Source organism: Bombina bombina, chromosome 5 (assembly GCF_027579735.1).
Source record: "Bombina bombina isolate aBomBom1 chromosome 5, aBomBom1.pri, whole genome shotgun sequence".
In the NCBI taxonomy this organism is placed as follows: domain Eukaryota; kingdom Metazoa; phylum Chordata; class Amphibia; order Anura; family Bombinatoridae; genus Bombina; species Bombina bombina.
The window spans coordinates 1,027,974,011-1,029,066,510 of record NC_069503.1 but is presented as its reverse complement, the minus strand read 5'-3'; the positions used below and the strand labels follow the sequence as shown (position 1 = coordinate 1,029,066,510).

At 39.8% G+C, this 1,092,500-nt stretch overlaps 2 protein-coding genes and 2 pseudogenes across 2 annotated transcripts; 2 read left to right on the top strand and 2 right to left on the bottom strand.

Moving 5' to 3' along the window:
* Positions 1–39,126: 39,126 nt before the first annotated feature.
* Positions 39,127–49,694, bottom strand: LOC128661703 (uncharacterized; annotated as a pseudogene).
* Positions 49,695–276,020: 226,326 nt separating this feature from the next.
* Positions 276,021–294,816, bottom strand: ENY2 (ENY2 transcription and export complex 2 subunit). Its single transcript, XM_053713197.1, has 5 exons — positions 294,704–294,816; positions 294,524–294,618; positions 287,204–287,274; positions 284,660–284,734; positions 276,021–276,219 (listed from the first exon to the last, which is right to left on the bottom strand). Exons 2-5 carry the CDS (start codon positions 294,589–294,591, stop codon positions 276,143–276,145), a joined length of 291 nt encoding a protein of 96 aa, XP_053569172.1. The 5' UTR covers positions 294,592–294,618; positions 294,704–294,816; the 3' UTR covers positions 276,021–276,142.
* Positions 294,817–294,957: 141 nt separating this feature from the next.
* NUDCD1 (NudC domain containing 1) lies at positions 294,958–932,094 on the top strand. Its single transcript, XM_053715288.1, has 10 exons — positions 294,958–295,158; positions 403,596–403,750; positions 468,516–468,701; positions 511,883–512,066; positions 604,867–605,055; positions 707,743–707,950; positions 754,897–755,041; positions 793,114–793,239; positions 871,595–871,754; positions 931,636–932,094. The coding sequence occupies exons 1-10, from the start codon at positions 295,044–295,046 to the stop codon at positions 931,926–931,928; spliced, it is 1,761 nt and encodes a 586-aa protein (XP_053571263.1). The 5' UTR covers positions 294,958–295,043; the 3' UTR covers positions 931,929–932,094.
* On the top strand, positions 409,289–409,407 carry LOC128661810 (uncharacterized; annotated as a pseudogene).
* Positions 932,095–1,092,500: the final 160,406 nt, after the last annotated feature.

Genomic DNA, 1,092,500 nt, shown 5'->3' with positions numbered 1-1,092,500 from the left:
ACCATACATTTCACAGGGGCTCCAAAGCTATAGAGTCTCGCAGCTACGGATCGCCTATACCTCACAGGTCACCAGCAGCTAAGATACAACAAACGGCCAGAAAATAAGGAGTGGGGTAAAATGCTAAACCCCTCGCAGAGACTCTGTAGATTAATGTTACAAGGCTCTTAGAAATAGACTGTAAATAGGTTGGTTTGAGACACTCCATTTGGTTCTGTTGCCAAGTGCCTATCCCACAGAGCTTGGTGTACAGTAGGATCAGCTACGCACATGAAGTAGTTATTTTACAGCTATATTTTAAGTTATAGCAAAGCTGCCCTGTTAGAGCTTCAGTTAGGAGCTAATTTTATATTTAAACTTACATAATGTTCTTATAGCTTAGTTAATATTACCTGTTCAGTGTTGCTTATACAATTTTACTCTGTTTATGTAAACTGTTTGTAGCCGATATTCCAGCTCTGGGTTACACTACTCTAGGCATTACCAATATATTGGAAATCTTCTGTTTATTGCTCCCTATGTACTGTAAACGACGCGCTGCTTGGGTATAGGGCCCATACCCAAGCAATAAGATCTGTTACTAGATTTATGTTAATGATTAGTGGGTTTTAAGGAATTTAAAGTGACAGCATTATCTAGTAGAGATGTCTAATGACAGTGTATAGGTAAGCTATATTGTATCATTGTATCAGTATATGGATGTAAAAAGTAAGACAGAGATTACATGGTGTACCCTGTGCTGGATATTTAGCAATAAGAATTTCTCGCAACAGATGTGTTCTTATAATATTTTTATAAACATGTGCTTCTGTCTTTATAGACAATAATTGAGTGGTGTAGCTGTTGTGCTGTAGGCGGCCGAGACAGCAGGATGTACGTGAGCTAAAACCTAATAGTTGGATCCCCAAAAGATAAAGAGCACTGTTATTACTGTTATATTTGCCCAGGACTCTGATCCCACTATGTGATTTAGTTATATAAGGTCCGCATTAAGCATTACCCGAGTTTGGAAGACTAAGGCATAGAAGGTTAAAGATATCTTCCCTCACCCTTTCCCACTCTTGAGAGAGAGTGGGTCATAGCCCATACCCCTTTTCCGGCTTCGTCCAGTGGTGACAATAACCCCTGAGGGGAGATATCACAGTCAGCCCTGTATCATTTCTTTATCAGTTCAGCATTAAAGTATTAAAATATTATCCGTTTCTTTGTACCCCTAATCTTAACCTCCTGGGTTAGTGCTGGTTTCGTCACCTCGCTTCACCTTTTCCCTTCCTTCTGCTCCCCCCCATACTCCCATCGACTTATTAGTTAAGCATAAGAAAATGCATCTTAAAGAAACTCTATTTTATTGTCTACATATCCCCCTTAAATCCCTCCCATGACAAAGATACTATTTTGAGGGCCCACAGGTGACCCTAGCTTATTATTATAAGAGGATTAAGGTTTATGAGCGGCTTTATTATGTGTTAAAGGGGACATTGGAACATATTTGAAAAATAGATATATAAAAGGATTGCCTTTAATATTGTATGTTACCTACTTACAAGTGCTATTAATTGTTTGGACCTACTGTGATTTTATACTAATTATCCAATTAAGGTCTTCCTTTTAATATATGATGCAACTTTACTTGTCAGTGACCTGCATAATATTGTCAACATTGGATTTGTAAGTACTATAACCTTGTTGTGCATGTACGTTTTATAACCTCAAGAAAAATAAATAAAAAATAAAATCATTTGCATGTATATATGTATATTTTACAGTAATTATAATTATTAATTATATTTTTAAAATATTTAATATTAGCATTACATGCCTTAAAGGGATAGTAAAGTCCAAATTAAACTTTCATGATTTAGATAGGGCATGTCATTTTAAACAACTTTCTAATTTACTTTTATCATCAAATTTGCTTTGTTCACTTTATATTCTTAGTTGAAAGCTAAACCTATGTAGGCTCATATGCTAATTTATAAGCCCTTGAAGGCCGCCTCTTATCTGAATGAATGACAGTTTTTCCCCAGCTAAAGTTCGTTAGTTCATGTGTTTCATATAAATAACATTGTGTTCATGCACATGGAGTTATTTACAGGGATATTAAACCCAATTTTTTTCTTTCATGATTCAGATAGAGCATGCAATTTTAAGCGACTTTCTAATTTACTTTTATTATCAATTATTTTCGTTCTCTTGGTATCTATATTTGAAAAAGCAATCATTTAAGCTTAGGAGCCTGCGCATTTTTGGTTCAGCACCCTGGTTAGCGCTTGCTGAATGGTGGCTACATTGGCTACACCAATCAGCTACCCATGTTCTGAACCAAAAATGGGCCTGCTCCTAAGCTTAAAATTCCTGCTTTTCAAATAATGATACCAAGAGAAAAAAGAAAAATTGATAATAGGAGTACATTAGAAAGTTACTTAAAATTGCATGCTCAATCTGACTCATTAAAGAAAAAAAATTTAGTTAATTATCCCTTTAACCCCTTAATGACCACAGCACTTTTCCATTTTGTGTCCGTTTGGGACCAAGGCTATTTTTACAATTTTGCAGTGTTTGTGTTTAGCTGTAATTTTCCTCTTACTTATTTACTGTACCCATACATATTATATACCGTTTTTCTCGCCATTAAATGGACTTTCAAAAGATTCCATTATTTTCATCATATCTTATAATTTACTATAAAATGTTTTATAAAATATGAGGAAAAAATGGAAAAAAACACACTTTTTTTAAACTTTGACCCCCAAAATATGTTACACATCTACAACCACCAAAAACAAAACCATGCTAAATAGTTTCTAAATGTTGTCCTGAGTTTAGAAATACCCAATGTTTACATGTTCTTTCCTTTTTTTACAAGTTATAGGGCAATAAATACAAGAAGCACTTTGCTATTTCCAAACCACTTTTTTTCAAAATTAGCGCTAGTTATATTGGAACACTGATATCTTTCAGGAATCCCTGAATATCCATTGACATGTATATATTTTTTTTAGAAGACATCCCAAAGTATTGATCTAGGCCCATTTTGGTATATTTCATGCCACCATTTCACCGCCAAATGCAATCAAATTAAAAAAAACGTTACATTTTTTCACAAACTTTAGGTTTCTCACTGAAATTATTTACAAACAACTTATGCAATTATAGCATTAATGGTTGTAAATGCTTCTCTGGGATCCCCTTTGTTCATAAATAGCAGACATATATGGCTTTGGCTTTGCTTTTTGGTAATTAGAAGGCTGCTAAATGTAGGCTGACCATAGTGCCGCTTTATAAAGGGACACATATGAAAAATACATATGTCAGGGCTGTTTTTAGGGCTGTTTAAAGAAATGGTTTTGTATAAGAACCCTCACATATGTATTTTTCATATGTGTTCCTTCTTAAAACGGCAATATGGTCAGCCTAGCTAAATGCCACTGCGCACCACACGTGTATTAGGAGTGAAGGGGTTGATTAGGGAGCATGTAGGGAGCTTCTAGGGTTAATTTTAGCTTTAGTGTAGTGTAGTAGACAACCCCAAGTATTGATCTAGGCCCATTTTGGTATATTTCATGCCACCATTTCCAGGGCCGGATTTACATCTCAGGTGCTTTTCTGGAGATTACTTTGACTATGTGCTTAACATTTTGTTGGAGTTAAACACAGTTTTGTGTAAACAATAGCAATATTAAAACTAGCAGCATGCAAGTTCATCAGCAACCTTTGCAGCCAGTGGAAGAAAATATAAAATGTAGGTATTTTTTCCACTACATGAATGTTGTAGATTATATGTAATCCAGGGGTCAACAAATGTGTTTAAAATTAGAAATTCAATTTACTACAAAACACAAACATACCACACAGATTAACAATTTTTAATGTGATGTGTGTGTATGTATATATATATATATATATATGTATCAAAGGATAAACAGCGCTTATAGAATTTCTTAAAAACTGTATATATTATAGAGTCTCGACAGTGTTGGTTGGTAAAAAAAGATAAGAGAAAAATATATGGTCATACGCTTGTATATTAAAGTCTTAGATAAGATATTGAAATCCAGGTGTAGTGTAGGAGTATTAGATACCCTTACCAAAAGTTACCTCAATCCTATGAGGTAAGTTTGCCGCATTGGAGGATGTATCTGATGATTTGATGAGTCCTAGGTATTCTGATCTGTATAGTTTCGCTGCCTCTTGGAGTAGAATGGGATGTGGGTCCCCTTTGTGCTGGTTTCCTTAGAAAACTTCCTGGGCTTGTTGCCTCTTGGAGCTTGGTTCTCTTGTCTTGGTATGAACTTTCTTGTCCAGGTATATACCTTTATAACACAGCACTATTGTGATGATCCTTTTAGCATCTGGCCCTATACGTTGCACTCTGTGTCTTGAGTTCCCATCAGGATCCGTTATAGAGTCGACCTGGCTTGTATTTTGTGGTCAATTCCAGTATTTCCAAAAGTCTTGTACAACAAGGCAGAGTAGTGCTTCTTGATGTTTTTTTGTGTAGCAACTCAATTTAGCATTTCCATTTCATACCATTTAGCTGAGCACTAAGTTTGAATTAGTGCTGAAAAAGCAGTCTGAATATTATAGCCTCCAGCTGGCTGTCACCAAGGGCAGATAACAGTTATCTGATTTTTTTTTTTTTATTACTGACAGGCAGGCGCCCCTCACTGCAAGGCGCCTGTAGGCACATGCCTACTGTGCCTAATGGGAAATCCGGCCCTGACCATTTCACCTCCAAATGCGATCAAATAAAAAAAAAGTTAAATTTTTCACAATTTTAGGTTGCTCACTGAAATTATTTACAAACAGCTTGTGCAATTATGGCAAAAATGCTTGTAAATGCTTCTCTGGGATCCCCTTTGTTCAGAAATAGCAGACATATATGACTTTGGTGTTGCTTTTTGGTAATTAGAAGGTCGCTAAATGCTGCTGCGCATCACACGTGTATTATGGCTAGCAGTGAAGGGGTTAATTAGGTAGCTTGTAGGGAGCTTGCAGGGTTAATTTTAGCTTTAGTGTAGAGATCAGCCTCCCACCTGACACATCCCACCCCCTGATCCCTCCCAAATAGCTCCCTTCCCTCCCCCACCCCACAATTGTCCCCGCCATCTTAAGTACTGGCAGAAAGTCTGCCAGTACTAAAATAAAAGGTTTTTTTTAAAAAAAAAAAAAAAAAAATGTACATATGCTGCTGTGTAGGATCCCCCCTTAGCCCCCAACCTCTCTGATCCCCCCAAAACAGCTCTCTAACCCTCCCCCTCTGCCTTATTGGGGGCCATCTTGGGTACTGGCAGCTGTCTACCAGTACCCAGTTTGTAAAAAAAAAAATGTTTTTTTTTTTATTTTTTTTTCTTCTGTAGTGTAGCTTCCCCCCCCCAACAGACCAACCCCCACCACCTAACTGATGTTTTTTTTTTATAATTTTTATCCCCATTTTTATTTAATTTTAGTACACATTTTTTCTGTAGTGCAGCGGTTCCCACCCGCTCCCTCCCCGTGCACGCGTCTGCCCCCCATGCACATGCGCGCGTCCGTGCGTGCCCCCGGCCATCCCCGTCCACGATCCAGCCCCCCTCCACATCACCAGGGCCATCGATGGCCACCACCCGCCTCACACACAGGCTCCCACCCACCAACGAGGAAAGCCACCGATCTCCGGTGCAGAGAGGGCCACAGAGTGGCTCTCTCTGCATCGGATGGCTACAAAAGGTTATTGCAGGATGCCGCCATATCGAGGCATCACTGAAATAACTGGAAAGCAGCTGGAAGCGAGCAGGATCGCTTCCATCTGCTTTCCACACCGAGGACGTGCAGGGTACGTCCTCAGGCGTTAACTGCCTTTTTTTTTGAGGACGTACCCTGCACGTCCTCGGGCCTTTAAGGGGTTAAGAGTCAGCACTAATTGCCTGAAATGCAAGTCTGTCAAAAGAGCTGAGATAAGGAGGCAGTCATCAGAAGCTTAGATACAAGGTAATCACAGAGATAAAAAGTAAATTTCTATAACTGTGTTGGTTATTCAAAACTGGGGAATGGTAAATAAAGGGATTATCTATCTTTTTAAACAATAAATTTTTTAGTGTTTACTATCCCTTTAAGATAACTAATTCTTCATGTGTGCTAACCCGACACCATATTAGACCTACAGCGCAAAACCCGAAGTGCGTTAACGCATATTTTACATTTCAATGTTCTTCACTTAGAATTTTTTTTCTTTTTAAAATATAAAAATATTTTTAAATCTTGACAGTCAAATATTATTATCCTATTTGATGGGACATTGTATCTGGTAATACTGAGTTGCTTGTTAGGTATTATTTTACTTAGAAACTTTTGTCATTTGAACAATTTATGTGGTCATTAAGTTATTTGTATATACAGAGTGTGATAAACAGTTTTTTCATTGATTGCTGAAACAAGTTACTCAGCTTTTTAATATTTAGGTAATAGTACATTAATATATCTTGCTAACATTTATGTTTAGGAATTATCACCTGTATTTTGTTTAAGTGTTTTTTTTTACACAACAGATACTGCTAATTCAACATTAAAGGGACATTAAGTACTAAATATATTTTTTGATCATAGTATTGAGGATTATTCCCTACCCCCTCTAGTCATGGGTGCCACCATATTGAAATCTTCCAGTGCTGACGTGTTTGCAGATGTAGCAAATATAAGAGAGGTGCCTCATGTGTGTATCAGTCACCAAATAGACAAATCAGATAGAAAATGTCAAACACAGGGTACTCACATTTCCATAGAGCACCTTTATGTGCTAGTATTATTATTATTATCGGTTATTTGTAGAGCGCCAACAGATTCCGCAGCGCTAATAGATGCAGGCTGGCAGTATAAAGGTGTGTCAGCTCACCTCCTCCCGACAGCTGCACGTAGTCCAGGGACAGCTCAAACACACTCATCGTGATGAACCAAACATTAGGCCCAACTCATATGTGCACCTGGCAATTAGGGCTTGTAAACACTGTTTGTAGTTTAAAAACTGATTTATTAAAACCATGTAAAATTCAAACAATGCAGTGTTTAAAAACTGGTGGGTATACACAGTCTGTACCCCCAGATATGCAACGCGTTTCTCAGCAGTTACGCTGTTTCCTCAGGCATAACAAACCCTATACTGATACACTTATTTAAATGCAATCCTATCCAATCATATTCTGAGAGCACAGGTGAAATGAACATACGTACATTATTCATTTGAAGTCCACACATTATTCATTTTAATTATTATTTATAATTTTTTAGGTTGTGGGTTATTTCTGGCAGCTTCTGACAGCTTCAACTGGATTTTTACATTGTATTATTTAACAAAGCTGTTACATTGTATTATTTTGTCAATACACTGTATAAATTAACTTTTTTAATGTCAGCATGAATGTGTCATCTACTTTTGATCTATCTGTTGTGATGTGTCAGTTATTTATCTTATTTATTCTGTTTCATCATACGCAGTTTTCATCGCTATTCCAATAGGATATATGTACATATGATTTTATCTGTGAAATAGCTTTGTATACAAGGATTAATCAGTTACGATTGATTGTATTATATAATGTAGACATATATTAGATCTAACACTGTTTTGAAACTGACTGTTTGACACAACAGCTAAAGATTGTTGGTGATTAGATGACATGTTCATTTCACATGTGCTCTCAGAATCTGATTGGATAGAATTGCATTTAAATAACTGCATCAGTATAGCGTTTGTTGCCTGAGGAAACAGCGTAACTGCTGAGAAACGCGTTGCATATCTGGGGGTACAGACTGTGTATACCCACCAGTTTTTAAACACTGTATTGTTTGAATTTTACATGGTTTTAATAAATCAGTTTTAAAACTACAAACAGTGGCCTAGATTTGGAGTTCGGCGGTAGCCGTCAAAACCAGCGTTAGAGGCTCCTAACGCTGGTTTTGGCCGTCCGCTGGTATTTGGAGTCAGTGATTAAAGGGTCTAACGCTCACTTTTCAGCCGCGACTTTTACATACCGCAGATCCCCCTACGCCATTTGCGTATCCTATCTTTTCAATGGGATCTTCCTATCGCCGGTATTTAGAGTCGTTTCTGAAGTGAGCGTTAGAGCTCTAACGACAAAACTCCAGCCGCCTGAAAATAGCAGGAGTTAAGAGCTTTCTGGGCTAACGCCGGTTCATAAAGCTCTTAACTACTGTACCCTAAAGTACACTAACACCAATAAACTACCTATGTACCCCTAAACCGAGCTCCCCCCACATCGCCGCCACTCGATTAAAATATTTTAACCCCTAATCTGCCGACCGCCACCTACGTTATACTTATGTACCCCTAATCTGCTGCCCCTAACCCGCCGACCCCTGTATTACATTTATTAACCCCTAACCTGCCCCCCACAACGTCGCCGCCAGCTACTTAAAATAATTAACCCCTAATCTGCCGACCGCAAAGCGCCGCCACCTACGTTATCCCTATGTACCCCTAATCTGCTGCCCCTAACACCGCCGACCCCTAGATTATATTTATTAACCCCTAATCTGCTCCCCTCAACGTCGCCGACACCTGCCTACACTTATTAACCCCTAATCTGCCGAGCGGACCGCACCGCTACTATAATAAAGTTATTAACCCCTAACCCGCCTCACTAACCCTATCATAAATAGTATTAACCCCTAATCTGCCCTCTCTAACATCGCCGACACCTACCTTCAATTATTAACCCCTAATCTGACGACCGGAGCTCATCGCTACTATAATAAATGGATTAACCCCTAAAGCTAAGTCTAACCCTAACACTAACACCCCCCTAAGTTAAATATAATTTACATCTAACGAAATAAATTAACTCTTATTAAATAAATGATTCCTATTTAAAGCTAAATACTTACCTGTAAAATAAATCCTAATATAGCTACAATATAAATTATAATTATATTATAGCTATTTTAGGATTAATATTTATTTTACAGGCAACTTTGTAATTATTTTAACCAGGTACAATAGCTATTAAATAGTTAAGAACTATTTAATAGTTACCTAGTTAAAATAATAACAAATTTACCTGTAAAATAAATCCTAACCTAAGATATAATTAAACCTAACACTACCCTATCAATAAATTAATTAAATAAACTACCTACAATTACCTACAATTAACCTAACACTACACTATCAATAAATTAATTAAACACAATTCCTACAAATAAATACAATTACATAAACTAGCTAAAGTACAAAAAATAAAAAAGAACTAAGTTACAAAAAATAAAAAAATATTTACAAACATAAGAAAAATATTACAACAATTTTAAACTAATTACACCTACTCTAAGCCCCCTAATAAAATAACAAAGCCCCCCAAAATAAAAAATTCCCTACCCTATTCTAAATTAAAAAAGTTACAAGCTCTTTTACCTTACCAGCCCTGAACAGGGCCCTTTGCGGGGCATGCCCCAAGAATTTCAGCTCTTTTGCCGGTAAAAAAAAAACATACAATACCCCCCCCCCCCCAACATTACAACCCACCACCCACATACCCCTAATCTAACCCAAACCCCCCTTAAAGAAACCTAACACTAAGCCCCTGAAGATCTTCCTACCTTGTCTTCACCATCCAGGTATCACCGACCGTCCTGGCTCCAACATCTTCATCCAACCCAAGCGGGGGTTGGCGATCCATCATCCGGTGGCTGAAGAGGTCCAGAAGAGGCTCCAAAGTCTTCCTCCTATCCGGCAAGAAGAGGACATCCGGACCGGCAAACATCTTCTCCAAGCGGCATCTTCGATCTTCTTCCATCCGGTGCGGAGCGGGTCCATCTTGAAGCAGGCGACGCGGATCCATCCTCTTCTTCCGTTGTCTCCCGACTAATGACGGTTCCTTTAAGGGACGTCATCCAAGATGGCGTCCCTCGAATTCCGATTGGCTGATAGGATTCTATCAGCCAATCGGAATTAAGGTAGGAATTTTCTGATTGGCTGATGGAATCAGCCAATCAGAATCAAGTTCAATCCGATTGGCTGATCCAATCAGCCAATCAGATTGAGCTCGTATTCTATTGGCTGTTCCGATCAGCCAATAGAATGCGAGCTCAATCTGATTGGCTGATTGGATCAGCCAATCGGATTGAACTTGATTCTGATTGGCTGATTCCATCAGCCAATCAGAAAATTCCTACCTTAATTCCGATTGGCTGATAGAATCCTATCAGCCAATCGGAATTCGAGGGACGCCATCTTGGATGACGTCCCTTAAAGGAACCGTCATTAGTCGGGAGACAACGGAAGAAGAGGATGGATCCGCGTCGCCTGCTTCAAGATGGACCCGCTCCGCACCGGATGGAAGAAGATCGAAGATGCCGCTTGGAGAAGATGTTTGCCGGTCCGGATGTCCTCTTCTTGCCGGATAGGAGGAAGACTTTGGAGCCTCTTCTGGACCTCTTCAGCCACCGGATGATGGATCGCCAACCCCCGCTTGGGTTGGATGAAGATGTTGGAGCCAGGACGGATCGGTGATACCTGGATGGTGAAGACAAGGTAGGAAGATCTTCAGGGGCTTAGTGTTAGGTTTCTTTAAGGGGGGTTTGGGTTAGATTAGGGGTATGTGGGTGGTGGGTTGTAATGTTGGGGGGGGGGGTATTGTATGTTTTTTTTTACAGGCAAAAGAGCTGAAATTCTTGGGGCATGCCCCGCAAAGGGCCCTGTTCAGGGCTGGTAAGGTAAAAGAGCTTGTAACTTTTTTAATTTAGAATAGGGTAGGGAATTTTTTATTTTGGGGGGCTTTGTTATTTTATTAGGGGGCTTAGAGTAGGTGTAATTAGTTTAAAATTGTTGTAATATTTTTCTTATGTTTGTAAATATTTTTTTATTTTTTGTAACTTAGTTCTTTTTTATTTTTTGTACTTTAGCTAGTTTATTTAATTGTATTTATTTGTAGGAATTGTGTTTAATTAATTTATTGATAGTGTAGTGTTAGGTTAATTGTAGGTAATTGTAGGTAGTTTATTTAATTAATTTATTGATAGGGTAGTGTTAGGTTTAATTATATCTTAGGTTAGGATTTATTTTACAGGTAAATTTGTTATTATTTTAACTAGGTAACTATTAAATAGTTCTTAACTATTTAATAGCTATTGTACCTGGTTAAAATAATTACAAAGTTGCCTGTAAAATAAATATTAATCCTAAAATAGCTATAATATAATTATAATTTATATTGTAGCTATATTAGGATTTATTTTACAGGTAAGTATTTAGCTTTAAATAGGAATCATTTATTTAATAAGAGTTAATTTATTTCGTTAGATGTAAATTATATTTAATTTAGGGGGGTGTTAGTGTTAGGGTTAGACTTAGCTTTAGGGGTTAATCCATTTATTATAGTAGCGATGAGCTCCGGTCGTCAGATTAGGGGTTAATAATTGAAGGTAGGTGTCGGCGATGTTAGGGAGGGCAGATTAGGGGTTAATACTATTTATGATAGGGTTAGTGAGGCGGATTAGGGGTTAATAACTTTATTATAGTAGCGGTGCGGTCCGCTCGGCAGATTAGGGGTTAATAAGTGTAGGCAGGTGGAGGCGACGTTGTGGGGGGCAGATTAGGGGTTAATAAATATAATATAGGGGTCGGCGATGTTAGGGCAGCAGATTAGGGGTACATAGGGATAACGTAGGTTGCGGCGGTTTACGGAGCGGCAGATTAGGGGTTAAAAAAAATATGCAGGGGTCAGCGATAGCAGGGGCGACAGATTAGGGGTTAATAAGTGTAAGGCTAGGGGTGTTTAGACTCGGGTACATGTTAGGGTGTTAGGTGCAGACGTAGGAAGTGTTTCCCCATAGACAACAATGGGGCTGCGTTAGGAGCTGAACGCTGCTTTTTTGCAGGTGTTAGGTTTTTTTTCAGCTCAAACAGCCCCATTGTTTCCTATGGGAGAATCGTGCACGAGCACGTTTTTGAGGCTGGCCGCGTCCGTAAGCAACTCTGGTATCGAGAGTTGCATTTGCGGTAAAAATGCTCTACGCTCCTTTTTTGGAGCCTAACGCAGCATTTGTTTGAACTCTCGATACCAGAGTTAATTTTATGGTGCGGCCAGAAAAAAGCCCGCGGAGCGTTAACAGCCCTTCTACCGCCAAACTCCAAATCTAGGCCAGTGTTTACAAGCCCTAATTGCCAGGTGCACATATGAGTTGGGCCTACTGTTTGGTTCATCACTGTGAGTGTGTTTGAGCTGTCCCTGGACTACGTGCAGCTGTCGGGAGGAGGTGAGCGGACACACCTTTATACTGCCAGCCTGCGTCTACTAGCACATAAAAGTGCTCTATGGAAATGTGAGTACCCTGTGTTTGAAATTTTCTATTTGGTGACTGATACAGACATGAGCCGCCTCTCTTATATTTGCTAGATGCTGTTTCATTCAACTACATTCGTGTGAAAAGGAGTGCAGCCACTATGATCCTGAAATTGCTACAGGAAATTTAACCCCTGATGAACTGACAATATATAGGAGTTCAGTATATCCTGTGACTAGGGTTATTGTTGGGTATCATTATCTGTATATACTTTGTTTCACCTTTTATGTTTTATATATTCTATTGTTAAGCGCCTCTATAGAGCCATTTTTATAGTTCTTGTTGAATTTGTGTTTGCACATGTGCAGCAACTCTTTTTCAAATACCTGCAGTGAAACTTAGGTTCCAAAATGGCAGCACCCATAAAAAAAGAGGTACATGGATTGTATTTAGGGTTAGATTACAAGTGGTGCACTATTGTTAGCGTGGGCGCAAAAATGCAATATCGCAACCGCTTTAAAGGACCAGTAAATACAGTAGATTTGCATAATAAACAAATGCATGATAACAAAACAATATAATAGCACTTAAGGACAGTCTACATAAGAATTTTTATTATTTAAAAAGATAGATAATCCCTTTATTACCCATTCCCCAGTTTTGCATATCCTACACAGTTATATTAATATATATTTTACCTCTGTGATTACCTTGTATCTAAGCCTCTGCAGACTGTCCCCCTATCTCAGTGCTTTTGACAGACATGCAGTTTAGCCAATCAGTGTATATGCTTAAATAACTCCACAGGAGTGAGCACAATGTTATCTATATGCCACACATGATTAAATATTGTCTAACTGTAAAAAACTTTCAAAATGCTCTGAGCTAGGAGGGGGTTTTCAACGGTTTAGAAATCAGTTTGAGCCTTCCTAGGTTTAGCTTTTAAAAAATACCACCAAGGTAACAAAGCAAATTTGATGAGTAAATTGGAAAGTTGTTTAAAATTGCATGCCCTATCTGAATTATGAAAGTTTAATTTTGACTAGACTGTCCCTTTAAGTCTGAATTTCAAGTGAGTAGTATATATTTTTCTGACAAATTTCAAAGTTATGTCTATTTCCACTTCAGTATCATGTGACAGCCAACAGCCAATCACAAATGCATATAGGTATATTCTGTGCATTCTTGCAAATGCTCAACTGTAAATATAAAAAGACTGTGCATATTTTGCTAATGGAAGTATATTGGAAAGTTGTTTAAAATTGCATGCTCTATCTGAATCATGAAAGTTTAATTTTGACCTGTGTCCCTTTAAATTGCGTGCATATTACATGTTGAAAGTAAACGCAGAGAGTACAATCAAATTTAACACTCGTCGGGTTAGCCCAACTGAAGGCCTTGTGTAAAGGCTATGGGGCATATTTATCAGGCTCCTTATGGGAGCTTGATGCCCCTTGTTCGCCGGAAACATGTTATGAAGTAGCTGTCTTTAGAGGCGGCGGACAGAAATGTGTACAGCACATTAAAAAGAAACTGCATTAGCATCAACACAAAACTGTAAATGTTATTCATAAAGCAACATATTGTAAATAGCATATAGGGGGCCAACAGTAGACAAAAACATCAAATAAACAAAAAACTAAATGAACCGGGTTACCATGGCAACCATGCATACGGCAATAAGTGGAACTAATGCAGTTTCTTTTTAGTGTGCTGTACACACGTTGCCCGGGCGGTGACGTCATGTTAGGGGCGGTCCAACCCGGGAGAGCGTGGTTTCAGCGTTCATCGTTATTTCTTTCATGTAATTGGCAAGAGTCCATGAGCTAGTGACGTATGGGATATACAATCCTACCAGGAGGGGCAAAGTTTCCCAAACCTCAAAATGCCTATAAATACACCCCTCACCACACCCACAATTCAGTTTTACAAACTTTGCCTCCTATGTAGGTGGTGAAGTAAGTTTGTGATAAAATTTCTACGTTGATTTGCGCTTCTCAGCATTTTGAAGCCCGATTCCTCTCAGAGTACAGTGAATGTCAGAGGGATGTGAAGGGAGTATCACCTATTGAATGCAATGGTTTTCCTCACGGAGATCTATTTCATAGGTTCTCTGTTATCGGTCGTAGAGATTCATCTTATACCTCCCTTTTCAGATTGACGATATATTCTCATATTTCATTACCTCTACTGATATTCGTTTCAGTACTGGTTTGGCTATCTGCAATATGTGGATGGGTGTCTTTTGGTAAGTATGTTCTCATTACTTAAGACACTCTCAGCTATGGTTTGGCACTTTATGTATTTATATTAAGTTCTAAATATATGTATTGTACTTATATTTGCCATGATTCAGGTTTCAGTATATTTCCTTTTTGCAGACTGTCAGTTTCATATCTGGGAAATGCATTTTTTAGGAAAATTTATTTCTTACCTGGGGTATAGTCTTTTTTTCAATTGACTGTCATTTAAAATTTGCGGGCCGAATTCGAAATGCCAAAGTATATTGCATAATTTTTGGCGCAAGATATTTTTGGTGCGAAGTTACGTTCGATGACGCAAATTCGTCATTTCCGGCGTCTTTGTCGATGCCGAGTCCTTTCACAAGGTTGCATCTTCAATGACGCAAGTGTGTCATTTCCGTATGCCAAAAAAATTTCTCTGTTTGTGCGTCATACTTGGCGCCAAATATTTTCATTATTTTAAACCCCATTCCTATATGCCTCTTGCCTTTTTTCTCTATCAGAGGGCTATGCTGTTTGCATTTTTTTCCCATTCCTGAAACTGCCATATAAGGAAATTGATAATTTTGCTTTATATGTTGTTTTTTCTCTTACATTTGCAAGATGTCTCAATCTGATCCTGTCTCAGAAATCACTGTTGGAACCCTGCTGACTGATAACAGTTCTACCAAAGTACATTTGTTGTAATCTTGTGGAGATTATGAGGGGTACTTATCAACGTGTTTACTTTACCTGCCCTCGCCGGTCCAATACGCCCGCCTAAGCTCGCCTACCATCGCCGCCGCGGACCTAAATACGTTCGCCTAAGTTATCAAAAAAGCTGTCAAAAAGCCGCGCACCAAGTACGGGGCGATGAGCAGCGGACTATGATAGTTATCACTCATCCGATCTCGCTGCTCTTCGGCTTTTTGACAGCTTTATTGACAAGCTGTCACTAAGCACCCACACTAACTACACTGTTCTACCCCCTATACCGGCGCCCCCAAATCCCCCCGCAACTCAATAAAGTTATTAACCCCTAAACCGCCGCTCCTAGACCCCGCCGCAACTCTTATAAATGTATTAACCCCTAAACCGCCGCTCCCGGACCCCGCCGCAACCTATATTAAACTTATTAACCCCTAATCTGCCCCCTACATCGTCGCCACCTATAATAAAGTTATTAAACCCTATCCTGCGGATCCCGGACCTCGCCGCAACTAAATAAATAGTTTAACCCCTAAACCGCCGCTCCCGGACCCCGCCGCAACCTATATTAAACTTATTAACCCCTAATCTGCCCCCCCTACACCATCGCCGCCTATAATAAATTTATTAACCCCTATCCTGCCCCCCCTACACCGCCGCAAGTATAATAAAATTATTAACCCCCTAAACCTAAGTCTAACACTAACCCTAACACCCCCTAACTTAAATATTAATTTAAATACATCTAAATAATATTTATTTTATTAACTAAGTTAATCCTATTTAAAACGAAATACTTACCTTTAAAATAAACCCTAATATAGCTACAATATAAATAATAATTATATTGTAGCTATCTTAGGATTTATTTTTATTTTACAGGCAATTTTCAATTTATTTTAACTAGGTACAATAGCTATTAAATAGTTATTAACTATTTAATAGCTACCTAGTTAAAATAAAGAGAAATTAACCTGTAAAATAAAAACTAACCTAAGTTACAATTACACCTAACACTACACTATCATTAAAATAATTAAATAAATTAGCTTCAAATAACTACAATTAAATACAATTAAATAAACTAACTAAAGTACAAAAAATAAAAAAAGCTAAGTTACAAAAAATAAAAAAAATAAGTTACAAACATTTAAAAAAATATTACAACAATTTTAAGCTACTTACAACTAATCTAAACCCCCTAATAAAATAACAAAGCCCCCCGGAGATCCAGAGCGGCAGAAGTCATCATCCAAGGGGCGCTGAAGAAGTCTTCCATCCGATGAAGTCATCATCCAGGCGGCGCTGAAGAGATCTTCCAACCGGGTGATGTCATCTTCCAAGTGGCATCTTCAATTCTTTCTTCCGGATCCATCTTCATCCCGCCGAAGCGGAACATCCTTCTTCCCCAACGGCCGACGACTGAATGAAGGTTCCTTTAAGGGACGTCATCCAAGATGGCATCCCTTCAATTCCGATTGGCTGATAGGATTCTATCAGCCAATCGGAATTAAGGTAGGAAAAATCTGATTGGCTGATACTATCAGCCAATCAGATTGAAGTTCAATCCGATTGGCTGATCCCATCAGCCAATCAGATTGAGCTCGCATTCTATTGGCTGTTCCGATCAGCCAATAGAATGCGAGCTCAATCTGATTGGCTGATTGGATCAGCCAATCGGATTGAACTTCAATCTGATTGGCTGATTCAATCAGCCAATCAGATTTTTTCTACCTTAATTCCGATTGGCTGATAGAATCCTATCAGCCAATCGGAATTGAAGGGACGCCATCTTGGATGACGTCCCTTAAAGGAACCTTCATTCAGTCGTCGGCCATCGGGGAAGAAGGATGTTCCGCGTCGGCGGGATGAAGATGGATCCGGAAGAAAGAAGATTGAAGATGCCGCTTGGAAGATGACATCGCCCGGTTGGAAGATCTCTTCAGCGCCGCCTGGATGATGACTTCATTGGATGGAAGACTTCTTCAGCGCCCCTTGGATGATGACTTCTGCAGCTCCGGATCTCCTCTTCAGTTCCATTGGTGGTCGGCTGGCTGAAGAGGTAGGATGAACTTCAGGGGGGTAGTGTTAGGTTTATTTAAGGGGGGTTTGGGTTAGATTAGGGGTATGTGGGTGGTGGGTTTTAATGTTGGGGGGGGTTGTATTTTATTTTTACAGGCAAAAGAGCTGTTTTCTTTGGGGCATGCCCCGCAAACGGCTCTTTTAAGGGCTGGTAAGGTAAAAGAGCTGGTAACTTTTTAATTTAGAATAGGGTAGGGCAATTTTTTATTTTGGGGGGCTTTGTTATTTTATTAGGGGGCTTAGATTAGGTGTAAGTAGCTTAAAATTGTTGTAATATTTTTTAAATGTTTGTAACTTATTTTTTTTTATTTTTTTGTAACAGCTTTTTTTATGTTTTTGTACTTTAGTTAGTTTATTTAATTGTATTTAATTGTAGATATTTGTAGCTAATTTATTTAATTAATTTAATGATAGTGTAGTGTTAGGTTTAATTGTAACTTAGGTTAGGATTTATTTTACAGGTAATTTTGTATTTCTTTTAGCTAGGTAGTTATTAAATAGTTAATAACTATTTAATAACTATTCTAACTAGCTAAAATAAATACAAAGTTACCTGTAAAATATATATAAATTCTAAAATAGCTACAATGTAATTATTAATTATATTGTAGTTATCTTAGGGTTTATTTTACAGGTAAGTATTTAGTTTTAAATAGGAATAATTTATTAAAGTATAGTGTAGTGTTAGGTGTAATTGTAACTTAGGTTAGTTTTTATTTTACAGGTAAATTTCTCTTTATTTTAGCTAGGTAGCTATTAAATAGTTAATAACTATTTAATAGCTATTGTACCTAGTTAAAATAAATTGAAAGTTGCCTGTAAAATAAAAATAAATCCTAAGATAGCTACAATATAATTATTATTTATATTGTAGCTATATTAGGGTTTATTTTAAAGGTAAATATTTAGTTTTAAATAGGATTAATTTAGTTAATAAGAGTTAAATTTATTTAGATGTATTTAATTAATATTTAAGTTAGGGGGGTGTTAGGGTTATGGTTAGACTTAGGTTTAGGGGTTAATAATTTTATTACAGTGGCGGCGGTGTAGGGGGGGCAGGATAGGGGTTAATAAATTTATTATAGGTGGCGACGGTGTAGGGGGGCAGATTAGGGGTTAATAGGTTTAATATAGGTTGCGGCGGGGTCTGGGAGTGGCGGTTTAGGGGTTAAACTATTTATTTAGTTGCGGCGGGGTCCGGGATCGGCAGGATAGGGGTTAATAACTTAATTATAGGTGGCAGCGGTATATGGTGGGCAGGATAGGGGTTACTAGGTATAATGTAGGTGGCAGCGGGGTCCGGGAGCGGCGGTTTAGGGGTTAATACATATATTATAGTTGCGGCAGGGACCGGGAGCGGCGGTTTAGGGGTTAATACATATATTATAGTTGCGGCGGGGACAGGGAGCGGCGGTTTAGGGGTTTATCAGTTTATTATAGTGGCAGTGGGCTCCGGGAGCGGCGGTTTAGGGGGTAATAAGTTTATTATAGTTGCGGCAGGGTCCGGGAGCGGCGGTTTAGGGGGTAATACATTTATTTAGTTGTGGCGGTGTAGGGGGGACAGATTAGGGGTGTTTAGACTCGGGGTACATGTTAGGGTGTTAGGTGTAGACAGCTCCCATAGGAATCAATGGGATGTCTGGCAGCAGCGAACATGAACTTTCGCTATGGTCAGACTCCCATTGATTCCTATGGGATCCGCCGCTTCCAGGGCGGCGGTTTGAAAACCAGGTACGCTGGGCCGGAAAAGTGCCGAGTGTACCTGCTAGTTTTTTGATAACTACCAAAAGTAGTCAGATTGTGCCGCACTTGTGTGCGGAACATCTGGAGTGACGTAAGAATCGATCTGTGTCAGACTGAGTCCGGCGGATCGAAGCTTACATCACTAAATTCTACTTTTGCCGGTATCTAGGGCTTGATAACCAAGGCGAATCAGCCTCGCCTCAAATACGCTGCAGAATTCCAGCGTATTTGAGGTAGACACGTTGATAACTAGAGGCCTATATCTCCAGCTGTGGTTTGTAATAAGTTGTCATGATAAACTTTTACATGCAGAGTATGTGTCCATCAGTAATAGTACATTGCCTGTTGCTGTTCATTTAACATCTAATGATTTAACATCTAATGTACAAGATATACCTGTGAATTTATTAGAATTTATTGCTTTGTCTGCCATTCTGCCTTCTAATAAATGTAAAGGTCTTTTAAACCTTCTCATAAAGTTGATGAAATTTCAAATGACCAACAACATACTGAATTATCCTCCTCTGATGAGGATCTATCTGATTCAGAAGATCCGTCCTCCGATATTGACACTGACAAATCTACTTATTTATTTAAAATGGAGTATATTCGTTCTTTGTTAAAGAAGTGTTGATTATATTGGATATTGAGGAGACTAGTCCTCTTGATATTAAAACTAGTAAATGTTTAAATTCTGTTTATAAATCTCCTGTGGTTATTCCATAGGTTTTTCCAGTTCCTGTTGCTATTTATGTTATGATTTCTAAGGAATGGAATAGGCCTGGTACTTCATTTATTCCTTCTTTAAAGTTTTTTTAAAAAAGAATTGTATCCTTTGCCAGCAGTTACATTGGAGTTTTGGGAAAAGATCCCCAAAGTTGATGGGGCTATCTCTACTCTTGCTTAGCGTACTACTATTCCTATGGAAGATAGTACTTCTTTTTTAAGATCCTTTAGATAGGAAACTTGAATCTTATCTAAAGAAAGCCTATTTATATTCGGGTCATCTTCTCAGGCCTGCATTTTCTTTGGCTGATATTGCAGCTGCATCAACTTTTTGGTTGGAAAATTAGCGCAACAACAATTGGATTATGATTTGTCTAGCATTGTTCGCTTGCTTCAACATGCTAATCAGTTTATTTGTGATGCCATTTTTTTCATCAAAAGTGATATTAAATCTATGTCATTAGCTATTTTAGCAAGAAGAGCTTTGTGGATTAAATCTTGGAATACTGACATGACTTCTAAGTCCAGATTGCTATCTCTTTGTTTCCAAGGTAATAAGTTATTTGGTTCTCAGTTGAATTTGATTAACTCAACTGTCACTGGGGGAAGGGAGTTTTTTGCCTTCGGATAAGACTTAAGGGTAAATCTAAAGCTTCTAACCGTTTTCGTTCCTTTCGACTAAATAAGGAACAGAAACCTATTCCTTCCCCCAAGGAATCTGTTTCTAATTGGAAATTTTCTTCAAATCAGATTAAATCCAAGCCTTTTAAGGAACCAAAGCCAGCCCCTAAGTCCGCATGTAGGTGCAGCCCTCATTCCAGCTCAGATGGCAGGGGGCAGATTAAGATTTCTCAGGGGTACCAAATAGGATTCAGAGTAAGACCTCCTGTGAGAAGATATTTTCTCTCACGCATTCCAGCAAATCCAGTAAAGGCTCAGGCTTTCCTGAAGTGTGTTTCAGACCTGGAGTTTCAGGGGTAATCACGCCAGTTCCGTTTCAGGAACAGGGTTTGGGGTTTTATTCAAATCTATTCATTGTCCCAAAGAAAGAAAATTCACTCAGGCCAGTTCTGGATCTGAATTTTTTTTTTAATCATTATGTAAGAGTACCAACTTTCAAAATGGTGATTATAAGGACTATTCTGCCTTTTGTTCAGTAAGGGCATTATATGTCCACCATAGATTTACAGGGTACATATCTTCATATTCTGATTCATCCAGTCCATTTTCAGTTTCTGAGATTCTCCTTTCTAGACAAGCTTTACCAATTTGTTGCTCTTCCTTTTGGCCTAGCGACAGCTCTAAGAATCTTTTCTAAGGTTCTTGGTGCCCTACTCTCTGTAATCAGAGAGCGGGATATTGTGGTGTTTCCTTATTTGGACAATTTCTTGGTATTAGCTCAGTCTTTATATTCTGCAGAATCTTACACAAATCAACTAGTGTTGTTTCTTCGAAAACATGGTTGGAGGATCAATTTACTAAAAAGTTCTTTGATTCCTCAGACAGGGGTCACCTTTTTAGGTTTCCAGATAGATTCAGTGTCCATGACTCTGTCTCTAACAGACAAGAGACGTTTTGAATTGGTTGCAGTCTGTCGGAACCTTCAGTCTCAGTCATTCTCTTCAGTAGCTATGTGCATGGAAGTTTTAGCTCTCATGACTGCAGCATTGGACGCGATCCCCTTTTGCTCATTTTCATATGAGACCTGTCCAGCTTTGTGTGATGAACCAATGGTGCAGGTTTTTTTCTAGGATATCACAATTAATATCCTTAAATCCCAATGTTCGACTATCTCTGACTTGGTGGTTAAATCACCATCGTATAGTTCTAGGGGCCTCTTTTGTTCGTCCAACCTGGACTGTGATCTCAACAGATGCGAGTCTTCAGGTTGGGGAGTTGTTTGGGGATCTCTGACAGTGCAAGGGGTTTGGAAATCTCAAGAGGCGAGATAACCAATCAATATTTTGGAACTCCGTGCGATTTTCAGGGCTCTTCAGATTTGGCCTCTGTTGAAGAGAGAACCGTTCATTTGTTTTCAGACAGACAATATCACAACTGTGGCATTTGTCAATCATCAGGATGGGACTCATAGTCCTTAAGCTATGAAAGAAGTATCCCGGATACTTGCTTGGGCGGATTCCAGCTCCTGTCTAATTTATGTGGTTCATATCCCAGGTATAGACAATTGGGAAGCATATTATTTCAGCTGTCAGATTTTACATCTGGGGGAGTAGTCCCTCCATCCAGATGTGTTTTCTCAGGTTGTTCAGATGTGGGGTCTTTCAGAAATAGTTCTCATGGCTTCTCATCTAAACAAGGAACTTCCCAGGTACCTGTTCAGGTTCAGGGATCCTCAGGCAGAAGCAGTGGATGCGTTGACACTTCCTTGGTGTTATCAACCTGCTTATATTTTTCCCGCTTTTAGTTTTTCTTCCAAGAGGGATCTTCAAAATCATCATGGAGCAATCGTTTGTGCTGCTGGTGGCTCCAGCATGGCCTCACAGGTTTTGGTATGCGGATCTTGTTCAGATATCCAGTTGCTTACCTTGTCCACTTCCATTAAGGCCGGACCTTCTGTTTCAAGGTCCGTTTTTTTCCATCAGGATTTCAAATCTTTAAATCAGAAGGTATGGAAGTGCTTAGTCATAGAGGTTTCTCTGACTTTGTAATTAATACTATGTTGCAGGCTCGTAAATCTGTTTCTAGAAAAAATTATTATCGAGTTTGGAAGACTTACATTTCATGGTGTTTCTCTCATAAATTCTCTTGGCATTCTTTTAGAATTCCTAGAATTTTACAGTTTCTTCAGGATAGTTCGGATAAGGGTTTGTCTGCAAGTTCCTTGAAGGGACAAATCTCTGCTCTTTCTTTTTTATTTCACAGGAAGATTGCTAAGCTTCCTGATATTCACTGTTTTGTTCAGGCTTTGGTTCATATCAAGCCTGTCATTAAATCGATCTCTCCTTCTTGGAGTTTTAATTTGGTTTTAAAGGCTTTACAGGCTCCTCCATTTGAGCCTATACATTCTTTGGTCATTTAAATACTTTCTTGGAAAGTGTTGTTTCTTTTGGCAATCTCTTCTGCTAGAAGAGTTTCTGATTTATTTGCTCTCTCTTGTGAATCTCCTTTCTGATTTTTCATCAGGATAAGGCAGTTTTGTGGACTTCATTTAAATTCTTATCTAAGGTTGTGAATTCTAACAACATTAATAGAGAAATTGTTGTCCTTTCCTTGTGTCCTAATCCTAAGAATTCTTTGGAGAGATCCTTACATTCTTTGGATGTGGTGAGAGCTCTGAAATATTATGTTGAAACTACTAAAGATTTCTGGAAGACTTCTAGTCTATGTGTTATCCTTTCTGGTTCCAGGAAAGGTCAGAAGGCTTCTGCCATTTCTTTGGCATCATGGTTAAAGCTTTTGACTCATCACGCTTATTTTGGAGTCGGGTCAGGCCCCGCCTCAGAGAATTACAGCTCATTCTACTAGGTCAGTCTCCACTTTGTGGGCTTTTAAGAATGAAGCTTCAGTTGATCAGATTTGCAGAGCAGCAACTTGGTCTTCTTTGCATACATTTACTAAATTCTACCATTTTGATGTATTTGCTTCTTCAAAAGCAGTTTTTGGTAGAAAAATTCTTCAGGCAGCTGTTTCAGTTTGATTCTTCTGCTTATGATTTAATTTTTTTCCTTTCATTTATGAGAATAAACTTATATTTGGGTTGTGGATTAATTTTTTTTCAGCGAAATGGCTGTTTTTATTATATCCCTCCCTCTCTAGTAACTCTTGCGTGGAGTTCCACTTCTTGGGTATTGCTATTCCATACGTCACTAGTTCATGGACTCTTGGCAATTACATGAAAGAAAACATAATTTATGTAATTTACCTGATAAATTCATTTCTTTCATATTGGCAAGAGTCCATGAGGCCCACCCTTTTTTATGGTGGTTATGATTTTTTTGTATAAAGCACAATTATTTCCAAATTCCTTTGCTGATGCTTTTTACTCCTTTCTTTTTCACCCCACTACTTGGCTATTCATTAAACTGAATTGTGGGTGTGGTGAGGGGTGTATTTATAGGCATTTTAAAGTTTGGGAAACTTTTCCCCTCCTGGTGGGATTGTATATCCCATACGTCACTAGCTCATGGACTCTTGGACTCATGGACTCTTGCCAATATGAAAGAAATTAATTTATCAGGTAAGTTCTTACATCCTATACTATAAAGGCCAAGTGTGTTTGTCCTAAGCTGTCATGCGCAGTAGAGACAGCACGAGGACAAACACACCTGGCCTTAGATTCCCTACCTGACCTGCCGACTGCCGCAAGAAGAAGTGGGCGTGGCCGAGCGTGCGCAGGGGTGTGACCGAGTGTGCACAGAGGCGTGGCCTAGCGTGGAGGTCCGTGAAGGGGGCAGGGCCTAGCGCGAAGGTCCGTGAAGGGGGAGTGGCCAGGGGCAGCACCGTGAAAGGCCGTGGAGAGAGCTCAAACAGCTCAAAAGAGGGGAGACAGAGATCAAGAGGAGAGAAAGAGACAGGGGGAGAGATAGAGGGGGGAGAGGGAGAGAGAGGGGGGGGAGAGGGAGAGAGAGGGGGGGAGAGAGAGAAAGAGGGGGGGAGAGAGAAAGGGGGGGAGAGAGAAAGAGGGAGGGAGGGAGGGAGAGAGAGGGGGGGGAGAGAAAGAGGGGGGGAGAGAGAGGGGGGGAGAGAGAGAGGGGGGGAGAGAGAGAGGGGGGAGAGAGAAAGGGGGGGAGAGAGGGGGGAGAGAGGGAGGGGAGAGAGAGAGAGGGGGGAGAGAGAGAGAGGGGGGGAGAGGAGAGAGATGGGAGAGAGAAAGAGGGGAGATGTGGAGAGAGAGAGGGGGAGAGAAAGAGGGGAGAGAGAGAGGGGAGAGGGGAGATAGAGAAAAAGAGAGAGAGAGGGGAGAGCGAGAGAGAGAGAGGAGAGAGGGGAGAGAGAGAGGGGAGAGAGAGAGGGGAGAGAGAGAGGGGGGAGAGAGAGAGCGGAGAGAGAGAGGGGAGCGAGAGAGAGGGGAGAGAGAGAGGGGGGAGAGAGGGGGGAGAGAGAGGGGAGAGAGAGGGGGGAGAGAGAGGGGAGAGAGAGGGGAGAGAGAGGGGGGAGAGAGAGGGGAGAGAGAGGGGGGAGAGAGAGAGGGGAGAGAGAGGGGGGAGAGAGAGAGGGAAGAGAGAGGGGAGAGAGAGAGGGGAGAGAGAGAGAGGGACAGGGGAGAGAGGGACAGGGGAGAGAGAGAGAGGGACAGGGGAGAGAGGGACAGGGGAGAGAGAGGGGAGAGAGAGAGAGGGAGAGAGAGAGGGGAGAGAGAGAGGGGAGATAGAGAGAGGGGAGAGAGAGAGGGGAGATAGAGAGGGGAAATAGAGAGAGCGGAGATGGAGAGAGAGAGAGAGGGGGGGGGGAGAGAGAGAGATAGAGGGGAGAGAGAGAGAGGGGAGATGGAGAGAGGGAGAGAGAGAAAGAGAGAGGCGAGATATAGAGAGGGAGAGAGAGAGAGAGAGAGAGAGCAAAAGAGGGGGAGAGAGAGAGAGTGCAAAAGAGAGGGGAGAGAGAGAGGGGAGCGAGAGAGGGGAGCGAGAGAGAGGGGAGAGAGAGAGGGGGGAGAGAGAGAGGGGGGAGAGAGAGGGGAGAGAGAGGGGGGAGAGAGGGGGGAGAGATAGAGGGGAGAGAGAGGGGGGAGAGAGAGAGGGAAGAGAGAGGGGAGAGAGAGAGGGGGGAGAGAGAGAGAGGGACAGGGGAGAGATGGACAGGGGAGAGAGAGAGAGGGACAGGGGAGAGAGGGACAGGGGAGAGAGAGGGGAGAGAGAGAGAGAGAGGAGAGAGAGAGGGGAGGGAGAGAGAGGGGAGAGAGAGAGAGGGAAGAGAGAGAGAGAGGGAGAGAGAGAGGGGAGAGAGAGAGGGGAGATAGAGAGGGGAGATAGAGAGAGGGGAGATGGAGAGAGAGAGAGAGGGGAGAGAGAGAGGGGGGGGAGAGAGAGAGGGGGGAGAGAGAGAGATAGAGGGGAGAGAGAGAGAGGGGAGATGGAGAGAGGGAGAGAGAGAAAGAGAGAGGGGAGATATAGAGAGGGAGAGAGAGAGAGAGAGAGAGAGAGAGAGAGAGAGAGAGCAAAAGAGGGGGAGAGAGAGAGTGCAAAAGAGAGGGGGAAAGAGAGAGCACAAAAGAGAGGGGGGAGAGAGTTCAAAAGAGAGGGGGAGAGAGAGCGCAAAAGAGAGGGGGAAGAGAGAGAAAGCAAAAGAGAGTGGGAGGGAGGGAGAGAACGCAAGGGGTGGGACCACTGTACTGCAAAAAATGGCCAGTGTGAACGGGCTTTAGGACTAGTAAATTATGTTTTACTTATGGTGGAGGGTAAGTTTGCTTGTTTACACCTATGTCTGAGGACGAACATTGAGTCCGAAAATGTTCACATTAAAGTGTGCTTAATACAATTCTCGTGGAGTGCTCTCTTGTGCTGCTTGTTGTGTATACTTCTGATGCACCCGGGGGCCTTGAAACTATTTTCTGGAGTGTGGTCTGTATTTGCTGTGTGTTTACTTGTAACCTCTGCACCCGAATATGAGAATTTGATACCAAAGACTACTCTTCAGCTTTCGTGTTGTTCAGCTTGCTGATATAACTGGAGGCTTGTTTGCTTTTAATTTTGACACTGCATTAACACAATATGACAAATATTGGGGATACTAACATAATTACAGACACAGGAGAATTAATCCCTGGGGCTTCCACTTTTCAATTTACTGAAGCAGATGCGGACTCTATTAGGTTTGGAGTGCTGATGACAGGCCCTACTACCGACAAGCCCTCCTATATATATACCCACTTGCTGAGATTAATGCAAAAGGAGAAGGATCTTATTCTACACGGGACATATTTATCTGAATACCATCGCAAGGGGTATATCCCTAGAGGATTTAGGATACGAAACACACCAACAATTGGCAGGAATAATCCTGCCTTTTGTGAGAGGTGGTGTAACATAGAAAACAAGGGTTCCTTAGATCTGGTTCTCCTTGTGATACAAGATATGAGAACATTAATATTGCAAAACTGCAAAGGGATACTAATGAGGATTGGCTAAATAAATTACAGGAACAAGTTAATAAATACGAGTCAGAATTAATTGACTTCAAAAAATAAGAAACTTGAGGCGGTAATCAGTAATTATTCACGGTAATACGGTAATCAGTGATTATTCGTTGAAGTCGGAGTATATTAAGATTTTTCTCGGGATAAGAGGGTGTACCTGTGGCAGTTACCAAAGCAAGACAAAGGCAATTCCAAGCAAGACAGGGAGACAGAGGTATAACAAACCAAGAGACCTAAGGACAGTGGAAAGTTCAGCATCTGGTTTGGGATCAGACAGTGAAATACAACCGAGCCAACATATACAGACTGGACAGACTTCTGGAATTGTAACAAGTTCAAAAACTCCCAAGGAAAAGAGCTAATACAAGGCAAGGGGGGCACAAAGAAAAAAACACCAACAGGGACACAGAAATGATATCTGAAAATATAGTGGTTAATTTAAGTGCACGACAGCTAAGTACTTTAGAAATCCAGGTGCTAAATAAGGGATTAACCTTTATCCCTACTTGCAAGATGGATGCCTTTGACCTATTTATTGATATGACAAAGTTTAAAAGACAACTGCAATTAAAAAAAAAATTTGGTAATGAACCACGAGACCACCAACAATTTTGAGCAAAATCTAAATATACTCCAACTTCAGCGAATCCAAGCATTACCACCTTTTCTAGACTATCCCTAAAAGAAATGGAGGATTCAATAAAAACACACAGCAAGGATACATTTAACAATCTTTCCTCCAAAGAATGGGAGGTGCTGAAGAATCTAGCTGAGGACAAAACTCTTATCATAAGGGAAGCGGACAAAGGTGGAGCTATAATGCTGATAAATTATGTGGACTACAGGTCTGAAATAATTGGACAACTGTCAGATCCTATAACGTATAAAAAAACTACATTGTGACCCCACCACAAACTTCAAAAAACAGGTAGATGACTATCTGGAGATGTTGTTTCTACAGGGTTTCCTTGACAAGAATACCCTGATGTATCTAACCACAGCCCACCCTAGGATACCAGTGTTTTACACATTGCCTAAAATACACAAGAGTTTGGACTCACCCCCTGGGAGACCGATTGTCTCTGCCATCGGCTCTATTTTACAACCCATAGCAACTTTTGTGGATTCCTTACTGCAACCTTTGGTTAGAAATATGCAAACTTATCTTAGAGATTCTGCTGCTTTGCTACAAGCGGTACAACTCTTGAATGATATTGAAACAGAAGATATTCTGGTCACACTAGATGTGACTAGTTTATATACTGTCATTCCGCACAATGAGGGGCTATATGCAGTAAAGAGGCAACTTTAAAGATATCCTTACGTGAAACCGCCATCTGAAATTATCCTGCATCTCTTGGAACTATGCTTAATATCTAACTATTTTCGTTTTAAAAAACAATTCTTCCTGCAATTAAAGGGTACGGCGATGGGGTCCAATTTGGCCCCATCTTATGCAAATCTGTTTATGACCACCTTTGAGGAGGAAGACACGGGTCTATTCAAGAGAGAAGAAATAATATATTTCAAGAGATACATTGATGATTTGTTTGTCATCTGGAGGGGCTCAACACAAGATCTGAATAATTGGTACAGAGAATTAAACTCTTGCAATCAATCATTGAAATTTCAGATGCAATATAATAAACAACAAATTGATTTCTTAGATGTATGTCTGTATAATAAGAATGGAAAAATACACTCTACTCTTTATAGAAAAGAAACAGACCGTAATGCTCTTATACACTTCTCCAGTTGCCATCCTCTGGCGTTAAAACAGGCATTTCCAAAATCACAGCTCCAAAGAGTCATAAGAAACAACACTGAAATTCCCAATCGGGGCACACAGCTACTGGAAATAGAACAACAATTTCAACAACATAGCTATCCAGCTAGTATCCTGAAGAAACAAAAAGAGGAACTGTTGTATTCCACAAATACTATACACGAAGGAAAACAGGACAACAGAATGACATTTGTAACAACATATACAGGTGACAAAAGAGAACTGGGACAATCACTCTGAAAACACTGGGACATTGTACATTCAGATCCTGGATTACCATTGCAAAAAATGGCACCACCATGGATAAGTTTTAAGAGATCAAGGTCCCAAAGGGACATTTTGATAAAAACGGATCCTATCCATTGCTATGCTAAATCGACTTGGTTAGACATACAGAAACCTGGGGTCTATCGGTGTCTAGGCTGTAGGACATGGGGTGGTTTAATTACAGGGACTGCTTTCACTCATCCTCACAGAAGAAAAAGCTATAAACACAAGTTCCCTCTCACATGTACTACCACCTACATTGTGTACCTGCTACATTGTACTTGTGGACTATATTATGTAGGGAAAACCTGTGATGACCTCCGGACACCGATGGCCAACCACAGGTCCACCATTAGGACAGCCATTCTAAAAGGAACATCAGAACAACCTGTGGCACGCCACTTTCAACAATTGAAGCACAATGTGACCTAAAATACACTATTATCGATCATGTTCCCCCTCTAAGTAGAGGGGGTGATCGTAATAGGATATTGCTTCAAAAAGAAGCACGCTGGACATATAACCTGGAAACATTAATTCCAAAGGGTTTAAATACACATCTGGAATGGCAAGCTTTTTTATAGCCATTTTTTTGCAATTAGCAATATTGAGCATATAATTTTTTTTCCTTTTTTCATTTTTTCATATTTATTTTTTTCATATATTTTTTTTTCTCATATATATTTTTTTCATATTTTTTCATATTTTTTTATTTTCTCATTTTTTCATCTATTGCATTTCTTTTCCATTACTTTTTCTTCTTTTTCTTTTCTGTTCTTGTTCTTTTTCTTTCTTTTTGGTTTCAATAAGCTTTGAAAAATGTTTTCAGTCTTGATATCCCACTCCAGCATCATTTGGTTTTTGACTATTTTATATTGTTTATACCTAGTTGTCATGGCAATGGTGTTATGCAGCTGGGGTGGGATCTCCTATGAGCAACCTGTGATTGGGATTGTAATTCTTTATTTTGTACTCTAGCAATATGTATTATACATTCCACTTAACTTAGATTGGGGAGTGGCGTTGGGAGCTTTTAGTTCCGCTTATTACCGTATGTATGGTTGCCATGGTAACCCGGTTTTTATTTTTTTGTTTATTTGATGTTTCTGTCTACTTTTGGCCCCCTATATGCTATTTACAATATGTTCCAATGTTCCATTATGAATAACATTTACAGTTTTGTGTTAATGCTAATGCAATTTCTTTTTAATGTGCTGTACACACGTTGCCCGGGGCAGTGACGTCATGTTAGGGGCGGTCCAACCCGGGAGAGCATGGTTTCAGCGTTCATTGTTATTTACTTATTGTGGAGGGTAAGTTTGCTTGTTTACACCTATGTCTGAGGACGGACATTGAGTCCGAAAACGTTCACATTAAAGTGTGCTTAATACAATTCCTGTGGAGCGCTCTCTTGTGCTGCTTGTTGTGTATACTTCTGATGCACCCGGGGCCTTGAAACTATTTTCTGGAGTGCGGTCTGTATTTGATATATATAGTAGACACACTCTGCAATCCCGCATCTCCAGACCAACAAAAGAAAAAGTTTAAAAATATCCAAAAATTCTTTATTTAGAAAATAGTTTAAAAATCCATAACATGTAGAAACATGAAGTATAGGTTACAGTCCTGTAACCAGGTAGAAACAACAGCCAAACATGTTTCGGGCCAAGTCTCAGCCCTTGTTCACTGACATATCCTGTCTTTCACCTGAATGCTATATTTAAAGAGATAATTGATTTGTAATTACAGGCACCTGCTACATAATTAACCCCTAACCTTTAAGGTCAGGGCCGTTTTTTTTTTATTGTGTTAAAGTGGCAGTGCTTGCTTGATAAACTACTGGTAAAGCAAAGGTTAAAATACACAGATCACAAGCATATACATTAAATAAATAAATAAATAAATAAATAAATATATATATATTTGAAAGGAAGCTGTTATGTTAATTGGCTGCATTGGATGTCAATAATACTAATGGAGCAACAAGATCAGAAACTTACTTACTTAGAGCTAACACTGAAAGTAAAAAGGAGAGGAATCACCCTGAGGAAATCATTCTCCTATCTCACTGATCTGTGTCACTAAAGAGGTAATGTTTTATGCATATGATAAATTATTCATGGTCTTTACCTAATGATATGTACTTATTTTTTTATATGAGCTAGAAAGGTGCTTTATAAAAATTGGGTTTCCACATACTAAGGAACAGGTTTTCTGTTAAGGACTGTCAAATAAAAAAAAAATATTTTTGACATTATGCCTTTTTTTTAATTTTATTTACTTATTGTTTACAAATACTTTATAGTGATGGGTGTGTGTATGTGTCATTTACTCCATAATGACAATGGCAAGTTTTCACAAACTCACATGTGAGTGTTTGTGTCTGCCATAACTGCCTGAGTGTGTGTGCCTATCTACCCCTTCCTGTGTGTGTGTCTCCTATTACTGCCTGAGTGTGTGTGTATGCCTATCTATCCCTGCCTGTGTGTGTGTGTATCTGCTTATTACTCCCTGAGTGTGTGTGTGTGTATGCCTATCTATCCCTGCATGTGTATGCATGTCTCTATCTATTACTGCCTGTGTGTGCATGTCTCTGTCTATAACTGCCTGTGTGTGCGCATGTTTCTGTCTATTACTGCCTGTGTGTGCATGTCTCTGTCTATTACTGCCTGTGAGTGCATGTCTCTGTCTATTACTGTCTCTGTGTGCATGTCTTTGTCTATTACTGTCTGTGTGTGCATGTCTCTGTCTATTACTGCCTGTGAGTGCATGTCTCTGTCTATTACTGCATGTGAGTGCATGTCTGTCTATTACTTCCTGTGTGTGCATGTCTGCCTATTTCTGTCTGTGTGTGCATGCCTCTGTCTATTACTGCCTGTGTGTGCATGTCTGCCTATTTCTGTCTGTGTGTGCATGCCTCTGTCTATTACTGTCTGTGTGTGCATGCCTCTGTCTATTACTGCCTGTGAGTGCATGTCTCTATCGATTACTGTCTGTGAGTGCATGTCTGTCTATTACTGTCTGTGTGTGCATATCTCTGTCTATTACTGCCTGTGTGTGCATGTTTCTGTCTATTACTGTCTGTGTGTGCATGCCTATGTCTATTACTGCCTGTGTGTGCATGTCTCTGTCTGTTACTGCCTGTGTGTGCATGTCTCTGTCTATTACCGCCTGTGTGTGCATGTCTTTGTCTATTACTGTCTGTGAGTGCATGTCTCTGTCTATTACTGTCTGTGAGTGCATGCCTCTGTCTATTATTGCCTGTGTGTGCATGTCTTTGTCTATTACTGTCTGTGAGTGCATGTCTCTGTCTATTACTGTCTGTGAGTGCATGTCTTTGTCTATTACTCTCTGTGAGTTCATATATCTGTCTATTACAGTCTGTGAGTGCATGTCTCTGTCTATTACTGCCTGTGAGTGCATGTCACTGTCTATTACTGTCTGTGTGTGCATGTATCTGTCTATTACTGTCTGTGTGTGCATGTCTCTATCTATTACTGTCTGTGAGTGCATATCTCTGTCTATTACTGCCTGTGAGTGCATGTCTGTCTATTACTGTCTGTGAGTGCATATCTCTGTCTATTACTGTCTGTGTGTGCATATCTCTTCTCTATTACTGTCTGTGTGTATAGTATATTTGAAAAATAAACAGCTTTTACAGTTCTTTATCAAATTATTTATGTGCAAAAATCTCATAGATTTTAATAGTGAACTTTGTAAAAAAATTGTCATAACTTTTCTAAATAATTGTAATAGACCCCTAAATATGTTACAAATACACCCAGTGACATATTGCAATCCTTTAGAAAATCTTACCTGATTACTTTTTTTTGCAAAGTTCAACTTTAAAGTCTATTGTAAGTTTTGTAGATACATTTTGGATAAGAATTTAAAGGGATTGATATGCATTAAACAAATAAATATGCATAGCTATAAGAAAAGTATAAATATAATGGCAATTAGTAAATGATATAAAGATATTTTTAAATAATATCAAAATATTTGGGGAAAACATTGTAGTAGAAAAAGGACATATTTAAAGGGATATTAAAGTCAAAATTAAACTTTCATAATTCAGGATACACCAAAAAAATGTAATGCAATTCTATTATTCTTGTTCTCTTGGTATCCATTGTTGAAAAGCATATGTACATATCCTTAGCAGCAATCCACTACTAGGAGCTAACATTTGTCTCTTGTCATTTGCTCACCAGATGTGTTCAGCTAGGTCCCAGTAGTGCACTGCTGCTTTAGAGCTGACCTCTTAATGACAGAGTGACATGCAAGGTCTAGGAGGGGAACTTTAGAATCTGTGAGGGGGCGCATTTTGGAATTTTGCCCTGGGAGCCAGATTCTCTAGAAACGGCCCTGCATTTGACCATATAGTATGGATTCAATAGTGTGCCTGGGCTGACATGACCATGAGTGTAAAATAGTGTTTCCTGCTGTGCTTTTCCTATAAAGTTCAATTTCCAAAGAGTGTGTGTCTAAATGTGATGTAAGAGTGACATCCAAAAAATTCAGAGTGTCCACACTATCCATCATAGTGAATTCCAAATTAAAGTTGTTGCTGTTGGCATAGTGAAGAAACCGGCAAACAGATGGGCCGTCTCCATCCCACAGCATTAATATATCTACCAAAATAAACAATATTGTCACAATAGGGATTAGTATCTCCAAAAACATGGCACAGCTCACAGAATCCCAAATAAAGATTCGCATAGGACGGTGCAAATTTAGCACCCATAGCTGTGCCACGTTTTTGGAGATAGTACTTGCCCTCAAACATAAAAAAGTTATGAGTAAGCAGATATTCAACTGCAGTGTACAAAAATTGAATGGTGAACAAAATCAGAAGTAGTGAAATTATTAAAAAAAAACAATAAAGCCTTCCAATACAAAATCATGGGTATTGAAGTGTGAAGTGACGTCACATCCATTGTGACTAATCTGTAAGTGTCACACCAGGTTATGTGTTTGATATGTTCAATGAGAGCTGTAGTATCTCTTAGATAACCATATAAATTAGAGGCAATAGGTTGTAAAACAATGTCAACTAGGTCAAATAATCTCTCATTGCGTAAGCCAATACCAGCCACGATTGAGCGACCCGGAGGGTTATTTGGGTCCTTGTGCAGTTTGGGAAGGTGATGGAATATCGGCATAGAAGGATTCTTAGGTAGTAGATATTCCACCACCTTCTCAGAAATTACTCCATCCAATTTAGCTTTTTGAGCAACTTCTGCAAGCAATGACCGATAGGCATCAGTGGGATCTGATGACAAATATTATACACAGTATCTCACAAAAGTGAGTACACCCCTCACATTTTTATAAATATTTTATTATATCTTTTCATGTGACAACACTGAAGAAATGACACTTTGCTACAATGACATATAACAGTGTAAACTTGCTGTCCCCTCAAAATAACTCAACACACAGCCATTAATGTCTAAACCGTTGGCAACAAAAGTGAGTACACCCCTAAGTGGAAATGTCCAAATTGGGCCCAAAGTGTCAATATTTTGTGTGGCCACCATTATTTTCCAGCACTGCCTTAACCCTCTTGAGCATGGAGTTTACCAGAGCTTCACAGGTTGCCACTGGAGTCCTCTTCCACTCCTCCATGACGACATCACGGAGCTGGTGGATGTTAGAGAACTTGCGCTCCCCCACCTTCCATTTGAGGATGCCCCACAGGTGCTCAATAGGGTTTAAGTCTGGAGACATGCTTGGCCAGTCCATCACCTTTATCCTCAGCTTCTTTAGCAAGGCAATGGTCATCTTGGAGGTGTGTTTGGGGTCGTTATCATGTTGGAATACTGCCCTGCGGCCCAGTCTCCGAAGGGAGGGGATCACGCTCTGCTTCAGTATGTCACAGTACATGTTGGCATTCATGGTCCCCTCAATGAAATGTAGCTCCCCAGTGCCGGCAGCACTCATTCAGGCCCAGACCATGACACTCCCACTACCATGCTTGACTGTAGGCAAGACACACTTGTCTTTGTACTCTTCACCTGGTTGCCGCTACAGACGCTTGACACCATCTGAACCAAATAAGTTTATCTTGGTCTTATCGGACCACAGGACATGGTTTCAGTAACCCATGTACTTAGTCTGCTTGTCTTCAGCAAACTGTTTGCGGGATTTCTTGTGCATCATCTTTAGAAGAGGCTTCCTTCTTGGACGACAGCCATGCAGACCAATTTGATGCAGTGTGCGGCGTATAGTCTGAGCACTGACAGGCTGACCCCCCCACCCCTTCAACCTCTGCAGCAATGCTGGCAGCACTCATACGTCTATTTCCCAAAGACAACCTCTGGATATGACGCTGAGCACGTTTCTTTGGTCGACCATGGTGAGGCCTGTTCTGAGTGGAACCTGTCCTGTGAAACCGCTTGGTCTTGCCCACCATGCTGCAGCTCAGTTTCAGAGTCTAGGCAATATTCTTATAGCCTAGGCCATCTTTATATAGAGCAACAATTCTTTTTTTCAGATCCTCAGAAAATTCTTTGCCATGAGGTGCCATGTTGAACTTCCAGTGACCAGTATGAGAGAGTGTGAGAGCGATAACACCAAATTGAACACACCTGCTCCCCATTCACACCTGAGACCTTGTAACACTAAAGAGTCACATGACACCGGGGAGGGAGAATGGCTAATTGGGCCCAATTTGGACATTTCCACTTAGGGGTGTACTCACTTTTGTTGCCAACGGTTTAGACATTAATGGCTGTGTGTTGAGTTATTATGGACAGCACATTTACACTAAAATGTGAGGGGTTTACTCACTTTTGTATATATACATATATAGTGTGTGTTTGTGTGTATATATATATATATATATATATATATATATACATATATACTGTATATATGTATGTATGTATATACAAAACACGGAAGGGAACTGCACTCTCATACCGGACCGGGTACACATCCCATGACCCTGCAACATGCTCAGCCCTGGGTGCCACTGGCACTCACAGGAAGCTGTACTGTCCCCAGAGTCACAGGCAGTTAACCCCAGACAGGTCTGGGTGCAAGAACCATAGGGAAAATTACAAAACAAATTATTACAACACACAGAGAAAACCCAGCACTCACTTACAAGCTCTCAGCTAAGATTTAAAAGCAAAAATGGAAAGGTTAGTTACCGCATCTGGCCAAATGGGACAAGCCCAGGTACCTCGTCAAGGTCCTTTCCAATACCTGGGACCCTAAAACAGCCACACAATGCAAGCTTTCAAATTCAAACAAATTGGGAACAAGGGAAGGGTGCACAGGCATATGTAATCACCCTAGACATATACAAAACACGGAAGGGAACTGCACTCTCATACCGGACCGGGTACACATCCCATGACCCTGCAACATGCTCAGCCCTGGGTGCCACTGGCACTCACAGGAAGCTGTGCTGTCCCCAGAGTCACAGGCAGTTAACCCCAGACAGGTCTGGCTGCAAGAACCATAGGGAAAATTACAAAACAAATTATTACAACACACAGAGAAAACCCCCCTATGGTTCTTGCACCCAGACCTGTCTGGGGTTAACTGCCTGTGACTCTGGGGACAGCACAGCTTCCTGTGAGTGCCAGTGGCACCCAGGGCTGAGCATGTTGCAGGGTCATGGGATGTGTACCCGGTCCGGTATGAGAGTGCAGTTCCCTTCCGTGTTTTGTATATGTCTAGGGTGATTACATATGCCTGTGCACCCTTCCCTTGTTCCCAGTTTGTTTGAATTTGAAAGCTTGCATTGTGTGGCTGTTTTAGGGTCCCAGGTATTGGAAAGGACCTTGACGAGGTACCTGGGCTTGTCCCATTTGGCCAGATGCGGTAACTAACCTTTCCATTTTTGCTTTTAAATCTTAGCTGAGAGCTTGTAAGTGAGTGCTGGGTTTTCTCTGTGGGTATGTATGTATATATATATATATGTGTGTGTATATATATATATATATATATATATATATATGTGCATGTGTATTTATATATTTTTATATGTATATACGTACATATAAACAGTAGGGATAGACCCATATTATTTTTTTCAGGGCCGATACAATACCGATTATCGGCCGCTATTTAGGCTGATAACCGATATCAGGGGCCGATATTTTGTACATTTAAAATTTTGAAAAATCAACACAATTTCTACACAAATATGGTATAAACGGAACATGTTTATTACAATTTTAAACATTAAAACTTTAAAAGCAAGCAACTGTGAAAAATAAAGTGCTTGAAAAATAAATTATTAAATGGCTTCCCAAAACATAGAAAAATGGCATAAATAACCTTTTAAAGTGCACAGTCTGATAAATAAATTTAAAGGGACACTAAACCCAAATTTTTTCTTTAGTGATTCAGATAGAGCATGCAATTTTAAGCAACTTTCTCATTTACTCCTATTATCAATTTTTCTTCATTCTCTTCCTATCTTTATTTGAAAAAGAAGGCATCTAAGCTTTATTCTTGGTTCAGATCTCTGGACAGCACTTTTTATTAGTGAATGAATTTATCCACCAATCAGCAAGGACACACCAGGTTGTTCACCAAAAATGGGCCGGCATCTAAACTTACATTCTTGCATTTCAAATAAAGATACCAAGAGAATAAAGAAAATTTGATAATAAATTTGGGTTATTTGTCCCTTTAAGTTTCTACTGCAACAAAGCTAGACAGTCACTAGTGCACAATTTCTTCAATACTCCCAATTAAGTAGAACAGCAGAAAGCATAACATTTCAGCATGTTCTCCTGTTAAACGGCTTCTGTTTTTTTCATATATTGCTGACACTTCACTAAAAACACACTCACTTGGTACAGAGGATGGAGGAGAACAGAGGTATCTTCTAGCATGAGAGGCAAGTCTTTTGTAGCGTGCCTCATTTCTTTTCCACCACTGTAGAGCAGTGGCGTCACTAGGGTTGGTGTCACCCGGTGCGGTAAGTCATGGTGTCACCCCCCCCCCCCCAGAAAACAGACACACACAAAAACACAGGCAAACACATACAAACACTCAGACACACTTAAAAACATACTCAGATGCACACACAAACACTCGGAAACACACTCAGACACACACACAAAAACACACACACAAAAACACTGAGACACACAAAAACTCAGACACACACATACAAAATATGTAAACTGCACTGCATTAATTAGGAAGCTCATGCCTAGAGCTGCTCCCTGGCTCAGCAGAACATCAAATGAAAGATAAACAGAGCACTCTAAAATAAATCACTGAAGAAAAGGTTTAGGCACGCAAACTATGAAAATCCTGTTCTCTGACTCTGTTCCAAGTCTGTCAGTGCACAGCCCTGGGCCGCATGTCACTGAGCAGTGAGCACAGATAGGCAGGCAGGTTTAGGCTAGTAGCGCAACTTTGCAAGCCCCATGGCACACCCACAACATTCATAGTGAAATTGGGCAGGGGAGGAGCAAAGTACAAACAAGCAAAAGCATCCGGGAAAACTATTTGTTGAAATTGCAGCACTGGCTCAAGGGGCAAAAAAATTGTGTGTCTACAACTTCCCCAGTCCCACTAATGTTCACAAATGCCAGCCTCTAATAAAATAATCTATGCATCTCAACATTGTATTTCTTTGAATTTCAATAAAATTAAAAAAAAAAAAAAAAAAATTTTTTTTTTTGGTGTCACCCCCTGGAGGGTGTCACCCGGGTGCGGCCCGCCCCCCCCGCCCCCCCCCCTAGTGACGCCACTGCTGTAGAGGATTACGTTTTCTGTCAATTACTGGTTCCTTCAAATAGAGATGAACTTCATCATCCAGGCTGATTACTGAAGATTCAGAATCATCCCCATGAGGCCCCAATAAAGCGCTGAACATGGCATCAATTCGACCACAATGAAGATTTTCTGTCCGTGGTCTTTTTGGACGTTCGTCTGTTTTTGCAGCATCCTGTTCTTCCAGATTAGAAACATCTTGCTCTTCCTGACTTTACTTTTCTGCAGGAACCTCCTGCACCTCCTGTTGAATATCTTCTGTCAGCCATTGTTTTGCCTTGGCCAATATGGCATCAGAAGAGAAAGCATGATTCTTGTATCGAGGATCCAAAAAACATGGCAGCACATGGCAGCACATGGCAGCACATGGCAGCACAACATTTTTATTCTCTTCATGCTTCTCAAAGCGTTTGTAGAGGCTCTCTCTTATGACCTGCCTGAATGTTTTAATGCCACGTGTGTTGGGTCCTTCATCTTGAAGAAGCATCTTCAGCACTCTCATGTTCACCTGAATAGATGCTAAGAGCTCGCTTCTGTTTCAGCATTCTTAACAGCATGTGAAGTGTTCAGTTCCATCGTTTTGAAACAGCCTGAATCAAGTTGTTTTTGGGTAGGCCAAGGTCTTCCTGAATACAACTAAGTCACTGCTTGGCAAGGATTGAATGGTGGAAATGCACATCTCTTCAGCATGGCAGTTATATCAATCAAAGCTCTCTGGCTTGACAGGCCGCAATTTACCACAAGTTGCAGGGTGTGTGCCATGCAGCTGAGATCTGACACTTCAGCAAGCCTCATTCCTTTCACCATGTTTGCTCTGCTGTCTCAAAGCACAAGCATCACTCGGTCTTTGTTTATTCCCTAGTCTTCAAACATGCCTAGAAACATTTCTTTAATGTACTCCCCAGTGTGGGATCCTTGCATATTTTTTGTATTCAACACCAATTGCCTTTTTGTCCATCTGCTGTCAATGAAAGGGCATGTAAGACTCATTAGTGACTCTCAGTCGTGAATGAGAGTGAGTTGCCAGCATTCTCTGGTTGCAGCATAGTCTTTACTTTCTCAACTACTTTTCGTGACTCTTTACCAGCATTTCGGTTCAGTAATACTTTTCACTCTTCACTGTGTACCTTGGCTCAGCTATGGACATCAACCGCTTAAATCCAGAGTCAGAAGCCATTGTAATTGGCTGGTTTTCAGTAACCATCATCTCTGTGATTGCTCTGTCCAGCAGTTGAGATCTTTCATCCAAATTTTACCACTTAGCTTTTTTTCTGAAATGTATATTTTACTGTTGTCTGGGATAGAGAATCTGATGGTGTTTCACTTTGTGATTCAGTTTGTTTTCTCTGTCCTGCATTATATAATTCAACATGATGAACTCTTAGGCCTCGCTTCCATTGAGTCGTTAAAAATGGAGCCGTAAGCTACCGAAGCGGACGACAGCTAAAAGTAATTTACGGCTCCATTTTAGTACCAGGTTTCCATTGAAAAGATTAGCGTGTTGCGCGCAGTCGCTCTTTTCGGCCGTACGTAAGTTTGCGTTGCCAACCGATGTCAGATTTGTCGAAAAGCGCGCCATAACAAGTGCATTGCCATGGTAACCCGACCTCTGTCTATAAGAATAACGGTTTGCGCCTGCGCTCTTTACCTGTGATCGCCTCTAGAGAGAAAGACACGGGAGCTAGTTGCGTTGGTAGGAGTTTTGGGTTTTTGAGAGTTGTTTGACAGTTAGTGGAGAGTTTGATATTTGATTTTCATATATTCTTATTGTAGGCCTCATATAATATTAGGAACACACACACACATCCATACATTAGTTAATTAACACACATTAGTTTATACACACAAATACACACACACACACATACACACTTTTATTTGATACAAACACATTCACATTTTTTTTTTCATTAACCCCCATATCCCCATCTTCCTTTATTACTCCTTTCATTAATCCCCTTATTCCACTTCCCATCCCCCCTTTGACTACCCTTCCCTTCCTCACTATATAACTTTTTTTTTTATATATACATTTTGCCCATCCATATTTTTTGTTTCATTTGACTATATAGCTCACCCCTTTCTTAATTTGCATCCCTTATTATTTTTCTATAATTTTGTTCTAATCCTCCTTAGTTTTTCCTTTTTCATTTACATCCCTTTGTTTATTTTCACCCCCACATTTTATTTTTATTTTGAGGGATATAGAATAGAGATAGTTAGGGTCTAGATAGGTTAGGTAGTTAGTTTTGGGGCTATTTAATTTAGGGTTTAGTTAGGTGAATTAGTGTAGTTAGGTAAGCTAGGGACTTTAGTGTTAGGTTAGATTTAGGGAGGAAGGAGAAAGGGATGGATAGGCCTAGTGGAGTTGGGAAGGGGGTGGCTAGGGGGAGGGCAGTGGTGAGGGTGGATAGAGGGAGGGGGAGGGGGGAAGTAGGGAGTAGTATGGGCAGGAATAGGGGCCGAGGTTTGGGTGGAGGATTTGTCCTTCCTCAAACCCTGGCAGAGGAGGGAAGGAGAGAGGGTGGAAGAGGAATGGAGGTGGGAGGAGTGAGGAGGAGTCAGCCTCAGCTAGGCACAAAAAGAAAAGGGAAAGTGTAGCAGACTGTGGCAACTGGGGGTGGGGCTGGTGGTAGCCTGTCACAGCCTGCAGGGACAGAGGAGGTAGAGAGGGCTGGTCCCCAGTCACAGGAGGGAGAGTCTGTGTCTGCTGGCCCTTCAGGTGTGAAGGGCAGGCTAAGAGAGGAGAGGTACTCTGAGGAGGAGAAGGAGGCTCTAGTTGAGGCATACTTGGAGAGGGCAGCTCAGCTGGAGAACCCTAACCTGAGGCCGGCTGTCCGGAATAAGCTGTGGGAGGAGATTTGAGTGGCACTCAGCTGCTTAGGACGTAATCGTTCTACTGCCAGCATTAAACACCGCTATCATGACTGCAGGAGGGAAACCAAAGCTAAGCTGGCACAGCAGGCCAAATATGCACGTGGGACAGGTGGTGGTCCTAGCAAGAGAATACACCTAAGGTCATGGGAGGAGATGCTGTCCAATGTCATCTCGGATGAATCTGTTTACGGATGTAAGGGGACAATGGACACCTATGTGCCAGCTGAAGAGGTCCATGAAGGTGAATATTAAATATCATATGTAATAAATGTTTTATTTCTAACAAATATATGTTAACATCAGAAATATATATCGGCTTTGTTTTTTAAAATATAAATGTAATCATACACATGTGTTATACAGAATATAGAATGTTCATATATTATATATGTTTAGTAATCAATTGTGTTCAAGCATCAGTGGAAAACATACCTAGGTAGGATTAGTACAAGTAATGTTTTACATGGTTCAAAGTCTAATTTGCACAGTAACTTAAAGTGATAGTAAACCCAATGTTTTTATTTCATGATTCAGATAGAGCAGCAATTTTAAGCAACTCTCTAATGTACTACTATTATCAATATTTCTTTGTTCTCTTGGTATCTTTATTTGAAAAAGTAGGAATGTAAGCTATGGAGACTTTGCATTTTTGGTTCAGAACCCTGGCTAGCGCTCGTGATTGGTGGCTACATTTAGCCACCCAATAAGCAACAGCAACCCAGGTTCTGAAACAAAAATTGTCTGGCTCTTAAGCTTTACATTCTTGCTTCTCAAATAAAGATACCAAGAGAAGGAAGAAAATATGATAATAGGAGTAAAATATAAAAAGTTGACTAAATTTGCATGCTCTGTCTGAATCATGAAAGTTTAATTTGTACTTCATTGCCCCTTTAATGGCATCTTAACATAGTTGTAGTGGATATATTCATCCTGATTTCTGGAGTGGCTATCTGCTCAAACAAGCAAGGGTATAGATTTAAATTCTTTCTATCTATATCATATATATGGACTATGTGTAATACAAAGAGTCGCTTGGAGGCACAATCTTTAAATATACACCTCTGGTTAAATATGTTTAAGTTCATACAGAAATAATATATATATATAAAACTATATCTATATCTATAAATTTGATTTTCAAATGTTAGATGTTTCATCAGATTAATTTATAATTACAATTTATTTTTCAGAATTGGAACATGAGTATGAGTCCTCAACAAGACCGGAGGCCAGTGATGTTCCGGAATTCAGTGAGGAGGAGGAGGGGGATGTTATTGAAGCTGGATACTCCTACCTCAGCATACTTGAAGGAGATGAGCAACAGCCACTGGCCTATGAGGTTGAAAATGTTCCTGGCCCATCCCCATATTCATCTGGGAGGACATATCATCAGATGCAGCCTCCACCACCACAGCATTATCAGATGCATCCTCCACCACCACCACAGCATTATCAGATGCATCCTCCACCACCACAGCATTATCAGATGCATCCTCCACCACCACAGCATTATCAGATGCATCCTCCACCACCACAGCATTATCAGATGCATCCTCCACCACAACAGCATTATCAGATGCATCCTCCACCACCACAGCATCAGCAGATGCATCCTTCATCACCACAGCATCAGCAGATGCCTCCTTCATCACCACAGCATCAGCAGATGCCTCCTTCATCACCACAGCATCAGCAGATGCCTCCTTCATCACCACAGCATCAGCAGATGCATCCTCCACCGCAGCATATGTACTATATGCCACCTCAACAACAGATTCAGCACCCTCCCATGGCACAACAAATGCCGCCACCACTACCACCACAACAACAATCACCACCACCCCCCCACCAATGTCTGTCCTCAATTGGATATTGAGCCACCCACACAGTCCCCAAGACTGAGTGACGACAACCTCACACAGAGCCAGGAATATGTGCCGGAGACACCTATACAGCCACAAGTGCCCCCCATGGAATCCAATATCCCCGCACAGTCCCAGCAGGATGCTCTACTGAGGCTCATTCACAGGGAGCTTAGACTTACTAGGCTCCAGCAGCAGCATGATTTCAGGAGGCTACAGAGCCAGATGGACATACATAATGCCGCACTCGTCCGCCTGGCAGAGGCAGTGGAGAGGCTTGCAGATAGGCCGCAAACTCCCTCCTCACTCGCATCCTCCGTTATCTCCCTGCAGGACCCTGAATCGCATGTTTTAGCCTCCCAGTCAGCTGGTGTGCGTCGCCCAAGACGCCACACTTCCATCCCAAGTACCTCTCCTCCAAAGGCCAAATCCCGCCGCAAGCATTAATAAGTATTTTTCTTTTTAAATTATTTCCAGATATATAATATCTAATTTTTTTGTATGAAGCACTTTCTTAAGTGTGATTTCCATCTCATAAATATGCATATATTTTTCTAATCAAAATTAGAAAATATATTTCAAAATTGTTTTAATAGCTGTTTATTTTCAAAACATTAACAGCTTTATTCATTTTTATTTCACATGATGTCAATTAATATGCAGGTGTACATTGTTGATAAATGTATGTGTCCTTTTATTGAGGACATTATGCCGTTTAAGAATACTTGGGGATACGTGTCTGAAATTTATACAGTATATGCTATCTAACATTGGTCAACGTGACATGTGTAAATGTTATGATTTATATTCCACAAGCATATGTTGTTTGCTCCTTCAGATGAAGCTAATAAGGCTTATACAGTTATAGAAGAGTTGAAAAGTAAATATTCCTTCCAGTTGATATGGCCAAACACCTTGCATTCATTCTAGTCCTATGTGGAATGTAATATCTGAAATATATACCTATCATGACTAATACCTATCATGACTAATGCACTCCTTTTTGTCAAGATTATTATTCAATATTTAGAATAATTAGATAAATGTATCTTTATGATATTTAAGCAATGATGTATACACAACATATATGTGATTGCCATGATATAGAGGTGATTAATACATTTTAATTGACATCATATGAACAGACACAGACTCTCCCTGGGACCAATGCACAATGCACTTTTAAATTGTTTCAATAATTCCATGTTAAAGACAATACTTCATATCTCTTGAAGTATGTAATATTAAGCACGTATGTATTTTGGTTAATAGTCTAAATATTGCAAATGTATTATCTGCTTTAGCAGACATGACATTACATATATTTTATAAATATTAGTACTATGACACATTATAACTTTAATGTGTTATCGTTTTGTATTGAATAAATATGATTTTCACATTGAAAATTACATTTGAATGAGGGTAAATCTGTAATAATAAAACTCATCTTCATTATAAACAACTTATTTCCTTTGAATTATTTTTCTATATGTATTGAGATTATATATAGCATCCCTGGGCAAAGGTTTCATTTTGAATAGGTAGATATTTTATTTATTTTTATAATATTTTACCAGGAAAGATACATTGAGATTTCTATAGTTTTCAAGTATGTCCTGGGTACACAAAACATTGCATTGATACAATAGGTACAATAAAATAAAAAAAAATAATAATACATATGCCCAAAAATTTAACATAGAACAGGTAGGAAATATATAATCAACAATGACAGGTGCATTCTGTTTTGAGATATGTAGAGAGGGATCTCTTAAAGAATATTAGGCATGGGGAAGGTTTGAAAGTGTGCGGGAGGTCGCTCCATAATTGTGGTGCTTGCATATATTTTTATATGTACATACATATTGATATTTCTATGACAACATGGGTGCAAATATTCCTATACATAGGACCAATAAATGTAGCATATATAATGTTATTTGTACATTGAAACACTCATAATTTCTTTGGGATTTGCAATTTCAATGAGAAACAGGCCTCAAAAAAGCTCTTTTTCCTCCTTTACACCTAGTTGAGCTGGGGGTAATATGTCTCAATGTATCGACAGCCTCCGACAGTGTATTAACGGTTAGCGCTTTCAATGGAAACCTGGTATAATTTATCGATTAACGGCTTCTATTACTTTCTATGGGACGCGAAAATCTTTTCGGCAGCCGAAGTCCGGCGGCCGATATTGAGGTATAACGCGCCATTGGAAACAGTCGTTAAACGCTATTGCTTTCGACAGCATATTTAACGGTTTGCGAGTGCACGCAAACTGAATTACGACTCAATGGAAGCGAGGCCTTAGTTGGGCCAAAAGATTTGACTTATTTTTGGTTTTTGCAGTTGCTGATTCCATGCTCACATTGGTTGTGCATGTGTTGCACACTACTTTTCCTTGGGAAGGTTGAGTGAAAAAGTCCCAGATCACATTTCTTTCTGAAGCCATCTACAACATTGAAAGAGAGGGTACAGACTTAGAGGATAAGGGTTAACGTAAAAGTAAAGTAAAAATATTACATGGCTATTTACTTACGGCTAGATTTGGAGTTTTGTCGGTAACGTCCCGAAAAGCTAACGCGGGCTTTTTTCTGGCCGCACCATAAAAATAACTCCACATAAAGGCTGCGTTAGGCTCCAAAAAAGGAGCGTAGAGCATATTTAACGCAGCTTCAACTCTCGATACCAGAGTTGCTTACGGACGCGGCCAGCCTCAAAAACGTGCTCGTGCACGATTCCCCCATAGGAAACAATGGGGCTGTTTGAGCTTAAAAAAAACCTAACACCTGCAAAAAAGCCGCGTTCAGCTCCTAACGCAGCCCCATTGTTTGCTATGCGGAAACACTTCCTATGTCTGCACCTAACACTCTAACATGTACCCCGAGTCTAAACACCCCTAACCTTACACTTATTAACCCCTAATCTGCCGCCCCCGCTATCGCTGACCCCTGCATATTATTATTAACCCCTAATCTGCCGCTCCGTAAACCGCCACTACTTACATTATCCCTATGTACCCCTAATCTGCTGCCCTAACATCACCGACCCCTATATTATATTTATTAACCCCTAATCTGCCCCCCACAACGTCGCCTCCACCTGCCTACACTTATTAACCCCTAATCTGCCGACCGGACCTGAGTGCTACTATAATAAAGTTATTAACCCCTAATCCGCCTCACTAACCCTATAATAAATAGTATTAACCCCTAATCTGCCCTCCCTAACATCGCCGACACCTAACTTCAATTATTAACCCCTAATCTGCCGACTGGAGCTCACCGCTATTCTAATAAATGTATTAACCCCTAAAGCTAAGTCTAACCCAAACACTAACACCCCCCTAAATTAAATATAATTTACATCTAACAAAATTAATTATCTCTTATTAAATAAATTATTCCTATTTAAAGCTAAATACTTACTTGTAAAATAAATCCTAATATAGCTACAATATAAATTATAATTATATTATAGCTATTTTAGGATTAATATTTATTTTACAGGCAACTTTGTAATTATTTTATTCATGTACAATAGCTATTAAATAGTTAAGAACTATTTAATAGTTATCTAGTTAAAATAATTACAAAATTACCTGTAAAATAAATCCTAACCTAAGTTACAATTAAACCTAACACTATACTATCATTAAATTAATTAAATAAAATACCTACAATTACCTACAATTAAACCTAACACTACACTATCAAATAACTACAATGAAATAAACTAACTAAAGTACAAAAAATAAAAAAGAACTAAGTTACAAAAAATAAAAAAATATTTACAAACATAAGAAAAATATTTCAACAATTTTAAACTAATTACACCTACTCTAAGCCCCCTAATAAAATAACAAAGCCCCCCAAAATAACAAAATGCCCTACCCTATTCTAAATTACTAAAGTTCAAAGCTCTTTTAGCTTACCAGCCCTGAACAGGGCCCTTTGCGGGGCATGCCCCAAGAAGTTCAGCTCTTTTGCCTGTAAAAAAAAACATACAATACCCCCCCCCCAACATTACAACCCACCACCCACATACCCCTAATCTAACCCAAACCCCCCTTAAATAAACCTAACACTAAGCCCCTGAAGATCTTCCTACCTTATCTTCACCATACCAGGTTCACCAATCCGTCCTGAAGAGCTCCTCCGATGTCCTGATCCAAGCCCAAGCGGGGGGCTGAAGAGGTCCATGATCCGGCTGAAGTCTTCATCCAAGCGGGAGCTGAAGAGGTCCATGATCCGGATGAAGTCTTCATCCAAGCGGGAGCTGAAGAGGTCCATGATCCGGATGAAGTCTTCTATCAACGGCATCTTCAATCTTCTTTCTTCGGGAGCCATCATCTTCCATCCGACGCGGAACATCCTCTTCTCCCGACGCCTACTAGCCGAATGACGGTTCCTTTAAGGGACGTCATCCAAGATGGCGTCCCTCGAATTCCGATTGGCTGATAGGATTCTATCAGCCAATCGGAATTAAGGTAGGAATATTCTGATTGGCTGATGGAATCAGCCAATCAGAATCAAGTTCAATCCGATTGGCTGATCCAATGTTGAATGTTGAACAGTGTTTTGCTGGGGAGGTGTATCTGTATTTTCATTGTTGTGATTATGCTTATTATTATTTGTATTTACATTTTCTCGTACTTGATGCACATCTTTTATGCCATTTCTGTATGTGTCCCTTATTGTATCCTGATTTGACACTAGTGACGCTCCCCTCGTTTAAGCATGGTTTGCTTGCACTTTTGATTAAGTTTCCCCGGGATAGCTTGGGCATTCACTATTGCCTGATCATAACCGTGTTTATGATGCCTGATGTATATTAGCCTTTACATATGATGGTGCTTTGTTTGGATTCATATTATGGACTTGTGCTACACCACGCACCGTGGAGTCTAGCACCCTGATTGGCTCTCAAAGACGCACCTCCATAACGAGCATAGTGTGCTTGCGTTAGTACCTGCACCTTGGATTGGGTCTGTGCAATACTGGAGGTTACGATCCAGCCAAACGACTATTCTCCTCGTTACATGCCTTTTCTGTTATTACACTATGTTATGCTGTCACGTTATGTAGTGTTTTTACGTAGAGATGTGCATCTAATCTATCTTGTGTATTCTGCTGGGCAGTTTGTTTGATTGGCTGGGGGTTTGGCGCTCCTCCTTTTTTCTGTACTGTCGATTGGCTGTAATATGCCTTACCCATGATTGGGGGCTGTTGTTGTTATGTACAGTTGCTATGGCAACCATCCGATGGCCGTAACTAAAATAAGACATACACGGCTTATCAAGTACTGATATCACACTATCCTTGGGGCTTTCATTACTTTTGCAATGTGTTCTGATTTCTACTATGCAAATATTGTGACCTGTGTTACTTTCAGTAGTATAGACCATTTGGTGTTCACTTTTAGTTCATTTGTTTAGGTAGTCACACACATTGGGAGTACAGTGGGGGTCTCCACCTGTTGATTGCTGACAGTGGGAGTAGCATCACAGGTGGTGACCTGGAACTGTATCACTTAGGTTAGTTTAAAAGGCACGGTGGTAAGCATGTTGTGGATTGTTATTTTGTATTGTCTGATGAAGAGGATAACACCCCGAAACGTTACATTAAATGGTAACTATGGAAATCCTGGCGAGTGCATCCCAATTCTTTACTATTATTAATACCGTGGAAGCACCCTGGGTGGATGAAATTATAAGTTAACCGTGAGTGCTGGCCTGCCTGCTGTCTGTTATAAATATATATATATATATATATATATATATATATATATATAAAATTATATATGTATACAGTGTGTGCTTTCCTTCCAAGGGGTGAAAACATCTATTTTGCAAATGTAGAATTTTGAGAACATTCCACACTTTACTAGAAAAAGCCATTTGGTAGTTTGGCAAGTAGGTACACAGGTGAAGTGGTAAGTAGCAGTGGTAGAATCTGTAGCTTGGCAGCTTGGCAAGTAGGGACACAGGTCTACTGGTAATTAGCTATGGCAGAATCTGTAGCTTGGTAGTTTGGCAAGTAGGGACACAGGTGAACTGGTAAGTAGCAGCGGTACAATCTGTAGCTTGGTAGTTTGGCAAGTAGAGACACAGGTGAAGTGGTAAGTAGCAGTGGTACAATCTGTAGCTTGGTAGTTTGGCAAGTAGAGACACAGGTGAACTGGTAAGTAGCAGTGGTAGAATCTGTAGTTAGGTAGCTTGGCAAGTAAGGACACAGGTGAACTGGTAAGTAGCAGTGGAAGAATCTGTAGTTAGGTAGTTTGTCAAGTAGGGACATAGGTGAAGTGGTAATTAGCAGTGGTACAATCTGTAGCTTGGTAGTTTGGCAAGTAGGGACACAGGTGAAGTGGTAATTAGCAGCGGTAGAATCTGTAGCTTGGTAGTTTGGCAAGTAGGGACACAGGTGAACTGGTAAGTAGCAGTGGTAGAATCTCTAGTAAGGTAGCTTGGCAAGTAAGGACACAGGTGAACTGGTAATTAACAGTGGCATAATCTGTAGACAAAACATTATTTAAAGTATTACACTGTAACAAGGCACCCATGAAATACTTAGTGACACCGAGATGCCAGGCTGATGTGCTTTCCTTCCAAGGGGTGAAAAACATAATTTATGTAAGAATTTACCTGATAAATTAATTTCTTTCATATTGGCAAGAGTCCATGAGCTAGTGACGTATGGGATATACAATCCTACCAGGAGGGGCAAAGTTTCCCAAACCTCAAAATGCCTATAAATACACCCCTCACCACACCCACAATTCAGTTTAACAAATAGCCAAGTAGTGGGGTGATAAAGAAAGGAGTAAAAAGCATCAACAAAGGAATTTGGAAGTAATTGGGCTTTATACAAAAAAATCATAACCACCATAAAAAGGGTGGGCCTCATGGACTCTTGCCAATATGAAAGAAATGAATTTATCAGGTAAATTCTTACATAAATTATGTTTTCTTTCATGTAATTGGCAAGAGTCCATGAGCTAGTGACGTATGGGATATCAATACCTAAGATGTGGAACTCCACGCAAGAGTCACTAGAGAGGAAGGGATAAAAATAAAGAACAGCCATTTCCGCTGAAAAAATAATCCACAACCCAAATTGTAAGTTTATTCCTAAATGACCAGAAAAACTTAAAACATAAGCAGAAGAATCAAACTGAAACAGCTGCCTGAAGAACTTTTCTACCAAAAACTGCTTCTGAAGAAGCAAATACATCAAAATGGTAGAATTTAGTAAATGTATGCAAAGAGGACCAAGTCGCCGCTTTGCAAATCTGATCAACTGAAGCTTCATTCTTAAAAGCCCACGAAGTGGAGACTGATCTAGTAGAATGAGCTGTAATTCTCTGAGGCGGGGCCTGACCCGACTCCAAATAAGCTTGATGAATCAAAAGCTTTAACCAAGAAGCCAAGGAAATAGCAGAAGCCTTCTGACCTTTCCTAGAACCAGAAAATATAACAAATAGACAAGAAGTCTTCCTGAAATCTTTAGTAGCTTCAGCATAATATTTCAAAGCTCTCACCACATCCAAAGAATGTAAGGATCTTTCCAAAGGATTCTTAGGATTAGGACACAAGGAAGGGACAACAATTTCTCTACTAATGTTGTTAGAATTCACAAGCTTAGGTAAAAATTCAAATTAAGTCAGCAAAACCGCCTTATCCTGATGAAAAATCAGAAAAGGAGTATCACAAGAAAGAGCAGATAGCTCAGAAACTCTTCTAGCAGAAGAGATGGCCAAAAGGAACAACACTTTCCAAGAAAGTAGTTTAATGTCCAAAGAATGCATAGGCTCAAATGGAGGAGCCTGTAAAGCCATCAAAACCAAATTAAGACTCCAAGGAGGAGAGATTGATTTAATGATAGGCTTGATACGAACCAAAGCCTGTACAAAACAGTGAATATCAGGAAGTTTGGCAATATTTCTGTGAAATAAAACAGAAAGAGCAGACATTTGTCCCTTCAAGGAACTTGCAGACAAACCCTTATCTAAACCATCCTGAAGGAACTGTAAAATTCTAGGAATTCTGAAAGAATGCCAAGAGAATTTATGAGAAGAACACCATGAAATATAAATTTTCCAAAATCGATAATAAATCTTTCTAGAAACAGATTTACGAGCTTGTAACATAGTATTAATCACTGAGTCAGAGAAACCTCTATGACTAAGCACTAAGCATTCAATTTCCATACCTTCAAATTTAATGATTTGAGATCCTGATGGAAAAACGGACCTTGAGATAGAAGGTCTGGCCTTAAAGGAAGTGGCCAAGGTTGGCAACTGGACATTCGAACAAGATCTGCGTACCAAAACCTGTGAGGCCATGCTGGAGCCACCAGCAACACAAACAAATGTTCCATGATGATTTTGGAGATCACTCTTGGAAGAAGAACTAGAGGCGGGAAAATATAAGCAGGTTGATAACACCAAGGAAGTGTCAATGCATCCACTGCTTCCGCCTGAAAATCCCTGGACCTGGACAGGTATCTGGGAAGTTTCTTGTTTAGATGAGAGGCCATCGGATATATCTCTGGAAGACCCCACATCTGAACAATCTGAGAAAAGACATCTGGATGGAGAGACCACTCCCCCGGATGTAAAGTCTGATGGCTGAGATAATCCGCCTCCCAATTGTCTACACCTGGGCTATGCACCGCAGAAATTAGACAGGAGCTGGATTACGCCCAAACAAGTATCCGAGATACTTCTTTCATAGCTTGGGGACTGTGAGTCCCACCCTGATAATTGACATATGCCACTCTTGTGATATTGTCTGTCTGAAAACAAATGAACGGTTCTCTCTTTAACAGAGGCCAAAACTGAAGAGCTCTGAAAATTGCACAGAGTTCTAAAATATTGATTGGTAATCTTGCCTCTTGAGAATTCCAAACCCCTTGTGCTGTCAGAGATCCCCAAACAGCTCCCCAACCTGAAAGACTCTCATCTGTTGTGATCACAGTCCAGGTTGGCCAAACAAAAGAAGCCCCTTGAACTAAACACTGGTGATTTAACCACCACGTCAGAGAGTGTCGAACATTGGGATTTAAGGATATTAATTGTGATATCTTTGCATAATCCCTGCACCATTGATTCATCATACAAAGCTGGAGAGGTCTCATGTGAAAATGAGCAAAGGGGATCGTGTCTGATGCTGCAGTCATGAGACCTAAAACTTCCATGCACATAGCCACTGAAGGGAATGACTGAGACTGAAGGTGCCGACAGGCTGCAACCAATTTTAAACGTCTCTTGTCTGTTAGAGACAGAGTCATGGACACTGAATCGATCTGGAAGCCTAAAAAGGTGACCTTTGTCTGAGGAATCAAGAAACTTTTTGGTAAATTGATCTTCCAACCATGTTTCCGAAGAAACAACACTAGTTGATTTGTGTGAGATTCTGCAGAACATAAAGACTGAGCTAGTACCAAGATATCATCCAAATAAGGAAACACTGCAATACCCTGCTCTCTGGTTACAGAGAGCAGGGCACCGAGAACCTTTGAAAAGATTCTTGGAGCTGTTCCTAGGCCAAACGGAAGAGCAACAAATTGGTAATGCTTGTCTAGAAAAGAGAATCTCAGGAACTGATAATGATCTAAATGAATCAGAATATGAAGGTATGCATCCTGCAAGTCTATTGTGGACATATAATGTCCTCACTGAACAAAAGGCAGAATAGTCCTTATAGTTACCATCTTGAAAGTTGGTACTCTTACATAACGATTCAAAATTTTCAGATCCAGAACTGGTCTGAATGAATTTTCCTTCTTTGGGACAATGAATAGATTTGAATAAAACCCCAGACCTTGTTCCTGAAAAGGAACTGGCATGATTACGCCTGATAACTCCAGGTCTGAAACACACTTCAGGAAAGCCTGAGCTTTTACTGGATTTGCTGGGATGCGTGAGAGAAAAAATCTTCTCACAGGAGGTCTTACTCTGAATCCTTTTCGATACCCCTGAGAGACAATGATCTGAATCCAATGATTTTGGACAGAATTTATCCAAACATCCTTGAAAAACCTTAATCTGCCCCCTACCAGCTGAGCTGGAATGAGGGCCGCACCTTCATGCGGACTTAGGGGCTGACTTTGGTTTCTTAAATGGCTTGGATTTATTCCAATTTGAGGAAGGCTTCCAATTGGAAACAGATTCATTGGGGGAAGGGTTAGGTTTTTGTTCCTTATTTTGACGAAAGGAACAAAAACGGTTAGAAGCCTTAGATTTACCCTTAGGTTTTTTATCCTAAGCAAAAAAACTCCCTTCCCCCCAGTAACAGTTGAAATAATAGAATCCAACTGAGAACCAAATAAATTATTACCTTGGAAAGAGATAGCAATCTAGACTTAGATGTCATATCAGCATTCCAAGATTTAAGACACAAAGCTCTTCTAGCTAAAATAGCTAAAGACATGGATCTAACATCAATTTTGATAATATCAAAAATGGCATCACAAATAAAATGATTAGCATGTTGCAGTAAGCAAACAATGCTAGATATGTCAGAATCCAATTCTTGTTGCGCTAAATTCTCCAACCAAAAAGTTGATGCAGCTGCAACATCAGCCAAAGAAATTGCAGGCCTGAGAAGATGACCTGAATATAAACAGGCTTTCCTTAGATAAGATTCAAGTTTCCTATCTAAAGGATCTTTAAAAGATGTACTATCTTCCATAGGAATAGTGGTACGTTTAGCAAGAGTAGAAATAGCCCCATCAACTTTGGGGATCTTTTCCCAAAACTCTATTGACATTGCTGGTAAAGGATACAATTTTTAAACCTTGAAGAAGGAATAAAAGAAGTACCCGGCTTATTTCATTCCTTAGAAATCATATCAGAAATAGCATCAGGAATAGGAAAAACCTCTGGAGGTTTAAAAACAGAATTTAAACGTTTACTAGTTTTAATGTCAAGAGGACTAGTTTCCTCAATATCCAAAGTAATTAACACTTCTTTTATCAAAGAACGAATATACTCCATTTTAAATAAATAAGTAGATTTGTCGGTGTCAATATCTGAGGAAGATTCTTCTGAATCAGATAGATCCTCATCAGAGGAGGATAATTCATTATGTTGTCGATCATTTTTGAAATTTCATCAACCTTATGAGAAGTTTTAAAAGACCTTTTACGTTTATTAGAAGGCAAAAAAGCAGACAGAGCCTTCTGAATAGAATCAGTAACAAATTCTTTAAAATTCATAGGTATATCATGTACATTAGAAGTTGAAGGAACTGCAACCGGCAATGTACTATTACTGATGGACACATTATCTGCATGTAAAAGTTTATCATGACAACTAATACAAATGACATTCGGAGATAAAATCTCCACAAATTTACAACAAATGCACTTAGCTTTAGTAGAACCGATATCAGGTAGCAAAGTTCCAACAGATACTTCTGAGACAGGATCAGATTGAGACATCTTGCAAAATGTAAAAGAAAAAACAACATATAAAGCAAAATGATCAATTTCCTTATATGACAGTTTCAGGAATGGGGAAAAAATGAAAATAGCATAGCCCTCTGACATAGAAAAAGGCAAGAGGCAAATAGCAATGGGGTGAAAAAATAATGAAAAAATTTGGCGCCAAGTATGACGCACAACGTAACTGAAAATGTTTTTGGAGCCAACAACGTCCGGACACTCGCGTCACTAACGACGCAACCTTGTGTAAATGATGAACTTGCATCAACGTATGTACTTTTGCGCCAAAAAATTCTCGCGCCAAGAATGACGCAATAAAGTCTAGCATTTGGCACACCTGCGGGCCTAATCCTGCCCGCAATTGTAGTAAATTTTAAACCCCAGGTAAGAAAAATATTTCTTAATATGTTTATTTTCCCCAAATATGAAACTGACAGTCTGCAAAAAAGGAAATACATGAACCTGACTCATGGCAAATATAAGTACAAGACATATATTTAGAACTTTATATTAATGCATAAAGTGCCAAACCATAGCTGAGGTGTCTTAAGTAATAAAAACATACTTACCGAAAGACACCCATCCACATATAGCAGATAGCCAAACCAGTACTGAAACAGTTTTCAGTAGAGGTAATGGTATATGAGAGTATATTGTCGATCTGAAAAGGGAGGTAGGAGATGAATCTCTACGACCGATAACAGAGAACCTATGAAATAGATCTCCCGTGAGGAAAATCATTGCATTCAATAGGTGATACTCCCTTCACATCCCTCTGACATTCGCTGTACTCTGAGAGGAATAGAGGTTCAAAATGCTGAGAAGCGCATGTCAACGTAGAAATCTTAGCACAAACTTACTTCACCACCTCCATAGGAAGCAACGTTTGTAAAACTGAATTATGGGTGTGGTGAGGGGTGTATTTATAGGCATTTTGAGGTTTGGGAAACTTTGCCCCTCCTGGTAGGATTGTATATCCCATACGTCACTAGCTCAGGAACTCTTGCCAATTACATGAAAGAAACATCTATTTTGCAAATGTAGAATTTTGAGAACATTCCACACTTTACTGGAAAAAGCCATTTGGTAGTTTGGCAAGTAGGTACACAGGTGAAGGGGTAAGTAGCAGTGGTAGAATCTGTAGCTTGGCAGCTTGTCAAGTAGGGACACAGGTGTACTGGTAATTAGCAGTGATAGTATCTGTAGTTAGGTAGTTTGGCAAGTAGGTACACAGGTGAAGTGGTAAGTAGCAGTGGTAGAATCTGTAGCTTGGCAAGTAGGGACACAGGTGAACTGGTAATTAGCAGTGGCAGAATCTGTAGCTTGGTAGTTTGGCAAGTAGGGACACAGGTGAACTGGTAAGTAGCAGCAGTAGAATCTGTAGCTTGGTAGTTTGTCAAGTAGGGACACAGGTGCAGTGGCAATTAGCAGTGGTAGAATCTGTGGCTTGGTAGTTTGGCAAGTAGGGACACAGGTGAACTGGTAAGTATCAGTGGTAGAATCTGTAGCTTGGCAAGTAGGTACACAGGTGAAGTGGTAAGTAGCAGTGGCAGAATCTGTAGCTTGGTAGCTTGGCAAGTAGGGACACAGGTGAACTGGTAAGTAGTAGTGGTAGAATCGGTAGGATGGTAATTTGGCAAGTAGGGACACAGGTGAACTGGTAAGTAGCAGTGGTAGTATCTGTAGTTTGGTAGTTTATCAAGTAGGGACACAGGTGAACTTGTAAGTAGCAGTGGAAGAATCTGTAGTTAGGTAGTTTGTCAAGTAGGGACATAGGTGAAGTGGTAATTAGCAGTGGTACAGTCTGTAGCTTGGTAGTTTGGCAAGTAGGGACACAGGTGAAGTGGTAATTAGCAGCGGTAGAATCTGTAGCTTGGTAGTTTGTCAAGTTGGGACATAGGTGAAGTGGTAATTAGCAGTGGTACAATCTGTAGCTTGGTAGTTTGGCAAGTAGGGACACAGGTGAAGTGGTAATTAGCAGCGGTAGAATCTGTAGCTTGGTAGTTTGTCAAGTAGGGACACAAGTGAACTGGTAAGTAGCAGTGGTAGAATCTGTAGTTAGGTAGCTTGGCAAGTAAGGACACAGGTGAACTGGTAATTAGTAGTGGCAAAATCTGTAGACAAAACATTATTTAAAGTATTACACTGTAACAAGGCACCCATGAAATACTTAGTGACAACGAGATGCTTTTCTTCCAAGGGGTGAAAACATCTATTTTGCAAATGTAGAATTTTGAGAACATTCCACACTTTACTGGAAAAAGCCATTTGGTAGTTTGGCAAGCAGGTACACAGGTGAAGTGGTAAGTAGCAGTGGTAGAATCTGTAGCTTGGTAGCTTGGCAAGTAGGGACACAGGTGAACTGGTAATTAGCAGTGGCAGAATCTGTAGCTTGGTAGTTTGGCAAGTAGGGACACAGGTGAACTGGTAATTAGCAGTGGTAGAATCTGTAGCTTGGTAGTTTGGCAAGTAGGTACACAGGTGAAGTGGTAAGTAGCAGTGGCAGAATCTGTAGCTTGGTAGCTTGGCAAGTAGGGACACAGGTGAACTGGTAGAATCTGTAGCTTGGCAGTTTGGCAAGTAGGTACACAGGTGAACTAGTAAGTAGCAGTGGTAGAATCTGTAGAATGGTAGTTTGGCAAGTATGGACACAGGTGAACTTGTAAGTTGCAGCGGTTGGATATGTATCTTTTTTAGTTTGGCAAGTAAGGACACAGGTGAAGTGGTAAGTAGCCATGGTAGTATCTGTAGTTAGGTAGTTTATCAAGTAGGGACACAGGTCAACTGGTAAGTAGCAATGGAAGTATCTGTAGTTAGGTAGTTTGGCAAGTAGGGACATAGGTGAAGTGGTAATTAGCAGTGGTACAATCTGTAGCTTGGTAGTTTGGCAAGAAGGGACACAGACGAACTGGTAAGTAGCAGTGGTAGAATCTGTAGCTTGGTAGTTTGGCAAGTAGGGACACAGGTGAACTGGTAAGTAGCAGTGGTAGAATCTCTAGTTAGGTAACTTGGCAAGTAGGGACACAGGTGAACTGGTAAGTAGCAGTGGTAGCATCTGTATTTAGGTAGCTTGGTAAGTAAGGACACAGGTGAACTGGTAATTAGCAGTGGCAGAATCTGTAGCTTGGTAGTTTGGCAAGTAGGTAAACAGGAGAACTAGTAAGATGCATTTGCATAATATTTAGCTTAGTAGTTTAAATAAAGGACTGAGGACTAGCAACTGACTTCACCTGGAAGCCTTTAGCTAGGTATGAACTGTGTACCCAGGCCAGGAACTGAGGATCCGTGCTGGGAATGCAAAAACACCAATAGATCAGGCAGGTAAACAAAAAGACACAGTGAGACAAAACCAACAGCAAGGCATCAGGATTCCTAAGGACAGTTCAAAGGTCACATGGCTTACAGCAAATAAACAAGGTCAAACTGAAGCAAATGTCAGGTAACAGGTATCTATCAACACAGGATACAGCATCAGTTTGTAACTGGTAATTATAGCAGGCTAATTACAGAACCAGGTGTGCCATGCACAGCCAAACACCAGACTGCACAGGAGCTTACTCACCGAAGATACAATCAAGCTAACGTTTTCTATTAGCTCAGCAATGACAGAGATTATATAAGAACCTGGAGAGCAGGCTTTAAATCTGGTCTCAGTGCCTCCTACAGCTTCCCATGCCTAGTAGAAGGCTTCTTAAACTAAAGGCTCTGGCGCATTCCTGACAGTATATTTCATATGTTAAGGCTAGATTACAAGTGGAGTGAAATCCATAGCGCAGGGTGCATTATATTTTGCTTGGTTCTGTGCTAAGAAGCAATGTGGTATTAGAAGTGGGTGGTAAAAAAAAAGATCAACCAGACAATCTTAACCCAGCTAACATTTTTTTAGTGTGTCCTATACTTTTAATGGAGACCTCAAGGAGTGCTATTAGTGCTAATATTGCTAGTGGTAAGTTAAAGGGACACTAAACCCAAAAAATCTCTTTCATGATTCAAGTAGAGGATACAATTTTAAACAACATTCCAATTTACTTATATTATGTAATTTGCTTCATTACATAATAGATATGCTTTGTTGAAGAAATAGCAATGTACATGGGTGAGCCAATCACACAAGGCCTCTATGTACAGCAACCATAAGCAGCTACTGTGCCTATCTATATATGCTTTTTAGCAAAGTATATCAAGATAATTAAGCACATTAGATAATAGAAGTAAATTAGAAATTTGTTTAAAATTGCATATTCTTTCTAAATTAAGAAAGAAAAAAAAATGGGTTTCATGGGGACATCCTAAAACATGGTTTCACACAAGGCAAATGAGAGACATTAAGCTTGTTTTTTGGGGAGCTTAATGTGGCTTAACGTACAAAATTGAACTTAGATGTTAACCAATTTCCCCCAAACTTACCACAATACATTAATCTATCGATTCAAACATATTCTGAAAATTTCAGGACATTTGATAAAATATACCAAAAGTTATTCACATTTAACTATTTTTTTACAATCCTAAAACATTTAATGTGAGCAGCTTAATGTAAAAAGAGCTTAATGTACCAAAATTCACCTAAACATCGATCAATTGCCTTGAAACTTGGCACAAACTCAGTTTGTCACTTTCCAAACCTATCCTAGATGTTTCATGGTATTTGGTTTCCCACAAGGCAAATGAGTGACATTAAGCTTGTTTTTTGGGGAGCTTAATGTGGCTTAACGTACAAAATTAAACTTAGATCTTAACCAATTTTCCCCCAAACTTCTCACAATATATTAATCTATCTATTCAAACATAGTCTGAAAATTTCAGGAAATTTGATAAAACATAACAAAAGTTATTCGAAATTAACAATTCTTTTACAATCCTAAAACATTTAATGTGAGCAGCTTAATTTAAAAAGAGCTTAATGTACCAAAATTCACCAAAACTTCCATCAATTGCCTTGAAACTTGGCACAAACTCAGTTTTTCACTTTCCAAACCTATCCTAGAAGTTTCATGGTATTTGGTTTCCCACAAGGCAAATGAGTGACATTAAGCTTGTTTTTGGGGAGCTTAATGTGGCTTATTGAGTAAAAAAGTGGCCAAATGTTAATCAATTGCTGCATAATTTTGCACAACCCAAGATTTCCACTATCCAAGCCTATCCTAGAAGTTTCATGGATTTTGGTTTTCCACAAGGCGAATGAGTGACATTAAGCTTGTTTTTTGGGGAGCTTAATATGGCTTAACGTATAAAATTAAACTTAGATCTTAACCAATTTCCCCCAAACTTCTCACAATACATTAATCTATCTATTCAAACATATTCTGAAAATTTCAGGAAATTTGATAAAATATACCAAAAGTTATTCGAATTTAACAATTGTTTTTACAATCCTAAAACATTTAATGTGAGCAGCTTAATGTAAAAAGAGCTTAATGTACCAAAATTCACCTAAACATCAATCAATTGCCTTGAAACTTGGCACAAACTCAGTTTGTCACTTTCCAAACCTATCCTAGAAGTTTCATGGTATTTGGTTTCCCACAAGGCAAATGAGTGACATTAAGCTTGTTTTTTGGGGAGCTTAATGTGGCTTAACGTACAAAATTGAACTTAGATCTTAACCAATTTCCCCCAAACTTCTCACAATACATTAATCTATCTATTCAAACATATTCTGAAAATTTCAGGAAATTTGATAAAACATACAAAACGTTATTCACATTTAACAATTTTTTTACAATCCTAAAACATTTAATGTGAGCAGCTTAATGTAAAAAGAGCTTAATGTACCAAAATTCACCAAAACTTCAATCAATTGCCTTGAAACTTGGCACAAACTCAGTTTTTCACTTTCCAAACATATCCTAGAAGTTTCATGGATTTTGGTGTCCCACAAGGCAAATGAGTGACATTAAGCTTTTTTTTGGGGAGCTTAATGTGGCTTAATGAGTAAAAAAGTGGCCAAATGTTAATCAATTGCTGCATAATTTTGCACAACCCAATATTTCCACTATCCAAGTCTATCCTAGAAGTTTCATGGTATTTGGTGTCCCACAAGGCAAATGAGTGACATTAAGCTTGTTTTTTGGGGAGCTTAATGTGGCTTAACGTACAAAATTGAACTCAGATCTTAACCAATTTCCCCCAAACTTCCCACAATACATTAATCTATCAATTCAAACATATTCTGAAAATTTCAGGAAATTTGATAAACCATACCAAAAGTTATTCGCATTTAACAATTTTTTTACAATCATAAAACATTTAATGTGAGCAGCTTAATGTAAAAAGAGAATAATGTACCAAAATTCACCTAAACATCGATCAATTGCCTTGAAACTTGGCACAAACTCAGTTTGTCATTTTCCAAACCTATCCTAGAAGTTTCATGGATTTTGGTTTCCCACAAGGCAAATGAGTGACATTAAGCTTGTTTTTTGGGGAGCTTAATGTGGCTTAACGTACAAAATTGAACTTAGATGTTAACTAATTTCCCCCAAACTTCCCATAATACATTAATCTATCTGTTTAAACATATTCTGAAAATGTAAGGACATTTGATAAAACGTAACAAAAGTTATTCACATTTAACTATTTTTTTACAATCCTAAAACATTTCGGGGCCCATTTATTAAGCTCCGAATGAAGCTTGAGGGCCCGTGTTTCTGTCGAGCCTTTAGGCTCACCAGAAACACCAGTTATGAAGCAGCGGTCCAAAGACCCCTGCTCCATAACCTGTCCGCCTGCTCTGAGGAGGTGGACAGACATCGCCGTATTTCAACCCAATCGAATACGATCAGGTTGATTGACAGCCACCTGCTAGCGGCCGATTTGCCGCAAATAAGGGGGCAGCCTTGCACCAGCAGTTCATAAGAGCTGCTGGTGCAATGCTGAATATGGAGAGCGTATTGCTCTCCGCATTCAGCGGTGTCTGTCGGACATGATCCGCTGATCGGATCATGTCAGACAGACACATAGGCCTAGATTTAGAGTTTGGCGTTAGCCGTGAAAACCAGCGTTAGAGGCTCCTAACGCTGGTTTTAGGCTACCGCCGGTATTTGGAGTCGTGTAGGTAAGGGTCTAACGCTCACTTTTCAGCCGCAACTTTTCCATACCGCAAATCCCCCTACGCCATTTGCGTATCCTATCTTTTCAATGGGATCTTCCTAACTCCGGTATTTAGAGTCGTTTCTGAAGTGAGCGTTAGAGCTCTAACGACAAAACTCCAGCCGCAGGAAAAAAGCAGGAGTTAAGAGCTTTATGGGCTAACGCCGGTTCATAAAGCTCTTAACTACTGTACCCTAAAGTACACTAACACCCATAAACTACCTATGTACCCCTAATCTGCCCCCCACAACGTCGCCTCCACCTGCCTACACTTATTAACCCCTAATCTGCCGAGCGGACCGCACCGCTACTATTATAAAGTTATTAACCCCTAATCCGCCTCACTAACCCTATAATAAATAGTATTAACCCCTAATCTGCCCTCCCTAACATCGCCAACACCTAACTTCAATTATTAACCCCTAATCTGCCGAGCGGAGCTCACCGCTATTCTAATAAATGTATTAACCCCTAAAGCTAAGTCTAACCCTAACACTAACACCCCCCTAACTTAAATATAATTTTAATCTAACGAAATTAATTAACTCTTATTAAATAAATTATTCCTATTTAAAGCTAAATACTTACCTGTAAAATAAATCCTAATATAGCTACAATATAAATTATAATTACATTGTAGCTATTTTAGGATTAATATTTATTTTACAGGCAACTTTGTAATTATTTTAACCAGGTACAATAGCTATTAAATAGTTAACAACTATTTAATAGTTACCTAGTTAAAATAATAACAAAATTACCTGTAAAATAAATCCTAACCTAAGTTACAATTAAACCTAACACTATACTATCATTAAATTAATTAAATAAAATACCTACAATTACCTACAATTAAACCTAACACTACACTATCAATAAATTAATTAAATACAATTCCTACAAATAACTACAATGAAATAAACTATCTAAAGTACAAAAAATAAAAAAGAACTAAGTTACAAAAAATAAAAAAATATTTACAAACATAAGAAAAATATTACAACAATTTTAAACTAATTACACCTACTCTAAGCCCCCTAATAAAATAACAAAGACCCCCAAAATAACAAAATGCCCTACCCTATTCTAAATTACTACATTTCAAAGCTCTTTTACCTTACCAGCCCTGAATAGGGCCCTTTGCGGGGCATGCCCCAAGAAGTTCAGCTCTTTTGCCTGTAAAAAAAAACATACAATACCCCCCCCCAACATTACAACCCACCACCCACATACCCCTAATCTAACCCAAACCCCCCTTAAATAAACCTAACACTAAGCCCCTGAAGATCTTCCTACCTTGTCTTCACCCTACCAGGTTCACCGATCCGTCCTGAAGAGCTCTTCCGATGTCCTGATCCAAGCCCAAGCGGGGGGCTGAAGAGGTCCATGATCCGGCTGAAGTCTTCATCCAAGCGGGAGCTGAAGAGGTCCATGATCCGGATGAAGTCTTCATCCAAGCGGGAGCTGAAGAGGTCCATGATCCTGATGAAGTCTTCTATCAACGGCATCTTCAATCTTCTTTCTTCCGGATCCATCTTGCAGACCTCCGACGCGGAACATCCTCTTCTCCCGACGCCTACTAGCCGAATGACGGTTCCTTTAAGGGACGTCATCCAAGATGGTGTCCCTCGAATTCCGATTGGCTGATAGGATTCTATCAGCCAATCGGAATTAAGGTAGGAATATTCTGATTGGCTGATGGAATCAGCCAATCAGAATCAAGATCAATCCGATTGGCTGATCCAATCAGCCAATCAGATTGAGCTTGCATTCTATTGGCTGATCGGAACAGCCAATAGAATGCAAGCTCAATCTGATTGGCTGATCGAATCAGCCAATCGGATTGAACTTGATTCTGATTGGCTGATTCCATCAGCCAATCAGAATATTCCTACCTTCCGATTGGCTGATAGAATCCTATCAGCCAATCGGAATTCGAGGGACGCCATCTTGGATGACGTCCCTTAAAGGAACCGTCATTCGGCTAGTAGGCGTCGGGATAAGAGGATGTTCCGCGTCGGAGGTCTGCAAGATGGATCCGGAAGAAAGAAGATTGAAGATGCCGTTGATAGAAGACTTCATCCGGATCATGGACCTCTTCAGCTCCCGCTTGGATGAAGACTTCATCCGGATCATGGACCTCTTCAGCTCCCGCTTGGATGAAGACTTCAGCCGGATCATGGACCTCTTCAGCCCCCCGCTTGGGCTTGGATCAGGACATCGGAGGAGCTCTTCAGGACGGATCGGTGAACCTGGTAGGGTGAAGACAAGGTAGGAAGATCTTCAGGGGCTTAGTGTTAGGTTTATTTAAGGGGGGTTTGGGTTAGATTAGGGGTATGTGGGTGGTGGGTTGTAATGTTGGGGGGGGGTATTGTATGTTTTTTTTTACAGGCAAAAGAGCTGAATTATTTGGGGCATGCCCCGCAAAGGGCCCTTTTCAGGGCTGGTAAGGTAAAAGAGCTTGGAACTTTTTTAATTTAGAATAGGGTAGGGCATTTTTTTATTTTGGGGGTCTTTGTTATTTTATTAGGGGGCTTAGAGTAGGTGTAATTAGTTTAAAATTGTTGTAATATTTTTCTTATGTTTGTAAATATTTTTTTATTTTTTGTAACTTAGTTCTTTTTTATTTTTTGTACTTTAGATAGTTTATTTCATTGTAGTTATTTGTAGGTATTTTATTTAATTAATTTATTGATAGTGTAGTGTTAGGTTTAATTGTAGGTAATTGTAGGTATTTTATTTAATTAATTTAATGATAGTATAGTGTTAGGTTTAATTGTAACTTAGGTTAGGATTTATTTTACAGGTAATTTTGTTATTATTTTAACTAGGTAACTATTAAATAGTTCTTAACTATTTAATAGCTATTGTACCTGGTTAAAATAATTACAAAGTTGCCTGTAAAATAAATATTAATCCTAAAATAGCTACAATGTAATTATAATTTATATTGTAGCTATATTAGGATTTATTTTACAGGTAAGTATTTAGCTTTAAATAGGAATAATTTTTTTAATAAGAGTTAATTAATTTCGTTAGATGTAAATTATATTTAACTTAGGGGGGTGTTAGTGTTAGGGTTAGACTTAGCTTTAGGGGTTAATACATTTATTATAGTAGCGGTGAGTTCCGGTCTGCAGATTAGGGGTTAATGTTTGAAGTTAGGTGTCGGCGATGTTAGGGAGGGCAGATTAGGGGTTAATACTATTTATTATAGGGTTAGTGATGCGGATTAGGGGTTAATAACTTTATTATAGTAGCGCTCAGGTCCGCTCGGCAGATTAGGGGTTAATAAGTGTAGGCAGGTGGAGGCGACGTTGAGGGGGGCAGATTAGGGGTTAATAAATATAATATAGGGGTCGGCGGTGTTAGGGGCAGCAGATTAGGGGTACATAAGGATAATGTAAGTAGCGGCGGTTTACGGAGCGGCAGATTAGGGGTTAAAAATAATATGCAGGGGTCAGTGATAGCGGGGGCGGCAGATTAGGGGTTAATAAGTGTAAGGCTAGGGGTGTTTAGACTCGGGGTACATGTTAGGGTGTTAGGTGCAGACGTAGGAAGTGTTTCCGCATAGCAAACAATGGGGCTGCGTTAGGAGCTGAACGCGGCTTTTTTGCAGGTGTTAGGTTTTTTTTCAGCTCAAACAGCCCTATTGTTTCCTATGGGGGAATCGTGCACGAGCACGTTTTTGAGGCTGGCCGCTTGCGTAAGCAACTCTGGTATCGAGAGTTGAAGCTGCGTTAAAAATGCTCTACGCTCCTTTTTTGGAGCCTAACGCAGCCTTTTTGTGGACTCTCAATACCAGAGTTATTTTTATGGTGCGGCCAGAAAAAAGCCGGCGTTAGCTACACGGGTCATTACCGACAAAACTCCAAATCTAGGCCTTTGTAAATCAAACAATATTATTGCTCCAAATTTGGTGCAAAGTAATGCTTCAATTTTGATGCACTAGTAGATATAGGGATAAAAATGAAATACATTACTAACTATGGATTATGTTACATCTTTGTCTATTATTACAAAGCAAGAGGACAATATTATTGCTCCAAACTTGGTGCACTAGTAGATATAGAGATAAAAATTAAATAAATACATAACATAATATAGCTAACTTCCTTTTTTATTTTTTTTTGTTTTTTTGGATAAATCTATATACACCATGTTTAAGGCATGTAATACAAGTCCCATTCACAACTTCACACCAAATTTGATGCAACACTTTTCGCACCAAATATGACGCAATACTCCTAGACAACCCACATATTTTTTTTCCACCACTTTTGATAGGGATATGCATAATCACATGATTTATGACATCAGCTAATCAAATTTAAATATACATTGTATAGTATCACTAACGAATAAAATTGCTCGATACTTGTGTCATTGATCACCCATCAGAACTTGTAAGTGCTATCTGTTACATTTTGTATTATACTTTGAAAGTATGTATATGTGTAATTAGTATTAAAGATAAACATTGATGCTGACATTAGGACACACAATGTAATATTTTAGACAATGATTTTAAAATTTGAATGATGTTTGATTCAATATTATCTTAAACTGATAGCTCAAAGGGATAGCCCACCTAACATTAAACTGTCATGATTCAGATACAGCAGAAATTAAAATCACCTCTTTACTGTCATGCAATTTTTAGTGTATTTCTTCCTTCTCTTGAATTTCATTTTCATTAAGAAATGTCATCTTATATGCCAGCCCTGTGTAGGGGTGGTTTTTAAAACTAGATTGCAATCCAGAGGGTTTAGACAGGTACAGAGAGAAAACTGGCCCAGCTCTTAAAATATCCAAATAAATACACATGATACCCTGATGACATGTTATATTCACAATTATTCCTGCTCAGAATAATAATACATTTACACTATATACATATATTGGTATAAATAAACACAGAGACATGAAAGACAACATTGTTTAGAACAAAAAAAGGAATTTAGGGACATGTAAATATGTTTGCAAAAGATTTCTGACATAACACACACACTCACACACACACGTATATATATATATATATATATATATATATATATACAAATTATGACACTTAGGGAAGTCTCCCTATGTGTGATGTGGGAATCCAGACATGGACCCGTTGCTCAGTGTGCCTAGAGGGATATGTCTGCACCTCACTGACGAGGCCCACAATAGACTGAAACTTACGTCTGGGGTTTTGCTGTATCTCTCGTTCAGAGAGGGATTGCCTGGTATTTCGGGGCTGGGCTGTACTGTGAAGTCAGGATCAGACTGATATGCTTCAGGAAAATTCTTCTCTGTGAAAGGCACATGTTGGGCAAAAAGAGGCTGCTTCTTGGGTGGTAACTAGCCATAGAACAAGCTATTATGCTATTGTTCATTCTCAGGTTGAGCGCTTCTCTCAGGAAAAACCTGAATAACTGCAACATCGATGACTGTTAGTTAACAACAGTCCGATGCTCATTGCACCATACTTGACGCACGTGTTTTTGACGTGTTTTTTTATAAATAAGAGCATTGTATGTGGATCCGCGGCAGCGATGTCTGGCGAGCATATTGACGCCTGCGAACGCACCGAGATTGACGCTTTGATAAATAAGCCCCCATATGTTTTACGATTGTAAAAATAATGTTAAATGTAAATAACTTTTGGTATGTTTTATCAAATGTCCTGAAAATTTTAGAATATGTTTAAATAGATAGATTAATATATTGTGGGACGTTTGGGGGAAATTGGTTAACATCTAAGTTAAATTTTGTACGTTAAGCCACATTAAGCTCCCCAAAAAGCAAGCTAAATGTCACTCATTTGCCTTGTGGGACACCAAAATCCATGAAACTTCTAGGATAGGTTTGGAAAGTGAAAAACTGAGTTTGTGCCAAGTTTCAAGGCAATTGATTGAAGTTTTGGTGAATTTTGGTACATTAAGCTCTTTTTACATTAAGCTGCTCACATTAAATGTTTTAGGATTGTAAAAAAAATTGTTAAATTCGAATAACTTTTGGTATGTTTTATCAAATTTCCTGATATTTTCAGAATATGTTTGAATAGATAGATTCATGTATTGTGAGAAGTTTGGGGGAAATTGGTTAAGATTTAAGTTTAATTTTGTACGTTAAGCCACATTAAGCTTCCCAAAACAAGCTTAATGTCACTCATTCGCCTTGTGGAAAACCAAAATCCATGAAACTTCTAGGATAGGCTTGGATAGTGGAAATCTTGGGTTGTGCAAAATTATGCAGCAATTGATTAACATTTGGCCACTTTTTTACTCATTAAGCCACATTAAGCTCCCCAAAAACAAGCTTAATGTCACTCATTTGCCTTGTGGGATACCAAAATCCATGAAACTTCTAGGATAGGTTTGGAAAGTGAAAAACTGAGTTTGTGCCAAGTTTGAAGGCAATTGATTGAAGTTTTGGTGAATTTTGGTACATTAAGCTCTTTTTACATTAAGCTGCTCACATTAAATGTTTTAGGATTGTAAAAAAATTGTTAAATGCGAATAACTTTTGGTATGTTTTATCAAATTTCCTGAAATTTTCAGACTTACGCCTAGATTTAGAGTTTTGCGGCCAAAGGGGTGCGTTAGCTACACATGCTTTTTCCCCCCCGCACCTTTTAAATACCGCTGGTATTTAGAGTTCACAGAAGGGCTGCGTTAGGCTCCAAAAAAGGAGCGTAGAGTATATTTACCGCAACTGCAAATCTCGATACCAGCGATGCTTACGGACGCGGCCAGCTTCAAAAACGTGCTTGTGCACGATTCCCCCATAGGAAACAATGGGGCAGTTTGATCTGAAAAAAAACCTAACACCTGCAAAAAAGCAGCGTTCAGCTCCTAACGCAGCCCCATTGTTTCCTATGGGGAAACACTTCCTAAGTCTGCACCTAACACCCTAACATGTACCCCGAGTCTAAACACCCCTAACCTTACACTTATTAACCCCTAATCTGCCGCCCCCGCTATCGCTGACCCCTGCATATTTTTTTTAACCCCTAATCTGCCGCTCCGTACACCGCCACCACCTACATTATCCCTATGTACCCCTAATCTGCTGCGCCTAATACCGCCGACCCCTATATTATATTTATTAACCCCTAATCTGCCGCCCCCAACGTCGCCGCTACCTACCTACACTTATTAACCCCTAATCTGCCGACCGCATCTCACCGCTACTATAATAAAGTTATTAACCCCTAATCCACCTCACTCCCGCCTCAATAACCCTATAAGAAATAGTATTAACCCCTAATCTGCCCTCCCTAACATCGCCGACACCTAACTTCAATTATTAACCCCTAATCTGCCGATCGCACCTCACCGCTACTATAATAAATGGATTAACCCCTAAAGCTAAGTCTAACCCTAACACTAACACCCCCCTAAGTTAAATATAATTTAAATCTAACGAAATAAATTAACTCTTATTAAATAAATTATTCCTATTTAAAGCTAAATACTTACCTGTAAAATAAACCCTAATATAGCTACAATATAAAGAATAATTATATTGTAGTTATTTTAGGATTAATATTTATTTTATAGGCAACTTTGTAATTATTTTAACCAGGTACAATAGCTATTAAATAGTTAATAACTATTTAATAGCTAAAATAGTTAAAATAATAACAAAATTACCTGTAAAATAAATCCTAACCTAAGTTACAATTAAACCTAACACTACACTATCATTAAATAAATTAAATACAATACCTACAATTATCTACAATTAAACCTAACACTACACTATCAATAAATTAATTAAATACAATACCTACAAATAACTACAATTAAATAAACTAACTAAAGTACAAAAAATAAAAAAGAACTAATTTACAAAAAATAAAAAAATATTTACAAACATTAGAAAAATATTACAACAATTTTAAACTAATTACACCTACTCTAAGCCCCCTAATAAAATAACAAAGACCCCCAAAATAAAAAAATGCCCTACCCTATTCTAAATTAAAAAAGTTCAAAGCTCTTTTACCTTACCAGCCCTGAAAAGGGCCCTTTGCGGGGCATGCCCCAAATAATTCAGCTCTTTTGCCTGTAAAAAAAAACATACAATACCCCCCCAACATTACAACCCACCACCCACATACCCCTAATCTAACCCAAACCCCCCTTAAATAAACCTAACACTAAGCCCCTGAAGATCTTCCTACCTTATCTTCACCATGCCAGGTTCACCAATCGGTCCTCCGAAGTCTTGATCCAAGCCTCCGAAATCTTCATCCAAGCCCAAGCGGGGCTGGCGATCCATCATCCGGCTGAAGTCTTCTATCAAGTGGCGGCTGAAGAGGTCCAGAAGAGGCTCCAAAGTCTTCATCCTATCCGGGAAGAAGAGGAGATCCGGATCGGCAACCATCTTGATCCAAGCGGCATCTTCTATCTTCATCCGATGACGAACGGCTCAATCTTGAAGACCTCCGACGCGGTTCCATCCTCTTCTTCCGACGTCCAAATGAAGAATGAAGGTTCCTTTGAGGGACGTCATCCAAGATGGCGTCCCTCGAATTCCGATTGGCTGATTCTGATCAACCAATAGAATGCGAGCTCAATCTGATTGGCTGATCCAATCAGCCAATAGGATTGAACTTGAATCTGATTGGCTGATTCCATCAGCCAATCAGAATTTTCCTACCTTAATTCCGATTGGCTGATAGAATCCTATCAGCCAATCAGAATTCGAGGGACGCCATCTTGGATGACGTCCCTTAAAGGAACCTTCATTCTTCATTTGGACGTCGGAAGAAGAGGATGGATCCGCATTGGAGGTCTTCAAGATGGAGCCGTTCGTCATCGGATGAAGATAGAAGATGCCGCTTGGATCAAGATGGTCCGGATCTCCTATTCTTCCCGGATAGGATGAAGACTTTGGAGCCTCTTCTGGACCTCTTCAGCCGCCACTTGATAGAAGACTTCAGCCGGATGATGGATCGCCAGCCCCCGCTTGGGCTTGGATGAAGATTTCGGAGGCTTGGATCAAGACTTCGGAGGACCGATAGGTGAACCTGGCATGGTGAAGATAAGGTAGGAAGATCTTCAGGGGCTTAGTGTTAGGTTTATTTAAGGGGAGTTTGGGTTAGATTAGGGGTATGTGGGTGGTGGGTTGTAATGTTGGGGGGGGTATTGTATGTTTTTTTTACAGGCAAAAGAGCTGAATTATTTGGGGCATGCCCCGCAAAGGGCCCTTTTCAGGGCTGGTAAGGTAAAAGAGTTTTGAACTTTTTTAATTTAGAATAGGGTAGGGCATTTTTTTATTTTGGGGGTCTTTGTTATTTTATTAGGGGGCTTATAGTAGGTGTAATTAGTTTAAAATTGTTGTAATATTTTTCTAATGTTTGTAAATATTTTTTTATTTTTTGTAATTTAGTTCTTTTTTATTTTTTGTACTTTAGTTAGTTTATTTAATTGTAGTTATTTGTAGGTATTGTATTTAATTAATTTATTGATAGTGTAGTGTTAGGTTTAATTGTAGATAATTGTAGGTATTGTATTTAATTTATTTAATGATAGTGTAGTGTTAGGTTTAATTGTAACTTAGGTTAGGATTTATTTTACAGGTAATTTTGTTATTATTTTAACTATTTTAGCTATTAAATAGCTATTGTACCTGGTTAAAATAATTACAAAGTTGCCTGTAAAATAAATTTTAATCCTAAAATAGCTACAATATAATTATTCTTTATATTGTAGCTATATTAGGGTTTATTTTACAGGTAAGTATTTAGCTTTAAATAGGAATAATTTATTTAATAAGAGTTAATTTATTTTGTTAGATTTAAATTATATTTAACTTAGGGGGGTGTTAGTGTTAGGTTTAGACTTAGCTTTAGGGGTTAATACATTTATTATAGTAGCGGCGAGCTCCGGTCGGCAGATTAGGGGTTAATAATTGAAGTTAGGTGTCGGCGATGTTAGGGAGGGCAGATTAGGGGTTAATACTATTTCTTATAGGGTTATTGAGGCGGGAGTGAGGCGGATTAGGGGTTAATAACTTTATTATAGTAGCGGTGAGATGCGGTCGGCAGATTAGGGGTTAATTATTGTAGGTAGGTGGAAGCGACGTTGTGGGGGGCAGATTAGGGGTTAATAAATATAATATAGGGGTCGACGGTGTTAGGGGCAGCAGATTAGGGGTACATAGGTATAATATAGGTTGCGGCGGTGTACGGAGCGGAAGATTAGGGGTTAATAATAATATGCAGGTGTCAGCGATAGTGGGGGCAGCAGATTAGGGGTTAATAAATATAACATAGTGGTCGGCGATGTTAGGGGCAGCAGATTAGGGGTACATAGGGATAACGTAGCTGGCGGAGGGGTACGGAGCGGCAGATTAGGGGTTAAACATTTTTAATAGAGTGGCGGCGATGTGGGGGGACCTCGGTTTAGGGGTACATAGGTAGTTTATGGGTGTTAGTGTACTTTAGAGCACAGTAGTTAAGAGCTTTATAAACCAGCGTTAGCCCAGAAAGCTCTTAACTACTGACTTTTTTCTGCGGCTGGAGTTTTGTCGTTAGATTTCTAACGCTCACTTCAGCCAAGACTCTAAATACCGGCATTAGAAAGATTCCATTGAAAAGATAGGATACGCAAATGGCGTAGGGGGATCTGCGGTATGGAAAAGTCGCGGCTGGAAAGTGAGCGTTAGACCCTTTCCTGACTGACTCCAAATACCAGAGGGCGGTAAAAACCAGTGTTAGGAGCCTCTAACGCTGGTTTTGACGGCTACCGCCCAACTCTAAATCTAGGCCTATGTTTGAATAGATAGATTAATGTATTGCGAGAAGTTTGGGGTAAATTGGTTCACCTTTAAGTTCAATTTTGTACGTTAAGCCACATTAAGCTCCCCAAAAAACAAGCTTAATGTCACTCATTTGCCTTGTGGGAAACCAAATACCATGAAACTTCTAGGATAGGTTTGGAAAGTGACAAACTGAGTTTGTGCCAAGTTTCAAGGCAATTGATCGATGTTTAGGTGCATTTTGGTACATTAAGCTCTTTTTACATTAAGCTGCTCACATTAAATGTTTTAGGATTGTAAAAAAATTGTTAAATGTGAATAACTTTTGGTATATTTTATCAAATGTCCTGAAATTTTCAGAATATGTTTGAATCGATAGATTAATGTATTGTGGTAAGTTTGGGGGAAATTGGTTAAAATCTACGTTCAATTTTGTACGTTAAGCCACATTAAGGTCCCCAAAAAACAAGCTTAATGTCACTCATTTGCCTTGTGGAATTCCAAAATCCATGAAACTTCTAGGATAGGCTTGGATAGTGGAAATCTTGGGTTGTGCAAAATTATGCAGCAATTGATTAACATTTGGCCACTTTTTTACTCATTAAGCCACATTAAGCCATTTTCACATTAAATGTTTTAGGATGTCCAGGTTTCATGTCCCTTTCAGTGTGCGCTCAAGCACAGTACAAAATACTGATTAAAAATGTGCTTTTTGAGACCTGAAGTAAACCATTATCACTTGATAAATTGTTAAACAAAACACATGAAAATTATATAGAAATAAAGAATTTAAGTTATAACTATCCTTAATACATTTAAAACAAACATTTATCAATGAAAAAAAACCAAACTTTTAACCCCTTAACGACCAGTGTCGTACCCTTTACAACGCTGGCCGTTATGCCCCTGTGGCCCTCTCTTCATCGCACACCGGTGGTGCTGATCGTTGGTGGGTGGGAGTGTGAGGGAGGTGGGTGGGCGGCTCATCGCTGGAGGCGGCGGGAGGAGGGCCGAGTGGGTGGGACCGCTACGCCACGCAACACGTTAGGTGAAAAAAAAAGTGCCAGAAAGTGAGGGGGAAGGAGGGAGGAAGGGCAATAAGGGGGATCCTATGTGGGATCCATTGAGGGAAAGGGATCTGGGAGGGGGTAGGGTAATGAGGAAAAAAAAGAGTATTTTATTTATTTATTTATTTATTTTAAATTGCCTAATTTGCTGCAAACTGGGTACTGGCAAACAGCTGCCAGTATCTAAGATGGTGGCAAATAGGTAGAGGGGGGAGGGTTAGAGAGCTTTTTGGGGGGATCAGGGAGGATGGGGGGTAAGGGAGATAATACACTGCAGAAACCCTAATATATATATATATATATATATATATATATATATATATATATATATATATATATATTTTATTTATTTATTTTTTTTAAAAAGCAGCATTTTATTTTAGTACTGGCAGACTTTCTGACAGTATTTAAGATAGGGGTGACCTTTGGGGGGTGGGGAAGGGAAGAGAGCTGTTTGATAGGGGTCAGGGAGGGATCAGGGGGTGGGATGTGTCAGGTGGGAGTCTGATCTCTTCACTAAAGCTAAAATTAACTCTACAGGCTACCTAATTAACCCCTTTACTGCTGGGCATAATATAAGTGTGGTGCGCAGCAGCATTTAGCGGCCTTCTAATTACCAAAAAGCAATGCCAAAGTCATATATGCCTGCTATTTCTGAACAAAGGGGATCGCAAAAAAGCATTTACAACCATTTGTGCCATAATTGTACAAGCTGTTTGTAAAAAAAAATCAGTGAGAAACCTAAAATTGTGAAAAAGTTAAAATTTTCTTTTATTTGGAGTTGAAATGGTGGCATAAAATATACCAAAATGGGCCTAGATCAATACTTTTGGGTTGTCCTATAAAACAAAATATATAGTTTTGATAGGTAAATATTTAAAAAAGGCTCTATTTTTGTTGAAATGTAGTGATGGCAAAAATGCTAAAAATGCTCTGGTCTTTTGAGGAAGTTTTTTTCTGAAATGCCCGGTCCTTAAGGGGTTAAAAAAGATTTAAAGGGACATTATTTATTTGTACATTTTTATTTGAAGATTTAAAGGGACATATATATAGAAATAAAAAGTATATAAATAAAAAGTCTGCAAAATACTTTTCCTGTCATCCCATTTTGAAATTGTAAGCTTTTCAGCTGAATGGAAGTGCTGAACAGTGTTTTATTCCACACAGTCTTTGGTTGCACACTGGTTGGCAACCGCTGGTTTAAACGATATGGCCTACATAAGTATTGTCGCTGACCATGTCCAGCCCTTTATGACTACAGTGTACCTATCTTCTGATGGCTACTTCCAGCAGGATAATGCACCATGTCACAAAGCCTAAATCATCACAAACTGGTTTCTTGAACATGACAATGAGTTCACTGTACTCCAATGGCCTCTACAGTTACCAGATCTCAATCCAATAGAGCACCTTTGGGATGTGGTGGAAAGGGAGAGTCACGTCATGGATGTGCAGCCGACAAATCTGCAGCAACTGCGTGATGCTATCATGTCAATATGCACCAAAATGTCTGAGGAATGTTTCCAACACCATGAAGAATTAAGGCAGTTCTGAAGGCAAAAGGGGGTCCAAGGTGTACCTAAAAAAAAAGTGTCCGGTGAGTGTAATATTTTTGCACTACACTTGTAATCTAGCCTTGTATGTATGCATTGAAGCTCTCAATGACAATGTTCTTCAGCACATTAAACTACCATTATTAAAGGGACAGTATACTTCAAAATTGTTTTCCCTTAATGTGTTTCCAATTACTTTTTTTTTTACCAGCTGAGTATAAAATGTATGAAATTTGCTTTTTAAGGCTTATTTGTATATATAAATTAGCTGATTTTGTGTTTTGAAGCCACAATCTTATAAAATGGGTTGAGCTTGTAGGTTTAATCAGATCTCATTACTTTATCACATTGTGTACATATACCTGCTTCTTTATCTTATATCTGTCCATAAACCAATCAACAATACTTGGAGAGAAAAATGGAAAATTTACATTTTATTACCTTATCTCTTCTATACCCCACTGTGAGTGTAATTTCTTCTACTGGTTTGGCCAAAAACTTTCAGAATAGGTGGGGATACCAAATGCTAAATCAACTATTTCAAATGCCAATATAAGGGTAATGGAAATACTTGTAAACAATTTAATACACTCCTGCAGGTAAAGTGGATCATTGGGAACAAATTAAAGGGGAGAACATTTTTTAGTAAACTGCCCCTTTAAGTGCTTTATACTGTTTACCATTTTAGATACTGTACAATTTCAGAAACTGTCTAATGTATTTTTGCCCTATTTACACTATTTAGCCCCTGGCACTGTACACAATTTTGTAGGTCAGATTGCTGCTCATTTGCAAAAAAACATTTTGCGTTTTTCTAACCCCTACTGCTCTGCTGTCTAGTTCATACAGGGTTCTCTACTAACTCACAAGTTGCTAGGGAGATATGCTATAGGAGCTGATAGAGAGGCTGCATGGTCTGGGGACTGATCTGAGAACTGATGTAGGTAGGTTACAGGGGCGGACAGAGAGGCTGCATGGTCTGGGGGCTGATCTGAAAACTGATGTAGGTAGGTTACAGGGGCTGACAGAGGTTGCATGATATGAGGACTGATCTGAGAACTGATGTAGGTAGGTTACAGGGGCGGACAGAGAGGCTGCATGGCCTGGGGACTGATCTGAGAACTGATGTAGGTAGGTTGCAGGAGCAAACAGAGAGGCTGCATAGTCTGGGGACTGATCTGAGTACTTATTTAGGTAGGTTACAGGGGCGGAAAGAGATTCTGCATGGTTTGGGGACTGATCTGAGAACTTATGTAGGTAGGTTACAGGGGCTGACAGGGGTTGCATGATCTGAGGACTGATCTGAGAACTGATGTAGGTAGGTTAAAGGGGCTGACAGAGAGGCTGCATGGTCTGGGGACTGATCTGAGAACTAATGTAGTTAGGTTACAGTGGCGGATAAAGAGTCTGCATGGTCTGGGGACTGATCTGAGAACTGATGTAGGTAGGTTACGGTCACTGACAGAGAGGCTGCATGGTCTGAGGACTGATCTGAGAACTGATTTAGGTAGGTTACAGGGGCTGACAGAGAGTCTGCATGGTCTGGGGACTGATCTGAGAACTTATGTAGGTAGGTTACAGGGGCTGACAGAGGTTGCATGATCTGAGGACTGATTTGAGAATTGATGTAGGTAGGTTACAGGGGCTGACAGAGAGGCTGTATGGTCTGAGGACTGATCTGAGAACTGATGTAGGTAGGTTACAGGGGCTGACAGAGAGTCTGCATGGTCTGGGGACTGATCTGAGAACTGATGTAAACAGGTTATAGGGGCGGAAAGAGAGTCTGCATGGTCTGGGGACTGAATGGAGAACTGATGTATGTAGGTTACTGGGGCTAACAGAAAGGCTGCATGATCTGAGGACTGATCTGAGAACTGATGTAGTTAGGTTACAGAGGCTCACAGAGAGGCTACATGATCTGAGGACTGAGGCTACATGATCTGAGGACTGATGGGTATATAAGTGTGTATGTATATATATGTGTTTCTTTTTGTATAAGTTGTAACATATGGTTCTAATATATGATCCTCTCTACAAATGGTTATATGGGCATATTCTGTTATGTGCTATAACAACATTATTATTTCCTGTGGGCCCCTTATGCAGATGTGAAGTTAACTGCGTTTTTTATATATTTCCTGTGACCTCATGTATGACGTATACATCACTATAAATTCTTTGTGTGTTCTTCAATAAAGGGGGACTCTTGTGAAAACACTCAGTTGCATGTGTGTGTGATTTCAGTGGTCATCCCAGGGCCCTGAAGAAAACGTGTGCCGCACCCTTATCAGCCAGAGCAGAGCTAAGAAACAAAAGAAGTAACCCTACAAACTGGTGTCAGACACGTGGGATGAAACAGGGAACTCTCGGAAGGTGAGTTGAACAAAGAGTCTTTTTTATTCTGACCTTTTTTCTCTTACCACGAGACCCCTTAAGTTTCATTTTACATAGGAATAGTTGGGAAATATATATCTGAATCTTTGGTAGATTCTAACTATTGTCTAAAAAGAGGAATAGTAGATTTCTTTGGTAGAAATCAGGTTAAATATATATATGAATCTTTGGTAGATTCTAATTAAATCTTTGGTAGATTTTAATTAATAATAATTACGTCTTTGGTAGATTAAAAATAAAAAGGGGAATAATAGATTTCTTTGGTAGAAATCAGATTATATAAAGTCTGGCTGAAGGGTTAAACCACACATTTTCTTGCTGCTTGCTTTTGAAATACGCTGTATGGCTAACATTGCTTTAAAGTTATAAGATATATACTGCATTGTTTATATGAATTCTTATGCTGCTTGCTTTTAAATATGCTGTATGGCAAGAAAGTAAACTGTTGCTAATTTGTATTGCTGTTTCTGAATGTTAGTAAAAGGCTACATTTTTTTCTGGTGAAGGGTGACCTTTGACCTAGAGATAATTAATGCCAGAAACTACTGAAAGGATCAGCATAGTGATATTTTTTTTTCTCTCTCTTGTTGTAAACTTAAGCATTAAGCACAATAACTGGTAACGGAGTACAACCATTCTAGTTAATGTGGTTTTTGCAAAAAGATTCAATAATTAATTGCTCTTAAAGGTAAAGGTATTGTATTTTTTTATTTTTATTATTTTTTATTATTTTTTTTGTATTGTATTATATTTTGTTGTAAAAGTTTTAAAGGATAAGTTAGGAGTTGAGAATGGGCAAATCCCAGTCTAAACAATTTCCATCACCTAAGCAAGGAGAAACATGTAAAGATTATGTGGGAAGGGTGTCGCCCAATGGGTTTATGTATATTATTCCTTGGGTTCAGAATATGGCAGAATGGACAGAAGCTATGAGAAGCTCTGATCCATTCCCCAGAGAGGGGGATAATGATAAATTTCATATGAATATGGTAAAAGGGTTGTGTCTAGGTGATGAAGAGGCATTTCCATGGTATAAAGGTGATCCAAGATGGAATATGGATTATATGAAAAAGGGTGGGGAAAATTGGCTGACTGTTGCTCCATACTGGCAATATATTGATATAGATGGGAATAAAAAGAAGGGTAAAAGTGAGAAGCAAAGACAGACAGCATATTCACCCCCCCCCTGCCCCATATAATGCCCCTCAACTACCTTTGCCATCATATAACAGACTATATCCTAGCCTCCCATCCCCAAGTGACATAGATCTAGAGACTATTGCTATTGCCTCTGCTCAGGTACCCCAGGAATGGACCTTGCCAGGACCTTCAGTAACTCCCCGATACCAGGTCACTAAACCCCCAATTATGCCCAAACCCCCGATTAAGGTTGAACCAGTAACACCTTCCTACCCCCCTACAATAACCCCACAATATAAAAGAGGGAGTGAAGAAGTAGAGGAGGAGGAGGCAGCTGTACCAGAAGCTAGTATGCCATTTCTTACTGTTGGAGACCAATTAATTATTAAACCTTTGTCCCCGGGTGAATTAAGGGAAATTACCAAGGGAGCCCCAAACCCCCGTCAACATCCATCAGCTTGTATTATGTATTTAAAAAGAATGTTACAAGGACAAAACATGACACAGACAGATATAAGAATTATCATTGATGCACTTCTAGACTATGACCCTGAATCAGGTTGGGAGTGGGGTAATGTAAAGAGTATTAGTAAATTAAGTCGTGATCCAACAATTAACTATGCCCTAAACACACGTGAGGGACTTGATGAAATGTGGACAGAATTAAATATAGAAATGCATAGAATATGGAAGGAGAAACAAAGTATGTCAATTGCACTAGCGTGCAAACAGAATACAAAGGAAACAGTAGTAGAATTTGTTAAGCGTTTTTATAAATGCTGGAAGGAAGAGGCTGGAATGGAATCAGGAGATGCAATGGGTTCTCTGAAGGTCCAGACTTGCATTAGTAATATGCAACCTCAGCTTTCCTTGTTTGTGAAGCAACTTGTCTCTGATTGGCCGGAGTTGACTCCTGCAGAATTCTTGAAAATAATTCATGAAAAAGAAGGGGCAGGTTGTTTTGACATCAGGAAATTAGAGTGAAAAAATCACTGCTTTTTATCAAAAGCAGAGTTTACAACATTGTGATCCATTCCAGGCCAGGGAAAGGGATAATACAGGGAGTAATAGAATGTATGTGAGAGGTAGAGGGAGAGCTAGAGGAAGAGCTAGAGGGAATTTTACTTCAAACAGAACACATTGTTTTAACTGTGGGTAACAGGGACATTGGAAAAATGAATGCCCAAAACCCTCTAATAATTCTGGCCGCCCTTACAATCCCCGACAGTATAACAGACAGCCTTACATAGCCCCTGCACCCATGGAGGCACCCAAACACAACATACAATGGCCATAGGGGTGCCTAGAAGGTAGCACTCCAATTTTTCCAGTGGTGTCAAAAAGTTATCATGAGCAACCGTACATAGTCCTAGAAGTGGAGGGAGAACCCCTACCATTTCTAGTAGACACAGGAGCTACATGCTCTGCCTTATGCTCAGATATGTATGATGGCATTACTGGAAAATCTGAACCTTCTTTAGGGATTAATGGAGTGCTGACTCAGACTCACATCACACCGCCACTTGAAGTTAGGGTACCCTGTACTGGCCAACAACTTTTGCACCCATTTCGTATTATAACTGGGTGTCCCCTTAACCTTTTGGGTCGTGATCTTATGGGTCCCCTTGGAGTGAAAGTAGCTGTCACTAGACAGGGTGGGTTAGACGTGAGTCTAGGGTCCACTAACCTGTGTTTTTATAATGACATATTGACAGATGTCCCATCCTCTGTATGGGCATCTTCAAAACTTGACGTTGGTTTAGTTCAGTGTACCCCATATAAAGCCAGATTAAAACCTAATACTACTCCAGTGTTTATTAAACAATATCCATTGTCTAGAGAGAAGAAAGAAGGGATAAGACCCATGATACAGGAATTCCTTAAACAAGGAATCCTCCGTCCAGTAGTTTCTCCCTATAATACCCCCATAAATCCGATCCCAAAGAAAGACAATGAATATAGGTTAGTACAAGACCTAAGGGCAATTAATGAAATAGTAATCCCAATTGCCCCAATAGTCCCAGATGTTACAACCTTACTCACAGCCATTCCACATGACGCCTGTATATTTACAGTCATTGATTTAGCTAACGCATTTTTTTCAGTCCGATTGGACCCTGAGACACAGCTACTTATGGCTTTTTATTATGATGGGCGTCAGCTTACCTGGACACGCCTCCCTCAAGGCTATGTGGCCTCACCTGCGGTCTACTCGCTGGTGCTCCAACGTACCTTGCGGTCATGGACTCCAAGCCAAGGTTCCGTCCTCCTTCAGTACGTCGATAACCTACTGTTGTGTAGTCCTAACCAGGAGGCAAATACAGTAGATACAATAAGTCTTTTAAAACACCTTGCTGCTGAAGGTCATAAAATAGCAAAGCATAAGCTACAAGTAGGAGTGACAAAAGTGGATTACCTTGGTTTTGTGCTTTCCCAAGGCCACCGGTCCATTAGTCCCAAACGAATCCAAGCGATTCAACAGATCCCAAAGCCAGTTACTAGAAAGGACATGCTCACCTTTCTAGGTATGATTAATTATTGCAGACAATGGATTCCTGAGTGCTCCCATCATGATTCCATTCTAAGGCAAGCCACAAAAGGGGATAGCCCTGAACATATACAATGGACCACAGACATGACTAAATCCTACATAGCTCTGAAGACTAGCATTATTAGTGCCCCTGCTTTAGGACTACCTGATTATTGTAAACCATTTCACTTGTATGCGAGGGACAATTGTAAAACCATGGCTGCTGTTTGTGCCCAAGAGCATGGTGGAGGCAATATGCGTCCATAGCTTTCTTTTCCAAAGTAGTTCCAATACCGGTACAAGGGATGCCGGCGTGTCTCCGAGCATTGGTGGCTTGCGCCATGGCTGTAGAGATGGTTTAAACAATCACATTAGGCCATCCAATAGTACTACACACTAGTCACCAAGTTTTACATCTTGTAAAAAATGTCACTACCCAACACATGACTTCTCAAAGACTTTCTGGTTATGAATGTATATTACTGAATAATACAGATCTGACTATTAAATATAGTAGTGTATCCTCAGGGCCAACTCAAATACTTAGTGCCTTACTTACAGGATCACCAGACTTTCCAACAGACCATGATTGTATAGAGGTAATACACCACATTACCACAACAAGACTTGACTTGATGGATAAACCTTTTGACCATACTGATAATGTGTTTGTTGATGGTTCTTGTTCCTGACCTAGTGACGGTATTTATAAGACAGGCTATGCCGTTGTGCAACTACCAGACATTGTTCTAGATGCAGGCCCCATTCCTTATCCTTCTGCACAAGCTGCAGAATTAATAGCACTTACAAAAGCATGTAAATTGTTTGAAAATAAATCTGTTAACATTTACACTGACTCTCACTATGCTTTTGGGGTTGTGCACGATTTTGGTATGATATGGAAACAACGTGGTTTTGTTTCAGCAGATGGCAAGACCATCTCTCATACAGACCTGATTAATGACCTTTTAGAGGCCATACAACTCCCAAAGGACATAGCGATCATACATTGCAGTGCACATACATACAAGTCTGACCCTATTTCCTTGGGTAATGCGCTTGCAGATAAAATTGCTAAAGAGGCTGCTTATGTTTCTCATACACCCGGATCCACCATCCGTATGTATGCTGTTTTAGCCCCACCTTCATGTCCTACAGACCATATGCTTCTTGAACTCCAGGGACATGCCACTCCTAGTGACATGTCTTTCTGGACTACTAATGGGTTAACTTTAGATGAGAATGGTTTGTTTTCTAAAGAGGGGAAGGTGGGCATACCGGAAAGCAGTGCACCACTCTTTATAGCACAAGCCCATGGTGTTGGACACCTAGGTATAAAATTAACAACTAACTTGTTGAAGCAATCTTTCTACATTAGAGGTATAGGTGATCATTGCAAGGCATATATTAATAGATGTGTATATTGCTTACAGACCAATGCAACCATCCCCAATAAAGCCCAGCATGACCACTTACCCCCACCTACAGCCCCATTCACACATCTACAAATTGATTTTACACACATTCCAAAAACTGGCACTAAACAATTATATCTGCTTGTAATAGTTGACCAATTTTCTAAGTGGCCAGAAACTTTTGTTACCCAGAGGGAAGATGCAAAAACAGTCGCTAAAATTTTAGCCACTGAAATAATTCCCAGATTTGGTTGTCCGCTTCAGATTAATTCTGATAACGGTCCAGCGTTCATTAGTAAAATCACACATGAGTTAGTAGAATGGTTACAGATTAATTGGAACTTTCACATTCCCTACCATCCTCAAAGCTCAGGAATTGTAGAAAGAATGAATCGCAATATCAAGGAAAAACTTTTAAAGGCAACAGCAGGTACATGGGTTAAATGGCAAAACTATTTACCTGAGATTTTAGCAGAAATCAGAATGACCCCAAATAGGACAACCAAGTTGTCTCCATTTGAGGTCCTAATGGGTAGACCATTCCCGACTCCATGGGTAAAAGGCCCACTTATCATTAAAAATGGTGATTTAGATTGTATTAAGGAACAATATGTAAAACAATTGATTGATAAATTGAATGGCATCTATGGTGATGTGTCTTCCCGTTTACCTCTTCCCTCACAGGAACCAACCCATCCTTTCAAGCCTGGAGATCTGGTCTGCATTCGCCAGCTGAATAAAGCAAAGAAAGGAGGTTTCCCGTTCAGCAAGCCAGTCACTGTGATCGCTGTAACCAGGACTGCCGTACTGACTGACGACAAGGACCTCTGGATACACGCTTCACGAGTGAAACTCTGTCCAAAGAGAGGAGAAGCGGGTGACAAGCTATCGGTCACCCCTCACAAAGGAGAAGTGGGTGATAAGGTATCGATCACTCCTCACAAAGACCAGGATGACGATCTCAATCATGGATCCAAGACATTTCTGCAAGATCTTCCTTTTCCTAATGGGGATATTGATCTTTGTGTATATCCCAATAGTATTAATAACGGCATGTTATTACTCACCTGAAGATGCTGAACACTTTACACCTATTTGTGAACTATTTAAAACAAATAATAACTCTAATCTTTTAGAAAGACCAAAAAGGTTTGCACCATTACATAGGACACCCCGTGTAACTGTCAAATGTTATAATTTGTTTGCTTGGTATGGTGATGCTATACATAATTATAGCATAAACCTAGAAGGTAGGGATCCAAAATGGTGTAATATCGAAGAAAAATGTGAAGTATTTATTTTGGAATATGCATCAAAAAATCTATGTTACAATAACATTTCAAATATATTAACATTAACCCCACACAATGATATACAACAGTGTAGCATGCAAGTTACATCTTATATCAACTATACAAGCTACCTCTTGTCAGATCTTCCCCCCCGTTTTATGGGAATGCCAAATAAATTTAGTTTCAGAATGAATTCACGTTCAAGTACACATGAACAAGATACAAAAATATTCGGTAACATACAATATTTTCTATCTTTTCTTTATCGTAACAATCTAACAATGCCTAACATAACAACAATACAGGATGGTGGAAATCAAACTACAGTGATTACATGGCCTCAGAATACATACCTTGTATTTATGAGTACACGGTTTAGAAAGGGTAGTTCCTCAGAAAGTGTGCATGGCGGTTTTATCCAATTTTGTAATCCACACACAACACCCAGTATTACACAGTTACACACAATACCCCTTCCCCACACTTGTGTAAATACTACAACATTCTCCCATATGGTACACATTTCCCTGAATATTTCTACCCCAGATGTCTCCTTATGTCGCCCGTCACGCAGACGACGTGAGTGGTATGATACTTTGTTAGGAGGAACTGGTGTAACTTTAGGTGTTCTTAATGGTATTGATAGTGAAATTATACGTAACAAAATATCAACTGCTGGTGCAGATATTGGGTCAGCATTACATTTGACAGGTCAATGGGCTCCTACTATATATGAACCTCAACGAAAGGGTTTACAACTTGAATCTAGTATGTATAAATATTTGAATAACATCACAATGGCCGTAGAGAATTTAGTCTCTGATAGTAGTAGTTGGAGCCTTTGTGGTTTACGTTATGTATATATGAGTCAACAACGTTTAGATTTAGAAAACATTCTTATGTTCCCTAAGAGTGATAAACTACGCACCTTGTTAGAATTAGATAACCCCAAGCATAATGTATTGTTGAATATTGACACTTCTAGTGTAAAGTGCGTTGAATGGGAACATAATGGTTATGTTTCAAAACACTATTGTCTAGTATCAATTACTGCCTACACACCTGATGTTGTTAAATTAGCTTGTAAATTTTTTGCTTTACCTCATCCAGTTTTTAATCTCTTACATTCTAATTGGACGTGGTGGAAACCTACATTTATTGGTAAATATATAATCCCTGCTGAAAACACCACCACATCCCTTGAGCATTGTGATAGAACTGATCATGGTTTAGCTTGTAGACATGCCTCCCCAATCTTTGAACCCTGTTTATTAGCATCTAAGATTAATTCTTGTACGTGGCAGATATTTCCAGAGAGTTTTTCTGTCATGCTAGAGACAGCCCCTCAAACTGTGTGTATGTCTACAAGTGTGCCAGTTGACATTCCTATTATTGACAGTCAGCTACCATTTTCTGGCTGTGTGTTTAATGTTAGCTTTTTGACTTGGGATGATAATAGTTACTTTCTGCACCCTGTACTTACTTTTCACGAACACACTTTCTTTGCACCCCATGCCCTACCTATTTCTTCTTATCAGTTACCTGTTTCTACCATCCTTCAATTAATGGAAGGTCAAAAAGAAATGTTCACTCACCTACAAGGACATGCTAAAGCTATCTCTCATGGGGAAATACAAACCCATTTTGTTAAAAACAAATTATTAACTGTTTCATCAAAAATACAACAAGATTTAAGCCATCATTGGTATGATTTTTTGACAGGATGGTCCCCCACTGGGACAAAAATTGTTAAATTTGCTTTTTATCCTCTGCTCATTATTGTATTTTGTTTACTATTATTAACATTGTTTAACTGTTACATGTCTTGTACTTTACGAAAGAAAATATCAGGTATGATACAAGATGCAGAAAAAGTTCAACTGCAAAATTTAATTAGAGGTAGACCCAGATAGTTTATATTGTAGGAACATTACAGGTTATGTGATCACGATGTGATCAAAGAGGGGAATGATGGGTATATATGTGTGTATGTATATATATGTGTATATGTATATATATATATATATGTATATATATGTGTATATATATATATATATTATATATATTATGTTATATGGGTAATTTGAATCTCACATATTAAGCATATTGAGGGTAGCCTTAAATCTAGTATCAAATGTTTATAATGCAGCATTCCACAAGTTTCTTTTTGTATAAGTTGTAACATATGGTTCTAATATATGATCCTCTCTACAAATGGTTATATGGGCATATTCTGTTATGTGCTATAACAACATTCTTATTTCCTGTGGGCCCCTTATGCAGATGTGAAGTTAACTACGTTTTTTTATATATTTCCTGTGACCTCATGTATGACGTATACATCACTATAAATTCTTTGTGTGTTCTTCAATAAAGGGGGACTCTTGTGAAAACACTCAGTTGCATGTGTGTGTGATTTCAGTGGTCACCCCAGGGCCCTGAAGAAAACGTGTGCCGCACCCTTATCAGCCAGAGCAGAGCTAAGAAACAAAAGAAGTAACCCTACAAGGACTGATCTGAGAACTGATGTAGGTAGGTTACTGGGGCTAACAGAAAGGCTGCATGGTCTGAGGACTGATCTGAGAACTGATGTAGGTAGGTTACAGGGGCTGACAGAGAGGCTGCATGGTCTTGGCACTGATCTGAGAACTGATGTAGGTAGGTTACTGGGGCTAACAGAAAGGCTGCATGGTCTGAGGACTGATCTGAGAACTGATGTAGTTAGGTTATAGGGGCTGACAGAGAGGCTACATGATCTGAGGACTGATCTGAGAACTGATGTAGGTAGGTTACTGGGGCTAACAGAAAGGCTGCATGGTGTGGGGACTGATCTGAGAACTGATGTAGTTAGTTTACAGGGGCTGATAGAGGGGCTGCATGGTCTCCTACCATTTATTTGTATCAACTAGGGACAGACATATTCGTATACAATGCAGTTTGCCTACCATTTAGTAAAAGTTAGACATGTGCATGAGTGAAAAAAATGGATTCGGCCGAATCTTTCAAACCGAATATTCAGAAAATTTAGTTTGCCAAATATTTGGCTGCCATGCTATTCTGTATTTGTTTCATTTTAAACTTAACAAATACTGAAAATTTGTTGAACATTTATATTAGTTTTCATTTTCCCTTTATTACCCACTAGGCAGTTTATCCCTATCCATCTATCCCTGTCCCTATCCCTCTATCCCTGTCCCTATTCCTCTGCCAGTGTCCCTCTAACCCTATCCCTCTGTCCCTATCCCTTTGTCCCTGTCCCCCTGTCCCTATCCCTCTGTCCCTGTCCCAATACCTCTCCCTGTCCCTATCGCTCTATCCCTATTCCTCTGTCCCTACTCTCTATCCCTGTCCCTATTCCTCAGTCCCTATCCCTTTGTCCCTATCCCTATCATTCTGTCCCTATCCTTTTGTCCCTATCCCTCTATCCCTGTCCCTATCTCTCTGTCCCGTCCCTCTGTCCCTGTCCCTCTGTCCCTGATCACCGCTCAAACAGCTCTCTAACCCTCCCCTCTCTATTTCCGCCATCTTAGATCCCCCCCCTTTTTTCTATTCTTTTTTATTTTACTTTTTTCTGTAGTGTAGTGGTCCCACACCCCCCGCAATTGCCATTTACCCCCCACCCCCTTTTCTGAAGTGTAGCTGCCCCATCCCTCCCTGTTCTTTTTTTTTCTTTGATACACATTGCTGCTATTATTATTAGAAACATAGAAACATAGAAACATAGATATAGACGGCAGATAAGAGCCATAGGCCCAGCAAGTCTGCCCGACCTTACCTAACAGTATAAACTTATCTAGTTCGTAGGATAGCCCTATGCTTGTCCCATGCATTTTTAAAGTCCCCCACAGTGTTTGTTGCTACTACCTCTTGAGGAAGTTTATTCCATAAATCAATCACTCTTTCTGTAAAGAAGTGCTTCCTCAAATTACTCCTGAATCTACTACCCTTTAGCTTGAGCTCATGACCCCTTGTTCTTGAATTTTCCATTTTATGTAAAATACCCACAGCCTCAGTTTTACTAAACCCTTTAATGTACTTGAAAGTTGCTATCATATCACCTCTTTCCCTTCTCTCCTCTAAGCTATACATATTTAGGTCATTGAGCCTATCCTGGTAAGTTTTATTTTTTAGACCATGTACCATTTTGGTATTATACACTTTGTTACTGCACAGAAGATTGTGTCACACAGTGTCCTGTCAGGGTTTTTTCCCTGATCTGTTTGCCATGTGCTGCTGGCAGCCATTTTACTCACCTCTCTTGCTGACTCTGGTGCATACTGTTTGATGCTACTCATTTCCTGCACGCCCTCTTGTGGCCAGACTGGTGAACATCATCCGTGTGAGACAGGATGCAGTCTCAGAATTGTGATGTCATCACTTATTATTTAAAGGGCCTCTGTTCAGTATTGCCCTTGCGTTGTCTCAGACTTGTTTGTAGAGCTCCTGTGTATTACCTGGCTGTCTGACGTCCCTCCTGGTTCCTGATCCCTGGCTTGTTCCTGACTCTGCTGTTCTCCGTGTTCCTGATTCCGGCTCATCTGACTACTCGCTTTGGCTCCTGACTCGGCTCGTCTGACTATTCGCTTTGGCTCCTGACTCGGCTCATCTGACTACCAGCTCTGGCTTTAATTCCTGCCTTGTTATTTGTTTTGTGGACTTTTTATTATTTTTTGCTATAAATAAAGGTGTGATTATTTTTGCACTTCTTGTCTCAGTCTGATTCCTGGCACCCTGACATGTCCGTTACCCGCACCTCTATGTGTCTCACTCGCTCTGTGATAAAATTTAGCACAACGGTCGTGAGGTGACATAGTGAGGTGGGCGTGACATATTTTGCAGCCGGACCTACATTCCATATCCCTCCATCTCTGTCATGGAACTGCAGCTGCAATTCTCACCCGGTGGAAACAGCCATTGCCCGGCAGCTGTTTACGTTATTCCCAGATGAACAGCATCCTCCCGCTTAGTGACTGGTATTCACACTCCTCCGCCTTCCCTTATCCCGACTCCGCATTCTTTTTCTCCGTGGGATATAAGGAACAAGAGAGGCGCATGTGTGTACCAATAAAACAATGTAAATGACCCAGATAAGACCCTCATCAGGGTACTCACATTTGTAAGGAGCACTCAGACAGTGCTATTGGATGCAGGCTGGATATTTTGCAGCAACCTAGCTCACTGTTCAGACTTGGATAACCGGAACATAGGATCCCAAAATCTGGATAGGTAAATAAAATAAAACACTCCTGTGTGTGCCAGTAGTATAATATAGTATTTGTAATAAAAACCCTACTCAGGGTACTCACATTTGGGAGGAACACTCAGACAGTGCTATTAGGAACAGGCTGGGTAGTTGGCAGCAACCCAGCTTACTGGTCACCTTGATAAGCCAAAGCTCTGGAACACAGGACCCTGATAATGAACTGCAGCAACAGAAGGATAGCAGTCTCTGTAGCAAAGGACTCCCAATGGGAGTGATTGGTATGTACAAGGCTAATTGAATAAGGTTCCAGAGATGATACTAATAATAAAAACAGATTTATTTAAAAAATAATAAAATATATATAAAACACAATGGAATCCGAAGGTGGGATATGCTAGCTGTCCACCTTAGCTTAATGCAACGCGTTTCTCAGTGTATCAAAACACTGTTTCATCAGGCATAAAATACAGGCTATTGATTGCCTTTAAATATACAAGCCTTACCAATCACAAAAAAACAACAATCAAGACAAGTGAATTCCCAGCAGATTAACCCTTTGTTGATACTGCATACCTCATTGCATCATAAAATTTATATGAAATTATATAATTGTATAATTGATGTACATCATCCAAGGTAAATTGTGATAGGTAAATATTTATAAACTAGACAGCACCATAGAAAAATTAACTGATTTCCTGACATCTATTTGTGAGGAGAGAGCAGCCTTCTATCAAATATCACTATTATCAGGTGGACCTCCGATATATGTGATTATTATACCAAGAGACTCATGATCATTTTTTGCATATGTTTATGTACTCTTTTAATATGACTGCTTTTTAATTTTGTTATTATAGGTAGTATCAAACTACAATTTTTTATATATATACTGTACTGGTCTATCGTTACCATTTATTTATACATAGGTATATTGATATATGCACACATTGTATCAGACTGTTATAGCGCCCCCTATCTTGAGTCAGATATTATTGACTTTGTGTATTTCTTTTTCTCCGTACCTCAGTATCTCCGGCGGAAGGACACCTAACCATGCAGGCACTACATCTTGTTAATGTTGTAGAATATAAAGAAGAACAGAGGGGCACCCCTGTTCTTCTTTATATTCTACAGCTTTAACCCGGATCAATCGGTGAGGAGGAGGCAGCCAACATACAAAAATTTATTTTAAGGAGGATTCTCCTATATCCAAGAAGTATATTTTGTTCACTTGGGACATTTCTTTGTAAAATCTGTATGTATACTTAATATGGTTATTTGTATATTATACATTTGTATCAAACATACTGTATACTGCCAACTATTAAGCAGTTTTACTCTTTTACAAGCGCCCCCTTAGATTGTATTATATTATTATTTTTTAATGTTAAATATATTTATATAAATATGTCTCCCGGTTCCGCACATAAACCCTTTCCTGTGAGCCTGTCGTCATTAACCCTTTATACCCATGCTCACTTGTTCCTGCTCTGTATTATATATATCAGTATATTTACCAGTAAACTAATTACCGTGTAATTACAGGGAGCTGCCCTCACTGAGGCAACAATAACCTGAAGCTGTCTCGCGCTGCAGGGATTTGGCTGCGCACGCAATCTACGATGGCAACGGACGCGTTACAAACACGATTATAGTATAGATTCCCCATTTTTGCATAACCAACACAGTTATATTAATACACTTTTTACCTCTGTGATTACCTTGTATCTAACCCTCTGCAAACTGCCCCCTTTTTTCAGTTCTTTTGACAGACTTGCATTTAGCCAATCAGTGCTGACTCCTAGGTAACTCCACGGACATGAGCTTAGTGTTATATTTATGGCACACATGAACTAACACTCTCTGATTGTAAAAAAATGTCAAAATGCATTCAGATAAGAGGAGGTCTTCAAGGCCTAAGAAATTAGAATATGAACCTACCTAGGTTTAGCTTTCAACTAAGAATACCAAGAAAACAAAGCAAAATTGATGATAAAAGTAAGTTGGAAAGTTGTTTAAAATTACATGCCCTATCTGAATCATGAAAGTTTATTTTTGACTAGACTGTCCATTTAAACAAACGTAAATGTTCCTTTGCTACAGGTGACAAAGTTCACCTATACACCTTATACCTTACATACTTACCTCTAGAATGCTGGAGAACTGCACTAATTCCCGACCCTTCTTCACAGAGCCTTGAGGCACACTAACAGGAAGCTTAGTGCGGCGGATCCCAGGGCCTGTACTACAGCCACTTTGTCTGTTGTGCAGGCCCTGGAATCCTCCTTGCTAAGCCTCCTATTAGTGCTCTCTGGGACACTGTGAGAAAGGGTCTGGATTAGCTCCCCAGCACAATAGAACTAAGTATTGTTAACCTCTAAGGTAATTTAAATACTGACAAATTTAAATACTGACATCAGTATTTCTTTGTTTTATTTACATTTCGTGATGCATTCATTCGGAAATTAATTTCATGGTAGCTATAAAGTGTCAGTTGAGATAATTGGGCATATTAGTGCCTTAGTTTTCTGATGTAAGATAAAAACAGTGTACAGGGGTCAAGTCCTACAAAAAAGTGTGGGAACTAACTAAGACTTCCACCCCCTCCCAATTAATATTGTTTTATACACACACATTTACATACACACATGCACACTGTATTTATATGTATATAATCTAAACAGTCTAGTTAATTAAAGCAAATTAAAACCAATGATGGACTGAATGCCTGCATTTGGCCTGAGGATGGACACTCATGGTTACATTTTTACATAGCAGGGGTAACATTTTTATTTCTAATTTAGGATTTAACTGATACATAATTTTTAGGACACATGAAGGGGCATTTGTATATAGATGATGTTCAATAATCCAAAAAGCTAAGAGTCTTAGTAAAAATGTAGGAGATGTTACTTCCTGGCTCTCATGATGTGTAAAGCTCTGTAATGTAAACATTTGATATCATGATCTTAATAAGGTTTGTGTGTGCACTCACTCTGCAGTAAAAAACAATTATAATGTGATTTAAAGTAACATTATGGTCAGGCATCTGAGTGTCATTTTCTTTTACCATTAACATGTATACCAAGTAAATGTGAATCAAGTAACACAGGCAGAGGGAGCAGGAGGCATGAAGGCACAGTAACAATGAAAGCAAAACAGGTTACCTTGCACTTTGGGATGAAACTGGTAAGGTCGAATCTGCAGCCAATACATTATCTAGCACAGGTTAGCATTTTGTAGAGAATCTGGCCTGCTGACCATAAATTGATAGACAAACAGACACCAACATAGATAAACAGATTAAAAAAAAAAGTAATTGGGTTTATCCTACTACACAATGTTTCACAAACACCTTTAATTGCATGTACTATTTTCCTTTGTGTGTTCAATTGTATTTCCCTTGCAAACCTTATCCCAGCTATCGCTGGAAGAACTAAAAGGAATTCCAATTTTGAGAGAAAGCAGGAAGCTTGAAGGACAAGACTCTTCCCTGCTTGATGAGCACATTTTTTCTTTAAAATAACTAAACTAGACACACATGAACACCTGTTGCTTATTGTCAAGATCCAGGTGTCCATACTTTGTTTTTAACACACATGGTGCATAGCTGGCTTAGCTTCAGTTCCTCACACCCTTCTTCCTCCCCTTTCCTTCTTTTCCAGAGCAGGGTGAGACCGTGTCTGACAGTAACTCTGGACTCGTCCTCTGTCACAGAGTCTCACCCAGTTAAGGTGCAATAGTCCTAGTTCTGCTGTGGGGAGCTACAAAACCACAGAGCAAGCCACACAGAAATATAATTATCATGTGGGTAATCACACAGCCTGCCCTGCTGACAGGCTTTCCTTTAGTGTATTGTAGGGAGTGTTACTGCCCATTACTAGAGGATCTCACTATCCCCTCTAACCAGACTGTGCTCCAGCTCCTCCCACCAGCAGCATCAGCAATGTTTACTGAATCATTTCTGTTCTCTGTCTAGGGGGAACTTAGTTCCATCTGCAAAAATAGTGCAGGAACTCCGTTCCCATGTGTTCCCACTGGACTTAACCCCTGACAACGTACCAATGTTCATGTTCCTATTATCTACAAAATGACTGCTATAGTAATCTATTTGTCAAAGCAGAGATATATATGATCTGGAAAACCAAATGTTGTCAGATGTTTGATCCATATCTACACATAAACAAGTTTTAATTCTTATAATTTTGTTTATGTTTATATTTTATATTGTATTTGAATGTATACTATTAGTTTAACATTATATTAAATATATTGCTCTAAGGATAAGAAAATTAGGATATTGTAAAATTAAGACCCCAAAAATTCATGATTCAGATAGAACATTCAAATTTTAAACAAATTTCCAATTTACTATTATTATCAAACATTCTTTGTTTTCTTGTTATCCTTTGTTGAAAAACAGGAAGGAAAGTTCAAGTGTGTGCACGTGTCTGCAGCACTATATGGCAGCAGTTTTGCAACAATGTTATAAATAACTAAAGAGCACTAGAGGGCAGCACTATTTCCTGTCATGTAGTGCTCCAGACGCTACCTATCTAGATATATCTTCAAAAAACAATAACATGAGAATGAAGCAAAATTGTGATTATAAATAAATTGAAACTTTTTTAAAAATTGTATGTTTTGTCTGAACCATGAAAGAAATAATTTGGGTTTATGTCCCTTTAATGTTATTAAAGTGTTGGGATGCAATAACAGCACATCACATCCTGAGGTTTGACTTACGGTAGTAATGATAAAAAACAGAACAAATATGCAGTGAAATTCCTAATGACGGTGTATATACACTATTTATTTTCATATGGGTTAAATGCATAAAAAACAATTGTAGAATAATGTCCTGAAACTGATCCAGGTTTGTCAGACACGATGGTGGTTGCATGTGAATCTACTGACATTTTATTCATTCTTCTGCTAATCACGGCTCAATGAATTGCAAAGCTTATAACAAGAAAATCTAAAGTAACATTTTCTCACAGAGCAATAGATTATTACAAGAGATAATAAAGCAACTGCATTTTTGCCCATTTTCTAGCTTGCAAAAAAATATTCTTACCTCACACCCTTTACATCCCAGTCAATATGTATTATTTTTTATGTATTTATCTATACCTCAGTTGTATAAACCATCCCTTCTAGTTTTATAGAGAATTCAAATGATTTAATCACATGGGCATATCAGATTAAGCTTTCCAACATTAGTATTCACTAAATATTACTGATGTTAATGCTGTCATTTTCTTTTGTAGAATGGTATGTTTGTTTCTGAACCGCCAAAATAAACAGCTGGATGGACACAAGACCATTTATTTAAAAGAGAGGGACTGTTGCTTTCAAACAAAGGGTCTCAAGTTTGTCTTGATGTCGTTCCATATGCCTATGGTTCTGTCAGGTGATCACTGTTGTCATGGTGAAGAGGAGCTTTTGTATTTTATTGGGGTCTTAAATATGTTGCAAAGGAAAAAGGAATATTGATATTTTGAGACAAAGTAAGAGAAGACAGAAGAGTGGAGGGACAAGGAACTTGAATGTCACCTTTGGAAGGAATTTAATTGGCCAAAGAACTACTTTATCCTGATGGAAAAAAGATTGACAACCTCTATACATCAACTGTTTAACAACCAAAAGAAAAACTTCTTCAGTATTCACATAGGTTCCAATAGGATGCTTCCTGTAAGGGTTCAAAGGAAAACTTATGCTGAACAAGTGTCACTTTTTGAAAGAACTAACTTATGAGATTTTTCTGAGCAAATTAACACTAGTAATGGCTGAAAAGGCAGAGACCTGAATGTTTAGGGAATGGAACCAAGACTTTTCATGAATCTGTCATGTAAAAACTCATGTATATGTTGAAAAGGAATGATAATTATTGTGTGACTACATGCATGTAGAGAAGACAACAAAACCTTTTACATACACTTAGAGGATTGGATCATTTAATAATAATAAATGCTAATAATTGTATTTATATGACGATTTTGCTCCCCAAGGGAGTCACAACATGTTATTGATTGGGAAAATAAAAAAAAATAATTTAATATTGAATATTTGGGGGACAGCATATCTTATTTTTCATGACAAATTGCCAAGGTAGAACTAAAGCAACTATACATATTTTCATATAAACCACTATACATAAAGCGTAACAATATTAATGCTTAATGAATTAAGGTATACATAAATGAAATAAGTATCCATACAGGTGATCCTACAATTCCTTATGCAAGCATTAAAAAGAACGAGATATCTGTTTTGTTTAACAAAGTAAAATGAAAATTCCCCAAACTGCTGCCAGATATGTGTGGCTTGAATTTAATACTATAATATAATAATATATCCCTTACTGGGAAAGTTTTATCTTCATTTCCATGCTTTTTTTAAGTTTGATTGTATACCTAAACTCTGGCATTAACTAAGTTTTACACATATACACATACGTGTAAAAGAAAATCAAATTAGGTGTAATGTTTATATGATTTTGATTGTGTTCAACTGGTAGTATTTGTGTATGGAAAGCTTGCAATTGTACCCACTATTAGTTAGCCATTAACCTCCTAGATGCGCACGATGAGGCAAAAATGTATGATATTTTGTGAAATTCCATATAGAATGATTTTGGACAGGGATATGAACATGCATACAGCTTCAAAATGGGTTAAACCACCCCTCAGGTAATTCAGAATTTTGTGTAATTTTAGATGTGTGCAATATTTGTATGGTTAGATATTTTATACTTACCCCTTTTGTCTGCAAAAATTGCAAGATGGTGAATAGAGACAAAAATAATAATTGTTCTATTTTCTGAATTTCAATTGTTAAGTTTAATAGAACCATAAAGTAAAATTGATAAAAAAATAAATAAATGTATAATTCTTTTTATTGAGAAAACAACAAAACAAGTAAGACATGTATTAAATCCAATAAACAAGCAGTTTACATAGATATACCATCGAGAAATTTCAGCATATGTATGCTGACTACAGAAAATCTAATTTATACAGTACTAAGGGGGATATTTATCAAGCCGTCAACCGCAAATACGCTGGAATTCCGCAGCGTAATTGTGGCGAGCTTGATTCGACCTACTTATCAAAGCCTACAGACCGGCAAAAGTTAAAATCTATGACGTAACATACGATCCGCCAGTCTCAATCCGACACAGATCGATGCTTACGTCATTACAGATGTTACGAATACACATTCGGCACTATTTGACAATTTTTAAAAGTTATCAAAAAGTTAACTGGTACACTCGCAGCAATTCCGGCCCAGCGTACCTGGTTTTTAATCTGCCACCCTGGAGGCCGCGGATGCCATAGGAATCAATGGGACTCTGAAAGCAGCGAAAGCTTATGTTCGATGCTGCCAGATATACCATTGATTTCTATGGTAGAAAACCAGTAACGTTTACACCTAACACCCTAACATAAGCCCCGAGTCTAAACACCCCTAATCTGCCACCCCGACATCGCCGCAACCTAAATAAAATTTATTAACCCCTATCCCGCCGCTCTTGGACCTCACCACCACTAAATAAATGTATTAACCCCTAATCAGCCGCTCCCGGACCCCGTCGCCACCTAAATAAAGTTATTAACCCCTCCGCCGCCACTAAATAAACATATTAACCCCTAAACCTCTGGCCTCCCACATTACTACCATTAACTAAACATATTAACCCCTAAACCGCCAGCCCCCCACATAGCCATACACTAAATAAAGCTATTAACCCCTAAACCTAACAACCCGCTAACTTTACATTAAAATTACAACATCCCTATCTTATAATAAATTAAAACTTACATTTAGAATTAAAATAAACTATATTAAACTATTAATTAAGCTACCCTAACTATTATACTACAATTACATTAAACTAGCAATTAAATAAAACCCTAACCCTACTCAAATTATTTAAATCTACTATTAAAATTACTAAATAACAAAAACAAACAAACACTAAGTTACAAAAACAAACAAACCACAGTATCAAAAATAAAAATGAATTACACCTAATCTAATAGCCCTATCAAAATAAAAAAGTCCCCCAAAATAAAAAAACCCTAGCCTACAATAAACTACCAGTAGCCCTTAAAAGGGCCTTTTGCGGGGCATTGCCCCAAAGAAATCAGCTCTTTCACCTGAAAAAAAAAAAATACAAAACCCCCCAAATAAAAAGCCTATCTAAAAAACTCCACATTACCCTGAAAAGGGCATTTGTATGGGCATTGCCCTTAAAAGGGCATTTAGCTCTTTTACCTGCCCAGACCCTAATCTAAAAATAAAACCCACCCAAAAACCCTTAAATAAATCTAACACTAACCCCCGATGATCCACTTACAGTTTTTGAAGTTCCGCTTGAAGGATCCTTCCAGCCGGCAAGAAATCTTCATCCAGGCGGCAAGAAGTCTTCATCCGGACGGCCTCTTCTATCTTCATCCATCCGGCAAAGTCTTCATCCATGCTGCCTCTTCTATCTTCATCCATCTGGCGCGGAGCGGGTCCATCCTGAAGATATGCGGCGCGGAGCTCCTCTTCAATACGGAACAGTCAATAGGATTTTAGCAGCTCTAATTCTATTGGCTGCTTGCCTTGGAACCTTTCAGCCAATAGGAATGCAAGAGACGCCATCTTGGATGACGTCACTTGCATTCAAGTTCCAGTTTACGGTGGCAACCGTATTGAAGAGGAGCTCCGCGCAGGATGTCTTCAGGTTGGACCCGCTCCACGCCGGATGGATGAAGATAGAAGAGCCCGCATGGATGAAGTCTTTGCCGGATGGATGAAGATAGAAGAGGCCGCCCGGGTGAAGACTTCTTGCTGCCCGGATGAAGACTTCTTGCCGGCTGGATGGATCCTTCAAGCGGAACTTCAAAAACTGTAAGTGGATCGTCGGGGGTTAGTGTTAGATTTATTTAAGGTTTTTTTGGGTGGGTTTTATTTTTAGAGTAGGGTCTGGGCAGGTAAAAGAGCTTAATGCCCTTTTAAGGGCAATGCACATACAAATGCCCCTTTCAGGGCAATGAGGAGCTTAGGTTTTTTAGATAGGCTTTTTATGTGGGGGGGGTTGGTTGGGTTGGTGGTGGGTTTTACTGTTGGGGGGTGTTTGTATTATTTTTTCAGGTGAAAGAGCTGATTTCTTTGGGGCAATGCCCCGCAAAAGGCCCTTTTAAGGGCCATTGGTAGTTTATTGTAGGCTAGGGTGTTTTTAAATTTTGGGGGGGATTTTTTATTTTGATAGGGCTATTAGATTAGGTGTAATTCATTTTTATTTTTGATACTGTGTTTTTTTTGTAATTTAGTAATTTTTAATAGTAGATTTAAATAATTTGAGTAGGGTTAAGGTTTTTTAATATGTAATATAGTTAATTTAATTGCTAAATTTACTTAACAACAGTCCGATGCTCATCGCCCCGTACTTAGTGTGTGGCTTTTTGCCGGCTTTTTTTTATAAATATGGAGATCATATTCAGGTCCGCGGCGCAATGTTAGGTGATGTTAGGCGAGCGTATTGGTGCCGGCGAATGCAGCATAGTTGAGGCTTTGATAAATATCCCCCTTTGAGTCATGTCTGTGACAAAGAAAGAAAAAAAATTCCAATCAATATTGTAGTCTATTGAGACTATGAACAAAAAAGAGTCTATGAGCTAGTGACGTATGGGATATACATTCCTACCAGGAGGGGGCAAACCTCAAATGCCTATTAGATACACCTCCCACCACACCCACAACTCAGTTTAACGAATAGCCAAGTAGTGAGGTGATAACAAAAATGAGTAAAACAGCATACAAAAAGAGGAACTGGAAATATAATTGTGCTTTTATACAAAAAAAACATAACCAGCATAAAAAGGGTGGGCCTCATGGACTCTTGACAATATGAAAGAAATTAATTCATCAGGTAAGTTCTTACATAAATTATGTTTTCTTTCATGTAATTGGCAAGAGTCTATGGGGCCCATTTATCGGATGGAGCTTGAGGGCCTGTGTTTCTAAAGAACGCTGCTCCATAACCCTGTCTGCAGGCGGACACACATCACTGAAAATCAAGCCGATCGAGTACGATTGAGTACGATTGGGTTGATTGACACCTCCCTGGCCGCAAATCTGCAGGGGGCAGCGTTGCACCAGCAGCTCACAAGAGCTGCTGGTGCAATGCTGAATACGGAGAGCTCCAGACCTTTGATAAATATCCCCCCATGAGCTAGTGATGTATGGAATAGAAATACCCAAGATGTGGAAGTCCACAGAAGAGTCACTAGAGAGGGTGGGCTAAAATAGCAACAGCTATTTCCACTGAGAAATTAAATCCACACAATAATTAAGTTTTTCTTAAAAAAAACTTAAATCAAAAGCAGTAGAATCAAACTGAAACAGCTGCCGGAAGAACTTTTCTACCAAAGACTGCTTCAGAAGAAGCAAAATACATCAAAATGGTAAAAACTATAAAAGTAAGCAAAGAAGACCAAATTACTGATTTGAATTTGATCAACCGAAGCTTTATTCTGAAAAAGCCCAAGAAATGGTGACTGAACTTAGTAGAATGAGCTGTAAATCTCTGAGGTGGAGCCTGCCCTGCCTCAAAATAAGCCTTGAGAAACAAAAGCTTAAATGAGGATGCCAAAGAAATGGCAGAGGCTTTGTAACCTTGTCTGGAACCATAAAAACAACAAATAGACTTGAAGTCTTCTGAAATCATAGTAACCTTGATTTAAAATTATAAAGCTCTTACCACATCCAAAGGATGTAAAGAACACTGAAATAATTATTTAAGATTAGGACACAAGGAAGGAACAACAATTTCTCTACTAATGTTGTTCAAATTCAAGAACTTAGGGGGAAAAAAAGTCAACAAAACAACTTATCTAGATGAAAAAAAAACAGATAAGGAGACACACGAGAGAGCTAATAATTCAGAAACTCTTGTAGCAGAAGAGATAGTCAAAAGAAACAACACTTTCCAAGAAAGTAGGTAATCTTCAAAGAAAATATAGGCTCAAAAGAAAGAGTCTACAAAATCTTTAAACCAAATAAGACTCCAAAAAGGAGAAATTAATAAATTAGCAGGTTGATACCAACCAAAGCCTGGACAGAACAGTGAATATCAGGAAGTTTAAACAATCTTTCTAGGAAATAAAACAGAAAGAACAGAGATTTGTCCCTTCAAAAAAATTTGCAGACAAACTTATCCAAACCATCCTGAAAAAAACTGTAAAATCCTAGGAATTTTAAAAGAATGCCAAGAGAATTTATGAGAACACCAAAAAATATAGGTTTTCTAAACCTGATAATACATGTTCCTTGAAACAGACTTATAAGCCTGCAACATAGTGATAAAAACTCAGTCAGAGAAACCTCTATGACTAAACACTAATCAATTTCCATACCATCAAATTAGTAATTTGAGATCCTGATGGAAAAATAGCCCCTAACACAAGAGGGCTGGCCAAAGAGAAAGAAGCCAAGGATGGCAACTGGACATCCGAACAAAATCCACATACCAAACCTGTGAGGCCATGCTGATGCTATCAGAAACACATGACACTGTTCCAATATGATCTTGGAAATTACCCTTGGAAGAAAAAACAGAGGCGGAAAGATGTAGTCAGGTTGCAAAACCAAGACACTGCTAATGCATCCACCATCTCCACCTGAGGATCCCTGGACCTGAAAAGGTACCTGGGAAATTATGAAAACACATCTGTATAGAGATACCACTCTCCCGGATGTAAAGACTGACGGCTGAGATAATCCACCCACAAATGTCTAAACCTGAGATAAAAAATCGTAGCAATTAGACAGGAGATGAATTCCATCTAAGAACATATTCAAGATACTTCTTAATTGCTTAGGAACTACGAGTCCCTATTTGTTGATTGACATATGCAACAGTTGTGATATTGCCTGTCTGAAAGCAAAACATGAAAAGGTCTCTCCTAAAAGAGGCCAAGCCTGAAAGAGCTCTGAAAATAGCACAGAGTTCTAAAATATCGATTGGAAACCTTGCCTCTTGATGTTTCCAAACCCCTTGTGCTGTAAGAGACCCTCAGACAGCTTCCCAACCTGTAAGACTTGCATCCATTAAGAATACAGTCCAGGAAGGACTAACAAAAGGAGGCCTCCTGAATAAAACGATGATAGACTAATCACCAAAACAGAGAGAGTAGAGTGTTAGGCTTTAAAAATATCAACTGTGATATCTGAAAACAATCCCTGTATCATTGATTCAGTATGCAAAGCAAAAAGAGATCTCAGATGAAAAACGAGCAAAGGGAACCACGCTCGATGCTGCAGTTATGAGACCTAAAACTTCCATGCACATAGCCACTGAAAGAAATGTTCTAGACTGTAAGTTAGACAGGCTAACGTCAATTACAATTGACTTTTGTCCGATAAAGACAAAGACATGAGCACAAAATCCATCTAGAAACCCAAAAAGAAGTGACCCTTGTCTGAGGAATCATGAAACTCTTAGGTAAATTAAATCCTCTAACCATTTCTTGAAAAAAAACAAAACTTAGTTGATTCATGAGAGATTCCAATAAAAGAAAAGTCAATATATTTGAATACTGTACTGCTCTGGGTACTTGTAAAGTGCGGCTAATAACCTGTAAGGGACTTAAGACGCTGCTCATTAAATCGACCTTGAAAGGCTGAATGGACCTTGCCGGGAATCAAACCTGCAACCCTTAGGTTGTTACAGAGCTCAGCCACAGTGCATTAGCATGCTGAGCTATCTGTCCGGCTTTAATAAAAGAAAAGTTTAAGCTAATACCAAGATACCATCCAAATAAGGAAGCACCACAATACCCTACTGTCTGAATACAGAAAGAAGGGCACCAAGAACCTTTGAAAAGATCCATAAAGCTGTCGCTAGACCAAATGGAAAAGCGTCAAATTGGTAAAGCTTATCTAAAAAAGAGACTCTCAGAATCCACAAGTGGTCTGAATGAAATAAAATATAAGGATAAACATCCTGTAAAATGGAGTGGACATTAAATCGCCAACTTAAAAGTTGAGACTCTAACAAAACAATATAAAAGTCTTCAGATCCAAGATTGGACTGAATAAACCTTTCTTCTTTGGGACAAAGAATAGAATTGAATAGAAACCCAAACCCTGTTCCTGCTAAAAGAACTGGTATAATCACTCCTGAAAAAAATTCACAGAGTGTACTGAGAAAGAAAGATTCTTCCCATAAGAGGTCTTATTCTAAAAATCTATTAAAACCCTAAGAACAATATAGATTTTGGACTGAGTTCATCCAAAAACAATTTAATCTGCCCCCCACCAGAAGGACTGGTTTGAGAACCGCACCTTCATGCAGTTTAATAACTAGTAATTATATAGCGTTTTTCTCCCAGAAGGATACAAAAAATGCTTTTCAGTGCTTACACTCGGAGTTAACCAAATTAGTAGCTGATAAAAACAGTTATTATTACCCAAATAAATGGTACACAATAAATTGACCTCAGAAGACCGAAGGGCTGAATTAACCCTGCTGGGATATTAATCCATGATCCTTGGATCTAGAACAAGCGTTTGTAGTCAGGACATTCACCAACTGATCTACATCACCGGACTAAAAGTAGGGGAGAAAGAATTCTAAACTTCCAAAAATAGTGGAGATAATAGAAATCAAACCAATGATTATCCTAACAAGCTAAAGATAATAAAAATATATTTGAAATCATAAAAATAGATATAGTAAACATAATAAAATGAATACATCAGAGGTAAATAAACAGAGTTATATACTTGAGAATCTAAAACTGCTTATGCTAACTGTTCAACAACAAAAAGGTTGAAGAAAACAGTAATGTCAGCCACAGATAAGACTGAGCTGAAAATATAAACAGTACGTGAAAATGTTCTACTAAGGTTATATTCAAACTCTAAAGAATCCTAAAGATAAGTACCAATTTCCATAGAAATAGTAGTACAGTCCCAAAAGGGAATCAGGATAAACCATTCTTTAGAACATAATACAGATAGTATTTGAATAGGAAAAAACCTCAGGAGCAAAATAAAATCTAAAAATCCAGATTTTAAAATAACAGACACCTAGATTACGAGTTTGGTGTTAACAGGGGTGTGGTGCTAACAAGCAGTTTATGCTCACCGCTCACTTACAGACAGGCATGGTATTACGGATTTTTAGAAACCCGGCGTTAACCTAAAAAAAGTGAGCGAAGAGCAAAATTTTGCTCCACATCTCACCTCAATACCAGCGCTGCTTACGTTAGTGGCGAGCTGGCTAAACGTGCTCGTGCACGATTTCCCCATAGGAATCAATGGGGGAGAGCCGGCTGAAAAAAAACCTAACACCTGCAAAAAAGCAGCGTTCAGATTCTAACGCAGCCCCATTGATTCCTATGGGGAAATAAAAGTTATGTCTACACCTAACACCCTAACATGAACTCCGGGTCTAAACACCCCTAATCTTACACTTATTAACTCATAATCTGCCGCCCCCGATATCGCCGACACCTACATTATATTATTAACCCCTAATCTGCCGCTCCGGACACCGCCGCCACCTACATTATAGTTATGAACCCCTAATCTTCTGCCCCCAACATCGCCGAACCCTACATTATATTTATTAACCCCTAATCTGCCGCCCACAACGTCGCCACCACTATAATAAAGTTATTAACCGCTAAACCTAAGTCTAACTCTAACCCTAACCCCCCCCAACTTAAATATAATTTAAATAAATCTAAATAAAATTACTACAATTAACTAAATTATTCCTATTTAAAACTAAGACCTAGATTTGGAGTTTGGCGGTAGCCGTGAAAACCAGCGTTAGAGGCTCCTAACGCTGGTTTTAGGCTACCGCCGGTATTTAGAGTCACTCGAAATAGGGTCTAACGCTCACTTTTCAGCCGCGACTTTTCCATACCGCAGATCCCCTTACGTCAATTGCGTATCCTATCTTTTCAATGGGATCTTCCTAACTCCAGTATTTAGAGTCGTTTCTGAAGTGAGCGTTAGACATCTAACGACAAAACTCCAGCCGCAGGAAAAAAGTCAGTAGTTAAGAGCTTTCTGGGCTAACGCCGGTTCATAAAGCTCTTAACTACTGTACTCTAAAGTACATTAACACCCATAAACTACCTATGTACCCCTAAACCGAGGTCCCCCCACATCGCCGCCACTCGATTAATTTTTTCTAACCCCTAATATGCCGACCGCCACCTACGTTATCCTTATGTACCCCTAATCTGCTGCCCCTAACACCGCCGACCCCTGTATTATATTTATTAACCCCTAATCTTCCCCCCACAACGTCGCCGCCAGCTACCTACACTTATTAACCCCTAATCTGCCGTCCGCACGCCGCCGCCAGCTACATTATCCCTATGTACCCCTAATCTGCTGCCCCTAACACCGCCGACCCCTATATTATATTTATTAACCCCTAATCTGCCCCCCACAACGCCGCCTCCACCTGCCTACACTTATTAACCCCTAATCTGCCGAGCGGACCTGAGCGCTACTATAATAAAGTTATTAACCCCTAATCCGCCTCATTAACCCTATAATAAATAGTATTAACCCCTAATCTGCCCTCCCTAACATCGCCGACACCTAACTTCAATTATTAACCCCTAATCTGCCAACCGGAGCTCACCGCTATTCTAATAAATGGATTAACCCCTAAAGCTAAGTCTAACCCTAACACTAACACCCCCCTAAGTTAAATATAATTTAAATCTAACGAAATAACTCTTATTAAATAAATTATTCCTATTTAAAGATAAATACTTACCTGTAAAATAAATCCTAATATAGCTACAATATAAATTATATTTATATTATAGCTATTTTAGGATTTATATTTATTTTACAGGTAACTTTGTATTTATTTTAACCAGGTACAATAGCTATTAAATAGTTAAGAACTATTTAATAGCTAAAATAGTTAAAATAATTACAAATTTACCTGTAAAAGAAATCCTAAACTAAGTTACAATTAAAACTAACACTATATTATCAATAAATTAATTAAATAAACTACCTACAATTACCTACAATTAACCTAACACTACACTATCAATAAATTAATTAAATACAATTCCTACAAATAAATACAATTAAATAAACTTGCTAAAGTACAAAAAATAAAAAAGAACTAAGTTACAAAAAATAACAAAATATCTACAAACATAAGAAAAATATTACAACAATTTTAAACTAATTACACCTACTCTAAGCCCCCTAATAAAACAACAAAGCCCCCCAAAATAAAAAATGCCCTACCCTATTCTAAATTACTAAAGTTAAAAGCTCTTTTACCTTACCAGCCCTGAACAGGGCCCTTTGCGGGGCATGCCCCAAGAAGTTCAGCTCTTTTGCCTGTAAAAAAAAACATACAATACCCCCCCCAACATTACAACCCACCACCCACATACCCCTAATCTAACCCAAACCCCCCTTAAATAAACCTAACACTAAGCCCCTGAAGATCATCCTACCTTGTCTTCACCTCACCAGGTATCACCGATCCGTCCTGGCTCCAAAATCTTCATCCAACCCAAGCGGGGGTTGGCGATCCATCATCCGGTGCCTGAAGAGGTCCAGAAGAGGCTCCAAAGTCTTCATCCTATCCGGGAAGAAGAGGCGATCCGGACCGGCAACCATCTTGATCCAAGCGGCATCTTCTATCTTCATCCGATGACGACCGGCTCCATCCTGAAGACCTCCACCGCGGACCCATCTTCTTCCGGCGACGTCCAACTGCAGAATGACGGTTCCTTTAAGGGACGTCATCCAAGATGGCGTCCCTCGAATTCCGATTGGCTGATAGGATTCTATCAGCCAATCGGAATTAAGGTAGGAATATTCTGATTGGCTGATTCCATCAGCCAATCAGAATCAAGTTCAATCCGATTGGCTGATCCAATCAGCCAATCAGATTGAGCTCGCATTCTATTCGCTGATCGGAACAGCCAATCAGATTGAGCTCGCATTCTATTAGCCAATCGGAATTCGAGGGACGCCATCTTGGATGACGTCATTTAAAGGAACCGTCATTCGTCGTTCAGTCGTCGGCCAGGATGGATGTTCCGCGGTGGAGGTCTTCAGGATGCTGCCGCTTCGCTCCGGATGGATGCCGCTTGGATGAAGACTTCAATTGGATGGAAGAACTCTTCTGCCCCGCTTGGATGAAGACTTCAGCCGGATCATGGACCTCTTCAGCCCCCCGCTTGGGCTTGGATCAGGACATCGGAGGAGCTCTTCTGGACCGATCGGTGAACCTGGTATGGTGAAGACAAGGTAGGATGATCTTCAGGGGCTTAGTGTTAGGTTTATTTAAGGGGGGTTTGGGTTAGATTAGGGGTATGTGGGTGGTGGGTTGTAATGTTGGGGGGCTTGGGTATTGTTTTTTTTACAGGCAAAAGAGCTGTATTTCTTGGGGCATGCCCCGCAAAGGGCCCTGTTCAGGGCTGGTAAGGTAAAAGAGCTTTGAACTGTAGTAATTTAGAATAGGGTAGGGCATTTTTTTATTTTGGGGGTCTTTGTTATTTTATTAGGGGGCTTAGAGTAGGTGTAATTAGTTTAAAATTGTTGTAATATTTTTCTTATGTTTGTAAATATTTTTTTATTTTTTGTAACTTAGTTCTTTTTTATTTTTTGTACTTTAGCTAGTTTATTTAATTGTATTTATTTGTAGCAATTGTATTTAATTAATTTATTGATAGTGTAGTGTTAGGTTAATTGTAGGTAATTGTAGGTAGTTTATTTAATTAATTTATTGATAGTCTAGTGTTAGGTTTATTTGTAACTTAGGTTAGGATTTCTTTTACAGGTAAATTTGTAATTATTTTAACTATTTTAGCTATTAAATAGTTCTTAACTATTTAATAGCTATTGTACCTGGTTAAAATAAATACAAAGTTACCTGTAAAATAAATATAAATCCTAAAATAGCTATAATATAATTATAATTTATATTGTAGCTATATTAGGATTTATTTTACAGGTAAGTATTTATCTTTAAATAGGAATAATTTATTTAATAAGAGTTAACTAATTTCATTAGATTTAAATTATATTTAACTTAGGGGGGGTGTTAGTATTAGGGTTAGACTTAGCTTTAGGGGTTAATACATTTATTAGAATAGCGGCGAGATTCGGTCGGCAGATTAGGGGTTAATAATTGAAGTTAGGTGTCGGCGATGTTAGGGAGGGCAGATTAGGGGTTAATACTATTTATGATAGGGTTAGTGAGGCGGATTAGGGGTTAATAACTTTATTATAATAGCGGTGCGGTCCGGTCGGCAGATTAGGGGTTAATAAGTGTAGGCAGGTGGAGGCGACGTTGTGGGGGGCAGATTAGGGGTTAATAAATATAATATAGGGGTCGGCGATGTTAGGGCAGCAGATTAGGGGTACATAGGGATAATGTAAGTAGCGGCGGTTTACGGAGCGGCAGATTAGGGGTTAATAATAATATGCAGGGGTCAGCGATAGCGGGGGCGGCAGATTAGGGGTTAATAAGTGTAAGGTTAGGGGTGTTTAGACTCGGGGTACATGTTAGAGTGTTAAGTGCAGACGTCGGAAGGGTTACCGCATAGCAAACAATGGGGCTGCGTTAGGAGCTGAACGCGGCTTTTTTGCAGGTGTTAGGTTTTTTTTCAGCTCAAACAGCCCCATTGTTTCCTATGGGAGAATCGTGCACGAGCACGTTTTTGAGGCTGGCCGCGTCCGTAAGCAACTCTGGTATCGAGAGTTGAAGCTGTGTTAAAAATGCTCTACGCTCCTTTTTTGGAGCCTAACGCAGCCTTTATGTGGACTCTCAATACCAGAGTTATTTTTATGGTGCGGCCAGTAAAACGCGGGCGTTAGTTTTTCGGGTCGTTACCGACAAAACTCTAAATCTAGCCGTAAATACTTACCTATAAAATAAACCCTAAGCTAGCTACAATATAACTAATAGTTACATTGTAGCTATCTTAGGTTTTATTTTTATTTTACAGGCAACTTTGTATTTATTTTAACTAGGTACAATAGTTATTAAATAGTTATTAACTATTTAATAACTAACTAGCTAAAATAAATACAAAAGTACATGTAAAATAAAACCTAACCTAAGTTACAATTACACCTAACACTACACTATAATTAAATAAATTAACTAAATTAAATACAATTAATTACAATTAAAAATTTTTTATCTAAAGTACAAAAAAACAAAACACTAAATTACAGAAAATAATAAACTAATTACAAACAAATTACAAGATTTTTAAACTAATTAACCTAATCTAATCCCCCTAACAAAATAAACCCCCCCCCCCCAAATAAAAAAAGCCCTACCCTACACTAAATTGGAAATAGCCCTTAAAAGGGCCTTTTGCGGGGCATTGCCCCAAAGTAATCAGCTCTTTTACCTGAATAAAAAGTACAAATACCCCCCCAACATTAAAACCCACCACCCACACAACCAACCCTACTCTAAAACCCACCCAATCCCTCCTTAAAAAAAACTAACACTAACCCCTTGAAGATCACCTTACCAGGAGACGTCTTCACCAACCGGGCAGAAGTGGTCCTCCAGACGGGCAGAAGTCTTCATCCAACTGGGCAGAAGTGGTCCTCCAGACGGGCAGAATTCTTCATCCAGACGGCATCTTCTATCTTCATCCATCCGGCGCGGTGCGGGTCCATCTTCAAGACATCCGACCCGGAGCATCCTCTTCTTTCCTCGGCCAACGACTGAATGAAGGTTCCTTTAAATTACGTCATCCAAGATGGCGTCCCTTCAATTCCGATTGGCTGAAGGAATTCTATCAGCCAATTGGAATTAAGGTAGAAAAAATCCTATTGGCTGATTCAGTCGTCGGCCGAGGAAAGAAGAGGATGCTCCATTTAATATAGTGGTGGCGACGTTGGGGACAGCAGATTAGGGGTTAATAAATGTAGGTAGGTGGCGGCAATGTTAGGGCCGGCAGATTAGGGGTTAATAATATTTAACTAGTGTTTGCGATGCGGGAGTGAGGCGGTTTAGGGGTTAATATATTTATTATAGTGGCAGCGATGTCCGGTTCGGCAGATTAGGGGTTAAAAACCTAATTTATGTAAGAATTTACCTGATAAATTCATTTCTTTCATATTGTCAAGAGTCCATGAGCTAGTGACGTATGGAATATACAATCCTACCAGGAGGGGCAAAGTTTCCCAAACCTCAAAATGCCTATAAATACACCCCCCCCCCCACCACACCCACAATTCAGTTTAATGAATAGCCAAGAAGTGGAGTGATAAGAAAGGAGCGAAAGCATCAACAAGGAATTGGAATAATTTTGCTTTATACAAAAAAGAAGCCATCAGATCTATTTCTGGAAGCCCCCGCATCTGAACAATATGAAAATACACATCTGGGTGAAGAGACCACTCTCCCGGATGTAAAGTCTGACGACTGAGATAATCCGCTTCCCAATTGTCTATACCTGGGATATGGACTGCAGAAATTAGACAGGAGCTGGATCCCGACCAAGCAAGTATCCGAGATACTTCTTTCATAGCTTGAGGACTGTGAGTCCTGATGATTGACATATGCCACAGTTGTGACATTTTCTGTCTGAAAACAAATAAACGGTTCTCTCTTCAGTAGAGGCCAAAACTGAAGAGCTCTGAGAATCGCACGGAGTTCCAAAATATTGATTGGTAATCTCGCCTCTTGAGATTTCCAAACCCCCTGCACTGTCAGAGATCCCCAGACAGCTCCCCAACCTGAAAGACTTGCATCTGTTGGGATCACAGTCCAGGTTGGACAAACAAAAGAGGCCCCTTGAACTAAACGATGGTGATCTAACCACCAATTCAGAGATAGTCGAATATTGGGATTTAAGGATATTAATTGTGATATCTTTGTATAATCCCTGCACCATTGGTTCAGCATACAAAGCTGAAGAGGTCTCATGTGAAAACGAGCAAAGGGGATCGCGTCCGATGCTGCAGTCATGAGACCTAAAACCTCCATGCACATAGCTACTGAAGGGAATGATTGAAACTGAAGGTTCCGACAAGCTGCAACCAATTTCAGATGTCTCTTGTCTGTTAGAGACAAAGTCACGGATACTGAATCTATTTGGAATCCTAAAAAGGTTACCCTTGTCTGAGGAATCAAAGAACTTTTTGGTAAATTGATCCTCCAACCATGTTTTCAACAACACTAGTTGATTCGTGTGAGATTCTGCAGAACGTAAAGACTGAGCAAGTACCAAGATATCGTACAAATAAGGAAAAACCTCAATACCCCGCTCTCTGATTACAGAGAGTAGGGCACCGAGAACCTTTGAAAAGATCCTTGGAGCTGTTGCTAGGCCAAAAGGAAGAGCAACAAATTGGTAATGCTTGTCTAGAAAAGAGAATCTCAGGAACTGATAGTGATCTGGATGAATCAGAATATGAAGATATGCATCCTGTAAGTCTATTGTGGACATATAATGCCCTTGCTGAACAAAAGGCAGAATAGTCCATATAGTCACCATCTTGAATGTCGGTATTCTTACATAATGATTAAAAATTTTTAGATCCAGAACTGGTCTGAAAGAATTCTCCTTCTTTGGGACAATGAACAGATTTGAATAAAACCACAGACCCAGTTCCTGAACTGGCACAATCACCCCAGACAACTCCAGGTCTGAAACACACTTCAGGAAAGCCTGAGCTTTCTCTGGGTTCACTGGAATGCGTGAGAGAAAGAAGCTTCTCACAGGCGGTCTTACTTTGAAACCTATTCTGTACCCTTGAGAGACAATGTTCTGAATCCAATGATTTTGGACTGAATTGAACCAAACATCCTTGAAAAATCTTAGTCTGCCCCCTACCAGCTGGGCTGCAATGAGGGCCGCACCTTCATGCGGACTTGGGGGTTGATTTTGATCTTTTAAATGGCTTGGATTTATTCCAGACTGAAGAAGGCTTCCAATTGGAAACCGTTCCCTTAGGGGAAGGATCAGGTTTCTGTTCCTTATTTTGTCAAAAGGAACGAAAACGGTTAGCAGCCTTAAATTTACCCTTAGATTTTTTATCCTGAGGCAAAAAAGCTCCTTTCCCCCCAGTGACAGTTGAAATAATTGAATCCAACTGAGAACCAAAAAATGTATTACCTTGGAAAGAGAGAGATAGCAACGTTGATATAGAAGTCATATCAGCATTCCAAGATTTAAGCCATAAAGCTCTTCTAGCTAAAATAGCTAAAGACATATATCTAACATCACTTCTAATGATATCAAAAATGGCATCACAAATGAAATTATTAGCATGTTGAATTAACTTAACAATGCTATACACATTATGATCTGGTACTTGTTGCGCTGTTTCCAACCAAAAAGTTGAAGCAGCTGCAACATCAGCTAAAGAAATAGCAGGCCTAAGAAGATGACCTGAACATAAATAAGCCTTCCTTAGAAAAGATTCAAGTTTCCTATCTAAAGGATCTTTAAAAGAAGTACTATCTGCCGTAGGAATAGTAGTACGCTTAGCAAGAGTAGAGATAGCCCCATCAACTTTGGGGATCTTTTCCCAAAACTCCAATCTATCAGTCGGCAAAGGATACAGCTTCTTAAACCTTGAAGAAGGAGTAAAAGAAGTACCCAGTCTATTCCATTACCTAGAAATCACATCTGAAATAGCACCAGGAACTGGAAAAACCTCAGGAATAACTACATGAGGTTTAAAAACTGAATTTAAACGTTTATTAGTTTTAATATCAAGAGGACTAGTCTCCTCCATATCTAATGCAATCAACACCTCCTTTAATAAGGAACGAATATACTCCATTTTAAACAAATATAAAGATTTGTCAGTGTCAATATCTGAGGCAGAATCTTCTGAACCAGATAGATCCTCATCAGAGATAGATAAATCAGAATGTCGTCGGTCAGTTAAAAATTTATCAATTTTATAAGAAGTTTTAAAAGACCTTTTACGTTTATTAGAAGGTGGTATGACAGACAAAGCCTTCTGAATGGAATTAGAAACAAATTCTCTCACATTAACAGGAATATCCTGAACATTAGATGTTGAAGGACCAGCAACAGGTAATGGACTACTACTAATGGAAATATTGTCTGCATGTAAAAGTTTGCCATGACAACTATCACAAACTACAGCCGGAGGAACAGTTACCACAAGTTTACAACAAATGCACTTAGCTTTGGTAGAACCGACATCAGGCAGCAGGATTCCAGTAGTAGATTCTGAGACAGGGTCAGTTTGAGACATCTTGCAATATGTAAGAGAAAAAATTACATATAAAGCAAAATTATCAATTTCCTTATATGACAGTTTCAGGAATGGGAAAGAAATGCAAAACAAAATAAGCCTCTGGAAACCAGAAGCAAAAAGAAATGAAGTCTTAAATAATGTCAAAAAGTTTGGCGCCAAGTATGACGCCCAACTGACAAAATATTTTTGGCGCCAAGAACGTCTGCAACAAACACAAGCGTCATAGATGATGCAACTACGTGAAAAAATTTGCCGTCAACTAAGACGCTGGAAATGACAAAATGACGTCAACAAACGTCATTCTCGCGCCAAAGAAATCTCGCGCCAAGAATGACGCAATAAATTATAGCATTTTGCGCTCCCGCGAGCCTAACAGCCCGCAATTTAGAAAAGAGAGTCAATTTGGAAAACTTCAGGTAAGAACATTTTTTTTTTTTTTATATGCATTTCCCAAATATGAAACTGACAGTCTGCAAAAAGGAAATATACTGATAAACCTGAATCATGGCAAATATAAGTACAAACATATATTTAGAACTTTAAAGATAAAGTGCCAAACCATAGATGAGAGTGTCTTAAAAAAAGGAAACATACTTACCAAAAGACACTCATCTACATAAAGTAGATAGCCAAACCAGTACTGAAACGAGGATCAGCAGAGGTAATGGTATATAAGAGTATATCGTCGATCTGAAAAGGGAGGTAGGAGATGAATCTCTACGACCGATAACAGAGAACCTATGAAATAGATCCCCGTTAGGATGACCATTGTATTCAATAGGTAATACTCCCTTCACATCCCTCTGTCATTCACTGCACTCTGAGAGGAACCAGGCTTCAAAACAGCTGAGAAGTGCATATCAACGTAGAAATCTAGAACAAACTTACTTCACCACCTCCATAGAAGGCAAAGTTTGTAAAACTGAATTGTGGTTGTGGTGGGGGGTGTATTTATAGGTATTTTGAGGTTTGGGAAACTTTGCCCCTCCTGGTAGGATTGTATATCCCATACGTCACTAGCTCATGGACTCTTGCCAATTACATGAAATAAATAATTATTTTAGTGTTTGCGATGTGGGGGGGCCTCGGTTTAGGGGTTAATAGGTGTTATTGTACTTTTTAGCACTTTAGCTAAGAGTTTTATGCTACGGCATTGTAGTGTACAACTCTTAACTACTGACTTTTAAATGCTGTACCAGGCTTGACAGGAGAGGGTCTACTGCTCACTTTTGGTCAGAATCGTAATACCGGCGCTATGCAAGTCCCATTGAAAATATAGGATACACAATTGATGTAAGTGGATTTGCTGTATTTCTGAGTCTGGCCAAAAAAGTGAGCGGTACACCTGTAAATTCAAGAATCGTAATACCAGCGGGTGTTAAAAAGCAGCGTTGGGACCGGCCAACACTGTTTTTTAAGCCTAACGCAAGACTCGTAATCTAGCTGATAGTTAATAGGAGGACTAGTCTCCTAAAAGCTAAAAATAACACATTTTCCTTAACAAAGAACAAATAATGTTCAAATGAAAAATAAGGAGAATTTTTAACAAAACTGTCTCTGATACAGGATCCTTTGAACCAAAGAAAACCTTCATCAGTAGAATAAACTTAAGTATGCTGTCGGTCAGAACAAAATTAATTAAATCTTAAAATTGAAAAGACCTCGTAAGTTTACTTAAAGGCATAATAGCAGTCATAACCTTTTATGATATAAGCAATAACATGTGATGTTTGCAGATGAAATCAAAGTACATGAACTGAATAAGTAAAAACAGTAAATGTCATTGTATATGTAGAAACATTACTAGCATAAACTATAATAAATAAATGCCACATAATTGAGCTGAAGAAAATAACAACAGCTTAATAATGAAAAAAACACACTTAGCTTTGTAGAATTGTGTTTCAGGGCATCATAGTTTCTACAGTAACATCAGAGTCAGGATCAGTATGAGACATCTCGCAAAATGTAACAGAAAAAGGAAAATAAAATTAGGCAAAACATTAAATTTCCACAATGTAACAGTTTCTGTAAAGAGAAAAACAAAGATAGTATTTTTTAAAACAAAAAATAAAATAAAAAAGCAGGCATAATAGCTTTTCAAAATTCATGAAAACAGCGAGCAATAGAGGGTGAAGGGTAAAATAACTAAATTTTGGCGTCAATAATGATGCATTACGCAAAAGGAAGTTTAAATTTAAAACACCAGAAAATGACACAACTCGCATCATAACAAACGCGTTTTTGCGCCAAAACAACTAGCGTCAACAAAGATGCAGTAAATGATGAAATTTGCGCCATCAGAGGGGCAAATTCGCGCCAAAAAACATTTCGCGTGACGAATGACGCAATAAAAAACAGCATTGCGCCTTGAAAGCCTAGATGGAATCAGCCAATCAGAATCTAGTTCAATCCGATTGGCCGATCCAATCAGCCAATCAGATTGAGCTCGCATTCTATTGGCTGATCGGAACAGCCAATAGAATGCGAGCTCAATCTGATTGGCTGATTGGATCAGCCAATCGGATTGAACTTGATTCTGATTGGCTGATTCCATCAGCCAATCAGAAAATTCCTACCTTAATTCCGATTGGCTGATAGAATCCTATCAGCCAATCGGAATTCGAGGGACGCCATCTTGGATGACGTCCCTTAAAGGAACAGTCATTCGTCGTTCAGTCGTCGGTCCGGATGGATGTTCCGCGCTGGAGGTCTTCAGGATCCTGCCGCTTCGCTCCGGATGGAAGACCATAGAAGATGCCGCCTGGATGATGACTTCAATCGGATGGAAGATCCTCTTCTGCCCCGCTTGGATGAAGACTTTGACCGGATCATGGACCTCTTCAGCCCCCGCTTGGGCTTGGATCAGGACATCGGAGGAGCTCTTCAGGACGGATCGGTGAACCTGGATGGTGAAGACAAGGTAGGAAGATCTTCAGGGGCTTAGTGTTAGGTTTATTTAAGGGGGGTTTGGGTTAGATTAGGGGTATGTGGGTGGTGGGTTGTAATGTTGGGGGGGGGGTATTGTATTTATTCTTTTACAGGCAAAAGAGCTGAAATTCTTGGGGCATGCCCCGCAAAGGGCCCTGTTCAGGGCTGGTAAGGTAAAAGAGCTTGTAACTTTTTTAATTTAGAATAGGGTAGGGAATTTTTTATTTTGGGGGGCTTTGTTATTTTATTAGGGGGCTTAGAGTAGGTGTAATTAGTTTAAAATTGTTGTAATATTTTTCTTATGTTTGTAAATATTTTTTTATTTTCTGTAACTTAGTTCTTTTTTATTTTTTGTACTTTAGCTAGTTTATTTAATTGTATTTATTTGTAGGAATTGTGTTTAATTAATTTATTGATAGTGTAGTGTTAGGTTAATTGTAGGTAATTGTAGGTAGTTTATTTAATTATTTTATTGATAGGGTAGTGTTAGGTTTAATTATATCTTAGGTTAGGATTTATTTTACAGGTAAATTTGTTATTATTTTAACTAGGTAACTATTAAATAGTTCTTAACTATTTAATAGCTATTGTACCTGGTTAAAATAATTACAAAGTTGCCTGTAAAATAAATATTAATCCTAAAATAGCTATAATATAATTATAATTTATATTGTAGCTATATTAGGGTTTATTTTACAGGTAAGTATTTAGCTTTAAATAGGAATCATTTATTTAATAAGAGTTAATTTATTTCGTTAGATAAAAATTATATTTAACTTAGGGGGGTGTTAGTGTTAGGGTTAGACTTAGCTTTAGGGGTTAATCCATTTATTAGAATAGCGGTGAGCTCCGCTCGGAAGATTAGGGGTTAATAATTGAAGGTAGGTGTCGGCGATGTTAGGGAGGGCAGATTAGGGGTTAATACTATTTATGATAGGGTTAGTGAGGCGGATTAGGGGTTAATAACTTTATTATAGTAGCGCTCAGGTCCGCTCGGCAGATTAGGGGTTAATAAGTGTAGGCAGGTGTTGGCGACGTTGAGGGGGGCAGATTAGGGGTTAATAAATATAATATAGGGGTCGGCGATGTTAGGGCAGCAGATTAGGGGTACATAGGGATAACGTAGGTTGCGGCGGTTTACGGAGCGGCAGATTAGGGGTTAAAAAAATATGCAGGGGTCAGCGATAGCGGGGGCGGCAGATTAGGGGTTAATAAGTGTAAGGTTAGGGGTGTTTAGACTCGGGGTACATGTTAGAGTGTTAGGTGCAGACGTAGGAAGTGTTTCCCCATAGGAAACAATGGGGCTGCGTTAGGAGCTGAACGCTGCTTTTTTGCAGGTGTTAGGTTTTTTTCCAGCTCAAACAGCCCCATTGTTTCCTATGGGAGAATCGTGCACGAGCACGTTTTTGAGGCCGGCCGCGTCCGTAAGCAACTCTGGTATCGAGAGTTGCATTTGCGGTAAAAATGCTCTACGCTCCTTTTTTGGAGCCTAACGCAGCATTTGTTTGAACTCTCGATACCAGAGTTAATTTTATGGTGCGGCCAGAAAAAAGCCCGCGGAGCGTTAACAGCCCTTTTACCGCCAAACTCCAAATCTAGGCCTAAGTCTGTTAACCCTGCAAAGAACGCATTTACAATCGGTAGATGTTTAGAGCTCTATCAATGACACTACAGCTTGAGGCCTAAATGATCTGACGCAGCAGTAAGAGTATCATTCTGATAAAATTAATGGAGGGACCTCTCATTAACATCAGCAAAATGAAGATAGATGCTGCGCTGCACAGGTTTGAGGAACATGTTGGTGAGATCCTGAAAGATCACTTCACAGAAATGAGCTTACTATTCAAGCAACTCTTAGATCTGTTTCCCACCACATGTGACAGACAAGACCGCGGCAAAGAATATGGGACTACTTTAGTTGCCGGTGTGCAACCCCCATGCAGCCCAGATCCCACTGTCTCCCGGAAAGCAGTTACAGCTCCAGCAGAAATAGTCAGGAGTCCTAGCGATCAGAGCTGGGAGAAATTTCAACACAGCCTGTCAGCGCCGCACTCGAAACCTCCTATGCGCACTCACCTTGCAGATCCCAGGAGAGCTATATCAAGTAAGCCGCTCTGTGAAACTGCCTTGGGCTCTCCACTTCCCGGAGGGGCAAATTCTTGCGATCCTCTAGCCTTTAGTCCCGGAGACACTGGGAGATGTTGTTTTGCTTGGTCACATACTTACTTTACTCCAGGGCAGCTGTCGGAGTCAGAAGCTATAACGGCCACAGGAGTTGGCTAGAGGTTGGTCATTGTGGGGATTTACAGCAGCTGAGAACGTTTCCTGAGGTTCGTGTGAAGAGACCTTTGTGTCTATACCGCAGCCTATTTTAATATGCCTTATACACTGTGTGCGATCTGTGTGCGTGTATACCAGCTGCCTTATAATACAGAGGGTATTGTTATTGCCACAGCAGCTAAGGATTTAATAGACACTTGCCAGCTTCAGGAGATGTTTATGAAAACTATTCATTTGGATGCAGCTGTTTCCCAGATCAGTTCGGAACTTTAATTTTGATCTTGGCTGTCTCTTAAGTTTAAATGCATGTTCCGGACTGACCCTTACAAGAGTTGTCTCCTATAGATTCTACACAGCTCAATCAGTTGTTGTGCCGTTAGCTATGATCTTTACTTATGATGTTTACTAGTATGCAGTTGTCGCTGTCTACTTGTGGGGCAGTGACATCGGCATGCATAGAGTTCCAGACACAGTTATCATATACGCCTGTCTTGGGTGTGACTTTAGAAAATAGGTTATTGTTTACTTGCTTAACTTTAATTCCATGAAGTTGTTATATACCATATCATTCACTGCTCCTGCTTCCCTTTATACAGCACAGTGTACAGAGTTAACTATACTGTCTTGGTCAGTATGTGATGAGGTATTAATATGTTTAGAGAACTGCAGGTCTATTGAATATGTTGTATTCAGCTCATAATTATAGGGATGCCTGAGCTCTACTTCAATTTATAAGAGTATATAGCTCAACGTGCAGTCTCTTTTCCATACTGTGTTATGCTCTGAGGATTGATTTATTCTGCTCTAACATACTACACAATGTATTTGAGGTTATGACCAATGCCAGCAATTTAATGTTATATGAATATCTAAAGGCCAGTTAACTCTGGTTCATCCTGTAGGTTTAAACTTCTTTTTATAGCCCCTACCTGCTGTTATTATATACTAGAAACCTCCCAACCGGGCATCTCACATGATTAATGTTTGTCAGAGCATTATTCTCTACTCCCCTGCTGTACATACTCGCAGTATTTCAATGTTGGTAACTTAACGCATATAGTTAATAACGGTTCCACTCATGCAGAGCACATGTCATTTTAGTATAGTTTTCTGTTCTCACCCCCTAAGAAAAGGTAATCACTAATAGACTGGGCCCAATTATGGAAAGTTTAATGTCTTACAAGCATGAGTACCGTTATGCACGGCACACCATACTAGTTGCTCCCTCTTTATATGACATTTTAGTGTCGCCATTAACTATTTATAGGGTGTTTTTGCTCTGGCTCCCATGGTGTTCCTATGCCTGCTTTGAGACACTGCTGAGAGCTAAGATAGTTGGAGCCAATCGAGATTTCCTAACCCATATGCCTATATCTCATAGATCTTTGACATAGAATTAGATAGGAGAGCCACTGACAGGAAACATACTGCATGCCCTAACCTCATAGTTCCCAATTGTAGCCACTGCATTGTTCACATATAGCATACATAGATTTATCAACTAACTCATACTGCAGTCTTCCCAGAGTATGCCCCGCCCCCCCTTGCTTTCTCCTCCCCCCTCCCTCCCCCTCCCAATATTCGAGTGGCTCTTGTCCACTGTAACCCCTCTTCCTTCTGGTGCTCTACGACCTACTTGAGGTCGCGCTAAAAGCTAACTCCCCACATCATCGCAGCAATACTTATCTTATACATCCTAAAGATGTGGTGATCTGAACGCAACTATTAAAATATAAAATGAAGTTTTCTCTCAGTTTGCCCAACCAAATATTTGACACCTCCCTAGACACAGCATAGGTTTATACATATCAGAACTAGTCTTGTTTTATAATTCTGGTCATGTATATTTCTCTAAGTCTTGAAATTTTATGATCTATCTTGATATATAGGTTAGCTACTTCTCTACTAGTATAACAGATATAATAGGTGTCACAATCTTTGTGTTATAATCTTTGTGTTATATTATTATGTTATTGATAGGATTGGGCAAATGTTGTATATGTATTTTCTGCATCTCTCGAAACTTCAATAAAAAACTTTAAAAAAAAAAAAAAAAGGTAAAACTAATATATGAGATAGACTCATTACATGCAAAGCAAGATAGTTCAAGCCGTGATTTGTCATAATTGTGATGATTATGGCTTAAGGCTCATGAAAACCCCAAATCCACAATCTCAGAAAATTAGAATATTGTGAAAAGGTGCAATATTCTAGGCTCAAAGTGTCCCACTCTAATCAGCTAATTAAGCCATACACCTGCAAAGGGTTCCTGAGCCTTTAAATGGTCTCTCAGTCTGGTTCAGTAGGAATCACAATCATGGGAAAGACTGCTGACCTGACAGTTGTGCAGAAAACCATCATTGACACCCTCCATACGGAGGGAAAGCCTCAAAAGGTAATTGCAAAAGAAGTTGGATGTTCCCAAAGTGCTATATCAAAGCACATTAATAGAAAGTTATGTGGAAGGGAAAAGTGTGGAAGAAAAAGGTGCACAAGCAACAGGGATGACCGCAGCCTGGAAAGGATTGTCAGGAAAAGGCCATTCAAAGGTGTTAGGGACTTTCACAAGAGCCACCACACATGGATCCTGGTCATGGGCTTCAAATGTCGTATTCCTCTTGTCAAGCCACTCCTGAACAACAAACAACGTCAGAAGCGTCTTACCTGGGCTAAAGAAAAACAGCAACAACAAAGAAGACAGCTACCAGATGGAAGGCAGGTAAAAAATCCAGTTTATTGGTGCGAAGGCAAAGTACAAAAACAAAAATGGAACCCGTGCTGTGCAACAAAGTGTCCCTCTTATGCGTTTCGTGTGTATAAACACACTTCGTCAGAGAGGTATGTGTGTGTTGACAGGTGGAGCTTATATAGTGAAGGTGATTGGTGCAAGTTAACCCTTTAGTAGCAAATTAAAGGTGGGTGTTAATTTTGTAAAGGGAATCCTGTCAAACTCGCTGTCATTAATACATATTGGCTGTATGTCCTAAACATATCAATGGATTGATGAATAGAGTGTAGAAAAATAAGAAGAGGTGTGTGCATATGTACATAATATATAAATGTGTATATGAAATATAAAACAATGTGAAAATAATGTTTAACCTTGTTGTCACTAAAAATACTTAATATATATAAATGCACAATGTTACCCTAAATATACTAATGTGACTGAAAAAAAAACACATTGTTTTATTACAGAATACATCTTTAAATAACGTAAATTCTAAACTCGTATGCTAAATTAATATAAATTAATACATAAATGTTGTCATCTTTAGAAAAAAATGAAAAAACATTAAATGAACTTGATGAAATAAAGAAACAAAACTGAAATTATTGTAATCTCAGGATTCCCAACCTGTAAATTTGATGGACATTTTCATAAAGAAAAATATCTAACAACTTGAATCTAAATCATAAAAATATGTAAAAAATATATTGCTGGTCAAGTTCAAAGAACATAAATTTTTTTTTTTTTTTTATAAAAATCAATTTCACAAACTAAAATGTTTTTCATAGTAATAATTCACACTCCATTTGAGAGTTTAATTCTTGATTGTTCTTTGCATACATGCAACACACACTTTTAATTGTGAATCTATATCTATGTATACACGCTTATGCAAAGAACAACAAAAAATACGGAGGTAATAAATATTGTGACCCAATGCAAAGCTATTTTCCATAAAAATACAAATAAATAAATTATTCTATTATTGTCATTATTTCTCATTTATTTATATATATAAGTGTTTACCTAAACCACAATAAACTACTACACTTCATATAAACTCCCCATTTTCATTTCATCATTACTGTTCACGCATTAAACTAACCTGCAAAGGCTATATAGTTGTTTTGAAATTAATTAATTATTCATTTAAACTTATTATATATATATATATATATATATATATATATATATATATATATATATATATATATATATATAAATAAAACATGTGAACTACTTCTTCTTAAAATAAGAGTTTCATTTAAATCATGTGTGCATGTGTTAAGTAGATTAATGAAGATGTAGTGTAGCAGATACTACTTTATCTATATTGGTACGTCTTTGGGTATTTTCTGTTACATTTAAAAATCTGTCTTGACTGACTTCATTCTTTATCTGGTTTAAGTGTGTCTTATTATATCCTCTGTCTATTAGACGTTTCTCTAAATCATTAGCATGTTTGTAGTACAAATCATGATTGCTACGATTTCTTTTGGTCCTGATAAATTGACCCTTAGGTATAGCCTTTTTAATGTGGCTGGGATGACAGGAATCAGCCCTTAAAATGTTGTTACCAGATGTGGGCTTCCAATATAATTATGTAGTAATAATACCTGTCTCCAAGTCTCTATTCAACATAAGATCTAAAAATGGGATCTTATTGTAAGAATATTCAAACGTAAAGTTTAGATTTACCTCATTATTGTTTAGATATTTGATGAAAGAATTGAGTTGGATGTCACCAGGGATAGGCAAGGTGTCCGTACATGGACACTGGTGTCCGTCACTAGCCTTTGCAGTGTCTGCCACAACCTTAGTATATCTTTTCTTTCTGATTAATTAATAGGAATAAAAAAAAAATATATAGTGTGAATAAAGTTAGTGGCTTGTCAAGAGACTGCTAGCGATATTGGGTGATAAGTTATGGAATAAATAAAGCCTGAGTGAAATACTGGATGTGTATCTGCATCTGTATAATAACACCCAGCTCTATACAAACACACAGTAGTGACAATGGAGCCCATTTATCAAATATCTGTTCAACCTGATCCGACAGTGCGGATCAGGTCCGATAGACCTCGCTGAATGCGGAGAGCAATACGCTCTCCGTATTCAGCATTGCAACAGCAGCTCACAAGAGCTGCTGGTGCAACGCTGCCCCCTGCAGACTCACGGCCAATTGGCCGCCAGCAGGATGGTGTCAATCAACCCAATCGTACTCGATCGGGTTGAATTGTGGTGATTCCTGTCTGTCTGCTCAGAGCAGGCGGACAGGGTTATGGAGCAGCAGTCTTTAGACCACTGCTTCATAACTACTGTTTCTGGTCAGCCTGCAGGCTCGCAAGAAGCACGGGCCCTCATGCTCCATACGGAGCTTAATAAATGGGCCCCAATGGTACATGCGTATAGCTAGACAAGGGCTGGTTATAGGGTCAGTGGTATCTGCATCAGTATAATAACACCCAGCCCTATATAATGACACAGTAGTGACACTGGCACATGGGTATAGCCAGACAAGGGCTGGTTAAAAGTTCAGTGGTATCTGCATCAGTAAAATAACATCCAGCACTATACAAAGACACAATAGTGACACTGACACATGCATATAGCCAGACAAGGGCTGGTTATAGAGTAAGTGGTATCTGTATTAGTATAATAACACCCAGCCCTATATAATGACACAGTAGTGACACTGGCACATGGGTATAGCCAGACAAGAGCTGGTTATAGGATTAGTGGTATCTGCATCAGTAAAATAACATCCAGCACTATACAAAGACACAGTAGTGACACTGGCTCATGGGTATAGCTAGACAAGGGCTGGTTATAGAATCTGTGGTATCTGCATCAGTATAATAACACCCAGCACTATATAATGACACAGTAGTGACACTGGCTCATGGGTATAGCGAGAGGAGGGCTGGTTATAGGATCAGTGGCATTTGCATCAGTATAATAACACCCAGCACTATACAGAGACACAGTAGTGACACTGGCTCATGGGTATAGACAGAGGAGGGCTGGTTATAGAATCTGTGGTATCTGCATCAGTATAATAACACCCAGCACTATATAATGACACAGTAGTGACACTGGCACATGGGTATAGCCAGACAAGGGCTGGTTAAAAGTTCAGTGGTATCTGCATCAGTAAAATAACATCCAGCACTATACAAAGACACAATAGTGACACTGACACATGCATATAGCCAGACAAGGGCTGGTTATAGAGTAAGTGGTATCTGTATTAGTATAATAACACCCAGCCCAATATAATGACACAGTAGTGACACTGGCACATGGGTATAGCCAGACAAGAGCTGGTTATAGGATTAGTGGTATCTGCATCAGTATAATAACATCCAGCACTATACAAAGACACAGTAGTGACACTGGCTCATGGGTATAGCGAGAGGAGGGCTGGTTATAGGATCAGTGGCATTTGCATCAGTATAATAACACCCAGCACTATACAAAGACACAGAAGTGGCACTGGCTCATGGGTATAGACAGAGGAGGGCTGGTTATATAATCAGTGGTATCTGCATCAGTATAATAACACCCAACACTATATAATGACACAGTAGTGACACTGGCACATGGGTATAGCCAGAGGAGGGCTAGTTATAGGATCAGTGGTATCTGCATCAGTATAATAACATCCAGCACTATACAATGACACAGTAGTGACACTGGCACATGGGTATAGCCAGACAAGAGCTGGTTATAGGATTAGTGGTATCTGCATCAGTATAATAACATCCAGCACTATACAAAGACACAGTAGTGACACTGGCTCATGGGTATAGCCAGACAAGAGCTGGTTATAGGATTAGTGGTATCTGCATCAGTATAATAACATCCAGCACTATACAAAGACACAGTAGTGACACTGGCTCATGGGTATAGTGAAAGGAGGGCTGGTTATAGGATCAGTGGCATTTGCATCAGTATAATAACACCCAGCACTATATAATGACACAGTAGTGACACTGGCTCATGGGTATAGACAGAGGAGGGCTGGTTATAGGATCAGTGGTATCTGCATCAGTATAATAACACCCAGCACTATATAATGACACAGTAGTGACACTGGCTCATGGGTATAGCCAGAGGAGGGCTGGTTATAGGATCAGTGGTATCTGCATCAGTATAATAACACCAAGCACTATATAATGACACAGTAGTGACACTGGTTCATGGGTATAGCAAGAGGAGGGCTGGTTATAGAATCAGTGGTATCTGCATCCGTATAATAACACCCAGCACTATACAAAGACACAGTAGTGACACTGGCTCATGGGTATAGCGAGAGGAGGGCTGGTTATAGAATCAGTGGTATCTGCATCAGTATAATAACACCCAGCACTATATAATGACACAGTAGTGACACTGGCTCATGGGTATAGCGAGAGGAGGGCTGGTTATAGGATCAGTGGTATCTGCATCAGTATAATAACACCAAGCACTATATAATGACACAGTAGTGACACTGGCTCATGGGTATAGCAAGAGGAGGGCTGGTTATAGAATCAGTGGTATCTGCATCAGTATAATAACACCCAGCACTATATAATGACACAGTAGTGACACTGGCACATGGGTATAGCCAGACAAGGGCTGGTTATAGGGTCAGTGGTATCTGCATTAGTATAATAACACCCAGCACTATATAATGACACAGTAGTGACACTGGCACAGGGGTATAGCCAGAGTAGGACTGGTTATAGGATCAGTGTTATCTGCATCAATATAATAACACCCAGCATTATATAATGACACAGTAGTGACACTGGCACATGGGTATACACTAAATAATGACACAGTAGTGACACTGGCACATGGGTATAGCCAGAGGAGGGCTGGTTATAGGATCAGTGGTATCTGCATTAGTATAATAACACCCAGCACTATATAATGACACAGTAGTGACACTGGCACATGGGTATAGCCAGAGTAGGACTGGTTATAGGATCAGTGTTATCTGCATCAATATAATAACACCCAGCACTATATAATGACACAGTAGTGACACTGGCACATGGGTATACACTAAATAATGACACAGTAGTGACACTGGCACATGGGTATAGCCAGAGGAGGGCTGGTTATAGGATCAGTGGTATCTGCATTAGTATAATAACACCCAGCACTATATAATGACACAATACTGACACTGGGGCCCATTTATCAAGCTCCGAACGGAGCTTGTAGGCCTGTGTTTCTGGCAAGTCTTCAGACTCGCCAGAAACAGCAGTTATGAAGCAGAGGTCACAAAGACCGCTGCTCCATAACCCTATCCGTCTTCTCTGAGCAGGCGTACAGGAATCGCTGGAATTCAACCCGATCGATTACGATCGGGTTGATTGACACCCCCTACTGGTGGCCCATTGGCCACGAGTCTGAAGGGGGCGGCGTTGCACCAGCAGCTCTTGTGAGCGGCTGGTGCAATGCTGAATATGGAGGGCATATTGCTCTCAACATTCAGCGAGGTCTTGCGGACCTGATCCGCACTGTTGGATCAGGTCCACAAGACCTTTGATAAATAGGCCCCACTGGCTCATGGGTATAGCCAGAGGTGGGCTGGTTATAGGGTCAGTGGTATCTGCATCAGTATAATAACACCCAGCACTATACAAAGACACAGAAGTGACACTGGCACATGGGTATAGCCAGAGGAGGGCTGGTTATAGGGTCAATGGTATCTGCATCAGTATAATAACACCCAGCGCTATACAAAGACACAGAAGTGACACTGGCACATGGGTATAGCTAGAGGTGGGCTGGTTATAGGACCAGTATAATAACACCAAGCACTATAAAATAATGTTTTTAATTTCAAATGTACCTTGGTGTCCTTCACTAAGGTCTGTACTTTGAAAAATGTCTGCCACAGCCTTTGTCTGTGCCTATCCCTGGATGTTACTTCCTTGCCATATTATGACAATATCATCAATAAACCTCCCATAAAATATAATTTCCTGACTGAAGGGATTACTGTCACAAAATGTTTTTATTATATTTTTTTATTTTAACGGAACCTGAAATAAAGCCTCGAATCCATTTTTGTGAGGTATACTGGAATATAAAGAAGATACATCAATAGTTGCCCATATATTATTGGGTTTCCATTTAATTTTAGTGATGTTTTGTTTGCAATCATATGAGTCTCTAATATAACCTGGACTTTGAGTCACTATTGGTTGTAAATAAAAATCTAACCATTGTCCTAATTTTTCACCCAAAGTTCCAATAGTGGACACTATGGGTCGACCTGGTGGATTGGATAAGTCCTTGTGTATTTTGGGAATGATTCTGAAAACTGATATTTTAGGTTGGTCTACTTTTACAAAATCATATGTAACCTGATCAATCAGTCCCATATACAGTGCTTCACTTAAGATATTGTCTAATTCACTTTTGAATTTGTTAGTAGGATTAAAGGTAAGTTTTGTATGTTGAGAAGTATCATTTAAATGTCTATTTGCTTCTGATACATATTTTGATCTATCTAATATAACAATTTTAAATCCCTTATCCGCTTCAGTAATGATTAAATCATTTCTTTTTTCAAGATTGTTTAAAGCTTTAATTTCATGTGCTGTAAGATTATTTTTGTAATGTTTAATTTCTTTGTCTTCTACCTGTTTAGCTAATTCTATTAAGTCTGATGTTACTTTTCTCTGAAATATCTCTAAGTGATCCCCTCTGTTCTGAATAGGGTAAAAATCAGATGCTTTTCTCAAATGAGTATGTGGAGGTGTATCAGTATGAGTGAAAGATTCCGCAGTAAGTGAAATCAAATCATTTTGTGCACAAAGGTCTGAAAAATCTGTACACTCTTGTGAAAATTTGATCTGTGTATCTGATTTAGCGGTGGAAACTAATAGATTGAAGTACCAAGACTTATCCAGGAGCCTAGTCGAAACGGATTAAGCTCACCCACTAGTTTCACCTCCCTCCAAAAGGTGTAGATATCACCAAAAAAAGAAAAAAGAATGTGGGGAGCGCCCCAGAGAGGCTATCCGCTTTAAGCTTATTAATTCAATTTCTTAGTCTGCCAAACATTTATCATTCAATCTATATGGAGATGTCCAACAAGGAATAAAAAAAATTCTTTACAATAAATAAATTAATTATCACAATTTTATGTTCTGTTAAAATGAATTACATAAAATAAAGTAAGCTAAATTGTAATTAAATTAGCTAAAAGACACCGGTGTCCTATCACAAACAACTATTCTCATAAACAACTAATCTCATCAAATATAAAATAATACACTAGTTCAAATACTGAGTAGAAAACTTGATACAAAGTTGCAGCAACAATTTCTGCTATGTAAAACCAAGTTAGTAATCAGTTGATACAACAACATACACTGGTTAATTAACTGAATTCATTTGCTGAATCAGTATCTTCTTTAATGTTCCAATATAACACTTTTTTTGCTAGCGTATCATGTGTATAATCACATTCAGGCAAAGTTATTTCAATGCGGCAACAATTAAAATTCAATGCGGCAACAATTAAAATTCAGTTCAAAGTTTCCACCACTTTAAAGTTTGGGGAGATAGTACCTTGTTTTTCATGCAGGCAGCTGCAATGGTTTCACTAGTGCCTGTACTGCCCCTGGTCGGCTGAAGGTTCACAAAGTAATGCTGAAGATGCCGCTCGTCAGCGGTTGTTGAATCTCCGGTTTGTTTACCTTGGAGGTCCGGTGTTTAGTTTCACCAATCAGCTTCTCGTATGGTGGTGCGCGCACTTATTCAAATCTTCAACTCCTATCGCCCCAGCAGCAAGTCAGACGGACCGGAATTTCAGTGTCCCACTCTGACGCTGGTGTTGCGGTTATGGGAGTTAGGCTGTACACACTTTCAAAAATTCTTCACCTGCTATTTCACACAAAAAGGGCTTAGGATCATACAACCAATATTGTGGCTTTACTTCTCATAGGATGCTGTGGATCAGATCAACGCATGTCGGCTCTTCCCGAGCCTTTGTTAAGATACTTTTTCCTCAGCTCCTCCTCTATTTAAAGGCAATCTCTGTTAAAGGCATTATTTCATTAAAGGCATTATAGGATTAACCCTTTGTTGCACAATTCAGGACTCAATTCTGGGCTATGCTGAGTGAAAAATGCATTCTATTCATTTATCCTATTAATGATTTAAAATTAAATTAAAATTTCGATTAGACCATCCCAAATATATCATAAATGACAAATGCTGGCAGTACTAAATATAGTTTTAATAAATTTTATAAAATTCTATAATTAAGGAGTATAAAATAATGACGGTATCTATTACAGAAACTTCATTTGTTTAAAATTGAGAAATAAATAATAATAAATATGGTCTTTAAAAGCTACAATAATAATATCTCACAATCCTCATAAGAGGTCTGATTAATAAAATCTATAATAATCTATAAAACTCACTTAAAAAAAAAAAAAAAAAAAAGTGTTATATTGGAACATTAAAGGAGATACTGATTCAGCAAACCAATTCAGCTAATTAACCCGTGTATGTTGTTGTATCAACTGATTACCAACTTGGTTTTACATAGCAGAAATTGTTGCTGCAACTTTGTATCAAGTTTTCTACTCAGTATTTGAACTAGTGTATTATTTTATATTTGATGAGATTAGTTGTTTATGAGAATAGTTGTTCGTGAAAGGACACCGGTGTCTTTTAGCTAATTTAATTACAATTTAGCTTACTTTATTTTATGTAATTCATTTTAACAGAAAATAAAATTGTGATAATTCATTTATTTATTGTAAAGAAAAATTTTTATTCCTTGTTGGACATCTCCATATAGATTGAATTATAAATGTTTGGCAGACTAAGAAATTCAATTAATAAGCTTAAAGCGGATAGCCTCTCTGGGGCGCTCCCCACATTCTTTTTTCTTTTTTTAGCGGTGGAAACTGTCTGTTCCCCATTGTCAGTTTCTTCACTGAAATAAAACTTCTGCAGTGTCATTTTTCTAACTAATTTATTGATATCCACCACTGTGTTAAACAAATTAAAGTGTCTAATAGGTGCAAACTTTAAACCTTTAATTAACAAACTGCATTCATAGGAAGTAATAGAATAGCTGGACAAGTTTACAACATTTGTTAATTCTTTTTGTTTTTGGTCAACCTGCTGGGGTAACGAGTAGATTTTGGGGTACTTGTTTTTGGTCCTTTATGGATGAATTCTTTAATAGTACCATGCATTTGTGTAATATTAGTATCAGTAGTCTTAATTGTGTTTGCATTGTAGATGTACCACTAGCTTCTGGATCTGATCCAGAAGTATTTGATGTAGTGAAAGTTACTTTCTTTTGACTATCACTGGTGGATTTGGTCTTATTATAAGATTTCTTAGTGGATGTATTTCCCTTCCATAATTTGCTACTAAAGGGTTAACTTGCACCAATCACCTTCACTATATAAGCTCCACCTGTCAACACACACATACCTCTCTGACGAAGTGTGTTTATAAACACGAAATGCGTAAGAGGGACACTTTGTTGCACAGCACGGGTTCCATTTTTGTTTTTGTACTTTGCCTTCGCACCAATAAACTGGATTTTTTACCTGCCTTCCATCTGGTAGCTGTCTTCTTTGTTGTTGCAATTAACAGAGGTGAGGATCCGCGGCACAGCACCAGGGATTTCAAGTCTTTGACCAGAGCAACATCTTTGACCAATAAGGAGACAGCAAGTGGGAGTTCCTGACGCAGCTACTACGGAAGCCAAAGGTACTGAGTGTGGAGAAATGATACGTTTCCAGGGCTTGGGAAACTGCATCACTGACAAGCTGTATTTGTTCTCGGAACGTCTGGCAGAAATCCGTGTCATATACTGACGACGGTGTCTACATATACGGGACTTACAGCAGGTCAGATTTTACTGTTATTTGGTTGCTCCGCAAAAAGCAAATAAGCACATTGAATTAACTTTGGGACGCTTTTACCCAGTATACTGTATACTTCATACATCAGTTAATATTTTTCCTGCATATCTAAAGAAAAACAGACCTGGTCTGTTGCTCAGTGGTCCAAAGTCCTCTTTTCTGATGAGAGCAGATTTTGCATCTCATTTGGAAACCAAGGACCCAGAGTATAGAGGAAGAATGGAGAGGCACACACTGCAAGATGCTTGAAGTCCAGTGTGAAGTTTCCACAGTCTGTGTTGATTTGGGGAGCCATGTCATCTGCTGGTGTTGGTCCACTGTGCTTCATTAAATCCAGTGTCAACGCAGCCGTCTACCAGGAGATTTTGGAGCACTTCATGCTTCCTTATGCAGACGAGCTCTATGGGGATCTAACAAAACAGGAAAAGGGATCCAATGGCACTACATTTAAATAAATAGGAACTACTGCCCAGTAGAAGGATACTTAGGTATTATTGACTTAAGTTCCAGGGTTGGTGCTGTGTATATTAGAGAATGAAATTTAAAAAATTGGGGAGAATAGGAGATCCTCCGCAATAAGTATACACAGATAGCACTCCTGAGTCCTAAAAAGTAGGTTAATACCAATATGAAATAGTGGACTTGAGTCAATACTAATAATTGACAAACAATGGGTCAAATAGATGTGAGAAAATGAATTAAAATGTAACTTTTATTGGTACGCTTAGTTAAAATAATCACACACACACAACACACAGTTTAAAACTACGAATAGGGGGGATATTCAGCGTGCCGTACAGATAAAGGATGCTAATGGTGTAGCATAGTGAATATCGTAGTCATATCCAATAATAATTATTAATAGGTAAGGCTAGCCAATATGTATTAGCTAGGATTTACTATTTGTATGTCCTGAAATATATATTGAATAGACTACTTGAAATCAGCTACTCCTGGATTAGTAAGGCATCGTAAATTAACGGTGGATATTAGAAATGAATATGTTCCCAAGTAAGCGTAGCTAATAAAGCACTGTGCAATAGTTGCTGGATATGTATAGATATGAGTATTGCTAAATAATAAAGTTTTGACCACTGTATATGTGGTCTTATATAAATAGCAACATAAACAGTAACCAAAATTTGAGCCAAACTGACTAATATACTCGTGTGTTTAAAATATTAAAGAGTCAGAGAAACGTACATTAGTCTGAGTCAAACACACACTAGAGTACGTTGTGAGTCAATTCTAGCATTAGACTAGTGCTTGAATATGTCGGTATACCACTATTGACATAAAGAAATTGTTTTGAGTTGTCTGTTGTGATTATGTTTATAGTTGGTAATATAAAGCACATAGACAAAAATTGTAGTTCATTTTAATTATATCTTTACAGCGGTTTGGTTTATATAAATTATTAATGTTAAAAAGGTTGGGATACATTCAATATGTAACCGGTTAACATAAATGTTATAATCTTGATGTTCCCAATATATAACTTATAACCAAGCCGCTGGCTTAAGAAAAAGTAAAATAGCTGTTATATTAACATGCTTTTTGTAGATTATTCATATTGTAGCAATGTGCTTATGATACAGCAATTCTGAAAACAATACTAGTCACAAATCATAGTGGGAGGTAGCTCCTCTAAATTGGAATAACATATAGACAGTGCTTACATTTAAGTTAATATGTTTGGTTTAACAACAAACCCCCTCTTATGCATTCCCATATATTAAAAGGGTATTTTGTGAACAAGCAGTTCACCACTATAAAGGCACATAGGGGGTTAGATAACGTAGGTGTATATTGAATCTCTTTACTTAAAGGTAGGTTGATTTAAATCATATGATTTAGACATTGAGATAACAATCGGCTCTGGGTATCAGCTACAAGTGCTAAACCGGTCCGTTTATGTAACACATCAATTACGGACCAAGGGTTTAAAGGTGTGGTTAGGATTAGCAATTCAAGGGCTGCTGTTAAAGTCAGCGTTAATAACTTGGTTGAAATCTGCAGTATAGGACGCCGATACTGACAGGTTTGAACATCTAACACATGCACCCAGGTTTGTCTGTTGTCCCTCTTAGGTAATGAGGTAGCCGATATCAGAAAACATAAAGATAAATAGTGTGAACTCTGGGTCATATAGTGATATTCAGACCGGATCTGTCAGCAGCATACTGTATCAAGCTAATGTCTAATTATCGCCGATAAGTGAATGTGTCAAAGCTACTCAGCCAAAGATAATATCAAAATGTTAGGAGTATAGATTACAGGGACACGCTGATCGTTCCACACTAAACGATTCCTAAAACACAGGAGCTCACTGGGCTCCTCACCATTGTCCTAACATGTTTCGCCGCTTATCGGCTTTGTCAGTATCGGCGTCCTATACTGCAGATTTCAACCAAGTTATTAACGCTGACTTTAACAGCAGCCCTTGAATTGCTAATCCTAACCACACCTTTAAAGCCTTGGTCCGTAATTGATGTGTTACATAAACGGACCGGTTTAGCAATTGTAGCTGATACCCAGAGCCCATTGTTATCTCAATGTCTAAATCATATGATTTAAATCAACCTACCTTTAAGTAAAGAGATTCAATCTACACCTACGTTATCTAACCCCCTATGTGCCTTTATAGTGGTGAACTGCTTGTTCACAAAATACCCTTTCTTTCATGTAATTAGCAAGAGTCCATGAGCTAGTGACGTATGGGATATACATTCCTACCAGGAGGGGCAAAGTTTCCCAAACCTCAAAATGCCTATAAATACACCCCTCACCACACCCACAAATCAGTTTTACAAATTTTGCCTCCTATGGAGGTGGTGAAGTAAGTTTGTGCTAGATTCTACGTTGATATGCGCTCCGCAGCAGGTTGGAGCCCGGTTTTCCTCTCAGCGTGCAGTGAATGTCAGAGGGATGTGAGGAGAGTATTGCCTATTTGAATACAATGATCTCCTTCTACGGGGTCTATTTCATAGGTTCTCTGTTATCGGTCGTAGAGATTCATCTCTTACCTCTCTTTTCAGATCGACGATATACTCTTATATATACCATTACCTCTACTGATTTTCGTTTCAGTACTGGTTTGGCTTTCTACTACATGTAGATGAGTGTCCTGGGATAAGTAAGTCTTATTTTCTGTGACACTCTAAGCTATGGTTGGGCACTTTTTTATAAAGTTCTAAATATATGTATTCAAACATTTATTTGCCTTGACTCAGGATGTCTAACGTTCCTTATTTCAGACAGTCAGTCATATTTGGGATAATGCATATGAATAAATCAATTTTTTCTTACCTTAAAATTTGACTTTTTCCCTGTGGGCTGTTAGGCTTGCGGGGGCTGAAAATGCTTCATTTTATTGCGTCATTCTTGGCGTGGACTTTTTTGGCGCAAAATGTTTTTTCTGTTTCCGGCGTCATACGTCGTAAGTTTTTTTGCGCCAAAAGTGTCGGCGTTCCGGATGTGGCGTCATTTTTGGCGCCAAAGCATTTAGGCGCCAAATAATGTGGGCGTCTTTTTTGGCGCTAAAAAAATATGGGCGTCACTATTGTCTCCACATTATTTAAGTCTTATTATTTTATTGCTTCTGGTTGCTAGAAGCTTGTTCACTGGCATTTTTTTCCCATTCCTGAAACTGTCATTTAAGGAATTTGATCAATTTTGCTTTATATGTTGTTTTTTCTATTACATATTGCAAGATGTCCCACGTTAACTCTGAGTCAGAAGATACTTCTGGAAAATCGCTGCCTGGTGCTGGATCTACCAAAGCTAAGTGTATCTGCTGTAAACTTATGGTATCTGTTCCTCCAGCTGTTGTTTGTACTGATTGTCATGACAAACTTGTTAATGCAGATAATATTTCCTTTAGTACTGTTACATTACCTGTTGCTGTTCCGTCAACATCTAATGCTCAGAGTGTTCCTGATAACATAAGAGATTTTGTTTCTAAATCCATTAAGAAGGCTATGTCTGTTATTCCTCCTTCTAGTAAACGTAAAAAGTCTTTTAAAACTTCTCATTTTTCAGATGAATTTTTAAATGAACATCATCATTCTGATTCTGATAATGGTTCTTCTGGTTCAGAGGATTCTGTCTCAGAGGTTGATGTTGATAAATCTTCATATTTATTTAAAATGGAATTTATTCGTTCTTTACTTAAAGAAGTCCTAATTGCATTAGAAATAGAGGATTCTAGTCCTCTTGATACTAAATCTAAAAGTTTAGATAAGGTTTTTAAATCTCCTGTAGTTATTCCAGAAGTTTTTCCTGTCCCTGATGCTATTTCTGAAGTAATTTCCAGGGAATGGAATAATTTGGGTAATTCATTTACTCCTTCTAAACGTTTTAAGCAATTATATCCTGTGCCATCTGACAGATTAGAGTTTTGGGACAAAATCCCTAAGGTTGATGGGGCTGTCTCTACTCTTGCTAAGCGTACTACTATTCCTACGGCAGATGGTACTTCCTTTAAGGATCCTTTAGATAGGAAAATTGAATCCTTTCTAAGAAAAGCTTACTTGTGTTCAGGTAATCTTCTTAGACCTGCTATATCTTCAGCGGATGTTGCTGCAGCTTCAACTTTTTGGTTAGAAGCTTTAGCGCAACAAGTAACAGATCATAATTCTCATAGCATTGTTAATCTTCTTCAACATGCTAATAATTTTATTTGTGATGCCATCTTTGATATCATTAGAGTTGATGTCAGGTATATGTCTCTAGCTATTTTAGCTAGAAGAGCTTTATGGCTTAAAACTTGGAATGCTGATATGTCTTCTAAGTCAACTTTGCTTTCCCTTTCTTTCCAGGGTAATAAATTATTTGGTTCTGCTGGTAGCTCCAGCATGGCCTCACAGGTTTTGGTATGCGGATCTTGTCCGGATGGCTTCTCGCGCAGCCGTGGACTCTTCCGTTAAGACCAGACCTTCTGTCACAAGGTCCTTTTTTCCATCAGGATCTCAAATCCTTAAATTTAAAGGTGTGGAGATTGAACGCTTGATTCTTAGTCAAAGAGGTTTCTCTGACTCTGTGATTAATACTATGTTACAGGCTCGTAAATCCGTATCTAGGGAGATATATTATAGAGTCTGGAAGACTTATATTTCTTGGTGTCTTTCTCATCATTTTTCCTGGCATTCTTTTAGAATTCCGAGAATTTTACTGTTTCTTCAGGATGGTTTGGATAAAGGTTTGTCTGCAAGTTCCTTGAAAGGAAAAATCTCTGCTCTTTCTGTTCTTTTTCACAGAAAGATTGCTAATCTTCCTGACATTCATTGTTTTGTACAAGCTTTGGTTCGTATAAAACCTGTCATTAAGTCAATTTCTCCTCCTTGGAGTTTGAATTTGGTTCTGGGGGCTCTTCAAGCTCCTCCGTTTGAACCTATGCATTCATTGGACGTTAAATTACTTTCTTGGAAAGTTTTGTTCCTTTTGGCCATCTCTTCTGCCAGAAGAGTTTCTGAATTATCTGCTCTTTCTTGTGAGTCTCCTTTTCTGATTTTTCACCAGGATAAGGCGGTGTTGCGAACTTCTTTTAAATTTTTACCTAAGGTTGTGAATTCTAACAACATTAGTAGAGAAATTGTGGTTCCTTCATTATGTCCTAATCCTAAGAATTCTAAGGAGAAATCATTGCATTCTTTGGATGTAGTTAGAGCTTTGAAATATTATGTTGAAGCTACTAAGAATTTCAGAAAGACTTCTAGTCTATTTGTTATCTTTTCCGGTTCTAGGAAAGGTCAGAAGGCCTCTGCCATTTCTTTGGCATCTTGGTTGAAATCTTTAATTCATCATGCTTATGTTGAGTCGGGTAAAACTCCGCCTCAAAGGATTACAGCTCATTCTACTAGGTCAGTTTCTACTTCCTGGGCGTTTAGGAATGAAGCTTTGGTTGATCAGATTTGCAAAGCAGCAACTTGGTCTTCTTTGCATACTTTTACTAAATTCTACCATTTTGATGTGTTTTCTTCTTCTGAAGCTGTTTTTGGTAGAAAAGTACTTCAGGCAGCTGTTTCAGTTTGAATCTTCTGCTTATATTTTCAGTTTTTTTCTTTATAAGATTTAAACTTTATGTTTGGGTGTGGATTTTTTTCAGCGGAATTGGCTGTCTTTATTTTATCCCTCCCTCTCTAGTGACTCTTGCGTGGAAGATCCACATCTTGGGTAGTCATTATCCCATACGTCACTAGCTCATGGACTCTTGCTAATTACATGAAAGAAAACATAATTTATGTAAGAACTTACCTGATAAATTCATTTCTTTCATATTAGCAAGAGTCCATGAGGCCCACCCATTTTTTGTGGTGGTTATGATTTTTTTGTATAAAGCACAATTATTCCAATTCCTTATATTTATGCTTCGCACTTTTTTCTTATCACCCCACTTCTTGGCTATTCGTTAAACTGATTTGTGGGTGTGGTGAGGGGTGTATTTATAGGCATTTTGAGGTTTGGGAAACTTTGCCCCTCCTGGTAGGAATGTATATCCCATACGTCACTAGCTCATGGACTCTTGCTAATATGAAAGAAATGAATTTATCAGGTAAGTTCTTACATAAATTATGTTTTTAATATATGGGAATGCATAAGAGGGGGTTTGTTGTTAAACCAAACATATTAACTTAAATGCAAGCACTGTCTATATGTTATTCCAATTTAGCGGAGCTACCTCCCACTATGATTTGTGACTAGTATTGTTTTCAGAATTGCTGTATCATAAGCACATCGCTACAATATGAATAATCTACAAAAAGCATGTTAATATAACAGCTATTTTTCTTTTTCTTAAGCCAGCGGCTTGGTTATAAGTTATATATTGGGAACATCAAGATTATAACATTTATGTTAACCGGCTACATATTGAATGTATCCCAACCTTTTTAACATTAATAATTTATATAAACCAAACAGCTGTAAAGATATATTTAAAATGAACTACAATTTTTGTCTATGTGCTTTATATTACCAACTATAAACATAATCACAACAGACAACTCAAAACAATTTCTTTATGACAATAGTGGTATACCGACATATTCAAGCACTAGTCTAATGCTAGAATTGACTCATACGTACGCTAGTGTGTGTTTGACTCAGACTAATGTACGTTTCTCTGACTCTTTAATATTTTAAACACACAAGTATATTAGTCAGTTTGGCTCAAATTTTGGTTACTGGTTATGTTGCTATTTATATAAGACCACATATACACTGGTCAAAACTTCATTATTTAGCAATACTCATATCTATACATATCCAGCAACTATTGCACAGTGCTTTATTAGCTACGCTTACTTGGGAACATATTCATTTCTAATATCCACCGTTAATTTACGATGCCTTACTAATCCAGGAGTAGCTGATTTCAAGTAGTCTATTCAATATATATTTCAGGACATACAAATAGTAAATCCTAGCTAATACATATTGGCTAGCCTTACCTATTAATAATTATTATTGGATATGACTACGATATTCATTATGCTACACCATTAGCATCCTTTATCTGTACGGCATGCTGAATATCCCCCCTATTCGTAGTTTTAAACTGTGTGTTGTGTGTGTGTGATTATTTTAACTAAGCGTACCAATAAAAGTTACATTTTAATTCATTTTCTCACATCTATTTGACCCATTGTTTGTCAATTATTAGTATTGACTCAAGTCCACTATTTCATATTGGTATTAACCTACTTTTTAGGACTCAGGAGTGCTATCTGTGTATACTTATTGCGGAGGATCTCCTATTCTCCTCAATTTCTTTAGAGCTCTATGCGGATGCTGACTTCATTTTCCAGCAGGACTTGGCACCTGCCCACACTACCAAAAGCACCAAAATCTGGTTCAATGACCGTGGGATTACTGTGCTTGATTGGCCAGCAAACTCGCCTGACCTGAACCCCATACAGTGGCGGATCCAGGGGGGGGCAACGGGGCAGTTGCCCCCCCCGAGAATATAGTGAGAGAGGGCTTCCCTATTCCCTATTCCGCCACCGCGCCGCCACCAGGGTAACGTGCGGGCTGTCAGCTATCGCGGCACTGCTGAGCGCCTGTGACGTCACACGCCGGCGCTCAGACTCAGCGCGGTATATATTAGTGGGGGGAGGGGAGCTGCATGCGGAGTCGGAGGAGCCGCGGAGACCGGAGACAGTACTGTGACTGTGTGTCCTGAGCACAGCCACAGCCAAGCCACAGCAGCCACAGCGCTACTAGCCACGACTAGGCTAGCCCCTGAACCTTAGCCTGGATTCCTGGACCAGCGACCAGGTAGTGTAATTTTGGGACATAAAAATTATTATTAAAATGCCTGCATGGTCAGGGTCTGTGACTATAAACCAAATAAAAAAAAGACCCCACCACTATTCACTTTATACCCCCAAACATTAGCCACAATATCTCTCTTTCTCTTTATATATATTGATTGAGCTGGCCATGGGGCAGTGGTCACAGCAGGGGAAAGCTTAATGACACCCTTATAGTGATCTATCTCCTGGTCACCCAACCATGCTGCATAGACTTTCACCTCTCCTGCAGACTGCCAGCCACCTATGCACAGGCTGCCACCTTTGCTGTTCACCTAGCCCTGCATAGACTGCCACCTTCCCCTGCAGACTACCAGCTACCCAATGCATAGACTGCCACCTCCCCCTGTACACCCAGCCCTGCATAGACTGCTACATCACCTTGCAATTTGAAGATTATTTTAATAATTTACAGGTTGGAAACAAATTAAGATATTATTTGTTTTGTGTATATGCTATAAAAAGATGGATAACAGGTATATTAAATTAACACTGTACTCACTATTGCAACTGCAGTTGTTATAGTGCCTACAGTAATTCCACCTCGGTCCCAAGCTCAAAAAATATATATTTTAATATTTCAAAGGCTTGGAAGTCGCCTCTCATACCACAGCATTCTGTGATGTCAGATGCACATGCCCCTGCTCACCCAGCCCTGCATAAACTGACAGCTACCCCTGCTCACCCAGCCCTGCACAGACTGCCACCTGCACACCCAGCCCTGCATAGACTTTAAACAAGGTGCTGTTGCATTTAAGTATCATGATATAACATAATGGATGTGGGCATGATGTCCTAGCAAACCAATTATTTTACAAGATGTGTTCTTTTGTGCTTTATTTGTAGAAAGTGCAAAATGAGCCAGAAAAGGGTGAATAGCAGGACTATTGATTCCTTCTTCAGTACTAGTGCAAAAAAGTCAACAGGAGCACAGCCTGTACTAGAAAGCACTTCAACTATAGAAACTGACACTAGCTTCCCTTCGTGTTCTGGTACACACGTAGAGCCAATACCTTGTCAAACTGATTCTGTGTTGCCACTGTCTGTTGATACCCCACCTCAAACTGGCAGTATCCTAATGAATGACATTGGCACACATCTTAGGAAAACAATTGATGATTTCACCAAATGCATGTTACTGGAAAATCCATGGCAACCTCCTCCTGGATATGAGCTACCTTTCTCTGTTCAGAACATAACTTCCAAAAATGGAGAAACTCGGACAATCAAACGATACTTGTCAAAACAACATATTGACAGTTTTCCATGGCTCGTATATTCAGCTGTTAAGAAGGGTTTGTTTTGCAAGTACTGTGCGTTATTTGCACAACATTGTAAAGGTGGTCATAACAAAGGCATGGCACTTGGAAAATTGGTAACTGAGCCCCTTACAAATTTTAAAAAGCTTAAGGGTAAGGAAGGAGATTTGGAAGTCCATGCATGCATGACTTGTTTATCACCAGGAGAGTGTAATCGAAGGAAAATCATTTTTAAAAACCTACCATTCCCCTGTCAGGATCTTACCTTGCTATACTCCTCCCACTTCCCCTATAAATCCTGTCAGTCAAGATCAGACAGGTGCTTAGTATTTTGGATTCAAACGTGTCTGAATCACCTTTCAGGAGTTACTGAGTTACCATCTCTTCCTAATCCAATCCTATCCTGTGAAGCTATCCTCTAGGACTTTCATGCCTGCTAACCCTTAGCTTGACCAGTTTGGATCTTCCTAACTCTCTAATACCAGTAATGGAGGATTGCCGCAAAACAGTATTTATTTCAAAAAACAACTTGTTGTGCAGACTACTGATTCTGAACCGCTCCGGACACGCTTCTGCAGCATTCTAACATTACCGCTGCCATTTCTATGTGGTCCGTATAGCACTTGCATAAACTTAAGATACCAACCCTTGTGAGCCCATACGTGGTCAAGTAATTTGAACTTTGTTTCTTACCGCATTCGGCTAACTCTCGCCGCTACACGGCAAACCAGCACGCCCACCTGTGACGTAACAGGAACGGCTCTGAGGTCTCACTGCCTGTCAGCTGCTGCAACTCTGCGCACAAACAGCGCTACTACGCACAAGATTGAATTTATTATTATAATATAGGAGAGTCTCTTGGCGAGATTATTATAAGCTAATCTGATGTGATCATAGCTCACTCCTGTGAATTAACAGGTTGTTGAGTTTATAACTGAATTCTAGATAGTTTTAGTTAGTATTATCATAGGGATTTATTTGTAGAGTAGTTTTCCTTTCTGCTTAATTTTCTGCTGCCTTAGGGCTGTCCCTCTGTTTTATTTACAACAAAGGGATAAAGCAGGTAAATTCTAAATTAACTCACTGTTTATTCCTTGCAGTTACTTTTCACTTTGTTACAGCTGGAATTCACTGTGATACATTCACAATATTTAGTTCCGCAACTGAGTATCCCCTCTGTATCACTACTGTAGCTGAGATAGTTATTCAGACCTTACATCCCCTGACAATGAATTTGTCAATCAAATAAATTATCATCGTCTTCAGAAGGTGAAGGAGAACCAAGAGCGAATTCGTCCTATCATTGAGTCCATTATATTCTTGGGTAGACAAAATATACCTCTGCGTGGCCACCGAGATGATGGTGCATTAATGGATGACTCCACACCGGACGTGAATGAAGGGAACTTTCGGGAATTGCTGAGATACCGCGTTTCATCTGGAGACAAAATGTTAGAGAAGCACCTCCTTACTGCATCTTCACGTGCTACGTACATTTCAAAATCCACACAAAATGATTTAATAAAGTGTTGTGGTGATGAAATCTGCAATATCATTGTTGGTAGAATTAAAGAGGCTTGCTATTTTAGTGTAATATTTGATGAAACAACAGATATTTCACATATAGAACAACTTTCACTTAACTTTAGATATGTCTACAATGGATCTATTCATGAAGATTTCATAAAATTTGTAGATGCCTATGAATTTGCAACTCAGAGTGAGTCAGGATTGGATAATTCAGATTCAGAACTAAGGCTTACAGGACAGGTTTTAGGCCAGATGGTAATTCAACTAATCAAAGACCTCTCCCTGGACATCACTCATTGTATTGGCATTGGAACAGACAGTTGCAGTGTTAGGTCTTCAGAGGTGGCTGGTGCTGTTTCAGAAATTATTAGAGCAGCACCCAACAGTTGCAGATGTCCTTGCTACAACCATTCTCTGAACAATTCAATTTCAAAGTCATCACAAGTTTCAGCAGTTCGCAACGCAGTAGCAGTGGTCAAATCAACCATTTCATTTTTTAATCAATCAGCAAAGCGTCATTTTGTTTTAAAGCAGGAGTTAGGCTCTCAACTGACCAGTCTTTGTGAAACTAGATGGGTGGAGCGCCATGATTCTCTAATAAGATTTCGGGATGGACTAGTTAAAGTGGTGAGTGCACTATCAGCAATATCTAAATGGAAATGCTCAAGCTCTAGTTCATCAGCCTCTTCTCTCATCCATTCTCTGTGCAGTGCAGAATTTATCTTGTCCTTGATTTCACTTATCAATGTTCTGAAAGTAACCCTACCTCTGAGTCGTTTTCTTCAATCTCCAACACTTGATTTGAAAAGCGCATCTGAATGTCTGAATGTCACCATGAGAACCCTGGAGAATATGCGATGTAACGCTGATCATACTTTTTCCACTTTGCATATGGAGGCTACAGAATTAGCCTCAGAACTTGGAGTGGAACTAAAATTGCCACGTCTTGTAGGAAGACAAGTGCACAGATCAAATTACAATGCAGGATCAACTGAAGAATTCTACAGGAAATCTTTGTATATTTCTTTGCTGGATAACATAAGGGTCAAATCGCCATGACTTCATTCCCATCTTACCCAATAAAGACACAGACACATATTTGGAGGTATAAGACCGTGAAGCAAGGTCGCGTTTATTAAACAGAACCAGGCAAACTCTAAACTTATTAACTTGAGAAGCTTAAGGCTTATATATATATGGGTGGCGGCATCTGAGGCTAAACTATATTCTAAGCCTAACCATAATTTAGTATATATATATATACAACCAGCGTAGTGAGGTCACCGGCCCGGATTGGTTGTTGCAATGCTCCTGCCGAGCATTGCCCTTCAGAGGCTGGCATCATCCACAAGGGGTTTCTAGGTCAGCAGGCCCGCGGGGAGAGGCGTTACAAGCTGTGACTTGCAACATCATGCCCCTCCCATTAGCTCGACCACACCCTCGCGGAAACCATAAAAATTATTCGGCCGGGACCCCACCAAGCCAGCCGATGATTTCTACTCTTATGCTATCAAAATGCTCCGTACCCATAAAGGTCATCATTTAGGCGTAAGACGCACAACATACACCCATGATACCCATGATGTGGAGCTAAAAATTACCACTTTGGATTTAAGATCAGCTAGCCTGAATAGGCATGCCCCTGCCAAAGTCCTAACAAAACCACCCTAATGGCAGCTGTTCCCTCAGTGCCGCCCCCCTTCCTGCAACAAAATATCAAACATGTTAACAACAAGGGAGGGATGGGCGGGGAAAAAACCTTTCTCCAGCAGTTGCAGACAAGAAAGAGGAAGTGTTCCAGCATCCATGCACTTTTATAACAGGTAAGAGTCCCCACCCCACATATTGCAACAATTGTTGCAAACTCACACACTGCACAGCTTCACACTTCAGTCAGGCAGCATAACCCTTAAGACGCTACATGCACAAATATGCCTTCCACTACCATAAGGGTCAAATCGCCATGACTTCATTCCCTTCTTACCCAATAAAGACACAGACACATATTTGGAGGTATAAGACCGTGAAGCAAGGTCGCGTTTATTAAACAGAACCAGGCAAACTCTAAACTTATTAACTTGAGAAGCTTAAGGCTTATATATATATGGGTGGCGGCATCTGAGGCTAAACTATATTCTAAGCCTAACCATAATTTAGTATATATATATACAACCAGCGTAGTGAGGTCACCGGCCCGGATTGGTTGTTGCAATGCTCCTGCCGAGCATTGCCCTTCAGAGGCTGGCATCATCCACAAGGGGTTTCTAGGTCAGCAGGCCCGCGGGGAGAGGCGTTACAAGCTGCGACTTGCAACATCATGCCCCTCCCATTAGCTCGACCACACCCTCACGGAAACCATAAAAATTATTCGGCCGGGACCCCGCCACAACAGATACCACCCGACTCCCATAATGGAGCTCTTGCCGCCACACCTAGGGATAGCTAACTGACATGCCGCCTCAACGCGCCAGCTAGATTAGCCAAAAATAGCTCCAAGCCACAACCTACCGCCGACCTGGTTGGACTAACTATCTCGCCTACTCTCAAAGCCCCAAAGAAAGCAACCGCAAACGCCGCCCTAAACAAAGCAACCTCATACTCATCCGCACACACTTCTGGCAGGGCTGCCAATAACGCCCCCAGCTGCTGAATTGTAATGGGCTCTCGCCGATCCGCTGACTTAGCCTCTATCCTACCCCAACCTTTCATTACCTGCCTAACCAGGAAAGCATTCGTCCCATCCTGGATACCCCTCCATTTGGCAAAAAAGGATAAAGCAGCTAGCCTTCCCTGCATGGATCCTTTCCTACAGCCACCTTCCTTCAAACACACCATCCACTCAAGCAACAAAGCTGGCGATCCGGATTCCACCGGGACGCCCTTACCCTTGAGGAAGGCTTCCCATTCCGCCCAGTACTTGCCGTAGGCCTTCCAGGTAGCAGGTGCCAGTGACGCCTGAACCATCGAAGTCAGCACGTCCCCCCTTCCGCCACCTGCCAAAGAAAGGAAGGACAAGGAGTACCAACCTTTGCTGCCCTTGGTGCCAATTTCCTGAATGCCTCCCATTGGCCTCGCGACAACGCGTCTGCCAATACGTTATCAACCCCAGGCACATGCCGCGCCGTAAAGTCAATGTTGTGCTGCAAGCACCGCAGCACCACCCAACGAAGGTAACGCACCACAATAGGGGAAGAGGCTGAAAGATTGTTGATAGCAAACACGACGCTCAGATTGTCGCACCAGAATATTACATTCTGGTTTGCTAATTGCCGCCCCCATAACTCAATGGCTACGACAATAGGGAACAACTCCCGGAGTGTAAGGTTCCTGGTCCATCCCCTCTCAATCCAGGCCCCAGGCCACTCCCCGGCACTCCAGGCGCCGTTGAAGTAAGCCCCATAACCCTTTGCTCCCGCCGCATCCGTGAACAGATGCAGAGCCTGACTAGATGTCCTCACTTGCCTCCATAACAAGACCCCATTGAAATCCTCCAGGAACAACTCCCAGATTCTCAAATCCTCCTTCATATCTGGAGACTCATATCTGGAGACACCGGACACGACTTGCGGCTTCCGTTATCCCCTTTTAAAGGGCCCTCCAACCTCCTGTTGAATACTCTGCCCATCGGGATAACTTTGCACGCGAAATTGAGCAAACCCAGTTAAAACTGCAACTCTTTTATCGAGAGCCGGTCAGCCGCCGCAGCCGAAGAAACCGCGGCCAGCATTCGAACCACCTTATCCTTTGGCAACCTGCACTGCCTTCCTACAGTATCGATCTCGATACCCAGAAACGTCAGGCAAGTGCATGGCCCCTGGGTCTTGTCCTCCGCCAATGGGACCCCAAAACGCGCAAATAGGGCTTTCATCACCGACATGAGCCGCGCGCACTCAGACGACCCAGCTCTGCCGATTAGCAGAAAATCGTCCAGGTAATGGGCTATAAGCCCACCCCGCGCTTCCGAAAACACAGCCCAGTGCAGGAATGTGCTGAACATCTCGAAAAATGCGCATGAGACCGAGCAACCCATCGGGAGACAACGATCTACATAGTAAGCACCCTCGAACCAGCATCCCATCAACCGAAAGGATGCTGGATGAATAGGCAACAAGCGGAAGGCCGACTCAATATCGAGCTTTGCCAAGAGTGCCCCAACACCAGCCTGTTGCACCAAAACCATTGCTTGGTCAAACGACTGATAAAAAACTGAGCTAACCTCCGGGTTGATTGCATCATTGACCGAATTACCTTTCGGGTATGATAGATGCTGAATCAACCGGAATTTCCCTGCTTCCTTCTTCGGAACAACCCCCAGTGGGGAGACCACCAAACCCTCAATGGATGGCTCCCGAAAGGGGCCCACCAGCCGACCTAAACTCAGTTCTTTGCCCAGTTTATCCCTCACTACGTCAGGGTAGTCATACGCTGACTTGAGGTTCCGCTTCTGACGTGCCCCAATCACCGGACCTACCACCGGAATGAGGAAACCCTCGCACAGCCCGGCCAGGAGGAGCTCCCCCGCCTTCCTGTCCGGGTATGCCCTGAGCCATGGCTCAAGGGCGGCCACCCTCAACGGCGTTGGTGCCCTTTGCCCCAGCAGCCCCCCTGCCGGCTCCGCGGCCCCCCGTCTCTTTTCGTCTAGCACATTCGGTCCCTGGGTGACCAGCCCCGCAGTATATGCAGGAGTGTCGAAAGGAGCAGTTCGCTCCTCGGTCACACTTCCCGTCATTAAACTTCCAACACTCTCGCCCTTTTCTCTTGACTCCTCCCATCTGCTTACTCCCCCCGGCCCTTGCACCTGAAGGGGGGGAGGGGGAGCGCTCCGAACCCAAACGCTGCCATAAATGCACATCCGTGGTGCCAAAGGTCAGCAAAGGGTTACCCACCATCTTACGTCTATAATCCGCGTCATAAGACCGCCACACCCCTTCCTTGTACGTCTTATGGACAAGCTCAATAGTTTCCATATATTTTAACACGTCGACACGCAGCTCCGGCTTCGCCTCTACCAGGCAAGAAGCCAAAACCCTAAAGCACGTGCGCCACTCGTCCATTGTCTCCGGTCTCTTGACCTTTTTGGGACCGGAGCCGTCCTCGCTCCGCTCCTTGGCCTTATGGGCCTCCAGCGACAAATCGAAAATGTGCACATATTTGCCATCTCTAATTTTTTTGATCGTCTTAGCTTTAAGGTGAGAATGCAATGAATGCACATTGCAGGGGTAAGCATCCCCCTACAGCGCCACTTTCCTGTCTGCCACCGCCAAGCTGACAGCCCCTGACCCTACCTGCTGACCAACACTCACTGAGTCCCCCATCTGCACTCCCCCACCCGGAGCTAGCCTCAATTCCTGCCTCTGTTGCCCGGCTACCAACCTACGCAGATACTTCAATACCCGTTTTTGAGGTTTAGACACTGGCCCTAAGGAGTCGTCACTCTCAGAGCCAGTGTCACTAGATGACCCACCCGCACCCTCCCCCAGCACCCCACACAATGCAATCTCACCTGCTCCTGTCGCCGCCGGGGGAAGAGCCTCCTGGCTTGGTCCGGTCCTCTGAGTCACCTCTCGCCTAGCATCCTGTCCAACTGCCACCACAGCGGCCCCGCTCACCTGGGGAAACAAAACAGAATCGGGAGCACCAGGGATCAAGGAATGGGCACCACCCCCTCCCGCTACAGAACTACCTTGCTGACCACCCACCGGGACCCCAACTCCCAACTGCACCCCTCCACCCGCCCCTGAGTTTCCAACTGCTGCCCCATGACCACCCGCCCGCCCCCTGCGCCCAACTCCAACCTGACCAGGGTCCAACCCCCCAGCGCTGATCGGCACTGTATGCTGATGCCCCCCCACCCCAGAGGGACCCCCGTGCGCCCCTTGGGCCAGAATTGATGCTAACCTAAAAATTTCCCCCATCACATCCTGCTGTCCTCTCCCTAGAGGCTCATGCCCAACTTGCAGCCTGCCAACCATCTGATTACTGCCCCCAGCAGGGCCAAACTCCAGTCCCCCACTTCCACTCAAACCCGGCACTGCCATAGCTGCCCGACCCTCCCCGCCTCAGTGCCCCGCACCAACAGGTCCCATATTACCACAAACACCAAGGCCCACGGAAGCCCCAGCCTGATGCTCAGACCTAACATTGCCAGCACCCATATGCCCACCATGCGCCCCCACCATTGTCCCCATCTGCCAAGTGACTGTCCCCTCGAGACCGCTCACCCCCGCAGCCTGTCCGGTGCTGCCCCTCCCGGATCCCCGGGCTCCCGACTCACCTCTCGCGCCGCCATCCGTCGCCTGCACTCCGCCGCGCCCAAAACTGGAATTGACATCACCCGCACGACGCCCGGAAGTGACGTCACCGGCGCGACTACCGAAAGTGACGTCACCCGCGCCTACCACCGACCGGAGGACTCCACCGAGGGACGAAGCCCCGCCCGCCGCTCCGGCCTGAACCACTCCGCCGACCGCCGGAACACCCGCTGGACCACCGGAGACGATGCCGGACTGCTCCACACCCGCCGCAACGCCCGGGCCCGCTCCCGCCGAAAGGGCCTGGATTAAGGCCATGACCGCCGCCCGTGCCGCCTCAGGGACAGGTAAGTTAGGTAAGTACCCGTCCCAAGGAGGGGCCGCAGACCCACCGATACCACCACCGACAGAGGGGGCACCATGCGGGCCGCGATCACCGCCGCCTAAAGCCACCGGGGTTGGGGAGGGACCCACTAGGCCACCAGGTGCAACCACGCGGTGTAGGCCCGAAGGCCCCGCGCCCAAATTTAGGCCCACCCGCTCCCCCTGCGAATCAAAGCCCTCACGTTCCCGGGCAACTAGCGACCCTGCAGGCCCAACACACGGCCCGCCTAAGTGCCCGCGGCCCTGCGCCACGCGCCCCCGCTCGGGGCCTACCTGCCCCGATACCGCCAAAGGACCCAAGCTAGGCCCCCCGTCCGACGCAAGCTGCTCGGCCCTAAACACCTCCGGGAGGCCGATTGAGCCAACCGGAGACACTTCCACCCCCCCATCGCTTCCGCCACCCCCTGAAACCAACCCCGAATCCTCCAAATCCTCCCCCTGGGACCCAGGGAAAAGGGAAGGGGAGGAAGACACTCCAGAGGGCTCCCCAGAATCCCGGGAAGGGGTGAGGCCTACCCCTTGAGAAGGGCTAGGGCCTACTACCTCACTACCTAAACTGCCACCTCTCCCCCTCACAGATACTCGCCGTGCCACTGGCGAAGACTCCCTCATCCGCTTTGGAGGAACCGACTGACGCCTAGGCCGCACCATCTTGCAAGCAAAACAGAAAAAACCTTTCTTCAGCAATTGCAGACAAGAAAGAGGAAGTGTTCCAGCATCCATGCACTTTTATAACAGGTAAGAGTCCCCACCCCACATATTGCAACAATTGTTGCAAACTCACACACTGCACAGCTTCACACTTCAGTCAGGCAGCATAACCCTTAAGACGCTACATGCACAAATATGCCTTCCACTACCATTATTAACGATTTAAAAGCTCGTTTGCCAGAAAACTTGATGCAGTGTTTCCAGATTCAAATATTGATGCCACCAGTACTTGTAAAAAACAAAATGGAAACCATGGATCCTGTTGCTATCCACTCATTATCAAACCGTTTCCACCCTCTTCTAGCTGATGGTAGCCAGAGGATAGTGGACACATTACTTCAGGGAGAAATTTGTCTCTGGCTCACAAAGTGGAAAAGCGAGTTATCCCAAAACAAAGAAATTCCACAAACAGTCCTTGAAGTTTTAGATGTTTGTGACCAGGACCTCTTTTCAACCATCAGAAGTTTACTTCTGGTCTTGGCAACTCTACCTGTAAGTGTGGCCTCTGCAGAGAGATCATTCTCAACCCTCCGTCGTGTTAAAACATGGCTTAGGTCACGAATGTCAGAAGACAGATTAAATGGTTTGAGTTTGCTTTACATTCACAGAGATGTTCCTGTGAATACTGACCGAATCATTGAGCTGTTTGCAAAGCAAGGAAAACGAAGACTTGAGCTAATTCTGTAATTTGTTATTTAATGTAAAAATGTTATGTGTCTGTTGCTTTTAGTGTTTGGAAAGTGACACTGTTATCAGTATATTTCTACCTTTTTGCACATAATTGTGTATGGTTTGTTACGATTTTGTCTGTGAATATTCTGTTCTATAATCAGTATACAAACTCCTGATAAAAAAGTCTACAAAACTGTTAAATAATAAAGTTATATGTGGTTAAATGTCACCTGTTTCTAATTTTTTAAATCCATAATTTGGAAAGACAAATGTGACTGTTTTTAAATAAGGTTAGAGCTGTACGATAGGTTAAATAAAATAGTCTGTTCTATAAGCACTCATTATTTTCTGTCCGCCGCCACAAAAAAATCTGGAAGTACCCCTCCCGAGACCAGGCTCTGGATCCGCCACTGACCCCATAGAGAATCTATGGGGCATTGCCAAGAGAAAGATGACATGAGACCGAACAATGCAGAAGAGCTGAAGGCCACTATTGAAGCATTCTGGTCTTCCATAACACCTCAGCAGTGCCACAGGCTGATAGCTTCCATGCCACGCCGCATTGAGGCAGTAATTGCTGCAAAGGGGGTCCAAACCAAGTAGTGAGTACATACAGTATGCATGCTTATACTTTTCAGAGGTCCGATATTGTTCTACAGGTATGTACAATCCTTGTTTTATTGATTGCATGTAATATTCTAATTTTCTGAGATTGTGGATTTGGGGTTTTCATGAGCTGTAAGCCATAATCATCACAATTATGACAAATCACGGCTTAAACTATCTTGCTTTGCATGTAATGAGTCTATCTCATATATTAGTTTTACCTTTTAAGTTGCATTAGTGAAATAAATGAACTTTTGCACGATATTCTAATTTTTCGAGTTTCACCTGTATATAAAAGTATATTGTCGATCTGAAAAGGGAGGTAGGAGATGAATCCCTATGACCGGAAAAGATTTCCCGTGCGATAAAACAAAAATCAATAGGCGATACTCTCTTCACATCCGAAAATTATCAATCCTGGGATTGATGGATTGTACACCTATATAGCACTCATTCCCTAATTGATAGTGGCAAAAATTGGACAAGATCTATGTCTCCTAGGAGGAGAGTGTGCATGGGGATGTAATTAAAATATAACCTTTATTGGTAATTTTTAAAATACAAAGCAACAAACACAATTAACATATATACTTTATTAAAAACACAGGTTTGGGTCTTTGAAAGTTTTATCCGTTATTCACGGAATACCTTATGTGGTTATGGTATATATTAGAAATCACTTGAGTTTCAAGTCTCAGTAATTGTATAATATATTAATATATTTAGAGCTTACATCCAGTGGAGCTGTTTGGTTATGATATTTACTCTAATATTATATATGTGGTCTCTGAATCACCATTGAATTCAAATTTTAATATTAGAGGTATTAACATAAATATCCCATAGTATCACCAAAGTTTGTTATTAATGCTTATAGTATTGCATAGAATATGTGTCTTAGTGAGACAATAACAGATTTCCTTGTAGTTGTATTCTTTGTGTTATATATAGGTACATATATCTTAGTATACTGTCAGTGGGGATATATGCAGAATACTGTTTTAAATAGCCTCCTAGCTATTTAGAGACAAAGAGTACTGTCTGTATGGAATATAGTAACACTGGTCAGTGAGATATTTTATTCGTATATTTATCAATACTTATGTATACAGGAGCATTATGCTTGTACCGCTGTGCAGAGATTGGTTATGTTGCTAAAATTCCATTGAATTTTTAAAGTTGATAGTATGTACTATACTTGTTGTAATAGCAACAAATTAAGTAACATTGTAACTCTGTTGGATTGTTAATGTGTTAATTTTCATGGGGAATGTTGCTTCCATTCTATATATAAAGGCATTACTTGGCGGGCTTGGATCTTTAATAATATTGATAACACGCTTTCAATATAGGTTTACAAGAGAGAATTTTATAATGATATTCTCACCATTTGTTATTCTGATAATTAATGTTGAAATCTTACAATGTAGGAGTTATGGCAATCTTATGAGTATGTTGTAATGCTACAATAAAGTGGCTGCTATTAGTGACTTCGTTACGCTCTTAGTTTGTATCAGATATTGCTTAGTAATAGAAACTAGTTGAATCGTATTATCCACTTAGGCATAGAAGGTCATTAGCGGCATTGTGACGAGAACTCACTGAGTACTTGCGGTGTTATGTGTATATTTAAATCTCTATATTAATAACCGCTTGCTGAATCCACGCTATAGATACTGGTTAGATTTAGAATAATTCACTGAGTATTTGCGATATTATATCAATGTTTGATGCATCACAACAATAACCGCCGACAATATCTGCACTCCTTGCGATAATATATCTGTATTAGATGTACCACCTTACTAATCGCTTACTAAATCCAAGGCTATAAATGCCGGTTAGGCTTAAGGTGCTTCACTAAGTATTTGCGGTGTTATATGTGTATTCAAAGCTCCATATTAGTAACCGCTCGCTGATTCTAAGCTTCTAATGTCGGTTAGACTTAATACATTACTACTGAGTTAAATCTCATTTTCGAGTAAGTTTACTTAATATTGTGCACAACCACAATAGTTATATATAATAACGACCTATGTTCCTGCTTATTAAAAAATGCTGACTGGCATTCTACAAACAATTCCCTAACATGTTTCGCCACTAACGTGGCTTTTTCAAAGGGTACGGCGCGGCCAAACAGGTGTCTATTTATTGGCTAGCACTGCTCCTCCTATTGGACGTTTTTGACAAATCAGATGGTTCCTTACAAGGGACCAATCATTGAATGAGAGACAGCCTGTGTGTATTGGAAAAGAAATATCATTGGATACGGCTGCCCCTTCATTCTTGTATTATGTGTTGATTCCAGATCTCAATGTAATCTTTCAATGAAAGAAATATGTACATCTTTTTTCAATGAAGGGGGGAAGGAGGAGAATATTTAAGAAGGATAAAACCTTCTGATATTTATTGAATTATTCTTTGAAATAAAGGTTCGCAAAGAATATTATTTGTGATTATCGTTTTTGTGTTTTATTAGTTTCAATATACCAAAGACAGGATGTATTACTGGCAGATTATCCACCGGTATGAATTGATCAGTTTGTAGTATAGAGATGGATACAGAGGAACGGGCAAAAAGGATATTTTATCTAGATATATGTTATCATGGGTTATAATTTGGAGCTGAAATCTCTTTATCTTGGAAGAGAAATATATATACACTTGACTGAATTAAAGTGAAAAATATCCTGAATGGACAAAGAAAGCAATACAATTAAAAAATGAAAAATAAAAGAATGTGAAAATATAAGAAAATTAATAATAATAATAATAAAAATTATATAGAGTGAAAAGTGATAAATAATAATGATAATATTTTTAAATAAATCTAAATATTATAATAGTCCATAATCAACTCCTTTTTACAATTGCTTTTATGTTTCCACTGTTTGATGGTTCATTACAAGGGAAACATAGTGAGTTTTATTATCTAGAGTAGTTCAGCTGCATACTTAAATTTTTGATGCCAGCAATACTATCTGATGTTTTTCATATTAGTTGGTATTATATTAACTAAGGAAGTATACTTTGGGATAAAAATCTTATTATATTGACTAAATGTGGATCCGAAAAATGGTGATATGAAAACAAAATAAGAGATGACCCTAGAGAATAAGAAATTATAAAATTTAAAGTTCTATTAATATAAATAATTATTTGAAGTGAAGCTGTGCCATATGTGGTACGGGTGAGGGTGGATAAGGTGTAAACACCAAATAGTGCTATTACTAACGTGATAATGAAAGAATAAGTTGAATTAAATTAAATGTGTGTGGGTGATCAATAATTGAATATCTTCATGGTGATGTGTGATTTGGGTCCTAGATGCAGATAGCAAATATTAAAGTGTCAGTGATAAGTGATGGATATATAATCCATATTTTAGTAACTGATGAATTTATAGTCAATATGATAATTGCGTTATGCATGTTCAAAGTTTGTTTATAGGATCTTCCTAGTATAGAGGATTTCTTGTTAGGATTAAATGTTTTTTATTTTTCTGAGTTACTGATATTTTTCATCTTATTTATATCTACAGGTATGAAAAATAATTATTATGTTCGTTTAACCCATTAGGTTGTATGGAATTCAGCAGATAAATCCATCTGCTTTCATGTTGTAGTAAACTTGTTTCTTTGTCGCCACCTCTAATTCCAAGGTTAATTTTGTGTATTCCAAAGCACATTAGCCCTTCAGCCTTTCCTTGATGGAATTTGTAAAAATGTTGTGCTACTGATGAAATGGCCTCAGTAGCACAACATTTTTACAAATTCCATCAAGGAAAGGCTGAAGGGCTAATGTGCTTTGGAATACACAAAATTAACCTTGGAATTAGAGGTGGCGACAAAGAAACAAGTTTACTACAACATGAAAGCAGATGGATTTATCTGCTGAATTCCATACAACCTAATGGGTTAAACGAACATAATAATTATTTTTCATACCTGTAGATATAAATAAGATGAAAAATATCAGTAACTCAGAAAAATAAAAAACATTTAATCCTAACAAGAAATCCTCTATACTAGGAAGATCCTATAAACAAACTTTGAACATGCATAACGCAATTATCATATTGACTATAAATTCATCAGTTACTAAAATATGGATTATATATCCATCACTTATCACTGACACTTTAATATTTGCTATCTGCATCTAGGACCCAAATCACACATCACCATGAAGATATTCAATTATTGATCACCCACACACATTTAATTTAATTCAACTTATTCTTTCATTATCACGTTAGTAATAGCACTATTTGGTGTTTACACCTTATCCACCCTCACCCGTACCACATATGGCACAGCTTCACTTCAAATAATTATTTATATTAATAGAACTTTAAATTTTATAATTTCTTATTCTCTAGGGTCATCTCTTATTTTGTTTTCATATCACCATTTTTCGGATCCACATTTAGTCAATATAATAAGATTTTTATCCCAAAGTATACTTCCTTAGTTAATATAATACCAACTAATATGAAAAACATCAGATAGTATTGCTGGCATCAAAAATTTAAGTATGCAGCTGAACTACTCTAGATAATAAAACTCACTATGTTTCCCTTGTAATGAACCATCAAACAGTGGAAACATAAAAGCAATTGTAAAAAGGAGTTGATTATGGACTATTATAATATTTAGATTTATTTAAAAATATTATCATTATTATTTATCACTTTTCACTCTATATAATTTTTATTATTATTATTATTAATTTTCTTATATTTTCACATTCTTTTATTTTTCATTTTTTAATTGTATTGCTTTCTTTGTCCATTCAGGATATTTTTCACTTTAATTCAGTCAAGTGTATATATATTTCTCTTCCAAGATAAAGAGATTTCAGCTCCAAATTATAACCCATGATAACATATATCTAGATAAAATATCCTTTTTGCCCGTTCCTCTGTATCCATCTCTATACTACAAACTGATCAATTCATACCGGTGGATAATCTGCCAGTAATACATCCTGTCTTTGGTATATTGAAACTAATAAAACACAAAAACGATAATCACAAATAATATTCTTTGCGAACCTTTATTTCAAAGAATAATTCAATAAATATCAGAAGGTTTTATCCTTCTTAAATATTCTCCTCCTTCCCCCCTTCATTGAAAAAAGATGTACATATTTCTTTCATTGAAAGATTACATTGAGATCTGGAATCAACACATAATACAAGAATGAAGGGGCAGCCGTATCCAATGATATTTCTTTTCCAATACACACAGGCTGTCTCTCATTCAATGATTGGTCCCTTGTAAGGAACCATCTGATTTGTCAAAAACGTCCAATAGGAGGAGCAGTGCTAGCCAATAAATAGACACCTGTTTGGCCGCGCCGTACCCTTTGAAAAAGCCACGTTAGTGGCGAAACATGTTAGGGAATTGTTTGTAGAATGCCAGTCAGCATTTTTTAATAAGCAGGAACATAGGTCGTTATTATATATAACTATTGTGGTTGTGCACAATATTAAGTAAACTTACTCGAAAATGAGATTTAACTCAGTAGTAATGTATTAAGTCTAACCGACATTAGAAGCTTAGAATCAGCGAGCGGTTACTAATATGGAGCTTTGAATACACATATAACACCGCAAATACTTAGTGAAGCACCTTAAGCCTAACCGGCATTTATAGCCTTGGATTTAGTAAGCGATTAGTAAGGTGGTACATCTAATACAGATATATTATCGCAAGGAGTGCAGATATTGTCGGCGGTTATTGTTGTGATGCATCAAACATTGATATAATATCGCAAATACTCAGTGAATTATTCTAAATCTAACCAGTATCTATAGCGTGGATTCAGCAAGCGGTTATTAATATAGAGATTTAAATATACACATAACACCGCAAGTACTCAGTGAGTTCTCGTCACAATGCCGCTAATGACCTTCTATGCCTAAGTGGATAATACGATTCAACTAGTTTCTATTACTAAGCAATATCTGATACAAACTAAGAGCGTAACGAAGTCACTAATAGCAGCCACTTTATTGTAGCATTACAACATACTCATAAGATTGCCATAACTCCTACATTGTAAGATTTCAACATTAATTATCAGAATAACAAATGGTGAGAATATCATTATAAAATTCTCTCTTGTAAACCTATATTGAAAGCGTGTTATCAATATTATTAAAGATCCAAGCCCGCCAAGTAATGCCTTTATATATAGAATGGAAGCAACATTCCCCATGAAAATTAACACATTAACAATCCAACAGAGTTACAATGTTACTTAATTTGTTGCTATTACAACAAGTATAGTACATACTATCAACTTTAAAAATTCAATGGAATTTTAGCAACATAACCAATCTCTGCACAGCGGTACAAGCATAATGCTCCTGTATACATAAGTATTGATAAATATACGAATAAAATATCTCACTGACCAGTGTTACTATATTCCATACAGACAGTACTCTTTGTCTCTAAATAGCTAGGAGGCTATTTAAAACAGTATTCTGCATATATCCCCACTGACAGTATACTAAGATATATGTACCTATATATAACACAAAGAATACAACTACATGGAAATCTGTTATTGTCTCACTAAGACACATATTCTATGCAATACTATAAGCATTAATAACAAACTTTGGTGATACTATGGGATATTTATGTTAATACCTCTAATATTAAAATTTGAATTCAATGGTGATTCAGAGACCACATATATAATATTAGAGTAAATATCATAACCAAACAGCTCCACTGGATGTAAGCTCTAAATATATTAATATATTATACAATTACTGAGACTTGAAACTCAAGTGATTTCTAATATATACCATAACCACATAAGGTATTCCGTGAATAACGGATAAAACTTTCAAAGACCCAAACCTGTGTTTTTAATAAAGTATATATGTTAATTGTGTTTGTTGCTTTGTATTTTAAAAATTACCAATAAAGGTTATATTTTAATTACATCCCCATGCACACTCTCCTCCTAGGAGACATAGATCTTGTCCAATTTTTGCCACTATCAATTAGGGAATGAGTGCTATATAGGTGTACAATCCATCAATCCCAGGATTGATAATTTTCGTTTCACAAAACAAGTACACAGCACCTCAGCCATCTTTTTGTAACCAAATATATCTGGACTGATACCTACATCTTATTACCAGATCCAGAGACAAATAGGCTACCCTAAGTTGTAAATTTAAGCAGTGCCATTAGTACCCCCCTTTTTCTTTGTTGTACTCTCTTCACATCCCTCTGACAAACACTGTACTCTGAGAGGAATTGGGCTTCAGAATGCGTGTGTGGTGAGGGGTGTATTTATAGGCATTTGAGGTTTTGGAAACTTTCCCCCTCCTGGTAGGAATGTATATCCCATACGTCACTAGCTCATGGACTCTTGCCAATTACATGAAAGAAATAGCTTCTTCTATCAGTATCCATGAAAAAATAAAAACAGAAAAAGTGAAAAAAAAAAAAAAAAAGTGTATTTAAGAGCAACTCTATTTCTCGACCTCTTTCCTCCTTCCATCCAATGCCTTGACTGGACCTTTGCTTACTCTCCCTATCTGCTCCAAACCCAGAGCTAACATACGCCTAGATTTAGAGTTTGGCGTTAGCCGTCAAAAGCAGCGTTAAGGGGTCCTAACGCTGCTTTTTACCGCCCGCTGGTATTTAGAGTCAGGCAGAAAAGGGTCTACCACTCACTTTCTTTCTGAGACTCCAGGCTACCGCAGATCCCCTTACGTCAATTGCGTATCCTATCTTTTCTATGGGATTTGCCTAATGCTGGTATTTGGAGTCTTGGAAGAAGTGAGCGGTAGACCCTCTACCGACAAGACTCCAACCGCAAAAAAAAGTCAGTAGTTAAGAGCTTTATGGGCTAACGCCGGAACATCAAGCACCTAACTACTGTGCTATAAAGTACACTAACACCCATAAACTACCTATGAACCCCTAAACCGAGCCCCCCCCCACATCGCCAACCCTATAATACATTTTTTTAACCCCTAATCTGCCGCTCCGGACACCGCCGCAACCTACATTATCCCTATGAACCCCTAATCTGCTGCCCCTAACATCGCTGACACCTACATTATATTTATTACCCCCTAATCTGCCCCCCCCAACGTCGCCGCCACCTACCTACACTTATTAACCCCTAATCTGCCGACCGGACCTCGCCGCCACTATAATAAATGTATTAACCCCTAAACCGCCGCACTCCCGCCTCGCAAACACTATAATAAATAGTATTAACCCCTAATCTGCCCTCCCTAACATTGCCGCCACCTACCTACAAATATTAACCCCTAATCTCCCGCCCGCAACGTCGCTGCTACTATAATAAATTTATTAACCCCTAAACCTAAGTCTAACCCTAACCCTAACACCCCCCTAAGTTAAATATCATTTAAATTAATCTAAATAAATGTACTATCATTAAATAAATTATTCCTATTTAAAACTAAATACTTACCTATAAGTTACCTATAAGTTACTATTAGTTACATTGTAGCTATTTTAGGATTTATATTTATTTTACAGGCAACTTTGTATTTATTTTAACTAGGTACAATACCTAGTTAAAATAAGTACAAAATTACCTGTAAAATAAATCCTAACCTAAGTTACAAATACACCTAACACTACACTATCAATAAATTAATTAAATAAATTAACTACAATTAGCTAAACTAAAATACAGTTAAATAAACTAATCTATAATACAAAAAAAAACAAACACTAAATTACAGAAATTAAAAAAATGTTACAAGAAGTTTAAACTAATTACACCTAATCAAAGCCCCCTAATAAAATAAAAAAGCCCCCCCAAAAAATAAAATGCCCTACCCTATTCTAAATTAAAAAGTAATCAGCTCTTTGACCAGCCCTTAAAAGGGCCTTTTGCGGGGCATTTCCCCAAAGTAATCAGCTATTTTACCTGTAAATAAAAATACAATACCCCCTTAGATTAGGTTTAGATTAGGTGTAATTAGTTTAAACTTCTTGTAAAAAAAAATTATTTTCTGTAATTTAGTGTTTGTTTTTTTTGTATTATATATTAGTTTATTTAATTGTATTTTAGTTTAGCTAATTGTAGTTAATTTATTTAATTAATTTATTGATAGTGTAGTGTTAGGTGTATTTGTAACTTAGGTTAGGATTTATTTTACAGGTAATTTTGTACTTATTTTAACTAGGTAGCTATTAAATAGTTAATAACTATTTAATAGCTATTGTACCTAGTTAAAATAAATACAAAGTTGCCTGTAAAATAAATATAAATCCTAAAATAGCTACAATGTAACTATTAGTTATATTATAGCTATATTAGGGTTTATTTTATAGGTAAGTATTTAGTTTTAAATAGGAATAATTTATTTAATGATAGTACATTTATTTAGATTAATTTAAATGATATTTAAGTTAGGGGGGTGTTAGGGTTATGGTTAGACTTAGGTTTAGGGGTTAATAACTTTATTATAGTAGCGGCAACGTTGGGGGCGGCAGATTAGGGGTTAATAATTGTAGGAAGGTGGCGGCGATGTTAGGGAGGGCAGATTAGGGGTTAATACAATTTATTATAGTGTTTGCGAGGCGGAGTGCGGCAGTTTAGGGGTTAATACATTTATTATAATGGCGGCGAGGTCCGGTCGGCAGATTAGGGGTTAATAAGTGTAGGTAGGTGGCGGCGACATTGGGGGGCAGATTAGGGGGTAATAAATATAATATAGGTGTCGGCGATGTTAGGGGCAGTAGATTAGGGGTTCATAGCTATAATGTAGGTGCGGCGGTGTCCGGAGCGGAAGATTAGGGGTTAATAATATAATGCAGGTGTCAGCGATAGCGGGGGCGGCAGATTAGGGGTTAATAAGTGTAAGATTAGGGGTGTTTAGACTCAGGGTTCATGTTAGGGTGTTAGGTGTAGACTTAGAGAATGTTTCCCCATAGGAAACAATGGGGCTGCGTTAGGAGCTGAACGCTGCTTTTTTTGCAGGTGTTAGGTTTTTTTTCAGCCAGCTCAGCCCCATTGTTTCCTATGGGGATATCGTGCACGAGCACGTTTTTCCAGCTTACTGCTACCGTAGGCAACGCTGGTATTGAGAGTAGAAGTGGAGCTAAATTATGCTCAACGCTCCCTTTACTGAGGCTAACGCAGCCATTCAGACAACTCTAAATACCAGCGTTGTCTTAAGGGTGCGCTGGAAAAAAAAGCAGCATTAGCACCGCGGGTCTTTACCGACAAAACTCTAAATCTAGGCCATAATATCTTCTCTCCCACTTCTTTAAAGGGATAGTTTACAAAAAAAAATGTATCCCCTTTAATTTGTTCCCAATGATCCACTTTACCTGCTGGAGTGTATTACATTTTTTACAAGTATTTCCATTAAACTTATATTGGCATTTGAATTAGTTTATTAAGCCTGTGGTATCCCAACCTGTATTAACACAGCCAGTAGAAGAAATTACACTCCCAGTGGGTTATAGAAGAGAAGGTAATAAAATGTTAATTTCCATTGTTCTCTCCAGGGGGCCTATTTATCAAGCCGTCAACCGCAAATACGCTGGAATTCCGCAGCGTAATTGTGGAGAGCTTGATTCCCCTTAGTTATCAAAGCCTACAGACCCGCAAAAGTAGAATTTTGTGACGTAACATATGATCCGCCGGTCTCAGTCCGACACAGATCGATGCTTACGTCACTACAGATGTTCCGAATGCAAATTCGGCACTATCTGACTACTTTTGCTAGTTATCAAATTTCTACCAGGTACGCTTGCCACTATTCCGGCCCAGCGTACCTGGTTTTCAATCCACCGCCCTGGAGGCGGCGGATGCCATAGAAATCAATGGGAGTCTGAAAGCAGCAAAGCTCATGTTCGCTGCTGCCCGATATCCCATTGATTCCTATGGGAGAATAAAAGTTATGTTTACACCTAACACCCTAACATGTACCCCGAGTCTAAACACCCCTAATCCGCCGCACCCGACATCGCGGCCACCTACATAATGTTATTAACCCCTAATCTGCCCCCCCGACACCGCCGCCACCTACATAATGTTATTAACCCCTAATCTGCCCCACCGCCACCGCCTACATTATACTTATTAACCCCTATTCTGCCGTCCCCAACGTCGCCACCACTATCTTAAATTTAAGTCTAACCCTAACCCTAACACCCCCTAACTTAAATATAATTTAAATAAATCTAAATACAATTACTATCATTAACTAAATTATTCCTATTTAAAACTAAATACCTGTAAAATAAACCCTAAGCTAGCTACAATATAACTAATAGTTACATTGTATCTAGCTTAGGTTTTATTTTTATTTTACAGGCAAGTTTGTATTTATTTTAACTAGGTAGAATAGTTACTAAATAGTTATTAAGTATTTAATAACTACCTAGCTAAAATAAATACAAATTTACCTGTAAAATAAAACCTAACCTAAGTTACACTAACACCTAAGACTACACTATAATTAAATACATTACCTAAATTAAATACAATTAACTAAAATATATACAATTATCTAAAGCACAAACCCCCCCACTAAATTACAGAAAATAAAAAACAAATTACAAGATATTTAAACTAACTACACCTAATCTAATAGCCCTATCAAAATAAAAAAAGCCCCCCAAAAATAAAAAAAAACTTTAGCCTAAACTAAACTACCAATAGCCCTTAAAATAAATCAGCTCTTTTACCTGTAAAAAAAAAAAATACAAACACCCCCCCAACAATAAAACCCACCACCCACACAACCAACCCCCCAAATAAAATACTAACTAAAAAAACCTAAGCTTCCCATTGCCCTGAAAAGGGCATTTGGATGGGCATTGCCCTTAAAAGGGCAGTTAGCTCTATTGCAGGCCCAAACCCTAACCTAAAAATAAAACCCACCCAATACACCCTTAAAAAACCTAACACTAACCCCCTGAAGATCGATTTACTGTTCTGAAGACCGGACATCCATCCTTAAGGAAGCGGCAGAAGTCTTCATCCAACCAGGCCGAAGTCCTCAACGAAGCCGGGAGAATTTGCCTGTAAAATAAAAATAAAACCTAAGCTAGATACAATGTAACTATTAGTTATATTGTAGCTAGCTTAGGATTTATTTTACAGGTATTTAGTTTTAAATAGGAATTATTTAGTTAATGATAGGAATTTTATTTAGATTTATTTAAATTATATTTAAATTAGGGGGTGTTAGGGTTAGACTTAGGTTTAGGGGTTAATAAATTTAATATAGTGGCGGAGGTGTACATGGCGGCAGATTAGGGGTTAATAACATAATGTAGGTGGCGTTGGGCTACGGGAGTGGTAGGATATGGATTAATACGTTTATTAGAGTGGCGGTGGGCTCCGGGAGCGGCGGTTTAGGGTTTAATAACTTTATTTAGCTGTCCGTGAGCAGCGGGATAGGGGTAAAACAGTGTAGTATAGTGTGGGTGTTTAGTGACAGTATACCAATAAAGCTGGGAAAAAGCCGAAGAGCAGCGAGATCGATGACTGTCAGTTAACAAAAGTCCGCTGCTCATCACCCCGTACTTGGTGCGCTGCTTTTTGACAGCTTTTTTGGTAACTATGGAGAGCGTATTCAGGTCCGCGGCCGCGATGTTAGGCAATGTTAGGCGAGCATATTGGTGCCGGCGAATGCAGCACAGTTGGCGCTTTGATAAACAGGCCCCCAAGTATTAATGATTGGTTTATGGACAGATATAAAATAAAGAAGCAGGTATATGTACACAATGTGATAAAGCAATGAGATCTGATTATACCTACAAGCTCAACCCAGTTTATTAGGTTGTGACTTCAAAACACAAAATCAGCTAATTTGTATACACAAATAAGCCTTAAAAAACAAATCTCATACATTTTATACTCTGCAGCTGGTAAAAAAAGTAATCGGAAACACATTAAGGGAAAAACAATTTTATAGTATACTGTCCCTTTAAGTTAGATGATCTAATCATTGACTCTCAACAGACCTCTCTGAAGCAAGATACCTATAGTGGTGGGAATAGATCTGCTAAGATGAGTTCAGCAAAAGTATTGAAACCCAAAAAAGGAGATAATATACGTTTTTGCACAGGGAGTGAATACGATTTAATTATAGGAAGCCATCCGCATATAAACTTTTGAATTCTATTTTCTGCAGCTTACTGTGTATGGAAAGATTCTAACAGAATTTGGAGTTGAACCTCCTTAAGGTAGAGCCTTCCATTTTTTTATTAGGAGATGTCTAGCAGTCAGGATAATAGTATTCAAAATATTCATATGTGGGGAAAAATCTATGATTTTGAGTATATAAGAAAAAAATCTCCTCCGGGAAAGACAGAAAGTAACCTCATAAAGTTTATTATACCAAAACAGAATTTTCTGCCAATATTGATGAATTTTGGACAAAATCAAAACATATGTAATAAATCCACTTTAGGAATGTAAAGGGACATTCTGGTCAAAATTTAAATGCACATAGATGAAACATATTTGCAATATACTTGTATTGTCAAAAATGCTTCTAGCAAAAGTTATCACGGTTTTAGTGTAACATTTTCTCTGCACGTGCATGTAAAGCATAGCTAGGTATTCTCAGTGCACCAGCATTTTGAATACTACAGTTGCTAAGAGCACCAGTGGGGCTTGTATCATGTCACCAATTAACAAATTGAGTCATTCCCAGATGGTACAAGCCCCTTAGGCTGTCTGATCAAGTGCTGTGTTTAAAATGCTGGTGCACGGTGCATACTTAAATACGCATTTGAAACAGCTATAGCTTTTATTAGAAGCATTTTTGCTAATATATGTATTATAAAAAAATGCTTCTATTCAAAACTAAAATGCATCCATGTGGATTTCCTTCCAACTCATCGAGATCTTACATTTGCAGAGAGCTATAAAGCTCTGCTAATATTTCCCAGAACTATAGATGGGGAAAAAACTACCCAGGTGTTACATAGTTTGTTAACTAAGCTTTGTTTAGCCAACATACAATATATAAGGGAGATTGAAGCATTACCGGCTAAAAAAATTTGGAGGCAACTGAGTCAAGATCCTACCTCTGACTATTAAAAAAATGACGTAGTTGAAAATAGGCGAACAGATTATCTCTAGGCAAATTGAATTGTTGGAAAAGTGACTCAGAAGGCAAGACATGTCAATTTTCTGAAATTATTTGATGTACAAATTGAAGACTTTTCTCTGCCCATAATCTGAAGACTTTCTGATAGATTCCTGGCATAAAATCTGGATTGCCAATTATAGGCAAGAATTCTGAAAACCCGGAGCAAAACTTGTGCCACACTATAATTACATTTTTGATAGAGATCAAGGAATCAATATTAGAAGGTATATTTTTGTGAGAGCAATGTACAATGGCCTTTAACGCAAATGGAGAGATAAGGTGGCTTTCTAGATCAATAGAGGAAAAAATACTGGAGTCCACAATCCAATCTATTGCAAATTTGACCAGGGTAGCAATATTATATAATCTAAGATTAGGGAGGGTAACTCCAGCTATAACACGTTTTTGCATTAATCTACTTAATGAGATTTGAGGCTTCTTACCTTGCCAAAGAGTAAAATGTATATCTGAATTTGAAATAAACAAAGGTAGATTTTGCAAAGGATATAATAAATAGTGGAAAATAATTGATTTTCTTAAGTTAACACAGGGAGAGATAGACAAGGGAAAAGATGCCCACATCTCTAAGTCCATTTTAACCTTCTGGAAAAGAGATTGATAATTTAGTTTGTACCAATTTTTGGAAAATTTATACCTAAATATCTGAAAGAATCAACTACTTTAAAAGGGTGATCTTGGTAACTAGACCTAGACTTGATAATCCATAAGAGTTTACTTTTCTCAAAGTTTATTTTATATCCTAAAAAGGAGCTAAATACGGAGAAGAGCTGAAGGATTAAAGGGATTGTCTGACACGTGTTATCCAAAATAAGTAATAGGTCATCTGCATACAGAAGAATTCTTAACCTGTGTGTACCCATAGGAATCCATGTTAAATTATCTCTTAACCATATAGCTAGTGGTTCCAGGTGGCTATATTGAACAAAAAGGGGGAAAGTGGGCACCCCTGTCTAGTACCTCTCCTAAGAGAGATTTTAGATGAAAGAGTTCCATTAATAATAAGATATGATATTGGGTTATTGTATATCTTATGTACAACATGAGCAAATTGATTTTTGAATCCAAGTGATTGAATCAAAGGCTTTTTCTGGGTCCAAGGTAAATATTGCTGCCTCTTGAAAATCACACTTCCTTTTAAGATTCTCCAGATTCCAGGCATAGTATAAGAAAGTCACAACTTTACATAAAATTATTTGAGGAATTTCTGGATGCCATAAAATCCCCCTGGTCAGGATGAATAATTTTATCTAAGCAGGATATGAGTCTAGAAGCAATTATAGAGGTTACAATTTTGTAATCAGAATTAAGCACAGATTTAGGTCTATATGAAGCTAGTTACTCGGAGTCCATACCTTTTTTGAGAATCAAATAAATGTTAGTAGCGGAAAAGTAACTTGAGATTGGATTGTTAAAGATAAAATAATTATTGAAAGTACCTTTAATTTCCTGCTGTAAGTATCTTAAGCGCTCCGGATTTCGACTGTTACCTTCTATGTACCTGTTGGCGTTCTTCACGCTGCAGGCTCCTTCCACAAACCAATCACATTTCACAAAGAATGCAACAATCCCAGCACATCGGTATCTTTAATTTTCTCTGACAAGATTTTATAATATTCTGCAGGTAGAAAATCTAGACCAGCTGCTTTATTTAATTTGGCTTTTTCTATAGCTTTGGAGATCTCATCAACAGAAATTTTAGAATTCAAAGCTAACAAATCTGCCTCAGAGATCTTAGGAACACTCACTTTAGACCAGAAGCTTCCTTGATTAACCAAATTAATATCTACCCCTGCATATAGCTTTTGGTAAAACGTAAAAAATGCTCTGCTATTATCTTTAGAATCTGAGTATCTGTTGTTATCAGATCTAATGGCTGAGATATAATTTTTACTATATTTTTTTTTATTAGTTTAGCAAGATTTTTAGCAGAGCACCTGTGAAAACCTCTAAAGTGCATATTGAGTTTTAATTCCTCGTCAAAAGATTTCTGTTTTAAAAATACCTTACGCTCCCTCCTTACTACAGAATATTTATTCCAATTAAGCCCAGAAGGATCATTACAATATCTTTCTAACCTGATTGGCTAATTGTATTTCAGAAGCCATAACTTTATTATTCCAAGTATAAAGGTAAGATTTGATTTAACCCAGCAGAACCGCCTTAGAGGCTTCTCAAACTGTCTCTATTTTATTGAAATGAGCAATATTGAATGTAGAGAAATCCTTCCATCTCTATCTCAGCCAAAGAGCGAATCTTGGAGTATTTGCAAAGAAACAAGGTCTTTAGGTCTGGCTAATGAAGAAAATGATAATGAGACAATCGCGTGGTCTGATATCAATATATCACTTATCTCCGCTTCTATTTTCAAAATTGACATAGATTCTGAAACCAGCAATAAATCAATTCTGGAGAAGGTTTTATGGGACTTGGACTCACAGGAATAAACACGACAATCAGGATTCTTTATCATCCATACATCTACCAACTTAAGCTTGTAACAGAAATTTAATATTTTGCTATTTTATTATATTCTTTCAGTTTTTTTGGAGAATCTGTCTAGCTCTGGATAGAGGGACATATTATAATGAGGTTATCACTGATGAAGGGAAATAATTTAACTTTAATATTTTTCCAGAACACTGGGCAAAAAGCATTAGGACCATATATATTACAAAATGTAAGTTTAGCATTATAAATTTGTATTTGCAGTATGATGTACCTTGCTTCTGGGTTTAGCTCAACATTTATAATATTATAGTCTAATTTTGTATGTAATAAAATGGCTTCTCCAGATTTCCTATTAGTACAGGGAGCTGCCACAACCTCTCCAACCCATTTAACTTTTAATTTAGATCATTAAAAACAGGTCCGCTCCTGTGTTGCGGTCACGTGTTGGTAGAAGGGCCAATCCTGGATAGTGTTCGGCAATCTTTTGTTTTCATTCCGATACAGATGGATTTTGCGGTTTTACGTCAGACGTGGCAAACAATTCTGATTGGCATTCCATAGTCCTTGTTTATATGTCCAGTGGCAATAGTTATTATAGAAATTGATCTGAAAATAATAGTGCAGATCACTAAAAGTTCACTTTGCAATGGATTATAAATTCACAACTTTATTTGATAAATGTTCTATTTCAGAACCATTGTATTATTCAACCAAGATTATTCGCTAGAAAACACTAAGCTATTTGTTATAACATGTAGAAAAACTGCTTGTATGAATAAAATTACAAAAGTGATATATCACAAATGTGATACATATGTAAAATGACATTGCAAATTTCATAATAAGAAAAATTAGTTAAAATAAGAAAAAATAAGAATAATAAAAAATAAAAAATAAAAAGTAAGAATAAGAAAAATATGAAAAAATAAAAATAAGAAAAAGTAAAAATAAAATAAAAATAAAAATAAGATCAAATAAAATCATAAAATTAAATAAAATAAAATAAAATAAAATGAAAATAAAATCAATGATACCTTTCTATATTATACAACTTACAGATAGAATTATATGAAGGCCGCTACTCTGATGTCTTTATTTAATCCATGGTGGCCATAGGTTTTTAATGTGTGTATCCACCATAATTCTCTCTTATTTAATGCTTTTTCTATCTCACCTCCTCTCCAATGTAGAGAGACCTTTTCAATGCCTATCCAAATTAAATGGTTTTTATTTTTGTAGCATTGGCAATTGTTGAAGTGAATGGGGACACCATGATCATCCTAATATATATATATGTATGTAAAAAAGTTCCTTTGGTTGTAGTCTATAGCTTAGTTTTTAGGTACACCCTATTTTATATATATATGGTGTACTTCATCCATACTCAATGTATATATAAGCCATTGGTCCCTCAAGCATGATATAACTAAGTATTACTATTTGTGTCTCATTATATCACTACTAAATAGAGTTAAGTGCCTTTTAGTGAAGGGGTGATACTCTACTTTATTCCCAAAGCGTTTATTTGTGTATAAGATTAGGCCACATCAGGGTTAAGCAATATGTGTTTGATTCATTATATGCACTAATGGTACAAGGTGATATGTAAATTGTCTAGGTTTAAACAATGTTCTACACATTCATTATTGTTATTAGATGATATATTAATCTTTGAGATTCTATCAGTGTTTAATACATTGATTTATCTTTATCTTTACACAATATGTAACATGTATATACATTATTTAAATAGAGTGATAAGACCATTACTTTTTAGTTCTCTGCAGCGAGGCGTTAGATTCTCAGCCTGTAAGGGATAAGTATTCAGCTGATTCAGACCAACATGTGATTAGATACGTATTTAAGTCCTTGTAAATACACACTAGACATGGTCTATGATTACGGCAAAAGCTAGCCGAAATGCGTTAGACTGTTCTATGTTTTTACTCCATATTTTTTTATGTTTTAGCTATGTTTCAATAAAACTTCGTATTTTTTATATATTTATTCCTGGGACTTTGCCTTTATTTTTTCTTTATTTATTTGCCAAGAGTGTGAGGAACTCTTTTCTATAAGTCCCAGTGAATATCGGCATTTAAAGGAGCATATTTCCGACCAAGAGCCCGGATTGGATACTGAATATCCACTAAGTGGAAACGAGGATTGGTGGAGGAACCGCTACGTCACGTCCGACCAGTAAGTCCCGCACTCGCATGTAGCTGAACCGGAGCTGGAGAGAGTCTGGCGGTTGTGTTTTTTAGCGTAGCCGCCCTCCCGTCTCCATCAAGGGGAGCCTGCCCCATGTGAAGCAGAGGTCTTCCGCCTTTACGATAAGGTAATTTTAAAAAGAAAAGAAGGGTGGTTGTGCTGAGGTGCGGGTGAAGTTAATTACGTGACCGCCGTGTCAAGTTATTATACCATTTGGTTGTTTTTACTGACGATCCCCCTGTGTATCCAGAAGTAAAATCATAGTGGTCTCTATTTGAGTATTACGCTCTCAGATTAGCGTTATATCCTTCTGTGTGTATCTACAATTTTTTCCTCACTTAACGCTAACTGTGAATGATACTTATGGTTAAATACCAGCAAGCACCAGTGTTTTGTATTCTTGCTGATATAATTATATGCTCAGCCAATTTTTGATATAGAGAAAGTTATTATATCAATATACTTTCTATAAGATTAACTAGATTGATTTTTATACGATACCCTTATCTGCTTTGAGATGGAGCTAGCTGCAGATAAGCAATACTATTCTTTATGTACTAACGATGACTGGGACTTGGATGACATAGAATTGGATGATTTATCAAAAGTTTGCATTAAAAATGCTAAATTAGGAGATTTATTTTCTATGCTTGAGGACTGTAAACTAAAGGAACTCAGACTCCGTATGGATAATTGGACATTTACCAAGTATATTGCCAAAGGGATGATACCTCGTGGGTTGAGATTACAAAAATTCCCCACGTTTGAGACAGACGACCAAGATTTCATATCGGAATGGAATGACATCTTGACCGAATGTTCCATTAGACTGATGGGACTTTTGATTAAACATAAGACTGTACTAATGCATAAATATAAAGAAGAGATCTGTGCCTTACAGAAAGAACTGAGTAAATATAAACATGATGATAAATATGTAAAGTTTGATACCATATTGCAGGAGACAATTGAAGCTACTAAACGCAATATAATCAATACAAAATACATTAAGTATCAGAGAGACAGTAAAGATTATGCCAATAAAACTGTCTATGTATGGCGTAGGAGGTTTAGGAGAGCTATACAGACAAATTACAAAAACCCCATACAGGCACAAGAGAAAACTATAAGTCATTCAAAAAATGATACAACTAACATGGGTACACCATCACAAAAAAAAAAAAATAAAAAAAAAAAAATAGACGCCTGAGAAAAAAAGTAAGATTTTATACAGATAAACAGGGTTTCACAGATGAGGAAGGTTCTGCTTCAGGGACAGACTTTTCAAACTCAGAAGGTAGTTCAGCATCAGACTGGGATAGCACACCTGTTGAATTAACTACCAATTTAGAGGTAACAACAGACATTAACACTCATCTTAATGAAAATATTCATGCAGAGGGTACACAATTATGTAATATCGAACAAGGAGCCAGACCCAAAGAAAGAATACACACTGAGGTTTTTCGGGAGGGTTCAGGTGCACCCAAAGGAGGGGGACAACAGATAACTCAAACAGAACAAACTGTAATGGAGAAAAAACAGGAAAGATATCCCTTAAGAGAACACAAAAACAAAAGCAATCGAAAGTATGTCTAAATACAGTAATCAATATATCCACTTATAGTCTGAGCGAGACCGAACGTAAAGTCCTAAGCTATGGACTTAATTTTTGTCCATCTAAAGATTTCGTCCTCTTTCAGACTATTTTGGATACAAATAAATTTGTTAGATCTCTTACATTGAAGAAACATTTCTTTAAAGACAATAGAATTTTAGAACCCAACACCACTCAGGGAAATGCTATAGAAAGTAACAGGATAAATTATATTACTTTTCAGGATCTTTGCGCACGTAATGATCTTGAACAGCTTTTATCTGAAGGTTAACAAGCTTCAGTAAGTGAAGAAAATAAAGATAAACATGTGGGCTTTAGATGTAAATCCAATTTTTATCCTTTGCAGTCCAGAGGTAAACAACTTGAACTGTTTCAGAAAAGGGTAGTTGAAGAGTTAACTGAGCTACATAAACAAAAAACAGGAAAAATGAATAAAATTAATAACCTCACTAAAAAAGAAAGAGAAGCACTAGTGGCCCTGGAAAAAAATGACAACATTGTGATAAAACGTGCCGACAAGGGCAGCAGCATAGTGGTCTGTGACAAGACTTGGTATATAGCTGAAGCATATAGACAATTAGATGATATAAAATGTCTATGAGAAAGATAGTTCTAACCCTCGTATAGATTTTCAAAGACAATTGTTTAAAGTGTTGAGTGAAGGTAGAAGAAATGGATTTATTGATCAGTCTACTTTTGAATATTTATATGTCGAATACCCAAGGACGGCTGCATTCTATCACCTACCAAAAACACATAAAGGGCTTGAAAATATCAAAGGGAGACCTATAGTGTCGGGCAATGGCTCCCTTTTGGAACACCTGTCTGAATGGGTCGATGATATACTGCAGCCGTTCGTCCTTAAACTAACCAGTTATGTAAAAGATACTACCCACATACTCAATGTTTTCAAGAATTACACATGGAAGGAAAGCTATAGTTGGCTCACTATAGACGCCATATCATTGTACTCTTCAATACCGCATTCTATTGGCTTACAAGCCATAGAATATTATCTGGATAAAAATGGTGAATTTAGTGCTGATTTTAAAAACTATGTACTAAAGATAATTAAATTTCTTCTGGAACATAAAAGTTTTATTTTTGGAAATGATCACTTTATACAAAGACAAGGGACTGCGATGGGGGCGAAATTTGCGCCCTCATACGCAAATTTAGTAATGGGATGGTTTGAAGAAGTCTTCATTTATGGAGACGCCAACCCCTTTCGAAAACATATAATCCAGTATAATAGATATATTGACGATCTTATAGTAGTTTGGGAGGCAGACCAAATTATAGCTAACGAATTTGTCAAATATCTAAATACTAATAAAATGGGATTTAGTTTCACTAAAGACTGGAATAAAATAGAAATTAACTTTCTTGATATAACATTGCTTGGAGAACTCTGTATATAATTGTGTAAACACAACATTATATCGTAAACCTATAGCTGGAAATGCATTACTTTATGCTACCAGTAGTCATCCTAAACATGTCTTTAAAGGCATCATTAAAGGACAGATGATGAGAGTGAAACGTAACTGTTCAAAGAATGATGACTACATTAAGGAGAGTAAGGAATTGATGGATAGACTAATTGCGAGAGGCTATTGTAAAAATGAAGTGGCCAAAAATTAAAATGAAGTTGATAAATATAAAAGAGAAGATCTATTGCAACCCAAAAAAGAGATTAAAGCTGATAACTGACCTACATTCATCACCAGGTATTCAAATCAGTACAAGGATATTTGTAATATTGTGAAAAAATACCTCCCTATATTGTATGGGGATGAAGTACTGAAAGAAATCATTGGTGATGGATGTAGATTTGTCTATAATAAAAATGATACACTTGCTAATTCCCTTTCACCCAGTGTATTAAAAAACACACAAATACATACCAATGACAGTTCCTGGCTTAAACATAATGGTAGCTATAAATGCGGTAGTAGCCGCTGTAAGGCATGTGAATACCACAATGTTTCAAGTACCTTCAGATCTTATACAACTGGTGAAACTTTTTGCATACAAGGTTGCCATAACTGTAGTTCTAGCTATGTGGTCTATCTGGCTGAGTGTAAATTGTGCAGGGGTCAATACGTGGGACTCACTACACGTGATGTGAGAACATGTATTAGAGAGCATTTGGGTGACATCAGAAATAAGGTCCCCTGCTCAGAGCTGAGTAGACACTTTATTGAAGTTCATCATCAATCAGTACATTCATTTAGTTGGAACATAATAGAAGCTATTAAAACTCCGCCTAGAGGAGGAGATAGATCTCTAATACTAGGTAGACAGGAAGTCTATTGGATTTTTAGGCTTAAAACTCAAATCCCTAGTGGGTACAACTCAGAGTTCGATCTTGTTAATTTCTGGGAGTAGTAAATGTATTTAGAAATGTATTCTGGGTATTTGATGTATACATTTATATATATATATATATATATATATATATATATATATATATATATATATATATATATTGATATGTGTATATAGTTCTTGACTTTATACAGAATGATAAATACTGTGACACCTAATATATATATATATATATATATATATATATATGTATGTAAAAAAGTTCCTTTGGTTGTAGTCTATAGCTTAGTTTTTAGGTACACCCTATTTTATATATATATGGTGTACTTCATCCATACTCTATGTATATATAAGCCATTGGTCCCTCAAGCATGATATAACTAAGTATTACTATTTGTGTCTCATTATATCACTACTAAATAGAGTTAAGTGCCTTTTAGTGAAGGGGTGATACTCTACTTTATTCCCAAAGCGTTTATTTGTGTATAAGATTAGGCCACATCAGGGATAAGCAATATGTGTTTGATTCCTTATATGCACTAATGGTACAAGGTGATATGCAAATTGTCTAGGTTTAAACAATGTTCTACACATTCATTATTGTTATTAGATGATATATTAATCCTTGAGATTCTATCAGTGTTTAATACATTGATTTATCTTTATCTTTACACAATATGTAAAATGTATATACATTATTTAAATAGAGTGATAAGACCATTACTTTTTAGTTCTCTGCAGCGAGGCATTAGATTCTCAGCCTGTAAGGGTTAAGCATTCAGCTGATTCAGACCAACATGTGATTAGATACGTATTTAAGTCCTTGTAAATACACACTAGACATGGTCTATGATTACAGCAAAAGCTAGCCGAAACGCGTTAGACTGTTCTATGTTTTTACTCCATATTTTTTGATGTTTTAGCTATGTTTCAATAAAACTTCGTATTTTTTATATATTTATTCCTGGGACTTTGCCTTTATTTTTTCTTTATTTATTTGCCAAGAGTGTGAGGAACTCTTTTCTATAAGTCCCAGTGAATATCGGCATTTAAAGGAGCATATTTCCGACCAAGAGCCTGGATTGGATACTGAATATCCACTAAGTGGAAACGAGGATTGGTGGAGGAACCGCTACGTCACGTCCGACCAGTAAGTCCCACACTCGCATGTAGCTGAACCGGAGCTGGAGAGAGTCTGGCGGTTGCGGTTTTTAGCGTAGCCGGCCTCCAGTCTGCATCAAGGTGAGCCTGCCCCATATGAAGCAGAGGTCTTCCGCCTTTACGATAAGGAAATTCTAAAAAGAAAAGAGGGGTGGTTGTGCTGAGGTGCGGGTGAAGTTAATTACGTGACCGCCGTGTCAAGTTATTATACCATTTGGTTGTTTTTACTGACGATCCCCCTGTGTATCCAGAAGTAAAATCATAGTGGTCTCTATTTGAGTATTACGCTCTCAGATTAGCGTTATATCCTTCTGTGTGTATCTACCTGTTAATCTTACCTTCCTTCAGAATTCTGTCCACGCTCAAGCCTTCATTGATTCAGGGGCAGCTGGAAATGTTCTTGATCACTGTTTTATGATTCAGGCAGGGTTGCCTCTTCTGCAGAAAAAAACAATGTTTTAAAATAACTACTCTGGATGGCACTCCCCTTGGATCAGGGTTAATCCATTTTGAATCTGCACCCCTAACCCTGACTGTGGGAGTCCTTCATACCGAACAGTTGAAGTTCGATGTCATTCATTCCCCAGCACAGCCCGTCATCCTTGGCTTCGTATACACAACCCGCAATTCGACTGGACTGAGGGACAGTTGGCCTCCTGTGTTACTTCCTGCTTCCACTCCTGCCTGGCTAAGGTTACTCCTTTGACTTATTCACTCTCCAAAGCTGAAACCAAGGCCATGGAAGACTATATTCAAGAGAACCTAGCTAAAGGTTTAATTTGCCCTTCCTCTTCTCCTGCCAGGGCTGGTGGTGGGCTCAGACCCTGTATCGACTACAGAGCCCTAAACAACATCACTATCAAGATTTGCTATCCTATTCCTTTAATCACTGAACGCTATGATTCGCTCCAAAATGCTCGCTACTTCACTAAGTTGGATCTACACGGGGCATATAATCTTATTTGTATATTCCCAGGGCATGAATGAAAGACTGCCTTCCACACGAGATCAGGGCATTATGAGTACATTGTAATGCCTTTTGGGCTGTGCAATGCCCCTGCAGTCTTTCAAGCATTTGTCAACGATGTCTTCCGTGACCTCCTCAATCATACTGTCATCGTCTACCTAGATGATATCCTTATTTTCTTCTCCACGCTTGAGGAGCATCATGAACACATGAGACAGGTACTTCTTCGCATGAATGCCTTCTCTTATCTGAAAAAGGCCTTCTGTTCTGCTCCTGTGCTACGCCATCCTAATCCTGACCTGCAGTTCACTTTACAGGTTGACACCTCCGAGATTAGAGCTGGAGCAGTCTTGACCTAAAGGGATCCTTCAACCTCAAAGTTGCACCCTGTAGCCTTTTTCTCCAAACGCTTTACTCCAGCAGAGAGGAATTACAATGTGGGTAATCATGAACTCTTAGCCATTAAGATGTCCTTTACTGAATGGCGTCATTGGCTAGAGCGTACTGCCAACCCCATTCAAATTCTCACTGACCACAAGAATCTGATGTACGTAGAGACAGCTCATCGACCCAATCCTCGACAGGCCAGGTGGGCCTTGTTCTTTTCCTGTTTTAACTTTGTGGTCTCTTATCTTCCTGGGACCAAAAATAAAAAGGCTTACGTCCTTTCCTGTCAGCTTCCTCAGACTAGTGATTCATCTGAAGCTCCTATTGAACACATCATACCCCCTTCCTGTTGGTTGCTCAATTTAACACCTCTCTTTTTCAAAGACTGCAATGTTCCCAGACTAGAAAGCCTCCGTGGCTCCCGATATCTTCTTTGTACTTCTGAACCTATGCACCCCTGTGCTATCCTGGGCTCATGATAGTAAACATTCAGGACTTCCTGGTTTGACAAGAACTTTTAAGATTCTTTCCCAACATGTATGGTGGCCTACCATGAAGTCTGACGCTCAGGACTATGTGAACGCCTGCACAACTCATGCTGCCAATAAGACTCCCCGATCCTTGCCTCCTGGCTTACTCCAACTGTTGTCCATTCTCAAACAACCTTGGACACACATAACAATGGATTTCATTGTGGACCTCCCTCCTTCTGACCATCATATGGTTATTTGGGTTGTGGTGGATAGATTTTCCAGATTGGCTCATTTTGTACCCCTAAAGAAACTGCCATCTGCCCAAGAATTATCATCTCTTTTTCTGTTACATGTGGTATGACTACATGGCATTCCCGTGAATATTGTTTCTGACAGAGGTCCACAATTCATCTCTACTTTTTGGAAAGCCTTTTGCAAATTGATTGGAACCACTGTTTCCTTGTCTTCTGGCTACCATCCTCTGACTTATGGGCTGACTGAGAGAGTGAATCAAGATATCGAAGCGTATCTCAGAACTTTTGTTAATACTCTCCATACCAACTGGTCTTAATTGTTACCCCTAGCTGAACTGGCAAAGAACACTCATTGGCACTCTTCTCTACGATGTTCTCCATTTCAAGCCACAGGAGGTTACCAGCCTCTTGTCTTTCCTCTTTCTGCTCAGTCCACAGGGGTTCCTGCTGCAGACCGACACTTTACTAACCTCACTACTCATTGGCAATGTATTCGCTCTCAGTTACGTTCAGCTGCCTCTAGATACAAGAGGTTTGCTGATCATCATAGAGCTTCTGTTCGTGCCTTTTCCATAGGTGAACATGTTTGGGTCTCTACTCGACATATTCGTCTACGTCAACCCAGTCACAAATTAGGGTCTAGGTTTATCAGCCCTTACAAGGTCCTTAAAAGACTGTCTCCTGTTGCCTACAGAGTGGCCTTGCCCAAAACCCTGCGCATACACCCAGTCTTCCACATCTCACTACTCAAGCCCTATATCTAGGAACAGATATGCTCAGCTTTGACCTCCTCCTCCTCTGCTCCTGATCCATGGTGACCTTGAGTATGAGGTTGCTTAGATTCTGAACTCCAGATACAGGCACAGGCAACTACAGTACCTTGTGCATTGGAAGGGTTACTCTGTGGCAGATCGTTCCTGGGTTCCTGCCCGTTATGTACATGCTCCATCATTGGTCTACAGATTCCATGCTACTCATCCTTTGAAACCAACTCGGGGGCTATGTCACGCCCCGCTGCTCTGGCTGTTGCCAGAGACATGGCGGTTGCTGCTCTGGCTGTTGCCAGGGATGCGGCGGTTCCTGTGAGCGTGCGGCGATGAAGTCATCGCCACACGTCTCTACCCTTCTGAAGCCGATCCGGATCTCCTGTGGCGCGAATCCTGAGCCTATGTAAGTTTGTCACTTACTATCTTCACTGCCCAAGTATAGGTGTTGCTTAGTGTGCTCCTGGGTGTTATATTGCTTTATGCTGGATTGCTATACTGTTGCTGAACTCTGCCTGCTTAACCCCTGAACTACTGGATTGCTATACTGTTGCTGAACTCTGCTTGTTTGACCACTCTGCCTGCTTGACCCCTGAACTACTGGATTGCTATACTGTTGCTGAACTCTGCTTGTCTGACCACTCTGCCTGCTTAACCCCTGAACTGTTGGATTACTATACTGTTACTGAACTCGGCCTGTCTGGTCCTTCTATTGGTTTACCCCTGAACTGTTTTACTGCTGGATTTCCTTTTGTTGCTGTCTCCTGCCTGTTCCTGGTTCTTCTATTGGTTTACCCCTGAACTGCAATAATGCTGGATTGTCTTCCTGTTGCCACCAAGGACTACCCTGCTTACGTCATTTTTCAAACTCTCTCTTCTCTGGGATATTTCCTATCATTCCACTTGACGCTGGGATAAGAAGACTACTGGCCAAGTTTGGTCTGATACAGGAATATCCCACAAGCATTACATTATGGTGGTGCTTTACAATTAAAGGGATAGTATAGTCAAAATTAAACTTTTATGATTCAGATAGAGGATGCAATTTTAAGCAATTTTCTAATTTACTCCTATTATCAATTTTTCTTCGTTCTCTTGATATCTTTATTTTAAAAAAGCTGGAATGTAAGCTTAGAAGCCAGCCCATTTTTGGTTCAGCATCTGGATAGCGCTTGCTGATTATTGTCTAAATGTAGCCATCCAATCAGCAAGCGCTATCCAGGTGCTGAACCAAAAATGGGCGGGCTCCTAGACTTACTTTCCAGCTTTTTTAAATAAAGATACCAAGAGAACAAAGAAAAATTGATAATAGGATTTAAAGGGACACTGTACCCAAAATTTTTCTTTCGTGATTCAGATTGAGCATGAAATTTTAAGCAACTTTCTAATTTACTCCTATTATCAAATTGTCTTCATTCTCTTGGTATCTTTATTTGAAATGCAAGAATGTAAGTTTAAATGCCGGCCCATTTTTGGTGAACAACCTGGGTTGTCCTTGCTGATTGGTGGATAAATTCATCCACCAATAAAAAAGTGCTGTCCAGAGTACTGAAACCAAAAAAAAAACTTAGATGCCTTCTTTTTCAAATAATGATAGCAAGAGAACGAAGAAAAATTGATAATAGGAGTAAATTAGAAAGTTGCTTAAAATTTCATGCTCAATCTGAATCACGAAAGAAATATTTTGGGTACAGTGTCCCTTTAATTAGAAAGTTGCTTAAAATGGCATGCTCTGTCTGAATCATGGACGTTTATTTTGTACTAGACTATCCCTTTAAATAATTGTGATAATGATAACCATCTCTCTAAACAATGACAAATGAAAATAATGCAAGAATTTAAAGTAGCCTTACTTTATTTGCGTCATATGTAGGAGCTAAATATAAACTTAGCATGAATGTGGCGTGTAGAAGCTACCAAACAATATTGTTTCCAAAACTGACTTACAGTACGGTTTACAATGAACCCTCATGTCTGCATTTTCCTTTCTGCATACTTACAAATCACTCAACCACATCATATTCTTTTAGCTATTGCAAAACATATGAAAATCACTAACAATGGCTGTGTAACCCATCAGCATTATCAGCAAATAGCTTACTCTAGAAAAAAACAACTTATAAAACGTATATATGTTTTTATTAGAGTTTATACATAAACATGGACAATCTTTTCCCAAAGCCAGTAAAGTAATACAAAGAAGAGCATAAAGTGATACGCAGATCACTGACAAATAAAATTACAATCAAAAATATAACAAGGTAAAATTAATTTGCAGGTCTGGCTATTATTCTTATTTCTTATATATATATCTTTACATTTAATTACTTTAGTTCATCCACTCAATAATAATTATACATCATCCAGTCCCTTCATAACAGTCCTAAAGTAACCAGCTCTGAGTTTGTGAATGGAAATATCAATTGTTTTTTAATATTTACAGGAAAAGATTTAATAAAAAGCAACCGACTTGTTTCTTGTTCTTATTGTAGCTTATATTATTATTATTTATAGCTTTATTTTTGTTGTAATGTGTATCCTTTGGGCTAAAAAACTTGCGCTGGTTTGCTTTACCTACATATTGAGTGGGAAGCTCCTTCTTTCCTACCCTAAAGACCCCGCTTTGTTTCTGATGCGGATCTCATAGCCCGTGCTCTACAGATTGGTTCCAGCCGTAGAAGCGAAAAGTGGCGACAGAGAGAGGAGAGAGCGGTTACAAAGTTGCACATAATTACAGACGGTACTGACGGGATCGGAAGTTGCGGATCATTGACGTCATTTGGTGGCGTCAGGTACACGAGCTGCAGCAGTAGCGGGAGCAGAGGAGGCTCCAGAAGTGTAAGGCAACCTGGTTTTGAGCTAGAGTCGGCGGATTGAAGAAAGAAGGGTCAAGGAAGCTATTAATTAAGGCCCTCTACAAGTCCCGACAGGATCTTAGCTTGTCCTCTGAGTGGTGAGTCAATCTATGAACCAGCATAATAACTGACTCGTATATCTTTGCAGTGTGCCGCATACTCTCTGTATCCACTTCTCCCGTGGTAAAAGTTTTATATATCTACGGAAGGCTGGAATCTTATTGGGCTATTTTGAAATATTTATACATATAAGAGTGACTCTATACATTTGCTCTACTGGTTTGCTTTATGTTTGGAGCAAAATCCTAGAGCTAATAGCACCTATATAAGAAAAGCCAAGTTGTAATGATCCCTCTTTGCTTATGGCTGAAATTGGAAAGGTCCCTGATGCACAAAGCAGAAAAAAACATATCACCCGGTAAAAATAGAAAAAAAGCTTAATTTAATTAAAATTACTAAAAATAACACATATAGAAGGTTCAAGACAACAGAGACATATAGCAAAATTAGCATATCAAACCCATTTAGCTATAGGCTTAATCAGTGATGTAATAACAAAACCACTCAGACAATACACAGGCTTAACAATCAATCAAAAATCAGTGTCAGATACCAATAATATAGTCCCAATAACCCAGAAATATGTAATAACACAGATTTTAAATATAAACATGTTATAACAAATAAACAACATAACCAATGTGCATTACCAATCCCTGCTGAATTAATTAAATATGATTATTCAAGTTGAAACATCATTATATAACCTTTAACCTATCACACTAATTTTATCAACAACAAATTGAGATAGAAACATAGTAAAAAAAGAAATCACTATATATACTGACATATAGACACAAACTGCTCACAATGACCCAGATTACAAGTTGTGCGCTAAACCGGGTGTGTAAATAATGCAAACAAATGAGCGGTATCGCACTCTCCATAGCACTGCCATTACAAGTTATTGAAAAACCTTCTTTTGTTGTGCGGTATGGTGCGTTTAGCTCCATACAGCACAAAACCCAAGGCCTGACTTTACGTACTCATGCACGTTTTCCTCCATAGACATCAATGGAGAGAAAGTGTTAGAAAAAACTAACACCTGCGATTGCGGAATGGCGATCGCTATAACGCAATCCCCATTGATGTCTATGGGGAAAAGAAAGTTACGTTAAAACCTAACACCCTAACATAAACCCCTAGTCTAAATACCCCTAATCCACCACCCCAACACTAAATAAAGTGATTAACCCCTAAACGGCCACCCCCTGCATCGCTAACACCTAAATAAACCTATTAGCTCCTAAATTGCCGGCCCCCCACATTGCAACTACTATAATAAAAGTATTAACCCCTAAACCACCGGCCCCACACATAGCTAATACTAAACAAAACATATTAACCCCTAAACCGCTGGCCCTTAACATCACATATCACGAAATTAAACTATTAACCCCTAACCTAACACCCCCCCAACTTTAAATTAAATTTACAATATAATTATCTTAAATAAAAACTTACCTGTGAAATAAAAAAAACTAAGATTAAACTATAAATAAAATAAAAAAAGAGAAAGGAATCCCAATGGGCAATATATGTAGATATCTGCCTTATGTGTACTCCAGATTTACCAAGGTTCAATAGTATTCATAGCATATAAGCCCGGTATCCTTAGCCCAGTCCGCAATACGCTAGTGGGGGTTAGTTACCATATATACTCATAAAAAATTATTGTGTGCCAAACTTCTCTGGAGCAGCCTCATTACATGCGTTTCAAAAGCTCAGTGCCCATCCATGGAACACGCCAATCAATCCTCCGTGTTCTGTACCCAGCTAAGTGAATACAACAGATGAATACAAGGTATCTCTCTCATAGTGTCCTAACAGGAGGGGTCAAGTACCCATAGACTAATGTCCATACAATCAAACACAGCCTTACCCGCTCCGACCTTCTTTCCAGCGCCTCTCTCCAAATCAGGTACAAAGCACTCTCCCGGGCTCCTGCCCATCCACTGACTGCAGATCGAGCGTTCAACTCGCGTACCTGATGACGTCAATAGTCAGGGCCGCTCTTTCTTCCTGGTCTGCGGTAGGTCTGTGTGACATGACGTGGTGCCCTCCTCTATCTTCTGACGATCCCGGTAAATTCTGTTGTAGTGAGCAATGGGTAAATCACTTCGGCATGTTCCACTGGGAGAACTGGCTCAAGGATAATAATTCACCATCTGGCTCCAAACAAAAGTATGCAATCAGTACTAACAGTCCACAGATAGCAGCAATGCATCCCTCTGCTGTATACGGATCCAGATGGCAGCGCAACACAAGTACCGGCAATTGGCAATAAAAATACAGCCAGAAAAAAAAGTTTAGCCAGTTACTTGATTAAATAAAAAAATTACTTTTATTCCAAAATAATATATAAAATAGGAGTGGGATGGTACCCCATAACAGAACCGGACTGACGCAATTCGGCTAGAGAGCCGTACTCATAGTCCATAAAAATTCAATTCCTATCCGAACCTTAAGAACCTTTCACTGTGTCCTGGTTGGTGGATATGTTAATTGAAATTTAAAGACACAGGGGTATGTCGGTAATGTGACAAAGTGTTAAGCAATATAATAAGTCATTCAAATATGTACATAATATTCTCACATTGGCAATAACATATATCATATAACTAATATTGCATAAATAAATAAACAGCTATTGTCACAACAAAGAAATAGGAAAAGATATGGGAAGAATAAAGGGAAGATATCCCTGTACTGTTCACAAGTGGGGAAATGAAAAAATGGATACATTTTAACGCAAATGCAATATTATCAAACAAAATCCCCTTTGCTGTAAGCTCTTATAGTTAATTATTTTGAACTAACGGTGGTACATTGTACGTCAATCTACTTTAACCTTGAGCAAAAATCCATCTAAATTAAGATCTAGAGGAATGTGGCATTAACCCTTTACCTTACATAAAATGAAAAGGAAAATGCCACAAAACGGAAAAAGGGAGGGGATCAACCTGGTGGGCCCTGAAGTGGGGATACAGCCATTTGATGAAAAATATATTATATTAATAATAAATGAAGACCCTTACAGGGTCCAAACTACTACAGGTAAGGACAGAGGAGAGAATGCTCGTATAAGATGATATAGTGGATTTTCCAGAGGAGGAGGGTCGACAGACACCTTGGACCAATAATTGATAAAATCGTATTCAGAGTTCAGACCCAGAGGTCTCTTGGTCCGGAGTCTGAATATCCAGTACACCTCCTGCCTGGACAGGATCTTTTATCTGTCTCCTCCCCTCCTCTGGGGTAGTACCCTTTCAATGACCATCCACCTAAGTGAGCTGCAATCTTTTTCATGCTTCCTGACAAAATGGTCCACCAGGGGTGTGCTGATCCTGCCCACATTAATCGTGGACAAATGTTCCCGGATCCTTGAATGCACATCCCTGATGGTTAATCCTACGTATTGTAGGTTGCAAATTGAGCACCAAAGCAGATACACACAATAAGTGGATCTACAATTGAGGCAGGTTGATACTTCAAAACTCTCCCCGGTGGTTGGCCGATTAGGGGTTAATAGGTGTAATATAGTATTTGGGATGCGGGACGGTGGCAGTTTAGGGGTTAATAGGTAGTTTATTGGTGTTAGTTATGAGTTTTGTGAAACATTTTTGTTTCGCAATATCCATAACTACTGGTCTGAGATCGTGGAATGGATCGCGGCAGTATAGAACATAAAGCAAGCATTTTAGCCGGAACGCACAACCTGTAATACAGGCGCTATGAAAATCCCGCACTCAAGTCTTTTTTTGTGTGCGGAATGGAGAGTTGCATTATAGACTAAAACACTTACTGTATAGCTGTAACACCACGATTTGTAATACAGGATACTTGCCATTCCACGCACAATGGCCAATTTTTCAGCAGTATAGACGTAGTGCACCATACCGCAAAACTTGTAATCTAGGTCAATGTAAGTGCAAAATTGGAATTAGTACAATCGTGTATTTACATTCCCACCCACATCTTTGTAAAACCTAATTCCTGCTGATGAGGGATCTTCTTCCTATTTCCTCCTCTCCAAAGGTCAAACACGCATTATTCCTTTAAACTGAAAATTAGTGCACAATTTTAGTGTCAACAATAGATGTATTAAAAGACTGGTCTTCCAGGTTATGCAAATATTTTAAAATTATTTCCATTGCAGCCCCTTAAGTGTATCCCATATACTGTAAAAAAAAAAAACACTTTTGACATATTAAGATAAATCAAATATTTTGTATCAGTTTATTTGGCTCTATATGATATTTCTTGTTAGTTTGGATATTTTTCACATAGTAAAGTCGTTGCATATTTTTTTATTTATATTTTTAGCAATGATATAATAAAGTTGTTTACATTAAATATTTAATCTCACATATACTAATATGACTTTCTATGCCAAAAGATCAATACATATAGAGATATTCTTGTATTCTGTTGTGCAAGCAATGTACTGATTGTGCTCTCTGTTAATATGTAGCGACTTCTTGCAAGACTAACCACCATATTGCTTTTACTTTTCATATTGAGGATTGTGATGTAAAGCAGTCACTGTGAATTATGCATAATTTATTTAACCTACACACTAACAATTAAATTATTTTCAATTATATTTTGATAGCCTTTTGCAAATGTTTTTTGTTTTTTTTAAGTTTTTGGATTGATGTTATTGGTCTAGTTGTCAGATTTTGCATTTGTTTAAGTTCTTGTTTCAGTCTGCTTAAATGGCTGAGCTGAGAAATGCATTGCTGGCAATTTTATCTTTTATATACTTGCTTTTATCACTAATATTTTACATAAAAACATACTTTTAAGCACTTTTATGTTAAAAGTTTAAAGTGAAAATACAGCTGTTAACTGGACTAAGATAGCTAAGGAACTCAGATCCCAAAGCTTTTGTAAATAAACCATAATTATTATTGTTTATTTATAAAGCGCCAACAGATTCCGCAGCGCTGCCCATGGGTACAAGGAGAACAGTACAATGGAGAAACAATACGATAAGACAAAATTTTACAGACAAAAACAGGGGTAATTGAGGGCCCTATTCCCGTGGGAACTTCTAGATGGGTAGGAGGATGGGAAACAGGAGGTGGGGACTGCAAAGGTGAGAATGATATTAGTGAGGAGATAGAAGACAGCTGTTAGTTAAGTGAAGTTAGTATGTTAATAAGTCGGGTGATAAGCTTCCCTGAACAGAAAGGTCTTTAGGGAACGTTTAAAGGAGAGGTTAGGGGCAAGTTTGACAGCACGAGGAAGTGTGTTCCAGAGGGTTGGTGCTGCACGAGAGAAGTCCTGTAGTCTAGCATGAGAGGAGGTGATGGTAGAGGACGCAAGAAGCAGGTCATTGTTGTATCTTAGGGGGCGGGCAGGAGTATATTTGTTAATAAGTGAGGACAGGTAGGGTGGGGCAGCATTGGTGAGGGCTTTGTAGGTCAGGGTGAGAATTTTGAATTTAACTCTGTTGTGAATGGGGAGCCAGTGAAGGGACTCACAGAGAGGTGCAGCAAAAACAGAGCGTCGAGAGAGGTGGATAAGTCTAGCAGATACATTTAGGATGGATTGGAGGGGAGAGAGGCGGGAGAGAGGGAGGCCAGTTAGTAAGTTGTTACAGTAGTCAAGTCAGGAAATTACCAGGGAGTGGATTAGCTGTTTAGTAGTTTCAGCACTTAGAAACGGACGAATTTTGGAGATATTGCGTAGGTATTTGCAGCTGGATGAAGAGAGCAATTGGATGTGGGAAATGGACAGATTTGAGTCAAGCGTGACTCCAAGGCAGCGGACTTGGGGTGATGGGGAGATAGTGGTGCTGCAAACAGTGATAGAAAAATTAGAAACTGGAGTAGGGTTAGAGGGGGGAATTAGAAGTAATTCGGTCTTGGACATGTTTATACTTAGGTGGTGAGAGGCCATCCAAGAGGAAATGCCAGATAAGCAGTCGCTGATGTGAGAATTGACAGAAGGAGACCATTGGTATCATTTGCACCTACATGTCCCTACAAAGTCCTGTATCATGTCTTCTATGCCTAGGCGTATATATCTAAACAACATTAATTGAGACTTATGAACTAAGAAATGACCATAGCACACCTTCAAGCTTTTTTTTATATAAATTTTATTAAAGTTTTCAAGTTTACAAAAAAAATAAAAAAAAATAAACAGTATCGATACATAAAAGCTCAAAATAATACAATATTGTCAATCTCAAAATACACAATTCACACATCATGTATATACTGTTTATCTTCACAAATAATTTGTGTCAAATATAAACGTGTAGGCCATAAAACATTTAAAGTTGGATAATTCTTTATTAATATCTATAAGATAATTTTACCCAAGTAATATTCAACCAAGTCTCGAAGATGTTTGTTTCCTTCACTCAATAATAGAATAGGTCCTGTTTGCACGAAGCAGAAAAAAAAACAGTACAGATTGTAGCAATTCATTTGTTTGATGACCTAGAAAGTCTTCCTAAAGGTTGATGTAATAGGACTTGCATGAGGGTAAGGTGTATATTGCTTAGTAACCTGGAAGTTTCCAGCCATAAATGGAGTGCAATCCCGCCACATACCTATATTTGAGCCTTGCTCCCCACATCCCCTAAGTACACCTTCCAGCTTTTTAATAAGAACCTGTGTATTTTTTACATAACTAAATAAATGAATCTCAGTAGGCTGTAATTGTAAATCCACAAACTAAGACTAAGGTTAGCTACAATAAGAGAGGCCACTCATTTTATGTGCTATGTGTTTTATGTGTACAATAGGTTTTTTTCCACAACATATATTCAAATTAATTCAAATACATTTTACCTTCTAAGTCTAAATCTCAGATATACTTAATTGCCCTTTTAAAAGCAAACATTGAGTTAACTGACAACTGAATAAAGTTCTCAAAGCCTCAGTTTTATAATCTCTTCTGGTAAGAACTAGCACTTGTCCTGCTTTGTCTGACTTGCATATAACAATGTCTTTATTCTCTTGAAGTGAGCTAAGAGACAAATAACAATAACAATGAGTCAAAGTCTCATGTTCATGTCTATCACATATGATGGAATTTGCTTAGTCACATCATTTTTCTCCAAAACCTTTTGAAAAGTCTATCACAACAATTATTAGGATAAAAACTAGATCTTTTCAGCTCCTAGTAATCCAGTGTTCTATTTACCTGACATGATGTACTACTTATCTCTAATTCCCCAGATAAAACTGCAAAAAAACATTTATCCTTAAAATTAGGTAAAGACGTGTCACTCAGTGATTAAACTGTGTCATCATTATCCAATGTTTCTCTGTTGAATCCATTTCCTGGGTTAGAAGCAGAATGCATACTAATACCACGCAAAGTATATATGTATATGTGTGTGTGTGTATGTATGTAAGAGTCCTTACGGAGTAGGAGGAACCTCGTCTCGGCTGACGCTGAGTGTTGCTCTCCTTCTCGGAGTTCTATGCGGAGGGATGCCGAGACTCCAGTCTGTCTTCAACTGCACCTATAGCTCTCTATGAGTGCTCGACTACACGCTACATAGATTTAAACGGGCCATATCCCAATTATAGGAGCTCCCACCTGGAGGACTCAGGTGTGGGAGTTCCTATAAAAATTGTATTGCCTTACCTACCTTGCTCACCTTCCTCCTGAGGCAAAAAGCATACTTACCTGATACCTGTGTATGCTCGCCTTGCTCTTGAGACCAAAGCATACTTACCTGATAACTGTGAATGCTCAGGTTGCCCTTGAGACCAAAACATACTTACCTGACGCCTGTGTATGCTCACCTTGCTCCTGAGACCAAAGCATACTTACCTGATGCCTGTGTATGCTCACCTTGCTCCTGAGACCAAAGCATACTTACCTGACGCCTGTGTATGCTCACCTTGCTCCTGAGACCAAAGCATACTTACCTGATGCCTGTGTATGCTCACCTTGCTCCTGAGACCAAAGCATACTTACCTGATACCTGTGTATGCTCACCTTGCTCCAGACACCACGCATACCTGTGTATGCTCACCTTGCACCAGCAAGCATACTTACCTTGCACCTACGTATACTCACCTGTTTCCAGAAAGCTAAGCCGAATAACCTGATACAGGTGTATACTCACCTTGTTCCTGAAGCTGCACCTATCTGGTATCCTGTGACAGTCTTACCAACAGTACCCACTAGTTATCCTGTGCCTGCTGAGGAACCTGTGTCTACCATACCAGTGACAGCTCTCTTTAAACCAGCTGTGCCTGCTGCACCTATCTGGTATCCTGTGACAGTCTCACCAACAGTACCCGCTGGGTATTCTGTGCCTGTTAACTATTGGGGGGGTAGTTATCAACGTGTCAACTTTCCTGCCTTCGCCGGCCCAATACGCCCGCCTAAGCTCGCCTCACATCGCTGCCGCGGACCTGAAAAAATTTGCCTAAGTTATCAAGTAAAGCTGTCAAAAAGCCGCGGGGCGATGAGCAGTGGACTGTGAGAGTTATCACTCATCCGATCTCGCTGCTCTTCGGCTGTTTGACAGCTTTCTTGCTAGCCTGTCACTAAGCACTCACACTAAACTACACTGTTCTACCCCCTATACCGGCGCCCCCGGAGCCCCCCGCAACTAAATAAAGTTACTAACCCCTAAACCGCCGCTCCTAGACCCCGCCGCAAGTCTTATAAATGTATTAACCACTAAACCGCCGCTCCTAGACCCCGCCGCAAGTCTTATAAATGTATTAACCCCTAAACCGCCGCTCCCGGACCCCGCCGCAAGTCTTATAAATGTATTAACCCCTAAACCGCCACTCCTAGACCCCGCCGCAAGTCTTATAAATGTATTAACCCCTAAACCGCCGCTCCCGGACACCGCTGCCACCTACATTATACCTAGTAACCCCTATCCTGCCCCCCCTATACTGTCGCCCTCTATAATAAAGTTATTAACCCCTATCCTGCTGATCCCGCACCTCGCCGCAAATAAAGAAATAGTTTAACCCCTAAACCGCCGCTCCCTGAACCCGCCGCAACCTATATTAAATGTATTAACCCCTATCCTGCCCCCCCTACACCGTCGCCACCTATAATAAATTTATTAACCCCTATCCTGCCCCCCACTACACCACCGCCACCGTAATAAAATTATTAACCCCTAAACCTAAGTCTAACACTAACCCTAACACCCCCTAACTTAAATATTAATTAAATAAATCTAAATAATATTTCTCTTATTAACTAAGTTAATCCTATTTAAAACTAAATACTTACCTTTAAAATAAACCCTAATATAGCTACAATATAAATAATAATTATATTGTAGCTATCTTAGGATTTATTTTTATTTTACAGGTACCTTTCAATTTATTTTAACTAGGTACAATAGCTATTAAATAGTTATTAACTATTTAATAGCTTACCTAGCTAAAATAAAGAGAAATGTACCTGTAAACTAAAAACTAACCTAAGTTACAATTACACCTAACACTACACTATACTTTAATAAATTATTCCTATTTAAAACTAAATACTTACCTGTAAAATAAACCCTATCGGCTAGATTTAGAGTTTTGTCGGTAACGACCCGAAAAGCTAACGCTGGCTTTTTTCTGGCCGAACCATAAAAATAACTCTGGTATTGAGAGTCCACATAAAGGCTGCGTTAGGCTCCAAAAAAGGAGCGTAGAGCATATTTAACGCAGCTTCAACTCTCGATACCAGAGTTGCTTACGCAAGCGGCCAGCCTCAAAAACGTGCTCGTGCACGATTCCCCCATAGGAAACAATGGGGCTGTTTGAGCTGAAAAAAAACCTGACACCTGCAAAAAAGCCGCGTTCAGCTCCTAACGCAGCCCCATTGTTTGCTATGCGGAAACACTTCCTACGTCTGCACCTAACACTCTAACATGTACCCTGAGTCTAAACACCCCTAGCCTTACACTTATTAACCCCTAATCTGCCGCCCCCGCTATCGCTGACCCCTGCATCTTATTTTTAACCCCTAATCTGCCGCTCCGTAAACCGCTGCTACTTACATTATCCCTATGTACCCCTAATCTGCTGCCCTAACATCGCCGACCCCTATATTATATTTATTAACCCCTAATCTGCCCCCCACAACGTCGCCTCCACCTGCCTACACTTATTAACCCCTAATCTGCCGACCGGACCTGAGCGCTACTATAATAAAGTTATTAACCCCTAATCCGCCTCACTAACCCTATAATAAATAGTATTAACCCCTAATCTGCCCTCCCTAACATCGCTGACACCTAACTTCAATTATTAACCCCTAATCTGCCGACTGGAGCTCACCGCTATTCTAATAAATGTATTAACCCCTAAAGCTAAGTCTAACCCTAACACTAACACCCCCCTAAGTTAAATATAATTTACATCTAACGAAATTAATTAACTCTTATTAAATAAATTATTCCTATTTAAAGCTAAATACTTACCTGTAAAATAAATCCTAATATAGCTACAATATAAATTATAATTATATTATAGCTATTTTAGGATTAATATTTATTTTACAGGTAACTTTGTAATTATTTTAACCAGGTACAATAGCTATTAAATAGTTAATAACTATTTAATAGTTACCTAGTTAAAATAATAACAAAATTACCTGTAAAATAAATCCTAACCTAAGTTAAACCTAACACTACACTATCATTAAATTAATTAAATAAAATATCTACAATTACCTACAATTAAACCTAACACTACACTATCAATACATTAATTAAATACAATACCTACAAATAACTACAATGAAATAAACTAACTAAAGTACAAAAAATAAAAAAGAACTAAGTTACAAAAAATAAAAAAATATTTACAAACATAAGGAAAATCTTACAACAATTTTAAACTAATTACACCTACTCTAAGCCCCTAATAAAATAACAAAGCCCCCCAAAATAAAAAAATGCCCTACCCTATTCTAAATTACTAAAGTTCAAAGCTCTTTTACCTTACCAGCCCTGAACAGGGCCCTTTGCGGGGCATGCCCCAAGAAGTTCAGCTCTTTTGCCTGTAAAAAAAAACATACAATACCCCCCCCCAACATTACAACCCACCACCCACATACCCCTAATCTAACCCAAACCCCCCTTAAATAAACCTAACACTAAGCCCCTGAAGATCATCCTACCTTGTCTTCACCATACCAGGTTCACCAATCCGTCCTGGCTCCAAAATCTTCATCCAACCCAAGCGGGGGCTGGCGATCCATCTTCCGGCAGCTGAAGAGGTCCAGAAGAGGCTCCAAAGTCTTCATCCTATCCGGGAAGAAGAGTAGATCCGGACCGGCAACCATCATCTTCCAAGCGGCATCTTCTATCTTCATCCGATGAGGACCGGCTACATCCTGAAGACCTCCACTGCGGACCCATCTTCATCCGGCGACGTCCAACTGAAGAATGACGGTTCCTTTAAGGGACGTCATCCAAGATGGTGTCCCTCGAATTCCGATTGGCTGATAGGATTCTATCAGCCAATCGGAATTAAGGTAGGAATATTCTGATTGGCTGATGGAATCAGCCAATCAGAATCAAGTTCAATCCGATTGGCTGATCCAATCAGCCAATCAGATTGAGCTCGCATTCTATTGGCTGATCGGAAGAGCCAATAGAATGCGAGCTCAATCTGATTGGTTGATTCCATCAGCCAATCAGAATTTTCCTACCTTAATTCCGATTGGCTGATAGAATCCTATCAGCCAATCGGAATTCGAGGGACGCCATCTTGGATGACGTCCCTTAAAGGAACCGTCATTCTTCAGTTGGACGTCACCGGATGAAGATGGGTCCGCGGTGGAGGTCTTCAGGATGGAGCCGGTCCTCATCGGATGAAGATAGAAGATGCCGCTTGGAAGATGATGGTTGCCGGTCCGGATCTACTCTTCTTCCCGGATAGGATGAAGACTTTGGAGCCTCTTCTGGACCTCTTCAGCCGCCGGAAGATGGATCGCCAGCCCCCGCTTGGGTTGGATGAAGATTTTGGTGGGTTGTAATGTTGGGGGGGGGGTATTGTATGTTTTTTTTTAGAGGCAAAAGAGCTGAACTTCTTGGGGCATGCCCCGCAAAGGGCCCTGTTCAGGGCTGGTAAGGTAAAAGAGCTTTGAACTTTAGTAATTTAGAATAGGGTAGGGCATTTTTTTTATTTTGGGGGGCTTTGTTATTTTATTAGGGGGCTTAGAGTAGGTGTAATTAGTTTAAAATTGTTGTAAGATTTTTCTTATGTTTGTAAATATTTTTTTATTTTTTGTAACTTAGTTCTTTTTTATTTTTTGTACTTTAGTTAGTTTATTTCATTGTAGTTATTTGTAGGTATTGTATTTAATTTATTTATTGATAGTGTAGTGTTAGGTTTAATTGTAACTTAGGTTAGGATTTATTTTACAGGTAAATTTGTAATTATTTTAACTATTTTAGCTATTAAATAGTTCTTAACTATTTAATAGCTATTGTACCTGGTTAAAATAAATACAAAGTTACCTGTAAAATAAATATTAATCCTAAAATAGCTATAATATAATTATAATTTATGTTGTAGCTATATTAGGATTTATTTTACAGGTAAGTATTTAGCTTTAAATAGGAATAATTTATTTAATAAGAGTTAATTAATTTCATTAGATTAAAATTATATTTAACTTAGGGGGGTGTTAGTGTTAGGGTTAGACTTAGCTTTAGGGGTTAATACAGTTATTAGAATAGCGGCGAGATTCGGTCGGCAGATTAGGGGTTAATAATTGAAGTTAGGTGTCGGCGATGTTAGGGAGGGCAGGTTAGGGGTTAATAAATATAATATAGGGGTCGGCGGTGTTAGGGGCAGCAGATTAGGGGTACATAGCTATAATGTAGCTGGCGGCTCTTTGCGGTCGGCAGATTAGGGGTTAATTATTGTAGGTAGGTGGCGGCGACGTTGTGGGGGGCAGGTTAGGGGTTAATAAATATAATATAGGGGTCGGCGATGTTAGGGCAGCAGATTAGGGGTACATAGGGATAATGTAGCTGGCGGCGGCGTGCGGACGGCAGATTAGGGGTTAATAAGTGTAGGTAGCTGGCGGCGACGTTGTGGGGGGCAGGTTAGGGGTTAATAAATATAATATAGGGGTCGGCGGTGTTAGGGGCAGCAGATTAGGGGTACATAAGTATAACGTAGGTGGCGGTCGGCAGATTAGGGGTTAAAAAAATTTAATCGAGTGGCGGCGATGTGGGGGGACCTCGGTTTAGGGGTACATAGGTAGTTTATGGGTGTTAGTGTACTTTAGAGTACAGTAGTTAAGAGCTTTATGAACCGGCGTTAGCCCAGAAAGCTCTTAACTACTGACTTTTTTCTGCGGCTGGAGTTTTGTCGTTAGATTTCTAACGCTCACTTCAGACACGACTCTAAATACCGGAGTTAGAAAAATCCCATTGAAAAGATACGATACGCAATTGACGTAAGGGGATCTGCGGTATGGAAAAGTCGCGGCTGAAAAGTGAGCATTAGACCCTATTTTGAGTGACTCCAAATACCGGAGGTAGCCTAAAACCAGCGTTAGGAGCCTCTAACGCTGGTTTTCACGGCTACCGCCAAACTCCAAATCTAGGCCTAAGATAGCTACAATATAATTAATAATTACATTGTAGCTATCTTAGGATTTATATTTATTTTACAGGTAACTTTGTATTTATTTTAGCTAGTTAGAATAGTTATTAAATAGTTATTAACTATTTAATAACTACCTAGCTAAAAGAAATACAAAATTCCCTGTAAAATAATTCCTAACCTAAGTTACAATTAAACCTAACACTACACTATCATTAAATTAATTAAATAAATTAACTACAAATAACTACAATTAAATACAATTACATAAACTAACTAAAGTACAAAAAATAAAAAAAGCTAAACAAACAAAAAATAAAAAAAATAAGTTACAAACATTTAAAAAAATATTACAACAATTTTAAGCTACTTACACCTAATCTAAGCCCCATAATAAAATAACAAACCCCCCCAAAATAAAAAAATGCCCTACCCTATTCTACATTAAAAAAGTTCAAAGCTCTTTTACCTTACCAGCCCTTAAAAGGGCCTTTTGTGGGGGCATGCCCCAAAGAATTCAGCTCTTTTGCCTGTAAAATAAAAATACAACCCCCCCCCCCAACATTAAAACCCACCACCCAAACCCCCCTTAAAATAACCTAACACTAATCCCCTGAAGATCATCCTACCTTTAGTCGTCTTCACTCAGCCGAGCCACCGATGGAACTGGAGAGGAGACCCGGACCGGCAGAAGTGATCCTCCAAGCGGCGCTGAAGAAATCTTCCATCTGATGAAGTGATCCTCCAAGCGGCGCTGAAAAAGTCTTCCATCCGGGCGATGTCATCTTCCAAGAAGCGCTGAAGAAGTCTTCTATCCGGGCGATGTCATCTTCCAAGCCGGGTCTTGAATCTTCATCCCGCCGACGCGGAACATCCTTCTTTCCCGACGGACTACCGACGAATGAAGGCTCCTTTAAGGGACGGCATCCAAGATGGCGTACCTTCAATTCCGATTGGCTGATAGGATTCTATCAGCCAATCGGAATTAAGGTAGGAAAAATCTGATTGGATGATTGAATCAGCCAATCAGATTCAAGTTCAATCCGATTGGCTGATCCAATCAGCCAATCAGATTGAGCTCGCATTCTATTGGCTGTTCCATCGCTGCTCGGTTGAGTGAAGACGACTCAAGGTAGGATGATCTTCAAGGGATTAGTGTTAGGTTATTTTAAGGGGGGTTTGGGTTAGATTAGGGGTATGTGGGTGGTGGGTTTTAATGTTGGGGGGGTTGTATTTTTCTTTTACAGGCAAAAGAGCTGAATTCTTTGGGGCATGCCCCCACAAAAGGCCCTTTTAAGGGCTGGTAAGGTAAAAGAGCTTTGAACTTTTTTTATGTAGAATAGGGTAGGGCATTTTTTTATTTTGGGGGGTTTGTTATTTTATTAGGGGGCTTAGATTAGGTGTAAGTAGCTTAAAATTGTTGTAATATTTTTTTAAATGTTTGTAACTTATTTTTTTTATTTTTTGTAACTTAGCTTTTTTTATTTTTTGTACTTTAGTTAGTTTATGTAATTGTATTTAATTGTAGTTATTTGTAGTTAATTTATTTAATTAATTTAATGATAGTGTAGTGTAATTTTGTATTTCTTTTAGCTAGGTAGTTATTAAATAGTTAATAACTATTTAATAACTATTCTAACTAGCTAAAATAAATACCAAGTTACCTGTAAAATAAATATAAATCCTAAGATAGCTACAATGTAATTATTAATTATATTGTAGCTATATTAGGGTTTATTTTAAAGGTAAGTATTTAGTTTTAAATAGGATTCATTTAGTTCATAATAGAAATATTATTTAGATTTATTTAATTAATATTTAAGTTAGGGGGGTGTTAGGGTTAGTGTTAGACTTAGGTTTAGGGGTTAATCATTTTATTACAGTGGCGGCGGTGTAGTGGGGGGCAGGATAGGGGTTAATAAATTTATTATAGGTGGCAACGGTGTAGGGGGGGCAGGATAGGGGTTAATAAATTTATTATAGGTGATGACGGTGTAGGGGGGGCAGGATAGGGGTTAATAAATTTATTATAGGTGGCGACGGTGTAGGGGGGCAGGATAGGGGTTAATAAATTTAATATAGGTTGCGGGGGTCCGGGAGCGGCGGTTTAGGGGTTAAACTATTTATTTAGTTGCGGCGAGGTGCGGGATCGGCAGGATAGGGGTTAATAAATTTATTATAGAGGGCGGCGGTATAGGGGGGGCAGGATAGGGGTTACTAGGTATAATGTAGGTGGCGGTGGGCTCCGGGAGCGGCGGTTTAGGGGTTAATATGTATAGAGTAGCTTGCGGTGGGCTCCGGGAGTGGCGGTTTAGGGGTTAACATATTTATTATAGTGTCGGTGGGCTCTGGGAGCGGCGGTTTAGGGGTTAATATGTATAGAGTAGCTTGCGGTGGGCTCCGGGAGCGGCGGTTTAGGGGTTAACATATTTATTATAGTGTCGGTGGGCTCCGGGAGCGGCGGTTTAGGGGGTAATAACTTTATTTAGTTGCAGCGGTGTAGGGGGGACAGATTAGTGGTGTTTAGACTCGGGGTACATGTTAGGGTGTTAGGTGCAGACATCTCCCATAGGAATCAATGGGATGTCTGGCAGCAGCGAACTTGTACTTTCGCTATGGTCAGACTCCCATTGATTCCTATGGGATCCGCCGCCTCCAGGGTGGCGGTTTGAAAACCAGGTACGCTGGGCCGGAAAAGTGCCGAGCGTACCTGCTAGTTTTTTGATAACTAGCAAAAGTAGTCAGATTGTGCCGCACTTGTGTGCGGAACATCTGTAGTGACATAAGAATCGATCTGTGTCGGACTGAGTCCGGCGGATCGAAGTTTACGTCACAAAAATACTTTTGCCGGTCTGTAGCCTTTGATAACTAAGGCGAATCAGCCTCGCCACAAATACGGTGCAGAATTTCAGCGTATTTGAGGTTGACGGCTTGATAACTACCCCCCTTGGACTTATTTACTACATTCTACTTAAAGTATTCTGAACCTTGTATTGGACTTTGTATTCTATGTTTTGCATAAGGCCTATGATTAAATTTGCTTTATCTGTGAATTTCTGTGGTACCTGGGCATGTCCCATTTGGCCAGATGCGGTAACTAACTCTTCCAGTTTTGCTTTTAATCTTAGCTGAGAGTTTGCAAGTGAGTGCTGGATTTTCTCTGTGTGTTGTATTAATTTATTTTGTAATTTTCCCCTATAGGCCCTGCACCCAGACTTCTCTGGGGTTAACTGCCTGGTTCTCTGGGGACAGTACAGCTTCCTGACAGTGCTATTGAGCACCCAGGGCTGAGCATGTTGCAGGGTTATTGGATGTGTACCCAGTCCAGTCTGAGAGTGCACTCCTCTTCTGTGTTTTGTATATGTCTAGGGTGATTACATAAATCTGTAAACCCTTGACTTGTTCCTAGTTTTTTTGATCGAGAGCTTGCATTTGTATGGCTGTATCAGAGACCCAAGTTTTGGGAGAGACCTTGACGTGATACCTGGGCTTGTCCAATTTGGCCAGATATGGTAACTAACTCTTTCAGTTTTGCTTTTAATCTTAGCTGAGAGCTTGCAAGCGAGTGCTGGACTTTCTCTGTGTGTTGTATTAATTTATTTTGTAATTTTCCCTATGGGCCTTGCACCCAGACTTGTCCGGGGTTAACTGCCTGGGACTCTGGAGACAGTGCAGCTTCCTGAGAGTGCTATTGAGCATCAAGGGCTGAGCATGTTGCAGGGTTATTGGATGTGTACCCAGTCCAGTCTGAGAGTGCAGTCCCCTTCTGTGTTTTGTATATGTCTAGGGTGATTTCCTGAGTCTGTGAACCCTTGATGTTTTTTGATTGAGAGCTTGCATTTGCATGGCTGTATTAGGGACCCAGGTTTTGGGAGAGACCTTGACGTGGTACCTGGGCTTGTCCCATTTGGTCATATGCGGTAACTCTTCCAGTTTTGCTTTTAATCTTAGCTGAGAGCTTGCAAGCGAGTGCTGGACTTTGTGTGTTTTATATATATATATATATATATATATATAAAACACTAAAATGGACTGCACTCTCAAACCATACTGGATACACATCCCATGATCCTCCAAAACTCACAGCCCTGGGTGCTCACAAGTACTCATAGACAGCTGCACAGCTTTCAGGGATGCAGATAGTTAAAGGGACAGTTTACTCAAACATTTTCTCCCCTAGAATTTGTTCCCAATTATCCACTTTACCTGCTGGAGTGTATTAAATTGTTTACAAGCATTTCCATTACCCTTATATTGGCATTTTAAATAGTTGATTTAGCCTGTGGTATCCCCACCTATTCTGAAAGGTTTGGGCCTTAAGGCCAAGCTGTGTAAACACAGCCAGTAGAAGAAATTACACTCCAACGGGGGTATAGAAGAGATAAGGTAATCAAATTTTAATTTTCAATTGTTCTCCCCAAGTATTGGTGATTGGTTTACGGACAGATATAAGATAAAGAAGCATGTATGTACACAATGTGATAAAATTGATTATACCTACAAGCTCAACCCATTGTATTAGCTAATTACATATACACATATTATATACATATGTATAGCATATACACAAAAAAAACATAAAAAGCAAAGCTCATACATTTTATACTCTGCAGCTGGTTAAAAAAAGTAATTGGAAACACATTAAGGGAAAAAACTATTTTTATAGAATACTGTCCCTTTAACTCCAGACAAGCCTGGGTCCAGTTTTAAAGTGCAGGGCATTTCCATATTCTTTATTTGTCTAGAGAAATTACAAAGGGCCTGTGTCACCATTGTTTGTATCTCAGTATGTTTGGTTTAAGGCTGCATTGTGTCGCTGCAGGTTAGGGACCCAGGGAGGAAGAGACCTTGACGTAGTCATGGGCCTATCACCATTTGGCAAAATGCTGTAACTAGCTCTTCCATTTTGTTTTTAATCTAGTTGTGTGCTTGCAAGAAAGTGCCACACTATCTATCTATCTATCTATATATATATATATATATATATATATATATATATATATATATATATATATATATATATATATAAAATCAATTTGCTAACAAATGTGTTGAAATCACTCTCTTTCTGAAACAAAGTAGAATGCTGAGTAATACAAAAAACTAATCCCAATGACAGAAAATTAAGCTGAGTAGGGGATACAGAATTGTCAGATAACTTATATAATTTATACGTATTACTTTATCTCTTTGTGGGTACTACTACCTTGGTTGTAAGCTTGTGTCTTTTGACTTAATGGGGCCTATCTATCAAGCTCCGAACAGAGCTTGATGGCCCGTGTTTCTGGTGAGTCTTTAGACTCGCCAGAAACAGCAGTTATGAAGCAGCGGTCACAAAGACCACCTGCTCTGAGCAGGCGGACAGGAATCGCCACAATTCAACCCGATCGAGTACGATCGGGTTGATTGACATCCCCTGCTGGCGGCCCATTGGCTGCGAGTCTGCAGGGGGCGGCATTGCACCAGCAGCTCTTGTGAGCTGCTGGTGCAATGTTAAATGCAGAGTTTTCTTGCAACCCAGACAAACATCTAAGAGGGGCTTTATTTACTTTAGATTTGCCGACATTCACTTACCCTATTCTGTGAGGGATTTTTGTTTTATCTTTTTCATCTATCCGTAAGATTTTGTTAAAAAAAGGTACCTCACATGTGTGTACATATAATGGCCTCTATTTAACAAAGTCTGGCGGACCTGATCCGACAGTGCGGATTAGGTCCGCTAGACCTCGCTGAATACGGAGAGCAATACGCTCTCCGTATTCAGCATTGCACCAGCAGCTCACAAGAGCTGCTGGTGCAACGCCGCCCCCTGCAGACTCGGGGCCAATGGGCCGCCAGCAGGGAGGTGTCAATCAACCCGATTGTACTCGATCGGGTTGAATTCCGGCGATGTCTGTCCGCCTGCTCAGAGCAGGCGGACAGGGTTATGGAGCAGCGGTCTTTGTGACCGCTGCTGGATAACTGATGTTTTTGGCGAGCCTGCAGGCTCGCCAGAAACACGGGGCATCAAGCTCCATTCGGAGCTTTACAGATAGGCCCCTTTGTGTTAACACGTCAATAGGGATCAAGCTATTTGCATATTTAAATTAATCTATTACTTCTATTAAAAAAATAATCAAAAAGACTCCTAATTCACATGCAGTGTACATTTAAAAATTCAGTGATATGCCTGAAAACCATGTAAAAGCTTGTATATTTATATGAAAATTGTGTAAAAGCTTGTATATTTATATGAAAACTGTGTAAAAGCTTGTATATTTATATGAAAACTGTGTAAAAGCTTGTATATTTATATGAAAACTGTGTAAAAGCTTGTATATTTATATGAAAACTGTGTAAAAGCTTGTATATTTATATGAAAATTGTGTAAAAGCTTGTATATTTATATGAAAACTGTGTAAAAGCTTGTATATTTATATGAAAACTGTGTAAAAGCTTGTATATTTATATGAAAATTGTGTAAAAGCTTGCATATTTATATGAAAATTGTGTAAAAGCTTGTGTCTTTGCATGAAACCCAGGGCATTTTTAAGATGTATTTCAGTCACTGAAATCATTTTGAATGTATTTACAAAAATAATAATAAAATAAAAAGTTAAACTGTTCACTATGTTACAATTATATGTGATGGTTTTTGGTTGATCTGGTTAAGGATCAGTGCCATTAAACAAATGTAAATACTATTTATATGTGTGCTGCTGTCTTTACTCTCTTTCATTGCTTACTGGTGTTGTACAGCAAGCAGTTGAAGAACGTTTATAGCATGATTTGTATGGCTGAAGCTTCAGTGCAGTTTTCTTTTTAAAAGCAATTCCAGACAATATCACCACATGAGATGTGAAAACTTCAAGCTTGTGTTGTTTCGTGCAGCAATTAATACGTTTCAGTAATATACACAACAACATTTGCGAGCTATTTTCATGTAAACATGCCGCTAAATTTGATTTTAAATAGGGCTGGTTGCCTGTACTCATGCCAATTATACCATACATTTAATTCATGATCATGTTTATATATTCTTTTTGCACTTAAAGCGATCATATCATCATTAGTTTTAAATATTCAGCTTTTCTATGTATTTATATATATATATATATATATATATATATATATATATATATATATATATATATATATATATATATATATATATATATATATCTAAAACCAGTTTGTGTTAATGTGCTTATATTTTTAGGTTATTATACCAATGATTAAAAGCCAGAAGCAAAACAAGTTTAATACGGCTGAAACTGTAATATGTAAGGGTGTTACTTGAGAATTGGAACAATGTGGGGAATGGGGTATCCACAGATATGCAGGATGCTGGTATTATGGGTTTGTGCTTTGCACTCTTGCAAGCAAAAATATACTGAGAACGGAATGTCTGACAGGGAAATAGAATTGTAAAAAAAAAAACCCACAGAGAAACATACAAAGTACAATAATTATTTGTACAAATTACAATCCTAAATACATTGCTATTGACAAAAGTACAAAATATGTTTACATAGATTCAAACACAAAATAAAGAAAGAAAAGTCTAGTCTGAGAATAACAATGTTTACACATTTGCAAAATAAGTGTAAAGTTTTAGGGGGCGATCGATTTATGTAGCGATCATGTCCGCCGCACATCGCTAAATGCAGACAGCATACGCTGTAGACATTATCATTGCACAAGCAGTTCTGGTGAACTGCTTGTGCAATACCGCCCCCTGCAGATTTGCGGCCAATCTGCCGCTAACAGGGGGTGTCAATCAACCCGATCGTATGCGATCAGGCGGATTGCTGTCCGCCGCCTCAGAGCAGGCGGACGAGTTAAGGAGCAGCGGTCTTAAGACCATTTGGAGATTGATGAATCGGCCCCTTAGGGGTCAATTTATCAAGCTCCGTATGGAGCTTGATGCCCTGTGTTTCCGGCGAGTCTTCAGGCTCGCTGGAAACAGAAGTTATGAAGCAGCGGTCTAAAGACCGCAGCTCCATAACCTGTCCGCCTGCTCTGAGGCGGCAGACAGAAATCAACCCGATTGAATGCTATCGGGTTGATTGACACTCCCTGCTAGCGGATGGCCGCGAATCTGCACGGGGCGGCATTGCACCAACAGTTCACAAGAACTGCTGGTGCAATGATAAATGCTGACAGTGTATGCTGTCAGCATTTATCGATGTGCAGCGGACATGATACGCTACATTGTATCATGTCCGCTCGCACATTAATAAATTGACCCCTTAGTGTCTATAAAACAATGGGAGCTGCCATTTTGAAACTTAGGTTACCTTCTCTGCTGTGACCAATTAGGGACAGTTATAAATAGGTCACTAGAATGTGTAACCAAAGCTGTATGGAATATAACAGTGTTCTGAACTTCGATTTCTAACAGGAACTGAAAGGCTCACAATTTCAAAATGGAATTACAGGAAAAGGGGACAAAATTAATAATGAACGTATATTGCAGAGTTTATTTTTATATATGATGTATCATTTTATATTACCATCTCAAAGTGTTTAATTTCCCTTTAAAACAATATAAAACCCATTTTGTTTTATTTCATTATAAACAAACAGTTTATTTCACAATAAGACATCCATCCAAATACAAAAATAGGATACTGACCAATGACTTAATAAATACACAGTTATATGAAAAGACTTATCTGTACTAATCGTGAATAAAGTGCTTTAAAGGGATAGTAAACACCAAAAATGTCATTGTTTAAAAAGATAGATAATCCCTTTATTTACCATTCCCCAGTTTTGCATAACTAACACTGTTATAGAAATATACTTTTTACCTCTGTAATTACCTTGTATATAAGCTTCTGCTGACTGCCTCCTTATCTCAGATCTTTTGACAGACTTGCATTTCAGGCAACTAGTGCTGACTTTACGTGCATAAGCACAATGTTATCTATATGAAACATATGAACTAACGCCCTCTAGCTGTGAAAAACTGTCAAATGCAGAGGCGGCCTTCAAGAACTTATAAATTAGCATATGAGCCTACCTAGATTTAGCTTTCAACTAAGAATAACAAGAGAACAAAGCAAATTTGATGATGAAAGTAAATTAGACAGTTGTTTAAAACTACATGCCCTATCTGAATCATAAAAGTTTAATTTGGACTTTACTATCCCTTTAAATGCAAGAAACCTAATTTTTCCATTTTAATTTAAATTTTCTGAAGAAACCGACTAAAACTTGAGCAGGCCACTCTTGGACCCTTTAATGAATGTAAAAAAAAAAGAAAAAAGAAAATGTTATTAGCAGAAGGCATAATGAAACAAATGGGATCTGGTGACCCAATCACAGAACTTTAGATATCTAAATAAAAAAGCTAATAGAACCCATCTTTGAAGAAACGGTACAAATACAAACAACAACTGAGGACACCCATAACATGAAACCTATAATATGATAATATATAAGGAGAAGTGTAAAATAACTAAAGTATACTACAAACTAAGAGGCCTAGTTATCAAAGCGTCTAATATGGTGCATTCGCGACGTCAAGTACGCTCGCCACACTTCGGCATACATCGCCGTTGCGGACCGTAATATGTTCGGCATAGTTATCAAAAAACCCGTCAAAAATATGCGCGTCAAGTGCGGTGCGAAGAGGAGCGGACTGTTGTTAACTAACAGTCATCGACGTCTCAGCGATTCAAGCTTTTCCCAACTTTATTTATATCTTCAGTAAATTCAATGAACAGAGCACATACCTTGTCAGCAGATGATTGTATATAGATACTGTAAAAAAAACATTTCCAATAGAATTTTAAAGATAGCAAGTAGCGACATATTCTTATCAAAATGGAGAGTGATATATTTGTATTTAATCAAAATTTCATATATTGGACATATTTTACTATTATATCGTTATATTTTCAACTTCAATATGTGTGTGTATATACAGAGTATATGTATTTAATATCTATCACTATCTGAAGGGGATAGGACACAAATATTTACAACAGTGGGAGCTAGCTGGTCATTGAACCTATTATGTATTTCTTTTGTCTTTGTATATTAATTCATTGCGACAAGTAAGGTCCAACACTGTGCACAAAATATCTAATTTTTAAAGAGAGACACACTTGGAGCATAATTCATTCAAAGCATTTTTCTTTTTGTATTCTATATCTAATGCATTAAATGTTCACCCCCCCCCCTCTATCTATAGATAGATAGATATATAGATGTATATGTATATATCATATATCTATCTATCTATCTATCTGTCTATATTTATATCTATCTGAAGGGGATAGGAAACAACAAATATTTACACCAGTGGGAGCTAGCTTATCATTGAGCCTATTATGTATTTTTTTGTCTTTGTATATCAATTAATTGCCACAATTTAGGTCCCACACTGTGCACAAAATATGTAATCCCTAATTTTTAGAGAGAGACACACTTGGAGCCTAATTCATTTCAAAGAATTTTTCTTTTTCTATTCTATATCTAATGCATTAAATGTTCACCCCCCCCCCCCCAGTGTCTACATATTATTTTCTAATTGACATATGTTTCTTTTGCAACATTATATATAGATAGATAGAGATAGATAGAGATAGATAGAGATAGATCGATATAGATAGATATATATCTATATATCTATCAATCTATATTTATATCTATCTGAAGGGAATAGGAAACAAAAAAACATAATTTATGTAAGAACTTACCTGATAAATTCATTTCTTTCATATTAGCAAGAGTCCATGAGCTAGTGACGTATGGGATATACATTCCTACCAGGAGGGGCAAAGTTTCCCAAACCTCAAAATGCCTATAAATACACCCCTCACCACACCCACAATTCAGTTTAACGAATAGCCAAGAAGTGGGGTGATAAAAAAGTGCGAAAGCATATAAAATAAGGAATTGGAATAAATTGTGCTTTATACAAAATCATAACCACCACAAAAAAGGGTGGGCCTCATGGACTCTTGCTAATATGAAAGAAATGAATTTATCAGGTAAGTTCTTACATAAATTATGTTTTCTTTCATGTAATTAGCAAGAGTCCATGAGCTAGTGACGTATGGGATAATGACTACCCAAGATGTGGATCTTTCCACGCAAGAGTCACTAGAGAGGGAGGGATAAAATAAAGACAGCCAATTCCTGCTGAAAATAATCCACACCCAAAATAAAAGTTTAACGAAAAACATAAGCAGAAGATTCAAACTGAAACCGCTGCCTGAAGTACTTTCCTACCAAAAACTGCTTCAGAAGAAGAAAATACATCAAAATGGTAGAATTTAGTAAAAGTATGCAAAGAGGACCAAGTTGCTGCTTTGCAAATCTGGTCAACCGAAGCTTCATTCCAAAACGCCCAGGAAGTAGAAACTGACCTAGTAGAATGAGCTGTAATTCTCTGAGGCGGAGTTTTACCCGACTCAACATAAGCAAGATGAATTAAAGATTTCAACCAAGATGCCAAAGAAATGGCAGAAGCTTTCTGGCCTTTTCTAGAACCGGAAAAGATAACAAATAGACTAGAAGTCTTACGGAAAGATTTCGTAGCTTCAACATAATATTTCAAAGCTCTAACAACATCCAAAGAATGCAACGATTTCTCCTTAGAATTCTTAGGATTAGGACATAATGAAGGAACCACAATTTCTCTACTAATGTTGTTGGAATTCACAACTTTAGGAAAAAATTCAAAAGAAGTTCGCAACACCGCCTTATCCTGGTGAAAAATCAGAAAAGGAGACTCACAAGAAAGAGCAGATAATTCAGAAACTCTTCTAGCAGAAGAGATGGCCAAAAGGAACAAAACTTTCCAAGAAAGCAATTTAATGTCCAATGAATGCATAGGTTCAAACGGAGGAGCTTGAAGAGCTCCCAGAACCAGATTCAAACTCCAAGGAGGAGAGATTGACTTAATGACAGGTTTTATACGAACCAAAGCTTGTACAAAACAATGAATATCAGGAAGAATAGCAATCTTTCTGTGAAAAAGAACAGAAAGAGCAGAGATTTGTCCTTTCAAAGAACTTGTGGACAAACCCTTATCTAAACCATCCTGAAGAAACTGTAAAATTCTCGGTATTCTAAAAGAATGCCAAGAAAAATGATGAGAAAGACACCAAGAAATATAAGTCTTCCAGACTCTATAATATATCTCTCGAGATACAGACTTACGAGCCTGTAACATAGTATTAATCACTGAGTCAGAGAAACCTCTTTGACCAAGAATCAAGCGTTCAATCTCCATACCTTTAAATTTAAGGATTTCAGATCCTGATGGAAAAAAGGACCTTGTGACAGAAGGTCTGGTCTTAACGGAAGAGTCCACGGTTGGCAAGAGGCCATCCGGACAAGATCCGCATACCAAAATCTGTGAGGCCATGCCGGAGCTACCAGCAGAACAAACGAGCATTCCTTCAGAATCTTGGAGATTACTCTTGGAAGAAGAACTAGAGGCGGAAAGATATAGGCAGGATGATACTTCCAAGGAAGTGATAATGCATCCACTGCCTCCGCCTGAGGATCCCGGGATCTGGACAGATACCTGGGAAGTTTCTTGTTTAGATGGGACGCCATCAGATCTATTTCTGGAAGTTCCCACATTTGAACAATCTGAAGAAATACCTCTGGGTGAAGAGACCATTCGCCCGGATGTAACGTTTGGCGACTGAGATAATCCGCTTCCCAATTGTCTATACCTGGGATATGAACCGCAGAGATTAGACAGGAGCTGGATTCCGCCCAAACCAAAATTCGAGATACTTCTTTCATAGCCAGAGGACTGTGAGTCCCTCCTTGATGATTGATGTATGCCACAGTTGTGACATTGTCCGTCTGAAAACAAATGAACGATTCTCTCTTCAGAAGAGGCCAAAACTGAAGAGCTCTGAAAATTGCACGGAGTTCCAAAATATTGATCGGTAATCTCACCTCCTGAGATTCCCAAACTCCTTGTGCTGTCAGAGATCCCCACACAGCTCCCCAACCTGAGAGACTTGCATCTGTTGAAATTACAGTCCAGGTCGGAAGCACAAAAGAAGCCCCCTGAATTAAACGATGGTGATCTGTCCACCATGTTAGAGAGTGTCGAACAATCGGTTTTAAAGATATTATTTGAGAAATCTTCGTGTAATCCTTGCACCATTGCTTCAGCATACAGAGCTGAAGAGGTCGCATGTGAAAACGAGCAAAGGGGATCGCGTCCGATGCAGCAGTCATAAGACCTAGAATTTCCATGCATAAGGCTACCGAAGGGAATGATTGTGACTGAAGGTTTCGACAAGCTGCAATCAATTTTAGACGTCTCTTGTCTGTTAAAGACAGAGTCATGGACACTGAATCCATCTGGAAACCCAGAAAGGTTACTCTTGTCTGAGGAATCAAAGAACTTTTTGGTAAATTGATCCTCCAACCATGATCTTGAAGAAACAACACAAGTCGATTCGTATGAGATTCTGCTAAATGTAAAGACTGAGCAAGTACCAAGATATCGTCCAAATAAGGAAATACCACAATACCCTGTTCTCTGATTACAGACAGAAGGGCACCGAGAACCTTTGTAAAAATTCTTGGAGCTGTAGCTAGGCCAAACGGCAGAGCCACAAACTGGTAATGCTTGTCCAGAAAAGAGAATCTCAGGAACTGATAATGATCTGGATGAATCGGAATATACAGATATGCATCCTGTAAATCTATTGTGGACATATAATTCCCTTGCTGAACAAAAGGCAATATAGTCCTTACAGTTACCATCTTGAACGTTGGTATCCTTACATAACGATTCAATATTTTTAGATCCAGAACTGGTCTGAAGGAATTCTCCTTCTTTGGTACAATGAAGAGATTTGAATAAAACCCCATCCCCTGTTCCGGAACTGGAACTGGCATAATTACTCCAGACAACTCTAGATCTGAAACACATTTCAGAAATGCTTGAGCTTTTACTGGATTTACTGGGACACGGGAAAGAAAAAATCTCTTTGCAGGAGGTCTCATCTTGAAACCAATTCTGTACCCTTCTGAAACAATGCTCTGAATCCAAAGATTGTGAACAGAATTGATCCAAATTTCCTTGAAAAAACGTAACCTGCCCCCTACCAGCTGAGCTGGAACGAGGGCCGCACCTTCATGTGGACTTAGAAGCAGGCTTTGCCTTTCTAGCTGGCTTGGATTTATTCCAAACTGGAGATGGTTTCCAAACCGAAACTGCTCCTGAGGATGAAGGATCAGGTTTTTGTTCTTTGTTGAAACGAAAGGAACGAAAACGATTATTAGCCCTGTTTTTACCTTTAGATTTTTTATCCTGTGGTAAAAAAGTTCCTTTCCCACCAGTAACAGTTGAAATAATGGAATCCAACTGAGAACCAAATAATTTGTTACCCTGGAAAGAAATGGAAAGCAAAGTTGATTTAGAAGCCATATCAGCATTCCAAGTTTTAAGCCATAAAGCTCTTCTAGCTAAGATAGCTAGAGACATAAACCTGACATCAACTCTGATAATATCAAAAATAGCATCACATATAAAATTATTAGCATGCTGAAGAAGAATAATAATATCATGAGAATCACGATGTGTTACTTGTTGCGCTAAAGTTTCCAACCAAAAAGTTGAGGCTGCAGCAACATCAGCCAAAGATATAGCAGGTCTAAGAAGATTACATGAACACAGATAAGCTTTTCTTAGAAAGGATTCAATTTTCCTATCTAGAGGATCTTTAAACGAAGTACCATCTGACGTAGGAATAGTAGTACGTTTAGCAAGGGTAGAAATAGCCCCATCAACTTTAGGGATCTTGTCCCAAAATTCTAATCTGTCAGACGGCACAGGATATAAATGCTTAAAACGTTTAGAAGGAGTAAATGAATTACCCAATTTATCCCATTCCTTGGAAATTACTGCAGAAATAGCATTAGGAACAGGAAAAACTTCTGGAAAAACCACAGGAGCTTTAAATACCTTATCCAAACGTTTAGAATTAACATCAAGAGGACTAGAATCCTCTATTTCTAAAGCAATTAGTACTTCTTTAAGTAAAGAACGAATAAATTCCATTTTAAATAAATATGAAGATTTATCAGCATCAACCTCTGAGACAGAATCCTCTGAACCAGAGGAATCATCAGAATCAGAATGATGATCTTCATTTAAAAATTCATCTGTAGGGAGAGAAGTTTTAAAAGATTTTTTACGTTTACTAGAAGGAGAAATAACAGACATAGCCTTCTTAATGGATTCTGAAACAAAATCTCTTATATTATCAGGAACATTCTGCACCTTAGATGTTGAAGGAACTGCAACAGGCAATGGTACTTTACTAAAGGAAATATTATCTGCTTTAACAAGTTTGTCATGACAATCAATACAAACAACAGCTGGAGGAATAGCTACCAAAAGTTTACAGCAGATGCACTTAGCTTTGGTAGATTCAGCACTTGACAGCGATTTTCCTGTAGTATCTTCTGACTCAGATGCAACGTGGGACATCTTGCAATATGTAAGAGAAAAAACAACATATATAAAGCAAAATTGATCAAATTCCTTAAAAGACAGTTTCAGGAATGGGAAAAAATGCCAAAGAACAAGCTTCTAGCAACCAGAAGCAATAAAAAATGAGACTAAAATAATGTGGAGACAAAAGTGACGCCCATATTTTTTCGCGCCAAATAAGACGCCCACATTATTTGGCGCCTAAATGCTTTTGGCGCCAAAAATTACGCCACATCCGGAACGCCGACATTTTTGGCGCAAAATAACGTCAAAAAAATGACGCAACTTCCGGCGACACGTATGACGCCGGAAACGGAAATAGAATTTTTGCGCCAAAAAAGTCCGCGCCAAGAATGACGCAATAAAATGAAGCATTTTCAGCCCCCGCGAGCCTAACAGCCCACAGGGAAGAGACAAATTTTTTGAAGGTAAGAAAAAAATTTATTAAATCAAATGCATTATCCCAAATATGAAACTGACTGTCTGAAAATAAGGAAAGTTGAACATTCTGAGTCAAGGCAAATAAATGTTTGAATACATATATTTAGAACTTTATAAACAAAGTGCCCAACCATAGCTTGGAGTGTCACAGAAAATAAGACTTACTTACCCCAGGACACTCATCTACATATAGCAGATAGCCAAACCAGTACTGAAACGAGAATCAGTAGAGGTAATGGTATATATAAGAGTATATCGTCGATCTGAAAAGAGAGGTAAGAGATGAATCTCTACGACCGATAACAGAGAACCTATGAAATAGACCCCGTAGAAGGAGATCACTGCATTCAAATAGGCAATACTCTCCTCACATCCCTCTGACATTCACTGCACGCTGAGAGGAAAACCGGGCTCCAACTTGCTGCGGAGCGCATATCAACGTAGAATCTAGCACAAACTTACTTCACCACCTCCATCGGAGGCAAAGTTTGTAAAACTGAATTGTGGGTGTGGTGAGGGGTGTATTTATAGGCATTTTGAGGTTTGGGAAACTTTGCCCCTCCTGGTAGGAATGTATATCCCATACGTCACTAGCTCATGGACTCTTGCTAATTACATGAAAGAAATATTTACACCACTGGGAGCTAGCTTATCATTGAGCCTATTATGTATTTCTTTTGTCTTTGTATATCAATTAATTGCGACAAGTTAGGTCCCACACTGTGCACAAAATATGTAATCAATAATTTTTAGAGAGACACACTTGGAGCCTAATTCATTCCATGCATTTTTTCTTTTTGTATTCTATATCTATTGCATTAAATGTTCACCCCCCCCCCTTAGGTTACCTTCTCTGCTGTGACCAATTAGGGACAGTTATAAATAGGTCACTAGAATGTGTAACCAAAGCTGTATGGAATATAACAGTGTTCTGAACTTCGATTTCTAACAGGAACTGAAAGGCTCACAATTTCAAAATGGAATTACAGGAAAAGGGGACAAAATTAATAATGAACGTATATTGCAGAGTTTATTTTTATATATGATGTATCATTTTATATTACCATCTCAAAGTGTTTAATTTCCCTTTAAAACAATATAAAACCCATTTTGTTTTATTTCATTATAAACAAACAGTTTATTTCACAATAAGACATCCATCCAAATACAAAAATAGGATACTGACCAATGACTTAATAAATACACAGTTATATGAAAAGACTTATCTGTACTAATCGTGAATAAAGTGCTTTAAAGGGATAGTAAACACCAAAAATGTCATTGTTTAAAAAGATAGATAATCCCTTTATTTACCATTCCCCAGTTTTGCATAACTAACACTGTTATAGAAATATACTTTTTACCTCTGTAATTACCTTGTATATAAGCTTCTGCTGACTGCCTCCTTATCTCAGATCTTTTGACAGACTTGCATTTCAGGCAATTAGTGCTGACTCTTAAATAACTTTACGTGCATAAGCACAATGTTATCTATATGAAACATATGAACTAACGCCCTCTAGCTGTGAAAAACTGTCAAATGCAGAGGCGGCCTTCAAGAACTTATAAATTAGCATATGAGCCTACCTAGATTTAGCTTTCAACTAAGAATAACAAGAGAACAAAGCAAATTTGATGATGAAAGTAAATTAGACAGTTGTTTAAAACTACATGCCCTATCTGAATCATAAAAGTTTAATTTGGACTTTACTATCCCTTTAAATGCAAGAAACCTAATTTTTCCATTTTAATTTAAATTTTCTGAAGAAACCGACTAAAACTTGAGCAGGCCACTCTTGGACCCTTTAATGAATGTAAAAAAAAAAGAAAAAAGAAAATGTTATTAGCAGAAGGCATAATGAAACAAATGGGATCTGGTGACCCAATCACAGAACTTTAGATATCTAAATAAAAAAGCTAATAGAACCCATCTTTGAAGAAACGGTACAAATACAAACAACAACTGAGGACACCCATAACATGAAACCTATAATATGATAATATATAAGGAGAAGTGTAAAATAACTAAAGTATACTACAAACTAAGAGGCCTAGTTATCAAAGCGTCTAATATGGTGCATTCGCGACGTCAAGTACGCTCGCCACACTTCGGCATACATCGCCGTTGCGGACCGTAATATGTTCGGCATAGTTATCAAAAAACCCGTCAAAAATATGCGCGTCAAGTGCGGTGCGAAGAGGAGCGGACTGTTGTTAACTAACAGTCATCGACGTCTCAGCGATTCAAGCTTTTCCCAACTTTATTTATATCTTCAGTAAATTCAATGAACAGAGCACATACCTTGTCAGCAGATGATTGTATATAGATACTGTAAAAAAAACATTTCCAATAGAATTTTAAAGATAGCAAGTAGCGACATATTCTTATCAAAATGGAGAGTGATATATTTGTATTTAATCAAAATTTCATATATTGGACATATTTTACTATTATATCGTTATATTTTCAACTTCAATATGTGTGTGTATATACAGAGTATATGTATTTAATATCTATCACTATCTGAAGGGGATAGGACACAAATATTTACAACAGTGGGAGCTAGCTGGTCATTGAACCTATTATGTATTTCTTTTGTCTTTGTATATTAATTCATTGCGACAAGTAAGGTCCAACACTGTGCACAAAATATCTAATTTTTAAAGAGAGACACACTTGGAGCATAATTCATTCAAAGCATTTTTCTTTTTGTATTCTATATCTAATGCATTAAATGTTCACCCCCCCCCCTCTATCTATAGATAGATAGATATAGATAGATATATAGATGTATATGTATATATCATATATCTATCTATCTATCTGTCTATATTTATATCTATCTGAAGGGGATAGGAAACAACAAATATTTACACCAGTGGGAGCTAGCTTATCATTGAGCCTATTATGTATTTTTTTGTCTTTGTATATCAATTAATTGCCACAATTTAGGTCCCACACTGTGCACAAAATATGTAATCCCTAATTTTTAGAGAGAGACACACTTGGAGCCTAATTCATTCAAAGAATTTTTCTTTTTCTATTCTATATCTAATGCATTAAATGTTCACCCCCCCCCCCCAGTGTCTACATATTATTTTCTAATTGACATATGTTTCTTTTGCAACATTATATATAGATAGATAGAGATAGATAGAGATACATAGAGATAGATCGATATAGATAGATATATATCTATATATCTATCAATCTATATTTATATCTATCTGAAGGGGATAGGAAACAAAAAATATTTACACCACTGGGAGCTAGCTTATCATTGAGCCTATTATGTATTTCTTTTGTCTTTGTATATCAATTAATTGCGACAAGTTAGGTCCCACACTGTGCACAAAATATGTAATCAATAATTTTTAGAGAGAGACACACTTGGAGCCTAATTCATTCCATGCATTTTTTCTTTTTGTATTCTATATCTATTGCATTAAATGTTCACCCCCCCCCCCCCACAGTGTCTACATATTATTTTCTAATTGACTTGTTTCTTTTGCAGCATCATATATATATATATATATATATATATATATATATATATATTTCTATCTATCTATTTATATCTATTACTTAATATCTCTCTCTCTCTGTATGTATGTACATATTTATCAATGTCATTTTCAAATAGAATAATAGATGTATTTATGTATATATATATATAACATTTTAAATTAATATATATTTTTAATTAATAAATGGAACACCACAAACCTTGAACTCTTACTAAAGGAACACAAAGCACATTTATGTACTTTCAGAATTATCATTTAACATTCAAGTTCAAATTATTTTCAAAATTACTACTATTAACCTTTTTAATTAGTTCTTTGGTTATCTTTATTTTAAAAAGAATGAATCTAGGCTGAGGAACAAGAGAAATTCAATTGAACCCCCCTTGGAAAAGCACTATTTCATTGGTGATGTTCAATCAGCAAGGTCAACTCATGTTCGGATTAAAAATGGTCACAATTCAGAAATTGAAATGTTTGATGTAAAATACAGATAGAAATAGACTGATGAGAATTTGAGAATGTGACTATCTTACAAAGTTGATTGAAATTGTACGCTCTATCTGAAGCATGAAAAATAAAATTTGATGCTTAGTTTCACTTTACTCCTCAGATAACCTTTTCGACTTGAAATAGCAATGCATATGTGAATGTCAATCATATAACGATTCCAATTTAACAAATATCTGCCGGACCTGATCCGACAGTGCGGATCAGGTCCGCCACACCTCGCTGAATATGCTTTCTGTATTCAGCATTGCACCAGCAGCTCTTGTGAGCTCCTGGTGCAACGCCGCACCCTGCAGACTTGAGGATAATTGTCCACCAGCAGGGAGTGTCAATCAACCAGATCGTACTGTATCGTTTGGAATTGTTGAGATTCCTGTCCGCCTCATAAGATCAGGTGGACAGGGTTATTGAGCATCAGTCTTTAAACCGCTGCTCCCTAACTTGTGTTTCTGTTGATTCCTAATACTTGCCAGAAACACATCCCCTTAATAAATGTGCGTCAATGCATCTATGTGCTTTCATCAATCAGCAGCTATATAGTTTTAAAAAACATAATTTATGTAAGAACTTACCTGATAAATTAATTTCTTTCATATTGGCAAGAGTCCATGAGCTAGTGACGTATGGGATATACATTCCTACCAGGAGGGGTAAAGTATCCCAAACCTCAAAATGCCTATAAATACACCCCTCACCACACCCACAATTCAGTTTAACGAATAGCCAAGAAGTGGGGTGATAAGAAAGGAGCAAAAGCATCAAACAAGGAACTGGAATAATTGTGCTTTATACAAAAAAATCATAACCACCACAAAAAGGGTGGGCCTCATGAACTCTTGCCAATATGAAAGAAATGAATTTATCAGGTAAGTTCTTACATAAATTATGTTTTCTTTCATGTAATTGGCAAGAGTCCATGAGCTAGTGACGTATGGGATAGCAGATACCCAAGATGTGGAACTTCCAAGCAAGAGTCACTAGAGAGGGAGGGATTAAATAAAGACAGCCAATTCCGCTGAAAAAATAATCCATAACCCAAATCAAAAAGTTTTAATCTTATAATGAAAAAAACTGAAATTATAAGCAGAAGAATCAAACTGAAACAGCTGCCTGAAGTACTTTTCTACCAAAAACTGCTTCAGAAGAAGAAAAAACATCAAAATGGTAGAATTTAGTAAAAGTATGCAAAGAAGACCAAGTTGCTGCTTTGCAAATCTGATCAACAGAAGCTTCATTCTTAAAAGCCCAGGAAGTAGAAACTGACCTAGTAGAATGAGCCGTAATCCTTTGAGGCAGGGATTTACCCGACTCCACATAAGCATGATGAATCAAAGACTTTAACCAAGATGCCAAAGAAATTGCAGAAGCCTTCTGACCTTTCCTAGAACCAGAAAAGACAACAAATAGACTAGAAGTCTTTCTGAAATCTTTAGTAGCTTTAACATAATATTTCAAAGCTCTAACTACATCCAAGGAATGTAAAGATCTCTCCAGAGAATTCTTAGGATTAGGACACAAAGAAGGAACAAAAATTTCTCTACTAATGTTGCTAGAATTCACAACTTTAGGTAAAAAATTAAATGAAGTCCGCAATACCGCCTTATCCTGATGAAAAATCAGAAAAGGAGACTCACAAGAAAGAGCAGATAACTCAGAAACTCTTCTAGCAGAAGAGATGGCCAAAAGGAATAAAACTTTCCAAGAAAGTAATTTAATATCCAGAGAATGCATAGGCTCAAACGGAGGAGCCTGTAAAGCCCTCAGAACCAAATTAAGACTCCAAAGAGGAGAAATTGACTTAATGACAGGCTTAATACGAACCAAAGATGACAGGCTTAATACGAACCAAAGCCTGTACAAAACAATGAATATCAGGATGATTAGCAATCTTTCTGTGAAAAAGTACAGAAAGAGCAGATATTTGTCAATTCAAGGAACTTGCAGACAAACCTTTTTCCAAACCATCCTGAAGAAACTGTAAAATTCTAGGAATTCTAAAAGAATTTATAGAAGAGAATTTATGAGAAGAACACCAAGAAATGTAAGTCTTCCAAACTCGGTAATAGATCTTTCTAGACACAGATTTACGAGCCTGTAACATAGTATTAATCACTGAATCAGAGAAACCTCTATGACTAAGTATTAAGCGTTCAATCTCCATACCTTCAAATTTAATGATTTGAGATCCTGATGGAAAAATGGGCCTTGAGATAGAAGGTCTGGCCTTAACGGAAGTGTCCAAGGTTGGCAACTGGCCATCCGAACGAGATCCGCATACCAAAACCTGTGTGGCCATGCTGGAGCCACCAGCAGTACAAACGAACGCTCCATTAGGATTTTGGAAATCACCTTTTGAAGAAGAACTAGAGGCGGAAAGATAGAAGCAGGTTGATAATTCCAAGGAAGTGACAACGCATCCACCGCTTCCGCCTGAGGATCCCTGGATCTGGACAGATACCTGGGAAGTTTCTTGTTTAGATGAGAGGCCATCAGATCTATTTCTGGAAGTCCCCAGATTTGAACAATCTGAAGAAATACCTCTGGGTGAAGAGACCATTCACCCGGATGTAACGTCTGGCGACTGAGCTAATCCGCTTCCCAATTGTCTATACCTGGGATGTGAACCGCAGAAAATAGACAGGAGCTGGATTCCGCCCATACAAGTATCCGAGATACTTCTTTCATAGCCTGAGGACTGTGAGTCCCCCCTTGATGATTGACATATGCCACGGTTGTGACATTGTCTGTCTGAAAACAAATAAACGATTCTCTCTTCAGAAGAGGCCAGAACTGAAGAGCTCTGAAAATCGCATGGAGTTCCAAAATGTTGATTAGTAATCTCGCCTCTTGAGATTCCCAAACCCCCTGCGCTGTCAGAGATCCCCATACAGCTCCCCAACCTGAAAGACTCGCATCTGTTGAGATCACAGTCCAGGTTGGATGAACAAAAGAAGCCCCTTGAATTAAACGATGGTGATCCAACCACCACGTCAGAGAAGATCGAACATTGGGATTTAAGGATATTAATTGTGATATCTTTGTATAATCCCTGCACCATTGTTTCAGCATACAAAGCTGGAGAGGTTTCATGCACAAAGCTACCGAAGGGAATGATTGAGACTGAAGGTTTCGACAAGCTGAAACCAATTTCAGACGTCTCTTTTCTGTTAGAGACAAAGTCATGGACACTGAATCTATTTGGAAACCCAAAAAGGTTACCTTTGTCTGAGGAATCAAGGAACTCTTTGGTAAATTGATCCTCCAACCATGTCTTTGAAGAAACAACACAAGTTGATTCGTATGAGATTCTGCAGAATGTAAAGACTGAGCAAGTACCAAGATATCGTCCAAATAAGGAAATACTGCAATACCCTGTTCTCTGATTACAGAGAGAAGGGCACCTATAACCTTTGAAAAGATCCTTGGAGCTGTTGCTAGGCCAAACGGAAGAGCAACAAACTGGTAATGCTTGTCTAGAAAAGAGAACCTCAGAAACTAATAGTGATCTGGATGGATAGGAATATGAAGATATGCATCCTGTAAGTCTATTGTAGACATATAATTCCCTTGCTGAACAAAAGGCAGTTTAGTCCTTTATAGTCACCATTTTGAATGTTGGTATCCTTACATAACGGTTCAATATTTTTAGATCCAGAACTGGTCTGAAGGAATTCTCCTTCTTTGGTACAATGAACAGATTTGAGTAAAACCCCAGACCCCGTTCCAGAACTGGAACTGGCACAATTACCCCAGCCAACTCTAGGTCTGAAACACATTTCAGAAACGCCTGAGCCTTTACTGGGTTTACTGGAATGCATGAGAGAAAAAATCTTCTCACAGGCGGTCTTACCTTGAAACCTATTCTGTACCCTTTTGAAACAATGTTCTGAATCCAAAGACTTTGAATCGAATTTATCCAAACATCTTTGAAAAATCGTAACCTGCCCCCTACCAGCTGTGCTAGAATGAGGGCCGCACCTTCATGCGGATTTGGGAGCTGGTTTTGACTTTCTAAAAGGCTTGGATTTATTCCAGACTGGAGAAGGTTTCCAAACGGAAACTGTTCCTTTAGGGGAAGGGTCAGGCTTTTGTTCCTTATTCTGACGAAAGGAACGAAAACGATTAGCAGCCCTATATTTACCTTTAGATTTTTTGTCCTGAGGCAAAAAGGCTCCCTTCCCCCCAGTAACAGTTGAAATTATTGAATCCAACTGAGAACCAAATAATTTATTACCTTGGAAAGAAAGAGAAAGCAACGTTGACTTAGAAGTCATATCTGCATTCCAAGACTTAAGCCATAAAGCTCTTCTAGCTAAAATAGCTAAAGACATATACCTGACATCAATTGTAATGATATCAAAAATGGCATCACAAATAAAGTTATTAGCATGTTGAAGAAGATTAACAATGCTATAAGCATTATGGTCTGACACTTGTTGCGCTAAAGCCTCCAACCAGAAGGTGGAAGCTGCAGCAACATCAGCCAAAGAAATAGCAGGTCTTATAAGATTACCTGAACATAAATAAGCCTTCCTTAGAAAGGATTCAAGCTTCCTATCTAAAGGATCCTTAAAATAAGTACTATCTGCTGTAGGAATAGTAGTACGTTTAGCAAGAGTAGAGATAGCCCCATCAACTTTTTTCCCAAAACTCTAATCTATCAGATGGCAAAGGGTACAATTTCTTAAACCTTGGAGAAGGAGTAAATGAAGTACCCAGACTATTCCATTACCAAGAAATTACTTCTGAAATAGCATCAGGAACTGGAAAAACTTCTGGAATAACTACATGAGGTTTAAAAACTGAATTTAAACGCTTATTAGTTTTAATATCAAGAGGACTAGACTCCTCCATATCTAATGCAATCAACACTTCTTTAAGTAAAGAACGAATAAACTCCAAATATGAAGATTTGTCAGTGTCAATATCTGAGGCAGAATCTTCTGAACCAGATAGATCCTCATCAGAAATAGATAAGTCAGAATGATGGCGGTCATTTAAAAATTCATCTGAAATATGAGAAGTTTTAAAAGACCTCTTACATTTACTAGAAGGAGGAATAACAGACAGAGCCTTCCGAATAGAATTAGAAACAAATTCTCTTACATTAACAGGAACATCCTGAATATTAGATGTTGAAGGAACAACAACAGGTAATGGATTATTACTAATGGAAATATTATCTGCGTTTGATAGTTTATCATGACAACTAATACAAACTACAGCCGGAGGAACAGTTACCAAAAGTTTACAACAAATGCACTTAGCTTTGGTAGAACCGACATCAGGCAGCGTCTTTCCAGAAGTAGATTCTGATCCAGGGTCAGGTAGTGACATCTTGCAATATGTAATAGAAAAAACAACATATAAAGCAAAATTATCAAATTCCGTAAATGACAGTTTCAGGAATGGGAAAAAATGCAAAATAAAACAAGCCTCTAGGAACCAGAAGCAACTAAAAAGTGAGACTGATACAATGTGAAAAAAACTGGCGCCAAGTATGACGCCCACATTTTTGGCGCCAAGTATAATGCCCACATTTTTTGGCGCCAAGAATGACGCCCATATTTTTTGGCGCCAAAAACGTCCGCAACACACATACGTAAAAAATGACGCAACTATGTGAAAACTTCCGGCGTCAACTATGACGCCGGAAATTACAAATTTTTTGCGCCAATAAATAGAAGCATTTTAAGGTAAGAAAAATATAAATTCATATGCATTTTCCCAAAAAAATTAAACTGACAGTCTGAAGAAGGAATACTGATTATCCTGAATCATGGCAAATATAAGTTTAATACATATATTTAGAACTTTACATATAAAGTGCCCAACCATAGCTTAGAGTGTCATAAATAGAAATAAGACTTACTTACCCTAAGACACTCATCTACATATAGTAGATAGCCAAACCAGTACTGAAACGAGAATCAGTAGAAGTAATGGTATATAAGAGTATATTGTCGCTCTGAAAAGTTAGGTAGGAGAAGAAATCTCTACGACCGATAACAGAGAACCTATGAAATAGATCCCCTAGAGGAAGACCATGGTATTCAAATAGGCAATACTCCCTTCACATCCCTCTGACATTCACTGCACTCTGAGAGGAAAACCGGGCTCCAGCCTGCTGCGAAGCACATATCAACGTAGAAATCTAGCACAAACTTACTTCACCACCTCCATGGGAGGCAAAGTTTGTAAAACTGAATTGTGGGTGTGGTGAGGGGTGTATTTATAGGCATTTTGAGGTTTGGGAAACTTTGCCCCTCCTGGTAGGAATGTATATTCCATACGTCACTAGCTCATGGACTCTTGCCAATTACATGAAAGAAATTGTAGGATATTTATACTTATTTATCTTGTTTTTTTTCATGTCATTAGAAATTAATCTTTAAATGAATACAGTGAGACATTAATTACTATTAAATAAAATATTTTAATTACAAAAAAATGAATTTTTTTTTTTTTTATTAAAGAAAATCAAATTTTCTATTAAAGATCACTGAGGGCCTCCTGCATATTACGCACAGCCCTAGCAACAGCTCTTAGGGCCTGTGCAAGCTCGTCAAAAATAGGTTGTAGGAATGGCCCAGTTTGGGTCCCCTGATCTCGATCTAGAAAAAGAACAAAAGAACGTATGTAAGATAAATTATTTATCAATATCGAATTTGGCAAACATTATATTCTTTTCACTTACATTCCACTCTAGGCACCTCCTACTCATCCTCCCTAATGACCTCCTCCTCTTCCTCCCTAGGCACCTCCACCTCTTCCTCCCTAGGCACCTCCTCCTCTTCCTCCCTAGGCACCTCCTCCTCTTCCTCCCTAACGACCTCCTCCTCTTCCTCCCTAGCCACCTCCACCGCTGGTGACAAGGGGTTTTCTAATTGATTCCCCGGTACTTGGTGACAACATTTTTAACTACAAAAAATATATATTTTATTAGTGTGACAGCGATATACAAAAATTAGACAAATTTGATTGGTTCTTGAGTGTAAATAAACATAATATTCGGTTGGCTGGTTCTTGAAAGTGTAACTAAAAATATTAGGTTAGCTGCTTAGATGTTTCACGGTTTCATAACGATTACTGTGTAATTCCGTAACATAAAAAACATGCGACATTACTGAATCAACGTAAAACAAATTAATTTACTTACGGTTTATTCAAATATAAAATTGTGATCATAGGATTGCCGGTATTCATGCGGCTTCAAAGTATCAGCAAATATTTAAAGAGATCCCTCTGCTGTCGGACAATAGACCTCAAATATAATACGTTAATGTAAACTAGGATGAACCCTTTTATAGACAACTATGACACACTGTAGACAAGTATGACACAGTGTAGACAAGTATGACGGATTCACCGTCATCAAATAATTTATACTGCGCCATAGATATATTTTAAAACATTCACTAATATTGCTTTACTGAGACATCAAGAGATCGTTATTATTCGATCATTATATTAAACGGGCGTCATAAATGACGAAATTATGTGAACAATTTCTTAATATTGTAAAAATTTAAAAAAAAAATATAATTGTTAACTGCTGATTGTCTAACTATTACCAGTCTATAAAAGGGAATGTAAAATGGAGTATAATCACCTATGCTTTACAAGAGCTGTAGGTCCAAGAGATAGTTGATATATTTATTGATATTTATTAATATTTATTTATTCACTTGCTGCTCAAACTTATTTTTATCTTGTTATGTCTGCGCATGGGAAAACAAAGTCAGGGCGCAGCATACAATTTAATTTTGAGCAAAATAAAGTTTTAGTGACCCTTGTTTTAGAGCACTATGATTTTATTATTGGTTCTAAAGCCCATAAGACCTCGCTCTCCAGGAAATCAGAGATCTGGAGAGCAATAGCTGACAGTGTGTCCGCCGAAGGGACTCATCCCAAAATGGTGACACACTGTAAGAAAAGATTTTCGGACATCAAAAGAAACTTAAAGGCCAAGCTGGCCAGGGAGATACAGTCTGCACGTATGACCGGTGGTGGTGAGCCATATGTGGCTGAGCTATCCGAATATGAGGTTCAGCTGCAGGAGAAGCTGGGAGCAAACATGACGCTCGGTCTGGATTTAGTGGGGCATGATACTGATGAGTTGGCAGGTAAGATGATATTACTTGAGATATTGATGTCGCACATTTTTTGGTTGTTCCACCAAATGTTTAGTAAAGGGACATAACACCCACATTTTTTATTTTATGATTTAGAAAGAGAATGCAATGTTAAACATGTTTAATTTACTTATATTATCTAATTTGTTCTATTCTCTTGATATTATTTGATGAAAAGCATATCTAGATATGCTCAATAGCTGCTGATTGGTTGCTGCACATAGAAGCATCATGTGATTGGCTCACCCATGTGCATTGCTTTTTCTTCAAATACGGATATTTTACAAATAAAGCAAAATAAATTATGGAAGTCAATTGGAATGTGTTTTACATTTATATTCTCAATCTGAATCATAAAAGAAAGATTTTTGGTATCGTGCCCCTTTAAGATCATGATGTGCAATATTAGTGATATTTTATTTCATGTATTTTGTTTAAGCATCTACCAGTGCAGCAGCTGCTGCTGTTGCTGCTGCAGCAGATAGTGATGCTGCCACGGATGGCGATGAGACACTCCTATTGCCCGTCAGTATCCACACTGAATCCAGCCACAGCTTCTCCTCGGCCGCCACGCACCCGGACATTATGTGCAGCACCCCTGATGGAGCAAGCATTGGCCGATCTACAAGTATGTTTGCTATTATTACTTTACTTTTAATTTAATTTTTATCACTTGTATGATTGTTCTAATTTCTAAATATGTATATTCAATTTTCATTATACAGCTGATGTCCGAAGGGCTTTAGGACCACCTCCAAGATCTACGATCTCCTCCTCAGGTAACAAAAAAAAAAAACATCAAACATGAATGTTATCTGTGCTCAGAGTATCAGATTTGTCAATAGCTCAATGTGAATTTTTTTTTTTATTATTTTTAAGAATATCAATTTCATAAACATTAATGGGAAATAACATACATTGTTTAGAGATAATCTCTCATTTCATAGTATTTCAAAGAATAGGACAGTCAAATGATGTTAGTTAAGCCATATATTTTCAGGGACATTAAACAAAAACACATATTCATTGGATTAGGATAGTGAATACTAGATTAAACATATGTAAAACTTTGAGATATTTTTAATTTGCATCATTAGATTTTTAGACTTTAGATTAACACGTTTAATTTGAAAGCACTGTAGTATCATAGAACCAAGCTTATAGATGATGATTGCTACATGCATACATGTATAGATAGGTATACTTATATACTGATTGTGATTGTGATTGGCTCACCAATGTGTTAAGTGAACAAACAATAGTGCATTTAATTTTGTATTATATATCTTAAAGGGATAGTATATTTAACATTAACATTTAATGGTTCAGATAGAACATACAATGAAAGGGACATGAAACCCACATTTTGTATTTTCATTAGTTAAAAGAAAAGGCATTTTCAAACATCTTTCTAATTTATTTCTATGATCTAATTTGTTTTATTCTCTTTATATTCATTTTTTAAAAGCATATCTAGATATGCTCACTATCTGCTGATTGGTTGCTGTGCATAGAAGCATTGTGTGATTGGCTCACCCATGTGCATTGCTTTTTCTTTAAACGAGGATATCTTAAAACAAAATAAAATAAATAATTAAAGTAAATTGGAATGGTGTTTAAATTTGTATGTTCTATCTGAATCATGAAAGAACGATTTTGTGTTTAGTGTCCCTTTAAGTTTCAAATTTGCTCCTATCATCAATTTTTAATTATTATCTTGTTATCTTTATTTTCAAATCATGAATGTAAGCTTAAAAGACAGGCCATTTGGGATTCAGCACCTGGGTACCACTTGTTGATTGTTGTCTATATGTAAACATCCAATCAACAAACGTTATACATTTTTCTTTGAAAAAAATGTGCCTGCTTGTAATATTACTTTATATTGATTTTCAAAGAAACATCACAAGATAACTAATAAGAATTGATAATAGGATTAACTAATAATCTTGATTAAAATGTAATGATCTATCTGAATCATGTAAGTTTAGTTCTTACTAGACTATCACTTTAATGATGATTAAATATATTGGAATTGACAGTCCTTTGAAAATTCAAATGAATGAAAGGTTTGGATAATCAGCTGTGTATTGCATGACCATTCTTTAAGGCCTATTTAACAAATGTCTGTCAGACATGACCCAACAGTGCGGATCAGGTCTGACAGACATAGCTGAATGTGTAGAGCAATACGTTCTCAGAGCTCAGAGCAGGTGGACAGGGTTATGGAGCAGCGGTCTTTAGAACGTTGATTCATAACTGTTGTTTTCCGAGAGTCTGATTACTCCCAATAAACACGGCCCTTAAAGCTACATACGGAGCTTGAGAAATGGACCTCTATATCTCTCTCTCTCATGTATTAACCGACAAATGGAGTTGGAGATAACAAGTTTATTGTGAGCATGCAGGCTTTAAAGAAAATGCAGTTATAAGCAGACGTATAAAGAATGCTGCTCCATACCCTTGCCGCTATTCACCACAATTGAGTATGATCTTGTTTATTGAACACCACAGTGCTGACGGGCCATTGTCCGTGACTCTGAAGGGGGCATTCTCTACATTCAGTGAGTTATTGCGGACATGATCCACACTGTTGGATCATGTTCAACAGACCGAAGATAAATAGGCCTAGAATATATTCTCAGCGCAACATCATTGTCACTACTCAAGCTTATCAAACTATTAGTGGTGCTTGTAATCATGCCATTGATTAATTAACAGTCTAAACAGATTTTGATATTGTAGAATTTATAAAATAGATGTGTTAAAAATGATGTTGTACGGTGAATAATTTAATACAATGTTGAATATGATATATGTTTTATACTAAGCCCTTTAAAATTAAAAATGTATATTCACATTTGTATTTATTTTATACATTTAAGATAACCTAAAATATACAAATCATTAATGTTAAAATACAGTGTCTTACAATTTTGATCTTGTTATTATTTATTTAAGATATATGTTTAATATCATATGCATTTAATTCTTCAAATTACATTAAGTTACCTAACAATATATATTTAATTTTTCATTTCTTTAGATCTTGAACGTGCATTACAGACTTTGGAGGAGATCGAATGTTGTCTTCGTGGGCTGAGAGATTTGACACAGTTTCCCGAATCACAGGATCAGGGAATCTCCCAGGGAACATCAGATATAGATTCTCTCAGCCGTTCTGCCCCTCCTGACCCCAAAAACACAGCTGCTTTGGACCCTGGTGCCCCTCCTGTCCCTGTTGTTCATGCCCCATCAGCTCATGGCCGTGCTGATCCTGGCCACCGACTGCCTCACATCAATGATGAGGAGGCAGTCGTGGAAATGTTAGATCTGGCCAGGCATTACCGGGAACAACACTGTGAGTTGCATGGGGCATTAAGGTTATCTGTTGAGCAACAGGGGCAGATATTAGAGAGGGGCATTACAGTAGATAGGGACAGATTAGATATAGAGAGGGAAAGGTTGAGAGTAGATTCAGCGAGAATAGATTTAGAGAGGGAAAGATTTGTATTTGAACGATGTAGGGAAAGTGAAAGATTAGAGTTAGAGAGGGATAGATTAAATTATGAAATGCAGAGGGATAGTGATAGATTAAACTTTGATAGGGAAAGATTAGCGTTTGATAGGGCCAGGGCAGCTGAAGAGCAGCTAGAACAGCAGCGTCGGGAGAGGGCGGACGAAGACAACAGGGTTTTAAATCGTCACTTGATTTTAAACTTAGGGAGAAGGGGAACAAGGGAGAGATCACCCCCCCTCTCTCCCTCACCCAAAAGAAAAAAAGATTAGGGTGTTTTAATTTGCTCATTTTATTAGGGTTTTTAATATTAGTTTTATTATGTATATGTTTTTATGATTTTTAATTTAAAAATATGAAAAGTAAATATTTTTAAATTATTAAAATTCTTGATGTTTTTATGATTTTTAATTTAAAAATATGAAAACAATATTTTTAAATTATTATTTTTTTAATAAAAAAGATTTAATTATTATTAATAATTGTCTTGATGTTTTATATGATTTTTAATTTAAAAATATGTTGTGAATATTTTTAAATTATTAAAAAATGTGTATGTTTTTATGATTTTTAATTTTAAAATATGAATGAAATATTTTAAAATTAATAATCTTTTTTTTTTTAATAAAAATATATTTACAAATTATTAATAAATGTCTTACTCTTATTATTAAATGTTAAATTTTATAAACATAATAACATTTAATTTTAAATTTTAAATTTAATATTGAGCTTTTGGATAAACAACTCAATTAGAATAAAGTTTACTTGAATCAATAATTACAATTTAAATATTCATTGTTAACATGTGATATTAACATTTTTATTAATTTTTCGTAATTTTCTTGCATGCCACTCCTCCTGTGTGTTTGGGAAGTGGACATGAAGGACTAGGCATCGGTGCAAAGCATCCAGGACAACCTTCAGGTGACGTGAGAAGGTTGTCTGGCTCATACCAATGCCTAGACCTGTCACAGCCTGGAATGACCCAGTTGCCAAGAAATAGAGGACCGCAAGCAGCTTTACCATCCCAGGGATTGCCCTCGTTCTTCTAGTGAGTGGCTCAAGAGAGTCCGCGATCTTGACATAGAGCCTCTCAATAGAGGCCCTATCCAGTCAAAATCGATGGATCAAAATCGATGGATCACCTCTTGGTCACTGAGGGCATGAAGCCCAATCCTTGGGTAGAAAACCCTTGGTACTCACCGGCGTCTTCCGTGTTGGATTGCAGCCATCAACACCCGTCTTGCCCTGCGTCTCCTTAATACCAAAACAAAATTGAGAACATTGAGGATGTCCATCCTCAAATCACACCAAACAATAATAATGAAATGTAGTGATTGAAGAGCCCCTTTTATAACGCCTAGTTTCACAGATGTGAACGTTTTCAGTAATCAGTAAATGGTGCATCAATCATGACCTAACTACATGACTTGCACATTTTGATTACTATCGCGTAATTTTACGCACAATTAAATTGACTAATTATTCTATAATACCTATTTGTCTTTTTTATAGCGTCATTTGACGAGCACAATAGGATGTCCATAAAAATATTTGATTAAGTCATCCAGGTGTGATTATCACCTGTAAGAAATGCAGGTGTCTGTGGAATTATCAAAATTATTTATTAAAAACACATGAGTATTTGGCTCTAGTTTCAATGTGATTTCATTTTTTTTTTGGATGGCAGCATTATGAAGGTGAAAAAGGTCAGTGATTACTGTGTTTTTAAGATTAAATATTAGTGTATTAACATTTGCAATCCTAAGTAACAAAAATAATGCATTGTCAAACATTATGATGTGAAATTTTTTGATATCCTTGATGTGATTCCTAATACCATTTACAAATCAGTTCAATGTATTTTGAAAGTGCAAAGTTAAACAGTGACATAGACAACTCAAATGTATAATTGCATTTTAGCTACAAAAAGGGATCCTAGCAACTGACTGAAATCAGTTCAATGGATTTTGAAAGTGCAAAGTTACACAGTGACATAAAGCCATCAAATGTATAAGGGCATTTTAGCTACAAAAAGGGATACTAGCAACTGACTGAAAACCGTGACTATTATAGTTTATCCTAGTGAAATACCTTTAAGCCTCCACGATGCTGCCATCCAAACAAAATCAGAGTTCATGTCATGCCTATGTAAATATGCATGTGTTTTTAATAATTAATTGATAGCCTAATTTGTATTGTGCATAATTAATTAATTGCCTAATTTCTATTGTGTATAATTAATTGCTGTGCAGTGTTTTCATTCTTTTCCTATCCTTTGTGTGAATGTGTTTTTCTTTTACAAAATTGTAACAATTGCTGTGCAGTTTTCATTCTTTTCCTATCCTTTGTGTGAATGTGTTTTTTATTTTTAAAATAGTCACAATTGCTGTGCAGTGTTTTCATTCTTTTCCTATCATTTGTGTGAATGTGTTTTTTATTTTCAAAATAGTCACAATTGTTGTGCAGTGTTTTCATTCTTTTCCTATCCTTTGTGTGAATGTGTTTTTTATTTTCAAAATAGTCACAATTGCTGTGCAGTGTTTTCATTCTTTTCCTATCCTTTGTGTGAATGTGTTTTTTATTTTCAAAATAGTCACAATTGCTGTGCAGTGTTTTCATTCTTTTCCTATCCTTTGTGTGAATGTGTTTTTTATTTTCAAAATAGTCACAATTGCTGTGCAGTGTTTTCATTCTTTTCCTATCCTTTGTGTGAATGTGTTTTTTATTTTCAAAATAGTCACAATTGCTGTGCAGTGTTTTCATTCTTTTCCTATCCTTTGTGTGAATGTGTTTTTCTTTTACAAAATAGTCACAATTGCTGTGCAGTGTTTTCATTCTTTTCATATCCTTTGTGTGAATGTGTTTTTTATTTTCAAAATTGTAACAATTGCTGTGCAGTGTTTTCATTCTTTTCCTATCCTTTGTGTGAATGTGTTTTTTATTTTCAAAATAGTCACAATTGCTGTGCAGTGTTTTCATTCTTTTCCTATCCTTTGTGTGAATGTGTTTTTTATTTTCAAAATAGTCACAATTGCTGTGCAGTGTTTTCATTCTTTTCCTATCCTTTGTGTGAATGTGTTTTTTATTTTCAAAATAGTCACAATTGCTGTGCAGTGTTTTCATTCTTTTCATATCCTTTGTGTGAATGTGTTTTTTATTTTCAAAATTGTAACAATTGCTGTGCAGTGTTTTCATTCTTTTCCTATCCTTTGTGTGAATGTGTTTTTCTTTTACAAAATTGTAACAATTGTAACAAAGGGAATTGTATTTGAAATAAGGTATACATATTTAATAATGATTTCCATTGAGTTTTATTAGGTGACATGATTGACTCGAGCAGCATTGATTATAGTAGTTTCCAGATTTCCATTGACTACTATAGGATCCGCGACCTCTGAGGTGGCGGATTGAAAACTAGGTACGCTGCGTCGGATAAGACGCGAGCGTAATTGGTCATTTTTTGATAACTTTCAGACAGCTTCTAATTGTGTCGAAGAACAAGGCGAAAGCACAGTTTTCCAGAGGTTTTCGAGTCGCAGCGATCAGTGTCGAATTGAGAGCGCCAGATCTTATGTTACGTCACAAAATTCGACTTCGTCCGATGTTGACACTTTGATAACTGCAGCGATGCAATCTCGCGATGTGTACGACGCGGATTTCCGGCGGATTCTCAGTAGACGCTTTGATAACTAGGCCTCAAAGGCTTAGTTTCCATTGAAGTGGTAAAGTTTGGAAACCGGTGGTAATCTAAACATTCTCCATATAATTTAATGGAGATAAATGTTGTTATCACCAGTTTCAAAACTTTACCAACTCAATGGAAATGAGTCCTAAGTTAGGACTTTAATAGTGTCTTTTTTACTTTCAGGTCTAAGTAAAAAAGAAACTAAACAAAGGATGACTGGTATCAGCACTCATAAGTCACAGGGACAGTAATCTGCAAAACAGTACCCAGCATTATGAAGTAGCCCGAATGACCACATGTAATCATGCACTAGCCATCAAATGGAAAACATCTGAACATATATTAGTAGACGGAGTCAATATCACAAAAACATTGGTTGGAAAAAAAGTAATCATGTTTGTCTATTTGTTAAAGGGTCCCTAAAGTCAAAATTAAAGTTTTATGATTCAGATAAAGCATGCAATTAAAAAAACAACACCTTTCCAATATACTTGCATTATCAAAAAAACATGCACATTCTTTTGATATGCACACTGTCTGATGCTCCAGCTCCTATTGAGTATGTGCTAATTGCACAGTATATATGTATATGCATTTTTTCATTGGCTGATGACTGTCACATGATACAGGGGGAGGGGATTCAAAGTTAGTGCTATTGCATTGCCTTTTAATTGTGTGCCAATTATTCAATTCTACTAAATTTAGTGGTCCTTTAAGATGAGAGCATAGAGCATAGTCCCACTGAAGAATCCTTACACAGTCTGGCAATAAAGTGAATGGTAAAGCAAGCTGAATCCCCAATACTCAAATGTCTTCATCAGGGATCATAATTTCCCCAGTGACCATTCAGATAAACAAACCATTAGTAATCCAAATTATTTCAAACCCAGGATGAAAATGGAAAATGTTAACAATCCATAACTCGGGTACCTGAGGTAGTTATCAGGCAGATTAAAGTTGTTTCAGCCAACACAATCCAACCAAACTGGCATGGTGGGGTAAAGTCCTCAGGATTAATTGCAGCTATGAGCAAGCTATAAAAAAAAGGGGAAAGGACTATCTAGCATAGGGACTTCAGTAATCTCAACTGAGGCAGCATAATAGGGTGGGTACAATCTCTGCAGTAGCCTACCAAACCACTGATAAGAGCACTTCCAACTTAGGGGTGAGATCCACCTGCTGCTGGTTTTCCTTACAAACCTTCTCTAAACAAGGGTATCCCCCAAATGGAAACAAAGAGGTAAGAGTATTTATAAAATAATCATCATAATCATCAACTGCAGATTCAAAAGGATAGCCCCTCTTCCAGCTCTGCTCTCAGGGTCACACTGCATTGCAGACACTCCACCTGCAACCGATGCGGACTCCAATGAAGATTGCCCCGGTTGCCTCCGGTACATTTTAGGCAGCTAGAGAGTAGTATGCTATTCTTAGATTCTGTATCAGGCAAACTTTAACCTTGCAATGCAGCAGCAACAACAGCGGAGCCCTTAGAAGAGTGACTTTTAGATAGCTCAATGTGAAGAAAAATACAGTTAAGTCCCTTTTTAAGACCTGCAGATGAGTCTTAAGGAGATGTTGAAGACCATTAACATCCATAGTTATCCTCATAATCTGATCATCGGCTTAAGGGGACACCTACAAATAAGTAAAGTAAAATAAACTATTGATATTTGAAAGGTATATCTTATGATGAACTTTCAAATACCAATTTGAATTGGATCCTATGCCAGCAACACAATCCGGAGCATTATAGCCTGCAGAGGCCCTTATAGGGAGAGGCCTTCAATAATGTGTCTAAATTATACTAGGTATATAATGCTAGACCACTGATAAACGTGCTTTCCTACCACCCTTACCTGCGAGAACATTTTTTTGGGACATCTGAGAACAAAACACTGTTGAGATGGCGTGTGATCTCCTTAGGGAGCTAATAAGCCTGCTGTTAGAGCATGACTGTTGTTTTATAGAGGATACTTTTAAGTTGAGTACAATATTTCGTAGAATGCTGTGACTATTACAATGCTATGTCTATTAAAACAAATTTACTCTGTATCTATAAAATGAGTATTACTTCACAGTGTTAAAATATATAACATGGATCCATGTGTACAATGAGCTCTAAATTTATATAAAAACATATAAAAACAGTACAATAAATAAAAGACATATAATAGAAATGATGAACGGACCATGTTAGTGGTATGATTGGTTAGTCCCAAAAAGAGAAAAGTCTGTGATGAAAGTCTATAATAAATCCGTGTAGAATCCTAAAGTGATGTTGTGTCGCAGGTAGATGAATTCACTATACAAAAATATCATAAATCCAATGCCTTAAAAAGGTGATGAAAGTGCAAAAATAAAAAATAAAAAATGAAAAAATAAAAATAAACAAAAAAGTGCAAAGATGCAGAAATCTAAAAAAAAAAAAAAAATCAAAATTTGTATCAAAATATCAAATTGATAAAAAAGTGTTTTTTATGTAAAAAATGTCTTAGATAGTGATTCCAAAAGAGGGTGATAGGAAATCCTACAGGAGGATGTTGATTTTCTTAAAAGGAGAACCTCCTGTGCGATAGTGTGAAACAAGGGTTGCAGCACCCAGTGTGCTAAATGATGCAGGCTGGGGAATCACAGTTGCCCAGTGACACTGATCCAAACACCAGATAGCAGGATAATAAGTAGCACCAGGTCGTCCAGGGATGCGTGGAGGTGATACAGGTTCTATGGGACAAAACACAAAGAGAGAGCCCCTCCTAGTGCAATATTGCAATAGTGCTGATGAAGAACAATTCTTGTGTTTAGAGTAATACTCACAAGGTTTGCAGCACCCAATGTGCTAAATAATACAGGCTGGGGACTCACAGTGGCCCAGCGACACTATTCATCGGATAGTGAAGACAAATAGGCTCCAGGTGGTACGAAAAAACAGGCTCGGAGCTTCCAATATAAAAACATCTTTCTCAACATGTTTTCTAGCTTTTTATCCGTCTGCTCTTTAAACGATGAACTATCCTCGTTAAATATTATTAACCCCTAATCTGCCGTCCACCCACATCACCCCCACTATACTAAAGTTATTAACCCCTAATTCCGCTGCCACTATAATAAGCCTATTAACCCCTAAACCACAAGCCCCCCACAACGAAATATACTAAATAAACCTATTAACCCCTAAACTGAAAGCCCCCACATCACAATAAACTAATTTAAACTAGTAACCCCTAAACCTAATCCTAACGTAACCCTAATACCCCCTAACTTTAACATAATTAAAATAGAGCTAAATTAAAGTTACAGTTATTAACTAAATAATACCTATTTAAAACTAAATACATACTTTCCTGTAAAATAAAACATAAGCTAACTACAATATAACTAATAGTTATATTGTAGCTAGCTTAGGTTTTATTTTTATTTCACAGGTAAGTTTGTATTTATTTTAACTAGGTAGACTAGTTATTTAAATAGTTTCTAACTACCTAGTTAAAATAAACAAACATAACTATCAAATAAAACCTAAGCTGCCTTACACTAAAACCCAACAAAAAACACTAAAATTACAAAAAAAACTAAATTGATGCTTACCTGATAAATGTATTTATTTCTTGACACGATGAGCCCACGGATCATCATTAATTACTGTTGGGAATATCACTCCTGCCCAGCAGGAGGCGGCAAAGAGCACCACAGCAAAGCTGTTAAATATCACCTCCCTTCTATCCCACCCAAGTCATTCGACCGAAGTAAAGAAGAGAAAGGAAGCAACAAGGTGCAGAGGTGTCTGAAGTTTATAAAATACTAACAACCTGTCTAAATAACAGGGCGGGCCGTGGACTCATCGTGTAAAAAAATAAATAAATTTATCAGGTAAGCATAAATTTTGTTTTCTTTCTAATGACATGATGAGTCCACGGATCATCATTATTTACTGTTGGGAATCAATACCCAAGCTAGAGTACACAGGTGATAAGGGAGGGACAAGACAGGAAACCTAAACGGAAGGCACCACTGCTTGAAGAACCTTTCTCCCAAAAACAACCTCAGCCGAGGCTAAAAAGTCAAATTTATAGAAGTCTAGTGAAGAGAGGACCCAGTTGCAGCCTTGCAAAACTGTTCCATAAGGTTTCATTTTGAATGCCCAGGAAGAGGAAACAACCCTAGTAGAAAGAGCTGTTACTCCCTCGGGAGGCTGATGTCCAGCAGTTTCATAGGCAAATCAAATGATACTCTTCAGCCACAAAGAAAGAAAAGTAACTGTTGCTTTCTGTCCCGTACGTTAAGCAGAAGACTGATGAAACTCCTTAGTCACCTGTAAATAGAATTTTAGTGCCCGAACCACATCCAGATTGTGTAGAAGTTGTTCCTCCTGAGAAGAAGGAAGGAACAACAATCTCCTGATTAATGTTCCGGACAGAAACTACTTTAGGGAGAAACCCTAATTTAGTACGTAAAAAGGAGACTCATACTGCAATACCGAGAGCTCTGAAAATCTACGAACAGATGAAAGAGCGTCAAGAAACAAAACTTTCCAAGATAATAACTTAATATCTAAGAAATGCATCGGCTCAAACGGAGCCCCTTGAAGAACTTTAAGAACTAAATTAAGACTCCAAGGAGTAACTGGTTTGAATACAGGCCTGATCCTGACTAAGGCCTGACAAAACGATTGTACGTCTGGGAGTCCGCCAGACGTTTATCTAACAAAATAGCCAAGGCAGATATTTGACCCTTTAGGGAACTTGCCGATAATCCCTTCTCCAAACTTCTTGGAGAAAGGACAGAATTCTAGGAATCCGAACTCTACTCTAAGAGTAGCCCTTGGATTCACAGCAGTATAGATATTTACGCCATATTATATGGCAAATCTTCCTAGTCACAGGTTTACGAGCCTGAATCATGGTCTCAATGGGATTCCGAAATTCCACGCTTGGATAAAATAAAGCGTTCAATCTTGAAGCAGTCAGCTTCAGAGAAAGTATATTTGGATGAAAGAAGGGTCCTTGAATTAGAAGGTCCTTCCTCAAAGGAAGTTTCCAAGGTGGAAGAGACGACATGTCCACCAGGTCTGCATACCAAATCCTGAGAGGCCCCTGCCTGTGTAAGGAGGATCACCAATGCCCTCTCCTGCTTGATTCGAGGAATGACCCAAGGTAGAAGAGCAAACGGAGGAAAAAAGGTATGCGAGACTGAAATTCCAAGGTACTGTCAGAGCGTCTATCAGTATATCCTGAGGGTTCCTAGACCTTGACCCGTACCACAGAAGTTTGGCATTCTGCCAAGAAGCCATGAGATCCAATTCTGACTGACCCCATTTGAAAATCAGGCTGGAAAACACTTCCGGATGGAGTTCCCACTCCCACGGGTGAAAGATATGCCTGTTTAGGAAGTCCGCCTCCCAGATGTCCACTCCTGGAATGTGGATCGCCAACAGACAGCAATTGTGGGTCTCCGCCCACTGAATGATCTTAGCTACCTCTGTCATGGCCAAGGAACTCCGAGATCCTCCCTGACGGGTGGAGTAAGCCACTGAAGTTATATTATCCGACTGGAACCTGATGAACCAGGCCGAAGCTAACAGAGGCCAGGCCAGGGGAGCATTGAAGATTGCTCTCAATTCCAGAATGTTTCTGGGTAGAACAGACTCCGACCAAGTCCATGTTCCCTGAGCCTTTAGAGAGCCCCAAACTGCTCCCCATCCCAGAAGGCTGGTATCTGTTGTTGCAATCACCCAGGAAGATCTGCAAAAGCAGGTTCCCTGGGAGAGATGATCCTGAGACAAGCACTAAAATAGAGATTCCTTGTCGCCTGCTCTAGCTGTAATCGCAGAGACAGATCCGCATAATCTCCGTTCCACTGCCTGAGCATGATTAACTGCAGAAGTCTGAGGTGGAAACGGGCGAATGGGATGATGTCCATTGCCGCTACCATCAGCCCAATTACCTCATACACTGAGCCACTGATGACCGAGGAGAGGACTGAAGTGCTAGGCAAGAATTAAAAAAAGATCTTCTGTCAGAAAAATGTATTGATAAGGAGTCTATTATGGACCCTAAGAATACTACTCTTGTAGTTAGAACTAAGGAACTCTTTTCCAAATTTCCCTTCCATCCGAGAGATGAAAAAATTCTGGGAGCTGTGGCAAGGCCGAATGGAAGAGCCCCGAGCTGGAAGTGTTTGTCTAGAAAGGCAAACCTTAGAAAATTGTGATGGTCCTTTGTGTGTGGGAACCTGCAATTAAGCGTCCTTTAATCCACCGTGGTCACATTAACTAACCCTCTTGGACCTAAGGAAGAATGGAACGAATAGTCTCCATCTTGAAGGACAGCACTCTGAGAAACTTGATTAGACTCATGAGTAAAATTGGTCTGATGGTTCCCTCCTTCTTGGGAACCGCGAACAGATTGGAATAGAATCCCAGACCTCGTTCCTGCTTTGGAACAGAAACTATCACTCCCAGGTCAGAGAGGTTCCATACAAGTATAAGAATGCCTCTCTTATTGTCTGGTCTGCAGAAAATCTTAAAGGCAGAACCTACCCCTGGGTGGAAAAATCTTAAACTCCAGTTTGTATCTCAAAACCAAGCTTGAATGAAGAAGGAAAACCTGCCCCCCACAAGATCCGATCCCAGATCGGAGGCAGGCTCTACATGCTGTCTTTGATTCAACAGCAGGCTTTTTGGATTGCTTTCCCCTATTCCAAGACTGATTGGGTCTCCAGGAAGGCTTGGACTGCTCACGCTTGGAAGAGGGAGTGGAAGGATTTTCCTTGAAAATTCGAAAGGAACGAAAATTACTCTGACGTCCTTTTTATTTTTATTTTCCTGAGGAAGGGAATATACCTCACCTCCCATAATATCAGAGTTATCTTCGTCAAACCAGGTAAGGAATCGCCAAAAGTTTAGACTTAGATGAGACATCCGCAGACCAGGATTTTAACCATAATGCTCTGCGGGCCAATATAGGAAGCCTGAAATCTTAGCTCCCCTTAAAGGAACAGGCTACACCAGAATTTTTATTGTTTTAAAAGATAGATAATCCCTTTATTACCCATTTCCCAGTTTTGCATAACCAACACAGTTATAATAATATACTTTTAACCTCTGATTATCTTGTATCTAAGCCTCTGCAAACTGCCCCTTTTTTCAGTTCTTTTGACAGACTTGCAGTCTAGCCAATCAGTGCCTGCTCCCAGATTACTTCACGTGCACGAGCACAGTGTTATCTATATGAAATATGTGAACTTACACCCTCTAGTGGTGAAAAACTGTTAAAATGCAATCTGAAAGAGGTGGGCTTCAAGGTCTAAGAAATTAGCATATGAACCTCCTAGGTTAAGCTTTCAACTAAGAATACCAAGAGAACAAAGCAAAATTGGTGATAAAAGTAAATTGGAAAATTGTTTAAAATTACATGCTCTATCTGAATCATGAAAGTTTATTTTGGCCTAGACTGTCCCTTTAATAACCTGAAGGGAAGCATCTGTAACAAAGAAGTTGGTTAACCTCAAGGCCCTTATCCAATCCTGGATTTCTTCGAGGGGAGTATCTGTCCGATAGAAACAGACAATACATCAAACCAGTATGCTGCCGCACTAGAGACGTTAACACTGCAGGTAGCCATTGTAAACCCTGGTGTACATACATTCTTTTGAGTGACTCCTCTAACTTCTTATCCATAGGATCTGTAAAGAAACAACTATCCTCTATGGGAATAGTAATCGTCTGACTGGCGTGGAAATTGCCCCTTCCACCTAGGGAACCGTCAGCCAAAACTCCTTAATAGAGTCTGCTATAGGGAACATACTTTTAAAATTAGGAGATGGAGAAAAAGGGATACCTGGATTCTCCCATTCCTTAGCCATAATCTCTGTAGCACTGTCTGGTGCAGGAAATACTTCCTGGCACGTCAAAATACTTGTTTAGTTTTACTGTAATTTGTAGGATTGACTACACCGGTAGTGATGGAGTCGTCTAGGGTAGCTAAAACCTCCTTAAGTTACAAACGGAGGTGTTCAAGCTTAGACCTGGAGGAAACAACCTCAGTGTCAGATAAAGGCATTACACTGAGTCTGAAATTTCCCCCTCAGATACTACCGAAGTATCTTCCTCAGGCTTCTGGGAAGAAAAATTCGGAATAGCCACTACTGTATTAGCAACCTTTATTTGCAAGGTAACTCCACTCCAGGAGGAGTTTGTATGCAAATTAATATGACCCTGGGGAAGTCTCCCTATGGGTGATGGGGGAAACCAGACGTGGACTCCTTGCCCAGTGTGCTTAGAGGAATGTGGCAGCACTTCACTGACGAGATTATTGAGCTTGAGAAAGGCTGTAGTAAGCTCTGTATTGTGACCTCTTCGGGCTTCCGTAGTCCTGCAAGTCCCACGGCATGAGAGTTCTCGGAACTTGATCAGATCCATAGCAATCCCTCCCTGATAGAATAGGAGGTGCCTGAGAGACTAGCGGCATCCAGAAAGACACCTGGGGATCAACTATTGGAAACCGGTGTAAGTATAAGTGTACACCATTTGAACTTTACCGCTGTTTAAAAGGATTTTTCTATCCTTCTTTTCGTCCACACTCTACAGCATTGTGCAGCTCTGCAATTAGCCTAACAACTAATCAAGACATCTTGCTTGCAAAAAACACGCTTATTTTCATTTGCCTAAAAGCCTGTTTTTGCTTACATCAAGACGTTCTTGCTTGTTTTTTTTTTTTAAAAAAGACTTTCAGAGTATCTGTCTATGAATGAAGCTTGAAGCTGTATTTCTTATGCTTCCTGCTATTCACTTTAATGTCATGAATTGTTAGATTTTAGGTTATGAATTGTATATGAATATCTGTTACATATATTTTTATCTATTTTTGCATTTATTTTTATTATCAAGTTTAAATTTTTAATATTATGTTGAATTGATTGTATTTATTTCATATTTAATGTTAAATTTTATGTTTATATATTAGACCACCTTCAATTGAAGTTTATACACTATCCAGGTTACAACTTACTACACACATTTAGCTGCCTTTGTGACAGCGCAGCTGTATACAATTACTTGCCTGCAGTTTTTACTGCAGTTAGTGTAATTATTTCCCCTAAGACCTCACTGACGAGACCCATAGAAGGCCGAGGCGATCGTCATGTTCCTTGTTCAGAGGAGAATTGCCGGGTATTTCGGGGCTGGATTGACCTTAATTGGCGTGATCAGACTGATATACTTCAGGAATGTTTTCCTTTGTGAAAAGCACACTGGTCTAAAAGAGGCTGCTTCAGGGTGGTAAATTGCCATAGAAATAGCTAATGAGCTGTTGTTCGTTCCTGGTAGAGCGCTTCTCTCTTTGTATGCAAATTACACTGTCTGAGTCTGAAATTTCCCCTTCAGATACTACCGAAGTATCTTCCTCAGGCTTCTGGGAAGAAAAATTCGTAATAGCCACTACTGTATTAGCCACCTTTATTTGCAAGGTAACTCCAGGTGGAGTTTGAGAGGGAGTGCAGGGCACTGCATGTGTGGGCGATAACATTTGGGACACTTGAGGAGACAGTTGTGGCATATATTGAACATTGTCATTAGACTCCTGAACAGCATCCGCCTTAGAAGGAGTTGGCTCAGAAAAAAAAATCTATCCCTATAATTTAAAATTCTCTCAGCACATGGGGAACAGAAATGGATTGGGAACCACATTGGCATCAAAAATATAAGGAACAAGTGACACTTTGCAGGGCCTCTTAGTCCATTCTGACTCACAATGGATGAATTATTCAATAAAATTCTTTAATTCTTTAATAAGAAATAAAACAGAAAAACGTTACTGTCTCTTTAAATTTTAAAAGTTAACTTTTTTATTTTTGTGTGCAGAAAAGGTTAATTAGGTACACAAATACTGCAGAACCCCTCTACACCTCAGCCAAACCTTGCTGAGGTGCCTATTAACCCTTCTGATACCAGTTACAATTCTCACAGAAGAGATCCGGAACTCAGCTGTAGCGCTGTCCGGTTTTATAAAGTGGCACTAAGATTTCACAGGGTGTAGTAATCAGTATGTATTGTATTCCTAACACATGAGTAAACACTCTGAGGACTCGGCTCCGTTCCTTCCGATAACAGGAAGTGCAGAGAAAGCGGTGCGCAACGCAAATTGGCGCCACACATAGCTCAGCCCATCGTGGGCGTTTCAAAAGGCAATCTCCCGGTCGCCATGTTTCTTGTTAAAGCTAAGCCACCGGGAGTTAAACATTCTGTCAAGCCTCTTTACAACCCTTCCGAACTTGCTAGGCAGCTACTTAGCAAGTGCCATATGTGAACAGTGAAACCACCACATACTGAGCCAATCTCCCCAGCCCCAGTGATTTAAGCCACTGTGAGCAGTGAAAAACACCTCATCTTGAGTCTATCTCCTCAGCCCCAGTGCCTGTCTAAAAAGTTCTGTCATATAATCCCCTACTCTTATCTATAGGAGGCTCTATGTCCCAGGTAAATAAAGTGCTCCACTTCCTCTGAGATCTTTTATTTCCCAGACCCAAAATAAAAAGTCAGCACTTACCTTGTAAATTTGCCAGACAGCAAGGCAGCTCACCAGGTTTGAGAGGTCCTCTCCCTCACATAGCCCTGTGGAGAAAAGATAAAGCCTGAATAATCTTACTTAGGCGAAGGATTAGGGCAGCGTAAATTACATGGGAGGCGCAGCGAGAATTATGTCCCACAAGTTCCCATTGCTCTAAAGCCACCACTGCTCTACTGAAGAGACTGATATGGACTACGGCTACACCCCAGAACAAAGCAGCACAATCTTGCACTACTTAAAAAAATAATAAACTCTTGATTGAAGAATCTTTAACCAACACCTAACTTTACCACTTCCTTGCTCTAACGTAGGCAAAGAGAATGACTGAGGTGGGATAGAGGGGAGGTGATATTTAACAGCTTTGCTGTGGTGCTCTTTGCCGCCTCCTGCTGGGCAGGAGTGATATTCCCAACAGTAATTAATGATGATAATTGTGTCATTAGAAGAAAAAAAAAAAAAAACTACCATTACAAAAAATAACAAATAAATTATCTAAAACAATAAAAATTATTCCTATTCTAATACCCTTTAAACAAAACACAAAAAAAACCACCCCAAAATACAAAAGCCTAATCTATAATAAACTACCAAGGGCCCTTACAAGGGCCTTTTGTAGGGCATTGCCCTAAAGTTAACAGCACTTTTGCTATAAAACAAAACAAACACACCCTAACAGTATACAACCCCCCACCCCTCAAACGCACAAAATAAAAATAAGTAAAACCTAATCTACCCATTGCCCTGAAAAGGGCATTTGTATGGGCATTGCCCTTAAAAGGGCATTTAGCTCTTTTTCCTGCTCTTAAAAGGGCATTCAGTTCTTTTATGAAATGTTCCAAAAGAAGTTAGTGGAGGTGTATGCAGGCAGCACAACTTAGTTTAAAAATTAATGAAGTTTATTAAATCATTTAAAAACTGATACAAGCACAGAAACAAATGTTACCCAAACACACAGGGGAAAGACTGCCTTCCGACGCGTTTCCTGCTCAGACTGAGCACTTCATCAGGGATGGCAGGTGTCTCCCTTCTCGACTATTTATTGGAGTCTAGAAGTTTAACCCTTAATGTGCTATACTTTGAAAAAAATGTTCAGTTTAGCTTTTCAACAAATGTTGTTACTGAACAAGGGTCATAAATCCTCAACTCCAATAAATCTCACTTTTTCTTAACATGAATGATACATAAGATTATACAATATTTACATTAAACAATTGTAACTTTTCAATTTGGATGCAGTTAGAAGGATAAATGATGTTACATTAATAATGGGAAGTGCTTGTTTTTTCATTAAACGATTGTGAGATAGCAAGCATGTTTAATTCTCCGGTAAATGTGTAGTGATTGTATTACTGGGAGCTAGCTCTAAGTTTCAAATACAGAAAACACTTTATGGATAAACTTATATTATAAGTTAGCAAGCATGGTTGGACTCCAGTGTATGTATAGTGATTGTGTTACTGGGAGCTAGCTCTAAGTTTCAAATACAGAAAACACTTTATGGGTAAATTTATGTTGCGATTGTACCCAAAGATATATTTGGCACCAAATGTCAGTTGTATTCGAGGGATTGCAAGCAAGATTTTAATTATAATAAAATTAAATTAATTTTAGCTATCAATGTAAGAAACTTTCAATTTAAGTATATTTCTTATTGTCGTCTATTAGTTACCAGTATATAGCTGTAAATCCCATATTTTGTTCATCCCATTGGGAAAACCTGTTCTTAACTTATGAATCCAGAAGGCCTCTTTCTTATTTAGTTTAGCTAGCCTGTCTCCTCCAGAGATTCTATTTGGCACCCTATCTATGATTTGAAATTGAAACATTCTAAGGATCTCTTCTTGCATATTTTTATTATAATTGGTTTCCTGCCTATGTGTTGCAAAGTGTCTAGCTACAGGAGTTTTTGGTTCCTTTGCCTCAATAGACAAAAGATGTTCACGTATTCGTTCCTTTACAGCCCTTATTGTGCGACCTGTATATTGCTTGCCACATTTTATGCAAGAAACCAAATATACTGCATAGTCTGACTGGCAGTTAAAATGGGAATCAATTGAGAATTCTTGTGCAGTAGTGTGTGATGTAAATTTATCCCCCATTTTAACGTAGTGACAACTTTTACAGGGTCTTACACCACATTTAAATGTGCCTATTTTTGGGTTTAACCAGGTTATTCTGTCTTTATTATTAGCGTTAGAATCAGAAAAATTCCTATTTACATATTGGCCTATTGTCTTGGCTCTCCTTGAGACAAATTTTACTCCATCTGTGGAAATATTGTCAAGTGCTGGTTCTTTTTCTAATATTGGTAAGTATTTCTTTACTATATTACAGATTTTGGGATATTGAATGCTGTATTGTGTAGAAAATACTATTTTATTTTCTGAGTTAGAACCTTTGTTTTTATCTTTCAATAAATCTTCTCTGTCCATTAGGCGCACCTCTCTTAGTGTGTGTTCAAGTTGGTTCTTGTTGTATCCTCTGTTTATAAGTCGCTTTTTAAGTTGTTCTGCATGTATATTGTAGTCACCTATGCTACTACAGTTTCTGCGTAAACGCATGAACTGACCTCTGGGTATTGCTCCTTTTAGGTGTCTAGGGTGATTGGATTCTGCCCTCAGGATTGTGTTGCCTGCTATTTCTTTTCTGTAAGTTTCCATGATAACTATCTTATTGATTTTATCAAATTTAATTTTTAGATCTAGGAAATTAATACTTTCATTAGCATAGCTCCAGGTGAACTTAAGGTTCATGCTATTTTGATTTAAGGTTTTAACAAAATTTTCTATCTGTTGAACATTACCACTCCATATGATGAGCACATCGTCAATAAATCTTGTATAAAATTTAATGTACTGTTTATGCTCATTTAGCTCTCCAAAGATTTTAAAAAATTCGAAGTAGCTTAAGTAGATATTTGCATATGAGGGGGCAAATTTTGCCCCCATGGCTGTCCCTCGCTTTTGTAAGTACATTTTGCCTTCAAATACAAAATAATTATGTGTCAGCAAATAGGTCACAACTTCTGTGAGGTAGCTTATGAAGATGATATCATAATTGGTGTATAATTTCAGAATTTCTTCTAAGGCTAAAATTCCTTGTTGGTGTGGTATACATGAGTATAAAGATACTACATCTATTGTTAGGAGGATGTCAGTGTCATTTAATGCAAAACCTTCTAATTTTCTAAGGAGTTGCTTAGTATCTCTAAGGTAGCCAGGCATATTGACCACTACTGGTTGTAAGTGGCCATCTACCCACTCTCCTAATCTCTCTCCCAGGGTGCCTATGGTGGAAATTATGGGTCTACCCGGGGGCTTAGTGGGATGTTTATGTATTTTTGGTAGATGTTTAAATGTCGAGATGACTGGGGATTTTACTAACAGTGAATCAACTGTTTTCTCATCAAATATGCCTAGTTTCCTGCCTTCTTCCAGCAACAGATCTAATTCTTCAATAAACTTAGTTGTTGGGTTAAACGTAAGTGCCCTATATGTCTCTGTGTCACTTAACTGTGACATTGCCTCATTTACATAAGCTGTCCTATCAAGGATAACAATTGAACCACCTTTGTCAGAATTGGTAATCACTATTTGTTCATTTTTTTGGATGTTTTTTAGAGCTAGTCTCTCTTTAGCCGACAGATTATCTTTCTTTTTACTTTTGGTAAGTTCTGAGTGGTGCAATTTTGTGAGTTCCTGTTCCACTATGGTGTGAAAGATATCTATATTTTCTCCTCGTGACTGTGAAGGATAAAAGTGTTTATTGGCAAATTTTACATCACTTTTTGGTATTACTAGATTTGTTTCACTGTTACGTATGCTATCTCTCTGGAGTGTTACTAGATCTGTTACATCACATAGGTCATTAAAGCTTAAGGATTCAATATCATTAGGGAGAGAATTAATTTGTGTGTTAATGGATGGTGTACTCTCATTTTTGGTATTAGGTAGATGACAAAAATGCTTTTTTAGTGTCACCTTTCTCATAAACTTATTTAAGTCTATTAATGTATCAAAAAGATTAAAGTCACTGGTAGGTGCATAACCAAGTCCCTTAGATAGAACCTTGTATTGATCTGCATTTAACTCGATTCTTGATAAGTTAATTATGCTTTGTTCTTCTGGGACTTCCCGTTTTTTGGCCCCTTGGTCGATCTACTTGGGTATCTAGGTGTTGACATTTTCTGATCCTGGGCTTGTTCCTTTCTGGGACCAGTAGACCTGTCTTCTTTGACCATATCTGAGAAAGATCTTCGAGCCACTATCTCTTTGGGTTTCGCACCTAGTTGTGTGCCTTCTGGAACATCACTGTTCATTACTTCATCAGCTCCCATTATATTTGGATTTTCTTGTTGTTCCTGTTTGGCTATGGATGACCATTCTCCAGTATCATTTGTTGAAGTGTCAGTAGCTATACTGCTTTCACTGAATGTTACTTTTCTACCTTCAGAATTTTTTCTTTTGTTACTTTTCTTATGCCATCTGTTTTTTCCTTTCTTTCCTTGGTTATCCTTACTGTTGGTATTCCAGGTGTATACTATGTTAAGCTCATAGTCCTTGCAATCTCGCTTGTATTTTTTGATTTTTCTCTCCATTATTTCTTTATCCAATTTTCCTAAAGTGTCATTGAATTGTGCTTCAAATGCTATGAATCTTGAGTCTTCTTTCATGCCATCTATTTTTGCCTGTAAATCAGTGAGTTCCACTATGATTGCCTCTCTTTCTGTTTTCTTTTTATTTAGCAACTTTCCCATTAGTATCAAAGAACAATTGGTTAGGGTTTCGTTCCATTCTTCCATGAAAAGGACATCTTCTTTATCGTTAGCTGGATATTTCTTCATCCTGAGTCCTCTTGGAACTTTCTTTTCCTTTGTATAAAGTTGAAGGAACTCTACCTCCCACCAAAGTCTCAATTCTTTTATGCTTAATTTTTCCTTCTTTGCAAACAAATTGATTAAATCCTCCTGTGTGCTTTCAAGGGTGTCTGTGCTTTTCATTAGAGATTCTAAGTTTGTGCGCCTTTGTGCTATATTTCCATAGGCCATTTTGTCACTTTTGGACTTTAGTTTTCAAAAAACTTTTTCAAAAAAACTTTTAAAGTCTCTTGTTTATTTATTTAGTGCGCTTCGGGTCAGAGTCTTACAGGAAAATATCATATAAAGCAGCCAACATTCATACAATAGACTCAAAACCCCCCGATTGCAATAGGTCCCATGACATGTTAAACGACAATGTATACGTTATGTTCCAAAGCAGTATAAGTCAACAAGCTTGATTATATTTAATGCACATTGGTGGAGCACTTAATGGTATGTTCGTGTATTCAATTTTAATAACGTGTGTATTATTAAAGAACCGGCATCCACTTGTTTAATGGTCACAGGTGTGTGTATATTCTTTTCAATGGCGTGTGAGGTTTGAGATGTGTATCCTTATGTTCACTTCAAAGATTATGATTATGTTTAGTACCACTATTTACAGTACCCACACCGGTATCAAACAACTGGCTTGGTAATCACAGTATATAATTTCTTAGATTCCGGTCCTACTCACCGCAGGAAGGGCTGATATCAGTGTAAGTGGTTGTAGTTCTGATCCGTGTTGATTCCTCTTAGTTATCCTCACACGCTGTACACACAGACTCTGACCCGAAGCGCACTAAATAAATAAACAAGAGACTTTAAAAGTTTTTTTGAAAAAGTTTTTTGAAAACTAAAGTCCAAAAGTGACAAAATGGCCTATGGAAATATAGCACAAAGGCGCACAAACTTAGAATCTCTAATGAAAAGCACAGACACCCTTGAAAGCACACAGGAGGATTTAATCAATTTGTTTGCAAAGAAGGAAAAATTAAGCATAAAAGAATTGAGACTTTGGTGGGAGGTAGAGTTCCTTCAACTTTATACAAAGGAAAAGAAAGTTCCAAGAGGACTCAGGATGAAGAAATATCCAGCTAACGATAAAGAAGATGTCCTTTTCATGGAAGAATGGAACGAAACCCTAACCAATTGTTCTTTGATACTAATGGGAAAGTTGCTAAATAAAAAGAAAACAGAAAGAGAGGCAATCATAGTGGAACTCACTGATTTACAGGCAAAAATAGATGGCATGAAAGAAGACTCAAGATTCGTAGCATTTGAAGCACAATTCAATGACACTTTAGGAAAATTGGATAAAGAAATAATGGAGAGAAAAATCAAAAAATACAAGCGAGATTGCAAGGACTATGAGCTTAACATAGTATACACCTGGAATACCAACAGTAAGGATAACCAAGGAAAGAAAGGAAAAAACAGATGGCATAAGAAAAGTAACAAAAGAAAAAATTCTGAAGGTAGAAAAGTAACATTCAGTGAAAGCAGTATAGCTACTGACACTTCAACAAATGATACTGGAGAATGGTCATCCATAGCCGAACAGGAACAACAAGAAAATCCAAATATAATGGGAGCTGATGAAGTAATGAACAGTGATGTTCCAGAAGGCACACAACTAGGTGCGAAACCCAAAGAGATAGTGGCTCGAAGATCTTTCTCAGATATGGTCAAAGAAGACAGGTCTACTGGTCCCAGAAAGGAACAAGCCCAGGATCAGAAAATGTCAACACCTAGATACCCAAGTAGATCGACCAAGGGGCCAAAAAACGGGAAGTCCCAGAAGAACAAAGCATAATTAACTTATCAAGAATCGAGTTAAATGCAGATCAATACAAGGTTCTATCTAAGGGACTTGGTTATGCACCTACCAGTGACTTTAATCTTTTTGATACATTAATAGACTTAAATAAGTTTATGAGAAAGGTGACACTAAAAAAGCATTTTTGTCATCTACCTAATACCAAAAATGAGAGTACACCATCCATTAACACACAAATTAATTCTCTCCCTAATGATATTGAATCCTTAAGCTTTAATGACCTATGTGATGTAACAGATCTAGTAACACTCCAGAGAGATAGCATACGTAACAGTGAAACAAATCTAGTAATACCAAAAAGTGATGTAAAATTTGCCAATAAACACTTTTATCCTTCACAGTCACGAGGAGAAAATATAGATATCTTTCACACCATAGTGGAACAGGAACTCACAAAATTGCACCACTCAGAACTTACCAAAAGTAAAAAGAAAGATAATCTGTCGGCTAAAGAGAGACTAGCTCTAAAAAACATCCAAAAAAATGAACAAATAGTGATTACCAATTCTGACAAAGGTGGTTCAATTGTTATCCTTGATAGGACAGCTTATGTAAATGAGGCAATGTCACAGTTAAGTGACACAGAGACATATAGGGCACTTACGTTTAACCCAACAACTAAGTTTATTGAAGAATTAGATCTGTTGCTGGAAGAAGGCAGGAAACTAGGCATATTTGATGAGAAAACAGTTGATTCACTGTTAGTAAAATCCCCAGTCATCTCGACATTTAAACATCTACCAAAAATACATAAACATCCCACTAAGCCCCCGGGTAGACCCATAATTTCCACCATAGGCACCCTGGGAGAGAGATTAGGAGAGTGGGTAGATGGCCACTTACAACCAGTAGTGGTCAATATGCCTGGCTACCTTAGAGATACTAAGCAACTCCTTAGAAAATTAGAAGGTTTTGCATTAAATGACACTGACATCCTCCTAACAATAGATGTAGTATCTTTATACTCATGTATACCACACCAACAAGGAATTTTAGCCTTAGAAGAAATTCTGAAATTATACACCAATTATGATATCATCTTCATAAGCTACCTCACAGAAGTTGTGACCTATTTGCTGACACATAATTATTTTGTATTTGAAGGCAAAATGTACTTACAAAAGCGAGGGACAGCCATGGGGGCAAAATTTGCCCCCTCATATGCAAATATCTACTTAAGCTACTTCGAATTTTTTAAAATCTTTGGAGAGCTAAATGAGCATAAACAGTACATTAAATTTTATACAAGATTTATTGACGATGTGCTCATCATATGGAGTGGTAATGTTCAACAGATAGAAAATTTTGTTAAAACCTTAAATCAAAATAGCATGAACCTTAAGTTCACCTGGAGCTATGCTAATGAAAGTATTAATTTCCTAGATCTAAAAATTAAATTTGATAAAATCAATAAGATAGTTATCATGGAAACTTACAGAAAAGAAATAGCAGGCAACACAATCCTGAGGGCAGAATCCAATCACCCTAGACACCTAAAAGGAGCAATACCCAGAGGTCAGTTCATGCGTTTACGCAGAAACTGTAGTAGCATAGGTGACTACAATATACATGCAGAACAACTTAAAAAGCGACTTATAAACAGAGGGTACAACAAGAACCAACTTGAACACACACTAAGAGAGGTGCGCCTAATGGACAGAGAAGATTTATTGAAAGATAAAAACAAAGGTTCTAACTCAGAAAATAAAATAGTATTTTCTACACAATACAGCATTCAATATCCCAAAATCTGTAATATAGTAAAGAAATACTTACCAATATTAGAAAAAGAACCAGCACTTGACAATATTTCCACAGATGGAGTAAAATTTGTCTCAAGGAGAGCCAAGACAATAGGCCAATATGTAAATAGGAATTTTTCTGATTCTAACGCTAATAATAAAGACAGAATAACCTGGTTAAACCCAAAAATAGGCACATTTAAATGTGGTGTAAGACCCTGTAAAAGTTGTCACTACGTTAAAATGGGGGATAAATTTACATCACACACTACTGCACAAGAATTCTCAATTGATTCCCATTTTAACTGCCAGTCAGACTATGCAGTATATTTGGTTTCTTGCATAAAATGTGGCAAGCAATATACAGGTCGCACAATAAGGGCTGTAAAGGAACGAATACGTGAACATCTTTTGTCTATTGAGGCAAAGGAACCAAAAACTCCTGTAGCTAGACACTTTGCAACACATAGGCAGGGAACCAATTATAATAAAAATATGCAAGAAGAGATCCTTAGAATGTTTCAATTTCAAATCATAGATAGGGTGCCAAACAGGTTTTCCCAATGGGATGAACAAAATATGGGATTTACAGCTATATACTGGTAACTAATAGACGACAATAAGAAATATACTTAAATTGAAAGTTTCTTACATTGATAGCTAAAATTAATTTAATTTTATTATAATTAAAATCTTGCTTGCAATCCCTCGAATACAACTGACATTTGGTGCCAAATATATCTTTGGGTACAATCGCAACATAAATTTACCCATAAAGTGTTTTCTGTATTTGAAACTTAGAGCTAGCTCCCAGTAACACAATCACTATACATACACTGGAGTCCAAACATGCTTGCTAACTTATAATATAAGTTTATCCATAAAGTGTTTTCTGTATTTGAAACTTAGAGCTAGCTCCCAGTAATACAATCACTACACATTTACCGGAGAATTAAACATGCTTGCTATCTCACAATCGTTTAATGAAAAAACAAGCACTTCCCATTATTAATGTAACATCATTTATCCTTCTAACTGCATCCAAATTGAAAAGTTACAATTGTTTAATGTAAATATTGTATAATCTTATGTATCATTCATGTTAAGAAAAAGTGAGATTTATTGGAGTTGAGGATTTATGACCCTTGTTCAGTAACAACATTTGTTGAAAAGCTAAACTGAACATTTTTTTCAAAGTATAGCACATTAAGGGTTAAACTTCTAGACTCCAATAAATAGTCGAGAAGGGAGACACCTGCCATCCCTGATGAAGTGCTCAGTCTGAGCAGGAAACGCGTCGGAAGGCAGTCTTTCCCCTGTGTGTTTGGGTAACATTTGTTTCTGTGCTTGTATCAGTTTTTAAATGATTTAATAAACTTCATTAATTTTTAAACTAAGTTGTGCTGCCTGCATACACCTCCACTAACTTCTTTTGGAACTTTTTATGTACAATGTCAGCGCAAGGAAAACGCTGAGGAGGGGTGTATGCTATTTTTGAACAGTGTGTCTTTCAAAGCAACCACAGCCTGCACAGCAGACAATCAGTGAGCTACCTTGCAGGTGTGTACAGCGTGTGAGGATAACTAAGAGGAATCAACACGGATCAGAACTACAACCACTTACACTGATATCAGCCCTTCCTGCGGTGAGTAGGACCGGAATCTAAGAAATTATATACTGTGATTACCAAGCCAGTTGTTTGATACCGGTGTGGGTACTGTGAATAGTGGTACTAAACATAATCATAATCTTTGAAGTGAACATAAGGATACACATCTCAAACCTCACACGCCATTGAAAAGAATATACACACACCTGTGACCATTAAACAAGTGGATGCCGGTTCTTTAATAATACACACGTTATTAAAATTGAATACACGAACATACCATTAAGTGCTCCACCAATGTGCATTAAATATAATCAAGCTTGTTGACTTATACTGCTTTGGAACATAACGTATACATTGTCGTTTAACATTTCATGGGACCTATTGCAATCGGGGGTTTTTGAGTCTATTGTATGAATGTTGGCTGCCTTTTATGAAATGCCCAAGCTCTAATCTAAAAATAAAAACCCACCCCAAAATGAAAAAAAATACATTACACAAAATAACAAATTATCAAAAATAATAAAAATTATTCCTATTCTAATACCCATTTTAAAAAAAAAACACCCCCAAAATAAAAACCCTAATCTAGAATAAACTACCAATAGTCCTTAAAATGGCCTTTTGTAGGGCATTGCCCTAAGTTAAACAGCTCTTTTACCTAAAAAAAAAAATACAAAGACCCACTAACATTACAAACCCCCACCCCCAAACCCAGAAAATAAAAAAAACTATCTAAAAAAAAAAACTAAGCTAACAATTGCCCTGAAAAGGGCATTTGTATGGGCATTGCCCTTAAAAGGGCATTTAGCTCTTTTGTATTGCCCTGAAAAGGACATTTAGCTCTTTTAAGAATTGCCCATACCTAAACTTAAAAAAAAAAAAACACCCAAAAAACCCTTAAAAAAAACCCTATCACTATCCCTCAAAGATCCATTTACAGTTTTTGAAGTCCCGCTTGAACGATCTTAATCCAGGCAGCGAAATCCACATCCAGCCGGCGAGAAGTCTTCATCCAGACGGCCTCTTCTATCTTCATCCAGGCGGTGAGAAGTCTTCATCCAGGGGGCCTCTTCTATCTTCATCCAGACGGCGCGGAGCCAGGCCAACCTGAAGACATTCGGCACGGAGCATCCACTTCATACGGTCGCCGCCATATACTGAATCTTCAATGCAAGGTACGCGATTCAAAATGGTGTCCCTTGCATTCCTATTGGCTGATTTGATTTTGGAAATTCAAATCAGCCAATAGGATGAGCGCTACTGAAATTCTATTGGCTGATTTGAACAGCCAATAGAATTTCAGAAGCTCTCATCCTATTGGCTGATTTGAATTTCCAAAATCAAATCAGCCAATAGAAATGCAAGGGACGCCATTTTGAATCGTGTACATTGCATTGAAGATTCAGTTTACGACGGCGACCATATGAAGAGGATGCTCCGCACTGGATGTCTTCAGAATGGACTCGCTCCGTGCCGCCGGGATGAAGATAGAAGATGCCGCCTGGATGTAGATAGAAGAGGCGCCCAAATTATTATTATTATTGGTTATTTGTAGAGCGCCAACAGATTCTGCAGCGCTATAAACACAGGCAGAGTACAACAAAACAATTATAGGGATCAAACGGGTAGAGGGCCCTGCCAAGAGCCGCACTGTTGTAGTCAGCTCTTAAGAAGATGATCTACAAACAGCTGGACTCTTAGGCATACATGCTAAGGGGGTTCAGGGGATACCAGTGGAGGAGAGGAACTGGTATAAAGAAAGGTTAGTGTAGGTTGTATGCGTCCCTGAACAGTAGAGTCTTTAGGGAAGCTTTCAAAACTAGGGGAGAGTCTTGTGGATCGAGGCAAAGAGTTCCACAAGATGGGAGCCAGTCTGGAGAAGTCCTGTAAGCGGGAGTATGAGGAGGTAACAAGAGAGGAGATGAGTAGGAGGGCATGAGTAGAGCGAAGGGGACTGGAGGGAGAGTATCTGGAGACAAGTTCCGAGATATAGGGGGGAGCAGTGCAGTTGAGTGAGAATTTTGTGGGGGGGGTTTATTATTATTTTTTGTTGAGGATATACATGAAAATATAGGTATACAATGTATATGCAGTATATATAACATAGTAGTATATATAATAAGTTGTACAGGCATGAAAAAAAATTAAAACTTACAATGAGAATTTGAAAAGAGCCTGTGATACAAAATAAATCATAATTTGCTATTATCCTCTTTTTTTTTGTATCCCTTCATATAACAATAAAAGACCACTCATGGGTCCATTGAACAGTATAGAAAGAAACATAAAGGGATTATGTCAATAAACAGTTACATAAAATTATATTATTTATTGCTTCTTAAATGATTATGGACATTCTTATTAAAATTATATAGAAAAAGACCAGAACTGGATATCTAACTAATATAGCAAAACAGTACCAGGTAAGCATACCTTTCTAGAAAGAGTAGAAGTCTTATAGGAAAACAGAAAAGGCAGGTCTAATGGAGCCACGACAAGGTAGTAAGTAGGTTTTAGCAATTGAGAGAAAAAATAAATAAATAAGTATGATCCAATTCGCTAATGTAACTCTGTATAATAGTTATCATTGAGTCTGGTCATGGTGTTGGCGCCATCTAGTGGCCAAAAAGAGAATCAAATCTAATAGCAGATTTATGAAGATAGGCTCTCCGATGTTTAATAGGAGGGAATTAGGGTGCTTAAATGCTCAAATAAAATAAAAATAAGATCTTGTTAGACTTGTAACCAATTGAAAAGGTATGCTAATTTATCTAAAGCGTGGCAAATATTGATTAGATAGAAAATCTCATTCTATAAAACAGATAAAGACCTTATATATGTACCATAATATTCTGCCCCTACTCGCGGTCCCGACAGCAGTATAAGGGCTAACACTACATATTCTTACATTATGGGATCATGACCTGGAGATACATCTAATAGTTTAATGGTAGTCTTAAATAAATTATCTTTCATTGCAAATAAAAAGCCTGCAGTAGAGGAAAATTCAAGTAATAATACTACCTTAAACAGTCTAACAAATAGAACATAAACAGTAAAACACTCTCTACAAGCATAATATACGACTAACAAACAGTATAAACTGTATATAAGTTACCGTCCAGGTACAAAAAGATTATGAGGGCACAGTGTTGATTTATGCTGCCGTGTTATTAACCCATGCCAGGGGCGTAATATGGCCTAGGCCAACAAGGCCGGTGCCTAGGGCAGCAGATTTGGGAGGGGCAGCACATCTGCCCTATCCTCTCTCTAAAAGCAAGCATACAGTACAGTGAGCGATAAAGTGCAGGCTTTTACAGAGAAGACAAGGCACGTGCACTGATTAAGGTCACTCTTTACAGGCAGTGCTCCTTTAAACCATTGCTTTATTTAGAGTCGCCGGAATTTTTGCAGTGGAAGCGTTCTTGGTGAGAAACTTGCCCGGGGATATGCTTACAAGGTGAGGCTGGAGAAGACCTTGTGCCGATATGCTGCTGCCTCTTGTCAGCTGTGGTGGATCTGGGAGCGCAGTGCTTATTGCAGGTCTTAGTAACTAACAGACTGGATGCGTCTGTGCACTGCTTAGATCAGCTTGTGATGTCTAATCGTAAACTCTCAGTGCTTATGTATGTTAACTACTAATAGCTGGCTTTCTCTGCATTCATGAACCCACAAAGTAAATAGTTAACGGACACTTAAAACCTTTCATTACTTGAATGATGGTAATTACTGTATGTTGTTGCTCGTAAAGGGCAGTGATAGTTTTCAAAGTGCATTCTGCTTTACTTCCCTTCCTCTCTCCCTTCTTTCCCTTTCTCCCTCCCTCCCTCCCTTCCTCAACTCACTCCCTCCCTGAACTCCCTCCCTTATTTCTTTCCCTCCCTTCCTTCCTCCCTCCCTTCATTCTCTCAACTCCCTCCCTTGCTCCCTTCTATCCCTTTCTTTCCCTCGCTTCTTTCCCTCCCCCATTTTCTCCTCTCCCTACCCACTTTTCTCTCTCTCTCCCTCCCTTCCTTCTTTCCTTTCCCTCCCTTTTCTCCCCTCCCCTTCTTTTCTCTCCCTTCTCTCAGGGAGAAAATGGTTTTAGATGCATGCAATTCAACCCACCTGTATGCAAGTGTTTTGCTAGCCATTTTCTTTTGAATTGTTATGGGAAAAAAAAACCAAAAAAACATTTTACACACTGACCCCAAAAAAGTACTAAGGGGAAAAAGGCCTAAAACCTTTTCCTTTTTTTGGGGGGGGGGGGGGCAGCAGAATTTTGAGTGCCTAGGGAAGCACAAAACCTAAATACGCCCTTGACCCATGCCTTCTCTATTGGCTGTCTGCAAAAAACAATGGGAGAAACTATGTGAAGAGTGTTGCGTGCTGTGGTAGTTTTACTGTTAAAGGGACACTGTACCCAAATTTTTCTTTTGTGATTCAGATAGAGCATGACATTTTAATCAACTTTCTAATTTACTCCTATTATCAAATTTTCTTCATTCTCTCGGTATCTTTATTTGAACTGCAAGGATGTAAGTTTAGATGCCGGCCCATTTTTGGTGAACAACCTGGGTTGTCCTTGCTGATTGGTGGATAAATTAATCCGCCAATAAAAAAGTGCTGTCCAGAGTACTGAAACAAAAAAAAATCTTAGATGCCTTCTTTTTCAAATAAAGATAGCAAGAGAACAAAGAAAATTTGATAATAGGAGTTCATTAGAAAGTTGCTTAAAATTGCATGCTCTATCTGAATCACGAAAGAAAAAAATTTGGGTTCAGTGTCCCTTTAAGTCCCAAGAAAGAAGCGTCTAATCCCTTCTCCCAGTATTCTTGGGGTACGTAGGTTGAGCTCGCCATTAGGTCAGGTGGTATTCCTGAGTGTTGAAGGTGCCGTATCTGTACGAATGCTGCCAAGTTTAGCGGTTCAAGCAGTTCTGAACATGTGTGGCTCTCAGCAGGGTGTATGTTCTGAGAGAGGCGATGATCATCTGATCCTTGCTGTCTAAGTATGCCATGGTGCTTATGAGAGGAAGGGTTAGTTTCTCCCTGTCGGAAGAGACAGGAGCGTTCCTATACGGCAACCATGGAGTGTATGATTTTCTTTTAGCCACGCTGGGGCCCTTCAGCGCAGCCTGCAATTTAAAGTCAGCCAGGACCATCTCTCTGCCTTACAAGGCTTACTTGTCATCAAGTGGTGCTTTGGTTAATTCTCGATCTTCCAGCTAAAACGAGAGATCTTGAACCAAAGAAAGCTTGTGCTCCTTTGTTATTCCCTTCTGGTCACTATCGTTGTTTGTAAGATCCTGTCCTGAGTCTTTTACATTCATTTGTTTTATTGATGGTATAATGTTCTCCAAGTGGTCTAGAAGCATTGATTTTTGGTAAATTTTGAGAAGCATGTTCTCCAGTTTAGCAAAACGCTGATGCAGATCCTGTGCCAGATCTTTCTCCCATGCAGTCGCCATTTTGGGATGGTCTTATGGTCGGTACTGTTCATGCTGTTGTAATGTTAGTAGCTATGTGCTACTCCTTGTGATGTTGCTAAGAAGGTCAGTAAGGCAGATACCTGCTACCGGCACTGATAACCCGGTGAGTCGGTGGGGGGGAGGGGTTACCTATGAGTAGACCACCGCCCTAGGTCTTACTCCTCTGAACTGTGGCCCTGATTTCATATAAACAGCAACCCCAAGTGGAAATATAGCCACCGTTTGCTAGTTAACTATTGTTTGTTAAATGATGTAAATAGGTTAGCTGTTAATTGCTCTAAAATCGGCGGATTAAAGATGATTCTTTCAGAGCTTACAGTGAATGCGTCCTGTCAGGTACGCGATACAGACACGCCCCCCGAGAATTTTGTGTTTAATCCTAGAGGCAAGAGGAAGCCAGTGAAGGGATTGGCAGAGAGGGGCAGCAGATGAAGAGCGACGTGTAAGGAAGATGAGCCTGGCAGAGGCATTCATTATAGATTGTAAAGGAGCTAGGCGGCAGCTGGGGAGACCAGAGAGAACAGAGTTGCAGTAATCGAGGCAGGAAAGAATGAGAGAGTGGATTAAAATCTTAGTTGTGTCTTGTGTAAGGGAATGTCTGATTTTAGAGATGTTTTTAAGGTGGAAGCGTCAGGCTTTAGCCAAGGACTGAATGTGAGGAGTGAAAGAAACATCTGAGTCAAATGTGACCCCAAGACATCGGGCATGTGGGGTAAGGGTAATGATGGAGTTGTCGACAGTTATAGAGAGATTGGGGGTGGAGATTTTGGAAGAAGTGGGGAAAATAATGAGCTCAGTTTTGGAGAGATTTAGCTTGAGTTAATGAAAGGACATCCAGGAAGAGATGTGAGCAAGACAGTTAGTGACACGGGTTAGTAAGGAAGTAGATAGGTCTGGTGCAGAGAAGTAGATTTGGGTGTCATCAAGGTAGAGGAGGTGAGAACAAGAGAGTTAAGACAGATCCTGCCAAAAAGTACTCAAATGTTAGTAATAGATCGGATAACCACAAGCTACCTGTAGCAACAGGGGGTTCATATGAAGAACAGGAAAATCAGTCTAGTATGGAACATGTTTTTTACATCCCCCAAGAAAAACCAGAAGGGGGGGGGGGGGTTCAAGAAAAAACTTGCAAGGCAGGGAGCATTATCAGCTCAGAGCCAGCAAAAGCTGATTAAAGAATCCTTTCTGATCAAACAAGGCAAGGTTATAGAAATTGTAGGTAATGTTATTAATGTATCTGGTTTCACACTTACTGATGTACAATATTCTGTACTAAACCTAGGCCTAGGTTTTTCCCATTCCTGTAAATTTAATACTATAATTGACTTGAATGGTTTTGTAAGGAATCTTACTCTGAGAAGGCATTTCTGCTCTGATTCAGAAAATGCAGAACCTATAGATGAAATTAATTAAAATATACATATTAAACACACTGAGGGGTCGAATGAATTCAAATTCGATGAGGTTTGTAGTATACAAGATCTAGAGGATTTACTTACCTCTAATGAAAGTACTACATCTGTAGGTCCAGATTCAAATACCCAACCACTAACACAGGCTATGGCAATTAAATCCCATTTTTATTCGATTCAGAGTAGAGGCGGAGTTCTTGAGATGATTCACAGAAGTGTGGAAAAGGAACTTATTGATCTACATCATCAAGAGGTAGCTTATAGACAAAATCTTACAAAAACACAAAGAGAAGCTATTGATGAGCTTAGGAATAACAAACATCTGGTCATAAGAAAGTCTGACAAGGGAGGTACAACTGTTGTCCTCACGAGAGATGATTATGTATCCGAAGCTCATCGACAGCTCAATGATTCTAATACATATAGTCAGATACCTAGAAATCCAACTCGTAATATACAACAACAAATCTGTTCTCTTGTAGATTAAGGAGTAGAAAAGGGGTACATAGACAGAAAGACATCTGAATTTCTATGTGTACAACACCCCAAAACTCCTGCATTTCATTTATTACCTAAGGTCCATAAGTCCCTTGAAGATATTAGAGGGAGACCTATTGTCTCGGGGATTGACTCTGTACTTGAACCACTCTCTGAGTGGGTGGATAGTGTGTTGCAGCCTATGGTTGTCCAGCTGTGGAGTTACCTCAGAGATACCAAACATCTGTTAAATCTACTTGATGGTTTTAAATGGGAGGATGTCATAGCTGGATAACCATAGATGTGGTTTCACTATATTCTTCTATTTCCCACACCTGGGGTCTTATGGCGATTGAATATTTTTTGACATCGGCAACTAATTTTGATTGTGATCAAATTTCTTTTTTTGTTAGGGTTGTTCATTACTTGCTTGAGCATAATTTTCTTGAGTTCGAGGGGCTTTTTTACCTCCAAAGATGTGGGACTGCCATGGGCGCTAAATTTGCGCCATCTTACGCCAACCTATTTTGGGTTGGTGGGAGGCGTCCCACATCTTTGGAGATAAAAATTGCTTCAGGTCATCGGTGGTCTTTTATAAAAGATTTATCGATGACCTGATACTGGTATGGAATGGCACCCGTGATGAGGCATTCCAGTTTTTGGAAAGTCTTAATTCCAACAATATTGGAATTCAATTTACTATGGAATGGAATAAAACAACTATCAACTATTTAGACATTACGTTAATGTCTGATATTTGTACTAATAGGATTGAAACTAAGACATATCGAAAGCCAATAGCTAAGAATAACCTGTTGCATTCCTCGAGTAGTCACCCCAAGAATACTGCCAGAGCGTTTGCCAAAGGGCAGTTCACTAGAATGAAACGCAACTGTTCTAGAGAGGTTGACTATAGTGAGGAATGCAAAAAGTTGACTGAAGACTTACTTCAGAGAGGTTATCATAAGAAGACTATAATGCGTGCCCTTAAAGAAGTGAATTGTATTCCTAGAAGTGATCTTTTAAGAAATAGACAAATTTATCCTAACAATTCTTACATTATGTCCAATAATAACTCAAGAAATAGTTCTAAAATAGACTTGAACAAGAAAGCTATATCTCAGGTCAGTTTTGTAACAAGTCATAGTGATCAGTACCCACAAATCTGTAATATTGTTAGAAAACATATGTCTATCCATTTGGCGGATCCCAAATTAAAAGATATTGCTAATCTAGGGTGTAGATTCTCCTACAGACGAAGCATGACACTGGGTAATATTTTATCTCCTATAGATCTTCCTAAAAGAGAAAGTGGTAGCAGTTGGCTAACACATAAAGGTACTTACAAGTGTGGTAGCCCAAGATGTAAAGCTTGTGACCATATATTAGTTGGTTCCCATTTTGAGTCCTATAGAACAGCAAAAAGGTTTGAGACTTCCCAGTGCATTAATTGCAGTCTGGGCTTTATTGTGTATCTTATCTCCTGTGTTCAATGTAGGCTGCAATATGTAGGCCTCACCACTACGGAGGTGAGGTCAAGAATTCGGGAACATATAAGCAATATTAATTCCAAGAAGGAATTTTCAGCATTGGCTACACATTTTATACATCACCATCATCAATCAGTAGAAACACTAAAATGGCAAGCTATTGAACTTGTGCGAACCCCTAGAATTGGGGGGGGGGGGGTGATAGGATTAAAGAGCTATATCGCAGGGAAACCTTTAGGATATTTAAATTGGAGACTAGATATTCTAAGGGTTTTAACTCAGCCTATGACATAATGAATCATTGGGAATTGTAGTATTGCTATTTGGTGTCTGTACCTTGAGCTCTGTTCTGAAACTATTTGTGGATATCTCAATGGGATGCTGCTTATAGGGAGTATATATACTTTATTCCAAGGTTTCTTTGGATTTGTATAGGAATATTCTTGTAACAATGTTGTTATAAGTATGTATTTATATCCCTTTAAGGATCTCACTTATGTTAAGCTACTGATATCTATTATTACCATTGCTGCTATATTATATGGTTTTATCACAGACATTTTTGTTGGTATTAAGGTAATTGTATTCCTCTTAAAATTCTACTAATAATTAGACATAGCTCTTATAATATTAATTCTAAATATTTACTGATAGATATACCTATAATGCTGTTAATATATAACGTTATATGTATTGTGCATCTATGACATCTGTTGTATATATCTCTTTTTGGTAATTTGCATAGTAAATTTGAGTACCAGGTGTATAATTAAATTTTGTCCTATAAAAGATATGTGAAGCACCTTTCCCCAATTATTCGTGAGTAAGGGGAAACCCGAAACGCGTCCTGTGTTGGGATGTGTGCTGCTTTCTTTTTATTTTAATCATTTTTGTATGTTGTGCCGTCAACGCTGGTTTTAACATTGATCATTAAAGACTTGATTTTTTTACTGAGCCGTTCTAGCACTTTTTCTCTTGTTGGAACATAGATTTGGGTGACGTCGGCATACAAATGATATTGGAAACCGTGGGACTTTATTAGAGAACCTAATGATGACGTGTAGATTGAGAAGAGTAGGGGACCGAGGACAGAGCCTTGCGGTACCCCGACAGAAAGTGGTGAGGGGGCAGAGGAAGCCCTAAAGAAGGCTACACTAAGGGTACGGTTTGACAGGTAGAAAGAGAACCACGAGAGGGCTGTGTCACAGATGCCGAAGAATTGGAGGGTTTGGAGCAAAAGAGGGTGGTCAAAAGTATCAAAGGCTGCAGACAGATCAAGGAGGATAAGCAGAGAGAAGTGGCATTTTGATTTTGCTGTAAGTAGGTCGTTGGTAACCTTAACGATTGCTGTCTCTGTGGAGTGATGGGGTTGAAATCCAGATTGCAGTGGGTCAAGGAGGGTGTTTAATGTAAGGAAATGGGATAGGAGTGCATATACTAGTTTTTCGTGAAGCTTTGAGGCAAGAGGGAGGAGGGAAATAGGGCGGTAGTTGGATGGGGAGGTTAGATCAAAGGAAGGTTTTTTGAGGATAGGTGTGGCCAGTGCATGTTTCAGAGATGAGGGAAATATACTGGTACTGAGGGAGAGGTTGAAAATGTGTGTGAGTATAGGGGTAAGAGTAGAAGAGAGGGAGTAGCTGTGAAGGGATAGGGTCAAGGGGACGGGTAGTGAGAGCGCGGTATAAGTGCCAAAACGTATTCCTCAGTAACAGGGGAGAAAGAGCTAAGTTTATGGCTATGTGGGTTGTGGTTGGTTGCGAGCGTTTAAGGGGGTTAGAATGGAATTATGTTGAGAGCCAATTTCGTTTCTGATGGAGTCAATTTTGTTATTGACGTGGCTGGCAAAGTCTTGAGCTGACAAAGAAGTTGTATTAGGAGGTGGGGGTGGGGCGGAGAAGAGTATTGAAAGTGGAGAACAGACGTTTTGGGTTTGACGAAATATTACAGATAAGAGTAGAGAAGTAATGTTGCTTATAGAGATTAAAGGGACATTTTTTCTTTTGTGATTTAGAAAAACATGCCATTTTAAACAACTTTCTAATTTACATCCATTATCTAACTTGCTTCATTCTCTTGATATACATTGCTGAAAAGCATATCTAGATAGGCTCAGTAGCTGCTGATTGGTTGCTGCACATAGATGCCACGTATGATTGGCTCACCCATGTGCATTGCTATTTATTCAACAAAGGATATCTGAAGAATGAAGCAAATTAAATAATAGAAGTAAATTGGAATGTTGTTTAAAATTGTATTCTCTATCTGAATCATGAAAGAAATGTTTTGAGTTTACTGTCCCTTTAAGGGCAGAATAGTAGGAGTTCAAGATTAATTTGTAATGAAGAAAATCAGCTGAACTCTGAGATTTTCTCGAGTTCCGCTCAGCAGTACGGGAACATCTGCGTAGGTACCGTGTCAGAGGAGTATGCCAGGGCTGAGGTTGAGTCTGTGATTTCCGAGCTATGGTAAGAGGGGCCAGATTGTCAAGGACTGATGTAAGGGTGGAATTATAGTGGCAGATAGATTGGTCAGGGAAGGAAAAGGAGGAGAAGGATGAGAGGAGAGGTTCAAGAGAATTAGCAAGCTGTTGCTGATCTAATGACATAATGCTTCTGTGAAGTTTGGTGTGAGGAGTAGGATGACGGAGAGTTGTAGGGAGGGATGGTATGTTGCAAGTGAGGAGATGGTGGCCAGAAAGAGGAAAAGGGGAGTTTGTGAAGTTTGAGATTGTGAGTGGAAGAATCAGTCCATTGTGACAAACCGAAAGAGTGAGTTGCAGAAGCTGTTTTGCAGAGGAAGCAGTGGGATTGTCAAGAGGGATGTTGAAGTCGCCAAGAATGAGGGCAGGGGTGTCTGAGGAAAGGAAATATGGTAGTCAGGCAGCCAAGTGATATACAAATTGAGTTGAGGAGCCAGGGGGTCGGTATATGAATGAAGATCGTTCAAGTGGGACTTCAAAAACTGTAAGTGGATCTTCGTGGGTTAGTGATAGTTTTTTTTTAAGATTTTTTTTTGTTTAGGCTTTTTACAAAAGAGCTAAATGCCCTTTTCAGGGCAATGCAAAAGAGCTAAATGCCCTTTTAAGGGCAATGCCCATACAAATGCCCTTAAAAAAAATTCAGGTAAAAGAGCTGTTTAACTTAGGGCAATGCCCTACAAAAGGCCCTTTTAAGGGCTATTGGTAGTTTATTCTAGATAAGTTTTTTTATTTTGGGGAGTTTTTTTTTATTTGGATATTAGAATAGGAATAATTTTTATTATCTTTGTTAATTTGTTTGTTATTTTGTGTAATGTATTTTTTTTCGTTTTGGGGCGAGTTTTTATTTTTAGATTAGGGCTTGGGCATTTCATAAAAGAGCTGAATGCCCTTTTAAGGGCAGGAAAAAGAGCTAAATGTCCTTTTTTACTTTATTTTTATTTTGGGGGGTGGGGGTTTGCATACTGTTAGGGGATGCTTGTTTTGTAGCAAAAGAGCTGTTAACTTTAGGGCAATGCCCTACAAAAGGCCCTTTTCTAAGGGCCCACAAAAAAGGCCCTTTTAAGGGCCCACAAAAAAGGCCCTTTTAATGGCCCTTGGTAGTTTATTTTGGATTAGGCTTTTTTATTTTGGGATGGGTTTTTAATTTTTTTAAAAGGGTATTAGAATAGGAATCATTTTTATTATTTTGTTTGTTGTTTTTTGTAATGGTAAGTTTTTTTATTTTTTGTAATGTTAGGTTTTAGTGTAAGGCAGCTTAGGTTTTATTTCACAGGTAAGTTTGTATTTATTTTAACTAGGTAGTTAGTAAATAGTTAATAACTATTTACTAACTAGTCTACCTAGTTAAAATAAATACAAACTTACCTGTGAAATAAAAATAAAACCTAAGCTAGCTACAATATAAGTATTAGTTAAATTAGTTTATTTCACAGGTAAGTATGTATATAGTTTTAAATAGGTAGTTAGTTAATAATTGTAACTTTAATTTAGCTCTATTTTAATTATGTTAAAGTTATGGGGTGTTAGGGTTACGTTAGGGTTAGGTTTAGGGGTTAATAGTTTAATTTAGGTTGCTGCAATGTGGGAGGCTGGCGGTTTAGGAGTTAATAGATTTATTTAGTGGTAGTGATGTGGGAGGCCAGAGGTTTAGGGGTTAATAGCTTTATTTAGTTGCAGCAATGTCGGGGAGCAGCGGAATAGGGGATAATAGATTTATTATCATGTGGGCGATGTTGGGGTGCAGGGTTAATAACTTTAGTATAGTGGTGGCGATATCGGGAGCGGCAGATTAGGTGTTAATAGATTTATTTTGGTGGCGGCGATATCGAGAGAGGCAGATTAGGGGTTAATAACATTACGTAGGTGTCGGCGATGTCGGTGGGGGGCAGATTAGGGGTGTTTAGATGTGAGGTTTATGTTAGTTATGTTTAAACCTTTTTTCCCTATAGACATCAATGGGGCTGCGTTACGGAGCTTTTCATTCCGCACTTCAGGTGCACGAGCATGTCAAAACAGCGCTTGAATTGTGTGCGGTATGGAGCTTAAAACCACCATATCGCACACACAAGCCGGCTGTTTGAAAACTTGTAATGGCTGCGCAATAGAGGGTTAAATAACGCAACTTATGTTGCGTTCGTTAATTTCCCTATAGCGCGCATAACTCGTAATCTAGCTGTATATTAGCAGTGTTATTTCTCTTTGTACAGTGAGCAACTGCTAGACAGTTGCAGACAGAGAATACACTTTAGCACTCAATCCCACACATTGCATGTGTTGTGATTACGAGGTAGTGTGTGTTGACAAAAACAATTTTAAAAATTAAACTTTATTAAATATATTAAAATGAGGGAAAAACCACATTAAAAACAACTAGATGAATATAGGGCTGGTAGTCGTTTGCGAATCTGGATCTGTTCTACCAGATAGCTAATAATGGAAAATATATTGAGGCAGTGTTAGAGGCTGGACAGTACTCGTCCTAGGTAATATAAGCGCTTGGCGCAGGCTGATACTTTGAAGATATACGGACAATGGGATATATCATCTATCAGTATTGCTGTGAGACACAGAAGATATCACAAATAATATGAGGTTAGTATATAAGTACAACCAATTATTGCGTTTAAGTACTATATCGTTAGAGATTCTAGGTTGCGGAACCAACTGCTAGTACCTGTTACATTGATATATATTTACACAAAATAGTAATGCCACTTAAAGTTATACTAGAAACTGTATGGTTACTTGATTGCGCATAATCAGTTTCTAGTATATCTTGAATAGGGGTATTTAGGCATATACAGTATATGCTGCCGCTACCTACTTATGCTAACAGACAACACACTGCACATTGATTGATACTTAAGATATAAATAGTGACACTGTAACCAAGCATGCTGTTCACTGCAGGGTGAGACACAAAGTTCTTTTCAAGAGGATATAGTATAAGCCATAACTGCAACAGAGCAGTTAATAAATCTACATCCTTGTAAGTCGCCAATATTGCATCTCAGATCACTATTTAGTGTCAATATATATCAATGTAACATGTACTAGCAGCTGGTTCCAATATATCTAATAAAGTTTAATTTTTAAAATTGTTTTTGTCGGGGGGGGGGCGGAGTTAGCTGCTGAAGCGACAGGTCGCATAGTGAAGGAGCTCCGGACTTATATCTTGTTTTTAGGGTTTAAAACTTGTGTTTTTGAGATATTAACAAGCTACTCTGTAAATCCCTAATTGAAGACTTGTACAGTCATTGTTGGATACCCGGGAGCTTCCTTTCCACTCCTTATCAGGATGACAGTGTGATGCGACCACGAGTTAGCAGTAATCGGCACTAAGGGGGCTATCTTAGTAGAAGGCAGTGTCTGAACCCTACATCTAAGGGCTATGCTTGTGAAGACTGCCGAGGAGGAGGTCGGTGACTTGCTGAGAATTCACTTATCTGGGATACGCATGTTAATCACAAAATGGTTTGGGAACCTGGCTATGCAATCTCACCCCCAAGATGGAGCTGGATTAGATCTTGCTGGTCCTATAGAACCTGGGGTAGAGAGTCAATACCCTTATCCTGGAAGGTTATGGTGAGACCGGAGTCACTATAAAGGCAATGGGGAACTACTCACTCAGGAAGCATCGGATGCCCGGCTTGCTTCGCCGCCCAGAGCCTATGCAGCTAGACAGCGTAGAGCCTGTTCAATTTCCCCTTAAAAGAGGTATTGATAAGTTGGCCCAGTCTGTGTCAGTGGACAACTCCTTGGCTGTCGTTGAAGGCGTCTATGTCACTAACCTAATATCCACTGCAGTTGGCAAGAGAGCACAGGACGACCCTGGCCTCATAGCATTGCTTGGAACACATCGTTCAGGAGCGCCGCAGAAGAAGATTGAGATTGCATGTTTCGTTGCTGGGAGTCAGTATGGTCAGTTGTGGCCGAAATGCAGCTGTGTCGATTCTGGAGTACTGGAGTGGGGTAGAACACCCTAGATATTTTGGAAGCAACCATCATAACCTTCTCATAAAGTAACCTTCATAGTTTATTTTATAACGGCTCATTCTCAACAGGAACTATTAATGAAAACAGCAATGTCAGAGGTCCTGGCTCCTTAAATTTATGAGACAGTTTTGCTTCTAGTTAACTATATAGTACATTTAGTTTCTAGATTTCAAATGTTCATACTGTAAATATGAAGGGTCTCTCACTGGTCCTACATGGAGTTCAACTTATTTTGGAGGGGGCTAACTGTAACAGGAATAATGGTTATTGCCTGAATGTTTTGGTCTGTAAACGTTTTTTTTCAGATTGCCTAATTTTGTCATAATTGTTTTGTTAATATAGTTCTATGTCATTTATAGTAATATCAAGCAGGGTATTTGCATTTATTGACCTACTTCCTCTTCACAACGGATGCGTTGAGGTATTATTTTTTGTTTTCCAAGTCTCCTTGCAGTAAGATCCACTAAAGATAAAAGCCCTCATATTTGAAAGTGTTTTCTTTTATAAACTCATAGTGTAATATCTACTTAAGAGTTTTAACTATAATCTACATTGCTAACCTAGTCTATATCCCACTGGTTTACATAATACATTCAGATAACATAGCAGTATACGCTGAAAAAAAATAACCCTTATAGTTCTAGGGGCTTGTGGTTGTGTCACCTGCGGCCAGGGTGGCGTGATCATAGGCCCAGATAGTCCTGACAGTTAGAACTCGATATATAACACTATAACTGCAAAGGAAACCCTATAGTTGAATAATATGTCCTTGCTGCTTGTTTGATATGATACTGTATAATGCTCTGATTATATTGTCTGTCTGATGTTCTGACTAATTATCTTGCTTTGACCTTTACATTTTAATTACAGAAACTCGTCACACATAACACTGTTATTAAGAGAGGCCTTATTATTAGGGCAACCCCTATAGCATCATATTCTTCCTTCATGTTTGCTGCAGGCCCATGTGTATTCATACTCTTCACAGAGAAGTTACAGATAGGTACACCCTGTTTTTTGTATGAGAGAAGACCTTATAGTACAACGGATGCCCCTTTCTTAGGTTCCTTGTATTATTGGATCCGCCCCCTCTCACATTTAGATCTGTTTACTGGATAAACAGAGGAACTCAGATTCCATTAAACCTTTTCCCCAAACTCCAAGTATGTGATTTAATACTAAGAAGCATAGGTTTCCAGTAAGTAATCTAGGTACTACAAGACCTTGGACAGGTACATAGAGAATCCACTTATAGGTTGATAACGCACACATCATAGAGACAACACTGGTTCTTCTACTCTAGCCTGCTAGATTAATGTACTTTCTACCCTTCAAAGAATATTTAAAGGCAAAACTCCTAGGTATTATGGGATATTACTTATTTGAACTTATCGTATTTTATATTTCTATAGCTACCTGCTATTTTTATACAGAAATTATTGTATGCTTCTTATCTAAATTTTTTCTTTAAAAAAAAATATTACCCATTCCCCTATATTAGTGATCTTAAGAGTGAACTTACGCTCATTTATTCCAGATAGTTATTATATGCTGCTGTAATGGAATATGTTTGTATCAATTCTAGTTTGTTTGAAAATTACTGTCTTGGAATATATATATACGAAAGAAAATCTTTTGAGGTCTTATTAATATGTTATTGTGTACCTTTATAATTTGTGGTCCACTAGGTTTGGTTCATTCTGATTTGTGTGTACTCTAATGGGGTATAATGTGGACATGGATTAAGTTGTAATAGTCTGGTCACTTGCAAAAGATTACGTGTGTAATTTGCTAAATGTGATTTGTATCATGTTATGTTTTGATATACCTCAATAAAAATATTTAAAAAAAAAAAAATTGTTTTTGTCGATGCACACTACCTCATAATCACAACACATTCAATGTGTGGGATTGAGTGCTAAAGTGTATTCTCTGTCTGTAACTGTCTAGTAGTTGCTCACTGTACAAATAGTTTCCCCAATACACTTAGGGCCTTATTACCTATTGATTAAGGCCACTTGTGAATAATCATAGGCCTATCCCTTCCGCCACTTTGTATTAGTAGTGCCATCACTTTTTCCTCTCTTTGAACAGTTATTTCTCCCCATTGCGGGTGATTGAATTTCAAATCATGCGCTCACTTATGTTACTGTGTTCAGAATACTGTATATGTAGGTGTATTTGAGATATGGGTCCAAAAGTGGGCCTACTATTTTGCCCCAATATAACCTTAATTTTGTATTTCTAGTGCAGTGGCCCAAGAGTGGCTACAATTTTTCATTAGGGGTTCCCTTTATACTTTTGAGGGTTATTGAATATTACATAAAAAAAATAAAAATAAAAAAAATGAGGTTCACATTGTAGACTGTTACTGTAGGCGTCTGTAGTAATCATCACTGTAGAAGGACTAAGTTTTTATTTTTGCACCTGTGGTCTTCATGTTTTCTTAAAGATTTGTCTCTGTAATGTCTGGCTTGTATACCTTTATTATTTTTAACTGCAACAGAAATTAAAAAAAATAAAATATACCACTTTCTAGAATCATTTAAAAGAAGAAGGATCTTTTTAGGGAACTTGCCCAAGCTGTGAGCGATTTTGAGAATTTACTACTTGGACAAATTTGACTACAATGACCGTATGCATCAATGAAACAGCAAGAAAATGTGGGTATTTTAAAAAAAAAAAAAAAGTATATATAACATAATTTATGCTTACCTGATAAATTCCTTTCTTCTGTAGTGTGATCAGTCCACGGGTCATCATTACTTCTGGGATATTACTCCTCCCCAACAGGAAGTGCAAGAGGATTCACCCAGCAGAGCTGCATATAGCTCCTCCCCTCTACGTCACTCCCAGTCATTCGACCAAGGACCAACGAGAAAGGAGAAGCCAAGGGTGTAGTGGTGACTGGAGTATAAATTAAAAAATATTTACCTGCCTTAAAAACAGGGCGGGCTGTGGACTGATCACACTACAGAAGAAAGGAATTTATCAGGTAAGCATAAATTATGTTTTCTTCTGTTAAGTGTGATCAGTCCACGGGTCATCATTACTTCTGGGATACCAATACCAAAGCAAAAGTACACGGATGACGGGAGGGATAGGCAGGCTCTTTATACAGAAGGAACCACTGCCTGAAGAACCTTTCTCCCAAAAATAGCCTCCGAGGAAGCAAAAGTGTCAAATTTGTAAAATTTGGAAAAAGTATGAAGCGAAGACCAAGTTGCAGCCTTGCAAATCTGCTCAACAGAGGCCTCATTCTTGAAGGCCCAAGTGGAAGCCACAGCTCTAGTAGAATGAGCTGTAATTCTTTCAGGAGGCTGCTGTCCAGCAGTCTCATAAGCTAAACGAATTATGCTACGAAGCCAAAAAGAAAGAGAGGTAGCAGAAGCCTTTTGACCTCTCCTCTGACCAGAGTAAACGACAAACAGGGAAGACGTTTGTCGAAATTCCTTAGTTGCCTGTAAGTAAAATTTTAGAGCACGGACTACATCCAGGTTGTGCAGTAGACGTTCCTTCTTCGAAGAAGGATTTGGGCACAAAGAAGGAACAACAATCTCTTGATTGATATTCCTGTTAGTGACTACCTTAGGTAAGAACCCAGGTTTAGTACGCAGAACTACCTTATCCGAATGAAAAATCAAATAAGGAGAATCACAATGTAAGGCTGATAATTCAGAGACTCTTCGAGCCGAGGAAATAGCCATTAAAAATAGAACTTTCCAAGATAACAACTTTATATCAATGGAATGAAGGGGTTCAAACGGAACGCCCTGTAAAACATTAAGAACAAGGTTTAAACTCCATGGTGGAGCAACAGTTTTAAACACAGGCTTAATCCTGGCCAAAGCCTGACAAAAAGCCTGGACGTCAGGAACTTCTGACAGACGTTTGTGTAACAGAATGGACAGAGCTGAGATCTGTCCCTTTAATGAACTAGCAGATAAACCCTTTTCTAAACCTTCTTGTAGAAAAGACAATATCCTAGGAATCCTAACCTTACTCCAAGAGTAACCTTTGGATTCACACCAATATAGGTATTTACGCCATATCTTATGGTAAATCCTTCTGGTAACAGGCTTCCTAGCCTGTATTAAGGTATCAATAACTGACTCAGAAAACCCACGTCTTGATAAAATCAAGCGTTCAATTTCCAAGCAGTCAGCTTCAGAGAAGTTAGATTTTGATGTTTGAAAGGACCCTGCATCAGAAGGTCCTGTTTCAGAGGTAGAGACCAAGGTGGACAGGATGACATGTCCACCAGGTCTGCATACCAAGTCCTGCGTGGCCATGCAGGTGCTATTAGAATCACTGATGCTCTCTCCTGTTTGATTCTGGCAATCAATCGAGGAAGCATCGGGAAGGGTGGAAACACGTAAGCCATCCTGAAGTCCCAAGGTGCTGTCAGGGCATCTATCAGGACTGCTCCTGGATCTGGACCCGTAACGAGGAAGCTTGGCGTTCTGTCGAGACGCCATGAGATCTATTTCTGGTTTGCCCCAACGTCGAAGTATTTGGGCAAAGACCTCCGGATGAAGTTCCCACTCCCCCGGATGAAAAGTCTGACGACTTAAGAAATCCGCCTCCCAGTTCTCCACTCCCGGGATGTGGATTGCTGACAGGTGGCAAGAGTGAGACTCTGCCCAGCGAATTATCTTTGATACTTCCATCATAGCTAGGGAGCTTCTTGTCCCTCCCTGATGGTTGATGTAAGCTACGGTCGTGATGTTGTCCGACTGAAACCTGATGAACCCCCGAGTTGTCAACTGGGGCCAAGCCAGGAGTGCATTGAGAACTGCTCTCAATTCCAGAATGTTTATTGGCAGGAGACTCTCCTCCTGACTCCATTGTCCCTGAGCCTTCAGAGAATTCCAGACGGCACCCCAACCTAGAAGGCTGGCGTCTGTTGTTACAATTGTCCAGTCTGGTCTGCTGAATGGCATCCCCCTGGACAGATGTGGCCGAGAAAGCCACCATAGAAGAGAATTTCTGGTCTCTTGATCCAGATTCAGAGAAGGGGACAAGTCTGAGTAATCCCCATTCCACTGACTTAGCATGCACAGTTGCAGTGGTCTGAGGTGTAAGCGTGCAAAGGGTACTATGTCCATTGCCGCTACCATTAAGCCGATTACCTCCATGCATTGAGCCACTGACGGGTGTTGAATGGAATGAAGGGTGCGGCAAGCACTTTGAAGTCTTGTTAGCCTGTCCTCTGTCAGGTAAATCTTAATTTCTACAGAATCTATAAGAGTCCCCAGGAAGGGAACTCTTGTGAGTGGAACGAGTGAACTTTTCTTTTCGTTCACCTTCCATCCATGTGACCTTAGAAATGCCAGTACTAACTCTGTATGAAACTTGGCAGTTTGAAAGCTTGAAGCTTGTATCAGAATGTCGTCTAGGTATGGAGCTACCGAGATTCCCCGCGGTCTTAGAACCGCCAGAAGAGCACCCAGAACCTTTGTGAAGATTCTTGGAGCTGTAGCCAATCCGAATGGAAGAGCCACAAACTGGTAATGCCTGTCTAGGAAGGCAAACCTTAGGTACCGGTAATGATCTTTGTGAATCGGTATGTGAAGGTAAGCATCTTTTAAATCTACAGTGGTCATGTACTGACCCTCTTGGATCATAGGTAAAATTGTCCGAATAGTCTCCATCTTGAACGATGGAACTCTTAGGAATTTGTTTAGTATCTTTAAGTCCAGGATTGGTCTGAAAGTTCCCTCTTTTTTGGGAACCACAAACAGATTTGAGTAAAACCCTTGTCCCTGTTCCGACCGTGGAACTGGATGGATTACTCCCATTAACAAGAGCTCTTGTACGCAGCGTAGAAACGCCTCTTTCTTTGTCTGGATTGTTGACAACCTTGACAGATGAAATCTCTCTCTTGGAGGAGAGTATTTGAAGTCCAGAAGGTATCCCTGAGATATTATCTCTAGCGCCCAGGGATCCTGGACATCTCTTGCCGAAGCCTGGGCGAAGAGAGAAAGTCTGCCCCCCACTAGATCCGATCCCGGATCGGGGGCCCTCAATTCATGCTGTTTTAGGGGCAGCAACAGGTTTCCTGGCCTGCTTGCCCTTGTTCCAGGACTGGTTAGGTTTCCAGCCTTGTCTGTAGCGAGCAACAGCTCCTTCCTGTTTTGGTGCAGAGGAAGTTGATGCTGCTCCTGCTTTGAAATTACGAAAGGAACGAAAATTAGACTGTCTAGCCTTAACTTTGGCTTTGTCCTGAGGCAGGGCATGGCCTTTACCTCCTGTAATGTCAGCGATAATCTCTTTCAACCCGGGCCCGAATAAGGTCTGCCCTTTGAAAGGTATATTAAGCAATTTAGACTTAGAAGTAACATCAGCTGACCAGGATTTTAGCCACAGAGCCCTGCGTGCCTGAATGGCGAATCCTGAATTCTTCGCCGTAAGTTTAGTTAAATGTACTACGGCCTCCGAAATGAATGAATTAGCTAGTTTAAGGACTCTAAGCCTGTCCGTAATGTCGTCCAGAGTAGCTGAACTAATGTTCTCTTCCAAAGACTCAATCCAGAATGCCGCTGCAGCCTTGACCGGCGCAATGCATGCAAGGGGTTGCAATATAAAACCTTGTTGAACAAACATTTTCTTAAGGTAACCCTCTAATTTTTTATCCATTGGATCTGAAAAAGCACAGCTATCCTCCACCGGGATAGTGGTACGCTTAGCTAAAGTAGAAACTGCTCCCTCCACCTTAGGGACCGTTTGCCATAAGTCCCGTGTGGTGGCGTCTATTGGAAACATTTTTCTAAATATCGGAGGGGGTGAGAACGGCACACCAGGTCTATCCCACTCCTTAGTAACAATTTCAGTAAGTCTCTTAGGTATAGGAAAAACATCAGTACTCGCCGGTACCGCAAAATATTTATCCAACCTACACATTTTCTCTGGTATTGCAACTGTGTTACAATCATTCAGAGCCGCTAACACCTCCCCTAGTAATACACGGAGGTTTTCCAGCTTAAATTTAAAATTTGAAATATCTGAATCCAGTCTGTTTGGATCAGAACCGTCACCCACAGAATGAAGTTCTCCGTCCTCATGTTCTGCCACCTGTGACGCAGTGTCTGACATGGCCCTAATATTATCAGCGCACTCTGTTCTCACCCCAGAGTGATCACGCTTACCTCTTAGTTCTGGTAATTTAGCCAAAACTTCAGTCATAACAGTAGCCATATCCTGTAATGTGATTTGTAATGGCCGCCCAGATGTACTCGGCGCTACAATCTCACGCACCTCCCGAGCGGGAGATGCAGGTACTGACACGTGAGGCGAGTTAGACGGCATAACTCTCCCCTCGTTGTTTGGTGAAATTTGTTCAATTTGTACAGATTGACTTTTATTTAAAGTAGCATCAATACAGTTAGTACATAAATTTCTATTGGGCTCCACTTTGGCATTGCAACAAATGACACAGGTATCTTCCTCTGAATCAGACATGTTTAACACTAGCAAATAAACTTGCAACTTGGAATACAATTCTATTAGAATATTATTAAAAAAGTACTGTGCCTTTAAGAAGCACAGAAGATCTATGACAGTTGAAAATTAATAAATTGAAACAGTTATAGCCTCAATCCTTGTAAATAACACAACTTTAGCAAAGGTTTAATCCCATTAGCAAAAGACAACTAATTCTGAAAGCAGGAAAAAAATTACAGAATAAACGTTTTTTATCTCAGTCAACTATAATCTCACAGCTCTGCTGAGAGAAATTACCTCCCTCAAAATAAGTTTTGAAGACCCCTGAGTTCTGTATGAACCGGATCATGCAGGAAATACAATGAGCTGCTGACTGAAATTTCTGATGCGTAGCAAAAGCGCCAAAAAACGGCCCCTCCCCCTCACACACAGCAGTGAGAGAGAACAGAAACTGTCAGAAAAAAGATTAAGCAACTGCCAAGTGGAAAAATAGTGCCCAAACATTTATTCACTCAGTACCTCAGCAAATGAAAACGATTTTACATTCCAGCAAAAACGTTAAACATAATTTCTTATTTATTAAAAAGCTTTATGTACTTCTTACAGTGTAATTCTAGTGAAGTACCATTCCCCAGAATACTGAAGTGTAAAGTATACATACATGACATTATATCGGTATGGCAGGATTTTCTCATCAATTCCATTGTTAGAAAATAAAATCTGCTACATACCTCTATGCAGATTCATCTGCCCGCTGTCCCCTGATCTGAAGTTTACCTCTCCTCAGATGGCCGAGAAACAGCAATATGATCTTAACTACTCCGGCTAAAATCATAGTAAAACTCTGGTAGATTCTTCTTCAAACTCTGCCAGAGAGGTAATAACACACTCCGGTGCTATTTTAAATTAACAAACTTTTGATTGAAGATATAAAACTAAGTATAATCACCATAGTCCTCTCACACATCCTATCTAGTCGTTGGGTGCAAGAGAATGACTGGGAGTGACGTAGAGGGGAGGAGCTATATGCAGCTCTGCTGGGTGAATCCTCTTGCACTTCCTGTTGGGGAGGAGTAATATCCCAGAAGTAATGATGACCCGTGGACTGATCACACTTAACAGAAGAAATATATATATATATATATATACATATATATACATACATATACACACACACACACATATACATACACACATATACATACACACACACACTCCTAGGGCTACCTTGAACATATTATTTGCGTGCAGTTACTCTGCTATTTGCATCTATTTAGTGTTCATATTTATAGCCAAAAAAAAAAAAAAATTGGCAGATAAAAGAAATAAAAAAATAAAATAAAATGCATTTTCGTACAAAGACTGTAAAAATAAGAAATAGCAAAGAAAATTGTACCTTGCTGCCAAAAATTAAAACACTACACTATGTTGAAATTTCAAGGAAAGAAAACCAACCTGATTATTTTTATATATGTGATGAGTTATAATATTAGATCAGAGTTGGTAGGGTTGCAGCAAAGGAACATGAAAAATTTTTTCTTTCATGATTCAGCATGCAATTTTAAACAAAATGTGCACCAAACACAACAATTACATTAAAATGTTTTTCACATAGGGGAAAATGTTCTTAATATTTTTAAATTGTATAAATATGGAGAGTAGAGCTGCAACAACTAATCAATATAATAGATTATGAAAATAGATTATGAATCTCATAATCGATTAGTTGGTTTGCAATTAGTTGGTTTATGCACAGCACCAAACTGCTTTACCCCAATGAGTTCCTGCACATGGTCTACAGAAATTTACTTTTCACTTTTTCAGAACAGTATAAGTTTACAACTACTCCTGGCTTATGTGCAACCCAGAAATAAAATAGGAGTCATCATTTGCATTGTTTATATTAAATCAGGTGATTTGGAACTATGCTTTGCATGATATAGTGCCAAGCTTGTTATTTACACCTAGCCCTAGACTGATGGGGAGTTGTTATTTAAATTTATGTGCACTATTTTTTTTTTACACTTTTCGTAGCCGATTGCTTGCTATTGCTGATTATATGTACGGCTTTGTCCTGATATTGATATATATTCATTAGCGCTATTGACTTTTTTAAAATATTTTTTAATTAATTGTAACATGTAACAAATTCAACGTCTAAGTATATATCTGTTATTTTAAGAGCGGACTAGATATTTTTTCCCTAACCTTTATAGCTGGTTATTTACCATTGCATATAGATATTAAAAGGACATGAAACCCAAATTTTTTCTTTCGTGATTTAGAAAGAACATGCAATTTTAAACAACTTTCTAATTTACTTCTATTATATATTTTGCTTCATTCTCTTGATAGCCTTTGCTGAAAAGCATATCTAGATAGGCTTAGTAGTTGCTGATTGGTAGCTGCACATAGATGCCTTGTGTGATTGGCTCACTCATGTGCATTGCTATTTCTTCAGCAAATAATATCTAAAGAATGAAGCAAATTAGATAATAGAACTAAATAGGAAAGTTGTTTAAAATGGTATTCTCTATCTGAATCATGAAAGAAAAATGTAGGGTTTAGTGTCCCTTTAAAGATATTTTTATGTTAGAATGAAGTCCAGGCTTACTTTGTTTTGAAGCCCTTTGCATTGGTGGAGCTAACAAAGATTAATATCCCACCTTGGTGATATTAGCAAAACCCTACTTATGCATCTCAGGCACCCATCTGAGCGCCTCTTCTCTGCTGCAAGAAAAAATAGTTTGCAAAAAGAGAGCCAGCCTCAGCTAGGAGCATGTGGTCATGTAGTCATTTTTGCATCTGAATGCAAAGTTTCTGAGAGAGTAAATAACAGAATGTTATTAACAGTGATAGTTTACCTCTTTTGAAAAAGTTTGTGTTTTTTTGTTATTGCTCGATTATAAAAATATGTTCTGCTGCCGGTTAAGAAATTGGACAAACAGTTGTGTTAATTTAAAGTTTTAGTCTGAAGTTTATATTTATGACATTCAGTATGTGGTTTTTATTTTAAATATAGAAATTATTTTTATTCCGATTAATCGAAAATATAATCCTCCGATTAATTATTAAAATAATTGCTAGTTGCAGCCCTAATGAAGAGAGAAGATAAAAGAAAGAAAAGAGAGAGGAGAGATAGAAGAAAATTTTATATGTGAAGAACATTGGAATGTAAAATATGCACCATTACCTTTGGGTTAAGCACACTTTGTCTAATGCAGTGTTGGGTTAGTGAACAAGTGATAAGTGTTTTTGATCACTGCACTCCATTAAAGTCTATGGAGAGAAGTTAATGGTGTCACAATATCCAAAGTCCTGTTTGCGTTGTTTTTTACTCACCTGCAAACCATTATTCTTCCAACTTGTAATACGCTCTGTATCCTACCCAAGTTAAAAGTTAACTTTGAGAGGTCTTTACATGAGTGAAAGCGCTAAATACCACTCCACTTGTAATCTTGCCCTCTGTGACAAATATAGTTAAAGCAAGGCTGATTATGAACATTATCTCACTTTCAAAGTGTGGCCCTGTGTCAACCTGACAAGCATCTACCAAATCTAAACCATTATAAAAAGGGACATAAAACTCACTTTTTCAGATTCAGTGCATACATTTTTAAATAATTTCCAATTTACTTCAATTATCAAATTTGCTTCATTCTCTGGGTATCCTTAGTTGAAGGAATTGCAACACACTACTTGGAGATAGCATAACAAGAAGCATTTATGTGCAGCCATCAATCAGCAAGTTCACAGTAGTACATTGCTGATCTTGAGCCTACCTGTATGCTTTAAACAAATAAACAAAGATGATAGCATTAAATTGTAAAGTATTTTAAAATTGCATGCGCTATCTAAATCATGAAAAATGTTTTTCATGTCTCTCTAAGAAAAACATTTTCTAAGACAATATAAATATAAATATTTATTTTTTAATTATGAATGGAAACAAAAATATTTTCCTTCTTTTTTTTTATTAAGTACACTTGCAGAAAAATCAAAATTACAAAAATGAATTCATATACACATTAAAATGTAAATCATGCACGATATTGGCATTGTAACTTATAAAAGGTTCTAAAGACTTGCATGTTGGGCAAGAAAAGCTCTTATTCTTTGCAACAGTTCTTTCTTTACGCTATCAGGTACCAGGGCTGAAAAAGAAAAACAGAGATACAAATGAGTGTACACTGAGGTGCGGTGTATGTATACAACTACATATGTATAGATTAAAAGAATAGGGGAACATCTATTTCCAGAACAACATCATCACATCATCTTTTACTAGGATTTATGAAAATCTGTATTCTTTTTAAATCTCAGGTTATTATTCATTCTGGAATATGAATATATCCCCTGCTCATATTCTGGTATAGAATAATAATAAAAATAATGTTACGGGTTAAAAGTACAAAATAAAAGCAATTTTGATAGATTTAATAGCAAGTACATAAAGTTCTATTTTTCTGTGTATAAGCTTGATCATCACGTGACAGTTATTTTAGAAATCTAATTGTGACATTATACGTTTCTATAGGTAGTTGGGGGTGCACTTAGTTATGGGCCTTAATGGTGACTTACAGATCAAACATTAGGGTGGGTTTATATATTCAGCTATTCATTGTGTTCTTCTTTTACTTCTGTGTGCCATACTAATCACTTAAAACAAAAACTAAATATGAAATTGGAACCAATTCATGAGCCAACAGTAATTAAAAGCTACTAGTTAGGAAATAAACACATTCATTGGCATTATCACAACATATTAAGACCACCACTTTCAGATATAAATATATTATTATTAAAATTGATATGAAACCCAAAAATGTTCTTTTGTGATTCAGACAGAACACAGCAATTTAAAAAAAAGTTTCCAATTTACTTCTATATTCAAAATTTGCTTCATTCCCATGATATTCTGTGTTGAAGAGGTACCTAGGTAGGTGTCTGGAAACCTTTATTGCAGGGAATCGTGCTGAAATCGAGTGCTCTTGCAAAACTGCACATAGTGCTCGAAAAATGGTCCGGCTCCTAAGCTTTATGTCCCTGCTTTTCCACAAAAGATTCCAATAGAACAAAGAAACAACAATAATAGATGTAATTAAGAAAGTTGTTTAAAATTGCTTGTTCTTTCTGAATCACAAGAGAAACATTTTGGGTTTCATATCCCTTTAAGTTTATAAATATCATCAAACCATACAAAGCAAATTCAAAATATAAACTATTATTGAATGCAGTAAATACTGATTCTGGGACGTAAACGGCTTTCAAGAGGCACTCACAATGTAACTAGTATTACATAGATTACACCTATATTAAGCCCTTCAATGCTAAGTCTTTTTACACCGGTGTCCCAGTCTAGGTGCTTCTCTCCCTATTATAGAGATGCCTAGATCATTTATATTGTAATAACTATTAAACAGAGTCTTCATTCTCAGAATATCAATTCTGCAACATAATGATAAATAATGTAACCTATTCACACCACCACTGTACAACTGCTGGTGCTCTGTAAATAAGTGCATTTATTTAAATGTCAGATGACATTAAAAAGGACATGAAACAAATTTTCTTCTATGATTCAGACAGAACATGCAATTTAAAACAACTTTCCAATTTACATCCATTAACAAATTTGCTTCACTGTCTTGTTGTCCCTTGATGAAAGAGCAGCAATAAAACTACTGGGAGCTAGCTGAACACATCTTGGGCGCGATCCAATATAGATTGTAGTTTGCGGCGCAAGCGAGGGAACCCCCGCCGCCCGTAGTTTCAGCTCGCAACTCGAGCTATCCCATATACGGCGCCGTCAGATGCTAAATTGCCGTAAGTCTGATAAACCAGCAATGTCCAGAAATCTGCGTAAGTACAAAGTCGCCAGTGACTTACGCCACTTTAGAAACTGCCGGCGCCTACAAAACCTGACTAAAGTATTAAATCTCCCGTACTGTCTAACACGCCTCCCAAACATAGCCCGACACGTATACCCCTCTATTCGCTATCCTCCCTCACTCTCCTAATAATAAAAAATGTATTAACCCCTAAGCCACTGCTCCCGGACCCCGCCGCCACCTACATTAACTACCCCCTAATGTGAGCTCCTACGCCGCCAGCTATATTAAAATTATTAACCCCTAATCTAATCCCCCTACCCTGCCGCCACCTATATTAAATTAACCCCTAATCTAATCCCCCTATACCGCCGCCACCTATATTAAATTAATTAACCCCTAATCTAATCCCCCTATACCGCCGCCACCTATATTAAATTAATTAACCCCTAAAATACTAAACTATCCCTACCACTAAACCCAAGTCTAACCCTACAAATAGCCCTGAAAAGGGCTTTTTGTGTGGCATTACCCCAAAGTAAACAGCTCTATTGCCAGCCCTTAAAAGGGCTTTTTGCGGGGCTTTGCCCCAAAGTAATCATCTCTTTTACCAGCCCTTAAAAGGGCTTTTGGCAGGGCATTGTCACAAAGTAATCAGCTCTTTTGCCTCTAATCTAAATCCCCCTACACCGCCGCCACCTATAATAAATGTATTACCCGCTAATCTAATCCCCCTACACCGCCGCCACCTATATTAAATACATTAACCCCTAATCTAATCCCTCTACACCGCCGCCACCTATATTAACCCTAATTATATAAGGGTTAATATAGTTATTATATTATATATATTAACCCTAATTATATTAGGGTTAATATAGTTATTATAATATATATATATATATTTTAAGTATAATAACCCTAACTCTAACACCCCTAACTAAATTCTTATTAAAATAAATCTAATTAATATTATTAATTAAAATATTCCTATTTAAATCTAAATACTTACCTATAAAATAAACCCTAAAATAGCTGCAATGTAATTAATAATTACATTGCAGCTATTTTAGGGATTATATTTATTTTACAGGTAACAGGTAACAAATAACTTGGTATTTATTTTAACTAGGTACAATAGCTATTAAATAGTTAATAACTATTTAATACCTACCTAGTTAAAATAATTACCAATTTACCTGTAAAATAAATCCTAACCTAAGTTACAAATACACCTACACTATCAATAAATTAAATAAACTACAAATATCTAAACTAAAATACAAAAAATAAACTAAACTAAATTACAAAAAATAAAAAAAGATTACAAAGAATTTTAAGCTAATTACACCTATTCTAAGCCCCCTAATAAAATAACAAAGCCCCCCAAAATAAAAAAATGTCCCTACCCTAATCTAAATTACAAAAGTTAACAGCTCTATTACCAGCTCTTAAAAGGGCTTTTTGCAGGGCATGCCCCAAAGTAATCAGCTCTTTTGCCTGTAAAAAAAAACCACACAATACCACCAACCCAACATTACAACCCACATACCCCTACTCTAAACCCACCCAAACCCCCCTTAAAAAAACCTAACACTAAGCCCCAGAAGATCTCCCTACCTTGAGTCGTCTTCACCCAGCCGGGACAAACTCTTTATCCAATCCGGGCGATGTCTTCATCCAAGCGGCAAAGAAGAAGTCTACCATCCGGGCGATGTCTTCATCCAAGCGGCAAAGAAGAAGTCTACCATCCGGGCGATGTCTTCATCCAAGTGGCAAAGAATAAGTCTTCCATCCCGGCGATGTCTTCATCCAAGCGGCAAAGAAGAGGTCCTCCATCGGGGCAAAGTTTTCCTCCAAGCGCCATCTTCAATCTTCGGACCTCCGACGCGGAACATCCAGCTGGCCCGACGACTGAAAGACGAATGAAGTTTCCTTTAAATGACGTCATCCAAGATGGCGTCTGTCGAATTCCGATTGGCTGATAGGATTCTATCAGCCAATCGGAATTAAGGTAAGAAAATCTGATTGGCTGATTCAATCAGCCAATCAGATTCAAGTTCAATTTGATTGGCTGATCCATTCAGCCAATCAGATTGAGCTAGCATTCTATTGGCTGTTCCGATCAGCCAATAGAATGCTAGCTCAATCTGATTGGCTGAATGGATCAGCCAATAGGATTGAACTAGAATCTGATTGGCTGATTTTCTTACCTTAATTCCGATTGGCTGATAGAATCCTATCAGCCAATCGGAATTCGACAGACATCATCTAGGATGACGTCATTTAAAGGAAACTTCATTCGTCTTTCAGTCGTTGGGCCAGCTTGATGTTCCGCGTCGGAGGTCCGAAGAAAGAAGATTGAAGATGCCGCTTGGAGGAAAACTTTGCCCCGATGGAGGACCTCTTCTTTGCCGCTTGGATGAAGACATCGCCCGGATGGAAGACTTCTTCTTTGCCGCTTGGATGAAGACATCGCCTGGATTGGATGAAGAGTTCGGCCCGGCTGGGTGAAGACGACTCAAGGTAGGGAGATCTTCTGGGGCTTAGTGTTAGGTTTTTTTAAGGGGGGTTTGGGTGGGTTTAGAGTAGGGGTATTTGGGTGGTATTGTGTTTTTTTTTTTACAGGCAAAAGAGCTGATTACTTTGGGGCATGCCCCGCAAAAGTCCCTTTTAAGGGCTGGTAATAGAGCTGTTAACTTTTGTAATTTAGAATAGGGTAGGGAAATTTTTTTATTTTGGGGGGCTTTATTATTTTATTAGGGGGCTTAGAATAGGTGTAATTAGCTTAAAAATCTTGTAATCTTTTTTTATTTTTTGTAATTTAGTTTAGTGTATTTAATTGTATTTTAGTTTAGATATTTGTAGTTAATTTAATTAATTTATTGATAGTGTAGGTGTATTTGTAACTTAGGTTAATAAATACCAAGTTACCTGTAAAATAAATATAAACCCTAAAAGTAGCTACAATGTAATTATTAATTATATTGTAGCTATCTTAGGGTTTATTTTATAGGTAAGTATTTAGATTTAAATAGGAATATTTTAATTAATAATATTAATTAGATTTATTTTAATAAGAATTTAGTTAGGGGTGTTAGAGTTAGGGTTATTATACTTATATATAATAACGATATTAACTATATTAACCCTAATATCATTAGGGTTAATATAGCTAATATAGATGGCGGCGGTGTAGGGGGGTCAGATTAGGGGTTAATCTATTTAATATAGATGGCGGCGGTGTAGGGGGATTAGATTGGGGGTAATACATTTATTATAGGTTGCGGCGGTGTAGGGGGATTTAGATTAGAGGCAAAAGAGCTGATTACTTTGTGACAATGCCCAGCCAAAAGCCCTTTTAACCCCTTAATGACAGAGGACGTACCAGGTACGTCATAGAAAAAACTTCCCTTAATGACAGTTGACGTACCTGGTACGTCCTCTGTTGTCTGAAGTGCTGGAAGCGATCATGATCGCTTCCAGCTGCTTCCAAGGGATTGTAGTGATGCCTCAATATTGAGGCATCACCACAATCCCCCATTTTACATACCGATGCAGAAAGGGCCACTATGTGGCCCCATCTGCATCGGCTATGTATGTGTACAAATTAGTGGCTGGTTGGGTGCTGCTTTTTCCTAGTATTACCGCATTGTTTGAATTACTAACCGATCGTGCTTTCTATGTATTTGCTACCGGTGCGGCGGTTGTGGCCGGTGGGGGGGGGGGGGGGGGGTGCGCACTCAAAATGTACAGCCCACTTAAAAAAAAAAAAAAAGATCGATCTAGATGCAGTGGCATCTCTGTTCTTTAATAAGGGATCTGGGAGGGGGAGGGTTGAAGATTATTTAGGGGGGCCAGCTACACTACAGCAAACATATATTTTATATTAAAAAAGTTAAAAAAAAAACTATTTTGGGGGGCAAATTGGGTACTGGCAGACAGCTGCCAGTACCCAAGATGGCGGCAAATAGACAGAGGGGGAGGGTTAGAAAGATGTATGGGGGGATCAGGGAGGTTGTGGGGTAAGGGGGGGGGGGATCTATCACTGCAGACTTTATGCCAAAAAATAAAAAAATAATTTTTATTTCAGTACTGGCAGACTTTCTGCCAGTACTTAAGATGGCGGTGACAATTGTGAGGTGGGGAGGGAAGAGAGCTGTTTGAGAGGGGTCAGGGGGTGGGATGTGTCAGGTGGGAGGCTGATCTCTACACTAAAGCTAAAAACCCCACAAGCTACCTAATTAACCCCTTAACTGCCGGGCATATTACAAGTGTGGTGCGCAGCAGTATTTAACGGCCTTATTATTACCAAAAAGCAACACCAAAGCCATATATGTCTGCTATTTCTGAACAAAGGGGATCCCAGAGAAGCATTTACAACCATTTGTGCCATAATTGCACAAGCTGTTTGTAAATAATTTCAGTGAGAAACCTAAAATTGTGAAAAATGTAAGTTTTTTTTTTTATTTGATCGTATTTGGCGGTGAAATGGTGGCATGAAATATACCAAAATGGGCCTATATCAATAATTTGGGTTGTCTACTACACTAAAGCTAAAATTAAACCTAAAAGCTCCCTACAAGCTCCCTAATTAACCCCTTCACGGCTGGGCATAATACACGTGTGGTGTGCAGCGGCATTTAGCGGCCTTCTAATTACCAAAAAGCAACGCCAAATCCATATAGGTCTGCTATTTCTGAACAAAGGGGATCCCAGAGAAGTATTTACAACCATTTATGCCATAATTGCACAAGTTGTTTGTAAATAAATTCAGCAAGAAACCTAAAGTTAGTGAAAAAAATTGTGAAAAAGTCAACAATTTTTTTTATTTGATCGCATTTGGCGGTGAAATGGTGGCATGAAATGTACCAAAATGGGTCTAGATCAATGCTTTGGGATGTCTTCTAAATATAAATATATACATGTCAAGGGATATTCAGGGATTCCTGAAAGATATCAGTGTTCCAATGTAACTAGCGCTAATTTTGAAAAAAAGTGGTTTGGAAATAACAAAGTGCTACTTGTATTTATGGCCCTATAACTTGCAAAAAAAGCAAAGAACATGTAAACATTGGGTATTTCTAAACTTGGGACAAAATTTAGAAACTATTTAGAATGGGTGTATTTTGGTGGTTGTAGATGTGTAACAGATTTTGGGGGTAAAAGTTAGAAAAAGTGTTTTTTTTCAATTTTTTCCTCATATTTTATATTTTTTTATAGTAAATTATAAGATATGATGAAAATAATGGTATCTTTAGAAAGTCCATTTAATGGCGAGAAAAACGGTATATAATATGTGTGGGTAAAGTAAATGAGTAAGAAGAAAATTACAGCTAAACACAAACACTGCAGAAATGTAAAAATAGCCATTGTCATTAAGGGTAAGAAAATTGAAAAATGGTCCGGTCATTAAGGGGTTAAGGGCTGGTAAAAGAGCCGTTTACTTTGGGGTAATGCCACGCAAAAAGCCCTTTTCAGGGCTATTTGTAGGGTTAGACTTAGGTTTAGTGGTAGGGATATTTTATTATTTTTTTTATTGATCACCCAGCCAAAATATTAGCCAATATTAAGCTAACATCAGCTAATAAAATATTTCAATGTTTATTTTATAAATTATTATTAAATAAATTGATGTTAAATTATGCAATTATTTTGTGCTCTGGATAGCAGAAAATGCTATAATATTAGAAAGTATTACACTGCCCCCACCTTGCTACTTTATAATGCTACCCGGCTGGCAACATTTTCTGTAGAGAACGCTGAAATGTGTTTAGCAAATTTCTGCTGCTGAGGATATGTGAATATGCTTTTCAACAAAGGATAGTAGAAAAAAGATAAGATAATAGAAGTAAAAAGGAAATTTGTTTACAATTGCTTGCTCTATCAGAATAATGAAAGTTTAATTTTGACTTTACGGTCTCTTTAACTGGAATCAAAAGCCTCAGGTACTCTTTCCCCCTTACGTGCACAAACCAGGCACTCTAGGGAGGCTGCATCACAACCATTGTTACTTCCCCTCATTTGGGTGGCCACACACTGTTGTTGCTGCCTGAATCACTCATTAATGTTACTTTCATTAGGGCAGTTGCGTGGCATTGGACCATCATCAGAACATTTAGAAACTTCTGCAGGCAGTCACAATGAACAGTGGCAGGCACTGAGAGAATGGAATCATCTGAAGCATAAAATATTGCAGTAAAACCCACAAGGAGGGCAGGAGGTTTTTAAAAATGACCAATGGCTGCAATAGTCTCTCCTCAGAAGTTTGGAATATTGAGACTGGAATTGTTACAGGAGAGCTTTGTGAAATCCTCAATGTGACTAGTGTGGTTTGAAAGCTAGTGAGAGGAATGAACTGTTACCAACATTTTATTTGTCAGGACAAGTAGACTTGGCCATCACCTGAATAGGGTTTATTTTTAAGCTGAATACAACAACAATAATGGATAGGCCAGAAGAAACAAGTGTACTGAACTGACCCTTTAAATATGCAGAATGTAGTCCAGTTAGGCATGGGGAGAGAACTATTTGCAGATAAATGCACATTTCATTTTTACGAAATCATTTTTTATGGGCTATTATATCCCATTACTTCCTCATTTTGCAAATGAAAGCTTATTGTAGCACTTCTTCTTTATTTACTATTGTGATGCTTTTTCAATCCATACAGTTAATGTCTGTTTGACTTTAAAGAACCTACTAAATATTGATCTGTATAACCAATAACGTCTCTCTGTAAAGTAAGAACTGCATTGCTCACCTCTGCCTTTGGGAGTGATTTCTGCAACCAAGTCATCAACAGTGACATGCTCAAGTCCTTTCTCTGTAATCACATCTAGAAGTAGAATACGCTATTAAAATGTATTGTCATGCTTAAAGTGGCAAGTAAATAAAGAACAATTACCAATTCAGCATGCACACAAATATTAACTCCAATCTTTTTTTTTACTTAGAATGTTTTGTGATGCTAATGAACATACATATTACCTGCATACATTTGAAATAAACACAAAAATTGTGTGTATACATATGTGTTACAGTTGTAATCAATTAATATATGCACAACATTTAGAAAGGGAAAATACAATAATTCCTGATAAGCCTGTTGTGAAATATATATGTAGTTAGATATAATTCAGGAATCCGTGAAGTACTGTCAAGCTTGCTTTTTAGACAAAAAAAAATGGCTGAGAAATTACATGAAAATTTGGAAATGTGTCTAAGCAGGCTCCAGTGATGTCTTGTGTGTGTCATACAACCATTATTAAAATGGTTCAAACCTGATGAAAGGCTCATTACACATTTATTCTGAAACCTGTTGCTTTTAAACTTTTTTACTAAAATCACGTGCTTTTTTAACTTTTTATTTGATTATTAATTTTACATTAGCATACATTTTCTGCTGTGTATTTGTACCATGCTGTATGACAGGCATAATGTGTTACTTGTGTGTAGAAGTAGCTAAAACAAACAAAATAAAACAGAACTTTCAAAGTGGAATATATTGGGGGTTTGCACATTGAGAAGGTGAGATTATATATATATATATATATATATATATATATATATATATATATATATATATATATATATATATATATATATACACATACATACATACATACACCGGGGTGCTTCCCATCAAATTATCATATACCAAGCCACAGAGAGCAACTCACCATATTTTAGTGTCAAACAAAGTAGTTTATTTTTCGTGAACATTTTCAGGGAGTGACCCCGTCCTCAGACAATTAAAAAAAAAAAAAAGCGGTGCGTGCTCTCTGTGGCTTGAGATATAGATAGATATATATATATATATATATATATATATATATATATATTTTTTTTTTTTTTTTGCTTAATTAGATATCATTAGGATTAACGGTGGTAATGCACTACTGTGGCATCCTCTTGAAATCTAAAAGATAAATACAAAAACAGATCCATCAAATATTATGGAGCACAAATAGAGCAGCCTCTTGCAGTTTGTTGTTGTCCAATACCTATTGCATCTGTTATTTGGGGCTTTGCTTTATATTTGTAAAATGACTAGTAACCATATAAACTTGTTTTTTTATTTCAATTATATTTGGTGCCTCCTGGTGGGCAAAGTGTTTCTGTGAATAGTTTTAAAATTTCTCAAATAAAAATACATTGCTTCCACTAATGTAAGTAACAAAAAACAAAACAAAACTAAAAAAAAAGTTTGTTAGTACATACAGAAAATCAAAACAATTCTCAATGTTTGGTATGACCACCATATGCCTTCATTGCTCTGAATACATTTTTTAAAGTGCCACGAAACCCAGGATTTTTCTTTTGTGATTCAGATAGAGAATATAGTTTTAAACAATATTACAATTTACTTCTATTATCTAATTTGCTTTGCTCTTTGGGTATCGGTTGTTGAAAGAGCAGCAACGCACTATCGGTATCTAGCTGAGCCAATGACAAAAAGAGTATATTTACAGTCACCAATAATTTGCTGCTCCGATAATATCCGAGTAGGTTTTTTAACAAAGTAAATCTGATAATAGAAGTAAATTGGAAAGTTGTTTAAAATTGCTTACTCTGAATCATGATTTTTTTTTTTTTTGTTTCATATCTTTTTGACTCATGCCATATTTAGACTTCAAGTCAGGTCATCCCTTAAAACTATTTGTACAGATTTTAAGCATGCTGAGCCATGGAATGCTCACTGAAATGCCTACAGATGTGTTCAGCGAATAAGGGACAAGGGCAGCTAAACTTACAGAACTCTTGCATTTAAAAGGGACATTATACTGTAAATATTTCTCCCCTTTACGCTGTTCCCAATGATTCATTTTTCTGTCTGTAATCCATTAAATAGATCATATATCTTTATTATCTATTTTGAAATAAATGCTTTTACCTGTTGACACCACCACCTAAACCAAAAATATAAATACTGCAGTATTTTCTATGGATAAGCTATGCCTGGTTTTAAAGACACTAGAATAACATTAAAGGGTAGTTTTACTGTACAAGTGTCCCTTTTAGTTTGCCGACATTAAAAACTAGAGCAACAATGTGTTCATTATTATAGTAAATATTATAGTCATACAATGCAAAAAAATGTTTCCCGGAAATTTTTCCAAGTAAGAAGGTAATAGAAAAAACAACACCACATAGAATAAAGTTAAAAAAAAAAAAAAAAAATTAAACAAAAATACTGAATGTCACCAACATAGTATACATGATTCTTACTTTGTCTAAGTGCTGAAAGCACACAGTACCCTAAATAATAATCTTTACTATAAATTAAGGATCACATCAGACTAACCTTTGCAGTGTGCTTTTAGTTGGTCTCTCCATCCACATTCAATTAATTTTGCTCTTAACAGCTCTTTGAGGCTACAAAATTCAGAATGATCAGAAAAAAATATGAAAAGCTGAGAAAATCATCAACTATATTTCTTTGAATATGCTAAACACCTAAAGCTGGCTTTCCTAAGTAAATATCTGTCAGAAAAAAAACAAATGTTGACACCTGATCCAGGAATGTTACACTACTTTAAAAAGAACATGGAAGGCAACATTAAAAAGGGACATGAAACCCAAAAAAATGCTTTCATGATTTGGATAGAGAATACAATTTTAAACAACTTTCTAATTTACTTCTATTATCTAATCTGTTTGGTTCTCTTGGTATCATTGGTTATATATAAAAAAATAATGAGTCCAAAGAGAGCACTCGCCATAGGTAAAAATATTTAATCTAAAGTGCTGTAAACGTTTTCGGGGAGTAACCCCATCATCAGACAGAAAATATTTCTGTCTGATGACGGGGTTACTCCCCGAAAACGTTTACAGCACTTTAGATTAAAAAATTTTACCTATGACGAGTGCTCTCTTTGGACTCATTATTTATATACTATGTGGGATGCACCCCAGCTTTGATGGATTATAGTGACATATTTTTTTATCAAAAAATATGTTGTGCTTTTGAAAATGGATGTGCGCCAATACCTTTTTGTTTGTGTAATTACTGGGTCATATTAGCAGCACTCCCAAAGATGTGTATATAAACTTTTTGTAAGGTGTGCTAAACCAAATTTTGCATTTGAGTATGCAGCAACCAATCAACAGGTAGAACCTAGGTTCTCTGCTGCTCCTGAGCTTGCCTAGATAAACCTTTCAGCAAAGGATAACAAGAGAAGGAATAAAATAATAGAAGTAAATTGGAAAGTTCTTTAAAATTGTATTCTCTGAATCATGAAATAAAAAATGTGGGTTTCATGTCCCTTTAAAAAACTTTCATTATCCAGATAGTGCATACAAAAAACAAAATCAAATTTACCTCTATCAAATGGACAGTAAAGTTAAATTAAACTTTTGTGGTTTAGATAGAGCATGACATTTAAAACAACTTTCCAATTTACTTCTATTATCAAATGGACCTCATTCTCTTGATATCATTTGTTGAATGGCAAAACTAGGTAGGATCATATATCTTTAGTCTATTGCTGCAATGTTTGCAACAGTGTATAACATCTACAAGCATTGTTGCAAACACCGCTGCCATGTCAGAGTGTTAAAAACACATGCACGCTCCTGAGCTCATATGAGCCAACCTAGGTTTGCCCTTCAGTAAAGATACCAAGAGAAGTAAATTTGATTATAGAGGTAATAAGAAAGTTGTTTAAAATCTTTAAAAGCAAGTCCCAAACTCTGGTCTTTTGGTAATGATATTCCTTAAAAAAGAAAGAAAGAAGCAAACAGTGATTCTGTAGAAGCAGGGCAATTCTACACACACATCCCTTTGCACTTGGTACTTATACTTGTTGGAGCTACTTTAGTTTGTACTTTTAAATAATCAACGGGATGGTCACTTCTTCTTTGTAAAAAATGATTGTATGCAAACAAGAGCAACAAAAATACAATTAGGCAATACATGTCACTCAGGATGTATTCTCCGTTAGCAACAAATACATTCTCAAACATCCAGTCTTTTACACATCAAGTTGTCCTGAACAGATTAGCTACAATCTTTTAACGGACACTGCTTGAGATGTTAAGGCACAACTCCCCCCCTCCTGGTGACACGCCTCATTCTTTTCAAGAAATATCTTTACTAAAAGATAACAGAGTTTGGGACTAACATTTAAAGATTGTATGGAAGTATTTTTCCAGCATTTATCCTTTGTTAAAGCTTAGGTCATTTCTTTGAGACAGGCTCAGGAGTCAAACAGTACAATCCTTATGGTAAAGGTTGTGTTTCAAAAAAGGATAACAGAAAAGGGTAAATTTGATCTTAGAAGTAAATTGAAAAGGTATTTGAACATTGTACACTCAGAATTGTAAGTGTAATTTTGACTAGTGTGCTTAAAAAATAAATAAAAAATATAATATTATTATTATTATTAATATTAATAATACCACAAGGATTTGCGTTTTACCAGGCAAGATATTTTAGGTATATTCATTTAAAAAGTTTGTAAAAATGAGATGGGATAAAGAAATGCTGTATTTCTTGTGTTGTTAGTGCATTAGATACATATCTACAAATATTTGCTAATCATTTAGGCTTTTGTTTGCGAGAATGTAAAGGTTATAGAAAATGTAAGATAATGTTAGAGACATGAAACATTTTTATTCTTTTATAATTCAGATAGAACATGTGATTGTAAACAAATTTCCAATTTACTTCTGTTATCCAGTTTGAATAATTCTCTTTGTATCTTTTATTGAAGGAGCAGTAATGCACTAACAGGAGCTAGCTGAACACAATGACAAGAGGCATATACAGGGGTTTCAGTGGTAATCAATTGCTTCTGGGAATCTAGGGGACCCATGTGGCCCTGCATCAGTAGAGCCATGGAGAAGAAAGATCCACCTACATAATGTCTAGCCAAGCTGTGTGCAAAACAAATACAAAATATACAGAAAACTGTTGTGTATATATAGGCAGTCCCCAGATTACGAACAAGATAGGTTCTGTATGTTTGTTTTGTATGTTTGTTTAATTTGTAAGTTGGAACAGGCACTTTTTTTAGGTGACACTCTAGCCAAACATTTTTTTTAGTTTTGGATAGCACAGGGAAAAGATTGTTTTGCCATCTGTGCCCCTGTTCAGAAAATTTCACATCACTTTGTCCTTGTGACAATTGGATTTTGAGTATTTTGGGTTATCCTGGAAAGAAGGATTGGAGATAAAGCTCTATTTTCTATTTTACGAGTTGTACTTAAAGTGGATGTCTGTAACCCGGGGGTGCTCTCACAGTATTTAAAAAAAAAAAACCCTCTTAATATTTACTAATCTTATTGAACAAAACAGTATCAGTCCATACAATGTTACAAAGTCTTCAATTGTTTTCTTCTAGGAAGATATAAAACCCAGGCAGCTCCTTGTGGAAGGTGTTGGTTTACCTCATTCATGCATAAACTGTCATAAGACAAAAACAAGGGCGTCACATGGCCTAGTATAGTCTTGATATAGTAATAGATGCGAATGCAAGAGTAAAACTCACTTTAGAAGTGCACCTCCAGCTGCTTTATGCACAAGCTGGAACTTTACAGCCGCTCAGCAGACTGGCCCACGTCAATGCAGGATCAGCAAAACTCCCATCAAAAACTAGGAACATCAGCCACAACCATAAAGCTTAAAAAAATGGTGATTTCTCAAGCAAGCATAAAATTCAAAACTTATTTTATTAAAAATTCATAGCAACATGTTTCTCAGTCATCTATATAGGGCTGTCAGGCTTAATGCAATATCTAAAATGCTTGCTATATGAACATATATTAGCTGCATTACTATTGGCTAACTTAATACTCTAAAAAGAAATCACCTACAACTCATTTGCATATGCCATTACGTTACCCATAGAAAACATATCATCATGTGATCACTTCAAACCTACAATGTGGTTATATCATCCCTAAAAACATCTCTCACACTATATATCAGTGGTACTCTGCTTGACACAACCAATAGTGTTACCATCAAAAAAGACTTGTACACTACTGTCTCGGATACAATATAATGTATTTGTATCGATCACAGAGTAACACTGAAGAAAGAAAAAAATAATTATATATATAAAAAAATGTATTCCTTCAGTGTTACTCTGTGATCGATACAAATACATTATAAAAAATATGGATTACCTCTCAAGTCAAATATTCAATGTAGTAGTGTGAACGCCAAAATCGTCTAGCGTGTAATCAAAGCATCCACTGGTGCCCCCATTCTACACGTGACAACACTAGGGCGGTGTTATTATCGGTGTTGCTAGGGGCGGGTATGTTAACGTCGCCATAGCGACAACAAATGGGCGCACCAGTGGAGACTTTAAAGTCTGAATTCAAGACAGCACTCCCTGAATTTTTCCAAATAAAATCTAGCTTTTATTCCATAAAGTTGCAAATGAAAGGTGTTAAACCAGACTACCAAGTGTTACTGTACCACTTGGATGTCAGATTGGACACCTTTCATTTCACGAACTGAAACCATTTGATAAAGGTGCCAGTTAGACACTGAAACATCATGGAATAAAAGCTATGTTTTATTTGGAAAAATCCAGTGAGCACTGTCTTGAATTCAGACTTTAAAGTCTCCACTGGAGCGCCCATTCTCCATGTGTTGTCACTATGGCGGTGTTATCATACCCGCCCCTAGCAACACCAATAATACCACTAGTGTCGTCCTTTTTTGACTTAGCACCCTGGTCATTCATTTGAATATAGTGTGTGTGTGCACGTGTATATATATATATATATATATATTCATTTGTATATAGTGTGTGTGTGCGTATATATATATATATATATATATATATATATATATATACACTGTATATATATATATATATATATATACACATACACACACATATATTACTCTGATCTTTTTGGATGGTAACACTATTTGGTAGCGTCGAGCAGAAATCACAAAATGTTTAAGCCTTATGGTTGTGGCTGATGTTGCTGCTATTTGAAGGAGTTTTGCTGATCCTGCATTGATGTGAGCCAGTCTGCTGGGCGCCTATGAAGTTCCAGCTTGTAAATAAAGCACATAGAGGTGCGCTTCTAAAGTGAGTGTTACTCTTACATTTGCCTCTTACTATATCAAGGCTGTGCTAGAACATGTGGCACCCTTGTTTTATTACAGTTTATGTGAGCAAAACAAAGCTCAGTTTAATGGACATAAAACACAAAATCTTTCTTTCTTAATTCAGATAGAGCATACAATTTTAAGTTTCCAGTTTACTTCTATTATCTAATTTGCTTCATTCTCTTGGTATCCTTTGTTGAAAAGGAGCAATTAACTACAGGGAGCTAGTTAAAGGGAAATTAACCCCAATTTTTTATTTCATGATTCAGATAGAAAGTTGCTTAAAATTGCATGCTCAAATTTACTCCTATTATTTTTTTTCTTTGTTCTCTTGGTATCTATTTCAAAAAGCAGGAAAGTAAGCTTAGGAGCCAGACCATTTTTTTAGTTAGCACCTGGGTATATAAATGTAGCCACCAATCAGCAAGCGCTACCTAGGGTGTTGAACCAAAAATTGTTTGACTCCTAAGCTTACATTCCTGCTTTTTTCAAATAAAGATATCAAGAGAACGAAGATTTATTTTTTATTTTTATAGGAGTAAACTAGAAAGTTGCTTAAAATTGCATGCTCTATCTGAATCATGAAAGAAAGAAAAAAATGGGTTTCATTTCTCTTTAACGCATAGGGTTAGCCAATAATATTAGGTATATACAGGTAGCTCTCAGTTTACGCCGGGGTTAGGTTCCAGAAGGAATGGTTGTAAATCGAAACCATTGTAAATTGAAACCCAGTTTATAATGTAAGTCAATGGGAAGTGAGGGAGATAGGTTCCAGGCCCCTCTCAAAATTGTCATAAGTAACACCTAATACATTATTTTTAAAGCTTTGAAATGAAGACTTTAAATGCTAAACAGCATTATAAACCTAATAAAATAATCACACAACACAGACTTTACTTGCATTTTTCTGCAGACAGGAAGATCTTGTTCCTTTGAAATCTGCTTGATAGCTCAGGTCTGGTTAAACTGATTAATTTCAGCTTGATTGGCTTTGCTGCAACACAAGCGGACAGCTCCATCTACTGGCTATTTTAATAAATGCACTGCTTCTCAATGCTTTTCAATAGCAGTCACATGACTGGAAAAAAAGGTTGTTATTCTGAAACGGTGTAAATTGAACCGTTGTAAAACGAGGGCCACCTGTGTGTATATATATATATATATATATATATATATTCAGCAGCTCTAGATCCTACCTAGGTATCCTTTTCAACAAGGGATACTAAGACAGCAACAAAAAAATAGAAGTGAAATAGGAAGTTATTTACAATCACATGCTCTGTCTGAATCTTGAAAGAAAAAAAATTGTGTTTCATGCCCCAAGTGTAACGATTTGCCTTTTCAATATGCTGGCAGGGTTTCCAAAATGGGCACCACAGTGTTGCTGTGCAGAAAGGAAGGAGAAGGCAGACAAAGGCTTTGATAAATCGACCCCATAGAAGCAGTTTTTCTCTCCTATTTGGCCGCTGGATCATAGAAACATAGATATTGAGGGCAGATAAGAGTCATAGGCCCAGCAAGTCTGCCCAATAAAGTCCCCCATAGTGCTTGTCATTACTACCTCTTGAGGAAGTTTATTCCATAAATCAATCACTCTGTTAAGAAGTGCTTCCTCAAATTACTCCTGAATCTACTACCCTTCAGCTTGAGATCATAACCCCTTGTTCTTGAATTTTCCATTTGATGTAAAATACCCACAGCCTCAGTTTTACTAAACCCTTTAACGTACTTGAAAGTTGCTATCATATCACCTCTTTCCCTTCTCTCCTCTAAGCTATAGCTATCAAGATGAGGCCTCTCTTCTGTCATCTTCTGTTTATTTATAGTGCCAAAAGGGGCGGTTTTGAAATGGGGAGGCCCCTGCATAGTCTTGCCCTGGGACCAGTGAGGTTTAGTAGTTACACCCCTGGGCATAGATCATGTGCAGCCACTAATCAGCAGCTAGCTCCCAGTAGTGAATTGCTGCTGCTTCTCAACAAACGATACCAAGAGACTTAAAGGGACATGAAACCCCAAAAATGTCATGATTTAGAAAGAGCATGGAATTTTAAACAACTTTCTAATTTACTTATATTATCTAATTTGCTTCATTCTCTTGATATACTTTGCTGAAAAGCATATCTAGATAGGCTCAGTAGCTACTGATTGGTTGCTGTGCATAGATGTCTCATGTGATTGGCTCTCCCATGTGCATTGCAATTTCTTCAACAAAGGGTATCTGAAGAATGAAGCAAATTAGATAATAGAAGTAAATTAGAATGTTTTTTAAAATTGTATTCTCTACTTGAATCATGAAAGATTTTTTGGGGTTTTAGTGTCGCTTTAAGCAAATTACACAAGAGAAGGAAAATGGCAAAGTTATTTCAACGGCATGCTCTGTCTTAATCAGAAAAGAAAATTTGGGGTTGTATGTCCCTTTAACGCAAGTTGTGCTGCGCCATTGTTTCCTGTTGTAGTTATGACACAGACACAGAATTTAAAAATAGAACACCAAAAATAAAATCAAGATAAATAAACGCACCCCGCCCTATTACACAATCTACGTACCGTTCCCTTTCTCCGGTTTCAATTAGTTTCTGATTAATTGTAGCTCTCATCTGTGCATCTTTATTCATGGTGGGATATAAGGTGTTACCGGAAACCTTCAACGGAAGAAGTAAAGAATACAGAAAATGTTATTTACTAAAACAATACTTTATATATGCGCCATATAACAATAATACTAACCAGAAACAAAATAAAGTAGACAAAGTTTCGAAATGCCTGAACCAAATCTGTTACCCGGCAACAAGCTCTATGGCCGCCGCAGTTCTGCGCCTGCGCGCTTTGAGAAAGGTTATCGTGAGATCCCCAATCTCACGAGAACTGTAAACAAATCAAGTACTTCTCTTAGAAGCCTCATTGGTTAAAAACTCAATTTCCCAAAATGCTTTAGTTGCTGAGTCCGTACACCAAATAAGTCCCTTCCGAATAAGGTGACAGCATTTAGTGGTTCCGTCTTGTTTCAGTGGCTCAGTGAGTTTTAAAATAAATAAGGTTTCTAGCTACGTATACATATTTTTTTACAATGGAAGGTGCCAACTGCTCTCTCAAAGTTAATAGGTCTCTGCTGGATCCCAAATTCGAGAGCTACAAGTTGACCCTGGATCCCTTGCCCTGTTACAATGTGGCATTAGATGCAGGTGAGTTGGTGGTTCCCACGTTGCAATCTGTATACTGTGTGGTATTTTAGGTTCTCATTTCCTTTGTATAAGACTGCACATGTAAAGGCACTAAGGCAGCGTTATGTTTGAGCTTGATTTCCTACTCAATACATTTATCAAATCAGATTTCTATCATGTGTATATCTTACCAAGAATTTGCCTGGCATGGAAGTTTCCATAATGTTCTTGTTTTTTAGTTATGCAGGTAGCAGCTTCCTGAAAGTTGTGCCTCTGTTATGTCTCACTGCTATATTATTTCCTGTCTAACTAAAATACTCTAAACTCTGCTGTAAACTAATGGCCTTCAGTGCTACCTTCTCTATGTATAAAGTGACTGGTGTAAAAAATGCTTAAAGGGACATGAAACCCACATTTTTTCTTTCATGATTCAGACAGAACATGTGATATTAAACAGCTTTTCAATTTGCTTCTATTATCTAAATTGCTTCACTCTTTTGGTATCCTTAGTTTAAACGCATATCTAGGTAGGCTCAGGAGCATCAATGCTTTACTGGGAGAGCTAGCTGCTGATTGGTGGCTGCACACAAATGCCTCTTTTCATTGGTTCACCAGATATCTTCATATAACTCAGAGTAGTGCATAGGTGCTCTTTCAAAAAAGGATACAAAAAGAATGAAGCAAATTGGATTAAAGATGTACATTGGAAAGCTGTTTAAAATCATGTGCTCTATTTGAATCATGAAAAAGAAAAATGTTGGGGTTCATGTTGGAACGGTGTAAAAGACGGAACAGGCCCGAACAAGCCTTTTATAAAGGAAATTGATTCAAAATATAATGGGATGTGTTACAGACTCTTGAGAACAATTTAAGGAACAATAATCTTTATGATGTAATATTTAATTAACCCTTTAACTACCAAAATAGTGTCTGGAACAAAACATAACAGCCCGGAACAACACCTTCCCAGAAAACCAGATACACCAAATTCACACATGATTAAATGTAATAAGTGTAATCAGCCACAAACCTTCCACAGAAACCACGTTCCAATGCCTGTAATATGCTTTTTCATGAAAAGTGACAGAACTGCACCTTCCCAGCAACATATGCAGACCAAATTCACCAGACACACATAATTAGAAGTGGTCAGTGTAATCCACCAGAAACTATTCACAGAAACCCCGTTCCAATACCCATTCTGGCCGGTAATACACTTTTTCATGAAAAGTGATGGAACAGCACTTTCCCAGCAAACCAGATATATCAAATTTACCAGTCACACATGACTAAATGTAATGAGTGTAATCAGCCACAAACCATCCACAGAAACCACATTATGATATCTGTTCCGGCCTGTAATACACTTTTTCATGAAAAGTGATGGAACGGCACCTTCCCAGCAACATATACAGACCAAATTCACCAGCCACACATAACTAGGTTAAATAAATGTAACCAACAACAAACCATCCACAGAAACCACGTTACAATATCTGTTCCGGCCTGTAATACGCTTTTTCATGAAAAATTACATTAGTCATGTGTGACTGGTGAATTTGGTGCATTTGGTTTGCTTGTAGGGTGCCGTTCCGTCACTTTTCATGAAAAAGCGTATTGCAGGCCGGAACGGGTATTGGAACATGGTTTGTGTGCATGGTTTGTGGTTGATTACACTGGTTAATTACACTTATCACATCTATTTATGTGTGGCTGGTACATTTGGTCTGTATATGTTGCTGGGAAGCTGCTGTTCCAACACTTTTCATGAAAACGTGTATTAAAGGCCAGAACAGATATCGTAATGTGGTTTCTGTGGATAGTTTGTGGCTGATTACACTCATTATATTTAGTCATGTGTGACTGGTGAATAGATGTATTAGATTTGGGGATTTCCATGTTTAAAAAAACAAAAAAAAAACAAAGAAAATTTTTTAAAAATAAGCTTTGTGTCACTTAGTGACTACCCAAGCATACCTCAGACTCAGCAGAATCCAGTGGCACAAAGATAGGATCTCTCAGGAGCCCCCTGAATGCACTGCCCCTTTCCACTCTCATAGGTGATAATGACATATATATATATATATATATATATATATATATATATATATATATGTGTGACATCACCTATTAGAGTGAATAGGGTCAGTGCATTCAGGGGGCTCCTAAAGAGTCTTATCCTCAAGCGAGGGTCCTATCTTTGGTGTCACTGAATTCTGCTTAGTCTGAGGTTTACTTGAGTATTAGTCACTAAGTGACATTAAGCTTAGTTTATATATGGCAGATGTTTATATGATGTGTGTATTTGCATTATGAAATACAGTTGTGCTCATAGGTTTACATACCCTGGCAGAATTTATGATTTCTTGGCCATTTTTCAGAGAATATGAATGATAACACAAAAACTTTTCTTTCACTCATGGTTAGTGTTTGCTGAAGCCATTTATTATCAATCAACTGTGTTTACTCTTTTTAAATCATAATGGCAACAGAAACTACCCAAATGATCCTAATCAAAAGTTTACATACCCTTGTGATTTTGGCCTGATAACATGCACACAAGTTGACACAAAGGGGTTTGAATGGCTATTAAAGGTAACCATCCTCACCTGTGATCTGTTTGCTTGTAATTAGTGTGTGTGTGTGTATTAAAGGTCAATGAGTTTCTGGACTCCTGACAGACCCTTGCATCTTTCGTCCAGTGCTGCACTGACGTTTCTGGATTCTGAGTCATGGGGAAAGAAAAAGAATTGTCAAAGGATCTGTGGGAAAAAGGTAGTTGAACTGTATAAACAGGAAAGGGATATACAAAGATATCAAATGAATTGAGATTGCAAATCAGCAGTGTTCAAACTCTAATCAAGAAGTGGAAAATGAGGTGTTATGTTTGATAACATACTGCATTCATCTTGCCATCAATTCTGACCAAATTTCCTGTGCCTTTGTAGCTCACACATCCCCAAAACATCAGTGATCCACCTCCGTGTTTCACAGTAGGAATGGTGTACCTTTCATCATAGGTCTTGTTGACTCCTCTCCAAATGTAGCATTTATGGTTGTGCCCAAAAAGCTCAATTTTGGTCTCATCACTCCAAATGACTTTGTGCCAGAAGGTTTGAGGCTTGTCTCTGTGCTGTTTGGCGTATTGTAAGTGGGATACTTTGTGGCATTTGCATATTAATGGATTTCTTCTGGTGACTCAACCATGCAGCCCATCTTTCTTCAAGTGCTTCCTTATTGTGCATCTTGAAACAGCCACACCACATGTCCTGTATTTCACCTGAAGTTATTTGTGGGTTTGTCTTTGTATCCCAAACAATTTTTCTGGCAGTTGTGGCTGAAGTTTTAGTTGGTCTACCTGACCATGGTTTGGTTTCAACAGAACCCCTCATTTTCCACTTCTTTATTAGAGCTTGAACACTGCTGATTTGCATTCTCAATTCCTTGGATATCTTTTTATATCCCTTTCCTGTTTTATACAGTTCAACTACCTTTCCCGCAGATCCTTTGACAATTCTTTTGCTTTCCCCGTGACTCAGAATCCAGAATAGTCAGGGCAGCACTGGATGAAAGATGCAAGGGTCTGTCAGGAGTCCAAAAACTCATTGACCTTTTATACACACACACTAATTGATTACAAGAAAAGAGATCACAGGTGAGGATGGTTACCTTTAATAGCCATTCAAACCCCTTTGTTTCAACTTGTGTGCATGTTATCAGGCCAACATCACCAGGGTATGTACACTTTTAATCAGGGTCATTTGGGTAGTTTCTGTTGTCATTATGATTTAAAAAGAGTAAACACAGTTTATTGATAATAAATGGCTTCAGCCAAACACTAACCATGAGTAAAAGAAAAGCTTTTGTGTTATCATTCATATTCTCTGAAAAATGGCCAAGAAAACATAAATTCTGCCAGGGTATGTAAACTTATGAGCACAACTGTAAGAGCGTGGATAAGGGGCAGCGCATTCAAGTGTATCCTGAGAGGTCTTATCCCCAAGTTAGGGTCCTTGGATTCTGCTCAATCTGCGGTTTACTTGGGTAGTAGTCATTAAAGGGCCACTGTAAGTAAATATTTTCTATGCCTGTTACTAACTAACTACCCCAATAGCTTTTTATCAATAGCATTTCATTAACATATCTCTATCGTATATCAGAAATCTTGTCTGCAAATTTAATTGTTTTCCAAACCCACTCCGTGGGTATCCTTTGCTCTGTACCAATCCGTTTACAATACCTAGGTTTCAAAATGGCGCTTTAAACACAATTTCATTAGTTTAAGTATTTTGAACACACAGTGCTGAAAATAGTGGGCAGGATAACGTGACATCATCAGGGAATAAAAGAAATAACTTTTATAACGTTATGAAACTTCGTTTCGGAGAAAATATAGGTCAGTAGGTTTTAATTAATGTTTATTAACTTTAATATGTTAGTTGTTTGGCTTAAAAATTATAACAGAAAGTAATCCTTTAAGTTACACAATGCCTAGTTTTTATAGGGCAGGTTTTTTTATAAAGTATTTATCAGGGTGGATTTGATTTAAATCAAATTAATAATTAAATCATGATTTAAATCACAATTTAAAGGGATACTAAACCCACATTTTTTATTTACTGATTCAGATAGGACATGACATTTTAAGCAACTTTCTAATTTACTCCTATTATCAATTGTTCTTCGTTCTCTTGATATCTTTATTTAAAAAGCAGGAATGTAAAGCTTAGTAACTGGTTCATATTTGGTTCAGAACCTGGGTTATTCTTGCTTATTGGTGGCTAAATGTAGCCACCAATAAGCAAGCGCTATCCAGGGTGCTGAACCTAAAATGGGCCGGCTACTAAGCTTTACAGTCCGGCTTTTTAAATAAAGATAGTAAAAGAACAAAGAAAAATTGATAATTGTTGTAACTTTGCTTAAAATTGCATGCTCTATCTAAGGGGTAGGCAACCTTGGTTCTCCCGATGTTTTGGAACGACATTTCCCCTGATGCTAAAACGGCTCTATCTGAATCATGAAAGGGAAAAAAAATGGTTTTGGTATCCCTTTAAATAATAGTTTTCATTTCTAGAATACATTTTTTTTTTCCAGTTATCTCAGACCATTACTGTTTTGGTTATATATATCATTAGATTATATGCATAGATAGATTATTAAAATGACTAAAATCATTTGGAGGTGAACTATCTCCAGTTTAATTGGTTAGTCGTTCTTATTCGATCAATTTTACATCTGTACTTTATTGCAAGGAGAAAAATAATGATTACAATTGAAATCATTTTATTTAACCCCTTAATGACCAAGGACGTGCAGGGTACGTCCTCAAAAAAAAAAAAGGCAGTTAACGCCTGAGAACGTACCCTGCACGTCCTCGGTCTGGAAAGCAGCTGGAAGCGACCCTGATCACTTCCAGCTGCTTTCCGGTTATTGCAGGATGCCTCGATATTGAGGCATCCTGCAATAACATTTTTCAGCCATCCGGTGCAGAGAGAGCCACTCTGTGACCCTCTCTGCACTGGAGATCGGTGGCTCTGTTCGTTGATGGGTGGGAGCCGGCATGGGAGGCGGGTGGCGGCCATCGATGGCCCTTGGGATCGTGGGCGGGGATGCCCGGGGGGCGCGCACGTGCACGGCGGGGGCGGGCGCGTGCACGGGGAGGGAGTGGGTGGGAACCGCTACACTACAGAAAAAAAGTGTTGAAAAATGAAAAAAAGGCTTTAAAAATAAACAAATACTTTTTAAAACAAACACATCAGTTAGGTGGTGGGGGTTGGTCTGTGGGGGGGGGGAAGCTACACTACAGAAAAAACGGCCAAAAAATAAAAAAAACCCATATTATTTTGCAAACTGGGTACTGGCAGATAGCTGCCAGTACCCAAGATGGCCCCCAATAAGGCAGAGGGGGAGGGTTAGAGAGCGGTTTTGGGGGGGATCAGGGAGTTTGGGGGCTAAGGGGGGGATCCTACACAGTAGCATATGTAAATATGCTAAAGTACTGCCAGGACTTAAGATGGCGGGGACAATTGTGGGGTGGGGGAGGGAAGGGAGCTGTTTGGGAGGGATCAGGGGGTGGGATGTGTCAGGTGGGAGGCTGATCTCTACACTAAAGCTAAAATTAACCCTGCACGCTCCTTACAAACTCCCTAATTAACCCCTTCACTGCTAGCCATAATACACGTGTGAGGCGGAGCAGCATTTAGCGGCCTTCTAATTACCAGAAAGCAACACCAAAGTCATATATGTCTGCTATTTCTGAACAAAGGGGATCCCAGAGAAGCATTTACAACCATTTGTGCCATAATTGCACAAGCTGTTTGTAAATAATTTCAGTGAGAAACCTAAAATTGTGAAAAATTTAACGTTTTTTTTTAATTTGATCGCATTTGGCGGTGAAATGGTAGCATGAAATATACCAAAATAGGCCTAGATCAATACTTTGGGTTGTCTACTACACTAAAGCTAAAATTAACCCTACAAGCTCCCTAACTGCTGGGCATAATACACGTGTGGTGCGCAGTGGCATTTAGCGGCCTTCTAATTACCAAAAAGCAAAGCCAAAGCCATATATGTCTGCTATTTCTGAACAAAGGGGATCCCAGAGAAGAATTTTCAACCATTTATGCCATAATTGCACAAGCTGTTTGTAAATAATTTCAGTGAGAAACCGAAAGTTTGTGAAAAAATTTGTGAAAAAGTGAACAATTTTTTTTTATTTGCGGTGAAATGGTGGTATGAAATATACCAAAATTGGCCTAGATCAATACTTTGGGATGTCTACTAAAAAAAATATATACATGTCAAGGGATATTCAGGGATTCCTGACAGATATCAGTGTCCCAATGTAACTAGAACTAATTTTGGAAAAAAAGTGGTTTGGAAATAGCAAAGTGCTACTTGTACTTATTGCCCTATAACTTGCAAAAAAAGCAAAGAACATGTAAACATTGGGTATTTCTAAACTCAGGAGAAAATTTAGAAACTATTTAGCATGGGTGTTTTTTGGTGGTTGTAGATATGTAACAGATTTTGGGGGTCAAAGTTAGAAAAAGTGTGTTTTTTTTTTTTTCAATTTTTCCTCAGATTTTATAATTTTTTATAAGATATGATGAAAATAATGGTATCTTTAGAAAGTCCATTTAATGGCGAGAAAAACGATATATAATATGTGTGGGTACGGTAAATGAGTAAGAGGAAAATTACAGCTAAACACAAACACAGCAAAAATTTAAAAATAGCCTTGGTCCCAAACGGACAGAAAATGGAAAAGTGTTGTGGTCATTAAGGGGTTAACTAAAACAATTACATTATTTTTATTTTTAATGCTTGCTCCTCACACTTAGGTCCTTGTGCAGATCTATTCCACTCCAAACAATCTTCTATTTAGTGAACTTCTTGAAACTTAGTATGGGTTGATTCTGTGTACATAGATTTGCAGGGGAGCAATGGGTTTAAAGGGACAGTAAAGTAAAAATTAAACTTTCGTGGTTTAGAAAGAACATGCAATTTTTAACAATTTCCCAACTGACTTCTCTTATCTAATTTGCTTTGTTCTCTTGGTCTCCATTGTTGAAAAGCCTGCATAGGTAGGCTCAGAAGCAATGGACTACTGTGAGATAGCTTCTCACTGTCTCACCCAATGTATTCAGTTAGTACCTATTAGAGCTTTGCTTTCCTTCAACAAAGGATTTCAAGAGAATTAAGTAAATCGGAAAATGTTATTCTCTATCTGAAACCTAAAAAAAAAAAAAAGATTACAGCCATGAATATACTGCATCTTGCTATATAATTCAATAATCTATATTTCAGCGTGCAATTTCTGTCTGAGGACTGGATTCTGATTTGCTTATCAGTTGAAGAAGAAGGCAGCTACGTAACGGTGGGGGGAGTTCGGCTGCCATATTTACCGGTTATTAGAGAAGTTAGTGACGCTGATTAGGACAGAAGCAAGGCAGGAGGGGTATAGTGCAGGCAGGTCTTCTGTTTTTTATTTTCAATATCAAATCATGTTAAAGGAAGTGTTGACTGTCCCTTTAAAGGGACAGTCACGTCCCAAAAAAACTTTCATGATTCAAATAGGGCATGTAATTTTAAACAACTTTCCAATTTACTTTTATCACTAATTTTGCTTTGTTCTCTTGGTATTCTTAGTTGAAAGCTAAACCTTGGAGGTTCATATGCTAATTTCTTGAAGGCCACCTCTAATCTGAAAGCATTTTGACAGTTTTTCACTACTAGAGGGCGTTAGTTCATGTGTTTCATACAGATAAAGTTTAGCTCACGCACGTGAATTTACAGAGGAGTGAGCACTGATTGGCTAAAATGCAAGTCTGTCAAAATAACTGAAATAAGGGGGCAGTCTGCAGAGGCTTAGATACAACTACATAGGTAAAACATGTATTATTATAACTGTGTTGGTTGTTTTAAACAACAAAAAGTCTGGTGTTGACTGTCCCTTTAAATTTTGTTTAGTCTGGGGTATACCTGGGTGGCAGTCACTAAGTGACACAAAGCCTATTTTTTATAGGTCAGATGTTTATATGATGTATGTATTTTCCATTATCACCTATGAAAGTTAATAGGGGCAGTTCTTTCAGAGGGTTCCTGAGGGGTTGTATCCCCTAGTTAGGGCCCTTGCTTCAGTGTCATTGGATTCTGCTTAATCTGGAGTTTACTTGAGTACTAGTCACTAAATGACACAAAGCCTAGTTTTAATAGAGTAGATGCTTATCTGGGGCACGATCAGAGAGTTCGCATAAGTTTCAGGACAACTGCTGAAATCCACGTCGCCCATAAGTTTGCTTTGCACATCGGGTAAATCACATAACACACGTCGCCATATGATATACTGGCGTAAGTAGGCAAAACTAGCCATGTTTAGAAATATGCTCAACTACACATTTCTGCCGTCGCCAGTAATTTACGCCAGTATATTGCACACATAAGTTAAAAATACATGAATCAGGAAAAACAGTTGATGCATTGTAATATTGTTTGTGTCCACAAGATGGCACTAAAGAACAAGATGTTTAACAAGTGTCTAATATATTTTCCTACTTAAAAAAAGATGCTAATTTAAGTTTAGCATATCAAAATTTTCACTGTTCAGTTTTACTTATGCTCTTTAAAGTTACATTTGTAACTGAAATGTGAGTGTTTGTAGACCCCATCCATATTTTATTAGATATCTGTTTATTCATCTCAAACCTATATGCTCTTTGGCAGGTACTTTCTTTAATACAGATTATGATTTGAGTCAGTAGTTTAAATTTAAACCCTTAACGACCAAGGACGTGTCAGGCATGTCCTACAAAAAGTGCCAGTTTAACGACCAAGGACGTGCCTGACACGTCCTCTGGGGTTTCAAGCGGTGGAAGCTTTCGTGATGCCGCTTTTGGGGAAAAGGGATTGGAGGGGAGGAGGGTTTTGAGGGGGGGCAGCTACACTACAGAAATATTAAAATAAAAAAATAAATACAAATAAAACCTAATTAATTTTTTTTTTTTTTAGCAAACTGCGTACCCAAGATGGCGGCCAATTAGTAGAGAGGGGGGAGGGTTAGAGAGCTATTTGGGGGGGGGGGGAATCGGGGAAGTTGGGGGCTAAGGGGGGATCCTATACTGAAGAATATATATTTAAAAAAAAAAGAAAAAAAAAGCCTTTTATTTTAGTACTGGCAGACTTTCTGCCAGTACTTTAAGATGGCAGTGACTATTGTGGGGGAGGGAAGAGAGCTGTTTGAGAGGGGTGGGGGAGGGCTCAGGGGGTGGAATGTGTCAGGTGGGAGACTGATCTTTACACTAAAGCTAAATTTAACCCTACAAGCTACCTATTTAACCCCTTCACTGCTGGGCATAATACAAGTGTGGTGCGCAGCGGCATTTAGCGGGCTTCTAATTACCCAAAAGCAACGCTTTTTGCTATTTCTGAACAAAGGGGATCCCAGAGAAGCATTTACAACCATTTGTAAATAATTTCCGTGAGAAACCTAAAGTTAGTAAAAAAGTGAACAATATTTTTATTTGATCGCATTTGGCGGTTAAATGGTGGCATGACATATACCAAAATGGGCCTAGATCAATACTTTGGGTTGTCTACTAAAAAAAATAAAAAAAAAATAATAATAAAAAATATATATATATATATATATATATATATATATATATATATATATATATATATATATATATATATATATATATATATATATATATATATATATATATATATATATACATACATACATATACACATGTGAAGCGTTATTCAGGGATTCCTGACAGATATCAGTGTTCCAATGTAACTATCGCTAATTTTGGGGAAGAAAATGGTTTGGAAATAGCAAAGTGCTACTTGTACTTATTGCCCTATAACTTGCAAAGAACATGTAAACATTGAGTATTTCTAAACTCAGGACAAAATTTAGAAACTATTTAGCATGGGTGTTTTTTGGTGGTTGTAGATGAGTAACAGATTTTGGGGGTCAAAGTTAGAAAAAGTGTGTTTTTTTTTTCCATCAAAAATATATATACTGTGTGTGTGTGTGTGTATATATGTATGTATGTGTGTGTATATATATATATATATATATATATATATATATATATATTACACATACACACACTAATATATATATATATATATATATATTTATAGTAAATTATATGATATGATGAAAATAATGATATCTTTAGAAAGTTCATTTAAAGGGACAGTCTACCATAGAATGGTTATTGTTTAAAAAGATAGATAATCACTTTATTACCCATTCCCCAGTTTTGCATAACCAACACAGTTATATTAATATACTTTTTACCTCTGTGATTACCTTGTATCTAAGCATCTTCTGACAGCCCCCTGATCACATGACTGTGACTGTTTATTATCTATTGTCTTAAATTTAGCATTGTGTTGTGCTAAATCTTAAATAACCCCCTGTGCCTGAACACAGTATTATCTATATGGCCCACGTGTACTTTCTGTCTCTTTGTGTTGAAAAGAGATTTAAAAAGCATGTGATAAGAGGCAGCCCTCAAGGGCTTAGAAATTAGCATATGAGCCTACCTAGGTTTTGTTTAAACTAAGAATACCAAGAGAAAAAAGCAAATTTGATGATAAAAGTAAATTGGAAAGTTGATTAAACTTACAAGTCCTATCTGAATAATGAAAGTTTAATTTATACTAGACTGTCCCTTTAATGGCAAGAAAAATGGTATATAATATGTGTGGGTACAGTAAATGAGTAAGAGGAAAATTACAGCTAAACACAAACACCGCAGAAATGTAAAAATAGCCCTGCTCCTTAAGGGTAAGAGAATTTAAAAATGGTCTGGTCACTAATGGGTTAAACAAATGTTTAAAAAAAAGAAGCAATTTGTTTTGCATATTTCGCAAGTCCTATAGAATAGTAGGTGTGTGATATATATATATATATATATATATATATATATATATTTATCACACTAAGAGTTATGTATAAAAGAAACTTCTCTGGTTTATCAAAAGAAAATAGTAATTTATTCAGTACACAAATTTTATACAGCTCAGTAATGAAGTTAACCCCCCCCAGCAACAAGTTTTTGTACTGTGATTTTTCACGTTTCATTAAATTATCTCTGGTTACTAGAAAGTGTGTTTGATTCTGGCTTATAAGCTTCACATCGTTCTCCTCTGAGCAACGCTGCTGATTGATAGCAAGCTGATTCGTTTGCTGCAGTGTCTGCTTGAAGCATTTTGTGTGGAATTTCTGAAGATATTAAAAAGAATTCTTGCAGGAAGACTAAGACGTTCAGTCTTTTAGCACTTTTGCTTCACAATAAACCAAATCAATATGAAGACAAAAGCAAACAATGAATCATTTCAAAACTTTCTGTATTTGCTTCCTGCACTCAGAGGTTCCCCTGTTGTCTTCATCTCCTTATATGAAGCTGGAAAGAATGTCACATTTTTACCCCCTTACTCAGAAAACAAATTGGGTTTTTTAGAGACATGTATATACTTTAAGAACATTAAAAAAATATATATTTTAAATAAAGGAACATTAAACACTAAATACGTTTTTATAAGTATAGTATTGAGGTTATTCTTCACCTCCTCAAGATAAAAGTTCTATGCCTCACAAAAAGAGTGTATGTTAAAAAAAAATAACTTTTATTCATTACATTAAAGCATATTCCCCGCCTCCTCTTAGTCATGGGTGCTGCCATTTTTAAATCTAGCTTACATTACATTCCAGTGCTGACCTGTGTGTACATTAGCAGCAACTCTCCTTCATATACCTGCAGTGTATCCTAGGTCCAATAATATCAGCACCCATTAGATTTAGATACATTTTTTTAATACTGCCCATTGATAGAAGAGCACAAAATAGAGGGCTGTTATTTTTATGTAAATTGTTAGAATTTTTTTTCTTTCATAGCCTTAACATTTTGTCACTGGCACATACAATATTATGTTGTCTCTTTAAATTGTATAGTGTCCTATCAGCCTTTCTCCGTTCCATATTCTGCTCCCGTTCATATTCGGACACCAGTTTGTTTTCCCCTGTAGTTCCCTGTATAGCTATTGTGTTTGCTCTGTGTGTTGGTTTACCCGCTATGCTTTCCCTCGTCAGGCGGTTTCTTTTGCACTGTGCATGATAATGTCGCTGCCAGTTTCTTCTGCTGCCATTTTGAGTCCTGTGTTGTCACCCTGTTTTCCTAATTCAAAAGCTCTTATTTGTGGTAAATTTTTGGTTACCTCCTTGTGAGACTTCACACCTCACGGCATGGCCCTTTATCAAGTGCACCCTACATGCTTGTTTTTTTGCACTAGGTTTTCCGCATAACTGGTTTAAACTGTGACATGGTGTTTTCTTATTGCTGGGTTTTATATTTCAGCTTCTCTCAGTATACGTTGGCAGCTGACCAAGCAGCAGCTGTCACACTTGTTCTAATCATTCCTTTGTTGAATATTATTTTAATTATAATCTTCCTGTTTAATAATTGGCAACATGCCAGCCCTATTAATTGTACAGATTTGCTCAATGTTCATTAGCTAGTCAATTTATTTTCTAGTATTTAGTTTTTTTTAATGTTAATACAATATTGCTCATATCACAATAGCACTTCTCTGATGGAAATATTTCATAGACAATGGAGTCAAGATGATAACTCAAATACAAAATGTTATTTCTAACTTCCTCTCCCTAGAGAACCTCTTCTGCGATTCCCAAAAAATGTACCCAAAAACAGCAGCATAAAGGGTTCCATTTCTCAAGCTGTATATACAGTGAAATCATGTAGGACTGATTCATCCTAGATGTTTGACAAGCCCTGGGTTGAGCTCAACAATCGTCTGGAATAATAAATATAGGTTAATAAAGTAGGTAGTAGCATAGAGCCGAAACGCGTCAGGGTGTCACATTGACCTTACCAACAGCATGTTTGGTTTGAAGAGGAATAAAGTTTACCTTTTATCTTTACCTCCTGTGACTTCCTTAATTTTTAGTAACTATCACATGCAAAGTCTGAGCACAGACTGTTCCCTAACTGGTAACCTTACCTGCTTGCTTGTTAGTGAAAGTGGAGCCTAGTAGCAATTTAATTGTATATAAAAATAGAGGTGCCCTCCTGTTATCATAGACTTTTTTCCAACCTTCTGCCTATGCAGGACACCTTCTAACCATGTAACAAGTAATGCACCTTTGTGAGGCTCAGTTTCAGTATCGGATGCTGAGTTTTCTATCTCATTGCTTGAGGCCACAGAGGAGGATTCATAACATAGTTATAGAGAATTCTCTTATGCGTATACTCCAAGACAACACATAAAATTGCCTAAAACTCACTTGAAAATACCAGTAATGTTTTTCTGGATCGTCCAAATGTACTCAGTGGTACCGCACTAAGCAAATTACTGATTATATTAGCTATTGGGTGCATAAGCCCAAGTACGCAGAAACTAGAAACAGTCTTAGAGCAGACTCATGCTCCCTTGTAACAACCCAAAAGAGTGTAAAATTGGGTTTCCCCCAATTAGTTTAAAGTGTATGCAAAATTGCTCTTTTAGGTTTTAATTTTTTTAATATGAAAACTGTTTTTACTAATTGAAACTATCCAATTATAAGGGCTGAGCTTACAGGGAGTGCAGACCTTATTTTATATATGCTGCAGCAGGTACGGTTGATCATTGGGAACACATTAAAATAGAGAACTCCCTTTAATTTTATAGACTTTATAGCAATAAATATAAAATGGTTTCTGATAAGTACCTTTTAGTCCAGTACACAATCTCATAAATTGCCATCTTAAATCAGCATTTGTTGGTACCTTTTTATATAATCCAAGATTCGGGGACACCCGTAGCACTTGAGCGGCCCTGGGCAAGACATATTTGTGGGGCCTCACAGCCCAGCGCTCTTATTCCCCTCCCCCTGTATGGCCCACCCCTGTTTCAACATTCAGTGTTACCTATATAAAAAAAATAAAAGTATAAATTACACCTCCTGATACAATGAACACTTCTTCTGGATATACATTGCATCTTCTCATAGATACCTGCCAAGAATATAGTCAATGTAATATACAGTATGTATCGTGGCAAATGTTAATACTGTGGTTTCTTTAGAGAGAATCGCAAGCATTACCATCAGTTTCAGATTACCTTTTTACCTACCCTCTTGCACTGCTGCTGATCTAATGGTCTTAAAGGGGCATAATACCCATATGCTTAATCACTTGAGAAGGATACACATAACTTATAAAAGCTGACAAGAAAATATCACTAACTTCTCTGTGAACAGTTATTTTTCAGCTACCGTCAGCTGCATATTGAAGAAAAAGGGAAAGAAAAAAAACCAAACAGCCAATCCACTTTATCAGTACTAATGTCACTCTTTGCTTTAATCTGATGTCATTAGATTTCACTGAAATCTGGTGAGATTTCAGATTAAAATTCCTTAAACCGAGGAGGGAAATAACATTACAGATGCACACTACCTTGCGAGTCCCAGGACTAGCATCCCGATTGGCTGCTTATATCCCTTTACAATGAGATGTGGCTACTGATTACATTTTGAGGTAAAAGATCTACATTTTTTTACATAGAGATATTCAGGTGATATGTTTTAGTAAGCTTTTTACAGCCATGCGACATAATTTTCAAGTGCTTCAACATTTGGTTGCAACTGCAGATATTCACCTGCTAATCTCTGGCCTTCCACTCGCTTAAATTGACCTGTCTCATCAGATTACGTGCCTTACTCTGCAGTATCTGAGTAGACCCTATTTGCCCCCATACTCCTTGTTTATATTAGAAAGTCTATTCCCAGTTGTGTTTTTTTTCCAGTTAAAAAAAATTAAATACAGTGGAATTGCATATTTTACAAGTGCATAAGAAAAGACAATGCAGTACATTTTTAAAATGTCAAAGTTGACTTCAATTTTATGACCCCCTGTATCTTGTGACAGCCATCAGCCAATAACATGCATATATGTATACCCTATGAAATTCTGTACATGCTCAGTAGTAGCTGGTACCTTAAAAAGTGTGCATATAAAAGACAATTTGATAATGGAAGTAAATTGGAAAGTCTAAACAGGTTTGGCCTTATTTTCCCTTTAAGGACACCTGTAAGTTTGATCATTCCCTACACGCTGATTGCAGCTAGGCAGTGTGCACAATGGCTTGGGCACATGCGCTGTAGTAGGCAAGTAAAGATGTCGGAGCCACACTGGAGAATTTACAGGAAGTGGAACATGTATTATTTGTCAGATTAAATCTGGCTGAAAATACAAGAATGTTTCCTGTCTAATAGTATCAGTTTTATCTAAAAAACATACAAAAAAAAAGCAGATATGTGGGAAATTATCATTGATTAATACTTCCTGTGGTCAGACAAGACCGAGGAGATTGAAATTCCTAAGAGGTGGAGAAGAGGATAGGAAGCAGCTTGATAAATCGTGACTGCAGGTTCTCTTGTGAGAAGCTGCAGTCCTAGGGGAGGAGAAGGGCTTGATAAATCGTGACTGCAGGTTCTCTTGTGAGAACCGGCAGTCCTAGGGAAGGAGAAGGGCTTGATAAATCGTGACTGCAGGTTCTCTTGTGAGAACCGGCAGTCCTAGGGGAGGAGAAGGGCTTGATAAATCGTGACTGCAGGTTCTCTTGTGAGAACTGGCAGTCCTAGGGGAGGAGAAGGGCTTGATAAATCGTGACTGCAGGTTCTCTTGTGAGAACCGGCAGTCCTAGGGAAGGAGAAGGGCTTGATAAATCGTGACTGCAGGTTCTCTTGTGAGAACCGGCAGTCCTAGGGGAGGAGAAGGGCTTGATAAATCGGGACTGCAGGTTCTCTTGTGAGAACCTGCAGTCCTAGGGGAGGAGAAGGGCTTGATAAAGCGTGACTGCAGGTTCTCTTGTGAGAATCTGCAGTCCTAGGGGAGGAGAAGGGCTTGATAAATCGTGACTGCAGGTTCTCTTGTGAGAAGCTGCAGTCCTAGGGGAGGAGAAGGGCTTGATAAATCGTGACTGCAGGTTCTCTTGTGAGAACTGGCAGTCCTAGGGGAGGAGAAGGGCTTGATAAATCGGGACTGCAGGTTCTCTTGTGAGAAGCTGCAGTCCTAGGGGAGGAGAAGGGCTTGATAAATGGTGACTGCAGGTTCTCTTGTGAGAAGCTGCAGTCCTAGGGGAGGAGAAGGGCTTGATAAATGGTGACTGCAGGTTCTCTTGTGAGAACCTGCAGTCCTAGGGGAGGAGAAGGGCTTGATAAATCATGACTGCAGGTTCTCTTGTGAGAACCTGCAGTCCTAGGGGAGGAGAAGGGCTTGATAAATCATGACTGCAGGTTCTCTTGTGAGAACCTGCAGTCCTAGGGGAAGAGAAGGGCTTGATAAATTGTGACTGCAGATTCTCTTGTGAGAACCTGCAGTCCTAGGGGAGGAAACAGGCTTGATAAGGGCTTGATAAATCGTGACTGCAGGTTCTAAAAAAGATACAAAATCCCTTTTAAACATGAGAGCATTTTCTGATGTATTATAATTTCATACCTTATTTTAAGAATGTACATTGCAGAATGTAGACATTACCTAAAAAAAAAAAAAAAGCAAATGCTCCATACCCAGATGGCAAGAACTGATTTTCTTTTAATGGAATTTAAATAAAGTATGTGAGGGTAAAACAGGCATATGAATCATTCTTTTTAAACTTTATGATCTCAGCCTTCATATTTCTACTTTTAGCACCAGCCCATCCTTCCTAAACACGAACATTTAGGATTATACAAATCATTTTTCACATAGATATCAACAAATGTAAATCTGTCAGCTTGAAACACCCTGTACTTTATATATGAAAGTGGTTTTAAACATACAGCTGTGTGCATTTATATGGGTGTAATATAAAAGCATAATATGACAGGGTTAAAAATGTCCACTGTGCTGTAGAATTTGTTTTGTAACTTTAAGCACCCAGAATTATTTTTTTCCAACTGTAGGTGTTTTAAAGGGGTATTACATTTAAAAATATGTCTTCATTCTTATATTGTGTATTTTATTGAAATCAGGATGTAGTTTAGTTTCAAAGTATACTTAATATTTTGTATTAAGATATTGTAACAATACAATTTTGTTCCTGCTTATTTTTATGTGACTGGTTCAATTATTCCTTTTCTATCATTTTTACAAATTTTCTTGTGCACTTTTGTAATGTTTGCATCTCCTTCCCATACGAAAATGCAGTATACGCCCCCTTAGTGAGACCAGAAAAATAAAAGGGCTGGTGAGCTAAGATAACCGGCCCCTTTATCTCTGCTATAACGCTAATTAAAACTGCTGCCATATAGTCCTGCAGACATGTGCATGCTCCTTAGCTTACCTTCCTGATTTTCAACAAAGGATACCATGAAAACAAAGAAAATTTAGTAATTGAAGTAGAGTGGAAAGTTGTTTTAAAATTGTTAAAATGTTTGAGTTTTGTGAAACATTTTTGAAATCTGTAAGACAGATGCATAGTTAATGAACTCATATGTATTTATCAAAATTACCTATAAACAAAGGCTATTTTAAATAATAAAAAAAAAAATCATAATAAATATAACACAAGCCTCAAATCTACATGTGCAATGCCACGCATTGGCTGGAGTGGTATAAAGCACGCCATCCCTGAACTCTAGAAATTTGTTCTATGGGGTGATGAATCACACTTCACTATCTGACAGTCTAATGGAAGAATTGGGGTGTGACGGATGCCAGGAGAATGCCACTTACTGGAATGCATAGTGCCTACTGTAAGTTTGTTGGAGGAGGGGTAGTGGTCTGGGGCTGATCTTTGTGGTTTGGTCTAGGCCCCATAGTTTCAGTGAGGGTTCATCTTAATGCTAAAGGATACAAATACATTTTTAGAGCTGCAACAGCTAATCGATATAATCGATATAATCGATAATAATCGATTATGAAAATAGTTAAAGAGTAAATGATGAAGTATCCAGAGGTCTCCACACAAAATTATTTGGTAAAAGTAAAACCAACTTTTATTTTAATGCATAATTAAAAAAAAAAAAAAAAGTTGCCAATGAATCTCATAATTGATTAGTTGGTCTATGCACAGTACCAACTGCTTCACTCCAATGAACTCCTGCACATGGTATTGTGTTTTATGGTTATGTCCTTAGCCTAAAGAACATGTCGCCTTAACAGACTACATCCTCCTTGGTGACCTCAACTTCCACCTAGACAGCTCCAATGACCACAACACCAACAACCTCTTGGAATCGTCGGACTGAAGCAACTCGTCAACTCCCCAACCCACTTAGCTGAACACACCTTCGACCATATCTTCTCTGCAGGCAACCACATCACCGGACTCCATTGGACCGACCACCATTGCATACACTTCAACAAACCCACCACACACCGGCAGCACCACCGCCCCGCAGAAACTGGAACAATATCACCGAAGACCAACTTTACTCCACCCCTCCAGCTACCTCCACAGACGCCAACTCCTCCGCCCGCAACCTCCACCACTGGCTCACAGACTGCGCAAACACCCTCGCCCCCTCAAGAAACCGTCCAACCGCCAACCCACCAACAAGGCCAGTTCGTTCACACCGGCCTTCCAGGACTACAAACGCTACTGCAGGCGATTGGAAAGGACCTGGAGATCCAGCAAGACCCCTGCAAATAAAACGGCCTACAAAGAAGCCATCACTACTCAAAACCACCAAGAAGACAACCATCCAAGACAGAATCAACGCCAACGCCCACAACTGCAAGGAGCTATTCACAGTTGTCAAGGAATTCTCCATTCTCAACAGCGACATCAACGACATTCCGCCCTCCCAGGACCTCTGAGATAACCTTGCAACGTACTTTCACCGCAAGATCGTTGACATCTATGACAGCTTCGCACCCCAGAACTCACCCACCACTGTCGACCAACCAACTCCCACTGATACCTCACCCAAATACACCACTGCCTAACCGCCACGGACCATCTGGAGCCCCCTCATCACAGAGGACACCATCAGAATCATGAGATCTATCCACTCCGGAGCACCCTCGGACCCATACCCGCATCACATTCAACAAAGCGGGTTACACTATCGCCCTCGAGCTCAGCAGCACCATCAACTGCTCCATCGAAACCGGCACCTTCCCGGATGATTGGAAGCACGCAGAATTAAAACCCCTACTGAAAAAACCCACGGCTGACCCCAATGATAAAAAAAACTACTGCCCCCATCTCTCTGCTCCCCTTTGTGGCCAAAGTCATCAAAGTCCATCAACGCACAACTCGTTGACCACATCGAGGCCACCCACACCCTGGCCCCTCCCAATCCGGTTTCAGGAGCAACCACAGCACCGAGACCGCCCTACTCGACCTTGGAGAGATCGCCGCCCTCATCCTCCTAGACCTCAGCAGCATTCAACACTGTCTCCCACCTCACCCGCCTACATGACGCCGGCATATACGCAAAAAAGCCCTGGAATGGATCACCTTCCTCACTGGCAGAACCCAGAAAGTTAGTGTCAGGGTGCCAGGAATCAGACTGAGACGAGAAGTGCAAAAATAATTCCACCTTTATTAATAGCAAAAAATAATAAAAAGTCCACAAAACAAATAACAAGCCAGGGATCAAAACCAGAGCTGGTAGTCAAAAGAGCCGAGTCAGGAGCCAAAGCGAGTAGTCAGGCGAGCCGGAATCAGGAACAAGGAGAGCAGCAGAGTCAGGAACAAGCCAGAGATCAGGAACCAGGAGGGACGTCAGACAGCCAGGTAATACACAGGAGCTCTTACAAATAGGTCTGAGACAACGCAAGGGCAAAACATACTGAACAGAGACCCTTTAAATAATAAGTGATGACATCACAATTCTGAGACTGCATCCTGTCTCACACGGATGATGTACACCAGTCTGGCCATAAAAGAAAGTGCAGGAAATGAGCAGCATCACACAGTATGCACCAAAGTCAGCAAGAGAGGTGAGTAAAATTGCTGCCAGCAGCACATGGCAAACACAGCAGGGGAAAAAACCCTGACGGACTCCCACCCTTCACTTCCAAGCCCACAGCAATCAGCTGCGGTGTACCCCAAGGCTCTTCGCTGAGCCCCACCCTATTCAACATCTACTTGGCCCCTCTCGCCACCATCGCCCGACAACACAACCTCAACATAGTCTCCTACGCCCACGACGCCTAGCTAATCATCTCACTCACCAGTGACCACACCATCGCCAGGAGAAACGTCCACAAAGGGTTGACCGCAGTCGCCACCTGGATGAGCTACAACTGTTTAAAGCTGAATACCGACAAGACCGAAGTCCTCCTTCTCGGTCCCACCACATCCGCCTGGTATAACTCCTGTTGGCCCACAGCCCTCGGACACCATCCAACCCCCACCGACCATGTACAAAATCTAGGCGTCATCCTAGACTCATCGTTCTCCATGGACCGAAAAAGAAGCAACGCCATCTCCACTGCATGCTTCCACACACTCCACCTGCTGTGAAAGATCTTCAAGTGTATCCCAACCAAGACCAGGAAGACTGTCACCCATGCCTTCGTCGGCAGCCGACTGGACTACGGCAACGCACTATACCCCGGCTCCACCATCAAGCTCCAAAAGAGATTCCAGCGCATCAAGAACGCCTCGGCCAGACTCATCCTCGAGATCTCTTGCCAATGCCACATCACCAAACACCTGCGGGACCTGCACTGGTTCCCCATCAACAAAAGAATAACCTTCAAGCTTCTCGCCCACGCATTCAAGGCTCCCGACTACATGAACCACCGCGTTACCTTCTACACCCCCGCCAGACAACTTCGATCGGCCGACCAAGCCCTTGCAGTCATCCCCCGCATCAGGCAAACCACACCGGGAGGCAGATCCTTCTCTCACCTGGCAGCTAAGACTTGGAACACCCTCCCGCTGCACCTCAGACAAGCTACCGTCCTAACTAAGTTCAGAAAGGACCTCAAGACCTGGCTCTTCGACTGAACTACAACCCTCAGCGCCTTGAGACCCTTACGGGTGAATAGCCACGCTCTATAAGGACCCAATAGATAGAGAGATAGATGTTTACTTTTAACTTTTTCCTGCCAGTATACATTTTTTTTTAAGTTTACAACTACTCCTGGCTTATGTGCAACCCAGAAATAATAGAAATCATTATTTGGATTGTTTATAATAAATCAGTTGATTTGGGACTATGCTTTGCATGATATAGTGCTGAGCTTGTTATTTACACCTAGCCCTAGATTGATGTGAGTTATTGAAATTGATGAGCACTATTATTTGTTTGCACAATTAGCACATCTATTGCTGATTATATGTACTGTATAGATAAATGTGTTAGGCTGTCCTGTTAATTGATATATATAGTCCTTAGCTCTTTTGACTTTTCTTGTGTTTTTTTATATTTTTAATCAATTGTAATGTGTACCAAATTCAACCTCTATAAGTATATATCTGTTATTTTAAGAGCGGACTAGATATTTTTTCCCTAACATTATAGCTGGTTATTTACCATTGCATATAGATATTCAAGATATTTTATGTTAGAATGAAGTCCAGGCTTACTTGCATTGGTGGAGAGTTAACAAAGATAAATATCCCACCTTGGTGAAATTGGCAAAACCCTACTTATGAATCTCAAGCACCTCAACTCCATCTGAGCATCTCCTTGCTGCAGGCAAAATAGCTGCAAAAAGAGAGTCAGCCTCAGCCAGGAACCAGCCTCTTTCTAGTTCTACCTCTTTTCAAACAGTTTGCGATTTTGCTTAATTATAATATTTTGTTCTGCTGCTTAAAAATTGGACAAACAGTAGTGTTAATGTAAAGTTTTAGTCTGAAGTTTATATTTGTAATACTCCGTATGTGGATTGTATTTTAATTTTTTTTTTTTTATACGATTAATTGAAAATATGAACATAATCGTTAGTTGCAGCCCTATACGTTTTTAAAGAACCACTAAATACAGTAGAACTGCATAATTAACAAGTGTATAATAAAAAGCCAATGCAATAACACTTGCTCTGAATTTCAAATAAGCAGCAGATTATTTTTTTTTGGACAAATGTATTTATTTTACCCGTTTGCCTGCCCCCTGTATCATGTGACAGCCATCAGCCAACCATAGACTAGTATACGTATACCTTGTGAGCTTGTGCACATGGTCAGTAGGAGCTGGTATCTCAGAAAATGTGAATATGAAAAGACCGTGCAGAATTTGATAATAGAAGTAAATTGGAAAGCTTCTTAAAAGTGCTTGATCTTTGTAAATCATTAAAGTTTATTTTGACTTTAGTGTCCCCTTTAAACAATTCTGTGCTTCCAACTTTGTAGCAACAGTATAGGGATAGCCATTTCCTGTTACAGCATGACTTTGCCTCGTGCACAAAGCAAGGTACATGAAGACATGGTTTAAACACTTTTGGAATGAATTGGAAAGCAAGTTGCAAGCCAGACCTTCTCATCCAACATTTATACCTGTCCTCACAAATGCTCTTTTGGCTAAATGGGCACAAATTCCTACAGACATACTCCAAAATCTTATGGAAAGCTTTCCCAGAAGAGTGGTAACAATTTTTATGCAGATATAATGATGGGGCGCTCAGCCCTACTATGGTAAGGATAAAATAAAAAAAAACAGCTTAATCGCTAAATATGTAAAATGGTAGCAACAATAGATCATAAAAAGAGTTCCATGTAGGTGTCCTGGAAAGTTGACTCCTATCTTCTGCAGACAGCAGCCTAAAACAAACTTGCAAAACAAGCAGAAAACAGGGGCGCCAAGTAACCTAATCCAATGTTATATAAATGTATAACTTCCCCAAGGAAAATGTATTATCATAAGAGGATCTCCACTTCTGGGTGCTAACAGTGTAAGCAGGGAATTCACAGCCTCAACTGCACCTCCAGCAAGCCAGAACAGGATCCTCAGCGGAGGACGCTCAATCCTTCCAGTCAGGAAACCAATTTGAGCAGTCGCAAACCAAAAAGCAAAAGGGAATAGTGCTGAATAGCTCAAACATTAAAAATTAGACCAGGACACGAATAGGATAATAATAGTCCAAAAATAGCAAATCCTATGCAGTAAGGGGTCCTATTATTGACTTTTTGCACTTAATTACTATTATTTTAAGGCATTTGTCCTATTTTTTGCATTGGTTAACAAATATTAAATGTTGAGTATTGACTGTGATTGTACTTTAAATTGTTAAGGGGCAGATTGAATTGCATTTATCTTTTTAACCTCCACTCCTGCCACTTGCAATCTTTTATCACCCCTGTTTATGTTACGTATTATTGTTTGTCTGTCTCTTTTTAATAATTCTTGTATGAAGATCATACACATGTTTTTCAAATATGATGGGATATGGATATATCGCTCTTTTTTTGAGTGGTTTTGTGTACTTTGTTTCTGTTTTAGTTATTTAGGTGTTTAAAGGAATAGTCTAGTAAAAATTAAACTTTCATTATTTAGGTAGAGCAGTCAATTTTAAGCAACTTTCTAATTTACTCCAATTATCAATTTTTCTTCGTTGGTATCTTTATTTGAAAAAGCAATAATATAAGCATAGGAGCCGGCCCATTTTTTTGGTTCAGCACCTGGGTGGCACTTTCTGATTGGTGTCATCAGTATAAGTAAGCGCTATCCAGGTTCTGAACCAAAAATGGTCCGGCTCCTAAGTTTACATTCAAATAAAGATACCAAGAGAACAAAGACAAATTGATAATAGGAGTAAATTAGAAAGTTGCTTAAAATTGCGTTATCTATTTGAATCATGAAAGTGTAATTATGGCTAGACTATTCCTTTAATCAGATCATTTGTATATCTTTCAGCAGGTTTCCTTGTATTTTATTATGCCTGAGGAAACGGCTGTATTTAGCCGAGTAACACATCACATTTTGTTTAAATAAATATTTTGATCTTCACGTTGGTCTGTTTTTTTAAAGCTTCCACTGTTCAGCACTATTCCTCAAGAGTCTGCTCGAGTTGGCTCCCGACTGGAGGCATTAGGTGTTTGTCTGCTGAGGTGCCTGTTGTCCTGGCTTGCTGAAGCTGCAGCCAGTGGGGAGGCTCTGAATTACCCGTACTTGGGAAAGTTTTATAGATTTATATTAGACTGGATTACGCTGTGTGGCGCCCCTTTTTTATGCTTGTTTTGCAGATATTGTTCCCATAAGAGATTAGAATAGAGCAGAAAAAAGCTCTTTAAAAGTGTAAAAAGCTCACAAGCTAAAATGTCAGCAATTGAGCACCTTCTTCAAGAGCTATTATGCAAATCAAAAGAACTATCACATATTAACAACTCCCTGTATATAAAGGGTAAAAAAAAAATCTCCTTCCAATTTCCTTTGCTTTAAGGAAAGATGTTTGCAATGAGGAGTTCATCTTCTATTTTGAGAAGGAGAAATATCAATGCTATCTCACTCAACATTTATCAAATTAAAATATTGTTTTATTAAAAACGTTAATATGTTATCATAATTGATTTTAACACCTTTTCTTTCCCAAACTTAGTTTATAATCTGTTTATAAAACATTGCAATATCCACTAATCAGTTCTTATTTCAGATTATAAACGACAATTTGTTTTACACCAACATCACCAATGCAAAGCTTCCTCTCTGGGTATGAGAAGAGTTTTGCATAAACATTTGATTACAACAACCTATTGGACTTTGTACCTTTTAAATTATAAAGCAGACTTTGATGTGATGTGAGCCTGTTTAACCTAACTACACAATTGAGAACTACGGATACAGGAGTAGATATGGTTTGGCCAATATATAATTTGGAATGTGACATAAACATTAGATTGCCATTGGTCAATCTAATCACATGTTTTTGCAAAACTTGCCATACCTGAGATGGTACTATGTATTGATGACGTTGGTGTAAAACAAAATTGACTATTTAAATTTGATACGAGCACTGATTGGTGGATAATTTTTATGTTTTGATATACAGAAAATGTTTTAAAATGATAAAACGTTGAGTACAATGTCCCCTTAAAGAGACTCTAAATACATTTCATGCACCTCCTCTAATCATGGGTGCTGCCATTATGGAACCTAGGTTATACTATAGGGTGCTGAACTAGAGTGGCTGCACATGCGCAAATAGGTCAGCACTGAAATGTTGTGAAATATAGATTTCAACATGGCAGCACCGATGACTAGTGGAAGTTGGGGTATAATCTCAATACTATGCTTATAAAATCTTTATTATTTAATGTCCCTTTTTTAAATACTATCTCAATTATTAAACATAAAACCATTTGAGTTTGTCCCTTTATTCTCTCTTTTCCTTTTCAGTACTGACCTTTTATGCAACACCAACTAGACCTTTTAACAACCATGTTTAATATAAGTATTATATTTCCCAGATCTTTTATGTCAAATTTTGCTCAATTTGCAATCTTTGCATAACAAACATTTATGTTAGGGATGCACCGAAATGAAAATTCTGGACCGAAACCGATACCGAAAATTCAGGATGCCCCTGGCCAAAAACTGAAACAAAACCGAAATTGTTTTTTTCTTTTTTAACTACAGTGTGTGTGTGTGTGTGTGTGTAGCTGAGAGAGCTTGTAGGCGGGAAAGCTCCAACAGATGGATGTGGTCACTTGTACCGTAGGGCGTGATCTGCAGTGAAACTGGAGCTCTATAAGGGAGAGCGGGGTTATAGCCAGACAACAATACGAGGTGGACATGCGTTTTGTTTTTGGGTGTAGTTATCTGTGCGATGAGCGTGGCTGCACCTGATTGTTTTTCATCGTATCTCCTCCTAGTTCCTGGTTCGGGTCTCACACTGACCCGTCAGATTATATGTCCGGAGCCCCAAATTGAGTCTGCCTGTCACCTATCACCAGGACCACCGGACTTGGCTACAACCTTACGTGCAAGGTGGTTATAGAAAGTTACTGTGCTTTTTTGTATACACTGTCTGGTGGGTGCTAATTTGTACTAACTGTGTGCAAAATTGGGGCTTATACATATATAGTGTGCACGGATATTTGACTCAGGCGAATAGAATGTCTACACACATGAGGCTGATGTATGAGCACTGTATATAAGGCTTATACATATTCACTGTTTGTGCTTAGGGCTGTGTCTGAAAATATCAAGTGTTTATAAACATGTTACTTATCCTGTTTTGATTACTGTATTCACTATTCAGAACTTTGGTTTCCTTCTAAAATAAAAAAAAAATGGGCCCTGCTGGTTTCAAATATCATCATGTCATGGTACTTATGTGTGTGCTCTGTGTACCATGCCAGTGCTGTGCTGCTCACCTTATGCTAAGCATAGACATGTATCTCAACAGAACAGGGGAGGGCTGTACATTTTTAGCCATTTTGGTCCTCTTTGGGCCAAAATTGGAATTGCACATTTTCGGCGGCCCAAATTTTGGTGCATCGCTAGTATTATTCTTTATTTAGTTCTGTGTAACATAATCAGATTTAACCGTTTTTGTTTTGTTACCAATTATCAAAATAAAGTGTAGTCCTAGAAAACTATTATGTGCAAAACAGTAAGTCAAGTAATGAACTCCTAAAGCAGCTCTAGGCTGGCATCAAATTTGAAATATGCTACACAATAATTTTACCAAAAATAAAAGGAAAAAAAAACACGAAAACAGAAATAACAAAAAATTTAATTTTTGGCCGAAACTTTCTGCGGCCAAAATTTCGGTGCATCCCTAATTTATGTACAAATCCAATTCAAAATATCAGAATTACACTCTGAGACAGTGATATCAATCACTTGTTTACAATACCTGCTGAAATGATCACACTCATCCAGAGCACTTTAGGTCCATTGGGACTATATTTTGATTCCAAGAAACCTTTCTTTGCACAAATATAACAGATAGGGAAACAGCTGGCATCTGAGGGCAAAGACGTGTTGTGGCTTATAAACAGAATAATTAAAATCCCCTTTCAGCAAACTTCCTGTTTCATTTATTGTATACTATATTGGATAGTACTTTCTGTTTTGTACGTCTATAAATAGTAATATATAAATATAAAAATTCTAGATGCTCACAGTAAAATATTTAATAGTAAATGTGGCATGGATATATTCCATCTTAAGCTTCTTATGTCCTTATAAAAAGACAGTCTTCTTTAAAATTATTATTGTTTATAAATATAGATAATTCCTTTATTACCCATTCCCCAGTTTTGCATAACCAACACGGTTATATTAATATACTTTTTACCTCTTATAACCTTGTATCTAAGCCTCTGCAGACTGTCCCCTTATCTCAGTTCTTTTGACAGACTTGCATTTTAACCAATCAGTGTTGACTTGTTAACTCCACGGGATACAATGGTATCTGTATGGCACACATGAACTAGCTTTGTCTAGCTGTGAAAAACAGTAAAAAATGCACTGAGATAAGAAGCGGCCTTCAAAGCCTTAGAAATTAGCAAATGAGCCTACCTAGGTTTAGCTTTCAACAAAGAATACCAAGAAAATAAAGCAAATTTTGATGATAAAAGTAAATTGGAAAGTTGTTTAACCCCTTAACGACACACATCGTACAGGGTACCTTACACACAAACTGGTCGTTAAAGACCAACAATGTACCCTGTACGTCATCAGGGGTTTAAATTGGCTTGAAGCGATCCTTGTCGCTTTCAGCCGCTTTCAAGGTATTGCCGTTATTCCACGATATTGAGGCTTCACTGCAATACCTTTTTTCAAACACAGATGCAGAGAGAGGCTCTGTGGCCCTCTCTGCATTGGCCAGGGATGGTGCGATCGTTGGTTGGTGGGAGCTGCTGCAGGGAGGCGGGTGGGCGGCCATCGCTGGGGGAGAATGACGACAGAGGGGGGCGGGATCATGCGCAGGGGGGGCACCAGGAGCGCGCACAGATGTGGGGGCGGAGGCGAGAGTGCACACGGGCGGAAGCCCTACACTATGGAACAGTGTAAAGGGAAGGAGGGAGAGAGGAAGGGGGGCATTTTTTATCTAAGGGATCTGGGAGGGTGTTGGTTATTGAGGGGGGGGGGGGGGCGCTACACTACAGAAAAATAATAAATACATTTAAAAAATATTTTTTGTAAATTTGTATGCAAACTGGGTACTGGCAGACAGCTGCCAGTACCCAAGATGACAGACAATAAGATTGAGGGGGAGGGTTAGAGAGCTGTAATTTTATGTTTTGATGTACAGAAAATGTTTTAAAAAGATAAAACGTTGAGTACAATGTCCCCTTAAAGAGACACTAAATACATTTCATGCACCTCCTCTAATCATGGGTGCTGCCATTATGGAACCTAGGTTAAACTATAGGGTGCTGAACTAGAGTTGCACAAATAGGTCAGCACTAAAATGTAATGAAATATAGATTTCGACATGGCAGCACCCATGGGTGCTCACAGAGGTTGGGTGCTAAGGGGGGATCCCTTTACAGCAGAATATGTATTTATTTATCTTTGTATTTTATTTTAGTACTGGCAGACTTTCTGCCAGCACTTAAGATGGCGGGACAATTGTGGGGTGGGGGAGGAAAAAGAGCTGTTTGAGAGTCAGGGAGGGATCAGGGGGTGGGATGCATCAGGTGGGAGGCTGATCTCTACACTAAAGCTAAAATTAACCCTACAAGCTCCCTAATTAACCCCTTCACTGCTAGATATAATACACGTGTGGTGCACAGCGGCATTTAGCGGCTTTCTAATTGCCAAAAAGTAACGCCAGAGCCATATATGTCTGCTATTTCTGAACAAAGGGGATCCCAGAGAAGCATTTACAACCATTTGTGCCATAATTGCACAAGCTGTAAATAATTTCAGTGAGAAACCTAGTTTTTAAAAAAGTGAACAATTTTTTTTTTATTTGATCGCATTTGGAGGTGAAATGGTGGCATGAAATATACCAAAATGGGCCTAGATCAATACTTTGGGTTTTCTACTAAAACAAAATAAATACATGTCAAGAGCTATTCAGGGATTCCTGACAGATATCAGTGTTCCAATGTAACTATCGCTAATTTTGAAAAAAAAAAGTTTGGAAATAGAAAAGTGCTACTTGTATTTATTGCCCTATAACTTGCTAAAATAGCAAAGAACATGTTAACATTTGGTATTTCTAAACACAGGACAAAATTTAGAAACTATTTATGGTTGTTTTTTGGTGGTTGTAGATTTGTAACAGATTTTGGGGGTCAAAGTTAGAAAAAGTGTGTTTTTTTTTTCATCATATTTTATCATTTATTTTAGAGTAAATTATAAGATATGATGAAAATAATGCTATCTTTAGAAAGTCCATTTAATGGTGAGAAAATCGTTATATAATATGTTTGGGTACAGTAAATGAGTAAGAGGAAAATTACAGCTAAACACAAACACAGCAGAAATGTAAAAATAGCCCTGGTCCTTAAAGGGACAGTAAACACCAGAATGTTTGTTGTTTAAAAAGGTAGCTAATCCCTTTATTGCCCATTCTCCAATTTTGCATAACCAACACAGTTATAATAATATACTTTTTACCTCTGTGATTACCTTGTATCTATGACTTTGCAAACTGCCCCCTTATTTCAGTTCTTTTGACAGACTTGCATTTTTAGCAAATCAGTGCTTTCTCCTAGGAGCTTCACGTGCCTGAGCTCAATGTTATCTATATAAAACACATGAACTAACGCCCTCTAGTGGTGAAAAACTGTCAAAATGCTTTCAGATTAGAGGTGGCCTTCAAGGTCTAAGAAATTAGCTTATGAACCTCCTAGATTTAGCTTTCAACTAAGAATACCAAGAGAACAATGCAAAATTGGTAATAAAAGTAAATTTGGAGGGGGCAGAGCTAGCCGTTGAGGGAGCTGGACATGTTTCTTGGTAGCTCTGCCTAAACACGCTCTTAAAGTGGGACTAAAATCCTTAAAATAGTGGAAAACTTGGTGTTATTTTTTTTTCTTATACACCCATACTGACACTAGTGTACAAGTGTAAGGTGGCCAAGGGTTCAGGCGAGAAATTTTGCCCGCAAACTTAAGTTGGTCTGCCTGGTCGGAGAGACATTGAAAGTTGTAATAAGGAGGCTTGCCATCCGTAGGGTCGGGGCTCCGCTCCGGAGGCCTACAATACCTGCAACTAGCATCACATTGGAGGTCTGCGGCTGATCAGAGGGCTTCCACATCCATAAGCCCTCACCAAAGTGTTCTGCACCGGCCGCATGGTCTCGAGGCATTTGGTTCCACTTTGCCGCCACTGTCCCCGCAACTGAGAAAGCTGTATTTTGTATCCTGCTCCGGAGGGTCGGCGATCCGCTCCGGAGCTCCTATCTGCCAGGGCTGGTGAAAGCAAGGAGACATTGGTGACTTACAATTCAGGAGACAATACCAACCAGTCACACTGGCTCTCAGAAAAGCTGGCATAAGATATAGATGGGGGTACCCATCCAAGTTGCTGATTTCAAGGGACAATCAAACACACATAATATCTTCACTGGCCAAGGGCACTTCATTACTCGCACAGTGGGGTCTCATTAAAGGTGATACGGTGGAGCCCATACCTAGCAAGGCGAAGCTGAGAGCCACGGCGCCCGAATGGTCCGCCAGGGACCAACGCTCCAAGAGACAAAAAATACAGCAGATGCAGGACTCTCAGGGTCTCCAAGACCCCTCTTCTTGAAAATGAGGCACCTCTGGTCGTCAGCGGTATTCCCCCGCCACCATGCCATACCACTGGGCCTGTCCTTAAGGGGCGGCTCTATAGTTAAAGAGGTATTTATCTTGTGCTGGACCCTATGCGGTCCCCGATAGGACTACAATTACTGTTATTGTTACTATCCTTTGTTATATTACTATATGTTTATATTTGAATTGTTAGAGTTCGAACCTACTTCTTAAAAAGTTATGTGGCCACTCCAGCACAGGTCATTGGTCTCTATTTTGGTAGGTGGGTTATTGCCTTTATTCTCTAGATAGTATTTGCACTGTTTTACCACTTTAAGTTACAATTGTTTGCACTTCTACCTAGAGCAGAGCTTTCCAAACTTTTCATCTTGGTGACACACTTTTTAGACCTACATCATTTTGTGACACAGTAAATCAGTTGTACTAGCAAAGAGGTTAAACTAACTTGTTTTAAGAGATACGGACACATACATAAATTATATAATAACTACATGTATTTACAAGTAACAGTTTGTAAGTATGTGCAATAATTAAGAAAAGTTTATAATAACTACACCAATAGCTACTTACTATTTTAATTGGATGTATGAGGTTGATGGGATGAACACAATTTCTGAATATTTGGTGGAATATTAGGTAAAGACACTTGCATTTCATCATCAAGCATTTTTAAGCTTCCTCTTCCTATCCATATATCAAGAGTAGGAGCAGCCATGCACTACTGAGAGTTAGCTGCAAAAAAACCCCACTGACTTCTTACTTCAGCTCAGCGTTTAAGCTGCCGTCCTCAGAGCTCGGTGAGTCCGATTGACTACTGCCCATTCTGCAAACACACTGCTGTCCCACTCACTGACTACACATGCAGTCATGAGCCAATTAAGGAGACTACACGTGCAGTCAGGAGCCAATGTGCCGCCAAAGCCACCAATTGGAATAGTTTCAGTTCCCACTGAGCTGCACCAATAGGTTAAGATGATCTGTGACCCCTAGGTATCAACGTGTCAACCATGTGATATGTGTAGCAGGCAGGCGGAAAGTCAGAAACCCAAACATTTTTTTTTATTTAAATTCAATTTAAAAAAAAGTGTGCTGAAGCAGGGACACACCTACACACTGCTGCCGACACACTAGTGTGTCCCGACACACAGTTTGGAAAGCACTGACCTAGAGGGTTATTTTGCATTTTAATTATGCCAGCTGTTGCTAACCATATGCATTCACCAATGCTCTCTCAGGTTCATAATCTGATTAGTATATGCACACATTTTATTCCCTCTGCTCATTGAGGGGGGCAGATGACTTCGGCCCTCTCTCTAGATACTCCCCTTCTAGCTCCCCCCCACATAGGTAGCCCACACCAGAGTTCCAATTAGGTGAACTATTTTCACCTCATTTTCTAATACAACATCAAAGAGTTGTTCCCCAGTCCTAGTCCCATCCCCTGACTTTACCTCCCTTTCTCCCACTTTGCTTCCCTACTCAAACCCTGCCCCTTGAGATGGTGCACTACCTAAAAGTGCTTACTCACAATGTACGGGGTCTCAATTCCCCCTTTAAACGGAGTCTATTGGCCCGTGAACTCAAATTTCATAACCCAGACATAGCTTTCCTGCAGGAGACACATTGGCAGACGAGAGCCCCTCAATACTTCTTTTCCCGCTCCTACAAAGTATTAGTTAATTTCCCCTTTTCCACGAAGGCTAGAGGCACGGCCATTTTACTTCATAACAGGGTCGCTTATGAACAAATTCAAACAATTATTGACCCCCAAGCCAGATATACAATTCTAGTTTGCAAATTAGACCATGTTCTCCATACATTGGTCTCTATATATCTACCTAATTCCCGACAGCCTGTATGTCTCCGTAATATTCTCCAGATACTTGATAAATTTAAGCAAGGGAGGGTTTTGGTTGCGGGCGACTTTAACATGACATGGGACCCAAAACTTGACTGCAAACTTCTCAAAACATGTAGTCCGCGCTCTCAGGAGACTCACACCTCAGCCCAATTACGGGCAATAATGACACAATATAGGTACTTTGACATCTGGAGAAGCCTACACTCTTCCGACAGTGACTATACCCATTACTCCCACCCACACAGAACCTATTCCCGGTTGGACTACATCTTCTGTCAGGTAAGGTCCCTAGAGTTAGTTTCCCGGGCCAACATTTCACTCAGCTCCTGGTCGGATCACGATCTAGTCGTGGCATCCTTATACCCCTCAGACAACTTGCCATCTAAATCCAATTGGCGTCTTCCTAGACACATATTAGCTGACATCCCATTCAGGGAAGAATTGCGACGAGACTTGATTGACTTGCTAGGTCGCAATGATAATGGCCAGACCTCAGATGACATCCTTTGGGGCGCGATTAAGGCAATGGTCAGGGGCCTCATTATCCGTAAGCAGGGCCACCTGAGAAAGTTAGCAGGCCTTACCCTTGCGCAGGCACACACGAAACTCAGATCCCTGGAACTCCTTAATCGCTCTTCCATTAGTGGAAAGTTGGCTTTGCAAATCTCTGCAGTCAAGGAACACATAAACCATCTAGAGCTACGCTGTACCCAGAACAACCTTAGCAAGTTAAAACAATTATACTATCACAAAGGTAACAGGCCTGACACTATGCTTGCAAATAGACTCAGGCATAAATATAGTACTTCCCGCATTTCCCAGATTACCCATAATGGCAAAATATACAAGAAGCCTTCTCTAATAGGAGAAAGCTTTGCCGATTTTTACTCTAAACTATACAATATTAAGGATTCGGAAAATCTATCCCCTACCTCTAACCAGGACATTACAAAAATTTTCTATCTTCAGTTACACTTCCCACACTCACATCTGAGCAACAAGACTCACTTACTGCCCCTCTGTCCCTTGTAGAAATCAAACAAACAATAAAAAACCTCAAACCTTTTAAGGCCCCAGGACCAGACGGCTTTTCTGCCCAGTTTTACAAGGTGTTTAATCACAAATTATCTCCATATTTGCAAAAGTTTTTTGCCCTAGCAAGTAAAGAGGGCTCCATGAGAGAGGATTTCTTAAAAGCAGCCATAATTACCCTTACTAAACCTGATAAAGATCCTTCATTCTGTGCCAGCTATAGGCCAATATCTTTGATCAATGTGGACGTTAAAATCTATTCCAAAATTCTTGCTAACTGAATTGGAAAACTACTTCCGGGCCTGATAGGCCCTGACCAGGTAGAGTTCATTCATAAGCGCGAGGGGCCAGATAATACCAGGCGTCTTATCAATATTGTTTGTGAGTCAACTAGAATGCACAGGCCTTACACGGTTATCTCTCTGGATGCCGAGAAGGCTTTTGACCGAGTCCGCTGGTCTTACTTGTGGGAAACCCTTAAAGCCTTCAACTTCCCCCAATCAACCTGTAAGGCTATTCAGGCGTTATATTCTGCTCCGTTGGCTATTGTTCAGGGCCTCGGCTTTCAGTCGAGCCCTTTTCACATCTCGAATGGCACTAGGCAGGGGTGCCCCTTATCTCCCCTGTTATTCGCCTTGGCAGTCGATCCCCTGGCTGCCGGTGTTCGTGAAGATGCGTCCATACCGGGATTCTGCTATCAGGCACATTGCAAAAAATCGCATTATTCGCAGACGACATTACAATTTTCACTGCAGATCCGGGTAGAGCCATCCCTAGACTTTTAGATTTCCTAAAGACCTTTGGTGATCTCTCATTTTATAAATTGAATGTTCAAAAGACAGAAATATATTGGTGGGGATACTCTCATAACTGCATTCAAAATCTAAAGGAACGCTTTAATTTTAAATGGTCGCACGAGCAGGTTAATCATTTTGGGTGTGAAGATATCCAATAGTGTTACACAAATGGTTAAAGATAACTATGTCCCCCTGTTGTCAGAATTGAGATCCTTAAAAAATGCCTGGGATCATAAGTCCATCTCATGGATGGGGCGCATTGCCTCCATTAAAATGTTGTCTTTTCTTCCTAAGCTTACCTACCTTTTCAGGTGCCTCCCAATTAGAGTCCCTATGCAACTTTTACTGCAATTCCAGAGCGAGATATCAAAGTTTATTTGGCAGGGGAAGCCCCCCCGAATTGTCCAGAAAAACCTGAAATTCCCTATTCATTTAGGGGGCCTAGCATCTCCCTCAGTGGTAAAATACTATGAGGGCGCTATGCTCACTCATATCTCCCAATGGGGAGTACTCCAGTCTTGTGACAAATGGCATGAGATTGAGCAAGCCTCTCTGCCCCACAATATCCTTTTGAAGGATGTAATCTGGACTCCACCACACAGTCGCAGGAATTTAGGAATCAGCAATGTGATTATTACAGAATGCCTGCAGGTTTGGGATAAGATCCGGCATCGCCAATTAGTTGCTCCTCACCCCTCCCCCATTACCTCAATAGCGGGCCTCTTCACAGGGCTGGCAGAGACTCATTCTAATACCTAGGCCAGATTGGGCTTTAAGCTTCGCAGCCAGATGGCTTCATGGACCTGGCACAATTGGATCCGTCCACAGAGATTCCTTCGTTCCTCCATTTCGAGTGTCATCAGGATTAAAAGTTTCTTGTGAAGCTGGGGTTTCCTCCCCGCCTCCTCTCGACAACCCACCCCGTGGGAGTCAATCTGGAGGGCAGGTCGCAGACTTGTTAGGCCTTTATCAACTCATTATAGACTACTGATGGTTCAGTTCCACCCGAAACCGCCCCGCACTTGATGAGATGGGACATTTTGTTGCACTCTTAAATCTCTGTAGATTCTTGGCAAAGGGCTATCCTAATGACAAAGAAAACCCTTCATTATATTACAATGTTTGAAACCTACTACAAGATAGTCTCCCATTGGTATCTAGTCCCTTCTCGGCTGGCCAAGATGTATCCAGGGGCTTCGCCCCTCTGTTGGAGGAATTGTGGTCATCAGGGCACCATGTTCCACATTTGGTGGGATTGCCCCAAAATCAAACTTTTATGGGCTAAAGGGCTTTGCACCCTCGCCGACTTTGGAATTAGAGTCCCGACCGGCCCGGCCACAGCACTACTACACCTAGGCCTACATGACTTACCCAAGCACCAAAGCACTTTCAGTATTTACCTGTTAGCCTTTATTAAAACTAATTTATCCAGGTCCTGGAAAAAAGACTCCCCCCCCCCCCACGTGGAACGAGATTGTGAAAATCATTGCTTTTCTTTATAACATGGAAAAGACCATATATTTCGACCTAAACAAATTAGACTTGTTTGAATTACTATGGGCGGACTGGAAAGACAAATATGACACTTTCTGGAGCCCACCAGTCACGTCTCAGGACTTCTTGCCCACCCCTCACTAGATAACTTACACCTTACCTTCTTTAACCCTCTTCCCATTCCTGTTTCCCCCCCTGCTCGGGATTTAAGACATTTGAGGTGTTGTATTGATTCTATGGTCTCCCACTTTTGCTCAACTTGACACAAGCATCTATTTCTATATTTGTGGTGACCATCCTGATTATATTACTGTATATTCATTATTGAAATTGCTGTGTATGTTGGGGTCCTGCGTGTCCCCCATTGTTACTTTTAAAACTTTGAAAATTAATAAAAACTTATTATAAAAAAAAAAAGTAAATTTGAAAAGTTGTTTAAAATTACATGCCCTATTTAAATCATGAAAGTTTTTTTTGACTTGACTGTCCCTTTAAAGTGAAAGTAAATTTTCACCAACATACTTAATGCCATGGATTCCTCTTATAACACTCCTTTATAGTTGCTACGTTTTTTTTTTTTTTAATTCCTTGTTATTTTTGATATATTATCGATTTTTCTAACATACCGTCTCTGATGTTCCTCCGCCCCCTGCTCATTTGCTGGTTTGACTATTTTACAAGTAAGAGCGGTCCCACCCGCTCTTACAAGTTCATCCGTGCACGCTCTCGAGAAGCAACATGTATTGCGCATGCATTATCGGTGAAAGATTCCAAATTATAAACTATTACATACTTAGATTCCTTTATAAATTCATAAGTGTTTGTATTTCAAATATTAATCTGATCGCTTGTGCAGATGCTGGTACGTCAATCACAAATTTTCCCTATTGAGGACAATGCGCATGCGTGTCTCATGAACGGGCTTCTATACAGGGAGTAAATTCAATAAGACATGCATGCGTAGTTGAAGTTGGGGGCGTATAGTCATGATTTTCAGACGCCACTGGGGGACCAATAAGATCTTAAGACGATAATCATCATATAAAAATAAAGATTTATTTTTTTTATCCAGGCGGAGGAACGGCGATATACATAAGCGGATTCAAAGGTACAATTATGACTTTATTAGATTATATATAAAAAAAAAAGTCATGAATTAAACTCAACATAATTTTATATGTATTTTATGTTCCGGCATAGAGGTGATTGATAGTTTACTTTCACTTTAAGGGTAAGACAATTGAAAAATGATGTTGTCCTTAAGGGGTTAAAATGGCATGCCCTATCTGAATCATGCAAGTTTAATTATGACTAGACTGTCCCTTTTAAAGAATTTAGTAGTATAAATTAAAATATGCACAAGTGAATTTTAATTTGGACTAGAAGCATTTTTAAATTAATCCTTTATTAACTAAAATGCTTTGTAGTGGTAGTTGCCTCTATTTCACGGGCATGTGTACCTGCCTTGTGTCAAATTCAAACATTAAGAAAGCTGGTGGTTGTGTGTATCGTCAATGATGAAATGCAGGTTACCTGCCAACTCTCAGAGCAGATGCATAGGGCATACTAGATATGAACTCTAAGCCAGGATCCAGCCCGTTGAGAATTTAGGCGGCAGCCTATCTGTGCTATTTCAACTCCCCAGTCATCTGTGTTATGTTTCCTCAGATCTGCTGGATTGAAGGTACGTGCTATGACAACTGTCATGGAAGAATTGCAGGCAGAAATTTTTAGTTTCTGAATTGTAAAGCTCTAACTCCCCCCCACACACTTCCTTTTATGGCTGTATCTATATCTATTGTTATTTTAGTAGAATGAAAAAATGCATAGGGATTATCTGCTGGAGCATATTCCTATAATCTGTGAACTCAGTTGACATACAATGCCTGTGTCTAATCAATGATAAGGGGGGTGGACTTGGCTGCCCCAGGCAGCTTTGCTATGTAATTCATTTTGCTTATTTCTGAAAATTATTCTAAAATGTTTAAACAATTTTTAATGCAAACTATTTTTAATTAGCCTTTTTAGGATATGCCCAGATCTCAACCTGTTTTACGTCCCTTTAAGAAAACAAGCTCAAGATGGTGTTCAACCCCACTGTTATAGGCAAACAATAGTGCAATCAGAAAATACTTGTTAAAATATTTTGTACATGGAAAGAGGTTCATTTAAAGCTGTTTGTTTTCATTGTGTGCGTTCCCTGGCTGATAAGTAGAAATTCAATTGCCTTATTGGTGGACAGTGCCAAGCCTCACTATAACATTATAAGAAACATATTTTTTTCACCTCCTTAAAGGAAAACCTATAATACATTTTAAGATTCAACAGAGAAAATAAATAACTTGTCTCCTCGTTTCATTTTAATATTGAAGCGCCATTTTAACTTTGTTTGACAGAAATAGATGATTGGGTCTATAGAGTAATGACAATATATAAGATAAGTTCAAAAAATATAATATATGGAGATGCAGATTTATAGTAGTTTTTTTTATTTTTTTATCTGCCACATAATTTCCATTCTGTCAGTGTGATTCCAATTGCTATAGGAACCAGCCAGGTAATTGGTCAAATATCTCTACATCCCTCTGCATGATTTTTTCGTGACCCAGAGCTGATTGAAACCCTTAGTTACAGATAAATACGTTTTCTCCCTATGTTTAATCATTATCTAGAAAAGTTACCATAGCAACAGCTCGTTTGCAGCCAACTGTGTAATACTTAAAGGGACATGAAACCCATTTTTTTTCTTTCATGATTCAGATAGAGGATACAATTTTAAACATTTTTCAAATTTTCCTCTGTTATCAATCTTGCTATATTCTATTGTTATCCTTTCTTAAAGGAGCAAATGTACCACTAGGAGCTAGCTGAACACATCGCTAAACCAATGACGAGGCATATATGTGCATCCAACAATCAGCAGCTCGCTTCAAGCTCAATACCAAGAGAACAAAGCAACTTGGATAATAAAAGTAAATTGCTAAGTTGTTTTTAAAACTTTTTTTTTTTTTATAGGTGATATTGTTTTTTTGTCTAAATATTTTTATCAGAACTTTTTCTTTACTGCTACAGTATTTCCTTTTCTTCAAATCACCACCAATCAGCAGGCGGTACCCAGGTGGTGAACAAAAAATTGACCTGCTCCTGTGCTTACATTCCTGTTTTTTCAATAAAGAGAATGAAGAAAAAATTATAATAGGAGTAAATTAGAAAGTTGCTTTAAATAGTATGATCTATCTGAATCAAGAAAGAAACCCTTTTTTTCTTTTTCTTTCATAAGACACGGTGTGTCCACGGAATCATCCATTACTGTTGGGAATATCACTCCTGGCCAGCAGGAGACAAAGAGCACCACAGCAAAGCTGTTAAGTATCACTTCCCTTCCCACAACCCCCAGTCATTCTCTTTGCCTTCAGTGCAAGGAGGAGGTGAAGTTTAGGTGTCTATTTGAGATTTATTCTATTTTTATTTTGGAAGCCTGAGCAGGCTTGCTCTGATCTTCACTGACAATCGGGGTCTAGCTGTATTCCACGTTAGTCTCTTCAGGAGGGCTGTGGTAGCTTTTAAGCTGTTGGGAACTTGTGGGGGTGGGCCTCACTGCATTTTCCTGACAGATTGCTGCCCTGCATCAGAATGCCAGAGTAGTCTTATTCTGTTCCTTCTTGTTACTCATAGGTCTCTGTGAGGAGTGGCTTCCTCTCATACCAAGTGAGATGTCTCCCTGTCGGACATGCAAGGGTGCAGGTAAGTGCCATTTTATTTCTTAGGGGAGAAAGAACCATGGCACTTCAGCAGTATATAACTGCACCTTATTGGAACTATGTTTTCTGAGAGTCGGGTTACCGTAGACAGGTTAGCAGGGCACTGTGTGAACGGTTCCAGGACGTCAGAGTCCTAGTGAGAGGCACTATACTGTATAAGGGTATATTCAGTCATTAGGTTTTTTTAAAAAAACTTTATTGGTGGCTCAGTTGGTTAAACTGCTTATATGCAGTTGCTAATTTGAATGGGGCAGTTTTCTTGATAAGGAACCTTGCGGTCCGTTTACAGAGGCTGTGACATCTCGGTGGGCGGGACTTCTCCTGTTGCAGCGCGCGCTTTTACTTGGCACTTTTTTTTCTCAGCAAATTAACGGCTTCTGTGAAACTCTTCCCTCATTAGGACCGCTTGTTGTCTGAGGTCGTTCCAGTGGCAGCGTGGAATAGGTAGGCACCGCAGCTTAGCGCTGTGGTGTGGAGGGTGCAGAGAGGTCTTGAATAAAAATATTATTTTGGTCTGTAGAATTTGCCTATACGTGATTTTCTGGGTCTTTCATTTACTGTTGCGCATTGGACTGTTTCTTAGCGAGAGCCTTAAAGAGACAGTACCGCTTTTTAAATAAAAATATTTTTTTATTTTTTTTTTTGCTTGAAAATATTTTGTGTTTTTTGTTGCATGGTGGACTTAGAGTCTATGCCTGTTATAGAGTGCAGACTTTGCTTGAATGCCCAAATTGAACTGCCTTTTTGCAGTTCTTGTATTGAAAGAACTTTAATATACAAAAACAGACTGTTTGATCCTGAGCCACCACTCTCTCATGTGGATGCTGTCCAGGCAATGCCACAACCTCTTCCACAAGTGTCCCAAATTGTTTTATCGTCGCATGCCCTGCGAGTCCTCTCAATCTCCGGGTGGAGTGTTTTTGAAGGCTGAAATTGTGGCCCAGGTATCCTCAGTGCTAGCGGCCATCCCCATGCTGCAGAGGAGATGTAAGAGGAATATTTTAGAATCAGATAGTAAGGTATCAGATCCTGTTCAGGCTAACCAGGTTGCTATTTCCCATAAGTCGGAAGAGGAGGATACTTCTGTAGCCTCTGAGGGTGAAATCTCAGATTTGGATAGTATAATTCCTTATTCTGATACTGAAGTGGTTTCCTTCAGATTCAAGCTTGAACACCTTCGTGTTTTGTTTAAAGGAGGTTTTGGCTACTTTGGACGACTGATACGCCTATCACTGTCAACCCTAAGAAGTCTAGTAAATTAAATAAATACCTTCATGTCCCCTCTCCTAGGGAGGTGTTTCCAGTACCAGACGTGCCACAGAGATTATTACCCGTGAATGGGAGAGATCAGGAATTCCCTTTTCCCCCTACCCTGTCTTTAGGAAAATGTTCCCAGTAGCCAAATCCATCAAGGAGTCGTGGAAGGGGCGATTTCCACTTTGGCTTAGAGAACTACTATTCCTATTGAGGATAGTTTCTCTTTCAAGGATCCTATGAATAAAAAGCTGGAGGCCTTTTTAAAAAAGATGTATACTCATCAGGGATTACAATGGCAACCAGTGGTGTGCATTGCTACAGTAACCAGTGCTGCAGCTTATTGTTTTGATGCTTTGCCTGAGTCCTTGCAAGCTGAAACTTTTTTGGAGGAAATTCAGGATAGGATTAAGACTCTCAAGTTAGCCAACTCCTTTATAACTGATGCTTCCTTGCATGTCATTAAGTTGGGCGCCAAAATATCTGGCTTTGCAATTTTAGCGCGTAGGGCACTATGGCTTAAATCTTGGTCTGCAGATGTTTCTTCTAAATCTAAGCTTTTGGCTATACCCTACAAGGGAAAAACCTTGTTTGGGCCGGCATTGGCAGAAAGTATTTCCGATATCATGGGTGGTAAAGTTTCTTTATTGCCTCAAGACAAAAAGATCAAATTAATGGGACGTCAGACTAATTTTCGTTCCTTTCGTAGCTTCAGAGGTAAGTCTTCCCCTGCCTCTATCAAACAGGAACAATCTAAGTTTTCCTGGAAGCCTGGTCAGTCTTGGAATAAGGGGAAGCAATCCAAGAAACCCGCAACTGAATCCAAGTCAGCATGAAGTGGTTGCCCCCGATCCAGGACCAGATCTGGTGGGGGGCAGACTCTTTAAGTTTGCACAAGCTTGGAAACGAGAAGTTCCAGACCCGTGGGCAGTGGACGTAATTTCCCGGGGGGTACAAATTAGAATTCAAGACCTTTCCTCCAAGGGGCAGATTCCACCTCTCAAGGTTATTTGTAGACCAGATAAAAAGAGAAGCGTTCTTGAAATGTATTCCCTCTTGGGAGTGATAATGTGATGCTCGTGGGATACTGCTCTATCAGAACTCGGCCAGTAGTCTTGTTATCCCGGCGTCAAGCCGGAATGATAGGGAATATCCCAGAGCAGAGAAGGTTTAAAAGATGAGATAAGTGGCACTTACCACAGGCAGGGCAGTCCTTGGCAGCAACAGGCAGGAAACCAGAGAAAAGCAGTTCAGGGGTAAACCACTAGGATGGTCAGGCAGGCAGGGTTTGGCAACAGTAAGGCAGTCCAGAAGTAGACAACTAGGATGGTCAGGCAGGCAGGGTTTGGCAACAGAATATTAATCAAGCAGTTAAGGGTTAAACAGGCAGAGTGGTCAGACAGGCAAGGTTCAGCAACAATATAACCGTCCAGCATACAAATAAGCAAAACCCAGGAGAACAGTAAGTATCACCTATATTTGGGCAGTGATGGGTAGGAGTGCAGGATTCACGCCACAGGAGATCCTAAAGGCTTCTGAAGGAGAAAGCGTGCAGCGATGACTTCACCGATGCACGCAGAGAGGAGCCGACTCCCCCCTAGGCAACGAGCAGACAGTTTGTTCCGCATCCCTAGCAACGGCTAGAGCGGTGCGGCGTGACAGATAGTTCCTGTTCCAAGTCAGGAACAGGGTCTCGGGTTTTTACTGCAACCTGTTTGTGGTTCCCAAAAAAGAGCGAACTTTTCGGCCCATTCTAGATCTAAAGCTACTAAACAGATTTACCACAGTCCAAGTGGTACAGCACTTAACATAACAAGGTGGTGCAAGCTGTAAGGGTACCACACAAAACCCTTAAAATAGTAACACAGTCCAAAGAATTCAGCAGCACTCACCACTATGTAGAAAATTCCATCTTTATTGGGATATTCAAAGCAAAAAAGACAACGTTTCGGACCTCTAGTCCTTAGTCATGTCAGTACATAAATGCAGGTAACACACCTTAATATAGGGATGGGGGTTAAAAAAACCACACCTACTTAACAATTCACCTGTGAATACACACACATTTTTCTACAGTGTTACTTGTCCTAGAGGAGGATGCACCATCTAGTGATAGATATATAATAATACATGTTAAAAAATATATAACTATTACATATTGTTGCAAAAATAACAACAATTACAGAGTATTAGATACAGAGACTAATCCTATTGAAATATTTACAAAAAAACAGATAAATCATATTCTTTATTCATACCAACAGGTGCCATGGTTTCCAATTTATTAATCCAGAATACTTCCTTCTGTTTTAAAAAAAGCTCCCTATTACCACCCCTTCTGGGTGAACTAATATGGTCAATTATTTGAAACCTAAGTTGACGTACCCTGTGTCCTGCCTGAACAAAGTGTTCTGCTACTGGATTTTTTATTTTGCCATTTCTGATATCAGATTTGTGTTCACATATCCTATCACGGACCATCCTAGTGGTCTCTCTGATGTAGCTCCGCCCACATGGGCATTTAATCATATAAATGGCAAATGTAGTTCTACATGTGAATAAACCCCTGATGTTATATTTCTTGCCTGTACGTGGATGATAGAAGAATTTACCCTTCACCATACTATTACAACTAGCGCAGCCTAAACATGGGTAACATCCCATATTTTTATCTGTAATATAGCTCTGCACTTTAGTTTTTGAAGTACCTATATCGGCCTTGATTAGCCTATCTCTAAGATTCTTACTTCTCTTATAAGCCGGCATGAATCCTGACTGAAACTCAGTTACATGAGGGTTACATTGGCTCAATATGTGCCAGTGTCTCCTAAGAATAGAATTAATGTTACTGCTTAATGAGTTAAACTTTGTAACAAAGACAACACGGTTTTGCTTCATCTTAACTTTAGGTTTTGTTGTCTCAAGCAAGCTGTTACGTGACACTGTTGCCACTTCTTCAATTTCTTTGTTAACTAAATCAGTAGGGTAACCCCTCACCTTAAATTTGTCACCCATCTGGTTCAATCTCTGTCTCACAAATTTGTCCTCTGACACAATTCTTCTCACTCTCAAGAGTTGACTACGAGGTAAAGACTTTTTAAGGGATTCTGGGTGAAAGCTATCAAAGTGAAGCAGGCTGTTTTTGTCAGTAGACTTAGTAAACAGATCTGTTCCAAAACTATTGCCTAATTTGTAGACTTTGTTGTCAAGAAATTCAATATTTTCCTCACTGTGCTTTAGTGTAAACTTAATATGTGTAGTTGCACTATTCAGCTGATTGACAAACTCCCATAGGGATCCAATGTCGCCCAACCACACTCCAAATATATCTATGTAGCGCCACCAGGTGGCGCCACATAGAATGAAGAGATTGTTCTCAAAGACAAATCTCTCCTCAAAGATGTTCATAAATATATTTGCGTATGTTGGGGCGACATTGGATCCCATGGCCGTACCCTGTCTCTGAATATAAAATTCATCTTGAAAAAGGAAATAATTACACCTAAGCACAATTTCAAGAACTATTAAACGTGCTGTATTGTTGTAAAACTTTTTTTTTACTGCTCCTATGCCAGATGCATGTGTTATAGAGGTGTATAGACTTGATACATCTAGAGTATATAAGATACTTTTCTCAGTTGCAATGTTTAAATCATTTAATTTTACCAAAAAATTACTGGTATCTTTAATATAAGAACTAGATAGTTCTACAAAAGGTCTTAAAATGTGATCGAGATAGATAGAGATATTAGAACACACTGAATTCATGCTGGAAATAATAGGTCGCCCTGGGGGGTCCTGTAAATTTTTATGGACCTTAGGTAAGGTATATAGTACTGGTGTTTGTGCATGTTCACGAGATAGGAACATAATTTCCTTTTTACCAATGATGCCATTTACTAAACAGATTTCTCAGAGTGCCGTCCTTCAAGATGGAGACTATCCATTCCATTCTTCCTCTACTTCAAGGTCAATTCATGACGACCATAGATTTGAAGGATGCATACCTGCATGTTCCCATTCACAGGGATCATCACAAATATCTGAGGTTTGCCTATCTAGACAAACCTTTCCATTTTGTAACGCTGCCTTTTGGCCTCACCAAAGGTCCTGGGAGCTCTATTGGCGGTAATTCGGTCTCGGGAATCGCAGTGGCGCCTTATCTGGACGCCATTCTGGTTCAGACGCCATCCCTGCAAGTAGCAGAATCTCATACAAAGATTTTGTTGGCATTTCTTCATTCCCACGGTTGGAAGATCAATTTGGATAAAAGTTCTCTTGTTCCGGCTACAAGAGTGACCTTCTTAGGAACCATTATAGACTATCTATGAAAATATTTCTGATGGAGATCGGAAGAGCCAAGATTCTGTCCATTTGCATGTCCCTTCAGTCGGCGGTACGACCCTCAGTGGCCCAATGCATCGAGGTAATAGGGTTGATGGTGGCTTCCATGGACATAGTTATGTTTGCTCGGTTCCATTTGAGACCTCTGCAGCTATGTATGCTTGCTCTGTGGAACGGGGTATATGCAGATCTATCTCAGAGAATAGTTCTGGATCAATCAACAAGAGACTCCCTACTGTGGTGGCTGTCCCAGGGGATGTGTTTTCATAGACCCTCTTGGGTAATTGTGACCACGGATGCCAGCCTGTTGTGTTGGGGAGAAGTCTGGGACTCGTTGAAGGCACAGGGACTTTGGTCTCAGGAGGAATCTGAAGTTGAGAGCGATCTTCAATGCCTTGATGGCTTGACCTCAGCTGGAACCTAGCCCAGGCGATCAGCTTCCAGACGGACAACATAACCTCAGTTGACTACATCAACCACCAAGGGGGAAATCAAAGTTCCTTAGCCATGAAGGAGGTGGCACTGATCATCCAGTGGATGGAGGCTCACAATTGCGGTCTATATGCCATCCACATTCCAGGAGTGAACAATTGGGAATTGGACTTCCTGAGCAGACAGACTTTTAATCCCCGGGAGTGGGAACTCCATCCAGAAGTGTTCTCCAGGATAACAACCTAATGGGGGTTACCAGAATTGGATCTGATGGCATCTCGTCAGAACACTAAGCTCCCAAAGTTCTGATAGATGCTCTGGCAGTTCCTTGGAACTTCAGTTTGGCATATCTCTTTCCTCCATTTGCTCTCCTTCCGCTAGTCGTCGCTCGGATCAAGCAGGAGAAAGCATCAGTGATTCTAATAGCTCCTGCGAGGCTACACAGGATCTGGTATGCAGATCTAGGAGAGATGTCGTCTCCAGCTCCATGGAGACTACCTCAGAGGAACAACCTTCTTCAGGGACACTTCCTTCATCCAAATCTCGCTTCTCTGAAGCTGACTGCTTGGAGATTGAACGCAAGATTTTAGCTAAGCGTGGATTTTCTGAATTGGTCATTGAGAACATGGTCCAGATTCGTAAGCCTGTCACTAGAAAGATTTACTATAAGATATATCTTTATTGGTATCATAGTAGATAAGTTAAATAACCCCATTAAAATGTGACCCATTTAATACTAGCAATCATATCCATGAATTTTGTTTATATACAGAAATGTATCCAGACTATTTTTAAATGTATCTATGGTATTGGCATTCACTACCTCCTTTGGTAATGAGTTCCACAATTTTATTGCTCTTACAGTGAAAAAACGTTTCCGTTGCAGGAGATTAAATCTCCTTTCCTCCAATCTTAAATTATGACCTCTTGTCAGAAACAATTTTCTTGGAATAAACAGAGCTTCTGCCATCTCTGTATATGGGCCTTGAATATATTTATATAAAGTAATCATGTCACCTCTCAAGCGCCTTTTTTCTAAAGAGAACAGACCCAGTTTGGCTAGCCTCTCATAGGTTAATTTCTCCAATCCCCTTATTAGCTTTGTGGCCCTTCTCTGAACTTTTTCTAGTTCTGCAATATCTTTTTTAGCAATCGGTCCCCAGAACTGCACTCCAAACTCAAGGTGAGGTCTTACCAGGGCTTTATATAATGACAGAATTATGCTTTCCTCCCTTGAATCAATGCCTCTTTTAATACATGCTAGTATCTTATTAGCCTTTGAAGCTGCTGCCCTGCATTGTGCACTCATCTTTAGCTTGTTATCTATTACTACTCCCAAATCCCTTTCCTCCTGTGTTTGGCTATGTCTTGTCCCATTTAAAAAATACGTAGCCTGCTTATTTTTACTTCCAAAATGTAGAACCTTGCATTTTTCAGTATTAAATCTCATTTTCCATTCACTTGCCCATAGTTCTAATTTTAGCAAATCCCTTTGTAAAGAGAGTTCGTCATACTCTGACCTAATGACCTTACTTAACTTAGTATCATCTGCAAAAATAGAGATGTCGCTATTTAATCCTTGCTCCAAGTCATTTATAAAAATATTAAAAAGAACAGGGCCCAGTACTGATCCCTGGGGGACGCCACTGATTACCTTTGTCCAATCTGAGTATGATCCATTTACTACTACTCGTTGCTCCCTATCTTTTATCCAGTTATTTATCCATGAGCTAACATTTTCAGCTATTCCCAGTCCCTTAATTTTGTGCATTAATCTCTCATGTGGCACTGTATCAAATGCCTTTGCAAAATCTAAGTATATCACATCAACTGATTCCCCTTTATCTATATTTTTACTTACTTCCTCGTAGAATCTAATTAGATTAGTTTGACATGATCTATTTCTCCTAAAGCCGTGCTGATTAGAACTCATAATCTTGTTTACACGAATATGCTCATCAATATAATCCCTTATAATCCCTTCAAATATCTTCCCCACTATTGATGTCAGACTAACTGGTCTATAGCTTCCTGGATCATCCCTGCTTCCCTTTTTGAAGAGTGGCATCACATCAGCTTTACGCCAATCCAGGGGTACCATGGTGTGAATCTAAAGGATTTTCTAGGAGTAAGGTCCGGATCCCAAGGATCTGATCTTTTTTTTTTATTCTAGGAAGGCCTCGAGAAGGGGTTATCTGTCAGTACCCTCAAGGATCAGATTTCTGCTCTGTCCATTCTGCTGCACAAGCATCTTACGGACATGCCGGATGTACAATCCTTTTGTCAGGTCCTGGTCAAAATCAGGCCTGTGTTTAAATCAGTTGCTCCATCTTGGAGCCTTAAACTTGTTCTTAAAGTTTTACAACAGGCTCCGTTTGAGCCTATGCATTCTATAGATATTAAAGGGACACTGAACCCAAATGTTTTCTTTTGTGATTCAGATAAAGCATGCAATTTCAAGTAACTTTCTAATTTACTCCTATTATCAATTTTCTTCCTTTTCTTGCTATCTTTATTTGAAAAAGAAGATATCTAAGCTTTTTTCTTGGTTCAGACCTCTGGACAGCACTTTTTTATTGGTGGATGAATTTATCCACCAATCAGCAAGGACAACCCAGGTTGTTCACCAAAAATGGGCCAGCATCTAAACTTACATTCTTGCATTTCAAATAAAGATACCAAGAGAATAACGAAAATTTGATAATAGGAGTAAATTAGAAAGTTGCTTAAAATTTCATGCACTATCTGAAAAAAATAAAAATTGGGTTCAGTATCCCTTTAACCCCTTAATGACCACAGCACTTTTCCATTTTCTGTCCGTTTGGGACCAGGGCTATTTTTACATTTCTGTGGTGTTTGTGTTTAGCTGTACTTTAACTCTTACTCGTTTACTGTACCCACACATATTATATACCGTTTTTCTCGCCTTTAAATGGACTTTCAAAAGATACCATTATTTCCATCATATCTTATCATTTACTATAAAAAAAAAAAAGATAAAAAATGGAAAAAAACACACTTTTTATAACTTTGACCCCCAAAATCTGTTACACATCTACAACCACCAAAAAACACCCATGCTAAATAGTTTCTAAATTTTGTCCAGAGTTTAGAAATACCAAATGTTCACATGTTCTTTGCTTTTTTGCAAGTTATAGGTTCATAAATATAAGTAGCACTTTGCTATTTCCAAACCACTTTTTTTTTCAAAATTAGCGCTAGTTACATTGGAACACTGATATCTTTCAGGAATTCCTGAATATCCATTGACATGTGTATGTATGTATGTATATATATATATATATATATATATATATATATATATTTTAGAAGACATCCCAAAGTATTGATCTAGGCCCATTTTGGTATATTTCATGCCACCATTTCACCACCAAATGCGATCAAATAAAAAAAAATTGTTCACTTTGTCACAAATTTTTTCACAAACTTTAGGTTTCTCACTAAAATTATTTACAAACAGCTTGTGCAATTATGGCATAAATGGTTGTAAATTTTTCTCTGGGATCCCCTTTGTTCAGAAATAGCAGACATATATGGCTTTGACATTGCTTTTTGGTAATTAGAAGGCCGCTAAATGCCACTGCGCACCACACGTGTATTATGCCCAGCAGTGAAGGGGTTAATTAGGGAGCATGTAGGGAGCTTTTTGGGTTAATTTTAGCTGTAGTGTAGTACACAACCCAAAATATTGATCTAGGCCCATTTTGGTATATTTCATGCCACCATTTCACCGCCAAATGCGATCAAATAAAAAAAAAGTTAAATTTTTCCAAATTTTAGGTTTCTCACTGAAATCTTTTACAAACATTTTGTGCAATTATGGCACAAATGGTTGTAAATGCTTCTCTGGGATCCCCTTTGTTCAGAAATAGCAGACTTATATGGCTTTGGCGTTGCTTTTTGGTAATTAGAAGTCCGCAAAATGCTGCTGCGCACCACACGTGTATTATGCTCAGTAGTGCAGGGGTTAATTAGGGAGCTTGTAGGGAGCTTTTTGGGTTAATTTTAGCTTTAGTGTAGTAGACAACCCCAAGTATTGATCTAGGCCCATTTTGGTATATTTCATGCCACCATTTCACCGCCAAATGCGATCAAAAAAAAAAAAAAAAAAAAGTCAACTTTTTCACAAGCTTTAGGTTTCTCACTGAAATTGTTTACAAACAGCTTGTGCAATTATGGCACAAATGGTTGTAAATGCTTCTCTGGGATCCCCTTTGTTCAGAAATAGCAGACATATATGGCTTTGGTGTTGCTTTTTGGTAATTAAAAGGCCACTAAATGCCACTGCGCACAACACGTGAATTATGCCCAGCAGTGAAGGGGTTAATTAGGTAGCTTGTAGGGAGCTTGCAGGGTTAATTCTAGCTTTAGTGTAGAGATCAGCTTCCCACCTGACACATCAGACCCCCTGATCCCTCCCAAAGAGCTCTCTTCCCTCCCCCACCCCACAATTGTCCCTGCCATCTTAAGTACTGGCAGAAAGTCTGCCAGTACTAAAATAAAAGGTAGCCTTTTTTTTTTTTTTAAATCTTTTTTTTTTATAGCATATTTACATATGCTTCTGTGTAGGATCCCCCCCCAAACAGCTTTCTAATCCTCCCCCTCTGTTTTATTGGGTGCCATCTTGGGTACTGGCAGACAGCTGCCAGTACCCAGTTTGCAAATAAAAAGTATTTTATTTTTTTTTCTCGTTTTTTCTGTGTAGCTTCCCCACCCCTTCCCAGATCCCTTAGATTACTTTAAGGGATTTTATTCTCCCTCTCTCCCTTTAAAAAAAAAAAAAATTCTGTAGTGTAGCGGTTCCCACCCGCTCCCTCCCCTTGCGCGCCCCCTGGCGATCCTGATCCCGTCCCCCTCTTTAACTTAGAAGCCATCGATGGCCGCCCACCCGCCTCCCACTTCAGCTCCCACCCACCAACGAATGCGGCCATCGATGTCCGGTGCAGAGAGGGCCACAGAGTGTCTCTCTGCACCGGAGGGGTAAAAATTGTTATTGCAGGATGCCTCGATATCGAGGCATCCTGCAATAACCGGAAAGCAGCGGGAAGTGATCAGGATCGCTTCCAGCTGCTTTCCAGACCGAGGATGTGCAGGATACGTCCTTGGTCGTTAAGTGACTTTTTTTAGAGGACGTACCCTGCACGTCCTCGGTCGTTAAGGGGTTACGTTATTATCTTGGAAGGTTTTGTTTCTTATGGCTATTTCTTCAGCTCGGATGGTTTCTGAACTCTCAGCTTTGCAGTGTGATTCTCATATTTCATGCAGATAAGGAAGTTCTCCGTACCAAGTTTGGTTTTCTTCCTAAGGTTGTTTCGGACAGAAATATTAATCAGGAAATTGATGTTTCTTCTCTCTGTCCTAATCCTTCTTATCATAATGAACGTTTGATGCACAATTAAGATGTTGTGCAGGCTCTTAAATTCTATTTGCAGGTGACTAAGGACTTTCATCAGTCTTCTGCATTGTTTGCTTTTCTGGGAAACGTAAAGGACAGAAAGCTACTGTCACTTCTCTTTCTCTCTGGTTGAGAAGTATTATTCATTTGGCATATGAAACTGCTGGACAGCAGCCTCCTGAGAGAATTACAGCTCATTCTACTAGGGCTGGTTTTTCTTCTTGGGCCTTCAAGAATGAGGCCTCTGTTTTGCAAGGCTGCGACTTGGTCTTCTTTGCACACTTTTTCTAAATTCTATAAAGTTAATACTTTTGCCTCGGCTGAGGCTTCTTTTGGGAGAAAGGTTCTTCAAGTAGTGGTGCCTTCTGTTTAGGTAACCTGTCTTGTCCCTCCCTAATCATCTGTGTCCTCTAGCTTGGGTATTAAATCCCAACAGCAATTGATTCCGTGGACTCACCCTGTTTTCAGAAAGAAATAAAAATGTATGCTTACCTGATAAATGTCTTTCTTTCGTGACCCAGTCAGTCCACGGCCAGCCCTTATTTTCACACAGTTTTTGTTGTTGTTTTTTTTTAATATAAACCTCAGGCACCTCTACACCTTGTTTTATTTCCTTTCTCTCCTTTTCCTTCGGCCGAATGACTGGGGTTTTTAGGAAGATAAATGATACTTAAAAGCTTTGCTGTGGTGCTCTTTGCCTCCTCCTCCTGGCCAGGAGTGATATTCCCAACAGTAATTGATGATTCCGTGGACTCACCGTGTCAAGAAAGAAAGAAATTTATCAGGTAAGTATAATTTTTTTCTTGTGTCCCTTTTAAGTATATCTCTTCTGAAATAAGACGCCTACCACCAAATTCATTGAGATTGTTTGTTTGTGTTTGTTTATTTTACTTTGTATTTACAACAGTATAGTATGTAGTGTATATGTGTATACTTTTTTGAAAAGGACAATACTTTATTTGATTTTTTTTTTTAATAAAGCTTTTGAAAATTAAAAAAAAAATGGCAATCAGATGTAGTTTTGAGTCCAACTGTCAATAATTACAAGGGCTGCTGGATAACTGCAAATTATTATGTATGCTTCTTTTTATTGTAATGTTCATTACACTTCTTCTGATTATGGGAACAGCAGGACTTCATGTGTCAAAGCTGCATTTAGATGCGCTTGATAAAAGTTTTTCGTTTATATTACGCATCCATAAAGACCACAAATTGTGCTCAATTTAATAAATGCCTGAGTATTATTCTCTTTTGCAGCTGAAGAACAGCTCAATAAGCGGAATAACTCTGTCTTAAAGCCCAGTGTATTTATTATAACAGATGAAAAATAATAGTTATTGCAAAAATGTTATTATTAAACTGTAGAAAACAATTGCACAAATGGTCAGTAAATTGTCTTTACATTGTCGTTGACATTTATCGGATTTATATTCAATGCTACCATGCAAGATGCGGCAAAGTACTACATATTCAAGGCATGAATGTCTTATTGATAAGTTATACAGCAATTTTGCTGTAATAGCCGTTTTTAAGAGTCCAGAAATTACTAATGAAAGTAACAAAGAAAAAAATCCTTAAAAGGAAATAATAAACTAACACAAGTGTCATATATCTATAACACACAAATGGTGCAAATGTCTTTTAAATTGTACTAAAATTGTATAATATACTTTTGTAAGAAATATAGTCTGTAATTATGGCAAATACAAATAGTGTATATTAAAGCTCAACCATGGTAGTTATTGTAATGTTTTATATTATACAAATATGAAATGTACTTTTTCGTAAGATCTCATTTTAAAAGGACATTAGACACTTTGGGCTCCATTTATCATTGTTTGGAGAAATCCAACTTTCAGTTCTCCAAGAAGTTCTCCGCAGCTCGCCCTCTGTGAGGCGCACTTGTGCGCCAATATTTATCAAAAAACTGGTCGTATTATACCGCTTTTTTCCAAAGTCGAGATGCGGCATGTTAATGATAAATCTCGACTATATTTACCATTCCATCATCGTAAAAAAGCGCATATTTTTGGTATTTTCCTTTTTTATTACTGGATATAGCCATTCTTTTTATTAATGTTATATAATTGTTGTAATTTAATGTTATATAAACATTTATATTTGTAATATGAATTGAACAAATTTCTATATTATTATTCTTTTTGTGTTTTTTTTTACAAACCACAACCTTTTACTACTATTCCATGTTATTTTTAACAGATGGCTTACATATTACAAAGTCATTTTTTTTGGTTTATCTACTTAACACACCGCATGCAGACCTTTTTCTACTATTCAACGTTATTTTTAACACATGTCTTACTTATTACAAAGTCATGTGTTTTGGTTTCTCTACATTACACACCCCATACAGACCTTTTAGGCCTCCATTTATCATGATAAATGGAGCCCATACTATTATTCAACGTTATTTTAACACGTCTCACATATTACAAAAAGTCCTTATTTTTAGGTTTATCTACTTTAGACACCCCATACAGACCTTTTACTATTATTCTACATTATTTTAGCACATGTCTTACAAAGTCTTGTTTTTTTGTCTTTTGTTTAGCTATTTTAGACACCCCATACAGACCTTTTACTATTATTCTACATTATTTTAGCACATGTCTTACAAAGTCTTGTTTTTTTTGTCTTTTGTTTAGCTATTTTAGACACCCCATACAGACCTTTTACTATTATTCTACATTATTTTAGCACATGTCTTACAAAGTCTTGTTTTTTTTGTCTTTTGTTTAGCTGTTTTAGACACCCCATGCAGACCTTTAACTATTATTCCTTTTGATTTTCAACACGTCTTTTATCTTTACGAACTAATTTGTTTTTCTCTACCTACTTTACACAACCCCTCTAGACATTTCACTTCTATTCTTTTCAAATTAACGTCTTACATTGACCTAATCTTACCCTTTCATTGATAAGATGTTTCAATATATTACACAATAACGACAATTGTTTATATTTGTTAAATAATATATGCATTTATTCTGTATATAAAATAAAATAAAAAAAATGTTGCTAGCACATTCATAAATTTTTTAATAACACATAAATGAAAATGTTACATTTTTTCATATTTCAGCCTCATTTTCCTGACTGCTGAGTAACTGCTTATCAGTCCAGTTTCAGCTTTAAGCAGGACTTCAAGGAGCTCTTTTTTGCTTATTACAATTTTTTCATCATCCGGAACTAAAAAATAAAAAATATATATATTTATATTAAACATATATTTTGATTCTTTTGAATAGCATTTATAGACATGAGAGTAAAAAAAATATCTGTCAATGGAATTACCAACAGCAATAACATATATTTATTCATAAATGCTATAACACTTACCCCAGTTATAATATTGAGGTGACTGAGAGTCTTCATCGTGCACCTCTAAGTTTCTTATATTTTGTTGAGTTTCTTCAAAAAACAAAATTTTGATTACAATGTATTGATAATGTAACTTTAAAATATATCTATCTTACACTATTTTTCTCTCTATCTATGTTATCTTTCAATAAATTGTATTTCAATATTTAAATCTGTCTTTTTTGATCTATATACATATATCTATCTGTCGATATATATATATATATATATGTATATATATATTGATATATATAAAAAAATGTGTCTTTGTGTTTTTATATATATATATATTTGTGTATTTAAAAAAAATATATACACATATTAATAAAATTGATATATATATATATATATGTGTGTGTATATATATATATATATATATATATATATGCATACATATCTATTGTTTTATATATATATATATATATATATATATATATAAATATAATGTTTGTAGAATAGATATATCACCATTAAAAAATTAAAAAAAAATCACCTGATGTTCCTTGATGAACCTCATCTTCTTCATGGCCCTCCTCGTCCTCTTGTTCCAAATGTTCTTCATCTTGACAAATAGTATCCTCAATTTCTGACTCTGTAGGCTCTACATGTCCTAAAATTTTTATTACAAATAAATTTATATTTATAAAATATATATGTTAAAGAAATGTCAAAGAATTTTTTTTTAAATTACCTTCAATGTTATCCATATATTCTTCTCCTTGCTCATCCATTGGATTATTATTTGGAGTGCTATTATCTATAGCATTATAAAAAAAGTTAAAAGATAAATTTACTTTAATACCTGGCTTTGATTTTTTTTTTTTTTATCGAAATTACAGTTACATTTTTTATACCCGTGTCTTGAGTCCTATCTTTATCCATAAAAACTGGGCAATGGGTCTGATTCCCCTTCAGAACTAGAATTGGTATCAATGGGAAGAAGGTACCTTGGAGCTCTTCTTCTTTTGACTATTAAATAATATAAAATACAACATTTTTGAAAATATATTCTTAAAAATCCAAACACACAAAAACTTTGTCTGAAAATCCTATAAAAACTTGATTCATTCACACTTTATCTGCAGGCAATGGTAATCTTTTAATCCTATTATTGTTTAACTTGTTTATCTTATTGAAAATATTCCAATTAAAAACTATACATTTTTAAAACTTAAGATTATATAATTAAACTATATTTATATCTATATTGCTTACATTTTTTAAGATAAGTCTTTATCAAAGTGCGCATTTTAGATTGCCTCCGGTACAAGTCGTTATATCTTTTCAGACATTGTTTCCTCGTTCGTTTTTGCCCAGAGACTCTCCTTACTCTTCGCACCATTTCACAGAGAATTCGGTTTCTTGTGTCCTGGTCCAAAGTGAAAATCCCTTTCCTTTTTTTTGGAAAATATTTATCCATAGTGTAAGAAATAATCAATAATTCTCCAATAGAGAACTTCTTGGATCGTGGCATTTTCTAAATATTATTCAATCTCTACTCACTGACGGGACTAATTTTGTTTTTTTAAATGCGCAATTTTGTAAGCTAATACCTATTTTTACAAATAGCACTCAATTTGGATACATATTTTGGAAAATATTATCAAAAATCGTATTTTAGTATACAACTTGATGTTTTTTTTATCCATTTTAATAACAATGAAACATTGTATAGAACTGCGCCACAACAGCACTATTTTTTTGGCAACATTAACAAATGTTACATGCATCCGTTGATAAGGTGAAATAAAAGTAAAACAATGTAATGATATTTAAATTTAATATTGTTACTCATTACCAAATTATCTTTATTTACATATAAAATTGTTATTAAAAACAAAAATGGAAATCCAGGTATTCCATATGAAAAATAAACTGCGACATAGTGATCTTTCCAGAACATCATACAGTATACGTCCATTTTCATCAACTACATTTAGATACTTTTTTGGAAACCGTTATAAAAGAAAACTTTATTTAGTTTGTATCAACACTTTAGTTATTTTTTGCGCTCTATTGTATCACATTTTTACAATGGCATCTTCCCAAGCTGGAAAGACCAAAAGCGGGAGAAGTATCATGTTCACTCATCGGCAAAATTGTATTTTGGTCGAAGCTGTTATCGAACACTACGATGAAATCATTGGGTACCAAGCCAGAACTGTAAACCCACAGAGAAAGAGAACAATTTGGACACAAATCAGTAGATCTGTTTCAGCTGAAGGAAGTTTTCCTAAGGATGTGCGGGCTTGTCGGAAGAGAGTAACTGATATTAGAAAAAACATAAAGAAAAAGGTTTGCAGGGAAAAGCAATCTGCCAAAGGAACCGGTGGAGGCCCTGGATATAGGGCCGAATTAACGGACTTTGAACAGATGCTTTATGCACGGATGGGTGATGCCGTTGTGGTTGGCCTGGATGTCCCAGCAGACACTATGGATTTTAGAGGTAAGTTAAATGTAAACGAAACCCAAATTTTGTTGTTCATAATTTAAAAAAAGAGAATGAAAAATTATATATCTTTATTATTGAAATCTATTATGTAATTATTTCGATTCAATAGATATTCCTTTATGGAAAGTATATGTAGATATGCTCACTATCTCTTTAATTTTGTAGATTTCTGCTATTGGATATTAAAATTGTCATTAGTTTACATTTTTATTTGGCAAATAAGGATTATGGAGAAAATGGAGGCATGAACTATAATAAAAGTAATCTAGTCATTGTTATAACTATCTATTGTCTATCTAAATCTATCTAAATATTTGAAATTGTGTTTTTATCTATAATTATTGAAATTTAATACAAGTATATTTATATTATTTAGAGCAAGAAGATGAGGGACGTCAGGAAGAGGAGATTGATGCACAAGAGGATCAACCTTTGGAAAATGAATTCACCTCACAAGACCAAGAACCCTCCACATCCACAGTACAAAGAGAAGAAGGGGAGAGTAAGTTATTTGTAAAAAAACCCCAATAGTTGTTATATATTTTAATAACAATTAACAACCAGATGAGCACTGTTGATAACTTGTGGTCTAATGTATATTTTGATTGTATAAATCGATGCTGTTGATATTCTAATATTATTTTTATGTTGTTGTAGGTGTTCGTGCTTTACTACAATCCATGCAGGACAATTCTATATTATTATTCGAGGGTAGGTTGTCTTCTAATTGTCATGTTAATTTTTTGTTTTTTTATGAATGTAACCTATTAATAATACATATTTTCCATGTCATACAGAAGATCAGGTTGAAATCAATTTGGAACCTCTGGTTGAGGATTCTGTATGTCCAGAAGATGAGGATGAGACTCAGGTTGAGGGACAAACATCAGAGGGACCAACACCACCAAATCTAGAAACTCCTCAGAATATCATGGTCAATGACTCTGAAGAAGATGAAAGACCAGAACAATTGATAAACCCAGAAGATGTCACAGGCAGGGGAAATGATATACAAAACCTCACAGACATGGCATTGGGGTTCAGGAATGAGCAAAGTGCATTTTTTAAAGAACTGATCAGATTACAAGAAGAAAGAAATGCAATTTTAAAAGCTGATTCAGAATTTAAGAGGGATTATTCCAAAAAGAAATTAGAAATTTTGAATCGAAGATTTCCTAATCAATAATTAATTATTAATATTTCTTGTTTTTGCACTTTAATGTTCAAATTGTTTTCATGTTGAAAAGTTAAACACTAGAATTTGGTTACAGTTTAAGTTATTTTTGAAAAAAATGTTACATGCTTCAGTATTCAAGTATTTGTTATTACAATAAAAATTTTATTTAAAATACAAAAAAGAATTAAGGCTGTTTGTTTGTTCAAAATTTTTTTATTAAAAGAATAAAAACTAAATTTTTTTATTAACAAATAAACACAACTTTTTTTTTTCATCTGTCTGATTATATAACAGTAGTGAGGATTATTATTGGCCAATTTTCAAACAACTCCTGTGTTATCCGTGGTTTCTGTAATACAATGTTAAAAGATAATTAGAAATCCAGAAATAATACTAATTCTTTGCCCCACCCAAAAAAAAAAAAATTACTTACATGAAAAATATCTCTCAATAATTTCCATGCGATTTTGAACACCGGCCCTAGTAGTGTGCCTGTTTAATATTTGTTGGGGGACATAGATGTCATTTGGTTGATCCTCAAGACACAAATCATCTTCGTTAACTTGAGATATTGCAATATTATGTAACCTGCAGCATACTAAAATAATGTAATTGCACTTCTCTGGTGAGTATTGCAAGTCTCCCCCTGACCTGTCCAACACACAAAATCTCATCTTCAACACACCAAAGGTGTACTACGGTGTGACTCGTTGTATTTGATCTCTGCACGTGTATGGGGCGATGGTACTGGTGTCAGAAGCCAAGGCCTACACGGATAACCACCGTCACCTACAAATAAAAAAATTAAAAGAATTATTACATTGGAATAACAATCTATATGCACTTTTAGCAATACAGAAATTAATGAAATAAATAATAACATAAATGAAAAGATCATAAAATTAATTTTCACCAAAAAAAAGGTCTAAAGTGTATATACATCTAACTACAAATCTATGTCCTTCAAAGTTGCAAACCAAAATTAAACATAAAAACAATAACAACAAAAAATCTGAAGTTAAACTCACCCAATAGCCAACCATGGGGCATGTCTCCACGTTCAAACGATGTAAATAATGCTGATTGTTTGAGGATATGGTAATCGTGGCAGGAACCTGGAAATCCTGAACGCACAGCCCAAATTTTGAGGTTGGCATCACAAACAGCCTGAACATTCAGTGAATGGAAGCTTTTTCTATTCCTGTATTGCTCCTCCCTTAAAGCTGGTGGTCTTAAAGCTATGTGGGTGCAATCAATTGCACCAAGAACATTAGGCATACCAGCTACTTGATAAAAAGATGCCTTAACTGTGTGCCATTCTTGCACATTCCTGGGTACAAAAATAAACTTCTTCAGATGTTTCAAAACTGCTTTTAAAACAATTCTTAGATGCCTTCAAAATGAAGGCTGGCTAATGCCCACCACAGCACTAGAGACTGCCTGAAATGAACCAGTTGACAAGAAATGCAAAACTGCTAATAATTTTAAAAGTCCAGGTATCGCCCTTGTTCTTCTTGTCCTAGGGTCTATGTCATTTTGGATCAGAGAGTAAAGATTTATAATACTCTCCCTATTTATACGAAATCTTTGCTTTATCTCCTTATCAGACAATGCCTGTAGTCCACACCGGGGTAAAAAAACTCTAGGCACTCTTTGGCGTCTCCGTATGGGCATATTACCATCAGCAAGACGATTTTCACGGGCCCTTGCCAAAGAAATAGCAGACAACAGCAGAAAATATTCCATCTTCTCTCTCACAAAAAATGAAGTAAATGAAATGTTCTCCTCAGTGGATATGGAGAACTTTGGAGGGCGTAATTGTAGGAGAATATTAGGTTCTCCCATGGCGCAAAATAGTGATAAATATGAAATTTGGCGATCTGTTAGTCGATTTGATGAAAATACGACCGAAAAAGCGCTGTTTTAAGCTTCAATCGGCGCACATGTGCGCCTTGGCGACATAGAATAGAGTGGTCGGATTTTTCGGTCGAAAATCAGTTTTTTTGGTCGGATTTTGTTTTAATACATAGGAGAGAATTTACGCCGGCGTATTTATAGGCGTAAATGTAGGAGAATTGCAATGATAAATGGAGCCCTTTGAGATTGTAATGTGAATTGTTTAATTATATGTAGTAAAAAACAAACAAAAAAAAAAAAACTTTGCAATATAGTTTATTTATTTTGCCCTCTTTTCCTGTAATTTCATTCTGAAAAGTGTGGGCTTTCTGATTTTTGCTAAAAGTAGATGTGCAGATTCACAACTTAAAGCAACGGTAAATCGGGTATTGCTACAGACTTGCATTTAAATATATGGGTTACCTTGATTTATGTTTTGTTTTGTTTTTTAATTCTTTTAAAAGCTCATTATAAGAACAATAATTTGTCTTGCAATTATTCACTTACTTTATGACTCCGCCTGCCCCTTTCAAAGAATCCTTCTTTCCATTATACGACACAGTGTATCAGAAGCTGTGCCGAAAGTTCAATTCATAGCAAGCGCACCTATCTCACTTACAAGACTATGCTTGTTTGAGTTGAGTAATGAAAAAATAAATAAAAAATAAATAAAATTAAAAATTATAGTTTTTATTACAACCTTTTTCTTCTACAAGATACGACAAGTCCATGGATTCATCCTTACTTGTGGGATATTATCCTTCTGCTAACAGGAAGTGGCAAAGAGCACCACAGCAGAGCTGTGTATATATAGCTCCTCCCTTCTCTCCACCTCCAGTCATTCTCTTTGCCTATGCTAGTAATAGGAAGAGGTAAAGTAAAAGAGATGTTAAAATTATAGTTTTTAGTTTCTTCAATCAAGAAGTTTGTTATTTTAAATGGTACCGGTGAGTACTATTTTCCTCAGGCAGCATATAGAAGAAGATTTCTGCCTTGAGGTTTATGTTATTAGCAGATGTAACTAAGATCCATGTCGGTTCCCACAGAGTTGCTGAGGAGTACAAGTGAAATCTTCAAGTGGGGAACGTTTTTCATGCTACAAGCAGCATTGAGGTATGTTCAGTCATTTATTTCTGAGGAGACTGGGATATATCAGAACTGGCTGACATAGTTCCCAGAGAGGGAAGGGGTAAGCAGTAATCCTATAGAGAAAACAAGGGGTATTACTGAAATCCTGTGTATTATTTTTTATTAGTGCTTGATGCAGCATTAGATATTATGGCAGCATGGTTAAGACACTGGGGCAGCCTAACGGTTTTTTATTAACAGAAAAAAGGGTTATATGGCTGGTTGTTATACTTTGTGCTGGTGGTCCACATGGCTAGTATCATACTTTTTATGGATGCCTATCCACATGGCTAGTTATAAACCGCTTTACATGCGGTTGTTGAGGCTGAGTTTTCATTGTATATGATGGGCGGGGCCTAATTTTTGCGCCGCAGTTACTTTGTCAAACAGACAGCAGTTTTCAGCTCTGGTTGGGCACAAACTGAATATTTGTGTACCGGAGTGATTTTGAAGAATTTCTCAGATCCCTGTGGGCAGGTAAGCGCCACAGCAGAGCTGTGGCGAGGTGCAGGGGTTGTCAAATTTTGTACATTAACGGTTTTGGGGTTAATTTGCTAGTTTAGAGGGTTATTTTGCCCCTTGTTTGTGGTGCAATATCCGACTGCAATAAAGGACAGGATTACCTTAAAATTGAACGTTTGTGAACATTTTTAAGCAGATTTTGAAAAATTGTGCGCTTTTTATTTCTTAAAGGCGCAGTACTCGTTTTTCAAAAAAAAAATTTACATCATAAATAAAGGCCTAGATTTAGAGTTTGGCGTTAGCCGTCAAAAGCAGTGTTAAGGGGTCCTAACGCTGCTTTTTACCGCCCGCTGGTATTTAGAGTCAGGCAGGAAAGGGTCTACCGCTCACTTTCTTTCCGTGACTCCAGGCTACCGCACATCCCCTTACGTCCATTGCGTATCCTATCTTTTCTATGGGATTTGCCTAACGCTGGTATTTGGAGTCTTGGAAGAAGTGAGCGGTAGAGCCTATACCGACAAGACTCCTACCGCCAAAAAAGTCAGTAGTTAGGGGGTTAGCATTAGGTTTTTTTTAAGGGGGTTTTGGGTGGGTTGGGGTATGTGGGTGGTGGGTTTTAATGTTGGGGGGTTGTATTTTTTTTTACAGGTAAAAGAGCTGATTACTTTGGGGCAATGCCCCGCAAAAAGCCCTTTTAAGGGCTGGTAATTTAGAATAGGGTAGGGCATTTTATTATTTTGGGGGGCTTTTTTATTTTATTAGGGGGCTTAGATTAGGTGTAATTAGTTTAAACTTCTTGTAATATTTTTTTATTTTCTGTAATTTAGTGTTTGTTTTTTTTGTATTATAGATTAGTTTATTGAATTATGTTTTAGTTTAGCTAATTGTAGGTAATTTATTTAATTAATTTAATGATAGTGTAGTGTTAGGTGTATTTGTAACTTAGGTTAGGATTTATTTTACAGGTAATTTTGTACTTATTTTAACTAGGTAGCTATTAAATAGTTATTAACTATTTAATAGCTATTGTAACTTGTTAAAATAAATACAAAGTTGCCTGTAAAATAAATATAAATCCTAAAATAGCTACAATGTAACTATTAGTTATATTGTAGCTATATTTGGGTTTATTTTCTAGGTAAGTATTTAGTTTTAAATAGGAATAATTTATTTAATAATAGTAAATTTATTTCGTTTAATTGAAATTATATTTAACTTAGGGGGGTGTTAGGGTTAGGGTTAGACTTAGGTTTAGGGGTTAATAACTTTATTATAGTAGCGGCGACGTTGGGGGCGTGAGATTAGGGGTTAATAATTGTAGGTAGGTGGCGGCGATGTTAGGGAGGGAAGAGTAGGGGGTCAATACAATTTATTATAGTGTTTGCGAGGCGGGAGTGCATCGGTTTAGGGGTTAATACATTTATTATAGTGGCGGTGAGGTCTGGTCGGCAGATTAGGGGTTAATAAGTGTAGGTAGGTGGCGGCGACGTTGGGGGGGGCAGATTAGGGGGTAATAAATATAATATAGGTGTCGGCGATGTTAGGGGCAGTAGATTAGGGGTTCATAGCTATAATGTAGGTGGTGGCGGTGTCCGGAGCCGCATATTAGGGGTTATTATTATAATTTAGGTGTCAGCGATGGCGGGGGCGGCAGATTAGGGGTTAATAAGTGTAAGGTTAGGGGTGTTTAGACTCAGGGTTCATGTTAGGGTGTTAGGTGTAGACTTAGAGAGTGTTTCCCCATAGGAAACAATGGGGCTGCGCTAGGAGCTGAACGCTGCTTTTTTGCAGGTGTTAGGTTTTTTTTCAGCCAGCTCAGCCCCATTGTTTCCTATGGGGATATCGTGCACGAGCACGTTTTTCCAGCTTACCGCTACCGTAGGCAACGCTGGTATTGAGGGCTGAAGTGGAGCTAAATTATGCTCAACGATCCATTTTCTGAGCCTAATGCAGCCACTCAGACAACTCTAAATACCAGCGTTGTCTTAACGGTGCGCTGGAAAAAAAAGCAGCGTTGGCACCGCTGGTCTTTACCGATAAAACTCTAAATCTAGGTGAAAGTGTTTAACGACTTTGTGGTTATTACTAGCCTGTTCAACATGTCTGACATTGAGGAAAGTCAATGCTCTATGTGTTTACAAGCCATTGTGGAACCCACTCTTACATTGTGTCATTCTTGTACTGAAAGGGCCTTACACTGTAAAGAACATATTTTAGGTAATGAAAGTGTGTCTAAGGATGATTCTCAGTATGAAGAGAATCAGGATATGCCATCTAATTCTCCCCTAGTGTCACAACCTTTAACGCCCATGCAAGCGACGCCAAGTACTTCTAGTTCGTCTAATTCTTTTAGTCTGAAAGATATGGCTGCAGTTATGTCAACTACCCTTACAGAGGTATTATCTAAACTGCCAGTTTTGCAGGGAAAACGCAGTAGGCCAGGTATTAATGTGAATACTGAACCCTCTGATGCCTTTTTGGCCATTTCCGATGTACGCTCACAGTGCTCTGATTTGGGGGTCAGGGATTTGCTTTCTGAGGGAGAACTTTCAGAATCTGGAAATGTATTGTCTCAGACAGATTCGGACGTCACGTCCTTTAAATTTAAACTTGAACACCTCCGTCTGTTGCTCAGGGAGGTTTTGGCGACTTTGGATGATTGTGACCCTATCACAATTCCCCCAGAAAAATTGTGTAAGATGGACAAATATCTAGAAGTACCTACTTACACTGCTGTTTTTCCGGTTCCTAAGAGATTTTCGGAAATTGTTAAAAAAGAGTGGGATAGACCAGGTATACCGTTTTCTCCCCCTCCTAACTTTAAGAAAATGTTTCCTATATCAGACACCATACGGGACTCCTGGCAATTGGTCCCTAAGGTGGAGGGAGCTATATCTACTCTAGCTAAGTGTACAACTATACCTATTGACAGTTGTGCTTTTAAAGACCCTATGGATAAAAAATTAGAGGGCCTTCTAAAGAAGTTATTTGTTCACCAGGGTTTTCTCTTACAGCCTACAGCCTGCATTGTTCCAGTAACTACTGCAGCGGCTTTCTGGTTTGACGCCCTAGAGGAGTCCCTGAAGGTAGAGACACCTTTAGAGGACATTTTAGACAGAATAAAGGCTCTGAAGCTAGCCAATTCATTTATCACAGATGCTGCTTTTCAAATTGCAAAATAAGCAATGAAAAACGCAGGCTTTGCCATTCTGGTTCGCAGAGCGTTATGGCTGAAATTGTGGTCTGCTGATGTGTCATCTAAATCTAAGATTTTAGCGATTCCTTTCAAGGGTAAGACCCTATTCGGGCCTGAACTGAAGGAAATCATCTCTGACATTACTGGAGGTAAGGGTCACGCCCTACCGCAGGATAAGTCTTTTAAGATGAGAGGTAAACAAAATAATTTTCGTTCCTTTCGAAATTTCAAAGGAGTACCCTCTGCTTCCTCTTCCTCCACTAAGCAGGAAGGAAACTCTGCTCAATCCAAGTCTGTCTGGAGACCTAACCAGGCCTGGAATAAAGGTAAACAAGCCAAAAAGCCCGCTGCTGCTACAAAGACCGCATGAAGGGGCAGCCCCCGTTCTGGGACCGGATCTAGTAGGGGGCAAACTTTCTCTCTTTGCTCAGGCTTGGGCAAGGGATGTTCAGGATCCCTGGGCATTGGAAATTGTGACCCAGGGGTATCAGCTGGAATTCAAAGATTTTTTCCCAAGAGGGAGATTTCACCTTTCACATTTGTCTGTAGACCAGACAGAGAGAGAGAGGCATTCTTGCGCTGTGTAAGAGACCTCTATACAATGGGAGTAATTTGCCCAGTTCCAAAACTGGAACAGGGACAGGGGTTTTACTCAAATCTATTCGTGGTTCCCAAAAAAGAAGGAACTTTCAGACCAATTTTAGATCTCAAAAGTCTAAACAAATTTCTCAGAGTCCCATCGTTCAAGATAGAGACTATACGAACAATTTTACCAATGATCCAGGAGGGTCAATATATGGCCACCGTGGATCTGAAGGATGCGTATCTTCACATTCCTATCCACAAGGATCATCATCAGTTTCTAAGGTTTGCCTTTCTGGACAAACATTATCAGTTCGTGGCCCTTCCCTTTGGGTTGGCCACAGCTCCCAGAATCTTCACAAAGGTGCTAGGGTCCCTTCTAGCGGTTCTCAGACCACGGGGTATAGCAGTGGCACCCTATCTGGACGATATTCTGATCAAGGCATCAACCTATCATCTGACCAAATCTCACACGGACATTGTGTTGTCTTTTCTAAGAACTCACGGTTGGAAAGTGAATATAGAAAAGAGTTCACTTGTTCCACAAACAAGAGTTCCATTCTTGGGAACTCTGATAGACTCGGTAGACATGAAAATATTTCTGACGGAGGTCAGAAGATCAAAGATTCTAAATACTTGTCGAATTCTTCGGTCCGTTCCTTGGCCATCGGTGGCTCAGTGTATGGAGGTCATTGGATTAATGGTAGTGGCAATGGACATCATTCTGTTTGCTTGCTTTCATCTCAGGCCACTGCAGCTGTAAATGCTCAGACAGTGGAATAGGGATTATGCGAGTTTATGTCCTCAGATAAATCTGGATCAAGAGACCAGAGACTCTCTTCTTTGATTATGTCCCAGGGAATGTGCTTCCGCAGGCCATCATGGGTAATAGTGCTGATGGACGCCAGCCTCTTGGGCTGGGGTGCAGTCTGGAATTCCCTGAAGGCTTAGGGTGTTTGGACTGGAGTCTCAATTACCAATCAATATTCTGGAACTGAGGGCAATATTCAATGTGCTTCAGGTGTGGCCTCAGTTGGCTTTGGCCAAATTCATAAGATTACAGTCTGACAATATCACGACTGTGGCATATATCAATCATCAGGGGGGAACAAGGAGTTCTCTAGTGATGATAGAGGTATCAAAGATAATCTGATGGGCGGAGACTCACTCTTGCCATCTATCAGCAATCTATATCTCAGGAGTAGAGAACTGGGAAGCGGATTTTCTAAGTTGTCAGACTTTTCATCCGGGGGAGTGGGAACTCGTCAATGGGGCATACCGGTATTGGATCTGATGGCATCTTGACAGAATGCCAAACTTCCACATTACGGGTCCAGGTCAAGGGATCCTCAAGCTGTACTGATAGATGCTCTAGCAGTACCTTGGTCGTTCAACCTGTCTTTTGTGTTTCCACCATTTCCTCTCCTACGTCGTCTGATTGCAAGAATCAAACAGGAGAGAGCTTCAGTAATTCTAAATCAGCTAGTTCCTTAAAGGGACACATTTCTGCTTTGTCATTTTTACTACACAAGCGTCTGGCGGATGTCCCAGACATTCAGTCTTTTTGTCAGGCTTTAGTTAGAATCAAGCCTGTGTTTAAACCTATTGCTCCGCCATGGAGTTTGAATTTAGTTCTCAATGTTCTTCAAGGGGTTCCGTTTGAACCCATGCATTCCATAGATATTAAACTGTTATCTTGGAAAGTTTTGTTTTTAGTTGCTATCTCTTCGCCTCAAAGAGTTTCTGAGCTTTCTACGTTGCAATGTGATTCGCCTTATCTTATATTCCATTCTGATAAGGTGGTTTTGCGTACTAAACCTGGATTTCTTTCTAAGGTTGTTTCTAATAAGAATATTAATCAGGAAATTGTTGTTCCTTCCTTGTGTCCTAATCCTTCTTCTAAGAAGGAACGACTGTTGCACGACTTGGACGTGGTTCATGCATTGAAGTTTTACTTACAAGCGACCAAGAATTTCCGTCAAACATCTTCTCTATTCATTGTTTATTCTGGAAAGCGTAGGGGTCAAAAAGCTACGGCTACCTCTTTCTTTTTGGCTGAAAAGCATCATCCGTCTGGCATACGAGACTGCTGGACAGCAACCTCCTGAAAAAATTACGGCTCATTCTATTAGAGCTGGGGCTTCCACATGGGCTTTCAAAAACGATTCTTCTGTTGAACAGATTTGTAAGGCTGTGACTTGGTCCTCCCTTCATACTTTTTCCAAATTTGATACTTTTGCTTCTTCTAAGGCTATTTTTGGGAGAAAGGTTCTACAAGCAGTGGTGCCTTCCGTTTAGGTGTTTATCTTGTCCCTCCCGTTCATCCGTGTCCTGTTGCTTTGGTATTGTATCCCACAAGTAAGGATGAATCCGTGGACTCGTATCTTGTAGAAGAAAAGGAAATTTAATTTAAGACGGAATTTATTTGGTTTTCAAAACTTCAGTCACCTCTGCACCTTTTAGCTTTTCCTTTCTCTTCCTATACCTTCGGTCGAATGACTGGGGGTGGAGAGAAGAGAGGAGCTATATATACAGCTCCACTGTGGTGCTCTTTGCCACTTCCTGTTAGCAGGAGGATAATATCCCACAAGTAAGGATGAATCCGTGGACTCGTCGTATCGTAGAAGAAATCAATTTATCAGGTAAGCATAAATTTCCTTTTTATTGTTCCAAAGAAATAGGGAATTTATAGGCCTATTCTGTATTTGAACATTTTAAACCAGTTTCTCAAGGTTAATACTGTTAAAATGGAAACAATTCAAACTATTCTACCCCTTGTTCGGAATTGGCAGTAAATGTCCACAATGGATTTGAAGGAGACTTACCTTCATAGCCCATTTCACAAAGACAATCACCAGTTCTTAAGGTGTGCCTTCCAGGATAAACACTTTCAGTTTGTTATTCTATCATTTGGTGTAGCCAGTGCTCCCAACATTTTTGCAACGGTTCTGGGAACTCTCTTGTCTGTAATATGAGCTCAATGTATTCTTATGGCTTCATACCTATACTATATCTTGGTACAGGCTCCATCTTTACCTTTAGCAGAATCTCATACCAATATTTTTGTTGTTGTTTCTTTGCAAACATAGTTGGAGTGTCAATGTTCCAAAGATATTGCATGTTAAGTCAATGGTGTAAGGACTACACTCAGCTTTCCTAAAGGATCATTTTAGATTCCACAACAAAGCAATCTTTATTCTGGTGGATAGATCACCAGTCCATTTTTCTGGGAACATATTTTGTCCATCCAACTTGGAAAATATATATCGGTCATCAATACCTTCAACCGTGGGAATGGTCTCTAAATCTGGAAGTTTTCAATCAGATTGTAGAATGATGGGGTCATCCAGAAATAGACCTAATAGCTTCATGTTAAACTACAAGCTTGCAAGATACTTTGTAAGATCCAGGCAGAGTTTGTAGATGCTCTAGCAGCTCCTTGGTCATTTCGTCTTGCTTCTTTCCACCAATTATTCTGCTTCCAAGAGTATATAAGCTTGGATCAAGTAGAAGCTCTTGTCAGTAATTCTGATTGCTCCAGCTTGGTCACACAGAACTAGGTTTACAGATCTAGTGCAGATGTTAGGCTTGCCTCCATAGTCTTTTTCACTACAACACAACAAACTTTCTCAAAGTCCCTTTTATCATCAAGATCTTGAGTCTCTCAACTTGAAGGCTTGAAGCACCTAATTTTAAAACAGAGAGGTTTTTGGATACTGTAGTGGACATTTTATTTGACTCCAGAAAATTTGTTCCAAGAAAAATCTACCACAAGATTTTAAAAATGTTTTTTCTTTCCTTGTGTGAAAAACATGCTTTTAGCTGGCATTCTTTTAAAATTTCATAAATTCTTAAATCTCTGCAAAACATTTTAGATAACGTTTTTTTCTGCTAGCTCCTTAAAGGGTCATATATTTCTGCTCTTTTGGTATCTATACTATAATCGCGTTTGTAACGCGTCCGTCGCTGCCAGTTGCGCACACATCCAAGAGAATGTTGGCTGTGCACGTAGCCAAAAGAATCCACCTGGACGTAGCCTAATGAAGCATTAAGAAAAAAACATCTAAGCACCCTCACAAAATATTAACAAAGAAACAGGTAACCATCCGCACGAAATAACAAAAAAAACCTAACCACCCGTATGAAGTATTAACAAAAAACACCTAAGCGCTCACAAGAAATATTAACAAACACCTAAACCGGCAACCCCCACATTGCAAAATAATAAAGTAATTAACCCCTAATCCGCAAATTAATCTGCTATAAACCTAATTAACCTATTAACCCCTAAACCGCCAACCTCCCACATTGCAATAAACCTAATTAACCTATTAACTCCTAAACCGCCAACCCACAATGCAAATAACTAATTTAATTACTAAGTCCCCTATATATAATATCTCTCCTACCAAAAAATGTGGATACTGAGTTAGCATACCAAAGGTTATAATATAAATGAAATCCAATTAAGAAGCTCTATTTTGAAAATGTATTTTGCTATATTAAGCACATTGGTAAAAACAAGACTAAATAAATAACTGACTAGATAAAATCGGAGGTAGCCACTCCCAAAATAAATGTTAATTTATTCAAACAATATATATTCGCTTAAACAATTTTGAATAGATTCCTAAAATATATTTAAATAGATTGCCAAGACAAATAAGAATCAATTTCTAAAACTAATATAAATTGATATGTGTACTATTATACATTTATTGTATCACAGTAAGAAACAAATTGACAATCAGAGATAAATGTTTGTTAAAATTTTAAACTCTCATTGTCCAATTTGTGAAAATATAGAAACGGTTCAGTTCCGGTTTATCGTTTTTTTCTTTGAGAGTAGTGATTAGAAAGATGGAGATTATCAGTGAAAATTATCTTTAAGGTTAAAGTCCTGATAAGTACTCACTATTTTTTGGCTCACTGGAATAGTAACTGAAATACAGGATAAAGTACTTGGTGCTATTACGTTCTTTTATTAATCCAAAGAGAGGTGCTGAGTTCTGTAGATCTGCTGTGGGTCCGGGTTGAAGTTGTTACTTGACGACTCCAAACACAACCGAGTGCTGGATGGTAGGTCTGATGTGACCTGCCGAATGTCCGGATGGACGTTGCTTGGTCTCTTACAGTATGTCTCCACAGGAAATTCCCTCCGCTATGGGGGTCTGTTGAAATATTTGCTGGGGTAACTTCTTTGTAGCGATCGTCACCAGGTGGTTAGATTATCCTTGGGGAATCGCCCGGCAAAAAAACTCCTGTTTGTGAAAATCGGACTGGATTTGAAAAAACAGCGGAGTGTGGACGTGCAATACGTCCCAGAATGCAGTGCGTTTCAGCCTCACGACCTTTCTCAAGCATTTGCCGGGCGATTCTACAAGGAGGATAAAAGGTACTCCATAGTTCCTGAAGTCCGGCGGCAAAGGTCTTCTTCCAGGCGGTGAAGGTCTTCATCCAACGCGGGGACATCTATCTTCATCCGGAGCGAAGGCGGCGCGGAGATGACCATGGAGCAGGACCGGCGTGGAGGTTTCTCTTCATGTGGTCGCCGCCGCACACTGAAGATTGAATGCAAGGTACCCCATTTATATTGGATGAAGTCCTTCGACTCTTAGAAGATGACCTTCGTCGCCTGACTTCAGGAACTATTTCGGGGTTAGACTTAGGTTTTTTTTTGGGGTGTTTTTTTTTTTTTTCGATTAGGGATTTTTCTATTTTTATGGGCGAAAAAAGCGGTTTACAAATGCCCTTTTAGGGGCAATGGGTAGCTTAGGCTTTTTTAGAGTTTTTTTTATTTTGGGTGTTTGGTTGGGTGGGGGTTTTACTGTTAGGGGGTAATCTGGTAATTTTTTAGGTAAAAGAGCTGTTTAACTTAGAGCAATGACCTACATAAGTCCCTTTTAAGGGCTATTGGTAGCTTAGTTTAGATTAGGGGGTGTTTTTATTTGGGGGGGTTATTTTTTTAATGGTATTAGATCAGGTTTAATTTTTTATAATTTTGTTTGTTTATTTTTCAGTAATTTTAAATTAGACTGCCCTCTGGGCAGGCTTATCGCATAGTTACACTATAAGAACATTTGCTAAAATTACTTTCATTCAGTGTTTTGTTCAAGCTTTTGTCAAATTAAAACCAGTGATTAATTCAATTTTTCTTTCATGGTGGTGAGAGTCCTCAAGACCCACTCAATTTTTTTTTACTGTACATTTTCAGTTATAATAATGCGAGCACACCATATAAAATGTGTTCTATATTAATAACATATTTGTTACAGTGCAGCCGCAATATTAGAATTAAACACGTACAGCACATTGAAAAATTGGAGCGGCTAAAAAATACCTTATTAAAAAACCTATTTAAAAAAAACAAAAAAAAAACACGTTTTACATAGTGCAGTGTTTTAAACAAATTAGTGTAAAACATAAAAGCTGTCTCTACGGTCTTCTCTGGGATATTAATATCCTGTACACAAAATATTTTTCCTAAAATGAAAACACTCAGAAAGTTAAAAACACATTTATCTAAATGAGTTACTTTAAATACATGATATAGTATTTTACAGTAAAGTACATACATATAACACACTACATACAATCACCCCTCCCCCCCCAGCTCCTATAGGTTTATTATTAAGGTTTTTTTCTTTCATATGGTGGTGAAAGTCCAAATGCCATTACATTTGGGATTCAACTCCTGGCCACTAGGAGGAGGCGAAGATGCCCAACACACCAATAACCTTTAATACTTTCCATTTCCCTGATCATCCCAGTTCTATCTTTGCCTCCACAGGAGAAGGTGAAGTATGAAGGTGTGTGCCCAGATTTTTCATTAATAGGGGTTCTCGGATTGAATTAAGACCTACCCCCCCCCCCCCACACACACACACACAGAGCCTGGAATAGGATATAGTATGGAGTATTTGGGCAGTAACAGAATTTTTCCCTTTCGGAGTTAGTAACAAGCCTGCCAAAGGTGTTGCGGGGACTTGCCCTGTAGCCTCATCCTCTTGGGTCATTGTTAAACTCCACTGATATATCTGTAGATGATAAATGGAGACAGGGGTGCCACATGGCCAAGTATTGCCAAATAAGGTAGACAATGTATTGGTATAAAATGCACTCACTTTTGATGTAGCACCAGAGAATAAAGGTGCAGTCTGAACTGCTGAGGTGACTTCCGGAAGAGGCGGAGCAAGCAGGACGCTTGCAGCTTGGCGCTTCTCCCCTGAGCTCGTACACCAGCTTCTCAGGTGCAGTAATCCTTGGCCGCTACATGCAGGCGACCCGGATAGCAGGCAGATTGCAGGAGCAGTCAGCACCTGGAAGTCAGCCATAAGTGAGGCTTCTGAGACTGAAGCAACTTCATTGTTCACTTCCATATGGGAAACAGAGTGCCTAACCTAACTAAGCAAGTGGACGGAAGAGCCTTAATAACAGCGTGCAGGCTGTAGAGACAGCAGCTGGCCGGGAGCGAGGAAACAGTACCCTGCAAGTATCGGCAGGGAGCGGATCCTGAAGCAGCGCTGTGGGCCCTGGTTAAAACTCCATCAAGCTCCCACCCCCCACCCCCCCTAGACGGTACTGTGGTGTTGCTGAGAGGTGTGCCTGACCTCACAAGGTGAGGGGATAGTTAACGGAGTTCCCTTTTGCAGCGGATACATACCGGATATTCAGCGGTCACTAAGGTACTGTGTAAAATTACTAAAGCTGAGTAAAAGCAAAGGGGCAGAGTGGAGGGGGGGGAGAGAAGAGTCGCTACACAGCACCCCTGAGTGAAGCCCTTACAAGGGAAGCGGGCGAGACAGGGATATAGAGGAATAAAGGTTGAGGAAATTGCAGCCTGAGAAAATTACCCTTTATTTGTGCAGCTGGGAAAGGTGCCTATCTGTTTTGCTTACCTATAGAGATAGAAAGCAACATCATTACAGACACCAAACTAGTGGCGCTAAATATGCTATGACATACTCCCATAACCCTTACGGGTAGGAGTACAAAGTAGAGCTCCCATAACCTTCGGGTAGGAGTTAAGAAGGCAGAGAGACATAAAATTCATACCCTCCATTCTGATATCAAGAGGAAGATAAGTTAACAGTTTCTATGGACTGCCTGTGTTCCCTTTGATTGTTATAATAGAAAGAAGCAGGATCAGGAGAAGTCACATGCCTCGGTAGAGCCAAGAGGGCTGGAAAATCATTTTTCAGAGGGGACTAACTTGAAAAGGAAAGAAGGAAAGGGGGACTTTTCTGTATTTTCGTGTTCTGGTTTTGGACTTTCTGTTGCTTTTTTTTGTTTTTTGCCTATTTTTTTTCCCCCCCTGGTTGCCACCAGGTTACTACTGCTGCTGTGATTGATATACATAACTCCCACTGTCTATAAGGTTGTGGAAACCGACTCAGAAGGAGAGATCCATTTTTGAATATAATAGCACTGAGTCTTGGAAGTAGTTTAAATGTATAAGGACATATATATAGCTGACAGTAGATAATAACATATATGAGAGTTAGATATTTATGTATCTGTCTGATCACTACTCTCTGTAACTGTTTCTGGGTCATGCTATATGTAAACCAAAGCCTGAACGGTGTTTGCTATTTTTTAATTGGTCAAAGATTACTTAGGTTAAAAATTCAAAGAGCCCTAGTGGGGAAACACTCAATTTGTTAAAGTTTAAAATACAGAGAGATCTTTCTGTATAGTATTTGCATTAAAGTATCAAGCTTAAGAGAGAAAAATGTAGAGAGGTGGAAGCTGTAGTAATAAAGGCTGCAATACCTCAGATTGTGCAGATATATATATATATATATATATATATATATATATATACACAGACTGCCTGGCAGGTTCGGTAGCTTAAGTGTCACAATCTAGAAACATTGCAAAGAATTTTTGGTAAACCCGGTAGCCTAAACTACAGCTAGAGTATACACAACAAAGGGGTTAAATTAAGAATACAGCACTCCTTATTTTGCTCTAAGTCTCGGAGATAGGCCGTAATCACTTGAATTTCACTTAATGTCACTTAGTTCACTAAAGGTACACACACAGGAGATAAATAAGTCTTAGATATTTTTATAAGTGTATGCTCTACTAAAACAGAGCCATATTTTCACTTTGCACTTCACCCTTTTTTTTTTTTTTTTTTTTTTTTTGCAATTTCCGATTGTCACAGCACTCGTTTGCACCTGCTCCCTCAAAAATTGATAAATTACTCTGATGGATAAATATATAGCGGCTTCTAAAGGGAGCTCTCCAGCTATGCCACCGAGACATAGAGATAAGAAGAATAACCCTAAAAATTCAGAGTCAGGCGCCGATACACTGCAAATTGACACTGAGACCCAGCTACCTACAAATAATACAGCCGAGATAGTAGCGCAAATTTCCAGAGTGTTTACGTTGCAGTTAGATGCCCTAAAAGTGGAGATTAAGCATGATATCAACTCCTTATCGACCGAAGTTAGGCAGTTCACTACAAGAATAGAAGAGGTAGAAAATAGGGTTTCTGACTTAGAAGATAGAATGATCCAAATGGAGCAGACTAATTCAAGATTGCAGGTTCACTCAGATACGATGCAGAAAAAGGTAGAAGACTTAGAGGACAGGGCACGACGCAATAATATTAGAATCATTGGGGTCCCTGAGAATGCTGATTTTAAAGACTTAGTTTATTTTATTACTAATACACTGCCTAAAGCTTTGAACATGTACTCAGAGTCCCAACCGCTACAAATTGAAAGAATACATAGAATGGGGATAAGCCATAGGAACCCAGAGGGTGCGTCGCAACCGAGGCCGATAATTGTTACGTTTTTAAAATTTACAGATAAAGTTAATATGATGAGGAATTATAGGAAAACATTTCCAGTTATGATAGAACAAAATAAAATAATGTTATTCCAAGATTTCTCCGCAGAGACCTCGGCCAAAAGAAGATTAATGTCACCTTTCTGTTCACAGCTGATCAAAGCAAATTACAACGTTAGACTAGTGTATCCGGCCAAGTTAATTATTTTAACAGAAGGAGAGCCCAAGACCCTTGAAACCCCTCAGGAAGCGAGAGTATTTTGCAGAGAGAAAGGGATTAATTAATAACATAGGCAGATGTCATAGCGCAGAATTTATGCTGCATTCCCTACTTTAAAAGAAGAGGATAGTTAAGTACATGACAGGAATTTTCTTTAATGGGGTGCGATTCAACCATAAGATAAAAATAGGTTTAAGGAGAAATAGATTAAGGAAACATAGACTAAATATAAGGGGACCTGGAAGGCTACAGTATACTTTCAAACTGAGTTATTATACAAAGAGGGTAATGAAATACACAAGTGGATATCTCCCTAGACAAATGTTATTTGAACAGCGGTTGCTGAGGTCTTGTTTTATTATATATAGGGGGTCCTATCCTAGTGGTTATATGAAATGTAACGCTTTTGAATTGTTTTGGGGTCGGGGAGGGGGGGAAGGGAGAGGGGGTTTTTCCTTTTTTTTTTTTCCCCTGTCTCTATCTCTCGCTGCTTTTTTTTCGATGGTTTGCCAGGTAAAGTTACTGCATAATAATGAGTATTAACTTAGAGTAAATGAATGAGAATTTAAAAATAGCCTCATGGAACGTGGGCGGAATATCATCCCCAATAAAACGAAAATCAATCATTAAATTATTAGGAACATACAAACCGCATATAGTGATGTTACAAGAGACACACCTGCCTGAGAGAGAAGCTATTAAATTAAAAATAAAATGGGTAGGTGAGGTAATATCGTCTGACTATGATAAAAGAAAAAATGGGGTGGTAATATTAATAAATAAACTACTACCATATAAAATAATTAAAAAAAATAATAGATCCGCTAGGCAGATTCTTGATTATTCATATTGAAATTGATAGAAAATTGTTTATTCTGTGCAATGTATATGGCCCGAATAAGGTAGATCAGCAATTTTGGGATACACTAGCAGGGAAACTAATGGTTTATAGAGACCAAGATTTGATTATAGGGGGAGATTTCAATTTGGTTTTCTCGCCTAATTTAGACAGGCTAAGTAGTAAATGTAGGGCTAGAAAAGACAGAGAAACACGAAACTTACATAGATTTTGCCATAAAACTGGAACAAAAGACATTTGGAGACTTCAAAATCCAGATAACAGAACCTTTACATGTATCTCCCAATCACACCAGACATTTTCAAGGATTGATATGTTCCTAATAACTGATATAATGACGGGTAAGAAAGTAAGGGCAGAAATAGGTGACATAAAGCTAACGGACCATGCGGTAATTCTATTAGATTTAGAATTAAAAACTTTCCAAAAACAAGCTAGCAATGACGTATTTTTTCCCAAATACTTAGCAAAAAATTCTATTTTTCAGAATTGGCTGAAGAGCAGATGGCAAGAGTATGCATTACATAATAGGGCATATGAAAACAAGTCCGAAATATTTTGGGAATGTGGCAAAGCAGTACTAAGAGGGGAGGTAAAGGCATATCTTTGCAAAAGTAAGAAAAAAAAGAAACAACAGGAGGAACAGCTTTCCAATGCAGTAAGGAACAGTTTTAATGCATATATAGCCCACCCAAAGAGAGTGCTCTGGGAGAAATACATAAATTTAAAGACCCAGAGAGACCTACTCATAAAGCAAAATATGATTCAGGAAGAAATGCGTATAAAAGCATTATACGGTGGCTTTAGGGGAAGGTCAGCTAAATATTTAGCCTCTATAACCAAAAGTAGAGCTAAAAATAACATAGGGGCAATTAAACAAGGGTCACGCAGAACCACCTCAAATAAAGAGATACAGAAGATTTTCTTTAAGAATATATATACAGCAAGGATAACCAATACAGAGGTCAAAAATAAATTTTGGGAGAAGGTAAAATTACCTAAATTATCACAGGACATAATGGAAAGTATTAATGCTCCAATCTCATTAATCGAAATAGAACAAGGGATAAGAAAGCTCAAAGGCAATAAAGCACCAGGGCCTGACAGACTACCGGCGGAATTTTATCAAATATTAGTAGAAGAAATAACCCCGGTCCTATATAATGTATATAATAGCTACTTTCTATATCAGATGCAATGCTCTTCCAGCTTTGCCGCGTCCAACATCTCACTTATCCTTAAAAAAGATAAAGATCCAGAAAATCCAGCATCTTGCCGTCCAATTTCATTATTGAACATAGATTATAAGTTATTGACTTCCATAATTGCTAACCGATTAAAACCCTATATATCAGATATCATTCATGACAATCAAACGGGTTTTATGCCTGGGAGAAACCCCGTTAAAAACATCCGGAAAACAATGTTGATAATAGAATATATACAAAATAAAATCAAGAATGACACAGGAGGTGGGATGTTGGACGCGGCAATCTTAGCTGTTGACGCTGAGAAAGCATTTGACTACATTAGCTGGGACCATTTATTTACAACTCTAGAAAAATTCGGATTCAAAGACAATATTATAAATGCAATAAAAATCCTATATAACAATCCGATGTCAGCGGTAGTAGTTAATGGATTAACATCTGAAAAATTTATGTTACAAAGAGGGACGCGTCAGGGTTGCCCCTTATCCCCCCCTGTTATTTAATCTATCGATCGAACCTTTTGCAATTCGTTTAAGAGAATACCTGTCAGGAATTATCATTGGTGATCAAAAAATGGTGCTCTCGCTCTATGCAGACGACCTATTAGTATACCTAAGTAATATTGAAAAAACTCTACCATTATTATTGGAAGAAACGCAGTTATTTAGCGAGATATCAGGCTATACGATTAATTATGGGAAATCAGAATTGTTATGGTTAAAGAAGCCCCCGAAGTTGAAAGGGCCACTACTTTTTAAAGAAAAAAAGCAGATTAAGTATTTAGGTATTATGCTCTCTAACTGTATGACGGAGTGCTATGAATTAAACTACCCTAGGGTATTCAGGGAATGTCAAAGAAAATTATTAATATGGTCCAATCTTCCTATTTCTATAACAGCTAGAATAATGTTAATCAAATCTGTTATATTCCCTAAAATTTTATATCTGTGCCAGAATATCCCTATATTACTATATAAAAAGGATATTAGAGATTTTAATAAATACTGTACACAATTTATATGGGCTGGGAAAAGGGCAAGGATCGGACTAGATAAATTACAACTTAATAAACTAGCGGCAGGGCTGGATTTTCCGAATTTAGAGATATACAATTTAGTTACTACATTTAAATATGCAATGGACTGGATAACGTCCCAAGAATATGGGATAATCGGCAGTATAGAAAACTATATGGCTGAACCATTTAGGCTGGGAACACTTTTACACTGTCCTATAAATAGAATACCCAAGAAAATTGCAAAAATGACAATTTTCACTAATACTATAAAGGCGTGGCAACAGGTTTGTTTCAGAGTACAGGTTAATCCATACTGTACAAACTTGCTCAGCATTGGTGGCAATCCAGAATTCCAGCCGGGTCTGTCACAAATAGTATTCCATCGATGGAAAAGGAAAGGCTTAATGTTTGTTAGACAATTACTGTCGGAAGACCTGTCAGTCAACTCATTCATAAACCTAGCTAGAATTTACGATCTGCCGAAGAAAGATTTCTTTGCTTTTTTACAAATACGCCACTTCATTAATAGCTTACAAATTAAATATAACCCCAACTGGTCTATGGGGGTTTTAGATAATGTCATTAAGTTATATGAAAATGGCAAGACATCAATCTCAATAACTTACAATGTAATTAACTCATTTAACAATGAAGAGCATTTACGGGTGATAAAAGATAAATGGCATAGAGAGTTCCCTAATCTAACGTCAAAAGATATTGAGCAATCTTTGAAGTTAAACTACAAATATTGGGTCCCAACTAATTGGCGAGAATCACACTTGAAGCTGATTAGGAAAGTCTATATAACTAATAGAAACTTATCCAGATGGTACGGGACTACTGTAATTTGCCCGAAGTGTAGTGCAGAGGAAGCAGATATCACTCATTATTTTTGGAGTTGCCCTAAAGTAAATCAACTATGGAGACAAATTAATTATTGGATTAAGAAGAAGCTCGATATAGAATTTGAGATTCAAATTTTCCATGTTTTTTTCCTAGTAAAATATTCAGATAGAGTTAAAGAGAATGACTTAATTAATACTATAATCTTTATAACTAGAAATTTAATTTTGAAGGACTGGAAAGGGGCGAAGGCTCCCAAACTGGTGGCATGTAAAAATGGAGTAGTTAAACAGTGTATGTTAGAACAATATGACTCACGAGAACCATCTAGTCCGCTAGAAGAATTCTTTTTTAAGAAATGGAAAAAGTTAATCCTATCGTTACCTCTGAATATACAAATTCAACTGACAGCCCCTTTTAGGAATACAGAATATGTGATGATTAACATTATAGCAGGATTATTCCCGCAAAGCTTGGGTGGATGGTAGAAGAGTCAGAGAGAGAGAGAGGAAGGAAGTGGAGAGGGGGGCTTTTTTTTTTTTTTTCCCTCCCCCCCCCCCTATTATCATGATAACCTATAATTAATATATTTGGATTCTTTTGCTTTATCTTCTTTCTGTATATATTAAATATAAGAAGAAGGTTATGTTTAAGATACTAGATGATAAGATTACTGGTGTTTGTTGTTAGGGAAATTATGTTAACCCTAGTTATAAGAGTTTAATTTTGTATTATTTAGTTTGTAACTATAGATGGTACTATAAGAAGATTATTTGTAAACATGAATAATGAAGAATGTACTTTTATTTTTGTAACTTTGAGAATTGGTATCAATAAAGCTTTTGAAAAGTAAAAAAAAAAAAAAAAAAAAAAGAGAATAAAGGTGCAAATATGCAGACTGGATACTTAAGGTCCTCCAGCAGACCAAACTTCACCACTCAGCTAGTACAGTCCCAGGGAATCATCAAGTGGAATCTCTCCAAAAGGTGGTAGCGAGATAAATGGAATATATATAGCAGGTAGTAAGATAAAACTTACATTTATTAAAATACAGGTAAAAATAAGCAATGTGTTTCTCAGCTATTACATTGCATTTAGTGAGGCTGCTCCACAAGAGCTCCAAAGCAGCATTTGCTGCTAAGTACATGGAATCCATAATTCTCAAGGCAGGTTCACACTCCTCATTTTACTTTAAAATTCCCTCATGGAAGGAACAAATTTCAACCTTGGAGACAAAGAGAAAGGGGTAAACTTTAGACATAGAAATAGATTGGAAATATTTTTTCTTTCATGTAATTGGCAAGAGTCCATGAACTAGTGACGTATGGAATATACAATCCTAACAGGAGGGGCAAAGTTTCCCAAACCTCAAAATGCCTATAAATACACCCCTCACCACACACACAATTCAGTTTTACAAACTTTGCCTCATATGGAGGTGGTGAAGTAAGTTTGTGCTAAGATTTCTACGTTGATATGCGCTTCTCAGCATTTTGAAGCCCGATTCCTCTTAGAGTACAGTGAATGTCAGAGGGATGTGAAGGGAGTATCACCTATTGAATGCAATGGTTTTCCTCACGGGAGATCTATTTCATAGGTTCTCTGTTATCGGTCATAGAGATTCATCTCCTACCTCCCTTTTCAGATCGACAATATACTCTCATATTCCATTACCTCTACTGATAACCGTTTCAGTATTGGTTTAGCTATCTGCTATATGTGGATGGGTGTCTCTTGGTAAGTATGTTTTCATAACTTAAGACACTCTCAGCTATGGTTTGGCACTTTATGTATTTATATAAAGTTCTAAATATATGTATTGTACTTATATTTGCCATGATTCAGGTTTTCAGTATATTTCCTTTTGCAGACTGTCAGTTTCATATCTGGGAAATGCATTTTTTAGAAAAATGTATTTCTTACCTGGGGTATAGTCTTTTTTTCAATTGACTGTCATTTTCAAATATGCAGGCAGAATTAGGCTTGCGAGGGTGCAAAATGCCAAAGTATATTGCGTCATTTTTGGTGCAAGATTTTTTGGTGCAAAGTTACGTTCGATGACGCGAGTGTGTCATTTCCGGATGTTATAGCGCCAAATTTTTTTTTTCTGTTAGTGTTGTGCGTCATACTTGGTGCCAAATATTTTCATTATTTAAAACCCCATTCCTATATGCCTCTTGCCTTTTTTCTCTATCAGAGGGCTATGCTTTTTGCATTTTTTCCCATTCCTGAAACTGCCATATAAGGAAATTGATAATTTTGCTTTATATGTTTTTTTCTATTACATTTGCAAGATGTCTCAATCTGATCCTGTCTCAGAAATCACTGTTGGAACCCTGCTGCCTGATAACAGTTCTACCAAAGCTAATTGCATTTGTTGTAAACTTGTGGAGATTATATCTCCAGCTGTGGTTTGTAATAGTTGTCATGATAAACTTTTACATGCAGATAATGTGTCCATCAGTAATAGTACATTGCCTGTTGCTGTTCCTTCAATATCTAATGTACAATTTATTGCTGATTCTATTCAGAAGGCTTTGTCTGCCATCCCGCCTTCTAATAAACGTAAAAGGTCTTTCAAAACTTCTCATAAAGTTGATGAAATTTCAAATGACCGACAACATACTGAATTATCCTCCTCTGATGAGGATCTATCTGATTCAGAAGATCCTTCCTCAGATATTGACACTGACAAATCTACTTATTTATTTTAAATGGAATATATTTGTTCTTTGTTAAAAGAAGTGTTGATTACATTGGATATTGAGGAAACTAGTCCTCTTGATATTAAAACTAGTAAACATTTAAATTCTGTTTATAAACCTCCTGTGGTTACTCCAGAGGGTTTTCCAGTTCCTGATGCTATTTCTGGAATGATTTCTTTCCTTCTTCAAGGTTTAAAAAATTGTATCCTTTGCCCACAGTTAGATTGGAGTTTTGGGAAAAGATCCCCGAAGTTGATGGGACTATCTTTACTCTTGCTAAACGTACTACTATTCCTATGGAAGATAGTACTTCTTTTAAAGATCCTTTAGATAGGAGACTTGAATCTTATCTAAGGAAAGCCTATTTGTATTCGGGTCATCTTCTCAGGCCTGCAATTTCTTTGGCTGATGTTGCAGCTGCATCAACTTTTTGGTTGGAAAATGTAGCGCAACAAGAATTGGATTCTGATTTGTCTAGCATTGTTAGCTTTCTTCAGCATGCTAATCATTTTATTTGTGATGCCATTTTTGAGATCTTTAAAATTGATGTTAAATCTATGTCTTTAGCTATTTTAGCTAGAAGAGCTTTGTGGCTTACATCTTGGAATGCTGACATGACTTCTAAGTCCAGATTGTTATCTCTTTCTTTCCAAGGTATTAAGTTATTTGGTTCTCAGTTGGATTCGATTATTTCAACTGTCACTGGAGGGAAGGGAGTTATTTTGCTTCAGGATAAAAGACCTAAGGGTAAATTAAAGCTTCTAACCGTTTTCATTCCTTTCCACAAAATAAAGAACAGAAACCTAATCCTTCCCCCAAGGAAACCTTCTTCAAACTGGAATAAATCCAAGTCATTTAAGAAACCAAAGCCAGCCCCCAAGGTGCGGCCCTCATTCCAGCTCAGCTGGTAGGGGGCAGATTAAGATTTTTCAATGATGTTTGGACAAATTCTGTCCAAAATCAATGGATGCATAGTATTGTCTCTCAGGGGTATCGAATAGGATTTAGAGTAAGACCTCCTGTGAGAAGATATTTTCTCTCACGCATCCCAGCAAATCCAGTAAAGGCTCAGGCTTTCCTGAAGTGTTTCAGACCTGGAGTTTTCAGGGATAATCATGCCATTTCCGTTTCAGGAACAGGGTCTGGGGTTTTATTCAAATCTATTCATTGTCTCAAAGAAAGAAAATTAATTTAGACCAGTTCTGGATCTGAAAATTTTGAATCGTTATGTAAGAGTACCAACTTTCAAAATTGTGACTATAAGGACTATTCTGCCTTTTGTTCAGCAAGGACATTTATATGTCCACAATAGTCTTACAGGATGCATATCTTCATATTCCGATTCATCCAGATAATTATCAGTTTCTGAGATTCTCTTTTCTAGACCAGCCTTACCAATTTGTCGCTTCCTTTTGGCCTAGCGACAGCTCCAAGAATCTATTTCAAAGTTTCTCTGTGCCCTACTCTCTTCAATCAGAGAGCGGGGTATTGCGGTGTTTCCTTATTTGGACGATATCTTGGTACTAGCTCAGTCTTTACGTTCTGCAGAATCTCACATGAATCAACTAGTGTTGTTTCTTTGAAAACATGGTTGGATGATCAATTTACCAAAACATTATTTGAGTCCTCAGACAAGGGTCCCCTTTTTAGGTTTCCAGATAGATTCATGTCCATGACTCTGTCTCTAACAGACAAGAGACGTTTAAAATTGGTTGCAGCCTGTCGGCACCTTCAGTCTCAGTCATTCCCTTCAATAGCTAGGTGCATGGAAGTTTTGGGTCTCATGACTGCAGCATCGGACGCGATCCTCTTTGCTCTTTTTTTACATGAGATCTCTCCAGCTTTGTATGCTGAACCAATGGTGCAGGATTATACAAGGATATCACAATTAATATCCTTAAATCCCAATGTTTGACTATCTCTGACTTGGTGGTTAGATCACCATCGTATAGTTCAAGGGGCCTATTTTGTTCGTCCAACCTGGACTGTGATAACAACAGATGCAAGTCTTTCAGGTTGGGGAGCTGTTTGGGGATCTCTGACACCAAAAGGGGATTGGAAATCTCAAGAGGCGAGATTACCAATCAATATTTTGGATCTCTGTGCGATTTTCAGGGCTCTTCAGATTTGGCCTCTGTTGAAGAGAGAACCGTTCATTTGCTTTCAGACAGACAGTATCACAACTGTGGCATATGTCAATCATCAGGGTGGGACTCAGTCCCCAAGCTATGAAAGAAGTATCTTGGATACTTGCTTGGGTGGAATCCAGCTCCTGTCTAATTTCTGTGGTTCATATCCCAGGTATACACAATTGGGAGGCGGATTATCTCAGCCGTCAGACTTTACATCTGGGGGAGTGGTCCCTCCATCCAGATGTTTTTTTCTCTGGTTGTTCAGATGTGGGATCTTTCAGAAATGTATCTGATGGCTTCTCATCCAAACAAGAAACTTCCCAGGTACCTGTCCAGGTCCAGGGATCCTCAGGTGGAAGCAGTGGATGCGTTGAATCTTCTGTGGTGTTATGAACCTGTTTATATTTTCCCGCCTCTAGTTCTTCTTCCAAGAGTGATCTCCAAAATCATCATGAAGCAATCGTTTGTGTTGCTGGTGGCTCCAACATGGCCTCACAGGTTTTGGTATCTTGTTCGGATGTCCAGTTGCCAACCTTGGCCACTTCCATTAAGGCTGGACCTTCTGTCTCAAGGTCCATTTTTCCATCAGGATCTCAAATCATTAATTTTGAAAGTATGGACATTGAACGCCTAGTGCTTAGTCATACAGGTTTCTCTGACTCAGTGATTAATACTATGTTACAGGCTCGTAAATCTGTTTCTAGAAAGATTTATCGAGTTTGGTAGACTTATATTTCATGGTGTTCTTCTCATAAATTCTCTTGGCATTCTTTCAGAATTCCTAGAATTTTACAGTTTCTTCAGGATGGTTTGGATAAGGGTTTGTCTGCAAGTTCCTTGAAGGGACAAATATCTGCTCTTTCTCTTTTATTTCACAGAAAGATTGCTAAGCTTCCTAATATTCACTGTTTTGTACAGGCTTTGGTTCGTATCAAGCCTGTCATTAAATCAATCTCTCCTCCTTGGAGTCTTAATTTGGTTTTGAAGGCCTTACAGGCTCCTCCTTTTGAGCCTATGCATTCTTCGACATTATGCTACTTTCTTGGAAAGTGTTGTTCCTTTTGACCATCTCTTCTGCTAGAAGAGTTTCTGAATTGTCTGCTCTTTCTTGTGGATCTCCTTTTCTAGTTTTTCATCAGGATAAGGCGGTTTTGCGGACTTCATTTAAATTCTTACCTAAGGTTGTGAATTCTAACAACATTAATAGAGAAACTGTTGTCCCTTCCTTGTGTCCTAATCTTAAGAATTCTTTGGAGAGATCCTTACATTCTTTGTATGTGGTAAGAGCTTTGAAATATTATGTTGAGGCTACTAAAGATTTCAGGAAGACTTCTAGTCTATTTATTATCTTTTCTGGTTCTAGGAAAGGTCAGAAGGCTTCTGCTGTTTCCTTGGCTTCCTGGTTAAAGCTTTTGATTCAACAAGCTTATTTGGATTCGGGTCAAGCACCCCCTCAGAGAATTACAGTTCATTCTACTAGATCAGTCTCCACTTCGTGGGCTTTTAAGAATGAAGTTTCAGTTGATCAGATTTGCAAAGCAGCAACTTGGTCTTCTGCTTATGTTTTAAGTTTTTCTTTTCATTTATGAGAATAAACTTATATTTTGGGTTGTGGATTTATTTTTTTAATTTTTAAATATTTCCTTTATTGAGATCAAAAATATCATACAGCCATTAAGTATTCCATCCAAAACAAAAAGTAAATACAAAGATCTGACATATTGCATCTAAACGAAGCATAAAGTGAGAAATATTAACACATACATTAAATGACATGTACATATGTGAATAATAGTCAGAAAATATCTTCTACTTCAATATCTATCTCAACTAATTAAAACATATAAATAAAGAACTTGAAATGAATAACGTACCCATATATCCAATACTTTATATTGGTCTCTAAAATCTGGTCCATCTTGTCTCGTCATGAGTAGTGTGGGAAAAGGGAGAGATAAGGGAAAAAGGTAGAGGAGTAATATGAAGGGGAGTAGGAAAGATTAAGGAAGGAAGAGAGGGTAGAAAAGAAGGGAACGAAAGAGGAAAAAAAAAAAGAGGGGGGGAATAATGCTATTATGTGATACATATTGTCTCCGTTCTCAATGTATAGATTGAGAAATAACAGTATCAAATTTTACTGAATTTGGAACCAATCCGTCCATATCATCCAATAGTCCTCCATACGTTCCAAGGCATTATACGTAAACTTTTCCATATTGGCCAGATATTGTATTACCTCGCAAACATCCAATATTGTGGGCGGGTCAGTTTGTTTCTAAGCCCTGGCGATACAGAGTCTAGTAGCGGCCATTATATAGATCACAAGTTGTTTACTACATTTAAATAACCCCTCATCAAAAACATGGAAGAGAGCAAGTTGTGGAGTCTGTTGTATGTCTACGTTCATGGATTGCAGAAGGACTTCGACATCCTTCCAAAGATTCCAAATTTTCGGGCAGGTCCACCATATATGGGAATCAGAGCCTTCACCACCACATAACCTCCAGCAACGTGGAGGGATATCAGCAAACATTCTGGACAGTCTAGTGGGAACTCTTTACCATCTTAGCATGAGTTTCATGTATCCTTCAGAAATTGTAACACAATGAATCGTTTTTTTTGTCAAAATGACTGCAGAACTAAGCTCTAAGTCAGTTATTCTAAAGTCTAGCTCCCTGCACCACATTTTGATTTGTCCCGGGAGGCCAACAGATGTGGATTTATTTTTTTCAGCGAAAAATGGCTGTTTTTATTTTATCCCTCCCTCTCTAGTGACTCTTGCGTGGAGTTCCACATCTTGGGTATTGCTATAACATACGTCACTAGCTCATGGACTCTTGCCAATTTCATGAAAGAAAACATAATTTCTCTTGTTAAGTGTATTCAGTCCACGGGTCATCCATTACTTATGGGATATATTCCCCTCCCAACAGGAAGTTGCAAGAGGATCACCCAAAGCAGAGCTGCTATATAGCTCCTCCCCTCACATGTCATATCCAGTCATTCTCTTGCAACCCTCAACATAGATGGAGGTCGTGAGAGGAGTGTGTTGTTTTATACTTAATTATTTCTTTAATCAAAAGTTTGTTATTTTTAAATGGCACCGGAGTGTGCTGTTTTTTTCTCAGGCAGTATTTGGAAGAAGAATCTGCCTGTGTTTTCTATGATCTTAGCAGAAGTAACTAAGATCCACTGGCTGTTCTCGCACATTCTGAGGAGTGGGGTAACTTCAGAAAGGGAATAGCGTGCGGGGTCTCCTGCAAATAAGGTATGTGCAGTAAAATATTTTTCTAAGCAATGGAATTGACTAAGAAAATACTGCTGATACCGATGTAATGTAAGTAAAAGCCTTAAATGCAGTGAAAGCGACTGGTATCAGGCTGATTAATGTATATGCAGTAAAGTAATTTTCTAAGGAATGGAATTTGACTAAGAAAATGCTGCTAATACTGAAGTAATGTAATAAGCCTTAAATGCAGTAGAAGGACTGGTATCAGGCTTATCAATAGAGATACATACTCTTTAAAAAAGGATGTTTAAAACGTTTGCTGGCATGTTTAATTGTTTTTGTGAGCTACATTGGTGATAAAACTTATTGGGGCATGAATTTTTCCACATGGCTGACTTATATTTCTGCATAGAAACAGTTAACTGAGGTTTCCCACTGTTGTAATAATGAGTGGGAGGGGCCTATTTTAGCACTTTTTTGCGCAGTAAAAATTCAGTCTCAGTCTTCCTGCTTCTTCCTGCATGACCCAGGACGTCTCTAGAGAGCTCAAGGGACTTCAAAAGTCATTTTGAGGGAGGTAATCAGTCACAGCAGACCTGTGACAGTGTGTTTGACTGTGTTAAAAAACTTTTTTTTCTCTATTGATTATCCGTTTTGGGTATTAAGGGGTTAATCATCCATTTGCAAGTGGGTGCAATGCTCTGCTAACTTAATTCATTTACTGTGAAAATTTGGTTGCTATAACTGATTTGGTTCATTGTTATTTCAACTGTGACAGTTTTTTGTGCTTCTTAAAGGCACAGTAGCGTTTTCTATATTGCTTGTAAATTTATTTTAAAGTGTTTTCCAAGCTTGCTAGTCTCATTGCTAGTCTGTTTAAACATGTCTGACACAGATGAATCTGTTTGTTCACTATGTTTGAAGGCCAGTGTGGAGCCCCATAGAAATATGTGTACTAAATGTATTGATTTCACTTTAAATAATAAAGGTCAGTCTTTATCTGTAAAGGAATTATCACCAGACAACGAGGGGGAAGTTATGCCGACTAACTCTCCTCACGTGTCAGTACCTTCGCCTCCCGCTCAGGAGGTGCGTGATATTGTGGCGCCAAGTACTTCAGAGACGCCCATACAAATCACTTTACAAGACATGGCTACTATTATGAATAATACCCTGACAGAAGTATTATCTAAATTGCCAGAATTAAGAGGCAAGCGCGATTGCTCTGGGATAAGGACAGAGCGCACTGGTGCTGTGAGAGCCATGTCCGATACTGCGTCACAGTTTGCAGAACATGAGGAGGGAGAGCTTCATTCTGTAGGTGACGGATCTGATCCAGGGAAACCGGATTCAGAGATCTCTAATTTTAAATTTAAGCTTGAGAACCTCCGTGTATTGCTAGGGGAGGTTTTAGCGGCTCTGAATGACTGTAACACAGTTGCAATTCCAGAGAAATTATGTAGGCTGGATAGATACTATGCGGTGCCGGTGTGTACTGACATTTTTCCTATACCTAAAAGGCTTACAGAAATTATTAGCAAGGAGTGGGATAGACCCGGTGTGCCCTTTTCCCCACCTCCTATATTTAGGAAAATGTTTCCAATAGACGCCACTACACGGGACTTATGGCAGACGGTCCCTAAGGTGGAGGGAGCAGTTTCTACTTTAGCTAAGCGTACCACTATCCCGGTGGAGGATAGTTGTGCTTTTTCGGATCCAATGGATAAAAAATTAGAAGGTTACCTTAAGAAAATGTTTGTTCAACAAGGTTTTATCTTACAGCCCCTTGCATGCATTGCGCCTGTCACTGCTGCTGCGGCATTCTGGTTTGAGTCTCAAGAAGAGGCCATTCACACAGCTCCATTGGATGAAATTATGGACAAGCTTAAAGCACTTAAGCTAGCTAATGCATTTGTTTCTGATGCCATTGTACATTTAACTAAACTAACGGCTAAGAACTCCGGATTCGCCATCCAGGCGCGCAGAGCGCTATGGCTTAAATCCTGGTCAGCTGACGTGACTTCTAAATCTAAATTGCTTAATATTCCTTTCAAGGGGCAAACCTTATTCGGGCCCGGGCTTGAAAGAAATTATCGCTGACATTACTGGAGGTAAGGGTCATACTCTTCCTCAGGACAGGGCCAAATCAAAGGCCAAACAGTCTAATTTTCGTGCCTTTCGAAACTTCAAGGCAGGAGCAGCATCAACTTCCTCCGCTCCAAAACAGGAAGGAACTGTTGCTCGTTACAGACAGGCCTGGAAAACTAACCAGTCCTGGAACAAGGGCAAGCAGGCCAGAAAACCTACTACTGCCCCTAAGACAGCATGAAGGGATGGCCCCCTATCCGGAAACGGATCTAGTGGGGGGCAGACTCTCTCTTCGCCCAGGCGTGAGCAAGAGATGTCCAGGATCCCTGGGCGTTGGAGATCATATCTCAGGGATATCTTCTGGACTTCAAAGCTTCTCCTCCACAAGGGAGATTTCATCTTTCAAGGTTATCAGCAAACCAAATAAAGAAAGAGGCATTTCTACGCTGTGTACAAGACCTCCTAGTAATCGGGGTGATCCACCCAGTTCCGCGGACGGAACAAGGGCAAGGATTTTACTCAAATCTGTTTGTAGTTCCCAAGAAAGAGGGAACCTTCAGACCAATCTTGGACTTAAAGATCTTAAACAAATTCCTAAGAGTTCCATCATTCAAAATGGAAACTATTCGAACCATCCTACTCATGATCCAAGAGGGTCAGTACATGACCACAGTGGACTTAAAGGATGCCTACCTTCACATACCGATTCACAAAGATCATTATCGGTACCTAAGATTTGCCTTTCTAAACAGGCATTACCAGTTTGTAGCTCTTCCCTTCGGGTTAGCTACGGCCCCGAGAATTTTTACAAAGGTTCTGGGCTCACTTCTGGCGGTTCTAAGACCGCGAGGCATAGCTGTGGCTCCGTATCTAGACGACATTCTGATACAAGCGTCAAGTTTTCAAATTGCCAAGTCTCATACAGAGATAGTTCTGGCATTTCTGAGGTCGCATGGGTGGAAGGTGAACGTGGAAAAGAGTTCTCTATCCCCACTCACAAGAGTCTCCTTCCTAGGGACTCTTATAGATTCTGTAGAGATGAAAATTTACCTGACGGAGTCCAGGTTATCAAAACTTCTAAATGCTTGCCGTGTCCTTCATTCCATTCCACGCCAGTCAGTGGCTCAGTGCATGGAAGTAATTGGCTTAATGGTAGCGGCAATGGACATAGTGCCATTTGCGCGCCTGCATCTCAGACCGCTGCAATTATGCATGCTAAGTCAGTGGAATGGGGATTACTCAGATTTGTCCCCTCTACTAAATCTTGATCAAGTGAGCAGAGATTCTCTTCTCTGGTGGCTTTCTCTGGTCCATCTGTCCAAGGGTATGACCTTTCGCAGGCCAGATTGGACGATTGTAACAACAGATGCCAGCCTTCTAGGTTGGGGCGCAGTCTGGAACTCCCTGAAGGCTCAGGGATCGTGGACTCAGGAGGAGAGACTCCTCCTAATAAATATTCTGGAGTTAAGAGCAATATTCAATGATCTTCTAGCATGGCCTCAGTTAGCAACACTGAGGTTCATCAGATTTCAGTCGGACAACATCACGACTGTGGCTTACATCAACCATCAAGGGGGAACCAGGAGTTCCCTAGCGATGTTAGAAGTCTCAAGGATAATTCGCTGGGCAGAGTCTCACTCTTGCCACCTGTCAGCGATTTACATCCCAGGCGTGGAGAACTGGGAGGCGGACTTTCTAAGTCGCCAGACTTTTCATCCGGGGGAGTGGGAACTTCATCCGGAGGTGTTCGTTCAGCTGGTTCATCGTTGGGGCAAACCAGAACTGGATCTCATGGCGTCTCGCCAGAACGCCAAGCTTCCTCGTTACGGATCCAGGTCCAGGGACCCGGGAGCGGCGCTGATAGATACTCTAGCAGCCCCTTGGGTTTTCAACATGGCTTATGTGTTTCCACCGTTTCCGCTGCTGCCTCGACTGATTGCCAAGATCAAACAGGAGAGAGCATCAGTGATTCTGATAGCGCCTGCGTGGCCACGCAGGACCTGGTATGCAGACCTAGTGGACATGTCGTCCTGTCCACCATGGTCTCTGCCTCTGAGGCAGGACCTTCTAATACAAGGTCCTTTCAACCATCCAAATCTAATTTCTCTGAGGCTGACTGCATGGAGATTGAACGCTTGATCCTATCAAAGTGTGGCTTCTTGGAGTCAGTTATTGATACCTTAATACAGGCACGGAAGCCTGTTACCAGAAAAATTTACCATAAGATATGGCGTAAATATTTATATTGGTGCGAATCCAAGAGTTACTCATGGAGTAAGGTTAGGATTCCTAGGATATTGTCCTTTATACAAGAGGGTTTAGAAAAGGGCTTATCTGCTAGTTCGTTAAAGGGACAGATTTCTGCTCTGTCTATTCTTTTACACAAACGTCTGGCAGAAGTTCCAGACGTCCAGGCTTTTTGTCAGGCTTTGGCTAGGATTAAGCCTGTGTTTAAGACTGTTGCTCCGCCGTGGAGCTTAAACTTGGTTCTTAAAGTTCTTCAAGGTGTTCCGTTTGAACCCCTTCATTCCATTGATATTAAGCTTTTATCTTGGAAAGTTCTGTTTTTGATGGCTATCTGCCTTACATTGTGATTCTCCTTATCTGATTTTCCATTCAGACAAGGTAGTTCTGCGTACTAAACCTGGGTTTTTACCTAAGGTAGTTTCTAACTGGAATATCAATCAGGAGATTGTTGTTCCATCATTATGTCCTAATCCTTCTTCAAAGAAGGAACGACTTTTGCATAATCTGGACGTAGTCCGTGCCCTGAAGTTCTATTTACAGGCAACTAAAGATTTTCGTCAAACTTCTTCCCTGTTTGTCGTTTACTCTGGACAGAGGAGAGGTCAAAAAGCTTCGGCAACCTCTCTCTCCTTTTGGCTTCGTAGCATAATACGTTTAGCCTATGAGACTGCTGGACAGCAGCCCCCTGAAAGAATTACAGCTCATTCCACTAGAGCTGTGGCTTCCACCTGGGCCTTTAAGAATGAGGCCTCTGTTGAACAGATTTGCAAGGCTGCTACTTGGTCTTGGCTTCACACCTTTTCAAAATTTTACAAATTTGACACTTTTGCTTCTTCGGAGGCTGTTTTTGGGAGAAAGGTTCTACAGGCAGTGGTTCCTTCCGTTTAAGTTCCTGCCTTGTCCCTCCCATCATCCGTGTACTTTAGCTTTGGTATTGGTATCCCATAAGTAATGGATGACCCGTGGACTGAATACACTTAACAAGAGAAAACATAATTTATGCTTACCTGATAAATTTATTTCTCTTGTAGTGTATTCAGTCCACGGCCCGCCCTGTCTTTTTTAAGGCAGATCTAAATTTTAATTAAAACTCCAGTCACCACTGCACCCTATGGTTTCTCCTTTCTTGTCTTGTTTCGGTCGAATGACTGGATATGACATGTGAGGGGAGGAGCTATATAGCAGCTCTGCTTTGGATGATCCTCTTGCAACTTCCTGTTGGGAGGGGAATATATCCCATAAGTAATGGATGACCCGTGGACTGAATACACTACAAGAGAAATAAATTTATCAGGTAAGAATAAATTATGTTTTATGTAAGAACTTACCTGATAAATTAATTTCTTTCACATTGGCAAGAGTCCATGAGGCCCACCCCTTTTTTATGGTGGTTATGATTTTTTTTTGTATAAAGCACAATTGTTTCCAAATTCCTTTGTTGATGCTTTTTACTCCTTTCTTCATCACCCCACTACTTGGCTATTCGTTAAACTGAATTGTGGGTGTGGTGAGGGGTGTATTTATAGGCATTTTGAGGTTTGTGAAACTTTGCCCCTCCTGGTAGGATTGTATATCCCATACGTCACTAGCTCATGGACTCTTGCCAATATGAATGAAATGAATTTATCAGGTAAGTTCTTACATAAATTATGTTTTTTTTGGTTTAGTTTTTTAATTGTATGTTCTATCCGAATAATAAAACGTCATTTTAACTTCTATGTCTGTGTCTCCATAGCCCCACAAAGAATGTGTTCTACATTCATTATTATAGCTTATATACCATATCCATCCACATACAAGAGGAGCAAAGCAGCAATATGCTGACAGAAAGGGACAGTCTAGTCAAAATAAAACTTTCAAGATTCAGATAGGGCACACAATTTTAAACACCTTTCAAATTCACTTTTATCATCAAATTTACTTTATTTTTTTGTTATTCTTAGTTGAAAACTAAACCTAGGTAGGATCATAAACTGATTTTTTAATCTCTTAAAGGCCGCCTCTTATCCAAATGCATTTTACAGTTGCTCACAGTTAGAGAGCGTTAGTTCATGTGTGCCATATAGATAAAATTGTGCTCACGCCTGTGGAGTTACTTATGAGAGGGCACTGTTTGGCTAAAATGCAAGTCTGTGGAAAAAAATGAAATAATTGGGCAGTCTGCAGAGGCTTAGATACAAGGTAATCACAGAGGTAAAACCTGTTTTAATATAACTATGTTGGTTATGCAAAATTGAGGAATGGGAAATAAAGGTATTAGCTATTTTTTTTAAACAGTAACATTTCTGGAGTAAGCTGTCCCTTTAATATCGCAAAACCAATTACAAAAGAGCTGGTATTGTCCACCCACCTCACAAGTGCGCAGACATATTAGGAAGCAGTGTTTGCAAACCAGTGCTACGAGGGTTCCACAGCCGTATGCACAGCTTCGTAACTAAAGCCCAGTAACTTGTCAAATGAGCGCCTTATATTTTTACAGAGAGCTATGATTTTTATTAGGAGCATCTCTTTTCCTATGTAAATCTTTTATGTGTATAGGCTATTACCTTAGGCCTAGATTTAGAGTTCGGCGGTAAAAGGGCTGTTAACGCTCCGCGGGTTTTTTTCTGGCCGCACCATAAATTTAACTCTGGTATCGAGAGTTCAAACAAATGCTGCGTTAGGCTCCAAAAAAGGAGCGTAGAGCATTTTTACCGCAAATGCAACTCTCGATACCAGAGTTGCTTACGGACGCGGCCGGCATCAAAAACGTGCTCGTGCACGATTCTCCCATAGGAAACAATGGGGCTGTTTGAGCTGAAAAAAAACCTAACACCTGCAAAAAAGCAGCGTTCAGCTCCTAACGCAGCCCCATTGTTTCCTATGGGGAAACACTTCCTATGTCTGCACCTAACACCCTAACATGTACCCCGAGTCTAAACACCCCTAACCTTACACTTATTAACCCCTAATCTGCCGCCCCCGCTATCGCTGACCCCTGCATTACACTTTTAACCCCTAATCTGCCGCTCCGTAAACCGCCGCCACCTACGTTATCCCTATGTACCCCTAATCTGCTGCCCTAACATCGCCGACCCCTATGTTATATTTATTAACCCCTAATCTGCCCCCCACAACGTCGCCGACACCTACCTACACTTATTAACCCCTAATCTGCCGAGCGGACCTGAGCGCTACTATAATAAAGTTATTAACCCCTAATCCGCCTCACTAACCCTATCATAAATAGTATTAACCCCTAATCTGCCCTCCCTAACATCGCCGACACCTACCTTCAATTATTAACCCCTAATCTGCCGACCGGAGCTCACCGCTATTCTAATAAATGTATTAACCCCTAAAGCTAAGTCTAACCCTAACACTAACACCCCCCTAAGTTAAATATAATTTTTATCTAACGAAATAAATTAACTCTTATTAAATAAATAATTCCTATTTAAAGCTAAATACTTACCTGTAAAATACATCCTAATATAGCTACAATATAAATTATAATTATATTATAGCTATTTTAGGATTAATATTTATTTTACAGGCAACTTTGTAATTATTTTAACCAGGTACAATAGCTATTAAATAGTTAAGAACTATTTAATAGTTACCTAGTTAAAATAATTACAAATTTACCTGTAAAATAAATCCTAACCTAAGATATAATTAAACCTAACACTACCCTATCAATAAAATAATTAAATAAACTACCTACAATTACCTACAATTAACCTAACACTACACTATCAATAAATTAATTAAACACAATTGCTACAAATAAATAACATTAAATAAACTATCTAAAGTACAAAAAATAAAAAAGAACTAAGTTACAGAAAATAATAAAATATTTACAAACATAAGAAAAATATTACAACAATTTTAAACTAATTACACCTACTCTAAGCCCCCTAATAAAATAACAAAGCCCCCCAAAATAAAAAATTCCCTACCCTATTCTAAAATACAAATATTACAAGCTCTTTTACCTTACCAGCCCTGAACAGGGCCCTTTGCGGGGCATGCCCCAAGAATTTCAGCTCTTTTGCCTGTAAAAAAAAACATACTATACCCCCCCCCCAACATTACAACCCACCACCCACATACCCCTAATCTAACCCAAACCCCCCTTAAATAAACCTAACACTACCCCCCTGATGATCTTCCTACCTTGTCTTCACCATGCCAGGTTCACCGATCCGTCCTGGCTCCAAGATCTTCATCTAACCCAAGCGGGGGCTAGACATCCACTGAAGAAGTCCAGAAGAGGGTCCAAAGTCTTCCTCCTATCCGGCAAGAAGAGGACATCCGGACCGGCAAACATCTTCTCCAAGCGGCATCTTCTATCTTCTTCCATCCGATGACGACCGGCTCCATCTTGAAGACCTCCAGCGCGGATCCATCCTCTTCTTCCGACGACTAGACGACGAATGACGGTTCCTTTAAGGGACGTCATCCAAGATGGCGTCCCTCGAATTCCGATTGGCTGATAGGATTCTATCAGCCAATCGGAATTAAGGTAGGAATTTTCTGATTGGCTGATGGAATCAGCCAATCAGAATATAGTTCAATCCGATTGGCTGATCCAATCAGCCAATCAGATTGAGCTCGCATTCTATTGGCTGTTCCGATCAGCCAATAGAATGCGAGCTCAATCTGATTGGCTGATTGGATCAGCCAATCGGATTGAACTATATTCTGATTGGCTGATTCCATCAGCCAATCAGAAAATTCCTACCTTAATTCCGATTGGCTGATAGAATCCTATCAGCCAATCGGAATTCGAGGGACGCCATCTTGGATGACGTCCCTTAAAGGAACCGTCATTCGTCGTCTAGTCGTCGGAAGAAGAGGATGGATCCGCGCTGGAGGTCTTCAAGATGGAGCCGGTCGTCATCGGATGGAAGAAGATAGAAGATGCCGCTTGGAGAAGATGTTTGCCGGTCCGGATGTCCTCTTCTTGCCGGATAGGAGGAAGACTTTGGACCCTCTTCTGGACTTCTTCAGTGGATGTCTAGCCCCCGCTTGGGTTAGATGAAGATCTTGGAGCCAGGACGGATCGGTGAACCTGGCATGGTGAAGACAAGGTAGGAAGATCATCAGGGGGGTAGTGTTAGGTTTATTTAAGGGGGGTTTGGGTTAGATTAGGGGTATGTGGGTGGTGGGTTGTAATGTTGGGGGGGGGTATAGTATGTTTTTTTTTACAGGCAAAAGAGCTGAAATTCTTGGGGCATGCCCCGCAAAGGGCCCTGTTCAGGGCTGGTAAGGTAAAAGAGCTTGTAATATTTGTATTTTAGAATAGGGTAGGGAATTTTTTATTTTGGGGGGCTTTGTTATTTTATTAGGGGGCTTAGAGTAGGTGTAATTAGTTTAAAATTGTTGTAATATTTTTCTTATGTTTGTAAATATTTTATTATTTTCTGTAACTTAGTTCTTTTTTATTTTTTGTACTTTAGATAGTTTATTTAATGTTATTTATTTGTAGCAATTGTGTTTAATTAATTTATTGATAGTGTAGTGTTAGGTTAATTGTAGGTAATTGTAGGTAGTTTATTTAATTATTTTATTGATAGGGTAGTGTTAGGTTTAATTATATCTTAGGTTAGGATTTATTTTACAGGTAAATTTGTAATTATTTTAACTAGGTAACTATTAAATAGTTCTTAACTATTTAATAGCTATTGTACCTGGTTAAAATAATTACAAAGTTGCCTGTAAAATAAATATTAATCCTAAAATAGCTATAATATAATTATAATTTATATTGTAGCTATATTAGGATGTATTTTACAGGTAAGTATTTAGCTTTAAATAGGAATTATTTATTTAATAAGAGTTAATTTATTTCGTTAGATAAAAATTATATTTAACTTAGGGGGGTGTTAGTGTTAGGGTTAGACTTAGCTTTAGGGGTTAATACATTTATTAGAATAGCGGTGAGCTCCGGTCGGCAGATTAGGGGTTAATAATTGAAGGTAGGTGTCGGCGATGTTAGGGAGGGCAGATTAGGGGTTAATACTATTTATGATAGGGTTAGTGAGGCGGATTAGGGGTTAATAACTTTATTATAGTAGCGCTCAGGTCCGCTCGGCAGATTAGGGGTTAATAAGTGTAGGTAGGTGTCGGCGACGTTGTGGGGGGCAGATTAGGGGTTAATAAATATAACATAGGGGTCGGCGATGTTAGGGGTAGCAGATTAGGGGTACATAGGGATAACGTAGGTGGCGGCGATTTGCGGTCGGAAGATTAGGGGTTAATTATTTTAAGTAGCTTGCGGCGACGTTGTGGGGGGCAAGTTAGGGGTTAATAGATATAATACAGGGGTCGGCGGTGTTAGGGGCAGCAGATTAGGGGTACATAAGTATAACGTAGGTGGCGGTCGGCAGATTAGGGGTTAAAAATTTTAATCGAGTGGCGGCGATGTGGGGGGACCTCGGTTTAGGGGTACATAGGTAGTTTATGGGTGTTAGTGTAGTTTAGGGTACAGTAGTTAAGAGCTTTATAAACCGGCGTTAGCCAGAAAGCTCTTAACTCCTGCTATTTTCAGGCGGCTGGAATCTTGTCGTTAGAGCTCTAACGCTCACTGCAGAAACGACTCTAAATACCAGCGTTAGAAAGATCCCATTGAAAAGATAGGCTACGCAAATGGCGTAGGGGGATCTGCGGTATGGAAAAGTCGCGGCTGAAAAGTGAGCGTTAGACCCTTTAATCACTGACTCCAAATACCAGCGGGCGCCCAAAACCAGCGTTAGGAGCCTCTAACGCTGGTTTTGACGGCTACCGCCGAACTCTAAATCTAGGCCTTAGTCTTTTGAAATTATAGCTGACAATCCTAAAAATCGTGTGCTGTGGAGACTCCTTTCTGTTTATGGAGATACAATGTCACTGTACAATATTAGACAATGATATAACAGTATATAACAGAAATAATGAAGCAAAGGTATTAGAGTTACTATGTAAATATGGGGATAATTTTGTCTAAAAACAGGACCCTCATTTGTATTCTACGTTGCTTTTCATCCATTGGAAGGTAGTTATTAGAGGACAAAAAAAACATATGTAAAATAATACAGAAAATCATTAAAGGGTCATAATACCCAAATTTTTTTTTTTCATGGTTTAGAAAGAGAATGCATTTTTAAACATCTTTCTAATTTACTTCTATTATCTAATTTGTTTTATTCTCTTGATATTCTTTGCTGAAAATCAAATATAGATATGCTCAGTAGCTGCTGATTGGTTGCTGCACATAGAAGTCTCATGTGATTGGCTCACCCATGTGCACTGCTTTTTCTTCAAATAAGGATATCTCAAAAATGAAGCAAAATAAATAATAGAAGTAAATTGTAATGTTGTTTAAATTTGTATGTTCTATCTGAATCGTGAAAGAAAGATTTTGGGTTTAGTGGCCCTTTAAGTATTTAAGCTAGTTAAATCTTAGGCAAAATGATATAGTTTCTCTAAAGTAACATAAAAGTAAAACTGATTGCACATGAAGACCTCTTTACCCAGCTAATTTACCTTTTGTACCCAATTTACAATCTCACCTAATATTTGATTGAAATTGGGAACTTGGTATGAGGTTCTCTTTCATTTGTATTGCTCGCTGTTTGTTATGTTTTAATGGAAACATACTGGGTCTGGTTTGTATGGACTGAAGTTCTTTACTTTTGCTGCACAATATTTTAAATCCCTCCTAAATGCTTTATTCCTATTGCTTTGTTCCTGAAACAGTTCAACAATCAGCTCCAAGTGAGTGATTTTTTTTTTTTTTTTTGTAAGGCTTTAAAATTTTTGAAAGGATATACTAATGATAAAATGCTGTAATTTATTACAGAATTTTATTTTGGCAGTTTTGTCACTTGCAAGCTGTGTTTTAACCTTCACACAGCTAAACTAAAGGAACAAAATGGTAAAAACTGAAATGTGCAGAAGTGAATTTCAATTTTAAAATGATTGTAAACTTTGGCTATTGAATCCACACTATCTATATAATTATTCATAAAAATAATTAATATTCTTAAAATAATTACCATTTAGTAACTAACTATCGCAACGTTTCACCGCATCTCATATTTTTTTTTTGTGTGTGTTTGTGTTTGATGGCTAATTCGGTTTCAGCCAATCGTTGAATGCCCCCTTTGGCTGAAACAATTGGCTGAAGCTGGGTTTGTCATCAAATACAAAAATAGAGTATGAGATGCAGGCAGAGGAATGGTGCAATGTTTAGGATTACTAAATGATAATTATTTTTAAGAATGTATCATCTTTTATTATTTTTTATGAATGTGGCTTCAATAGCCAAAGTATTGGTAGTAATTTTCTAGTAAAGTCTATTCCTGTTTTAGTCGTATGCATATATGCTTTGCATTCCCTGTGCACACTCATTGGCTTTGTTTGTGTCATAAGCGCCACCTCTTAGTCCCTGAATACTCTGAGCACATGTGATATTTATAACATTACTGTATGGGACATGCATAGGATATGTTCATATGCTACTGAGACTGTAATAGTTTTACTAGAAGAATTTTCTTTTTTCAGAAGGCGAGAGTCTACGAATATTCCTCTACTGAACCGCTAGGAGGGGGAATATTCCCACACCTGATCAATCATGGACTCTCACAATCATGAAATAAATGAATTTATCAGCTAAATGTGCTAATGGAAATATATTGCTTGTATTCAAAATTAAAGTGCACTCATGCCCATTTCAATATTGACCATAGTGTCTTTTAAACCCATAGCTATTCCCACGGTGGTCATCCAATCAGAAGCAGCATACAAATGTAACTTAACAATCACCATCTTTTGTCTTTTTCAAGAATTGTAATCTGTTTTGGTTTCAAGCGGGACTTTAACTATGTGTTTAATCACTCTGAGTGGTTAAACATATAGTTCATATAGTTATTGAGGAACACTAGTGCTCCAACGAATTAGATCATTTTATTTCTTTCATGTAATTAGCAAGAGTCCATGAGCTAGTGACGTATGGGATATACATTCCTACCAGGAGGGGCAAAGTTTCCCAAACCTTAAAATGCCTATAAATACACCCCTCACCACACCCACAATTCAGTTTTACAAACTTTGCCTCCGATGGAGGTGGTGAAGTAAGTTTGTGCTAGATTCTACGTTGATATGCGCTCCGCAGCAAGTTGGAGCCCGGTTTTCCTCTCAGCGTGCAGTGAATGTCAGAGGGATGTGAGGAGAGTATTGCCTATTTGAATGCAGTGATCTCCTTCTACGGGGTCTATTTCATAAGTTCTCTGTTATCGGTCGTAGAGATTCATCTCTTACCTCCCTTTTCAGATCGACGATATACTCTTATATATACCATTACCTCTGCTGATTCTCATTTCAGTACTGGTTTGGCTTTCTACAAACATGTAGATGAGTGTCCTGGGGTAAGTAAATCTTATTTTCTATGACACTCTAAGCTATGGTTGGGCACTTTGTTTATAAAGTTCTAAATATATGTATTCAAACATTTATTTGCCTTGACTCAGAATGTTCAACTTTCCTTATTTTTCAGACAGTCAGTTTCATATTTGGGATAATGCATTTGAATTAATCATTTTTTCTTACCTTCAAAAATTTGACTCTTTTTTTTCCTGTGGGCTGTTAGGCTCGCGGGGGCTGAAAATGCTTCATTTTATTGCGTCATTCTTGGCGCGGACTTTTTTGGCGCAAAAATTCTTTTCCGTTTCCGGCGTCATACGTGTCGCCGGAAGTTGCGTCATTTTTTGACGTTATTTTGCGCCAAAAATGTCGGCGTTCCGGATGTGGCGTCATTTTTGGCGCCAAAAGCATTTAGGCGCCAAATAATGTGGGCGTCTTATTTGGCGCTAAAAAATAAGGGCGTCGCTTTTGTCTCCACATTATTTAAGTCTTATTTTTTCATTGCTTCTGGTTGCTAGAAGCTTGTTCTTTGGCATTTTTTTCCCATTCCTGAAACTGTCATTTAAGGAATTTGATCAATTTTGCTTTATATGTTGTTTTTTCTCTTACATATTGCAAGATGTCTCACGTTGCATCTGAGTCAGAAGATACTACAGGAAAATCGCTGTCTAGTGCTGGAGCTACCAAGCTAAGTGTATCTGCTATAATTTTTGGTATCTGTTTCTCCAGCTGTTGTTTGTATTGCATGTCATGACAAACTTATTAATGCAGATAAAATTTCCTTTAGTACTGTTACATTACCTGTTGCTGTTCCTTCAACATCTAATTTTCAGAGTGTTCCTGATAAACATAAGAGATTTTATTTTTTAAATCCATTAAGAAGGCTATGTCTGTTATTTCTCCTTCTAGTTTACATAAAAGTCTTTTAAAAACTTCTCTTTTTTCAGATGAATTTTTAAATGAACATCATCATTCTGATACTGATAATGGTTCTTCTGGTTCAGAGGTTTCTGTCTCAGAGGTTGATGCTGATAAATCTTTGTATTTGTTCAAGATGGAATTTATTCGTTCTTTATTTAAAGAAGTATTAATTGCATTAGAAATAGAGGATTCTGGTCCTCTTGATACTCCTTCTAAACGTTTAAGCAATTATATCCTGTGCCATCTGACAGATTAGAGTTTTTTTGGGACAAAATCCCTAAGGTTATGGGGCTGTCTCTACTCCTGCTAAATGTGCTACTATTCCTACGGCAGATAGTAATTCATTTAAGGATCCTTTAGATAGGAAAATTGAATCCTTTCTAAGAAAAGCTTACTTATGTTCAGGTAATCTTCTTAGACCTGCTATATTTTTAGCGGATGTTGCTGCAGCTTCAACTTTTTGGTTAGAAGCTTTAGCGCAACAAGTAACAGATCATAATTTTATTATTATTATTCTATAACATGCTAATAATTTTATTGGTGATACCATCTTTTGATATCATTAGAGTTGATGTCAGGTATATGTCTCTAGCTATTTTAGCTAGAAAAGCTTTATGGATTAAACTTGGAATGCTGATATGTCTTCTAAGTCAACTTTGCTTTCCTTTTCTTTCCAGGGTAATAAATTATTATTTCAACTGTTTCTGGAAGGAAGGGAACTTTTTTACCAAAGGATAAAAAATCTAAGGTAAATTTAGGTCTAATAATCATTTTCGTTCCTTTCCTCACAATAAGGAACAAAAGCCTGATCCTTCATCCTCAGGAGCGGTATCAGTTTGGAAACTATTTCCAGTTTGGAATATATCCAAGCCTTATAGAAAACCTATAGCCAGCTCCTAAGTACCCATGAAGGTGCGGACCTTATTCCAGCTCAGCTGGTATGGGGCAGATTACGTTTTCTTCAAAGAAATTTTGATCAATTCCGTTCTCAATTTCTGGTTTCAGAACATTGTTTCAGAAAGGTACAGAATTGGCTTCAGTTAAGGCCTCCTGCTAAGAGATTTTTTTTTCTTTCCCGTGTCCCAGTTAACACAGCAAAGGCTCAGCATTTCTGAAATGTGTTTCAGATCTAGAGTTGGCTGGAGTAATTATGCCAGTTCCAGTTCTGGAACAGGGGCTGGGGTTTTATTTTATCTCTTCATTGTACCAAAGAAGGTCAATTCCTTCAGACCAGTTCCGGATCTATCAATATTGAATCGTTATGTAAGGATACCAACATTCAGTTTCTGTAGGACTGTCCTGCCTTTTGTTTAGCAAGGGCATTATATGTCTACAATAGATTTACAGGATGTGTATCTGCATATTCCGATTCATCCAGATCACTTTTAGTGTCTGAGATTCTCTTTTTAGACAAGCATTACCAGTTTTGTGGCTCTACCGTTTGGCCTAGCCTCAGTTCCAAGAATTTTTTTCAAAGGTTCTCGGTGACCTTCTTTCTGTAATCAGAGAACAGGGTTTTGGTATTTCCTTATTGGACGATATCTGGGTACTTGCTCAGTCTTCTCATTTTCGAAGAATCTCATACGAATCGACTTGTGTTGTTTCTTCAAGTTCATGGTTGGAGGATCAATTTACCAATCAGTTCATTGATTCCTCAGACAAGGGTAACCTTTTTAGGCTTCTAGAATAGATTCAGTGTCTATGACTCTGTCCTTGTCAGACAAGAGAAGTTTAACATTGATTTCAGCTTGTCAAAACCTTCAGTCACAATCATTCCCTTTGGTAGCCTTATGCATGGAAATTTTAGGTCTTAGGACTGCCGCATCAGATGCGATCTCCTTTGCTCGTTTTCACATGCGACCTCTTCAGCTCTGTATGCTGAACCAATGGTGCAGGGATTACTCAAAGATATCTCAATTAATATCTTTAAACCGATTATACGACACTCTCTGACATGGTGGACAGATCACCATCGTTTAGTTCAGGGGGCTTCTTTGTTCTTCCGACCTGGACTATAATCTCAACAGATGCAAGTCTTACAGGTTGGGGAGCTGTGTGGGGGTATCTGACGGCACAAGGGGTTTGGGAATCTCAGGAGGTGAGATTTCCGATCAATATTTTGGAACTCCGTGCAATTTCAGAGCTCTTCAGTCTTAGCCTCTTCTGAAGAGAGAGTTGTTAATTTGTTTTCAGATAGACAATGTCACAACTGTGGCATACATCAATCATCAAGGAGGGACTCACAGTCCTCTGGCTATGAAAGAAGTATCTCGAATTTTGGTTTGGGCGGAATCCAGCTCCTGTCTAATCTCTGCGGTTCATATCCCAGGTATGGACAATTGGAAAGCGGATTATCTCAGTCGCCAAACGTTGCACCTGGGCGAATGGTCTTCACCCAGAGGTATTTCCTCAGATTGTTCAAATGTGGGAACTCCCAGAAATAGATCTGATGGCTTCTCATCTAAACAAGAAACTTCCCTGGTATCTGTCCGGATCCAGGGATCCTCGGGCGGAGGCAGTGGATGCATTATCTCTTCCTTACAAGTGTCATCCTGCCTATATCTTTCCGCCTCTAGTTCTTCTTCCAAGGGTATTCTCCAATATTCTAAAGGAATGCTCGTTTGTCCTGCTGGTAGCTCCAGCATGGCCTCACAGGTTTTGGTATGCGGATCTTGTCCGGATGGCCTCTTGCCAGCTGTGGACTCTTCCGTTAAGACCAGTCTTTCCGTCTCAAGGTTCTTTTTTCCATCAGGATCTCAAAACCTTAATTTTAAGGTGTGGAGTTTGAACGCTTGATTCTTGGTCAAAGAGGTTTCTCTGACTCTGTGATTGATACTATGTGACAGGCTCGTAAATCTGTATCTAGAGAGATATATTATAGAGTCTGGAAGACTTATATTTCTTCAGGATGGTTTAGATAAAGGTTTGTCCGCAAGTTTCTTGAAAGACAAATCTCTGCTCTTTCTGTTCTTTTTCACAGAAGGATTGCTAATCTTCCTGATATTCATTGTTTTGTACAAGCTTTGGTTCGTATAAAACCTGTCATTAAGTCAATTTCTCCTCCTTGGAGTTTGAATTTGGTTCTTGGGGCTCTTCAAGCTCCTCCTTTTGAACCCATGCATTCTTTGGTCATTATATTACTTTTTTGTTTCTTTTGGCCATCTCTTCTGCCAGAAGAGTCTCTGAATTATCTACTCTTTTTTGTGAGTCTCCTTTTCTGATTTTGCATCAGGATAAGGCGGTGCTGCGAACTTCTTTTGAATTTTTTACCTAAGGTTGTGAATTCTAACAACATTAGTAGAGAAATTGTGGTTCCTTCATTATGTCCTAATCCTATGAATTCTAAGGAGAAATCATTGCATTCTTTGGATGCTGTTAGAGCTTTGTAATATTATGTTGAAGCTATTAAGTCTTTCCGAAAGACTTCTAGTCTATTTGTCATCTTTTCCGGTTCTAGAAAAGACCAGAAAGCTTCTGCCATTTCTTTGGCATCTTGGTTGAAATCTTTATTTCATCATACCTATGTTGAGTCGGGTAACACTCCGCCTCAAAGGATTACAGCTCATTCTACTAGGTTAGTTTCTACTTCCTGGGCGTTTAAGAATGAAGCTTCCGTTGATCAGATTTGCAAAACAGCAACTTGGTCCTCTCTGCATACTTTTACTAAATTCTACCATTTTGATGTGTTTTCTTCTTCTGAAGCAGTTTTTGGTAGAAACGTACTTCAGGCAGTGGTTTCAGTTTGAATCTTCTGCTTATGTTTTTTCATTAAAATTTTTATTCTGGGTGTGGATTATTTTCAGCAGGAATTGGCTGTCTTTATTTTATCCCTCCCTCTCTAGTGACTCTTGTGTGGAAAGATCCACATCTTGGGTAATCATTATCCCATACGTCACTAGCTCATGGACTCTTGCTAATTACATGAAAGAAAACATAATTTATGTAAGAACTTACCTGATAAATTCATTTCTTTCATATTAGCAAGAGTCCATGAGGCCCGCCCTTTTTTGTGGTGGTTTTGATTTTTTTGTATAAAGCACAATTATTCCAATTCCTTATTTTTTTTATGCTTTCGCACTTTTTTCTTATCACCCCACTTCTTGGCTATTCGTTAAACTGAATTGTGGGTGTGGTGAGGGGTGTATTTATAGGCATTTTAAGGTTTGGGAAACTTTGCCCCTCCTGGTAGGAATGTATATCCCATACGTCACTAGCTCATGGACTCTTGCTAATATGAAAGAAATGAATTTATCAGGTAAGTTCTTACATAAATTATGTTTTTATCATTAGCATATCCATACTGTTGTCATGGTTTGTATTTGTATAGCCTACTTCTAAAAAGCTTTTCAGAGCTGGACTTCTAGTTGTGTTTTTAAATGTTAAAGGGACATAAAACCCACATTTTTTTTTTCTTTCATGATTCAGATAGAGCATACAATTTTAAACAACTTTCCAATTTGCTTCTGTTATCAAATTTTCTTAGTTCTCTTGTTATCCTTTGTTGAAAAGCAAGGATGTAAGCTCAAAAGTGTGCATGAGTGTGCAGCACTATATGGCAGCAGTTTTGCAACAATGTTGTACATTTGCAGGAGCACTAGATGGCAGCACTATTTCCTGTCATGTAGTGCTTCAGACATGTGCACAGTACATACCTAGGTGTCTCTTCAACAAAGAATATCATGTAAAGGAAGCAAATTTGATAATAGAAGTAAATTGGAAACTTTTTTCTAAATTGTATTCTCTATCTGAATAATGAAATAAATATTTTGGGTTTAATGTCCCTTTAACGGGATGCTGTCACTTTACTTTTTTTCTATGGCAATTACAGAAGTGGCGCGAATAAGACCTAACCCTGCACAATTCTGTTATAATTCTTAGGAATGTGTTAAGTGAATTTAGGTCACACGTCTTCAGTCTGTCTAGAGATTCCACTTTGATGGATAATCTATATTCTGTCACCCAGAGTAAAAGAATGGCCATTTTAAAATTAACCTATGTATTGTAACGTGTACTTCAAATTTGTCTGACTGCATACTTATATATATATATATATATATATATATATATATATATATATATATATATATATATATATGTGTGTGTGTGTATATACTGTATATATATAATTTGTTTTTCTCTGCAACTAGCACATTCCTGACTCTGGGTTAATTTATTGAATATATCCCTGGTTCTTTGTGGAAATATATATAGGTTTGAGGCACTTGGGTCAGTGTAAAAATTACTTATAGACTGAAAGTGGTGAAAAGCTGATTGAGTTGTGGACTCTTTAGATTCCATTGTGCTAGCCCTGAATACAGGTGGATAGGTTCCCTGCTTGGTTTGTCTGCTATAATATAAACAGGGCCCTTTGTTTCAATAGGCTGGACACCCCTAGTTTTAGTTTTTTACATTACTAGTCAAAATTAAATTAAAATTTCATGATTCAGATAGGACATGCAATTCTAAACAACTTTCCAATTATTGTAATCATCAAACTTGCTTTGTTCTCTTGGTATTCTTTGTTGAAAGCTAAACCTAGATAGGCTCATATGCTAATTTCTAAGCCCTTGAAGTCCACCTCTTATCTCAGTGCATTGTGACAGCTTTTCACAGCTAGACAGCGCTAGTTCATGTGTGCCATATAGATACCATTGTGCTCACTCCCATAGCGTTAGCACTGACTTGCTAAAATGCAAGTCTATCAAAAAAACTGAAATAAGGGTGCAGTCTGCAGAGGCTTAGATACAAGATAATCAGAGGTAAAAAGTGTATTAATATAACAGTGTTGGCTATGCAAAACTGTGGAATTGATATTAAAGGGATTATCTATCTTTTTGGACAAACATTTTCAAGTAGACTGTCCCTTTAATTGCTGGTATACACAATATACATATGTAAGAAATAACTTTAATGAAGCTTTAATATTATCAGGAAAAAAAAAGGGAAAACTAACTGAAAGCAGCACAAATGTTCTACGTTCTGACCTACTTATTCCTCTCTATAGCTGTGGCAGAAGTGAAGCTTCGAGATGACCAGTACACGCTAGATCACATGCGCGCCTTTGGCATGTACAATTATCTGCACTGTAACCCCTGGGTTCCTGACAGCATGTTCTTTGTGGACCAGATGCGAAGAGTAATGAACTTTACTGTTACGCTGGTAAGACTGTTTTGTTTGTTTTTGCGTAGAATCCCCCGTACCCCCTGAAATGTTAATACTTGTATGATAAAGTATTTTAATGCAAATAATCAGAATTTGTTGTTACATCTCTAATTGCTAAGTACATTTTGATTATTAAACACCCACTCTCTTTTTATCACAAACCCACCTATGTATAAAAAAAAAACATTTTAATTGCCATTGCCTTACCTAATGTCTCCATTAATCCATTTCCTAACTATGCTGCACGTAATGCCTTTTAATCTTCTGTTTTTCATATTCTAGCAGTGATTGCTCCTCTCCTCCTCCTGCCTTTCACACAAAGCACTTATTGAATGTACATCTAGTTCTGTTACGCTGTCTATTTCCGACTTCGCTGTGCATGTTTAAACCTTTGCACACAAGGATCTCCTGTTCCATTTGAATTTATAGTTGTTTGACTACTAATTCAGTTTTAGAAGACTTTGCCAGACTAGTGGACTGGGACACTTTAAAAATACAAAACTTAAAAAAAGAAATACAATATTTGCATTACCATAACATTACAAAATATTTTTTTTTTCTTATTTTTTTTTGTTTCTGTTCAAGTAATGCTTTTTCTCACCTCCCAACATTTAAAATAGCCAAAAATGGACACTTTTACCCCAATTAATAGAGCTCCACTGCCCCCCCCACAGGTACTATACAGCATATCCCAAGAGGACACATACATATCTACACACATTTACACACATGCACATACATATTTAGACACACATACATACACACACATTCACACACACGCACATACATTTCTTTCATGTAATTGGCAAGATTCCATGAGCTAGTGACATATGGGATATACATTCCTACCAGGAGGGGGCAAAGTTTCCCAAACTTCAAACCACAGGATTTCTTCTATGATAAGCGCTTCTAAGCATTCTGAAGCCCAATTCCTCTGAGTACAGTGTTTGTCAGAGGGATGTGAAGAGAGTATCGCCTATTGATTTTTATGGTTTCTCTCACAGGAAATCTTTTCAAGGGTTCTCTGTTATCGGTCGTAGGGATTCATCTCCTACCTCCCTTTTCAGATAGACAATAAACTCTTATATACCATTACCTCTGCTGATAGTTTTAAGTATTTGGCTATCTGCTATATGTGGATGGGTGTCTTTCGGTAAGTATGTATCATTGTTTCAGACACTCTCAGCTGTGGTTTGGCACTTTATGTATTAATACAAAGTTTTAAATATATGTATTTTACTTATATTTGCCATGAGTCAGGTCTATGTATATTTCCCTTTGCAGTCTAAACATTTTCAGTATAGGAATCATGTTTGGGAAGTTTATTTAAACTTGTTTCTTACCTGGGGTTTAGTCTTTTTCTAATTTGACTTGTTTTTCATTTTTTTCGCGGCAAATCTAGGCTCACAAGGATGCAAAATGCTGTGTTTTATTGTGTCATTCTTGACGCAAATTATTTTTGGCGCAAACTTGCGTCTTTGGCGCAAATTTAGTAATTTCCTGCGTCTTTGTTGACGCTAGTTATTTTGGTGCAAAATCGCGTTTGTTATGATGCAAGATGTGTAATGCGTCATTCTTGGCGCCAAAATTTAGTTATTTTACCCCTCTCCCTCTATTGCTCGCTGTTTTCATGAATTTTGATAGCTAGTATGGCCTTTTTTTTTCTTTTTTTTTATATAAATAAATACTTTCTGTCAGGGTGCCAGGAATCAGACTGAGACGAGAAGTGCAAAAATAATCAAACCTTTATTCATAGCAAAAAATAATAAAAAGTCCACAAGTCAAATAACAAACCAGGAGTCAAAACCAGAGCTGGGAGTCAGACGAGCTGAGTCAGGAGCCAAAGCGAATAGTCAGACGAGCCGGAATCAGGAACAAGGAAAACAGCAGAGTCAGGAACAAGCCAGGGATCAGGAACCAGGAAGGACGTCAGGCAGCCAGGTAATACACAGGAACTCTCACAAACGGGTCTGAGACAACGCAAAGGCAAAGCATACTGAACAGAGGCCCTTTAAATAATAAGTGATGACATCACAATTCTGAGACTGCATCCTGTCTCAAATGGATGATGCACACCAGTCTGGCCATAAAAGGAAGTGTAGGAAATGAGCAGCATCCCCCACAATGCACCATAGTCAGGAAGAGAGGTGAGTAAAATGGCTGCCAGCAGCACATGGGAAACAGGGAAAAAACCCTGACAGTAGGACAAGACTTCAAAAGGTGGCCCTGTAACCCACAATAGAGGCAGAGCCCCTCCCTCCTCCTAAAGGCCTTCTCCGCCGCTGAGAGATGCGCAAATTTCAACTGCATTGGCTCAGCAGTACCTGGTGACTCGGGACCAGGAGGCATGGGAGGGGGAGGAGGCATGGGTGGGAACGAACACGTAGGAGACAACGGAACAGGAGGCTTCTGCAAGCGCTCCTTGAAAGAGGGCCTTTCTCTGAGTCTGATGTCAATAAGGATCAAAAAAGACACCAATGCCTCGAGATCCTCTGGTAAATCTCTGGCAGCAACTTCGTCTTTAATCGCATCAGAGAGCCCATGAAAGAAGGCGGCAACAAGGGCTTCATTGTTGCAACCTACCTCTGCGGCAAGCGTACGGAACTCAATAGCATACTGAGCAACAGATCTTGTACCTTGCTGAATGGACATGACTCATTTAAACATCAGAGTCAGGAACAAGCCAGGGATCAGTCAGCCAGGTAATACACAGGAACTCTCAAACAGGTCTGAGACAACGCAAAGGCAAAGCATACTGAACAGAGGCCCTTTAAATAATAAGTGATGACATCACAATTCTGAGACTGCATCCTGTCTCACATGGATGATGCACACCAGTCTGGCCATAAAAGGAAGTGCAGGAATTGAGCAGCATCCCCCACAATGCACCATAGTCAGGAAGAGAGGTGAGTAAAATGGCTGCCAGCAGCACATGGCAAACAGGGAAAAAACCCTGACAGTACCCTCCCCTCAACGACCCCTCCTCCGCGGGAGGACAAAAGGCTTATTGTGGAAACAGGCATGGAAGGCACGGAGGAGAGTGGGAGCATGAACATCAGAGGAGGGAACCCAAGAACGCTCCTCTGTACCGTAGCCCCTCCAGTGAACCAAATACTGTACACGGCCCCTGGACATACAAGAGTCAATAATGCTGCTGACCTCATACTCCTCATGGTTGTCAACAAAGATAGGACGAGGATAAACCACCCAAGGTCTGCCCCGACAGGAACTTAGGTGTGAGCATTTCCCGGCCGTGTAGGACAAGACTTCAAAAGGTGGCCCTGTAACCCACAATAGAGGCAGAGCCCCTCCCTCCTCCTAAAGGCCCTCTCCACCGCTGAGAGGCACGCAAATTTCAACTGCATTGGCTCAGCAGTATCTGGTGACTCGGGACCGGGAGGCATGGGTGGGAACGAACACGTAGGAGACAACGGAACAGGAGGCTTCCGAAAGCGCTCCTTGAAAGAGGACCTTTCTCTGAGTCTGATGTCAATTAGGATCAAAAAAGACACCAATGCCTTGAGATCCTCTGGTAAATCTCTGGCAGCAACTTCGTCTTTAATCGCATCAGAGAGCCCAAGAAAGAAGGCGGCAACAAGGGCTTCATTGTTCCAACCTACCTCTGCGGCAAGCGTACGGAACTCAATAGCATACTGAGCAACAGATCTTGTACCTTGCTGAATGGACATGACTCGTTTAAACAGCAGGAACAAGCCAGGGATCAGGAACCAGGAAGGATGTCAGGCAGCCAGGTAATACACAGGAACTCTCACAAACAGGTCTGAGACAACGCAAAGGCAAAGCATACTGAACAGAGGCCCTTTAAATAATAATAAGTGATGACATCACAATTCTGAGACTGCATCCTGTCTCACATGGATGATGCATACCAGTCTGGCCATAAAAGGAAGTGTAGGAAATGAGCAGCATCCCCCACAATGCACCATAGTCAGGGAGAGAGGTGAGTAAAAAGGCTGCCAGCAGCACATGGCAAACAGGGAAAAAACCCTGACACTTTATTTTGTTTTTCTATCTACTGAAACTGTTACATTGTGGAAATTGAATGTTTTACCTAATGTTATTTTTCTTTTTCTGTTTCATTTTGTGAGATGTCTTATTCTGATCCTGACTGATGTTACTGTAGAAACTATGATGCCCTGTAACACAATTCTACAAAGCTAAGTGTGTTCTTTTCATTATTGGACTGTTGTTATTTCTTCAGCTCAATTATGTGGCATTTATTTATCATATTTTATGCTAGTAATGTTTCTAAATGTACAATGACATTTACTGTTTTTCTTATTCAGTTCATGTATTTGATTTCATCTGCAAACATCACATGTTATTGCTTATATCATTAAAGGTTATGACTGCTATTATGCCTTTAAGTAAACTTACGAGGTCTTTTCAAAATTAAGATTTAATTTTGTTCTGACCGACAGCATACTTAAGTCTATTCTACTGATGAAGGTTTTCTTTGGTTCAAAGGTTCCTGTATCAGAGACCGTTTTGTTAAAATTTCTCCTTATTTTTCATTTGAACATTCTTTGTTTTTTGTTAAGGAAAACTTGTTATTTTAGTTTTTAGGAGCCTAGTCTTCCTATTAACTATGTTATTTTAAAATCTGGATTTTAAGATTTTACTTTGCTCCTGAGGTTTTTTCCTATTCAAGATACTATCTTCATTATGTTCTGAAGAATGGTTTATCCTGATTCCCTTTTGGAACTGTACTACTATTTCTATGGAAATTGGTACTTCTTTTTAGGATTCTTTAGAGTTTGAATATAACCTTAGTAGAGCATATTCACATACTGTTTATATTTTTAGCTCAGCTTTATCTGTGGCTAACATTACTGTTCTCTCAACCTTTTTTGTTGTTGAACAGTTAGCATAAGCAGTTTCAGATTCTCAAGTATATAACTGTTTATTTACTTCCGATGTAAATGTATCTATTATTATGATTTCAAATATATTTTATTATCTCTAGCTTGTTAGGATAATAATTTGTTTGATTGCCATTATCTCCACTATTTGGAGGTTTAGAGTTTTTTTCTGCCCTACTTTTAGTCCGGTTATGTAGATCAGTTGGTGAATGTCCTGACTACAAACGCTTCTTCTAGATCCAAGGGTCACAGATTCATATCCTGGCAGGGTTAATACAGCCCTTCTGCCTTTTGAGGTTAATTTATTGTGTATTTATTTGGGTAATCAGAACAACTGTTTTTATCAGCTGCTAATTTGGTTAACTCCGAGTGTAAGCACTGAAAAAGCGTTTTTTTGTATCCTGGGAGAAAAATGCGATATAATTACTAGTTATTAGACTGCATGAAGGTGCGGTTCACAAACTAATCCTTCTGGTGTGTGTGTGTGTGTGTGTGGGGGGGCAGATTAAATAGTTTTTGGATGAACTCAGTCCAAAATCTATATTATTCATAGGATTTGAATAGATTTTTAGAATGAGACCTTCTATGGGAAGATTCTTTCTTTCTCAGTACACTCTGTGAATTTTTTTCAGGAGTGATTATACCAGTTCTTTACTACCGCCACACTACTCTGAATGCACCCGATCCCGCCTGATAGTGGAAGTTAAGCAGGGTCAGGCCCGGTCAGTACCTGCATGGGTGACCGCCTGAAAATACCGGATGTGGTAGTGTCAGGATTTATTGGAATTTTAAATCTCCTGCAAGCAGAAATTTGGTAGGATTAAGTATAAGGACCACAACTGCAGCAATATTAGTGTTGGGAAGTGTATGCCTGATAAAAAAGAAAAAGGTATGGCAGCAGGGGTTTTTATCATGCAACACACATCCCTTTAATATGTGGCTGAAAGGAAAATAGCTGCGATTTGTGGCGTTTAAGCTCAACACAGTATTTAACCTATCTGCCTTAGTAAATACTTTAGACTGATTCTAAGCATAATTGTAAGTGTGGTTAGCTTAGAATAAGGTAGAAGTGATACTTGATCAAATTAGTAATAGTTATCTAAACAATGAATTAAATTAACACTTAGCAATGTAATAAGGTGAGAAGTGAATCTTAATAAAGTAAGGATTTGTAGTGAGACTGACTTGAATGATTTGTGCACAAGTTCATAGGAGCAGGGCTGTATAATCTTACCGCTTAGGAGCAAGGAGTTAGATGCGGTTTTTTAGATTAGTTGTATTCAAGGAGTTGAACACAGGAGATTGTTGCTGAGGCTTCAGAGTAGCTTTTGTGGTAGGCGCGCGCGCTCCGTTGGCGTGTGACGTCACCGCAAGATCCGGGTCTGTTGGAATTGGAGGTGTGCTCTAGGCAGATGTCTCCCAAGTATCGAGTCACTTGCAGGCAAGAATATTGAAGCAGTGAATGCTTCCTATAGAGGAAATTTATAGGAGTACTGAATGAAGTAGGAATGTGGGAAACGTGACAAGAGGTAACCATGACAGGACCCCCCCTTCAAGGATCATCTCCGAGGATCAGGCGAAGGTCGGTCAGGATGTCTACAATGAAAACGGTTAACCAAGCGAGGAGCGGAGAGGTTAGCAGCCGGTTCCCAAGAATCCTCCGAATCAGGATAACCCTTCCAGTGAACCAAATACTGCAGACGTCCCCTGAAGCGTCGAGAATCCAAGATGTCTTGAACCTCATATTCCAATGAACCATCAGGAACGAGAGGTGCAATAGGCACAGCTGGGGAATGATGTCTGAGGGATCTGTATGGTTTGAGTAATGAGACATGGAACGTGGGATGACACTTCATCGTGGCAGGTAGAGACAAAGTGACAGCGTTGGAGTTCACCACCTTTACAATGGGAAAAGGTCCAATAAAAACAGAGGTGAGTTTCTTGGAAGGGACTGGAAGATGCAAATTACGGGTGGACAACCAGACGTAGTCACCCACAGCGTAGGAAGGGGATGGCAACCTCTTCTTGTCATAGTGAAGTTTGTAACGATATTTCGCGGAGTCAATATTATCTTTAACCAAGGTAAAGGTGTCGGATATAGTGTTTAGCAATCCATTAATCACTGGGGATTGAGTTTGAGATGAGGAATCCCATTCGAAAGTAGGGTGGAATCCGTAGTTAATATAAAACGGAGTGAACTTGGTGGAGGAATGTTCGCTATTGTTAAAGGCAAATTCGGCGTAAGGAAGAAGTGTGGTCCAATTATCCTGTCTAGCTGATACAAAACATCGTAAGTACTGTTCCAACCATTGGTTTGTTCTTTCAGTCTGTCCATTGGTCTGGGGATGAAAAGAGGTACTGAGCCTTCTAGTGATATTAAGAGATCGGCAGAGAAGACTCCAGAATTTACTTGTGAATTGGCTACCCCTATCTGAAGTTATGGAATTTGGAAGTCCATGTAATTTGAAAATGTGTGTGAACATCAATGTGGCAGTTTCCGCAGCAGTAGGTAGTTTGTGGTATGGAACGAAATGTGCCATCTTGCTGAATAAATCCACAACAACCAGTATAGTGTTCTTTTTGTGTGAGAGAGGGAGATCCACTATAAAATCCAAGGCAATATGAGTCCAAGGTCGATGGGGTGTTGGTAGTGGGAGGAGATATCCAGTAGGAGCGAACTTCCCAGATTTAGTAGTAGTACAAGTCTTGCAAGTTTGGACATAGTCAGTGGTATCAGAATGTAATGAGGGCCACCAAAAAAATCTCTTGACTAGCTCTTGAGTTTTATGTATACCCAAGTGTCCTACAAGTTGAGAATCGTGTAATGTTTTTAGGACAAGAGTCCTTAGTGGAGGAGGTACATAAACTTGTTGTTGATAGTAATATAAACCATCCTGATGTTGGTTCAGGCTTTGAAGAGGTTTATGTGTGTCTGACTGTTGTTCTGTCCTGAAGAGGTCGATCTGTTCAGTTGTTAATGCCAGAAACCTATCTGCTGGAATCAAAGATGATTCAGTAGGAGGTATTTGGGGTTCTTCTAACTGTCTGGACAGGGCATCAGCCTTTTTATTCTTGTAAGATGGGCGATAGGTGATGAGATAGTTAAACCTGGATAGGAAAAGGTTCCAGCGTACTTGACGAGAACTGAGAGTACGGTTTGTCTTCAGGTATTCAAGGTTTTTGTGATCGGTATAGATAAGTATGGGTATGGGAGTTCCTTCCAGTAGATGTCTCCAATGTTCCAAAGAAGCTTTAATAGCTAATAATTCCTTATCACCTATTGGATAGTTGATCTCTGCTGGGTTTAAAAGACGTGAGAAATAGGCAACAGGATGTAATGGTTCCTTAGTAGTGATCCTCTGGGAGAGGATTGCCCCCAAGGCGAAGTTGGAAGCATCAACCTCTAGTATGTACTGAAGAGATGGATTTGGATAACGAAGAATTGGGGCAGAAGTGAAGGCAGTTTTGAGGTAGTCGAAGACAACCTGTAGCTGGTCATTCCAATGGAATTTGTTAGTATTTTTAGTTAGATTAGTTAGGGGTCTGGAGAGGTTAGCGAAATTCTTGATGAATTTCCTGTAGAAATTTGCGAACCCCATAAACCTCTGGATGTCCTTTTTACACTTAGGAACAGGCCAATCTTGTACTGCTGTTATTTTATCAGACTCCATCTCAATACCTTTGGGGGTTATGGTGTAACCCAGGAATTTAATCTCTTGAGTGTGGAAGGTACATTTTTCCAGTTTGACATATAATGAGTGATCTCGTAGACGAGTCAAGACCAGGGTAACATGTTTTATATGTTCCTGAAGGTCTGAGGAGTAAATGAGGATGTCGTCTAAGTAAATGACCATAAACAAATCTAGGTAATCTTTGAAGATGTCGTTTATAAAATACTGGAAGGTTGCAGGAGCGTTACATAAGCCAAAAGGCATAACTGTGTATTCAAACAAGCCATATCTTGTTCTGAAAGCTGTCAACCATTCGTGGCCTTGTTTAATGCGTACTAAATTATAGGCTCCTCTGAGGTCCAGTTTAGTGTAATACATGGCACCCCTTAATCTGTCAATTAATTGAGGTATGAGAGGTAGAGGATACCGTTTTTTTATAGTGCGTTTATTTAGTTCCCTATAGTCTATGATGGGTCTTAATGACTGATCTTTGTTTTTTACAAAGAAAATCCCAGCACCAGCAGGGGAAGTGGAGTGGCGAATAAAGCCCTTCTGAAGATTTTCCTTCAGGTAAGATCTTAGGTGTTCTAGTTCGGGTTCGGATAATGGGAAGACATGTCCATAAGGGATGTCAGCGCCAGGATATAGTTCAATTGTTCAATTGTAAGTCGTAGATCCTATGAGGAGGTAGATGATTTGACTCTTTCTTATCGAAAACATCAGAGAATGAGGCGTATTCGATGGGAATTTGATTAGAAATATCCAGGAGTAGATGTTCCTGATGGAGACAGGTGTTTATACAATATTGAGAGGAAAAGTTGACCTGTGAAGTGGACCAAGTTATGGTAGGGTCATGTTGTTTGAACCAAGTAATGCCAAAAATGATAGGAAACATTGGAGATGGTATTACATCGAAGGTGAGAAACTCAGTGTGTAAGGACTGTGTAGTAATGCGAAGAGGTATTGTGTGATATTTTATAGGCCCTGAGGTAATCTCATTGCCATCAACAAAACGGAGGAGACTGGGTGTGTTTTTTGTTATAAGTGGTATTTTATTATACACTGCAAACTGGTGATCAATATAATTGTGACTTGCTCCGGAATCTAGAATTGCTTCAGACTGGAGTCTGTGGTGTTCCCACTGTAAGAGAATAGGGAGGGTGCAGTGGTTAGAGCGGTGTTGTTTAGAAGATAAACAGAAATGTGTGGCTCTTTGCTTACCCTTCCTGCGTAGGAGTTGTGCACAGTCCTTCACTGTATGATCCAAACCGCCACAGTACATGCATAGGTCCAATGTTTTCCTTCTTAACTTTTCCTGTGGTGTAAGAGGTCCGCGGATGAACCCTATTTCCATAGGAGTCTCTGCAGCCCTAGATGGTGGCTTTTGTGAAGGAATGTTGGATGCAAGTGGTGATGGAAATTTTGTAATGGTTTCATGATGTATCTTTTCAGTACGTCTCTCCCTGATACGTCTATCTAGTGTGATGCAACTATCTATGAGTTTGTCCAAGGATTCAGGAAGTGGTTGTCTGGCTAGTTCATCCTTGAGGGATTCGGAAAGACCAAGCCGAAACTGATTTCTCAAGGAGAGATCATTCCATTGAGTATCAGCTGACCACTTCTTGAATTCTGCAATGTAGTCCTCCACTGGCCTTTTATTCTGGCGCAGGGACCTCATTGCAGTCTCAGCAGATAACTGCTTGTAGGGGTCATCATACAGTTGGCCCATTGCTTTGAAGAATTGATCCAATGAGTACAAAATGGGATCATTAATCTCAAAAAAGAGGTTTGCCCAGATGCGCGGCTCTCCGCGCAGGTATGAAATTGTTGTGAGTACCTTTAAGTGGTCATTAGTATAAGTTTTTGACTTTAACTGAAAATAAAGAAAACAGGAATTTCTAAACTCCCTGAACTCACTTCTTATACCACTAAAAGGTTGTGGTGGGTTTGGCTGGGGTTCAGAAGTAGTGTGAATTGCTTTCAAAGTGTCAAATTTCTCATCAATATATAACTTTAATGTTTTGTTTTCAGTTTGCAAGGCAGTAAGGCCTTTTGAAAGATTATCAACTGTTGTTGTGAGTGTGTCAATATGGGCTACTAGGGCTGCTGGGTCCATTTTAGGCTTCAATATTATTGTCAGGATTTATTGGAATTTTAAATCTCCTGCAAGCAGAAATTTGGTAGGATTAAGTATAAGGACCACAACTGCAGCAATATTAGTGTTGGGAAGTGTATGCCTGATATAAAAGAAAAAGGTATGGCAGCAGGGGTTTTTATCATGCAACACACATCCCTTTAATATGTGGCTGAAAGGAAAATAGCTGCGATTTGTGGCGTTTAAGCTCAACACAGTATTTAACCTATCTGCCTTAGTAAATACTTTAGACTGATTCTAAGCATAATTGTAAGTGTGGTTAGCTTAGAATAAGGTAGAAGTGATACTTGATCAAATTAGTAATAGTTATCTAAACAATGAATTAAATTAACACTTAGCAATGTAATAAGGTGAGAAGTGAATCTTAATAAAGTAAGGATTTGTAGTGAGACTGACTTGAATGATTTGTGCACAAGTTCATAGGAGCAGGGCTGTATAATCTTACCGCTTAGGAGCAAGGAGTTAGATGCGGTTTTTTAGATTAGTTGTATTCAAGGAGTTGAACACAGGAGATTGTTGCTGAGGCTTCAGAGTAGCTTTTGTGGTAGGCGCGCGCGCTCCGTTGGCGTGTGACGTCACCGCAAGATCCGGGTCTGTTGGAATTGGAGGTGTGCTCTAGGCAGATGTCTCCCAAGTATCGAGTCACTTGCAGGCAAGAATATTGAAGCAGTGAATGCTTCCTATAGAGGAAATTTATAGGAGTACTGAATGAAGTAGGAATGTGGGAAACGTGACAAGAGGTAACCATGACAGGTAGAATAACATGAACATGGATTGGGTTTCTTTTCAATTCTATTCTTTGTCCCAAAGAAGAAAGGTTTTTCAGTCAAATCTTATATCTGAAGACTTTATAATGTTTTGTTAAGAGTCTCAACTTTCAAATTGGCGATTATAAGGACTATTATGCTTTTTTTTTTTGTTCAGCATGGTCATTTCATGTCTACTTCATTTTACAGGATGTTTATCCTCCTATTTTATTTCATTCAGACCACTTTGTGGTTTCTGAGATTCTCTTTTTTAGATAAGCTTTACCAATTTTTTGATTTTTCATTTGGCCTAGCGACAGCTTTATGACTCTTTTCAAAGATTCTGGGTGCCCTTCTTTCTGTAATAAGACAGTAGAGTATTGTGTTGTTTCCTTATTTGGATGGTATCTTGGTATTAGCTTAATCTTTTCTTTTATTGGAATCTCTCATGAATGAACTAGTTTTGTTTCTTCAAGACATGGTTAGAGGTTTTAATTTACCTAAGAGTTTCGTGATTCCTCAGACAAGGGTCACCTCTTTTGGGTTTCTAGATGGATTCTGTGTTCATGACTTTTGTCTGTATTGGACAAAAGCCAATTGTAATTGGTGTTAGCCTGTCTAACTTACAGTGTAGAACATTCCTTTCAGTGGCTATGTGCATGGAAGTTTTAGGTCTCATAACTGTAGCATCGGGCGTGGTTCCCTTTGCTTGTTTTTCATCTGAGACCTCTTTTGCTTTGCCTACTGAATCAATGGTGCAGGGATTGTTTTCAGATGTCACAGTTGATATTCCAAAATCCTAACACTCAACTCTCTGTTTTGGTGATAAGACCATCATCGTTTTATTCAGGGGGCCTCTTTTGTTCGCTCTTCCTGGACTGTATTCTTAATGGATGCAAGTCTTACAGGTTGCTGTGTGAGGGTCTCTGACAGCACATGGGGTTTGAAAACTTCAAGAGGAGAGGTTTCCAATCAATATTTTAGAACTCTGTGCTATTTTCAGAGCTCTTTCAGGCTTGGCTTTTTTTAGGAGAGAACTTTTCATTTTATTTTCAGGCAGACAATATCAAAACTGTGGCATATGTCAATCATCAAATAGGGACTCACAGTTCCTTAGCAATTAAGAAGCATCTTGAATACATCTCCTGTCTAATGTCTACAATTTATATCACAGGTTTAGACATTTGGGAGCTGGATTATATCAGCCGCCACTCCTTACTTCTGGGAGAGTGGTATATCTATACAGATATGTTTTCTCAATTTCCCAGGTTCCTTTTCAGGTCCAGGGATTCTCAGGCGGAAATGGTGGATGCATTAGCAGTGTCTTGGTTTTGCATCCTGACTACATCTTTCCGCCTCTGTTTTTTTCTTCCAAGGGTGATTTCCAAGATCATATTGGAACAGTCTTGCATGTGTTTCTGAAAGCATTAGCATGGCCTCACAGGTTTGGTATGTGTATCTTGTTCGGATGTCCAGTTGCAATCCTTGGCCGCTTTCTCTTGGCCAGCCTTTTGTTTTAGGGTCTCAAATTACTAATTTGAAAGTATGGAAATTGATTAGTGTTTAGTCATAAAGGTTTGTGTGTGTGTATGTGGCTTATACTGCTTCATTTGTTAATCATACCACTGTCCACTGTTAGAATGACTGTCCAAGAAAACATGACAATGTTGTGTGTCATAAGACCTAATAACTGGCTAGTGGCTACTATTTAATCACATCACAGACAGCACATTTTTATTTTAACTATTTTGTGGTTTGTATTTTTATGCTCCAAGAGTATATTGGACATTGAGAAACATGTACATTAAGATTCTGTAGTGTTAAATAAACTTTAGAATGCAAAATGAAGCTGTTATAGTCATTTATAAGAAAATCGCGATTAAATCGCAATTGCGGTTTTTTTTTCTCCAAAAAAATTGCGTTTTTTTTTTTTTTTTGCCCATATCGCATAGCCCTAATTTACACACACATATATTTACACATACATACATACTTATTTACATACACACACATACATACATGCCTATTTACATATACATACACATATTTACTCACACATGCATATAATATATGTGCAAAAAAATATTTAATACTGGTCATAGCAGTGCTGACATATAAGATATTTGTAATCCAAAATAAATCTGAGAAAAGCCAGATGACTGGCAGTTGGTTTAGAAACAAACTAAAAGAACTGTCCAGAGCATGATCATTTGAAACTCACTTTTTATGCTGCCACATGTCAGGAGAACACACACTTGTCTTCCCTCTGTGCAGGAGGATCCTGTATCTTGTCTTCAGATGTAGTGGGCTGGAGCTCTGCACCCCGGGCGTTACTATGGTAACAAACAGCAACTAGCTGGGTTAGTTAGGGGAGGGCTATTCACACACAATACAGACCCTGTTAGTCTGTAATGGAGGATGCTGCATGAGTGAAGAAGGCCACTGACCGTCTTATGGGGCTAGGTTAAAATGCAAAAGGCAACAGGTCCCAGTACAGTAAAAAAAAAAAGAAAACCTGTGTGCAGCTATTTAAAAATGTCTTAGTTTGTGTCTGAGTCCTAACAAATGCAAACACATTGGAGCATTGTGTAACTTCAAGCTGTGTGGCCGGGACAGCACTCCGATTCCTGTCTGTCCCACTTAAACCGGGACAGTTGGGAGGTCAGCCTTTTTATTTACATAATATTCCTACTTAAAGGGATTGTCTAGTGAAAATTAAACTTTCATGATTCAAAAAGAGCATTCGATTTTAAGCAACTTTCTAAATTATTACTAATATCAAATTTCCTTCGTTCTCTCTGTATCTTTATTTGAAAAAGCAAGAAGTTAAGCTTAGGAGCAGACCCATTTTTGGTCTTTTAAAGGGACATAAAACAAGTTTGGATAGAGAAAAAATAATATAATATGTACTTTAATTACTTTTAACTGCAAATTTATACTGCATTTCCTTCTATGGCTGTAGCTATAGCCACCTTTTGTTTTGGTAAAATGTAGAAGTGAATAGGTATTATCTGCTGGAGCATGCCTCGAAGCCATGAACTCAGTTGAAATACAATACTTCTGTCTAAACACTGATAAGGGTGTGGGGTTAGCTGCTCCAGACAGCACAGCTTTGTTACTAATTTTCCTTATTTTTGAAAATACTTGCCAGCAATTTTTAAACAATTTTTTTTTTTTTAGCAAACTATTTTTACTTAATTAGCCATTTTAGGATATGCACATATATCAACCTGTTTTATGGCACTTTAAGATGGCTAATGATTTTGTTTGTGATGCGGTTTTTGATATCACTAAAATTGATGTCAAGAATATTTCCATTGCTTTTTTATAAAGGCAATCTAAGCTTCATGGCTTAAATCTTGGTTAACTGGTATGGTCTCTAAGAATAGGCTATTATCTGTCCCTTTTTGAAGAGAAGATGCTTTTTGGATCAGAATTCTATTATAACTTTCACTGGGGGAAAGCAGATTTTTTTACCTCAGGAAAAGAAATTTAAGGCAAACAAACCAATTGTTTTTTTTCCGTAATCTCCCTTAGAGACAAGAAGTCTGAATCCTCCAAGCCCATGGAAGCCAGGATCTTCTTGATCTAAGAACAAACAGACCAAAAGTCAAATTCCAATCAGAAATCTGCATTAAGGGGCTGCCCCCTGTCCAGAAGATCTTCTGGTAGGGGACAGATTGATTTGGTTTCAGAAAGCCTGATCAGTTCAGGATCACTGGGTTCTCAATATAATATCCCAGGTTATCGAATAGGCTTTCGCATCATACCTCACTGAGAGCGGTTTTCATCTGTCTCACGTTCAGAAATGCCCAGTAAAAGGTATCTCTCACATTCTGTCTTGGGCAGAGGAAAACTACTGCACCCCATCAGCCTTTCACATTCCAGGAGTGAACATTTGGAGAGCAGATTACCCATATCATCAGTCCGTCGATCCAGGAGAAAAGTCTCTTCATCAGGACTTGTTCGATCAAATAATCCTGAGGTGGAGTCTTCCATAAATAGATCTTAAGGCATCCAACTTGAACCGAAAACTTCCAGTTAGATGCTCTAGTCTGTCTTTGGAACTTTCACCTGGTCTATCTATTTCCTCTGTTTGTTCATTCTTCTTCCAAGAGTCATTTCCAGAATCAAACAGGAATTGACTTCAGTAATTCTCATAGCTCCTGCGTGGACCCGCAGAATTTGGTATGCGGGCTGTCAGGGTATATTGATATTTAATTTCTAGCGCTGCAGAATCTGTTGGCGCTCTACAAATAAATAATAATATATATATATATATATATGTATATATATATATATATATGTATATAACATGCTTGGACCATTGCTAAATTCTAATCCATTTATCAAGATTCTGAAGTTAGACTCAGAAATCAAACCCCCCTCTCTATACCCAAATACACAACTCAGAGGTCAAAGAGAAGACAATTGTTTCAAATGAAATGAGACCACTTCAAAGGAAATCCATATAAAGACCTTCCTGCCTAAGATGTGGAATAAAATTACAGGATGCCCCTATGGACCACAGCCTAGATGTCTGCAGTGTGGGAGAGATTTCAGGAATGGACAGAAAATTTCAATATCTATCATCTAAGTGTTAATTATCCTATGCTGAGTTCAAATACACAAAGCTCAGTCTGACGTCTCTATGGAAAATAGCAGGAGAAGAAACTTAAAGGGACAGTCAAGTAAAAAAAAAGCTTTCATGATTTAAATAGGGCATGTAATTCTAAACAACTTTCCAATTTACTTTTATTACCAATTTTGCTTTGTTCTTTTGGTATTCTTAATTAAAAGCTAAATCTAGGCGGTATATATGCTAATTTCTTAGACCTTGAAGGCCACCTCTAATCTGAAAGCATTTTGACATTTTTTCACCACTAGAGGGCATTAGTTCATGTGTTTCATATAAATAACATTGGGCTCAGGCATGTGAAGCTCCTAGGAGCAAGCACTGATTGGCTAAAAATGCAAGTCTGTCAAAAGAACTGAAATAAATGGGCAGTTTGCAGAGCCATAGATACAAGGTAATCACAGAGGTAAAAAGTATATTATTATTACTTTGTTGGTTATGCAAAATTGGGGAATGGGTAATAAAGGGATTATCTGCCTTTTAAAACAACAAAAATTGTGGTGTTTACTGTCCCTTTAAGTATATTTAACCCTGTGTAAGCTAGAATCTATATAAGAATTTAAATCTTAAAACTTAAATATATTGTATATATTGTTTAGATAAATTTTTAAATATTTCATTTGTTATATATATATATATATATATATATAACATTTTCTGACCGTTTGGGACCAAGACTATTTTCATATTTCTGCGGTGTTTGTGTTTAGCTGTAATTTTCCTCTTACTCATTTACTGTACCCAAACATATTATATAAAGATACCATTATTTTTATCATATCTTATAATTTACTAAAATATGATGAAAAAAAAATGAAAAAAACACATTTTTTTTCTAACTGTGACCCCCAAAATCTGTTACATATCTACAACCACCATAAAACACCCATGCTAAATAGTTTCTAAATTTTCTCCTGAATTTAGAAATTCCCAATGTTTGTTCTTTGCTTTTTTTGCAAGTTATGGGGCAATAAATACAAGTAGCACTTTGCTATTTCCAAACCATTTTTCTCTTGCAAGGTGTATCCAGTCCATGGCTTCATCCTTTACTTGTGGGATATTCTCATTTCCTACAGGAAGTGGCAAAGAGAGCACACAGCAGAGCTGTCCATATAGCTCCCGCTCTAGCTCCGCCCCCCAGTCATTCTCTTTGCCGGCTCTGACAGCAGGGCCACTCTGCGGGAGGGTAAAGTGAATGTGGTGTTAGATTTGTAATTTTATATCTTCAATCAAGAGTTTGTTATTTTTAAATGGTACCGGTTTGTACTATTTACTCTGTAGCAGAAATGTGATGAAGATTTCTGCTGAGAGGAAAATGATTTTAGCATGTTGTAACTAAAATCCATTGCTGTTCCCACACAGGACTGAGGAGTACCAGAAAACTTCATTTGGGGGGAACAGTTTGCAGGCTAAACTGCTATAAGGTATGTTCAGTCATCTTTTTCTAGTCAAGACCCAGTAATGCTAGAAGACTGACAAGAATCCCCATGTGGGGAAGGTAAGCCATGTTCTGAGACTCAGTATAGAAGGAAGGCTTACTTAACAGGGCTCAATAGGCTGGTGGACACTGTTACAGGGCAATCGGTTATTTAATAAGGAAAAAATAATCATTATAGACGTTTTTATGCACTTTGGTGTGTTACTTGGGGTTATCCTCCACATGGCATATGTTTAGACACCTATTTGGGGTTTTGAAGGCCCCATAACTCCGGAGTGGAGAGGGAGGGGGCCTAAATTTCGCGCCTCAGTTGCGCAGTTGATATTGCAGACAGCTTCATGCAGCTTCACGTGGAAGGTCCAAAGACTACTTGAGGACTTCATAGAGGCTTATTTTCCACCAAACTCATCCCCAGGGGCAGGTAGGGCCACAGCAGTTAGCTGTGGCAAGGTGCTGTAGTTTACTAACCGGTGGTCAGCTTTAGGTTGCTCCGGTTTGGGCATTAAGGGGTTAATCGAGTTGAAATTCGCTGTGCAATCATTTTAAAGCATTAAGCTCATGTGGTAAAATTTTCAGAGAGATTGGATTTTTCACGGTTTGGTAAAATTGTGTGCGCTTTTTATTTCTTAAAGGCACAGTACCGTTTTTTTTCAAATTGTAAATTTTATTGAATTAAATGTTTCTAAGCCTGCTTGTGAACAATACTAGTCTGTTAAACATGTCTGACACTAAAGAGAGACCTTGCTCTATGTGTTTGGAAGCCATGGTGGAACCCCCTCTAAAATTGTGTTACAAGTGCACTAATGTGTCTATACACTTTAAAGATCATATTGTGTCACTTAAAAATGTAGCCCTAGATGATTCTCTGGCGGAAGGTAACGAGGATAGCCCGCCTTCCTCTCCCCATGTGTCGCCACCAGTTACGCCCTCGCAAGCGATGCCTAAGTACCTCTAGTGCATTGGCCCCTATTACATTACAACAATTAGCGACAGTCATGGATAATTCCCTTGCAACATTTCTATCCAAACTGCCAGTTTTTCCTACAAAGCATTATAGCTCTGTTTTAAGAACAGATTATGAGCAGTCAGAAGCTTTGGGAGGTTTATCTGATGTACCCTCACAACACTCTGAAGGGGCAGTGAGGGATGTGATGTCTGAAGGAGAAATCACGAGTTCATTTTCGCGGTTTAGGGGCTTCGTCGCCATGGGAGTTACCTTGTTGCAGGGATCGGCTGGGTCAAGACCTTTTGCGCCATGGGATCTTATTCCTCTGAGGCGTTTTTTGCTAGAGGTCTCTTGGTCTTAGCCGAGAGACGGTTTCTTTCTGAAAGGATTCGGTCTTTTCTTTCAGCGCGTAGCTGGTCCCTTGTCATCTATCATAAGTGTGAAGGTCCGCCCTTTGTCAGGTGGAGCTAGATCGTCTTGGCTCTCTATTTATTTTCCGGGGATTTTCCTTATTTTCCTCCAGGATGATTTGGGGAAGGGCCTTCCTAGCTAGCTACTTGTTCGAGCAATCTTCTTTTTTTATTTTTTTTTATTTTTATTGAGATGACCAGAATGACAACAAAGGTACATAGGCAGAAATATAATGAAAAGAGTATATGGCTATGTATATGCTGTTAAAGTCCATAAGATTACATAACGCCATAGCTTAAAACAACCAGAATTGTCAATTCCATCAGAAATCACATATAAAGGAGAAAGTATAAACCTGAGGTCGAAATTGCAAATTTTAACAAGCTTTCTCGTAGTGCTAAACAGTTTTACATTTAATATAAGACATATAGTAATACAAGCGAATGCAAGGGTATGCACCTTAACTGAGACAAAGGATTGCAGGTCTCCGTAATTAGTAAGCAAGGAAAATGGGAAGGGAAGGAGGAGTGAGAGAGGAGAGAAAAAAAAACAAAAAAAACCAGTAGACAAAGTTACTTACGAATATAGTACTTAAACTATATTTCTCCAACATAGGTGTGTCCGGTCCACGGCGTCATCCTTACTTGTGGGATATTCTCTTCCCCAACAGGAAATGGCAAAGAGCCCAGCAAAGCTGGTCACATGATCCCTCCTAGGCTCCGCCTTCCCCAGTCATTCTCTTTGCCGTTGTACAGGCAACATCTCCACGGAGATGGCTTAGAGTTTTTTAGTGTTTAACTGTAGTTTTTATTATTCAATCAAGAGTTTGTTATTTTAAAATTGTGCTGGTATGTACTATTTACTCTGAAACAGAAAAGAGATGAAGATTTCTGTTTGTAAGAGGAAAATGATTTTAGCAACCGTTACTAAAATCGATGGCTGTTCCACACAGGACTGTTGAGAGGAATTAACTTCAGTTGGGGGAACAGTGAGCAGACTTTTGCTGCTTGAGGTATGACACATTCTAACAAGACGATGTAATGCTGGAAGCTGTCATTTTCCCTATGGGATCCGGTAAGCCATTTTTATTACAGAAAGAAAAAAAGGGCTTCACAAGGGCTTTTTAAGACTGTAGACATTTTCTGGGCTAAATCGATTTATATATAAACATATTTTATACTCCATAGCCTTGAGGAATTATTTTAATCTTGGGAATTTTGTAAAATAACCGGCAGGCACTGTATTGGACACCTTATTCTCTAGGGGCTTTCCCTAATCATAGGCAGAGTCTCATTTTCGCGCCTGTATTGCGCACTTGTTTTTGAGAAGCATGACATGCAGATGCATGTGTGAGGAGCTCTGATACATAGAAAAGACTTTCTGAAGGCGTCATTTGGTATCGTATTCCCCTTTGGGCTTGGTTGGGTCTCAGCAAAGCAGATACCAGGGACTGTAAAGGGGTTAAATATAAAAACGGCTCCGGTTCCGTTATTTTAAGGGTTAAAGCTTCCAAATTTGGTGTGCAATACTTTTAAGGCTTTAAGACACTGTGGTGAAATTTTGGTGAATTTTGAACAATTCCTTCATACTTTTTCGCAATTGCAGTAATAAAGTGTGTTCAGTTTAAAATTTAAAGTGACAGTAACGGTTTATTTTAAAACGTTTTTTGTACTTTGTTATCAAGTTTTTGCCTGTTTAACATGTCTGAACTACCAGATAGACTGTGTTCTGAATGTGGGGAAGCCAAGGTTCCTTCTCGTTTAAATAGATGTGATTTATGTGACACAAAATTTAGAGAAAATGATGCCCAAGATGATTCCTCAAGTGAGGGGAGTAAGCATGGTACTGCATCATCCCCTCCTTCGTCTACACCAGTCTTGCCCACACAGGAGGCCCCTAGTACATCTAGCGCGCCAATACTCCTTACTATGCAACAATTAACGGCTGTAATGGATAATTCTATCAAAAACATTTTAGCCAAAATGCCCACTTATCAGCGAAAGCGCGACTGCTCTGTTTTAGAAAATACTGAAGAGCATGAGGACGCTGATGATATTGGTTCTGAAGGGCCCCTACACCAGTCTGAGGGGTCCAGGGAGGTTTTGTCTGAGGGAGAAATTTCAGATTCAGGGAAAATTTCTCAACAAGCTGAACCTGATGTGATTACATTTAAATTTAAATTGGAACATCTCCGCGCTTTGCTTAAGGAGGTGTTATCCACTCTGGATGATTGTGAGAATTTGATCATTCCAGAGAAACTATGTAAAATGGACAAGTTCCTAGAGGTCCCGGGGCCCCCCGAAGCTTTTCCTATACCCAAGCGGGTGGCGGACATTGTAAATAAAGAATGGGAAAGACCCGGTATACCTTTCGTCCCTCCCCCCATATTTAAAAAATTGTTTCCTATGGTCGACCCCAGAAAGGACTTATGGCAGACAGTCCCCAAGGTCGAGGGGGCGGTTTCTACTCTAAACAAACGCACCACTATACCCATAGAAGATAGTTGTGCTTTCAAAGATCCTATGGATAAAAAATTAGAAGGTTTGCTTAAAAAGATGTTTGTTCAGCAAGGTTTCCTTCTACAACCAATTTCATGCATTGTTCCTGTCACTACAGCCGCGTGTTTCTGGTTCGATGAGCTAGAAAAGGCGCTCAATAATAATTCTTCTTCTTATGAGGAGATTATGGACAGAATTCGTGCTCTCAAATTGGCTAATTCTTTCACCCTAGACGCCACTTTGCAATTGGCTAGGTTAGCTGCGAAAAATTCTGGGTTTGCTATTGTGGCGCGCAGAGCGCTTTGGTTAAAATCTTGGTCAGCGGATGCGTCTTCCAAGAACAAATTGCTTAACATTCCTTTCAAGGGGAAAACGCTGTTTGGCCCTGACTTGAAAGAGATTATCTCTGATATCACTGGGGGCAAGGGCCACGCCCTTCCTCAGGATAGGTCTTTCAAGGCCAAAAATAAACCTAATTTTCGTCCCTTTCGCAGAAACGGACCAGCCCCAAGTGCTACGTCCTCTAAGCAAGAGGGTAATACTTCTCAAGCCAAGCCAGCCTGGAGACCAATGCAAGGCTGGAACAAAGGAAAGCAGGCCAAGAAACCTGCCACTGCTACCAAGACAGCATGAGATGTTGGCCCCCGATCCGGGACCGGATCTGGTGGGGGGCAGACTCTCTCTCTTCGCTCAGGCTTGGGCAAGAGATGTTCTGGGCACTAGAAATAGTCTCCCAAGGTTATCTTCTGGAATTCAAGGGGCTTCCCCCAAGGGGGAGGTTCCACAGGTCTCAATTGTCTTCAGACCACATAAAAAAACAGGCATTCTTACATTGTGTAGAAGACCTGTTAAAAATGGGAGTGATTCATCCTGTTCCATTAGGAGAACAAGGGATGGGGTTCTACTCCAATCTGTTCGTAGTTCCCAAAAAAGAGGGAACATTCAGACCAATCTTAGATCTCAAGATCCTAAACAAGTTTCTCAAGGTTCCATCGTTCAAAATGGAAACCATTCGAACAATTCTTCCTTCCATCCAGGAAGGTCAATTCATGACCACGGTGGATTTAAAGGATGCGTATCTACATATTCCTATCCACAAGGAACATCATCGGTTCCTGAGGTTCGCATTCCTGGACAAGCATTACCAGTTTGTGGCACTTCCGTTCGGATTAGCCACTGCTCCAAGGATTTTCACAAAGGTACTAGGGTCCCTTCTAGCGGTGCTAAGACCAAGGGGCTTTGCAATAGTACCTTACTTGGACGACATTCTGATTCAAGCGTCGTCCCTTCCTCAAGCAAAGGCTCACACGGACATTGTCCTGGCCTTTCTCAGATCTCACGGGTGGAAAGTGAACGTAGAAAAAAGTTCTCTATCTCCGTCAACAAGGGTTCCCTTCTTGGGCACAATAATAGACTCCTTAGAAATGAGGATTTTTCTGACAGAGGCCAGAAAATCAAAACTTCTAAACTCTTGTCAAATACTTCATTCTGTTCCTCTTCCTTCCATAGCGCAGTGCATGGAAGTAATAGGTTTGATGGTAGCGGCAATGGACATAGTTCCTTTTGCACGCATTCATCTAAGACCATTACAACTGTGCATGCTCAGTCAGTGGAATGGGGACTATACAGACTTGTCTCCGACGATACAAGTAAATCAGAGGACCAGAGATTCACTCCGTTGGTGGCTGTCCCTGGACAACCTGTCACAGGGGATGAGCTTCCGCAGACCAGAGTGGGTCATTGTCACGACCGACGCCAGTCTGGTGGGCTGGGGCGCGGTCTGGGGACCCCTGAAAGCTCAGGGTCTTTGGTCTCGGGAAGAATCTCTTCTACCGATAAATATTCTGGAACTGAGAGCGATACTCAATGCTCTCAAGGCTTGGCCTCAGCTAGCAAAGGCCAAGTTCATACGGTTTCAATCAGACAACATGACGACTGTTGCGTACATCAACCATCAGGGGGGAACAAGGAGTTCCCTGGCGATGGAAGAGGTGACCAAAATCATTCAATGGGCGGAGACTCACTCCTGCCACTTGTCTGCAATCCACATCCCAGGAGTGGAAAATTGGGAAGCGGATTTTCTGAGTCGTCAGACATTTCATCCGGGGGAGTGGGAACTCCATCCGGAAATCTTTGCCCAAATTACTCAATTGTGGGGCATTCCAGACATGTATCTGATGGCCTCTCGTCAGAACTTCAAGGTTCCTTGCTACGGGTCCAGATCCAGGGATCCCAAGGCGACTCTAGTAGATGCACTAGTAGCACCTTGGACCTTCAAACTAGCTTATGTATTCCCACCGTTTCCTCTCATTCCCAGGCTGGTAGCCAGGATCAATCAGGAGAGAGCATCGGTGATCTTGATAGCTCCTGCGTGGCCACGCAGGACTTGGTATGCAGACCTGGTGAATATGTCATCGGCTCCACCATGGAAGCTACCTTTGAGACGAGACCTTCTTGTTCAACATCCGAATCTGGTCTCACTCCAACTGACTGCTTGGAGATTGAACGCTTGATCTTATCAAAGCGAGGGTTCTCAGATTCTGTCATTGATACTCTTGTTCAGGCCAGAAAGCCTGTAACTAGAAAAATTTACCACAAAATATGGAAAAAATATATCTGTTGGTGTGAATCTAAAGGATTCCCTTGGGACAAGGTAAAAATTCCTAAGATTCTATCCTTTCTTCAAGAAGGTTTGGAGAAAGGATTATCTGCTAGTTCCTTGAAGGGACAGATTTCTGCCTTGTCTGTGTTACTTCACAAAAAGCTGGCAGCTGTGCCAGATGTTCAAGCCTTTGTTCAGGCTCTGGTTAGAATCAAGCCTGTTTACAAACCTTTGACTCCTCCTTGGAGTCTCAATTTAGTTCTTTCAGTTCTTCAGGGGGTTCCGTTTGAACCCTTACATTCCGTTGATATTAAGTTATTATCTTGGAAAGTTTTGTTTTTGGTTGCAATTTCTTCTGCTAGAAGAGTTTCAGAATTATCTGCTCTGCAGTGTTCTCCTCCTTATCTGGTGTTCCATGCAGATAAGGTGGTTTTACGTACTAAACCTGGTTTTCTTCCGAAAGTTGTTTCTAACAAAAACATTAACCAGGAGATAATCGTGCCTTCTTTGTGTCCGAATCCAGTTTCAAAGAAGGAACGTTTGTTGCACAATTTGGATGTTGTTCGTGCTCTAAAATTCTATTTAGATGCTACAAAGGATTTTAGACAAACATCTTCCTTGTTTGTTGTTTATTCTGGTAAAAGGAGAGGTCAAAAAGCAACTTCTACCTCTCTCTCTTTTTGGATTAAAAGCATCATCAGATTGGCTTATGAGACTGCCGGACGGCAGCCTCCTGAAAGAATCACAGCTCATTCCACTAGGGCTGTGGCTTCCACATGGGCCTTCAAGAACGAGGCTTCTGTTGATCAGATATGTAAGGCAGCGACTTGGTCTTCACTGCACACTTTTACTAAATTTTACAAGTTTGATACTTTTGGTTCTTCTGAGGCTATTTTTGGGAGAAAGGTTTTGCAAGCCGTGGTGCCTTCCATCTAGGTGACCTGATTTGCTCCCTCCCTTCATCCGTGTCCTAAAGCTTTGGTATTGGTTCCCACAAGTAAGGATGACGCCGTGGACCGGACACACCTATGTTGGAGAAAACAGAATTTATGTTTACCTGATAAATTACTTTCTCCAACGGTGTGTCCGGTCCACGGCCCGCCCTGGTTTTTTAATCAGGTCTGATGATTTATTTTCTTTAACTACAGTCACCACGGTATCATATGGTTTCTCCTATGCAAATATTCCTCCTTTACGTCGGTCGAATGACTGGGGAAGGCGGAGCCTAGGAGGGATCATGTGACCAGCTTTGCTGGGCTCTTTGCCATTTCCTGTTGGGGAAGAGAATATCCCACAAGTAAGGATGACGCCGTGGACCGGACACACCGTTGAAGAAAGTAATTTATCAGGTAAACATAAATTCTGTTTTGTTTGCTCCATAATGCCAGCATCGTTTCCTGAACCTCTAGATTATGTGTTTTTAGATAGTGATATCTCTCCAGAGAGAGAAGATCAGCGACAGCTGATCTCCAATCATCAGTGGAAGGGATTGTTTGAGTTTTCCAAAATTTCAGGATGAGTTTTTTAGCCGCTGTAACCATAATTAGTAGCAGTGGGTGTTTGCCCATTTCTGACATTTTGGGGAGTGAAAGAAATAGTAAGTTGTTTGGGTTGTGATGATCTGTGTTCCCAATATCGCCGACATTTCTGTCAGTGTGTCATGTCAAAAGTCCCTCATCTGGGGACATGCCCACCAAATGTGAAGAAGAGAACCCTCCTCTCCACATCCTCTCCAACAAGTGTTATTGAGTGTGGGGCCTGTGCAGGCGAGATGGGGTCAGATACCATCTACACAAGAGTTTTATGTGTATTTCTTGTATCACCGCCGAGACAGAAGATTTTTTAGTTAAGCTGAAAGCTTGGAGCCAGGTCTCATCTTCTATATTACAATTTAGCTCTTTCTTCCACGAGTACGTGTAAGATGGGAGGGTTAATGAGTCAGGGTTATTGAGTATTTTATAGAGCTTAGATATCAAGTGAGTCTGGATCATATGCGTGGTGCATATGTCCTCAAAGGGCGTTAGTTTCCTGCCAAGGTCCCCTTTATATTTGTGGTGAGAAATGAAATGGATCAATTGGTGGTAATGAAGCCAGGAGGAGAAAATCCCCCCATGTGCTTCCTCCATATCAGATTGTGCTTTTAATCCCCCGTCCTTTGTGACGCAGAACACGTCCCTGTTTTTAGACTATAGGGTTGCAACCTGGAGAAACCCAATCGACAATATGGGAGGTCTGCATGTTCGATGATTGGAGTAAGCGGGGCATTTTTAGAGGAGATGTGTGTGCTAGTGGCAATGATTTTGTCCCATTCTGTTAATATGCCTGCTGAAACATGGTAGTTATCAATTAACTTGGGTCTTTTTTGATGAGCTGTCCACCCCAATGTTGCAACATTGTTTAATTTAAAAAATTGCCTATCTATATGGATCCATGCTTTATTATTTGAGTTGTGTGCCCATTCCACAACATGCTCTAGTGATATTGCTTGTTTATATCTCTCTAAACAGGGTACCCCCAAGCCACCCTCGTCTCTGGTAAGATACATGGTTTTCCTAGGGATTCTGGGTCTGGCTCCATCCCATATATACTGTTCGAAGGCTTTTTGTAATTACGGGATATATCCCTCTGGGAGCGAAATGGGAAGAGTTTGGAACAAATATAATATACGTGGTAAGATATTCATTTTGAGCACCCCAATCCTTCCCAACCATGAGAGTTTTTTGCTTTTCCAGGAAGACAAATCTCGGATTATTTCATTTTTTAAAGTGTTATAATTAAGTTTAAACAGGTCTGGTGTGGAGGCAGTTAAAAAGATTCCCAAATATTTCAGCTTATTTTGGGCTATGGGGATATTATATGTGTCACTTAACTGTTTTATATGGTTCGGGTTAGTATTTATATTATGAAATTCGGATTTGGAGAAGTTTAACTGGAAGTTAGAAATCTTGCTATAACTACTCATCTCCTTGAGTAGTGCAGGGGTAGATGTTTCAGCCTCTGTCAGGGAGAATAACGCATCATCAGCGTAAAGAGCTTGTTTGTGTTCTACATCCCCTATTATCATACCCTTAATCTCTGTGTTGTTTCTGACCTTTTGAGCTAGTACCTCCATAAACATGGCGAAGAGCAAGTGGGATAAGGGGCAGTCCTGCCTAGTACCATTTTTTATATTAAACGAGTCTGATAGAGCACCATTAACCCTAATTCTAGCGTTTGGAAAAGAGTATAATGCCATAGCCATATTTAGAAAGGGCTTTGGGATGCCCATCTCAGTCATGGTTCTTTGCAGAAAGGACCATCGAACCCTATCGAAGGCCTTTTCCGTGTCAGTCGCTAGGAGGAACAATGGCGTATTTGTGACTTTAGCGTGACTTATCAGTTGTAGGATTTTAATAGTGTTATCCCGGGCTTCTCTTCCCAGGATAAAGCCTACTTGATCCTTGGCAATCAATTTAGGTAAATACTTATTTAATCTGTTGACAAGGACTTTAGCTAATAGTTTCATGTCTGTATTTATGAGTGAAATGGGTCTAAAATTCTCAGGGCGTGATGCTGATCTACCTGACTTAGGGATAACAGTAATGTGGGCTTCAAGAAGTGATTTAGATAAAGTAGGGCTTCTTCTTAAATTATTAAAAAGCTGAAGCAAGTGTGGGGACATTAAGTTGCTAAGTAATTTGTAATATCTAGAAGCAAAACCATCTGGGCCCGGACTTTTGCCAGATGGCGTGTCTTTAATAGCCTGTTGTAATTCTTCTATTGGGATATTGGATGCAAGATCTAGTTTCTAAGCTTCATTTAAGGTGGGGAGGTTAAGGTTATAAAAGAGCTGTCCATATGCTCCTTGAGATTTTCTTCAGCTAGTTGAGATTGTGGAGGAGAATTAAAATTATTAATATTATAGAGTGACTTGTAGTAGTCTCTGAAAGTAGAGGCTATAAGTTTACTGCTGTGAGTCAATGTACCCTCATTAGTGTGTAAGAATTGAATATATGTAGCTAGCTGTCTCCTTCGGAGAGTTCTCGCCAATATTTTGCCCGGCTTATTGCCTCCTTCGTAATAATATTGTTTGAGATGTAGGGCGTTACGCTGATGTAATTTTATAAGATATTGCTTTAATTCTGTCCTTGTGGACATTAACTCCTGCCTACAGGTGTCTTTGGAAAGGTTCTGCTTATGTGATTTTTCCAAGGTGCTAATCTTATCTAGAAGGTTTGTATGGTATATTCTAGCTTGTTTTGCTAATCTAGCGCTTTGCTTTATAAATATTCCCTGAATCAACCGATTTGTGCGCTTCCCACTCTATTATAGAGGAGGAAGACGTGTTCGCGTTGAGTGAGAAATATTCCGAAAGAGCTCTTTCTACCTACTCAAGGATAAGTGGATTATCTAAGAGTGAGTCATCTAGTCTCCAATTTCTGTTAATGATTGGTAAATCAGGCCACAGAATGGAGCAGGTGACAGGAGCGTGGTCCGACCAAGTGATATTTCCTATATCACATTGCGTAATGAGAGATAGACCATGAGAATCAGTCATTACATAGTCGATGCCTGTATAACAGTTGTGCGGTGCAGAGAAGAAGGTATAATCTCTATCATTGGGGTGCAATATCCTCCAGGTGTCATGCATGGCGTGATTGTTTAAGGCATTTCTATCTTTCTTGAGGACTGGGCCAGGCACGCTGGTGGTCCCTTTTGAGGCATCCACAAGTGGATCAAGCCCAAGGTTAAAGTCGCCAGCTAGGAATATTACTCCCTTAGCATGATCCAACAATATATTCAAAACATTTTTAAAAAATGTATCCTGTGCTTGATTGGGTGCATAGACGTTTAGTATAGTGAGAGGTTGGCCATGTAATGTGCCCACCAGAAGGATATAGCGTCCGTTCGGGTCTTTTGTGAGATGTGTGACTTGTAAGGGAATTCCAACCCCACCTTTTTTATCTGGGCCTGAAGCAAAAAGGGATATGGGGAAGTGTCTGGGGGTCCAATGGGACTCTTTTCCCTTTTGAAAGTGGGTTTCTTGTAGAAGGAGGATTTGGCTTTTTAATTTGTTTAATTCCCTGAGCGCAACAGAGCGTTTGCCCGGGTTGTTGAGTCCCTTCGCATTTATTGAAGTTAGTTTAAGAGAGTGTTCTTGAAATCTACTTTGAGGCATGTTGGAGAGAGAAAAAAAAAAGGGGGGGGAAAGAAGTGAGAAGGAAGAGAAAGATCTAAACAGAGATAGAGGAGGATTAATAAGGGTACAAGGAGATGATACTGAGCTGATTAATCAAATTTAATACCCTTTGCATGTTGTCAACAAGATTAGAGTAAAAAAAAGGAAAAGCAGAACTCCGAAAATGGAGTGGAAAACCTTTGTTTTTATAAGGTAACTACACTGGGGAAGTATCTCCACAACGAACTATGTGGAGTGCGTAAGTAAGAGGGCGTTACATTTGATGGCATGGGTATTGGAAGAGGGCATAAAGTATGGGAGGGAAGGGAAAAAAGGGAGGAGAGGGAGAGAAGGGTATGAGGGGGTACCCGGCTTACACTGTATAAATTATATCGTCATTTTAGCTAGATTGTTATGTTGTTTTAAGGCCGGGATGCCACATAGACTCTATCTAAGGATTCTTTAGGAGGTCTCTTCTAAGAGGGGGCGATTATTCCAAGGGGCCTGTGGAAAAAAGTTAAATACAAATTACAGTGAAATAAAGATACCTTGTAGGTGAGAAATAACCTCCTCAGGGATGAGCCAAAGCTTTTAGTATGATGTACATGTATCTTCTATTTGTGTGCTTGAGTAAAGAGAAGCATAGGCATTTGCAAACATATTAAACATTCAAGCAAACATTCCTGGATAATTCTTACAAGAAAGAACTTTATATAACTTTTTAACTTTAGAACTCTTTTTTTTTTTTTTAATCAAGAAAAGAAAACTCGACATGAGAGGATATGCAATGAGCAATCAAAGGGAGGCAGCTCTACCCCATGTAGGGAAGTACTTGCGTAGAAAAAAAAGAAGAAACTGGCAATGCAATCTACCAAATTTTCAAACCATTGTATGAAAGTCTGAAACTAAAGAGAATCAGTAGAGTGTTCTTGGGATATAACCAGGCCTGTAATCCGGTGAGACCAACCTGAGTGCTTAAACCTAAGTGATAAAAACCAAAAAGGATACTTCTTTGAGTGAGAAGGTTTCTAGCTTATTTCTTTTCTTCTCTTTTCCTCACCTTTCCCCTTCGATTTGAAAAGTCAGATATCTCTCAAGTCTCAGTGGCTCACATGACCAAATAAACTACACCTTGCAATTATGGTACATATCCTTTAAGACTGGATACTATGAGAAAACCTAGAGGTTATTTACGGAAAATCATCCTGGGGTGGAAGATGCTCTTGTGGGTGTTACGGTTTCTTGTGTATCTCCGTTATTTAATAAAGGATCTCCTCTGTCAGAAGCAGCTGGAAGAGATAGTTCCTTGTAGAAGAGTTTAAGGTCTGATCCTGGTCGGAAAATAGCAGTTTTGTTATTAGCTGTGGCTATCAACGAGACTGGAAGCCCCATCTATATTGTACTTTGTGCATTTTCAGGGTGCTAGTAACATGGGATAGTTCCCTTCTCTTCTGGAGAGTGGTGGGGGAGAGGTCGGTGAACTGCTGTATTTCTTCCCCTGCGTGCATAATTGGATGCTTTTCTCTTGCACAGCGGAGGAGGTCTTCTTTGTCCTTGTATTTGAGGAATTTAACAATTATATCCCGCGGCGGGGCCTTAGGTGGAGGTTTGGGCCTTAAGGCTCTATGAGCCCTCTCTATTTGAATGTCTTTGCCGGAAGGATTATCTTTAATTACTCTAAAAAGGGCTTGGAGATAACCTTCAATCAACGGGGGGAAGATGGTTTCAGACACTCCCTTTATGGCGGCGAGTCCTGTTTTTCAGGTCTTCCAGTTTTTCAGAGAGTGTATGTAACCTATTGTCAAGGTCCTGGATACCTGAGGTGTTAGACTGCACTTCAGTCACTAAGGCTCTGTGATTTGTTTCTAGTGAGACCACTCTTTTCTCCATGGCCCCTAGGTCTTTACGCAGATCACCAAACAAAGTTCTCATTTTGTGCAGGACTATTTTAATGTCATCCTTGGATGATATCTTTTTTTGTAACAAAAGATCCCAGATCAGATTCCTCCATGCTGCCTGTTGCTGTCATAGATGCCTGTAAATCTACAGACCCTTCTGTGTTTGAAGAGTGCGACTCCTTAGGTACTAAATACTGGTTGAGAGTTTTGGAAGAAGGAGTTTTGTCGCCTTTAGCTTGCCTCTTGCAAGGCATTTCCTGATCTTCCAGGTTTAATCCTGTAGATTAATGTGTAAAATCTTTGGAATTATTAAGGGAGATAGAAAAGACCCCTGATCTTGACGTAATGGTGTAGAGGAGAGAGTGCTCTTCTTTTACAGACTGCTTATATGCATACAGAGATTGGGCTTCTGTTTGTTAAGTGCCTCTTCAGTAAACCGCGTGAAAGGGGGTTAAATGTTATAATATGTACAACCAAGTGGTATTAGAAATATATAGTGCTTATACAGTGTTAAGACCTCTACTTGTCCACTTAAATAAGGATGAGATCGGTTCACAATATTCCGAGTTGCAGCCGAGGTAAGGCCCCACAATGGCGTCCCCCTGTCTGGAGTCTGTGACGCACTTAGAATTGTCTGCGGTTCTCTGGTCTTGCCCTTTACATATACATGCTTATTATATTATGACCGGCCACTTCAACCTCTATTACAGGCTATAAGTCTGGGTCAGCTTTTTTTCAGGCTTTCAGCAGAAATGCCCAGGAGTCAGTTAGTCTCAGTTGAGGTCACCCCCGCAACAACCTTTGTAGCTATATGCACTCACCTCAGTCCAGACCGTGTCCGTCTAATGTAAAGTGTCGCCCGTTTGCCTTTATTTCGCTGCTCCGGGATGTTCACCGGTCTTGCGTACTCTGCAGCGGGAATTGTAGCTTCCGGTGCGCCTCAGTCCCTGCGATGTTAGGCCCCAATCAGAGCTCCTTCAAAAAGAGCGATGTAGCCACCCGATCTTTGTTAGCTATAGAGGAAGGTTGCCGGGTACCTGAGTGGGATAAAATTAGGGTTGGTATGCCATCAATTAAAGCATTAAGTCGGTATAAGAGACAGGAGCCCTTCTAACTAGCTGCCATCTCCTAGCGTGGCTAGACTCCGCCCCCGAGCAATCTTTTTGATGCAGCTAGCTGTAATAGCCTGATGGTTGTCTTAGCTGCCTAGCTAGCGGAAGGTTGAAGATTGAATCCAGCTGCAGTTCCTTGCTCCTTGAATGTGAGCTCGCAAGCAGTTGTTAAGATACCCTGTTTATTCTCCTGTTCCAGAGGTTCATTGAACTTCCAGGAGTTCAGTTCTTTTTGCTAGGGCGCTGACTGGGGTCAGGCCGTTGAGTTCAAATCCACTGCTCCTTCTTGGAGTTTAGACTTTATTTTTTAGGGAGTTTGCATCGTTACTTTTGTACCTGTGCAGGAGGTGGTCTTTTTTCAATTATCTATTCCGCCTGTAGATTTTTTTTCTATGTGCTATAATCTCTGTATGGCAATCTTGCAATAGGTACTCCTTAAGGGATTCCTTTATAAAAGGATGGTGTTACAAGATTTGTTAGTTTTTTTCTCCCTAAGGTTGTTATTTTTATATGTCTTATTCCTTTTCTATAGGGAAAGGTTGTTTTCCCTTTCGGGGAATCTTGCCTTTATGTTCCTTTCAGCTACCTTAGAATAGACAGTTTGTTGTCTGTTGTATATTCGTATCTGGGAAGTGCAAGGGTTTGGAGGTTTAGTTGGCTTCCTTATTGTTAGTGGAGGTGTATTTTTCGCTTGACCTAGGTGTCCTCAGAGGGTTATGGCTCAGTTCGAGAGCAGTAACGCCTTCTTGGGTCTCTGGCATGAGATCTCTATGGTTCTGATTGTTGGGCGGCTGCTTGGTCCTCCTAGCATTCTTTTTCCTTTTCCTTTTTGCTTCTGTTGAAGCAGCCTTCGGGAGAATGGGTTTGTAGCAGGCAGTGGTGCCGTCAGATTTGGGCCGCCTCTTCTGTTTCCCCTCCAATTAGCATTTAGTGCCCTCTGTAGCTTGGGTATAATTTCCCAAAAGTAATGAATGCAGCTGTGGACTCTCCCTGTAGTAAGAAGGAAAACATAAATGATGCTTACCAGATAATTTCCTTTCCTTCTGTACAGGGAGAGTCAACAGCTCCCGCACGTGTTCTCCGATGGGTGGCCCTAAATTGAATTTGTTTCTTCTGGCACTTTTTTCACCCTGCTATTTCTCCTACTGTTCCTTGTTCCCTCTGCAGAATGATTGGGGGATGAGGGAAGTGGGGGAGGTTTTTGAGCCTTTGGCTGGGGTTTCTTTGCCTCCTCCTGGTGGCCAGGTTCTGTATTTCCCAAAAGTAATGAATGCAGCTATGGACTCTCCCTGTACAGAAGGAAAGGAGATTATCTGGTAAGCATAATTTATGTTATTTCATGTATTCCAATGAGCAGCTCTACTATTCTTAAAATTGCAGAAGCTTCTAACATAATTTTTATGGAGTTATTGTGCTGTATTTTTAATTTATATTTCATTCATTGTTCAGGTTTGTTACAAAAATGTTTACTTTCAACAGCTTCCACTTTGTTTGATTTTTTGTGCCTCATCTGTAAGTGTGGCTTGCAAGGAATGCTTTTGCAATAATAAACATACCATTTTAGTATATACATTTGCCATGGAATGCTATAATAAATCAACAAGACTTGCTTTACATCAGCATTGTACTGTCACTTTTCTATAAGAATTCATTTGAACTTTTTTTTCCATGCTTGTCTGACGAGTTGCTTTTTTTTGTTAAATGCAATAGCCATATAAGAAAACACTTCAGCACAACAGGAGATTGATATTACAAGTCAAGAAACTACTTTAGTTATATTAACAATCATTTTTGGAATGTATCAGACATTGGTAACTATAAGAGATGATTTTATTGCCTTCTAGATCCAAATCAAATGTTTATATTGTGGTCAAAGTTTATCTAGAGTTGACTGTGTGTATATAAATATTTATTTATATTTCTAGAAATGAATACTCAGAACACTTCTTGATATAATTACTATTATTTTATATTTTATTTAAGAATAAACAATTATTTTAAATGTGTTATTAATAAGGAACAAATAGTCTCATTATTTGATGAATATTCTAATGAAAGAATCCAAGGATGTTTTAAAGCTTTGTCAAATTGATATTATCTTTACAGTTGTTACCTCTCCAACAAAATGTATGCTTACCTGATAAATGTATTTCTTTCCTGGTTGTGAGAATCCACAAAAACCGCCCTTTTATATTTTCTTATATGTGGCAGTTTTAGTATGCACCTCATTTACTCTGCTTTGTCCTTTCCTGCTTCTCTCGTTTCTCCTGTACTCGGCTATATGTTAGACTGAAATATCAGAGAGGTGAAAGGGTTTAAAAGCTTGTGAAGTTTTGGGTATCTTTACCTCTTCCTAGTGGCCAGGAGTAGTGGCTTGTGGAATCTCGCCATCAAAAAATAAATTTATCGGGTAATCACATTTTTTTTGTTTTTGCGTCTCCTAGTTTTATTTGATCTTCAAGTTTTATGTCTAAGGGATAAATGTCTATGGATAATCTTAGAATAGCTATTGGCTACTTATAATGAAACAGGGATTTTCTCCACTCCAACAAGAAGGCCTAAGACTTTATACCCACCAGTACTCAATAAGACATCATTTTGACTATATAAAAAACAATCATCCAAAGTATAAATCTGGTTATATTTTCAAAGTAGTATTTTCTGTAATTTGAACATGTCAGTACCTGTAATGAACAATTGTGTGACATTCTTTCACTAATGATTTTCAAACCATTTTTATTCTTGATCTCAGAAGCTAACAAATGTATTACAAATGGTCAGTAGCTTATTTCATTTTTTTATAGCTTGTAGTAATATGGCTATTTTTCATACAAGTGGTGAGAGTCCACAATCCATCACTCCTGGGAATTACTCTTCTGTGCCACTAGGAGGAGGCAACAATTCCCAAACTCCAAGAGCTCTATAAAAGCCCACCCACTTTACAGGAAGCTAGTCTTGTCTTTGCCTATGCTGGAGGAAGGTGAAGAAATGAAATGTGCATGTTCTTCAGTGAGAAGGGTTTTCAGAGTTGAAGCCCATTTCACCTCAGAGTGCAGTATTTGTTGGAGGGATGTATTTGGAGTATGGATAGTGACACATTTTTCACCTTTTGGGTATTTCTTTTATATAGGCAATAAGAGTCCACCAAGCAAATTTTTTCAGTCATTACATCCAGAGGACTAGTCTCTCCATCTGGATATTTTCAGTCAGATAGTGGATCTTTTTGGCCTAGAAATGCATCTGATGACCTCTTGGTTGATCTGCAAACTTCCCAGGTACTGTGCGAGGTCCAGGGATCCTCAGACAGAGTTTGTGGATGCTCTGGTTGCTCTATGGTCGTTTAGACTAGCTTTTTTCCCTCCTTCTCTGGTTCTTCTACCCGGAGTGATTGCCAGGACCAGGCAAGAGGAGACATCTGTAATTCTGATGATTCTGGCTTGGTCTTGCAGAGTTTGGTATGCAGATCTGGTTCAGATGTCTAGTTGCCCACCTTGGCCACTTCCTCTGTGCCCAAACCTTCTGTCTCAAGGTCCGTATTTTTTTTAAGGGGGGATCGGGTGGGTTTTAGAGTAGGGGTGTGTGGGTTGTAATGGGGGGGGGTTGTTCTTCTTTTTTTTTTTACAGGTAAAAGAGCTGATTACTTTGGGGCAATGCCCGCTAAAGGCCCTTTTAAGGGCTGGTAATAGAGCTGATTACTTTTGAAGTTTAGTTTAGGGTAGGGAAATTTTTATTATTTTGGGGGGCTTTTTTATTTTATTAGGGGGCTTAGATTAGGTGTAATTAGCTTAAAATTCTTGTAATATTATTATTTTTTTTGTAATTTAGTGTTTGGTTTTTGTAATATAGTTTAGTTTATTTCATTGTATTTTAGTTTAGATAATTGCAGTTTATTTAATTAATTTATTGATAGTGTAGTGTAATGGTAACTTAGGTTAGGATTTATTTTACAGGTAATTTTGTAATTATTTTAACTAGGTAGCTATTAAATAGTTAACTATTTAATAGCTATTGTACCTAGTTAAAATAAATACAAAGTTACCTGTAAAATAAATATAAACCCTAAAATAGCTACAATGTAATTATTAATTATATTGTAGCTATCTTAGGGTTTATTTTATAGGTAAGTATTTAGTTTTAAATAGGAATACTTTAGTTAATAATATTAATATTATTTAGATTTATTTAAATAATAATTAAGTTAGGGGGTGTTAGGGTTAGACTTATGTTTAGAGGGTAATATAGTTAATATAGGTGGCGGCGGTGTAGGGGGATCAGATTAGGGGTTAATAAATTTAATATAGGTGGCGGCGGTGTAGGGGGGTCAGATTAGGGGGTAATACATTTAATATAGGTGGCGTCAGTGTAGGGGGGTCAGATTAGGGAGTAATACATATAATATAGGTGGCGGCGGGGTCTGGGAGCGGTGGTTTAGGGGTTAATACATTTATTGTTGGGAGTGAGAGGGGGGATTGCGGATAGAGGGGTATACGTGTCGAGCTATTTTTGAGAGGCGTGTTAGACAGTTACCGGGGACTTTAGTTAGTTTGTTTTAGGCGGCGGCAGTTTCTAAAGTCCCGTAAGTCACTGGAGACTCCAGAAATTTTTACTTACGCTTATTTCTGGACATCGCTAGTTTGTCCGACTTACGGCACTTTAGTAACTGTCGCCGCCGTATATGTGATAGCTCAATGTTGAAGGTGAAACTACGGGCGGCGCAGGTTTCCACGTTTGTGCCGAAACCTGCGCCGTATATCGGATCGCGCCCCTGGTCTTCTTTGCATACCTTTACTAAATTTTACCATTTTGACATTTTGTCTTCTTCAGAAGCAGCTTTTGGTAGAAAGGCTTTTCAGGCAGCTTTCTCAGTTGGATTCTAGTTTGCATACGGAGAACACCCAGGTGGTAAATCGCCATAGAACAGGCTAACAATGGTATTGAGCAAGTTATTTGTTCCTGTGAGTGCATTTATCACTGTATGTATTCAGTTTGATTCTAGTGCCTATGATTTTAAGTTTTTTGATTTTTTTTTTTTTTTTTTAAGAAAACTTAATTTTTTTTTGGATTTAATTTCTCAGTGGAATTAGCTGTTTTTATATTATCCCTCCCTCTTTAGTTACTCATGGACTTCCACATCTTGGGTATTATATCCCATCAGTAACTAGCTTGTTGACTCGCCACCTATATAAAAGAAAACATAATTTATGTAAGAACCTACCTAATAAATTAATTTAATTGCCACTAACTTGGCAATATGTTAAACTGAGGTATGAGTGAGGTGGTAGGTGTATTTATAGGCATTTAAGGTTTGGGAAACTCTCGTCACCATGAAAGAAAATAATTAATCAGTTAAGCATAAATTATGTTTTTATATAGTAAGGCTTTTATCCATTTAAAAAAAAAAAAAAGTGGGGGGACTTCCGGGCGGCGGCCATCTTTGGACGCAAAACTGTCGGCTGCTCACACATTCCTGCTGTGATAACTAAATATCGCCAGAGAAAGTCATCTTTGGGGCTTCAAACTGCTGGATTCAGGATTATCATGGGTTCAGCTCTCATTTGATACCCCCACCTCTAGGATTGTGTGGCACTTAAGGTTACCGGAGCTTTTCAAAGGCTGAGGCCTTCTCAAAACCCCCCCAGTGACTTTCCTAAGGGCAATCACTGTCGCGCAGCCCACATTGTCGGCTGCTCAATACCTCCTTGCAAAGGAGCCTTTGGACACTGCTAACCACTAATTCAGCAAACATGGATATGCAGATCCTTCGAGAGCTGGAGAACCTACTGCAATACCATCTTACTCAATTTGAAGAAAACCTTGGTAAATCTCCACAAGCGGTCACCCAAGAAACCTCACATGCCAGATTTGTTTCAGGGACACTGGCAAGTGCTTCTAAGGCAAAAACAGCTAGCCTACCTCCTAACCGCTTACTACAGGGGTCTCTGATGAAAGCGGACTATCCAGCCCTAGACCTGACTAGTACAAGCGATACGGAGGCCATCCTCTACTATGCTGCACCAGCTATTGAAAATGCAATAGAGGCGATCCCTAACCTAGCTGTACCCACAACCAAAGCAACCATAGCAGGCTGTATCAGCGCAGATCTCTCCTCTGGCATATCAGCGGCCGAAGGGGAACTAATCGTAGGCACCTACACCCCGCAGGACTCCACTTACCTCCCATTTGCAGAAACGGTCTGGATTCCAGTAAGACCCTGGGGGAAATATGTCAGACCTCAACCAGCGACGATGAGTATCACTAACCTTGCTAGTCTTTACGCTCACATCTCGGAGAGAGACGTCAGGCACAACATCACAGACTATATGATGGCAATAACTGGCTTTCTAGTCTCCTCCACCGGACCTGTGCTTCCAGAAGCCCTTAGGGATTGCGGCCCCACTCCTCAGCCCTGGCTACGCAGCAAAGCCGACTCCTGGAGACATGCCACAAACGTCTTACAGACAGGTGCTGTCTCCCTTCTCAGCCGTGGAAACCGGGCTGGCTCATGCGGCAACGTGAAAGACTATAAGACTGGCGTGGGCTAAACCGGGTGATGGTATTGCTACTTAAACGCGGGGTATATGATTACTCATTTCTTTATAACTGGGTTTGATTAACTATGTCTCAATGCTTTGTTTAAGCCCCAACGGTTGTATTCTCTTATTTTGCTAAGTTTACCTGTATTGGCTTATGCATAACCTTATAAGTTACCAGACAGCTGTATTAGCTCCATAAGGATCCTATATGTATATTTACTCCTCCCTACCTTACTATTACCCATTGTTTGTTGGGGGAAACAGTGGATTAATTGGTGTCCAAATATTGCTAAAAACTTCCCACATGGCCTTATGCATCATCGACCAATAGACATATAAGCCCCTCTATCCCTACAAGTAAATAATGCATAGGAAGCTCCCCTGCTGATGATCCCTTAGATGAGGTATTAGGACCCCCAAACTTATGTATCCCCCCAGCTGCTCCTATATATGATCTCCAGCAGGCTTCAAGTCAATATACTTCATGTGCGACCTCACAGTCCTTATACTGGCTCACAGAAGCAATATGTCCATGCTGAGCACTCTGAGCCAATATCCTGGATAAAATACCGGTATATATGCCTCCCCATAATCTGGGCACTATCCATAAATTTAAATGGCTGTGCCTTCCCATTTTACTGAATGGCTGTATGTGTCAGTATAATTGTGCTGCTATCAGGGGTCTATCTGATATCAGATAAGTATATATAACCCTCCTTGAGAAATTTATGCAAAACTTCTGGGTCAGGTGTAATTAGTATCCATTACTATTTATAGTTTGTGCATCATGCTATCAGGGACACCACAGTTTCACTCACTCTAACACTGGATTATTATAGTGGTGCATTACAAAGTAGGCAATGATTTTAGATACCTAATCTCACTGCGGTGTAGCCATTTGAAAACACTAGAGACTGGCCAGATATGTATGTAGTTCCCCCTGATAGGGTCACAATTTGCCCGCATATTAAATCCCTGAGCTAACCTGGCCTAACTTCTGTGGAATTCCGCATTGTTAATCCCCAACACAGAAACATATTTAAGATGGTAGGCAACTACCTGAGTTAAAGTCTGCTTCATCCCTTGTTTAACCATACCACCCCCTTAACAATATAGATTTTAGTGTTTTATGAAAGGTCCCAACCAATGCTTTACTAGTTCCTCGGTATAATCAATATATATACACTATTGCTTGTCTTGCAGCTTCTGAAGAGATCTTAAGCTGGCAAATATTAGTTTGTACACCCCTTGATGGCTCAGACCCGCATGGCTCCTATAAGCAATATATTCTATTTGTTTGTATTATTAATGTTAAACTTACAAACTGGGTCCAAAAGTGGCCCTGTAATTCTTGCCCTTCACATTCCCCACCCTAATCTTACCTGGTTGTCAGCGGCCCAAAAGTGGCCGTTATGTTTTACTAAGGGGAAACTGTTTATTGCAAAGTTTTGTTACACAATGGGTGAGACTCCATACTGTTCTCCCGAATAAGGAAAACAGAATAAAACTGAAAATGGAGGAATTTTAATGTACGTCTTGTTGCGGTATAAAATAGTAATGTTGGTGTTTGTACAATCAGTATGTCATGCATTTCTATAAATCGTATTATGTTTGACTGTAATCGCATGATACTTGTTCATGTAATTCCTATTCCTTAATAAAAAATTATTTAAAAAAAAAAAAAAAAGTGGATAAGAATCTTTAATTTTTTGTCAATTCTTGTTAATTTAACATTTATAATTTTATTTCTGGTTACATTTTTTACATATTGATGATCATAAAAAAAAAAATCTAGAAAAATAATTAATGTTGTTTATAATGTTCCAGAACTATCTTAGCACTTTGAAGGACAAAGATGACAAAATCTGTTTACATCTGCCTAGAGTTATAGTCAACATCTATGAAGGTTTAAGGAATATTTACTTTATTTTCTTAAAAGAGAAATCTTTTGGCAAGCATTGCACTAATATGACAGAAGGATGCTTTCCATTGTGGTATTGTCTAGGCAAATCACTGATGAATAAATGAATAGTCCAAAGTTTAAAGTAAATGTAAAGTCACCTCTAGTGCTTAACACAATATTGTGAAGCAATTCAATTAAGGGGGGACTTTCATTCATCGATGTTCCCAATTTTATTATTAAATCGTAAATTTTACCTTTTTAACTCCGTTTTCGTGCTGCGCTTCCTCCGCCCGCCATATTGTCCCTCATTATTGCAATAATTGGCAGCTAATCTTGCTAATCCGCTTTTTCACCCGAAGTCGTTCAACCCCTTTTCAGGTACGTCATGGGCCTCTTCAGCGCATGCGTTAGAAAATTTTATCCACCTTCAGATGCAATGCGCGTTCACAGGACGCGCAATTTAATGTTCTCCACAATCTCTGCAATCTAATTGGTCAGTGGGCACACACCTTCTAAATAAAATGACCAATTGGCTATCATATGCTCACAGAGGTCCCACCTCAAAAACAACTATCAGCTGCTGCATAGTGCTCTGGGATGCGGTTTATGACCGCACCGCTATTCGAATAATGTAGATACTTATCCTAGACCTGCGCGCTATATGCTAAAACTCAGGAATCCTGACAAGGCTAGAGGAAAGAAATGCACGTAAGGGGTTATAATGTTTGGTTGCTCCGGACTTGTAATGTCCTAATTAGACTAAACACTATAGTGGAGATGCTGCTGCTCTCGACGATATAATAGTACTCAATGAATGTAGTAATTCATTCATTGAATACTATTTGTTATTTACAATATTGCGGAGTTTGATGCCTGCGCAGTTAAAAACACGATCGTGAACGCGCTTTACCAGGAGAACAGGAAGTTGGTTTGGGGAGGAGTCGGCAATGAAAAGGTAGAGATTTTAAAATATATATATTTTAATAACGAAGGATATAATATTTAAAAAAAAATAGCGACTACATTAAGGTACTGTTAAGAAATGCATTGCAGTCGTCAGTAAGTGTAAAATTTACATTCACTTTAACAACTGTTTTGAAATAAATTGGTTTCTGAAATATTTGATTTTGTTTTGCTGTACAGTTCTTTTGGTTATATAATCTTTTACATTGTTAAACATACTTTTTAGAGCTAATTTGCCAATATTCTTTTATTAGCAGATAGCTAAGAGGAAAACTTCAACTCATATGTTTCGTCTTTTTTTATTTATTTTGTAGCTGTTGTAAATTATATGTCCCAGTAAATTAGAGATTATTCTATTAAAAACGCAGACACTTGATTCTTTCATAGCTATAATTAATTGCATTCTGAAGTCATGAATAAATTAATCTTAATTGTGGAGTTACTGTTTCAGTGTTTTAATTGCGTTAAAGGGACACTAAACCCAATTTGTTTTCTTTCATGATTCAGATAGAACATGCAATTTTAGACAGCTTTCTAATTTACTCCTATTATCAATTTTTTTTGTTCTCTGGCTATCTTTATTTTAAAAAAAAGCAGAAATGTAAGCTTAGGAGCTGGCACATTTTTGGTTAAGCACCCTGGGTAGCATGTGCATTTTAGCCACCAATCAGCAAGCGCTACCCAGGTTCTTAACCAAAAATGAGCTGTTCTTAAGCTTACCATTCCTGCTTTTTCAAATACAGATAGCAAGAGAACAAAGAAAAAATGATAATAGGAGTAAATTAGAAGGTTGCTTAAAATTGCCTGCTCTATCTGAATGATGAAAGAAAAAAATTGGGTTTAGTATCCCTTTTAAGTATCTTTTTTTTTTTGTTAACCTACATCATTGTGGACACAATTGCATGCTGAAACACAAATATTGATGTGTGGTTTTTTTTGTGTAGGAATATTTTATCAGTTTTCTTCTTACCATGTTTGTACTCATACCATAATATAAAGTAGACTATCTAAAGTAAATAATTTGAATTGTCACATCAAATTAGTTTTTAACTTATCTCATTGTAACCACATCCATTCTTACAAATTTGTCAAATTAAATAAAAATTATTTCTTTCAAAACATACAGTATTTCTTTTACAAGATATGACGAGTCCACGGATTTCATCCTAATGGGATATCGTCTCCTGGTCAGCATTAGGAGGCAAAGAGCACCACAGCAGAGCTGTATATATAGCCTCCTCCCTTCCCTCCCACTTGAGTCATTCTCTTTGCCTGTGTTAGTAATAGGAAGAGGTAAAGTGAGGTGTTAGTTTAGATTCTCCAATCAAGAGTTTATTATTTTTAAATGGTACCAGTGAGTGCTATTTTACTCAGGGGTAAAGCTACAGGCTTTTCAGCAATGGGAACTGAGGAGATTCTACGTTCTCTCTGAGCCTCCCATACTGTTTGCTCCCCTGCTGATGGCCTTAGCAGATATTATCTAAGGCCCTGTATGTCCCCACAGATCTACAGGAGGTGATGACAGAGGACCTCTTCTTCGTGTGGACAGGTTCATGCTGCTCTCAGCATTGAGGTATGTACTTTTGATTCTGGGGAGGCGATGCAAGCTCAGAACAGACTGGCCATTATTCCTAGACCAGGAAGGGGCAATCAACTTGCAAGTGTAATGATATGCATGGATGTTCCCCCCCCCCCCCCTTATGTTATATGTGCTGACAGGTTAGGGTAACCTAGCAATTCAGCTGTGAAGATAGCAGGCTTTTTAAGTTACTAGCCTGGTCACATTGAGGGGCACATTGATGTGGAATGTTTATGGAGTCTTACTCCAGTGATTATTCCTTAGATAGGCAGGGGGGCACATTGTTTATTCAAAGGGACACATTTGGCATAAGAGACGTTCAGACACACAATCAGAATATATTCACTTACACTACATATATGTACTTAACGTATGCACTATTTATCACTTCAAATGACTAATTTCACAATATTAAATATCAGAATCAGTCAAGTTAACCAACACAAAATTCACGTTGAAATTTAAGATTTAATTTATTTATCACTCACTTATGAATCCCAAACTTGATAGGGAGATCATAACTTAGGCATAAATAAAGTGATTTCAGTAATGCACTAAATCAGAGTAGCTGCACATATGATAATGGTAACATTTCTAAGTTACTCACAACACATAACATGGGTTAATTATATGTTTCAATGTTATTCCGCTGTTTTCTTTTTATATCAGACAGTTGCACTGTAATTATATTAAATTCACCAACACTGTTACGACAGCAGCAACTCAGTCTAATCTGACTTACCTTTTGTTTATTTACAATCCTATGTATTTTATAAAGACAATAGAACTTATAAGAGTACATAATAAGATCATATTTAATCTCACGAAGTCAGCAAATAACATATAGCATCATGTTGACAACAATAGCAAAATTAATCTAGGCAGAAAACTATTCAAATCTAATCAAAGTGCAAAAGTATTCAATTGCACAAAGTTCATAGAGACATCGTATGATAGTAAATTCAGACTCTCTACTTCCAACCTTAACAATATGATAGTTCAATCTGATAATCATGCCCAATCCTTTGATGGCCAAGAAACAGTTAAATTTTATCGACGTAAATTCACTAATACCCAAGCCTTAAGCTACCAATTCAATTACTGTAGTCTTTTTCACTGTATCTATCCAGACTTTACTGATGGCTATTAATGTTCAAATAACAATATATGTCTGGCTAGCAAAATGTTACTGGCAATAACGTTTTATTAAACTAACCTAGTGCTTGAGAATGCTTGAGAGCATATCATTCTTTCAGGCAGGTAATGGTCACAGCTGGTAGTATACCTAACTTAATGGAAAGCGGTTTGGTCTAAATTGAGGTATATATAAGTATACTACATTCATAAAGCAGCGGATATCGGCACACGCTAATGTACAAACAGTCTTGTGAATTACTGCCACATAACAGTGTATTTGAGACATTGTATCATTATTAAATATTCAGACTGTGATACGCATGTGTGTGTGAACAAAGACATAATTAACCTCTCATACAACTGAGCAAGTAAATAAGCACTATACTCAGAATCTGCCGTTTTATGATTTGTAGATGGTCACAGCTGGTAGTATATCTAACTTAACGGGAAGTGGTTTGTTTAAATTGAGGTATACAAAAGTATATTACATACAACAAGCAGCAGATGTCGGCACACGTTAATGCATAAACAGTCTTGTGAAGTACTGCCACATAACAGTGCATTCAAGACATTGTATTATTGCTAAATATTCAGACTGTGATACGCATGTGTGTGGGAACAGAGACACAGTTAACCTCTCATATAACTGAGCAAGCAAATAAATACTATACTCAGAATCTGCCCTTTTATGATCTGTAGATGGTGACAGCGGGTCATATATCTAACTTTACGAAAAGAGGTTTTGCTTAATTTGAGGTATATAAAAGTATATTACATACAGAAAGCAGCGGATGTCGGCACACGCTAATGCACAAATAGCTTGGTGAATTACTGCCACATAACAGTGCATTCAAGACATTGTATCATTGTTAAATATTTAAACTGTGATACGCATGTGTGTGTGACCAGAGACACAGTTAACCTCTCATACAACTGAGCAACCAATAAATACTATACTCAGAATCAGCTAGACATTTGAACATGTGAAAGATTTAGTTCTTCAATAAACTCATTAAGTTAGAACGCATTTCCAGTATAAGATTTACTTTCAACTGTATATGGTAGCACAGATACAGGTTATAACCGGCTAAAATCTGAACCGTAATAATAACTATATTTTTATATTGGTGAAGACAGCCCAGCGTACAACTTTAGTACACAAGGAACTTTTAACTGTTAAATGTGTCAAGAAATTGGTCTATTAATAACACCTCGAATATCCATATACTATATGGAGACCATTTAATGTACAACTCAAATATTAATTTACCGTTTTCTTGTGGCCACACAAATTCATAAATATATCATAAAGTTTAATATTCCTGCTTAAGTGATATAGGTTGTAAATTCAGCCATCACTCCATTAACATAACTTTAAGGTATTTAACAACATGAGTTTATGTCCTCATGTTGAGACAAATGTGGTAATACCAGTAGATGGTCCTACAATATAACTTTTCACGAACGTACTAACTATTTTCTCAACACTAGAGACTTTCAATCAAAGATACTCTATATATCATACCTGCATAGAATCAATACTAATTATTAGTGTGAATATACACGTCTATTCCACTGAATATAAGCAGGTAAATTAATTGCAATATTAATTGCACATAAGAGTTTCTGTTGAAGAATTCTAGGTATTACGTGACATTGTCACGCCAAGCCAAGTAGACTACAATCGGTGCCTAAGTGTGTTTTTTAAGTTTTTCCTATTTTATTTCTAGACCCCAATAAAAGTTAAATTTTAATCATAGTTAAGTTTGTTTCTCCTCTAATCTTGGATTTCATTTTTGATTTCTTTACATCAATATTACTCAATAGTGACCTGTGAGTGCTTCAAAGTGTATTCTTTCTCTTTTTGCTCCAGTAATCAATGTTATACACATAGCACCGAACTTAGCCATTTAAGTTGGCTGATAACACAAAAGGCCTTACAAGTTGGCCAGATATTAAACAAGTCAGGTCCTGTATATACCTGTAGTGCCATTGGTAACTTTTCTCAATAAACTCTAGTTCATGTTTATTACTGAGTCGTTTTTTCTTTACGACTTTTGTATGGCCATGCTGTTTTCCTTAGCGGAGTTAGACTACCGCCCATGAAGGGCGGGGCTTATTGTTGCGCGCAGTTGGTGTTCCAGGTTCCGACAGTGTACCTCGAGGCTCCAGTGTTTTCCTAAGTCCGCTTGTTTCAATCAGCATCACAAGCGGTCTTAGGCACGCAGTTTCACAGTGTATTATTGGTTGGTGCGTGGGGACAGGTAGGCGCCACAGCAGAGCGTACGCTTATAGGGGTGAATACTGAAAGTTACTATAGTGATCCCTGTTATTGCATTGTTTTCTTTCATGTAATTAACAAGAGTCCATGAGCTAGTGACGTATGGGATATACATTCCTACCAGGAGGGGCAAAGTTTCCCAAACCTTAAAATGCCTATAAATACACCCCTCACCACACCCACAAATCAGTTTTACAAACTTTGCCTCCAAGGGAGGTGGTGAAGTAAGTTTGTGCTAGATTCTACGTTGATATGCGCTCCGCAGCAAGTTGGAGCCCGGTTTTCCTCTCAGCGTGCAGTGAATGTCAGAGGGATGTGAAGAGAGTATTGCCTATTGAATGCAGTGATCTCCTTCTACGGGATCTATTTCATAAGGTTCTCTGTTATCGGTCGTAGAGATTCATCTCTTACCTCCCTTTTCAGATCGACGATATACTCTTATATTTACCATTTCCTCTACTGATTCTCGTTTCAGTACTGGTTTGGCTTTCTACAAACATGTAGATGAGTGTCCTGGGGTAAGTAAGTCTTATTTTCTGTGACACTCTAAGCTATGGTTGGGCACTTTATTTATAAAGTTCTAAATATATGTATTCAAACATTTATTTGCCTTGACTCAGAATGTTCAACTTTCCTTATTTCCAGACAGTCCGTTTCATATTTGGGATTATGCTTTAAATTATCATATTTTTTCTTACCTCAAAAATTTGACTTTTTTCCCTGTGGGCTGTTAGGCTCGCGGGGGCTGAAAATGCTTCATTTTATTGCGTCATTCTTGGCGCGGACTTTTTTGGCGCAAAAATTCTTTTCCGTTTCCGGCGTCATACGTGTCGCCGGAAGTTGCGTCATTTTTGACGTTATTTTGCGCCAAAAATGTCGGCATTCCGGATGTGGCGTCATTTTTGGCGCCAAAAGCATTTAGGCGCCAAATAATGTGGGCGTCTTATTTGGCGCCAAAAAATATGGGCGTCGCTTTTGTCTCCACATTATTTCAGTCTCATTTTTCATTTGCTTCTGGTTGCTAGAAGCTTGATGTTTGGCATTTTTTTCCCATTCCTGAAACTGTCTTATAAGGAATTTGATCTATTTTGCTTTATATGTTGTTTTTTCTTTTACATATTGCAAGATGTCTCACGTTGCATCTGAGCCAGAAGATACTACAGGAAAACCACTGCCTGCTGGATCTACCAAAGCTAAGTGTATCTGCTGTAAACTTTTGGTAGCTATTCCTCCAGCTGTTGTTTGTAATAATTGTCATGACAAACTTGTTAAAGCAGATAATATTTCCTTTAGTGATGTACCATTGCCTGTTGCAGTTCCCTCAACATCTAAGGTGCAGAATGTTCCTGATAACATAAGAGATTTTGTTTCTGAATCCATAAAGAAGGCTTTGTCTGTTATTTCTCCTTCTAGTAAACGTAAAAAGTCTTTTAAATCTTCTCTCTCTACAGATGAATTTTTAAATGAACACCATCATTCTGATTCTTTGGACTCTTCTGGTTCAGAGGATTCTATCTCAGAGATTGATGCTGATAAATCTTCATATTTATTTAAGATGGAATTTATTCGCTCTTTACTTAAAGAAGTACTAATTGCTTTAGAAATAGAGGATTCTAGTCCTCTTGATACTAATTCTATACGTTTGGATAAGGTTTTTAAAGCTCCTGCGGTTATTCCAGAAGTCTTTCCTGTTCCTAATGCTATTTCTGCAGTAATTTCTAAGGAATGGGATAAATTGGGTAATTCATTTACTCCTTCTAAACGTTTTAAGCAATTATATCCTGTTCCGCCTGACAGGTTAGAATTTTGGGACAAAATCCCTAAAGTTGATGGGGCTATTTCTACCCTTGCTAAACGTACTACCATTCCTACGTCAGATGGTACCTCGTTTAAGGATCCTTTAGATAGAAAAATTGAATCTTTTCTAAGAAAAGCTTATCTATGTTCAGGTAATCTTCTTAGACCTGCTATATCATTGGCTGATGTTGCTGCAGCTTCAACTTTTTGGTTGGAAACTCTAGCGCAACAAGTAACAAATCGTGATTCTCATGATATTATTATTCTTCTCCAGCATGCTAATAATTTCATCTGTGATGCCATTTTTGATATTATTAGAGTTGATGTTAGGTTTATGTCTCTGGCTATCTTAGCCAGAAGAGCTTTATGGCTTAAGACCTGGAATGCTGATATGGCTTCTAAATCAACTCTACTTTCCATTTCTTTCCAGGGAAACAAATTATTTGGTTCTCAGTTGGATTCTATTATTTCAACTGTTACTGGTGGGAAAGGAACTTTTTTACCACAGGATAAAAAGTCTAAAGGTAAAAACAGGGCTAACAATCGTTTTCGTTCCTTTCGTTTCAACAAAGAACAAAAGCCTGATCCTTCGTCCTCAGGAGCAGTTTCAGTTTGGAAACCATCTCCAGTCTGGAATAAATCCAAGCCTGCTAGAAAGGCAAAGCCTGCTTCTAAGTTCACATGAAGGTACGGCCCTCATTCCAGTTCAGCTGGTAGGGGGCAGGTTACGTTTTTTCAAAGAAATTTGGATCAATTCTGTTCACAATCTTTGGATTCAGAACATTGTTTCAGAAGGGTACAGAATTGGTTTCAAGATGAGACCTCCTGCAAAGAGATTTTTTCTTTCCCATGTCCCAGTAAATCCAGTGAAAGCTCAAGCATTTCTGAATTGTGTTTCAGATCTAGAGTTGGCTGGAGTAATTATGCCAGTTCCAGTTCTGGAACAGGGGATGGGGTTTTATTCAAATCTCTTCATTGTACCAAAGAAGGAGAATTCCTTCAGACCAGTTCTGGATCTAAAATTATTGAATCGTTATGTAAGGATACCAACGTTCAAGATGGTAACTGTAAGGACTATATTGCCTTTTGTTCAGCAAGGGAATTATATGTCCACAATAGATTTACAGGATGCATATCTGCATATTCCGATTCATCCAGATCATTATCAGTTCCTGAGATTCTCTTTTCTAGACAAGCATTACCAATTTGTGGCTCTACCGTTTGGCCTTGCTACAGCTCCAAGAATTTTCACAAAGATTCTCGGTGCCCTTCTGTCTGTAATCAGAGAACAGGGTATTGTGGTATTTCCTTATTTGGACGATATCTTGGTACTTGCTCAGTCTTTACATTTAGCAGAGTCTCATACGAATCGACTTGTGTTGTTTCTTCAAGATCATGGTTGGAGGATCAATTTACCAAAAAGTTCTTTGATTCCTCAAACAAGGGTAACCTTTCTGGGTTTCCAGATAGATTCAGTGTCCATGACTCTGTCTTTAACAGACAAGAGACGTCTAAAATTGATTACAGCCTGTCGAAACCTTCAGTCTCAATCATTCCCTTCGGTAGCCTTATGCATGGAAATTCTAGGTCTTATGACTGCTGCATCGGACGCGATCCCCTTTGCTCGTTTTCACATGCGACCTCTTCAGCTCTGTATGCTGAACCAATGGTGCAGGGATTACACGAAGATATATCAATTAATATCTTTAAAACCGATTGTTCGGCACTCTCTAACGTGGTGGACAGATCACCTTCGTTTAATTCAGGGGGCTTCTTTTGTTCTTCCGACCTGGACTGTAATTTCAACAGATGCAAGTCTCACAGGTTGGGGAGCTGTGTGGGGATCTCTGACGGCACAAGGAGTTTGGGAATCTCAGGAGGTGAGATTACCGATCAATATCTTGGAACTCCGTGCAGTTTTCAGAGCTCTTCAGTTTTGGCCTCTTCTGAAGAGAGAATCGTTCATTTGTTTTCAGACAGACAATGTCACAACTGTGGCATACATCAATCATCAAGGAGGGACTCACAGTCCTCTGGCTATGAAAGAAGTATCTCGAATTTTGGTTTGGGCAGAATCCAGCTCCTGTCTAATCTCTGCGGTTCATATCCCAGGTGTAGACAATTGGGAAGCGGATTATCTCAGTCGCCAAACGTTGCATCCGGGCGAATGGTCTCTTCACCCAGAGGTATTTCTTCAGATTGTTCAAATGTGGGGGCTCCCAGAGATAGATCTGATGGCCTCTCATCTAAACAAGAAACTTCCCAGGTATCTGTCCAGATCCCGGGATCCTCAGGCGGAGGCAGTGGATGCATTATCACTTCCTTGGAAGTATCATCCTGCCTATATCTTTCCGCCTCTAGTTCTTCTTCCCAGAGTAATCTCCAAGATTCTGAGGGATTGCTCGTTTGTTCTGCTAATAGCTCCGGCATGGCCTCACAGGTTTTGGTATGCGGATCTTGTCCGGATGGCATCTTGCCAACCATGGACTCTTCCGTTAAGACCAGACCTTCTGTCACAAGGTCCTTTTTTCCATCCGGATCTGAAATCCTTAAATTTAAAGGTATGGAGATTGAACGCTTGATTCTTGGTCATAGAGGTTTCTCTGACTCCGTGATTAATACTATGTTACAGGCTCGTAAATCTGTATCTCGAGAGATATATTATAGAGTCTGGAAGACTTATATTTCTTGGTGTCTTTCTCATCATTTTTCTTGGCATTCTTTTAGAATACCGAGAATTTTACAGTTTCTTCAGGATGGTTTAGATAAGGGTTTGTCCGCAAGTTCTTTGAAAGGACAAATCTCCGCTCTTTCTGTTCTTTTTCACAGAAAGATTGCTATTCTTCCTGATATTCATTGTTTTGTACAAGCTTTGGTTCGTATAAAACCTGTCATTAAGTCAATTTCTCCTCCTTGGAGTTTGAATTTGGTTCTGGGAGCTCTTCAAGCTCCTCCGTTTGAACCTATGCATTCATTGGACATTAAATTACTTTCTTGGAAAGTTTTGTTCCTTTTGGCCATTTCTTCTGCTAGAAGAGTTTCTGAATTATCTGCTCTTTCGTGTGAGTCTCCTTTTCTGATTTTTCATCAGGATAAGGCGGTGTTGCGAACTTCTTTTGAATTTTTACCTAAAGTTGTGAATTCCAACAACATTAGTAGAGAAATTGTGGTTCCTTCATTATGTCCTAATCCTAAGAATTCTAAGGAGAAATCATTGCATTCTTTGGATGTTGTTAGAGCTTTGAAATATTATGTTGAAGCTACGAAATCTTTCCGTAAGACTTCTAGTCTATTTGTTATCTTTTCCGGTTCTAGGAAAGGCCAGAAAGCTTCTGCCATTTCTTTGGCATCTTGGTTGAAATCTTTAATTCATCTTGCCTATGTTGAGTCGGGTAAAATTCCGCCTCAGAGAATTACAGCTCATTCTACTAGGTCAGTATCTACTTCCTGGGCGTTTAGGAATGAAGCTTCGGTTGACCAGATCTGCAAAGCAGCAACTTGGTCCTCTTTGCATACTTTTACTAAATTCTACCATTTTGATGTGTTTTCTTCTTCTGAAGCAGTTTTTGGTAGAAAAGTTCTTCAGGCAGCGGTTTCAGTTTGAATCTTCTGCTTATGTTTTTTGTTAAACTTTATTTTGGGTGTGGATTATTTTCAGCAGGAATTGGCTGTCTTTATTTTATCCCTCCCTCTCTAGTGACTCTTGTGTGGAAAGATCCACATCTTGGGTAGTCATTATCCCATACGTCACTAGCTCATGGACTCTTGTTAATTACATGAAAGAAAACATAATTTATGTAAGAACTTACCTGATAAATTCATTTCTTTCATATTAACAAGAGTCCATGAGGCCCACCCTTTTTTGTGGTGGTTATGATTTTTTTGTATAAAGCACAATTATTCCAATTCCTTATTTTATATGCTTCGCACTTTTTTTCTTATCACCCCACTTCTTGGCTATTCGTTAAACTGATTTGTGGGTGTGGTGAGGGGTGTATTTATAGGCATTTTAAGGTTTGGGAAACTTTGCCCCTCCTGGTAGGAATGTATATCCCATACGTCACTAGCTCATGGACTCTTGTTAATATGAAAGAAATGAATTTATCAGGTAAGTTCTTACATAAATTATGTTTTATTGCAGAGCATTACAATCTATACAGTTTTATCTTTAAAGACACAGTACACTAGTTTTTCAAATTTTTTTTCAAAGTTCTTGCTTTTTATTTTTTAATTACAGTACCACAACCAATATTGCTATTACTTGTTTTTTGTCATGGCTGGCCTTCAGGAAAGTACATGTTCTATGTGTTTAGATGCCAATGTGGAACCCCCTATTCCTTTTTGTCCCTCATGTACTGAGAGGGCTTTACAGTTTAAAGAACAAATTTTCTTTAATGCAAATATATCTAATGATGTTTCTCAGACTGATGAGACTCAGGGTATGCCGCAACTTTTTTCCCAAGTGTCACAGCCTTTAACGCCCGCACAGGCGACGCCGTGTTCTTAGACTGCGTCTGCCTCATTCACTCTGCAGGATATGGCTGCAGTTATGTCATCCACCCTTACAGAAGTTTTATCTAAGTAGCCCGTTTAACAAGGCAAATGCAGTAGGACAGAGGCCCACGTGGTCTCTGCGACTTCTGATGCTTTGATGGCTATCTCCGATGTACCCTCCCAGGGCTCTGAATTGGGGGGTAGAGAGGCCCTGTCTGAGGGGGAACTGTCTGATTCAGGAAGTGCATTTCCCCCGACAGATTCGGATGTCATGTCCTTCAGATTTAAGCTTGAACACCTCCGTCTTTTGCTGCGAGAGGTTTTGGTGACTCTGGACGACTGTGACTCTATTGTGGTCCCACCAGAAAATTGAGCAAGATGGACAAATACTTAGAGGTCCTTTCTTATTCAGATGTGTTTCCGGTTCCTAAGAGAATTTCGGAAATTATTACAAGGGAATGGGAAAGACCAGGTATCCCGTTCTCCCCTTCCCCTATTTTTAAGAATTTGTACCCTATAGCTGACACCGTTCGGGACTCTTGGCAGACGGTCCCTAAGGTGCAGGGAGCTATTTCTACCCTGGCAAAGTGTACAACTATTCCTATTGAGAACAGTTGTGCTTTCAAAGACCCCATGGATAAAAAGTTGGAGGGTCTTCTTAAAAAAAACTCTATGTTCATTAAGGGTTTTTATTGCAACCGGCGGCCTGCATTGTAACAGTCACGACTGCGGCTGCTTTTTGGTTTGATGCTCTAGAAGAGTCTTTTAGAACTGAGACCTCTTTAGAGGAAATACAAAACAGAATTAAAGCCCTTAAGCTGGCTAATTCTTTTATTACGGATGCTTCCTTTCAGATCGCCAAATTAGCGGCTAAGAGTTCGGGATTCTCCATCTTAGCCCGAAGAGCTCTATGGTTAAAGTCTTGATCTGCAGATGTATCCTCTAAGTCCAAGCTTCTGGCTATTCCTTTCAAGGGAAAGACCCTATTTGGGCCTGATTTGAAAGAAATCATTTCTGATATTACGGGAGGTAAGGGTCATCTCCTCCCTCAAGACAAAACATCTAAGCAAAGGGGATGACAGAGTAAATTTCGTTCCTTTTGTAATTTCAAAGGAGTCCCCCCTTCCTCTTCCGCTAAACAGGAATGGACTTATCCTCAAGCCAAGTCGACCTGGAGACCCAACCAGGCTTGGAACAAGGGTAAGCAACCCAAGAAGCCCTTTCGGGCTGGCCACGGCACCCAGGATCTTCACGAAGGTTCTAGGGTCTCTGCTGACGGTTCTCAGACCGCTGGGCATTGCAGTGGCGCCTTATCTGGACGAATTTCTGATCCAGGCGTCGTCTTATCAGCTGACAAATTCTCATACCGACATGGTTCTATCCTTTCTAAGGACTCACAGGTGGAAGGTGAATCTAGAAAGAGTTCACTAATTCCACGGACAAGAGTTCCTTTCCTGGGAACTCTAAATAGACGCTATATCCATGAAAATCTTTTTGACGGAAGTCAGAAAGTTAAAGATTCTGAATACATGCCGATCCCTTCAGTCCAATCCTCGGCCATCAGTGGCTCAGTGCATGGAGGTAAATGGATTGATGGTGGCAGCAATAGACATCATTCCGTTTGCTTGTTTTCATCTCAGACCTCTACAACTGAGCATGCTCAGACAGTGGAATGAAGATTATGCAAATTTGTCTCCTCAAATAAATCTGGATCAGGAGACAAGGGACTCTCTTCTTTGGTGGTTGTCTCCGGATCATCTGTCCCAAGGGACGTGCTTCCGCAGACCCTCATGGGTGATAGTGACAATGGACACCAATCTAATAGGATGGGGTGCAGTCTGGAATTCCCTGAAGGCTCAGGGTGTGTGGACTCGGTCGGAGTCTCTGCTTCCATTCAATATTCTGGAGTTGAGAGCAATATTCAATGCGCTTCAGGCTTGGCCTCAGTTGGCTTTGGCCAAATTAATCAGATTTCAGTCGGACAACATCATGACTGTGGCTTACATCAATCATCAGGGAGGAACAAGGTGTTCCTTAGCGATGAAAGAAGTATCCAAGATAATTTGGTGGGCGGAGGCTCACTCTTGTTATCTGTCAGAAATCTATATTCCAGGAGTGGACAACTGGGAAGCGGATTTTTTGTGCAGACAGACGTTTCATCCGGGGGAAATGGAACTCCATCCTGATGTCTTTGCCACCCTGATTCTCAGACGGGGCAGACCACAGCTGGATCTTATGGCATCTTGTCAGAATGCCAAGCTCCAGAGATACGGATCCAGGTCCAGGGATCCTCAGGACTAACTTATAGATGCCTTGGCAGTGCCTTGGTGGTTCAACCTAGCTTATGTGTTTCCACCGTTTGCTCTCCTTCCCCGGGTGATTGCTCGGATCAAACAGGAGAGGGCTTCAGTGATTCTCATTGCTCCTGCGTGGCCTCGCAGGACTTGGTATGCCGATCTGGTGGACATGTCCTCTCTGCCACCGTGGAAGCTTCCATTGAGGCAGGACCTTCTCATCCAGGGACCCTTCCATCATCCGAATCTAGTTTCTCTGCAGCTGACTGCTTGGAGATTGAACGCTTGATTTTATCTAAGTGAGGGTTCTCTGATTCGGTCATTGATACCTTGATCCAGGCACGTAAGCCTGTTACTAGAAAGATTTACCATAAGATATGGCGCAAATATCTTTATTGGTGCGAATCCAATCACTATTAATGGAGTAAGATTAGGATTCCTAGGATTTTATCCTTTCTCCAAGAAGGATTGGAAAAAGGGTTATCAGCAAGTTCCTTAAAGTGACACATTTCTGCTTCATCTATTTTGCTACACAAACGTCTGGTAGATATTCCGGATGTTCAATCTTTTTGTCAGGCTCTGACTAGAATCAAGCCTTTTTAGTGTTTAGACCTATTGCTCCTTTTTTTAGTTTGAATTTAGTTCTTAAGGTTCTTCAAGGGGTTCCGTTTGAACCTATGCATTCCATAGATATTAAATTGTTTTCTTGGAAAGTTTTATTTTTAGATGCTATTTATTCTGCTCGCAGAGTTTCTTAGCTTTCGGCTTTACAATGTGAATCTCCTTACCTTATTTTTCATTCCGATAAGGTAGTGTTACGTACCAAACCTGGTTTTCTTCCTAAGGTTGTTTCCAACAAAAATATTAATCAGGAAATTGTTCATTCATTGTGTCCTAATCCTTCTTCTAAGAAGGAGCGTCTGTTACATAACTTGGACGTGGTCCGTGCCCTGAAGTTTTACTTGCAGACGACTTTCGTCACTCATTTTCTCTATTTGTTGTTTTTTCTGGGAAACGTAGGGGTCAGAAAGCTACGGCTACCTCTCTTTTTTTTTGGCTGAAGAGTATCATCAGTTTTGCATATGAGACTGCTGGACAGCAGCCTCCTGAATGGATTACGGCTCATTACACTAGGGCTGTGGCTTCCTCATGGGCATTTAAAAATGATGCTTCTGTTGAACAGATTTTCAAGGCTGCAATTTGGTCGTCTCTTCACACTTTTTCTAAATTTTACAAATTTTATACTTTTGCTTTGTCTGAGGCTTTTTTTGGGGGAAAGGTTCTTCAAGCAGTGGTGCCTTCCGTTTAGGTTCCTGTCTTGTCCCTCCCTGTCATCCGTTTCCTATAGCTTTGGTATTGTATCCCATAAGTAAGGATGGAATCCGTGGACTCGTCATATCTTTTAAAAGAAAAGGAAATTTATGCTTACCTGATAAATTTGTTTATTTTACGATATGACGAGTCCACGGCCCACCCTGCCATTTTCTAAGACAGGTCTCTATTTTTGTTAAACTTCAGTCACCTCTGCACCTTTGGCTTTTCCTTTCTCTTCCTAACTTCGGTCGAATGACTAGAGTGGGAGGGAAGGGAGGAGCTATATATACAGCTCTGCTGTGGTGCTCTTTGCCTCCTCCTGCTGACCAGGAGGCGATATCCCATAAGTAAGGATGAAATCCGTGGACTCGTCATATCGTAAAAGAAACACATTTATCAGGTAAGAATAAATTTCCTTTTTTATTTAAATTGACAAAATGCTGTTTCGTTAGTTTAGTGGTAGCTGATCTGTTACTAAGGCTGTCCACTATAGGTACATATATGAGGCATTTTTATTTGTAAGGTATCATTTTGTTTTTTAAGTGAGATGCTATAAAATTTCTATTTTTTTATCATGCACCTTGGTATGCAAGCACATTGGCACATTTGTCCTTTGGGACATTATTATTTGGAGATGATAGGGGGTATTAGCGTTTTTCTAGGTGCTCTCTACAAATCAATACAAACATGTTATGTAATTGTTATTATCTATTTCTAAATAGCTGTCAAATTCCATTGTGCTGGTTTCATAAGTAGGGGTATACAATGCCAATGGATACATTTAACATATTAAACAAAACAAACTAATTAAAGAGGAGGAGGAAGGTTGTGTTTCATACTCCTCACAAAGTTTGAGGTAGTTTGTGATGTGGATCATAGTTGCACCATTGATGTATGGCAGTTCTGATTTTATTTTGTTGGTAAGGAATAAAATCATTTGATAAATGTATCTTAGTTTACCCCTAAGAACATTCACCAAAAAGGAAACTCTTTATATGGGCCAGACAGTCTTATGTTGCTGTAATGCTCCTGGGATATTCCACTATCAGACCGAACTTGGCCAGTAGTCTTGTTAACCTGGCATCAAGCCGGAGTGATAGGGAATATCCCAGAGCAGAGAAAGTTCGCAAGATGTGGAAAGCGGTACTCACTATAGGCAGGATAGTCTTTGGCGGCAACAGGCAGGGATTCAGCGGTTCGGTAGTTCAAGGGTAGACCAATTGAAGGACTGAAGACAACAGGATAGCCTTTGACGGTAACAGGTAGAGAAACCAGTGGTAAGGCAGTTCAAAGGTAAACCACTAGAATGGTCAGGCAGGCAGGGTTTGGTAACAGTAAGGCAGTCCAAGGTTCAAGGAATAAACAGGTAGAGTGGTCAAACAGGCAATGTTGAACAACACTATGGAAATCCTATGGAAATCCAGTATTTTAGGGGTTAAGCAAGCAGAGTAGTCAGACAGGAAGAGTTCGTTAAAGATATAGCAATACAGAATACAGTAATCCGATCCCGACCGGCTTCAGAGAGAGGAGCCTGCGACAATGACATCAGCATCGCACGCAACAGGAGCCGACACATCCCCTGACAACAAGCAAGGTAGCAGACGCTGTGCCACTAGCAACAGCTAGAGCGGTGCGGCGTGACATAGCCCACCTCTCAAGGGTTCCCTCCGGCAACCAGAGTCTGCTTCAAAGAATGAGCAGCATGAAATTTGGAGACCATAGATGGAGCATGCACATCACGGGCAGAAACCCAGGAGTGATCCGCCACAGAATGACCCTTCCAATGTACAAGATATTTCAGTTGTCTGCGCCTGTATCTGGAGTTCATATTCAGGGTTTCCATGGACCAGGATCGGAGAAGCACTGAGTCGGGCATATCTTTTTTTGATGTAAGGCTTGAGTAGTGAGATGTGGAAGACTGGGTGTATGCACAGGGTTTTGGACAAGGCCACTTTGTAGGCAACAGGAGACAGTGTTTTGAGGACTTTGTAAGGACCGATAAACCTAGGCCCTAATTTGTGACAGGGGTGACGTAGACAAATATGTCGAGTAACACGTTTACCCAAACATGTTCACCTACCGAGAAGGCACGTACAGAAGCTCTATGATGATCAGCAAACTTCTTGTATCTAGAGACAGCTGAATGTAGCTGAGAGCGAATACGTTGCCAATGAGTGGTGAGTTCAGCAACGTGTCGGTCTGCAGCAGGAACTCCAGTGGACTGAGCATAAAGAGGGAAGACTCGAGGTTGATATCCTGCTGTGGCTTGAAATGGAGAACATTGAATAGAAGAGTGCCAATGAGTGTTTCTTGACAGCTCAGCTATGGGTAACAACTCAGACCAATTTGTATGGAGAGAATTGACAAAGGCTCGAGATCCTGGTTAACTCTGTTAGTCCATTGGTCTGGGGGTGGTAGCCAGAAGACAAGGAAACAGTGGTTCCAGTCAACTTACAAAAGGCTCTCCAAAAAGTAGAGATGAATTGTGGACCTCTGTCGGAAACAATATTCGCAGAAATGCCATGAAGTTGTACCACATGCAAGAGAAAAAGAGAGGATAATTCTTGGGCAGAAGGCAGTTTTGTTAAGGTTACAAAGTGAGCCAGTCTGGAAAACTGATCCACCACAACCCAGAAAACTGTATGGTGGTCAGAAGGAGGGAAGTCCACAATGAAGTCTATTGTTGTGTGTCCATGGTTGTCTGGGAATGGGCAATGGTTGGAGCAAGCCAGGAGGCAAGGATCGGGGAGTTTTGTTGGCAGCACAAGTTGTGCAGACTTTCACATAATCCTGAGCGTCAGACTTTATAGTAGGCCACCATAAATGTTGGGAAAGACGTTTCAAATTCCTTGTCAACCAGGATGTCTTGAGAATTTATTACCATGAGGCCAGGATAGCACAGGAGTGTGTAGGTTCAAAGGTACAAAAAAGGATAACCAAAGCCACAGGGGCTTCAGGAGGTTTAATAGAGTGGGCGGGTTGCTGTCTTTGAAGAAGGGTGGTATTCAGTTGTGCAACCACACAGGAGGGAGGTATGATGTGTTCAATAGGAGCTTAAGAAGAATCACTTGAGTGAGGAAACTGACGGGAAAGAGCATCAGCCTTCTTGTTTTTGGTCCCAGGAAGATAAGAGACCACAAAGTTAAAACGAGAAAAGAACAAAGCCCACTTGGCCTGTCGAGGATTGATTCGATGAGCAGTCTCTAGGTAAGTCAGATTCTTGTGGTCGGTGAGAATCTGAATGAGATTGGCAGTGCCCTCTAACCAATGACGCCATTCAGTCAAGGCCATCTTAATGGCTAAGAGTTCACGATTACCCACATCGTAATTCCTCTCAGCAGGAGTAACGCGTTTAGAGAAAAAGGCTACAGGGTGCGACTTGGAGGTTAACAGAACCCTTTGAATTAGAATTGCTCCATCCCCTATCTCGGAGGCATCAACCTCTAAAGTGAACTGTAGGTCAGGATCAGGATGGCAGAGCACAGGAGCAGAAAAGAAAAAAACTTTTTTTAGACAAGAGAAGGCATTATTGGCTTCAGGAGGCCAATGTTTACAGTCTTTGTTATGTTTTGGCAATTCAGTATAGCGACTGTTTGAGAAAAGTTCTTTTTAAACTTGCGGTAATAATTGGAGAACCCCAAGAATCTCTGTAATTCCTTTAATGAAGAAGGTTGAGGCCATTCTAAAACTGCGGTGAGTTTAGCACAATCCATGGGAAAACCTTCCTTCGAGATGACATAACCAAGGAACTGGATCTGAACTTGGTCAAACTCACACTTTTCAAGTTTGGCTACCAAATAATTGTCTCTGAGATGTTGAAGTATCTGTCTCATGTGTTTATGATGCTCCTCCAGAGTGGAAGAGAAAATAAGGATGTCATCCATGTAGACGATGACAGTGCGATTGAGGAGGTCACGGAAGACATCGTTGACAAATTTAGCAAGGCAGGAGTTGAAACAGGAGGTACCTCAGGAGGCCAGTTGTCCTTTAGCCAAGTCGAACTGTGGGTTGTGTATTCAAAGCCAAGGATGACAGGATGTGCTGGGGAATGAATGACCTTGAACTGTAGCTGTCAAAATGGATCAACCCTGATCCAGAGTAGTTATTTTGAGACAATGTCTTTTCTGCAGAAGAGGCAACCTAGCTTGAATCATAAAACGGTGATCCAGAAAGTTTCCAGCTCCCCCGGAATCAATGAAGGCTTGAGTGTGGACAGAGTTCTGAAGGAAGGTAAGGGTAACAGGTACCAGAATCCAAGAGGAGTGAGGGGATTTAGTAGTGATCATGCTTAGAAGTACCCCAGAGTCATCCTCTAAGCATTGGCTTTTCCCGGGCGAATGTCACAATTTCGTAGTTAATGTGAGTTGGAGCCACAATAAAAGCATAGTCTCAATCTCCTTCTGTCTTTCAGACTTTGTGGGTTTGAAGAAGGAAAAATCCATGAGTTCCGAGTTCCTCTACTGGGGTAGCTGGAGATGTTGAAGGGGTAGAGGATACTGCAGAGACTGGACAAATAGAAGGACGAGGGAGGGAAGGATTCTCAGAGTTCTGTCTCGGCTTGTCTCTCCTGGAAGCGAGAGTCTAGACTGATACAAAGTGTTATAAAGTGATCCAAGAAAGAAGGAACATCACAATAAGGGAGTTCATCTTTGATGCGTTCATGCAGACCCCTCCTAAAGGCTGCCTTGAGAGCACTGCCATCCCAAGTGGTCTCAAGTGCCAAGGTGCGAAATTCAATGGCAAATTGTGCCACAGTCCTTTTGCCTTGGCGGAGATTCAGGAGGGAAAACTCTGCAGCAGAAGTACGGCCAGAAGTCTCAAACACAGTAGATAATGCAGAAATGAAAGTATCAGCATCGTTCAGGAGTGGAGCGTTCTGTTCCAAAAGGGGAGAGACCCAGACTGTGGCCTAATCTTTTAGTAAGGAAACGATAAAGGTGACCCTTAACTGTTGAGACTGAAAGGTGTGAGGATTATTGCTGAAGTGCAGCCTGCACTGGTTAAGAAAACCCCTACAATCAGTAGTACCTTCATATTTATCAGGCAATGGTATCCGGGGTATACTTCCAGAAGCAGGGGAAGAAGCCGCAGTAGTAGGAGCAGAGACTGGCAGTACAACAACAGGAGCGGTATTCCTCGCTGCAGCTAGTGAAGAGAGTTGAGCAGCTATAGCCTCTAGTTTGGATATGGGTTCCCAATATCTGTCCTTGAAGATAAACTGCTCTCGCTACCTCTTCTGGCTCCATGGCCCAAGTATAATGTAATGCTTGTGGGATATTCCACTATCAGACTGAACTTGGCTAGTAGTCTTGTTATCCCGGCGTCAAGCCGGAATGATAAGGAATATCCCAGAGCAGAGAAAGTTTGCAAGAGGAGGAAAGCGGTACTCACTATAGGCAGGATAGTCTTTGGCGGCAACAGGCAGGGAATCGACGGTTAGGTAGTTCAAGGGTAGACCATATGAAGGACTGAAGACAACAGGATAGCCTTTGACGGTAACAGGTAGAGAAACCAGTGGTAAGGCAGTTCAAATGTAAACCACTAGAATGGTCAGGCAGGCAGGGTTTGGCAACAGTAAGGCAGTCCAAGGTTCAAGGGATAAACAGGAAGAGTGGTCAGACAGGCAATGTTCAGCAACAGTATGGCAATCCAGTATTTTAGGGGTTAAGCAAGCAGAGTAGTCAGACAGGCAGAGTTCATTAATGATAGCAATACAGAATACAGTAATCTATCATACCCAGGAGCACACAAAGTAACACCTATACTTGGGCAGTGAAAGATTGTTAGAGAGCAACTTACATAGGCGCAGGATTCGCACCACAGGGGATCCCGACCAGCTTAAGAGAGAGGAGCATGGGGTGATGACATCAGCGCCGCACGCAACAGGAGACGACACAGCCCCTGACAATGAGCAGGGTAGCAGACGCAGCGCCCCTAGCAACAGCTAGAGTGGTGCGGCTTGACAGTTGCTGGTTTTTTTCTTAACTTGAAGCTGTTAAGCAAAAGTGTAATAGCAAATAATAAACACAACAATGCATACTTTCATATTAACATAGCCATTTCTAAATCACAAAACAATCTCAGAAGTATGTTTTTTTTATAATATATATTATTTTTATGTAAAACATGGGTTTTAAAAGTTTTGACACCACTACAAACAATATTTAGCCTTGAGACCCTTTCTGAAGTCTTTTTGAGGAATCTGGGACCACTCCTCTATGCAGCACATTTCAAGGTCCTTGGTAGTCATAGGTTTACACTTGTAAAGTATCCTCTTTATTTCAGACCACAAGTTGGTTTTAGTTGGATTCCCGAGATGGCTCATTATTTTGTGCACCCACAACCATTTTTATGTGTAGATTTTGATGAATGTTTGGGGTCATTCTGTTGTTTAAAAACTCAAAAAAAACCTGATCTCAAGCTACATTTTTGGTTGAAGCAATCCTCTTAATAAAGCCACTGATCTTAGCCAGTGTCCCCAGAACACTAGTAATAAAATAGCTCCAAAGCATCAATAATTCAGCTTCAGTTTTTGTAGCACTTCCAAAGGGCTTGCTTTCATGGAGGTGGCATGTAACCGTTTTATTTTGAGAATTAATTGTAAGATTACCCATCTGTTCCCTTTCACCTTTAAAGGGATATGAAACCTAAAACATTTATTTTATGACATAGAGCATACAAGTTTAACCCCTTGAGTGCTAACGACGGCTCTGAGCCGTCACAGTTGTTTCCCACTTTGTTGCTAACGACGGCTCAGAGCCGTCACTAGCACTCTTTCACTTTGAGGGAGATCTGGGGGCTCCCACCCGCTCCTACCCCAGCGATCGGGCCTGCATAGTGACAGGCATTGCACGTTTTGCATTGTGTCGTCACCGCGCAACTTTATTAAAAATTTACAATAAAAAGTATAGGGAAAGAGGGCATGCTGCTTAGAAGCCTGGATCTCAGGCATCTAAGCAGCTACAGACCCCCAAGACCCACCGTTGGAAAGGTAATCGCCTAACCTTCCCAACGGTGTAAGTCTTGGGGATCTAAAAAAAAACGTAAATCGGCTTAGCACCCAGGTGGGAAAATGCTTAGCACTCAAAGGGTTAAATAACTTTCCAATTTACTTATATTATCTAATTAACTTCATTGTCTTGGTATCATCTGATTTTAATGAAGCAGCAATGCACTACTGGGAGCTAGCTAAACACATTTGGTGAGCCAATAACATGAGGCATATATGTGCAGCCACTAATCAAAAGCTCCTGAGCCTTCCTATGTATCATTTTCAACAAAGGATTCCAAGAGAACAAAGCAAATTTGATGATTCAGGTAGAGCATGTGATTTTTTTTTTTTTTTTAATTTTTTTATTAAGGTGATCAGGCAAACATTACAGGTATACACAGGATACTTCACGTTCAGTACAGGGGTTTTACAGCACAGAAAAATAACAATAATACCTCACAATGTACTATCTGAGCTTGCTCAAACAAAAGTACTCTGAAACAAGCTAAACTAAAGCTCAAGTACAACAAAAAGCTATGGTTTGCATACCTAAAGAAAACCAAAAATATAACACCTAATTTTTTCCATTTTTATCTTTTTCCTTCCTTTTTTGTTAAGTACAAGATGTATATCCCTCGAATTATTATAAGCCCCTTTTGGACTTCCTGGCATGTAAAGACAATTCAACAAGAGGGATATAATATACTTGTATCAAAACAAAAAAGGAGAACAAATAAATAGTGAATTGACTTGTCACATAAGATTTTAATCATATACATCATTAAATATTTATGTACTCAACTAGAGTCATAGACTATATGAGGTGATTTCACATAAGAAGATAAGAACAAATGAAAATTAAAGCATAGAATCAATTTTTCACTACGAACATATTACATGTTGTTACTAATGTAGGCAAAGTATATAATAATTATACAGGGCAGAGAACCAACTACTGTTTTGCAGACAAAATAACCTATAAGGTTGAGATATATAATTGGCAAGTATTGCCAGGATAAGTAACAGCAAAAAAAAAAAAAAAAAAAAAAAGAGCATGTGATTTTAATCAACTTTCTAATTTGCTTCTTGGGTTTCGTATCCCTTTTAAGGTCAGTTTCAGGCTTTAGGTTTTCTGTCAGTCCTCTATTTAAAGAGAGAGACTTCACTGGTGAGGTTTACTTAGGAAAGTAAACCAACATATAGAAATTTCAATAATTATGTAATTTATTTTTGGGGCATCCTTAGTATAAATGCCTTCTTGTTTATCTTAATATGCTTTATATAACTGAAAATATTTATCAATGTATTTATTTTCCATTAAGGATACAGCCATGGGGAAACCAATCGAGGTTTTTAGATTTCCAAGCGATATGAGCGCCTGTGAGAAATGCCTGTGTGCTTCCATGCATTTTACATCTGCAACAATCGTGACTCTCTCAGATGGAACAGGGTCATTATATCTCATTAGAACTGGAAAGCATTGTGACAGTACACCTGGAAAGTGGGAGGTTAGTATTTTATACTGCTGTGCCACTTTATAATTATGTTCTTACTAATTTACGTTAATTGGTTACCAATAGAAATTCTCAAATTAGTCTCTGTTATAAGACTCTGCATGCGCTGACAATGTCTCTTTATTTAGTTTAAAAGGTGCACAATTCATTCAAGATGGTTCACAAGGGGAAACCATTCAGAGGTTGAGCATTTTGGTTAGTAAGCATTTAAAGACTAGAGTTTCCTGATTAAATTAACTGGGTTTTCATGTATAAGTGATACTATTCTCTAACATTATCTGTCTCTGCTTTTCCATTGTCCTGTTTGGATTCAAACGGTCAAAGTTAATATGAAAGCTTATACTAAATATAAAAGGAGTTGTTCAGCATGTATGTATTATGAGTTCTCTCTTCCCATAAAATGTACACCAGACACAGGGGATGCAAATAGTCATTCTTTTTGTTGGAAACATTCTGTCAGTGAGGCATGCACACCAAAAATAGACATCACTTATAGTCACACAGGATGACGACAAAAATTGAATGAGCTTAGCAAAAGTATGTATATATGTCTGTGTGTATATGTATGTGTGTATATATATATATATATATATATATATATATCATTTATTTATTTCATGTAATTGGCAAGAGTCCATGAGCTAGTGACGTATGGGATATACAATCCTACCAGGAGGGGCAAAATTTCCCAAACCTCAAAATGCTTATAAATACACCCCTCACCACACCCACAATTCAGTTTTACAAACTTTGCCTCCTATGAAGGTGGTGAAGTAAGTTTGTGCTAAGATTTCTACGTTGATATGCGCTTCTCAGCATGTTGAAGCCCGGTTCCTCTCACAGAGTACAGTGAACGTCAGAGGGATGTGAAGGGAGTATCACCTATTGAATACAATGGTCTTCCTAACGGGGATCTATTTCATAGGTTCTCTGTTATTGGTCGTATAGATTCATCTCCTACCTCCCTTTTCAGATCGACGATATACTCTTATATACCATTACCTCTACTGATTCTCGTTTCAGTACTGGTTTGGCTATCTGCTATATGTGGATGGGTGTCTTTTGGGAAGTATGTTTCATTTACTTAAGACACTCACTCTCAGCTATGGTTTGGCACTTTATATATAAAGTTCTAAATATATGTTTGTACTTATATTTGCCATGATTCAGATTTATCAGTATATTTCATTTTTGCAGACTGTCAGTTTCATATCTGGGAAATGTTTAAAAAAAAAAGAATGTTTTACTTACCTGAGGTTTTCAAATTGACTCTTTCTAAATTGCGGGCTGTATTAGGCTCGCAAGAGCGCAAAATGCTATAATTTATTGCTTCATTCTTGGCGCGAGACTTTTTTGGCGCGAAAAATTACGTTTGTTGACGCAAATTCAGCATTTCCGGCATCTTAGTTGGCGGTGAGTCTTTTCATGAGGTTACGTCATCTATGACGCTCGAGTTTCGTTCCGGATGTTTTTGCCGCAAAAAATGTTTTTCAGTTTGTGGTGCGTCATACTTGGCGGTAAACATTTTTTCATTATTTAAGACCTCATTCCTTTTGCCTCTGGTCTTTTTTTTATATGTCAGAGGCTTATTCTGTTTGCATTTTTCCCCATTCCTGAAACTGTCATATAAGGAAATTGATGATTTTGCTTTATATGTTGTTTTTTCTTTTACATACTGCAAGATGTCTCAATCTGATCCTGTCTCAGAATCTACTACTGGAATCCTGCTGCCTGATATCGGTTCTACCAAAGCTAAGTGCATTTGTTGTAAACTTATGGTAACTGTTCCTCCAGCTGGTTTGTAATAATTGTCATGATAAACTTTTACATGCAGAGAATGTTTCCATCAGTAGTAGTTCATTACATGTTGCTGGTCCATCAACATCTAATGCTCAGGATATTCCTGTAAATTTAAGAGAATTTATTTCTGATTCCATTCAGAAGGCTTTGTCTGCCATTCCGCCTTCTAATAAACGTAAAAGGTCTTAAGTTGATGAATTTTTTAATGATCGACAACATACTGATTTATCTATCTCTGATGAGGATCTGTCTGATTCAGAGGATCCTGCCGTAGATATTGACACTGACAAATCCTCTTATTTATTTAAAATGAAGTATATTCGTTCTTTATTAAAAGAATTGTTGATTGCATTAGATATGGAGGAGACTAGTCCTCTTGATACTAAAATTAGTAAACGTTTAAATTCGGTTTATAAACCTCATGTAGTTATTCCAGAGGTTTTTCCAGTTCCTGATGCTATTTCAGATATGACTTCTAAGGAATGGAATAGACTGGGTACTTCTTTTACTCCTTCTTCAAGGTTTAAAAAATGGTATCCTTTGCCTACTGATAGATTGGAGTTTTGGGAAAAGATCCCCAAAGTTGATGGGGCCATCTCTACTCTTGCTAAACGTACAACTATTCCTACGGAAGATAGTACTTCTTTTAAGGATCCTTTAGATAGGAAGCTTGAATCTTATCTAAGGAAAGCTTATTTATGTTCAGGCCATCTTCTTAGGCCTGCTATTTCTTTGGCTGATGTTGCAGCTGCTTCAACTTTTTGGTTGGAAACTTTAGCGCAACAAGTATCAGATCATAATTTGTAAAGCATTGTTAAATTAATTCAACATGCTAATAATTTCATTTGTGATGCATGCCATTTTTGATATCATCAGAATTGATGTTAGATATATGTCTTTAGCTATTTTAGCTAGAAGAGCTTTATGGCTTAAATCTTGGAATGCTGATATGACTTCTAAATCGACATTGCTATCTCTTTCCAAGGTAATAAATTATTTGGTTCTCAGTTGGATTTTATAATTTCAACTGTCGCTGGGGGGAAGGGAGCTTTTTTGCCTCAGGATAAAAAATCTAAGGGTAAATTTAAAGCTTCTAACCGTTTTTGTTCCTTTCGACAGAATAAGGAACAGAAACCTAGTCCTTCCCCTAAGGAATCTGTCTCCAATTGGAAGCCTTCCTCAATCTGGAATAAATCCAAGCCTTTTAAGAGATCTAAACCAGCCCCCAAGGTTGCATGAAGGTGCGGCCCTCATTCCAGCTCAGCTGGTAGGGGGCAGATTAAAATTTTTCAAGGATGTTTGGATAAATTCAGTCCAAAATCATTGGATTCCGGACATTGTCTCTCAGGGGTACAGAATAGGTTTCAGAGTAAAACTGCCTGTGAGAAGTTTCGTTCTCTCATGCATTCCAGTGAACCCAGAGAAAGCGCAGGTTTTCCTGAAGTGTGTTTCAGACCTAGAGTTATCTGGGGTAATCGTGCCAGTTCATTTTCAGGAACAGGGTCTGGGGTTTTATTCAAATCTGTTCATTGTCCCAAAGAAAGAAAATTCATTCAGACCAGTTCTGGAAAGTCTTGAATCGTTATATAAGAGTACCAACATTCAAAATGGTGACTATAAGGACTATTCTGCCTTTTGTTCAGCAAGGGCATTATATGTCCACAATAGACTTACAGAATGCATATCTTCATATTCAGATTCATCCAGATCACTATCAGTTCCTGATATTCTCTTTTCTAGACAAGCATTACCAATTTGTTGCTCTTCCTTTTGGCCTAGCGACAGCTTCAAGGATCTTTTCAAAGGTTCTCGTGCCCTACTCTCTGTAATCAGAGAGCAGGGTATTGCGGTATTTCCTTATTTGGCCGATATCTTGGTACTTGCTCAGTCTTTACATTCTGCAGAATCTCACATGAATCAACTAGTGTTGTTTCTTCAAAGACATGGTTGGAGGATCAATTTACCAAAAAGTTCTTTGATTCCTCAGACAAGGGTAACCTTTTTAGGTTTCCAAATAGATTCAGTATCCATGACTTTGTCTCTAACAGACAGGAGACGTCTGAAATTGGTTGCAGCCTGTCGGAACCTTCAGTCTCAATCATTCCCTTCAGTAGCTATGTGCATGGAGGTTTTAGGTCTCATGACTGCAGCATCGGACACGATCCCCTTTGCTCGTTTTCACATGAGATCTCTTCAGCTTTGTATGCTGAACCAATGGTGCAGGGATTATACAAGGATATCAAAATTAATATCCTTAGATCCCAATGTTTGACTATCTCTGACTTGGTGGTTAGATCACCATCGTATAGTTCAAGGGGCCTCTTTTGTTCGTCCAACCTGGACTGTGATCACAACAGATGCGAGTCTTTCAGGTTGGGGAGCTGTCTGGGGATCTCTGACAGCACAGAGGGTTTGGAAATCTCAAGAGGCGAGATTACCAATCAATATTTTGGAACTCCGTGCGATTCTCAAAGCTCTTCAGTTTTGGCCTCTATTGAAGAGAGAGCCGTTTGTTTTCAGACAGACAATGTCACAACTGTGGCGTATGTCAATCATCAGGGTGGGACTCACAGTCCTCAAGCTATGAAAGAAGTATCACGGATACTTGTGTGGGCAGAATCCAGCTCCTGTCTAATTTCTGCGGTCCATATCCCAGGTATAGACAATTGGGAAGCGGATTATCTCAGTCGTCAAGCTTTACATCCAGGAGAGTGGTCTCTTCACCCAGATGTGTTTTTTCAAATTGTTTAGATGTGGGGGCTTCCACAAATAGATGGCATCTCATCTAAACAAGAAACTTCCCAGGTACCTGTCCAGGTCCAGGGATCCTCAGGCGGAAGCAATGGATGCATTGACACTTCCTTGGAGTTATCAAACTGCCTATATTTTTCCGCCTCTAGTTCTTCTTCCAAGAGTGATTTCCAAGATCATCATGGAGCAATCATTTGTACTGCTGGTAGCTCCAGCATGGGCTCACAGGTTTTGGTATGCGGATCTTGTTCAGATGTCCAGTTGCCAACCCTGGCCACTTCCACTAAGGCCAGACCTTGTATCTCAAGGTCTGTTTTTCCATCAGGATCTCAAATCATTAAATTTGAAGGTATGGAAATTGAACGCTTAGTGCTTAGTCATAGAGGTTTCTCTGACTCAGTGATTAATACTATGTTGCAGGCTCGTAAATCTGTTTATAGAAAGATTTATTATCGAGTTTGGAAAACTTACAATTCATGGTGTTCTTCTCATAAATTCTCTTGGCATTCTTTTAGAATTCCTAGAATTTTATAGTTTCTTCAGGATGGTTTGGATAAGGGTTTGTCTGTGAGTTCCTTGAAAGGACAAATCTCTGCTCTTTCTGTTGTTTTCCACAGAAAAATTGCTAAACTCCCTGATATTCATTGTTTTGTACAGGCTTTGGTTTGTATCAAGCCTGTCATTAAATCAGTCTCTCCTCCTTGGAGTCTTAATTTGGTTCTGAAGGCTTTACAGGCTCCTCCGTTTGAGCCTATGCATTCTTTGGACATTAAATTGCTTTCTTGGAAAGTGTTGTTCCTTTTGGCCATCTCTTCTGCTAGAAGAGTTTCTGAATTATCTGCTCTTTCTTGTGAGTCTCCTTTTCTGATTTTTCATCAGGATAAGGCAGTTTTGCGGGCTTCCGCAAGCACTCCTTGAAATAGGGCCTCTCTCTGAGTCTGATGTCAATTAGGATCAAAAAGACACCAATGCCTCGAGATCCTCTGGTAAATCTCTTGCAGCAACTTTGTCTTTAATCGCATCAGAGAGCCCATGAAAGAAGGTGGCCACAAGGGCTTCATTGTTCCAACCTACCTCTGCGGCAAGCGTACGGAATTCAATAGCATACTGAGCAACAGATCTTGTAACTTGCTGAATGGACATGAGTCGTTTAGCAGCAGAGGAGGATCGAGCCGGAAGATCAAATACCCTTTGAAAGGAGGCCACAAATTCAGGGTAATTTGAAATCACAGGTTTATTAGTCTCCCACAAGGGATTAGCCCAGGCAAGAGCTGTATTAGAGAGCAACGAGATGAGAAATCCCACCTTAGCTCTGTCAGTGGGAAACACCTGAGGTAACATCTCAAAGTAAATGCCCACCTGGTTCAAAAACCCTCTGCACTGAATAGGATCGCCTCCATATTGCTGAGGTAGAGGTGCAGAACCGGACTTGCTCCTGGTAGGCATAGGTGCAGCAGCGGAAACAGGAGCAGCCATAACTTGCGGGATACTTTGGCCCAAATGTGCAGTGCGAGTCAGCAGGGTTTGCAGGGCTAGTGCAAATTGATCCAAGCGGTGATCCTGTTCATCCATCCTGGAAATGATGGCAGGTAAAGGTAGATTATTAGCACCATCAGGATTTATGGCCTTTGCGTAATGTCAGGGTGCCAGGAATCAGACTGAGACGAGAAGTGCAAACATAATCACACCCTTATTCATAGCAAAAAATAATAAAAAGTCCACAAGTCAAATAACAAGCCAGGAGTCAAAACCAGAGCTTGAAGTCAGACGAGCCGGAATCAGGAACAAGGAAAACAGCAGAGTCAGGAACAAGCCAGGGATCAGGAACCAGGAAGGACGTCAAGCAGCCAGGTAACACACAGGAACTCTCACAAACAGGTCTGAGACAACGCAAAGGCAAAGCATACTGAACAGAGGCCCTTTCAATAATAAGTGATGACATCACAATTCTGAGACTGCATCCTGTCTCACATGGATGATGCACACCAGTCTGGCCATAAAAGGAAGTGTAGGAAATGAGCAGCATCCCCCACAATGCACCATAGTCAGGAAGAGAGGTGAGTAAAATGGCTGCCAGCAGCACATGGCAAACAGGGAAAAAACCCTGACACTCCCCCCTCTTTTGCTCTCTCTCCCCCTGTCCTTTTTTTTATGAACCACCCACTCGCCACCCGCTCACACCTCCCTCTGGCACCAGCAGAAGATTGTTACAGACTGTAAAACACACAGTGTCACCGTCTGTAACGACCAGGCATCTGGCCTCATATGGAGGTGGAGCACCGATCGCGCTCTGGCTCCATATGCGGCAGGTGCCTGAAGCTTCAGGAGCTCCAGCTCTCAGCTGTTATGTTACAGCTAAGAGTTAGAGTTCCTGAAGCTGTCTCTCGCTGATGTAGCTGCGCGCGCATCCAACATTCCTTTGAGGATGCGTGTGCAACTGCCGACGGCGACGGACAAACGCAATTATAGTATTGATAGTGGTAGTTAAGAATTGGATACTTAATTTGCCATCACATGTACACATATAGAAAAAAGGATATAGGACCTTATTGAGAGATACTATGACTTGCAAAAGTTTAGAAAACACGAAATTATCGTTGCTAAAACAGCTCTAGAAATATAATGTCTCTAAACTTGTGCTAAGCTCCAGGGGGATCGTTGAACTGGAGCGGTGTCTCCAATTTTTAACTGCTTGCTAAGGCACTACTATTACTTACCTAGCATTTTTTATAATTATTGAATCTAGCGTGAGATAAATTTATTTCAGCTACCAGATTGTAGCAGCTTAGCCCAAATTTAGAGCTATTATATTTCTATAGCTGGATTAGCAACGATCATTTTGTGTTTTCTAAACTTTCGCAGATCATAACATTTCTCAATAAGGTCCCATACTAACAGTAGCAAAGATAGCATTTGCACTGTGCCTTAAAGGGACATGAAACTCAAATTTTTTCTTTCATGATTTAGAAAGAGCATGCAATTGTAAACAACTTTCTAATTTGCTTCTATTATCTAATTTGCTTCATTTTCTTGATATTCTTTGCTGAAAAGCATATCTAGATATGCTCAGTAGCTGCTGATTGGTAGATGCACATAGATGCCTTGTGTGATTGGCTCACCCATGTGCATTGCTATTTCTTCAAAAAAGCATATCTAAAGAATGAAGCAAATTAGATAATAGAAGTAAATTGGAATGTTATTTAAAATTGGATTCTCTTCCTGAATAATGAAAGAAAATGTTTGGGTTTAGTGTCCCTTTAATGTTTAATAATGCAGAATTTTTTATTTTTTTTTGAAATCGCATACACTCTTGCAATTTGAAAATTGCAAGACAAAAAATTGTGATTAATCACATTATGCAATTAATCGCACAGCCCTAATTAGCAATGTCTCCTTTTTTCTATATGTGTACAAGTTATGCTTTAATCGAATGTTTCATAATTATCAATGCTACAAATGATTAGTATAATCCTTGTGTTAAAACTCGCTTAGTGGGGGGGCGTGTCTAGGCCAAGGCCATGATGAGTTGCAAAATTGGGAAGCTCTCTTATAGCTTGATAATCTGCCGATTATCTCTTCTCTTACAAGCCATCTTTCTACATAATCTAGGATAGTAACTGAGAAGAAGACAAGGAGGTGACTGATATTTCTATTGTCCTGTTCCTATAAGCAGAAAACTGTCTGAGATTGAAGGCGACGGCCTCATACCATCATCTCATCACCGGGTAAAGCAGTTTCACTCTGCTAAACTTACCAATCTTCCCTGGAACTTCATATCTAAATATGGAGGAGGATCTTTATTTACTGATACAAGTTCTACTTAAGGACTTAGAGCAACGGCTGCTTAGCAACTTTGACAAACTCAATTACACATTAAGAACGCTTTGGAGAGAAGGAGATCATGACACATTTAAGGCAGCCGGAGCAACAGATATTGCTACGCAGCATGAGGAACCCCAAGCAGGTGACAGACACCTCTCTCCTAAATCTGCAAGCAATCCTCAGACCGGAAAGAAAATGGAGGAGCAGGGGGTTTGTCTTGTATACAGGAGAGCCTATGATCTGTCAAAGCTAGATCTCGCACCCCTCATCTAGCTAACAGATATCTCGAGACCGGTAAGAAAATGGAGGAACAGGTGGTCACTATACAGTTGTGCTCATAAGTTTACATACCCTGGCAGAATTTATGATTTATTGGCCATTTTTCAGAGAATATGAATGATAACACAAAAACTTTTCTTTCACTCATGTACTTTTTATTAGAGTTTGAACACTGCTGATTTGCATTCTCAATTCCTTGGATATCTTTTTATATGCCTTTCCTGTTTTATACAGTTCAACTACCTTTTTCCCACAGATCCTTTAACAATTCTTTTTCTTTCCCCAAGAATCCAGAAACGTCAGTTTTCATCCAATGCCACACTGGATGAAAGATGCATGGGTCTGTCAGGAGTCCAGAAACTCATTGACCTTTTATACACACACACACTAATTACAAGCAAACAGATCACAGGTGAGGATGGTTACCTTTAATAGCCATTTAAACCCCTTTGTGTCAACTTGTGTGCATGTTATCAGGCCAAAATCACCAGTGTATGTAAACTTTTGATCAGGGTCATTTGGGTAGTTTCTGTTGTCATTATGATTTAAAAAGAGTAAATACAGTTGATTGATAATAAATGGCTTCAGCCAAACACTAACCATGAGTGAAAGCAAAGTTTTTGTGTTATCATTCATATTCTCTGAAAAATGGACAAGAAATCATAAATTCTGCCAGGGTATGTAAACTTATGAGCACAACTGTATTTATTTATTTATTTACAAGAGATCCAGAGATATCCTGTGTGGGGGATGGTTCTAATGCCTTCAATCAGAAAAGGAATATCCCACAGTACCTCTTCCAGGCGTCTTCCGGGATGGTGCGGCTGATCCTCAGGAACGCGATAGCATTACAGAAAAGGAGCGGAATGGCATAGTGGAGACTTTCTCAGCAAAGAAGGGACAAAGAGACTATCGACAATGCGATAAAAAAAAGTTTAGGTAGAGATAGTCATAACACTTGGGCCATCATACACTCCTCTACTTGGAGACATTAATCAACCGAGCCTGCTTGCTTGTCTTGTGGCCCTCCTGTAAACTGAATAGATTTTTTCCGAGCAACTCACTTGATCTAGATTGGCCATGCAGGAGAGGTGTTGGTTGACCATACAGACGCACAACCCTCCATGGGGTAGTTGGTTATCTTTCTGTTTAAGCATAAGCTCCACATTTTGTCCTCTTGTTTGTATGTTGTTACATGCTGTATTTCTCTTCCTCCCAACATTATTCTCTGGGGTTTTTATTTAAAAAAAATAAACGGAAAAAAAGATGTGTATATATAAAACATGTGTATTTTCTCAGATAGTGGATTACTGCCTAGCAAGAATGGTTTGAATATGTTTTTTCATGTGCGATCTTCCAAATGATGATTTGTATTTTTCTTTCCATCTAAAGGGGAGGAGATTCCATGGCTTCATTCATTACTAGTGGGAATTTAGAACCTGGCCACCAGGAGGAGGCAAAGACACCCCAGCCAAAGGCTTAAATACCTCCCCCACTTCCCTCATCCCCCAGTCATTCTTTGTCTTTCGTCACAGGAGGTGGCAGAGAGGTGCCGGAATATCGGAGGTCTCTTATGAGGGGTTCTACCCTTCGCTATGGGACGGGAGTTTAAGTAACCCTTTAAGCTTCTCAACTTGAGGGCCTGGGTGAACGTTAGAGTCCGGAGATGCAGGGGGAGCTTCCCTTTGCGACACCATCCAGACTTATATTAACAGCTCCTTTAGCATTCGGCATTGATGAGTTTCGCAGATTGCTTTCTTCTCTCAAGTCCATGTCAAGAGCGCAGCTACTACTTTTCACACTTGAAGGGCCGTGTTCCTGTTCCACGGCTTAGATTCCGGTAAGATTGTTTCATTTTTACATAATGATAACACAGAATCAGGGCCACAGTGTGGCGCCTTTATCTTTATAGATTGAAGGGGTAATATTCCTATGAGGGGATTATTAAGCGGGGGGGGGGTATGTATATGATAGTTTTTTTTTTATGTGATTACTGCGTTATGTGCAAGGACGCGGCTCGGGCATTTTTGTGGTTCTCTTCCGGGAGTTTTGCGCAGCTTTTTTTTGGCGCACTTTCTCATCGGCAGGGGCAGTCCTGCGTAGTCATCCTTGTGACCGGGTGGAGCTTCTTCATTTCCGGTCTGATTTGCGACGGAGGAGGCGAAGCGGTTTCTGAGTCCGGTTCATAGGAGGTGGTGAGTGCCCCTGCCATTGGTGGTTATAAAGGTGCCGGTTCTAGTCTTTTTTCTAAAAGCTATGGAGGATTCTGACGCATTAGAGGGTACTCCATCTTTATCTAAGTCTTATACCTGTGTTTGTGAGGTTTTGGTAGACCAGCCTGCACAACTGTGTTCCACATGCCTTGAGAAGGCTACGACTTCCAAACATAAGAGAATGTCTAGCACTACTGAGCCGTCCACCTCTGAGGGGTCTTCGTCCCGTGAGGTGCATTCCCCATTGGCGTCCCCTATACCACATGCAACGCCCCAGGGTCCAACTGTTACCACTTCGGGGGAAATTGCTTGGCCGCCGGACTTTGCGGACCAGCTTGAAACGGCAGTCGCTAAGGTGATCCATGCTTTGCCGCGTTCTGCTAAGCGCAAGCGTAGAGCTTTTCATAGCAGCCCGACCCAGGAGTTGTGTCTGTCGGACGCCCCAGAGGGGTGGTACAATGACGAGGCCCAATCCAACGCATCGGGAGAGGCCCTTTCGGGATCGGAGTCCGTGTCATCTAATCCTCCGGCGGCGGAGGAACCCGGTTTAAAAATTAGAACTTGCTTTTTTTGTTAAAGCGAGTGCTGGCTACCTTAGAGGTTCCGGAACCCAAACTCCCAGAAGAGCCCTCCATTCCTAAGTTGGATAAGGTTTATGAGCAAAGGGTGGTTCCCCAGACCTTCCCGGTTCCTGTCAAGATGGCGAACATTATAAAGAACGAGTGGGAGCGATTAGGTTCTTCCTTTTACCCTGCTTCTCAATTTAAAAAGCTTTTCCCCATCCCGGTGGAGTTGTGGGGGACCATTCCCAAGGTGGATGGGGCCATCTCCACGCTCGCAAAGCGCACAACGATTCCTTTAGAGGATAGTTATTCATTCAAGGAGCCTATGGATAAGAAGTTGGAAAACATGTTACGAAAGATGTTTCAACACACGGGGTTTGTTTTTTCAACCGGCAGCTGTGGTAGCCGCGGTTGCTGGAGCTGCGTCATATTGGTATGATGCATTATTTGATTTGATTGAGGGTGAACCCTCTTTCGAGGAGGTGCAGGAAAAAATTAAGGCATTAAAGGTGGCCTATTCTTTCATTCGTGGCGATAATATGCAAATTATTCGCCTGAATGGCAAGGTATCAGGTTTTTCGGCTCTAGCACGCAGAGCTCTTTGGCTAAAATCTTGGTCGGAGGACATGACCTCTAAGATAAGGCTGCTGTCTTTTCCTTTCAAGGGGAAGATCCTGTCCGGTCCAGGTCTGGACTCTATCATATCCATGGTTACAGGTGGCAAGGGTGCCTTCCTTCCACAGGATAAGAAGGCGAAACCTTAGGGTTCTAATTTTCGTCCCTTTTGCGGGGATAAGGCGCAACGCTCTCAGCACACCGCGAAAGCGGACCAATCCAAGGGTGCCTGGAACAAGTCTAAGCAGCACAAGAAGCCCGCCGAGTCTAAATCCGCATGAAGGGGCAGCCCCCGACTGGTCTGCGGACAGAGTGCGTGGCAGATTGTCTCTTTTCTTAGACGCCTGGTTGCAGGATGTTCAGGACCCCTGGGTTATGGAGGTGGTCGCCCAGGACTACAGGATAGGGTTCAAGTCCTCTCCGCCCAGGGGCAGGTTTCTTCAGTCAAACTTGTCTTCAAGGCCAAAAAAAAAAGAGGCCTTTCTGGGCCACGGTTACAGGTGGCAAGGGTGCCTTCCTTCCACAGGATAAGAAGGCGAAACCTAAGGGTTCTAATTTTCGTCCCTTTTGCGGTGATAAGGCGCAACGCTCTCAGCACACCCCGAAAGCGGACCAATCCAAGGGTGCCTGGAACAAGTCTAAGCAGCACAAGAAGCCCGCCGAGACTAAGTCCGCATGAAGGGGCAGCCCCCGACTGGTCTGCGGACAGAGTGCGTGGCAGATTGTCTCTTTTCTTAGACGCCTGGTTGCAGGATGTTCAGGACCCCTGGGTTATGGAGGTGGTCTCCCAGGACTACAGGATAGGGTTCAAGTCCTCTCCACCCAGGGGCAGGTTCCTTCAGTCAAACTTGTCTTCAAGGCCGAAAAAAAAGAGGCCTTTCTGGGTTGTGTGCGGGATCTCTCCACTCTAGGGGTTATCGTACCAGTACCCCAGACAGAAAGGAGTCTAGAGTATTACTCCAATTTGTTTGTTGTCCCAAAGAAGGAGGGCACGTTCAGTCAGATTCTGGACCTCAAATGTTTAAACCAGTTCCTGTCCGTTCCATCGTTCAAAATGGAAACGATTAGATCCATTCTTCCCCTAGTTCAAGAGGGGCAGCTAATGACCTCTATAGACTTGAGGGATGCCTACCTTCATGTTCCGATTCACAGGGACCATGATTTGCCTTTCTGGATCAGCATTTCCCGTTTGTGGCCCTCCCCTTCGGTCTGGCGACGGCCCCGAGAGTCTTTACCAAGGTCCTGGGGGCCCTTCTAGCAGTAGTTCTCTGGTTCCCATTACCAGAGTGGAGTTCTTGGGCTCGATCATAGACTCGGGGTCCATGAAGATCTTTCTCACAGACAAGCGACGCACAAAGATGACGTCCACCTGTCTTACTCTTCAGTCTACAGCAAGACCATCCGTAACTCAGTGCATGGAAAAGATTGGGCTCATGGTTTCCAGCATGGACATCATTCCATTCGCCAGGTTTCATCTCAGACCTCTTCAATTGTGCATGTTGAGACAGTGGAACGGCGATCATTCCGATCTGTCCCAACCCAGGTGAATGGTCTCTTCACCCCGAAGTGTTTACGGAGATCTGTCTCACATGGGGAATGCCGGAGATCGATCTCATGGCGTCCAGGTCAAACTGCAAGCTTCCCCGATACGGATCGAGGTTGAGGGACCCCCAGGCGGAGCTTATAGACACATTGGCAATGCCTTGGGGGTTCGATCTAGTATACATATTTCCTCTGTTGCCGCTTCTTCCTCGTGTAGTGGCGCATATAAAGCAGGAGAGAGTATCCTCCATTCTAATTGCTCCTTCGTGGCCAAGGAGGACGTGGTTTGCGGATCTGGTGGGATGTCATCCTCTCCGCCGTGGAGGTTATCCTGTCGCAGGGATCTGCTGGAACAGGGTACCTTTCAACATCAAAATCTTGATTCTCTGAGGCTGATTGCATGGAGATTGTACGTTTAGTCTTGGCAAAAAGGGTTTTTGCCGAAAATGTGATTGACACTGGTTCAGGCAAGAAAGCCGGTCACTCGTCGAATCAATCATAAGGTGTGGAGGACTTACTTGTCCTGGTGTGAGACTCATGGCTACACTTGGCACAGGGTGAGGGTATCCAGGAATTTGTCCTTTCTTCAAGAGGGATTGGAGAAGGGTCTCGCTGCTAGTTCCCTAAAAGGGCAAATTTCTGCTTTATCTGTTCTGTTACATAGGAGACTCGCTGATCTCCCTGACTTTAAGCAGTCTGCTCCCCCTTGGAGCTTAAACTTGGTACTTAAGGTCTTGAAGAAGGTTCCGTTTGAACCTATGCATTCTCTTGACATAAAAATTCTGTCATGGAAGGTTCTCTTTCTGTTGGCCATTGCATCGGCACGCAGAGTTTCTGAGCTGGCGGCCTTGCAATATGAGCCCCCTTATCTGGTGTTTCATGCGGATAAGGCTGTTCTTCGCAGTGGCTTGGGGTTTCTCCCCTAGGTGTTGTCTAACTGTAACATTAATCAGGAGATAGTCATTCCTTCCTTATGTCCTAATCCTTCTTCTCCTAAGGAGAGGCTACTTCATAATCTGGACGTGGTTCATGCCTTGGAATTCTATCTTCAGGCCACAAAGGATTTCAGACAATCTATCTCTTTTTTGTCGTGTATTCAGGGAAGCGCAGGGGTCAGAGGGATTCTGCTACTTCTTTGTCTTTTTTGGCTGAGGAGCCTGATCCGCTTGGCCTATGAGACAGCGGTGCATAAGCCTCCTCAGAGGATTACGGCTCACTCCACTAGAGCGGTAGCTTCATCTTGAGCCTTCAAAAATGAGGCTTCTATGGAGCAGATTTTCAAGACAACTACCTGGTCCTCCTTGCATACCTTCACTAAGTTTTACAAATTTTGACGTTTTTGGGAGAAAGGTTCTACAGGCTGTGATGCCCTCAGATTAAGGGTCCGCATTTTACCCTCCCGGTTTCATTCAGTGTCCTCTAGAGCTTGGGTATATGTTCCCACTAGTAATGAATGAAGCCGTGGACTCTCCTCCCCTCGATGGAAATAAAATTATCAGGTAAGCATCAATATGTTTTTTATAATTTATGCTTTTTATCACTCAAGCGATTTTAGTGTCGCATGTTACACTACTCCTGTAAGAAAATCACTCAGAGGAGAATAGGAAGTGTATATATAGTTGTCAGTGTTTTTCCATCTTAATACGAGGAGAGTCCATGGCTTCATTCATTACTTGTGGGGAATACAGAACCTTGCCACCAGGAGGAGGCAAAGACACCCCAGCCAAAGGCTTAAATACCTCCCCTCATCCCCCAGTCATTCTTAGCCTTTCGTTACAGGAGGATGGCAGAGAAGTGTCGGAAGATTCAGAGTAGTCTCTTATGGAGGGTAGTACTCTTTGGAATGGGACTGGAGTTTTAAGTAGTCTTGTCAGCCTCTCAGTTAGAGCATTGACTAATTTTAGGTTCTGGAGATGCAAGGAGAGTCTTTCTGCGAACCCATTAAGACTCGTATTAACAGCTCCTTAAGCAATCAGTGTTGACGAGTTTCACTGACTGCTTTCTATCACTCAAGTCCATGTCAGGAGCAATGCTATAACAGTGTCAAACTTGAGAGGCCGTGTTCCTGTTCCACGGTGTAGATTCTGGTAAGATAGTTTAATTTTTTATACCTGTAATGATAACGCAAGAAGACAGGGTCACATTGTGATTCCTTTTATCTGTTTAGAATCAAGGGTTAATGTCTCCGGAAGGTGATTATTGAACATGGGGGGATTTATACATGATTACTTTGTGTTACATGCTGCTGCATGTGTGAGATGTGACTCTGGCAATGTGTGAACAGTCAGGGTTTTCCTTCATTTTGATTACTGTGCAGCCTGTTTAATTCGGCGCGCATTTACTTGGCTGCAGGGGCGGTCCTGCATGGCACTACATGTGACCGGGTGTGGCCTCATTCTCTTCATTTCCTGACCGGCGGTTGCAGGAGACGAAAGCAGTTTCTCTGTGGGCCGGTGTCATAGGAGGTGGTGTGTGCCCCGGCCATTGGGGTATAAAGGTGCCATTTATTTTTTCTATAGTCCATATTAAAGGCGCAAGCTATGGAGGACTCTGATGCGTTAGAGGGTACTCCCTCTTTGCCTAAATCTAATGCCTGTGTTTATTGTGAGGAGGCTACGGTATATCCGCCTGCTCAACTTTGTTCTACATGCCTTGATAAAATAGTGATAACTATCTAAAAAGAACACAGACCTCCTCAAGGTCATCTGTGGCCTAGTGTATGGAGGTGATTGGGCTCATGGTATCCAGTATAGATGTAATTCCATTCGCCAGGTTCCAGCTACGACCTCTTCAGTTGTACATGCTGAGGCAATGGAATGGCGATCACTCTGATCTATCCCAACAGATCTCTCTGAACATCCGGTTGAGGGAATCCCTCTCTTGGTGGCTCCGTCCAGATCAGCTGTCCAGGGGACATCCTTACTGAGACCATCCTGGGAGATTGTGACTATGAACGTGAGCCTCTCAGGAAGGGGAGCTGTTTGGGGTGCCAGGAAGGCACACGGCAGGTGGAATTTGGGAGAAGTCGCTTTTTCCGATCAACATCCTGGAACTTTGAGTGATCTTCAACCCTCTGAGGGCTTGGCCCCTCCTGGGTTTGTCCCAGTTCATCAGATTCCAGTCGGACAACATTACCTTGTGGCTTACAACAACCATCAGGGGGGAACGAGAAGTTTACCTAGCCATGAGGGAAGTATCTTGGATTCTGGAGTGGGCGGAGACCCACAACTGCTCCCTGTCGGCGATTCACATCCCCAGTGTGGACAACTGGGAAGCAGATTTTCTCAGCAGACAATAGTTTCATCCGGGGGAATGGTCTCTTCATCCCGAAGTGTTTGCAGAGATTTGCATTAGATGGGGGACTCCGGAGATAGATCTTATGGCGTCCAGACTCAACTTCAAGCTACCCAAATACTGGTCGCGGTCCAGGGATCCCCAGGCAGAACTGATAGATGCCTTAGCAGTGCCTTGGGGATTTCACCTAGTCTCCAAATTTCCGCAGTTACCACTTCTACCTCGAGTAGTGGCCCGCATTAAGCAGGAGCAAGCATAAACTATTCTGATTGCTCCGTCGTGGCCGCAGAGGATGTGGTTTGTGGATCTGGTGGGGATGTCATTGTCTCCTCCATGGAGGATGCCCTGTCGCAGGGATCTGCTGGTACAGGGCCCCTTTGTGCATCAAAATCTAGATTCTCTGAGGCTGACTGCGTGGAGATTGAACGCTTAGTCTTAGCCAGGAGAGGGTTTTCTGAGAGTGTGACTGATGCTCTCATTCAGGCCAAGATGCCGGTCACCCAAAGCATTTATCATAAGGTGTGGAGGACCTACTTACTCTGGTGTGAGTCTCATGGATATTCCTGGCAAAAGGTCAGGGTATCCAGGATACTCTCCTTCCTCCAGGACGGCTTGGAGAAGGGACTTGCCACCAGTTCCTTGAAGGGACAGTCAACACCAGATTTGTTGTTGTTTAAAAAGAAAGATAATCTCTTTTATTACCCATTCCCCAGTTTTGCATAACACAGTTATATAAATACACTTTTTACCTCTGTGATTATCTTGTATCTAAGCATCTGCACACTGCCCCTTTATTTCAGTTCTTTTGACAGACTTGCTTTTTAGCCAATCAATGCTCACTCCATGGTAACTTCACGTGCATGAGCTCAATGTTATCTATATGAAACACATGAACTAATGCCCTCTAGTGGTCAAAATGCATTCAGATTAGAGGCAGTCTTCAAGGTCCAAGAAATTAGCATATGAACCTCTTATAATTAGCTTTTAACTAAGAATATCAAAAGAACAAAGCAAAATTGGTGATAAAAGTAAATTGGAAAGTGTTTTAAAATTACATTCCCTATTTAAATCATGAGGTTTTTTTGGACTTGACTGTCCCTTTAATGGGACATATTTTGGCTCTATCTGTGTTGTTACACAAGAAGCTTGCTGAGCTTCCTGATATACAGTCTTTTGTCCAGGCTCTATCCAGGATCAGGCCTGTATTTAGACATTCTGCTCCTCCTTGGTGTTTGAATCTGGTTCTTAGGGTTTTGCAGAAGGCTCCGTTTGAGCCTATGCATTCTCTTGACATTACTGTATTGGATGGTTCTTTTTCAACTGGCTATTGCTTCGGCACGCAGAGTCTCTGAGTTGGCAGCCTTGCAATGTGAGCCTCCTTACCTGGTTTTTCATGCCGATAAGGCTGTCCTTCGCACTGGGTTGGGATTTCTCCCTAAGGTTGTGTCTGATCGCAACATTAATCAGGAGATTGTAATTCCTTCCTTGTGTCCTAACCCTTCTTCCAAGGAACGGTTACTTCATAACTTGGATGTGGTTCGAGCTTTGAAATTTTATCTTCAGGCTACGAAGGATTTCCGACAGACTTCAGCATTGTTTGTTGTCTATTCGGGGAAGCGCAAGGGGAAGAAGGCTTCTTCCACTTCCCTATCTTTTTGGCTGAGGAGCATGATTCGTTTGGCTTATGAGACAGCGGGACATAAGCCTCCTCAGAGGATTACGGCTCACTCAACTAGAGCTGTTGCTTCTTCTTCAACTTCTTCAAGAATGAGGCCTCTATGGAGCAAATTTGTAAGGCGGCTACATGGTCCTCCTTACATACTTTTTCAAAGTTTTGCAAATTTTACGTTTTTGCTTCGGCTGAAGCAGCTTTTGGGAGAAAGGTTTTGCAGGCTGTGCCCTCAGACTAGGGTCTGCCTCCTTTTTACCCTCCCATTTTCATTCAGTGTCCTCTAGTGTCCCACAAGTAATGAATGAAGCCGTGGACTCTCCTCGTATTAAGATGGAAAACATAAATTATGCTTAACTGATAATTTAATTTCCATCTGTACAAGGAGAGTCCACGGCTCCTGCCCAGTTCTCCTTTGGGCGGACCTAAATTTCTTTTGTTTTTCTTCTGGTACCAATTATACCCTGATATTTCTCCTTCTGTTCCTTGTTCTCTCTGCAGAATAACTGTGGGGTGAGGGGAGGTATTTAAGACTTTGGCTTGGGTGTCTTTGCCTCCTCCTGGTCCTCCCCACAAGTAATGAATGAAGCCGTGGACTCTCCTTGTACAGATGGAAATTAAATTATCAGGTAAGCATAATTTATGTTTTTATGACCTGTAAGGTGAATTGCCATCATCTAATATCCTCTTTAGAGGCTCTTATGAAACTACACTAAACATATATACAGATGACTGCCCCCTGATATTTATTGGCAATTTCTAAAACACTTGCCTGTTCCAGTCAGTAGATTATCTTCCTCCAAAGGTTATATATATCTTATAGTCAACTTTAAATTACATTACATACTTGGAAGTCACCCACCAGCCTGCCAATGCAGACTCTAATTCTCAACTTGCTATTAGGCTCTAATGCTCTGCCCTTTTGAGCCCCTTTCAATGTGGGCATGTGCTACGCAGTTATCTGCTGGTCTACACACTCTGCACAGGAATACCTCCTGCTGTGGTTAAATAGTATATAACTATATAAAATGTTATCATTATATTTCAGACTACAAATATTACCGGTTACCTCCTTGAGGTGTTGTTATATTCCCTTTGACTGCTAAGAGATAGTAGGGACCCTCCTCCAATACTGCATGATCACAAGTTCTAGGTTTATTATTTGCCTGCTTTATTATTAGCATTATCAGTTGCTAAGTTCTTTTTACTATATATGTTAGATTTAATTCCAGACTATAAATGTCAATTTGCTAGACCTCCTTACTTTTCACTATTAAGTTTCAGACGTTAGTGAACCTATTCAATCAGTGGACCAAGAGTGACCGTCTGCATCATTTGAGAATCTCCCCTATATTATATTACCTCTTCTGGGTACAAGAGTGGCCCTGTTCAGTTTGTGAGGCTTTGCAACCCTATTTAAAATTATATTTCATAATAAATTTAGATTGGTAGCTACGAGTTTTGTCAGTAAAGACTTGCATTGCTAACGAGCCTTTTTTTCCAGCGCTCACAACGCTGGTATTACAAGTTTTCTGAATGGCTGAGTTAGTCTCAGAAAACTGAGCGTTGAGCAAATTTAGCGCCACTTCTCCCTGTAATACCAGCGTTGCTTACGGTAGCGGTAAGCTGGCTAAAACGTGCTCGTGCACGATTTCCCCATAGGAAACAATGGGGCTGAGACGGCTGAAAAAAAAACCTAACACCTGCAAAAAAGCAGCGTTCACCTCCTAACGCAGCCCCATTGTTTCCTATGGGGAAGCACATTTTATGTCTACACCTAACACCCTAACATGAACCTTGAGTCTAAACACCCCTAATCTTACACTTATTAACCCCTAATCTGCCGCCCCCGACATTGTCGCCACCTGCATTATATTATTAACCCCTAATCTGCCGCTCCGGACACCGCCGCCACCTAAATTATACCTATGAACCCCTAATCTGCTGCCCCTAACATCGCCGACACCTACATTATATTTATTAACCCCTAATCTGCCGCCCCAACGTCGCCGCCACCTACCTACAATTATTAACCCCTAATCTGCTCCCACCAACGTCGCCGCAACTATATTAAATGTATTAACCCCTAAACCTAAGTCTAACCCTAACCCCCCTAATTTAAATCTATTTTTAATAAATATAAATAAAATTACTATAATTAAATAAATTATTCCTATTTAAAACTAAATACTTAACTATAAAATAAACCATAAGATAGCTACAATATAACTAATAGTTACATTGTAGCTATTTAATAGCTACCTAGTTAAAATAATTACAAAATTACCTGTAAAATAAATCCTAACCTAAGTTACAAATACACCTAACACTACACTATCAATAAATTAATTAAACAAATTAACTACAATTATCTAAAATAAAATACAATTAAATAAACTAAACTATATTACAAAAAAAACACACTAAATTACAAAAAATAAACAAATTACAAGAAGTTTAATCTAATTACACCTAATCTAATCCCCCTAATAAAAGAAAAAAGCCCCCCAAAATAATAAAATTCCTTATCCTAAACTAAATTACAAATAGCCCTTAAAAGGGCTTTTTACGGGGCATTGCCCCAAAGTAATCGGCTCTTTTACATGTAAAAAAAAGAAATACAATCCCCCCCCCCAAACATTACAACCCACCACCCACACACCCCTACTCTAAAACCCACCCGACCCCCCCTTAAAAAAACCTAACACTACCCCATTGAAGATCACCCTACCTTGAGCCGCCGAGAAGGATGTTCCGCACCGGAGGTCTTCAAGATGGAGCAGTTCCTCATCGGATGGATGAAGATAGAAGACGCCGGTTGGATGAAGATGTCTTCCGGTCCGGATGTCCTCTTCTGCCCGGATAGGATGAAGACTTCTGCCGGTCCGGATGTCCTCTTCTGCCCCATCGGTGCCCGGCTGGGTGAAGACGGCTCAAGGTAGGGTGATCTTCAATGGGGTAGTGTTAGGTTTTTTTAAGGGGGGATCGGGTTGGTTTTAGAGTAGGGGTGTGGGGTGGTGGGTTGTAATGTTGGGGGGGTATTATATTTCTTTTTTTTTACAGGTAAAAGAGCTGATTACTTTGAGGCAATGCCCCGCAAAAAGCCCTTTTAAGGGCTATTTGTAATTTAGTTTAGGAAAGGGAATTTTATTATTTTGGGGGGCTTTTTTATTTTATTAGGGGGATTAGATTAGGTGTAATTAGATTAATCTTCTTGTAATATTTTGTAATTTAGTGTTTGTTTTTTTGTAATATAATTTAGTTTATTTAATTGTATTTTATTTTAGATAATTGTAGTTAATTTATTTAATTAATTTATTGATAGTGTAGTGTTAGGTGTATTTGTTACTTAGGTTAGGATTTATTTTACAGGTAATTTTGTAATTATTTCTCTTGTAAGATGTATTGAGTCCACAGATTCTTCCATACTTGTGGGATATTCTCCTTCCCTACAGGAAGTGGAAGAGAGAGCACCCACAGCAGAGCTGTTTATAGAGCTCCTCCCTTTGCTCCACCACCCAGTCATTCTCTCTGGCTGCTTAACTGCTAGGAAGGGCAGAGAGGAGTGTGGCGACAAAAATGTTAGTTTTTTACTTCTCAAGCAAAAGTTTGTTATTTTAAATGGTACCGGTGTGTACTATTTACTCTCTGGCAGAAAAGGGATGAAGATTTCTGCAAGGAGGATGATGATCTTAGCACTTTGTAACTAAGATCCACTGCTGTTCTCACAAGAGCTGAAGAGTACAGGAAAACTTCAGTTGGGGGGGGGGGCAGTTTTCAGGCTAAACTACATTAAGGTATGTTCAGTCTATTTATTTCTAGACAGACTGTGTTATTTCTAGAAAAGGCTGGTAATATCCCCATGAGGGAAGGGTAAGCTGTATTCAGTAAAAGAGGAATCCAAGCTTGCATAAAGGGCTCATAGTTACTGGTGACACTAATAGAAAAAAACGTTTTGGTTTAATTACAAATAAAACGTTTTTTGAGGGACTTTAAGGGGTCTTTGTTATTAATCCACATGGCTAGTTTAAGAAACACTCTGTGGTGTTTTTTAGGCCCCATAACTTTGAGTGAGGTGGGTGGGGCCTTTTTTCAGTTGCACAGTTTATTTACCTCAGAAGCATCCAGCTACTTCTCCAGAAATTACTGCTGTATTTGAGGGCTATAAAGAGGGTTTTTTCCCCACAAATCGTTCCTAAAGGGCAGGTAGGCGCCACAGCAGAGCTGTGGCAAGGTGCTGAACGTTATTTTACCGATTTTGAAGTTTTTGCAATCCGGTTTTTACATTAAGGGGTTAATTGTTTATTTGCATAGTTGTGCAAAGTTACTAAGGCTTTATGATGCTACTGTAAAAATTTTGTTGTGTTTACTGCTTTTTTACATTGTTTTGCAGAATTTGTGCAGCTTTTTTTTCTCTTAAAGGCACAGTACCGTTTTTGTTTAAAGTGTTATTTACTTTGATTAAAGTGTTTTCCAAGCTTCCTTGTTACATTACTAGCCTGTTTAACATGTCTGACACCAAGGAGAATCCTTGTTCTATGTGTTTAGAAGCCATTGTGTAACCCCCTCTTAGAATGTGTCCCACTTGCACTGATATGTCTATAAATTATAAAGTCCAGTACAAATGGGATCAGCTAATATGGGACTTCACTGGAATCTATTTCAATTGATTTCCAATATTTAGACAATGTTCATTGGATATGACACAATTTAAGCGGTGTAGACTTATAATAGTCCATAAAAAGTATTTTCAGCTCTATATAACACAATTCCCTCTTAGCCGTGTTCACTCAAAGGCTGCACAGTACAGGAAACAATTAGTATGGCTTGTCTGATCGGAGTCTTCGGCTTATGTGGGATAAGACTTATAGCATTATGGTCACTTTCATATACTTCTTAACTTGTGACACACTGCTGTGAACAGTCAAATAACAATTCACTCACCCACTCTGCCGCTGTTCCTCGTCCTCCTCTTTGCTAGACCCTTGCCGTCCGTCGTTTCCTGTATACTGACGTCACCGCTGTGGGTGTGTGTTTCCACGTCTGCCGTGATTGGCTGTTGCGCCGGGTACTGTGTCTGGTCTGTATCCGCCTTCACTTCTGGTGCTGAATTCGGATGCCTTTTCCTCAGACGTACGCTTGCGGTCTCGGCTCCTACTTCTCCAGACTCCTGCTGGCTTGACACCAAGACACTCTCATCCGGTAAGTTTCCTTTGTTTCCTGATCACACACCATAACGACTTTGGGGGATTAACTGTGTTATTTGCTTGTCATGTCCAATTGTAATGCAGGAGCAGAAAAAATGATAAATGGAGTGTGGTACACCGGCTCTAAGTATTCAAGAAGAAGAAAATGCAGTACCACGCTCCGTATAGTAAAATATACCTCTTTATTCAAAACTTGCTTAAAATTTCCAGGTTACAAAGAATAGTGACAGCCTGCAACCTGTATGGAGAGAGAGCGCAGCACACGGGCTTGCACGTTTCGGCAGATTGCCGTAATCATAGCCTGGTGTGGGTCTTTCCTCCTGGCCTTTAAGAACACCTAAGAACATGCTAATAGGATAAAAAATATGCTAATCCCTCCCTCTAATAAAGAGCACTTAAGGAATACCTGCAACAAATAATTAACCCTTTGTACTATCACTATCACCTCTTGTGTAAGCTTAATAGTGTAATATAACCTATTGGCAAAAAAGGGCTTTCCTCCACAGGTTTTGTTATTAACACTTGGAGTGTTGACAAATAAATTAATTCTATAAAATTGACATTTATGTAAGTAATGTTACTAACTCCACTAGTGACAAGGTTTACAATTTGATACAAGGAGCGAATGTGGTCATATAAATAAAGGGCTTAGCTTCAAACCAAAGTCTGTGTTTTATCCCATACAGAGTAGAGGGACTATTATAGAGACTTTTTTTAATAGAGTGGAAAGAGATCTTATTGCCCTCAAAGACAGCACTGTTCCCACTAGGCAAAATTTGAAAGGTGAAGAGAGGATAGCATTGAAACAACTGCAAGATGACACTGAACTTGTCATCAAGAACGCGGATAAGGGGGGGGACAATAGTAGTCCTAGACAGGGAAGTCTATGTGAAAGAAGCATTGAGACAACTACGCAACGATAGAAACTATACCACATTGCCAAGGGACCCTACTGAAACCTTTAAGAGAGAATTACGTGACTTATTGGACGATGGGATGGAACAGGGGTGCATTGATTTGAAAACCATGGAATTCTTAATGATAGACAACCCAAGAATTACCCCTGTTCCATCACTTACCCAAAGTCCATAAGTCACTTAAGGACATACAGGTCGTCCTATAGTAAGTGGAATAGGGTCCCTTTTAGAACATCTCTCCCAGTTGGTTAGACACTATACTTCAACCTTTTGTTAAATCACTTCCATCATATATTAAGGACACGAAGCATGTTCTTAGTATGATGGAAACACAAATGGGGGATCAGGACTACCATTGGGTAACAGTGGACGCTGTGTCCCTATACTCCTCAATCCCTCACGAGGAAGGCCTACGGGCTATAAAATTCTTTCTTAGGAACTATTCAGAATTTTCAAGAGAATTTCAGGACTTTGTATTAAGAGTGACCAGGTATCTTCTGACCCACAATTTCTTCCAGTTTCAAGATGTTTTCTATCTCCAGAGATGTGGAACAGCGATGGGGGCCAAGTTTGCCCCCTCCTACGCTAACCTATTTTTAGGTTGGTGGGAGTTCTTCCACATCTTTGGAGATAGAAACATCTACAAGGATCGAATCGTCATGTATGGAAGATACATTGACGATCTCCTGTTTATCTGGAAGGGGGATCCTCTAGACATCATGGGCTTTGTGGAAAGCCTAAATGATAATGATGTGGGTATGAGTTTCACTCATGAGCATAGTCCCACTTCAATTAATTATTTGGATCTAGTATTGATGGGTACTAAAGACAATAAGGTTATCACCAAAGTATACAGAAAGCCCATTAGTGGCAACAAACTACTACATGGTAGAAGTTGCCATCCGAGGCATACGGCAGCAGCGGTAGCAAAGGGCAAATGTATTCGCCTTAAGAGGAATTGCTTGAGAGATGGAGATTACCATCAGGAGGCAGCTGCCCTAGAACAGAGACTTAAAGAGAGAGGTTACTCTCATAAAATAATTTAAAAAGCCAGAATGCAGGTGGAGCCCAAGACTAGAGAGAATTTCCTTAGAGGGAGACAGAAACAGAGGACTATAAAGGAGTGACATTTGTCGCCAGTTATAGTGCCCAGTTTCCAGAGATTGCCAATATAATACGGAAACATTTCTCCATTTTGTCCGCTGATGAAAAATTGATCGAGGTGGTCAAGAAAGGTATTAGATGTAGTTCGAGGAAGTGTCCCACTTTGGGGTCACTATTATCACCCACAGAATTAAAGTCAAAAACCAAAACACAAAGCACTTGGATGTACTACTGCGGTCACAAAAAATGCAAACCATGCGAGTACCTGGATAAAACCAAAACATTTAAGTCACAGGTGACAGGAGAGGTTTTTCAGATTCAGACTTGTATGAACTGCACGGCTGTGAGTGTGATATACATGCTGACATGCCAAGTGTGCAGAGTGCAATACATAGGTCTTACCTCCAGGGACATCAAAACACGGATACGTGAACATATATCCACCCTCATAAGAGGCAAATCACAAACACCCCGAGTACGGCACTTCACTGAGAACCATAATGGTGATATTGGTACACTTAAATGGTGCGCCATTGAGGAAGTGAAGGTCCCCAAAAGGGGAGGAGATTTGGATAAACTCCTGGCGAAAAGGGAGATGTTCTGGATATTAAGACTTAGAACTAGAGTTCCAGAAGGTCTAAATTCCAGATACGATATAATAAACTACTGGGAATAAGACAATTCTATTTTCATACATCTTATGTGCGCAAGTATGCATGTTTACGGTGCACACATATGTGTAGGCACTTATGTATGTCTGAGGTGCGAATAAATGTCTGTGTATAAACTGCAGTCTGAACATGCATCATTTGTTTGCACCAAATATTATATTCTCCCTCAGTGTTTTCTAATAAAGTGATCACTACAATTAGGCCTATAGGGGAGAACTGAGAGTTAGGTTTTTACATAACTTTAAGTTCTTTTAAAAAAACTTCTGTTAAAAAAAACTTCTGTAAAAACATCAGTAGTGGAGTTAGCCTAACATTCCAAAACTATACATTTTCACATTAGACTGTACATATCCCAAACATTACTTACATAAATGTCAATTTTATAGAATTAATTTATTTGTTAACACTCCAAGTGTTAATAACAAAACCTGTGGAGGAAAGCCCTTTTTTGCCAATAGGTTATATTACACTATTAAGCTTACACAAGAGGTGATAGTACAAAGGGTTAATTATGTGTTGCAGGTATTCCTTAAGTGCTCTTTATTAGAGGGAAGGATTAGCGTATTTTTTATCCTATTAGCATGTTCTTAGGTGTTCTTAAAGGCCAGGAGGACAGACACACACCAGGCTATGATTACGGCAATCTGCCAAAACGCGTAAGCCTGTGTGCTGCGCTCTCTCTCCAAAGGTGGCAGGCTGTCACTATTCTTTGTAACCTGGAAATTTTAAACAAGTTTTGAATAAAGAGGTATATTTAACTATACGGAGCGTGGTACTGCATTTTCTTCTTGTTGTATAAATTATAAAGAGCATATTTTAGCACTTAAAAATATTGCAATAGATGATTCTTAGTTAGAAGGAAATGAGGGTTTACCATCTAGCTCTCCCCAAGTGTCACAACCAGCAATGCCCACACAAGTGACGCCAAGTACCTCTAGTGCGTCTAATTAATTTACTTTACAAGACATGGCCACAGTTATGAATAAAACCCTCACAGAGGTTTTCTCTAAACTGCCTGGTTTACAAGGAAAGCGTGTCAGCTCTGGGTTAAGAATAAATGCTGAGCCGTCTGATGCTTTAGTAGCCGTATCCGATATACCCTCAGAATGTTCTGAAGTAGGGGTAAGGGATTTGTTATATGAGGGAGAGATTTCTGATTCAGGAAAGACGCTCCCTCAGACAGATTCTGATAGGACGGCTTTTAAATTTAAGCTTGAACACCTCCGCTTATTGCTCAAGGAGGTATTAGCTTCTCTAGACGATTGTGACCCTATAGTGGTCCCAGAGAGATTGTGTAAAATGGACAGATACTTAGAGGTTCCTGTTTACACTGATGTTTTTACATTCCCTAAGAGGATTATGACTATTGTTACTAAGGAGTGGGATAGACCAGGTATTCCGTTCGCTCCCCCTCCTGTTTTTAAGAAAATGTTTCCCATATCTGACACCATACAGGACTCGTGGCAGACTGTTCCTAAGGTGGAGGTAGCTATCTCTACTGTTGCTAAGCATACAACTATACCTATCGAAGACAGTTGTGCTTTCTAAGATCCTATGGATAAAAAATTAGAGAGTCTCCTAAAGAAAATTTTTGTTCATCAAGGTTTTCTTCTCCAATCTATTGCATGCATTGTTCCTGTAACTACTGCAGCTGCTTTCTGTTTTAAAATTACATTCCCTATTTAAATCATGAGGTTTTTTTGGACTTGACTGTCCCTTTAATGGGACATATTTTGGCTCTATCTGTGTTGTTACACAAGAAGCTTGCTGAGCTTCCTGATATACAGTCTTTTGTCCAGGCTCTATCCAGGATCAGGCCTGTATTTAGACATTCTGCTCCTCCTTGGTGTTTGAATCTGGTTCTTAGGGTTTTGCAGAAGGCTCCGTTTGAGCCTATGCATTCTCTTGACATTACTGTATTGGATGGTTCTTTTTCAACTGGCTATTGCTTCGGCACGCAGAGTCTCTGAGTTGGCAGCCTTGCAATGTGAGCCTCCTTACCTGGTTTTTCATGCCGATAAGGCTGTCCTTCGCACTGGGTTGGGATTTCTCCCTAAGGTTGTGTCTGATCGCAACATTAATCAGGAGATTGTAATTCCTTCCTTGTGTCCTAACCCTTCTTCCAAGGAACGGTTACTTCATAACTTGGATGTGGTTCGAGCTTTGAAATTTTATCTTCAGGCTACGAAGGATTTCCGACAGACTTCAGCATTGTTTGTTGTCTATTCGGGGAAGCGCAAGGGGAAGAAGGCTTCTTCCACTTCCCTATCTTTTTGGCTGAGGAGCATGATTCGTTTGGCTTATGAGACAGCGGGACATAAGCCTCCTCAGAGGATTACGGCTCACTCAACTAGAGCTGTTGCTTCTTCAACTTCTTCAAGAATGAGGCCTCTATGGAGCAAATTTGTAAGGCGGCTACATGGTCCTCCTTACATACTTTTTCAAAGTTTTGCAAATTTTACGTTTTTGCTTCGGCTGAAGCAGCTTTTGGGAGAAAGGTTTTGCAGGCTGTGCCCTCAGACTAGGGTCTGCCTCCTTTTTACCCTCCCATTTTCATTCAGTGTCCTCTAGTGTCCCACAAGTAATGAATGAAGCCGTGGACTCTCCTCGTATTAAGATGGAAAACATAAATTATGCTTAACTGATAATTTAATTTCCATCTGTACAAGGAGAGTCCACGGCTCCTGCCCAGTTCTCCTTTGGGCGGACCTAAATTTCTTTTGTTTTTCTTCTGGTACCAATTATACCCTGATATTTCTCCTTCTGTTCCTTGTTCTCTCTGCAGAATAACTGTGGGGTGAGGGGAGGTATTTAAGACTTTGGCTTGGGTGTCTTTGCCTCCTCCTGGTCCTCCCCACAAGTAATGAATGAAGCCGTGGACTCTCCTTGTACAGATGGAAATTAAATTATCAGGTAAGCATAATTTATGTTTTTATGACCTGTAAGGTGAATTGCCATCATCTAATATCCTCTTTAGAGGCTCTTATGAAACTACACTAAACATATATACAGATGACTGCCCCCTGATATTTATTGGCAATTTCTAAAACACTTGCCTGTTCCAGTCAGTAGATTATCTTCCTCCAAAGGTTATATATATCTTATAGTCAACTTTAAATTACATTACATACTTGGAAGTCACCCACCAGCCTGCCAATGCAGACTCTAATTCTCAACTTGCTATTAGGCTCTAATGCTCTGCCCTTTTGAGCCCCTTTCAATGTGGGCATGTGCTACGCAGTTATCTGCTGGTCTACACACTCTGCACAGGAATACCTCCTGCTGTGGTTAAATAGTATATAACTATATAAAATGTTATCATTATATTTCAGACTACAAATATTACCGGTTACCTCCTTGAGGTGTTGTTATATTCCCTTTGACTGCTAAGAGATAGTAGGGACCCTCCTCCAATACTGCATGATCACAAGTTCTAGGTTTATTATTTGCCTGCTTTATTATTAGCATTATCAGTTGCTAAGTTCTTTTTACTATATATGTTAGATTTAATTCCAGACTATAAATGTCAATTTGCTAGACCTCCTTACTTTTCACTATTAAGTTTCAGACGTTAGTGAACCTATTCAATCAGTGGACCAAGAGTGACCGTCTGCATCATTTGAGAATCTCCCCTATATTATATTACCTCTTCTGGGTACAAGAGTGGCCCTGTTCAGTTTGTGAGGCTTTGCAACCCTATTTAAAATTATATTTCATAATAAATTTAGATTGGTAGCTACGAGTTTTGTCAGTAAAGACTTGCATTGCTAACGAGCCTTTTTTTCCAGCGCTCACAACGCTGGTATTACAAGTTTTCTGAATGGCTGAGTTAGTCTCAGAAAACTGAGCGTTGAGCAAATTTAGCGCCACTTCTCCCTGTAATACCAGCGTTGCTTACGGTAGCGGTAAGCTGGCTAAAACGTGCTCGTGCACGATTTCCCCATAGGAAACAATGGGGCTGAGACGGCTGAAAAAAAACCTAACACCTGCAAAAAAGCAGCGTTCACCTCCTAACGCAGCCCCATTGTTTCCTATGGGGAAGCACATTTTATGTCTACACCTAACACCCTAACATGAACCTTGAGTCTAAACACCCCTAATCTTACACTTATTAACCCCTAATCTGCCGCCCCCGACATTGTCGCCACCTGCATTATATTATTAACCCCTAATCTGCCGCTCCGGACACCGCCGCCACCTAAATTATACCTATGAACCCCTAATCTGCTGCCCCTAACATCGCCGACACCTACATTATATTTATTAACCCCTAATCTGCCGCCCCAACGTCGCCGCCACCTACCTACAATTATTAACCCCTAATCTGCTCCCACCAACGTCGCCGCAACTATATTAAATGTATTAACCCCTAAACCTAAGTCTAACCCTAACCCCCCTAACTTAAATCTATTTTTAATAAATATAAATAAAATTACTATAATTAAATAAATTATTCCTATTTAAAACTAAATACTTAACTATAAAATAAACCATAAGATAGCTACAATATAACTAATAGTTACATTGTAGCTATTTAATAGCTACCTAGTTAAAATAATTACAAAATTACCTGTAAAATAAATCCTAACCTAAGTTACAAATACACCTAACACTACACTATCAATAAATTAATTAAACAAATTAACTACAATTATCTAAAATAAAATACAATTAAATAAACTAAACTATATTACAAAAAAAACACACTAAATTACAAAAAATAAACAAATTACAAGAAGTTTAATCTAATTACACCTAATCTAATCCCCCTAATAAAAGAAAAAAGCCCCCCAAAATAATAAAATTCCTTATCCTAAACTAAATTACAAATAGCCCTTAAAAGGGCTTTTTACGGGGCATTGCCCCAAAGTAATCGGCTCTTTTACATGTAAAAAAAAGAAATACAATCCCCCCCCCCCAAACATTACAACCCACCACCCACACACCCCTACTCTAAAACCCACCCGACCCCCCCTTAAAAAAACCTAACACTACCCCATTGAAGATCACCCTACCTTGAGCCGCCGAGAAGGATGTTCCGCACCGGAGGTCTTCAAGATGGAGCAGTTGCTCATCGGATGGATGAAGATAGAAGACGCCGGTTGGATGAAGATGTCTTCCGGTCCGGATGTCCTCTTCTGCCCGGATAGGATGAAGACTTCTGCCGGTCCGGATGTCCTCTTCTGCCCCATCGGTGCCCGGCTGGGTGAAGACGGCTCAAGGTAGGGTGATCTTCAATGGGGTAGTGTTAGGTTTTTTTAAGGGGGGATCGGGTTGGTTTTAGAGTAGGGGTGTGGGGTGGTGGGTTGTAATGTTGGGGGGGTATTATATTTCTTTTTTTTTACAGGTAAAAGAGCTGATTACTTTGAGGCAATGCCCCGCAAAAAGCCCTTTTAAGGGCTATTTGTAATTTAGTTTAGGAAAGGGAATTTTATTATTTTGGGGGGCTTTTTTATTTTATTAGGGGGATTAGATTAGGCGTAATTAGATTAATCTTCTTGTAATATTTTGTAATTTAGTGTTTGTTTTTTTGTAATATAATTTAGTTTATTTAATTGTATTTTATTTTAGATAATTGTAGTTAATTTATTTAATTAATTTATTGATAGTGTAGTGTTAGGTGTATTTGTTACTTAGGTTAGGATTTATTTTACAGGTAATTTTGTAATTATTTCTCTTGTAAGATGTATTGAGTCCACAGATTCTTCCATACTTGTGGGATATTCTCCTTCCCTACAGGAAGTGGAAGAGAGAGCACCCACAGCAGAGCTGTTTATAGAGCTCCTCCCTTTGCTCCACCACCCAGTCATTCTCTCTGGCTGCTTAACTGCTAGGAAGGGCAGAGAGGAGTGTGGCGACAAAAATGTTAGTTTTTTACTTCTCAAGCAAAAGTTTGTTATTTTAAATGGTACCGGTGTGTACTATTTACTCTCTGGCAGAAAAGGGATGAAGATTTCTGCAAGGAGGATGATGATCTTAGCACTTTGTAACTAAGATCCACTGCTGTTCTCACAAGAGCTGAAGAGTACAGGAAAACTTCAGTTGGGGGGGGGGGCAGTTTTCAGGCTAAACTACATTAAGGTATGTTCAGTCTATTTATTTCTAGACAGACTGTGTTATTTCTAGAAAAGGCTGGTAATATCCCCATGAGGGAAGGGTAAGCTGTATTCAGTAAAAGAGGAATCCAAGCTTGCATAAAGGGCTCATAGTTACTGGTGACACTAATAGAAAAAAACGTTTTGGTTTAATTACAAATAAAACGTTTTTTGAGGGACTTTAAGGGGTCTTTGTTATTAATCCACATGGCTAGTTTAAGAAACACTCTGTGGTGTTTTTTAGGCCCCATAACTTTGAGTGAGGTGGGTGGGGCCTTTTTTCAGTTGCACAGTTTATTTACCTCAGAAGCATCCAGCTACTTCTCCAGAAATTACTGCTGTATTTGAGGGCTATAAAGAGGGTTTTTTCCCCACAAATCGTTCCTAAAGGGCAGGTAGGCGCCACAGCAGAGCTGTGGCAAGGTGCTGAACGTTATTTTACCGATTTTGAAGTTTTTGCAATCCGGTTTTTACATTAAGGGGTTAATTGTTTATTTGCATAGTTGTGCAAAGTTACTAAGGCTTTATGATGCTACTGTAAAAATTTTGTTGTGTTTACTGCTTTTTTACATTGTTTTGCAGAATTTGTGCAGCTTTTTTTTCTCTTAAAGGCACAGTACCGTTTTTGTTTAAAGTGTTATTTACTTTGATTAAAGTGTTTTCCAAGCTTCCTTGTTACATTACTAGCCTGTTTAACATGTCTGACACCAAGGAGAATCCTTGTTCTATGTGTTTAGAAGCCATTGTGTAACCCCCTCTTAGAATGTGTCCCACTTGCACTGATATGTCTATAAATTATAAAGTCCAGTACAAATGGGATCAGCTAATATGGGACTTCACTGGAATCTATTTCAATTGATTTCCAATATTTAGACAATGTTCATTGGATATGACACAATTTAAGCGGTGTAGACTTATAATAGTCCATAAAAAGTATTTTCAGCTCTATATAACACAATTCCCTCTTAGCCGTGTTCACTCAAAGGCTGCACAGTACAGGAAACAATTAGTATGGCTTGTCTGATCGGAGTCTTCGGCTTATGTGGGATAAGACTTATAGCATTATGGTCACTTTCATATACTTCTTAACTTGTGACACACTGCTGTGAACAGTCAAATAACAATTCACTCACCCACTCTGCCGCTGTTCCTCGTCCTCCTCTTTGCTAGACCCTTGCCGTCCGTCGTTTCCTGTATACTGACGTCACCGCTGTGGGTGTGTGTTTCCACGTCTGCCGTGATTGGCTGTTGCGCCGGGTACTGTGTCTGGTCTGTATCCGCCTTCACTTCTGGTGCTGAATTCGGATGCCTTTTCCTCAGACGTACGCTTGCGGTCTCGGCTCCTACTTCTCCAGACTCCTGCTGGCTTGACACCAAGACACTCTCATCCGGTAAGTTTCCTTTGTTTCCTGATCACACACCATAACGACTTTGGGGGATTAACTGTGTTATTTGCTTGTCATGTCCAATTGTAATGCAGGAGCAGAAAAAATGATAAATGGAGTGTGGTACACCGGCTCTAAGTATTCAAGAAGAAGAAAATGCAGTACCACGCTCCGTATAGTAAAATATACCTCTTTATTCAAAACTTGCTTAAAATTTCCAGGTTACAAAGAATAGTGACAGCCTGCAACCTGTATGGAGAGAGAGCGCAGCACACGGGCTTGCACGTTTCGGCAGATTGCCGTAATCATAGCCTGGTGTGGGTCTTTCCTCCTGGCCTTTAAGAACACCTAAGAACATGCTAATAGGATAAAAAATATGCTAATCCCTCCCTCTAATAAAGAGCACTTAAGGAATACCTGCAACAAATAATTAACCCTTTGTACTATCACTATCACCTCTTGTGTAAGCTTAATAGTGTAATATAACCTATTGGCAAAAAAGGGCTTTCCTCCACAGGTTTTGTTATTAACACTTGGAGTGTTGACAAATAAATTAATTCTATAAAATTGACATTTATGTAAGTAATGTTACTAACTCCACTAGTGACAAGGTTTACAATTTGATACAAGGAGCGAATGTGGTCATATAAATAAAGGGCTTAGCTTCAAACCAAAGTCTGTGTTTTATCCCATACAGAGTAGAGGGACTATTATAGAGACTTTTTTTAATAGAGTGGAAAGAGATCTTATTGCCCTCAAAGACAGCACTGTTCCCACTAGGCAAAATTTGAAAGGTGAAGAGAGGATAGCATTGAAACAACTGCAAGATGACACTGAACTTGTCATCAAGAACGCGGATAAGGGGGGGGACAATAGTAGTCCTAGACAGGGAAGTCTATGTGAAAGAAGCATTGAGACAACTACGCAACGATAGAAACTATACCACATTGCCAAGGGACCCTACTGAAACCTTTAAGAGAGAATTACGTGACTTATTGGACGATGGGATGGAACAGGGGTGCATTGATTTGAAAACCATGGAATTCTTAATGATAGACAACCCAAGAATTACCCCTGTTCCATCACTTACCCAAAGTCCATAAGTCACTTAAGGACATACAGGTCGTCCTATAGTAAGTGGAATAGGGTCCCTTTTAGAACATCTCTCCCAGTTGGTTAGACACTATACTTCAACCTTTTGTTAAATCACTTCCATCATATATTAAGGACACGAAGCATGTTCTTAGTATGATGGAAACACAAATGGGGGATCAGGACTACCATTGGGTAACAGTGGACGCTGTGTCCCTATACTCCTCAATCCCTCACGAGGAAGGCCTACGGGCTATAAAATTCTTTCTTAGGAACTATTCAGAATTTTCAAGAGAATTTCAGGACTTTGTATTAAGAGTGACCAGGTATCTTCTGACCCACAATTTCTTCCAGTTTCAAGATGTTTTCTATCTCCAGAGATGTGGAACAGCGATGGGGGCCAAGTTTGCCCCCTCCTACGCTAACCTATTTTTAGGTTGGTGGGAGTTCTTCCACATCTTTGGAGATAGAAACATCTACAAGGATCGAATCGTCATGTATGGAAGATACATTGACGATCTCCTGTTTATCTGGAAGGGGGATCCTCTAGACATCATGGGCTTTGTGGAAAGCCTAAATGATAATGATGTGGGTATGAGTTTCACTCATGAGCATAGTCCCACTTCAATTAATTATTTGGATCTAGTATTGATGGGTACTAAAGACAATAAGGTTATCACCAAAGTATACAGAAAGCCCATTAGTGGCAACAAACTACTACATGGTAGAAGTTGCCATCCGAGGCATACGGCAGCAGCGGTAGCAAAGGGCAAATGTATTCGCCTTAAGAGGAATTGCTTGAGAGATGGAGATTACCATCAGGAGGCAGCTGCCCTAGAACAGAGACTTAAAGAGAGAGGTTACTCTCATAAAATAATTTAAAAAGCCAGAATGCAGGTGGAGCCCAAGACTAGAGAGAATTTCCTTAGAGGGAGACAGAAACAGAGGACTATAAAGGAGTGACATTTGTCGCCAGTTATAGTGCCCAGTTTCCAGAGATTGCCAATATAATACGGAAACATTTCTCCATTTTGTCCGCTGATGAAAAATTGATCGAGGTGGTCAAGAAAGGTATTAGATGTAGTTCGAGGAAGTGTCCCACTTTGGGGTCACTATTATCACCCACAGAATTAAAGTCAAAAACCAAAACACAAAGCACTTGGATGTACTACTGCGGTCACAAAAAATGCAAACCATGCGAGTACCTGGATAAAACCAAAACATTTAAGTCACAGGTGACAGGAGAGGTTTTTCAGATTCAGACTTGTATGAACTGCACGGCTGTGAGTGTGATATACATGCTGACATGCCAAGTGTGCAGAGTGCAATACATAGGTCTTACCTCCAGGGACATCAAAACACGGATACGTGAACATATATCCACCCTCATAAGAGGCAAATCACAAACACCCCGAGTACGGCACTTCACTGAGAACCATAATGGTGATATTGGTACACTTAAATGGTGCGCCATTGAGGAAGTGAAGGTCCCCAAAAGGGGAGGAGATTTGGATAAACTCCTGGCGAAAAGGGAGATGTTCTGGATATTAAGACTTAGAACTAGAGTTCCAGAAGGTCTAAATTCCAGATACGATATAATAAACTACTGGGAATAAGACAATTCTATTTTCATACATCTTATGTGCGCAAGTATGCATGTTTACGGTGCACACATATGTGTAGGCACTTATGTATGTCTGAGGTGCGAATAAATGTCTGTGTATAAACTGCAGTCTGAACATGCATCATTTGTTTGCACCAAATATTATATTCTCCCTCAGTGTTTTCTAATAAAGTGATCACTACAATTAGGCCTATAGGGGAGAACTGAGAGTTAGGTTTTTACATAACTTTAAGTTCTTTTAAAAAAACTTCTGTTAAAAAAAACTTCTGTAAAAACATCAGTAGTGGAGTTAGCCTAACATTCCAAAACTATACATTTTCACATTAGACTGTACATATCCCAAACATTACTTACATAAATGTCAATTTTATAGAATTAATTTATTTGTTAACACTCCAAGTGTTAATAACAAAACCTGTGGAGGAAAGCCCTTTTTTGCCAATAGGTTATATTACACTATTAAGCTTACACAAGAGGTGATAGTACAAAGGGTTAATTATGTGTTGCAGGTATTCCTTAAGTGCTCTTTATTAGAGGGAAGGATTAGCGTATTTTTTATCCTATTAGCATGTTCTTAGGTGTTCTTAAAGGCCAGGAGGACAGACACACACCAGGCTATGATTACGGCAATCTGCCAAAACGCGTAAGCCTGTGTGCTGCGCTCTCTCTCCAAAGGTGGCAGGCTGTCACTATTCTTTGTAACCTGGAAATTTTAAACAAGTTTTGAATAAAGAGGTATATTTAACTATACGGAGCGTGGTACTGCATTTTCTTCTTGTTGTATAAATTATAAAGAGCATATTTTAGCACTTAAAAATATTGCAATAGATGATTCTTAGTTAGAAGGAAATGAGGGTTTACCATCTAGCTCTCCCCAAGTGTCACAACCAGCAATGCCCACACAAGTGACGCCAAGTACCTCTAGTGCGTCTAATTAATTTACTTTACAAGACATGGCCACAGTTATGAATAAAACCCTCACAGAGGTTTTCTCTAAACTGCCTGGTTTACAAGGAAAGCGTGTCAGCTCTGGGTTAAGAATAAATGCTGAGCCGTCTGATGCTTTAGTAGCCGTATCCGATATACCCTCAGAATGTTCTGAAGTAGGGGTAAGGGATTTGTTATATGAGGGAGAGATTTCTGATTCAGGAAAGACGCTCCCTCAGACAGATTCTGATAGGACGGCTTTTAAATTTAAGCTTGAACACCTCCGCTTATTGCTCAAGGAGGTATTAGCTTCTCTAGACGATTGTGACCCTATAGTGGTCCCAGAGAGATTGTGTAAAATGGACAGATACTTAGAGGTTCCTGTTTACACTGATGTTTTTACATTCCCTAAGAGGATTATGACTATTGTTACTAAGGAGTGGGATAGACCAGGTATTCCGTTCGCTCCCCCTCCTGTTTTTAAGAAAATGTTTCCCATATCTGACACCATACAGGACTCGTGGCAGACTGTTCCTAAGGTGGAGGTAGCTATCTCTACTGTTGCTAAGCATACAACTATACCTATCGAAGACAGTTGTGCTTTCTAAGATCCTATGGATAAAAAATTAGAGAGTCTCCTAAAGAAAATTTTTGTTCATCAAGGTTTTCTTCTCCAATCTATTGCATGCATTGTTCCTGTAACTACTGCAGCTGCTTTCTGGTTTGAGGCTCTAGAAGAGGATCTCCAGGTGGAGACTCCATTAGAGGATATTATGGATAGAATTAATGCCCTTAAGTTGGCTAATTCTTTCATTACAGATGCCGCTTTCCAAATGGCTAAATTAGCGGCAAAGAATTCAGGTTTTACCATTTTAGCACGCAGGGCGTTATGGCTTAAGTCCTGGTCTGCTGATGTGTCATAAAAATCTAAATTGTTGAACATACCTTTCAAAGGAAAGACCCTATTCCGGCCTGCACTGAAAAAAATTATTTCAGACATCACTGGAGGGAAAGACCATGCCCTCCCTCAGGATAAAACAAATAAGATGTGGACCAAACAGAATAATTTTCGTTCCTTTCGGAACTTCAAGGGTGGTCCCCCTTCAGCTTCTCCTACAGCAAGAGGGGAATTCTGTCCAATCCAAGTCAGTCTGGAGACCTAACCAGGCTTGAAACAAAGGTATAAACAGGCCAAGAAGCCTGCTGCTGCCTCTAAGACAGCATGAAGGGGTAGCCCCCGATCCGGATCTAGTAGGGGGCAGACTCTCTTCGCTCAGGCGTGGGCAAGAGATGTTCATGATTCCTGGGCTTTAGAAATTGTGTCCCAAGAATATCTTTTGGACTTCAAAGACTCCCCCCCCCCCCCAAGGGGGAGATTTCACATTTCTCAATTGTCTGCAAACCAGACAAAGAGAGAGGCGTTCTTACGCTTTGTAGAAGACCTACATACCATGGGAGTGATTCGCCCAGTTCCAAGAGCGGAACAAGGGCTAGGTTTTTACTCCAACCTGTTTGTTGTTCCCAAAAAAGAGGGAACTTTCAGACCAATCTTGGATCTCAAAATTCTAAACAAATTCCTCAGAGCACCAACTTTCAAGATGGAGACTATTCGGACTATTCTTCCTCTGATCCAGGAGGGTCAATATATGACTACCGTGGACTGAAAGGATGCATATCTACACATCCCTATTCACAGAGATCATCATCAATTCCTCAGATTCGCCTTTCTGGACAGGCATTACCAGTTTGTGGCCCTTCCCTTCGGGTTGGCCAAGGCTCCCAGAATTTTTACAATGGTGCTAGGGTCCCTTTTGGCGGTTCTAAGACCGCGGGGTATAGCAGTGGCGCCTTATCTAGACGACATCTTAATTCAGGCGTCGACTTTCCAGCTAGCCAAGTCTCACACGGACATCGTGTTGGCTTTTCTGAGATCTCACGGATGGAAGGTGAACATAACAAAGAGTTCTCTCGTCCCTCTCACAAGAGTTTCCTTCCTAGGGACCTCTGACGGAGGTCAAAAAAATCAAAACTTTTAATCACTTGCCGAGCTCTTCATTCCATTCCTCGGCCATCAGTGGCTCAGTGTATGGAGGTAATCGGACTTATGGTAGCGGCAATGGACATAGTTCCTTATGCCCGCCTACACCTCAGACCACTGCAACTATGCATGCTCAAACAGTGGAATGGGGATTATGCAGATTTATCTCCTCAACTGCATCTGGACCAAGAGACCAGAGAATCTCTTCTCTGGTGGTTGTCTCAGGACCACCTGTCTCAGGGAATTATCCGATGGGTGGAGGATCACTCTTGCCATCTCTCAGGAATCCATATCCCAGGGGTAGAGAACTGGGAGGCGCAATTTCTAAGTCGTCAGACTTTTCATCCGGGGGAGTGGGAGCTCCATCCGGAGGTATTTGCCCAGCTGACTCAGCTATGTGGCACACCAGAATTGGATCTGATGGCGTCCCGACAGAATGCCAAACTTCCGTGTTACGGGTCCAGGTCCCGGGATCCCCAGGTGGTACTGATAGATGCTCTAGCAGTGCCCTGGTCTTTCAATCTGGCTTATGTATTTCCACCGTTTCCTCTCCTCCCACGTCTGGTTGCCAGAATCAAGCAGGAGAGAGCTTCGGGGATTCTGATAGCGCCTGCGTGGCTACGCAGGACTTGGTATGCAGACCTGGTGGACATGTCATCTGTTCCACCGTGGACTCTGCCAATGAGGCAGGACCTTCTAATCCAAGGTCCGTTAAAGCATCCAAATCTAATTTCTCTGCGTCTGACTGCTTGGAGATTGAACGCCTGATTCTATCAAAGCGTGGTTTCTCTGAGTCGGTCATTGATACCCTGATTCAGGCTATAAAGCATGTCACCAGGAAAATCTATCATAAGATTTGGCGCAAATATCTTTGTTGGTGTGAATCCAAGGGTTACTCATGGAGTAAGATTAGGATTCCTAGAATTTTGTCTTTTCTCCAAGAAGGATTGGAGAAGGGATTATCAGCTAGTTCCTTAAAGGGACAAATATCTGCTTTGTCTATTCTTTTACACAAACGTCTGGCAGATGTCCCAGACGTTCAAGCGTTTAGTCAGGCCTTGGTCAGGATCAAGCCTGTATTTAAACCTGTTGCTCCGCCATGGAGCCTAAACTTGGTTCTTAAAGTTCTTCAAGGGGTTCCGTTTGAACCTATGCATTCCATAGATATTAAGCTTCTATCTTGGAAAGTTTTTTTTTTAGTAGCTATCTCTTCGGCTCGAAGGGTTTCTAAGTTATCTGCTTTACAGTGTGACTCACCTTATCTTATTTTCCATGCAGATAAGGTGGTTTTACGTATCAAACCTTGATTCCTTCCTAAGGTTCTTTCTAATAGGAATATCAATCAGGAAATTGTTGTTCCTTCGCTGTGTCCTAATCCTTCTTCAAAGAAGGAACGTCTGTTGCACAATCTTGATGTGGTTCATGCTTTAAAGTTCTACTTACAAGCAACCAAAGATTTCCGTCAAACATCTTCATTGTTTGTTGTCTATTCTGGTAAGCATAGAGGTCCAAAGGCCACGGCTACCTCTTTCTTTTTGCCTGCAATACATCATCCGTATGCTTATGAGACTGCTGGCTAGCAGCCTCCTGAAAGAATTACTGCTCATTCTACTAGAGCAGTGGCTTCCACATGGGCTTTTAAAAATGAGGCTTCTGTTGAACAGATTTGTAAGGCGGCGACTAGGTCTTCGCTTCATACTTTTTCCAAATTTTCCAAATTTGATTATTTTGCTTCTTTGGAGGCTATTTTTGGGAGAAAGGTTCTACAAGCAGCAGTGCCTTCCGTTTAAGGAACCTGTCTTGTCCCTCCCTTCATCAGTGTCCTAAAGCTTTGGTATTGGTATCCCACAAGTATGGATGAATCCGTGGACTCGATACATCTTACAAGAGAAAACAGAATTTATGCTTACCTGATAAATTTCTTTCTCTTGTGATGTATCGAGTCCACGGCCTGCCCTGTCTATATAAGACAGGTAGTATATTTTTATTTAAAAAACTTCAGTCACCACTGCACCCTATAGTTTCTCCTTTTTCTTCCTAGCCTTCGGTCGAATGACTGGGGGGTGGAGCTAAGGGAGGAGCTATATAGACAGCTCTGTTGTGGGTGCTCTCTCTGCCACTTCCTGTAGGGACGGAGAATATCCCACAAGTATGGATGAATCCGTGGACTCGATACATCACAAGCGAAAGAAATTTATCAGGTAAGCATCAATTCTGTTTTTAACTAGGTAGCTATTAAATAGTTATTAACTATTTAATAACTATTCTACCTAGTTAAAATAAATACAAAGTTGCCTGTAAAATAAATATAAATCCTAAAATAGCTACAATGTAACTATTAGTTATATTGTAGCTATCTTATAGTTTATTTTATAGGTAAGTATTTAGTTTTAAATAGGAATAATTTATTTAATTATAGTAATTTTATTTAGATTTATTAAAAATAGATTTAAGTTAGGGGGGGTTAGACTTAGGTTTAGGGGTTAATACATTTAATATAGTAGCGGCGACGTTGGGGGCGGCAGATTAGGGGTTAATAATTGTAGGTAGGTGGCGGCGACGTTGGGGGCGGCAGATTAGGGGTTAATAAATATAATGTAGGTGTCGGCGATGTTAGGGGTAGCAGATTAGGGGTTCATAGGTATAATGTAGGTGGCAGCAATGTCCGGTCGGCAGATTAGGGGTTAAATAATTTTATTATAGTGTTTGCGATGTGGGGGGGCCTCGGTTTAGGGGTTTATAGGTAGTTTATTTGTGTTAGTGTACTTTGTAGCACTGTAGTTAAGAGCTTTATGTTCCGGCGTTAGCCCATAAAACTCTTAACTACTGACTTTTATATGCGGTAGGAGTCTTGGAGGTAGAGGCTGTACCGCTCACTTCTTCCAAGACTTGTAATACCAGCGTTAGGCAAGTCCCATTAAAAAGATAGGATACACAATTGACGTAAAGGGATTTGCGGTATGGAAAAGTCGTGGAAGAAAAGTGAGCGGTACACCTGTACCTGCCAAACTCGTAATACCAGCAAGGCGTTAAAAAGCAGCGTTAGGACCCCTTAACGCTGCTTTTTAAGGCTAACGCCGAACTCGTAATCTAGCCGAATGTGTTTACAAAACTATTATCTAGGCTGCTATTTTAATAGCTATCTTTGTAGCCAACTATTTGCTCTGCTAATGTAATAATCTATATACAAAAAAGTTCCTGGCATATTTGTTTACAGATGATATTTGCGCATATACTTATTGTTTGTATATGATTACAAAGATACCGTATAGGTGGCTTATTCTATACATCAGCATGTCTGTAATATATCTATACATTTGCTATTGCTATAAATGGACATATGTTGTCTATTGTTTATGCCAAAAATTTTAATAAAAAATTATTTAAAAAAAAAAAAAAAAAAAAAACCTCACTTAGTAAGTCACGCCTATAGACTTAGTTTATCTAAGTACCTGTTTTTGAGTTAACTGCACACCTCCATAGCCTTACTTAGCATATGCAGAATATTTTTTGGTAGCATTATATTACTCTCATGCTTTCTTTCTTTTTAAACAAAACTATTTTCAGATGCTGTTTAATCAAGAACTCGGAGCTCCTTTTATTGTAGTTCACAGCATTTCTTCGGTTCAGTCAGAGCTGCACGTTATTGATGTCCTTTTATTGTCTATTGAAAAAGATGAATTGGATATCGAAGGAAGTGGATTCCACACCTGTCTAGAATGGGTATCTCTTGCAAGGAAAAAAAGTGAAGGTAAACAAAAGGTGTATGTGTGAAAAAAGTACATATTTATTTAGTTCATGTAGCTGTCTATATTCCTAAAGAATGTTTCTTTCATTTATTATTGCGTTATGTTTTCTTTAAAATTTGAATAAAAATAAGCCTAAAGAACTAAAACTGACAAGCAATCGTCAAATGGAGCATGGATAGTGCTTGGCAAACAGTTGATTATTATATTTTCTTCACTACTGATTGCAGTGGTGCCTGTTACAGATTAAACCAGCACTGCACTTTCTGTTTTCATGGCTAGTGAGCACACAACCCCTTAACTCAGCAGCTTGATTTTGATAAATTTTGCACTGCAATAAGAAAGCCGGCAGTGTGGTTGTGTGCAGTTGTTGAGGTAGTTCTTTATACCTGCTCTTCTAAACTCGGCATGTTGTCCTGATATATTAGGTTTATTAGACCTGAAGGATTGTGATCTATTTCGCCTGTCACCGCATACGCATGTTTCACACGACTACAGACACACAAGTCTGTCTGGATTTATTTCACTCCACCTTGATCCAATCCTGAAACTGTCACAGATTTTCTTAGTATTTATTTACATTAATATTGTTGCAAGTGCTTTCCCCACTAAATGCATTAGCAGAAATGGTTAATTAGAAAAGTTGGCCTATCCATCTTTGGGCACTTTCAAAACTTTTGGCCTGTTGTCAAGTTTAACAGTTTCCTGTTTTGCAGCTATTAAAGGGACCTGGAACCTAAACTTTTTCTTTCATGATTCATCCTTTAAACATATTAAAACATTTTTTTTTTTTTAGTAAAAGCTGATTGAATTTATGGAGAAATGAACAGGAAGTGCATGATTATATCTCTATATATATATATAATTACAAGTGTCTGTAAATACCTAAAGTAGTATCCTGTATAGTAATTGAGTAATAGAACAAGAATACTTAATGAGAAAACAGAGTCACTGTGTAAGGATACCCTATGATGGAAATAAGTAATCCATATTTGTGCAAAATCACAAACTCAGTGTATGGTCCGTAGCCCCTATATACGCCAGACACACTCACTCTCTTTAGAGTACTGAGAAGGAGACAACAGATAACATAGTCCTGTAAAGATTTTACGTACAGTTCCCGAACGTTCAATCACGTTCAATCACATCACGTGGTTGCCATACATCCAATCTGTGATCGGTAATCTGTGAAGTTTGGATATCGAGAGATGGACTATCTCTTACACTAAACTCCGGAGCCTTGTCCAGTGCTGCTTCTGCTGCCCGGTGGTAAAGGTATAGTCAGCAAAGGAAGATGCAGGGAGCGGTCATCAGTAAAAGCAAAAAGTCTTTATTGAACAAACTAGCTAAAAAGTATCCATGTAGCACATTGCAGCATCAACAAATGTTTCAGCCGTCGGGCCGTAATCATAGCTGTTAGACTAAACACCTGTGCATCTTTAAAAGCAACAGGACCCTGATTGGATAAGAACAAAGGTAGTGTTGGTGATGCAGTAACCTTCATATTGAGTTTTAGACTCTAAACCCATTTACGTCTGCTACATTTGGACTGTGATCCAATTGATAAAAGTAGAAATTATATATATATATATATATATATATATATATATATATATATATATACATATATATAATGCTAGAGTGTATACTAGCAATAATTAAATAATCGCCTATATACAGAATGCCATAAGATGAATATATACATGCATTGAGGCAAAGACGTATAGAATATGTGCTCCCAACATATAAGATGATATTTGAAAGAATATTTGAAAAAATATAATAAAAAATATTACAGCGTTAATACATAGACAATCAGTTGAATAGAATAATTCATTAATGGTAACTTACATGTCAGGGTATCTGTAAATGTCAGTGGATAATACATATCTATATAATAAGATAAAATCAGTATGCAATCGATCAAACATTAAGGTTGAGCATGCTTAATACCATTTGCTGAATACATTCTGTATATTGCATATCTGAGGGTCAGACATGAGATGCCTTACTAATTACATATCAGGATTCAGCTTAAACCTTTCCTCCCCACTTAATATGCTAAATTTTACCTTTGTTCAATACATTTGGTCAGTTAGTGAAGACTGGCTTTAAAATCAGGAAGGTAATAATTAACACTTACTTGGTGATCAAATGTTAGACCACCAGCATCTTTTGTAGACAAAATCCTGCACTATTTTCAGATAAGCCAACAGAATTTCAAGATATTATGAGCTAACAGACACGTGATAATTTAGCACAACGGCTCACTGAACTCTTTGAAGCCTAGTTGTATGCAAGAGTTAATTATCTCCTGCTGATTGGGATACACAAAATCTCCCACTTTCCAGACTTGGAAAAAACTTAGATTTTTAATAGCAGAATGTATACTTAAAAAGGTCATATAACTGATTTGTCTATAATTTTCAAATCTATTTAAAATACTCAAACACACACACACACACACACACATATATATATATATATATATATAAATATATATATATATATATATATACACATACAGTCAGTATGTATTGATCTGGGAAATACTATATTGAATAAATGTCTGCTGTATTGAACAAGTAGCTATACAATCAATTTAAAATGTCCAATGTCCTATTTCTTTATATTTTTCAGGCATCTTATAAGTACATATGTGGTTTATGTTTTAAATAGTGTCATATGCTTTACGCACTCAGAACGAGGTGTACTGAATGTGAAATATGCTCTGTTTTTATATGAATATAAGATAATAATAATATGATGTTAGAAATAATACTGATGTTTCATATTAAAATAATCCGGAAAAATGACAAAATATGATTAATGTATATTAAACATATGACCAGACAGGTTTATTAATATAAAGAAATAGTGTATTTGATAAACATTTTATAGATTAGATAATTGAACTGCAGCAATATTTGAATGAAACTGTTTGTATCTGTCTGCTGCCCCCAATGGCCTAAATCCAGTATTACAGCCAAAAGACATTTGGCTGTTGAAAATGAAATTTCCCAAATAACCAATCAGGGACAAGGGCCTATCATCTTAATTTCACTAATGATTAGAATAAAAAGGGGTGGGATTATATCGCGTGATATAGTCCCAGGCAAGAGAGAAAAGGAAGACTCTGCTGCTGAATTTTTGGCTGACAAACTACTGTCTTGCGATCCAGTCTATTATAAAGCAACCTTGGCCTAATTTTTACCATCTTGCAAAAATGACCTCTTTTAATTTATTAAGTGAAATTGGATTTATCAGAGAAACTCTGGAAGCTAAAACTTTGATTTTTTTATTTGGGTGATGTATGACTGTTCTATATTTTTAATATTTTAAACAAAGGTATTCTAAGACTATAGTCAAATTGCAGTTAGTAGATTTAAAAGGGCACTTTGTATTTTAGCTTGTATTCATAATCCTGTGTAGTTTAAAACTAATCATTAATGCTAAGTAATTTATCTTTGCAAATATATAAATATATTTTAGAATTTGTCTTAATTGTAGATAATTAAAGTGAAAGTAAATCCTAGCGTTTTACAATCGCTAGGATTTACTATTGAAACAAATAAAGGGCACTTTCATTCATGAAGTATAAGATTCAATCGATCGCCTTTTTTAGCTGCTTCGGCAGCCCACGGCTTTAAAAATTTTTGGCTAAGAGGTGACATTTTCACCTCTTAGCCGATAGCCGTGCTCTGCTGTAGGAGCTAAGAGCGGCGATCGATTGAATCAAATAAAGGAGTTTTATACATGAAGTATCTTATACGTCATGAATGAAAGTGCCCTTTATTTGTTGCAATAGTAAATCCTAGCGTTTGTAAAACGCTAGGATTTACTTTCACTTTAAGAATTCATTTCAGCTCAGATAAATTAGCATAGAAATTGGTTGTTTGCATTAAGAATATATATAACTTCTGGTGTTTTAATTAGAGTTGTATTGAATAATTTGTGGGTTAAATAGCTTAAGTATATTTGTCTGGAAGTTAACAAACCATACCTTGGCATCTCATTGTGATATTTAAATGCAACTCTGATTTGGGAGATTATTGTGAATAAGGTTAATTCTAAAGGTATATTTGGTTTGCTTTGTAAAGAATATTGTAACAGTTTCCGCTTGTATAGTTTGATTCATAATCTGGTTCCTATAAATATAATTCAATGTGTCTATAAATTTTAACTAATATAAAGAATTTAGGAATTTACATTAATTTTAATTGTTTTGTATATGCATTTTATTGTGGGTTTGTTGTAAAGAATAATTATTAAATATATTGTATTATAACCCTAGTATATACTGACATAAATAACTCTACACAAATGAGCAGATATAAAATAACATAACACATGTGCGCATATGTACACATATGCACATGTCAGAATGTAAAGACATATATATATATATATATATATATATATATATATATATATATATATATATATATATATATATGGGCTGCTGGAAAAGAGGGAGACAAATTAGATAAGAAGCCAAGTGCAAAAAATGATTGCCAATAGTTGATAAGATCATACTCAGAGTTCAGACAGGCAGGTACCCGGATCTGAAGCTTGACTATCCAATACATCTCCCTCTTTCGCAGCAGCCCATCCCTATCTCCTCCTCTAGGTGGACACAAGACCCGTTCAATCACTTGCCGTTTTAGAGTATTTATGTTCTAGATTTGAGGCCTGCCCAGTCTGTATAGTTAACAGATGATTTTGAATTCTGACCTTGATCTCATTGGTAGTGAGACCAACATATTGTAGATGACATGAGGTAAATATCAACACGTAAATGACATATGTTTAAGTGCACTTGAGACAACTTTCAATTGGAAAGATGCCACCTGTGGTTTCTGATTTGAAAGCACCAGAAGGTAAAACATATTTACATACCCTACATTTTTTTAACTCATTTGAAAATGCCCCTATGTGTTAACCATGAACTTACTGTTGTGTTTTATTTCGGGAGAACAGAGGGTGACAGCAAATTTCCCAAAGTAGTGGTTTTTCTATATGAGCAGCGTAAACTTTGAGAACTGCATTCTTCAAGCTTATCATCTGCAGCTAGAAACCCAAAATGTTTTTTTCACAATGTTACAAATTTCAATATATTCATTATTATACTCAGTCACAAAAGTGACACCTTTATGTTCATTACCAATGTTTTTAGTTTTTTGTATCAAGTGAGATCTATCCATCCGATCTACTTGTTTTTTGGCTTTAGCGATAGTATTCTCATGATAACCCATCTCTCTGAGTCTTTTACCCAAATCATGGGATTGTTCTTTCTTTGTATTATAAAGAGAGCAGTTCATTTTTACCCTTATAAATTGTCCTTTTGCTACTGCAAAAGGAACATGCTTGGGTCGGCAGCTCGTGGCATGTAACAAGGCATTGCCACTTATAGGTTTTCTATAGATTTCAGTGAAAATCTTCCCATCAGATGTTCCATTAAGGGTAATATCTAAAAAGGGGATGATTTTGTCTTTTAACTCACTTGTAAATTGTAATCCGATCTTATTGAGATTCAAATATTCAACAAATAATGTAAACTCAGATGCTGTACCTTGCCAGATCAAAAGCAAGTCGTCTATATAGCGTCCATAAAAGTAAATGGAACTTCTAAAGGGATTCCCATCTCCATAGATGTGGGACAGCTCCCACCAACCCATAAAAAGGTTGGCATAGGAGGGGGCAAATTTAGCCCCCATCGCCGGACATAGAAATCACCTTCAGAACAAAATAAGTTATGAGTAAGTAAATATTTCAATACTCTGAGAATATATTTTTGAAACTCACAAGAGAAATTTGAATAGTACTCAAGAAAAAAGGCTATGGCTTCCAGGCCCTCTTTGTGAGGAGTGGAAGAATACAGGGCAACGACATCAATAGTGGCCCATTTAAACATTTATTCTTCCACCTAAGGCTTTCCAAAGAATGTATAACACTTTTTGTATCCTGTATGTAACTATGCAAATTTTGTACAAGAGGTTGTAGAAGACTATCAACCCACTGGGAAACATGTTCAGTTAAAGAGTTAATACCGCTCACGATAGGGCGTCCTTTGACCTCAGTAAGAGACTTGTGAAAATGGTGGAAGATGAGCACTGCAGGGTTGTCCACAACTAAGAACTCAAAGGTTCTATGGTCAAAGTGCCCATCCTCCCAACCATCGTCCAAGATGTCCAAATGCTCCTTTCAAAAAACATATATAGAATCAGTTTAAGGTGGGATGTTATCCTCAATATTTCCTAGCTGGCGTAATGCCTCATTAGTATAATCAATCCTATCCATCACAACCAATGAGCCGCTGAATGCCTGTCATTCATCACTTTAAGCTCTTTAAGTGCAGCTCTCTCTGACTTTGTCAAATTCGGAGTATCAAAACCGAAAACAGTTGATTTGAGGTTAATTAAATCTCTTTCCACTCTTTTAAAGAAGGTCTCAAGTGTGTTACCCCTACTATGGATAGGATAAAACTCTGACTGATTTTTAAAAACACCTGAGGCATTAACTGTACAATTCCCACTGAGAGAGTTACCCTCCCCAGCCAATAGTTCAAGATTAACCAGATCACAAGTCTCCCCAAAAGTAGTTCTTATTTTTGTTTTAATCAAAGGAGCTGATGAATGGTCGGTTCCAAAAGCTGAAAATTAATCATGAGATGATACATCTGAAATAGTGTCTTTGTAAAGTCATATTTCGTATTAACTTGTTGAAATCTAAAATGGTATTAAATACGTCAGATGGCTTGTAGGAGAAAGTTTAACATTATTTATTTATATTTCTGCCTCCCTCTGTTGCCCCTCAATTGATATTGACTCTGGCCTCCCTGTCCTATTCCTGTTCGTTGTGGGGGAAGGGAAAAAAACCTGTTCAGTGGAAACAGATTTAATTAACTTCAAACTGTTGGTTTTGATACTCCGAATTTGACAAAGTCAGAGAGAGCTGCACTTAAAGGGATGAATGACATAGTCATTCTCTCCGCTGACAAAGGTGGCATCATTGGTTGTGATGGATAGGATTGATTATACTAATGAGGCATTACGCAAACTAGGGAATATTGATGATTACATCCCACTTTACACTGATCCTACATATGTTTTTCGAAAGGAGCTTTTGGACATCTTGGACGATGGTTTAGAGGATGGTCACTTTTACCGTAGAAACTTTGAGTTCTTAGTTGTGGACAACCCTGTAGTGCCCATCTTCCACCATTTGCTTAAGATACACAAGTCTCTCACTGAAGTCAAAAGGGCGCCCTATCGTGAGCGGTATTAACTCTTTAACTGAACATGTTTCCCAGTGGGTTGATAGTCTTTTACAACCTCTTGTACAAGATTTGCATAGTTACATACAGGATAAAAAAAAGTGTTATACATTTTTTGGAAAGCCTTAGGTGGAAGAATAAATGTTTTAAATGGGCCAATATTGATGTAGTTGGCCCTGTATTCTTCCATTCCTCACAAAGAGGGCCTGGAAGCCATAGCCTTTTTTTCTTGAGTACTATTCAAATTTCTCTTGTGAGTTTCAAAAATATATTCTCAGAGTATTGAAATATTTACTTACTTATAACTTCTTTTGTTTTGAAGGTGATTTCTATCTCCAGAGACGTGGGGCGGCGATGGGGGCTAAATTTGCCCCTCCTATGCCAACCTTTTTATGGGTTGGTGGGAGCTGACCCATGTCTATGGAGATGGGAATCCCTTTAGAAGTTCCATTTACTTTTATGGAGGCTATATAGACAACTTGCTTTTGATCTGGCAAGGTACAGCATCTGAGTTTACATTATTTGTTGAATATTTGAATCTCAATAAGATCGGATTACAATTTACAAGTGAGTTAGCAGACAATATCATCCCCTTTTTAGATTTTACCCTTAATGGAACAGCTAATGGGAAGATTTTAACTGAAATATATAGAAAACCTATAAGTGGCAATGCCTTGATACATGCCACGAGCTGCCACCCCAAGCATGTTCCTTTTGCAGTAGCAAAATGACAATTTATAAGGGTAGAAAAGGAACTGCTCTCTTGATAATACATACAAAGAACAATCCCATGATTTGGGTAAAAGACTCAGAGAGAGGGGTTATCATGAGAATACTATCGCTAAAGCCAAAAAACAAGTAGATCGGATGGATAGATCTCACTTGATACAAAAAACTAAAATCATTGGTAATGAGCATAAAGGTGTCACTTTTGTGACTGAGTATAGTAATGAATATACTGAAATTTGTAACATTGTGAAAATACATTTTGGGTTTCTAGCTGCAGATGATAAGCTTGAAGAATGCATTTCTCAAGGTTTACGCTGCTCATATAGAAAAAACACTACTTTGGTGGTGGTTAACACATAGGGGCATTTTCAAATGCCTTAACAAATGTAGGGTATGTGAATATGTTTTACCGTCTGATACTTTCAAATCAGAAACCACAGGTGACAGCTTTCCAGTTGAAAGTTGTCTCAAGTGAACTTCAACATATGTCATTTATGTGTTGATTTGTACCTCATGTCATCTACAATATGTTGGTCTCACTACTAATGAGATCAAGGTCAGAATTCGAAATCATCTGTCAACTATACAGGCTGGGCAGGCCACAACTCCCCTAGTGCAGCACTTTGCAAGGTGCCACCAAAAGAGCATAAATACTCAAATATGGCAAGCGATTGAACGGGTCTTGTGTCCACCTAGAGGAGGAGATAGGGATGGGCTGCTGCGAAAGAGGGAGATGTATTGGATATTCAAGCTTCAGACTCGGGTACCTGCCTGTCTGAACTCTGAGTATGATCTTATCAACTATTGGCAATAATTTTTTGCATTTGGCTTCTTATTTAATTTGTCTCCCGTTTTCCCAGCAGCCCATTTTTTGGACATTTTATGCAGATGTGCAAATATATAAATGTCTTTACATTCTGACATGTGCATATGTGTACATATGCGCACATGTGTTATATTTTATATCTGCTCATTTGTGTAGAGTTATGTAAGTTACCATTAATGAATTATTCTATTCAACTGATTGTCTATGTATTAACACTGTAAAAATTTTTTCAAATATCATCTTATATGTTGTCTTTGCCTCAATGCATGTGTATATTCATCTTATGGCATTCTGTATATAAGTGATTATGTAATTATTGCTAGTATACACTCTAGCATTATATATATATATATATATATATGTGTGTGTGATCCGTGATTCATATACTATAACTAGAATATATACAAGTACATATTTATAAATATTTCTACTTTTATCAATTGGATCACAGTCCAAATGTAGCAGACGTAAGGGGGTTTAGAGTCTAAAACTCAATATGAAGGTTATTGCATCACCAACACTCCTTTTGTTCTTATCCAATGAGGGTTCATCCTGTTGCTTTTAAAGATCAGCAAGTGGTGAAGGATCCAAACAGATTGGTTCCGTATCCAGCAAAAAACAGCAGGCACAGCATTAATTTGTAATCCGTTTAATATATATTCCTGCTGTGCGAAGTTTTTTTGCTGGATACGGAACCCATCCGTTTGGATCCTTCACCACTTGCTGAGGTATGTCTATTTAGCAGTGCACCAGGTGATTGCTGCTGTGAGGAGTGCCGTTTCCACTACGCTCTGTGTGTATATATATATATATATATATATATATATATATATATATATATATATATATATATTCCTATAGAAAAAAAAAATTTATTCAGCAGAGGAACAGTTTAATTCTACGGTTAGAGGCACATTAGCTTTCTTTCATACAGATGGTGAGATTCCAGGATACATTTCTACTGGGAATTACTCTTCCTTACCACTAGGAGGAGACACAGATTCCCAAACCCCAAGAACTCTATAACCCCCCCTCACATTTACCTTAGTCTTTACTTTGCCTCCGCTTGAAGTGGTTGGAGAATGAAAATGTGCATTTGATTCTTCAATCAGAGGGGTTCTCAGTCTATATTGAGGACTGGCTTCTCCTCAGAGTACATTGCTTGTCAGATGGACGTATATAGGGTATGTTTTTTGACTCCTTTTTCACTTGTCACAGACCCTCCATAATTGGTCACAGGGATTTGTCTTTTGCCGCCTCCTATGGATCTACAATAGTCTCCTATTCCTTAACCTCTGCTGATATGTTTCAGTACAGGTTTGGCAGTTTCAGATCTGCAAGCTATGGGTGTGTGGCAGACTTAGCTGGAAGTCAAGCATAAACAATTAGACTACAGGTACCTGAGATACTTGCTGGCAAGGAATCTGTTGTCACGCAGCAAGGAACAAAGGTCACACACTGCCACGTTAGAAAGACTTCCAGATAAGAGAAAACAGCAAAAAGAGGTTAGCAAATAACATGTATAAAATTAATTAATTTAGCAGATAGATTAGACACAGCACAGACCAATAACCACGCAACTAAGCTTGACTTGGAAATCCTTTCATTAAAAATTCAATGACGTTTACTTGGTTGCAGGTGTGCTACCTTCATGAGTGAGGTATTATTAAAGAGTCAGTGTCAGAGTATGACAATATGCTTAGTAGTGCAAATATCATACTCGGCTATCTCAAAAGCTTTTTCTGGATCTCAGTACAAGCCAGTCACTGACTTGGTGGCTGAATCATCAGTTCATTATTCAGGGGCTTCTTTTGCTCGTCCTATCTGGACTGCGATCACTACAGAAATAAGTCTTTCAGGCTGGGGAGCTCTTTGGGGGTCTTAGCGAGCACAGAGTGTTTGGGATCCTCTGAAGGCTAGGTTGCCAATAAATATTCTTGAACTCTGTGCTATTTTCAAGGCTCTTCAGGCTTTGCCTCTGTTAAAACAGGAGTTTAATTTCCATTTCCTAACAGACAATATCACATCAGTGGCTTATGTCAAACATCAAGGGGGAACTCATAGTTCCCTAGCCATGAGGTAAGTGTCTTGAATACTCTCAAGGGGAGGAAATCGATTCCTGTCTAGTCTCTGTGATTCATATTCCTGGAGTGAACAACTGGGAAGCAGATATTCTCAGTTGCCAATCCTGGGGGAATGGTCTCTTCACCTGGATGTGTTCAATAAAATTGTGGGTCTTTGGGGTCTCCCAGAGATAGGCTTCTCGTTTGAACAACAAACTTCCCAGGTACTTTGCAAGTTCCAGGAACCCTCAAGCAGAGTTTTTGGATGTCTTAGTTGCTATTTGGTAATTTCAGCTTGCTTATCTGTCCTCCTCTAGTACTTCTTCCCAGAGTGATCTCCAAGATAAGCCTAGAGAAATCTTCAGTAATCCTGATTGCCCCAGCTCAGCCTCGCACAATCTGGTAAGCAGATCTAATTCAGATGTCCTGCTGTTTTTGTTGGCCACTTTCTCTGTTGTCAACCATTTGCCTCAAGGTCAGTTTTCTTTCATGTAATTGGCAAGAGTCCATGAGCTAGTGACATATGGGATATACAATCCTACCAGGAGGGGCAAAGTTTCCCAAACCTCAAAATGCCTATAAATACACCCCTCACCACACCCACAATTCAGTTTTACAAACTTTGCCTCCTATGGAGGTGGTGAAGTAAGTTTGTGCTAAGATTTCTACGTTGATATGCGCTTCTCAGCATTGTTGAAGCCCGATTCCTCTCAGAGTACAGCAAATGTCAGAGGGACGTGAAGGGAGTATCACTTATTGAATACGATGATTTCCCTAACGGGGTCTATTTCAATAGGTTCTCTGTTATCGGTCGTAGAGATTCATCTCCTACCTCCCTTTTCAGATCGACGATATACTCTCAAATTTACCATTACCTCTACTAAAGAACTGTTTTAGTACTGGTTTGGCTATCTGCTATATGTGGATGGGTGTCTTTTGGTAAGTATGTTTTCATTTACTTAAGAAACTCTCAGCTATGGTTTGGCACTTTATGCAAATTATGTAAAGTTCTAAATATATGTATTGTACTTATATTTGCCATGAGTCAGGTTCATGTATTTCCTTCTGCAGACTGTCAGTTTCATATTTGGGAATATAAACACTTTAAGAAATTTGTTTCTTACCTGGGGTTTAGTCTTTTTCAATTTGACTACTTTTTGCATTTGCGGGTATTAGGCCTGCGGGTGCGTCAAATGTTAGACTTTATTGCGTCATTTTTGGCGCGGGAAATTACGATTTTGACGCAACTTCGTCATTTCCGGCGTCATACGTGATGTCGAGATCTTTCACACGGCGGCGTCATTAGTGACGCAAGTGTGTCATTTCCGGTCATTTTTGGCGCCAAAAAAGTTTTCGTTACGTTGTGCGTCATACTTGGCGCCAATTTCTCCAACATAGGTGTGTCCGGTCCACGGCGTCATCCTTACTTGTGGGATATTCTCTTCCCCAACAGGAAATGGCAAAGAGCCCAGCAAAGCTGGTCACATGATCCCTCCTAGGCTCCGCCTTCCCCAGTCATTCTCTTTGCCGTTGTACAGGCAACATCTCCACGGAGATGGCTTAGAGTTTTTTGGTGTTTAAATGTAGTTTTTATTCTTCAATCAAGAGTTTGTTATTTTAAAATAGTGCTGGTATGTACTATTTACTCTGAAACAGGAAAGAGATGAAGATTTCTGTTTGTAAGAGGAAAATGATTTTAGCAACCGTTACTAAAATCGATGGCTGTTTCCACACAGGACTGTTGAGAGGAATTAACTTCAGTTGGGGGAAACAGTGAGCAGACTTTTGCTGCTTGAGGTATGACACATTTCTAACAAGACTCGGTAATGCTAGAAGCTGTCATTTTCCCTATGGGAACCGGTAAGCCATTTTCTTAAGTTTAAGTAAAAGAATAAAGGGCTTCATTAGGGCTTAAAAAACTGGTAGACATTTTTCTGGGCTAAAACGATTATTTTACTTCACAAAAGGCTGGCAGCTGTGCCAGACGTTTAAGCGTTTGTTCAGGCTCTGGTTAGAATCAAGCCTGTTTACAGACCTTTGACTCTTCCCTGGAGTCTTAATCTAGTTCTTTCAGTTCTTCAAGGGGTTCCGTTTGAACCCTTACATTCCGTAGATATTAAATTATTATCTTGGAAAGTTTTGTTTTAGGTTGCAATTTCTTCCGCTAGAAGAGTTTCTGAGTTATCTGCTCTGCAGTGTTCTCCGCCCTATCTGGTCCATGCAGATAAGGTGGTTTTACGTACTGAGCCTGGTTTTCTTCCGAAGGTTGTTTCCAACAAAAATATTAACCAGGAGATAGTTGTACCTTCTCTGTGTCCGAATCCAGTTTCATAGAAGGAACGTTTGTTACACAATTTGGACGTTGTCCGTGCTCTAAAATTCTATTTAGATGCTACAAAGGATTTCAGACAAACATCTTCCTTGTTTGTTGTTTATTCTGGTAAAAGGAGAGGTCAAAAAGCAACTTCTACCTCTTTATCTCTTTGGCTTAAAAGCATCATCAGATTGGCTTATGAGACTGCCGGACGGCAGCCTCCTGAAAGAATCACAGCTCATTCCACTAGGGCCGTGGCTTCCACATGGGCCTTTAAGAACGAGGCTTCTGTTGATCAGATATGTAGGGCAGCGACTTGGTCTTCACTGCACACTTTTACCAACTTTTACAAATTTGATACTTTTGCTTCTTCTGAGGCTATTTTTGGGAGAAAGGTTTTGCAAACCGTGGTGCCTTCCATCTAGGTGACCTGATTTGCTCCCTCCCATCATCCGTGTCCTAAAGCTTTGGTATTGGTTCCCACAAGTAAGGATGACGCCGTGGACCGGACACACCTATGTTGGAGAAAACAGAATTTATGTTTACCTGATAAATTACTTTCTCCAACGGTGTGTCCGGTCCACGGCCCGCCCTGGTTTTTTAATCAGGTCTGATGATTTATTTTCTTTAACTACAGTCACCACGGTATCATATGATTTCTCCTATGCAAATATTCCTCCTTTACGTCGGTCGAATGACTGGGGAAGGCGGAGCCTAGGAGGGATCATGTGACCAGCTTTGCTGGGCTCTTTGCCATTTCCTGTTGGGGAAGAGAATATCCCACAAGTAAGGATGACGCCGTGGACCGGACACACCGTTGGAGAAAGTAATTTATCAGGTAAACATAAATTCTGTTTTTTCTTAATTATTTCTATACCCCATTGTTGTTTGCCTCCTGCTTTCTTTTCTATCAAGAGGCCTATGCTTTTGCATTTTTTCCCATTCCTGAAACTGTCATTTAAGGAAATAGATAATTTTGCTTTATATGTTGTTTTTTCTCTTACATTGAGCAAGATGTCCCAATCTGATCCTGTCTCTGAAGTTTCTGCTGGAACATTGTTGCCTGACATCGGTTCTACCAAAGTTAAGTGCATTTGTTGTAAAATTGTAGAAATTATTCCACCGAATGTCATTTGTAATAGTTGTCATGATAAACTTTTACATGCAGATAGTGTCTCTATCAGTAATAGTGAATTGCCAGTTGCAGTTCCTTCAACTTCTAATGTGCATGATATACCTGTAAATTTTAAAGATTTTGTTTCTGAATCTATTATGAAGGCTTTGTCTGCATTTCCACCTTCTAATAAACGTAAAAGGTCTTTTAAAATTTCTCATTTAGCTGATGAAATTTCAAATGACCAACAACATAATAATTCATCCTCTTCTGATGAGGATCTATCTGAAACAGAAGATCCTTCCTCAGATATTGACACTGACAAATCTACTTATTTATTTAAAATAGAGTATATGCGTTCTTTATTAAAAGAAGTGTTAATTACTTTGGATATTGAGGTAACCAGTCCTATTGACGTTCAGTCTAATAAACGTTTAAATGCTGTTTTTTAACCTCCTGTGGTTTCTCCAGGTGTTTTTCCTATTCCTGAGGCTATTTCTGATATGATTTCTAGGGAATGGAATAAGCCAGGTACTTCCTTTATGGGGCTATTTCTACTCTTGCTAAACGTACCACTATTCCTATGGAAGATAGCACTTCCTTTAAGGATCCTTTAGATAGGAAGCTTGAATCTTATCTAAGGAAGGCCTATTTATACTCAGGTCATCTTCTCAGACCTGCTATTTCTTTGGGTGATGTTGCGGCTGCTTCAACTTTCTGGTTGGAAAATTTAGCGCAACATGAATTGGATTCTGACATATCTAGCATTGTTCGCCTACTACAACATGCTGATCATTTTATTTGTGATGCCATTTTTGATATTATCAAAATTGATGTTAGATCCATGTCTTTAGCTGTATTAGCTAGAAGAGCTTTGTGGCTTAAATCTTGGAATGCTGATATGACATCTAAATCTAGATTACTATCTCTTTCTTTCCAAGGTAATAATTTATTTGGTTCTCAGTTGGATTCTATTATTTCAACTATCACTGGAGGAAAAGGAGTTTTTTTGCCTCAGGATAAAAAACCTAAGGGTAAATCTAAGGCTTCTAACCGTTTTCTTTCTTTTCGTCAGAATAAGGAACAAAAACTCAATCCTCCTCCCAAGGAATCTGCTTCCAGTTGGAAGCCTTCCTCAAATTGGAATAAATCCAAGCCATTTAGGAAACCAAAGTCTGCCCCTAATTCCGCATGGAGGTGCGGCCCTCATTCCAGCTCAGCTGGTAGGGGGCAGATTAAGGTTTTTCAAGGATTTTTGGATAAAATCTGTCCAAAATCATTGGATTCAGAGCATTGTCTCTCAAGGGTATCAAATAGGATTCAAAATAAGACCTCCTGTGAGAAGATTTTTTTCTCTCACAGATTCCTGTAAATCCAGTAAAAGCTCAGGCTTTTCTGAAGTGTGTTTCAGACCTGGAGTCTTCAGGGGTAATCATGCCAGTTCCTCCTCAGGAACAAGGTTTGGGGTTTTATTCAAACCTATTCATTGTACCAAAGAAAGAAAATTTGTTCAGACCAGTTCTGGATCTGAAAATTTTGAATCGTTATGTAAGAGTACCAACTTTCAAGATGGTGACTATAAGGACTATTCTGCCTTTTGTTCAGCAAGGACTTTATATGTCCACAATAGACTTGCAGGATGCATACCTTCATATTCCGATTCATCCAGAACACTATCAGTTTCTGAGATTCTCTTTTCTAGACAAGCATTACCAATTTGTTGCTCTTCCATTTGGCCTAGCAACAGCTCCAAGAATCTTTTCAAAGGTTCTGGGTGCCCTTTTATCTGTAATCAGAGAACAGGGTATTGCGGTGTTTCCTTATTTGGACGATATCTTGGTACTAGCTCAGTCTTTACATACTGCAGAATCTCACATGAATCAACTAGTGTTGTTTCTTCGGAAACATGGTTGGAGGATCAATTTACCAAAAAGTTTCTTGATTCCTCAGACAAGGGTCACCTTTTTAGGCTTCCAGATAGATTCAGTGTCCATGACTCTGTCTCTAACAGACAAGAGACGTTTAAGATTGGTCGCAGCATGTCGGCTCCTTCAGTCTCAGTCATTCCCTTCAGTGGCTATGTGCACCTCTACAGCTTTGTATGCTGAATCAATGGTGCAGGGATTATACAAAGATATCACAATTAATATCCTTGAATCCCAATATACGACACTCTCTGACATGGTGGATAGATCACCATCGTTTGGTTCAAGGGGCTTCTTTTGTTCGCCCAACCTGGACTGTGATCACAACAGATGTGAGTCTTTCAGGTTGGGGAGCTGTTTGGGGGTCTCTGACAGCACAAGGGGTTTGGAAATCTCAAGAGGCGAGATTACCAATAAATATTTTAGAACTCCGTGCAATTTTCAGGGCTCTTCAGTTTTGGCCTCTACTAAAGAGAGAACCGTTCATTTGTTTTCAGACAGACAATATCACAACTGTGGCTTATGTCAATCATCAGGGTGGGACTCACAGTCCCCAAGCTATGAAAGAAGTATCTCGGATACTTGCTTGGGCGGAATCCAGCTCCTGTCTAATCTCTGCGGTGCATATCCCAGGTGTAGACAATTGGGAGGCGGATTATCTCAGCCGCCAGACTCCCAGGGGAGTGGTCTCTCCATCCAGATGTGTTTTCTCAGATTGTTCAGATGTGGGGGCTTCCAGAGATAGATCTCATGGCCTCTCATCTAAACAAGAAACTTCCCAGATACCTGTCCAGGTCCAGGGATGTTCAGGCGGAAGCAGTGGATGCGCTGACACTTCCTTGGTGTTATCAACCTGCTTACATCTTCCCGCCTCTAGTTCTCCTTCCAAGAGTGATTTCCAAAATCATCATGGAACAGTCTTTTGTGTTGCTGGTGGCTCCAGCATGGCCACACAGGTTTTGGTATGCGGATCTGGTTCGGATGTCCAGTTGCCCGCCTTGGCCAATTCTGTTACGGCCAGACCTACTATCTCAAGGTCCGTTTTTCCATCAGGATCTCAAATCATTAAATTTGAAGGTAGGGAAATTGAACGCTTAGTTCTAAGTCAGAGAGGTTTCTCTAATTCAGTGATTAATACTATGTTACAAGCTCGTAAATCTGTCTCTAGAAAGATTTATTATAGAGTTTGGAAGACTTACATTTCATGGTGTTCTTCTCATAATTTCTCCTGGCATTCTTTTAGAATTCCTAGAATTTTGCAGTTTCTTCAGGAAGGTTTGGATAAGGGTTTGTATAAGGGTTTGTCTGCAAGCTCCTTGAAAGGACAAATCTCCGCTCTTTCTGTTTTATTTCACAGAAAAATTGCTATACTTCCTGATATACACTGTTTTGTACAGGCTTTAGTTCGTATTAAGCCTGTCATTAAGTCAATTTCTCCTCCTTGGAGTCTTAATTTGGTTCTGAGGGCTTTACAGGCTCCTCCATTTGAACCTATGCATTCTTTGGACATTAAACTACTTTCTTGGAAAGTGTTGTTCCTTTTGGCTATCTCTTCTGCTAGAAGAGTTTCTGAGCTATCTGCTCTTTCTTGTGAGTCTCCTTTTCTGATTTTTCATCAGGATAAGGCAGTTTTGTGGACTTCTTTTCAATTTTTACCTAAGGTTGTGAATTCTAACAACATTAGTAGAGAAATTGTTGTCCCTTCTTTATGTCCTAATCCTAAGAATTCTTTGGAGAAATCCTTACATTCTTTGGATGTGGTAAGAGCTTTGAAATATTATGTGGAAGCTACTAAAAATTTCAGGAAGACTTCTAGTCTATTTGTTTTATTTTCTGGTCCTAGGAAAGGTCAGAAAGCTTCTGCTATTTCCTTGGCTTCTTGGTTGAAACTTTTGATTCATCAAGCTTATTTGGAGTCGGGTCAAACCCCGCCTCAGAGAATTACAGCTCATTCTACTAGATCAGTCTCTACTTCATGGGCTTTTAAGAATGAAGCTTCAGTTGATCAGATTTGCAAAGCAGCCACTTGGTCTTCTTTGCATACATTTACTAAATTCTACCATTTTGATGTATTTGTTTCTTCGGAAGCAGTTTTTGGTAGAAAAGTTCTTCAGGCAGCTGTTTCAGTTTGATTCTTCTGCTTTTTGATTTAAGTTTTTTTCTTTCAAAAGTGAAAATAACTTATTTTTGGGTTGTGGATTATTTTCTCAGCGGAATATGGCTGTTTTTTGTTTTATTCCCTCCCTCTCTAGTGACTCTTGAGTGGAAGACTCCACATCTTGGGTATTGATATCCCATATGTCACTAGCTCATGGACTCTTGCCAATTACATGAAAGAAAACATAATTTATGTAAGAACTTACCTGATAAATTCATTTCTTTCATATTGGCAAGAGTCCATGAGGCCCACCCTTTTTATGGTGGTTATGATTTTTTGTATAAAGCACAATTATTTCCAAATTTCCTTTGTTGATGCTTTCTACTCCTTTCTTTATCATCCCACTGCTTGGCTATTCGTTAAATTGAATTGTAGGTGTGGTGAGGGGTGTATTTATAGGCATTTTGAGGTTTGGGAAACTTTACCCCTCCTGGTAGGATTGTATATCTCATATGTCACTAGCTCATGGACTCTTGCCAATATGAAAGAAATGAATTTATCAGGTAAGTTCTTACATAAATTATGTTTTCTTTCATGTAATTAGCAAGAGTCCATGAGCTAGTGACGTATGGGATATACATTCCTACCAGGAGGGGCAAAGTTTCCCAAACCTTAAAATGCCTATAAATACACCCCTCACCACACCCACAATTCAGTTTTACAAACTTTGCCTCCTATGGAGGTGGTGAAGTAAGTTTGTGCTAGATTCTACGTTGATATGCGCTCCGCAGCAAGTTGGGGCCCGGTTTTCCTCTCAGCGTGCAGTGAATGTCAGAGGGATGTGAGGAGAGTATTGCCTATTTGAATTCAATGATCTCCTTCTACGGGGTCTATTTCATAGGTTCTCTGTTATCGGTCGTGGAGATTCATCTCTTACCTCCCTTTTCAGATCGACGATATACTCTTATATATATATATATATATATATACCATTACCTCTGCTGATTTTCGTTTCAGTACTGGTTTGGCTTTCTACAAACATGTAGATGAGTGTCCTGGGGTAAGTAAATCTTATTTTCTGTGACACTCTAAAGCTATGGTTGGGCACTTTTTTATAAAGTTCTAAATATATGTATTCAAACATTTATTTGCCTTGACTCAGGATGTTCAACATTCCTTTTTTTCAGACAGTCAGTTTCATATTTGGGATAATGCATTTGAATCAATAATTTTTTCTAACCTTAAAAAATTTGACTTTTTCCCTGTGGGCTGTTAGGCTCGCGGGGGCTGAAAATGCTTCATTTTATTGCGTCATTCTTGGCGCGGACTTTTTTGGCGCAAAAAATCTTTTCTGTTTCCGGCGTCATACGTGTCGCCGGAAGTTGCGTCATTTTTTTGACGTTCTTTTGCGCCAAAAATGTCGGCGTTCCGGATGTGGCGTCATTTTTGGCGCCAAAAGTATTTAGGCGCCAAATAATGTGGGCGTCTTATTTGGCGCTAAAAAAAATATGAGCGTCGCTTTTGTCTCCACATTATTTAAGTCTCATTATTTATTGCTTCTGGTTGCTAGAAGCTTGTTCACTGGCATTTTTTTCCCATTCCTGAAACTGTCATTTAAGGAATTTGATCAATTTTGCTTTATATGTTGTTTTTTCTATTACATATTGCAAGATGTTCCACGTTGCAACTGAGTCAGAAGATACTTCTGGAAAATCACTGCCCGGTGCTGGAGCTACCAAGCTAAGTGTATCTGCTATAAATTTTTGGTATCTGTTTCTCCAGCTATTGTTTGTATTGCATGTCATGACAAACTTATTAATGCAGATAAAATTTCCTTTAGTACTGTTACATTACCTGTTGCTGTTCCGTCAACATCTAATTTTCAGAGTGTTCCTGATAACATAAGAGATTTTATTTTTTAAATCCATTAAGAAGGCTATGTCTGTTATTTCTCCTTCTAGTTTACATAAAAGTCTTTTAAAACTTCTCTTTTTTCAGATGAATTTTTAAATGAACATCATCATTCTGATACTGATAAATGGTTCTTCTGGTTCAGAGGTTTCTGTCTCAGAGGTTGATGCTGATAAATCTTTGTATTTGTTCAAGATGGAATTTATTCGTTCTTTATTTAAAGAAGTATTAATTGCATTAGAAATAGAGGATTCTGGTCCTCTTGATACTAAATCTAAACGTTTAAATAAGGTTTTTAAATCTCCTGTAGCTATTCCAGAAGTGTTTAATCTCCCTGATGCTATTTCTGAAGTAATTTCCAGGGAATGGAATAATTTGGGTAATTCTTTTACTCCTTCTGAACGTTTAAGCAATTATATCCTGTGCCATCTGACAGATTAGAGTTTTTTGGGACAAAATCCCTAAGGTTATGGGGCTGTCTCTACTCCTGCTAAATGTACTACTATTCCTACGGCAGATAGTACTTCATTTAAGGATCCTTTAGATAGGAAAATTGGAATCCTTTCTAAGAAAAGCTTACTTATGTTCAGGTAATCTTCTTAGACCTGCTATATTTTTAGCGGATGTTGCTGCAGCTTCAACTTTTTGGTTAGAAGCTTTAGCGCAACAAGTAACAGATCATAATTTTATAGTATTATTATTATTCTATAACATGCTAATAATTTTATTGGTGATACCATCTTTTGATATCATTAGAGTTGATGTCAGGTATATGTCTCTAGCTATTTTAGCTAGAAAAGCTTTATGGATTAAACTTGGAATGCTGATATGTCTTCTAAGTCAACTTTGTTTTCCCTTTCTTTCCAGGGTAATAAATTATTATCTCAACTGTTTCTGGAAGGAAGGGAACTTTTTTACCAAAGGATAAAAAATCTAAGGTAAATTTAGGTCTAATAATCATTTTCGTTCCTTTCCTCACAACAAGGAACAAAAGCCTGATCCTTCATCCTCAGGAGCGGTATCAGTTTGGAAACTATTTCCAGTTTGGAATATATCCAAGCCTTATAGAAACCTATAGCCAGCTCCTAAGTACCCATGAAGGTGCGGCCCTTATTCCAGCTCAGCTGGTATGGGGCAGATTACGTTTTCTTCAAGGAAATTTGGATCAATTCCGTTCTCAATCTCTGGTTTCAGAACATTGTTTCAGAAAGGTACAGAATTGGCTTCAAGTTAAGGCCTCCTGCTAAGAGATTTTTTTCTTTCCCGTGTCCCAGTTAACACAGCAAAGGCTCAGCATTTCTGAAATGTGTTTCAGATCTAGAGTTGGCTGGAGTAATTATGCCAGTTCCAGTTCTGGAACAGGGGCTGGGGTTTTATTTTATCTCTTCATTGTACCAAAGAAGGTCAATTCCTTCAGACCAGTTCCGGATCTATCAATATTGAATCGTTATGTAAGGATACCAACATTCAAGATGGTAACTGTAGGACTATCCTGCCTTTTGTTTAGCAAGAGCATTATATGTCTACAATAGATTTACAGGATGCGTATCTGCATATTCCGATTCATCCAGATTACTTTTATTGTCTGAGATTCTCTTTTTAGACAAGCATTACCAGTTTTGTGGCTCTTCCGTTTGGCCTAGCCTCAGTTCCAAGAATTTTTTTCAAAGGTTCTCGGTGCCCTTCTTTCTGTAATCAGAGAACAGGGTTTTGGTATTTCCTTATTTGGGCGATATCTTGGTACTTGCTCAGTCTTCTCATTTTCGAAGAATCTCATACGAATCGACTTGTGTTGTTTCTTCAAGTTCATGGTTGGAGGATCAATTTACCAATCAGTTCATTGATTCCTCAGACAAGGGTAACCTTTTTAGGTTTCTAGATAGATTCAGTGTCTATGACTCTGTCCTTATCAGACAAGAGAAGTTTAACATTGATCAGCTTGTCAAAACCTTCAGTCACAATCATTCCCTTTGGTAGTCTTATGCATGGAAATTTTAGGTTTTAGGACTGCCGCATCAGATGCGATCTCCTTTGCTCGTTTTCACATGCGACCTCTTCAGCTCTGTATGCTGAACCAATGGTGCAGGGATTACTCAAAGATATCTCAATTAATATCTTTAAACCGATTATACGACACTCTCTGACATGGTGGACAGATCACCATTGTTTAGTTCAGGGGGCTTCTTTGTTCTTCCGACCTGGACTATAATCTCAACAGATGCAAGTCTTACAGGTTGGGGAGCTGTGTGGGGGTATCTGACGGCACAAGGGGTTTGGGAATCTCAGGAGGTGAGATTTCCGATCAATATTTTGGAACTCCGTGCAATTTTCAGAGCTCTTCAGTCTTGGCCTCTTCTGAAGAGAGAGTTGTTCATTTGTTTTCAGATAGACAATGTCACAACTGTGGCATACATCAATCAATTTTGGTTTGGGCGGAATCCAGCTCCTGTCTAATCTCTGCGGTTCATATCCCAGGTATGGACAATTGGAAAGCGGATTATCTCAGTCGCCAAACGTTGCACCTGGGCGAATGGTCTCTTCACCCAGAGGTATTTCCTCAGATTGTTCAAATGTGGGAACTCCCAGACATAGATCTGATGGCTTCTCATCTAAACAAGAAACTTCCCTGGTATCTGTCCGAATCCCGGGATCCTCGGGCGGAGGCAGTGGATGCATTATCTCTTCCTTACAAGTGTCATCCTGCCTATATCTTTCCGCCTCTAGTTCTTCTTCCAAGGGTATTCTCCAATATTCTAAAGGAATGCTCGTTTGTCCTGCTGGTAGCTCCAGCATGGCCTCACAGGTTTTTGGTATGCGGATCTTGTCCGGATGGCCTCTTGCCAGCTGTGGACTCTTCCGTTAAGACCAGTCTTTCTGTCTATAGGTTCTTTTTTCCATCAGGATCTCAAAACCTTAATTTTAAGGTATGGAGTTTGAACGCTTGATTCTTGGTCAAAGAGGTTTCTCTTACTCTGTGATTGATACTATGTGACAGGCTCGTAATCTGTATCTAGAGAGATATATTATAGAGTCTGGAAGACTTATATTTCTTAGTGTCTTTCTCATCTTTTTTCTTGGCATTCTTTTTGAATACCGAGAATTTTACAGTTTCTTCAGGATGGTTTAGATAAAGGTTTGTCCGCAAGTTCCTTGAAAGACAAATCTCTGCTCTTTCTGTTCTTTTTCACAGAAGGATTGCTAATCTTCCTGATATTCATTGTTTTGTACAACCTTTGGTTCGTATAAAACCTGTCATTAAGTCAATTTCTCCTCCTTGGAGTTTGAATTTGGTTCTGGGGGCTCTTCAAGCTCCTCCTTTTGAACCCATGCATTCTTTGGTCGTTATATTACTTTCTTGGAAAGTTTTGTGTCTTTTGGTCATCTCTTCTGTCAGATGAGTCTCTGAATTATCTACTCTTTTTTGTGAGTCTCCTTTTCTGATTTTGCATCAGGATAAGGCGGTGCTGCAAACTTCTTTTGAATTTTTTACCTAAGGTTGTGAATTCTAACAACATTAGTAGAGAAATTGTGGTTCCTTCATTATGTCCTAATCCTATGAATTCTAAGGAGAAATCATTGCATTCTTTGGATGCTGTTAGAGCTTTGTAATATTATGTTGAAGCTACTAAGTCTTTCCGAAAGACTTCTAGTCTATTTGTCATCTTTTCCGGTTCTAGAAAAGGCCAGAAAGCTTCTGCCATTTCTTTGGCATCTTGGTTGAAATCTTTATTTCATCATGCCTATGTTGAGTCGGGTAACACTCCGCCTCAATGGATTACAGCTCATTCTACTAGGTCAGTTTCTACTTCCTGGACGTTTAGGAATGAAGCTTCGGTTGATCAGATTTGCAAAGCAGCAACTTGGTCCTCTTTGCATACTTTTTCTAAATTCTACCATTTTTATGTGTTTTCTTCTTATGAAGCAGTTTTTGGTAGAAACTTACTTCAGGCAGTGGTTTCAGTTTGAATCTTCTGCTTATGTTTTTTCATTAAACTTTTATTCTGGGTGTGGATTATTTTCAGCAGGAATTGGCTGTCTTTATTTTATCCCTCCCTCTCTAGTGACTCTTGCGTGGAAAGATCCACATCTTGGGTAATCATTATCCCATACGTCACTAGCTCATGGACTCTTGCTAATTACATGAAAGAAAACATAATTTATGTAAGAACTTACCTGATAAATTCATTTCTTTCATATTAGCAAGAGTCCATGAGGCCCGCCCTTTTTTGTGGTGGTTTTGATTTTTTTGTATAAAGCACAATTATTCCAATTCCTTATTTTATATGCTTTCGCACTTTTTTCTTATCACCCCACTTCTTGGCTATTCGTTAAACTGAATTGTGGGTGTGGTGAGGGGTGTATTTATAGGCATTTTAAGGTTTGGGAAACTTTGCCCCTCCTGGTAGGAATGTATATCCCATACGTCACTAGCTCATGGACTCTTGCTAATATGAAAGAAATGAATTTATCAGGTAAGTTCTTACATAAATTATGTTTTTCATCTGGGTCTCAAGTTTCTGAACTAGATGGAATGGAAATTTAATGATTAGTCCTTAGACATAGAGGTTTCTCTGATTCAGTGATTGAAACCTTAATTCAGGCTCGTAAGCCTATAACTAGGAAAATCTATCAGAAGGTCTGGAAAACATTTATTTCTTGGTGTATAGATCATGTTTTTTCCTGGCATTCTTTTAGATTTCCTAGGATTTTGCAGTTCTTACAAGATGGTCTGGATAAAGGCCTATCTACCAGTTCTCTGAGGGGACAGATTTCTACTCTCTGTTTTGTTTCATTGGAAGATTGCTAATCTTGCTGATATTCATGGTTTTGTTCAGGCTTTGACTCATATTAAGACTGTAATCAAGCTAATTTCTCCTCCATGGAATCTTAACCCGATGTTAAGGGTTTTGCAGGCTCCTCCTTTTGGACCCATGCATAAGATGGATATTAAACTGATTTCTTGGAAGGTTTTATTTCTTTTGACTATATCTTCTGTGAGAAGAGTTTCATGATTATTCTGGTCTTTCTTGTGATCCTCCTTATCTTAATTTACCACAGGATAAGGCTGTTTTATGACTTCTTTTGATTTTCTTGCCTAAACTTGTTTCTTCAGATAACATTAGCAGATAACTTATTGTCTCTTCTTTGTGTCCAGATCTTAGGAATGCTTCAGAAAGATCTTTGCATAAGTTGGATGTTAGAGCATTTTCAAAGACTTTAGAAAATGACAGAGATTTTCTGATGTTTCTTTGGCCTTGATTCACAAGGCTTACTATTACTGCTCATCCTACTAGGTCAGTTGCCAATTCTTGGTTTTCTTTGCATACTTTTACTAAATTCTGCCATTTTTTATGTTTTTGCTTCTTCTGAGGTAGCCTTTGGTAGGAAGGTTCTTCAGTCAGTTGTCTCAACTTGATTTTTTCCTTACCTAATTAATTTATTTTTTAAGTGCATTCAAAAGAAAACAAAACTGAAATATTTATGCCCTTGTTGGTTTTTTTTTTTTTTTGTTTTTTTTTTTTTTTTGGGGTTGTGGATTTAATTTCTCAGTGAAAAATATGTTTTTGTAAATCCCTCTCTTTATCATATTACTTATGGACTCCTCGGCTTGGGTATTAGTTCCCAAGAGTAATGGATCGTGTACTCTCTGTACTGTATGAAAGAAAACATAATTTATGCTAACCTTATAAATTAATTTCTTCCATGGTGGTGAGAGTCCACAAGATCCCACCCTAATTTTTTTTAGGGTTAGTTTTTTTTCTTGAGCAATGGATCGTGGACTCTCACCACATGAAATAAATGAATTTACCAGGTAAGCATAAATTATGTTTTACTACCAGACTAATGTATTGCTCCTTAATAGTTACATATGTACAAGAATAGATGAGGCATTAGACACAAAATTAAACTTGCAATATTCAGATAGCGCATGTCATTTTAAAGCAGTTTTTTCTATTATCAAATTGACTTTGTCCTCTTGGTATCCTTTGTTAAAAAGCATATTTAGGTAGGCTAAGGAACAGCAAGGCACTACTGGGAGCTAGCTGGTTATTGGTGGCAACACATATTTATGTTTTGTTATTGACTCACCAGATGTATTCAGCTAGGTCCTACTAGTGCTTTGCTGTTTTGGAGCGGACTTTAACTATGTGCTTATCCTTTTGCAGAGGTTATAACCATAATGGTCAAACCTACAAAAAAAAGGCTTTAATGGCAAGTTGTGTAGAAAATATTAGATACACTTTTCTGAAGGATTGTGGTCAACCCCAATTAGTTAGTACAGTTGATCTCTTGCTTGCATAAAATTTACTAGAGCATTTTCTTTTTTGCACTTTTATGTTCCTTTAAAAGGACAGCAAAGTCAAAATTAAACTTTGATTACTAGAGCATGCAATTTTAAAACAACTTTCCAATTTACTTGTATTATCACATTATCAGTGTTCCTTTGGTATCATTTCTTGAAAAGCATATGCACATATGCTCAGCAACAGCAATGCTGCGGTTGATTGGTGGCTAAACATATTTGTCTCTTGTTATTCGCTCACCAGATTTTTTTCAGATAGCTCCCAACAAAGGATTGCAAGAGAATGAAGCAAATTTGATGAAAGTAATTTGGAAAATTGTTTACAAGTGTATGTTCTGAATCATGAAAGAAAAATTTAGTTTTGTGTCCCTTTAAGATTTTCAGTGGCCCCTATGATTCAAAGTACAGGCATTATCGGTCTAACAAAGATGCTTAACATAAAGAACACGCTATTGTTTATCTTTATCTACAATTTGGGTAAAATATAATGCAGTCATTTTTCAAAAAGGGCTACAGGTGCCAAACTCCACTTATTGCTATAGCAACCCATTTTGAAAGCAGATTGTCAAAGGTTTTCTTTCTCTTTCATTCACAGTAGAGTAGCTGCTGCTATGTTTTTTGTTGTTGTTGGGTTTTTTTTTACTGATTTTAAGGTGTGTGAGAAAGCCACAGGGTTACAAAATAAATAAAATGTGTTAAGTCCATAGCTTCCATTGAAAAGTAAAACCTAACTCTGAATCCTAACAATAAGGGCGACAGGTATCCCATTCTTCTGTAAACTTTAGTTTTTATATTCCATGTTTTTGGCAATTTTTTAATAAAAGGCATTAAAAATATTTTTTTACACTATGTGCACAATTAAAGAGGTTGTTCTGCGAGTCATCTTTTGTGCAGCCAATTTCTTTCATAAGTGGTGAGAGTCCACGATCCTTGACATTTGGGATTAAGCTCCTCTCCACCAGGGGGCAGGCAAAAATTACCTATCACACCAAGCTCTTTAATCCCTCAGTTTTAAAATTGTGAGGTGCTGTGAGACCCGTTATCCCTGCAGAGGCCCAGGAAAAGGACAGAAGGATGTAGAGGAGTGCTATAGGCAGTGAGAGTAATTCTCCTGAGGGAGTTTTCCACTAGCCTGCCACATGTCTCACTGGGATTGGTCCTGCAGCCTCCTCCTGTTTGCCTCATAGAGTGAGTGATATGCAGATAAAAATGTGACCTACACTCACACAGCCCACAAGCTGCTAGCAGGTACAATAGTTACTGTATATCAGGGCCATTGTACACTCATTGCCTTTTTTACACATAGACATCTTTGCTTTTACTTGTGAGGATCCCTTTACTCAGTGGAGAGGTCACAGTCCGTCTTCATTCTTTGCTTATATTTAGTGCAGTTGGTCTTAGCGCAGCAGCTTTTTTACTATTTAAGCACATAAGGGATTTTTTTTTAGCTCTGACAATAGCGCTTACTGCGCAGCGCTATTGGTTGTAGAGTTTTTTATTTGCCCGCTTCTTTCTTTTCTTAATGCTGCGCTAGCCATTGCTGATTTCACTGTGCTGTGTTGGTGCTCTGTTGAGGTTATGCATCAAGCGAGTAAAGTACCCACTCATCAAGAGCTTGGTTAGGAGCTGTTGAAAGGCACAAGGAGTTTGGTCTCCTCTGGAGGCGAGACTACCAATCAGTTCTTTAGATAGAACGCCAACCGATTTTCAGGGCTCCCCAGAGTTGGCCTCTTCTCAAGCGTGAGACCTATCTAAGGTTTCAATCCAAAAGTGGCATATAGAAATCATCAGGGGGGCGACCAAGAGTTTCTCACATTCTGTCTTGGTGGAATGGAATAAGGAAAAATCTTTTACAAAAATGTTTTACATAATTTGGATGTGGTTAGAGCTTTAGACAGTCTTTTTCTTTGTTTATTTTTCTGGTCCGTGTAGCGGTCAAAAGGCTACTTGGTTTACTTTAGCTGCTTGGCTGAAGCAATTGATTTGGAAGGCTTATTAGGAGGCAGGAAAATCTTCTACTATCTACTTTTCTTTTTATGTAATTGGCAGGAGTCCATGAGCTAGTGACGTATGGGATATACAATCCTACCAGGAGGGGCAAACTTTCCCAAACCTCAAAATGCCTACAAATACACCCCTCACCACACCCACAATTCAGTTTTACAAACTTTGCCTCCTATGGAGGTGGTGAAGTAAGTTTGTGCTAGATTTCTACGTTGATATGTGCTTCTCAGCATGTTGAAGCCCAGTTCCTCTCAGAGTACAGTGAATGTCAGAAGGATGTGAAGGGAGTATCACCTATTGAATACAATGGTCTTCCTAATGGGGATCTATTTAATAGGTTCTCTGTTATCGGTCGTAGATATTCATCTCCTACCTCCCTTTTCAGATCGACGATATACTCTTACATACCATTACCTCTACTGATTTTCGTTTCAGCACTCGTTTGGCTATCTGCTATATGTGGATGGGTGTCTTTTGGTAAGTATGTCTCATTTACTTAAGACATTCTCAGCCAGGGATAAGCACGAGCCAAGGCTCTGGCGGACATTTTCTAAAGTAAAGACCTTCAGTGAAGGACACCAAGGTACATTTACAATTAAAACTATTATTTTATAGTGCTGAATTTTATTATACTGATGCAGATACCACTGATCCTATAACCAGCCCTTGTCTGGCTATACACATGTGCCAGTGTCACTTCTGTGTCTTTGTATAGAGCTGGGTGTTATTATACAGATGCAGAAGATACACATCCAGTTTTTCACTCAGGCTTTATTTATTCCATAACTTATCACCCAATATTGCTAGCAGTCTCTTGACAAGCCACTAAATTTATTCACACTAAATATTTTCCTTTTCCTATTATTTAATCAGAAAGAAAAGATATACTAAGGTTATGAATCACAACCTTACTATATCTTTTCTTTCTATTTAAATACTACTTATAATAAACCTCAGGTGTTGGTTAAAGTGCTTTACCTTTGCATATAAAGCTCTAGGGACACAGTGGCAGCTTGCTTCTTGAATCTTCCCTCTCTCTCTCTGTCTCACTCAGAGTCATTTTCTGGTACTAAGCGGCATCATGTGGGCGTGGCCACAACCCTGCGAAATGTGGCGCTGCGTGTGTTAAGGAGGAGTCAGGACCAGTATTAATCTGTCTTACTCCTCTATCCCCACAGCAAAATGGGTGGCAGACACTGCAAGGGCCAGTCACGGACACTAGTGTCCGTGTACGGACACCTTGCCTATCCCTGCTCTCAGCTATGGTTTGGCACTTTATATATACAGTTCTAAATATATGTGTGTACTTATATTTGCCATGATTCAGGTTTATCAGTATATTTCCTTTTTGCAGACTGTCAGTTTCATTTCTGGGAAATGCTTTTTAAAAAAAATAAATTCTTACCTGAGGTTTTCAAATTGACTCTTTCTATATTGCGGGCTGTATTAGGCTCGCGAGAGCGCGAAATGCTATAGTTTATTGCGTCATTCTTGGCGCGAGACTTTTTTGGCGCGAAAATTACGTTTGCTGACGCAAATTCGGCATTTCTTCTGTTAAGTGTGATCAGTCCACGGGTCATCATTACTTCTGGGATATTACTCCTCCCCAACAGGAAGTGCAAGAGGATTCACCCAGCAGAGCTGCATATAGCTCCTCCCCTCTACGTCACTCCCAGTCATTCTCTTGCACCCAACGACTAGATAGGATGTGTGAGAGGACTATGGTGATTATACTTAGTTTTATATCTTCAATCAAAAGTTTGTTATTTTAAAATAGCACCGGAGTGTATTATCTCTCTGGCAGAGTTTGAAGAAGAATCTACCAGAGTTTTTGTTATGATTTTAGCCGGAGTAGTTAAGATCATATTGCTGTTTCTCGGCCATCTGAGGAGAGGTAAACTTCAGATCAGGGGACAGCGGGCAGATGAATCTGCATAGAGGTATGTAGCAGTTTTTATTTTCTGACAATGGAATTGATGAGAAAATCCTGCCATACCGATATAATGTCATGTATGTATACTTTACACTTCAGTATTCTGGGGAATGGTACTTCACTAGAATTACACTGTAAGAAATACATAAAGCTGTTTAATAACTAGAGATTATGTTTAACGTTTTTGCTGGAATGTAAAATCGTTTTCATTTACTGAGGTACTGAGTGAATAAATGTTTGGGCACTATTTTTCCACTTGGCAGTTGCTTAATCTGTTTTCTGACAGTTTCTGTTCTCCCTCACTGCTGTGTGTGAGGGGGAGGGGACGTTTTTTGGCGCTTTTACTACGCATCAAATATTTCAGTCAGCAACTCATTGTATTCCCTGCATGATCCGGTTCATCTCTACAGAGCTCAGGGGTCTTCAAAACTTATTTTGAGGGAGGTAATTTCTCTCAGCAGAGCTGTGAGAATTATAGTTTGACTGAGATAAAAAACGTTTATTCTGTAATTTGTTTCCTGCTTTCAGAATTTGTTATCTTTGCTAATGGGATTAAACCTTTGCTAAAGTTGTGTTATTTACAAGGATTGAGGCTATAACTGTTTCAATTTATTAATTTTCAACTGTCATAGATCTTCTGTGCTTCTTAAAGGCACAGTACGTTTTAATATTATTCTAATTGAATTGTATTTCCAAGTTACAAGTTTATTTGCTAGTGTGTTAAACATGTCTGATTCAGAGGATGATACCTGTGTCATTTGTTGCAATGCCAAAGTGGAGCCCAATAGAAATTTATGTACTAACTGTATTGATGCTACTTTAAATAAAAGTCAATCTGTACAAATTGAACAAATTTCACCAAACAACGAGGGGAGAGTTATGCCGACTAACTCGCCTCACGTGTCAGTACCTACATCTCCCGCTCAGAGGGAGGTGCGTGATATTGTAGCGCCGAGTACATCTGGGCGGCCATTACAAATCACATTACAGGATATGGCTACTGTTATGACTGAGGTTTTGGCTAAATTACCAGAACTAAGAGGTAAGCGTGATCACTCTGGGGTGAGAACAGAGTGCGCTGATAATATTAGGGCCATGTCAGACACTGCGTCACAGGTGGCAGAACATGAGGACGGAGAACTTCATTCTGTGGGTGACGGTTCTGATCCAAACAGACTGGATTCAGATATTTCAAATTTTAAATTTAAACTGGAAAACCTCCGTGTATTACTAGGGGAGGTGTTAGCGGCTCTGAATGATTGTAACACAGTTGCAATACCAGAGAAAATGTGTAGGTTGGATAAATATTTTGCGGTACCGACGAGTACTGAGGTTTTTCCTATACCTAAGAGACTTACTGAAATTGTTACTAAGGAGTGGGATAGACCAGGTGTGCCGTTCTCACCCCCTCCGATATTTAGAAAAATGTTTCCAATAGACGCCACCACAAGGGACTTATGGCAAACGGTCCCTAAGGTGGAGGGAGCAGTTTCTACCTTAGCTAAGCGTACCACTATCCCGGTGGAGGATAGCTGTACTTTTTCAGATCCAATGGATAAAAAATTAGAGGGTTACCTTAAGAAAATGTTTGTTCAACAAGGTTTTATATTGCAACCCCTTGCATGCATTGCGCCGATCACGGCTGCAGCGGCATTCTGGATTGAGTCTCTGGAAGAGAACATTGGTTCAGCTACTCTGGACGACATTACGGACAGGCTTAGAGTCCTTAAACTAGCTAATTCATTCATTTCGGAGGCCGTAGTACATCTTACTAAACTTACGGCGAAGAATTCAGGGTTCGCCATTCAGGCACGCAGGGCGCTGTGGCTAAAATCCTGGTCAGCTGATGTTACTTCTAAGTCTAAATTGCTTAATATACCTTTCAAAGGGCAGACCTTATTCGGGCCCGGGTTGAAAGAGATTATCGCTGACATTACAGGAGGTAAAGGCCATGCCCTGCCTCAGGACAAAGCCAAAGCCAAGACTAGACAGTCTAATTTTCGTTCCTTTCATAATTTCAAAGCAGGAGCAGCATCAACTTCCTCTGCACCAAAACAGGAAGGAGCTGTTGCTCGCTACAGACAAGGCTGGAAACCTAACCAGTCCTGGAACAAGGGCAAGCAGACTAGGAAACCTGCTGCTGCCCCTAAAACAGCATGAATTGAGGGCCCCCGATACGGGATCGGATCTAGTGGGGGGCAGACTTTCTCTCTTCGCCCAGGCTTGGGCAAGAGATGTTCAGGATCCCTGGGCGCTAGAGATAATATCTCAGGGATACCTTCTGGACTTCAAATACTCTCCTCCAAGAGAGAGATTTCATCTGTCAAGATTGTCAACAATCCAGACAAAGAAAGAGGCGTTTCTACGCTGCGTACAAGAGCTCTTGTTAATGGGAGTAATCCATCCAGTTCCACGATCGGAACAGGGACAGGGGTTTTACTCAAATCTGTTTGTGGTTCCCAAAAAAGAGGGAACTTTCAGACCAATCCTGGACTTAAAGATCCTAAACAAATTCCTAAGAGTTCCATCGTTCAAGATGGAGACTATTCGGACAATTTTACCTATGATCCAAGAGGGTCAATACATGACCACTGTAGATTTAAAAGATGCTTACCTTCACATACCGATTCACAAAGATCATTATCGGTACCTAAGGTTTGCCTTCCTAGACAGGCATTACCAGTTTGTGGCTCTTCCATTCGGATTGGCTACAGCTCCAAGAATCTTCACAAAGGTTCTGGGTGCTCTTCTGGCGGTACTAAGACCGCGGGGAATCTCGGTAGCTCCATACCTAGACGACATTCTGATACAAGCTTCAAGCTTTCAAACTGCCAAGTCTCATACAGAGTTAGTGCTGGCATTTCTAAGGTCACATGGATGGAAGGTGAACGAAAAGAAAAGTTCACTCGTTCCACTCACAAGAGTTCCCTTCCTGGGGACTCTTATAGATTCTGTAGAAATGAAGATTTACCTGACAGAGGACAGGCTAACAAGACTTCAAAGTGCTTGCCGCACCCTTCATTCCATTCAACACCCGTCAGTGGCTCAATGCATGGAGGTAATCGGCTTAATGGTAGCGGCAATGGACATAGTACCCTTTGCACGCTTACACCTCAGACCACTGCAACTGTGCATGCTAAGTCAGTGGAATGGGGATTACTCAGACTTATCCCCTTCTCTGAATCTGGATCAAGAGACCAGAAATTCTCTTCTATGGTGGCTTTCTCGGCCACATCTGTCCAGGGGGATGCTATTCAGCAGACCAGACTGGACAATTGTAACAACAGACGCCAGCCTTCTAGGTTGGGGTGCCGTCTGGAATTCTCTGAAGGCTCAGGGACAATGGAGTCAGGAGGAGAGTCTCCTGCCAATAAACATTCTGGAATTGAGAGCAGTTCTCAATGCCCTCCTGGCTTGGCCCCAGTTGACAACTCGGGGGTTCATCAGGTTTCAGTCGGACAACATCACGACTGTAGCTTACATCAACCATCAGGGAGGGACAAGAAGCTCCCTAGCTATGATGGAAGTATCAAAGATAATTCGCTGGGCAGAGTCTCACTCTTGCCACCTGTCAGCAATCCACATCCCGGGAGTGGAGAACTGGGAGGCGGATTTCTTAAGTCGTCAGACTTTTCATCCGGGGGAGTGGGAACTTCATCCGGAGGTCTTTGCCCAAATACTTCGACGTTGGGGCAAACCAGAGATAGATCTCATGGCGTCTCGACAGAACGCCAAGCTTCCTCGTTACGGGTCCAGATCCAGGGATCCAGGAGCAGTCCTGATAGATGCTCTGACAGCACCTTGGGACTTCAGGATGGCTTACGTGTTTCCACCCTTCCCGTTGCTTCCTCGATTGATTGCCAGAATCAAACAAGAGAGAGCATCAGTGATTCTAATAGCACCTGCGTGGCCACGCAGGACTTGGTATGCAGACCTGGTGGACATGTCATCCTGTCCACCTTGGTCTCTACCTCTGAAACAGGACCTTCTGATACAGGGTCCCTTCAAACATCAAAATCTAACTTCTCTGAAGCTGACTGCTTGGAAATTGAACGCTTGATTTTATCAAGACTTGGATTTTCTGAGTCAGTTATTGATACCTTAATACAGGCTAGGAAACCTGTTACCAGAAAGATTTACCATAAGATATGGCGTAAATACCTATATTGGTGTGAATCCAAAGGTTACTCTTGGAGTAAGGTTAGGATTCCTAGGATATTGTCTTTTCTACAAGAAGGTTTAGAAAAGGGTTTATCTGCTAGTTCATTAAAGGGACAGATCTCAGCTCTGTCCATTCTGTTACACAAACGTCTGTCAGAAGTTCCTGACGTCCAGGCTTTTTGTCAGGCTTTGGCCAGAATTAAGCCTGTGTTTAAAACTGTTGCTCCACCATGGAGTTTAAACCTTGTTCTTAATGTTTTACAGGGCGTTCCGTTTGAACCCCTTCATTCCATTGATATAAAGTTGTTATCTTGGAAAGTTCTATTTTTAATGGCTATTTCCTCGGCTCGAAGAGTCTCTGAATTATCAGCCTTACATTGTGATTCTCCTTATTTGATTTTTCATTCGGATAAGGTAGTCCTGCGTACTAAACCTGGGTTCTTACCTAAGGTAGTTACTAACAGGAATATCAATCAAGAGATTGTTGTTCCTTCTTTATGCCCAAATCCTTCTTCAAAGAAGAAACGTCTACTGCACAACCTGGATGTAGTCCGTGCTCTAAAATTTTACTTACAGGCAACTAAGGAATTTCGACAAACGTCTTCTCTGTTTGTCATTTACTCTGGGCAGAGGAGAGGTCAAAAAGCTTCCGCTACCTCTCTTTCTTTTTGGCTTCGTAGCATAATTCGTTTAGCTTATGAGACTGCTGGACAGCAGCCTCCTGAAAGAATTACAGCTCATTCTACTAGAGCTGTGGCTTCCACTTGGGCCTTCAAGAATGAGGCCTCTGTTGAACAGATTTGCAAGGCTGCAACTTGGTCTTCGCTTCATACTTTTTCCAAATTTTACAAATTTGACACTTTTGCTTCATCGGAGGCTATTTTTGGGAGAAAGGTTCTTCAGGCAGTGGTTCCTTCTGTATAAAGAGCCTGCCTATCCCTCCCGTCATCCGTGTACTTTTGCTTTGGTATTGGTATCCCAGAAGTAATGATGACCCGTGGACTGATCACACTTAACAGAAGAAAACATAATTTATGCTTACCTGATAAATTCCTTTCTTCTGTAGTGTGATCAGTCCACGGCCCGCCCTGTTTTTAAGGCAGGTAAATATTTTTTAATTTATACTCCAGTCACCACTTCACCCTTGGCTTTTCCTTTCTCGTTGGTCCTTGGTCGAATGACTGGGAGTGACGTAGAGGGGAGGAGCTATATGCAGCTCTGCTGGGTGAATCCTCTTGCACTTCCTGTTGGGGAGGAGTAATATCCCAGAAGTAATGATGACCCGTGGACTGATCACACTACAGAAGAAAGGAATTTATCAGGTAAGCATAAATTATGTTTTCCGGCGTCTTAGTTGGCGTTGAGTCTTTTATGACACTCTAGTTTCGTTCTGGACGTTTTTGGCGCCTAAAAATGTTTGTCAGTTTGTGGTGCGTCATACATGGCGCCAAACATTTTTTCATTATTTAAGACCTCATTCCTTTTGCCTCTGGTCTTTTTTTCTATGTCAGAGGCCTATTCTGTTTGCATTTTTTCCCATTCCTGAAACTGTCATATAAGGAAATTGATCATTTAGCTTTATATGTTGTTTTTTCTTTTACATACTGCAAGATGTCTCAATCTAATCCTGTCTCAGAATCTACTACTGGAATCCTGCTGCCTGATATCAGTTCTACCAAAGCTAAGTGCATTTGTTGTAAACTTGTGGTAACTGTTCCTCCAGCTGTCGTTTGTAATAGTTGCCATGATAAACTTTTACATGCAGAGAATGTTTCCATTAGTAGTAGTTCATTACATGTTGCTGGTCCATCAACATCTAATGCTCAGGATATTCCTGTAAATTTAAGATAATTTATTTCTGAATCCATTCAGAAGGCTTTGTCTGCCATTCCACCTTCTAATAAACGTAAAAGGTCTTTTAAAACTTTTCATAGAGTTGATGAATTTTCTAATGACCGACAACATACTGATTCATCTATCTCTGATGAGGATCTGTCTGACTCAGAGGATCCTGCCTCACATTCTTATTAAAAGAAGTGTTGATTGCATTAGATATGTAGGAGACTAGTCCTCTTGATACTAAAACTAGTAAACGTTTAAATTCGGGTTATAAACCTCATGTAGTTATTCCAGAGGTTTTTCCAGTTCCTGATGCTATTTCAGATATGATTTCTAAGGAATGGAATAGACTGGGTACTTCTTTTACTCCTTCTTCAAGGTTTAAAAAATTGTATCCTTTGCCTACTGATAGATTGGAGTTTTGGGAAAAGATCCCCAAAGTTGATGGGGCCATCTCTACTCTTGCTAAATGTACTACTATTCCTACGGAAGATAGTACTTCCTTTAAAGATCCTTTAGATAGGAAGCTTGAACCTTATCCACGGAAAGATGTTCAGGCCATCTTCTTAGGCCTGCTATTTCTTTGACTGATGTTGCAGATGCCTCAACTTTTTGGTTGGAAAACTTTAGCGCAACAAGTATCAGATAATAATGTCTATAGCATTGTTAAATTAATTCAACATGCTAATAATTTCATTTGTGATGCCATTTTTGATATAATCAGAATTGATGTTAGATATATGTCTTTAGCTATTTTAGCTAGAAGAGCTTTATGGCTTAAATCTTGGAATGCTGATATGACTTCTAATTCGACATTGCTATCTCTTACTTTCCAAGGTAATACATTATTTGGTTCTCAGTTGGATTCTATAATTTCAACTGTCACTGGGGGGAAGGGAGCTTTTTTGCCTCAGGATAAAAAATCTAAGGGTAAATTTAAAGCTTCTAACCGTTTTCGTTTCTTTCGACAAAATAAGGAACAGAAACCTAGTCCTTCCCCTAAGGAATCGGTCTCCAATTGGAAGCCTTCCTCAATCTGGAATAAATCCAAGCCATTTAAGAGATCTAAACCAGCCCCCAAGTCCCCATGAAGGTGGGGCCCTTATTCCAGCTCAGCTGGTAGGGGGCAGATTAAAATTTTTCAAGGTTGTTTGGATAAATTCAGTCCAAAATCATTGGATTCAGAACATTGTCTCTCAGGGGTACAGAATAGGTTTCAGAGTAAGACCGCCTGTGAGAAGTTTCTTTCTGTCACGTATTCCAGTGAACCCAGATAAAGTACAGGCTTTCCTGAAGTGTGTTTCTGACCTGGAGTTATCTGGGGTAATCGTGCCAGTTCCTTTTCAGGAACAGGGTCTGGGGTTTTATTCAAATCTGTTCATTGTCCCGAAGAAAGAAAATTCATTCAGACCAGTTCTGGATCTAAAAGTTTTGAATCGTTATGTAAGAGTACCAACATTCAAAATGGTGACTATAAGAACTATTCTGCATTTTGTTCAGCAAGGGCATTATATGTCCACAATAGACTTACAGGATCCTGAGATTCTCTTTTCTAGACAAGCATTACCAATTCGTTGCTCTTCCTTTTGGCCTAGCGACAGCTCCAAGGATCTTTTCAAAGGTTCTCGGTGCCCTTCTCTCTGTAATCAGAGAGCGGAGTATTGCAGTGTTTCCTTATTTGGACGATATCTTGGTACTTGCTCAGTCTTTACGTTCTGCAGAATCTCACACAAATCAACTAGTGTTGTTTCTTCAAAGACATGGTTGGAGGATCAATTTACCAAAAAGTTCTTTGATTCCTCAGACAAGGGTAACCTTTTTAGTTTTCCAAATAGATTCAGTATCCATGACTTTGTCTCTAACAGACAAGAGACGTCTGAAATTGGTTGCAGCCTGTCGGAATCTTCAGTCTCAGTCATTCCCTTCAGTAGCTATGTGCATGGAGGTTTTAGGCCTCATGACTGCAGCATCGGACGCGATCCCCTTTGCTTGTTTTCACATGAGACCTCTTCAGCTTTGTATGCTGCACCAATGGTGCAGGGATTATACAAGGATATTACAATTAATATCCTTAAATCCCAATGTTCGACTATATCTGACTTGGTGGTTAGATCACCATCGTATAGTTCAAGGGGCCTCTTTTGTTCGTCCAACCTGGACTGTGATCACAACAGATGCGAGTCTTTCAGGTTGGGGAGCTGTCTGGGGGTCTCTGACAGCACAAGTGGTTTGGAAATCTCAAGAGGCGAGATTACCTATCAATATCTTGGAACTCTGTGCGATTCTCAGAGCTCTTCAGTTTTGGCCTCTATTAAAGAGAGAGCCGTTTATTTGTTTTCAGACAGACAATGTCAAAACTGTGGCGTATGTCAATCATCAGGGTGGGACTCACAGTCCTCAGGCTATGAAAGAAGTATCCCGCATACTTGTTTGGGCAGAATCCAGCTCTTGTCTAATTTCTGCGGTCCATATCCCAGGTATAGACAATTGGGAAGCGGATTATCTCAGTCGTCAAACTTTACATCCGGGAGAGTGGTCTCTTTAGCCAGATGTGTTTTTTCAAATTGTTCAGATGTGGGGGCTTCCAGAAATGTATCTGATGGCATCTCATCTAAACAAGAAACTTCCCAGGTACCTGTCCAGGTCCAGGGATCCTCAGGCGGAAGCAGTGGATGCATTGACACTTCCCTGAGTTCTCAACCTGCCTATATTTTTCCGCCTCTAGTTCTTCTTCCAAGAGTGATTTCCAAGATCATCATGGAGCAATCGTTTGTGCTGCTGGTGGCTCCAGCATGGGCTCACAGGTTTTGGTATGCAGATCTTGTTCGGATGTCCAGTTGCCAACCATGGCCACTTCCACTAAGGCCAGACCTTCTATGTCAAGGATCTCAAATAATTAAATTTGAAGGTATGGAAATTGAACGCTTAGCGCTTAGTTTCTTTGACTCAGTGATTAATACTATGTTGCAGGCTCGTAAATCTGTTTCTAGAAAGATTTATTATCGAGTTTGGAAGACTTACATTTCATGGTGTAAATTCTCTTTGCATTCTTTTAGAATTCCTAGAATTTTACAGTTTCTTTAGGATGGTTTGGATAAGGGTTTGTCTGCAAGTTCCTTGAAAGGACAAATCTCTGCTCTTTCTGTTTTATTCCACAGAAAAATTGCTAAACTCCCTGATATTAATTGTTTTGTACAGGCTTTGGTTCGTATCAAGCCTGTCATTAAATCAATCTCTCCTCCTTGGAGTCTTAATTTGGTTTTGAAGGCTTTACAGGCTCCTCCGTTTGAGCCTATGCATTCTTTGGACATTAAATTGCTTTCTTGGAAAGTGTTGTTTCTTTTGGCCATCTCTTCTGCTAGAAGAATTTCTGAATTATCTGCTCTTTTTTGTGAGTCTCCTTTTCTGATTTTTCATCAGGATAAGGCAGTTTTGCGGACTTCATTTAAATTTTTACCTAAAGTTGTGCATTCCAACAACCTTAGTAGGGAAATTGTTGTCCCTTCTTTGTGTCCCCATCCTAAGAATTCTTTGGAAAGATCTTTACATTCTTTGGATGTGGTGAGAGCTTTGAAGTATTATGTTGAAGCTACTAAAGTTTTCATGAAAACTTCTACTCTATTTGTTATCTTTTCTGGTTCTAGGAAAGGTCAGAAGGCCATTTCTTTGGCATCTTGGTTAAAGCTTTTGATTCACCACGCTTATTTGGAGTTGGGTAAATCCCTGCCTCAGAGGATTACAGCTCATTCTACTAGGTCAGTTTCCACTTCCTGGGCTTTTAAGAATGAAGCTTCAGTTGATCAGATTTGCAAAGCAGCAACTTGGTCTTCTTTGCATACATTTACTAAATTCTACCATTTTGATGTTTTTTCTTCTTCAGAAGCAGTTTTTGGTAGAAAAGTTCTTCTGGCAGCTGTTTCAGTTTGATTCTTCTGCTTATAATTTCAGTTTTTTTATTTTCCATTATAAGATTAAAACTTATGATTTGGGTTGTGGATTAATTTTTTCAGCAGAATTGGCTGTCTTTATTCTTTATCCCTCCCTCTCTAGTGACTCTAGCGTGGAGTTCCACATCTTGGGTATTGCTATCCCATACGTCACTAGCTCATGGACTCTTGCCAATTACATGAAAGAAAGCATAATTTATGTAAGAATTTACCTGATAAATGTATTTCTTTCATATTGGCAAGAGTCCATGAGGCCCACCCTTTTTATGGTGGTTATGATTTTTTTGTATAAAGCACAATTATTCCAATTCCTTTGTTTCAGCTTTTTGCTCCTTTCTTTATCACCCCACTTCTCAACACCCCACTATTTGTTAAACTGAATTGTGGGTGTGTTGAGGGGTGTATTTGTAGGCATTTTTAGGTTTGGGAAACTTTGCCCCTCCTGGTAGGATTGTATATCCCATACGTCACTAGCTCATGGACTCTTGCCAATATGAAAGAAATAAATTTATCAGGTAAATTCTTACATACATTATGTTTTTGGGCTTTTTAAAATTGAATCAATTGAACAAATTTGCAGAGCTGCTGCTTGGACTTCCCTTCATACTTTTACAAAAAGTTATCATTTTGATGTTTTTGCTTTTGACGGCAAGGTTCTCCAGACCTCAGTGTCTGGTCAATGATTGGCCTGCCTATATATCTTCAGCTTTGTATGCTTAAGTTATGTTGCAGTGATCCTATTTAGTGTATTTTTGGTTCCCATGGCAAGACAATTCCTGTCTCAATGGCTGGATTATCAGCCTATCTTTCTGGGAGCTTCTTTTGTTCATCCCATCTGGTCTGTGATAATGACAGAAGTATGTCTGTCAAGCTGGGGTGTAGATTTTGGGATCTCTGAAAGCGTAGTGAGTTTGATCTCCTTGAGTAAAGTGTTTTCTAATATATGTTTTCGGAAGTTTTGTATATTTTAAAAGCCCTTCAGGGTTTGCGCCTACTGAGAACAAATCTTATCTGTGCTTTTTATTCACACTATGTCACAGAAGTGACATATCATTGAGGGGGGACTCTCAGTCCCTTAACCATGGGGAAGAATCTCGGTTACTTTCCGGGACAGAGGACAAGTTATCTACGGCTATGTATTTGGCGTCTTGGTTTAAAGGGACAGTCTACTCCAGAATTTTTATTGTTTAAAAAGATAGATAATCCCTTTATTGATTATTCACTAGTTTTGCATAATTAACAGTTATATTAATATACTTTTTTGCCTCTGTGATTACCTTGTATCTAAGCCTCTGCAGACTGCCCCCTTATTTCAGTTCTTTTGACAGACTTGCATTCTAGCCAATCATTGCCCTCTCATCAGTATCTCCACAGGTATGAGCACAATGTTATCCATATCGCACACATGAACTAACGCCCCCTAGCTGTGAAAACTGTCAGATGTATTCAGATAGGAGGAGGCCTTCAAGGGCTTAGAAATTAGCATATGAGCCTACCAAGATTTAGCTTTCAACTAAGAATACCAAGAGAACAAAGCAAATTTAATGATAAGTAAATTTGAAAGTTGTTCATAACTGCATGCCCTATCTGAATCATGAAAGTTTAATTTTGACTAGACTGTCCCTTTAAGCTTTTTGATTCTTCAGCTATTTTGGAGGTGGGTCAGTCTCCTTCTAATATGATTACTGCCCTTTGTTTCCAGGTAATTTGCTTCATTTTTTTTTTTTTTAGAGTAAACCTTAACTGATAAATTAATTTATTTCATGGTGGTGAGAGTCCACAAGACCCTACCCTGTTATTTTTTTTTTTTTTAAATCGGCTTTATTTAATTTCTATCAGACATTACAATAATCAAAGTGATCATATTTTGTTTAAACAATAACATATAATAATAAAGAAAACAAAAAGACAAAAAACACAAATATGGGGGGGGGTGGAGCTAGCCACTGAAGAGAAAAGACGTGTGTGTTTGTCTGCAGCTCTCTCCAGCAAACTAATTAATCTTTATTATTTAACAGTTTAAGCTGTAAAATTTTGTCTTTTCTCTTCTCATATTACTTGCCCCACTAACTTTTAACACCCTGAACTCGGCTGAAGATATCTGTGGGCTTTGTACATGCAGCCCTTGTATTCCATCGCTACTTGGCTTGAAGGTGCTACTAAAGGTGCCAGAGGAGAGACCTGCTCTCCGGAGGGTCGGGGCTCCGCTCCGGAGAGCTAACTACCATTCCCAGCAGGAGATCGAGCAAGGGCACATACCCCACATACACCCTGTTGGAAAATAGAGGCTTACCCCCAGACGCCTAACGTTACAAGATACAGCCCGCTCCTAGTGACTCTGTCCCACCTCCAGCTTTGCCTTCTAACTTGCTCCGGAGGGCCGGGGACCCGCTCCGGAGCACTTGTATGCAGTGCGGCATCTCCTGGATACGGGGTAACTTGTGCCTGCTCTATCAGAGGAACTGACTCTGGGGAGATATACTCTGACCCTAGTGGGTGTTTGGGGACTAAGTTTGGCGAGACCATTACTCACCTACCTTGCGCTGCTAAGAGACTCCTGTCCTGCAACCGGATCCATCGCTGCAGTTAACTCACACTCCGGAGGGTCGGGGCTCCGCTCTGGAGTGACTGGCAGAGGTCTCCAGGTGTCTAAGAAGAGAAGCGGCTGATTGAACCTTGCGCCGCGTGTTGCTGTGAGAGGTCATGGTGGTTGCGGACCTCCAGGGAGCGGCACCTGTGTAGCGCCTGTGCTGAGCGGCTTCCATTCCCCATACTGCCCGGCAGCAATCCGGAGGGGAGCTCCTTCGATCCTTCAATTGGAAGTCTGATGTGGAGCGGCTACTGGTGTGACTAGATTGAACAGTCTCTGCTGCGGGTAAGAACGCTCACAACGTGGGCTTATCTACATAGCTTGACAGGGACCGGAGGGTTTATACACAATAAAAGCCTGCACATATATGGTCCTAGCTTGAGGGCAGCTATCAAGTGTTGGGGTTACGTTAGTTGGCCCTGGGGAATGGAAAACCTGAGACTGCTAGAGACTATTCACAAACGGCACCAAAATCCGCCATTTTTGTTCCCTGCTCCAGCACTGCGCAGCAGACTGCCGGCATAAATTAGTAAGGAGGTAAACTTCACTATAATAACTTTGGAGACTGCTGGGAGGCGGAAGTCTCCCTAGTTTATGGCAAGCACTCTCCCAAACTTCTGAATACTTCTGCTTGTACTGATATAGTAGCGAGGGTCCTAAAAATATAACATTTCTTACAGTACTTTTTTATTGGGACAAGTACATCAGAGAGAGTCTAATACACAGACTTGTCCTAACAGTTTTGCCATACCGACAGAGCAATAATTCTGGGATCCAGCATTAATAATTTCCTCATCCCCCTGACCTGTGGCACATTTATCTTGTATGCAGACCAGCTTACATGCTCATTAAGTTCGTTCTACCAACTTCCATATTTGAAGGGAACCTCCCTGTCTACCTCTGGGTTTCTGAGTTTCAAGGGAGCAGAGATCGAAACGGCCTAAGTTGCTGCAATCCCGAGATATTTCAGGGCAACCTGGTACAGCCACTTGAGTACATTTTGTTTTCAATAGGGCTCCTCCTAGCTTGGATTCCTCTCCTTCTCTAAAGTTGCACTATCTAAGTTATTTAGTTTAGTCAAATGTTTTGATAGATTCCCTCAGGGGATCCAGAAGCTTACCAATATATTTTCTGTTACAGTTTATATTTGTTGTTATTACATGTTAAACTATGTTAAGTTTGCACCTAAGATTTATTGTTCTCAGAGGAAAAGTTTTGCATGGTAGAGCGGGGCTGATATTCCAGCCCTACCATCTCCATGTTGCTTTCAAGCACTAAGTTCTCCCCCCCCCCCCCACTAGAAAACCCACTCCAGGGTTCCTCTAAGGTGGACTATTTTCACCACACTTTAGATACTTTTCAGTGCCTCTTTTCTTCCTTCTTCTTCCCCCTCGCCCCTTCACCTCTCCTCCCTAATTCTCTTTCCCAAGTGACGTATACTACTCGTACTGTTGGTCTTCTCGTAGTCACCCATGCCCCGACCCACACTCAGACTTCTTACCCATAACACTAGGGGTCTTAACTCCCCTCACAAATGCAGCCTCCTACTGTGCTCTCTCAAACACCATAACCCTGACATTGTTTTCCTGCAGGAAATGCATTGGCTAATAGACAAACCTACCAGACTCTTCTCCAAGTCATACACCCATATAGAATATGCTCCCTTCTGTAAGAAAGCCAGAGGAACAGCTATCTTGCTTCATAAGCGTATCGCTTTTGAGCCCATACTGACTATTAGAGACCCACAGGCTAGATATGTGATACTGATATGCAGGCTGAATCACGTGCTCTACACATTGGCCTCTGTATACCTCCCTAATGCTCACCAGCCCAAGTGCCTGAAACGTATTCTCCACACAATAGACCAAGTTAAACAAAGCAGAGTCATTCTGGCAGGTGACTTCAACATGGTTTGGGACCCTAAAATTGACAAAAAAATCTAGTGATACAAATAAGACACACCCAGCCTCCGAACTTTTAGCTAAGAAGTTCCGTAACCTAATGTCCTGTTCAGGATATTACGATATATGGAGAGCTATCCATCCCACAGATAAGGACTTTACGCTCTACTCACACCCACACAGACAATATACTAGGATTGATTACATCTTCTCCACAGCAGACTCATTAGACCTCATTACACACTAACATCTCACTCTGTGCTTGGTCGGACCACGGTCACGTCTTAGCTGACATACATTCATTAAATTCCTCTCTCTTTAGACCCCTTTGGAGAATGCCCCACAACTTATTGAGTGATATCCCGTTTAGAGAACTATTACGCTCTGAGATTAAACACTTCATACACACAAATGACAACACCCAGGTAAAAGATGATAACTTATGGGGTGCCGCAAAAGCGACAATATGTGGCCTCATAATCAGTCAGCAGGCGAGCATTAGGAAAAAAGCCGGCCTGACCCTTTCACAGGCCCATATCCAGCTGAGGAATATTGAATCTCAAAACAGAGAAGCCCCTTCAACCACTCTGTCGAAGCAGATTGTTACCATTAAAAATCACATATCCCAAATCGAACTTAAAAGGACCCAAACCAACCTAACCAAGTTGAAACATTTATTCTATTACAAAAGTAATAAGGCAGATACCCTTCTGGCCAACAAACTCAGATGTAGAGTGGGCACCTCGCGCATTCATAGTATTAAGACTCCTTCTTCTCTTCTTAAAATTCCTTCTCTAATCGGCAACGAGTTTGCCAAATATTACTCAAATCTGTACAATATATACAACTCTGAAAATCCTAGCACGTCGTCCCCAGAGGTCCTACACGGATATCTAAATTCCCTGAATTTTAGACACCTAAAATCTCCCTTTACCCTAACAGAAATTCGGCAGGTTATCAAAGACACAAAACCCTTTAAATCCCCTGGCCCTGATGGATTCCCGGCCCATTTTTACAAAACGTTTTCCCAAGAGCTCTCACCCCTACTTCTCAAATTTTCTAACCTTATCTGAAATGAGGGCACTATGAAAAAGGAATTCCTTGAGGCCCATATTATAATGATTCTTAAACCCAATAAGGACCCCTCTCAATGTTCCAGCTATCGTCCAATTTCACTTATTAACACTGATGTGGTTTTATTCCAAATTGCTGGCCAACCGAATCGCTTCCCTCTTACCACATATCAATCCTGATCAGGTGGGCTTTGTTCCTGGGCGAGAGGGTCTGGATAACACTCGTCGTCTCTTAAATATTCTTAGCCTGTCTTCTAGTCTCCGCAAGCCTTTGTCGGTTATCTCTCTCGACCCCGAAAAGGCCTTTGATCAGGTACGCTGGCGGTTTTTATTGGAGGTCCTCGAGGCCTTCGGATTTCCTGGCGAGCTTATCAGAGCTATTAGGGCTCTTTACTCTTCCCCCTCTGCTTTGGTTAGAGGGCTGGGCTTTCAGTCGGCCCCATTTGATATAACAAATGGCACCAGACAGGGCTGTCCCCTGTCGCCCTTATTGTTCGCTATGGCCATCGAGCCGCTAGCAGCCCAGATTAGAGCCGATCCACTCATTAAAGGAGTCACTCTTCATGGGACGATCCATAAAATAGCCTTATTCGCGGACGACGTGACCCTATTCTCGTCAGATCTAAAGCAAACTATGCCAAGATTACTACAAATAGTGGACTTCTTTAATACCCATTCATATTATAAGCTAAATTTAACAAAAACTGAGATATATACACAGGACATCCACAGCTCGCGCTTAGCCCCCCTGAAGTCCAAGTATCCCTTCAATTGGACGGAATCCTCAGTCCTTCATTTAGGAGTTAAGTTATCGGGAAACTTGCCCCAAGTCATTAAAGATAACTATTTACCCTTACTGGCCGAACTCCGCTCCCTCAATAAAACCTGGGACTTGTCCCATGTATCATGGCTAGGCAGAAAAGCTGCGCTTAAAATGTAATTCTTGCCTAAACTTACATATCTATTTTGCTGTCTCCCTATTAAGGTCCCAAAACACATCTTACTGCAGTTCCAAGGTGAATTCACTAAACACATTTGGCGCAGTAAGCCACCCAGGGTGGTCCACAGGCTTCTCCAATTACCTAGGACTGGGGGTGGTATAGGCTCACCCTCTGTTCTTAGATACTATGAGGGCTCTATGCTTACTCATATCGCTCAGTGGGGTGTTAAGCAATCTTCAAGTAAATGGAGGTCCCTTGAGCAGGCTTCCTTGCCGTTTAATTAAAAAATTAGAGATCTGGTCTGGTCCCCCCTACATTGCCGTAGGGAATTAGGTATTACCAACCCCATCATTTGTGAATGCCTAAAGCTTTGGGACAGCCTTCGTCACGCTTCGCACATAGCCCCGCACCCTTCCCCATTGCCTCGTTGGCTGGACTCCTTATGGGCTTGCAAGACACTCACCCTAATAAATGGGCCCATTTAGGGATCGCTACGGTCTCAGACCTTTGGATCTCCAACCCAAAGGTGGGTTTTAAGCCCCTTTCTCAGATTGGGGAGGATTGTGTGCTACCTCGGTATTTCTCATTAGAATACTGTAGAATCAAAAGCTTCTTACTAAGCTGGGGCTTCAGCCCTACCTCAGCTCGCCCTTTGACCGCCTGGGAATCCGTGTGGACTCTTGGTAATAGACTCTGCTGCCCCCTATCATTCCACTATGCCCTTCTGGGTTCATCCTCATCTCCAGACCCCCCGGCCCATCTTCTGAAATGGGAGGCCCTATTGGGGCTGTCCATTTCAATGGAGACCTGGGGACGCGCCTTTGAACTTACCCGTAAATCTATACATTGCACTACCCTGTTTGAAACTTATTACAAATTATTAGTACATTGGTACTACGTCCCTTCCAGACTTTTTAAAATGTTCCCAAATACATCGCCCGATTGCTGGAGAAATTGTGGCCAGAAGGGGTAGCGTCATGCATATTTGGTGGGACTGCCCTAAGCTCCGTCCCCTATGGAACACGTGTTTTCGTGTTCTCTCCAAGCTGGTTATCGTCCTCCACAAATCACCTGCAGTAGCTCTTCAACACTTAGGTCTACACCTCCTCCCCAAACACCACTCTTATTTAAGCATATATCTTTTTATGGCTACTAAGCACTCCATTGCATGCACTTGGAAGAGCGAATGCCCTCCTAAGTGGTCTAAAATCTGCTCCTCCATGGCCTACTTATATACTATGGAGAAGGATATCTTCTACAAATTAGGCACCTCTGACCTCTTTGAATTAATTTGGGCAGACTGGCAGCTTCTATACGATACGACCTGGAAACCGAATCCTATGACTACTGACTAATTAACTTCCCTAACCCTACCCATTCGCTTCCTGACTGAATATTGCTTCTCCCTCCCCCCCTTCTTTTCACTCTCGTCTTCTTCCCCCCTCATTTTTATTACCCATCTATTCTGCTTACTTTAAGTATATTTGGGGACGTTATGTCCCTCCTCTGTGACATGTTCCCTAGTTCCTCATTTTGGGTACTCACACCACCTCTGTTGTTTATTCTGGAATTTGTATGCTTTAGGTGGTTTCAGTTATTGCTGGACATTCTTGACCTTTGACTCATTATTTGTTGATGTAATTGTCCTTTTATTGTTTTTTATCCTCATTATATATTATATACGTATTGTATTATGTAAATTATCTCAATAAAGCTTTTGAAAAAAATAAAAAATAAATTAAAAACACAAATAGACAATTCAAAGTATATTCTATTAACCCTTTAAGGACACAGCTTTCTGTTTGTTCAATTGTTTTATGACGGAAAAATTCCGTCATATGTCCTTAAGAGGTTAAAATGAAGCATATAATATTATATGACATTTATCTTGACCACAACATATATGTTACACTCTCCTCATGATATTACCACAATGACTACTGACCCATAGACTAAGTGGTCTGAGTCAGAGATGATGTCCCTCTGTCGTTAAATGTAATTGTAATGTATCTATCCCAGGCATCTTTCATTGTCGAGTATGTTAAGATATTTCTGATTTTTAGGTAACCATACTCCTCAAGATGAGGATCTTAAAAAACTCCTATCTCCATTGGGGTATTGTGGGGATAGTTGCTATTTTCCAATGGAGCGTTATGAGGGATTTTAAACTGTCTATACTAGCTATACATATGAGTTTTCTTTTATGGTTGGGGAGTTTTGTGGGGATCTTATTGAATAACCATAGAACTGGGTCTGTTGGTAGTGGCACCTCCCCTATTAATTTACATGTTTCCCCCGCTACCGCTTTCCATGCTATGTTAATTAGTAGACATTGCCACCAAATGTGTTACATATGTCCTATTTCTATTTTGCACCTCCAACACATATAGCTAGTAAAAAGTTTATGCACTCTATGCTGTGTGAGGTACAGTGGGGCAAAAAAGTATTTAGTCAGCCACCAATTGTGCAAGTACTCCCACTTAAGAAGATGAGAGAGGCCTGTCATTTTCATCATAGGTATGCCTCAACTTTGAGAGACAAAATGTAGAAACAAATCCAGACAATCACATTGTCTGATTTGGAAAGAATTTATTTGCAAATTATGGTGGAAAATAAGTATTTGGTCAATATCAAAAGTTCATCTCAATACTTTGTTATATAGCCTTTGTTGGCAATGACAGAGGTCAAACGTTTTCTGTTAGTCTTCATATGGTTGTCACACACTGTTGCTGGTATGTTGGCCCATTCCTGCATGCAGATCTCCTCTAGAGCAGTGATGTTTTGGGGCTGTCGCTGGGAAACACAGATTTTCAACTCCCTCCAAAGGTTTTCTATGGGGTTGAGATCTGGAGACTTGCTAGGCCACTTCAGGACCTTGAAATGCTTCTTACGAAGCCACTCCTTCGTTGCCCGGGCGGTGTGTTTGGGATCATTGTCATGCTGAAAGACCCAGCCACTTTTCATCTTCAATGCCCTTGCTGATGGAAGGAGGTTTGCACTCAAAATCTCACAATACATGGCCCCATTCATTCTTTCATGTACACGGATCAGTTGTCCTGTTCCCTTTGCAGAGAAACAGCCCTAAAGCATGATGTTGCCACCCCCATGCTTCACGGTAGGTATAGTGGTCTTTGGTTGCAACTCAGCATTCTCTCTCCTCCAAACACGATGAGTTGTGTTTCTACCAAACAGTTCTACTTTGGTTTCATCTGACCATATGACATTCTCCCAATCCACTTCTGGATCATCCAAATGCTCTCTAGCATACTTCAGACGGGCCTGGACATGTACTGGCTTAAGTAGGGGGACACGTCTGGCACTGCAGAATCTGAGTCCCTGGCAGCGTAGTGTGTTACTGATGGTAGCCTTTGTTACGTTGGTCCCAGCTCTCTGCAGGTCATTCACTAGGTCCCACCGTGTGGTTCTGGGATGTTTGCTTGCCGTTCTTGTGATCATTTTGACCCCACGGGGTGAGATCTTGCGTGAAGCCCCAGATCGAGGGAGATTATCAGTGGTCTTGTATGTCTTCCATTTTCTAATTATTGCTTCCACAGTTGATTTCTTCACACCAAGCTGCTTGCCTATTGCAGATTCAGTCTTCCCAGCCTGCTGCAGGTCTACAATTTTGTTTCTGGTGTCCTTCGACAGCTCTTTGGTCTTCACTATAGTAGAGTTTGGAGTGTGACTGTTTGAGGTTGTGGACAGGTGTCTTTTATACTGATGACAAGTTCAAACAGGTGCCATTAATACAGGTAATGAGTGGAGGAAAGAGGAGCCTCTTAAAGAACAAGATACAGGTCTGTGAGAGCCAGAAATTTTGCTTGTTTGTAGGTGACCAAATTCTTATTTTCCACCATAATATGCAAATAAATTCTTTCCAAATCAGACAATGTGATTGTCTGGATTTGTTTCCACATTTTGTCTCTCATAGTTGAGGTATACCTATGATGAAATTTACAGGCCTCTCTCATCTTCTTAAGTGGGAGAACTTGCACAATTGGTGGCTTTTTTGCCCCACTGTACTATCTGTGTAGTATTTTTATATTCGTCTCAATGTGTTTGCTTGAGACTGATACTTTTGTTAAGTTAGAAAAGATATGATTTAAATCCCTTTGCGTTAAAGGAACCCCTAACTCTTCTCTCCATCTCTCTACGTAGTATGGGTGTTGTCCTGGTAATGTTTGTTGTAGCATATTATATATTAATGACAAGGAGCATCGTCTAGGGGTAGTGGAAATGCATAGCTTTTCAAAATTTGTTAGACATCTAAGAAAATTTAATCTGTCATGGTGTTTTAGTATATAAGAATGGCATTGTGTGAGAAAAAAACAGTTGGTAAAAATGTCCCATCCCTTCTCTATGAGATCTTTTTGGGAAAATAACCTTGATTCGTCTCCCAATTGATGTACTATTAACATTCTAGCAGAGGTTGTGGCAGTTCTACCCATTTCTCCTAATCCCGGTCTAAAGCCACTATTATCTGTCAGAGGTGTCAATGTTGAGAATCTGGAGGATATGTGGACATAGTTTCTAAGAACTTTAGTCCAAACTATATATGTCTCATTGATGATATGTGGAAATTTGTCTGCTAAGAGTCCTTTCTGTAATTGCCAATAATAGGCCCCAAGTTGATTAGTGTCCGTCAAGTCATGTTCCAGTTTGATCCATGCCTTATTCTCAAAGTTGGTGAACCAATCTACAAGTCTGGGACTCCAATGCCTCCATTGCTACGTGACTTACACATTATGTTTCTACTAATTCTAGCAGTCTTTTTATGCCAAATGAATACAAATATATGTCTCTACAGGTTCACAAGAAAAGTTGAAGGCAAAGGTATTGGAAGGGTTTGTAGTAGATACAAAATGAATGTGTTGCCTAGAATTTTGTATATAGATATTCTACCTAACCACAATGTCTTTTTAGATCTCCATGAGGACATATCGGCTATTATGTTCTTTTGTAAAGGTAGGAAATTAGCCTCGAAGATGTCGGAAATTAGAGGATTAATGTATATCCCCAAATATTTGAGGGATTTATTCTGTATGCGAAAAGGACACAGTTGCTTAATATGTTGTAATTGTTCATTAGGGAGATTAACATTTCACAATTTGTGCTTTTGACTAGAAAGTTAGAAACGGATTTGAATGTCTCTAGTTCAGCCATTATTATTGGTATGGATGTTATTGGTTGTAAAGAGTAGAATATCATCTGCATATAAGAGTATCTTATGGGATGTATGTCCTATTTTAACTCCTTCAATAGATTTATGGGACTTAATTGTTGCTACGAATGCTTCTACCATACAAGCACAATAACAAAGGAGAGAGTGGGCATCCCTGCCTCTTTCCATTTGTTATAGGGAATGTCTCAGATAAAGTCCCATTGACTCGTACTCTAGCTGCAGGGGTTGTGTAAAGAGCAAATATCTTTGAAACAAATTCTTGGCCCAATTGAAATTTATGGAGGATTTGCCTAAGGAATTGCCAACATACCCAGTCAAATGCCTTTTCAGCGTCAGTTGAAATTATTACTAATGGAGGTTGCAAATGAGATACATGATTGATGAGATGTAGTGCCCTGACAGTGTTATCCTTTGCTTCTCTGGAATAGATAAAACCTACTTGATCTTTGTTAATAATATTTGGCATCAAGCCACTGAGTCTATTAGCCAGTAATTTGGCATATATTTTAATATCTGTGTTCAGAAGTGATATGGGCCTAAAATTTTCTACTCTATCTGCCCTTTTCCCTACCTTTGGGAAGATTGAGATGTGTGCTTCTAATGCCTTGGTTGTGAATGGCGTATTTTCCGAAATGTTATTAAACAAAGTTTGCATGTGGGGTACAAAGATATGGGCAATTTGTTTATAATATTAATTTGTAAAGCCGTCTGGGCCTGGTGCTTTATTCAAGGGAAGGTTCTTAATAATATCGGTTATTTCTTTCATGTAATTAGCAAGAGTCCATGAGCTAGTGACGTATGGGATATACATTCCTACCAGGAGGGGCAAAGTTTCCCAAACCTTAAAATGCCTATAAATACACCCCTCACCACACCCACAATTCAGTTTTACAAACTTTGCCTCCGATGGAGGTGGGTCTTTCTGTCTCAAGGTTCTTTTTTCCATCAGGATCTCAAAACCTTAATTTCTCCAACATAGGTGTGTCCGGTCCACGGCGTCATCCTTACTTGTGGGATATTCTCCTCCCCAACAGGAAATGGCAAAGAGCCCAGCAAAGCTGGTCACATGATCCCTCCTAGGCTCCGCCTACCCCAGTCATTCTCTTTGCCGTTGTACAGGCAACATCTCCACGGAGATGGCTTAGAGTTTTTTAGTGTTTAACTGTAGTTTTTCATTATTCAATCAAGAGTTTGTTATTTTCAAATAGTGCTGGTACGTACTATTTACTCAGAAACAGAAAAGAGATGAAGAATTCTGTTTGTATGAGGAAAATGATTTTAGCAACCGTAACTAAAATCCATGGCTGTTCCACACAGGACTGTTGAGAGCAATTAACTTCAGTTGGGGGAACAGTTTGCAGTCCCTTGCTGCTTGAGGTATGACACATTCTAACAAGACGATGTAATGCTGGAAGCTGTCATTTTCCCCATGGGATCCGGTAAGCCATGTTTATTACGATTGTAAATAAGGGCTTCACAAGGGCTTATTTAAACTGTAGACTTTTTCTGGGCTAAATCGATTGATTATTAACACATATTTAGCCTTGAGGAATCATTTTATCTGGGTATTTTGATATAATAATATCGGCAGGCACTGTTTTAGACACCTTATTCTTTAGGGGCTTTCCCAAAGCATAGGCAGAGTCTCATTTTCGCGCCGGTGTTGCGCACTTGTTTTTGAGAGGCATGGCATGCAGTCGCATGTGAGAGGAGCTCTGATACTTATAAAAGACTTCTGAAGGCGTCATTTGGTATCGTATTCCCCTTTGGGTTTGGTTGGGTCTCAGCAAAGCAGATACCAGGGACTGTAAAGGGGTTTAAAGCTTAAAACGGCTCCGGTTCCGTTATTTTAAGGGTTAAAGCTTCCAAAATTGGTGTGCAATATTTTCAAGGCTTTAAGACGCTGTGGTGAAAATTTGGTGAATTTTGAACAATTCCTTCATGTTTTTTCGCAATTGCAGTAATAAAGTGTGTTCAGTTTAAAATTTAAAGTGACAGTAACGGTTTTATTTTAAAACGTTTTTTGTACTTTCTGATCAAGTTTATGCCTGTTTAACATGTCTGAACTACCAGATAGACTGTGTTCTGAATGTGGGGAAGCCAGAATTCCTATTCATTTAAATAAATGTGATTTATGTGATAATGACAATGATGCCCAAGATGATTCCTCAAGTGAGGGGAGTAAGCATGGTACTGCATCATTCCCTCCTTCGTCTACACGAGTCTTGCCCACTCAGGAGGCCCCTAGTACATCTAGCGCGCCAATACTCCTTACTATGCAACAATTAACGGCTGTAATGGATAATTCTGTCAAAAACATTTTAGCCAAAATGAACCCTTGTCAGCGTAAGCGTGGCTGCTCTGTTTTAGTTACTGAAGAGCATGACGACGCTGATATTAATATCTCTGAAGGGCCCCTAACCCAATCTGAGGGGGCCAGGGAGGTTTTGTCTGAGGGAGAAATTACTGATTTAGGGAACATTTCTCAGCAGGCTGAATCTGATGTGATTACATTTAAATTTAAATTGGAACATCTCCGCATTTTGCTTAAGGAGGTATTATCCACTCTGGATGATTGTGAAAATTTAGTCATCCCAGAGAAACTATGTAAAATGGACAAGTTCCTAGAGGTGCCGGGGCTCCCAGAAGCTTTTCCTATACCCAAGCGGGTGGCGGACATTGTTAATAAAGAATGGGAAAGGCCCGGTATTCCTTTCGTCCCTCCCCCCATATTTAAAAAATTGTTTCCTATGGTCGACCCCAGAAAGGACTTATGGCAGTCAGTCCCCAAGGTCGAGGGAGCGGTTTCTACTTTAAACAAACGCACCACTATTCCCATAGAGGATAGTTGTGCTTTCAAAGATCCTATGGATAAAAAATTAGAAGGTTTGCTTAAAAAGATGTTTGTTCAGCAGGGTTACCTTCTACAACCCATTTCATGCATTGTCCCTGTCACTACTGCCGCATATTTCTGGTTTGATGAACTGCTTAAGGTGCTCGATAGTGACTCTCCTCCTTATGAGGAGATTATGGACAGAATCAATGCTCTCAAATTGGCTAATTCTTTCACTCTAGACGCCTCTTTGCAATTGGCTAAGTTAGCGGCTAAGAACTCTGGGTTTGCTATTGTGGCGCGCAGAGCGCTTTGGTTGAAATCTTGGTCGGCGGATGCGTCTTCCAAGAACAAGCTACTAAACATTCCTTTCAAGGGGAAAACGTTGTTTGGTCCTGACTTGAAAGAGATTATCTCTGATATCACTGGGGGTAAGGGCCACGCCCTTCCTCAGGATCGGCCTTTCAAGGCAAAAAATAGACCTAATTTTCGTCCCTTTCGTAAAAACGGACCAGCCCAAGGTGCTACGTCCTCTAAGCAAGAGGGTAATACTTCTCAGGCCAAGCCAGCTTGGAGACCAATGCAAGGCTGGAACAAGGGAAAGCAGGCCAAGAAACCTGCCACTGCTACCAAGACAGCATGAAATATTGGCCCCCGATCCGGGACCGGATCTGGTGGGGGGCAGACTCTCTCTCTTCGCTCAGGCTTGGGCAAGAGATGTTCTGGATCCTTGGGCGCTAGAAATAGTCTCCCAGGGTTATCTTCTGGAATTCAAGGGACTTCCCCCAAGGGGGAGGTTCCACAGGTCGCAGTTGTCTTCAGACCACATAAAAAGACAGGCGTTCTTACATTGTGTAGAAGACCTGTTAAAAATGGGAGTGATTCATCCTGTTCCATTAAGAGAACAAGGGATGGGGTTCTACTCCAATCTGTTCATAGTTCCCAAAAAAGAGGGAACGTTCAGACCAATCCTAGATCTCAAGATCTTAAACAAATTTCTCAAGGTCCCATCGTTCAAGATGGAAACCATTCGAACTATCCTTCCTTCCATCCAGGAAGGTCAATTCATGACCACGGTGGATTTAAAGGATGCGTATCTACATATTCCTATCCACAAGGAACATCATCGGTTCCTAAGGTTTGCATTCCTGGACAAACATTACCAGTTCGTGGCGCTTCCTTTCGGATTAGCCACTGCTCCAAGGATTTTCACAAAGGTACTAGGGTCCCTTCTAGCGGTGCTAAGACCAAGGGGCATTGCAGTAGTACCTTACCTGGACGACATTCTGATTCAAGCGTCGTCCCTTCCTCAAGCAAAGGCTCACACGGACATTGTCCTGGCCTTTCTCAGATCTCACGGCTGGAAAGTGAACGTGGAAAAGAGTTCTCTATCCCCGTCAACAAGGGTTCCCTTCTTGGGAACAATTATAGACTCCTTAGAAATGAGGATCTTTCTAACAGAGGCCAGAAAAACAAAGCTTCTGGACTCTTGTCGGATACTTCATTCCGTTCCTCTTCCTTCCATAGCTCAGTGCATGGAAGTGATCGGGTTGATGGTGGCGGCGATGGACATAGTTCCTTTTGCGCGCATTCATCTAAGACCATTACAACTGTGCATGCTCAGTCAGTGGAATGGGGACTATACAGACTTGTCTCCGAAGATACAAGTAAATCAGAGGACCAGAGACTCACTCCGTTGGTGGCTGTCCCTGGACAATCTGTCTCAAGGGATGATGTTCCACAGACCAGAGTGGGTCATTGTCACGACCGACGCCAGTCTGATAGGCTGGGGCGCGGTCTGGGGATCCCTGAAAGCTCAGGGTCTTTGGTCTCGGGAAGAATCTCTTCTACCGATAAATATTCTGGAACTGAGAGCGATATTCAATGCTCTCCAGGCCTGGCCCCAGCTTGCGAGGACCAGGTTCATACGGTTTCAATCAGACAACATGACGACTGTTGCGTACATCAACCATCAGGGGGGAACAAGGAGTTCCCTAGCGATGGAAGAAGTAACCAAAATTATTCTTTGGGCGGAGTCTCACTCCTGCCACCTGTCTGCTATCCACATCCCAGGAGTGGAAAATTGGGAAGCGGATTTTCTGAGTCGGCAGACATTGCATCCGGGGGAGTGGGAGCTCCATCCGGAAATCTTTGCCCAAGTCACTCACCTGTGGGGCATTCCAGACATGGATCTGATGGCCTCTCGTCAGAACTTCAAAGTTCCTTGCTACGGGGCCAGATCCAGGGATCCCAAGGCGGCTCTAGTGGATGCACTAGTAGCACCTTGGACTTTCAAACTAGCTTATGTGTTCCCGCCATTTCCTCTCATCCCCAGGCTGATAGCCAGGATCAAGCAGGAGAGGGCGTCGGTGATCTTGATAGCTCCTGCGTGGCCACGCAGGACTTGGTATGCAGATCTGGTGAATATGTCATCGGCTCCACCTTGGAAGCTACCTTTGAGACGAGACCTTCTTGTTCAGGGTCCGTTCGAACATCCGAATCTGGTTTCACTCCAGCTGACTGCTTGGAGATTGAACGCTTGATTTTATCGAAGCGAGGATTCTCAGATTCTGTTATCGATACTCTTGTTCAGGCCAGAAAGCCTGTGACTAGAAAGATTTACCACAAAATTTGGAAAAAATATATCTGTTGGTGTGAATCTAAAGGATTCCCTTGGGACAAGGTTAAGATTCCTAGGATTCTATCCTTCCTTCAAGAAGGATTGGAAAAAGGATTATCTGCAAGTTCCCTGAAGGGACAGATTTCTGCCTTGTCGGTATTACTTCACAAAAAGCTGGCAGCTGTGCCAGATGTTCAAGCCTTTGTTCAGGCTCTGGTTAGAATCAAGCCTGTTTACAAACCTTTGACTCCTCCTTGGAGTCTCAATTTAGTTCTTTCAGTTCTTCAGGGGGTTCCGTTTGAACCCTTACATTCCGTTGATATTAAGTTATTATCTTGGAAAGTTTTGTTTTTAGTTGCGATTTCTTCTGCTAGAAGAGTCTCAGAATTATCTGCTCTGCAGTGTTCTCCTCCTTATCTGGTGTTCCATGCAGACAAGGTGGTTTTACGTACTAAACCTGGTTTTCTTCCGAAAGTTGTTTCTAACAAAAACATTAACCAGGAGATTATCGTACCTTCTCTGTGTCCAAAACCAGTTTCAAAGAAGGAACGTTTGTTGCACAATTTGGATGTTGTTCGCGCTCTAAAATTCTATTTAGATGCTACAAAGGATTTTAGACAAACATCTTCCTTGTTTGTTGTTTATTCAGGTAAAAGGAGAGGTCAAAAAGCAACTTCTACCTCTCTCTCTTTTTGGATTAAAAGCATCATCAGATTGGCTTACGAGACTGCCGGACGGCAGCCTCCCGAAAGAATCACAGCTCATTCCACTAGGGCTGTGGCTTCCACATGGGCCTTCAAGAACGAGGCTTCTGTTGATCAGATATGTAGGGCAGCGACTTGGTCTTCACTGCACACTTTTACCAAATTTTACAAGTTTGATACTTTTGCTTCTTCTGAGGCTATTTTTGGGAGAAAGGTTTTGCAAGCCGTGGTGCCTTCCATTTAGGTGACCTGATTTGCTCCCTCCCTTCATCCGTGTCCTAAAGCTTTGGTATTGGTTCCCACAAGTAAGGATGACGCCGTGGACCGGACACACCTATGTTGGAGAAAACAGAATTTATGTTTACCTGATAAATTTCTTTCTCCAACGGTGTGTCCGGTCCACGGCCCGCCCTGGTTTTTTTTTAATCAGGTCTGATATTTTATTTTCTTTAACTACAGTCACCACGGTACCATATGGTTTCTCCTATGCAAATATTCCTCCTTAACGTCGGTCGAATGACTGGGGTAGGCGGAGCCTAGGAGGGATCATGTGACCAGCTTTGCTGGGCTCTTTGCCATTTCCTGTTGGGGAGGAGAATATCCCACAAGTAAGGATGACGCCGTGGACCGGACACACCGTTGGAGAAAGAAATTTATCAGGTAAACATAAATTCTGTTTTTAAGGTGTGGAGTTTGAACGCTTGATTCTTGGTCAAAGAGGTTTCTCTGACTCTGTGATTGATACTATGTGACAGGCTCGTAAATCTGTATCTAGAGAGATATATTATAGAGTCTGGAAGACTTATATTTCTTCAGGATGGTTTAGATAAAGGTTTGTCCGCAAGTTTCTTGAAAGACAAATCTCTGCTCTTTCTGTTCTTTTTCACAGTAGGATTGCTAATCTTCCTGATATTCATTGTTTTGTACAACCTTTGGTTCGTATAAAACTTGTCATTGAGTCAATTTCTCCTCCTTGGAGTTTGAATTTGGTTCTGGGGGCTCTTCAAGCTCCTCCTTTTGAACCCATGCATTCTTTGGTCGTTATATTACTTTCTTGGAAAGTTTTGTTTCTTTTGGCCATCTCTTCTGCCAGAAGAGTCTCTGAATTATCTACTCTTTTTTGTGAGTCTCCTTTTCTGATTTTGCATCAGGATAAGGCGGTGCTGCGAACTTCTTTTGAATTTTTTACCTAAGGTTGTGAATTCTTACAACATTAGTAGAGAAATTGTGGTTCCTTCATTATGTCCTAATCCTATGAATTCTAAGGAGAAATCATTGCATTCTTTGGATGCTGTTAGAGCTTTGTAATATTATGTTGAAGCTACTAAGTCTTTCCGAAAGACTTCTAGTCTATTTGTCATCTTTTCCGGTTCTAGAAAAGACCAGAAAGCTTCTGCCATTTCTTTGGCATCTTGGTTGAAATCTTTATTTCATCATGCCTATGTTGAGTCGGGTAACACTCCGCCTCAAAGGATTACAGCTCATTCTACTAGGTCAGTTTCTACTTCCTGGGCGTTTAAGAATGAAGCTTCGGTTGATCAGATTTGCAAAACAGCAACTTGGTCCTCTTTGCATACTTTTACTAAATTCTACCATTTTGATGTGTTTTCTTCTTCTGAAGCAGTTTTTGGTAGAAACGTACTTCAGGCAGTGGTTTCAGTTTGAATCTTCTGCTTATGTTTTTTCATTAAAATTTTATTCTGGGTGTGGATTATTTTCAGCAGGAATTGGCTGTCTTTATTTTATCCCTCCCTCTCTAGTGACTCTTGTGTGGAAAGATCCACATCTTGGGTAATCATTATCCCATACGTCACTAGCTCATGGACTCTTGCTAATTACATGAAAGAAAACATAATTTATGTAAGAACTTACCTGATAAATTCATTTCTTTCATATTAGCAAGAGTCCATGAGGCCCGCCCTTTTTTTGTGGTGGTTTTGATTTTTTTGTATAAAGCACAATTATTCCAATTCCTTATTTTATATGCTTTCGCACTTTTTTCTTATCACCCCACTTCTTGGCTATTCGTTAAACTGAATTGTGGGTGTGGTGAGGGGTGTATTTATAGGCATTTTAAGGTTTGGGAAACTTTGCCCCTCCTGGTAGGAATGTATATCCCATACGTCACTAGCTCATGGACTCTTGCTAATATGAAAGAAATGAATTTATCAGGTAAGTTCTTACATAAATTATGTTTTTTCCAACATTGGTGTGTCCGGTCCACGGCGTCATCCTTACTTGTGGGAATATCTCTTCCCCAACAGGAAATGGCAAAGAGTCCCAGCAAAAGCTGGCCATATAGTCCCTCCTAGGCTCCGCCCACCCCAGTCATTCTCTTTGCCGTTGCACAGGCAACATCTCCACGGAGATGGTTAAGAGTATGTGGTGTTTAGTTGTAGTTTTTTATTCTACTATCAAGAGTTTGTTATTTTAAAATAGTGCTGGTATGTACTATTTACTCTGAAACAGAAAAGGATGAAGATTTCTGTTTGCGAGAGTAAGATGATTTTAGCAGACAGTAACTAAAATCGATTGCTGTTTCCACATAGGACTGTTGAGAGAAGTAACTTCAGTTGGGGGAAACAGTTAGCAGACTTTTCTGCTTAAGGTATGACTAGCCATATTTCTAACAAGACTGTGTAATGCTGGAAGGCTGTCATTTCCCCTCATGGGGACCGGTAAGCCATTTTTCTTAGTTTCAAACAGAATAACAGGCTTAATATGGGCTATAAAACTGGTAGACACTTTTATGGGCTAAATCGATTGCTTTATTTGGACATTTTATTCATGTTTATGCTGATAATTCACACTTATAAACTTGGGGAAGGTTTTTTAACGGCAGGCACTGTGTTAGACACCTTTTCCAGTCAGGGAGGGCCTTCCCAGTTGTAGGCTGAGCCTCATTTTCGCGCCATTACTGCGCAGTTGTTTTTGAGAGCAAGACATGCAGATGCATGTGTGAGGACCAGAAAGTTGTTGGAAAAGTGTCTGGAAGGCGTCATTTGGTATCGTATTCCCCTCTGGTCTTGGTAAAGTCACAGCAAAGGCTGTAGCTGGGACTGTATAGGGGTTAAATTGATAAACGGCTCCGGTTCCGTTATTTTAAGGGTAGTATGCAATACTATTAAGGCTTTAAGACACTGTGGTGAAATTTTGGTAAATTTTTTAACAATTCCTTCATACTTTTTCACATATTCAGTAATAAAGTGTGCTCTGTTTAAAATTTAAAGAGACAGTAACGGTTTTGTTTTAAAACCTTTTTTGTGCTTTATTGACAAGTTTAAGTCTGTTTAACATGTCTGTGCCTTCGGATAAGCTATGTTCTATATGTGTGAAAGCCAATGTGTCTCCCCACTCAAAATTGTGTGATAATTGTGCCATAGCGTCCAAACAAAGTACTGCCACTAGGGCTGTGGCTTCCCCATGGGCCTTCAAGATTGAGGCTTCTGTTGATCAGATATGTAAGGCAGCGACTTGGTCTTCACTGCACACTTTTGCCAAATTTTACAAATTTGATACTTTTGCTTCTTCGGAGGCTATTTTTGTGAGAAAGGTTTTGCAAGCCGTGGTGCCTTCCGTTTAGGTAACCTGATTTGCTCCCTCCCTTCATCCGTGTCCTAAAGCTTTGGTATTGGTTCCCACAAGTAAGGATGACGCCGTGGACCGGACACACCAATGTTGGAGAAAACAGAATTTATGCTTACCTGATAAATTACTTTCTCCAACGGTGTGTCCGGTCCACGGCCCGCCCTGGTTTTTTTAATCAGGTCTGATGAATTATTTTTTCTAACTACAGTCACCACGGTACCATATGGTTTCTCCTATAATTTTCCTCCTGTCCGTCGGTCGAATGACTGGGGTGGGCGGAGCCTAGGAGGGACTATATGGCCAGCTTTTGCTGGGACTCTTTGCCATTTCCTGTTGGGGAAGAGATATTCCCACAAGTAAGGATGACGCCGTGGACCGGACACACCGTTGGAGAAAGTAATTTATCAGGTAAGCATAAATTCTGTTTTCCTCTTTATTGAATGGTTGGCTGAGTTTTTCTCTTTGCTGATTGTCTAGTGTGGGAAGTCGGATATATCTTAGATTCGCTGATAGAATCATAGGATTCTATCAGCCAATCGGAATTAAGGTAGGAAAAATCTGATTGGCTAATCCAATCAGCCAATCAGATTGAAGTTCAATCCGATTGGCTGATCCAATCAGCCAATCAGATTGAGCTTGCATTCTATTGGCTGTCCCGATCAGCCAATAGAATGCGAGCTCAATCTGATTGGCTGATTGGATCAGCCAATCAGATTTTTCCTACCTTAATTCCGATTAGCTGATAGAATCCTATCAGCCAATCGGAATTCGAGGGACGCCATCTTGAATGACGTCACTTAAAGGAACCGTCATTCAGTCGTCGGTGGAAGAAGATGGCTCCGCGTAGGCTCGTCTGAAGATGGCTCCGCTCCGCTCCGGATAGATGAAGATTGAAGACGCCGCCTGGATGATGACTTCAATCGGATGGAAGACTTCTTCTGCACCCCTTGGATGATGACTTCTGCCGCTCCGGATCTCCTCTTCGGTTCCATCGGTGGTCGGCTGGCTGAAGACGGCATAAGGTAGGATGATCTTCAGGGGGGTAGTGTTAGGTTTATTTAAGGGGGGTTTGGGTTAGAGTAGGGGTATGTGGGTGGTGGGTTTTAATGTTGGGGGCGGTTGTATTTTTATTTTACAGGCAAAAGAGCTGAATTCTTTGGGGCATGCCCCACAAAAGGCCCTTTTAAGGGCTGGTAAGGTAATTGAGCTGTTAACTTTTTAATGTAGAATAGGGTAGGGCAGTTTTTTATTTTGGGGGGATTTGTTATTTTATTAGGGGGCTTAGATTAGGTGTAAGTAGCTTAAAATTGTTGTAATATTTTTTAAATGTTTGTAACTTATTTTTTTTATTTTTTGTAACTTAGCTTTTTTATTTTTTGTACTTTAGTTAGTTTATTTAATTGTATTTAATTGTACTTATTTGTAGGTAATTTATTGAATTAATTTAATGATAGTGTAGTGTTAGGTGTAATTGTAACTTAGGTTAGTTTTTATTTTACAGGTAATTTTCTCTTTATTTTAACTATGTAGGTATTAAATAGTTAATAACTATTTAATAGCTATTGTACCTAGTTAAAATAAATTGAAAGTTGCCTGTAAAATAAAAATAAATCCTAAGATAGCTACAATATAATTATTATTTATATTGTAGCTATATTAGGGTTTATTTTAAAGGTATTTAGTTTTAAATAGGATTAATTTAGTTAATAAGAGTTATAATATTTAGATTTATTTAATTAATATTTAAGTTAGGGAGGTGTTAGGTTTAGGGGTTAATAATTTTATTATAGTTGCGGCGGTGTAGGGGGGGCAGGATAGGGGTTAATAAATTTATTATAGTTTGCAGCGGTGTAGGGGGGGGCAGGATAGGGGTTAATACATTTATTATAGGTGCGGCGGTGTAGGGGGGGCAGGATAGGGGTTAATAAATTTATTATAGTTTGCAGCGGTGTAGGGGGGGGCAGGATAGGGGTTAATACATTTATTATAGGTGCGGCAGTGTAGGGGGGGCAGGATAGGGGTTAATACATTTATTATAGGTGGCTACGGTGTAGGGGGGGACAGATTAGGGGTTAATATGTATAATGTAGCTTGCAGTGGGCTCCGGGAGCAGCGGTTTAGGGGGTAATACATTTATTTAGTTGCGGCGGTGTAGGGGGGCAGATTAGGGGTGTTTAGACTCGGGGTACATGTTAGGGTGTTAGGTGTAGACATCTCCCATAGGAATCAATGGGATGTTGGGCAGCAGCGAACATGAGCTTTCGCTATGGTCAGACTCCCATTGATTCCTATGGGATCCGCCGCCTCCAGGGCGGCGGATTGAAAACCAGGTACGCTGGGCCGGAAAAGTACCCATCGTACCTGCTAGTTTTTTGATAACTAGCAAAACTAGTCAGATTGTGCCGAATTTGTGTGCGGAACATCTGGAGTGACGTAAGAATCGATCTGTGTCGGACTGAGTCCGGCGGATCGATGCTTACATCACAAAATTCTACTTTTGCCGGTGTAAAGGGCTTGATAACTTAGGCGAATCAGCCTCGCCACAAATACGCTGCGGAATTCCAGCGTATTTGAGGTTGACGGCTTGATAACTAGGGGCCTATATATCAGCAAGAAACACACATTTTTTAGTAAAATATTAACTTAATGCATAAGCCTGCAAACACAAAAAACACTTAACAATCCTAATTCTGAAGTTCTAAACACAGATAAATTCAAGTAACGACATGTGAGAAACAAACATATCCGTAGATTGTTTTGGGGTTTTTTTGTGGGGTTTTTTTTTGGTAATTTGAGCAGTCTTGTAGCTTGTGTTGGTACCAGAACCAACATTAACAAACTGAACACACAAACTAAAGCCTTAAAGATCTGAGTAACCTTTAATCTGTATGAATATATTCTTTACTTTGCACTTTCAGTGCTCAAGTTGAATTATAACACTTGTGAAAATTAGTCTATGAACAAATGAACAATCTCACCCATCTTGTAGTCTGTCCTTCTTTTCAAGTGTCAGTTTGGACTGTGGCGGTAGTGGAGATATCAGGTTTGGTCTTCCTTTTGCGGATGGGTAACTCCAAAATCAGTGGGAGCCTTGTTATGTTTAATCCTTTTGCTAGAAGGTCTAGGTCCTGCGGATTCTTGTATCTATATGTGTAACCTTCATGCGTCACATGGAGGCAGAAAGGGAAGCCCCATCTGTTATCTAGATCTTCCAATCTATCTAGATCTTCCAATCTATCTTGAAGGGCCTCTGTCTTGGAATCTTGTATATTAGCTTGTGTGGTGATATTATCCATTAATGTATTAACTGTATCCTGCACTTCCTCTACATATTCCACTTTGTGGCCTATGTCGGTAATATCTTTTCTCATTTTTGTCATCTCATCTTAAGTGAATCAAAATCCTCCTTTTGTCGGTAGCTTTGCAATGTCTTCCTTCAGCTGGGAGGCATATTCCACTGAGATGGAAACAGTGGGTGTTTGTGGATCTTTATTGGCATCTGCAGGATTTTGGGCCTGATCTTGTACAGCAAAAAAAATGCTAATAGAGATGGGCAGAGCAGGTTGTGATTTAGGGGGTTTCTCCAGTTTAGTGGATTTTTTAGCTGCCATTGTGAAATATATATGTATGTATCTATTCCCCCTTATTGAAGCAAGAGGTGTCTGTAAACAATTCCTTAAAAGTCCAGGGATAGGGTCCAAAAGATTATCTTCTATTAATGAGCAAAGAAGGCTTCACCATGCACTAGGACTCCCTGATATAAAGATGATTTTCTCCTAGTTATATCTTACATCCTTGGAGGCATTGTCCCTGTTTGTTAAGTGGAGTATTTTGTGCAGGTCCAAGTATCTTTTTCTAGTTTTTCTTTTTCTGTGTAAGTTTTATATCAAATGCGTCACATATTAAGGGCTGTATACTGTGGGCTTGTTGTCTAGCACTCCTTCATTTACTGGCAGCCAGGGATAGAGAAGGGAACTATTATTGCAGCCTATGTCTGCAGTAGATGTTATTTACCTCTGTTCGGATGTTGGATTTCACCCATCTCTACTGCCATGCCGTGTGAGCCGTGCACTGCTCCTTCTCTGAGGCCCGCAAGCGCTGGTTTGCTGTAGCGGAGGTTCCCGCAACTAGTTGATGCGCTCAAATACACCTAAAGGATCCTTAGGAGACACTCTTCTTTCTTTCATGTAATTGGCAAGAGTCCATGAGCTAGTGACGTATGGGATATACAATCCTACCAGGAGGGGCAAAGTTTCCCAAACCTCAAAATGCCTATAAATACACCCCTCACCACACCCACAATTCAGTTTTACAAACTTTGCCTCCTATGGAGGTGGTGAAGTAAGTTTGTGCTTATTTCTACGTTGATATGCGCTTCTCAGCATTTTGAAGCCCGATTCCTCTCAGAGTACAGTGAATGTCAGAGGGATGTGAAGGGAGTATCACCTATTAAATGCAATGGTTTTCCTCACAGGAGATCTATTTCATAGGATCTCTGTTATCGGTCGTAGAGATTCATCTACTACCTCCCTTATTCAGATCGACGATATACTCTCATATTCCATTATCTCTACTGATAACTGTTTCAGTACTGGTTTGCCTATATGCTATATGTGGTATCTGCTATATGTGGATGGGTGTCTTTCGGTAAGTATGTTTTCATTACCTAAGACACTCTCAGCTATGGTTTGGCGCTTTATGTATTAATATAAAGTTCTAAATTGATGTATTGTACTTATATTTGCCATGAGTCATTTTTATGTATATTTCCTTTTGCAGACTGTCAGTTTCATATTTGGGAAAAAGCATTTAGGAAAATATTTTTCTTACCTGGGGTATAGTCTTTTTTTTCAATTGACTGTTTTCTCATTAAATTTTGCGGGCCAAATTAGGCTTGCGAAGGTGCAAAATGCCAAAGTTTATTGCGTCATTTTTGGCGCGAGAATTTTTTTTGGCGCAGAGATACGTTCGATGACGCAAATTTGTAATTTCTGGCGTCTTAGTTGACGCCGAGTTCCTTGCACAAGGTTGCGTCTACAATGACGCGAGTGTGTCATTTCCGGATGTTGTTAGCGCCAAAAAAATCTCAGTTTGTGCTGTGCGTCATACTTAACGCTTAATAATTTCATTATTTAAAACCCCATTCCTATATGCCTCTTGCCTTTTCTTCTATTCAGAGGGCTATGATGTTTGCATTTTTTTCCCATTCCTGAAACTGCCATATAAGGAAATTGATAATTTCTCTTGTAAGGTGTATCCAGTCCACGGGTTCATCCATTACTTGTGGGATATTCTCCTTCCCAACAGGAAGTTGCAAGAGGACACCCACAGCAGAGCTGTCTATATAGCTCCTCCCCTAACTGCCACCCCCAGTCATTCTCTTGCAACTCTCGACAAGAAAGGAAGTATCAAGAGATATGTGGTGACTTAGTGTAGTTTTACCTTCAATCAAGAGTTTGTTATTTTTAAACGGTACCGGCGTTGTACTGTTTTACTCTCAGGCAGAAATTAGTTAGCGGTTTGTAACTAAAGTCCACTGCTGTTCTCACACATAACTGAAGAATATGGGACAACTTCAGTTGGGGGAACGGCCTGCAGATTACCTGCCTTGAGGTATGTTCAGTAATTTTATTTCTAGAGAGATGATATGAGTTCTAGAAAATACTGACAGAGCCTTGTGTACTGAGGTAAGCCTGATGCAGTGATTTAACAGCGACTGGGATCATGCTTACAGAACAGCAGAGCTGTGGCAGGGTGCTCAACTGTCTTTTAAAGTTTTTTAACGTTTTTCAATCCGGTTTGGGGCCTATGGGGTTAATCATCCATTTGCAAGTGGGTGCAATGCTGCTTTAGTCCCTTACACACACTGTAAAAATTTCAAAGAATTTGCTTTATTTTTTCACTGTTTTGCAGTTCAAGTGTTAGTTTTTTTCTCTTAAAGGCACAGTAACGTTTTTGTTTAATTGCTGTTTTACCTTTATTAAAGTGTTTTCCAAGCTTGCTTGTCTCATTACTAGTCTGATAAACATGTCTGACATAGAGGAAACTCCTTGAGGATAGGTTTAGGGAAAGGGGCTATAAAGACAATAATATAAAAAATGCTATAACAAGGGCTAGGAATACTAATAGAGACTTGCTTTTAGAATACAAAAGGAAGGAAGACAAAGGAAGGAATACATTGGATATACCATTTGTTAATACATATAGTGAGGATCATGGAATAATGAAGAGGATTTTGAGAAAGCACTGGCACTTGTTAAGAAATGACCCAGTTATTGGGGATAAATTGCCAGCATATCCAAGGATAGTCTACAAAAAAACTAAGAATTTTAAATCGTTATTAGCCCCCAGTGAGTTTAGAAGGCAAAGAAAGAAAACAAAAGATTTGGATTTAAGGGGGGATGAAATAAGAGGTTTCTTCCCTTGTGCAACATGTAAAGCGTGCAGGTGTGGGGCAAAAAAGAAAAATATTTTGATCCCTAGCACTAATAGGGAATATATTATAAAAGATACCATAAGATGCAGCAATAAGGGGGTGGTATATATGTTACAGTGCTCGTGCAACCTGTTCTATATAGGAGAGACAACAAGAATGCTCAGGGACCGAATTAGAGAGCACATTTGGAATATAGAAAAGGGAAAATTAGAAACCCACCTATATGCACATTTCAGGGAGGTCCATAAGAACAGTATAAAAGATCTGAAATACTGGGGAATATGTATAGTACGTAAGGATTGGAGGGGAGGAGACTATGAAAATAAACTGATTAAAAGGGAAGCTGAACTAATTTATGACTTTAACACACTATATCCACTTGGTCTGAATTCGGAGTTGGAATTAGCCCCTTTTTTAACATAGAGATTGGATAGCTAATATTGGGTAATTGTTCTTGATATGGATAATTTTTTAAGGCTAGGTTTTTTTGAACTAGGTTTTGATTATATCCTGCGTGAATTCTAATTTTGGCTAATTTGATCTATTTTAGCCTTATGATGTATATATATTTCTAATATGTATTTTTTAGCCTGTATTTTTTAGCCTATTTTTTTAGCCTGCTTTCTGCATAAAGTAATGTTTATGTACTTATTATTAATCTTAAATTGGGTAATTTTTCTTGATATGGATTTTTTAGGGCTATGTTTGTTTGAACTAGGGGCGCAATCCGATATCGATCGCAGTTTGCGGCGCAAGCGAGGAGACCGGCGTCGCCCGCAGTTTCAGCTCGCAACTCGAGCCATCCCATATAAGTCGCCGTCAGATGCTAACGTGCCGTAAGTCTCACAAACCAACGATGTCCAGAAATCTGCGTAAGTACAAATTTCTGGCGTCGCCAGTGACTTGCGGCACGTTAGAATCTGCCGGCGCCTATAAAACCTGACTAAAGTCTAAAACACCCGCACTGTCTAACACGCCTCCCTAACATAGCCCGCACTGTCTAACACGCCTCCCTAACATAGCCCGCACTGTCTAACACGCCTCCCTAACATAGCCCGCACTGTCTAACACGCCTCCCTAACATAGCCCGCACTGTCTAACCCTCTATCCGCTATCCCCCCTCACTAGCCTAACAATAAAAATGCTATTAACCCCTAATCCGCCGCTCCTTTACCCTGCCGCAACCTAATAAAGTTATTAACCCCTAAACCGCCGCTCCCGTACCCCGCCGCCAGCTATATTATATCTATAACCCCCTAAAGTGAGCCCCTAACACCGCCGCCATCTATATTAAAATTATTAACCCCTAATGTAAGCCCCTTACACCGCCGCCATCTCTATTAAAATGATTAACCCCTAATTTAATCTACCTACCCCGCCGCCAGCTATGTTATCTATATTAACCCTAAGTATATTATAGTTAATATAGTTATTACATTATATATATTAACTATATTAACCCTAATTATATTAGGGTTAATATAGTTACTATAGTATTTATATTAACTATATTAACTCTATCTAACCCTAACACCCCTAACTATATTTATATTAAATTAATCTAATTCATTTATAAACTAAAATATTCCTATTTAAATCTAAATACTTACCTATAAAATAAACCCTAAGATAGCTACAATATAATTAATAATTAAATTGTAGCTATGTTAGGGTTAATATTTATTTTACAGGTAAATAGTTAATTATTTTAACTAGGAATAATAGATATTAAATAGTTATTAACTATTTAATATATACCTAGTTAAAATAATTACCCAATTACCTGTAAAATAAATCCTAACCTAAGTTACAAATACACCTACACTATCAATAAATTTAATAAACTACAAACATCTATCTAAAAATACAATTAAATTAACTAAACTAAATTACCAAAAAAAACAAACACTAAATTACAAAAAATAAAAAAAAGATTTTTAAGCTAATTACACCTATTCTAAGCCCCCTAATAAAATAATAAACCCCCAAAATAACAAAACTTCCCTGCCCTATTCTAAATTAAACAAATTTCAAAGCTCTTTACCTTACCAGCCCTTAAAAGGGCCTTTTGTGGGGCATGCCCCAAAGAATTCAGCTCTTTTGCATTCAATAAATACAATCCCCCCCCCCATTACAACCCACCACCCACATACCCCTATTCTAAACCCACCCAAACCCCCCTTAATAAATCCTAACACTACCCCCCTGAAGATCTCCCTACCTTGTCTTCACCACACCGGGCCGAACTCTTGATCCGATCCGGGCGATGTCGTCCTCCAAGCGGCAAAGAAGAAATCTTCCTCCGGCGATGTCATCCTCCAAGCGGCAAAGAAGAATTCTTCCTCCGGCGACGTCTTCCTCCAAGCGGCAGCAAAGTCTTCAGTCTTCCGGCGGCATCTTCAATCTTCTTTCTTCGCTCCGCCGCCGCGGAGCATCCATCCCGGCCGATCGCTAAACTTGGAATGAGGTACCTTTAAATGACGTCATCCAAGATGGCGTCCGCCGAATTCCGATTGGCTGATAGGATTCTATCAGCCAATCGGAATTAAGTTAAAAAAATCTGATTGGCTGATTGAATCAGCCAATCAGATTCAAGTTCAATCCGATTGGCTGATCCAATCAGCCAATCAGATTGAGCTCGCATTCTATTGGCTGTTCCGATCAGCCAATAGAATGCGAGCTCAATCTGATTGGCTGATTGGATCAGCCAATCGGATTGAACCTGAATCTGATTGGCTTATTCAATCAGCCAATCAGATTTTTTTAACTTAATTCCGATTGGCTGATAGAATCCTATCAGCCAATCGGAATTCGGCGGACGCCATCTTGGATGACGTCATTTAAAGGTACCTCATTCCAAGTTTAGCGATCGGCCGGGATGGATGCTCCGCGGCGGCGGAGCGAAGAAAGAAGATTGAAGATGCCGCCGGAAGACTGAAGACTTTGCTGCCGCTTGGAGGAAGACGTCGCCGGAGGAAGAATTCTTCTTTGCCGCTTGGAGGATGACATCGCCGGAGGAAGATTTCTTCTTTGCCGCTTGGAGGACGACATCGCCCGGATCGGATCAGGAGTTCGGCCCGGTGTGGTGAAGACAAGGTAGGGAGATCTTCAGGGGGGTAGTGTTAGGATTTATTAAGGGGGGTTTGGGTGGGTTTAGAATAGGGGTATGTGGGTGGTGGGTTGTAATGGGGGGGGGGATTGTATTTATTGAATGCAAAAGAGCTGAATTCTTTGGGGCATGCCCCACAAAAGGCCCTTTTAAGGGCTGGTAAGGTAAAGAGCTTTGAAATTTGTTTAATTTAGAATAGGGCAGGGAAGTTTTGTTATTTTGGGGGTTTATTATTTTATTAGGGGGCTTAGAATAGGTGTAATTAGCTTAAAAATCTTTTAATCTTTTTTTTATTTTTTGTAATTTAGTGTTTGTTTTTTTTGGTAATTTAGTTTAGTTAATTTAATTGTATTTTTAGATAGATGTTTGTAGTTTATTACATTTATTGATAGTGTAGGTGTATTTATTTTACAGGTAATTGGGTAATTATTTTAACTAGGTAGATATTAAATAGTTAATAACTATTTAATATCTATTATACCTAGTTAAAATAATTAACTATTTACCTGTAAAATAAATATTAACCCTAACATAGCTACAATGTAATTATTAATTATATTGTAGCTATCTTAGGGTTTATTTTATAGGTAAGTATTTAGATTTAAATAGGAATATTTTAGTTTATAAATTAATTAGATTAATTTAATATAAATATAGTTAGGGGTGTTAGGGTTAGATAGAGTTAATATAGTTAATATAAATACTATAGTAACTATATTAACTATATTAACCCTAATATAATTAGGGTTAATATAGTTAATATATATAATGTAATAACTATATTAACTATAATATACTTAGGGTTAATATAGATAACATAGCTGGCGGCGGGGTAGGTAGATTAAATTAGGGGTTAATCATTTTTATATAGGTGGCGGCGGTGTAAGGGGTCAGATTACGGGATAGATAAGGTAGATGGCGGCGGTTTTAGGGGCTCACAGTAGGGGGTTAGTTTATGTAGATGGCGGCGGGGTCGGGGAGCGGCGTTTTAGGGGGTAATAACTTTATTAGGGATTTCGGGGGGGGGGGGATCGCGGTTGACAGGGAGATGGACATTGCGCATGCGTTAGGTGTTAGGTTTATTTTAGAAGATCGCGGTTGACAGGGAGATAGACATTGCGCATGCGTTAGGTGTTAGGTTTATTTTAGCAGATTGCGGTTGACAGGGAGATAGACATTGCGCATGCGTTAGGTGTTAGGTTTATTTTAGCAGCTAGTTTAGGGAGTTACGGGGCTCCAATAGTCAGCGTAAGGCTTCTTACGGCTGCTTTTTGTGGCGAGGTGAAAATGGAGTAAGTTTTCTCCATTTTCGCCACGTAAGTCCTTACGCTGCATATTGGATACCAAATTGCGCGGGTTTGGTATACCTGCCTATGGCCCAAAAAACTGCGGGCGACGGCAGAAATATACGGGCGTAACTTCTAGCTTACGCCGTATATAGGATACCAAATCCGCGCAATTATTGGCGTCGCCGGCTTTTGCGGGCGACGCTTTATATCGGATCGACCCCTAGGTTTTAATTGTATCCTGCTTGAATTCTTTTCCTCATTTTTTCCTACTTTTATTATGTATGTACTTATTTTAAAGCGTGATTTTTGTACATAATGATGCATATGGACTTACTAATGTTTTAAGGTTGACCACACTCTTGCTAGCTAACTAGAGATTTTTATGTGTATTGTGTATATCCTTGGAGCTAGTCTTGAACTTTTCTCATAGATTCTCTCGAAATATGTGTAACATCTAACACGTAATGGTGATATGTATCTTTTATAGACATAATTCAGTTAGACACATTTCTTTTATATTGACATTGACTTGAATTGGTGTTATTCAACATGTTGTAGATTGGAGTGTCAATTTTAATTTTAATGTTTTTAGTTTGATTGCGTGGAAGTTAAGTTTGTTTGAATTTAATGTGGACAATCAAATATTAGCGATTCCAGTTATATGAGATTGTTACTAGAAGTATCGAAAAAAGGTTCTGTGAAGAAAGAATGACATGTGTGGCTATCGTCTTTTCCACCCAGGAAGTATGTACCTGCAGGAAAGGTATTGGAGCAACAGCAAATCACCTGTATAGAGAGGGGATTTAAGGACAGAGGTTGCAGGAAGTGGTATCTTGAAAAAGACCCAGAAAGGGGTTGAAACGCGTAGAGGACTTACCTGCCATCTATTGTGGGCTGTTTGACATTTGCAGGTGAACTGAACTCTGCGTACCCTGGTGTACTGAAGTGCAGAGGCTTGTTTGGATACAACCGTGAAAATTACTTGCGCAAGTAGTCACCTAGGATCCGGGAACCGGGTGACGTCACTCACGGGAATTTGCATACCAAGAATCGAAGGAGTAGCCGTAGTGTCGGGTCAGGTGAGGAGGCCGACAAGTAGACACTTGGAGGAGGTAAGAGAGCCTCCCGGCTCCATTCAGTATTACTGACTGTTCTTACCACTAATACAGCGGCAAGGGAAGGAAATATACCACCTTTTGTTCTGTAGCCGCATTGAAAAGAAGCGACTGAAGGTATAACGAGGTTGCTGACACTTGGGGGCACACATACAAGTGACTTGTGTTGGAGAATTTTTAGTTAATCTAGCCCACATTGACATTCTGGATCTTAGTTGGGGATCCCCATAAGAGACAGTAACATCTGGACACTTATGAGATTGGCATTCATAGAGCCTATTATGTGTCTTTGAATTTGAGAGATTGTAATGTTGAATGAGCAGTGTGAATGTTGAACCGGTTTTAACATATATATGTTTTAGCGGTATATGTGACTTTTGTATTTTTTATCTGTATTTTGGATTAACCATCGATGAGTTTGAATTTTATTGAACTTTATATTGATTAAAATAACGATTTTCATTTTTATACTAGTACTGGCTCATTTATCTATATTATATAAGGTGACACTGGTCTGAAGGAGATAATTTCTGATATTACTGGAGGAAAAGGTCACGCCCTTCCTCAGGATAGGTCCAATAAGTTAAGGACCAAACAGAATAATTTTCGTTCTTTTCGAAACTTCAAGAGTGGCGCAGCTTCAACTTCCTCTAATACAAAACAAGAGGGAAATTTCGCCCAGTCCAAACCCGTCTGGAGACCTAACCAGGCTTGGAGCAAGGGGAAGCAGGCCAAGAAGCCTGCGGCTGCCTCTAAGACAGCATGAAGGAGTAGCCCCCGATCCGGGACCGGATCTAGTGGGGGGCAGACTTTCTCTCTTCGCCCAGGCTTGGGCAAGAGACGTCCAGGCTCCTTGGGCGCTAGAGATTGTTTCCCAGGGATATATTCTGGAATTCAAAGGGTTATCTCCAAAGGGGAGATTTCATCTCTCACAACTATCTGTAAACCAGATAAAAAGAGAGGCATTCTTACATTGCGTTCAAAACCTACTGGTTATGGGAGTGATCCACCCAGTTCCAAGAGAGGAACAGGGGCTGGGTTTCTATTCAAATCTGTTTATAGTTCCCAAAAAAGAGGGAACTTTCAGACCTATCTTGGATCTCAAGATCCTAAACAAATTTCTCAGGGTCCCATCCTTTAAGATGGAGACAATCCGAACCATCCTCCCTATGATTCAGGATATATGACTACAGTGGACTTAAAGGATGCTTATCTCCACATTCCGATTCACAGAGATCATCATCAGTTCCTCAGGTTCGCCTTCCTAGACAGGCATTACCAGTTTGTGGCTCTTCCCTTCGGGTTAGCCACGGCACCAAGAATCTTTACGAAGGTTCTAGTGTCCCTTCTGGCGGTTCTAAGGCCGCGGGGCATAGCGGTAGCCCCTTACCTAGACGACATTCTGATTCAGGCGTCAACTCTTCAAATCGCCAAGTCCCATACGGACATTGTTCTTTCCTTTCTGAGGTCTCATGGGTGGAAAGTGAACATAGAAAAGAGTTCTCTCTCTCCTCTCAGAAGAGTTTCCTTCCTAGGAACTCTAATAGATTCAGTAGAAATGAAAATTTTTCTGACAGAAGTCAGGATATCAAAGCTTCTAACCTCTTGCCGTGCTCTTCATTCTACTCCTCTGCCATCAGTGGCTCAGTGTATGTAAATGATCGGCCTAATGGTAGCGGCAATGGGCATAGTTCCGTTTGCCCGCCTACATCTCAGACCACTGCAACTTTGCATGCTCAACCAGTGGAATGGGGACTACACATATTTGTCTCCTCTGTTAGATCTGGATCAAGAGACCAGGGATTCTCTTCTCTGGTGGTTATCTCAGGTCCTTCTGTCCAGGGGAATGAGTTTCCACAGGCCAGAGTTGACTATAGTGACGACAGATGCCAGCCTTCTGGGCTGGGGCGCAGTCTGGAACTCCCTGAAGGCTCAGGGTTCGTGGACTCAGGAGGAAGCCCTCCTTCCGATAAATATTCTGGAACTAAGAGCGATATTCAATGCTCTTCAGGCTTGGCCTCAACTAGCTGCGGCCAAGTTCATCAGATTTCAGTCGGACAATATCACGACTGTAGCCTATATCAACCATCAGGGGGGAACATGGAGTCCCCTGGCCATGATGGAGGTTTCCAAGATAATTCTATGGGCAGAGATTCACTCCTGCCATCTCTCAGCTATCCATATCCCAGGAGTAGAGAACTGGGAGGCGGATTTTCTAAGTCGGCAGACTTTTCATCCGGGGGAGTGGGAGCTCCATCCGGAGGTATTTGCCCAGCTGATTCATCTATGGGGCAAACCAGAACTGGAACGCCAAACTTCCTTGTTACGGGTCCAGGTCAAGGGATCCCCAGGCAACGCTGATAGATGCTCTAGCAGTGCCCTGGTCCTTCAACCTGGCTTATGTTTTTCCACCATTTCCTCTCCTCCCTCGTCTGATTGCCAAGATCAAGCAGGAGAGCTTCGGTGATTTTGATTGCACCTGCGTGGCCACGCAGGACTTGGTATGCAGATCTGGTGGACATGTCATCCTTCCCACAATGGACTCTGCCGCTGAGGCAGGACCTTCTACTCCAAGGTCCATTCAAACATCCAAATCTAGTTTCTCTGCGTCTGACTGCTTGGAGATTGAACGCTTGATTTTATCAAAGCGTGGTTTCTCCGAGTCGGTCATTGATACCTTGATTCAGGCTCGAAAGCCTGTCACCAGGAAAATCTATCATAAGATATGGTGTAAATATCTTCATTGGTGTGAATCCAAGGGTTACTCGTGGACTAAAGTCAGGATTCCTAGGATACTATCTTTTCTCCAAGATGGATTGGAAAAGGGATTATCGGCTAAATCCTTAAAGGGACATATTTCTGCTCTGTCTATTCTTTTTCACAAGCACCTGGCTGATGTTCCAGACGTTCAGGCGTTTTGTCAGGCTTTGGTTTGAATCAGGCCTGTGTTTAAACCTGTTGCTCCGCCATGGAGTTTAAATTTGGTTCTTAAGGTTCTTCAAGGGGTTCCGTTTGAACCCTTGCATTCCATAGATATTAAGCTGTTATCTTGGAAAGTTCTGTTTTTAGTAGCCATCTCTTCGGCTCGAAGAGTTTCAGAGTTATCTGCCTTGCAGTGTGATTCCCCTTATCTGATCTTCAATGCAGATAAGTTAGTTTTACGTACCAAACCTGGGTTTCTTCCTAAGGTAGTATCTAATAGGAATATCAATCAGGAAATTGTTGTTCCTTCACTGTGTCCTAATCCTTCTTCAAAGAAGGAATGTCTATTACACAATCTTGACGTGGTTCGTGCTTTAAAGTTTTATTTACAAGCTACTAAGGATTTTCGTCAAACATCTGCATTATTTGTCGTCTACTCTGGACAGAGGAGAGGCCAAAAGGCTTCGGCATCTTCTCTTTCTTTTTGGCTGAGAAGCATAATCCGTTTAGCTTATGAGACTGCTGGCCAGCAGCCTCCTGAAAGAATTACAGCTCATTCCACTAGAGCGGTAGCTTCCACATGGGCTTTTAAAAATGAGGCCTCTGTTGAACAGACTTGTAAGGCGGCGACTTGGTCTTCGCTTCATACTTTTTCCAAATTTGATATTTTTGCTTCTTCGGAGGCTATTTTTGGGAGAAAGGTCTTACAGGCAGTGGTGCCTTCCGTTTAAGTACCTGCCTTGTCCCTCCCTTCTTCCGTGTCCTAAAGCTTTGGTATTGGTATCCCACAAGTAATGGATGAACCCGTGGACTGGATACACCTTACAAGAGAAAACAAAATTTATGGTTACCTGATAAATTTCTTTCTCTTGTGGTGTATCCAGTCCACCGCCCACCCTGTCACTTTAAGGCAGGTGTTTTTTTATTTTTAAACTACAGTCACCACTGCACCCTATAGTTTCTCCTTTTTTCTAGCTTGTCTGGGGGTGGCAGTTAGGGGAGGAGCTATATAGACAGCTCTGCTGTGGGTGTCCTCTTGCAACTTCCTGTTGGGAAGGAGAATATCCCACAAGTAATGGATGCACCCGTGGACTGGATACACCACAAGAGAAATACATTTATCAGGTAAGCATACATTTTCTTTTTGCTTTATATGTTTTTTTTTCTCTTACATTTGCAAGATGTCTCAATCTGATCCTGTCTCAGAAACCACTGTTGGAACCCGGCTGCATGATAACAGTTCTACCAAACCTAAGTGCATTTGTTGTAAATTTGTGGAGATTATATCTCCAGCTGTGGTATGTAATAGTTGTCATGATAAGCTACTGATGTGTCCATTACAATGCCTGTTCCTTCAACATCTAATGTACAAGATATACCTGTGAATATAAAAGATTGTATTGCTGATGCGATTCAGAAGGCTTTGTCTGCCATCCCGCCTTCTAATAAACGTAAAAGGTCTTTTAAAACTTCTCATAAAGTTGATGAAATTTCTAATGATAACATACTGAATTATCCTCATCTGATGAGGATCTATCTGATTCAGAAGATCCTTCCTCAGATATAGACACTGACAAATCTACTTGTTTATTTAAAATGGAGTATATTCATTCCTTGTTAAAAGAGGTGTTGATTACATTGGATATTGAGAAAACTAGTCCTCTTGATATTAAAACTAGTAAACGTTTAAATTCTGTTTATAAACCTCCTGTGGTTACTCCAAAGGTTTTTCCAGTTCCTGATGCTATCTCTGATATGATTTCTAAGGAATGGAATAGGCCTGGTGCTTCTTTTATTCCTTCTTCAAGGTTTAAAAATTGTATCCTTTGTCAGCAGTTAGATTGGAATTTTGGGAAAAGATCCCCAAAGTTGATGGGGCTATTTCTACTCTTGCTAAACGTACTACTATTCCTATGGAAAATAGTACTTCTTTTAAAGACCCTTTAGATAGGAAACTTGAATCTTATCTAAGGAAACCTTATTTATATTCTGGTCATCTTCTCAGGCCTGCCATTTCTATGACTGATGTTGCAGCTGCATCAACTTTTTGGTTGGAAAGTTTAGCGCAACAGGAAATGGATCCTGATTTTTCTAGGATTTCTCGCTTGCTTCAACATGCTAATCATTTTATCTGTGATGCCATTTTTTATATGATCAAAATTGATGTTAAATCTACTGTGTGTCTTTAGCTAATTTAGCTAGAAGAGCTTTGTGGCTTAAATATTGGAATGCTGACATGGTATGTCAATCATCAAGGTGGCACTCACAGTCCCCAAGCTATGAAAGAAGTATCTCAAATACTTGCCTGGGCGGAATCCAGCTCCTGTCTAATTACTGTGATACATATCTCAGGTATAGACAATTGGGAAGCGGATTATCTCAGCCGTCAGACTTTACATCCGGGGGAGTGGTCGCTCCATCCAGATGTGTTTTCTCAGATTGTTTAGTTGTGGGGTCTTCCAGAAATAGATCTTATTGCATCCCATCTAAACAAGAAACTTCCCAGGTACCTGTCCAGGTCCAGGGATCCTCAGGCGGAAGCGGTGGATGCGTTAACAGTTCCTTGGTGTTACCAACCTGCTTATATTTTCCTGCTTCTAGTTCTTCTTCCAAGAGTGATCTCCAAAATCATCATGGAACAATCGTTTGTGTTGCTGGTAGCTCCAGCATGGCCTCACAGGTTTTGGTATGCGGATCTTGTTCGAATCTCCAGTTGCCAACCTTGGCCACTTCCATTAAGGCCAGAACTTCTGTCTCAAGGTCCATTTTTCCATCAGGATCTCAAATCATTAAATTTGAAGGTATGGAAATTGAACGCCTAGTGCTTAGTCATAGAGGTTTCTCTGACTCAGTAATTAATACTATGTTACAGGCTCGTAAATCTGTTTCCAGGAAGATTTAATATCGAGTTTGGAAGACTTATATTTCATGGTGGTCTTTTCATAAATTCTCCTGGCATTCTTTTAGAATTCCTAGAATTTTACAGTTTCTTCAGGATGGTTTGGATAAGGGTTTGTCTGCAAGTTCCTTAAAGGGACAAATCTCTGCTCTTTCTTTTTTATTTCACAGAAATATTGCTAAGCTTCCTGATATTCACTGTTTTGTTCAGACTTTGGTCTGTATCAAGCCTGTCATTAAATCAATCTCTCCTCCTTGGAGTCTTAATTTGGTTTTGAAAGCTTTACAGGCTCCTCCTTTTGAGCCTATGCATTCTTTGGACATTAAACTACTTTCTTGGAAAGTGTTGTTCCTTTTGGCCATCTCTTCTGCTAGAAGAGTTTCTGAATTATCTGCTCTTTCTTGTGAATCTCCTTTTCTGATTTTCCATCAGGATAAGGCAGTTTTGAGGACTTCATTTAAATTCTTACCTAAGGTTGTGAATTCTAACAACATTAATAGAGAAATTGTTGTCCCTTCTTTGTGTCCTAATCCTAAAAATTCTTTGGAGAGATCCTTACATTCTTTGCATGTGGTAAGAGCTTTGAAATATTATGTTGAAGCTACTAAAGATTTCAGTAAGACTTCTAGTCTATTTGTTATCTTTTCTGGTTCTAGGAAAGGTCAGAAGGCTTCTGCCATTTCCTTGGCATCTTGGTTAAAGCTTTTGATTCATCAGGCTTATTTGGAGTCGGGTCAGGCCCCGCCTCAGAGAATTACAGCTCATTCTACTAGATCAGTCTCCAATTTGTGGGCTTTCAAGAATGAAGCTTCAGTTGATCAGATTTGCAAAGCAGCAATTTGGTCTTCTTTGCATACATTTACTAAATTCTACCGTTTTGATGTATTTGCTTTTTCGGAAGCAGTTTTTGGTAGAAAAGTTCTTCAGGCAGCTGTTTCAGTGTGATTCCTCTGCTTATGTTTTAAGTTTTTTTCTTTCATTTATGAGAAAAACTTATTTTTTTGGTTGTAGATTTAATTTTCAGCGAAAAATGCTGTTTTTATTTTATCCCTCCCTCTCTAGTGACTCTTGTGTGGAGTTCCACATCTTGGGTATTTCTATACCATACGTCACTAGCTCATGGACACTTGCCAATTACATGAAAGAAAACATAATTTATGTAAGAACTTACCTGATTAATTCACTTCTTTCATATTGGCAAGAGTCCATGAGACCCACCCTTTTATGGTGGGTATGATTTTTGTATAAAGCACAATTATTTCCAAATTCCTTTGTTAATGCTTTTTACTCCTTTCTTTATCACCCCACTACTTGGCTATTCGTTAAACTGAATTGTGGGTGTGGTGAGGGGTGTATTTATAGGCATTTTAAGGTTGGGTAAACCTTGCCCCTCCTGGTAGGATTGTATATCCCATACGTCACTAGCTCATGGACTCTTGCCAATATGAAATAAATGAATTTATCAGATAAATTCTTACATAAATTATGTTTTCCCGGATCACATTTAGCTGGTGGTGTAGGTCCCCACTAGCTTATGTTAGGGTTTTAGCACTCAGCATGCACAGAGCTCTAAACAACTGTGGCCATCACGCTCCTGGCCAGGCTCCACCTCTACCCTGTTATTTTTTTTATGATAGTTTTTTATTTTTTCAACCTCATTTTTCCCTGCTCCTTTTTTTGCTTTTGTTTCCTTTTATACCTTTCTTGCTTGGCTATATATATGTCAGACTAGTTACCAGTAAGGTCGGAAGGGGCTTTATATATCTCTTGGGATTTGGGAATATTTGCCTCCTCCTAGTGGCCAGGTAGACCAATTTACAGGAGTAATTTTACCTCCTCCATTGACAGAGGCACCATGAATTAATTTATCAGGTAAGCATAAATTAGTTTTAGGAGATTAATCTTAATGTAACAAGGGAAATCTTCAAGGTTGAAGCAGGAATACTCATGGCTTTATCTTACACACAATGTTAGGTTCCATGGTGGTTCATACTAGTCTTTTAATATTTCCTCCAATTGGTTTGCTTCTTTGAATTATGGAATAGATCAAGTCTCAGGGTCTGTTCTGTAGTGAAAATTGTTACCACAAAAGTAAGAATAATGTTTTGTGATATTACTACCTCAACAATGTAGCATGCACACATACTATGTAGCCCTTTGCATAATCCTAAAATAACACTCTGAAAATGTTGGTAAAATCTTTTGCCTACCCTCTATTTACTCCAACAGTATTTTTTACAAGCTAACGCTAATGCAATAGTTTCTTCCTATGGTACTTAAGTAGATGTGTTTTGTTTCTCAGACAGGGCCTTCACATTTGCAGCTAACGTACACTATAGTATCAATCAAATGTCAGCTGTGTCTCTAAGCACAAGCAGTTAAGTCTATTGTTTAAAGGCAAAATGTAATTTGGCTCATTCTAAGAGCTTCTTCTAAAAGAAATCACAAATGGAAACTGCCCACTTCTTTATTTAAAAAATCAAACCCCTCAGATGTCACCTTCCTTTATCTTCCGTCAGAGATGATACATTTGCCTCACCAGTTTTTTCATCAATAGCAACTATTTACATTTCTTTCCTAAGATATGGAGGGTCCACAACATCATCAATTACTAGTGGGAATATCACTCCTGGCCAGCAGGAGGAGGCAAAGAGCACCACAGCAGAGCTGTTAATTGTCCTTTCTTCCCACAATCCCCAGTCATTCTCTTTGCCTCTGTCAATGGAGGAGGTGAAATTCTGGTGTCTGAATAAAATTGGATTTCTTTCGCTACAAGCAAGATTTTTTGGGTGTAGCCATAGTCCACGTTAATCTCTTCAGTAGGGTAGTGGTGGCTTTAAATCAGTTAGGAACTTGTGATGTGGGCCTTGCTGCATTTTCCTAACATCTGTTGCCCATTGTATAGAAAGCCAGAGTAGGTTTACTCTGTTTATTCTTTTATTTTACAGGTCTCAGTGAGGAGTATGTGTTTTGTCTTCTAGGTATGGAGATGGGCACTTATGTGATTTAAACTGCAACATTATCTTGGACACATATATCCTTTAGAAGGATATTTTAGAGCAGGATGCAGGCACTTTCTTGTGATCAGGAGACTAGGGTTTAATACTTTTTATGACTTATAAAGTATACTCTGATTATTTTGGTTCTTTATTTATGGCTCATGTATATTTTCGACGATCAGAGGCTCATTAGGAGTTAATTAATACCACTTATTAATTATTTTTGCCTTGTGTTATAATTCATTTGAGCAATGAATTTTCTGTATAGCTGATTGTTTTGTGTGGAATCGCTTCTGTTAGCATTTTATTGCCACTGTCGGTCCGGCACAGTACAATTAATAGATCGTTTTACAACGGCGTTCTCTTGCTATCTTTATTTAAAAAAGCAGGAATGTGATGCATAGGAGCCGGACCATTTTTGGTTGAGAAACCTGGGTTATGCTTGCTTGTTGTTGGATAAATGTAAGCCTCTAATAAGCAAGCGCTATCCATGGTGCTGAACCTAAAATGGTCTGGCTGCTAAGATTTACATTCCTGCTTTTAAAATAAAGATAGCAAGAGAACAAAGAAAAATAAATAATAGGAGTAAATTAGAAAGTTGGTTAAAATTTCATGCTCTATCTGAATCATGAAAGAAAAAATGTGGGTTCAGTGTCCCTTTAATTTAAGACAGTTATTTTTTTATTAAACCTCATGCACCTCTACGCCTTTGTATTATTCCTTTTTTACATTTTCCTTTCGGTCGAATGACTGGGGATTGTGGGTAGGAAGTGACACTTAACAGCTCTGCTGTGGTGCTCTTTGCCGCCTCCTGCTGGCCAGGAGTGATATTCCCACTAGTAATTGATGACGTCATGGACTCTCCATATCCGGAAAGAAGTACATTTATCAGGTAAGCATAAATTTAGTTTTTTTTAGCATGCTCACAGTATTTTTCACCAATGAAAAATATTTAAAGGGATAGTTTACCCAAAAAACTTTCTGTCTTTTAATTTGTTTCCAATGATCAATTTTACCTGCTGGTGTGTGTTAAAAGGACAGTCAAGTCCAAAAAAAACTTTCATGATTTCAATAAGGCATGTCATTTTAAACAACTTCCCAATTTACTTTTATCGCCAATTTTGTTTTGCTCTCTTGGTATTCTTATTTGAAAGCTAAACCTAGGAAGTTCATATGCTAATTTCTTAGACCTTAAAGACCGTATCTTATCTGAATGCATTTTGACCACTAGAGGGCATTAGTTCATGTGTTTCATATAGATAACATTGAGTTGCTGCACGTGAAGTGACCTAGGAGTGAGTAGTGATTGGCTAAAATAAGAGGTAAAACGTGTTGGTTATGCAAAACTGGGGAATGGGTAATAAAGGGATTTTCTTTATTTTTAAACAACAAATAATTCTGGTGTTGACTGTCCCTTTAAATTGTTTACAAATAGCTCTTTAGCCGCTATATTGGCATTTTAAATAGCTGATTTAGCCTGTAGTATCCTTACCTATACTCAAATATTATATACCTAGGTATAGGCTATTGACAAACTATGTAAACACAGCCAGCAGAAGAAATTACACTCACAGTGGGAGGTGGAAGATATAAAGCTCTTAAATGTTAATTTTCAAGTGTTCTTTCTAAGTATTGTACAGAGACAGAGATAAGAAAGGGAAGCTTTTGAGTGATACAACAATAATAATAAGATACTTGTATATCGCACAACCTCAAATTTAATCGACTCGCAGTACTGATAACAGGTATTATTACCGAACTTAATGGTACTCATTTTTCATTCAAAAATCAAGCTTCTGTGGACAGATTTGCAAGGCTGCAACTTGGTCCTCTCTGCACATTTTTTCCAAATAACCAGATCTGATTTGTCTGCAAGCTTAGCCTATTTTGATGGGCTGTGGTTTCAAATCCAGCTAATTCTTTTGTACAAAAGAAGCATAAATTAGCAATTTCTCATACATTTTATACGCTGCAGCTTGTATAACAAGTGATGGGTAACACATTCAGGGGAAAACAATTTTAAAGTTAACTGTCCCTTTAAGCTTTTTAGCCTTTCCCTTCGGGCTTGTCACAGCCCAAGGAGTGTTTACTAAGTGTTTTGCTTGTAAGGGGACTATTTGATCATGCTGATCACTTCCATTGCCTGTGCAAGAAGTTAAAGGGACATGAAACCCAAAATTTTTCTTTCATGATTTAGGTAGAACATACAATTTAAAACAACTTTCCAGTTTACTTCTATTATCAAATTAGCTTCATTCTCTTGGTATCATTTGTTGAAGGAGCAGCAATGCACTACTGGTTTCTAACTGAACATATGGGTTAGACAATGACAATCGGTATATATGCAGCCAACAATCAGCCTAAGTTATTTGCTGCTCCAGAGCTTACCTAGAAAAACCTTTCAGCAAAGGATAAAAATAGAAGGAAGCAAATTAAAAAATAGAAGTCATTTGGAAAGCTGTTTAAAATTGTGTGCTCTGTCTAAATTATGACTTTACTATCAGTTTAAGGCACCTTGCGTCTCAGTTTACTATGATTTAGCCTGTCTTCTTCCTACTGTGCTGTAAAGATTCAGCCTGTCATAACGAGAACTGTCACATTGTTGCTCTTTTTCCTCTGTGATGCAGATTCACTGAATTTCACTCTGCAGATCTTATTTTGGCTGTCAGAATTATGCTTGTTTTAATAAAAATTTTATTTCTCAGTTATGGTAACATCTGTCTCAAAGATTATTATCCTTTCTCCTGGAGTGCTTGATTTTCTTGGTTGGACTCTCCTTCTAATACCACAGATAGCCATGTATCTCAATGGACTCCAGTCTCTCAGTATGGCAAAAAAAATCTGTGGAGACTGCTGAGCAAAAGGGGTATTCGGTCTCCCAGACAACCATCCCTAGCAACCTTTCTATAACTTAAAGGGACATTAAACACTTTTAGATGTTAATATAAAATGATGAAATATATATATATATATATATATATATATATATATATATTGCAATAATTTTATTATTTATTTTGTCCCCTTGTCCTGTAATTCCTTTCTGAAATTCTCAGCTTTTGAGTTTTTGTTAGAAATGGAAGTGCAGAACACTGCTGTATTCCACACAACCATTGGCTGTATACTCTAGTGACCTATTTATAACTGTCCCTCTGGCCACAGCAGAAAAGGTAACCTAAGTTACAAAATGGCAGTTCCCATTGTTTTATAGACACTGACTAGTTAATAAGTGACGCAGTATTTTGCGTTTTTGCAATCTCAAAAACACTGCTAGAGTTAAGGTTTTTGCGTCGGGTTGCGCTTGTATTACAAGTTTAAAAAAAACCATATATATTCTTAAATGGAAAGAGTCCACAGCTGCATTCATTACTTTTGGGAATTAAGAACCTGGCCACCAGGAGGAGGCAAACACAACCCAGCCAAAGGCTTAAATACTCCTCCCACTCCCCTCATCCCCAAGTAATCCTTTGCCTTTCGTCCCAGGAGGATGGCAGAGAAGTGTCAGAATTTTTTAATTTTTGTTTTTGTCTCTTATGAAGGGTAGTACTCTTCGGCATGGGACAGGAGTTTTAAGTAGTCCTGTCAGTCTCTCAGTGAGGGCTTGGATGAAATTAAGAGTCCGGAGATGCAGGGAGTTTCTTTCTGCGAAACTATCCAGACTCAGGTTAACAGCTCCTCAAGCAATCAGCGTTGTCGAACTTCGCTTCGTTGCCTGCTTTCTTCTCTCGAGTCCATGGCAGAGGCGATGCTACTATCCGTCACACTTGAAGGGCCGTGTTCCTGTTCCACAGCGTAGATTCCGGTGAGATCGTTTAATTTTACTTTATTTGCAATGTACTGTAATGTGAATGTTTCCAGAGAGGCTACCACCTTCCGGGTCTAACTATACATAAGGGTCTCAGTTAGTCTCTTTTAGTATCTTGGAATCGAGGGTTAATATCTCCTGGGGGGTTATTGAACAGAGGGGGGGTTTATAATCATGTGTATGTGATTCAAGCTGCTTATGTGCGATGTTTACTGGGCTTGTGGTTGGAACATTGAGGCCTTTGGAAGTGACGCAGCCTTTTGGTTGGGCGTGCTTGTTTGGACTGTACGGTTCACTTTGTGTTCGGGCGTGGCTACGTTCCGTTGTTCCATTTCCACATTTCTGACCATGTGGCGGAGGAAATTTTCTAGCCCGCAGGGGTCTGGTCATAGGAGGTGGTGAGTGCCCCAGCCATTGGGGGTGTCAGGTGCCGTTTTAGTTTTCACTACTTTAGTCTATATTTAAATATCCTCTATCCATCTATGGAGGATTCTGATGCTGAGACTGTGTTAATTTTAGATTCAGTTGCAGATGATTCTGAGACTATTTTGATTTCAGATTCCGATTCTGTGTCAGGTGATGAATCCGGAGTGGCCTCGTTGACACCTGTTAACCAGTTTTGTTCCGTATGCCATTTCAGAGCGCCTGGTTCCTCGGGCTCGGGGAATCAAGGGACTGCTGATCCATCTGCCTCTCGGGGTCCTGTCCTGCGAGAGGAGAGTTCCCTACCAAATCATACTTCTGCACATGCGGGTAACCCTGTTTATGGTTCCTCCATGTGGGGTGTTTTGTTTCCCCCAGAGGTTGCAGCACGTTTTCGCTTCCACATAATGTTGGCGATTGTTCGTCTGCAGAGTCCAGATGTTTATTTGAGAATGTGCTAGTGCCCTATTATCACGGGCCTTCCACCTTGGGGAGGACCTCTACAGTTTCCCGCGGGGGTATTTGTCCGTTAGTGTTGTGTCTTTCCATTACAGGATTGCGCGACTTTGCATGTTGCTCAGACATGTTTTTCAGTTATTGAATGACCCTATCGTTACCAGATATGGGGAATTTCGTATGGTGCACCTCATTAGACATGTGGGGATGAAGTAATCTCCTGATTGTCATTTGTTAAGATCTTTCCCAGTTTTGTGAGATAGGGCTCCGTTTGGCTGGTCCTGCGGGTAGGCCTGTGTCTTTTGGGCATTAACCTCCGGGTTTCCTTATATTTTATTTATATCCTATGGGATGTATTTTATTTGTTTTTGTTTCCTTTGTGAACCTTCTGGGATTGATACTCTTTATTACTTCTTCGTAAGTCGTTAGAAATGTTAGTCCTCTGTTAAAAAATGTCTGTTTTTTCCCCTACAAGGGAGTATTTATGCAGCTTGCCGTTTGGGACCCTAGGTGCAGGCTGGTCCTGTCGGGTTCGTTCGGTTTTGGGACTGTTCAGACACGTGGCGCTGTTCTGCTCGGCTGGTTCGGTAGAAGCGCCAAGTGCTCAGGTTATCATTGTTTTTCATGTTCAACTAACTGTGGGTCAGTGAGGGGGGAAGGATTGCCCTTATAGCCTTCAGTCATAGATGACCGGGCAGGGGAGTTTTTCCGCTGCGTCACTCTATCTGATATCTGATTTCATCAGAACTTAGTTTCCTTCCCCATGTGGTGGAGGGTGGGAGGACTTAATGCCCCTTTGTTTCTAGGCCTCTGGATGTGTCCTTTCAGGCTTGATCCAACAGCTTGTGCAGCATAGCTGTCTAGCATGCGGAAGGTTGCAGTTTGAAATCTGTTGCAGCTCTTGACACCTTGCAGGTGTGCGTGTAGCTGTTTCTAGCTGTTTCTAGTATATCTAGTTGCAGCTCTTACTCTTGACTGAGTTATAAGAGGCCTTTGGGTCTCCTTCCATTGCCTTCTGGTGAGTGGATCTCCTTTTAGGGATCTGTGCTTCTGGGCGATGGTTGTTCCCTGCGGGGATTTATGTTTAGCTCAGGGTTTTCTGGAGCTGTGTAGGCTTAGTGCCTTCTCTTCCTTGTGTCCGCTGCTTGTGTGGAGGTGTTAGGGAGACTAGTCCTGCTAGTAGGATTTTTTGGGCCTCAAGGTATCCCTGGTTGTCCTGAGGCTCTTAGAAGTATCTTCATACAACTTCTAGCCTTGCTTCTTGGAGCGTTGTACTTTGGCTAGGGATGGTTCCTCCCTTTGGTCGGAGCTTTTGAGTTCTTCTCGCTGTCCGGATTCTCTGGATATGCATCCATACCCTTGTGTCTGGCTTTTTGGCCGGTTGGGGTGTTTAGTTCTAGGGTAAGGTTTGCCTGAACTGTTAGGTGCCCAGACCTGTTTTTTCTTCCTGAGTCTTCCGGTTGCCGATGCTCTGCTTTGCCTTTTTACTGACCCAGTCTTGGGTGGTTTTGGAAGCTTAGATCTCAGGGCTGGTCGGGGTATTCCACGGTAGGGAGAACTTGGGCTATGTCCTTGCTCCTTCTACCTCACCTGGTCATGGTTGACTAGGTCTTCTGAATATTTCCTTTTACTCTTTGCCACAGAGTGGTTAATGTCATCTGTTGGTTAGCCGTGTGGCTTGAGCCTCAAGGGTGTTTGGTTCATACCCAGCTGCTGGCGCTGGATGTCCGATTTCTGGTGCGCCTTAGGGTTACATTCCCCTGGTCAGCTTGCCAGTGTTCCCGTGGATTCCCTGCTCTGCAGATGAATGGGTTGGCTGTGCCTCTGCTTGGCAAGCTACTTGTAGGGGGGGTCCTTTTCTAGGACATCTGTATTGGGAATTTCACTTCCCATTAGCAGGTGCATTTGGGCCTTGAGGACAGTTGTTGCCCTTCCAGCATCATCCTTTTTCTTTAGGGGATATTATCCTCCCTATGGAGATGGAGTCCTTGCTTGGAGCTTCTCCTGGTTGGGAGGTGGGATTGGTTCCCCCTGGAGTCTTGCTGGCTCCAAGCAGGCTTGTTGGGCCTTTATTTTGATAGTTCCTTAGGTCTTTGGCCTTGTCTGTTTCAGAGTCGAGTTGTACTTGTGCTCTGTGGGGATGGCTGCGCTATCCTTACGCTCGTTCCTGTACCTGTTTCGGGATTCTTTTTTTTCCTTGTCTTGGATCCCGGAGGCTGGGTTGGTCCAGCTGAGTGTGGGTCTGCAGGTCAGGATGGCTGAGCGGTCTAAGGACCTGCATTTGCGCAGTCTCCTCTGGATGTGTGGGCTTGTTGAGTCTATCCTGTTAACTTAGTCTGCTAGGGTATAGATTTTCCTTTCAACTTTCTCCATTGATAGAAGAGGGTTAACTCTTCCTTCGGGTTCTGAGAGTCTACTCTCCTTCTTGGGGGGCCTCGATTGCGGTTTTTGTGTTCCCCTTTTCAGGGACCTGTGTGTAGGTCCGGCGACTTAGGTTGCCTGGAACGTGCCATCTGTTAGGGGGTTACTTTGCGGCCTGTTTCTTGCTTGACTGCTTCTTCCTCGCAAGTATCCTCTGTGTCGTCCTGTTGTGGACTCTGTGTTTTCAAACTTGGGGTTTTTCTCCTGTGTGTATTACAAACTTTTTTTCATGGTCGCATACCTTGGTATTCTATGGCCAGACACTGGGAGGACTTGGCCTCTTCTGTTGCATCTGTGCTTGCAGGATATTGGGGAGACGTCTGTTCTGTCTCTGTGCCCGGTCTTATCCTGGGTTTCGCTTGGTGTAAGCGAGGCCTCCTTTCCCTGTTTGGGCCCCTTTTGGGTCTCTATGAGCTGGGCTCACTCGTGGAGGTGTTCCTTTTTGTCTTAGGGGACCTTTCGGTTTCCTTGGTTCTCCTTTGCCTTGTTCCCTTGGGGATTTTCGGCTGGTGTTTCCTTCATTTGTGGAGATAAGCAGCGGGGGACCGTTTGTTGGGCGACTGTGTCTCCTGGAGGACTGTTGGCTCAGTCAAGTCAGTTTGCGGTCTCTGGTTTGGCTTCTGGACTAACTGCGAGTCAGTGTCACTGGGGCTTTTCCTCTTAAAATTTTCTCAGCTTCGGACGAAGCAGGGTTTTTATTGGGTAGAGGTTCAGGCCTGGTGCCCTCAGTATAGGCCGCCTATTGTACCCTCCCATCTTGTCATTCAGTGTTCTGTATAGCTTGGGTATTGTTTTCCCAAAGGTAATGAATGCAGCTGTGGACTCTTTCCATTTAAGAAGAAAAAACATAAATTATGCTTACCTGATAATTTCCTTTTCTTCTGATGGAAAGAGTCCACAGCTCCCCACCCTTATTTTATGTGGGGCGTCCTTATATTCTTCTGGCACCTTTCACCCTGATATTTCTTCTACTGTTCCTTGTTCCTCGGCAGAATGACTGGGGGATGAGGGGAGTGGGAGGAGTATTTAAGCCTTTGGCTGGGTTGTCTTTGCCTTCTCCTGGTTCTTAATTCCCAAAAGTAATTAATGCAGCTGTGGACTCTTTCCATCAGAAGAAAAGGAAATTATCAGGTAAGCATAATTTATGTTTTTACGCAAGCAGTAACATGACTAGTGCAAAAATCTGAACATCAAATATTGTGTGCGCGTTCATGTATTCCCTCATAGAAGTCAATGGAGAAAAAAAGCTAACATCCACTCTCTTGCGCAAACACGATCACATTTTCGCAATTGCACTAACCCAACATGAAAATATGAATATTTAATATTCCAATGTTCTTAACATAACGGAATATGTTCTATTTATTCATAAATAAATATTTTAACATATATCTGATATTTTTTTAAATATATACATGAATATATATAGGTATAGATATATACATAGAACTTATTCTGCTAAGTGCAGAACATTGGAATGTGAAATAGGAGTAAATATACAATTAAAAAAATAATAATATATATATATATATATATATATATATATATATACATGCAATGTATCTCTATGTTAAAGTCCTTTGGCGACTTTTTTTTTTTCTAACATCGAGATATATCTTTGAGCCCTTATAACTTTTTTGAGCATTATTTTATTTTAATAATTTTTATTAGATGGTGTTATTATGAGTATAACTGTATTTTCTAATGTGTTTTTGATGTGTTTTGTGACACTTTTTAGTTTTGGAAAACAGCCACAGCTCTGACATCACGATAAGAATTGAAGCGTAAATCACGATTTCGCTCAACTTGTCATATGAGCGCAATTAAAATGCTTGTGATATTGCTTGCGCAAAAACATTTGTGTCTCACTTGTAATCTAGCACCCAAAACCTTACACTTATTTTGTTAATATTTAAACAGCTAATGAAACTTTAAAAAATACATCTTCATGTTATTCTCATATTAAAATTTTCTTTGAATGCATCATTCTAGCTCACATTTATTTAGTGTTTAATGTCCCTTTAAGAAGATATCTCACTTTGCTTTGTTAGGATGCTTTCATAAGTCTTCTTGTGTTTGAAGCACTACATCAGAAGCTTAAATCAGTCAATCACTTGGGGGCATAACTAGACAGCCATTGAAAGTCACCATGGTCCTGACCTAGTTATGTTCCAACAATTTTGACAATTTACATTCTTGAAATAAACTAGAGACAACTGTGGAATGGTTTACTTCTCGGTCTCTTTCTCTCTCTCTCTCTCTGTCTCTCTCTCTGTCTCTCTCTCTCTCTCTGTCTCTCTCTCTTTATCTGTCTCTCTCTCTCTCTTTCTTTCTCTTTTTCTCTCTCTCTTTCTCTCTCTCTTTCTCTCTCTCTCTCTCTCTCTCTCTCTCTCTCTCTCTCTCTCTCTCTCTCTCTCTTTCTTTCTCTCTCTCTTTCTCTCTCTCTCTCTTTCTCTCTCTCTCTCTTTCTCTCTCTCTCTTTCTCTCTCTCGCTCTTTCTCTCTCTCTTTCTCCTTTCTTTCTCTCTCTTTCTCTCCTATTTTGTTTATTTATAGGTAAATGCTTAATTATGTGTAAAACACCATCAGTAAGGGGAGGAGCATATATTAGATATACTTAGATGGCACATTGTGATACCCAAAAAGCCTCTGTCTGTTTTTTCCTATTTTTTTTTTCTTTGATTTTTCTTGCAGGTCGTCTTATAGCCTGTGCTTGTGGTTGTTATTATACAGCAATTTGATTGTGTACAAATGTTCTTTTCTTAGGGGGTGCTATGACTTGTATAACTGCATGCAGCCAAAACAGAATCTGTTCATCTTTGTTTGAAGAACTTCTTTCCTCTTGAGTCCTATTTACTTATCTTACTCTATAGGCATCTCTTGTAATTATGGGGCAAACTGCAATTCTTCTTCAATTTAAGACTTTAATGAGTTTTGCTCACCTTAAAATGGGTTTTGTAATTGAGCAATTTACTTAAAAGGCTTGTGGATATAATTGGTTGTTGAATTTGATTTGAATGAATCTATATAAATTGCATTTCATTTTGTTTTCACAGAAGATGGTAAATATGAAATCCTAAAACGTAGAAGCCTTCATGGAAAATCTGTTCCGCATTATGCAGCTATTGAAACAGACGGAAATGGACTGATGATAATCTCTTATAAGCCCTTCAGGTTCGATGCAGGTGGGGAAAATCAGTCGGAATCAACTGAAGATGAGAAGATGGAGGAAGAGGGAAAAAAAGGTGAACACAAAAATTGTATTTCTTTCATGAAACTTCAGAAGTAGGGTAGCTAAAAATAAACTAAATAAAATACACACACGCTTTAATTTAGAGTAATGTTATTGCTACTATAAAGCTTGTTCAGTATTAATCTCCTTTATCTGCATTAGTCAAGGAATATTTTTAAAGGAACATTAAACTTATTTGTTTGTTCACAAAATAATTCTGCAAGTAGAAAGTCTGTTAAAAAACATCTACGTAAAAAAAATAATTTAAAAAACATATTAAGCTCTCATGTTAGCAAAAAGTTTTGCAGTCCAGGGACATACCGTTTTAAAAGCCTGACTGTTTTAATTGTATTTTTTCTGGTGTGGCCAGTTGGAGTAATATAAAGGATCTTCTAAACTGTTCAGGCAATCACAGTGTAGCATGTTGTAGTGTCACATTTCTAAAGTATGCTCTTTAATTATAATTAAAGGGACAGTCAACACCAGAATTTTTGTTGTTTAAAAAGATAGATAATTCCTTTATTACCCATTCCCCAGTTTTGCATAACCAACACAGTTATAATAATACACGTTTTACCTCTGTGATTACCTTGTATCTAAGCCTCTGCAAACTGCCCCCTGATTTATTTTCAATTCTTTTGACAGACTTGCATTTTAGCCAATCATTGCTTACTCCTAGGTAACTTCACGTGCGTGAGCTCAATGTTATCTATATGACACACCACCCTCTAGTGGTGAAAAACTGTCAAAATGCATTCAGATTAGAGGCGGCCTTCAAGGTCTAAGAAATTAGCATATGAGCCAACCTAGGTTTAGCTTTCAACTAAGAATACCAAAAGAACAAAGCAAAATTGGGGATAAAACTAAATTGGAATGTTGTTTAAAATTGCATGCCCTATTTAAATCATGAAAGTTTATTTTGGACTTGACTGTCCCTTTAAGTATATGGGTTTTGAGTTTTTTATTGTATTTTTGTATGTATTATGTGTGAGTATAATATATATATATGTATATATATGTGTGTGTGTATGTATGGATATATATATATATATATATATATATATACAGGGAGTGCAGAATTATTAGGCAAGTTGTATTTTTGAGGATTCATTTTATTATTGAACAACAACCATGTTCTCAATGAACCCAAAAAAACTCATTAATATCAAAGCTGAATAGTTTTGGAAGTAGTTTTTAGTTTGTTTTTAGTTATAGCTATTTTAGGGGGATATCTGTGTGTGCAGGTGACTATTACTGTGCATAATTATTAGGCAACTTAACAAAAAACCAGTATTTTTACCAGTGAAACCAATATAACATCTCAACATTTACAAATATACATTTCTGACATTCAAAAACAAAACAAAAACAAATCAGTGACCAATATAGCCACCTTTCTTTGCAAGGACACTCAAAAGCCTGCCATCCATTGATTCTGTCAGTGTTTTGATCTGTTCACCGTCAACATTGCGTGCAGCAGCAACCACAGCCTCCCAGACACTGTTCAGAGAGGTGTACTGTTTTCCCTCCTTGTAAATCTCACATTTGATGATGGACCACAGGTTCTCAATGGGGTTCAGATCAGGTGAACAAGGAGGCCATGTCATTAGATTTTCTTCTTTTATACCCTTTCTTGCTAGCCACGCTGTGGAGTACTTGGACGCGTGTGATGGAGCATTGTCCTGCATGAAAATCATGTTTTTCTTGAAGGATGCAGACTTCTTCCTGTACCACTGCTTGAAGAAGGTGTCTTCCAGAAACTGGCAGTAGGACTGGGAGTTGAGCTTGACTCCATCCTCAACCCGAAAAGGCCCCACAAGCTCATCTTTGATGATACCAGCCCAAACCAGTACTCCACCTCCACCTTGCTGGCGTCTGAGTCGGACTGGAGCTCTCTGCCCTTTACCAATCCAGCCACGGGCCCATCCATCTGGCCCATCAAGACTCACTCTCATTTTATCAGTCCATAAAACCTTAGAAAAATCAGTCTTGAGATATTTCTTGGTCCAGTCTTGACGTTTCAGCTTGTGTGTCTTGTTCAGTGGTGGTCGTCTTTCAGCCTTTCTTACCTTGGCCATGTCTCTGAGTATTTCACACCTTGTGCTTTTGGGCACTCCAGTGATGTTGCAGCTCTGAAATATGGCCAAACTGGTGGCAAGTGGCATCATGGCAGCTGCACGCTTGACTTTTCTCAGTTCATGGGCAGTTATTTTGTGCCTTGGTTTTTCCACACGCTTCTTGCGACCCTGTTGACTATTTTGAATGAAACGCTTGATTGTTTGATGATCACGCTTCAGAAGCTTTGCAATTTTAAGAGTGCTGCATCCCTCTGCAAGATATCTCACTATTTTTGACTTTTCTGAGCCTGTCAAGTCCTTCTTTTGACCCATTTTGCCAAAGGAAAGGAAGTTGCCTAATAATTATGCACACCTGATATAGGGTGTTGATGTCATTAGACCACACCCCTTCTCATTACAGAGATGCACATCACCTAATATGCTTAATTGGTAGTAGGCTTTCGAGCCTATACAGCTTGGAGTAAGACAACATGCATAAAGAGGATGATGTGGTCAAAATACTAATTTGCCTAATAATTCTGCACTCCCTGTATATATGTATGTATATATATATATATATATATATATATATATATATATATATATATATATATATATATATATATTTAAAAACGGGGAAAGGAGAGAGGTGTAAATACTGCTAAATAGTTCCAATATACATCATGGTGCCTTCCTCAAATTTAAATATATAATTAAAATGGAGAGAAGACTCAAAGGGTATCCAATACTATCCTTTGAAAGAGAGGAAAAACAACACTTGTAACTGAACAAAAAAGTATATTTATTCTGCCCTGTGACAATAAGAGCAAATACCAATGAGCATACAAACACTTAATATAGCAACCTGTTAAAAATGTAAAGGACTAAACGGTACCGCTGTCACTATAAAATATAACAACCATTATACATTGTAAATACAAAGTTGTGTGTACAACGATACAGTGTATACAGTTTCCAAAAAAACACACTCTCTATGTAACACATAGAGAACCAGTACTAGAGCATAGCCGTAACAATAGCAGTCCAGAACATAATTCCCATAGTGATTATGACCGCAGCGGGAAGCTTCACACTAGGTCAGTTACTCGCATACCACGGAGCGTCCTGCTTTGTTTACGAACAGCGGATCTCACAGTGTAGCCTGATCCTGTTACTTGTGACGTTACTCAAAGGGATGGGATAACTTCCAGGTAATATCCTCCAAGCACCCTGTGTTGTAGAAAACTTGCCATAGGTTTAAACTGCCCCTGCCACCTCCCTTCTGCTGATTGGGTCTCCACTACAGAAGAGACTTGTGTAAAAACTTCACAAAGAGACACTAAAAGACCGGAAGTGTTAGCGGCAGAGTCGTCATCAGACATCAGGGAAAATTAATTCACATCGGTTTACACTGAACCCACTTTTAGAAGAGCATGGAACACAAACACCATAGGGTTAGCTGGTTTCCACACAAAACGTATCCTTCCTAGAGCCGCATATATAAAGGACACTGTGTGCACCTAGGGGCCATACATCGGCACCTGGGATATTTTGTGACTAATATAGAGGGTGTATTCAAAGTAGCAGCAGTAGTTCACCTGTGGGTAGTTCAGCGGTAGAATGTAAAGTCCTTTACAATAGCAAGACACTGTCCAGTGTCTGACTTGTGTATACAACAGTGTACATCATGTCAACGCAACAAATGAGTCTCCTTCCTCATCATCTCTGGTGTTTGCTCCTGGATCTAATAACAATCTAAGACCCCTTGGGACTATTTTTTTGTCAATATAATTTAAAAGGCTTGCATTTTCTGCTTTAATTTTTAATTGTCTATTCAGATAATATCTATATTTTCTGAATGCACTAAATACATTTTCATCATCAACATTAGTTTGTTCCCCCTCATTACTATGTGCTAGGGAAGCTTTCAATTCTGCCTCCCATAAGTCATCTACTAGGGTGAATGCCATCTCCAAAGTGGATCTATGCTCATCAGCTGCAAGAATTACCAGAGGGCAACATTAATCCCAATTCAAAAATAGTTAATTTAAGAATTTATTGCAGTCACCTACCATCTCCAGAAAAAGGGAAAATAAGTGAAACCTCTAATACACCTTTAATTAGATGCAAATATAAAAACGGGGAAAGGAGAGAGGTGTAAATACTGCTAAATAGTTCCAATATACAGTGAAAGAGAGGAAAAACAGCACTCGTCACTGAACAAAAAGGTAAATTTGGGGCGTGTCTCTGGGCAGCACCTTGAATGGAAGCAATATCGGTTGCCGAGTGTGAAATGCAGATAACCTGCCACTTATCAGCAGTCCATGAAGCCATCTGTACTTTAAACTAAGGTCTTTGAAATACACAGAGTGTACTGAATCTACTGACACCAGATTGAGCTGAAATTTACGCCAGATTGCCGATCCGGCGTTGAGGCCTGTGGCAACTCTCATAAGGAGAAGTCCTCAACACCCCCCACCGTAAATCTTTGAACGGGTATGTGCAGCTTATAAGCTGTTTCTTTCCTACAACTTATAACATTTATGTTAATACAACACCATCCTTGATCTACGTGATATAGACAGAAGGAGGTTTGACAGACTTTCCCATCACATATGCACCCGCTAAAGATGGCGCCTACTATCAATGCACTACTCGAGGCTGTGACCTGCTTGCTGACTGAACACCATGAGAAACTGATGCAAGCTTGGTCTACTGAGTGGGGAAGCCTACGTGCATTAACGAAACAAATAGGATCTGGACATATGACATTAAAGTGATGGTAAACTCTTTTATTTGTAAATGACATATTATCATTGTTAATGTTATGTAATGTCAAACCGCATTATTATTTTTTAATTTTCAAATGTAAATTATCACTATTCTTACTCTTATTTGTTTCTCATGTTTGCAACGCAGCTCCCTGCCTCGCTCCGCCCCTCTTACATGTCCGTAACGAAACTTTCTATTTACTCCTCTCTCCTCCCTCTACTTACGTCATCCGTAGTGCTCGTTCATGAAAGTAATTTAACAAATGCATGCGCATTATATATAAATTAGTGTGATGTACTTACTGGCACTGCTCCAAGTAAGGAATGTATCCTAAACTAAAAGTATACAATACATTCCTTACTTTCGAGTGCAGAGAGTGCCGTGTGAAAAATGACATAAGACGCATGCGTGAAATAGAGCGTGCACGCGCAAAGTCGTCTCCGTATTTTAAAGCTTCTTATTGGTTGGTAGTATCGTCGGAAATGATGAGAATTGCGCATGCGCTAAGAATTATATTGCGAACAGCCTGTGGGCGGCCGAGTTTACGGAACGGAGACATTCTGCATATGAAAAAAAAAAGGTAAATTGCTATTTGATGTTTAGATGGAAATTGCACAGGACATTAATATAGAGTATGACTATGTAGATTAGTAATTGAAACCATAGTGAGTTTACCATCCCTTTTAAGAGCCTTAGTGGAGGAACCTGTTGAGGATATAAGTGTTCCTGTGCTCATCCCCAGCTTTTCAGATCCCTTGTCTCAGGCTCAGACAGATCAGACTCACCACGCGATTGACCTAATGAGCAGCCCCCTAACAGGGGACAACCCTCCAGATGGCTTTTCAGGTCCGAGAGCGCCAAGGGAATCTCTCACTGCGGGGCGGCTTATTGTGGGAGCATGTGTGAGGGAGGCTAAGATTACAGCACATGTCTCGTTCCCCAGCCTAGAGGCGACTTGCCAAATACAGTGCTTTGGTGAGTTATGTGAACCCCCTCTGAACTTACCGGAACTTTGCGGCTTGAGAGCATTAGCCTGGAGGAACCAACCCTGGGCGCAGCCTACTTGTCGTGTAATTACCAAGCTTGAAGAGATGTTAGAAGTGGCTGAGAGGCCCCCCTATGCCTGTCACAGGCCCGCACTTTGTCAGACATGGAGTTGAGGTACGGAGCGCCGGGACTTAACAGACTTGAGAGAAAATTTGGCCAGCTTTTTGATCCTGGAGGCTTGGAATTTGACGGAGCCGAGCGACAGGCCTTTGACGACAGACTGGAGGGAAACTTGGACCAGCTTTTTGACCCTGGAGGCTTATTCTTGTCATCCCACTGGAGTGAACACTATGCCCTCCGGGACTCTGGCACTGAGTGGCATCAGATGATTTGTTGGGCAGTTGGAGGTTTGCAGTGCCGGTTCATAGAACTTGCTGTATAAACTTTACTTGTGTTTTGTTTTATCACACTGCTAGATGTCATGTCTGTTTGTCCTGAACTAACAATTTCCTATACGCAGGCTCTATGTAGACATCTGGTCGCAATTGGTAGATATGTCGCAATATAGGACTGTTGGCATGTTTCAGAATAGGCTTGTTTTGCTGGGAACAACATTTGCACTCTGTGGTCTCTAGGTCTATTGCCAGTTTTTTTTTTTTTTCCTGGTCTTTGAGCCTGACACAGGTGGCACTTGTCCTCCAATGAGTTCCTATTATCTTGCCCTCATTATTAGTTAATATCCAGGGCTATACATGTCCTATAATTACAGTGGTCTCTTCACCGCAGAGACAGTGCACCAGAAGTTAGTTGATGTTTGCAGAGACCACTCTTGTGCTGATTATCCCTATTTTTGCCTACACTAAATTGCATACTTCTAAGGCAAGTGCTTCATGTAACGCTTAAATAACAGTCCTAACGTTCCTTTTTATTGATGGAGGAATTCCTCTAAACCAGGGCTGCCTGCCTCTCTTACTTGTCAGCAATAGCCAGCCTCCCCGTGTCTTTAAATGCAGAGCCCAGGGCACTATTTTGTTATACAAGATGTGTGCTTATTATTTACTCCTGTCATTTTCTTTTTCCTACTAAATTTTATTTCAGTATGCTAGGCTGGTGTAACATTCATTTTGGTCTCATGTCTTCATTAACAGATTATTATAATCCCACTATATCGTTTTATTCTTATTTCAAGGTCCAAGAGTGACCATGTTTTACATTAGCACCTCCTTTAAACCATTTAGTTTTCATGGGTCCATGAAGCGGCCTGTTGAAGCATTAGAGGTGCATTTATTTATTATCATTTATTATCATATATATATATATAAAAATCACGTATTATCATATATATATAAACAAAATGAGGTTCCACTTTTTAGTTTAGACTTGCATTGACCTTCTGTATTTTGATAGACTTGTATCTTTTAATTTTTACGGTTCTGATTGGAAGGTTTGTATCAATTTATTATGTATCTAATGTGTTTATCACTGAACTCTTGACTAATGTAATGTATATGCACAACTTCAATAAAAATAAAATCTTTAAAAAAAAAAAAAGGTAAATTTATTCTGCCCTCTGACAATAAGAGCAAATACCAATGAGGATACAAACACTTAATATATCAACCTGTTAAAAATGTAAAGGACTAAACGGTACCGCTGTCACTATAAAATATAACAACCATTATACATTGTAAATACAAAGTTGTGTGTACAACGATACAGTGTATACAGTTTCCAAAAAACACACTCTCTACGTAACACATAGAGAACCAGTACTAGAGCATAGCCGTAACAATAGCAGTCCAGAACATAATTCCCATAGTGATTATGACCGCAGCGGGAAGCTTCACACTAGGTCAGTTACTCACATACCACGGAGCATCCTGCTTTGTTTACGAACAGCGGATCTCACAGTGTAGCCTGATCCTGTGCCTCGTGACGTCACTCAAAGGGATGGGCTAAATTCCATGTAATATCCTCCAAGCACAGTGTGTTGTGGAAAACTTGCCATAGGTTTAAACCGCCGCCTCCCTTCTGCTGCTTGGGTCTCCACTACAGAAGAGACTTGTGTAGAAACCTCACAAAGAGACACCAAAAGACCGCAAGTGTTAGCGGCAGAGTCGTCATCAGTCATCAGGGAAAATTAATTTACATCGCTTTACACTGAACCCACTTTTAGAAGAGCATGAAACACAAACACCATAGGGTTAACCGGTTTCCACACAAAACGTATCCTTCCTAGAGCCGCATATATAAAGGACACTGTGTGCCCCATAGGGGCCATACATCGGCACCTTTGGATATTTTGAGGCTAATACCAAGGGTGTATTCAAAGTAGCAGCAGTAGTTCACCTGTGGGTAGTTCAGCAGTAGAAGGTAAAGTCCTTTACAATAGCAAGACACTGTCCAGTGTCTGTCTTGTGAATACAACAGTGCACATCATGCCAACGCACGTTTCACCCCACCAATAACTTATGCATACCGGGGCCTCATCAGGGCATAACCTTTAACCAGAAGGCTCCACCTACTATAACACATTGATGAGATTACAGGTTAGTTGGACACCTGCTGAATAAAGTGTACAATATCACCTTTAGTATAATCCATACATTCATCAGCATTAACTTCCAATATCTTTTACAATAAGTTTACAGGAGACTGGCAAAATCACCCTACATTTATATATGACCTATGCTTTATTCCTATAGATACTAAGTACCTCTAGTTTAATTCTCAAATTTGAACAATAATTATTTACATAGTGTGGCCATTTCAATTTATACATGGAGAAAGAAAACTATATATATATATATATATATATATATATATATAATGTAAGAAAAAAGACAAGTGCACAAGGGGTGCACCTAGTGCAATACGTTTTAAACTTGCTATCTGTGCAATAAAGAAAACAAACTCACTCACATGATTCCACCTCAATTTGTGAGGTATGTGTCAGGCCCTTTAAATGCGGTTACAGCTGGTCCTCCTTGGAAAAGCAATCCCTCTGTATCCAAATGTCACTTCCTCTCCTCTATCTCCTCTCTCTCCGTCTCTCTCCACTGTCCATCTCTCGCTCCTCTTCTCTCCTCTATCTCCTCTCTCTCTGTCTCTCTCCACTGTCCATCTCTCGCTCCTCTTCTCTCCTCTATCTCCTCTCTCTCTGTCTCTCTCCACTGTCCCTCTCCACTGTCCCTCTCCTTCTCCTCTCCTTTTCTCTCCTTTCCTCTTTCTCTCCGCTCCCTCTGTCTCTGTCTCTCTCCTCTCCTCTTCTATCCTCTCTCTCCCCTCCCTCCCTCTCTCTGTCTCTCTCCACTGTCCCTCTCTCCTCTACCTCCTCTCTCTGTCTCTCTCCTCTCTCTCTCTGTCTCTCTCCTCTCTCTCTCTCTGTCTCTCTTCTCTCATTTCCGCTCTCTGTCTCTCTCCACTGTCCATCTCTCTCTCTTTCCTCTTCTCTCCTTTCTTCTTCTCTCCTTTCCTCCCCCTCTCTCTGTTTCTCTCCACTGTCCCTCTCTCTCCTCTTCTCTCTTTTTCTCATCTCCTCTCTCTCCTCTCTCATCTCCTCTCTCTCTGTCTTTCTCTCTGTCTCTTAATCTCTCTGTGCACTGTAGCACTGCACAATAAAATAATAAGTACAAATACAAACACTGTTGCTATCCGTCACAAGCACAATCTGCACCAAATGCAGAAACTTAACCGCAACAGTTGATCGGCTATTTCGCCGCTTGCAAACAGTGAGGATAAGGTGGGGGCAGAGCCTGACGGGTTTCATAGCACTATTGGCTACTTCTTCAGAGGTAGAGGCGCCCCCCCCCCGCCCCCAACACTCTCATTACATACCGAAACACTCCTGGCAGATTGATGCTCCGGTTGGTATATAATGAGAATGTTAGGGGGGGCAGCCTCTATCTTTGATGAAGTAGCCAGTAGCGCTACAAAACGCGTCAGGCTCCGCCCCTGCCTTATCCTCACTGTACTTTTAATGGTTTTAAAATGTTTTGTGACATTTATGCAGCAATAAACCCTAACTTGTCCTTTATCCCAGTCTTGTCACCTCCTTTTGCACTGAGAAGGCTTATTGTAGCCTTTGCACCTAAGGGTGCTTTCATACTGCTTACATTTCATCAGAAGTGGCATTTGGATACAGAGGGATTGCTTTTCCAAGGAGGACCAGCTGTAACCGCATTTAAAGGGCACATACCTCACAAGTTTGAGGTGGAATCATGTGAGTGAGTTTCCTTTCTTCATTGCACGGATAGCAAGTTTAAAACTTATTGCACTATGCTTGTCTTTTTTCTCTCCTATAGACTGCTTGTGGAGGACCCTATCTTGGGGAGGTGCATCTGTGCTTGGACTGAGCTGCACTTTGTGGGGAATCTTTGGAACAATACCAAGGGATACTTATTAGACATTCTCTCCCACGAACTGCCATTATTTGATTGTATCGACAACGGACCATTACCTATTCTATCTATCAGTGGAGGTGTAGAGATCTGGTTACCCATAGATCTACATGCAGACTTAAATTGTAATTTCTGTTCTGCTGTTTATACTGTTTATTGCAATTTTTACATATTAGTATAATTTACAGTTTGTCTGGTCGCTAGCGCGGTTTTCACTCTCCTATTTCATATATATATATATATATATATATATATATATATATATATATATATATATATGTATGTGTGTATATACAAAAAGAAAACACACTTTGATGCACCAGCTCTTGTGCAAGAGTCCACAGTGTATACGCATGTGAGTGTTATTGTGTGATGGTTGTCGCATGATACTGGGGCAGGATTATGGAAGGAATTTTGAAAATTATCAGAAAAAAATTCTGCTGCTAATTTCAAATTCAGTGTTATTGCATCTTTTTTTATTACGCACTTTGTTGGTTGTGCAATGCTACTGTATTTAATGGTCCTTTAATATTTAGTACAGGTTTATGTTTTTCTTTAGGTAGTCCCAATTTTGTTATCAGTTCTTTAGTTTGGCCTTCAATTGTTCTCTAATGCTGCACAAGGCAAATTAAACAAATATGATAGAGCAGTGTATGGTTTCAATCTGCCAACTTATATTATAGAGCAGCATGTGATTTAAATCTCCCAAATGCATTAAATGATTATTAGTTTACAAAACAGGGTATTCTACGCGTTTTATACACACTATATAAAAAAATATTATTCCCAGGCTACCGTATGCGAGTGACGCAAAACATGCGGGCAAAGTAAGTTCAACTACATAAGGAAAATAGAATAAAATAACACCAGAATATTTAATTTGTCTTATATCATGCTGTATAGATTTACAGGTGCTTTCATTGCTCACTAATCCCACACACATTAAATCTTCAAAATGTAACTAATTGTTAATCTTTCTTTGCAGTAGTGATATATTCATCTTGTATAATTACTGAGCACTTTTCAACATGCAATTATGTGGACAATAGTGGTCATCACTCACACCAATTACGCCAATTTAGATAAATGTAACCTGCTGTTTAACTCCTAAGTTCATTTTAAGCAACAACAAAAAGACAATTTTTTCTGACTGTTGTATTTTTCCTTCTTGTCTTGACAAGATATAATTTTGTATAATATGCATACTGTGTAAGCATTATCCTTTGTTCTGCCCACCCAAACTAATGGTGCCTTGTCCCACTAATAATGTAGCAAGCATTAATAATATTCTAAAGAACACCTTTGGAGACAGGTTATTGGGACTTTTAACACTTATAGAGAAATTCTATTTTCATTTTAAAGGGATATGAAAGTCCAAATTAATTTTTCATGACTCGCAACACACAATAAAAAAAAAAACATAATATGTACTTTTTTGGTACTCTTGTTTCAAACTTGGCCATGTTGTATGATGATGGCATACTGAATTATACTCAGGAATATGGATGTGTATTAAATAATATATACATGCAATGGTGTAAAGTGTTTTATACAAACATCCTGTAGAGGCTTGTTTTTCATGCCATGGTACATGTAACCCGCAAGGCAAGGGGTACTCCAGCATTTGACCTTTCATTATTTTTTTTTCCTCTGGTGCTTCTAATGTAATCATTGAATGTATCTCAGAAATCTGTGTTTCTTAGTTCTACTCTGAAGGACCTTTAAGAGGTGTCAGGGTTTCACCTTGCTTTCGTTTGTTATTTGCTGCTTGGCTGCTATTTTTACACACCTGTCTCGCTCCTTGTCTGCTCCAGTGTGTAACAATGCTCACTAAACCCAGGCTCCCTCTTATGGCCAAACTGGAGAACATCATCAGTGAGAGACAGGTTGCAGTCCCAGAATTATGATGTCATCACTTACTATTTAAAGTGCCTCAGTTCAGTCTGCCCTTGCGTTGTCTCTGACTTCTCTGTGAGTTCCTGTGTTCCTGATTCTGTCTATAACCTAGCTTGTTTGACGTCCCTCTCTGGTTCCTGTTCCCAGGCTTGTTCCTGACTCTGCTGATCTTTGTGTTCCTGACCCCAATTCGTCTTGACTACTCACTTAGGCTTCTGACCTGGTCAGTCTGATTACCCGCACTGGCTTTGACTCCCGGCTTGTCATTTGGACTCTTTATTACTTTTTTTTTATGATTAATAAAGGTGTGATTAATTTAGCAATTTTCCTCTCTGTCTGATTCCTGGTTCCCTGATATTACGCAAGGGCCATGAATCCTGACGGTGTTAATAATCCACCTTTACCCACCATCATTTCTAGGATGGATTAACAGGATCACTGCATGGATCAATTTGCACTAGCCCTGAAAACCCTTCTGACTCGCACTGCTCACTTGGATCAGAGTGCCCCACAAGCTATGGCTGCTCCTTCTCCTGTTACTGATGGAGCACCTAGTCTTACCAGGAGTATGTCCGGTTCTGCACCTCTTCCTCAGCGATATGGAGGCGATCCTAACTAGTGCAGAGGTTTTTTGAACCAGGTGGGCATTTACTTTGAGATGTTGTCAAAAAGTAAATTTCGGAGATGCAGCATCCAAGTAAAAACAGTTCTTTATTTGCTTCTTTAAATCATGAACAAAAACATAACGGTACCCTTTTTACTTAGATGCTGCATCTCTGAAATTTACTTTTTTTAAATCATTCACTGGCCTTGATGGAGAGAGCGGCACTGATCCCAGGAAGCTGAATGCACTTTGGATTGAGTACCCAAAAGATTATCGCTCAGACAAGGCTTTGGTTCAGGAGTGTAACACCACCGGAGCTAAATGGGAACCGAGTAACCACCAGTAAGCTGGCCGCGACCAGTGACGTTAACATTTGGAGCAGAGGCATGTGGAATTAAAAAAAGAGGTCAAGCCGCAACGATACTGTGTGTGTATAATAGCTTGTAGAGCGAAGCGGCTCAAATCACACAACACCACAAGAGTACTTTGCTGACAACAGAGCCTAGGAGAGGGGTCTCCCAAAGGGGTGCATCTTACAAAGCATGGGCCGTGAAGCGGGAGTAAGTGGCGGTTTTCTACTACATACTAGCATGGGCTAGTATTGTCAAAGGGGACACTTTGAGCGCCTTAAAATTGGGGAAATACATACGAAGTACGGGATTGTGTGCTAATGCTGCAGGTGCACTCAAGGTCTCCTCTAAACGGGGAATTGTAACTTTACTTTGAGATGTTACCTCAGGCATTTTCCTCTGACAGAGCTAAGGTGGTATTTCTCATCTCATTACTCTGACACGGCTCTTGCTTGGGCTAATCCTTTGTGGGAAACTAATAAACGTATGATATCTAATTACCCTGAATCTGTGGCCTCCTTTTGAAGGGTTTTGTTCCTGATTACGCTGATCTTTGTTTTCCTGACCCTGGCTCATCTAACTACTCGCTTTGGCTCCTGAACGGTTTGTCTGATTACCAGCACTGGCTTTGACTCCTGGCTTGTCATTTGGCTTTTGGACTCTTATTTTTTTTTTTTGTTATCTGTCTGATTCCTGGTTTCCTAATATTGGTCAAACTGTATTTCCCTGTCTGATTGGTCAAGTGCTCACTCACTGTGACTGACTCACCTTTACTTAGGTTGTGAAATCCTTAGAATCTGGACTGTTATAGACATTTGAGGACTGAAGTTGAGAAACTGATATGACTGATGGTCACAGAAAGGTGTCACGTAAAGTTTATAGCACTGTGTCATGTCCCATGTTCCACATATAGGGCCACAGTGAAATATCACAAGAAAAATATGCCATGGTGAAATGTTCTAGGTAAAGTGTTCTATACCCAAGTGTGCCATAATCAGGGATAGACACAGACAAAGGCTGTGGTGGACATTTTCCAAAGTACAGACCTTAGTGAAGGACACCAAGGTACATTTGAAATTAAAAACATTATTTTATAGTGCTTGGTGTTATTATACTAATGCAGATACCACTGATCCTATAACCAGCCCTCCTCTGGCTATACCCATGTGCCAGTGTCACTACTGTGTCATTATATAGCGCTGGGTGTTATTATACTGATGCAGATACCACTGACCCTGTAACCAGCCCTTGTCTGGCTATACGCATGTGCCAGTGTCACTACTGTGTCATTATATAGCGCTGGGTGTTATTATACTGATGCAGATACCACTGATTCTATAACCAACCCTCCTCTGGCTATACCCATGTGCCAGTGTCACTACTGTGTCATTATATAGCGCTGGGTGTTATTATACTGATGCAGATACCACTGGCCCTATAACCAGCCCTTGTCTGGCTATACACATGTGCCAGTGTCACTACTGTTTCTTTGTATAGAGCTGGGTGTTATTATACAGATGCAGATACGCCACTAACTTTATTCACACTACATATTTTTTTTAATTCCTATTATTTAGTCAGAAAGAAAAGATATACTAAGGTTGTGGCGGACACTGCAAGGGCTAGTCATGGACACCTTGCCTATCCCTGGCCATAATATGAGGCCTGATCAGCTCTGTATATGATGGCGTTAGATGCAGGAATGTTGTAAATGGAATATTACTTCCCTCATTATTTTTTGTAATATAAGCAGCACAGTATTAAAAACCTTGTTTCTGGGTGTGTGTTTTCTCTATATGTTGATTTATTATTGTTTGTTGCTTTAACATTTCCAAAGATTTACTGCATTTGCATTGAGTAAAACTGGAATTTAAAATAAGTTCATGAAAACAGAAAAATATATTATATTTGTCACATTTTGGGATATGCATGATTGCCTCTATTTTTTTTTTTTTTAAACCTAATAATATATATCTGTTGCAACAATGTATGCCTGTAGGGGTATTTTCAATAAAAAGTTTGATAAACATTGCTGTAGAGGGAGGTTGCAGCAGGAAGTGTTATGTAACGGCAGGGAACACTTGCAGCTCTGTTTCCGCTTACTACTTCTGTATAGTTTGGATGTTTCTTATACAAAGATACATGCACTCTCAATTTATATTCAGACTGTCTCCTTTATGTTAAACGTGGCTAGTGAAAAGCTTTATACCTAGAAGCACTGTTTAATAGAATGGCTGAAGCTATTCTACTCTACTGTTCCCTCCACTGGTTGCTTGTATAAAATGGCTACACACATACTTCATGTTTCTAAGCCTACTTTAGTATGTTCCTATGGAAAGTTTAAAGGGACACTGTAGTCAAAAATGGAATTGTGATATTACACTAGTATACCTGTAAATAAAGCATTAGTTAATGTTGGTCATTTATTAAATATTAATCGTTTTTTAAATATATCTAATTGAAATATTACATTTTTCCAAACCCACTGAGTTGTTCGCCGTTACGGATTTCCAATCCGGACTGACAACTGCAGTTGGAAGATGGCGACTCCTATACGCAATGCGCATGCGTGAGTTAGCGCAACATCATCGGATACGTCAACACATGCATTTTTTTATTCTGTTGTCAATCATGTCGGCTTCTGTGCTGCAATATGCGCATGCGAGACTAAGCAAATTCTATTGCACATGCGTTGTATGACGCTAATGTATTATAATTTGATGCAAATACTCGCCATCCGATTGGCTAGTATGTTAGACCTTAGACAGCCCACATTTGAGGGCTGCATGACGTAATGTCATGGGGATAAAATAAAACTTTATCTTACTGCCAAAGGGAGCTTCGTTTCTGAAAATCCTATTAAAAACAAGGGCACTTTAATTCATCAAAATTGACATTTCACTCGTTTCTTCAAATACTGGCTTTCTCCAATCACGGCTTCCCCCCGGGGGCATCATGGCCTGAGGCAACGCCGTGATTGGAGGAAGCCGTATTCGTCATTTTGGACCCGCGAAGAGGGCTTGCGACATTTGAAGAAAACTAGTGAAATGTCAATTTTGATGAATTAAAGTGCCCTTGTTTTTAATAGGATTATAAAAAACCGGGCACCGATTTATCTAAATTGACCTTCACTTTAACCCAGCCCTTTTTTTGTAGGCAGGAAAGCTCCTTTATCTCTAGTGACTGTAGCAATGAATGTGTCTAGTCCAGATCCAAACAAGATTTTTCCCTAAAATGGAAGGGAAAGACATCTCTTTTTATATACTCCTATCAGCAGAACATAACTCCTGCCATAAGCCTCTTCTAGCCAGAACAGTCATAGCATCATTCTTTGCATTCATTTAAGTTATTTCAACCACTGTATCACAAATTAAACTGCTTGCAGTGTTGATCAACCTCAAGCGATCCTGGATTTCATGAAGGGAAGCTTCTTGGGAAATAAGGTCAGAGATGCAGTCACACCATAATGCAGTAGCTGCAGATACACAGGCTACACTAACAGCTGAAGGAAACATAGATCTTACCAGCTGAAAGAATCGCCTTAGGAAACCTTAAGGTTTTCTGTCAATCTGATCTGATACTGGGGACTATCTTGTCGGTGATAAGAGCTCAGGTGTTTCCTTACCTGGACAATATCTTGGTACAGGCTCCATTTTTATATTTAGCTAAATCTCATACCAACCGACGTTTGTTGTTTCTTCAGTAGCATGGTTGGAAAGTAAATTTTCCAAAAAGCACTCTGTCTTCTCAGTCCAGGATTACTTTTCTGGGTGTAATAACTGATTTTTCCTTGACAAAACAGATGCGTCTGAAGTTACTTTCAGCCTATATAAATCTTCAGTCAGTCATTTCTCCTTCTGTAGCTCTTTGTATGGAAGTTTTAAGCCTGATGATAGCAGCCTCAGATGCTATTCCTTTTGCTCGATTTCAAATGAGACCTCTTCAGCTTTGTATGCATCTTCAGTGGTGCAGGGAATGTTGGATCACAATATTCTTCTGGATGCCAAATCAAGTAAATCCCTTTCCTGGTGGATCAATCATCGGTCCATTGTTATGGGGCCATAATTTGTCAGTCCAAACTGGAACGTGATCTTAACAGATGCATGTCTCTCAGGTTGGGGTGCAGTCTGGGGGTCCTAGAGAGCACATGGAGTTTGGGTACTTGTGGAGGCGAAGTTGCCCATAAATATTCTTGAACTCTGTTCACTTTTCAGGGCCCTTTACTTCTGGCCTCTCCTGAAAGAAGAGACTTAACTGTGTTTCCAGGCAGACAATGTCACAGCAGTTCCCTGGCGATGAGGGATTTGGGAATGCTCTAGTAGCTCCTTGGTTGATTCATCTGGCATACATTTTTCCTCCTCTTGTTCTGTTACCAAGGGTGATAGCCAGGATCAAGAAGGAGGTTTCTTCAGTAATCCTGATTGCTCCAGCTTGGCCTTGCAGGACCCAATTTGTGGATCTGGTGCAGATGTCCAATTTTTCTCCATGGCCTCTTCCTCTGCGTCACAACCTTCTGTCTCAAGGTCAATTTTTTTCATCACAATCTAAAATCTCTAAACTTGATGGCTTGGAGGTTGAACGCTTAGTTATAAGGCAGAGAGGTTTTTTTTTTTCCTAGAATTTTTTAATTTCTTCATGATGATTTGGATATGGGTTCTTTAATTAGCCAAATCTCAGCTTTTCTGTCTTGTTTTGCTAAATTTCCACATATTCAGAATTTTGTCCAGACTTTAGTCAGGATTAAGCCTGTGATTAAACCGATTTCTCCTCCATAGAATCTTAGTTTGTTTTATTTCAGTTTTACAGGTTCCTCCTTTTGAACCTATGCATAATTTGGATATTCAACTTTTGTTTTGGAAGGTCTGGTTTCTTTTGGCTATTTCTTCAGATGCAAGAGTTTCTGAATTGTCTGCTCTTTGTTGTGAGCCTCCTTATCTTAGTTTTCATTAAGATAATATTGTTTTATATCAATAAAGGTAGTTTTAGATCAATCCTGAGATTGTTGTTCCCTGTTTGTTTCCTTATCCAAAGAATTCTAAGGAGAGGCTTCTCGATTTGCAAGCTGCTAAGAATTTAAAACAGTCATCTAGATTTTTTTGGTTCCAGAAAGGGTCAGAAGGCTACTGCCGTTTTGTTAGCCTCTTGGTTGAAGCTTTTGATTTATAAAGCTTACTTGGAGGCGGGTCAGTCTCCCTCTAAATGGATTAGCACCCATTCTACCAGCAAATCTTTATGCACCCAGGCAGCAAGTACCATTGGCTTGTTTTAAAACATCTGACTTGGTTGCAAACAAATATGACAAATAAAAATATTTTAAAGTGCCTGCTTAAATAGGGTTGCCCTAATAATGCTTTTAAAACAATCCCCTTATGAAAAATTCATGTAATTGCTGTTATAATGGATCATTTTTAAACCATTTATTTACAAGGCCACTGACATGTATTTTACATAACAGTCATAATTAAAGTGGCAATATGGCAGCCCTACCCTTAAAACAAAATATTGTGTGCCCGTTTATGGTCCAAACTTAAAACATTAAAGCATTGTCTTGTAGCTGCTTAAAGGGCCAATCAACGTTCAAATTAGTGATACATAATTCACACATTGTCTTGTAGCTGCTTAAAGGGCCAGTCAACGTTGAAATTAATGTTACATAATTCTGCACTATTAACCAAGCGACACCTGCAACAACAAAAAAAAAAGATTTCTTTCCTAATATATGGAGAGTCCACAACGTCATCAATTACTAGTGGGTATATCACTCCTGGCCAGCAGGAAGAGGCAAAGAGCAAGTTTCACTCCCCTACCTATAATCCCCAGTCATTCTCTTTGTTTCTGTCAATGGAGGAGGTGAAGTTCTGGTGTCTGCAGAAAATTGGATTTTTTCGCTTCAAGCAAGATTTTTTGGGTCTAGCCGTAGTCCATGTTAATCTCTTGAGTAGAGTAGTGGTGGTTTTAAAGCATTTAGGAACTTGTGAGGTGGGCCTTGCTGCATTTTCCTAACATATTGCTGCCCTTGGTATAGAAAGCCAGAGTAGGTTTACTCTGTTCCTTCTTTTTTCCACAGGTCTCTGTAAGGAGTATGCATCCTTTCACGCCTTGTGAGCTGTCTGCCTGCGGGACAGCTGGAATTGCAGGTAAGTGCTGTTTGCCTTCTAGGTTTGGGAGACTGGCTCTGAACGGGTTAATAAGGAAGCCCTTATTCTTGGCACTTGATCCTTAGTAGAAGGATTACGTTAAGGCAGAATGCAGGCACTTTGTTTTTATGTGAATGAGACTCAAGGGGTTAATCACCTTTATGGTATGAAGGGGTTAACGTGTGGCTCATATGTCTTTACTTTACATTTTAATTTAATTTATTATACAATAAATACTGATGTATGTTTTATTAGATAGAGCTAATAGTCACTGCAGACATGATTATTTCTGTGGGGCATGTCGATTTTTGTTTACATATTTTTGATCGACAGAGTTTAGATTCTTTTCTCTGACGGTGTCAGCTTAAATCAGCTGTCGGCTTGAGCATACGCTTTTCTTGTGGCGCAGTTTCGCTCAGCCGATCATGTGACCGCCTCTTCCGCTCTCTCTATAGTCGGAGCGGTGTCGGATGGAGCTGTAAGACGACGACTATTTCTAATTCTCCCCCGGAGGGGCAGGTAGGCACCTCAGTTAAACGCTGAATTGTAGAGGTGCTTTGTATTTTTTGTGAAAATTCGTTTTGATAGAATAGCATTACCTTGACTGATTTTGAGATTTAAAGTGACAATACATGGTCACTTTTAACTTTTTTTTTTTTTTTTTTGCTTATTGTTGATTAAATCATTTGGGATCGTGGAACAAGAGTCTGTCCCTATGGACAGTTGCTCATTTTAAATGAGCCTAATGTCTCTCAGTATGATGCTGTTCAGGCAATGTTACAGCTTTCTCCGCTAATGTCCCAAGCCACTATGGCGTCACATACAGTGCCCTGCAGTTCCTCTCGGCCTCCTGGAGGAGTTTATTTGCATGCAGAAATCGCTGCTCAAGTATCTTCTGCGGTATCTGTGGCATTATCTGCTTTTCCTATGCTAAAGGAAAAACGCAAGAGGAAAATTTAGAGATTCAGATAACAAGGTTTTCTCCTGTTAAGTGTAGTCAGTCCACGGGTCATCCATTACTTATGGGATATTAACTCCTCCCCAACAGGAAGTGCAAGAGGATCACCCAAGCAGAGCTGCTATATAGCTCCTCCCCTCTACGTCACACCCAGTCATTCTCTTGCACCCAACTAATAGATAGGATGTGTGAGAGGACTGTGGTGATTAAACTTAGTTTTTATTTCTTCAATCAAAAGTTTGTTATTTTAAACGGCACCGGAGTGTGTTGTTTTCTTCTCAGGCAGAATTTGAAGAAGAATCTACCTGAGTTTTGTGTATGATCTTAGCGGACGTAACTAAGATCCATTTGCTGTTCTCGGCCATTCTGAGGAGTAAGGTAACTTCAGATCAGGGGACAGCGGGCAGGTTCACCTGCAAAGAGGTATGTTGCAGTATATTATTTTCTAAGGAATGGAATTGACTGAGAAAATACTGCTAATACCGATATAATGTAAGTACAGCCTTAAATGCAGTAGTAGCAACTGGTATCAGGCTGATATGTATGTATGTTTACACTTAAGTATTTCTGGGGAATGGCACTTCACTGGGAAAATACTGTATGCATATAACTTTTAGCCTAACTTGCAGTGTGAGCGACTAGCAGCAGGCTTTTAATGACATTTCATAAATTAGATTTTAAACGTTTGCTGGCATGTTAAATCGTTTAATTATCTGAGGTACTTGGTGAAAAATTGTTTTGGGCGTTATTTTCCACATGGCTGTCGTTTGTTTTAAAATAAAACAGTTTACTGAGCTTCCCTCACTGTTGTATTGTGAATGGGAGGGGCCTATTTTGGCGCTTTTACTACGCATCAGAAATTCAGTCACAGTCTGCCTTTTTCTCCCTGCATGATCCAGGACGTCTCCACAGAGCTCAGGGGTCTTCAAAACTAGTTTTGAGGGAGGTAATCACTCACAGCAGACCTGTGAGACTGTGTTTTGACTGTGATCAAAACTCTTATATTTTCAATTGTTATCCGTTTTTTCTGATATTAAGGGTTAATCATCCATTGCTAATGAGTGCAATCCTTTGCTAAATTTATGCTTTTTACTGTGAAAATTTGGTTTCTATAACTAATCCGGTTCATTGTTATTCAACTGTGACAGTTTTTGTGTGCTTCTTAAAGGCACAGTAACGTTTTGCATATTGCTTGTAAATTTAGTTGAAAAGTATTTCCAAGCTTGCTAGTCTAATTGCTAGTTTGTTTAAACATGTCTGACACAGAGGAATCTCTTTGTGCAATATGTTCAAAAGCCAAGGTGGAGCCCAATAGAAATTTATGTACTAATTGCATTGATGCTACTTTAAATAAAAGTCAATCTGTACATGTTAAGCAACATTCACCAGACAACGAGGGGGAAGTTATGCCGACTAACTTGCCTCACGTGTCAGTACCTGCATCTCCCGCTCAGGAGGTGCGTGATATTGTAACGCCAAGTACATCAGGGCGGCCATTACAAATCACTCTACAAGACATGGCTAATGTTATGACTGAAGTTTTGTCTAAATTGCCAGAACTTAGGGGTAAACGAGATCACTCTGGGGTGAGAACAGAGTGCGCTGATAATGCTAGGGCCATGTCTGATACTGCGTCACAATTTGCAGAGCATGAGGACGGAGAGCTTCATTCTGCGGGTGACGGATCTGATCCAAATAAACTGGATTCAGACATTTCAAATTTTAAGTTTAAGCTGGAAAACCTCCGTGTATTTCTAGGGGAGGTGTTAGCGGCTCTGAATGATTGTAACACAGTTGCAATCACAGAGAAAATGTGTAGGTTGGATAAATATTTTGCGGTACCGACGAGTACTGACGTTTTTCCTATACCTAAGAGACTTACTGAAATTGTTACTAAGGAGTGGGATAGACCCGGTGTGCCTTTCTCACCCCCTCCTATATTCAGAAATTTTTTTCCAATAGACGCCACCACACGGGACTTATGGCAAACGGTCCCTAAGGTGGAGGGAGCAGTTTCTACTTTAGCTAAGCGTACCACTATCCCGGTGGAGGATAGTTGTGCCTTTTCAGATCCAATGGATAAAAAGTTAGAGGGTTACCTTAAGAAAATGTTTGTTCAACAAGGTTTTATATTGCAACCCCTTGCATGCATTGCGCCTGTCACGGCTGCGGCAGCATTTTGGTTTGAGTCTCTGGAAGAGACCCTTGACTCAGCGCCATTAGATGAGATTACACACAAGCTTAAAACCCTTAAGCTAGCTAATTCATTTATTTCTGATGCCGTAGTACATTTAACTAAACTTACGGCTAAGAATTCCGGATTCGCCATTCAGGCACGCAGAGCGCTGTGGCTAAAATCCTGGTCAGCTGATGTAACTTCTAAATCTAAATTACTTAACATACCTTTCAAGGGGCAGACTTTATTCGGGCCCGGTTTGAAAGAAATTATCGCTGATATTACGGGAGGTAAAGGCCATGCCCTGCCTCAAGACAGAGACAAACCTAGGGCTAGACAGTCTAATTTTCGTGCCTTTCGTAACTTCAAGGCAGGAGCAGCATCAACTTCCTCTGCTCCAAAACAGGAAGGAGCTGTTGCTCGCTACAGACAAGGCTGGAAACCTAACCAGACCTGGAACAAGGGCAAGCAGGCCAGAAAACCTGCTGCTGCCCCTAAGACAGCATGAAGTGAGGGCCCCCGATCCGGAAACGGATCTAGTGGGGGGCAGACTCTCTCTCTTCGCCCAGGCTTGGGCAAGAGATGTCCAGGATCCCTGGGCGTTGGAGATCATATCTCAGGGATATCTTCTGGACTTCAAAGCTTCTCCTCCACAAGGGAGATTTCACCTTTCAAGGTTGTCAACAAACCAGATAAAGAAAGAGGCGTTTCTACGCTGTGTACAAGACCTTTTACTAATGGGAGTGATCCACCCAGTTCCGCGGTCGGAACACGGACAAGGGTTTTACTCAAATCTGTTTATGGTTCCCAAAAAAGAGGGAACCTTCAGACCAATATTGGATTTAAAGATCCTAAACAAATTCCTAAGAGTTCCATCGTTCAAAATGGAAACTATTCGGACAATCTTACCCATGATCCAAAGAGGTCAGTACATGACCACAGTGGATTTAAAGGATGCTTACCTTCACATACCGATTCACAAAGAACATTACCGGTATCTAAGGTTTGCCTTCCTAGACAGGCATTACCAGTTTGTAGCTCTTCCCTTCGGGTTGGCTACAGCTCCAAGAATCTTTGCAAAGGTTCTGGGCTCTCTTCTGGCGGTACTAAGACCGCGAGGAATTTCGGTAGCTCCGTACCTAGACGACATTCTGATACAAGCGTCAAGCTTCCAAACTGCCAAGTCTCATACAGAGTTAGTACTGGCATTTCTAAGGTTGCATGGGTGGAAATTGAACGAGGAGAAGAATTCTCTCTTACCACTCACAAGAGTTCCCTTCTTGGGGACTCTTATAGATTCTGTAGAAATGAAAATTTACCTGACAGAGGACAGGTTAACAAAGTTTCTAAATGCTTGCCGTGTCCTTCATTCCATTCAACACCCGTCAGTGGCTCAATGCATGGAGGTAATCGGCTTAATGGTAGCGGCAATGGACATAGTTCCTTTTGCACGCCTGCACCTCAGACCGCTGCAATTGTGCATGCTAAGTCAGTGGAATGGGGATTACTCAGATTTGTCCCCTACGCTGAATCTGGATCAAGAGACCAGAGGTTCTCTTCTATGGTGGCTTTCTCGGCCACATCTGTCCAGGGGGATGCCCTTCAGCAGGCCAGACTGGACAATTGTAACAACAGACGCCAGCCTACTAGGTTGGGGCGCTGTCTGGAATTCCCTGAAGGCTCAGGGATCATGGACTCAAGAGGAGAGTCTCCTTCCAATAAACATTCTGGAATTGAGAGCAGTTCTCAATGCCCTTCTGGCTTGGCCTCAGTTAGCAACTCTGAGGTTCATCAGGTTTCAGTCGGACAACATCATGACTGTGGCTTACATCAACCATCAGGGAGGGACAAGGAGTTCCCTAGCGATGATGGAAGTATCAAAGATAATTCGCTGGGCAGAGTCTCACTCTTGCCACCTGTCAGCGATCCACATGCCAGGAGTGGAGAACTGGGAGGCGGATTTCCTAAGTCGCCAGACTTTTCATCCGGGGGAGTGGGAACTTCATCCGGAGGTCTTTGCCCAAATACTTCGACGTTGGGGCAAACCAGATATGGATCTCATGGCGTCTCGCCAGAACGCCAAGCTTCCTTGTTACGGGTCCAGGTCCAGGGACCCGGGAGCGGTCCTGATAGATGCCTTGACAGCACCTTGGACCTTCAGGATGGCTTATGTGTTTCCACCCTTCCCGATGCTTCCTCGTTTGATTGCCAGGATCAAACAGGAGAAAGCATCAGTGATTCTAATAGCGCCTGCGTGGCCACGCAGGACCTGGTATGCAGATCTAGTGGACATGTCATCCTGTCCACCTTGGTCTCTGCCTCTGAGACAGGACCTTCTAATTCAGGGTCCTTTCAAACATCAAAATCTAATTTCTCTGAAGCTGACTGCATGGAAATTGAACGCTTGATTTTATCAAAGCGTGGATTTTCGGAGTCAGTAATTGATACCTTAATACAGGCTAGGAAACCTGTTACCAGGAAAATTTACCATAAGATATGGCGTAAATACTTACACTGGTGCGAATCCAAGAGTTACTCATGGAGTAAGGTTAGGATTCCTAGGATATTGTCTTTTCTACAAGAAGGTTTAGAAAAGGGTTTATCTGCAAGTTCTTTAAAGGGACAGATCTCGGCTCTGTCCATCCTTTTACACAAACGTCTGTCAGAAGTTCCAGACGTTCAGGCTTTTTGTCAGGCTTTGGCTAGGATTAAGCCTGTGTTTAAGACTGTAGCTCCACCGTGGAGCTTAAATTTAGTTCTTAACCTTTTACAGGGTGTTCCGTTTGAACCCCTTCATTCCATTGATATCAAGCTGTTATCTTGGAAAGTTCTGTTTTTAATGGCTATTTCCTCGGGCTCGTAGAGTTTCTGAGTTATCAGCCTTACATTGTGATTCTCCTTATCTGATTTTTCATTCAGATAAGGTAGTTCTGCGTACTAAACCTGGGTTCTTACCTAAGGTAGTCACTAACAAGAATATCAATCAAGAGATTGTTGTTCCATCATTGTGCCCTAACCCTTCTTCAAAGAAGGAACGACTTCTGCACAATCTAGACGTAGTCCGTGCCCTGAAATTTTATTTACAGGCAACTAAGGATTTTCGCCAAACTTCTTCCCTGTTTGTCGTTTATTCTGGACAGAGGAGAGGTCAAAAAGCATCTGCTACCTCTCTATCCTTTTGGCTTCGTAGCATAATACGTTTAGCCTATGAGACTGCTGGACAGCAACCTCCTGAAAGGATTACAGCTCATTCTACTAGAGCTGTGGCTTCCACTTGGGCCTTTAAGAATGAGGCCTCTGTTGAACAGATTTGCAAGGCTGCAACTTGGTCTTCTCTTCATACTTTCTCCAACATAGGTGTGTCCGGTCCACGGCGTCATCCTTACTTGTGGGATATTCTCTTCCCCAACAGGAAATGGCAAAGAGTCCCAGCAAAGCTGGTCACATGATCCCTCCTAGGCTCCGCCCACCCCAGTCATTCTCTTTGCCGTTGCACAGGCAACATCTCCACGGAGATGGTTAAGAGTTTTTTGGTAAGGATTTTCACAAAGGTACTAGGGTCCCTTCTAGCGGTTCTAAGACCAAGGGGCATTGCAGTAGTACCTTACTTGGACGACATCCTGATTCAAGCGTCGTCTCTGTCAAAAGCAAAGGCTCATACGGACATCGTCCTAGCCTTTCTCAGATCTCACGGATGGAAGGTGAACAAAGAAAAGAGTTCTCTGTCCCCGTCAACAAGAGTTCCCTTTTTGGGAACAATAATAGATTCCTTAGAAATGAGGATTTTTCTGACAGAGGTCAGAAAATCAAAAATTCTAAGCTCTTGTCAAGTACTTCATTCTGTTCTTCGTCCTTCCATAGCGCAGTGCATGGAAGTAATAGGATTGATGGTTGCAGCAATGGACATAGTTCCTTTTGCACGAATTCATCTAAGACCATTACAACTGTGCATGCTCAGACAGTGGAATGGGGATTATACAGACTTGTCTCCGACGATTCAAGTAGATCAAAAGACCAGAGATTCACTCCGTTGGTGGCTGACCCTGGACAATCTGTCACAGGGAATGAGCTTCCGCAGACCAGAGTGGGTCATTGTCACGACCGACGCCAGCCTGGTGAGCTGGGGCGCGGTCTGGGAACCCCTGAAAGCTCAGGGTCTATGGTCTCGGGAAGAATCTCTTCTTCCGATAAACATTCTGGAACTGAGAGCGATATTCAATGCTCTCAAAGCTTGGCCTCAACTAGCAAAGGCCAAATTCATAAGGTTTCAATCAGACAACATGACGACTGTTGCATATATAAATCATCAGGGGGGAACAAGGAGTTCCCTGGCGATGGAAGAAGTGACCAAAATAATTTAATGGGCGGAGGATCACTCCTGCCACTTGTCTGCAATCCACATCCCAGGAGTGGAAAATTGGGAAGCGGATTTTCTGAGTCGTCAGACATTCCATCCGGGGGAGTGGGAACTCCATCCGGAAATCTTTGCCCAAATAACTCAATTATGGGGCATTCCAGACATGGATCTGATGGCGTCCCGTCAGAACTTCAAGGTTCCTTGCTACGGGTCCAGATCCAGTGATCCAAAGGCGACTCTAGTAGATGCACTAGTAGCACCTTGGACCTTCAACCTAGCTTATGTATTCCCACCGTTTCCTCTCATTCCCAGGCTGGTAGCCAGGATCAATCAAGAGAGGGCCTCGGTGATCTTGATAGCTCCTGCGTGGCCACGCAGGACTTGGTATGCAGACCTGGTGAATATGTCATCGGCTCCACCATGGAAGCTACCTTTGAGACAGGACCTTCTTGTTCAGGGTACATTCGAACATCCGAATCTGGTTTCCCTCCAACTGACGGCTTGGAGATTGAACGCTTGATTTTATCAAAGCGTGGGTTTTCAGATTCTGTAATAGATACTATGATTCAGGCTAGAAAGCCTGTAACTAGAAAAATTTACCATAAAATATGGAAAAAATATATCTGTTGGTGTGAATCTAAAGGATTCCCATGGAACAAGATAAAAATTCCTAAGATTCTATCCTTTCTACAAGAAGGTTTGGAGAAAGGATTATCTACAAGTTCTCTGAAGGGACAGATCTCTGCCTTATCTGTTTTACTTCACAAAAGACTGGCAGCTGTGCCAGATGTTCAAGCATTTGTTCAGGCTCTGGTTAGGATCAAGCCTGTTTACAGACCTTTGACTCCTCCCTGGAGTCTAAATCTAGTTCTTTCAGTTCTTCAAGGGGTTCCGTTTGAACCCTTACATTCCGTAGATATTAAGTTATTATCTTGGAAAGTTTTGTTTTTGGTTGCAATTTCTTCTGCTAGAAGAGTTTCAGAGTTATCTGCTCTGCAGTGTTCTCCGCCCTATCTGGTGTTCCATGCAGATAAGGTGGTTTTGCGTACTAAGCCTGGTTTTCTTCCGAAAGTTGTTTCCAACAAAAATATTAACCAGGAGATAGTTGTACCTTCTTTGTGTCCGAATCCAGTTTCAAAGAGGGAACGTTTGTTACACAATTTGGACGTAGTCCGTGCTCTAAAATTCTATTTAGAGGCTACTAAAGATTTCAGACAAACCTCTTCCTTGTTTGTTGTTTATTCTGGCAAAAGGAGAGGTCAAAAAGCGACTTCTACCTCTCTTTCCTTTTGGCTTAAAAGCATTATCCGATTGGCTTATGAGACTGCCGGACGGCAGCCTCCTGAAAGAATCACAGCTCACTCCACTAGGGCTGTGGCTTCCACATGGGCCTTCAAGAACGAGGCTTCTGTTGACCAGATATGTAAGGCAGCGACTTGGTCTTCACTGCACACTTTTGCCAAATTTTACAAATTTGATACTTTTGCTTCTTCTGAGGCTATTTTTGGGAGAAAGGTTTTGCAAGCCGTGGTGCCTTCCATTTAGGTGACCTGATTTGCTCCCTCCCTTCATCCGTGTCCTAAAGCTTTGGTATTGGTTCCCACAAGTAAGGATGACGCCGTGGACCAGACACACCTATGTTGGAGAAAACAGAATTTATGCTTACCTGATAAATTACTTTCTCCAACGGTGTGTCCGGTCCACGGCCCGCCCTGGTTTTTTAATCAGGTCTGATGAATTATTTTCTCTAACTACAGTCACCACGGTATCATATGGTTTCTCCTATATATATTTTCTCCTGTCCGTCGGTCGAATGACTGGGGTGGGCGGAGCCTAGGAGGGATCATGTGACCAGCTTTGCTGGGACTCTTTGCCATTTCCTGTTGGGGAAGAGAATATCCCACAAGTAAGGATGACGCCGTGGACCGGACACACCGTTGGAGAAAGTAATTTATCAGGTAAGCATAAATTCTGTTTTTTCCAAATTTTACAAATTTGACACTTTTGCTTCTTCGGAGGCTGTTTTTGGGAGAAAGGTTCTTCAGACAGTGGTTCCTTCCGTATAAAGATCCTGCCTGTCCCTCCCGTCATCCGTGTACTTTAGCTTTGGTATTGGTATCCCATAAGTAATGGATGACCCGTGGACTGACTACACTTAACAGGAAAAAAACATAATTTATGCTTACCTGATAAATTCCTTTCTCCTGTAGTGTAGTCAGTCCACGGCCTGCCCTGTTTTTTATGGCAGGTCTAAATTTTAAATTATACTCCAGTCACCACTGCACCCTATAGTTTCTCCTTTCTCGTTTGGTTTTCGGTCGAATGACTGGGTGTGACGTAGAGGGGAGGAGCTATATAGCAGCTCTGCTTGGGTGATCCTCTTGCACTTCCTGTTGGGGAGGAGTTAATATCCCATAAGTAATGGATGACCCGTGGACTGACTACACTACAGGAGAAAGGAATTTATCAGGTAAGCATAAATTATGTTTCTGTTCTTCCCACTGCTACCCAGGTAGCCTCTGAGCGTATAATCTCAAATTCGGACAGTATAATTCCTTCACCTGATGCTGAAGTTGTATCCTTCAGATTCGAGCTTGAACACCTCCATGTATTGTTAAAGGAGGTTTTGGCTACTTTAGACGACTCCAATACGCCTGTCGTTGTCAACCCTAAGAAATCTAGTAAACTTAATAAATACTTGGATGTTCCTTTCTCTGTGGAAGTTGTTCCTGTTCCTGATCGTGCAACGGAGATTATTGCACAGGAATGGGAGAAGCCAGGGATACCTTTTTCCCTGTCTCCTGTCTTTAAAAAGATGTTTCCTGTCGCTTATTCCATTAAAGATTCTTGGCGCACAGTGCCTAAAGTAGAAGGGGCCATTTCTACTCTGGCTAAGAGAACTAATATTACTATAGAGGATAGCTGCTCTTTTAAGGATCCAATGGACAAGAAGCTGGAGGCTTATTTGAAGATGATGTATGTTCATCAAGGCAACCAGTAGTTTGTATTGCCACTGTGTCAAGTGCGGCATCATATTGGTACAATGCCTTGTCTGATTCGGTTCAGGTAGAGACTCCCATGGAGGAGATCCAAGACAGGATTAAAGCTCTCAGGCTAGCCAATTCCTTTATTTCTGATGCTTCTATGCAAGTTATTAAACTGGGTGCCAAGATTTCTGATTTTGCTGTGCTAGCCCGCAGGGCGCTGTGGCTAGATCATGGTCAGCTGATGTTACCTCTAAGTCCAAGCTTCTGGCGCTTCCTTACAAGGGTAAGATTTTGTTTGGACCTGGTCTGGCAGAAATAATTTCTGATTTTACTGGTGGAAAATTGTCTTTTCTACCTCAAGACAAGAAGAATAGACCTAATGGACATTAGAGTAATTTTCGTTCCTTTCATAACTTCAAAGGAAAGTCTTCCTCTTCCAAACAGGAGCAGTCTAAGTCTGCTTGGAAACCCAATCAGTCTTGCAACAAGGGGAAACAATCATAGAAACCCGCAGCGGAGTCTAAATCGGCATGAAGGGGTTGCCCCCAATCTGGGATCGGATCAAGTGGGGGGCAGACTTTCCCTGTTTTGTCAAGCTTGGACACGGGATGTCCCAGATCCTTGGGCTGTGGACATAGTATCTCAGGGTTACAAAATAGAATTCAAAACTTTTCCTCCCTGGGGCAGGTTCCACCTTTCAAGATTATTTGCAGACCAGATAAAGAGAGGCATTCTTGAAATGTGTTTGGGATCTTTCCTCCCTGGGAGTGATATTGCCAGTCCCAGCAAAGGAACAGGGCCTAGTATTCTATTCAAATCTGTTTGTGGTTCCCAAAAAAGAGGGAACTTTTTGGCCTTTTCTAGATTTGAAGTGCCTCAACAAGTTTCTCAGAGTACCGTCCTTCAAAATTGAAACCATACGTTTCATTCTTCCTCTGGTCCAAGAGGGTCAGTTCATGACGACCATAGACCTGAAGGATGCGTATCTTCATTTTCCCATCCACAGGGATCATCACAAATTCCTGAGATTTGCTTTTCCAGACAAGCACTTTCAGTTTGTGGCTCTTCCATTTGGCCTTGCCACAGCTCCCATCATTTTCTCAAAGGTTCTGGGGGCTCTATTGGCAGTGATCAGGTCTCGAGGAATTGCAGTGGAGCACTACCTGGACGACATTTTGGTTCAGGCGCAATCTTTTCAACAAGCAAACTCTCATACAGAGATCTTATTGTCTTTTCTACGTTCCCACGGATGGAAAGTTAATTTGTAAAAGATTTCCCTTGTTCCAGCTACAAGGGTAGTTTTCTTAGGGATAATAGATTCCCTATCTATGAAAATATTTCTGACAGAGGTCAGAAAATCCAAAATTCTCTTTTCTCTCTCTGCAGTCTACTGTTCGGCCTCAATGTATGGAGGTAATTGGTCTGATGGTCGCTTCCATGGACATCATTCCCTTTGCTCTATTCCATTTGAGAGCTCTGCAGTTATGCATGCTCAGACAATGGAACGGTGACCATTCGGATCTGTCTCAGAGAATAGTTCTAGATCAGCCGATAAGAGACTCTCTTCTGTGGTGGCTTTCTCAGAAGCATCTGTCTTGGGGTACATGCTTCCAGGAACCTTCCTGTGTGATTGTAACCATGGATGCCAGCCTGCTGGTGTGCAGTCTGGGATTCGTTAAAGGCGCAAGGACTATGGACTCGGGAGGAGTCTGCTCTCCCCATAAACATATTGGAGTTGAGAGTGATTTACAATGCTCTGATGGCTTGGCCTCAGTTGTCCTTAGCCTGGTTTATCAGGTTCCATTCGGACAACATCACCTCAGTGAGTTACATCAACCACCAGGGAGGAACTCGGAGTTCCTTAGCTGTGAAGGAGGTGGCTCGGATTATTCAGTGGGCGGAAGCTCACAATTGTTCTCTATCTGCCATCCATTTTCCAGGAGTGGACAACTGGGAAGCATATTTCCTGAGCAGAGAGACATTTCATCCCGGGGAGTAGGCTCTCCATCCGGAGGTGTTCTCCAGGTTAACACTCAAATGGGGGGTGCCGGAGTTAGATCTGATGGCGTCTCGGCAGAACGCCAAGCTTCCAAGCTATGGTTTGAGGTCAAGAGATCTGCAAACCGCCCTGATAGATGCTCTGGCGGTTCCTTGGGATTTCAGTCTAGCATACCTGTTTCCTCCGTTTGCTCTTCCACGAGTCGTTGCTCTTATCAAACAGGAGAAAGCATTGGTATTTCTTATAGCTCCTCCATGGCCTCGCAGGATATGTTATGCAGACCCAGTGAAGATTTCATCTCTTCCACCTTGCAGGTTGCCTCTGAGGAAGGACCTTCTAACTCAGGGTCCATTCCTTCATCCAAATCTCGTTTCTCTGAAGCTGACTGCTTGGAAATTGAACGCTTAGTTCTGTCTAAGCGTGGGTTTTCTTAGTCGGTCATTGAGACCATGTATCAGACTCGCAAGCCTGTTACTAGAAAGATTTACCATAAGGTATGGCGAAAATACCTTTATTGGTGTGGATCCAAGGGCTACTCTAGGGTTAGGATTCCTAGAATTTTGTCTTTTCTCCAGGACGGTCTGGAGAAGGGTTTTTCAGTTAGTACTCTGAAGGTTCAGATTTCTACATTATCTATTTTGTTACATAAGTGTCTGGCGGATGTGCCAGATGTGCAATCTTTTTGTCAGGCCCTGGTCAGAACCAGGCCTGTGTTTAAGTCTGTTGCTCCTCCTTGGAGCCTTAACCTCTTAAGGACATATGACGGAATTTTTCCGTCATAAAACAATTGAGCAAACTGAAAGCTGTGTCCTTAAAGGGTTAACCTTGTTCTTACAGTTTTGCAGTAGGCTCCGTTTGAGCCATTGCATTCCATAGATATTAAGTTGTTATCTTGGAAGGTTTTGTTTCTTATGGCTATCTCTTCTGCTCTGAGAGTTTCGGAACTCTAGGTTTTGCAGTGTGATTCACCTTACCTTATCGTTCATACTGATAAGGCGGTTCTTCGTACTAAGTTGGGTTTTCTTCCTAAGGTGGTTTCAGTTAGAAATATTATTCAGGAAATTTTTGCTCCTTCTCTAATTCCTAATCCTTCTCATAAGGAACATTTGTTGCACAATTTGGATGTTGTGCGTTCTCTAAAATTCTACCTACAGGCGACTAAGGATTTTCACCAGTCCTCTGCCCTGTATGTTTCTCTCTGGAAAGTGTAAAGGTCAGAAAGCTACTGCTACTTCTCTTTCTCTCTGGTTGAGAAGTATAATTCGTTTTGCTTATGAGACTGCTGATCAGCAGCCTCCTGAGAGAATTACGGCTCATTCCACGAGGGCTTCAAAAATGGATGTGGAACAGATTTGCAAGGCTGCAACTTGGTCCTCTCTGCACACTTTTTCCAAATTTTACAAATGTGATACTTTTCCCTCGGCTGAGGTTTCTTGTGGGTGAAAGGTTCTTTAAGCACGGTGGTGCCTTCTGTTTAGGTCTGCCTGTCTTGTTATCCTCCCTAGTCATCTGTGTCCTCTAGCTTGGGTATTGGTTCCCACTAGTAATTGATGACGTTGTGGACTCTCCATATCTTAGGAAACAAAACAATATGTATGCTTACCGGATAAATTTCTTTTTTTCCAGATATGGAGAGTCCTCGACCCCACCCTTAAATTTAAGACAGCTATTTCTTTCATGTAATTAGCAAGAGTCCATGAGCTAGTGACGTATGAGATATACATTCCTACCAGGAGGGGCAAAGTTTCCCAAACATCAAATTGCCTATAAATACACCCCTCACCACACCCACAAACCAGTTTTACAAACTTTGCCTCCTATGGAGGTGGTGAAGTAAGTTTGTGCTAGATTCTACGTTGATGTGCGCTCCGCAACAGGTTGGAGCCCTGTTTTCCTCTCAGCGTGCAGTGAATGTCAGAGGGATGTGAGGAGAGTATTGCCTATTTGAATGCAATGATCTCCTTCTACGGGGTCTATTTCATAGGTTCTCTGTTATCGGTCGTAGAGATTCATCTCTTACCTCCCTTTTCAGATCGACGATATACTCTTATATATATACCATTACCTCTGCTGATTTTCGTTTCAGTACTGGTTTGGCTTTCTACAACATGTAGACGAGTGTCCTGGGGTAAGTAAGTCTTATTTTCTGTGACACTCTAAGCTATGGTTGGGCGCTTTTTTATAAAGTTCTAAATATATGTATTCAAACATTTATTTGCCTTGACTCAGGATGTTCAACATTCCTTATTTTCAGACAGTCAGTTTCATATTTGGGATAATGCATTTGAATCAATCATTTTTTCTTACCTTAAAAAATTTGACTTTTTCCCTGTGGGCTGTTAGGCTCGCGGGGGCTGAAAATGCTTCATTTTATTGAGTCATTCTTGGCGCAGACTTTTTTGGCGCAAAAAATCTTTTCTGTTTCCGGCGTCATACGTGTCGCCGGAAGTTGCGTCATTTTTTGACGTTCTTTTGCGCCAAAAATGTTGGCGTTCCGGATGTGGCGTCATTTTTGGCGCCAAAAGCATTTAGGCACCAAATAATGTGGGCGTCTTATTTGGCGCTAAAAAAATATGGGCGTCGCTTTTGTCTCCACATTATTTAAGTCTCATTTTTCATTGCTTCTGGTTGCTAGAAGCTTGTTCTTTGGAATTTTTTCCCATTCCTGAAACTGTCATTTAAGGAATTTGATCAATTTTGCTTTATATGTTGTTTTTTCTCTTACATATTGCAAGATGTCTCATGTTGCATCTGAGTCAGAAGATACTTCAGGAAAATCGCTGCCTGGTGCTGGAACTACCAAAGCTAAGTGTATCTGCTGTAAACTTTTGGTAGCTGTTCCTCCAGCTGTTGTTTGTATTAAATGTCATGACAAACTTGTTAATGCAGAAAATATTTCCTTTAGTAAAATACCATTACCTGTTGCAGTTCCATCAACATCTAATGTTCAGAGTGTTCCTGATAACATAAGAGATTTTGTTGCTGAATCTATTAAGAAGGCTAGGTCTGTTATTCCTCCTTCTAGTAAACATAAAAAGTCTTTTAAAACTTCTCTTTATCCAGATGAATTTTTAAATGAACATCATCATTCTGATTCTAATGATTCTTCTGGTTCAGAGGATTCTGTTTCAGAGGTTGATGCTGATAAATCTTCATATTTATTTAAAATGGAATTTATTCGTTCTTTACTTAAAGAAGTCCTAAATGCATTAGAAATTGAGGATTCTGGTCCTCTTGATACTAAATCTAAACGTTTAGACAAGGTCTTTAAATCTCCTGTAGTTATTCCAGAAGTTTTTCCTGTCCCTAGTGCTATTTCTGAAGTAATTTCCAGGGAATGGAATAAATTGGGTAATTCATTTACTCCTTCTAAACGTTTTAAGCAATTATATCCTGTGCCGTCTGACAGATTAGAGTTTTGGGACAAAATCCCTAAAGTTGATGGGGCTATCTCTACCCTTGCTAAACGTACTACTATTCCTACGGCAGATGGTACTTCCTTTAAGGATCCTTTAGATAGGAAAATTGAATCCTTTCTAAGAAAAGCTTATTTGTGTTCAGGTAATCTTAGACCTGCTATATCTTTGGCGGATGTTGTTGCAGCTTCAACTTTTTGGTTGGAAACTTTAGCGCAACAAGTAACAGATCATGATTCTCATAACATTATTATTCTTCTTCAGCATGCTAATAATTTTATCTGTGATGCCATTTTTTTATATTATCAGAGTTGATGTCAGGTTTATGTCTCTAGCTATTTTAGCTAGAAGAGCTTTATGGCTTAAAACTTGGAATGCTGATATGTCTTCTAAATCGACTCTACTTTCCCTTTCTTTCCAGGGTAATACATTATTTGGTTCTCAGTTGGATTCTATTATCTCAACTGTTACTGGTGGGAAAGGAACTTTTTTACCACAGGATAAAAAATCTAAGGGTAAAAACAGGGCTAATAATCGTTTTCGTTCCTTTCGTTTCAACAAAGAACAAAAGCCTGATCCTTCATCCTCAGGAGCAGTTTCAGTTTGGAAACCATCTCCAGTCTGGAATAAATCCAAGCCTTCTAGAAAAGCAAAGCCAGCTTCTAAGTCCACATGAAGGTGCGGCCCTCATTCCAGCTCAGCTGGTAGGGGGCAGATTACGTTTTTTCAAAGAAATTTGGATCAATTCTGTTCACAATCTTTGGATTCTGAACATTATTTCAGAAGGGTACAGAATTGGTTTCAAGATAAGACCTCCTGCAAAGAGATTCTTTCTTTCCCGTGTCCCAGTAAACCCAGCGAAAGCTCAAGCATTTCTGAAATGTGTTTCAGATCTAGAGTTGGCTGGAGTAATTATGCCAGTTCCAGTTCTGGAACAGGGGCTGGGGTTTTATTTGAATCTCTTCATTGTACCAAAGGAGGAGAATTCCTTCAGACCAGTTCTGGATCTAAAAATATTGAATCGTTATGTAAGGATACCAACATTCAAAATGGTTACTGTAAGGACTATCCTGCCTTTTGTTCAGCAAGGGCATTATATGTCTACAATAGATTTGCAGGATGCATATCTGCATATTCCAATTCATCCAGCTCACTATCAGTTTCTGAGATTCTCTTTCCTAGACAAGCATTACCAGTTTGTTGCTCTGCCGTTTGGCCTAGCAACAGCTCCAAGAATTTTTACAAAGGTTCTCGGTGCCCTTCTGTCTGTAATCAGAGAACAGGGTATTGTGGTATTTCCTTATTTGGACGATATCTTGGTACTTGCTCAGTCTTCACATTTAGCAGAATTTCATACGAATCAACTTTTGTTGTTTCTTCAAAATCATGGTTGGAGGATCAATTCACTAAAAAGTTCATTGATTCCTCAGACAAGGGTAACCTTTTTGGGTTTCCAGATAGATTCAGTGTCCATGACTCTGTCTTTGACAGACAAGAGACGTCTAAAATTGATTTCAGCTTGTCGAAACCTTCAGTCACAATCATTCCCTTCGGTAGCCTTATGCATGGAAATTCTAGGTCTTATGACTGCTGCATCGGACGCGATCCCCTTTGCTCGTTTTCACATGCGACCTCTTCAGCTCTGTATGCTGAACCAATGGATATCTCAATTAATATCTTTAAAACCGATTGTACGACACTCTCTGACGTGGTGGACAGATCACCATCGTTTAGTTCAGGGGGCTTCTTTTGTTCTTCCGACCTGGACTGTAATTTCAACAGATGCAAGTCTTACAGGTTGGGGAGCTGTGTGGGGGTCTCTGACAGCACAAGGGGTTTGGGAATCTCAGGAGGTGAGATTACCGATCAATATTTTGGAACTCCGTGCAATTTTCAGAGCTCTTCAGTCTTGGCCTCTTCTGAAGAGAGAATCGTTCATTTGTTTTCAGACAGACAATGTCACAACTGTGGCATACATCAATCATCAAGGAGGGACTCACAGTCCTCTGGCTATGAAAGAAGTATCTTGAATTCTGGTTTGGGCGGAATCCAGCTCCTGTCTAATCTCTGCGTTTCATATTCCAGGAATAGACAATTGGGAAGCAGATTATCTCAGTCGCCAAACGTTGCATCCGGGCGAATGGTCTCTTCACCCAGAGGTATTTCTTCAGATTGTTCAAATGTGGGAACTTCCAGAAATAGATCTGATGGCTTCTCATCTAAACAAGAAGCTTCCCAGGTATCTGTCCAGATCCCGGGATCCTCAGGCGGAGGCAGTGGATGCATTATCACTTCCTTGGAAGTATCATCCTGCCTATATCTTTCCGCCTCTAGTTCTTCTTCCAAGAGTGATCTCCAAGATTCTGAAGGAATGCTCGTTTGTTCTGCTGGTAGCTCCAGCATGGCCTCACAGGTTTTGGTATGCGGATCTTGTCCGGATGGCCTCTTGCCAACCGTGGACTCTTCCGTTAAGAGCAGACCTTCTGTCGCAAGGTCCTTTTTTCCATCAGGATCTCAAATCCTTAAATTTAAAGGTATGGAGATTGAACGCTTGATTCTTGGTCAAAGAGGTTTCTCTGACTCTGTGATTAATACTATGTTACAGGCTCGTAAATCTGTATCTAGAGAGATATATTATAGAGTCTGGAAGACTTATATTTCTTGGTGTCTTTCTCATCATTTTTCCTGGCATTCTTTTAGAATTCCGAGAATTTTACAGTTTCTTCAGGATGGTTTAGATAAAGGTTTGTCCGCAAGCTCCTTGAAAGGTCAAATCTCTGCTCTTTCTGTTCTTTTTCACAGAAAGATTGCTAATCTTCCTGATATTCATTGTTTTGTACAAGCTTTGGTTCGTATAAAACCTGTCATTAAGTCAATTTCTCCTCCTTGGAGTTTGAATTTGGTTCTGGGGGCTCTTCAAGCTCCTCCGTTTGAACCTATGCATTCATTGGACATTAAATTACTTTCTTGGAAAGTTTTGTTCCTTTTGGCCATCTCTTCTGCCAGAAGAGTTTCTGAATTATCTGCTCTTTCTTGTGAGTCTCCTTTTCTGATTTTTCATCAGGATAAGGCAGTGTTGCGAACTTCTTTTGAATTTTTACCTAAGGTTGTGAATTCCAACAACATTAGTAGAGAAATTGTAGTTGCTTCATTATGCCCTAATCCTAAGAATTCTAAGGAGAAATCATTGCATTCTTTGGATGTTGTTAGAGCTTTGAAATATTATGTTGAAACTACTAAGACTTTCCGAAAGACTTCTAGTCTATTTGTCATCTTTTCCGGTTCTAGAAAAGGCCAGAAAGCTTCTGCCATTTCTTTGGCATCTTGGTTGAAATCTTTAATTCATCATGCCTATGTTGAGTCGGGTAAAACTCTGCCTCAGAGGATTACAGCTCATTCTACTAGGTCAGTTTCCTGGGCATTTAGGAATGAAGCTTCGGTTGATCAGATTTGCAAAGCAGCAACTTGGTCTTCTTTGCATACTTTTACTAAATTCTACCATTTTGATGTGTTTTCTTCTTCTGAAGCAGTTTTTGGTAGAAAAGTACTTCAGGCAGCTGTTTCAGTTTGAATCTTCTGCTTATGTTTTCATTTAAACTTTATTTTGGGTGTGGATTATTTTCAGCAGGAATTGGCTGTCTTTATTTTATCCCTCCCTCTCTAGTGACTCTTGCATGGAAAGATCTACATCTTGGGTAGTCATTATCCCATACGTCACTAGCTCATGGACTCTTGCTAATTACATGAAAGAAAACATAATTTATGTAAGAACTTACCTGATAAATTCATTTCTTTCATATTAGCAAGAGTCCATGAGGCCCACCCTTTTTTGTGGTGGTTATGATTTTTTTGTATAAAGCACAATTATTCCAATTCCTTATTTTTTATGCTTTCGCACTTTTTTCTTATCACCCCACTTCTTGGCTATTCGTTAAACTGATTTGTGGGTGTGGTGAGGGGTGTATTTATAGGCATTTTGAGGTTTGGGAAACTTTGCCCCTCCTGGTAGGAATGTATATCCCATACGTCACTAGCTCATGGACTCTTGCTAATATGAAAGAAATGAATTTATCAGGTAAGTTCTTACATAAATTATGTTTTTTTGACTAAACCTCAGGCACCTCTACACCTTTTTATTCCTTTTTTCCATTTTCCTTTCGGTCGTATGACTAGGGATTATGGGTAGGGGAGTGACACTTAACAGCTTTGCTGTGGTGCTATTTGCCTCCTCCTGCTGGCCAGGAGTGATTTCCCACTAGTAACTAATGACGTTGCAGACTCTCCATATCCGGAAATAAATACATTTATCAGGTAAACATAAATTTAGTTATTAAAGATTTAACTCTTTCAAACCTGTCCTTACTTTATCTTCCTTGTCAGCCTCTTCTGCTCTTCTGTTTTCTTCTACACATCACGGGCACGCTGTCTAATCGCAGTTCAATCAGTCGTCCCTTTGAACTACATGTAGAACGCTCCTGCTCTGAGTAAAGCATCAGACAGCTTTACCCTGTGTGGGACGCACGACCTGGTAAGCTGTGATTTGACAAAAAATTTTTATCTGATGAAACGACCCAGTTGGGGTTGAGAAACGCGTCATAACATTAAAGCTATTATATATATGAAGTTGTCTGTGTTGTGGTATTTCAAGACTAACAGAACAACACACAGAAAGATTCTACCTTTGCAGTATTTGAAGTCCAGCCACTAGGAGGCACACATCAAGCTGGAACCAGGACAAGTACCCTTGGAGCTTGGTTTCCACAGTGTACTAGCCACTGTTAAGTGCTAGCCTGCTTTCACGCACTGGTCACAGCACAGTGCTACACTATTTGGTAAGCATAATACTTACTTTTACCTGTACCTGCTTTTCCAGACGGTATCACGCTATTGTGGCGCCCTCTCTCTACTCTTTGTATTTTAACAGTTGTCCTACACTCTCTGGGATCAAGAGGAGCAGCCTGACTTACCATATCAAAAAGGAGGATACTTCTATCCCTTCAACTTACCACCACTATATGGACATTTTTCAGGACTGATACGGTAGACCTGTTCTACTAGATTTAAAAGTATATTACCTTGTTTGATATTTTTTATTTTTTACTTATCCCTTTTTAATACCAGCGTGCTTTTTTATCCCTTCATTGGGATACGATCATTTAAATATATATTGCATATATTTGCGATGAGTCAGGTCTATGTTTATTTCCCTTTGCAGTCTAACAGTTTCAGCATGGAAAATTATGTTTGGGAGAAATTTAGTATAATTTTTTTCATACCCGAGGTTTCAGCTAGTTGTAACTTCGGTCTTGTTTTCAAATTTTCGCGATGGCGCAAAATTATTATATTTATTGCGTCATTCTTGGTGTGAATTTTTTTGGTGCGAAGGTTGCATTTGTTGTGACGCGAGTCACGTAATTTCTTGCGTCTTTGTTGATGCAAATTTTTTTGCCGCAAAGTCGCGCCTGTTATGATGCAAATCATGTCATTTCCTGTTAACCTTGGCGCCAAATGTTTTTTTCCTTAGCATTTGCGTCATCTTTGCGTCATTTTTGGCGCCAACAATTTCTCCAACATAGGTGTGTCCGGTCCACGGCGTCATCCTTACTTGTGGGATATTCTCTTCCCCAACAGGAAATGGCAAAGAGCCCAGCAAAGCTGGTCACATGATCCCTCCTAGGCTCCGCCTTCCCCAGTCATTCTCTTTGCCGTTGTACAGGCAACATCTCCACGGAGATGGCTTAGAGTTTTTTGGTGTTTAACTGTAGTTTTTATTCTTCAATCAAGAGTTTGTTATTTTAAAATAGTGCTGGTATGTACTATTTACTCTGAAACAGAAAAGTGATGAAGATTTCTGTTTGTAAGAGGAAAATGATTTTAGCAACCGTTACTAAAATCGATGGCTGTTTCCACACAGGACTGTTGAGAGGAATTAACTTCAGTTGGGGGAAACAGTGAGCAGACTTTTGCTGCTTGAGGTATGACACATTTCTAACAAGACTATGTAATGCTGGAAGCTGTCATTTTCCCTATGGGATCCGGTAAGCCATTTTTATTACATAAGAATAAAGGGCTTCACAAGGGCTTTTAAGACTGGTAGACATTTTCTGGGCTAAAACGATTGATATATAAGCATTTTTAATACTTCATAGCTTTGAGGAATTATTTTATTCTTGGGAATTATGTAAAATAACCGGCAGGCACTGTATTGGACACCTTGTTCTCTAGGGGCTTTCCCTAATCATAGGCAGAGCCTCATTTTCGCGCCTCTATTGCGCAGTTGTTTTTGAGAAGCATGACATGCAGATGCATGTGTGAGGAGCTCAGATACATAGAAAAGGCTTTCTGAAGGCGTCATTTGGTATCGTATTCCCCTTTGGGCTTGGTTGGGTCTCAGCAAAGCAGATACCAGGGACTGTATAGGGGTTAAACATAAAAACGGCTCCGGTTCCGTTATTTTAAGAGTTAAAGCTTTCAAATTTGGTGTGCAATACTTTTAAGGCTTTAAGACACTGTGGTGAAATTTTGGTGAATTTTGAACAATTCCTTCATACTTTTTCACATTTGCAGTAATAAAGTGTGTTCAGTTTAAAATTTAAAGTGACAGTAACGGTTTTATTTTAAAACGTTTTTTGTAATTTGTTATCAAGTTTATGCCTGTTTAACATGTCTGAACTACCAGATAGACTGTGTTCTGTATGTGGGGAAGCCAAGGTTCCTTCTCATTTAAATAGATGTGATTTATGTGACACAAAATTTAGAGAAAATGATGCCCAAGATGATTCCTCAAGTGAGGGGAGTAAGCATGGTACTGCATCATCCCCTCCTTCGTCTACGCCAGTCTTGCCCACACAGGAGGCCCCTAGTACATCTAGTGCGCCAATACTCCTTACTATGCAACAATTAACGGCTGTAATGGATAATTCTATCAAAAACATTTTAGCCAAAATGCCCACTTATCAGCGAAAGCGCGACTGCTCTGTTTTAGAAAATACGGAAGAGCATGAGGACGCTGATGATATTGGTTCTGAAGTGCCCCTACACCAGTCTGAGGGGGCCAGGGAGGTTTTGTCTGAGGGAGAAATTTCAGATTCAGGGAAAATTTCTCAACAAGCTGAACCTGATGTGATTACATTCAAATTTAAATTGGAACATCTCCGCGCTTTGCTTAAGGAGGTGTTATCTACTCTGGATGATTGTGAGAATTTGGTCATTCCAGAGAAATTATGTAAGATGGACAAGTTCCTAGAGGTCCCGGGGCCCCCCGAAGCTTTTCCTATACCCAAGCGGGTGGCGGATATTGTAAACAAAGAATGGGAAAGGCCCGGCATACCTTTCGTCCCTCCCCCTATATTTAAGAAATTGTTTCCTATGGTCGACCCCAGAAAGGACTTATGGCAGACAGTCCCCAAGGTCGAGGGGGCGGTTTCTACTCTAAACAAACGCACCACTATACCCATAGAAGATAGTTGTGCTTTCAAAGATCCTATGGATAAAAAATTAGAGGGTTTGCTTAAAAAGATGTTTGTTCAGCAAGGTTACCTTCTACAACCAATTTCATGCATTGTTCCTGTCACTACAGCAGCGTGTTTCTGGTTCGATGAACTAGAAAAGGCGCTCAATAAAGATTCTTCTTATGAGGAGATTTTGGACAGAATTCATGCTCTCAAATTGGCTAACTCTTTCACCTTAGACGCCACTTTGCAATTGGCTAGATTAGCGGCGAAAAATTCTGGGTTTGCTATTGTGGCGCGCAAAGCGCTTTGGCTACAATCTTGGTCAGCTGTTGCGTCTTCCAAGAACAAATTGCTTAACATTCCTTTCAAGGGGAAAACGCTGTTTGGCCCTGACTTGAAAGAGATTATTTCTGATATCACTGGGGGTAAGGGCCACGCCCTTCCTCAGGATAGGTCTTTCAAGGCTAAAAATAAACCAAATTTTCGTCCCTTTCGCAGAAACGGACCAGCCCCAAGTGCTACATCCTCTAAGCAAGAGGGTAATACTTCTCAAGCCAAGCCAGCCTGGAGGCCAATGCAAGGCTGGAACAAAGGTAAGCAGGCCAAGAAACCTGCCACTGCTACCAAGACAGCATGAGATGTTGGCCCCCGATCCGGGACCGGATCTGGTGGGGGGCAGACTCTCTCTCTTCGCTCAGGCTTGGGCAAGAGATGTTCTGGATCCTTGGGCGCTGGAAATAGTCTCCCAAGGTTATCTTCTGGAATTCAAGGGGCTTCCCCCAAGGGGGAGGTTCCACAGGTCTCAATTGTCTTCAGACCACATAAAAAAACAGGCATTCTTACATTGTGTAGAAGACCTGTTAAAAATGGGAGTGATTCATCCTGTTCCATTAGGAGAACAAGGGATGGGGTTCTACTCCAATCTGTTCATAGTTCCCAAAAAAGAGGGAACATTCAGACCAATCTTAGATCTCAAGATCCTAAACAAGTTTCTCAAGGTTCCATCGTTCAAAATGGAAACCATTCGAACAATTCTTCCTTCCATCCAGGAAGGTCAATTCATGACCACGGTGGATTTAAAGGATGCGTATCTACATATTCCTATCCACAAGGAACATCATCGGTTCCTAAGGTTCGCCTTTCTGGACAAGCATTACCAGTTTGTGGCACTTCCGTTCGGATTAGCCACTGCTCCAAGAATTTTCACAAAGGTACTGGGGTCCCTTCTAGCGGTGCTAAGACCAAGGGGCATTGCAGTAGTACCTTACTTGGACGACATTCTGATTCAAGCGTCGTCCCTTCCACAAGCAAAGGCTCACACGGACATCGTTCTGGCCTTTCTCAGATCTCACGGGTGGAAAGTGAACGTAGAAAAAAGTTCTCTATCTCCGTCAACAAGAGTTCCCTTCTTGGGAACAATAATAGACTCCTTAGAAATGAGGATTTTTCTGACAGAGGCCAGAAAATCAAAACTTCTAAACTCTTGTCAAGTACTTCATTCTGTTCCTCTTCCTTCCATAGCGCAGTGCATGGAAGTAATAGGTTTGATGGTCGCGGCAATGGACATAGTTCCTTTTGCGCGAATTCATCTGAGACCATTACAACTGTGCATGCTCAGTCAGTGGAATGGGGATTATACAGACTTGTCTCCGACGATACAAGTAGATCAGAGGACCAGAGATTCACTCCGTTGGTGGCTGACCCTGGACAACCTGTCACAGGGGATGAGCTTCCGCAGACCAGAGTGGGTCATTGTCACGACCGACGCCAGTCTGGTGGGCTGGGGCGCGGTCTGGGGACTCCTGAAAGCTCAGGGTCTTTGGTCTCGGGAAGAATCTCTTCTCCCGATAAATATTCTGGAACTAAGAGCGATATTCAATGCTCTCAAGGCTTGGCCTCAGCTAGCAAAGGCCAAATTCATACGGTTTCAATCGGACAACATGACGACTGTTGCGTACATCAACCATCAGGGGGGAACAAGGAGTTCCCTGGCGATGGAAGAAGTGACCAAAATCATTCAATGGGCGGAGACTCACTCCTGCCACTTGTCTGCAATCCACATCCCAGGAGTGGAAAATTGGGAAGCGGATTTTCTGAGTCGTCAGTCATTTCATCCGGGGGAGTGGGAACTCCATCCGGATATCTTTGCCCAAATTACTCAGTTGTGGGGCATTCCAGACATGGATCTGATGGCCTCTCGTCAGAACTTCAAGGTTCCTTGCTACGGGTCCAGATCCAGGGATCCCAAGGCGACTCTAGTAGATGCACTAGTAGCACCTTGGACCTTCAAACTAGCATATGTGTTCCCACCGTTTCCTCTCATCCCCAGGCTGGTAGCCAGGATCAATCAGGAGAGGGCATCGGTGATCTTGATAGCTCCTGCGTGGCCACGCAGGACTTGGTATGCAGACCTGGTGAATATGTCATCGGCTCCACCATGGAAGCTACCTTTGAGACGGGACCTTCTTGTTCAAGGTCCGTTCGAACATCCGAATCTGGTCTCACTCCAACTGACTGCTTGGAGATTGAACGCTTGATTTTATCAAAGCGAGGGTTCTCAGATTCTGTCATTGATACTCTTGTTCAGGCCAGAAAGCCTGTAACTAGAAAAATCTATCATAAAATATGGAAAAGATATATCTGTTGGTGTGAATCTAAAGGATTCCCTTGGGACAAGATAAAAATTCCTAAGATTCTATCCTTTCTTCAAGAAGGTTTGGAGAAAGGATTATCTGCAAGTTCTTTGAAGGGACAGATTTCTGCTTTGTCTGTGTTACTTCACAAAAAGCTGGCAGCTGTGCCAGATGTTCAAGCTTTTGTTCAGGCTCTGGTTAGAATCAAGCCTGTTTACAAACCTTTGACTCCTCCTTGGAGTCTCAATTTAGTTCTTTCAGTTCTTCAGGGGGTTCCGTTTGAACCCTTACATTCCGTTGATATTAAGTTATTATCTTGGAAAGTTTTGTTTTTGGTTGCAATCTCTTCTGCTAGAAGAGTTTCAGAGTTATCTGCTCTGCTCTGGCTTTGATTTAGATTTTTTTCTGAATTTAATTAATTCCAAGCCTTATAATTAAACTAATTTCAGCCCCTAAGACTGCATGAAGGTGCAGCTTTTTATCCAGTTCTTCTGGTGGGGGGGGGGCAGGTTGTATTTATTTCAACACCTTTTTGGATAGTTTCTGTTCATATCAGTGGATTCAGAATATTATTTGCGGTGTTTCTTGATTTGGATGTTATTTGGTACTAGCTTTAATCTTTCAGCAGAATCTCACTTGAGACAACTAGTGTGGTTTCTTCAAGACATGGTTGGAGGATCAATTTACAAACTTTTTAGGTTTTCAGATATATTTTAGTATTTATGGTTCTTTCTCTAATAGACTAGAGATGACTGAAGTTAATTTTAGTTTGTCTAAAACCTTCAGTCTCTATTATTTGCTTCAGTGGTTATGTGCATGGAAGTTTTAGGTCTCATGACTGCAGCATCAGGTGCGATCCTCTTTACTCATTTTTGTTTGAGGCCTCTATAACTTTGCATGTTGCACCATAGGAGCAGGGATTATTTTCAGATATCACAACTGATATACTTAAATCCCAACACTCTTTTCCCTCTGATTTGGTGATTGGACTGTCACCTTATTGTTCAAGGGGCCTCATTTTTTCGTCCTACCTGGTCTGTATTCTCAACAGATGCAAGTTTTTCTTGTGGGGGAGCTGTCTGAGAGTTTCTGACAGCATTAGGGTTTTGGAAACCTCAGGGGGCGAAGTTACCAATCAATATCTTAGAACTCCATGCTATTTTCAGGGCTCTTCGGGCGTGGTCTCTATGGAAGAGACAACTTTTACATTTGTTTTTAAACAGACAATATCCTAACAGTGGTATATGTCAATCTTTAAGGAGGGACTCGCAGTCCTTCAGTTATGGAGGAAGTATCTTGGATACTTTCTTGGGAGGAATCCAACTCTTGTCTAATTTCTGTAATTCATATCCCAGGTGTAGACAATTGGAAAGGGGGTTCTCTCAGCCATCAGACTTTATATTCGGGGGAGTGCTCTTGTGCTCTCCATCCAGATGTTTTTTTCATCTTGTACAGATGTGGGGTCTTCCAGCAATAGATCTGATTGTGTCTCGTTTAAATGAGAAGATTTTCAGATACCTTTCCAGGTCCAATGATTCTCAGACGGAGATGGTGGATTTTCTAGCAGTTCTTTGGTTTTTACCAACCTGCTTACATTTTTTCGCCTCTGGTTCTTTTTCCAAAGGTGATCTCCTTAGATCATATAGGTACGATTTTATGTGTTTCTGATAGCACCAGCTTGGTCTCTCAGGTTTCGGTTTGCGGACCTTGTCAGAATGTTCAGTTGCCAGTCTTGGCCACTTCCTTTAAGGCCAGACAGTCTGTTTCAGGGGCTGTTTTTCCCCATCAGGATCTCAAATCTCTAAATTTGAAGGCATGTAAATTGATCACTTAAGTGCTTAGTCATAGAGGTTTCTCTGACTCAGTTATTAGCACTATGATACAGGCTCGTAAGTCTGTTTCAAGGAGAATTTATTTTTTTCGGGTTTGGAAAATCTATATTTTCTTCATAAATGGAAAGAGTCTACAGCTGCATTGATTACTTTTGGGAAATTCAGAACCTGGCCACCAGGAGGAGGCAAAGACACCCCAGCCAAAGGCTTAAATACTACTCCCACTCCTCTCATCCCCCAGTCATTATTTGCCTTTCATCCCAGGAGGTTGGCAGAGAAGTGTCAGAAGTTTACGATTAAGTCTCTTATGGAGGGTAGTACTCTTTGGCATGGGACTGGAGTTTTAAGTAGTCCTGTCAGTCTCTCAGTGAGAGCTTGGATGAAAGTTAGAGTCCGGAGATGCAGGGAGAGTCTCTTTCTGCGAAACCATGCTGATTCATTTTTAACAGCTCCATAAGCAATCGGCGTTGACGAGTTTCACTGCCTGCTTTCTTCTCTCAAGTCCATGGCAGAGGCAATGCTACTATCTGTCACACTTGAAGATATCTGTTCCACGGCGTAGATTCCGGTAAGATTGTTTCATTTTACTTTCTTCATATTTGTATTTCTTTCATGTAATTGGCAAGAGTCCATGAGCTAGTGATGTATGGGATATACATTCCTACCAGGAGGGGCAAAGTTTCCCAAACGTCAAAATGCCTATAAATACACCCCCACCACACCAACAATTCAGTTTTACAAACTTTGCCTCCTATGGAGGTGGTGAAGTAAGTTTGGGCTAGATTTCTACGTTGATATGCGCTTCTCAGCATGCTGAAGCCCGGTTCCTCTCAGAGTGCAGTGAATGACAGAGGGATGTGAAGGGAGTATCACCTATTGAATACAATGGTCATCCTAATGGGGATCTATTTCATAGGTTCTCTGTTATCGGTCGTAGAGATTCATCTACGACCTCCCTTTTCAGATCGACGATATATTCTTATATGCCATTACCTTTACTGATTCTCGTTTCAGTACTGGTTTGGCCATCTACTTTATGTAGATGAGTGTCTTTTGGTAAGTATGTTTTCTTTTATTTAAGACACTCAGCTATGATTTGGCACTTTATATGTAAAGTTCTAAATATATGTTTGTACTTATATTTGCCATGATTCAGGTTAATCAGTATATTTCCTTCTTTCAGACTGTCGGTTTCATTTTGGGAAATGCATATAAAAAAAAAAATTCTTACCTGAAAATTTTCTAATTGACACTCTTTTCTAAATTGCGGGCTGTTAGGCTCGCGGGAGCGCAAAATGCTATAATTTATTGCGTCATTTTTGCTGCAAGACTTTTTTTGGCTCGAGAATTACGTTTGTTGACGTAATTTCGTCATTTCCAGCATCTTAGTTGGCGCAGAGAGTTTTCACGTAGTTGCGTCATCTATGATGCTCGTGTTTGTTGCAGACATTCTTGGCACCAAAAAAATATGTTATTTTTTCTATTACATATTGCAAGATGTCTCAATCTGACCCTTTCTCAGAATCTACTACTGGAATCCTGCTCAATATATGTACACAATGTAAGTCCAAGCATCAGAAGACTATCTTTATATCTTTAATCTTTTTCAATCAGCCTGTGATCCAGGATATTCCCACAAACTTGATACTGTTCAAATATGTCAGTGTTGCTTTACACACTTATCCCCAATCATCAGCTTGTAACGATGTCAGTCTGCTGTGGTATACATAACAGTTAATGTGTTTAACATGAAATTTCTTACCCGCTCCTTGCGGAAATAACTCGTCTTTTCTTACTGCTGTAAGTGTGTTGCGTCCCGTCTGTGTGCCGGTCCACAGGAGCCTCCTCTCCTAATATGTCTTGTGTGACTCCGTTCTGTGTGGGCTACAAGTTGCCCTGGCTCCCTCCTCGATCACACCAATGACGGTTGTTACCGCTTCAGCTCTTGCACCTCGTCCTGTTGGTAGCTGTATATGCCACAGCGCTTGATGGGAAATCCTTCTTTCGACCCGGGGTTTGTCAATGCTTTCTTTGGTGCCTGTGCTCACTCCAAATCCCTGTATGGTATTTTTTCCACACACAACGATCTTGCGATCAAACAGAGGAGCACTAGGCAAATTCCAGTAAAATAAAACTTAGCTTTTATTTGGCTTTAAGCTCATCTTAAAACTTTAACAATCAAACAACATGTAACAGATAGCGTAGCACTCTCTATTGCTTACGCGTTTCGGCGATAGCTATGACCATGCTATGACTACGGCTATATTTTAATACTAGTAAAGTGTATAAACTTTATTGCACAATTGTATTTTCTTTTCTATTTCAGGTTCAGGTGACTTTTCTTCATCATCATTTTTTAATATATATTGTGGTGCACTTCACACGAACTGTTTCACTTTTTGTATTTTTATTTGTGATCATTTTTATTTTTTATTTTTATTTTTGATTTTGATTTTTATTTGTATCCACTTATTTTTGCCATATTTTTGCTACACTTTTACTTCTTATTTTTATATTCATATTGCTACACATTTTTACTTCTTATTTTTATATTCATATTTTTACACCTATTTCACTCACCATTTGGATTTCAGGAATTTTGAACCACATTTTGCACCACATTTTGAACCACATTTGGATTACAGGACTGTGCCACACCCACAAACACACTATTTTCCAACGGACACAATACTAGGAGTCGATCTTATTAAGATTTGGACACTATCTCCACGGTCTTATTATTTTTTGTGGTTTTTATTTAGATTTGGACACTAACCTTTCCCCTGCTATTTGTTATATCATATTTTCAATTTTTGTAATTTATTTTTTTGCTTACTTTGTGGTTGTTTATGGATATTTGAACCTTTTACACATTCACACATCAGTGAGTTCTATATCTTTCTTTGAGTTTGATTTGCAGTATCACCAAGATTTGCACTAATCATATAGCTGTATCACAGTACACCCTAGACCCATATAGGAGGTTTTCAAGTTTCTGCACATATTCGCATTTATTATATTTTATTATAAACGTATTCATCTGTAGCATGGATCCATGCAGGTTTTAATTGTGATTTTACATTCATTTCTCTGTATTTTTGTGAATTTTACAATCAGTATTTTTAATTGTTTTCCATTAAACAGTATTTTTTATTTAGGTTTCTAGCCTTTTAAGCTTCACAGCGCTCTCTCACCCATCCTATCTACTATTACATCCTTATCGAAGTCTTCTAGGGGACTTCCCGGTAGTGAGCTTAAGGCTAAGTTTCTAGCGCTTTTTTTCACTTACCCATGTACCGAAGGCTTATTTATGTTCAGGTCATCTTCTTAGGCCTGCAATTTCTTTGGCTGATGTTGCTGCTGCTTCAACTTTTTGGTTGGAAACTTTAGCACAACAAGTACCAGATCATAATGTGTATAGCATTGTTAAGCTAATCCAGCATGCTAATAATTTCATTTGTGATGCCATTTTTTATATCATTAGAATCAACGTTGCTATCTCTCTCTTTCCAAGGTAATAAATTATTTGGTTTTTAGTTGGATTCTATTATTTTAACTGTCACTGGGGGGAAGGGAACTTTTTTGCCTCAGGATAAAAAATCTAAGGGTAAATTTAGGGCTGCTAACTGTTTTCGTTACTTTCGTCAAAATAAGGAACAGAAATCTGACCCTTCCCCTAAGGGAACGGTTTCCAATTGGAAGCCTTCTCCAGTCTGGAATAAATCCAAGCCATTTAAAAAATCAAAATCAGCCCCCAAGTCCGCATGAAGGTGCGGCCCTCATTCCAGCACAGCTGGTAGGGGGCAGACTAAGATTTTACAAGGATGTTTGGATCAATTCAATCCAAAATCATTGGATTCAGAACATTGTTTCTCAAGGGTACAGAATAGGTTTCAAAGTAAGACCGCCTGTGAGAAGTTTCTTTCTCTCACGCATTCCAGTGAACCCAGTAAAGGCTCAGGCTTTCCTGAAGTGTTTTTCAGACCTGGAGTTATCTGGGGTAATTGTGCCAGTTCCTTTTCAGGAATGGGGTCTGGGGTTTTATTCAAATCTGTTCATTGTTCCAAAGAAGGAGAATTCTTTCAGACCAGTTCTGGATCTAAAAATTTTGAATCGTTATGTAAGAATACCAACATTCAAGATGGTGACTATAAGGACTATTCTGCCTGTTGTTCAGCAAGGGCATTATATGTCTACAATAGACTTACAGGATGCATATCTTCATATTCTGATTCATCCAGATCACTATCAGTTCCTGAGATTCTCTTTTCTAGAAAAGCATTACCAATTTGTTGCTCTTCCTTTTGGCCTAGCAACAGCTCCAAGAATCTGTTCAAAGGTTCTCGGTGCCCTACTCTCTGTAATCAGAGAGCGGGGTATTGCAGTGTTTCCTTATTTGGATGATATCTTGGTACTTGCTCAGTCTTTACATTCTGCAGAATCTTACACGAATCAACTAGTGTTGTTTCTTCAAAGACATGGTTGGAGGATCAATTTACCAAAAAGTTCCTTGATTCCTCAGACAAGGGTAACCTTTTTAGGATTCCAAATAGATTCAGTATCCATGACTTTGTCTCTAACAGACAAAGACGTCTGAAATTGGTTTCAGCTTGTCGGAACCTTCAGTTTCAATCATTCCCTTCAATAGCTATGTGCATGGAGGTTTTAGGTCTCATGACTGCAGCATCGGACGCGATCCCTTTTGCTCGTTTTCACATGAGACCTCTTCAGCTTTGTATGCTGAGCCAATGGTGCAGAGATTATACAAATATATCACAATTAATATCCTTAAATCCCAATATTCGACTATCTCTGACTTGGTGGTTAGATCACCATCGTTTAGTTCAAGGGGCCTCTTTTGTTCGTCCAGCCTGGACTGTGATCACAACAGATGCAAGTCTTTCAGGTTCGGGAGCTGTCTGGGGATCTCTGACAGCACAGGGGGTTTGGAAATCTCAAGAGGCGAGATTACCAATCAATATTTTGGAACTCTGTGCGATTCTCAGAGCTCTTCAGTTTTGGCCTCTTCTGAAGAGAGAACTGTTTATTTGTTTTCAGACAGACAATGTCACAACCGTGGCGTATGTCCATCATCAAGGTGGGACTCACAGTCCTCAAGTTATGAAAGAAGTATCTCCGATACTTGCATGGGTGGAATCCAGCTCCTGTCTAATTTCTGCGGTCCATATCCCAGGTATAGACAATTAGGAAGCGGATTATCTCAGTCGCCAGACTTTACATCCAGGGGAGTGGTCTCTCCATCCAGATGTGTTTTTTCAGATTCTTCAGATGTGGGGGCTTCCAGAAATAGATCTGATAGCTTCTCATCTAAACAGGAAACTTCCCAGGTATCTGTCCAGGTCCAGGGATCCTCAGGCAGAAGCAGTGAATGCATTGTCACTTCCTTGGAGTTATCAACCTGCTTATATCTTTCCGCTTCTAGTTCTTCTTCCAAGAGTGATTTCCAAAATCATAATGGAGCATTCATTTGTACTGCTGGTGGCTCCAGCATGGCCACACAGGTTTTGGTATGCGGATCTTGTTCAGATGTCAAGTTGCCAACCTTGGCCACTTCCGTTAAGGACAGACCTTCTATCTCAAGGCCATTTTCCATCAGGATCTCAAATGATTAAATTTGAAGGTATTGAGATTGAACGGTTAGTGCTTAGTCATAGAGGTTTCTCTGACTCAGTAATTAATACTATGTTACAGGCTCGTAAATCTGTGTCTAGAAAGATTTATTATCGAGTTTGTCAGACTTACACATTTCATGGTGTTCTTCTCATAAATTGTCTTGGCATTCTTTTAGAATTCATAGAATTTTACAGTTTCTTCAGGATGGTTTAGATAAAGGTTTGTCTGCAAGTTTCTTGAAAGGACAAATCTCTGCTCTTTCTGTTCTGTTCCACAGAAATATTGCAAATCTTCCTGATAATCATTGTTTTGTACAGGCTTTGGTTCGTATCAAGCCTGTCATTAAGTCAATCTCTCCTCCTTGGAGTCTTAATTTGGTTTTGAAGGCTTTACAGGCTCCTCCGTTTGAGCCTATGCATTCTATGGACATTAAATTACTTTCTTGGAAAGTATTGTTCCTTTTGGCTATCTCTTCTACTAGAAGAGTTTCTGAATTATCTGCTCTTTCTTGTGAGTCTCCTTTTCTGATTTTTCCTCAGGATAAGGCCGTTTTGCGGACTTCATTTAAATTTTTACCTAAAGTTGTGAATTCCAACAACATTAGTAGAGAAATTGTTGTCCCTTCGTTGTGTCCTAATCCTAAGAATTCTCTGGAGAGATCTTTACATTCTTTGGATGTGGTTAGAGCTTTGAAATATTATGTTGAAGCTACTAAAGATTTCAGAAAGACTTCTAGTCTGTTACTTTTTCTGGTTCCAGGAAAGGTCAGAAGGCTTCTGCCATTTCTTTGGCATATTGGTTAAAGCTTTTGATTCATCATGCTTATTTGGAGTCGGGTAAATCCCCGCCTCAGAGGATTACGGCTCATTCTACTAGGTCAGTTTCCACTTCCTGGGCTTTTAAGAATGACGCTTCTGTTGATCAGATTTGCAAAGTAGCAACTTGGTCTTCTTTGCATACTCTTACTAAATTCTACCATTTTGATGTTTTCTCTTCTTCAGAAGCAGTTTTTGGTAGAAAAGTACTTCACGCAGCTGTTTCAGTTTCATTCTTCTGCTTATAATTTCAGTTTTTTTCATTATAAAGATTAAAACTTTTGATTTGGGTTGTGGATTAATTTTTCAGCGGAATTGGCTGTCTTTATTTTTATCCCTCCCTCTCTAGTGACTCTTGCGTGGCGTTCCACATCTTGGGTATTTGCTATCCCATACGTCACTAGCTCATGGACTCTTGCCAATTACATGAAAGAAAACATAATTTATGTAAGAATTTACCTGATAAATTCATTTCTTTCATATTGGCAAGAGTACATGAGACCCACCCTTTTTATGGTGGTTATGATTTTTGTATAAAGCACAATTATTCCAATTCCTTGTTGATGCTTTTGCTCCTTTCTTATCACCCCACTTCTTGGCTATTCGTTAAACTGAATTGTGGGTGTGGTGGGGGGTGTATTTATAGGCATTTTGAGGTTTGGGAAACTTTGCCCCTCCTGGTAGGAATGTATATCTCATACGTCACTAGCTCATAGACTCTTGCCAATATGAAAGAAATTAATTTATCGGGTAAATTCTTACATAAATTATGTTTTTACTACAAGTGTTTTCCCGAGAGGCTATCACCTTGTTGGACTAACTATAATTAGGGTCTCAGTGAGGCTCCTTTTGTATCTTGGAATCAAGGGTTAATATCTCCTGAGGGGGGTTATTGAACAGGGGGGTCTTTAATAATGTTTATGTGATTCGACCTGCTTAGGTGTAGTGTTACTTAGGCTCATGGCTTGTGGAACATAACGGCCTTGAAAGTGACGCGGCCTTTGCGGTCGGGCGTGCTTTTTTTTTTTACTGTACGGCTTACTGTGTGACCGGGGCGTGGTCACGTTTTTTACTCTGGTTCGCATTCCTGACTGTGTGGCGACGGAAAAATTATTGTCCGCTGGTGTTTGGTGCATAGGCGAGTTCCCTACCACTTACTGTTACTACACGTGCAGGTGACCCAGATTATGCTTATCCCTCCCTGGATGGTGGTTTGTTTCCTCTGGAGATTGTGGCACGTTTCCGTATGCAAATACTCATAGCGTTAGCACATCTGCAGCTTCCAGATGTCTACTTAAGATTATGTTCGTGTCCCGTCAACCCGGGTTCCCCAGGCATGGGGTGGCCCGTTCAGCTCTCTGGGGGAGTGACTGGTCCTGAAGCTCCAGCAGAGGTGTGCTGTACTTTTCGATATAGACTGGCACGCCTTCGTGTTCTGCTACGACATGTTTTCGCATTGTTGGAGGATCCCATCCTTAATGGATATAGGAGTTCTCAGTCTTCTACTTCGAAAAGCACACAGAATTAAATATAAAGGGATGAAGTAATCTTCTTATAGTCTGATCATTGAGTATCCTTTCCAGTCTGAGCTTGGATAAGCAGGTTTCCGTTGGGCTGGTCCTGCGTATGTGTCTGTTCTCCTTAAGCGAAAACCTACGGGTTGCCCTTTCTTTTATATAATCCGGTGACTTGTATTTGATTTAAAGAGCTCATGTTTGTTTTTTCTTTCATGTAATTGGCAAGAGTCCATGAGCTAGTGACATATGGGATATACAATGCTACCAGGAGGGGCAAAGTTTCCCAAACCTCAAAATGTTCAGTTTTACAAACTTTGCCTCCTATGGAGGTCGTGAAGTAAATTTGTGCTTGATTTTCTTCATTGATATTTATTGCGTCATTCTTGGCGCGAAGGTACGTTCGGTGACGCAATTCATCATTTCCGGCGTCTTAGTTGACGCCAGGTTTCCTTGCACAAGGTTGCGTCTGTCCGGATGTTGTTAGTGCCAAAAAAAAACAATTTTGCGTTGCGTGTCATACTTGACGCAAAATAATTTAATTATTTATTTAAACCCCACTTCCTATATGCCTCTTGACTCTTTTTATGCTCAGAGGGCTATGCTGTTTGCATTTTTTTCCCATTCCTGAAACTGCCATATAAGGAAATTGATAATTTTGCTTTACATGTTGTTTTTTTCTCTTACATTTGCAAGAAGTCTCAATCTGATCCTGTCTCAGAAACCACTGTTGGAACCCTGCTGCCTGATAACAGTTATACCAAAGCTAAGTGTATCTGTTGTAAGTTAGCAGAGATTATATCTCCAGCTGTAGTTTGTAACAGTTGTCATGATAAGCTTTTACATGCAGAGAATGTATCCATCAGTACTAGTACAATGCCTGTTGTTCCTTCAACGACTAATGTACATGATATCCCTGTGAATATAAAAGATATGATTGCTGATGCGATTCAGAAGGCTTTGTCTGCTATTCCGTCTTCTAATAAACATAAAAGGTCTTATAAAACTTCTCATAATGTTGATGAAATTTCAAATGACCACCAACATACTGATTTATCCTCCTCTGATGAGGATCTATCTGGTTCAGAAGATCCTACCTCAGATATTGACACTGACAAATCTACTTATCTCTTTAAGATAGACTACCTGTATATTCGTTCCTTGTTAAAAGAGGTGGCGAAACATGTCAGGGACCAGCTAATTTCTATTCTATAAGCATTTTTTTAAACTTGCAGGGATAAAGTGGTGGATATTATTACTAGCTGTTTCTGGTATAATTCCAATGACTACAAGCTGCGGATGTTTGCGCATGTTTGATCATTTATAACTTATCCTAATGCTAAAAGTATTTAGCTTGCATCAGTAACCACTGTTTACTTTATTTAAGCTAATCAACAGTTGTCTCTTGCTCATACTGGGAGGTTTATTACAGATATATGGTATCAATGTAGAGGGTGTATGCCATAACTGCAGCAATTTCGCTATTGTTCCAAATATTACTCTGAGTCTGTACTACTCCACTAATTTAAATTATAGTAATCTAAATGAATAGATTAACTATTTTGATATCCACAAATAGTGTACCCTCTGAAACATGCTGCGGATGTGAGTGCATGTAAATATGAGCATATATTGAAACCTTATTTATTGAAAACCTTATTTATTGAAACCTTAATCTATTACACAAGCGGCTACTTAAAGGCAATTAATAATAAGATCTGTAATATGTTTCAGACCTTTTAAATTTTTAGCTACTTGATCTGTTAAACAGTGTATAAATCTGATATCCAACAGTCATAGATTAGTGATATTAGTCACACGATATATGGTATATTTTGTAACTATTTGAAAGCTGCTATATTATACTATATTACTATATTAGCATCTCCTACACAGATAAGAAGTATGCTCTGAATATTTTTAAAGTGTATATGCACACAAATTTAACTATTAAGCATACTCTCGTGATAATAGGCGTCATAGAGATAACTATCTATAAATAGCAATTAGTCTCACTGCAGCTCGTTAAATTGTATATCTGTTACATAGTCAGGATATTGACAAAATGAATAGAGGATAGAAATACAGCTACTCTATATTTTGTTACTATTATAAGATACACTGTATACTACACTTAAACATTTCTCTGACAACATTCTACGCTGAGAACCTCCCTTAGAGCCCCTTAGGGCTTATTCATCAGTGTTCATGATATATATATATATATATATATATATATATATATATATATATATATATATATATATATATATATATATCCTGACTATGGATTAATATCGACATCCTAGGCCAGGCTTATTATACATATTTTCCATTGATGTTGAATAAACTGTTGTGTATCTCGAGATTCATATTACCCACCATCTCCTTGTGTATTTAAAGTTGTTTCTTTTGCATGATGTACCGAGTCCACAAATTCATCCTAACTTGTGGGATATTGTCCTTCCTGACAGGAAGTAGCAAAGAGAGCACCACAGCAGAGCTGTCTATATAGCTCCCCTCTTAACTCCACCCCCCAGTCATTCTCTTTGCTGGCTCTAAGCAGGAAGAGTAAAGAGAAGAGGTGTTAAACTGTTTTTATTTCATCTTCAATCAAGAGTTTATTTTAAATGGTACCGGTGTTGTACTATTTGCTCTCAGGCAGGACATAGATGAAGATTTCTGCCTGGAGGATGATAATCTTAGCATTTGTAACTAAGGTCCACTGCTGTTCCCACATGAGCTGAGGAGTACAGGAAAACTTCAGTGTGAGGAACGGTTCTTGCTATACAACAATGAGGTTTGTTCAGTCATTTTTCTGCAGAGACTGTGTTAACTCAGAAAGGCTGACAGTATCCCCATTAGAGGAAGGGTAAGCAGTAATCCTAGTATGAAAGAGGTTTTACTAACTTGCATAAAGGGTTAAAAAAAATTTGGGCACTCAGTTTGTTTATGTAAAATTGGTGCAAACATTTGTGTGTTCAGGGAGTAACGTTTAGGTTTATGGGACGTTTGCTTGAGGGGTCATTTGGCTTATTTTGGGTTTGTTATAACCCACATGGTTTTCAAACTAAGTTTGTTAGATTTGAGTAGGCCCCAGTAACATCGAGTGAGGTGGGCGGGGCCTATTTTCACGCCTCAGTTGCGCATTTAGTTATACAGACAAGCAGCAAGCAACTTCTCCTGAGGTCCTGATGATCTTCTGAGGGCCTATTCAAAGCTTTAACCCCATATTATCGTTCCTAAGGGCAGGTAGGGCCACAGCAGAGCTGTGGCAAGGTGCTTATAGGGGTGTTTAACCGGTTTTAGACATATTTCAATACGTTTTTTTCATTTGGGGGTTTATTGCTTATTAACTTGTGGTGCAATCCTTTTTTTTCATTAGATAAAGTGTTTTCCAAGCTTCCTTACTTTATTACTAGTCTGTTAAACATGTCTGACACTGAGGAAACTCATTGTTCAATTTGTTTAGAAGCTATTGTGGAACCCCCTCTTAGAATGTGTCCCACTTGTACTGATATGTCTATAAATTGCAAACAGCATATTTTGACTTATAAAAGTTTGGCATTAGATGATTCTCAGACAGAAGGAAATCAGGTTTTGCCATCTAGTTCTCCCCAAGTGTCTCAACCAGTAACGCCCGCACAAGTGCGTCTAATTCTTTCACCTTGCAAGACATGGCTTCATTTATGAATACTACCCTCACAGAGGTTTTATCTAAGCTGCCTGGTTTGCAAGGGAAGCGCAGTAGCTCTGGGTTAAGAACAAATGCTGAGCCTTCTGACGCTTTAGTAGCCGTATCGGGGATGAGGGATTTGATGTCTGATGGAGAGATTTCTGATTCAGGAAAGACGTTCCGTCAGACAGATTCAGATATGACGGCATTTAAATTTAAGCTAGAGCACCTCCGCTTATTGCTTAGGGAGGTTTTAGCTACTCTGGATGATTGTGACCCTATTGTAGTTCCAGAGAAAATGTGTAAAATGGACAAATATTTAGAGGTTCCTGTTTACACTGATGTGTTTCCGGTCCCTAAGAGGATTTCGGACATTGTTACTAAGGAGTAGGATAAACCAGGTATTCCGTTCTCTCCCCCTCCTCTTTTTAAGAAAATGTTTCCCATTTCTGACACCATAAAGGACACATGGCAGACGGTCCCTAAGGTGGAGGGAGCTATTTCTACCCTGGCTAAGTGTTCAACTATACCTATTGAAGACAGTTGTGCTTTCATTTATCCTATGGATAAAAAATTAGAGGGTCTCCTAAAGAAAAATTTTGTTCATCAAGGTTTTCTTCTTCAACCTATAGCGTGCATTGTTCCTGTAACCACTGCAGCTGCCTTTTGGTTTGAGGCTCTAGAAGAGGCTCTTCAGATGGAGACCCCACTAGATGATATTTTGGATAGAATTAAGGCTCTTAAGTTGGCTAATTCTTTTATTACAGAGGCCGCTTTTCATCTTGCTAAATTAGCGGCTAAGAATTCAGGTTTTGCCATTTTAGCGCATAGAGCGTTATGGCTTAAGTCCTGGTCACCTGATGTGTCATCTAAATCTAAGCTTTTGTCGATCCCTTTCAAAGGTAAGACCCTATTCGGGCCTGCATTGAAAGAGATAATTTCAGACATTACTGGAGGGAAGGGTCATACCCTCCCTCGGGATAAGTCAAATAAGACTAGGACCAAACAAAATAATTTTCGTTCCTTTCGCAACTTCAAGAGTGGTCCCTCTACCTCTTCCCCTGCTGCAAAGCAAGAGGGGAACTTTGCTCAATCCAAGCCAACCTGGAGACCTAATCGGGCTTGGAACAAAAGTAAACAGGCCAAAAAGCCTGCTGCTGCCACTAAGTCAGCATGAAGGGGTAGCCCCCGATCCGGGACCGTATCTAGTAGGGGGCAGACTCTCTCTCTTTGCTCAGGTCTGGGCAAGAGATGTTCAGGATTCCTTGGCAGTAGAAATTGTAACCCAGGGATACCTTCTAGATTTCAAGGATTCCCCTCCAAGGGGGAGGTTCCATCTGTCTCAATTGTCTGTAAACCCGACAAAAAGAGAGGCGTTCTTACGCTGTGTAGAAGACCTCTTTATCATGGGAGTGATCTGCCCGGTTCCAAAAGCAGAACAGGGGCAGGGGTTCTACTCCAATCTGTTTATAGTTCCCAAAAAGGAGGGAACCTTCAGACCAATTCTGGATCTCAAGATCTTAAACCAATTCCTAAGAGTTCCATCTTTCAAGATGGAGACCATTCGGACTATCTTACCATTGATCCAGGAGGGTCAATATATGACCACCGTGGACTTAAAGGATGCGTATCTACACATTCCTATCCACAAAGATCATCACCAGTTCCTAAGGTTCGCCTTTCTGGACAAGCATTATCAGTTTGTGGCTCTTCCTTTCGGGTTGGCCACGGCGCAGCAAAACTTCACGAAGGTGCTAGGGTCCCTTCTGGCGGTTCTAAGGTCACGGGGCATAGCAGTGGCGCCTTATCTAGATGACATTCTAATTCAAGCGTCGTCCTTCCAACTAGCCAAGTCTCACACGGACTTAGTGTTGGCCTTTCTAAGGTCTCACGGGTGGAAAGTGAACGTAAAAAAGAGTTCTCTTTCCCCCCTCACAAGAGTTTCATTTCTAAGGACTCTGATAGACGCGGTGGACTTGAAAATATTTCTGACGGAGGTCAGGAAGTCAAAGATTTTGTCCACCTGCCTAGCTCTTTATTCCATTCCTCGGCCGTCAGTGGCTCAGTGTATGGAGGTAATCAGACTAATGGTAGCAGCAATGGACATAGTTCCGTTTGTTCGCTTGCATCTCAGACCACTGCAACTATGCATGCTCAATCAGTGGAATGGGGATTATGCAGATTTATCTCCTCAGATAAATCTGGATCAAGAGACCAGAGACTCTCTTCTTTGGTGGTTGTCACAGGATCATCTGTCCCAGGGAATGTGTTTCCGCAGGCCAGAATGGGTTATAGTGACGACAGACGCCAGTCTTCTGGGCTGGGGTGCAGTCTGGAATTCCCTGAAAGCTCAGGATTTGTCAACTCGGGAGGAGGCTCTCCTACCGATAAATATTCTGGAATTAAGAGTGATATTCAGTGCTCTCCAGGCATGGCCTCAGCTGGCTTCGGCCAGATTCATCAGGTTTCATTCGGACAACATCACGACTGTGGCTTATATCAATCATCAGGGCGGAACAAAGAGTTCCTTAGCGATGATAGAGGTCTCAAGGATAATCCAATGGTCAGAGGCTCACTCTTGCCATCTGTCAGCAATCTATATCCCAGGTGTAGAGAACTGGGAGGCAGATTTTCTAAGTCGTCAGACTTTTCATCCGGGGGAGTAGGAACTCCATCCGGAGGTGTTTGCTCAGCTGGTGCGGTTATGGGGCACACCGGAGTTGGATCTGATGGCGTCTCGTCAGAACGCCAAACTTCCTCGTTACGGCTCCAGGTCAAGGGATCATCAGGCTGTACTGATAGATGCTCTAGTAGTACCCTGGTCGTTCAACCTGGCTTATGTGTTTCCACCTTTCCCTCTCCTTCCACGTCTGATTGCCAGAATGAAACAGGAGAGAGCGTTGGTCATTTTGATAGCGCCTGTGTGGCCACGCAGGACTTGGTATGCAGACCTGGTGGACATGTCATCCCTTCCGCCATGGTCTCTGCCATTGAGACAGGACCTTCTGATTCAAGGTCCATTCAAGCATCCAAATCTAATTTCTCTGCAACTGACTGCTTGGAGATTGAACGCTTGATTCTATCAAAGCGGGGTTTCTCAGAGTCAGTCATAAATACCTTGATTCAGGCTAGAAAGCCTGTTTCCATAAAAATTTATCATAAGATATGGCGTAAATATCTTTTTTGGTGCGAATCCAAAGGCTTCTCCTGAAGTGAAATCAGGATTCCTAGGATTTTGTCTTTTCTCCAAGAAGGATTGGAGAAAGGATTATCAGCTAGTTCCCTAAAGGGACAGATATCTGCTTTGTCTTTTTTGTTGCACAAGCGTCTGGCAGATGTTCCAGATGTTCGGGCTTTTTGTCAGGCTTTAGTTAGAATTAAGCCTGTGTTTAAACCTATTGCTCTGCCATGGAGTCTAAATTTAGTTTTTAGAGTTCTTCAGGGGGTTCCGTTTGAACCCATGCATTCCATAGATATTAAGCTTTTATCTTGGAAAGTTTTGTTCCTTGTTGCTATCTCTTCAGCTCGAAGAGTTTCTGAACTATCTGCATTACAATGTGACTCACCTTATCTGGTGTTCCATGCTGATAAGGTGGTTTTGCGTACCAAGCCTGGGTTCCTACCTAAGGTTGTTACTAACAGGAATATCAATCAAGAAATTGTTGTTCCTTTTCTGTGTCCTAATCCTTCTTGTAAGAAGGAACGTCTGTTGCACAACTTGGACGTGGTTCGTGCTTTGAAATTTTATTTGCAGGCAACCAAAGATTTTCGTCAAACATCTTCTTTGTTTGTTGTCTATTCTGGAAAGCGTAGCGGTCAAAAGGCTACGGCGACTTCTCTTTCCTTTTGGCTGAAAAGCATCATCCGTTTGGCTTATGATACTGCTGGACAGCAGCCTCCTGAAAGGATTACAGCTCATTCTACTAGAGCGGTAGCTTCCACATGGGCTTTTAAAAATGATGCTTCTGTTGAACAGATTGTAAGGCTGCGACTTGGTCTTCACTTCATACCTTTTCAAAATTTTACAAATTTGATACTTTTGCTTCTTCGGAGGCTATTTTTGGGAGAAAGGTTTTGCAAGCAGTCGTGCCTTCCGTTTAGGTCCCTGTCTTGTCCCTCCCTTCATCCGTGTCCTAAAGCTTTGGTATTGGTATCCCACAAGTTAGGATGAATCCGTGGACTCGGTACATCATGCAAAAGAAAACAAAATTTATGCTTAACTGATAAATTTCTTTCTTTTGCGATGTACCGAGTCCATGGCCCGCCCTGTCTATTCAAGACAGATAGTATTTTTTTCTGTAAACTTCAGTCACCTCTGCACCTTATAGTTTCTCCTTTTCTTCCTTGGCCTTTGGTCGAATGACTGGGGGGTGGAGTTAAGGGGGAGCTATATAGACAGCTCTGCTGTGGTGCTCTCTTTGCTACTTCCTGTCAGGAAGGACAATATCCCACAAGTTAGGATGAATCCGTGGACTCGGTACATCGCAAAAGAAAGAAATTTATCAGGTAAGCATAAATTTAGGTTTTTTTGTGTGTATGTGAACTTTTTTTAATTAATCCAATTAAATATTATATTTTAATCCCAATACTCCTCCTCCCCTTCATTTTTCTACTAATCTGCCCAATAGGCTTTTAAGGAATGTGAGTGCTACACAAGTGTATACTATTTTCAGTCCCAGGCTGATTTATTTGTGTTTGGTTCATATAAAGCCTGTCATTAAATCAATCTCTCCTCCTTGATGTCTTAATCTGGTTTTGAAGGCTTTACAGGCTCCTCCTTTTGAGCCTATGCATTCTTTGGATATTAAACTACTTTCATGGAAAGTGTTGTTCCTTTTGGCTATCTCTTCTGCTAAAAGAGTTTCAGAATTATCTGCTATTTCTTTTGAGTCTCCTTTTCTTATTTTCCATCAAGATAAGGCAGTTTTGCGGACTTCATTTAAATTTTTACCTAAAGTTGTGAATTCTAACAACATTAATGGGGAAATTGTTGTTCCCTCTTTGTGTCCTAATCCTAAGAATTATTTGGAGAGATCCTTACATTCTCTGGATGTTGTAAGAGCTTTGAAATATTATGTTGAAGCTACTAAAGATTTCTGGAAGACTTCTAGTCTATTTGTTGTCTTTTCTGGTCCTAGGAAAGGTCAGAAAGCTTCTGCTATTTCCTTGGCATCCTGGTTAAAGCTTTTGATTCATCTGGCTTATTTGGAGTCAGGTCAGGCCCCGCCTCAGAGAATCACAGCTCATTCTACTAGATCAGTTTCCACTTTGTGGGCTTTTAAGTATGAAGCTTCAGTTGATCAGATTTGCAAAGTAGCAACTTGGTCTTCTTTGCATACATTTACTAAATTCTACCATTTTTATGTATTTGCCTCTTTGGAAGCAGTTTGTGGTAGAAAAGTTCTTCAGGCAGCTGTTTCAGTTTGATTCCTCTGATAATGTTTTAAGTTTTTTCTTTTCAATTATGAGAAAAACTTATTTTTTTGGATGTGGATTAAATTTTTTCAGCGGAAAATGGCTGTTTTTATTTTTATCCCTCCCTCTCTAGTGACTCTTCTGTGGTACCACATCTTGTGTATTACTATCCCATACGTCACTAGCTCATGGACTCTTGCCAATTACATGAAAGAAAACATCATTTATGTAAGAACTTACCTGATAAATTCATTTCTTTCATATTGGCAAGAGTCCATGAGACCAACCCTTTTTTATGGTGGTTATATTTTTTTTGTATAAAGCACAATTAAATTTCCAGTTCCTTTTTTTTTAATGCTTTTTACTCCTTTTTCTATCACTCCACTACTTGGCTATTCGTTAAACTGAATTGTGGGTGTGGTGAGGGGTGTATTTATAGGCATTTTGAGGTTTGGGAAATTTTGCCCCTCCTGGTAGGATTGTATATCTCATACGTCACTAGCTCATGGACTCTTGCCAATATGAAAGAAATTAATTTATCAGGTAAATTCTTACATAAATTATGTTTTTATTCCTTCTAGAATTGTTACTCGCAATTTCTTGATCGCACTGGTTACTAATACGGAAGTTGTTTTGGAGACGCGTTTAGTCCTATGTTTGTATGTCGTTTATTTCTGGGGGTGAATATTACGGCCTTGACATTAATGGCTAAGGTTCAGCTCCTTCTGTCTTGAGACCTATTTCAAACTTGTGGCGCCTGTTCTGCCTGGCTGGTCCGGGTTTGGGCATTGTGTGATTGCATTATTATTTGTGCTTTTTCATATCTTGTTTTTAAAAGTGTCAGCATTCTGAGGGGAACTGAGGGTCCGTAGGGCATGGGGGACTGGCTCAGTCCTCATCAGTCTTTCGAGCTGGTCGCTTGGGACTCGGAGGAGTTCAAGTGCGTTTGGAGGATTTAGTGCCTCTCTTGCCCTTTATGGGTAATTGGAATTGTCCTTCTGGACTTGTTCTTTTTGGGACTCTTCCTTCGGGTTGAGTTCTCTGAACGTTGTCCATTTCCTTCTTAGCGGTTGAGGCTGCCTTTTGGGAGGGCCTTGCAGTCTTTCCTTCTCTGGGAGTTAGTTGTTCCTTATTAGGAATTATAGACTATGTGGTCTCCTTATCCTGGCTCCGTCTAGGAGTTGTTTCTGGGGGTTTGGGGTTCTCTGCTTTCTTTTTCCTTGGATATAGTCCTCTGGTTCTGTATTCTGAGGAGATTATGGAGACTAGCCTCTGTTAACTCGCTCTTTGGGTGACTTTTTCCCCGATATTTCCCCTTGGTTCTGGAAGTTGGGTGTTGTACACCTGTTGGGCTTAGAATCTTACTTGTTCTGTCATGCCCTAGCTCTTTCAGCGTTGGACTTCTGTAAGGGGTGTTCCCTTCCCCTTGGGTTGGGATTTATGAGTGAGTCCTAGACCCTTTCGCCGGGTTAGTCTTATTCTCTGTGTAGTCTGTTTTATTCAGACGTGGTATGGTGTTTCCTGGAGTATTGTTGGTTTAAACAATTCTGGGGCTCGTGCCTTACGTTTGTCTGGATCTTTCTGGGCCTAAGCTAGCTGGTCAGATTAGGGGTTAGCTTCCATGATTTCATTACCTGGATCCCGCTGTGGGTGCGGTTACTCTTTCTTCATGACCTTATCTGGCATTCTTTTTCCAAAATGTTATGATCCTATAGCTGGTTCAGGAGCTCTAGTTTTCCAGGGAACATAGACTATCTCTTATGGTCTCGCTAGTTGAGCTACTAGCAGCTTGGCCAGGAGTTCTGTGTGCTCAGGCTCCTCAGGTCCTGCCTTGTTCTTGAACGGTATGTGTTCCCTCTTGGAAAGTTCCCTTTTCATATTCCTCAGTGGTGCTTGGATGTTTTTCATTCGGCTCAGACTATTGCTTTGGCCTTGTGAGTGTGTGCGCGGTTCTTTAGCTGTGCCCTTCCATTGGGGGGGGGGGGTTTGCCTTTCTTAAAGAGGTGAGGTTTTCCTCTCTCTAGAGGATGGTTGTCCTGCCCTGTGTTCTGTTCCGTCTGGGGTTTTGCAGTCTCCAAGTTAGATCTCATAGTTGCGCTTGTCTCTATGGGGTTCTCCTTGGGAGTACCTGTGGACATGCTGTGTGGAGACTGCCATAGAGTGTCGGGCTTGATTTCATAGGGCTTCTGTCTTTTTCTGCATCAAAAAACAAAAAGAATAGCGGTGCACAGGAAAGCACTTTCGAATACAAAATACATTTATTGGCAGCTGGATAATACAATACTACACTATAAAATAGCTTGCAAGCATACAAAAGAACACGGTATGACGCATTTTGGTGTTATGCCGTCATCAGATACCTACATATGTCTCATATTAATTACCTTTATAAAGGTACCTATTTTAACTAAATGGATATTCCTAGACCATTATAAAATAAGCTCCTCCTACTTAACCCTTTAAGTATTGTGGAAAATCAGCATACAATATTGTTAACCCATTCTGCTATTAATTAAAGACACCTTAAGTCATACAAGGTTTATTCTTTTTATAGTACCGAGTATGAGTAAGAAAAGGATTTATCATTTGGCAATCTCTATACTAGATTCCTTCAAACTACACTGCTTTAAGAACCTGTATTTGCTTTAATAAATTAACCTTATGCCCACCATATACTCTGTATTGCTATAAGTGTCAGTCTAAAAGTTTTTACAATGGATTATATTAGAAACCCCTAAATATTCCACAGATAGGAAGATGCTACTATTCTCTCAAAATAAAACTTAGTTCCCTAGCTTTTAGTTACTTCCAGACATTAATAATGTCATCCTCTGTATTAAATCCATATGGCAGTCTGGTATGCATTACAAAAATTCAGAAAGCCTCTCTTCTAGATTAAAGTGAAGGTAAAGTTACATGGTTTACCACACATCCAGGCATTGTATGACATTAACATATCCAGATTGCTATATTATTTTTTTTATAAAAATATTATTAACAGTTTTATTCTTATTGTTATAATTCCTACCGTTATCTAGCACGCTCCGCCCACCTTCCACTTCCTATCTCTCTTAGTGAGTTTATGTATAGAGCGGTCCCAACCACTCTATACGTAGCTGCAATGCGCGTTCACAAGCACCGAGCGCATTGCCCCTCCAATGGCAATTCAGCTATTCATTACCGTTTCATCATATTGAAAATTCTCAATCATACAAAGTTATTTTTGTTCATGGATAAAACGATTGATAACATTATTGTGTTATCAATCCATTTTATCCATGAACAAAAATAGCTTTGTCTGATTGAGAATGTTCAATATAATGAAACTGTAATGAATTGCATTCTAAGTGTAAGGCATTGCGATAACTTCAGCACTCGGCAGCACTCACTCAGGCAGACTACATCGCCGAGGCTCTGCTCTTCCGTGCACACGCTGAGGGAGTCTCCTAGCACTGAACATGAATACCGCGCAGTCCTCAGACACCCGTGCTGCTCAGGCACTGGCAAGCTTGTCCAATCAGTGCGCTGAAAAATTGACGTATCCGTGGTAATTTCTGTTTATTACAGAAACCGGGTAGGCGCATGCGCGCATCGGGAACGCGCAACTTGAGGCATAAAAAATGTCACGCATGCGCAAATCGATCTATACTCTAATGACGTAGCTGCCCGGCCGCCTAACGGCCAGAAAGTCAATTGGGAGATCACACAACGTGATCAGGACCTAAAAAAAAAAAAAAAAAAAACGGGTTGAATTGTAACTTGTAAAAAATTATATTTCATTGCTGATAAAATGTATTTAGAACGAACTTTCAAAAAAATCATGAATGAAACTACTATTAATTTTACATGAAATATTTAACTAAGTATAGTGAAGCATGTAACTTTACCTTCACTTTAAAGCTTGTCACAATTTCCACCCCTTTCCGGAGTTCTGACTTTGTCTATACAGGGAGTGCAGAATTATTAGGCAAGTTGTATTTTTGAGGATTAATTGTATTATTGAACAACAACCATGTTCTCAATGAACCCAAAAAACTCATTAATATCAAAGCTGAATAGTTTTGGAAGTAGTTTTTAGTTTGTTTTTAGTTATAGCTATTTTAGGGGGATATCTGTGTGTGCAGGTGACTATTACTGTGCATAATTATTAGGCAACTTAACAAAAAACAAATATATACCCATTTCAATTATTTATTTTTACCAGTGAAACCAATATAACATCTCAACATTCACAAATATACATTTCTGACATTCAAAAACAAAACAAAAACAAATCAGTGACCAATATAGCCACCTTTCTTTGCAAGGACACTCAAAAGCCTGCCATCCATGGATTCTGTCAGTGTTTTGATCTGTTCACCATCAACATTGCGTGCAGCAGCAACCACAGCCTCCCAGACACTGTTCAGAGAGGTGTACTGTTTTCCCTCCTTGTAAATCTCACATTTGATGATGGACCACATGTTTTCAATGGGGTTCAGATCAGGTGAACAAGGAGGCCATGTCATTAGATTTTCTTCTTTTATACCCTTTCTTGCCAGCCACGCTGTGGAGTACTTGGACGCCTGTGATGGAGCATTGTCCTGCATGAAAATCATGTTTTTCTTGAAGGATGCAGACTTCTTCCTGTACCACTGCTTGAAGAAGGTGTCTTCCAGAAACTGGCAGTAGGACTGGGAGTTGAGCTTGACTCCATCCTCAACCCGAAAAGGCCCCACAAGCTCATCTTTGATGATACCAGCCCAAACCAGTACTCCACCTCCACCTTGCTGGCGTCTGAGTCGGACTGGAGCTCTCTGCCCTTTACCAATCCAGCCACGGGCCCATCCATCTGGCCCATCAAGACTCACTCTCATTTCATCAGTCCATAAAACCTTAGAAAAATCAGTCTTGAGATATTTCTTGGCCCAGTCTTGACGTTTCAGCTTGTGTGTCTTGTTCAGTGATGGTCGTCTTTCAGCCTTTCTTACCTTGGCCATGTCTCTGAGTATTGCACACCTTGTGCTTTTGGGCACTCCAGTGATGTTGCAGCTCTGAAATATGGCCAAACTGGTGGCAAGTGGCATCTTGGCAGCTGCACGCTTGACTTTTCTCAGTTCATGGGCAGTTATTTTGCGCCTTGGTTTTTCCACACACTTCTTGCGACCCTGTTGACTATTTTGAATGAAACGCTTGATTGTTCGATGATCACGCTTCAGAAGCTTTGCAATTTTAAGAGTGCTGCATCCCTCTGCAAGATATCTCACTGTTTCTTTCATGTAATTAACAAGAGTCCATGAGCTAGTGACGTATGGGATATACATTCCTACCAGGAGGGGCAAAGTTTCCCAAACCTTAAAATGCCTATAAATACACCCCTCACCACACCCACAAATCAGTTTTACAAACTTTGCCTCCAAGGGAGGTGGTGAAGTAAGTTTGTGCTAGATTCTACGTTGATATGCGCTCCGCAGCAAGTTGGAGCCCGGTTTTCCTCTCAGCGTGCAGTGAATGTCAGAGGGATGTGAAGAGAGTATTGCCTATTGAATGCAGTGATCTCCTTCTACGGGGTCTATTTCATAAGGTTCTCTGTTATCGGTCGTAGAGATTCATCTCTTACCTCCCTTTTCAGATCGACGATATACTCTTATATTTACCATTTCCTCTACTGTTTCTCGTTTCAGTACTGGTTTGGCTTTCTACAAACATGTAGATGAGTGTCCTGGGGTAAGTAAGTCTTATTTTCTGTGACACTCTAAGCTATGGTTGGGCACTTTATTTATAAAGTTCTAAATATATGTATTCAAACATTTATTTGCCTTGACTCAGAATGTTCAACTTTCCTTATTTCCAGACAGTCAGTTTCATATTTGGGATTATGCATTGAATTATCATATTTTTTCTTACCTCAAAAATTTGACTTTTTTCCCTGTGGGCTGTTAGGCTCGCGGGGGCTGAAAATGCTTCATTTTATTGCGTCATTCTTGGCGCGGACTTTTTTGGCGCAAAAATTCTTTTCCGTTTCCGGCGTCATACGTGTCGCCGGAAGTTGCGTCATTTTTTGACGTTATTTTGCGTCAAAGATGTCGGCGTTCCGGATGTGGCGTCATTTTTGGCGCCAAAAGCATTTAGGCGCCAAATAATGTGGGCGTCTTTTTTGGCGCTAAAAAATATGGGCGTCATTTTTGTCTCCACATTATTTAAGTCTCATTATTTATTGCTTCTGGTTGCTAGAAGCTTGTTCACTGGCATTTTTTTCCCATTCCTGAAACTGTCATTTAAGGAATTTGATCAATTTTGCTTTATATGTTGTTTTTTTCTTTTACATATTGCAAGATGTTCCACGTTGCAACTGAGTCAGAAGATACTACAGGAAAATCACTGCACAGTGCTGGAGCTACCAAGCTAAGTCTGCTATAAACTTTTGGTATCTGTTTCTCCAGCTGTTATTTGTATTGCATGTCATGTCAAACTTATTAATGCAGATAAAATTTCCTTTAGTACTGTTACATTACCTGTTGCTGTCCGTCAACATCTAATTTTCAGAGTGTTCCTGATAACATAAGAGATTTTATTTTTTAAATCCATTAAGAAGGCTTTGTCTGTTATTTCTCCTTCTAGTATACATAAAAGTCTTTTAAAACTTCTCTTTTTTTCAGATGAATTTTTAAATGAACATCATCATTCTGATACTGATAATGGTTCTTCTGGTTCAGAGGTTTCTGTCTCAGAGGTTGATGCTGATAAATCTTTGTATTTGTTCAAGATGGAATTTATTCGTTCTTTACTTAAAGAAGTGTTATTTGCATTAGAATTAGAGGATTCTGGTCCTCTTGATACTAAATGTAAACGTTTAAATAAGGTTTTTAAATCTCCTGTAGTTATTCCAGAAGTGTGTTATCTCCCTGATGCTATTTCTGAAGTAATTTCCAGGGAATGGAATAATTTGGGTAATTTATTTACTCCTTCTAGACGTTTAAGCAAATTATATCCTGTGCCATCTGACAGATTAGAGTTTTTTGGGACAAAAATCCCTAAGGTTATGGGGCTGTCTCTACTCCTGCTAATGTACTACTATTCCTATGGCAGATAGTACTTCATTTAAGGATCCTTTAGATAGGAAAATTGAATCTTTTCTAAGAAAAGCTTACTTATGTTCAGGTAATCTTCTTAGACCTGCTATATTTTTAGCGGATGTTGCTGCAGCTTCAACTTTTTGGTTAGAAGCTTTAGCGCAACAAGTAACAGATCATAATTTTATAGCATTATTATTATTCTATAACATGCTAATAATTTTATTGGTGATACCATCTTTTGATATCATTAGAGTTGATGTCAGGTATATGTCTCTAGCTATTTTAGCTAGAAAAGCTTTATGGATTAAACTTGGAATGCTGACATGTCTTCTAAGTCAACTTTGCTTTCCCTTTCTTTCCAGGGTAAATAATCATTTCGTTCCTTTCCTCAACAAGGAACAAAAGCCTGATCCTTCATCCTCAGGAGCGGTATCAGTTTGGAAACTATTTCCAGTTTGGAATATATCCAAGCCTTATAGAAACCTATAGCCAGCTCCTAAGTACCTATGAAGGTGCGGCCCTTATTCCAGCTCAGCTGGTATGGGGCAGATTACGTTTTCTTCAAAGAAATTTGGATCAATTCCGTTCTTAATCTCTGGTTTCAGAAACATTGTTTCAGAAAGGTACAGAATTGGCTTCAAGTTAAGGCCTCCTGCTAAGAGATTCTTTTCTTTCCCGTGTCCCAGTTGACACAGCAAGGCTCAGCATTTCTGAAATGTGTTTCAGATCTAGAGTTGGCTGGAGTATTTATGCCAGTTCCAGTTCTGGAACAGGGGCTGGGGTTTTATTTTATCTCTTCATTGTACCAAAGAAGGTCAATTCCTTCAGACCAGTTCTGGATCTATCATTATTGAATCGTTATGTTAGGATACCAACATTCAAGATGGTTACTGTAGGACTATCCTGCCTTTTGTTTAGCAAGGGCATTATATGTCTACAATAGATTTACAGGATGTGTATCTGCATATTCCGATTCATCCAGATCACTTTTAGTGTCTGAGATTCTCTTTTTAGACAAGCATTACCAGTTTTGTGGCTCTACTGTTTGGCCTAGCCTCAGTTCCAAGAATTTTTTTCAAAGGTTCTCGGTGCCCTTCTTTCTGTAATCAGAGAATAGGGTTTTGGTATTTCCTTATTTGGACGATATCTTGGTACTTGCTCAGTCTTCTCATTTTCGAAGAATCTCATACGAATCGACTTGTGTTGTTTCTTCAAGTTCATGGTTGGAGGATCAATTTACCAATCAGTTCATTGATTCCTCAGACAAGGGTAACCTTTTTAGGTTTCTAGATAAATTCAGTGTCTATGACTCTGTCCTTGTCAGACAAGAGAAGTTTAACATTGATATCAGCTTGTCAAAACCTTCAGTCACAATCATTCCCTTTGGTAGCCTTATGCATGGAAATGTTGGGTCTTAGGACTGCCGCATCAGATGCGATCTCCTTTGCTCGTTTTCACATGCGACCTCTTCAGCTCTGTATGCTGAACCAATGGTGCAGGGATTACTCAAAGATATCTCAATTAATATCTTTAAACCGATTTTACGACACTCTCTGACATGGTGGACAGATCACCATCGTTTAGTTCAGGGGGCTTCTTTGTTCTTCCGACCTGGACTATAATCTCAACAGATACAAGTCTTACAGGTTGGGGAGCTGTGTGGGGGTATCTGACGGCACAAGGGGTTTGGGAATCTCAGGAGGTGAGATTTCCGATCAATCTTTTGGAACTCCGTGCAATTTTCAGAGCTCTTCAGTCTTGGCCTCTTCTGAAGAGAGAGTTGTTCATTGTTTTCAGATAAGACAATGTCACAACTGTGGCATACATCAATCATCAAGGAGGGACTCACAGTCCTCTGGCTATGAAAGAAGTATCTCGAATTTTGGTTTGGGCGGAATCCAGCTCCTGTCTAATCTCTGCGGTTTATATCCCAGGTATGGACAATTGGAAAGCGGATTATCTCAGTCGCCAAACGTTGCATCCGGGCGAATGGTCTCTTCACCCAGAGGTATTTCTTCAGATTGTTCAAATGTGGGAACTTCCAGAAATAGATCTGATGGCTTCTCATCTAAACAAGAAAATTCCCAGGTATCTGTCCAGATCCCGGGATCCTCAGGCGGAGGCAGTGGATGCATTTTCACTTCCTTGGAAGTATCATCCTGCCTATATCTTTCCGCCTCTAGTTCTTCTTCCAAGAGTAATCTCCAAGATTCTGAAGGAATGCTCGTTTGTTCTGCTGGTAGCTCCGGCATGGCCTCACAGGTTTTGGTATGCGGATTTTGTCCGGATGGCCTCTTGCCAACCGTGGACTCTTCCGTTAAGACCAGACCTTTTGTCTCAAGGTCCTTTTTTCCATCAGGATCTGAAATCCTTAAATTTAAAGGTATGGAGATTGAACGCTTGATTCTTGGTCAAAGAGGTTTCTCTGACTCTGTGATTAATACTATGTTACAGGCTCGTAAATCTGTATCCAGAGAGATATATTATAGAGTCTGGAAGACTTATATTTCTTGGTGTCTTTCTCATCATTTTTCTTGGCATTCTTTTAGAATACCGAGAATATTACAATTTCTTCAGGATGGTTTAGATAAGGGTTTGTCCGCAAGTTCCTTGAAAGGTCAAATCTCTGCTCTTTCTGTTCTTTTTCACAGAAAGATTGCTATTCTTCCTGATATTCATTGTTTTGTACAAGCTTTGGTTCGTATAAAGCCTGTCATTAAGTCAATTTCTCCTCCTTGGAGTTTGAATTTGGTTCTGGGGGCTCTTCAAGCTCCTCCATTTGAACCTATGCATTCATTGGATATTAAATTACTTTCTTGGAAAGTTTTGTTCCTTTTGGCCATCTCTTCTGCCAGAAGAGTTTCTGAATTATTTGCTCTTTCTTGTGAGTCTCCTTTTCTGATTCTTCATCAGGATAAGGCGGTGTTGCGAACTTCTTTTGAATTTTTACCTAAAGTTGTGAATTCCAACAACATTAGTAGAGAAATTGTGGTTCCTTCATTATGTCCTAATCCTAAGAATTCTAAGGAGAAATCGTTGCATTCTTTGGATGTTGTTAGAGCTTTGAAATATTATGTTGAAGCTACGAAATCTTTCTGTAAGACTTCTAGTCTATTTGTTATCTTTTCCGGTTCTAGGAAAGGCCAGAAAGCTTCTGCCATTTCTTTGGCATCTTGGTTGAAATCTTTAATTCATCTTGCCTATGTTGAGTCGGGTAAAATTCCGCCTCAGAGAATTACAGCTCATTCTACTAGGTCAGTATCTACTTCCTGGGCGTTTAGGAATGAAGCTTCGGTTGACCAGATCTGCAAAGCAGCAACTTGGTCCTCTTTGCATACTTTTACTAAATTCTACCATTTTGATGTATTTTCTTCTTCTGAAGCAGTTTTTGGTAGAAAAGTTCTTCAGGCAGCGGTTTCAGTTTGAATCTTCTGCTTATGTTTTTTGTTAAACTTTATTTTGGGTGTGGATTATTTTCAGCAGGAATTGGCTGTCTTTATTTTATCCCTCCCTCTCTAGTGACTCTTGTGTGGAAAGATCCACATCTTGGGTAGTCATTATCCCATACGTCACTAGCTCATGGACTCTTGTTAATTACATGAAAGAAAACATAATTTATGTAAGAACTTACCTGATAAATTCATTTCTTTCATATTAACAAGAGTCCATGAGGCCCACCCTTTTTTGTGGTGGTTATGATTTTTTTGTATAAAGCACAATTATTCCAATTCCTTATTTTATATGCTTCGCACTTTTTTTCTTATCACCCCACTTCTTGGCTATTCGTTAAACTGATTTGTGGGTGTGGTGAGGGGTGTATTTATAGGCATTTTAAGGTTTGGGAAACTTTGCCCCTCCTGGTAGGAATGTATATCCAATACGTCACTAGCTCATGGACTCTTGTTAATATGAAAGAAATGAATTTATCAGGTAAGTTCTTACATAAATTATGTTTTTTTACTTTTCTGAGCCTGTCAAGTCCTTCTTTTGACCCATTTTGCCAAAGGAAAGGAAGTTGCCTAATAATTATGCACACCTGATATAGGGTGTTGATGTCATTAGACCACACCCCTTCTCATTACAGAGATGCACATCACCTAATATGCTTAATTGGTAGTAGGCTTTCGAGCCTATACAGCTTGGAGTAAGACAACATGCATAAAGAGGATGATGTGGTCAAAATACTCATTTGCCTAATAATTCTGCACTCCCTGTAATTAACCATGTGTCTTTTTCTGCCTATCTCTATGGGGTCCTCATTGGGAGTACCTGTTGGTAGGTGCTTCTGGAAGGCTCCTGAGCTCTGTTGGGGTGTCTGAGGCCATCCCATTCCGTCCTTTTATCTGGGGGCTGGTGGTTGGGGTCCTTTCTGTTCCCCTGTCTCTCAGACCTGTAGGTTACTTGGGTCCGGTGTTGGAATAGGATCTGAGATATGTTGTCTATCCTTGGATTGTTGAGGTACGGTAAGTCTCTTTGAGGTTCTGGGCTCCTCGTTTTTCCAGACACGTGGGTAGGCATTGTGCCTTTGAATAACCTACAGTGTACCTGCTAATTAGTGGAAGTTCTGAATATAACAAAGACAAGGAAAGAGGTGCCGTATGTGTGAATCAATGCCCAGCTGGGTATAAGAACATGAAAAACACAGGGTACTCACAGTTTTCTATATGCAATTAACCATACAAGATGTTTTGTTAAACACACTAATACATGTATGCAAAGCATATAGATTACATTGTATTCACAACTAACAACAATAGTACTGATTGTTACAATGGATGGCTAGTATGTTTGCCATTATGTTACTAGAATTATCAGTTTAAATTTATTGTGTTATTAGATTAACTAATTTAACTTTATCCATATTTTGGGAATGTACTAATGTAATGCTGATATAAGTACTAACTAGATCCAAAAATACATAGGTGTGACAACTTTTTACCAATGAGACAAAGGGTGCTCTGATTGGTCTTTACACTAATTGTAGGGGGAGGGTTAATGCATACTTTGGGTAGCATAGCCCTATATAAGGGTCAAACTTATACCATGTTTATATGCCTGATGAAACGGTGGATACCGTGAAACGCGTTGCATTGTTTTACTTGTGCACAATTTTAGCATGAGCTGTTTTTAATTATGCTTTTATTGTTTTATTAAACAAGTTTGGAAAGTTTCATACAATAGCTCTCATTGCTGTGTGCATATTTTACTACGCTACCTTGGGAGGTTTTGGCATAACCTCCCCTGTATCTCTCTGGTTGTTTCCCTTGGGAGTGAAGCAGCACCTGAGCCCAGCCATCCATCTGGGGGTAACCGCAACGGTGTATCCAGTACATTGCCCTGGCTAAGCTAGCTGGTCTGCTGCTAAAAACCAGCCCACCTCTATTGGCACAAGTGGGTGCCTTTACACCATGTGAGTACCCTGTGTTTTCCATGTTCTTATACCCAGCTGGTTATTGATTCACACATACAGCGCCTCTTTCCTTGTTTTTGTTATATTCAGAACTGCCTACTTATGGTGAAGTCAGAGTGCTGCCCGATCTGAATGGATGTTATACAAGTATCAATCATCACTAAAGAACCACACGACATCATTAGGATTCTTTTTGGGACTGGTTGATTATATTGATACACCAGCTTATTGGTTTTGTATGAGTTCTCATTCTTTCATACAGTATATATGAGAGATATTGAGTCTTTTTGTTCTCACTTTATACATATGTTTCTCTTGTAAGATGTATTGAGTTCACAGATTCATCCTTACTTGTGGGATATTCTCCTCCCCTACAGGAAGTGGCAGAGAGCACCCACAGCAGAGCTGCCTATATAGCTCCCCCCTTAGCTCCACCACCCAGTCATTCTCTCTGCCTGCTTAACTGCTAGGAATGGCAAGAGGAGTGTGGTTACAAAAATGTTAGGTTTTTATTTTCTCAAGCAAAAGTTTGTTATTTTTAAATGGTACCGGTGTGTACTATTTACTCTCTGGCAGAAAAGGGATGAAGATATCTGCAAGGAGGATGATGATCTTAGCATTTTGTAACTAAGATCCACTGCTGTTCTCACAAGGGCTGAAGAGTACAGGAAAACTTCAGTTGGGGGAACAGTTTGCAGGCTAAACTGCATTAAGGTATGTTCAGTCTATTTTTTTCTAGACAGTCTATGTTATTTCTAGAAAAGGCTGGCAATATCCCCATGAGGGAAGGGTAAGCTGTATTCAGACACTTGGATAGGAATTTCAGCTTGCAAGAAGGGCTCATTAGTTACTGGTGACACTGTTTGGTAAAAACGTTTTTGTTTATTCAGTGAATGATGCAATTATAAAGTTTTTTTGAAGGTACTAAAGGGGTCATTGTGGCTTGTTTTTGAGTTTTCTAACCCACATGGTTAATTTAGAGACACTCTAGTGTTTGTCTTTTAGGCCTTAAAACATTGAGTGAGGTGGGAGGGCCCTATTTTCGCGCCTCAGTTGTGCAGTTTCTTTTCCTCTGAGACTTCTAACTGCTTCTCCAGAGGTTCCTGCCGTGTTTGAGGGCTGTAAAAGAAGTTTTTTTTCCCCCACAAATTGTTCTGAAGGGCAGTTAGGAGCCACAGCAGAACTGTGGCAAGGTGCTGAAAGTCTTTTTTACTGGTTTTGATGTTTTATCAATCCAGTTTTGCCATTAAGGGGTTAATTGTTTATTTGCATATGCATAACTGTGCAAAGTTACTAAGGCTATATGATACTACTGTAAAAATTTCGTTATGTTTACTGCTTTTTTACACTGTTTTGCAGAATTTGTGCAACTTTTTTTCTCTTAAAGGCACAGTACCGTTTTATTTTCTTTGATTACAGTGTTTTCCAAGCTTGCTTGTTACATTACTAGCCTGTTTAACATGTCTGACACCAAGGAAAATCCTTGTTCAATATGTTTGGAAACCATTGTGGTACCCCCTCTTAGAATGTGTCCCAATTGTACTGATATGTCCATAAACTATAAAGAACATACATTAGCACTTAAAAATAGAGCAATAGATGATTCTCAGTCAGAAGTAAATGAGGGTTTAGCATCTAGCTCTCCTTAAGTGTCACAACCAGTAACGCCCGCACAAGTGACGCCAAGTACCTCTAGTGCGTCAAATTCATTTATTTTACAAGACATGGCCACAGTTATGAATACAACCCTCACAGAGGTTTTATCCTGACTGTCTGGTTTTCAAGGAAAGCGGGACAGCTCTGGGTTAAGGAAGAATGCTGAGCAGTCTGACACTTTAGTAGCCGTATCTGATATGCCCTCACAATGCTCTGAGGTAGGGGTGAGGGAATTGTTATCTGAGGGAGAAATTTCTGATTCAGGAAAGACGCTTCCTCACAGAGATTCTGATATGACGGCCTTTAAATTTAAGCTTGAACACCTCCGCTTATTGCTCAGGGAGGTATTAGCGGCTCTAGATGATTGTGACCCTATAGTGGTCCCAGAGAAATTGTGTAAGATGGATAAATACTTAGAGGTTCCTGTTTACACTGATGTTTTTTTCCAGTCCCTAAGAGGATTGTGAATATTATTGCTAAGGAGTGGGATAGACCAGGTATTCCGTTCATTCCCCCTCCTGTTTTTAAGAAAATGTTTCCCATATCTGACACCATGCGGGACTCGTGGCAGACAGTTCCTAAGGTGGAGGGAGCTATTTCTACTCTGTCTAAGCGTACAACTATACCTATTGAAGTCAGTTGTGCTTTCAAAGATCCTGTGGATAAAAAATTAGTGGGTCTCCTGAAGAAAATTTTTGTTCATCAAGGTTTTCTTCTTCAACCTATTGCGTGCATTGTTCCTGCAACTACTGCAGCTGCTTTCTGGTTTGAGGCTCTAGAAGAGGCTCTTCAGATGGAGACTCCATTAGAAGAAATTTTGGACAGAATTAAGGCCCTTAAATTGGCTAATTCTTTTATTACAAATGCCGCTTTTCAACTGGCTAAATTAGCAGCAAAGAATTCAGGTTTTGCCATTTTAGCACGCAGGGTGTTATGGCTTAAATCCTGGTCTGCTGATGTGTCATCTAAAACTAAACTTTTGAACATCCCTTTCAAAGGAAAGACCCTATTCGGACCTGAACTGAAAGAGATTATTTCAGACATCACTGGAGGGAAAGGTCATGCCCTCCCTCAGGATAGATCAAATAAGATGAGGACCAAAGAAAATAATTTTCGTTCCTTTTGGAATTTCAAGAGTGGTCCCGCTTCAGCTTCCTCTGCTGCAAAGCAAGAGGGGAATTTTACCCAATCCAAGTCAGTCTGGAGACCTAACCAGGCTTGGAACAAGGGTAAACAGGCCAAGAAGCCTGCAGCTGCCTCTAAGACAGCATGAAGGGGTAGCCCCCGATCCAGGACCGGATCTAGTAGGGGGCAGACTCTCTCTCTTCGCTCAGGCTTTGTTATGTCTCAATTTAGAGACTTTGTTAATAAGATTCTTTAACTTGATATAAAATAAAGGTAGTGTTGCTCTATTATGATCTAAGCAGATAATAAAGATTTAAATTATCTGCATAGGCAAAGTGAGCTAATTATTATAAAATCTTATTACAGACCATAGAGAGAAGTTCAGATTGGAGTATGAATCTGAATAGGTAGATTGCCGTTCAGTATAACATATACTAATATCAGAAACCAGAGTCAAAGTTTAAAGTATTCCACTTCCTGTCTTCACGCACACACACACACTCACTCACTCTAAAATATATACAGATCCCAGTCAAAACACTCAATCCAAATAATGCAGTATATGTAAGGCGAGTCTTTCAGTAAGGGTTTATAGCAGGCTGAGATATGATACAGAGTTTGGTAACTGGTACTGGTTTTTGAGAGATTATGAAAGTTCAAGGCAGTTCCGGTCTTTATGAAATAAGTAAGCGTATTGACAAAGGTAAGTACGACAAGCATAAATATATATTCCCAGTTGTTAACTTGTATTGTATACGATACCCAGTAACATTGAAGAGGAGCCCTGAGAGATCACAGCCGTTTGCGGTCAGAAGCTGTGTGTGTGCGGCTTAGTTCCGGGACGCGGAGAAAGAAGATCCAGCTGCGTAGTTATTTAGGTTCGATAAAGAGTTCAGAAAGAACTGTAGTTGTATCCAGAAAATCCTGTGAGTAACAAGTTAAGAACTTGTCGAGGTATGACCTGAAGGGATAGAAATAAGATACTAACGAGTGTTAGCAACTAAGTCACTTCAATTTTCAGGCAAGGACTGATTGTAAAAGCAGCCTTATAAAGGGAGGAGAATGAGCTGGGAGGGGATAGCCCTTAAAGGGATATCACATTTCCCCCCCATCAAGGAACCACCCCGAGGATCCCAAATGAGGTCTCCCAGGATAACGTAGGTGAAAGTTTCTAACCAATCGGGGAGCATGAATGTCAGTAGAGAGCTGCCAGGAGTTATCCTCGGGACCGTAACCCCTCCATTTAACCAAATACTCTAGACGACGCCGTCGTATTCTAGAATCTAGAATAGACTCAACTTCAAATTCCTCCTGATTGTCTACTAGAATAGGTGGTGGACGGTTCTGACTATGAGCAGTAGAGTCAGCGGTATAAGGTTTCAAGAGCGAGACATGAAATGTAGGATGGAGTTTACAAGATTCAGGCAACATTAACCTAACAGCATTAGGATTAACAATTTTGTCAATAGAAAATGGTCCAATAAATTGATTAGCTAACTTTTTACAAGGAACTTGTAATTTGAGGTTTCTTACAGACAATAAAACCTGATCCCCTATTTGGTATGGTGGACTTGGTCGGTGATGTTTATCATAATAACGTATTTGATAAATGAAGCTTTAGTATATCTAACCGTTCCTGAAGGTTATTTGTAAATTCTTTGGCATAAGGTGAACTAACTTCAGTCTTTGTAACGGATATGGTGTTTGGATTGTACCCATAAGTGGCAAAAAAGGGTGTCATCTTAATGGAAGCTGAAAGAGAATTGTTGTACGAGAATTCTGCCATTGGAAGATAAGTTATCCAATCATCTTGTAAGTGGGTAATGAAACATCTTAGGTATTGTTCTAACGTTTGATTTACTCTTTCAGTTAGCCCATTGGTCTGTGGGTGGAATGCTGTGGAATATCTAGAGTCAACTTTGATTAATTTGCATAAAGATTTCCAAAAAAGAAGAGGTTAACTGTGTCCCTCTGTCAGTGATGATGTTAGGTAACCCATGTAATTTTACTATATAATCTAGAAATGTTCTAGCGGTTGTTAATGCTGAGGGTAAACCTTTTAAAGGTATGAAATGTGCAAGACGTGTTAAATGATCAATTACTACTAAAATTGTGGTAAAATGTTGTGAATTCGGGAGGTCGACGATAAAATCCATGGAAATTGTACTCCATGGCTTATCTGGAATTGGCAGAGGTGATAAGAGGCCTATAGGTCTTTTATGTTCCACTTTGTTTCTTGCACACACATCACAATTAGATACATAATTGTAAATAGTGTGATTCATATCTGGCCACCAGAAAGTTCTCCTGGTTATTTCAATGGTCTTTTGGATACCAGGATGACCAGATAGGGTTCCATCATGGGTTTGTTTCAAGATGGATCTTCTAAGTGTTGAGGGTATAAATAGTTGAGCGTTATGATAATATAATCCAGTTTTTGAATCCTTGTTACAGGATGGGGGTATATCAATTTTAGTTTTTAAGATCTCAGATATTTCTCTTTCTAGAGTAGTTAAAACTCCTATGAATCTTTCTTCAGGTATTATAGAATCATGTTTTATATAATGGTTATTGTCATATATTCTGGATAAGGCATCTGCCTTTGTATTTAGGCTTCCGGGTTTGTAGCTAATAAGAAAATTAAATCGGTCTAAGAATATAGACCAGCAGGCTTGTCTTGCAGTAAGAGTTTTACTCATCTTTAGATATTCAAGATTTTTGTGGTCTGTATAAATAATAAATGGGAGACTAGATCCTTCAAGTAGGTGTCTCCATTGTTCTAAGGAACATTTTATTGCAAGGAACTCTTTATCTCCTATACTATAGTTGTTTTCGGCGTGAGTTAGCATCCTTGAGTAAAAAGCGATAGGATGAGTCTGTATTTTCTTTATTCTTCTGTGATAGAATAGCTCCTATTCCAGTATTAGAAGCATCGACTTCAAGTATAAACTGAGATTCGAAGTCTGGGATTGCAAGTACTGGAGCTGTTGTAAATTGTTTCTTTAGAGAATTAAAAGATAACTGTGCTTCATCTGTCCATTTATATTTTTGTTTTTTACTAGTTAGTGTTGTGAGTGGTTTAACAATCGTTGAGAATTTTTTATAAACTTTCGGTAAAAATTTGCGAAACCGATGAATCTTTGTAAGGCCTTTACAGTTGTTGGAACTGGCCAATTAAGTATAGAAGTTACCTTTTCTGGGTCCATTTGTATCTTATTCGGTGTAATGATATAACCTAAAAATTTTATCTCCTGAACATGGAAAGAACATTTTTCCATTTTAGCATACAATTTATGTTCCTTTAACCTAGTGAGCACCCAGCGTACATGTTTTACATGCTCATCCAAATTCTTAGAATAAATGAGTATGTCATCCAAGTATATTATAACGCATACATCAGTTAGATCACGGAAAATTTCATTAATGAAGTGTTGGAAGGTTGCTGGGGCGTTACTTAAACCAAATGGCATTACATTGTATTGATAAAGGCCATATCTTGTTCGGAAAGCAGTCTTCCATTCGTCACCTTGTTTGATTCTTATAAGATTATAAGCCCCTTTTAGATCTGGAATAAATAGTGGCTCCATGTAACCGTTCAAGGAGTTTGGGTATTAGTGGAAGAGGATATCTGTTTTTTAACTTTATGTTATTTAGAGCTCTATAATCTATGATTGGACGTATAGTACCGTCCTTGTTTCTAACTAGAAACATACCTGCTGCTGCAGGAGAGGTTGAATGAGAGATGAACCCTTTACGTAGGTTCTCATCTAGATATGATCTTACGAAAGTTAATTCGTTTTGAGAAAGGGGATATATCTTTCCGTGAGGTATCTGACTGCCAGGTATTAAATCAATTGGGCAGTCAAATTCCCTATGTGGAGGTAGACTCTCCGCCTCTTTCATGTCGAAAACCTCTGCCAGATCCTGATAAGGTCTGGGTAGAGCATTCTCCAATGAAGCTAAAATACAATGTGGATAACATGTCTTTAAACAGTATGGAGAATTTAGTTTTAATTCGTTTACCGTCCACTCAATGTTTGGATTATGTTTTTGTAACCATATGTAACCGAGAATAAAAGTGTGTAGCGAAATGGGAATTAAATCAAATGTGAGATACTCAGTATGCCCGTCTTTTGTGGTTATGAGTAGTGGTATAGTGTGATGGGTGATCGGTCCATGTTGTGTAAGTGAACCATCTATCAATTTAACAAAAACAGGTTTTGCTTTGCACACAATCGGAATTTTATTATTTTTAACAAAGGTTGGGAGGGGATAGCCCTTAAAGGGATATCACAGGCTTGGGCAAGAGATGTTCACGATCCCTGGGTTTTAGAAATTGTGTCCCAGGGATATTTTCTGGAATTCAAAGGCTCTCTTCCAAGGGGGACTTTTCACATTTCTCGATTGTCTGTAAACAGACAAAGAGAGAGGCGTTCTTACGCTGTTTAGAAGACCAACATACCATGGGGGTGATCCGCCCAGTCCCAAAAGAGGAACAGGGGCTAGGTTTTTACTCAAACCTGTTTGTGGTTTCCAAAAAAGAGGGAACTTTTAGATCAATCTTGGATCTCAACATTCTAATCAAGTTCCTCAAAGTTCCATCATTCAAGATGGAGACTATTCGGTCTATTCCACCTCTGTTCCAGGAGGGTCAATATATGACCACCGTGGACTTAAAGGATGCGTATCTACACATCCCTATTCACAGAATTTTCACAAGGGTGCTAGGGTCCCTTCTGGCGGTTCTACGACCACGGGCATAGCAGTGGCGCCTTATCTAGACGACATCTTATTTCAGGCGTCAACTTTCCAGCTATCCAAGTCTCACATGGACATTGTGTTGGCTTTTCTGAGATCTCACGGGTGGACGGTGAACATAAAAAAGAGTTCTCTCTTCCCTCTTATAAGAGTTTCCTTCCTAGGGACTCTGATAGACTCGGTAGAAATGAAAATATTTCTGATGGCGGTCAGAAAATCAAAGCACTTGCCAAGCTATTCATTCCATTCCTCGGCCATCAGTGGCTCAGTATATGGAGGTAATCAGACTCATGGTAGCGGCAATGGACATAGTTCCTTTTGCCCGCCTACACCTCAGACCACTACATCTATGCATGCTCAAACAGTGGAATGGGGATTATGCAGATTTGTCTCCTCAACTGCATCTGGACCAGGAGACCAGAGATTCTCTTCTCTGGTGGTTGTCTCAGGACCACCTGTCTCAGGGAATGTGTTTCCGCAGGCCAGAGTGGCTCATTGTAACGACAGATACCAGCCTGCTAGGCTGGGATGCAGTCTGGAACTCCCTGAAAGCACAGGGCTTATGGTCTCGGGAGGAATCTCTTCTCCTGATAAATATTCTAGAACTGAGAGCGATATTCAATGCGCTTCAGGTGTGGCCTCAGCTTGCTGCAGCCAAATTCATCAGGTTTCAGTCGGACAGCATCACGACTGTAGCTTATATCAATCATCAAGGAGGAATAAGGAGTTCTCTAGCGATGATGGAGGTAACCAAAATAATCCGATGGGCAGAGGATCACTCTTGCCATCTCTCAGCAATCCACATCCCAGGAGTAGAGAACTGGGAGGCGGATTTCCTAAATCGTTAGACTTTTCATCTGGGGGAGTGGGAACTCCATCCGGAGGTATTTGCCCAGCTGATTCAGCTATGGGGCACACCAGAATTGGATCTGATGGCGTCCCGTCAGAATGCCAAACTTTCTCGTTATGGGTCAAGGTCCCGGGATCCCAAGGTGGTACTGATAGATGCTCTAGCAGTGCCTTGGTCCTTCAAGCTGTCCTATGTATTTCCTCTCGTTCTACGTTTGGTTGCCAGAATAAAGCAGGAGAGAGCTTCAGTGATTCTGATAGCACCTGCATGGCCACACAGGACTTGGTATGCAGACCTACTGGACATGTCCTCGGTTCTACCATGGACTCTGCCAATGAGGCAGGACCTTTTAATCCAAGGTCTGTTCACGCATCCAAATCTAATTTCTCTGCATCTGACTGCTTGGAGATTGAACGCCTGATTCTATCAAAGCGTGGTTTCTCTGAGTCGGTCATTGATACCCTGATTCAGGCTAGAAAGCCTGTCACCAGGAAGATCTATCATAAGATTTGGCACAAATATCTTTATTGGTGTGAATCCAAAGGTTACTCGTGGAGTAAGATTAGGATTCCTAGAATATTGTCTTTTCTCCAAGAAGGTTTGGAGAAGGGATTATCAGCTAGTTCCTTATAAGGACAAATATCTGCTTTGTCTATTCTTCTACACAAACGTCTGGCAGATGTCCCAGACGTTCGAGCATTTAGTCAGGCTTTGGTCAGAATCAAGTCTGTATTTAAACCTGTTGCTCCGCCATGGAGCTTAAATTTAGTTCTTAAAGTTCTTCAAGGGGTTTAGTTTGAACCTATGCATTCCATGGATATTAAGCTTCTATCTTGGAAAGTTTTGTTTTTAGTAGCTATCTCTTCGGCTCGAAGAGTTTCTGAGCTATATGCTTTACAGTGTGATTCCCCTTATCTTTTTTTCCATGCAGATAAGGTGGTTTTGCGTACCAAACCTGGGTTTCTTCCTAAGGTTGTTTCTTATAAGAATATCAATCAAGAGATTGTTGTTCCTTCACTGTGTCCTAATCCTTCTTCAAAGAAGGAACGTCTGTTGCACAATCTTGATGTGGTTCGTGCTTTAAAGTTCTACTTACAAGCAACTAAAGATTTCCGTCAAACATCTTCATTGTTTGTTGTTTATTCTGGTAAGCGTAGAGGTCAGAAGGCTACGGCTACCTCTTTTTCCTTTTGACTGAAAAGCATCATCCCTTTGGCTTATGAGACTGCTGGCCAACAGTCTACTAGAGCTGTGGCTTCCACATGGCTTTTAAAAATGAGGCTTCTGTTGAACAGATTTGTAATGCGGCGACTTGGTCTTCGTTTCATACTTTTTCCAAATTTTACAAATTTGATACTTTTGCTTCTTCGGAGGCTATTTTTGGGAGAAAGGTTCTACAAGCAGTGGTGCCTTCCGTTTAAGGTCCCTGTCTTGTCCCTCCCTTCATCCGTGTCCTAAAGCTTTGGTATTGGTATCCCACATGTAAGGATGACTGAATCCGTGGACTCGATACATCTTACAAGAGAAAACATCATTTATGCTTACCTGATAAATTTATTTCTCTTGTGATGTATCGAGTCCACGGCCCGCCCTGTTTATTAAGACAGGCATATATATATATTTTTATTTTTAAACTTTCAGTCACCACTGCACCCTATAGTTTCTCCTTTTTCTTCCTAGCCTTCGGTCGAATGACTGGGGGGTGGAGCTAAGGGGGGAGCTATATAGGCAGCTCTGCTGTGGGTGCTCTCTCTGCCACTTCTGTAGGGGAGGAGAATATCCCACAAGTAAGGATGAATCCGTGGACTCGATACATCACAAGAGAAATAAATTTATCAGGTAAGCATAAATTATGTTTTTTTGTGTATATTTTTTAACCTTTGAGAGTCCGTGTATCCATTTAGGATATCTTGTCATTGTTTATAGCGCCTCCTATAGGGATCTCAGACCCCTTATCCATTTAGTGGAAGTTAGCAGTCTGTCGGTTGGTGTTGGCTATCTATCTTTGGCTGCTTTTTACTTGTCTGCAAGTATTTTATTTTTCAAGTCATCCTGGTATGACTGCAGCATGTGGTGTTCAGAGGTTTCTTCTCTGGGTTTGATGCACGTGTTGGTTTGGAAATATTTCAATATTCTGAGTTACTGGCGATTGGGACTCCAGTTTGTTGTTTTTTCGGGTTGGTTGCTCTGTTTTTTGGAGAAGTTTTCTTCTGTTCTAATTCCCGGTCTCAACTTTGTGGTTCTGTACAGTTTGGGGTCTGGGCATTGCCTTCCCTTGTTTCAGGAACCCTTAGAGTCCATGTGAGCTTGGCTCGCTTTTTGGGGTTTTCCCTTTTTATTTGGATCTTATTGCACCATGTTTAGGGTCTTCCGGGAATCCTTGTATGTTCCTCCATGTCCTCTCCCCTATGGGAGTTTTTTTTTTGTTCCCCTTTCTCTGTAAGGGTGTGTGGTTGAGGACCGACCTTTGGGCGATGGTGTCTCCTGGAGGTGTGTTGGCTCAGTTGAGTCTGTTTCTGCAGTCTCTAGCAAGGCTTGTGGACTCTGCGGGTCAGTGTCCTTGGGGCCTTTTTTTTCCTTTATGTATGTTTTCCTGGCTTCTGATGAAGCAGGATTTTTGCTGGGTTGTGGTTCCAGGCCTGGCGCCATCAGAATGGGCTGCCTTTTGTACCCTCCTATTCTTAGCATTCAGTGTCCTCTATAGCTTGGGTATTGTTTTCCCAAAAGTAATGAATGCAGCTGTGGACTCTTTCCATTTATGAAGAAAAACATAAATTATGCTTATCTGATCATTTTCTTTTCTTCAGATGGAAAGAGTCCACAGCTCCCCGCCCGTGTTTTTATATGGGGCGGCTGTCATTTTGTTCTTCTGGCACCTTTTCACCCTGATATTTCTTCTACTGTTCCTTGTTCCTCTGCAGAATGACTGGGTGATGAGGGGAGTGGGAGGAGTATTTAAGTCTTTGACTGGGTTGTCTTTGCCTCCTCCTGGTGGCCAGGTTTTGAATTTCCCAAAAGCAATGAATGCAGCTGTGGACTCTTTCCATCTGAAGAAAAGAAAATTATCAGGTAAGCATAATTTGTTCTTTTAGAATTCCTAGGATTTTACAGTTTCTTCAAGATGGTTTGGATAAGGTTTTGTCTGCAAATATTTTGAAAGGACAAATTTCTGCTCTTTCTGTCTTATTTCATAGAAAGATTGCTAAACTTCCTGATATTCACTGTTTTGTTCAGGTTTTGATTTATATTAAACCTGTTTTTTTAATTGATTTCTCCTCCTTGGAGTCTTAATTTTGGTTTTAATATTTTACAGGCTCCTCCTTTTGAGCCTATGCATTTTCTGGACATTAATTACTTTCTTGGAAAGTGTTATTTCTTTTTCGCTATCTCTTCTGCTTGAAGAGTTTCTGTATTGTCTGCTCTCTCTTGTGAGTTTCTTTATCTGATTTTCCATCAAGATAAAGTTGTTTTGCAGTCTTCATTTATATTTTTGCCTAAAGTTGTGAATTCTATCAACATCAATAAGGAAATTGTTGTTCTTTTTTTGTGTCCTAATCCTAAGAATACTTTTGAAGGGTCTTTACATTCTTTGGATGTGGTAAGATCTTTGAAATATTATGTTGAGGCTACATAAAGGGACACTGAACCCACATTTTTTTTCTTTTGTGATTCAGATAGAGCATGCAATTTTAAGCAACTTTTTAATTTACTCCTATTATCACATTTTCTTCATTCTCTTGGTATGTTTATTTGAAAAGCAAGAATGTAAATTTAGATGCCGGCCCATTTTTGGTGAACAAACTGGGTTGTCCTTGTTGATTGGACAGCATTAATAAACAAGTGCTGCCCATGGTTTTGAACCAAAAATGTGCTGACTCCTTAGCTTAGATTCCTTCTTTTTTAAATAAAGATAGCAAGAGAATGAAGAAGAATTGATAATAGGAGTAAATTAGAAAGTTGCTTAAAATTGCATGCTCTATCTGAATCATGAAAGAAAACATTTGGGTTGAGTGTCCCTTTTAAGATTTCAGAAGATTTTTAGTCTAAGACTTTAGATTCACAAAGCTTATCTGGGGGCGAGGCAGTCTCCGCCTCAGAGAATTACAGTTCATTCTACTATATTAGTTGCCACTTCTTGGGTTTTCAAGAATGAAGCTTCAGTTGATCAAATTTGCAAAGCAGCAACTTGGTCTTCTTTGCATATTTTTTCTAATTTTACCATTTTTTTGTGTTGGCTTCTTCGGAAGCAGACTTTGGTAGAAATGTTCTTCGGGCAGTTGTCTCAGCTTGATTCTAATGCCTTTGATTTGATTTTTTTTTAATTTTCAGAAAACTTTTTTTATTTTTTGGGTTTAATTTCTCAGAGGAAATAGCTGTTTTTATTTATCCCTCCCTCTCTAGTGACTCTGTGGATTTCCACATCTTGGATATTATATCCCATACGTCACTAGCTCATGGACTCTTGCCACTTACATGAAATAAAACGTAATTTATGTAAGAACTTACCTGATAAATTAATTTCTTTCATAGTGGCCAGAGTCCATGAGACCCACCCTATTTTTTTGTGGTTATGTTTTTCTTGTATAAAGCACATTATTTTTTCCATTTCCTCTTTTTGTATGCTTTTTACTCCTTTTTATACACCTCACTTCTTGGCTATTCGTTAAACTAAGGTGTGAGTGAGGTGGGAGGTGTATTTATAGGCATTTTAAGGTTTGGGAAACTTTGCCCCCTCCTGGTAGGAATGTATATCCCATACGTCACTAGCTCATGGACTCTTGCCACTATGAAAGAAATTAATTTATCAGGTAAGTTCTTACATACATTATGTTTTCTAATGCTCTGTTTAAATATAATCGAATTATGTAATATTCAAATCTATATATTTGTAATATTTTTTCTAATGTTCTCTTTAAATGTAATTTTCAAATTATGCAATATTCAAAATAGAAACATTCAAATTGATATATTTCTATCTATTATGTATCAGTTTACTAAATTCCTCACCACATGAACTATTGAACTTCTGAATAGTATTTGTTAAATTAAATGTTACATTTGAAATTTAGAATGTGGATATTCAATTTCATTATGAAGATTCGAAAACTAAAGTAACATTCGATTATCGAATTTTAATTAATTTTCATTCTTATCAACATTCAGTTGTTCAAAATGAATGTCCACAGGACTATTCGTTCTACCAAACAAATTACACTTTCAGCACATTAGCCCATCCCTACTCCCCACATAGCTCTCAGCAAAGACCTTCCTTATTTCTTACTGTTAGTTCAATTTCCTCTTGTTTTTAGTGATATTTGGGCAGCATACACCTTATTTCAAAGCTTGTGCTTGCAAATGAAAATGCACGATTTCTATAAGATAAACCTATTTTTTTCTCAGCTTATCTTAGTTTTTTAATTAAGTCACTCAATGTAATTGTATGTAACTATAGCAATATATTAATAAAACAATATATTAATGCTTGTGCAAATGTTGAATTTATTTTTAGCATATTCTCTTGCTGCTTTCAAAATTGCATTTACTTTTTGATTCTTATTTATTGGTTATAGCACCAGCATTTTCTCACAAATTTCACTTAAATTTAAAATATAATAATGTTAATTATTCAGTTTAATTCAGATTAGTATTTTATTTTACTGATTGCACCTTGACTTTTTAAAATATGATTGAAGATTATATAGTTGTTTTTTTTCAGTGAGCCAGTGTCATTAACAAAAGCCACTTGTCTTATTAAATTCCCAAGCAGAAGATTACATATGAAACACAGCAGAGGTGCAAGCCAAAAGTGTGAATACTAGCTGTGCTTAGTTTGATACGATAGAAGTCCTTTTTTTTTTTTTATCACATATTAAAAAAATAGGCTTTACTGAGCAGTAAATTACTTTTAAATTTTAAGACATTTTTACGCAGATCTATTACAGATCCTGTTCCAATAACCCACCTGTAGAAAAATTAATTACCGTATTAGGGAAAGGTTTTCGTCCTTTTTTTAGAATTATCACAGAAAGTGATTTGTTTTTTTCTAAAACCGAATATGATTCTTTCTTAAAGGGACATTATACTGTAAAATTGTTTTTATATGAATGGATTTTCAGTGACTTGTTATACCAGCTGCAGAGTATAAAATGTATGAGAAATTGCATTTTTTGGTTTATTGGTGTATATGAAGTAGCTGGTTTTGTGCTTTTAAACCACAGCCTATTAAAATGGGTTGAGCTTCAGGTAATATCAGATCTCATTATGTTATCACTTTTATGTACACAGACTTGCTTCCTTATCTTATATTTGTCTAGAAAACCAAATACTCGATACTTAGAGAAAACAATGGAAAATTATCATTTTATTACTTAAAGGGACATGAAACTCATTTTTTTTTCATGATATAGAAAGAGCATGCAATTTTATTCTATTATCTAAAATGTTTTATTCTCTTGATATTCTTTGCTGAAAAGCATATCTAGATAGACTCAGCAGCTGCTGATTGGTTGATGCACTTAGAAGCCTCATGTGATTGGCTCACCCATGTGCATTGTTTTTTCTTCAACTAAGGATATCAAAAAAATGAAGCTAAATAAATAATAGAAGTAAATTGGATTGTTGTTTTAAATTTGCATTCTTTTTCTGAATCATGAAAGAAAATGTTTGGGTATAGTGTCTCTTTAACTATCATGCCCCCCACTGAGAGTGTGATCTCTTCTGCTGGCTGTGTTTACTTAGGCTATTCAATATAATATACTCCAGTATAGAAACTTTCAGTATAGGTTGGGCTACCACAAGCTATACCAGCTATTTCAAATGCAAAAATAGGGGTAAAGGAGCTACTTGTAAAACCTTCCAGCAGGTAAAATGAATCATTGTGAACAATTTAAAGGGGAGAACATTTTTGGGTGAACTGTTCCTTTAAGGCTTGTTTATCTGAAGGTTACTGGGCCAGTACTTTGAAGCACAGAATTTTGTTAAGTCAGTTTTTACCTTAAGAAAAGTGCGTTTTACAAAATCTGTTTGGGCGATGTATACATTACAAGATGGCTCACAAAGAATCGTCTTTTAAAAATCATGGCCTCGATCCGATATGCAGCGTCGCCCGCAAAAGCCGACAACGCCTAATTTTGCGCGGGTTTGGTATCCTATATACGGCATAACATAGAATGTACGCTCGTATATTTCTGCCTTCGGCCGTAGTTTTTTGGCCCATAGGCAGGTATACCAAACCCGCGCAGTTTGGTATCCAATGTACAGCGTAAGGACTTACGTGGCGAAAATGCAGAAATCTTACTCCATTTTCACCTCGCCACAAAATGCAGCCGTAGTAAGCCTTACGCTGTCTATTGGAGCCCCGTAACTCCCTAAACTGGCTGCTAAATAAAACGCATGCGCAATGTCTATCTACCTGTCAACCGCGAACTGCTAAATAAAACCTTACACCTAACGCATGCGCAATGTCTATCTACCTGTCAACCGTGATCCCCCGCCGCAATCCCTAATAAAGTATTTAACCCCTAAACCGCCGCTCCCGGACCCCGCCGCCACCTACATTAAAAGTATAACCCCCTAATGTGATCCCCCTACACCGTCGCCAGCTACATTACATACCCCCTAATGTGAGCTCCTACCCCGCTGCCAGCTATATTAAACTGCCCCCTAATGTGAGCCCCTTACACCGCCGCCAGCTACATTAAACTACCCCCTAATGTGAGCCCCTTACACCGCCGCCAGCTACATTAAACTACCGCCTAATGTGAGCCCCTTACACCGCCGCCAGCTACATTAAACTACCCCCTAATGGGAGCTCCTACCCCACCACCAGCTATATTAAATGTATTAACCCCTAATCTAATCCCCCCACCACCGCCGCCAGCTATATTAAATGTATTAACCCCTAATTTAATCCCCCTACACCGCCGCCAGCTATATTAACTATATTAACCCTAATATAATTAGGGTTAATATAGTTATTATATTATATATATTAACTATATTAACCCTAATTATATTAGGGTTAATATAGTTAATATAGTTAATATCGTTATTATATTATATATATTAACTATATTAACCCTAATTATATTAGGGTTAATATAGTTAATATCGTTATTATATTATATATATATATTAAGTATAATAACCCTATCTAACTCTAACATCCCTAACTAAATTCTTATTAAAATAAATCTAATTAATATTAATATTATTAATTAAAATATTCCTATTTAAATCTAAATACTTACCTATAAAATAAACCCTAAGATAGCTACAATGTAATTAATAATTACATTGTAGCTATTTTAGGGTTTATATTTATTTTACAGGTAACTTGGTATTTATTTTAACTAGGTACAATAGCTATTAAATAGTTAATAACTATTTAATAGCTACCTAGTTAAAATAATTACCAATTTACCTGTAAAATAAATCCTAACCTGAGTTACAAATACACCTACACTATCAATAAATTAAATAAACTACAAATATCTAAACTAAAATACAATTAAATAAACTAAACTAAATTACAAAAAAAACAAATACTAAATTACAAAAAATTAAAAAAGATTACAAGATTTTTAAGCTAATTACACCTATTCTAAGCCCCCTAATAAAATAATAAAGCCCCCCAAAATAAAAAAAATTCCCTACCCTATTCTAAATTAAAAAAGTTAACAGCTCTATTACCTTACCAGCCCTTAAAAGGGCCTTTTGTGGGGCATGCCCCAAAGAAATCAGCTCTTTTGCCTGTAAAAAAAAACACAATACCACCCCCCAACATTACAACCCACCACCCACATACCCCTACTCTAACCCAAACCCCCCTTAAATAAACCTAACACTACCCCCCTGAAGATCTCCCTACCTTGTCTTCACCCAGGTGGGCAGAACTCTTCATCCGATCCGGGTGATGTCTTCAATCAAGCGGCAGAGAAGAAGTCTTCCATCTGGGCGATGTCTTCAATCAAGCTGCAAAGAAGAGGTCCTCCATCGGGGCGAAGTTTTCTTCCAAGCGGCATCTTCAATCTTCTTTCTTCGCTCCTCCGACGCGGAACATCCATCCGACACGACGACTTCCCGACGAATGAGGTTCCTTTAAATGACGTCATCCAAGAATCGAATTCCGATTGGCTGATAGGATTCTATCAGCCAATCGGAATTAAGGTAAAAAAAGATTGGCTGATTCTGATTGGCTGATTCAATCAGCCAATCAGATTTTTCTACTTTAATTCCGATTGGCTGATAGAATCCTATCAGCCAATCGGAATTCGACGGACGCCATCTTGGATGACGTCATTTAAAGGAACCTCATTCGTCGGGAAGTCGTCGTGCCGGATGAATGTTCAGCGTCGGAGGAGCGAAGAAAGAAGATTGAAGATGCCGCTTGGAAGAAAACTTCGCCCGATGGAGGACCTCTTCTTTGCCGCTTGATTGAAGACATCACCCGGATCGGATGAAGAGTTCTGCCCGGCTGGGTGAAGACAAGGTAGGGAGATCTTCAGGGGGGTAGTGTTAGGTTTATTTAAGGGGGGTTTGGGTTAGAGTAGGGGTATGTGGGTGGTGGGTTGTAATGTTGGGGGGTGGTATTGTGTTTTTTTTTACAGGCAAAAGAGCTGATTTCTTTGGGGCATGCCCCGCAAAAGGCCCTTTTAAGGGCTGGTAAGGTAATAGAGCTGTTAACTTTTTTAATTTAGAATAGGGTAGGGAATTTTTTTTATTTTGGGGGGCTTTATTATTTTATTAGGGGGCTTAGTATAGGTGTAATTAGCTTAAAAATCTTGTAATCTTTTTTTTATTTTTTGTAATTTAGTGTTTGTTTGTTTTTTTGTAATTTAGTTTAGTTTATTTAATTGTATTTTAGTTTAGATATTTGTAGTTTATTTAATTTATTGATAGTGTAGGTGTATTTGTAACTTAGGTTAGGATTTATTTTACAGGTAAATTGGTAATTATTTTAACTAGGTAGCTATTAAATAGTTATTAACTATTTAATAGCTATTGTACCTAGTTAAAATAAATACCACGTTACCTTTAAAATAAATATAAACCCTAAAATAGCTACAATGTAATTATTAATTACATTGTAGCTATCTTAGGGTTTATTTTATAGGTAAGTATTTAGATTTAAATAGGAATATTTTAATTAATAATATTAATATTAATTAGATTTATTTTAATAAGAATTTAGTTAGGGATGTTAGAGTTAGATAGGGTTATTATACTTAATATATATATAATATACTAACGATATTAACTATATTAACCATAATATAATTAGGGTTAATATAGTTAATATATATAATAACTATATTAACCCTAATATAATTAAGGTTAATATAGCTGGCGGTGGTGTAGGGGGATTAGATTAGGGGGTAATCTATTTAATATAGGTGGCGGCGGTGTAGGGGGATTTAGATTATAGGCAAAAGAGCTGATTTCTTTGTGACAATGCCCCGCCAAAAGCCCTTTTAAGAGCTGGTAAAAGAGCTGATTTCTTTGGGGCATGCCCCGCAAAAAGCCCTTTTAAGGGCTGGCAATAGAGCTGTTTACTTTGGGGTAATGCCACGCAAAAAAGCCCTTTTCAGGGCTATTTGTAGGGTTAGACTTAGGTTTAGTGGTAGGGATAGTTTAGTATTTTAGGGGTTAATTAATTTAATATAAGTGGCGGCGGTGTAGGGGGATTAGATTAGGGGTTAATTATTTAATATAGCTGGCGGCGGGGTATGGGGATTAGATTAGGGGTTAATAATTTTAATATTGCTGGCGGGGGGGTAGGAGCTCACATTAGGGGGTAGGTAATATAGCTGGCGGCGGTATAGGGGCTCACATTAGGGGGTAGTTAATGTAGGTGGCGGCGGGGTAGGAACTCACATTAGGGGATAGTTAATGTAGGTGGCGGCGGGGTCCGGGAGCGGCGGTTTAGGGGGTTAATAACTTTATTAGGTGGCGGTGGGGTCCGGGAGCGGCGGTTTAGTGTTAATGCATTTATTATTAGGAGAGTGAGGGGGGATAGAGGGTTAGACATGTCGGGCTATGTTTGGGAGGCGTGTTAGACAGTACGGGTGATTTCATAAGTCAGGTTTTGTAGGCGCCGGCAGTTTCTAAAGTGCCGTAAGTCACTGGCGACTCCAGAAATTTGTACTTACGCAGATTTCTGGACATCGCTGGTTTATCAGACTTACGGCACTTTAGCATCTGACGGCGCCGTATATTGGATAGCTCGAGTTGCGAGCTGAAACTACGGGCGGCGGGGGTTCCCACGCTTGTGCCGCAAACTACGATCTTTATCGGATCGCGCCCCATATGAGAAGTATAAATGCAATATTGAAATAGAGATGCAGTAAAAAAATTGTATTGGTAAATCACATTAAAAATCAAACAAAAAAATAAATAATCTAAATTTATATTAAATTTACAGAAGAAACAAAACTATTATGATACACGTATTACCCTAATAGAAAAATACAGGCTTACAAAAATAGAAGTGATTGTAAGATACTATATGCATAAACAGGGTAATCTTGGGTGCGCATATTTAATTTTAACCCCTTAACGACAGCCGATGTATCCTGCATGAGAGGTTAAAATTTGCTCCAATTTGAAGAATCAAAACTATGATCATAGATCAGTGACCTTTTAAAAGCAAAACACAGAGCTAACGGTGCTGTTATAAGTGATCACATTAACCCCATATACTGATGTAACTGCTGTGGCAGTTCTGAACCACCAAAAGTATTAAAGAGCTGACTTAACACATAACAGCAATGTGCTTGCTTCATCACTAACAACTGATATACAGTGGGGCAAAAAAGTATTTAGTCAGCCACCAATTGTGCAAGTTCTCCCACTTAAGAAGATGAGAGAGGCCTGTAATTTTCATCATAGGTATACCTCAACTATGAGAGACAAAATGTGGAAACAAATCCAGACAAACACATTGTCTGATTTGGAAATAATTTATTTGCAAATTATGGTGGAAAATAAGTATTTGGTCAATATCAAAAGTTCATCTCAATACTTTGTTATATATCCTTTGTTGGCAATGACAGAGGTCAAAATTTTCTGTAAGTCTTCACAAGGTTGTCACACACTGTTCCTGGTATGTTGGCCCATTCCTGCATGCAGATCTCCTCTAGAGCAGTGATGTTTTGGGGCTGTCGCTGGGCAACAGAGACTTTCAACTCCCTTCAAAGGTTTTCTATGGGGTTGAGATATGGAGACTGGCTAGGCCACTCCAGGACCTTGAAATGGTTCTTACGAAGCCACTCCTTTGTTGCCCGGGCGGTGTGTTTTGGATCATTCTCATGATGAAAGACCCAGCCACGTTTCATCTTCAATGCCCTTGCTGATGGAAGGAGGTTTGCACTCAAAATCTCACGATACATGGCCCTATTCATTCTTTCATGTACACGGATAAGTCGTCCTGTTCCCTTTGCAGAGAAACAGCCCCAAAGCATGATTTTGCCACCCCCATGCTTCACAGTAAGTATGGTGTTCTTTGGTGGCAACTCAGCATTCTCTCTCCTCCAAACACGACGAGTTGTGTTTCTACCAAACTGTTCTACTTTGATTTCATCTGACCATATAACATTCTCCCAATCCGCTTCTGGATCATCCAAATGCTCTCTAGCATATTTCAGACGGGCCCGGACATGTACTGGCTTATGCAGGGGGACACGTCTGGCACTGCAGGATCTGAGTCCCTGGTGGCGTAGTGTGTTATTGATGGTAGCCTTTGTTACGTTGGTCCCAACTCTCTGCAGGTCATTCACTAGGTCCCCCCGTGTGGTTCTGGGATGTTTGCTCACCGTTCTTGTGATCATTTTGAACCCACGGGGTGAGATCTTGCGTGGAGCCCCAGATCATGGGAGATTATCAGTGGTCTTGTATGTCTTCCATTTTGTAATTATTGCTCCCACCGTTGATTTATTCACACCAAGCTGCTTGCCTATTGCAGATTCAGTCTTCCCAGCCTGGTGCAGGTCTACAATTTTGTTTCTGGTGTCCTTCGACAGCTCTTTGGTCTTCACCATAGTGGAGTTTGGAGTGTGACTGTTTGAGGTTGTGGACAGGTGTCTTTTATACTGATAACAAGTTCAAACAGGTGCCATTAATACAGGTAATGAGTGGAGGACAGAGGAGCCTCTTAAAGAAGAAGATACAGGTCTGTGAGAGCCAGAAATCTTGCTTGTTTGTAGGTGACCAAATACTTATTTTCCACCATAATATGCAAATAAATTCTTTACAAATCAGACAATGTGATTGTCTGGATTTGTTTCCACATTTTGTCTCTCATAGTTGAGGTAAACCTATGATGAAAATTACAGGCCTCTCTCATCTTCTTAAGTGGGAGAACTTGCACAATTGGTGGCTGACTAAATACTTTTTTGCCCCACTGTAGTTATCTGAGGCAGATCACAGACCATCTTTGATAAATTGCCATGTCCCTATTTCTCTGGGGGTTTTGTTTCAGGGTTAATGATAGAAGTGGGTGTGATACTCAAATAGACCTATCATGTAAAACTATTAGGTCATAATCAATGAAAAGTAAAATTCATAAGCAAAGGTAGTCCGAGGTGGAGTAATTATCACGTGCAAATAGGTTTCAAACCCCTCAAAAGACCAGTTCATAAATGCCGTTCATATCCATAAACATTAATTGAGCCATAAAAGTCATAAAATCAGTTCATATCCAATTTCACTCTCACTTCTAAGTTAGCTATGCGGTTGCTTCAGGTGGGACCTGCCCGGCCCCAGGAATATATCACAAAGGAATATATCTCAAAACGCTGCTTCAGTGTTGCCGCTTTGGCAGGTCACTCACCACTTACTCCTACCGCGCGCCAACTCGCCGTCTGCGAGGAAGGAGGAGGGTACAGACGTCACTGATGATTGACTCAGGCTCCGGTCTCACAGCCAACGAATGGAAGGGAAGGTGTGTCCTTACTCCGATAGCGTCATCCACAGAGGCTATACTCTGTTAACTCCTCGGGCACCAAAGAGCAATAGTACAATAGGAGAAAACAACCTGTCCTTGCTGGTGAAGCTTCATTAATGATACAAGAGGTTCGGACAGGTTGAAATATAAAAAGTCAAATTTTATTCCAGGAAAGGATAAAAACAGGAACAAGCACTTAGAAAAATAGCTGGATAAGTGTAACACCTAGAAAGGCTTACGCGTTTCGGCGTTAGCCGTAGTCATAGCCCTAGGTGTTAGGTATCCTCCCTAATCTTATATTATACAAGGTATAATCTTATTGGTTAAAAACACTGATGTTAAAAATGTACACCTGTTCAGCAAAATAAAGATCCGCCTAACACAGCATTATATACATTACAAAAAGGCACATCAGGATTGATTTCTATAAAATGAATTGATCAAGCTATACAGCTATAAATATAAATAAATATATATATATATATATATATATATATATATATATACATATATATATCTCCTGAGCTAGTGTAATTAATATAAAGGAAGACAGACAGGTAAAATACTTTAAAGAGCATTGGAAAGCATGAATGAAACATAAATGACTAAATGAATTTAGAATTTTGACATTGCTGATATGTTAACACCACACTATAATTAATTAGACCATATAAGTAGTGACAGTATCGCTGCCGTACAATAATATTGCAAGTATATGAGGCATAAGATATTATATCTATGACAATCTTTCCGCCATACTGCAACAACCAATATGGTCCAAAAGATCAGTAAATACCGAAAACATATTTAAGGGTTGGATCATTTCTTCATATACTACCACAATATCGCGTAGGAAAATTTTGTGCTCAAAAATGATATGTTATATTTCCCACAGTAACCACATATTGTTTAAAACCTGTAGTATCCTTTGATTCTAAAATAAGAAGAAGAAAAACCCATAACCTATACAAAGATGTCTAAAGATATATAAAGATATAAGATGTTCTATATATATATATATACTGTGTGGAAGACAATGCCAGAATGTTTGTTTGAAAAGTGCATATCTGATAAAACAGATTGAAAATACTCTAAACATATTTAGAAAGCATTTTGAAAATAATTTGAAAATATTGGGAAGGTATTGATCTCTCAAGAAATCATTCCATTTTTGAGGTACCTATGGCCATAAAAATTATTCCAAATCTTGTTTAATACATAGTATCGCTAATATGAAAATATATGCTAAATACCAAGTTCCAGATTTAATTAAGGACAGTACAAGGCTGGATAAAGCTAGATGTCAGTTATGGGTTTCAGCCAAGAGAGGAGATGCACAGGGTCCCCAAGCAGAAACAAATGAACAATTTTAATGAGCATTATTTGAATATCTATTCCCAAAAATTGATCAAGTCAAATTTGGAATTTAGACCCTTTGGAATACGTGTCCCTAGCTTGAAGATCCAGTACATCTCCCTCTTGGCCAAAATGGAATTCTTGTCACCACCCCTGATGGGTACCCTTATCTTTTCAATGATGCACCATCTTAAGGACTGTACACTTTTGTTGTGTTTAATAGCAAAGTGTTGTACCAATGGTGTGGTTGCCTTGCCTAAGGTCAGTGTAGATAAATGTTCCCTGATCCTAGAATTGGCATCTCTTGCTGTAAGTCCTACATATTGGTGCATTCCAATAGATAGATAATACACTCTGCGGTGCAATTTAAGCACGATTGAATGTCAAAACTCTCCCCAGTGACACAAGACTGGAAATTAGTAGTCACTAAGACATAATCACATGGTCTACATTTCTTGTGTCCGCAACGGAACATTCCCAAATGTCTCAACCAAGAGCTACTGGGATTTCCAATTTGTTTGAGCTGCGTTGGTGCTAATCTAGCTCCAAGTGTATTGCTTTTGCGATAAGAACACCTTAACCCTCTTTTGTTTCAGGGCATCTCCTGTGAGTGACAGCTAGGTTTTTCACTCCTCATCTGCCAAACGTTAGATAATTGGGTCTTCAGGGTTTTGAAGACCATTTCTTTTGCTTTCCTTTGCTTTCAAATCTAATGGATTCATATCGGTGGCAAAATTATCAAGCTAGATAACTAAAAATTTCTTCGATAACCCTAGAAGTGTTTTTATTGTAGATAAGATCCTAAAGGAATTGGCAGAATTATACTGAACTTTTATAGCAGTTTCTACCCCCCCCCCACACACACACACACACACACTCCAAAAAAAAGCATATTACACAGCTTTTATTTATTTTGAGACTAGCTGATCCGTGTTGAATACTATATGGGACACCTCAATCCTCTATCTGTGGAAATTTGACTCCTGGCCGAGTTCCGTATACTAAAGGCCCGCTGGAGGCAACTACGCATGCGCTATTCTTCGTGCGCTATCTGTAATGCTCGTGGGATACTCCTCTATCAGACTGAACTCGGCTAGTAGTCTTGTTATCCCGGCGTTGCGCCAGAGTTATAGGGAATATCATAGAGCAGAGAAAGTTAGTAAGATGAGGAAGGCGGCACTCGCCACAGGCAGGACAGTCCCCAACGGCAGAGCAGTCCAAGGACAAACCACTAGAATGGTCAGGCAGGCAGGGTTTGGCAACAGCAAAGCAGTCCAAGGGCACACTATTAGAATGGTCAGGCAGGCAGGATTTGACAACAGTAAAGCAGTCCAAGGGCACACCACTAGAATGGTCAGACAGGCAGGGTTCGGCAACAAAGAGGCAATCCAAAACAACAGGGGTTAATAAGCAGAGTAGTTAGACAGGCAGGGTTCAGCAGCAGTATATCAATCCAGCAAATTAGGGGTTAAACAGGCAGAGTAGTCAGACAGGCAGGGTTCAGCAGCAGTATATATATCCAGCAATTCAAGGGTTAAACAGGCAGAGTAGTCAGAAAGGCAGGGTTCAAACACATTAAGGCAATACTGTAGTAACGATCTATCACACCCAGGAGCACACAAAGTAACACCTATACTTGGGCAGTGATAGATCGTTATTTGAGGGACTTACATAGGTGCAGGATTTGAGCTACAGGAATCCAGACCGGCATCTGAGAGAGAGGAGTGTGCAGCAATGACGTCAGCGCCGCATGCATCCGGACCCGACACAGCCCCTGGCAACGAGCAGGGAAGACACGCCGTGTCCCTAGCAACGGCTATAGTGGCGCTGCGTAACACTAACATGCTTCATCCTGCACGACACACAGCCAATTCAACTCCACAACATTAGGATATGGTGATGTAATAAGCAGGAGTCGTCCAGCGGCCATTTCAAAATGGCCAATGTTGGCAAACATACTTTATTTTAGCCCCCAAGCCAGATTTATCGCACAGCTATTGGCTAAGAGGTGAAAACGTCACCTCCTAGTAAAAAAAATTTTTTTAGCCATGGGCTGCTGTAGCAGCTAAAAACGGCGATCGATTGAAACAAATAAAGGAGCTTACTACATGAAGTTTCTTATACTTCATGAATGAAAGTCCCCTTTATTTGTTTCAATAGTCAATCCTAGCGTTTGTAAAATGCTAGGATTGACTTTCACTTTAAGCTCATTCCTTAGATTATCCATGTGCATTTCCTAGGTATTCTTACATTGCATTACTGTTGTTGTTCTTACCAGGTTAAACTAGTCCTAAGTATTGTAACCTAATCTTTTGAAACATTACAAAATATGGTCAATTATAACTATTTGATTTTTTTTGGTATGTAATCTTTATTGCTGAGTAAGTAAATATACCCGTTGCTATGTGTGTCGTGTTCTCAAATACCTACCATTTGGTATGCTCCTAATTCTTGTAAATGTCTGTTATTCCCATCACAGAACCACTTTACATTTGGCGACAAACTGGAGAAGATGTGACTTTAACCTTCCAACTTCCAGAAGATGTGACAAAAGGGGACATTAAGATCACATTTTCTTCAAATCACCTTAGTATTTCTTTAAAGGACCACGAACCTCTTCTGAAAGGGCAACTTTATTCAATTATTGATCATGAAAGTAGTTCTTGGATTCTAAATGACAAAAGAAGGTAAATCAAATATTTTTTAATGTGTTATTGTTCATAAAGCCTCTTCTAGCAAGCTGCAACTCCTTAGAATGCTTTATTTAAATAATATCACATACCTGATGGAAGTGTTTATCTTTTTTTCCCCTTTAATCTTTAAAGCCAATGCTCTTTGCACAAGAAGACTGTAAAATAGTAACTTACTTTCATATATTGATGTAATCCAGTACCTCTGCCACCATGAAGCAATGTATATATGCAGTGTACTGTTCAAAGATATATGTATGGCAGAGCTACAACGTAATGCATAACTGTGATGTATTATAGTTCTTCAACTGGTTTCCATAACCTCATTAAGCTCTTTCTCAGAAAGTGTGACTGTTTTTTTTTTTTAGTTTGTTTTTTGCAATGCTCTGTATAACCAGGAAATTCTAAGAACATATTTAATCAGTCACAAATATTTAAAGGGACATTATAGTAAGAAAATTACGTAGATAAAGCCACAATTGTTCTTTCATAATTTAGATAGAACATTAAAAAAAGAGTTTCCGATTTACTTCTGTTATCAAAATTTCTTCTCTTGGTATCATTTTGAAAAACAGATAGGTAGGCTTAGGAACGTGCATTAGTCGGAAGCCCAATACGGCAGCAGTTTTGCAAGAATACTTTCTTTCTAATGACACAATGAGTCCACGGATCATCATTAATTACTGTTGGGGAATATCACTCCTGCCCAGCAGGAGGCGGCAAAGAGCACCACAGCAAAGCTGTTAAATATCATCTCCCTTCCCTCCCACCCCAGTCATTCTCTTTGCCTGCGTTAGAGCAAGGAAATGGTGAAGTTAGGTGTTAGTAAAAGATTCTTCAATCAAGAGTTTATTTTTTTTTAAGTAGTACAAGATTGTACTGCTTTGTTCTGGGATGTAGCCATAGTCCATATCAGTCTCTTCAGTAGAGCAGTTGTGGCTTTAGAGCAATGGGAACTTGTGGGACATAATTCTCACTGCACCTCCCATATATTTATGCTGCCCTAATCCTGATAGCCTAAGTAAGATTACTCAGGCTTTATCTTTTCTCCACAGGGCTATGTGAGGGAGAGGACCTCTTAAACCTGGTGAGCTGCCTTGCTGTCTGGCAGATTTAAAAGGTAAGTGCTGACTTTTTATTCTGGGTCTAGGAAATAAAAGGATCTTAGAGGAAGTGGAGCACTTTATTTACCTGGGACATAGAACCTCCTATAGATAAAAGGAGGGGATTTATTCGATAGCACTGTTTAGGCAGGCACTGGGGCTGAGGAGATAGACTCAAGATGAGGTGGTTTTTCACTGCTCCCGGTGGCTTAAATCACTGGGGCTGGGGAGGTAGGCTCAGTATGAGGTGGTTTTTCACTGATCACATATAGCACACTGGCTAAGCAGCTGCCTAGCAAGCTGAAGACCCCAGTTTTGCCTTCAGGCTTGGCAGAATGTTAATTTATCTTCTGGTGGCTTAACTTTAACAAATAAAATGGCGACTGGGAGATTGCTTTTTGAAACGCCCACGAGGGGCGGACCTATGTGTGGCGCCAATTTGGGTTGCGCATCACATTCTCAGCACTTCCTGTTATCGGAGGAATGGAAGGGTTATAAACAGAGTCCTCAGAGTGTTTACACATGCGTTAGGACCAGACAGCGCTACAGCTGAGTTCCGGATCTTTTACTAAGGGGATTGTAACCGGTGTCAGAAGGGCAAGAGGCACCTCAGCTAAGTTAACCTGAGGTGTAGAGCGGTTCTGCAGTATTTGTGTACCTATTTAACCTTTTCTGCACACAAAAATAAAAAAGTTCCGTTTTAAAATTTAAAGAGACAGTAACGTTTTTCTCTTGCAAGGTGTATCCAGTCCACGGATTCATCCTTTACTTGTGGGATATTCTCATTCCCTACAGGAAGTGGCAAAGAGAGCACACAGCAAAGCTGTCCATATAGCTCCCCCTCTAGCTCCACCCCCCAGTCATTCTCTTTGCCGGCTCTAAGCACTAGGGTCTCTCTCAGGAGTGTAAAGTGAATGTGGTGTTAGAATTGTAGTTTTATTATCTTCAATCAAAAGTTTGTTATTTTAAATGGTACCGGTTTGTACTATTTACTCTCTAGCAGGAAAGTGATGAAGATTTCTGCTGAGAGGAAAATGATTTTAGCATGTTGTAACTAAAATCCACTGCTGTTCCCACACAGGACTGAGGAGTACCAGAAAACATCAGTTGGGGGGAACAGTTTGCAGGGTGATCTGCAATAAGGTATGTTCAGTCATTTATTTCTAGACAAGACTGAGATAATGCTAGAAGAGACTGACAGATCCCCATGAGGGGAGGGTAAGCTATGTTCACAGACTTAGTAAGGAATTGAATGCTTACACAATAGGGCTAATATACTGGTTGCCACTTATTCAGGGCAATCGATTGTTTAGCTAAGGAAAAATCGTTTTGCAAGACACTTTGAAAGCCCTTTTGGGTTCTTTCTGGGGTTATTACCACATGGCTGTTTTTTAGTCACTAAGGAGTGATTTACTAGGCCTCACAGCTCCGGAGTAGAGTGGGAGGGGCCTAATTTTGCGCCTCAGATGCGCACTTAGAATTGCAGAGGAGTTCATGCTGGTTCACATGGAGGGTCCTGCTGATGTTTGAGGGCCTAAAAGAAGCTATATTCCCCCAAATCTGATCCCTAAGGGCAGGTAGGGCCACAGCAAGGCTGTGGCAAGGTGCTGTAGTACTTTAAACCGGGTGTTGGCTTTAGGCTGCTCCGGTTTGGGCATTAAGGGGTTAATCGTTTTGAAACTTGTGGTGCAATCTTATTAAGGCTTTAGCTACATACTGTGAAAATTTCAGAAAGATTGATGCATTTTTCACTGTTTGGTAAAATTGTGTGCCCTTTTTATCTCTTAAAGGCACAGTAACGTTTTTTTCAAATTGTGTTTTTTATTTGATTAAAGTGATTTCCAAGCCTGCTTGTGTATATTACTAGTCTGTTAAACATGTCTGACACTAAGGAAAATCCTTGTTCAATGTGTTTAGAAGCCATGGTGGAACCCCCTCTCAGAATGTGTCCCACTTTTACTGATATGTCTATACACTTTAAAGATCATATTGTTGCATTTAAGAATGTGGCCCAAGATGATTCTCAGACTGAAGGTAACGAGGGTAGCCCGTCTGCCTCTCCCCAAGTGTCACAACCAGTTACGCCCGCGCAAGCGACGCCTAGTCCCTCTAGTGCGTCTAACCCTTTTACATTACAAGACTTAGCGGCAGTCATGGATAATTCTCTTACAGCCTTCTTATCTAAACTGCCAGTGTTCCCTGCAAAGCGTGATAGCTCCGTTTTAAGAACAGATTATGAGCATTCTGACGCTTTGGTAGCCGTATCCGATATACCCTCACAACGCTCTGAAGTGGGAGCGAGGGATTTGATGTCTGAGGGAGAGGTCTCTGATTCAGGAAGGGTTCCTCCTCAGACAGATTCAGATACATTGGCTTTTAAATTTAAACTAGAACACCTCCGCGTTTTGCTTAGGGAGGTATTAGCTACTCTGGATGACTGCGACCCTTTGGTGATCCCAGAGAAATTGTGTAAAATGGACAAGTACCTAGAGGTCCCTGTTTACACGGATACGTTTCCAGTCCCTAAGAGGATTGCGGATATCGTTACTAGGGAGTGGGATAGACCAGGTATTCCCTTTGTTCCCCCTCCTGTTTTTAAGAAAATGTTCCCCATATCTGACCCTGTGCGGGACTCGTGGCAGACAGTCCCTAAGGTGGAGGGGGCTGTTTCTACACTTGCTAAACGCACAACCATACCAATTGAAGACAGTTGTGCTTTTAAAGACCCTATGGATAAAAAGTTAGAGGGTTTACTTAAGAAAATTTTTGTTCAACAAGGTTTTCTTCTCCAACCTATTGCCTGCATTATTCCTGTAACTACTGCAGCGGCTTTCTGGTTTGAGGCGCTGGAAGACTCGCTCCAGACGGAGACCTCATATGAGGAAATTATGGATAGAATTAAGGCTCTAAAGCTAGCTAATTCTTTTATCACTGACGCCGCTTTCCAAATAGCTAAGTTAGCTGCGAAAAATTCAGGTTTCGCCATTTTGGCGCGCAGGGCGCTATGGTTAAAGTCCTGGTAGGCCGATGTGTCGTCTAAATCCAAGCTTTTGAACATCCCTTTCATAGGAAAGACCCTCTTCGAGCCTGAATTGAAAGAGATTATTTCAGATGTCACCGTAGGAAAAGGCCATGCTCTCCCTCAGGACAAGCCCTTTAAGACAAAGAATAAAGCTAATTTTCGTTCCTTTCGGAATTTCAGGAACGGCCCCGCTTCATCCTCTCCGGCTGCAAAGCAAGAGGGTAACGCTTCACAACCCAGGGCAACCTGGAAACCTTACCAGGGCTGGAATAAGGGTAAACAGGCCAAAAAGCCTGCAGCTGCCACCAAGACAGCATGAAGGGGTAGCCCCCGATCTGGGACCGGATCTATTAGGGGCAGACTCTCTCTCTTCGCTCAGGCCTGGGCAAGAGATGTACACGATCCTTGGGCATTAGAGATTGTAGCCCAGGGATACCCTCTAGAATTCAAGGACTCTCCTCCAAGGGGAAAGTTCCACATTTCTCGTCTGTCTACAGATCAGACAAAGAAAGAGGCGTTTTTGCGCTGTGTAGAAGATCTACACACAATGGGAGTGATCCACCCAGTTCCAATTGCAGAACAAGGACTGGGGTTTTACTCAAACCTGTTTGTGGTTCCCAAAAAAGAATGAACTTTCAGACCAATCCTGGATCTCAAAATTCTAAACAAATTCCTCAGAGTCCCATCATTCAAGATGGAGACCATTCGGACAATCTTACCAATGATCCAGGAGGGTCAATATATGACTACCGTGGATCTAAAGGATGCGTATCTGCACATTCCTATCCACAAAGATCATCACCAATTTCTCAGGTTCGCCTTTCTGGACAAGCATTATCAGTTCGTGGCTCTTCCTTTCGGGTTGGCCACTGCTCCCAGAATTTTCACAAAGGTGCTAGGGTCCCTCCTGGCGGTTCTAAGACCGCGGGGCATAGCTGTGGCGCCTTACCTAGACGACATCTTAATTCAGGCGTCGACTTTCCAAAGTACAAAGTCTCACACGGAGATTGTATTGACCTTTCTGAGGTCTCACGGGTGGAAGGTGAACGTCAAAAAGAGTTCTCTCTCCCCCCCTCACAAGAGTTCCATTCCTAGGAACCCTGATAGACTCGGTAGAAATGAAAATATTTCTGACAGAGGTCAGAAAGTTAAAACTGTTAACTACTTGCCGAGCTCTTCATTCCATTCCTCGACCATCTGTAGCTCAGTGCATGGAGACAATTGGACTAATGGTAGCGGCAATGGACCTAGTCCCTTTTGCTCGGATACACCTCAGACCACTGCAACTATGCATGCTCAAACAGTGGAATGGGGATTATGCAGATTTGTCTCATCAATTTCAGTTGGACCAGGAGACCAGAGATTCTCTTCTCTGGTGGTTGTTTCAGGATCACCTGTCTCAGGGAATATGTTTCCGCAGGCCAGAGTGGATCATTGTAACGACCGACGCCATTCTGTTAGGCTGGGGTGCGGTCTGGGACTCCCTGAAAGCTCAGGGCTTATGGTCTCGGGAAGAAACTCTTCTCCCGATAAACATTCTGGAACTGCGATATTCAACGCTCTTCAGGCATGGCCTCAACTAGCGGCGGCCAAATTCATCAGATTTCAGTCGGACAACATCACGATTGTAGCTTACGTCAATCATCAGGGGGTAACAAAGAGTTCCCTAGCGATGACGGAAGTAACGAAAATAATCAGGTGGGCAGAGGATCACTCCTGCCATCTCTCAGCAATTCACATCCCAGGAGTAGACAACTGGGAGGCGGATTTTCTAAGTCGTCAGACTTTTCACCCGGGGGAGTGGGAACTCCACCCGGAGGTATTTGCCCAGCTGACTCAGCTATGGGGCACCCCAGAGTTGGATCTGATGGCGTCCCGTCAGAACACCAAACTTCCTCTCTACGGGTCCAGGTCCCGGGATCCCAAGGCGGTATTGATAGATGCTCTAGCAGCGCCTTGGTCCTTCAATCTGGCTTATGTTTTTTCACCGTTTCCTCTCCTCCCGCGTCTGGTTGCCAGAATCAAGCAGGAGAAGGCTTCAGTGATTCTGATAGTGCCTGCGTGGCCACGCAGGACTTGGTATGCAGACCTAGTGGACATGTCATCTGTCCCACCATGGACACTGCCAATGAGGCAGGATCTTCTAATACAGGGTCCGTTCAAGCATCCAAATTTAGTTTCTCTACGTCTGACTGCTTGGAGATTGAACGCTTAATTCTATCAAAGCGTGGGTTCTCTGAGTCAGTTATAGATACTCTGATTCAGGCTAGAAAGCCTGTCACCAGGAAAATCTACCATAAGATATGGCGGAAATATCTTTGTTGGTGCGAATCCAAGGGTTACTCATGGAGTAAGATTAGGATTCCCAGGATATTGTCCTTTCTCCAAGAAGGATTGGAGAAAGGATTGTCAGCTAGTTCCTTAAAAGGACAAATATCTGCTTTGTCTATCCTGTTACACAAGCGTCTGGCAGATGTACCAGACGTTCAAGCGTTTGCTCAGCCTTTAGTCAGAATCAAGCCTGTCTATAAACCTGTGGCTCCGCCATGGAGTTTGAATCTAGTTCTTTCAGTTATTCAAGGGGTTCCGTTTGAACCTTTACATTCCATAGACATTAAGTTGTTATCTTGGAAAGTTTTGTTTTTGATAGCTATCTCTTCTGCTCAAAGAGTTTCAGAATTATCTGCCTTACAGTGTGATTCACCTTACCTGGTGTTCCACGCAGATAAGGTAGTTTTGCGTACCAAGCCTGGTTTTCTTCCTAAAGTTGTTTCTAACAAGAATATTAACCAGGAAATAGTTGTTCCTTCTCTGTGTCCTAATCCATCTTCGAAGAAGGAACGTCTATTACACAATCTTGATGTACTTCGTGCTTTAAAGTTCTATTTACAAGCAACTAAGGATTTCAGACAAACTTCTTCCTTGTTTGTTATCTATTCTGGTAAGAGGAGAGGTCAGAAAGCAACTGCTACCTCTCTCTCCTTTTGGCTGAAAAGCATCATCCGTTTGGCCTATGAGACTGCTGGCCATCAGCCTCCTGAAAGAATTACTGCTCATTCTACCAGAGCAGTGGCTTCCACATAGGCTTTCAAAAATGAGGCTTCTGTTGAACAGATTTGTAAGGCAGCGACTTGGTCTTCCCTGCATACTTTTGCCAAATTTTACAAATTCAATACTTTTGCTTCTTCGGAGGCTATTTTTGGGAGAAAGGTTTTGCAAGCAGTGGTGCCTTCCGTTTAAGGTACCTATCTTGTTCCCTCCCTTCATCCGTGTCCTAAAGCTTTGGTATTGGTATCCCACAAGTAAAGGATGAATCCGTGGACTGGATACACCTTGCATGAGAAAACAGAATTCATGCTTACCTGATAAATTACTTTCTCTTGCGGTGTATCCAGTCCACGGCCCGCCCTTGCATTTGTCAGGTATAATTTTTTTTGTTTAAACTACAGTCACCACTGCACCCTATGGTTTCTCCTTTTTCTTCCTAACCTTTGGTCGAATGACTGGGGGGTGGAGCTAGAGGGGGAGCTATATGGAAAGCTTTGCTGTGTGCTCTCTTTGCCACTTCCTGTAGGGAATGAGAATATCCCACAAGTAAAGGATGAATCCGTGGACTGGATACACCGCAAAAGAAAGTAATTTATCAGGTAAGCATAAATTCTGTTTTTTTCTGTTTTAATTTTTATTAAAAAATGTAAGACTTTTATTTGATTAATTCATCCATTGTGAGTCAGAATGGACCAAGAGGCCCTGTAAAGTGTCACTTGTTCTTTATTTTTTAATACCAATGTGGAACCACCAATCCCTTTCTGTTCCTAATGTGTTGAGAGAATTTTAATTTCTCCTGTTAAGTGTGGTCAGTCCACGGGTCATCATTACTTCTGGGATATTAACTCCTCCCCAACAGGAAGTGCAAGAGGATTCACCCAGCAGAGCTGCTATATAGCTCCTCCCCTTTACGTCACCCCCAGTCATTCTCTTGCACCCAACGAATAGATAGGATGTGTGAGAGGACTGTGGTGATTATACTTAGTCTTATACCTTCAATCAAAAGTTTGTTATTTTATAATAGCACCGGAGTGTGTTATTCCTTCTCTGGTAGAATTTGAAGAAGAATCTACCTGAGTTTTTTCTATGATTTTAGCCGGAGTAGTTAAGATCATATTGCTGTTTCTCGGCCATCTGAGGAGAGGTAAACTTCAGATCAGGGGACAGCGGGCAGATTAATCTGCAAAGAGGTATGTAGCAGCTTATTATTTTCTGACAATGGAATTGATGAGAAAATTCTGCCATACCGATATAATGTAAACTCAGCCTTAAATGCAGTAGCAGCAACTGGTATCAGGCTGTCATGTATGTATATTTTACACTTCAGTATTCTGGGGAATGGCACTTCACTGGAATTATACTGTATGCATAAAACTTTAGCCTAATTTGCAAGGACTAGCAACAGGCTTTTTAATAACACTCAATTTATTAATGTTAAACGTTTTTTGCTGGCATGTAAAATCGTTTACTTTTCTGAGGTACTGGGTGAAAAAATGTTTTGGGCACTATTTTTTTCCACTTGGCAGTCGTTTTATTTAATTTATGACAGTTTACTGATCTCTCTCACTGTTATGTGTGAGGGGGAGGGGCCTTTTTTTGGCACTTTTGCTACGCATCAAAAAATTCAGTTAGAAGTTTATTGTCTTCCCTGCATGATCCGGTTCATCTCTACAGAACTCAGGGGTCTTCAAAACTTGTTTTGAGGGAGGTAATCACTCACAGCAGAGCTGTGAGATTGTAGTTGACTGTGATAAAAAACGTTTATTTCTGTATTTTTTTTCTGCTATCAGGGTTAGTTATCCTTTGCTAATGGGAGCAATCCTTTGCTAAAATTGTGTTTTTTACAAAGATTTGATGCTATAACTTTTCAGTTTATTAATTTTCAACTGTCATAACTTTTTCTGTGCTTCTTATAGGCACAGTACGTTTTCATATTATAGTAAATTACTTGAAAAGTATTTCCAAGTTGCTAGTTTATTTGCTAGTGTGTTAAACATGTCTGATTCAGAGGAAGATATCTGTGCTATATGTGCTAAAGCCAAAGTGGAGCCCAATATAAATTTATGTACTAACTGTATTCATGCTACTTTAAATAAAAGTCAATCTGTACAAATTGAACATATTTCACCAAACAACGAGGGGAGAGTTATGCCGACTAACTCGCCTCACGTGTCAGTACCTGCATCTCCCGCTCGGGAGGTGCGTGATATTGTAGCGCCGAGTACATCTGGGCGGCCATTACAAATCACATTACAGGATATGGCTACTGTTATGACTGAAGTTTTGGCTAAATTACCAGAACTAAGAGGTAAGCGTGATCACTCTGGGGTGAGAACAGAGTGCGCTGATAATATTAGGGCCATGTCAGACACTGCGTCACAATTTGCAGAACATGAGGACGGAGAGCTTCATTCTGCGGGTGACGGTTCTGATCCAAACAAACTGGATTCAGATATTTCAAATTTTAAATTTAAGCTGGAAAACCTCCGTGTATTACTAGGGGAGGTGTTAGCGGCTCTGAATGATTGTAACACAGTTGCAATACCAGAGAAAATGAGTAGGTTGGATAAATATTTTGCGGTACCGGCGAGTACTGACGTTTTTCCTATACCTAAGAGGCTTACTGAAATTGTTACTAAGGAGTGGGATAGACCCGGTGTGCCGTTCTCACCCCCTCCGATATTTAGAAAGATGTTTCCAATAGACGCCACCACACGGGACTTATGGCAAACGGTCCCTAAGGTGGAGGGAGCAGTTTCTACTTTAGCTAAGCGTACCACTATCCCGGTGGAGGATAGCTGTGCCTTTTCAGATCCAATGGATAAAAAGTTAGAGGGTTACCTTAAGAAAATGTTTGTTCAACAAGGTTTTATATTGCAACCTCTTGCATGCATTGCGCCTGTCATGGCTGCAGCAGCATTTTGGTTTGAGTCTCTGGAAGAGACACTTGAATCAGCTCCATTAGATGAGATTACACACAAGCTTAAAGCCCTTAAGTTAGCTAACTCATTTATTTCAGATGCCGTAGTACATTTAACTAAACTTACGGCTAAGAATTCCGGATTCGCCATTCAGGCACGCAGAGCACTGTGGCTAAAATCCTGGTCAGCTGACTTTACTTCTAAATCTAAATTGCTTAATATACCTTTCAAAGGGCAGACCTTATTCGGGCCCGGGTTGAAAGAAATTATCGCTGACATTACAGGAGGTAAAGGCCATGCCCTGCCTCAAGACAGAGCCAAACCTAAGGCTAGACAGTCTAATTTTCGTTCCTTTCATAATTTCAAAGCAGGAGCAGCATCAACTTCCTCTGCACCAAAACAGGAAGGAGCTGTTGCTGGCTACAGACAAGGCTGGAGACCTAACCAGTCCTGGAACAAGGGCAAGCAGGCCAGGAAACCTGCTGCTGCCCCTAAGACAGCATGAATCGAGGGCCCCATATCCGGGAACGGATCTAGTGGGGGGCAGACTTTCTCTCTTCGCCCAGGCTTGGGCAAGAGATGTCCAGGATCCCTGGGCGTTAGAGATCATATCTCAGGGATACCTTCTGGACTTCAAATTCTCTCCCCCAAGAGGGAGATTTCATCTGTCAAGGTTGTCAACAAACCAAATAAAGAAAGAGGTGTTTCTACGCTGCGTACAAGATCTTTTATTAATGGGAGTGATCCATCCGGTTCCGCGGTCGGAACAAGGACAAGGGTTTTACTCAAATCTGTTTGTGGTTCCCAAAAAAGAGGGAACTTTCAGGCCAATCTTGGATTTAAAGATCCTAAACAAATTCCTAAGAGTTCCATCGTTCAAAATGGAAACTATTCGGACAATTTTACCCATGATCCAAAAGGGTCAGTACATGACCACAGTGGATTTAAAGGATGCTTACCTTCACATACCGATTCACAAAGATCATTACCGGTATCTAAGGTTTGCCTTTCTAGACAGGCATTACCAGTTTGTGGCTCTTCCATTCGGATTGGCTACGGCTCCGAGAATCTTCACAAAGGTTCTGGGTGCTCTTCTAGCGGTACTAAGACCGCGAGGAATTGCGGTAGCTCCGTACCTAGACGACATTCTGATACAAGCTTCAAGCTTTCAAACTGCCAAGTCTCATACAGAGTTAGTACTGGCATTTCTAAGGTCGCATGGATGGAAGGTGAACGAAAAGAAGAGTTCTCTCTTTCCACTCACAAGAGTTCCCTTCTTGGGGACTCTTATAGATTCTGTAGAAATGAAGATTTACCTGACAGAAGACAGGTTAACAAAGCTTCAAAATGCATGCCGTGTCCTTCATTCCATTCAACACCCGTCAGTAGCTCAATGCATGGAGGTGATCGGCTTAATGGTAGCAGCAATGGACATAGTACCCTTTGCACGCCTACATCTCAGACCGCTGCAATTGTGCATGCTAAGTCAGTGGAATGGGGATTACTCAGACTTGTCCCCTACTCTGAATCTGGATCAAGAGACCAGAAATTCTCTTCTATGGTGGCTTTCTCGGCCACATCTGTCCAGGGGGATGCCATTCAGCAGGCCGGACTGGACAATTGTAACAACAGACGCCAGCCTACTAGGTTGGGGCGCTGTATGGAATTCTCTGAAGGCTCAGGGACAATGGAATCAGGAGGAGAGTCTACTACCAATAAACATTCTGGAATTGAGAGCAGTTCTCAATGCCCTTCTGGCTTGGCCCCAGTTAACAACTTAGGGGTTCATCAGGTTTCAGTCGGACAACATCACGACTGTAGCTTACATCAACCATCAGGGAGGGACAAGAAGCTCCCTAGCAATGATGGAAGTATCAAAGATAATTCGCTGGGCAGAGTCTCACTCTTGCCACCTGTCAGCAATCCACATCCCGGGAGTGGAGAACTGGGAGGCGGATTTCTTAAGTCGTCAGACTTTTCATCCGGGGGAGTGGGAACTTCATCCGGAGGTCTTTGCCCAAATACTTCGACGTTGGGGCAAACCAGAGATAGATCTCATGGCGTCTCGACAGAACGCCAAGCTTCCTCGTTACGGGTCCAGATCCAGGGATCCGGGAGCGGTTCTGATAGATGCTTTGACAGCACCTTGGACCTTCGGGATGGCTTATGTGTTTCCACCCTTCCCGATGCTTCCTCGATTGATTGCCAGAATCAAACAGGAGAGAGCATCAGTGATTCTAATAGCGCCTGCATGGCCACGCAGGACTTGGTATGCAGATCTAGTGGACATGTCATCCTGTCCACCTTGGTCGCTACCTCTGAAACAGGACCTTCTGATCCAGGGTCCCTTCAAACATCAAAATCTAATTTCTCTGAAGCTGACTGCTTGGAAATTGAACGCTTGATTTTATCAAAACGTGGTTTTTCTGAGTCAGTTATTGATACCTTAATACAGGCTAGGAAGCCTGTTACCAGAAAGATTTACCATAAGATATGGCGCAAATACTTATATTGGTGCGAATCCAAGAGTTACTCATGGAGTAAGGTTAGGATTCCGAGGATATTGTCTTTTCTACAAGAAGGTTTAGAAAAGGGTTTATCCGCTAGTTCCTTAAAGGGACAGATTTCAGCTCTGTCCATTCTTTTACACAAACGTCTGTCAGAAGTTCCGGACGTTCAAGCTTTTTGTCAGGCTTTAGCTAGGATCAAGCCTGCGTTTAAAACTGTTGCTCCACCATGGAGTTTGAACTTAGTTCTTAATGTTTTACAGGGGGTTCCGTTTGAACCCCTTCATTCCATTGATATCAAGTTGTTATCTTGGAAAGTTCTGTTTTTAATGGCGATTTCCTCGGCTCGAAGAGTCTCTGAGTTATCTGCCTTACATTGTGATTCTCCTTATCTGATTTTTCATTCAGACAAGGTAGTTCTGCGTACTAAACCTGGGTTCCTACCTAAGGTGGTCACTAACAGGAATATCAATCAAGAGATTGTGGTTCCATCTTTGTGTCCTAATCCTTCTTCGAAGAAGGAACGTCTGCTACACAATCTAGATGTAGTCCGTGCCCTGAAATTTTATCTACAGGCAACTAAGGATTTTCGACAAACGTCTTCCCTGTTTGTCGTTTATTCTGCTCAGAGGAGAGGTCAAAAAGCTTCGGCTACCTCTCTCTCCTTTTGGCTTCGTAGCATAATACGGTTAGCCTATGAGACTGCTGGACAGCAGCCTCCTGAAAGAATTACAGCACATTCTACTAGAGCTGTGGCTTCCACTTGGGCCTTTAAGAATGAGGCTTCTGTTGAACAGATTTGCAAGGCTGCAACTTGGTCTTCTCTTCATACTTTTTCCAAATTTTACAAATTTGACATTTTTGCTTCTTCGGAGGCTGTTTTTGGGAGAAAGGTTCTTCAGGCAGTGGTTCCTTCCGTATAAAGAGCCTGCCTGTCCCTCCCGTCATCCGTGTACTTTAGCTTTGGTATTGGTATCCCATAAGTAATGATGACCCGTGGACTGACCACACTTAACAGGAGAAAACAAAATTTATGCTTACCTGATAAATTCCTTTCTCCTGTAGTGTGGTCAGTCCACGGCCCGCCCTGTTTTTTATGGCAGGTAAAAAAATTTTGAATTATACTCCAGTCACCACTACACCCTTTGGCTTCTCCTTTCTCGTTGGTCCTTGGTCGAATGACTGGAGGTGACGTAGAGGGGAAGAGCTATATAGCAGCTCTGCTGGGTGAATCCTCTTGCACTTCCTGTTGGGGAGGAGTTAATATCCCAGAAGTAATGATGACCCGTGGACTGACCCCACTAATGGAGAAAGGAATTTATCAGGTAAGCATAAATTTTGTTTTTATCACCCACACATGCAGTGCCCTGCACTTCCTCTCAAACTCCACCTGGAGTTATCTTGCAAGACATCGCTTCTCTAATGTCATCGGCGGTATCTGATGCATTGTCTGCTTTTCCCATGCTGCAGGGAAAGCGCAAGAGGAAATGTATTCAATCAGGGAATAAAAGTTGCTGATTCAGTAGTGGCTATTCCGAAGATACTTCGGTAGTATCTGAGGGGGAAATCTCAGACTCAGACAGAGTAATACCTTTATCCGATACTGAAGTTGTTTCCTTCAGGTTTAAGCTTGAACACCTCCGTTTGTTACTTAAGGAGGTTTTAGCTACCCTGGACGACTTTGACAATACCGGCGTAGTCAATCCTAAAAAGTCCAGTAAACTAAACAATTATTTTGACGTGCCCTCCATGGTGGAAGTATTTCCTGTACCAGAAGGGGCTACAGAGATTATTGCTAAGGAATGGGAGAAACCGGGTACCACTTTTTCTCCATCTCCTATTTTTAAAAGGATGTTTCCTATAGCAGACTCTATCAAGGAGTCTTGGCAGACGGTACCCAAGGTGGAAGTAGCCAGAGAACTACTATTCCCATAGAGGATAGTTGTTCCTTTAAAGATTATATGGATAAGAAGTTAGAGTAGTTGCTCAAACAGGTGCTAACGTCACTAGTGCGGCAACATACTGGTTTGATGCGTTGTCTGATTCTATTCGGACAGACACTCCCCTCGAAGAAATCCAGGATAGGATAAATGCCTTTAAGTTAGCCAACTCCTTTATACAGATGCTTCCCTTCAGGTTATTAAGCTGGGAGCTAAGATTTCAGGCTTTGCCATATTGGCCCGCAGAGCGTTATGGTTAAAATATTGGTCTGCGGATGTCTCATCTAAGTCTAAACTTTTGGCGATTCCTTACAAGGGATAGACCTTTTTTGGACCTGGTTTGACGGAGATAATTCTGATATTACGGGAGGTAAAGGACATTCCCTCCATCAGGATAAGAGAAATAAACAAAAAGGGTGTCAGAGTAATTTTCATTCCTTTTCGAAAATCCTTCCACTCCCTCTTCCAAGAGTGAGCAGTCCAAGCCTTCCTGGAGACCCAATCGGTTTTGGAATAGGGGGAAGCAATCCAAGAAGCCTGCTGTTAAATCAAAGATAGCATGAAGGGCCTGCCTCCATTCCGGGACCGGATCTTGTGGGGGGCGGGTTTTCCTTCTACGTTCAGGTTCGGGTTTGAGATGTTTAAGATCCCTGGGCGGTGGACGTTGTGTCCCAGGGATACTATCTGGAGTTCAAGACTTTTCCTCCCAGGGGCAGGTTCTGCTTTCAAGATTATCTGCAGACCAGACAAAAAGAGAGGCGTTCTTACACTTATACGGAACCTCTCCGACCTGGGAGTAATAGTTCCTGTTCCATTGCAGGAACAAGGTCTGGGATTCTATTCCAATCTATTTGTGGTTCCCAAGAAGGAGGGAACCTTCAGACCAATTTTAGATCTCATTAGTCTAATCAAGTTTCTCAGAGTGCTGTCCTTTAAGATGGAAACTATTCTTTCCATTCTTCCTTCGGTCCAAGAGGGTCAGTTAATATGACCACGCTGGATTTAAAGGATGCTTACTTGCATGTTCCCATCCACAAGGACCATCACAAGTTTCTAAGGTTTGCCTTTCTAGACAAACACTTCCAGTTCGTGGCTCTTCCATTCGGCCTTGCCACAGCTCCCAGAATTTTCTCAACTCTCGGATGGAAGGTGTATTTGGAAAAGAGTTCCTTAGTCCCAAATACAAGGGTAGTTTTCTTGGGATCCATAATAGACTTCTTATCAATTAAAAAATTTCTGAAAGAAGTCAGGAAATCAAGGATTTTATTTCTTGCCTAGCTCTTTAGTCCTCCCCTCGGCCGTCAGAGGCTCATTGCATGGAGGTAATTGGGCTGATGGTAGCGGCGATGGACATCATCCCGTTCGCTCGTTTCCACCTCAGACATCGGCAGTTAAGCATGCTCAGGCAGTGGAACAGCAATTATGCGGATCTGTCTCCGCAATTTACAGTTGGAGCAGGAGACAAGGGCTTCTCTACTTTGGTGGTTGTCTCGGGATCATCTCTCCCAGGGAACCTGCTTTAGCAGACCCTCCTGGGTGATTGTGACAACAGACGCCAGCCTTCTGGGATAGGGAGCAGTCTTGGGCTCCCTAAAGACTCAGGAAACATGGACTTGGTCGGAGACTGTTCTATACACACTCTAGAGCGGAGAGCAACCTTCAATGCTCTTCTGGCCTGGCCTCAGCTAGACTCGGCACGGTTCATCAGGTTCCAGTCGGACAATATATCATTAGTGGCTTATATTAATCAGCATAGCCAAGATCATTCAGTGGGCGGAGACTAACAATTGCTGTCTGTCGGCGATCCACATTCCAGGAGTGGACAACTGGGAGACGGACTTCCTAAGCAGACAGATTTTTCACCCGGGGGAGTGAGAACTCCACCCAGAAGTGATTTTCAGCTTGATTCTCAGATGGGGTCAGCCGGTATTGGACCTCATGGCATCTCGGCAGAATGCTAAGCTTCCGAAGTACAGGTCAAGGTCAATGGACCCTCGGGCTGTACTGATAGACGCTCTGGCGGTACCTTGGAATTTCTGTCTCGCATTCCCTTTTCCTCCTTTTACTGCTCGAATCAAGCAGGAGAGGGCGTCGGTGATCCTGAATGCACCGGCGTGGCCCCGCAGTATTTGGTATGCAGACCTGGTGGACATGTCATCCCTTCCACTTTGGAGATCTCCTTGAGGAAGGACCTTCTACTTCAAGGGTCCTTCCTTCATCCAAATCTAGTTTGTCTGAAGCTGATTGCTTGGAATTTGATCGCTTACTTTTATCCAAGCGTGGGTTTTCGGAATCGGTCATTGAGATCATGATTCAGGCTAGTAAACCTGTAACTAGAAGGTTTTACTGTAAGATATTGGTGTGTATCCAAAGGCTACTCTTGGAGTAGAGTTAGGATTCCTAGAATTCTGTCCTTTCTCAAAGAAGGTTTGGAGAAGGGTTTATTGGCAAGTTCCCTAAAGGGTCAAATTTCTGCCTTGTCTATTTTGTTACATATATGTCTGGCGGATGTCCCAGATATACATTAGTTTTGTCAGGCCTTGGTCAGGATCAGGCCTGTATTCTAACCAGTTACTCCTCCCTGGAGTCTTAATTTAGTCTTAAGATTCTTCAAGGGGCTCTGTTTGAGCCGATGCATTCCTTAGATATTAAGTTGTTATCGTGGAAAGTTTTGTTTCTTATTACTATTTCCTCTGCTCATAGAGTGTCAGAGCTCTCGACATTACAGTGTGAGTCTCCTTACCTTATTTTTTATCGGATCAGGTGGTTTTACATACCATGTTAGGGTTTTTTCCATAATGTAATTTCTGTCTGGGACATTAATCAGGAGATTGTTGTTCCTTCCTTGTGCCCTAATCCTTCTTCTTGGAAAGAAAGTTTTTTGCACTATTTGGACGTGGTTTGTGTTCTAAAATTTTACTTACAGGTGACTAAGCATTTTTGTAAGTCTTCTTCCTTATTTGTGGTTTTCTCCGGTAAATGTAAGGGACATAAAGCTACTGCTGCTTTTCTTTCTTTATGGCTGAAGAGTATCATATGTTTTGCCTATGAAAATTGCTGGACGGCAACCTCCAGAGAGAGTTACGGCTCATTCCACGAGGGCTGTTGATTTCTCAAGGGCATTCAGAAGTGAAGCTTCTATGGAACAGTTTTGCAAGGCTGCATCTTTGTTCTCTCTTCACTCTTCTTCAAAATTCTATGAATTTGACATTTTGGCCTCAGCTGAGGTCGTTTTTGGGAGAAAGGTTCTTCAAGCAGTGCTGCCTTCAGTTTAGGTTTTTCTGTCTTGTCCCTCCCTTATCATCTGTGTACTCTAGCTTGGGTATTGATTCCCAACAGTAATTGATGATAATCCGTGGACTCATCGTGTCATTAGAAAGAAAACAAAATTTATGCTTACCTGATAAATTTATTTATTTCTTGACATGATGAGTCCAGGGCCCGCCCTGTTTTTAAGACAGGTTGTTGATATGTGATAAACCGACACCTCTGCACCTTATTGCTTCCTTTCTCTCCTTTACTTCGGTCGAATGACTGGGGTGGGAGGGAAGGGAGGTGATATTTAACAGCTTTGCTGTGGCGCTCTTTGCCGCCTCCTGCTGGGCAGGAGTGATATTCCCAAACAGAAATTAATGATGATCCGTGGACTCATTGTGTCAAGAAATAAATACATTTATCAGGTAAGCATACATTTTGTTTTTAACAATTATATACTTTTGTGTATGCTAGCTACCGAGGTATGTTCTTTAACAATAAATGCCATGAGAAGGAAGGAAATTTGCTAATCAAAGTAAATTGGAACCTTTTTAAAATGTTAACATTTTTTAGTTTCATGTTGCTTTAACGTACAGGTTAGTACCAGCAGTGCGCTGCATCTCCCAAGCTATACTTTAACTGTGTTTAAGCCCTCTCTTGGGTTAAATACATTACATTGCAGTTCTTTAGTGTGAAAATAACAAATGTAATTTTTGCACTTTAAAGGGACAGTCAACACCAGAATGTTTGTTGTTTAAAAAGATAATCCCTTTATTACCCATTCACCAGTTTTGCTTAACCAACACAGTTATATAAATGCACTTTTTACCTCTATAATTACCTTGTATCTATGCCTCTGCAAACTGTCCCCTTGTTTCAGTTCTTTTGACAGACTTGCATTTTAGCCAATCAGTGCTCACTCCAGGGTAACTTCACTGGCATGAGCTCAATTTTATTTATATGAAACACATGAACTAATGCCCTCTAGTGGTCAAAATGCATTTAGATTAGAGGCAGTCTTCAAGGTTTAAGAAATTAGCATATGAACCTCCTAGGTTTAACTTTCAACTAAGAATACCAATTATATTTAAAGAGGAATGAAACCCTTTTTTTTTTTTTAATGATTTAGCGCATTCAATTTTAAAATAGCTTTCTAGTTTATTTTTATTATAAACTTTGTTTTATACTTTTAAATTGCAATAAACAACTCAATGTATTGTGTGATTTGTTTACTGTTCTTTAGAAATAAATAAAAAATCTTATTATGTTGAATACCATAATTTAATCGCATAAAAAATATTTGTTGAATGATTTTATAAAACAGAAGCCTTGTTTTAACCTCTTGCCTACCAAAGGGACGGGCAACTAAAAAAGACTGTACAATATATTGCTGCTTTTTCTAGCACTTAAAGTGAATGTCACGTTAGATGAATCAGTGCCCATTTTTTAAAAATCCTATTAAAAACAGGGGCACTTTCATTCCTCAAACTTTACATTTCACTTGTTTTGTTAAAATACTTACCTTTTAATCTTGAAAGCAGCTCCAACGATTCCCCATCCTGTCACCCGTCACTTCATACATCAGAACTGATGAATACGGCATCCTCCAATCAAGGCTTCCCCCCCAGGGAATCATTGCCTGAGGCAACGCCGTGATTGGAGAAAGCTGGATTCGTCATTTTTGACATATGAAGAGGCTTGCGACGGACAGGGGAAGCGCTGGAGCGGCTTTCAAGATTAAAAGGTAACTATTTAAAAAAATAAAGGGTGAAATCTAAGGTTGGATGAATGAAAGTGCCCCTGTTTTAAATGGGATTTTTAAAAACTGGGTACTGATTCATCAAACTTGAAATTTACTTTAAGGGGTTACAATTTTCAAAGCTTTTGTCAAGGGACAAAGATTTTCATCTATTTTCTATCCTTTTTTTAAAATTTTATTTGACATCTGAACATTTATTTTAATAAAGCAAACCCCAGCCGCTCATCGTTCCCTGTCACAATCTGCCATATGAAAGGTATGAATTAATTTGAGAATCTATTAGGAGCCTTTTGTTGTATTTTGACTACTGTGGTCAAATGCTTTTTACATGTCACAGTTATTTCCCTTTCCTTTTATTTCAGATGGTCTGACATCTAATTTTTAAGTCATTAGTCAAAAAAGAAATAACATGCAAAGTTGCTTGCCTGTTGCACTCCTTGGTGCTGTGTTTGAATTGCTATAGCAATATAAAGAAGTGCAATTATTATTGTAATTTGTTCTATTAAATTCAAAGTATAGAATGTGTACTGTACATCATTCTCCTCCAGTAAGCCATTACATTCTGCAAGGACTTTCATTATACCTCTCTTGTTCTAAGGTTATTTGTACGGGATTTGGATTTATATATAGGAATTACGCAAATGATTTCCCTTCATTCACAATTCAAATGGTACCCGAGAGCTGCTCATATATTTTTTATGCCTTTGATGAAATCCAATTTGCTCATATTAATAAGGCAATGCCAAGGTTTGTTTTTTGTGTTTCATAGATTCTGTGTTTGATGTTAGCACACATACTTTACATATATATAGCTACAAAGCTGATACCATAGAATTGATGGGAATACATCTTTGTAGTGAGGGGCAGCCCAGCATTTGAAAAGGATTATGGGTCATGTGTAGTCATAATTTTAAACTTTTTCCAGGTGTCGTCTTTTTTCCCCCCCATAAAGTAAAGTGTTCCTGGAACATAATTTAAAGGGACAGAAAAGTGCAAAACGAAAATGCTCTAGCGTGTGGTGTTTTTCTCCTGTTAAGTGTAGTCAGTCCACGGGTCATCCATTACTTATGGGATTATATCTCCTCCCTAACAGGAAGTGCAAGAGGATCACCCAAGCAGAGCTGCTATATAGCTCCTCCCCCCTACGTCATATCCAGTCATTCTCTTGCACCTAACTAAAGATAGGACGTGTGAGAGGACTGTGGTGTGTTAAACTTAGTTTTTATTTCTTCAATCAAAAGTTTGTTATTTTAAACGGCACCGGAGTGTGTTGTTTGTTCTCAGGCAGCATTAGAAGAAGAATCTACCTGAGTTTGTCTATGATCTTAGCGGTCGTAACTAAGATCCACTTGCTGTTCTCGGCCATTCTGAGGAGTGAGATAACTTCAGAACAGGGGATAGCATGCAGGGCCCACCTGCAAGGAGGTATGTGCAGTAAATTATTTTCTAAGGAATGGAATTGACTGAGAAAATACTGCTAATACCGATGTAATGTAAGTGCAGCCTTAAATGCAGTAGTAGCGACTGGTATCAGGCTGATATGTATGTATGTATACTCTGAGGTATTTCTGGGGAATGGAATTTCACTAAGAAAATACTGTCAATATTAAAGTAATATTTGAGCCTGCACTGCAGTGAAAGCGACTAGCAGCAGGCTTATTAATAACACTTCATAATTTTCAATTTTTAAAACGTTTACTGGCATGTTAGTCGTTTTTTCTGAGGTACTTGGTGATAAAACTTTATGGGCATGATTTTTACCACATGGCTGTCGTTTTTTTCTGAATAAAAACAGTTTACTGAGCTTCCCCACTGTTGTAATATGAGTGGGAGGGGCCTATTTTAGCGCTTTATTGCGCAGTAAAAATTTAGTCACAGTCTTCCTATTTCTTCCTCCATGATCCAGGACGTCTCTACAGAGCCCAGGGGTCTCCAAAACTAGTTTTGAGGGAGGTAATCAGTCACAGCAGACCTGTGACAGTGTGTTTGACTGTGATAAAAACGTTTATTATTTCAACTGTTATCCGTTTTGGGTATTAAGGGGTTAATCATCCTTTTGCTGGTGGGTGCAATCCTCTGCTAACTTTATACATTTTCTGTTAAAATTTGGTTGTTTTAACATATTTGGTTCATTGTTAATTCAACTGTGTCACATTTTTATGTTTTCTTAAAAGCGCAGTAGCGTTTTTTATATAGCTTGTAAATTTATTTAAAAGTTTTTTTCCAAGCTTGCTAGTGTTATTGCTAGTCTGTTTAAACATGTCTGACACAAATGAATCTGTTTGTTCATTATGTTTAAAGGCCAATGTGGAGCCCAATATAAATTTGTGGACTCAATGTATAGATGTTACTTTGAATAAAAGTCAAACTTTATATGTTAAAAAAATATCACCAGACAACGAGGGGGAAGTTATGCTGACTAACTCTCCTCACGTGTCAGTACCTTCGCCTCCCGCTCAGGAGGTGCGTGATATTGTGGCGCCAAGTACATCAGGGCGGCCCATACAAATCACTTTGCAAGACATGGCTAATGTTATGACTGAAGTACTATCTAAATTGCCAGAATTAAGAGGTAAACGCGATCACTCTGGGGTAAGAACAGAGTGCGCTGATAATAATAGAGCCATGTCTGATACTGCGTCACAATTTGCAGAACATGAGGACGGAGAGCTTCATTCTGTGGGTGACGGATCTGATCCAAGTAAACTGGATTCAGACATTTCAAATTTTAAATTTAAGCTTGAGAACCTCCGTGTATTACTAGGGGAGGTATTAGCAGCTCTGAATGATTGTAACACGGTTGCAATTCCAGAGAAAGTATGTAGGCTGGATAAATATTTTGCGGTACCGGCGTGTACTGACGTTTTTCCTATACCTAAAAGGCTTACAGAAATTGTTAACAAGGAGTGGGATAGACCCGGTGTGCCCTTTTCACCCCCTCCTATATTTAGAAAAATGTTTCCAATAGACGCCACCACACGGGACCTATGGCAGACGGTCCCTAAGGTGGAAGGAGCAGTTTCTACTCTGGCTAAGCGCACCACTATCGCGGTGAAGGATAGCTGTGCTTTTTCAGATCCAATGGATAAAAAGTTAGAGGGTTACCTTAAGAAAATGTTTGTTCAGCAAGGTTTTATATTACAACCCCTTGCATGCATCGCGCCTGTCACTGCTGCGGCGGCATTCTGGTTTGAGTCTCTGGAAGAGACCCTTAGCACAGCTCCATTGGATGAGATTATGAACAAGCTTAAAGCCCTTAAGCTAGCTAATTCATTTATTTCTGATGCCGTAGTACACTTAACCAAACTTACGGCTAAGAACTCCGGATTCGCCATTCAAGCGCGTAGAGCGCTGTGGCTTAAATCCTGGTCAGCTGATGTGACTTCTAAATCTAAATTGCTTAATATTCCTTTCAAAGGGCAGACATTATTCGGGCCCGGCTTGAAAGAAATTATCGCTGACATTACTGGAGGTAAGGGCCATGCCCTGCCTCAAGACAGGGCCAAACCAAAGGCTAAACAGTCTAATTTTTGTGCCTTTCGTAACTTCAAGGCAGGAGCAGCATCAACTTCCTCCGCTCCAAGACAGGAAGGAACTGTTGCTCGCTACAGACAGGGCTGGAAACCTAACCAGTCCTGGAACAAGGGCAAGCAGGCCAGAAAACCTGCTGCTGCCCCTAAGACAGCATGAAGTGAGGGCCCCCGATCCGGAAACGGATCTAGTGGGGGGCAGACTTTCTCTCTTCGCCCAGGCTTGGGCAAGAGATGTCCAGGATCCCTGGGCGTTGGAGATCATAACTCAGGGATATCTTCTGGACTTCAAAGCTTCTCCTCCACAAGGGAGATTTCATCTTTCAAGGTTATCAGCAAACCAGATAAAGAAAGAGGCGTTTCTACGCTGTGTACAAGACCTCTTACTAATGGGAGTGATCCGACCGCGGAACTGGGTGGAACACGGGCAAGGATTCTATTCAAATCTGTTTGTGGTTCCCAAAAAAGAGGGAACCTTCAGACCAATCTTGGACTTAAAGATCCTAAACAAATTCCTAAGAGTTCCATCGTTCAAAATGGAAACTATTCGAACCATCTTACCCATGATCCAAGAGGGTCAGTACATGACCACAGTGGATTTAAAGGATGCCTACCTTCACATACCGATTCACAAGGATCATTACCGGTATCTAAGATTTGCCTTCCTAAACAGGCATTACCAGTTTGTAGCTCTTCCCTTCGGGTTAGCTACGGCTCCAAGAATCTTTACAAAGGTTCTGGGCTCTCTTCTGGCGGTACTAAGACTGCGAGGCATAGCGGTAGCTCCATACCTAGACGACATTCTGATACAAGCGTCAAGTTTCCAAACTGCTAAGTCTCATACAGAGTTAGTTCTGGCATTTCTAAGGCCGCATGGGTGGAAGGTGAACGTAGAAAAGAGTTCTCTATTGCCACTCACAAGAGTTCCCTTTCTAGGGACTCTTATAGATTCTGTAGAAATGAAAATTTACCTGACGGAGGACAGGTTATCAAAACTTATAAATGCTTGCCGTGTCCTTCATTCCATTCAACACCCGTCAGTGGCTCAGTGCATGGAGGTAATCGGCTTAATGGTAGCGGCAATGGACATAGTACCATTTGCGCGCCTGCATCTCAGACCGCTGCAATTGTGCATGCTAAGTCAGTGGAATGGGGATTACTCAGATTTGTCCCCTCTGCTAAATCTGGATCAAGAGACCAGAGATTCTCTTCTATGGTGGCTTTCTCGGCCACATCTGTCCAAGGGGATGCCCTTCCGCAGACCAGATTGGACGATTGTAACAACGGACGCCAGCCTTCTAGGTTGGGGCGCAGTCTGGAATTCCCTGAAGGCTCAGGGATCATGGACTCAGGAGGAGAGACTCCTTCCAATAAACATTCTGGAATTAAGTGCAATTTTCAATGCTCTTCTGGCTTGGCCTCAGTTAGCAACTCTGAGGTTCATCAGGTTTCAGTCGGACAACATCACGACTGTGGCTTACATCAACCATCAAGGAGGAACAAGGAGTTCCCTAGCGATGATGGAAGTCTCAAAGATAATTCGCTGGGCAGAGTCTCACTCTTGCCACCTGTCAGCGATCCACATCCCAGGCGTGGAGAACTGGGAGGCGGATTTTCTAAGTCGCCAGACCTTTCATCCGGGGGAGTGGGAACTTCATCCGGAGGTGTTTGCCCAACTGCTTCATCTTTGGGGCAAACCAGATCTGGATCTCATGGCGTCTCGCCAGAACGCCAAGCTTCCTTGTTACGGATCCAGGTCCAGGGACCCGGGAGCGGTACTGATAGATGCTCTGACAGCACCTTGGGTCTTCAACATGGCTTATGTGTTTCCACCTTTCCCGATGCTTCCTCGATTGATTGCCAGGATCAAACAGGAGAGAGCATCAGTGATTCTAATAGCGCCTGCGTAGCCACGCAGGACCTGGTATGCAGATCTAGTGGACATGTCGTCCTGTCCACCATGGTCTCTGCCTCTGAGACAGGACCTTCTGATTCAGGGTCCTTTCAAACATCCAAATCTAATTTCTCTGAGGCTGACTGCATGGAGATTGAACGCTTGATTCTATCAAAGCGTGGATTCTCGGAGTCAGTGATTGATACCTTAATACAGGCTAGGAAACCTGTTACCAGGAAAATTTACCATAAAATATGGCGTAAATACTTATATTGGTGCGAATCCAAGAGTTACTCATGGAGTAAGGTTAGGATTCCTAGGATATTGTCTTTTCTACAAGAAGGTTTAGAAAAGGGTTTATCTGCTAGTTCGTTAAAGGGACAGATTTCAGCTCTGTCTATCCTTTTACACAAACGTCTGGCAGAAGTTCCAGACGTTCAGGCTTTTTGTCAGGCTTTGACTAGGATTAAGCCTGTGTTTAAGACTTTTGCTCTGCCGTGGAGCTTAAACTTAGTTCTTAACGTTCTGCAAGGTGTTCCGTTTGAACCCCTTCATTCCATCGATATCAAGCTGTTATCTTGGAAAGTTCTGTTTTTAATGGCTATTTCCTCGGCTCGAAGAGTCTCTAAGTTATCGGCCTTACATTGTGATTCTCCTTATCTGATTTTTCATTCAGACAAGGTAGTTCTGCGTACTAAACCTGGGTTCTTACCTAAGGTAGTCACTAACAAGAATATCAATCAAGAGATTGTTGTTCCATCATTGTGCCCTAACCCTTCTTCAAAGAAGGAACGACTTTTGCACAATCTGGACGTCGTCCGTGCCCTGAAATTTTATTTGCAGGCAACTAAAGATTTTCGTCAAACTTCTTCCCTGTTTGTCGTTTATTCTGGACAGAGGAGAGGTCAAAAAGCTTCGGCTACCTCTCTCTCTTTTTGGCTTCGTAGCATAATACATTTAGCCTATGAGACTGCTGGACAGTAGCCTCCTGAAAGGATTACAGCTCATTCTACTAGAGCTGTGGCTTCCACTTGGGCCTTTAAGAATGAGGCCTCTGTTGAACAGATTTGCAAGGCTGCAACTTGGTCTTCACTTCACACTTTTTCAAAATTTTACAAATTTGACACTTTTGCTTCTTCGGGGGCTGTTTTTGGGAGAAAGGTTCTACAGGCAGTGGTTCCTTCCGTGTAAAGATCCTGCCTGTCCCTCCCGTCATCCGTGTACTTTTAGCTTTGGTATTGGTATCCCATAAGTAATGGATGACCCGTGGACTGACTACACTTAACAGGAGAAAATATAATTTATGCTTACCTGATAAATTCATTTCTCCTGTAGTGTAGTCAGTCCACGGCCCGCCCTGTTTTTTACGGCAGGTCTAAATTTTAATTAAACTCCAGTCACCACTGCACCCTATAGTTTCTCCTTTCTCGTATGGTTTCGGTCGAATGACTGGATATGACGTAGGGGGGAGGAGCTATATAGAAGCTCTGCTTGGGTGATCCTCTTGCACTTCCTGTTAGGGAGGAGATATAATCCCATAAGTAATGGATGACCCGTGGACTGACTACACTACAGGAGAAATGAATTTATCAGGTAAGCATAAATTATATATATTTTTTTTTTTAAGTATTCATTTTTATTTCAAACATATAAACATTGGTAACAATAGACAATGGGAAAAAAGGACATATAGTCCACCTAGAGGCAGATACCAGTGAAGATTACTTGCAGTGAAATAAGTAAACATTAATAATGCAATAATAATTAACATGTAAAACATAAACAAAAGCAGATTTGTTTACACATTTGAGTACAGTGCTGCTTATAAGGTCCTTTTTAGATATAGAAAATTAAAGGTTGGAGTGAGGAAAGGGATGGGTCATATATTAGTATAACTGAAGATGATACAGTAACGACGAGGAAAGTGGGGGGGGGGGGGTGGTTAAGGAGTAAATGTTTTTGTAATCCATTGGGTAGGGTATTATCGGTGCCTAGGTAGTGATTCCCAATAAAATTTAATATTGGCAAACATGGAGAGTTTATTGCACCTATAATAAACAATTTCTTCTAGGAGTAAGAGTTCATCCATTTTATGCACTCATATTTCTAGGGTTGGTAGTTGTGTGGATTTCCAGATTTGGGCTAGCAATAACCTAGCGCTATTCAAGCCTATTTGTAGTAAGGAAGACAATATTCTACATTTACAAATTGTACTTTTGTTCAGGAGGGCAATGGTCGGTGTCAGAGTAAAATCTGGAACTAAAAGTGACTAAAACATTTGTTCAATAGACTTCCAGATGGGGGGATTTCTTTCATGTAATTGGCAAGAGTCCATAAGCTAGTGACGTATGGGATATACAATCCTACCAGGAGGGGCAAAGTTTCCCAAACCTCAAAATGCCTATAAATACACCCCTCACCACTCCCACAATTCAGTTTTACAGCATTTTTTGAAGCCCGATTCCTCTCATGTGAATGTCAGAGGGATGTGAAGGGAGTATCATCTATTGAATGCAATGGTTTTCCTCATGGGGATCTATTTCATAGGTTCTCTGTTATTGGTCGTAGAGATACATCTCCTACCTCCCTTTTCAGATCGACAATATACTCTCATATTCCATTACCTCTACTGATAACTGTTTCAGTACTGGTTTGGCTATCTTCTATATGTGGATGGGTGTCTTTTGGTAAGTATATTTTTATTACTTAAGACACTCTCAGCTATGGTTTGGCACTTTATGTATTTATAAAAAGTTCTAAATATATGTATTGTACTTATATTTGCCATGATTCAGGTTTTCAGTATATTTCCTTTTGCAGACTGTCAGTTTCATATCTGGGAAATGCTTTTTTATGAAAATGTATTTCTTACCTGGGGTATAGTCTCTTTTTCAAATTGACTGTTTTTTAAATTTGCGGGCAGAATTAGGCTTGCGAGGGCGCAAAATGCCAACGTTTATTGCGTCATTCTTGGCGCGAGATTTTTTGGCGCAAAGTTACGTTCTTAGTTGACGCCAAGTCCTTCACAAGGTTGCGTCATCTATGACGCAAATGTGACGTTTTTTGCGCCAAAAATATTTTTCTGTTTGTTGTGCGTCATACTTGGCGCCAAATATTTTCATTATTTAAGACCCCATTTTTTATTTGCCTTTTGCCTTTTTTCTATGTCAAAGGGCTATGCTGTTTGCATTTTTTCCCATTCCTGAAACTGCCATATAAGGAAATTGATAATTTTGCTTTATATGTTGTTTTTTTCTCTTACATTTGCAAGATGTCTCAATCTGATTCTGTCTCAGAATTCACTGTTGGATCCCAGCTGCCTGATAACAGTTCTACCAAAGCTAAGTGCATTTGTTGTAAACTTGTGGAGATTATACCTCCAGCTGTGTTATGTAATAGTTGTCATGATAAACTTTTACATGTAGAAAATGTATCCATCAGTAGTAGTTCCTTACCTGTTGCTGTTCCCTCATCATCTAATGTACAAGATATACCTTTAAATTTAAAATAATTTATTTCTGATTCTATTCAGAAGGCTTTGTCTGCCATCCCGCCTTCTAATAAACGTAAAAGGTCTTTTAAAACTTCTCATAGAGTTGATGACATTTCAAATGACCGGCAACATACTGATTTATCCTTCTCTGATGAGGATCTATCTGATTCAGAAGATCCTGCCTCATATATTGACACTGGCAAATCCTCTTATTTATTTAAAATGGAGTATATTCGTTCTTTATTAAAAGAAGCGTTGATTACATTGGATATGGAGGAAACTAGTCCTCTCGATATTAAAACTAGTAAACATTTAAATTCTGTTTATAAACCTCCTGTGGTTATTCCAGAGGTTTTTCCAGTTCCTGATGCTATTTCTGATATGATTTCTAAAGAATGGAATAGGCCTGGTACTTCTTTTATTCCTTCTTCAAGGTTTTAAAAATTGTATCCTGTGCCAGCAGTTAGATTGGCAAAGGCACCCTGTACGGAGGGTTAGCTAAACAAGCCAAACAGGGGAGATAAGTGGATATGTATGGACAGGATCATAAGGAGGACAGTGTGCTGTGTGTATAATGTATGTATGCATAGGTATAATGTTCAAGGAGCAAGCATAATGAAGTGGGTGTGTGCACATATACAGGGGCCCACATAACTAACAAAGCACAGGATGAGGGCTAGATACTATATCAGCATGGGAGGGGAGGTGCAGGCGATATAAGGGACCCCAGGGGAGCGGTTAGCAAGGACTATGGGGGGGTTTGGTTCTAACCGTTGTGGAACCCACCTCAGGAAAAAGGTACTGGATCAGGAATATACACTTTTGCACACATTGTAGGAGGGTCAGGCATACCACCCTAATAGAATAGAGCATAGTCAATGCTGGTGTTCAATCCCTTGGGTATCAATGTTTCTAGTCGGTGAATCCACCTAGCTTCCCTTTTGATAAGTTCATGGTTCCTGTTGCCCCTCTTTTTAGGGGTGGTATCCAGTCAATGAGGATTGTCCTTAACATGGCTACAGTGTGGCCCTGTTGCATGAAATGTCGTGCCACAGGTTGATCACTCTTCTTTTCTTTGATCGCCTTCCATTCCCGAAAGGACGTGCTTGTTTTCCCAACATAGTAAAGGCCACACGGCAAATGATCACGTAGACTACAAATTCAGTTGTGCAGGTCAATCTGTATTGTATCTGTATGGACCTTCCATTATGTGGATGGTGAAACTTCGCACCAGTAATAAAGGAATTACAAGTGACACAGTTCCCACAACTGAAGCATCCTTTCTTGGGCGTCGGTAACCATCCTTTATGTATCTGGTCCGGCTCAAAGGTTGTTTTTACTAGAACATCACAAAAGTTGTTAGTTCTATTGTATACCATTCTTGGTGGTGGCTGGTTGTAGAAGGGAAGTGTAGGGTCCTGGTTCAAGATGAACCAATTCTTTATTATAGTTTGTCAAACGGATCTGCTTGTAGGGTTAAACGTAACCATCATGTTCATACGTTCTTCTTTTAACTTTTCTCCAGTAGCCCTGCTGAGGCGTCTTCCAAGAACAAGCTACTTAACATTCCTTTCAAGGGGAAAACGCTGTTTGGCCCTGACTTGAAAGAGATTATCTCGGATATCACTGGGGGTAAGGGCCACGCCCTTCCTCAGGATCGGCCTTTCAAGGCAAAAAATAAACCTAATTTTCGTCCCTTTCGTAGAAACGGACCAGCCCAAAGTGCTACGTCCTCTAAGCAAGAGGGTAATACTTCTCAAGCCAAGCCAGCTTGGAGACCAATGCAAGGCTGGAACAAGGGAAAGCAGGCCAAGAAACCTGCCACTGCTACCAAGACAGCATGAAATGTTGGCCCCCGATCCGGGACCGGATCTGGTGGGGGCAGAACTCTCTCTCTTCGCTCAGGCTTGGGCAAGAGATGTTCTGGATCCTTGGGCGCTAGAAATAGTCTCCCAGGTTATCTTCTGGAATTCAAGGGACTTCCCCCAAGGGGGAGGTTCCACAGGTCTCAGTTGTCTTCAGACCACATAAAAAGACAGGCATTCTTACATTGTGTAGAAGACCTGTTAAAAATGGGAGTGATTCATCCGTTCCATTAAGAGAACAAGGGATGGGGTTCTACTCCAATCTGTTTATAGTTCCCAAAAAAGAGGGAACGTTCAGACCAATCTTAGATCTCAAGATCTTAAACAAGTTTCTCAAGGTTCCATCGTTCAAGATGGAAACCATTCGAACAATTCTTCCTTCCATCCAGGAAGGTCAATCATGACCACGGTGGATTTAAAGGATGCGTATCTACATATTCCTATCCACAAGGAACATCATCGGTTCCTGAGGTTCGCATTCCTGGACAAACATTACCAGTTCGTGGCGCTTCCTTTCGGATTAGCCACTGCTCCAAGGATTTTCACAAAGGTACTAGGGTCCCTTCTAGCTGTGCTAAGACCAAGGGCATTGCTGTAGTACCTTACTTGACGACATTCTGATTCAAGCGTCGTCCCTCCTCAAGCAAAGGCTCACACGGACATTGTCCTGGCCTTTCTCAGATCTCACGGATGGAAAGTGAACGTGGAAAAGAGTTCTCTATCTCCGTCAACAAGGGTTCCCTTCTTGGGAACAATAATAGACTCCTTAGAAATGAGGATTTTTCTGACAGAGGCCAGAAAAACAAAACTTCTAGACTCTTGTCGGATACTCCATTCCGTTCCTCTTCCTTCCATAGCTCAGTGCATGGAAGTGATCGGGTTGATGGTAGCGGCAATGGACATAGTTCCTTTTGCACGCATTCATCTAAGACCATTACAACTGTGCATGCTCAGTCAGTGGAATGGGGACTATACAGACTTGTCTCCGAAGATACAAGTAAATCAGAGGACCAGAGACTCACTCCGTTGGTGGCTGTCCCTGGACAACCTGTCACGAGGGATGACATTCCGCAGACCAGAGTGGGTCATTGTCACGACCGACGCCAGTCTGATGGGCTGGGGCGCGGTCTGGGGATCCCTGAAAGCTCAGGGTCTTTGGTCTCGGGAAGAATCTCTTCTACCGATAAATATTCTGGAACTGAGAGCGATATTCAATGCTCTCAAGGCTTGGCCTCAGCTTGCGAGGGCCAAGTTCATACGGTTTCAATCAGACAACATGACAACTGTTGCGTACATCAACCATCAGGGGGGAACAAGGAGTTCCCTGGCGATGGAAGAAGTGACCAAAATCATTCTATGGGCGGAGTCTCACTCCTGCCACCTGTCTGCTATCCACATCCCAGGAGTGGAAAATTGGGAAGCGGATTTTCTGAGTCGTCAGACATTGCATCCGGGGGAGTGGGAACTCCATCCGGAAATCTTTGCCCAAGTCACTCAGCTGTGGGGCATTCCAGACATGGATCTGATGGCCTCTCGTCAGAACTTCAAAGTTCCTTGCTACGGGTCCAGATCCAGGGATCCCAAGGCGGCTCTAGTGGATGCACTAGTAGCACCTTGGACCTTCAAACTAGCTTATGTGTTCCCGCCGTTTCCTCTCATCCCCAGGCTGGTAGCCAGGATCAATCAGGAGAGGGCGTCGGTGATCTTGATAGCTCCTGCGTGGCCACGCAGGACTTGGTACGCAGATCTGGTGAATATGTCATCGGCTCCTCCTTAGAAGCTACCTTTGAGACGAGACCTTCTTGTTCAGGGTCCGTTCGAACATCCGAATCTGGTTTCACTCCAGCTGACTGCTTGGAGATTGAACGCTTGATCTTATCGAAGCGAGGATTCTCAGATTCTGTTATCGATACTCTTGTTCAGGCCAGAAGCCTGTAACTAGAAAGATTTACCACAAAATTTGGAAAAAATATATCTGTTGGTGTGAATCTAAAGGATTCCCTTGGGACAAGGTTAAGATTCCTAGGATTCTATCCTTCCTTCAAGAAGGATTGGAAAAAGGATTATCTGCAAGTTCCCTGAAGGGACAGATTTCTGCCTTGTCTGTGTTACTTCACAAAAAGCTGGCCGCTGTGCCAGATGTTCAAGCCTTTGTTCAGGCTCTGGTTAGAATTAAGCCTGTTTACAAACCTTTGACTCCTCCTTGGAGTCTCAATTTAGTTCTTTCAGTTCTTCAGGGGGTTCCGTTTGAACCCTTGCATTCCGTTGATATTAAGTTATTATCTTGGAAAGTTTTGTTTTTAGTTGCAATTTCTTCTGCTAGAAGAGTTTCAGAATTATCTGCTCTGCAGTGTTCTCCTCCTTATCTGGTGTTCCATGCAGATAAGGTGGTTTTACGTACTAAACCTGGTTTTCTTCCAAAAGTTGTTTCTAACAAAAACATTAACCAGGAGATTATCGTACCTTCTCTGTGTCCGAAACCAGTTTCAAAGAAGGAACGTTTGTTGCACAATTTGGATGTTGTTCGCGCTCTAAAATTCTATTTAGATGCTACAAAGGATTTTAGACAAACATCTTCCTTGTTTGTTGTTTATTCTGGTAAAAGGAGAGGTCAAAAAGCAACTTCTACCTCTCTCTCTTTTTGGATTAAAAGCATCATCAGATTGGCTTACGAGACTGCTGGACGGCAGCCTCCCGAAAGAATCACAGCTCATTCCACTAGGGCTGTGGCTTCCACATGGGCCTTCAAGAACGAGGCTTCTGTTGATCAGATATGTAGGGCAGCGACTTGGTCTTCACTGCACACTTTTACCAAATTTTACAAGTTTGATACTTTTGCTTCTTCTGAGGCTATTTTTGGGAGAAAGGTTTTGCAAGCCGTGGTGCCTTCCATTTAGGTGACCTGATTTGCTCCCTCCCTTCATCCGTGTCCTAAAGCTTTGGTATTGGTTCCCACAAGTAAGGATGACGCCGTGGACCGGACACACCTATGTTGGAGAAAACAGAATTTATGTTTACCTGATAAATTACTTTCTCCAACGGTGTGTCCGGTCCACGGCCCGCCCTGGTTTTTTTTAATCAGGTCTGATAATTTATTTTCTTTAACTACAGTCACCACGGTACCATATGGTTTCTCCTATGCAAATATTCCTCCTTAACGTCGGTCGAATGACTGGGGTAGGCGGAGCCTAGGAGGGATCATGTGACCAGCTTTGCTGGGCTCTTTGCCATTTCCTGTTGGGGAAGAGAATATCCCACAAGTAAGGATGACGCCGTGGACCGGACACACCGTTGGAGAAAGTAATTTATCAGGTAAACATAAATTCTGTTTTTGCACGAATTCATCTAAGACCATTACAACTGTGCATGCTCAGACAGTGGAATGGGGATTATACAGACTTGTCTCCGACGATTCAAGTAGATCAAAAGACCAGAGATTCACTCCGTTGGTGGCTGACCCTGGACAATCTGTCACAGGGAATGAGCTTCCGCAGACCAGAGTGGGTCATTGTCACGACCGACGCCAGCCTAGTGGGCTGGGGCGCGGTCTGGGAATCCCTGAAAGCTCAGGGTCTATGGTCTCGGGAAGAGTCTCTTCTCCCGATAAACATTCTGGAACTGAGAGCAATATTCAATGCTCTCAGAGCTTGGCCTCAACTAGCAAAGGCCAAATTCATAAGGTTTCAGTCAGACAACATGAGGACCGTTGCATATATCAATCATCAGGGGGGAACAAGGACTTCCCTGGCGATGAAAGAAGTGACCAAGATAATTCAATGGGCGGAGGATCACTCCTGCCACTTGTCTGCGATCCACATCCCAGGAGTGGAAAATTGGGAAGCGGATTTTCTGAGTCAGACATTCCATCTGGGGGAGTGGGAACTCCATCCGGAAATATTTGCCCAAATAACTCAATTATGGGGCATTCCAGACATGGATCTGATGGCGTCTCGTCAGAACTTCAAGGTTCCTTGCTACGGGTCCAGATCCAGGGATCCCAAGGCGACCCTAGTAGATGCACTAGTAGCACCTTGGACCTTCAACCTAGCTTATGTATTCCCACCGTTTCCTCTCATCCCCAGGCTGGTAGCCAGGATCAATCAGGAGAGGGCCTCAGTGATCTTGATAGCTCCTGCGTGGCCACGCAGGACTTGGTATGCAGACCTGGTGAATATGTCATCGGCTCCACCATGGAAGCTACCTTTGAGACAGGACCTTCTTGTTCAGGGTCCATTCGAACATCCGAATCTGGTTTCCCTCCAACTGACGGCTTGGAGATTGAACGCTTGATTTTATCAAAGCGTGGGTTTTCAGATTCTGTAATAGATACTCTGATTCAGGCTAGAAAGCCTGTAACTAGAAAAATTTACCATAAAATATGGAAAAAATATATCTGTTGGTGTGAATCTAAAGGATTCCCATGGAACAAGATAAAAATTCCTAAGATTCTATCCTTTCTACAAGAAGGTTTGGAGAAAGGATTATCTGCAAGTTCTCTGAAGGGACAGATCTCTGCTTTATCTGTTTTACTTCACAAAAGACTGGCAGCTGTGCCAGATGTTCAAGCATTTGTTCAGGCTCTGGTTAGGATCAAGCCTGTTTACAGACCTTTGACTCCTCCCTGGAGTCTAAATCTAGTTCTTTCAGTTCTTCAAGGGGTTCCGTTTGAACCCTTACATTCCGTAGATATTAAGTTATTATCTTGGAAAGTTTTGTTTTTGGTTGCAATTTCTTCTGCTAGAAGAGTTTCAGAGTTATCTGCTCTGCAGTGTTCTCCGCCCTATCTGGTGTTCCATGCAGATAAGGTGGTTTTGCGTACTAAGCCTGGTTTTCTTCCGAAAGTTGTTTCCAACAAAAATATTAACCAGGAGATAGTTGTACCTTCTTTGTGTCCGAATCCAGTTTCAAAGAAGGAACGTTTGTTACACAATTTGGACGTAGTCCGTGCTCTAAAATTCTATTTAGAGGCTACTAAAGATTTCAGACAAACATCTTCCTTGTTTGTTGTTTATTCTGGTAAAAGGAGAGGTCAAAAAGCGACTTCTACCTCTCTTTCCTTTTGGCTTAAAAGCATTATCCGATTGGCTTATGAGACTGCCGGACGGCAGCCTCCTGAAAGAATCACAGCTCACTCCACTAGGGCTGTGGCTTCCACATGGGCCTTCAAGAACGAGGCTTCTGTTGACCAGATATGTAAGGCAGCGACTTGGTCTTCACTGCACACTTTTGCCAAATTTTACAAATTTGATACTTTTGCTTCTTCGGAGGCTATTTTTGGGAGAAAGGTTTTGCAAGCCGTGGTGCCTTCCATTTAGGTGACCTGATTTGCTCCCTCCCTTCATCCGTGTCCTAAAGCTTTGGTATTGGTTCCCACAAGTAAGGATGACGCCGTGGACCGGACACACCAATGTTGGAGAAAACAGAATTTATGCTTACCTGATAAATTACTTTCTCCAACGGTGTGTCCGGTCCACGGCCCGCCCTGGTTTTTTAATCAGGTCTGATGAATTATTTTCTCTAACTACAGTCACCACGGTATCATATGGTTTCTCCTATATATATTTCCTCCTGTCCGTCGGTCGAATGACTGGGGTGGGCGGAGCCTAGGAGGGATCATGTGACCAGCTTTGCTGGGACTCTTTGCCATTTCCTGTTGGGGAAGAGAATATCCCACAAGTAAGGATGACGCCGTGGACCGGACACACCGTTGGAGAAAGTAATTTATCAGGTAAGCATAAATTCTGTTTTTGGATATATTTAGGATAGTAATTCATCCAAATAAGGTTGTCGCTACACCTGTAGGATATATATATATATATATATATAATTTATGTAATTGGCAAGAGTCCATGAGCTAGTGACGTATGGGATATACAATCCTACCAGGAGGGGCAAGGTTTCCCAAACCTCAAAATGCCTATAAATACACCCCTCACCACACCCCTCACCACACCCACAATTCAATTTTATAAACTTTGCCTCCTATGGAGGTGGTGAAGTAAGTTTGTGCTATGATTTCTACATTGACATACGCTTCTCAGCTTTTTTGAAGCCCGATTCCTCTCAGAGTACAGCGAATGTCAGAGGGACATGAAGAGAGTATCACCTATTGAATGCAATGATTTTCCTAACGGGGTTCTATTTCATAGGTTCTCTGTTATCGGTCGTAGAGATTCATCTCCTACCTCCCTTTTCAGATCGATGATATACTCTCATATACCATTACCTCTACTGATAACTGTTTCAGTAGTCTTTTTTTTTTCAAACTGACTACTTTTTTCTTACAAATTTCGGGCAGCATTAGGCCCGCGGGTGCGCCAAATGCTAGACTTTATTGCGTCACTCTTGGCGCGAGAATTTTTTTGGCGTGAAAAGTACGTCCGTTGACGCAAGTTTGTCATTTTCGGCGTTGTAGTTGACGCGGAAGCCTTACACACAGTTGCGTCGTTAGTGTGTCATTTCCGGATATTGTTGGCGCCAAAAAAAATTTCACTTACGTTGTGCGTCATACTTGGCGCCAAATTATTCATTTGTTTTATACCCAATTGCTGTTTCCCTCTTGCCTTTTTCTATGTCAAAGGGCTATGCTGTTTGCATTTTTTTCCCATTCCTGAAACTGTCATATAAGGAAATTGATAACTTTGCTTTATATGTTGTTTTTTCTTTTACATTTTGCAAGGTGTCTCAATCTGATCCTGCCTCAGAAGTATCTGTTGGAACTTTGCTGCCTGATATCGGTTCTACCAAAGCTAAGTGCATTTGTTGTAAGATTGTGGAAATTATATCTCCAAATGTCATTTGTAATAGTTGTCATGATAAACTTTTACATGCAGAGAATGTATCCATCAGTAATAGTACATTGCCAGTTGCAGTTCCTTCAACTTCTAATGTACATGATATACCTATGAATTTTAAATAATTTGTTACTGATTCTATTCAGGAGTCTTTGTCTGCATTCCCGCCTTCTAATAAACGTATAAGGTCTTTTAAAACTTCTCATTCAGTTGATGAAATTTCAAATGACCGACAACATAATGATTTATCCTCTTCTGATGAGGATCTATCTGATTCAGAAGATCCCTCCTCAGATATTGACACTGACAAATCTACTTATTTGTTTAAAATAGAGTATATTCATTCTTTGTTAAAAGAAGTGTTAATTACTTTGGATATTGAGGAAGCTAGTCCTCTTGACATTAAGGCTAGTAAACGTTTAAATGCTGTTTTTAAACCTCCTGTGGTTACTCCAGAGGTTTTTCCTATTTTTGATGCTATTTCTGATATGTTTTCTAAGGTATGGAATAAGCCAGGTACTCCTTTTATTCCTTCTTCAAGGTTTAAAAAATTGTATCTTTTACCAGCAATTTCTATAGAGTTTTGGGAAAAGATCCCCAAAGTTGATGGGGCTATTTCTACTCTTGCTAAACGTACCACTATTCCTATGGAAGATAGTACTTCTTTTAAAGACCCTTTAGATAGGAAACTTGAATGCTATCTAAGGAAAGCCTATTTATATTCAGGTCATCTTCTAAGGCCTGCAATTTCTTTGGCTCATGTTGCGGCTGCATCAACTTTCTGGTTGGAGAATTTAGCGCAACAAGAATTGGAATCTGACATATCTAGCATTGTTCGCTTACTGCAACATGCTAATCATTTTATTTGTGATGCCATTTTTTATATTATCAAAATTGATGTTAGATCCATAAAGCTCTTCTAGCTATTTTATCTAGAAGAGCTTTATGGCTTAAATCTTGGAATGCTGATATGACATATATGTCTAGATTATTATCTCTTTCTTTCCAAGGTAATAATTTATTTGGTTCTCAGTTGGATTCTATTATTTCAATTGTTACTGGAGGAAAGGGGGTTTTTCTGCCTCAGGATAAAAAAAAACTAAGGGTAAATCTAAGTCTTCTAACCGTTTTCGTTCCTTTCGTCAAAATAAGGAACAAAAATCTAATCCTTCCCCCAAGGAATCTGTTTCCAATTGGAAGCCTTCCTCAAATTGGAATAAATCTAAGCCTTTTAAAAAAACAAAGTCAGCCCCTAACTCCGCATGAAGGTGCGGCCCTCATTCCAGTTCAGCTGGTAGGGGGCAGATTAAGGTTTTTCAAGGATTTTTGGATAAATTCTATCCACAATCAATGGATTCAGAGCATTGTCTCTCAAGGGTATCGAATAGGATTCAGAGTAAGACTTCCTGTGAGAAGATTTTTTTTCTCACGTATCCCAGCAAATCCAGTAAAAGCTCAGGCTTTCCTGAAGTGTGTTTCAGACCTTGAGTCTTCAGGGGTAATCATGCCGGTTCCTTTTCAGGAACAAGGTCTGGGGTTTTATCCAAATCTAATAATTGTCCCAAAGAAGGAAAATTCATTCAGACCAGTTCTTGATCTGAAATTTTTGAATCATTATGTAAGAGTACCAACTTTCAAGATGGTGACTATAAGGACTATTCTGCCTTTTGTTCTGCAAGGACATTATATGTCTACAATAGACTTGCAGGATGCATACCTTCATATTCCGATTCATCCAGAACATTATCAGTTCCTGATATTCTTTTTTTTTTTTAGACAAGCATTACCAATTTGTTGCTCTTCCATTTGGCCTAGCAACAGCTCCAAGAATCTTTTCAAAGGTTCTAGGTGCCCTACTCTCTGTAATCAGAGAACAGGGTATTGCGTTGTTTCCTTATTTGAATGATATCTTGGTACTAGCTCAGTCTTTACGTTCTGCAGAATCTCACACAAATCAACTAGTGTTGTTTCTTCAAAGAAATGGTTGGAGGATCAAAGTCGTCAGACTTTACATCCAGGGGAGTGGTCTCTCCATCCAGATGTGTTTTCTCAGATTGTTCAGATGTGGGGTCTTCTAGAGATAGATCTCATGGCCTCTCATCTAAACAAGAAACTTCCCAGATACCTGTCCAGGTTCAGGGATGTTTAGGCGGAAGCAGTGGATGTGCTGACACTTCCTTGGTGTTATCATCCTGCTTACATTTTCCTGCCTCTAGTTCTTCTTCCAAGAGTGATCTCCAAAATAATCAGTGATCAGTGATCTCCAAAATAATCATGGAACAACCTGTTGCTGGTGGCTCCAGTATGGCCACACAGGTTTTGGTATGCGGATCTGGTTCGGATGTCCAGTTGCCAACCTTGGCCACTTCCGTTAAGGCCGGACCTACTGTCTCAAGGTCCGTTTTTCCATCAGGATCTCAAATCATTAAATTTGAAGGTATGGAAATTGAACGCTTAGTACTAAGTCATAGAGGTTTCTCTGACTCAGTGATTAATACTATGTTACAAGCTTGTAAATCTGTCTCTAGAAAGATTTATTATCGAGTTTGGAAGACCTACATTTCATGGTGTTTTTATAAATTCTCTTGGCATTCTTTTAGAATTCATGGAATTTTACAGTTTCTTCAGGATGGTTTGCATAAGGGTTTGTCTGCAAGTTCCTTGAAGGGACAAATCTCTGCTCTTTCAGTTTTATTTTACAGAAAGATTGCTAAACTTCCTGATATTCACTGTTTTGTACAGGCTTTAGTTCGTATTAAGCCCGTCATTAAATCAATTTCTCCTCCTTGGAGTCTTAATTTGGTTTTGAAGGAGTTACAGGCTCCTCCTTTTGAGCCTATGCATTCTTTGGACATTAAACTACTTTCTTGGAAAGTGTTGTTCCTTTTGGCCATCTCTTCTGCTAGAAGAGTTTCTGAGCTATCTGCTCTTTCTTGTGAATCTCCTTTTCTGATTTTTCATCAGGATAAGGCGGTTTTGCGGACTTCATTTAAATTTTTACCTAAAGTTGTGAATTCTAACAACATTAGTAGAGAAATTGTTGTCCCTTCCTTGTGTCCTAATCCTAAGAATTCTTTGGAGAGATCTTTACATTATTTGGATGTGGTGAGAGCTTTGAAATATTAGGTTGAAGCTACTAAATATTTAAGGAAGACTTCTAGTCTATTTGTTATATTTTCTGGTCCTAGGAAAGGTCAGAAGGCATCTGCTATTTCCTTGGCTTCTTGGTTAAAGCTTTTGATTCATCAAGCTTATTTGGAGTCGGGTCAGACCCCGCCTCAGAGAATTACAGCTCATTCTACTAGATCAGTCTCCACTTCGTGGGCTTTTAAGAATGAAGCTTCAGTTGATCAGATTTGCAAAGCAGCAACTTGGTCCTCTTTGCATACATTTACTAAATTCTACTATTTTGATGTATTTGCTTCTTCAGAAGCAGTCTTTGGTAGAAAAGTTCTTCAGGCAGCTGTTTCAGTTTGATTCTTCTGCTGATGTTTTAAGTTTTTCTTTTCATTATGAGAATAACTTTTATTTTGGGTTATGGATTATTTTTTTCAGCGGAAAATGGCTATTATTTTTATCCCTCCCTCTCTAGTGACTCATGAGTGGAGTTCCACATCTTGGGTATTTGTATCCCATACGTCACTAGCTCATGGACTCTTGCCAATTACATGAAAGAAAACATAATTTATGTAAGAATTTACCTGATAAATTAATTTCTTTCATATAGGCAAGAGTCCATGAGGCCCACCCTTTTTATGGTGGTTATGATTTTTTTTGTATAAAGCATAATTATTTCCAAATTCCTTTGTTGATGCTTTTTACTCCTTTCTTTATCACCCCACTTATTGGCTATTCGTTAAACTGAATTGTGGGTGTGGTGAGAGGTGTATTTATAGGCATTTTAAGGTTTGGGAAACTTTACCCCTCCGGGTAGGATTGTATATCCCATACGTCACTAGCTCATGGACTCTTGCCAATATGAAAGAAATTAATTTATCAGGTAAATTCTTACATAAATTATGTTATATATATATATATATATATATATATATATATATATATATATATATATATATATATATATAAGCAACTGGAGAGCACTCTCACTTCCTAGGTCAATCTGCCAGGGTGCGTGCAGAGGTTGAATAGTATAATGAATGAAAGGCAGCACTCTCTGGTCCTTTACATATGCAATTATATTCGTGACGTTTCGGGGACCGAATCCCCTTCCTCAGACCTGAGGGCTAGACCAGGTATTCCGTTCTCTCCCCCTCTTGTTTTTAAGAAAATGTTTCCCATATCTGACACCATAAAGGACTCATGGCAGACGGTCCCTAAGGTGGAGGGAGCTATTTCTACTCTAACTAAGCGTACAACTATACCTATTGAAGACAGTTGTGCTTTCATTGATCCTATGGATAAAAAATTAGAGGGTCTCCTAAAGAAAATTTTTGTTCATCAAGGTTTTCTTCTTCAACCTATAGCGTGCATTGTTCCTGTAACCACTGCAGCTGCATTTTCGTTTGAGGCTCTAGAAGAGGCTCTTCAGATGGAGACCCCACTAGATGATATTCTGGACAGAATTAAGGCTCTTAAATTAGCTAATTCTTTCATTACAGACACCGCTTTTCATCTTGCTAAATTAGCGGCAAAGAATTCAGGTTTTGCCATTTTAGCGCGTAGAGCGTTATGGCTTAAGTCCTGGTCGGCCGATGTGTCATCTAAATCTAAGCTTTTGACCATCCCTTTCAAAGGTAAGACCCTATTCGGGCCTGCACTGAAATAGATCATTTCAGACATCACTGGAGGAAAGGGTCATGCCCTCCCTCAAGATAAGTCAAATAAGACAAGGACCAAACAAAATAATTTTCGTTCCTTTCGAAATTTCAAGGGTGGTCCCGCTTCCTCTTCCCCGGCTGCAAAGCAAGAGGGGAACTTTGCTCAATCCAAGCCAACCTGGAGACCTGACCAGGCTTAGAACAAGGGTAAACAATTTCTCAATTGTCTGTAAACCAGACAAAAAGAGAGGCGTTCTTACGCTGTGTAGAAGAGAGTGATCTGCCCAGTTCCAAAAGCAGAACAAGGGCAAGGTTTCTACTCCAATATGTTTGTGGTTCCCAAAAAAGAGGGAACCTTCAGACCAATTCTAGATCTCAAGATCCTAAACCAATTCCTAAGAGTTCCATCCTTCAAGATGGAGACCATTCGGACTATTTTACCAATGATCCAGGAGGGTCAATATATGACTTCCGTGGATCTAAAGGATGCGTATCTACACATTCCTATCCACAAAGATCATCACCAATTCCTCAGGTTTGCCTTTCTGGACAGGCATTACCAGTTTGTGGCTCTTCCCTTCGGGTTGGCCACGGCGCCAAGAATCTTCACAAAGGTGCTAGGATCCCTTCTGGCGATCCTAAGGCCGCAGGGCATAGCAGTGGCGCCTTATCTAGACGACATCTTAATTCAATCGTCGACTTTCCAACTTGCCAAGTCTCACACAGACTTAGTGTTGGCCTTTAGAAGATGTCATGGGTGGAAGGTGAATGTGAAAAAGAGTTCCCTTATTCCTCTCACAAGAGTTCCATTCCTGGGAACTCTGATAGATTCGGTGGACATGAAAATTTTTCTGACAGAGGTCAGGAAATCAAAGCATCTCAGACCACTGCAACTATGCATGCTCAAACAGTGGAATGGGGATTATGCAGATTTATCTCCTCAGATAAATCTGGATCAAGAGACCAGAGACTCTCTTCTTTGGTTGTTGTCACAGGATCACCTGTCCAGGGGAATGTGTTTCCGCAGGCCAGCGTGGGTTATTGTGACGACGCACGCCAGCCTCCTGGGCTGGGGGGGCAGTCTGGAATTCCCTGAAAGCACAGGGTTTGTGGACTCAGGAGGAGGCCCTCCTACCGATAAATATTCTGGAATTAAGAGCGATATTCAATGCTCTTCAGGCGTGGCCTCAGCTGGCTTCGGCCGGATTCATTAGGTTTCAGTCGGACAACATCACGACTGTAGCTTATATCAATCATCAGGGGGGAACAAGGAGTTCCTTGGCGATGATAGAAGTATCCAGGATAATCCGATGGGCAGAGACTCACTCTTACCATCTTTCAGCGATCTATATCCCAGGGGTAGAGAACTGGGAGGTAGATTTTTTAAGTCGTCAACTGGTTCAGCTATGGGGCACACCAGAATTGGATCTGATGGCATCTCGTCAGAACGCCAAACTTCCTTGTTACGGATCCAGGTCCAGGGACCCTCAGGCAGTACTGATAGATGCTCTAGCAGTACCCTGGTCGTTCAACCTGGCTTATGTGTTTCCACCTTTCCCTCTCCTTCCGCGTCTGATTGCCAGAATCAAACAGGAGAGAGCCTTGGTGATTTTGATAGCACATGCGTGGCCACGCAGGACTTGGTATGCAGACCTGGTGGACATGTCATCTCTGCCACCATGGACTCTGCCACTGCGACGGGACTTTCTAATTCAGGGTCCGTTCAAGCATCCAGTCATGGAGTCTAAATTTAGTTCTTAATGTTCTTCAGGGGGTTCCGTTTGAACCCATGCATTCCATAAATATTAAGCTTATATCTTGGAAAGTTCTGTTTCTAGTTGCTATCTCTTCAGCTCGAATTGTTTCTGAACTATCTGCATTACAATGCGACTCGCCTTATCTTGTTTTCCATGCTGATAAGGTGGTTTTGCATACCAAACCTGGGTTCCTCCCTAAGGTTGTTTCTAACAGGAATATCAATCAGGAAATTGTTGTTCCTTCTCTGTGTCCTAATCCTTCTTCTAAAAAGGAACGTCTGTTGCACAACTTGGACGTGGTTCGTGCCTTGAAGTTTTATTTGCAGGCAACCAAAGATTTTCGCCAATCATCTTCTTTGTTTGTTGTCTATGCTGGAAAGCGTAGAGGTCAAAAGGCTACGGCTACCTCTTTCCTTTTGGCTGAAGAGCATCATCCGTTTGGCTTATGAGACTGCTGGACAGCAGCCTCCTGAAAGAATTACAGCTCACTCCACTAGAGCGGTGGCTTCCACATGGGCTTTTAAAAATGATGCTTCTGTTGAACAGATTTGTAAGGCTGCGACTTGCTCTTCGCTTCATACCTTTTCCAAATTTTACAAATTTGATACTTTGCTTCTTCGGAGGCTATTTTTGGGAGAAAGGTTTTGCAAGCAGTTGTGCCTTCCGTTTAGGTTCCTGTCTTGTCCCTCCCTTCATCCATGTCCTAAAGCTTTGGTATTGGTATCCCACAAGTAATGGATGAACCCGTGGACTGGATACACCTTTACAAGAGAAAACAAAATTTATGCTTACCTTACCAAATCCTCCAAACAATTTACTAGAAAATCCCGGAGACCTCTATGATGCTTCTTTTGAAAGTTATACTGGAGTCCAAATGAAGACATCTTTTAATGATCTTCAAAGACAGTTTTGAAGAAATCATTGCTGCATCAGAAAATGACACTTTACCACAAAGGTGTTATTTCCTTGATGGTCCTGGTAGTAGTGGTAAAACCTACCTATACAAGACTTTGTTGAGGACATTTAGAGGAAACAGTGAGGTAGCATTACCAGTTGCTTCATTAGGTATTGCAGCAAATTTGCTTGAAGGTAGAAGAACATACCACTTGCAGTTTAAGTTGCCAGTTCCTTTGTTGGATACTTCAACCTCTTCCATGAGGCAAACCTCTAATGATGCGGAAATGATTCGTACAGCAAAGATTATTATTTGGGGTGAATCTACCATGTCTTCCAGTGATTCACTCAGATGCGTCAACAAACTCCTTCAAGAGTAGATAAATAACAAACCTTTTGGAGGAAAAACAATTCTGCTCGGAGGTGATTTCAGACAAACTCTTCCTGTTGTTGCACATGGTAGTAGATCAGCTATAGTTGAAGCCAGCATAAAATAGTCCGTTAGGAGGAACGGCTACATATAGGAAAAAATAAAAGGGTAATTAATTTTTTTTAAATTAAGCGTTTCCAAAGACTTTCATGAATAAAAGTCCCCATCTTTTAGTTTATGATTACAAATAGTGTAACTAAAAAAGTTAGTTTACCATCACCTTTAAGTGATACAATTTTTTTTTTTTTTAAATAGCATGTATTTTTTATATAAACTTCTTTTTTTTTTTTTTTTTTTTTTTTTTGAAAGTCTGAATGTAATCAAAATAGTTAGCTTGCATGTCTTTTTCTATGTGTACTTTCAGGTTTACTTCTAAGGGGTTTTATATTGAAACTTTGTATAACCTTTGATTTAATGACATGGGCAGCATATTGCAATTCTAAATGTGTGTTTATGTATTTATTTATTTTACGCAAGAAATCTTTTCATAATAGACTTTTGTACGAAGATACATTTCTTTTTATTTCAGGCCCTGAGTTTTAATGTTTCAGAAATAACATGGACTTTCTCAGGATAAAAAAAAAAGAAATAAAGAAAAAATATTAATATCCTGTAAAGGGTCAGAGTATTCTTTATTCCTAGTCTACCAGTACAACAGTTTGAAAGATCATGTGTAAACATTGCACTATTTTCAAATCATTAGTCCTTTCTTTGGAAAACCATGGGTTCCATATAAACAAACAATATATTAAATTATTTGGCTTCCATAGCAGAATGTTAGTGTTTTTTGTTTTTGATTTTTTTATGCTTGCAAATAAATGTTGTCACATTTTTTTATACTTTTTGAAGATTGTTTGCTGTTTTTGATATATGTCCTGTTTAATCACAGGGCTAGATTTAAGTAGGGTTCCAGAGGGCTTTTTTTGAGTTGTGGTCACCTTAAAGTACTCTTTTTCCTTATGCCACAAAAAAAAACTTGCACATTGTTAGTTCTGCTTTTTATCCAGAGGCTGAAAAAGCTAGACAGAAGGCTGCAAATTGCCCCCGATATAAACCGTGGTTTGGTTTCCTTAACCTTTCTACCAATATTGAAGGTTGTGCTTTTGGTGAGTGATGTCATAGAACATGCATAAATGACTTGGCTTTTTTTTTTACTTTATTTGTTTTGAACACAACACGTTGAACATATCTTCTTAAAGCGACAATTCAATAGTGAGTACCTTAAAATTCAGATGTTATGAATCAGCAACATTTGCCACTGTAAAAATAAAGCTGCATTATTCTTTGAAAGAGCGATCCTTTCCTGCACCACAGGCCATTGACCAACCAGTATAGCTTTTTTTAAAATTATTAAATATTAATTATTATATTCAGCAGCAGATGGTTATGCCTATTAGGAGGCTACTGTCCCATTATCTTTCTATTTGTGTGTGTTCATTTATTCTCTGTTCCAAAGCAGACAGAGAGCACCACTGCAATATATCTGTTATTTTGTTTTTAACTTGTTTTCAGTGTGGTCCACTCAGCAGGGTAGGGCTAACAGCTCATGGGAGTATAAAGGGGCAGATAGCAGCCCTATTTGGCTGTATTGCAACTCTCTGAATACTAGGCAGGAAAGGGGAAAAACAGGCAGTCTTAAAGGCTGCCTGGGGATTCATTACAGAAGGTACATTTATTCCTCAGTGTATTGACGCTTAGAGTTTAAAACAATAGTCAAGGCACAAACCATATACAGGTATAAATGTTCCTGATCAGTGTTTTAGGTCTGTACAGATGAGTACTTCTGACAACAAACCCATAGCTAGTTTGCCTTATACACTCTCAGATTTCTAATTGCAGTTCCATCCTAATCAAAATTGACACTTCTGTATAAATTGAAATCAAATTTCATATACTGTTTTTGCTGTTTATGTTGCTTCAGAAGCAGTAATTTGGTTGTTTTTTTTCCTACAGTGTGGAAGTCACTTTAGTGAAGAGAGATGTCGGATGCATGTGGGCCGAGATAATTGTTGGGGATAAACAAGGAGAATATGTTGCAGATCCAGCCCAGTGTGCTACTATAGCCGAACAACTAATGCATCTCACTTCTGAAGATATGGTAAGCACTGAGGTGTCTAACTGGCTTATCTTTTCCTGATGTAAATTGTCATTTTAAAGATACTGCATGAATGATAATTTATTCAAAAGATTCCATAGTTATATAAGGCTTAACGGGCCAAATGTTGAAGCACATGAAAGTGATGCAGCATAGCTGTAAAAAGCTGACTAGAAAATATCACCTGAACATCTCTATATAAAAAAGAAAGATATTTCTCCAACATAGGTGTGTCCGGTCCACGGCGTCATCCTTACTTGTGGGATATTCTCTTCCCCAACAGGAAATGGCAAAGAGCCCAGCAAAGCTGGTCACATGATCCCTCCTAGGCTCCGCCTACCCCAGTCATTCTCTTTGCCGTTGTACAGGCAACATCTCCACGGAGATGGCTTAGAGTTTTTTAGTGTTTAACTGTAGTTTTTCATTATTCAATCAAGAGTTTGTTATTTTCAAATAGTGCTGGTACGTACTATTTACTCAGAAACAGAAAAGAGATGAAGAATTCTGTTTGTATGAGGAAAATGATTTTAGCAACCGTAACTAAAATCCATGGCTGTTCCACACAGGACTGTTGAGAGCAATTAACTTCAGTTGGGGGAACAGAGTGCAGTCTCTTACTGCTTGAGGTATGACACATTCTAACAAGACGATGTAATGCTGGAAGCTGTCATTTTCCCTATGGGATCCGGTAAGCCATGTTTATTACGATTGTAAATAAGGGCTTCACAAGGGCTTATTTAAACTGTAGACTTTTTCTGGGCTAAATCGATTGATTATTAACACATATTTAGCCTTGAGGAATCATTTTATCTGGGTATTTTGATATAATAATATCGGCAGGCACTGTTTTAGACACCTTATTCTTTAGGGGCTTTCCCAAAGCATAGGCAGAGTCTCATTTTCGCGCCGGTGTTGCGCACTTGTTTTTGAGAGGCATGGCATGCAGTCGCATGTGAGAGGAGCTCTGATACTTATAAAGGACTTCTGAAGGCGTCATTTGGTATCGTATTCCCCTTTGGGTTTGGTTGGGTCTCAGCAAAGCAGATACCAGGGACTGTAAAGGGGTTAAAGCTTAAAACGGCTCCGGTTCCGTTATTTTAAGGGTTAAAGCTTCCAAAATTGGTGTGCAATATTTTCAAAGCTTTAAGACGCTGTGGTGAAAATTTGGTGAATTTTGAACAATTCCTTCATGTTTTTTCGCAATTGCAGTAATAAAGTGTGTTCAGTTTAAAATTTAAAGTGACAGTAACGGTTTTATTTTAAAACGTTTTTTGTACTTTCTGATCAAGTTTATGCCTGTTTAACATGTCTGAGCTACCAGATAGACTGTGTTCTGAATGTGGGGAAGCCAGAATTCCTATTCATTTAAATAAATGTGATTTATGTGATAATGACAATGATGCCCAAGATGATTCCTCAAGTGAGGGGAGTAAGCATGGTACTGCATCATTCCCTCCTTCGTCTACACGAGTCTTGCCCACTCAGGAGGCCCCTAGTACATCTAGCGCGCCAATACTCCTTACTATGCAACAATTAACGGCTGTAATGGATAATTCTGTCAAAAACATTTTAGCCAAAATGAACCCTTGTCAGCGTAAGCGTGGCTGCTCTGTTTTAGTTACTGAAGAGCATGACGACGCTGATATTAATATCTCTGAAGGGCCCCTAACCCAATCTGAGGGGGCCAGGGAGGTTTTGTCTGAGGGAGAAATTACTGATTTAGGGAACATTTCTCAGCAGGCTGAATCTGATGTGATTACATTTAAATTTAAATTGGAACATCTCCGCATTTTGCTTAAGGAGGTATTATCCACTCTGGATGATTGTGAAAATTTAGTCATCCCAGAGAAACTATGTAAAATGGACAAGTTCTTAGAGGTGCCGGGGCTCCCAGAAGCTTTTCCTATACCCAAGCGGGTGGCGGACATTGTTAATAAAGAATGGGAAAGGCCCGGTATTCCTTTCGTCCCTCCCCCCATATTTAAAAAATTGTTTCCTATGGTCGACCCTAGAAAGGACTTATGGCAGTCAGTCCCCAAGGTCGAGGGAGCGGTTTCTACTTTAAACAAACGCACCACTATTCCCATAGAGGATAGTTGTGCTTTCAAAGATCCTATGGATAAAAAATTAGAAGGTTTGCTTAAAAAGATGTTTGTTCAGCAGGGTTACCTTCTACAACCCATTTCATGCATTGTCCCTGTCACTACTGCCGCATATTTCTGGTTTGATGAACTGCTTAAGGTGCTCGATAGTGACTCTCCTCCTTATGAGGAGATTATGGACAGAATCAATGCTCTCAAATTGGCTAATTCTTTCACTCTAGACGCCTCTTTGCAATTGGCTAAGTTAGCGGCTAAGAACTCTGGGTTTGCTATTGTGGCGCGCAGAGCGCTTTGGTTGAAATCTTGGTCGGCTGATGCGTCTTCCAAGAACAAGCTACTAAACATTCCTTTCAAGGGGAAAACGTTGTTTGGTCCTGACTTGAAAGAGATTATCTCTGATATCACTGGGGGTAAGGGCCACGCCCTTCCTCAGGATCGGCCTTTCAAGGCAAAAAATAGACCTAATTTTCGTCCCTTTCGTAAAAACGGACCAGCCCAAGGTGCTACGTCCTCTAAGCAAGAGGGTAATTCTTCTCAGGCCAAGCCAGCTTGGAGACCAATGCAAGGCTGGAACAAGGGAAAGCAGGCCAAGAAACCTGCCACTGCTACCAAGACAGCATGAAATATTGGCCCCCGATCCGGGACCGGATCTGGTGGGGGGCAGACTCTCTCTCTTCGCTCAGGCTTGGGCAAGAGATGTTCTGGATCCTTGGGCGCTAGAAATAGTCTCCCAGGGTTATCTTCTGGAATTCAAGGGACTTCCCCCAAGGGGGAGGTTCCACAGGTCGCAGTTGTCTTCAGACCACATAAAAAGACAGGCGTTCTTACATTGTGTAGAAGACCTGTTAAAAATGGGAGTGATTCATCCTGTTCCATTAAGAGAACAAGGGATGGGGTTCTACTCCAATCTGTTCATAGTTCCCAAAAAAGAGGGAACGTTCAGACCAATCCTAGATCTCAAGATCTTAAACAAATTTCTCAAGGTCCCATCGTTCAAGATGGAAACCATTCGAACTATCCTTCCTTCCATCCAGGAAGGTCAATTCATGACCACGGTGGATTTAAAGGATGCGTATCTACATATTCCTATCCACAAGGAACATCATCGGTTCCTAAGGTTTGCATTCCTGGACAAACATTACCAGTTCGTGGCGCTTCCTTTCGGATTAGCCACTGCTCCAAGGATTTTCACAAAGGTACTAGGGTCCCTTCTAGCGGTGCTAAGACCAAGGGGCATTGCAGTAGTACCTTACCTGGACGACATTCTGATTCAAGCGTCGTCCCTTCCTCAAGCAAAGGCTCACACGGACATTGTCCTGGCCTTTCTCAGATCTCACGGCTGGAAAGTGAACGTGGAAAAGAGTTCTCTATCCCCGTCAACAAGGGTTCCCTTCTTGGGAACAATTATAGACTCCTTAGAAATGAGGATCTTTCTAACAGAGGCCAGAAAAACAAAGCTTCTGGACTCTTGTCGGATACTTCATTCCGTTCCTCTTCCTTCCATAGCTCAGTGCATGGAAGTGATCGGGTTGATGGTGGCGGCGATGGACATAGTTCCTTTTGCGCGCATTCATCTAAGACCATTACAACTGTGCATGCTCAGTCAGTGGAATGGGGACTATACAGACTTGTCTCCGAAGATACAAGTAAATCAGAGGACCAGAGACTCACTCCGTTGGTGGCTGTCCCTGGACAATCTGTCTCAAGGGATGATGTTCCACAGACCAGAGTGGGTCATTGTCACGACCGACGCCAGTCTGATAGGCTGGGGCGCGGTCTGGGGATCCCTGAAAGCTCAGGGTCTTTGGTCTCGGGAAGAATCTCTTCTACCGATAAATATTCTGGAACTGAGAGCGATATTCAATGCGCTCCAGGCCTGGCCCCAGCTTGCGAGGACCAGGTTCATTCGGTTTCAATCAGACAACATGACGACTGTTGCGTACATCAACCATCAGGGGGGAACAAGGAGTTCCCTAGCGATGGAAGAAGTAACCAAAATTATTCTTTGGGCGGAGTCTCACTCCTGCCACCTGTCTGCTATCCACATCCCAGGAGTGGAAAATTGGGAAGCGGATTTTCTGAGTCGTCAGACATTGCATCCGGGGGAGTGGGAACTCCATCCGGAAATCTTTGCCCAAGTCACTCACCTGTGGGGCATTCCAGACATGGATCTGATGGCCTCTCGTCAGAACTTCAAAGTTCCTTGCTACGGGGCCAGATCCAGGGATCCGAAGGCGGCTCTAGTGGATGCACTAGTAGCACCTTGGACCTTCAAACTAGCTTATGTGTTCCCGCCATTTCCTCTCATCCCCAGGCTGATAGCCAGGATCAAGCAGGAGAGGGCGTCGGTGATTTTGATAGCTCCTGCGTGGCCACGCAGGACTTGGTATGCAGATCTGGTGAATATGTCATCGGCTCCACCTTGGAAGCTACCTTTGAGACGAGACCTTCTTGTTCAGGGTCCGTTCGAACATCCGAATCTGGTTTCACTCCAGCTGACTGCGTGGAGATTGAACGCTTGATTTTATCGAAGCGAGGGTTCTCAGATTCTGTGATCGATACTCTTGTTCAGGCCAGAAAGCCTGTGACTAGAAAGATTTACCACAAAATTTGGAAAAAATATATCTGTTGGTGTGAATCTAAAGGATTCCCTTGGGACAAGGTTAAGATTCCTAGGATTCTATCCTTCCTTCAAGAAGGATTGGAAAAAGGATTATCGGCAAGTTCCCTGAAGGGACAGATTTCTGCCTTGTCGGTATTACTTCACAAAAAGCTGGCAGCTGTGCCAGATGTTCAAGCCTTTGTTCAGGCTCTGGTTAGAATCAAGCCTGTTTACAAACCTTTGACTCCTCCTTGGAGTCTCAATTTAGTTCTTTCAGTTCTTCAGGGGGTTCCGTTTGAACCCTTACATTCCGTTGATATTAAGTTATTATCTTGGAAAGTTTTGTTTTTAGTTGCGATTTCTTCTGCTAGAAGAGTCTCAGAATTATCTGCTCTGCAGTGTTCTCCTCCTTATCTGGTGTTCCATGCAGATAAGGTGGTTTTACGTACTAAACCTGGTTTTCTTCCAAAAGTTGTTTCTAACAAAAACATTAACCAGGAGATTATCGTACCTTCTCTGTGTCCAAAACCAGTTTCAAAGAAGGAACGTTTGTTGCACAATTTGGATGTTGTTCGCGCTCTAAAATTCTATTTAGATGCTACAAAGGATTTTAGACAAACATCTTCCTTGTTTGTTGTTTATTCAGGTAAAAGGAGAGGTCAAAAAGCAACTTCTACCTCTCTCTCTTTTTGGATTAAAAGCATCATCAGATTGGCTTACGAGACTGCCGGACGGCAGCCTCCCGAAAGAATCACAGCTCATTCCACTAGGGCTGTGGCTTCCACATGGGCCTTCAAGAACGAGGCTTCTGTTGATCAGATATGTAGGGCAGCGACTTGGTCTTCACTGCACACTTTTACCAAATTTTACAAGTTTGATACTTTTGCTTCTTCTGAGGCTATTTTTGGGAGAAAGGTTTTGCAAGCCGTGGTGCCTTCCATTTAGGTGACCTGATTTGCTCCCTCCCTTCATCCGTGTCCTAAAGCTTTGGTATTGGTTCCCACAAGTAAGGATGACGCCGTGGACCGGACACACCTATGTTGGAGAAAACAGAATTTATGTTTACCTGATAAATTTCTTTCTCCAACGGTGTGTCCGGTCCACGGCCCGCCCTGGTTTTTTTAATCAGGTCTGATATTTTATTTTCTTTAACTACAGTCACCACGGTACCATATGGTTTCTCCTATGCAAATATTCCTCCTTAACGTCGGTCGAATGACTGGGGTAGGCGGAGCCTAGGAGGGATCATGTGACCAGCTTTGCTGGGCTCTTTGCCATTTCCTGTTGGGGAAGAGAATATCCCACAAGTAAGGATGACGCCGTGGACCGGACACACCGTTGGAGAAAGAAATTTATCAGGTAAACATAAATTCTGTTTTTACCTCAAAATGTCAAGTATTCAAACCCCATTGCAAAGGACTTTAAGCAACAAATCAGTATGTCTGTCCCGGGGCAGGCAAGGGAATGAGCCTTGTGCACACTCGTGTTATTTCCCTATTCAGTTTAAGGAAGTTTACTATGAAATCTCATGAGTTAAGTGAAATCTCATGAGATCACAGTAAAAGAGTTCATGACCTCAGCACTGCTGATGCTGACTGGCTGCTGTTCATTTCTTAATTTTTTATTTTTTTTTACATGCAGCTGGGCAGTAACTGAAGTATAACTTTTTACACAGCACTTACTTTGGTGAGCTGAGGAAATTGTGAGGTAAAATATCTTCCTTTTTTTTCATGTTCAGGTGATATTTTCCTGTCAGCTTTTTACAGTTATACTGCATCAGTTTCAAGTGATTTAGCATATGAGTATTATGCCCCTTTAAATATGGTTCCTTTTCAAGTTCATCAGAATTTTGTATAGCTGCTCTTGTGATTTTATTTATTTTGAAAGTTTTATAAACTTTTCCTATCCCTTTGAAGAATCACACTTGTAATTGGTAAAAGATCCCTGTATTTGAAAAGCCTGTGATTAGTGGGGTTACCGTTGTGTTTTTAAATGGATGCAATATTTTTGAATTTAAAAAAACATGCAGTGCACCTTACAAGGGAATTGTAATGCATTTGAATTGGCCCCTATATTATGATATTTGGTGCAAATACACTTCCTCATTATCACGTACAATAAAATACTATTAATGCGATTGGGTTTCTAGTCTCAGCCACCCAAGGGCAGATTCCTCCTATCTCTACTGTCTTCCTGACCAGAGAGATGGTAAACCTTTCTGGGGTGCGTACGTGATCTGTCCTCCTAGGAGTTATTGTCCCGGTGCCTGTCACAGTGACTGTTTTGGGATACTATTCAAACCTTTTCGTGGTCCCAAAGAAGGAGGGAACTTTCCGTCAGATTCTGGACCTAAAGTGCTTAAACAAGTTTTTATATGTCCCTTCGTTCAAGATGAAGACAATAAGGCCCATCCTTCCCCTTGTTCGAGAAGAGCAGCTCATGTCCACAATAGATCTGAAGGATGCTCCCTTCATGTACCAATCTTCAAGGACCACTTCCAGTTCCTAAGGTTTGCGTTTCTGGACCAGCACTTCCAGTTTATTGCACTTTCATTTGGTCTAGCTACGGCTCCAAGACATTTTTCGAAGAGTGGAGCATTCAGAATCTCTCCTCTGTCTTCTTCGAACCCATGGATGGAAGATAAATCTAGAGAGAATTCTCTTGTATCCAGTACCAGGGTAGAATTCTTGGGTACTATAATAGACTCCATAGACATGAGAATATTTCTAACAGACCAGAGACGTTGCAAGCTAGCTTCAACATGCATTGCCCTCCGGACCTCCTAAAGGCCATCAGTGGCTCGGAGTATGGAGGTGATTGGTCTCATGGTGTCCAACATGGACATTTCCATTTGCCAGGTTTCACCTCAGACTGTTGCAACTGCGCATGCTGAAGCAGTGGAACGGCAATCATTTGGATCTTTCTCAACAGGTTTCTCTGGACAACCGATCGAGAGAATCGCTCTCTTGGTGTTTTTGTCCGGATCTCTTGTCCCAAGGGACGTCCATCTCAAGACCATCCTGGGTGATTGTGACTACGGTTGCGGGTCTGTCAGGATAGGGAGATGTTTGGGGTGCCAGGAATGCACAGGGCCTATGGACTCAGAAGGAAAAGCTCCTTCCTGATCGCATTTTGGATCTTCTGGCATTATACAATGCTCTGAAGGCTTGGCCTCTGCTGGGTTCGTCCCAGTTTAGCAGATTCCAATTAAACAATATATCCTCTGTGGCTTACGTCAACCATCAGGGGGGGAATGAGAAGCTCCCTAGCTATGAACATTTGTTCGCTGTCAGCGATCCACATTCCGGGTGTGGACAACTGGGAAGTGGATTTCCTCAACAGACAATGCTTTTATCCGGGGGAATGGTCTTTCCTTCCCGAGTGTTTGCCGAGATTTGCAAGAGGTGGATCTTATGATGCCAAGCTACCCAGATATGGGTCGAGGTACAGGGTTCCTCAGACGGAGCTAACAGATTAAGGTGCCTTGGAAGTTCAATCTATTTTATCTTTTCCAGCCGTTACCACTACTTCCTAGTGTAGTGGCTCGAATCAAGCAGGCATCGGTGATACTGATTGCTCCGTATTGGCCACAAAGGATATGGTTCGCGGACTAGTGGTGATGTCATTATCTCCTCTGTGGAAGTTATCTTGTCGCAGGGATCTGCTGACCAAGGTCGCTTTGTTCATCTATGTCTAGATTCTCTGAGGCTGACTACGTGGAGATTGAACGCTTAGTCCTAGCCAAGAGAGGGTTTTCTGAGAGTGTTATTTTTACTCTCATCCAAGCTCATAGCTGGTTGCTCGTCGCATCTATCATAAGGTGTGGAGGACTTACTAATTCTGTTCTCCAGGATGAACTGGAGAAGGACTTTCTTTCTTGTAATTAGCAAGAGTCCATGAGCTAGTGACGTATGGGATATACATTCCTACCAGGAGGGGCAAAGTTTCCCAAACCTTAAAATGCCTATAAATACACCCCTCCCCACACCCACAATTCAGTTTTACAAACTTTGCCTCCCATGGAGGTGGTGAAGTAAGTTTGTGCTAGATTCTACGTTGATATGCGCTTCGCAGCAGGCTGGAGCCCGGTTTTCCTCTCAGAGTGCAGTGAATGTCAGAGGGATGTGAAGAGAGTATTGCCTATTTGAATACAATGGTCTTCCTCTAGGGGATCTATTTCATAGGTTCTCTGTTATTGGTCGTAGAGATTTCTTCTCCTACCTCCCTTTTCAGATCGACGATATACTCTTATATACCATTACCTCTACTGATTCTTGTTTCAGTACTGGTTTGGCTATCTACTATATGTAGATGAGTGTCTTAGGGTAAGTAAGTCTTATTTTATTTATGACACTCTAAGCTATGGTTGGGCACTTTATATGTAAAGTTCTAAATATATGTGTTTAAACTTATATTTGCCATGATCCAGGATAATCAGTATTCCTTCATTCAGACTGTCAGTTTCATTATTTGGGATAATGCATATGAATAAATAATTTTTTCTTACCTTAAAAAATTTTTCAATTGACTTTTTTCCCTGCGGGCTGTTAGGCTCGCGGGGGCAGAAAATGCTTCAATTTATTGCGTCATTTTTGGCGCAAACTTTTTTTGGAGCAAGATTTTGTCATTTCCGGCGCCGTAGTTGACGCCGGAAGTTTGTTCGTAGTTACGTCATTTTTTGACGCATGTGTGTTCAGGCGGTTTTTTTCTCCAAAAAATGTGGGAGTCGTTTTTGGCGTCAGAGGATGTGGCGTCATACTTGGCGCCAAAAAATATGGGTGTTGTACTTGGCGCCAATAATGTGGGCGTCATACATGGCGCCAAAAATGTGGGCGTCATACTTGTTCCACTTTTTTTCACATTATTTAAGTCTCACTTTTCTATTGCTTCTGGTTGCTAGAGGCTTGTTTATTTTGCATTTTTTCCCATTCCTGAAACTGTCATTTAAGGAATTTGATAATTTTGCTTTATATGTTGTTTTTTTCTATTACATATTGCAAGATATTCAAACACTGTTCCTGTATCAAGAAATGCTGAGGGATTCCTGTTGACTGATATCAGTCCTACCAAAGCTAAGTTCATTTATTTTAATGTTATGAATGTTTATCTTTAGCTATGGTTTGTAATAAATTATCATGATAAACTTTAAATGCAGAATCCATTAGTATTTATGCTTTATATATTGCTATTCTTTTTATATCTTATGTGCAAGATATACTTAGAAAATTATAAGAATATTTTTCTGATTCTATTTTAAAGGCTTTGTCCTTCTAATAAAATTTTTAGGTCTTTTTCAAACTTCTTTTTTAGTTGATGAAGTTTCAAATGACCAACAACATAATGAATTATCCTTCTCTGATGGTGTTTTTTCTCATTCAGAATTTTTCTTCATCAGATATTGACACTAACAAATCTACTTTTTTATTTTTTAATAGAGTACATTTGTTCTTTGTTCAAAAGGTGTTGATTATTTTGGATTTTGAAGTAACTAGTTCTTTTGATTTTAAAAACTAGCTAACATTTAAATTCTGCTTATTTATCTTCTGTGGTTTCCTCAGAGGTTTTTTTCCAGTTCCTGATACTAGGGAATGGAATAGGCTGAGAATTTTCTTTTAGTCCTTCTTTAAGGTTTTTAAATTGTATTCTTTGCCGGCAGTTAGTTTTCAGTTTTGAGGAAAGATTCCCCAAGTTAATGGGGCTATCTCTACTCTTGCTAAATATACTATTATTCTTATAGCAAATAGTATTTATTTTTTTTCCTTCAGATGGTCGTATCTTATTTAAGGAAAATTATTTTCAGGTACTTTTCTTAGACCTGTAATTTATTTGGCTGATGTTGCAATTGCTTCATCTTTCTGGTTGGATACTTTAAGATCAAGTATCGGATTATGATATGTTTAGCATTGTTAAAAGGACAAAATCTACTACTTATTTGAAGTTCAGACTAAGTGCTATTGCATTGCCTTGTTATTGCATTTGTTGATTGTGCAAGTCCAGTCTGTTGACTGGTCCTTTAACTTGATTAACATGCTAATCATTTCATTTGTGTTGTCATTTTATTAAATATTTATCGCAAATGAGGTTTAATCTATGTCTTTAGCTATTTTAGCTAGAAGAACTTTGTGATTTCAATCTTGGAATGCTAATTTGATTTCTAAAATCCATATTTCTTTTTTTCCAAGATAATCAATTATTTGGTTCATAATTGGATTCAATTCTTTAACTGTTACTCTGGGCTTCAAGATTGAGTTCTAAGACTAAAACTTTAAGCTTATATTAGTTTTCTGTTCTTACTAAGGAACGGAATCCTGAATTCTTCCCCAAGTAACATGTTTATAATTGGATGTTTTTTTCTTCATTCAATTAAGCCTTTTAAAAGTTCAAAGTCAGCTCCCCAAATTTGCATGTAGGAGCGGTTCTTATTCCAGCTTGGCTGGTAAGGGGCAGGTTAAGACTTTTTTGAAATTTGTTTGGTTCTATTCGGTCCAAACTTCTTAGACTTTGGTTACAGAATAGGTTTCAGAGTAAAACCGTCTGTGAGAAGTCTTTTTTCTCTATCATATTCCAGCTATTCCAGTAAGACTAACACTTTCCTGAAGTGTGTTTCAGACCTATATGTTTTGGGTACTGGTGAAGTGCGGTTGGTCACCCGTTGGGGCTCAAGCGCTGCTCAGACCTGGAGTTTTCTGGGGTATTTATTCCAGTTTCATTTTAGGAACTGGGTTTTGGGGTTTTATTAAAGTCTATTCATTGTTCCAAAGATAGAAAATCTTTTTGAACTGTCATATAAGTGTACCATCTTTTAGAATGGTGTTTATATGGTCTATTCTGCCTTTTTGGTCAGTGATGGCATTATTTGTTTACAATAGATACATATCTTCATTTTCTGTTTTCATTCAGATTATTTTTATTTTTTGAGATTCTCTTTTTTTGACAAGCATTACCAATTTGTTGCTTTTCCTTCTGGTCTAGCGACAGCTTTAAGAATCTTTTCAAGGTTCTCAGTGTTCCTTATTTGGACGGTATCGTGGTACTGGCTCAGTCTTTTCGTTCTGCGGAATCTCATACGTTTCATACGTTTCAACTTTGTTGTTTCTTCAAGACATGGTATCTCATACGTTTCAACTTTGTTGTTTCTTCAAGACATGGTTAGAGGATCTTTTTATCAAAAGCTCCTTGATTTCTCACACAAGGGTCACCTTTTTTTAGGTTTCCAGATAGATTGTGTCAATTTTTTTGTCTCTAACAGACAAATGACAAGTTTATTGGGTTCCGTTTGTCGGAACCTTCAGTCTCTATTATTTCCTTCAAGTTGCTATATATGCATGGAAGTTTTAGGTTTCATGGCTGCAGCATTGGATTCGATTCCCTTTGCTCATTTCATAGGAAACCTTTCCAGTTTTTTATGCTGAATAATGGTGCAGGGATTCTAGGATATCACTTTTTATATCTTTAAATCCTAATGTTTAACTATTTTTGATTCGGTGGTTAAGATCACCATCATTTATTTCTACAGGTCTCTTCGGTTCTTTCAACCTGGACCATGATCTCTATAGATGCAAGTCTTTTAGGTTGGGAGGCTGTCTGAGGATCTCTGTCAGCACAAGGGGTTTGAAAATCTCAGGAGGCGAGATTACCATTTGATATTTTGGAACTCCGTGCATTCTCAGAGTTCTTCAGTTTGGTTTCTTTTTGAAGAAGAGACGTTTTTTCAGACAGACAATGTCACAGCTGTGGCGTATGTCAATCATCAGGGTGGGACTATCAGTCTTTAGGCTGTGACAGAAGTATCTCGGATATTTGCTTGGGCTAAATCCAGCTCCTATCTAATTTCTGTGTTTTTTTCCCCAGGTATAGACAATTGGGAAGCGGATTATCTCTGTTAATCAAGCTTTACATCCGGGAGAATGGTCTCTTTACCCAGATATGTTTTTCAATTTTTCAGATGTGAGGGCTTCCAGAAATAGATCTGATGGCATCTCATCTAAACAAGGAACTTCCCAGGGGCCTATTCAGGTCCTGGGATCCTCAGGCGGAAGTAGTGTATGCATTAACACTTCCTTGGAATTATCAATCTGCCTATATTTTTTCATCTCTGGTTCTTCTTTTTAGAGTGATTTTCTAAATCATCAGAGACCAATCTTTGGTGTGGCTGGTGGCTCCAGCATGGCCACACAGGTTTTGGTATATGGTTCTTGTTCGGATGTCCAGTTGCCAATCTTGGTTACTTCCATTAAGGCCAGACCTTATATCTTAACATTCATTTTTTTCATCAGGAATTCAAATTATTAATTTGATGGTATGAAAATTTAACGCTTGGTACTTAGTCATAGAAGTTTCTCTGACTCAGTGATTAATACTATGTTGCAGGCTCGTAAATCTGTGTCTAGTAGGATTTATTATCGAGTTTGTAAGATTTACATCTCATGATGCTCTTCTTATGTTTTCTCTTGGCATTCTTTTAGAATTCCTAGGATTTTATAGTTTCTTCATAAGGTTTTGTCTGCATGTTCCTTGAAAGGACAAATCTCTGCTTTTTCTGTGCTGTTTCACAGTAAGAATTGCTAAATCTTTCTGATATTCATTGTTTTGTTCAGGCTTTGGTTCATATCAAGCCTGTCATTTAAGCCAATTTCTCCTCCTTGGAGTCTTATTTTGGTTCTGAAGGCTTTACAGGCTCTTCTGTTTGAGCATATGCTTTCTTTGGACATTAATTACTTTCATGGAAAGTATTGTTCTTTTTAGACATCTCTTCAGCTAGAACAGTTTTTTGAATTATCTGTTCTTTCTTGTGAATCTCCTTTTTCTGATTTTTCATCAGGATAAGGTGGTTTTTGCTGTCCTCATTTCAATTTTTACCTAAAGTTGTGAATTCTAACAACATTAGTAGAGGAATTATTGTCCCTTCCTTGTGTCCTAATCCTAAGAATTCTTTGGTAAGATTCTTACAGTCTTTGGATGTGGTAAGAGTTTTGATATATTATGTTGAAGCTACTCAGATTTCAGACAGACTTCTAGTCTATTTGTTATCTTTTCTGGTTTTAGGAAAGGTCAGAAGGCTTCTGCCTTTTCTTTGGCATCTTGGTTAAAGCTTTTGATTCATCATGCTTATTTGGAGTCGGGTTAATCCCCGCCTTTGAGGATTACGGCTCATTCTACTAGGTCAGTTTCTACTTCCTGGACTTTTAAGAATGAAGCTTCTGTTGATCAGATTTGCAAAGCAATGACTTGGTCTTCTTTGCATACTTTTACTAAATTCTACCATTTTGATGTTTTCTCTTCTTCAAAAGCAGTTTTTGGTAGAATAGTACTTCAGGCAGCTGTTTCAGTTTGATTCTTCTGCTTATATTTCAGTTTTTTTCATTATAAAAATTGAAACTTTGATTTGGGTAGTGGATTAATTTTTTCAGCGACGTTGGCTGTCTTTATTTTATCCCTTCCTCTCTAGTGACTCTTGCGTGGAAGTTCCACATCTTGGGTATCTGCTATCCCATACGTCACTAGCTCATGGACTCTTGCTAATTACATGAAGGAAAACATAATTTATGTAAGAACTTACCTGATAAATTCATTTCTTTCATATTAGCAAGAGTCCATGAGGCCCACCCTTTTTGTGGTGGTTATGATTTTTTTGTATAAAGCACAATTATTCCAATTCCTTATTTTTGATGCTTTCGCTCCTTTCTTATCACCCCACTTCTTGGCTATTCGTTAAACTGAATTGTGGGTGTGGTGAGGGGTGTATTTATAGGCATTTTAAGGTTTGGGAAACTTTGCCCCTCCTGGTAGGAATGTATATCCCATACGTCACTAGCTCATGGACTCTTGCTAATATGAAAGAAATTAATTTATCAGGTAAGTTCTTACATAAATTATGTTTTTCTGCAAGTCCCCTGAGGGGATAGATTTCGGCCCTGTCTGTGTTACTGCACAAGAGGTTTGCTGAGCTTCCTGATGTGCAGTCTTTTGTTAAGGCTCTGCTAGATTCAGTGTAGAGAAGGACAGGCGACACTCCAAGGTAAAAGTTAAAAAGTCTCATGTTGCAAACAAATGATGGAGGAGGAGACCTTACATGTTTCGTACCCTGCGGCATTTAATCATAGGTATAATCTCCCTCACATGTGTGGACAATTTAAACCCTGATCAACCAATCAGGTGTTAACATGTATGCTTACCATGTCAACCATACAAAATAAACACAAGTCCTCACAGTGCGGCATGAGTACACATACACTAATCATACACAAAAGAGAAAAATATATATATAAAAAAATGTTAATATTTAAAAAAAAAAATGCCAGGGGTTGAGAAAACAACAAACACCCTAGACTAATGAAATTGTACTCATTATAGCACTCAAAAAAACATAATATCTGATATTGTAGAGACCTGAAATAGTTTCTTTTTATGCATAACATATCATGAATATTCAAATCATGCTCGTATAAATATTTGAATATGTCAAAGGTACATCTACACTAAAGTCTCTTTTAAACTAGTATAGAACATCTATGTCAGATTAAATCATTGCACTTGATGTCAATATCAACCCTCATATAATGTAGTTACAAATATTCAAATGGTAAATACAAATTAAATAGCACCAAAATATAATACCACAGAGAGGGGGTTGCAAAAGAAAAAGATGATAATGGATCACTTAGCATATGATGAAGTTGCTTAATATCAACTTTATAGGAATGGTGTAAAACCATGAAGAATAAAAAATAAACATACATATAATAAAATGCTGAGCCACACTAGAGTCCTTATTATAATTTTTTATGTCCCTCTTACATCAACATACTGTTGATGACAGAGTTCACACTCTAGAAGGTAGACCACGAAACTCGTGCCACAATTGGCGTAATGTTCTATTTTAAATTTCTCACAAGTAACACTACTTTGAAACGAATTTTCTGATTGTATAACTTCGCAAGTGACACAGTTTCTGGAGAGACATTTTAAAGTTCCTTTTCTAGACAGCCAATTACTGGCTCCCATATTGCCTTTACTAGTAACCAAACTAGGTGAAAGAATAGTGGCTAAAGTGGGGGCTTTTTTTGGAACAAATTTAATATTGTCAACAACTTTAAACAGGAGGTCATCCCCTTTTAAAATAGGCAAATTTCTTCTAATGATATTACACAATTGCTGGTACTGCAGTGAGAACTCTGTTGAAAATACTACCATATCATCATTGAATCTACTTCGTTTGGTGGTATCTCTGGGACAGGCTGATGTATTTAAATAAGTATCATTAAAGGGTTAGAAATTGATTACCATTTGAACCTAATTAAAATATATTATTATAAAGACTACTATAACTGCAATCAAATAAAATAGTTTTTTTTTTAATGAAGCTTTCACATACCTTAATTTTAAAGATTAAATTATCATAAAAATGAGCAGTAACGACCGCCCATAAAATGAGGCATGGCTCATGTAAATCTAGCATCTGCCCCCATCCAATGGTGAAACGGCTGGGCCCCTTAATTTTAATAATACATTTAGTATTAAAGAAAAGCACAGCAAAGTAAAAAAACATTGCGCTTGGAGGGGCAGCTTCACACAGGAAACTGAGAGGAGACAGGGAACAATATAAGCCACACGCCAGGCTGCAAGTTTACCAACAGAAACAGTGGTCTGGAGCAGAGTGAACTAACGTTGGCTGTGAGCTGTGTGAGACTTCACAGCTGCTTCTGTCCCACTTCAGCCCTGCACTAAGGAGATCAGCGTGTATGTTACAATTCTTCAGACGTTGAATACAGCAGTGAGTAAAAAGTTTATTTAAGCTGTCGGACTCATCTCCCCCCTCCTTCTTGCTGTCTTTGCTTGATTAGTGACTGTGAGGGCTCCGATTCCTCCTGAAAGCAAACACAGCAAGAGGGAGGGGGGAGATGAGCCCGACAGCTTAAATAAACAAAGCTCTCACACTCACCGCTGTATTCAATGTCTAAAGTACGGATGAACTTTATCATAGGCAGGGAAGAATTGTAGCATGAACGCTGCTCTCCTAAAATGTCTCCTCCTCCGTTTTCTTTGTGACGCTGCCCCTTCAAGCAGTAATCAGGGAAAGATTTATATTTTTTCACTCCCTGAATCTCTTGGTGTCAGTTTCTGAGTTCCTGTTCACAAAATCTGTTCAGATGCCCCTCTAGTATCCTAATTAGCCGGTGCCTGCTTAGTGCTTACAAGAACTTGTGCCCCTGCCTCCTGTCAGTAGTAGACTGCTCAATTCGCTGCTGGAGTGGAGACTGGGGGAAAGTCTGCGCATGCGTTGCCAATACCATTGTTTTAATGCGCATGCGGGTGGCCATGATGTTTCTACCTAGGTAGAACATCGTAATAAGCCCATAAATTGAACAGAAAATGGGTTTGGCGCAGTATTAATTTTTAGATTGAAATTACAAGGAGTGTAAAGAAAATTATACAAAAGGTACCAATTACAAATGTATTTATTATATAAAGATGTTTTGATTAAATTAAAAATATTTTTTGGGTTTACTATCCCTTTAACTTCCTTTGCTGTTTGCTTTAGCATCTCAACATTATAACCCCTAGATGCCAGACTCTCAATTAGATTCTTAACTTGGGTACCAAAAAGATCATCAGAATTGGTATTTTGTCTTAGTCGTAAGAATTGACTTTTAGGTATGGATTTTATCAGGTGTTGTGGATGGCAGGATTTGGCATGTAGTATGGTATTTCCTGACGAGGCCTCCCTATAAGTATCAGTGATCACCCTATTTTCTTCAGCTGATCCCACAAGTGTGAGGTCCAAGAAGTTGATTCTATCCTTATGTACTTCTCCTGTGAACCTTAAACCAAGATCATTGTTGTTAACATAACTCAGAAATTCTTCAAATACAAGGTCATCTTTGACCACAAAAATCAAATCGTCTATGAATCTCATAAACAAAATTATGCTATCTGCAAATGGGTTTTTGTCAGCATCATAGAGGGCATTGAGTTCCCACCATCCCACAAACAGGTTCGCAAAAGAGGGGGCAAATTTGGCCCCCATTGCTGTTCCACAGACTTGTAAATAATATTCTCCATCGAACATGAAGAAATTGTGGACAGCAGGAACTCAACGACCTCACAGAAAAATAATTTGAACTCACTTGAGTAATTGGTACTAGTATCCAAAAAGAAAGACACAGCCCGTATACCCAGTTCGTGCGGTATGCTGGAGTACAGAGACACAGCATCAATCACCACCCACCTAAGGTCCTCCTCCCATTGTACATTTCTGAGGATCTCTAAAAGATGACTCGTATCCCTCAGATAACTGCTTAACCCTTGAACAATGGGTTGCAATATTGAATCCACCCATTCAGAAAGTGAAAGGATCTGCTAGATTCAGACCTGTGTTTAGATATATTGCTCCTCCTTGGAGTTTGATTCATGTTCTTTAAGTTTTGCACAGGCTCCGTTGGAGCCTATGCATGAAGTAGACATTAAATTATTGTCTTGGAAGGTTCCTTTTCTATGGGCTATTGCTTCTGAGTGCAGAGTATCTGTGATTGCTGTCTTGCAATGCGTCAATCTTTATCTGGCTTTCCATGCTGATAAGGCTGTTCTACGAACCAAGTTAGGTTTTCATCCTAAGGTTGTGTCAATTCCAAAGAATGCCAGGATTTCTCCAAAGAATTCTTAGGATTAGGACACAAAGAAGGGATGACAGATTCAGATTGTAGAAATAGGAGATATTTTACTTAACTTGGAATATCAGATACTAAATACCAAGATAGACACAGAAGGGCGGTTCTTAATTTTGGAAATATTTGCTTCTTCGGAAGCAGTATTTGGTAGAAAAGTTCTTCAGGCAGCTGTTTCAGTTTGATTCCTCTGCTTATGTTTTAAGTTTTTTTTTTGGTTGTGGATTTAACTTTCTCAGCAGAAAATGACTGTTATTATTTTATCCCTCCCTCTCTAGTGATTCTTGTGGGGAGTTCCACAGCTTGGGTATTTCTATCCCATACGTCACTAGCTCATGGACTCTTGCCAATTACATGAAAGAAAACATAATTTATGTAAGAACTTACCTGATTAATTTCTTTCATGTTGGCAAGAGTCCATGAGACCCGCCCTTTTTATGGTGGTTATGATTTTTTTTAAATAAAGCACCATTTTTTCCAAATTCCTTTGTTGATGCTTTTTACTCCCTTCTTTTTCACCCCACTACTTGGCTTTTCGTTAGAACTAAATTGTGAGTGTGGTGAGGGGTGTATTTATAGGCATCCTAGAAAATGAGAAGATACCCTGACCTATTGATATAAATGAGGTGCATACTAAACTGAGTTAGAAAATTATTTGCAAAAACATCAAAATAGTAAAAAGCACATGACTTCTTAGTTGGAGAAATAGATAACCGTATTTAGAAGAAGAATCTGCCTGCGTTTTCTCCAACATAGGTGTGTCCGGTCCACGGCGTCATCCTTACTTGTGGGATATTCTCTTCCCCAACAGGAAATGGCAAAGAGCCCAGCAAAGCTGGTCACATGATCCCTCCTAGGCTCCGCCTACCCCAGTCATTCTCTTTGCCGTTGTACAGGCAACATCTCCACGGAGATGGCTTAGAGTTTTTTAGTGTTTAACACCTTATTCTTTAGGGGCTTTCCCAAATCATAGGCAGAGCCTCATTTTCGCGCCGGTGTTGCGCACTTGTTTTTGAGAGGCATGACATGCAGTCGCATGTGAGAGGAGCTCTGATACTTAGAAAAGACTTTCTGAAGGCGTCATTTGGTATCGTATTCCCCTTTGGGCTTGGTTGGGTCTCAGCAAAGCAGATACCAGGGACTGTAAAGGGGTTAAAGTTAAAAACGGCTCCGGTTCCGTTATTTTAAGGGTTAAAGCTTCCAAATTTGGTGTGCAATACTTTTAAGGCTTTAAGACACTGTGGTGAAAATTTGGTGAATTTTGAACAATTCCTTCATGTTTTTTCGCTATTGCAGTAATAAAGTGTGTTCAGTTTAAAATTTAAAGTGACAGTAACGGTTTTATTTTAAAACGTTTTTTGTACTTTGTTATCAAGTTTATGCCTGTTTAACATGTCTGAACTACCAGATAGACTGTGTTCTGAATGTGGGGAAGCCAGAATTCCCATTCATTTAAATAAATGTGATTTATGTGACAATGACAATGATGCCCAAGATGATTCCTCAAGTGAGGGGAGTAAGCATGGTACTGCATCATTCCCTCCTTCGTCTACACGAGTCTTGCCCACTCAGGAGGCCCCTAGTACATCTAGCGCGCCAATACTCCTTACTATGCAACAATTAACGGCTGTAATGGATAATTCTGTCAAAAACATTTTAGCCAAAATGAACACTTATCAGCGTAAGCGCGACTGCTCTGTTTTAGATACTGAAGAGCATGACGACGCTGATAATAATGGTTCTGAAGGGCCCCTAACCCAGTCTGATGGGGCCAGGGAGGTTTTGTCTGAGGGAGAAATTACTGATTCAGGGAACATTTCTCAACAAGCTGAACCTGATGTGATTACGTTTAAATTTAAGTTGGAACATCTCCGCATTCTGCTTAAGGAGGTATTATCCACTCTGGATGATTGTGACAAGTTGGTCATCCCAGAGAAACTATGTAAAATGGACAAGTTCCTAGAGGTCCCGGGGCTCCCAGAAGCTTTTCCTATCCCCAAGCGGGTGGCGGACATTGTTAATAAAGAATGGGAAAGGCCCGGTATTCCTTTCGTCCCTCCCCCCATATTTAAAAAATTGTTTCCTATGGTCGACCCCAGAAAGGACTTATGGCAGACAGTCCCCAAGGTCGAGGGAGCGGTTTCCACTTTAAACAAACGCACCACTATACCCATAGAGGATAGTTGTGCTTTCAAAGATCCTATGGATAAAAAATTAGAAGGTTTACTTAAAAAGATGTTTGTTCAGCAGGGTTACCTTCTACAACCAATTTCATGCATTGTCCCTGTAGCTACAGCCGCATGTTTCTGGTTCGATGAGCTGATAAAGGCGGTCGATAGTGATTCTCCTCCTTATGAGGAGATTATGGACAGAATCAATGCTCTCAAATTGGCTAATTCTTTCACCCTAGACGCCACTTTGCAATTGGCTAGGTTAGCGGCTAAGAATTCTGGGTTTGCTATTGTGGCGCGCAGAGCGCTTTGGTTGAAATCTTGGTCAGCTGATGCGTCTTCCAAGAACAAGCTACTTAACATTCCTTTCAAGCGGAAAACGCTGTTTGGCCCTGACTTGAAAGAGATTATCTCTGATATCACTGGGGGTAAGGGCCACGCCCTTCCTCAGGATCGGCCTTTCAAGGCGAAAAATAAACCTAATTTTCGTCCCTTTCGTAGAAATGGACCAGCCCAAAGTGCTACGTCCTCTAAGCAAGAGGGTAATACTTCTCAAGCCAAGCCAGCTTGGAGACCAATGCAAGGCTGGAACAAGGGAAAGCAGGCCAAGAAACCTGCCACTGCTACCAAGACAGCATGAAATGTTGGCCCCCGATCCGGGACCGGATCTGGTGGGGGGCAGACTCTCTCTCTTCGCTCAGGCTTGGGCAAGAGATGTTCTGGATCCTTGGGCGCTAGAAATAGTCTCCCAAGGTTATCTTCTGGAATTCAAGGGGCTTCCCCCAAGGGGGAGGTTCCACAGGTCTCAGTTGTCTTCAGACCACATAAAAAGACAGGCATTCTTACATTGTGTAGAAGACCTGTTAAAAATGGGAGTGATTCATCCTGTTCCATTAAGAGAACAAGGGATGGGGTTCTACTCCAATCTGTTCATAGTTCCCAAAAAAGAGGGAACGTTCAGACCAATCTTAGATCTCAAGATCTTAAACAAGTTTCTCAAGGTTCCATCGTTCAAGATGGAAACCATTCGAACTTTTCTTCCTTCCATCCAGGAAGGTCAATTCATGACCACAGTGGATTTAAAGGATGCGTATCTACATATTCCTATCCACAAGGAACATCATCGGTTCCTAAGGTTCGCATTCCTGGACAAGCATTACCAGTTCGTGGCGCTTCCTTTCGGATTAGCCACTGCTCCAAGGATTTTCACAAAGGTACTAGGGTCCCTTCTAGCTGTGCTAAGACCAAGGGGCATTACTGTAGTACCTTACTTGGACGACATTCTGATTCAAGCGTCGTCCCTTCCTCAAGCAAAGGCTCACACGGACATTGTCCTGGCCTTTCTCAGATCTCACGGATGGAAAGTGAACGTGGAAAAGAGTTCTCTATCTCCGTCAACAAGGGTTCCCTTCTTGGGAACAATAATAGACTCCTTAGAAATGAGGATTTTTCTGACAGAGGCCAGAAAAACAAAACTTCTAGACTCTTGTCGGATACTTCATTCCGTTCCTCTTCCTTCCATAGCGCAGTGCATGGAAGTGATCGGTTTGATGGTAGCGGCAATGGACATAGTTCCTTTTGCGCGCATTCATCTAAGACCATTACAACTGTGCATGCTCAGTCAGTGGAATGGGGACTATACAGACTTGTCTCCGAAGATACAAGTAAATCAGAGGACCAGAGACTCACTCCGTTGGTGGCTGTCCCTGGACAACCTGTCACAAGGGATGACATTCCGCAGACCGGAGTGGGTCATCGTCACGACCGACGCCAGTCTGATGGGCTGGGGCGCGGTCTGGGGATCCCTGAAAGCTCAGGGTCTTTGGTCTCGGGAAGAATCTCTTCTACCGATAAATATTCTGGAACTGAGAGCGATATTCAATGCTCTCAAGGCTTGGCCTCAGCTAGCAAGGGCCAAGTTCATACGGTTTCAATCAGACAACATGACAACTGTTGCGTACATCAACCATCAGGGGGGAACAAGGAGTTCCCTAGCGATGGAAGAAGTGACCAAAATCATTCTATGGGCGGAGTCTCACTCCTGCCACCTGTCTGCTATCCACATCCCAGGAGTGGAAAATTGGGAAGCGGATTTTCTGAGTCGTCAGACATTGCATCCGGGGGAGTGGGAACTCCATCCGGAAATCTTTGCCCAAGTCACTCAGCTGTGGGGCATTCCAGACATGGATCTGATGGCCTCTCGTCAGAACTTCAAAGTTCCTTGCTACGGGTCCAGATCCAGGGATCCCAAGGCGGCTCTAGTGGATGCACTAGTAGCACCTTGGACCTTCAAACTAGCTTATGTGTTCCCGCCGTTTCCTCTCATCCCCAGGCTGGTAGCCAGGATCAATCAGGAGAGGGCGTCGGTGATCTTGATAGCTCCTGCGTGGCCACGCAGGACTTGGTATGCAGATCTGGTGAATATGTCATCGGCTCCACCTTGGAAGCTACCTTTGAGACGAGACCTTCTTGTTCAGGGTCCGTTCGAACATCCGAATCTGGTTTCACTCCAGCTGACTGCTTGGAGATTGAACGCTTGATCTTATCGAAGCGAGGGTTCTCAGATTCTGTTATCGATACTCTTGTTCAGGCCAGAAAGCCTGTAACTAGAAAGATTTACCACAAAATTTGGAAAAAATATATCTGTTGGTGTGAATCTAAAGGATTCCCTTGGGACAAGGTTAAGATTCCTAAGATTCTATCCTTCCTTCAAGAAGGATTGGAAAAAGGATTATCTGCTAGTTCCCTGAAGGGACAGATTTCTGCCTTGTCTGTGTTACTTCACAAAAAGCTGGCAGCTGTGCCAGATGTTCAAGCCTTTGTTCAGGCTCTGGTTAGAATTAAGCCTGTTTACAAACCTTTGACTCCTCCTTGGAGTCTCAACTTAGTTCTTTCAGTTCTTCAGGGGGTTCCGTTTGAACCCTTACATTCCGTTGATATTAAGTTATTATCTTGGAAAGTTTTGTTTTTAGTTGCAATTTCTTCTGCTAGAAGAGTTTCAGAATTATCTGCTCTGCAGTGTTCTCCTCCTTATCTGGTGTTCCATGCAGATAAGGTGGTTTTACGTACTAAACCTGGTTTTCTTCCAAAAGTTGTTTCTAACAAAAACATTAACCAGGAGATTATCGTACCTTCTCTGTGTCCGAAACCAGTTTCAAAGAAGGAACGTTTGTTGCACAATTTGGATGTTGTTCGCGCTCTAAAATTCTATTTAGATGCTACAAAGGATTTTAGACAAACATCTTCCTTGTTTGTTGTTTATTCCGGTAAAAGGAGAGGTCAAAAAGCAACTTCTACCTCTCTCTCTTTTTGGATTAAAAGCATCATCAGATTGGCTTACGAGACTGCCGGACGGCAGCCTCCCGAAAGAATCACGGCTCATTCCACTAGGGCTGTGGCTTCCACATGGGCCTTCAAGAACGAGGCTTCTGTTGATCAGATATGTAGGGCAGCGACTTGGTCTTCACTGCACACTTTTACCAAATTTTACAAGTTTGATACTTTTGCTTCTTCTGAGGCTATTTTTGGGAGAAAGGTTTTGCAAGCCGTGGTGCCTTCCATTTAGGTGACCTGATTTGCTCCCTCCCTTCATCCGTGTCCTAAAGCTTTGGTATTGGTTCCCACAAGTAAGGATGACGCCGTGGACCGGACACACCTATGTTGGAGAAAACAGAATTTATGTTTACCTGATAAATTACTTTCTCCAACGGTGTGTCCGGTCCACGGCCCGCCCTGGTTTTTTTAATCAGGTCTGATAATTTATTTTCTTTAACTACAGTCACCACGGTACCATATGGTTTCTCCTATGCAAATATTCCTCCTTAACGTCGGTCGAATGACTGGGGTAGGCGGAGCCTAGGAGGGATCATGTGACCAGCTTTGCTGGGCTCTTTGCCATTTCCTGTTGGGGAAGAGAATATCCCACAAGTAAGGATGACGCCGTGGACCGGACACACCGTTGGAGAAAGTAATTTATCAGGTAAACATAAATTCTGTTTTCTATGATCTTAGCAGAAGTAACTAAGATCCATGGCTGTTCTCACATATTCTGAGGAGTGAGGTAACTTCAGAGAGGGAATGGCGTGCAGGTTTTCCTGCAATAAGGTAAGTGCAGTTAATATTTTTCTAGGGATGGAATTTGCTAGAAAATGCTGCTGATACTGAACTAATGTAAGTAAAGCCTTAAATGCAGTGAAGCTACTGGTATCAGGCTTATTAATAGAGATGCATACTCTTATAAAAATTTAATATAAAACGTTTGCTGGCATGTTTAATCGTTTTTATATGTATTTGGTGATAAAACTTATTGGGGCCTAGTTTTTTTCCACATGGCTGGCTTGAATTCTGCCTAGTAACAGTTTCCTGAAGGCTTTCCACTGTTGTAATATGAGTGGGAGTGGTTACAGACACAGACATCCAGCTTCTTCCTGCATGATCCAGGATATCTCTGGAGGGCTCAAAAGGCTTCAAAGTCGTTTTTGAGGGAGGTAACAAGCCACAGTAGAGCTGTGGCAGTTGTGACTGTTTTTTTTAAAAAAAAAGTTTTTGTCAGTTATTATTCTGTGTTTGGTATTAAGGGGTTAATCATCCATTTGCAAGTGGGTGCAATGCTCTGCTAACTTGTTACATACACTGTAAAAATTTCGTTAGTGTAACTGCCTTTTTTCACTGTTATTTCAAATTTTTTTCTTAAAGGTGCAGTAACGTTTTTTATATTGCTTGTAAACTTGTTTAAAGTGTTTTCCAAGCTTGCTAGTCTCATTGCTAGTCTGTTTAAACATGTCTGACACAGAGGAAACAACTTGTTATTATGTTTGAAAGCCATGGTGGAGCCCCATTGGAGAATGTGTACTAAATGTATTGATTTCACCTTAAACAGTAAAGATCAGTCTTTAACTATAAAAGAAATATCACCAGAAGATTCTGACGAGGGGGAAGTTATGCCGACTAACTCTCCCCACGTGTCAGACCCTTCACCTCCCGCTCAGGGGATGCACGCTAATATGGCGCCAATTGCATCAGGGACGCCCATAGCGATTACCTTGCAGGACATGGCTGCAATCATGAATAATACCCTGTCAGAGGTATTATCCAGGTTGCCTGAATTATGAGGCAAGCGCGATTGCTCTGGGGTTAGGAGAAATACAGAGTGCGCAGATGCTGTAAGGGCCATGTCTGATACTTCGTCACAATATGCAGATCATGAGGACGGAGAGATTCAGTCTGTGGGTGACGTCTCTGATTCGGGGAAACCTGATTCAGAGATTTCTAATTTTAAATTTAAGCTTGAGTACCTCCGTGTATTGCTTGGGAAGGTATTAGCTGCTCTGAATGACTGTAACACAGTTGCAGTTCCAGAGAAATTGTGTAGGCTGGATAAATACTATGCGGTGCCGGTGTGTACTTATGTTTTTCCTATACCTAAAAGGCTTACAGAAATTATTAGCAAGGAGTGGGATAGACCGGGTGTGCCTTTTTCCCCACCTCCTATATTTAGAAAAATGTTTCCAATAGACGCCACTACACAGGACTTATGGCAGACGGTCCCTAAGGTGGAGGGAGCAGTTTCTACTTTAGCAAAGCGTACCACTATCCCGGTTGAGGACAGTTGTGCTTTTTCAGATCCAATGGATAAAAAATTGGAGGGTTACCTTAAGAAAATGTTTATTCAACAAGGTTTTATTTTACAGCCCCTTGCATGCATAGCGCCTGTCACGGCCGCGGCGGCATTTTGGTTTGAGGCCCTGGAAGAGGCCATCCATACAGCTCCATTGACTGAAATTATTGACAAGCTTAGAACACTTAAGCTAGCTAACTCATTTGTTTCTAATGCCATTGTTCATTTGACTAAACTAACGGCTAAGAATTCCGGATTCGCCATCCAGGCGCGTAGGGCGCTATGGCTTAAATCCTGGTCAGCTGACGTGACTTTGAAGTCTAAATTACTCAACATTCCTTTCAAGGGGCAGACCTTATTCGGGCCTGGTTTGAAGGAAATTATTGCTGACATTACTGGAGGTAAGGGTCATACCCTTCCTCAGGACAGGTCCAAAGCAAAGGCAAAACAGTCTAATTTTCGTGCCTTTCGAAATTTCAAGGCAGGTGCAGCATCAACTTCCTCCGCTTCAAAGCAAGAGGGAACTTTTGCTCAATCTAAGCAGGCCTGGAAACCTAACCAGTCCTGGCACAAAGGCAAGCAGGCCAGAAAGCCTGCTGCTGCCTCTAAGACAGCATGAAGGAATGGCCCCCTATCCGGTGACGGATCTAGTAGGGGGCAGACTTTCTCTCTTCGCCCAGGCATGGGCAAGAGATGTTCAGGATCCCTGGGCGTTGGAGATCATATCTCAGGGATATCTTCTGGACTTCAAAGCTTCCCCTCCACAAGGGAGATTTCATCTTTCAAGGCTATCTGCAAATCAGATAAAGAAAGAGGCATTCCTACGCTGTGTGCAAGACCTCCTAATTATGGGAGTGATCCATCCAGTTCCGCGGACGGAACAAGGACAGGTTTTTTATTCAAATCTGTTTGTGGTTCCCAAAAAAGAGGGAACCTTCAGACCAATTTTGGATCTAAAGATCTTAAACAAATTCCTCAGAGTTCCATCTTTCAAAATGGAAACTATGCGTACCATCCTACCCATGATCCAAGAGGGTCAGTACATGACCACAGTGGACCTAAAGGATGTCTACCTTCACATACCGATTCACAAAGACCATCATCGGTTTCTAAGGTTTGCCTTTCTAGACAGGCATTACCAATTTGTAGCTCTTCCCTTCGGGTTGGCTACAGCCCCGAGAATCTTTACAAAGGTTCTGGGCTCACTTCTGGCGGTTCTAAGACTGCGAGGCATAGCGGTAGCTCCGTATCTAGACGACATCCTGATACAGGCGTCAAACTTTCAAGTTGCCAAGTCTCATACAGAGATAGTTCTGGCATTTCTGAGGTCGCACGGGTGGAAAGTGAACGAGGAAAAGAGTTCTCTATCCCCACTCACAAGAGTCTCCTTCTTAGAGACTCTTATAGATTCTGTAGAAATGAAAATTTACCTGACGGAGTCCAGGTTATCAAAACTTCTAAATGCTTGCCGCGTTCTTCACACCATTCCGCGCCCTTCGGTGGCTCAGTGTATGGAGGTAATCGGCGTAATGGTAGCGGCAATGGACATAGTGCCATTTGCGCGCCTACATCTCAGACCGCTGCAATTATGCATGCTGAGTCAGTGGAATGGGGATTACACAGATTTGTCCCCTCTGCTAAATCTGGATCAAGAGACCAGAGATTCTCTTCTCTGGTGGTTGTCTCGGGTCCACCTGTCCAAGGGTATGACCTTTCGCAGGCCAGATTGGACAATTGTAACAACAGATGCCAGCCTTCTAGGTTGGGGTGCAGTCTGGAACTCCCTGAAGGCACAGGGATCGTGGACTCAGGAGGAGAAACTCCTTCCAATAAATATTCTGGAGTTAAGAGCGATATTCAATGCTCTTCTGGCTTGGCCTCAGTTAGCAACACTGAGGTTCATCAGATTTCAGTCGGACAACATCACGACTGTGGCTTACATCAACCATCAAGGGGAACCAGGAGTTCCCTAGCGATGTTAGAAGTCTCAAAAATAATTCGCTGGGCAGAGTCCCACTCTTGCCACCTGTCAGCAATCCATATCCCAGGCGTGGAGAACTGGGAGGCGGATTTTCTAAGTCGTCAGACTTTCCATCCGGGGGAGTGGGAACTCCATCCGGAGGTGTTAGCTCAATTGATTCATCGTTGGGGCATACCAGAGTTGGATCTCATGGCGTCTCGCCAGAACGCCAATCTCCCTTGTTACGGATCCAGGTCCAGGGACCCAGAAGCGACGCTGATAGATGCTCTAGCAGCGCCTTGGTTCTTCAACCTGGCTTATGTGTTTCCACCATTTCCTCTGCTCCCTCGACTGATTGCCAAAATCAAACAGGAGAGAGCATCGGTGATTCTGATAGCACCTGCGTGGCCACGCAGGACTTGGTATGCAGACCTAGTGGACATGTCATCCTTTCCACCATGGACTCTGCCTCTAAGACAGGACCTTCTGATACAAGGTCCTTTCAATCATCCAAATCTAATTTCTTTGAGACTGACTGCATGGAGATTGAACGCTTGATTCTATCAAAGCGTGGCTTCTCCGAGTCAGTCATTGATACCTTAATACAGGCACGAAAGCCTGTTACCAGGAAAATCTACCACAAGATATGGAGTAAATATCTTTATTGGTGTGAATCCAAGAATTACTCATGGAGTAAGGTTAGGATTCCTAGAATATTGTCTTTTCTCCAAGAGGGCTTGGACAAAGGATTATCAGCTAGTTCCTTAAAGGGACAGATTTCTGCTCTGTCTATTCTTTTGCACAAGCGTCTGGCAGAGGTTCCAGACGTTCAGGCATTTTGCCAGGCTTTGGTTAGAATTAAGCCTGTGTTTAAACCTGTTGCTCCTCCATGGAGCTTAAACTTGGTTCTTAAAGTTCTTCAAGGAGTTCCGTTTTAACCCCTTCATTCCACTGATATTAAACTTTTATCTTGGAAAGTTCTGTTTTTGATGGCTATTTCCTCGGCTCGGAGAGTCTCTTAGCTATCTGCCTTACAATGTGATTCTCCTTATCTGATTTTTCATGCAGATAAGGTAGTTCTGCGTACCAAACCTGGGTTTTTACCTAAGGTGGTTTCTAACAAGAATATCAATCAAGAGATTGTTGTTCCATCATTGTGTCCTAATCCTTCTTCAAAGAAGGAACGTCTTTTACATAATCTGGACATAGTCCGTGCCTTGAAGTTTTACTTACAAGCTACTAAGGATTTTCGTCAAACATCTTCCCTGTTTGTAGTTTACTCTGGACAGAGGAGAGGTCAAAAAGCTTCGGCAACCTCTCTGTCCTTTTGGCTTCGGAGCGTAATACGCCTAGCCTATGAGACTGCTGGACAGCAGCCCCCTGAAAGGATTACAGCTCATTCTACTAGAGCTGTGGCTTCCACCTGGGCCTTCAAAAATGAGGCCTCTGTTGAACAGATTTGCAAGGCTGCGACTTGGTCTTCGCTTCACATTTTTTCAAAATTTTACAAATTTGATACTTTTGCTTCTTCGGAGGCTGTGTTTGGAAGAAAGGTTCTTCAGGCAGTGGTTCCTTCCGCTTAATCCTGCCTTGTCCCTCCCATCATCCGTGTACTTTAGCTTTGGTATTGGTATCCCACAAGTAATGGATGATCCGTGGACTGGATACACTTAACAAGAGAAAACATAATTTATGCTTACCTGATAAATTTATTTCTCTTGTAGTGTATCCAGTCCACGGCCCGCCCTGTCCTTTTAAGGCAGGTCTAAATTTTAATTAAACTACAGTCACCACTGCACCCTATGGTTTTTCCTTTCTCTGTTTGTTTTCGGTCGAATGACTGGATATGACAGTTAGGGGAGGAGCTATATAGCAGCTCTGCTGTGGGTGATCCTCTTGCAACTTCCTGTTGGGAAGGAGAATATCCCACAAGTAATGGATGATCCGTGGACTGGATACACTACAAGAGAAATAAATTTATCAGGTAAGCATAAATTATGTTTTTTAGTAAATGGTCTTAAAGTTTCATCTCCAGTTAAAAGATGAAGATGTTTTTTAAGTATCTTAACAATAGAGTCATATTGGGCAGTATACTCAGTAGTGAAGACAACAGAATCACTGAAATTATTATCTTTTTGCTTTTTGGTGGTGTCATTAACCTGATTAGCATGAGACCTTTTAACAAGCTCTTTACATTTGGTGAGGGAGTTTTGGTTATATCCCCTCTTTACCAATCTGTTTTCTAATTCACTGGCTTGTTCATCATATACTGTGTCAGAGTTAGTATTCCTACGCAAACAGATGAATTGTCCTTTAGGTATTGCTTGGATGAGGTGCTTGGGGTGTTGGGACCTGGCGTGTAGAATGGTATTCCCAGCCGTGGGTTTTCTGTATGTTTTAGTGGTGATGCAGTTGTTTTTGCCTAATAATGTTAAATCCAAGAAATCTACTTGGGAATTATTATAAATGCCAGTGAATCTAAGTCCCATATTGTTATAATTCAAATAGCTCAGAAACCCATGGAAGGAGGAGTCATCTAAAGGTTTGTTTATTATAAAAATCAGGTCATCTATGTGCTGTGAATAAAAGATGATATCCTCACTCCATGGGTTAGAGAGATCATAAATGTACATAAGTTCCCATCTGGCAACAAACAAATTTGCGAACGAGGGGGCATATTTAGCCCCCATCGCCGTTCCGCATAATTGTTGAAAAAACTTCTGGTCAAACATGAAAACGTTATGAGACAATAAGTACCTCAGAACATCGCCAACATACATTCTTGTAGCATCGTCAAATTTCATTTCTTTGGCCAGAAAAGATTCAACAATTGAAACTCCCATAGATTGAGGGATACAAGTGTATAAGGATGAAATATCCACCACAATCCAAGTATATTGATCCACTGAATTTGGGCCAATTTTCTAAGTAAATGTGAGCTATCCTCCAGGTAGCTCAACTGTCCTCTGGCAATGGGTTGTAAGATGGTATCAATCCATGCTCCCAAGGGTTCAAAAAGGGAACCAATGCCAGAGACTATTGGTCTACCTGGAGGATGCTCAATGTTCTTATGTACTTTCGGTACATGGTAAAAAATGGGCGTAATTGGATTTGTCGGAATAAGGGTGTGTAAATCATCACAAACAAAAATGCCCAAAGCAATACCTTCCTCAACCAATTTGGTAAGCTCTTTTTTGTAAACATGAGAGGGATTAGATGATAACTTACGATATATTTTATCATTATTGAGTTGACTAAATGCCTCCTCAAAATAATAACTCTTGTCCATGACAACAATGCTGCCGCCCTTATCTGCATTTTTTTATGACAATATCACAGTCATTTTTTAAAGATTTAATAGCCATGTGTTCTTTGTAAGTAAGATTAGGGGCGACAGCATTGTTGTCAACTGGTCTATAGTAGATCTGGAGTTTGATTTCTTTCATGTAATTGGCAAGAGTCCATTAGATAGTGGCATATGGGATATACAATCCTACCAGGAGGGGCAAAGTTTCCCAAACCTCAAAATGCCTATAAATACACCCCTCCCCACACCCACAATTCAGTTTTACAAACTTTGCCTCCTATGGAGGTGGTGAAGTAAGTTTGTGCTAAGATTTCTACATTGATATGCGCTTCTCAGCATTGTTAAAGCTCGATTCCTCTCAGAGTACAGCGAATGTCAGAGGGACGTGAAGGGAGTATCACTTATTGAATACGATGATTTCCCTAACGGGGGTCTATTTCGTAGGTTCTCTGATATCGGTCGTAGAGATTCATCTCCTACCTCCCTTTTCAGATCGACGATATACTCTCAATTTACCATTACCTCTACTGATAACTGTTTCAGTACTGGTTTGGCTATCTGCTATATGTGGATGGGTGTCTTTTGGTAAATATGTTTTTATTACTTAAGGCACCCCAGCTATGGTTTGGCACTTTATGCATTTATGTAAAGTTCTAAATATATGTATTGTACTTATATTTGCCATGAGTCAGGTTAATGTATTTCCTTTTGCAGACTGTCAGTTTCATATGTAGGGAAAATAAAACATTTAAAAAAAAATAAAAAAATTTTTACCTGGGGTTTAGTCTTTTTTTTTTTTAATTGACTACTTTCTTGCAAATTGCGGGCGGTATTAGGCCCACGGGTGCGCCAAATGCTAGACTTTATTGTGTCATTCTTGGCGCAAGAATTTTTTTGGTGCGAAAAATACGTCTATTACGCAACTTCGTAATTTCCGGCGTCATAGTTGACGCCGAAGCCTTACACACGGTTGCGTCATTTGTGACGCAAATGTGTCATTTCCGGTTATTATTGGCGCCAAAAAAGTTTTCAGTTACGTTGTGCGTCATACTTGGCGCCAAACTTTTTCATTATTTTAATACTCCATTTATGTTTGCCTTTTTCTCTATCAGAGATTTTTTCCCATTCCTGAAACTGTCATATAAGGAAATTGATAATTTTGCTTTATATGTTGTTTTTTCTTTTACATTTTGCAAGATGTCTCAATCTGATCCTGCCTCAGAAGTATCTGCTGGAACTTTGCTGCCTGACATCGGTTCTACCAAAGCTAAGTGCATTTGTTGTAAGATTGTGGAAATTTATTTCTCAGAATGTCATTTGTAATAGTTGTCATGATAAACTTTTACATGCAGATAGTGTGTCCATCAGTAATAGTACATTGCCAGTTGCAGTTCCTTCAACTTCTAATGTACATGATATAACTATGAATTTTAAAGAATTTGTTTCTGATTCTATCCTGAAGGCTTTGTCTACATTTCCACCTTCTAATAAAAGTAAAAGGTCTTTTAAAACTTCTCATTCAGTTGATGAAATTTCAAATGACCAACAACATAATAATTTATCCTCCTCTGATGAGGATCTATCTGATACAGAAGATCCTTCCTCAGACATTGACACTGACAAATCTACTTATTTAATTAAAATAGAGTATATGCGTTCTTTATTAAAAGAAGTGTTAATTACTTTGGATATTGAGGTAACCAGTCCTCTTGACGTTAAGTCTAATAAATAGTCTGTTTTTAAACCTCCTGTGGTTTCTCCAGGGGTTTTTCCTATTCCTGAGGCTATTTCTGATCTGATTTCTAAGGAATGGAATTCTATGGAATAAGCCAGGTATTTCTTTTATTCCTTCTTCAAGGTTTAAAAAATTGTATCCTTTACCAGCAAATTCTGTAGAGTTTTGGGAAAAAATCCCCAAAGTTGATGGGGCTATTTCTACTCTTGCTAAAGGTACCACTATTCCTATGGAAGATAGTACTTCCTTTAAGGATCCTTTAGATAGGAAGCTTGAATCTTATCTAAGGAAAGCCTATTTATATTCAGGTCATCTTCTCAGACCTGCAATTTCTTTGGCTGATGTTGCGGCTGCATCAACTTTCTGGTTGGAGAATTTAGCGCAACAAGAATTGGATTCTGACATATCTAGCATTATTCGCTTACTGCAATATGCTAATCATTTTATTTGTGATGCCGTTTTTGATATTATCAAAATTGATGTTAGATCCATGTCTTTAGCTATTTTAGCTAGAAGAGCTTTGTGGCTTAAATCTTGGAATGCTGATATGACATCTAAATCTAGATTACTATCTATGTCTTTCCAAGGTAATAATTTATTTGGTTCTCAGTTGGATTCTATTATTTCAACTATTACTAGGAGAAAGGGAGTTTTTCTGCCTCAGGATAAAAAACCTAAGGGTAAGTCTAAGGCTTCTAACCGTTTTCGATCCTTTCGTCAAAATAAGGAACAAAAACCCAATCCTTCCCCCAAGGAATCTGTTTCCAATTGGAAGCCTTCCTCGAATTGGAATAAATCCAAGCCATTTAAGAAACCAAAGTCAGCCCATAAGTCCGCATGAATGTGCGCCCCTCTTTCCAGCTCAGCTGTGGTAGGGGGCAGATTAAGTTTTTTCAAGGATATTTGGATAAATTCTGTCCAAAATCAATGGATTCAGAGCATTGTCTCTCAAGGGTATCGAATAGGATTCTCCTGTGAGAAGATCTTTTCTCTTACGTATCCCAGCAAATCCAGTAAAAGCTCAGGCTTTCCTGAAATGTGTTTCAGACCTGGAGTCTTCAGGGGTAATCATGCCAGTTCCTTTTCAGGAACAAGGTTTGGGGTTTTATTAAAATCTATTCATTGTCCCAAAAAAGGAAAATTTATTCAGACCAGTTCTGGATCTGAAAATTTTGAATCGTTATGTAAGAGTACCAACTTTCAAGATGGTGACTATAAGGACTATTTTGCCTTTTTATCAGCGAGGACATTATATGTCCACAATAGACTTGCAGGATGCATACCTTCATATTCCGATTCATCCAGAACATTATCAGTTCCTGAGATTCTCTTTTCTAGACAGGCATTACCAATTTGTTGCTCTTCCATTTGGCCTAGCAACAGCTCCAAGAATCTTTTCAAAGGTTCTAGGTGCCCTACTCTCTGTAATCAGAGAACAGGGTATTGCGGTGCTTCCTTATTTGGACGATATCTTGGTACTAGCTCAGTCTTTACGTTCTGCAGAATCTCACAAAAATTAACTAGTGTTGTTTCTTCGGAAACATGGTTGGAGGATCAATTTACCAAAAAGTTTCTTGATTCCTCAGACAAGGGTCACCTTTTTAGGCTTCCAGATAGATTCAGTGTCCATGACTCTGTCTCTGACAGACAAGAGACGTTTAAAATTGGTTGCAGCCTGCCGGCACCTTCAGTCTCAGTCATTCCCTTCAGTGGCTATGTGCATGGAAGTTTTAGGTCTCATGACTGCAGCATCGGATGCGATCCGCTTTGCTCGTTTTCACATGAGACCTCTACAGCTTTGTATGCTGAATCAATGGTGTAGGGATTATACAAACATATCACAATTAATATCCTTAATGTTCGACACTCTCTGACATGGTGGATAGATCACCATTGTTTAGTTCAAGGGGCTTCTTTTGTTCGGCCAACCTGGACTGTGATCACAACAGATGCGAGTCTTTCAGGTTGGGGAGCTGTTTGGGGATCTCTGACAGCACAAGGGGTTTGGAAATCTCAAGAGGCGAGATTACCAATCAATATTTTAGAACTCCATGCAATTCTCAGAGCTCTTCAGTTTTGGCCTCTGTTAAAGAGAGAACCGTTCATTTGTTTGCAGACAGACAATATCACAACAGTGGCATATGTCAATCATCAGGGTGGGACTCACAGTCCCCAAGCTATGAAAGAAGTATCTCGGATACTTGCTTGGGAGGAATCCAGCTCCTGTCTAATCTCTGTGGTGCATATCCCAGGTGTAGACAATTGGGAGGCAGATTATCTCAGCCGTCAGACTTTACATCCAGGGGAGTGGTCTCTCCATCCAGATGTGTTTTTTCAGATTGTTCAGATGTGGGGTCTTCCAGAGATAGATCTCATGGCCTCTCATCTAAACAAGAAACTTCTCCAAAATAATCATGGAACAACCGTTCGTGTTGCTGGTGGCTCCAGTATGGCCACACAGGTTTTGGTATGCGGATCTGGTTCGGATGTCCAGTTGCCAACCTTGGCCACTTCTGTTAAGGCCGGACCTACTGTCTCAAGGTCCGTTTTCCATTAGGATCTCAAATCATTAAATTTGAAGGTATGGAAATTGAACGCTTCGTACTAAGTCATAGAGGTTTCTCTGACTCAGTGATTAATACTATGTTACAAGCTCGTAAATCTGTCTGTAGAAAGATTTATTATAGAGTTTGGAAGACTTACATTTCATGGTGTTCTTCTCATAAATTCTCTTGGCATTCTTTTAGAATTCCTAGAATTTTACAGTTTCTTCAGGAAGGGTTTGTCTGCAAGTTCCTTGAAGGGACAAATCTCTACTCTTTCTGTTTTATTACACAGAAAGATTGCTATACCTGATATTCACTGTTTTGTACAGGCTTTAGTTTGTATTAAGCCTGTCATTAAATCAATTTTCAAGGTTTTACAGGCTCCTCCATATGCATTCTTTGGACATTAAACTACTTTCTTGGAAAGTGTTGTTCCTTTTGGCCTTCTCTTCTGCTAGAAGAGTTTCTGAGCTATCTGCTCTTTCTTGTGAGTCTCCTTTTCTGATTTTTCATCAGGATAGGGCAGTTTTGTGGACTTCTTTTCAATTTTTACCTAAGGTTGTGAATTCTAACAACATTAGTAGAGAAATTGTTCTCCCTTCCTTGTGTCCTGATCCTAAGAATTCTTTGGAAAGATCCTTACATTCTTTGGATGTGGTAAAAACTTTGAAATATTATGTGGAAGCTACAAAAGATTTCAGGAAGACTTCCAGTCTATTTGTTTTATTTTCTGGTCCTAGGAAAGGTCAGAAGGCTTCTGCTATTTCTTTAGCTTCTTGGTTAAAACTTTTGATTCATCAAGCTTATTTGGAGTCGGGTCAGGCCCCACCTCAGAGAATTACAGCTCACTCTACTAGATCATTCTCCACTTCGTGGGCCTTTAAGAATGAAGCTTCAGTTGATCAGATTTGCAAAGCGGCAACTTGGTCCTCTTTGCATACATTTACTAAATTCTACCATTTTGATGTATTTGCTTCTTCAGAAGCAGTTTTTGGTAGAAATGTTCTTCAGGCAGCTGTTTCAGTTTGATTCTTCTGCTTTTGATTTAAGTTTTTTTTCTTTCATTTATGAGAATAAACTTATTTTTTTGGGTTGTGGATTAATTTTGTCAGCGGAAAATGGCTGTTTTTATTTTTATCCCTCCCTCTCTAGTGACTCTTGCGTGGAGTTAAACATCTTGGGTATTGCTATCCCATACGTCACTAGCTCATGGACTCTTGCCAATTACATGAAAGAAAACATAATTTATGTAAGAACTTACCTGATAAATTCATTTCTTTCATATTGGCAAGAGTCCATGAGGTCCACCCTTTTTATGGTGGTTATGATTTTTTGTATAAAGCACAATTATTTCCAAATTTCTTTTGTTGATGCTTTCTACTCCTTTCTTTATCACCCCACTGCTTGGCTATTCGTTAAACTGAATTGTGGGTGCGGTGAGGGGTGTATTTATAGGCATTTTGAGGTTTGGGAAACTTTGCCCCTCCTGGTAGGATTGTATATCCCATACGTCACTAGCTCATGGACTCTTGCCAATATGAAAGAAATTAATTTATCAGGTAAGTTCTTACATAAATTATGTTTTTGTACAGTGTGCTGTTGGATGTGGCAGATCAAGAACTCTGTGCCGCTAATGATATTTCGAGTGCTGTTTTCCACTTTGTGTTTACAAGAGCAGGACTCATCAGTCATTTCTGCTGCAAATTCCTTTACCAATACAACCAAGCATTATACTGTCCTTACTCGCTGCAATACAGCATTGTTTGCCAAGTTTCAAATCATCTGAAATAATAATTCACAAGCCCTGTTCCTCTTTTGTAACTTTCAGGGTCATTAAGTGTATTATTACCTTTGGAATTTTCTTTTCAACTTTAGATCCCAGCCATTCTCCATTTTTTTTACAGCACTTTTCCTTTGGTCCGCATTGGAACATCAACTCTATTAAAATGTTTTGTATCATCTACAAACAGACATACTTTCCCACTTAGCCCTTTGCTGATATCACTGATAAATATGTTAAACAAAACAGTCCCCAGAACTGCGCTAGTATCTGCCCCTTCTGCTGAATGCACTCCAGTTATTAAGACACTCAGTTGTCTATCCCAAAGCCATTATTCTACCCAGTTCACAATTTTGAGGCTAGTCCAACAAAATAGGTTATTCATTTTATTGATCTTTCATACATAGCCCTTTAAATCAAATGTTTATCTTAAAACTACTGGGGGGGGGGAGTTTCCGTTTAATACATTTATTGCAAAATGTATTTCAAATCATTAATGGAAAATTAAAATGGGGTCTTTTTTTTTTAGTTAGTGCAGGTTATTATATTATTATTGTATGTATTCGTTATTTTTTCTTGTTATATTTTCAGAATCCAGATCCAGATAAAGGGAAACCTCCATGTAATGCTCAGGAGTTGGAGGAATGTGATATGTTTCTTGATGACAGCACAAGTTTGTGTCGATTTGATGGGCAAAGACAGAAAGTCACACACGTGGTGAGTGTTTGCACATTCTCAAAATAGCAAGAATCTTCAATAAATTCACTTTATTTGCAATCACTGAAATAAATAAAGGTACATAAAACATGTAAGTAGGAGGACATGGTTAGTACAAGAGACGTGTTTAGAAACCAGTCAGCATCTAGCTCCTAGTGGTGCATTGCCGCTCCTTGGCCTACCTAAGTATGCTTTTCAACAAAGGATACTAATATTCTCCACAGACCATTTTGTCAACTGGGTGGCATTATAAAGTAGCTGGGTGGGAATTGTAATACTTTTATAAATAACAGAAGATGTTATAATATTGACGTTACTTAAGCTATCCAAAGCACAAAATAGTTGCATAAATCAACATGTATTGATTTGATGATACTTTGTGCGAAAAATATTGAAAAAAATTAGTTTTAACTAATAATAACTTAATTATTGGCTTAAATTTAGTCGGGTGGTCAGTAAAATGAGCCGATTGGTGTGCCTATTAAATAGGTCCTGTGGAGAACACTGAAGCCAATGAAGGAAACCTCAAAGGAAGGGTGGTCTGAATATTTAATCTGGCATACTCAGTGTAATTCTTTAGAATACTCAGTGTAATTCTTTACAATATTATAGCATTTTCTGTTATTTATAAATGTTACTCAAGCTATCCAAAGCACAAATTAAATGCGTTAATTCAACATTAATTAATGATAATTTGTGCAACAAACATTAAATATTGGCTTACATTTTAGCCGGATGGTCAGTAAAATCGGCCGCTAGCTGTGCCCATTAAAAAGACTCTTGGAAGAACACTGGATACAAAGAGAACAAAGTCAATTTCATAATAAAAGTAAAAGAAAAGTCTCGTTATCTGAACCAGTTTAATTATGACTTTCATTTCCCTTTAAAACAAGTGGGGAAATACATTTTTATAGGTCTATTGCTGTATATTAGAAAAATATTTTCTTAGGTTTTTTTATGTGGTTTTTACAGAAGCTGAAGCAAAGTGTAAACCGCTGATGCAAAAAAACACACACAAAAATGTTGATTTAATGTTGTTTAATATTTAAAACACCATACAAAAAGTCAAGCTGTGCAGTGCAGAACAAGCCTAGATGGGCTTTTTAAGGAGTTAAGGCCATTAAACTAGATAAAGCCAAAATTCACTTGAAAATTCAAAGTAAAATGATGTTTTCTAATAGGTTGGAGTATCGCCGGTGAAGTTTCTCAATACCACATTTCAGATGATGAGAAACCATAAAAAAGCTAAAGATTTCTAACAGATTGGATTGGATTTTTCAAAAAAGATTATAGCATTGGTCTATTATTAATAACTTACAACATTTATTTTGATTCCATTTAAATTTTTAGCAAATTAAACAGTACCGCTACTTTAAATTACATCTTAAATATAATTCATGTTGTGGAGATATCACAAACTTGCACGTCGTCTTTTCAAACCGTTACAGTACAGATGGGCTATTTGCATTGTATATATTGTTTATTCTGGTAGCAATGAAATGTACAGGAGCAAAACACATCAATTGGTATAGCACAACGCCTATCTAAACTACTCATTTATCTACAGAAAGCTGTGCCGTAGAGGCATTGCTGAAATCAATTTCTGTAGTTGTTTTTAATACAAAATCTGCAAGGCTCTTCGTTATATGTATTGCTCAGTCTGTTACTAAATAAATCAAGACCTATACATAAGGCAACAAGGGTTTAATAGCTAGGCTATTGTGTCAAATAAGCAGGCATACTTCTATACTGAGATCACAAATGATAACCACTTTACCAGAATAACTTTGCCGAGTTTAAAGTAACATTCTAATGTAAAAAAATAAATTCTATAACTTGTTGGAACAATTTTTTTTACTGTAATCCCTTTGTGGAATTGAATACATAGGCCACATTTAGATTGTCGGCGATAATCCTCAGGTGTTACAAACAGTAAAAATATTGCTTCAGAAAATATCACGTTGGCATTAGTTTTACACAAAGTGTGCACACTTTTGCAGTGAATTTTACCAGTTTGTGGAAAAAATTAGTAGAGCACAAAACGGGCATGTTGGGTCTATCCATCGCTATCATATAGCCCATCGGTATTGGGCAGTACAAAAATGTATTTAATATCCATATCACGTGATATGTAGTACCTCTAACGAGATCTGTAGAAAACCCGATATGATGGAAATTATAACAGCAACATCTAGAAATGGAATTTGTCAATACTGTTCTTAAAATGTGTTTTTGTTTTCATACTTGCATTTTCATAATTGTAATTTACAGTACATTCGGGATTTCTATTGGCAATCACACCATTGGATATAACTGTTTGGTGTTCTGTATTGTTGTTTGTAGACTGAGATCTTCTGCACAGGTTTTTCAAAGACATAGATGTCCCAAAACTTGTTTTTCATAATCGTAATTTACAATATCTAGAACATTGTGTCACCATTTTCCTACATTAACAGAGAAATTCAGTATAAACAAGCCTCATTCTGTATAATGGTTTTCTGAACTTTTGGAGAAATTTTAAATCTCGTAATGGTTTCACGATTTACAGTATGAGAACTCTTAAAATCCAGTTATAGAAGGTGAAAATAATTTCCTGCTCATGCTACCGATAGTGTGGAGATCTTCCACTCCTGTCAGCATCTTCTAACCGTTACTTTGTCTCGGGGTAATCACATGTGACCCTCTGTAGACCAATTGGGTAACCGGTATATCATAAGGCTGATCTGTCTGTATATTTTTAAAAAGTTGCATTTTTTCGTAACTTAGGTAGATAGTGACAGCAGAAATTTGTAATCCTCAAGGTTCACACCAAGCGCCTCCTACGCTTTTGTGTCTTGTATGTATGATTGAGATGTATGAATGTTTTTTTAATTTATAAATGTTTTTATTAAATATTGTTAATTCTAAAACATTTGCACACTGGTTTTGAATATATAAATACTTCCTTTATCTCTTGGTTTTAGAGTGAAACTTTTTTATTTGAACACTTTATGATATTATACCATGTATGGGAGAATCTCAGTACCTTTAGGTGTGCTTGAAGGGAATTATTGATTTGAGATAAGAGTCAGGGGTATTTTTCTCTCTCTCTCTCTTTTTTTTTTTTTTTACATTGCAGCTTCTGAGTGGGACAAGAACAATTAGGAGCGGCATACGCATGTATCCACCAATCTCTGTCTTGCTTAGCAGTGCATTGTATTGCAGCTCATTTCAGAATGCAACATTATGCCAGGGCTGTTCAGAATCAGTTTCATATCTCTGTCTCTTAGAACAGAATGTAAAATGTAATGCTTAAATTAGTACAGTCATGTTTAACCCCTTAGTGACCAGACCATTTTTCAATTTTCTTACCCTTACATCTTAATTTTTTTTACATTTTTACATTTCTGCTGTCATTTTCCTCTTACTCATTTACTGTACCCACACATATTATTTACCGTTTTTCTAGCCATTTCCAAACCATTTTTTCTTTCTCAGGCCTAGATTTAGAGTTTGGCGGTAGCCGTGAAAACCAGTGTTAGATGCTCCTAACGCTGGTTTTAGGCTACCGCCGGTATTTGGAGTCAGTCAGGAAAGGGTCTAACGCTCACTTTCCAGCCGCGACTTTTCCATACCGCAGATCCCCTTACGTCAATTGCGTATCCTATCTTTTCAATGGGATCTTTCTAACTCCGGTATTTAGAGTCGTGTCTGAAGTGAGCGTTAGAAATCTAACGACAAAACTCCAGCCGCAGAAAAAAGTCAGTAGTTAAGAGCTTTCTGGGCTAACGCCGGTTTATAAAGCTCTTAACTACTGTGCTCTAAAGTACACTAACACCCATAAACTACCTATGTACCCCTAAACTGAGGCCCCCCCACATCGCCGCCACTCGATTAAATTTTTTTAACCCCTAATCTGCCGACCGCCACCTACGTTATTCTTATGTACCCCTAATCTGCTGCCCCTAACACCGCCGACCCCTATATTATATTTATTAATCCCTAATCTGCCCACCTCAACGTCGCCTCCACCTGCCTACACTTATTAACCCCTAATCTGCCGAGCGGACCGCACCGCTACTATAATAAAGTTATTAACCCCTAATCCGCCTCACTCCCGCCTCAATAACCCTATAATAAATAGTATTAACCCCTAATCTGCCCTCCCTAACATCGCCGACACCTAACTTCAAACATTAACCCCTAATCTGCCGACTGGAGCTCACAGCTATTCTAATAAATGTATTAACCCCTAAAGCTAAGTCTAACCCTAACACTAACACCCCCCTAAATTAAATATAATTTAAATCTAACGAAATTAATTAACTCTTATTAAATAAATTATTCCTATTTAAAGCTAAATGCTTACCTGTAAAATAAATCCTAATATAGCTGCAATATAAATTATAATTATATTATAGCTATTTTAGGATTTATATTTATTTTACAGGTAACTTTGTATTTATTTTAACCAGGTACAATAGCTATTAAATAGTTAAGAACTATTATTAAAAGCTAAAATAGTTAAAATAATTACAAATTTACCTGTAAAATAAATCCTAACCTAAGTTACAATTAAACCTAACACTACACTATCAATAAATAAATTAAATACAATTCCTACAAATAAATACAATGAAATAAACTAACTAAATTACAAAAAATAAAAAAGAACTAAGTTACAAAAAATAAAAAAATATTTACAAATATTAGAAAAATATTACAACAATTTTAAACTAATTACACCTACTCTAAGCCCCCTAATAAAATAACAAAGACCCCCAAAATAAAAAAATGCCCTACCCTATTCTAAATTACTAAAGTTCAAAGCTCTTTTACCTTACCAGCCCTGAACAGGGCCCTTTGCGGGGCATGCCCCAAGAAGTTCAGCTCTTTTGCCTGTAAAAAAAAACATACAATACCCCCCCCCAACATTACAACCCACCACCCACATACCCCTAATCTAACCCAAACCCCCCTTAAATAAACCTAACACTAAGCCCCTGAAGATCTTCCTACCTTGAGTCGTCTTCACCCAGCCGAGCCAAATTCTTCATCCAAGCGGAGCAAGAAGAGGTCCTCCATCCGGTAGAAGTCTTCATCCAAGCGGAGCAAGAAGAGGTCCTCCATCCGGTAGAAGTCTTCATCCAAGCGGGGCAAGAAGAGGTCCTCCATCCGGTACAAGTCTTCATCCAAGCGGGGCAGAAGAGGTCTTCCATCCGATTGAAGTCTTCATCCAAGCGGCATCCATCCGGAGCGGAGCAGCAGCATCCTGAAGACCTCCGACGCGGAACATCCATCCTGGCCGACGACTGAACGACGAATGACGGTTCCTTTAAATGACGTCATCCAAGATGGCGTCCCTCGAATTCAGATTGGCTGATAGGATTCTATCAGCCAATCGGAATTCGAGGGACGCCATCTTGGATGACGTCATTTAAAGGAACCGTCATTCGTCGGCCAGGATGGATGTTCCGCGTCGGAGGTCTTCAGGATACTGCCGCTCTGCTCCGGATGGATGCCGCTTGGATAAAGACTTCAATCGGATGGAAGACCTCTTCTGCCCCGCTTGGATGAAGACTTCTACCGGATGGAGGACCTCTTCTTGCCCCGCTTGGATGAAGAATTTGGCTCGGCTGGGTGAAGACGACTCAAGGTAGGAAGATCTTCAGGGGCTTAGTGTTAGGTTTATTTAAGGGGGGTTTGGGTTAGATTAGGGGTATGTGGGTGGTGGGTTGTAATGTTGGGGGGGTATTGTATGTTTTTTTTTTACAGGCAAAAGAGCTGAACTTCTTGGGGCATGTCCCGCAAAGGGCCCTGTTCAGGGCTGGTAAGGTAAAAGAGCTTTGAACTTTAGTAATTTAGAATAGGGTAGGGCATTTTTTTATTTTATTAGGGGGCATAGAGTAGGTGTAATTAGTTTAAAATTGTTGTAATATTTTTCTAATGTTTGTAAATATTTTTTTATTTTTTGTAACTTAGTTCTTTTTTATTTTTTGTACTTTAGTTAGTTTATTTAATTGTATTTATTTGTAGGAATTGTATTTAATTTATTTATTGATAGTGTAGTGTTAGGTTTAATTGTAGATAATTATAGGTATTTTATTTAATTAATTTATTGATAGTGTAGTGTTAGGTTTAATTGTAACTTAGGTTAGGATTTATTTTACAGGTAAATTTGTAATTATTTTAACTATTTTAGCTATTAAATAGTTATTAACTGTTTAATAGCTATTGTACCTGGTTAAAATAAATACAAAGTTGCCTGTAAAATAAATATTAATCCTAAAATAGCTACAATATAATTATAATTTATATTGTAGCTATATTAGGGTTTATTTTACAGGTAAGTATTTAGCTTTAAATAGGAATAATTTATTTAATAAGAGTTAATTAATTTTGTTAGATGTAAATTATATTTAACTTAGGGGGGTGTTAGGGTTAGACTTAGCTTTAGGGGTTAATACATTTATTAGAATAGCGGTGAGCTCTAGTCGGCAGATTAGGGGTTAATGTTTGAAGTTTGGTGTCGGCGATGTTAGGGAGGGCAGATTAGGGGTTAATACTATTTATTATAGGGTTAGTGAGGCGGATTAGGGGTTAATAAGTGTAGGCAGGTGGAGGCGACGTTGTGGGGGGCAGATTAAGGGTTAATAAATATAATATAGGGGTCGGCGGTGTTAGGGGCAGCAGATTAGGGGTACATAGGGATAATGTAAGTAGCGGCGGTTTACGGAGCGGCAGATTAGGGGTTAATAATAATATGCAGGGGTCAGCGATAGCGGGTGCGGCAGAATAGGGGTTAATAAGTGTAAGGTTAAGGGTGTTTAGACTCGGGTACATGTTAGAGTGTTAGGTGCAGACGTAGGAAGTGTTTCCCCATAGCAAACAATGGGGCTGCGTTAGGAGCTGAACGCGGCTTTTTTGCAGGTGTTAGGTTTTTTTTCAGCTCAAACTGCCCCATTGTTTCCTATGGGGGAATCGTGCACGAGCACGTTTTTGAAGCTGGCCGCTTCCGTAAGCAACTCTGGTATCGAGAGTTGCAGTGGTTAAATATGCTGTAAGCTCCTTTTTTGGAGCCTAACGCAGCCATTCTGTGGACTATCAATACCAGAGTTCTTTTAAAGGTGCGGCCAGAAAAAAGCACGCGTAGCTAACGCACCCCTTTGGCCGCAGAACTCTAAATCTAGCTGAAAGTTAGCTATAGTTACATTGGGACACTGATATCTTTCAGGAATCCCTGAATATCCCTTGACATGTATATATTTTTTTTTAGCAGACAACCCAAAATATTGATCTAGGCCCATTTTGGTATATTTCATGCCACCATTTCACCACCAAATACGATCAATAAAAAAGTTAACCTTTTCACTAACTTTTTCACAAAATTTAGCTTTCTCACTGAAATCATTTGCAAACAGCTTCTGCAATTATGACACAAATAGTTGTAAATGCTTCTCTGGGATCCCCTTTGTTCAGAAATAGCAGAAATATGTGGCTTTGGCATTGCTTTTTGGTAATTAGAAGGCCGCTAAATGCCGCTGCGCACCACACTTGTATTATGCCCAGCAGTGAAGGGGTTAATTAGGTAGCTTGTAGGGTTAATTTTAGCTTTAGTGTAGAGATAAGCCTCCCACCTGACACATCGCACCCCGTGATCCCTCCCTGACCCTCCTCAAACAGCTCTCTTCCCTCCCCCACTTCACAGTTGTCACCACCATCTTAAATACTGGCAAATAAAGTTGTTTTTTTTGTTTTTGTTTTTAAGATTTTTTTTTGTTTTTTTATAAAAAAATTTAGTGTAGGATCCCCCATTACCCCCAACCTTGATTTGCCCCAAACAGCTCTCTAAGCCTCCCCCCTCAACCTATTGGATGCCATCTTAGGTACTGGCAGCTGTCTGCCAGTACCCAGTTTACTACAAAATTTGCCCCTTTTTTGCCTACAAAAAATAAAAACCCCAATTTTTGTAGTGTAGCTGCCCACCCTCCCCGATCCATTACCCAACATTTTTTCCCTCTCCCTGTGTTCACTGGATGTAGCACGATCGCTTCCAGCAAATTACAAACTGTGACATCCAGCTTCCCTCAAAGGCCCTCTGAATGCTATAGGACATCTCTAAAGGGCTCAAAGGCTTTCCAAAGTTGTTTATTGGGGAAGATAGGACCACAGCTTGCTGTGGCAGTTGGTTGTGACTGTTAAAAACAAAACAAAAAAAAAACGTCTATTTCGTTTTTTTGATCCGTTTTTTGAACTAAGGGGTTAATCATCCATTTGCAAGTGGATGCAATGCTCTGCTAGCCTATTACATACACTGTAAAAATTTCGTTTGATTTACTGCATTTTTTCACTGTTTTTCAAATTCTGACAAAATTTGTTTCTCTTAAAGGCACAGTACCGTTTTTTATATTTGCTTGTTAACTTGATTTAAAGTGTTTTCCAAGCTTGCTAGTCTCATTGCTAGTCTGTATAAACATGTCTGACATAGAAGAAACTCCTTGTTCATTATGTTTAAAAGCCATGGTGGAACCCCCTCTTAGAATGTGTACCAAATGTACTGATTTAATTTTATGTAATAAAGATCATATTCTTTTTTTAAAAAATTATCACCAGAGGAATCTGATGAGGGGAAAGTTATGCCGACTATCTCTCCCCACGTGTCAGATTCTTTGACTCCCGCTCAAGGGACTCACGCTGAAATGGTGCCAAGTACATCAAGGGCACCCATAGCGTTTACTTTACAAGACATGGCGGCAGTCATGGATAATACACTGTCAGCGGTATTAGCCAGACTACCTGAACTTAGAGGTTAGCGAGATAGCTCTGGGGTGAGACAAAATGCAGAGCATACTGACGCTTTAAGAACCATGTCTGATACTGCCTCACAATATGCAGAAGCTGAGGAAGGAGAGCTTCAGTCAGTGGGTGATGTTTATGACTCAGGAAAGATGCCTGATTCTGATATTTCTACATTTAAATTTAAGATTGAACACCTCCGCGTGTTGCTCAGGGAGGTTTTAGCTGCTCTGAATGACTGTGATACTATTGCAGTGCCAGAGAACTTGTATAGACTGGATAAATACTATGCAGTGCCGGTGTGTACTGATGTTTTTCCAATACCTAAAAGGTTTACAGAAATTATTAATAAGGAATGGGATAGACCAGGTGTGCCGTTCTCTCCCCCTCCTATTTTTAGAAAAATGTTTCCAATAGACGCCACCACACGGGACTTATGGCAGACAGTTCCTAAGGTGGAGGGAGCAGTTTCTACTCTAGCAAAGCGTACTACTATCCCTGTCGAGGACAGTTGTGCTTTTTTAGATCCAATGGATAAAAAATTAGAAGGTTACCTTAAGAAAATATTTATTCAACAAGGTTTTATCCTACAGCACCTTGCATGCATTGCTCCTGTCACTGCTGCTGCGGCGTTCTGGTTTGAGTCTCTGGAAGAGGCTTTACAGGTAGCGACTCCATTGGATGACATACTTGGCAAACTTAGAGCACTTAAGCTAGCCAATTCTTTTGTTTCTGATGCCATTGTTCATTTGACTAAACTAACGGCTAAGAATTCTGGTTTTGCTATACAGGCACGCAGAGCGCTATGGCTTAAATCATGGTCAGCTGACGTGACTTCAAAATCTAAGCTGCTTAACATTCCCTTCAAGGGGCAGACCCTATTCGGGCCTGTTTTGAAGGAGATTATTGCTGATATCACTGGAGGAAAAGGTCATGCCCTTCCTCAGGACAGGTCCAAATCAAGGGCCAAACAGTCTAATTTTCGTGCCTTTCGAAACTTCAAGGCAGGTGCGGCATCAACTTCCTCTAATGCAAAACAAGAGGGAACTTTTGCTCAATCCAAGACGGTCTGGAGACCAAACCAGACCTGGAACAAAGGTAAGCAGGCCAAAAAGCCTGCTGCTGCCTCTAAGACAGCATGAAGGAACGGCCCCCTATCCGGTAACGGAGCTAGTAGGGGGCAGACTTTCACTCTTTGCCCAGGCGTGGGCAAGAGATGTCCAGGATCCCTGGGCGTTGGAAATTATATCCCAGGGATATCTTCTGGACTTCAAAGCTTTCACCCCAAAAGGGAGATTTCACCTTTCACAATTATCTGCAAACCAGATAAAGCGAGAGGCATTCTTACACTGTGTACGAGACCTCCTAGTTATGGGAGTGATCCATCCAGTTCCAAAGGAACAGGGACAAGGTTTTTACTCAAATCTGTTTGTGGTTCCCAAAAAAGAGGGACCCTTCAGACCAATTTTGGATCTAAAGATCTTAAACAAATTCCTCAGAGTTCCATCATTCAAGATGGAAACTATTCGTACCATCCTACCTATGATTCATGAGGGTCAATATATGACTACAGTGGATCTAAAGGATGCTTATCTTCACATTCCGATACACAAAGATCATCATCGGTTTCTCAGGTTTGCCTTTCTAGACAGGCATTACCAGTTTGTAGCTCTTCCCTTTGGATTAGCTACAGCCCCAAGAATCTTTACCAAGGTTCTAGGGTCGCTTCTGGCGGTCCTAAGGCCGCGGGGCATAGCAGTGGCCCCTTATTTAGACGACATCCTGATACAGGCGTCAAACTTCCAAATTGCCAAGTCTCATACGGACGTAGTACTGGCATTTCTGAGGTCGCATGGGTGGAAAGTGAACTAGGAAAAGAGTTCTCTATCCCCACTCACAAGAGTTTCCTTCCTAGGGACTCTGATAGATTCTGTAGAAATGAAAATTTACCTGACTGAGTCCAGGTTATCAAAGCTTCTAAATTCCTGCCGTGTTCTTCATTCCATTCCGTGCCCTTCGGTGGCTCAGTGTATGGAAGTAATCGGCTTAATGGTAGCGGCAATGGACATAGTGCCGTTTGCACGCTTACATCTCAGACCGCTGCAACTATGCATGCTCAGTCAGTGGAACGGGTATTACACAGATTTGTCCCCTCTACTAAATCTGGATCAAGAGACCAGGGATTCTCTTCTCTGGTGGCTATCTCGGGTCCATCTGTCCAAAGGTATGACCTTTCGCAGGCCAGATTGGACAATTGTAACAACAGATGCCAGCCTTCTGGGTTGGGGTGCAGTCTGGAACTCCCTGAAGGCTCAGGGATCGTGGACTCAGGAGGAGACACTCCTTCCAATAAATATTCTGGAACTGAGAGCGATATTCAATGCTCTTCAGGCTTGGCCTCAGCTAGCGACAATGAGGTTCATCAGATTTCAGTCGGACAGCATCACGACTGTGGCTTACATCAACCATCAAGGGGGATCAAGGAGTTCCCTAGCGATGTTAGAAGTCTCAAAGTTAATTCGCTGGGCAGAGATTCACTCTTGCCACCTATCAGCTATCCATATCCCAGGTGTAGAGAACTGGGAGGCGGATTTTCTAAGTTGATAGACTTTTCATCCGGGGGAGTGGGAACTCCATCCGGAGGTGTTTGCACAATTGGTTCATCGTTGGGGCAAACCAGAACTGGATCTCATGGCGTCTCGCCAGAATGCCAAGCTTCCTTGTTACGGATCCAGGTCCAGGGATCCCAAGGCGACGCCGTTTCCTCTGCTCCCTCGACTGATTGCCAAGATCAAGCAGGAGAGAGCATCAGTGATTTTGATAGTGCCTGCGTGGCCACGCAGGACCTGGTATGCAGATCTAGTGGACATATCATCCTTTCCACCATGGACTCTGCCTCTGATACAGGACCTTCTACTTCAGGGTCCTTTCCACCATCCAAATCTAATTTCTCTGAGACTGACTGCATGGAGATTTAACGCTTGATTTTATCAAAGCGTGGCTTCTCCGAGTCAGTCATTGATACCTTAATACAGGCACGAAAGCCTGTCACCAGGAAAATTTATCATAAAATATGGCGTAAATATCTTTATTGGTGTGAATCCAAGGGTTACTCATGGAGTAAGGTCAGGATTCCCAGGATATTATCCTTTCTCCAAGAAGGTTTGGAAAAAGGATTGTCGGCTAGTTCCTTAAAGGGACAGATTTCTGCTGTCTATTCTTTTGCACAAGCGTCTGGCAGATGTTCCAGACGTTCAGGCATTTTGTCAGGCTTTAGTTAGAATCGAGCCTGTGTTTAAACCTGTTGCTCCGCCATGGAGCTTAAATTTGGTTCTTAAGGTTCTTCAAGGAGTTCCATTTGAACCTCTTCATTCCATAGATATCAAACTTTTATCTTGGAAAGTTCTGTTTTTTTTTTTGTTTTTTTTTATAAATATTTTTATTAGATTTTTCAGATGAGATAAACAAATACAACATTAGTACGACCAAAGCGTACTATTTCAGTAACATGACAAAAAGAATGGATACATAAGGAGACACAGTATATGCATAAATGGATTAAATAAACATATGTAACCTCTATATCCAAAGTAAGGGTATTACAGAATTGTTCACTTAAGTCAGAAGTAACTGAAAAGAAGAAAAGAAGAGAAAAAAGAAAAGAGAAAGAGAAAAAGAAAAAAAAAAAAAAAGGGGGGGGGGGGAAAGGGGGGGGATCATCCATGGGAGAGGGGAGGGGGAGGGGAGAGGGTAGGGTCTAAGACCAAGGAAATAAACCTGTAATGGACACTAATTAAAACTAGATAGGTGTGGGATGTCGTACCGACATTGCTGAGTAAAGGTATAATAGACTAAGTCTCAAATCTAGGGAGCCAGGTCGTGTCAAATCTATCTTTCCATTCTGCCCAAATCAGTTCAAAAAAATCGACTTTACCCTTGGAGTAGTAGATAGGTTTTTCCATGGTGTAGATATAGGCCATGGTTTGGGTGATGTCAGACCAAGATGGGGGGCTAGTTCTTTTCCAAGCCTTGGCTATATTGAGTTTGATAGCCGAAAAGAAATAGATGCTTAATGAAGCATAGTGTCTAGGGAGTTTGCAGATACCTATATGGAGTAAGGCGACCTCCGGTGTATTGGGGAGGGAGATACCCATAGAAACAAGAGTTGAGAAACACTTATTCCAGATGGGCCTCAATTTGGTGCAAGTCCACCAAATGTGTGCCATGTCTCCTATCCCACCGCAACCTCTCCAGCAGATAGGAGATGCCCCAGGGAAAATTGTAGCTAATCTAGCAGGCACCAGGTACCATTGTGTGAGTAATTTAATGTAGTTCTCATGCATAGTGACACAGTGGAGGGTTTTATTTGTGAGGAGTAATGTACGGTGCCATTCTTTGGTGGGGGCAATGAACTCGAGTTTCTGTTCCCATTTAGTGATATGTGTAGCTTTGTCTGTAGGGGATGCGCCCTCCATGATGGAGTAATGGAGAGATAGTGGCTTACCTAGCCTCAATCCCTGTTGCCATCTGGCTTCCCAGATGGTTGGTGGTCTAGAGAGAGATGGTTTAAAGCCCCAACTAGTCAGAAAGCTGAGGACTCTGACATATTCGAATCGCATATAAAGTGGGGGAGGTGATGAGCTGCCAATTTGGGTAAAGGGTATAAACGAATCGTGAGAAGATGAGGACCAAAGGTCAGCTACTCTCGAGACACCCAGTCTCAGCCACGTCGAGGGGTGGGAGTCAGGAAGGCCAGATAAGAGGCCAGTCAATGAAGTGATAGGGGATGGGTGGGGGGCCACCTGGGAGTAATGTCTCAGAAGTTCCCAAGAGGCTAGGCATTCTCGGATTATCTGATTTTCTATACCTAAGGTTCTTCGGCAGTGTGGAGGGGTCCAAATCAGATCCCTCAGGGTGAGGTCGAAGGGTAGGGAGGCCTGTTCAATTGACCTCCATCTACTATCAGAGTCCTTTACGCCCCATTGGGTAATGTGCGTGAGCATGGCGGCCTCATAGTATCTGAATATAGATGGGGAGGCCACTCCCCCATGTATTCTAGGATACTGCAGAAGCCTATGGGCTACTCGTGGAGGCTTATTTTGCCATATATATTTGGTACAGGCGCCCTGAAACTGAGTGAGTAGGGCTCTAGGTACTCTGATAGGGAGGCAACGCATAATATATGTTAGTTTTGGAAGATAGCTCATTTTAAGAGCTGTTATCCGACCCAGCCAAGAGATGGAGCGGAAATTCCATTGACTGGTTAGAGTATGTAATTCGGTTAAAAGGGGCTTATAGTTATTCAAGATAAGGTTGGGGATGGAGTTAGAGAGTTTGACTCCTAAGTGGGAGACATACGTATTATTGATAACAAAGTTGTATTTGTCTCGTAGTGAATTAGTGACAGAGTCCGGGAAACCCTGTGTGTAGAGTTCGGTTTTGGATTGATTTAGCCTATAAAAGGATAGGCTACTGAATGTATCTAGTGTGGATAGGAGTTTAGGTATCTCACTGAGGGGGTTTGCGGAAAATATGGTGGTGTCATCCGCGAACAGAGCCACTTTGTGGACTGTTCCATGCAGGATAACTCCAGATATCTCTTTGTCAGCTCTAATGGCAGCAGCGAGCGGTTCAATGGCCAGCGCAAATAAGATGGGTGATAAAGGGCAACCCTGTCGGGTGCCATTTGAGATAGGGAAGGGAGAGGAATGAAATCCCAGTCCCCTAACTGAGGCCGTAGGGGCCGAGTACAGGGCTTGTACTGCTTGGATGATGGAGGCCGGGAAGCGAAAGGTCTTTAGAACTTCCCACAGGAAGTCCCACCTGACCCGGTCAAATGCTTTCTCAGCATCGAGGGAGAGCACTGCAATTGGTTTGTTGAGTCTTTTGGCTTCTAAGAGAATATTAAGGAGCCTTCTCGTATTGTCAGGGCCTTCCCTTCCAGGTATGAAGCCAACCTGGTCCGGGTTAATAAGTGAGGGGAGGAGTCTTGCGAGCCTATTTGCTAAAATTTTTGCATATATTTTAACGTCGGTATTAATCAAAGATATGGGCCTATAGCTAGCGCAGAGTGTTGGGTCTTTGTTGGGCTTGAGAATTGTGGTAATGGAGGCCTCTAGGAACTCTTTTTGGAATTTTCCTTCATCTCTAGCTAAGTTATAGAATCTGGTCAGGATGGGGACAATCTCCCGGAGGTATGTTTTATAGAAGATTGCGGTAAAACCGTCCGGTCCAGGGGCTTTGAGAGACTTCAAATTTTTAATAACGAATTTAATCTCTTGGGGCGTGACCGGGCCATCTAAGCTATCAGCAGTAGCCTCATCTAGAGTAGGTAGTCTTAAGGAGCGCAGGAAGGGGCCTATAGCCTCTGATGGGGCTGGCTGGAATGAGGTATCATTTTGGATGTTATACAGTGTTGAGTAATACTTGTTGAACTGTTGGCCTATATGTGATGGGAGTTTGTAGGATTGAGCACCTTGTTTAATTTCGTGAATGCGAGAGTTGCTAGTGCGGTGTCTTAATTTATTCGCTAAGATTGTGTCAGCCTTATTACCCTTAGTGTAGAATAGCTGTTTCAATTTGAGCAAGTTATTTTGGGTTTTGGTATATTCCAACTTGCATATATGTCTCCTCACATTTCTAATCTCCTCCTTAATTTGTATGTTGTCTGCTTTATGACTTTGCGATTCAAGATCCCTAAGTTTACGGTGGGCTTGAGACAAGGAGAGGCCTGCCTGTTTCTTCAAGTGGGCTTGTTTTTGAATAAAGAAGCCTCTAGTGGTGGCCTTAAAGGCTCCCCACAGAGTATCTTCCCGAATTCCAGGTGTGTCATTGATTTGTAAGGTGAAGTTTATCTCTTTCCTAAGTTCCTCTCTAAAGGGGATGTCGGATAGAAGTGTGTGGGGTAGTTTCCAGTTGGGTCTGGGCCTGATGGTGTTCTGCGACTCTATGTCCATTAAAACCATGTCATGGTCTGACCATGGACACGCACAGATCTTTGTGTGAAGTATAAGGTCTAAGGAGTCTGGGTGACAAAACATGTAATCCAGTCTAGAGTGTGTGGAGTGGGGTATAGAATAGTGAGTGTAGTCTCTGTCCAGAGGATGCAGAGATCTCCAAGCATCGAAAAAATTGAATTGGGACATAAGCTCACGGAATCTACGGCTAATGGACTCTGGGCAAGAGGAGCTCTTTTTAGGTAATTTTGTCTGTCTGTCAAGGCCGCCATCCCACACCATATTCAGGTCACCTGCCACTATTACCCTGCCTTGTCTAACTTGGTCCACTTTATGTAAGATTTTCTTCAGGTATCTGGGCTGGAGGGTGTTAGGCAGATATACAGATATTAAGGTGTAAGTGACATGGTCGAGGTTACATATCAGGATAAGGTATCTTGCTTGTGGATCTCTGAACTCATGAAGCGGTTCGAAGGCCACTCTTTTGTTAATGAGGATAGCAACGCCTCTGGCTTTCTTAGAGTAAGAGGCAGCTTTTACCACGGGATAATCCCGGAATGACGGGCCGGGAGAGGCATCCCCTAAGAGGTGCGTTTCCTGGAGAAAGGCTACGTCAGCCTTGTGGAATTTTAGTGTTCTAGTTAGCAAGCTACGTTTACCAAAGGTGTTTAGACCTCTTACATTTAGTGTCAGAAACCTAAGGGGCGCCATTTGTGCACTTTGAACTCTTAAAAGTTAAGGTAGTTGGGGGGATCAGTAGGGGAGGTAAGGGGTATGGAAGAGAAGGTGAGGAAAGGGAGGCTGGTGGAAGTAGTCCACCTAAGTGGGACCCAAGCGTGGGTTCCAAAGTCTGGGGGGGGAGCTAAACCAAACCAACAGAATGGGCTAATAAACGTATAGCCCCGCTCTCTAAAAGAGTACAGGGAGGCTAGGCATCCGTCCGGACCGCCACATCGTTCATGGTAATTTTCCATGTGGATGTTGGCTAGTTTCAATTCTGGCGGTCCAGCTAGAGGCCAGCCAACCCGCACTATTCTGAACAGGTAAACACAAACATTTGCATACAGATAATAAGTGTTAGCAAAAACCAATTAACATATGAACATGTGTCCAGTGGGATATCAGGTAGGTGAGGCTTGAGGCCTCGGAATGTGGTCAGGTGGATTAGGTTTTTGGCGTTTGGGTCTCTGCTCTCTAACAGACCAAGCTGGGGCTGAAACACGTAGCTTGGATTGGATAACTGTCTGAGGTTCAGCCGCAGGTTGTAGACCCCAGTTAGCCAGAAGAGTACTGCCCACCGAAGGAGAGGAAATAACATGAGCCTGGTTGTCCTTTGTCACTATTAGTTTAGTGGGGAATCCCCATCTATATTTGATGTTGGCCTTCCTGAGTTGTGTAGTGATAGGAGCATACAATTTGCGCTGTTGTAGTGTATGCGATGAGAGATCAGGGAGGAGTTGAATATCTTTGAAATCATCGGGTAGACTGGGTTTGTTATAAGATGCCTGCATCAAGCGGTCTTTGAATTTGAAGTTGTGAAAGCAGACCACCACATCTCGTGGTCTGTCAGAAGACATTGACCTCGGCCTCAAAGCCCTGTGTGCTCGCTCCATATTGTGACTATCGCCCTCTAGGGGGCCAAGCAGAGCAGTGAAGAGGGTTATGAGAAATTCCTGTAAGTTCCCTGGCAGAACTGACTCGGGTATACCTCCTAAATCGTATATTATTTCTTCTGGCTCTATCTTCCACATCTGCCAGCTTTAGTTCGAGTTGGGAGATCTGTTCTGCCAGGTTTTCAGCGTATGCAAGGATGTTGGAATTGTCTGTGGCTAGGTCATCATGTTGTCTTTCTAAGGTGTCAATCCTGTCACCCATCTCGCCGATGTCTTTCCTAAGTTCTGCTGAGCTCCTCTGAATCTCGGCTGTGATGGATTTGGTTTGGGCCGCTAGCATCTTTTGTAGTGTGCTCTCTGTAATGTAGTGGTTTAAGTGGGCTCCAGAGTGGGAGCTTGATTGGGAATCCTCGTCTTGCGACTCTGGGTCGCTTACTTCCTTCCGCAGAGGAAGAGAGTCTTTATGAGGTTGAGAGAAATGGTCGAGCACCGTTTTCTTGATTGCTGCGGGAGTTCTAGGGTTTCTTTTAGATGCGTGAGGCATGGCTAGTACTTTTTTGGAGCAGTTATTGACTGGAATGATAGTCTACCTTGACCACTCCGGGACCCAAGAGAGAAGCCGCTAACACATAGGAACTAGCTAGTAGGAATTACAATAATCAAGGTTTAGTGCTTCAATACTGCAATGCATAAATGAGATAGAGAGCGGGGCTAGGTATAACCCATGGGAGGTATTAACACTTAAAACATGGTAGCTGCTGACTGAGCCAGCTGTTCAAAATAAGTCAGTTCAGTAGCCTTCTAGAGAAGATGAAGAGGGGGGGAGGGGGAGGGCCCCAGGATCCCCCCACACACCTCGGGAAGTGGGATTCGACCAAAAGGAAGGGAAAAGGAGGTGGGACGTGACCAATCCAGACAAGCTGGATCGGAAAGGGGGAGGTGCGATAGGGGAGCCAGAAGAACCAGGCCGAATTCCCCGCCCCCCCTGTGCTAGTGTATCTAAAGCAGTGAATATGAATCTAACCAGCTAATAACAATACAGTGGTAACACAACGTTTTATGCAAAGACAAATAAAGTCAAGTAGTTAAATTCCTAACCTGTAAATTGCAGATAGTAGGTTTACTGCTGTAGATGGGACCTGTAGATAAGAGCAATGGTTAGACAGATATTTAAATAAAATAACACTCCACTTTGGGCTGAAAGCCCAAAGGCACACAGGCCGACGCAGCAGCAGTAGTTTTACACAATAGTGGGATAGGCTGCTACAGTAAAATGAATTCTAAAGTCCCACTAAAGATATGCTGTATAAATGTATCTGCTGAAAGAAGGCAGCACCTCAGGGCAAATTAGATGGGGTACAAATTACAGGATGTGAGATACATACAATACTTCTTTCAAGGTGTGTGTGAGTGAGACCTGCAAATACACAAAAATAAAATACAATACACTCCACTCTGCGCCAGGGCGGCAGAGATACTTATGCTGACGCAGCAGCAGAGATTTGAGATTGACACCAAGAAATCTGAGACCCAAGGGATTATTAAAGGGGATGGTCAGTGTATAAAGCAATCCCCAAGGGGTAAGAGAGCCACTTATAAGTCTCAGTCTGGGTTTTATCCTTGGGGGCCACACAGGGGGCAGATGAAGTCCAGAATAGGCAGTCCCTAGAATAGCAGTTTGGGCTTGGTGGGTATAAATAGGGGAAGGGCCCCTCAGCACTGACTTATGGTTAAGAGTGGAGTGGGGTAAAACAAATTGAGACCCAAGAGAAAATAAAAGAACAGTACCTGATCACTTCACGTGCATGAGGGCCCTGCAGGTCTTAGCAGCTGATCAGCAATGGGGCAGTTACCGGAACCTATGCCTGGTAAGCACCAGTGACTGCAGGCCAAATGAGGCAGAAGGTGCTAGTATGCAGGGCACAGAGATAGGGAGGGCATGCAGGCCCAAGATGGCGGTCGTTCTTGCCTTCCTTGCAGAGCTGCCGGTTTGAAAATCTGTACAAGCTGCTCACCGAGGTGTGTTAAGGCACAAGCACATTCCGGATCTCCTCCTCCTCTGCTAGTGATCTCCAACTTCACGCTGCTAGGCTGCTCTCCAAGGCCTCTCAGGTAGCCCACGCTGGAATCCGCAAATGGGACAGAAAGAGGAGGCAAGATGGCCACCGTTCGCGCCTCCACAGTTGCCGCCGGGTCGCGGAGGTTCCTGCCGCAAGCAGAGCAAGCCAGGAGGGAAGTCTTTGCAAGAGGGCTCACTTTCCCGTTAGATGTTGCCCCGGGGAGCCATAAAAGGGGGCCGACGGCCTTTCAACCCCAGATGAAGTCCAGAGAGTGGGCAGGTAATGAGCGCCCACGTTGTTTACGGTGAGAGTTTCACTTGAGACACCGCTCACACAGCCAGCACTCCGGAGCGGAGCCCCGACCCTCCGGAGGTGCTGGTCAAACAATCCCACATATAGGTTGGTCTCCTAGCTGCTGATACACACCCGGCTCTCTCCACCGCTCAGGTCTGCGTTGCTGCCAGGACAGGGGAATCCTGTGACCGATGGGGATCCACGGGGTATGGGGGGTACACAAACCCGGGTATTAGATAGTGTCTCTAACTGGGAACAATAAAGTCACTTTTAGTGTTTTTCTTTTTTTTTTTCTTTTTTTTATCCTCAAAAAGCACTTTCTTGTGAGTTTATAATATTTTTAGCACGGAGCTCCACACCTATGCGTCCTCTCTGCTAGGTGGCTAGCTCCACCCCCCGTTCTGTTTTTTTTTGGTAGCTATTTCCTCGGCTCGTAGAGTCTCCGAGTTATCTGCCTTACAATGGGATTCTCCTTATCTGATTTTCCATTCGGATAAGGTAGTCCTATGTACCAAACCTGGGTTTTTACCTAAGGTGGTATCTAACAAGAATATCAATCAAGAGATTGTTGTTCCATCCTTGTGTCCTTATCCTTCTTCAAAGAAGGAACGTCTATTACATAATCTGGACGTGGTTAGTGCTTTAAAGTTTTACTTACAAGCTACTAAGGAGTTTCGTCAAACATCTGCTTTGTTTGTTGTCTACTCTGGACAGAGGAGAGGTCAAAAGGCTTCGGCAACCTCTCTTTCTTTATGGCTAAAAAGCATAATCCGCTTAGCCTATGAGACTGCTGGACAGCAGCCTCCTGAAAGGATCACAGCTCATTCTACTAGAGCTGTGACTTCCACTTGGGCCTTTAAAAATGAGGCTTATGTTGAACAGATTTGCAAGGCGGCGACTTGGTCTTCGCTTCACACTTTTTCAAAATTCTACAAATTTGATACTTTTGCTTCTTCGGAGGCTATTTTTGGGAGAATGGTTTTACAGGCAGTGGTACCTTCCGTTTGAGTACCTGCCTTGTCCCTCCCTTCATCCGTGTACTTTAGCTTTGGTATTGGTATCCCACAAGTAATGGATGATCTGTGGACTGGATACACCTTACAAGAGAAAACACAATTTATGCTTACCTGACAAATTTATTTCTCTTGTGGTGTATCCAGTCCACGGCCTGCCCTGTCATTTTAAGGCAGGTAATTTTTAAATTTAAACTACAGTCACCACTGCATCCTATGGTTCCTCCTTTCTCGGCTTGTTTTCGGTCGAATGACTGGCTATGACAGTTAGGGGAGGAGCTATATAACAGCTGCGGGTGTCCTCTTGCAACTTCCTGTTGGGAATGAGAATATCCCACAAGTAATGGATGATCCGTGGACTGGATACACTACAAGAGAAATAAATTTATGAGGTAAGCATAAATTGTGTTTTTACCTCAAAAGTTCCTCAGTAGCCACATCCAATTGTAATGGATTTGTAAGCAGCATATTAGTATGTCTGTCTCGGGACAGCTGAAAGGATGAGCCTTGTGCACTCTCATGTTATTTCCCTATTCAGTGTAACAATGAAATCTCATGAGAGTTAAGTCAAATCTAACGAGATCACAGTAAAAGAGTTCATGACCTCAGCACTGCTGATGCTGATTGGCTGCTGTTCATTTCTTCATTTCTTTTTTTTTTTTACCTGCAGCTGGGAGCAGCTGAGTATAACTTTTTACACAGAACTTACTCTGCTGAGCTGAGGAAATTGTGAGGTAAAATATCTTCTTTTTTTACATAGAGATGCTCAGGTGAAATTTTCCTGTCAGCTTTTTACAGTTATACTGCATCAGTTTCAAGTGATTTAGCATATGAGTATAATGTCACTTTAAGATTTAGTGTGTCATTAGCAGTTCTTTCTAGAAGGGCTTTGTCAGCTGACATGTTTTCCAAATATAGACTTTTATTTCTTTCTTTTCTGGCAATGATGCTGTTTGGTTCTGGGTTAGATTATTTTATTTCTACTGTGGCAGGAGGTAATGGAGCTTTTCTTCCACAAGAGAAGAAATCTAAGAGTACAGTTAAAGCTTCTAATCATTATTTTTTCTTTTGTCAGAGTAAAGAACAAAAATCTTCTTCCTCAGAAACAAGGATCTTCCAATTCAGCATGGAAGTTCAAATTGTAACATCTAAACAATCTTAAGATACCTACTCTCCCATACAAATCAGCATGATGGTACAGCTCCTGATCCAGATATTCTGTTAGGGGGCACGTTACGCCTTTTTCAGGAGGTTTAGTCCTTGTCTGTTCAGGATCCCTGGGTTCTTTGTATAGTTTCTCAGGGTTTTCGATTTAGGTTTCAGGGTGAGCCCTCCCAGAGGAAGGTTTCTTCTGTGTCATGATCCAAAGGTTTCTGTAAAAAAGGCTTAGATCATTTATCTGCTAGCTCATTAAAGGATACGATTTAATCCCTTTCTGTGTTATATCAAAAGAAAATTGTTAAACTCCCTGCTGTTCAAGCAATTTTTCATCCTTGGAACCTAAATTTGTTTTTCAGAGGTTTGTAGATCTCTACTTTCTCCAACATAGGTGTGTCCGGTCCACGGCGTCATCCTTACTTGTGGGATATTCTCTTCCCCAACAGGAAATGGCAAAGAGCCCAGCAAAGCTGGTCACATGATCCCTCCTAGGCTCCGCCTACCCCAGTCATTCTCTTTGCCGTTGTACAGGCAACATCTCCACGGAGATGGCTTAGAGTTTTTTAGTGTTTAACTGTAGTTTTTATTATTCAATCAAGAGTTTGTTATTTTAAAATAGTGCTGGTATGTACTATTTACTCAGAAACAGAAAAGAGATGAAGATTTCTGTTTGTATGAGGAAAATGATTTTAGCAACCGTCACTAAAATCCATGGCTGTTCCACACAGGACTGTTGAGAGCAATTAACTTCAGTTGGGGGAACAGTGTGCAGACTTTTGCTGCTTGAGGTATGACACATTCTAACAAGACGATGTAATGCTGGAAGCTGTCATTTTCCCTATGGGATCCGGTAAGCCATGTTTATTACGATCGTAAATAAGGGCTTCAAAAAGGGCTTATTAAGACTGTGGACTTTTTCTGGGCTAAATCGATTCATTATTAACACATATTTAGCCTTGAGGAATCATTTTATCTGGGTATTTTGATATAATAATATCGGCAGGCACTGTTTTAGACACCTTATTCTTTAGGGGCTTTCCCAAAGCATAGGCAGAGCCTCATTTTCGCGCCGGTGTTGCGCACTTGTTTTTGAGAGGCATGGCATGCAGTCGCATGTGAGAGGAGCTCTGATACTTAGAAAAGACTTTCTGAAGGCGTCATTTGGTATCGTATTCCCCTTGGGGCTTGGTTGGGTCTCAGCAAAGCAGATACCAGGGACTGTAAAGGGGTTAAAGTTCAAAATGGCTCCGGTTCCGTTATTTTAAGGGTTAAAGCTTCCAAATTTGGTGTGCAATACTTTTAAGGCTTTAAGACACTGTGGTGAAAATTTGGTGAATTTTGAACAATTCCTTCATGTTTTTTCGCAATTGCAGTAATAAAGTGTGTTCAGTTTAAAATTTAAAGTGACAGTAACGGTTTTATGTTAAAACGTTTTTTGTACTTTGTTATCAAGTTTATGCCTGTTTAACATGTCTGAACTACCAGATAGACTGTGTTCTGAATGTGGGGAAGCCAGAATTCCTATTCATTTAAATAAATGTGATTTATGTGATAATGACAATGATGCCCAAGATGATTCCTCAAGTGAGGGGAGTAAGCATGGTACTGCATCATTCCCTCCTTCGTCTACACGAGTCTTGCCCACTCAGGAGGCCCCTAGTACATCTAGCGCGCCAATACTCCTTACTATGCAACAATTAACGGCTGTAATGGATAATTCTGTCAAAAACATTTTAGCCAAAATGAACCCTTATCAGCGTAAGCGCGACTGCTCTGTTTTAGATACTGAAGAGCATGACGACGCTGATAACAATATTTCTGAAGGGCCCCCAACCCAGTCTGATGGGGCCAGGGAGGTTTTGTCTGAGGGAGAAATTACTGATTCAGGGAACATTTCTCAACAAGCTGAACCTGATGTGATTGCATTTAAATTTAAGTTGAAACATCTCCGCATTCTGCTTAAGGAGGTATTATCCACTCTGGATGATTGTGACAAGTTGGTCATCCCAGAGAAACTATGTAAAATGGACAAGTTCCTAGAGGTGCCGGGGCTCCCAGAAGCTTTTCCTATACCCAAGCGGGTGGCGGACATTGTTAATAAAGAATGGGAAAGGCCCGGTATTCCTTTCGTCCCTCCCCCCATATTTAAAAAATTGTTTCCTATGGTCGACCCCAGAAAGGACTTATGGCAGACAGTCCCCAAGGTCGAGGGAGCGGTTTCCACTTTAAACAAACGCACCACTATACCCATAGAGGATAGTTGTGCTTTCAAAGATCCTATGGATAAAAAATTAGAAGGTTTGCTTAAAAAGATGTTTGTTCAGCAGGGTTACCTTCTACAACCAATTTCATGCATTGTCCCTGTCGCTACAGCCGCATGTTTCTGGTTCGATGAGCTGATAAAGGCAGTCGATAGTGATTCTCCTCCTTATGAGGAGATTATGGACAGAATCAATGCTCTCAAATTGGCTAATTCTTTCACCCTAGACGCCACTTTGCAATTGGCTAGGTTAGCGGCTAAGAATTCTGGGTTTGCTATTGTGGCGCGCAGAGCGCTTTGGTTGAAATCTTGGTCGGCTGATGCGTCTTCCAAGAACAAGCTACTTATCATTCCTTTCAAGGGGAAAACGCTGTTTGGCCCTGACTTGAAAGAGATTATCTCTGATATCACTGGGGGTAAGGGCCACGCCCTTCCTCAGGATCGGCCTTTCAAGGCAAAAAATAAACCTAATTTTCGTCCCTTTCGTAGAAACGGACCAGCCCAAAGTGCTACGTCCTCTAAGCAAGAGGGTAATACTTCTCAAGCCAAGCCAGCTTGGAGACCAATGCAAGGCTGGAACAAGGGTAAGCAGGCCAAGAAACCTGCCACTGCTACCAAGACAGCATGAAATGTTGGCCCCCGATCCGGGACCGGATCTGGTGGGGGGCAGACTCTCTCTCTTCGCTCAGGCTTGGGCAAGAGATGTTCTGGATCCTTGGGCGCTAGAAATAGTCTCCCAAGGTTATCTTCTGGAATTCAAGGGACTTCCCCCAAGGGGGAGGTTCCACAGGTCTCAGTTGTCTTCAGACCATATAAAAAGACAGGCATTCTTACATTGTGTAGAAGACCTGTTAAAAATGGGAGTGATTCATCCTGTTCCATTAAGAGAACAAGGGATAGGGTTCTACTCCAATCTGTTCATAGTTCCCAAAAAAGAGGGAACGTTCAGACCAATCTTAGATCTCAAGATCTTAAACAAGTTTCTCAAGGTTCCATCGTTCAAGATGGAAACCATTCGAACTATTCTTCCTTCCATCCAGGAAGGTCAATTCATGACCACGGTGGATTTAAAGGATGCGTATCTACATATTCCTATCCACAAGGAACATCATCGGTTCCTGAGGTTCGCATTCCTGGACAAACATTACCAGTTCGTGGCGCTTCCTTTCGGATTAGCCACTGCTCCAAGGATTTTCACAAAGGTACTAGGGTCCCTTCTAGCTGTGCTAAGACCAAGGGGCATTGCTGTAGTACCTTACTTGGACGACATTCTAATTCAAGCGTCGTCCCTTCCTCAAGCAAAGGCTCACACGGACATTGTCCTGGCCTTTCTCAGATCTCACGGATGGAAAGTGAACGTGGAAAAGAGTTCTCTATCTCCGTCAACAAGGGTTCCCTTCTTGGGAACAATAATAGACTCCTTAGAAATGAGGATTTTTCTGACAGAGGCCAGAAAAACAAAGCTTCTAGACTCTTGTCGGATACTTCATTCCGTTCCTCTTCCTTCCATAGCTCAGTGCATGGAAGTGATCGGGTTGATGGTAGCGGCAATGGACATAGTTCCTTTTGCGCGCATTCATCTAAGACCATTACAACTGTGCATGCTCAGTCAGTGGAATGGGGACTATACAGACTTGTCTCCGAAGATACAAGTAAATCAGAGGACCAGAGACTCACTCCGTTGGTGGCTGTCCCTGGACAACCTGTCACGAGGGATGACATTCCGCAGACCAGAGTGGGTCATTGTCACGACCGACGCCAGTCTGATGGGCTGGGGCGCGGTCTGGGGATCCCTGAAAGCTCAGGGTCTTTGGTCTCGGGAAGAATCTCTGTTACCGATAAATATTCTGGAACTGAGAGCGATATTCAATGCTCTCAAGGCTTGGCCTCAGCTAGCGAGGGCCAAGTTCATACGGTTTCAATCAGACAACATGACAACTGTTGCGTACATCAACCATCAGGGGGGAACAAGGAGTTCCCTGGCGATGGAAGAAGTGACCAAAATCATTCTATGGGCGGAGTCTCACTCCTGCCACCTGTCTGCTATCCACATCCCAGGAGTGGAAAATTGGGAAGCGGATTTTCTGAGTCGTCAGACATTGCATCCGGGGGAGTGGGAACTCCATCCGGAAATCTTTGCCCAAGTCACTCAGCTGTGGGGCATTCCAGACATGGATCTGATGGCCTCTCGTCAGAACTTCAAAGTTCCTTGCTACGGGTCCAGATCCAGGGATCCCAAGGCGGCTCTAGTGGATGCACTAGTAGCACCTTGGACCTTCAAACTAGCTTATGTGTTCCCGCCGTTTCCTCTCATCCCCAGGCTGGTAGCCAGGATCAATCAGGAGAGGGCGTCGGTGATCTTGATAGCTCCTGCGTGGCCACGCAGGACTTGGTATGCAGATCTGGTGAATATGTCATCGGCTCCACCTTGGAAGCTACCTTTGAGACGAGACCTTCTTGTTCAGGGTCCGTTCGAACATCCGAATCTGGTTTCACTCCAGCTGACTGCTTGGAGATTGAACGCTTGATCTTATCGAAGCGAGGGTTCTCAGATTCTGTTATCGATACTCTTGTTCAGGCCAGAAAGCCTGTAACTAGAAAGATTTACCACAAAATTTGGAAAAAATATATCTGTTGGTGTGAATCTAAAGGATTCCCTTGGGACAAGGTTAAGATTCCTAGGATTCTATCCTTCCTTCAAGAAGGATTGGACAAAGGACTATCTGCAAGTTCCCTGAAGGGACAGATTTCTGCCTTGTCTGTGTTACTTCACAAAAAGCTGGCCGCTGTGCCAGATGTTCAAGCCTTTGTTCAGGCTCTGGTTAGAATTAAGCCTGTTTACAAACCTTTGACTCCTCCTTGGAGTCTCAATTTAGTTCTTTCAGTTCTTCAGGGGGTTCCGTTTTGAGAACCCTTGCATTCCGTTGATATTAAGATATTATCTTGGAAAGTTTTGTTTTTAGTTGCAATTTCTTCTGCTAGAAGAGTTTCAGAATTATCTGCTCTGCAGTGTTCTCCTCCTTATCTGGTGTTCCATGCAGATAAGGTGGTTTTACGTACTAAACCTGGTTTTCTTCCAAAAGTTGTTTCTAATAAAAACATTAACCAGGAGATTATCGTACCTTCTCTGTGTCCGAAACCAGTTTCAAAGAAGGAACGTTTGTTGCACAATTTGGATGTTGTTCGCGCTCTAAAATTCTATTTAGATGCTACAAAGGATTTTAGACAAACATCTTCCTTGTTTGTTGTTTATTCCGGTAAAAGGAGAGGGCAAAAAGCAACTTCTACCTCTCTCTCTTTTTGGATTAAAAGCATCATCAGATTGGCTTACGAGACTGCCGGACGGCAGCCTCCCGAAAGAATCACAGCTCATTCCACTAGGGCTGTGGCTTCCACATGGGCCTTCAAGAACGAGGCTTCTGTTGATCAGATATGTAGGGCAGCGACTTGGTCTTCACTGCACACTTTTACCAAATTTTACAAGTTTGATACTTTTGCTTCTTCTGAGGCTATTTTTGGGAGAAAGGTTTTGCAAGCCGTGGTGCCTTCCATTTAGGTGACCTGATTTGCTCCCTCCCTTCATCCGTGTCCTAAAGCTTTGGTATTGGTTCCCACAAGTAAGGATGACGCCGTGGACCGGACACACCTATGTTGGAGAAAACAGAATTTATGTTTACCTGATAAATTACTTTCTCCAACGGTGTGTCCGGTCCACGGCCCGCCCTGGTTTTTTTAATCAGGTCTGATAATTTATTTTCTTTAACTACAGTCACCACGGTACCGTATGGTTTCTCCTATGCAAATATTCCTCCTTAACGTCGGTCGAATGACTGGGGTAGGCGGAGCCTAGGAGGGATCATGTGACCAGCTTTGCTGGGCTCTTTGCCATTTCCTGTTGGGGAAGAGAATATCCCACAAGTAAGGATGACGCCGTGGACCGGACACACCGTTGGAGAAAGTAATTTATCAGGTAAACATAAATTCTGTTTTTGAGTATATGCACAGTTAGACATTCAGCTTCGGTCCTAGAAGGTATTGTTTCTTATTTGACCATTTTTTTTTCTTGTGAACCTCCTTTTATCTTTTTTCTTCTTCCAGGATAAGATGGTTTTAAGGACTAAATTTGACCTTTTTTTCCCAATGAAAGTCTATTCTGATAACATCAATCAGGAAATTGGTGTTCCTTCCTTTTGTCACAATCCTCCTTTAAAAAAAGAAGGAAAAAAGGGCTTCTACATAATTTGGCTGTAATGACAGCTTTAAAGGGACACTGAACCCAATTTTATTCTTTTGTGATTCAAATAGAGCATGCAATTTTAAGCAACTTTCTAATTTACTCCTATTAGCAATTTTTCTTCGTTCTCTTGCTATCTTTATTTGAAAAAGAAGGCACCTAAGCTTTTTTTTATGGTTCAGGACTCTGGACAGCACATTTTTATTGGTGGATGAATTTATCCACCAATCAGGAAGGACAACCTAGGTTTACCAAAAATGGGCCGTCATTTAAACTTACATTCTTGCATTTCAAATAAAGATACCAAGAGAATGAAGAAAATGTGACAATAGGAGTAAATTAGAAAGTTGCTTAAAATTTCATGCTCTATCTGAATCATGAAAGAAAATTTTTGGGTTCAGTGTCCCTTTAAAGCTCTATTTACAAGCTGTTAAAGGGACACTGTAACCAAATTTTTTCTTTTGTGATTCAGATAGAGCATGACATTTTAAGCAACTTTCTAATTTACTCCTATTATCAAATTTTCTTCATTCTCTTGGTATCTTTATTTGAAATGCAAGAATGTAAGTTTAGATGCCGGCCCATTTTTGGTGAACAACCTGGGTTGTCCTTGCTGATTGGTGGATAAATTCATCCACCAATAAAAAAAGTGCTGTCCAGAGTACTGAAACCAAAAAAAAAGCTTTGATGCCTTCTTTTTCAAATAATGATAGCAAGAGAACGAAGAAAAATTGATAATAGGAGTAAATTAGAAAGTTGCTTAAAATTGCATGCTCTTTCTGAATTACAAAAGAAAAAATTTGGGTACAGTGTCCCTTTAAGGATATTAGACAATTCCCTAAATTGTTTTGTTAATTGCTCGGGTCCACACAAAGACAAGAAGGCCATATTAGTTAGTTTAGCTTCTTGGGTAAATCTCTTAATTCATAAGGCTTACTTGGATGTGGGAAAGTCTCATCCAAAATGATTTTTCTAACAAATCAGTTTCTACTTCCTGGGTTTTAAAAAAATGAGGCTTCTGTTAAAAAAATTTGCAAGGCAACAACATGGGCATCCTTACATACTTTTACTAACTGCTGCCACTGTGATGTTTTGCTTCTTTTGAAACATCCTTTGGTAGGAAAGTCCTCCAGGCAGCAGCGTCTGGAACTTAAGTGCCTGCCTTTTTTCAATTCGTTTTGTCCTGCCCAAAATTACTTGTGGACTCCGCAGCTTTAATATTAGTTCCCAGGAGTAATGGATCGTAGACTCTAACCACCTTAGGAAGGAAAAGAAAACATGATGGTGAGAGTCCACAAGCCACTCAGCCTTTATTAATTACGATATTTTTTTTTCTGGCAACAGTTCTTGTTTGCACCTCATTTTCCCTACTTTGTCCTTTCCTACCCTTTTCTCCAACATAGGTGTGTCCGGTCCACGGCGTCATCCTTACTTGTGGGATATTCTCTTCCCCAACAGGAAATGGCAAAGAGCCCAGCAAAGCTGGTCACATGATCCCTCCTAGGCTCCGCCTTCCCCAGTCATTCTCTTTGCCGTTGTACAGGCAACATCTCCACGGAGATGGCTTAGAGTTTTTTGGTGTTTAACTGTAGTTTTTATTATTCAATCAAGAGTTTGTTATTTTAAAATAGTGCTGGTATGTACTATTTACTCTGAAACAGAAAGGTGATGAAGATTTCTGTTTGTAAGAGGAAAATGATTTTAGCAACCGTTACTAAAATCGATGGCTGTTTCCACACAGGACTGTTGAGAGGAATTAACTTCAGTTGGGGGAAACAGTGAGCAGACTTTTGCTGCTTGAGGTATGACACATTTCTAACAAGACGATGTAATGCTGGAAGCTGTCATTTTCCCTATGGGATCTGGTAAGCCATTTTTATTACATAAGAAAAAAAGGGCTTTACAAGGGCTTTTAAGACTGTAGACATTTTCTGGACTAAAACCATGGATATATAAACATATTTTATACTTCATAGCTTTGAGGAATTATTTTATTCTTGGGAATTATGTAAAATAACCGGCAGGCACTGTATTGGACACCTTATCCTCTAGGGGCTTTCCCTAATCATAGGCAGAGCCTCTTTTTCGCGCCTCTATTGCGCACTTGTTTTTAGGAAGCATGACATGCAGATGCATGTGTGAGGAGCTCTGATACACAGAAAAGACTTTCTGAAGGCGTCATTTGGTATCGTATTCCCCTTTGGGCTTGGTTGGGTCTCAGCAAAGCAGATACCAGGGACTGTAAAGGGGTTAAATATAAAAACGGCTCCGGTTCCGTTATTTTAAGAGTTAAAGCTTTCAAATTTGGTGTGCAATACTTTTAAGGCTTTAAGACACTGTGGTGAAATTTTGGTGAATTTTGAACAATTCCTTCATACTTTTTCACATTTGCAGTAATAAAGTGTGTTCAGTTTAAAATTTAAAGTGACAGTAACGGTTTTATTTTAAAACGTTTTTTGTACTTTGTTATCAAGTTTATGCCTGTTTAACATGTCTGAACTACCAGATAGACTGTGTTCTGTATGTGGGGAAGCCAAGGTTCCTTCTCATTTAAATAGATGTGATTTATGTGACACAAAATTTAGAGAAAATGATGCCCAAGATGATTCCTCAAGTGAGGGGAGTAAGCATGGTACTGCATCATCCCCTCCTTAGTCCACACCAGTCTTGCCCACACAGGAGGCCCCTAGTACATCTAGTGCGCCAATACTCCTTACTATGCAACAATTAACGGCTGTAATGGATAATTCTATCAAAAACATTTTAGCCAAAATGCCCACTTATCAGCGAAAGCGCGACTGCTCTGTTTTAGAAAATACTGAAGAGCATGAGGACGCTGATGATATTGGTTCTGAAGTGCCCCTACACCAGTCTGAGGGGGCCAGGGAGGTTTTGTCTGAGGGAGAAATTTCAGATTCAGGGAAAATTTCTCAACAAGCTGAACCTGATGTGATTACATTTAAATTTAAATTGGAACATCTCCGCGCCCTGCTTAAGGAGGTGTTATCTACTCTGGATGATTGTGAGAATTTGGTCATTCCAGAGAAATTATGTAAAATGGACAAGTTCCTAGAGGTCCCGGGGCCCCCCGAAGCTTTTCCTATACCCAAGCGGGTGGCGGACATTGTAAATAAAGAATGGGAAAGGCCCGGCATACCTTTCGTCCCTCCCCCTATATTTAAGAAATTGTTTCCTATGGTCGACCCCAGAAAGGACTTATGGCAGACAGTCCCCAAGGTCGAGGGGGCGGTTTCTACTCTAAACAAACGCACCACTATACCCATAGAAGATAGTTGTGCTTTCAAAGATCCTATGGATAAAAAATTAGAGGGTTTGCTTAAAAAGATGTTTGTTCAGCAAGGTTACCTTCTACAACCAATTTCATGCATTGTTCCTGTCACTACAGCAGCGTGTTTCTGGTTCGATGAACTAGAAAAGGCGCTCAATAAAGATTCTTCTTATGAGGAGATTTTGGACAGAATTCATGCTCTCAAATTGGCTAACTCTTTCACCCTAGACGCCACTTTGCAATTGGCTAGATTAGCGGCGAAAAATTCTGGGTTTGCTATTGTGGCGCGCAGAGCGCTTTGGCTAAAATCTTGGTCAGCGGATGCGTCTTCCAAGAACAAATTGCTTAACATTCCTTTCAAGGGGAAAACGCTGTTTGGCCCTGACTTGAAAGAGATTATTTCTGATATCACTGGGGGCAAGGGCCACGCCCTTCCTCAGGATAGGTCTTTCAAGGCCAAAAATAAACCTAATTTTCGTCCCTTTCGCAGAAACGGACCAGCCCCAAGTGCTACGTCCTCTAAGCAAGAGGGTAATACTTCTCAAGCCAAACCAGCCTGGAGGCCAATGCAAGGCTGGAACAAAGGAAAGCAGGCCAAGAAACCTGCCACTGCTACCAAGACAGCATGAGATGTTGGCCCCCGATCCGGGACCGGATCTGGTGGGGGGCAGACTCTCTCTCTTCGCTCAGGCTTGGGCAAGAGATGTTCTGGATCCTTGGGCGCTAGAAATAGTCTCCCAAGGTTATCTTCTGGAATTCAAGGGGCTTCCCCCAAGGGGGAGGTTCCACAGGTCTCAATTGTCTTCAGACCACATAAAAAAACAGGCATTCTTACATTGTGTAGAAGACCTGTTAAAAATGGGAGTGATTCATCCTGTTCCATTAGGAGAACAAGGGATGGGGTTCTACTCCAATCTGTTCGTAGTTCCCAAAAAAGAGGGAACATTCAGACCAATCTTAGATCTCAAGATCCTAAACAAGTTTCTCAAGGTTCCATCGTTCAAAATGGAAACCATTAGAACAATTCTTCCTTCCATCCAGGAAGGTCAATTCATGACCACGGTGGATTTAAAGGATGCGTATCTACATATTCCTATCCACAAGGAACATCATCGGTTCCTAAGGTTCGCATTCCTGGACAAGCATTACCAGTTTGTGGCACTTCTGTTCGGATTAGCCACTGCTCCAAGAATTTTCACAAAGGTACTAGGGTCCCTTCTAGCGGTGCTAAGACCAAGGGGCATTGCAGTAGTACCTTACTTGGACGACATTCTGATTCAAGCGTCGTCCCTTCCACAAGCAAAGGCTCACACGGACATTGTCCTGGCCTTTCTCAGATCTCACGGGTGGAAAGTGAACGTAGAAAAAAGTTCTCTATCTCCGTCAACAAGGGTTCCCTTCTTGGGAACAATAATAGACTCCTTAGAAATGAGGATTTTTCTGACAGAGGCCAGAAAATCAAAACTTCTAAACTCTTGTCAAGTACTTCATTCTGTTCCTCTTCCTTCCATAGCGCAGTGCATGGAAGTAATAGGTTTGATGGTAGCGGCAATGGACATAGTTCCTTTTGCGCGAATTCATCTAAGACCATTACAACTGTGCATGCTCAGTCAGTGGACTGGGGATTATACAGACTTGTCTCCGACGATACAAGTAGATCAGAGGACCAGAGATTCACTCCGTTGGTGGCTGTCCCTGGACAACCTGTCACAGGGGATGAGCTTCCGCAGACCAGAGTGGGTCATTGTCACGACCGACGCCAGTCTGGTGGGCTGGGGCGCGGTCTGGGGACCCCTGAAAGCTCAGGGTCTTTGGTCTCTGGAAGAATCTCTTCTCCCGATAAATATTCTGGAACTGAGAGCGATATTCAATGCTCTCAAGGCTTGGCCTCAGCTAGCAAAGGCCAAATTCATACGGTTTCAATCAGACAACATGACGACTGTTGCGTACATCAACCATCAGGGGGGAACAAGGAGTTCCCTGGCGATGGAAGAAGGGACCAAAATCATTCAATGGGCGGAGACTCACTCCTGCCACTTGTCTGCAATCCACATCCCAGGAGTGGAAAATTGGGAAGCGGATTTTCTGAGTCGTCAGACATTTCATCCGGGGGAGTGGGAACTCCACCCGGAAATCTTTGCCCAAATTACTCAGTTGTGGGGCATTCCAGACATGGATCTGATGGCCTCTCGTCAGAACTTCAAGGTTCCTTGCTACGGGTCCAGATCCAGGGATCCCAAGGCGACTCTAGTAGATGCACTAGTAGCACCTTGGACCTTCAAACTAGCTTATGTATTCCCGCCGTTTCCTCTCATCCCCAGGCTGGTAGCCAGGATCAATCAGGAGAGGGCATCGGTGATCTTGATAGCTCCTGCGTGGCCACGCAGGACTTGGTATGCAGACCTGGTGAATATGTCATCGGCTCCACCATGGAAGCTACCTTTGAGACGGGACCTTCTTGTTCAAGGTCCGTTCGAACATCCGAATCTGGTCTCACTCCAACTGACTGCCTGGAGATTGAACGCTTGATCTTATCAAAGCGAGGGTTCTCAGATTCTGTCATTGATACTCTTGTTCAGGCCAGAAAGCCTGTAACTAGAAAAATCTACCACAAAATATGGAAAAAATATATCTGTTGGTGTGAATCTAAAGGATTCCCTTGGGACAAGATAAAAATTCCTAAGATTCTATCCTTTCTTCAAGAAGGTTTGGAGAAAGGATTATCTGCAAGTTCTTTGAAGGGACAGATTTCTGCCTTATCTGTGTTACTTCACAAAAAGCTGGCAGCTGTGCCAGATGTTCAAGCCTTTGTTCAGGCTCTGGTTAGAATCAAGCCTGTTTACAAACCTTTGACTCCTCCTTGGAGTCTCAATTTAGTTATTTCAGTTCTTCAGGGGGTTCCGTTTGAACCCTTACATTCCGTTGATATTAAGTTATTATCTTGGAAAGTTTTGTTTTTGGTTGCAATTTCTTCTGCTAGAAGAGTTTCAGAATTATCTGCTCTGCAGTGTTCTCCTCCTTATCTGGTGTTCCATGCAGATAAGGTGGTTTTGCGTACTAAACCTGGTTTTCTTCCGAAAGTTGTTTCTAACAAAAACATTAACCAGGAGATAGTCGTGCCTTCTTTGTGTCCGAATCCAGTTTCAAAGAAGGAACGTTTGTTGCACAATTTGGATGTAGTTCGTGCTTTAAAATTCTATTTAGATGCTACAAAGGATTTTAGACAAACATCTTCCTTGTTTGTTGTTTATTCTGGTAAAAGGAGAGGTCAAAAAGCAACTTCTACCTCTCTCTCCTTTTGGCTTAAAAGCATCATCAGATTGGCTTACGAGACTGCCGGACGGCAGCCTCCTGAAAGAATCACAGCTCATTCCACTAGGGCTGTGGCTTCCACATGGGCCTTCAAGAACGAGGCTTCTGTTGATCAGATATGTAAGGCAGCGACTTGGTCTTCACTGCACACTTTTACTAAATTTTACAAATTTGATACTTTTGCTTCTTCTGAGGCTATTTTTGGGAGAAAGGTTTTGCAAGCCGTGGTGCCTTCCATCTAGGTGACCTGATTTGCTCCCTCCCTTCATCCGTGTCCTAAAGCTTTGGTATTGGTTCCCACAAGTAAGGATGACGCCGTGGACCGGACACACCTATGTTGGAGAAAACAGAATTTATGTTTACCTGATAAATTACTTTCTCCAACGGTGTGTCCGGTCCACGGCCCGCCCTGGTTTTTTAATCAGGTCTGATAATTTATTTTCTTTAACTACAGTCACCACGGTATCATATGATTTCTCCTATGCAAATATTCCTCCTTTACGTCGGTCGAATGACTGGGGAAGGCGGAGCCTAGGAGGGATCATGTGACCAGCTTTGCCATTTCCTGTTGGGGAAGAGAATATCCCACAAGTAAGGATGACGCCGTGGACCGGACACACCGTTGGAGAAAGTAATTTATCAGGTAAACATAAATTCTGTTTTTTCGACTTCTCTTCACCTCTTCTACTCTTACCAACTTATGAAAGAAAACAAAATTTATGCTTCCCTGATTAAAGTAATTTCTTTCATGATGGTGAGAGTCCACAAGCCCTGTCCATTTTATTGGTTGTTTTTTCTGCTGACAGTTGTAGTTTGCACTTAATTTTCCCTACTTTTTCCTACCATTTTTTCTACTTCTCTTGCAAACTTTGGTAATCTTTTCCTCCTCCTAGTGGCCAGGAGTAATGAATGGATCGTGAACTCTCGCCACCATGAAAAAATGTATTTATCAGGTAAGCATGAATTTTGATTTTAAGATTTTTGTTATAACCATGTTTTATCCCTCTTTTCAAATAGTGCTGACATATCTTTTCTTAAATTATTCACTTTTTAGTTAGCGGTCTAGATCCTTTTAAAGCCGAACTTTTTTCTCTGAATAAAGATTTAATAAACATTCAAAAAAAAAGTGAAAAGCTCAGCTATGGAACAAACAAAAGTGTAATAGCTTGTTCTATGGCTAGTTACCACATTTTTTCAGAGAAGAACTTTCTTGTAGTATATCAGTCTTATCCTGACTAAACAGTACAGTCTAGCCCCGAAATACCAAGCAATCCCTCTCTGAACAAGAAACTTGGCAAACCCCAGACGTATATTTTTACTTTGTGTGGACCTTGTTAGTGGGGTGCAGCCATAACTCTAGGCACATTGGCTAACGGGTCTACGGCTTGTCCCCAAGGGTTATAATTTGCATACACAAAAAGAGAGAAGAGCTCAACCAGAGAACGAACAATAGCATGATAGCTTTGAAAAAAGCCTTTGAAAAATGATCTTTATTGTTTAACCTTTTGATCTTTTTTTTCAAAAAGTACACTTAAATGCTCTGAGTCTTCTCCTATAATGCCTGATGAGGTTGGAGAATACATGGCAAGGGATCTGAGACCATTCCCCAACACAGAATCTCTCCAGATCCTTAAAATGTTGAGCGTGACGCTGGTGGACTCTCCTCTTCAGTTCACCCCAAAGGTTTTATATGGGGTTCAAGTCAGGGGACTGATGTGGCCATGGCAGGACCTTGACTTTGTGGTTAGTAAACCAATTTTGTGTTGATTTTGATGTAGTATGTCTTGGATCATTGTCCTGCTGGAAGATCCAACCACGGCCTAATTTAAGCTTTCTGGCAGAGGCAGTCAGATGTTAATTTAATATCTGATGCCATGTATCCTAACAAAATGTCCAGGTCCTCTGGCAGAAAAACAGCCTCAAAAAATTAAAGAACCCCACCATATTTAAACATGGGCATGAGGTACTTTTCCATATGGCTACCTCTCTGTGTGCGCCAAACCCACCTCTGGTGTTTATTGCTAAAAGCTCTATTTTGGACGCTTGAGTTTGTTTTTGGGTGAGAGTAGAGGCATTTTTCTTGAAACACTTCCAAACAACTTGTGGGGATGTAGGTGACGTCGGATTGTAGCTTTTGAGTCTTTCTTACCCCAAGATACAACTAACTTCTTCAATTCTCCAGCTGTGATCCTTGGAGATATTTGGGCCACTTGAACCATCCTCTTCACTATGTGTTTAGACAATATAGACACACACCCTCTTCAAGGTTGATTCATAACATTTCCAGTGTGTATATATATATGTTTGTGTGTGTTTTATTTTATATATATATATATATATATATATATATATATATATATATATATATATATATATATATATATATAGATAGAGAGAGAGAGAGAGAGAGATGTAAGAGATGTAGGTGAGAGCATTATTGACACACACAAAAAAGATTTATCTGTTAAGTATTTGTTATCTGCCAGATGTTTACTTTCAATAATTTCATTATTATCTCCCCAAAATTGAAATACTGGGTATGGCTTTATACAAATAATACAGTTACTTAAGGATATATGTTACCAGAGCCCACTACCCCAAAACATCTTTATAGTTTGTTTACACAAAAAAAGACAAATGCAATTGTGTTAATCTATAGTCCTCTATTTCAAATGATCTTTTAACACATTCAGAGTTGTGAGGATCCGGATAGTTACTAAATACCAAAAAAGGTTTCTAAAACAGTGGCTTCAAAGTTAAAAATATCCATTGAGTGTACAGTGAGGGGAAAGATTATTTGATCCCTGCTGATTTTGTACGTTTGCCCACTGACAAAGAAATGATCAGTCTATCATTTTTTTTTATTTTTTTTTTATTAATATTATGTATAACTAAACTTTTTATTTACTATCCCTTCGGATCACATTCCAGTTATAAATGTATCTGGTAAACTTAGGGAGTACATTTCACAGTAGGTTGCTCCCAGTAATTTGATTAGCAATTATTTTAGATCATAATTCTTTTTTTTTTAATGTTATTAATTGAAAACAATAAACTATAGGAGAGCTTCTCACTTTACACAGCTCTCTAGAGTTTTTTTTTTTTTAAATATTTTTTATTGAGATTTCAAACATTTACATTGACCACATTGAGTCCATACACATTAACAGAGAATATATAAATATACATAAAAATAAGTAGATTAAAACGATACATAATAATCTGTATAACTGGTTAATGGGTTAATGAGTCTGATATGTATATACATAACGATAATGACTCCTTAGTAAAGGATAGTGAATTTCTCTGTATATGATATTATAAGGTCATTTATGGGAGTGCAGAAGTAATCGCTGGGGAAATGCCTATAGGTTTCCCAGTAGATGGATAAATGGACTCATCCCAAAGTAATCTCTTTTCTGGGTAGGATGGAGATTTAAAGAAGGAATAGTAAATACCAAGGAAAGGTTGGGGGAAATCATGTATAAATTTAACAGTAAACATATTGACAAAATACATTCTAAACAGAGTACACATACACATCTGACATTAATTCTGTGATAAAGTATACTTAACCAAAACCTCAGTTCACTTAGGTTATGTTTCTCAACCGAAATAGGATAATGAGAGATATCAGCAAGACCATAGGCAAGAGTATATGAGTATCAGCAAGCACCCATTGATGTCATAAACAAGGTATAACCTTAGATAATAAGAGTTATGAAGTTATTGCCTATGAAACAGTAACAATAAACAAATTGAAAAAGTGCAGTACAGTATATATCTTGTACCAGTTAGGTGTCTAACTCTTGAAGGACCTATAAAACATGACAGCAAGAGGGGGGCGGAGCTAGCCTTTGAGCAGACAAGTCGCACATCTTATGAGCTCCTGCCAAATTGATGGTTTTTGGGGTTAATACTTGGATTATCTGGACATTTACGATCTATGACCAAGACCCTAGAGAGAAACTTCCCTTTATAACAGTTTGGATGAGGTGGGGAACATTTTGTATACTAATCACAGGAATTAAAGACACTCTGGTTGACCTCGAGGTAGCAGTGAGTGATGGCGCAGATATCGCCTCTACCAACGCAGCTGGGGCATGTAATGGAAATACCAACATTATATACTGAAGACAGAATGGATGTAGTTCCTAGCTGGGAGGAGAACATCGTACAGCTCATACGCAACCTATGTGGGCAGTTTGAAAAAGACCTAATTGTGACATTGCAATCTGCATGCAGCAGTGTATTTATCGTCGACGCACAGCAATGCTCTCAGAACCGGAGCCACCACAGAGATATTTTCAATGAAGCACAGAGCTCTGATGGTGAGAGCTCCCGGGTGACAACAGGATTGTTTTGGAGAGAGATCGCTACTATTAGTGCACGCAACCGGGTTAAAGTTTTAAGACCCACGTTCAAAGATTACTCAGGACAGTCACGTGGAACTCTGAGGGAATCGCCCCAGTGTGTGGACATGGATATGTATAAGAGGCCTCAAGGATTATTTGCAGATGAGGAACTGTCCAGAGGGCGAATCCGGTATTGTATTGTGCCGACCTCGTCCATTTTGGTGGATGCCACGGGTCGGGCCCTGGGAAGGCGCCCTCGGGGCTGCGGCAAGCGGCATCTGGTATGTAGCGAGCTGATCAGAACTGACGGGGTGGGCTCACGAGCGGCCAAAGATGATTCAGTGCCGCCATATATCGCCTTGAATGGGTGGTTTGTGCAACATGTGAACATGGGGACTAGAACTGAATTGGGGTCTATGGAACACTATTCAGCCTGGCGATCTGGAGTAGGATAAGGATGACTGTTCTGTGATAAGTCGTGCTGCTAACTGGATTACTGTTGCAGCTAAAATATACCCCAGTAGCTAATTTTTTGCAATGTTTGTATGTTTGATTCATACTACATGTGATATCGTTTTATATAAGTTTGTTTCTGAAGTTATAGTCCAGTTGAAATTTACTCGCTAGTGACTTTGTGAAGGCCTTAATTAGGTTACACAATAGATTATTGCTTTCTCATGAAGGATAGATATTGCTGACTATATTGTATACTATGTCTGACATATTGGCCTCATAGATAATTCAAAACTAGGGCTTATATATTACATGTGTCACTACTTGGTATAAAACATTGCCTTGACACGCTTTAATGTTTAACACTATTACTTTTCTCTATAGAGATATATTGTTTTTGATAATAGTTCTTAAAATTTATGACTGTATGTGTGTGTGATATGTTGGTTTGCAGACCTGTTATATGCTGTATTTAAAGTGATACTATTTAAACATAGTAATTTTCTTCAATAGGTAATATATATTTCTAGCCTATTTGTTGATCTTGATATGTATATTGTAGTAGGGATACCACCCATGCTTACAGTACCGCTATTATATTAGAACCCTACAGGCCTCAACTGAATTGCCTATCCATGACATGCTAGTTACAAACTTGTCTGTAAGGTTATAGTCCTGTAGAAAATTATTTTATAACATTGGCATTAGGTTTACCCTGAAGTGCACTGGTCTTAAATAAGACTATTTTTCTATAATCCATACAGTTTCACTCTGGTCCTGCCTGCATCTATTCCCATATGTTGAATGAGAAAGTATACAGGGTATAATTCTGATCTACATTAGTTATGTATATTTACCCCCATGTGCCCATGCCTAGTAGATTTCTACTCTGAAGGAGGTACTTATATCATTTATTCTATGCTTTTACATAAGGTTATTGTCCACTATATATGCCCATCTATACCTTATTTGACTAGTCTTAGCAGACTTGCAAACGTGATTTATATAACTATCATTCCGCCCCCCCTAAACTTTTTGTTTATCTTATAAACATAGGAACGCAGATTCCCAAAGAAACTCCCCATCTATTATCAAAATATAGCATTCTATCTATAAGAAGCAGATATTTGTACTGAGCAGTTTGGATAAGCTGAGACAATATAGCAGCACTTAACCTAGATCATTGTTTCAGCACAGGTTGTGTATTGTCACCATCAGATATGAAGATAACTTTATCTAGTGCATGTTATGTCTTATGCTCTCATTTGATCAGACCATTGTATGTTTTAACATTGACAAGCTTCTCGTTTTTGATATTACCCCTCCCCTATATTTGTTCATATTATGTGCTCCCTGTCCTGGAGAGGGAGTACTATGCCTTGATAAGCTTCATAAAGATCCTAAAAGGGATCTTATAATGTAAAAACCCTCCTGTTATTCTCTATAATAATTATATTGGAGGATTTAAAATGGCCTCATTTCTCTTAGGGAGGTGGAAAATCAGGGATGAAAAGTTGATATTCTCTATTCTTTTCACACTCTCTTACAGGTATATTCCAGATTATTGACTGTAATTTGGTACTTCATTACTTTTACGTTTTTGTATTACGTTAATCATATATTACATTTTGTTGTGGCACTGGATGCCTGATGTGTTCATGTTATTGTATACTGGATTTCCTGTATGTTATTTTATTTCATCCTCAATAAAAATCATAAATAAAAAAATAAAAAAAACATGACAGCAAGAACATATACATAACTGGGGCTACTGTATTCCTGTCATATGTCCCTAAGGGGTTATTAATGTGTATATGGGACTCTGTAATAATAGTATTGTAAAATATCCTAATGCAGAGGTATAAGGCACTGCTAGCTAGATGTTTACCTACTCTACAGGGGGAGTAGAAAGATTAGAGACTGCTGAAGGTTAAACAAAATGTGGGTGCGTATCAAACTGTTGCTATATAATGCCTGCAGATGTGGTATTGAGGATTAGCATACTGAAGCCTAGTCTAAAAAAAATAGATATAATATGTTCTTGAGGTATATTGGCCTCTTCCTAGGTCCTTTCTCCAACTTTACTGTGGGCTCAGGTCTTGCTATGTTCTAAGTGGGTTGTACTCAAACTTCTTCTCCGGCATGTGAGAGAGTAGGGAGGAAGTGTTTGGCGTCTGTTGTGGCTTCTGGATAAGGGTGCGGTAAACGAAAGTTGATCGGGGAAAAACCCCATCGGGCTGTGCACACCATCCGACCTCCAGTTCCTGCAATACAGCCGTGGGTTCTCCTTTATGCTCTATGTCTCGCTGCTTGGTCGGATTACCCTGTGCTTCCTCTTCATCATACAGAATTGCTTGTTCCTCCGGTCGCATAGCACCGCAACTGCCTTTGGACCGACATAATCTGGAGAGGTCTGTAAATGCGACATCCATCTTAGTCTCAATGCTTTTAAGTAGTAGCTCAAGGACAGTGTGGGTCTCTTCCATGCTGGAGCTTAGACAGGTTTTTCGGCAGTTATATGCTAAGAGTTGAGCTCAAAGGATTTAGGCGGGTAATGAGTGCTATGGCGTAGGTCGTAGCTGCAATTCAGTAGGAGTTAGCTCCGGACTCCGATATTGTAGAGAAGCAAGTTTGGTGTCATTCAATGCTGCATAAGCTAAGGAATATGAATCTGATAGTTCCAAGGTGGGTTAAATTAACTATTCTGTGGAAAACAGCAATTCATCATTATCATCTTGAGAGCTCCTTATTTTTGCGTCTGATCAGAGCTGTTGCCTGGCCACGCCCCCATCAGTCTATAATTTAAATGGTAGGTTTATTTGAATAGTGAAAGACAGAATAACAACAAAAAATCCTGAAAAACACATTTCAAAAAAGTTATAAATTGATTTGCTGAGATTAGGTGCACTCTCTTAAAGGGAGTGCTCCTAATCTCAGCTTGTTACCTGTATAAAAGACACCTGTCCGCAGAAGCAATCAATCAGATTCTAAACTCTCTACCATGGCCAAGACTAAAGAGCTGTCCAATGATGTCAGGGACAAGATTTTAGGCCTACAGAAGGCTGGAATGGGCTACAAGACCATCGCCAAGCAGCTTAGTGAGAAGGTTACAACAGTTGGTGCAATTATTCGCAAATAGAAGAAACACAAAATAACTCAATCTCCCTCGGTCTGGGGCTCCATGCAAGATCTCATCTCGTGGAGTTTCAATGATCATGAGAACGGTGAGGAATCAGCCCAGAACTACACGGGAGGATCTTGTCAATGATCTCAAGGCAGCTGGGTCCATAGTCACCAAGAAAACAATTGGTAACCCACTACGCCGTGAAGGACTGAAATTCTGCAGCGCCCGCAAGGTCCCCCTGCTCAAGAAATCACACGTACAGGCCCATCTGAAGTTTGCCAATGAACATCTGAATGATTCAGAGAAGAACTGGGTGGAAGTGTTGTGGTCAGATGAGACCAAAATTGAGCTCTTTGGCATCAACTCAACTCGCCGTGTTTGGAGGAGGAGGAATGCTGCCTATGACCACAAGAACACCATCCCCACCGTCAAACATGGAGGTGGAAACATTATGCTTTGGGGGTGTTTTTCTGCTAAGGGGACAGGACAACTTCACCGAATCAAATGGTCGATGGATGGGGCCATGTACTGTCAAATCTTGGGTGAGAACCTCCTTCCTTCAGCCAGGGCATTGAAAATGGGTCGTGGATGGGTATTCCAGCATGACAATGAACCAAAACACACGGCCAAGGCAACAAAGGAGCGGCTCAAGAAGAAGCACATTAAGGTCCTGGAGTGGCCTAGCCAGTCTCCAGACCTTAATCCCATAGAAAATCTGTGGAGGGAGCTAATGGTTCGAGTTACCAAATGTCAGCCTCAAAACCTTAATGACTTGGAGAGGATCTGCAAAGAGGAGTGGGACAAAATCCCTCCTGAGTTGTGTGCAAACCTGGTGGCCAACTACAAGAAACGTCTGACCACTGTGATTGCCAGCAAGGGTTTTGCCACCAAGTACTAAGTCATGTTTTGCAAAGGTGTCAAATAGTATTTCACTCATTAAAATGCAAATCAATATATAACTTTTTTGAAATGTGTTTTTCTGGATTTTTTGTTGTTATTCTGTCTCACTGTTAAAATAAACCTACCATTAAAATTATAGACTGATCATTTCTTTGTCAGTGGGCAAACGTACAAAATCAGCCCACTGTATCCTGTTCTATAAAATTATTTTTTAAAGTTTCTCCTTATAATTTCCTAAAATGTTAGAATCAACTGCAAAATATATACAATATTTCAAGTGCTAAAAGGGATTTCCTGGTTGGTCCAGTGGTTCACACGTCCGGTATCAGGATCCCGAGTGGCGTCTGTGAAACCGGAAGTGAGGTTTTCAGAAAACTAACAATTGCGTTGTTCTATGGGTAGTTGATTCTGAAAAAGTTAGAACAGTATGGGAAATGCAAAAAAAAAAAAAAATGTATTTGAAAATTCTATTCACCCTGTACTATATTGAAAACACATAATTAACACATTATTTGATGTTTTACTTTGTGAATTTAATGTATTTTGGAAAATAGACACTCATTTCAAATCTGATGACTGCAGCACAGTCCAAAAAAGTTGGGACAGGGGCAATTTAGGACTAATAGTGATGTGTCAAGTTTAAATAAGAAGGTGATGTGAAACAGGTGATGCATTTGTGTAATCATAGTATATAAGGAGCCTCCAAAAAAGGCGTAGTCCTTCAAGAGCAAGGATGGGTTGAGGCTCGCCAATCTGCCAGCAGATGCATCAGGGAATAATCCAACACTTTGAGAACAACATTCCCCAAAGACAAATCGGTAGGATTTTGGGCATTTAACCTTCTACAGTGCACAATATAATGAGTCAACATTTCAAATAGTTTTTGGAAAAAACAGCTGTCGTGTTCTTCGGGCCAAAGAGGAAAAGGACCATCCAAGCTGTTATAAGCATTAGGTCCAAAAGCCAGTGTCTATCATGGTATGGGGGTGTCAGTGCCCATGGTATGGGTAAATTGCACATCTGTGAGGGCACCATTAATGCAGAAATATATGTATACATTTTGGACCAACATATACTGCTATCCAGACGTTCCTGCATTTTCCAGCAGGACAAGCCCAAACCACATTCTGCCCGGATAACAAACACATAGTTGCATAAGCAGAGAATGCGGGTGCTAGCATGGCCTGCCTGCACTACTGAACTGTCTCTGATTGAAAATGTGTGGTGCATTATGAACCGTAAAATAAGGCAACAAAGGCCCCGTACTGGCACGCAGCTGAAGACATGCATAATCGATGAATGGTGGGGGGAGGAATTCTGCATGCTAAACTTAACCAACTGGTGTTTTCAGTGCCCAAACGCTTAATAAGTGTTATTAAAAGAAAAGGTGATGTTACACAGTGGTAAACAGTCAACTGTCCCAACTTTTTTTGGATTGAGTTGCAGTTATCAGACTTGAAATTAGTGTATATTTTCAAAAATATATTAAATTCAGAAAGTAAAACCTCAATTTATGTGTTTTAATAATGTGGTTTTAGTAAAGTACAGAGTGAAGTAAATTTTCAAATGACTCTTTTTGTTTATTTTTTTTGCATGTTCCATACTGTCCTAACTTTTTCTGAATTGGGGTTGTATGTATGTATGTGTATGTGTCTGTATATGTATTTGTGTGTGTATGTATATATATATATATATATATATATATATAGATATATAGATTATTATTTTTTACAAATTTTGTGCAATAACTCATACTTTATTTTCTCTCAATGCATGTCAGAGCCAATTCCAATTCAGAGAGTCCCGCGTCTGCAATGTAAAACCAGAATCTACTTCTGTGTTTTTCTGATTACTAGGAATACATAAATAATACAATTGACATGTTTGCATGTTAGTACACATCTGATACTCAAATGTTCTTCAGTGGCTGATAAAAAGAAAATTCCACAGCTTTATTGGTGGACAGGGACAAGTACCAACAAGCATAACAAAAAAAAATATTTAGCACAAAAGCATTAAAAATATACTGACCTCTTATGTGCAATACAGACTTGAAATTACATACTTGTCCCATCCAATCACCAAGTCCTTACCAGCTGTTCATTTTCTACTTCCAAGTTGAAATAAAATGTGAAATATAAGAAAAGCAAGATATAATTTAAGGAATTTTAAAAGTTCCCCCCTCTAACGTAAATATAATGATTTGGTTTGAAAACTGTGAATAATGTCTAAAAGTATCAAAAATAAAACTATCTGTTGGTAAAAATAAATGAAGCGTTAAAAAAAAAAAGGCAACATTTTCAAATGAAAACTGCCCCGCTGTAATCACAGCTCTTTCATAAAGCTTTCTTATATTTCACTTTGTCTTTTATCAAAATTTCTGAGCATGTTGCTTGAAGGAAATTGTGTGCAGTAATAACACTGCACATCTCTTGTCTGGTTTTGCCTGTAAAAATTCACTTGATGTCAACTGTTTCACCCATAAACTGAGAATTAGCGTACTTCTCTTTTCATCTCTGCTGCCTTTGACAATTAATATTTAATTTGAAAAATGACATGCACTTAAATAGAACACAGAGAATGTCATTTATTCTGTAATTCTCAAGTGGACTTTTGTAGATTTGAAAGACTTTGAAAAATAAGGTATGGCTCTTCTGAAGACGATCATTCTGATAAGCTCCAAGCTGTAATTTCATCTCTTATCTGTGCATATATATGTGATATAGTATTTCTTGAGACAGAACTGTGTATGAGTCAGACTTGTAGAGTAAAACACAGTATAGCAAGTAAACAATGAATCTATTCTTCCATCCTTAGTAAATAAGTCAGTATGCTCAGTTCTAGAACCAGCCAAAAGAGGGTATTTTTCTCTTTTCGGGGTGAGGGTTTCTCTTAAAAGTGTAAGATTGTCTTGTAATGTAACATAATCTTTTACAACAGATTGTTTCATTTACATGGCACTACTACAATCACTGTAGTTATTATTATTTTGAAGACCCTATGATTGTTACTCTTCCCAATCTTCCCTTTGCATGTTTTGATGCTGGTTATGTGTTGGGAGTTGTTAACAGGCATGGCTGACATTCAACTTGGCAGCCCAACTGGAAGTGAAACAGTATAGCTATTTGTAAACTTGGTCTGTTTACAAAAACTACAATGATGATGGTATGATCTTGTCTTTGAATAAGAAATAACCATTTAAAATGGCCCTGCACAATCCCTGCCCCTTTAAGGTACAGCCTGTGCAAGCCCACCCTTTTGTGAACATAGCTTATCATAGTCCACAATTCTATTCAATTATAACCAACCACATATAAACACTTTATTGCAGAGAAATCCTAGATTTTACATACTATAATGACGTTCTTCATTCTCTAGTGGTGTTACAAGGGTCAGCTATCCCTTGTAATATGTACACAATCCCTGAAGCAAATACTTGCACATAACAAGTGGAGGCAGAAAGTAGAGCTGAGAATATCAGGTGAAGTTTTCAAAAACACACCTGTCATGTGCATCTAGTTATAATGTCCAAGAGATGTTTGGCATCATATAATGTATTCCCTATTAGGGCACCAGTATACGTTATGTCTCATATTGGGACTAGAAGTGATTGACGTATAATATGCCCTATCATTTCTCAAGCTGCATTAGCGGAAACAAAAGGCAATAATCTCTTTATTGCTAAAAATATTACAAAGTATATTTATTTGGTCAATTGCCCTAAAACCCATTGTGTCTCTTTAAAAATACATCTAGTCACAATATCCACTGACTTTTATTGCAACATTTAGGGTTTAAAATATAGTACATATCACTTCCATCATTACACAATTGCTTATGTGCAAATATACTGATATACTTATAAAACTTTATATATAATAGACCTATTTTTTTTATTAAGCCAAGATACTGTTGGTAGAAATATAGAAAAGAAGAGGGCGACCCCTAGTGCAAATCAATTGTGGAGATGTAGTGAATGTCAAATTGCGATCACAAAGGAATACTCACAGATTGTGTTGCACACTGTAGTGCAAATGAAGCGTACTAGGTATATTGTGGTGACCTAGTGCACATATGTACCAAGGCTATGCTGCTGCAGTAGGAAAAGGACTCCAGGTGAGCTGCTGATGAACGTCAGATAGATAAAAAGGAGGACTCCAGTGTAAGAATAAAATATTTAATAAAATAATAAAAACAAACACAGATCAGACAATGAATCTGTGTAGAAAATGCTACGCGTTTTTAAGCGCTGACCGCGCTTTTTCCTCAGGTTGATAATACTGACAAAACTGGAGTCTCCTTCATATGTACCAGTGTACGCTAAGGGCTCCATGTACTAAGCAGTCAGCGAGCTACCCGCAACAAATCTCGCGTCAAAACTCGCAAACTGATATGTACAAAGTCGTCAACTATGTTCAAACTCGCATCTTTAAAATTGCGAGCGTACTTATCCGCCAAACCTCGCTACCTCTCCATTTTTCACTGTAATTAGACACATTTGACCACCAACTCGCCAAAAACGAATGTACTAAAAAATCTATTTGTCCGCTCGCTACAATTTCCGCTCCCACCTCGTTATTTTTGCCTCGCCACCTTTTAGGTGGCGGGCAAGGTACAAAACAATAGGAAAGTCAATCTAGACGCCAGTCTAGACATATATAAAAGGCAGTAATATCAGCATTGTACAGCATAACTGGCGTCTAATTTGTCTCTCATTTCCATGTACATAAATTGCGCCAAATTTGTCGACTGTAATTAAAGAGTAATCTATATTTTAAATTTGTATTGTATAGTTGTCAATCTTTATAATTATTTTTATATTAATATTTATATATTATCAGATCCAGATGAAGCCATATCCAAATTGTAAATAAATATTACAAAAATAACGCTCTGTTATCACTCTTCAAAAAATTTAGAACAATAATAAAGTTGTTTAGATAAGTTGAACTTTTATAGGAGCAAAATTCTATTCCCGCGACTACTATGATGTTCGTGACACCTTGCATGTCACGTGTTAATAATTGGCCAGACAATTCAACTGAAAGTTAAAAGTACATCAGCTTAGTCGCGGCGAGCGAGACGTCAAATTTATCAATAATCCGCCACTGCTCGCGGTGGGCTAGACTTGTCTATTTATTGGGGGATTATTAGTACATAGTGACAGCGGACACCATTTCGCCCGCGGCGAGTAACGGCGAGTTTATCCGCGTCTAAAATGACGGATGAATTGACGGCTTAGTACATGGAGCCCTAAATGTTAGACAGCTGAATTACATTACACAGGTGCTGCACTGATTACACACGTTAGTTCCTGACAACATGTCAGAAAGATCCATGCCGTTTCTAAAATTCTGATAAACAATTCTACATGCAATGCAATACTAAACAAATGTGTCATAAGGCTGCAACAATGAGTACCATACATTGAGATTCAGTTTTGTCAGTATTATCAGCCTGAGGAAAAAGCGCGGTCAGCGCTTAAAAACGCGTAACATTTTCTACACAGATTCATTGTCTGATCTGTGTTTGTTTTTATTATTTTATTAAATATTTTATTCTTACACTGGAGTCCTCCTTTTTATCTATCTGACGTTCATCAGCAGCTCACCTGGAGTCCTTTTCCTACTGCAGCAGCATAGCCTTGGTACATATGTGCACTTGGTCACCACAATATACCTAGTACGCTTCATTTGCACTACAGTGTGCAACACAATCTGTGAGTATTCCTTTGTGATCGCAATTTGACATTCACTACATCTCGATTTCCACTAGGGGTCGCCCTCTTTTTTCTATATTTCTACCTACTACAGATTTCCACTCTGACTCTGGGAGGAGCAGTCACAGCACAGTGCACAGTTTGCTGGGACACTGAAGTTCCCAGACCGTTCTCCTAGGCATTATCTCTGCCTTTCTACATTGTGAGTATGTTTATCGTTCTCTACTCTTCACCTGTGATTTATTGGCTACACTAGGAGGCGCCCTTTTTCTCTGCTTTGTCAAGATACTGTTGGTGCAGTGTATGTCCAGCATGTGTCGTATTGAGACTTGTAAAATGATTGACACTTATTCTACCCCATCTGATCTGAATGGTTTGTTAACCCAAAGACCAAATCAAACATCCATAACCCACCAGAAGTGTTGCTAAATATGTTAGTTCAGACACTTATTACAAAGCTTGTGGAAAAATGTAAATTGGAAAACACTAAGCACATAAACAAAGAACTTATTGATATGAATCGCAAACAAAAATAAAACCTTCAAAACATATATCAAGTGTAACAAAAAAGGAGACAAAACCTCCTCTGTCAATAGAATATTACTAACTAGCAAGAGTAGCTGTTAACATATTGTGTAAAAGTGAACAGTGGCATCTTTAAACTTGTATATAAAATAAAAATATGGAGCTTAAGAGCAGTGACATATAGTATATTTGTGTTGTAAGTATCCAACTATTTTGATTTCATTAGGTCATATGATAAAATGTAATGAAACATTATGAAGTTTAATAAAGTGTAGTACTGGTTCTTATAAAAAGTGATACTAATGTCTAAATACAAATAAGTGCTGGAAATGGAAAAGATAAAGAAAGACAACACAACGTAGATGAACTCCCAAGGATAAGGGATCCTCCCGATCGGCGATCCCCAATTACCCTAATAGAAACATCAGCTATGCAAAATGGCAAAGAGCATCAGTGGCAGCAATATATCAATCCACAAGCAAAGCCACGTAGACACCCACAACCAGTTGTAGAATCTCCAAAACATATCCTGTTTCACCCTATTCAAGACATATATTAAAAAAGAGTGTTGTCAACCTTGTATAAAATCAATGTTAAAGGGGCAGTAAACTTACAAACTAATGTTATATAACTCTGCACATAGTGCAGAATTATATAACATTAGCTTACCGGCACATTTATTCTTTAAAGGATTGCAGAGAAATTGTAACTAAAACCTTCTTTTACCAGAACGCCGCTCCTTGCTCTACTGAGCGGGTCTGGTTTTTACACAGAGCATCTCTGCAGCGCTGTGTGCCCGGTCGCACCATTAAAATGAATGTAGCTCGCTCCCGCTCTGGTCTAGTAGCGGGAGCGAGCTATATTCATTTTAATGTTATATAACATTAGTTTGTAAGTTTACTGCCCCTTTAATCAAGGACAGAAGAACACCATATTATCTGCAACGTGGTGGGAATCGCACTTTAAACTAATCAACAAGGTGTATATATCAACAAGAAAATAGAGAGACGCCTTAAACTGAGACAGAGCAAAAGCTAGAAAAACTTCCATGCTTGTCCACAAGGCCAGTGCCTGTAGCATATCAGTCTGACCCTGCCCAATGACAGTCCAGCGCTGAAATACCAGGCAATTCTTCTCTGAACAAGAGAAAACAACAAACCCCAGACGTTAGTTTCGGCCTCTCTTGGGCCTCGTCAGTGAGGTGCAGATGCATCTCTCTATGGCATATGTGCAAGGAGTCCATGTCTGGTTTCCCCTTTTTACTCATAAGGAGACCTAAGAGTAATTTGCATAAAAACAAGACAATAGAGAGATGCACTAAACTGAAACAGAACAAAAGCTAGAAAAACTCCCATGCTTGTCCATAAGGCCAGTGCCACTCAGTGTGCAGTCTCTTTTAGCACATTATGCCTTTCACAGAGAAAAAATATCCTGTAGCATATCAGTCTGACCCTGCCCAATGACAGTCCAGCGCCGAAATACCAGGCAATTCTTCTCTGAACAAGAGAAAACAACAAACCCCAGACGTACGTTTCGGCCTCTCTTGGGCCTTGTCAGTGAGGTGTATATATCACCAGCTAGATTAAATAACTGGTATCCCAACACGCAAAATAACTGTCCACGATGTAGTTTGCTCGGAGCTGACTTGGTCCATATGTTTTGGAGCTGTCCAAAAATACAAAAGTTTTGGCAACATATTCAATTTTGGCTAAAGAAAACTGCTAAGATCTAATCTTAAACTTGACAACATTTTTTTTTTTTTTTTTTTTTTGACAGGGGGGACAGACAAGATAAATGTTGCGTTTATTAATACTATTTTTCTAGGGGGGAGGTATCTTATTCATAGGAATTGGAAAAGTAAAAAGAGCTAACCATTAATAACTTAATGTTTTTAATGCAAACTTACAGCTAGATTACAAGTTTTCAGAGCTATAGGGAAATTAACGACCGCCACAAAAGCGGCGTTATTTCACCTCCCTATATCGCTGCTATTACAGGTTTACAAAAAGCAGGCTTGTGCGGGCGATATGGTGGCGTTGAGCTCCATACCGCACCAAAATACAAGCGCTGCTTTGAGGTGCTCGTGCACAATTTCCCCATAGACCTCAATGGGGAGAGCCGGCAAAAAAGAAGCCTAACACCTGCGATTGCAGAAACAAAAGCTCCGTAACGCAGCCCCTTTGATGTCTATGGGGAAAGAAAAAGTTATGTTTAAACCTTACACCCCAACATTAAAAACCACGTCTAAACACCCTAATCTGCAGCTCCCAACATCACTGCAACCTACATGTTATTTACCCCTAATCTGTTGCCCTTAACATCGCCGCCACCTAGATAAAACTATTAACCCCTAATCTGCCACCCTTAACATCGCCACCACCTACATTACAGTTATTAACCCCTAATCTGCCGCCCCAATACTAAAGTTATTAACCCCTAAACCTCTGGCCTCCAACATCACCAACACTAAATATATATATTAACCCCTAACCCTAAACATAACCCTAACGTAAATCTAACCCTAACACCCCCTAACTTAAATATAATTAAAATAAAGCTAAATAAACCTTACAATTATTACCTAAATAATTCCTATTTAAAACTAAATACATGCTTACCTGTAAAATAAAACCTAAGCTAGCTACAATATAACTAATAGTTACATTGTAGCTATCTTAGGTTTTATTTTTATTTCACAGGTAACTTTGTATTTATTTTAGCTAGGTAGACTAGTTAGTAAATAGTTATTAACTATTTAATAACTACCCAGTTAAAATAAATACAAAGTTACCTGTAAAATAAAACCTAACCTGCCTTACACTAAAAACTAACATTACAATAAAATAAATTAAATTATTGAAATACAATTTTCTAAATTACAAAAAAAATAAACACGAAATTACAAAAAATAAAAAAACACATTATCAAAAATAAAAATGAATTACTCCTAATCTAATAGCCCTATCAAAATAAAAAGCCCCCCCAAAATAAAAAAAAAAAAACCTAGCTTACACTAAACTTCCAATGGCCCTTAAAAGGGCCTTTTGTGGGGCATTGCCCCAAAGAAATCAGCTCTTTTACCTGTAAAAAAAAAATACAAATACCCCCCAACAGTAAAACCCACCACCCAACCAACCCTCCCACATAAAAACCTATGAGAGCTCAATCCTATTGGCTGACTGGATCAGCCAATAGGATGAAAGCTCAATCCTATTGGCTGATTGCAACAGCCAATAGGATTTTTTCACCTTTAATTCCTATTGGCTAATAGAAATCTTTCAGCCAATAGGAATGTAAGGGACGCCATCTTGGATGACGTCACTTAAAGGGAAACTTCATTCTACAGCGACCATCGTAAGAAGAGGATGCTCAGCGCCGGATGTCTTGAAGATGGGCTTGCTCCGCGCCGGATGGATAAAGATAGAAGATGCCGTCGGGATGAAGACTTCTTGCCATCTGGATGAGGACTTCGCCGGCTGGATGAAGATGAATGAGGCCGTCCGGATGAAGACTTCTTGCCGCCTGGATGATGACTTTGCCGGCTGGATGAGGATGGATGTCCAGACTTTGAAAACTGTAAGTGGTTTGTCGGGGGTTAGTGTTAGGTTTTTTTAAGGGTTTTTTTTTTGAGTGGGGTTTTTTTTTTTTAGCTTAGAGTTTGGGCAATGTAAAAAAGCTAAATGCCCATCCAAATGCCCTTTTCAGGGCAATGGTTAGCTTAGGTTTATTTAGATATGTTTTTATTTAGGGGGGTTGGTTGTGTGGGTGGTGGGTTTTACTGTTTGGGGGTTGTTTGTATTTTTTTTACATGTAAAAGAGCTGATTTCTTTAGGGACCATTGGCAGTTTAGTGTAGGCTAGGGTTTTTTTTTATTTTGGGGGACTTTTTTATTTTGATAGGGCTATTAGATTAGGAGTAATTTGTTTTTATATTTGATAATGTGGTTTTTATTTTTTGTAATTTAGAAAATTGTATTTTAATAATTTAATTTATTTTATTTTATTGTAATGTTAGTTTTTAGTGTAAGGCAGGTTAGGTTTTATTTTACAGGTAACTTTGTATTTATTTTAGTCTACCTAGTTAAAATAAATACAAACTTAGCTGTGAAATAAAAATAAAACCGAAGATAGCTACAATATCACTATTAGTTATATTGTAGCTAGCTTAGGTTTTATTTTACAGGTAAGTATTTAGTTTTAAATAGGAATTATTTAGTTAATAATTGTAAGGTTTATTTAGCTTTATTTTAATTATATTTAAGTTAGGGGTGTTAGGGTTACGTTAGGTTTAGGGGTTAATATATTTATGTAGAGTTAGTGATGTGGGAGGTCAGAGGTTTAGGGGTTAATAATTTATTTAAGTATATTTCGTTGTGGGGGCTTGCAGTTAATTTTATTTTAGTGTTTGCGATGCGGGAGGGCCTCGGTTTGGGGTTTGATAGGTAGTTTATGGTTGTTAGTGAACTTTTTAACACTTTAGTTATGAGTTTTATGCTACTGCGTTGTAACGTAAAACTCATAACTACTGACTTTAGATGGCAGTACAGATCTTGTGGTTATAGAGTGTACCGCTCACTTTTTGGCCTCCCAGGCAAACTCGTAATACCGGCGCTATGGAAGTCCCATTGAAAAATGACTTTTTGTTTTTAAAGTGCGGTACTGACGTTGCGTGACAGCCAAAAAGGATTGCGGTACACCTATTCTGACAAGACTTGTACTAGCGGCGTTAGTGAAAAAGCATCGTTATGAAGCATAATGATGCTTTCTCTTGTTAAGTGTATTCAGTCCACGGGTCATCCATTACTTATGGGATATATTCCCTTCCCAACAGGAAGTTGCAAGAGGATCACCCAAAGCAGAGCTGCTATATAGCTCCTCCCCTCACATGTCATACCCAGTCATTCTCTTGCAACTCTCAACATAGATGGAGGTCGGGAGAGGAGAGTGGTGTTTTATACTTAATTATGTCTTCAGTCAAAAGTTTGTTATTTTTAAATGGCACCGGAGTGTGCTGTTTTTTTTCTCAGGCAGTATTTGGAAGAAGAATCTGCCTGTGTTTTCTATGATCTTAGCAGAAGTAACTAAGATCCACTGGCTGTTCTCGCACATTCTGAGTAGTGGGGTAACTTCAGAAAGGGAATAGCGTGCGGGGTCCCCTGCAAATAAGGTATGTGCAGTAAAATATTTTTCTAAGGAATGGAATTGACTAAGAAAATACTGCTGATACCGATGTTATGTAAGTACAGCCTTAAATGCAGTGGAAGTGACTGGTATCAGGCTAATTAATGTATATACAATAAAGTAATTTTCTAGGAATGGAATTTGACTAAGAAAATGCTGCTATTACTGAAGTAATGTAATAAGTCTTAAATGCAGTAGAAGGACTGGTATCAGGCTTATCAATAGAGATACATACTCTTTAAAAAATAAAAGAAAAAGATGTTTAAAATGGTTGCTGGCATGTTTAATCGTTTTTGTGAGGTACTTTGGTGATAAAATTTATTGGGGCATGAATTTTCCACATGGAAACATTTCCTGCATGGAAACAGTTAACTGAGGCTTCCCACTGTTGTAATATGAGTGGGAGGGGCCTATTTTAGCGCTTTTTTGCGCAGTAAAAATTCAGTCTCTGTCTTCCTGTTTCTTCCTGCATGACACAGGACGTCTCTAAAGAGCTCAGGGGACTTCAAAAGTCATTTTGAGGGAGGTAATCAGTCACAGCAGACCTGTGACAGTGTGTTTGACTGTGTTAAAAAATGTTTTTTTCTATATTATTATCCGTTTTAGGTATTAAGGGGTTAATCATCCATTTGCAAGTGGGTGCAATGCTGTGCTAACTTAATACATTTATTGTGAAAATTTGGTTGCTATAACTGATTTGGTTCATTGTTATTTCAACTGTGACAATTTTTTGTGTTTATTAAAGGCGCAGTAGCGTTTTATTTAGTGCTTGTAAACTTATTTCAAAGTGTTTTCCAAGCTTGCTAGTCTCATTGCTAGTCTGTTTAAACATGTCTGACACAGATTAATCTGTTTGTTCATTATGTTTGAAGGCCAGTGTGGAGCCCCATAGAAATATGTGTACTAAATGTATTGATTTCACTTTAAATAATAAAGGTCAGTCTTTATCTATAAAAGAATTATCACCAGACGACGAGGGGGAAGTTATGCCGACTAACTCTCCTCACGTGTCAGTACCTTCGCCTCCCGCTCAGGAGGCGCGTGATATTGTGGCGCCAAGTACATCAGGGACGCCCATACAAATCACTTTACAAGACATGTCCACTATTATGAATAATACCCTGACAGAAGTATTATCTAAATTGCCAGAATTAAGAGGCAAGCGCGATAGCTCTGGGATAAGGACAGAGCTTGCTGGTGCTGTGAGAGCCATGTCTGATACTGCGTCACAGTTTGCAGAACATGAGGACGGAGAGCTTCATTCTGTGGGTGACGGATCTGATCCAGGGAAACCGGATTCAGAGATTTCTAATTTTAAATTTAAGCTTGAGAACCTCCGTGTATTGCTAGGGGAGGTTTTAGCGGCTCTGAATGACTGTAATACAGTTGCAATTCCAGAGAAATTATGTAGGCTGGATAGATACTATGCGGTGCTGGTGTGTACTGACGTTTTTCCTATACCTAAAAGGCTTACAGAAATTATTAGCAAGGAGTGGGATAGACCTGGTGTGCCCTTTTCCCCACCTCCTATATTTAGGAAAATGTTTCCAATAGACGCCACTACACGGGACTTATGGCAAACGGTCCCCAAGGTGGAGGGAGCAGTTTCTACTTTAGCTAAGCGTACCACTATCCCGGTGGAGGATAGTTGTGCCTTTTCGGATCCAATGGATAAAAAATTAAAAGGTTACCTTAAGAAAATGTTTGTTCAACAAGGTTTTATCTTACAGCCCCTTGCATGCATTGCGCCTGTCACTGCTGCTGCGGCATTCTGGTTCGAGTCTCTAGAAGAGGCCATTCACTCAGCTCCATTGGATGAAATTATGGACAAGCTTAAAGCACTTAAGCTAGCTAATGCATTTGTTTCGGATGCCATTGTACATTTAACTAAACTAACGGCTAAGAACTCCGGATTCGCCATCCAGGCGCGCAGAGCGCTATGGCTTAAATCCTGGTCAGCTGACGTAACTTCTAAATCTAAATTGCTTAATATTCCTTTCAAGGGGCAAACCTTATTCGGGCCCGGCTTGAAAGAAATTATCGCTGACATTACTGGAGGTAAGGGTCATACCCTTCCTCAGGACAGGGCCAAATCAAAGGCCAAACAGTCTAATTTTCGTGCCTTTCGAAGCTTCAAGGCAGGAGCAGCATCAACCTCCTCCGCTCCAAAACAGGAAGGAACTGTTGCTCGTTACAGGCAGGCCTGGAAAACTAACCAGTCCTGGAACAAGGGCAAGCAGGCCAGAAAACCTACTACTGCCCCTAAGACAGCATAAAGGGATTGCCCCCCATCCGAAAACGGATCTAGTGGGGGGCAGACTTTCTCTCTTCGCCGAGGCGTGGGCAAGAGATGTCAAGGATCCTTGGGCGTTGGAGATCATATCCCAGGGATATCTTCTGGACTTCAAAGCTTCTCCTCCACAAGGGAGATTTCATCTTTCAAGGTTATCAGCAAACCAAATAAAGAAAGAGGCATTTCTACGCTGTGTACAAGACCTCCTTCTAATGGGGGTGATCCACCCAGTTCCGAGGACGGAACAAGGGCAAGGATTACCAATCTTGGACCTAAAGATCTTAAACAAATTCCTAAGAGTTCCATCATTCAAAATGGAAACTATTCGAACCATCCTACCCATGATCCAAGAGGGTCAGTACATGACCACAGTGGACTTAAAGGATGCCTACCTTCACATACCAATTCACAAAGATCATTATCGGTACCTAAGATTTGCCTTCCTAGACAGGCATTACCAGTTTGTAGCTCTTCCCTTCGGGTTAGCTACGGCCCCAAGAATCTTTACAAAGGTTCTGGGCTCACTTCTGGCGGTTCTACAACCGCGAGGCATAGCGGTGGCTCCGTATCTAGACGACATCCTGATACAGGCATCAAGCTTTCAAATTGCCAAGTCTCATACAGAGATAGTTCTGGCATTTCTGAGGTCGCATGGGTGGAAGGTGAACGTGGAAAAGAGTTCTCTATCACCACTCACAAGAGTCTCCTTCCTAGGGACTCTTATAGATTCGGTAGAGATGAAAATTTACCTGACGGAGTCCAGGTTGTCAAAACTTCTAAATGCTTGCCGTGTCCTTCATTCCATTCCACGCCCGTCAGTGGCTCAGTGCATGGAAGTAATCGGCTTAATGGTAGAGGCAATGGACATAGTGCCATTTGCGCGCCTGCATCTCAGACCGCTGCAATTATGCATGCTAGGTCAGTGGAATGGGGATTACTCAGATTTGTCCCCTCTACTAAATCTGGATCAAGAAACCAGAGATTCTCTTCTCTGGTGGCTTTCTCGGGTCCATCTGTCCAAGGGCATGACCTTTTGCACGCCAGACTGGACGATTGTAACAACAGATGCCAGCCTTCTATGTTGGGGCGCAGTCTGGAACTCCCTGAAGGCTCAGGGATCGTGGACTCAGGAGGAGAAACTCCTCCCAATAAATATTCTGGAATTAAGAGCAATATTCAAGGCTCTTCTAGCTTGGCCTCAGTTAGCAACACTGAGGTTCATCAGATTTCAGTCGGACAACATCACGACTGTGGCTTACATCAACCATCAAGGGGGAACCAGGAGTTCCCTAGCGATGTTAGAAGTCTCAAGGATAATTCGATGGGCAGAGTTTCACTCTTGCCACCTGTCAGCGATCCACATCCCAGGCGTGGAGAACTGGGAGGCGGACTTTCTAAGTCGCCAGACTTTTCATCCGGGGGAGTGGGAACTTCATCCGGAGGTGTTCGCTCAACTGATTCGTCGTTGGGGCAAACCAGAACTGGATCTCATGGCGTCTCGCCAGAACGCCAAGCTTCCTCGTTACGGATCCAGGTCCAGAGACCCGGGAGCGGCGCTGATAGATGCTCTAGCAGCCCCTTAAGTCTTCAACATGGCTTATGTGTTTCCACCGTTTCCGCTGCTGCCTCGACTGATTGCCAAGATCAAACAGGAGAGAGCATTGGTGATTCTGATAGCGCCTGCGTGGCCACGCAGGACCTGGTATGCAGACCTAGTGGACATGTCGTCCTGTCCACCATGGTCTCTACCTGTGAGGCAGGACTTTCTAATACAAGATTCTTTCAACCATCCAAATCTAATTTCTCTGAGGCTGACTGCATGGAGATTGAACGCTTGATCTTATCCAAGCGTGGATTCTCAGAGTCAGTTATTGATACTTTAATACAGGCTCGGAAGCCTGTTACCAGAAAAATCTATCATAAGATATGGCGTAAATACTTATATTGGTGTGAATCCAAGAGTTACTCATGGAGTAAGGTTAGGATTCCTAGGATATTGTCCTTTCTACAAGAGGGTTTGGAAAAGGGCTTATCTGCTAGTTCGTTGAAGGGACAGATTTCTGCTCTGTCTATTCTTTTGCATAAGCGTCTGGCAGAAGTTCCAGACGTCCAGGCTTTTTGTCAGGCTTTGGCTAGGATTAAGCCTGTGTTTAAAACTGTTGCTCCTCCGTGGAGCTTGAACTTGGTTCTTAAAGTTCTTCAGGGTGTTCCATTTGAACCCCTTCATTCCATTGATATTAAGCTTTTATCTTGGAAAGTTCTGTTTTTGATGGCTATTTCCTCGGCTCGAAGAGTCTCTGAGTTATCTGCTTTACATTGTGATTCTCCTTATCTGGTTTTCCATTCAGACAAGGTAGTTCTGAGTACTAAACCTGGGTTTTTACCTAAGGTAGTTTCTAACAGGAATATCAATCAAGAGATTGTTGTCCCATCATTGTGCCCTAATCCTTCTTCAAAGAAGGAACGTCTTTTGCATAATCTGGACGTAGTCCGTGCCCTGAAATTCTATTTGCAGGCAACTAAAGATTTTCGTCAAACTTCTTCCGTGTTTATCGTTTATTCTGGACAGAGGAGAGGTCAAAAAGCTTCGGCAACCTCTCTCTCTTTTTGGCGTCGTAGTATAATACGTTTAGCCTATGAGACTGCTGGACAGCAGCCCCCTGAAAGAATTACAGCTCATTCTACTAGAGCTGTGGCTTCCACCTGGGCCTTTAAGAATGAGGCCTCTGTTGAACAGATTTGCAAGGCTGCGACTTCGCTTCACACCTTTTCGAAATTTTACAAATTTGACACTTTTGCTTCTTCAGAGGCTGTATTTGGGAGAAAGGTTCTACAGGCAGTGGTTCCTTCCGTTTAAGTTCCTGCCTTGTCCCTCCCATCATCCGTGTACTTTAGCTTTGGTATTGGTATCCCATAAGTAATGGATGACCTGTGGACTGAATACACTTAACAAGAGAAAACATAATTTATGCTTACCTGATAAATTTATTTCTCTTGTAGTGTATTCAGTCCACGGCCCGCCCTGTCTTTTTAAGGCAGATCTAAATTTTAATTAAAACTTCAGTCACCACTGCACCCTATGGTTTCTCCTTTCTTGTCTTGTTTCGGTCGAATGACTGGATATGACATGTGAGGGGAGGAGCTATATAGCAGCTCTGCTTTGGGTGATCCTCTTGCAACTTCCTGTTGGGAAGGGAATATATCCCATAAGTAATGGATGACCCGTGGACTGAATACACTACAAGAGAAATAAATTTATCAGGTAAGCATAAATTATGTTTTTTCACTCATAACGCAAAACTCGCAATCTAGCTGTTAATTATTGAACAACTTGCTAGCTCTAATGATACAGAATCTCTATATATATATGGCCTTTTTTAAACTATATGAGAGTAGCTCACAAACACAACTTATGACCCCTCTTCAAAATCTAGGAATTAATTGTTAAATACTATACTGCCCCATCTGCCATTGTTTTATTTCGACATTATAAAAAAAAAAAAATGACAGAAGTATACTTGTTAAGATGCAATAGAAAGATGTCTCTTTGCTCCCATCACCAATCAAGTTTACTGTTACTAACTAAAGTGCTATCAACTACTAAGTGCAGAAACACAACCCTCACTCTACCAGAGTCCTATGCATATAGCAAGAGAAACATTAATTGGTACATCAAAAAACTATTTCAACTCACCTCTTAAATAATCTTCTAAAATAAAAAATGTGTATCTGAATGGAGAAAGGATTTGCTTTCAATGCAATTGAAATTACAATTGTATGTGTTTTTATACATTTATCTCGTATATTATTATTTATATATTTTGTTTCTTGTAATTTTTGCACAAAGTATATATAGGTATAGATATATATTTTAAAAACAACATGTATATATATATTTAAAAATAGAAAATGTTCTTCTATGTGAAGAACATTGGAATGTAAAATATTCATAGCTACCTTCAGGTTAGTGCAGTTGGTCTAATGCATGTCGGGTTAGCGTGCGAACGATGTGTTAGGTTTATTTCCAGTTTGCAAACTCCATTACAGTCTATGGGGAGAAGAATTAGCACAGTCGCGATATCCGATGTCCTGAAGTTAGTTTACTTTTAACTTCTAATACACACGCTAACCCGAGCGCATTAAAATATTACTTCTGGCGGTGTTTGCAAGCTAAAGCACCGAACAGCATGTCACTTGTAATCTGGCCATGAGTGGGTTTTTCAGTCTTTCTTTCCATATTAGCAAGGAATTTAGATTTTTCTGATCTTGTATTTAAAACAATTAAATGTATTTCTACTCCAGTTTTGTTGGCCACCCTTATATCAAGAAGTACTGCTTGGTAGTCATCTCAGCTGGTAAGCTTTAGTTAGGTTAGAGCCAGGGTAATTTGAATAATAAAAAGCAGAAAATGTCTATATGTTAGCCTAATACCTAGATAATGCTTACCAGGGCTTCCGCCTCTTGCTCTTTCTATTATAGATACTCTAGATATGAGATAGTAGGTCATCTTCATATAGGTATTAGGCCAAGATATAGAATTTTCTGCTGTCGATTTAAATTGTAATTTTTGTGCGATGATGCTAATTGTGGAAATAATTGGTATATCATTTTATGTGGTTAATGTAAATAAGTGTTGGACATCTCTAATATTACAGGAGTACATAGGTTACAACAAGACATACATTTACCATTTTTTTTAAATTAATATAATAAAAATTAATACTTTTCTCACTATGACTAACTTTGACTAGTTCTCTCCTCTATTCAAATAAACTTTTAAAGGGACAGTAAAGTCGAAATAAAACCTTTGTGGTTCAGATAGAGCAGGGAATTTTAAACAAGTTTGCAATTAACATCTATTATTTATTTACTTTGTTCTGTCAGAGTCCTTTTGTTGAAAAGCATACCCAGGTAGGCACAAGAACAGCAACACTGCTGGGTGCTAGATTACTGGAAGCTGCACATAAATGCTTCTTGTCATCGGCCCACCCAATGTGTTCAGCTACTCCCAGTAGTACATTGTTGCTAATTTAACAAAGGATACCAAGAGAACAAAGCAATTTTGATAATTAGACGTAAACTTGAAAGTTGTTTAAAATTGTACTCTCTCGCTGAATCGTGAAAGAAAAATTTGGTTTCATGTCCATTTAAAGGAACATGAAATCCAAATGTTTTTCTTTCATGATTCAGAGAGTGCATACAATTTTAAAAATATTTCCAATTTAGTTCTATTATATAATTTGATTGTTAAAAAGCATACATAGGTAGGTAACAGGAGGGAGCAGCAGAGCACTACTAGGAGATAGCTGCTGTTTGATAGCTGCACAAATATGCTTCATTGGCTCACTCAATGTGTTCAGCTAGCTCCCAGTTGTTCATTGTTGCCCCCTCAACAAAAGATACCAAAAACATTAAGCATATTCAATAAAATAAGTAAATTGCATATCTATAATTTGAATGTTCTATCTGTAATTTGTATGCCCTGTCTGTAATGTGTATGCCCTGTCTGTAATGTGTATGCCCTGTCTGTAATGTGCATGCCCTGTCTGTAATGTGCATGCCCTGTCTGTAATGTGTATGCCCTGTCTGTAATGTGTATGCCCTGTCTGTAATGTGTATGCCCTGTCTGTAATGTGTATGGCCTGTCTGTAATGTGTATGCCCTGTCTGTAATGTGTATGCCCTGTCTGTAATGTGTACGCTCTGTCTGTAATGTGTATGCCCTGTCTGTAATGTGTACGCTCTGTCTGTAATGTGTACGCTCTGTCTGTAATGTGTACGCTCTGTCTGTAATGTGTATGCTCTGTCTGTAATGTGTATGCTCTGTCTGTAATGTGTATGCTCTGTCTGTAATGTGTATGCTCTGTCTGTAATGTGTATGCTCTGTCTGTAATGTGTATGCTCTGTCTGTAATGTGTATGATCTGCCTGTAATGTGTATGCTCTGCCTGTAATGTGTATCAGACTCAAGTAACCTTCTCCATGGATCCTGACATGTTATCTGCAATTCTGCAGTGGCCTTGCCCAGTTGGTCATTGGTCTATTCAACGTTTTTTGGGGTTCGCCAATTACTATAGAAAGTTTAGTAAAAACTTTTCTTCCTTGGTCAAACCTATCACAGACATGACCCATAAAGAAAATGATCCACTCCATTGGTCACCTACTGCCATTAAGGCCTTTGATAGTCTTAAGACTGCCTTTGCTGCCACTCAAGTTCTGGTTCATCCTAACCCTGTCCTGCCTTTCTTTCTTGAGGTCGATGCGTCTGAGACTGGAGTAGGTGCCCTCTTGTCTCAACGTCCTACGCCTGACGGTTCCTTGCATCCGTGTGGTTTCTTCTCTAAGAAATTGTCTCCAGCGAGTGCAATTATGAAATTGGTGACAGGGAATTACTGGCCATAATTTTGGCACTCAAGGAATGGAGGCATCTTCTCAAGGGTACTAGCGTGCCAGTGCTCATTCTTACTGATCACAAGAATTTAACTTATCTGTCTGAAGCAAAATGTTTATCACCCCGACAGGCCAGATGGGCGCTATTTTAGTCTCGGTTTAATTATGTGGTCTCCTACCTGCCTGGTAGTAAGAATGTTAGGGCTGATGCCCTCTCTCAACACTTTTCGCCTCTATCCAAGGAGTAGTCTGTACCTACTCCTGTTATACCTCCGGACCATATTTTAGCTACCATACGTACTAATTTGACTTCTCCCTTGGGGAGGAGATCCTGGATGCACAAACCAATGCACCTCCTGAGAAACCTAGTGGTAAGTGTTTTGTTCCTGAGAATCTTCGAACTAAACTTTTGCACACTTACCACTATCCTAAAGCCGCAGATCACCCAGGCAAGCACCAAATGATTTGGTCTGTCACTCGACAATTCTGGTGGTCAGGTCTTTGTTCTGATGTTGCTGTGTATGTTGCCTCCTGCTCAGTTTGTACAGAATAAGACTCCTCAACGTCTTCCTGTGGGTCTTCTTCAGCCTATTGCTAATGGTGAGCGTCCTTGGACACATCTTTCCATGGACTTCATTGTCGAGCTCCCTGTTTCCAATGGCAATGCTGTTATCCTTATGGTGGTTGACCGTTTTTCTAAAATGTCACATTGCATTCCCTTGATTAAGCTGCCTACCGCTCAGGACCTTGCTTCAATTTTTGCCTGGGAGGTCTTCCGTTTACATGGATTACCCAAGGAGATAGTGTCGGACCGGGGTAGCCAGTTTGTCTCCAGATTTTGGCGTTCCTTTTGTGCTCAAATGGGGATCCAGCTTTCCTTCTCCTCTGCATATCACCCTCAATCCAATGGGGCTGCAGAACGGTCTAATCAAGCTCTGGAACAGTTCCTCCGTTGCTATGTCTCAGATCACCACAATAATTGGTCTGAACTGTTATCTTGGGCAGAGTTTGCTTGTAATAGTGCTATTAAGCTTCCTCCAAGTTATCCCCATTCATGGCAAATTATGGGTTTCAACCATCCTTGTTGCCCGATTCATTCATGTCTCAGGGTATTCTGGCTTTGGAGGAGCATCTCCGGCAACTCCGTTCCACGTGGGTGCAGATTCAGGATTGCCTTCATCGTTCTATGCAGCACCAAAAGTTCCAGGCTGATCGTAGGCATCTGCCCGCACCTTCCTACCAGGTTGGTGAGAGAGTTTGGCTGTCCTCCCGCAACTTGAACCTTCGTGTGCCTTCCAATAAACTGGCTCCCCGTTATGTTGGTCCTTTTCGAATACTCCGACGCGTCAATCCTGTGGCCTACGCTCTTGACCTTCCTCCTGCAATGCGCATCTCCAATGTTTTTCATGTCTCCCTCTTGAAACAATTGGTTTGTAATTGGTTTACCATTGTGTTGCCTCGTCCCCGTCATATCTTTGTTGACAACCATGAGGAGTATGAGGTCAGCAGCATTATTGACTCTTGTATGTCCAGGGGCCGTGTACAGTATTTGGTTCACTGGAGGGGCTACGGTCCGGAGGAGCGTTCTTGGGTTCCCTCCTCTGATGTTCATGCTCCCGCCCTCCTTCGTGCCTTCCATGCCCGTTTCCCCAATAAGCTCATCCTGCGGGGTAGGGGTCGTTGAGGGGAGGGTACTGTCAGGGTTTTTTTCCCTGTTTTGTTTGCCATGTGCTGCTGGCAGCCATTTTACTCACCTCTCTTGCTGACTATGGTGCATTGTGGGGGATGCTGCTCATTTCCTGCACTTCCTTTTATGGCCAGACTGGTGTGCATCATCTGTGGGAGACAGGATGCAGTCTCAGAATTGTGATGTCATCACTTATTATTTAAAGGGCCTCTGTTCAGTATGCTTTGCCTTTGCGTTGTCTCAGACCTGTTTGTGAGAGTTCCTGTGTATTTCAGAGAAAAAGACGGAGCACCGGTTACAGTAAAATAGCAATCTGCTTTATTAAAGAAATAATTAAAAAGTAGATTCAGTTCAGCAAGGAACTCTAAGTGGAAAAAATTATTTTGGATTGTCATTTAGGAGTCAATTAGTCCAGTACACTCTTAAAACTGGATATCCAACTGGTTTGAACTCTGCATACGATTTGATTAACTTTTGGTAAACACTGCCCGCCTTTTCCCTCCTACTCCTTAAGAAACAGCAAGAATTGGGCATAATATTTATTTTTAGGGACAATACATGTACTTAAATACCATACTTCTATCCATGCCCCCCCCCCTTTTTTTCATTATTCATTGTTCATTTTGTGTTTTGTTTAGTTTCATGCACATGCTCACTGTTCTTTAGTTCAGGGCTACGGCGCAGGGCGAAACATGTAGCTGGAGTTAGTTCTACATAAATATGCAGTATACTGCCCTGAGGGCTAACATTCTAGACTTTTTTCACTCTATAATTAAATGTTAGTATATACCCCTCCATTGATTGAACCAGTTAACTACACCAGCAAGTATGTGTACATAACTATATTAAACAAATGGGTCAATTTGTAGGACAAGGTTTTAATACTAATTATGTGAAAATGTTGTACCATGCCCCTTTAAGAACTTTGAGTTTTAAGAATCTCTGCATACCCCAATCTTTTCATGTATGAATGGTTTTATTAATTTTGTGAAGTGTTGCCACAAATTATAAGTATAAGCCAAAATGTTAGTCATAGATTAGGTCTTTCAATATAATTCATGTGAAATTGTAGTGGTACTGCAATGGTTAACCTTTTTGTTGATTGCAATGGTTAACTTTTTTGTCAATTTCGATTGTCCAATAGGAGTCTTTTACTTGTTTTAAGAGGCGGGGTTAAGTCTCCATTGCCAACAGCTTTGATAACGGCGCAGGGCGAAACATGTAGCTGGACTAGTTGACGCCTAAATGACAATCCAAAAGAATTTTTTCCACTTAGTGTTCCTTGCTGAACTGAATCTACTTTTTAATTATTTCTTTAATAAAGCAGATTGCTTTTTCTCTGAAATTCAACACTTTGGATGTGACCTCTTATACGTGCAGCACGGTTACTGAAGGGGAGTTCCACCAGTACATTTCCCTCATCCAAGCAGCTGATCTGTCGAAGCATACCACTGCCCAATACGGATGCAGCGTATGGACAACACCCCCAAGTAAGTGATGTCTGAGGAGGGAGCCCATTGGACGATCGGAGGAAACCGGATATCAACATGGACGGCGAGGAGAGACGCATGCTGTTCTAGCAGCGTTCCCTGAAAAGAGTGTGACCGGACTCCGTCTTCTCCCTAGGACTGGACATTTCACTGGATTGGGGTAAGAACTGATTTGTCACGCTGCTTACTACAGACTGTGCAGACTGTGCAAATCTTATTTTGGGACATAACTCTGCATCTCCATATTTACTAGGAACATTTTACAGTATTTACTGCATTATATACTGGACAGGGCACGTTAAACACATAGGAGTCACATATTTCATTTGTTTAGTTCCTGTGTATTACCTGGCTTTCTGACGTCCTTCCTGGTTCCTGATCCCTGGCTTGTTCCTGACACTGCTGTTTTCCTTGTTCCTGATTCCGGCTCGTCTGACTATTCACTTTGGCTCCTGACTCAGCTTGTCTGACTACCAGCTCTGGTTTTCAGTCCTGGCTTGTTATTTGACTTGTGGACTTTTTATTATTTTTTGCTATTAATAAAGGTGTGATTATTTTTTGCACTTCTCGTCTCAGTCTGATTCCTGGCACCCTGACAGCTCTGCCTGTAATGTGTATCCTCTGTCTGTAATGTGTATGCCCTGTCTGTAATGTGTATGCCCTGTCTGTAATGTGTATGCCATATCTGTAATGTGTATGCTTTGTCTGTAATGTGTATGCTCTGTCTGTAGTGTGTATGCCCTGTCTGTAATGTGTATGCTCTGTCTGTAGTGTATATGCTCTGTCTGTAGTGTGTATGCTCTGTCTGTAGTGTGTATGCTCTGTCTGTAGTGTGTATGCTCTGTCTGTAGTGTGTATGCTCTGTCTGTAGTGTGTATGCTCTGTCTGTAGTGTGTATGCTCTGTCTGTAGTGTGTATGCTCTGTCTGTAATGTGTTTGCTCTGTCTGTAATGTGTTTGCTCTGTCTATAGTGTGTATGCCCTGTCTGTAATGTGTATGCCCTGTCTGTAATGTGTATGCCCTGTCTGTAATGTGTATGCCCTGTCTGTAATGTGTATGCCCTGTCTGTAATGTGTATGCCCTGTCTGTAATGTGTATGCCATGTCTGTAATGTGTATGCCTTGTCTGTAATGTGTATGCTCTGTCTGTAGTGTGTATGCTCTGTCTGTAGTGTGTATGCTCTGTCTGTAGTGTGTATGCTCTGTCTGTAATGTGTATGCTCTGTCTGTAATGTGTTTGCTCTGTCTGTAGTGTGTATGCTCTGCCTGTAATGTGTATGCTCTGCCTGTAATGTTAAGACGTGGGAAAAATTAGAACATTCCACAAAAAAGGATGCATATATAGCACTCTAAGCCCAGACTAGTCGTCAGGAGTTACCAGAAAGGGTTAAAACATAACTTTTATTGAAATAAAATAAGTTAAAATAGGGTCACACACAATTTAAAAATTCAGGATATTAGCATTGTGATAATGTATGAGGGTGGTATGGATGGACAATAGATATGGCCTTAAAGTGAGTGTAGCCCTCTATACCACTGGATAATGATAGATAGCACAAATGATCTCCTACTCACAAAATAATGTGAAAAACACTGAGATTTGTAAATCAATTACCTTACAAGTACTATTGGTAAATAACCAGTATAAATAATTCATTCTGGTTGGTATGTGGGTAGGTATGTGGTGCTAGAATACATATGTCAAATGGCACTATAGTCCCTTGCCAGTAATAAAGTGGAGATAATAAACATTAAAGGGACAGTCTAGGCCAAAATAAACTTTCATGATTCAGATAGAGCATGTTAGTTTAAACAATATTCCAATTTACTTTTATCACCAATTTTTCTTTGTTCTCTTGGTATTCTTAGTTAAAAGCTTAACCTAGGAGGTTCATATGCTAATTTCTTAGACCTTGAAGCCCACCTCTTTTAGATTGCATTTTAACAGTCTTTCACCACTAGTGGGTGTTAGTTCACGTATTTCATATAGATAACACTGTGCTCGTGCACGAAAAGTTATCTGGGAGCAGGCACTGATTGGCTAGACTGCAAGTCTGTCAAAAAACTGAAAATAGGGGCAGTTTGCAGAGGCTTAGATACAAGATAATCACAGAGGTTAAAAGTATATTAATATAACTGTGTTGGTTATGCAAAACTGGGAAATGGGTAATTAAGGGATTATCTATCTTTTAAAACAATAAAAATTCTGGTGTAGACAGTAGCCTTTAAGTATTTTTTTATTGAAGGGTTCTCTTGATGTAATGCATATGAGTCACAATGCATGAACCAAGTTCTATTCTAATATTGTTCCTCTCAGCGGCGCTAGCTGATAATCTAGTAGTATGCAATATCATCGTGCAATGTGTGTTATGCTTAAACATATGTATCATTTAACATCAAATTGCCATGTCAGTTTAAAGGGACACTGAACCCAATTTTTCTATTGCAAGGTGTATCCAGTCCACGGATACATCCTTACTTGTGGGATATTCTCATTCCCTACAGGAAGTGGCAAAGAGAGCACACAGCAGAGCTGTCCATATAGCTCCCCCTCTGGCTCCGCCCCCCAGTCATTCTCTTTGCCGCTCTAACAAGTAGCATCTCCACGGGAGGGTAAAGTGAATGTGGTGTTAGATTTGTAGTTTTATATCTTCAATCAAAAGTTTGTTATTTTTAAATAGTGCCGGTTTGTACTATTTACTCTCTGGCAGAAAGTGATGAAGAATTCGGCTGAGAGGAAAATGATTTTAGCATGTTGTAACTAAAATCCACTGCTGTTCCCACACAGGACTGAGGAGTACCAGAAAACTTCAGTTGGGGGGAACAGTTTGCAGGCTTAACTGCATTGAGGTATGTTTCGGTCATCTTTTTTCTAGTCAAGACACAATAATGCTAGAAGACTGACAGAAATCCCCATGAGGGAAGGGTAAGCCATATTCTGAGACTTAATATAGAATAAGGGCTTATTTAATAGGGCTCAATAGGCTGGTGGACACTGTGACAGGGCAATCGATTATTTTATTCAGCAAATACTCATTGGTAGACACTTTTAAACAACTTTGGTGTGTTTATTACAGGGTTTTTTATCCACATGGCATAAATTTAGTCACCTAAATGTGACTTTGAAGGCCTCACAACTCCGGAATGGAGTGGGAGGGGCCCTAATTTCACGCCTCTGTTGCGCAGTTCATTTCTCCAGACAGTTCATGCTGCTTCACGTGCAGGGTCCAGAGACTGCTTGAGGGACTCACAGAAGCTGTTTTTCCCCTAAACTAATCCATAAGGGAAGGTAGGGCCACAGCAGACTGCTGTGGCAAGGTGCTGTATTGTTGTAACCGGTTGTGGGCTTTAGACTGCTCCTGTTTGGGCATTAAGGGGTTAATCAGGCTGAAACTTGGTGTGCAATCATATCGAAGCATTAGGCACATACTGCGAAAATTTCAAAAGATTTGGTGCATTTTTCACTGTTTTGTAAAATTGTGTGTGCTTTTTATTTCTTAAAGGCACAGTACCGTTTATTTCAAATTGTGTTTTTTATTTGATTAAAGTGTTTTTCAAGCCTGCTTGCATATAATACTAATCTGTTTAACATGTCTGACACTAAGGAAAAGCCTTGCTCTTTGTGTTCAGTAGCCATGGTGGAACCCCCTCTCAAAATGTGTCTCAAGTGCACTAATGTGTCTATACAATTTAAAGATCATATTGTGTCACTTAAAAATGTAGCCCAAGATGATTCTATGACGGAAGGTAATGAAGATAGTCCACCTTCCTCTCCCCAAGTGTCACCACCAGTTACGCCCACGCAAGCAATACCTAGTACCTCTAGTGCATTGGCACCTATTACATTGCATCAACTAGCGACAGTCATGGATAATTCCCTTGCGGCCTTTCTATCCAAACTGCCAGTTTTTCCTACAAAGCGAGATAGCTCTGTTTTAAGAACAGATTATGAGCGGAAGCTTTGGGAGGTTTATCTGACGTACCCTCACAACACTCTGAAATAGGGGCGAAGGATGTGATGTCTGAGGGAGAAATTTCGGACTCAGGAAAGGTTTCTCAACGTGCAGATTCAGATTCATTATCCTTTAAATTTAAGTTGGAACACCTCCGCGTATTACTTAGGGTGGTTCTATCCACTCTGGATGATTGTGACCCTATGGTGGTTCCAGAGAAATTGTGTAAAATGGACAAATACCTAGAGGTCCCTGTATACACTGATGCGTTTCCGATCCCTAAAAGGGTTGCGGATATTGTTACCAGGGAGTGGGAAAGACCAGGTGTCCCATTTGTTCCCCCTCCTATTTTTAAGAAAATGTTCCCCATTACTGACCCCAGGCGGGACGCGTGGCAGACGGTCCCTAAGGTAGAGGGAGCAGTTTCTACGCTGGCTAAGCGCACAACCATTCCAATTGAAGACAGTTGTGCTTTTAAAGATCCTATGGATAAAAAAATTAGAAGGTTTACTAAAGAAAATTTTTGTTCAACAAGGGTTCCTTCTACAACCGATCGCCTGCATTATTCCTGTAACTACTGCAGCGGCTTTCTGGTTTGAGGCGCTGGAGGAGTCGCTCCAGAGGGAGACCTCATATGACGGAATTATGGATAGAATTAAAGCTTTAAAACTGGCTAATTCTTTTATCACAGATGCCGCTTTGCAATTAGCTAAGTTAGCGGCAAAAAATTCAGGTTTCGCCATTATGGCGCGCAGAGCGTTTTGGCTCAAGTCATGGTCGGCCGATGTGTCTTCCAAATCAAAATTACTAAACATCCCTTTCAAGGGAAAGACCCTTTTTGGGCCCGAGTTGAAAGAGATTATTTTGGATATCACCGGGGGAAAGGGCCATGCTCTCCCGCAAGATAGGCCTTTTAAGGCTAAAAACAAGGCTAATTTTCGTTCCTTTCGCAACTTCAAGAGCGGTCCTGCTTCAACCTCTGCAACCGCAAAGCAAGAGGGTAACGCTTCACAGCCCAAGGCAACCTGGAAGCCTTTGCAGGGCTGGAACAAGGGTAAACAGGCCAAGAAGCCTGCAGCTGCTACTAAGACAGCATGAAGGGGTAGTCCCCGATCCGGGACCTGATCTGGTAGGGGGCAGACTCTCTCTCTTCACTCAGACTTGGGCAAGAGATGTTCCCGATCCCTGGGCATTAAAGATCGTTACTCAGAGATATCTTCTAGAATTCAAGGACTCCCCTCCAAGAGGAAGGTTCCACATTTCTCGTCTGTCTACAGACCAGACAAAGAAAGAGGCGTTCTTACGCTGTGTAGAAGACCTAATCATGATGGGAGTGATATATCCAGTTCCAATTGCAGAACAAGGACTGGGTTTTTACTCAAACCTGTTTGTGGTTCCAAAAAGGAAGGAACTTTCAGGCCAATCCTGGATCTAAAAATTCGAAACAATTTCCTCAGGTTTCCATCAATCCAGATGGATACCATTCGGACAATCTCTTACCTATGATCCAGGAAGGTCAATATATGACTACCGTGGATCTAAAGGATGCATACCTACATATTCCTATCCACAAAGATCATCATCAGTTCCTAAGGTTCGCCTTTCAGGAAAAGCATTACCAGTTTGTGGCCCTTCCCTTCGGGTTGGCCACCGCTCCCAGAATTTTCACAAAAGTGCTAGGGTCCCTTCTGGCGGTACTAAGACCACGGGGCATTGCAGTAGCACCTTATTTGGACGACATCTTAATACAGGCGTCGTCTTTTCCCAGAGCCAAGGCTCATTCGGAGATTGTTCTGGCCTTTGTAAGGTCTCACGGGTGGAAGGTGAACACCGAAAAAAGTTCTCTATCCCCGCTCACAAGGGTTCCCTTCCTGGGAACATTAATAGACTCGGTAGAAATGAAAATATTTCTGACGAAGGTCAGAAAATTAAAGCTCTTAACTACTTGCCGAGTTCTTCATTCCATTCCTCGGCCATCTGTAGCTCAGTGCATGGAGGTAGTCAGATTAATGGTAGCGGCAATGGACTCTCTTCTCTGGTGGTTGTCTCAGGATCACTTGTCTCAGGGAATATGCTTCCGCAGACCGGAGTGGATCATTGTAACGACCGATGCCAGTCTGATAAGCTGGGGGGCGGTCTGGGACTCTCTGAAAGCTCAGGGCTTATGGTCTCGGGAAGAGTCTCTTCTTCCGATAAACATTTTGGAACTGAGAGCGATATTCAACTCGCTTCAGGCATGGCCTCAACTAGCAGTGGCCAAATTCATCAGATTTCAGTCGGACAACATCACGACTGTGGCGTATATCAATCATTAGGGGGGAACAAAGAGTTCCCTAACGATGAAGGAAGTCACCAAAATAATCAGGTGGGCGGAGGATCACTCCTGCCATCTATCTGCAATTCACATCCCAGGAGTAGACAACTGGGAGGCGGATTTTCTAAGTCGTCAGACTTTTCTCCCGGGGGAGTGGGAACTCCACCCGGAGGTTTTTGCTCAGCTGACCCAGCTATGGGGCATTCTAGAATTGGATCTGATGGCGTCCCGTCAGAACTCCAAACTTCCTCTCTACGGATCCAGGTCCAGGGACCCCAAGGCGCCATTGATAGATGCTCTAGTAGCGCCTTGGTCCTTCAATCTGGCTTATGTCTTTCCACCGTTTCCCCTTCTCCCTCGTCTGGTAGCCTGAATCAAGCAGGAGAAGGCTTCGGTAATTCTGATAGCGCCTGCGTGGCCACGCAGGACTTGGTATGCAGACCTAGTAGACATGTCATCTGTCCCACCATGGACACTGCCAATGAGGCAGGATCTTCTAATACAGGGTCCATTCATGCATCCAAATCTAGTTTCTCTGCGGCTGACTGCTTGGAGATTGAACGCTTAATTGTATCTAAGCGTGGTTTCTCTGATTCAGTTATAGATACTCTGATTCAGGCTAGAAAGCCTGTCACTAGGAAAATTTACCAGAAGATATGGCGGAAATATCTTTGTTGGTGTGAATCCAAGGGCTACTCGTGGAGTAAGATTAGGATTCCAAGGATATTGTCTTTTCTCCAAGAAGGATTGGAGAAAGGTTTGTCAGCTAGTTCCTTAAAGGGACAGATATCTGCTCTGTCTATTCTTTTACACAAGCGTCTGGCGGAAGTACCAGACGTTCAAGCGTTTGCTCAGGCTTTAGTCAGAATCAAGCCTGTCTATAAAACAGTTGCTCCGCCATGGAGTCTAAATTTAGTTCTTTCAGTTCTTCAAGGGGTTTCTGTTTGAACCTTTACATTCCATAGATATTAAGTTATTATCTTGGAAAGTTTTGTTTTTGGTAGCTATATCTTCTGCTCGAAGAGTTTCAGAATTGTCTGCTTTGCAGTGTAATTCACCCTATATCTGGTGTTCCATGCAGATATAGGTAGTTTTACGTACCAAACCTGGTTTTCTTCCTAAGGTTGTTTCTAATAAGAATATTAACCAGGAAATCATTGTTCCTTCCCTGTGTCCTAATCCAGTTTCTAAGAAGGAACGGCTATTACACAATCTTGATGTGGTTCGTGCTTTGAAATTTTATTTACAAGCAACTAAAGATTTCAGACAAACATCATCTTTGTTTGTCGTTTATTCTGGTAAGAGGAGAGGTCAGAAAGCGACTGCTACCTCTCTTTCCTTCTGGCTGAAAAGCATCATCCGATTGGCTTATGAGACTGCTGGGCAGCAGTCTCCTGAACGAATTACAGCTCACTCCACCAGAGCTGTGGCTTCCACATGGGCTTTCAAGAATGAGGCTTCTGTTGAACAGATTTGTAAGGCAGCGACTTGGTCTTCACTGCATACTTTTGCTTCTTCGGAGGCTATTTTTGGGAGAACGGTTTTGCAAGCAGTGATGCCTTCCGTTTAGGTTACCTGTCTTGTTTCCTCCCTTCATCCGTGTCCTAAAGCTTTGGTATTGGTATCCCACAAGTAAGGATGAATCCGTATACTGGATACACCTTGCAAGAGAAAACAGAATTTATGCTTATCTGATAAATTGCTTTCTCTTGCGGTGTATCCAGTCCACGGCCCGCCCTGGCAATTAAGTCAGGTTAAAATTTCTTGTTTAAACTACAGTCACCACTGCACCCTATGGTTTTTCCATTTTCACCTAACCGTCGGTCGAATGACTGGGGGGCGGAGCCAGAGGGGGAGCTATATGGACAGCTCTGCTGTGTGCTCTCTTTGCCACTTCCTGTAGGGAATGAGAATATCCCACAAGTAAGGATGAATCCGTGGACTGGATACACCGCAAGAGAAAGTAATTTATCAGGTAAGCATAAATTCTGTTGTTTCTTTTGTGATTCAGATAGAGCATGACATTTTAAGAAACTTTCTAGTTTACTCCTATTAACAAATTTGTTTTATTCTCTTGGTATCTTTATTTGAAATGCAAGAATGTAAGTTTAGATGCCTGGCCATTTTTGGTGAACAACCTGGGTTGTTCTTGCTGATTGGTGGATAAATTAATCCACCAATAAAAAAGTGCTGTCCAGAGGTCTGAACCAAATAAAACTTAGATTCCTTCTTTTTCAAATAAAGATAGCAAGAGAACAAAGAAGAATTGATAATAGGAGTAAATTAGAAAGTTGCTTAAAATTGCATGCTCTATCTGAATCATGAAAGAAAAAAAATTGGGTTCAGTGTCCCTTTAAGAACCATGGGAGTAACACTGATATAAGCGCTCTCAGAGCCAACAGCTGGCTGTTAGTCTAGTAGTATGTAGTATTATCGTGCAATGTGTGTTATGCTTCAACACATGTATCTATTAACGTCACATTACCATGTCAGTTTAAGAACCGTGGAGGTAACACTGTTATAAGCGCTCTAAGAGCCAACAGATGAGTTCAAATGTTACTCTCTTAAAATTGTATTATCAGTCGTTTCTGGCAGATCATCAAGCAAAATCAAATAATATCGTGCTTCTGTTGGAATATTGTTTCCCTCAGCGACTTGCTGGTGATCTTGCAGTGTTAAGTATACTCGTGCTGAGTATGTTATGTGTAAACATATGTGTCTATTAACAACAAATTGCCAGTTAAAGAGCCTTTGTTATACACTATGCGATATGGGCTAGTTAGCGTCTCATCCCAAGTTTCTAATTATTTTGTCAGGAGAAAGTATTATCTCAAGAAGGCAGAGTAGTTATTGCCAATATAATTTGTAGTTAATAAGTACCTTGTGGCTTATATAAATGCGGTAGCGCAGTGATAATAATATCTACCAACATAGGATATCGGCTAATTGGGCAAATGAGATTTAGTGTATATCATTGTGCATAGCTGCCGGACAGGTACATAATTAGTAAATGCAGTGGTGAGAACACTATAAAAGTTGACAAGTCATTATACAATAGGAATCCCTAATTCAGCTTTCAGATTTGTCATAAATTATTGAGTTGGATCGTGCTAAAATGAACGTTTATGCACGCAATGATAACAGTAAAATGCTGCGACAATCTCTGGCCAGGGTTGTAATACCCATTTAATCTATATCTGGCATAACCCAGACACCACAACAGTACGTATAGATCTAAGAGGTAAATTAGTACATTATAGTAGGAGCATATGTCTCAATTGAGACAGGTAATATCACTGAAGATGCTAATGCCCTGTTATTAAAAGAAAGAGCCCCTTAGTGCTCTATACAGTCCCCTGAGGTGTTTGCCATATCCGTAATTTGTATGCCCTGTTTGTAATTTGTATGTTCTGTCTGTAATGTGTATTTTCTGTCTGTAATGTGTATTTTCTGTCTGTAATGTGTATTCTCTGTCTGTAATGTGTATGCTCTGTCTGTAATGTGTATGTCCTGTCTGTAATTTGTATGCTCTGTCTGTAATGTGTATGTCCTGTCTGTAATGTGTATGTCCTGTCTGTAATGTGTATGCTCTGTCTGTTATCTTTATGCTCTATCTGTAATTTGTATGTCCTGTCTGTAATGTGTATGCCCTGTCTGTAATGTGTATGCCCTGTCTGTAATGTGTATGCTCTGTCTATAATGTGTATGCTCTGTCTATAATGTGTATGCTCTGTCTGTAATGTGTATGTCCTGTCTGTAATGTGTATGCCCTGTCTGTAATGTGTATGCCCTGTCTGTAATGTGTATGCTCTGTCTGTAATGTGTATGCCCTGTCTGTAATTTGTATGCTCTGTCTGTAATGTGTATGCCCTGTCTGTAATGTGTATGCCCTGTCTGTAATGTGTATGCCCTGTCTGTAATGTGTATGCTCTGTCTATAATGTGTATGCTATGTCTGTAATGTGTATGTCCTGTCTGTAATGTGTATGCCCTCTCTGTAATGTGTATGCCCTCTCTGTAATGTGTATGCCCTGTCTGTAATGTGTATGCCCTGTCTGTAATGTGTATGCCCTGTCTGTAATGTGTATGCCCTGTCTGTAATGTGTATGCCCTGTCTGTAATGTGTATGCTCTGTCTGTAATGTGTATGCCCTGTCTGTAATGTGTATGCCCTGTCTGTAATGTGTATGCCCTGTCTGTAATGTGTATGCCCTGTCTGTAATGTGTATGCTCTGTCTGTAATGTATGTGCTCTGTCTGTAATGTGTATGCCCTGTCTGTAATTTTTATGCTCTGTTTGTAATTTGTATGCCGGCCCGTCTGTAATTTGTATGCCCTGTCTGTAATGTGTATGCCCTGTCTGTAATGTGTATGCCCTGTCTGTAATGTGTATGCCCTGTCTGTAATGTGTATGCCCTGTCTGTAATGTGTATGCCCTGTCTGTAATGTGTATGCTCTGTCTGTAATGTGTATGCCCTGTCTGTAATTTGGGTTTCATGTCTCTAAGTCAACGTAATCTTTAAAAAAAATTCCAGCTATTGCAAGTCCACACACATAGACATTTTTTTTATTTTTATTATTTCTTAGTTTATAGTTTGTGGCAAATTGTGAATATACCGTACAGAAGGGACACGCAAGTCAAAATGTAGAAAAAAAAAGATAGGACAAGTCATTTTAAAAAACTTTTAACTTTCCATCAATTATCAAGTTTTTTTTGTTCGCTTGGTATCCTTTGTTTAAAATCACATGTCTATATACCCAGCACAGCAATGCACTAGATAATTTGTGGTAATTGGTGGCTACAAACATTACTGTTATCATTGGCTAAACAGATATCTTTAACTAGCTCCAAGTAGTGTGTTGCTGATCTGCAGCTGACTTCAAATATATGTTTAATCCCTTAGCAAGTTACATTTGTTTGCATATACCATTAAATTGTACTCTTTTTGCACTGTGTCCGGTTTAAGAATGGTACAAAATGCATTTTTCTTTTGTTTTCTGTTTCTTTAATTAGGTTAATCTGGGTAGCAACCAGTATCTTTTTTCACTAGCAGCCACTCCTGAGCTCATGCCTTGTTTCTGCTTACGACATGACGTAGATGCTCTTCTTTGGCAACCGGTTTCATCAGATCAAGACAATCTATGGGATCATATTGCAACATTCAATGCTCTAGGTAATAACTGTTAATGTATTTATTGAGTGTTATTTAAAGAATTATTAAATACAGTAGAATTGTGTAATCAACAAGTCCATAATAAAAAGACAATGCAATATCACTTTCTCAATTTAAAATGATTTTTTTGTTTCTGACAAATTTCAAAATTTGCTTTAACTTGCCAGCTCCCCTGTATCATGTGACGGCGATCAGCCAATCACTGACTCATACTGTATATTTAGCAAAAATGCTTCTAATAAAAACTATAGCTGTTTCAAAAGTGTATTTAAGTATGAACCGTGAACCTGCATTTTAAATACAACATATGCTCAGAAAGCGTAAGGTGCTTGTATCATCTGAGAATGGCTCAATTTGCTAATGTTTTACATAATACAAGCTCCACTGCAGCTCTGAGCAGCTACAGTATTTAAAATACTGGCATACTAAGAATATCTAGTTATACTTCACATGCAGAGAAAAATATTAACACTAAAAGAGTAATTACTTTTACTAGAAGCATTTTTGCCAATTCATGTAAATTGCAAATATGTATCTATGCAAAGATGTAATTCATTGACATGCACTTAAATTTTGCCCCGAATGTCCTTTAATGTGATAAAATATAATTAATTACACATCTTTACTAACCTAATGAGAAGCATGAAACTAGTTTTCTTTCATAAAGGTGGTGAGAATTCATGACTCATTACTCCTGGTATTTATACTCCTGACAACTAGGAGGAGGTAAAGATCCCACAACTCCCAGAGCCCTTTAAACAACTCCCACCTTACTGGAAGCAAGTCTTGTCTTTGCCTTGGAGGAAGGTGAAAAAGAGAGGTCTTGCTTCTAAGGGTATCTGTCCACCATTCTTCAGGTTTTGCTCCAGGATTTTCAAGTGTAAGAAGGTGCTTTCTGATAATCCCTCTACTATTTTATCTGATATAAGTAGGTCTAAGTCTGTTAACCTAAATGTTTCAGGCCCTGGTTCTTCAGTTTCATCCTCTATGGGTGAAGTGTTTTCAGACGATCAAGAGTCTGTCCCTGATCATGAAACTGAATCTTCCTCTTTTTAAGCTTGAATACCATTCTTTTTTTTAAGAGAAGTGTTATATAATTTAGGAGCAAGTCTGTTAAACAGCTAGGTTTAATTTTTAAGCCTCCTGAAGTGTTTTGAGTTTCTGATGATATCTCTGAGATAATTTCTAAGAATGGTCTAAGCCTGGTATCCCCTTTTAATCCTGCTCAAAGATTTAAAATGTTTCCTTTGCCTGATTCTAATTTATTAAAAAAGTATTCCTAAAGTGGATTAGACTATTGCTACTTTGGTATCTGTACTTGAGGATATAGCAGTTTTGAGAGTTTTTAGGCCAGCAATTAGTATTGCTTGTGTTTCTGCGGCCTCTATCCTTTGGTGTGAGGGTTTATTTGAGCAGCTCTCAGAGGAGTCTGCTTGTGTAGAGTTTTCTAATCGATTAAAACTCTTGAAGACCGTTAATGCTTTAATTTGGGATACTTTTGTTAATCTTATTAGGATCAATGCTATGAATATGGCACTAGCAGTTTTTACTAAGGGGGCCTTGTGGTTAAAATAATTTTCTACTGACATGGTCCCTAAATCTAAACTTCTGTCTCTTCCTTTTAAAGGGAAGGGAATGTTTGGGTCTGGTCTACATGTCATTATTTCTACAGTGACTGGGGGAAAGGAGCCTTTCTTCCTCAGAATAAGAAGTCTAAGGTTAATTCTAGCAGTTTTTGTTCCTTTTGTCAATCTAAAAACCAAAAAGTTCTCCTCGTTTTTTCTGGAAACTGATCCCTAATTGGAACAGGTGTAAAATATTCCAAGAAGCCTGTTTCAACTACCAAATCTGCATGAAGCTGTGGTTTCCAATCCAGATCTTCTAATAGGGTGCAAATTATGCTTTTTTTGTCAGGAGGTTTGGTTTCATTTCTGTTCCAGATCCAAGGGTTCTGAACGTTTTTTTTTACCCAAGGATACAAAATAGGTTTCAGATCAAGGCTTCCCAGGGGAAGGTTTCTTCTGTCTCATATTCCAAAGAATCCTGTAAAGACAAGAGCCCTTTATTTCAGTCAATTTCCGATCTGGAATCTATGGGTGTAACAGTTCCAGTTTTAGAATTGGAACAGGGTCAGGGTTTCTATTCCAACCTCTTTTTTGTTCCCAAGAAAGAAGGAACTTAGACTTGTTCTGGATTTGAAAACTTTAAACAAGTTTCTAAGGTTTCTTTTTTTCAAGATGGAAACTATTCGGACCATTCTTTCTCTTGTTCAACAAAGACATTTCTTGTCCACTATAGATCTGAAACATGCTTATCTTTATAACCATGTTCACAGAAATTCATCATTTCTTTCATGTAATTGGCAAGAGTCCATGAGCTAGTGACGTATGGATATACAATCCTACCAGGAGGGGCAAAGTTTCCCAAACCACAAAATGCCTATAAATACACCCCTCACCACACCCACAATTCAGTTTAACGAATAGCCAAGTAGTGGGGTGATAAAGAAAGGCGTAAAAAGAATAAAAAAAAGGAATTGGAATAATTGTGCTTTATACAAAAAAATCATAACCACCATAAAAAGGGTGGGCCCCATGGACTCTTGCCAATATGAAAGAAATGAATTTATCAGGTAAATTCTTATATAAATTATGTTTTCTTTCATGTAATTGGCAAGAGTCCATGAGCTAGTGACATATGGGATAGCAAATACCCAAGATGTGGAACTCCACTCAAGAGTCACTAGAGAGGGAGGGATAAAAATAAAGACAGCCATTTCCGCTGAAAAAAATTAATCTACAACCCAAATCATAAGTTTTAATCTTATAAAGAAAAAAACTGAAATTATAAGCAGAAGAATCAACTGAAACAGCTGCCTGAAGAACTTTTCTACCAAAAACTGCTTCTGAAGAAGAAAAAACATAAAAATGGCAGAATTTAGTAAATGTATGCAAAGAAGACCAAGTTGCTGCTTTGCAAATCTGATCAACTGAAGCTTCATTCTTAAAAGCCCAGGAAGTGGAAACAGACCTTGTAGAATGAGCTATAATCCTCTGAGGCGGGGATTTACCCGACTCCAAATAAGCGTGATGAATCAAAAGCTTTAACCACGAAGCCAAGGAAACAGCAGAAGCCTTCTGACCTTTCCTAGAACCAGAAAAGATAAAAAATAGACTAGAAGTCTTCCTGAAATCTTTAGTAGCTTCAACATAATATTTCAAAGCTCTCACCACATCCAAAGAATGTAAGGATCTTTCTAAAGAATTCTTAGGATTAGGACACAAGGAAGGGACTACAATTTATCTACTAATATTGTTGGAATTCACAACTTTAGGTAGGAATTTAAATGAAGTCCGCAAAACCGCCTTATCCTGATGAAAAATCAGAAAAGGAGACTCACAAGAAAGAGCAGATAATTCAGAAACTCTTCTAGCAGAAGAGATGGCCAAAAGAAACAACACTTTCCAAGAAAGCAATTTAATGTCCAAAGAATACATAGGCTCAAACGGAGGAGCCTGTAAAGCCTTTAAAACCAAATTAAGACTCCAGGGAGGAGAGATTGATTTAATGACAGGCTTGATACGGACCAGCGCCTGTACAAAACAGTGAATATCAGGAAGTTTAGTAATTTTTCTGTGGAATAAGACAGAGCAGAAATTTGTCCTTTCAAAGAACTTGCAGACAAACCCTTATCCAAACCATCTTGAAGAAACTGTAAAATTCCAAACTCGATAATAATCTTTCTAGAAACAGATTTACGAGCCTGCAACATAGTTTTAATTACTGAGTCAGAGAAACCTCTATGACTAAGCACTAAGCGTTCAATTTCCATACCTTCAAATTTAATGATTTGAGATCCTGATGGAAAAACTGACCTTTAGACAGAAGGTCCGACCTTAACGGAAGTGGCCAAGGTTGGCAACTGGGCATCCGAACAAGATCAGCATACCAAAACCTGTGTGGCCATGCTGGAGCCACCACCAGCACAAACGATTGCTCCATGATGATTTTGGAAATCACTCTTGGGAGAAAAACTGGAGGCGGAAAAATATAGGCAGGTTGATAACTCCAAGGAAGTGTCAATTCATCCATTGCCTCCACCTGAGGATACCTAGACAGATACCTGGGAAGTTTCTTGTTTAGATGAGATGCCATCAGATCTATTTCTGGAAGCCCCCACATCTGAACAATTTGAAAAAACACATCTGGGTGAAGAGACCACTCTCCCGGATGTAAAGTCTGACGACTGAGATAATCCACTTCCCAATTGTCTATACCTGACAAATGGACCGCAGAAATTAGACAGGAGCTGGATTCCGCCCAGGCAAGTATCCGAGATAGTTCTTTCATAGCTTGGGGACTGTGAGTCCCACCCTGATGATTGACATATGTCACAGTTGTGATATTGTCTGTTTGAAAACAAATGAACGGTTCTCTCTTCAAGAGAGGCCAAATCTGAAGAGCCCTGAAAATTGCACGGAGTTCCAAAATATTGATTGGTAATCTCACCTCTTGAGATTTCCAAACCCCTTGTGCTGTCAGAGATCCCCAGACAGCTCCCCAACCTGAAAGACTCGCATCTGTTGTGATCACGGTCCAGGTTGGACGAACAAAAGAGGCCCCTTGAACTATACAATGGTGATCTAACCACCAAGTCAGAGATAGTCAAACATTGGGATTTAAGGATATTAATTGTGATATCCTTGTATAATCCTGCACCATTGGTTCAGCATACAAAGTTGAAGAGGTCTCGTGAAAACGAGCAAAGGGGATCGCGTCCAATGCTGCAGTCATGAGACCTAAAACCTCCATACACAAAGCTACTGAAGGGAATAACTGAGACTGAAGGTTCCGACAGGCTGCAACCAACTTCAAACGTCTCTTGTCTCTTAGAGACAAAGTCATGGATACTGAATCTGGAAACTTAAAAAGGTTACCCTTGTCTGAGGAATTAAAGAACTTTTTGGTAAATTAATCCTACAACCATGTCTTTGAAGAAACAACACTAGTTGATTTGTGTGAGATTCTGCAGAACGTAAAGACTGAGCAAGTACCAAGATATTGTCCAAATAAGGAAACACCGCAATACCCCGCTCTCTGATTACAGAGAGAAGGGCACTGAGAACCTTTGAAAAGATCCTTGGAGCTGTTGCTAGGCCAAAAGGAAGAGCAACAAATTGGTAATGCTTGTCTAGAAAAGAGAATCTCAGGAACTGATAGTGATCTGGATGAATCGGAATATGAAGATATGCATCCTGTAAGTCTATTGTGGACATATAATTTCCTTGCTGAACAAAAGGCAGAATAGTCCTTATAGTCACCATTTTGAATGTTGGTATTCTTAAATAACGATTCAAGATTTTTAGATCCAGAACTGGTCTGAATGAATTTTCTTTCTTTGGGACAATGAACAGATTTGAATAAAACCCCAGACCCTGTTCCTGAAAAAGAACCGGCACAATTACCTCAGAAGACTCCAGGTCTGAAACACAATTCAGGAAAGCCTGTGCTTTCTCGGGGTTCACTGGAATGTGTGAGAGAAAGAAACTTCTCACAGGCGGTCTTACTCTGAAACCTATTCTGTACCCCTGAGAGACAATGTTCTGAATCCAATGATTTTGGACTGTATTTATCCAAACATCCTTGAAAAATTTTAGTCTTCCCCCTACCAGCTGAGCTGGTCTGAGGGCCGCACCTTCATGCGGACTTGGGGGCTGGTTTAGATGTCTTAAATGTCTTGGATTTATTCCAGACTGAGGAAGGCTTCCAATTGGAAACAGATTCCTTAGGAGAATGATTAGGTTTCTGTTCCTTATTCTGTTGAAAGGAACAAAAACGGAAAGAAGCTTTAAATTTACCCTTAGATTTTTTATCCTGAGGTAAAAAAGCCCCCTTCCCCCCAGTAACAGTTGAAATTATAGAATCCAACTGGGAGCTAAATAATTTATTACCTTGGAAAGAAAGAGATAGCAACATCGATTTAGAAGTCATATCAGCATTCCAAGATTTAAGCCATAAAGCTCTTCTAGCTAAAATAGCTAAAGACATATATCTAACATCAATTCTGATGATATCAAAAATTGGCTTGGATTTATTCCAGACTGAGGAAGGCTTCCAATTGAAAACAGATCCCTTAGGGGAAGGATTAGGTTTCTGTTCCTTATTCTGTCGAAAGGAACGAAAACGGATAGAAGCTTTAAATTTACCCTTAGATTTTTGATCCTGAGGTAAAAAAAAGCCCCCTTCCCCCCAGTAACAGTTGAAATTATAGAATCCAACTGGGAGCCAAATAATGTATTACCTTGGAAAGAAAGAGATAGCAACGTCGATTTAGAAGTCATATCAGCATTCCAAGATTTAAGCCATAAAGCTCTTCTAGCTAAAATAGCAAACGATATATATCTTAAACATCAATTCTGATGATATCAAAAACGGCATCACAAACAAAAATATTAGCATGTTGAATTAACTTAACAATGCTATACATATTATGGTCTGATACTTGTTGCGCTAAAGTTTCCAACCAAAAAGTTGAAGCAGCTGCAGCATCAGCCAAAGAAATAGCAGGCCTAAGAAGATGACCTGAACATAAATAAGCCTTCCTTAGATAGGATTCAAGTTTCCTATCTAAAGGATTTTTAAAAGAAGTACTGTCTTCCGTAGGAATAGTAGTACGCTTAGCAAGAGTAGAGATGGCCTCATCAACTTTGGAGATTTTCTCCCAAAACTCCAATCTATCAGTAGGCAAAGGATACAATTTTTTAAACCTTAAAGAAGGAGTAAAAGAAGTACACAGTCTATTCCATTCCTTTGAAATCATATCTGAAATAGCATCAGGAACTGGAAAAACCTCTGGAATAACAACATGAGGTTTATAAACCGAATTTAAACGTTTACTAGTTTTAGTATCAAGAGGCCTAGACTCCTCTATATCTAATGCAATCAACACTTCCTTCAATAAAGAATGAATATACTCCATTTTAAATAAATACGAAGATTTGTCAGTGTCAATATCTGAGGCAGGATCCTCTGAATCAGACAGATCCTCATCAGAGATAGATAAATCCGTATGTTGTTGGTCATTTAAAAATTCATCAACTGTATGAGAAGTTTTAAAAGACCTTTTACGTTTATTAGAAGGTGGAATGGCAGACAAAGCCTTCTGAATTGAATCAGAAATAAATTTTCTCAAATTGACAGGAATATCCTGAACATTAGATGTTGATGGACCAGCAACAGGTAATGCAACACTACTGATGGAAATATTCTCTGCATGTAAAAGTTTATCATGACAACTATTACAAACTACAGCCGGAGGAACAGTTACTACAAGTTTACAACAAATGCACTTAGCTTTGATAGAACCGATATCAGGCAGCAGGATTCCAGTAGTAGATTCTGAAACAGGATCAGATTGAAACATCTTGCAATATGTAAGAAAAAAAAACAACATATAAAGCAAAATTATCTATTTTCTTATATGACAGTTTCAGGAATGGGAAAAAATGCAAACAGAATAGGACTCTGACAAAGAAAAAAAGGACCAGAGGCAAAAAGAAATTAAGTCTTAAATAATGACAGTTTGGCGCCAAGTATGACGCCCACAACTGAAAATATTTTTTGGCGCCAAAAACGTCCGCAACAAACCTGAGCGTCATAGATGACGCAACCTTGTGAAAAGACTCGGCGTCAAGTAAGACGCCGGAAATGACGAATTTGCGTAAACAAACGTAATTCTCACGCCAAAAAAGTCTCGCACCAAGAATGACGCATTAAATTATAGCACTTTGCACTCATGTGAGCCTAATACAGCCCGCAATTTAGAAAAAAGAATCAATTTAAAAACTTCAGGTAATATTTTTTTTTTTTTAATGCATTTCCCAAATATGAAACTGACAGTCTGCAAAAAAGGAAATATACTGATAAACCTGAATCATGGCAAATATAAGTATAAACATATATTTAGAACTTTATATACAAAGTGCCAAACCATAGCTGAGAGTGTCTTAAATAAATGAAACATACTTACCAAAAGACACTCATCCACATATAGCAGATAGCCAAACCAGTACTGAAACAAGAATCAGTAGAGGTAATAGTATATAAGAGTATATCGTCGATCTGAAATGGGAGGTAGGAGATGAATCTCTACGACCGATAACAGAGAACCTATGAAATAGATCCCCGTTAGGATGACCATTGTATTCAATAGGTGATACTCCCTTCACATCCCTCTGACATTCACTGTACTCTGAGAGGAATCAGGCTTCAAAATGCTGAGAAGCGCATGTTAACGTAGAAATCATAGCACAAACTTACTTCACCACCTCCATATGAGGCAACATTTGTAAAACTGAATTGTGGGTGTGGTGAGGGGTGTATTTATAGGCATTTTGAGGTTTGGGAAACTTTGCCCCTCCTGGTAGGATTGTATATCCCATACGTCACTAGCTCATGGACTCTTGCCAATTACATGAAAGAAATTCAGTTTTACAAACTTTGCCTACTATGGAGGTGGTGAAGTAAGTTTGTGCTTAGATTCTACGTTGATATGCGCTTCTCAGCATTTTGAAGCCCGATTCCTCTCAGAGTATAGCGAATGTCAGAGGGTTGTGAAGGGAGTATCACCTATTGAATGCAATGGTTTCCCTCATCGGAAAAATCTAAGGGTAAATTTAAAGCTTCTAACCGATTTCAACAAAATAAGGAACAGAAACCTAATCCTTCCCCCAAAGAATCTGCTTCCAATCGGAAAACTTCTTCAAGTTGGAATAAATCCAAACCATTTACGAAATCAAAGCCAGCCCCCAAGTCTGCATGAAGGTGCGGCCCTCATTCCGGCTGAGCTGGTAGGGGGCAGATTGAGATTCTTCCAAAACATTTGGGCAGATTCTGTTCAAAATCATTGGATTCAGAGTATTGTCTCTCAAGGGTACCGAATAGGATTCAGAGTAAGACCTCCTGTGAGAAGGTATTTTCTCTCACGCATCCCAGTAAATCCAGTAAAGGTTTAAGCTTTTCTCAAGTGTGTTTCAGACCTGGAGCTTTCAGGGGTAATCATACCAGTTCTGTTTCAGGAACCGGGTCTGGGGTTTTATTCAAATCTATTTATTTTCCCAAAGAAAGAAAATTCTTTCAGGCCAGGTCTGGATCTGAAAATTTTGAATCGTTATGTAAGAGTGCCAACCTTCAAAATGGTGACTATAAGGACTATTCTGCCTTTTGTTCTGCAAGGGCATTATATGTTCACAATAGACTTACAGGATGCTTATCTTCATAATCCGATTCATCCAGACCATTATCAGTTTCTGAGATTCTATTTTCTCCAACATAGGTGTGTCCGGTCCACGGCGTCACCCTTACTTGTGGGATATTCTCTTCCCCAACAGGAAATGGCAAAGAGCCCAGCAAAGCTGGTCACATGATCCCTCCTAGGCTCCGCCTTCCCCAGTCATTCTCTTTGCCGTTGTACAGGCAACATCTCCACGGAGATGGCTTAGAGTTTTTTGGTGTTTAAATGTAGTTTTTATTCTTCAATCAAGAGTTTGTTATTTTAAAATAGTGCTGGTATGTACTATTTACTCTGAAACAGAAAAGAGATGAAGATTTCTGTTTGTAAGAGGAAAATGATTTTAGCAACCGTTACTAAAATCGATGGCTGTTTCCACACAGGACTGTTGAGAGGAATTAACTTCAGTTGGGGGAAACAGTGAGCAGACTTTTGCTGCTTGAGGTATGACACATTTCTAACAAGACTTGGTAATGCTGGAAGCTGTCATTTTCCCTATGGGATCCGGTAAGCCATTTTTATTAAATAAGAATAAAGGGCTTCACAAGGGCTTAAAGACTGGTAGACATTTTTCTGGGCTAAAACGATTGATTTATAAGCATTTTTACTAGTTTATAGCTTTGAGGAGTTATTTTATTCTTGGGAATTATGTTAAATAACCGTCAGGCACTGTATTGGACACCTTTTTCACTGGGAGGCCTTCTCTAATCATAGGCAGAGCCTCATTTTCGCGCCTCTATTGCGCAGTTGTTTTTGGGAAGCAAGGCATGCAGATGCATGTGTGAGGAGCTCAGATACATAGAAAAAGCTTACTGAAGGCGTCATTTGGTATCGTATTCCCCTCTGGGCTTGGTTGGGTCTCAGCAAAGCAGATACCAGGGACTGTATAGGGGTTAAATATAAAAATGGCTCAGGTTCCGTTATTTTAAGAGTTAAAGCTTTCAAATTTGGTGTGCAATACTTTTAAGGCTTTAAGACACTGTGGTGAAATTTTGGTGAATTTTGAACAATTCCTTCATACTTTTTCACATTTTCAGTAATAAAGTGTGTTCAGTTTAAAATTTAAAGTGACAGTAACGGTTTTATTTTAAAACGTTTTTTGTACTTTGTTATCAAGTTTATGCCTGTTTAACATGTCTGAACTATCAGATAGACTATGTTCTGTATGTGAGGAAGCCAAGGTTCCTTCTCATTTAAATAGATGTGATGTATGTGACACAAAATTTAGAGAAAATGATGCCCAAGATGATTCCTCAAGTGAGGGGAGTAAGCATGGTACTGCATCATCCCCTCCTTCGTCTACGCCAGTCTTGCCCACACAGGAGGCCCCTAGTACATCTAGTGCGCCAATACTCCTTACTATGCAACAATTAACGGCTGTAATGGATAATTCTATCAAAAACATTTTAGCCAAAATGCCCACTTATCAGCGAAAGCGCGACTGCTCTGTTTTAGAAAATACCGAAGAGCATGAGGACGCTGATGATAATGGTTCTGAAATGCCTCTACACCAGTCTGAGGGGGCCAGGGAGGTTTTGTCTGAGGGAGAAATTTCAGATTCAGGGAAAATTTCTCAACAAGCTGAACCTGATGTGATTACATTCAAATTTAAATTGGAACATCTCCGCGCTCTGCTTAAGGAGGTGTTATCTACTCTGGATGATTGTGACAATTTAGTCATTCCAGAGAAATTATGTAAGATGGACAAGTTCCTAGAGGTCCCGGGGCCCCCCGAAGCTTTTCCTATACCCAAGCGGGTGGCGGACATTGTAAACAAAGAATGGGAAAGGCCCGGCATACCTTTTGTCCCTCCCCCTATATTTAAGAAATTGTTTCCTATGGTCGACCCCAGAAAGGACTTATGGCAGACAGTCCCCAAGGTCGAGGGGGCGGTTTCTACTCTAAACAAACGCACTACTATCCCTATAGAAGATAGTTGTGCTTTCAAAGATCCTATGGATAAAAAATTAGAGGGTTTGCTTAAAAAGATGTTTGTTCAGCAAGGTTACCTTCTACAACCAATTTCATGCATTGTTCCTGTCACTACAGCAGCGTGTTTCTGGTTCGATGAACTAGAAAAGTCGCTCAATAAAGATTCTTCTTATGAGGAGATTATGGACAGAATTCATGCTCTTAAATTGGCTAATTCTTTTACTTTAGACGCCACTTTGCAATTGGCTAGATTAGCTGCGAAAAATTTGGGGTTTGCTATTGTAGCGCGCAGAGCGCTTTGGCTAAAATCTTGGTCAGCGGATGCGTCTTCCAAGAACAAATTGCTTAACATACCTTTCAAGGGGAAAACGCTGTTTGGCCCTGACTTGAAAGAGATTATTTCAGATATCACTGGGGGTAAGGGCCACGCCCTTCCTCAGGATAGGTCTTTCAAGGCTAAAAATAAACCAAATTTTCGTCCCTTTCGCAGAAACGGACCAGCCCCAAGTTCTACATCCTCTAAGCAAGAGGGTAATACTTCTCAAACCAAGCCAGCCTGGAGGCCAATGCAAGGCTGGAACAAAGGTAAGCAGGCCAAGAAACCTGCCACTGCTACCAAGACAGCATGAGATGTTGGCCCCCGATCCGGGACCGGATCTGGTGGGGGGCAGACTTTCTCTCTTCGCTCAGGCTTGGGCAAGAGATGTTCTGGATCCTTGGGCGCTAGAAATAGTCTCCCAAGGTTATCTTCTGGAATTCAAGGAGCTACCCCCAAGGGGGAGGTTCCACAGGTCTCAATTGTCTTCAGACCACATAAAAAGACAGGCATTCTTACATTGTGTAGAAGACCTGTTAAACATGGGAGTGATTCATCCTGTTCCATTAGGAGAACAAGGGATGGGATTCTACTCCAATCTGTTCATAGTTCCCAAAAAAGAGGGAACATTCAGACCAATCTTAGATCTCAAGATCCTAAACAAATTTCTCAAGGTTCCATCGTTCAAAATGGAAACCATTCGGACAATTCTTCCTACCATCCAGGAAGGTCAATTCATGACCATGGTGGATTTAAAGGATGCGTATCTACATATTCCTATCCACAAGGAACATCATCGGTTCCTAAGGTTCGCCTTTCTGGACAAGCATTACCAGTTTGTGGCACTTCCATTCGGATTAGCCACTGCTCCAAGAATTTTCACAAAGGTACTAGGGTCCCTTCTAGCGGTGCTAAGACCAAGGGGCATTGCAGTAGTACCTTACTTGGACGACATACTGATTCAAGCGTCGTCTCTACCTCAAGCAAAGGCTCATACGGACATTGTCCTGGCCTTTCTCAGATCTCACGGGTGGAAAGTGAACGTAGAAAAAAGTTCTCTATCTCCGTCAACAAGAGTTCCCTTCTTGGGAACAATAATAGACTCCTTAGAAATGAGGATTTTTCTGACAGAGGCCAGAAAATCAAAACTTCTAAGCGCTTGTCAAGTACTTCATTCTGTTCTTCTTCCTTCCATAGCGCAGTGCATGGAAGTAATAGGTTTGATGGTCGCGGCAATGGACATAGTTCCTTTTGCGCGAATTCATCTAAGACCATTACAACTGTGCATGCTCAGTCAGTGGAATGGGGATTATACAGACTTGTCTCCGACGATACAAGTAGATCAGAGGACCAGAGATTCACTCCGTTGGTGGCTGACCCTGGACAACCTGTCACAAGGGATGAGCTTCCGCAGACCAGAGTGGGTCATTGTCACGACCGACGCCAGTCTGGTGGGCTGGGGCGCGGTCTGGGAACCCCTGAAAGCTCAGGGTCTTTGGTCTCGGGAAGAATCTCTTCTCCCGATAAATATTCTGGAACTGAGAGCGATATTCAATGCTCTCAAGGCTTGGCCTCAGCTAGCAAAGGCCAAATTCATACGGTTTCAATCAGACAACATGACGACTGTTGCGTATATCAACCATCAGGGGGGAACAAGGAGTCCCCTGGCGATGGAAGAAGTGACCAAAATAATTCAATGGGCGGAGACTCACTCCTGCCACTTGTCTGCAATCCACATCCCAGGAGTGGAAAATTGGGAAGCGGATTTTCTGAGTCGTCAGACATTTCATCCGGGGGAGTGGGAACTCCATCCGGAAATCTTTGCCCAAATAATTCAATTGTGGGGCATTCCAGACATGGATCTGATGGCGTCTCGTCAGAACTTCAAGGTTCCTTACTACGGGTCCAGATCCAGGGATCCCAAGGCGACTCTAGTGGATGCACTAGTAGCACCTTGGAGCTTCAACCTAGCTTATGTGTTCCCACCGTTTCCTCTCATTCCCAGGCTGGTAGCCAGGATCAAACAGGAGAGGGTATCGGTGATCTTGATAGCTCCTGCGTGGCCACGCAGGACTTGGTATGCAGATCTGGTGAATATGTCATCGGCTCCACCATGGAGGCTACCTTTGAGACAGGACCTTCTTGTTCAAGGTCCGTTCGAACATCCGAATCTGGCCTCACTCCAACTGACTGCTTGGAGATTGAACGCTTGATTTTATCAAAGCGAGGGTTCTCAGATTCTGTCATTGATACTCTTGTTCAGGCCAGAAAGCCTGTAACTAGAAAAATCTACCATAAAATATGGAAAAAATATATCTGTTGGTGTGAATCTAAAGGATTCCCATGGAACAAGATAAAAATTCCTAAGATTCTATCCTTTCTTCAAGAAGGTTTGGAGAAAGGATTATCTGCAAGTTCTTTGAAGGGACAGATTTCTGCTTTATCTGTTTTACTTCACAAAAAGCTGGCGGCTGTGCCAGATGTTCAAGCTTTTGTTCAGGCTCTGGTTAGAATCAAGCCTGTTTACAAACCTTTGACTCCTCCTTGGAGTCTTAATTTAGTTCTTTCAGTTCTTCAGGGGGTTCCGTTTGAACCCCTACATTCCGTTGATATCAAGTTATTCTCTTGGAAAGTTTTGTTTTTGGTTGCAATTTCTTCTGCTAGAAGAGTTTCAGAGTTATCTGCTCTGCAGTGTTCTCCTCCTTATCTGGTGTTCCATGCAGATAAGGTGGTTTTGCGTACTAAACCTGGTTTTCTTCCGAAAGTTGTTTCTAACAAAAATATTAACCAGGAGATAGTCGTGCCTTCTTTGTGTCCGAATCCAGTTTCAAAGAAGGAACGTTTGTTGCACAATTTGGATGTAGTTCGTGCTCTAAAATTCTATTTAGAGGCTACAAAGGATTTCAGACAAACATCTTCCTTGTTTGTTGTTTATTCTGGTAAAAGGAGAGGTCAAAAAGCAACTTCTACCTCTCTCTCTTTTTGGCTTAAAAGCATCATCAGATTGGCTTATGAGACTGCCGGACGACAGCCTCCTGAAAGAATCACAGCTCATTCCACTAGGGCCGTGGCTTCCACATGGGCCTTCAAGAACGAGGCTTCTGTTGATCAGATATGTAAGGCAGCGACTTGGTCTTCACTGCACACTTTTACTAAATTTTACAAATTTGATACTTTTGCTTCTTCTGAGGCTATTTTTGGGAGAAAGGTTTTGCAAGCCGTGGTGCCTTCCATCTAGGTGACCTGATTTGCTCCCTCCCATCATCCGTGTCCTAAAGCTTTGGTATTGGTTCCCACAAGTAAGGATGACGCCGTGGACCGGACACACCTATGTTGGAGAAAACAGAATTTATGTTTACCTGATAAATTACTTTCTCCAACGGTGTGTCCGGTCCACGGCCCGCCCTGGTTTTTTAATCAGGTCTGATGATTTATTTTCTCTAACTACAGTCACCACGGTATCATATGATTTCTCCTATGCAAATATTCCTCCTTTACGTCGGTCGAATGACTGGGGAAGGCGGAGCCTAGGAGGGATCATGTGACCAGCTTTGCTGGGCTCTTTGCCATTTCCTGTTGGGGAAGAGAATATCCCACAAGTAAGGATGACGCCGTGGACCGGACACACCGTTGGAGAAAGTAATTTATCAGGTAAACATAAATTCTGTTTTCTAGACAAGCATTACCAATTTGTCGCTCTTCCGTTTGGCCTAGCGACAGCTCCAAGAATCTTTTCGAAGGTTCTCGGTGCCCTACTCTCTGTAATCAGAGAACGGGGTATTGCGGTATTTCCTTATTTGGACAATATCTTGGTACTAGCTCAGTCTTTACATTATGCAGAATCTCACACAAATCAACTAGTGTTGTTTCTTCATAGACATGGTTGGAGGATCAATTTACCAAAAAGTTCTTTGATTCCTCAGACAAAGGTCACGGGTCTTGATTCCAGGGACAAGGGTCACCTTTTTAGGTTTCCAGATAGATTCAGTGTCCATGACTCTGTCTCTAACAGACAAGAGATGTTTAAAATTGGTTTCAGCTTGTCGGAACCTTCAGTCTTAGTCATTCCCTTCAGTGGCTATGTGCATGGAAGTTTTAGGTCTCATGACTGCAGCATCGGGCGCAATCCTCATTTTCATATGAGACCTCTCCAGCTTTGTATGCTGAACCAATGGCGCAGGGATTATACAAAGATATCACAATCAATATCCTTTAATCCCTAGGTTCGACTCTCTCTGACTTGGTGGTTAGATCACCATCGTTTAATTCAAGGGGCATTTTTTGTTTGTCCAACCTGGACTGTGATCACAACAGATGCAAGTCTTTCAGGTTGGGGAGCTGTCTGGGGATCTCTGTCAGCACAAGGGGTTTGGAAACTTCAAGAAGCCAGGTTACCAATCAATATTTTAGAACTCAATGCTATCTTCAGGGCTCTTCAGGTTTGGCCTCTGTTGAAGAGAGAACCATTCATTTGTTTTCAGACAGACAATATCACAACTGTGACATAAGTCAATCATCAGGGTGGGACTCGCAGTCCCCAAGCTCTGAAAGAAGTATCTCGGATACTTGCTGCTTGGGCGGAATCCAGCTCCTGTCTAATTTCTGCGGTTCATATCCCAGGTATAGACAATTGGGAAGCGGATTATCTCAGCCGTCAGACTTTACATCCGGGGGAGTGGTCGCTCCATACATATGCGTTTTCTCAGATTGTTCAGATGTGGGGTCTTCCAGAAATAGATTTGATGGCTTCCCATCTAAACAAGAAACTTCCCAGGTACCTGTCCAAGTCCAGGGTTCCTCAGGCGGAAGCAGTGGATGCGTTAGCAGTTCCATGGTGTTACTAACCTGCTTATATCTTCCCACCTCTAGTTCTTCTTCCAAGAGTGATCTCGAAGATCATCATGGAACAATTGTTTGTGTTTCTGGTTGCTCCAGCATGGCCTCACAGGTTTTGGTATGCGGATCTTGTCCGGATGTCCAGTTGCCAACCTTGGCCACTTCCTTTAAGACCAGACCTTCTGTCTTAAGGTCCGTTTTTCCATTAGGATCTCAAATCATTAAATTTGAAGGTATGGAGATTGAACGCCTAGTGCTTAGTCATAAAGGTTTCTCTGACTCAGTGATTAATACTATGTTACAGGCTCGTACATCTGTTTCTAGGAAGATTTATTATGGAGTTTGGAAGACTTATATTTCATGGTGTTCTTCTCATAAATTCTCCTGGCATTCTTGTAGAATTCCTAGAATTTTACAGTTTCTTCAGGATGGTTTAGATAAAGGTTTGTCTGCAAGTTTCTTAAGGGAAAACTCTCTGCTCTTTCTGTTTTAAGCTTCCTGATATTCACTGTTTTGTACAGGCTTTGGTCCGTATCAAGCCTGTCATTAAATCAATCTCTCCTCCTTGGAGTCTAAATTTGGTTTTGAAGGCCTTACAGGCTCCTCCTTTTGACCCTATGCATTCTTTTGACATTAAACTACTTTCTTGGAAAGTGTTGTTCCTTTTGGCCATTTCTTCTGCTAGAAGAGTTTCTGAATTATCTGCTCTTTCTTGTGGATCTCCTTTTCTGATTTTCCATCAGGATAATGCAGTTTTTCGGACTTCATTTAAATTCTTACCTAAAGTTGTGAATTCTAACAACATTAATAGAGAAATTGTTGTCCCTTCTTTGTGTCCTAATCCTAAGAATTCTTTGGAGAAATCCTTACATTCTTTGGATGTGGTAAGAGCTTTGAAATATTATGTGGAGGCTACTAAGGATTTCAGGAAGACTTCTAGTCTATTTGTTATCTTTTCTGGTTCTAGGAAAGGTCAGAAGGCTTCTGCCATTTCCTTGGCATCTTGGTTAAAGCTTTTGATTCATCAGGGTTATTTGGAGTCGGGCCAGGCCCGCCTCAGAGAATTACCGCTCATTCTACTAGATCAGTCTCTACTTTGTGGGCTTTTAAGAATGAAGCTTCAGTTAATCAGATTTGCAAAGCAGCAACTTGGTCTTCTTTGCATACATTTACAAAATTCTACCGTTTTGATGTATTTTCTTCTTCTGAAGCAGTTTTTGGTAGAAAAGTTCTTCAGGCAGCTGTTTCAGTTTGATTCCTCTGCTTATGTTTTAAGTCTTTTTCTTTCATTTATGAGAAAAACTTTTTTTTTTTGGTTGTGGATTTAATTTTCTCAGCGGAAAATAGCTGTTATTTCATCCCTCCCTCTCTAGTGACTCTTGTGTGGAGTTCCACATCTTTGGTATTTCTATCCCATAAGTCACTAGCTCATGGACTCTTGCCAATTACATGAAATAAAACATAATTTATGTAAGAACTTACCTGATAAATTCATTTTTTTCATATTGGCAAGAGTCCTTTAGACCCACCCTTTTTATGGTGGTTATGATTTTTTTTGTATAAAGCACAATTTTTTCCAAATTAATTTGTTGATGCTTTTTACTACTTTCTTTTTTCACCCCACTACTTGCCTATTCGTTAAACTGAATTGTGGGTGTGGTGAGGGGTGTATTTATTGGCATTTTGAGGTTTGAGAAACTTTGCTCCTCCTGGTAGGATTGTATATCCCATACGTCACTAGCTCATGGACTCTTGCCAATATGAAATAAATGAATGTATCAGGTAAGTTCTTACATAAATTATGTTTTTAAGTTTGGTCTGACTTCTTCTCCCAGAATTTTTTTTTCTGAGGTGTCTGTCTTCTTTTGTTTTTTTGTTTTTTTTGTTTTTTTGTTTTTTTTAATATGTGATAAGAGCAGACAGATGCAAGTCTTTCATGTTGTGGTGTAGTCTAAGGGTCTCTGAGCGCACAGAGATTTTGGTCCAGTAAGAAGATTGTTATTTTTCTGGCATTTAATCTCTTCCTAAAACAAGAAAAGTAAAAAAAGGAGCCTCTGTTTGCTTTTCTTGTTTTAGGAAGCGATTATCTGTTTGAAGATTCTCCCAGAGCGCTGCCTACAGGATCAGTTTCGGGTTATCATTGGGACATTGTATTATTATCCTGTAGTCCGGTATTGACATTATTGTTTGAACTATACTTTTGTACTAGCACTTTTAGATCACTAATCTTTTGCACCCTCCTATTATAGATAATACTGGTAATTTTGGAATCACATTTGCCTCTATTTATTAATTGTCTTTCTGACATTCATGGTTTTGTCCTCCTTGGAAACTTTATTTGGGATTGAAGATTTTGCAGATTCTTTTTTTTGGGCCTTTTAGGTGGATATTAAACTTCTTTTTGGAAGTTGTGTTTCAGTTGGCTATTTCATCTGTTAGAAGAAGAGTTTTCTACCCTTTATTTTGTTTCTCCTTATCTTTTTTGATTAGGGGAACGTTATGCTTTTCTGTCTATATAAGTTGGGACATTATTGTTCCTTCTTTATTATTCAGTGTGGTCTCTTCATATGGTTTCTTTGGCTTCTTGGTTGAAGTTTTGGATTCATATTGTTTTCTTTGCTTTCTGCTATTTTTTTCAGTCCAGTTGCCACTTTTTGTATTTTTAGAATGTTTTATCAGTGGACCAATTTGTGCTATTCAGCTATTTGGTTTTCTTTGCATGTTTTTTTTCTACCATTTAATGTTCTTGCTTCTTCTGTGGCAGCTTTTGTTAGGGTGTCCTTCAGGCAATTGTCTCAGGTTGAGTTATTCTTGCCTATTGGTTATTTTTAATTGTCATTTCTATAGGTTATATTAGGGTTGTAGATTTAATTTCTTAGTGAAAAAAGATTTCTTAGATCCCAACCTTTTATGTTATTCTTCATGGAGTAATGGATTTTGAAATCTCACCACCTGTATAAAAGAAAACATATTCTATGCTTAACTGATACATTTATTTAGTTTATGGTGGTGAGAGTTCACAAAATCCTACCCTGTTTTTTTTCTGTGTTGTTTTTTCCTTTATTCACTGCTCCTATTTTGTTGTCTCTTATTACTTTTCATTCCTCTTTGTGCTCAGTTATACAGTAGACGGAGCTACTGGTGAGGGTGGAGGGGATTTCTAGAGTTCTTGGGATTTGAGAATCTTTGCCTCCTCATAGTGGTAAAATAATTCCCAGGATTAATGGATCATGGACTTTCACCATAATGAAAGAAAAAAAATATCTGGTAACCATAAACTATGGGGAGTTTTTATTGCAAAGAGGTTTAATTGATGCCGTATTGAACACCTCATTTTAGGCCATAAAGGTTTTTTGGGTTTTTTTTATGATTTGGGAAGTATTTTGTTTCTGCTTTTGAAAACCAGAATACTTTTAGAATTTTCTTATTGCAAGTAAGTTTAGATAATGACTTATCTTCTAACACTTTAAAGGGGTATGAAACTGTGCTCTTTTGGTAAAAACAAATTTGTTAAATCAAAGTAAACCTAAAAAGAAACCGATTGTGTAAAAAAATAAAGAGCAAACAACTTGCATAATGAGCACTTAGAAATTCTCAGTGTAGCCCCTACTTCCAGTGTAATATGGGAGCTGACATTTTTGAACCTTCAGTAATATTCTGACTGATCTGGACAGGAGCAAATCTGACTCCATGTTATCTCGTCTATTCACTTAAAGCGATAGGAAAGTCAAAATTAAACTTTCAAGAATCAGATAGAGCATGCAATTTTAAGGCATTTTTAAAATCACTTCTATTTTCAAATGTGCTTTTTTTCTATTGGTATCCATTGTTGAAAATGAATACGCACATATCCTACACTATATCCTACACTAGTGGGAGCTAGCTGATGATTTGTGCCTGCATACATTTGTCTCTTTTGATTGGCTAACTAGATGTGTTCAGCTAGCTGCCAGTAAAGCAATGTTGTTTCTTCAGCAAAAGATAACAAGAGAATGAAGCATATTTGATTATAAAAGTAAATTTGAAAGTTGTTTAAAATTGTATGTTTTATCCAAATAATTAATTACATTTGTGGGATTTCCTGTCCCTTTAATAGTAACCAACCTAGAAGTTATATGAAATTAGGTTAAGATAAACCTTCCTGCAGAGGCCCCCTCCTCTTTGTAGAAGTAAACAACACGCACAAATGCAGGGGAAAAGAAATAAAAGGTAAAATCAATTTAAATGGATGAATAATACATATTGCAATTATTTCTATTTAGTATAAGACACAGCTTAGTGTTTTTTTGTATGACAACAATGAAACACTGTTTAGCATCCCTTTAGAGAGTGATATATCAGCTTCTTCTGTTTCATACTACAGTAAAACTGCTACGTGTCTTGACATCATCAAGGCTCTGTTTAGGCTTAGTCTGGATATATCCAGTGTCTAACCCAAGTTCTCCTCTTTAGAACATTAGTTTGTTTACAAGCTTTTCAGGTTTCTCTTTTCGACCTGCAAGCTATGGACATTTAGCTTCTGTCTATGAAGTTTTTGTTGTTTTTTTTGGTTTTAGCAATATCTTCTGCTGGAAGATTTTATTTTTATTTTAACCTAAAGGGATTTTTTTAGATATCATTAATCAGGACATAAAAGCCCATCTCCTTGTCCTAATCCAAATAATTAATTTCATGGTCTCTTACTTAATTTAGATATTGTAAGAGCTTTCAAATCACAAAGGTTTGTTTGTCCCTTAGTCTTTAGCTTTTTGGCTAAACCTTCTGATTACCAAGGTTTACGTGGAGGCGAGATAGTTTTTCCAAAACGCATAATTGCCCTTTTTCTAGATCAGTTTCTTCTTCTTGGATTTTCAAAAATGAAGATTATATTCATTAAAATTTGCAAGACGGCAACATACCTTTTTCTAAATTCTACTACTTTGATGTGTCTTGTAGGAAAGTCCTCCAGGCATCAGTGTCTGGTAATTAGGTACCTGCCTTAAAAAATGTCCTGCCCAATTACTCATGAACTACACAGCTTGGGTTTTAGTTCCCAGGAGTAATGGCTCGTGGACTCTCACCACTGTATGAAAGAAAGCAATAAATATGTTTACCTGATAAATTAATTTACTTTATTGCAGTGAGAGTCCACGAGACCGGGCCATTTTCATTTTTTACATATTTTTTTCTGCAGGCAGTTCTAGTTTTTACCTCGTTTTCCCTACTTTTTCCTTTCCTACTTTTTCACTTCTGCTTTTTTGGCTATACTTCAGACTACAATACCAGAGAGGTGGGAGGGATTAAATGTTTTTTAGAGCTTTGGGACTCTTTGCCTCCTCCTAGTGGCCAGAAGTTGAATCCCAGAAGTAATGGCTCGTGGACTCTCACTACCATGAAAAAAATTAATTTATCAGATAAGTATAAATTTTGTTTTTTAAAACCTGAGTAAAAATTTCTAAATATATCCCTCTACTTAAAAACTCCAACCTATGTAGTAAATATGTTCCAATAACTCTCAATGTTTATTTGGTACTGTGTCGATCAATCTCTGATGATGATAACTATATGTTTGTAAGCTACTGGATATTTTTTTCTTTGACACCAACTCTTTTTCAGTAGTTGTATTATGACTTTGTTTTATGAAAATGGTGATGCATCCTAATAGTGTCATATGGGACGTTGAAAGAAACCACCTTTTATTATGTTTATGGGAAATTATTTTTAGAGGCAAAAAGGCAACATACTGCTAATAATTTATCAGTTGTCTCCTTCTCTAGCTATTCTTTACCTGTTCATATTTTTAAGTTAGTTTTAATGCTATACAAATCGGAGTCCTATATGTTTCAGTTTAAAGCCAATGCTTCCTTAGTATCATAGCATGAAGGAAGTGTTTAATATAGTGTGAAATTAAGATTGGTGTTTTGTGGACTGCCATTTGTTACTGGATTTATCTGATGCGTACAATCCCTGCACATGTCAGGGGTTTATCTGTAAAAGCCCATATATCTTCACTAATGGGTAAGGTGATGTTGGACGCTTGCATCCTGTGATTTTGTCGTTTGCGGCGTGCTAGAATTAATCACATTTCCATGGCAACATAAGAGCACAGACCTCTGTAGTTTAAGTTGCTGTGGCATGGTTAAAACTATCTTTTTTTCATTTGTATGACATGTTCAGATTATCTATCTGCTCCTGTAATCAGGGGTCAAATAAACATTTGAGCGCATGTGTAATAGATACAAAAAAATCTGTGTGATTTGCTGCCTTGGTGGCATGACATATCAACTCTACATATAGACTAAATATGTATATAATATTCTTGTGTTCATATAACATTCTTCTTTACCCATAGCTTGTTATAAATCTTTATATATTTCATCTGCCCTTAAATTGTATTAATAGCTTTTAATAGTTGTAACTTTGCAATTTCAACAGTTTTAAACATGAAAAAAAAGTAAACAATGGAAAGTTATGGAAAATTGAAAATTCTTTATATATCAAAAATATACAATCATAGATACACATAGAATTATAAAACTGCATCTGTTCTTATTATAAAATACAGTCAATGTAGTCAAACTAGAAATAAACCAATTCAGTTCATTAGACCATTTTATTACACAAATGATCCTTGGTGCTGCTATTACAGGTTTACAAAAATCAGGCTTGTGCGGGCGATATGGTTGCGTTGAGCTCCATACCGCACCAAAATGCAAGTGATGCTTTGACGTCCTTGTGCATGATTTCCCGAAATAGACATCAATGGGGAGAGCCGGCAAAAAAAAAAAAGCCTAACACCTGCGATTGCGGAAACAAAAGCTCCGTAACACAGCCCCATTGATGTCTATAGGGAAAGAAACAGTTATGTTTAAACCTAACATAAAAAATACGTCTAAATACCCCTAATCTGCTGCCCCCAGCATCGCCACAACCTACATAATGTTATTAACCCCTAATCTGCCACCCTTAACATCGCCGCCACCTAAATAAAACTATTAACCCCTAATCTGCCGCTCCCGATATCGCCGCCACCTACATTAGTTATTAACCCCTAATCTGCCGCCCCTATACTAAAGTTATTAACCCCTAAACCTCTGGCCTAAATCACTAACACTAAATAAATATATTAACCCTAACACCCCCTAACTTAAATATAATTAAAATAAATCTAAATAAACCGTACAATTGAGCATCCTCTTCTTCTGATCATCGATGGAAAATTAAGTTTTACTTTAAGTGACGTCATCCAAGATGGCATCCCTTACATTCCTATTGGCTGAAAGATTTCTATCAGCCAATAGGAATTAAAGGGGGAAAATCCTATTGGCTGTTGCAATTAGCCAATAGGATTGAGCTTTCATCCTATTGGCTGTTCCAATCAGCCAATAGAATGAGACTTCAGGCAGCCATATGATCATTATTATCAATGGTGTGCACAGAACAGAACATTACACTATAGCTGACCTCTCCCTACTCCTAAACAAGACATTTGAGTCGTTCCGTACAGTATATTTTATGATCTTCCTAATACCTGCTAATTAGACAAGCCACTGATGCTATAACATGAGGAGCACAGAGAGCTTGAGCTGCTGGTCAAAGCCGCAAATCAAAAACTAAGGAGATTTGCAAAGGGTCCGATCTAAACAAACTCTGAAAGGTATAGGAAAGCAAAAAAAATGTATGGCTTGAGCGGGACTCCGGGAGCTTGGAGAGAAAGGAGAGGGGTAGAAGGGTGACACAGCTTAGTGTTTAAGATACCAGAATAAATTTGAGGCAGCAGCTGCCTCGCTGAGCTGGAACAGTGTGTTGGGCGATCCCTACCCATCCCTCTTTCCCTCACACCACAAGAATGAATTTTACATTATGAAAAGAGTAAAAAAGAATGATTAGCTTACAAGTGCATTAGCTATAGCTATATAGCAAACACTAGCTGATGCCGGTTTAAAAGATATTCTTGAGAACAAAAATAAAAAACAAGATAATATCTGCAAACTTTATATCAGCAGTAGTTTTCTTTCATGTAATTGGCAAGAGTCCATGAGCTAGTGACGTATGGGATATACATTCCTACCAGGAGGGGCAAAGTTTCCCAAACCTCAAAATGCCTATAAATACACCCCTCACCACACCCACAAATCAGTTTTACAAACTTTGCCTCCCGTGGAGGTGGTGAAGTAAGTTTGTGCTAGATTCTACGTTGATTTTCGCTTCGCAGCAGACTGGAGCCCGGTTTTCCTCTCAGTGTGCAGTGAATGTCAGAGGGATGTGAAGAGAGTATTGCCTATTTGAATTCAATGGTCTCCTTCTACGGGATCTATTTCATAGGTTCTCTGTTATCGGTCGTAGAGATTCATCTCTTACCTCCCTTTTCAGATCGACGATATACTCTTATATACCATTACCTCTACTGATTCTCGTTTCAGTACTGGTTTGGCTTTCTACTACATGTAGATGAGTGTCCTGGGGTAAGTAAGCCTTATTTTCTGTGTGACACTCTAAGCTATGATTGGGCACTTTTATATAAAGTTCTAAATATATGTGTTTAAACATTTATTTGCCTTGATTCAGGATGATCAATATTCCTTATTTTAGACAGTCAGTTTCATTATTTGGGATAATGCATATGAATAAAACATTTTTCTTACCTTAAAAATTGACTTTTTTCCCTGTGGGCTGTTAGGCTTGCGGGGGCTGAAAATGCTTCATTTTATTGCGTCATTCTTGGCGCGGACTATTTTGGCGCAAAAAAATTATTTGTCATTTCCGGCGTCATACTTGTCGCCGGAAGTTGTTCGTGTTTGCGTCATTTTTTTGACGTTTTGCGCCAAAAAATGTCGGCGTCACCGGATGTGGCGTCATTCTTGGCGCCAAAAGCATTTTGGCGCCAATAATGTGGGCGGCTTTTTTGGCGCCAAAAAAATTTGGGCGTCATTATTGTCTCCACCTTTTTTCTCACATTATTTAAGTCTCATTTTTCATTTGCTTCTGGTTGTTAGAGGCTTGTTCATTGGCATTTTTTCCCATTCCTGAAACTGCCTTTTAAGGAATTTGATAGATTTTGCTTTATATGTTGTTTTTTCTCTTACATATTGCAAGATGTCTCAGATTGACCCTGGATCAGAAGCTACTTCTGGAAAAACGCTGCCTGATGCTGGTTCTACCAAAGTTAAGTGTATCTGCTGTAAACTTGTGGTAACTGTCCCTCCGGCTGTAGTTTGTGATGAATGTCATGATAAGCTTGCTAATGCAGATAGTATTTCCATTAGTAATATTCCATTACCTGTTGCTGTTCCATCAACATCTAATACTCAGGATGTTCCTGTTAATATAAGAGATTTTGTTTCTAAATCTATTAGGAAGGCTATGTCTGTTATTCCTCCTTCCAGTAAACGTAAAAGATCTTTTAAAACTTCACATTTTTCAGATGAATTTTTAATTGAACATCATCATTCTGATTTGTCGGTTTCTGATGATGATTTTTCTGGTTCAGAGGATTCTGTCTCAGATATTGACACTGATAAATCTTCATATTTATTTAAAATGGAATTTATTCGTTCTTTACTTAAAGAAGTTTTAATCGCATTAGAGATGGAGGAATCTAGTCCTCTTGATACTAAATCTACTAAGCGTTTAAATTCAGTTTTTAAACCTCCTACAGTTATTCCGGAAGTTTTTCCTGTCCCTGATGCTATTTCTGAAGTAATTTCTAGGGAATGGAATAATCTGGGTAATTCTTTTACTCCTTCTAAAAGGTTTAAGAAATTGTATCCTGTACCAACTGACAGATTAGAGTTTTGGGACAAAATCCCTAAAGTTGATGGGGCCATCTCTACTCTCGCTAAACTTACTACTATTCCTACGGCAGATAGTACTTCCTTTAAGGATCCTTTAGATAGGAAAATTGATTCCTTTCTAAGGAAAGCTTATTTATGTTCAGGTAATCTTCTTAGGCCTGCTATTTCTTTGGCTGATGTTGCGGCAGCTTCCACTTTTTGGTTGGAGGCTTTGGCACAACAAGTGTCAGATCATAATACTCATAGCATTGTTAAACTTCTTCAACATGCTAATAACTTTATTTGTGATGCCATCTTTGATATCATTAGAATTGATGTCAGGTATATGTCTTAAGCTATTTTAGCTAGAAGAGCTTTATGGCTTAAAACTTGGAATGCAGATATGTCTTCTAAGTCAACTTTGCTTTCCCTTTCTTTCCAAGGTAATAAATTGTTTGGTTCCCAGTTGGATTCTATTATTTCAACTGTTACTGGGGGGAAAGGAACTTTTTTACCTCAGGATAAAAAAATCTAAAGGTAAATATAGGACTGCTAATCGTTTTCGTTCCTTTCGTCAGAATAAGGAACAGAAGCCTGATCCTTCCCCTAAAGGAACAGTTTCTGTTTGGAAACCATCTCCAGTCTGGAATAAATCCAAGCCAAGCTCCCAAGTCCACATGAAGGTGCGGCCCTCATTCCAGCACAGCTGGTAGGGGGCAGATTACGATTTTTCAAAGACATTTGGATCAATTCGATTCACAGTCTTTGGATTCAAAACATTGTTTCACAAGGGTACAGAATAGGTTTCAAGGTAAGGCCTCCTGCAAGAAGATTTTTTTCTTTCTCGCATTCCAATAAACCCAGTGAAGGCTCAAGCATTTCTGAAATGTGTTTCAGATCTAGAGTTGGCTGCAGTAATTGTGCCAGTTCCAGTTCTGGAACAGGGTCTGGGGTTTTACTCCAATCTATTCATTGTACCAAAGAAGGAGAATTCCTTCAGACCAGTTCTGGATCTAAAAATATTGAATCGTTATGTAAGGATACCAACATTCAAAATGGTAACTATAAGGACTATTCTGCCTTTTGTTCAGCAAGGGCATTATATGTCCACAATAGATTTACAGGATGCATATCTGCATATTCCGATTCATCCAGATCACTATCAGTTTCTGAGATTCTCTTTTCTAGACAAGCATTACCAGTTTGTGGCTCTGCCGTTCGGCCTAGCAACAGCTCCAAGGATTTTTTCAAAGGTTCTCGGTGCCCTTCTATCTGTAATCAGAGAACAGGGTATTGTGTTATTTCCTTATTTGGACGATATCTTGGTACTTGCTCAGTCTTCACATTTAGCAGAATTTCATACGAATCGACTTGTGTCATTTCTTCAAGAACATGGTTGGAGGATCAATTTACCAAAGAGTTCATTGATTCCTCAGACAAGGGTAACCTTTTTAGGTTTCCAAATAGATTCAGTGTCCATGACTTTGTCTCTGACGGACAAGAGACGTCTGAAATTGGTTTCAGCTTGTCGAAACCTTCAGTCTCAATCATTCCCTTCGGTAGCCTTATGCATGGAAATTCTAGGTCTTATGACTCCTGCATCGGACGCGATCCCCTTTGCTCGTTTTCACATGCAACCTCTTCAGCTTTGTATGCTGAACCAGTGGTGCAGGGATTATACAAAGATATCACAGTTAATATCTTTAAATCCGATTGTACGACACTCTCTGACGTGGTGGACAGATCACCATCGTTTAGTTCAAGGGGCTTCTTTTGTTCTTCCAACCTGGACTGTGATCTCAACAGATGCGAGTCTGACAGGTTGGGGAGCTGTATGGGGGTCTCTGACAGCGCAAGGGGTTTGGGAATCTCAGGAGGCGAGATTACCAATCAACATTTTGGAACTCCGTGCGATTTTCAGAGCTCTTCAGTCGTGGCCTCTTCTGAAGAGAGAATCGTTCATTTTTTTTCAGACGGACAATGTCACAACCGTGGCATATGTCAATCATCAAGGGGGGACTCGGATACTTGCTTGGGCGGAATCCAGCTCCTGTCTAATTTCTGCGGTTCACATCCCAGGTATAGACAATTGGGAAGCGGATTATCTCAGTCGCCAGACGTTACATCCGGGCAAATGGTCTCTTCACCCAGAGGTATTTCTTCAGATTGTTCAAATCTGGGGACTTCCAGAAATAGATCTGATGGCCTCTCATCTAAACAAGAAACTTCCCAGGTATCTGTCCAGATCCAGGGATCCTCAGGTGGAGGCAGTGGATGCATTGTCACTTCCTTGGAAGTATCATCCTGCCTATATCTTTCCACCCCTAGTTTTTCTTCCAAGAGTGATCTCCAAGATTCTAAAAGAGCGTTCGTTTGTTCTGCTGGTGGCTCCAGCATGGCCTCACAGGTTTTGGTATGCGGATCTTGTCCGGATGGCTACTTGCCAACCTTGGACTCTTCCATTAAGACCAGACATTCTATCGCAAGGTCCTTTTTTCCATCAGGATCTCAAATCATTAAATTTGAAGGTATGGAGATTGAACGCATGATTCTCAGTCATAGAGGTTTCTCTGACTCCGTAATTAATACTATGTTACAGGCTCAAAAATCTGTGTCTAGGAAGATATATTATCGAGTCTGGAAGACTTACATTTCTTGGTGCTCTTCTCATCAATTTTCCTGGCATTCTTTTAGAATTCCTAGAATTTTACAATTTCTTCAGGATGGTCTGGATAAAGGTTTGTCTGCAAGTTCTTTGAAAGGACAAATTTCTGCTCTTTCTGTGCTGTTTCACAGAAAGATTGCTAATCTTCCTGATATTTATTGTTTTGTACAGGCTTTGGTTCGTATAAAACCTGTCATTAAGTCAATCTCTCCTCCTTGGAGTTTGAATTTGGTTCTGGGGGCTTTACAAGCTCCTCCGTTTGAACCTATGCATTCTTTGGATATTAAATTACTTTCTTGGAAAGTGTTGTTCCTTTTGGCCATCTCTTCTGCTAGAAGAGTTTCAGAGTTATCTGCTCTTTCTTGTGAATCTCCTTTTCTGATTTATCTTGTTAAGTGTATCCAGTCCACAGATCATCCATTACTTATGGGATATTCTCCTTCCCAACAGGAAGTTGCAAGAGGATCACCCACAGCAGAGCTGCTATATAGTTCCTCCCCTAACTGTCATATCCAGTCATTCTCTTGCAAGCCTCAACCAAGATGGAGGTCTTAGAGGAGTGTGGTGTTTTATACTTAGTTTATTCTTCAATCAAAAGTTTGTTATTTTGAAATGGTGCCGGAGTGTACTGTTTATCTCAGGCAGTATTTAGAAGAAGAATCTGCCTGTGTTTTCTATGATCTTAGCAGAAGTAACTAAGATCCATGGCTGTTCTCACATATTCTGAGGAGTGAGGTAACTTCAGAGAGGGAATGGCGTGCAGGTTTTCCTGCAATAAGGTATGTGCAGTTAATATTTTTCTAGGGATGGAATTTGCTAGAAAATGCTGCTGATACTGAACTAATGTAAGTAAAGCCTTAAATGCAGTGATAGCTACTGGTATCAGGCTTATTAATAGAGATGCATACTCTTATAAAAATGTAATATAAAACGTTTGCTGGCATGTTTAATCGTTTTTATATGTATTTGGTGATAAAACTTATTGGGGCCTAGTTTTTTTCCACATGGCTGGCTTGAATTTGGCCTAGAAACAGTTTCCTTAGGCTTTCCACTGTTGTAATATGAGTGGGAGGGGCCTATTTCTCCAACATTGGTGTGTCCGGTCCACGGCGTCATCCATTACTTGTGGGAATATTCTCTTCCCCAACAGGAAATGGCAAAGAGCACAGCAAAAGCTGTCCATATAGCCCCTCCTCAGGCTCCGCCCCCCAGTCATTCTCTTTGCCGCTCTGAACAAGTAGCATCTCCACGGAGATGGTGAAGAGTATGTGGTGTTTAGTTGTAGTTTTTTATTCTTCTATCAAAAGTTTGTTATTTTGAAATAGTACTGGTATGTACTATTTACTCTGAAACAGAAAGAGATGAAGAGTTCTGTTTAAAAGAGGAGTATGATTTTAGCAGCAGTAACTAAAATCAATTGCTGTTCCCACGCAGGACTGTTGAGCCCAGAGAACTTCAGTTGGGGGGAACAGTTTGCAGACTTTTCTGCTCAAGGTATGACTAGCCATTTTTCTAACAAGACTGTGTAATGCTGGAAGGCTGTCATTTTCCCTCATGAGGATCGGTAAGCCATTTTCTTAGACTCAGAAAGAATAAAGGGCTTATTATCGGCTATTAACTGGTGGACACACTTAAGGGCTAAATCGATTGTTTATTTAAGTTATTATTTAAAGTTTGAAGTGGAGTTCACACTTTTTATTATTTGGGGAACGTTTTTATCGCCAGGCACTAGTTAAGACACCTTCCCAGTCAGGAAGGGCCTTTCACTGTAGTAGGCAGAGCCTCATTTTCGTGCCATTATTGCGCAGTTTCTTTTGAGTGCAGTGCATGCAGCTGCATGTGAGAGGGTCTGGTATCCACTGAAAACGTTCCTAGAAGGCTTGAATTGGTATCGTATTACCCCCCTGGGATAGGTGAAGTCGCAACAAAGGCTGTGGCTGGGACTGTAGTGGGGTTAAATTGCAAACCGCTCCGGTTTCCGCATTTTAAGGGTTAACAGCTTGAAAATTGGGGTGCAATACTTTGAATGCATTAAGACACTGTGGTGAAAATTTGGTAAAGATTGGATAATTCCTTCATAGTTTTTCACATATTCAGTAATAAAGTGTGCCCTGTTTAACATTTAAAGAGACAGTAACGGTATTGTTTAAAAACGGTTTTTGTGATTTATTAACCAGTTTAAGCCTGTTTAACATATCTGTACCTTCAGACAGATCATGTTCTGTATGTATGGAGGCCAAGGTGGTTCCCCCTTCAAATGTATGTGATAATTGTGCCATGGCGTCCAAACAAAGTAAGGACAGTACTGTCACATTTAGTAAGGTTGCCCAGGATGATTCCTCAGATGAAGGAAGTAGGGATAGTTCTGCATCCTCTCCTTCTGTGTCTATACCAGTTATGCCCGCGCAGGCAACCCCTAGTACTTCTAGCGCGCCAATGCTTGTTACTATGCAACAATTGACGGCAGTAATGGATAACTCCATAGCTAATATTTTATCCAAAATGCCAGGATTTCAGAGAAAGCGCGATTGCTCAGTTTTAAACACTGCTGTAGAGCAGGAGGGAGCTGATGATAATTTATCAGTCATACCCTCACACCAGTCTGAAGTGGCAGTGAGGGAGGGTTTGTCAGATGGAGAAATTTCTGATACAGGAAGAATTTCTCAGCAGGCAGAACCTGATGTTGTGACATTTAAATTTAAATTAGAGCATCTCCGCGCATTACTTAAGGAGGTGCTATCTACTCTGGATGATTGTGACAATCTGGTCTTCCCAGAAAAATTGTGCAAGATGGACAAGTTCCTAGAGGTCCCGGTGCACTCTGATGCCTTTCCAATACCTAAAAGGGTGGCGGACATAGTGAATAAGGAGTGGGAGAAGCCAGGCATACCTTTTGTCCTTCCTCCTATATTTAAGAAATTGTTCCCCATGGTCGACCCCAGGAAGGACACATGGCAAACAGTCCCTAAGGTCGAGGGGGCGGTTTCTACACTAGCCAAACGCACGACCATTCCCATTGAGGACAACTGTGCTTTCAAAGATACTATGGATAAAAAATTGGAGGGTTTGCTTAAAAAGATTTTTGTACAGCAAGGATACCTCCTTCAACCTATTTCGTGCATTATTCCTGTCACTACAGCGGCGTGGTTCTGGTTCGAGGAACTGGAAAGGTCGCTCAGTAGGGAGACTCCATATGAGGAGGTCATGGACAGAATTCACGCACTTAAGTTAGCTAATTCCTTTATTTTAGACGCCGCTTTGCAGTTAGCGAGATTAGCGGCGAAAAATTCAGGGTTTGCAATTGTGGCGCGAAGAGCGCTCTGGCTAAAGTCTTGGTCGGCGGATGTATCTTCCACGACAAAATTGCTTAATATCCCTTTCAAAGGTAAGACCCTTTTTGGGCCAGAATTGAAAGAAATTATTTCAGACATCACTGGGGGAAAGGGCCATGCCCTCCCACAAGATAGGCCTTTCAAGGCTAAGAATAAGTCCAATTTTCGTTCCTTTCGCAATTTCAGGAACGGACCGGCTTCCAACTCTGCAGCCTCTAGACAAGAGGGTAACGCTTCCCAGACTAAACCAGCTTGGAAACCAATGCAAGGCTGGAACAAGGGTAAACAGGCCAAGAAGCCTGCTGCTGCTACCAAAACAGCATGAAGGGGTAGCCCCCGATCCGGGACTGGATCTAGTGGGGGGCAGACTCTCTCTCTTTGCTCAGGCTTGGGCAAGAGATGTTCAGGATCCCTGGGCACTAGAAATAGTTTCTCAGGGTTATCTTCTGGAATTCAAGGAACTACCCCCAAGGGGAAGGTTCCACATTTCTTACTTATCTTCAAACCAAATAAAGAGACAGGCATTCTTACATTGTGTAGAAGACCTGTTAAAGATGGGAGTGATACACCCAGTTCCAACTGTGGAACAAGGTCAGGGGTTTTACTCAAATCTGTTTGTAGTTCCCAAAAAAGAGGGAAATTTCAGACCAATTCTGGATTTAAAAATTCTAAACAAATTTCTCAGAGTTCCATGGTTCAAAATGGAAACCATTCGAACAATTTTACCTACAATCCAGGAGGGTAAATATATGACTACCGTGGATTTAAAGGATGCGTATCTACATATTCCTGTCCACAAAGATCATCATCAGTTCCTAAGGTTCGCCTTTCTGGACAAACATTATCAGTTTGTGGCTCTCCCATTCGGACTAGCCACTGCTCCCAGAATTTTCACAAAGGTGCTCGGGTCCCTTCTAGCGGTTCTAAGACCAAGGGGCATTGCAGTGGCACCTTATCTGGACGACATTCTAATTCAAGCGTCGTCTCTTTCCAAGGCAAAGGCTCATACAGACATTGTTCTAGCCTTTCTCAGATCTCACGGGTGGAAGGTGAACGTAGAAAAGAGTTCCCTGTCTCCGTCGACAAGAGTTCCCTTTTTGGGAACAATAATAGATTCTTTAGAAATTAAGATCTTCTTGACAGAAGTCAGAAAGTCAAATCTTCTAAACGCTTGTCAAGTTCTTCTCTCTATTCTGCAGCCTTCCATAGCTCAGTGCATGGAAGTAGTAGGGTTGATGGTTGCAGCAATGGACATAGTTCCTTTTGCTCGAATTCATCTAAGACCATTACAACTGTGCATGCTCAAGCAGTGGAATGGGGACTATACAGACTTGTCTCCAAAGATTCAAGTAGACCAGATGACCAGAGACTCACTCCGTTGGTGGTTGTCCCAGGATCACCTGTCTCAGGGAATGAGTTTCCGCAGACCAAAGTGGGTCATTGTCACGACCGACGCCAGTCTATAAGGCTGGGGCGCGGTCTGGGATTCCCTGAAAGCTCAGGGTTTATGGTCTCGGGAAGAGTCTCTTCTCCCGATCAACATCCTGGAACTGAGAGCGATATTCAATGCTCTCCGGGCTTGGCCTCAACTAGCGAAGGCCGGATTCATAAGATTCCAGTCAGACAACATGACAACTGCTTAGCTTACATCAACCATCAGGGGGGAACAAGGAGTTCCTTGGCGATGAGAGAGGTATCCAAAATCATCAAATGGGCGGAGGATCACTTCTGCCACCTATCTGCAATCCACATCCCAGGAGTAGACAACTGGGAGGCGGATTATCTGAGTCGTCAGACTTTCCATCCGGGGGAGTGGGAACTCCACCCGGAGGTGTTTGCCCAGTTGACTCAATTATGGGGCATTCCAGACATGGATCTGATGGCGTCCCGTCAGAACTTCAAGGTTCCTTGCTACGGGTCCAGATCCAGGGATCCCAAGGCGACTCTAGTGGATGCATTAGTGGCGCCTTGGTCGTTCAATCTAGCTTATGCGTTTCCACCGTTCCCTCTCCTTCCCAAGCTTGTAGCCAGGATCAAACAGGAGAAGGCCTCAGTGATTCTGATAGCTCCTGCGTGGCCGTGCAGGACTTGGTATGCAGACCTGGTGAATATGTCATCGGCTCCACCATGGAAGCTACCTTTGAGACAGGATCTTCTAGTACAAGGTCCATTCGAACATTCAAATCTAGTTTCTCTGCAGCTGACTGCTTGGAAATTGAACGTTTGATTTTATCCAAGCGTGGGTTTTCAGATTCACTGATAGATACTCTGGTCCAAGCCAGAAAACCTGTGACTAGAAAGATTTACCATAAAATATGGAAAAGATATATCTGTTGGTGTGAATCCAAGGGATTCTCCTGGAGTAAGATTAAAATTCCTAAGATCCTCTCCTTTCTCCAAGAAGGTTTGGATAAGGGATTGTCAGCGAGTTCTCTAAAAGGACAGATTTCTGCTTTATCTGTCTTGTTACACAAACGACTGGCAGCTGTGCCAGATGTACAAGCTTTTGTACAGGCTTTGGTCAGAATCAAGCCTGTTTACAGACCCTTGACTCCTCCTTGGAGTCTAAATTTAGTTCTTTCAGTTCTTCAAGGGGTTCCGTTTGAACCCTTTCATTCCATAGATATCAAGTTACTATCTTGGAAAGTTCTGTTTTTGGTTGCTATTTCTTCTGCTAGAAGAGTTTCTGAATTATCTGCTTTGCAGTGTGATCCACCCTATCTGGTGTTCCATTCAGATAAGGTTGTTTTGCGTACCAAGCCTGGTTTTCTTCCAAAAGTTGTTTCCAACAAGAATATTAACCAGGAAATAGTTGTTCCTTCTCTGTGTCCGAATCCAGTTTCAAAGAAGGAACGTTTGTTACACAATTTAGATGTAGTCCGTGCTTTAAAGTTCTATTTAGAAGCAGCAAAGGATTTTAGACAAACCTCATCTTTGTTTGTCGTTTACTCTGGTAAGAGGAGAGGACAAAAAGCTATTGCTACCTCTCTTTCTTTCTGGCTGAAAAGCATTATCCGATTGGCTTATGAGACTGCCGGATGGCAGCCTCCTGAACGAATCACAGCTCATTCCACTAGGGCTGTGGCTTCCACATGGGCCTTCAAGAACGAGGCTTCTGTTGATCAGATATGTAAGGCAGCAACTTGGTCTTCTCTGCACACTTTTGCCAAATTTTACAAATTTGATACTTTTGCTTCTTCGGAGGCTGTTTTTGGGAGAAAGGTTTTGCAAGCCGTGGTGCCTTCTGTTTAGGTAACCTGATTTGCTCCCTCCCTTCATCCGTGTCCTAAAGCTTTGGTATTGGTTCCCACAAGTAATAGATGACGCCGTGGACCGGACACACCAATGTTGGAGAAAACAGAATTTATGCTTACCTGATAAATTACTTTCTCCAACGGTGTGTCCGGTCCACGGCCTGCCCTGGTTTTTTAATCAGGTTTGAAAAATTTCTTTCTCTATATACTACAGTCACCACGGCACCCTATAGTTTCTCCTTTTTTCTCCTAACCGTCGGTCGAATGACTGGGGGGCGGAGCCTGAGGAGAGGCTATATGGACAGCTTTTGCTGTGCTCTTTGCCATTTCCTGTTGGGGAAGAGAATATTCCCACAATTAATGGATGACGCCGTGGACCGGACACACCATTGGAGAAAGTAATTTATCAGGTAAGCATAAATTCTGTTTTTGCCGGTTTTTTGCACAGCAAAAATTACAGACACAGACATCCAGCTTCTTCCTGCATGATCCAGGACATCTCTGGAGGGCTCAAATGGCTTCAAAGTCGTTTTTGAGGGAGGTAAAAAGCCACAGTAGGGCTGTGGCAGTTGTTGTGACTGTTTGAGGGAAAAAAAAAAAAAAACGTTTTTGTCTCTCATTATTTTTTGGGTATTAAGGGGTTAATCATCCATTTGCAAGTGGGTGCAATGCTCTGCTAACTTGTTAGATACACTGTAAAAATTTATTTAGTGTAACTGCCTTTTTTCACTGTTATTTCAAATTTTGACAAAATTTGTGTTTCTTAAAGGTGCAGTAACGTTTTTTATATTGCTTGTAAACTTGTTTAAAGTGTTTTCCAAGCTTGCTAGTCTCATTGCTAGTCTGTTTAAACATGTCTGACACAGAGGAAACTACTTGTTCATTATGTTTGAAAGCCATGGTGGAGCCCCATAGGAGAATGTGTACTAAATCTATTGATTTCACCTTAAACAGTAAAGATCAGTCTTTAAATATAAAAGAAATATCACCAGAAGATTCTGACGAGGGGGAAGTTATGCCGACTATCTCTCCCCACGTGTCAGACCCTTCGCCTCCCGCTCAGGGGATGCACGCTAATATGGCGCCAATTACATCAGGGACGCCCATAGCGATTACCTTGCAGGACATGGCTGCAATCATGAATAATACCCTGTCAGAGGTATTATCCAGGTTGCCTGAATTAAGAGGCAAGCGCGATTGCTCTGGGGTTAGGAGAAATACAGAGCGCGCAGATGCTGTAAGTTCCATGTCTGATACTGCGTCACAATATGCAGATCATGAGGACGGAGAGCTTCAGTCTGTGGGTGACATCTCTGATTCGGGGAATCCTGATTCAGAGATTTCTAATTTTAAATTTAAGCTTGAGAACCTCCGTGTGTTGCTTGGGGAGGTATTAGCTGCTCTGAATGACTGTAACACAGTTGCAGTACCAGAGAAATTGTGTAGGCTGGATAAATACTATGCGGTACAGGTGTGTACTGATGTTTTTCCTATACCTAAAAGGCTTACAGAAATTATTAGCAAGGAGTGGGATAGACCGGGTGTGCCTTTTTCCCCACCTCCTATATTTAGAAAAATGTTTCCAATAGACGCCACTACACGGGACTTATGGCAGACGGTCCCTAAGGTGTAGGGAGCAGTTTCTACTTTAGCAAAGCATACTACTATCCTGGTTGAGGACAGTTGTGCTTTTTCAGTTCCAATGGATAAAAAATTGGAGGGTTACCTTAAGAAAATGTTTATTCAACAAGGTTTTATTTTACAGCCCCTTGCATGCATTGCGCCTGTCACGGCCGCGGCGGCATTCTGGTTTGAGGCCCTGGAAGAGGCCATCCATACAGCCCCATTGACTGAAATTATTGACAAGCTTAGAACACTTAAGCTAACTAACTCATTTGTTTCTGATGCCATTGTTCATTTGACTAAACTAACGGCTAAGAATTCCGGATTCGCCATCCAAGAGCGTAGGGCGCTATGGCTTAAATCCTGGTCAGCTGACGTGACTTCGAAGTCTAAATTACTCAACATTCCTTTCAAGGGGCAGACCTTATTCGGGCCTGGTTTGAAGGAAATTATTGCTGACATTACTGGAGGTAAGGGTCACACCCTTCCTCAGGACAGGGCCAAAGCAAAGGCCAAACAGTCTAATTTTCGTGCCTTTCGAAATTTCAAGGCAGGTGCAGCATCAACTTCCTCCGCTTCAAAACAAGAGGGAACTTTTGCTCAATCTAAGCAGGCCTGGAAACCTAACCAGTCCTGGAACAAAGGCAAGCAGGCCAGAATGCCTGCTGCTGCCTCTAAGACAGCATGAAGGAACGGCCCCCTATCCGGCGAAGGATCTAATAGGGGGCAGACTTTCTCTCTTTGCCCAGGCGTGGGCAAGAGATGTTCAGGATCCCTGGGCGTTGGAGATGATATCTCAGGGATATCTTCTGGACTTCAAAGCTTCCCCTCCACAAGGGAGATTTCATATTTCAAGGCTATCTGCAAATCAGATAAAGAAAGAGGCATTCCTACGCTGTGTGCAAGACCTCCTAGTTATGGGAGTGATCCATCCAGTTCCGCGGACGGAACAAGGACAGGGTTTTTATTTGAATCTGTTTGTGGTTCCCAAAAAAGAGGGAACCTTCAGACCAATTTTGGATCTAAAGATCTTAAACAAATTCCTCAGAGTTCCATCTTTCAAAATGGAAACTATTCGGACCATCCTACCCATGATCCAAGAAGGTCAGTACATGACCACAGTGGACTTAAAGGATGCCTACCTTCACATACCGATTCACAAAGATCATCATCGGTTTCTAAGGTTTGCCTTTCTAGACAGGCATTACCAATTTGTAGCTCTTCCCGTCGGGTTGGCTACAGCCCCGAGAATCTTTACAAAGGTTCTGGGCTCACTTCTGGCGGTTCTAAGACCGCGAGGCATAGCGGTGGCTCCATGTCTAGACGACATCCTGATACAGGCGTCAAGCTTTCAAGTTGCCAAGTCTCATACAGAGATAGTTCTGGCATTTCTGAGGTCGCATGGGTGGAAAGTGAACGTGGAAAAGAGTTCTCTATCCCCACTCACAAGAGTCTCCTTCTTAGGGACTCTTATAGATTCTGTAGAAATGAAAATTTACCTGACGGAGTCCAGGTTATCAAAACTTCTAAATGCTTGCCGTGTTCTTCACTCCATTCCGCGCCCTTCGGTAGCTCAGTGTATGGAGGTAATCGGCTTAATGGTAGCGGCAATGGACATAGTGCCATTTGCGCGCCTTCATCTCAGACCGCGGCAATTATGCATGCTGAGTCAGTGGAATGGGGATTACACAGATTTGTCCCCTCTGCTAAATCTGGATCAAGAGACCAGAGATTCTCTTCTCTGGTTGTTGTCTCGGGTACACCTGTCCAAGGGTATGACCTTTCGCAGGCCAGATTGGACAATTGTAACAACAGATGCCAGCCTTCTAGGTTGGGGTGCAGTCTGGAATTACCTGAAGGCACAGGGATCGTGGACTCAGGAGGAGAAACTCCTTCCAATAAATATTCTGGAGTTAAGAGCGATATTCAATGCTCTTCTGGCTTGGCCTCAGCAACACTGAGGTTCATCAGATTTCAGTCGGACAACATCACGACTGTGGCTTACATCAACCATCAAGGGGGAACCAGGAGTTCCCTAGCGATGTTAGAAGTCTCAAATATAATTCGCTGGGCAGAGTACCACTCTTGCCACCTGTCAGCAAGCAAAGATAATTCATTTCTTTCATATTAGCAAGAGTCCATGAGGCCCACCCTTTTTTTGTGGTGGGTATGATTTTTTTGTATAAAGCACAATTATTCCAATTCCTTATTTTTATGCTTTCGCACTTTTTTTCTTATCACCCCACTTCTTGGCTATTCGTTAAACTGATTTGTGGGTGTAGTGAGGGGTGTATTTATAGGCATTTTGAGGTTTGGGAAACTTTGCCCCTCCTGGTAGGAATGTATATCCCATACGTCACTAGCTAATGGACTCTTGCTAATATGAAAGAAATGAATTTATCAGGTAAGTTCTTACATAAATTATGTTTTTTTAGTTATGCTGTGAGCGCGATGTCTACATTCCTGCACGCTCACAGCAATAAGCACAGACTTCCGGTTTTGTCCACATCACTCACAGCCATGTCTGCACAGATTCGGCACGGAGCGCTCAGAAAGCACAATTAAATGTAAAAAAAAAACACAAATTGAAACACCAATAATAAAATAAGGGATTTGCATTTTAAAAACTAAAAAACTCTATGAATAAAAAAACACAAAATCCTAAAACAAATTAGCGTACTTTTTACTGCAATTATTTTATTAAACTCCACTCACTATTTGCCTTATTTAGGGGAGCCAATCTGGGCTTTAGTCTACAAACAACAAAGCTAGCCATGGTCATAAAGTTAGTATGAAATGCATTGTTTGGCAGTTGTTATCTGATAACATCAATTAGGTACACAGATATATAATCCTATATAATAAAAGGCCAAGTGTGTTTGTCCGAAGCTGTCATGCGCAGTAGAGACTGCGCACGAGGACAAACACACCTGGTCTTCCAACTGACCTGGCGTCGTGTGGTGCAGTGGGCGTGGCCGGGCGGTTGAAGAGTGGGCGTGGCCAGGCGGGTGCAGAGTGGGCGTGGCCAGGCGGGGCCAGATGCAGGGGCGGCTGCAGAGAGACAGAGAGCTCTAAAGATGGGGTATAGAGAGAGCAGAAGAGGGTGGATAGAGAGAGCAAAAGAGGGGGGATAGAGAGAGGGAGAGAGAGACAAGAAAATAGAGAGGGGGGAGAAAGACAGCAAAAGAGAGGGGGGAGAGAGACAGCAAAAGAGTGGGGGGAGTGAGACAGCAAAAGAGAGTGGGAGAGAGACAGCAAAAGAGAGGGGGAGAGAGACAGCAAAAGGGAGGGAGGAGAGAGACAGCAAAAGGGAGGGGGGAGAGAGACAGCAAAAGAGAGGGGGATAGAGACCGCAAAAGGGAGGGAGGAGAGAGACAGCAAAAGGGAGGGGGAGAGAGACAGCAAAAGGGAGGGGGAGAGAGACAGCAAAAGAGAGGGGGAGAGAGACAGCAAAAGAGAGGGGGGAGAGAGACAGCAAAAGAGAGAGGGGAGAGAGACAGCAAAAGAGAGGGGGAGAGAGACAGCAAAACAGAGGGGGGGGGGGAGACAGCAAAACAGAGGTGGGAGAGAGACAGCAAAACAGAGGGGGGAGAGAGACAGCAAAAGAGAGGGGGAGAGAGACAGTAAAAGAGAGGGGGAGAAAGAGAGGGGGGGGGAGAGAGATCAAAAGAGAGGGGGGAGAGCGCAAAAGAGAGGGGGGAGAGAGCAAAAGAGAGGGGAGAAAGAGAGAGCAAAAGAGAGGGGGATAGAGAGAGAGCAAGGGGTGGGACCGCTGTACTGCAAAAAATGGCAAAAGGGAGGGAGGAGAGAGACAGCAAAAGAGAGGGGGGAGAGAGACAGCAAAACAGAGGGGGGAGAGAGACAGCAAAACAGAGGGGGGAGAGAGACAGCAAAACAGAGGGGGGAGAGAGACAGCAAAACAGAGGGGGGAGAGAGACAGCAAAACAGAGGGGGGAGAGAGACAGCAAAACAGAGGGGGGAGAGAGACAGCAAAACAGAGGAGGGAGAGAGACAGCAAAACAGAGGAGGGAGAGAGACAGCAAAACAGAGGAGGGAGAGAGAGAGCAAAAGAGAGGGGTGAGAGAGATCAAAAGAGAGGGGGGGGAGAGAGACAGCAAAAGAGAGGGGGAGAGAGACAGCAAAAGAGAGGGGGAGAGAGACAGCAAAAGAGAGGGGGAGAGAGACAGTAAAAGAGAGGGGGAGAAAGAGAGGGGGGGAGAGAGCAAAAGAGAGGGGGGGAGAGAGCAAAAGAGAGGGGGGAGAGAGCAAAGGAGAGGGGAGAAAGAGAGAGCAAAAGAGAGGGGGGATAGAGAGAGAGCAAGGGGTGGGACCGCTGTACTGCAAAAAATGGCAAAAGGGAGGGAGGAGAGAGACAGCAAAAGGGAGGTGGGAAGAGACAGCAAAACAGAGGGGGGAGAGAGACAGCAAAACAGAGGGGAGAGAGAGACAGCAAAACAGGGGGGAGAGAGACAGCAAAACAGAGGAGGGAGAGAGACAGCAAAACAGAGGAGGGAGAGAGACAGCAAAACAGAGGAGGGAGAGAGACAGCAAAACAGAGGAGGGAGAGAGACAGCAAAACAGAGGAGGGAGAGAGACAGCAAAACAGAGGAGGGAGAGAGACAGCAAAACAGAGGAGGGAGAGAGACAGCAAAACAGAGGAGGGAGAGAGACAGCAAAACAGAGGAGGGAGAGAGAGAGTAAAAGAGAGGGGTGAGAGAGATCAAAAGAGAGGGGGGAGAGAGAGAGAGAGAGAGGGGGAGAGAGCAAAAGAGAGGGGAGAAAGAGAGAGCAAAAGAGAGGGGGGATAGAGAGAGAGCAAGGGGTGGGACCGCTGTACTGCAAAAAATGGCCCATGTAAACAGGCTTTAGGACTAGTAGAGTTATAATTGAGAAGACAGCAGGGTGCATTTCAAGTCATGAGACTTAGAAATTGCTCAATTTTCAGAGCTAAATTACATGAAAGGGGGACAAAATAATAAATGAAAATATATATATATAACTAAACATTAAATATAAAAATCTCAAGATGTTTACTGTTCCTTTAAATACTGCAGTCAATACAAATCAGATAACCCTTTTTTTCAGCATGTATTATCTTACATTTGCCCCTTTTTATATGCTTGTGTTTTGCGTATTTTAGCAGAATCTCACCAAATTTCAATTTGAGAAATAAAACTTGTAGATCTGCATGCAAGATTGTTTAGCGAATAAGCAGAGAACGTTCCTTGTAACGCCAGCTATTACAGACAGGAATACTCATTCTACACAAAGAAAAACAATATTACACTTTGAATCTCTTATACAAAAAGAGAGAAGAGCTCAACCTGGGAATGAACAATATCATAATAGCTTGTTCTATGGCTAGTTACCACCCTAGGAGCAGCCTCTTTTTGCTCAACATGTGCCTTTCACAGGAAGAACTTTTCTGTAGCATATCAGTCTGATCCTGACTTAACAGTACAGACAAGTCCCAAAATACCAGGTAATCCCTCTCTGAATATGAGAAACGGCAAAACCCCAGATGTACGTTTCGGCCTAGTGTGGGTCTCGTCAGTGAGGTGCACACTAAGCAACGGGTTCACATCTGAATTTTTACTGTGTTTTTTGCATCTACTGTTTATTACAATTTCTACTGTGTGCATTTAATAGGTTTTATGCTGCATAATTGTAATACAAATTTTAATTTTTCCATAAGAGAAAATATTTTTGGAAAAATTTTTCGTTAGTTTTTTATGTAAATTAACAATCCAATTTTTACTGTGTTTTATTTGTTAATACTTCATTTATTGATTTCATACAATTTGTAAATTGTGATTTCTTTTGTAAGGTGATGCGTCTATTATCTATTACGCCTTGGATTCAAATCCTGGCCACTAAGAGGAGGCAAAGTTTCCCAAAGATCTCAGAAGCACTTCATCCCTCTCACCTCACTGGTATATCAGTTTAAACTTTACCTCCCAGGAGGTGAGTGAAGAATTAAGGTGCTCTTATGATTCTTCGTTGAGAGGGGTTTTCAGACTGATTTGAGGCCCGAGGGGAGACAGAGAGGGGTATGGGGTAGTGATACAATTACTCCCGGTGATGGAGTTAGTCCTAAGCCTGCCACAGGTGTTATGAGGACAGGTTCCTTGCCTCCTTCTGTTGGTCCGTTAATTTACTCCTTCATTTATTTCCTCTGTTGTAATGTGCTCAACACCGGATGGGCTATACACTGAAAGCAGTTACTCTTCAGCAGTAAGCACAGTGGTACAGGCACTACACAGGTAAATAGCACAGGTTACACTGGTACTCACATAGCCCAAATAGTACATCATAGCCAGGGGACTTATTAGATATTTTAACTGACACATTACAACTACCTTAAACCTGCTAATTGTATTGCAGTCTTATGGTATATGTGCCCTGGAGACTAAGAGGACAGTAGGGAACTCTGTTTGATTTTTACATATGCCTGAGCTTTTTATTCCTAATATTTTGCGAGCTCCGCTCTAAGGATTCATAGCGCGCCTCTATTTGATTATAGTGCGTTCTGGATTTAAATGTCTTTTTTTTTTGCTCCCGGTAAATAGTGTGCTTTGACTTTTTTCCTTTTTTTATTCTACGCTGCGCATACTTTAAAAAGCTATTTTATTTCCATGCTCAAGCTTTATAGATTGTTCCCGCTTTTTACACGCGCTGGCTATCATTTCAGGAGGGGGTAAGCTTCTCAAAAAATTTCAAGAGACAAATTTATTTTATTTGGGGGTCAAGTGTTACAACAGTCACTTACTGGGTTATTTTACTTATATTCCTCAGACCTTTTTTTAAGCCTCTGCATACAGAAATACCTGTCTCCCATAAGGTTTTATACTAGTCTTTTGTTTTATTTTTACTTGTCTGCTATATTCACTTTTTTCATGGAGCATACTGGAACTGTCCCCATTATTACAGATTCTTTAGAGGAGGTAGTAATGGGTTTAACATTTCACCTTCAGGCTACCAAAGATTTTAGACAAGGCTCTCATCAGTTTCATTTCTCATGTCCTCATAAAGGCCAAAAGACCTTTAGATTTCTTTAGTTTCTTGGCTTCACAGGGCTTACTTGGAGGCGGGTAAATCGCCTCCAAAAAGCATTACAGCTCACTCTGGCAGATCTGTTTCTACTTCTTGGGCTTTTAAAAATGACACTCCTGTTGGTCAAATTTGCTTTGGTCATCCTTACATACATTTATTTGAATCTACCATTTTCATGTTTTTGCTTCTTCTCAAGTGCCCTTTGGTAGGAAAGTTCTCTAGGCAGCAGTGTCTAGAAAATAGATTGCTGCTTTTTTTTATGAGACATTTTTATCCCGCCCAACATTACCTGTGAACTCCACAGCTTGGGTATAAGTTCCCAGACATAATGGATTGTGGACTCTCGCCACCTTATGAAAGAAAACCAGTAAATTTAAGCTTAAGTGATAAATTAATTTACTTGATGGTGGTAAGGGTCCATGAGCCCGCCCAAATAAGAAAAAAATGTTTCTTTCATGTAATTAGCAAGAGTCCATGAGCTAGTGACGTATGGGATATACATTCCTACCAGGAGGGGCAAAGTTTCCCAAACCTTAAAATGCCTATAAATACACCCCTCACCACACCCACAATTCAGTTTTACAAACTTTGCCTCCTATGGCAGTGGTGAAGTAAGTTTGTGCTAGATTCTACGTTGATATGCGCTCCGCAGCAGGTTGGAGCCCGGTTTTCCTCTCAGCGTGCAGTGAATGTCAGAGGGATGTGAGGAGAGTATTGCCTATTTTGAATGCAGTGATCTCCTTCTACGGGGTCTATTTCATAGGTTCTCTGTTATCGGTCGTAGAGATTCATCTCTTACCTCCCTTTTCAGATCGACGATATACTCTTATTTATATACCATTACCTCTGCTGATTCTCGTTTCAGTACTGGTTTGGCTTTCTACAAACATGTAGATGAGTGTCCTGGGGTAAGTAAGTCTTATTTTCTGTGACACTCTAAGCTATGGTTGGGCACTTTGTTTATAAAGTTCTAAATATATGTATTCAAACATTTATTTGCCTTGACTCAGGATGTTCAACATTCCTTATTTTCAGACAGTCAGTTTCATATTTGGGATAATGCACTTGAATCAATTATTTTTCTTACCTTAAAAATTTGACTTTTTTTCCCTGTGGGCTGTTAGGCTCGCGGGGGCTGAAAATGCTTCATTTTATTGCGTCATTCTTGGCGCAGACTTTTTTGGCGCAAAAAATCTTTTCTGTTTCCGGCGTCATACGTGTCGCCGGAAGTTGCGTCATTTTTGACGTTCTTTTGCGCCAAAGATGTCGGTGTTCCGGATGTGGCGTCATTTTTGGCGCCAAAAAGCATTTAGGCGCCAAATAATGTGGGCGTCTTATTTGGCGCTAAAAAATATGGGCGTCGCTTTTGTCTCCACATTATTTAAGTCTCATTTTTCTTTGCTTCTGGTTGCTAGAAGCTTGTTCATTGGCATTTTTTCCCATTCCTGAAACTGTCATTTAAGGAATTTGATCAATTTTGCTTTATATGTTGTTTTTTCTCTTACATATTGCAAGATGTCTCACGTTGCATCTGAATCAGAAGATACTTCAGGAAAATCGCTGTCTGGTGCTGGAACTACCAAAGCTAAGTGTATCTGCTGTAAACTTTTGGTAGCTATTCCTCCAGCTGTTGTTTGTATTAATTGTCATGACAAACTTGTTAATGCAGATAATATTTCCTTTAGTAATGTACCATTACCTGTTGCAGTTCCATCAACATCTAATGTTCAGAATGTTCCTGATAACATAAGAGATTTTGTTTCTGAATCCATCAAGAAGGCTATGTCTGTTATTTCTCCTTCTAGTAAACATAAAAAATCTTTTAAAACTTCTCTTTATACAGATGAATTTTTAAATGAACATCATCATTCTGATTCTGATGACTCTTCTGGTTCAGAGGATTCTGTTTCAGAGATTGATGCTGATAAATCTTCATATTTATTTAAAATGGAATTTATTCGTTCTTTACTTAAAGAAGTACTAATTGCTTTAGAAATTGAGGATTCTGGTCCTCTTGATACTAATTCTAAACGTTTAGATAAGGTCTTTAAATCTCCTGTGGTTATTCCAGAAGTTTTTCCTGTTCCTGGTGCTATTTCTGAAGTAATTTCCAGAGAATGGGATAAATTGGGTAATTCATTTACTCCTTCTAAACGTTTTAAGCAATTATATCCTGTGCCGTCTGACAGATTAGAATTTTGGGACAAAATCCCTAGAGTTGATGGGGCTATTTCTACCCTTGCTAAACGTACTACTATTCCTACGTCAGATGGTACTTCGTTTAAGGATCCTTTAGATGGGAAAATTGAATCCTTTCTAAGAAAAGCTTATCTGTGTTCAGGTAATCTTCTTAGACCTGCTATATCATTGGCTGATGTTGCTGCAGCTTCAACTTTTTGGTTAGAAACTTTAGCGCAACAAGTAACAGATCATGATTCTCATAATATTATTATTCTTCTTCAACATGCTAATAATTTTATCTGTGATGCCATTTTTGATATTATCAGAGTTTATGTCAGGTTTATGTCTCTAGCTATTTTAGCTAGAAGAGCTTTATGGCTTAAAACTTGGAATGCTGATATGGCTTCTAAATCAACTCTACTTTCCATTTCTTTCCAGGGTAACAAATTATTTGGTTCTCAGTTGGATTCTATTATCTCAACTGTTACTGGTGGGAAAGGAACTTTTTTACCACAGGATAAAAATTCTAAGGGTAAAAACAGGGCTAATAATCGTTTTCGTTCCTTTCGTTTCAACAAAGAACAAAAGCCTGATCCTTCATCCTCAGGAGCAGTTTCAGTTTGGAAACCATCTCCAGTCTGGAATAAATCCAAGCCTTCTAGAAAAGCAAAGCCAGCTTCTAAGTCCACATGAAGGTGTGGCCCTCATTCCAGCTCAGCTGGTAGGGAGCAGGTTACGTTTTTTCAAAGAAATTTGGATCAATTCTGTTCACAATCTTTGGATTCAGAACATTGTTTCAGAAGGGTACAGAATTGGTTTCAAGATGAGACCTCCTGCAAAGAGATTTTTTCTTTCCCGTGTCCCAGTAAATCCAGTGAAAGCTCAAGCATTTCTGAATTGTGTTTCAGATCTAGAGTTGGCTGGAGTAATTATGCCAGTTCCAGTTCTGGAACAGGGGATGGGGTTTTATTCAAATCTCTTCATTGTACCAAAGAAGGAGAATTCCTTCAAACCAGTTCTGGATCTAAAAATATTGAATCGTTATGTAAGGATACCAACGTTCAAAATGGTAACTGTAAGGACTATCTTGCCTTTTGTTCAGCAAGGGCATTATATGTCCACAATAGATTTATAGGATGCATATCTGCATATTCCGATTCATCCAGATCATTATCAGTTCCTGAGATTCTCTTTTCTGGACAAGCATTACCAGTTTGTGGCTCTGCCGTTTGGCCTAGCTACAGCTCCAAGAATTTTTACAAAGGTTCTCGGTGCCCTTCTGTCTGTAATCAGAGAACAGGGTATTGTGGTATTTCCTTATTTGGACGATATCTTGGTACTTGCTCAGTCTTTACATTTAGCAGAATCTCATACGAATCGACTTGTGTTGTTTCTTCAAGATCATGGTTGGAGGATCAATTCACTAAAAAGTTCATTGATTCCTCAGACAAGGGTAACCTTTCTGGGTTTCCAGATAGATTCAGTGTCCATGACTCTGTTTTTGACAGACAAGAGACGTCTAAAATTGATTTCATCTTGTCGAAACCTTCAGTCACAATCATTCCCTTCGGTAGCCTTATGCATGGAAATTCTAGGTCTTATGACTGCTGCATCGGACGCGATCCCCTTTGCTCGTTTTCACATGCGACCTCTTCAGCTCTGTATGCTGAATCAATGGTGCAGGGATTACACAAAGATATCTCAATTAATATCTTTAAAACCGATTGTACGACACTCTCTAACGTGGTGGACAGATCACCATCGTTTAATTCAGGGGGCTTCTTTTGTGCTTCCGACCTGGACTGTAATTTCAACAGATGCAAGTCTCACAGGTTGGGGAGCTGTGTGGGGATCTCTGACGGCACAAGGAGTTTGGGAATCTCAGGAGGTGAGATTACCGATCAATATTTTGGAACTCCGTGCAATTTTCAGAGCTCTTCAGTCTTGGCCTCTTCTGAAGAGAGAATCGTTCATTTGTTTTCAGACAGACAATGTCACAACTGTGGCATACATCAATCATCAAGGAGGGACTCACAGTCCTCTGGCTATGAAAGAAGTATCTCGAATTCTGGTTTGGGCGGAATCCAGCTCCTGTCTAATCTCTGCGGTTCATATCCCAGGTATAGACAATTGGGAAGCGGATTATCTCAGTCGCCAAACGTTGCATCCGGGCGAATGGTCTCTTCACCCAGAGGTATTTCTTCAGATTGTTCAAATGTGGGAGCTTCCAGAAATAGATCTGATGGCGTCTCATCTAAACAAGAAACTTCCCAGGTATCTGTCCAGATCCCGGGATCCTCAGGCGGAAGCAGTGGATGCATTATCACTTCCTTGGAAGTATCATCCTGCCTATATCTTTCCGCCTCTAGTTCTTCTTCCAAGAGTAATCTCCAAGATTCTGAAGGAATGCTCGTTTTTTCTGCTGATAGCTCCGGCATGGCCTCACAGGTTTTGGTATGCGGATCTTGTCCGGATGGCCTCTTGCCATCCGTGGACTCTTCCGCTAAGACCAGACCTTCTGTCGCAAGGTCCTTTTTTCCATCAGGATCTCAAATCCTTAAATTTAAAGGTATGGAGCTTGAACGCTTGATTCTTGGTCAAAGAGGTTTCTCTGACTCTGTGATTACTACTATGTTACAGGCTCGTAAATCTGTATCCAGAGAGATATATTATAGAGTCTGGAAGACTTATATTTCTTGGTGTCTTTCTCATCATTTTTCTTGGCATTCTTTTAGAATTCCGAGAATTTTACAGTTTCTTCAGGATGGTTTAGATAAAGGTTTATCCGCAAGTTCTTTGAAAGGACAAATCTCTGCTCTTTCTGTTCTTTTTCACAGAAAGATTGCTAATCTTCCTGATATTCATTGTTTTGTACAAGCTTTGGTTCGTATAAAACCTGTCATTAAGTCAATTTCTCCTCCTTGGAGTTTGAATTTGGTTCTGGGGGCTCTTCAAGCTCCTCCGTTTGAACCTATGCATTCATTGGACATTAAATTACTTTCTTGGAAAGTTTTGTTCCTTTTGACGATCTCTTCTGCCAGAAGAGTCTCTGAATTATCTGCTCTTTCTTGTGAGTCTCCTTTTCTGATTTTTCATCAGGATAAGGCGGTGTTGCGAACTTCTTTTGAATTTTTACCTAAAGTTGTGAATTCCAACAACATTAGTAGAGAAATTGTGGTTCCTTCATTTCAAGGAGAAATCGTTGCATTCTTTGGATGTTGTTAGAGCTTTGAAATATTATGTTGAAGCTACTAAGTCTTTCCGAAAGACTTCTAGTCTATTTGTTATCTTTTCCGGTTCTAGAAAAGGCCAGAAAGCTTCTGCCATTTCTTTGGCATCTTGGTTGAAATCTTTAATTCATCATGCCTATGTCGAGTCGGTTAAAACTCCGCCTCAAAGGATTACAGCTCAATCTACTAGGTCAGTTTCTACTTCCTGGGCGTTTAGGAATGAAGCTTCGGTTGATCAGATTTGCAAAGCAGCAACTTGGTCCTCTTTGCATACTTTTACTAAATTCTACCATTTTGATGTATTTTCTTCTTCTGAAGCAGTTTTTGGTAGAAAAGTACTTCAGGCAGCGGTTTCAGTTTGAATCTTCTGTTTATGTTTTTCATTAAACTTTATTTTGGGTGTGGATTATTTTCAGCAGGAATTGGCTGTCTTTATTTTATCCCTCCCTCTCTACTAGTGACTCTTGCGTGGAAAGATCCACATCTTGGGTAGTCATTATCCCATACGTCACTAGCTCATGGACTCTTGCTAATTACATGAAAGAAAACATAATTTATGTAAGAACTTACCTGATAAATTCATTTCTTTCATATTAGCAAGAGTCCATGAGGCCCGCCCTTTTTTGTGGTGGTTATGATTTTTTTGTATAAAGCACAATTATTCCAATTCCTTATTTTATATGCTTTCGCACTTTTTTCTTATCACCCCACTTCTTGGCTATTCGTTAAACTGAATTGTGGGTGTGGTGAGGGGTGTATTTATAGGCATTTTAAGGTTTGGGAAACTTTGCCCCTCCTGGTAGGAATGTATATCCCATACGTCACTAGCTCATGGACTCTTGCTAATATGAAAGAAATGAATTTATCAGGTAAGTTCTTACATAAATTATGTTTTTTCGGGTGACAGTTTCTTTTTTGCACCTGCCTTGTCCTTTGCTACCTCTTTAATTACTATTTTCTCCTTGCCTGGCTATACACACAACTGGTATACCAGTGAGGTAGAAGGGATGAAGAGCTCTTGAGAATTTCCTCCCTCTAGTGGACAGGAGTTAAATCCTAAGTGTAATGGATTGTGGACTCTCATCACCATGAAATACATTAATTTATCAGGTAAGCATACATTTTTGGGGAGGGAGGGTATGAGTTTATAATCCCTATTGTAATGTAAGCTTCTCCTTCATATACTTAAATGCAAGATACTGTTTTCAAGGTTAAAACTGTTGTCATGGGGCTAAATAGTACTAGAGAGATTTTTTAGGGACTCGTACAAGCCCAGAGACCTTTAGACAATCTGACACTAAGGGTGTAATAATCTAAAACCTGTCAGCGTAGCAAGAAATATGATGCTGGCCCCAGACCTCCCAACTATCCCTAATTCTGAGCTGTATCCCACTGCCCCTCTGAGACATTTATATGTTTCTTTTTGCAGAATTTCTCTTAGTCCCACCCATGGAAAACTCGAACATGCCCACAAACTGATAGACATGCCCATTATACCCTACCCATTATCCACCCATGACCCCACCCCTTCCAACATGGCCCTACCCACAAAACAGTGATATCCACCCTCAACCACCGGAGTACCTTATACCTAGCCACAATTGTTGGGAGGTGTTTGACCATCATATGGGTAAACCTCACAGAATGATCTAAGAATAGACGCTGAACCAGAAATTCCCAGCGAGTTATGAGCTTAGCTTCATAGACAGTAATGAAGCTCACTAGAATGCCAATTCTCGCAGGGGAGAATGAATGTGACTGGAAGCACCTGACACAGATAAAAAAAATTCTGAACACGTACAAATCAAACTTTGCTGTTTTCAGGGTAATTTACCTTGCAGCAGTTCCTATATTTGCATACATGTCTTTTTCAATCAGTTTATTGCAGATTTTAAAACAAACTTACAATCCTAAATTCGGCAAGATGAGACGGTGAGAGCTACAAGTTTAAAAGGCTTTGATCATTCCAATACCGATTGCAAGGAAAATTCACTCACCAATACTGCTTCCACAATGGAAATACAAGAAATCCTTTAACGTTTTGCAGCTTGTTAACAATTTCAACGTTGTTTTCATAAATTACTACCTTAAAGGGACAGTATACACTCATTTTCATATAACTGCATGTAATAGACACTACTATAAAGAATAAGATGCACAGATACTGATATAAAAATCCAGTTTAAAACTGTTTAAAAACTTACTTAGAAGCTGTCAGTTTAGCTCTGTTGAAAAGGTAGCTGGAAAGCCCACTGCAAGTGGCAAATAAGACACTCCCCCCCCCTCCCCCTTCTTTTGCATATGAAAAGACCCTTTACACAAACAGGAGCAAGCTGGAGAAGGTAGCTGACAGTATTCACATAAAACTTTGGGGCTTGGTTATAAGTCTGAAAATCAGAGCAATGTTATTTAAAAATAAGCAGAACTATACATTTATTTTAAAAAACAACTTTATGGGCTATATAAATAGATCATCTACAAAACATGTATGCAAAGAAAAAATGAGTGTATAATGTCCCTTTAAGTACAAATTTAACCATCTACATTACATTTTTTCTAAATAATTGAAGAACAATTTGTATGGAATAATATAAATTTGCAGCACATTTTAACACTTATTTTGATGTGTGCTGTTTATATGATTTCTTTATACGTAATATGATGCAAATGTTTACAGCATATGTTAAAGGGATATAAAAGTGCAAAAAGAAAATGTGTTTTATTATAGCTCTATTGCTTGTATATAACTATGTGTTTAACCATTGCAAAGGCATTAAATGCATAGTAAAGTCAGTTCTTAAGCAGCAGTACACTACTGTGAGCTAGCTAAACACATCTGGTGAGCCAGTGACAAGAGAAAAATGTGTGTAGTCGCCAATCACACCACCTAGCTCCCAGTAGTGCATTGCTGATGCTGAAGATATGTGGATATTATTTTTCCACAAAGGATACCCAAGAGAACAAAGTTGATTCCATGTGACTTTAAAAGTGTCTTAAAATGACATGCTGTATCTGAATCATGAAAGTTCAGTTATGACTTTCCTATCCCTTTAAATATGCTTTTAAAATGCTTAGATTATTAAAGGGACACTGAACCCAATTTTTTTCTTTCGTGATTCAGATAGAGCATGCAATTTTAAGCAACTTTCTAATTTACTCCTATTATCAATTTTCTTCATTCTCTTGCTATCTTTAGTTGAAAAAGGCATCTAAGCTTTTTTTTTTTTTTTTGGTTTAGAACTCTGGACAGCACTGTTTTATTGGTAGATTTATTCTTCCACCAATCAGCAAGGACAACCCAGGTTGTTCACCAAAATTGGGCCGGCATCTAAACTTACATTCTTGCATTTCAAATAAAGATACCAAGAGAATTAAGAAAATTTGACAATAGGAGTAAATTAGAAAGTTGCTTAAAATGTCATGCTCTGTCTGAATCACAAAAGAAAAAATTTGGGTTTCAGTGTCCCTTTAAAGGGACACTGAACCCAAAAAAATTCTTTCATGATTAAGATAGAGCATGCAATTTTTCTAATTTACTCCTATTATCAAATTTTCTTCATTCTCTTGGTATGTTTATTTGAAAAGCAAGAATGTAAGTTTAGATGCCGGCCCATTTTTGGTGAACAACCTGGGTTGTCCTTGCTGATTGGACAGCACCAATAAAGAAGTGCTGTCCATGTTTCTGAACCAAAAATTTGCTGGCTCCTTAGCTGAGATGCCTTCTTTTTCAAATAAAGATAGCAAAAGAATGAAGAAAAAATGATAATAAAAGTAAATTAGAAAGTTACTTAAAATTGAATGCTCTATGTGAATCATGAAATAAAATTTTTTGGGTTCAGTGTCCCTTTAAGCATTTTCCTGTGTGTATATATCTCAGCATATTAACATTTTTAGCTTTAACTCTAGAATGTCCTTTTATATAAAAGCAGTTTACATTTATACTGAAACTTGACAGAAAATGTTTGTACACAGCCATTGTATCATTTGCTTGCAGTGTGAATACGCCCATAGCTGCGCATGGGATGGTAACACACTGAACGATTTAGTTAATTACGATTAAAAAAATATTAGGGCATCAATATAGTGTATCACAGAAAAAAAGAAAAAACCTGAGTTTCTTGCCCAATTTTAATTTGTATTTCTCCAACATAGGTGTGTCCGGTCCACGGCGTCATCCTTACTTGTGGGATATTCTCTTCCCCAACAGGAAATGGCAAAGAGCCCAGCAAAGCTGGTCACATGATCCCTCCTAGGCTCCGCCTACCCCAGTCATTCTCTTTGCCGTTGTACAGGCAACATCTCCACGGAGATGGCTTAGAGTTTTTTAGTGTTTAACTGTAGTTTTTATTATTCAATCAAGAGTTTGTTATTTTAAAATAGTGCTGGTATGTACTATTTACTCAGAAACAGAAAAGAGATGAAGATTTCTGTTTGTATGAGGAAAATGATTTTAGCACCGTAACTAAAATCCATGGCTGTTCCACACAGGACTGTTGAGAGCAATTAACTTCAGTTGGGGGAACAGTGTGCAGTCTCTTACTGCTTGAGGTATGACACATTCTAACAAGACGATGTAATGCTGGAAGCTGTCATTTTCCCTATGGGATCCGGTAAGCCATGTTTATTAAGATAGTAAATAAGGGCTTCACAAGGGCTTATTAAGACTGTAGACTTTTTCTGGGCTAAATCGATTCATTATTAACACATATTTAGCCTTGAGGAATCATTTATTCTGGGTATTTTGATATGATTATATCGGCAGGCACTGTTTTAGACACCTTATTCTTTAGGGGCTTTCCCTAATCATAGTCAGAGCCTCATTTTCGCGCCGGTATGGCGCACTTGTTTTTGAGAACAGCATGGCATGCAGCTGCATGTGTGTGGAGCTCTGATACATAGAAAAGTCTTTCTGAAGGCATCATTTGGTATCGTATTCCCCTTTGGGCTTGGTTGGGTCTCAGCAAAGCAGATTCCAGGGACTGTAAAGGGGTTAAATATAAAAACGGCTCCGGTTCCGTTATTTTAAGGGTTAAAGCTTCCAAATTTGGTGTGCAATACTTTTAAGGCTTTAAGACACTGTGGTGAAATTTTGGTGAATTTTGAACAATTCCTTCATACTTTTTCGCAATTGCAGTAATAAAGTGTGTTTAGTTTAAAATTTAAAGTGACAGTAACGGTTTTATTTTAAAACGTTTTTTGTGCTTTGTTATCAAGTTTATGCCTGTTTAACATGTCTGAACTACCAGATAGATTGTGTTCTGACTGTGGGGAAACCAAGGTTCCTTCTCATTTAACTATATGTATTTTATGTCATAAAAAAAAAAAAAAAATTTAGTAAAAATGATGCCCAAGATGATTCCTCAAGTGAGGGGAGTAAGCATGGTACTGCATCATCCCCTCCTTCGTCTACACCAGTCTTGCCCATACAGGAGGCCCCTAGTACATCTAGTGCGCCAATACTCCTTACTATGCAACATTTAACGGCTGTAATGGATAATTCTATCAAAAACATTTTAGCCAATATGCCCACTTATCAGCGAAAGCGCGACTGCTCTGTTTTAGAAAATTCTGTAGAGCATGAGAACGCTGATGATATGGTTTCTGAGGGGCCCCTACACCAGTCTGAGGGGGCCAGGGAGGTTTTGTCTGAGGGAGAAATTTCAGATTCAGGAAACATTTCTCAACAAGCTGAACCTGATGTGATTACTTTTAAATTTAAGTTGGAACATCTCCGCGCTCTGCTTAAGGAGGTGTTATCCAATTTGGATGATTGTGATTATCTGGTCATTCCAGAACCACTATGTAAAATGGAAAAGTTCTTAGAGGCCCCGGGGCCCCCCGAAGCTTTTCCTATATCCAAGCGGGTGGCGTACATTGTTAGTAAAGAATGGGACAGGCCCGGTATACCTTTAGTACCTCCCCCCATATTTATAAAATTGTTTTCCTATAGTCGACCCCAGAAAGGACTGATGGCAGACAGTCCCCAAGGTCGAGGGGGCGGTTTCTACTCTACACAAGCGCGCCACTATACCCATAGAAGATGCGTCTTCCAAGAACAAATTGCTTGACATTCCTTTCAAGGGGAAAACACTCTTTGGCCCTGACTTGAAAGAGATTATCTCTGATATCACTGGGGGCAAGGGCCACGCCCTTCCTCAGGATAGGTCTTTTCAAGACCAAAAATAAACCTAAGTTTCGTCCCTTTCGCAGAAACGGATCAGCCCCAAGGGCTACGTCCTCTAAGCAGGAAGGTAATACTTCTCAAGCCAATCCAGCCTGGAGACCTATGCAAGGCTGGAACAAAGGAAAGCAGGCCAGGAAACCTGCCACTGCTACCAAGACAGCATGAAATGCGGGCCCCCGATCCGGGACCGGATCTGGTGGGGGGCAGACTCTCTCTCTTCGCTCAGGCTTGGGCAGGAGATGTTCTGGATCCTTGGGCGCTAGAAATAGTCTCCCAAGGTTATTCTCTGGAGTTCAAGGGGCTTCCTCCAAGGGGGAGGTTCCACAGGTCTCAGTTGTCTTCAGACCACATAAGAAGACAGGCATTCTTACATTGGGTAGAAGACCTGCTAAAAATGGGAGTGATTCATCCTGTTCCATTAGGAGAACAAGGGATGGGGTTCTACTCCAATCTGTTCATAGTTCCCAAAAAAGAGGGAACGTTCAGACCAATCTTAGACCTCAAGATCTTGAACAAGTTTCTCAAGGTTCCATCGTTCAAGATGGAAACCATTCGAACACTTCTTCCTTCCATCCAGGAAGGTCAATTCATGACCAAGGTGGATTTCAAGGATGCGTATCTACATATTCCTATCCACAAGGAACATCATCGGTTCCTAAGGGTTGCATTCCTGGTCAAGCATTTCCAGTTCGTGGCGTTTTCTTTCGGATTAGCCACTGCTCCTAGGATTTTCTCATAGGTACTAGGGTCCCTTCTGGCGGTGCTAAGACCAAGGGGCATTGCTGTAGTACCTTACTTGGACGACATTCTGATTCGACCGTCGTCCCTTCCTCAAGTAAAGGCTCACACGGACATTGTCCTGGCCTTTCTCAGATCTCACGGATGGAAAGTGAACGTGGAAAAGAGTTCTCTATCTCCGTCAACGAGGGTTTCCTTCTTGGGAACTATAATAGACTCCTTAGAAATGAGGATTTTTCTGACAGAAGCCAGAAAAACAAAACTTCTAGACTCTTGTCGGATACTTCATTCCGTTCCTCTTCCTTCCATAGCGCAGTGCATGGAAGTGATAGGTTTGATGGTAGCGGCAATGGACATAGTTCCTTTTGTGCGCATTCATCTAAGACCATTACAACTGTTCATGCTCAGTCAGTGGAATGGGGACTATTCAGACTTGTCTCCGAAGATACAAGTAAATCAGAGGACCAGAGACTCATTCCGTTGGTGGCTGTCCCTGGACAACCTGTCACAAGGGATGACCTTCCGCAGACCAGAGTGGGTCATTGTCACGACCGACGCCAGTCTGATGGGCTGGGGCGCGGTCTGGGGATCCCTGAAAGCTCAGGGTCTTTGGTCTCGGGTAGAATCTCTTCTACCGATAAATATTCTGGAACTGAGAGCGATATTCAATGCTCTCAAAGCTTGGCCTCAGCTAGCGAGGGCCAAGTTCATACATCAACCATCAGGGGGGAACAAGGAGTTCCCTAGCGATGGAAGAAGTGACCAAAATCATTCTATGGGCGGAGTCTCACTCCTGCCACCTGTCTGCTATCCACATCCCAGGAGTGGAAAATTGGGAAGCGGATTTTCTGAGTTGTCAGACATTGCATCCGGGGGAGTGGGAACTCCATCCGGAAATCTTTGCCCAAGTCACTCAACCGTGGGGCATTCCAGACATGGATCTGATGGCCTCTCGTCAGAACTTCAGAGTTCCTTACTACGGGTACAGATCCAGGGATCCCAAGGCGGCTCTAGTGGATGCACTAGTAGCACCTTGGACCTTCAAACTAGCTTATGTGTTCCCGCCGTTTCCTCTCATCCCCAGGCTGGTAGCCAGGATCAATCAGGAGAGGGCGTCGGTGATTTTGATAGCTCCTGCGTGGCCACGCAGGACTTGGTATGCAGATCTGGTGAATATGTCATCGGCTCCACCATGGAAGCTACCTTTGAGAGACCTTCTTGCTCTAGGTCCGTTCGACCCACTCCAGCTGACTGCTTGGAGATTGAACGCTTGATCTTATCAAAGCGAGGGTTCTCAGATTCTGTTATTAATACTCTTGTTCAGGCCTGAAAGCCTGTAACCAGAAAAATTACCACATAATTTGGTATATCTGTTGGTGTGAATCTGCAGGATTCCCTTGGGACAAGGTTAAGATTCCTAAGAGTCTATCCTTCCTTCGAGAAGGATTGGAAAAAGGATTATCTGCAAGTTCCTTGATGGGACAGATTTCTGCCTTGTCTGTGTTACTTCACAAAAAGCTGGCAGCTGTGCCAGATGTTCTAGCCTTTGTTCAGGCTCTGGTTAGAATCAAGCCTGTTTACAAAATTTTGACTCCTCCTTGGAGTCTCAACCTAGTTCTTTCAGTTCTTCAGGGGGTTCCGTTTGAACCCTTACATTCCGTTGATATTAAGTTATTATCTTGGAAAGTTTTGTTTTTGGTTGCAATTTCTTCTGCTAGAAGAGTTTCAGAATTATCTGCTCTGCAGTGTTCTTCTCCTTATCTGGTGTTCCATGCAGATAAGGTGGTTTTGCGTACTAAACCTGGTTTTCTTCCAAAAGTTGTTTCTAACAAAAACATTAACCAGGAGATAGTTGTGCCTTCTTTGTGTCCTAATCCAGTTTCAAAGAAGGAACGTTTGTTGCACAACTTGGATGTAGTTCGTGCTCTCAAATTTTACTTAGCAGCTACTAAGGATTTCAGACAAACTTTGTCTTTGTTTGTTGTTTATTCTGGTAAACGGAGAGGTCAAAAAGCAACTTCTACCTCTCTCTCCTTCTGGATTAAAAGCATTATCCGATTGGCTTATGAGACTGCCGGACGGCAGCCTCCTGAAAGAATCACAGCTCACTCCACTAGGGCTGTGGCTTCCACATGGGCCTTCAAGAACGAGGCTTCTGTTGATCAGATATGTAAGGCAGCGACTTGGTCTTCACTGCACACTTTTTCTAAATTTTACAAATTTGATACTTTTGCTTCTTCTGAGGCTATTTTTGGGAGAAAGGTTTTGCAAGCCGTGGTGCCTTCCATTTAGGTGACCTGATTTGCTCCCTCCCTTCATCCGTGTCCTAAAGCTTTGGTATTGGTTCCCACAAGTAAGGATGACGCCGTGGACCGGACACACCTATGTTGGAGAAAACAGAATTTATGTTTACCTGATAAATTGCTTTCTCCAACGGTGTGTCCGGTCCACGGCCCGCCCTGGTTTTTTTAATCAGGTCTGATAATTTATTTTCTTTAACTACAGTCACCACGGTAACATATGGTTTCTCCTATGCAAATATTCCTCCTTAACGTCGGTCGAATGACTGGGGTAGGCGGAGCCTAGGAGGGATCATGTGACCAGCTTTGCTGGGCTCTTTGCCATTTCCTGTTGGGGAAGAGAATATCCCACAAGTAAGGATGACGCCGTGGACCGGACACACCGTTGGAGAAAGCAATTTATCAGGTAAACATAAATTCTGTTATTATACAGAGGTACTCTAGGCCAACAGGTGCGATTAAAAATAAAACAATAGTCCTGTTAAGGACAAACAAACGCAAAACAAAGTTTTAGTCACATTTATTGTTATAATTAATACAAAAATATTTGTTTATTTTGTGGATAGAAAATGTACATTTCTTGTTCTTTATAAGAAGTAGTGTGAAGTTTAACACACAGGGGCCTATTTATATAGCAGATCATGTCCACTGCACATCGATAAATGCAGACAGCATACACTCTCGGCATTTATCATTGCAACCAACAGTTCTTGTAAACTGCTGGTGCAATACCACACCCTGCAGATTGTGTCAATCAACGCAATCGTATTCGATCGGGTTGATTTCTGACGATTTCTGTCCGCCGCCTTGGAGCAGGCGGACAGGTTATGGAGCCAGCGGTTTCCGGCGAGCATTCCGGCGGGGTATCAAGCTCCGTATGGAGTTTGATAAATAATTCCCCACAGGTTCATTTAACCGCCCTCACTAAACATTGCTGAATTCTGTACCCAAAGCTTCCTTCAACTTAGAATTCAATCAGTGTTTGTTTATGACACACACAATATTGATGTACATTTTTGCATTACATCTGTATTGTCATTTACTTTGAGCCACCCCATATGTTTTGGTGCAACATTAGTGCGTTTACTGAATAAATTATAAAATGAAAGGAACAGATTTTTCACCTAACTGTAATACTTTTATTTCACAGTATTTTGTTTATGTTGCGATTTGATCATTTCATTTTAATCTTATAGGATATGTCCAAGCATCAAAGCAAGATAAGAAGTTTTTCAGTTGTGCACCAAATTTCTCTTATGCAGCTCTTTGTGAATGTGTGCGCAGAATATTCATCTATCGGCAGCCGTCTCCCATGTCTACTGTACTGTATAATAGGAAAGAAGGAAGACGAGTCGGGCAGGTTGCTAAGCAGCAGGTAGCAAGCCTAGAAACTAGCGATACCATCCTAGGATTTCAGGCCACCAATGAAAGATTATTTGTGCTAACAGCCAAGAATTTGTTTGTAATAAAAGTAAACAATATAGACTAATTACAAATCAATTTCTTTAGGTAACATTCCTGAAATTATACTTTTATCGCTTTTGATATAAAATATGCATATCACATCATGTTTCATTTTACCAAAACAATTGTGTATTCAAAATCTACATGTAACCTAAAAAAATCAAAATAAATAAAAATTTATATCGTAATAATTGTGTTTTTTGTGTAATTAAAAAACTAAAATAATATATATACTCTGTGTTTTTATATATATATATATATATATATATATATATTCCTTGGACCTTAATGATAAACTTTTACCTAAATTTAAGCTAAAAATTGCAATAATTTAAATCTATTTTCTTCTTAAACGTGAAGAGTCCACAGCTGCATTCATTACTTTTGGGAATTCAGAACCTGGCCACCAGGAGGAGGCAGACACCCCAGCCAAAGGCCTCAAATACCTCCACAACTTCCCTCAGTCATTCTTTGCCTTTCGTCACAGGAGGTTGGCAGAGAAGTGTCAAAAGTTCGAGATAGTCTCTTATGGAGGGTAGTACTCTTCGAAATGGGACTGGAGTTTTAAGTAATCCTTTCAGTTTCTCAGTGAGAGCATGGATGAAGGTTAGAGTCCGGAGATGCAAGGAGAGTCTTTCTGCGAAACCATCCCGACTCATATTAACAGCTCCTTGGCAATCAGCGTTGACGAGTTTTGCTGCCTGCCTTTATTCACTCAAGTCCATGTCAGAAGGGAGGCTACTATCTGTCACACTTGAAGCGCCGAGTTCCTGTTCCACATTGCAGATTCTGGTAAGATCGTTTAATTTTATTTCAATATGTGAATGTAATGTTAACGAAAGAAGGTAGGGTCCCAGTGGGACTCCTTTTATCTTAAAAATTGAATCATGGGTTAATATCTCCTGAGGGGGGTTATTGAACAGGGGGAGACTTTAATCATGTTTGTTATATGGTTCTACCTGCTAATGTGTAGCAATACTTAGGCTCATAGCTTTTACGGAACATAACAGCCTTATCTTAATGGCGCAATCTCTTGAGTTTGCATGCCCTTTTTGTGACTGGCACGGTGCACCTCATGACGGGTGCGGTTACATTGTTTCTCACTTCCGTATGCTGACTGTGTGGAGACTGAGAGAGTTTGCTCGTGGGTTGTCTGGTTCACAGGAGGTGGTGAGTGCCCCAGCCATTGGGGGTGTAAAAAGCGTGCCAGTTAATGTTTGTCATTTTTATAATCCCAAGATTATAGAGGATTCTGATATGTTAGACACGGGTGTCTCCAATACGGAGAATGCGTCTTGTGATGAATATGAAATGGCCCGGGTTATCCATGCCCATCAGTTTACCGATTACCGTTCTAGAATACTCTCTTCTCCCGAATCAGGGACCTTAGAGTGCATTGAGCCTTCCGCCTCCGGGTTTTCCATGTCCCGTGAGGCGCGTGCCCCAGACCCTTTCTCGGCTATGCAAGCAGGTGTCCCTATGGCCTTTACTCCTTCTCCAGAAGGTGGCTTGTTTCTTCCAGAGGTTACAGCATGGTTCTGTATGGTCATTTCTATGGTGCAGGCGCATTTATATCTCCCAAGTGAAATATTTTTAAGATACTATCCATGTTCTGTTAACGGGCCCGTCTGGCATGGGATCGCCTGATTCAGTTAGGCCTCCTGGGGAAGCGTTGGCCTCTAAGGCTTCAGAGGCCCCAACCTTGGGGCCGGGGTCTTTCATTAATCCGGCGAGGGACGATTTTGCCTTCCGTTATATGCTGGCACATCTTTGTGTCCTTTTAAGACATGTTTTGGCGATGTAAGAGGATTCCAGTCCTAGTGGGCCGAGGGATCCGAGGACATAGATGCTGGATGGCAAGCTGGATTAGACGTTTGTGGATGAAGCTAATCTCCTTAACGTCTCTGTATTTCTTTTTTTTTTTTTATTCTTCAGTTCCAGTTCTGAGCTTGGGTGGATGGGGCCTCTGATCGGCTGGTCCCGTTGGCGTTCCCATTCACCTTGGGCGTTCACCCACGGGTGCTGCCTTCCTTTTATTTTGATCGGGTTAGGATGTGTTTGATTTGTTTTTCTTAAAGCTCAGGTCTGATATACTTCCGTTTTGGGAACGTTCTTCTCTGGAACTATACTTACAATTTTGTGGTCGGGTGGGCACTTCCACGGAAGTTGCGCACTTTAGGATAACAGTTATGTTTTCTAGTTATTTATCAAACCTTAAGGTCGAATTTTCTTGGACCTTGGATTGTTCTGGAGTGTCCTTATACCAGACAGGTACTGGTCGGACGGTTCTGCTGTAACTTGGGTTCATGTCACCCTTGTGGTGCTGATTGAATCCTGTCGGATTCTGAATGTCACTTGGCCTATTGATATGGACTCCGGGCTCGGATCCTTTTTTTGAAGTATGGAGCCTAGTGTGTAGATCCAATGCTTCCGAGCGGAGGGTTGTGAGTTCCGATCTAAGGTTGGCCTTTTCTGGCTATTCACCTGGGATATGGGTCTGGGTTTTTTTGTTTGTTTTTTTCAGACGTCATCATGGTTCTTAAAGGTCCCTGGGGACTCGGAACCGTAGTTTCCATTCCTTTGGAGTTGGGAGATGTGTATGATCTCTGAGGTATAGCTTTCCGAGTGGTGAACTTTTTGCGTCCTTACTTGAGGTCTCTTCTGGATGTGGACTTTTTAGCCTAATAGCATTATTTTGCAGTGGTGGAGTCTCCTTCCTTCCTGTCTTGGGTTGGGTCATCTGGTCTGGAAGTGCGGGCTTTTTCTTCCTTTGATCAGCTTTGCATTTGCTCTTGTAGGTGGAGTGCAGGGGTTACCCTGCCTTCTGTGAGGAGCTGCAAGGCTACCAGTCTTTACCATGTTAAAGAGGTTTTTGGGAAACCGATCTTGCTAGGGTCTCTGGCGACTGTTGTCTCTTCCATATATGATCTACCCTAGGTCTTACCATGGTCTTTCGACGCTCGGGTGATATCTTTGACCTCGTAGCAGATCTAGTCTTCTGGTTTGAGAGTGGAGGCCCTATGTCGGTTAGAGACTGTCGCCCCTTTAGGGGTCAGGTAGTTGACCATTTATCCTCAATGCTCTGTTGGGGCTTAGTGGAGGTTGGTTTCCGTGTAGCTCACTGGGATGGCAAGCAGAAGGTCCGGGTTCACATCCACCTTCGGGTGCTGGTTGTTACCTTTCTAGCGTGTGTAACATGTCGTTAAGCTTGTCTACAAGGTTTTTCCTTGCGATCCAGGAGCACTGGGTGCCGAATTCTTAAACTGGTCAGGAGTTCTTTCAGACTCTTGGGTTTGAGGCTGTTTGCTAGGTCGTTAAGTCTACGGACTTTAGATGGTGTGCTCCTAATCATAGGGGGCAGCTTAGGGTTCTTCAGGAAGCTAGATCTTTTGATCGATTCCGTTTTTCGAGGACTCTGGCCTAGGACCATGTCTCTTCCTGGATCAGGTTTGGACGGTTCGGTTTAACCTTAGGATTTGTGTTCCCACATGTCCCTTTAAAGGGGGCAGGGTTCGGTTTCTCATGGGAGGTTCCTATCTTCCTGAGGCTTAGGTTCTAGGTCTCTCTGACGGGTCCCTACTGGTCTTCTGGCGCATTTGATGATCCTTATAGACTCCAGGTGTCTTTTCAACTGGGCTGGCATTATTGGCCGCGGGGTATCGCCTCTATGGTAGGGTGGTTTCTGTTGCTTTAATTCCCTTTCTCTTTTTTAGTGGGGGATGGGTTCTTGTGTGTTCTCCCTGTTTTGGAGTTACCTCCGTATCTGTGATGACCTGTGGGTCCTTGTTTTTTCTTGGCTTTTAGGGTTTTTTTCCCTTCTAGCGTTCTCAAAATCCTGGAATAGGGAGATGTGGAGTAGTGAATTGTTCCACCGTTCCTGCAGCAGGAGGCTCTGGGGGTTTGAACCCTGGTAATGCTCCTGTTAATTGTTGGATTCTGATATTTAGATGCTGGGGGTCTGAGAACTCTCTTCCCTTGGGAAGTGTTCTTCTTTATGGAAGACAGCAGTGTAAGGGGTCTCGAACCTGAGCACGAAGTCTGTCCTGACTCACGGTAGCATGCGGTTTTTGGTAGCGGTTAGAGTTCTGCTCTGGGTTTTGCTCCTCATAGATCAATCCTTTTTCTTCCAGAGGTCTGGGACTCTTGTCTTCGGTCTTTGACTAGCCTTTGGGCTGGGACCATTACCCTGGATGGAAGGTCTGGGATCGGTTACTCTATGCAGTGTTGACCATTTTCTTTCTTGAGTCTGTCCTCCCCTACGGTGGGAGGACTTTTGATGTCCTCCTCTTTTCTAATGGCGTCTGTTGCTGGGAGGGGATGCTCCTTGGAGCCCGATATTCTGGTCAGGAGCTTTTGTCGATATTTTCGGCGATATTCTGGTCAGGAGCTGTTGTCGATATTTTCGGCGCTATGGTTTGAGTTCCACGATGGCTTGGGTCAGCCTTCCAACCTAGAAGCTGGTCATTTCGAGTCCTTGTTTCAGGTGGCTTGGTGTTCTCTTGGAGAGCTCTTTGTTAGCTGCTGGGATAGTTATCCTGTCTCTGCTGTCTATGCTTGCCTAGCCTGCAGGTTTCGACTTAACTACGACAGGTGCAACAGGTAACTCGTGGTTTTCTGGAGCACCTTATGTGGTATGGGGCTGTGTCAGGGATATGAGGGTGGCCCTTGGGTCCTCTTTGGGACGTTTTTCCCTGAGTATGGACTTTCTTTTCAGGTCCTTGTTTTTCTAGGGAGTTTGTCTCCCTGGGCGATAATATCGTGACAACCTTGGGTTGTTCTAAGTTTTTTTTGAGCCTGTGTGGGGCATGGTCCTTTGTATCTCTTCTGGGGATCTATTCTCCCTCTTGGGGGCAGATAGAGGTCCTTGACCTTTAGGCTGGGGGTACTCTTCATGGGAGTCGAGAGCCGCAGGCTGGCTCCTCGGAGGCTGTTTGTGCTCAGCAGATTCTGGGTCTGTGTGGTCTCTTGCTCGGCTTTGCTGGTTGTGTAACTGATGTGCAGTTACCTGGGCTTTGGTTTTTTACCCGTGTTTATTTTTTTATAGGGTGTCGGGTAATTTCAGGCTGTGGTGCCTTTCAAAGGGGGCGCCTTTTTGTACCCACCCTTTGTTTGCATTCAGTGTCCTCTAGCTTGGGTATTGTTTTCCCAAAAGTAATGAATGATGCTGTGGACTCTTCCCATTTAAGAAGAAAAACATAAATTATGCTTACCTGATAATTATCTTTTCTTCTGACGGGAATAGTCCACAGCTCCCGCCCACATTTTGTCTATGAGACGGCAGTAATTTTTTTGTTCTTCTGGCAACTTTTTCACCCAGATATTTCTCTACTCTTCTCTACTGTTCCTCGACAGAATGACTAGGGGATAAGGGAAGTGGGGGAGGTATTTGAAGCCTTTGGCTGGGGTGTCTTTGCCTCCTCCTGATGGCCAGGTTCTCAATTCCCAAAAGTATATGAGTGCAGCTCTGGACTCTTCCCGTCAGAAGAAAAGAAAATTATCAGGTAAGCATAATTTGTTTTTTTGGCTTTAAAAAATATTTTTCAAAATTAAACTGCTTTTTTATTATCAAAGAAAATCTTTATTTTTAACATGGCACTTTCATGCCTTCAAATCAGTGAAATGAATTAATGCTTCACTTGGAACAAGCTTTTACCAAAGTACACACTGAGAATCAAAAGGTTGACAATTTTGTCTGCAGAAACATTTATAGGTTACGAATTTCCAACTCCTGCTATGCATTAAAAGCTGCTTGTAATGTTTTAATGTGTGCTTGATTCTCTTATTCATGTCCAAAACTTGAGACTTTAGCAGTTATGCTTTCATATTCACAACATTTTGATATTTAACAGCAGGAGCAATTTCATCCTAAGAATTTATTTTTTATTTATAAGCTATAGAACATGCCTGAATATAATAACATTTTACTACTGAGCTACTGTTTATTTTAGGCATTAAGAACACAGTTGTTTTCCTCTCTTGTAGTGAAATAGTATTAAAATACCTTAAGCATATATTTACTAGTGACTTTTAGAATAGTTGGAAATCCCTTCCCGGAAACCTTCAAGGCACCATTTAAAGGGACATAAAAACCCAAAAATGTTCTTTTGTGCCCGCATTTAACATTGCACAAGTGGCTGCATCTGCAATGCCGCCCCCTGTTCACGATAGGCCAATGACGTACAAGCTGGGACTGTCAATCACCCTGGGCTCTTAGTTGGTGTACAGGTTAGGAAGCATCGGTCTGATGACGAACCTGCACCGAAGGCGCTCCAAGGCTGCATACGGAGTTACATTAGAAAAAAACATATGATAAGGAAAGAAATATACACATTTCTAACTTTCTGCATCGTATACGCAACTTATCAGGCATATTTCATTGTGGCATTCATGGAACACTTTACCTGGCACATTTTATTGACACTTTTCCTCGCACTATACCTGTGACACACTTTGCGCTTATGCAGCTTTGGAGCACCTTCGGTTGCAGGCTTGCATGAGACTGCTGCTTCCTAACCTATACACCAGCTATGAGCTCGTGGTTTGCAATCCTCCAGACTGCGAGCAGGGGGCGGAGGATTGTGAAACAAGGCCGTACAGCTTAATCAATACTGCTAGGGTCCAATCCCCCCTTATTGCCCTCAAGGCTTCTTTTGATGGTCATGTCATGCAGCCTACCAATATGCAAGTACATTTACTCTCAGTGGCAGATGTCCCTGTGGAACGACAGAAATAACTTTTTAAATAGTTAAGATTTTCCGCAAACCGTAGAGAAGATACAATGGTCACTATGAATGCCAGCCTTTTTTTCAATCTCACACATTATAGGAAACCTACAAAACACAGCACAAGGCACATGCTCCATTTAGCATTCTTGTTACTCATCAGCCTTTTGTGATTTAACAATAAAATATTCTTTACCATATTTAGTCAATGGTATAGTAATAAAAAACATTAACCTATAGGAGTTACTCAAAACACAAATTTAATAAAATACATTTCAACAGTACCTCAGTAGGCAGACACAACTTAAGATACATTTCCATATATTCTGATAGTTCTTATGGCACCCAGGAGCAGCACCGTATAAGTTAATATTTATCAATGCAATGTTTCCCAATATATTTAATCCGTTCTGTTTTTTCCCAAGAGATTTTATCTCTGATAACATTGGCTTAGACATAATTTATTTATTGAAAACATGGAAAAAAAAACATGAAGAAAACAAATTCCCTTTTTTACAAAGAAATATAGGCCTAGATTTGGAGTTTTGTCGGTAACGACCCGAAAAACTAATGCCACCATTAAAATAACTCTGGTATCGAGAGTCCACATAAAGGCTGCGTTAGGCTCCAAAAAAGGAGCGTAGAGCATTTTTAACGCAGCTTCAACTCTCTATACCAGAGTTGCTTACGGACGCGGCCAGCCTCAAAAACGTGCTCGTGCACGATTCTCCCATAGGAAACAATGGGGCTGTTTGAGCTGAAAAAAAACCTAACACCTGCAAAAAAGCCGCGTTCAGCTCCTAACGCAGCCCCATTGTTTGCTATGCGGTAACCCTTCCTACGTCTGCACTTAACACTCTAACATGTACCCCGAGTCTAAACACCCCTAACCTTACACTTATTAACCCCTAATCTGCCGGCCCCGCTATCGCTGACCCCTGCATATTATTTTTAACCCCTAATCTGCCGCTCCGTAAACCGCCGCTACTTACATTATCCCTATGTACCCCTAATCTGGTTCCCTAACATCGCCGACCCCTATATTATATTTATTAACCCCTAATCTGCCCCCCACAACGTCGCCTCCACCTACCTACAATAATTAACCCCTAATCTGCCGACCGGACCTGAGCGCTACTATAATAAAGTTAACCCCTAATCCGCCTCACTAACCCTATATTAAATAGTATTAACCCCTAATCTGCCCTCCCTAACATCGCCGACACCTAACTTCAATTATTAACCCCTAATCTGCCGACCGGAGCTCACCGCTATTCTAATAAATGGATTAACTGCTAAAGCTAAATCTAACCCTAACACTAACACCCCCCTAAGTTAAATATAATTTAAATCTAACGAAATAAATTAACTCTTATTAAATAAATTATTCCTATTTAAAGCTAAATACTTACCTGTAAAATAAATCCTAATATAGCTACAATATAAATTATAATTATATTGTAGCTATTTTAGGATTAACCCCTTAATGACCACAGCACTTTTCCATTTTCTGACCGTTTGGGACCAAGGCTATTTTTACATTTCTGCAGTGTTTGTGTTTAGCTGTAATTTTCCTCTTACTCATTTACTGTACCCACACATATTATATACCGTTTTTCTCGCCATTAAATGGACTTTCTAAAGATACCATTATTTTCATCATATCTTATAATTTACTATAAAAAAATATAAAATATGAGGAAAAAATGGAAAAAAACACACTTTTTCTAACTTTGACCCCCAAAATCTGTTACACATCTGCAACCACCAAAAAACACTCATGCTAAATAGTTTCCAAATTTTGTCCTGAGTTTAGAAATACCCAATGTTTACATGTTCTTTGCTTTTTTTTGCAAGTTATAGGGCAATAAATACAAGAATCACTTTGCTATTTCCAAACCACTTTTTTTCAAACTTAGCGCTAGTTACATTGGAACACTGATATCTTCCAGGAATCCCTGAATATCCCTTGACATGTATATATTTTTTTTTAGAAGACATCCCAAAGTATTGATCTAGGCCCATTTTGGTATATTTCATGCCACCATTTCACCGCCAAATGCGATCAAATAAAAAAAATTGTTCACTTTTTCACACATTTTGTTACAAACTTTAGGTTTCTCACTGAATTTATTTACAAACAGCTCGTGCAATTATGGCACAAATGGTTGTAAATGCTTCTCTGCAATCCCCTTTTTTCATAAATAGCAGACATATATGGATTTGGTGTTGCTTTTTGGTAATTAGAAGGCCGCTAAATGCCACTGCGAACCACACGTGTATTATGCCCAGCAATGAAGGGGTTAATTAGGGAGCATGTAGGGAGCTTGTAGGGTTAATTTTAGCTTTATTGTAGTGTAGTAGACAACCCTAAGTATTGATCTAGGCCCATTTTGGTATATTTCATGCCACCATTTCAACGCCAAATGCGATTAAATAAAAAAAAAAGTAAAATTTTTCACAATTTTAGGTTTCTCACTGAAATCATTTACAAACAGCTTGTGCAATTATGGCACAAATGGTTGTAAATGCTTCTCTGGGATCCCCTTTGTTGAGAAATAGCAGACATATATGGCTTTGGCGTTGCTTTTTGGTAATTAGAAGGCCGCTAAATGCCGCTGCGCATCACACGTGTATTATGGCTAGCAGTGAAGGGGTTAATTAGGTAGCATGTAGGGACCTTGCAGGGTTAATTTTAGCTTTAGTGTAGAGATCAGCCTCCCACCTGACACATTACACCCCCTGATCCCTCCCAAACAGCTCTCTTCCCTCCCCCACCCCACAATTGTCCCCGCCATGTTAAGTACTGGCAGAAAGTCTGCCAGTACTAAAAAAAAAAGCTATCCTTGATAAAACATAAATAAAAAAAAATGCATATTTACATATGCTGCTCTGGAGGATCCCCCCTTAGCCCCCAACCTCCCTGATACCCCCCAAACAGCTCTTTACCCATCCCCCTCTAACTTATTAGTAGCCATCTTTGGTACTGGCAGCTGTCTGCCAGTACCCAGTTTATAGTAAAACATTGTTTTATTATTTTTTTAAAATAATTTTCTGTAGTGTAGCTTGCCCCCCCCCCCAAAAGACCAACCCACCACCTCTCCCAGATCTCTTAGATCGATATATATATATATTTGGCAATCACTGCCACTTTTCCCCCATAAATGTTCTGTAGTGTAGCGGTTCCCACCCGCTTCCTACCCCCCCCTGCGCGCGCGCACCCTCGTGCACGCGCGCGCACCCGGCGTTCCCGCCCACGATCCCGCCCCCCGCCACATCATACGGCCCATCGATGGCCGCCCACCCGCCTCCCAGACTGGCTCCCACCCACCAACGAAACCGGCCATCGATGTCCGGTACAGAGAGGGCCACAGAGTGGCTCTCTCTGCATCGGATGGCCAAGGGGGGTTATTGCAGGATGCCTCGATGTTGAGGCATCACTGCAATAACCGGAAAGCAGCTGGAAGCGAGCAGGATCGCTTCCAGCTGCTTTCCAGACCAAGGACGTACGCCACACGTCCTCGGTCATTAAGTGTATTTTTTTAGAGGACGTGTGGCGTACGTCCTTGGTCGTTAAGGGGTTAATATTTATTTTACAGGTAACTTTGTATTTATTTTAACCAGGTACAATAGCTATTAAATAGTTAAGAACTATTTAATAGCTAAAATAGTTAAAATAATTACAAATTTACCTGTAAAATAAATCCTAACCTAAGTTACAATTAAAACTAACACTATACTATCAATAAATGAATTAAATAAAATACCTACAATTACCTACAATTAACCTAACACTACACTATCAATAAATTAATTAAATACAATTCCTACAAATAAATACAAATAAATAAACTTGCTAAAGTACAAAAAATAAAAAAGAACTAAGTTACAAAAAATAAAAAAATATCTACAAACATAAGAAAAATATTACAACAATTTTAAACTAATTACACTTACTCTAAGCCCCCTAATAAAACAACAAAGCCCCCCAAAATAAAAAATGCCCTACCCTATTCTAAATTACTAAAGTTAAAAGCTCTTTTACCTTACCAGCCCTGAACAGGGCCCTTTGCGGGGCATGCCCCAAGAAGTTCAGCTCTTTTGCCTGTAAAAAAAAAACATACAATACCCCCCCCCCAACATTACAACCCACCACCCACATACCCCTAATCTAACCCAAACCCCCCTTAAATAAACCTAACACTAAGCCCCTGAAGATCATCCTACCTTGTCTTCACCTCACCAGGTATCACCGATCCGTCCTGGCTCCAAAATCTTCATCCAACCCAAGCGGGGGTTGGCGATCCATCATCCGGTGCCTGAAGAGGTCCAGAAGAGGCTCCAAAGTCTTCATCCTATCCGGGAAGAAGAGGCGATCCGGACCGGCAACCATCTTGATCCAAGTGGCATCTTCTATCTTCATCCGATGACGACCGGCTCCATCCTGAAGACCTCCACCGCGGACCCATCTTCTTCCGGCGACGTCCAACTGCAGAATGACGGTTCCTTTAAGGGACGTCATCCAAGATGGCGTCCCTCGAATTCCGATTGGCTGATAGGATTCTATCAGCAAATCGGAATTAAGGTAGGAATATTCTGATTGGCTGATGGAATCAGCCAATCAGAATCAAGTTCAATCCGATTGGCTGATCCAATCAGCCAATCAGATTGAGCTCGCATTCTATTGGCTGATCAGAACAGCCAATAGAATGCGAGCTCAATCTGATTGGCTGATTGGATTAGCCAATCGGATTGAACTTGATTCTGATTGGCTGATTCCATCAGCCAATCAGAATATTCCTACCTTAATTCCGATTGGCTGATAGAATCCTATCAGCCAATCGGAATTCGAGGGACGCCATCTTGGATGACGTCCCTTAAAGGAACCGTCATTCTGCAGTTGGACGTCACCGGAAGAAGATGGGTCCGCGGTGGAGGTCTTCAGGATGGAGCCGGTCGTCATCGGATGAAGATAGAAGATGCCGCTTGGATCAAGATGGTTGCCGGTCCGGATCGCCTCTTCTTCCCGGATAGGATGAAGACTTTGGAGCCTCTTCTGGACCTCTTCAGGCACCGGATGATGGATCGCCAACCCCCGCTTGGGTTGGATGAAGATTTTGGAGCCAGGACGGATCGGTGATACCTGGTGAGGTGAAGACAAGGTAGGATGATCTTCAGGGGCTTAGTGTTAGGTTTATTTAAGGGGGCTTTGGGTTAGATTAGGGGTATGTGGGTGGTGGGTTGTAATGTTGGGGGGGGGATTGTATGTTTTTTTTTTTACAGGCAAAAGAGCTGAACTTCTTGGGGCATGCCCCGCAAAGGGCCCTGTTCAGGGCTGGTAAGGTAAAAGAGCTTTTAACTTTAGTAATTTAGAATAGGGTAGGGCATTTTTTATTTTGGGGGGCTTTGTTGTTTTATTAGGGGGCTTAGAGTAGGTGTAATTAGTTTAAAATTGTTGTAATATTTTTCTTATGTTTGTAGATATTTTTTTATTTTTTGTAACTTAGTTCTTTTTTATTTTTTGTACTTTAGCAAGTTTATTTATTTGTATTTATTTGTAGGAATTGTATTTAATTAATGTATTGATAGTGTAGTGTTAGGTTAATTGTAGGTAGTTTATAGTTTATTTAATTAATTTATTGATAGTGTAGTGTTGGGTTAATTGTAGGTAATTGTAGGTATTTTATTTAATTAATTTATTGATAGTATAGTGTTAGTTTTAATTGTAACTTAGGTTAGGATTTATTTTACAGGTAAATTTGTAATTATTTTAACTATTTTAGCTATTAAATAGTTCTTAACTATTTAATAGCTATTGTACCTGGTTAAAATAAATACAAAGTTACCTGTAAAATAAATATTAATCCTAAAATAGCTACAATATAATTATAATTTATATTGTAGCTATATTAGGATTTATTTTACAGGTAAGTATTTAGCTTTAAATAGGAATAATTTATTTAATAAGAGTTAATTTATTTCGTTAGATTTAAATTATATTTAATTTAGGGGGGTGTTAGTGTTAGGGTTAGACTTAGCTTTAGGGGTTAATCCATTTATTAGAATAGCGGTGAGCTCCGGTCGGCAGATTAGGGGTTAATAATTGAAGTTAGGTGTCGGCGATGTTAGGGAGGGCAGATTAGGGGTTAATACTATTTATTATAGGGTTAGTGAGGCGGATTAGGGGTTAATAACTTTATTATAGTAGCGCTCAGGTCCGCTCGGCAGATTAGGGGTTAATAAGTGTAGGCAGGTGGAGGCGACGTTGTGGGGGGCAGATTAGGGGTTAATAAATATAATATAGGGGTCGGCGGTGTTAGGGGCAGCAGATTAGGGTTACATAAGGATAACGTAGGTGGCGGTCGGCTCTTAACTACTGACTTTTTTCCTGCGGCTGGAGTTTTGTCGTTAGATGTCTAACGCTCACTTCAGACACGACTCTAAATACCGGAGTTAGAAAGATCCCATTGAAAAGATAGGATACGCAATTGACGTAAGGGGATCTGCGGTATGGAAAAGTTGCGGCTGAAAAGTGAGCGTTAGACCCTATTTTGAGTGACCCCAAATACCGGCGGTAGCCTAAAACCAGCGTTAGGAGCCTCTAACGCTGGTTTTCACGGCTAACGCCAAACTCTAAATCTAGGCCATAGAGTTTGATGGAAGATAAGAACCAGAAATCCTATATCAAGTCTGTTTTATATCTTGTATCACTCTCCAGCCCTTCGGCAAACAAACTGCCATCTGCTTCAGCCAAATATTTAAAGTTTTGACTCATCAGTCCAGAGCACCTGCTGCCATTTCTTTCATACAGGTGGTGAGAGTCCACAATCCATTACTCCTGGGATTTAGTATTCCCTACCACTAGGAGGAGGCAAAGTTTCCCAAACCCAAGAAATCTATAAAACCCCTCCCACCTCACCAGTACCAGGTCTTGTCTTTGGGAATCTTTCCCTCCTAGTGGTAAGGAAGAGTAATTCCCAGGAGTAAAGGATTGGGGACATTCAACACCCTGAAGGAAATTAATTTATCAGGTAAGCAGAAATTATGTTTCTTTCATGTAATTGACAAGAGTCCATGAGCTAGTGATCTATGGGATATACATTCCTACCAGGAGAGGCAAAGTTTCCCAAACCTCAAAATGCCTATAAATACACCCCCCACCACACCCACAATTCAGTTTTACAAACTTTGCCTCCTATGGAGGTGGTGAAGTAAGTTTGTGCTAGATTTCTACGTTGATATGCACTTCTCAGCATGCTGAAGCCCGGTTCCTCTCAGAGTGCAGTGAATGACAGAGGGATGTGAAGGGAGTATTACCTATTGAATGCAATGGTCATCCTAACGGGGATCTATTTCATAGGTTCTCTGTTATCGGTCGTAGTGATTCATCTCCTACCTCCCTTTTCAGATCGACGATATATACTCTCATATACCGTTACCACTGCTAAATTCTCGTTTCAGTACTGGTTTGGCTATCTCAGCTATGGTTTGGCACTTTAAATGTAAAGTTCTAAATATAATGTTTGTACTTATATTTGCCATGATTCAGGTTTATCAGTATATTTCCTTTTTGCAGACTGTAAGTTTCATTTTGGGAAATGCATATAAAAAAAAAAAATAATATATAAATAATTTTTCTTACCTGAAATTTTCAAATTGACTTTCTTTTTAAATTGCGGGCTGTTAGGCTCGCGGGTGCGCAAAATGCTATAATTTATTGCGTCATTCTTGGCGCAAGACTTTTTTGGCGCGAGAATTACGTTTGTTGACGTATTTTTGTCATTTTCGGCGTCTTATTTGGCGCCGAAAATTTTCACGTAGTTGCGTCATCTATGATGCTCGTGCTTGTTGCAGATGTTTTTGGCGCCAAAAATATTTTGTCAGTTGTAGGCGTCATACTTGGTGCCAGACTTTTGACATTATTTAAGTCTTCATGTATTTTTGCTTCTGGTTTCCAGATGCTTATTCTGTTTGCATTTTTTCCCATTCCTGAAACTGTCATATAAGGAAATTGATCATTTTGCTTTATATGTTATTTTTTCTCTTACATATTGCAAGATGTCTCAATCTGATCCTGTTTCAGAATCCACTATTGGAATCCTGCTGCCTGATGTCGGTTCTACCAAAGCAAAGTGCATTTGTTGTAAACTTGTGGTAGCTGTACCTCCGGCTGTAATTTGTGATAGTTGTCATGACAAACTTACATGGAGACAATATTTCCATTAGTAGTAATCCATTACCTGTTGTTATTCCTTCAACATCTAATGCTCAGGATATTCCTGTTAATGTGAGAGAATTTGTTTCTAATTCTATTCAGAAGGCTTTGTCTGTCATACCACCTTCTAATAATCGTCTTTTAAAACTTCTCATAAAATTGATGAATTTTTAAATGACCGACAACATTCTGATTTATCTATCTCTGATGAGGATCTATCTGGTTCAGAAGATTCTGCCTCAGATATTGACACTGACAAATCTTCATACTTATTTAAAATGGAGTATATTCGTTCCTTATTGAAAGAGGTGTTGATTGCATTAGATATGGAGGAGACTAGTCCTCTTGATATTAAAACTAGTAAATGTTTAAATTCAGTTTTAAACCTCATGTAGTTATTCCAGAGGTTTTTCCAGTTCCTGATGCTATTTCAGATGTAATTTCTAGGGAATGGAATAGACTGGGTACCTCTTTTACTCCTTCAAGGTTTAAGAAACTGTACCCTTTGCCATCTGATAGATTGGAGTTTTGGGAAAAGATCCCCAAAGTGGATGGGGTCATCACTACTCTTGCTAAACGTACTACTATTCCTACGGCAGATAGTACTTCTTTTAAAGATCCTTTAGATAGGAAACTTGAATCTTATCTAAGGAAGGCTTATTTATGTTCAGGTCATCTTCTTAGGCCTGCTATTTCTTTGGCTGATGTTGCAGCTGCTTCAACTTTTTGGTTGGAAACCCTAGTGCAACAAGTATCAGATCATAATGTGTATAGCATTGTTAAGTGAATTCAACAAGCTAATAATTTCATTTGTGATGCCATTTTTTATATAATCAGAATTGATGTCAGATATATGTCTTTAGCTATATAAGCTAGAAGAGCTTTATGGCTTAAATCTTGGAATGCTGATATGACTTGTAAATCAACGTTGCTATCTCTCTCTTTCCAAGGTAATAAATTATTTGGTTCTCAGTTGGATTCAATTATTTCAACTGTCACTGGGGGGAAGGGAGCTTTTTTGCCTCAGGATAAAAAAATCTAAGGGTAAATTTAAGGCTGTTAACCGTTTTCATTCCTTTCAACAAAATAAGGAACAGAAACCTTCCCCTAAGGGAACTGTTTCCAATTGGAAGCCTTCTTCAGTCTGGAATAAATCCAAGCCATTTAAAAGATCTTAATCAGCCCCCAAGTCCGCATGAAGGTGCGGCCCTCATTCCAGCTCAGCTGGTAGGGGGCAGACTAAAATTCTTCAAGGATGTTTGGATCAATTCAATCCAAAATCATTGGATTCAGAACATTGTTTCTCAAGCGTACAGAATAGGTTTCAAAGTAAGACCGCCTGTGAGAAGTTTCTTTCTCTCACAAATTCCAGTGAACCCAGAAAAGGCTCAGGCTTTCCTGAAGTGTGTTTCAGACCTGGAGGTATCTGGGGTAATTGTGCCAGTTCCTGTTCAGGAACGGGGTCTGGGGTTTTATTCAAATCTGTTCATTGTCCCAAAGAAGGAGAATTCTTTCACACCAGTTCTGGATCTAAAAATTTTGAACCGTTATGTGAGAATACCAACATTCAAAATGGTGACTATAAGGACTATTCTGCCTTTTGTTCAGCAAGGGTATTATATGTCTACAATAGACTTACAGGATGCATATCTTCATATTCCGATTCATCCAGATCACCATCAGTTCCTGAGATTCTCTTTTCTAGACAAGCATTACCAATTTGTTCCTCTTCCTTTTGGCCTAGTGACAGCTCCAAGGATCTTTTCAAAGGTTCTCAGTGTCCTACTGTCTGTAATCAGAGAGCAGGGTATTGCGGTGTTTCCTTATTTGGACAATATCTTGGTACTTGCTCAGTCTTTACGTTATGCAGAATCTCACACAAATCAACTAGTGTTGTTTCTTCAAAAACATGGTTGGAGGATCAATTTACCAAAAAGTTCTTTGACTCCTCAGACAAGGGTAACCTTTTTAGGTTTCCAAATAGATTCAGTATCGATGACTTTGTCTCTAACAGACAAGAGACGTCTGAAATTGGTTTCAGTTTCAATCATTCCCTTCAGGAGCTATGTGCATGGAGGTTTTAGGTCTCATGACTGCAGCATCGGACGCGATCCCCTTTGCTCGTTTTCACATGAGACCTCTTCAGCTTTGTATGCTGAATCAATGGTGCAGGGATTATACAAGGATATCACAATTAATATCCTTAAATCCCAATGTTCGACTATCTCTGACTTGGTGGTTAGATCACCATCGTTGAGTTCAAGGGGCCTCTTTTGTTCGTCCAACCTGGACTGTGATCACAACAGATGCAAGTCTTTCAGGTTGGGGAGCTGTCTGGGGATCTCTGACAGCGCAGGGGGTTTGGAAATCTCAAGAGGCGAGATTACCAATCAAAAACAAAAACAGAGGCGCCACATGTGTGGATCAATAAAACCAGAAATCCAGTAAAGGAGTAGAATAAGGGTACTCACAAACGGGGCGGCACTCTCTTGTGCCAGTAGAGGCGGGCTGGTTTTCAACAGCAAACCAGCTGGCTGTGTGTCTCCCAGATAGGTAGAGGATGCCCTTAGGTTACTGCTATGAGGATAGTAACACCAACACCAGTGTTACTATCCTCATAGCAGTAATCTAAGGGCACTGTAGCTCTTCCTCCTCCTTCCACTGCAGTTTTTGGCCGGTGTTTGACATGCAGGAGACAAGCATCCTCTACCTATCTGGGAGACACACAGCCAGCTGGTTTGCTGTTGAAAACTAGCCCGCCTCTACTGGCACAAGAGAGTGCCGCCCCGTTTGTGAGTACCCTTATTCTACTCCTTTACTGGATTTCTGGTTTTATTGATCCACACATGTGGCGCCTCTGTTTTTGTTTTTGTTTTGCACCATAGAATACATCATCCAGTTGGGTGAAGACAGAGAGCAGCCTGTTCAAGTTCTGATGGACATTTGAAGAGACTCGCTGGATTTTCCAGATTGGGTTGCATACACCATTGATTCGTATATATTTTATGTTTTACATTTTATATTTTATATTTTTTATCTCTCACAATTCATGATTTTTGTTGGCATACTGGTGTAAAAAACTGTCATCTGTTCCATTGCCAGCCTTCCCTTTTTTCTACATTTTATGTATTAGTATTTTATTATTATCCACACTAGATTTTAGCGCCTCCTATAGGAGCCCAGTGATAGTATCATCACGGTGACTCCCGCATAGAGATTACCAATCAATATTTTGGAAATCTGTGCGATTCTTAGAGCTCTTCAGTTTTGGCCTCTTCTGAAGAGAGAACCGTTTATTTGTTTTCAGACAGACAATGTCATAACCGTGATGTATGTCAATCATCAAGGTGGGACTCACAGTCCTCAAGCTATGAAAGAAGTATCTTGGATACTTGCTTGGGCGGAATCCAGCTCCTGTCTAATTTCTGCGGTCCATATCCCAGGTATAGACAATTGGGAAGCGGATTATCTCAGTCGCCCAGATGTGTTTTTTCAGATTGTTCAGATGTGGGGGCTTCCAGAAATAGAACTGATGGCTTCTCATCTAAACAGGAAACTTCCCAGGTATCGGTCCAGGTCCAGGGATCCTCAGGCGGAAGCAGTGGATGCGTTGACACTTCCTTGGAGTTATCAACCTGCTTATATCTTTCCGCCTCTAGTTCTTCTTCCAAGAGTGATTTCCAAAATCATAATGGAGCGTTCGTTTGTACTGCTGGTGGCTCCAACATGGCCACACAGGTTTTGGTATGCGGATCTTGTTCGGATGTCCAGTTGCCAACCTTGGCCACTTCCGTTAAGGCCAGACCTTCTATCTCAAGGCCCATTTTTCCATCAGGATCTCAAATCATTAAATTTGAAGGTATGGAGATTGAACGCTTAGTGCTTAGTCATAGAGGTTTCTCTGACTCAGTGATTAATACTATGTTGCAGGCTCGTAAATCTGTGTCTAGAAAGATTTATTACCGAGTTTGGAAGACTTACATTTCATGGTGTTCTTCTCATAAATGCTCTTGGCATTCTTTTAGAATTCCTATAATTTTACACTTTCTTCAGGATGGTTTAGATAAGGGTTTGTCTGCAAGTTCCTTGAAAGGACAAATCTCTGCTCTTTCTGTTCTGTTTCACAGAAAAATTGCTAATCTTCCTGATATTCATTGTTTTGTACAGGCTTTGGTTTGTATTAAGCCTGTCATTAAATCAATCTCTCCTCCTTGGAGTCTTAATTTGGTTTTGATAGCTTTACAGGCTCCTCCGTTTGAGCCTATGCATTCTCTGGACATTAAATTACTTTCTTGGAAAATATTGTTCCTTTTGGCCATCTCTTCTGCTAGAAGAGTTTCTGAATTATCTGCTCTTTCTTGTGAATCTCCTTTTCTGATTTTTCATCAGGATAAGGCAGTCTTGCGGACTTCACAACCTTAGGTAAAAATTTAAATGAATTCCAACAACATTAGTAGAGAAATTGTTGTCCCTTCATTGTGTCCTAATCCCAAGAATTCTCTGGAGAGATCTTTACATTTTTTGGATGTGATAAGAGCTTTTAAATATTATGTTGAAGCTACTAAAGATTTCAGAAAAACTTCTAGTCTATTTGTTATCTTTTCTGGTTCTAGGAAAGGTCAGAAGGCTTCTGCCATTTCTTTGGCATCTTGGTTAAAGCTTTTGATTCATCATGCTTATTTGGAGTCGGGTAAATCCCTGCCTCAAAGGATTATGGCTCATTCTACTAGGTCAGTTTCTACTTCCTGGGCTTTTAGGAATGAAGCTTCTGTTGATCAGATTTGCAAAGCAGCATTTGGTCTTCTTTGCACACTTTTACTAAATTCTACCATTTTGATCTTTTTTCTTCTTCAGAAGCAGTTTTTGGTAGAAAAGTACTTCAGGCAGCTGTTTGTTTGATTCTTCTGCTTATATTTTCAGTTTTTTTCATTATAAGATTAAAGCTTTTGATTTGGGTTGTGGATTAATTTTTCAGCGGAATTGGCTGTCTTTATTTTTATCCCTCCCTCTCTAGTGACTCTTGAGTGGAGTGCCACATCTTGGGTATTTGCTATCCCATACATCACTAGCTCATGGACTCTTGCCAATTACATGAAAGAAAACATAATTTATGTAATTATTTACCTGATAAATTTATTTCTTTCATATTGGCAAGAGTCCATGAGACCCACCTTTTTTATGGTGGTTATGATTTTTTTGTATAAAGCACAATTATTCCAATTCCTTGTTGATGCTTTCGCTCCTTTCTTATCACCCCACTTCTTGGCTATTCGTTAAACTGAATTGTGGGTGTGGTGGGGGGTGTATTTATAGGCATTTTGAGGTTTGGGAAACTTTGCCCCTCCTGGTAGGAATGTATATCCCATACGTCACTAGCTCATGGACTCTTGCCAATATGAAAGAAATTAATTTATCAGGTAAATTCTTACATAAATTTTGTTTTTTTCTGCACACCAGTTCCTGTGTTTTGTGCATAGTTGAGTTTTTTGGCCTTTATTTCACGTTGGAGGTATGGCTTTTTGGCCACAAGTCTTCCATAAAGACCACTTGTGACTAAACTTCTCTAGACAGTAGTTGGGTGTACAAGTGGACTGCTAATTTTGTGCTAATGCCACTGCTGGACATCTTCCAATTGAGAAGGGAAGTAAGCATGATTTATTTATTTTTTTATCTGCTTCCTTGACCAACCACTTAGTCCAGGGCCTTGAAGGGACACTGAAACAATTTTTTTCTTTAATGATTCAGATAGAGCATGCAATTTTAAGCAACTTTCTCATTTACTCCTGTTATCAAATTGTCTTCATTCTCTTGGTATCTTTAATTGAAAAGCAAGAATGTAAGTTTAGATGCCGGCCCATTTGTGGTGAACAACCTGTGTTGTTCTTGCTGATTGGTGGATGGATTTAGCTGACCAATAAACAAGCACTGAACCAAAAAAATAACTTAGATGCAAATAAAGATAGCAATAGAACGAAGAAAAATTGATAATAGGAGTAAATTAGAAATTTGATTAAAATTGCTGCTCTATCTGAATCACTAAAGAAAAAATTTGGGTTCAGTGTCCCTTTAACATAGACCATTTCTATATGCTTCTTAAGAAAAGCATGAACAGCACATCTAGAAACCCTGTCTGCCTTGAAATTTCTGCTTGGGATAGACCTTGTAGATGTGGTATAACTACCTTGTGTCTTGTTGCTGTGCTCAGTCTTGCCATGGTGTATGACTTTTGACATTAAACTATCATCAGCAACCTCATCTTGTTAGCAGAGTTTGGCTGTTTATCACCCAGTTTGTTTCCTTCTACACATCTTTTTCAGTTAATTATTGTGTTTCAACCTACATATTAAGTTATGATCACTTGCACCTGTTTAGTATAATTGTTTAATCATGCACCTGACTATGCCTTCAAAATCCCTAACTTTGCGTGTCTACCTAGAATAATTGATGCTGTTATGGAGTTAAAGGGTGGCCACACCAAATATTGATTTGATTTAGATTTTTCTTCTGTTCACTTTGCAGAGAACCATTGTATCCCACAATGCAGTGTAATATAACGCCTCTTAGTGAGACTACCGTCTAACAGTGATTAGATCCCTTTAGCATATTATACCTGAACAAAATGTATTGGTTAGTTATGTTTTGTTTTCATATTGTAAGGCAAGTCTATGGGGCTGATGATCTAAAGTTCTGTACTCTGGCAAGATTATCTAAGAAGTCTTGACATTACTGCAAGGTTTTTTAGAAAGGCAACGTTTAGCTTGAGAGCTCTTTATCTGACTATGCAGGGTTTTAAATGTGAAGGAGAAACACCTGCTTTACAATATAAATAGATTGTGTGTGATTTCTCTCCATGCTGGCAAGTTTTGGATCATCAGGCCCAATCAGAGAGGCTGTAGAGCCTAGCACAGTGCAACTAATCAAACTGAAATATTTAAATTTACTGGTCATCCTGGCCACTCCCTCCTGCCTGTGCAAATAGTTAATCTCTGAAAAGATGCCATGTTACTTAGCTCTCAGAAAACCTCTGGATTTAATTATGTAGTCTTTGTATTGGACTGGTTCCTTGACCTATGTTTAATTAGAACCCTTAAAGGGACATTAAACACTAAATACATGCAAGATAGAATGATACGTTCAAAGAAAAGATTAGTCCATGACTAACATGTAGATGTATTTTATTTCATTAGTTGTTTAAAAAGTGACAAAATAAGTGTAAAGTTTTAGTGTCTATAAAACACTGGGAGCTGCCATGTTGTAACTTGTGTTACCTTCTCTGCTGTGGCCAATTAGGGACCATTATAAATAGGTCACTAGAGTGTACAGCCAATGGTTGTGCTGGTTTTAACAGTGTTCTGCACTTCCATTTCTAACAGGAACTGAAAAGCTCACAATTTCAGAATGGAATTACAGGCAAAGAGGACAAAATAAATAATGAAAGTATATTGCAGAGTTGTTTTATATATACAATTTATCATTTTATATTACCATCTCAAAGTGTTTAATGTCCCTTTAACTGTGCCTCGATTCAAACATCTTCTATGGCCTTGACTCTTCCTGAACACAAGTTCAGAGCAAACCAAAGATTACTCAAGGATATAATCAAAACAGAGTATCTATCTCTATGTTGAACACAGACTTAAATAATCTCTGGCCCCCTCGGAACCTATGTTGTAATATCACAGGCCTTTTATGTTTAAAATTAAAGAACTATTACATAATCTCATAATACATAACATTAATAAATACAACATTTTCCGTCTATGGCAAGTTTCATTCTTCCTGCACTGGAAACGGGATTCATACATTCATGACCAGTATTATAACATTAATCAGGTGGCACATGTCTGACACCTTAGGGGATCTCAAGTCAATGTCAACTATAAAAAACAAATCAGATAGCACGTCTGACACTAGCATATCTCAAGTCAATGTCAACTCCCCCCCCTCTCCCTAGTAGGTTTCATTATTTGTAATACATTTTAGGTTTTATACGTTTTGCATGTTCAGAATGACACAATGAAATATCAGTATCTATTTTTAGTTTAGATTTTCTGGAAGTGTATGTTAGTGTTACCAGTTTCTTTAAGTTAACAGTGGTATGTGTATTTGACATCTAGACGCCATCAATTCTCAGATAGTTATATTTAATACGCAAGAAAATAATGTTTCTCTTCTGTATATAGTGAGGTTAGTATTTTATATAACATATTTTAGCAAGAAAAACATTTTTTGTCTTCTATGCAGGCTACTAATAAGCAATTATTTTGTATCCATTCAGATTTATAACCTTCAACTACTTTTTATCCAATTTATGATAAAGGCAGTCACGTTTTGTTTTTTATAATGAAAACTTCCCTAACTTTGCGTGTGGTAGATGGAAGAATGGGCCTTTTTTCAGGCAATTATAAAGCAGGTTACTGTGATGAGTATTTTATAGCCTTAAATGTATAAATTTTCATTTCTTTCATATGATGAGGATAAGAGGTGATCTTGCTACACAACAACAGTTGTATTTATTTAAATATACCACCATGTACTTCTTGCTAGAGTAACCGGAAAAATAATTTTGGCACCTTACTCAGTGACCCGTTATTAGAAAGATTTGGGAGAGCGAAGCATTTAAGTTTGACTTTCTTTTAATTACTGAACTTGCATTAAAGGGACATTATGCACTCATTTTTTATTTGCATTCATGTTTTGTAGATGATCTATTTATATAGCCCATAACGTTTTTTTATTTTAAAAAAATATATAGTTTTGCTTATTTTTAAATAACATTGCTCTGATTTTCAGACTCCTAACCAAGCCCCAAAGTTTTAGGAGAATACCGACAGATACCTACTCCAGCTTGCTCCTGTTTGTGTAAAGGGTCTTTTCATATGCAAAAGAAAGGGGAGGGTCTTATTTCCCACTTGCAGTGGGCTTTCCAGCTGCCTTTTCAACAGAGCTAAACTGAAAGCTTCTAAGTAAGTTTTTAAAAAGTTTTATACTGGATTTTTATATCAGTATCTGTGCATCTCATTCTTTATAGTAGTGTCTATTACATGCAGTTATATGAAAATTGGAGTATACTGTCCCTTTAACAACAATTATACATGATAACCAGAGTAACCATAAATGTGGTTCTCATACCCACAAAGTTGCTGTCTTTCCTGTCAGGTTATGGGATGCTTAGTTTCAGCAGCACTTATTCATGCATGATTAATCCAAGGCAGTTTCTACAGGAATGTCTCGCGTGTACACCGTAGATATACTTTCCAGGTATTGCATTTATATTTAATAATGTAAATTCTCAATATTTATGTCTATTGTTAGGTGCCACTTACAATGGGCTTATGGTCTGATTGGTAATTCCTGTTACCACTGTTCTGTGACTAGGAGAACATAGGTAAAAATGTAGCACCTAAGAGATTAAGATCTGTGCTTTAGCGTACATTTTACTTATTCAGAGCTAGGTTAATTTGCTAGGAGCATTTAGGGGTTAAAATTTTACATAATAATACCTTCATTAACTAATTTATATCATAATCCCTTGATGCTTCCACAACATACAGTATCTCATCATAGCAAGAAGTATTACTTAAAGGACAGTCTACTCCAGAATTTTTTTGTTTAAAAAAATAGATAATCTCTTTATTAATCATTCCCCAGTTATGCATAACCAACACGGTTATATTAATATACTTTTTCCCTCTGTGATTACCTTGTATCTAAGCCTTTTCAGACTGCCCCCTTATCTCAGTTCTTTTGACAGAATTGCATTTTAGGCAATCAGTGCAGGAGTGAGCACAAAGTTATCTATATGGCACACAGGAATGAGCGCTGTTTAGCTGTGAAAAACTTTCAAAATGCAGATAAGAGGTGGTCTTCAAGGGCTTAGAAATTAGCACATGAGCCTACCTGGGTTTAGCTTTCAACAAAGAATATGAAAAGAACAAAGCAATTTCGATGATAAAAGTAAATTGGAAAGTTGTTTAAAATCGCATGCCATGGTTCCGGGGGAGGAGCCCAGGTGTGAGGACACACGATGCACCTGTGCTGATCTATCCACCCTACAAGCTCTTGGCGAGTTACTCCCGCCTAAACCACTAACCCTGGGCGGCTTGTCTAGCGTGAAACATACCGCTACTGGAACTCTGCTAGTGCCAAGACATTGCACTATAGCTGCACGTTGCAGCAAATGGAAGCTCCGTTCGTGGCACTAAGTACCTCTTCTAAAGAAACTAATCAGTGTGACAAATAAACACTTGAAAGGATCAAAAGTGCCTGTGTAAATTTAAATGTATTATAATAAGCTGTCTCACTACCTGCTTGTTCTTACTGCCGCCGAGAGACACCTTGCTCCTGGCTACCAGGCACTGCCCTCTTGCACAGACTGAGCCGCTCTCTGGGATTTCTTATAGGCGGATGCAGGTGACCTGGATCGAAGCGGGCGGAGGCTGCTGAAACTCTGCGGGACCGGGCGCTCTTACCTGATAGTGTCTCTGACTCGACCTTGCCGTTTCCTGGTTCCTCCTTCCTCATCGTCTTCAGGTGAAGCCCGGGCTGTGTGTTCCCTGGAGGGCTTTGTCTCCACCCCGGCCCCCTCAGCCTGCTTTTCTGAGAATGGGAGAGCCTATTGATTCTTAGTGCCTGGCAGGCTGTACATGCTGTCCTTCCTGGTGACCCCTCCCACCGATGCTGCGAGAGGGGTAAGGACTGTTGCTGCCTGCTTGGGCCTTGCTGTGCCTGATGGACGCTCCCCACAACATATATCGCAGAGAACCTCAGATATAACACCAGGGAGATCATTACTGGTGTCTCACTGCTTGAGGAACGTTCCCCCCTCCACCGGTGCTGCGCAGGGGGGACAGCTTATGAGGAAGATCCTGATTTCATCACCATCTATCCACAGCTCAGAGCTGGAACTGGTAAAGTAGCTAACTAACCTGCTGCTATTTTTCTTACTGTTGCCTAAATCTATTGGACCCTTTGACCTACCAATATATGGACAAATATCTGATGTGCACAATATCTTTATATAAAAGTGGACGTTTTTTCTTTTTTTTCTTTATCTCCTATACTGCTTATAGTAGTATAAGTTTAAAAGTATTCTTTAAAGTAACTCTAAGTCTGGTAAATACAGAAGGAATGTATAAAATATGAAAGAAACAATCACATACCTATAATTATCTACCACACATTGTTTTATATTTTGTTGTATCTCTTGAGTACAAACTCATGTCTTATCTCACATAGTATAGCTAACATAAAAGGTCTCCAGTACAACCAGGGTTAACTATAAAGGCAAGATACAACTAGCTGTATTTTTTCTTAACACACTATTGTTCTAGTGTAACGGGGCAAAGAGTTGTGTACCTGCCTGCATGAATAAAATATAAGTTACTAGGAGGGGAAGTAAGAGGTAGAAGTCACAAAGCTAAACCTTTTAGAACCAAAGTCTCATACTAATGCAAATCCTGATACTGTTAGAATAACAATTTCTAGGATTGTATTTTGTATTTTTGCAAGGGCAAAGGGAAAGTTTCTTCAAATAAGGTGGTTTCAGCCCTACTATCAAAAGCATCAATATTGTAAATATTTTTTCCCTTGATTCCTTTTCTCACACGTTAGTGTAAACCCTGATACTAATTGAAGTTATAATTTCCAGGACTGTATTTTGTAGCTCTTTAGGATAAAGAGATAGGTTTTCAAGAAAATAGTTTCAATCTTTTTTCTGAAACTATTAATGTTGTAAATAATCATAGATTGCTGAAATAATAGCCCTGTTTATATAAACAATGCTGAAAAGCAATACATTTTGAATATACCAATTTTTATTATAGACGGTGGCTTCTGGTCATCTTTCACTCTTGAAAGGGTCATTAAGATTTAATTTAGTTAAAGAGGTATAGGTTTCAAAGTAAGGATAAAGAATATACAACAGCGGTAATTGCAGATACTGATTCTTATTCCATACTGTTTTCTTCTTTCCTTCCCGCCCATACACTAATTCACCTTCACCTGATTGCAGACGCTTCACACCCCACACACTTCTACACACTACACCTTCCCTCCCTATCCCCCACAAAAAGGGAAGAAAAGGGAACTTTTTTTTTTTTTTTTCTTCTTTCCTCACTCACTGCTATAATCTGCACTGTCTTAGAATCACAATCACATGGATAAATTTTTACATCCCCACTCTAAAGATACACCTCCCCCAATGGCGGCCAAATCAAGAGACAAACGGAACAAGGCTACTGTAGACCCCTCCGCTGAATCACTATCACATATAAGCAACACTCAAACACTACCTGAATCTATAGATATCCAGTCCTTAGTCATCAGAATATCGGAAGCTCTCTCACCTAAATTTGAAATGTTAAGAAATGAGATCAAATCAGACATAACACATCTAACATCAGAAGTTAGACAATTTGCAAGTAGGCTTACAGAGGCAGAACAAAGGATATCTGACCTTGAGGACAATATGATAGAATACAATGTCAAAACTGAAACCTCAAGTAATACCCTCTTAAAATTACAAAATAAAATTGAAGACCTAGAGAATCGGGCACGTAGGAACAACCTCAGAATAATAGGTGTCCCTGAGGACAGACAATATGAAGACCTATTTAAATTACTTACGGTAACAATCCCACAGCTCTTAAAGATTACAGAGAACTTTCCTAAAACATTTATTGAAAGAGTACATAGAATTGGCCCTGCTCATCCTTCTAAAAATGCTAGACCCAGGCCAATCATTGTCAAATTCTTAAACTACCAAGATAAGCTTACATTCTTACAATCTTATCATAAATGTCAGCCTAGCGGAAGTTAAAATCCTGTTCTTTCAGGGTTACTCAATGGAGACAGTTAATAAAAGACGGGAAATTACCCCAATGTGCACAAAGTTTATTCAACAGGGAATAAGGGCTAACATCTTGTACCCTGCTAAACTTAAGGTATATGTAGAAAACCAATCAATTGTCTTTGATACTCCAGCTGAAGCTGGAAAATTCTACGCTGAAAAATTTGCCACAGATCAATAGATCATAACTTATAGAGATGCCACAGTGAATTTAATTATTGTTTAAACATAAGTATGGATCCTTCCAAGAAGGGTAATGAGAGACTAGAAGGTTCCAGTTCTCTCAAACACGACCCCTCCCTCCCTCTAATCACCCCTTTTCTTTTTTTTTTTTTTTTTTAACAAATAATGAACATGCCTAGCAGAGTTAAGGTCACTTCATGGAACATAGGCGGCCTCACGTCCCCCATTAAAAGGAAAACCATATTAACCTACTTGAAGAGAATTAATACCTCCATTGCATTTTTGCAATAAACACATTTGAAAACTGAAGAGGTTCTCAAGCTCAAATCTACATGGGTCCAAGAGGTTTTTTTCTCTCCAAGTATCAGGAGGAAGGGGGGGGTCGCTATCCTAGTAAGCTAAAATATTAAGTATCAGGTAATACAAACAGAAAATTATTCCGAAGGGAGATTCATAATTTTAAAAATTAAAATTGATAACACGCTATACACACTCTGTAACATTTATGCCCCAAATGTTTTTAATTTACCCTTTTGGGAAGTATTACAAGCTAGGCTCATGACGTGTGCTGAGGGATACCTGATAATGGGTGGAGACTTTAACATGACCCCTAAATGTCCGCTGGATAGGCTAAGACAGGACCGTGCACTGAAAAAAACTAAAAGAGATAAATTAGAATCAAAACTTTTCTCTAGAATAATGCTAAATTTAAAAGTCTGTGATATATGGAGACTCCAAAATCCTAATTCTTGTGAGTACACGTGCCTCTCAAAAGCGCATAAGTCTCTCTCGAGGATAGATCTCCTCCTACTGGATGAGAGGTTATGTAAGTCACAGGTGCGGGCTCAAATACTCCCCATAGTTATCTCTGATCATGCTCCAATTTGTTTAGATCTTCAACCATATAATCGTGGGCAAACAAATAGACGATTCTTTTTTCCAACATTTCTTGCCGCAGATCTCAAATTTAAAAATTGGCTAGAAGCTAAATTTAAAGATTATGCTTTTTTGAACCGTGACTACATCTCACATCCTCTACTATTCTGGGAGACGGCTAAGGCAGTACTAAGAGGAGAGATTATAGCATATAACGTAAATAGAACTAAAAAACTCAAGCAAAGAGAGGGGGACTTGGCACAAGCAGTTTCTAATGCATATAATCTCCACCTAATTTTAAATTCCCCACAGAGCTGGGCTAAATATACCTCGGCTTTCCTTGGTCTACAAAACAACACAGAACGATGCTAGGGTCCAGTCAAAATTATACCGATTCGGGAATAAAACGGGAAAACTATTAGCAAAACTTCTTAAAATCGAAAGGGGACCTCAATCGATAGATTACATAAATACGGGAGCTCAGATAGTTAGCACGACTGAAGAACTTCTACAACTATTTGCTAAATATTACTCTGAATTATACTCTTTTAGAAAGTCCAATATACAGGCATGTGATGAATTTTGGAATGAAATCACTTTTCCCACATTACATCCCAAGAACCTACAGGACGTCTATGCCCCAATTACTGAAATAGAAGTATCTAAAGCAATTTTAAAATTGCCTCACAATAAAGCCCCAGGCCCAGATGCATTACCAAATGAATTTTACCAAGCTCTAAACATCACTATCACACCATATCTACCCACTCTATTCAATTCTTTATACATAGAAGGAGAGGACCCAACTCATGGTTTTTCTGCGTCTTATACTACCCTGATACTGAAACCAGGGAAGGACCCAACAAAAGAGGAATCATACAGACCCATCGCATTACTCAATACCGACTATAAAATCTTAACTTCAATATTAGCACACAGACTCCAAATTATATTGCCTCCTATTATCCACACAGACCAAGCTGGGTTTATACAGAACAGAAATTCTGCTTCAAAAATACGTGAACTCTTCCTTCTTATTGATTATTTCAGAGAGCTAGGACCTCGAGGGGAGGAGAGGACGCCCCTGACAAGGCAATAATATCAATAGATGCCCACAAAGCCTTTGACTCAGTCCATCATGATCACCTCATTCACACCTTAAATAACTTTGGACTGAAAGAAAACTTTACTAAGTTTGTTAGTAATCTTTATCAAAATGCTACTACAAAGATAATGGTGAATGGAAATATGTCACAGGACATAGAACTACAACGTGGTACCAGACAGGGGTGTCCTCTCTCCCCCCTCCTCTTCGATCTTGCCATAGAGCCTCTTGCCATCTATATAAGACATCAAATTGATGGGATAAGGGTAGGCAGGAAAGAGTCTAAAATTGCTTTATATGCGGACGATGTTCTCATTTATATGACTAATACAAGATTAAATATACCTAAACTTTTAAATATAGTACAACAATTTGGGTCCTTCTCAGGGTATCAGGTCAATAATTCAAAATCCGAATTATTCTGGATTACCCAGACAAAAGATTCATTGGTAAAAATCCCTTTTCACATAGCTCACAATTCTTTCCGCTATTTGGGAATTAACATTTCTCATAATCTAGATACTTGGTATTCGCTTAATTTCACTCCAATAATAAATAAAATCAAAGAATCTCTTAAAAACTGGCAAAACTTCCCATTATCTTTATCAGGACGAATAGCTGCCTATAAAATGATGCTCTTACCCAAACTTTTATACATGATACAGAATATCCCTCTTTTTATCAAGCGGAAAGATATTGATCTTCTTAATTCCACTCTTAGATCATTTATATGGCAGAATAGAAAACCCAGGGTCTCTCTTCAAAAATTATCTCTCCCACTGAAATATGGGGGTCTTGCGCTCCCAGATATACGAGCATACAATCAAGCTTTCCTAGCTCGCACAGTTATTGACTGGGTACATTTAAAGAATTATGTAACAGATAATGATCTGGAAAAAAACATAACCTATCCTCTAAACCTAACAGCATTGATACACAATGACCCCAATCGGATTCCGAACCAAATCAAGAAGTTAAAATCTATTTATAATCCTATTCTGGCATGGAAAAAGATTTGTGCTATATTGGAGGTAGAGCATCATGTTTCCCGGTATATTCCATTTCTGGGTAACCCTCAGTTTGGAGATGGAATACAGGAAGGAATATTCAGGAAATGGAAAATAATAGGCCTCAGCAATATATATCAGATTCTTGATTTTGAAAGAAGATGTGTCAAATCATTTGAAACTTTGAGATTAGAATTCAATATACCATACAAAATTTTTTTTGCTTATCATCAGGCAAGACACTATGCTTTAAAACTCATTCACAAATATGGATGGAACTGGTCTCTGGATTGTCTTGGAAACTGGCTTGCTGTTGCCAAACTGGGACGCATGTCAATTGCATTTGGATACACCTTGTTGATATCAGTAAAGGGAGCAAAAAATGTTGAGGCAACTCAGAACAAGTGGAGTGCACTGATCAAACAACCTTTAGATCCTCCATTGCTCCAACTATCAATACAAGAAACTGCTCGTGCCACTCTCTCCGCTTCTTGGAGGGAATCCCATCTGAAACTGTTATACATGACCTACTTTACTCCTGAAAAAGGATATAGATGTGGGAGTAGTGGTTTTAATTCTTGCCCAAAATGCTCATTTCCGATGGCAGACCTCCAGCACATGTTATGGGCCTGCCCAAAAATCAGGAACTTTTGGTTAAATATTCAATTTTGGCTGAATAAAATAATAGCTCCTTCTCGAATAATATTATCATTAAAAATAATAGTTTTTCTGTTTCATCTAAATGAAGAAAACAATAAGAAAATTATTAACATGACTATCTTGGCAGCAAGACACCTCATTTTTAGTAAATGGAAACAGACAACAATCCCTAGCATAACAGAAACTAAAAACTATCTAAAAAAGCAATATATACTGGAACAAATAGATACAGACCCAAATAATGATCGAGAGATCAGAAAATTATTCTTGAAATGGTCACTGTTCATTAAAGATTTACCATCCAGTGAAGTTGACTTCTTGATCTATCCCTTCAGGAATTCAGAACTGGTTACTCTTGGCATGTGGTAGTAATAATTAAATATTTCCTTTTTTTTTTTTTTTTTTTCTCTCTTCTAAGATATTAGAGGGTTAGGGTGAAGGACCAGAGGGGGGGGAATGGAGGGAGGAGGAGGAAAACTAGAAAAGAATCCTAATTCAGAATACGTAAAGTATAATTCTTCGCTGTTTTTTTTTCTGTTATGTGTTAAGAATCAAATATGCCGAGAATGTACAGCTTAAACTACCTGATTTATTATGTATTTCTAAACTTCTCATAATATTTGTATCTATTTTAAAGTATTTTTGTTGAATGAAATTGTATTCTGAAAAGGATTTAAATAAAATATTTAAAAAAAAAAAATCGCATGCCATATGTGAATCATGACATTTTAATTGTAACTAGACTGTCCCATTTAAGGAAATCCAGTTTCATGAATCGGAGGAGGGGATTATGATTGGATTACTACTGGTGGGAGTTCAAAATTTGTTATGGAGACAACCTCTTTTAAATATTTTGAGTAGAATGATTTATAGTGTACACATACTCATTATGTGAGTTACACATTAACCCCTTCCAATATAAACAAATAAGTTAAAAAGTGAAATCACGCGATTGTTCATGCGATTGCGTGATTTCAATCATGGGAATTGTGTCTGAGGGGAGTGCCTATGACGATAGGCACACCCTCCAGCCTGCGATCCCATTCAGGGATTGCCTTTGGCTTAAGTACAGCCAAACGGCTAGGACGTTCTATGCTTTCCTAAGGGCGTTAAAGCCCAGTGCATTTAGGACAGCATAGAATGTCCTAAAGGCGGGAAGGGGTTAATCGTGCAACAATGTGTCTATAGGCTACAAGTACTCCCTGAACAAGAGAGAAAATTATACTAGTGCACTCTATAACATAGATATATTTAATCTATATCAATTTTAAATAATACAATGAAATGACATAACAAAACAGCACTTCCAAAATCAAACATACATAAAAAAGGAAAAGTTTTTACTTACAATAAAATAAAAAATAATTAATAAAATGACTCCAACGATTTGTGAAAGTCCAGAATACGGAAAGAGTCCCAAAAACAAAATTTATGCTTACCTGATAAATTTATTTATTTCCGGATATGGTGTGTCCACGACATCCTCAATTACTAGTGGGAATATCACTCCTGGCCAGCAGGAGGAGGCAAAGAGCACCAAGTGTCACTCATCTACCCATACACCTCAGTCATTTGACCGAAGGGAAATGGAAAAAGGAATAACACAAAGGTTTGAAGAACCTTTCTCCCAAAAGAAGCCTCAGCCGAGGCAAAAGTATCAAATTTGTAGAATTTGGAAAAAGTATGCAGAGAGGACCAAGTTGCAGCCTTGCAAATCTGTTCCGCAGAAGCTTCTTTTTTGAAAGCCCAAGAAGAGAAGACAGCCCTCGTGGAATGAGCCGTAATTCTCTCAGGAGGCTGCTGACCAGCAGTCTCAAAGGCAAAACGAATTATACTTCTCAACCGGAGAGAAAGAGAAGTAGCAGTAGCTTTCTGACCTTTACATTTTCCAGAGAAATAAACAAGGCAGAGGACTGGCGAAAATCCAGAGTCGTATGTAGACAGAATTTTAAACTACGCACAACATCTAAGTTGTGCAACAGACGTTCCTTAAGAGAAGAAGGATTAGGACAGAGAGAAGGAACAACAATTTGCTGGTTAATATTTCTATCTGAAACCACCTAAGGGAGAGACCCTTATTTAGTACAAAGAACCACCTTATCAGCATGGAAGGTAAGGTAAGGCGAATCCCACTGCAAAGCCGAGAGTCAACTTCCGAGTCTCTCCGAGCAGAAGAGATGGCAATAAGAAACAAAACCTTCCAAGATAACAACTTTATGTCTATGGAATGCATAGGCTTAAACGGAGCCTGCTGAAAAAACATTAAGAACAAGGTTAAGGCTCCAAGGAGGAGCAACAGACTTAAACACAGGCCGGATTTTGACCAGGGCCTGACAAAAATATTGAACATCTGGCACATCCGCCAGACGCTTATGTAACAAAATAGATAGTGCAGAGTACTGAATGACCATCCCTACTCCAGACCTTCCTGGAGAAAGGACAGAATACTAGGAATCTTTACCCTACTCCAAGAGTATCCCTTGGATTCACACCAATAAAGATATTTACGCCATACCTTATGGTAAATCATTCTAGTAACCAGCTTACGAGCCTGAATCAAGGTCTCAATAACCGACTCAGAAAAACCATGCTTAGACAGGACTAAGCGTTCAATCTCCAAGCAGTCAGCTTCAGAGAAATGAGATTTGGATGGAGGAATGGACCCTGAGTTAAAAGGTCCTTCCTCAGAGGAAACCTCCAAGGTGAAAGAGATGACAACTCCACTAGATCTGCATACCTGTCAGAACTCATCTCTCCACCTTAACTGTCTGACATCTGATATTCTGTAATTCCACCTTAACTATGAAGCCGCACCTTTTTACCTTACTTAAACCTTTTCCTGAGGGCAGACAGGTGCTTAGTTAACGTGTTTAGTAGCTGAGCTAACACTGCATATTGTGCTCTTTGGATTACCCTTTTGTTACAACAGGATTTAATTCAGAATATCGTTTTGATCTTTTGTATTGCTTGTTCAAATCTTTCTTCACTCCTGAAACTACCTGCTACACCGGATCCCTTTTTACTATCAGCGCAACTAATTCTAACAGTACCGGGAGATTCTGTGTTTCCACTGCAGCAGCTGACGTCACCCGCCTTGCTCTAAGCACCGCTAACACCGCTCTCACTCTACGATCAGCTGAGGGTTCCCTGAAGACGCAGCTCCTCGGTTCTAGGATTTCTCTTCTGTTCTAATCAGACAGATCAGCTGTTACAACAGACAGCTAAAGACCACTCTCCGGTAAGAGTGAAACAGTGACTGAATGGTTCTTTGTTATTCAAACTCCTACCTGTATTAATTAACCCCTTGGGTTCCTGTTTTCTCTAACAGCTGATTCTGTAAGAGACTGCTCCAGGTTTTAACCTGTGTCACTCTGTTCTTTTCAAGATATAATAAATCACTCCAAGCCATATGCTTCTCTTCTACATATGATAAGCAGGTGTGAAGTGAAACATTCCATCTAGATCTGCAGTTGAAGATCCATATACGATTAACTTGCCATACTTCCTGTCAGTTACTTATAATACCAGATCCTACGAGGCCACGCAGGGGCTATTAGAATTACTGATGCTCTCTCCTGTTTGATACAAGCAATGACTCGTGGAATGAGAGCAAATGGAGGAAACAGGTATGCTAGACTGAAATCCCAAGGAACCGCCAGAGCATCTATCAGGGCTGCCTGCAGATCCCTTGACCTTGAACCGTACCTTGGAAGCTTGGCGTTCTGACGAGACTCAGATTCAACTCCGGCACCCCCCATATGAGGGTTAACCTGGAGAACACCTCCGGATGAAGAGCCCACTCCCCGGGATGAAATATCTGCTCAGGAAGTCCACTTCCCAGTTGTCCACTTTTGGAATGTGGATGGCAGATAGACAGCAATTGTGAGCTTCTGCCCACAGAACAATCCGAGCCACCTCCGTCATGGTTAAGGAACTCCAAGTTCCTCCCTGGTGGTTGATGTAAGCCACTGAGGTGCTATTGTCCGACTGAAACCTGATAAACCGGGCTAAGGACAACTGAGGCCAAGCCATCTGAGCATTGTAAATAGCTCTCAACTGCAAGATGTTTATGGGGAAAGCAGACTCCTCCCAAGTCCATAGTCCTTGCGCCTTTAATGAGTCCAGACTGCTCCCCAGCCCAGCAAGCTGGCGTCTGTGGTCACAATCACCCAGAAAGGTCTCTGGAAGCATGGGCCCTGAGACAGATGCTCCTGAGAAAGCCACCACGGGGGAGAGTCTCTTGTCGACTGATCTAGATCTGTCCTCTGAGAGAGATCCGAATGGTCTCCATTCCATTGCTTGAGCATGCATAACTGCAGAGCTCTCAAATGGAATCGAGCAAAGGGAATGATGCCCATGGAAGCGACCATCAGACCAATGACCTTCATACATTGAGCCACTGACGGCCGAACAGTAGACTGCAGAGAAAGGCAAGAGGAAAGAATCTTTGATTTTCTGACCTCCGTCAGAAATATCTTCATAGATAGGGAATATATTATGGTCCCTAAGAAAACTACCCTTGTAGCTGGATCAAGGGAACTCTTTTCCAGATTCACTTTCCAACCGTGGGAACATAGAAAAGACAACAAGATCTCTGTATGAGAGTTTGCATGTTGAAAAGATGGTGCCTGAACCAATATGTCGTCCAGGTATGGTGCTACAGCAATTCCCCGAGACCTGACCACTGCCAATAGAGCCCCTAGAACCTTTGAGAAAATTCTGGGAGCTGTGGTAAGTCCAAACGGAAGGGCCACAAACTGAAAATGTTTATCTAGAAAGGCGAATCTCAGGAACTTGTGATGATCCCTGTGAATAGGAACATGAAGATATGCATCCTTCAGGTCTATGGTTGTCATGAACTGACCCTCTTGGACTAAAGGAAGAATGGAACAAATAGTTTCCATCTTGAAGGACGGTACTCTGAGAAACTTGTTTAGTGTAATATACTTCCCCTCAGAGCGTCTCTCCTCAGCGTGCAGCTGCAGTTCTGCTTGACCTGCTCTCCCCTCCAGCATTAACCTTTGTATTCCTGGGAAAGACAGTACCGGATAGGACTTCAAGCTCTCTGCTTAACAATTACCGCGGTAAGAACTCACATAAATCCTACTTTAAGTAAATATGTCTAAAATTGTTAGCTAACTAAAACTTTACTGCAGAACTCCTGTGTCATATAGTCGCCACCATTTTGCAATTGAATCAGTATCCAGCATGATAGCTTGCAAACTAATTCATATGTAGGAATAGGTACTACTTCTACAATCAGTAGCTACCTATCCCTCAACATGAAACAAACCATCAACTCCCTTAAAGGTATACTGCCTCTCATTTCTTTGAATTTATGATTTACATGAAGTATCCACTTTTACTGCAAGGTGATTAACTGAAAACCTATGTATATATTACAGAATACCAAGCAATAAAATATAGAACATCTGATCAACATGATGAATCCTGGGGATATTAATGCACATTTCATGGACTTATCTAATAAAGTTGATAATTTAAGTCAAGGTTTAAGGGAACTACAGGTAGAAAACTTAAAGTGAAGGTAAAGTTTTTCTTTCTTGAAAACAACCTCCCATTTATCATTTTCTCATGCATGTAGTCGCTAACTTTGTTTAAATATTGCTGCCATAGTTTTAATAAAAAATACATTACTAATTCCCTACCATTTGGAACCCGACTCCTCCCCATCCCTACTTCCTCCTTCTTCGTTGTGTGACGTCTTCAGCGGTCCCACACGCTCTCTATATGTCACAAAGGCGCGTTCACAATCTCAGATTGCAATGCGCATGCGCAAATCGCGATACTGCTTTTCAATGCGCATAATCGCCGGGCAATATTTTCTACTGCGCATACGCGAAATCAAACGGGTGCGCTCTTGGCATTAATTCTGAATCTAAATAAATTACGCATGCGCATATAAAACAAGGGGCGGATGATATCGAGTGACGGCCGTCTAACGGCCAGAGTTTCAATTGGTTGGGGAAAAAACGTGACATACACAGAAAATAAAAAAAAATAGACGGGCTGAATTAGTGGATAGTTTAGGCATAGTTTATAACGGCGAGAACTTAATATATACACACATATATAACAATTGATGAATGAAACTCCTACTTATTTTAAAAAAAGAATGTTATACTAGATCGAAATTAGGGTGAGTTTACCTTCACTTTAACCCTTAGGAATATTATAAAGGAAGGTTTAAGTGCTACTAAGCCCCTTGAAAACATCACTCCTGACCCTCCTATTTCCCCACCTGATAAATTTTCTGGGGATAGAAAAACCTACAGACAGTTCCATAATGCATGTAAATTATTTCTAACTCTCAAACCAAAAACTTTTCCCAATGGCCGTATAAAGGGTCTTACAGTGATATCGTACCTCAGAGGTGAGCCCAGACTCTAGGCTGACATGTGTTTAGAAACTGAAGACCCTATACCAAATTCCATAGACAAATTTTTCAAAGCAATGTCTGATTTGTATGACGATCCTCATAGGCAGCTCACTGCTGATACTAAATTGCGTAGCTTAAAACAAAGTAATAGGCCTGTTGAGGAATACATATCAGAATTTAAGATTTGGCAGAGAGACTCCCAATGGAATCAGATATCTTTAAAAAAACAATTTAGAATTGGACTATCAGAAAATATAAAAGACGAGTTAGCTAGGCTGGATATCCCAGAGACATTAGAAGCCCTTATGACCCTAGCAATTAAAATTGACAGACGCATTAAGGAGAGAAAAACTGAAAAGGTTAACACTGAATTATATACCAAATCCACTCCCCCTAAACACTACACCTACTCCAGAGGAAGCAATGGATATTGGCTTCATTAAAGGTCCGCTATCCCCAGAAGAGAAGCTCCGTAGGAAGGAGAAAGGTCTATGTCTCTACTGTGCCTCTAAGGACCATTCAGTTACTGACTGCCCCTCATTGAAACATCAGAAATTCGGTAAGACATATCTCTCAGACTCAATTATATCTTTAACCACCCAAAATCCTGCTTACTTTCATATTGCTTTGTCTTTACAGTGGGGACAAAACCATCACAGCCTTGATGCCGTTTTGGACTCTGGAGCCTATGCCAGCTATATAGATTTAAGTGTTGTTAAAAGAAATAAAATACAGATTGTTGAAAAGAAAAAAACTATTTCTGTTCGTTTAATTGACGGTAAGCAGTTAGAGTCTGGACCCATTACCCACCAAACCATTCCATTACTGATTACTATACACAATAAGCACCAGGAATTTATCTCTTTGGATGTTATAAATTCCCCAATATTCCCAGTCGTGTTAGGCTTACATTGGTTAACAAAACATCAGCCATCCATACATTGGGCAGAGAAAAAATTGGAATTTCATTCCTCATATTGCATCTCCACCTGTTTCCCATCACATCCTTTATTACATATCTCTGAACAACATATACCCCACTTTTACTCAGACTTCATACAGGTCTTCAACAAAAAGGAGGCAGAAACATTACCACCGCATAGGGATTATGATTGCCCCATTGAACTCATACCTGGGTCAAAAGTTCCTTATGGATATATATTCCCGCTGTCAAGACCTGAGCTTGATACTCTAAAGGAGTACATAAACGAGAACCTCAGGAAAGGATTTATTAGGCTCTCCAGCAGGGGCTGGCATATTTTTTGTCACTAATAAAGACAAAAACATACGTCCCATAGTGGATTATCGAGAATTAAATAAGATCACTAAAAAAGACAGATACCCATTACCACTCATCCCTGAGCTGATCGAAAGATTACACGGGTCATCCATCTACACCAAATTAGATCTTAGGGGAGCGTATAATTTAATCCGTGTTCGCTCTGGTGATGAGTGGCTAACTGCTTTTCGCACTAGATACAGGCTATTCGAATACAAAGTGATGCCTTTTGGACTGTGTAATGCCCCTGCCACTTTCCAGAGGTTCATCAACGATATATTCCGAGACTTACTAGACACATTTTTAGTCATATATCTAGATGACATTCTAAATTTTTCAGCAAACGTTGCAGAGCATGTTATACATGTTAGAAATGTACTCTCTAGGCTACAGGCACATTACCTATACGTTAAGCCAGAGAAGTGTACTTTCCACTCATCTGAGATAACTTTTCTTGGTTACCATATCTCTCCCAAGGGTATTTTTATGGAAAGATCAAAAATTCAAGCTATTCTTGATTGGCCCAGACTTAAGACTAGAAAACACGTCCAAAAGTTTCTAGGTTTCTCCAACTTCTACAGGAAATTTATAAAAAAAACTTCTCAGCAATCGTAAAGCCTTTAACTAATCTTACTAAATCTGATTTTCCATTCATGTGGAATGACTCAGCTGAAAAAGCTTTCATCTTCCTAAAATCAGCTTTCACCACTGCACCTATTCTCTCTTATCCTAACCCTCAGCTCCAATATACACTAGAGGTAGACGCTTCCTATTATGCTATTGGTGCAATTTTAACTCAGGAAGATCCATCCACTAAGATAGCACACGAGAATAAAATGCAACAGGTTGGGATAACACCTTCCAAGTTGAACTACCATATTGGTGAAAAAGAACTATTAGCTGTGAAAAGCTCACTTGAAAACTGGAGACACTTACTTGAGGGTACTATTGAACCTATCATATTTACTGACCATCGCAACCTCGAGTATTTAAAAACATCACGTGTTTTAACCTAGAGACAAGTGAGATGGAGTCTCTTCTTTTTACGATTTAATTACATTATCACATATATATCAGCACAAAAAAATACCAAGGCTGATATTTTATCCAGACTCCCAAATAAACCATAACTCACTCATTATAAAGACTCACTCATTCCTTTGACTAACATCCTAGGTACCATAGCTATAACAAACCATAGTCTGAAGGAACAACAGTCATCTGACCACACTTTATCACAACATGACCTACAAATAGGGCAAGATGGGTTATTATTCCATGATAAAAAACTTTACATACCCCCTTCAATTAGGGAACAGATTTTAAATACTTGCCATGACTCACAGTTGTCGGGACATCCTGGCATGAATAAAACTACTGACTTAATCAAAAGGTCTTATTGGTGGCCTAGTATAAATCAGGACACTAAGAAATCATGTCATGTACAGTTTGTACCACTTGTAAAACCAGCATAAAAAAACCCACAGGTTATCTCCTATCCCTACCAGTTCCTGAAAGACCCTGGAAGGATATAGCAATGGACTTTATTGTCGATCTTCCATTATCCAATAAGAACAATAAAATAATGGTAATAGTTTATCTATTCACCAAAATGGCTCACTTTGTATCCTATCATACAGGGAGTGCAGAATTATTAGGCAAGTTGTATTTTTGAGGATTAATTTTATTATTGAACAACAACCATGTTCTCAATGAACCCAAAAAACTCATTAATATAAAAGCTGAATAGTTTTGGAAGTAGTTTTTAGTTTGTTTTTAGTTATAGCTATTTTAGGGGGGTATCTGTGTGTGCAGGTGACTATTACTGTGCATAATTATTAGGCAACTTAACAAAAAACAAATATATACCCATTTCAATTATTTATTTTTACCAGTGAAACCAATATAACATCTCAACATTCACAAATATACATTTCTGACATTCAAAAACAAAACAAAAACAAATCAGTGACCAATATAGCCACCTTTCTTTGCAAGGACACTCAAAAGCCTGCCATCCATGGATTCTGTCAGTGTTTTGATCTGTTCACCATCAACATTGCGTGCAGCAGCAACCACAGCCTCCCAGACACTGTTCAGAGAGGTGTACTGTTTTCCCTCCTTGTAAATCTCACATTTGATGATGGACCACAGGTTCTCAATGGGGTTCAGATCAGGTGAACAAGGAGGCCATGTCATTAGATTTTCTTCTTTTATACCCTTTCTTGCCAGCCACGCTGTGGAGTATTTGGACGCGTGTGATGGAGCATTGTCCTGCATGAAAATCATGTTTTTCTGGAAGGATGCAGACTTCTTCCTGTACCACTGCTTGAAGAAGGTGTCTTCCAGAAACTGGCAGTAGGACTGGGAGTTGAGCTTGACTCCATCCTCAACCCAAAAAGGCCCCACAAGCTCATGTTTGATGATACCAGCCCAAACCAGTACTCCACCTCCACCTTGCTGGCTTCTGAGTCGGACTGGAGCTCTCTGCCCTTTACCAATCCAGCCACGGGCCCATCCATCTGGCCCATCAAGACTCACTCTCATTTCATCAGTCCATAAAACCTTAGAAAAATCAGTCTTGAGATATTTCTTGGCCCAGTCTTGACGTTTCAGCTTGTGTGTCTTGTTCAGTGGTGGTCGTCTTTCAGCCTTTCTTACCTTGGCCATGTCTCTGAGTATTGCACACCTTGTGCTTTTGGGCACTCCAGTGATGTTGCAGCTCTGAAATATGGCCAAACTGGTGGCAAGTGGCATCTTGGCAGCTGCACACTTGACTTATCTCAGTTCATGGGCAGTTATTTTGCGCCTTGGTTTTACCACACGCTTCTTGCGACCCTGTTGACTATTTCGAATGAAACGCTTGATTGTTCGATGATCACGCTTCAGAAGCTTTGCAATTTTAAGAGTGCTGCATCCCTCTGCAAGATATCTCACTATTTTTGACTTTTCTGAGCCTGTCAAGTCCTTCTTTTGACCCATTTTGCCAAAGGAAAGGAAGTTGCCTAATAATTATGCACACCTGATATAGGGTGTTGATGTCATTAGACCACACCCCTTCTCATTACAGAGATGCACATCACCTAATATGCTTAATTGGTAGTAGGCTTTCGAGCCTATACAGCTTGGAGTAAGACAACATGCATAAAGAGGATGATGTGGTCAAAATACTCATTTGCCTAATAATTCTGCACTCCCTGTAAGTTGCCAACTGCTCTTGAAACTGTTGATTTACTTATAACCCATGTTATAAAACTTCATGGTCTCCCAAACACTATAACCACCAACAGAGGTACACAATTTACCTCTAAGGTCTGGAGACAGTTATGCCTTACCCTCAAAATTGATCACTGCATTCCACCCCCAATCCAATGGGCAAACTGAATGAACTAACCATTGGCTAGAGGAATACATTAGATGTTATACCACCCAATATCATAACAATTTGTCATCATTGCTTCCACTAGCTGAGTTTGCTCACAATAACACTCTCCACTCAACCACGAAAATGACACCCTTCTTTGCCAGTTATGAGTATCACCCCACTTTCCACCTTCATCCGGAAATTGATAGTGATTGTCCTGTTGTTACCGATGTCACCAACACTATATCAGAAACCTCATTACTATCTGAGAATATTAAGACCGCACAACAGAGACAGAAGCATTACTACGATCTACAACGTAGCCCTCCACCTCCATATGCTACTGGCGATCTGGTCTGGCTATCAACCAAACACCTATGTCTAACTGTACCTTGTAGGAAATTTAATAAATTATTTATTGGACCATTCCCCATATCCAAACTTGTTAACGAAAATGCCGTTATGCTTCAGCTTCCCCCTCATCTTCAAATGCATTCCACTTTCTACGTCTCCCTGCTTAAGCCTTATAAGGCTCTTTGTAACCTTCATGCTCCTTCATCGGATGAGTTACCTGTTTCACCTGACACTGAATATGAAGTTGAGGCCATTCTTGATTCCAGGAGAGTTTCTGGTCGCCTACATTACCTGATTCACTGGAAAGGTTACCCATCTGAAGAAGATTCCTGGGAACCTTCTGCTAACCTTTCGGCTCCGCGATTGGTCTCCCTCTTTCACAGGCGGAATCCTGAACGTCCCAGACCCTGACCCTCGGAGCGGTTCCTTAAGGGGGGGGGCCTGTAATATACTTCCCCTTTAAGGGGAGGTTCCTTTCTGTGATCCCTATATAACCTGCTGGATACTTCATATGCTTGCTTGGTATTGAAGTATCCAGCCTGAATTCTTGAATCCTCCTTCTCTACAGCCTAACAGGTCGTGGGGTTATCTTACTCATCTACAACTGGTTCTCTTCTCACATTACCTCCACGTAAAGGGAAAGTTTGAAGCCTCTCTGCTCATCAGCTGTTTCCTGAAACAGTTTCTCAGCTGCCTTTCTGAAACGGATCCTGTTCCTGTGTGGGCTGTGTGTCAATCCTCAGAGCATCTCTCCTCAGCGTGCAGCTGCAGTTCTGCTTGACCTGCTTTCCCCTCCAGCATTAACCTTTGTATTCCTGTGAAAGACAGTACCGGATTGGACTTCAAGCTCTCTGCTTAACAATTACCGCGGTAAGAACTCACATAAATCCTACTTTAAGTTAACATATGTCTAAAATTGTTAGCTAACTAAAACTTTAATGCAGAACTCCTGTGTTAGCTATCCTGCTGTGTTGTGTTTCATATAGTTGTCACCATTTTGCAATTGAATCAGTATCCAGCATGATAGCTTGCAAACTAATTCATATGTAGACATAGGTACTACTTCTACAATCAGTAGCTACCTATCCCTCAACATTAAACAAACCATCAACTCCCTTAAAGGTATACTGTCTCTCATTTCTTTGAATTTATGACTTACATGAAGTATCCACTTTTACTGGAAGGTGATTAACTGAAAACCTATGTATATATTACATTTAGACACTTCAAGTCCAGAATAGGTTGGAAAGTGCCCTCTTTTTTGGGAACCACAAACAGATTGGAATAAAAACCTAGGCCCTGTTCCTGTACAGGAGCTGGAACTATCACTCCCAGGGAGAAAATATCCTGAACACATTTCAAGAACGCCTCTCTTTTTATCTGGTCTGCAGATAATTTTGAGAGGAGGAACCTGCCTCTGGGAGGAAAGGTCTTGAATTCAATTTTGTAACCCTGAGATACTATGTCCACAGCCCAGGGATCTGGGACATCTCATATCCATGCTTGACAAAAATGATAGATCCGATCCCGGATCGAGGGCAAACCCTTCATGCTGACTTAGACTCAGCTGTGGGTTTCTTTGATTGCTTTCCCTTGTTCCAAGACTAATTAGGTATCCTACTGCTACTGCTACTGCTTGGAAGAAGAAGGGAAAGACTTTCCTCTGAAGTTATGAAAGGAACGAAAATTACTCTGACATCCTTTAGGTCTAATCTTCTTATCTTGTGGAAGAAAAGAACCTTTTTCCACCCGTTATATCAGAAATTATTTCTGCCAGACCAGGTTCAAACAAGGTCTTACCCTTGAAAGGAATCGCCAGAAGCTTGCCCTTAGAGGAAACATCAGCTGACCAAGATTTCAGCCACAATGCCCTATGGCTAGCACAGCGAAGTCAGACATATTGGCTCCCAGTCTAATAACTTGCATGGTAGCATCAGAAATAAAGGAATTGGCTAACTTAAGAACCTTAATCCTGTCTTTGATCTCATCCAAGGAAGTCTATACCTGAAGAGAATCAGACAAGGCTGCAGGTTGCCATTGGAGACCTTGATGAACATATATCTTCTTCAAATAAGCCTCCAGCTTTTTGTCAATTGGATCCTTAAAGGAGCAGCTATTCTCAATAGGAATAGTAGTTCTCTTAGCCAGAGTAGAAATGGCTCCCTCTACCTTAGGCACCGTGTGCCATGGCTCTTTGATGGAGTCAGCAACAGGAAACATACTTTTAAAAATATGAGACGGGAAAAAGGTTACCCCTGGCTTCTCCCATTCCTGTGTAGTAATCTCCGTAGCACGGTCTGGAACAGGAAACACCTCCACAGAGGAAGGAACATCAAAGTAACTATTATGTTTACTAGATTTCTTAGGATTGACAACGACAGGAGTATCGGTGTCGTCCAAAGTAGCCAAAACCTCCTTTAACAGTACACAAAGATGTTCAAGCTTAAATCTGAAGGATACACCTTCAGCATCAGAAGACGGCATTAAACTGTACGAATCTGAGATTTCACCCTCAGAGGCTACCAACGTATCTTCCTCATCAGATCTATGAGGAAGGGCAACCTGGGTAGTAAGAGCTGGAACAGAAACCTTGCTATCTGAATCTCTACTTTTCCTCTTGCGTTTTCCCTTTAACATAGGAAAAGCAGCTAATGCCGCAGATACCGCTGAAGATACCTTGGCAGCAATTTCTGCTTGCAAATAAACTTCTCCAGTAGATTGAGAGGAACTGCAGGGCACTGCATGTGACGGCATTGAGGCTTGAGACATTACTGGAGAAAGCTGTGGCATTGCCTGAATAGCATCATCCTGAGAGACATTTGGCTCAGTAACAAACATTTTTTATTTACACTGCAATGTCCTCTTAACACATGAGGAACAAAATTCCATAGGAGTAGCAATTTGGGCTTCCAAACACAAAAGGCACTGATTCATGATAGCAGACTCCTGCTCTATGTCAGACATAGCCCCAGATAAACCGATTACGTAAACAAACAAAAAAAAAAACAGAGCAGTACTGTACTGCCACACTTAGTTTTAAGCCCAGGTTAAACTGATTTATGTGAGAGCGAAGGTAGGCTGAAGGAAACCCTCAGAAAACCTCTACACCTCAGCCTTGACAGAGGTGCCTACCTGCCCTTCCAATTTTCTCCCCGGTATTAATCTCCCAGGGTGGGATCAAGATCGTACAAGATTGCTGCTGAAATCCTATCCATCACCGCTCCGAATGCAAGTAAAAGGAGTGTCACGTGACCGGCGTAATGGTCTGTGCCACAGAAGGCGCGAAAAAACAAACCACCTCATCCTGGTTACACTGTGAAGTCTAGTTTCACTGAGAGACTTCTTCCAGCGTGTAACCCATTTTGGTGGCTAAATGTTCTGGTCAGATCGCAAACAGATTAGTGATATCCGACAGAGCAAAACCCTATTAAAAAATTAAGGTTTCCTAATCCCTTAATGTTAAAGGTCTCTTTCAAACATGCTTTAGCGCTGTGAATAGAAGTTCTCTCACAATCATAATAACAATAAAGACCGCAAGGGAAGTAAAAAGAGCCAAATTAAAAGTTAACCCTTTTTCACACAAGGGAGTTAACTTACGGCTAGATTTAGAGTTCTGCGGCCAAAGGGGTGCGTTAGCTACACATGCTTTTTTTTCCCCGCACCTTTTAAATACCGCTGGTATTTAGAGTTCACAGAAGGGCTGCGTTAGGCTCCAAAAAGGGAGCGTAGAGCATATTTAACGCCACTGCAACTCTCGATACCAGCGGTGCTTAAGGACGCGGCCAGCTTCAAAAACGTGCTCGTGCACGATTCCCATATAGAAAACAATGGGGCCATTTGAGTTGAAAAAAAAACTAACACCTGCCAAAAAGCAGCGTTCAGCTCCTAACACAGCCCCATTGTTTACTATGGGGAAACACTTCCTACGTCTGCACCTAACACTCTAACATGTACCCCGAGTCTAAACACCCCTAACCTTACATTTATTAACCCCTAATCTGCCGCCCCCGCTATCGCTGACACCTGCATATTATTATTAACCCCTAATATGCCACTCCGTACACCGCAGCAACATACATTATAGTTATGTACCCCTAATCTGCTGCCCCTAACACCGCCGACCCCTATATTATATGTATTAACCCCTAATCTGCCCCCCACAACGTCGCCGCCAGCTATCTACAATAATTAACCCCTAATCTGCCGACCGGAGCTCACCGCTATTCTAAGAAATTTTTTAACCCCTAAAGCTAAGTCTAACCCTAACACTAACACCCCCCTAAGTTAAATATAATTTAAATCTAACGAAATAAATTAACTCTTATTATATAAATTATTCCTATTTAAAGCTAAATACTTACCTGTAAAATAAACCCTAATATAGCTACAATATAAATAATAATTATATTGTAGCTATTTTAGGATTAATATTTATTTTACAGGCAACTTTGTATTTATTTTAATCAGGTACAATAGCTATTAAATAGTTAATAACTATTTAATAGCTAAAATAGTTAAAATAATTACAAAATTACCTGTAACATAAATCCTAACCTAAGTTACAATTAAACCTAACACTACACTATCAATAAATTAATTAAATAAACTACCTACAATTAAACCTAACACTACACTATCAATAAATTAATTAAATAAAATACCTACAAATAACTACAATGAAATAAACTGACTAAAGTACAAAAAATAAAAAAGAACTAAGTTACAAAAAATAAAAAATATTTACAAACATTAGAAAAATATTACAACAATTTTAAACTAATTACACCTACTCTAAGCCCCCTAATAAAATAACAAAGACCCCCAAAATAAAAAAATGCCCTACCCTATTCTAAATTAAAAAAGTTCAAAACTCTTTTACCTTACCAGCCCTGAAAAGGGCCATTTGCGGGGCATGCCCCAAATAATTCAGCTCTTTTGCCTGTAAAAAAAAAACATACAATACCCCCCCAACATTACAACCCACCACCCACATACCCCTAATCTAACCCAAACCCCCCTTAAATAAACCTAACACTAAGCCCCTGAAGATCTTCCTACCTTATCTTCACCATGCCAGGTTCACCGATCCGTCCTCGGAAGTCTTGATCCAAGCCTCTGAAGTGTTGATCCAAGCCCAAGCGGGGGCTGAAGAGTGACGTCCATCCTCCGGCTGAAGTCTTGATCCAAGTGGGCAGAAGAGGAAATCCGGACCGGCAAACATCTTCTTCCAAGCCGCATCTTCTATGTTCTTCAATCCGATGACGACCGGCTGATCTTCAAGACCTCCAGCGCGGATCCATCCATCTTCACCGACTACTTCCCAACGAATGACGGTTCCTTTAAGGGACATCATCCAAAATGGCGTCCCTCGAATTCCGATTGGCTGATAGGATTCTATCAGCCAATCGGAATTAAGGTAGGAAAATTCTGATTGGCTGATGGAATCCCTTAAAGGAATATCCATTCGTCGGTAGTTGTCGGGAAGAAGAGGATGGATCCGCGTCGGCTCGTCTGAAGATGGTGCTCCGCTCCGGATGGATGAAGATTGAAGACGCCGATTGGAAGATGACATCGCCCGGATGGAAGACTTCTTCAGCGCCGCCTGGATGATGACTTCATTGGATGGAAGATTTCTTCAGCGCCCCTTGGATGATGACTTCTGCCGCTCCGGATCTCCTCTTCGGTTCCATCGATGGTCGGCTGGCTGAAGACAACTCAAGGTAGGATGATCTTCAGGGGGGTAGTGTTAGGTTTTTTTTAAGAGGGGTTTGGGTTAGATTAGGGGTATGTGGGTGGTGGGTTTTAATGTTGGGGGGGGTTGTATTTTTCTTTTACATTCAAAAGTGCAGTTTTCTTTGGGGCATGCCCCGCAAAAGGCCCTTTTAAGGGCTGGTAAGGTAAAAGAGATTTGAACTTTTTAATTTAGAATAGGGTAGGGAATTTTTTTTATTTTAGTAGGGGGCTTAGATTAGGTGTAAGTAGCTTAAAATTGTTGTAATATTTTTTAAATGTTTGTAACTTATTTTTTTTATTTTTTGTATCTTAGCTTTTTTTATTTTTTGTACTTTAGTTAGTTTATGTAATTGTATTTAATTGTAGGTATTTGTAGTTAATTAATTTAATTTATTTATTGATAGTGTAGTGTTAGGTTTAATTGTAACTTAGGTTAGGATTTATTGTACAGGTAAATTTGTATTTCTTTTAGCTAGGTAGTTATTAAATAGTTAATAACTATTTAATAACTATTCTAACTAGCTAAGATAAATACAAAGTTACCTGTAAAATAAATATAAATCATAAAATAGCTACAATGTAATTATCAATTACATTGTAGCTATCTTAGGGTTTATTTTACAGGTAAGTATTTAGTTTTAAATAGAAATAATTTATTAAAGTATAGTGAAGTGTAAGGTGTAATTGTAACTTAGGTTAGTTTTTATTTTACAAGTTAATTTCTCTTTATTTTAGCTAGGTAGCTATTAAATAGTTAATAACTATTTAATAGCTATTGCACCTAGTTAAAATAAATTGAAAGTTGCCTGTAAAATAAAAATAAATCCTAAGATAGCTACAATATAATTATTATTTATATTGTAGCTATATTAGGGTTTATTTTAAAGCTAAGTATTTAGTTTTAAATAGGATTAACTTAGTTAATAAGAGAAATATTATTTAGATTTATTTAATTAATATTTAAGTTAGGGGGGTGTTAGGGTTAGCGTTAGACTTAGGTTTAGGGGTTAATAATTTTATTACAGTGGCGGCGGTGTAGTGGGGGGCAGGATAGGGGTTAATACATTTATTATAGGTCGCAACGGTGTAGGGGGGGCAGATTAGGGGTTAATAAGTTTAATATAGGTTGCAGCGGGGTCCGGGAGCAGCGGTTTAGGGGTTAAACTATTTATTTAGTTGCAGCGAGGTCTGGCATAATAGGGGTTAATAACTTTATTATAGGTGGCGACGGTATAGGGGGGCAGGATAGGGGTTAATAGGTATCATGTAGGTGGCGGCGGGGTCTGGGAGCACCGGTTTAGGGGTTCATACATATATTATAGTTGCGGCGGGGACCGGGAGCGGCGGTTTAGGGGTTAACATATTTATTATAGCTTGCAGTGGGCTCCGGGAGTGGCGGTTTAGGGGTTAATCAGTTTATTAGAGTGGTGGTGGGCTAATAACTTTATTTAGTTGCGGCGTTGTAGGGGAGGACAGTTTAGGGGTGTTTAGACTAGGGGTACATGTTAGGGTGTTAGGTGTAGACAGCTCCCATAGAAATCAATGGGATATCTGGCAGCAACGAACATGAACTTTCGCTATGGTCAGACTCCCATTGATTCCTATGGGATCCGCCGTCTCCAGGGCGGCGGATTGAAAACCAGGTACGCTGGGCCGGAAAAGTGCCGAGCGTACCTGCTAGTTTTTTGATAACTAGCAAAAGTAGTCAGATTGTGCTGAACTTGTGTGGGGAACATCTGGAGTGACGTAAGAATCGATCTGTGTCGGACTGAGTCCGGCGGATCGAAGCATACGTCACAAAATTCTACTTTTGCCGGTATCTAGGGCTTGATAACTTAGGCGAATCAGCCTCGCCACAAATACGCTGCAGAATGTATTTACAAGTAACAGTATGTAAGTATGTGCAAGAATTAAAAAAAGTTTAGTAACACCAATAGCTACTTACTATTTTAATGGGCTGTATGAGGTTGATGGGATGAACACAATTTCTAAATATTTGGTGGAATACTAGATAAAGACACTCACATTACATCATCAAGCATTTAGCAGGAGCAGCAATGCACTACTGGGAGCTAGCTGCAAAAAAATAACACTTTGACTTCTGACTTCAGCTCAGTGTTAAAGCTGTTGCCCTCATAGCTCTGCAAGTCCGACTGACTACTGCCCATGCTGCAAACACACTGCTGTCCCACTCACTGACTACACATGCAGTCACAAGCCGATTGAGGAGACTACACATGCAGTCACAAGCCGATTGAGGAGACTACACATGCATTTACAAGCCGATTGAGGAGACTACACATGCAGTCACAAGCCGATTGAGGAGACTACACATGCAGTCACAAGCCAATTGAGGAGACTACACATGCAGTCACAAGCCGATTGAGGAGACTGCACATGCAGTCACAAGCCGATTGAGGAGAGTACATATGCAGTCACAAGCCGATTGAGGAGACTACACATGCAGTCACAAGCCGATTGAGGAGACTGCACATGCAGTCACAAGCCGATTGAGGAGAGTACACATGCAGTCACAAGCCGATTGAGGAGACTGCACATGCAGTCACAAGCCGATTGAGGAGAGTACACATGCAGTCAGGAGCCAATGTGCCGCCAATGGGAATAGTTTCAGTTCCCGCTAAGCTGCCCCAATAGGTAAAGATGATCTGTGACCCATTAGGTATCAATCATGTGTCAAAACAAAATAAAATTTAAAAAGAATTTGAAATTCAAAAAAATGTGTGCTGAAGCAGGGACACACCTACACACTGCTGCCGACACACAGTTTGGAAAGCACTGCCATACAGCATGTGGATGTTTTAAGATTGCTTCAATAAAGAATTGTTTTTAACCCTCGTCTGAGAGTGCTCCGCTTTTTGATATTGGATTGCCGTGTTTGGAAGTTCGAGTGAAGTACGTCATAGAGGATTCCCCAAGCTTGAACCACTCCCACTCTCACCTGCCACAGGATGATGATGTCACCCGCCGATATTGAACAGACTGAAGAGGGGACCCGCGATGGCCTGAAGATATTTAAAGGTAATTAACCATATCTACCGGAGCATTATATGTATACATCTAGTGGCCAATGAGGTTTCCCCAAGGACCGGTATTGCACATTAGTGAAGGTTTTATGACGTTTGTGGTATAGCTATATTGCTGAATGGACAGGGTGAGGTGGGAGACTGCTTCCTCCAACACAGTACTCTGTTAATATAAGGAGAATATTGAATCAGCAGTATAATTTGGGACTGATCATTAGGTGCCGACACACCAAAGGTTGTTTGTTTCATATTCATGGATTTGTTCCACGTAAAGCGTTGTTGAGCACTCCTGGCCAGACATAAAGCACAGGGACATTGTATTTAGAAGTATTAATTTGGATCAGGATATGAGCGGCAGTGATATTGTAAAAAAATAATTCTCTGCAAACAGCGGATGAACAGGTTGGTGGCATATTAGACATGGAAACTGTGTTTTCAACTGATCATTCATTATTTTCCCTAAGTAAATTATTTGATATCATGGAGTTCCTGCTGAAATGGGATATATGGACATTACAGAAATATATTAAATGTGGAATTATCCAAAGAGGACTCAGAGTAAATAAATTCCCAACTTTTTTGTTGAGGACATTGAGTTCATTAAAGCCTGGAATGGAGTAAAGACAGAATGTTCTCTAAGATTAATGGGAATGTTGACTGATTTCAAGTCTAAACTGTTGTTGAATGTGTCCAAAGAAATAGATTCCTTACAAATAGAGTTAAATGTATGTAGTAAGGAGTGTACAATACTATAAATTTTATAAAATCCTGCAGTATTCAGTGGCAGTGATTATGGAAGTTAAACATGACAAATACCTTAGGGACCAGTCTGACTATGATGATGAAATAGTAAACAAAGATATTTTAGAAGGGAAAATGACCAGAAAAGGTTCCCTAAAGGTAACCAATCAAGCAAAAAAAATAAGGGGGGCAGAGCCTATCACTCTGAAAAAGTTACATTCAATGAGAGTGAGGCTGAATCCTATGAGGAGGAAGGAAATTCTGGGCAAAAAAACTGAATAAGCAGCCACTACATGTGGGTACTGTTAAGAAGTAAAAAAATCCAAGCGAACATATAAAAGAATGTCCTCAAGCTAAGAATTTTGGACACTGAGTGTCACGTGTATAAGTTCCCACCAGATTACGTACAAATAAGCAAATATGGGGGCAAATGCCCCCAAGGCTGTACTGCAGATCTGGTTGAAATAAATACCATCAAATAAATATGAATAGGGAGTGTGGCATCAATTATTTTATTGACAACTAATCTTGATAGTATTATGTTAATGTGTTGGTCACATAGTTTTGTACTTGATGTCGCCCTCCCCATTCATAAAAACTTAGGTTTCCAGTTTTTGGGTTACCGTAACTTATTTTTTTCACTATAGTTATATATATATATATATATATATATATATATATATATATATATATATATGGTAGGTTATAATAAGCCGGTCCTTAACGAATGGTTTTGCTTATAATGTAATATCTATCTGACTTGCTTATTGTTAGTGTTTAATTGATGGTTAGGACTTTAATATATGCTGTTAACCGTGTCTAAATTGTTTCCTATGTATTATGTATCAAAACAATGTGATTTGTAATAATGTGGATCTGTTTCTTTTAATATATTTTTTACACCTGATCGTCCTCATTGGGGGAACACTCCTGATGATTTGGCTTAATTATTGTTCCTTTTGGCCATGTATTAGCCTATCATAAGCAGGTTGATGCTTTAAATAGGGTGCGTCTAGTGTAATTATTGTGTCTATGAGTAAGCACCACTAGAGGGCGCGAAACGTGTCAGACGTTCGTGTCTGTTGTCTGTCTGCCTACTCCTTGGCTTATATGTACTCACAGCAGTTGCTGCTGTCTTTTAAGTATCAAATAAACTTGTATTTTTTTACTTCTTAATGGTACCCCCATGTAGTGCTTGCTTATTCCGTTTTTTGTACTGAAGTTTTGTGGCTTGATTCCGCCACTGCTACGGCACTCTGTCAAGATTGGAGGACTGTGGATGATGTTACAGAAGCATTAGTTATTTTGTTGTGAAAAGCTTATTTCCCAGCAGCAATGCCTGAACCAGCAAGCCAGCGCCTAAGAAGGGCTCCAAGAAAACCGTAACAAGTTTCATTTCATAAAGAGTTAACTCTTTTTTTTCAGCTTTTAGAAACTATTGTCTAATCACCTCTGGAGCCAGACTGCTAATTGATAAGATGAACTTGTAAACTTGTTATCTTAAGTACTGTAATCCTATTGTGGCCTGTCAAAGGACAGTGCTCTCTATCTAAATGTGTGATGGGGGATTTTGTGCTTCCCCCCCTCTCCCCCTGGGAGTGCCCTGTGTGCATGTAACCTTAATAAAAAGCAGGCTGGGCATCCCAGTCCTGAGTTCTTGTTTTGACCCTCAATCGCAGCGTTGACTCGTTTTTGTGGGCAGAAGGGTATCCTAGCTGTACTGCAGCTAAGGGAGATTATTCTATATTTGCGAGACTCATATAGAATACTATGGAAAGCAGCTTCTCCCCTCTTTAGCAATAGGGATCCAGGCTACTAAGCGGTCCATCTCTCAGCGAGACTAAGGGTAACCGTAACATTTGGCGGCAGCGGCGGGATTTTCCTGGATTTCCTAGGAGAGGTACAGAACGAATGGAGAGCGCTTACGAAAAATTGAAGCGTACAACCCTAAAGGATTTACTTGAAAGCAGAGGGGGGTACGCCAGCAACCGGCCGAGGAGAGAGCTGATCGCAGAATTGACCGAACTGGATCAGAGCTTCACAATGGCGGAAACACCGACCACGATTAGTGACGAAAAAACCAGGATTGTTCGGGAAAGGCTCTCATTATACGGGCCGAACCCCCTCCATGGAATTGGTACAGCAGTTGATGGCGGAGGCGGACGAGGATATACGAGAGACTCGAGCCCACGAACTCAACCTAGCGAACGCACACCGCAATGCTGAAGCCCCGCAGGTAATCATCCCTGTCGAAAATGCTGGGAGGCCCAAGATACCCTATGCGGCATTTCGACTCTTCCTAGAGAGCGAGACAGGGATTGATGAATATTTGGCGGACTTCGAAAGGCAATGTGCCCTGCACCAGATTCCCAACAGAGAGTGGCCCACGATATTGTCTGGGAAACTATCCGGGCGAGCCCTGGAAGCCTTTCGTACTCTGGATGCTGAGGAAGTGACACAGTATGAGCTAGTTAAGGAGACACTGTTGCGACGGTACGCTGTAACTCCGGACACGTATCGCCGACAGTTTCGGGGCACGGAAAAGAAGCCTAACGATACCCATATGGAATGGGCGCACCGAATGCGGAGAGCGGCAAATCACTGGCTGAGCGGAAGTAAAGCGGTGACTGGGGAGGAAATTTTACAATTGTTTCTCTTAGAACATTTTTATAATGGCATGGAACAGCAAGGGAAGGAATGGCTGCGAGACAGGCGGCCTTCTACCTTAGAAGAAGCAGCCAAATTGGCCGATGAACATTATGACTCCCGTCTTCACGAACCCATGAACTACCGAGCTCCAGCACGGGTCGAACCCAGAGAGGTTTACCGTGCACCCCCTCGTGCTGAATTCCGAGCCCGGTGCCCACAGGGCCCGTCCGACACTCAGGACCACCCAATAACAGCTCTGAGCGTCCCAGACCGACTTGCCACCGATGCAAGCAACCAGGGCATTTCATGGCTAGCTGCCCCCCTTAATACGCACCAGACACCCAGGAATTACAATGACCCCTCTGGGTCCTATCGTCCGGCCCGGGCCCTCTGTGTTAACCAAGAGGCCCCTATGGAGGGATATGTGGGGCCGCTTCACGAGGCAGACCCTGTATATGCTGCCTCAGATAACCGCCAGCACCATCGGCAGAGGGTATGGCTCGAGGGGCGATCTACCGAGGGATTGCGAGACACAGGGGCTACTATCACGCTGGTACAGAGTCATTTGGTGCCAGAGCACAAGCGATCCGGACAGACTGTGGCCGTTAGAGTGGCGGGGGGGGATGTGTACAAAATTCCAACAGCTAAAGTGCATCTTGATTGGGGAGCGGGAAAGGGGGCTGTGAACGTGGGCCTAATGGATAATTTACCTGCCGAAGTACTACTGGGCAACGATTTGGGCCCCATGACTTCTGCCTATGCTCCAGTATGCAACAACGAGGCGGACCCAGTGACTACACGGGCCCAAGCCCGGACGGAGCGAGAGCTTTCACCAGTGCGGGAGACACAGGTAAGACCTACCCCGACCTTGCCTGACAGGTTAGGCCCCATACCCTGGGACACCCCAGATGCTTTCGAGGCAGAGTCTAAGACTGACCCGACCTTACAAAAGTACCGGGAACGAGCAGAGACCGGAGGGGGCGGGGCAGATAACGAAACATTCTTATGGGAAAAAGGGAAACTATACCGCTGGACAGAGAAAAGGGGACAGCGTAGGCGACAGCTGGTAGTGCCCCACAAATACCGTCAAGAAATCCTCAAAATAGGCCACGACATCCCCTAGCAGGCCACCTAGCCGTTACCCGTACCCTACACCGCATTACTCACACGTTCTTTTGGCCAGGGGTGCACGCTGACGTTAGAACTTACTGTAACACCTGCGATGTGTGTCAACGAGTAGGAAGGCGAGGCGATCACCCTAAAGCCCAGCTAGTAAATATGCCCATTGTAGAGGAACCCTTCAGCCGGGTTGCTATTGACCTAGTGGGACCACTGGCTACCCCTAGTCCCTCCGGTAAGCGATACATTCTTACCGTAGTGGACTACGCTACCAGGTACCCAGAGGCTGTCGCCCTATCCAACATACAAGCGGATACGGTAGCGAATGCACTAGTACAGGTGTTCTCCCGGGTAGGATTTCCAAAAGAAATCCTATCCGACCGAGGCACCCAATTTACGGCTGAATTGACCCAACAACTCTGGCAGGTTTGCAAAATTAAGTCCCTCCTAAGCTCCCCATACCACCCCCAGACGAACGGGCTGTGTGAGAGGTTCAATGGGACCCTCAAGCAAATGCTCAAGACGTTCACTCAGGAATACCGAGACTGGGAACGCTTCCTGCCGCACCTCCTATTTGCTTATCGGGAGGTGCCCCAGGAAACGACAGGGTTCTCTCCCTTCGAGTTGCTCTACGGAAGAAAGGTACGGGGACCCCTAAACCTGATCCGGGAGCACTGGGAGGGAGAGATGGAGGCTGACGGTGTCCCAATTGTGCCATACGTGCTGGAACTCAGGGACCGAATGGAGCAATTAGCCAAATCCGTGCGGGCTAATCTCCAGTTGGCCCAGAGAAGACAGAAAGTATGGTACGATCGGGGGGCCCGAAAGAGAATCTTCACCATAGGACAAAAGGTGTTAGTACTTAAGCCGGTGAAGACAGACAAATTGCAGGCGTCCTGGCAGGGTCCCTACCAGATCGTAGAGAAAAGGGGAGACACCACTTATGTGATAGCTAGCTGCCACGACAACAATCTTAGAAAGACATTCCATGTAAACATGCTCAAGGAATATTTTGAGCGACCAGAGAACGTGACGGCCATATGTTGTTCCCCTCAGGAAGACCCCGACAGTTTACCCATTCCAGACCTATTAGAAAAGAGCCTCCCCACAGGTATAGTGGCTCAGGTTCAGATAGGGGACCGACTTAGCCCCACTGAAAGGGAGCAGCTCAACCAACTCCTCCAGTCCAAACACCTCACCTTCTCCCCGAAGCCAGGGTACACTACTTTAACCACCCACCAGGTAGATACTCCGGGACAAGCTCCCTTGCGCCAGGCTCCGTACCGAATCCCCGAAGCAGTTAGGACAGGAATGAAGAAGGAGATCGATGAGATGCTCCAGCTCAGGGTAATTGAGCCCTCCGATAGTCCCTGGGCCTCCCCAGTTGTCTTGGTGCCCAAGAAAGATGGGACCACCCGGTTCTGCGTAGACTATCGGAGGCTCAATGAAAATACCGTGACGGACGCTTACCCTATGCCCAGGGTAGACGAGCTACTCGATCGTATAGCCAGGGGAAATTACCTGACCACTATTGACCTCTGCAAAGGTTACTGGCAGATTCCCCTGGCCCCGGAGGCTATCCCCAAGTCGGCATTCGTCACCCCATTCGGCTTATATCAGTTTAGGGTAATGCCGTTTGGGATGAAGAATGCCCCAGCTACATTCCAGCGCTTGGTGGATAGGCTCCTGGATGGCTTCCAGAGTTTTGCTTGCGCCTACCTGGACGACATAGCGATCCACAGTGAGTCCTGGGAGGACCACTTAGCTCATGTGGGAATGGTTCTGGATCAGATCCGGGCTGCTGGCCTGACTCTGAAGCCAGAAAAATGCCACTTTGGGATGGCCGAGGTACAGTACCTGGGTCACCGGGTGGGGTGTGGAAAGCAGCGACCAGAGCCGGCCAAAATAGAAGCTGTCGCCAATTGGCCCACCCCCCATCACTAAGACTCAGGTCCTAGCCTTCCTGGGCACGGCAGGGTACTATAGACGGTTCGTACCAGACTACAGCACACTTGCCAAACCCCTGACTGACTTGACCAAGAAGAACTTACCTCGACAGGTCCTGTGGTCTCCCCACTGTGAAACGGCTTTCCAGGCTCTCAAAAATGCTCTAATTAACGCTCCTGTCTTGGCGGCCCCAGCCCTTAACAAACGTTTTATCGTCCATACCGATGCTTCCATGTTCGGGCTGGGAGCCGTCCTCAGCCAAGTAGGCGAAGATGGAGGGGAGCATCCAGTTGCCTACATCAGCCGGAAGCTCCTGCCCCGCGAAGTCAGCTATGCAGCGGTCGAAAAGGAGTGTTTGGCTTTGGTGTGGGCATTAAAGAAATTGACTCCCTATTTATATGGTCAGGAGTTCACTCTGGTCACCGACCATAACCCGTTGGTGTGGCTGAACCGGGTCTCTGGAGATAACGGCAGGCTATTACGTTGGAGCTTATCGTTGCAAACCTTCAATTTCACCATTACTTACAGACCTGGGAAACAGAATGGCAACGCCGACGGGTTGTCCAGACAAACCGACCTCAGCCCCGCATAACCAGCGGTCTGGACAGCCTTAGTCTGCCCCGAAAAGGGGTCAGACCGTGTCTGCCAGAGTGTTCCACAGAAAGGGAGCAATGTTACAGAAGCATTAGTTATTTTGTTGTGAAAAGCTTATTGCCCCAGCAGCAATGCCTGAACCAGCAAGCCAGCGCCTAAGAAGGGCTCCAAGAAAACCGTAACAAGTTTCATTTCATAAAGAGTTAACTCTTTTTTTTCAGCTTTTAGAAACTATTGTCTAATCACCTCTGGAGCCAGACTGCTAATTGATAAGATGAACTTGTAAACTTGTTATCTTAAGTACTGTAATCCTATTGTGGCCTGTCAAAGGACAGTGCTCTCTATCTAAATGTGTGATGGGGGATTTTGTGCTTCCCCCCCTCTCCCCCTGGGAGTGCCCCTGTGTGCATGTAACCTTAATAAAAAGCAGGCTGGGCATCCCAGTCCTGAGTTCTTGTTTTGACCCTCAATCGCAGCGTTGACTCGTTTTTGTGGGCAGAAGGGTATCCTAGCTGTACTGCAGCTAAGGGAGATTATTCTATATTTGCGAGACTCATATAGAATACTATGGAAAGCAGCTTCTCCCCTCTTTAGCAATAGGGATCCAGGCTACTAAGCGGTCCATCTCTCAGCGAGACTAAGGGTAACCGTAACAGATGACCTTTTCTGGTGTGTTTACTTCCGCTATTGTGACAAAGAGGATCGAAAGCTGCTTGGGCCAACGTGCTCTGTGTTTATCAGTCTAAGGAAATTCTGGGGATTTTTCCACCTCTGGTGATGAGAGGGAAGTGAGAGCAGAACCTATTATGGCAGTATCAGACCTGTCTGTCAGACCAAAAATGCCCAGCAATCAGGGCACGAATTTTAAGTACCAGACTGCACAGTCATCTGTAGAGGGTAATGTAAGAACGGACACTAGGGAGACAGACCGGTCTGATATTGCTCAGGTTTTTTCCAGACCCCCAAAAGGATTCGAAGGGTGGGAGAAGACAAAGGAATTTTAAAGGAAGCACCACTTCCTCCACGGAGGGTGCAGGTCAAAGACCAAATACAGCTAAACTCTGTTATCAATCTGTCAAAGCATCCATTAAGTGATCTGGAGATAAAAGTTCTGAGCTATGGTTTGAACTTTGTGCCAACTGAAAATTTCAATCTTTTCTGGACACTTGTGGATGTAAACTGCTTGATAAGGAATATCATCCTCAAAAAACATTACTCTAAAACTAATGATGAGGAGGGTGGGGGGACACAATGAAGGGGCGACTAACTTAACGGTGACAAACAATGATTTAACCTTTCAAGAGGTATGTGACTTAGAGGCACTTTATACGGAGGGAATCAGCTCATTGGAGATTCTGGAGTTAGAAGTTGATATTAGTAGCCCCTCCTTTAGAAGTGCCTCAAGATTCGATCGAATTCACTCTAGGGGGAACATTTTGGAAAAATTTCAAAAACAGGTAGAACACGATCTCACGGTTTTGGCATACAAAGAGAATAACCGTAAGAATGGCAATTGGAGTAGGGATGAGAGACTTACCCTGAAACAGTTTGGGGATAATAAAGGATTGGTTATAAGGGCTGCGGATAAGGGGGGGGGTCTGTTGTTGTCATGGATAGACAATTTTTTGTCAATGACGCATTGAGACAACTTACAGACCCCTTCCAATACCATATTCTAAACTTCAACCCTATACATAGGTTTAAAGAAGAACTTTACCAGTTATTTGATGAAGGTAGGGAAGAAGGTTTTCTGAATGGAAAAAAAACAGCAGTTTCCTTTATGTGGAAAATCCTGTCACCCCTATTTTTAATTTCTTGCCTAAAGTGCACAAATCCCTCACCAAAGTTAAAGGCCGTCTGATCATCAGTGGTATATGTTCTCTTTTTGAACCCCTTTTGCAATGGCTGAATGCTATTCTCCAGCCATTGGTGAAAGGTTTGGCTAGTTACTTGGGGGATAAAAAGCAATTACTTACAGAATTAGAGTCGATGCCTTGGCAAGAAGACTTTAACTGGTTGACAATAGATGTTGTTGCTTTGTATTCCTCTATTTCCCATGAGAAGGGTTTGGAGGCAATAGGCTTCTTTTTGGACCGATTGACCAATTATGATCGAAGAGTTTGTCAATATATTCTTAGGGTAACTAAGTTTCTGCTAACCCACAATATCTTTGCGTTTGAGGGAGTTCACTATCTCCAGAGGTGTGGGACAGCTATAGGGGCAAAGTTTGCCCCCTCCTATGCCAACCTATTTATGGGTTGGTGGGAGCTGTCCCACATCTTTGGATGTGGTGAGCACCTAAAACGAAGGATTATATACTACAGAAGGTATATTGACGATCTTCTAAACTCCTCTCTCCACCCACACTTCCGCTCTGTATACCATACAGCATGTGGGTGTTTTAAGATCGCTTATAATAAAGAATTGTTTTTAACCCTCATATGAGAGAGCTCCTCGTTGGGATATTGGGAGCTGAACGTCTCACACGCTTCTCAGTGAAATATGATAATTTACAAATAAAACAATCGTTTCGCAGCAGACCTCATATAACTTAGGGCAGCTTTAGTGAGCCAGGCATGTCAGTTTGGGGCTTCCTGCCGTAGGCAATTAGTGATTGAAGATCAGGTCCGGTGCAAGGATCTTTGTCTACATAGGCGAAGATTCATTTGGTCACCCCCCCTTCCCCACCACAAAAAAACCCATACATCTGTATCACCTTATGAATAATGGCCTGGCCCTTGATTAAATTCATTACAAGAAGTACAAGTTTTCCAGCCACCTTTGCAGAGGAGTCTGCACTGCACAACTCTCTATCACTTCACTCTCTCTATGAAATTAATATGGTGGTGACCACTGCATATTTTCAATTACATTCTGCGCCCAGTGCCCTGACTACTGAAGTGGTAGAGATAGTCTACAAAACAACATGAGTGCTATCTACAGGCTACAGCACTGCAGCAGAATAAAGCAGATCATAGCAGCACTCAACCAGCAGAACTAGTGTGGCGTCTATCCAGCCCAGCCTACAGTGCCCCCTCAGAGACTCCCGCCATTCCAAATGCCCACTCCGGCTACCGGACCCCTCCATCTGACCTGAGCCCCCTCCATTCCTAGGCTAGAAATTACCGCTCCGGCCTATATATGTAATATGTCTTATATATAATATACATACATATATATGTGTGTCTTTTATATATTATTATTATTAGGTATTTGTAGAGCGCCAACAGATTCCGCAGCGCTTATATAAATATATATATATATATATATAAATATATATATATATCAATATATATATCAATATATATATATATATATATATATATATATATATACAGTGGAGCAAAAAAAGTATTTAGTCAGCCACCAATCGTGCAAGTTGTCCCACTTAAGAAGATGAGAGAGGCCTGTAATTTTCATCATAGGTATACCTCAGCTATGAGAGACAAAATGTGGAAACAAATCCAGACAATCACATTGTCTGATTTGGAAAGAATTTATTTGCATATTATGGTGGAAAATAAGCTCTGAGAGTCATCTGACAGACACAGTCACAACACGCATGCGTGGCGTGCACAGACGGACTTGGACGGACTCGGACCTACCCGGGCCATAATGATAAAATATAAGCATAGTAATATGCCGGGTGGCCAGGCCAGCATACTGTGGGAGGGACAGGGGGGCAGTGCGGCACACAGCAGGTCATCACTCACTCAGGTCTCCCATGCGTCTCAGATCAGCTCAGGATTCAGGAATTTAAAAAAAATAAAAATGCATTTTTTTTTATTAACATAGGCAGCAGACTGTCGGCAACGCTCTCTATACTGCCTATTACAAAACACCGGGCCTGGTGAAGATAAAAGAATAGCTCAGTGATTAGAGTACAGTACTTAGGTATTCATATTCAGTGAAACACCCTGCATGGTTTATCCCATTTTTAGGAGAGTTAGCTGCAAAATAGGTAATGCATGTCAATTACAAAGTTTATATACACCTAATGCTTTATTTAAATAGCCTATAATAATTTTGGTGTATAATGCCCCTTTAAACCAATGTTTCCTTCTTTAATCTTTATTTGGTTTTGAGGACTTTGACGGCTCCACCTTTTGGAACCTATGCACAAGCTGGATTTTAAGCTTCTTTCTTGAAATGTTTTGTTCCTTTTAGCGATTTCATCTGCTAGTAGTGTTTCTGAGGAAGAATTTTGACTTTTTATTGAAGGCTTCATACAAAATAAGTAGGGAAATCGTGGTCCCTTCTTTGTGTCCTAATCCTAATGTTATTAGAGCTTTTGAAGGGCCAGTCAACACCAGAATTTTTGTTGTTTAAAAATATAGATAATCCCTTTATTACTCATTGCCCAGTTTTGCATAACCAACGCAGTTATAATAATACATGTTTTACCTCTGTAATTACCTTGTATCTAAGATTCTACAGACTGCCCCCTTATTTCAGTTATTTTCACAGACTTGAATTTTTGCCAATCAGTGTTCACTCCTCGGTAAATTCACATGAATGAACTCAATGTTATCTATATGAAAGACATGAACTAACACCCTCTAGTGGTGAAAACTGTCAAAATATATTCAGTTTAGAGGCGGCCTTCAAGGTCTAAGAAATTAGCATATGAACCTCCTAGGTTTAGATTTCAACTAAGAATACCAAGAGAACAAAGCAAAATTGGTTATAAAAGTAAATTGGAAAGTTGTTTAAAATTGCATGCCCTATTAGAATCATGAAAGTTTATTTTGGACTTGACTGTCCCTTTAAATATTATGTTGACACTCATTTTATTCATTTTTCTGGTTCTAGGAAAGGGCAGAAAGCCTCTGCTGTTTCTTTCGTTTTTTGGTTAAAACTTTTGATTCACAAAGCTTACTTGGTGGTGAGTCAGTCTCGACCTAAAAAGATTACTGCTCATTCTACCAGATCAGTCAACACTTCTAAAGCTTTTAAGAGTGAAGCTTCTGTTGACCAAATTTGCAAGGCAGCTGCTTGATCTTCTTTGCATACGTTGGGTTCCCTTCTAGTGGTAGGGAACAGTTATTCCAAGGAGTAATGGATTGTGGACTCTCACCACCATGAAACAAATTATTTATCAGGTAAGAATATAAATTATGTTTTTACTTGGTTTAACCACGGCGGCCATCTTTGTGACATGGTGCACAACAATTTTTTGTTATATAGATGTTTATAGAAAGCACCTAGCACCTTTAAACAAAAACTGATGTCTAGGGCACATTACAAGGTTTCACTTTCAGTGTCAATTTATAATTGGAAGGCTTTGAGTCTCAGTCCTAATTTTTTTTAGGGGGTACCCGTAGGTAAGTATAGTGTGCATGCAAAACATTTCAGGTTTGAGACTTCTGTTATTTATTTTTTATGGGAGCAAAAAGTGCAGTTTTTTAACATTTCCCCTCAATTTCATGTTGATTATCTCTTGTGGGGTGGGGGACCAGATAGAAACCTGAAATTTTCACACAAAAAAGTCCTCTGTGGTAGTATTCTGCTGTAAAAATTGAGTTTTAGATTCCACTGGTTACAGAGCTAGGGCTAGTAGAAATCTGGGGAAAAGCCTACTTTATTCATACATTTTAAGAAATAAACAGATGTAATATAATTATAACAAATTTTAAAAATGAACGGTATTTGAAAGTAATTATGTTTATGATTGACACGCTGTAAGTTCAAGCTGCATGTTTGTTTAGAAGCTGTAAGATTTCCTCACTCTGTCTCTCGGAAATGTGGGAGCATCCGGTGGCAGTAGTCAACTCGGCAGGCAGGTATCAGTTTTCTGAGAAAATTATTCATGGAAATCCACGCTGTCTCTTCAGCAGATATAGAATGATGTTCTTGATCCAGTAGGGGGTAAACATTTTACAAAAACATCACAGTTTTTCTTCCTGATGTCCTCAATCAAGCCTAACCACGACTTCCCATCATTGACATGAGCAACACAGCCATTATTTCATAAGATCAGGGGGACAGATTTCAGCACTACATGTTCTTCAAACTATTGCAGATGTAAAATAATTAACTTGATCGTATTCTCTGATTGCACCTGAAAACGGTGAAATTTTATTTTACCCGGAATTCGATCAGACCTGTCCTTTGATTTTAAGTTCACAAAGTTCAGTTACTTCCTTGCTTTCAAAGTCACAGAATTCCTTACTACTTTACCTCTCAAAGCACTAATTTTGGGTGCACGGGACACAACAAGATCAGCACAAGCTGAGTCAACCTTCTAAAGAGAAGCCTCAGGTAATACATAGAGGCCCATTTATCAAGCTCCGTATGGAGCTTGAGGGCCCGTGTTTCTGGCGATCCTGCAGGCTCGCCAGAAACAGCAGTTATGAAGCAGCGGTCTAAAGACCGCTGCTCCATAACCTGTCCATCTTCTCTGAGCAGGCGGACAGGAATCGCCACAATTCAACCCGATCGAGTATGATCAGGTTCATTGACACCTCCCTGCTGGCGACCGATTGACCGCGAGTCTGCAGGGGGCAGCATTGCCACAGCAGCTCTTGTGAGCTGCTGGTGCAATGCTGAATACGGAGAGTGTATTGCTCTCCGCATTCAGCGAGGTCTTGTGGACCTGATCCGCACTGTCGGATCAGGTCCGCAAGACCTTTGATACATAGGCCCCTATGTCTTCTCTCTGTTCCATACATGTGTCTTTTTCAATCACAAACATTCTTTTGCAGCAGATGGGTCACAGTGTCCTACCAGGGACAAGTTTTAGAAGATAGTTATTTTCCTTTTATATGTTCTCTAATGGAATTTCTCTCAGTCCTTTTGTAACAGTTTTTTTTGTGATATTCTAAGGAATTACAACAACTGTTATCAAATAGGTTATTATGTTTCTGTAGAAATTATTTTTCATGGCAACATCACATCCTACCCTAGAACACAGTAAATCTTTTTCTTCTGAGCTGTAGTCACTTACTGCTTTTATCACAGGAGAGAGGAGTTTCGTAAACATCCGCATAACCAAAATTTGTTGTGCGCCATGACACAAAGATGGTCGCCATGGTTTAACCAAGTACAATAAAAGTAAATTCAATTAAAAATGGTCAAGCGACCTATGTTGGACCCCTTGAGAGGGATTTACCCATTGCAGATGGGAAAACTATTGTTATTTAATAGTTTTAAGGTTTCAGAAAGTAGTGGCACTGCAGTGCTTGATCGTCTACAAAGGAATTGCCCGCAAGTTCGCAAACCCACCTTCGGTGATATTTTATATGATCTCTAGAACACGCAACCCAGTCAAATTATAATGTTAGGCTGGCATTAAATTAACTTTTAGTCCTAAAGGAACAAAACAAACAACATAGCAGTAATTTAACACTTTACTCCTTATCTAGGTTGCATTTCTAACCTCTCATGCTCCCCTTTAACAAATGACCACCTTTGATCAATGCGTTTTTAAATTCCGGAGAGCAAACATGTTTGTCAATAAAGTAAAATGATATGATTCCAAATATGAATAAGCTGTAATGAAATATGGTTTGTGACAAGCTCCTCCAAACTAATGAGACTACAGGAATATGAAAAGAAAGGTGAAAGGGAGACAAAAGGAGGCGCCACAATAGTGTGAAATCGTAGATAAAGGGACCCCCACAAAACGATACAGGATCACTTACTGGATATAAAGCACTTGAGAAGTGCCACAGGTGCAGGCTGAACTATTCAAAGCTGTCCAGCGAGCTTATCCTTCCGGTCAAACAGCCAAAGGGTTAACTTCAGATTGCCCCACACGTATTGGGATCAAAGATGAGCCAAACAATAGTGGATTCCCACTTAGGAAAGAAAATCCAGCTATATATAGGGCTAAAAAATAGTTCAAAAGTCGGATCGACTAGTAAAAGCAATAATAAAACAAGCGTGATGACAAATAGGTAAAAATATAACCAAAAAGTTTATTTAAACCTAATACACTACGCGTTTCCCGGTCACAACAACCGTTTCATCAGGTGTAAAAAGCTAACAGTCATCACACTATTTGTAACAAATCTCGGCGTTCCAAAAATTCCATTGCGCATGCCCATTGAAGCCATGAACCAATGAGATGAAAATCTGAGCCGGCACAATTTCGGATAGGTCATACATTGGGGGTGTGTGCTACCAGCCCCCACCACGAGTGTTACCTGTCACTCAAATGACGTCACTATAGAGCACGGCAAGTATCTAATAGCTAAAAAACGCCGGCATGATGCTCACTAGTATAACTACGCTAATATGGTCACACAGGGAGAGACCACAAAATTAAGATTCCCTCATGTGATCCCGAAAGTGGCCTAAATGTATCTTTTATTTTTGAAATAAATTAAATAATAAAAATAAAATGTGACATCCTTCTAATTCTTAAATAATATATATATTAAATATTGTATATACAGTCAGTGGGAGTAAATAAATATAAAAAATATAAAATAATATCTTAATATTCTTCTTTACGACAATCAAAAATATATAAAATAATAACTGTTATTCCTGGCCTAATGTTAAAAACTCGATGTAGAATACATCAAAGCTAAAAAATAATAAGGTAACACCCCATAGTGGAGGTGGAATACCAGTATAACTAAAAAATGTAAAAATGTTTTACCACTAAAATAAGACAATAATATATGATTTTACCATGCCAGCTCAGGGATCATCTGATCAGTCATGACTTGATACACAAATGAATTTATATTCTAGAGTCTAGACAAATATATATATTACACATATAAAATCACATAAAAAATCACATAAAAATAAAAGTGGATTACTACTCTGACGTTTAAACCCATAAATGATACACATTGAAAGTTTCAGATAAAATCACATAGACACCAATGCCAAATGTGACAGATAGGTGTATAGAGTTACATAAATACATAAATATAAACATAATAATAAATCCCAAAAGAGACAAAGAGAAGTTAATCATGTTCACTTAATTGAAAGCTGCCATGTCAATGTTTTCATTTAGACCATGGGGCTTCAAAGTTTTTAATTTCCATATCCAATAAGTCTCTCTTTGTCGCAAGTGGATAAACCTATTTCTACCCCATTTGGGAGCAACATGTTCTATAGGAAGAATACTATATATATCACTTTCTCCCAGATGGCATTGTCCCTTGTGACGAGGAACACTATGATTCATCAATTCTTTCTTCACATTTCTCATGTGTTCCCCCCATCTTTTTTTGATGGGTCTTGAGGTTCTCCCTACATACTGAACCCCACATTTGCATTGTAGCAAATATACCACAAATGTTGAATCACACGTGAAATGTGAAGAAACACTAAAAATTTCATTGGTAACAAATGACTTAAATTCAGTAACCTGCCCCATCGTATAGCTACACAACCCACAGTTATTTTTCCCACATTTAAAAAAACCTATCTTAGTTGTTAAAAAAGAATTAGTATTAACTTTGTTTACCACCCTATTTGTGCGTTTTTTCATTAAGATCTTACTCGGTGCCAACCTATTTTTAAGGGTCTGAGCTCTTCTAAAGGTGCAGATAGGAGTATCTTCCAATATTTGTTTTAAAACTGGATCATTTTTTAAAATAAACCAATACTTCTGTAAAATATTCTTAATTAGATGATGATTATCATTATACCTAGTAATAAATCGGGGATGATTATTGATTTTGGACTTAAATAGTAACCTTTCCTCTTCCGAGTTAAATGTTTTTTCATATTTGTCCTTTTTCTTAGAATTAAACAAATCAGATCTTACTTTATTTCTAGCCTTTTGGTAGCCTAATTCTATGAGTTTCGATGGATAATCTCTTGCAAGGAACCTCTCTTTTAATATTTGTGATTGCTCATCAAAAACAGATATCTCTGTACAATTTCTGCGTATTCTGCAGAATTGATTGAATGGAATATTTTCTTTCCATGGTTTGTAATGGTTACTTTTAAAATTCAAATAACTATTTGTATCTACAGTTTTGAAAAAAGTCTTGGTTGAAACAGACCCTTTTGAATCCCAATATAATATAAGATCCAAAAATTCAATTTGTTCCTTTGAGATGTTCGAGGTGAATGTCAAACCCATATTGTTGGCATTCAAAAATTCCACAAATTCCTTTGCCTCAGACTCTGTTCCATCCCATATAAAGAGCAAATCATCAATAAAGCGGCCGGAGTACTACAAAAGATTATCTTTTAACCCTACCAAAAAATATATGATTGGTTTGGTTAAACTTATAGATGATGGGTTCTATAAAGGGATCCTTACTAAGAAAGAAAAAGAATTCTTAAACCCAGGTACCCCCAGTCTTGCATACTATTACCATCTCCCTAAAATCCATAAATGTAAAAATAATCCTCCCGGTCGCCCGATTATATCGGGGATCGGGAATCTCACGTGTAATCTATCCGAGTACATAGACTCGTTTCTAAAAAAAGAAGTAAAGTGTTTACCATCGTATATAAAAGACACACCACACTTAATAAATAAACTATCTAAACTAAACAATTTAGATATAAAAAACTTAGTTTGGATGACATGTGATGTGTCGGCACTTTCTTCAAATATAGCGCATGATTTAGGGATCAGCTCTATTGACAAATTTTTATCTAGAGACATTTATTTACCTGAACAACAGAAAATTTTCCTGTTGGATGCTATTTCTTTTGTGTTAAAGCAAAATTATTTTGTGTTTCAGGAGCAGTTTTTTCTACAAATAAAGGGCACGGCCATGGGGACCAGGTTCGCCCCAAGCTTTGCGAACTTGTTTATGGGGGCTTTTGAAGAGGAGTATATATATAATTCCCCAGCAAGGGCGAACCTGGTCTTCTATGGCCGCTTTATTGATGATTTGCTCTTTATATGGGATGGAACAGAGTCTGAGGCAAAGGAATTTGTGGAATTTTTGAATGCCAACAATATGGGTTTGACATTCACCTTGAACATCTCAAAGGAACAAATTGAATTTTTGGATCTTATATTATATTGGGATTCAAAAGGGTCTGTTTCAACCAAGACTTTTTTCAAAACTGTAGATACAAATAGTTATTTGAATTTTAAAAGTAACCATTACAAACCATGGAAAGAAAATATTCCATTCAATCAATTCTGCAGAATACGCAGAAATTGTACAGAGATATCTGTTTTTGATGAGCAATCACAAATATTAAAAGAGAGGTTCCTTGCAAGAGATTATCCATCGAAACTCATAGAATTAGGCTACCAAAAGGCTAGAAATAAAGTAAGATCTGATTTGTTTAATTCTAAGAAAAAGGACAAATATGAAAAAACATTTAACTCGGAAGAGGAAAGGTTACTATTTAAGTCCAAAATCAATAATCATCCCCGATTTATTACTAGGTATAATGATAATCATCATCTAATTAAGAATATTTTACAGAAGTATTGGTTTATTTTAAAAAATGATCCAGTTTTAAAACAAATATTGGAAGATACTCCTATCTGCACCTTTAGAAGAGCTCAGACCCTTAAAAATAGGTTGGCACCGAGTAAGATCTTAATGAAAAAACGCACAAATAGGGTGGTAAACAAAGTTAATACTAATTCTTTTTTAACAACTAAGATAGGTTTTTTTAAATGTGGGAAAAATAACTGTGGGTTGTGTAGCTATACGATGGGGCAGGTTACTGAATTTAAGTCATTTGTTACCAATGAAATTTTTAGTGTTTCTTCACATTTCACGTGTGATTCAACATTTGTGGTATATTTGCTACAATGCAAATGTGGGGTTCAGTATGTAGGGAGAACCTCAAGACCCATCAAAAAAAGATGGGGGGAACACATGAGAAATGTGAAGAAAGAATTGATGAATCATAGTGTTCCTCGTCACAAGGGACAATGCCATCTGGGAGAAAGTGATATATATAGTATTCTTCCTATAGAACATGTTGCTCCCAAATGGGGTAGAAATAGGTTTATCCACTTGCGACAAAGAGAGACTTATTGGATATGGAAATTAAAAACTTTGAAGCCCCATGGTCTAAATGAAAACATTGACATGGCAGCTTTCAATTAAGTGAACATGATTAACTTCTCTTTGTCTCTTTTGGGATTTATTATTATGTTTATATTTATGTATTTATGTAACTCTATACACCTATCTGTCACATTTGGCATTGGTGTCTATGTGATTTTATCTGAGACTTTCAATGTGTATCATTTATGGGTTTAAACGTCAGAGTAGTAATCCACTTTTATTTTTATGTGATTTTTTATGTGATTTTATATGTGTAATATATATATTTGTCTAGACTCTAGAATATAAATTCATTTGTGTATCAAGTCATGACTGATCAGATGATCCCTGAGCTGGCATGGTAAAATCATATATTATTGTCTTATTTTAGTGGTAAAACATTTTTACATTTTTTAGTTATACTGGTATTCCACCTCCACTATGGGGTGTTACCTTATTATTTTTTAGCTTTGATGTATTCTACATCGAGTTTTTAACATTAGGCCAGGAATAACAGTTATTATTTTATATATTTTTGATTGTCGTAAAGAAGAATATTAAGATATTATTTTATATTTTTTATATTTATTTACTCCCCACTGACTGTATATACAATATTTAATATATATATTATTTAAGAATTAGAAGGATGTCACATTTTATTTTTATTATTTAATTTATTTCAAAAATAAAAGATACATTTAGGCCACTTTCGGGATCACATGAGGGAATCTTAATTTTGTGGTCTCTCCCTGTGTGACCATATTAGCGTAGTTATACTAGTGAGCATCATGCCGGCGTTTTTTAGCTATTAGATACTTGCCGTGCTCTATAGTGACGTCATTTGAGTGACAGGTAACACTCGTGGTGGGGGCTGGTAGCACACACCCCCAATGTATGACCTATCCGAAATTGTGCCGGCTCAGATTTTCATCTCATTGGTTCATGGCTTCAATGGGCATGCGCAATGGAATTTTTGGAACGCCGAGATTTGTTACAAATAGTGTGATGACTGTTAGCTTTTTACACCTGATGAAACGGTTGTTGTGACCGGGAAACGCGTAGTGTATTAGGTTTAAATAAACTTTTTGGTTATATTTTTACCTATTTGTCATCACGCTTGTTTTATTATTGCTTTTACTAGTCGATCCGACTTTTGAACTATTTTTTAGCCCTATATATAGCTGGATTTTCTTTCCTAAGTGGGAATCCACTATTGTTTGGCTCATCTTTGATCCCAATACGTGTGGGGCAATCTGAAGTTAACCCTTTGGCTGTTTGACCGGAAGGATAAGCTCGCTGGACAGCTTTGAATAGTTCAGCCTGCACCTGTGGCACTTCTCAAGTGCTTTATATCCAGTAAGTGATCCTGTATCGTTTTGTGGGGGTCCCTTTACCTACGATTTCACACTATTGTGGCGCCTCCTTTTGTCTCCCTTTCATCTGTAGTTTGTCGCTGGTGCCATCAGCCTTGGAAGGAGTATCAGCTGCCGCATATCCGCTATGAGTGGACACCCGGAGAAAAATCTGCATCACTTGAACTATGTTTAAGGACTATTCGTATATACTACAGTACCCGGGTATTTGATTACTGTATGTATCCTGTATCGCAATATTGCACCATTGTGTGTCTATAATATCATTTGCTACTATTGTTTGCTCACTATTTCACGTGCATTGATAGATATTTGGTTTTAGGATCTCAATATTTGCTGCTGGAGCTACATTGTAATTGTGGTCACCATTAGAAGGACACATTACACTTTATATATATTTTGGGCACTGTATATTACGATATATTGCGTTCACATTTTCATTTTGTTACACTCTAATATTCATAATCTTTCACTTTTGTATAATTATATACACTTGACACTAGTTTTTGCATCATATATCCAGCATTGTTGTGAAATTTTATTCACGCACATTACTTGTCCTTTGTTGAAGAGTATATTTAGGACACGGAGATTTATATTTTTTTTATTTTTTATATATTTTTTGTATGCACTGTATTAGAGTGCACTATTTATAGGCGCCTTCACTATATCATATCACATATGAAAAGAAAGGTGTTTACAGAATCTATTCTGCAAAATTTGATTAGCTACTTAGGAAATGTTCTTTAAAAGAGCTTGGCCAACATTCACTTTGGATCAGCATGAACATGAAAGGTTTCAATAATGTTTTTGTTTTGTTTTAATAAAAGTGACATTTCTGCATTGCAGCACTGACTACTGTTTGAAAGTACAACGTACAGAAATTAGCAGTATTGAAATGTAAGAGTACATGTAATCTGCTTAACTTTCAATTAGAAGCAGTTTGAATGCTTTATTTTGACTTCTTACTGATTTAAGCACTGTTTTTGCCAAGCTAGACATAAGATAGCTAAGATTTTTTTTAATGAACTCTGTGGTCAAAATTAAGAAGTCTCTTATTGCTAATTTGCTATTTATATTTTGCAGTTATCTGCACATTAAAATAAATATTGTGGGTACATATAGAATTAGAATATTGATTTTAACTATGATTTTTTTTTATTATCTAACTTTTAAACCCAGCAAAATTCATTATTATAAAATCACTTCCTATCTATTATTTGGCATACAAATTCTTAAAGGGATATGAGACCCAAACATTTTCTTTTGGGATTCAGACAGAGCATACAATTAGTTAATTGCTGCCATCTAGTGCTCTTGCAAATGGATAACATTATTGCAAATCTGCTGCCATCTAGTGCTCTTGCAAATGGATAACATTATTGCAAATCTGCTGCCATCTAGTGCTCTTGCAAATGGTTAAGATTATTGCAAATCTGCTGCCATCTAGTGCTCTTGCAAATGGATAACATTATTGCAAATCTGCTGCCATCTAGTGCTCTTGCAAATGGATAACATTATTGCAAATCTGCTGCCATCTAGTGCTCTTGCAAATGGTTAAGATTATTGCAAATTTGCTGCCATCTAGTGCTCTTGCAAATGGATAACATCATTGCAAATCTGCTGCCATCTAGTGCTCTTGCAAATGGATAACATTATTGCAAATCTGCTGCCATCTAGTGCTCTTGCAAATGGATAACATTATTGCAAATTTGCTGCCATCTAGTGCTCTTGCAAATGGATAACATTCTTGCAAATCTGCTGCCATCTAGTGCTCTTGCAAATGGATAACATTCTTGCAAATCTGCTGCCATCTAGTGCTCTTGCAAATGGATAACATTCTTGCAAATCTGCTGCCCTCTAGTGCTCTTGCAAATGGATAACATTCTTGCAAATCTGCTGCCATCTAGTGCTCTTGCAAATGGATAACATTCTTGCAAATCTGCTGCCATCTAGTGCTCTTGCAAATGGATAACATTCTTGCAAATCTGCTGCCATCTAGTGTTCTTGCAAATGGATAACATTCTTGCAAATCTGCTGCCATCTAGTGCTCTTGCAAATGGATAACATTCTTGCAAATCTGCTGCCATCTAGTGCTCTTGCAAATGGATAACATTATTGCAAATCTGCTGCCATCTAGTGCTCTTGCAAATGGATAACATTATTGCAAATCTGCTGACATCTAGTGCTCTTGCAAATGGATAACATTATTGCAAATCTGCTGCCATCTAGTGCTCTTGCAAATGGATAACATTATTGCAAATCTGCTGACATCTAGTGTTCTTGCAAATGGATAACATTATTGCAAATCTGCTGACATCTAGTGCTCTTGCAAATGGATAACATTATTGCAAATCTGCTGCCATCTAGTGCTCTTGCAAATGGATAACATTATTGCAAATATGCTGCCATCTAGTGCTCTTGCAAATGGATAAAATTATTGCAAATCTGCTGCCATATAGTGCTCCAGAAATAGACTGAATCCTGTGCCTACATTCTTGCTTTTCAACAAAAGATGCCAAGAGAAGAAATAAAAATTGATAATAGAAGTAAATCAGAACGTTGTTTACAATTGCATGCTCTATCTGATTCATGAAAGATTTTTTGGGGGGTTTCATATCCCTTTAATTTACTTTCTTTTAAGATTTTGATTGTTTAATTATCAGAACAGAAATAATGGTATTTTATTGGCTGCTGCTGTTGCATGGCAAATCATTCCAATGGGGTTGGCAGCAAAGACAGAGAGGAGGGTATTTAGTTTTTGCACTCGCCTCTGAGCTACTGATTCATCATATAACCTTCTATACCAATCTGCTGTCGGAAGTCTACACTTGCTTTATATAAAGATGATCTACAAATATTTAGCCCAAACACAATAGACAAACCAACAATGTTACACAATGTATCCCCTTGCTAATAATAAGGAAGTATCTTTACAAACTACACTATGGCCAAAGTCTCCTATAATCTTAGACAATTTTTAAAAATTCTAAAAGGTTTAAATAAATAAATAAATATATATATATATATATATATATATATATATCATATAGATCAAAATGTTAAAATGAAGCACTAATGATTCAGATAAACATATTTCCAATTTTCTTGCATTGTTCTTTTGGTATTGTCTGTTGAAGAGTAAACTAGGTAGGCTGATAAGTGCATACGAGCATGTGTGTGTCTGTATCATTCTATAGCAGCAGTGTTTGCAACAATGTATAACATTGCGATAAATATTGTTGCTGCTGCCGCATGAGTTATGTGCATGCTCCTGAGCTCACCTAGGATTACTATTTAAATCATATTTGATAATAAGAAAATTGATAAGTTGTTAAACATTTTATGCTCTATCCAATTTATTTAATGGGACAGCCTACTTGATTTTTGTATTGTTTTAAAAGATAGATAATGCCTTTACTACCCATTCTCCAGCTTTGCATAACCAAATTGTTTTTTATTATTATACTTTATAACCTCTAAGATTGCCTGTTTCTAAGCTTCACCAGGCCGCCTCTTATCTAAGTGCTAAGAGCTAATTTGTGTGTGCCATGTAGATAACAATGTGTTCACTTTGTTGGAGAATGATAATGGTTATGCAAGAACCAGCACTGATTGGCTAAACTGCAAGATTGTTAAAAGCACTGAGATTAGAGAAGTCTGCCGTGGCGTAGATACAGTTAATAGAGGTAACAGCGGTAAACGGTATATTAATATAACAGTGCTGGTTATGCAAATCTGGGAAATGGGTAATACAGGGATTATGTATCTCTTTAAACAATAACAGTTTTCATGTAGGCTGTCCCTTTAACCTTTCAATCAGCCAGATTACGAGTTTTGCGTTATGAGTGGCTCAATAATAACTTGCAAGATATTGCCACCGCTCACCTTTAATAGCGCTGCTATTACAGGTTTGCAAAAACCCAGCGATATGGCTGCGTTGAGCTTCATACCGCACACAAATACCAGCACTGCTTTGAGCTGCTGTTACGTGCTCATGCACGATTTCCCCATATACATCAATGGGGAGAGCTGGCTAAAAAAAAGCCTAACACCTGCAATAAAGGAGCGTAAAGCTCCGTAATGCAGCCCCATTGATGTCTATCAGGAAACAAAGTCTATATTTACACCTAGCACCCTAACATAAACTCAGAGTCTAAACACTCCTAATCTGCCGCCCCTGAGATTGCCGACACCTACATTACACTTATTAACCCCTAATCTGCCGCCCCCATCGTCACCGACACCTACCTACACTTATTAACCCCTAATCTTCCGCTCCAATACCACCGCCACTTACATGAATTTATTAACCCCTAATCTTCCGCTCCCAATGTCGCCGCCACCTACATAAATTTATTAACCCTTAATCTGCCGTCCCCAATGTCGCCACCGCCACTATACTAAAGTTATTAACCCCTAAACCTCTGGCCTCCCACATAACTAACACTAAATAAATATATTAACCCCTAAACCTAACCCTAAGTCTAACCCTAACCCCCCTAACTTTAATATAATTAAAATAAATCTTAATAAAACTTAATATCATTACTGTACTTAAATAATTCCTATTTAAAACTAAATACTTACCTGTAAAATAAACCCTAAGCTAGCTACAATATAACTAATAGTTACATTGTAGCTATCTTAGGTTTTATTTTTATTTCACAGCTAAGTTTGTATTTATTTTAACTAGGTAGACTAGTTAGTAAATAGTTATTAACTATTTAATAACTACCTAGTTAAAATAAATACAAGTTTACCTGTAAAATAAAACCTAACCTGAGTTACACTAACACCTAACATTACACTAAAATTAAATAAATTACATTAATTAAATATAATTAACTAAATTACAAAACAATAAACCCTAAATTACACAAAATAAAAAAGAAAGTATCAAATATTTAAAATAATTACACCTAATCTAATAGCCCTATCAAAATAAAAAAGCCCCCCAAAATAAAAAAAACCCTAGCCTACACTAAACTGCCAATAGCCCTTAAAAGGGCCTTTTGCCAGGCATTGCCCCAAAGAAATCAGCTCTTTTACCTGTAAAAAAAAATACAAACAACCCCCCAACAGTAAAACCCACCACCCACACAACCAAACCCCCCAAATAAAAACCTAAAAAACCTAAGCTCCCCATTGCCCTGAAAAGGTCATTTGGATGGGCATTGCCCTTAAAAGTGCATTTAGCTCTTTTTTGTTGCCCAAAACCCTAAGATAAAAATAAAACCCACCCAATAAACCCTTAATAAAACCTAACACTAACCCCTGAAGATCCACTTACAGTTTTTGAAGACTGGACATCCATCCTCATCCAGCCGGGAGAAGTCTTCATCCAAGCGGGCAGAAGTCCTCAATGAAAGAAGTCATCCTCAAGGCTGGCAGAAGTCTTCATCCATACAGCATCTTCTATCTTCATCCTTCCGACACGAAGCGGCTCCATCTTCAAGACATCCGGCGCGGAGCATCCTCTTCTTTCAATGGCTATTGAAGAATGAAGTTTCCCTTTAAATGACATCATCCAAGATGGCGTCCCTTGAATTCCGATTGGCTGATAGAATTCTATCAGCCAATCGGAATTAAAGAGTAAAAAATCCTATTGGCTGATGCAATCAGACAATAGGATTGAACTTCAATCCTACTGGCTAATCCAATAGGATTTTGAAAGGTGCGGTACTTACATTGTGTGACGGCCAAAAAGATGTGCGTTACAGCTATACCTACAAGAATCGTAATACCAGCGGTAGTGAAAAAGCAGCATTATGAGCCATAACGCAAAACTCGTAATCTAGCTGACTGTTCTTTTCACTGTTCTTTTAGTCCTGGGACAAAGGATCCATAGAATTCTTACAACAATATTTCAAACACAGATGGTGTAGTGTATAGACAGGGTATCTGGCTAGAAAGTCACAGCCATGATAACAATAGCAGAAAAATTGTTGAGTAAATAAAATATTGCCACCCATGGTGTCCCAATGCAACGTTTTTTTTTTCTTTTTAATCAACCTAACTTAGGTTGAAGGATATAAGCTAATGTTAGGTATAGAGATAGAACTGGAGTAAGGCTTAGGAATAATGGCAAACTGGTAGATGCCAAAGTATCATTTAAAAATTTGTTTAAGGGACATTTACATAAAACATAAACTTGTTTGATTTAATTAGATACATTTTAAACAATGTACTTCCATTATCTAATTTGCTTCTTTCCCTTCATGTCCTTTGTTGAAAAGCATACCTAGGGAGGCTTAGAAGGTGCAATGCACTACTGGAAGCTAGCTTGTAATTTGTGGCTGCACACATGTCTGTTGTCATTGGCTCACCCGATGTGTTCACCTAGCCCCCTTAGTGCATTTCTGCTCCTTCAACAAAGGGTACCAAGTGAAGGTAGCACATGTAATACTAGAAGTAAATTAGGAAGTTGTTTAAAATTATGTGGTCTTCTTTCCGTTTCTTGGGCATTAATATTTAGTCTATCCCAGACACTTGGTATACCCTTAATATTACTCCTGTGTTAAATAGAATCAAAGATACACTCAAAAACTGGCAAAATCTTCCTCTTTCCTTATCTGGACGGATAGCAGCTTATAAAATGATGATCCTGCCTAAACTTCTATATATTTTACAAAATATTCCTCTTTTTCTGAAGAAAAAAGATATTGATCATCTAAATTCTATTTTGAGACTATTTATTTGGCAGAGCAGAAAGCCTAGAATATCTCTTTCTAAATTATCGCTTCCTTTGAAATATGGTGGTCTTGCTCTACCAGACATAGGGGCTTATAATCAAGCTTTTCTGTCACGAACAGTCATTGATTGGATATTTTCGCAGAACTATGTAACAGATAATGACCTGGAGAAAACACATCCTTTATACCCAGTAGCACTTATACATTGCGATACCAATCTGATACCGCCTGAAATAAAGAGATTAAGATCGATATATAATCCAATTCTTGCCTGAAAGAAAACTTGTAAACTATTAGCAGTAGATCATCATGTCTCTAGGTTTATCCCATTTCTGGGTAATCCCCAATTTCAAGCAGGATTCCAAACAAGAGTGTATCTAGAATGGGAAGCACTAGGTTTTACTAATGTATACCAGATCCTAGACTTTGAAAGACGATGCGTCAAATCATTTGACTCCATTAGATTAGAATTTAAACTACCACATAAGAACTTCTTTGCCTACTTACAGGCAAGACACTATGCCCTTAAACTTACACATGTTCATGAATGGGACTGGTCCCTGAAGGGGGTTGGCGATTGGCTTACTATTGCCAAAACTGGAAATTTATAAATTTCCCCAGGATATTCAATTATGGTATCAGTAAAGGGCTCAAATAATATGGAAAAAATACATAGTAAGTGGGCTATACAGATTAATCAAACCCCCGATTAATCAAACCCCCGAATATCCTATTTATCAATTCAAGAGACTGCTCGTGTAACTCTCTCCTCTTTGTGGAGGGAATCCCATCTTAAATTACTATATATGTCGTATTTTACCCCAGAAAAGGTATCCAAATACAGGAATTGTAGCTTTGTTAGTTGTCCAAAATGCTCCTTACCTGCAGCAGACCTTGGGCACATGTTATGGGCTTGCCCAAAGATCAGGGATTTCTGGGTGAAGCTTCAATACTGGTTAAATAAGTTACTAAACCCCTCCGTGGTGACTCTTTCTTTCAAAACCATAGTCTTCCTCTTTCTCCACCCAGGGGGCAATTTAGGTAACAACAAAAAAATGATCAATATGACTATATTAGCCGGTAGGTATCTTATTTTCAAAAAGTGGAAATTAAGATCTACTCCTGGCATAACTGAAATTAAGAATTACTTAAAGAAACAATATATTCTTGAACAAATTGATACCAATCAAGACAATGAACAAGAAATTAGGAGACTTTTTACAAAATGGTCTCTTTTTATTAAGGATCTTACACCTAGTGAAATTGATTATTTGATATTTCCCTTTAGAAACACAGAATTAGTTGAGCTTGGTATGTGGTGATGTAACTCAGGATGTGAGGGAGAGGGGGAATTATTTTTAATCCCCCCTTTTTTTTTTTTTTTCTCTCTCTCCTTGTATCCTTCCCCTGGGGTTGTCTTTTGTGGTGTTGGTCGGGGGCCATACAGGGTATAGATTTAAAAAAAAAAATGGAAAATCCCAATTCAGTTACAGGAAATTATATGTTAATTGTATTGCTTTTTTTATTAATTGTGATGTTATAATGTCAGTTATCATAAGTATTATTGTAAAAATTGTATTTATTGTTTTGAATGAAGCTGTAATTCTAAATTGGAATAAAATAAACATTTAAAAAAAATAAATGATGTGGTCTATCTGATGCATGAATGAAAAAAAAATGTATTTCATGTTCCTTTAACAGAACTTTGTAGATTTCTAAAATAATAATGTAATGTCAAATAATTGGCTACATTTATCAAGTTGCGATAACAGCTTCAGTGTCCTAGCCAAGTCTGAAACGTTAAGAACCCTCTCTGCCGCCTAAAGTGTGGCAGATTTAAATCATACTGATCAGATGGGATCGTAATGATTGACAACTCCCTCTTGTGTGAGAGCAGGGGGTGGCTTGTGCAAAGTTAAATGCGTTCAACAGAAGCTGCCCGCTCACCACAAGGTTGGACTGACAAGGTTCATGACATCGAATCTCATCTGCCTGCCATTAAATAAATGGAGCCCAATGTGTCATAATATATGTGACTAAAGCTAATAGTGAGAGTTCCATCCCACTTTTTAACCCCTTAATCAAACTTGCATTGCTACTATGTCACACAGTACTTTACCCAGTGTACTGTGTTGATGTAGTACCTACTTCCAACAGTCTGACTCATGCTACGATCCCCGCTGTAAGCTTTGATAGCAGAGACTGCAGCCAGGGGCAGAAGGCATCTGCCTTGATATAGTAAGGAAAAATTGATTATTCTACCTATACCATATGAAGGCAGGTCGCTGATACAAATAGGGATACTCTGTGTTACTGACTGTATTGACTTGTAACTATGGTGTGGGTGGTGTGGGAGAGAGAAGGGGGGGGGGCGTCACGTCACTGGAGGGGAGGAAGGGTTCACTACACTACAGAAAAAAATGTTTGGTGAGGGAGAGGAAGTGATGGATTCCCTATGTTACAGAAACAGGTGAGAGAGGGGGTCCCTATAAACAATAGCTTGGTGGAGAGGATGAAAGGGAATCACTACACTACAAATATAGGATTGTATCAGCCAATCGGAATTAAGGTAGGAAAAATCTGATTGGTTGATGACCTCGCATTCTATTGGCTGATCTAATCAGCCAATCGGATTGAACTTCATTCCGATTGGCTGATAGCATCAACCAATCAGATTTGGGTGACTTTCAATGGGGTAGTGTTAGTTTTTTTTTTTTAAGGGTGTGGGTGGTGGGTTGTAATGTTGGGGGGTATTGTATTCTTTTTTTTTACAGGTACAAGAGCTGATTACTTTGGGGCAATGCCCCGCAAAAGGCCCTTTTAAGGGCTATTTGTAATTTAGTATAGGGTAGGGCTTTTTATTATTTTGGGGGGCTTTTTTATTTTATTAGGGGGCTTAGATTAGGTGTAATTTGTTTAAACTTCTTATAATTTTTTTTATTTTCTGTAATTTAGTGTTTATTTTTTTTCGCAATTTAGTGGGGTTTTTTTTTCCATAATTTAGTTTATTGTATTTAATTGTAGGTAGTTTAGGTAATTTATTTAATGATAGTGTAGTGTTAGGTGTAATTGTAACTTAGGTTAGGATTTATTTTACAGGTAATTTTGTACTTATTTTAGCTAGGTAGTTATTAAATAGTTAATAACTATTGTACCTAGTTAAAATAAATACAAAGTTGCCAGTAAAATACAGGGAGTGCAGAATTATTAGGCAAGTTGTATTTTTGAGGATTAATTTTATTATTGAACAACAACCATGTTCTCAATGAACCCAAAAAACTCATTAATATCAAAGCTGAATAGTTTTGGAAGTAGTTTTTAGTTTGTTTTTAGTTATAGCTATTTTAGGGGGATATCTGTGTGTGCAGGTGACTATTACTGTGCATAATTATTAGGCAACTTAACAAAAAACAAATATATACCCATTTCAATTATTTATTTTTACCAGTGAAACCAATATAACATCTCAACATTCACAAATATACATTTCAGACATTCAAAAACAAAACAAAAACAAATCGGTGACCAATATAGCCACCTTTCTTTGCAAGGACACTCAAAAGCCTGCCATCCATGGATTCTGTCAGTGTTTTGATCTGTTCACCATCAACATTGCATGCAGCAGCAACCACAGCCTCCCAGACACTGTTCAGAGAGGTGTACTGTTTTCCCTCCTTGTAAATCTCACATTTGATGATGGACCACAGGTTCTCAATGGGGTTCAGATCAGGTGAACAAGGAGGCCATGTCATTAGATTTTCTTCTTTTATACCCTTTCTTGCCAGCCACGCTGTGGAGTACTTGGACGCGTGTGATGGAGCATTGTCCTGCATGAAAATCATGTTTTTCTTGAAGGATGCAGACTTCTTCCTGTACCACTGCTTGAAGAAGGTGTCTTCCAGAAACTGGCAGTAGGACTGGGAGTTGAGCTTGACTCCATCCTCAACCCGAAAAGGCCCCACAAGCTCATCTTTGATGATACCAGCCCAAACCAGTACTCCACCTCCACCTTGCTGGCGTCTGAGTCGGACTGGAGCTCTCTGCCCTTTACCAATCCAGCCACGGGCCCATCCATCTGGCCCATCAAGACTCACTCTCATTTCATCAGTCCATAAAACCTTAGCAAAATCAGTCTTGAGATATTTCTTGGCCCAGTCTTGACATTTCAGCTTGTGTGTCTTGTTCAGTGGTGGTCGTCTTTCAGCCTTTCTTACCTTGGCCATGTCTCTGAGTATTGCACACCTTGTGCTTTTGGGCACTCCAGTGATGTTGCAGCTTTGAAATATGGCCAAACTGGTGGCAAGTGGCATCTTGGCAGCTGCACGCTTGACTTTTCTCAGTTCATGGGCAGTTATTTTGCGCCTTGGTTTTTCCACACGCTTCTTGCGACCCTGTTGACTATTTTGAATGAAACGCTTGATTGTTCGATGATCACACTTCAGAAGCTTTGCAATTTTAAGAGTGCTGCATCCCTCTGCAAGATATCTCACTATTTTTGACTTTTCTGAGCCTGTCAAGTCCTTCTTTTGACCCATTTTGCCAAAGGAAAGGAAGTTGCCTAATAATTATGCACACCTGATATAGGGTGTGGATGTCATTAGACCACACCCCTTCTCATTACAGAGATGCACATCACCTAATATGCTTAATTGGTAGTAGGCTTTCGAGCCTATACAGCTTGGAGTAAGACAACATGCATAAAGAGGATGATGTGGTCAAAATACTCATTTGCCTAATAATTCTGCACTCCCTATATAAATAAATCATAAGATAGCTACAATGTAATTATTAGCTATATTGTAGCTATCTTATGGTTTATTTTACAGGTAAGCATTTAGTTTTAAATAGGAATAATTTATTTAATTGTAGTTATTTTATTTAGATGTATATAAATTATGTTTAAATTAGGGGGGTGTTAGGGTTAGGGTTAGACTTAGGTTTAGGGTTTCATAACTTTATTATAGTATCAGTGACGTTGGTGGTGGCAGATTAGGGGTTAATAAATGTAAGTAGGTGTCGGCGATGTTAGGGCAGGCAGATTAGGGGTTAATAAAAATTAACTAGTGTTTGCGAGGCAGGAGTGCGGCGGTTTAGGGTTAATACATTTATTAAAGTAGCGGCAATGTCCGGTCGGCAGATTAGGGTTTAATAAGTGTAGTTAGGTTGCAACAACGTTGGGGGCGGCAGATTAGGGGTTAATAAATATAATGTAGGCATCAGCGATGTTGGGGGCAGCAGATTAGGGGTTCATTAGTATAATATAGGTGGCGGCGGTGTCCGGAGCAGCAGATTAGGGGTTAATAGTATAATGCAGGTGGCGACGATGTCGGGGATGGCAGATTAGGGGTTAATAAGTGTAAGATTAGGGGTGTTTAGACTCGGGGTTCATGTTAGGGTGTTAGGTGCAGAATGAATGTAATCCAGCACCAGCTACAAACCCAGGGTAGAGGGTACTCCTTTGGAGTGACTGCCACACTCACCAACAATAGAGTATAAAAAAGAACAAGGGTAACTCCTCTTGATTAGAATCCCAAAATTTTATATGAACAGGATCAGACACAGAAAACCACAACGTTTCGGGGTCAGTACCCCTTAGTCATGTGATAACAAACACACACACCACACCTGTTTAAATAGGCTGGGCCAGGTTATTGCTTCATCATATTAACTCTTTCAATATTTTATAATGACATTGGCCCATTGATATCACTACTATATTGACCTCTACTGGTCAAGGGTGGCATGACGTGCAAATTAAAAACAAAAATTAAAATGTAAGGAGGCCTCAATAGAATATTTCCATATTTACATCATCCAATAAGGATGATATTACATACAGACATAGAGAAAATTCAATCATGTTCTAAAATACATATTTGCATTATAGTTCACTCTGCAAATGCTGGAAAATAATGCACAACAAACATTAACATCTTTCTAACTATACTTTAAGTTCATAGTTAGACGACTATAGGAGCCCCCCCTTTTTTTGGTAGCTCTTCTCTAAGTAGAAAAAAAAGTATATATATATGGGGGGGACAGAGAGTGATAACTCATTGTACCCCAAAAATGTACATATATATACACATAGATACATGCATATATATATATATATACACATATGTATATATATATATAGAGAGAGAGCAAGCAGGGCATCAATAGAAAATAGACCAGTCAATTTCTCGGTTCATCCCCTTCGGTTCCAAGGTATCCAACTTAAAAATCCAATAGGATTCACGTTGTTTCAGTAACAGAGTCCTGTTACCGCCCTGCCTGGGGAGTCTTAACATGATCGATAACCTGGAAGCGAAGTTGGCTCACATGATGCCCTGCTTGCAAAAAATGATATGCTACTGGGGCAGTCAATACCTTGCACCTAATATTGCTTTTATGTTCCGTGATGCGGTCCCCTACCCGTCTGGTGGACTCGCCCACATAGGCACGCCCACACAGACACTTTATCAGGTAGATTACAAAGTTGGTATTACAGGTGTAATAATCCTTAAATTTGAATTTATACCCAGTTTGAGGATGTACAAAGTGTGGGCTTCTAATGATGGAACCACAGTTTGCACAACCCAAACAGGGAAAAGAGCCCAAATTCTTTTTTGTAATGTATCCCTGTTGAGGTGATCTGCCAGGGCCCACATCAGCCTTAGGTGCAGACATATTTTTTCTTTCTCCAAAGGAAACAATGGGGCTGCGTTAGATGCTGGACGCTGCTTTTTTGCAGGTGTTAGTTTTTTCAGCCAGCTCAGCCCCATTGTTTCCTATGGGGAAATCGTGCACGAGCATGTTTAGCCAGTTTACCGCTACAGTAAGCAACGCTGGTATTACAGTGAGATGTGGAGCTAAATTTTGCTCAACGCTCACTTTTCTGAGGCTAACGCAGCCATTCAGAAAACTTGTAATACCAGCGTTGTTTAAAGTGAGCACTGGAAAAAAAAGGCTCGTTAGCAACGCAAGTCTTTACCGACAAAACTCGTAATCTAGCCGAAAGTTTGTGGAAAAAGTTAGCGTTTTTTTTTTTAATATGATCGCATTTGATAGCGAAATTTTGGCATGAAATATTCTAGAATGGGCCAGAATGAATACCTTGGGTTGTTTACTAAAAAAATATATATATAGTTTTGATAGGTAAATTGAAAAAACAAACACATTTGGAGGTATCTATACACATATAACAAATGCTGATTAAACTGTGAAAAATCATGGTAAAACAAAGTCATATGACTTTCTTTCATCTAATCACATGACCCTCTCTGATCCAATCACAGAGAACCACAGTGTATTTAAATTCATGAAAGACCACAATGAACATCTTGATAAAGGCCTGACTAGGCTGAAACGCGTAGAAATTTGCTCATAACTTGTGAAAATAAGTAGTAGGTAAGGTGGTTGAGACTAACTCTAATTCACAGAGTTGTTTTTCTCTTGGAAATACCATCATACCCATGATCTACTTTCTTATGTCCAGCACTGGAATCTGAATAATATGGAAGCTGTTACAAACTTTACTTGCAATACATCTGCTTGACTTACATATGCGGTAGGTGCGGTGCATTGAGCCACTTTAATATATGAATTGACTCTATATGCGTAATTCCCACCCATGACCCACATTTGTTAAAAGCAGTCTGATTCATTTTAACTTCAAAGAAACAAAGTTTGTCGTTGCCTACCATTACTCCTGCAATTTGACCTCCTGACTGGAACAGGCCCACAGCACAGGACATCCCGCAAATACGGCTGTGAAAGTGTCTTTGAAATTTAACTCACAGTCATTGGATACAAGCCAGAAGATTCTGCAAGTTTTTTGCTGTTTTATAAACAACGCAGAGGGAATCACCCAAGTTATACCTGCATTCATATAAACAGCTGGACCAAACACTCTAATCACTGGCCAGATTGTGTGAAGGACGGTAACATTGACTCTGTTTCAATTTTAACATTGTGTTATTTTGCAACATATATTTTTTAAGCTACTTACATCATTACACACTGATGTTTTACATTATATGTTGATCCTTATCCTATTTTAATTGTACTATTTTACTTTGTATCAGATGCCGGCATCGCTTATTGTAAAATAAATATTTGCAATACATTTATAAACTTTTATTATAAGCTTGTGTAATCTCCATTCCTTATAAAGTTCTTTACCTCTCATATGCTGTTTTTTACAGCGCGTTCCCATATCCCCTTGTTCTTTGTCTATTTTGGTTTGATGTTAGGAGGTGCACTTACCTTTTGGGAATAGCATTTGAGATTTGAGTGTTGTATCTTATACCTACCCTGTTGTTTTGCAGATTAAAAAAATCTTCCTCTAACAGTTACTGTTGCAATTTTGACTTTAACTGTAAAAATAATTTGGCTATCTCAGATATAAAATGCAAAGTTGTGCCTTTGATTATTTGATATCTTCCTCCCTATTCCAAGGATGCATAAAATACAAGAAAGTTGCACTTCCAAGTTCCAACATAAAAGCGCAAAATTAAAATTAGTTTATGGTTTATAGTTCCTTTAACTAATTCAGATTTGCAGTCTATAATTACCGGAAACTCTAAGCTTCAGGCTAAATGGAAGCTACATTACATTTAACTCACCATAAAGGTTTACAGTGGCAATCTTTACTTGGCTTATGCTATATGTTTTCTGTGGATTTATTGTGCATGTTCCCTTCACCCAGATCTAACTGTAAATACCCTGATCTTTAAGTACACTACTATAAGCAATTTAATTGAAGCAATAATAGCAGGCTTCTACTTCACCCCTAAATTGACTCATGCTTTTAAATAATTGAACTCATTTTGTTAAAGCTGTCATTTTTATAGCTTTTCTGAGATATTGCCTGGTATAAGATGAATGAGGTTTTCATACACCAGCACAATTGAAGCATGAATGAATGTTGTTTAATACACTCACAAAATGTTTATTTTCTAAAATGTTACATGATCACAGCACCGTGCAGTTTCAATGAAAAGCATTTATACACACAATAGGAATCCGGGCTCTGTTTTGAGTGGTCTGTTGCCTACCAAAGACCTTGAATTTGTTATGAGACTATTCCTTGCATATTGATTCTGCAACATTGCAATTACATTTCTTTTTTTGCAAAAGAAATCTTTATATCTTTTGTTCTCTAAAGTACATGCACCCTATGAGCTACTCCGATAATGATTCAACTGTAGGGCAATTATCAGCACTTTTGTATTAATGGTTTATTACTCAAAAGTAATAATGAGCTCTCAGAATTTAGTCAATGAATAACAATTTTAATTCAAGTACAGCAATGACTGACCATCTTCCACAGGCTCAAGAAATAATAATTTTGTTTGAGTAGATATTTATATGGAATATATTATCAAGATATGAATTTTTCCACAGTTACAATAGAAAAGTACATTGTTTATTGCAATATATTATGTCTAAATTATTATTATTTGATAATTATTCTATGTATTTTTTTACTATGCTCAAAGGGACAGTAAAGGAGACATAACCCCCCCAAACAAAAAGGTATGTTTCAGATAGAGCATGTGATTTTAAACAACTTTCCAATATACTATTATTATCTAATTTGTTTTGTTCTCTTGATTTCTTTAATTGAAAGGGATATCTAGGTAGACTCAGGAGCTGCTGATTGGTGGCTACACATATATGTCTCATGTTATTGGCTCTCCAAAAGCTCCCAGTAATGCATTTCTGCTTCTTCGACAAAGAATACCAATGTTGATACGTCTCAGGAGTGTCCTCCAGTAATGTTGGTGTATTTATCAGCAGCAGTTGCCACCAACGTGTTACGTATTGTAGTTATGAATATTAATAATTAATAGCAGTATAAAATTATTGTCAGCGATATTTACAATTACTATAGCAATATTGTCAATATACTCCAAAATATCACTAGTGAGATATCTATAAATTTGACAACAATATTATTATTAAAAATTAATATTTAATCTCAATATAAAATATTTCTAAATTCTGATCAATTAATCTTTATATACACCTTGAATATATTTATGTAGTAGCTGAATATCACCTATGACCAGTTATATCTATCAATTTATCAATACAATATTAAAATATAAAGCAGGCTATAGAGATATTTAGATTAATTACTATTCAGTAGGTATTGTCTATTATCCCAGGTATGGACACAATCGGCTAGATTTAGAGTTTTGTTGGTAAAGACCCGCGTAGCTAACACAGCTTTTTCTCCTACCGCTGCTTCCAAACAACGCTGGTATTTAGAGTTGTCTGAAGGGCTGCTTTAGGCTTCAAAAAGGGAGCGTTGAGCCGAATTTACCGCCACTTCAACCCTCAATACCAGCATTGCTTACGGTAGCGGTAAACTGGCAAAACTTGCTTGTGCACGATTCCCCCATAGGAAACAATGGGGCAGTTTGGGCTTAAAAAAAACCTGCAAAAAAGCAGCGTTAAGCTCCCAACGTAGCCCCATTGTTTCCTATGGGGAAACACTTTCTAAGTCTGCACCTAACACCCTAACATGAACCCCGAGTCTAAACACCCCTAACCTTGCACTTAGTAACCCCTAATCTGCCGCCCCTGCTATCGCTGACACCTGCATTACACAATTATTATATTATAGAATAGTTTATTTTATTGTATTTTATTTTAGGTAATTGTAGGTAATTTATTTAATTAATTTAATGATAGTGTAGTGTTAATCACTACACTATCAGATTGAGCTTGCATTCTATTGGCTGATCGGAACAGCCAATAGAATGCAAGCTCAATCTGATTGGCTGATTGGATCAGCCAATCAGATTGAACTTGAATCTGATTGGCTGATTGAATCAGCCAATCAGATTTTTCCTACCTTTATTCCGATTGGCTGATAGAATCCTATCAGCCAATTGGAATTCGAGGGACGCCATCTTGGATGACATCATTTAAAGGAACCTTCATTCAGCGAGTATGCGTCAGTTGAAGAGGATGGATCCGCGTCGGCTGGGAAGAAGATGGCTCCGCTCCGGATAGATGAAGATAGAAGATGCCGCTTGGATGAAGATGTCTGCCGGTCCGGATGTCCTCTTCTGCCCGGATAGGATGAAGACTTCTGCCGGTCTGGATGTCCTCTTCTGCCCCATCGGATGAAGACTTCGGCCCAGCTGGGTAAAGACGACTCAAGGTGTTAGGTTTATTTAAGGGGGGTTTTGGTGGGTTAGAGTAGGGGTATGTGGGTGGTGGGTTTTAATGTTGGGGGGATGTATTTTTTTTATAGGCAAAAGAGCTGATTACTTTGGGGCATGCCCCACAAAAACCCATTTTAAGGGCTTGTAAAAGAGCTGATTACTTTGTAATGTAGAATAGGGTAGGGACTTTTATTATTTGGCTTTTTTTTTATTTTATTAGGGGGCTTAGATTAGGTGTAATTAGTTTAAAATTCTTGTAATATTTTTTTATTTTCTGTAATTTAGTGTTTGTTTTTTTTGTAATTTAGTTTAGTTTATTTAACCCCTTAATGACCACAGCACTTTTCCATTTTCTGTCCGTTTGGGACCAAGGCTATTTTTACATTTTTGCGGTGTTTGTGTTTAGCTGTAATTTTCCTCTTACTCATTTACTGTACCCACACATATTATATACCGTTTTTCTCGCCATTAAATGCACTTTCTAAAGATACCATTATTTTCATCATATTTTATAATTTACTATAAAAAAAATTATAAAATATGAGGAAAAAATGGAAAAAAACACACTTTTTCTAACTTTGACCCCCAAAATCTGTTACATATCTACAACCACCAAAAAACACCCATGCTAAATAGTTTCTAAATTTTGTCCTGAGTTTAGAAATACCCAATGTTTACATGTTCTTTGCTTTTTTTTGCAAGTTATAGGGCCATAAATACAAGTAGCACTTTGCTATTTCCAAACCATTTTTTTCAAAATTAGCGCTAGTTACGTTAGAACACTAATATCTTTCAGGAATCCCTGAATATCCCTTGACATGTATATATATTTTTTTAGTAGACATCCCAAAGTATTGATCTACGTCAATTTTGGTATATTTCATACCACCATTTCACCGCCAAATGCGATCAAATACAAAAAATCGTTCACTTTTTCACAAACTTTCAGTTTCTCACTGAAATTATTTACAAACAGCTTGTGCAATTATGGCATAAATGGTTGTAAATTCTTCTCTGGGATCCCCTTTGTTCAGAAATTGCAGGCATATATGGCTTTGGCGTTGCTTTTTGGTAATTAGAAGGCCGCTAAATGCCACTGCGCACCACACGTGTATTATGCCCAGCAGTTAAGGGGTTAATTAGGGAGCATTTAGGGAGCTTGTAGGGTTAATTTTAGCTTTAGTGTAGTGTAGTAGACGACCCCAAGTATTGATCTAGGCCCATTTTGGTATATTTCATGCCGCCATTTCACCGCCAAATGCGATCAAATTTAAAAAAACGTAAAAAGTTTCACAATTTTAGGTTTCTCAATGAAATCATTTACAAACAGCTTGTGCAATTATGGCACAAATGGTTGTAAACGCTTCTCTGGGATCCCCTTTGTTCAGAAATAGCAGACATATATGACTTTGGCGTTGCTTTCTGGTAATTAGAAGGCCGCTAAATGCTGCTGCGCCTCACACGTGTATTATGGCTAGCAGTGAAGGGGTTAATTAGGGAGCTTGCAGGGTTAATTTTAGCTTTAGTGTAGAGATCAGCCTCCCACCTGACACATCCCACCCCCTGATCCCTCCCAAACAGCTCCCTTCCCTCCCCCACCCCACAATTGTCCCCGCCATCTTAAGTACTGGCAGAAAGTATGCCAGTACTAAAATAAAAGGGTTTTTAAAAATAATAAACTTTTTTGTCAGCATATTTACATATGCTACTGTGTAGGATCCCCCCCTTAGCCCCCAACCTCCCTGATCCCCCCCAAAACCGATCTCTAACCCTCCCCTCTGCCTTATTGGGGGCCATCTTGGGTACTGGCAGCTGTCTGCCAGTACCCAGTTTGCAAAAAAATATGGGGTTTTTTTACTTTTTGCCCGTTTTTTCTGTAGTGTAGCTTCCCCCTCCCCACAGACCAACCCCCACCACCTAACGGATTTCTTTTTTATCCAATTTGTTTTATTTTGTATGCAATTTTGTTCCATTTTGCTACACTTTTTTTTCTGTGTGTAGCGGTTCCCACCCGCTCCCTCCCCGTGCACGCGCCCGCCCCCACCCTCCCGTGCAGTGCGCGCCCCCGGCATCCCCGCCCACGATCCCGCCCCCCCTCCACACCACTAGGGCCATCGATGGCCGCCACCCGCCTCCCGGTCCGGCTCCCACCCACCAACGATGTAAGCTACCGATCTCCGGTGCAGAGAGGGCCACAGAGTGGCTCTCTCTGCACCGGATGGCTTAAAACGGTTATTGCAGGATGCCTCCATATCGAGGCATCACTGCAATAACCGGAAAGCAGCTGGAAGCGAGCAGGATCGCTTCCAGCTGCTTTCCACACCGAGGACGTGCAGGGTACGTTCTCAGGCGTTAACTGCCTTTTTTTTGAGGACGTACCCTGCACGTCCTTGGTCATTAAGGGGTTAATTGTATTTAATTGTAGGTATTGGTAGCTAATTTATTTAATTAATTTAATGATAGTGTAGTGTTAGGTTTAATTGTAACTTAGGTTAGGATTTATTTTACAGGTAATTTTGTAATTATTTTAACTAGGTATTTAATAGCTATTGTACCTAGTTAAAATAAATACAAAGTTGCCTGTAAAATAAATATAAATCCTTAAATAGCTACAATATAATTATTTGTTATATTGTATATATTAGGGTTTATTTTACAGGTAAGTATTTAGTATTTAGTTTTAAATAGGAATACTTTAGTTAATAAGAGTTAATTTATTTTGTTAGATTAAAATTATATTTAACTTAGGGGGGGTGTGAGGGTTAGGGTTAGACTTAGCTTTAGGGGTTAATACATTTATTATAGTAGCGGCGAGGTCAGGTCGGCAGATTAGGGGATAATACTTGTAGTTAGGTGGCGGCGACATTGGGTGGGGCAGATTAGGGGTTAATAAATATTATGTAGGTGTCGGCGATGTTAGGGGCAGCAGATTAGGGGTTCATAGGGATAATGTAGGTGGCGGCGATGTACGGTCGGCAGATTAGGGGTTAAAAATATTTAGTATAGTGGCGGCGATGTGGGGGGACCTCGGTTTAGGGGTACATAGGTAGTTTATGGGTGTTAGTGTACTTTAGAGCACTGTATTTAAGATCTTTATATACTGGCGTTAGCCCATAAAGCTCTTAACTACAGCCTTTCCATGGGCGTTAGGAGTCTTGTCGGTAGAGGTTGTACCGCTCACTTCAGCCAAGACTCTAAATACCGGCGTTAGGAAGATCCCATTGAAAAGATAGGATACGCAATTGGCGTAAGGGGATCTGCGGTATGGAAAAGTCGCGGCTTGAAAGTGAGCGGTACACCTTTACCTGGCCAACTCTGAATACCAGCGGGCGGCCAAAAGCAGCGTTAGGACTCCTTAACGCTGCTTTTGACGGCTAACGCAGAAACTAGGCGAATATTTCTATAAATTAACATTAACTCAAAATGAATCACTTAACAAATATCCCACATGAATTATACTAGAACAATTTATAAATAGCCCAAAAGTTTAACCAATTCAATATATATATATAGCTTATTTAACAATGTTTGTACTCACCTATGTTCAAATCTCACAATGAAATCTTTGCTTAACTCCTACAATCTAATGGAATTTCCAGGGAAATATAATTCACTATTTTCAACCCAATAAAATCTAATTCACTTCACTTAAACCCAGAGATCGTTATACAATTATCAATTCAACACAATAGTCAAATTTATGTGCAATTCTTAAGAGATTTCACTGTAAATAAGAAAATTAATTTATAAGTATGAAATACAAAACGTTTCCTAATAATAAAGCTACTTAGCGCTTATATATTTAATATATGAAGTACACTGGTCTATTTAATACTAGCGCTGCAACTATACAGTACCTCTTTAAATACCAGCTTAAATTAAACTACAGCAATAAAGAATATCTTTGCTTTAAAACACTAAAAATATAACAACATCAAACAGCTTAATACATTATTTGATACCAATGAGAGAGTTATTAGCTTTTCTAACCAGAGATTTTTCAAAGTCATACGTGAAGGCCCCAAACCAAAGTGTTTTTTTTGTTTTTCTTCCCTTCTTTGCATAGTCTTTTTGTCCCTGACAAATTCCACCTTCATTTCTTAATCACCCAATGGAAATTCTCTGGGTACGCCCTTTTAGTCTGAGCTTATATCTCATTGGCCCTTGAAAATGCATATGGTAATTTTAAACCCCCTGACAATTTAAAAAACCCTTTGGTCGCAATTCTCGTATACACCGGGGGGACAATAGGCAATGGAATGTAGTTTAATTAGCAAATACTACTACAGAAAAATATATTTTCTTAAATGTATATTAAATATATTTCGGCTAGATTTAGAGTTTGGCGTTAGCCGTCAAAACCAGAGTTAGAGGCTCCTAACGCTGGTTTTGGGCTACCGCTGGTATTTAGAATCGTGTAGGTAAGGGTCTAACGCTCACTTTCCAGACGCAACTTTTCCATACCGCAGATCCCCCTACGCCATTTGCGTATCCTATCTTTTCAATGGGATCTTTCTAACGCCGGTATTTAGAGTCTTGGCTGAAGTGAGCGTTAGAAATCTAACGACAAAACTCCAGCCGCAGAGAAAAGCCAGGAGTTAAGAGCTTTCTGGGCTAACGCCGGTTCATAAAGCTCTTAACTACTGTGCTCTAAAGTACACTAACACCCATAAACTACCTATGTACCCCTAAACCGAGGCCCCCCCACATCGCCGCCACTCTATTAAATTTTTTTAACCCCTAATCTGCCGACCGCACACCGCCGCCACCTACGTTATACTTATGTACCCCTAATCTGCTGCACCTAACACCGCCAACCCCTATATTATATTTATTAACCCCTAATCTGCCGCCCCCAACGTCGCTGCTACCTTACCTACAATTATTAACACCTAATCTGCCGACCGGACCTCACCGCAACTATTAAATTTATTAACCCCTAAAGCTAAGTCTAACCCTAACACTAACACCCCCCTAAGTTAAATATAATTTTTATCTAACGAAATAAATTAACTCTTATTAAATAAATGAATCCTTATTAAAGCTAAATACTTACCTGTAAAATAAACCCTAATATAGCTACAATATAAATTATAATTATATTGTAGCTATTTTAGGATTAATATTTATTTTACAGGCAACTTTGTATTTATTTTAACCAGGTACAATAGCTATTAAATAGTTAATAACTATTTAATAGCTACCTAGTTAAAATAATTACAAAATTACCTTTAAAATAAATCCTAACCTAAGTTACAATTAAACCTAACACTACACTATCAATAAATTAATTAAATAAAATACCTACAATTATCTACAATTAAACCTAACACTACACTATCAATAAATTAATTACATAAAATACCTACAAATAAATACAAATAAATAAACTAACTAAAGTACAAAAAATAAAAAAAGAACTAAGTTACAAAAAATAATAAAATAATTTACAAACATTATAAAAATATTACAACAATTTTAAGCTAATTACACATACTCTAAGCCCCCTAATAAAATAACAAAGCCCCCCAAAATAAAAAATGCCCTACCCTATTCTAAAATACAAATAGAAAAGCTCTTTTACCTTACCAGCCCTTAAAAGGGCCTTTTGTGGGGCATGCTCCAAAGAAAACAGCTCTTTTGCCTGAAAAAAAAAACATACAATACCCCCCCAACATTACAACCCACCACCCACATACCCCTAATCTAACACAAACCCCCCTTAAATAAACCTAACACTAAGCCCCTGAAGATCATCCTACCTTATCTTCACCATGCCGGGTATCACCGATCTGTCCAGAGGAGGCTCCGAAATCTTCATCCAAGCCCTGAAGACATCCATCATCCGGCTGAAGAAGTCCATCATCAGGCTGAAGTCTTGATCCAAGCAGGGTCTCAGGTATTGGAAAGGACCTTGACGTGGTACCTGAGCTTGTCCCATTTGGCCAGATGCGGTGACTAACCTTTCCATTTTTGCTTTTAAATCTTAGCTGAGAGCTTGTAAGTGAGTGCTGGGTTTTCTCTGTGTGTTGTATTAATTTGTTTGTAATTTTCCCTATGGTTCTTGCACCCAGACCTGTCTGGGGTTAACTGCTTGTGGCTCTGGGGACAGCACAGCTTCCTGTGAGTGCCAGTGGCACCCAGGGCTGAGCATGTTGCAGGGTCATGGGATGTGTACCCGGTCCGGTATGAGAGTGCAGTTCCCTTCCGTGTTTTGTATATGTCTAGGGTGGTTACTTATTCCTGTGCACCCTTCCCTTATTTTCAGTTTGTTTGGATTTGAAAGCTTGCATTGTGTGGCTGTTTTAGGGTCTCAGGTATTGGAAAGGACCTTGACGTGGTACCTGAGCTTGTCCCATTTGGCCAGATGCGGTGACTAACCTTTCCATTTTTGCTTTTAAATCTTAGCTGAGAGCTTGTAAGTGAGTGCTGGGTTTTCTCTGTGTGTTGTATTAATTTTTTTTGTAATTTTCCCTATGGTTCTTGCACCCAGACCTGTCTGGGGTTAACTGCTTGTGGCTCTGGGGACAGCACAGCTTCCTGTGAGTGCCAGTGGCACCCAGGGCTGAGCATGTTGCAGGGTCATGGGATGTGTACCCGGTCCGGTATGAGAGTGCAGTTCCCTTCCGTGTTTTGTATATGTCTAGGGTGGTTACATATTCCTGTGCACCCTTCCCTTGTTTTCAGTTTGTTTGGATTTGAAAGCTTGCATTGTGTGGCTGTTTTAGGGTCTCAGGTATTGGAAAGGACCTTGACGTGGTACCTGAGCTTGTCCCATTTGGCCAGATGCGGTGACTAAGCTTTCCATTTTTGCTTTTAAATCTTAGCTGAGAGCTTGTAAGTGAGTGCTGGGTTTTCTCTGTGTGTTGTATTAATTTGTTTTGTAATTTTCCCTATGGTTCTTGCACCCAGACCTATCTGGGGTTAACTGCTTGTGGCTCTGGGGACAGTACAGCTTCCTGTGAGTGCCAGTGGCACCCAGGGCTGAGCATGTTGCAGGGTCATGGGATGTGTACCCGGTCCGATATGAGAGTGCAGTTCCCTTCCGTGTTTTGTATATATATATATATATATATATATATATATATATATACAGCAAGTGCAGAATTATTAGGCAAATGAGTATTTTGACCACATCATCCTCTTTATGCATGTTGTCTTACTCCAAGCTGTATAGGCTCGAAAGCCTACTACCAATTAAGCATATTAGGTGATGTGCATCTCTGTAATGAGAAGGGGTGTGGTCTAATGACATCAACACCCTATATCAGGTGTGCATAATTATTTAGGCAACTTCCTTTCCTTTGGCAAAATGGGTCAAAAGAAGGACTTGACAGGCTCAGAAAAGTAAAAAATAGTGAGATATCTTGCAGAGGGATGCAGCACTCTTAAAATTGCAAAGCTTCTGAAGCGTGATCATCGAACAATCAAGCGTTTCATTCAAAATAGTCAACAGGGTCGCAAGAAGCGTGTGGAAAAACCAAGGCGCAAAATAACTGCCCATGAACTGAGAAAAGTCAAGCGTGCAGCTGCCAAGATGCCACTTGCCACCAGTTTGGCCATATTTCAGAGCTGCAACATCACTGGAGTGCCCAAAAGCACAAGGTGTGCAATACTCAGAGACATGGCCAAGGTAAGAAAGGCTGAAAGACGACCACCACTGAACAAGACACACAAGCTGAAACGTCAAGACTGGGCCAAGAAATATCTCAAGACTGATTTTTCTAAGGTTTTATGGACTGATGAAATGAGAGTGAGTCTTGATGGGCCAGATGGATGGGCCCGTGGCTGGATTGGTAAAGGGCAGAGAGCTCCAGTCCGACTCAGACGCCAGCAAGGTGGAGGTGGAGTACTGGTTTGGGCTGGTATCATCAAAGATGAGCTTGTGGCGCCTTTTCGGGTTGAGGATGGAGTCAAGCTCAACTCCCAGTCCTACTGCCAGTTTCTGGAAGACACCTTCTTCAAGCAGTGGTACAGGAAGAAGTCTGCATCCTTCATGAAAAACATGATTTTCATGCAGGACAATGCTCCATCACACGCGTCCAAGTACTTCACAGCGCGGCTGGCAAGAAAGGGTATAAAGGAAGAAAATCTAATGACATGGCCTCCTTGTTCACCTGATCTGAACCCCATTGAGAACCTGTGGTCCATCATCAAATGTGAGATTTACAAGGAGGGAAAACAGTACACCTCTCTGAACAGTGTCTGGGAGGCTGTGGTTGCTGCTGCACGCAATGTTGATGGTGAACAGATCAAAACACTGACAGAATCCATGGATGGCAGGCTTTTGAGTGTCCTTGCAAAGAAAGGTGGCTATATTGGTCACTGATTTGTTTTTGTTTTGTTTTTGAATGTCAGAAATGTATATTTGTGAATGTTGAGATGTTATATTGGTTTCACTGGTAAAAATAAATAATTGAAATGGGTATATATTTGTTTTTTGTTAAGTTGCCTAATAATTATGCACAGTAATAGTCACCTGCACACACAGATATCCCCCTAAAATAGCTATAACTAAAAACAAACTAAAAACTACTTCCAAAACTATTCAGCTTTGATATTAATGAGTTTTTTGGGTTCATTGAGAACATGGTTGTTGTTCAATAATAAAATGAATCCTCAAAAATACAACTTGCCTAATAATTATGCACTCCCTGTATTTATATATATACTGAACAAAATCTAGCGATCCGCTCTGCCTTACCCTCTTACTACTTCCTCAATATGGCACAATGAAGCATGGGGTGACGTCACACGTCCAAGATGCAAATACAAGTGCTCTGGAAATAGCGTTCACGCCAAAACGCTAAAAAGTACAAACATGTCACACAGAATGTCCAGGCTCTCCAAGTGCATAAAAAATCCAAAGTTTATTGAAAATCCATAAACTCACAGGTGCATCAGCAGATAAAAACACCGCTTCAGACTGACACTAATAGTGAAGACAGCTGGGCTATTGTGTAGCAGACATGTTTCGTGCCCTCAGGCACTTGTTCACTGCTCACAGGTGTCCCAGCCTTCTCTCCCTAAATAGGTGAATTCTTAAAGGTGTACTTACACACTTATTATGTCCTCACTAATACTTATATACATTATAGTATGTAGTACTTAATTTCAAATAGCAAATATAGGTAAATATTATTCACATATGTAGATACATATTAGGGTCATTTTCATAAACTGGGCAAGTAGCAATTTGAAAAGTATATCCTACACAAGCCTCCAAGTATTTATATTAAATTTATTTATTTGATATACACCCTCCATATTAAGAAAATAATGGAACCTATATTGCCCAGCAGGGGGCTAAACACAAAAATCATTGTCTCTTCTAAAATTTAAACTGTGTGGAATAGTAGTATTTAAGGTGAAGATCAAAAATATTTCTCTTGTACCCAATTTTGCCTCTCTATCTCCACCTCTTTTCCACATCGGTGCATGGTCTATTGCTTTAACCATTAATAAATTAGGGTCCGAGTTATGGAACTCCCTAAAATGTCTTGCTATGGGGGTGTCAGACTCTATATCCTCTATTGACCTGATATGGGCTAGGAACCTATCTTATAGGGATCTCTTAGTTTTTCCTTTGTACTGCTTAGTGCACCCCCTACAGGTCAAAAGATATATTACATGCGTTGTATTACAATTTATACAAAAGTTTTTTTTTTTGTTTTTTTTTTCAAAAGAGCTTTATTGAAAAATATAAAGACAATATGAATTAGTCCTCTACAAATATGCACTGTCCATATTGCATAGTGTGAGATCCAAGATTTCAGGAAGTCCAAATTCTTCTCGGGTCTCATTGGCATAGAATAAGCTCTGTTTTTTTGTTTTTTTTATAAACAAAGAATTCAAATAAATATAACATAATATAACATAACATAACTTAACCTTGCACAGTTATACATGAAATATTGTTTGATTCTGGAGAAATCCATTAATACAACCCAATAAAAGTTGCCCAGACCAGCATAAATCTTGTTTCATATCCCCCTAAATTCGTTAGTTATGGGTCTCTCAATCAAATGTTCCAGACCTTTTCTCCTCTCGTTCCCTAATGGTTTTCTCATAGAACATAATGTAAGGTTCCCATTCTGCAATAAACTGGTTATCTTTATCTAATATCTTTGCTATGATTGTCATTCTATGGTAATGGTATTCTAATTTACGTAAGATATATACAAAGGGAGGAGGTTCTGATTTCCAATTTTTGCTATACCCAATCTAGTTATGGTATAAATCAATTCTACTAATTTGCGATGCTGTTCTAATATCTCTTCATTTGGAAAGTGGAGAAGAACATGCTCAGGTTTAAGGGTTATGTCTCTTGTGAGAAGTTTACTCAGAAATCTATTGGTTTCTTCCCATATGCCCATAATTTTAGGGCAACTCCACCACATGTGAAAGTAGGTGCCTACTGCCTACCTCTCCACATCCCCTGTAGCAGCGATTGCTTTCTGCCTCTGAAGTATTATGAAACCTTGTTGGGTATATATACCACTTGTAAGCTACTTTCAGATAATTTTCCTTTAGGGCTGCATTCACTGAGAATGCCATACCTCTGTGAAGGTTTGCTTCCCATTGCTCAACTGGCCAGCTATTATTTAATTCACTTTCCCATTTAATCATGAAGGCTGGTTTATCAACTTTACTAGTGGTATTAAATATTAAGTAAAGCTTAGAAATTTTACTTTTTATATTATGCTTGGATAAACAGATCCCCTCGACCAAGGTATCTGGACCGCCCATGTCTCCTCCCATCACTTCCCTTATTCTTGACAGTAGTTGCGTGTAGTGGAACCACTGATACCCCCTGCATCATCTAGGTTTATATAATGTTCATAAGAAATAGGTTTATTAATCATTAAAACGTCTGCTATTCTGTACAGGCCTTTGTTTGACCATTTTGTTCCTACTGCTTCCTCCATTGGTGAACTTAAGATAGTTAGAGGAGTTAGCTTAGATTGTCTATTAAGTAAAGCAAACTTGTGAGTAAGCGTGTCCCATAGTTGTATAGTATGCTCTATGGCTATAAAACTGTCCTTTCTATGTGTTCTCTCTTTTTTAGGTGCCCATAAGATTTTGTCTATCTGGTCAGTACCTATAAAATTGGCTTCTAGCTGGACCCATTGTTTCTCTCTTATAGGTTTACCCCAGTATAAAGTTTGAGCCATACAGGCAGCAAATATTATGTTATCATGTTTGGGACTCCAATCCCTCCCTCCCTCCGAGATCTGGACAATACTTGTTTATTTATGCGCACTCTTTTGCCCTGCCAAATAAAATGTAACATATCTTTCTGGATCTTCCGCAACTCAACTATTAGTACTGTTAGTGGCATAGATCGAAACAAATACAGGATTTTGGGCAAGACTTTCATCTTGGTTGTGACAATTCTGCCCAATAATGATATTTTAAGCCTTGTCTACTTGTGCATTAATTTTCTAATATGATTGAACATTGTGGTGTAGTTTTCTTTATATAAATTATGTGATCTAGCTGTCAAGTTAATTCCTAGGTATCTTAAAAATCGTGGTGTTTTTTTGGGCCATTTGAATGAGAAATGAATCTTCAAAAGCTTTTTTGTCTGGTCTTGCACATTTATCCTCATTTACCTTATATACTGATAATATTCCAAATTTTTGGATAGTGGTGTAAAGAGGTGGCAGTGACATAAGCGGTTTGGTAAGCGTTAGGATAATGTCATCCACAAATAATGATATTTTGTAATGAGCCAACTGGTATCCCTGCTAAATCAACACTATCTCTAATTTTGGTCGCCAGTGGCTCTATACTGAGGGCGAAAAGAAGGGGTGACAGTGGGCACCCCTGTCTTGTTCCATTATTAATTTGTATGTATTTAGACTGATATCCTGCCACTCTTATAAATGCTTCTGGGTTTGAGTATAGTTTTGATATTGCTGTATGGAAGGGACCCACTATGCCTACTTTATTTAGGATGGTATGTAAATAGCTCCAGTTGATCCTATCAAATGCCTTCTCCGCATTCAGGGCCAGGAACAGAGAAGGCACAGATTTATTTTGTGTGTAGTTCAAAAGATCTATTATTTTATGGGTATTGTCTGGGGCTTCTCTTAGCTTAATAAACCCTACTTGGTCTGTATGCACTAACTTTGTGATGATTAAATTTAGCCAATTTGCCAGTATCTTGGTGAATAGTTTAATATTCTGGTTAATGAGTGATATGGGTCTATAGTTTTGACAGTATTGCAGACTTTTATCGGGTTTAGGTACTACCGAAATACGTGCTAGGAGCATATCTGGGGGTATGTCATGACCTTGCATAATTAAGTTGAACAACTTGACTAGTTGTGGTATAAGAATCGGTTGGAGATCCTTGTAAAAGGATCCTGAAAACCATCAGGTCCTGGGGTTTTATTTCTCTTAATTTCTTTAATTTCTGAACAAACTTCCTGGGGGGATATTGGATCATTCAATAGGTCTCTATCTTTAGTTTATATCATTGGTAACCGAGATGTCTCTAAGAATGTAACAAATTCTATTTCTTTGTCTCGCTCATTTGTAGAGGGGGTAATGTTATATAGGATGCTATAAAAAACTGCGAACGAGTTAGCTATCTTTAGGGGGTCATTAATACTTGAACCATCAGTTTGTTGTATTTGTGGGATTGAAGAATGTCGGGTAAATTCTTTCAGCTTATTTGCCAACATTTTGTCAGGCTTGTTGCCATATAAATAATACTGTGTGTCTATAAGCTTGATGGAATGTATTGCTTCTTTTTCCAGTAACTATGGAATTCTTAGGGTTTTGTATGGAGTCCTTGCGTAAAAGGGCAATTTCCCCCCTTAATTTTGTTATTCTAACTTTATCTTGTTTTTTTAATTTATTAGATTCCGATATTAAGATACCTCTCACATATAGTTTGAGAGCACCCCACGTGTAGATTGGGTTTTGGGTAGAACCCTCATTAATTGAGAGGAACTCAATTAATGAGAGGAACTCAGAGATATCTTGCTGAAGCTTCTGACGCAAGAGAGTATCTTTTAGTAAACTGGGGTGCAGGGACCACGATCACACTCTATTGGGATTAATTAGTCCCTTAAGGGTCAACTCTACTAGTGGTTTGACCATGAGCAGTTTAGTATATTCATTGAAGATAGAAGGGGTATCATAATTTGACTGATTAATATATAGTCTATCCTAGAATGTGTGTTATGAACCGCAGAATAATATGTGTAATCTCTTACATTCCTGTTTAGGGATCTCCATCCATCTATCAGATTCTGATCTAATAGAAAGTTGCTAAGAATCTTTTGAGATGCTCTAGGTCCTACCTGTGAACTGTTATTGGTTACTGATCTGTCAAGTATATTATTGAGTGTCAGGTTAAAATCTCCTCCAATTATTGTTTTGTATTTCCGCCATTGTATGAGGTGTTTATTAAGATTAGAAATAAAAGAAACCTGATCACTATTAGGGGCATATACATTAACTAAAAGAATTGGTGTGTTGTGGATTATCCCTCTAACAATAAGGAATCTGCCCTCTTTGTCCCTAACCACCTCTTCTTCCTGAAAATTCAATGATGCGTTTAATAGCAAGGAGACTCCACATTTTTTCTTTTTGTTGATTGTGTCGTATTGTGTGGTAAAGAGTTTATCCCAATACTTAGGTGTTGAATGGATGGTGAAATGTGTTTCCTGGAGCATAACTATATGAGCCTAAATGGTCTTATACTCACTCATGGCCTTTTTTTTTTAAAGTTTTTTATTGAGACACACAGAAGTAAATACATGAGTACAATTCCACATGGGTATGTGAGTAGAAAGAATAAACAAAGTGAAGAAATAATATATCTACAACATTGATGTAATAGTCATTATCACATATTAACACATACATAATTCTATATGTGCTTCTGGATATGATGGTGGAATTTTCTCAAAAATATATAAAGGGTCTCTCTTATTTTGTTTAATGAAAAACTCTATAGGAATAAGTTAAGGTAGTTATATCCCTATTTTATGAGAGGTTGGCCTGAACAGACCATGTTTTGTAAGCAAAAATGTTGACATAATAAGCCTGCAATGTGAATTCAAGAAATCCCCTTATAGAAAGGAAGGTATTCGTCTAGTGACTTAGAGCTTTTGTGGACATTCAAGGGGTCTATGTCAATGAGGGGATATAACTAATTCAGATATTGAAAAAGAGGAGAAAGGTTACAGTGGGCAAGAGCCGCTCAGTTTTAAAGAAATGGGCATAGTACCCACTATAGGGGGAGGGGGGGGGGGAGTGCGAAGCAAATTTATATTTTACTAAGATAGACATAGCCTGTGTATAAATGTAGAGGTGACGTCTGAAGAGAACTCTGGTTGACTGCTTAGGATGTAACAGAGAAAAGAAGGGGAGCCCACTAGTATGCAGCCAATGATTCCTCTCTCCCTGATATGCTGGACCTGTAGAATAGAAAATGCTCTAGATAATTGTCTAGGGGTGTTTGATACGTGAGCACTACAGAATAAACGGGCAATATAATATCTTGTCCATTGGGTTATATTCTGCCAGATTATGAGAGTGTGTAATAGTGGGACTTCAGTATAATATTATGTAAAGTGATCAGTAGCTGGTTCCCACAAAGTGAAGTACTACATTAGGGAATCTCCTATGAACTGCTGTATGAGGGCCACTGCGTCAACATATCTTAGCTTCAGGGCAGACAATGACGACTTTGTAAAAAAAAAAAAAAATTAGATTTCTAGAAGCTAGCTTAAGTTTAGGTAGTGCAGGAGTTTAGTCCCTAGCTACATATAATATTAGTGCCCGATTACAGTTAAATGAATAATCTATAAACCAGTTAGCTTACAGCGTCTCTACTCATGGCTATGTTAGCATAGTATGGATATCTGTGGGCATATAATAGGACCGGCTTTGTAATGTGAAGTGGTTATATAGGTAGCTGTAACAGTGGTGGGGGTTTCTTCATCAGTGTACACATTTTAGTGAATAGCTTTCATATCTTATCAAAACAATAGAAAACAAGTTGCATAGATATACAGCTCAGTTATAGGTATTTAAATATGCGCTATCTATAAATGAAACACAGCAAACATGTTGAGACAGAAACTAAGCCCTATATAGAGGAGCTCTAAACATGAGTTAAGGCTAGATAACAGAGGTTTCTTTCATGTAATTAGCAAGAGTCCATGAGCTAGTGACGTATGGGATATACATTCCTACCAGGAGGGGCAAAGTTTCCCAAACCTTAAAATGCCTATAAATACACCCCTCACCACACCCACAATTCAGTTTTACAAACTTTGCCTCCGATGGAGGTGGTGAAGTAAGTTTGTGCTAGATTCTACGTTGATATGCGCTCCGCAGCAAGTTGGAGCCCGGTTTTCCTCTCAGCGTGCAGTGAATGTCAGAGGGATGTGAGGAGAGTATTGCCTATTTGAATGCAGTGATCTCCTTCTACGGGGTCTATTTCATAGGTTCTCTGTTATCGGTCGTAGAGATTCATCTCTTACCTCCCTTTTCAGATCGACGATATACTCTTATATATACCATTACCTCTGCTGATTCTCGTTTCAGTACTGGTTTGGCTTTCTACAAACATGTAGAGGAGTGTCCTGGGGTAAGTAAATCTTATTTTCTGTGACACTCTAAGCTATGGTTGGGCACTTTGTTTATAAAGTTCTAAATATATGTATTCAAACATTTATTTGCCTTGACTCAGAATGTTCAACATTCCTTATTTTTCAGACAGTCAGTTTCAAATTTGGGATAAATGCATTTGTTTCAATCATTTTTTCTTACCTTAAAAAATTTGACTTTTTCCCTGTGGGCTGTTAGGCTCGCGGGGGCAGAAAATGCTTCATTTTATTGCGTCATTCTTGGCGCGGACTTTTTTGGCGCAAATTTTTTTTTCTGTTTCCGGCGTCATACGTGTCGCCGGAAGTTGCGTCATTTTTTGACGTTTTTTTGCGTCAAAAATGTCGGCGTTCCGGATGTGGCGTCATTTTTGGCGCCAAATAATGTGGGCGTCTTTTTTGGCGCTAAAAAATATGGGCGTCATTTTTGTCTCCACATTATTTAAGTCTCATTATTTATTGCTTCTGGTTGCTAGAAGCTTGTTCACTGGCATTTTTTTCCCATTCCTGAAACTGTCATTTAAGGAATTTGATCAATTTTGCTTTATATGTTGTTTTTTTCTTTTACATATTGCAAGATGTTCCACGTTGCAACTGAGTCAGAAGATACTTCAGGAAAATCACTGCCCAGTGCTGGAGCTACCAAGCTAAGTGTATCTGCTATAAACTTTTGGTATCTGTTTCTCCAGCTGTTGTTTGTATTGCATGTCATGTCAAACTTATTAATGCAGATAAAATTTCCTTTAGTACTGTTACATTACCTGTTGCTGTTCCGTCAACATCTAATTTTCAGAGTGTTCCTGATAACATAAGAGATTTTTTTTTTTTTTAAATCCATTAAGAAGGCTATGTCTGTTATTTCTCCTTCTAGTATACATAAAAGTCTTTTAAAACTTCTCTTTTTTCAGATGAATTTTTAAATGAACATCATCATTCTGATACTGATAATGGTTCTTCTGGTTCAGAGGTTTCTGTCTCAGAGGTTGATGCTGATAAATCTTTGTATTTGTTCAAGATGGAATTTATTCGTTCTTTACTTAAAGAAGTATTATTTGCATTAGAAATAGAGGATTCTGGTCCTCTTGATACTAAATGTAAACGTTTAAATAAGGTTTTTAAATCTCCTGTAGTTATTCCAGAAGTGTTTAATCTCCCTGATGCTATTTCTGAAGTAATTTCCAGGGAATGGAATAATTTGGGTAATTTATTTACTCCTTCTAGACGTTTAAGCAATTATATCCTGTGCCATCTGACAGATTAGAGTTTTTTGGGACAAAAATCCCTAAGGTTATGGGGCTGTCTCTACTCCTGCTAATGTACTACTATTCCTACGGCAGATAGTACTTCATTTAAGGATCCTTTAGATAGGAAAATTGAATCCTTTCTAAGAAAAGCTTACTTATGTTCAGGTAATCTTCTTAGACCTGCTATATTTTTAGCGGATGTTGCTGCAGCTTCAACTTTTTGGTTAGAAGCTTTAGCGCAACAAGTAACAGATCATAATTTTATAGCATTATTATTATTCTATAACATGCTAATAATTTTATTGGTGATACCATCTTTTGATATCATTAGAGTTGATGTCAGGTATATGTCTCTAGCTATTTTAGCTAGAAAAGCTTTATGGATTAAACTTGGAAATGCTGATATGTCTTCTAAGTCAACTTTGCTTTCCCTTTCTTTCCAGGGTAAATAATCATTTTCGTTCCTTTCCTCACAACAAGGAACAAAAGCCTGATCCTTCATCCTCAGGAGCGGTATCAGTTTGGAAACTATTTCCAGTTTGGAATATATCCAAGCCTTATAGAAACCTATAGCCAGCTCCTAAGTACCTATGAAGGTGCGGCCCTTATTCCAGCTCAGCTGGTATGGGGCAGATTACGTTTTCTTCAAAGAAATTTGGATCAATTCCGTTCTCAATCTCTGGTTTCAGAACATTGTTTCAGAAAGGTACAGAATTGGCTTCAAGTTAAGGCCTCCTGCTAAGAGATTTTTTTCTTTCCCGTGTCCCAGTTAACACAGCAAAGGCTCAGCATTTCTGAAATGTGTTTCAGATCTAGAGTTGGCTGGAGTAATTATGCCAGTTCCAGTTCTGGAACAGGGGCTGGGGTTTTATTTTATCTCTTCATTGTACCAAAGAAGGTCAATTCCTTCAGACCAGTTCCGGATCTATCATTATTGAATCGTTATGTTAGGATACCAACATTCAAGATGGTTACTGTAGGACTATCCTGCCTTTTGTTTAGCAAGGGCATTATATGTCTACAATAGATTTACAGGATGTGTATCTGCATATTCCGATTCATCCAGATCACTTTTAGTGTCTGAGATTCTCTTTTTAGACAAGCATTACCAGTTTTGTGGCTCTACCGTTTGGCCTAGCCTCAGTTCCAAGAATTTTTTTCAAAGGTTCTCGGTGCCCTTCTTTCTGTAATCAGAGAACAGGGTTTTGGTATTTCCTTATTTGGACGATATCTTGGTACTTGCTCAGTCTTCTCATTTTCGAAGAATCTCATACGAATCGACTTGTGTTGTTTCTTCAAGTTCATGGTTGGAGGATCAATTTACCAATCAGTTCATTGATTCCTCAGACAAGGGTAACCTTTTTAGGTTTCTAGATAGATTCAGTGTCTATGACTCTGTCCTTGTCAGACAAGAGAAGTTTAACATTGATATCAGCTTGTCAAAACCTTCAGTCACAATCATTCCCTTTGGTAGCCTTATGCATGGAAATGTTAGGTCTTAGGACTGCCGCATCAGATGCGATCTCCTTTGCTCGTTTTCACATGCGACCTCTTCAGCTCTGTATTCTGAACCAATGGTGCAGGGATTACTCAAAGATATCTCAATTAATATCTTTAAACCGATTTTACGACACTCTCTGACATGGTGGACAGATCACCATCGTTTAGTTCAGGGGGCTTCTTTGTTCTTCCGACCTGGACTATAATCTCAACAGATGCAAGTCTTACAGGTTGGGGAGCTGTGTGGGGGTATCTGACGGCACAAGGGGTTTGGGAATCTCAGGAGGTGAGATTTCCGATCAATATTTTGGAACTCCGTGCAATTTTCAGAGCTCTTCAGTCTTGGCCTCTTCTGAAGAGAGAGTTGTTCATTTGTTTTCAGATAGACAATGTCACAACTGTGGCATACATCAATCATCAAGGAGGGACTCACAGTCCTCTGGCTATGAAAGAAGTATCTCGAATTTTGGTTTGGGCGGAATCCAGCTCCTGTCTAATCTCTGCGGTTCATATCCCAGGTATGGACAATTGGAAAGCGGATTATCTCAGTCGCCAAACGTTGCACTTGGGCGAATGGTCTCTTCACCCAGAGGTATTTCCTCAGATTGTTCAAATGTGGGAACTCCCAGAAATAGATCTGATGGCTTCTCATCTAAACAAGAAACTTCCCTGGTATCTGTCCGGATCCCGGGATCCTCGGGCGGAGGCAGTGGATGCATTTTTCACTTCCTTGGAAGTATCATCCTGCCTATATCTTTCCGCCTCTAGTTTTTCTTCCAAGAGTAATCTCCAAGATTCTGAAGGAATGCTCGTTTGTTCTGCTGGTAGCTCCGGCATGGCCTCACAGGTTTTGGTATGCGGATCTGGTCCGGATGGCCTCTTGCCAACCGTGGTCTCTTCCGTTAAGACCAGACCTTCTGTCGCAAGGTCCTTTTTTCCATCAGGATCTGAAATCCTTAAATTTAAAGGTATGGAGATTGAACGCTTGATTCTTGGTCAAAGAGGTTTCTCTGACTCTGTGATTAATACTATGTTACAGGCGCGTAAATCTGTATCTAGAGAGATATATTATATAGTCTGGAAGACTTATATTTCTTGGTGTCTTTCTCATCATTTTTTGGCATTCTTTTAGAATACCGAGAATTTTACAGTTTCTTCAGGATGGTTTAGATAAGGGTTTGTCCGCAAGTTCCTTGAAAGGTCAAATCTCTGCTCTTTCTGTTCTTTTTCATAGAAAGATTGCTATTCTTCCTGATATTCATTGTTTTGTACAAGCTTTGGTTCGTATAAAACCTGTCATTAAGTCAATTTCTCCTCTTTGGAGTTTGAATTTGGTTCTGGGGGCTCTTCAAGTTCCTCCGTTTGAACCTATGCATTCATTGGACATTAAATTACTTTCTTGGAAAGTTTTGTTCCTTTTGGCAATCTCTTCTGCCAGAAGAGTTTCTGAATTATCTGCTCTTTCTTGTGAGTCTCCTTTTCTGATTTTTCATCAGGATAAGGCGGTGTTGCGAACTTCTTTTGATTTTTTACCTAAAGTTGTGAATTCCAACAACATTAGTAGATAATTTGTGGTTCCTTCATTATGTCCTAATCCTAAGAATTCTAGGGAGAAATCGTTGCATTCTTTGGATGTTGTTAGAGCTTTGAAATATTATGTTGAAGCTACTAAGTCTTTCCGTAAGACTTCTAGTTTATTTGTTATCTTTTCCGGTTCTAGAAAAGGCCAGAAAGCTTCTGCCATTTCTTTGGCATCTTGGTTGAAATCTTTATTTCATCATGCTTATGTCGAGTCGGGTAAAACTCCGCCTCTAAGGATTACAGTTCATTCTACTAGTTCAGTTTCTACTTCCTGGGCGTTTAGGAATGAAGCTTCGCTTGATCAGATTTGCAAAGCAGCAACTTGGTCCTCTTTGCATACTTTTTCTAAATTCTACCATTTTGATGTGTTTTCTTCTTCTGAAACAGTTTTTGGTAGAAAAGTACTTCTGGCAGTGGTTTCAGTTTGAATCTTCTGCTTATGTTTTTCATTAAACTTTATTTTGGGTGTGGATTATTTTCAGCAGGAATTAGCTGTCTTTATTTTATCCCTCCCTCTCTAGTGACTCTTGTGTGGAAAGATCCACATCTTGGGTAGTCATTATCCCATACGTCACTAGCTCATGGACTCTTGCTAATTACATGAAAGAAAACATAATTTATGTAAGATCTTACCTGATAAATTCATTTCTTTCATATTAGCAAGAGTCCATGAGGCCCGCCCTTTTTTGTGGTGGTTATGATTTTTTTGTATAAAGCACAATTATTCCAATTCCTTATTTTATATGCTTTCGCACTTTTTTCTTATCACCCCACTTCTTGGCTATTCGTTAAACTGAATTGTGGGTGTGGTGAGGGGTGTATTTATAGGCATTTTAAGGTTTGGGAAACTTTGCCCCTCCTGGTAGGAATGTATATCCCATACGTCACTAGCTCATGGACTCTTGCTAATATGAAAGAAATGAATTTATCAGGTAAGTTCTTACATAAATTATGTTATATAGGGGTACTAGTCTGGCTGCAGACCTTTAAAATCATCATCCAAACAGTGGGTGTGATGATAGTGTCCCAAATACTAGTTACCCCTGCAAGAAAGTAAGCCTTAGGGATTGTTACCCAATACCGCATTTAGTGGAGGAGTCACTGGAAATGGCTTTAGCGCTTTCTATAATCCACAGCCCGGGTGGCATTTTTGATGAAGTAGGTGCAGTGTAGCGGTCTGGTGCAAGGACAGTTTTAACAGCAAAGTTCAGATCGGACCTGAAGTGCTTTGCGTGGAAGATAGACTGAGTCACTATGTGAGCAGCGGGGGAAGGTTCGGCTTTAGGTTCTGATTTCCTAGCGTCGCTGCGTATGTTGCTTTGTGAGCGCATGTTTGCCAGTCTTCTTTGTGCTGACCCGTAATTCAGCCGTGGCCTGAATGCGACCGGTACTGAGGAACTCCTCTCTGAGACCCCGATAACCCTCGTATGTATCTCAGGATCCAAGGAGGTCTCTGCTATCGGGGGGGTGGGCGCCAGACGGCGCCTCCTGGGTGTCAGACCAGATCTCTGGGTAGAAGGGTTCCTCCGTGGGTTGTCTGAGGGCCTCTGGAGTTTGGCGGTGGAAGGTGGCAAATTCTCGCTGTAATCTCCAAAAGTGCCTGTCCATGTTAGTAGAAAAGGCTTCTAAGGCACTTATAACTGCCGCCATCTCCATAATGTGTTGGTAGTATGAAGGCCTTAAGATGGCCGCTGCAGGAGTACTTCAGGCCGGTGTCTCCCACAACTGTCCGGATTTAAAGCCTCTCCTGGGGTTTCAGTAAAGGGCTGCTGGCTCAGTGAGCTCCCCAATTACTCCGACATGTGAAACGTTAGCAATCTAGTATGCCGAGCAGTCATATAGTATACTTTAGATCTATGGATTGTAGGAGCTGAGTGAAAGTGTGACTGCTCGGCTGCTAGGCTAGCTCCGCCCCCCGTGTGATGCTATTTTAATTTCCATAAGATATTACTGGTGTAGCCCTACCATTAGATTGTGTGGTGTGTAGTGGGAGTGACAAGAGTCTCACTTCAGTTACCCATTTGGTCTTGTCAGACCATAGTTATTCATGCGATGTCTAAGATGACCTCCATCTTGGTAGTGCATAAACTGTGCAAACACAAAAACATTATGTTGGATTTCCAACATCATAGGTAAACATATTATAAACAATACAATATCAAACAAAAAAATATAAGTTGTTGCTGTCATCAGCAACTTGCAATGGTGCAGTGACATTATAGTATTACTTTTTTTTAATTTCAACATTTCAACATGACCTGATAGGGATTATGGGTTAGGGACATGGGGAAGGGGAATGAGTAGGGTAGGGACATGAGTCAGTATCCGGATGACTAGTAGTATAGCCTGGTTATGCGAGGTTTTGGAAAAGATAGGAGGGAGGATGGGGCTGGATAATTTAGAGGTGTGACCTCGAGAGTAAGACAAGAAGAACACAAACATAAAAACAATTATAATGACGAACTCAAAAGGAAACTGATTGGGTAGTCTCTTTTAAGTGGTATTTCAGTGGACAGAACCATCCTGCATATTGGAATTTCCTGGACCCCAGGTATTGGCTCCTTCTTTGTCTTGGTTAGAGTCAAGGAGGAGGTGTATTGTCTCTGTTTGGTTCTCTGCAGCTTTGCTCTAAATTGGATCCTGTCTTGGATTTGTTTGGTTTCCTAATTCTGCCTACTTGTGACCATTCTTTCTGCAGGGCTTTTCTTTGTGGTTTTGGAGAAAAAGTTTATCTCCAAAATTTCTGAGATTATCTTTAATTGTGATAGGAATTGCAGACCTTCTTCAGCTGAGGAGCAGGAGTGGGTACCATTTTGGGTACTCAAATGTGAGTTTAAAGGGAAAGTTCCACTGATATTTAATCTTTTCCTTGATGAGAATTTGGACTACAGGTTTCATCACCCATCATCTTCTTAAGGTTGTCAGTGAGAGGTCTGTGAAGATCTGAATCTCATGACCTTCAAAAGTGAGGTTACGGATCGTTCTGGCAGCTTTTAGTAGTTCTTCTTTAATGTGATAATAATGTAACTTCACTATGATATCCCTTGTAGTAGATTGAACTGGTTTCGTAAGGGCCCTATGGACTCTGTCCATGAGCAACATCGGGATCTCTATGTCCGGAGCCAGCCAGTGGAACAGGTTGGTTACATCCTCTGTTAAGTTCTTGAAGTTCTCAGGTAGATTTCTGATTCTTAAATTCGATCTTCTGGATCTATTTTCTAAATCCTCTACCTGGTCCTCAAGTTTTCTAATGTATATAGAATGATCCAGAAGGGTGGTTTGTAATTGTGGAACTTCACCAGATAGTTTGTCTAATTTGTCCTCTATGTCTGATGTTCTATGTCCTATTTCTCGGATGTCTTTCTTCAACTTCGATAGAGCTGACTTGAATTCTTCTTGGAACATCATTTTGATTTGTGAGAGCAGCTCTTTGTTAGTGGAGTCTATGGGGCTGACTTCCTCCATTTCTGACTGTTCTTGGCTTATATTTTCTTTTGTAGGAGATATGTTTTTTTCCGTCACTCTCAATTTAGCTTGTGATTTTGTTAAATAGTCTTTAACTGAGTGACTTCTGCTTTTCATATTTATCGTGTCTTCCTTGGACTCTTTGTCAAATTTAAAGTATGAATAATTCAAGAGATGGAATAGGGTCCACTGGCTTAAGGGACTCAGCAATAACAGGAGTGTGAAGTTGTTGCTTGGTTGGATTATTTAGAGGTCATTAGAGTGTTACCTGCTCAGGTCATTTGGAAACTGTATCACTACACCTTCATCCTGTGGTTCTTAATTGCTCTGGTGAGACATTTTCGTCTGAATACAGATGCCTTTTTGTTGATTGCTGTAATATTACTTTTGAGGGGCAGTCAGGGAGCATTTGTTGCAACTCGCTATAATTTCAGATATTTTCTCCACACGTATCCTGGTTCTATACAGTTCTATATTGTATTGTGGGTCAGGGTGTGGGGTTTGCTTTTCGTGGTCCCAAAGTAATCCTTATTATCTCAGTTGCTCTGACTTCCCTACGTAAATAAGTTTTAGTCTCTCATCTTCAAGACTTCAAGGCTCTTGTCTCTTGTTCCCTGGCAAATTTTTAATGGAGATTCTGTTATTCTTCTGTAAAAGTCTCTCTTTCTTTTTTAGCTTCTTACTACCCCCCGGGAGGTTGCCCTCACAGAGCGATCACAGGAAATGGTGCTGGGGTATGACTGAACTGTCCACCGAACAGCCGGAAAGGGAAGGGGGAGTGTAAAATCAGAGTAGAATTGTTCGAATTGTGGAGTGTGATAGTCTGCAGGGGAGATCTCAGGGCAAAACATGTTGTAGGACTTTCACTGAGTGTGTTAAGTAAGTTACAAGTTTGATTATTCGCTCCCCTTTTTATCAAATGTTTCTTTTCTTTTCTCCAAACCTTCCAGTCTCACCATTAACGGAATTCAATCAGTATATATTTTTATCTATTTTATTATTTATTAGTGAATGATCTCCCTGTAGGTTGATGTGGTATCTAATAGGGATACACAGGTAACAGGGCTGTCTCCCAAATTAGCACTCATTCAAGATGGCGATATTTGCACCACTTACCCCTTCAGGGACTCCATAAGCATCCAATTGTGGCCTTTGTCAGCCTATCTTACAGGCCTATCACACCCTTAATCTTCCTTGAGTATTTGTACCAGACAGAGATTGTATGTCTTCTTTTTTATTTTTTTATTTTTAGGTGTACTTAAAGCAGTCTCGAGGTCCGTTGCAGGCCGCAGCCACGGTCTTTCCTAGGCACAACCTGGTTCTGGTGATCTTACCTGTGTTTCGCTTCTTCACTGCGACTCCGTTTTTGCTTTTGTTAGGTACTCATTGGTTGTGAGTGTGATCAGAAGCAGGATTTCTGCCTTCAAGTGCTCCAAAAGGCGTTAGAAAACTTTAATATTGCTCTATTTTCCTGGAGCTCTGTATTAGTGCTGCTACCTCGGTTCCTGGCTAGCTCCGCCCACAAAAGTTAATTTTGTGAGTTTTTTGAGTATGTGAGGAAACAAAACAATCTCCTTCTGTTACATAATTACATGTCTTACAGATGTTTCTCCTGTACTTGAAAAAGCCCTTTCTTTTTTCAACCAACAACTATTTGATGTATGTACTGAACAGTCAGAAGGGGAAACAAAGTTCCCTATTGTTTTATCTTTTCTGGGTATAAAATCACATCCATCCTGTACAATCTTTTTTAATTCAGGGTCAGTATAGAGAATCAGAGTACATTCTTTTACAATATCACATATCTCTCTGTATTCCAAGCTATATGTTGTTATAAATTTTGGTTTTTGTTTATTACTCCTCACATCTCTATTTCCCTGTTTATTCCGGTATTTTAATAGATCCTCTCTGGTTAAAGAGTCAACTTCTTTGCGGGCTTTCTCCAAAATATTGGGATTATAACCCCTTTCTTTCAGGCATGTTGTAATTATTATTGTTTATTGTATTTTTCTGTAGTAGTACAATTTCGTTTGGCCCTTATATATTGGCCCTTTGGAATGCCCTGTATGGTATGCCTGGGATGACATGATTTGTATTCAAGTATGGTATTACCAGATGTTGGTTTTCTATACAACTCAGTTTGAATATTTTCATTTATTTCACTGCCAGTTATCACTATATCCAAAAAACAAATAGAATTTTTATTTTGTTCTCGTATCAGTTTGATACCACTATTATTGTGATTTAGATACTCACAAAACATGACTGTTTCTTGTTCCTCACTCTCAATAATGAAGATAAGGTCGTCTATAAATCTTGCATAAAAAATTATTTTCTTCTGAAGGGGGTTCCCATCCCCAAAGAAGTGGAACTGCTCCCACCATCCCATAAAGAGATTGACGTAACAGGGGGCAAACTTTGCCCCCATAGCGGTTCCTCGTCTCTGGAGATAGAAACCACCCTCAAACATAAAGAAATTATGCGTGAGCCGGTATTCAATTGAAGTAAGAATGAAATGAAACTTGGAGAGCCTGGACATTCTTTGTGACATATATATATATATGAATATCTAATAAAAAATACATAGAACTAATTCTGCTATGTGCAGAATATTGGAATGTGAAATATTTACATTAAATACACATTTTAACACTGTGTTTTCATATACTACTGCAAAGGGCTCCAATGCACTTATATATACTGTATGTCTTATTTGTAGATAGGTATTTCTGTGTTTATCTGTGTATATATGTGTGCAAATACATATGTACACATATAAATACATATATAGATATATGTACACACATATAGACATATATATATATACATACATATATACATATACATCTTTAGACATGTATATATGTATGTATCTCTATGTTAAAGTCCTTTGTCTGCCTTTTTTCTTACACCAGAGACCTCATATTTTTGAGCCCTTATAACTTTTTTGTCCAAAAATTAGTTTTAATAATTTTTTTATTAGATGGGGTTATTATAATTGTAACTGTACTTTTACATTTATTTCTGATGTGCTTTGTGCCAGTTTTTTTGTTTCGTGAAACAGTTAGCAAGAGCTCTGAAGTCGCGCTAACCTGACGCATGTTAAGTTATATTGCGCTCAAGCGATCGTGTTTACTTTCAGCTTGTAATATGAGCGAAAAAACCCTTTTCGCTTGCACATAACTGTTAGTGATGCACTCGTGATCTAGCCCATAATGTTTGCTGGAACTATCACTCCTCCAGATTAATCAAACATTAATTGTATTGGTGGTATAGGATCCCTAGCATGCCTTACAATGACTTTTTCATTTTGATAAACACATCAAGTTCAAAATTTGAAAATAGCAATAATAAAAGGCTTTTATGTATTCAAGCATGTTAACCTCTTTTGAATACCCCTATTCTGCTCAAGGTGATGGATTATTTTTGGATCCCTATATGGTGCCCAGGCGAATGATTATGTTACCTTGTAATTTAACCAGCTTAGTGAAAAATATATATATTTTAGTATAAAAAAACCCAAAAGCTGTACGCATCTCTTGAATAGGTTTGACCCGGTAAATCTGTCCTGTGCAGTGTCCATTATCTGCATCTACAAAAAAAATCTTAAAAGCATCAAATTTTTTGGTAATAACAGACCATAACATAGAGAAATCTCCATTAAAAAGCAGGCGCAATGCATACACTTTAAATGATGCCTTTGTATACCTTTTTATGATGAATATGTAGCAGCAGCAGCAGAATGACTTAGCCAGAGCTAATTAGTTTTTAGTACAAAGCTTTCTTTCATAAAGCTGATGAATAAACACAGTGTTAACAAACAGTAGTAAAGACATGAAAAAGATGATAAATTGTGTAGCACTAGTACATATGGGTTGGCAATATACTTTGATTTATTCATGTGCTTAGATTTTAACTTAATTAGTTATGCAATTTATTATAATACTAGTCCTAAAGCCCGTGTACACGGGCCATTTTCTGCAGTGCAGAGGTTCTACCCGCCCGCGCTCCCGCCCGGTCATGCCCCCGCCCGACCATGCCCCCGTCACGGGTGCCCCACTCTGGCTACACCCCCGCAACATCCCCTCCTTTATGTACACCCCCGTTACAACTGCTCCTGTCCACCCTCTCTGCTGTCTGATCCTCAGTTACGTCAACGGCCAGGTATGTTTGTCTTCACGCAGTCTCTACTGCGCATGACAGCTTCGGACAAACATACCTGGCCTTTTAATATATAGGATGTTATATTTTCATTACATTTATTGGCACTATAAGAAAGGTCTTCATCTTTACTTTTGTAACATCACATATACAAAAAAGAATATATGGAAATGTTTAAAATAATAAAATATTTCAAATAATAAAAGCTTTTCCTACTTCCTCAAATCGCAGATAGCTAATTACTGGCCCAGAGATGCTTATCAGAAATGATGTCTTCTATCCAAAAAAGGACTTTTGAGGTGGGTATACAGAGGAAATATGGCAAGTGCATAGACCGAAGAGATAACATGTACTACGTACTAACACCAGCAGTAGATTAGAAAGATATTGGGCCAGATTGCCAGTGGAGCCATATTTAGATTTTGCTATAGCGCTAATTGCAATAGAAGTAAAAATGTTTTATGCTTCAGGTTGCAGTTGTATTACAAGTTGAAAGTAAAAAGTTAAAAAGCTAATGTTTGTGCTCCACTCGTAATCCGGCCCATTTTTTGTAAACGCCCTTTGACTGAGAGATCACATGTGGTGGCTCATGGTGGCAGAATCACTTTGGGGAGGGATACCTTAAAGATGGAGTGTTGTAATGTGAGAGCAGAGTAGAATGCTAGAGTGCTACAAATTAGGCTGTAAGAGGTATTTGTAGTTATTGGCATTTAAATACGTGAATAGAGACCCTGACCATCTGCAACTATTCACTGCACTCTGGTGTTTTTTTACTCTCCTGTAACTCTCTTCTGCTACGTGAATAGAGACCCTGTCAATCTGCAACTATTCACTGCACTCTAGTGTTTTTTTACTCTCCTGTAACTCTCTTCTGGTACGTGAATAGAGACCCTGTCAATCTGCAACTATTCACTGCACTCTAGTGTTTTTTTACTCTCCTGTAACTCTCTTCTGGTACGTGAATAGAGACCCTGTCAATCTGCAACTATTCACTGCACTCTGGTGTTTTTTTACTCTCCTGTAACTCTCTTCTGGTACGTGAATAGAGACCCTGTCAATCTGCAACTATTCACTGCACTCTAGTGTTTTTTTACTCTCCTGTAACTCTCTTCTGGTACGTGAATAGAGACCCTGTCAATCTGCAACTATTCACTGCACTCTGGTGTTTTTTTACTCTCCTGTAACTCTCTTCTGGTATGTGAATAGAGACCCTGTCAATCTGCAACTATTCACTGCACGCTGGTGTTTTTTTACTGTTATCAAATGTCTTATTTCTAATGTTCATTTAATTGCCATGTGATGTTCAATCCTTATCAATACTTGCTATTATTCTAAAATGTATAGCTGTCTTATTCCATAGTTTTAACCTCCCCCAAATTTTATTGTCTGTTTACTTAACATCTCACCCTGACCAGACCAGAATCTAACTTTCCAACTGGCCTTTCCAATTGTCTTTGATTAGCAATCAACTAAATTTAGTGGACTCAGCTGACTGCCCTCCCTGCATATATTTCACACTAGTCTGGGATGTGCATTGCACTGGGATGTGCATTGCTATAACAACATATGTTCACATTTTCAAAGTGAACATTTTATAAGTGAGGCACTAGCAATAGAATTATACAAGAATTCAACAAGGATTGGGCAAGGGGCAAGAAAAAGGCAGGTACTTTTGTAATATTATGTTTGATATACCTTACTGTTTTCTTTTGCAATTGCTACTGTAATTCTGTGCCTTATGTGTTTAACTGGTTCCCTCTTTTATAAAAATGCCTAATATCTTCTTATTCCTTTTTGCTGCCTTCTGTCTCTATAACAAACTACATTATTAAATTACTCTTTCTCCCTCTCCACCTGCACTGTTCATTAGCCCATCTCTCTTAAACTCACCTTACTTTTGTACTCATGAACTTTACCTATTCCTAAACACTCTCTCTCCCCCTGCACCTTGTCTCAAAAGCAGTCTCACTACTGCAAATCTGTATCTCATCTCATGTCACTCTCCCTCTTGCTTTTACTAACTGCTGGTGACATCTCCCCTAATCCTGGTCCCCAACACATCCATGTATACCATCCCACAGACTCAAAAAACAAAACTCTGACAACCTTACTCACATTCCTCTTGCATCAAAAGCCACTTCCCCTTTCACTTATGCACTTTGGAACTCTAGCTCTGTTTGCAACAAACTCACTTCTATACATGACCTCTTTATCTCCCACTCCCTCAACCTTCTGGCCCTAACAGTAACCTGGTTCTCTCCCCTAGACACAGCATCCACTGCTGCTCTGTCACATGGGGGTCTCCACTTCAGCCACACTCCTAGGTCTGGTAATAGACAAGGAGGGGGTGTAGGTATTTTACTTGCACCATTCAACAAATACCTCCCATCTCTTCCCTCACATTTTCTTCATTCGAAACCCACATGATTCGCTTATTCTCTCCTCTTTCTATACGTGTTGCAGTCTGTCAGACTCAGATAAGATAGCTAAGTAATAAGATTCATATAATGAGTTGTGTGAACCACAGTTGCTGAGATCTATACTTGTACTTAAAAATATGAATAATTGTAGCAGAATGAAGTACTGCTGTGTGACATAAACTATCAACAGTGATAGTGTCAGACAGCAGATTAAACAGTCAGCAAAATTGATGTTAGGGGAATAAGTGAGGAGACACTATTGCTATCACATGTGCTTGTTATCAACACTGGTTTTATATAGCAGTGTATCTCACTATGAATCCCAATAAAAAGCAAACTGTACAAAAACTTAAAAAAAAAAATATCTTAAAGCATAGCTATGTAGCAGATAATTGTTGAACAACTAGGTATATATATATGTAATATTTAGAGAGGTTTGGAATAATGTGCACAGCTTAGAGGAAATTGACAAGTTGCTCTTTGAAGTGTACTGTGGATACAGGGCTCAGTGAATAGCGGTAGCAGTAGGAACAACCCATAACAACTGAAGTTATAAAAGTACCTGAGTGGGAAATAATTCCCTTGAGAGAGGTCTGGAATCCGATTTTAGGAAGCCCCACTGGGGAGTATTCTGGTCCAGTGTAGAGAGCTTGATCAGGGCTCAGGTAACTCCGTGGACGGCGTGTGACGTCACCGCGGAGTGATTCAAAGTAGATCCGGTACTCTGTGAGAGATTGTGCAGGCAAGTTTCAGTGAGAAGCAGGGAAACAGGCAAGGCTCAGGATAATACCGTTTAGCTACCAGTGGGTGGCAGACGGTCATAACAAGCAATGTAGGATAGTAGGTTAGAGGTTTTATAGAGAAAGTTGTTAAACAGAGTTTGTTATTTAAAGGAACAGGCACAACGATATACCCTGCAGCAGTGAGCCTGACACAGTCATATACCGTCCTCCTGGCTCCTCAACTCAATTTCTAGATCACTTGGCTGCCTGGCTACCTTATTTCCTTTCCTCAGACACCCCTTCCCTCATTCTTGGTGACTTCAACATCCCTCTTGACAATCCCACTGCCTCCTCTGCAAAACAACTTCTGCAACTCACTTCTTCTTTCGGTTTGTCACAATGGACTGATTCTCCCACTCACAAACATGGTCCCTGCCTTAACCTGATCTTTAGCTATCGATGCACCCTCTCAAAATTCACAAACTCCCCCTTTCCTCTTTCTGACCACCATCTCCTTACTTGCAACATATCATCCCTTCCTACAACTCTCCCTCCTTCTGCTTCTCACACCAAACTTCACAGAAGCATTATGTCATTAGATCAACAACAGCTTTCTAAATCCCTCAAACCTCTCTTCTCATCCTTCTCCTCCTTTTCCTGCCCTGACCAATCTATCTGCCACTATAATTCCACCCTTACATCTGTCCTTGACAATCTTGCCCCTCTTACCATAGCTCGGAAATGAAACACTCATCCTCAGCCCTGGCATACTCCTCTGACACGATACCTACGCAGATGTTCCCGTACTGCTGAGTGGCACTGGAGAAAATCTAGGAGTTCAGCTGATTTTCAACATTACAAATTTATCTTGAAGTCCTACTGCTCTGCCCTTAATTTCCATAAGCAGCACTACTTCTCTACTCTTATCTCTAATCTTTCTTCAAACCCAAAACGTTTGTTCTCCACTTTCAATACTCTTCTCCGCCCTCCCCCACCTCCTAATACAACTTCTCTGTCAGCTCAAGACTTTGCCAACCACTTCAATAACAAAATCGACTCAATCAGAAATGAAATCAGCTGTCAACATAATTCCATTCTCTCACCCCCTCAAATGCTCTCAATCACCCACAACCCACATAACCTTAAACTTAGCTCATTCTCCCCTGTTAATGAGGAAGAAGTTTCGGCACTTATACTGCGCTCTCACCTCACTACCTGTCCCCTTGACCCTATCCCCTCACAGCTACTCCCCTCCCTCTCTGCCACCCTTACCCCTATACTCACACACACTTTCAACCTCTCCCTCAGCACCGGCATATTTCCCTCATCGCTGAAACATGCACTGGTCACACCTATCCTCAAAAAACCTTCCCTTGATCCTACCTCCCCATCCAACTACCGCCCTAATCCCCTCCTCCCTCTTGCATCAAAGCTTCTCGAAAAACTAGCTTATGCACGCCTATCCCATTTCCTTACAATAAACTCCCTTCTTGACCCATTGCAATCTGGATTTTGTCCCCATCACTCCACAGAGACAGCAATTGTTAAGGTTACAAATGACCTACTTACAGCAAAATCAAAAGGCCCTTTCTCTCTGCTTATCCTCCTTGATCTGTCCGCAGGCTTTGACACTGCTGACCACCCTCTTTTGCGCCAAACCCTCCAATCCTTCGGCATATGTGACACAGCCCTCTTGTGGTTCTCTTCCTACCTGTCAAACTGCAACTTTAGTGTAGCCTACTCTGGGGCCTCCTCTGCCCCGTCACCACTTTCTGTCGGAGTACCGCAAGGCTCTGTCCTCGGTCCCTTCTCTTCTCAATCTACACGTCATCACTAGGTTCCCTAATAAAGTCCCACGGTTTACAATATAATTTGTATGCCAATGACACCCAAATCTACTTCTCTGCACCAGACCTTTCTCCTTCCTTGCTAACCCATGTCACTAACTGTCTTTCTCACATCTCTAACTGGATGTCCTCTCACTACCTCAAGCTAAATCTCTCCAAAACTGAGCTCCTTATTTTCCCCCCTTCTTCTAAACTTTCCACCCCCAATCTCTCTATAACTGTCGACAACTCCATCATTACCCCTACCCCGCATGCCCGATGTCTCTGGGTCACATTTGACTCAGATCTTTCTTTCACTCCTCACATTCAGTCATTGGCTAAAGCCTGCCGCTTCCACCTTAAAAACATCTCTAAAATTAGACATTTCCTTACACAAGACACAACTAAGATTTTAATCCACTCTCTCATTCTCTCCCGCCTCAATTACTGCAACTCTGTCCTCTCTGGTCTCCCCACCTGCCGTCTAGCTCCTTTGTGGTGACATTTTATCACAGGGATATTGGAATATAGCTCACAGATTTTATAACTGGCAATTCACATAGCTGGTTTATTCAAGTAGTTCTTTTGTCTAGTGTCTGTCTAGGTGGACACTCCCAATAGCCTGTGAGTGGCATTTGATAAGCCACTCCCTTTTGAATTGGGGTATAAAATACTGTAACACCAGAACCTCTGTCTCTCTTTTTTATCCTGCTCCTGCTAAAAGATGGATGATGTTGGACACAGAGAATCTGGCTAAGTATTTCTGGGATAATATTCTGTGTAGCAGTATTGCACAAATTGAGGTTAGTGTAGTAAAGTTGCCCTGTATCTTAAATTGTGGACTGTATTTGTAAAATAGATTTATATATATATATATACCTGTAAATATTTATCTTATTATTAACATATATTGATTCCTAAATAAACTGTTTTGCAAATAATGGAGACCCTCTCATAGAGTTTATTTCACAATTTTTTTGTGTCGGTTTTAGTTTTACCATAGAGATTTAGTATATTATATTTAGTAGAAAGTAAAGATATTTTAAATTAATAGATAACCACATATTGGCGGCCATGAAGTTGTAGACAAATCCATATGCCATTTAGTTTTGCAGGAATCAAATGAATGTTTATTTATTTTAAATTTAACTGCAGTAAATGTAGATTTGGTGTTTTATAGCAAAGTTTTTGTATGTAGTACTTTATTTAAAAAGCACACATAATGGTTGGTTTCAGAAGGCCTGTTGTATGTTTCTCAAGAAAAGCATGGCTTTAAAAAACCTGTATTTCTGGTCTGTATAAATTTGCATTTGCATAGAGTTAAGCACATAATGGTTGGTTTCAGCAGGCCTGTTGTATAAGATATTAGAGTTTACATTTGACCTGCATTTTATTTGAGAGTAAATGTTTTTGAATTTTGTTTTCTGTAAACATCTAATGAATTTTAGAGACATATTTACTTGTTGTCTTGTTCCCATACAGTACCTTGTTTTCTTACAAAGAAGATGGTTGGTTGCTGAGTGGACCTAAATAAATGTTGATTTAATTTTAGAATATTATTGCAGTATATATATATATATCTTTTAAATGTTTCTCAAGAAAAGGATGGTTTTAAAAACCTGTATTTCTGGGCTGTATAAATTTGCATTTGTATAGTTACATGGGGGAAGCACATAATGGTTGGTTTCAGCAGGCCTGTTGTTTGTAGCCTGCTAATTCTTAAATAACCCCCACAGTGTTATCTATATGGCCCATGTGTACTTTTAAAATATTTTTATAATTTTTCCTCAATTTGGGAAAATATCAGTAAAAAGGATTCCTTGCTTTGCTTTGTTCATTTATTTTATTTAGGTTAGTATTATTGATGGTTTACACCTTTTAAAAGAGAACAATATTTAATTTTTTAAATTTTGTTCTGCTTAATGTCTGTTTAGTCTGGTGTTTCATTGCCCTATAGATATGATAATTCCTTGCATTTGGGGCAGGTAAAATAGTCTGGCAAATTATGCTGTGAGAGACACACTATTCTAAGTCTGTTCCCCAGATTTAAAATAACGAAAAATGAGCAGTGGTTAGAAAAACTATATTACCACCTCTGCTGGAATGCTGACCTGCTTATAAACAGATCTAAATACTACCCCTTCTAGATGGCTTAACTGCTACGTCCTTTGTTGTGTAAAATTAGCATCTCAATGGTATCTTGTACATCCTGTGTTAACATTTAAAAAAAAAAGATAAAAGGAAAAAAAAAACTACTATGCTGTGAGAGACACACTATTCTAGTATATATATATATATATATATATGTTTTTTTTTTTTTATTATTATTATTTTTATCTGTTAAAAATGTCTGGAAAAAACTATATTTCACAGGAAATTTGTGATTACTTTAACAATTACATTCATAAATATAATGGTCCATTCCTCATCCCAGAAGCTAAAAACAACAAGTGTGAAAGTGTTTTAGATATACTAACACAGGTATTAACTCTTAAAACGATTAATAATAATAAAAGAAAATGTATGATAGCGCAGGCAGTGATTTCAACAATAAAAGAATTAACGAACATGATTGGAGACCTGACAGAGCAAAATAAAGACCTTAAATTAAAGTTAGATAACACACAGACTGACAGAGATTGTATTAAGCTTTCTGCTTTAACTAACACCATACAGATCAGTAAATTACAACGTCAATTAAAATTAACAGAACACAACACTAACGAATACTCAAACAAAATTACTGAGTTACAGATGAAAATTGAACAAAAAGAAAAAATAATTAGTGATATTTCTGGGAACAATGCAGATAGTGATAACTTACTGCCACAAAGGAAAGAGCCAAAACAAGTAGTAAAACAAGATAAAATGCAAATGGGCCCGACTAAAAACCCAAGTTCTGTTCCAATTGCCCCTGTAATAATTTCTGAGAATTTTAACAACCTAAAAGTTCCTACAGGTTTTTCAAATCAGACTAGGCCAATGACTGTAGCAGATAAAGACATGTTTAAGAAATGGTGGGGCACAATCCCCACAAACAGCTTTAATAACTTTTCACATTGGTTTCACAAGGGAACTGAAAAAGCCATAAAATTAGGTATGAGCATGCCGGAATGGACAGAATTTCTTCAAGATGCCATGGGCCCCTATGCCAACAGGTTATTAGGATTTAATTCAAGTATATGTGATCAGGCTGGCAGGATAGCTAAAACCTTTTTCAATTTTACTAGTCTAGAAAAAGAGATTAGTGAAATTACCATGAGACCACTAGATGGGCCATTTGAAGTAGCAAAAAGAGTTTTATTCTGGTGTGTGCTGCGCCAGCCAAATGGTCTGGGGGTCACCAGCTCACATACAGAGGGTACTTGAAGCTCTCCCCAGAAAATGTCAGGAGTTTGTAAAGCTGTATGATCCAAACTCCACAAACCTACATATGGTGCTCACTAGAGCTGAGAAGTTGTGGAATTATCACCCATACACCATTAAGGCAAATTCTGCAGTGAAGCAGTCAATGGAGAATAATCTGACTATTCACAGGCAGGAATCAGAGAGGGGTAATAGAAGGAATGTTTGTGGATATCAGAATATTAGAGCATCAAATACAGGAAACTGGAGAGACAGGAATTTAAATGGCGATATTAACAGAGGAGAAAATTGGAGGCTGAGGTCAAATGAGATAAACAATAAGGCCAACTTAAGTTATTGGGAACTCAAACAAAAAAACAGGAGAATGAGAGATCAAATTGGGTTTCTAAAGAAGCAACTGACAGAGCTGGAGGGCTCAAATTAAATCATTCATTTTTGTTTATAAGCATATTTGTTTGCAGTACATTTGTATCGTGTAATGTGTACTTTAGTTTTAAGTTCAATTAATAATTTTAAGTGTTTTTTCATTATTAAGTTTTAAATGCCAATATTAAGAATGTATAGTTAATTAATGCATTCTCCTTCTAAAAAACAATAACAGATACCTCCATTGTGATTAGTTTTGGGAGGCCACATGCAATACCATTTCTATGTAAACTGTCTGAAGTCTTATCTTGCAGGAAGAAAACCAATGAAGATAGAAGGCTTCTCACCTTCCCTTCCAGTTTTTCCCCAATAACACATATTATAGATTGTTATTTTTCAGGTGTCTTCAGGACTGATCTTACCATGAAGCTATGATGGTGGCGTTGGACAAATTAAATAAGTATAATGTATTACAATGGAGATAAGTAAAATGGTGCATTAGGCCAAAATAATTATATATATATATATATATATATATATATATATATATATATATATATGTATATATATATATATATAGCATAAAGGGGTAAATAATCATATAAATCAAGCAACATAAGTTAAGTAAGGGTGCGAGTGGGATGATTCAATAAGAGAGGCACTTTCCAACTTGAAGTTAATAACTGTGAATGTGGTTTCTACTGCAGATGGAGTGTTGTAGTGTGAAGTAAATATATGCCTGGTTTTAATCTTTTTTCATTCCTTTGAGGGTCTTGGAAAAAACAAAGTGCTTCAAAGAGAGGGATTTGGTAAAGCAAAAGCAAGGACCAGATGCCAAAAGATGACAACAAAGAACTTCAGTGAACCATTATAACTTTTGTTTTACAGGCACAATTCACACTTTCTTAATAAAGATTTTACTACACACATACCCATCTAGTGTACCCACACTCACACACTCATACATGAACTTTTCCCAATATTTAAGACCATTGTATAAATGTTGCTAATGGGGTTTAGCATAGGATTTTGTGTTTCTATGTATAATTTTAAATGCATTTTTTTTAATGAATTGTATAAAGTTAGACTAGGAATTGACAGTCCTAGGAAAGTACAGAAGAGCTCATATCGCCGAGTCTTAATTGATGGTGGGAGAATTTTTCCTGTAAGGTTTTCGCTCCCACTGTGTTCTTCTGTACTAGTGGGTATAACTAGAAAACATAGGAGAAGAAAAAGTGAGGGAATGTGGTCACATTTTATCACAGGGATATTGGAATATAGCTCACAGATTTTATAACTGGCAATTCACATAGCTGGTTTATTCAAGTAGTTCTTTTGTCTAGTGTCTGTCTAGGTGGACACTCCCAATGGCCTGTGAGTGGCATTTGATAAGCCACTCCCTTTTGAATTGGGGTATAAAATACTGTAACACCAGAACCTCTGTCTCTCTTTTTTTATCCTGCTCCTGCTAAAAGATGGATGATGTTGGACACAGAGAATCTGGCTAAGTATTTCTGGGATAATATTCTGTGTAGCAGTATTGCACAAATTGGAGTTAGTGTAGTAAAGTTGCCCTGTATCTTAAATTGTGGACTGTATTTGTAAAATAGATTTATATATATATATATATATATATACCTGTAAATATTTATCTTATTATTAACATATATTTATTCCTAAATAAACTGTTTGGCAAATAATGGAGACCCTCTCATAGAGTTTATTTCACAATTTATTTGTGTTGGTTTTAGTGGTTTTACCATAGAGATTTAGTATATTATATTTAGTAGAAAGTAAAGATATTTTAAATTAATAGATAACCACATCCTTTACAATCCATAATGAATGCCTCTGCCAGACTCATCTTCCTTACACGTCGCTCTTCATCTGCTACTCCTCTCTGCCAATCCCTTCACTGACTTCCTCTTGCCTCTAGGATCAAACACAAAATTCTCATTCTGACATACAAAGCCCTCAACTGCACTGCTCCCCCCTATATCTCAGACCTTGTATCCAGATACTCTCCCTCCCGTCCCCTTCACTCTGCTCATGACCTCCTACTCTCCTCTTGCCACCTCATCACACTCCCGTTTACAGGACTTCTCCAGACTGGCTCCCATCTTGTGGAATTCTCTGCCTCGCTCCACAAGACTCTCTTCTAGTTTTAAAAGCTTCAAGTGCACCCTAAAGACTCTACTGTTCAGGGATGCATACAACCTACGCTAACCTTTCTTTATACCAGTTCCTCTCCTCCATTGCTATCCCCTGAACCCCCTTAGCATGTAAGCCTAAGAGTCCAGCTGTTTGTTGATCACCTTCTTAAGAGCTGACTACAACAGTGCAACTCTTGGCAGGGCCCTCTACCCATTTGATCCCTATAATTGTTTTGTTGTACTTCGCCTTTGTTTATAGCACTGCGGAATCTGTTGGCGCTCTACAAATAACCGATAATAATACTAATAATAATAATAATTTTAAAAAAATGTCTGTTCTCTACTTTCAATACTCTTCTCCGCCTACCCCCATATCCTAATACAACTTTTCTCTCAGCTCAAGATTTTGCCAGCCACTTCAATAAAAAAAGCGATTCCATCAGAAAGAAAATCAGCTCCCAACATACTTCCAGTCTCTCAACACCTCAAGAGTTTGCAATCAACCAAAACCCACATGCCCATATATTTATCTCTTTTGCCCCTGTTACTGAGGAAGAATTTTCTGCACTTATACTATGCTCTCACCTTGGTACCTGTCCCCTCGACCCCATCCCCTCACAGCTACTTCCCTCCCTTTCTTCTACACTTACCCCTATACTCACACTTATTTTCAACCTCTCCCTCAGCACCGGTATATTTCCCTTATCTCTAAAACATGCACTGGTCACAGCTATCCTCAAAAAAACCTTCTTTCGATCCAACCTCCTCATCCAACTACTGCCCTATTTTGCTACTTCCTCTTGCCTCAAAGCTTCTTGAAAAGCTGGTATATGCATGCCTATCTTAGTTCCTTACATTAAACTCCCTCCTTGACCCACTGCAATCTGGATTTTGCTCCCATCACTCCACAGAGACAGCAATCACTAGGGTTATTAATGACCTACTTACAGCAAAATCCAAAGGCCACTTCTCTCTGCTAAACCTCCTTGATCTGTCTGCAGCCTTTGATACTGTTGACCACCCTCTTTTGCTCCAAACCCTCCAATCCTTCGCCATTTGTGACACAGCCCTCTCATGGTTCTCTTCCTACCTGTCTAAGCGTACCTTTAGTGTAGCATTCTCTGGGGCTTCCTCTGCCCCGTCACCACTTTCTGTTGGGGTAATGCAAGACTCTGTCCTTGGTCCCCTTCTATTCTCAATCTACATATCATCATTAGGTTTCTTAATAAAGTCCCACTGATTTCATTATCATTTGTATTCCAATGACACCCAAATCTACCTCTCTGCACCAGACCTATCTCCTTCCTTGCTAACCCGTGTCACTAACTCTCTTTCTCACATCTCTTCCTAAATGTTCTCTCAATACCATAAGCTAAATCTCTCCAAAACTGAGCTCCTTATTTTCCCTCCTTCTTCTAAAATCTCCACCCCCCATCTCTCTATAACTGTCGACAACTCCATCATTATCTCTACCCCTCATGCCCGATGTCTTGGGGTCACATTTGACTCAGATCTTTGTTTCACTCCTCACATTCAGTCCTTGTCTAAATCCTGCCGCTTCTACCTTAAAACATCTCTAAATATAGAAATTTCCTAACACAAGACACAACTAAGATTTTAATACAGTCTCTCATCCTTTCCTGCTTCGACTATTGCAACTCCTTCCTATCTGGTCTCCCTATCTGCTGCCTAGCTGCTTTACAATCCATAATGAATGCCTCTGCCAGGCTCATCTTCCTTACACATTGCTCTTCATCTGCTGACCTCTCTGCCAATCCCTTCACTGACTTCCTCTTGCCTCTAGGATCAAACACAAAATTCTCATTCTGACATACAAAGCCCTCAACTGCACTGCTCCCCCCTATATCTCAGACCTTGTATCCAGATACTCTCCCTCCCATCCCCTTCACTCTGCTCATGACCTCCTACTCTCCTCTTGCCACCTCATCACACTCCCGTTTACAGGACTTCTCCAGACTGGCTCCCATCTTGTGGAACTCTCTGCCTCGCTCCACAAGACTCTCTTCTAGTTTTAAAAGCTTCAAGTGCTCCCTAAAGACTCTACTGTTCAGGGATGCATACAACCTACGCTAACCTTTCTTTATACCAGTTCCTCTCCTCCATTGCTATCCCCTGAACCCCCTTAGCATGTAAGCCTAAGAGTCCAGCTGTTTGTTGATCACCTTCTTAAGAGCTGACTACAACAGTGCAACTCTTGGCAGGGCCCTCTACCCATTTGATCCCTATAATTGTTTTGTTGTACTTCGCCTTTGTTTATAGCACTGCGGAATCTGTTGGTGCTCTACAAATAACCGATAATAATACTAATAATAATAATAATTTAAAAAAAATGTCTGTTCTCTACTTTCAATACTCTTCTCCGCCTACCCCCATATCCTAATACAACTTTTCTCTCAGCTCAAGATTTTGCCAGCCACTTCAATAAAAAAAGCGATTTCATCAGAAAGAAAATCAGCTCCCAACATACTTCCAGTCTCTCAACACCTCAAGAGTTTGCAATCAACCAAAACCCACACGCCCATATATTTATCTCTTTTGCCCCTGTTACTGAGGAAGAATTTTCTGCACTTATACTATGCTCTCACCTTGGTACCTGTCCCCTCGACCCCATCACCTCACAGCTACTTCCCTCCCTTTCTTCTACACTTACCCCTATACTCACACTTATTTTCAACCTCTCCCTCAGCACCGGTATATTTCCCTTATCTCTAAAAAATGCACTGGTCACAGCTATCCTCAAAAAAACCTTCTTTCGATCCAACCTCCTCATCCAACTACTGCCCTATTTTCCTACTTCCTCTTGCCTCAAAGCTTCTTGAAGAGCTGGTATATGCATGCCTATCTTAGTTCCTTACATTAAACTCCCTCCTTGACCCACTGCAATCTGGATTTTGCTCCCATCACTCCACAGAGACAGCAATCACTAGGGTTATTAATGACCTACTTACAGCAAAATCCAAAGACCACTTCTCTCTGCTAACCCTCCTTGATCTGTCTGCAGCCTTTGATACTGTTGACCACCCTGTTTTGCTCCAAACCCTCCAATCCTTCGCCATTTGTGACACAGCCCTCTCATGGTTCTCTTCCTACCTGTCTAACCGTACCTTTAGTGTAGCATTCTCTGGGGCTTCCTCTGCCCCGTCACCACTTTCTGTTGGGGTAATGCAAGACTCTGTCCTTGGTCCCCTTCTCTTCTCAATCTACATATCATCATTAGGTTTCTTAATAAAGTCCCACTGATTTCATTATCATTTGTATTCCAATGACACCCAAATCTACCTCTCTGCACCAGACCTATCTCCTTCCTTGCTAACCCGTGTCACTAACTCTCTTTCTCACATCTCTTCCTAAATGTTCTCTCAATACCATAAGCTAAATCTCTCCAAAACTGAGCTCCTTATTTTCCCTCCTTCTTCTAAAATCTCCACCCCCCATCTCTCTATAACTGTCGACAACTCCATCATTATCTCTACCCCTCATGCCCGATGTCTTGGGGTCACATTTGACTCAGATCTTTGTTTCACTCCTCACATTCAGTCCTTGTCTAAATCCTGCCGCTTCTACCTTAAAACATCTCTAAATATAGAAATTTCCTAACACAAGACACAACTAAGATTTTAATACAGTCTCTCATCCTTTCCTGCTTCGACTATTGCAACTCCTTCCTATCTGGTCTCCCTATCTGCTGCCTAGCTGCTTTACAATCCATAATGAATGCCTCTGCCAGGCTCATCTTCCTTACACATTGCTCTTCATCTGCTGACCTCTCTGCCAATCCCTTCACTGACTTCCTCTTGCCTCTAGGATCAAACACAAAATTCTCATTCTGACATACAAAGCCCTCAACTGCACTGCTCCCCCCTATATCTCAGACCTTGTATCCAGATACTCTCCCTCCCATCCCCTTCACTCTGCTCATGACCTCCTACTCTCCTCTTGCCACCTCATCACACTCCCGTTTAAAGGACTTCTCCAGACTGGCTCCCATCTTGTGGAACTCTCTGCCTCGCTCCACAAGACTCTCTTCTAGTTTTAAATGCTTCAAGTGCTCCCTAAAGACTCTACTGTTCAGGGATGCATACATCCTACGCTAACCTTTCTTTATACCAGTTCCTCTCCTCCATTGCTATCCCCTGAACCCCCTTAGCATGTAAGCCTAAGAGTCTAGCTGTTTGTTGATCACCTTCTTAAGAGCTGACTACAACAGTCCAACTCTTGGCAGGGCCCATCTACCCATTTGATCCCTATAATTGTTTTGTTGTACTTCGCCTTTGTTTATAGCACTGCGGAATCTGTTGGCGCTCTACAAATAACCGATAATAATACTAATAATAATAATAATTTTAAAAAAATGTCTGTTCTCTACTTTCAATACTCTTCTCCGCCTACCCCCATATCCTAATACGACTTTTCTCTCAGCTCAAGCTTTTGCCAGCCACTTCAATAAAAAAAGTGATTCCATCAGAAAGAAAATCAGCTCCCAGCATACTTCCAGTCTCTAAACACCTCAAGAGTTTGCAATCAACCAAAACCCACATGCCCATATATTTATCTCTTTTGCCCCTGTTACTGAGGAAGAATTTTCTGCACTTATACTATGCTCTCACCTTGGTACCTGTCCCCTTGACCCCATCCCCTCACAGCTACTTCCCTCCCTTTCTTCTACACTTACCCCTATACTCACACTTATTTTCAACCTCTCCCTCAGCACCGGTATATTTCCCTTATCTCTAAAACATGCACTGGTCACAGCTATCCTCAAAAAAACCTTCTTTCGATCCAACCTCCTCATCCAACTACTGCCCTATTTTCCTACTTCCTCTTGCCTCAAAGCTTCTTGAAAAGCTGGTATATGCATGCCTATCTTAGTTCCTTACATTAAACTCCCTCCTTGACCCACTGCAATCTGGATTTTGCTCCCATCACTCCACAGAGACAGTCACTAGGGTTATTAATGACCTACTTACAGCAAAATCCAAAGGCCACTTCTCTCTGCTAACCCTCCTTGATCTGTCTGCAGCCTTTGATACTGTTGACCACCCTGTTTTGCTCCAAACCCTCCAATCCTTCGCCATTTGTGACACAGCCCTCTCATGGTTCTCTTCCTACCTTTCTAACCGTACCTTTAGTGTAGCATTCTCTGGGGCTTCCTCTGCCCCGTCACCACTTTCTGTTGGGGTAATGCAAGACTCTGTCCTTGGTCCCCTTCTCTTCTCAATCTACATATCATCATTAGGTTTCTTAATAAAGTCCCATGGATTTCATTATCATTTGTATGCCAATGACACCCAAATCTACCTCTCTGCACCAGACCTATCTCCTTCCTTGCTAACCCGTGTCACTAACTCTCTTTCTCACATCTCTTACTAAATGTTCTCTCAATACCATAAGCTAAATCTCTCCAAAACTGAGCTCCTTATTTTCTCTCCTTCTTCTAAAATCTCCACCCCCCATCTCTCTATATCTGTCGACAACTCCATCATTATCTCTACCCCTCATGCCCGATGTCTTGGGGTCACATTTGACTCAGATCTTTGTTTCACTCCTCACATTCAGTCCTTGTCTAAATCCTGCTGCTTCTACCTTAAAACATCTCTAAATATAGAAATTTCCTAACACAAGACACAACTAAGATTTTAATACAGTCTCTCATCCTTTCCTGCTTCGACTATTGCAACTCCTTCCTATCTGGTCTCCCTATCTGCTGCCTAGCTGCTTTACAATCCATAATGAATGCCTCTGCCAGGCTCATCTTCCTTACACATTGCTCTTCATCTGCTGACCTCTCTGCCAATCCCTTCACTGGCTTCCTCTTGCCTCCAGGATTAAACACAAAATTCACACTCTGACATACAAGGCCCTCAACTGCACTGCTCACCTCTATATCTCAGACCTTGTCTCCAAATACTCGCCCTCCTGTCCCCTTCACTCTGCTCATGACCTCCTACTCTCCTCCTCTCTTGTTATATTCTCACATTCCCGTTTACAGGACTTCTCCAGAATGCCTCGCTCCACAAGACTCTCCCCTAGTTTTGAAAGCTTCAAGCGCTCCCTAAAGACTCTACTGTTCAGGGATGCATACAGCCTACACTTACCTTTCCTAATACCAATTCCTCTTCTCCATTGCTATCCACCATGAACCCCATTAGCCTGTTAGCCGTAAGGGTCAATTTATCAACCCGTCAATGCTTCTGTTTCTGCTCGAGCCTTCAGCAAAAAAAGTGGAAAAAAACACCCCACTCTTGTGCATACCTGATTGCATATTCTCATTTGCGCTACCCCAACATGAAAATATGAATATTTCACATTCCAATGTTCTTCACATAGAATATGTTCTATTATTTCATAAATACACATTTCTACATATATCTGATGGTATTTGGTACAGTATATATATATAGATAGATAGATAGATGATTATATATAGATATAAAGTATATAGGAATGTCTATTTATAAAAACATAGAACATATTCTGTGGAGAACATTGGAATGGGAAATATTTACACTAAATACACAGTTAAAACCTTTAGTAAAAATTTATATTGCATAAATATACTTTTATATGTTTTCATCTACTTAATGGCAAAGGGCTCCAATGCACTTAAATTTATGTCTTTTGTGTGTACATATATATTGTAAATACATATATACACACATAAATACATATGTACTAACACATATATATATATATATATACAGTATATATATATATCTTTAGAGATGTATATGTATGTACTGTATATCTATGTTAAAGCCCTTTGCATGCCTGAGATGTTTGAAATGTTTGAGCCTTTATAACTTTTGTGTGCAATATTTTTTGTGAATATTTTTTATTAGATGCTGTTATTATGCATTTAACTATACTTTGTAATGCATTATTGATATGTTTTGTGACACTTTTTAGTTTAGTGAAACAGTTAATCACAGATCTGAAGTAAATTGCGAATGCACTCAAGCGATCGCATTTACTTTCCACTCGTAATACGAGTGGTAAGCCCGACCAGTGCAAAACCTCGCAATATACCCCTTATCGCTAGGGCGCTTCACTTATAATCAAGCCCTTAGTATTTTGTTTGTGAAGTCTACAATGGATTGGCCAGTCTGCGTAAAATGGTGTCCAACTGGGGTACAGTATTCATTTTCTTTGTGATTTTTAAGAGTGTCTATGCAGATTCATTGTATGGTGCAGTTTTTGTCCAGTTTCCCCTTCTCAGCATCCCCAGTCACATGCTGTGCCCTGTATCATGTATAACACATTTACAGACAAACATGAGTACGCTACCTTATTGTTGTAAGTTGTGTGATTGGGACTGGCTGTGTTGCTGCTACATATGTGCTGGCACAGTTTGCAAAGTGCTTTTTTGCAACATTTGGTGCCATTCTGTATGTTGTCCTGTTCTTAGCTCAGTTTACTACCAATATTGGGGGTTGGGGAAAAATTTCCTTAAAGGGACAGTCAACACTAAAATTGTTATTGTTTAAAAAGATAGATAATGCCTTTACTACCCATTCCCCAGCTTTGCACAACCCACATTGTTATATTATTATACTTTATAACATTAAACCTCTAAATTTCTGCCTGTTTCTAAGCTACTACAGACAGCCTCTTATCACATGCTTTTTTATCTGGAACAGGAGACTGCTAGTTCATGTGGGCCATATAGATAACATTGTGCTCATGCCCAAGGGTTGTGCACAATACAGCACTAATTGACTAAAATGCAAGTTAATAGATAATAAATCAAAAGTCATGTGATCAGGGGGCTGTCATTGTCAAAAGAGGCTTAGATACAAGGTAATCACAAAGGTTAAAAGTATATTAATATAACAGTCTTGGTTATGCAAAACTAGTGAATGGGTAATAAAGGGATTATCTATCTTTTTAAATAAATAAAAAAATTTGAGTTGACTGTCCCTTTAAGTATGGTATCCTCTTCAAGAAGTGGCTGTAGGTCTTGTATGATTTTGCTGGTGTTTTCTACAACATTGTAATTTATCTGTGATCTCTCCCACCTCCGGTCCTGTTCCCATAGCCCCCCTTCTTTCCATATATAGCATAGTTTAATACCCCTTTAGCACACCTTCAGCTTAGTGCAGCTTTGACTTAGTGCACCTTTGGGTTATCACTCGCACGATAGCCAGGAGTTTTTTATTGCACTCCGTAGAAGTCTATTATATGAGAGATCTAGCCAAATTCCACCCACCACTAGTCTTATAAAGGGAACCAATCAAGGATAGATTCTACAATCAACAAAGCTATCCACAATCAATAATTTAAGAGATAGTAAACACCAAAAATGTTACGCCTAGATTTAGAGTTTTGTCGGTAAAGACCCGCGTAGCTAACGCCGCTTTTTTTTCCCAACGCACCCTTAAGACAACCCTGGTATTTAGAGTTGTCTGAGAGGCTGCGTTAGGCTCCAAAAAGGGTGCGTTGAGCCTAATGTACCGCCACTTCAACCCTCAATACCAGCGTTGCTTACGGTAGTGGTAAGCAGCTAAAACGTGCTCGTGCGCGATATCCCCATAGGAAACAATGGGGCAGTTTGGGCTGAAAAAAAACCTAACACCTGCAAAAAAGCAGCGTTCAGCTCCCAACGCAGCCCCATTGTTTCCTATGGGGAAACACTTTCTAAGTCTGCACCTAACACCCTAACATGAACCCCGAGTCTAAACACCCCTAACCTTATACTTATTAACCCCTAATCTGCTGCCCCCGCTATCGCTGACACCTGCATTAAATTATTAACCCCTAATCTGCCGCAACCTACATTATACCTATGTACCCCTAATCTGCTGCCCCTAACATCGCCGACCCCTATATTATATTTATCAACCCCTAATCTGCCCCCCTCCAACGTCGCCGCTACCTTACCTACACTTATTAACCCCTAATCTGCTGACCGGACCTCGCCGCTACTCTAATAAAGTTATTAACCCCTAAACCGCCGCACTCCCGCCTCGCAAACCCTATAATAAATAGTATTAACCCCTAATCTGCCCTCCCTAACATCGCCGCCACCTAACTTCAAGTATTAACCCCTAATCTGCCAACCGGACCTCGCCGCTACTATAATAAATGTATTAACCCCTAAAACTAAGTCTAACCCTAACCCTAACACCCCCCTAAATTAAAAAATAAGAAAATAACAAAATAAGTTAAATATCATTAACTAAAGTATTCCTATTTAAATCTAAATACTTACCTGTAAAATAAACCCTAATATAGCTACAATATAACGAATAAATATATTGTAGCTATTTTAGGATTTATATTTATTTTACAGGCAACTTTGTATTTATTTAAACTAGGTACAATAGCTATTAAATAGTTATTTACTATTTAATAGCTACCTAGTTAAAATAATTACAAAATTACCTGTAAAATAAATCCTAACCTAAGTTACAATTAAAACTAACACTACACTATCAATAAATAAATTAAATCAATTAACTACAAGTACCTACAATTACCTACAATTAAATAAACTAAACTAAATAACAAAAACAAACACTAAATTACAAAAAATAAAAAAAGATTACAAGAATTTGAAGCTAATTACACCTACTCTAAGCTCCCTAATAAAATAACAAACCCCCCAAAATAAAAAAATTCCCTACCCTAATCTAAATTAAAAAAGTTAACAGCTCTATTACCAGCCCTTAAAAGGGCTTTTTGTGGGGCATGCCCCAAAGAAATCAGCTCTTTTGCCTGTAAAAAAAAAACACAATACCACCCCCCAACATTACAACCCACCACCCACATACCCCTACTCTAACCCAAACCCCCTTTAAATAAACCTAACACTACCCCCCTGAAGATCTCCCTACCTTGAGTCGTATTCACCCAGGTGTTAGTTTTTTTTTCAGCCCAAACTGCCCCATTGTTTCTTATGGGGATATCGTGCACGAGCACGTTTTAGCTGCTTACCGCTACCGTAAGCAACGCTGGTATTGAGGGTTGAAGTGGCGGTACATTAGGCTCAAAGCACCCTTTTTGGAGCCTAACGCAGCCCCTCAGACAACTCTAAATACCAGCGTTGTCTTAAGGGTGCGTTGGGAAAAAAAGCGGCGTTAGCTACGCGGGTCTTTAACGACAAAACTCTAAATCTAGGCGTAACATTTTTGGTGTTAATAAGTGTAGGTAAGGTAGCGGCGATGTTGTGGGGGGCAGATTAGGGGTTAATAAATATAATATAGTGGTCGACGATGTTAGGTGCAGCAGATTAGGGGTTCATAGGGATAATGTAGGTGGCGGCGGTGTGCGGTCGGCAGATTAGGGGTTAAAAATATTTACTATAGTGGCGGCAATGTGGGGGGGCCTCGGTTTAGGGGTACATAGGTAGTTTATGGGTGTTAGTGTACTTTATAGTACAGTAGTTAAGAGCTTTATAAACCGGCGTTAGCCCAGAAAGCTCTTAACTACTGACTTTTTTCTGCGGCTGGAGTCTTGACGGTAGAGGCTCTACCGCTCACTTCAGCCAAGACTCTAAATACCAGTGTTAGGCAGATCCCTTTGAAAAGATAGGATACGCAATTGACGTAAGGGGATCTGCGGTATGGAAAAGTCGCGGCTTGAAAGTGAGCGTTAGACCCTTTCCTGCCTGACTCTAAATACCAGCGGCCGGCCAAAACCAGCGTTAGGACCCCTTAACGCTGCGTTTGACGGCTAACGCAGAACTCTAAATCTAGCCGTTATTGTTTAAAAACAATAATATAATCCCTTTATTTATTATTCACCAGTTTTGTATAACCAACACTGTTATAGAAATATACTTATTACCTCTGTGATTACCTTGTATCTTAGCTTCTGTTGACTGCCTCCTTATCTCAGATCTTTTGACAGACATTTCAGGCAATTGGTACTCTTAAATAACTTCACGTGCATGAGCACAATGTTATTTATATGAAACACATGAACTAACACCCTCTAGCTGTGGAAAACTGTCAAATGCATTCAGATAAAGAGGCAGCCTTTAAGGGCTTAGAAATTAGCATATGAGCCTACCTAGGTTTAGCTTTTAACAAAGAATACCAAGAGAACAAAGCAAATTTGATGATAAAAGTAAATTAGAAAGTCATTTAAAATTACATGCACTATCTGAATCATGATAGTTGAATTTGAACTTTACTATCCCTTTAGTATAGCTAAATTCAAATAGGGGAATATATGTGGCAGGATTAGCCTTGAGAAGTCAGCAGGGAACAGCTCTGAGAATTAAAAAATTCAGTTTTCAGTGATAAATTACATGAAGAAGAAGGAAAAATAAATAATGAAAATATATAGCAAAGCTTGTTTTATTAAACATAACTTAACATTTTTATTAAAATCTCAAGGTATTTATTGTGATGAAACTATTTTGATTACATGTCTAATGTAATTTACTTACTATTTTTTTCCTCTTCGCTAAATCTAACTTATTTATCGCATTGTATACAATTTCTCCCGCTGTCTTCTAAATGAGTTTAATACAGATATGTACCTGTTTTGTATTTTTATTCTTCTTTGAAGTCTTTTACCATTTATTTTCAAAATACAATCACACTGAGAACATTTTATTATTTACATTAGGCTTAAGAAATCAAAAGTAAATTATTTTATGCCGAAAATGCACTGTACTATATTGTAAGAACATTACAGTTGCTTCCTTGATTTCCTTTAGTTAACATAATGATTTTTTTTCTTTTACTCATAATAAACATTTTAGGTTTCATTCCAATCTGTGCGTTTTTTTATGTAAATATTGTAAAAAGGGAAACAGATGTTAATATATATATATACACACAGTATATATATATATATATATATATATATATATATATATATATATATATATATATATATATATAGCATTAGCAAAGGGATTACAATCCTTCTGAGTCCATCATAGGAGACATTGATAACACGATTGTTGAGCTCCATTTTTTCGAAACGGCTACTGGAGCAATCACTAATGGCTGGCGACCACCAAAAAAACGAAACCCGTACACATAAAATAATTTTAACTGCGCAACAAACATTAAAACAAACAACTTGGTGTATTTGCAGCCATTTCACATTATTTTACATCCACATCAACTTCACAGCCAATCACAAACCTCAAATGAATGACCAAAATGTGACATTGTTGCACACTATATAAAAGGTGACGCAAGGCTTCCATTTAAGAACCCAAGTGATGCAATTAAGAGAGATGCCGGAGAGGCAGCAGAGGTTGGAGAAGTAGCAGAGGTAGGAGAGGCAGCAGAGGTAGGAGAGGCAGCAGAGGTAGGAGAGGCAGCAGAGGTAGGAGAAGCAGCAGAGGTAGGAGAGGCAGCAGAGGTAGGAGAGGCAGCAGAGGTAGGAGAGGCAGCAGAGGTAGGAGAGGCAGCAGAGGTAGGAGAGGCAGCAGAGGTAGGAGAAGCAGCAGAGGTAGGAGAGGCAGCAGAGGTAGGAGAGGCAGCAGAGGCAGGAGAGGCAGCAGAGGTAGGAGAAGTAGCAGAGGCAGGAGAGCAGGTAAATAAGAAACAAACTAAAAAAGAGGTAGGAGAGGCAGCAGAGGTAGGAGAGGCAGCAGAGGTAGGAGAGGCAGCAGAGGTAGGAGAAGTAGCAGAGGCAGGAGAGCAGGTAAATAAGAAACAAACTAAAAAAGAGGTAGGAGAGGCAGCAGAGGTAGGAGAGGCAGCAGAGGTAGAAGAGGCAGCAGAGGTAGGAGAAGTAGCAGAGGCAGGAGAGCAGGTAAATAAGAACCAAACTAAAAAAGAGGTAGGAGAGGCAGCAGAGGTAGGAGAGGCAGCAGAGGTAGAAGAGGCAGCAGAGGTAGGAGAGGCAGCAGAGGTAGGAGAGGCAGCAGAGGTAGGAGAAGTAGCAGAGGCAGGAGAGCAGGTAAATAAGAAAAACAAACTAAAAAAACAATACCAATGGACAGTGGCAGAGAGTCTAATAGGGGTGGTAGTGCAGGTAGAAGCAGTGAGGGGCAAAGAGGGAGGTCAAGGAAGACAGTGGCTGCAGGGGAGGGGACAGGAAGCTCTACAAAGTACAAAAAAGAGTAGTTTTGAATGTAGGTACACATAGAAATTATCAAGCATTAATTATATATGACATTAAATGAAACCATGACAATTTTCTTGGCACATCAGAGAATATAGTTATTGCAACAAACAATACTAACAATAATAAATAAAAGTTGTTTTTTTATTATTATTATTATTTTTTTTAAAATTATGTATTTATTTAGCTGTCATGGACCCCCCCCTTAGCCTCCAACCTCCCTGATGCCCCCCAAACAGCTCTCTAACCATTCCCCCGCTACCTATTTGCCTCAATCTTGAGTACTGGCAGCTGTCTGCCAGTACCCAGTTTGCCCCCCAAAACAACGTTTTTTTTAATAAAATATAGCTTTTTCTGTGGTGTAGCTGCTCCCCCTCCCTGATCCTTTAAAATCGGCACCCAGCATGCACATTGCACTTACAGGAACCGGATGCCGGGTAGCAATGGGCCGTCCACCCGCCTCCCTGCTAAGCTTCCACCCACCAACGATCGGCACCATCGCTACGGGTGCAGAGAGGGCCACAGAGTGGCTCTCTGTGCATTGGATGCTTGAAAAAGGGTATTGCAGGATGCCTCAATATCAAGGCATCACTGCAATACCCTGAGAGCTGCTGGAAACGATCGCAATCGCTTCCAGCACTCAATTAGACCTAGGACGTGCCAGGTACGTCCATTGTCACTAACTGACAGTTTTTGCAGGACGTACCTGGCACGTCCTTGGTCGTTAAGGGGATAAAATTAAGGGGTTGTTAGGTTTAGAGGTTAATAGCTTAATTTAGTTTTTTGCGATGTGGGGGGCTGATGGTTTAGGGGTTAATAGGTTTAGTTAGTGGTGGTGATGTGGGAGGCTAGAGGTTTAGGGGTTAATAAGTTTATTTAGTGCCGGCGGGGTCGGGGAGCGGCAGGATAGGGGTTAATAACTTTATTTAGGTTGCGGCGAAGTCGGGGATTGGCGGTATAGGGGTTAAACATTTTAGTAGTAGACACTTTGATAAATATGCTCCATAGAGTAGAATAAATAAGCTCAAATTTGAAAAAAGTCCACACATAACTTACAAAAAAAAACTAAGTAAAACATCTGATTTGCTGCAATTCGGCCAGATTACGAGTTTTGCGTTATGAGCTATGCGGTGCTAGCAAGCAGTTTTCTCTCGCCGCTCACTTACATGCAGCGCTGGTATTACAGGTTTTTACAAACCCGGTGTTAAAAGACAAGAAGTGAGCATTGAGCAAAATTGTGCTCCATACCGCACTTCATACCATCGCTGCTTAAGTCAGCAGTGAGCTGGTCATACGTGCTTGTGCACGATTTCCCCATAGACATCAATGGGGAGAGCCGGCGGAGAAAAAGTCTAACATCTGCAAAAAAATCAGCGTAAATCTCAGTAACGCAGCCCCATTGAGTCCTAATCTGCCGCCCCCGACATCGCCGACACCTACATTATTCTTATTAACCCCTAATATGCCGCTCCGGACACCGCTGCCACCTACATTATACTTATTAACCCCTAATCTGCTGCTCCCAACATTGCTGACACCTACATTATATTTATTAACCCCTAATCTCCCGCCCCAAATGTCGCCGCAACCTACCTACCAAGATGGCGTCCCTTAGATTCCGATTGGCTGATAGAATTCTATCATTGAGCTCGCATTCTATTGGCTGATTGGAACAGCCAATAGAATGCCAGCTCAATCCTATTGGCTGATTGCATCAGCCAATAGGATTTTTTCTACCTTAATTCCGATTGGCTGATGGAATTCTATCAGCCAATCAGAATCTAAGGGACGCCATCTTGGATGACGTCACTTAAAGTGATATTTATTCCGAAGAAGACGTCGTTTGAAGAGGATGCTCCGCGCCGGATGTCTTGATGATGGAGCCGCTCCGCGTTGGAAGGATGAAGATAGAAGATGCCATCTGGATGAAGACCTCTGCCCGTCTGGAGGACCACTCCTGCCCGTCTGGAGGACCACTTCTGCCGGCTTCCTTGAGGACATCTTGCCGCTTGGATGAAGACTTCTCCCGGTAAGTGAATCTTCGGGGGTTAGTATTTTTTAGGTTAGGGCTTTGGGCCTGCAATAGAGCTAAATGCCCTTTTAAGGGCAATGCCCATCCAAATGCTCTTTTCAGGGCAATGGGGAGCTTAGGTTTTTTTAGTTAGGCTTTTATTTGGGGGTTGGTTGTTTGGGTGGTGAGTTTTACTGTTGGGAGGGTTGTTTGTATTTTTTTTACAGGTAAAAGAGACGATTTATTTGGGGCAATGCCCCGCAAAAGGCCCTTTTGATAGTTTAGTTTAGGCTAGGGTTTTTTTATTTTGGGGGGGCTTTTTTATTTTGATAGGGCTATTAGATTAGGTGTAATTAGCTTAAAGATCTTTAATTTGTTTTTTATTTTCTATAATTTAGTGTTTGTTTTTTTGTGATTTAGCTAATTTAATTTAATTTATTTAATTGTATTTAATTTAGTTAATTTATTTAATTGTAGTGTAGTGTTAGGTGTTATTGTAACTTAGGTTAGGTTTTATTTTACAGGTCAATTTGTATTTATTTTAGCTAGGTAATTATTAAATAGTTAATAACCTATTTAATAACTATTCTACCTAGTTAAAATAAATACAAACTTGCCTGTAAAATAAAAATAAACCCTAAGCTAGCTACAATGTAACTATTAGTTATATTGTAGCTAGCTTAGGGTTTATTTTATAGGTAAGTATTTAGTTTTAAATAGGAATAATTTAGTTAATTATAGTAATTTTCTTTAGATTTGTTTAAATTATATTTAAGTTAGAGGGTGTTAGGGTTAGGGTTAGACTTAGATTTAGGGTTTAATACATTTAATATAGTGGCGGCGACGTTGGGGATGGCAGATTAGGGGTTAATAAATGTAGGTAGGTGTCGGCAATGTTGGGGGCTGCAGATTAGGGGTTAATTAATATAATGTAGGTTGCATCGATGTCCGGAGCGGCAGATTAGGGGTTAATAAGTATAATGTAGGTGGCGGCGATGTTGGGGATGGCAGATTAGGGGTTAATAAATGTAGGTAGGTGTCGGCGATGTTGGGGGCAGCAGATTAGGGGTTAATAAATATAATGTAGGTTGCGGCGATGTCCAGAGCGGCAGATTAGGGGTTAATAAGTATAATGTAGGTGGCGGCGATGTTAGGGGCGGCAGATTAGGGGTTAATAATATTTAACTATTGTTTGCGAGGTGGGAGTGCGGCGGTTTAGGGGTTAATATGTTTATTCTAGTGGCGGCGATGTCCGGAGCTGCAGATTAGGGGTTAAAAATTTTATTATAGTGTTTGCGATGCGGGAGGGCCTCGGTTTAGGGGTTAATAGTTAGTTTATGGGTGTTAGTGTACTTTTTAGCACTTTAGTTTTGAGTTTTATGCTACAGCGTTGTAGTGTAAAACTCATAACTACTGACTTTAGAATGCGTTAGGAATCTTGGAGGTAGAGGGTGTACCGCTCACTTTTTGGCCTCCTAGAAAAAAGGGTTTACAAAGTTTACGTAAGTCGGTTTGCGGTAAGGCCAAAAAAGTGTGCGGTGCCCCTAAACCTGCAAGACTCGTAATAGCAGCGGTAGTGAAAAAGCAGCGTTAGGACCTGTTAACGCTGCTTTTTTCAGCTTAACGCAAAACTTGTAATCTAGCCGATTGTTTTTTTAATAGCCAAACAACACCCACCATATTGTTTATTTGCAGGAGCCAATCCAGGCTTAAATCTGCAGATAACAAGGCTAACTATTAGTCATTATGCTAGTATTAACTGCATTGCTTTGCAGTATTTATCTGCTAAAGCCAATTATGGAAATTATATAGTAGGGTGAGCCTTAAGAAGTCTGTGTTGTGCATTTTCAGATCTGAGGATTTAAAAAAATCTATAATTTTCAGAAGTAAGTTACATGAAAAAGGGACAGTCTAGTTAAAATTAAACTTTCATGATTCAGATAGGGCATGACATTTTAAGAAACTTTCCAATTTACTTTTATCATCCAATTTGTTACGTTTTCTTGGTATTCTTTGTTGAAAGCTAAACCTAGGTAGGTTCATATGCTAATTTCTCATCTCACTGCATTTTGACAGTTGTTCATAGCTAGACAGCACTAGCTCTTGTGTGCCTTATAGATCACATTGTGCTCACTTCCGTGGAGTTATTTAAGAGTGAGCACAGATTGGCTAAAATGCAAGTCTGTCAAACGAACTGCAATAAGGGGCTTAGATGCAAGTTAATCACAGAGGTAAAAAGTATATCAATATAACTGTTGGTTATGCAAAACTGGGGAGTGGGTGATAAAGGGATTATCTATCTTTTTAATCACTAACAATTGTGGAATAGACTGTCCCTTTAACCCCTTAATGACAGAGGACGTACCAGGTACGTCATAGGAAAAACTTCCCTTAATGACAGTTGACGTATCTGGTACGTCCTCTGTTGTCTGAAGTGCTGGAAGCAATCATGATCGCTTCCAGCTGCTTCCAAGGGATTGTAGTGATGCCTCAATATTCGGCGTGTGCGCGCGCACGCAAAATTTACAGCCCACTAGATCGATCTAGATGCAGTGGCATCTTTGTTCTTTAATAAGGGATCTGGGAGGGGGAGGGTTGAAGATTATTTAGGGGGGCCAGCTACACTACAGCAAACATATATTTTATATTAAAAAAGTTAAAAAAAACTATTTTGGGGGGCAAATTGGGTACTGGCAGACAGCTGCCAGTACCCAAGATGGCGGCATATAGACAGAGGGGGAGGGTTAGAAAGATGTATGGGGGGATCAGGGAGGTTGTGGGGTAAGGGGGGATCTATCACTGCAGACTTTATGCCAAAAAATAAAAAAAAATAAAAAAAATATTTTTATTTCAGTACTGGCAGACTTTCTGCCAGTACTTAAGATGGCTGTGGCAATTGTGAGGTGGGGAGGGAAGAGAGCTGTTTGAGGGGGGTCAGGGGGGGATCAGGGGGTGGGATGTGTCAGGTGGGAGGCTGATCTCTACACTAAAGCTAAAAATTAACCCCACAAGCTACCTAATTAACCCCTTAACTGCTGGGCATATTACAAGTGTGGTGCGCAGCAGTATTTAACGGCCTTATTATTACCAAAAAGCAACACCAAAGCCATATATGTCTGCTATTTCTGAACAAAGGGGATCCCAGAGAAGCATTTACAACCATTTGTGCCATAATTGCACAAGCTGTTTGTAAATAATTTCAGTGAGAAACCTAAAATTGTGAAAAATTTAAGTTTTTTTTTTATTTGATCGTATTTGGCGGTGAAATGGTGGCATGAAATATACCAAAATGGGTCTAGATCAATGCTTTGGGATGTCTTCTAAATATAAATATATACATGTCAAGGGATATTCAGGGATTCCTGAAAGATATCAGTGTTCCAATGTAACTAGCGCTAATTTTGAAAAAAAGTGGTTTGGAAATAGCAAAGTGCTACTTGTATTTATGGCCCTATAACTTGCAAAAAAAGCAAAGAACATGTTAACATTGGGTATTTCTAAACTTGGGACAAAATTTAGAAACTATTTAGAATGGGTGTATTTTGGTGGTTGTAGATGTGTAACAGATTTTGGGGGTAAAAGTTAGAAAAAGTGTGTTTTTTTTTCAATTTTTTCCTCATATTTTATATTTTTTTATAGTAAATTATAAGATATGATGAAAATAATGGTATCTTTAGAAAGTCCATTTAATGGCGAGAAAAACGGTATATAATATGTGTGGGTAAAGTAAATGAGTAAGAGGAAAATTACAGCTAAACACAAACACTGCAGAAATGTAAAAATAGCCATTGTCATTAAGGGTAAGAAAATTGAAAAATGGTCCGGTCATTAAGGGGTTAAAGTAAATACTAACGTTGTTTTCCTATGCGTAACAACATTTTATAGAAAAAATATCAAGGGGTTTACTGTCCGTCTAATTAAAGCTACATAGGTTTCTTCATCCTTGTATATTACTTTAATTACATAGTAAAAAAAAAGATCAGTGGGAGATGATGCACCATAAGAAAAATCATGTTGCACAGTCACTTATAATTTGTTTATTTTTAGTTTCTAATTATTCTCTTTAATTGACTTTTTAATGATGTTTTCTTACAAATGATGTCAGACTAATATGCAGGTAGTTGCTCTAGCTTTCCTGTTATTATTTTTGTGAAGTGGTTCTACATTAGCAAATCTTAAAATATCTGGTATTACGCCTGACAACAATGACTGGTTAAGAAGTTTATCTAATGTGCTCTCAGCAGAGATAAAAGCTCCTTTAGAACCCTTGAATTTAATTTAAATTGACCTATATTTTTTACACTTTGTAATTTGTACAACTTTTATTTTTCTTCTTCTTTCTTTTTTTTTTATTAATGAAGGATTAACCAAACCAAAAAGTGAAGGTAAAGTTCGCTCGTTCTGCAAGCAGTATTTAATGTAGCACCTTGTAAAATATATAGGGGGGTAGTTATCAACGCGTCTACTTTAACTGCCTTCGCCGGCCCAATACGCCCGCCTAAGCTTGCCTCACATCGCCGCCGCGGACCTGCAAAAATTTGCCTAAGTTATCAAAAAGCTGTCAAAAAGCCACGCACCAAGTACGGGGCAATGAGCAGCGGACTGTGAGAGTTATCACTCATCTGATCTCGCTGCTCTTCGGCTTTTTTACAGCTTTCTTGCTAGCCTGTCACTAAGCACCTACACTAACTACACTGTTCTACCCCCTATACCGGTGCCCCCGGAGCCCCCCGCAACTAAATAAAGTTAGTAACCCCTAAACCGCCGCTCCTAGACCCCGCCGCAACTCTTATAAATGTATTAACCCCTAAACCGCCGCTCCCGGACACCGCCGCAACCTACATGATACCTAGTCACCCCTATCCTGCCCCCCCTATACCGTCGCCCTCTATAATAAAGTTATTAACCCCTATCCTGCTTATCCTGCACCTCGCAGCAACTAAATAAATAGTTTAACCCCTAAACCGCCGCTCCCTGACCCCGCCGCAACTATAATATTTGTATTAACCCCTAAACTGCCGCTCCCGGACCCTGCCACAACCTATATTAAATTTATTAACCCCTATCCTGCCCCCCCTACACCGTCGCCACCTATAATACATTTATTAACCCCTATCCTGCCCCCCACTACACCGCCGCCACTGTAATAAAATTTACCTGTAAAATAAAAACTAACCTAAGTTACAATTACACCTAACACTACACTATCATTAAATAAATTATTCCTATTTAAAACTAAATACTTACCTGTAAAATAAACCCTAAGATAGCTACAATGTAATTAATAATTACATTGTAGCTATTTTAGGATTTATATTTATTTTACAGGTAACTTTGTATTTATTTTAGCTAGTTAGAATAGTTATTAAATAGTTATTAACTATTTAATAACTACCTAGCTAAAAGAAATAAAAAATTACCTGTAAAATAAATCCTAACCTAAGTTACAATTAAACCTAACACTACACTATCATTAAAAAAATTAAATAAATTAAATACAAATAACTACAATTAAATACAATTACATAAACTAACTAAAGTACAAAAAATAAAAAAATAGGTTACAAACATTTTAAAAATATTACAACAATTTTAAGCTAATTACACCTAATGTAAGCCCCCTAATAAAATAACGAAGCCCCCCAAAATAAAAAAATTCCCTACCCTATTCTACATTAAAAAAGTTCAAAGCTCTTTTACCTTACCAGCCCTTAAAAGGGCCTTTTGGGGGGCATGCCCCAAAGAATTCAGCTCTTTTGCCTGTAAAAGAAAAATACAACCCCCCAACATTAAAACCCACCACCCGCATACCCCTAATCTAACCCAAACCCCCCTTAAAATAACCTAACACTAATCCCCTGAAGATCATCCTACCTTTAGTCGTCTTCACTCAGCCGAGCCACCGATGGAACTGAAGAGGAGATCCGGAGCGGCAGAAGTGATCCTCCAAGGGGCGCTGAAGAAATCTTCCATCCGATGAAGTGATCCTCCAGGCGGCGCTGAAGAAGTCTTCTATCCGGGCGATGTCATCTTCCAAGCGGCGCTGAAAAAGTCTTCTATCCGGGCGATGTCATCTTCCAAGCGGGGTCTTCAATCTTCAATCTTCATCCCGCCGACGCGGAACATCCTTCTTTCCCGACGGACTACCGACGAATGAAGGCTCCTTTAAGGGACGTCATCCAAGATGGTGTCCCTTCAATTCCGATTGGCTGATAGGATTTAAGGTAGGAAAAATCTGATTGGCTGATTGAATCAGCCAATCAGATTGAAGTTCAATCCGATTGGCTGATCCAATCAGCCAATCAGATTGAGCTTGCATTCTGTTGGCTGATCCGATCAGCCAATAGAATGCGAGCTCAATCTGATTGGCTGATTCAATCAGCCAATCAGATTTTTCCTACCTTAATTCCGATTGGCTGATAGAATCCTATCAGCCAATCGGAATTGTAGGGACGCCATCTTGGAGATTGAAGACCCTGCTTGGAAGATGACATCGCCCGGATAGAAGACTTCTTCAGCGCCGCCTGGAGGATCACTTCATCGGATGGAAGATTTCTTCAGCGCCCCTTGGAGGATCACTTCTGCCGCTCCGGATCTCCTCTTCAGTTCCATCGGTGGCTCGGCTGAATGAAGACGACTAAAGGTAGGATGATCTTCAGGGGATTAGTGTTAGGTTATTTTAAGGGGGTTTTGGGTTAGATTAGGGGTATGCGGGTGGTGGGTTTTAATGTTGGGGGGGTTGTATTTTTCTTTTACAGGCAAAAGAGCTGAATTCTTTGGGGCATGCCCCCCAAAAGGCCCTTTTAAGGGCTGGTAAGGTAAAAGAGCTTTGAACTATTTTAATGTAGAATAGGGTAGGGAATTTTTTTTATTTTGGGGGGCTTTGTTATTTTATTAGGGGGCTTAGATTAGGTGTAATTAGCTTAAAATTGTTGTAATATTTTTTAAATGTTTGTAACCTATTTTTTTATTTTTTGTAACTTAGCTTTTTTTATTTTTTGTACTTTAGTTAGTTTATGTAATTGTATTTAATTGTAGTTATTTGTATTTAATTTATTTAATTTATTTAATGATAGTGTAGTGTTAGGTTTAATTGTAACTTAGGTTAGGATTTATTTTACAGGTAATTTTGTTTTTCTTTTAGCTAGGTAGTTATTAAATAGTTAATAACTATTTAATAACTATTCTAAACTAGCTAAAATAAATACAAAGTTGCCTGTAAAATAAATATAAATCCTAAAATAGGTACAATGTAATTATTAATTACATTGCAGCTATCTTAGGGTTTATTTTACAGGTAAGTATTTAGTTTTAAATAGGAATAATTTATTTAAGTATAGTGTAGTGATAGGTGTAATTGTAACTTAGGTTAGTTTTTATTTTACAGGTAAATTTCTTTTTATTTTAGCTAGGTAGCTATTAAATAGTTAATAACGATTTAATAGCTATTGTACCTAGTTAAAATAAATTGAACGTTACCTATAAAATAAAAATAAATCCTAAGATAGCTACAATAAAAGTATTATTTATATTGTAGCTATATTAGGGTTTATTTTAAAGGTAAGTATTTAGTTTTAAATAGGATTAATTTAGTTCATAATAGAAATATTATTTAGATTTATTTAATTAATATTTAAGTTAGGGGGGTGTTAGGGTTAGTGTTAGACTTAGGTTTAGGGGTTAATAAATTTATTACAGTGGCGGCGGTGTAGTGGGGGGCAGGATAGGGGTTAATAAATGTATTATAGGTGGCGACGTGTAGGGGGGGCAGATTAGGGGTTAATAAATTTAATATAGGTTGCGGCAGGGTCCAGGAGCGGCGGTTTAGGGGTTAAACTATTTATTTAGTTGTGGCGAGGTGCAGGATCAGCAGGATAGGGGTTAATAACTTTATTATAGAGGGCGGCGGTATAGGAGGGGGCAGGATAGGGGTTAATAGGTATCATGTAGGTTGCGGCGGTGTCCGGGAGCGGCGGTTTAGGGGTTAATACATTTATTATAGTTGCGGCGGGGTCAGGGAGCGGCGGTTTAGGGGTTAATATGTATAGAGTAGCTTGCGGTGGGCTCCGGGAGCGGCGGTTTAGGGGTTAACATATTTATTATAGTGGCGGTGGGCTCCGGGAGCGGCGGTTTAGGGGGTAATAACTTTATTTAGTTGCGGCGGTGTAGGGGGGGGGACAGATTAGGGGTGTTTAGACTCGGGGTACATGTTAGGGTGTTAGGTGTAGACATCTCCCATAGGAATCAATGGGATGTCTGGCAGCAGCGAACTTGTACTTTCGCTATGGTCAGACTCCCATTGATTCCTATGGGATCCGCCGCCTGCCGAGCGTACCTGCTAGTTTTTTGATAACTAGAAAAAGTAGTCAGATTGTGCCGCACATCTGGAGTGACGTAAGAATCGATCTGTGTCGGACTGAGTCTGGCGGATCGAAGCTTACGTCACAAAATTCTATTTTTGCCGGTCTCTAGCCTTTGATAACTAAGGCGAATTTGCCTAGCCACAAATACGCTGTGGAATTCCAGCGTATTTGAGGTTGACGGCTTGATAACTAGGCCCCATAGTCGCTAACTTATTTTCTGGGAAACATGACATATTTCTATAATAAAGTTATTTTATTTTTCCCTACTATTCCGTTAAACTCCTCCCATGATCCATTTCCTGATTTCTGAGATTCTGACGTATAGAGCGGTCCCTCCCGTTCTATACGTATCTCCAATGCTCGTGCACAGCGAAGAAAACCACTGCGCATGCGGTAATGCCAGTCTTTGTTTGATACAGTGCCTGCTACGTAATGCTGTAAAACAAGCCTGCTACGTAATTCTGTGAAAAAATTGCAGTAAGCATGCGTGAAACGTGCCGCACTTGGTTTCCAGAGAGAGGTAACAAGCTAACGCATGCGCAGAGCATCGAATATAGCGATGATGTCAAATGACGGCCGCCTAATGGCCAGAAAGTCAATTTGATGGTGTAAAAACGTGACCAGCAGGGTAAAAAAAAATAAAAAAATACGGGTTTAATTTGACGGTTGATAGATTGCTAATAAAAAAGACGAAAACTCGGATTAACGATAAAATTAGAAAATTTCATGAATGAAAGTGACATTGATTTGTGCTGTAATGTAGATAAATAAGTACGTTGCAATACAGCAAACTTTACCTTCACTTTAAAGAAACAGAGCAGACATATACAATTGGCTATCAATTTAGGAGTTCAGATATCAATAATTAAAGATAAGAATTTGTTCATTCTAGAGAAAAGAAAATTGAGAGAACAGAATGTAGAGTAAAAATGTTTGGTTACCAGACCCATTTAGGGCGAGATTACGAGATGAGCGCTATTTAGTAAATACATTAGTCAAATTTTATTGCTCTTGTGCTATCTTGAAGTGCGCAAACAGCTTCCTTGTAGTGCAATTAGAATATTGCGAGCACAATAACCTATACCCCATATAAATCAATGGAGCAAGAAAAGTGGAAAAAAACACCCTACTCGTGCGCTAACCAGAACTCATGTTGTCAAGGGTGCTAACCTAAACACATATTCTCAAGTGTGCTAACCCGAACGCATTTTCTAAAGTGCGCAAACTTGAACGCATATTCTCATGTGTGCTAACCCGAACACATATTCTCAAGTGTGCTAACACGAATGCATATTTTCAAGTGCGCTAACCTGACATGAAAATATGAATATTTTACATTCCAATGTTCTTCACATAGAAGAATAGGCTCGCCAGAAACAGCAGTTATGAAGCAGCAGTCACAAAGACTGCTGCTCCATAACCTGTCCGCCTGCTCTGAGCAGGTGGACAGACATCGCCACAAATCAATTGGCCGATTGGCCACGAGTCAGCAGGGGGCGGCATTGCACCAGCAGCTCTTGTGAGCTGCTGGTGCAATGCTGAATACGGCGAGCGTATTGCTTGCCGTATTCAGCGAAGTCTGGCGGACTTGATCTGCACTGTCGGATCAGGTCCGCCAGACTTTGACAACTAGAGGCCATTGTCTGCTTTTCCTGTGTTACAGGGTAAACACAGAACGACTTCTGATTCTATTGCAGTTTTATCTAATGTTCCTTCTCATAGGACTGAGGATGAAGATATTTCAGTAGTGTCTGAGGGTGAAATTTCAGACTCTGATAGTGTGTCTCCTTTGACTGATTCTGAGGTGGTTTCATTTAGATTTAAGTTGGAACACCTCTGTTTGTTACTCAGGGAGGTTTTGCCGACTTTGGATGATTCTGATTCAATGGTCATAGTTACTCCCAAGAAGACTAGTAAGCTTAATAAGTTTTTTGATGTTCCCTCTTGGCGGAAGTTTTTTCTATTCCTGATAGGGTTTCAGAGATTATTTCTCGGGAATGGGAGAAGCCTGGAATTCCTTTTTCCCCTTCTCCTATTTTTAGGAAGATGTTTCCTATTGCGGATTCTATTAAGGAATCTTAGCAGACAGTCCCTTGAGGGTTGAGGGTACCATTTCCACTTTGGCCAAGAGGACCACTATTCCTATTGAGTATAGTTGTGCTTTTAAGGATCTCATGGATAAGAAGTTGGAAGCTTTATTTAAGAGGATTTATGTTCACCAGGGGCTCCAATGGCAACCTGTTGCGTGTATTGCTATGCTTACCAGTGCGGCTGCCTATTGGTTTGATGCATTGTCTGATTCTATTCTTCAGGAGACTTCTCTGGAGGAGATTCAGGATAGAATTAAGGCTTTAAAATTGGCCAATTAATTTATTGCGGACGCCTCTTTACAGGTTGTCAAGTTGGGAGCAAAGATTTCTGGCTTTGCTGTTTTGGCTCGCAGGGCTTTATGAATGCCTCATATAAGTCTAAGCTTTTATCAATTCCTTACAAAGGGAAGACTTTGTTTGGGGCTGGTTTGGCTGAAATTATTTCTGATATTACTGGTGCTAAGGGACATTCTCTTCCTCAGGATAAGAGAAATAAACAGAAGGGTCGTCAGAGTAATTTTCGTTCCTTTTGTTACTTCGCTGGTAAGTCTTCCTCTTCCTCCTCCAAGCAGGATCAATCCAGGTCTTATTGGAGACATAATCAGTCCTGGAGAAAGGGGAAGCAATCTAAGAAGCCTGCCGCTGACTCAAAGTCAGCATGAAGGGTCTGCCCCCGATCTGGGAAGGGATCATGTGGGGGGCAGGCTGTCTTTGTTCGCTCAAGCCTGGGCAAGGGATGTTCCAGATCCTTGGGTAGTAGATATTGTATCCCAGGGATACAAACTGGAGTTCAAGACTTTTCCTCCCAGGGGCAGGTTTCATCTCTCAAGGTTATCGGTAAATCAGTTAAAAAGAGAAAACATTCTTAAGTTGTGTCCAGGATCTTTCTGATATGGGAGTGATCATTCCTGTTCCAGTTCAGGAGCAGGGACTAGGATTTTCTTCCAATCTGTTTATTGTTCCCAAAAAGGAGGGAACTTTTAGACCCATTTTGGATCTCAAATTGCTAAACAAATTTCTCAAGGTTCCATCATTCAAGATGGAGACTATTCGGTCAATTCTACCTCTGGTTCAGGAGGGTCAGATCATGACTACAATATATCTGAATGATGCATATCTACATTCACAAGGATCACCACAAGTTTCTGAGATTTGCTTTTCTAGACCAGCATTTTCAGTTTGTGGCTCTTTCTTTCCGTATTGCAACTGCTCCCAGGGTGTTTTCAAAGGTCCTAGGTGAGTTACTGGCAGTTTTCAGATTGCAGGGGGTTGCAGTAGCCCCTTACCTGGACGACATTCTGGTTCAGGTGCCATCTTTTCAACTAGCAAACTCTCACACAGAGTTGTTGTTGTATTTTCTGCTCTCCCACAGTTGGAAGGTGAATTTAGGAAAAGTTCCTTGATTCTGGCTACAAGAGCCATTTTTTTTGGGTACCATTATAGATTCTCTGGAAATGAAGATCTTTTTGACAGAAGCAAGAAAGTCAAAAATGCTCAATTCATGTTTGGCTCTTCAGTCATCCCCTTGGCCGTCAGTGGCCCAGTGTATGGAGGTTATTGGTCTAATGGTCTCAGTGATGGACATCATTCTGTTTGCTCGGCTCCATCTCAGACCTCTGCAGTTATGCATGCTGAGACAGTGGAACGGAAATTATACGGATTTGTCTCCAAAGATTGTTCTAGGTCAGGCTGCAAGAGATTCTCTTCCGTGGTGGTTGTCTCAGGATCTTCTCTCCCAGGGAACCTGTTTTTGCAGGCCTTCCTGGGTGACTGTGACCACGGATGCCAGTCTGCTGGTTTTGGGAGCTGTCTGGGGTTTGTTAAAGGCCCAGGGTCTGTGGACTCGGGAGGAATTGGTTCTTCCTATAAATGTCTTAGAGCTGAGAGCAATTTTCAATGCTCTTCTGGCAGTGCCTCAGTTGGCTTCAACCCAGTTTATCAGATTCCAGTCAGACAATATAATGTCCGTGGCTTGCATCAGTCATCAGGGAGGAACTCGGAGTTCCTTGGCGATGAAGGAGGTAGCCAGGATTATTCAGTGGGCGGAGGCTCACAATTGTCATCTGTCTGTGATCCACATTCCAGGGGTGGACAATTGGGAAGCGGATTTTCTGAGCAGACAGTCGTTTCATCCGGGGGAGTGGGAGCTTCCGGAGGTGTTTTCCAGTTTGATTCTCAGGTGGGGTCAACCAGAGTTGGATCTTATGGCATCTCGTCACAATGCCAAGCTTCCAAAGTACGGTTCAAGGTCAAAGGATCCTCAAGTGGTTCTAATAGATGATCTAGAAGTTCCTTGGAAGTTCAGTCTGGCATACGTGTTTCCTTCGTTTGCCCTTCTTCCTCGAGTTATTTCTCGGATCCAACAGGAGAGGGTGTCGGTAATTGTCATTGCACCGACGTGGCCTTGCAGGATCTGGTATGCAGATCTGGTGGAGATGTCATCCTTTCCACCTTGGAGTCTTCCGTTGAGGAAGGACCTTCTACTTCAGGGTCCCTTCCTTCATCCAAATCTCGTTTCTCTGAAGCTGACTGCTTGGAGATTAAACGCTTGATTCTATTTAAGCGTGGTTTTTCTGAGTCAGTTATTGAGACTATGATTCAGGCGTGTAAGCCTGTGACTAGAAAGAGTTATTACTAGATATGGTGTAAATATCTGTATTGGTGTGAATCTAAGGGCTACTCTTGGAGTAGAGTTAGAATTCCTAGAATTTTGTATTTTCTCCAGGAGGGTCTGGAAAAAGGATTGTCTGCTAGTACCCTGAAGGGTCAAATTTCTGCTTTATCTATTTTGTTACATAAACGCCTGGCAGATGTGCCAGATGTTCAGTCTTTTTATCAGGCCTTGGTGAGAATTCGGCCTATGTTTAAGTTTTCGACTCTTCCTTGGAGTCTTAATTTAGTTCTGAAAGTTCTTCAACAGGCTCCATTTGAGCCTATGCATTCTTTGGATATTAAGTTGTTAAACCAAAAAATTAACCCCAATGAAGGGGAGACCCTTTATAAAACACGTTAGTGCCTCCTGAATGATTGAAATCTGTTTACTTCATGCTGGTCGCACTGCTTTATAGGACCATACAACAGTCCAAACCCGAAATTCAGAGTCCCCGCTTCACCTCTTTACCCACTAGGACTTACCCTCTCTTCACGGCCTTCCTTCTCTTACTGGGTTAATGACTTAATCTCCTAGGCTCTCTGCGATCCGCCGTATCACTGCTTGGAGTATGCTCCCACAAGCATGCAGCCACAACACGCTGCGCTGGCGTCCGCCCAAACACTCCAGGACTCAGAGAGATGATGTCAAGGAATGTAGTCGGCTTGTGAGGGGGAAGAAAGCGATACCCGGTAAGAAACTCTTGACAGCAATCAGGTGTGGACAATAGGATGTGTGGACTGACTTCACCTTGTAGATTAAACCTCCATGGATTCACCAGCTGCAGATTCTCCGTGAGGAAATAGGCTCACGATAGCAAAAAAAGACAAAGTCCGGAGCTGCAGTTAAAACTTTTCCTTGCTTTATTAAACCATTCTTAAAAGCGGTACATGATTAGACACACAAACATGCCCTTAGGGTCCAAAGCTTACGCGTTTCGGCTGAACTGCCGTACTCATAGCTTCCTAACCACCCTCTCACTAATGGGCTTTTTAAGAGGAGTAAAACCAATTGATTGGCTAGGGTTCCATGTTTGAATTGAACTATTTCATTGCTAACCTGTTTTGCTAAGATATTACTGGACTAATTAGCCTTGTATTTTTAACACCAGCTAAGCAATTTACCTTTGCAATTTACATGACACACTTGTACAATAATTACAAATTACAATGAATAAATGAAATTAATAGAAATGGCTACAATAAACAAAACATGTTAGAATAACACATAGTAAAGTGCAACTAAATTTCATTTGGGATTTCATGACATATCAGTAACTGTATGGATCCATAACTAATTAAAAAGATAACAGAACTGTTAATTTATGCAAGTAAATTCGTTTGATCAACTTACTTAATTCTACTGAGTACTACCCAAATCTAACACAGTATAGATAAGCAAACCTGTACTAACCAACTAATGTGTTAGATTACAATTACAAATCTGCTTGCTTAAATGTGTTTTTACTCAAATAAATTAAAAAAAAAAATAAACTGCAGATTCCCAAGACAAGAATGGGATCTGACGCCCATTTTTAATCATCTACCCAAAGTCCATAAATCCCTAGAGGGGGTCACAGGTAGACCCATTGTAAGTGGAATCGGGTCATTGTTAGAGAAAACATCCCAATGGCTGGACAGTATATTACAGCCATTGGTGAGTGGTTTAACCAGTTTTCTCCAGGACACAACCCATGTTCTCAAGCTTATGAAAGACCTTAACTGGGATGAATCTGATATGTGGCTTACAATTGACGTCAAAGCTCTTTACACCTCGATACCCCATGACAAGGGTTTAGAGGCTATTGAATTTTTCTTACAAAGAACTGGATATATGGATGAATATGTGCAATATGTCGTGAGGATACTCAAATTTTTGTTGACACACAACTATTTTTCTTTTGAGGGGGTTTTCTACCTCCAGATATGCGGGACAGCTATGGGCGAGAAGTACGCGCCCTCTTTTGCCAACCTATGCATGCGGTGGTGGGAGCTGTCCCACATCTATGGGGGTGGGAACCCCTTCCGACAGTCTATACGTTTTTACAAACGCTATATAGATGATCTACTCCTGGTATGGAGAGGCACGGAAGAATTGGCAATGGAATTTGTTGCCTGGTTCAATACCAATGATATGGGTTTAGAGTTCACTTTTGAACTTAACAAGACTAAAATCAATTTTCTAGACCTAACCTTAATTGGTATACCAGAGGTGGGAATAGTAACTGAGGTTTATAGAAAACCCATAACAGGCAACACACTTCTCCATGTCAGGAGCAGTCATCCGAAACAAGTCTTCAGGTCAGTGGCAAAAGGACAGTTCTCAAGACTTAAGAGAAGCTGTAGTAATTCTTCCAAGTATGAGACACATGCCAATCAATTAACACAACGACTACTGAATAGGGGTTACAACCATCATGCAGTTGCTAAGACAAAACATGAAGTTGCCACCATTGATAGACGGACATTGTTAGAAAAATCTGCAGCCAAAAGATCAGAAAATAGAGGGATTTGTTTCACTACAGATTATAGTACGCAATATCATCAAATCTGTCAAATAATACAAAAAAAACTTCAGATTATTGGAAGCAGATGAAGCTCTAGAAGAAACAGTCAAGAGGGGATGTAAATGTTCCTTCAGGAAAGGAGTTTCACTAGGTAATATCTTGGCGCCCACACAGCTTAAAACAATGCAAATGGGTGATCAGAGCTCATGGCTACGATTCAAAGGGGTTTACAGATGTAACAATGACTCTTGTAAGGCCTGTGAGCATGTTACAATAGGTGAAGGCTTCAAAAGTGAAGTAACTAATAAAACTTATAGACACAACAGGTGTATGAATTGTAGAAGTAAATATACCATTTATCTGGCAGGCTGTGAAGATTGCCACCTACAATATGTAGGTATGACCTCAAGAGAGACACGTGCACGCATTAGGGAACACCTCTCGGCAGTGACGTGCAGTCATAGGAGGCAGGTGAGGCAGCGCCTCACCTGCCCTATGTGTGTAATTACACTTTTTTGCTATAATCATGAAAAAAAATTATTTTGTAAGTTTATTCCCAAAAATTTTTTTGTATCCCTTGAAATGACCCCCAGAACCCCCCCACCCCCCAACCGCCTGGCAATTCCAAATTCAAAGTAATACATTTAATTATTTGTCTTACGCATCCATATTGCGCAAGGAAGGAGAGGCTGTGAGCCGTTCAGCTCCCCTCCCTTTGCGCAATATGGATGTCTTTGAGGTACGTTTTCATATGGGCTGCACAGAGACTGCCACCCAGTGGTTAAGTCTTAGTTTGCAGCCCATATCGCTCCCTATAGAGGCGGCTCTCTAGCAGCCTCCTCGGAGACCAGCCAATCTGCAAATTATTAATCAGTGACGTCATCGAGGACGTCGGGCGGGAAGTGAGAGGCGCATAGTTAAACGACTCTGAGTCCTGACTCCTGAGGTGTCGTCGTGTTGTGGTCCGTCAGACTGTCTCTGTCAGTGAGTTCTGAGCCCTTCAGCCGGGTCAGCCCTGCCGTTGGAGTTAGTGGACCTTCCTTGGTTATCGGAAGGAATACCGTCCGGCAGTAAAGCAGCAGCTGAGCAGCTTGTTGGTTAGGTAGGTGCCGCCGCCAGTCAGAGACAGCTTCAGCCTGGGTGGGTGACAGGTCTCTAAATGTATGGTGTCCCTTTGAGTTAGAGGGTAAGGTTTAGTTGAATGTAAATTCGGCTGAGACCTCAGCTATTTTCGTTATTTGTTTAACTAGCTAGTAATAATGAATCTTGAATATTTGCACATGCCAAATTAGTTCTGAAGATCCATGGTTGAAATTTATTTTAAACATGAATTCATTGCTTGCTTAATATGTTTTACTTTATTTCTTTAATGACTATAAGGCATTTTAGTAGTAGACAGATGTAGTCTGAACTATAGCTGGATCCTTTTAGTTAAATTAGTTTTAATATATGCATATTATGA

Coding starts and splice junctions, on each gene's coding strand:
- ENY2 (XM_053713197.1), bottom strand. CDS start 294,591: ATGAATAAAGATGCACAGATGAGAGCTACAATTAATCAGAAACTAATT. Junction 287,275..294,523: donor GAAACCGGAGAAAGGGAACG/GTACGTAGATTG, acceptor TGAATTTTGTAG/CCTCAAAGAGCTGTTAAGAG. Junction 276,220..284,659: donor AATCACTCCCAAAGGCAGAG/GTGAGCAATGCA, acceptor TTTCTTTTTCAG/CCCTGGTACCTGATAGCGTA.
- NUDCD1 (XM_053715288.1), top strand. CDS start 295,044: ATGGAAGGTGCCAACTGCTCTCTCAAAGTTAATAGGTCTCTGCTGGAT. Junction 295,159..403,595: donor CAATGTGGCATTAGATGCAG/GTGAGTTGGTGG, acceptor TCCTCTCTATAG/CTGTGGCAGAAGTGAAGCTT. Junction 793,240..871,594: donor GACAGAAAGTCACACACGTG/GTGAGTGTTTGC, acceptor TTCTTTAATTAG/GTTAATCTGGGTAGCAACCA.